The sequence below is a fragment of the Ascaphus truei genome, chromosome 1, assembly GCF_040206685.1.
Source record: "Ascaphus truei isolate aAscTru1 chromosome 1, aAscTru1.hap1, whole genome shotgun sequence".
In the NCBI taxonomy this organism is placed as follows: Eukaryota; Metazoa; Chordata; class Amphibia; order Anura; family Ascaphidae; genus Ascaphus; species Ascaphus truei.
The window spans coordinates 37,016,365-37,981,364 of record NC_134483.1 but is presented as its reverse complement, the minus strand read 5'-3'; the positions used below and the strand labels follow the sequence as shown (position 1 = coordinate 37,981,364).

The following is a 965,000-nucleotide window of genomic DNA, read 5'->3' as shown; positions in this document are numbered from 1 at the left end:
AAGGTAAATTTGTGTGTCGTCAGCATAGAGGTGATATTTAAACCAAAAAGATGTGATTAGGTCACCTAGAGAGAGTGTGTAAAGAGAGAAAAGAAGGGGTCCCAGGACAGATCCCTGGGGTACCCCCACAGAGAGATCGATAGAGGAGGAGGAGGTGTTAGCAAAAGAGACACTGAAAGTACGATGGGAGAGGTAAGAGGAGATCCAGGATAGAGCTTTGTTCCGAATACCAAGAGTATGGAGAATGTGGAGGAGAAGAAGGTGGTCCACGGTGTCAAATGCTGCAGAGAGGTCGAGTAATATGAGCAGAGTGTAATGACCTCTGTCTTTGGCAGCATGGAGGTCGTCGGTTATTTTAGTGAGGGCTGTTTCAGTAGAGTGAGCAGTGCGGAAGCCAGATTGTAGAGGGTCTAGAAGAGAATAGGTGTTGAGAAAGTGTAGTAATCGAGAGAATAAAAGACGTTCAAGAAGTTTGGAGGCAAAAGGCAGGAGGGAGACAGGTCGATAGTTAGAAGGACAGGTAGTGTCAAGCTTGCTGTTTTTGAGCAATGGTATCACGGTTGCATGCTTGAAGGAGGATGGAAAAGTACCAGAGTAGAGGGAAGAGTTAAAGATCTGTGTGAGCATAGGGATTATAGAAGGAGCAAGAGGTTTTAGGAGATGGGACGGAATGGGATCAAGAGGGCAGGTGGTAGAGGGAGAAGAGGAGATCAGCAGTGACACACCCTCCTCCGAGATAGCAGAAAAAGAGTCCAGAAAGGCAGAAGGAGAGTTAGGAAGCGGTGTGGGATGGGAGGAGGCAACAGATGGGATGTTCTGACGTATGGATTCCACCTTTTCCTTAAAAAAGTCAGCAAAGTCCTGAGGTGAGATGGAGGAAGAAGAGGAGGCAGCCAAGGGTGGTCTGAGTAGAGAGTCAAAGACAGAAAAGAGTTGACGTGGGTTAGACTTGTGCGTGTTTATTTGTGATGAAAAGGATGTTTGTTTAGCCTGAGAGAGGGCAGAGATGAAACAGGACAGCATAAACTTGTAGTGAAGGAAGTCTGCGAGCGTATGAGATTTCCTCCAGAGGCGTTCAGAGGAACGAGTGGAGGAACGCAGCATGCGTGTTTTGGAATTTAGCCAGGATCTGGGGTTAGAAGGGACGGTAGAGAGAAAGCGGGGCATGAAGATCAAGAGAGGAGGATAAGGCAGAGTTGTAGTTCCTGACCAGGTTGTCAGGGTCTGAAGTAGAACTGAGAGAGGAGAGGGAGGAGCGTAAAGTAGAATCAAAAGCTGGTAGGTTAATAGAGCGCAGGTTTCTGCAAAAACGAGGGCGAGATGGAGATGGAGAGGGGAAGAAGCATGATAGAGAAAATGAGATGAGGTGATGGTCAGAGAGAGGAAAAGGAGAAATGGAGAAACCGGTGAGAGAAAAGTTTTTAGTGAAAACCAGGTCTAGGTAGTGGCTATCCTTGTGGGTGCTGGCTGCAGTCCACTGTTGCAGGCCAAAAGAAGAGGTTATAGAGAGAAAGCGGGAGGCCCAAGGAAGAGAGGGGTCATCAATGTGGCAGTTGAAGTCCCCAAGGAGAAGAACAGGGGAGTCTGAGGAGAGAACGAATGAGAGACAGGATTCAAAGTGAGAGAGAAAGGCAGAGGGGGGATGAGTGGAGGTAGGTGGGCGATAGATAACCGCCACGTGGACTGGTAGAGGCGAGAAGATCTGGACTGTGTGAACCTCAAAGGAGGGAAAAGCAAGAGAGGGGGGAATAGGAAGGGTTCGGTAACGGCAGAGAGAGGAGAGCAGAAGCCCCACGCCTCCAGCCCTGCCATCAGGGCAAGGAGTGTGGGAGAAGGAAAGGACACTGTAGGAGAGGGCAGCTTCCAGAGCAGAGTCAGACTGAGTGAGCCAGGTCTCAGTTATAGCAAAGAGAAGCAGGGAGTAAGAGAGAAAGAAGTCATGCACAGAGAGGAACTTGTTAGAGAGGGAGCGAGCATTCTACTGCTGCGGCACAGTTTATTCGAGCATTTGCCCGTTCTGTGCCGCAGCAGTAGCCTGGCGCGCGCCCGAGTGTGACGGGCGCGCGCCGAAGCAGCGGAAGAGCGCCCTCCGATCGGGGCGCTCTCCCTCCCGCTGCCGGGTCCGCCGGGTCCCCCGGAACCCCCTGCCGCTGTCCCGCGATCGCGGGACACCAGGGCTCCCTCGGGGAGCCCCTGGACGCGCGTGCAGGGGGCGCACGCTCCCGAAGACGCGTGACCGCGCGTCTATGACGCGCGGCACGCCGAGGGGCGGCCACTAGCAAGCCGGGAAATCTCCCGGCTTGCGGATCTGGCCGCAGTGCAATTAAATGTGTCGCCAGTGTAAGTGGGGAAGAAAGGAGAGATGGAGATATATGAATAGAGTTAGAGACATAAGGAGACTGGTGGAAGGAAGTGCATAATTTGAAAATAAGTGAGGTTACAGCAAATATAAAAAGTAAAGGCGGCATCAAAGCAATAGTTAAGTGTTGAGATGTGCAGTTGGGAGGAAGTTTTACCACAAGCTTATTTACAATGTAGCCAAGTCTCCTTGGACTAACTTTTCCTGGCCCTGACCTCACCGTAAGTCCCTATAAAGGTGGGCGGTGTGGGCATGATTCCTGAGGGGATCCGTTATAATGTTCAGTGTGTGAAATGTTACATTGTTCAGAAGGTATGAACAATAAAGTTATAGTGGCCTCTCACTGAAATAAGGGAGGCCTATGAAAAAAATAAGCTGGATTACAAGCCACTGCCCAGGGAAGCAGGGGGGGTGCTCTTCTATATAGCATAGTGCAGTGAGTGTGAGTTAGTTCTGTCTGGGATAGTAATCAGAGAAGGATGTTCTTCTGGATGAGATGCCAGAGTATACAGATACTGCAGAGAGGTCTTCTGCTAGAGAAGTGACTGAGGCCTAGTCCAAGAAGGGATAGGGTACAGTGATAATGATTCAGTGAATGTACTACAAATACTACTGTCAATAAACTTCAGTCAAAGTAACAACTGGTGTAGTCCTTGAAGCATGGTAATGACTAAAGGAAAGAAGTGTCCATGAGGTGCATCTTGAAATCTCAGGGTCCTCTTGGACTGGAGGCGCTGACCACTGAGGAAATCACAGCGAACCTGTCCTGAGGTCCTCCCCACACCACCGCAGAGATCTCTGGCTTTCTGTTTGCCTCACTGGTATGACCACAGCAGCCACAGAATACACCGGTAGAAAGACCATTTCAAAGAGGGTGGGGGAAAGAGGGCTACAATAAGATGGAAGGTAGTATGTATATGTGAACATTCAGGCATATATGAACTACCGTTACCTTTGTCTCAGTGCTTCTCCAGTAGATCCAGGCCAAGGCTGTAGTGAGGAGTAGAATAAGTAGAAAAAGGCGTCAGGAACTTTTTAAACAGGATGCTTGCTTTTATTGTCAGCAGGATCAGCATATCACACAGCATAGACAGGAGAGGTTTTCAGCATGTCTTTCTTGCAGAAGTTCCCCCTCTGCCAGCAGTTCCTCCCAGGACCCACCCTGACCCTGGCTAAGGATGAAGCAGGCTCAGCCCCAGATCCCTACAAAGATCTGGACTACAGCCCTGCTCCCAGCAGCATGAGAACCTATGTCTGCACCGGGCACCTAGCACAGTCTGCCCAGCACACTCTTTCTCTCTAAGGTGGGTCCTCACTTCTTATACCTAGGGGGTGTCAACCTTTCCCCTTCTCGGTCACTGGGCAAAACATGCTGTAGCAATCTGTCCCACCACCGGTCACATGGCTTACTAGAACTTTCTTAGCTCTGTGTCATGCCTCATGTGCCTGGAATCTGCAACAGTGTGTCCTATCTCTGAGCCAGCTCACATGCAGGCCCATGTGTAATGGGTTTAACCCATACACTGCCAGAGTGCTGCCCTAGCCTGCATGATAAAACAGGCCTGGTTTTAGCAGGGGGCTACATACAAGATCGACTTCCTACTTCCAACCATCAGAATCCCACCACCACTATTGATGCTGCCCACTTCCTGGCTGCTTAAACATTTGTGTGCTCATTTTGAGATCAAAACTTCAACACATCAATGTTATAATGAAACATTTTCAGCACTTTTTACTTTGGTGCATAGCCTACATCCCAATCTGGCTGCCTTCTGGCTAACTCATTTGCATGTGCACAAATTACTTTCTGTCAGATTCAGTAGCACAGTCCAGAAAAACCATACGCACAGTCTCCTAGTTCTTTTCCCATAAGTGATGGTAAGATTGAAATTTCACATCACCTGCATTGTGTGGCAAGAATGTGTGTTGATGTTTTTGACATGTTTAGTCTCTTTAGTTTCCTGTTTTACACACACAAAAAATTGACCTTCATTTGCTTTGCAATGGAGGGTTTCATATAATTTATGACATAAGACAAACTTTCTTACATCTCTTTCAAAGTAATTTGCATCTCATTGATTTTTATCACTCACAAACAAGTTGTATTTGTGTGATCTTACTAGTTTTTTTCTATTTTTATGGGTAATAAACATTTTCTGATTCAAAAGCCTAGATTCCCTAAAGATCACAAAATACCAAAATTGGCAATATCAGTATCTAATGCCATTTTTATTTGTCAATCCATTCACCAAAGCTATATCCCAAGTATTAGAGTAAGGGACTTTTTACTGCAGCGATATGTAAATGTAACAGGGTATGTCTATTCTGCCTTTCTTTCCCCGTTATGTAAGTTCCTGCTAGCTGCAGGCTGTGACAGGTTAATTCTGTGGGCTTGTGGCCCCCCCTACATGTTCCTCTCTGATGGACAGGAGTGTAGTGGTGACTCATGGCCTGTGTAAACCTATCAGGGACAGGTATAGACCATGATGCCACCCCTTTTTGTTCCTGATGAGGGGCAGTGCTAAATTTAGTCTGTCCTGCTCTGGATGAGGAAAAGAGCAGTAGGGCTATGAGTCTCTCCCATCGCGGGGTGAGTAGACCAGCAGATGCACTGTAATATCTGGGGAAAGCATCATCCAGAGGCCTGGAGCCTCTGAGACCTGCACCACTGTATGAAGAACATCTGCAGTGATTGCCAGAATAAAGACCCTTGTTCGTCATACTTCTGTCTAAGTGTAAGTCCCTGGGCAGGAATGAAGAAGTATGCAATAGTGGGGGCTGATCTCTGGACACCCTGGAGCCAACTACAACTGGAGGCGCTTAGCACCCTGAGAAGAAGCTCAGAAAATGAAACTAACCCTGTTCTGATCTCCATACCACAGCAGATCAGCTCTCCTGACCCTAACAGGTACTCGCACCACACACTAGGTAGCAGAAGCTGTGTATCTCCCACTGGGGGGGGGGGGGATGGAGGGGAGGATTGTGGGGGGGGGGGGAACAGTGCTACATAAGCATTATTTTTTAATGACCGCCTGTGCAAATGAGCATACAACTGTACATTATGTAAATGAGGCATTAACACCTAATTACTTATTCAATAAATGCTGATGTCTGACAATCTTGCTCTACCACCATAAAATAATGGCAAATTTTATCGCTTATGTTTATAAAGGTCACATAGGCAAGATAAGACTGGCCAACCTAGAATAGATGATACAACTACACAATGTTAACCATGTTGAACTTCTTAATATATTAACCCTTTATTAATCCAAGTGGACAGGTAGTCCTAGCCAGTCAGGATTTACTGGCTACGAAAGACCTAATATTTACACACATGGATGTTATGCTTTTTGTATTTACTGTATGTCTACAGTGTCTGAAGGCATTACTTGGCAATGCATTGGTAGCCTCGGGCATCAAAAGGGGTTAAATAATAATCTGTCATTTTGTAAGAAATCCGATCACATAACCATAAGATAGAAAAGTGTAATATCTCCCCATAAGCCCTCCTCCCCCTACATACAGACACACACACACAATGGCATCTGTAGCAATATTAACACAGATTGTTATGACAACATTTATTTTTATTTCTAGCGCTATTTAACTCAGAGTTAGCACCATTTTCAAGTACTGTAGGTAAATGAAAAAATATATATTGCTATCCATTTAGGAATAAATAATTCTTAGTGAATACAGCATTAATTGTAACAATTATCGTCACAATCCCCCTTTTTTTCCCCGACTAATTGTACCACAGCAGTATTGGTCTTTAGTGAATCTAGCCCCATGTATTAGGAAAGGCGAAAGATGGTTGGGAACAGTCAAAAATGTCACTTTTCAACTAAAAAAAAAACGCAATCAGAAGGCTAAAGCTACAGTATTAACTACTATAGTACAGATATAGCCAGAGTCACTGTACTTATGGCTGCAGAGACCCATAAACAAGCCGCTCTGTGACCACATGGACAGTAAGTCTTGCGGCCTGGAAGGATTGATGCTGCAAAGTTTTATGCTTTTGAATGGGCCCCTTAGCATTAATATGCCACTTGATGGACCATCTGCCGGGAGAAAAATGAATACTCACCTCTTAGAAGAGCTGCACAGCCATATCCGGTCTCTGGGGGCTATGCACTAAGCTCAATGGCTTTGCGTTCTGATTTTCGAAAAAAGCAGGTTCATTAAAAAGTGAAGCCGGGGACACGATTCACTAAGGCCTTGAGCCCATTTTTTAACGTACCTGCTCAAAATAGCTCAGAACAGCCACAGCGTACGTGTTGCTTTTTTTCCCCCTGCTAGCGTTCTTAACCTTTACGTACGCTAGCTGATAGAAAAAAAAGCCGCATGTAACATTTGCATGGAGATTCTGTATCTCCATGCAAGACTGTTACAGGCGATCGTACACTAAATAAATACATTTTAATAACAGTGTACATGAGCAGGGGTTCTCAGGACCTGAACCGCATTGGTTTGAGGTCCGAAGACCCCCTACTTCAGGAGATATAGGCCCCGTTATGGGGTGCCGGTATCCCCTGCACTTTAAAGCTCCCGCGTCACGTGACAGGGACATTTAAATTCTGCAGGGGATACTGGCTCCCCATAAAGGGGCCTATATATCCTGAAGTAGGGGGTGCCCGAGGCTGAAACCAATGCGGTTCAGCTCAGGAGACCCCCTGCACATCTACACTAGTATTAAAACACACATAACAATAAATAATAATTTATTATTGTAGCGGCTATCCGCTATGGTAATGAAGCTGCATTAATGTAAATTGTAATAATAGTGTGCGGGAGCAGGGGGTCCCCTGAGCTGAACCGCATTGATTTCTGCCTGAGAGACCCCCTGCTTCCCGAGTTACAGGCCCCGGTTTGGGGCATCGGGTGCCAGTGTCGCCGCCATCTTTATAGCGTCCAAGACGCGTCGTGGGCTCTATAAAGATGGCGGCGACACAGGCACCGATGCCCCAAACCGGGGCCTGTAACTCGGGAAGCAGGGGGTCTCTGAGGCAGAAATCAATGCGGTTCAGCTCAGGGGACCCCCTGCTCCCGCACACTATTATTACAAGTTACATTAATGCAGCTTCATTACCTTAGCGGATAGCCGCTAAGGCAATGAAAGGGTTAAGGCACAATAGCAGGTTTATTGGGGACCATTGCCCCCAATAAACATAGCAATATACAACACACATCCCCGCCGCCCTCTAACACATACTATACAGTAATGGGCAAAATAAGTACTATCCATATATGGATAATAATGCATTTGCCCATTTTAAATACATATAAATTACAATAAATACAGTAAAAATATATTACGCTTACCTTTTACAGGCACCCACGTTGAAGGCCGTCTTCATCCTCATCTTCATCCTGCCCATGCCCCCTCCGATGCTGCAAAACATACACAAGAATAAAAACATCCAATGTAATGTCCCCTAACCCCTTAATCACCATAGCGGTTATTAACTGCTACAGTCATTAAGTGGTTAACCCACCCTCACCCACCACTCGGGAGGCCTAAATACCCTACCCCACTAACCCCCCACCCTGTGAGGCCTAACCACCCTCACCCACTACCCAGCCGGGAGGCCTACCCATAATACCCTTGGGGCCAATACCCCCTCCCCCACCCCCAGTACCCACAATAAAAACAATACACAGCCCCACAATAAACATCATTCTATTTATTAAATACATAACCCACCCCCTATGCCCCCCCATAAATACATGATTTATTCTTTTACATACTGGGTTCATACCCCAGGCCCACATGAGTCCCCAGTGGGCCTGACGGGTTACCTCACAGACCTACAGGTTACCAGCAACTTGTTTCATACAGGGCCTTGAAGCCTGTTGGTGGGTCCCGCGGGTCACCGTGCGCCACAATTGGGTCCCCACGGTAGGCCCGCGGATGTCTGGGAGCCCCGGGTCAGACCCACAGGTGTCTGATGGGCCTCGGTGGTTCCCACGGGGGTCTGGCGAACCACGGGTGGTCCCTGCGGGTCCGGGGTGCCCCCACAGATGTGAGGCCACCGGTTCTTCCCCGCAGGTGTCCCCCATGGACCACGCAGCCTGGTACCCGTGAGAAGCCCGAGGATACCTCAGGTGGTCTCCAGAGGTCTCTCGCAGACCAAAGGAACCAACCCTGTATGTAAAAAAAATAAACCGGACCTATACATTCAATACATCAATCCCCCCCCCCCACAACACATACAGTACAATAATGTGCCAAATAACTATTATCCAGATATGGATAATAGATTATTTGCCCATTGTTAAACCCATTAACTAGCATAAAAACAGAAATAAAGTTCTACTGACCTCATCAATAAGAAGCCCCCGTCGCTAGCAACATCCTTGTCCTCCGTTGCCAACAAAATACATAGCCAATACATTGCAATTACATTCAGATATCAATCAACCCCTTAATCACCTTATCGGATAATAACCGCAAAGGTAATTAAGTGGTTAAGAGAGTCCGGGGGTCCCCGTGGCCGTCCCGGGGTCCCCGCGGGCCTGCGGTACCAATGTTGCGCCTCCAAAAATAATAAACAATATTTATAACTAAATACACCCTCCTAACACCTACAATACAGTAATGGGCAAAATTACTATTACCAAGCGGACCCCGCTTGGTGAGCCGAGGACCCCCGGACCACCGCGGGATCAGCCGGGGACACCCGCGCGACCCCCGGCCTCTCTCGGGGACCCCTGCGGGGTCAGCCGGGGACACCCGCCAGCCTGTTGTATGGGTTTTGCGCATGCAAAAATGAAAAGCAATAATTTTTTCTAAGTCCAGCTTTTTTTGCGTCTACTCTGACCTGACGTGTTCTGATCAACGCAACTTTCGCGTACGCTAAGTTTGCGTTGCTTAAGGGCAGAATTTAACGCAAACAGGGTTACGAACGAGCAAAGTTGGACTTAGAAAAAATTCCTGAAAAAGTCAGTTTTAGAGCGCAAAGTGCCTGTTTGCGTTGCTTAGTGCATTGGGTTGAGCGCAACATCACGTTCTAAGAGCACTTTGCGCTCTAAAAGTGACTTATCGGAGCTTAGTGCATGACCCCCTCTGTCTGCAGCCGCCTCTACAATCTGGATCCATATCTCCTGCTCACTTAAGGTAAGAGATGCCGTCTGTATTTCCCTCCTTCTGGATGAGGTAGATGCCCTTGGACTCTACATAATGAGGAGGAGTATATATGGCCATATTTGGTATTTAATCAAATACATCATCAAGGGTGCTGGACAGGGAGACACTGTCCACCCCCCTTGATGTAGATGACCAAATATGGCAATATAGCCCCCCCCCCCCTCCCACATGATGTAGAGACCAAGGGCATCTCTTACCTTTAGCGAGCGGATTAACGCTGTGGGTTCCAGTTCAGAAGCATGGATCCCTCCAGCAATAATCCTTCTGGACAGCTTACTGTCGTCTGGGCTACGAGATCTGCAGTCGCACCGGCAAATTGAAAATCGCGGCCACACCAAAGACAGTAAGTCTGGTTACATACAGTATGTATGTTATTTCTTACTATATACTTTATTTATTCTAGCAAAGATCATACAACATATACAAATTTGGGAATACAGATATAGTTAATGTTATTACTCTCGATGGTGCATTGCAGCAGGGCATACACAACAACCAGAGGGAGAAGACATTGTTTTGAATCAGACATTCTCCATGAAGAGGCTAATGCGCCATTGGGTGCAGTAAAGTTGGCTACATCTGGATATTAATTCACCGCAAAGCAAAATTCTAAAACATTTATGGACACTGAGAACAGATTAATGTCTTTTAAATTTAAGACCAGGGTCTGATATTGTATATTTCTCCTGCATAACTGAACTTGTTATATCATTATCATTTGTTGTATAGAGTGAGACTACACAACCATCTTCTTTCCATGATTCTCCTCCTTGCTTCTGGTGATATCTCTCCCAGTCCTGGTTCCTGTCTTATTTCTACATGCTCTTTGCCTTTCCTTTCACATGCAATTTCACCTCCTTGTGCTGTAAACCCCCTAACCTCATACCCATACACTTTCAACCTTCCTCCCCTCTCCCCAACCCCTGTGCCCTTTGGAATGCATGCTCCCTTTCTAGCAAGTCCCTCCCTGTGCATGACTTATTTTTCTCTCACTCTCTGCTCCTCTTTGCTATAACTGAGACTTGCTCACTCAGTCTGATGGCAGCCTTTTTTCTCCCACACTGTGCCGTGACAGCAGGGGTGGGAGTGTGGGGCTCCCGTTCTTCTCAATCTGTTATTACCGAACCCTTCCTATTCCTCCCTCTCTTTCCTTTCCTTCCTTTGAAGCTCACACTGTTCATCTTTTTCTCCTCTCCCTCTCCAGGTGGTGGTCATCTATCGCCCACCTACTTCTACACATCCCATTTCTGTTTTTCTCTCTCATTTTGAATCCTAACTCTCCTTCTTTCTCTCCTCCAAAACCCCTGTTCTTCTTGGGGACTTCAACTGCCATATTCCTTACCCCTCTCTCCCTTTGGCTTTCAACTTCCTCTTTTTTGGCCTTTACCAATGGACTCCAACCATCCGCCACAAGGACGGCCACAATATGGATCTTGTTTTCAGCAAAACAAATTAGCTCTTTCACTTCTCCATTTCCCCCTTTCCTCTCTCTGACCATCATCTTATCTCATTTTCTCTCACCTCCATCTACCCCTGCGTTCCATTAACCCAGGGGTGCACAAACTATTAAAGAACAGAAAAATTGAATTCAGAATATAATGTTTAAGGCTTCGTTATTTTTATAGTGATTCCTTTATATACCTGCAACAACTGCTTTAGAAAAGCCTTAAGTATCCTTAAGAATTATTAGAATCATATATATTATGGGCCATATTAATCTATCACCTACAGAGTTCCTCAGTTTATGTACATTTCGATATGTCTTATTTGTTGTTTTTAAACTACCACTGTTATTTATATATTTTTTCTGTATTGTGGGGTTATTGTGCTGGGTCCCGCTTGCGAGTGTAACTCCTCTCATTAACACAGAGGTATGACGCTGCGGTATCCATGACGACTAGATGGGCTTGTAAACAACTGCACATCGCATGGAGCCCGTCGCGTCATTTCCGGTTTTCCACTTCCGGTTTCGTCATTTCCGGTTATTAGAGCCGCGGCTGTGGATAATTTCAATCGCAATCATATGTACTATATTAGGGGGGACCCAGCATAACATTTTTACTCTCTGACGAAGCGCCACACAGGCGTGAAACGCGTAAGAGCTACCCTCCATTTCTGTCTGCACCATGGTGTCCAAATAAAGAAAAACTTTTTACTTCAATGCTGTCATCCTGATCATTATATGGCTGTGCTCTGATACACTGCCTCCTGCGGAATCCTCACCTATCTACTGCCATTTCGGATGCACGCCTCAAGACAAGAAGAATACAGGCTTTTTTCATGTGAGTTTTACCCTTTATTTATACTGGAAGGTATACATTAGGTGGTTTCAAGCGTGTGTGACATTGTCCCTATTAGGTGTGATGTGGTGGAGCTAATCATTCTCCATTCACATCACCCCTAGGACTTTAATATATATGTCCAATACATTACGCTCAGCTATATACCATTTACTCACTTTAGTGTTATATGCCTGCTTTACTCTGTCTTCAATCAAGAAATCTTATATGGATGTTATGAAAACTGTTTCCTCTATAGTAATTTGAGCACTATTGATGAACTTTGTTCCTCTACCCCCCCCCCCCCAGTGCTCGCGCCCCCCACCTATCTTTCCGGCGAGCGGGGGTCATGTGACATCACGCCATGACCTTGGCTGGCAGCAGGTAAGTGAGTTACAGAGGCTTCACGCCTCCCCCGGCATTTAATTTAAATGCTGTGGGGAAGAGCGTGGGGCCTCTGAACTGCCGCGCCCCCCCCCAGCAAAATCTCCCGCCCCCCAGTTTGTGCACCGTTGCATTAACCTACCAGCTCTTCATTCCGATTTGTGCTCCTTGCTCTCTTTGCTCTGACAGCATGGTCAGAAACTACAACTCTGCCCTATCCTCCTTTCTTGATCTACATGTCCCTCTTTTTCTCTCCTGGTCTCACCCTTCTAATCCTAGAAACTGGGTTAATTTGAGCAAAACGTATGACGATTCACTTAAACAAAAACACAACCTGCAAATGTACGATCTCTGTTTGTGTATGATACCCAAAGACACTATTACAAGCCCCCAACTATGTAATCCAGTGGTTACGCTGCAGACAAAGATTCTGGGTGTGACATGCAAATTAGCTCTTAGAAGGTATTGGACTTTTAACGTCCTACCCACTTTATTACATAATACCCTTGACTGGTATTTATTATTATCCCTGGTGTATTAATCAGTTTATACAGCTAAACCTGCCTAAGGGAGTTACAAATACAGAGTGAACTTCTAGAAACAAAGACTCTTCTGGTAGGACTATCTACAAAAGTACATACATGAGATACATACAACAATATTGAACAAAAACAGTAGAGACACAGACTAGAGGTGGGTTAGGCTAGGTACCCAGTGCAGCTGGCGGCGCACGCGACAGTGAGCGCACCTCCCACCTGCCCCTTACCTCCTCCGTATATGTCCCTAGTGCCTCCTTGCGTTCAGGCTCACTACACACTGTGACGCGTCAGCCAGCAGCGGCTACAATAGGATTGTGATCCCGAGCAGCGACGCATCACGTGGTGTGGCAGGGAGCCAATGAGGAGGGGAAATCGCCAGCAGCAGTGGGAGGGGGGGGGGGATGGACACACATACACACACGTGTCAAGATTTAAAGGAGCCACATAATAACCTTCCACTACTGTCTACATGCCAAGAAGCCTCTATCTATCCCTCAAAGCTCAAAAACACGGATCCTATCAGTCAGATCTCGAGCACACGGCTACAGAACCGGGCACTTTAAAAAAAAAGGCTGCAATTACTGCAAGGCATTTGGTGTGTGAATTGCAGAAAACAAGAGATTCTTCTCTGCTCCCCGCCTCTCCTCTTTGGCCCCCCTCCCCATCATGGCCACACCTCCTGACCTATTTTGGCCACGCCTCCGCGCCTAAAAGAGCTGCCTGCAGACTGCAGATTGCGGTGCAGCACCGTGTACACGCCGCCAGGACGCCAGGCGGGCGTGCCGGCACATACAGCAGGGCCTTAGCCTTAGAGATGGTGAATGTGTCAAAGTTCGGCCTAAAAATGTTTCCATTTCTTTTCAAACTCGGAAATATTCATTTGAATATTTTATTATAAAAAATGTGTGCAAAACCATGGAATTCCACCGTGACAAAGTGTTAAACTTCATTCAGAATGTGAAATATGGGGAGAGAGAAACGTGCCCAAAAAAACTCACAAACCGCCTGAGAAACACGCTAATTTAAATAATTTAAATATACTTTGCATTTCCCAATTAGCATATATCCCAGGTATTTCGTGTGTTTCTTTTGGTGCTAGTTCTGGAATTCATTAATTCTCAAATATTCAAACTTCGAATAAACGCCATATACGTGATGAATAAAAATGAGAATAATTTTCCCATCTCTAGCACAGTCTAGGACGTTTGGCCGCGACTGTTGTGCCGTGACCAAATTGTTGCTGACATTTAGCTACTAACTTCGCTGCTGGGAACTCTCGTGTGAAATCCCTAACTTTACCCCTTACGCTAAAAAAACCCTAATCTAAACCCCTAATCGTAACACTACCCCGTACCCTAAAAACCTTAACCCTATATATTAAATACCCCTACCCTATAAAGCTTAACCCTTTACCCTAAACACTTACCCCCTAACCTTAAAAACTTAACCTCTTACCCTAATCCACTAAAAACCTAAACCCTTACCCTTATTCCCTACCCTAAAAACTAACCCCTTGACCTAAATCCCTATCCTTAACCCCCTATCCTTAACTGCTAAATAAACAGTTAAATGAAGCTAACTTATTGGAGAAGTTTCCGGTGGCAGAGGGTCCATCGGTGGCATGGCTATGGTGGAGGGCCCCTCTGTGGCCAAAAGCCAACAGAGACTTGGTTGCTGTGAGACGGCCATGTCCAAATGTTCCATTCTGTCTCTAGCGATGGTAGCTCCAAGCCCTAATCCCAGGAGCATAGCTATAGCCCGGGCAGGCCGGGGGCCCGCGCTATTGGGGGACCCGCTCTCTTCCCCTCCTGTAGAGACAGGCGGGGGGAGATGGTATGCGGCAGCAGGCCCCGGAGCTAAAAAAATTAGCTGGTAGAGGAATCAGCACGGCAGGGGAGGAAAGCAGTGGAGGAGCGCCCTCTAGCAGTCTGACCTGGAAGTATTACTTACTACCTGTGTCTGCTGCCACAGCGCAACTCCTCTACCTTCTGCTTCTCTGATCACCATCTTCTCCCGCCAAAGGTAGGCATGAGAGAGAGAGCTGGGGGGGGGGGGAGGAAAGCTGGGGGGCGGGAGGATAGCTGGGAGGGGGGGAGGAGAGCTGGGGGGTGAGGAGAGAGAGAGCTGAGGGAGTGAGATTGAGAGATAGCTGAGGGTGAGAGAGAGAAATACTGTAGCTGAGGGGGAGAGAGAGATAGCTGAAGGAGAGATAGCTGAGGGAGGAAGAGAGAGAGATACCTGAGGGAGAGAGAGATAGCCGGGGAGAGAGAGATAACTGAGGGAGGAAGAGAGAGAGATAGCTGAGGGAGAGAGAGATAGCTGGGGAGAGAGAGATAGCTGTGGGGGGAAGAGAGAGAGATAGCTGAGGGAGAGAGAGATAGTTTAGGGGGGGAGAGAGAGAGCTAAGGGGGAGAGACAGCCGAGGGGGAGAGAGAGATTGCTGAGGGGGAGAGAGCGACATAGCTGAGGGGGAGAGAGAGAGATAGCTGAAGGGGAGAGAGATAGCTGGAGGAGAGAAAGACACCTGAGGGGGACAGAGAGAGAAATAGCTGAGGGGAGAGAGAGAGCTGAGGGGGAGCGAGAGAGAGATAGCTGAGGGGAGAGAGCTTAGTAGGAGAGAGAGAGCTGAGGGGAAGAGAGAGAGATAGCTGAGAGGGAGGGAGCTGATGAAGGGGATAGAGAAAGCTGAGGGGGGGAGAGAAAGATGAGGGGGGAGGGAGGGAGCTGATGAGGGGGGAGCTGAGGAGGGGGAGAGGTGATGATAGAGAGGATGTGGAGGGATAAAACGATTAAAGTCAGTATTAATATTAATGGGGTCATGAAAAAAAATTTGCCCGGCGTCCCGCCCATGTCTAGATACGCCACTGCCTAAGGCCTCGGACATGGTGCCTCCAGCCGCACTCCTCCTCTGCGCTGCTGCTCAGGTCCACCTGCTCAAGCAGGAGCTTTGTAGGTGTCCAGGCAGGCGAAGCAGCGAGCCCGCTTAAGAGGCGGGTGGGAATTGGGACGGGAGGCGGGGCTAGCGCGCCCCATCACGGCGCCGACGTGACGGGGTGCCATCGGCTGTTTGCCGTCACGTGACCGGCCCTCGGCTCCCCTCAGCGTGCAAATTTTAAATGGAGCTGTCTCCTAGAATTCCGCACGCTTGCGGAAGAGTGCGGAAGCGCCTGCTAAAGCCGCACTCATATTTGATGCAGGGGTTAAGTGTGCTGGCTCAGCGCGGGTCAGCGCTGTCTTTTTAACCATGGACCTGGCCTAAGCCTTTTCAGTACTATATTTTTAAAATTCATAAGCTGTTTTTTCTCTCACTTTTCGTGACGTAAATTAGTGAACTCTTTCTCTCGCTCTCTCGTTTTTACTGTTATGCTCAATTATATTTGTAATGAAAATGCCTTAATGGGTTAACTGTGTGGGGTCACACAGGTTACTCCCCTCCCTATCACGTGATATAGGATGACTATGCAGAAAAGATTGCCACTCCCTTGTATATCGTGTGACCTGTGACATAATTATTGGGAGTATAGAGGATGTATATATATATATATATATATATATATAAAAATAAAAGAAGAAAAAAAGCGCCAAATCCTAGTGCATTACTGTGCAAAAATCGATATATTTAATTCCCAAAAATCTCAATAAAAATGAACTCACAAACATAAAACAATTAAAAGCATTTTATGAGATATACTCATGCTCCTAGGACCAGGAAACGCTGCTTTGCTGCTGTAATCACTCCGTGACTCCACTGGATCAGAATGCTGCCTCCGTTGTTCACCGCCTGCAGGAACTGACGTATCAGGTACTCCGCGATGGTCTCTCACCGGGTACACACCACCAGATGCTCTTTGGTTCCCACCGGGGACGGTAGATGCCGCGGACCAGCGGATGACGTCACGGGAATCGTGCTGGATACCGGACCGGTAGAGATTCGTAGCAGTTCAGTAGCAAGCGTTTATGAAGGTTCACATTCCCGGGACGTCATCCGCTGGTCCGCGGCATCTACCGTCCCCGGTGGGAACCAAAGAGCATCTGGTGGTGTGTACCTGGTGAGAGACCATCGCGGAGTGCCTGATACGTCAGTTCCTGCAGGCGGTGAACAACGGAGGCAGCATTCTGATCCAGTGGAGTCACGGAGTGATTACAGCAGCAAAGCAGCGTTTCCTGGTCCTAGGAGCATGAGTATATCTCATAAAATGCTTTTAATTGTTTTATGTTTGTGAGTTCATTTTTATTGAGATTTTTGGGAATTAAATATATCGATTTTTGCACAGTAATGCACTAGGATTTGGCGCTTTTTTTCTTCTTTTATTTTTCTATGCAGGTGGAGAGGGAGGTCGTTGTGCCGTTTTAAAGAAGCTGCCTGTCTGTCCTATTAGTGCTACTGTTACTCCCCAATCATTGGACTTAATTGTATGGACTCCATAGGACTATCTGCATTGAGCAGATTAAGGAAAGTTCACAGCACCACACAATCATTTTTTTGTTTAACTTGTATTTATTAGCTGTTTTTATTAGACATTGATAATTATGCAATATTGGTATATTAATTTCATTTTTTAAGGATATATTGGAATAATTTTTTATATTTATAATTTATACTTAGTTAACATTTAGATACCATTATATTTCTGGCTATTCATACACTAGCGCAGACCACTATTGTACATATATATATATATATATATATATATATATATATATATATATATATATATATATATATATATATATATATATATATATATATATATAGGTAACAGAGAAGATGGCACACAAATACAGATGAAGACAGGTGCTTAGTCCCATATGAATAAATATAATCAAAGGCTCCTTACCAGGCAGACCACGGAAACCAGGGAATCCAAAGTAGGCACAGCAAGGAAGAGACAGCACACTTGTTAGCAAAAAGAATTGTATTAGTGAAGCAGGCACAAAACACCAACGTTTCGGTCCTAAAAACAGGACCTTTATCAAGGAGAGCCTTTGATTATATATATATATATATGTAACGGTTTTACAGGACCCCACCCAATCTCACATTGGCCCCTGTGGTCTAACTGATCCCCATTACATGTATGTATATGTATGCATGACAGGCATCTGAGGTAGTGTCCTTAGAGTCCTACTCACATCTGATGCAGTGCCTCCACCTCATCAGGATCTCTGCGGCCGCAGAGGGATGTGTCTGATGAGGACCTCCTCTGTGGTGCCTCCTTCTGTGCAATGACTCCACACATACACAGCAAGAGTCTTTTGAAACTGGGCATCTTTATTAGCATCATCAGGCAGACTGCCCCTCACAGCGGACGTCCTAGCCACTCTTTTCCATGTATAGCATCCCTCTCAGAAGTTCCTGTTCTCTCATAAGAGTGGGATCACCTCTCCCCTCAGGGAGATCACCCCCTGTGTCAGGTCCCTGAAAACAATGTAGGGTATGCTATCAGTTGAGTCTGACAGCCTAACTGCTGCAGACACTCCTTAACTTTGCATTCTGTAGAACCACTGATTAACCATCTCTTGAACTTGAACTCCTGGATTCAACAACTAACTTTGGGCAGTGCTATGTCTTATATAGACTCAGAAAACAGCCACACCTCTTGTGTCACTAATAGTGGACACAGAGCATGTTACCACTCCCCTTGTGTACATTTGACACCTCACCAGGGTGTGAGGGCAAACCTCCATGATTGATTCTGGCAATCCTGCATACTTGCCAGGTTTTACTGCCAGCATGAGAGAGAACTGTACACCATTTTTATACATGGCTACATTCTCCCCCTGGTGAAACCCAATGTCCCGGCTGGGATCTAAATTTGCGGAACCTTCCTCCAGGTAGCACTGCAACACATAACCAACAGCATGTATATATAAAAATACATTATACAGTTTCTATCATTCATTTCATGATAACCATATTTGTATACAGTGCCTGCTGACCGGCAGACCGCACTGCTCCTAAGGAGAACCCCCACTCTACTATACTAATAGTAGTGCCTGGGGTCTGGCTTTTATACCTCCCTACCAGTTACATCCTTAAACATTACACTATACTCCTTAGGCAGCCCACTTTCTGGCCGATACTCCATTCGGTGCATATAAATGTTGCGCCCAACACTCCACACCCTCATCAGCTGAGTGATCCGCTCCTCTGTCTTGTACCCAGCGTACCCACCAGACTTGCTCATGATATACTCTTCTATGGTTTCCCTTAGCCATGCATCTCTCCCACCCTCGATCTCCTGCATCAAGGGTTCTGGTACATAAGGGTATTCTAAACCATGGGATTTCTTATACTTTGTTACAATGGCTCTTTCAGCCCTACTGGTGCGGATCAGCTTTTTGTTACCTGCCCTGCCTGGCAGTACCCATGATAATGGTTCGTCCGGTTCAACTGGGTCCCTAAATATGGCCGACCCTCGGGGATCCACTACCCCTGCATTTATATCGTGCCACCATAATTGAAGTTCCTCTAATTGTTCCTCCTCTGTGAACTCCCCTACACCCCACCAGTAACCCACGATTCCTTTCCTCCTCAAGATGAACTGCGTACGGTCCAACCAGGCCTCATACCCTCAAACTTGGGTGCCCACCACCTGGTCTCTCTCTCCCTGACGCTCTCTTGTACCGCTACCGTACCCTGACTGTCTTCTGGCTCTCCCCCTGATGATATCCCTGAAGTACCGGTAGACCTGCAGTTAGACCCTAAGCGTTTAGGCCTACATTTTACCTCCATCATACTGTTGCTCCCACTAGTACAAGACGACTCCTTTCTCCTATGCATTTCCCTCCCCAATCCCTCATCGGAGGTAAAGCAATCACCCCAGTCCAGGTTTTCCCCAGTCCGTTCATCGGAAGTGGCCCGTGACTCCCCAGACAACCCTTGGCTAGACTGGGACCCAGATGTGGAAGTGACAGGGGCAGGTGTCTTAACTATGGCCAGGGGTTGGGCATAGGGAAACGCTGTCGGCAGACGCGGGGCTACGACCCGCAGCTTCTCGCTACCTTGACCGGTACCATTGGTCTGGCATTCCGGCTCACCCGTCTCACGATTCCCAGGCTTCTGCAGGGCCTGCCAGCTCTTCCCGGACCCAGGCGACCTGGTACAGCACGGCGGTCGCGAGGACGCGGCCATCTTCAACCCGGTTCCGCTGTGTCCGCCGGATGTGACGTCATCGATCTCGCGGGACTCACCACCGCCATCTTGGGTTCGGCTCCCCACCGGAACCTTTTCCTCCACAATGACATCCGCCACCAGAAGTGAAGGTTCAGCTCTCCGCTCCGCTCGGGCCTGGGCTAGGCCTTCCTCCGCCGTTGCCACCACCGGCGCCTGTGGAGGGTAAGGGTGTGTCTCACCGCTCCGTTGGCTCGGGATGGGGTCTTCTCCGCTGTCCGCGTTGGAAGTCACCACGGCCGTGGGACTCCGCCGCTCCGGTTGTCACCGCACAGGTGACCTCGGCCCCTCGAGACTCCGCTCCGCAGCGACACAGGTAAGTGCTGGTTCTTTTGCAGCACCGCTGTAGTGGGCCGCCAGTAGGAGCATCACCACCGATGTCGGAGTCGCTTGCTCCTCATCCGAAGATCCGAACTCCGACTCGGGGAGTGACAATCCCGTAGGGGACCGACGGTGAGATTCCAGGTTCTCACCGTGGTTGCTGGCCCCTTTCTCTCTAGGCTCCGTCGCTATCATCAGGAGCGATCCCCATTCTCCGGGATCGACTTGCTCTCCTTGACTTTAGGCGAGGCTTCAGCCGTCAGCTTGGCTGTTTCCGCTCCCGCCTCCACGGTCTGTCCCGGCACAAAGGGCTGTACGGCCCATAGGTAGTGGATGCCACATTGGGAGCACCTAGCCGTTGTGCTGGCTACGCCACCCGGCAGTTGGCACTGCATGCACAGCCACCTTATCGTTTCGGTGTCACCCACCTTGATTACCAGGAAGCCTCCTGGTAACGAGTAGGAGTGATCTGAGATATCCATCTCTTTTTCCTTTCCGCCGATAGCGCTGATTACAGGGGACACTTTCTGTAGTGGTCTTGCCTATTCACCAGCTCCTCGCATCTGAAGGGCAGGGGTCGGTTTGTTAACTCCTCCCTCAGCCAGCTCCACTCTCATTTCACACAATTGGAAACCACTCCCCCTGGTAGAGATTAGGGGAGGGTCCCACAGATTCACTGGGTGCCCCAGCACTGGCTCTGAGCCCGTCACAGTCCATGAGGGCGCGGCCACAGCTTTCGCGCCAACCCCCCAGCAGGGTGGGGTTCTTTGCTTGGCGCCAATCCTGGCCAACTCCTTGCAACTTGTGCATTTGCAGAATTTTCTGCACTCGGCCCACGCGGTCTCCCAGGGAAGCGGGAACCGCCATCTTGGTTTACACGGCCATTCATATAAGCAACTGAGGTAGATTTTTGGTTGCAGCTCACCTTCTGGCAAGCAGATTCTCCGTTTTCTCCACACATAACTACAATGTCCTCAACACTGTCCTCCAGGGTAGCACCCATTCCACAACATGCTGGCAAAAGTTCCTTCTGCAGCCCTTGTCTCCGTGGCATACACACCACGTGCGCTCCCTCCATCAGCCGCGGTCCGCCATCTTGGACTCTCCGCACCGCGCGAAGCTTCTCTGCTTGCGGCCGCCATCTTTACTTTGTAATTACTGTTATCGCACATGGAGCTCCTCTCTGCGGGGCAGCTGCCATTCCGATGCAATAAAGAATGCCACGATGCACTACCTACGTGTATCTATGTATGTCTGACTCATGTTGCACTACCTCAGGCTAGGCTCACTCTCTCAGTGTATGCTGTGTCCACCTTCCTCCAGTCTCTGCTCTGTGGTAAGTGTCCTGGTTCCTGGCTAGAGTACTCTGGCTTCTCCCATGCAGTACTAGGGCGTCTACCTACTGTTGGCCAGCCTAGCGCAGACCCTCTCCAGAATTCCTGACCAAGTCAACAGGCTATTCCTTCAGGCATCCTACCAACTAGCTGCCTCAAGGTGACTAGGACCAGACTAGGACCAGACCCACTTAACTCCACTCAGGATCCTAGGTCGTCCTTTGCGAGCTGACAAATCCATCAGGCCCCTGACTACCCCTAGGCTCCGTCCCATACACAGCACTGACTGGCAGCATACACTCTCCCTGTTTCCTAGTGTGACTAGCAAAACCTGTCCTGTTGATAGGTCTCTCAGCAGCGCCTCCATTAATGTAACGGTTTTACGGGACCCCACCCAATCTCACATTGGCCCCTGTGGTCTAACTGATCCCCATTACATGTATGTATGTTGTGGTGCACCTGCTGGCTTACAGGACTCCTGAGTCTCCCGCTTGGAAGGTATGGAGATATCAGCATGACAGGCATCTGAGGTAGTGTCCTTAGATTCCTACTCACATCTGATGCAGTGCCTCCACCTCATCAGGATCTCTGCGGCCGCAGAGGGCTGTGTCTGATGAGGACCTCCTCTGTGGTGCCTCCTTCTGTGCAATGACTCCACACATACACAGCAAGAGTCTTGTGAAACTGGGCATCTTTATTAACATCATCAGCAGACTGCCCCTCACAGCGGACGTCCTAACCGCTCATTTCCATGTATAGCATCCCTATCAGAAGTTCCTGTTCTCTCATAAGAGTGGGATCACCTCTCCCCTCAGGGAGTTCACCCCCTGTGTCAGGTCCCTGAAAATAATGTAGGGTATGCTATCAGTTGAGTCTGACAGCATTCCCTGACGAAGTACGGAAGTACGAAACGCGTAGGAGAGGGCGCATTCCTTCATTCATATATTTTTGTATCCCCATTGCGGTTTTAAATCGAACATTTGTTCTGCTACGGGACGTGTTTGGGACTCTGTGTGCCGCTGGATTGCTGAGTGTGAGACAGTGACGCACCAAAGACGCGACCGGCATAGAGACGCCGTCTGATGACGTCAGACGCCGGCGTGGAGTAACCCGGAAGCAGCGTGGCGATCAACCCTGCTGAGAGCTCCGTGACGGTGTGGGAAGGTTCCCCAACGCTGAGCTGCTTACTTTGGAATCATACACCAGCATTCTGAGGGTGAACGTCCTGCAACCGGTGTCTGAATCCTGTTGTGCCTACAGAGTGGTAACATGTCCCTAACATGTCATGCTATTAACCCTTATTGTTGATGTACGTGCAATACTCACCTTTATACTATAAATAATTTTTTAATACACTACACAATGGTTTTTTTTTGCGCTGTTCTTTTTTTGTTTCCAGTTCACCCCCTGTGTCAGGTCCCTGAACACAGTGTAGGGTATGCTATCAGTTGAGTCTGACAGCCTAACTGCTGCAGACACTCCTTAACTTTAGACAAAACAAAACACAAAACAGCGCACAACGCTCATGGTGAAGTAAGAATGAACAATTTATATTAAAAAGTAATTCAAGGTTCTGCGTACATCAGATAAAGGTAAAACAGGCATGTAACTGTAACTATGACAGTTGTTACCACTCAGGTATCAGGATAGAGGAGAAGGCTGCAGCGGATCACCCAATGTCAGGAATCTGCAGTCATATCAGGCTGTGCTTTCATCTGCTGGGCTCTTTTAGAAGCGGAGGGTTCCCTTTAGGCTTCCACGTAATCCAGGTAGATAAGTCCCAAGCTCCGTTTAGGAGTAGCTGGTAGAGGGACAGTCCCACCGATCAGGGTCAGCTCTGCCTCCCACGCCAGCTTCACTTAACCAGCTAAGTGATAGAATACTAAGGGTACTAGTAGATCAATAAAAGTATAATTCCAACTAGTTTCGTAACAACTATAAAGGCCACTTCATCAGAGTTGCTACGAAACTAGTTGGAATTATACTTTTATACATAGTGTGTTTAAAGCGCGCTGAGGCGCACTCCTGCTCTGCCTCGCCTGCTGAAAATGGGGCTTTTCCCTGTCCTTGCAGGCGAGGCAGTGAGCGTGCTCTGGGGGTGGGGCGGTGGAGGTGCGGGGGCGGAGCGGAGTTGTGCCAGGAGGCGGAGCAGGAAGAGGGGCTAGTCCCCCGCTCCCATCCAATGGTCACGTGACCGCTCCTCCGCTTCCCCGAGCGGCAAATTTCAAACCTGCCTGTCTCGGCAAAGTTTCTCAGCCTCCGCACGCATCAGCGCACATGCGGAGGGAGAAACTATTGCCGCATTGATGACAGATGCAGGGGCTTTGTGCATCTGCTCAGCGCGGCTCAGCCCGCCTCAGCAAGCTTAAAACTCACTATGTCGCAGGCCTAACAGGGAACTTATCCCTGTTCAGAATATGCCACTAATCCAGCAGTGTGTTGGTTAATTGGATCCAGCAGTTAACCAACTTCACCTGGCTGATTAGAGGTTGGTTAGAAAAAGCCTGTTCCCAGAAACAGGAAGGAGATTTTCCTCAGTACACAAGGGTGCTGACAAGAGGAAAGAGTTCTTGAGCAGAAAGGCTCTGCTGAGATCAAGACACCCAAATACATATATTCCTGGACACAGGGGACCCAGGAACCTTCCAGAGACTGACATGAAGGGCCACCTACTTTAAGGTATCTCTAGAGACTTTGGGGAATAGGGTGGTAATGGGATTATCCCTCCAGCCCTGGAGAAAGGGACTGGGGAATTAAATTAGCCCTTAAACAGGGATAGACGTTTGTTGTTTTCATATGTTTTGCTGTATTAAAGGGACAGGCGCAATAAAGCCTTATTTAATTTTACCTTAAAAACGGACTTGAAAAGGAGAAAGCATGCTTTTGATAGAGATTTTCAGCATAGTAACTCCAGAGTTTGTTTGGATCGACCCATCCGAAAGGTCCCTAGTGAAATCTTGATCATCAATACCTATAAGAAGTCTTTAGTACATAGTCGCAGGTTGCTAAACCCTAATCCCGAAGTGTATTCCTGAAAGGCCCATTCGTTATGAGGCATTACAAACTCTATGCAATAAATTGCCTATTTGTCCCTTACTATAGGTAACAAGTGTAGCCAGGTACCCTCCGGTCTCCCCGTGCTCCCGGTTTCCCCACCCCCCCTCTCCTTACCATCAGAGATGTGCGGCAGGGTGACGGAGTCGCTGGCGGTTCCCTCCGCAGGGCGCCGCCATGTTGGTGTATGTGCGCACGCGCGGCGAGGTAGCGCATGAGCAGGGCAACTCCGCGGCGGCCATTTCAGGGAGCGCACAAGTGCAAGCTGTAGAGTGGCAGCCATTAGAGGGAGAGCATGAGGCTCCCTATGTTAAAGGCTGCAGATAAAACAACAATCCCCATGATGCTCAGGGGCAGTGACACCACCTGACACCAGAGAGCCAGTAGGGCTGCAGGATTCTGCTGGAATAGCAGGAAAGACTACTGCATGCTGGAACAGGAAGCAGGCAGTGAAGACCAGGAGCCTGAAGCTGCAGGTTAGATCCAAAGAGCAGTGCTCCAAGGATTAGGCCAGAAGTAAATCCCCAGGGCCCAGTTAGTTCCCTGAGTCACTGTAGAGATGTAACTGTATCATGTAGGGAACTGCCTTAAGACAGGGACTCCTTCACTGTACTCCTAGTGAGAATTATGTTGCAGGACAGTGCCTGACTGTCAGTACAGCGTGTACCAGGAAGAGACTCTGATTGCATAACACAAACTGTTTGCAAAGGAATAATTCGGCTGGGAATCCCTCCCCTGTGGAGTCAGCGTGTGCCTTCATTTCTGCAGAGAGCAGTGCAGTGCTACGTGGGATCACGTTGCGGTATTGCAGACTCCTCAAGGATTCTCCTGGTTAGGACCATAACCAGGAAGGTATTATATTAAAGTGCACCAACGGGCCCCAACACAGGGAAGCGCTGTCCCTCACACACACACTCCAATCTATAGCTGGTGGACACTAAGAGGTTAAGTGCCCTGGCACATTAGTGCACCAAGGACTAGGGAGATATAAAGACTGACACTAAAGTGGTGCAACCATTTACATGTGTGTGGTGATGTGATGATATTCATGCAGGGGAATGTCATGCTGTTTATGTATGAAACGTTATGCAAGGGTTATTATTATTATGCTAAGTAACCATAAGTAAGTTATCCAACTGCGTGTGGTTACTGTATATGTTGGTTCTGATAAGGGAACACTCCCACCAAGTTGGGATCCCTCAACAGTGGAGCGCTGCACCCAGTGTAAGTATACCCCAGGCTCCCAGTGGCGGAGGCTCGGGCCTCTTGTTAGACTCACAGGTGACAGCAGCATCAGAATTACTGTACCCCAGGGGTACAAGCGCTACACAAGTATAATTACCTCACCAGTGTAAGAGTGAGAGCTACTGTACCAGGGGATGAAGTACAGAGTAATATATTTTGCCAGGTGTTTTCTGTCAAGTGAGAGGTATGTCTATACCTGTCAATCCTAATAGATGGATGTCAAATAAAGCACCTTTTACGTTTTACAAAAGATGCTTGTGCTCATCCTTTTTCTATCTGCTTATTCATGCCCAGCCTGCACCTACCCAGCACCCTGAAAATAGAGCGCAGAGAACCAGAACACCCCTTCATTGTGCAGTAATAAAATGTCTAATACCAAGTAAAACACTTAAAAAGTATACACATGAGAGGGTTTATCTCACAAATCCCACGTGTATACCTGATGAATCCGAGCCTCCAAAGAGAACTGTCTTGTATCTCTCATTGGTCTTCCATCTGTCAGTGTGTTTGCTTTCTGCCATCTGTAGGCGCATTGGAGCCCTGGGCAAAACTGCAAGATGATGTCACTGCGACTACAAAGTGGGAATCTTTGAGATGATCAGCTCAGAGGGGGTCGAAGCAAGCAGGATAGTGCTACAATGCTAATAATTCCAATATGTCTCCCGACTATGTATTGCCACATATGTTGGTGGCAATATATATCTTAATGCAGATGCTCCGTGTTTGGCGAAACTGCACTTTTTGTTATACATATCCCACATACATACAGGGGGTATCACAATAATAACTCTGTAGTATCTTTGCCTTTGCAAATTTACTTTAGAAGAGGTATAAAACTTTTGATGAGCCACCGTGAGTTCTTCATATCAGAGATGTGTTTACATTTTTGAGACCTCACGATTATTTTTAGATTAAGTGGAGGCTAATGAAGTCTTGAAAGTTTATGTAAAATCTACATCTGTGAAGAACTATGTGCGTCTACTAGAGATATTACAAACATTTCTATATTTGTTTAGGAGAAATCTGGCAAAAGGTGTATTAATTATTTAAACTTACTGAATACATTACAATCTGAAATGCAGATTTTTAGGTGCATCTGGCACACATTTTGTTTTATCCCTGTATTGCACTAGAGGTGCACCAAAAATATTGATACATTGAACACAATGCATTAACCAGTAGCTTTGAAATTGTAAACTGTATGTAGTCCAAATATTTGTGGAATATTGTCATTCCACTAAGCAAATATTTATTTTGCTTGGAAGCACAAAGTCGCAATAATTGAGCTCACAAGTATGTCCTATTTCTCTTTGTATACATGCATAAAGAAGTTATTATTATTATCATCACTATTGTCAGTGTGATTACATTATGTATTATCCAATAATGTTTGTGTATTGACTTTTGGTTTAAGTGAAGGCTCCAACTCAGTACTACATGCTCGTCCTTGTATAATCAATATATTTATTTGAAAACAACATGGTTGTGAAATAGTGATATAGCATTTCTTGGTTTTGACAAGTCTCCAACCATAATTACTGGTAATTGTATCAGCATCGGCATTCTGGACATGATAATAAACTCTTCTGCTGATAAAATAACAATGCTTAGCTTCACCATATCCTGACTCACTGCCCAAGATCAACCATCTGTTCAAAACAGTGTGCCTCGTCTTCTAGTTAGCTTCACTTCTCACCTACATTTTCACATAATTGAAACCAGCCATTTCTTAATTTCCTTTCCTAAAGAATAGCCCCTTCCAATAAGGCAGGGGCAGCATGACTGGGTGAGCCAGGGCTCCTACTGGGCAGTGGGTTGAGTGGCAAGGGGTTAAAGGTTATAGGAGGAGCATGTAGGGGAGTAATGTGTAGGAAATGGAAAAGCGCTACTCACTTCATGTTGCAGGAGAGACTTTTTTTTCAATCTATCTTATAAATAAATACAATAGAATACATTTATAAGAAAAAGAGAAATGAAAAGTGTATAGGACTGAGTATACAGTTATTGGTGTCAGAGATTCAAAGGTTTGTGAGGGTGGAAATGAGTTAGGTGATCAATGGGTTCAAAGCCTGAAGAGAGATCAAGGAGGATGAGGATGAGGAGATTTTGGAGTGGCTAGCTTGGGAGAGAAAGATGTGGATGGTGAGGAGGGAAGTTTCAGTAGAGTGTGAGGGATGTCAGCCATACTAAACTTTGAGATGGAGAGAATGGTTGTGGATGAAGGTGGAGAGTTGGTTGTGAATGATGCATTCTAGGAGTTTGGGGACGTATGGAAAGAGTGAGGTAGGGTGAAAGTTGGAGGGGAGGGCTGAGTCGAGAGATTTTTTTTGAGGAGAGGGATGATTACCACAGTTTTGAAGGAGTTTGGGTATTGTCAACTTGATAGGGAGAGGTTGAAGAAGTAGAAGAGATAGCAGAGGAGAAGTGGGAGGAGTGGAGGGAGGAGTGAGTGTCGAATGGGGTCAGAAGGGGATGTGGTGGGATGAGAGTATTTGATGATTAAGAGGACATCATCGTTAGAGATTGGGAAGAAGGAGGGGAAAGAGTGGGTAGTGGTTGTGGATTGAGGGGGGGGTGGAAAGCAGTGTGGAAGGAAGAACAGATGTTGTAATTTTTTGTAAGAAGTAGAAGACAAAGTCCACGGCTGAGATGGGGAGGGTGGCTTAGGCAAGAGAGATAGGGAGGGTCATAGCAGATTGTTTAAGGTGGAGAACAGTTGGTGTGGATGAGGTGATAGTGATTTGATTATGGTGATATAGTATATTTGTTTTTTCGATTTGAGTGTGGAGGTGTATTGGTGGAGGAGGGATTGGAAGGTGGCAAGTGAGGATGGGAAACAGAAAGATTTCCATGATCTCTCGGCTGTGTGAAGGGAGAGACAGAGGTGGAGTTGTCGGGGTAAAGTTTAAAGTCACTGAAGATGACAAGGAGGTTGGGATAGGGTGAGAGTGAAGAGAGGAAGTAGTCAAACTCATTGAAAAATAGTGTGGGTGAGCCAGGGGGATGATAAATTACGATGACTGTGATGGGTGAGGGGAAAGAGAAATAGCAGACATGAAATTCACAGGGGGAGGGAGGGAGGGGAAAGAAAGGGGTTGAGGGCAGGTGTCCAGGATGAGGAGACAAGGAGGCCAACTCCTCGTCAGTGTGATGTGGGGTATGGACTAAGTAAGATTGCTTAGATGTGATGTTAGTGGGGTGGCAATGTTTTGGTGCGAATCCATGTTTCTGTGATTGAAAGAATTTAAATATTGCTTTGTAGGAAGTGATTGAGGGTGAAGGTGGTGTTAATGCAGATGGATCTGGCATTCCAGAGGGAGAATGTGTGGTTGATGGAGGTTGGGGTGGCAGTGCTGGGTGATGAGGGATGGTGAGAGGAGTTAACAAGGAGGCAATAATATTATTATTGCCAATACACTTCACGAATTACGCAATCCATTGACCGATCTTAAAGAATTCATCAACGAGTTGCTGAATCCGCAGCTTTGATTGTACAAATCCATCAATGGATTGTATCCAATTGCGATTTTTGATCTGCACAGATTAAAACTGACCAAAAACGTTTGCGGATTTTACACTGCGAAACGGATTTTGGAGGGAAAATGCTAGAAAAATCTGGGAAACAGACTTGGGCAGATTCGCCCATCTCTAGCCAAGACTCACTGATGAATATTTTGCTCACACAATTGAAACTTCTTAACCAAAAATTATGTATACTATATATATTACCAACAAAATAACATATCCTGCGCTCCTACCAATTCGGACTAAAAAATACTAGTGCCCTTGCGTTGAGTCTTTGTTTCCTGTGCCATCAGAAGCCCGTTGTGTCCGCAGTGTGACGCTGTCACGTGTAGCGGAAGACTGAGTGAGACTATCTAACCCGGAAGTCCTGTGATGTTTAGCAGTGGAGGAATCGCCCGCGCAGCCTGATCCCCCTGGTACAGTTTCATCAGTCACAGGTTTTTTACCTCTCACAACGGACACTGACTGTGCTCTATTCACATTGCCTGAATTTGGGGCTTTCCTGTAAGTCCCCATTGCATCTGTGTGCTCCATGATGTTTGCTCACTAAATCCACTTTATGTCCTTTCAATTCGTGTAGCCATTCTTTATTGTTTATTCCCTTTGTTCCTATCCCAGTTACAGGTTATACACCATCTTATCATACAGTGTTGCACTATTATCTGTGTTATGCTTTTTCCTTTTATGTTAACCCTGGTGTACTGCGCTCCCTGACTCCTCGACACAGCAACTAGTAAAGGATCAACAAGGAAGATCCATTGAAGGTTGAGCTGCATTTGAACACTGGTTGTATATTTTCTTCCCCTTTTTCTCTATATTGTCATTTCACCATTATTACTGGTTTTTATTGTATGCCATTACACCCCACCTGAAACACCCTCAGGAGCGCCTGGTGATTTCCGTGTTCCTTCAAATAACAATGTATGGAAAGCTTTTGAATGAAATCAATAGGAGAAAGAAGATGGGATAAAGCACATTTGGAAAAAACAAAAACTTTCCATTGTTCCACAAGAAGAAAAGTTTTCGAACAGTTCTTTCTGCCCGTGCTCAGGTGTGGATGGGTAAAGTAGACCCTAAATGCGAATATAATTCAGAAGTTTCAGATATCGCAAAGAAATATGGAGAAATGTATGCTGGGTATTACCCGAAGAGAGAGGAAAAAGAATGAATGGATTTTAAACCAAACCAAAGTCTGTGACATCATCACCAGGATAAATAAATTAAAATTGCGGTGGGCTGGACATATCTCAAGAAGAAACTACTTTATCTGTGTTGGACAAAGATGGTACTCAACTAGAGATTAAAAAGTAAGATGGGAAGATGAAATCAGAAAATGTGTTGGAACAATGTGGGAAGAGAGGCTTGCAACTGCAGTACATAGAAGATCATTGGGGAGTCCTACAAGGGCTGATGAGGATGATGATTATGAATATATATGTAGCCATGTGTAAAATTGGTGTACAGATCTCTCTTATACTGAGCAGTAACTCCTGGTAAGAAGGCAGGGTTGCCAGTAGTTATCATGGAGGTTTGCCCTCAAACCCTGTGATGTGTCATATGTAGCAAAGGAAGTGACAGCATGTTCTGTGTCCACTGTTAGTAACACAGAGGTGGGTCTTCCTGGAGCCTATATATTGCACAGCACTCCCACAAGTTAGGCTGTCAAGTGTTGTTCAGAGTTGGAGTTCAGTCAAGGTGTTCATCCTAAGGTTTGCAGCAGTTCAAGTCTGTCTGTCAGAGTGGCAAAGGGACAATCTGATTACACACTGTGTCCAGGGCTCTGGTACAGCTGTAGGTCTCACTTAGGGGAGAAGTGGAAAGACAACTTGATTAAAGAGTCAGGAGGAACCTTCTGAATGGAGTGCCACTACAAGATGTGCGGCTAAGTGTCGGCCGCTGTGATGGGCAGTCTGCCACACGACATGCTAATAAAGATGCCCATGAAAAGACCCTTCTTGCCTGTGAGTGGAGTTACTCAGGGAGAAGGTGCACCCTGGAGTTCCCGTTCAGAAACTCCTCCCTGCTATAGTGGGGATGTGGATGGGATGGAGGCGCTGTACCAAATGTGAGTAGGACTCAGCACACTACCTCAGACGCCTGTCATGGTGATATCCCCAACAACATCAAGCGGGAGACTCAGGAGTCCTGTTGCCCGCAGGTGCACCACACTACTCAGACATGTAATGGGACAGTTTCTCACATATGGGGTCAGGATCAGAAGGGCCCAGGGAAACCACCGTTACATATATATATATATTACTGTTCTATATCTATTACTATTACTAAGATCCCATAAGCACAGACTCATAACCCCTGAGGAATTGATAGATCTTCCCGAAATGCGTATAGTGATCCAGCCAATCTGTGTTGATTGTGGAAATTCCTAGTGGCCATCTTGGTGGTGACATCACCACTGAGGGGAGGCACTAAGGTGCAGGAGATTGGAGAATGGAACATAGAGATGGCAGGCAGCACAGGCTCCAGAGTGAGACACAGACATGCAGTCCAAGCATACACGGTCAGATCCTTGAGGTCCCTCAGGTGGTTCTTGCTATACCTGATAGGGTTTTATGTGTCTACAGCAGTAAGCACAAATGTGAGTGCAATTGTTTATCACTTTTATATGTGTGGAATAAATCGTATACATTATGAGAGTTGTCTCTGTGTGCTCTTCTATTTTTAGGTGATATATATGTAGCATAACCTCCTGCCGCTACTTATTTTCCTGAGCCTTACCAGTGTAAGTCCTGTTAGGTGCAGGCAGTGGATGGGTTAATTCCTTCAGAAAGGCCTTGTGTGCTACTGCAGCCTTAGATACATTTGATATATCCAAGGGTGGGCCTAGCAACAGCCAGAAAGTGTCAGCGTGAGGGATGGATACTGATTGGGTCACATGCTGGATGTGATGGCCTGTCAGTATCCAGACCTGCTCTGTTATGGGGCAGGGTTACAAGCACAACCCAAGGGTATAAATACTGGCACTTTCCCAAAAGTTGGTATGTCCCTTTCCTCCCTCTGTGGAGTGAGTACCAGCTACCCTGTATCTCATTAGAAGGCCTCAGGAGGAGCACCATGCAGAAGGCCTGGTATGGGACTCAAGCCCTATCAGTGATACCTTCACTAAGGGAAGCAAGGAAACGAATGCACTGCTGTAAGATCCTGAACATGCAATAAATACCATGGAAACATCTATCAGAGTGATTCACTGTCTTGGGCTAAAAGGTGTCAGTCTGGGCCATCCTACTTCTATCCAAAGGATCCAAGCTGACTGGAGGCACTGCTACCAATGAACAAAGGTACCTTGTGAAACTGTCCTTATGATTCCCCACATCACCGCGGAGGTGCTCAGCCCTCCTGTTACCTCACAGGTACGCACCATAGCACAGTACAAATAGAGCAGCAGACATAATCTCACTTAGGGTGGGGGTAAAGAGGCTACATATATATAGCTCATAAAATAGTATGTGATTTTTGCATCAAAACATCATGTTAAACCTTTTTGCAAGTGAACTGCCTTTATATATTTGTTTTCAATATTTCCCATGTGTGTTCTAACATGCATTACCTACATTCACATCACTTTTTCATTTTTAAATAGAAATAGGGGCAGGTATAGTAACTAATAACTAGCATAGCTATTGCGTATATTCATTAAATCATTTTTTAAATATGGAGAGAGAGAATGTATTTCCTGAATCATTTCAAGTGTGTTCAAAATTGTCAATATATCTAATATTGCTTTCCTGGTTATTCAAGATAATGCTTCTGTAGAGTACTATACTGTAACTTCACCCTCTGCTGTTTTTCCTTTTCGGCAGCTTTTTTTTTTAAATAGCTAGAGTTGTTTATATAAATCTATTTTTCATTTCATGTGCATTAAACTCAAATTGTTCATCAGTAGAGTACTTCCACCTCGACCGTGGGAACTATCCCACTAGAATTATACCGATTAATCACTCTAGTTGATAATTAAATGAAGCTTTTCTAAAATGTCATGGATGGATCTACTGTAAATCCTAATTTATGTTGACTGCCATAAACCGCCTCAAACATCCAATATTAACAGCAATGTTTGCTCTGTAATATGAAGAATGTGTAATTGTTTGAAAACATCCAAAGTATTCTTGCTGTATCACTGTGGATTAGTTTATACAATTTGGGACGGTAATTCTGATGTTTATGGCAATAACCTGAAACCTAATTTTATGACTGAGATCTCCCTTATCCGATTATGAACTTTTGAAACAATTGGTGAAATGTATTATACATTTAGCATTTTACAATTTTGGATTAACTAGAAATGGATTTTTAATAGACATTACTTGGCTCGCGTATGAATTTACATAATTAGTGTAGCATAAATGTTATGAATGTATTTTAAAATTGGATGGTTAAAAAATTCATTTTTTCTGATACTTATACGTTTATTGATTAAAATAAAGGCTAACATTTGCATACAGCATTTGTTTTTTTAAGCATGGTTAGTATGAAGTGTCCATAGATATTTTATATATCCTTTAATTATGGGACACGTTATCATTTTATAAAAGTAACAAACGTAGCAATAACCCTTAGTTTGTAATGCTAAGCCAATATTGTCTAACATGAGCACAAACCATGTTTTAGTACAAAGGGTTATATTTGATAAATTCTGCTACAATCAGGCACATAAGCTTGAGTTTTCAAACAGCATGGTAAGGTGTTCTATGACGTACCACTGCATACAGCAGGTAGAGATGAGCTAAACAGTCCAATCCACAACCCACTAATTGGCTGTAAGACCAAGATACTCACAATTTCCTCGGAGCACTGTCAGCTAGCCTGCCTACCTATACTGTAACTCCTACACCAGAGTTTGTGAGAATACATAAGATTTCTTCGTCTCCAAAAAGTCTACTGCCAACTCCATACTCTGAGTTTTTGGATGTGTGTGACAAGAAGAACATGGATACGCTTCCCCCACATCGTTCTTATGACTGCCCCATTGAAATATTACCGGGTTCTGCCATTCCTTTCGGGAGAATCTATTCCCTCTCAGAAACAGAATTGAAGGTTCTCAATGACTACCTGCAGGAGAACCTGTTGAAGGGTTTCATCTGACCCTTTACTTCCCTGGCAGGTGCTACTCTCTTCTTCATTGGAAAGAAAGACGGTTCTCTATGTCCCTGCATTGACTATTGGAACTAAATAAGATCACAGTGAAGAACAGGTATCCGTTACCTCTGATTCACGAACTATTGGAAAGAATTCGGTCAGCCAAGATCTTCACCAAATTAGATCTCTGAGGGGCGTATAATTTGGTCCACATCAGACCCGGTGACGAGTGGAAGACAGTTTCCGAACCCGTTATGAGCACTATGAATACCTAATGATGCCTTTTGGACTCTGTAATGCTCCTGCTACTTTCCAGCATTTAATGAATGCTTTCCGAAAGTTACTGGACCAATTCATAGTGGCATACCTGGATAATATCCTAGTCTTCTCAGATAAAACCATGGATCATCAGAAAAACGCTTTCTGCCGCCTGCCGCCAACCTCTGCTTCTGACCCCGACCATGCTCCCTGCTGTTCCTGCCACTGGGATCCACTCCAGCCGTAGATAAACCTGTGACAGAATAAAGAGGCCTTACTGGACCAATTCATAGTGGCATACCTGGATAATATCCTAGTCTTCTCAGATAAAACCATGGATCTTCAGAAACATGTCTGGATTGTCCAAGAGTGTCTGCGAAAGCAGAAATTGTACATACAATTAGAAAAAAATTATTTTGAACAAAACAGTGTAGCCTAGTGCCCCTGGCTATGTGTTTCCCGGCCCTGGCATGTAAATCCTGGTAAGTGCAGACAGTGTTAGCGTTGTTAGAGAACCAGAGTGTTTAAAGACTGGCAACCGGGGCTGATCTCCAAGGCAGGACGCTCTCCCCCCCTCACCTGTGACGCTGCCCGGAAGTGACGCATGCGGAAACAAGGGGGTGAGACGCGCAGAAGCCTGCACCAATGGGGTCCTTCTTAATATCTACAGTTCTCTCCAATGCCTGTTTGTTATATTGAAAATGTGAGTGAAATTACTCTTGCTACTCGTATTCTGCAATATAATTGGTCAAATAGTATGCACTAGTGTGGCATTTTCTCTTTTCATGTCGACTTACCATACTTACTGAGAGGCTTCCTGAAATTTATTGTATCCATCCACTACAAGGGCTCTAGTCAGGGAGAGAAGAATCTCTGACATCTATTACTTCAAGAAGTTTTGTGAGTGAAACCATTTAAGAGCTAACAGATTGATATATTACCAGTATCTACCATCTGCACTATATTTGCTTTTTTCTTATATTACAGTACATATATCACTGAATAAGCCAGCGCTCCTCCTTTCCTAGAAGAAAAGAAATTGCGAACCTTGGGACATAGAACAGTCCTATCTGTTGAGCTGCTTACTTCACTTTGTATTTTTTTCATTATATTTCACTATTGGTTGGTGAAGGGAATTTATTCTAAATATTGAAGTCAATTCACATATTGTAGTTAATTCACATTTTGTATACACTGTTATTCAATTCACTTGAGAAGCGCCCAGACCACTCCCCTCCCCCCTTTCCCATTTATTCACGAATTAAAGGAGCCTACTCAAATGACTCTTCTTAACAAACCTCCACCAGAAGCTGAATTTTTTCTATGTGATGGTCTGTGGAACTGTAAGAACATCTGTTCATCTCTAAGGAGGTAAGATTGGAAGTGTTCCATATAATGCATAAGCTCTCAACCTGCTTGTCACCCAGGTGTTGTCCCTGTAGTCCCATTGAAAAGCAGGGACTCCTGCTGTGTTAATCCGATGGGCCATTATAAGGATTCTGTTCGATACGTGCCAGGTTTTCACTATAGTCCAGGTTTTCTGTCTCACCTGCCCTTACTGCTCTCTGTGGACATTTTGGCTGCCCTACAGCCAGAGAACCGTGGATCCTGATGCCTCTACATTATGGAGGGGAACCTATGACTTGTAGAGGAATTTTGAACCAATATTCAATTCAGTCGAACTCCAGCCCTCCATGTTTTTCACTCATCGATCAAGGGTAGCCTACGTCATTTCTCTACTGACAAAAGAGGCTTTGGCCCGGGCATCCCCCCTCTGGGAAAAGAATCACTATGGATGAATGACTCCGCTGCCTTTCTCCTTTCTTTTTTTTCTCAAATTTTTTTTTGACGCTCCAAGTTGCGTCTCGTCTGCTTCTGCTTCGCTCCATCGAATCCGGCAAGGAACCCATACTGTGGGCCAGTATGCCATCAAATTCTGAAACCTTGCCACAGAGACGGGCTGGAACAATAAAGTTTTGCTGGCCGCATTTTGGCAGGAGCTTTCTGAGGGGTTAAAGGATGAGATAACTTGCTGGGATACCCCAAAGATCTGGAGGAATTAATTACTCTCTGCATCAGAATGGGTCTCTGGATGCGAGAATGACAGACAGACCTAGACCAGTTCCAAAGGACCCCTAAAATCCAGCTTGCCCCCCACTTTCAGACTCCTCTTTCTAGACATCTCCCTGATGAGGAACCAATGCAATTGGGTGATAGCAAATTACCTGAGCTGGGCTCTATCCCTGGGTTGTGGTCGGTTTATTTGCATCCCTACCTCAGCCCTGCGGGTCCGCCTCCTGATTTGAGACGGGCACCGTCACAGCCATTAATCTGGCTGCAGAAAAATAACACAGAAATGTTGCAGCGTTTCTGTGAGATAGTCACAAATTGCCCTAGATTTTCCTGGGCTAGCAGGAGAGAACAGGAGGCCATATCTGTAATACCATTCTTGTAGTAGTGGACCGACTTACAAAAAAAAAACCTTCTGGGAGATACTGGGGCAGTCTCACAGTAAATGCCTCAACATTGCCTCAACATTTCTGTGAGATTCTTTATGGCCCATTGGATTAACACAGCGGGGCGGTCCCTGCAGTCCCAGTCAAACTGAATAGGAATGCAGGGACCGCTGCAGTGTTAATCCAATGGGCCATTAAGAATCTCACCGCAATGTTGAGGCAATGTTGAGGCATTTACTGTGAGACTGCCCCAGAATTTCCCAGGCAAGAGTTCTAATACTGGTGGCTGCATCTGTATTGGTCAGAAAATATGGTCAACGTTGAATTTTGTATTTTTCAAATGCATAAAGAAATTATATTACAATATATACAAATTATATAGTTTTTCAAGAGGTTGTAATTTAAATGTAACTCAAATATAGAATGTAGCCAAAGTTGTATTTGTAAACATAATGATAATATACAAGAATGGATACTCCCAAGCTTCTTATCAGAAAAATGCTTAGAACATGAAATCCTGTAATGAAGGCCATCTAGTAGTTAGAAATATATTGGTATACACTTAAATAGTAATTTTTACAGATTAGTGGATTGTAGTAGGCATAGGAAACTGGAATCAAATATATGCCTTGTACTATATAACATGCGCAATATGTACATTGCTAATGAAGGAACATGCATAAAAATACACCAACTAAATAATATACATGAACATCAAATATATAAGACATACAATCAGGATTCTGAAATAATATATGATGTATTTGCATGCATGAATAGATACATGTATATATGTGAACATATAAGGGTTATGGAAACGTTTATAATAAAATAGTGGAAGTGAAAAGTGTAAAAAATGCATGCACTATATATATATTGAATGAGGAAATTGGATTTTGGGCAAATCTATGTGCACGCCTGCATTACTTGTGGCTTGATTACAACTAAGTTGTAAGAAACTCGTTGTATGCAATTCCAAAGTAATGTAAAGGGAATAAATACTGGTGAGCTGGAATATGTGTGTTCAGATCCAAAAAACTAATATATGAGCAAATCTATAGCATTTGCATAAAATGTGATGAAACCTAATCTCTCTGAGAAAGGCAACCAAATCAAATTCTACATTAAGCCCATGTAGCGTGAGGGGTTTGAGTTCATATATCCAATATGATTCTCTTCTGGAAATGTGATTGACTCTGTCTCCTCCTCTCCAACATGCTGTTGGGCATTCTATCGCTTGGCATTAAGACCTATTGGATTTGTGTCATGTTTTAGCCAAAAAAGATTCGACACATTATGGGGAACTAATCCCCTTTTAATATTGTAAATATGCTCGCCTAATCTTCTTTGAAGAACCCTACTGGTTCTACCAATATACTGCAAGCCGCAGGGGCATTCAAGCAAATAAATCACAAGCTTACTGCGGCAATTTATGTGTGATTGTATTGATATAGCTTTAGCGTGTTTTTAGATTTGAAAGTTTTCTTATTTGAACTAAACTCACAGGCTATACATTTGGAAAAGGTATAGTTCCCTTTTATGTTATTCTTAGCAGAGTAGAAATCCTTACTAATAGGAATGGTGACAATTTAATTTTAAGGTTAGTTGCTTTACTGAAAAAGATTTGTGGTCTTATTGGGAGAATTTATTTGAGAAATATATCATGAGTATCCTGTTAAATATCATATGAATTCCCCCTTTCACCAACTTAGAACTCAGAATGGGACTGACAACACACAGAGAAGAGAGGAATATAAAAAACAGCATGATCATCAATCCACAGCACAACTAGCACATAAGAAACACGACAAAAGACCAAATGTTCTCTTTATACTGGAAGAAAGAGAGAATTGAAATATCAAAGGAAAGAGTCAGGCGACATAACAGATACACCGAATATAAAAAGAAGAAAAAATGCCCCAGAGGGAAAATAGAAGGAAAGGAAAAAATACACCAAAAACACAAACTCTTAAAGAAAAATAGATTACAGAAGAATCAAAACAATATATTTTTATTACCCAATACAATCTAACAGAGTGAAAGGACAGTTTTGGGAAAGGGGCTCTCTTTCGCACCGGTTTGCCGTCCAAAACAGTTTTAACCTATATGTAGACGTACAAAAATGTATAAGAAAGTTAGCATTGAAAAGGTATTTTGCCAAAGATGCAAAAAATAGACTTACGGGAACTCCTAGCCAGAGGTCGACAACACATATACGAATTTAAAAACGGCATCCGCATTTTACCACAGATTTGGTAGAGGTAATCTAATTAAATCATTCGCTGAATTGTTATAGACGATCTAGAAAATAGTAGCCGGTACTGTAGTTGCTATAAAAAAAGAGAATTTAAGCAAAGAAGAAAAACAAGCAGTTAGGGATCTAGATAACAATAAACAAATTGTAATAAAAGCATCGGACAAAGGAGGTGATTTGGTTGTCATGGATAAAACATATTACAAAGCGGAAGCAAATTGCATTCTTGGCGACAGGGGCACATACAGTACCACATTTTTTTTAAAGAATGTGACATCACTTCCTGGATGATGTTATATCCTCTTTAAAAAGAGGCTGCCATCACATGGTACTTCAACCAATAGGATTGGAGGTCATCCTATTGGTTGAAGTACCATGTGATGGCAGCCATTTTTTTTAAGAGGATGTGATATCATCCAGGGAGTGACGTCATATCCTTTAAAAAAAATAATAATCTGTCACATGGTTTATTACAACCAATCAGATTGAGGATATAACATGTGATGCCTTACATGCTATATCTCACAATCCGATTGGCTGGAGTAACTTTGTTGGCAGCCATCTTATTTTTGGTGACATTATCTTTAAAGGAGTGGATTTTTTTGCTTGCCCATTGACTGCCAATGTATTTATCTATGCCCCTTTAGGGCTATAGATAAATACAGTGACAAGTAATGCATTTGTTGGCAAATGCTTGGTTTTTTTTTATATACTGTGTGCATTTTTGTTGATTGGATTGTATAATTATTGTGTTTTTTTGTTGATTGTTTTTTTAATTCTTGTTTATTTTTGGTGTTTTAATTTTTAATTCTGTTTTTTTTTGGTGTTTGCTTGTTTTAATTCTGGTGTGTTTTTTGTGTTTCTTTTTTATTTCTGTTTTTTTTTTTGGTGTTTGCTTTTTATTGTTGTTTATTTTTGGTGTTTGGTTTATTTAATTGTTTCTTTTAGTGATTGTTTTGATTTAATTTTGTATTTTTGGTGGTTGTTTATTTTTTAGGTTGCCCATATATTGCGATAGTGGCAAAGCATGGCCATATTATATGGGCATGCTTTAACACTTTGCCAATCAATGAGTAGCGGGGGTGGAGAGTGGGGGTAGTTGCCCCAGGGAGGGTGGCTAGGCCACCCAGGTGTATAGTGGGGGAGGGATGTTAACCCCTTAAATACTATAGTGGTTACTGACTGCTACAATGTTTAAGGGGTTAGTGACCATTAGATTTTATTTTTTTTATGTTGCTTCCAATGGAGGACAAGGACGGTGATGAGGATGTGGACGGCCTTCATCCTGGCAGGGGTAAGTGCAAGTTTTATTTACTTTATACTGGCTGGTTTAATATTAAATGGGTATATGCACTATTATCCATATCTGGATAATAGTAATTTTGCCCATTACTGTACTGTATGTGTTGGGGGCTTGGGGGGGGGGGGGGGTTGTATTTATTTAAATGTATTGCACTGTAATTTATTGTTTTGAATGGGCAAAAGCGCTATTAGCCATCTTTGGTTAATAGCACTTTTACCCATTCCTGTTGTTGGTACAGGGTGTCGGTGACGGTAGTAGTTACCCCAGGTTTGTATTTAGGCCTCACAGGAGGGTAGCATGAGGGGTTAACCCCTACATTACCTTAGAAGTTGTAACTGCTAAGGTAATGAAGGGGTTAACTTCTTCTGCCACCCTCCCGCAAGACCTAAACACCCACCCTGAGGCAACTACAAGCTTCACCCACCCCCTGTACCAGCAACAAATCATTGCCTGTTTTTAAATCCTCTCATTACTTTAGCAGTTAGCCACTAAGGTAATGAAACTATCTGCAATTTTGTTCTGCACTGGATTGATACCGGAGGCCGGCGGGGACCCACAGACACTCCCCGGAGACCCCCAGACACCTGTGGAGACAACCTGGAGACCACCAGACACCCGTGGGGACCACTCTGAGGTTCCCAGACACCTGTGGGCATCCCTGCGGTCGCTGGCCTCCGGTATCAATCCTGTGCAGAAATATAAAGCTTTTATGCATCTTGAAATATCTTTAGTGTCAACCTTTACCTGGCGACAAAATATTGCAAGATTTTAAAGTTCGATATGGTTATAACTGTTTAGTAAATAGCAATTACTGGCAAAAAAAACAAACGATTTTGGCTTTTCTTGACGTGCCGGACGACTTTTTTTTACCTTAGGCTGTTAAAGGTCGTTACAAAGTCAAAAGAGCATGATACTGGACTGTTTAGTGAATAGCAAAGCAGGCCGTATCGCGATATAAGGGCATTTCTCGTGCATTAAACCACTTATCGCTGTTTAGTGAAGTGTGCCTGTTCAAAACCAGCAAAGAATTTTTGTAGAGTTCCGCAAGTCTTGGCCTGTTGTCCCACGACAAGGTTAGGAGAAAAATGCAAGTTTTTAGTATCAGTTTTGATAATGGAGCTACGAGAATTCCAATTTTCATTAAAAAAATGCAAGCTTGAGGCTTTATTGACAAACCGATAATATTGCCAGAGAGAGTGAAATCAGAATGATAAGAAATGTAACAAAAGTTACTAAAGGGCAATCAAATTAGCAAACATGAATAATGAATAAAGGATTGCAATAGAAAGTATGATCTGTCACGAGAGACCAGTACTTTTAACACCGAAAAACTTCTGGGATCAGTATCACCAAGCACTTGACAGAGTAATTGAATAAACGGGGTTTATTCTGGCAGAACCAGCAAATAAACAAAATACACAGAAATTACATACTTCCCCAACTGGTGACCTGGGGGAAGTCTCTAGCATTGACTAGGTGCAAGGACCTGCTTCAGTAGGTTTACCTTGTCCGTTTCTTCTCCAGGAATCCAAAGTGTTATTTGCACAATAGCAACTTTGAAACTGGCGCCAGTTGTAGCTCTGTCAAGCACGTAGGATCACTCTCAGAATCACACTAACACATAGCTGCGTTTGGGACTCTGAATTAGTTACGCTGTGAGCGCTGGCTCCTTACATTGCTCACTATCTTTAGCATTGAGCAGGAGCAGCATCCAATCACATTGTGAACCGGTCAAGGGCTCACCGGAGGCTCGCCTGGCTGAGCCTATCAGAGTTGGAGGGCGGGCTTAAATTACAAGACTGCCTGGAGAGTGAGGATTTCAAACTGGCACAAGGAAGTAGGGCTCAGACTCAGCAACTGATTCTGATAGCCAGTCCTCTGCCTCCCGCTGGGTAGGCGCTTCAGAGTCTATGGAATACAATGGGCTCTACTCTGCTGAGAGCCCCATTCCCAGATCTGATCGTCTGCCTTTCACCACTCACCCGAAAGTCCTGGCTCCTCAGCCGCCCCCCACCTTTGTCCAGATTATATCATATCTATGGAACAGCTCAGCTAAGTGAATTGCTGAGTCTCCTTCCATAGAAATGATACTTACAGTACAGTCACATAACATCATTTACATTTTACTGGGCTGACATCCAAATTGTATCACAGGACAATGCAGGTTCACTAAACTGGGGAATGGCTGCCACAGGGAATAAAGTGCTTTACTGACAACATTTTTTTTTACATTCCCCACCGCAGAAATTAAATACATTTGGCTGAAATACACATTACTCGGCCACTAAGTTTACACGGTTTTAGGGGTAGTTAGCTGGGCTTCACCTTAATTTTGGGATGGCAGCTACCCCTACCATCACAGATCAACCCTAAATAGTTCTTTAATTACCTTCATAACAAAACAATTAGAAAAGAAAAAATAGGACCATTTCAGTGTGAGATGGGCAGGAAGATTATTGGAGATAAGGAAAAAGAAGAGGTATTAAACAAATTATTTTCCTCTGTTTACCAGGGAAGAATTAATTTAAATAGTAGTGCCACAGGAAGAAGCCACAACCTCTATATTAATAAACAATAGGTTAACTGAGGAAGAAGTTTATACTGTACCTGTAGGTGACTTGATAAAATTAATGTAAATAAAGCACCTGGCCCCGATGGCATACATCCAAGAGTTCTTACAGAGTTAAGTTCAGTAATAGTCAAACCATTACATTTAATTTTCAAGGACTCCATTTCCACAGGCTGAGTACCACAAAATTGGTGTAAAGCAGACGTGGTGCCTATATTTAAAAAGGGAGCTGGATCACAAACGGGGTGTTCCAGACCTGTAAGCCTGACATCAATAGTGGGGAAGCTACATGAAGGTTTGATATGGGATCATATTCAGGAATACCTAATGGAAAACAAAATTATTAGTAATGGACAGCATGGATTTATGAAGGATAGATCATGCAAAACTAAACTTATTAGTTTCTTTGAGGAGGTAAGTAGGAATTTAGACCAGGGTAATGCAGTCAATGTGGTCGACTTATATTTTGCAATGACTTTTGATATGGTTCCACAAAGGTTAGTGTACAAAATAAAGCAAATTGGACTTGGTAAACATATTTGCACCTGGATTTAAAACTGGTTGAAGGATAGAAACAGAGAGTTGTCATAAATTAAACTTTTTTTCAGGTTAGGTTAAAGTTGTGAGTGGAATACCTCGGGGATCGGTAATGGGATCCCTGCTTTTTAACTTGTTTATTAATGACCTTGAGGTTGGCATAGAGACCAAAGTCTCCATCTTTGTTGATGACACTACATTGTGTAAGGTAGTAGAATCAGTGGCGGATGTAATTTCTCTCCAGAAGGGCTTGGATAGACTGGAAACTTGGGCAGGTAAATGGCAGGTGAGGTTTAATACAGATAAATGTATGGTTATGCATTTGGGAAACAAGAATAAACAGGTGACATACAAAGTAAATGGGGATAAAATAGGGTAATCCTTGATGGAGAAGGTTTTAGGAGTGCTGGTAGATAGCAGGCAAAGTCATACAGTAGCTGCAAAGGCAAACAAGGTTTTATCTTGCATTAAACGGGCAATGGGAAGTAAAGGGAAGTAAACATAATTATGCCCCTTTATAAAGCATTAATAAGTCCACAACTTGAATATGGAGTACAATTTTGGCACCGCTCCTTAGAAAATACATTATGGAACTAGAGAGAGTGCAGAGAACACTCATTAATAAAGGCGATGGGCATTCTGGTTTATTAAAGAGGCTAGCTAAATTAGATTTATTTACATTAGGAAAAAGGCGTCTAAGAGGGGATATGATAACTATATACAAATATATTTGGGGACAATACAAGGAGCTTTCAAAATAACTATTTATCCCAAGGGATGTACAGTACCAAGATCTCAGGGTCATCCCTTAAGATGGCAGGAAAGGCGATTTCACCAGCAACAAAGGAAAGGGTTCTTTACAGTAAGGGCAGTTAAAATGTGGAATTCATTACCCTTTGAGACTGTGATGGCAGATACAATAAATTTGTTCAAAAAAGGTTGGATATATCTTAAAAAACTAAAGGTATACAGGGATATACCAAATAAGTATACATGGGAAGGATATTGACAAGGGAGTAATCGGATTGCCAAATATTGGAGCCATGAAGGAATTTATTTTTCCCCTTAAGAGATCATTAGATGATATTTCACTGGGGTTTTTGTTTGCCGCCCTCTTGATCAATATACTGTAAGTACGGATATAGGATAAAATATCTGTCGTCTAAATTTAACATAAGTTGAACTTGATAAACACGCCTTTTTTCAACCTCATCTAATATGTAACTATGTAAGGCAGAGATTATGGTAGGCATGCACGACGGAGCGCATGGCGTCACACTTGCCTATAGCTAGAGCAATCCTGGCACTGAGGTTCGCGGCGATTTGGAGGCATGGCGGAGGTATGGCAGAAGTGTCACAAGGCTGGTTGGCCCTCATTGGCTGAACTGCTACTGCTGCGGCCGAGTTTATTCGAGCATTTGCCCGTTCTCGGCCGCAGCAGTAACCTGGCGCGCGCCGGAGGGTGCCGGGCGCGCGCCGAAGCTGCGGAGGAGCGCCCTCCGATCGGGGCTTTCTCCCTCCCGCTGCCGGGTCCCGGCCGGGTCCTCCGGAACCCCCTGCCGCCGTCCCCCACATCGCGGGACACCAGGGCTCTGGACGCGCGTGCAGGGGGCGCAGGCACCCGATGATGCGTGACCGCGCATCGGTGATGCGCGGCACGCTGAGGGAGTGCGGCTAGCACGCCGGGGCATCCCCCGGCTTGCGGTGCTAGCCGTGCTCGGATAAAACGTGTCGCCTATGTAGCACAAAAAGACAAAATAATTTGACTATTCAAAAATCTGCCACTGGATCGCTCTGCATCACTCCATGGTTACGCACGCTATGAGCGACCTAATAGAGAAGAGGTCTGTTGTTCGTGCCGCGGACGCCATTGCGCCCACTATAGTCGTGGCGTAACTATTAAAACCCATACATTTTAGACCTCATTGAGCAATGTCAAAAATGATAGAATGATTAGTTATGCAATTTGGTTATGAGGTTCCAGAAAAATATAAGGTTGTTAAGGTCACAGGTCCTCAATAATATTTGTCACACTTTATCATATTCAATAGGTGTAATAATATATTGGATCTGGTATGGTCTCTATTGGACATTAATAAGCACTCATGCATTTTCTTAGTCATATCTGTAATGATTTGTCTGCACCACTACTACACTAAAAAGCTTGACAAACAAATACAGTATGTAGCTGCAGAATGTATGTATTTGAAAGATAAATACTAATCAGGCCATTTCTGCAACATAATAGGTTTTTTTTTGTCATGTCAAGCCTAATTTCTACAGTGTAGTTCTGTGATTGGTGATATTACCTGATAGATGCCCAGACAGTGTGTCAAAATGTCTGATGACATGATCAACGAGGACCTTCATTCTCCTCTGGTGTTAAACAGATTTTGTATACCCCTGACACGCTGCCGATGTAATGCAGGAGGTGACGCAAGAGGCAGAAACTCAAGCTCTGAACATCCTGATGTGTGCTGCTCTCTGTCTCCCTGCAGTCTCCCCTAGCTGCCCCTGTTCCCACAAGGCCCCTACAGGTGGCCTACCTCTGGCCTTTGCTATGCCCTCTAGACCTCCTCCTCTCACACCTCCACTCGTCCTCTCTCCTCCAGTCCTCACTACTCCACTCCTCTCTCCTGCACTCCTCACCACTGCTCTCAATCCCACTTTGACGCCCATTCATCTCACTCATACTCCTCCCCATTCCCTAGTGCACAACGGAGCATGATGGTGCAACCGTGTTTTTGAAAAAAAAAAAAAAAATAGTATATTTAAGTGGCGGCCGCGTCACGAGAGCAGTTCAACCAATCACGCGAACCAGCTCCGTGATGTCATAGCCACGCCCCCTCGTCACTGCCAGCACTATGAGCAGGGATCGCCTGTGCTGCAGCCGCACCACACGGTAGTAGCTCGCACTCTCGCTAGCAAGCGGAGTGAATGAGCTGTGCCTAAATCTCTCACACTGACAAGGAAATAAAAGTATAACTGAAAAATGAAGTACAAAAGACAACCCACTCAGAAATCACTATCAATTCGCACCAATATATTCTACCTCCAAACTCTGTTGGTCTTGCTCTGACTCCACACAGCACTTAAGCATGCTGGCTAAAATGGCCACTTAAAATCTCGCAACATTATGGTATTTCTGCTTCATACCCAAGCAAAGTACAATTCCCGTGGTTTGGCTGTTTACCAACCGTATTCTCTATTTTATTAGACGAGATGTAAACAAAGCGATTTGTAATCAAAATACGGCAAGTTGTCAAATTTTAGTCAACGGCTTATGACCATGTCAAACTGCGCGATTTGACAAATGACAAACTCGCAGCTGCGAAAATATGTGTACACTGCATAGTGTATCATTTATATTGAAGAATTCAAAACAAAGTATCAATGCAATCACAAGGATATAGTTTCAATCAGCTCATCGCAAAGTAAGAGTTCTCCTCTGACAGATAACACTGCTAAAAGCCCAGGGTAGAAATGTGCGAAACTGTCTAAAATGTTATCACAACATTTTTCAATTGAATTCCTCAAAATTGAATTCCTGCAAAAAGATTTGCCAGGCTTCAAAAGACTAGTAGTTTTATAAAATGAGTAAGCTTTAAGCAAAATATCGCCAGACAGCGAGCAAAATGGGATGTGTGGGCCTTATTTATACTCTCAGCATTAATAGAATTTTGCGATATTAGAGAATTTAGCAAATTAGCATAGTATATGAAGTTGTAATGTACACTGACTTTGTGGTTGGCGAATCGCTTGCAAACTCTGACTCGCCCATGGCTTTTTTTCCTGACACAAATGGGGCAAATCTGGCATGGGTCATGACCTCTTTAGCATCTCTCTATCCAGGAGGACGCCGGGCAGTGGATCCGGCTGTCAGTCTGTTTTACGATTCCTGCCAAGGCTCTTTCCGCACTCCCGCTTGCCGTTTATGCCACTATCCACATTTTCCTCCATGCTGTCAGCTGTGTACGGAATTCTCAGGTGATCCCACTTTCATAGCTAACACCATATTTCATGTTTGTATGAGCACCCAGTGAAGGAGGCTTTTTTGATGACTAGTTCACTTAAATAGACCTAATGATTCATTTCAATTAATCCACTTACTTGTTTTACTGATTGGTTTGTGATTGATTATTCTTTATGCACATAATCAGAAAAATGAATCAGGGAAACCCAAATGAATGGGGAAACCTCTGAATGTGTGGCCAGCACAAAATAGACAAAAAAAACTATAAGGCAGAATTTCCCAATTGAGATACAAAGTAGAGCTCTACTCACAAGTTTCTTAGTGCAATATCTTCCATTTATTTAAAACATCCGTATGGGGCCTGAAACATTGCATTCGTCACTGCTCTTTAAATAAATGGAAGATACTGCACTAAGAAACTTCTGTGGGAAGCTCTGCTTTGTATCTCGTTTAGGAAACTTGGCCTTGTCGCTTTTTGTTCTGTAAGTACATATATATTCATTACTAGCTGAGAGCCCCGGCGTTGCCCGGGATGTTTGTGGTGTGGGGGTGGCATTTGGGTGGGGAGTGGTCCACGCGGCCCATGGCAGTGTGCGGTGGTACTGCTGCTGTGGCTGTACTGCTGGTGATTGTATCGGTGTGCTGATTTGGGAGGGTTTGTTGCTGATGTGGGGGTGCGGATGTGGGTGTGCCGATGGGGAGGTGCGAAGGTGCCAATGTGTGGGTGCTGATGGTGTTGATGGGGGCTGGGAATGGTGGGGAGCCGAGAATGCCAGTGTGCTGGGGGGGGGGGGGGGGCGGGCATGGGATACCGGTGTGCTGATGTGGTGGTGCTGGGGATAGTGTATGTGTGTGTATACGTGTGTGTGTGTATACATACACACGTGTGTGTATACATGTGTGTATACATGTTTGTGTGTGTGTGTGTATACATGTTTGTTTGTATACATTGTGTATGTGTACGTGTGTGTGTATACATGTGTGTGTGTGTATACACGTGTGTGTGTGTGTATACACGTGTGTGTGTGTGTATACACGTGTGTGTGTGTGTATACACGTGTGTGTGTGTGTGTATACACGTGTGTGTGTGTGTATACACGTGTGTGTGTATACACGTGTGTGTGTGTGTATACACGTGTGTGTGTGTGTATACACGTGTGTGTGTGTGTATACACGTGTGTGTGTATACACGTGTGTGTGTGTGTGTGTATACACGTGTGTGTGTGTGTGTGTATACACGTGTGTGTGTGTGTGTGTATACACGTGTGTGTGTGTGTATACACGTGTGTGTGTGTGTATACACGTGTGTGTGTGTATATACACGTGTGTGTGGGTATACACGTGTGTGTGTGTATACACGTGTGTGTGTGTGTGTACACGTGTGTGTGTGTGCACACGTGTGTGTGTGTACACGTGTGTGTACACGTGTGTGTGTGTGTACACGTGTGTGTGTGTGTACACGTGTGTGTGTGTGTGTACACGTGTGTGTGTGTACACGTGTGTGTGTACACACGTGTGTGTGTGTGTGTACACACACGTGTGTGTGTGTGTGTGTGTGTACACGTGTGTGTGTGTGTGTGTGTGTGTGCGTACACGTGTGTGTGTGTGTGTGTGTGTGTACACGTGTGTGTGTGTACACGTGTGTGTGTGTGTGTACACGTGTGTGTATACGTACATGTGTGTGTGTGTACACGTGTGTGTGTGTGTACACGTGTGTGTGTGTGTGTGTGTACACGTGTGTGTGTGTGTACACGTGTGTGTGTACACGTGTGGGTGTGTACACGTGTGTGTGTGTGTACACGTGTGTGTGTGTGTGTGTGTGTGTGTACACGTGTGTGTGTGTGTGTACACGTGTGTGTGTGTACACGTGTGTGTGTGTACACGTGTGTGTGTACACGTGTGTGTGTGTACACGTGTGTGTGTGTGTGTGTACACGTGTGTGTGTGTACACGTGTGTGTGTACACGTGTGTGTGTACACGTGTGTGTGTGTACACGTGTGTGTGTGTACACGTGTGTGTGTGTGTGTGTGTACACGTGTGTGTGTGTACACGTGTGTGTGTACACGTGTGTGTGTGTGTACACGTGTGTGTGTGTGTGTACGTGTGTGTACACGTGTGTGTGTGTGTGTACACGTGTGTGTGTGTGTGTGTACACGTGTGTGTGTGTACACGTGTGTGTGTGTGTGTGTACACATGTGTGTGTGTGTGTGTGTACGTGTGTGTGTGTGTACACGTGTGTGTGTGTACACGTGTGTGTGTGTACACGTGTGTGTGTACACGCGTGTGTGTGTGTGTGTGTACACATGTGTGTGTGTGTACACGTGTGTGTGTGTGTACACGTGTGTGTGTGTGTACACGTGTGTGTGTGTGTGTACACGTGTGTGTGTGTGTGTACACGTGTGTGTGTGTGTACACGTGTGTGTGTGTGTGTGTACACGTGTGTGTGTGTGTACACGTGTGTGTGTGTGTACACGTGTGTGTGTGTGTGTGTGTGTACACGCGTGTGTGTGTGTGTACACGTGTGTGTGTGTACACGTGTGTGTGTGTACACGTGTGTGTGTGTGTGTGTGTACACGTGTGTGTGTGTGTACACGTGTGTGTGTGTGTGTGTACACGTGTGTGTGTACACGTGTGTGTGTGTGTGTACACGTGTGTGTGTGTACACGTGTGTGTGTGTGTGTACACGTGCGTGTGTGTCTACGTATACGTGTGTGTACGTGTCTGCGTGTGTCTGCGTGTCTACGTGTGTCTACGTGTGCCTGCGTGTCTACGTGTGCCTGCGTGTCTACGTGTGCCTGCGTGTGTATGTGTATGTGTGTGTGTCTACGCGTGTGTGTCTACATGTGTGTGTATACATGTGCCTACGTGTGTGTGTATATACGTGTGTGTGTGTACGTGTGTGTACGTGTGTGTACGTGTGTAGGGCAGGGAGGGTGGGGGCGAAGGGCAGGGAGGGTGGGGGCGAAGGGCAGGGAGGGTGGGGGCGAAGGGCAGGGAGCGAAGGGCAGGGAGGGTGGGAGCGAAGGGCAGGGAGGGTGGGGGCGAAGGGCGGGAGCGAAGGGCAGGGGTGAAGGGCAGGGACGGGGGGGGGGTGAAGGGCAGGGCCGGGGGGGGGTGAAGGGCAGGGCCGGGGGGGGCGAAGGGCAGGGCCGGGGGCAAAGGGCAGGGCGCGAAGGGCAGGGCCGGGGGGGGGGGGGGTGAAGGGCAGGGCCGGGGGGGGGGTGAAGGGCAGGGCCGGGGGGGGGGTGAAGGGCAGGGCCGGGGGGGGGGGTGAAGGGCAGGGCCGGAGGGGGGGGGTGAAAGGCAGGGCCGGGGGGGGGGGGTGAAGGGCAGGGCCGGGGGGGGGGGTGAAGGGCAGGGCCGGAGGGGGGGGGGTGAAAGGCAGGGCCGGGGGGGGGGGGGTGAAGGGCAGGGACGGGGGGGGGGGTTTGAAGGGCAGGGCCGGGGGGGGGAGGTGAAGGACAGGGCCGGGGGGGGGGGTGAAGGGCAGGAACGGGGGGGGGGTGAAGGGCAGGGACGGGGGGGGGTGAAGGGCAGGGACGGGGGGGGTGAAGGGCAGGGCCGGGGGGGGGTGAAGGGCAGGGCCGGGGGGGGGGGTGAAGGGCAGGGCCGGGGGGGGGGTGAAGGGCAGGGCCGGGGGGGGGGGTGAAGGGCAGGGCCGGGGGGGGGGTGAAGGGCAGGGCCGGGGGGGGGGTGAAGGGCAGGGCCGGGGGGGGGGTGAAGGGCAGGGCCGGGGGGGGGGGTGAAGGGCAGGGCCGGGGGGGGGGTGAAGGGCAGGGCCGGGGGGGGGTGAAGGGCAGGGCCGGGGGGGGGGTGAAGGGCAGGGCCGGGGGGGGGGGTGAAGGGCAGGGCCGGGGGGGGGGGGTGAAGGGCAGGGCCGGGGGGGGGGGGTGAAGGGCAGGGCCGGGGGGGGGTGAAGGGCAGGGCCGGGTGGGGGGTGAAGGGCAGGGCCGGGGGGGGGGGGCAGGTCCGGGGGGGGGGCAGGTCCGGGGGGGGGGTTAAGGGCAGAGGGGGGGTGAAGGACAGGGCCGGGGGGGGAGGGTGAAGGGCAGGGCTGGGGGGGGGGGCAGGGCCGGGGGGGGTGAAGGGCAGGGGGGGGGTGAAGGGCAGGGTCGGGGGGGGGGGGTGAAGGGCAGGGCCGGGGGGGGGGGTGAAGGGCAGGGCCGGGGGGGGGGCAGGGCCGGGGGGGGGGGCAGGGCCGGGGGGGGTGAAGAACAGGGCCGGGGGGGGGGGGTGAAGGGCAGGGCCGGGGGGGGGGGTGAAGGGCAGGGCCGGGGGGGGGGTGAAGGGCAGGGCCGGGGGCGGGTGAAGGGCTGGGGGGGGTGAAGGGCAGGGGGGGGGTGAAGGGCAGGGGGGGGGGGGTGAAGGGCAGGGGGGGGGTGAAGGGCAGGGGGGGGGGGTGAAGGGCAGGGGGGGGGGTGAAGGGCAGGGCCGGGTGAAGGGCCAGGGCGGGTGAAGGGCAAGGGGGGGGGGGGGTGAAGGGCCAGGGCGGGGGGGGTGAAGGGCCAGGGCGGGGGGGGGGGGGTGAAGCGCCGGCCCGGGTGAAGCGCCGGCCCGGGTGAAGCGCCAAGCCGGGTGGGGTGAAGCGCCGGGTGGGGTGAAGGGCCGGGCCGGGGGTGAAAGATCTCTTCCCGTGCGGTTACTTACCTCGCACCGGGCTGCGCTCCTCCTCGGGTTCCTCGGCGGTTCCCCCCGGCGATGCGGAGCTGAGACGCTCAGGTGAGGGGGTGTGTGGGCCGCGGCCCGTGCAGCTCCCGACAGAGACAGCTATGCCTGAGAGCCGGAGCAGCGCGCGCGGGGATGGGGAGCTGGGGGCGCGGCCTCTAGGCCTGAAGGTGAGAGCGGCGACAGCGTGCTCTGGGGGGGGGAGCACCGGGAGAGCGGGTGAGCACCGGGAGAGAGGGTGCTCTGGTGGGGGGGGAGGGAGGGTGCTCTGGGGGGGTGAGGGGGGGAGCACCGGGGGACCGGGGGAGCGGGTGAGCACCGGGAGAGAGGGTGCTCTGGGGGGGGGAGGTGGGGAGCACCGGGGGAGAGGGTGCTCCGGGAGAGCGGGTGATGTTGAGGTCCCACGGAGTGGTGATAGGGGGTAGTTCCGTTGTTGCGGGCCAGCGGCCAGGAAAGGGGGGGGGCGGACAGAGGGTGAGGAGGGGGGTGAGGGGCTCCGGAGCAGCATTGTGCGGTGGATGTTCGGGTGAGTGGGGGGGTGAGGGGCTCCGGAGCAGCATCGTGCGGTGGATGGTGGGGGGGGGGGGGTGAGGGGCTCCGGTGGAGCATCGTGCGGTGGATGTATGGGTGAGGGGGGTGGGGTAGTTTTGGGTGTGCTCCGGGGATGTTCGGGTGAGGGGGGGGGGGTGTGATGGAGCATCGTGCGTTGTATGTTCAGCAGCGTGCGTTTGCTGTTGGTGTGAGGGGGGGGGGGTGATGGAGCATCGTGCGTTGTATGTTTGGGTGAGGGGGGTTGGTGATGGGCTGCAGTAGCGGGAGAGCTGTGGCGTGCGTTTGTAGTGTGCATGAGGTTGGGGGGGGGTGATGGTGGAGGGGGGTGCATGAGGTTGAGGGGGGTGGTGGTGGAGGGGGGTGCATGAGGTTGGGGGGGTGGTGGTGGAGGGGGGTGTTTGTAAGAGGCAGTGCGGTGAGTGTTAGGTGCTTAGAAGCATTCCCAAAGGTCACTGAGGGGTGGGACAATGTGGCAGTGGTGTTGGCCAAAGGCCAATGAGAGTCAGTGAGGGGTGGGACAGTGGGGTGAGGGGTGGGACAGTGTGGCAGTGGTGTTGGCCAAAGGCCAATGAGAGTCAGTGAGGGGTGGGACAGTGGGGTGAGGGGTGGGACAGTGTGGCAGTGGTGTTGGCCGAAGGCCAATGAGAGTCAGTGAGGGGTGGGACAGTGTGGTGAGGGGTGGGACAGTGTTGAGGTGGAGTGACAGGCCAAAGGTGCAATGCGATTGGCCCTAGGGACACAGGGCATGCAGACAAACATACAGACATTTCAGAAATATATAGTAGATATACACACCACACATACATATATACACACCACACCTGCAGCCCGTTTTTCACACACACCCTGCAGCCCGTTTTACACACACACACACACACACACACACACACACACACACACACACACACACACACACCCTGCAGCCCGTTTTTCACACACACACACACACACACACACACACACACACACCCTGCAGCCCGTTTTTCACACACACCCTGCAGCCCGTTTTACACACACACACACACACACACACACACACACACACACACACCCTGCAGCCCGTTTTTCACACACACACACACACACACACACCCTGCAGCCCGTTTTTCACACACACCCTGCAGCCCGTTTTTCACACACACACACACACACACACACACACACACACACACACACACACACACACACACACACACCCCCTGCAGCCCGTTTTTCTCACACACACACACACCCTGCAGCCCGTTTTTCACACACACCCTGCAGCCCGTTTTTCACACACACACACACACACCCTGCAGCCCGTTTTTCACACACACACACACACACACACACACACCCTGCAGCCCGTTTTTCACACACACCCTGCAGCCCGTTTTACACACACACACACACACACACACACACACACACACACACACACACACACACCCTGCAGCCCGTTTTTCACACACACACACACACACACACACACCCTGCAGCCCGTTTTTCACACACACACACACACACACACACACACACACACACACACACACACACACACACACACACACACACACACACACACACACACACACACACACACCCCTTGGTGCTGTCTGGTGGCTCTGCAGTTGCAATACAATACCGGGCAGGCTGCAGCCCCATTGGATGGGAGCGGTCACGTGACCGCTCCTCTGCTTCCCCTCAGAGGTTTTTTTTTTTTTTTTTTTAAATGAGCTAGCAGCCCTTGTTTCCCGCTGCTGGCGGCCCTGATCGCGGCGCCCCTCTAGCCAAGCCGCGGCGCACCAGGGCGCCGCGGCGCACAGTTTGGGAAACACTGCTGTATCTGATTCGGCAGTCTGTGGTAGCAGACGTGAAGGTTTTGATAGCTGTGAAGCGTGGCCCCAGAGCAGGTTGAGGATTAGAGGATTAGGTGTTGCAAATGCAAAGCGTGAGGGGTGGGACAGTGTGGAAGTATTAGGGCATTGGTGTTGGACGCAGGCCAATGAGAGGTGTGCGGGGGCGGGCATTGGACGCAGGCCAATGAGAGTCAGTGAGGGGTGGGACGCAGGCCAATGAGAGGTGTGCGGGGGCGGGCATTGGACGCAGGCCAATGAGAGTCAGTGAGGGGTGGGACGCAGGCCAATGAGAGGTGTGCGGGGGCGGGCATTGGACGCAGGCCAATGAGAGTCAGTGAGGGGTGGGACAGTGTGGCATTGGTGTTGGACGTAGGCCAATGAGAGGTGTGCGGGGGCGGGCATGGCCTGAGCAGGCCCAAGGTCCAATGCGATTGACCCTTGGGACGCAGACATACAGTGATTTCACAAATATATAGTAGATGAGTAGAGATGTGAACCTATCGCACAAGGTCAACAACCATTCAAAATTGGGCCCTTCGCAGACAATTCTTCATGCATTAAGTCAATGCACGTTGCAATTTAATTTAATAGGCTAATTTGCAAAATTCTCGTAAATCACTAGATTCTCTAAAATCTCTAGATGTGCTTACCGATGAGACTATAAATAGTCCCTGCACATCATGTTTTTCTCACTGTCTACCAATATTTCACTGACAGCTTATTAATTTGGCGACATTGCTAGACGTTTGAAGCTTAGTGAAACGTTTCGCGAATAATCTAATTTTGATAAAGCTAAAAAAATTCTGACTGCATTTCTGATTGTTTTACACCTCTCTAAAAATGAATACAATTAAGATACTGTACAAATAAATTGTACAGTGTAGTAAAATTCATTTGGAATAAAAAGTATATGTACAGTAGCCCCACTGTTAGAGACTTCTAAAGGTTAAGGGCCTTGAAGGGCTAACTCTATGTTCTTAGAAAGTGTAATGCCCCTCTCCAATCGATAGTAAAGGGTGACCAGGCAGAAACCTAGCCACGCCAACCTTCTAGGTAGTGTTTAGCCTGTCACCTGCTACAGGATACCAAGTATAATCCTAAACCACTCCCCCTGTAGACATGGTGACCAGTGTTGTCACTAGTAGGTATATATAGTGAGGATAGAAGGTTCTCGATTCATGTCCAGGAGGAGACACAGGTGGAGGATCTCACTGTATATAGTGTCATGTTTAAGTGTAGAGCTATATGTGTTAAGGATATCTGGTTACCTTCATTATTTTCCAGTTAGGGTACGTGTCACTACCAGTCATAGCCAATAGCAATAGTTTTAGGTTAGTCATCTGCCCTGAAAGAAAGGATTCCCAGAGCACAGCGGGATTGGCACATCCTGACCAGTTCTAAATGCAAGCCCCTTCTGCCTAGGGATAAAGAGGGTAATCCTCAGAGTGACCGGATATGTGTCCCTGATGATAAGAGTATCTCTACCACGGGTCCTGGTGGGAAGGAGGCAAATCCAAATGCAGGAACAGCAAATACCATGCAGACCCAGCGTTAAGGGTACCAAGTCAGAACCTCATTAGTTTAGGGGTGAGAGCTACAAGAGAGAAGCGGGTTAGAATACCAAATGCAGTTGTATTATTTGACACTCATTATTGTCTAAAGAAAAGATGGCTTAATATGTGGAGCATAATCAAGGCAACTAATTAGGCTCTTGTTTGTTCCAATAAAGTTCATAGCACCCTTCATTACCACCGTCTAGCATATATGTCCAGTCAGCCTGGATGCCTGTACCCTGGGAAGCTAAATAGTGATGCTGAGTACCACTGTAAAGAAGACACCTTGATGTAGCACTCGTTTTGAACCCAGTAAAGAGGGATTACATATATAAAATAAGGATAAAATAAAATGCAAGATGTAAGTGTTTAGCAGGTGTAATAAAAGATATATGTGGATGAATAATGGACTGCATCTGACTAGGGTAAGGCTGTCAAAAAATTAATAACATATAAAAGTATATATAAAATAATATATACATATAGGTCTAAAATTAAAATAACAAATGTCTTACATATATACACATACAATATATTAGATATGTATCTTCATCATCATCATCATCATGATTTTCAGTCCTTGACGATCCACTATTAGATAAAGTCCTCTCCAATTTCGTCTTGCGATATGTCCGGCCCACCGCTATTTTAATTTCTTGAACCTTGTGATGATGTCACAAAGTTTTGCTTGGTTTCAAATCTATTCATTCTTTTTCCAGTCTCTTTGGGTAATAGGAACCAAAAATAATGCCCAGCTTACATCTTTCTATACTTTTTTGCATTGTTTGAAGTTTCTGAATTATCTAGCCATATACAGTGGCGACCAACTTTATTCTAACTCGGCTAGCTCCGCGAATTTCAGATTATCCCGGTTATGTGCGGTTTTGTGTCGTTTTCGCCCAGGGGTGAATTGCGTTATTTTCGCGGCTGTGATTTAAGCATTTTATTCGCACTGTCTGCAATACTGCAATCCCGTGTAAAAACTCATGGGGGCGTTTGCGAGCTGTTGTCTTTGAAGCCGAGAAGCCGTCCCCTGGCGAGATGTGTTTGCAGCAGAGAGAGATCCGCTGCTCTCTCTGCGCAAACATCGGCACATTAAAAATGATGTAAAATACATTTTTATTCATAGTGTACATGTGCAGCGGGTTTCCGGAGCTGAACCGCATTGGTTTCAGGTCCGGGGACCCCCTGCTTCCCGAGATACAGACCCCTTTATGAGGTGCCGGTATCCCTCTGCATTTAAAGGTCCCGATCACGTGACCGCGGAATGTAAACAAAGCAGTGGGATACCGGCACCTCATAAAGGGGCCTGTATCTCGGGAAGCAGGGGGTCCCCGGACCTGAAACCAATGCGGTTCAGCTTCGGAGACCCCGTGCACATCTACACTATGAATAAAAATTTATTTTAATTTTTTTTTAATGTGCCGATGTTTGCGCAGAGAGAGCAGCGGATCTCTCTCTGCTGCAAACACATCTCGCCCCCGCCGGCCTATAGTATCATTGATGTGCATATACAGTACTGTATGTGTATGTTAGGGGTTATAGCGGTTGTTGTTATACAGTATATATATATATACTGCATTACAATTCATGAATTTCTGCCATCTGGCGGACACGCGAAGCATTGCAGCCTATTAAATCCTGAACCATTATCAATAAACACATCAACGGCGCTTCCATGGCCCGTGGCTGGGAACGCAAAAAGAACACGGCATGCTCCGGGTGAACAGCGTCGCATTCCAGGAACAAGCCAGGGAAAAACCGGTGATATGTTAGAATAAAGTCTGCCGCAGCAGTAGGGTCCATGTTTCACATCCATACAGGACCAAATACACTGGTTAAAAACTTTATTTTTCAAGCCCAGTGGAAGGTTCCTTTGAAATATTTTCTTTTTTTCTTTCAAATGCTCTCCATCACAGCTTCATTCCCCTATTGATTTCACTCAAACTGTTCCCATACATTGTTTTTTGCCGACCAAAGTAGACAGGTCTTCCACTTCTAATTCTATTCCATTTATTCCAATCTTTGCAGACTTGAGAATATTGTCTCCTTGCTGCATTCTCTTGCTGATCATTACCCTCATTGTATCTTGTAATCTAATTGTTGATGTGGCATTCTCGTAAATTTGGAAATCACTTCTTGTACGACTTGCATGTGGTCCATTTTGTTGTATCCACTGCAAAATCCCACTTTTTCTCAAGCTGGAAAAGTCCAGGGTCTGTTGTAGCTGATTAGGGAGTATTTTAGTAAAAAATCTTTTATGTGATTGGAAGTAAACTCATTAATCTGCAGTTATTGAGGTCTTGCTTGTCTCCTTTCATGTGGATGAATATAACTATGGCATTAATCGTTTGCCTGGGAATTTTCCTGTTCTTCAAGCAGCATGTAAGAGTTTTGCAGGGATCTTTTCTACTTTTTCACCAGCTTCTTTCTTTCAAGATTTCAGATATAATTCCATCTTCCTTGGGAGCCTTCCCAATCTTCATGGATTTTCTTATTGTTGCCGCTTTTTCTGGAAGGACGCATGGTACATCATTGGTGGTTTATTCTCGCTTGTCCTCTGCTGGATTATGCCTTCTGTTTACTTACAATTTCATGTACATGTCCTCATCTCTCTTTATGATAAGTGCACACCCTTTTATTGTTGATCCATCATATTGTTTGACTGCCATTAAATGCTTCTTCCCAACCATAAGTCACTGCTATGTCTTCTTTAAACCTTTGTTCCAGTATCTTCAATAGTTTTTTTTTTCACAAGATCACAGTTACATTGTATTATATCTTCAGTTATGTTTGTGAATTGTCTTGCACAGCTCTGCATTTTCAATTCTTATTGTTGCGTCTTGGAATTACTTAATTTCTTGTCATCTCATCATTAATTTTTTAGTCTCAGATATTTTCTTATCCTGTTTTTTGTTAGCGATCCCTCTGTTTTTTTTCTGCGCTTTCAACTATAATCTTTACAAATTCTTCATAATCCTTTGTTAAAGTGTCCCCATGCATTTTGAGCAAGCTGAGGCGATTTTTGCATTCCAGTTTAAATTCTCTGCTGTTATTCTTGAGGTAACTGATGGTAATTGTTTTTGTCTTTTTTTTAATCAGATTTCTTCTTTCCAGCTTCACATTCAGATGTAATTTGCAGCGAACTAATCAGGGATCACTCCTTGTGTCAAAGCAGTTAAGGACTGTGCAGTCTTCAATAACTTGTTTCTTGTTAGTTAGGCTATACTGTAGTCAATTTCATTCTTGACTCCATTGAGTCCATTCCATGTCCATTTTCTATTTGGATACTTCTTGAATAATGAATTCATGATGTAGACGTTTTCACATTCTCCAACTTCTATCAATTTGTCCCCACATTCATCCCAGTTACCGTAACCATTTTTACCAACTAATGCTTCGTCTTTCTGATGGCACCAAACTTTGCATCGAAATCTCCCACAATAATCTTTGAGGTGACAATTTCCTTTGTTCTTAAGTTTGTTGATTTCATGGTAGAAATCCTCCACTTCATTGTCTGCGTAACTTGATCTTGGAGCATAAACTTGGATTATTTAAAGCCTGTATCTCTTTGTCAACTGAATAATGGTTATGGCTGCTCTTTCTGATTAGCTTTCATCCTCCACTACGTGGTTTCTCCATTTCTTGTTAATAATGAGGCCTACTCCACTGATTTTTCTGTATCTCTGTAATAGAATAAGTGTCTGTTTTTGAGCTCACGGAGGCCTTCCTCTTTTCTTCTAACATCACCAAAGGCCAACGATATCCCGTGTAATGTTTTCAAGTTTTTCGTCCAGTTCTTGCAGTGCTGCTTCACTGGAGAGAGTCTGGCAATTTTAGGTAGTCAGGTTTAGGTTTAAATGGCAGCTTTTGTTTAACCTACATGGATTCTTAGCACCCTCTGCCTTCATGCATTATTCCTGAATGCTGTCAAACCAGGGACATTCATACTTCTGGAGAATGAAGGCTATTGCTTTTTGATGTGTGCCATATTTGGGGGTTGCCATGCCAGCCTCATTTTCATGTTGGCAAGTTCCCACTTTAGCCAGGTATATTTTTCAAGTTCTCATAGCATGATCAAACTTACCAGTACAAGGGCCACAATACATCTTCCTGAACATCCGTTGCCACCGTCCCGCCACTTGGAGGCAGTGAGATTAGGATTAGAGGGAAGGATATTAGTGTGTATGTGTGTGTGTGTGTGTGTGTGTGTGTCTGTGTGTGTGTGCGTGGCACACTTTCCCCACCCCTGGTAGATGTGTAGCTACGGTGAGTGTGTGGTGCAATACCTGGTGGCTCACAGGAGGCCTGAGCCTCCGCTGCTAGAAGCCTGGGATGTATCCTAAAAATATACTCGGTAGCGCCTCCACATGTATGGGATTCTATTGTGCAGAATGACCCCATTATAGGACACATAAAGAATGCACACTGGGTAAAACATAACAGTTTACTATACACACTAATATAGTACAGCCTACCTACCAGGCCTCGCACGGCCGTACCTCCCAGAGTACCTAGGGGCCTTTGGGTACCCAACCAACCCAGTGTCAACAAAGTAAAATGTGTGGTACAGCGCTGCCCACTAATATGTGAAGGTGAGTTGGTGTACGTGATGAGGTGAGGTACCTGCCGGGTGTGTCCACACCCGGGCGCACAGTGATGCTGATGGGATCCACAGATCCAGTGACGGTAACCGCAAAGCCTCCGCCTCTATGTTGGGTGGGTCCCGCAGTGATGGTACCCACATATGCAATGTCTCTGTGTTGCAGGTGTCTGGTCCCACATCACCTGAAGTCAGGGTGCAGCCGCGTCCTAGCTGTGTCCCTCACTTTAATGCTACAGGGGCAGTGTTCCTATCTATGGGCCTGTCCCTGCAATAACCACAAGCTGAGGGGAGTCGGGCCTAGCTGGGGCCTAACAGGGGGTATCTGGCCTAGTGCAGGAGCCACAGACCCCTGCACACACAACCTACATCTTCCTTGTCCCAGCTCCAACTGGCGTGGTCTGCAGTGCAAAATGTATCCATAGCTGAGCAGGGGATTCTCTCAGCCCTATTGGCCTCATATGATCCTGCAACCCCAGTGGCTGCTGGAGGTTGTAGTCCTCCATTGAGCCTTCCCTGCATTAGCCGCCGCTTGCGCTACTGTACCTTCTGCGTATGCGTGCGCTCCCTTCTAATTGCCGCCGTTACTTGGGTCGTACTGCGCATGTGCAAGCATACCGCACATGAGCGAAACGTGCAGCACCAACATGGCGGCGTCCTGCAGAGAGAGCCGCCGGAGCCTCTGGCGAGCCGATCGCCGCTCCTTACTCCCCCGCAGGGCTGCCCGCACCTGTCCCTGCCTCCGCTGTCAGGCTGACCGTGACAGGAGGTAAGGAAACACGGGGCACCTGCTATATATATATATATAAATATATATATATATATATATATATATTAAACAACATAATAAATTTATAAAAGATTATTTATGCTTATTCTTCAATATGAAATACTACACTACAAGGTTTATACTTGTGCTTCCCTTTTTTAGCATGTTTTAAGCAAAATGCTTGCATGGGAAGGTTAATGGTGAAGTTACGCAGCAGGTCGATGATCAGAGATGCACAATACCCACTCTGTATCTATTTTACTCGATTGGAATAAAATTTATGTAGTTATTTATGTATTTTTTATTTATATATTCTCAACATATCTTTTAAGAATCACTATTAGTCTTTTGTTAACTTACATTACACTTACAGTGAATTTATGCATCTGGGTACAGTATTTCTATATATATTTATATATTAGGGTGGTCCTCAAAGTATAGGCAAAAAAATAAATTCTTAATTCCAGACATGCTTTTTTCAGAATCCAATAATAAAAATATTAACGGCAGTGCAGTTAGTACACAATCAAAAGAAAGAATCTGGTTAATCAGAGAACTTTCTGAGTCAATCTCAGGAAACAATTTACCCTCTAAACAGCAAGAACTCTCTGTGTTTTTTCATCACCACAGAACAGTGCAGAAATCAAAAACTAGTGACTAAAGAAGTGCTTGCCTTTGAGGAAAAAGCCAGAATTCTACTGCCCAGGAGAGAAACATTCTTCCAAAAGTGGAAAAGTTGTTATCGTCATGGAAATCTCTGTAGAAGAGAGCCAAAACCAGAAACAAAACACAGATAAAGAAAGAAACAGACTTTCTTGAGAGTATGAATACTCTATTTGATATAGCACATGCTGACGCTCTGAATCTTATCTCCATAGAAGAAGATAAAGTTTTTCTAATTGCACAGAGAGATGCATACGTGGATATGAGTGGAGTTGATAGACAATTCATGCAGAAAGAAGGGTCAAAAACAGAATAGAGTACAGCTAAACAAAAGTTTAAAGAAGAAGAACGCAAGGTGCAATTTGAAAATGTCTATACCCTAAATGTCTAAATGTCGTTATTTGCAGCTTTATTCATAATATTTCATCAAAAATAAAAAATAATTTGACATTTCGACGAATTTTGAGATGTCGGTGTCACCTCTATAAATTTTTCAACAAATTTAAAATTGAACACGTGTACTTTCTAAGCATAACTGAAAAACATGGCGGGCTAGCCCAATTGAATTTCCCTGCCAAAAAAAGTCAGGACCACCATTGAAATATAAGTATGTGTGTATGTGTGTGTGTGTGTGTGTGTGTGTGTGTGTGTGTGTGTGTGTGTGTGTGTGTGTGTGTGTTATGCCTGTATGCCCGGAGACCTGGCAAGACCCCAATACTGAGGTGGGAAGGGTATTACCACACACCCACAGCAGTGATGGCGTGCCCGGAGTGTGGTATGGCGTTGCCAGGCCTGTTGAAAGATGGTTAGTGATACTTGCAACGCCTTGGTAGTATGGAGTAAGAATAGTGATGTCCGTGCGCCAGAGTCCAGGGATCCAGAAGTCAGAGTCATCAAGTTCGTAAGCCAAAGTCCAGGGATTACAGCAAGGTAGAGTTCGTAAGCAGGATTCAAGGGCAACAGAGAGCAGGGTAGTCCAGAACAAGCAGAGGTCAAACCAGGGAGATCCAGAGATAAGCAGGAGCAGGAACAAGCATAGGACTGCACACACAGGGACAACAGAAGCTATGCAGAGCAATGATAGAAAGGACAGACAGAGGTTTTAAAGGAGGGAACACCAATAGGAGAGAGAGGAGGAGCAGAAGGGGATGTGGGAGACAGCAGGGATAGGTGAGGAGGAGAAGAGGAGGAGACAGGGGAACCAGTAAGGGAGATCGCTTGCAGGGCATGAGAGGAGGAGTCAGGAGGCTGGAAACCCATAGAAGAGGAGCGTGTGCGCGCGCCCTCTGTAATCTGAGAGTGTGCGCGCACAGGCTGGGTCACGAGGCGCGCATAACGCCGCGCCGTGGGGACACCCGCAGAGGAGGATGGAGGAACGGAGGGAACAGCCGCCGGAGGTAAGGGGATGGGAGCAGATACCGTGGGGTACTGTGAGTGGGGAATGCCGCAGCTGGGGCTCCGGAACCGCGCGGGTGCGCGAGTCTTGCGGGGCGCGCGCCGTGGTGCAGGAACGGCATCAGAGGCTGCCGGAGAGGGACAGGAGTGGGTACAAGAAGGGAGGCTGGCAGGGGAAAGGACAGAGAGGGCAGGTGAGCGTGTTACATAAGGGACACATGAAGGGGAAGGTATCCCCTGAACTGTCACAATAAGCCCTGGGTAGTTTTGGGCTATAGGTCTGCCCTCCTCCTGGCAGTGATACCTAGTAAGGGTAGGTAGCCAGGAGTAATCATGGGTTTCACCCACTCATAGCAGTGCATTGAGTCAAGGAAGGTAGTGTAATCAAGCCTTGTGTTCAATCAGAGGCACAGGGGTGGTTTATACTGGACTGATACTTAAGGCACTGCATTTCCTGTATTTAGCAGTTGGTCTCTACCTTTGAGAGAGAGAGAGGTTTACCCATACCAAGCTATCAGGGCTCTGGCAGGCTTGAGGCCCTCCATCGGGGAGAGGTGGGGAACCATACCTCTTATCTCACCAGGGATAAGGGAAGAGTTAGGACTGCTCCTGGTGCCCTTGGCTGGGAGTGGATCCAGGGACATCCTGAGGGTGGACACCCTCCAAACTGCTGTCATCTGAGGCTGCTGATTACTGAGATATCAAATAAAGAATCCTATGTTTTTACATATACCTCCTGCCTAAGAGTGAAGTCTATTAGGAGGAGGGGGAAGAGATTCTTCCACAGGGACTTCTCCCCATACACCTGGGGGCTGCACGAGATGGAGGCGCTGCACCTGTGAGTACTATTTTGGCAAGATCCCAGAAGCCTGTCCTGTCATTCCCCTACAATACCATGCGGGAGACTCAGGGCCCCCTGTTACCAGCAGGTTTGCACCACACTAAGCCAGGTAACCAGAGCGAGTTCCTAGAGAAAGGCCTTATGTGAGATTGGGTGGGGGAAATTTTTTTTTTTTTAAGGTATTATATGAGGTTATTTAATTATCTGTTATTTATTTTTTTACTCCGTCCCCTATTTATACTGAGCTTAGCTACTTACCTATGTAGCGGGGTACCCCCTGGCTACTATTCTACCTCATGGGCTGGCAGTGAACATTGGTATTTACAGGTTTGCCAGTAGTTGGTATGGGGTTTTCCCCTTCACCTTTGGTACTGCACTTGAGTTACAGCAGGGGGTGGTACATCCTGATGTAGCTGGGACAGCGGGGTGCCCGCATTCTGGCTGTACTTAAGGGCAGGACCGCCCAAAAGTTAGCAGGTTGTTCCTTCCCCTTAAGGAAGGAAGGTCACACATTGGCAGCCTAAGATTTGGGCCTGTAGTTGCGGCCTAGGGACCATTTTCAGTGAGTACTGACTGTATCCGGCAGAAGACTGCTGAGTATCTTTACTGCAGAAGTGTAGTAATAAACCCGTTCCTGTGTGCAATATATCTCCGGCCTGGTGTGTGATCTAATTGGGGGGAGAGGTACAGTTCTATCATGGGAGATCATCTCCATTTCCCTGGAGCCTACGGCAGATGGAGGCACTGCACTGCTAAGTATTATGTGGGGTATGAACCCCAGAAGCCTGTTCCTTAGTCCCCAAATCATCGTGGACGACTCAGCCCTCCTGTTGCCAGCAGGTATATGCTCCATACACCCTGTAATGGCCCCTATCTGCGAATTAAACACCGTTACACCTATTTATATGTAGGGATGTCTCAGTTGCCTTCTACCTTCGCTGCAGTGTGTCTTTAGAGGGAGTGTTAGGAAGGTTCCGCAGCGGCCCGGTAGCACAGGGCACCGCCATGTTGTTGCGCAATAGTCAGGAGCAACTCTCAGAGCGGAGAGAGTTCGCGCATGCGCAGTGCAAAGCGCGCGAATGGCTGGCCAATCACAAAGAGGCTCAGCAGTAAACTAAACCCCCAGGAACCTCAGCGAAGTCACCTGACGCCAGGGAGCGAATAGAAGTGCAGGGATTGTTGGCAGGAGGAAAGGGAAGCGTGGGGGAGAGACCACACTAGCCACAGGGCACTGGAGGAGCAAGGGGAGAGGTAGTGTGTGTGCAGGGGGTCAGTGACCCACCTGCGTAGGCCAGATTTCACCTCAGGCCCCAGTGTATACCCTGAGTCACCATAAGCTTGTGGTGCTGCAGGGATGCCCTATATTGGTAGCTACACCTAGTCACTTACTGCCTAGACAGATAGGGACACAGTGTCGCGGAGCTGCAGTGGTGACAGTCGTTTGGGCCCAAGCTGCTGGACATCATCCACTCGTGAGAGACTGCGCTGGATCGCGGATCCTTTTTGAAGTTTGTTGCCGGTCACCGCAGTTACCGGAAGGTATTTACTAAGTGCACCAACACCGGTACCAACAGGCGCTGATCCTGCCTTGGGGAGGACTCTTTGGGGACACTGGGTTGAGTGACCAAAGGACTAAGCCTATATATATATAGAATATACGTGGACACGGTGTGGGGTGCACGCGGTTATGGGAAAGTGACATTTCTCTTTAGGAGAGTGGCCGAGCTACAGGTGTTTTATTGCATGTCATTCGGTTAATGCTATATCCTATGTGTGTTATTGCTATAACTATAAGATAAGGTTCTACCCATGAGTATGAGTAAACAGTTACAATCTGATGAGTGTTACTATTGTTCTTGCCTAGGGGAATCTCACTTATTGGGGATCCTGGGTAAGTTTAGGCGCTGCAAAGACCATTATTATTACCCCAGGCTCCCAGTTAGCGGAGGCCCAGATCTCCTTGAGCCAGCAGGTGTGTGAAGTACCAGTAGTCACTCTAGAGCGGTAGGAAAGAGGGCTACATTTGGAGGCGCTGCTGAGATCTCAGACCTGGGGTGCCCCTTCAGAACTAAATTGTGCTTTTCCGCTCAAATATGTTTGTGCCCTCACCTGACCGAGGTGCGCAAATGGGCCCAACAATACCAAGTCCCACTGACTTGTGCCATAGCCATTGGAAATGTCCCAGCCGCCTCATCTTTGGGCACTGTAGGGAATCGAATGAGGAAACTTCCGTTCCTGGACACAGCCCGAGTAGTAGACCATAAGTATGATGGATCTCTGGACCCTGGTGAGGAGGAAGGTAGTACAAAAGGCGGATGCAGACAGACTGCGAACCTCACACAACTGCTGAGGGGACTTCTGCCGTTACATCCGGTGTCCGTAAGAGTCAGCGGATGCCTGGTGCCGGGACAAGCCTTGTCTTTTGACGAACTGATGGACCGAGTAGAGGCACATGAGATCGTGCTGTTGGGTCGAGACTTGAACCCGGCCAAGAAGACGGGGGTTTCCTCCAAGGAAGCCAAGAAACCAGAGGCTAAAGTAGGGCCTGATGGGGATACGATGCCAGAAAAGGAGGAGCCTGAGGAACACGAGGCTCCACCTCTGGAAGATCTCCCCCAGCATTCCGGAGTAGCCCCCTTAGAAGTAACATCCAGTGCTATGGCTGCGGCAGGATGGGGCATATCTTGTCGCAATGCCCTACCAAACGAAGAACGGCGCCCTGACCGGTCAAATCAATGCTGTGTACTCCCCAGGCCGTGGAACCCAGCCTGGCATCCCACGAGGGCGCTGCCCGGGAGGCCAGTGAAGCGCCGGCCTGATGCCCGATGAGTAGCCGCATTGGGCCGCCAGCCATCGTCCTGGTTGTTATTGAGGGTATCTATGCATCGGCCCTACTGGATACTGGTTCCCAAGTAACCATCGTGTATCGACCTTTCTACGACCAGCATCTGCATCGGTTCCCTCTACTGTCCGCCGAATCCATGAGGTTGAGAGGGCTAAGCCATGAAGACTACCGTATCGATGGAGTGGTGAGAGTACACCTGGATATTCCACAGTTGAATACCGGCAAGCTTCACCCGATGGAAGTGGAAGCGTTAGTGTGTCCGGGACCCCAAGACCACCCCAGCGCCCCTATAATCATGGGGACTAATACGGACATTGTACAAGCCGTGATCCGTATGTACTTGCAGGAAGCGGGGGAGCTACCGTGGCTGGCTCTAGCTGCGTGCCCAGCCTTACAAGGGGCCTGTGGTAGGATCGCGGCCGAAGAAGAGCATGGGATGTTGTACAATATGGAGTATGGAGTGACAGAGATTCCTCCAGGAGAAGGAAGGATGATGACAGCAGCTTGTCACTACCCGGCGAGACGTAGGGCGGATCGGCTATTCTCCTTGGAAAGTACTGTACTCGATGACCAGTGGTTTGGCTACAAGGTATTGGCCTCAGTTAAGAAGTGGGCGTGTAGAATCAAGCACCGAACTTGGGTCTACGTGAGAAATCTTTCCCCCTATCCCATGCCCATTGAATACGGGCAGCAGCTGGGCCGAATATATCCGGTGACCCCTGAGGGGACAACAGAAGCTAGGCGGACGGTTGCTACCATTCATGCAGCGACCCCTAAGTTGTCGTTTGATTTTGGGGATTCGCCTTTGACGGAGGATTGGAAGAGAAGACTGCAGACTAAGCTGGAAACCCGACGTGAAGTGTTTTCCACAAGTGATATGGATGTGGGGTGCAGCCGCAGTGCCCAGCACACCATTCAACTGAACGATACGACGCCTTTCCGTGAACGGTTTCGGCACATCGCACCAAGGGATGTGGAAGATGTGAGGAGGCTGTTAACCGAAATGGAGGAGGCCGACATTGTCCACGGATCGCGTAGTCCTTATGCATCGCCTATCGTAGTAGTGCGCAAGAAGAATGGAACCGTACGACTATGTGTGGACTATATAGAACGTTGAACAACCGTACGGTACCCGACCATTACACCTTTCCGCGAATCGAGGACCTCTTGAACACCCTATCCGGGAATAAGTAGTTCAGTGTGCTGGACTTGAGGTCCGGGTACTATCAGGTGCCCATGGACTCTGAAGACCAAGAAAAGACGGCCCTCATATGCCCCTTGGGATTCTACCAGTTCACGCGTATGCCTCAAGGAATATGCGGTGCTCCAGCCACGTTCCAGTGTCTGCTGGAAAAGACCATTGGCGACATGAATCCTCGGGAGGGCCTGGTGTACCTTGATGGCATCATAGTGTTCGGGAAAACACTAGAGGAGCATGAGGAACGGCTGTTGAAAGTGCTGGATCGACTCAGCAACGAAGGGCTTAAGCTGTCCATGGACAAGTGCTGTACGTCAGTGACTTATGTGGGCCACATTGTGTCGGCTGAAGGAATATCTACCGATCCTGGAAAGATAGAAGCTGTGGGAAATTAGCCAAGACCCAATAACGTCCAAGAATTATGGTCATTTCTGGGGTTCTGCAGGTACTACCGAAGATTCGTGGAAGGCTACTCGGGTAAAGCCAAAGTTCTTAATAATCTCTTAAAATTATACCCCGAAGACACAGAAAGGAAAGCCACCTTGGCTCAAGCACCATTTGGGGACAAGTGGACTCCTGCATGTGAACAGGCGTTCCTAGAATTGAAGACCAATCTAACCCAGGCCCTGTTGTTGGCGTATGCAGATCCTGACCGAGAGTATGTCCTGCATGTGGATGCTAGTTTCAATGGCTTGGGAGCAGTGCTACACCAAAAATATGACACTGGGCTCCGACCGGTGGCGTATGCCAGTCAAAGTTTGACACCAAGCGAACAAAATTACCCTGTCCACAAGCTGGAGTTCTTATCCCTCAAATGGGCTACAGTGGATAAATTACACGACTACCTGTATGGCGTTCCGTTTGCAGTCAGGACTGATAACAACCCGATGACCTACATATATACGTCTGCGAAGCTGGATGCGACAGGCCACCGTTGGCTAGTGGCGCTGTCAAACTATCGATTCAATCTTAAATACAAATCAGGGCCTACCAACATAGGGGCGGACACGCTGTCTTGAAGACCTGGGCTCAACCCTATTGTCGATGAGGAATTACGGGAGGAAATTCTGGGGCCTGGCGTATGGGCATTGTGCTCTCTAGCAGCTGTGGTGGGCGATCGAGTAGCTTTCTCTGATTTAAGGATCGTAGATTCATTGGGGTGTCAGTCGAGGGCAGTTCCCAGGGCGTACCCCCATCCAGAAGGGATGAATATCACGGAGGATAAGATTATTGCATGGAAGGTTCAATATCAGATTCAGGATCCAATGGTTGAACTAGTTCGTCAAGCATTGCAACAAGATAACCTCTCCATACTCAAACGAGCTCCCAAGGAACTGGTGGCCCTACTAATGAAGGAGATGGGGAAGTTTGAACTGGACAACTGCCTATTGTACAGGGTCATATCGTATCACAACCATCCAGACAGGCGACAGTTATTTCTGCCTAAGATTCTGCTACAGGTGTTATATTGCATGTCATTCGGTTAATGCTATATCCTATGTGTGTTATTGCTATAACTATAAGATAAGGTTCTACCTATGTGTATTAGTAAACAGTTAAAATCTGATGTGTGTTACTATTGTTCTTGCCTAGGGGAATCTCACTTATTGGGGATCCTGGGTAAGTGGAGGCACTGCCAAGACCATTATTATTACCCCAGGCTCCCAGTTAGCGGAGGCCCAGATCTCCTTGAGCCAGCAGGTGTGTGCAGTACCAGTAGTCACTCTATAGCGGTAGGAAAGAGGGCTACATATATATACTTTTATATATCAATAGTGCTTGGCAGGATCCCGCAATAGTTTACTAAGAGTCCTTTATTTCCTTTTCAGTGCACGTAACTCACTATTTCCTCAGTTTCTTTTCCCAAGTCTGGAGCTGCCAGAGAAATAGTTGATTGATTCAGTACATAGACACAATGAGTGATTCATAAGAAATACTACAGATTAACAAGTATTCAGCGATAAAGAGTAAAATGTCACCACTGCATCAGAGGAAGAGCAGCTAGAGTTGAACTTTAGAAAATTAGAAAAAAAAAACTTTTAGTATCAGAGCTTAGACAATGGTTCTGTAGCACTATGATATTAGAAAAATACCTTAAATATGAAAGAAAACACAGAGGACCACATTATTTTAAAATCCCCTAACTTTGACCTGGATAATTTAAATGTTATTAAGGAATGGAACAACATATTAGACAATCACTCCTTTGAATTAATGTGTCTCTTGGTCCCACGCAGACATTAATTAATGTCAAAAATGGACAGGGACATTAATTTGTCTAGAGGTAATTTCGGGTGCGTTAAACAAATAGAATGATTGCAACATTGTAAAGACGTACTGAGAAAACATTTTGAAAGGAAAAAAAACGTTATTATGAAAAGGAAACTGAATTAGAGATCATAAAGATGATGTAAAAACTGTCTGAAACAAGAAGTTGTATGAGTTGACACCCCTGATATAATTGGATTGATGAAACGAGTTGGTTGATTTCTTCTGCTGTCTCACTGAACCGGAAATGAGCGGAATGGAAGTGACGTCACACAGCCCAAGTGAGGAGAGGGCTGCTTGATGGGCTTCTGTGCCCTATTTTGTACGTGAGTGCAATAAATAAGTCTTTGTTTTAGCACATTATTGATTTCCTGGCCTACTTACTACACCATGTATTTCTCTTTCTGTTCCCCTGAGAATGAAACCCAGCTGATTACTATCCAAGGGTGCAGAGATATGGTGATGGGCTTTTATTATAGTTATCAAATATGAGTGCATAATTTTTGGTTTCTACTGTATATGACTGGGACTCCTACACTACAGTATATTATTATTTTTTGTTCTTTTTTTTCTTCAGAACTTGTGCTCCATGGATTTGAGCTACCTCTGTGGACGTGGAACAATGATGATCAATAATATGAGATACTGATACATTACTGTATTAGTGTTTTTCATCACACTGAATAGATGTGAGTGTATCGCTATTAGATATACACATACTGGTTTTACAGAGCACTGGAAGTACTACAATATATTTCCCCCCTTTTTCCCACATGCTGTCTACGCTCCTTGGTTTGGAGCCGTTTTATTGAGAGTTCATGGAGGGTAATTTTAGGGATAGTATATTTCTTTTAAAATGTATTCTAAATGTATCTTATTTATATTTGTTTTATATCTAGGTTACTGAATAAGCATCATATATTTGTGTTTTGTATTGTACAGTATGAGTGACATTGTTTATTTGCTTGACGATGCATTTTAGAGCATGTATGGGATATTAGAAAGGGATTAGAGACACAGGGGGCTATGCTCTATGCTCAATGCTATTGCGTCCGGATGAAAGAAAAAAGCACGTCCGTTAAAAAGTGAGGCCGGAGACGCGATTCACTAAGGCCTTGAGGCCATTTTTTAATGTACGTGCTCAAAACAGCCACAGCATACGTGTTGCTTTTTTCTCCCTGCTAGCATTGTTAAACTTCCCATACGCTATCTGATAGAAAAAATAAGCCGCCTGTAACATTTGCATGGAGATTCTGTATCTCCATGCAAGGTTGTTACAGTTGATCGTACACTAAATAAATACATTTTAATAATAGTGTACATGAGCTGGGGGTCTCCGGAGCTGAACCGCATTGGTTTCATGTCCGGGGGCCCCTACTTCAGGAGATACAGGCCCCGTTATGGGGTGCCGGTATCCCCTGCACTTTCAAGCTTCCACGTCAGGTGACCGGGACATTTACATTCTGCAGGGGATACCGGCATCCCATAAAGGGGCCTGTATCTCCTGAAGTAGGGTGTCCCAGAGGCTGAAACCAATGCGGTTCAGCTCTGGAGACCCCCTACACATCTACACTACTGTCAAAACACACATAACAATAAACAATAATTTGTTACCGTAGCTGCTACCCCGCTATGGTAATGAACCTGCATTCATGTACATTTTAATAATAGTGTGCGGGAGCAGGGGGTCCCCTGAGCTGAACCGCATTGATTTCTGCCTCAGAGACCCCCTGCTTCCCGAGTTACAGGCCCTGGTATGGGGCATCGGAGGCCAATGTCACCGCCATCTTTATAGCGTCCAAGACGCGACATGGGCTCTATAAAGATGGCGGCGACACTGGCACCGATGCCCCAAACCAGGGCCTATAACTCGGGACGCAGGGGGTCACTGAGGCAGAAATCAATCCGGTTCAGCTCAGGGGACCCCCTGCTCCCGCACACTATTAATAAAAATACATTAAAGCAGCTTCATTACCTTAGCTGCAATCCGTTAAGGCAATGAAGGGGTTAAGGCACAATAGCATGTTTATTGGGGACAATTGCCCCCAATAAACATAGCAATATACAACACACATCCCCCCCCGCCCCCTAACACATACAGTACAGTAATGAGCAAAAAAACTATTATCCAGATATGGATAATAGATTATTTGCCCATTATGAAACACATAAAACATACATAAATAAAAACATGAATTCTTAATCTTAAAATCACAACATTGCATGTTACAATTATTCCAGCAGGACTTTTAAAAATAAACCAACAAACCAGCAGCTACACAAATGTATATGAAATGTCACACAATTGCATTGTGTGTACATGATGCAATTAATCTGTGAATCATGTAATACTATGCAAAATACAGGTAAACCCCATTATAACGCGGTCCTCGGGGTCCACCCCGAGACCACCGCGTTAGTAACGGGTTCGCGGAAAAAAATGGCCGCCGCATCAGCGCATATTCACCCCGCGGGACAGGAGATGGGAGCGGGGATGTCCCTCCGGTCCCCGCTTCACCCTGTCACCGCGTGACAGGCCGCGTGACAGGAGATGGGAGGGGGGATGCCCCTCTGGTCCCGGCTTCCCCCTGTCACCGCGTGACAGGAGATGGGAGGGGGGATGCCCCTCCGGTCCCGGCTTCCCCCTGACACCGCGTGACAGGAGATGGGAGGGGGGATGCCCCTCCGGTCCCGGCTTCCCCCTGTCACCGCGTGCCGTACCGCGGGCCGTACCGCCAACCTACCCCCACCTACCTGCCCCCCCGCGCTGCACCGGGCCATCCCACCAGCCCCTGCAGCATCGGGGGCCCCCGCAGCCATCACCCCCCTCCACCGCAGCACCACCCCCACCGGCACACAGCACCCCCCACCCCCTGCAGCCACAGGCCTCACCAATCATCCCCAAGGTAAGGCTGATTTATGTATATGTGTATTGGGAGGGTGTGTGTGTGTGTGTGTGTGTGTGTGTGTGTGTGTGTGTGTTTGTGCAGTGTGTGTCAGTGTGAGCAGTGTGTGTGCAGTGTGAGCAGTGTGTGCAGTGTGAGCAATGAGCAGTGTGAGCAATGAGCAGTGTGTCAGTGTGTGCAGTGTGAGCAATGAGCAGTGTGTGTGCAGTGTGTGTCAGTGTGAGCAGTGTGTGTGCAGTGTGCAGTGTGAGCAATGAGCAGTGTGTCAGTGTGTGCAGTGTGAGCAATGAGCAGTGTGTGTGCAGTGTGTGTGCAGTGTGTGTGCAGTGTGTGTGGAGTGTGCAGTGTGTGCAGTGTGAGCAATGAGCAGTGTCAGTGTGTGCAGTGTGAGCAATGAGCAGTGTGTGTGCAGTGTGCAGTGTGCAGTGTGAGCAATGAGCAGTGTGTCAGTGTGTGCAGTGTGAGCAATGAGCAGTGTGTGTGCAGTGTGTGTCAGTGTGAGCAGTGTGTGCAGTGTGAGCAATGAGCAGTGTGTGTGCAGTGAGCAGTGTGTGTGCAGTGTGTGCAGTGAGAGTGTGTGCAGTGTGCAAAAAAAAACGGGAGCCACGGGAAAACCACGTTATAACCGAATCGCGGTATAACGAGGCGTGTTATAACGGGGTTTACCTGTATATGTAAAAATAAAATACACTATGAACAATGTCCCCTTACCACCAATGCCATCATGAAAATCAAATAGAAACTAAGCAACATAAATACATTTACCATCAATCAATTAATCAATTTCCTAAACCAATTACAATACAATACAAATCAATTATACAATTCCCTATTCAATTCCTAAAGCCAAACCATTGGCAAAAGAATTCTAATTGAAAGTAATACAAGGTGGAAGGAAAAATAGGCACTAATAACTAGGAAACAAAAATAATAAATGATGTCCAAGAGAGCGTGTACCCATAAAACTGATAGTATTTAATGGATCATCCAGAAACAGCTACATCACGGGGTACAAACCCCCACCAACGCGTTTCGAGCGTAAGCTCTTTTTCAAGGTGACTATTGAATGTACTCACCAGTCCATTTAAAATCCCATGATCCGCGCTGTCGTCCACTCCACGCTCACTTCCTGAAACCATCGGGAGTGACGCGGGCGTGATGACATAAGCGCATGTCGTGGGACATACAAAATATTACAACTTTATTGATCAAATGACACAAAGACAATTTAAAAAAACAAACATTCGAGTATTCGGTGTATCCTTCAACATAGAAAAACAAATGACAAAAAGACAAACTTAAAAAGAAACATCATAAACAAATGAATATCTCTAATAAAAGAAAGAAAACACCTAACAATGAGATGGACAAATTAACCAATGTATAAACACATACAAACCTATAGTAGTATGGAATAACCATTGGTGTATATATATATATATTACATAACAATTTATATCACCACCCTCAGTAGTTTAATTTCCAGTTTCCTTTACAGTTTATGTACACAATCTTTTTTCTTCAATAGATGTTGACATCTTACATATATATATATATATATATGTAAGATGTCAACATCTATTGAAGAAAAAAAGATCGTGTACATAAACTGTAAAGGAAACTGGAAATTAAACTACTGAGGGTGGTGATATAAATTGTTATGTAATAAAAAACGGTATTTTAATAAAAAAATATTAATTTGTTATGGTTGTTTTTTTCAAGTTATGTTTATCTCAAAAACCATATGCTTGAACAATATATTATACCTAATATCCACACCACATGATTATAAATAAAACTATAACATGTATGGGGGTGAATAAATGTATGGACAGTGTAATAGATAGGGGAAATTGATCTTAATGGTAAGTGAGAGAGTATGGGCACCTACTGTATATGATGTTTAATCTATACCCTAAATGGTAGCCCAACTGCCTCATATAATAATAAAAAAAGATTATCAATAACCATGAAATTCCCTTCTCCAGACAAAACATGCATGACAACCCCAACCATAATAAAACAAATTCAAAGGCAGTTGCTAAAGTAATTATTGATTAATGTAGATACGGTCCCAAATACCAATCAGAGTTGAGACCATAGGGTATTCTGGTTTTCAATGTGAAAATCCAGTAAAGCTCTCGTTTGTCCAGAAGTTCTACCCTATTGCCCCCTCTGATGGGATAGGGTACGTGTTCTATTCCTATGTAGGAAAATGTATCAATGCTTCCTAATTTGCAATTAGTGAAGTGTTGTGCCACTGGGTGAACAAGATCTCCCTTTTTAATAAGTCTCATATCTTCTCTAATACGAACTTTCAGGGCGCATGTGGTTCGGCCCAGATATTGTTTGCCACATCTGCAGTTCAGAATATAAACCGCGAATGTGGTTTCACAATTAATAAATTATATAATAGGGAACCTGAACCCAGTGACAAAAGATGTAAACGTTGAATCAGATACCATATGTTTGCAAGAAATACACTTTAGACATTTAAAACTACCCTTTGGTAATCGTCTAGTGCTAGTGTTTTGTTTACTTAAGAATAGACTGAATTAGCAATGGTTTTGGCTTTCTTGAAGACAAACCGAGGACCCTCCGCATACACTTATTTTAGAAGAGGATCCCCCGACAGTATCTCCCAATGTTTTCTTAATAATGTACTTGATTTGACCTACTTGAGTATTATATTATGTAATAAATAAAGGAATATTAATACCCATATTGCTATTTCTGAGGGATTATTTTCTTTGTTTGACTAATAGGTCTTCCGAAATCCCAACTCTGATTGGCTCAAGTAGACCATGTGACAGAGGCTTTGATTCAGCCAATCAGAGTTGGGATTTCGTTCCCACGCTCTGATTGGCTACCGTACCATGTGTCGCCGGCCATCTTTGTTTTGATTACGTCATCTTAAAGGCAATTGAAGCTCAGCCATTCTGATTGGCTGGCGTCATTGCTTTTAAATGACGTCATCATTTTTGTTTTTGTTTTTTCCAAATCACATGTTTTTCACGGCCTAATCAGGGCCGTGGGAAACATTTGACCAAAATGTGACGTCATAGGCCTATAAAAGCCTATGTCGTCTCATTTTGAAGCCAGATGCCGAGTAGGGAACACCTCCCCTCCTAAGAAGAAAAGAAGGGCGTGGTGTAAGTAGATGGAAGAAGACAGAGAAGACCCCAAAGAAGAAAAGATGACCCCAAGACTGACGTAAAGGATTACAAATAGAAGAAAGAAGAGACCGTTGTGTATTGTAAGGGTTTATTATTTTATGGTTACCTTTGGATTGGTTCCAGTGCTTCCGGGTCACCTGGATTTTGATGAATGGGCATCTAATGGTAAGTAAACAAAATAAAAGTTTATTCTTTTTACTTTTACAGGTTTTTGTGATTTTTTATTCATGTCTTTTATTTTTTCATTCCCATTTAATGCCCCTGAATGTATCTATGTCCCTATGGATATAATACATTCACGGACACTGAATGGGTGTATTCTATGTGATTTTTGGATGTAAATGCATTGTTTTTTATGCTCTATTATTGCCCCTGTATGTTATGTATATCTATCTATATGGAAAGACATACAGGGATAATAATTGATTGTTTTGCTAATGTTTATGTTATTTTCATGTATGTCTAATGTATTTAGCAGCTTTATTTATACATCGGTGTGAATAATGTAATTTGTATTTAGTTACAGGGTTTTTTTTAATGGCTTATTTCTGGTAGTTAGATTGGAATGATGGTGGTTACTTTCAATTAGAATTCTTTTGGCAATGGTTTGTATCACGGGAGACTCCTGTGGCGGGTAGGATCTCGGTGGCCGGAACAGCACGAGCGTAGTAGGGGTCACAAGCAGAGGTCCGAGGCCGGCGGCAGGCAGCGAAGTCAGGTACAAGCAGGGGTCCGAGGCAGGCGGCAGGCAGCGAAGTTAGGTACAAGCAGAGGTCGGCAACGAGGAGACTGGAACAGGACAGGCGGGGCAGGACAGGGACTAAGAACAGGGAGCAGGGACTGATCCTGGGGAGCAGGAATAACCAGGGACAAGCCAGATTACTAGCAAGGACCTTTACTGTGAGCAGACTACAATACAGGTACAGGTACAGGAAACAGGTCAGGATCAAAGACAGGCATGAGCATACTGTAGGAGTCTGACTAGCAAGCAAAGGCAAAAGCAACAGACAGGAAGCAAGCTATAAAGGACAGAGACAGGAGCAACAAGAAGACAGACAGACAGAGGAACCAAGAGCCAACAGAAGACAGCAGCACACCCAGTGGACAAGGAAGCTATGGCTAGGCAGGAGGTCTAGGCAATCCTGACATTACTCCCCCCTCTCAAGAGCGTTCTCCGGACGATCCTCCAGGCTCTTCCCGGAGGCCTTGATGAAATGGCGACTCAAGGTGACCCACCTCTGGTGGCTTGTCAGTGGGCAGAGGGTACTCCACAGGTACATTTGGTGCAGCAAGGAACCTCCAAATGGGTGCGTTCAACCCAAAAGCAGGGGCAGAGAAGCCAGTAGATCCTCCTGACAACCCTCCTGGTTTAGCAAGGTGTCCCTGATGGAAGGCCGACTCACGATGGCCTTCGGACAACACTCCAAGTTTTGCAGGAACATAGGGATCAGCAACAACTCCGGACAACCTTCCAGGCTCTTCAGGGAAATCTTGATGGAAGGCCAACTTAATGTGTACGTCAAGTGCTGATGGGAAATCTGTGAGAGGTGCATTTATCCTTATCGCAAGAGCGTTGGCATCAGCATCAAGAATATTAGGCATAGCAAGGAACTTCACCAGGGATCCGTCTAACGTCATAGCAGGGGCATCGGACACAGATACATCAGGCTCTTCACATGCGGCAGAGGGGACATATTCACTTTCCGTGGTCTCTTTTTGTGACCAATATATCTCTTTTAGTTTTGGAATCTGGAACTTCCCAATGGATACGTTCAACTCCATTGCAGAGGCATGGACATCAGGAATGTGGGCATCAATGACGGGTGCAGACTTTTCACATGTGTAAGTGGGAACATAGAATTCACGCTCCATGGTCTCCTTTTGTGACTGCCGTTTTGTGGTATCACCTAAAGTCTCATTAAGACCAGCTATTTGATTTTTCAGCTCTTGAAGCTGTCCTTCTGCACTTCTTTTCCCACTCAATGCAGTTGTCAGTTCGGCTTCTTTGGAGTTGAGTCGCGACTCCATATCTCCCAGCTGACTCAGAGTAAAGCTTAAATATGTTTCATCTTCTTCATTTCTGATCTGCAGCTGCCGGTACTCCTTCCGGGCATTGTCCAGCTCCAGCTGCAGCCGGACCTTATCACGGGCTGTGTGGTCCAATAATTTGCAGGCATCGGCCATTTTGACCTCATAGCGCTGTGTCAGGCCAGCCACTTGACAGACGGAAACCTTCTCTCTCTCCTCCTTTTTGGCAAGCTGTGTCTTGAGCTCAGCGATCTGCGCCTGCAGCGCTGTGAGCTGCTGAGATGTGTGTTCAGCTGCTAGCTTTAGCTCTTCCTCCAGCGAGGCTCTGGTTATGCTCAGTGTGGCCTTCAGCTCCTCATGCTGTTCTTTGGGGACACACTGGGTACTCAAATAATCTTGCATCATACTTATTTTGTAGGCAGTCTGGAAACTTTCTTCCTGCAGAACTCGCTGCTTTTCTTCAGCATTTACCCATTTCTCTTTGGTGTCCTGCAGATGTGTACGCAGTTCTCGCAGCTGACTCTGCAGCATATTTTCTGCTTGTGTGCGCCGCTCCAGGGAGACACGTTCTTCTTGCAGCACTCTCTCTGCATTCTGCAGTGCTGTCTGCACGTCTAACTTTTCCTGGGCCAACTGTTTCTTCTCCTCTCCTAATTCATGGAGCTTCTTATCTCCTTCACTGACTTGGACATAGAGATTCTTGCACTCCTGGGTTACCATTTCAAAACTGCTATTTAACCCTTCGAAGATCTCTCTCAAAGAACGTAGTTCTGTGTTGAAGTGGCAATTCTTCTCCTCAGAGGCTTCCAATTTTGTGCCAACTTGAGCCATGAAACTCTGGTACTGCGCATTATCAGCATAGGCCTTCTCCAGCTTACTTGACAGGATTACCCTGTCCCTCTCCAACTGCTCTCTTTCTTTCTCCTGGAGAACACACTTAGCAATTGCTGAAGATAGACAGCTTTGTAGTGCAGTCTTGGCCTCTTGCTCCTTATCTAAACGTTCATAAAGACAATCAATCGCTTTCTGTGCAGCTTGCAGCGTCTGAGTAGGGGCATCTTTCTTTTCTTCTACTATTCTTGGGATACGTCTGTGAGTTGCCTTAAGCTGCAGCATATCTCTTTCATCAAATGCAGACTCTGAGGTTAAATTTTCATTCTTAATTCCTTCTGCAACTTCCACAGTAATGCCTCCCTTCTTTTTCTTCTTCCTTGCTTTGAGAAGTTCTGAAGAATCAGTGGTACTGTGTTCACATTTACTGCTCAAGACTGTTTGAGTGGGAGCCATAATTAAACCACACTTCCTAAGACACCAGTAAAGAGGAAATGTGTTTTTAAAGCAGAAGCATTAGAATGAACAACAGGAATATTAGACACAGAGAGACACAAGATAGGAGAGCTGACCCTTTGAGACTTTAACATCAGTCACAGAGATTATAAATGCAAGGAAAAAACATAGACAGAGAAACCTGCAGTTATATCTGAATCTTTTAGGCATAAGGCGTAGGGATATCATACAGACAGAGAAAACCTGCAGTTACATCTAAATCTTTATGCATCAGGCGTAGGGATATCATATAGACAAAGAAAACCTGCAGTTACATCTAAATCTTTATGCATCAGGCGTAGGGATATCATATAGACAAAGAAAACCTGCAGTTACATCTAAATCTTTATGCGTCAGGCGTAGGGATATCATATAGACAAAGAAAACCTGCAGTTGAATCTGAAACTTTTGATATCAGGCATAGAAATATCATAAACAGCAGGAAACTAATCCAGAGAAAACTTGTAGTTAGATCTGAAACTTTTGACATAGGAATATCAGACAGAGAACCCTGCAGTCAAATCTGAAACCTTTGATATCAGGCGTAGGGATATCATAAGTTGCAGAGAAACAAACTTTAGGGGAACTTGCAGGTAAACCTGAAACCTTAGAACCAATCATATGAAAAACTATAGATGCAAGAAAATCAAAGCATGTAGCAACAAAATACTGGGAGCACTTTTGTCTTTTGAAATGAAGACCCTGTGAACAGCAGTAAATCAAGGTAACCGTCTCAAACAGAAATGTGAGTCCGAAAATCTGCAGTGGCCCACCCACAATGCAGAGACAACTCCTGTCCAGGCAATGAAAGTCCGAAAACGGCAAAAACAGGCACTGCAGGGAGGGTTCTCTTTTTTTTTTTTTTTTTTTTTTTTTTGTAAAAGGGAATTCTTCTCAGGGAGAAAGTGGCACAAAAAACCCTGCAGAAACCTTTGCAAAAATAAACATCTCAAAGAAAGCTGCAATAGTCGGTAGCAACAGTTCTAGTCTCAGAAAAAATGTTTTTTCGTTATGAACGCAATAATTCTTGCAGAACACTTAGCAGCAACAAAAAAAAAACCTTTCAAAATCCCAACTTGGATCTCCAAAAAAGAAACGAAAGCACTTATCTTCAACCATGCGGATGTGGTCTGCTGCAGCAGGCAGGAAAGGGTGCAGGCAGAAGAAGAATCTGTTCCAGCGAGATCCAGAAGTGGCCTTTGCTTTCTGTCACGGGAGACTCCTGTGGCGGGTAGGATCTCGGTGGCCGGAACAGCACGAGCGTAGTAGGGGTCACAAGCAGAGGTCCGAGGCCAGCGGCAGGCAGCGAAGTCAGGTACAAGCAGGGGTCCGAGGCAGGCGGCAGGCAGCGAAGTTAGGTACAAGCAGAGGTCGGCAACGAGGAGACTGGAACAGGACAGGCGGGGCAGGACAGGGACTAAGAACAGGGAGCAGGGACTGAGACCGGGGAGCAGGAATAACCAGGGACAAGCCAGATTACTAGCAAGGACCTTTACTGTGAGCAGACTACAATACAGGTACAGGTACAGGAAACAGGTCAGGATCAAAGACAGGCATGAGCATACTGTAGGAGTCTGACTAGCAAGCAAAGGCAAAAGCAACAGACAGGAAGCAAGCTATAAAGGACAGAGACAGGAGCAACAAGAAGACAGACAGACAGAGGAACCAAGAGCCAACAGAAGACAGCAGCACACCCAGTGGACAAGGAAGCTATGGCTAGGCAGGAGGTCTAGGCAATCCTGACAGTTTGGCTTTAGGAATTGAATAGGGAAATGTATCATTGATTTGTATTGTATTGTAATTGGTTTAGGAAATTGATTAATTGATTGATGGTAAATGTATTTATGTTGCTTAGTTTCTATTTGATTTTCATGATGGCATTGGTGGTTAGGGGACATTGTTCATAGTGTATTTTATTGTTACATATATTTTGCATAGTGTTACATGATGCACAGATTAATTGCAGTATGTACACACTCAATGCAATTGTGTGACATTTCATATACATTTGTGTAGCTGCTGGTTTGTTATATTTACAATTGCTGCTGGATTTATTGTAACATGCTATGTGGTGATTTTAAGATTAAGAATTCATGTTTTTATTTATGCATGTTTTATGTGTTTCATAATGGCCAAATAATCTATTATCCATATCTGGATCCAGGCCCGCCCGAGTAAACCAATGCCTTAAGGATCTTGGTCATAGGTGGAGGGTCGTGTTCCTGAGGCTACCAGTTACCTTTATCTATTTGTTTGCTGCAGTGCCTCTAGTCCTCTCTCTGTCCTGTGCTGTCATCTTCTGTGGGTTCAACTTCGGTCGCTCACTGCCATCCTTATCACTTATCATCTGAGATCTGACTCCAAAAGACTGTTCATGGTCCCAAGGCTCACCAAAGTATCCGGTCGCTCCTCCTTCTCTTACCGTGCAGCCCAAAACTGGAGCAACCTACCGGAGACTCTCACATCCACCACCAGTTTAAGATCTTTCCAAACCAAAGCTGTCTCACATTTTAATCTGGTCTGTAACTTTTACATACGCCCATAATATATATTATCTTTAAGTATGCATGCAATGTCTTATATATAATGTATACCCTGCTCACTTATGTAACTGTCTTTGTAACCATGTATTATTTGTCATTTTATCTCTTATGCCAAGGACATACTTGAAAATGAGAGGTGACTCTCAATGTATTACTTCCTGGTAAAATATTTTATAAATAAATAATCCTGATCATCTTGTTGGTCTGTACGGGAGGGCCTCGATTTCCTGGCTGAATTCCACCAGAGCATCTGGGCGGAATGCCCAGTTCTTTCAGGAAGCCCTCTGCATCCTCAGATTTATCACATGGATAGTTGACGGCCTTTTTTATACACCACATTTTTAAACCCCAACGGTATTTAAATCTTCTTTCCTGCCATAAGGAGGTAACCAGACAAATCTCTCTTGTCCTAGTAATAGTAACTCTGGACTAGTCACTGAAATATAGCAGATTTGTATTTTCAAAGAGAATTGATTCTCTGGATTTGGCGGTGGCTAGAATCCTCTCTTTAGTTGAATAATAGTGCATTTTGAGGATTATATCTCTGGATTTGTTTGAATCTGATAATCTGGGGCCAAGTGATCTGTGAGCTCTGTCCATCAACAAGAGGGGCTCATCCAAGCTAGGCTCCAAGTGCTGGAATATCCTCTTTAAATAGTTCTGTAGTTACTCTGGGGTGATTGATTCAGGGACATGTCTAACCCACAAATTTGGTCTCCTCTCCCAATTTTCTATATCCTCTATATTATCTTTCACGGTCGTTAGTTCCTCAATTAATTTTAGGACCTCGTCTTCAACACTTGCCTGTAGTTGCATGGATTCCTCCATTTTCTGTTCCAAGGTTGAAGTCCTCCCAGACAACTCTGCTATTTCAGATGGATAACAATATTAACTAAATGAATTGAGTTATTTCACTTTATGTAAATACCATTAGTTAATTTATACTTATTGAAATTTTCTTTTTCATTTTAATCAAAATGAATTGAGGAAACCACTAATCAATCATAAACCAATTGGTTAAACAATTAAATTGATTATTTCTTATGGAGGATAGAGCAAACAGGTCATCCAAAAAGCATCTTGAAGAAGTGCTGATACAAGCAGGAAACACATTGAAACTGGAAGCTACAGAGACGAGGCCACCTGCAAGTTACGTAGATGGGACCGCCGGCATGGAAAAGGCGGATAACTGCATAATCGGCAAGAGGGTAAGTGTCTTGCTGGCAATCCGACAGTAGATGCGACCGACAGCTGGATCCACTCCACAGCATCCTGGGTCTACTGCAGTGTTATGTGCCAGAAAACTCTTACCTAGCGATGAGCTCATTTCATTTGTATCCTTGTGAGTGTGTTGATACTTTGATTTGCATTCTTCAATATAAAATACTATACTAAAAAGGTCTATCCTTATCTGCGTTTCTATTTTTCCGTTTCTATTACAAAGTTTTACGTGTTCGTGTAAAGAACAGTATAGTATTGTACAGAAATTCTATTCTTTGAGTAATATACTCATTTTGTATTGCTCTGAAATTCACTAAGACATATTAGTCAAAGAAGGAGTCATCTGCAATTCTTGTAATGCCCTGATACAGGCAGGTTTGGTATATTATCAACAATGGGGCAATGTGTGTATTGCATTGGGTTAAAACATCTATTTTTCACCTACAATCATTAGTGGCATATGCTGTTTCAGTATGTCATTATTTATGTTCTTACAATCAGCACACATTTTCTTCTTCTGTGTATGCGTGCTGCATGTTCATACACACGAACGCATTAATAATTGCATCTACTTGTGTACAGGCATACCCCGGTTTAAGTACACTCACTTTAAGTACACTCGCGAGTAAGTACATCTCGCTCAATAGGCAAATGGCAGCTCACACATGCGCCAGTAAGCACATCCTGAACAGCAATACCGGCTCCCTACCTGTACCGAAGCTGTGCGCAAGCTGGGAGACTATAGAGCCTGTTACAAATGCCTTATTTACATCAGTTATGCACGTATATATGACGATTGCATTACAGTACATGCATCGATAAGTGGGAAAAAGGCAGTGCTTCACTTTAAGTACATTTTCGCTTTACATACATGCTCCGGTCCCATTGCGTACGTTAATGTGGGGTATGCCTGTACTCTCTTTTATGCAAGAAAAAGTTAACAATTTGATGCATTTCTGGAGCACGAAAGTGACACATAACTACAATTTCATTATGCATATCATTTGCATATTTGCTGCACAGACAACATACTGTACAAAGCTCACCTAATTTTTTTCCTTGGTGAAAAGGAAGTTGACGCGCATGACCAAAACACATTAGAATTGTCTATTGGCTCAGCAAGACAGATTCATTGCATAAAAGCAAATCTGTAATTTGGTCCATTTGCTAAAACTGTTGGTGCCAAAGGTTTGATCGGAATTTCGCCAGGCTTTCCCCAACTCTATTAAGGTTTCAATTGAATCAGCGGCAACGCAATTCTCTGCCGGTTGGCACATCACTATACCTGATAGTACTAAATAGTTTCCAATAAAACAATGCTTTATACTGCAGATTAGAGATGGGCAAATTTTTGGGGTGGATTCGGATCCGCCACGGATTGGACGGTTCCTTTGATCCGTGGATTTCAGTCTCAAACATTGCGATTCCCCTTTTGCGGATTTTTTTTTTAACACACAATCCATCTGCAGATTTCACAATCCTCTGATAGATTTTAAGAATCCAATCTATGAATTCAGCGATCAAGGATTATTGATTCGGCGGACTGGATTCTTCAAATCCGTCTGCGGATTGCGGAAAACGCCGGGTGGATTGTTAAAATACGCCAACGCATTGTATCCAATGGCGGTTTTGGATTAATACGTGCGGATTGGAACTGCGACCATCCATTGGCGAATTTTACATGGCGGAACGGATTTTGAATGGTGAATTGGGAAAAATACGGGAAAAAGGATTTGGACTGGTTCGTCCATTTCTACTGCAGATATGTTTAACACGTAGCATTGAGGCATTGTATTACTTTTCATCTACAGACTTATTAGTTATGATACACTGCTAAACGTCTTCGATGGCAAGGACAGTGTTTCAGCCCTAACATGTACAGTATTTATATTTTTCATAATGTACCCCTTGCATACCCTAGTGACTTTCAATGTATTGCTCACCCTTTGGCATACAACAGGTATTAGGGTACATTATTAGCAGAATAATAGACAGAATAATGATTAAGTTATGCAATTCTGTCCGTTTTAGTTAAAATGCCATAAGAATAGTTGTACTGACAGATGTATCCTCACAAGCATGGTTTTGAGATGTAATTTGCAAATTTGCCAAGCAAACCACTACATTTATTTTGAATCCTGCATTTTTACTTTGTTGCACAGTCCTCATTCCATGCCTGTGAGCTCAAAACGTGACTTTGCACAAAGTTTTCAATGACCCATATCTGAGGTGGTGTAAAGGAAGGAAAAACATGCATAAAATACCAGTAAGCACTTTTTTTTTTGTATCAAAACTTTATTCAATAAACAAAAGAATGCACCAGTGGGATAACATTTCTATAAAAAAATGAATATGGAACTGTTCTACAGTGCATTAAAAAAGCCCCCCTTTTCTCCTTAAAGTAGTATACAAGATTGTGTGTAGAAACAGTTATTAATTATTTTAAACTGTAAGCAAGTTTCCTTTCTGAGAACAAAATTTACATTTAAATATTGCGGTCGCTAGTCTAATTTGGTTAACAACGCTAGAATTGAACAATTTCCAGAAATCTACTGGCTCAAATGACCTTCTGTAGGTTCTCTGTAAGAAGAAATGTTTTGGAACGTTGGCTTGTGCTGGTTAAGGCTGAGGTACACCCAATTGCATCAGGAACAATTATATGAAAGACGTGGCCACAATCTCCATGAAATACTTTAAGATAGCACTAGCACAAATATCATGGCTTGTGTGGAAAAAAAAGCTGCTGATGTAAAATTCCGGTGATCATCTTACAAATGTGTTTCATACCAAACTCTGCTTTCACATTTGACTCAGTGCGAGCGCCGCAGTATTTTTTTTTATTATTTAACAGCAAGTACTGTGCCAATTAAACAAGACATGCAAGATGTAGACTTGTGACAAATGTTGTTGGAAATTTCAATTTGTGAGATGGCTTGGGCAAAACTGCATTAAGAAAAATGCTGCCACAAAGCAGTAGGGGTGTTATTCATTAAGCTGAGATATAGTAATGCTGATTAGGGGACGGTCGCACTGAAATTCCTATTGAAGTTAATATGAGTTTCTGTGCGGTAATGCCCAGATCTGCACTATCGCAGTTTAATGAATAACCCACTGGATTCACTAAAGTACACAAACCTTTTTATACAGTGTGCAATCACTTATTGTTATTACATAGTATAATATTTGTACCCACAAGGTTGCTAAACAATTGGGCTAACACTAATGTTAGTGTGAGCAATATACAGTATGCAGAAAAAGTTCATTATCACCCAGTGTAGCTTGTTTCTAGTCCATAAACTATGTTTTTATTCAGTAAACTGGCTTCAGACAATAACTTTTTATTGTTTTGGTGTCTGGGGTTATTCCAAAGCCACCCTACATACTGTATACCAAGACACACACTGTATGATAGTGGCTATTTAAACAGAAATATTTAAACAAGGCACTCTGCAATATTGTATTATATACATACTAAATAGCAAATGGCACAAAACGAACTACTTCTGTTTTCTGTGCATAATGGTTAAATGATAGACAAAAGCACATTAAGTAGAAATAGGCAGGTACGTGCTAAGGCTATTCAGCATTTATATACCTACAGTGTACTGTGTTCTAACTTGCAAATGGTACAAGCAAAAGCCATTCTAATAACCGTGATTGCATCACTATTTTTATATAGTTTTAAAATAATATTTGCGGTTTAGCTCATCAAAAATTGTGCAAGCGCAGATACCGTATTTGCCGAATGTGTTTTTTCCTAAAAATGTCCTTCCGAAAACTGTACTTGTATTATATGCGCAGAGCTACACCTTTCATTTTCATGTACTGTAGGACACCTTCAAAACTTTAGGGTCGTATTATGTGCGAGGCCGTACTATATTCGGGCCAATGCGGGTATACACCAAATCAGCTCTTTTTTAGTGAATCTATCCCAAACTGTCACCACAAGTGAAAAATCAGGCACGGAGAAAATGCGTATGTTGGTTTGCGTGTGAATTGGGTCAACATAGCTTTGTGTGAAACGCTGTATTCTCAAACCACTGTAAATATGTTTACTACAAAACACAGACAAATGGGGCACTCAGCGTTAACGTCCAGCTCTGGATATCTGACAGATATCACTTTTATCATCATTTATCTAAAAGGAAACACCCTAAATAATAAATTAAATAATACTTATAAAAAAAAAGCACACCCTACCCTCCCCAACTTGCTGACAAGGCGCAAAGTTGTGCTCTGCCAGGTTTACTTTACAATTATAAAAAACGGTTTCTCCTACCACCTTCCTCCCTTGCACTGAAAATACATGTGCAGCATACTGATAGACGGGTCACACCAGTTTAATAATGATAGATGCATGTACACTTTTGCTATCAGACAAGAGCCGGAACAAAGATACGTTGAATGAAGTATGAGATGTTTCAACTAACTAAACCATTCATTTCTCCACAAAAGGTAAAACATGTTCACAAAGTAATTTCAGAATAACATTTTCAAGTGTCAAACTGCTACATTTCTAACCCCGTTAGGGATTTGTTATTTTTTTTTTTTTTTGGGGGTTGCCGATCTGGGCAGTGCCACAGAGAATTGATCTGGAGCACAGAAAGATGCAATGAAGAATGCTGCAGCTTCAACAGAGATGATTTACTAACACCTCCTGCTTCCAAAATGGTGGCAAAACCATCGCAAAAGAGTGGCACCAGATTTATGTGGAGGGAAAACTCTGGCTCAGGCCTGCACAACTCCAGTCCTCAAGGGCCGCAAACAGTCAAGGTTTTCAGAATATCCCTACTTCAGCACAGCTGGCTCAATTAGTGCCTCAGTATGACCGAGTCACTAATTGAGCTAACTGTGCTGAAGTAGGGATATCCTGAAAACCTGACCTGTTTCCGGACCTCGAGGACTGGAGTTGTGCAGGCCTGCTCTAGCTGCTTTCAATTAGATTATTTTTCTTTAACACATGTGGTGCTCTTGTGTGCACTTGTTTTGCATCAGTTTTGCAGCCTGGGATACTTTAATAAACACCTTCAATTAAACTTGGGGGTTATTTACAAAAATTGCCCACCTGCAAATCTGATGCGTTGGAAACCTGATTTGATAACTCCTTTGAGTGGAGTTTGCATCAAGAATGGGGCTATCAATTAAAGCCTCCTGGCTTAACAACTGGGGAAATAGACTGTCACAAACGGTTTACTGATTTCCGTGAGATTTATTTGCTTTGATAAATCGAGTGCTGTTGTGTATATGTGTAGTAGTGCATCGAGGCGACTTTGATACATGCTGTTTGTAATGTGCATGTAAATATCATTTGAGGTTCATTTATTATTAAATGAAATTTATGCGCACCGATCACATTTTATTTATAATGTATGATTGTCTGTGATACAAATGTGGATTGTGAATAAACTTAATATACACACTCATGAGGTGTGTTAGCTTGATGCCTGGCTGCCAATTTAACCAAGCAAGCTGAAGAGAATACTATTGTACTATCCCCTGCTGGCTTCATATATGTATAGAATTCAGCTTATAACATTTATTTTATGAGTAAATCATTTTCTTTTAAATGAATAACTTAACATGTATCTTGAAAGCTCTCAGGATTATACTGAAGTGTTTAACGGAAAGTCTTAGAGTCAGCTACTGTACAGTACATGGCCTTTTTCAGAAGTGGCTGAGTAGTTAACACTATTGATACCCATCTTAACTTCATAAGTTATTGAGCATGTAATCATGTGCAGCATCTGGTAGCCTTTAATGCGGCAGGTAATGAATAACCCACCTAATGAAGAAATCACTTAGGGGGTTACGAATTAAACTGTAATTGGGCTAATTCGAGTAGTATCACGCAGAAACTTTCTATCGACTTCAATGGGCATTTCCATGCAATAGTGCCCCAATCCGCACTATCGCAGTTCAATAAATAACCTCCTAAGTCTCAACTGCTTTATCATTTCTGTCTGATCTACAATGGTCTGGACGGTGTTATTGAGAAGGTGATTTTTAACAGCACAGGGTTTAGATGAGGATTTTGGCATAATCACATAACTGGGTACACGTGCCAGTCATATTAGCAAGGGTTTCAGTACAAGCTTACACACATGATTATACCAGATACAAGTTGCATGATATTTTATCTTTTTACAGAAGATAGCAGACTGTGTCCTGTACACATTTTAAAGTCTTCTTATTTCAAGTGTCTGCTACCGGACATAAATCTTAACTGCTGGAATATTTTAAAACTTGCAATCAAAGGTGTATCTTCACGAATCCTCTTCATACCCAAACCCTTGTGCAAAATGAGTGATATGACCAAAATATATATATATAGTGTTTGCATTTGTGCTGTTGGGAATATTTCCATAACTTTGGTGCTACATGTCTTTTTCTTTTCCAAAAGTAAATGTATATAAACTGTAAACAATTCTGTAACATCCACCACTGAATTATTTTGCTGAGTTTCGCAAACAAACTTTCGTGATTTAAGACTAGATTTATGAGGAACGAATGGAAACATACATGATGGGCAGGGTCAATATTCCATCTGGACCAGGGGTGGGCAACTCCAGTCCTCAAGAGCTACCAACAGGTCAGGTTTTCGGGATAATCCTGCTTCAGCACAGGTGGCTCAATGAGTGGCTCAGTCAACTGAGCCACTGATTGAGCCACTTGTGCTGAAGCAGGGATATCCTTAAAACCTGACCAGTTGGTAGCTCTTGAGGACTGGAGTTGGCTACCCCTGATCTGGACTATAACAGACTATGCGTGGAACAATGAGACGCACTGTAAGCTTCCAAGAGGCTTTTTCGATCTTTTCAGAAAACGTGATTAGCTTTTTCCCCCAAAATCCATATTGTCATTTCTCAAAGAAATCAGATCTGAAGTAATGATTAAACTCCATATGAATCCTCTGTGTGTAAATTCAATGGTATTGAAAGCTCGGTGATTCAATGCGGATGTCTCCATGAGTGATATTTAAAACACTGGTATGCTGCAATTTTCCTGGGTATTTAATTCATGTATTCTTCAGTTGCAATTAGAAGGCTGAGCCTGTGATAGCATTAAGTTGCTTCATCAATCCCTCCAAGCTGGCCATTTGTTCACTAAGATCATCCTGTTCGTATACCTGTAAAGAGACACCATACAGGTTAATTAGAATTGGATAGAGTAAAAAAAAACTGTCTTGCTGCAAAGCTTTGTGACTATTTATTTTGATGTTAGAGACCAATATGTTGCAATGAAAATGCACTAGTTTTCAAATGCTAACTTTTAATTTCATTCGTTTATAATCAGTTTTCGTACAGCTGAGCTACCAGTGAGTAGAATCAGTATGTGAGATGTTAAGCGAATGCCGCGGGATGAGCCACTATTGCCAAACCTCCGGCATTGGCATTCTGAGACAATGTGCAAACTTTTATCATTATAATAAATTATGTCAACCTGAGTAACCAAAATATCCAGTTTTGTTTAGTGAATTCCTACTTAAATTCCTATTTGTTTAACTGAGGCAGCCCATATTTGATGAAGCAATCATCACGATGTCCTTACACTGGCAGGATCATCTGTATGCTTGTGTCCTTCTTCTGAGACTTCCGGAGCTGTTGGCACTGAAACTGGAAGAAGAGGAGATCTTGCTTTTCCTGCCAACCCCAATGATGCCGTCTTCACTTGTGCCTTAGGAAGGCTGGACCCTGCCAAAGAAAAACAAACTATTCTATTTTTTGTAGGCTGCTGCATAATAAAGAAGTCCTAATTTTGTTAATTTCTAAAAAGTGCAGAGTCTAAAAAATTTCTTATTTCTCTGTCTCAATGCGCTTGGTTAACACTGATTGAAAAAGCCCATGTTTAATATGATATGACTGAGCTTGAGTTATTAATGTGATAAAGGAGATATTTAAAAAGTACATATTCTTTACAACACAGATATTATTTGTCCTGTCAAAAAAATTATTTGAACCAGGGCAGCTGACAGCTTTCCCGGGTCCAAAGACTGGAGTCTCCACTCGGGGTCCCAGGTTGTTTGGCAGGCGGTATCTTCTTTGATCCTGTTGGTGGCACTGCAAGTCCCCCCTCTCTCTCTTTCACCCCTTCTCCCTCTCTCTCTCTCTCTCTCTTTCACCCCTTCTCCCTCTCTCTCTCTCTTTCACCCCTTCTCTCTCTCTTTCACCCCTTCTCCATCTCTCTCTCTCTTTCACCCCTTCTCCCCCTCGCTCTCTCTCTCTTTCATCCCTTCTCCCTCTCTCTTTCACCCCTTCTCTCTTTCACCCCTTCACCCTCTCTCTTTCACCCCTTCACCCTCTCTCTTTCACCCCTTCTCTCTTTCACCCCTTCACCATCTCTCTTTCACCCCTTCTCTCTTTCACCCCTTCACCCCTTCTCTCTTTCACCCCTTCACCCCTTCTCACTTTCACTCCTCTCTTTCACCCCCTCTCCCTCTCACCCCCTCTCCCTCTCACCTCCTCTCCCTCTCACCTCCTCTCCCTGTCCTCTACCTCGTTCCTTTTTCATTCTTCCCCATCTCTCTCTCTCTCTCTGTCTCCCCCCTCCTCTCACTTTTCCCCACCTCTGACTCTCCCCCCCCACTCTCTTTTCCTATCCCTCCTCTCGTTATTATCCTTTATTTGTAAAGTGCTAACATATTCCGTAGCACGATCCAGTGGGGGTACAGAGTGACATCAATTACATAAACAGAATAACATACAAATAAGGACAGGCATGATCAACCAGATACAGAAGGGCCCTGGTCCTGAGAGCTTACAATCTAGAAGACTCCCAATCTCACTCCTCTCACTCCCCCTCTTTCTCCCTTTTCGTCACCCCTCTCCCTTGCCCTGTTCTTGAATTCTCGCTCCCCCATTTCTCTCCCCCTTTCTCTCTCTCTCACTGTTCCACCCTTTCTCTCTCAATCTCCCCTCTCTAACTCTCCTTCCCGTTCTCCCCCTCCTCCTCACTGTTTCTCTAACTCTTTCCCCCTCTCTGACTCGGCCTTTATCCCACAGGTTCTACCTATGGAGCAGGGGTGCGAGGACCATCCAGGTCCTACCCGGTGCAGGAAGGGGGCCTACCCAGGTGGCTGAAAATAGAAGTTAGGCCCAACATCCGACAGGGCCTAACTTCAGGGTTTGGACCGCCAGGGCAGCCTCCCTTCTCCTGCCGTGCCCGGGACAGATGTCCTTGTGCTCCCCCTCTGTCAGAGGCACTGATTAAAACAATCAATCATAGCAGACAAAAGTAAGTGTTTAGAGTTCTCAAATGTATTAAATGAAGAAGTCAGTATGTCATTGTTGCTTAAATTGTACAATATAGTCTCCATTGTAATGATACAAAGCTGAGAAGGCAATAGCTGAGTATTATGGCTTCCACATTTAAACACACAAATTCACTTGCAGGTGACAGGATGGCATCAGATATAGACCCATATATACTAAGAAGCACTATTCCACAAGACACCTTATGGTGTCCATAAGGCGTCTTCCGTTCCTGGAAGGCACCTTACAAAATAGAACCACTTAATAAGCCAGTGAATTTTACATTTTTCTTTCCCTGTGATTAATTTGATGCCTTTCCCTGGCATATTTTAACGGAGGAGCAGGAACCACGGCTGCTTAAATGTTCCTACTCTTGTTAGATATAATATTGAAAATATCCTGTATACCAACTCTGTTTCCCTGGCAAAAGTGAAATGTCATCAAGTGAAAGAGCCTGGAACTAAGGGAATTAATTCAACGTGTGTTACAGCTTTTGTGCCAAGAACACTTGCTTGTCATCCCAAGTAATTACTAGGAGCATGATAGTAGGCAACGGGAGGTGGAATAGGGAATAAATACATAATGAGATTGCGTTGCCATTTGATCCAAAGGCTGTAGGCTGCCAATATATAACATCTAATTCTTGAGGAAAAACACAAGTCAGCCAACTATTCTAAAAACTAACACAGCTTTGAAAACATATTAGTTACACAGAGTCAATATAACAAAATACAATACAGATTCAACTATTGCATTCTCTCGCTGACAAAGGGATGTTGAATGAATTTATCAAATATGAAAAATTCAGGTTTTTAAAATGATAAATGTACTTTTTGTTTAAGCTTATCTGCTTCTAAACAATTATAAGTAAGAGTTCATCAGTAAAATATAACCGAAGTGATATCAGGCCTTAGGGCTCAGTCTGCATCTCTTGTGATTTCTGTGGTTAAGATGGTTACGTTCAGTACACAAATAACACCCTCAATTTGCCATGGGTGACAATTACAACACACCTGTACAAACTGTCTCATGTGGAGGGTGAACTGTGACAGGTTGTACATAAAACACATTTTCTAAAGTTATTGTCTCCAAAAAAATAGCTCTTTTCTAAAGTTGCAGTATTACTTATTCAGTAGTTATATCCTCTTCAGTTCATAGACAAACTGTACAGTTCAAAACCCTGTTAAAAATGCTCACGAAAACACAATTTGTTTTGAATTATCAAACAAAGAGGCTAATTTTATTGAAGTGAATAGGACATTTTGGCTGAAAACAGCCCGATTTCCCACGTTGGCCAATATAACATAAGTTCCTAAATTGGTATTCATGGTGCAGCAGTAACATATTGTTATATGTTGTCTTTCTCAAGTAATTCTACATATGTTGCAGCCAAAGTGATACATACAGCATACTCATATTCCTAGTGAAGTACTGTACCTAAAAAACGCACCTAATAAAAGTTTTCTTGGGAATATTATTCTCCTTGATTAGCTTCTTTTTTTTTTAGGATATAGAATTTTCTTTATTTAAAATGACTATGCACATGAAAAAAAAAAATCTTAATGTATCCAACCCAGGATTCTAGGGTGCAGCCATTAATTGGATGCAAATGTAAGATTGTTTTATACAGTATATTGTAATTTAAAGCTCTTCCTAAATATTGCACCATGTAATAAAAAAAGAAGAAGAGATAAAAGATTATAGTACACCTATGTGATGTGATTACACCTACAGTATTCCAGGGGTGCTATTGTGTTTAACAAAGACATAGGGATAGCCAAGTTTGTCTGTAATATTGAGGGGTTTGCACCATGTGAGGCAAACTGTACGTGTACCATGAATAATGTAAGTAATGAAAAGTTGTGTTCAATATAAAAATGATTTTCCAAACTTATCATTCCTCTAGCTTTGACCGGTTTAAAAATATCCCTGACATTTATTTAATATATTCATATGTCACACTGCACTTCAAACACCCACTGTGCAATATTCTCCCATTACATGTACAGGCAAACTATCAATCTCACCAGCCTGAGAGACTGAAAAAAACTGCTAGATTTTAGCTGTCAATTCCTATCTCGCACCTGTGAATATTTAATTTGGCGACATTTGGGAATTTCCATTTAGCGTAGCATTGACGAGCCAAAATAAAATTGCCTCATGAAAGACGAAGGAAAAAAAAAAGAAAACAATTATCGCATAGTCTGGACAAGGGAGAACTATTTAATAAATATGAAAGTACAGCTCAACCCCGTTATAACGCGATCCGTTACAACGCGAATCCGCTTATAACGCGATGCAAGCGTGGCTCCCAATTTTTGTATTTATGAATACTTTACAACACGATTATTGGTATCTTAAATACGTTATTGTACAATGCATACAATTGTACATTATTTCTAACGCGATCCGCTTATAACGCGATGTGATTCTTTGGACCCCAGGCACAGCGTTATAAGGGGGTTGAGTTGTATATGGTGCAGACAGCACAGCTAATGATATACAGGCGGTCCTCGTTTTACGACGCTTCGTTTTACGACGAACGGCTTATCCGACGCTTGTCAATGCATCCCTATGGCCCGTTTTACGACGCCCGAACGGCTTATCCGACGCTCTTACGACGCTTTAAAAAATTGCTACAAATGAACAACCAGACGGCTGCAAGCTAAGGAGATCATTCTGAACAGTCTGTGTGAAGGTTTGGTGGTGTATTTTAGGCCCTAAACCATGGCTGATCAAAGCAAAAAGCAAAGTGCTGTTACTCCAAAAAGGAATAGAAAATCTATAACTTTGGAGACCAAGCACAACATCATAAAGCGCTCTGAGAAAGGAGAGACGAACACAGAAATTGGACGTTCCTTGGATATACCTCGCACAACTATTGTGACTATAATAAAAGACAAGGCAAGAATCCTGGAACAGATCAAGGGCTCAGCACCTATGCAAGGTACGACAATAAGGCAACGTGCTGGGCATATTGCTGAGGTAGAAAAACTCCTCATCATATGGCTGGAAGATCAATCCCAGCGTCATGTGCCCATTAGTTTAGCCTTAATTCAGGCCAAGGCTTTGAGTCTGTATGAGGACATTAAGCAACAGCATGGAGAAGGGGCCACTGAGGAAACGTTCACTGCAAGTAAGGGCTGGTTTATGCGGTTTAAAGAGAGGGCAAACTTGCATAACATTAAAGTGACCGGTGAAGCTGCTAGTGCTGATGAGGAGGCAGCTAAAACCTTCCCTGTTACATTGGCCAAAATTATAGAGGACGGTGGCTATTGCGCACGTCAAGTGTTCAATGTTGATGAGACTGGGCTCTACTGGAAGAAAATGCCCAGTAGAAGCTACATTGCAAGAGAGGAAAAATCTATGCCCGGGTTTAAAGTTGCAAAGGACAGGCTGACTCTTCTGCTTGGTTCAAATGCTGCAGGTGATTTCAAGCTAAAACCTTTGCTTGTTTATCATGCAGAAAACCCTAGGGCATTCAAGGGTTATGCAAAGCACACACTTCCAGTGATTTGGAAGTCCAACCGTAAAGCATGGGTAACAGGGAGCCTTTTTGAGGACTGGTTCCAGCATCAATTTGTTCCGACTGTGCAATTATATTGCATGAACCAGAACCTCGATTTCAAAGCGTTGCTGCTCCTGGACAATGCTCCTGGCCATCCCGTGTACCTGGATGACCATCATCCAAACATCATGGTGGTGTTCATGCCCCCCAACACCACCTCACTGATACAGCCGATGGACCAGGGTGTTATCGCTTCCTTCAAGGCCTACTATCTTAGGCGAACATTTGCCCAGGCCATCAGAGCAACCGATGTGGAAGGTGGTCCAACCCTAAAAGAATTTTGGAAGGGTTACAACATTCTTCATGCAGTGAGAAACATCGGAGAGGCATGGAATGAGGTGAAACAATCCAATCTAAACGGAGTTTGGCGTAATTTGTGCCCGGATTTTGTGTCTGATGTCCAAGGCCTTACAGAGACTGTTGCAGAAGTTACAGAAACTGTTGTGCAAATGGCCAGAGATCTCAACTTGGAGGTGGAAACCGAGGATATTGAGGAGTTGCTCGCCTCACATTCTAACGAGTTGAGCAATGAAGACCTCATGCAATTAGAGGAGCAAAAAATTGCTGAAGAGGAGGCCCACCAATCTGCTGATGTGGCACAGCCACAGCCACGTAAATCTTTGTCTAGCAAAATGTTGGCTGCGGCATTCAAGCACATTGATAGCGCACTGGCCATATTTGAGGACAATGACCCTAACATTGAACGGAGTTCAACAGTCAGTCGTGGGGTGTCTAACCAAATCAGCTGCTATAGAGAGATCTACACGCAGAAAAGGAAAGGATCTGTCCAGACTTCAATGAAGAGGTTCTTCAAGAGGCCGAAACCTTCAACCGCACCTACATCACCTCCAAAAAGTCCGTTGTCTATTGAAGATTCCCCCCCCCCATCATCTTCCTCCAATAATTGATGTGGTTTTTTTTTGCTCGTGTACATTTCTGTACAAAATACAGCATAGTATTATTTTTATAGTTTTATTTTACAGTTCTGTAATCAATAAATATAATGTTTACATCATAATCTATGTGTGTGCTGCATATCTTATTGCTTGAGTAACATTTTCTGTGTATTTTAGCATTAAAAATGCCTTCAGGAACGGAACGTTTAATTTAAACTGTGTTCCTATGGGAAAACGGGTTTCGCTTTACGACGCTTCGCTATCCGACGCCATTTTGAGTAACGCATTGCGTCGGATAACCGAGGACCGCCTGTATGGTACAGATGCAGCGGCTGTTATCCGATCACTGAAATAATTGGTTTTCGAGATTTCCCCCAGATTCTCTCAAAATTTGCCGCAGCAGACTAATGGCCCATCGGATTGACACAGCGGGGGTACCTACTGTGTTAATCCTACCGGGTCTACCTGTCTGTAAGAGACGCGCAGTAAGAGAGAGGCTGAATCAATCACTCTACCTCTGCACCTCTAACAGGCGATCGCAGGGGGTTTATTTCATTTTAAACACTACAGTATTGTAGCAGGGGTCTCCGGAGCTGAACCACATTGATTTCAGGGGCCGGTCCCCCCTACTTCCCGAGTTACAGACCCCGTTATGGGGTGCTGGTATCCTTGCCATGTAAAAATCCTGTGGGTCACATGACCGTGAGATTTTTCCATTGAAGGAGATACCGGTACCCCATAATGGGGCCTGTATCTCGGGAAGTAGGGGGTCCCCAAGGCTGAAATCAACTTTGTTCAGCTCAGAAGACTGCTCCAGCACAATAATTGTGGGAAAGATTGCAACAGGAATCAAGGGACCTTTGCTTTAAAGGAACCCACCAAGCATTTTTTTAAACATAGGCTGGTAGCAAGGAGTCTCCGGAGATCAACCCCATTAATCTGAGCTCCGGGGACCCCCTGTTTCCAGAGATGCCTACCGGAATCTCTTGCAAGTTTAAAGCTCCCACGTCATGAGGGCCAATAGGAAGCCACACTGGATAACGTCACGGCTTCCTATTGGCCCACAGGGTGCAGGAGCTTTGAAAAGTGTGCATTACATCAGGGGTGAACAAACTTCCTGCGCTGCGCCCCCCCTGTGTCGCGCCCCCACCCCTTACTGTTCCGTGACCCCGCGGCTTCATTTGACACCACGTTGCCATGACGACGTGCCCCCCCAAAATAATCTCTTGCGCCTCCCCCCCCCTCCAGTTTGCACACCCGTGCATTACATGATCCATGCTAGCAAAGCAGAGCGGCTACCGGCAACCCCTATTGGGGTGTATCTGGTCTGTATTTCGGGAAGCAAAGGGTCCCCAGAGCGAATATTAATGTGGTTCTGCCCAAAAGACCCACCCACTTCAATCCTATGTAAAAAAAAAAAGCGATAATAAGAAACAAACGCCCATCTTGGATGTAAAGACCAACACATTTTTTTTTCAGATCACTGAAAATTTACAGTTCTTTCTGAGTTTGACAGCACAGTTACTTAGCATCTTTATTGTCTGGCTACTGGGGCTGCAACACATTGCTTTACAATTCATTTTTTGCTGGCTCACCTGGCAGCTAAGGGGTTAAATGAGTTGAACTAGAGTGCACATCCTCACAATGCATTTTCCTTAGCATTGCATTGGAATCAATCTACATAGAACACATTATTGCAGACCTTGCAGCTACGCCTCCTACTTCTAGGGACGGTCTAATAACTTTGATGAAAAACCACCCTTTGTAATATTGAACTTCTAAATTGATTTCTGGAGAATTAAAACGTTTTGGCATCAAAGAGATTTCTTTTGGGGGGGAGGAGGTGGGGAGGAAGTGGGGGGGGGGAGGAATATAAGATTGATCATGAATATTTACACAACATATATCGGAAGCCTTCAGAGCATCTTCTCATTCCTGGATGTAAAATATAATTGGTTTTCAGTTGAACAAATGGGTATAAATATAGTTTTTTTTTTTAATTAAATATATATATATATTTCAGGCTTTAAAGTGATCTCATTTGCCCCTTTTTATTTATGTGCTTCAACTCCCACAAAGCTCTTTAATATACATTACACTGTGCAAAAATACAAAATCGCTGCAGTTTCCTCAGATACACTTTTCAGTATTCACAGCTAATGATGCTCTCAATGAAATCACAGAGGACCGCTTATGTGTGAACCTGTCTTCTACCGGGCCAAAAAAAAAATCTATTTTGCAGTTACGTTACATCAGTTATTCAACATTCAATAATATTAACTAGCTGTGCAATTTACAATAAATGTAACACATGAAACCACGGAAAAGCTATGAAACCAGAGGAACAATAACATTACTAAAAAGGTCAACTAGAAAACCATGCTCCTACGGCTATTGATCGTAAGCATTTAGACATTCAATCAATTTACAAAGCACAAAACAGTTTGAGAGTTCATTTTTGACTGACCTCAGTTGTGGTGGAGGGGGGGGAGGGGGCAGGGCTGAACGTTTGCCTAGGGTGCAGAATGCCCTTGCACTGGCCTTGGGGGTAAGCTGACAAACGTTGCCTTTTTTAGCAGTAAATGAATGTATATATGTCCTTATGCTGTACTTCACATCATTTGTTTAGATTACTGTATGCAGAATAATATTACAAAAGTGAAGGTCATATATAACGACTTCTAAGATAAATCACAATAAAGGTAAGCAACTCGTTCACATGCTGGAAACATGAAGAATTATGATAATTTATGTACATTTCCTAACCTTGGAATATGAGTGATAATACATTTTAATGCACAAGCAATATTAGCCAGTGGGAAGCTGGGAAGAATTGAAAGAGCATGCTTGAAATCTTCTGTTTCAAATATGTACATGTGCACATTTTTGGCTATGCAGTATAAAGCCAGCCATGTATGCAACTTGTTACACTGTTGAATATAATATTGTGAAATACTGTAGGATAAAATATCGAGAAAAAAAATAAAAAAAATATATATATATATATATATATATATATATATATATATATATATATATATATATATATATATATATATATATAACTAAAAACTAAAGAGTGAACATTGGGAAAAGAGCTAACAGTGTAAGCCTGGGGTTCCCAACGCCAGTTCTCAAGAACCCCCAAAATGTAAGGTTTCCAGAATATCCCGATTCAGCAAAGGTTAGTCTTCGACTGAGCCACTGATTGAGCCACCTATGCTGAAGCATATGCCTATGCTGAAGCTGGGATATCCTGTAAACCTGACTTGTTGGAGGGTCTTGAGGACTGGAGTGAAGGTGTAAAGGGGTATTTTGGATTTGAAATGTGTGAATGTGTTCAAAAGTGGTTTGGAAAATATATAACGTAAGTAGGAAGCCCAGGCAGGTGATGGGGTCCAATACATGAGCTTTCTAGACATCAAATTAATCTCTTCTTCTGGTGTATTGTAGAAGGAACCAATTAAGTATGGGGAGTGGATTAACTTTGTAGATTAATTATTATTACAAATGCTTATACAATGCATAGTTTGGCATAGAGAGCAATTTCTCCATCTTTGCTGATGACACTAAATAATGTAATGTAGTAAAATCAGAGCAGGATGTAATTTCTCTCCAGAAGGACTTTGATACACGAGAAACTTGGCAGGTAAATGGCAGATGAGCTTTAATACAGATAAATGTAAGGTTATGGATTTTGGAGGCAAGAATAAACAGGCGACTTACAAATTAAATGGGGATACATTCAGAATCGGACATTTGGGTCCGACCGTCTCGCCGCAAACAAGTTACCAGAGGCGCTCTGCCACTGGACAATTACCCGCCGGCTGTTTCACCAATAAGGTAAGTTATTTTAAGGGGTTTTAGCGTAGGGTAGAGGTTAAGGATAGTGGTTAAGGATAGTGGTTATAGGGTAAGGGGTTAAGTTTTCAGGGTAGGTGATTAGGGTAAAGGGTTAAGATTTTTAAGGCAGGGGATTAGGTTAAGGGGTACATTTTTTTAGGGTAGGGAATTAGGGTAAGGGGTTTAGGAGAAGGGGTGTGATGGACGACTGTCACTGAAAGGTCTGATCATGCCCGAGCGCCAGACTGACAGTACCCAAAACAGTGGGTCACCGGTATACTGAGTCTACCTGCCCGCTGAAACATGCCTCTGTCCTACTGACCGCAAGGTATCCCCGCTCGGGTTAGGGCAAAAAGGTGCCCCAAAACATCCACTACTATTCCTAGCCGAACTTTGCTAGGGTGGTAGCATCACCCCACAGAACCACTAGAAGGCCCACCACAAGAGCCACGCTCCTATACCCAGGATACCCAGACCCAATCCTGGGAACACTGACCCAGAATACACCTTGGGAATTCTAGACTGACTTTCCTAGAAGGGTAGTTACCCCATCAGAACTACTAGGGGCCCCGCCCCAAGAGCCACGTTCTTATGCCTAGTATACTGCCCACCCACTCCTGGTGTAACAGATCCAGATTACACAACCTTACCCTGATACCAGTATGGGTTCTGGGGACAAGGGGACCTCCGTGAACGTTGTGGGTCCCAGGGGGTTCCCAGATCACACAGCACAGTTACACAGTCCCTGTACCCCGATCACAATGATCCCAACCCAATTTCTATTACCCTGGTGGTCTCTGGGGTTACTGGAATGTCCACTTAACCTAGAGAATTCCAGAACTCCCAGTGAGCACACAGCAAGTTAACGAATCACAAGGCACATACAGCAACCACCCTAGCAGAACTCACTAAGGGTAGCGTCTGAGCAAATATCACAATATACAGTAGGTCACAAGTTACACAAAACCGTGTGTGCTAACACTCAGTCATGACAATAGAGCGATCAAACAAGAGTTAAATCTAGAGGTTACTTTTTAAGTAGCAGGTTTTTTCATGTTTCTGTGTGGACAGACCCACTGCTGTCATCTCCCTCCAGCAGAGGTAAATTAGAGTTTGCACAGGTAGTGTTAGGACCTGCTTACTGGTCATGCCTTGACGGGGCTTGCTGGCTTATAACGTTTTGGCCAAAGGGTTTAACTAAATTACCCTTACTCAAGAGAATATTGAAGTATTTCACTATGTATTTTTGTCACATTGGATGTAGCATTGGGCTTTTCTGCCTAATCTAGAGGTTACAGTACACAAAATAGAACATACAGCCAGTAACAGTAAATAAAAGTGGAGGGTATTAGAAATGAAAGAGTTTTTATTTGAAACGTACAAGTAGTCAGTTCCACCTGGGGGTACGGGAATAAAGTCTTTAGGATGGCACAGGGCAGTGGGGTAACTGCACCGACCGTGTTCCAAAGAGAAATCACAGCATCTGAATGTCTTTCCCCAGTGAATCTGAATCATGGAAAACCAGGCAAGGCTTTTAAGCATTTCTTTACCCATCATTCCCTATGGGACTTTTGTCTCAATCAGAGATGTTTTAATCCTCACCAATCACAGGACTAGCCCACACCTAACTGAAATGTGAAAATAAGACAGAATCTAGCACAGGAGGGATACAGACGGTGACACTGTGTCTGGAAGTTAAAGAGATGATCTCAGCAGGGGTCAAGCAGCAAATGGTTTAAGCTGCCTTGTACATACAATAAAGGAACCACATGGGGTATTTGGTGGAGGGGGGGGTATCATTATATCATACAGCTGTAACCCAGCAATATACCCTTTCCTGATATTCTGCTTTAAAATGAAGAGACCTGGCATGGCAAGGAGATAGCAGACTGGGTTTAGCCTTCCGTAATTAAGGGAGCCTGGTCTAATCCATCACAAGGTGTTTAGGATAAGGGCTTAGGGTAAGCGGTTTTAGGGCAAGAGTTTAGGATAAGGAGTTTTAAGGTAATTGAATTTAGAGTAAGGGGTTTTAGGATAAAGGGTTACTTTTTTTAGGAAGTGGGTAGTGTTAATATTACGGGTTAAGAGTAGGGATAAGGCAATGGGCTAACCTTGGCAGCGAAGTGGCCGGTGGAGAAATGTCCCTGTGGTGAGGTGAGTGGCGGCTAAACGCCAGAAGCGATATGGTTGTAGCAAAACGGCTGCGAACAAATGTCCTAGACCGAACAAATGTCCTAGACCGAACAAAATTACACCAATCCTTGATGGAAAAGGATATAGCAGTGCTCCTAAACAGCAGGCTTAGTAATGCTGCTCAATGTCAGGCAGTATCTGCAAAGACAAATAACATCTTGCCTAGCATAAAAGGGGGAATGGATGGAAGGGAAGAAAGCATTATTATGCCACTGTATAAATTCTTCATAAGACCACACCTTGAATATGAAGTATAGTTTTGTGGACCACGCCATAAAAAAGACATAATGGAATTAGAAAAAGTACAGAGAAGAGTCACCAAATTAATAAAGGGAATGGATAATCTGATTTATGAGGAGAGGCTAGGTAAATTAGAGTTGTTTACATTAAAAAAGAGGCGTCTAAGAGCGGATATGATAATTATATACCAATATATTCAGGGACAATACAGGGAGCTTTCAAAATAACTATTTATCCCAAGGACAGTACAAATGACCCAGGGTCATACCTTAATATTGAAGGAAAGGAGATTTCACAAGCAACAAAGGAAATGATTCGTTACAGTATGGGCAGTTAAAATGTGGTATTCATTACCCAAGGAGACTGTGATGGCAGATACAATAGATATATTTTAGAAAAAGTAAGACATCTTTTTAGAAAGGAAAGGTATACAGGGATATACAGGATATACAGTACCAAATAAGTAAATATAGGAAGGATGCTGATCCAGGGAGGAATCTTATTGCCTTTACTGGAGTCAGGAAGAAATGTATTTTTCCCCTTATGAGATATGTCTTCCACTCGATCATTAAACAGTAAATACAAATATAGGATACAGTATCTGTTGGCAAATTTAACATGGATTGAACTTGATGGGTTTTTTTTCAACCTCATTTACTATATAACTATGTAACTATGTAATAACATGATTAAATGAAATTACAGGTATGACCTCTCTTCTCAATTCAATCTAAAACATTAGGTCACTGAGCCTGACCTGTTGGGGGGGGGGGCTTGAGGTCTGGAGCTGAGCACCCCTGACATGCAGTATTAGCACCATTAATTTTCTACAGCCTATGCTTAATAGGGAAGAAAATATCATGACCTACAAACAGCCCAACATATTCCTCTGAAACAGAATGGCAGCCTTGCGATATAGGAAATAGGAAACTTGCAAAGATATCTATACATCAACCACCATTCTCACAATGCGCCATAGCACAGATTCCATGAATATGATTATTAACTTATCTTCCCCGAGACTGTGTGTTACAATGATGGACATACAATTGCAGATATATTGGTGACGTTTCGCATTATGTATTCATTTTGTCTTTTTGAACATAGTTTCTATGTTATATACAGTACTAGGTCCTCCTTTAAAACACTGTAAGCACGAGAGATCGTCCAATTCTGCAGCAAATCTAAAAGCAGTATCTGATAATAGTGCAGACAGCATGAGACGTAGAACCCTAATCCTGTACATTGAATGGGTGTCCCAAAGGGTCCAAAACGGAGCACAGCAGTAGCAAGTAGTGAGGCCACAAACCAGAAAAAAGGGTTAAAAAATAGTTTATTCCATGACAAGTGAGGGGTACAGGGTAACTCTGATGCGTTTCGGGAACAAGTCCCTTTGTCACTACTCTTTGACAAAGGGACTTGTTCCCGAAACGCGTCAGAGTTACCCTGTACCCCTCACTTGTCATGGAATAAACTATTTTTTAACCCTTTTTTCTGGTTTGTGGCCCCACTCCTTGCTACTGCTGTGCTCCGTTTTGGACCCTTTGGGACACCCATTCAACCTACCTTGCTGATGTGAGGCACACATCACCCAGGGACAAGCTGCTGTATTGTGAGTACTTACCTGTTTACTCCACATGGTCATGTTAGTTTTGCAGGCTGCTTTATGGGGAGGGTAGGCATGACCATTATGGTATATATATAGGTCTGTCACCACCCCATAGACACCTATGCATTGTTTTTACTGACTGGAGTTTAGATAAACAGGTTTCAAGAAAGTCTCACATAGCTCTGATTATAGCTGATTCCCAATGGGTGATTTACAAGTGAACATTATTACACTGATGCTATGGTGTAATTGAGCCCTGATTCTGGGACTGGTTCCCTCAAACCTTACCTAATCCTGTACATGTCATTCCCTGGTGAGTTGGATACACTAGAAGCCAACAAAGCAGTGCTAAAAGTTGCCGTTATAAATAAATACAATCGCAATTTTTTTTATTTTTTTTAGAATTACTGCCATATCCATGAAAAATTACTTATTTATAAAAAAGTAGCAATGTTCAGCGAATTTTGTAAATGAAAATAACGAACTACATTTTCAACAGCGCTTGCGTTAATAAGTGACATAGATACAATTATGGAGAGGTGGGAGACATCACACTTTTGTACCATAAGGATATAGTGTGTAAAAGAATTTCTTATAAAACCCTATGGCAGAAAATGATAAAAAAAACCTTTGATGCCGATGATACCATTGCATTCAAGCACCAAAGGGGTTAAAATTCCACATGAACACACTACAAAATAAAATACAAAAAGTGTAACATTAATTTGTGCAAATATTAAGCTTTTTGCAACTTATGTTTTAACATATGAATACCTTCTACAGTGTTAAAATTATTTATCACATATTCTTGGTTGGCAAGTCTAAACTTGCCTATGTATAGACTGGTCATTATATACAGCACATGAGCAATATAGGCCTAACAGCAGTAGTCCGATAATTGTTCCATTTATCGAACTTTAGTGAGTCATGGCGTTGTAGTCATACAGTATGGTACTGATGCTTTACTCTGCAATGTACATACTGTACCATACGTTGGTATGCAGGCTTATGACGCTTTGGTCAAAGGGTTTCACTAAATAACCAAGTAATTACTATTATTATTGAAGTATTTAAACGTTATTCTTATTACTTTATATGTTTTGTCAATTGGATGTAGCATTGGGCACCCCTGTCTTTTGTTTGTATACATTAGCCACACTCAGTAGCACTCTTTTTGACATAAATATATATATATCAATCATGTGGTGGGTGTTGGAGTTAGAGCGTGCTGGGAATGTGTGTGTACCAGGTATAGCCAGATTTTTCTTACTGAGTGATAATGCAGAATATCACCGGGTTGGCAGTGATAATGGAGAATATTCCAACATGTCCCACTATAACACATCAGGGGTTAAAATAGCCCTGGTTACGTTTGCAGTCAGGGTTATTTTAAGTCCACTTATAATGAATGTCTCTCCAATACAGCTTTTCATTTCCCAGTTTGTGCCATTAGCACAGGAAGACCATGAACTCATTTTCCCAATTGCAAATGGAACTAGGCTTCAACTGCTGTATGTTTCATACTGGGGAAAAACCCAGTCACATAGCATTATTATTTTCATTTTCAATACTTAAGCTTTTACTGCTGAAAACAGCTGCATCGGTCAGATGGTTTATTACTCTCCTATTTCCCACCTTGCTTTAAGATTTAATTCTAGTAAACATTTTAGTATTTGGTTTAACTGCATGTTTTAAATGATATTTTCTGTAACAATGTACTGATTTGTTCAGCAGATCCAAGTTCCACAAAAAGAAATTAAATAGATGGCAAAAACCTTATTTTCACTTTTTAGATTTGTTAAAAACAATGATCTTACCATTTAATTAAATGTATTAAAGAAGTTGTTCCACCTAGGTTTTTTTTCTTCTAGGTGTGAAGCGGGGGTCTCATGAACTGAACCCCATTAACTTCAGCTCTGGGGACCCCTTGCTTCCCGAGATACTTATCTCTGTAGGGGCTGCCTGTAGTATGCCCAACTGGGTGAACAATATAGTGCAGGAGTGGACAGCTCCAGTCCTCAAGGGTCACCCACAGGTCAGGTTTTCAGGATATTCTTGCTTCAGCACAGGGGCTCAATCAGAATGAGCCCCCTGTGCTGAAGCAGGGATATCCTGAGAACCTGACTTGTTGGTGGCTCTTGAGGACTGGAGTTGGTCACCTCTGATATAGAGGCTAAAATATTCAGCGGTCATCGTTCGCGGTTTCCTATTGGCCCGTGTGACACAGGGGATTCAACTCCATTGAGCACCTACCGAGGTACGGAAGCAGGGGGTCCCGGGAGCTGAAATGAACGTGATTCAGCTTCAGAGAGACCCCCGCTTCAAAACGATGAGAAAATAAAAAGATGTAAATATAATGCTGCTTTAAAGCTGTCTGCTACTTCTCAGCTTCTCTAAGTCTTCAGGAGATTGTTAGCCATGGCACAGGAAGTTGTATGTATGTCTTTATTTATATAGTGCCTTTAATGTACATAGCGCTTCACAGCAGTAATACACAAGACAATCATATAAATAATAAACAATACATAAAGGGAGAAGTGCTTCAGACATAAAAGTAACATTTAGGAAAAGGAGTCCCTGCTCCGAAGAGCTTACAATCTAATTTGTTGGTAGGTAGAATGTACAGAGACAGTAGGAGGGTGTTCTGGTAAGTGTGTCTACAAGGGGCCAAGGTTAAAGTATGAGGTGTTAATTATCAGCAATGGAGCTACTCATATGCTTCCTTAATCAGGTGTGTTTTAAGGTGGGTCTTAAAGGTGGATAGAGAGAGTGCTAGTCAGATATTGAGGGGAAGGGCATTCCAGAGGTGTGGGGCAGTCAGTGAGAAGGGTTTAAGGAGGGAGAGGGCTTTAGATACAAGAGGGGTAGAGAGAAGACATCCTTGAGCAGAACGCAAGAGTCGGGATGGTGTAACTAAATTGTTCTAATGAGATGATTTGTAGACGAGTCTGATAACATTAATAACAATGGGAAAAAATATCTGGCATCCCTCCCTTATTGGAGAAATATAGATCCAGTACTGTACGTTGATCATCCTACAAAAGCATTAAAGTAAAACTATTATAAAAATGTGATGTAAAAGAAAATGCCGTTTGAAGAGATCAAATTCTTGCATAAGCACACTGTATAAAACTTCTTCCAAACCTGGTTTACTTGAAGTGTAGTTGATTATTTTACCAGCTTAAGGGAGTTTTCACTTGTGAAGAAAAAGTATGGAATTTATGTCAGATCTATAATGCAGTAAGCTTAACACTCCATCAAACATTTTCAATTTAACTTGAAAGGAAACTAAACCAAATCACTTATATGACCGTGTTTATGATTATTACAGAAAGCTGACAGCATAGCAGCCAGAACAGAATATTTGCAGAGGGAAAAGTCTCACATCTTCACATTTGGTCCTTAGATAAAGATGGAAGCAGAGCTTTCATATGCAAAATACAAAATACAGTACTATGTATGGATATGTCCATAAAAACAATATTAAAACGAAAGGAAATCTAAAACACAATTGATTTCTACTGATTATAAAAAATACCCAAGTAGTAAGACAAACATCACAAACTTAGACTTGTTAATATGGTTCCAAAGAGAACAACCTTGTCCAGAAGAATTTAGGGTCCTGCATACTAATCGGTGCTGAGCCGTATCGTGCCCTACAGCACATTATTCTAGAGAAGAGATCTTAACCCTTGAAAGTCTGTGACGCTAGAAAATATTGATATCGTATTACCTGTTTGCGACATAAGTGGCGTGTAAGGGACTTTAGGTTCCATGGCAGTCATCGGTGGAGGTAGCAAGGGGTTAGCAAAGCTGCGAAGGGGATGTGTCGGCCGGACGCAGGCAGTGGGGATTGTTCGGCTTGGAGCATCCTCATTGCTGGAATGTTCTGGTTGTGTGTGTGATAACATAGACGACTGCTGACAAGATGGGCCTTCAGTCACAGCTGCAAGAAGATTGTGATAGCAATAACTCGATTTCAGTGTAAACAAAAGTTATTTCAATATTGTCATTGCTACTTTTTGCGATGTAGTGCCGATAGCGTACTCGGCACTTTACAAGTTAAGAAACTTTACTTAGAAAGGAGCGTAAACCCTTTCCCGCAGAATGGGGCCAGCAAGGTACTGCAACAATGAAAGGGTTAAGCTATCCATACAAGGTTGAAGGCTATATGATGATTCGTTGTATTAAACTATTTACAATCGAGAAATGTAGTGGGATACCAACAGCACAATAGGATCACAAGTAATTGCGCATACTGGTCAACAGCATTAACACTGACTGAAACTAATAATATGACATTTTCTTTAGCCGTTCGGTAATGAAGATTTTGGGATTTTACAATGCGACCACTGCCCTGTTATTTCATTATTACATTTGTAAGTCACTCACTGAGAAGACCCTACACTCAGTTATTGTTTGGAAGTGAAGTGCAGCCTGAGTAAATACTAACAAAGAACACTAGCAGAATGGCAAGAGAAAGAGCCACTATTACTCCTGAGAATATCTGCAGGGCTTTTCTAAGCTTTGTGCTACAGTAACTGTTCTTCCAGTTGCTTTCCATTCAGGGTCCTGGTGAATGTTCACTAAACCGAAGCTAAGTGATCAATCCTTTGACTGTCCTCCTCCTCTGCTGTTATCTCCAGCAATGATATTATAGTCCAGGCGTGTCAAACTCACTTCATATGATGGGCCTGATTAGACTTCATTGTACTTCATTCAGTCCATACACTCTCAAAATACGCAAATCTACCAAATATATTTCAGGATATCACATGTTCCCCTCCTCCCCTGCTTCTCCTCCACATTTCCCCCTCTTCGCCTGTTTCTCCCCGACATGCTCCCATCTTCACCTGGTTCTCCTCCCCTCCCCACCTCCCACATGCTCCCCTCCTCACCTACAGATGCAACTGTTCCTTATGGCCCAGCACACACAGAAAATCCTTGAGCATGTCGGGGACACTCGAAAGATGTTATGTGAATGAAAGTAGGTGAGAAGTGCATGTGGGGAAGAAGCGGGAGAGCAGAGCATGTGGGGAGAAGCACGAGAGCAGGGGAGCATGTGGGGGAGAAGCTGGCGAGGAGGGGAGCATGTGGGGGAGAAGCTGGTGAGGAGGGAAGCATGTGGGGGAGAAGCTGGTGAGGAGGAGAGCATGTGGGGAAGAAGCTGGTGAGGAGGGGAGCATATGGGAAGAAGCAGGTGAGGAGGGGAGCATGTGAAGGAGAAGCTAGAGTGTAGAAGAGCATGTCAGGAAGACGTACAGATGCATCCTTTCCTTATGGCCCAGCGGCTGTGGAAATCCCTGAGCATGTCGGGGACACTCCACAGTACACCGCATAGCAGGCTGTAATGGCCCATTGGATTAACACAGCGGGGGTCCCTGCATTTGAATGGGACTCACGTGTGTGAATCCTACTGGGCTGCACCTGTCTGTAAGAGACACGCACTAAGAGTGAGACTGAATCAGTCACTTTCAGTGCGCGCCTCTAACAGGCGATCGCACAGTTTTTATTTTAATAACATAGTATTGTAGCAGGGGTTCTCCAGAGCTGAACCCCATTAATTTCAGGTCCTGAGCCCCTTATGACGGCGGCCATGTTTAAATTCTCTCGCGTTACGGCCCATGTGACCAGGAGATTTAAACAAAGCAGTGGGATACCGGCAGCCCATAATGGGCCTGTAACTCGGGAAACAGGGAGTCCCAGGGCTGAAATTAGTGCAGCTCAGCTCCGGAGGCCCTCTGCTAAAATACGGTGTTATCAAAATAAAAGCAGCTTCATTACCTTAGTGGCTAGCCACTAAGGCAATGAAGTGGCTAGGACAGAGTACCTGGCTTATTTGGGGTAGAGGGAGTGGGTGAAGGGGGTAGTTGCCCCAGGGAGGGGGGTTAAGCCTATCAGGAAGGTTGGAGGAGGGGTTAACCGCTTCACTACCATAGTGGTGGTAACTGCTGTCGTAATGAAAGAGTTAACCCCACCCAATACCTCCCCCCCCCGAGAGGCCTAAACACCTACCCTGGGGCAACTACCCCCTTCACTCACTCCCTCTACCCCCAAAAAACATTACAATACAATACAAAAACCAATACTATACATTGAATAACCTCCGCCCTTCCCCCCAACAAATACAGTACCATAATGGGCAAAATCCCTATTATCCACAACTGGATAATAGCATATTTGCCCATTAAAAAAATAAAACATAACCAAAATATGACCCAGCCAGCATATAGTAAATTAAAGTTGTACTTACCCCTGCCAGGATGAAGGCCATTCTCATCTTCAGTGGGCACCAACAGTAAAATAAAAAAACTAACTACTGACGTGCAACCACTTAAATCACCTTAGTGGTTATTAACCACTATGGTAATTAAGGGGTTAAGCTCCCCTCCCACTATTCACCCAAGAGGACTAACCACCCTACCCAGGGAAACTACCCACACCTCAAATAAACCAATTGTTTGGCACAGTGGTACACCATGTCCATAATATGAGCATGATTTGCCACTATGGCAATGAATGGGCACGTTACAAATAAAAAAAACAAGCACTGAATAGCACAGTGGTTCACCATGCCCATATTATGAGCATATTTAGGCAGTCAATGGGCAACCTAAAAAAAATACACATTGAAATAAAATACAATCCATGTGTTTCTTACCTTTGCTGTCTTTACCCTCCAAATCCGACACCGTGAGCAACTCTTCACCCACGACACAATGCTACTCAAACAGCCAATGCGAAGAAGTCCATGATCATATGTTTATTGAAGAGATGTCTCTGGTAATTTCTTCCTTCTTTTCTTCTTTCTTATCTTCTTTCTTTTCTTCTGTACTGTATAATCCAATGGAGCAGATGTTTTCCCGTCATCTTCTTGGGGTCAAAATAGACAGGACAGGCTTTAAATAAGGCCTGTGACATCACATTTGCGTGTCAAATAGTATACCCCCAATCCAATTGGATCCGATTATATAAGGACTGTGCGTCTCATTTGACCCCAAGAAGACGAAGGGACAACAGCCACCCCATTGGATTATAGAGTACAGAAGAAAAGAAGGAAGAATTTACCGGAGACGTCTCTTCAATCAGCATATGATCATGGACTTATTCGCATCGGCTGTTTGAGGAGCATTGCGTCGTGGGTCAAAAGTTGCTGATGGAGTAGGATTCAGAGGGTGAAGACAGCAAAGGTAAGAAACACACGGATTGTATTTTATTTAATTGTGTATATTTTTTTAGGTTGCCCATTGACTGCTATAGTGGCAAACCATGCTCATATTATTGGCATACTGTACCACTGTGCCAATCAATCGGTTTATTGGCATTTTTTTTTTCCATTGAAATGTACTGTGTTTTATTCAGTGTAATGTTTTTTAGGGTAGAGGGAGTGGATGAAGGGGGTAATTGCCCCAGGGGGTTAAGCCAGAGTACCTTGTTTATTGGGGGTAGAGGGGTAAAGGGGGTAGTTGTCCCAGGGTGGGGGGTTAGGCCTCTCAGTGGGTAGTGGGAGGTGTTAACCCTTTCATTACCATAGTGGTTACCGCCACTATGGTAGTAAAGGGGTTAAGCCCTCCCGCAACCTTCCCGATAGGCCTAACCACCCACCATGGGGCAAGTACCCCCTTTACCCCCTATAAACTAGGTACTCTGGATTAACCCCTTCATTGTCTTAGCGGCTAGCTGCTAAGGTAATGAAGCTGCTTTTATTTTAATAACACTGTATAGTAACAGAGGGTCTCGAAGCTGAACTGCAATAATTTCAGCCCCGGGGACCCCTTGCTTTCTGAGTTACAGGAGAGAGACTCCAGTGATGTTTACATATTTTTAATAAGGAAAGCTCAAGATAAAAGTATACTCATAGGTTATAGTGACTATGCAAGTCAAGGAGGCTGCAGGCAACTTTTTTTTTCCTTCATCCCCTCTGATTTAAAACCTGGCCCCCAAACTGAGTTTGACGGGCCTAATACAAAACTTAAGAAAATAAACTCAATGCCCTTTAAAAAAACAAAAACTGAAAAATGTGTTCCTTGAGTTACTGTAGAAGCAATTACAATTTTGTGAGAAAATCTCAAGCTACAGTATTATAGTTGGATCATACCTCAGGGTTGTAGACTAATTATTGAAATGTATAAAAGTAATTGCTGCAAAATTATAGACAAAGCACTTTTTAAATGGAAATGAGAAAATATTGCTCAAAATACCCATAACACTGAAATTACTGCAGTGCAGAACTATAAAATAACAGAGAGGATTTTTATAGCCCCAATGACATTTGATCACACTTCATATTATAGTGGATTTGGTAATACTTATATGAATTTCTAACTTAAAAATATAAAACAATCTCTTAAATGAGCCTTTTTGAAACTTTTTTTTAAAAGTAAATACTCATTTGTTTTTTCTATGATTAATTCTATTTTTTTTATAATTTTTAATATGCTTATACTGTTTTATAGGCAATCTATTGTTAATATACATAACCCTGAGCTGTTATTTTTTTAAATCATGGAAATCAATTATTAGTAGATTTTCAGAATAGATAGTTATTCCCCATAGATACAACCATTATCGTCCACATATTTACTGTACCTGTGGCTGTGGCAATACACTAAAAGGAATCAAGGTAGACCACAGATGTCATTTTTTGGAGGATGCAACATGCTGTGAAGCCATTATTCGAATGGAGCTAAAATGTTGCAAAACGCAAGATGGCTAGACAGCATACTGTACATGGATTTGTGTCAGAATAAACAGAATATTGTAAAACTTGGAAAATGCAACAGTTTACAGATGCTATTCGAACATTTCACAGAGCCGTTTTCGTGTGCTCTGCTGTATTCCACGCGGCCAATCGCCCCAGGCACTCGTGTTTATTGCGGTTGCTTTATTTGAATTTCATGGATTCTGTTTCTTTGGGTGCAATTCTTTGCGTGTCCGTGGCAGAAATGAATGAAATGTAATGTGTACAGTACTGTGCTACAATGTCAATTTCAGGTGTTTAAAAACCAGAACATTAAATTCCAATTTCTGCACTCGCGTCTTAAGGCGGTAAGGTTTGAAGAAATCACGCGTCATGACATACACGTGAAATTTTCGAATAACGGCCGCTGCATCTGTATATACATCTCACTAATTTACTACTACTGTGTTAATGCAACCCTTAACAGAGATAAATTGTCAAACCACATGCCAACAAGGGATTTTCAGAGGATTAACTAGGTAAAAATGACATTGCTGGTGAAGCAGATAAGCAGAATATTTCACTTTAGTTAGTAGTCATGAGAAAAATGGCTCATGGTGGTCATTGGGCTTTAATTTAAGTTGGAGTTGATGGGAAACAGGGGAGACTATTACTATGAGATAGGAGAATGTGTCAGTAGGAGCTAATGGGTGAATAAGAGACAATGAGTAAATAACAGAAAAGGAAGTTAGATTTATGAGATATCAGCACTGAGACCTACAGACTCAGAGATAAAGGGATTTATGGCTTGCCACCGTTTGAAAAAATGTAGTATTGAAGAAATGACTGTAGCTTCATAAATATGTGATACATTGTTTTCACATGTAGTGTTTTGTAGGTGCTTTTAGATGTACAAAATAATAACTTTCGCTATCAAAAAATGGTCTGTCTTTGTTTTGTAGAGCAATGTGTTTGAGTCAGCTGTGAAACGTTATAGTTTATGGAGCTGTGCGCTTCCAAGGCTGTGCTCTCTGATGCAGGAGTGCTTTGAAGTGTTCTTCTTTGAAGGTATAATGTGTCATAACAGAGCAGGGTAGACTTTGTTAAACTAGCTCCTGAGTGCTGATAGCTTTGATGAAAACACTGCCCTCTTGATTTCTCCCCCCCCCCCACAAACATTTAAATATCCTGTAATAGTATGCTCCGCCTAGACCTGCTATAGTCATCTCTATAATTGTTCAATCTGCTTACCTCAATGTCTGTGTGTGTGTTAATATTTGTAATACAACCTAGGGTATCCTTCAAAATGTAATACACACCTCATTTTATATTTGTTTCTAAAATATTTAAAAATAAATATATGTTGGAATGATGGAAAACATTAAAATACTAAGCAAATGTACTAAGTAAACACACTGTAAATCAGTAAATGTAATGCTACTGTATATTAAACAAAACAAGAGTGGGTGTTACACTCCCTAACTTTACTGCAGATTCACTGAACTTGTATGCAGAAATAACTCCTGCAATTCAATTCTCTAAAACCACCGAGTTGCTCAACTGCAGTAACCAAGACCCCCCAGAAGGTCAGGTTTTCACGATATCCCTGCTTCAGCACAGGTGGCTCAATCAATGGCTCAGTCGAAGATTGTCGCATTACACAGCTTTTCAGCACAGACTTGGTTAACGAAGTGCATAGCAGTAAACCCACTCACAGACCATTGTTTCGACCTTTTTGGTCTCATCAGCATGAGGCTGGTCATACTGGTTATACTGGCTTTGCAGTGTGAAGCTGGAATTGGTTTCAACCACACAACTTATTTAATGTGTGATTGATACAAAGAGAAAGGCAAACTGCAACAGCTACTGAAACACATTTTGATACCACTCACCAACACAGTTTCTGGGGCAACTTGGTTGTATACATTGTTGCAGAATAAAAGTGATACAATTAGTGTCATTTTGTGTTACACTTAATACATAATGCCCTTTCTTCCCTTCACATTGAGTCTCTTGGTTATTAACGATGTCGCTGATATGCATTGTTATTTGCAAAAAAAAATTCAAACATCACTGATATAAATTAATGTAATGATAGGTTTTTATAATGAGAAATCTGCCAGCATTCAGTTATTATCTGGTTTGGATGATAATGCCTTCATTTAAGGTCCTTAAGTAATACATTTTAAATATGGCACTTACCTCGACCAGTTCCAAAACCCCGGTCCACTGAGAGTGTGGGGAAAGGCACAGGGCGGAGAGTGAACTGTGGATGTGGGTAGCCACATGTTGGGGATGGTAGGATGCCCGGATATTGTGCACTTTCAAGCGTTGGCACTGGAATGGCACTGACGACAGCTAAAAAAAACAAAATATATATTATTTTCCTCTTTAATTAAATGAGCAATCCAAGTGGCCTTTTTATTTAAAAAATTGTTTGCCTTAGGAGATCTCTGGAGCTGAACCCCATTCATTTCAGCTCTGGAGACCCCGTTTCCCAAAATACTTATCTTCGAAGGGGCTGCCATTATATCGGCAAAGTTTAAATATCCTGCATCCCATGGGCCAATAGGAAGCCACACTGCATGACGTCACGGCTTCCTATTGGCCCACAGGACACAGGACCATTGAGTATCCGCCATTACATGAACCCAGCTAGCAAGCTGGAGCGGCTACTGTCACCCCCTATGGAAGTAAGTATCTCAGGACGCAGAGGGTTTGCGGAGCTGAAATTAATGGGGTTCTGCTCCCGAGCCCCCCTGCTTCAATCCAACAAATTAAACAAAATGATAAACAATATGGCCATTTGGATTGCAGCTTTAAGTCATATTAACTCTTCTGAAGAGCACAACTTTTTTCCACGAGTAGATGTCCCTGGTGTTCAAGTATGTTGTGATGTAAATGATGTAAATTGAGGACAAATGTATTTTATCAATGGAAGAAAAAGACAAGCTAAACAATGCTATATTTTTTTTATTAAAGTTACTGTATTATGCAGCGACCCCATTTGATTGAAATTCTCTTCCAAAGTAGATTGTTGACAATGGAATTTCAATGTGACACTAATGTGAGAGTTTGGAAGTCAAAATACTCCGGCAAATCATGTTGTCTTTATCCGACTCCGCGGTTCTGCATCACAGAGGCAATTTACTGTGCACTGTCACATTTTATACTCAGCGAAAGAATGCTTTTACATCAGGAAATGGATATAAACAAAGCAGATTTGGCCTCAGCATGCTAGTATTTTTTTACTGTCAAATTGTTCGTATTGTCTCCCAGTATGCACTTACTGAAATGCAGAACTGGGGAAAAAAAAAAAAAAAGAAATTGAATTATAGTCATTTGCGGGCATCAAGGTAAAGAAAATGTTGCTTTGATGCACTGCACGGTTTCTGCCTGTGTCAATGTCATTTGTTTGCAAGATAGGTTTTTGTCACCTCACCCACGGCAGATTTTTCTTAACGCTAGAAAAAGTTAAAATAAATAAATAGGTCTGTAGTGTGTAGAACAGAGCACAGGCAGCGACTTTCAACTTTGAAAAGAAGGATAACAAATCTAAGGCAAACTCCACGATTAGCAGATCAGCTGTTTAATGCAAGCTTCCACAATACAGGTTGCATATGGAGAAACTGTCCTGCGCTTCAATAGGTAGTCTCTGCACCCTTGGGTGTCAATGAGTCACTTGAAAAAGGAATGGGTGATGCAGATAAAGACCTCTAAGTTAATCAGGGCTGGGAGGGAAATCCCTTACCTATGTGCTCTCCGATCTGGGTCCTGCTCTCCTCTGTCTTCCGTTTGCCAGCGTGCAGCCTTCAGAGAGAATGAATAGAAGAAAGAAGATCCGGTGCCACTGCTAGTGACAAGTCCAGGCTACTTCCGGGTTGAAGGAAAAAACTGATATATATTATATATATAATGATAGGATTAATCTAATGAAATTTTCTTTAGACCATGTGTATTGATCCAGGAACTGTTTAATCACTGCTGTAATAAAATAGTGCATGTATAACAAGGGGTTAACCAATTTCTCAGTTTTTCGCGGGCTTTTTTAATTTAAATGTACAGGCTCAGACCTCAACTCCCCACTCCAAGACGAAGCGCTGTTCCATAGCGTGAAACGCGTTGAGGGGGAGATCGTGGTGTAGCCTTGTGTGTGTGATGTCCCAATAAAGTTTTTTCCTTCAACCCGGAAGTAGCCTGGATTTGTCACTAGCAGTGGCGCCAGATCTTCTTTCTTCTATTCCACAATACAGGGACCACATGAACGCACTTACGCGTTTCATGCCGAAGTACTTTATCAAGGTGTCTTTTTTTTGAGCACCACTGTACAAACTGTCGAAAATAAATAAATAACCCACTCTGACTGACACAGAACTTACTACATCTTGCAAGTACTTCCTAAGTCAGGGCTGAACAACTCCAGTCCCCAAGGGGCGACCGACGGGTCAGGTTTTTAAGATATCCATGTTTCAACTACTGATTGAGCCACCTGTACTGAAGCAGGGATATCCAGGAAACCTAACCTGTTGGTAGCCCTTGAGGACTGGAGTTGCCCACCCCTGACCTAATTCCTCCTAGTATTGATGCTCACCAAACTGCAATGCACAAGGAGCAAAAACTGGAGCATTGATACATTGAGATGAAAAGCACACTTTTTACATGAGCTCCAATTTACACCATTCCAATCTTTTCCAAGCATGCACTTTTAGCAGATGCAATATTATATTGCCAGACATACACACCTGATCTCACCCACACCTCCCTGCCATCTCTTCCCCTGTAAATGGTGTTAACCTTTTCATTTAACACTGACTAACCTTAAAACTTGCCCCACAAATCAAGCATCCCAACAGACTGCACTCATGGCTACTGTCCCACAGTCACTTATACCACCCATTGTGGCCAAGCACACCCATCTACAGCACTTACTCCCTCACCTGCTGTCTCTGTAAGTTTTCCCTCAAACCTCTTAGATTGTTAGCCCTTCGGGGAAGGGATTTCCTTTCCTATTATCGGATTTTTACTGCACTTATTGTATTTTTAAAATTCCCTGTACTGTATTCTTTGTGAAGCGCTGAGTACACTTTTAGCGCTAGATAAATAAAGACATACAATACGATACAATTATATTTAAAGGAAAGGATGTGGACCCGTGTTTTTAAACCAGGGTGTCCTAGGAAACCTTGGGTTCCCCGGGCATCCCTCAAGGGTTCCCTGTAATTTTCAGGTCATTTTAAAATTGTACCAAATACAGAAGAATTGACAATGCATCCAATCACAGACGTGCTATTAGAGAGAGTCGGGGGTTCCTCCAAATGTCACACAGGGTTCCTTAACCAAAAAAAGGTTGGAAACCACTGATGTGGACACTGAACATGTGTGGACTTGTTGAGATTCGCCCTGGCTGCAATTTCAATCTAACTTTTCAAAAGTGATCAAACTTTTGGCACCAAAAGTTTGACTGAAATAGCCCCAAATTTTTTGTCACTATTTTATCTTTTTAAGATGGCAAAATTGATGCCGCGCTACTTACAAAAGATTGTTTTTTTTACAAGTTCAATAGAATTCCGAAATTGAAAGTACTTGAATATTCCAGGGGTGCTCATCTCCAGTCCTCAGAATCTCTCCCCCCCCCCCAACTGGTCTGATTTTAAAGATTTCCCTGCTTCAGCACAGCTGGCTCAATTAAAGACTGAGCCACTGATTGAGTCCCTGAAGCTGGGATTTCCTTAAAACCTGACCTGTTGGGAGGTCTTGAGGACTGGGTTGGAGTTCCACACCCCTTAAATATGCAAGGCCCATTGTCTTTTTAGCGTTAATCGATCTCACCACAAACTTTTGCATGGAAGCGTACTTATATAATCTTATAAAAACGAGAAGAAAGAAAGCGCCCGATCCTAGTTTAATATGAAAAAATACACAATTTAATGTTCCCAGTAAAAGTCTAACAAATTTAAACTCACAAACAAAAATAGTAAATCAAGCATGTAATGAGTAATACTCATTCACCAGACGCCGGACATCACCGCTCTGCTCACACGCCTTGCTCCCACATGTAGTCTTGGCACCTTAGAGCCACCATCCAGCAGGAGCTCCAGAGAGTGCACAACCTCTCCCGATGTCGCCCGGAAACAAACTGAACCAACCAGTGGTTCCGGATGGGAGGAAAATTATGGTAGGACCTTAGGGGATAGATCGTCAGCGTGCGGCAGCGTCCCAGAGTCTTAGTAAAGTCCAAGGCATGGATAGGTATAATGTGATAGCAAGGCGTGTGGGCAGAGCGGTGGTGTCCGGCGTCTGGTGAATGAGTATTACTCATTACATGCTTGATTTACTATTTTTGTTTGTGAGTTTAAATTTGTTGGACTTTTACTGGGAACATTAAATTGTGTATTTTTTCATATTACACTAGGATCGGGCGCTTTCTTTCTTCTCGTTTTTGTAGATCTACTGGGAGGTCGTTGGTTCCATATAGAAAGCTGCCAGTATCCAGAATAGTGGGCCATCATCACACTTCATGTGTATTTCAACAGGATTATATATTTGTTTTTTTTTTTACTCTATTTTTATATATTTTTTATTCAAGATCCCTGTAATGTCATCAATATATGTATAATAAATATAATATTTTATTCATTTGCATTTTTATTTAGATCAATTAAGTCACCTGTCTCACATTGTTTATATTATTTAGACATTGTTTTTATTTTTATATTATTATTTTTTTATTTTATTTTTTGTTTATATTTGTGTATTATTCATTTATTTAGCTTGATCATCATTTCTGTATATATTACCACAGTACCCATATATAGGGTTTCAAATCAACAGATTATATCTTACCACTGCAGTTGAGATAGATACCTATAGGCGCAGTCTTTTTTGTTTGTATATTTATATAATCGTATGTCTTCTTTTTTATTCATTGACTATACTATTTGCCTTTGTGCGAAAGTCGAACTTATCTCACGCTTAGACAAACTTGGCGAATATATAAGTACTCTTTATAGCCATCTACCATGCTCTAAGCATACTTACATATTCACCAAGTTTGACTAAGCGTGAGAAAAGTTCGGCTTTCGCACAATGCCAAATAGTATAGTCAATGAATAGAAAAGAAGACATAAGATTATGGGGGAATCTCCTTCCTCAGCATATTAATGATGTTCTAATTGTTTTTTCTTATCAACAATTCTTGTAGCAGAGATGCAGTGAGATTGTCTCACTGAATTTATGCGTCAAAATTAAGATACGTTTTTGCTGGCTGAATGCATCGGCTTATTTTCTTTTGCCCTAATGAATTATGTCCTGCAAACATATATATGGAGGAGTGGTGAGTGCTGTTTAGAATTTGCTTTAACTAAATTTATATGATAAAAAAAAAAAGGTACAACCACAATCATTCTTTAGTCAAGAAAAGACCAGAGTGCACATGCACTACAGTTAAAGCGCAGTAACCCTAGTGGTAATGTGGAAACTCACTTTGTTTTTAACATATTTCAGACAGAGATGGGAAGAGCAAATACAATTAAAAAAATATTATAAATGATGGGTACTGTAGGGGGTGAGGAGAGGCTGGATACCAGGATCGGAGCAAAACTAAACGGTTTTACTGTAGCATAACGGGAAAATAATACAAAGTGTATATACTTGTAACAAAGATATAGGATTAATGATAATTTAATAACAAACAAACAAACACTTATGAGCATTTTTACATGTCTCACACAGGCCCACGACCCTGCCATTCCACAGTCACTCCCTGCCATTCCACAGTCACTCAGCATACAGTTCAATGCTACCACTGCAGCTAGGGATTCTGGGTAATGACGTGCAAATGAACACTCCCACTGTGTCTCTCCTGTAGTCATGGTTAATTGTTTGTGTCATTCTGACATCTAACTGTTGATCTAGGTAATAGCTTAGATTCTATTATTATGCCTACTCCCAGCACACACGTTTGTAATCTAGTTACTGCTGCTTAGGTGTAGAGCTCAGCAGTCTAGTGATTGTGAGCTCAGAGGTCAGGGATTACCTGTGTATCCTCTGTTACTGGAGCTGTAGCACGACTATGTGAGTTATTTTTGCATTTGATCCTATCTGTTCATGTTTGGCCTAGGAAAGCATTGTCTTTCCATCCGACTTTGATTATTGCTTATCCAGTTTGCATGTACTGTACTGTTGTTCATCTAAGCTCTAATAAATGTTTTGGAATTCAGTGCACCTGTTCTTTTTGCAAGAAGTTGGGGAGGAGTTTAGCCATCTGTCTCACTGTGCTTTGTGTGATGAGGACAGAATACTGTCACTTTTTGCTTCTTGTCCATTTAAACATGTATCCCTATGAGTTTATGACTTCTGTATTACACAGTTTTTTGCATCACAGCCTGGGCTAAAGAAGTACATACAGTAGCTAGTAAACCTACTCGCAGACAGCTATTTCGACCTTTTTGGTCTCGTATATGGGCTTGGGGGATTAGAGATGGGACTGGGGGAGTATGGTCCTGGGGGGATTAGAGATGGGACTGGGGGAGTATGGGCCTCGGGGGATTAGAGATGGGACTGGGGGAGTATGGGCCTCGGGGGATTAGAGATGGGACTGGGGGAGTATGGGCCTTGGGGATTAGGGATGGGACTGGGGAAGTATGGGCCTGGGGGGATTAGGGATGGAACGGGGGGGAGTATGGGCCTGGGGGAATTAGGGATGGGTCTGGGGGATTATGGGCCTGGTGGGATTAGGGATGGGTCCAGGGGATTATGGGACTGGAGGGATTAGGTACGAACCTGGGTGAGATGGTTACTGGCATCATTAAGCGCTAGGATCACAAAGGCAGTCTCTGGTCTTTCAGGAGAATTTGAGGATCTATGTACTGAGTGTTACAAATTAAATTTTTGGAAGGAAATTGATCCAACAGAACAAAAAATATTGCGTCAAAATCGTTCACTGAGTTGTACCTAGTGTGAATCTTACAATGTCTGTTTATGCGGTTAGCACAGAATTAGAAGTACTTTACATTACTACTGTATGTATCAACTATTTTTTTTTTTTATGCAGCACGGCTGTTTCATTATATAAATGTTAACAACATTTATTCATTCACAGAGTGGCTATAATATAATATATTTACTGTAACTGATAATTGATCATTTCCTAATACCAGTTTAAAATATAAAAGAAACAATTCCCTTACAATTGAAATTGTATTAATCAGATATGCACAGGGCCGCCAACAGAAATCTTTGGGCCCTGGACAAAAGAAAGGACCAGGGTCCCGCCACCCCTAAATGACTGGGGGGAACCTGGCACAGCGTAGAGTGGGCCGGGGATGGGTGGAGAAGGAGGTATGGGGTGGGGAGGAGTTATGGGTCTGGGGACAGGGGGAGAAGGAGGTATAGGTTGAGGGAGGACTAAGGGGATAGGAGGAGCTATGGTCTTGAGAGGAGAGGGGGCAAAGGATGTATGGTCCTGGGATTGGGGGGGGGATTAAGTATGAGTCTGGTGGGGGAATTAGGTATGGGGCTTGGAGGTGCTTGAGTAGGTATGGGCCTTTGGGGGATATAGGGCCTGGTAGTGGGAGGATTAGGTATTGGCCCTGGGTGGGGAAATTAGGTACAGTATGGGCCTGGGAGTAGAGAGATTAGGTATGGGTTTAGGTGGATATGAGTCTAGGGCAGTGATTCCCAACCAGGATTCCGTGGAACCCTGGGGCTCCTTGAAGCAGTCTCAGGGGTTCCTCCTACGGACCACAGACCCCCCCCCCCCCCGGGGTGGTTTTTTTTGGTATGTATTTTGTAGGGTGGATTGAGAGAGAGTGGGGTAATTGACGGAAGGTAGGGTCGAGTGAGAGAAGAGAGGGGGCGGGAGGGAGGGAGTGAGGAAAAGAGGGAGTAAGAGTGAGACGCAAGGGATAAATACATGAGAGGCGGGAGGGGTGGAGAGTTAGTGAGATGGATGGGAGAGAAATACATGGGTAGAGGGTGGGAAATAGAGGTGGCTCGTGAGGTGTGAAATGTTGTGACTGACCCCTGTCTAACCAAATATGTGTCAGCCAGATAGGGGTTCCCCGAGATTTTTCGAAATACTTCAAGGGTTCCGTTAAACAAAAAAGGTTGGAAATCACTGGTTAAGGGCATGAGCATTACGTTATGGGCTTGGGGGAGTATGGTGGTGAGGGGTTACGTGTGGGCCCAATGTAGGAGGGAGGTAGAGCAAGCTGGAAGTAGGTGGGCCCACCCAGAAGTTGGAGAATTTAGACCAGTCTAGGCCAGCCGGGCCCAGAACACCTGCTGCAGCACTCCCCCCGTGTCGGCGGGCCTGGGTATGCAACATGACGCAATGCATTAAACGTAATTTCAAACAGCAATCTTTCTGCATCCGAAGTCCCATAACAACATTCATACAAAGCACGCAAAGTTAATTAAAGTTTTTACTACTTTTTAGAACTATAATTTTGAAGAAAATTAATTTTTTCAAAGATAGTCCACCATACTCTTTCACTCTTTATCACATAACTCATAGAATAGTATAGCAGAGCAGTGTCATCTTTGGGGTAGATCGATAGGCACAGTCGATCAGGGCGCCAAGCAATTGGGGGCGTGCTGAAGGACCGCACCTATTGATCTTACCCTAAAGCCTATCACGCGGTGCATGCCTGGGGACAGGGGGGCAGAGCCGGGACAAGTGTCCCAGGCCCGGAGGTGGTGAGGAGCCTCTGATTGTATATTTGTGCATTTTTTGTTGTTGTAGTAAAGCATGTCAAATAATGAAAATCTATTCAGACAAAACTATCTGTACAAGAATCTAAAACAAAAAACAAAACAACAATATTAACAATGGCTGATTGAACCCTGATTGCACCCAAATTCAACCCAAATTTGTATTGTGTGGGGGTTCCACAAAGAAAAACTACGAGGAAATCCTTCCATTGCAAGATTATTGAATATGGATTTTAAATTATGTTGTGCAGGGAACAAGAGAACAAAAAATGTAAGCTTACCTTTTATTGTGGATACTGTGTTTTATAAGTGGCTATTATAAGTCTTTATCTAAGTATTTTATTATGAGGGTAACACCTTTTGATAGAAGCAAGGGACAAACGCACCGCATTGTTTCAAATATACACCTCCACTCCCACCTCTCCAGCATGTTTCTTTGGCTGGGACTTCTTTAAGGCCATAAATTCTGCTTGGGGAAGCAGGGCCTGCAGTACCTATTTCATCCTTGGCATGCACTTATAAAATAATTGATTTCCTCACATTCTGAAGGAATCCATATCCTACTACATATGACCCCATTAGTTGGCTTCCACCATTAGATCATAGCAAAGCATTACTTAGTGTTTTTCACAAAGAAAGATTACAGCCTTCACTCTGCCAAAGGGTTTTGAAAAGGGTTTTACACACAAGAGTAAAAAGAAAAAGGTCACCATCCACAAGTTAGTAAAAAAAAAATCAACAAAGAGGCTTGAACTATTTAGCTCTAATTGCTTCTATTATCATTGTCATCTGTGTTCTTAAAGATCAAAGACATGAAAAATGCTCCTATGCTTGTGCATGTGAAAGGTGAAGATTCATCTAATGTTGGCTAATGTAGTTTGCGTCTTACATGAATGCTGCAGAAAAAAAGCAAATGAAGAGCTTTCGCACAATTTTTTGCATTGGTATTTTTTCATTCTACCTTTCCTTACGGGCTTGTTCATTCCATTTCTTTGGCCCCACTCCCTCAATGACATCACCAGACTACTTCTATAAGTTCAGTAGGGTCCAGAAAAAAGCCTAATTTGTATTCATATATTCGTGCTTCCCTCAAATTGTTGCTGCAAATAGCTGAAATCAGTTTGTTCCTAAAACAGATCAAAATAAATTCCATACTGCATGTCAGTTATATGTGTGGTAGAGGTACTTACGAGGGTTGCTGGGTTGCGAGTCCATCGGAATCATTAGCTTGGCACGTGTGGCTCTGCGGGCAGCAAGCGATCGCTCCAATGTTGATATGGTACTTCCTACTTCATCTGTATCAGGTCCTGTAGAAAACACCATTGTACATGCTATAATGGAAGCTGTAAAAGAGGCACATTTCTTTAGTTTCGATAGAAGGGACAAGAAACTCATCTTTTTAGCTGGTTCTGCTCCTTTAATATCTGCAAATACTGAACGAAACCTAAAATTACCAGAATGCGATGTACTTTTGCTGCCCAGTTGCGATTCCGACTGACTGTGGCTAACAGGGGTAATATCTTGATGACAGCTTTGCCTCGGGGACGACCTTCCTTGTGTGTCACATCCTGATGGCTTTTCAATGTTCTTCATTTCCATCTCTTCATGGTGGATCCATAAGTCTGGAGGTCTAAGATCTTTCTGGCTGCCTTTTCTCTTACCAGCACTGTGTGTGGCACGTTTCCTAAAGAGAAAGTCCCAAACAGTTAAACACAGTAAAAATCCTTAGAATAAAGGTCAATGTTTTTTTTTCCTATGCCTTCCAGACGTTTGTCTCAATAAGTAAATAAAGCACTTGCAGCTGAAACACAACATAAAAAATTAAAGCTATCTTAAATATGGCATGGGAGATCATAGGCTTTTGAATCCTGATGTGTAAGAAAGATGACATTTGAAATCCTCTGGGTCTGGGTGCCAGGTGTCATGCTGCTTTAGCACCAGATGGTTGCTGATCCATGAAGTGGCACTGGTGTAACTTAGAGATAAAGCTACATGCCAACTCCTTACAGCTAAATGCAAGGTCGTACAATGGCAACGTTTCAAGTTGAATGGAATTACAAGAAGAAAAACTCAGGGAACCAGTGCATGCAGGTATCTGAGGACCAGATTGTGCACTGGGATGATCTGCATAAATATGACATCCTTTTAAAAGGGACTCTGCAAGCTAAACGCCAGGCACATAGGCTATCTTCTGTTAATAAATGTACCCCTTATTATATATTGTATACACTGTTTTAGAAAGGGGAATGTGTGAGGAGTCTATGGGATGCATGAAGATGCAGTCTTGGTGATTTTTTAGCTTTATTATACATTGAACAAAAAAAAAACATATACTGCACTAGCTAAGTGAAGCTGTTAGCTGCATTATGTCTATTAAAAATATACAGTTATCTTAAAAAATCACATCGTAGTCTACTCTGAAGACAAATGGCCAAATTCTACATAGTCGGAAGCGGATTTTTGACCTGTTTTCAGCCAATACATCTTTATTGACTTCAATGGAGTTTTTCGGCCCAAAAAGCATTGTCAGATTATATAGAATAAGGCCCATAAATGTGTAGTTTCATATCAAAGGAAAAATATATATATATTTGTTATTTGTGTAGAAGATGCACCTTTAATTTCTCTTTGTCATGTGATTCATTCTGATTTAACCAAGTCATTTTTTATTTTTATTTTAAAGGGATTAGATTAATTCTTCAATCTTGCATTATTGATTATTGGTACTCTTAAAGGTGTTTTTTTCAGTCTATGTATGAAGCAGTGTGTCTCCGGACCTTATCCGCATTAACTTCAGCTCCAGGGACGCTCTGTTCCCCTAGACACATACCTCTCTGTAGGTGCTACCGGTAACATCCCCGGCTGAGTGTGCAATATGGGGGTTTAAATGTCCAGTGCTGCAGGAGTCGCTACAGGCAGAAGCAATGTCATCCGTCTTGCTGTAGCTTGCTATCAGCCTTAATGACGTGGGAGCTTTAAAATTGCATTTCGGAGGTATGTGGCGCGGGAAGCAGGGGGTCCCCTGAGCTGAAATAACAGGGTTAAACTCTAGAGACACCCTGCTCCATACCTATTACTACCCTTTTCTATGGGACCACATTTGAGCCCTTATTCTAAACTTAAAGAGATTTGCCCAGTTTTGAGATATTGAAAGATATGTTGGAGTCACAGATAAAGATTGGAGAAAACCTTTGTATAGAACAAAGGCGTTAATTTGACATACGTGACTGGCCAAATTTGAAAACTCAAGGAAAAATGCCTAAGATCGGGGTGGCCAACTCAAGTCCTCGAGCGTCACACACAGGTCAGGTTTTAAGGATATGAATGGTTCAGCACAGGTGCTTCAACCAGCGGCTCAGTCGAAGACTGGCCCTCGAGTGGCCCTTGAGGATTGCAGTAGGCCACCTCCTGGTCTAAGTAAATATCTTAATAGAAAGCACTTTAACACTAAATAAGGCTAATAATGACAAATATTGGCTAATTGTGGTGAATGCAACAAATATTCTCATAATCAAATAGTATGCGTTTTGTGTCACTTCAAATCATTAACTCGTCTTCGCTACAATGTTTTGCTGATTTGCACCAGAACAGATTCACAGATCTTGTCTTTTTATCATCTCTTCACCCAGCTGACTCCATTCTGCTGCACAAGTACTGTTTTTTTTAAACGTGGCTTCGTATTGAGCAGAAAGCATTTAATGACCCAATTACTGAATATTTACTAAGCATGAAATGGTCAGTAAATGTAAGAAGTATCTAGATGTCTAGATTTATGAATAACTGTCTCTGATATGATGTTATATGTGTATTTCTTTAATGATGTCTTTGTTAGATGACACTATTGTGTAGTCTATAACGTTATAATCCAATGCCCAGCAGGCAAGATTTTGAACAGCTAGCTAACAAGCAAGGACAAACAGAGAGCTTTCTTGACTAAGAAAGACATACTGTATCACAAGAGTACCGCAAAGTGACATATGCAGGGGGTTGTGTGAGTGCAGAATCATCTCTATTTTTTATATATGCTCTACTTTGCCTTATCTCTCTGTGACCTAAAAGTTTAAAGGACTCGCTACTAACAGTTTCCTGAACATCTAAATTCACTGTAAACTGCATTTCTGAAATTCAACTCTTCAGTTCTTATCTGCTGCCCTGACTCTCTGCCAGCTGCTATTTAATATGAGTTTTGGACAGCTTTCAGAAGGAGCTCATTCCAGATAGGATTCTTTGCAAATTCAGAAGCATTTTTCTTGCTTGATATTGAATGCGGCAGTGCTGCACCGTTCTGCTACAGTATATTTTACAGAGGCCAAGATGATATGAGCCACATTTTCAGACATTTAGGATTTGTTTACAAGGAATAAATGATTATTGGAAAATTATGATCGATTAAAAAATGAAGGCATGCAGAACGTGATCTGTGATGCAGGGAAATGGAAGAGGCGGCTCCTCCTCTTCCTTTTCTGGGTTAAGGGATGTCCCAATCCTGTAACTGCCCTGAGGAGCGGCCACATGGTGGCGGTTTCCAGAGGAGCCGTGGTACTCTGGTGCTGTGACTCCTCAGGCAACCTAATGGTTCATTATTATTATCTAGACTTTCTGCTTGGGGCTGTATAAAATCTAAGTAACTTGAATACAATGTTCTGCTTAAATATCATAGATTGTTAGTAAGAGAGGGTTCTACCATCTCACATGATACAGTACACCATAATTTAATGTATCTGTATTAAAAATGGTGCAAAATATTAAGTATTTTTATCAATCTGGCACTTCCGGGGTTAATGTGGTTCCAGATTGTCTTAAAAATACAAGATATTGGGTTTATGACTGGTCAAGACCCTTCTTGTGTCTGTGATGATCTACAAAGAGGGCTTAATTGGGGGGGGTTATCACCAATGGCCCAGTAAAAGTAAAATATGTATTGTTTAGAAGGCTGGGGACGATAGCAGGTCCTCGGCTGTCGTCCTCAAAGAAAACTGTAACTGTCTTGAATTATCACTTGTGCTTCCCAGAGAGGAGTGACAAACAAGTCACCACTTAGTTGGAGAACATAACAAATTATGGGCCTGACAGCAATTCATAAGAGTAACAAATGGATAGCTGTCACCGTTGCGATTAGACAAATCAAATCATCCACATAATGTTTCTCCTGCGAAAGTAGATGTTAGACTCTCAAATCAAATTTTAGGTGCAGGCATGTGTGTGGAGAGCAACCGTGAAGATGGCATCTAAGTGTTTGGGAAATGAAGTTATGAGTGTTTATATATTGAGTCAGCTTTTAAACGTCAGAAGAAAATTATTTTTTTTTCCCCTTAAGTCATAAATGTCACCCAAATAACGGATTTACGACTAGGTTGGGTCTTATATGTGTTTCAATGCAAGAAGGTCTGGGCATAATGTTGGCATGTTTAAATAGAAAATCAAAATTCAACAGAGGTGTGTTCAGACACGGGAATTCTCTTCTACTCCAGTGACCTCTCTGGGACAGGACCTATGACAACGTACTGTATATGGGTTTCTGTTTGTTTTATCCTTTTATTTTAAGAAACTGTCCTGCATTAATTGTAACTGTATGTTTTTGTAATCACCTTTTAATATAATTTAAGCACTGTCTTTTTGTATAATAAAGCCAAACTTTAATACGTGATGCTTTGGGCTCTGATTAAACTGGTTGCACGCTTTGTAGAGAGTAAAGTACATTTTTGACACATTTTGCTACAACAGATTTGTGTGTGTCGATGACATTGTTTTTCATTTATAAACAGGTACCTAAGACTCTGCAAATACTTTGATATTTTTTGGGTGGATGCAGTGTATAGATATGATTTCAATTGAGTAAGGGGTAAATATTAACTCATTGAAAGTACCTTGCTGGAGAAAGGGGAGTTGGCTAGAGTAGCCGTGTGTATTAACCCTGGTTGCATATATGTCACATGCTCACTAGTGTGCTGTTTGTGACAGATGGTATATTGGGACGGATTGAGGGGATATATTATTGATTTGAGGGACATATGCAAAAGTGAAAAGTGGGCCAGCTAGAGAGCTGTGTACTGCTGCGGCCGAGTTTATTTGAGCATTTGCCCGGTCTCGGCCGCAGCAGTAACCAGGCGCGCGCTGGGATGTGCCTGGCGCGCGCCGAAGCCGCGGAGGAGCGCCCTCCGATCGGGGCTTTCTCCCTCAGCTCGCCGGGTCCGCCGGGTCCCCCGGAACCCCCTGCCGCCGTCCCCCACATCGCGGGACACCAGGGCTCCCTCGGGGAGCCCTGGACGCGCGTGCAGGGGGCGCAGGCACCCGATGACGCGTGACCGCGCGGCACGCTGAGGGAGTGCGGCTAGCATGCCGGGGCATCCCCAGGCTTGCGGAGCTAGCCGCACTCAAATAAAATGTGCCGCCTCTGTATTAACCCGCATGTCACATGCTCACAGGAGTGCCATACTGATGCAGCGGCCGTTATTCGAACACATCTCGGCGCCGATTTTGAGTTCTCTGCTGTTCCCCACGCAGCATGAACGCGGCCAATCGCCCCAGGCACCCGTGCTTATCGCGGATGTTTTGTTTGAATTTCATGGATTCTGTTTCTTCGTTTGCAATAAAATGGATGAATTGTAATGTGCACAGTACTGTGCTACTGTGCTACTGTGCTACTGTGCTACTGTGCTACTGTGCTACTGTGTAAATTTCATGTTTTTAATAGCCTGCACACTAAAATTCGTTTTTTCTGCACTCGCCGCGCTCGCATCTTAGTGCGGGGGAGGTTGGAATTCATCCCGCGGTTTCAAATCAGGATTCCGATGTACGTGATGTGTTCGAATAACGGCCGCTGCATCAGTATGTGACAGTGTCCTTGAACGATTTTATGATTTCCTCTATAGACACTTTCCTATATTTCTCACTAATGTTGATGAGGCAAATTTGGTGCAAAGCCAATTAGTACCAGAGACACATGTTGAAAATTCTGATTAGCATCTGTACAAAAAAAACAACAGTTTACCATGTTTATATTTGGTATAGATTTATGATGATGTATAATTCTTCATATATGATTTTCTAACTAAGGTACAAAGAGACAGTGCAATATCTTAAAACATTTCCTAAAATAACTATGGCTTCATGAAAAAGTAACGTACTTCCTCTGCTGTGCTGAGGATCTCCTTGTACAGATCACTGCTACAATCACCACGACCAAAATGGTGATGGCTCCTACAGTGACCACAATGATCACCAAGAGATTGCTGTTCTTCTGCGGCGTCACGCTGCCATGAGGAGGGTGTATTTGTCCTATTGGAGGCTCTGAAATAAAAGCAAATGATATCATCATGTGCAGTTGATTACATTGACTTGTTACCCTTGAGCTTTAACTATTTGTCAAGGCTTATTATTCACATTGACATGATATATCTCATTATTATTATAACTCATCTCCTCTTCTCTTATAAAGATTTCTACATCCAGTCAGTCTTCTGCCTTTTTTTTTAACCTAGATAACGTATTGACACGTGGCAAACGTTCATAGCATCTAATATATCAGATGTATTAAAGTAAAACAAAACTGCTTATTAAAATTTTATTTTTAGTGAATAACATCAACAACAACAAATAAATAGTTCGTTTACGATGATGTCTGTAGGTCCACTTAATTTATTCTATAACATGATTTGAAACATAACTTTGGTATTATCGCACAAATGAATCAAATACTGCCCATTCCCCAGCATACTATGGAAGATGACAAAGAAGCCTGAGTATACACAGAATAATCAGAAATATGTTTGTGCTTTAATGAAGCGGTGCGCAAACTTTTTATGCCGAGCCCCCCTTTTCATCCATGCAATTTCTTGGGCCCCCCTGCCTGATGTAATCAAAATCACATGACGTCAGCGCACGTGAGCTAGTTCAGCCAATGAGGGCGAACCAGCTTTGTGACGAGCTTTGTGACGCGTCTGCATAAGTCTACAATCTCCTGCAGCCAAGTTCACAAATCGCTTGGGCTGCAGGCCTGCGCACAGGCAGTATACTAGTATTGGATCACTGTTTATTTTATTGTTTGCTGGCATCTGGTAATATGTTTTTTTCTGGTGCACAAAGGCAATCCATTTGAGGGGGCATTAATCCACCTCTTTGCTACCTCCCTTCCCTCTCCCCCCCTCCTTTTTTTCCCCTTCCCCTCCCTTTTTTCCTTCTCCCATTTGTTTTCCCCAGTGTCATCCACTCCTACCTACCTGTATTATGTATTATTTATTTATTTCCGTTTTAAATGTTGCCCTGGGATCAGGAGTCCCCATAACCAAACTCAAGGGGGGTACTGATGGATCTCCCCTGCTGATCAATACTCCAAAGTGATCCCCCCTGACCCAAAGAATAACCCTCAGCCCCCTCAAAACTCATCCTCCTCCCAAGCCCCTCAATTCTGCTATCTCTGCCTGACCTTCATCCCTCCGTTTAGCTGCTGGGGAGTGTGGGGGGGGGGGGCTCAGTTGATCTCCTCTTGGTCCTGCTGGAGCTCCCTGGGGATAGGTGATTATGAGGCGGGGGCCTGGTCCAGGTCCTCCAGGTGCTGGAAGGCCCTGCTACCAGTGGGTGTGCAGTTCATTGGTCTGAAAGGGGAACCACCTCCTCCCCGCCAGAACTTCCCTCCACTCTCCCCCAGCAGCAGCAGCAGGCACAGCAAAGCGTTCAGCTGCAGCTGGAACATTAATCACTCTGCGGTGCCGGCCAGACCTGCAGCGCGTTTGATGTCACTGCGCTGGGGTGTGCTCCTCCCCTGGCCTCTTTGGAGCCATTTCTCTTCAGCCGCCGTACCTCCGCAGCCCCCGCACTCACCATGATGTTTCCCACCAGGACTGCCCGTCCACCCGTCCCCCTGCCTATCCGTGCGCCCGCCTGCCCATGCGCTCGCCCACGCACAGTATGTTTTGGCGTCTGCCGGCCCACAGACACCAGGTTCCGTCGCCCACCGCCTGCGCCCCCCCCTAAACAATCTGGCGCCCCCCCCCCCAGTTTGCGCACCGCTGCTTTAATGCATACTTTTCTAGTCCGTGCAAAATGTGGAATTCAAAAAATCAAAGCAAAATATTTAACTTCATCTTGTTTTTAGTTTCTCCTTTAATTTTCACATACTGAGCAAACACCAATGCAGTCAATCTACTAATCTATTGATCCACACAACCTACTAAATATAACTCAATGAGATAATGCAACCTTTACAGTGTTATGAGATGAACCAGTAAGATAATGTTTTCTGAAGAACACATCAGACCATGTTAAAGTGTTGCATCTACAATATACGTTTTCTGAGTTAGAATGCTAATAATTTACCTTGAGTTTAATAACATGCATACAGTGTACTATGCACCACATAACCACCATTTTATTTCTGTATTCTTACGGTCTAAATTAGGAAGGGTGGCCAACTTCAGTCCTCAAGGTTCACCAAAAGGTCAGGTTTTCAGGATATCCCTGCTTCAGCACTGGTGACTCAATCAGTGGCTCAGTCGAAGATGAAGACTGAGCCACTGATTGATCCACTTGTGCTGAAGCAAGGATATCCTGAAAAACATACCTGTTGGTGGCCCTTGAGGACTGGAGTTGGTCACCTCTGGTCTAAATGTTTGAAACACTTTCAAACTGCTCCTGAAAGCAAACATTTACTCAAGCACGTAGCATTTGTGTGAGTCATAAACTTATTAAATGAAAAAATACAAAGATATTCTCGTACTGTATCTCAAACATCATTTTGGTCCATGAAGAACTTCATGAAGGACACAGGGGGGGGAAAAAGCAAACAAGAAATCAAGATCACTCCAACCCAATTCTCAAGCACCCTAATCATGAATATATGGAGAGACAATGTAAGACTTACAGGACATATGTAGCCAGGTATCCCCTGGGCTACTACTCCTCTGCCTAACACGTAAATCCTGGTATCATCGCAGGCAGTGTTAGGGTTAAATCTGCCCGTACTTGCTGCAGTAAACAACTCCCTTGAGTGACAGAGGGGTGGGTCTAAGGTCAGGGTACTGCCCTATAAGGGGCTCAGACCTAGGACCCTCCCCTGAATTAAAAGGGGATGCAGCCTAAATTGTAGTCTGTTCTGTGCAGTGTTGGAAGTGTGGAGCCAGGGTTCTGTTTCACCTTCCTTCCCCTCCCTCAGAGGAATGGGATCAGCTGTATAACAAAAAAAAAAGGGGGGGGGGTCCCTGCTTAGCTCAAAATTCATGTACTGGAGGGGTGCTATGAGGGCTAAATGACCATTTGACAACACGCAAGAGAAAGAACCCCTACAGATGCACTCTCCTCCACAATATTGAAAATAAATACATTTTAATTATAACTCAAAAAGAAATCACTTAACTAATATTAAAACCGCAACAGATAATAAGTGCCTGTGTATTTCACTATACATGAGGAAAAGATCATTTCAGATCCTATATATGAGAAAAACTATCTTTTCCTCGTGTATGGTGAAATACACAGGTGCTTATTATCTGTTGCGGTTTTAATATTAGTTAAGTGATTTCTTTTTGAGTTATAATTAAAATGTATTTATTTTCAATATTGTGGAGGAGAGTGCATCTGTAGGGGTCCTTTCTCTTGCGTGTTGTCGAGTGGGATCAGCTACCCCATAATCCACCAGGGAATATGGGAGTCAGGGATAGTAAACCTTTGGGGCCTCAAGCCCTGGCGGTTGAGTCAAGGGACAAAGAGAGCAGCAAGCTGTCAGATGGTCTTCTGCTGGGATATGTAGGGTCCAGTGGAAGTGAGTCTCTCTTGCTGAGAAAGCGTATGCTGTGATGTGTTGCTGTGTACTGCGGTGAAGAAATAAACACCAAGTTGCTGTTACTGTCCCGGCTAAGGTCATTCTAAAGCTTGCCGGGAGTTGGCCGGGAGCGTAGCGGGCTAGCCGCAGGTCTGCTCTCCGTTTAAAAACGGAGTTTCCCGCGCGGCGGCCGCTTCAATAGATAAGCGCTAATGCCGCTTACTATTGAAAGCGCCCGAGGCGCGGGAAAACCGGACGGTTTCGGCCGAAGACAGCCCGCGCTATTTTTAAACTGCGGGGGCACTGCGGCTGCCCCCGCATGAAAGTCAGCCCGGACGCCACTGTACATACTTCTGCCTGAGGCTGCAGTTTCTTCAGGGAGGGAGTGAATGTTTTCCACAGGGGACTGCACCTATTCCTATAGGCCCTGTAGGAATGGAGGCGCTGTACCAGTGAGAAAGAACCACCCAGCACTAAAAGCTTGTCCTGTTAATCCCCAAACAACACCGGCGGATGCTCAGGGCCTTCCTGTGAACCAACAGGTAGCACTATCACCAGGCAATCTCAGTGATTCTCCATTAGGGTGGGGGAACATGGGTTACACATACAAAGGATTAACTACATGTCTCACATCATACAAACAAAACTGCAGAAATCCAACTGCAAACTCTGCAAAATATCCACCAGAGCAGGTCTTGGCATACCGAGTACAGCGACATGCACCATGCACTTTCATTCCATATTGAAGAGACGATTGTGTTCAGAGATGAGCTGACATGAATAATGGAAAAGTTGTTTAAATATCAGCAAGAGCTTGTTTTTATTGTCTTATGTGAAATTTACAATAGTGGGGTTTTTTCCGTGTAGATGAATGAATGGATCAAGAGCTAGATACAATATGTTGAGCAACCCCTGCACTTGAGTGAAGCAGGTTCAAATATGTTTTGCCAAAAGCAAGACTGTCTTGCGCATCAGTGGTCAGTAATACACCTATGGTGTCAAAATGGTCAATGGGGCTAAATAAGAGGGAGCTGTGTGTGGCCACTGAATTAACCGGAGTAGGGGGAATAAAAACCCTTACCTATATCTCGTCTCCGGTCTGGGACCTGCTCTCCTCAATAGCTCCTGCGTGCAGCCTTCTGTAAATGTCTGGAAATGGTAGGGCTCCGGCGCAACTGCGCATGACACACTTGAAAAAACTCCCGGATGATCTTCAACAAACTTTATTGCACATCACACACTGTGCAATAAAGTTTGTTGAAGATCATCCGGGAGTTTTTTCAAGTGTGTCATGCGCAGTTGCGCCGGAGCCCTACCATTTTCAAATATGTTTTGTTTTACGGCAGGAGTATGAGTAAGGCTGCGCTTATAGTGACGGCAATGCAACGTTGCCCGAAAACAAATGTATTGCCACCGTCGCGTGCGCTTATAGTAAGCGCGACATGATAGAGCGACGACAGCGACGCAAAATTTGGAAGCCGGTCAAATTTGATATTTCAGAGGCTGTCGCCACATGTGACAGCCTCTGAACCAATCAATGACCTGGTCGCCAGCGACGTCGCCGCAAAGCGAATTACAACTTTCGATAGCAGTGACAGCGACGGGTGACGTCACCTGTTGCGTCGCCGTTGCCGTCAGGCGCACTATAAGCGCGGCCTAAGAAACAAGGCTTGAGATACAGTTAACATTTCTATGACACCAACGCCTTAGATACAATGTAGATTATTCTTCCTTGTCATGTCGGAACGTGCAAAGTATGCTGCAAAGTGATGTGTGTATACAGTAGTCAGGGCTATTTACATAAAAATACAGAGAATATAAATACCATATGTAATAAAAATTAACTGATTGAAGTGCTTATTATTTTTAAAACATGACAGGCTGGCATCTTCTATTTAGAAATAGATTAGATTTATAAAAAAGAAATTGGTTGCCACTGAAACAGTGTTACGTGGGCATTAAAATTGGGAGCTACACCAAATTCAATCTATTCCTATCTTTAGTATGATTTTCTTAATGTCAAAACTTACAGATGCTTAATATTTTACTTCTCAAAATGTCCTTGCCCAGAAAAATACCTCTGCCTTTCCTTTATGATGATAATACATTTACACATAAAACTAGAGTTACAGATAAAAAGAAAGCTCACTTCAAATGCCCCCCTTTATTTTATCAGGAAGAATAGAATTCCTTCAAACACTGATAGATCCTTCAGTTTTGCATGAGGTGAAAGAGCCATCTCAGGCATATGATGACTTGATGCAAAACTCCTGCCTTGTTACTTGCATTTCAAAAACAACCAAGGAAATAACATTTTCAGAAATGACATTCAGGCTCATCAACAAGATTATACTAAGCGCCAGCATTATTTCCAAAGATTTCTCATTACCTTTAGATATGCATATGAGTACAAACATACACATGGACGTATCTACTGTATGCTTATACACTATTATATTCTGTTGATATTAAAGCTGTATTTTTTGTCGTATGGATGCCAAGTCTCTGAAATGTGTGGGTTTATACTGTAGCTAAAAGCCTAGTGACATTAAGTTATCCAAAACAAACATTGTACTTGTAGCCGAGTCCCCTACCCTGCCTTCGATACGGGGGAACTGCTCAGTTGTTTGGCCGAAGCTTTGCGTGATCGGGAGTGTGGGGGCGGCCATGTTGATTAGGCGCGCGTGCACACTGCGGCGAGACGCGCATGGGCAGTGTCAGGAGTGCAGTGGCCATCTTAGAATGGCTCTGCATATGCAGCAGTGGGACTACATGTTCCAGAATCCTCAGGTGGGAGGACCACATGGAACGTCGCAGCCAATGGTATTCTGGCAACAGAAGGGACAGGCTATCCTCCGCGTGCGGAAAGCCTGCGAGTCAGTCCTGACGGAGGAGCGAAAGGAGAAGGTAGTGTCCGGGGAGCAGTGCTTCTGGGACTAGGCCTAGACTTTGCCCCATAGGCCCCAGTCAGGCCCTGAGCCACGTGAGATCTGTGTTGCAGGGAAGGCCCCAGATAGGGACATTTCCCATTGTTGTTATTGCTGCACCAGTGGCAGACGGCCACAGTACATTAGGACATTGTGTGAGACCCTCCGGCTGGAGATCACACCACAAGGAGGAGCTAAACCCTTAGGAGAGAGGGAAATTGTTGTTGGAGGCCCCGCTGCATGGGACCTACTCCAACACACCTCTGCAAGCAGCATCTGGGTACTGGAGTACCCAGGCAGGTACCCAACGTGCACCAACATTCACAGGGGGTAGCGCTACGTCACATTTGGGTGGGATTGCTGGGGCGGACACCAGGGGTTACTGGTGCCACAGGACCCTCAGTACTTTGGGAGAACCACTAAGTGTTGGGGTCACTGCACTATACTGTGTCATGTAGTATTGTTACAGTAAAGATCAGATATATATATATATATATATATATATATATATATATATATATATATATATATAGTTATGATATATATGATATATATATATATATATATATATATATTGCACACAAGAAGATAGAGCTCACCCCAGGCTCCCAGAAGCAGAGTCTTAGGCCTCCTGTGAGTATATAGGTACAGCAGCATGCGTAGTTGCCCGCACATTTCCCCTAGGCATAGGGAAAGGGGGCTACATACTTAAAAACACCAGAACTAGGACCTGGTTTGTAATCCATTGTAATGTTATCTTGACCCGAGTGGGAGAGGCTTGCAGGTCTACAAAATTGATTGACTGTCAAACTAATAAGGAGAATGCTACTGGGTTGAGGATAAGCTGCAGTGTCTCCGCTGGGAGTAAATAATTAATCTATCTTAATCAGTTGCTGTGTGTTGGAATCATTTTATATTTTCCAGCAGGGCTTTATGCTGTATGTCAACTGCCTGACTGCTCTCACCTTCTCAATAAAAGCACAACACTAGAGCTCCGTTTGGTACCGCACAGAAAAGATGTTGATAGCATACCTGAGTTCTAGCTGGTAATGATCACATGCAATTTATCTACTGTAATCTACATGGATTTCTGCCACGTCTTGCAATACTAGGTCATCCTTAATTAATATTTTATTTCCCCAAAGACTTATCCAGGAAAATGAAGTAAAATATCATGGAGTGACATTATGCGGTTCCAGTTTCGCTACCGCAGCTATTACTTTCATGCAGAAATGTACCACACGGTCCTACCCTCCCATAATTACACAATACATTTGTCTTTGTTTATTATCGCATTATTTTACTGCATTTCATTTTGTCTTTATAGCAACGTATTTAGGGATGTGGCACATAATCATGCTAATAGAGAGCCTTTCATTTGGAATTGCTTTATAACAGCTCTCCGGAGGCAGCAATTGTAGGGGTGGAGTGCTGACAGCTCATTGCAGGTACTAAATCTGCTTGGTAGTCTCCACTAGAGGGAAAGGTAAGTCGTATTGTTAGCAAATTACATAGTAAAATGGATAATCACAATGAAGTGCAGATGTAGCCAGGCTTACTGTCCTTGTGGCCGTGGAGAAAAATTTGGAAACCTGTGTCCCCTCCGCCGGCAGCAAGTTTTGCGGCCCAGAAGGATTAACACTGCGGGGGTCCATGCTTTTGAATGGAAACCCTGCAGCGTTATTCCTTTACTTTAATGGAATAGAAATACCGACACTCACCTTTCAGATGAGCTGCACAGCCACCTGCTGCCGTGTCCCCGCAGCACTGGTAAGATGCAGGGATGTCATTTCTTTCCCTGGATGACATAGATGCCCTTATATGGGGCTCTACATCACGAAGGGGGAGGCTATATGGCTATATTTGGTCATCTAAATCAATAAGCGAGATAGAAGGCCCCTTGATGATGTTGATGTCCAAATATGGACATATCATCTCCCGCCTCATGATGTAGAGCCCCATATAAGGGCATCCCCGTCATGCAGGGGGAAGGAATTAAAGTCCTGCATCTTACCAGGTCTGTGGGGACAAGGCTCCAGGCAGGGAGACTGGGTCAAGGATGCAGATGGCTGCGCAGCTCATCTGGAAAGTGAGTATTGTATTTCTCTCCCTGCAGATGGCCCAAAAGGATTAATGATGCGGGATCCAATTCGGAAGCATGAAACCCTAAAGAGTTAATCCTCCTGTTCTCAGGGGCCGCAAGACAGCACAGAGGACAGCAAGTCTTCCTACATCTGTAAAAAAAGATTTGTCAATGGACGCTAAAGATGGGAAGGGTCGTAAGTTCAAAATACACATTTCTTGGACTTTAAAGTTTGTTCAAATTTTTTTATTGAATTTATTGAATAATAAACTTTTGAATCCAATTGAAATTTGAGCCAAAACCCGAGAAAGTGCCCAAAGATACACAGAGTAAGTGTTTAGATGGGAAAAGAACCCCCAAACACCCGCTGAAACCACCTGGAGGCCCCCGGACACCCGCGGGAACTACTCGAGGATCCCAAGACACCTGCAGGGACCACCTGGAGGCCCCCGAACACCCGTGGGGACCACCCGAGGCCCCCCGTCGGCCTCTGGTATCAATCCTGTGCATAAAAAATAAATTTATGTGGGGGCACAGGGGGTGGATGGGTTGTGTATTGCTGGGTAGTACATATTGTAATGTTTATTGGGGGTAGATGGGGTGAGTGAAGGGCCAAGTACCCCCTTCACTCGCCTCCTCTGCCCCCAATAAACCTGATGTTTCCCAACATCTGATTTAATTCAATATTCTTCCGCATTTCCTCATCCTCCACCACCACCAACACCACGCAAAAACCCTACTTCATTTTATGGAAATAGTACCACCTTCCGGTCACTCTGCTTCAAAAGCAAGTACACTACGGCCGGTTGGCTTTTAAACCATGCGGTTTAAACGATGCAATTTGTAATACAGATTTTTGGCTAGTTTTAATCTGCTACTTATGACCATGTCAAACCATGGAGTACCCAAGCAGGTACCCAACGTTACAAGGACAAACTCACAGATACTAGAATATGCCCCAATTAATACTTAATGTTTTGTTTCACTCAACCAGATATATTGACAGTGAAATAAAATGAAACAAACTTAGGCCCATATTCAATATGCTGTTAAGTCATTCAAATATTTTCCACCACAGATAAACCACCTTTATACTATATTGAATAAGGGTCTAAGATGTGGGAACCATCCTAATGTAACAGTGTTTCCCTTGCCCTCTGGGAGTTCTGCCTATTACAGGGTATGTAGTGCTGGGTACCTGCTGGTTCACAGGATACGGAGTGGTCTGCTGATGGTAGTGGGGACATCAAGACAGGCTTCTAGGGTAGATGACTTATCTTTATCTCATGGTAATCAGCATCTCCATCTATTGCAGGCTCCAGTAAGATGAAGAAAATCCCTGCAGGAGAACTTACACTACTCCCCCGGGTAGATTGCACACCAGGCAGGAGTATAGTTGAACTGGAACACTTTATCTCTCGCCCTCTGCATACACAGCATACAATGGGATCTGTCAAATGGGTCTTCAACCCAAGGATGGTCCTTGGACATTCACCCCTGGCCTAGGGCACCAAGGGCAGTCCCAACTCTTCCCTGACTCCCTAACAGAGTCAGAGGTAAGGTAATCACCCCCCACTCCCCGAGGGTAGGGGACTGCTGGTGCCAGTGCTCGGTACACCCCTGTGTGATACCAGTCTCTCTCAAGGGGGAGAGACAACTAACTAAATGTAGGTGTGCAGCCCCTTAAGTACTGAGGGGGAAGGTCCAAGATCTGAGCCCAAAATTGGGCAGAACACAGGTCTTGGCCCGCCTCCTCCCCTGTCACTCAAGGAAGCTGCTTACTGTGGGGGAAATCCTTGGATTGGTCCTGACACAGCCCGCACTATTACCAGGGCTTACACATCAGGGAGAGCAGACTAGTAGCCAAGCCAGGCATGGCTATACTAATAATAGCAAACACACTGAATTATGCAATAAATAGTTTAAGAAAACCTGAAACTATTACAGTATCATTCCTCCAAGAAAATATGAATACAAAAATAATATTTGAAGACTAATACAAGTAGGAAAATGATGTCAAAGCTTCTTTAAAATATTAATTTCAGGACAGGTTTAATGCAGTAACTAGAGGATTTAATTTTGAACTGCGCGGCACCTTTGCACAACAAAATAGGCATAAGGCATCACTGCCAAAAATAGGTTTACAATGTACTTTTTTTAATAGGGGAGATACAGGGAGACAATTGACTTGCAACTTTTCCAAAACAGGACTGCCACTTGAACAAAGGAGCTCAAAGTCTGGCAGAGCAATTTTCACAAATATTTGATACTTTTTGGTTAATTTGTAGTCAAGAGTTGTCTTATTCAAGTCTTTGCCGTGACACCCCAATAGAGTCACTAGTTATTTGACGTTTCAGATGTGTGAATAGTTATTTGAATGGTTTTCAGTTGTAATATGAAATATTTTGTGGATGTATACTCTTTTTTTATATACATGTATAAAATATCTAACACATTGCAACTTTTGCAAATTGAACTGTGACACACTGGAACATTTCTGTCTAAAGATAAAAAAAAATGTTTTCCCATATTTACTTTCATTAAAGAAGATCTTATCCTTTTAAGACATGCTGGCAGATTAACAAAAAAAAGCTACTTTAAAGACTATGTTTAATGGTATTCTGTCAGGTCTGAAACTGAAAAACATATATTTTTTTTATCTTGGCAAATACTACATTTCATGACATGCTTTTTGAAATAATTTCCTCTCCTTGTGGTTTACAATTTCAGAATCTACGCTATGTATAATTAATACTTAGTCATGGTAAGAAGCTGCCAGGGGGATAATTCATTTTTCTCAATTATCTTTTTCAAATGTATTTTTTAATCTCCTGGCATCTTCCCTTCTCTCATATAGTCTATTTCGCACCACTGCTTACATTGATATCTGCAATATACTTGGTTATAGGCCATAAAGCAAAGTCTTGTCAATGTCAGACTGGCAAAGAGAGACTTCAAGAATATACCTACAGCTACAGTTTAAGTTACTAGATGTATACAACCCTTCAATAATAAGAGAACAATGAGAGTATAGAATTGGTAGCATCAAACATACACTGATGCATCTTGTTAATATATACTGTACATTTCCTATTTTGTTATTTTGACCTATATTTTTAAGTGTCATATATTGATCTATTTGGAGATACTTCTAAGTGCTACGGTAAATTTTTACATTTTTGCAACAATACCTTTTCTTTATTCATACACAGATGCAGCGGCCATTATTTTACGAAATCACAGTGCCGTTTTTGTGCGCGCTGCTGTACTCCATGTGGCATGAACGCGGCCAATCGCCCCAGGCACACGTGTTTATCGCGGTTCCTTTGTTTGAATTTCATGGATTGTGTGCAATTATATGCAATGAAATTATTGAATTGTAATGTGTACAGTACTGTGCTACTGTGTCAATTTCAGGTGTTTAAAAACCAGAACACTAAAATGCCATTTTATGCACTCACCTGCACTCGCATCTTAAGGCGGGAAGGTTGGAAGAAATCCCGCACCATGACATGGGTATTGCGAGGTGTACACTGTGTGATTTGTTAAAATAATGGCCGCTGCATCTGTACTCATTTAGAGGATTACATCAAAACAGTGCATTCTGTATTGCTAAATGTGTCTAATATTGATTGGGTGCAGATAACAGGAGTAGCGTTCTCAACCAGTAATTTATAAAACAGTCAAATGCAATTGGAAAATGAAATCATCAATGTGGATAAAGTGTAAATACCAAATATTGTGAAATAGTTTGATCAATATCTAAACCACTACTCCCACACAATGGTGGATAATGTGAGTGACACACAAAAAAATTATATTCAGTGAAAACATTGAGTCCTCCACTCAACCTTCAATGAGAAACATTTCTCCAGTTTCTCACGTTTATTGGTAAAATAGAGACGAGGGAGCAGAGGGCAACAAAAAATTAAATGAAAAAAAAAAACCAGACTATAAAATAGTATTGTAAGAGTCAGAAGGGATGCCTACTAGCTCATACAATACTCTTTGATGGTCTGTTTCTTTTACATTTAATTTTTTGCTGCCAGTTAATATTTATTGGCAAATACTGGAGACTTTAGTCTAAAAAAGGTAAATATTTTGATGGTGCAAATATTTCATCTCATTAGGTGTTGCATGTATGTCATTACAACATCTACCTACAGTACCAACATTCAGACCAGGACCATAAGAAGGTCTGCGGCGCTATTCCAGGGTTCGAATGAGGTGATTACTATCAGGCAGAGGTATGTTCTCATATGATCACATAGTGATTGTATAGTGAGTACCATAATGTATTTTCAATTGTAATGTTTAATACATTTTGATATATTTTTTAGATATTGGTGTGCTGGGACTGAATTTTGTTTGGATCAGTCATACCAAGGGCATTCACATGGTAAGTCCCTTCTACCTGTCTCTCCTACCTGTGACGTCAGTCCTAGCAGTCTGGGCAGTAAAAGGTTATTCTGTAGGCTTTTGACTACCATTCCTGCTCCTTTTTGAGTGACAGAAGGTAGTGGTGACTCATGGCCTGGTAACAGCCTATATGGTATAGGTACAGACCTTGGGCCCGCCCCTTCTGGTTCCTCTGAAGGGAAGAGCCAAAAGTTAATTAGTCTGATCCCCTCCTCCTTAGGAGGTGGATGTGAGTTCCCTCTCTCCCGGCTGGGAGGGAGGGGCCAGCCAGGCATCATGGCTGGCCTGTAAGATCTAAAGGCTCCAGATTCAAGAGGATGCATCATCCAGAAGCCTGGAATCTTCTGAGACCCTGTACCTGCTGTTATAACATCTATGCAGTGATGCAATAAAGTCCCTGTTCTATTATATACCTGCCTGGACTGAGTTAGTGAGGAGATGTATTAGAGTGCTTCAGATGGAGACTGTCTCTGGTACTTCCAGAGTTCTCTGAAGCTGGAGGCACTGAAACCCGACAAGATGATATCACAATCCTGTCCTGATCTCCACTACACCGCAGATCTACTCAGCTCTCCTGAACCAACAGGTATGCCTCAGCACCACACAGAGACAGTAACTAGCCGTGTATCTCCCAGAGGGGGGAAGGGAGGGGAGGGGGTACATGTGCTACACATATATGATCTTTGCTATTGAAGATAGGAAGGATTTCAAATCCTGAACAAGAGAGACGCCATAATGTCTGTATACACACATACATTTGCTTGGTATAAACTTAAGTTAACGAAAATTAACAGATATAGAAAAACTATGCAGATGTACTGTACTACAGCTAAAAAGTTAAGAATGGAGTCTAAATGAAGAATCGCAAGACATACATCCCAAAATGGAGACAGGCAGGAAAGCATGGAGGACATCACGTTACAAAAACAGACAAGGCAAAGAACAGTACAAGTACAGGGCATACTCGTTAAAATATAATGGATGGATAACAGAATCAGAGAATATATTATTGGTGAAATATAACATATTGAAATGGCAGTTGTAAATGGGAAAAAAACAAATACATAGATGGACTTGTCCAGATTTCCTGAATTCTGGCATAGTGTGTGCATAATCAGAATTACTTGGAACTTGTGCTGACTAATTCTCCATTCATAACTTGCTGTGAGACCTATGCTGTAAACCGTGTAAAGAATGATGCTGTGATGCTGTGATTCTGTGCTGTATATCTGTCTCTAAATAAATACTGGAACAAAATCATTTGATCCATGGACTTATTGACTAAGGTGATACACCTTATCTTCAAGATAGAGAAAGATATATCTTCAGCTGTAAAGTATACTGATAGCTGTTTGGGTTGCTTTAAAAACCCCACAGTTATTGTGCTTTGTTTTGATAGTAGTCAACTGCTTAAACTAAAGATGATATAGAGGGCTGTAAACAGAACTTTAGAAAGGTATTTTAAATATTTAAAAATTTACATTTGGTAATGTTAAATCTATTTACTGTTACACCTTATGTCTTCATTATCCGTTTATTTTAGACTGTATGTTCCATGGAGCAGGATCCTACTTACTAGAGATGGGCAAACCTGTCTGAATCTTGTTTTACCTATTTACACCAAAATCCGTCTGCAGATTGGGTACTAAAAAGTCCCAAAATTTTTTAGCCCCCAAACTTTTGAAGACTCCAAACTCAGATTCAATACGAAAATCCAACAAGATTTAATCCAATGACAGATTCCAAAGTATCCGCTCAGATTTTTGCCATCCGTCGGTCGGACTTTTACCGATAGTAAAAAAAAACAAAACAACAATCTGCTTTTTTAGGACTAATCTACAGAAATCCAGGGTCCAAAGAAACTGGCCAATCCATGTCTGATTTGTATTTAGGTGGAAAATTTGCTGACCCCTACTACTTACTGTACCTTCTATACCAATGTATGTTACTATTGCATTTTTTTTATGGTCCTTAACACCCTATTGTACTGTGCTATGGAATATATTGACACATTTTACATAAATAATAATTATAATACAGTATGTTGTGCTTACCATTGAGACTGCTTCTGTCAATCAAGTTAGTGTCCACTGGCCAATAGGCGCCATCTCCATGACGACCTGTGACAAGAAAAGCAAATGTCATTAATACAGAAAATGGGCAGAACAATTTACAGTACCACTTTAATTTGGACTTGTACGTCTCATAATGGCAAGCATTTGTTTATTCAATCTCCACACCCTTCTCATTCATTAAATAAGTACGGTTTGAAACAAAGGCTCCTATTCAGAAGGGAGTTAGCATACAGGTAACAATGGAATAACTCAAATTCAAGTGGATGGAACAAGATATATTGTTGACTGCATTAACATACTTCTTATTATATTTATTAGCAGCTTGTGCTATTAAATATTTATAAAGATGTCAAGCAGTTAGAAATTTGGGGGGGGGGGCGGGTTGGCTTTATCAATGGCTTCAAAAATCCCATTGCAAGTGCTACCTCTAATAGCGCTCACTAACCACCAAGACATAGTTGATATTTGACATACCATTATCCTTACAATGTTAATAGAGTTCTTGAATCGTGTGAAGACATCCAATTTGACTTAGTGTTTAATGGGGCTTCACTTGTTGGATTGAAATGTTGGCTGGTAAATTGTAAATAAACATGTAAGTGACACATTAATACATGACTTGGTGCTCCTGGATTTCATGCCTCAATAGAACATTAGATGTTGTGGAAAAAAAGTAGAATAATTTTGATACAAAATGATTCAGTCATTGAAGAAATTTGGCTTTTTCAAAGCAATTGCCATCAACGTGACAGAAAGGGCGAGGCTACAATGGGGTTTTTTTTTTTTTGCAAGAGTTTGACAGTTCTGATGGAATACACAGATCATGTAATAATACTGATTCCCTTCACATTTTATTTGGCCCTGTTTATTGATGGCTTCTTTATGACATTTTCTTGACTACATTGAAAGTGTCTTTATTATCTGAAAAAGTGACAGCATGCGGTGCTTAATCTACTCTAGCTGCCACGATCTAGATTTACTCGTCAAAGAAAATATTCCATATTAGATTACAGATGTATAAAAACCATACAGTATGCATCACAAGAGAGACTTAATTTTTAAGAGTTACAGTTAAGTATAGTTTTGCTCAAATCATTTTTAAATATCTTATTGCATTTGTGTCAAATCCTGCACCATTTTCTTATAGCTTATCCCAATATTTTCAGACATAGGCAACTGTTTATGAGCACCAGTTTAAAGTGATATGATGAAGAGATCACGGTTTTAAGCATAATGATTGAGCTTATTTTATTCGAATTATGCATACAGCCTATATTTTTTAAATCCTAATAAAACGCCAAACAAAAGTTTAGAATCACCTACAGTATGTTTTATTTAAACCCAAAACACTGTCTAGAAGTTGAACATGATTTACCATTTTACCAAATGAGAATCTGCAAATGTAATCTATAACCCATGAAAAGGGGGCAAGAGCAGCTTGAAAATTATGCTGAGCTTAATTATACTTAATGTGAATTATTCAGAAGCACAGGGAGAGAGACGAAAAATTTATTTCATACAAAGAAGCTTGACATTTTAATTGGTCCTTGAGAAAAGAGACAAAACAATTTCCTCTCAAGAAAATTTACATCTTGGCCATCAAAGCAGAGGCAGTCTCAGCCTTGCAGAACTTCATTAACAAGATTAATTAGCATGTTGGAGACATTGGTGTCTGCTTCATCAGGTGTGCAGACCAGGTGAGCAGCAGAATGCATGGGGAACACTGACATTACTCCCAGAGTGTAGCATTGATTTTGTGAGAATTGTTGACAGAATGAGGCCACTGTACCTTGGTCATTAGCCATTTTGTCAGGGTGTTCGACTACAAAGAAAAAAAAAAGAGACAATATCATTAGATTATGACAGCTCTTCATAAAAAGGTTGACATACCAAATCTGCAATTTTGTTAGGATTTTCATCAAAAGAGGCTGCCTTTAATGCACATCTGCCAGGATGAAAAGATACATTATACAATTCCCATTTTCAGAGATTGCATGTAGTATCCAAGTCGACTCATTTCTGTTACTTTGAAAAGCCATCACATACTGTAAAAAGTAGCTTCTCCAATATGATATGTGAGATATCATTGGATGAGGCTATGTGGTATAAATACTGCAAAGAAAGATTGCTTTGACTTTCAAACAAAATTCAGTAAATATTACACAATGATGACAGTTTTAGAATATTTAGTATATTCTGTGATTACAAATTACAGTAAGCAATAATATAATTTTAAGTATATTGACTCTACTCCAGTTTGACAGTAGAATTCCATTTTCTAAAAGTATAGTAAAGAATTCTGAAGGGCTAATATAGCTCAATTTTTTTTCTACACAAAGCTGCCAGTGTACTTATTGTTGGATAACTTAAAAAGAAAAAAATAATATATACACTGTAAATTCCTTTCACAAATAGCTTACTGTGTACGCTTGTATTGGATCCCAGGGTGCAGAAAAAGATATCAACTGCTGACAGCAACATAAAGGGTTGGCATAATGTTTGCCACAAAGCCACTCCATTTTCTTTACAGTCTCTGCATGATTTAAAAGCCAATTTACGTCTACTTAGACTCTTATCCTTCCCAGGAATGTGAACTGGGCATCATGTATGAAGAGTAATAATACTAGTAATAATCAGATAATTGCATCTCTATAGCTCGTTGGGAGATCCAACAAGAAAAAAGTGCTTTATAAATGCAGTCATTATAATCAACACAAAATGTATCTAATGCCTGTTGCATTCTCAGCTAATCAATGAAAGAAATGTTTGACGATGGTTGCCTTCAAACAACCTTTTTACATGGTCTGCATTGATCCTAATTTAACTTTTTTGTATGCTGTAGCAACCAGCTATCTGCTTGCATTTTTGAATATTTAAACCCAGATCCACAAAGCTCCATGAAGTCACTTACAGATGACTTGACATAAACCTAACTTAACGCCATGCTCAGACTAACAGTGTAATAACATAAGGTAAGCCATGTCTTCTCTCGTAAAGTATATGACATAATATAATGACCGTTAGGGATAAAGACATGCAAAATATGATGCCTTAACTTACTTGAACATTGCATATTCACTAAAGTCTGTTAAGAGTAACATGGGAACTAAACACTGCATTAGTTAAGTCATACCTGAACTTGGAGTTACTCACATCTAGACCCTGAATTAGGACTTTTGCAGGGTCTGGTTGATGTAAACCAAAGATAGGTTATGATGAAACTAACGTAGCATTATATCCTGGTGTTATTTCCTTCTCCTCACTTTCTCAACTGGAGTTAAAAAACGATTTCAGGCTCTAGATCGGAGAAACACTAAGATCTACTTACCATAATGTTGCTGGGAGATAATGCAACGCTGTTGTACAATAACATGATGTTAAGATTATGCTAATGAGATGTAGAGCGGCAGTAAGTTTTGCATTTATTTCGCTTTCATAATACACATTAAATTCAGGGAACATAACATTCATTCCTGTTATAGATCACATCACGAGCCCCGATTTAACAAAGCTTTGTGGATCTATCCCATTGAGAGCAACAATGGTAATTATTTTACTCATTGGAAAAAGTGGTATCTCTGCTAAATGATTTAACATACATTGGGATATATATATATATATATATATATATATATATATATATATATATACAGTGGTCAACAAATCACCAAAAAATCTACTCGCCACACAAAACAATCTACTCGCCAACTAGTACCACACGTGTGCTGCTTGGGCCAATAGGAGCTCGCCACGATGTTAAATCCACTCGCCCGGGGCGAGCAAATGTATAGGTTTGTCGAACACTATATATATATATATATATATATATATATAGTCAAAAAGTATAATTGGCACTCCTGTAGGCGCTGGTAAGCTGTAGGTGTTTGTCCCATATAGATAATATGTCAATACGATACCGTTCCGAAGTTTGGTAATCAAGAGATAGCACTCTGTAGGTAGTTCATCAATACAAGTGTATTAGTGACAAAGGTGATACATCAAGAAACCCAACGTTTCGGTCCTCAAATACCTCCATATTGTTGACGTCACGCATGGCCCCGGATCAGCGGTTGCTACGTAGAAAGCGTCTATAGCAACGTTTAGTGTGGTCAGGGACAGCCTGTTGCGCGCGTCTGTCTCGCATGCGCACCATGTTAGTGTCTCCTAGTCGTCATGGTAAGCCGCCGGTAAGCTCTAAAGCCTGCACCAGTTGTCATAACAACAGAGATGCATACTAACGCTGGCAAGCGGCAGACTAAGGCTTGACTCTGAAGCAATCAGATGTCTGAGCCTCTAACATCCTCCTAGCGCGGTCTGGCTAATAAACCTCAGTGATTAAGTGTGTGGGGGAAGTGTGTAGGGGAGTGATGTGGTCTGTACTATGGGGAAGATGCATTATATGCACAAAACATCAGGGAATAATAGTGCACAAGGGGTACATAGCACTGTCACCCACCACACATAATAATACACTGTCACAAAGACAATGGCAGCTACAAAAATAGCCATATAATACTAAGTGGACAATAAAGTCTATGTAAAACATGTCAACATAGTGTATCTCATGTCCAGGGGTTAGATGCCAAAACTATGCAAGCATATATAATGGTGAAACAGGGCTCAGGATAAAATACATAACCATGGGTCTAAGGTGAGTCATAGATACATAGCAACATATGCAAACAAAATCCACAGTGAGGAACAAGCATAGTAAGACAATATTGTACCCGATGGCAGTTAATAAAATCTAAAGCTGGTTGTGCATACATGTCCAGTACAACAAGTGAGGCATGAGACCATGCTCATAAAGGGTCACATATTAGGAAGTCCCACAAAGCATATGTCACATCTCTAAAGGAAACAACAACTGAAATTCTTCATTAAGTCCCTTAGGAGTCATTGTACTCAGATCATAAATAGCTTTGACCTCCAGTTGTAACAGCAATGTTTTTCGATCGCCACCATGTGGGGGTGCGCGGGTCTGTATAATGGGCATACAGCGTAATGTTGCCAGGCTGTGCTTACACTTCCTGAAGTGAATCATCTTCAGTACCGAGGAGTGCTTTCTAATTGCGCATCGATGGATACTGATGCGCTCCTTAAGCATTCGCATTGTTTTGCCTATATAATAAAGACCACATGGGCATTTGATAAAGTATACCATGAACTTCGATTTGCAGTTCAAGTATTGCCTAATCTTGATGGGTTTACCATTCTGGGGTGTTGCCGGTCTGTATAAATTGGCAGTTGTTACAGCCATGGCACCTATGGGCACCCTGGTTTCCTAGCTAGCCATGTCGTGGTGGGCATATATTTGTTGACAGGGTCAGAGTGTGTAAGTAGGTCTCCCAGTTTCCTGCCTCTCCTGTAACAGAACAGTGGCGGTGCCACAATGTCTTTCCCAATTTTTCGAAATGCCAAAATGTGCCAGTTTTTATTTATTGACCGCTAAATGTGTCCAGAGGAAGTGCTGTAGGTACTGACTACCTTACAGCGGTCAGGTCCAGCATCCTTCTGGGCTGGTGCCAGTAGTTCCTCCCTCTTGGGGATTCTGGCTTTTGCCAGGGCATCGTCGATTTCATAAGGATCGTAGCCTCTTTCTAGGAAGCGAGCGGCCATCTCCAGTAATGCCTCAGCCACCATTTTAGGGTCACTAGTAATCAGACGTACCAGTAACAGCTGCGAGTACGGCAGGCCAGCCTTCAAGGGTGGCGGATGGTGGCTAGTGGCATATAAAAGAGAGTTCTTGTCTGTGGGTTTTTTTAAAAAACTGGGTGCAAAGTTTGTCATTGTTCTTGTACACAATGGTATCTAGAAACGTGACCTCTTCTTTGTTGTAACTGGTCGTAAAACGTATGGTAAAGGGAATGTTGTTGAGATGTTCTATGAACATAAGAAGCTCAGATTCTTGTCCACCCCACACCAAGAACACATCGTTAATGTACCGGATGTAATGTAGTATGTGGTCTGAGAAAGGGGCATCAGTGAGCCGATGAGTCTGTTCATAATAGTCCATAAATAAATTGGCGTAAGCCGGTGCCTTGTTCGACCCCATGGCCGTTCCCCTCAGCTGCTGGTAGAAGGTCTTTTCAAATTTGAAAAAGTTCTTGTGTAATATAACCTCCAGCAGTAATAGAAGGAATTCAGGTGGTGGTCCCTTATGTCCAGCAAATTTATTGAACTGCACTTGAACTGCTTCAATGTCCTCCATGTGTGGGATATTGGTATAAAGACTAGTTACTGTATGTCAATCGTTACCAGGATAGTCTCTGTAGTTACCATTGCAATACCCTTCAATTTATGGATAAAGTCGGTGGTGTCCTTGATGTAAGAGGCCATCTGTGTCACCATCGGTTGCAAATAAAAATCCACAAATTGGGATAGTGGGTGGCATAATGACCCTCATGCCGAGATAATCGGTCTTCCCGGTGGTTTGGTGAGGAATTTGTGGATCTTCAGGAGGGTGTAGATGACCGGTATGACTAGATGTGTCTGCATCCGGAACTTTGCCGTATTCTCCGTGATCCAAAAGTTGTAGATCCCTAGCTGGAAGATGGAATCAATCTCTCTCTTATATGTAGGTGTTGGGTCAGCCGTCAGCCATTAATAGTTAGCGCTGACACTAAGTTGTTCAATGATTTTCTCATTGTAGTCGGAATAGGACATGACCATTATTCCGCAGCCCTTGTCAGCAGCTCATATGGCAATATCCTTGTTGTTCTGTAATGACCTCAGGGCAGCTTGTTCATCCTTGTTCATTCAGGTTACTGATGCTGGTCTTGTATTGACTGATCTGTTGCCTGGTGTCCCTCCATGAGTCCCATAAACGTACAGATGTTATGATTCGTCACCAAGGGATCAAATGTACTCAACGTATTTAAGTTAAAAAAAGAATAATTACAATATAACAGCATCCAATAAAAAGAACCAAATAAAATGAATAAAAATGACAGTAAAATATTTTTATTTCTTTCATTCCCAGCATTAGGTGGCAGTATACAATTAAAAATGCAGTTCCTTTCTCTGCATATCAAATTATCACCTCTGCATTGACAACCGAGAGTATGTTATGTCCCGCACTGTCAGTTTTTAATTGTTAATAACTGATATGGGAATTTAGGGGGGTTAATTTTTCAAACATTAAAACCTGGATGAAATTACAAAAACATTTTTTTTTAAAACAGGATCTCTCCCCATCTACACATTTTACTCCAGTGCATGCTGATATTTCAATAAGTCTCTTCTGCAAAAAAAAAAAAAGGAGCAGAACCGCATGAAACAAAATCAAGTAATAAACTTGGGGGAGGCGGGGGGATTGGGATGGTAACCCCAGCTCAGCCCAAAAAGCTTGTATACAATGAAGTAGTTATGGTATAGTGCTATACCTAGGATAGTTTATGAAGTACTGTACAACTATGGAGAAGGAAAGAAAACCCAGTGGAGTCAGCACTCAAGTACCCTTTGGTATAGAATATGTAATCTGAGTAGTAAGTAAAACTGATTATTTTATTAGATCCAATTTAAAATAAGATGAGTACATAAACAGTAAACGGCGATTAGTAAAGAAAATTCGGCTATTTGTTAAAATGTGGGAGGAAAAGAGTGGAGGAAGAAGACCCAAAGGGTAGACCACAGCAGGCCTGTCTCTGGAGATTCTTGGGGGGATGTTAGAAACAAAGGAGGTTTGTTTCTCAGGGATTGAGGGTGAGCTATTCAGAGTTGTTTGTGCGTTAGCCTTTTTGGGTCACTTCGGGAGGGTCAGACGGTTACATGGGTTAAAAGAAGGCTGTGGGGCTGGAAAAAATGTCTTGATTGGGGAGAAGAAATGTGTATCTTAATTAGGAGCTTGAAGATAGACCAGAGAGGTAAAGAGGTTTGGTTGGTAGGGGAGGTGGATGGTAACGTGCTGCATTAAGTGGGGCTGGTGGCATATTACCTAGCAGTACACAAGGGGGCTGAGCCACTCATGAGATACTATTTGGTTTGTGTGGAAATATATGGTGACACTTATGTCCACCGGGTCGAGAGAACAAAGCAGAGACCCTATGGGAAGTGTGTTTAATTAGTGGCGGATAGATGGCGAGTGTACTGGTTAGAGCAGCAGCGTCTTAGGTAAAGACACTGCCGGTGATCTTTTTGTGGTGGGAGGTTTCAGATAGTCTGGTCCTGCATGTCGGGGTAATGATCTGAGCCAGATAAGAACTGTGGAATTTATAAATGTGACCCGTGAGGACACAGCCCAGTTAATGGTAATATTTCCTGCAGCAGGGTTGGTATGGTCTGAGATTGTGCCGCGTTGGTCATCAGAAGTTTGGGAGAGGAAAGCTGTGGATAGAGGTAGGACGAAGCTCAATCGGGAGGTAGTTAATTTGTTGATATATTTGAGGGTTTCTGCATTTTTGCACAAGGAATTTTAATGGGAGCAGGCTGGTCTTTATCAAGAAGTTTGAGCCCACCGCTGTGAGATGACCTTGGCTATTTTAATATGGGTTTACATGATGGTTTGGAAGAGGCTGTGCTGCTTTTCGCAGCGGGGCAAGTTTTAGGGTCAAATGGCCTCAGCATTGGAGGGGTGTGGACTAATCAGTTTTTCCCAGGTGATTAGTTTGGAGGAATGTGAGGGGTTCAAAGGATGCTGTCTTGGGTCAAGGCCAGGTGCGGCAGCCTAAGACTCTACTCCTAAGAGGGATCCCCTAAGAGGGATCCTAGGTGTTATGATCCAAGAGTGCTCACTGGGTCATGAAGTGTAGCGGCAGTAAGCATAATCAAGTTCACTGGTAAAGGCTCCATCACCGCTGTCAGTAGGATCACATGACTGGACGTGACGAGAGATGGCGACATACAATCAGTGGAGTAGCGAGGATATTGTTTGAGCTGGATGTTCAGAGCATTGAAGGCTGTATTATAAGTTGTTTAATTGTGAGTACATAAATTGACAGTATTTTTACACAATAATATAAGAACGTACTGCACTATATTGTCGCCTATATTTCTATCCTTGTTCATTGAGAAGAGCAGAGGAAGAACAACAGGAGTGGATCTGGTCCGGAGTCACCTATTGATAAGTCTTAAAGATTGGAGTAAATATGAATGCATAGAAGATAAAAGAAACTCTGATCCAAGTTTGTTTATGTGTATATTTGACTTGAATTTTGTTCATGTGGTTACGTTTCTGTGTTTTTGTGGAAGAGAGTTTCAAGAACCAAATAGACCTTTGTTGATCCAGTTTGGGAAGCACCACGTCCCCTCTTATTTGAAGCTTTAGAAAAATCCATATTGAGTTTTCACTTTCATTTTTAATCACTAATTCACAGTTATTTTATAACTTTGCACACTATTTTGAAATCAGAACTCAGATAAATTGGTTCACTAGGCACTGTTTACGATTAGTTATGTATTCATTATTTATTCACTTTTTATCTATTTGCGGAGTGCCCTCTTATTTTATTTTTTTGCATAATTTTAGCATAAACCTGGTGTTCACTGCTTTTCAACTAAGTATGTAATTGATTCTATGCTTATCTGAACGACAACAACAAGAGTATAATGTGAGCCAATAATAGTGTAATATTACTTTGCTTGATTTGCTGGCCTCCAATGTTTGTCTGTTCTGTGTTTTACAGTCCTCTGTAGGCCAGTCCGATTTAGTTTAACAGTTTCAATTCAATTTAGTAGTCCATTAAATCTATTAAATTCAACATATGTTCATTCATGAATGTGTGTTTTTTTAGAAACTCAGTAATAAACAAGTGCAATTAGATAGAGAAAGACTAAGGCTATGTGTGTGTGTGTGTGTGTGTGTGTGTGTGTGTGTGTGTGTGTGTGTGTTGTGTGTGTGTGTGTATATATATACTGATTGGTTAACTGCAGTGTAAATCTGAATGCAAACATGAAAAGAGGAAAACTGATTGAAGAAAGGACAAAAACAATCAAGATCACGAACCTTAAGAATATAAAATGAAAAATCACTTTAGCTTGATCAAAATGGATGGGGACTCTTCAACAAACGATTATGAAGAATTTATGGAGATTGTAGTTGAAAGCACCGAAAAAAACTGTAGGAATAGCTAACAAAAACATTTCAGAAAATATGAGGAGACGGCAAGAAATTAAGCAATTCCAAGACACAGGAATTGAGTTTAGTATGCAGACAATCCATAAACGTATAACTGAAGATGTAAGAAAATCTAATCATGATTGAAGACTATTGAAGACAATAAAATCTTAAAGAAGACAAAGCACGGACTTATGGTTGGGAGAAGCAAATAATAACACTCACGCAAGATGATGGACCAACAATAAAAGTCTGGGCACTTATCATAAAAAGAGTTGAGGAATTCAACATTAAATTGTATGCGAACACAGATGTCACAGGACATAATCCAGCAGAGGACAAGCGAGAAGAATCCACCAATGATCTACCATGTGTCCTTACAAAAAAAAGTGGCAAAAGCAATAACATCCACAAAGACTGGGAAGGCTTCAAGGAGGATGGAATTACAACTGAATTCTTGAAAGAAGCTGGGGTAGAAGAAGAAAAAAATCCTTGCAAAACTCTTTACTTACTGCTTGAAGAACAGAATAATTCCAGAGAAATTGAGTAGTGCCATAGTTATCCTCATACACAAGAAAGAGGCAAAGAAGACCCCAAGAACTACAGACCAATGAGTCTACTTCCAATCACTTACAAGATTTTTACTATTATAGCCTAGTCTCTGGCCGCTATCCTTCTGTTGGGCCCTCACAGTAAAAGTCCTGTTAGGTACAGGCACTGTGAAGGGTGCATTCTCTCATGAAGGCCTAGCTTGCTATCGCAGCCTGGATGCATTGTTACTGTGTCCACGGGCGGGCCTAACAACAACCAGAGAGTGTCATCCTGGGGAGGATACAGGCCGGGTCACATGCAATTAATGTGATGCCTGTCAGTATCAGAACTGCCCTGTTATGGGGCAAGGTCACAAGCCCATCCCTGGCACTCTCCCAGAAGTCTGGGCTCTCTTCCTCCCCCCTGTGGAGTGGGTAACATCTGCCCTTTATCCCAGAAGGGGGTAAAGGAGGGGCTCAGGAGGGGCCTACATGGGATTAAAGCCTGGAACGTTCCCTGCAGGGGAATATGAAAGCTGTGACTTGCTGTAAAGGACAAAAAACATCAATTAAACATCTATATGTGTGGATCAATGTCTGGATCACCAAGGAGTTGCCAGCATGGTCCATTCTGGTCATCTCAGGATCCTCAATGGCTGGAGGTGCTGTAAACAGAGATGAACCACCCTGAATACCTGTCCTGATATCTCCCCACACTACCGCAGAGTACTCAGAGCCTCCTGTTCCAGCCCAAAAGGTACGTACTGCACCATCAACACCAGATAGCCGGATGATCTCACTTAGGGTGGGAGAACAGGTGCTGCACTTTTATACTCACTAATTAGCCACAACAGACCCTGGACTTTGCCCAGCCTAGACAACAAGCGGGATTTTGCAGTGGATACAACACAATGGACCACATCCAAGTAGGATAAGAAGTGATTTCCCAAAGTAAATAATACAATTTACCTCTCAGTTTAGGATTCGTAGATTACAAAAAAAGTATTTGATTCTGTCTACACCTCAGCTCTCCTACATCCATTAAGTATACAAAACGTTGAAGAAGCGTATCTTCAAATTATGATGAACATTTATGAGAATGTCACATAAACCATTAGATTACAAGCAGATGCAAGCAAGATAAGGATCAGCAAGGGAGTGCAGCAGGGAGACACCATGTCACCAAAGCTTTTCACTGCAACATTTGAAGAATATTTCCAGACACTTGATTGGGAAGAAAAAGGAATCAAAATCAATGGTGAATATTTGAGTCACCTACGATTTTTAGATCACATTGTTATTGTTGCCACAAGTCCAGAAGACAAAAAAAATTGGAGAACTCGCCAAAGCAAGTAAGAATGTGGGTCTCCGTATAAATCTCAACAAGACCAAAGGGATGTTTAACAAATGTGTGAAGTTGAAGACTGTGTACCTTGGCCGGCAAATAACATTGAATGGAAACATTTTGAATTAAATAAATACGAAAATGAAGATGAGATAGAGGGAATTTGGAAGAAACAAGACAACGTTTCAAAGGAACCTTCCACTGTGCCTCAAGAAGAAAGTTTTCAAGCAGTTCAGTCTGTCTCTGCTCAGGTATGGATGTGAAACTTGTACCATAAATGAGAAGATAATTCAGAAGCTTGAAATAATGCAAAGAAGTATGGAGATGTTTTCTGGGTATTACCTGAAGAGAGAGGAAAATTAATAAATGGTCTCTGACATCACTATGTTGAAGAAATAAAAATGGCAGTGAGCTGGACATATCTCAAGAAGAAATTACCATTGCTGAACAAATATGGTATTCGACTGGATTCCAAGAGAGATTAAAAGACCAAAACAATGAGCAAAAGTAAAATGGGAGTAAGGAATCTGAAAAATTGCTGGAACAACATGGACAAAAGAGACTTGCAACCGCAAAACCTGGACAATTATTGAGGAGACCTTCATCCAGCAGTGGATTTGCAAGGGCTGAAGATGAAGCTGATGAATCTGGGCATGCTTTAGAGTTTTTCATCCATATTAGTCTTACAGAAAAGGTCCATGATCTAGCTTTACGCACTAACATTTAAATTGTAAGCTTTTTTTGTTGCCTGGAACTTAATAGTCCTATAAAAATCAATGTTTTTATACCTAATTCCCCCACTATAATCATGCTTTCACTCGGGTACTTCTTCTAGCCAAGTGTCACGTGCCACTCCTATTCATTTCTGCTATCCAATATGCCATTCTCAGGTGAAAACTTGACATTGACTTAATTGCTCTAGATGTCTGAGTTGATATGCTACTTTAAAACTCGATAAAAGCTTTTGAGTTGTAAAGTAAGAACTATATCTATTATAGTTGTAACATAACAAGGTACCTTGCATTCGTCTTAACAAGTATCCTTCACTTCTGAGCTCTCAACCAAACAATTGGGAAATGTATTTAATGAAGCTGCATTGCACACATTCTCTCTTTGTGAACCATCTTTTCAAAACTACAAATACATGTATTATGATCATTTCTAAACAATATCCGTGGAATTTATCCATGATATCATGAAATTGTGATATTCTGGGCTCACTTGACAATGCGTTTTTGAAAAGCTAAACAGAACAATATTACTATATTTTAGGTAGACTTGCAATACTTTATCTTATCAGAATCAATGTCCCCTCATCAAGAAGGTACAATCTGTATCCCCCCCTTTTATTATGTGCATCAATACAATGTACACAATGATAAGTAATTAGCTAAGTTTCCAATTGATCCATTCTCCTGTGATCGATCAGGTAAGATTCAGCTCGGGGGTTCACTAAATGGATGTCAGTGCAGCAAAAGAGTACCCAAGATGCAAAGTTCTGTAAGGAAGATCATGTGACCAGGCAGTCACTCGATACAATTGGTGCACTGCTAGAGAGAGGGCAGGGCTTAAAAAGGGATATGCCAGATTCTGTCAAAGAAGAGAAAGGGGATGTGATTTTGCTACAGAAATGCTTGTTACATTATAATACATTAAAAATGTCATTCAGAGTTGTTGTTTTTTTTTTTAAATGTGACAAGTATTTTCTCGTTGTATAGAACTGAGTTATTAAAAAACAACACACATCTATGATATTGCTTGGTCCGCAGCTGTAAGACAAAAGTTGTGAACTAGATTTTGTTCTTTGATATGATGCAGATTTTTTTGGCTCCTAAATTGCACCACTTTAGCCTTGATACATATGCCCCAAATTGTGTGCAATAATTGAATTGTCTATTCTTTAGCATCTGCATCAAGTGCATTCCGCCTGTTTTCTGTTGGAGAGGGGTAATGGTAGCTCAAATGTGGTATTTTTAATTGATTGATTTGGTTTTATGTTTATTACATCAGTATTTCCCTGATTTTTAAGTCTAGGCACTTTAATAAATAACCCCTAAAGCTTTTCAAACCTATTCAATATTATATGAATTTGCAATATTAGACAGTATTAATGAAAGGTTTATGGAATATTCTTATATACGTTAGTCACTTAAGCCAGAGTGATAAAGGAAGGAAGCATTTGTTTTAGATTTTTTGTTAAAACCTTGTTTTGTGGTAATGTTCTAATGTGCCTGAAATCCAGAGGTCATAGAAGAGTACTATTGAGAACAACACAATAATAACAATTTTGTGGTAAAAATTATAAGACTGATATTCCCAATACTTCCTAAAAATAATTGCCAAGATCTTTGATATCACACACCCATATTTAATTTTGTAAAATGTGGATTTTTAATCATTTAAAGTTCTCTACACCTAAGGAACCAATGAAAAGGCATCTTCAAGAACATTACCCTCTACAGTAAATGTTCAATTTAAATTACTGGAAAAACAGAGAGAGTAGTTTGTCAATTAAAGGACCTGTGGGCTAATTTAGCGCCTTATGGATTTAAATGTCCATAAATAGACTTTCAGTATATTCCTCATAACACATAAAGATGGTGTAGTGATGATAATTGCTAGGAGCAGAAAACACCCCACAAATTAACATATTTTTAAAAATACATTCCAGACTTCACACAATGTCTTCACCTTACATGTAGTGACAGATTTGTCAACAAATGATTGAACATAATGAAAGTTGACATGTTTTTAAAGGAAGTGGCATAACACATTTATGTGTTGGGGTTAGTTACAATCTGCATAGACTATCATAGTTTATCAAAATATGAATTTTACATTTTTTAATGGCTGACTGTTTTCTGAACTAGAATAATCTTTCCACGTGCACATTAGGAAACAATGTACAACATTGTGGCACCATTCAGCACACTTGTGTTGATTTTGTGACAAGCGCACTTTTGTTGATGCTGTGATTTTAGTCTACAAAATCTTTTAAAGTCGTATAACATTAACAATACTGACGCTGTGATTTAATTCCTCTTCTGCCATACAATATTGAGCCTACATTTTTCCATTTGCGCACATTCGCAACATAAAATTTGTTTGTACAAATTCACCTGATGGAGATAAACATTTTGAAAGCATTATCTGCCTATACCTTTTATGCAATTACCGTAGTGATATTAGCTATCCTAAAAGGAAAACAATTTCTGGTGCATATCAGTAGAACAGCTTTCATGGTACATACACATTGTATCAAAACTACCTGTCTTAATCCTGAAATTACATTTTCTTAGACAATTTTGTATGGACGGTGAAGATAATGTAGTAGAGATATTAGTCAAAGTAGCCACACATTAGTATCAACTTGTCTGTATTTTGTGATAACTTTATCTGGTCAGGAATAATGAACATATACAGGATGGGAAAAGGTTTATTCCTGAAGCTTATCACGAAAAACGGGCGTGTTGGGGTAATTAAAGACTCAATAATCTATTTTAGTATAACTTATTTTAACCACTATTATGTTTTACAATGACTACATAGAAATCAAATGTCTAGCTATAGTTTAAACCTCACACATAAGGGCATGTGCATTAAGTGCCTGTACAGGTTATCACACCTGTTCCGACATAAACTTTCATTGGCTTGAAGCATGTGCTCCGTAATTCACTTTGCAGGTCGCCAAAAAAATCAGCAGGCCACTGATAAAAAGAGTTGTCGACCAAAACAAGGATTTTACCTTCTAAAGAAAGAAAAAAAAGTTGCAATGCTTAAAAAATATATCACAAACCTTTAGGAGTTCTGAAAGGAATCGGATCGGAGAGGGGTCCCAATCCTTTTGCGTTGCGTGCTTGGATACGAAAGTAATAGGCAGTATCCAGAATGAGGTCCAGAATTTGATGGGTCAGCCTGTCACCACTGATTGACTCCATCACCCAGTCATCTATCTGGAGATTTTTATCCAGAGTATAGAACAGGATATAAGCTAAAAATAAGCAGAACCTGGATTTAGTTCTCTCTGTTTGTTATAGCGAAACCGTTCTACCATATATGGGTTCTTGGGAGCCTATAAATGAAACCATAATCAGGGCATTTCTTAAGCACTTTTAGCATGCCTAAACCATGGAAAAACTGTTTTATTTTTTTGTCAAAAAGTGGTTCTGGCTAAGCAATTTAGTTCTATGTACAAATGTCATATTCACATGCGATTCATTAAGCCCTATTTCACCTCTGAGATTTCTGGCTGCTGCAAATTGAGCGAAAAGTGCCTGCAAATTATATTTGTATTCCTAATGAATATGGCACATTTGTATTGCGTCATATTGCTGTTTTTAGATGATTATGCATTGTAAGAATTGCATAATTAATAGGTCATTAGCACCTGTACATTCTGCACTTACAGTATTTGTCATATTAGATGACATTGTCACTATGTTAAGTGCGTGACATTTTTAAATCATTCATTGTGAATCATGCTGCCTTACCCTGGAGCATTTAACATTATATTATGTAAGGTTACTTACTTTAACTGCTACAGTATCTCATAATAATAACTTTATTTCATATAGCGCCTTTCTCCCAATGGAGCTTATAGTCCCATTAACACAATGACAGTATAGTGCACAGAATTGGATTGTTATAGTCCCTGCCCAGATGACCTTACAATCTATGATTTTGGTGCCTGAGGCACAGGCAGATAAAATGACATGCCCAAGGTCACAAAGAGTCGACACCAGGAATTGAACCAGCGTGCCCTGATTCAAACTCAGTGTCATTGTTACTCACTGAGCCACTCCACCTGACAACACAATGAAAGAGGGATATGGCACGTCTGTCATCACCACCCACTCTCCAAAGTGAAATATTACCACAATTCTCTGTGGGCTATCAATCAAACAATTATTTTTAGAAGTTCTTCAAGGCTTTTCTCTGTGTATAGGGTTTTTAAGTATACCATGGCTGAATTTTTGGCTGAAACCCATCTATGGTATTATTAGTAATTCTATGTTCAGAATAATTGTAACTGAAGTTTGTATACTGCGTAGTATGTAGAAGTTTAGAAAGTGGCCTATGAATAAAGGGTGTGCAAAAGTGTGTTACAAATAAACAATGATAATAATAATATTGTAAACCTACAGTAATCACTGTGGAAAAGGCCCAGACAGGTACCCGTATTGTGGATATGAAATATGGTGAAAGATAAAGTTTCTATTCTCACTTTCTTAAATGGGTACAGTACTTCAGTATTAGGTGATATCTTTTTTTTTATTTGGGCTAACAATTGATATTATCAATTGATCGGTTGTTCTACTCTCAGCTGGGCAGACAACTCTGATCAGGGGTTGTACTCTCTTCTTCAGGTTAGCAAATCTGATTTACAAAAGGCGAAATACAAAATGTATCACCTAATACTGAAGTATTCGTTTACTTTGCACTAGGGAACTGAACTAGCACGGCTACTTCTATTCAATTCATTTTCTTAAACAAATAAAATCGAAATTACAGTACTAAATACATTCTGAAGATGACATTCAAATTCTAGAAATATAGTACAATGTAGTACATGTATGTTCATGTACAGAAGTATGGCAACATAATTGTTATTACTTTTTCCCCCACTGTCCTTTAGGTGCTGCCATGTGAACCAAAATGTCCCAAATATACTGGCACTATTCCACCTGAAGTGTTATTATAAAGCATTTGGAATTAGCTTATACTGTATGTGAAATATTCATTACATTTCACCTTCTGCATTATGTACATATAGTGTAAGATACAGTATTTACAAATTACATGGTCTAGAGAGGGAAAAATGTTCTCGTCTTTGAAAATGGCAAACCACATGGAAGCAAATAACACGGTGACAAAGGAAATGAAAGAGTAAAATGTTCAGTTTGTATAAACTTTCTGCAGAACATGCAATTTACCAGTAATTTTGCCGTTGGCTTCTATTGGAGGCTGCCAGCTCACGATAACAGCTCGAGGTTTCCCTTCCCTTGTGATCACTGTTAAATCCTTGGGGGCAGATGTTGGAGCTTGAAAATAAAGAAAGAAACAACACTTTACTAAGTACAGATGTAGTACCACTTTCCGTCTCCGGAGCCGCGGCTGGAAAAGCAAAAAGCTGCTGCTCTGGAGGCGGTGTCTGCCGCAGTCACAATGCGGGGTGTCCATGCAGTAAATATAGCCTGTCACGGGAGACCAGGCAATGTACACCTTTTTAAACAGGATCATTCACTGAGCAAAACAAGGTAATGAAATAAATTGAAGTGCATTTATTACACACAGTGGAACACAAAATACAGACAAAAAGACACACTTACAGGGTGTCTGGAGTCGAAAATTAGACTTTCCTAGGTGCAGGGAACTCTAAATAAGAGTTTTACCCTGACGGGACTTAGCCCGGAATCTCCTGGTTCCCAAATCGGCGTGAAGTTCCACACGCCACCGCTCCCTTCTCTTCTGAGAACTTGGACTTTCTTGATCGCGAGTTACTCCAAATCTCATGGAACTTAAATCGGCTACAAATCCCAGCCCCCCCTCCCACCCACCGCATTAACCCTGTGGTGCCGTAGGCGCAGTCGCGTGACCACAATTCACCCAGCTAGCCTGAAACATTCAGCTATGCTGCTTCTGTATGAAGTATACATTAACAGTACAATACAAATAGTGGGTAGAAATAGGTGACAGTACCGGGGGTTTAGAGAGAAATCAGAGGAAAGGCAACTCACACACATCCATAACTTTCTCTGATACAGAAATGTGTGCCCCATTCCTGCTGCACTTTATCATTTGTGTTTACATTTAGTAGTCTGAATAACAGAATAATGAAAAAAGTCCTCAAAGAGAAAATGTACTTTGTGCCTGCAAATATATATATTCTTTTCCCAACTCTCTTGTTTTGTTATGGCCATTTGCTTTGACCGATTACAACATGTCAAGGTCGAATAAAAGCCAATCAAACTAAGCTTTCCACCTTGCCTCGCATGCCTCTGCTCTCTGTTGGAAATTGTAACATATTTGCTTTTGTCAACCTTGTAGGAGGAATGAGAAATATTTTGTCTTGATCTTACTTGCGCTATTTCTACAGAATGCTAGTGTCTTATGATATACAGTTCTGTAGGCTGACAAAGACCCTAAATGTTTAAACTCATTGCTCTGCATGACATTAAATAGCTTTAAAAAGACATGTACAACACAGGTTATAAAAACTTATTGCAATTAAAAAAATGAATGAAACATTACAAAACCAAAGACATGCAAAGTTTTTTACCACAAAGATTGGCACATTATTTCAGAATATAGCATTTTAACATGATGTGACATTTGGATGTACCTGTTTCGTATGTTGTAGCATGAGCTGTCATGCTCCATGTGCTTGACCGTCTACCTTTTGTTACCATGACTGAAAACTCATACATGGTGTTTGGCTTCAGACCTGTGACGGTATGGCTTAAAGATGTTGTGTCAGCAGACTGAATGGGAAAGAAAACATGGATTACTATAGGGGAAGAGCATCTTCTTAAACAATATGAGATTAAACAAAGACTAATAAAAAAGTGCTACCAAAAAAAACATCATTTGCTTGGTCAATTTACCTTATATTTCGAGCTGGTAGAGTAGCTTGTTCTCCATCGTATAGTATAGAAACGGATGTCAACTGTTTTCTGGTTCTTAAGGACAGAGTTGTCTGCCCAGCTGACTCTCACGGCATCGTGCGTAAGTGCAACAGCTTGAACACCTACTGGTGGGAGCATGGGGGTGGACATATCTGGGACTGAGGTAGGGAAATCATCAAGCAAAGGATAAAAATCAATTTCTAATGGGTCAATGGGGTCTGGGTCAACATGCAGCAAATAATCAAAAAGATGAAAAAAATAAACAGCCGGCAATTCATAGCACAATGGGTTAAATGTAAAATAATGGCAGTACGAATGGAAAAGGGCATGAGAGGAACAAAAAAAAAAGAAACATTTATTAATCACGAGCATATTAAGGCCTCACAAACAGTGCCACAATTATAATAAACATGAATCTTAACAAGGATAAAATAATCTGTAATTTATACAATCATACATTAGTATTGCTGAATTATCAGAGTTTCATTAAGTCTACATGAATCAGGAAACAACAGTAGGCTACTAATTACATACAATAGATTTAATCACATACTTTAAGTACAAACGATGCATTTTGGCACTTAGAATAATAACCTGTGCTTCTACACAGCTAGGCCATCTACATTATACAAAGCTGCTTACAGGAGTTAATATTGACAAGTGCTTACACTGATGACATGGTTGCGTTTACTGGTTCATTGTGGTTTCTTACATGAACATTTGCCTACTTTCTTTTTATTACTTCCTTCTACTTTTCTAAACATTTGCTCTTCTGCCTAAACGTATCTAAACATGTAAATGAACACGAGCTCTATGCTAACTATGTGCAAGAATCAGGCTGCTTATGGAAGATGCATTGCTGTGAGAAAAAAATCCAGCTAATTGAAGATAAGTTTTTTTTTCCCTCCCAATAACTGGATATCTTTACACAAGAATAGACAGAAGAAGTAACTTATTGATTACAATGCTGCCTTTAAAACTAGGGAACTCTATGACAAGCCCAGTGTCAGCTCTCTCTGTCATCTTATGTCAGGGGGTTCTCAACGCTAGTGTTCAATACCCCTCAGCAGGTCAGGTTTTAGGGATATCCCAGCTTCAGCACAGGTGGTTAAATCAGTGGCTCAGTTGAAGACTGTGCCACTGATTAAGCCACCTGTGCTTGACTAGGGTCCGATTACAGGGACTGATTGAGCGACCTGTGTTGAAGCAGGGATATCCGGAGAACCTCACCTGTTGGGGGGTTGTGGGGTCTTGAGGACTGAAGTTGAGAACCCCTGTCTTATGTAACTATGAGCTCAGCGGACAAGATAACGCTTATGCCTGATACCATTATATTTAAAACCCTGCCTACAGGGTGAACGCTATATATAGAAAATGATATTATATATAAGGCATAATATGCGTGGAATTGCAAGTTCTCATACTATACATTAATTGTAATAAATATTGCAAGTTCTCATACTATACATTAATTGTAATAAATATTGCAAGTTCTCATACTATACATTAATTGTAATAAATATTGCAAGTTCTCATACTATACATTAATTGTAATAAATATTGCAAGTTCTCATACTATACATTAATTGTAATAAATATTGATAAAACAATACTAGAACATGTAAGGCAATAAAACGAGCATTTGAAAAAGCTTCCAGGAAACGCCCATTCATCCTATACCTTGGTAAGGGTATCCCCTTGTAAATATTTGCAACGTAAAGCACATGTTTGATGTACTTTTGTATGTCCTTGGGTAATATTTAAGTATGAACTGGCTTTATTTATTAAAATGTATCTAAATGCATAATTCTTTAATAAATAAGCACTGACATTTTAACATACTTTAAACCCAGTTGATGTATTTATTCAGTAGACTGGACACAATTTTTTTTTTTTTTAAAGTACTTATTAAAGGTAACTTATGATTAACAAAAGTATGTGTGGTATTTGGATGAAGTATAATTATTAGGCGTTACTGCAATGAAGAGAACAATGCAGACAAATATTTACAAATGGGAAAGTAACTAGAAAAAAATTATAAATATTTTTAGGAAACTGTGAATATCTATTTGACAACTAGTAAAAAAAAATTAGACTGAATATCACTCCGGGCTGAGAAAATCAGGGTGATTTATCCCAATGTTTTGGTCCTTAATATGACCTTTTCCAACCTTGAAAACATGTTGGAATAAATTACCCTGATTTTCTCAGTCTGGAGTGCTACTCAATTTATTTTCTTGTATGGCTGTAGTCCTATTGATCAACAGTGGTAAGTCCGGCACCCAAAACTATTGTATTTTCTAGTTACAGTATAACCATACTGCATGAGTGCACCAGTAATTAACAATTATTTGGCATCTACAGTAGTAGAAATTGAAAGGGGCAATCGAACCAAGCTCATACAAAAAGACACATTTTGTATACAGTACTTCTTAATAATACATTTGGCATCCGGTAAGTGGCATTCCTGCCAAGGATGTCAGTGAAATGAAGACAGTAGGATGCTTAGGTTAAATGGTAACCTATAAACAATTCCATTGTAAACAAAAGTTTTGGAGGGTGTTTTACACTCTGAACCTATTGTTATTTGGTAATAAGACTATATGTCAGCTCTCAAAGCCCCAGTTAATTTGTAAACATAATAAGTAGCCAATATGCTCCATGATAAAAAAAAGGGATAATACATATTCATTTTTCACAAGATACAAATAAGTAAGACATCTTTCTAAGGATGTCAATTACGCTGATAAGTTGTTTTTTGACCCACTATGTTGAACTTCCCCATAAAATATAAATATAAAATAATTATCTCTATTGTATTTCCTGCTATCGGAGAAGCGGGTGTCACTTTGCCAACAAGGGCAGGTTCCTGGACAACAGCAAACCCATCACACTAATAGGGGAACTAAGGGAAGTCACACAAACTATACAAATCATAGAGCAGGGGAGGCCAAACGCAGTCCTTAAGGGCGACAAGCGGGCCAGGCTGTATGGATACCCCTGCTTGGGTACAGGTGGCACCATCAGTGGTTTAGTCAGTTTGATTGAGCCACCTGTGCTGAAGCAGGGATATCCTTAAAACCTCTCCTGTTGCTGACTCTTGAGGACTGAGGTTGGCCACCCCTTTCATAGAAGCTCGGTAAAACAAGTCCCAGGCTGCTTTGTAGTTACCAACTTTTAGTAAATGGAAATAAAAAAAATGACATATGCAGAATTGAAAAGTAGATTGTAAAATTAAAGAATGCATTTATTAGGTCAACATAGGTTTGGAAACAAAGCTTGGGGGGCATAGATTTACAAGGAAAGTGCAATAATAAGGATATAATGCTCAATGTTATGGTTAGTTAAAATGGCAATCTAGCTACTTTATTGTTAATACCAGAACCAGCGTCTCAGCTCTTATGATGTTCAAGAGGTGCAGTGATTGACAAGGTGTGGCCATATACTGTACAAAGAGCATCAATGAGAACCATGACACCAGAATAAATGGCTGACAGTCAGCAATCAAATCAGGAGCTTGGACTAGATGCAACGTGGTATGCGTGGTACATGGTATGCGTGGTACATGGTATGCGTGGTATATGGTATGCATACAGTATGTCGGAGTGTTCTGTTCTACCAATGTTGAAGTTGCTGATTGGCTTGCCTGCAAAAAACTAACTTTCATACCTTACAGTTCACCAATATTGGAGAAACTTTAGTTCCCAAGTTTAGATAACATCAAGTTTAACTCAGCCTGCAATCTTTAAATCAGATGATAAATATGAGTAATATAATATGACAGATGGATGACCGTGAATAACAGGTAGGTGTTCCATCTGGAGAAGCAAAACCATCGCTTTGAAGGTCTCACATCTCTCCAGTGAATGTAACCTTGGTATGAAATGCCACTCATTATTTTGGTTTCTGTTTCTACAGCAAAGAAAGGACTGAGAGCCACAGAGAAGACATTGAATAGTCCAAAAAGAAGCAGGCGTTTCTTCTGACAGAATGGGAAAGACAGTTACTGTAAGAAACAAAAGGCTACAGCTAATATACTTCTGTTTTTACGGCAAAAGAAACCTCCTTCTGATCTTTCAACCAATACATTTACCCAATTTACTCATACATACCAAACTGTCTTGGTGACATACAGAGTAAGTGTGATATTATCTGTATTGATTTTTACATAGACCATCTCAATACAATTGCTTTGCGGAAAAAATGATATATATTAAAATATTTCAAAACAAAATATAAATGACATATTGATTCAGCCTTGTGTCAGAATATTGGAAGCGCTAACAGGGATGTTAATAACGGTACTGATCCCTCGCAAATGTCCAAGATTCCGTTTGGGAAACACTTCACAAAATAATTATATTGCTCTATAGATGTCTGCCCTCTGGCCTCAGTGCTTTCATTTGGTCAAAATATCCCTTATGGTTACCCTTTGAAATATGTCTACAAATTATTTTGCTCTCAGTGACATATGGTTCACTCATCTGAGAATGTAATATTTAGGTGGAACACAAGGACGTTCGATTAAATTATGCAGCCAAGAAAGCCCCATTAGATTCCTTACTACAGCACCTCTTTCATATGAAATTCTAATTGTTATATGTGCAGGTTTATTTCCTTTTATAATGCACAATTTAGATGTGTGTTTCTTGGTAAGCAGACCCCATACGTTGAAAATCACTAAATTGATAGTTTGCTATTTTAAATGCTACATAACAGTGTTGTACGCTTGTCCCTGCTATATTTCTTTAGAAATGAACATAAATTAAAGCTGCAGACCAAGCAATATCCTGCATGTGTGTTTTATTTAATAAATCAGTTCTGTACTTTTTAAAATCAACTCTGAAACGATATTTTTAATGTATTATAATGTAACAAGAATGTTTGTTTCTATAGCAAATATTTACAAAGTCACATTCCCTTCCTCTTCTGAAACCGGTTCTGGCACACCCCTTTGTGACCCCTGCTCTCTATAGCAGTGCACCAATTGTATCTAGTGACTTCCTGGTCCCATGATGTTCCCCACAGAACTTTGCATCTTTGGTCCTCTTCTGCTGCCATTTAGTGAACACCTTAGCCAAATCTTCGCCGACCGATCACAGGAGAACAGATCAATCAACAACTTAGCTAATTACTTATCATTATGTGGATTGTATTGATGCACATATTAAAGGCGAACAAATTAAATTTAAAAAAAGAAAACAGCAGCTTGGACTGAAGTGCTCCTTCATTACTCCACAAGTTAAGTTTAATATACTTACTGTATGTGTTCATTTTATGCAATTATTAATTTCTGGAATTAAAATGTGGCAAAACGGAGCCAAAAGTTATTTTTCTACTTACCAGTCAGCGATCTAGTGGTGGCGCTTTCATAAAGAGGTACCCCTTCCCCGGCATTGTTAAAGGCTTTTAGAGAAATTACGTAATGGGAGCTTGGCTCTGCAGACAAAACAAACATTAAAAACACATCATTTCAGTCAGCTATTGATTTTAAATGGTATATCATGATGGCTCTTACTCTTAGTGAATAGATGAGGATGTAAAATAATTTTTCTTATTTCCAAAAACACAGAGTTTTTCTAAGTCATTCTATGTACTGTAGTAACAAAGGGGGGAGGAGTAGGTGGTATGATACCTTTTATTGGACCAACAAGTGGTTGATATGTTACTAGCTTTTGAACCTCTTAGGGTCCTTCATCTTATTTGAGTTTCAGCCTGCAACCTACAGCAAGTCCAGATTTGGTGTTCATTGGAGTCCACCATACCAAGCACAAATAAATGATAAATCACCATGGCTGCAGTTTACTTTGTATATATTTAATGGAGCAATCTACCCTAACTAGAGGTGACTGGGGACTGGATCTACTGCAAACTCTTTTTACTCAAGACAACAAACGGTAAGCTATTCAGATCACACTATGATCCCAAGCTTGCTAACCTGCCTATTTCAACCCCCCGCCCCTTTACAACTTATTTACTGCAGTCTCTCCCAAAACTGACTGCACAATACACTGAAACCCTGAATGACTGTAGCATTGCAATACAGCTAAACATTTGACAAGGAACAGGCACACACCTGCTGTTAGTCTGCTCACACTCACTCTGCTCACAACAGCTCCTTGCAGCACTGCCTACCTCTGGCATCATGAACCTGCTATGTATTTTAACTTTTTTCTTTCTCCTGGCCTCATGGAGATGTTACTCCCTCTATCCACTACAAACTCCTCCATCCAGGCCCACACCCAACATCACCATACACCCTGGACTACTCAAAAGCCTTGCACTATCTACTGAATGTTGGTGGAGAACCCTGAAAACCAGCACACCAACCACTGCTCACTCTAATGGCAAACACCACAAATCTACAACTTGCAAACAACTAACCAAATTTCTACTCATACTATTACTCTCTTTAACAGGTGATATTGAACCTAACCCAGGTCCTCCCATTTCAGCTCTGTCCCATGCCCCTGAGAATTCCACCTTTAAATTCCAAAAAGGGCTATCTGTCGCCCATATAAATATCCGGAGCCTGCTGCCCAAACTGGATGAACTAAGGGCATGGTGCCTTATGCATAAACCTAAAGCCATCGTTCTTACAGAAACATGGCTATCCCCTAAAACCCCTGATGCACATATTGCCATTCAGGGATACTCCATTTTTAGGAGAGATAGGTCAAAGAGAGGAGGAGGGGTGTTATTTTATATTGCAGACACCTTACAATTTACACTGTTAAATTGCCCACCAAGCCCACCCTCTTTTGAAACTCTAGTTGGCAAAATCTGCCTCCCCTTTTCTAAGCCCATCTTGCTCGCTGGCATCTACCGCCCCCCTAAAGCCCCTCTACAATCCCTGACTGATATCACCCAATTTCTTGGCTCCATTTCCTCTCTGAATGAGAAGAGTGAGCTGCTAGTTCTAGGGGATTTCAACTTCAATTGGCTTGACCCTAAAAACCACAAAATCCAGATACAACTCAAGTCACTTAACCTATCACAACTCATTTCCCAACCCACAGGGATAAACCTGAAATCGCATAACCATTCCTTGCTAGACTGGATTCTCTCCTCAAACCCCAGCAGAATCCAATCCTCTGGCATCCTTCCTGACATTTTCAGTGACCATGCAATAGTGTACTGTGTAAGGAAAATTAAACCGCCCCAATCAAGCCCTAAAGTTCTCCTCACTAGAACATTTAAAAACTTTAACCCACAACAGTTTCTGGATGACCTTACCAACTGCCCATGGCACAGATTCGATTTAATTCCCGACCCCGATTCTGCGCTCGACTATTTCCAATCTGAGTTCTTAAAACTCTGCGATACCCATGCTCCACTACGCAGAATAAGGGTACGGGGGGCCCACCTTCCATGGGTTACAACTGACCTTATAGCACTCTACCAGTTCAGGGATGCCTTGTGGAAAAGCTACAAAGTAACTGGCACTACCAAGGATCTCAATCACTACAGATGCCTGCGGAACATGTGCACAAGGCAAACAAGGCATGCAAAAGCACAATATTACTCTGACAATCTCCACCAAAATACATCAAACCCAGCTAACTTCTGGAAAGTTATCAACAATATATTCCAGTCTCCTAACCATCAACAACCAAGTAATATCACTAAGGGGGATATTACTCTGACAAACCCCACTGACATTGCAAATGCATTCAATGATTACTTTGTGGGGTGTGCCACTAACTTATTAGCGAAACACAGCACAAACCCCAAACATGAATCTCATCCTGGGAGTATCCCTACAGTCCCACCCCCTCCCAACACTGCCCACAATTTTCAATTTAGCCCAGTATCTGAAGAGGAGATTACACAAGCGCTCCTCAAACTAAAACTAAGCAGCATATGTGGACCCGACTTACTACAATCTAGGTTCCTACGACGGTGCCCCAGCCATTGCCAAACCATTTGCGTCCATAGTCAACTCTATCCTGTCTGCAGGCCATATCCCTAAGACCTGGAAAACTGCCAGAGTTGTCCCAATCTTCAAAAGTGGGGACAAAAACACTGTCTCAAACTACAGGCCAATCTCACTTCTCCCAATTCTATCCAAAGTTATGGAAAAATGTGTCCACTCCCAATTAAGCGATTTCTACACCAAGACAAATTTCCCCAGCCAATTCCAGTCTGGGTTTCGTCCCAAACACTCCACCGTAACTACCCTGCTAAAAGTTTACAATGAAATCCAGTGTGGAATGGAACGGCGACAACTCACTGGTGCAGTATTCCTAGATTTTGCAAAGGCTTTTGACACAGTTGATCATGTTATCCTGCTTAACAAACTCCAGAGCTCTGGAATAGGGAAACATGCTTTAAACTGGGTTCAGTCCTACCTATCAGGAAGATCCCAACATGTGTCCATCTCAGGCTCTAACTCCAACCCCCTGGATATCACCTGTGGTGTCCCGCAAGGCTCTGTTCTGGGGCCCCTACTCTTCTCAGTGTTCATTAATGATCTTCCCACAGCTTGTAAGGAAGCCTCAATACACATGTATGCAGATGACACAATCCTATATGCACACAGTCATAGCCTCTCTGACCTTCAACACATACTTCAGTCTGACTTTTTGAGACTCGAAAACTGGATTTCCCAAAACAAACTGTTTTTAAACACTGACAAGACTGTAACAATGGTATTTGGGACCAAGACTAAATTTGTAAAGCTTCCAGTGACTGAGCTCCTGATTAGAACCAACGCTAACACCACCCTAACACCTGTCACTAGTTTTAAATACCTGGGCTTATGGTTTGACTCCCACTTAACATTCGGGATGCACATTGATACCCTGACAACCAAGACCTATGCCAAACTAGGGGTACTTTACAGGAACAAATCCTCCCTAAGTCTCCTGGTCAGAAAGCGTATTGCACAGCAGATGCTAATGCCAATTATTGACTATGGAGACATAGTATATGGCTCTGGCTCCTCAAACCCACCTTAGCAAACTTGACACCCTCTACAATTCAATTTGTCGTTTTGTTCTCCAATGCAACTACAACACACATCACTGCGAAATGCTCAAAGAACTAGATTGGTCATCACTAGAGACTAGGCGCAAAGTTCACCTTTCCTGTCTCACTCTCAAATACTTTCTGGGCAAGCTACCCAGCTACCTGAACAAGCTCCTCACCCCTACCACATGCAGCACCTATCACCTGAGATCAGACTCCAAAAGACTATTCATGGTCCCAAGGCTCAACAAAGTATCCAGACGTTCCTCCTTCTCCTTCCGTGCACCCCAAAACTGGAACAACTTACCAGAGACTCTCATATCCACCACCAGCTTAAGTTCTTTCAAATCTAAGGCTGTCTCACACTTTAATCTGGTCTGTAACTGTTTCATACGCTCATAATATATATTTTCTTTAACTGTGCACGCAATGTCTTGTATATAATTTATACCTTGTTCATTTATGTAACTGTACTTGTAACCATGTATTATTTGTTTTACTCTGTGCCCAGGACATACTTGAAAACGAGAGGTAACTCTCAATGTATTACTTCCTGGTAAAATATTTTATAAATAAATAAATAAATAAAACTAACCTCCATCTTTTTAATGGATTGGAATCAGGGAGTCCAAAAGAGCTGAACCCCCAGTTCCTGAGATACTTGCAGGTGAAGTTACCAGTATTACTTCCTGGTTTTTTTTAAGGGGATTTAAATGACATCCAATAGGAAGCCCCAACTGATGATGATGCAGCTTCCTATTGGCGCAAGATTTGGAAGCTATAATGTTTTAGCTGAGAGAGATTAAAACCCAGTAACTTCACCTGTACGTCTCTCAGGAAAGGAGGGTTCTCAGAGCTGAAAATAGTGGGAATCCCTGCTTGTTTTCTTGTATTGGGGCTAAAAAAAAAACAAAAGTAGGAGGAACTGCTTCTTTAAGGGGAGAAAAATGATTAACATAGCTTGAAGCTATATCCCGAGTTCCAATACAGAGGCAATACAAAGAGAGACATTGCGACCAATGGAATGGTGGATTCTGTTTTTTTAGTACCCAATCCGCAGACAGATTTTGGTATTGGATTTGGTCTAAAAAAAAAAATCCGGGAAGGGGTATTTAGTATTGATGTACTATACAGTATATAATATTTGTCACTATTTCATAGATGTAGAGATGTGGCTAACATCTATGAAATAATCTACATAAATTATGTAAACTGTAAACACATGCTACATAACAAGTACACTACCAAACCTTATTCAGTAACCTTTTAAGAGTTTGTAAAAATGCATACAAATCGTAAAACTGTTACTCCTCTCCATATTGTCAATTTCCTAACACTTTACAGATTGTGGTGCATGGCAGAACAGAAATAGCAAAATGGCTAATACAGTACCTGAATCACCACAGGAGAATAATTGACTTTGTAGAGGTCATATACACGTGCTTTCCAGTCCTGCTTTTCTGGTTCATAACCCAGTGCTAATGACCCTCATCCTCCCACAGTTATGCTTTGCTGCAAGTATGCCATAATTACTATTAATCCCAACAGTGCCAGAACAGCTCGTAATGGAAATACATTGCAGGTCCTTCCAGCTCTGAAGGGGTTTAATTGCAAAGACCTTCCTGGGAGATTACTAAATAATTGATTAGTTCATTGTGAATATCATTAGGATCACTGCCAAATGAATTAATAAACAATAGGAGCTTGATGTCAAGCCTAGCTAGATCCTTGTTGGAAATTAATTTCATATTCATGATTACAGAGCAATTTAATGCATTTGTTTAGTTATAATATGATTGTCCTTTGAAAATTACTATAGCAAAATGTAATATTTTTAAACGGGATAATGAATTACTGAAATTGTGCAGCACTAATAAAGGTATAATAAGTGGCCCATCTTTTCCAGTTGCACATCTATAATTTCAGAGGACATGATCAAAACGTGTGTTGTGCAGGTGGTTGTAAGGTCATATGATCCAACTGAAGACATCCAGGTACAGTTGGACTAAAGGGGAACATAGCACCCTACTTAATATGATGTGAAGGTGCTGACCAGTGCTGAAAAACAGATGCACTCCATTCAAAGAAATGTGCCTAGAATTTCCTTCAGCACAATACATATAACTACACAGCATTTTAAATAGGGGCATCAGGCCAAAATTAGGAGAAACTCTTACTATACCTTTATGGCTCTCTCACGTCGTAAACCTTTTTTAAAAGAGGACTTTGGATCTTGCACTCCTATTACTCACTATACTGGAACGAGTTAGTAGTGGTGCACCATATGCTGTTAGGGGTCTGATCCTGTGGGAGATCCCGTGTGAGGATTAGATTCAACTCATAGAATTGAAGAAAACGTTTATTTATTGAATATAGAAATTCATCCTACGCGTATTGGTCCCAGCTGGGATAGAAACGCATAGAATCAATATGTATATTCAATAAGAAAACTGTTTATTCAATTCTATGAGTGCCCACTGACTTCCTACATTGAAACCTTTTTCACTCATCTCTCCCTACCTAGGTAACTCTCTTCCACTCAATATTCATCAAGCACCTTCTTTTCCTATTTTTAAAGTCAAGCTGAATCTTCACCTCTTTAAAGAAGTATCTCATTCAATTATTGACACCTACACTGCTCACTTCACATGCACTTGACCTCCTTGCACTTTTAATAAATGTTCATTTACTCCTACTGTGTCTGTAAGTTTCCAAATATACAACGTAGGGTAACATTTATGCACTGTATGTATATCTTTATTTATATAGCGTCAACTATGTACAAAGTGCTTCACAGCGGTAAAACACGTGACTTAATAATACTAACACATAATGGGAATAAGCACTTGAGAATTAAAAGTAACATTAGGAAAATGAGTCCCTACCCTGAAGAGCTTACACTCTAAATGGTATGTAGGAAGAACTTACAGTGCGTCTGCAAGGGGCTAAGGTCCATGTAAGAGGTGTATAGTATCAGCCACGGAGCTACCCATTAGGCTTCATTAAAGAGATGTGTTTTAAGATGGGTCTTGAAGGTGGATATAGAGTGCTAGTCTGATATTGAGGGGAAGGGCATTCCCGAGGTGTGGGGCAGTGAGTGAGAAAGGTGTTTGGTGGGAGAGGGCTTTAGATACAAAAAGGGTACACAGAAGATATCCTTAAGCATAATGCAACAGTCGGGATGGTGAATAGCAAGAAATTAGGGCAGAGCTCCACATCCACAAGGCTCTGTTAAATCAGGGTTCATAAGGGGATGTAACCTAAAAAAGTAACATGTGTTACTTTCCCTGAGGTAAAGCATATCAACAAAGCTACATTTATACAAAACAATTACTGATATTATCTCAATAGTATACTCTTGATGTCACGTTATTTTAGTGTAAAGTTGCGCTAGGTTCAATTAAGTTGACTTTAAATATGTCTTAGCCTTATTCATATCCAGACCCTGAAAAAGAGGAGAGCAAAAGGATGGAAGAGAGAGAGAGAAAAGTCCTATTTCCAGGTGCAGATGTGAATAACGCCAAGTTTAGGTACGAATTACTGTAAGTAATGTAATGGTAAATGTCTGTGATAACCAACAATTCAGTGGGGTAAACGCCTCTTTTGCATTTCATTATCAACAATGGTCATCATACAGTAGGTAACGCACTGCTCTTTACATGAGAAAACATGACTCAATGTTATAATATTGTCATTGAAGATATGCGGTATGGCTTAATGTGATTTTATATTCGGCTAATGTCTGTGAGGATTCGCCATCCTGGCGGTCGCAGACCGTCTCCTCAACCTAACAAGCCTTCCGTGATGGATACCCAGGATGCGCGGTTCCATGGTCCCAGTACGCGCGCGCGTGGACCTTACGCACTCTGTTCAACCGCCCGCTGATTCAGACCCCGCCTCCATCACTGTCACACGATGCGGTCGTTCGGCCAGCCTCCCTGCTGATGCGCGACTGGTCCCGCCCCCTCTTGTCCCAGGAATCGAAGTGGGATTGACGCGCGCTCTGAAATCCACCCCCTGGCCTCCGTGACACGCGCGGGACGGCGCGCGAGCAGTTCCGCCCACAACCCCGATCATTATAGGGCACACATGTGTGCACCAATAGCCAATCGATTCTCACTTCCGGGTTCCACCCTGACTGGCTATTGGAGGCTCCTCCTATTTATACCCTCAGTCTACAACCAGTCTTTGCTGAGCATAGTCATTGTGACGCAGTGCCTTGCCACATCCTTGTTCCTGTAATCTTGCCTTGCCATGTATGCTGTTTAACCTCTTGTTGCCTGAACCCTGCTAGCTCCTTGGACTCCGCTTCTCTCCACTCCTGATCCGGCTTGTACGACGATTCTCTTGTCATCGTTTGTTTAGCAAGTAAAACTGTTGGGATAACCTGTTCTAAAAACTACGTATTATCCTTAAAAGCAAGCATTTTCAGGTACAGTAGCACCTGCACATGAAACAAAGCAGCAATTACAGCCATGGCTGGCAGAAGAAAATAGCTGTAAATGGTGGGCTCTGTAAGTGCAGTAAAATTACCACCTACAGTAGTCCCCATTGCTGCATAAATAAGAGCAGCTGTTAAACCAACTCTAAAATTACCCCTAATATAAAACAGGTGCCATTTAACCTGTGATTGCCCACATTGAGTTTATTTCAATACATTTGGCAAAGAGATGTCTCCGCTCCGCCTCTGAAGTTGTTTTATTACCGTGTGCCGCCCGCAAAAAAATGTTTTGCGCTTATTTTTAGCCAACTCTAAATCATGGTTTTATTTTTTACAGGGAGCAAACCACCACTTAGCATCTGCAGTATGAGTTTGTGTTATATCTCCATATCATTAGCCATCTATTAATCTCACCTTATTGGGTATTTATCCCAGACCACAGTGTCTATGCTGCTGCTTGCTTTTGTGTTGTTTTAGGCTCAACAATCCACTTTTAATTAATTTCAGCGGTAATATCATATTACATATTTAGGTCACAGAGCACATTATCATTAAGCTTACTTTTCTATTGTAGATTAATCTCTTGCAATGCATTTAAACAGACCACTTTGATTTAATCAATTAACTACAAATCCATTGACAATGAAAGGCTTCCTGTTGGCGCATAAACAATTGCATTGTGCAATTTCCCACTCCTAGAAGTTGCTCGTGTTTTATTCTTGTCTGGTTAAATTGCTAAAGATGTATGATGTGTTTTGAGTACAAAGCTTGCACAGTGTGCATTAGCTGCAATGAAAAAAAAATTGTTATAAATGAAGCTCTGCTAATAATCTAATCATAAAAGGCACATTTTGATAAATTAGCGTGAAAAAAAAGAAAAATATACCTGTTTGCATTACAAGTTCTGGGGCATCTTAAGCGTGGTGTTTAAGATGGCCATTCAGTGTAAGAGCTGTGCAGGGAGAGGGACCACTTCTCTCTGCTCTCTCTGCGCAGCTCTTCCTGATTGATGCAGCTCAGTAGGATTAGCTGTAAGGAGTCATGGAGCACATCCCCCGCGGTGCACTCCCTCCTTACCTGTTGACTCGCGCACCCCTGCTTTCCATACAGCGCGCGCTCCCGTAGGAGCTTTTCTGACGTCACAGAGTCTGGCTCTGCCCACCACTTGCGACGCGCATCAATGTCACGCAGCGCACACACGTGACGCATGTGCACCACTCCCAAGCTGCGTGTCAACTCTCTTTATTATGCCCACCCGTCTCCTGTGTCTCTCCTCCTATCCGTGTCTCCGCAGAAGCTGCGCCTCCACTCCGCCCCCCTCTCTCATTGCTCATGCTCTCCCAAATATGCGCAGATGTGCCACTTGCACTTTAACTGAGCATAGTTCCAGTTACTACTGTCCTCCCACTTCCTGGTTCCTTGTCCTGCCTTGTCTCCTAGCTCCTTATTTCAGATTGACCTCCTGTGTACCAACCTGGCTATTACTTTGGACTCCGCACTTCTGGCTTACCGACCCGGCTTACCTCTGACCTTCAGCATCTCACCAATCCTGACCACGGCTTACGGACCTCTATGCTCCAACCCCTGACAACGGCTAAGTAGACACTGATCATTCTACCGGCTCCTACCTCAGACCTCGGCAAGTACCTAACCATTCTACTCTCTCCAATCCTGACCCGGCTGCCTGACAATCCGCACTCCAGACGTGCCCCGTGGCTGTGGGTGGTGTTTTTACCCATTCCCACTTCAGTACCGGGGTCCCGCCTTGTTTGTGATGAGCACAGCGTTATATTAGCGCATTGGGAGATCCATTCAGAAGCAGGGACCCCGCTGTGTTAATGGAAAATGAGTCTAAAGGGTTTTTGGTCATAGGGAAGCTACTATTGTTCTGCGGTCAGGTTCCATGGAGCTGCAGTTTCCTTGCGGCCAAATTTCAATAATTGATACTCCATCTGTAAATGGCCTGATGTTCAGTGAGAGAGTTCTTGCATATTTGAATGAATGAGAAAAGCAAGAGAAATTCAGTGTGTGAGACACATTAAAATGCATTTATTCTTATGCACTCTTCCATTTTTGGCTCATGCTTGTGTCTTGATCCATTAGTCTGTAATGACTCATGTAATTTCCCTCTTGTTCCCTGTCATGTACTGTAAGTCACTGCTGACTTTCTTCTATTTACAGTACTTACCCCGGAGAGCAAACTGATACACCCAGGGCAAAACTGGTGCAAAGTGATGCATTCCCTATGCAAGGAGAAGCAAGATAACAATGCCTCTCTACACTCCAGATTTGGTCTAAAATGATCTTGATACTTGATACAGATGTAGCAGATGATATTGCTCCCGCTAACGCAATGTGTTAATGTTACAGTGACATTCATTGCAAGAAATACTGATGCCCTGTTGAAAACACGCGTTATCTCTTTTACGCATGCAATATTTTCTGCATTATTTCTTGTGTTTACTTGCGTGAACTGATGTAATAATGACTACAACTGTAGTGCTGATGAGTATTCTAAAACAAATCTGGGGCAATCACCAACAAGACCCAGGTACATGCTGGGTACATCCTGGGTACATGCTGCGTACAGGCTGCAACATTTCAGTGACATTTCTGCAGACAGATTAATGGCCCATCGGATAAACAGCGGGGGTCCCTGACAGTCCCGTTCAAACTGAATGGTACTGCCAGGGACCGCTGCTGTGTTAATCCGATGGGCCATTAGTCTCTGCAGAAATGTCACTGAAATGTTTGCAGCATGTACCCAGCAGGTGAAGGGGTGAAGATCATCGGGAAGCGCAAGACCATGTAAAACAGAAGAAAATTCCCTGATGGTGCAGTATTGTGGTTATTGTGTAAATGAATATTCAAGGTGCAGTGTGCTAAATACTCACAAGTATAGGGTGAGTATTGTTTCCATAAAGGTATCTTTGAAATGACAGCCCATCGGACCGTCAGACAGGTGAATGGAGTGGTAAGTGCTGGAGACCTTAAACGAATAACATAAGAACGGACATAGTGCAGACTGTATAAAAATCTCTTTAAAAGTAAGTGTATGTGCAATGCACTCACATGGTATAAAAAGAGTATAAGCATTTAGATCACACAGGTCGGCTCTCAGCAATGTTACAGCTGTTCTCTCAGTCCCCCCTCCGCCTCGGCGTGCATGTCACTGGTGCGTCTCACCCAAACCGGAAACCGGAAGTGACGTCATCTGCTCTGGGGGACTCCGATCCTGTGGGAATCTTCACTCATCAGCATCACTCTACGTGTTTCTCCGTATTGCGGTTTCTTCAGGAGTCTGTACCCAGCAGGTACCTGGATCTTGTTGGTGAGAGCCCCAGATTTTCCGAGGCAAGTTTAAGGCAAGTTTTAGAATACTCGTCGGCGCACCTGTATATCTGTAGACCCTATAGTATAGAACCTGCCTTTTGGGGCTTAACTGAAAAGGTCTAAGGAAGAAAAGGAAGAATGAAGAAAGGGACATTTCTCTAAATATGTAGGACTACTTTATCTTCTACTGACTGTGTATTTCGTCTTAAATGATGCACACATTGACTTAGCTTTCATCTCACTTGATTCAACTTGCAAATACTGTACTGTGATTATCATGCGCTTGGTAGACAAACTCATTACTGTGGCATAATCTCTTATTTTATTAAGTCCTTGTCCTTATGAAAAACAAATACAGCATTTGACTATTACCTGGTATCTCAATTGAGGAGGAGGCTGGTGTGCACGGTTGTGAATGGGAAATTGCAAATCAAAGAATTGAGATTCAATCTCCCATTTTAATTATGCTTAATAACCCCAGCAAAATGTGTATCAAGGACATAAAAGTAGAAATAGATTCACCTTCATTTTACCTGGAGTTAAAATAATGACTCTTTCTCTTGTTAAAATAAAGGACATCACTATTTGGTTTTACTACAACAAAATGCAGCAGAGCCCCTTATAAATTATTATCAGAAGCAGTTTGTGGTAAAATACAGTTTCTATCTTTCTCAAAACTATTAATTTAAACATAAAATACATGAAATTAAACTGAAAATGTCATTAAACGACCAAATGTCTTCTTACTAACACCTACAGTATCAACTTCTTTAAAAGAAAAAGAAAATGACGCTGTATAACTAGTCCTATAAGGCAAGAAGGGGACAGTCAGACTTCAGAAATGAATGCTTACTGACATGACCTGTTATATCTGCCTGGATATGTATTTTTTACTGTTTAACCTATTTTCAAGTTCTTGTAATTTGGAAACTATAATTAGAGAGGGGCGTATCCGCCCAAATCCGTTTCCCGGATGTTCTCACATTTCCCCCCCCAAAATCTATTTTGCGGTGTAAAATCTGCAAACGGATTTTGCCGGTTTTAATCCGCGCGGATTCATCAAAAACTGCCAATGGATACAACCCGTGTGAGGATTTGTAGAATCCAATCTGTGGATTCAGCAATCTGTTGGCAGATTCTAAAGAACCCGCCAATGGATTGCTGAATCCACGGATTAGATTGTACAAATCCGTCCACGGGTTGCGGAATCCACGGAGTGTATTGGTAATAATAATAAAAAATCCACAAAATACGAACCGCCCTTTTTGAGATTGATACGCTGGAATCCGCGAGCCAAAGGAATCGGCCGATCCACTGCGGATCCAAATCCACCCCAAAAATGTGCCCATTTCTAACTATAATGTCAATACTGTAGGATGATGTCAACATTGGAACGTGTTATTCGATAGATTGTTTGTACAGGTCCAGTATAGTCAAATGAAACTGCTCATTTTAAAAACATCAACATGTTAAATATATATCTGATGGTTTTTTTTTCTTTAGCTTGTTGCTTAACTCCTGTGTCCAATGCTTTCCAGGAATTTTGATCAGATTCCCCCTAAGCTATTTGGCAGAAGAGATATTGAGGAGCAAAAGGAACCACTATCTGCAATATAATTGTATTCAGGTCTCCAGAATGGTTTATTTTATAGCACAGACAAAGATGCCAACTTTTACAAAAGGAGACCAACTGTGTAAATCATGTCAATAGCCTATAATAGCAACAAATGCATACAGGCATACCCCGGTTTAAGGACACTCACTTTAAGTACACTCGCGAGTAAGTACATCTCGCTCAATAGGCAAACGGCAGCTCACGCATGCGCCTGTCAGCACGTCCTGAACACCAATACCGGCTCCCTACCTGTACCGAAGCTGGGCGCAAGCGGGGAGACTATAGAGCCTGTTACACATGCGTTATTTACATCAGTTATGCACGTATATGACGATTGCAGTACAGTACATGCATCAATAAGTGGGGAAAAGGTAGTGCTTCACTTTAAGTACATTTTCACTTTACATACATGCTCCGGTCCCATTGCATACATTAATGCGGGGTATGCCTGTATACTCATTTAGTGCATCTATGAGGAAATCGACAGCACCCGTACCAAGCCGGCTTCTTTTATGTAGCTGACACAATGGCAATAGGAATCATTTTTAACAAAGTACGTCTTTCCACTGCTAGGAAATACAATCCAAAAACACAAAATAAGAACTGTTGAGCTCCGAGACTTTGGTTCTCACGTAATTATTATTATTATTATTATTTTTAAATCATAATTAAAGAAACACAGACACAAGGGCGAAGTGAGGGGGGGGGGGGTTAGGGGGTGTGAGGGGTGAGGGGGGAGGTGTCTCAGGAGAAGAATTGTTGGTGGTGTTCTGTTTCTCAAGTATCCATTTTGTGTGAAAGAAAGTGGTTGGCATGAATGAGTTTGGCTCGACAGTAGAATTACGACCATGTCTGTAGCTCAACGCCCTGAATTTTAGTAACAAGACGTATCTGGTTCATTGGCTGGGTGCATTCCACTACTCTAGTGAGGTCTCATAATTACCAGCAGGCCTGTACCATCCAGGAGCCTGAGGCTATCCTGCCAACTGATTGCAATCGCTGTAAGAACATCAGCAGTGGCTGCATAATAAATTATATATCTGGCTGAGTCGCAATCTATTGGACAGATGTTTGGGGATAAAAGACTGTCATGGTGGGGATTGCCTTCTTTTCTACTGGAGTTCACTATGGCTGGAGGCGCTGGCCCCAAGAAATAACATCATAGATCACCATGAGCCAGTCCTGTTTCCCCATGTATTCGTGGATCACTCAGCATCTCCTGAGCCAAACCGGTACCGAGCACCACACAGGACTGTAGCTAGCGTAAATCTCCCAGAGGGTGGGGGAAGCAGCGCTACACTTATAAGATGATTAGCACTAAATGATATAAACATTCGCTGTCAGTGTCAAAAATGTGTTAACGTTCTGGAATCATCCTCTGTTGTTCTTTCATTCACTTGCTTGAAACACATCTTACATTGCAATGTGTACTTCCCATTAAAGCGACATCAAGTTTTTATTTCTCTCTGCTAGACTATTTATTTTATGTTACTAAACTAAGGGGCAGATTCATCGAGTGCCAGTAGGAGTTAATGCCAAATTGGGTGTGCTAACCTATAGTGGCGCTTTATGAATCTGCCCCCAAGGACCACATTTACGAAGCGGTGTTAGTCGATAATCTATAGAAGATGCCTTATGGACCAAAAAATAAAATAAAGCTGGATCCAGCGCAGGAAGATGTTTTATAGCATTGCTCTGCTTAGTTTTAGTCTGCCTAAACTACCGCTCTGTTTCACTCATCTCATGTCACCTAAAGCGCATTTCACAATCTGTAAAAATGTTCTAGTTTGTATCGTGGAAATAATGGATTGTACAGCTGAACCCCGTTATAACGCGGTCCTCGGGGTCCACCCAATATGACCGCGTTATAACCAGGATTGTGATTTAAAAAATGGCCGCCGCAATCAGGGACTCTGCGTCTGCTGCAGGGAGAGAGCTGGGATAACTCTCCCAGCTCTTCCTGAAGCCGGCGTCGCAGCGGCAGCCCCCCCCCCCCCCACGTAACACTTACCCGCAGCTGATCTGCGCAGAGAAGCTGTGAGTCTGCGAGATGGGGAGGAGCGAGGGAGGATCTCACAGAGTCTGGGCCAGGATGTCAGCTGTCTCTGTGAGTCTCCGGCCAGGAACCAGCTCCCTTCTCTCTCTCCCCCCCAGCAGAGGTACAGGGAGGGAGGGAAGAAGAATTGTGTGTGTATGTGTGTGTATTTGTGTGTGTGAGCAGTGATGTGCAGGAACGGGAAATGTGATGGGATGTGCGGGGGGGCGATGTGCAGGCAGGGGATGTGATGGACAGGGGGGGATGGGATGGGATGTGCAGGAAGGGTTGATGAGCAGGCTGGGGGAGTGATGTGCAGGAAGGGGGATGTGATGTGCAGGGGGGGTGATGTGCTGGCAGGGGATGTGATGTGCAGGAAGGGGGGATGTGATTGGCAGGGGGGTGGGATGTGATGTGCAGGGGGGGTGATGTTCAGGCTGGGGGGTGATGTACAGGGAGGGGGATGTAATGGGCAGGGGGGGGATGGGATGTGATGTGCAGGGGAGTGTTGTGTATTTTGGTCCGTCCATTAGCAATAAAGTTTAAAAAACATTTTTTTTACATTTTGCTTTTGAAAACGGACGCCACGCTCACACCGTGTTATAAGCGGATCTGTTTTTTAGCGGATCACGCTATAACGGGGTTGAGCTGTATCTACTGTTAGCATCATGGCAACCTTTTATATTCTGTTATATCTGTTCCACAAACACTATTATTCTATATATATCTTTGGTACACATTCATGTTTCTTGAATATTCAGTATACATGTGTTCATGCCCCATCCACTCAACCTCACTATCACAAAATAATGAAACACACAAAAGGGTAATCTCTAGTATTGAAAATAATTGTTATTCTGTATATTCTTCAAAGTTCATATGGGGATGATGGGTCTTATTTGCTAAGTGGTGCTATTTGGTTGCCGGAACACATCAACTGGCCCATACAGGCGTCAAAGCTGTAAAATGACTTACAACACCAGTAGGTGTCATATAGCATAGAATCAGCTAGTAAATATAGTCTGATACCTTTTATGAGAGCACGATTAATTGAAGACAAGTTATATTACCTTTCAGATGGAAAATAAATAGAAGGGATAGCAATATAGCAGAAACGGAAACATATACTGTATGAACACATGCAATATCATGGAGTTTGTCATACACACACACACACACACCTTGAGACTCCAGTAAAATCTCATTCTCCTTCTCGGTCTCAATTCGCCTTGGGATTTTTGGTGTGCAGATCAGATTTTGGTAAAAACCAGTGCTGAAAATCTGGATTTTGACAGATTCACCCATTTCTACAGATTACTACAATTCTTTCATTTAACATGTCATTATCGTTTAAGGTGATGCCATAATGGGAAACATCATCAGAATATTGGCCTTGTCTGCAATTTGTAGAATACTAGTGTATATTTCTGTCAGTGCAAGTAAAAATGTATATACAAAGTATCTATATAAAATTAAGTATAATTTTGTATTTTGTGTTGCTCTAGCTGCACAACTTAAGTGAATACACTTAGTAAAGGCAATCATAAGAAACTGTACCACAATTAATTAGAGTGATAATAAGTAAGAATAGGAAAGTCAAACAAATCTGGCACACTATGCAATACGTTACAAAAGGTTACGGTATACGATTTTAGTAACTACTGTATAACTAGCATATGGCAGTGTCAGTTCCATCATGATAAATAAGGTTGACCATATGAAAACATAATCATTTTCTCTGCTTTATCATAAGACACAAATATTATATTACATAAACAAATATAAAGTGTACAAGGTTAATAAATTATCTGTTTCTCTTGTTTCAATGCAGGAGAAAAAGCCTGGAGCTTTACAAGACTGGATTTTATGCTGTAAACTTTTCAGTTGCATTCTCCTTTTCACTCTGCTCCGACACTTATGGACAGATCCACAGAACTGCATTAAAAGAGGGCAAATAACATGACGTCGAATAAATAGGTAACTGACGTTATTGTCCCTGAGTTTAATGAGTATCCACTTAGCTAATTATATCCACAAAGGAAAGCCATTAGTTATTTTATTAAAATTGGTTTAACACCATGTTGTGTTAGCTTAATATGACTTGTGTTATTCCTGTCTTACCTAAAGGATGGTGGTAGCTCCCTCCAAACACTGAAATATGGGTTTTGAAAGAGAGGAAGAGAGCGGTAGAGAGGGGGAGAAAGGGGTACTGATATCAGTCCCAACAAGACCAGAACCCATAACCTCTGCTATTCAGGGCAGCAGCTCTAGCCTTGAACTATCTCAGATGCTGGATAGCTCCACGGCATACTTCAGAGCTCTATCGCTCACACCTGTAGCTACTCATACTCGTGATTGTGAAAACTCTCCTAGTGTCCTTTAAAACCAGGGCGCTTTCAGGCATAGGTCTTATAGAAATATTTTAGGAGGTGTGAGAGGTGTGTGACATTTATATGTATGTATGTACTGTATTTATGTATAATTTATATATATATATAGCACCAACCATGTATGCATGGCCGGCTGGGAATTTGGTGGGGCTTGAGTTCACAAAGGGGAGAGCACGAGGTCGCTTATTTTCTCCGGCACCTCCTCCTGCTCCTCATCTCTGATATTTCGCGTTGTCATGTCAAAGCATCGCCATGTGACGTCAGGATGTAATTTGACGCCACATTGTCATGGTGGCGCATCGTCACAAGCAGAAGATTCCGTAGATGAGGAGCAGGAGGAGCAGCTTGCAGCTCCGGATTGAAGTTAAGAGGTACTTAAAGGCACCCGCGCTTTCCCCCTGGCAATCAGTTGAAATATTTTGGGGAAGAGTGCAGGGCCTATTTAAGTGCAAGGCTCGGTGCGACTGCACCTACTGTATGGCACTGCCATCAAGCCGGCCCTGGCAGCGCTTTACAACATTAGAATAGGAGGTAAGTAATGTACATTACAAACATTGGGAATAAGTGCAACAGGTAAAATACAACATATGGCTAAAGGAGGCCCTTCCCCAAAGAGTTTACAATCTCAATGTTATGTTGGGAGGCTTAAAGAAACATTAGGAGTAAAAGTGCAGACAGGGGAGGTCATGCACATCTGGAGTTCTTAGCAAAGTCCTAAAATGTTTAGTGTATTTTCTGCTGGGCTTTGAATGTGGAAAGTGAAGGTGCTTTGCAAGTATTGAGTGGAAGAGCATTCCATCAGCTGGTTTAGCACACACTGCTAGAGCTGCTGCCCAGAATAACAAAGGTTGTGGTTTATAATCCTGTTGGGCCTGACACCAGTACCTGACAATGTACCTTAGACTTCTCAACTCAATATAGTTCTTATAGAAATCCTTTTAGGAAGTGCGGGTTGTGAGTCATTTAAATATATTTTGCATATCTCATTTGCATATCTCCCCGGTAACTTAGGTGTGCTCATTTTTGAGCACAGAGATCGATCTCCATATTATTTATTGGGAGGTTTGAGGGGATATATATGCAACCCGAGAGAGGAAACACTAGTAAAATAGGAACAGATTTTTATTGATCAGAAAAAAAAAAACAAATCTGACTTTTTGAGACTGATCCATGGAAGTCCTCGGATGAAAGGAACTGGCCAATCCACGGCTGATTCAGATTCCGGCAACATTTTTGCCCATCTCTAATAGAGATCCATGTTAAAATGGATTAGCAGCAGAAAGGACACACTGTGAGGACTCATTTGCATATCATTACCCAGAATACCTGGCTGCAGTAAAGTACTGTATGCTAAGAGATAATGGGGAAAGGCAGGTGTGTGGACCTGTCTGAGACATGTGATTCTGTTCAAGTGGTATTTTTATTTGTAGTTTATATGGAAATGAATAGGAAGCCAGAAGAGTGAGATTTCAGGAGCTCAGAAGCAAACACTGTACACGCCAGGAAGAGCAGGAGATGATTCGGAAAGTTTGAATGGGCTGTAACAGAGAGAGATGTGAGGCACGGAGGTCATAAAAAATAATGTTAAGTAATCAATACAGGAGAGAACAACGGCATGCATTAGTGTTTCAGTGGTAGTGGAACAAAGGAAGGGACGTATCTTAGCAATGTTGCAAAGGAAAAAGTGGCCACATTTAGGAACAGCATTTATACATGGGGAGAAGGAAAGGGAGGAGTCGACTGCAACCCCTGGGCAGCGTGCTTGCGAGACTGGGTCGATAGTAGTGTTATTAACTGGAGTGAAGAAGGGAACAATGGGACCTGGTTTGGGAGGGAATATCAGAAGCTCTGTCTTAGCTATTTTAAGCTTGAGGCAATGAAGGGCCATCCAGGCACATACAGCTGATCAGCCCTCTGTGATTTTTGACTGGACTGCGGGTGTAACGCCACCTTTAGGTATGAGGTAAATAACATCAGGTTAAATCCCTGTGCTAACCTGAATGGTCTTTAGTGCATATGCAATGTTAGGGGGTACACCACTTTTGCATATTATCAGCGGCCGGAAAAACAATACCCATACGTTGTTTAAGGAGCAGCACTGGTTTACCCGTACGTTATTTGATTTAGAGCACAGGTGTTGTAATTAACCTAACATTAACATAAATTCACGTTAACTATTTAACTTGACGGACCTTTTGGGATCTGCTCCTTAGTTGTGATTTTGTATAGAAGTTTTCAGTTTGGGAGAAATATTTATTTATTTTGTATTTCTTGCTGGGACTCTAAAAAACAGACATCATTGTGATTTTAAAAAACCCCACTTTTTAAAAAATGAATTTCTACTTTTTGAGCCAAGGTTACTATAACTTCTACAACAGCTGCATTATTCTTTCATAAGTTGGATATAAGCACACAGTGTGCGCTCTGCATAAATCCTGTAATTAATTACTCAGCAGTTAGGCCTACATTTGCTAAGCTAAAAGCATGATTTTACTTCACCGCGATTCCAATTTATGCTGCGGAGTGGAACTGTACCCTAAATGGGTTGAATAAATATTCCTGCATTTTTAAGCTACCAAATAAAAAATATTTCCATCTATTTCAGTCATCAAGAGAGGTACTGCAAGGGAAGTATGCATGAATAACCTCACACAATACAAGATGAGGGATTCGTTTTTTTTTTTTAATCTGCTTTACAGTATGTCTTGAAATCTCATTATAGTGATATCAACAAAGCAAGGGTGTGAGAGTAGGTAATAAAATGAGTTCCTGCCAGTGGCATACCCTCTAATACAGGGGTGGCCAAATCCAGTCCTCAAAGGCCACCAACAGGTAAGGTTTTAAAGATATCCCTGCTTCAGCACAGGTAGATCAGCCACTGATTGAGCCACCTGTGCTGAAACAGGGATATCCTTAAAACCTGCCATGTTGGTGTCCCTTGAGGACTGGAGCTGGCCACCTCTGATCTAATCAAAGCATCATCACATGGGAGACAATGGTAGCACAACAGTGGTTTCAGATTCTTCCTTTGGCTACTACATAAGTTGAATGCACAAGGTGTTGAAGACAATACTCTACCAGACCTAGTTCATAACACACCACTAAAATTGGGTTCAGTTGGATGCATACTGTAGATACGATCAGAGCATTAATATTACATTCAAAATTTCACCCAAGCTCCTTCCACTAGCCATGTTTTATTAGGTTTTGTTTATTACACCCATATTGCAAAGAGATTCAGGCTGCAGTGCAGGAACGCAAAATGATAAAAATGCCATCATGATATTTTTTTTATCACCCTTGTGATGAACTACCTTTTTTCTCTCTACTTTAAAACTTCAGAATGAAATTGTTTAGACTTATTTTAGCTTATACACTCGAAAAGGCAGGAGGAAACTTTGTGTTTTGTTTCCAAATACATTGCAAATCTGTATAGAATGCTTTCTGAGAATGAAAGGCTTGCAAGGTATTCTGCTGTAGGCCCTTTATAGGTTAAAGGAGCAATCTAAGCGGCCTCTTATTTTTACATAACATGTCAGCTCCAGGGACCCCCTGCTTCCCGAGAAATAGACCTCCAAAGGGGGTGCCGGTATCTGTGCAACGTCTAAAGCTCCCTGCATCACGTTGACCGATAGGAAGCCGCACCGAGTGATGTCATGGCTTCCTACTGGGCCTCTGGACGTGGGAGCTTTGAAAGTCCACCAAAACATGAACCCAGCTAGCAAGCTCTGTCTGAGCTGTGTGGGGCTATCGAAATGGCAACTTAAATGTCCCTCGTCAGGCAGGCAAATAGCAATTCGTGACGTCATCCCTTGCGGATTCCTATTGTCTCGTCTGACCAGGACTTTTAAACCTGCTGCTGGAACCTCCTATGAAGGTAAGTGTCTTGGGACACAGGGGGAAAATCGGTGAGCTCCTTACAGTGAAATATACGTAACTTGTTCTTTGCACTCAAAGTCAATACCGCATAAAGACACCATTAGGAGAAAATAATTAAAACTTAGCTTTTAATATGACTATACACAAAAAAATATTCATACATTTCTTTTAAATATAGAACATTTTTCCATGACCTACTGCATTTCACTTAATTAAAAAGGTACTTATAATTCACCTTAAGGAGCTCACCAATATGCCATAGCTGGAGATATACAATAAATGTATTTATTTAGCAAATGTTTTACCAGGAAGTAATACATTGAGAGCTACCTCTCGTTTTCAAGTATGTCCTGGGTACAGAGTTATAATGACAAATACTGTACATGGTTACAAATACATAGTTACAATGAGTGAAAAAGGTTTATACAGTACATTATATACAAGACATTGTATGCACAGTTAAAGATAATATATATTATAGGCGTATATAACAGTTAAATCTCCTTATTATGAGGTACAGTATACATAATATAGTTCAAAAGGGTCTGAGAACAAATATTGGTTCATTCCCTGAACTAACACTCTTAATCATATTGCCTCATAAAGTGGTAAGTATCTCAATGTCCAGTTAAGTAATCTTGAGGGTACGGGTGGTTCAAGGCTCCGAGATTCTGGGAGAACCGTCGTGGGAATAAATGACTAGCCTTAAAGCTGCAGTTCAGTCTTTTTTTTTTTACATTTATTTTTTTACTTCAATAGTTTTATGTGTGCAATCTCTAATTACCTAAAGAACAGTATAGCTGCAGGTCAATTCGTTCTCCATGTATTGATAGGTCGAAATTTGGTGACATATTAAAAGCTGGCATTTGTTTATAATCTGCTTGACTGGCAGTGGAAGCTCATGAATATTCATGAGCACTGCTGCATTGACATGTGCTAGAGGAAGGGCAGGGCTGACAAAGGGGTGTGCCAGGGCTTGTGATGGGACATGAAGGGGCAGTGCCTTAGCAAATGGCTGTTAAAATAGAATACAAGAAAATTGGTCTTTCAAAGTTGTTTTTTTAAAAACAGAAAATGCTAAAAGTATTTTTTCTTACTACAGAACTGATTTATTAAAAAAAACAAACATGCAGGATATTGACTGAACTGCAGCTTTAAGTGAGAAACTTGTAGGGTAAAGCTTTAAATAGTTCATAGTGGAGAAACCAAATATATTTAATACAGACATTAATTAATTATTGCATTGGCTGGCGACCGTTAATGCTATTACAATGTTGTAAAATGCTATCGAAGCTGAAATTAATGGGGTTCAATGTAAAAAAATAAATAGTAATGAGGAAAAAATGGCCGCTTTGATAGGCTATTGCAGCATTGTGCTAGCCACATAATCCTGGTGACCAGCTCATGTTAACTTTTAAAGGACAAAGTTGATGCATTAATGTACAATTTCTATGCATGCTTTGAAGATATCTCTCTCAATAATTGAAGAGAATGTTGTGTATTATAAACATTTTAGTAAATATGAAGAAAATGATAAAGGAAGCATGAAATCACAGAGATTACAAAACGAATATATCTGTATAAAGAATAATCATGCCTTAAACTAGTTACCCCAAAGAGTCCAAAACTAAAAGTCAGAAATAGCTCTTTACCAGTATATTCCTATAGTATGTAAAGTAAAGATACATAAAGATACATTTTACCAAGATGATGTTATACAGGAGCACTTTGGTCATTACAAAGTTGGTTGAACATATATATTTTTATGACCTGGTCTTTGGGACTTTTAAGGACTGGACTATTTATTAACAACTCAGACAGTATAGCACAGTCTCAATAGAAATATTCCTACTTGTTCCAGTTAAATATTTCAACAACAACTTTATTCTCAAGTTCAGAAGAAGGAACACGACCCTTTGAAAAGAATTGATGTATTACAATGCACACAGTACAACGCAGTATAACGCAGTACAATATCAGGGTGCATTACAATCTCAAGTAGTGTTCAATAAGAAAAAACACAACAATGAATGTGTCCGTTCTGCAGTCAGACTTTTGTACCTGTACTGATTCATTGAAATGGAAACCTATCTGAAATGTATGTACTGCAGCTTAATCGTACTGCTTAGGTGTGTGCTGCAGTATCCACTTTTTTTATCAAATACAGATGTAGCCTGCTTAAAACATTGAGTTATTTAAATTCTCTGAGAAGAACCGTAACATGGTCACGACAAAGAGCTTTAATTGGACTACATCTGTAACAGGCTGGTATCTGCAATACTCTATTCTCATCATACAATGACCCCAAATTCTAATTAACTCCCTCACTGCGCCTTAACTACTACAACCTGCTCCAAGCTCGTCATTGTCTCTCACAAGACCTGACCTCACTCTAGTCTATTGGAAATGCTTCTATCACACACATTTATTTAAATCACTGTTGATTATTTCCTGCTCAGCTGTCCAAGTCCTTATAGTGGCTATCTGTATCCTCCAGAATACAGTGAAATATGTTAGTCCTTACTTACAAAGTTCTTATACAGATGCAGTCTCCGGTTGAAATCCGCTTGCCAGGGACACTCCTTGTGTTGTCCACTGGCCGACTGCCCACCAGTGATTATCTTCTCCCCCCCACCCCCGTCGCGGCGTGCGTTCAACCGCTAATGCTTGAAAAAAAAGGGTGATGTTTGGCGTGGGGGGGAGGGGGCGGGGGTGTTCCCATGTGGGTGCCGCACGGAGAGTCAGACAGAACCAGAGAGGGCATCTGTACATCATAGACCTCCTCTCCAAATACATTACCATGAGCTTCCTCAGTGCTGCTCATATTCTATTCTTTTGTTTCTCCCCTCAGAACCTCTTCCCCCTGTCTGAGCCTCCACTCCTTCTTCTGGGTTGCCCCTCACTCATGCAATTTCCTGCCTTGAAATATCTGGACTCATGATCACTGCTTTCCGAATATACAGAGGCACTGTAAGCCAGGCATTGTTATCCACTGTATTTACAGTGCACTCCTTCTTCTACTGTCTCTGTAAATCTTCCAACATATCACTTAGATTGTAAACTCTCCAGGGAAGGTAGTCCCTTTCCTATTGTGCACTTTTATGTGTGTTGCACTTATTGAATGATCATTTTACAGTTTTCTATTGTCTTTCTTTTTTTATAAGCGCGGTGTACATTGTTGACATTATATAAATAAAAATATACATAAATACAATACAACCTCTTCTCTGCAAAGGCCATCTACTACATTGCATGACCTTTTAGAACAAAAGAGATGAATGAAGTATCTGTTTAAATAACAAGTTTGTATATATATTTAATGTATTAAAATTCCAATTTGCAGTGTTAGAATAGTACCATACAAATTATTGTGTTAGATCAGAAAGACTTACCTAAATTCTCAATAGAATAATAACGTTGTTTGCTATCCACTCTCACTGTCTCTGCATAAGGGCTTCCAACCCCATAGCCAATTATATATCCTCGCACAACAATGTTTGGATTTAAGGGTGGGGTCCAACTCATAACAATACTGGTTGTCAATGGTCTGACATGAAGAGAACTGGGCTGGTCCGGCACCTGAGATTCTGCGAGCCAGAGAAGAAGACCATTAATATTGTATAGCGTTAGTCAATCTAGTCAACAGCATTGCTAATCGGTTTTGATTGTCTTCTGACAGCCGGTTACACATAGATAATCCATGCTTAGGGGCCTTAAGCATACAGCCTGAGAATGTAAGACAATGTCTTAGGAGTGCTGCACTGTATAATATAAAGGTTATGATTAATACAAAAAGCATGGGTTATTTATTGGTAACCAATTGTAATAGCCACATGTAAAATTCTCAAAACTTCATTACAGATCATGTTTAATTTGACTCAAAGAGACTCCCAGACGTTCGAATAAAATGGTTCTTTGAAACACTGTAACCAATTATTTAGCAGTTGTAATACTTTCTTTGCATATAATATGTTTAGAGGTTATATCATGGGAAATAAATAAAAACATGAGGTTATTGTGACTTGGGTGTTGAAACTATTAAACGATTACTGCAAAAGTACAAAGGTAATAGTTGTGATAGATTTCTAGATGAGCTACTCATTCCAAATGGATTAATTACAGTATATAGACAGTTCACATGAGCATAAGGTTATTCCGCATCTAATTAATTGGATAACATTAGACCTTTTTTAAATGTGTTCACTTCTTTACTTTAACCATCCCCTGTAAACCAAGTAACGTCTTTCACTTACAGGTATGTAATGCTGTACACATATAACCTCTTATTATACAAAGGTTTGCAGTATTTTAAGACAGCGATCAACTACTACCATGTTTTTCCTTTTGTGAGCCTAAAAACAAATAAGAGGAGCATGTCTTTTATTGGAGTTTGTTTCAGATGATGGAGAATCTACTACTATATCATACGCACCTTTAGAAGAATGACATACTATGACATAGTAGCTTGTCTCTTTGAATATATATATATATATATATATATATATATGTAGAGGTATCAGTACCGTGTTAGCCGAGCTTCCATAATCAAAAAATAAATAGATGATACCGTTCTGTGGCTAACGAAATGCTTTTATTTGTGCGAGCTTTCGAGATCGCTGGAAGAAGAGATCAGTGTATCTCGAAAGCTCGCACAAATAAAAGCATTTCGTTAACCACAGAACGGTATCATCTATTTATTTTTTTATTTTATATATATATATATATATATATATATATATATAAAACACCTGAAGTGTTGTTCATATATATATATATATATATATATATATAAATATATGTGTGTGTGTGTGTGTGTGTGTGTGTTTACACGAACAGAAGACATAACTGTGAAGTATTCCCAACAGAAACCTTGGAAACCACAATAAAAAAAAACATATTAGTGTCAGTGTGACAGGGTGAATGAACGTCACCAGCCATATGCCTGGAAAACCTATGTTTAGGCTTGCAGTGCAGCAGTGATGAGGTTAAGTTGAGAAGGGCTGCTTAATTAGTCTGACCCCAGCTGCATAATCAAGGTGTTAAAAGCCCAGGCTGTACACACATGCAGGAGAGCCGGTGAGGAGACAGGACTGAAAGTGCTGAAGAGATTACTGCTGTAAGGTCTGTGGTGCAAAGTACATGTGTGATGAACTGTCTGTCTCCTGCATACTAAAGAGAAGCTATTTTGTTCTGTCTGCTAAAAAGAAGCTGTTTTGTCTGCTGAAGAAGAAGCTATTTTCTTTTGTTTGCTGATGAGAAGCTATTTGTTTTTGGTGTGCTGTATGTTTTAAGGCTCAAATAAATAAGCCTTATCCAAAGAACCTGCGTGTGTGGTTGCATGTACCCTGCAACAGTCAGTTTACGGTTATAGAAGTACTTTCTACTAAAACTGTGATTTTCTTATGTCCGAAAAGACGCTAATCAGTTGGTGACTTAGAACATAGAATTGAAATGCTATGTTTATAAAACAAATATGTTAAATATGCAACATATCTGAGATACAGGCAAATATATATGACATATTTTATATGGTTAGTTAAAATATAACATAAGTAGGTAGAAAAACTAAAGAACAATCTGTTATTTGTCATATAAGTGATAACTCGATAGTTATACAGTATGACTTATCCTTTTTTGCATAATTTCACAGCTGAGAATAATGTAAAAACTTCAGCCCAAAAACAAATCCTCCTATCATTATCTATGACATTGTCACTTGTGCCTTTGCCACCATGAAGTAACTCATTCTGACCCTTTGCCTTGTTTAAAATCAAATGTTCCACTAGTAGCTTAAAAAAAAAACCTGTAGTTCCTGACTAATGCAGGTAGATGTATATATATATTTTGACAATCACAGTAATAATCATTTCTTAAACTGAGATCTCCATTACAAAAATCCCAAGTGCAAAAATGAAGCTGCATTATTCTGATGACTGCACAGTTCTGGGTCCAAAATGTATGTAGCCCTCAGGGAAATTTAAATGACATGTATTATTCAGCAGCATGAACCAAATGCAAGATGCAAGACGTTGGTGATGAAAAGTAAACCAAGAATAGGGAAGCCAAAGACTGAACTCTACAATGTTTCACTAAGGTCCATTTTTGAACTTCCATAGCAAGACGTTCTAATATAGGAGATAGTTAATTTTGCCTATGAATGGGTACAATGCCACACATACATTAAAGTACAATTAAAACAGAACTTCATGTTCTTCATTCCCTCTCCACTGAAAGTGAACATTTTGCCAACTGAGTATGACTCACATTTACAGTGGATCACACTTACTTTTCCGACTACTGCTGTCTAACCTTCTCCAAAACAGAAAGTGTTTATATTAGAAAAGACAATCTTCTTAGTTACCAGGGGCACCAAAATATGTAAAATTGGCAACGTAGACTCAGCAATACACCAATTTAAGAAATATTCTGTTAGTAAGACTACATTTCCAAATGGAGCCCAAATGCGCAACTTACTAACTATGGGCCAAAAATATGCTCTTTTTGTTAAAAAAAAAAAAAAACAATGAAATCATTATACAGTATTGTGCACGCTGATATGACATAAGTGGAAAAATAAATTCTCAAATGTACGCTTTTGTATTCTACGCTTTGGCATGAACACGTGTTAAAAGTAAATGAATGCTTGAGGAGAAGGCAAACCATTCGGCCTTTCTAGCCACTGTAGCCCTTTTTGTGAACCGGCCTGACCCACCCAATCTCACATTGGTCCCTTGTGGTCTAACCGGTCCCTTTCCTTGCGACACACCTCTTCTAAGGGACTACTGGTAACTGTATCACACCTGTGGCTCCAGGAGATCTGAGCCTCCACTAGCTGGGAGCCTGGGGAAACCCTTACTATTTACCTGGTGCAGCGCCTCCACTTACCCAGGATCCCCGTTATGAAAGATAGCCCTGGGTAAGAAATACAATAACACACGTATACGATAAAACAATAACTAATACTTTACTTGAGAACATATAACACATTACATAACATCATGCTCTATCCGCATCACCTTAACCATATCACCTCAGCCCAATGTCTGGTGTTCACACCCAGTGTCCTGTGATCCCCCACACCCAATGTCCCGTACTCCTACGGAGGTCGTGGTTGACTGCGCAGTCACTAAATTATCTATTAGGCCTGTTGGTGCACATGTGTAGAAATACCTTCCGAGCACTCCGATGCTCGGGCCTGCTACACTCTTCTAAAAGGGTCAGACGTGCGAAGCCTCCGTCTGATCCTATCCAGGTACTTCTCCAGGACCCCAACGAGGGTCCCACCGCTTCACGGGAACACAACCGTCTCTCGGTAACACACCGTCTCACGGGAACAGCAACCGCCGCTATCCCTATCTATCCCTAATGTGACAGGAACCCTAACCTAGGGCCTGTCCCTGATGAACCGCAACCTGGGTTGGCTTGGGGGAAATCTCCTAGGGCCTGTGGAGTAATAATCTGCCCCCCTCCCCTAGCTACCCAGTCCTATCTGTAACTATTAACTACTTGCTACTAACTCCCAGATACTAACAGCCTGCAGCAGACACACAGCTAACACAGTCAGCCTGCAGACATACACACACGCTGCACACACTGCGCCCAGTACATGCAGCGTGCACACACAGCAAACAGTCCTACTCAGCACAATACACCACACCTGGAACCCGCAGCAAATACCCACTGCTCACACTCTGTGCCTATTTGCCAGTGCGCACAGCACTACCCGCTGTGGCACTGCCAAACCTGCACCTTTCACTCCTAAGGGTGACCTCCTTATCTAGGGCCGTCCCTCTTCAGTTACCCCCTGCCCTTACCGGGAATTGGGGCCTGCCTGGGGACCTAAGGAGAACCCTTACCTGGTGCAGGAGCCACTCGCTCCCTGCACCCTTCCTTCTCCTTCCTTCTCCTCTGCCTGACTGACGCGTGCAAAGCCCGGGAAATGTATCTATATTCCCGGGCTGAGCTTCCTCCAGCCCTATTGGCCACTATCAGGCACCTGGTGCCTGTCTCCCTATGCCTCCTGGGAATTGTAGTTCCCAGGGGGCTGTCTGTGTATTGGGGCCGCGTGCGCACTTGCCCTGCGCATGCGCGAACCCCTAATGGCCGCCGCAACTTCTCTCTTCCCTGTCCTGCCCTCGCGCGATCTCTCTGGGGCTGCCTTAACTTTCTACCCCTCTCTGCGCATGCGCGATCCCTCTGGGGCCTTCCCTGCGCCTGCCTGTCCCTGCGCATGCGCGAACTAACGCGCAATGGCGGCGCCCTGCTCTCGGAGCCGCCCGGACCTCCAGGGATGCCGAGCGCTCCCTTCACTGGCCCCCACCCTCGTGAAGTGCTGGCGGGTCCGTCGCAGCCTCCGGCGGCACCCGCTATCGCACGGCACTCGCGGAGGGGGGCCAGAAAACGTAAATATACCTCGGGGCTACACCACTTAACAGGCGAACTAAACAGAGCCGTTTGAGTCTATTGCTCAAACTATTACAGTAGTAGTAAAGTCTATTACAGTAAGATACTTTTGCCAATTTGATCAGAGGCTCTATACATCCATGCTCAGGCAATGTAAATAAAACCCGTCAGAACAATAAGCTTCAGGCATTTTTATGGCATAGAATCCCGAGGCTCAAAATAAATATTTAAAAACTTCCCAGATGTCACCGAACACATGGGAGCTTTGTAGGGAGCCCTGACTTAGCAGTGGTGTTTGGATTTCTAATCACTTTAACAAAATACACTAATTAAAAGCACTATCCATAGGGAGTTAGTGTAGCTCTCCAACATGCTGTTCCTCTCATTGATATGTATTCCAAGCAGACATCCGGAGAAGGCAAGAGATATGACATGAGCCATACCAACAGGAAATAAAATGCAGTTAGCAATCTGTGTAGAAGCACTATACCTATTTAGCTGACATATGCAGGACTCTCAGTTCCCAATAGGTATGTACCACCCTCTGGTTTTCATGGAAATATATGTATACAAATGTGTCATAACGTTCCAGCTCCATATATTGTAGCAATGAATTTAGTAGCGTTCGTTTTACATTGTCAACCATAAATGCACTTAGCTGCATCTAAAATAATTCACATTCAGTTGATATGTTGTTTGTTGTGTTCTTCTTAAATAGGTCTAAAATATGTTGCTGTGTCCATAACAAGCTACAGAAAAGGCAATGTCATTGTTACATTATTGTTATGAGAACATGCTACATTAGAAGTGGCTATACTGAATAATACTTTAGTAAGAGAGTTGTGATTTGATTAGAAGTTACAGTACTCTGATAAATGTATTGATGTATAAGATATAATGGGATGTGACAATTCCTTTGCATCTTACTGTTATTTTTCTCTGCACCTAATGCAAAGTGTGATCTGTTGTAACGTACATCTTGGTGACACACCCTGATTACTAAAGGCTGTCCATGCTGGCAACATACAGTATTTTGAGATTTATCACAGGAAATAAAAATCCCACGGTGTGAGCACATTCAGGTCTCAGACAGGTCTGCAACCCCCTGCCTTTCCCCATTATCTCTTAGCATACAGTGCTTCCACTGCAGCCAGGGATTCTGGGTAATGACATGCAAATTACCACACAAAAAAGATCATGCCAGGCCATATTTGCTTTGGAAAAATTATAGACTACCTTAATACATTTAACGTATGCTAAAATATGCTGAATGTCAACAAAAAGAGCCTGCTCTTACTGTACATAGATCTCCCAAGATAGAAATACATTAATCTATGGTTATGGTTTATCCCTGATAGACACAAGTAACTTCTAAAAAAAACTATATATAAAACTATATATATATATATAGCTATGTAAAGAAGGATGTAAGAGGCACACAGAAAGACATCTTATGTAAAGAGATAGTCTAACCCAGGGGCGCGCAAACTTCTTGAGCTGCGGCCCCCTTTCCAGGAGCCGCAGTGTTCGCGCCCCCCACCCCTCTCCCAATGGCTCAGCATCAAATGACATCGCGGGTCATGCGACGTCACGTCACGCAACCCCATCACGGCATTTGACGCACGTCACATGACCCCGCGGCATAATTTCACACTGCGTTGCCGTGGCGACGCGTCACCAAAGACCCATCTTGCAGCAGGTAAGTGAGTTACATTTAATTTAAATGCCGTTGGGAAGAGCGCGGGCGCTCTGTAACCGCCGCGCCCCCCTAGAAATTCTCCCGCACCCCCCAGTTTGCGCACCGCTGGTCTAACAAGGTTGCATGTTAAAGTGTCAATATACAACGACTTGTCTCCCTTTTCTGTCTTTTACTAACATTAACTAGAGATTAGGGGCAATGCGTATAGAAGGCGTTTGTTACAAATCAAAGGGGTTGTTGGTAACTCTAAATGCACAAGTTGTGTGCAAAAAAATTGCAACATCACACACCAAATCTAAATAAAGAAACCCAGACATTGGTTAAATTGCCCAGAACCGAAGAGTTTTACAACACGTGATACGTGCTTACAATCTCACAGCAAATGATTATTGAATTAGGAACCACAATGATTGTGCAAATCCACCATTAATAATTGTAATAATACATTTCTGCCATCAGTAATGTAACCATTATAAAATTACCATCAAGATCATTCTCTGGCGTTTCGGCTGTATACCAATCTGAAGAGGGTCCCGTTCCATTGACTGTCATTGCTGACACTTGAAAACTGTACTGACTTCCTTTTTCAAGCCCTGGAAAACACAAATATATGGCATTGAGTCCCAATGACCGCATGAATTAACAGAAGTCTTGCACAACAACAATGATACACAGTTTGTCCTAAAAATAAAACACAATATTTACCTGTGTTATAATATTTATGTTATATACATATTTTTTCAGACACATGGAGTCCTTGCCCCGTAGAGCTTACAATGTAATTTTTGTGCCCGAGGCACAGGTGGGTGGGGGGGGGGGGGGGATTTAATATCCCAAGGTATCAAGAAGAGCTGACACTGGTGCTCAAATGAGATCCACCCTCTTCAGAGGCAATGTTCATCCCACTTAGCTACTCACCTTCAGCTACTTGTTTTATTATATTATATTATATTATACATACAGGCTAAATGCCAATTAATTCATCAAGAAAAAAAATATTCACATTGAAAAGAGCACTTTATAGTTATAAGACATTTTACAATAAAACTAATGCTAGATGTGTGAAATTATAAATGCAACTTTAATTACCCCGCTATGGCAGATGTCTCATTATTCTGGTAAAAAATATACTCACTTAGATAAGATATGTATTAAGCTATGCCAGAACTTGTATCTCACCTACTTAAAACAGTCACAATGCCACTCTTACTGAAAAATAAGAGGGCAATGTTTAAAGACATTTTAGAATTAAAAGTCATTCACGTTGCAGTATATCATATGATCGCACACCATCTCTCTATATTTAAGTATAGGTAAGTGCAGAATTAAAAGAAAGGGAAATGCTACACTCTGACACTTACATTTGTGCTCTGCTACTTACAGTACATATTACATATTGCTAAAGATAAACAGGGTCTCATGAAAATACATTTTATATTCCATAGTTACATAGTAGATGAGATGGAAAAAAATGTATATGTCCATCGAGTTCAACCTATGTTAAATTTAGGTGACAGGTACGTACTCATCCTATATTTGTATTTACAGTATATTGATCTCTGTTGTTTCTCCACCTTCCGGTTCCTGCCAGGGTAGCGTCTGGCGTCTCAGTCACAGACGTTGACTGCGAGTGAAGTCAGACGTCTTGCTTCGGGGTGGGAACTAGTGGTGGCGGAAATGAGGCAGCGTTTCTAGGCACTCAGGGCAGGGCTAAGACCTTTTTTAAAAAATTATTATGGAGTGTAAAATAGGCATGTACTGTATATTACAGCCACCCCTGCACTTTACGTTCAACTTTAGCAACCAGCACAGCCTATATGTGTATATCTAGGATCTCTTCTGAGTACTGGTACACCTGGGGCAATACAGTATAAGCTACTCTCTTCAGCCAACCCCTAAAACAGTGTAAATACAACTTGGCTACAATTACAGCTAACTTTCTCTATCTCATTGAGATTAAGATATTGGTCCAATATATATACCGCTCAACCCCATTATAGTGCGGTCCTCGGGGGCCACCCAATCCGACCGCGCTGTAACCGGGGTTGCGCTAATTTTTTTTTAAATGGCCACCACGCGCCCGTTCGGGAGGAGGGGGGGAAGAGGTGGAGTTAGGTGCCGGAAGCCCTACATGTCCCCTAGCAGCCACTGTAATTCTCCCAGCATTACCCGCACACCCTCAGCAGCTCTGCACCATCCAACCACCGATCCCCACACCAAACCCCCAGCCTCGCACCGATCCCTCTTAAAGCCTCGCACCAATCCCCCAGCCTCGCACCAATCCCCCGCCAGCCTCGCACCGATCCCCCCCCAGCCTCGCACCGATCCCCGCATCGACCACCCCCCAGCCTCGCACCAATCCCCCAGCCTCGCACTGTTCCCCCACTAGCCTTGCACCGATCCCCGCCAGCAGCCCCATAATACCCCAGCAGCTGACACCAGGTAGGGGGTGGGGGGGCTGTGACACCAAAGGTGGGGGGGAGGCTGTGAGTCTGTGCTGTGTGTGCTGTGTGTGCTGTGTGTGCTGTGTGTGCTGTGTGTGCTGTGTGTGAAGTGTGCTGTGAGTGTGCTGTGAGTGTGTGCAGTGTGTATATGCAGTGTGCTGTGAGTGTATGCAGTGTGCTGTGAGTGTATGTTGTGTGCTGTGAGTGTGTGCAGTGTGCAGTGAGTGTGTGCAGTGTGTGTGCAAACCCCCCCCCCCTTTTTTTTAATTCGGGGTCCACGTTCAAACCGCGTTATAAGCGGATCCGCGTTATAACGGAGTTGAGCTGTGTATATAGTCATGTGAAAAAGAAAGTACACCCTCTTTGAATTCCATGGTTTTACATATCAGGACATAATAACAATCATCTGTTCCTTAGCAGGTCTTGAAATTAGGTAAATACAACCTTAGATGAACAACAACACATGACATATTACACCGTGTCATGATTTATTTAACAAAAATAAAGCCAAAATGGAGAAGCCATGTGTGACAAACCAAGTACATCTTATGATTCAATAGCTTGAACTTTAGCAGCAAGAACTTGAAGTAATCATTTTCTGTATGACTTTATCAGTCTCTCACATCATTGTGGAGGAATTTTGGCCCACTCTTCTTTACAACGTTGCTTCAGTTCATTGAGGTTTGCGGGCATTTGTTTATGCACAGCTCTCTTAAGGTCCCGCCACAGCATGTCAATAGGGGTGAGGTCTGTACTTTGACTGGGCCATTGCAACACCTTGATTCTTTTCTTTTTCAGCCATTCAGCTGTAGATTTGCTGGTGTGCTTGGGATCATTGTCCTGTTGCATGACCCAATTTCGGCCAAGCTTTAGCTGTTGGAAAGATGGCCTCACATTTGACTCTAGAATACTTTGGTATACAGAGGAGTTCATGGTCGACTCAATGACTGCAAGGTTCCCAGGTCATGTGGCTTCAAAACAAGCCCAAATCATCACCCCTCCACCACCGTGCTTGACAGTTGGTATGAGGTGTTTGTGCTGATATGCTGTTTTTGGTTTTAGCCAAACGTGGCGCTGTGCATTATGGCCAAACATCTCCAATTTGGTCTCGTCTGTCCAAAGGGCATTGTTCCAGAAGTCTTGTGGTTTGTTCATATGCAACTTTGCAAACCTAAGCAGTGCTGCCATGTTCTTTTTAGAGAGAAGAGGCTTTCTCCTGGCAAACCTTCCAAACAAACCATACTTGTTCAGTCTTTTTCTAGTTATACTGTCATGAACTTTAACATTTAACAAGCTAACTGAGGCCTGTAGAGTCTGAGATGTAACTCTTCGTTTTTTGCAATTTCTCTGAGCATTGCACGGTCTGACCTTGGGGTGAATTTGCTGGGACGTTCACTCCTGGGAAGATTGGCAACTGTCTTGAATGTTTTCCACTTTTGAATAATCGTTCTCACTGTAGAATGATGGACTTTAAATTGTTTGGAAATGGCCTTATAACCCTTCCCAGATTGATGGGCAGCAACAATTGCTTCTCTAAGATCATTGCTGATGTCTTTCCTCCTTGTCATTGTGTTAACACACACCTGAATGCTCCAGACCAGCAAACTGCTAAAGCTTTGGCTTTAATAGAGGTGGTCACCCTTGCTGATGATCAATTAATCAAGGGCATTTGATTTGCAGCACCTGTCTGCTACTTAGCATCTTAATTCCTATGGAAGCAGTAAGGGTGTACTTAGTTTTTGACACACAGCTTCTCCATTTTGGCTTTATTTTTGCTAAATAAATAATGACACGGTGTAATATGGCATGTGTTGTTGTTCATCTGAGGTTGTATTTACCTAATTGTAAGACCTGCTAAGGAACAGATGATTGTTATTACAGTATGTACTGATATGTAAAACCATGAAATTCAAAGTGGGTGTACTTTCTTTTTCACATGACTGTATATGCTAGCATGTATTTCAACATTTGTTAATTATAGCATCTTCAATGCATTTTCAACTGCAAATTAAAATAATTATTTCTACAGAGTCATATGGTCAGCTCTTCTGACTGCACTTTATCAATTAGCAGTGTTTCAATTAATTTGACTGTCCCTTTCACTTAAAGTTCTTGAGTACAGTATACTGTATGTCTCTCCTGATTTATACCTCTGCCCTAACATTGAATTCCAATAATAGAACAGTAATATGTAGATGAATTCTAACAAATATGTAAGGATAATATATTTATGACAGAAAACACAATATATTTTATAGAATTAATTTAATCAATGTGCTTCTTGGCTGATAAATGACTCCAATAATTGAGAAAAGAGAAATACCTGCTCTACCCTTACTGTATATTGTGGTGAAGGTCAAAGGGGTCTTACAAAGGGGAGATACAATTAATTATCTCACAATATAAAGTTCAAAAGATCCCTTATAATGCACTCAAGACCTGCCTCTGGTTAAACATAAGATTTAATATGTAACCAACTAAAATGGTGCAGGTAGCAATCTAATACAAATAAATACTATTATTCTCGTGGAGATGACCTTCGCTGAATAGGTACTGAGGGGCCACTGCCATCAACAGGATGTGAGTGTGTATAAGAGAGAGTTAACTTACCACATAATGTAGTATATCTTAGGCTTTGTCCCCGCTGGCGCTGAGCCTTGCTCATGCTTGGGGAGCTCTTCAAGCATGAACGCCGGTGTCCTTAAAATTTTCGCAAGCGCTCGCGGGGTAGAGGGTTTGGGGGGGGGGAAACTGCAGGGGAAGCTGAGCGCAATAGAAAGTTTAAAAAATTTGTTTACCTAAGCGCTGAGCGCCAGTGATCTTCTGTGCCCGCGCATACGCGCGTGAGCGGGGACATATATATATATATATATATATATATATATATATATATATATATATATACTGAGTTAAGTTATGGTGAGTAAAAAAAGTGACAAAAACTCTCCACAGCAAAGCATATAGCAAATGCAAATATACTGCAAGGGATTCTGGGAAATGACATGCAAATGAGCACACAGTGCTTCTTTTTGCTTCAAAAACCATTTATACATGGTTCCCTATAGGCTTAAGCTTGCTGCATGGTCACAGCTTTGAGTACAGCCAGGGTTAAGATGCATAGCTGAAGCAAAAAGTGGCACTGTGTGCTCATTTGCATGTCATTTCCCAGAATCCCTTGCTGCAGTGGAAGTGCTGTGTGCTGGGTGATAATGGTGAAAGGCGGGGTTGCAGACCTGCCTAAGACATGCAAATGAGCATACAGTATATTTGCATTTGCTATATGCTTTGCTGTGGAGGGGTTTTGTCACTTTTTTTACTCACCATAACTTAAAGCAGTATGGTAAACCCCATCCTTTCGCTTCATTGCATAGCCAGTTAACCAACCCCACACTGATGAGACCCATTAAGGTCGAAACAGCTGTCTGTGGGTGGGTTTTCTGGCTATGCATCTTAACCCTGCCTGTGCTTAAAGCTGTGAACATGCAGCAAGCTTAAGCCTATAGGGAACCATGTATAAAATGGTTTTTGAAGCAAAAAGTGGCAGTGTGTGCTCATTTGCATGTCATTTCCCAGAATCCCTTGCTGCAGTGGAAGTGCTGTGTGATAATGGTGAAAGACGGGGTTGCAGACCTGCCTAAGACATGCAAATGAGCATACAGTATATTTGCATGAGAGAGAGAGAGAGAGAGAGACACAAAAAGAAGACTGCGCCGCAGGTGTATGTGTTTTAACACTTAAATGCCAGTGGATCTAATAGCTACTCTGATGTTTGCAGTGATAAAATATACAGAACGGTATATTAATAAATCAATCTAAGCACACAATTTGTCTAATTAAAAATATTATAACTAAATAGTGTGAGCTATTGACTGAATACAAAAAACAGATATATAATTATATATGTTGTACCAATTAACACTACCAAAAAATGATAAAAATCAATAAAAAACCATGTTCAAAACCAATTCAAAAATAGTCCTGTAGATTAAGAAAATGATTGATGGTCCATGGAACCGGATCAGGCTGCTCTCTGCAAGGAACCAACGAACTCCCAGTATTCTGTGAACAACAAAAAAAGAAAGCGCCCGATCCTAGTGTAATATGAAAAATACACTTTTAATAAAATAGGCAGGTCCAACAAATTTAAACTCACAAACGACTGTAAAATAATAGCATGTAATGAGTATACTCATTCGCCAACTGCATGATGAATCTGCTCCGCTTGCACACCACACCTCTCCTCCGTGAAGTCCCAGCTCCTCTGAGCCACCATCCAGCAGGGGTCCAGAGACTGCACAACCTCTCCCGATGTGACCCGGAAGTCAACCACTCTCACAGCAGCAACCGGATGGGAGAAAATGGTGCTGCGATCCCACAGAGGCAAAAGTGAGCTTAGGTATTATACTATGTGTAAAAGGGTTCGTGGAGTCCCAGCAGATGTGCGATAGAGCATGAACAAAGTCAAAATAGCTCACACTATCTTCCCAACGCGTTTCATCACACTCACGGTGATTTCATCAGGGGATATATGACGGAAGTACGTCATAGCTATTTATACAGTATGTGTGTGTATCAACCAACCCCCTTCCTGGCTGATTGATGATGGTAAAACACCTGAATGTAATAGACTGATAAAACATAATAAAACATAATACATTGGCCAAAAAAGTGAATCACATGAATAGCAGTAGTTATACACATCAATTATAAAATTGAGACAGATGTATATCAATAAATAAAATATTTCCATAATATATATATCTGTACATAAAAATGGGTTAATTGATATCTCTTCAATGACACCAAATGAATGCACTCATTCCTGTCTGTAATGAGTTAGCATATGCATGCTCTCAATTTGTGCATGGGTTGGAGATAAAACACTAATTACCCATATTGACAATTGTTTTAAAAAAGATATATTTTAGTGATGATCTTGATGTTTACTACACCAAATACAGACATGAATGTCAGCTATCCATTATTATATATAATTACCATGGAGATCTCTAGATGCAATGTTGATTCTTAATAGTTCATATATGTATATAATCCTAAATATCTTACAGACAGGAATGAGTGCATTCATTTGGTGTCATTGAAGAGATATCAATTAACCCATTTTTATGTACAGATATATATATATTATGTAAATATTTTTATTTATTGATATACATCTGTCTCAATTTTATAATTGATGTGTATAACTACTGCTATTCATGTGATTCACTTTTTTGGCCAATGTATTATGTTTTATTATGTTTTATCAGTCTTTTACATTCAGGTGTTTTACCATCATCAATCAGCCAGGAAGGGGGTTGGTTGATACACACACATATAAATAGCTATGACGTACTTCCGTCATATATCCCCTGATGAAATCACCGTGAGTGTGATGAAACGCGTTGGGAAGATAGTGTGAGCTATTTTGACTTTGTTCATGCTCTATCGCACATCTGCTGGGACTCCACGAACACTTTTACACATAGTATAATACCTAAGCCCACTTTTGCCTCTGTGGGATTGCAGCTCCATTTCCTCCCATCCGGTTGCTGCTGTGAGAGTGGTTGACATCCGGGTCACATCGGGAGAGGTTGTGCAGTCTCTGGACCCCTGCTGGACGGTGGCTCAGAGGAGCTGGGACTTCACGGAGGAGAGGAGTGGTGTGCAAGCGGAGCAGATTCATCATGCAGTTGGCGAATGAGTATACTCATTACATGCTTTTATTTTACAGTCGTTTGTGAGTTTAAATTTGTTGGACCTACCTACTTTATTAAAAGTGTAAAAGTGTATTTTTCATATTACACTAGGATCGGGCGCTTTGTTCACACACACACACATATATATATATATATATATATATATATATATATATATATATATATATATATATATATATATATATATATATATATATATATATATATATGCAACAGAGAGAAAAGCAACCTTATAAGAAGCACACGGACATAAATTAAAGTGTAACAAAAATAGAGTTTATTAAGGTGAGTTAAAACAAGAGGTAGGCCCCCCCTCAGCAAGACTCCCACTTGGAAAACACTTGGAGTGGGAGTCTTGCTGAGGGGGGCCCCTACCTCTTTCCATCTGACATGGAGTTCTGACCTACCTTTTTGCCTGTGACACCCCTACACTGAGTGGTGACGTATATCTCACTTTGCTAACAACAATATCATTGTATCCAGTCTATGCAACCATTGCACATGCTTATATGCTGATCATTTTTAAGTGGATACAACTTTCCAGTGAGGGTTTATTACTATACAGGTGTGCTCATACAGAGCCCCCTGTGTCCTGTGCATGTCATGTTTTGGATCTATGTTTAGACCCTTGCCTCCAGGTCCACATTGTCTGGCAGAGTTGAGCCCCCCTCTTCTTTTAAACTTTATCCCCTGTTTTAACTCACCTTAATAAACTCTATTTTTGTTACACTTTAATTTATATCCGTGTGCTTCTTACAAGGTTGCTTTTCTCTCTGTTGTTTCTATATTATTTCAACCTTTAGCACCACTGTTGAGTTCAACTAATAAATGACTTATTGACAGTTGATTTGGACACTATTGATTTTAGTGTTGAGCGATATTTCTGTGTGTTTCATCATATATATATATATATATATGTGTGTGTGTGTGTGTGTGTGTGTGTGTGTGTGTGTGTGTGTGTATATATATGTATATATATATATATATACATGTAGAGGTATCAGTACCGTGTTAGCCGAGCTTCAATAATCAAAAAATAAATAGATGATACCGTTCTGTGGCTAACAAAATGCTTTTATTTGTGCGAGCTTTTGAGATACACTGATCTCTTCTTCTGGCGATGTTACAATGAATGAAGCAAGGATAACTTGAAAACAGTGTCTCTTGGAATGTTATCTGTGCTGGTCCTTCCCCCGATGTGGATATATATATATATATATAAAATGTGACAGAAACCAGGGGATGGTAATAAATTCCATATATAGAGCTCCCAGGATACTGAACAGTTTCTGTCCTGTTTAGGCTGAACAAGTGCAGCCTCATATACATGCACTCCATCCCACAGTTTGGCAAGTGCTGGAACTGAGGGATGAGCGATCCAGACCAGAGTTTGTCTGCTGCCTGATTTGTCACCTGTCATGCTAATTAGAAATCAGGTACTTAAGACCTATTTCCTGATTCCTCTTCCCTCTCCCCAAGAGCCTGGAGGCAGGAAGGCTGCTGAAAGCATCCCTCTCCCCAAACAGGTTAAAACCTTCTGTTCTTTTGTCAAAGACTGTGAAGTTACTTATTTTGTTGGTGGAAGTGGAAAAGCCACTTCAACCCTGAGTTAGGGAATATTTAAGTTAAGTTATCGCTCAGGTGAGCAGCTTTTTGTTTTGCTTGTGATTTTATTGTATGCACTGTGGCAGTCTCAGTGCCTGGGACTGAATAAACCAGGAATACCCTGTTTAAAGGAACAGCACGTGACGCCTCGTCATTTACACTGGCGACACACTTTATTCGAGCTCGGCTAGTCCTACGAATTCGGGTATACCCGGGTGTATTGAGGTTTGTGACTGTTTTCTGCCCGAGTGCATTGAGGTATTTTCCAGGCAGGGATTGAAGCATTTTATTCCCGCTGGCTGCAATACTGCACAGTATATATATATATATACTGCATTACAATTCATGAATTTATGCCATCTGGTAGACACGCGAAGCATTGCAGCCTATTAAATCCTAATCATTATCATTTAACAGATCAGCCGCCCGTCAGCCAGGCATGAACCCAGGCTGGGAAGGCAAACGCAACGGGGCTTGTCAGAGGTGAGGAGCGGCGCATTCCAGGTATCTGCCAGGTACATACTGGGTATTTGCTCGAATAAAGTGTGTCGGTGCAGTAACTTACTCTAAAAGACCGTGTTCTAACAGTCCCGGACGGACGGCGGAGCCCCGGAGTGAGCCGTTTGTCACATATGGTGGAGAATGCGGGCAGAACATTAAAAGGTCTGCGGGTTCAAGAACTTTAAAAAAAAAAAAAAAAGAGGAGTTTTTTTTTCTCTTTTCTCCTCTCCAAACAAGATGGAAGACGTGGTGAGTGCGCTGGTACACAATGTCGCTTTCCCGTAAGACGCGAATGAAACCCAGCAACAGCTGTTAATAGCCCAGCAAAAGACTAATGCAAACCAGCAAGAGACTAATGCAAATCAGCAACAGACGAATGCAGCCCTGCAAGAGGCGAATGCAAACCAGCAACAGACGAATGCAGCCCTGCAAGAGGCAAATGCAAACCAGCAACAGACGAATGCAACCCATCACCAGCTGTTAATAGCCCAGCAGGAGGCGACTGCAGCTCTGCAAATCGCGAATGCAAACCAGCAAGAGACAAACCGCTTGCTGAGAGAGGAGCAACAAAGGTTCGCCCAGGGCTTACAGCAGAAACTCGAGATCCTGAGGGGGACTATCAGTAACCTTCCACTGGCAGAGGCAGCCCCAGTCCCGAAAATGACCAGGGCAAGCCACTACTTTCAGAAGATGGGGCCCTCGGATGATGTGGAAACCTATCTTCTCACGTTTGAACGCACGGCACAGAGAGAGGGATGGCCAGAAGCTGAGTGGGCCAGTCTAATCGCACCCTTCCTAAGCGGCGAATCCCAGAAGGCTTACTTTGATCTAGAGCCAGCCGAAGCTAACGTCTATGCAAAATTGAAGTTCGAGATCCTCGCCCGCCTCGGCGTAACCACGGCTGTTTGTGCCCAAAGATTCCACGCATGGTCCTTCACATCGGATAAAGCCACCCGAAGCCAGATGTATGACCTCATCCACCTCGCTCGGAAGTGGCTACAACCCGAGATCAACTCAGCAAGCCACATCGTGGAACGCTTGGTCATGGACCAGTTCTTGAGGAAACTTCCCTCTGCCCTACGCCGTTGGGTCAGTCAGAGTGACCCCCATAATGCAGACGAGCTGGTGGCCCTCGTAGAAAGGTACAATGCAGCAGAAGAGCACCCGCAACCCATAGTCGTGGAGCAACCCCATTACCCAAGGTGCCAGGACTCTTCCAGAGATGGTAAAAGGGTACCAGGGTTAAGGGGGGCTGAAGAGCGACGACCGCCTTCACACGGCACCAGTAACAGTGGCTCGCACACTAAGGGCAACAGCCAACATGGGGAGCCGAAAAAAGGCTCTAAGTAGGACACAGACTATGTACCTAAATGTGTAAATTGTTATGAGAGGGGCCACACCGCGAAAGTCTGCCCACTAAATGCTGAACCCATGCAATGCAACAGCGTTGAACCTTATTCGCTGTGGTCCCAATGTATGGGCCCTAGCCCAAAGGACCCCTTGAATAACCATCTGTGGGCATATGTAAAGGTTAATGGTAAGAGGGTTCGGGCACTCCTTGACTCTGGGAGCATGGTCACACTAGTGTCCGAATACCTGTTGCCCATTAAGAAGAAACAGGTAAACAGTTCACAAAGAGTGGCAATTTGTTGTATACATGGGGATAATCATGAATATTCCACTGTTGATGTTTTTTTGAAACAGAGTTTGGTTCTTTAGATTTCAAAGTTGGTATTGTACCCAAACTGGCACATGATGTGTTAATACACTGGTGGCACACTTTATTCGAGCTCGGCTAGTCCCACGTATTCGGGTATACTCGGGTGTATTGAGGTTTGTGACTGTTTTCTGCCCGAGTGCATTGCGTTATTTTCCAGGCAGGGATTGAAGCATTTTATTCCCGCTGGCTGCAATACTGCACAGTATATATATATATACTGCATTACAATTCATGAATTTATGCCATCTGGTAGACACGCGAAGCATTGCAGCCTATTAAATCCTAATCATTATCATTTAACATATCAGCCGCCCGTCAGCCAGGCATGAACCATGGCTGGGAAGGCAAACGCAACGGGGCTTGTCAGAGGTGAGGAGCGGCGCATTCCAGGTATCTGCCAGGTACATACTGGGTATTTGCTCGAATAAAGTGTGTCGCAGCAGTAGGGACCGACTTTCCCCATTTTCTAAAAATGTGGTCCTCCTCTCAGAATAGCGCCCAGAGTTCAATAGCGGACCATAACGAAGTAACAGAAGAAACAAATCCTTTTCCTTTTTCAGAAATAGAGGTTGACGAGGGCCCAAATAAGAAGGGGGAAAAGGAGGAGGGCTGTAAAATTCCCTTCCCCATGACTACCTTGGTAGGGAATACCCCAAATCAAGATGTTGAACAGGCCCAGTGGGAAGACCCCACATTAGCGGTAGCAAGGGGGAATATACGGGACCAGAATAGTAATCCTGGGCAACCAGATAGGTCACTTGCCTACCCCTACTTCGAGGTAGAGAATGACCTAGTATATCGGGTTGATAAAAGGAAACCAGTTACAACTAAACAATTGTTGGTACCACGGACATTCCGTAATGTAGTATTACACCTCGCACATAGTCACCCATTGGGGGGACACCTAGGGGTGGAAAAGACAAAAGAAAAGGTTCTCAGAAGCTTCTATTGGCCTGGGGTTCTGGCAGAAATTACGAATTATTGCTCCTCATGCCCAGAATGTCAGATCACCGCCCCGTTCAAAGCGTACCGTAGCCCATTGGTACCCCTTCCCATAATAGATGTACTATTTGACCGGATTGCTATGGATCTAGTAGGACCCCTAATAAAGTCTGCTAGGGGACATAAGCATATATTGGTAATATTAGATTATGCCACCCGATATCCAGAGGCAGTTCCCCTACGTAGCACCTCTGCTAAAAACATAGCAAAAGAGTTAGTAGTTCTGTTTTCCCGGGTCGGAATTCCTAAAGAGATCTTATCTGACCAGGGAACACCATTTATGTCCCAAGTAACAAAAGAGTTATGTAAACTCCTAAAAATCAAGCATCTCAGAACCTCAGTCTATCATCCACAAACAGATGGTTTAGTGGAGCGGTTCAATAAAACCTTAAAGAGCATGTTACGCCGGGCGGTCGATAAGGATGGGAAAAACTGGGATTGTTTGTTACCATACCTGTTATTTGCCATTAGGGAAGTTCCCCAATCATCCACAGGCTTCTCCCCGTTTGAACTATTGTATGGCCGACACCCAAGGGGCTTACTGGATATAGCCAAAGAGACTTGGGAACACGAGGTTACCCCTTACAGAAGTGTAATAGAGCATGTTGCCCAGATGCAGGACCGCATTGCTGCAGTCCTACCTATAGTGAGGGAACACATGGAAAAAGCTCAAGAAGCACAGAGGAATACGTATAATAAGGGTGCTAGGGTCAGAATTTTTTTTCCAGGTGATAGGGTACTAGTTCTGGTTCCCACCGTAGATAGTAAATTCCTTGCTAAGTGGCATGGGCCATATGAGGTCTTGGAAAGAGTGGGAGAAGTAAATTATAGGGTAAGACAGCCAGGTAGGAGGAAACCTGAGCAAATTTACCATATAGACCTACTTAAGCCCTGGAAACATAGAGAGGTCTTGTTAACCCTAGTACCCCCAGGTCCGTCAGAGAATCAAGAAACTGACCCAGAGGTTAGCATAGCTGAAACCCTGTCCGTTCATCAGAAACGAGAGGTCCAGAATTTAGTGAGAAGAAACAAAGAAGTCTTCTCTACACAGCCAGGTAGAACTAGCGTAATCGAACATGACCTAGTCTCTGAACCGGGGGTCCGAGTGAACCTTAAACCGTACCGAATCCCAGAGGCAAAAAGAGAGGCTATAAGTTTAGAGGTTAAAAAAATGCTACAACTAGGCGTAATTGAGGAATCCCAAAGTGGGTGGAACAGCCCTATAGTTTTAGTCCCAAAGCTAGACGGTACAACAAGGTTTTGTAATGACTAACGGAAACTAAACGCGGTGTCAAAATTTGATACTTATCCTATGCCCAGGGTGGATGAACTTGTAGAGAGACTGGGCAAAGCCCGATATCTCACAACCCTAGACCTAACAAAAGGGTACTGGCAGGTTCCCCTCACAGAAAGGGCAAAAGAAAAGACAGCCTTCTCAACCCCAGACGGCCTCTTTCAGTATAAGGTGCTGCCTTTTGGCTTACATGGAGCCCCCGCCACATTCCAAAGAATGATGGATAAAAATTTAAAACCACATGCTCGGTACGCTGCCGCCCACCTGGATGACGTGGTAATCCATAGTGAAGATTGGCAATCCCACCTTCCAAAGGTCCAAGCTGTGCTTGACGCAGTTCGGTCTGCTGGACTAACAGCTAACCCAGCTAAATGCACTATTGGTCTGGAGGAGGCCAAGTATCTGGGGTATTCTATTGGCAGAGGTTTACTCAAACCCAGAGGCGATACAAAATTGGCCAAGGCCAGTTACAAAAAAACAAGTAAGGACCTTTTTGGGATTAATTGGCTACTATAGAAGGTTTATTCCCAATTTTGCAACTAAGGCAACCCCACTAACCGACCTCACAAAAGCAAGAGGACCGCTAATGGTAAAGTGGTCCCCCGAAACCGAACAGGCCTTTAGGAGCCTAAAAGAAGCTCTCTGTGCCCAACCAGTGTTGATCACACCTGACTTCTCCAAAGAGTTCGTAGTCCAAACCGACGCATCTGAGGTAGGGCTGGGGGCGGTACTCTCCCAGGAGTCTCAAGGTGAGGAGCACCCCATCCTTTATTTAAGTAGGAAACTAAATCCCCAGGAGAAAAATTACTCCATAGTCGAGAAAGAGTGTCTCGCAATAAAGTGGGCTGTAGAGACACTCAAATACTATCTGTTGGGGAGAAAATTCCGGTTGGTCACAGATCATGCACCCCTTACCTGGATGTGTCAAAACAGGGAGAAGAATGCTAGAGTGACCAGGTGGTTCCTAAGTCTACAACCCTATAAATTTTCTGTGGAACACAGGTCAGGGCACAAACATGGCAACGCCGACGGGTTGTCAAGGATGCACTCCCTAATATCCATGGTCGCTCATCCCTCAGGGTCTGAGCTGGGGGGGAGGATATGTGACAGAAACCAGGGGATGGTAATAAATTCCATATATAGAGCTCCCAGGATACTGAACAGTTTCTGTCCTGTTTAGGCTGAACAAGTGCAGCCTCATATACATGCACTCCATCCCACAGTTTGGCAAGTGCTGGAACTGAGGGATGAGCGATCCAGACCAGAGTTTGTCTGCTGCCTGGAAATCAGGTACTTAAGACCTATTTCCTGGTTCCTCTTCCCTCTCCCCAAGAGCCTGGAGGCAGGAAGGCTGCTGAAAGCAGAGAGAGGAAAGGCCTCTCCCCAAACAGGTTAAAACCTTCTGTTCTTTTGTCAAAGACTGTGAAGTTACTTATTTTGTTGGTGGAAGTGGAAAAGCCACTTCAACCCTGAGTTAGGGAATATTTAAGTTAAGTTATCACTCAGGTGAGCAGCTTTTTGTTTTGCTTGTGATTCTATTGTATGCACTGTGGCAATCTCAGTGCCTGGGACTGAATAAACCAGGAATACCCTGTTTAAAGGAACAGCACGTGACGCCTCGTCATTTAACTTACCCTAAAAGACCGTGTTCTAACAGTCCCGGACGGACGGCGGAGCCCCGGAGTGAGCCGTTTGTCACAATATGTATATATATATGTATGCAAGTCACCTCGCCAAGCGCCGCCCGCTCAGCGCTAGCGGAGACGCAGCCTTACATATAGATATATCTATGCTACTATTCTGTATACATTTGTGATCATGCTTAGAAGAGGGAGTTGAGATAGAAAATATTATAAAGTTAATGCTTGGTAAAAAGCTAACACGCTAACTATGATTTAAATATTCTAATTCTGTTGGCCTCTTTCGCAGTTTATGTTGATGAACTTAAGTGGATAAGGCTGGTAAGTAAGAGATGGGAGGATGGTGAATCAAGGTATCGAATAATGAGGGAGGCAAAATACCATAACAGACCAATTATTTGGGAACAGGAAACATACATCTTTCAGCGAAAGTACCAGGACTAACCTCTAATAACCACTGAAAATATTAATATTGATTAGGGGTTTTGGCCTATTGTATATGCATATCTAATATGATGTGAATCACATAATAATGAATAGCGTATAGGCTTGATTGTTTTCATACATGTATTTGTTATAGGCTTTGCATTCTGCTGTTATCTCTGTACTTCTGGTAGAATTGAAATAAAGTACTAAACCTAGAAAGACCTACTTGCGGATTTTTTATTGTCCAGCTTTTAATTACAATACATTGAACTGGGTTCTAGAAACCCCTAGTGGACTGAGTGTTTCAGCATTCAGATTAGAAATTGATTGTTTATTGATAATAGAAAAGCGCATAGCTCCAACATGGAGTAATGTTATTGTGAGCACCATAAATTGCATATATATATATATATATATATATATATATATATATATATATATATATATATATATATGTATGTATATACATATACACATCTATCTATCTATCTATCTATCTATCTATCTATCTATCTATCTATCTATCTATCTATCTATCTATCTATCTGTATGTATGTATGTATGTATGTATGTATGTATGTATATATATATATCTATGTATGTATGAATGTATATACATACATACATAGGTATATATATATACATATATAATATGTGTATATATAGACATATGTGTATATATATAGATATATGTGTATATATAGATATATATACAGAGATATGTGTATATATGTATATATATATATATATATATATATATATATATATATATATATATATATATATATATATATATATATATATATATATATATATATATATATGCAATAGTGTATGTTTCATGCTCATTATGTATATATTATATAAGCTTTTTATCCTTAAAATCTGTCCACAAGGTGTATTTGTTTTTATATGGCTAGGGCGGGTGTAAAGATAATGGAGGAATGTGATTTGAGTAATAGGTTTCCTATATAAACTAGTATCGCAATTATCCCTCTTCTTTATAAATCTTATTAGCTATTCTAAATATTGAAACAATCTTAATTAAATTCAATAGAGAATGTTAAACCTCTCAAATTATCATTAGGACATTGATTAAACTCTTTTAAGTCCTCTAACTCCCCTTCCACAATAAAAGTACATCATCAATATACTGTACTTTCGATAGTAGAGTATTCTATAAGGAAATTGATTATTCAGAGACAAACTATATATTTTGTCAATAAAACAATATACAAATGAGCTAAATTAGTGGACATAATGGATTGTATAGCTAAACCTTTTACTTGAATGTATAAATCATATATAAATGTTAAGGATAAAAAGGTTATCAGATATATGTATCAAATGAGTATGAAACAAGCTAATGCATTAATAAATACATTTATACAAAGATGCTATTATAAAAAACAACTTTAAAAAAATTATTATATATGGTTCAGAGGAAAAAAATAAACTTCTGGCTTTGACAAAAGGGTTTCCCACCTACTTTTTAGATACTAAATGTATTAATTCTATTATTCTAAAAAAAAAAAAAAAACAATGCTACAACACAAATCTATACTAAAGGAAATAGTCTCGTACCACATTGTTTCACTCAATCAAGGGTTATGACCAACAAATGAATACACAGGAGCAGATGTACTAGGCTCCATGAGGCTATTTAACCTAAATTAACATCAGGTTATTCATAATGTCTATCCAATAAAGAGAATAACCTACTGCTAACAATGTTCTACTCTTTGAAATAATTTATGGTTAAATTTTTCCAGTTGTTAGTAGTAATGATAAGGAGCATCCCCCGTGCATCACATATTCACTAAAGGCCGTTCCAGCTAACAAAGGAATTCAACCTGACATTATTTAGGTCACACCTAAAGGTGGGGAGAGAGTGCAACTCTTTTTGGTTAAATTCCAAAGTGCTATACAGGTATATACAAATCCCTAACACACACCTTTATATAACACATGGAGCACAAAAAAGACCACACCTGAGATACAGTACATGCTAATTTAAGAAATTGAAATATACTCAGCATATTGAAATTAGCATACATCCCAGGTATCTCAGGTGTGTTCCTTTTTGTGCACAGATTTCTCTCCACATGTTGTATTAAGGTGTGTTTGGCGAGGTATATAAAGCACTTGCAAGGAAGCAGCTCTCTGTCTCTCAAAACTTAGATTTCAGGCTCAGGAGGGAGCCAAACTTTAGGTAAAACATGAATTAACGTCACATTACATGAAGCTAATGCAGGGTAGTGCTAAGTTAACATTAACAAAATGCTCATGAGATACACTACGGATACACTACTTATGTTGTTTTTGCATAATAAGCAAAATCACTAAGATAATAATTTTAATTTAAAGCAGCAAAACATGAAACATCCTATATGTTTTTTTAAATAAATCAGTTCTGTAGTACCAGATAATACAGTCTGCATAATTTTTTAACTCCTACTGCCATTTTAAATGCTTTTTTTAATGTACTGATTATTCTCTGGTTAAGTCAAATCCAACTCCTCTTTTGAAACAGTCTCTAACACACACACACCTTTATGAGCTCTGCACTTTGGCACAAAGTATCACAAAAAGATCTGTTGCTGTGTTCCAAACAGCAGACTGTCTATTACTCTGAAAGCTGTAACTATAATGCGTTACACTTATCAATATAATGTTACATATGAGCTGCAGCATTTCACTGGCTTCACCACAAAGTTTGAAGGTGGCCATTTTGTTAGGCACACAATGAGGATTTTTCACAATCATAACAGGAGCCCCTAACAATTGCCAGCTTTGGTAAGAATGTACAATTATACATTTTCACATGCTTTATATATTAAAAGAAGAGGAAGAAAAAAGGGGGAATGTAGCATTGCTGCTTTAAGCGTTGGAAAAATAATGTCCGTTACTATTTTTCAGTAACCCTTATTTTTTTTCATACTGTATGAATGGGAGCCGAGGAGTGCTACATCTTAGCACATTTTGCAGATCTGGGCCTCTGTGGGGAAATTATAGACAATCGCACTGTTCAAAATACAGATACTAAAACTTGTATTCATTTCATAGGTAAAAACCAGTAATTATCAATTGTATCATTTATTTATCTACATACCTTTATGTAATGTATATATATTGTAACTTGCCCATGTGGGAGAATTATGTTGAATGTACTACTAGAAGTTTAAGAGAAATAATAAGTCAATACAGATTTATTATTAAAACATATATATGTATTATATAATGTGAAAAATGTGCTCTTGATTTTAAAAGAGCAATTAGCATACTTCACATTTATTGCTTTGATAAAATTGACATTGGTATGAAAAGTGGAGGTAAGGTTAAAATATGATTGCAATGAGAAATGTATTGCATACAAGAACCACAAAAACATTGTATTTATTTAATTTTATGTTTGTGATTGCCCATTGACTGATAATTTATTAATCTGTGCCCCAGTACAAGATAAATACAGTGACAGTCAATGAATCTTTGGGCAAATGCTTGTTTTGAATTGATTGTAATTTTTTCTATTTGTTTTTATTGTTTAGATTCAATTGTTTAGAATTTGGATGGCTTGTTTTTAGTACATTTTAGGATTGGTTAGCGTTTTAAATTAATTATTTGTTTTGTTGGCTACTGGTTTAAATTCATTAATTGTTTTGTTGGCTAGCGCTTTTATTTATTAAATTGATTGGTTGGCTAATGCTTTTATTTATTTAATTGGTTGGCTAGTGCTTTTATTTATTTATTTTATTGGTTGGCTAGTGCTTTTATTTCTTGAATTGAGGTGTTTAGGTGCTTGTGTATATCTTTTATCATTGTGTATTTTTGCCTTCATGCTTTTTTTATTAGGGTGACATTGACTGCTATAGTGGCTTATCATGCCCATATTATATGGGTATGATGTACCACTATGCCTATCAATGGGTATAGGGTGTGTATAGTGGGCCCAGGGTGGGTGGTTAGGCCTCCTTGGTGGGTAGTGGGGGAGGGTGGGTTAACCCCTTAATTACTATAGCGGTTATTAACCGCAAAGGTGATAAAGGGGTTAGGGGCCATTAGACTGTATTTTTTCTTGTATTCTTTCTAGCAATGGAGGACATGGACCTGGGGTATGCTGATGAGGACACCCTTCATGATGGCAGGGGTAAGTAGAAAGTTGTATTTACTTTATTTATGCTGGCTGACTAATGTTTGATTTTATAATGCACAAACGATCTATTATCCATATCTGGATAAAAGTTATTTTGCCCATTACAGTACTATATGTCTGGGTGGGAGGGGGTGTATTTATTTCAATGTATTGCAAAATCCAGCGGGGACCCATGGGGATCACCTGATGACCCCCAGACACCCACAGGGACAACCTGAGGGCTCCTGCACACTCGCAGGGACCACCCGAGGGCTCCCAGACACTCGTGGGGACCACCCCAGGGCCTACAGACACCCAAGGTGACCACCTGAGGACCCCCGGACACCTGCGGAGACCATCCAATGCCCCTAAGACACCCGCAGGCCCCCAGGCACCCACAGCGACAACCTGAGGGCTCCCAGACACTCGCAGGGACCACCCGAGGGCCCGCAGACACCCGAGATGACCACCTGAGGACCCCCAAAATCACACAGGTACCACAGGTACCACCCAAGGGCACACAGACACCCGCGGGGACACCATGAGGACCACCATGGCCTCTGGTATTAATCATGTGGGGATTGAGGAGGTGGGTATTAGTGTTTATTGTGGGTTTTTGCGTATCTAGAGGTTGCAGAGTCTGTTTTGTTGGTTTGTGTGTCTCTGCATTATGTGTTTTGTGGGTGCAGAGGGGGGCTGTGTGTTTTGTGGGTGGAGGAGAGGTGAAGAGTGTTTTGTGTGTGTGTGTCTGCAGTGTGTGGGTTTACAGGGGGGCTGCAGTGGGTGTAGAGGGGGGCTGCTGGTGTGTATTTGTTGGATGTAGAGGGGGCAGCAGTCTGTTTTGTTGGTGTGTGTTTTGTGGGTGTAGAGGGGGCTTCAATGTGTGTGTGTCAGTGGGTGTAGATGGTGGAGGAGGGATGCAGAGTGTGTTTTGGTGTGTGTGTCTGCAGCACGTTTCTGTCTTTGTGTGTTTGTGGGTGTAGAGGGGGGCTGCTGTGTGTGTTTTGTGAGTGTAGAGGGTGGAGGAGGGCTGAAGTGTGTTTTGTGGGTGTAGAGGAGGGGGACTGCACAATGTGTAGGGGGGACTGCAGAGTGTGTTTGTGTGTATAGAGGGGGCTGCAGAGTGTGTGTTTGTGTGTGTGTGTGTGTGTGTGTGTGTGTGTGTGTGTGTGTGTGTGTGTGTGTGTGTGTGTGTGTGTGTGCGTGTATAGAGGGGGCTGTGTGTACTGTATGTACAATTTCCTTTTAATAAACTTGCAGTAAAAGCATAAGAATGCAGACAATCATGCTGATAAAAATCAATATGACTACAAAAATGTATATTTTTTATGAACAATTTAAAAAAAATTAAAAATAAGCCTACATTTAGCCTATAATAGTAATAATCCCCTCAGAACAGGGCATTACTGGCCAATAATGCCCTGTTCTGAGGGGATTATTACTTAAGTATAATGTTTAGAATAAATAGTTTACAGGGTTTGAGAGAGGAAATTAAAGATGCAACAAACAGACATTGTAGAGCCCACTAAATGTCACCTTGTAATACATTTATTTGCCAATGCTTTACATTCATCAAAAGTCACACAGTACTTGCAGGACTCAGTCCTGTGAACACTGACCTGTGAACAAGTACCAGAGGTTGTTTGGCTCCAGTGTTTCTAGTTCACCCCTCCGGGTAGTCTTTCTGTGACGAATTTTGTAGCCTGTTATAAATCCATTTTGTGTTCCTGATGGAGGAGGCAGCCAACTAACTTTGATGCTCTGAAAAGAAAAAATCCAGTATTAATAGATGCGTGACAGGAGGGCAGTAACTGCTACCCTGGGAAGCAAATTAAAATGACCAGTGATGGAATACATTAGGGACAGAGCATTTGCTGACAACCTTTTCTGTGGTTGGTGGGGTGCATGCTATGACAGATCATGCCTGTAACAAAAATCATTAATTCCAGAAAGGGTTAGTGGATTTTATAACAATAAGTATGCAACAGTAAATAATGTAACAAAAATACTGTTCCAATTATTTGCCAATTTCCAAGTAAATAATAAAAATATACAATAAGTTGCAATTTGCAATAATATAGAAATATACTGTGATTTCCGTACTAGCTTGCAATTTGGCGACTTTTTGGAAAAATAAAAGGCCTGTGTGACCTAAATACTATATTCACCTATATCCACATGTCCAATTTGCAGGGCTACACATAAGAAACAAGGTGGCGAGAAAACAAATATAATCCACTTTTACATAAACAGGTCACCAGGAACTGCTGTGATAAAATAATAAGGTTGATGTAGAGTTGACTGAATTAATCACTTGGTAAAAACACATTCTTCAACTGAATACTATTTATACTGGCAGAACAATTAACAAGACTCATGCATCGCTGTAGCACAACCATTGTGAAACTGCATCCTTTTTACTGCACAGTAAATGCCATACTGTATATAGCTAATAACATTTGTTTTATATGCTTTATTTATTTAATCCACATATTATTGTTTCAAAAGAAACATAATAGAATATTTTTTTGTAATATTTGATTTTAAATCATTTCTATATGGGGTTATAAAACAACATGATATCAGTGGAATTCGATGAATAGTTAAGGGAGAATCTAATTACCACCTTACTGTAATTGTTTTCAACAGTCTCCACGCCTCACTGCTTCTAAATTGTGAACTAAGTTCTGATTATATCTTTCAGGATTTTAAGTATGCAAACTGCAATTCAACAAATTCTGTTACATCAGCACGCAACTATGTGAAACAATACAAACTTCCATACTGAATTCTTAACAATTACTGCTCACACTGCTTAGAATGGTGCTGCCTATTCATCTGTATACAGGGCAACAGACACTGCAACAGTGTAGCTTCCTATAGTGTAGCTTTGAAGGTTAGTTTCTCTACATTGTTTGGAACCTTTAAAGTGGTGAGATTTATATAATGTAGTATACACCCTTTGGATGTCCCATGAACATTATGAGGGACCAGCATACCATGTGCCCAATGATGTACAGGCTATGAAGTGCTGCAAGTGCCCGTTGTCTAGGGTAGATATCGCAGAGTAGTGAATACGACCATGACAGAAGTGGGTGCAGCCCCCTCCACTTCTGTTTGTGTTATCAGGGGCCTCCCTACGACCATGTCATCACTAGCATAAGAACGCGGATATAGTAGGCATGCATGCTCATGCGCCTGTCGGCCACGTGATCTGTGGCCTATGATCCATAGTGACGGAGGCGTTGCCGTGACTTCACATGAGTGGTTCATCCTCATTAGCTGAACCCGGGTACGTGACCTGGCTGTCACGCGACAAACACAAAAAAAAATTCTGCTCGAGAGTCGCTCATCATCGCACGTGCGGTCACGCTTCATCGCACGCTCTATGGCTTTCCTCATAGAGGTATGGCCTTTGGTTCGCGTCGCGCGGAGTATGGATGCAGCCCAAGAGAGCATGCAGTTGCGATCCGTAAGAGGAGTCTTCTGCTATTCCAAGTGTTAAATAGAGCACCCTGTTACTAATGACTTAGCCAAATCTGTCCGAGTATCAAAGAGAAATGTCATGCTCATCTTCAACTACTTCTGGGCATGATAACAAAGTTGTGTATTATCAGACCTAAGTACATGACCTTAAGTCATGTTCTTAACTGGTCCAACCATCTCTAAATTGTTCAAACCGTTTGAAAAGCTGCATGTGTAGCAGATGCACATGTAATTTAAACTAAATATATAAATCCATACACTAGATTAAATAGTTATAAAACCCTTGTGATAAGGTTAATCTAAAATGCCTTTAGTTGTCAAATCCAAATCCCAAGTCCACCTTAAATATAGAATACAGCACAGATCTCCAACTTACTTATGACCCGCAGGCGGCAGGGCACGATGTGGCCATTGGACTCTCTGCTCCGGCTAATTTCGGACTAGCTGTTTAAGCTGTTAAATGCCATTTTTCCACACTGCAACTAACGTGTAAGTTAAGGTATCATAAATTAAATACATATGGTACAGATGTTATAATGCATGTGTACTCTGGTCCCCTCCGGTCCTCCCTTCTCCCCCCATTACCTCCGCGGCTGTGGGTGGTGTTGCGGGAAGGCGACGGGCTTGCCGGCGACTCCCTCCGCAGGGCGCCGCCATGTCCAGGTTCTCGCGCATGCGCAGAGCTGTCGCGGCGGCCATATTAGTATTGGCGCAAGAGGTCGCGCTTCAGCAGGAGGTCGCGCATGTGCAGTGGAGTGGCAGAGAAGCGGCAGCGGCCATTAAAGCATCACGCATGCGCACGAGGCCCCAATAGGAAAGACCTCCATAGTGGACTACAAGACCCAGCAGCCCCTGGGGCTGCTTTACCACCTGACAGGTGATAGGGAGCCAATAGGGCTGCAGGATTCCCTGAGAGGAGAGATACATTTGGCACGCTTAGGGAGGAAGGGGAGTAGGAGCTGGGACACAGATAGGGGAGGTTGTGTGTGTGCAGGGATCAGGGACCCACTACACTAGGCCCGGTAATCCCCTAGGCCCCAGATAGGCCCTAAAACATAGATTGAGATTTTGGCTGCTGTAGGGACAGGCCCTAGGATAGGGAACCTGCCCCATTAGTGCTGCCAATAGAGTGAGGGACACAGTGGATGAGGAATACCCTCAGAGAGACAGAGAAACTATCATCAGGGCACCCCAACGGACAATCGCGCCAGCGGAGTCCAGGACGTCGTGGAGGAGATTGTGGATCTGCGGCTCCTGTGCAAAGATATCAGCGGGCCCAGGTGCTGGCGCACTGGGCAGGTATCTTAACGAAGTGCACCCAGAAAGTACACACAAATTGTGGACAGCGCTGTCTCATGTACCAGGGAAGTTGGGTGTGAGACTTTGGGGTGCTGTCGACACGGTGTGGGGTACAGGGTGTGGGGTTATAGCCCTGCGAGGTGACCGGGTAGTTGTACTATTAGGGGTACAGAGTGAAACTGTTGCTAATGTTATTATCTGTTGCCTATACAGTGACTGTTATATTGTGGATCTGTTACAGTAAAGCCTTTCTATTTTAATACTGTGTGAGTAATGTGATTGTGTCCTGTGAGCGGCTGCTTCCACTCTGCTGGGATCCCTCACAGGTGGAGGCGCTGCACCAAATAGCAGTAAGTGGTAAGAGTAATTCACCCCAGGCTCCCAGCGGTGGAGGCTTAGGCTCCTGCGAGCCAACAGGTAAAGGGCAGCACCAGTAGCTATTTACAGCCACCCCCCTGATATCACTTAGGGGTGGGGGAAACAGGGCTACACATGCAAACTGTTGAAATATAATAATCTTCAAGGCTTTAGATGTATCTAAAATGACATTATAATAAGCGTGTGGCTCTTCTACTCCTAAATGTTTTCTCATCTGGCCCCTTTGTAGACCTAGTTGTAGAGTCACTGAATACAGGCATATACAAATATCAGCCAAACACAAAACTGTAATTGGGGAACAGATAACTGCTATCCCCCCCCACAGCCGCAGAGGTAAGGGGGGGGGGGAGGGAGCTATCTGCTATCACCATACCAGTGAATAGAGATGTGTAATCGTTTTGCTGAAGTTCAAGAATCAGGCAAACTTTGGTAGGGTTTTTTTTGCCCTCCCTTCCCCCCCAAATAGCAATAACTGTAATCTTCAAAACAAAATATTGGCCAATCATTAAGTGTATGTCCAAGAGCACGTGGCTGATTACATAATGCCAGTTTCTGCACCTTTCACTGAATGTAGCAGAAGGGTGGCAACACTCTGGCAAATTTGGCAAAAGTCTAAGCAATGGAAAATTTCACCAAAACGCTAATAAAAAAAACCCAACATGAAGAACTTGGCAAAGGAAATTTAAAGACATTGGCCCATCTCTACCCATGAATGCGATCTCAAGATTCAATGGCCACATTTTTTTGGTGTACCACATAACCATAATTTTCCAAATATTATGCTTTCATTTATGTCAATAACAAGGAATCAAGATATAGTTAAACTGAAATGTGTTTTTACAGTTAGCTGGAGTTGGTTCCTTCATTAAAATTTACTAAGGATGAAAATGATGGTAATTTTTATGCCCATTATCTACAGCTACAGTACTCGGAGAATACTTGAACCTCAAGCCGCCATTGTTTTGATTACACTGTGCTATACTGTTCAAACTACCTCGTATTGCAGTCTTTGTTCTCACACTTCAAATGTGCTGCACTGTAGCCTTTTGAAAATGACACATTTGTATTACTTATCTGTTTTCTGTTAGCTCTTGCGAAGTTAAATTACTTTAGATGTCCTACTGTAGGTAAAAATGTCAGATGCAGAAACTTTGCAATATTACCTATTACTGGAGACTATGGAGATGGATTAGGAAAAAAAAATGCTAAAACAGTAGAATGATTGCTGAGAAGGTATTCATTTGACTTTATCAAGTAAATGTTGTTGCTCAGTGACATGAAAATGAATGCTACATTTCAGCAACAGTATGTTCCAGAGGCACATTGTAACGGCAAGGTAATTGTTTTCACAACGAAGGTAAATCTCCCGAGATGCACTGAAGGGAGTTTAATGCACCGACTCTTCACTTTGTATGAGATACCTAAGAAAATGACTGAAACGACTCTTTAGAAATCACCATTGTACTCTAAAAATGTCCCTCGGAAGCCAATTATGTAAACATCACATCCACTTAACCTTAGTAACAATACTTTTCTTCATATTCAGATTTCAAATGTATTTTTTTCCTGTGATAAAAGACAAACTACAAATTTATCTCTTGTGACCATGGTGATTACATTATTTTGAGGTGGCTAATTATTATTATTATTTTTTTCTTTCTTACAAAACTTTAATCTTTTTCACATGACAATATGCTTTTAGTTTCAGTCGACAGTTCCAAAGAGGTAAACTGCAATTTCCATAACATTTCCTTAAAAAAAAGAAGACGGCTTTCCTGAAGATTTCCATTTATCATATCGAATATTTCACCATTTGAGTTATTCTTATGTTTAAATAACTTCTGAGGTTTTATCACCTGTACAGTCTTCTTTTAGCTTGTGATAAATGTGACCTTCTAAATATCTACACAGTCCTAACCTTTACTAACTCTAACTCTGCAGGTAGCAGAGATACACCTACTCAGTGCCTAAATGGCCTACAAGACATCGTAAATCAATAACTCAATAGCTACAGGACCCAGATGCTGACAACGTAAGGAAGAGTAAGTATATAATAAGAATGGCAACCAATGTTTCATCTAATACTATTTACAGCAGCAGTCCGCGTTGCTCAATTTCTTTATAGGAAATATTTTTTCATACATTTTTGTAACTTTCTTTCAAATGGGGGTCCCTCTGAACTAATATGCGTTGCCTTAACCTCTGTGACCCCTCCTTGGTTAATGAGATATAACTGTTTTTGTCCATCCGGAACAGCTTTTTTAAGATCAGCCTAGTGTGTACTGTATCGGACAGTCAGATGCCTTAGTTTTGGTGATACCATTTTTAATTCTCTGTTTTTTTAAGTTGCCAGGCCAGTAGAGATTAGGCTTTACTTCCATGTTCATAACATCTTCGTTGTCTTAGAAGTAAGAAGTGCTCCATTTTATTGAGATCTATTTCAAGTAGTTGGGTGTTTTGACTCTTACGTTTTTTAAGTGTAGACTCTCCTCCACCTTTTGATTTTTATGGTTCAAAATCTTTTCTCTCGTTGTTTTTTTTTTTTTTTTAATACAGTATGTGATATGAAAAAGAGGGTTTTTTGAAACAAATGTAATTCAACTATGGTCAGCTCCTATAAAGGAAACGTTATAACCAGATGTGTCTTCAATGTGTGTGATTGCATTAAAATCTCCTCCCAAGATAAGGGACCACTGGGTGTTCTGTTTGATTAGCGAGGTCAGTTTATGCAAATAAAAGGAGCTATCATCATTAGGTGCATAGCTATTTATAATGCTAGTTATATATTAAAAACATACACATCATTCAATGTTGATGCCCAATAAAAATTGAAATATGATCTTAATACGTAGGCCCCATGGACTTTGAAACCATTTGCAGAAAAATACCCATTAACATGCAAATAAACCAATAAAACAATGACACATCCATTCCTGTGCAAAGCAAACAACACAGAATTAGATAAGAACCACTCTGCCCATTTTCCTGTCTGCTGACAAAAATCAGACCTTGGCTTTCAGTGTGTGCATGCACCATAACAAAGGTTCTGGCCACATACAGTAGTGCTCTATTATCTAAAGCCTCCTGGCTGCAAAAATTGTGACAAAACCAGAGCAAAAAAAGAACTCAATGTTTACCAAGAAAATTGATCTAAACAATGGAATTATTGCCTTTGATAAATCTGATGCAAGTTTTTGATCCACTGATTTTATACAAGTTTTGCAGCAGGGAGACTAGAAAAAAAATCCTATTGGCTCAAAGTACTAAACCGTTGTAAGCCTTGGAACAACTCAATGAAACAACAATGCTAGGATGTGTCTATACCAGCGGTGCGCAAAGTGCGGGCGCGAGACTCGCTACGGGGGTGTGGGGTTTACAGAGGCCCCCGCGCGCTTCCCGAATACATTTAAATTAATGTCGTGGGGACCAGCAGGGCCTCTGTAAACTTCTACTTACCTTGTTTCAGACGCTCCTGGTCACGCGTTGCCATGGCAATGCGGCATCAAATGACGCTGAGGGGTCATGTGACGTCGCGTTGCCGTGGCAATGTGACGTCATGACGCAAGGATGTCTAAAGCAAGGTAAGCAGGGGGGGGCATTAGGAGAGGGGGACAGACGGCAGGGGGGCGCAGGGAAAAAAGAGTGCGCTCCCCTAGTCTATACCACTGCCTGGGACCTATGAGCATTACCTGATTCAATAATACATGGGGGTATGCAGATAGCTGTCTTCGGGATTAAGGATTGGGAGATTTTGAGCAAGGAATTTAGCAATAGTATGATAATAAGCACTGTATAAAATCAAACTGAAACCAATATTCTAAATATTTCATTCCAAAGATTTCCATCTAAAACAATACTAATGTACTATGCTTTGTTAAGTAGTCTTCCCATTGCAAAATCCTCTTACTGTTCACTAATATAGCTATATGCTGCTTCACAGTGGGACATTAATTCAGAATATGAATTTTTATTTGGAAGAGAGCACAACGACAGAAATGTATGCACCTCACTCTTAATAAAATATGCATGTTTTCTAAATGAAAAGGGTTTATTTATTCTCTTACAGTAACACAAGCATAATGACTATAAAATCCCTACAGGCATATTTATGCAAATATTTTACATAGCAAATGATAAACTAATTTTACATTTTTAATGAAACCAACCGACAGTGTTAGATCTTCTAATGTTTGGTTACATCATAATGAAGCCCTGCTTCCTATCATTCGGCATGTTGCAAGATCACTACAAATCGCACATACCAATTGCCTTGCTAGGTGCAACGTGACAGTCTTCAAAAGATGTCTGGGCTTGAAATTGACATCCAACGTTTCATTTGGAAATTCATTTTAGGAGATTAAGGAATACATCTTTGTATCATTCATTCAAGTTACTGGTGGTTTTCGAAACGGCCGCTTTTGCGTATATAGAATAAGGCCCAAAAAGGGTTGAAACATTTCATAGGAAGGTAAACCAGATACAGATGTAGCATTAGGCCCGATAGGTCCGGGCGCAGGGCGGCAAAATATTGGGGCGGCAAAGATGTCCGCCCCCATATACAGATACCGCACTCTCAGGCCTATTGGGCCTAATGGGAAGGCACTAACATGTGGTGGCCACCTCCTTGCTGCCACCCTCCTTCTCTATCTGAATCGTCACCAACGTGACGTGATACAGCATCTTGCTGCCATGGCAACGTAGCATTGCACCGTCATGACGGCAGAAGGCAGTAGGAGAGATCTGACTAGATCTACCATTCGAGTCAGCAGCCACAGTAAATAAACTAGCCTACAATATAGCGGAACTCGAAACTACCATAACTGGTACACCAGAGGGACAGGGGGACATTGAAAATAGGGCAGGAAGGAACAATCTATGAAACAGAATCAGAAGATTACCTCCTCACGTGGTTCAGCTCCTTGTTACTGGATCTCCCAACAGAGCAGATCTTAATTGACCGATGCCACAGGGCCTTGCGTTCAAGTCCACCAGTAGCAGAGGAGACAAGAGATGTTACACTAGACTTGCACTACTTTAAAGTAAAGGCAATAATCCTTCAGAAGATATGAGCCATCCCAGAAATAGTGGAGGAGGGTGCAAAACTGATGGTCTTCCAGGACCTAGGACCTATGACATTGGCAAAGTAGAAGAAGCCTCCGACCTATAACAGAGGTACAACAAGCTAGTGGGGTCTGTTATAGGTGGGGATTCCATTTAAGCTCTTGGTGGTACGAAATGGGGTCCCTAAACCCTCAGATCAATTGAGCACAATCCCTCACAGATCTGGGGTTACCACCACAAATAGGCCTACACCCGCATAGATCCACCAGGTCTCAGAGGCTGCCCAGGCCTGAATGGAATTAGGCACAGCACAGTACCACAAGGCCTTTGTCTCACTACACATCTCTGAGCAGGCAAGAGTACAAGCACAAAGAAACAAATCAAAGAGAGCAGAAGTGACCGAATCAATACAAGCAAGCTGCTAGCCATGTGGCTTTTATTTTCTCAGCACATGCAGAACAAGCTAAAAATGGCAGTCCCCCAGAAAGCCTCCCTGAACGTTTCCGTTGCTTCCAGTTTACCACAGACTATCCAAAATAAGGGGGCTTCCTTTCCACAGGTGTGGAGGACGAGAAACACTTGTAAGCTTCTACTAAGCAGATGATTGGGACACAATGAAGATGTTCCCCTCCTACATTATCTGGGACCACCCCTGATACATCCCAACTTATGGAGCGGGGTAGCCTACTCAGAACGGGTAACTCGACGTACTCCCTAAATGGGTTGGGGTGGCAGAAGGGGCCCATCGTACAACAAGATATACGGGGACCGTCCCAAACCCCTCCCCTCTTTATTTCAACTCACCCATCCCTGTTACTACTCCCTCCTCTCCCTCCCACTTTGTTTTGATCCCTCTCTCCTTGCCCCCTCTCACTTCCCACCTTGATCCCTGTGGCAGGACAGCCTGTAGGTGAGGTCAGACAATAATCCACACGTGCATTTTCAGGGTAAACCAAATGTTGAGTGTTTTTTTTTCCTCCACAATACAAATAAACATTTGGGCACACTGTCCCTTTAAGGCAAAACAAAACTCATAAAAAGAACGCCTACTCCCCATATGGAGATCTTGCTAAACATTCCAGGCCCTATCTATTATGCTGGCTGGCTTTGTCCAGTTCCAAACCCCTAAACATATACCACAATAGTTATGGAACAATATTAAAGTCCTTACTGTATCTTTGTTAGGGAATCTCTGTCCCTAGAGAGAGTTTAGGAAATCCTTCTGGATATGAGCTTGCACAGGACAGCTCTGTAGTTTGATTCAGCCACATACTACAAGCAGTAGCCTCCTTATCAAGCATGTTGTCAGGTGTCTCAGCTTACTTCCTGATTGCCCAAGTATTCTTACTGGGTTTACCTTCTGAGTGCAAGATGAAGGACTCAGATGTATGTTTCCCAGGCATACAGTAATTATCAGTACCTGACTTCACCCTGCCCCACACTCCCCCTCTCCCCTCCTTTACTCTCTTCACCCCAGTGCTTTCTCCCCCCAGCTCTTCCTCTCCCCCACATTACTCTCTCTCCCCCCTTTCCTTTCTCTCCCCCACTCCTCCCTTACCTCTCTCCCCCTTTTCCCTGTATTGTCCCTACTCCTCCATCTTTGTCAACATGCTTCCCTCCACCTACATGCATATTCACAAACAGGACAACGCCATTGTCAAGACTACTAAACAGAGATCCAGTATTCTCCCGCTGATGGCAGAAGATGGTCAGGTCATAACATTTTAGTAAAGTTCAGCTACATGTATGCCTTTCATTACATTTTATAAGAGGTTTAAGATGTACCGTATATAGTTTTTTATTAATGTTAACCAATTAAGTTCCACCAACCACTCCCCTGTCACCCCCAAACACACATTGGTGTGGTACAGTCGTACCCCCCTTACAGAACTAGTGCTACCCTTCACATCTCCCAGTCCGTAGGCTAATGTGTCCAGGTTTAGAGCATCCCCTGAACTCACTTACTGACCATTCTCCATGTCCCCTGTGTGCCCCCCCCATATCCCCCAGGTTTCTCTCCCCCTCAAGCCGGTTCCCACACTCAACACGGTCCACAGGATGAATCAAGTGCTTGTTATTGCAAACAGCTATGCCACCACAACCACTTATGTCAATTAAAGTATTCTCACATATTAGAAAAGGGCTAAACAGTCCAGAGAAAGGCCGTTTAGTCATGACGGATTACTAAAAACACAAAGGAGATATCTTATTCCTACATGAAACCTTCCTCGAGCACTCAAATGGACGGATGTTTTTTAATGACAAATTCCCCCCCCCCAGTAATTCTAGCATCAGCACAAGCTAAAAAACGAGGTGTGACAGAGTCACATTCTGTGTAAGTCAGAGAGAGGTGCAGTATTTTTGCTTTTCAGCATGCAGGAAGTTAAACTCCTCTGGAGAAAGTAGCTGCAGATGCAGCTAATTAGAGAAAACAGAACTCTAGACTGAAATGGGGTTTTAAAAGGCAGTCAGTCAACTGCCAGCAAAGAGTTTCTCCAACCTTGGAAGGACAATGGTTTTGACGGTTCCCAGTTCTGCTGGATGCAGGGCCTGTTGAGACCGCTTGGGATCACACCCAGGAACAGACTCTCCATAAAACTGAACAAGCCTGCTGGATTTGGGGCTTGCCTCCAATGAACAAGCATTCCATAGTCTGCTGAGGGAGCAAGGATGTCCTATCAAAGTGTTGCAGCATTCAGAGGGATTTCATGGACTCTCCTGGGATAGACTTCCCACAACACAGATTAGGACTTTATATTATATTTTTGTTCCAGACATGCGAGTGTATTGTTTAATCTGGAAGTTAGCTCAGCTCCCCAGTGGGACAGTCAAGGACATTGTTGTGTAGTTAGCCCCCCTACTATGGAGCAGGCTTTTATTTTATGTTTTTTGTTTGCCTTAAAGGGACAGTACACCTAACTGTTGTGATGTGGAAAATAAACCCCTGAAGGGTCTTAAAGCCTTAAATATACCATTTGGACTTTTCTGACCCTACCTTGAGGCTGTCCTGCTTCAGAGGGCCACAGACATTTCACAAAAATTCGTACAAAAGTCAGTCCGCTCAGAAAGGGAGGGCAGATTCCTGATCCTCACAGATTCCTTAAATGGGTCAGAGCTAACACTAGCCAATATGCAAACTCAAAATTAACAAACAAAAATATTATTTCACACATTTTTGGCCGTCCTGCAAAAGACACTAGGAGGGAACTTTAATGTAGCCATTGAAGAGAAACTAGACAGGTCCAAACCCCCACCTGAAAGCACTCTATTCCATACAAGAGGAGATAAGAAGAGACTTAAAGAGCACATCAGATCATTTGGCCTGTCTGATTCCTTGAGGGAATTAAATCCAATGCGGAGAGGCAATTAATTTTTTCAGTCCTAGACCAGGTGTACACCTGGCTAGACTACCTACTTATAGACAGTCGCCTCACTCTCATACATAAAATCACGTGGTCTGACCGTACAATACTTGAAATTTCCCTCCCAAATATAATACATGAACCAGGGGTGCAGCTATAGCCCGGGCAAAGCCAGGGACCCACGCTCTTTGGGGGCCCACTCTCCCCGCCTGTCTTTGGGGGCCCGCTCTCCCCGTCGCTCTCCCCGCTTGTCGGAGGAGATGATGGTATGTGGCGGCGGGGAGATTATGCTATGCGGCAGCGCGGGGGGGGGGAGATTCAGTCCTATATCTGGACTAACAGTGCATGAGGAGGTCTATCTTAGTTCCCCTAATCAATCAAAGATGACTTCGATTTTCTACTCTTCAATATTTCTTGTCTGTCCTCAGGAGGCCAGCAGGTTTACATGAATGGGCGTCGGACTTTGGTAAGATATTGGATCCTAAGGAATGGGAGGACATCTTCGAGGCCATCTCAAATGTTTATTTATACCATTTCACCATAAATGAAAATGCCTAAAAGGTCCTGTACAGATGGTATCTAACTCCATTGCAGCTTTTGAGGATGTTCCAAGGCTCCTCTCCCATTTGCTACAGGGGGTTCAGACAACAAGCCAACTTTTTATATATGTGGTAGTCCTGCCCCAAGGTTGCTTATCTATGGTTCAAAATACACAGGCTGATACAGAATGTCCTACTTTTTACATGGAGGCGGGACCCATGGTCATGTTTATTAAATGTAACTTCCCAAGACCTAGACAAACACAAACACACTAATTTCTAACATACTTACAGTAACAAGGTGTGCCATAGCCCAATATTAGAAAAAAAGACATCCCCTCAATGGTACAGTATACATAAAAAACTAAATGTGGTTCGTTCTCCAAATAGAGATAATGACAAGTTTTCTAAGGTGTGGCAGCCGTGGCTGATACACAACAGTACGTGAAGCTCATCGGCCCAAACACTTAATAGCTCCACAGTCCAAATTTGAGACAGTAAGCCCCGGGTCAAGGGGCAGACAATCAGCTCTAAGAGTCACATTTGCCCTCTGTAGCAGACTCCAAGAACACACCTACCTGTACCTACTCAAAAAGTACCTACCCGTATCCAGCACACATAGTCGGATTTCAGAGCCCCTTCCCCCTGCCCCTGGGCCATAATCTTCATAAACGTTGTAAGTCTCATATTTATGTTTTAAAAACATAAGGGAATTTTCAAGAGCTAAACACGTAACAATCATGGAATAGATAAAGAGCTAGAGGTCACTTTAGTAACACATTGTATTCATTTCTGGTAAATTAATCATTACTGTATGGTAGCTAAGCAGAGATCTTAAAATTCTACAGCTCACCACTAAGATTTAATTAACCACATTCCATCAGTAGGGATTGCAACTTTCTTCACGCAAGACTAATATAATGTATGCTATTTTTAACTTCTATAGCACTACAGATTTTTGTAGACACAATGAGGGGTATTCTAATACTGTAGCTGTGAGTTTGTCCTTGTAAAACTGCGCCATTTGACACGGTCACAAGTCGCAGAATAAAATTTGACAACTAGCCATATACTGTAAAACAAATCGCATACGTAGTTTAAACCGTGTCTATAAAATTTGACAAACTGCACGGTTCAACCGTCAATACGCGCAGATTGTATTTTGTTTTGAAGCGGAATCACCTTAAGGTGACGTTAGCTCACATCGGATTAGCTACTAGCTCAGAGCCATATAATGTATAAGCAATTATACTGTATGAGAGATGGGTTTTATTGACCAGCTCTGTTCTGCAATTGGGACTGGAATGTGCTTGCAGGAGCAGGCTCTATTTGGACAATTATAAAGATGCATGTTACAGGACTGATTTATGGCCATTGTGTTGGTTTTAACCAACATATAGAGCTGCACATTCAAATCATTTTGTGAACTATTCTATTCTCTCCTTCCTATATTTGTGTTTGTTCGAGATATTATCCTTTATTGTATGGGGTTTTATATTCACTGTTTCCAGTGAGGTTTATGCATATTCTGGATATTGAAGTTCACGCTGCAACTTTATGATTGGGACACCTATTTCTAAATGCACTTTGGCCATATAAATGGTGATACATGCATAGACTCAATCTGTCTTTTTTTATGACTATAGGGTATCTGGTAATGTAGCAGTTCTTGATCAAATATAGATTTTGCGGGGTAATTGTTGCTTTTTATTATATATGTATTACAGTGTTTATTTCTATACATCACTGGAGTGCTCAAAGAGAGCACTTTTCTCTATTATTGTTTTGTGGGATTAAAATGTTTTCCAACATAGAGAAGAGGCTTCACAGCAAAGTTATTCAAAGCCAGTGAATCGTTGTAGCAAAAACCATTAATGGTAATAGTTAAATGTGCACTATACATTAAAAAACCTGCATTCCAGATACAATTGTATTAGTTGCTAACCAAAAATGTTCCTTTTCTGCCATCAGTAAAGTTGACGGTTGACTAGACAACCTCCACATCTGACATTTCTTTGATTTTACAACTATGAAGAGGAAAAGTGAGTCTATGCAAAGGTCTGTACATTAAGTATATAATAAAACAAAAAGCAGTCATGTGATCTTTTGTACTTGAAATATGTTATTGCAATTAAATGATATAATGATACAGTATTATTAGTTTTTTTTACTGCATGCTTTAATACAAATGTAGCTAATCCTACAAACAAACTAGTTTTGAAATAGAGCAGATCCAACTATCAAATACTGTAGTCACAAATAAATACGTCTAGTGCTTTATGATGTACGCTGCGACATTAAGAAGATTTTCTGCCCGGTTATAAATAAATGTCACAAATGGCAATGTGGTATGAGCTTCATTCAGTCCAGCTTTAACCCCTGATCATTAGGGCCAAAAAGCTTGTGATGACACACATGGCATTATGTTGCAGCGGTTGCCTGCACATTCAAGTGTGTACAGTGAAGTATTATTTTACATGTATGTGGCTTGTCTTTTAGGGAGTGGGATAATAAATAATCCATTTACATATAAATACATACCTAGGTAGATGCACATCCAAAGATGCACATCCACATCCAAAGATGCAATGTGCCAGTAACTTTGTCTACAGCAATACAGGATTATAGATTAGTTCTTTTATAACTGCACTGGCTTTATCACAGTCACTTCAGGTTATGGACCAACAGGACCTATTCACATCATGTTCTTGTACTTACCTCTCTGCTTTACCCAACGCATTTCTCAGGGCACTGCATGAGGCTATCCAGGAAGAAGTTCAACAGTTCAGGAAAACTTTTTTTTTTTAATGGGAAGCACAGAAGTAGTGTTCATGAACCTTACAGAAAGCTACCAATATTCCAAGTTACTTTTCCAAACTTTTTTTGATCACTGTGACCAGGGTTACATAACATGTAACAACAATCAACTTTTCTGCTTTATAACATTTAAATGAGAAGAACATGATTCGAAACAAGCTCACAGAAAAACATTGCTGTGCAAATTAAAATTGTAAATCCTAAATGTTTTTAAATCAGTAAAGGTTAGAAACATGCTCTTAGAAAATATACTACATACACACATATGGCCAGATTTTTATAGTTCATTCCAACGACAATAACACAAGCAAAACAACTTGCTTCATAAATCTGCCCAATATTGTCCATTTATTGCCTCATTATAAGTAATAATTTTGTTACAACTCAGTTATTTCCAGCCTTCCAAACCAATTTATTACATGTTTAATTGCAATCTGATTTGTGATGAAAAGCAATTGAAAAAAAGGGGTTTACACATAAATTGCTGGTAAACCTCTAACTGCTACGTAACTTGCAGTGCTTGATTCTCTGGCACTGAAGGTGTTAAAGCTGTCATTGGGTTTTAGATCCAAGAGTATAATAGACTGAAGGGAGTTCATAACATTCCTTGGCATGATGTGACACTTGCTTTTAACCAAACATAAAATCAGTTTAATGCAGCCGTGTGCACCATTAAGCACTAAAAGGGTATTTTGTTTTTTTTTTATAGTCTAAACCGTACAAAGCTTGAGTAGATCTGTTTCAATAAATTTAGGTGCCCAAGCTGAATTGTTACCAAAGGAATGCAGAGAAAAATCAATTTTAGTATAAGGAATAACACAATTGCTTAAGTATTTCTAAAAATGATACATCCATTTTTTATAGAAATGATTTAGTACACTGTAGTACACCACTGAATAATCGTAAACATTTAATCCCCAAACTATTAGACAGTGCTAATCTTTAGCTTTGTGAGATGGGTCTTAACATGACCTAAGGAATGGGACATAAACTGTAATATAATACTTACAGTAGCACTATTTAGTAATGAAATGTCCCATATGTAAGAGGGACTTGTAAAAAAAAAACTTTAAGAACTTAATTCACTATGCTCAGCCTATTTAACGTCACACTTCCCTAAATTAATGCCCATTAATCATAACACAGTATTTACTAAAGCAAATAACATGATTTTAACAAGGTTTTTCTCCCATTATTATCATGGCGGTATTTGTAGCGGCTGTTATTCTAAATGAGATGAAAATGAGTCAAAATGATAATTCATCCCATATTCACAAAGATCCATTAAGGTTATAATTTTTTTATTGTATTTTTTTTATTTTTCATAATTAAATTAGTTTATTTGACATGTACTGTACAGTATGTTAACTTGTCCACAGGCATACTGTATCTCACCACATGTAAAGTGCTCCAACAAGGCAGTGCACTGCCAAAAAAACAAAGGGGGACAAGAATGCAGAAAAATATAAAACATACATTGTATTTAGCCATGTGAAAGGAGGAACAGAAATCTCATGTGCGTTTCCCATCTATGGTGGGACATTGCCACTGTAGAAAAAATATCTGAAAGTAAAAATAATTCCTAGATGATTGTGCATTAAAACGACCCAGATTTGACTTTCATGAGAAGCAATTTGAGGACCAATGGAAGATTATTCTCAGTGAAGGCTCTTCAAAATGAATGGAATTAATAATTCAACACTCCATAAATGAAAAAAAACACTTTAGATACTGTAGAAATCAGAACTCTACAATCAAAACTTAATCAATATCAAGATATGGAAAATGTCCTGATTTTAGATCAAAAATTGCCAAAAAACGTTTAAAAAATGAAAGTGCTGGAGAAAAATGTAATGTCAAAGAAGCAGAAAACATTTGAAAGGGATCGACTGGACAATGAAATATATATTTGGCAAAATATAGCATTTAATACTGGTAGAAATGTAAAAATGATCATCACAGAACGTCTCATCTTATAGGTAAATTCTCCAAAAATCAATTCCTTCTAGAGCTATATAAAAAAATAAATCTACAAGTTTTGAATCTGATGATTATGATCCAGATGCTTTTTCACATTTCGTGTCTTTTGAGAATACAGATGCAAATCCGATAAGTTATTCTCAATAGAAATTAAGATCTGTATATCGAATTCCCGGAGGTCAAAACTTCAGAAGTAAGGAAGTACTTTCATTCAAATTCGACAAAATTATGGGAGGGGGGGGAGGGGAGGGTAAGAAAGACTAGAAGCCAAAAAAGAAAATCCTTCCAGGTTATCAAATAAATGGAAAGATAACTTTTGATTGATAATCAAAATGTGATTAATATCCCAGGAATTGAATTATTGGACACGTTACTGTCTCTTCTTAATAAAGGGCTAACCTTTTCCCATGAATCAGATTTAATTTTGTTTGATACCATAATAGATCTTCATAAGTTTGTACGGAAATTGGCTCGGACGAGTTCTTCTCCAATAAACCTTGGAAGAGGACTTCTTCAATGAGCAAAATAATCAAGTTTCGGAATTTTAATTATCTTCTGTTGATAGGGAGGCAGCTAGTGAACAATCTTTAGGACAGGTGAATAACACATTTAAAGAAGGATGTACTATTCAAGACCTCAATGATCTTTCAGACTAATAGATCACTCATCTCTTCTTCCTAATTTTTGGTCATAGAGATTTCGATTAAAGAAACATTCCATATTTTATCCTGTTCATATAAAGGGTACTAATTTTTCCACTTCTGAAAAAATTATCAGGAGAGATCTAAAATATTGGCAAACATTTTTAATGTCTCCTATTTGCGACATCATAATCTGTGTAAAGATGAACAAATTGCACTTTACTCTCTCAAAAAGAACAAATCAGTTATTCTTAATAATGCTGACAAGGGAGGTGCAATGGTAGTAAAACATGAACATTATTATAAAAAGATATCTTAACGTCAACTCAGTGATGAACATTCATATGATAAATTACTTAATGATACTAACAGGGCATTCTTGAAGGACCATAGAGACCATTTGGAAGAGGAGAAGATCTTATAAATTCTGACTGATAAAGATTGACACAGAACCTTATATAATATTAATCCAGTTATGCCTATCTTCCATCATCTCCTAAAGATCCATACATCTTTGAATTCCCTTCCTGGGAAGCCTATAATTTCAAGTATTTGATCTACGGCAGATTATTTTTCATGATGTGCAGACTATTTTCTGCAGCCTTTGGTGGAGCCATACCTTCGTATATAAAAGATATGGGTGATCTTAATAGACTAGAGCATTTTGAATGGCACAACAATTATTTGTGGGTTGCGTTAGATGTAACCGCATTGTACACAATTATCAATCACGACCAAAGGGATGACTTCCTCCAACATTATTTGATGCACTCATATCTATCTATTGCACACAATATGTTTATTTTAGATGCTAAAGAATACACAAGAAAGGAAGAGTAGAGGTTCCTCAGATTTTATAAATGCAATAATTTATTGAAGCCAAATAAAGTGTCCAACGTTTTGGCTGTCACAGCAGCTTTGTCAAGGAGTGGCAGGCAAAATATTTGGACACTTTATTTGGCTTCAATAAATTATTGCATTTATAAAATCTGTGGAGCCTCTACTCTTCCTATCTTGTGCATCCTGTAGTTGGATTGCAGCGGTCCTTCCCTCATAGAGTTAGAAAGCACCGGTATTACTGTAGTATCCCAGATTTATTTAGATTTTTGGTGTGCAACATTTTCACACATTACATTATTTTAGATTCTATAAATATTTTATTAACATTCTCTTTTTTGTTTGATCGCACCTTTTATTTACTGCAATGGGGACTTTAACCAGTTAGTGTTAGGACCTGCGATATTATGGTCATGCCTTGAAAGTGGCTCGCAGGCTTATACGCTTTGGCCAAAGGGTTAACTAAATTACCCTTTTTTCAAGAGATATATAGGTATTTCACTGAGTATTTTTGTCACATTGGATGTTGCTCTAGACTTCTTTGTTTCTTGTTTTATACAATTAGCCAAGCCCAGTAGCACTCCTTATGACACTTTTACACACACAAATATAAATATATATATATATTTGTTTTTTTTTTGTGGTAATTTTGGGGGGTTTCTGAGAGCTTGCTGGATATCTGTGTGTTTGATAACTTTGTCCAGCTGGTCTCAGCTATTTTGGAGGTTAATGGCTCCTCCCACCCAGGGTTTAAAGCTCGCCCCTCCCTACTGTCCAGGTAAGCCAGTTTTCTTTTCATGCAGCTGGTTGCGACAGCTTTAATGTGAGGACCACCCTTCCTCTAATTATAGAGATAAATAAGGATTTTAACCAGTTAGTGTTAGGACCTGCGATATTATGGTCATGCCTTGAAAATGGCTCGCAGGCTTATACGCTTTGGCCAAAGGGTTAACTAAATTACCCTTTTTACAAGAGATATATAGGTATTTCACTGTGTATTTTTGTCGCATTGGATATTGCTCTGGACTTCTTTGTTTCTTGGTTGGAGTCTATTCATGTTTTTGGTGAGGCTAACATTTTTAAGGAAACATTGTTTTCTACAAAAGATATATTGATGATCTAATTATCATTTTGAACCGGGACATTCACATTACTACGTTTTATAGAATATTTGAGTAATACCATAAGAAAAACTCATGTAACACTTTTATCAGGGCGGACAGTGGTCACCAAGAAAGGAATACCCAGGGGTCAGTTCTTCAGACTTAGACATAATTGTTTGAATTATTCTTCTTGGAGCAGCCCAAAGATCTCCAAAAAAGATTTTTGGATAGAGGCTACAACTCAATAGATATTTGGAAGGCCTTTCAAAAATGCGTTTATGATTGATTAATCAACTTTATTGAAAAATAGTAACTATAATAATAGAGTTAAGTCTGTTAATAAAAGAATCGCAGGAGCAACGAGGTGTACAAATGATGATACAAATATAGCTATGCTCATCACTCAAAGTAAACAAGTTAATCAAACCAAGTCTATTGTATACAAACATTGGAATCTTCTATCGTTAGAACCGGATCACATTTTTTTAATTTCTAGTGGCCCTAAATTAGTTTTTTGTTGTTGCTCTTTAAGCCCAAACTATAGTTTCTTATGTATCTCCAAGTTTATATTGCTCCTCCTATTAGGGGCAAAAAAAGGTTATCCCTAAAAGGATCCTTTAGATGTGTAAAATATGTCCTCTCATGAGACCTACAAATGTATTTCACTCGAAGGATAATGAAAAATGGCATAAAATACTTAACTTTATTGTAACACACGTTTTATTTATTTTTTATTGTTGCTGTGATAAGGTTATATAAGATGAACTACTAGATCTTTAAATCCGTTAGAATAACGGAACATGTACGGCTCATCAGAAATGCAAATACTCAGCATCCAGTTTCCAAACACTTTTCAAATGGTAAGTATGGAAGAACAGCTCAACCCTGTTATAGTGCGATCCGCCATAATGCGGGTCTGCTTATAACGCGGTTTAAGCATGGACCCCGAATATTTAAAAAAAAACACACACACTGCACACTGCACACTGCACACATAGCACACACTGCAAACAGCACACACTGCGCACACTGCGCACACACACCACACACAAACTGCACACACACACACTGCACACACAGCATACACAAAGCACACACACACAGCCCACCCTTCTACCCCCTTTCCCCTGTTGTCATGGCTACTGGGGGCATCGTGGGGCTGCTGGGGGGATCGATGCGGGGGTGCTAGGGGGGATTGGTGCTGGGCTGCTGCCAGGGGGGATCGGTGCAGGGATGCTGGGGGGGATTGGTGTGGGGCTGCTGCTGGGGGGGAGAAGTGTGGCTGCTGGGGGGAAGTGCGGCTGCTGTGGGATCACTGGGGCTGCTGAGGGATGTAGGGTGGCTGCTGGGGGATCATGTAGGGCTGCCAGCACCTCACTCTACCTCCTCCCCCCTCCTCCCTCATCCCCCTCCTCCCAATTGGGCGAGCGGCCGCCATTTTTTGATTTTTTTAATTATCGCGACCCCGGTTATAGCGCGGTCGGATCGGATGGCCCCCGAGGACCGCGCTATAACGGGGTTGAGTTGTATCAATAATTTTTCATTTATAGGAATAAAACACAGCTCAATTCTAGCTTGCGGAGGGGATAGAAACAATCTCTTGAACCACCACAAACTATATTGGATTTTTACTTTACAAACTTGAATGCCTTAGGGTTTAAATACAGAGTGGGAACCCAGAGGATTTTTTTTATGATCTGGATCATGTTGCTGAGACTGGTCGATAGTTGTGTAAATTATGTGTTAAGTATCCTAGAGAGTATTTGAGCTGACTTACAAAGGGAAGCATAGAACAGGTAACTTTCTGTTACTTCTTGTATTTATAGTAAATTTTTAGTTATTCTTAGTAATTTTGTAATGATTGTCTTTTTAGTACTGTTCCCATCATTATGGTATATTTTGTAATGGATTTATGATCAACTTGTCTCTGTGTATATGGAGGAATATTAGGTGGTATGTTTATTTATGCACTTTTTAGTTTTGTTGGTTATATTTTTATGTGCATTTATGTGTGTACAGGACTCCTTTGGCGTTAACGCTGAGCATCCATATATTTTTTTTTTCTAATATTGTGACATCATAAGCATCTGGCCCCGCTATGTCATTTGACCAGATTAATCATATTATTTCAGAAAGACGCTATTTCAATTTTTTAGGATACATACTGTACACTCCATGACAAACTGCTGGATTGGGCATGAAACATGTTGGAGGTTTGTGTGCCTCCTTTTACATGGTTTAAAAAAAATACGATTTTTCCGCATTCTAGCAATCTTTTGCTTTTTTGGCAGTGCACTGCCTTGTTGGAGAATTGTGTGTATCTGAATTTTAGATGCAGTCTGCACGCCTACAATGCCCCATGAAGTCTACATGTTCATAAAGCAACTCAAGTTAGTGAGTACCAGTTCTCTGGATTAACAGAGTATATAGTCCATAAGAATGTGTATTTTCTTCATGGAATACAGATGTTGATCACCTGGGGTTTGCATCGGCGTGAGCTGCGACCCTAAGACTATGGAGATTTCCACAATCCCGCTGCTCTATACCCTGGTGGGCAATACTGTTGGTGAATATATGAATAATAATGACAAAGGACTAATAAGGATGAAGGTACAAATAAATGTTTGCTTAATTTGAAGAATGAAAGAAAGGGGACGTTAATGTACATACTGTATAAGAAGCTTATACCAATAATTATCTTGGTAATTATCACCATTTCTTTTGAGCAAGATTATTTTGTTTGCCTGATATATACTGTATCTCACCACATGGAGTATAGGTTCATTTATCAGGAGGTATATAATTCAATGGGCTCTTTTCAAGGTTTTCCTCTCTCATTGTAAGGAGCCACGGCGCAATCGCTCCATCCCCCCAATAGCCCCCACTCACCAGTACCTCCGCCGCAACTCTCTCCCTTCGTAGCCGGCGTCGGGACATGCGGCCGCCATCTTGCTGGGACACGCGTGGGACACGCTTACAGAGCGCGCGTCCCCAGCTATAATTTATTCACCCCTCTCAGGCTCTGACAACGCCCCCCGGCTTCCACACAGCTCATGCCGGTTCCCTCCTCCTGATCAGCTGTGCCAAGAGTATTCTAAATACCTGCACCAATCAGCTGTGGCTCCTCAGCACACTCTGGTCCTGCCCTCTGGTCCTATTGGGTCTCCTACCTTTATTACCCCTGTCCTGCCCTGCAAACTTTGCTCTGCATAGACTTAGTTCTGGTGGATGTGTGCTTTAATCGTGTCTTCGTTACAGTGCTCCTCAGGTTCTGATCCGGCTTGGCTGACGACTCTCTCTGGCTCTTGACTCCGGCTTCCCCCTGATTACGCTGCTTCTCTCATCCCCCAAACTCGGCTTGTACCTCGACCTCCCAGACCTCTCTGCTCCCTGATCTCGGCTTCGGCAACCACTACGGCACTTCTACTCTCCGGATCCGGCAAGTAATATAGCTATAGTCTCCTGGCCTGGCCACGCAATCACCACACTCCGGACACGCTCCTACTGCTGCGGGTGCGTGTAATCTTACGTCCCACCTCAGTGAAAGGGACGGATCTGGTCTGCGGGCAGCGCTACCGTGACACTCATCCCCCCACCCCGTCCATACCTGTATTTCAGGCTGTGTTATTTTTACTTTTGAAAAACGTTGACGTTTCGAAGTTTAACAAGACTGAACATTTCACCAGGTTCACAAACTTAGTCTAAAAGTTGACACATTTCTAATTCCAAGAGACACGGATTCCCCTGGTTCAGTGTGAGAAAGAAGAGGGAAGAATCTGAACCAGTGAGGGGGTCGCATGACATTTGAAGCCTCTTTGCAGGGGAAGGGACTAGAAAGAGGGTGAGACCACCAGGAAGTGGGGGAGTTTGGGACATGTGGTGGAAAGTGCGAGAAGGAGCAAGTAGAACATGATTTTTATTTTTTCCCCGGTATCTCTGGTGTGTTCACAGTTATCTCTCCATGTGTTTTATAGATAAATGTAAGGTATATCAATCAATGGGCACTGGGAGGTATATCAATCAATGGGTACTCTACTAAATATGACTTTCTCCTACCCATATTTCAGGGTATTTAGGGTATAGATTAAAAATGTTTTGTATCTCGGGACACCTAGGTTCCCATACTGTTAAAAAAGGGGGGCAAAATGGTGTGATTGCTGCTGTAAATGTAGTGCTACAGATCTAGCCATGAATATCCAAAAGTATGCAGATAGGAAAAAGCAGGCACCAGCAGCCACACAGGATCAGCAAATAAGGATTAATAAAGAGAGCTGGTTCCCATACAAAAAGATTTAATGAATTCTACAAAAAGAGTACAACAACATTGTGGGGTACTAGACCCCCCACCAATGCGTTTCGAGCCATGAATATCCGAACACTTGCCTTGGAAAATCTGGGGCAATCATTCCGTTTGAATGGGACTGCCAGGGACCCCGCTGTATTAATCCCATGGGCCATTAGTCTGTCTGCAGAAATGTCACAGAAATGTTGCAGCATTACTGTTAGAGTGCCCCAGATTTTCCAAGGAAAGCATTCGGATACTCGTGGCTGCACCTGTAGGTATTTTAGTTATATGCACGGTAAAGTGTACCACTAGCACAGTCCCACATCTCTGAAATAAGTGAACCTCATAATTCACAATAATGCTATTACTGATAAAAAAAAAGAAGAAGAAATGTTCGTACAATATTCAACTTTATTTTACAAAAGTGTATTCTACAATGTTATATGAAATTAAGCCATTTATTAAAAATGATTAAATAATGCAAAGTTTTGAACATTGAAACTATTATCTTTCAATCTGTGATATGCCCCAAGGATAATATTTATTCTGAAACTATCTAATGGCTAACAGTCATCCTTTAAGGAGTCATTGTAGTGCAAGTGACATGGAAAGCAATGTCTATAAAAAAAAAACCAGTCTGTCCATTATCCTAAAAGTCATACCTTCATGCAACCTTCTTTAATCGCTCATCCATCCTTATTTGGGGATTTTGCTGACATATAGTTGAAGAGTAATTTAATGGTATAATCTCCTAGTATCCTCTCAAGAATGTCTATTTGGGGGATATACTTAATTACAACCTACATCAAAGAAATAACCTTGTCAAATAAAAATGATTCTGTTTTTACAAACAAACCTTGGCCAATATCTCTTTAAATAAACTCAGCATACATTTTAGATAAATATAGATATAAAAGACAATGGAAAAGCCCTAGATAATGATTCAACAAGCCATATACTGTAGCATGCTGGGATGGGAATAATCTGCCTCAGAAATAATTTACAATATTTGAGGTTTAGAAGGGTTATTCAGTTGTATATGAGTCGGAAAACAAATAAGACATGATCAATTACAACCCAAAGTAAATAAACAAACTTCAAAGTATTCAGAGCACTGTGTCTCCAATGCCATCCAGTAACTCTTTCCTTAAAGTGGTCTCTCTCCATGCAAACAAAGGCCAAAGCCGTGGGTGTTAAATCTGTGCTTCTATCCAGGGGAGACTTTACATATCCTCAGTACAAATCTGAATGATTTATCAGATAGGTTAAGTTAATAAGTGAAGAGAAATCAAAATGTTGAAAATGTCATTTGTATGGAACCCTCATTAACTATAAACGTTTTACAATAAAAGTATTCCAATGTCTCCCTTTTTTATTTTAAGAAAGATGACATACTTGACCTTATTTGTGGTAGAAGATAGAGATAGTCTATAGTTATTAACTGGAGAGATGTGCTCGAAAGTGTCCTATGTCTCATAAGCAAAAAGAGCCAACGAGAAAGTTTTTTTATTATTGATTTTGCTATAACTTTGATGTTCAAATTGGATTGCTCTGATTTCCACAAAGCCGTAGAACCTACAGCCTAAGGCCCATCAAGTAAATAGGCTAAAAAAAAAAATCTTTCTGGAAGAAAACAATAGACAGCTCTTAATATGAATCTTGTTGCTGAGTAAATTTGCCTTTGAGACCTCTGAAAACTCAGTCATGTTGCCTGTGTTCAAAGAGAAATCAAATATTACGGATTCAGTGAGAGCTCTCAGTGACACCAAAGCAATAATCCTACAGAACTTATCTTTCACAAGAGAATCATTTAAACCTTGAAGTACTCTCACTTTTATAGCTTCAAAACAATTATATCTGTAGTTAGAAAACAAACTGGTTCACAAATTAAATGAATCTCTTATATATGTAAACTTTATTAGATCATCTTTCTATAACCTTGATTCCCTGCTGAGTCACTTATAAGCTATCTTCCATTAGAAAGGCTTGCAAGACCCAGGGTCAATGAGAGGTATTTTAGGTAAACTCATGAAATGCATTCTTATTAGCCTTATTGGATTCCAGAATCCCTACATCAAGCAATCAAATACTGTAGCTCACATACTGTAGGACAATTACTTCACTGTCGCTAAAGTCTATATACATTTTGTAGGACAATTAATTCACTGTCATAAAAGTCGACATACATGTTTTACCATAGATGCTGCTCCCAACAAGTAGTAGTGAAACTTAAAAAAGAAATGCGTCAGCAACTGCAATTATATCAATAGATATAAAACATAATATATGTGTAGAAATATCTACCTGGTCTAAACCACCAATTGGTCCATTGGTACCAATTTCAAGCGTACGGTTCCTACCAGAAGATATGACAAGCTGAAGGCTGTAGTATTAATACCAATATAATGGTAATACGGCCTCCAGCCCAATGTTCAGGTATAGGAACAGATATGAAGGAAATGGTTAGCAACTTCTCCCTCCCTGGACGTCTGAAAGTAATGTTTCCTGTGGAACTTACGGATGCTTTCTAAGTTGCTCAATAAGCACTTGTTATCAGCATCAGCAGCAGCCTTGAAGAAAATATGTTTTGCTCTTAATTGTATCTACTTTCACGCTAAGATTTAAGTTGTCCCCTGAAGTACTGTACAATTATTTGATTATGAGATGCATTTAGACAATTGAAACAGGAATACGTAAAGTTTAAAATACAATGTCTAGTCACTTTATAAAATGTACTATAGAAAATTAAGCATTCATTAAAAGCACATACTGTTATTTTTCACAGATGAAGGGGTTTATTAATGAACTGCGAAATTCCCCCGATCAACACTATTATAGTTTAATGAACAACTTCCTAAGAGGTACAGAGACCAGGCATCAGAGAAGAAATGCTTTACATCAGAAAATGGCATTTCCTTGGCAATAATATGTGTCTGATGAACGGCCATGCTCTGGTGTGGGGTTAAGTTCTTTGTTCTTGTCTAGCCTCGGGGGTCTAGAAGCTTCTATAATCTAGATGGCTCTAAGAGGCAGTGTAAATAGAGATGGGTGAATTTTTCTTGCGAATTTGGATTCGCAGCGGATCGGCCGGTTCCTTTGGTCCTCTGATTTCAGATTTCAATCTCGAAAATTGTGAATCGTATTTTGCAGATGTTTTATTATTATTACCAATAGACTTTGCGGATTCTGCAACGTGGACAGATTTGTAGAATCCAATCTATGGATTGAGCAATCCGTTGGCGAATTCTTGAGAATCCGCCAACGTATTGCTGAATCCGGGGATTGGATTCTACAAATCTACCCACGGGTTGTTTCCAATGGCGGATTTTGGTGGATCCTCACAAATTGAAACCGCCAAAATCTGTCTGTAGATTTTAAACTGTGAAACGGATTTTGGGGGTAACATCAGCGAAAATCCGGGAAATGGATTTGGGTAGATTCGAAGTGTAAATAAAGGGAGAAACTGGATAAATGAGGTATATAGATGGTTCCTGGTTCATGGTTCCCTGGCAGTAAATGGTGGGACATGTTACAATATGATATGCTGCCCTAAGGCTTGGGACAAGAGCTGCCCCTTAATGGTGCCGTACCCGCTGCGAGGGGTGGCCGCCACGCTGCGCGGCGAGTTTTTCAGGCTGACTTTAAAATTGTGATCAGCTCTAGCGATGGAGCGCTAGGCCACGCCCCCTGGCGGTTTAGCCAATGAGGGCGACCCTGCCGGGTCACATCATGGCCACGCCCCTGGCACTCCACTGTCCCCCCCCCTGTCTTTCTCCCGTGCAGCTCACTGCAGACCGGGGATCTTGCTGCACGCGCCGCCAGCCCAGCAGGCGCGCGTGCAACGTATGTACTGGGGCCGTAGCCAAAGAATATCTATATTCTGCCTTTGAGTCCCATGGAAACTCTGTGATATTCTGCATTATAATGGGGATATATTGTGTTATCTGGGAGAACAATGTGACACACTACATTTGTGGTTCAAACATGTCAAAAATGTCTAGCTGCTCAGGAGAAAGCATCTCAGGTTTGCAGTTATGTATCTTTTAGTGCATAAGCCTTTTTTTATGTTGATTCTGATCTAAGAAGTGGTCCATCTTCAAGGAAGCAAACATGGACAAACTTACTACCATATCCTCTCCTTCTGATCCAAGCACCAAGGAAAACGATGTGCCAGGGCTGTGGGCACGTGGCAAATTGTAGATTTGATTTAACGGTCTCTTGTAGATAACTTAATAACTGATGTACTCTCAGACTATATTTTATCTGGTCTGACCAAATTAAATATAATGCTTATTAAATATAAAGATTGCAATGCAAACACAGACCTTGATAAAATATTGACTAATGTAACAATTACAATAGGAATAATAACTTCCTAATGAATGCAAGATAAAACCTTAATTTGGATGAGAACCAGTGCTTATAAATTAAATTGACTCTTATACACCTGGAATGAAAAAATAACATGAATTGACGCATACAGATTAATTTATGATATAAACTTCTTCAAAAATAAACCTGATACCACAGAGTCTGAATTCTGGAATAGTATATACGATAAATATAAATAATAAAGTTGAAAGTATAAGAAAATGGGAAACCTGGGAGGAATGTTTTTTAATATGAATGCTCCTGAAAGGCAAAAGAGACTGAAAGAAAGCCATATAGCTTTTAAGTTTATAATATAATAGAATAATAAAAAAATCTCAATTGGATGGAGGTTTGACATATTCTTCTGCAAACTTCTCAATTACTACCTTGTGCACAATACATATCATAAAACTTTTTCTTAAGCTAGGAACTGCATTTCTATTACTTATTTATCAGGTAGATGTGGAAAAACACTTCCATCGTGTCTAAGTAGAAAGTCTCAAAAAAATAAACAAATATTCATAAACACTCCTGCCAGAATCTTGGAGAATTATTTGCATGGACTCAGTGGTAATTAAAGATGGGCAAAGTTTTGGCAGAAATATGAAACCGCCAAGGATTTGCACCCTCCTTTCAGCCGTGGATTTTCTCAGATCAGTCTCAAAAAGGCAGATACTGTATGGGGTTGTTTTTTTCCCTATTAAAAATTAAAAATCGAAATCCGCAAATACATGTATTATGGGAGGAGTATATAAATAAGTGGGCAGCCTCGTGTCTAAGGGATTGAGTTAAATTCTATAGTAGTTTTGTCTTTTGCAAAAATAATGCTGTAAAATAAAATTTGTCACCCTCTGAAACCGCTACTATTTTATTATTAATTTATTTTTTTAGGATCACATTTTTTGACTTTCTCAGAATAGGTGCAACATTCTTTTCTCTGTTGGGTATGAGTAGAAATGGAACAATATTTCGTCAAAATCCTCTGCGGCAATGACGTTTCTTTACGAGTGTGACATTTCACGAATTTGTGTCTTCAAAAAAAGTCGTCTCTACAGTATTCATTTTTAAATTTGATTGTGTGAAAATTCAACAAAGCAAATCCGCAAATTTGTAGGGCTGTTAGGGGCCTATTATAATTCTAATAACTGGCGCTTGGCCTCTGGGAATGGGCCTGAAGACGGGGATTGTCCCCCAAACCGTTGCCCCCTTATCTAAGTTTTTGTGTACGCCTTTTTTCAACCTTGATATATTTCCCGCTCCCCCCCCCCCCCCACTATTTTTTACACTTCTAACTTTCCCCATGTTTGACCCCATTGTTGTTTCTCCCTTCCAATATAATCTAGTCTCCCCTGCAGATCCATTTCATCTGCTGTGCTGGATTATACATACCCTCCATTTTCTGGATAAGTATCATTGTGATCATTATTTACGTCTGTACGCTGTTTTTTATGTCAATTACAGTATGGTTTTTTTATGCACTAGTCCTGCTGTACCTTCGAGTCAGTAAATATATTTTTACTGCTAAGTCATTACTTTGTTTTGGCATTTTTTGATACTTAGAGTGCTGGGAATTCCATGTGTCTTTTCAAGGTATATAGAAGTACAGGGTCTTATTGGCATTTAATACTCCAAAGTTGCAATAATGAGCAGGATTGAGAATGCCACACAATGCACATCTTGCCACATGTATGTGCACTTGGAGCGGCTGTTCCAGATTGCATACCGCTGTGAGACGTGTGAGCAGGTCTTTGGCATCTCAGATTTCTGATCTGAGGATACAACAGTACTTGCAGCTTATAGGGAAATTGACAATCTTGAAAGGAGTTTAGTGTTCACTGAGTAGGCCCTGGCTGGGACTGGTGATGCAGAGGGTGAAGCTGTGAGTGAGGAAAATGAACAGGTAGGTAGCTGGGTAACAGTTAGAAGGGGAAGCAGAGGGACGAGGAAAAGGCAGACCAATTCTGAGCTGATCCATCCCTATAGATTTACCAGATTGAGTAAAGATATTGGGGGGGAGTTAGGGAAGAAATGGCAAGGCTGGTGGAGACTGATTCCTCCATCACAGAGGGAACTCAGGATTCTCAGAGACCTAGGCAGGTTGTGGTGATAGGGGACTCCAATTATTAGGAGGGTAGACAGGGCAATCGGTTGACGTGACTGCATGAACTGAACAGTTTGTTGTCTTTTGGGTGCTTTGGTTTGACACATTGTGGATCTGGTAGAGAGATTGTTGGGCGGGGCTGTGATTGACCCGGTGTCATGGTACAAATTGGCACCAATTACAATGTTAAAGAAAGATGGAAAGTCCTAAAAAATTATTTCAGGGATCTAGACTGAATGCTTAATGCAAGGACCATAAATGTAGTATTTTCAGAAATACTACCAGTGTCATGCACCATCCCAGGGTGACATTGGAGGTTAATGCATGGCTAAGAAAGGGGTGTAGGAAAGGGTGTTTGGCATTTTTAGAGCACTGAGAATCTTTCTTTGAGAGGTTCTATCTTTATAGTAGGGATGGATTCCACCTCAACGAAGAGGGATCTTCTGTGCTATGGGGGATGATGTTAAAAAGGTTGGAGGAGATTTTAAAAACTAAAGGAGAGTGGTGTAACAAGCAAGAGGTAATGGACTAGAAAAAATAGATAGGAACTGGGAAATAGCTATGGGTCATGGAGGTGGAGTTAGGGGAAGTAGGAGCTTGTCAGGCAGGGAGACACCCATATTAAATACAGATAATACTATAAAACTTCTAAAAACGAAATCCAATTGGAGTAGAGAAGATAACAGTAGCATAGTCAGGAAAAAAAACTTAAATGCATGCTTATTAGTGCAAAAAGCCTGAGGGAGCTTGAATTAAAACCTAGAAGGGAGCAGTATGATATCATAGGCATTTCTGAAACACAGTGGTATGAAACTCATGACTGGGCAGTTAATTGAAGGGAATGACGAAAATGTGAGACCTTGTGGATAGAAATTAGCAGTGGAGGTAAAAGTACAAAGAAAATGTTTGTACAGTAGGAATATGCTATAAACCACCAAATATCTGCAAGATTGAGGAAACCAGAATATTTTTTGCAAATGGAGAAGGCATCAAAACTAGGTCATATTTTCATACTGGGTGATTTTAACTATCCTTACATAGACTGGAGCAATGAGTTTAGCATTACAACAAAAAGGGAACAGATTTTTGGGGATGCTAAAAGACAAGTACATGACTAAAATTATTGGAGAGCCAATCAGGAGAGGGTCTATTCAAATCAGTGATCACTTGGGAAACCGTGAACATAACATGGTCTTATTTAAAATAAATGATCAAAATGAATATTACACAGGCTCAACACAGACTTTACGTTTTAGAAAGGCAGCTTTTAATAAACTAAGAAATTTAAATATTTTAATTTGTCTTTCTAAATTGTTAGATAAGTGCACTTATCAGTGTGTACCTTTGGGTAATACATATAAAAGAAACAGGTCTAAACCAATGTGGCTAAATAAATAGCTTGTAGAGGAAATTAAAAAGAAGAGGCAGTCGTATAGAGGCTTAAAAGCACAAGGGACAGAGGCATCATGTCAGAGTTATAAGGAATGTAAAACAGGAGCAATCCAGATTAGCCAAAATTGAAAATGAAAAAAGGATTGCAATGGAAAGTAACATCAATCCTAAACATTTTTTTTTTAATTAGCACAATTTGCGAGATTGAGGCATTTTGGTTATGTCGCCCTGATTTGCAGAACGAAATCGCATTTAAAAAAGCCTTTCTCACACGTTTTTGGTATATGAGAAGGACTTTAGGAAAATGGCAATGTGCATATACGACGAAAAGTGCTCTTTCTGCACGGTTATGCACTGCTCGCAGCTACTAGAATAGGACCCTTATGAGGAATTGTGTGATTTTGCGCGGTTTTTAATGAATAACGAAAGGTTTGAATGAACTTCGTAGGTCGAACATTTGACATGACGAGGTTTGAAGCCCTATCCACTGCTTAATAAAATCACCATGCATGGTATATTCCACTAGAAGTTATTCTAAGACTACTAGATACATTTGAGAAAATATCAAGTTAAATAGACTTGATACATTTTGTAGCCTTTTTTCTTAAATACTAGTACTATATAATAGACTAGGGCAATCTCTCAAAACAGACTTGTTTCATTACAATATAAAAAGCATGCAAAATAACAATGGTTTACGAAGCAGAGGTTAATAGCAATGGCACTGAACAACTTTTTTAATTTGGGTTTTTGTCAATCTCAAAGAGTGTATTTATTTTATTTCTTTTTATGTTTGAGCTTCCAGGTGTTTTTGATAATGACAGACAATGTTTTTTCCGCCACTGACATTTCTGTGAGCGTAGCAGTGCAATGACACCGTTGCGAACGCTTGTAAAATAGCAATGTAGTGTGCCTTCCTTGTTTTTCATGATTTATTTTAGATTCAAAATGATAAGTAATAGTGAGTGATTGATTAGGGTCAAAATAAGTGCCCTTTGTGAAGAAATAATGGGTCAGTCACTTCATCTCAACTTCTTGTTATAAACCTGCAATGCTTCACTGCCTTTCTTATTTATGACAAATGGCATGTGAATCATACTGCTATACTGTATTTTACTTTTTTGCATCAACAACATAGTCATCTTCAATCCCCAAGCACTAAAGTTGATTGACTGCAGCGTTATCGTCATAAACTAGTTTTGATTAGATTTTGGTTATTTTTATTATAACTATAAATAGCCACTAGATAGCCTCTTCACTTTGTATATGTTATTTGCATGGAATGTCTGGTATTGTCCAAGGAAAAACGATTAAAATAATATTTGATGGGCTGCACATATTTTTTTTACGTTTGTTATTTACTACATGGTTTACCTTTAGTTGTCAAAAGAAGTTAAAAACGCATGTGCCAGAATTGCCAAATATAAAGCCTTAGTCATCCATAACAAGTCAAGCTGCAGAATTGTTATTGCATCTTAAAAATCCCACACATTGAGTAAATTGGTTTACAAGGAAGATACTAACAAATAGACATTTTATTGTATTATCTGACTATCCTTCTTAATGTTAGCTTGCGTGTCTGATCCTTCACTCTATAAATCATCTATAAAACCCTAGTCATCTTTATAGCTTAAAAGTGTATCCCTTGCTTCAAATCAGCCCATTCCTCTTGCAGAAATAACCTAACATCCCAAGAAGCGGCAGAGTCTGCGGGGGAAGATTTTGAAGCTTGTATGTTCACTTTAGCCAGCTGCAAGTTGGATATTTGTTTTGTGTGGGATAGGAAAAATGTAACCACATGCATTCACTTCTGTTTTGCAAAAATAAAATATCAAACAACCCACTCAACAGCCTCAATAATAAACCTCATAAATAAAATAGTGTCATTGAAAAGGGTCGAATTGTTATCACTAACCAAAGAAAAAAAGATATAAAATACGCACAAAACAAGTGATTCTGAGCACCTCGTTCGATGATGGAGAGCAAAGACAAGCCTATAATTAATAACTGATTGCATAGTGTTTGTTTGATGCATTTGTGCATAGTCCGTTGATGTACAGAGCTTGTCGCAGAACTGGAGATGGGTGAAATATTTGCTGAAATTCAAATCAGCCACAAATTTGCAAATTCTTTTCAGCCACAGATTTCCAGTGATCAATGTCAAAAGGGCAGGTTATTTTTATTCTGTAACTAAAACCTGCTGACGGGTTTGGATTTTTAAAAATATGTTTGCAGATGTGACCAACCAACATATTTTTTTAAATTTAGTCCCAAGCACAATATGTATCCCCTCAAATCTCCATTCAAATAACATATGGAGAGACACCTGTGCTGAGAAAGGAATACACTTTAGATACCTTGGAGAGATGCTGAGATATGCAAAGTATATTTAAACAACTCACACTCCACACTTCCTAAAAAGATTTCTATAAGAACTATATTGACAAGTCTGAGGTGCACTGGGAGGATAGAAGTGCTGGTGCCAGGCCCAATAGGATCAGACCTCAGTTGTTCTGGGCAGCAGCTCCAGCACTATGAGCAAGACCAGCTGCTGGATAGCTCCACTGTCACAGCATACTTTTGAGCTGCTCACTGCTCACACCTGGAGCCCCCTTTGCCTGGCTTCCTTTAAAAGCAGACGCGTCCACTTCCTATTTGCCAGTTCAATGTTCCTTGTGCACAAAAATAAGTGCCCCTGAGGTACCTGTGTGAGATAACGATTTACTTTTTTTGGCACCACAACCCAAACTGAGGGGAAACGTGGCACTGGGGGAGGTTACAGCCATGACGGCACTGGGGGGGGGGAGGGGGAGGCAGTCACGGAACCGTGTGCCCAAAAGAGTAAGGAAGACTACATCAGTGTGGATTAGCTACAGGTGTGAGCAGTAATGCTCAAAAGTATGCTGTGACATTGGTGCTACCAAGGAGCTAGTTTAGCTCACCCTGATATTATCCAGCAACAATACGGCTACAAGAACATTGAACTATCTATACCGTTCAAACCTTTCCGAATCAAAGTATATGCATTATGTACCATAATACAAGGCACATGATTAATCACACAAGTGTCTGTAAGCTCTACAACAATGCATTTGGGAAAAGGGTGAAGGAGCGGCACAGTGAGTAAAGACACTGACTCTGAAAAACAATGATACAGAGTTTGAAGCAGGGGACCCTGGTGTCAAATCCTGGTGACCTTGGGTTAGCTAACACAGATGTGGGCCAAATGCAGATCCCATTAGCTAGAACTAGTACCGTCTCTATCATGACCTGGTGAGGGATCCCTGCATGACTTCACTCAGCGCTTCAGATACTCTATCTGGAATGTGTTCCGGGATATGGGGGTTAATGACCTACTGCCTTTGGTTAACTGTGGCCTCTGATGATCACTGCTGCTTCTCACAAGGGAACTGACACAGTGGGGCACATCTTTAACCTCTTCGTACCTACATGCAGCAGAGATAGATGCCCACTTGCTAGTAGGTAATAGGCATCACATCAGCAGCAACACTACGGCTGCAGTGTCATTTTCCCCACTCTGTACCCGTCTCTCACATATACATAGGAGTTTCTTGGGCAAATAACCTTAACCCATTTTCTCCTGAGGGGGTAGTAGCACATCAGTACTTTACTTTGTGCACCCACCTCACATATGATTTACATGTGATTACTCCAACTATTGTATCTGGAGGTATATACAATACATGATCGAGCAGGTACCAACCCATATCATTATTACCACCAGGTTACAAATGACTATTTAGCCCTTTTGTCTGGATCACTTACACAGTGTCCATACCCAGGAATAGGCTTATAGTTAGCGCTCCATACTTCGCTGTGGTAAACATGCGCTCTTTTTTCAGGTTTTAATTAGGATGTGTTTTTCTTGTGATAATCAATAAAAATTATTTATTTTGAGTCCTATCCCTTACTGAGTGCATCCTTTGGGATTCTGTCCCTTGTTTTCCAGTGTACGCCTTTATCCCTGATAGCACCACTTCCAGTCTCTATGCTCATACTCCATTGGCTGTGCAGGGTCATCCTACCTCTCCCCCTTCCTCCATTTATGACCTTGGGTAAGCCACTTTATAGATTGTAAGCTCTACAGGGCAGGGACCATTGCCTGCAAAAATGATATGCTCTCAATACACTTCCAGTGCTATACAAAAAAAAACATTATTATATTATAAATAAAAAATCCAAATTGAAATTGAAAACAAACTCTTCTATGCATACCTATATTATACCAACTGTTTTCTTACATTTATTCTGAATGAGTGCAAACATGTTGAGAGTGATACATGATGGTATTATTTTAGTAAAGCTAATCATGCGTCTTCTCCAAAACACAATCCAATTGTGAAACAATTATAGACAAAGGAAGCTGAATGGAGCAGTTAAGTGCAATCCTCAAGCTGAAAATAGGCAATGCTAATAAAATATAATGCAGCTGTCTGAGATCAATATTTGCAAAGCACCAAACAAATACATTCTTAAGCAGAGGCCATGCTTTAAATTGTTGTATTTGGCTCTGTAAATATGGTTCAATTGTATGCTGAATTACATCTTAACCCACTTAAAGTTTTCCTTCATAGGCAAAGCTCAATACTACCTTGGCTGTAGGAGCATTTGCTTTTGTTCGAGTGTGAGTCTAATGCACATGAATGTAGGTCACTTATCTAATGCACATGAATGTTAGGTCAATCATCTAATAGGTCAATTAACTATACTTTAATCTGCAAAATTGATACCTAAATGTTTCTTATTCAGTGTAAACTGTAGATGTACTGTACTGTAGCCAGAGTTACTGCACACGCTGGTGTGCTATGGTGTGATATTCTGTGTTATTATTGCCATTGAATCCTGTGGAAACTCTGAAATATTCAGCATTATAACACAATAGTCTGCATTGTAGAGATGGGCAAATTAGTAAAAATTCAAGGATTTTGTTTTTTTTAACACAATTCGATCTGTTGCAAGATTGAACAGGTAAAAATTAGGGAGAATACTCCTGAATCCACCATCATTTTCAATTTATTTGGGGATGTCATGAAACAGAGAGTCGAGTACCAAGTGCTATATATATATATATATATAGCCTGTATATATATATCCACTCAAAGCCACCTTCAATTAACTTGTGGTGAGACACCTGCACATAAAAAGCAGCACACCTGGGAGGCATGCTAATAGGATATGCAAAGTATATTTAAATGATTCACACCCCACATCTTCTAAAAGATTTCCACAAATCCTATCTTGACAAGCAGGGTGGCTTGTGAGCAAGGGGATACTGTCAGGCCCAAGCAAACTGGAACCCACAAACTCTGCTACCCCAAGCGGTAGCTGTAGTACTGTGGTGCTAAAGGCTTGAAGCCCTTGGGGCTAGTCATCACCCTTCACCCCCTGATGGGGTGAGGTAGAACAACCTACAAAAGCTCACTATAGAGCAGACTACATCCTGGAATCTCACACACTCAATTTGGGAAATACATATATATATCTGGGGGGGAGGGGTTAGTGACCTTGCCCCAAAACTGGTCTGGTCTGAGGGCGGAACAGGCATCACCCCACGGTACTAACACCTATAACCACCTCCCCAGGCATGACGCTTTCAACGGCCACTATCCTGCCCCTGGCTATGGCTACATTTGGATACAATTAGTAGTGTGCTGCTCATGCTGACTCAGGAGGAAGGATTTAACCCTAACACAGCCTGCACTTACCAGAACTTATGTGCCAGGGCCAGGAAATCCATAGCCAGGGACACTAGGCTACACTTGATTAAATGTGGAAACTGACCAGCGTAGAAAAATAAGATCAATTTATTAAACTACATAAAAAAAGAGAACAGAACAAAAAAAAACCTCCTCCCACACGTTTCACGCCCACTGTGGCGCTTTCTCAATGAGTAGGCAGTTGGCGGAGGAGAATGAGATTTATACCTCCCCCAAAAACAAAATAGACATCTGATGTCAATTAATAATTAAAACATGAAAAACACACAAAAAGCATATGACAAAGACAACTGAGAAAACAAAAAAAGATTTTTTTTGCCCGTTTTTTCTTTTTGTTTTCACAGTTGTCTTTATCAGATGCTTTTTTGGGTGTTTTCTAGTGGTGCTTTCCAGTGAGTAATGTTACTCCACACCGGACATGTTGGAGATGCAGGGTCAGGACTAGAGCTTTAAACGGAGGTACATGGTAGAGTGGGACTCCACTCAATCCACAAAGGTACCCTCTCTACTTACATCTGTTCTTATATACCCTTTATTGCATCTCCTATAACCTACTCCCTGTCTTCCTATCTCCATAACCCATTGGGAGCTCTGCCATTTATGTATTCATTATAAAACATCTATATATATTTTTCTGTTTTCCTAGAGCTGATATCCGTTTTATTCCTTCACTACACTTGATTAAAAATGGAATGGGAAAAAAAAGAGAGAGCGTCTTCCTATAACTAGAGAGGGGCGAATCTGCCCAAATCCGTTTCCCGGATTTTCTCGCATTTCCCACCCACAATCCGTTTCGCGGTGTAAAATCCGCAAACAGATATTGGTCGTTTTAATCTGTGCAGATTCATCAAAAAAAACGCCACTGGATACAATCCGTGGGCTGATTTGTAGAATCCAATCTGTGGATTCCGCAACTCGTTGGCGGATTCATAAACCTCTGCCAACGGATTGGATTCTACAAACCCATCCCCGGGTTGCGGAATCCACGCGTTTGTTGGCAATAATAATAAAAATTACGCAAAACGCGATTCGCCCTTTTTGAGATTGATCCACTGAAATCCGCAGACCAAAAGAACGGGCCGATCCACTGTAGATCCAAATCCGCTATAAAAAATTGCTGATCTCTAGCTGTAACTTCCAGTGGGTTATTTATCAATCGCCAAAATATCTGTTAAAGGCCGTACATTTCATTCTGGTAGTGTCATTAGAACTGTGCTTCTTGGATTACCCGTTAATTATTCCTGTTTGTGTCAGCATGAGATATGGAACATAATTACCATGCGCAAAACGGGATGTGATTTGTGATAATGGAATAGGAAGTAAGAATTTCTACAGTATATCCATGTAATATTTTTTTTTCAGTTTTGTGGTCAGCAATAAAACACAGTCCTGAGTGATCTGCCCCTAAATCTCGTACTAGTGAGAAATGACTTAAAGTGTGTGAGATATCATTGGATGATGTTTCACTGAGTTTTATGGTTTGCCTACCTCTGGATCAAAATACTGTAAATACAAATAAGGATGAGTATCTGTCGTCTAAATTTAGTATTGGTTGAACTTGATGGACATATGTCTTTTTTCAACCTCATCTATTATGAGACTATGTAACTATGTAACTATGTAAGATTGAAAAATAATGCAATTAAAATAAATGTATGCACAATTGTATGCAGATGCTAAAGAGCTAAGGCTTTGGGTGTGCTGCATAAGTGTTCAGTCTCATTCATTTGAATGTGTACTATTTAGTATTTACATTTCTGATCTCTCTGGGCGACCCTCAGGAACACATCAGCATACCAGGAACCTGTTACTTCCTAAACTATGATGTTTATTGAAGATACAACGCATAATTGAAATAGTACATGCAGACTGCTTACTAATACAGTGTTGTTGAATCTGCAGCCATTACAGAACTACACTATGGCACAGTAAGGCCGAGTCCATGGTGCAGGCGCGCGAGACGGAGCGCATGGCCTCGCACGCAGGTGAGCCGAGTGCTCTGTGAACTACAGATCCTCGCGACGGAGAGGCGTGTCAAAGGCATGGCCGATGATGTCACGGAGCTGGTTCGCCCTCCTTGGGCGAACCTCTCATGTGACAAAATCAAACGATTTTATTGCGCGAAAAATCGGCCACGCCGTTGTCTCAGCGCACACGTGCTCTATGACCCTCCTCATTGAGGCACACCCATATGTTCGCCGCTAACCATGGATGCGGCCTTAGAAACATGAGCCTCCCCCCCTGTGTCTAGCTTTAAAGACACAGTTACAAATACTACATCTCCCTTCTTAAAGAAAGGTTCTCTCATAACTTTCATACAAAAGATTTCAACTCAATACAAAGTCCCGATACAGACTTGGAGCCTTTAATACTCATCCACTTTCTGTAACCTTTTCTTGTTGGGGCTCACTAGTGCTTTTGTTAGTGGTTTAATTCTGTTCTTCTAGCTCAACCTGCTGTGGATGAAAATCCATTTCCTGTACTTAAACATCAGTTATATTGTTGCGCTGAATGTCTTCAGATAATGAAGACTCACTGCCTTGCTGTATCAGTGATCTATCTGGTCTCGTGTCTTCTGTTCCTTCTGTAGCAATCTCTGTCAGGTGTCACCACACTATATGATCTTCGGTGATCTCTGACCTTTAGGACAATTGCTGGTTGCAATCCCTTTGTGTGTTTCCATATGTACTCTCTCTCTTTCCTCAACAGATTTTAGATGCTTGGCTCTTCAATCATAACCTGTATGTTGCTTTGTCTGTGCTCTCCCTGTGAGCATGGACATATTTTGGGAACCTTGGGTTACAAAACAGCTGCTGATGCTGGTACTGTAAGTTGGACCTTGACACACAACCCATTAATAGTTGTGCTGGACTATGTTTTAGACCTGCTATCTGACCAATTCTCAAACTGAGCAGCACCAAATGAGGATCAGACACCAGTTGTTTTGCTTTGATAAAATCCCCTTTACCATTTGAAATGTCCTTTTAGCCAGTCCATTTGACTTAGGAAACCCTGGGCTTGAAAAGGTAAGCTTGAAATCCCCATTTCTTGGCAAAAGTAACCATGCACGACTAGCAAATGTTATGTTGTAAGAGACTCTTTCTCATGTTATGCCATGTCTCCCAAATAAAGCCTTTAGTCTTGCTTTGACTGACTGTGCTTTTTTTTATCCTGTAGACTGAGCACTTTGAGATATTTTGAATAACAGTCTACTCTCAAATTCTACTCTAGTATAGAGTTCACTGGTTCTTTTAAGCCACAGAAATGTAGAACTGGTACACCTGATATTGCATTATTTAACTGCTGACAGATTCGCAGAGGCTCCGGGTGCCACTGCCAGTCCATAGCTTTGAAAAGCAAATTTCTAAGAGGTGCAGTTATATTTGCTTCATCCCGAATGTACTGGGCTAGATATCTTGTTATACCTTACAATCTTTGCACTCCTTTCTTGTCAGTATATGAGGTGGCATATCAGTGATGGCTTTCACCTTGCCATTATCAGGCATTACACCATCTGTTGAAATGATATGCCCTTGTAGTGCACCTTACTGATTTGGTATTGAAGTTTCTTCTTGTTAAATTCCCAATGCACCTTGCGTGCCCAGCCCGTTGTTCTTTTAAGTACTGTACAACCTCATGCTCCTCTTTTGTGTTGCTTGCTATAATCATGTCGTCAGCTATTATATGACCACTGTCAATGTCTCCAAAAGGTTCCAAGTTTTTCTACTGAAAGAATTCACTTTCCGACTTTATGTTAAATGGAAGCCGGTTAAATTTGTATCTGCCCCAGGGTGTGTTAAAGGTACGAAGGTCAGCGGATTCACTGTAAAGTTTTATTTGCCAATAACCATCTTTCTCATCTAGGATTGTGAACAGTTGTTTCCTTGCTAGGTTGGTTTGGATATCTTCAGATTTTGGAATTGAAAAATGATGTCTTTGCTCCTTTCTATGGTGGTACCAGCCAGTCTGAATTCCTCATCATTTCCTTCGCTGTGCAAATTTCAATGGCATTTTCTAGTTAGATCTCTAGCTTCCAGCTGTTTCTCTTTCAGACGAATATCTACTATACTGAAAACAATCCTGTCTCTCAGGCACTCTCCCTGATCGTTGAACTCACAGTGAGCTGCTCTACGCTGTAATTCAGTGACAAATTTGTCTGTGCCATTACTTTCCTCATACGTGTGCGTCCAAAACCAGTGCTTTTCTAAAACCCCACTTTTTGTTTAGTTCAAAGTAAGCATTAAATGTCTGCCTCACTGTTTGAAGTGTGTGTTGCTTCAGCCGCTGTCTGTGCAATTCTCATTGTATTATATGCCTCCAGTTCCTCATCCCCAATAGGGTGTAATAATACAGCCTTTTTGTTGCCCCAGGCTTTCCATCCAGCTCGGCTGCCGTGAGATATAAATGTAATTTTTATGACCATCTGCAACAATTCTCCGCCAGATTTCTGGTCACACACAGCCTGTGGAGGTCTAAATTGTTCCATGTGGTGTGCAATGTTGGATGCTTATCTGCTGAAGCAGTCAGTAACATGGCGTTATTACTCACAAGTACACAGATTAATGCTGACTTCAGGCTGTCTGTCTTGTCCAGAGGAAGATACTGCTTACTCAGCTCATCTGCTTACAGTATAAGCACATGCTCCTCACTCTGTCCTCTGTGTAGGGACACTTTCTTCTGACACCATGTTGTGAACTATTTAGTATTTAAACTTCTGATCACTCAGGGAGATTCTCAGGAACACGTCTGCATACCAGGAACCTGTTACTTCTTAAACTGTAATGTTTATTGAATATACAACATATCATTTAAATAGTACATGCAGACTGCTTACTAATACTCTGTGGCACAGAAAGAAACATAAGCCCATCCCCCTAGTATCTAACATGTTAGTACTACTTTCAAACCCACAGTTACATATACTGTGCAGTACTACAGAGGTGCTCTCTCTTCTTCAGCATGGGGAAGACTGTTTCATAGCATATTGAGTGTCCTAAATATTTTATCTCTAACATGCTACTGTATATTATAATCGAGTTGAACACCGCTCTTTAGGTCCAACAGAACTGGCTTGTCCTCTCAAACCTGTATGTTCCTTCCCAGATCTGCAGTGCTATGGAATTTGTCAACATTAAAGCTCCAACTCAAAATAAAGTAGCCCTATTTCCCTTGCTCTCGATTATTTCAGGCCCATTAAGATGATAAGAACTTAACACACAGCTTATTTCAGAGGTTCCCAACTCCAGTTCTCAAGACCCCCAACAGGTCAGGCATTAAGGATATCCCTGGTTCAGCACAGGTGGCTCAGTTAAAGACTGAGCCACTGATTGAGCCACCTGTGCTGAAGCCTGTGCTGTTAGGGAGTCTTGAGGACTGGAGTTGAGAACCCCCAGAGTATTGGATAGAGACCCAAGAGTGCAATTGCATGGAGTAACTTATAATTACTGTAGTATAAAGTATGCACAACACTGTGCCTGCAGCATGAATTTCCAGAAAGTGAAAGCTTCTTAATAAAAGGATAATACATCAAAACTCATTGCTATGGATATTGTAGTTTTCCACAGACATACAGATGCAGCCGACATTATTGCAACTCTTGGGGTCCTCCCGCCGGAGAAATGTCACAATAGTCCTACCTCCTTCTTGCACAAGGCGGATTTAAAACAATGGCCGCATCTCCGGCAGCACATAAACATTGGCGACATCTGTATCTTTAAAGCAGCAACACGTGAAATCAGTTCTGCAGTATTAGATAATACTCACTGCATTTTTTTAAACATTATTATTCAACTCTTATTGCCATTTGTAATGAGTTTTAAAGCATCCTTTGATTTCTATAGCAGGTTTTAGCCCACCTCCCCATCAGTGCAAGATATTTGCAACACTTTCTTGTTTGTGATAAGTTGTTGCCAAATTGTCCAGCACTTTGCGCTGCAAACTGTAACAATAGATCATGTTACCTTAGCAATATAAGGATACATTGTATCTGATGAGTGACACTGACTGAAGCCGCCATTATGTTAGGCACACAATCAGGCTTTTGACAGATTTATAACAGGAGCAGCAAACAATTACCAACTTAAGTAAGAATGTAGAATTATACATTGTCACATGCTTTATATATACAAATAAGAAAGAAAAAAAGGGGGAATGTAGCATTGCTGCTTTCATGCAAACAATGCTCAGAAGCACTATAATACCAGGAAGCTTGTGAACACAAGGTAATTCAACACTTTGCAATATCCCACCAGACAAATATAGAAGTATGCCTCCTGTCACATTAATAATAGACTTTATAGCTGATCTCCACAAAAAGATATCAATCCTGCTAAGTCTTTTCACCTACTTTATTGCAGACTGGGAGCTTGAGGTCAAACACTGACATTTATGAGACATATATTAATATATAAACTACAAAACCTTTAAAAACGGACAGCAGGCTTCCTCAAGTTAGTAGCTTCTCCTGTAGTTATCAGGGTGCTTGGCTGTTTGGACTAGGGGTTGAACACACTGTAAATGTCAAAATAAAACTGTGAACCAGCTAAAGTAGTTTAATTTGATCATATTGTTATGGGAAACTGTAGGGATCAGCATGAAATCAATGCACACCATAAAGCTTCTGAAAAAGTATTTTTGTATTTTTACATTTCAGCTAAAAATGTGAGTACAGGCATACCCCGCATTAACGTACGCAATGGGACCGGAGCATGCATGTAAAGCGAAAATGTACTTAAAGTGAAGCACTGCCTTTTTCCCACTTATCGATGCATGTACTGTACTGCAATCGTCATATACGTGCATAACTGATGTAAATAACACATTTGTAACAGGCTCTATAGTCTTCCCGCTTGCGCACAGCATCGGTACAGGTAGGGAGCCGGTATTGCTGTTAAGGACGTGCTGACAGGCGCATGCGTGAGCTGCCGTTTGCCTATTGGGTGATATGTCCTTACTCGCGAGTGTACTTAAAGTGAGTGTCCTTAAACCGGGGTATGCATGTAATGTTTTTGTGGTTTTTTTTTAATTTTATTTGAAAAGAAATAGTGTGCTTGCTCAATAAATCTAAAAAAAACAAATCTTTATTATTGGATCCCTATGATACTGGAAATATAAAAATGCGATATTCACTAGGCTAGGGTATATAGAATGGGATTCTCAACCAGTTTAGTACTAAACTTTGTGATGTAATGTTTTGTGTACGCCTTAGGCTATTAAAATGAGATTTTCTCTTCTATTTTCATCTTTTCATCTCCTCACAGGTAAAAGAGATGGAGAAGGCAGAGAGACTTTTAAAGCTCTGAACAAATGCACTGTAATTACTGTAGGGCAATAAGCAGCACTATGATATAGCACTAGACATTTGAAGAATGCATCTTTAACCATCAATGTATAAAAGCCCATTGACACAATTTGTCTCCACTTGTCTTAGCATATCACAAGAGTTTAGGAGACATAAATTAGGCATGTATCATGCATATTATTACTTTTTTTAGTAAATGCTGTGCTGTCATCATCAATCTACTTTTTTGTGCATCAACAATATCCTCATGTTCCAAGCTGGTGTAGAACAAATATGCCTGAAAAATATACACCAGCTCTATAGGACGATGAAACAGTGAATTACTTTTCTTTCAGGTGCTAAAGATCTCAAATGGTTTTAAACTGACACACTGCATGGTTTTAATAAAATCAGACTGAAGCACATTCCCTCTTGAAGGTTTTCATTGATCAATGGTTATAAAATAATCAGCACCACTGTGATGGACAGCGATTTCAAAACTTGCAGCCACACACTGTCATCCAGTAGAAAGGAATTCACTTACTCTTGAGTTCACTACTTCCAAAGACGCATTCTGGGGCATAGCACTTGGTACTGAAAGAAGAAATAAGAAAGTGTAAGCAATTTCTTAGGACATTATATGCTATATCTTTTTCATTTCACCAGTAATCACTGTATGTAATCACTGCTGGAGATATCGCAATAATACTTTCCTGTTAGTAACATTATTATGTCTGTAGAAAGGTGAATATACCATTTTTGACATGAATATAGTTTGAAATTAATTTCAGTATTTTCATCTACGTACAGTATGCAGACTATTTAAATATTAAATCAGCCCCCCTAAAACGGTAAATTCCCCAATCGTGTGTATAGATAGAAAGTGCATTTAATATGTTTACTTTAGGATGTCTGCAAAATGTGAAGATTTAGTAGAAAAACTTATTTTGAGTAGCCGGAGAGGATTATTGTATTTCTGACTCTTATAATATTTTATTTGAAAATATTATTCTTTAAACCACAAATTCTGCCATTTTTTCTACTAAGATCTAAACACACTAAGAACATAGAGATGTAACAAAACATATCTAACAGAAATATTACATTTAAAATGCAAATAAAGTAGGTGAACTCATCTTAAAGTTAATATGTTAACAAAGTGTTTCTCACCAAATGAAAATATTGCAGCGTGCTGAAGTTTACAGAAGTATAAACACCTTGGTCAAGATTAACAAGCATTGAGATACAGTTAAGTACTGTTGTGTTTCCATTGTAGGAAGACCAAGAGTTCTATGTATCAAAGTTTCCCTGCTGCAAAGGGAAGTTTATCCAAGGAGATGTCCTATTGCTTTTAAAGGAATTGATGGAGTTTTGGGACATGGAGACATTAACAAGAAGACTATACTTGTAAATAACTCCATACTCAGAAATACCTACAGTACTTTAATATTTAAAAACACTATATAGAATATTTCAGTAAATGAAGATGTACTGTAATTCAAGCCAAATACAGTATTTGGTATTCAAAATATCGAAGTGTACAATAGTAGCTTAGTGCATTATTATTTGATACTTTTAACACTATGAGGTCACTTCAGTTATATGTAATTTTAGACTGTTTGATATTTTTGATATTCCTTGGTCTGACTTGCGCATACAATATGTTGGTTCCATGCCATATGCTGTGAGTTTGCTTCCCATCGTTGGGGAAGGATTCAACTCCATTACGATGAATGAGATTAAATCTAAGATCCTAAGTCTAGAACTCAAACATTTGTATCTGGTCAAAAGGATTTACATTAGTCTAACTAAACTACATGCAGTATTGAAGAATGTTGATATCTGAACAACTAAATGTTTGTACCTGGTTTTACATGTTACATAGATATTTATAGTTACATCACAGCTCAGTGTTAGACTTTATATGATCAGAAACTCACAGGCAAACCAAGCGGAACACAGAAACACAGTTTTGGCTTCAGTATGCCACATAGAGCGCCACTAAATTCACAGCCCACTGACTTCTGCATGTATTAGAGCTGTGTAAATATCTTCAAAATTGGTTCATGAAATGCTTCAATATTTTTTTTTTCAATTTCATATTTTCGCAAAATCTTTGTCAAAGTAAACCTTGCTCAACATGTTGCCATTTCAATTCTCAAATATCCTCAGCATTTCACCTGAATGTTGCCACTTTTCTCCAGAATTTTGCAAAAATGGCAGTACATAAAGGGTCACGTGACCGTGACTTTTAATGCTCGATTCATTCTTGATTAATTCTTGATTGCAAAAGTGCCATTCTCGCAAATTTCCGAGTGAAAAAAAGGCACAGTTTGCCTGACTCCCAAACTTTTGTGAACAACGGGCCCATCTCGACTATGTATGTTTATCAAGATATAAAGAAATTGCCAAGCCTGTAATTAAACTTAGTTCCATGTACAATTCTTTTATGAAAACCCAGAAAGCGATAATAATATATGCTTTTCATGCTGACACATGTCATTTAGTGCAAATAAAAGAAACAACAGGTCTCAAAATATACCCAGGATAATGAAACAGCTTCTTTAAGAAACATCAATCAAATTAATCAATTGGTCTTTTGCACTAGACAGCCATGTCAGTGTACATAAAGGGCTGTAGTAGTTGTACAATTGTTGTGTAGGAATAATAATGAATCATATAAAAGAAAAGGAAGGGACCTGAAATAAAGACTTCTACACTGTTTGAAAAGCTATTGCTTTCTCACTTATGAAATGACATGAATGCCCTTATTTTTAATAGCTTTGGCAATACTACTTGTTGGTAAATCAATGAAAACACGGACAGACGTCAGTGTATTTGGGGAGTCAAGTAACATGTAACACTGAAGAATTCTTTTATGCAGAATTAGGACTAGAAATGTCATAGACCACACACATTGTTGCTACTTTCCAGACATGTACAATGACAATTTGTGTACATTGTTTTGAACAACAGTATTTTACATGGAGAAGAGTAGATTTGTTGCAGTCCATTGTGACTATGTATACATGTTTAACATTTTTCCACAAATTCGATTCCTGGCTAGACAGAGACAGACAGAGACAGACAGAGACAGACAGAGACAGACAGAGTCAGACAGAGACAGACAGAGACAGACAGAGTCAGACAGAGACAGACGGAGATAGAAGAGACAGACAGAGACAGACAGGGAGACAGCCAGAGAGAGACAGACAGAGAGCTCATAACTGTGAACATATCTGAAATAACTGGGACCTTTGCTAATTTTAATAATTTGAATATACTTTGCATGTACAAATTGCTTTATTTTGTTGTACAGAAGTGTTTTGAGGGGTATATAAGTCAATGGGTATAAAATTAGTCTCTCTCCTCTCTATAAAAGCCCTATTTCAGATTGTGGAATATTTTCTTACAAATACTTGACGAATCACTTCTCACAATCTCATGCACATCTTTTCTCATCAGTCTCACCATCATGTACACTAGCATTGCACATACTATATAATGTATACATAGTTTTATAACGTAAATTGTATTGTACAATTAAATTAAACTTGATGGGGTTCTTTTGTTTGTTACTTAACAAGTACAAATGAAAACGATCATTTAAACTATTACATCAATATGCTTCAATGTGGTTATTGTCTTTTATGTATCAATAGAAATCTTACATGTACATGGTATTTTACATTCATCCAATATTAGAGCATCAGCATAACCTACAGTATATCATAGAGCAAATATAATATCCTGTTGGACTATCACAAGTATTCCTTTACTGAAGTGAGAAATCAATAATTAGCTTCTTATTTTACCTTAAATGTTTCAGTTCACCGAGTTACGCTTGCCTGGGGTTCATAAAGGGTTTTATACAGTGAAAACCTTGTTTTCACACTCATTATATCATGTGTTAATTAAATGATTCTAAAAATATATGTCTTTATGAATGTATTAAAGTAGGACCCATACATGTCAACCTGTATCCAGGGAATATGTGCAACAGTCACAGGCCCCCTTTTCTGCAAAGTAATAGAAGGTGCGGTAGAGACACATCATACCGGCCACATAAATACATTTGTCTCTAAAAGCACCATATACTTAAACTTCTTAACTGTGTAATATATATTAATATAAAGGCCAATATAATGTATAAATCACCATACAATATTGTATTTGGCTAGACATCTTGGAGTGAATTGTTAGTACAGTAACAGTTATTTGGGGGGGGGGGGAGTATTCATTGTAACATATCGGACCGCACACAGTGTTAATCCCCGCTGCCGGGGGATACCATGGCTATGCCTCAGTGGCTTTGCCAGCACTGTGTAAAGTAAGTCTGGCTACATTTGTATTTCAATGTTGTCCATTTTACGAATCTAGTGGTGGATTCAGGATCCTGTCATCTGAAAAGCTAGTTTTATTTGTTGAATGGCACGAGACAATTTCTTCCCTAACAAAGTTATCCTGAAGTAATTTCTTTCCAGTCAGAATTGAATATACACATTGTTGACTTACCATCAGAAAGGGTAACAACCGTAAGTTCTTCATTGGTGACTCCAGGGCCATAACGATTGTAAGCTAAGACTCTTATAATGTATTCCGTAAACTTTCGTAACCCTTCCAGCTTGTAATACAGTCCATCAACTTCAATATTCTGTGCAAAGACAAATCATCACCAAATGTTACATAATAATGTTATAGAAGTATTTCTTCTTCGTTTTACCTTCAGCGCATTGATTATGCTGAAGTATGCAGCGTTGGCTACTGTTGCCATTTATAGTGTTAGCGCATAATTACTGTAAGTTGCTTGTATCAACCAAAATATATATTTCAGTTGTTGTGGCATAACCTCAGGACTCTCTGCTTATCTATATAAAAATACAAATAATGGGAATCCGACTTACAAAAGACACAAGAGGACGAAGAATGGACAGACATATTCTCGGCAGCGGCTAGAAGTTCCATATGCACAACATTAAAGGAGAACTCATATAAGGTATTAATGAGGTGGTATCTCACCCCAGTAAAACTATCTAAATTTATCCCCGGATACTCCCTGTTGTGCCCAAAGCACTGAATAAACCAATACAAGGGATGTCCAGAGCGGGCAATAAATTGATTATGCACTTTGCAACTGCCATGAGGTGCGAGACCGCATCATTGTGGAACCAGAGCACAATTCCATCCATTGAAAAAATTCGGAACAGAATTTGGTTTGTATGCCAGATGGAAAAGTTGACAAGTTTGGTCAACGACCCTGGCCCAAATTTCCAAAAGGTCTGGCTATCGTGGTTTGGGCAGACAGATATTCAGGGGGTGAGCAATGCCACGATATGGCTATGATAAGGTTAGGTGAGTTCTCCTATAATTAAACGCAAACAGAAGAGGATTTAACTAAAAATAGACTAGGCCCCCATCACAGAAGGGGTCTAGGACCTCCGTGGTAAAGGAAGTCAAATTTTAAAGGATATCAGGTCAACGACACCGAAAAATGATGGAAACCCTGCCTCCCGCTCCCCCTCCCCCCCCCCTCTACCTCTCCTCACCCTGTGATTTTGGAATCTATTAAGGTTATTTAGAAAGTTATTTGGACTCGATAATTGCTACAAATCTGGGGAGGCTGATAACTATGTAATTATGTAATTACATAAGAGATGCTTTGGGTCATGTGTGGAATTATTAAATACAATACGAAATACGGTAGTACTGTAAGTACAATACTGCCATACTACAGCATACAGTACTGTGTATCTTTAAGGTGGTGAAACGTCCATCGTCAGCATGAACTTCTGTTTTAGAAACAGTTCATTTTCACTGATCTCTTTTCTCAGCATTGATATTAAGCGACTTTGATTTATGACTCTGCAGATAAAAGTTAAGATACTTAAAGATCGACCACACAGAATATCAATGAGCTTTCCTTTGTACTGGAACAAAACAATTTAACATGTAGAAATAACTCCAGTTGTTCATTACTTAATATAATGTAACATTGCAAATGCTTCTTTGGTTTATATTTCAATTTACACGTCAAGTTAATATCTCTGACCTCATCCAAAAATATAAGATGGTATAGCTAATGTAATGATAATACAGGTGTGGGCGGAGTTTTGCTTCTCTCTAATAACTTGCAATTCATTGTTTTTGTGTCTCTATAATAAGGAATGATCCTTTTATGGGGAGAAATTAGGATTAAGGGTTATAAATAGTATATCATTCCAGTACATAAGTAACTGCAACACAGTTAACCATTACCCCAATTTCAATTGTATGACACTGATGCATTAGAACAAGGGTGGCCAACTTCAGTCGTCCAGAGGTACAGTTCCAACAGGTCAGGTTTTCAGGATATTCCTGCTTCAGCACAGGTGGCTCAATCACTGGCTCAGTCAAAGACTGCACCACCTGTGCTGAAGCAGGGATATGCTGAAAACCTGAGCAGTTGGTAGTTCTTGACAACTGGAGTTGGCCACCTCTGCAGTAAAGTATCGTTTTGTTTTCTGGATTTGCTTTTTTTTTTATTTAAGTTGACATACTGTAATGTTACATATCAGTTCAATTTAATACATTTCCCAGGAAACCTTTATTTTGTAGAATATACTGTTACACATATTCTGTTATACTGTTACTGTGTTTAGGCCTTCCGATTGTTTTCAAATTTGAAGTTCCCTTGTGTCCATACAAGGTACACTATTCACATTCATCACCTCTGCTGAGCTGTTTTATGAACAGTACTAACTAACATCTCACATTTCCACTAAGGGTCACACTCTATTCCTTTCCCTCCACAATGCCCTTCCACTGCTCCTTATCCATCATCTTAAAACGTCTCCTCTACCTCTTCATTTACATCTTGTCTGTCATAATGTCCATGCATGTTTTAAAAGCAAATCTTGCCCCATATAAGTTTGTACTCCATTGAATACCTTTATGCTTTTATGTCCTTCGAGAAATGAGCCCTCCAGAATGGCACATAAATACTTTAGGAGAGGTCCGACTAATGATCTGAAATGATACATTGTTGCAGCAATCTTTCGGGTGGGTTATGCTCTCCTAGGCTGTCAGTTTCTTAAAGCCCTGCTATACGATGTAACTATTTTACCTCATTAGAAAAGATAACTCACAAATGGTCTTTGCTCTCTGCTGGCGGTCAGTACTGTAAACCTCCCACTAAGGCAAAAAGAGATATGTACACTAGAAATGAAAGCGAGTGGATCTCCACAAGTAAATTGTCCTATATCTTAGAGTTGACACAGGGAATATCAAATCAATACCAAATCCAGGAAAACCTAAGCTGTTTAAATCAATCACAATAATACTGAATGTTACAAGGTTTCCATGCCCTGTGGAAATATTGGTGTACCTTAAACTATGTTATATTGCTCTGGAATTGTACTCTATTATTTTTGTGTCCGGTGTGACTAAAATTCACCTTGCTTCCGAAAAAAAAACTTAACCACATGTAACCCCCTCCTAAAGGGTTATCTAAGAGACGTGTTCAGAGGTATGCAATGGAGACCGTTTAAAGTGAAACTTAAATTAGGCTTTATTGCGCCTGTCCCTTTAACACAGAAAAATTGTTCAAATGAAGCAAAAGAAAACCTACTCCACTTTGGAGAATATCTACACATGTAGTCCAGCCCTCTTTAACTGGGTGGTTAGCTAAGCTAATTACCAGCCCCAAATATATATACCGTTATACAGATATACAACAGTCCTATAAGAAAGTCTTATTTGTTTCTGTAGCTGTAGGGGAAGGCCTCTCTGCTCTCCTGGGTCAGCACCCTTGTGTGCAAAGACAATATCTTTCCAGGTATAAAGGTCTTCTCCCCTTTGTCTTCCTGTCAGCCTGCAGTCTCTTTGCAGCTCAAGACATCTTTCCTTCCTTGGTTCCTGCCCCAATTGTGAGACTCAGGAATTCTCTTCCTGTGTCTCAGAGCAGGCTTTTCCTGACAGAGCTGTGATTAGGCAGGTGGAGTTGGTTGATTGCACACCAGCAATAAGCCAGCACACTGCTGGATTAGAGGCAAGTTGCTTTAACATGGATAAGTCCCTGTTACAGGTTACTTTAAGGTTGGAGTGTATCGGGCTCCACCCCATGTTGCCATGGGATCATGATGTCACGGGGAGGCCCAGAAAAGAGAAGCCTCGGGGAGAGTACAGTAAATAAGTAACGTTTATAAAGTAATAGTACTGACCAGGCCCCCCTGTTTATTAGAATTTAAATAAGGACAGTACTCTTTTTAGTTAGGGTCCTCAAGAGAAGGAATGTATTCCTGAAAAGTTAAGGGAAAGGAATACGGCACAAAACAGAGGGACTCAGAAAAAAGGACTCCCTGGTGTCAGCGGATCAGCTCTAACCACGGATTTGCACTAATACTCCTGATAAGTCTGTATGGAAGTTGCAGTTCCCATACAGGCCAAAGGTACTGGGTCACATAGGAAAGACCCCACAGGATTTCCATAGGGTCCCAGAGTAAATGGATTACTACCAATGATGATCCCGAAGCACCAAAGGGGTCCGGGTCCCACATCTATGTAGAACAACTAAGTAAATGTACCTCCATTTGAATGTTAAGAGGGGTCACTAAAGGAAGAACCATATTCATTTCTGTCTGATATAAAATACAATGCAACATTGTCAAATGGTGTATGAGTGGTCCCTGTGCTAGGGGACACAAATAAATTACAGTTGTGCTACAAAAGTTCCTGGCACCCATTTTTATACATCTTTGCTACCTCATCACCCAGCCGCCTGAATCCAGGATCCTGAGACAAGGTAATCTACGTTGAGTAGTCCACCTTTGCATAACAATGTAAACTCCCTAGGAGCCGGGAAGGGAGGGCTATACACATTTTAAGGAAAGTTTTGACTTCACATCACAACAGAACTTTCCCATTTGTGGATCAAAACCTTTTCCTGAAGTTCCTACATTAACTTCTAAAAAGGGGACACGGTACAGAACAATGGTTTTTGGACAATGTAATGGTGCTTCCACACCCAACATAACAAGGAAATGTTTATGTGACTAAGTTCATGATGGTCAGTTGTATATGTTGCTTTTGTTCAATTTGAATTGAAATGCATACATTGATTTTAATTATGCAGTAACTAATGTCCTTTACATTCTCACCTGTTCTCTCCCTGAAATCGTTTCTGTACAAAACACTCTGTAGCCTTGTACTGGGCCATTTGCATAGGCTGGGGGTTCCCAAGATATGAGGATTGAGGTAGGTGAGGTAGAGATCACTTGAAGATTTTCCACTGGTCCTGGAACTTGCACTGCAAAAAAATAAGATTTTTTTTTTACACTCATGCAAAATACCTTACATTTTAAATGAAAATATTATCTAAACATTGGATGCCATCTAGAATGTATGGTTACAAAAATGTTACAATTGCATACTTTTTATAATAATCCATACAGCAAGACACATTAACCAAATTAAAAACTTATACAGTATACCATATACATGAACATGTGTTATAGACAACTAAAATCTACATTTAGTGTCCATTTTGTTAATGTTGGTTAATTCTGTACATGTGAACTGAATGAGAAATATATTTAAATCCTTTATAACTATTTTTGTGAGTCACGTAAATGAACCATAAACCCTAAGGCATGTTCCATTCAACATTAACAATCTGATTTTGAATCTGATTAAAAATATCACAACTCTCAGGGGCTTATTCTATATCCACCAATAGAGAGAGGCTAATCTGGCAGTTTTTTTTCAGAAAATGCCAATTGCAGTAAATGGGGAATTTTGCCTGAAGACGGCCTTATCAGCCACTCCAGCAGGTATACAGTAGAATAAACATAAATAGGGAGACAAAGAGTCCTCCTAGAAAGATCCTCATTAGCTGCACACAAAGCTAGGAATAAATAGCAAGGTTTAAATATGTATGAGTGATTCAGTTAGCTGTAAGGTACAGGTAAGCAATCGCTCCCAACACTGTGAGAGGACAATTGCCACTAAAAGCCATGTGGCAAAAATAATAAATGATTTATTGTCTCACTTACCACGATTCACCCACATGCTTAGGGATTCAATTATAGATCAAGTTGGTATTTATCCCTGATCATCCCGAGTTTGGTTGTCACCCGTTACATTCACATTTTAATTGCTTTTATGATAGTTTAGAGCATGCGTTATATGTTGTGTGTTATTTTGATTAAACAATAAATCATTTATTATTTTTGCCACATGGCTTTTAGTGGCAATTGTCCTCTCACAGTGTTGGGAGCGATTGCTTACCTGTACCTTACAGCTAACTGAATCACTCATACATCTGGTATTTAAACCTTGCTGTTTATTCCTAGCTTTGTGTGCAGCTAATGAAGATCTTTCAAGGAGGATTCTTTGTCTCCCTATTTATGTTTATGTCTGTTAGCATTGTCCTTTTTGCACCAGCAGGAAAAGAATATTTATAAAAAGATAAGATATGTATATTTGAATTATGGTGAGCGGTATATCACAAGTTATGTATACAATACAGTAGAATAAGCCTCTCAGGATAAGATGCACGAAGCTCAGTTAGATGAGGGCAAATAATGTGACGTCACGTAAATAGGTAACGGACATTATTTTCCCTGAGTTTAATGGGTATCCACTAAGCTAATTATACGCAAAAACGAGAGAGAATACTGTAAAGGCATACCCCGCTTTAAGGACACTCACTTTAAGTACACTCGCGAGTAAGTACATATCACCCAATAGTCAAACGGCAGCTCACGCATGCGCCTGTCAGCACGTCCTGAACAGCAAAGTTGAACTCCCTACCTGCACCGAAGCTGTGCACAAGCGGGAGACTATAGAGCCTGTTACAAATGCGTTATTTACATCAGTTATGCCCGTATATGATGATTGCAGTACAGTACATGCATCGATAAGTGGAAAAAAGTTAGTGTTTCACTTTAAGTACATTTTCACTTTACATACATGCTCCGGTCCCATTGCGTACGTTAATGCGGGGTATGCTTGTACAGCTCTATTGCTTTTTCCATAAGACCTATACTGACAAGCCTAACGTCCCTTGTGATGAAGGAGGTACAGTACAACAGGATCAGAACCTACAACCTCTGCTATTCAGGGCTGCATTGAACTACTGTATTTCAGATGCTGGATAGCTTTACTGTCACAGATAGCTCTACAGTTCTGACCTGTAGCTAATCATACACGTGGACACTGTCCTGGCTTCCTTTAAAAGTATACCACTTCCAGGTGTGAGCAGTAGAGGTCTAAAGTATTCTCTCTCTCCAGCCTCCTTCCCTTGTCATACAGTGTTTCAGTGTCTGGAGGGAGCTAACGCCACCTTTAGGAATGACCTAAATAATAATAAAAAAATTCTTATAGCACTTTTCTCCCAATGGAACTCAAAGTGCTTCACAATTGCAGTACAGTGCACGGTATGTAGCACATAGGAATTTTACAGATACAGTCCCTGCCTAAATGAGCTTACAATTGGTGCCTGAGGCACAGGGAGATAAAGTGACTTGCCCAATGTCACAACTAGCCAACACCGGGATATGAACTGGGTTCCCCTGCTTCAAAATCAGGGTTGTTGTTTAGAGATCCATTGTCTTTACTTACTAAGCCACACCTTTAATGTCAGGTTAAGTCTCTGTGCTAACCTGAACAGCCTTTAGTGCATATGCAATGTTAGTACATTAATATTGTAAATTGCTGCTTTTGCAGAAAGAGCTGCGCATGATCCAGCAGATTGTTATACAATATAGATATGCTCTACTTATGAACTTATCATTTACAAATGGTTCATGTATCTCAGGAACTAACAGACACATGTTAATCTTCTTTTATCAGACGAACAGTCAAATATTCTGGCTCGCCTGCAATGTCATCTAATTAACCTCTGTAATCCAATGTCCCTGTTTCCACAGAGTAGAACGGTTTTTGCATACTGTACTTCTTTAGTTATAATAATTTAAACACAACCAAAGAGAAGATAGAGTGAATGTGTAAACCTCTGAGAAACAAAGTAAACACGTGCAAACATATGTGAAAACATGAACAAGACATATCTACGCAACTAACACGATTCACAATTTTTTCAATTTAATTTTAGTTTGTGCTAGTTTTACGTAGCGCTTTACAGAGACATTTTTGCAGACACAGTCCCTGCCCCATGGAGTTTACAATCTATGTTGAGATGCAGCTAAACATACATTTGTATCAAGAAAGTGGTCTGCGCTGACGCGTTTCTCGTGCAAAAAAATAGCATTTCTTTATGTTTATTAAGTGCATTTCTATATTTTGGCACATGATAAAAAAAGAGACTGATGCCCTCTATAATATAATGAAGAAAACCACCGCAGAAAACCGCCAAGAAAAATAACGTAAGCCTCACAATTCTGAATACGCAAGCCTGCACCAATATGCAAATGCAACAGCCCTAAACATCTCCCACTTGTTCTATAATTCCCTCATCTCATCGCAGACTCGCACAGACATATCTGGAAAAGGTGCAACTGAGAGTAAATACACAGATGCTGCCTGTCTGATACATAGAGCCGTATCAATCAGTGAGAACCCTGACTGGACAGTAGTGTCTGACCTAATCCAAATGTTGAGTAGTGTTATACAGTCAAATGCAATATTGTTGAAGAAAAGCTCAATCACCCCACCATGTTTAATCTCCAATAGTAATGCCAACAAATTGGAGGCCATATGGAGAAGACCAGAAAATTGTCTATAGATGCCTGTATGGTCCATCTACTGTACCTACTGTACTGTATAATCTCATCAAAGAACTGTCTTAGATTGTGTTGCAGATCATAAGAGACATTTACACCAACATAGTCTTGGCATATATTTATGAAGAGCAAAGAATGTAAAGAAGTAATAGAAAGAGATACAGAATTGTATAAATCTTATTATAACATTGTACTGTATGTATTTCTGATAATTCCACTGATAACAACCCTTGAAATCACAAGCTGAAGCACATGGGAAATAGGGGAGATAACTTCCTTCATATGTTGACACTAACCCCAGATAACTCAAGCTCCATAACAGGTTGACACACTCAAACAAGCATTAACCCATCACAGAGCTTAATGAATAACCCATGAGGCTTTTCATTCAACTGCACTAGTGCCGATCAGGGCATCATCGCATGTAATCTCCTACTGACTTCAGTAGTGAGTCTCCAGGTGATATTGCCTTATTCGGCAAAACTGCAGTTTAATGAATAACAGCCTAATTGACAAATGTGCAAAATAACTATCTAAGCAACAATTTAATGCTAAGAATTCTTCTGCATCCCTTCAAACATATAAATATACTCTGAAAGGGACTGTCATTTTTTTTTTATAAATGGGCTGCTTTTTCTTGCACTGGTTTGGTACAATTTTTCAGCCAGGGGATTTTGATAAATAGCCCCCAGAGCTCTGTACATTTTAAAAACCTTCTATACTTTTCTTGGATTTACTGACATGAAAGAAAGAAACACAATAATGTGAAATGCAAATGGGGAATCTTATGCAGGCAGATTTACAGTGTCAACTGCTAAATCATCAGCAAACATATAGAGCAGCAGCAAAGTGAATTTAATTATAAGACCTGGATGTAAAATCAATAATTTTAAACAGATTTTTTTTCCAGCTCTCCTTATCATTATATTAATATGCCAGAGAGAACCTCCTAATGTGCTTAACTTCTCACCACTGTGGCATATAGTACAGTTTTAATCATTTCTCTATGGTGTAATAATGCTTTGGTAATTGCTATTTATTTTTGTTCCTTTTTAACCCCTTTAATTCAGAGTTAACATATTGCTCAGAAATGAATTGCAAGCACTTGAGAATGTTGTTCTTGAAATATTGTGTGAGCATTGCAATAAAGGACATAGGGATTTAATATAGCATTACAGACCCATTAACTCAGTGTTTTAACAGGGTTCATAGAAATATCCCTAAAGGGTTCCCTGCAATTTTCAGGTCATTTGAAAAATGTACCAAATACAGTTGAATTTATAATGGATCTGATCACAGACGCACTATTAGAGAGGGTTGGGGTTCCTTAAAATGCATTTGATATCAGACGCGCTGTTAGAGAGGGTTGGGGTTCCTTACAGTGCATCTGATCTCAGACGCACTATTAGAGAGGGTTGGGGTTCCTTACAATGCATCTGATCTCAGCCTCGCTTTTAGAGAGAGTTTGGGTTCCTTACAAAGCATCTGAGCTCAGACACGCTATTAGAGAGAGTTGGGGTTCCTTAAAATGCATCTGAGCTCAGACACGCTATTAGAGAGGGTTGGGGTTCCTTACAATGCATCTGATCTCAGACAGGGGAGGGATTTAGGGCAGCAGAACATGGAGATCTTACTGACCTGTGCATCCGACCCAAATGTACTTCACATTTTTTACATCCCTGTCATATGTCTCTTTCCACTATAACTGTGTTGCATTTCTTGTCACATATTTCTTGGCCTTTTGCCTTCTGTCTCATCCATGATTTGGTCTCTCTTTATCATTCCTTTTGTCTTATCGTTGTCCCAGTGTCTCTCCTCCATATGCCATTGTAGCCCTTGTACCCCCTGGGTACTGAAACTACCCGTGCTGCTTTTACCTGTGTGGATAACAAGAGGCCTGAGCCTCTGCCACTGGGAGCCTGGGATACACTTATTACACGGTGCAGCGCCTCCACCGGTAAGGGATCCCAGCGTGGTGGGAGTATTCCCTCACCAGAACATACACAGTAATTACACACGTTTGTATAAGAACAATATTTACTAACTCTCATATAATGCATGTACCATATCATAACACAGTAACACAGCCCCAGCTTATGACCCAATAATACACAGTCCATGTGAATGTACACACACACTGAATGTCTAATGGCACTTAACCACTGAGTGTCTCTCTCTCAAATTGTGTGAGGGGATAGCGCGCTTCCCTGTGTTGGGGCCCAGTGGTGCACTTTGAAATACCTCCCTGGTCTTTGTCCAGATTAGGATAAACAGCAACGATTTGTAGACCCGCGGTCTGATGCTCCTCTCTTGGGTAGATCCTCAGGCTGACTTCTCTGAAGGGGCCTCCAGCCGGCTGGCACCTTACAAGCAATCTCTGATATGGAGTCCTGATCTGCTCTCAGATAGCAAGCTGCACTCTCCTTCAGGCAGTGTCCTGCAGCATCTCTCACACTAATGCTATGGTGAGAAGGTTCCCTACCTTAAGGCCTCCCTACAGCAATTACAAATAAGTTCCTCTACTGTGTCTAAGGGGACTAACTGGGCCCTGGGGAAACGTCTGGCCTAGTCCCTAGAGCACAGCTCCGTGGACCCTACCTGCCCCCTCAAGGTCCAGGTCATGACTCCCAGCTTCCTGTCCCAGCATGCCATATCTATCCTCCCTTTCCAGGAGCAACCAAGCTATCCCATTCATTGTGGTGAGTCACGTGGCAGTATCCCCCTATGCAGCATGGGAGTTGTAGTTCTGTCTGCAGCCTTTTACTATTGCCACCTCACGCGCTAACATTACTGCGCATGCGCAACTGTCATGGCCACCGCGAGTCTCACTGCGCATGCGCGGTACTTTGTGGGTGCACGCGCTCGCAAACCAACATGGCGGCGCCCTGTAGAGACAGCCGCCTGAGCCCCTGGCGATGCGCTCATCCTAGCAGCAGCCCCACGCCTCAGCAGAGGTAACGGGTTCACATAAATACACCGCGTGACCGGAGGGGACCTGGCTACACCATATATTGTTAGAAATCCATTTATTATATTAAAATGTATGAATGAGAACTTATATTAAGACAATTGCATGAGAATATGTTGTAGGATTTAGAATTCATATGTAGCCAGAAAGAGCTGAATCATAGTAAGGTCTGGTGCATGGCAGATGTTGGGATTAGCTGGAATATAGGATTTCAAGGCCTTGTAGGAAATCTGAGCCTGCAGTAATTTAGAGTCTTTCTTTGTTTAAAGCAGCCACATGGAGAAAGGGATGTTAATGATCAAGAATTACAATTGTTTCTCAATTTTCTTTCTCTTTCCTGGATCACTCCTCAAGGATACACTGCATGTACCATCAAAGTAGCATGTGAGTCAACAAGGGATTCTTTGTTCTATAATTACCATCAGAGCACATGTATCATCATTGATTGAACTTTCATCTGTAAGTAACACTAAGAATTAACTGACTTTGTCTGTTGATCAACAATCTTCTGAAGTATTGGAATCTTTCTGAATAAGAAATAATAGGGGAATTATTATTTAACATATATCATTCCCTATTCCCAATGTCTTCCACCATGCCCCATGTCTCACTATTATGCCTTTCTCTGCCATGAATCCAATGTAATTTTCCTCTGTGTCCTATATTTCTACCAGTTCTTGCATCTTTCAACAATTTACCATGTTTCACCCACCACTGAGCCTCTGTCCTATGTGACTTATTTATGTTTCTCCCCAGTTCTTCTTTTTCTTCTTTGTTCCCCATATCTTTTCTTTCAATGCAATGTGCCCAATGTCTATTACCCTTATGGCCTGAGTTACTCCAGTCGCTGTGTTCCTCACTCACTGGCTATGCATCACCTACTCCATATTTGAAACTTATTTGGCCCATAGCAGGGCTCTGCAAGTAGCATTCTTGAGGCAACTCTTCTCCACTCAGGGTTGCTGTAGCTCTTCCTTCTAATCTCTAGCACACAAGGAGGGTGGTGCCTGTCATTAAGAGGTCTACTGGGTCCTGCTGATTGACGGTTTCTAAAACGGTCTAAAACGGTTTCTAAAATTGCTTGGTAGCACTGGACCGCATCATCAACATTAAGGCAGCCTGGGTGGGGGGGGGGGGGACTGTCACATTCCAACCAGGCCAAGCTGCCTCTCTTTTTAAGGATGTCTGTATCCTCCTTTGCTACTGTTCTTTACATCATGTCAAATGTAAAAAAAAAAAAAAAGAAGAAGAAGAAAGAAAATGGGTAGTATTGGTCCAGCAATAGTTTCCAATGTACAAGCTTTCAAACCTCACAGGATTCTCCTTCAGGTAGGGCTGTTATCCAGAGATTAAAGAAAATTGTGTACAATTATATACAATTGTAACATGATATCTTACAGTGATATTTGGAAGAGGATATGCAAGTGATAATGCTCTTTCTGCTACTGAAAGTACACGATTATAGTGAGCACTATGACATGGGTTTTTATATAGTGCCAACCATACAGTACAGCACTTTGAAAGAAAATATGATTATACTATACACCCTGCGCATGAATACTGAGGCGCAACAGTAAGAGCAACAAAGATACAAGTAAAGATCAAGAGGGGAAACAGCGATTCAAGGCGTTCATGTACAAATTGGAGTACTGTAAATGTTTTTTCCAGTACTGGTGCCCCAAATTGTTTCTCACACTTTGGTCTTGCTTTGAATTATGTGAAGAATTTTCAAAAGCGGCAATCCAGGCTGGAGATTGTTTTTGCTATTTTTTTTCGGGGTCTCCAGAGCTGAACCCCATTAATATCAGCCCCTGGGATGCCCTGCTTCTTACCTCCATAGGGGTGTGCTGGTAACCACTCTGCTAGGCTAGCAGGGTTCATGTAATGGTGGAGTTTCAAAGCTCCCGCACCCAAACGTGATGATTTTACGGCTTCCTATTGGCTCACGTGACATGGGAGCATCAAACTTTGCCAAGATACCGGAAACCCCTTTGGAGGTCTTTATCTCAGAAAGCAGGGGGTTCCAGAGCTGAAATTAATGGGGTTTAGCTCCGGCGACCCCCGATTTAATCTTATGTTAAAAAAAAAAGTTATAAAAATATCAGCATGATTTGTTTCTTTAAAACATGAAGTTGATTGCTCCATTTCTTAGCATTAAAATAGGTGAACACCACTATAGTACTGTTCACATTAAAGAGCAATGTAAGGAATGGAGAAAACATAGGGGATTGTGTATTAACGTTAAGAAAAAATGGTTTTCTTATACCTGACCCAGATTTTTAAGCAAAAAAGTTGTCACCTCAGACATGGCTGATTTTTGACGCAGTTTGAAAGAAGAAAAAGTGACGGACACATCGTTTGATCCATCTCATTATAATCTGTGCATCATGTAACGTCCCCGATCTCCTCCTGTGGTCACTCCCCATGAAACAAGCTGACGCACATTGGGCAAACAGTGGAGCCAAGGACTTGATACATTGATGCAGAAAGATGCAACACAAACACCACACAATTTGCAACAGTTTTTCTCCGAAGTTAGTGGATAGACCCCATAGAATGAGCTGTTGTGTGTCTAGAACCTAGAAAAGGAGGGACGCTTGAGGGGACATATATACAACTGATGACTGCTCATAAAATAAAATATGTCTCTCGCCTAAAGAAAAAATCCATCTGTCCCAAGAATTAATCTGCCTGGATCGTCAAGCATGAAATCCATGTGCAAAATGAATTTTGGGAACTGAATTTTGACAGATTTGCTCATCTCCACTAGAACCCCATTCTGTCCACCAAGCCTTTATAGATATAATAGATTATTTTAAATGCATGTACTATACTGTACATAACTTATCAAAATGTGCAGCTTTCAAGTTTTTTGTTAACAAACAGAACTGTGCACCTTAACACATTATATTTTAATATTTGCTAACTTCCTCTAGACATACATGGTTAATTCAGTACAACTTTGCCATAATTCTCCCTCATTTCTTGCCTCTTTAAGTTGAATAAATGCACAGACCATGAACCAATGTACTGGTGAAGCATTAATTCTGAGCTCAAATATAATTGGAATTGTAATAAAATAATTAAAATAAAAGAATGCTGAGAGAATGTGTATTTGCAACAGTGTCATGCTAGTGATTTATTATTCTACTAAATGTATCCACCACATGTATATGTCACAACACTGTGGGGTCCATTTATCAAGGCCCTTGAAACATGGATGCTATGTGATTTATGTAGCTATTAGAAACCATGTGACTATTGTTAATGCAAACCCCATTTGTCATGTTGTTTGAACCCAACAATAACCATAGGACTCTCTACAGACTACAAATAATTGTCTTGTAAGTATTATGTAGCAACAGTATATGCTAAATCCTGGCAAAGATATTCACATTTGTGAAAAATTTGAATGGGACAAATTAAACCATTTGACAATTGCTTATTAATAAACATTTGCCATCATCTTCAAGTCTTTTGTCTCTTTATCTGATTGTGTATGTTTTTATAGTACTGTACGTTCATATAGTAATATAAGGGCAGAAATGTACTGTAAATAAAATAATACAGGAATAACAAACCCCACCAAAAGAAAGGATATATTGAATAAAGACGAACTGCTGTGCTCCTATTCAGAAGGAACATTGCCCTAAGCTAATATTATATCTTTTGTATTCTTTTACATATTTTTCTGAAGTTAACACTCAAACTCAGTGGTTTAAGGAACGCTGGGTACTAAGTGAAGCCAATATATAAAGGTATAGGCTGTGAATCAATATATGTTATTTGAGATGGGAAAGCATGTCCCAGTTTGTTGTTGCATGAGAGTTCGTGGTCACATTTTATTCACTGAAAGAGATAGCAGCACCCGTTGGGCATATGCGAATATTCTCTTTTTCTAGAACATTTCAAGTTGTGTGAAAAATCCAGTATCATCATATTAACAAACCAGGGAAAGCTATTTACACATCTCTATTACTTTACAGTTATCATATACATGAGCAAAGCATAAACACAATTATATCTTGTGTAGCTCCGGTCTTATTTTGCCCCCATAGACCCCCATCCGTGATTGCCGAGTGGTCGCGGGTGCCGCCGGAGCCAGCGACGGACCCGCCGGCACAACGCGAGGGTGGGGGCCGGAGCAGGGAGTGCTCCGAGTCCCCGGAGTCTCGGCGGCGTGCCCGGCTAGCGGGGGCCGCCATGACAGGATACGTGAACGTGCGTGTGATCGCGCATGTGCAGGAACAGCCCGGGAGTTGTTGCGGCGGCCATCAGAGACTCGTGCATGCGCAAGTAAAGTGCGCACGCGGCCCCAATGTATTTGCAGCCTCTGCGGGACTACAGTTCCCATGAGGCCTGGAGAGGCAGGCACCAGGTGTCCACAAGTGGCCAATGAGAAGCTAGGATTCACTAGCGGAGCATTGATACATTTTGCGGGCTAAGTGCGACAGCAGTTGGAGCTAGGAGCAGGAAGGGGAAGGGTGTAGGGAGCGAGTGACTCCTACACCAGTTAAGGTAGTTCTCCAGATACCAGGCAGGCCCCAATTCCCACCAGTGTAGGGGGTAAGTACTGAGGGACGGCCCCTAGGTTAGGGACCATGCCCTTAGCAGTGTGTGGAATGTGTAGTCTTGTCAGTGTCAAGGCTGTCAGTGCTGTGTGCGCTGACAAGTAGGCACAGTGTGTGTGTGCAGCACGGTTGCTGCAGGTACAGTGTGAGTGCAGTGTGTTTGCTGCAGGTGTTAGGTTAAGTTAGTCAGAGGGGATCCGGGAGGTGAAGGGAGAGGTAGAGTGGGTGCAGGGGGTCAGTGACCCACCTGCATAGGACAGGCTACCCCGTAGGCCCCTAGGAGTGTTCCCTGAAGTCACCAAAGTTTGCTGTGTTGCAGGGACGCCCATAGTGGTAGCGAGCATCACCCTTACTGTGTAGACAGCTAGGGACAAAGGGACAAGCGTGCGGTGCAGGCTTGCTGGCGAGTCGTCTGGGACCAGACGGCTGGACATTGAGACCCAGGAGGCAGACCGCTGATTCATCTGACCCTTTGCGAAGAGGTACCGGTCACTGCCATGACCAGAAGGTACTATAACAACAAGTGCACACACACCGGTCAACAGGCGCTGATCCCGCCTTAGGCTAAACTCTTTAGGAACACTGAACGAGTGGTTAAAGAACTGAGCCTATACCAACACATTACCGTACACGGACACGGTGTGGAGCACGCGGTAGCGGGACTGAGACAGTACTCAGGAGCGTGGCTGAGCCACTACCGTTGTAAGGACGGTACCAGTTATTAGGGTGTTAGGCATTGCTGCTAAGGTTATGCGTTAGGATATGCGGTGTGTGTGAATTGATATGTGTTATTTCAACGTTGCATTATAGAGTGATAAGGTTGCCGTGCATTATCATTATTACAGTAAAGTTGGTTGCATCACATGTGTGTGTATGTATTTCTTGCCATGGGGAATCTCACATCATGGGGATCCTGGGTAAGCGGAGGCGCTGCGCTAAGTAAGTGTATAAGTGTTACCCCAGGCTCCCAGCTAGCGGAGGCTCAGATCTCCTGGAGCCGCAGGTGTTGTACAGTGACCAGTAGTTCCTTTGGGAGGGTTCAGAAAAAGGGCTACACTTGTATCATGACATGTACACGCTGGGACTGGCCCAATAGGTTCCAAGGGAAATCCCTGGTGGGCCCTTGTAATGGTTCCAGTCCAGGGTTTTGCTGGATCTTGCCCTTACATGGCTATTGTGGCCATCTTGGATCCTGGCAAGTCTCTTCCTGAACTTCGTGAATTGGCTGCACCTGTTCCAGGGCTTAAATAGCTGTCAGTGACTCCCAGGCCTTGCTTGAGCATTGGATGCATTTCCTTGTGTTCCTGCCCCCTTGTGTTCTGATTCCTGACCCTGTTCCGGAGCCCACCCTGGTCTTCTGGATTACCTGTTGTTGACCTCAGCTTGTTACCACGACCACCGCTCCTGTGCCGCCTGCCTTGATGCCAGCCTGTACCTGGACTTGCACCTTTGCCGCCTGCCTGGATCTCTGCCTGATCATGACTACTCTAACAGGACTCTGTCCCCTGGCTCTAGTGACTCTGTCCCCTGGCTCTAGTTGGTGATCTTATACCCCTACCTCAGCCATGCGGGTCCGCTTCCTATTCAGAGAAGAGCAACGTTACAGCCCTACCACCACGTGCCAACTTTTCTAGAATGACCTGGAGACTCATAGGCAGATTCTTCAGACATTGAAGTCTCCAATGGCCAATCTATCAGTCAGTGCTAGTACATCGGGTGTTTGTTTTGCGTTTATCAGTGTATATATAGGGAATGTGTATCAAAATGGTGCAATTGGCTCCAAAAGAGGAAGCAACAATTTGCATCTGTATCAATTTGTGCCAATGACATAGGTATAAAGCTTAATCTTTGTTAAAAGAAGTTAATCTTGTAAGAAGACCCATTGCCAGCATTCCTGGGGCTCAGGGCTGAAATTTTGACCTGCACCCGGGATATTAAGTATAGGGGGGTGGGGGGTGGGATGCGATGGAGTTGGCAGCCTATAGAGTGTGATTGGCCAGCTAGACTACCCTTTGCCACCAAACCCTGGATGTTGGTGGCCCTGTGTGTGAGCCGGTGTTTGTATGAGTGCAGAGCATAACGGACGAGACGGGTATCGTAAGATATTAAAGCTGAGATGAGATGCGGTAGAGCCTTGAAGGGATGAAGTGTATGTATTGTATGTATGTATACATACCACAAACACTTAATAAATGCAACAATTTCCCCAGGTCACCTTTATGTGATACACATCAAGTCTATGGGCAGCAAGATGTCTTATGACAGTAGACGGCTTAGCAAATATGGGCTAATGATCTTCTGCATAGAAGTGCGTCGTTTGTTTTAAGATAGAAGAAATACATAACATTAGAACCCAGTTATATCACTTTCTCTTTTGCATCCATTATGCCAGCTGAAATACACCTCAGAAGGCCAAGATATCAGCTAGGTTGTTTACACTCAAAGGCACTGAACTGTGTAGAGGAATTTTAAATCCAACGACCCTGGGTTTCAAGATGATAGGTTCTGGCTTGGTGTAATGAATTGATTGACCCCGTGCTTCCACAGGTCCTGGTTGTTCTGGAATTCTAATCCATGAAATAAATCTTTTAAGGAAAATAGGTAGGAAGCTGGTAGTGTACTGTACAATCAGCAAACAAAAGAGCATTTCCAAAGGGAATTCTCCCAATGTCCTTCATGCTCTTTGCTGCCAGAGGAACCATCAATGCGTTGCTGCCCGTTTCTGGCATTTAAGTGGTTAAGTCCTTTATGGAAGTCTTTTCATCACAACAATTTTTCTTTTCTTCATGGTGTTGAAATCTGTAGAGTCTCATATAACAAAATATATATGGGATAAATGAGATAAAAAATAATGGCCGATGTATGCTCTCATTCAAATAGTAGAAATTGGCCTGTGTGATTCAATTTAGATTTTTTGATTTGTAAATGGAACTTGACATTTTGTAAGAATATCAAATACATCTGAGCGTTTCACAGATTTAATATCACTTACAAGGATAGCATTCAAATTGGAAATCAGAATTGGTGGAAACATTTTGACATGTCAGATGTTCTATTTTAGACTTTTAAAGTATACCTGGCGTGATTAGATAAATGTATTATCTGTTATTTTTCAATAAACAGCTAATATTGTCAAACCAATGCACAGGGATTCCCCTCTTCTGCCAATATTCATTAAAGTGTGACAGCCATTATCAATCAGCCATTATCAATCTTTACAGGTATTTAAGTTAATGGTTGTCAAGGAATAGTAATGGCTATCACTCTTTCCCATTTTCCCACTATTAGTACCCAGGCATTTTTAGATGTTTGGTAGGAGAATTTTGGTCCCATTTGGGGCGCATTTCCTGTGATTTGTTGTTTTGACTTCAATGTGCCACATATTTTTGGTTCAGTTGTAGAGGGACATCACAATAGGGTGTCCTTTCCAATTCAATTACAATGTCCTTTCCATTCATCCAGCTGAGGACTCTTGTTAAGGTGCTGTAGGTGTATATTAGCTTAGGGAAGGTGTTTTTTTCACATGTCACCCTTTTGCTTCAATTGGTCTCTGTCACTTTGTCTCTTTCATTATTTCCTATTTTTAATTCTGTAATTATTGTAATGATGTGTGTTTATGTAGCTATGAGATGTTTTTGTCTCATAATGACTATAGTATTTAATGTGCCTTTTTGTTTTCTATCTGGATTGATATTTGATAGGAGGGGGCTTTGTCCTCTGCACTGTAACACATTGGCACCTTTATTCTTTTCTTCTTCCTTTCTACAGCATTTACCCCCATATTAATTTTATATTTCCGTGTTTATCCAATGTTGCATTTAATTTCGTACAAATCTCAGCATAGCCTCCTTAGCACTACATAAATATAAAATATTAATCATAGAATTGTTATTGTAGATGTCATTAATAAAATATCAATTTATGCTTATGTGTATCTATATCTATATCGAGAGAGAGATAGAGAGAGAGAAAGAGAGAGAGAGAGATAGAGAGAGATAGAGAGAGAGAGAGAGAGAGAGAGAGAGAGAGAGACGGATATTTTATTAATGACATTTACAATAACAATTCTATGATTAATAATTTGTGTATATGTAGTTATATGTGTATATGTATATATAATCAGAAATGAATATACGATACCGTTCTGTGGCTAATGAAATTTTTTATTTTTTTGCGAGATTTCATTCTTCTGGCGGTGTTACAATGAATAAAGCAAGCAAGGTTCAACTTAAAAATAGTGCATCTTGGAATGTTATCTGTGACTGGAACCTATCCCTCTCCCCTGTGCAGTATGCGATTTATGACTTTAGGTGTTAAATAGTCCCTGAATGTACCTTACTGTGTTGCACTGTAATTCTGTTTCCCTTAAACTGTCCCCTATGTGGTTATAAGCTAGAAACAGTGTGTGTGGGGTTAACCATGTAAGCCCAGTGGGCTAGTTAATGCATTCTATGTTGTATTCCCTTTGATTCATGTCCCATAGCTGCCTGTGCAAGCTTATATGGTATGGGTGGCCTCTTATGAGAAATAGCTGCAGGGCAGAGACTTCTGGAACATGAGGAAAAAGGGGTATATTTAGGGGCAAACAGGGTTAAACCGTAATGGCTGCCTGCAAGGTATTAGAACTGGGTCTAGGAGGCTTGTATGCTAATTCAAGTTTTAGAATCCTAGCTCGGAGATCCTAGGTTTATAGTGTCAGCTATATGGATCAAATGTTAGTTTGGCTGTATTTTAAAACTACAATGCATTTTATGTTTGTCCTGTGAGGAAAAAACAGTTTGGTGACAAAAGGCAGCCAGAGGTTGATTTGCATTTTAATGCAACCAGCCCAAGTAATGGGATTACCTGTGCAAAACCATGCAGGTTTGTAGCACATGGTGAGGGGGAAGGGCTGTGGACTGACTATCTTCAAGAAAGACTTAGTTTCCCCTAGACATATAAGTGCCTTGACAGCAGAGGGTAAGGGGCAAGGCTGGAATTTCAAACTCATGCCCGATTTCCATTGTCAAGTTTTGAATTCTTCCCTCCTATCTTTGAATGCACAACCACAATCCGTGCTCTAATTGGCTGCCAGCCCCCTCAGTGTATTAGATATGGCTCAATCCCTATATAAGGGACAACAGTGTAGCAGATAACTCACTTTTTTGTTGGAGATTTGAAGAAGACAAGCAGCTGCTGGCGAGCTTCTCAAATGTGCTTCGGTGAAAGCTATCACACAGGAAAGCATGGAGAGGCCCAGCCAGCAGGCTGGAACCAACTGGAGAAGACAGGGTAATGCATTTTGCTGAAGAGTACGCCTTGCACTTAGGAAACCCTATTTTTTAACCCCAGACCCAAAGTAAGTGTGTATTTTCTCTGTATTTTGTATTTCTGTGTGTTTCCGTGGTCTTATCCAAATAAAAGACCTGGTCAACAGTAACAATCAGGGACTATTTAACACCTCAAGTCAAACATTGCATACTGCACAAGGGGGAGGGATAGGTTTCAGTCACAGATAACATTCAAGATGCACTGTTTTTAAGTTTAACCTTGCTTGCTTTATTCATTGTTACACCTCTGGAAATACAGATCAGTGTATCGCGAAAGCATTTCGTTAGCCACAGAACGGTATAGTCTATTCATTGTTGATTATTAAGCTCGGCTAACATGTTACAGATATCTCTACATCAATATATATATATATATATATATATATATATATATATATATATATATATATACACATATATATATATATATATATATATATATATATATATATATATATATATATACATATACATATATACATGAAGCCCTGTTTCCCCCCTCTCTGGAAACATGTTGCTGCTACTGATGTCTGTGGTGCGGTCATACCTGTGAGGGTCCAGGAGAACTGAGTGTCCGCAATGTTGTGGGGTAACAAGACAGGCTTTTGGTGATCCTTAGGTTCTTTCCATGTGGTGACAGCGCCTCCAGTCACAGCAGGATGCAGTATAACTGCAGGCAGTCCCTACCATGACAGACTTACTCTTATACTTCAGGCTAATAGACTGCAACTCAGCCAGAAGTATATAACCGGGATCTTTATTTGATGCAGCCACCGCAGGATGGTATAACAGTGTTGCACATAGTAGTGTAGGGGTTTCAGGCCTTTGGATAATGCTGGCCAGCAGATAATGTGATGAGGCCTTGTACTAAGCACAGATATTGGCTCCTCCACCCAAGGGCTGAAGGGAACTCCAACGCACACACTTCTCTCCCCAGGAGGGGCGGAGGAGAACTGACACCTATAATTTAGAACATCCTCCCTTATGCAAAAGGGGAGGGCACAGGGTCTGCACCATGATAGGCTGCAACACAGACCCAGTATCACCACCTCACCTGCAACTCAGGGAGGCTGCATGAGGGGGGGGGCAAACCCCACAGGATAGCCTGTCACTGTCTGCACCTAGGAGAAATTATGTGACAGGGGGCAGAAAGACACACACACACAAACACACACACATACATATACACACACACATTTTACAGTTGCATTTATTTGTTCTCAAGCTATTGCTGCAAGATCACTGAACTTATGCCAAGAGATTATTTATAATGATGTTGATAAGGAAAAAAATTACTGTATCATATCTGTCGGTAGAATCAAAATGCTACTTCTCCTTTGACTGAGTCACAGTTTGCATTAAGTTTCCTTCATTTTCAGAATTTAACAGATAAGGAGTTCATTAACTTCTTGGCAGATTCTGTCTACTTCGGAGATAACTAGAGGAAGACAAATAGATTTCTACATTAAATTATTGAGCAGAAGTTTGAGAATGACTTCAATTAAGAATGAATGTTGTAAAGCTCTAGGAGATTAGATCTTTTGTCTTAATGTTAATTGATAAATCCCATTTGAATATGTCACCCAAACAGTAACTGAAGTACAAAAGTTTACAACTGAATGGGGCATATTTAATTACATTTCTAGAATAAGTAATTATCACTTAACTGTATGCCCATGTTTCACACACACAGCTACTGTGTATATCCTACTGTACACAAATGCAAAGTTTAAATGCACCAAATCCTTCCCGTGAGCTTGAATGTAGTTACAAATAGTGTCATTAAATATTTGACAGTTTTGAAGGGTAAAGCTTCAATGCTACCTTAGGAACATATATACTTCCTATTTGCATTCCATTGAACTAAGTGGGATATGTAATTAATCATTTAATGAAAAAAACACATTACAATAAACCATTTGGCATATAAACAATATAGAAAATGGCACTAAGCTGTTTTCTTTAGGGTAAAAGGGTATGTGCTATTATTTAAAAAAATGCATTGAAATGAGATACATATATTATGCCATATCATACTTATATGTTGAAGGCTATGATAGTACTGTCTTATTTTGCTGTATTTATACAAAGACAAAAAGCATAAACACTGAATAGCACTTCTATAGTACAGGCATACCCCGCATTAACGTACGCAATGGGACCGGAGCATGTATGTAAAGCGAAAATGTACTTAAAGTGAAGCACTATCCTTTTCCCACTTATCGACGCATGTACTGTACTGCAATCGTCATATACGTGCATAACTGATGTAAATAACGCATGTGTAACAGGCTCTATTGTCTCCCCGCTTGCGCACAGCTTCGGTACAGGTAAGGAGCCGGTATTGCTATTCAGGACATGCTGACAGACGCATGCGCGAGCTGCCGTTTGCCTATTGAGCAATATGTACTTACTCGCGAGTGTACTTAAAGTGAGTGTCCTTAAACCGGGGTATGCCTGTATCTAGAACAGGGGTGCACACAGTTTATGACATGAACCCCGCTGTCTCCACTCCCCTCCGGCTCGCGCCCCCCCCCCTCCCCGCACAGCCTTGGCATCAAATGACGTCATGGGGTCATGTGATGCCATGTTTCCATGGCAACGTGACGTCAAAGACCCCGCGACGTCATTTGACGCCGGGTTGCCATGGAGACGCGATGATGAAAGGGAAGGTGAGTATAAGTTACAGAGGCCTCACGCGATCCCCAGCATTTATTTGAAATGCTTTCAGGGAAGCGTGGGGCCTCTGTAACAGCTTTGCCCCACCCCCCAGAAAATCTCATGTCCACGCTGGTGGGCGTACCCCCCACTTTTCACACCCCTGATCTAGAACATTGCTTTTCAACCGGGGATCTGTCGGCAACCCTACAGGGTTCCCTGTATTTTTCAAGCCATTTAAAAATTGTACCACATACAGAAAAATTTACACTGCATCTGATATCAGAAACACTATTACAGAGGGTTGGGGTTCCTTACAATCCATCTGATCTCAGGCACGCTATTAGAGATGGTTGGGGTTCCTTACAATACTGTATATCTGATTTCAGACATGCTATTAGAGAGGGTTGTGTTCCTTACAATGAATCTGATCTGAGACGCATTATTAGAGAGGGTTGGGGTTCCTTACAATGCATCTGATCTCAGACGCATTATTAGAGAGGGTTGGGGTTCCTTACAATGCATCTAATTTCAGACGCGCTATTAGAGAGGGTTGGGGTTCCTTACAATGCATCTGATCTCCGACGTTCTATTAGAGAGGGTTAGAGTTCCTTACAATGCATTTGATATCAGACGCGCTATTTGAGAGGGTTGGGGTTCCTTACAATGCATCTAATCTCAGACGCTTTTAGATGGGTTGGGGTTCCTACAGTACCCATGCATCTGATCTCAGACGCACTATTAGAGAGGGTTGGGGTTCCTTACATTGCATCTGATCTCAGACGCATTATTAGAGAGGGTTGGGGTTCCTTACAATGCATCTGATCTCAGACGCATTATTAGAGAGGGTTGGGGTTCCTTACAATGCATCTGATCTCAGAAACGCTATTAGAGAAGGTTGGGGTTCCTTACAATGCGTCGGATCTCAGACACGCTATTATTTACATCCCCGTTACTTTTTCATCATTATTGTGACTATAGTAATTAGTTAATTTATTTGGCTAAATTAACAAGATGTATAAGTAACTTGTGACTATGGTACAATGTATACCTTTATGAATAAACACTTTTTCGTGGATGAATGTCAAAATTCATTGACCAATTGTACAACTGGTTGATTGAAGAACCCAGTCAAGAGAAGTAAAAATGATTCTAAAAAGACAAAATGGCTTCAAAGTAAGCTTTTTGTAATTGTGTACTGGAGCTTAATTACAAAATAAAGTACTTAGTGCTCCTAAAATCTAATGATACGTCTGGGTTTGTTCGGCAATGCCTTTTCTATCAAGCTGTCAGAAACCTGTCATTCACTCCACTATAATGCAATGATAATTATTTTTTGGATTTTTGCATTTTTTTTTGTAATTATAACATTTACTCCAGTTGTTAAAGTAAAATATGAGCTTTACTGTAGCCTCTTGGCATGTGGTATGGAAAGGGCCCCATATATAATTGATTTTGCTCCTACAGTATGGTTAAACGAGCCCATAATAAACTAAAGACATTCAGTTTAACAGAAACAAGATACAATCTAAAAATATATATATATCATTATTATTTAGTATGTTTGGGGTATTGGCATTTTATGTCCTTCATCCCGGGGAAATATATCTCAATTGAACATAATCAATAGGTCAATTACAAATCTCTCACAGAATGACTACTGTACTAACCCACATGGAGAGAGGGACCATTCTTCAGTATTGATAGAAATTTAGTAGACTATTTCGTTTTTATTTTGGGTTTTTTACATTACAAAACTACAATAAGTATGTTATTTACAGTATGCCTCAAAAATGATCAGACTACAGGTAGTCCTCGTTATCCAAAGTTTCACTTTACAACTAATGGCATATCCAAAGCTTTACAATGCAACCCTACGGGCTGTTTTTCGATGCCAGAATGCGCTATCCAACGCCTGAATGCGTTATCCGACGCTCACCGCCACTGATTAACATGGGACTCACTTTACAACGGTTTCACTATCCAACGCTACTTCCAGAACGGATTCCGTTGGATAACCGAGGACTGCCTGTGTAGATGTGCTTCCAGTGGAATTAGTAACTGTCACATTAGATCTCATGAGGAAAGACATATTTCAGACTATTAGAACATGCACATTATCCAGAGTTAGCATAAAGAGACAATTGCAATGTTCCTAATTTGCTTCCACTGACTATTTGTATCTGGACTGGAGACACTGTCAGTAATACGTTTGTCTCTTTAAATATTTGCTGTGGATGGGATATTTTGCTTTTATCTGGATCAACAGCAATACCTGAATGGTCATTGCTGGAAACCAATCATTGGCCTTTTTGACCTACTGTAGGGATTTCCTTTGCCAAATTCACTGTTTAACAGTATTTCATTCTATCTACAGGGTTCACACAATATATTTCTGCTGCTGTACAGCAAAAATTAAAAGTCTATATTATCCTTTAATGTGTATGTTATTTCTAGAATTTATATTTTAAAATAAGTTTTCCATTGGTATAGCTAATTTAATACAAGAGGACAGAACAATGCAATGCACAACTCCCCCGCACTGGGAAATAATGTGTAATGTCTTTCCAAATTATTGAAATGCACCAACATTGTTAATATAAGACTGATTAGCATCATATTAGGTGAGCACCTGATTGTTCATCATTATAAATTATTCTAAATCTTCTTGAACCTCTGCCACTTCTTCTGCATGACTGGCTGTGCAGACTGGAAACGCACCACTAAAAAAAAACTATAAACAGCTGTGTGCAGACAGGCCTGCAGGAATATACAGCAGCGCGATTCCAAATCCTATTTCATAAAGCAATACTTTTCTCTGAGTGATTGCCTGGCTGGTACAGAAAGACCTCCTTTCTCCTTCCCCACTGGTGCTGAAACGTCCAGCAATGCATTGCTCTGCACTGATCATGCTTTTGCTCGTCCTTCCAGCAATCATGAAAATCACTGATTGTAGATAGCATTACTGCTCAAGGCACAATTAAACATTGAAATGTATGAGTCTCCAAAATAACAGTTATATGATCTATATACAGTATATTAGATTATTTTGATTGATTGATATATATATATATATATATATATATATATATATATATATATATAAAAATATATTTATATATATATATAATCAAAAAAATAAATAGATGATACCGTTCTGTGGCTAACGAAATGCTTTTATTTGTGCGAGCTTTCGAGATACACTGATCTCTTCTTCCGGCGATGTTACAATGAATGAAGCAAAAGGTAAACTTAAAAACAGTGTCTCTTGGAATGTTATCTGTGCTGTTCCTTCCCCTGGTGTGGATGTGTTTTATGGCTAGAGGTGTCAAAATGTTACTGTGAAAGCAAGTTAAGAAAGAGTGTGTATGTGTATCAGTGTGAATACAAATGTGTAAAGGTGTAAAGCACTGTATATACTGTGGGCTCTCCATTCATTTTTATTCACACTGATACACATACACACTCTTTCTTAACTTGCTTTCACAGTAACCTTTTGACACCTCTAGCCATAAAACACATCCACACCGGGGGAAGGAACAGCACAGATAACATTCCAAGAGACACTGTTTTTAAGTTTACCTTTTGCTTCATTCATTGTAACATCGCCGGAAGAAGAGATCAGTGTATCTCGAAAGCTCGCACAAATAAAAGCATTTCGTTAGCCACAGAACGGTATCATCTATTTATTTTTTTGATTATTGAAACTCGGCTAACACGGTACTGATACCTCTACATGTATATATATATATATATATATATATATATATATATATATATATATCAAAAGAATGCTCTCAAAAGAATCTAAGTGCATACTAGCACTCTTAGGCCATGTTTATAGTGCCGGCGACGCGACCGATGACATCACCCATCGCCGTTGGCGAAAGTTGCACTTAAAGTTTGAGCGACGTCGCTGGCGACAAGGCCAGTGACGTCACAAAGGGGGAGGGCAGAGTGCAATAGGCGCTCTGTGATTAGTTTAGAGACAGTCACATGTGGCGACTGTCTCTCCAAAAATCAAATAACACTAACTTCCAAATTTTTGGTCGCTACATCGCTCTATCGCTCCGTCACCGACGTGCGCTGCTATAAGCGCATGCAACGGATTCAATGTATTTATTTTGTTGCCATCGCCAGGTACTATAAGCACAGTCTTAGGATGATTATTAGCACATCATCTGCTTTGCTGATACCATGAGGAATTATTTGGTGAAGTATTGATTTTATATTGCTCAAGCCTGCAATATACCGTTCGAGACTCATTCTCACTACAAGTGGCAACTATTGTTACAAATATGTTTCAGTACTTATACCTTGTACATATCTTTCTCTTTGCTACGATTCTGAACTCAATGGTCCCACGGTCAATAGGATATGGATACCTAACAAGTGATTCTTATAGTACTATCAATATTCATTATGCATGATATCTGACCCTATTTATTCATTCTGCTGGGTTTCAGTTCTGTTCCATCTAGAACTGTGTACATTTCTCTGCATTTTTGTGTCTTTATTGGACCGGCCGTTCTATACTTTCAATGGGAACAATTTTGATCCCCCGGTCAGTTTTGGTAATTATATGGACATTTCTATCTATTATGTAATTTTGCAAGTGATTTCTCTGAGAAGATTACATTTGTCCCTTAGTATTAAATAGCTCTGGTTAGTGCTAATTGCAGCATAGTAGGAGGTTTCTCTTTCAGGTCCCCTCCTGATCTTAATCTGTCTGTTTTATTATTCTCTGTCTATATTGGTTAAATAAATGTGTTACTTTTTGCATTTCATCAGAGTGCTTCAAATGGGTTTTCTTTCTCTTTTGTGTTTTCATATATGTTTCCCACAGCACCACCACTAGCCTTATCTCTGGCTTTATTTTATGGTTTTTGATGATTATAATTTAATAGTTATTTTTGATGCTGTTCTCGCTGTGTGTTAATATATATATAAGTTCAGATACACTTTTTTATATGCAGATGCGGCAACACTCACTGTCTCCGGCGTCGTATCAAAAAAGGAAAAGTTTGGGGCGCCGGAGACGGTGTCTGCCGGGTCAGTAATTCTAAATCGAAACCCCCGCAATGTTAATCTTCAGTGCCGGGGCCACGGTGATCGTATGATGGCAGTTTTCCCTGCTGCCGGAGACAATCTCTCTCACAACATCTGTAGATACATCAACTTTAATTAAAAAAAAATACACTAGATTTGCCTTCGGAAGGATACTGTGGTATTTGGTGCTGTTACGTTTAAATGAGTCTGCTTGGTTCTCGTCATTAGCCTTGGATGAATATTTGGCATATCGTGCTAGTGGCATCAAATGTTGGAATGAGAGGATGCTAATCAGTTTTCTACATTTACGATGCATTTCTGTTTATTGTGCAATCAGACTTGTGGCTTTTTCTTCTTCTCAAATGAGTTAGTTGCACCAGATCAAATTCTGAAGCAATAACATCAAGAGCAGTTTCGTCTTTTGCTTATTTCTGTTTCGAAATCATAACGGACAAAATGATATGGTAATTAGTGTTCACAGAAACGAGAATTGAACGAAATCATGTTTACACAATACAAAATGAAAAGGTTGTGTTTCTCTGTAGGTTGTTCAAAGCACCATTCCCAACAAATAAATGTTACTTTTTTTTGCCAAGAATGAAAATGTTCTTGTACAGTATCTTGGCAGTATTTCAGTGTCCTATTATTTTACTGTCTACTCTTAAAAATAAAAATCTTTAACAAAGTACATTTCCAAAGTGGAGTAACTAAAGTGGAAGCATTTGGTCTAAAAAAGCTGTCAGAGATATGAGCCTATTCTAGTAGGTTCGATAACTAACTCATCGAGAATTTTGGGCACTTCTCGAATGAGTTGGCATATGTATCTGTTCTGTAAGCTTCGATAACATGCCAAACTCGCTCGGGAAGTGCTTGTCCCTCATCGGTAGCGCTCCCGCTCAGACAAACCATGCAGGAGGTCCAAAACAGCTCAGACTCGCATTTCTAGGGAAATCGACCTATTCTAGTGTCTCTGAGATTCTCATTGAGGATGACATCATGGTTTCCTATTGGCCTGTATGACGTGGATATTTAAGCTACCATTTGACCATGCAAGTTCCCCGGCTGCAGAGATACCGGCACCCCATACAGAGGTAAGTATTTCTGGAAGCAGAGGGTCCCCAAAGAAGAAATGAATGGGGTTCAGCGCCAGAGACCTCCTGCTTCAATACTAGAACTAACAAAAAAGATAGAGTGGAAAGTGTGTTGCTGCTTTGACATGGTTTGGCCAAAAGATTGAAGTAAATGACCCATATTTATGAGAAGAAAAAACATATATAAATTAACTAAATATTTGTCCTATTACATGTGCACTGGGGCGTCTTTATTTACAGTTGTATATTTCACTCTTCTCTATGCCGTGGAGAAAATACAAGGGACACAGCGTACAACTGGTAGTGTATGACCTGATCATGGGGCCAAACTTGACGGGGTGCATGTTTGATATGTTTAGGCCAAAAGATTAAACTAAATTACTTAGTTTCTTACGAGAAAAAACAACATATACAAATGAACTAAATAATTTGCCACATTGTACGTGCATTTGGGGCTTTTTTGTTTACTGGGGCCAAAGAAGGTGTCCAGTATTGAACTGTACTGTCCTGAATTCGGACACTGTCCAGTAAACAATAGAGCTAATACTGGACATGTATGTGTCTGGTATTACCTCTCTGGACATAGGGCCTTATTCAGAAAGCCTCGATAAGGCCCTTATCGAGCACTTATCGCCCAAAATGGGTACTCGTATTCAGATAGCCTCGATAAGTGCTCGATAACGGCCTGTATCGATGCAAAATTTTATCACCATCCGAAATTCGCCAACTGAGCGTCGATCAGCCGCTTATCGACCATTTTCGGAGGGTTGATAAACTTGCGCGATTCAGAGACCCGCAAGTCGGCTGTCGCGGCCTATCGCAGCCCATCGCAGCCCTAAAAGGCGTTCTTCTCCCCAAATCCAATTCACCACAAAATTGTTGGTCAATTGGTGGGGAGATGTGTCGATGAGCAGCGATGTGTCGGGACTTAGAAAAAATCAGGCCCCTTTCCTGCCTCGGATTGATGCCGGGGGTCTCCGGAGCTGATAGCCATTAATAGCAGCTCCGGACCCCCCCGGCATGCATCGAGGCAGGAAACGTGAATGTACAGCAACTTCATTACCTTAGCGGCTAACAGCTAAGGCAATGAAGGGGTTAAACACCCGTGCCAGGCTTACTGTAAGAAACATACAATACAATACTGTAGCTAGCGGGGGTGGGTGAAGAGGGAATTTGGCCCTTAGTGGCTGTTTAGGCATTGCGGGGGATTTGCGGGGGGAGTTAACCCCGTTAATACCGCTAAGGTAATACAGGGGTTAACTCAACTGCTACCCACCCGCAAGGTCTAAACACCCATCCTTAGGGCTAATACCCCCTTCACCCATCCGTGAGGCCTATGCACACACCCCTGACTGACTATACCCACCCTATACCCATTGAGTAGTATAGTGGTACACCATACCCATATAATAATAATATGGGCATGATAAGCCTCTATAGCACTCAATGGGCACCCTAATGACAATAAATTAATACACAAGACACACAGTAATAAAACATAACTAAACTCCAAAAAATCACATGTCACTAAATAAAATCAGTAGCCAGCTAATCCAATCAATAGAAGCAATTACATGAACAATGAATTAATTAAACCATTACCCAATCAAACCAATTAATTCCTAACACAACTTAAAATGAATAGTAACACTAACCAATCCAAACAATTAATTACTCCAACATTAATGAATGTAACCATTAAAAGACAAAGAAATAAATTAAAACAATCTCTGAAGTAACCATAAAACACATTAGCTAACATAATATAACATTAAGTACAAGTGAACACCAATCGCAAACCTTTTATTACATTAAGCATAAACAAACAATCACATCCACGTAATAAACTGCAATAACAAGCGAGAAATGCCCCCCAAATATTGTCATAATGTATTAATCTGTACCCTAAAGAGATACCGATTAATATATTATCAGTCAATGTGCCTCCCCCAAAAAATAAAAAAACACATCCAAAGATTAAACCTGTAAAAAGAGACATTTACAAACAGTGAATATATTACTTACCATTAGAAGCGGTGGCCCTCCGACTCCCGGGGAAACAGGAAGCTCACGTACCTTGAAGGCCTCCAACAGCATCCGATGCCATCCGCCATGAAGATCCAGCTCAGGTACCCCAATCTTCTTTTTTCTTTCTTTAATCACCTTCTTCTATCTTCATCTGTAACCATTTCTTGTTCTTCTTTATCTTCTTTCTTCATCTGTCAATACAACATACCCCATGTTAAATCCCAGTCGATGCTGTCTCGTCGGCTTCTTGGGCTCAAATGAGGCGTCACAGCCTTAAATATGACTTGTGACGTCACATTTAGCCTCAAAATGGTTAACAGCCACCTGATTGGCTGTTAAAACCATGTTCCGACATGTTTTTTTTTTTTTTTGCTGTGACGTCACTTAAAGGAAATGATGACAGCCAATCAGAATGGCTGTGCTTCATTTGCCTTTAAGATGACGTCACTAAATCCAAGATGGCCGGCGTCACATAGTATTTCAGCCAATCAGATTGTGTGAACCAATTCCCCACTCTGATTGGCTGAAATATCTTGTGACACAGCGGCCATCTTGGATTTAGTGACGTCATCTTAAAGGCAAATGAAGCACATCCATTCTGATTGGCTGGCATCATTCCCTTTAAGTGACATCACTGCAACAAAAAAAAAATTATGTCGGAACATGGTTTTAACAGCCAATCAGGTGGGTGTTAAACATTTTGAGGGTAAATGTGACGTCACAAGCCATATTTAAGGCCGTGACGCCTCATTTGAGCCCAAGAAGCTGACGAGACAGCATCGGCTGGGATTTAACATGGGGTATTTTGGATTGACAAATGAAGAAAGAAGATAAAGAAGAACAAGAAATGGTTACAGATGAAGATAGAAGAAGGTGATTAAAGAAAGAAAAAAGAAGATTGGGGTACCTGAGCCGGATCTTCATGGCGGATGGCATCGGTTGCTGTTGGAGGCCTTCAAGGTATGTGAGCTTCCTGTTTCCCCGGGAGTCGGAGGGCCACTGCTTCTAATGGTAAGTAATATGTTCAATGTTTGTAAATGTCTCTTTTTACAGGTTTAATCTTTGGATGTGTTTTTTGATTTTTTTGGGGGAGGCACATTGACTGATAATATATTAATCGGTACCTCTTTAGGGTACAGATTAATACATTATTATGACAATATTTGGGGGGCATTTCTCGCTTGTTATTGCAGTTTATTATGTGGATGTGATTGTTTGTTTATGCTTAATGTAATAAAAGGTTTGCGATTGGTGTTCGCTTGTACTTAATGTTATATTATGTTAGCTAATGTGTTTTATGATTACTTCAGAGATTGTTTTAATTTATTTCTTTGTCTTTTAATGGTTACATTCATTAATGTTGGAGTAATTAATTGTTTGGATTGGTTAGTGTTACTATTCATTTTTCGTTGGTTTAGGAATTAATTGGTTTGATTGGGTAATGGTTTAATTAAATAATTGTTGATGTAATTGCTTCTATTGATTGGATTAGCTGGCTACTGATTTTATTTAGTGACATGTGATTTTTTGGAGTTTAGTTATGTTTTATTACTGTGTGTCTTGTGTATTACTGTATTGTGATTAGAGTGCCCATTGAGTGCTATAGAGGCTTATCATGCCCATATTATTATTATATGGGTATGATGTAATACTATACTACTCAATGGGTATAGGGTGGGTATAGTCAGTCTGAGGTGGGTGCTTAGGCCTCCGAGGTCAGGGTGGGTTAACCCCTTAATGATTATAGCGGTTAGGAACCGCTAAGGTGATTAAGGGGTTAGTGGCCATTAGAATGTATTTATTTTGTATATATGCTTTCTGGCAACGGAGGACAGGGGGACCTGCTGTTGTGGTAAGTATAACTTTATTTATTTATTTTATTTATGTATGCTAATGCAGTGTTTAATAATGGGCAAATAATCTATTATCCATATCTGGATAATAGTTATTTTGCCCATTACTGTACTGTATGGGTTTGGGCGGAGGGGGGGGAGCATGCATTGATGTTTTTTTAAATATTTATTAATATACATTTCTTTAATAATTCGTGCAGGGGTTCTCCGGAGCTGAACCACGTTGGTTTTATGTCCGGGGACCCCCTGCTTTCCGAGATACAGGCCTCTTTATGGGGGTCCAGTATGCCTCGGCATTGAAATGTCCCGCGTCACGTGACCGGGACATTTCCTTGCATAGGAGATACCGGCACCCCATAAAGGTGCCTGTATCTCGGGAAGCAGGGGGTCCCCGGACATAAAACCAACGTGGTTCAGCTCCGGAGACCCCCTGCACCTCTACACTATTAAAGAAATGTATATTTAGATAAATAATTTCGGGCGACATTTCCGCTGGGAGAGGCGGCTCTCTCTGCAGCAGAAATGAATCGCCAGTTTAGGCCTTTTCAGAGGCTCGAGGCTCTCGCTGGCAGCAACTCGCCCGTTTTGGGCATTTTGCTATCACTGGTAATCGAGCCTTTCTGAATACCGTGATAGCAACGCCCAAAAAATAGTCATTTTAAATTCCCTGGCGATTTTTTTTATCAACCCTCTCTGAATAAGGCCCATAGTGACTTGACAGGCGTGGGGGGCTGCAGGATTTCCCAGAGCCGTGAGAGAGCAGGGCTGCTGCTAGGGGGCTGAACAGCTTCCTCCATCCTGATTAGCTGCTGCTGGGTAATGCAGCCAATCAGGAGGAGGTGTTAAGAGCCCTTGGGGTGGGACCAAGAAGAAGAGGAAACAGCATGGAGCGGAGAGGGGTGTGTGTGTCTCAAGTATGTTGCACCTTTCACCATTGTGTCCAGTATTTATGGAGAAGCCACCTGGCAACCCTAGGCCAAATAAAAAGAAGAAAAAACATAATGATCATAATAATGATAAAGATAATGACAAGTAATATTGATTCATAGGTTATATCAAAATTTGAAAAATAACAAATTAACCATTACTGACTCCAAACAAGAGATCATTATCTACATTGTTCCACCTAGTAAAAGGTACATATGTGTTCAAATAGTACTTGTAAAGGATGAAAAAGTATGCAGTGTCATACATACAACCTCGAAAAATTATTCAGAAAAGATATTTAAGGGCAAAATTAAATACATTTCATGTCTACTCAGTATTTATGGTTTTCTACACTGTGACTCAGCAAGAATGATCCTTATATAAAGTTACTATTGTGTAGAAAAATATCCGTTATGGTACTGTATAGTACCCTAGCTTCATCTTAGTGAGTGAATATGTCTATTAATGTAGATTATATTAACTTTTGTAAGATTTGCATCCAAAGAGAAAAAATTGAACGTTTTCAAAGAGTTCAACTCCCCTTATTAATCATGCACCTCTTTTGACATTTAAAGAAACATAAATGATCATTCTCCCGGCCGCTACATGTTGTATGAAAAAAAAAGATTAGACATGTCTTATAGTAAGTCTCCAGTGATTCAACTCACCACTTATAGGTTTCTGATAGAAATTACACATCATAAAACCAAAGAATAAGAGTAAGCTTACGAAGATTTAATCGTGGGTTGAGAAAAAAGCTTCCATTAAAAAGCCCTTAAAATGTTGATTATTTCCAAAAAAAGCTAAATCCACTGTTACTGATCTCTTAAAGAGATTACACAGGATTTTTAGATGTCGTTTTCAACAAACAAGCATCTAAGAAATCCTTCCTACCTTCTTTTATCCTCAAACGTTTGAAAGTCTCGCAACTCTGCTGTCTTCAACAAGTGCAGGAACATATGTTTGGAGTCAAAGGGGCCAATTCTTTAAGATGTGATAAGCGCAGATGACGTGCTATCGCATGGAAAGCCCCATTAAACTCAATGGGACTTTTCATACCATAGCACGTCAGCTGCGCTTATCACACCTTACAGAATAAGGGCCAAAGGGTAGAATGCATTACAGGTTTACTCCTGTCCTGAATACGGAGTTCCAAATAACTCCAATGATTATTTGTAGGTTTTATTTCAATATATATCAAATTATTTTTAAACATACGTTATTAAGATTTTAAAGGAAAGGGAATAACAAAAAAAGAGATGAAAAGGGGGACAGGGGTGACACATTTCCATCACCATAGTTCTACAAAAAATAAATAGATAGGTCAGATGAAAAGCAGACAGGATAAATTACATGTTATCAATATACATACAGTGTACCATCATTTTTAGAGCCCAACCAGTAAAAACGTTCTGACAGTTTCCCAGACTTATAACTGGGAGAATGCTTACAATAGTCCCATCTAGACTTTAAGATAAACTTTAAATCCCTTAATCAAGTTTCTGAATTTACAGTAGGGGCGTCTTCACTTTATTTATCAATTAAACAATCTATACAGGGGTTCCAAACTCTATAGACATTTTTAATTGTATGTCTCGTGAAAGAGGTAAGCTCAATCATCGGCATTGTTATTGATCCTCTGAATAACCATTAATCTGGAAGGCACGGCTGTTTTTCCCCATGATGCCGCAATTGCACATCGAGTCGCTGTACGAATGAGAGTTATCAGTTAAAATAAAATATTTTTTAATTACTATGTCCACCAATCTAACTATTAAATTAAAAATGCTAAATATACTATATTCCCTGAGGTAGCAGGCAATGATTTATACCCAATTTGTGTTGGTTTTAGAAATATTAGACTGTAACTGATAAAATAAAAAAGAATTGTTTAACATGCAGAAACTTTCTAAATATAACTAATTAGTAAATACATGTAGAAGAATTTTTTTAAAAATATTTGGACTGGAAAACATTTAAAAAATAAGTGGTATATTTTATTTTTAGAACTAGTATTTGAAAGAGTGACAAATAAATAAGAGCTAAAAAATATACATACATTAAAATGTGGGTCACAGATTTTCTGCACAAGAAATCGCATTCACGGCGATTTAAATGATATACTTGAGATATCACTAAAAGTGTTTGTTGTACAGTAGGTATCAAACACCAACAAGATTCTGAAATGTTTCTAATCCTCAGCAGTAGATAAAGTAAAACTGATTTTATGGCTAAGATATTCTCCAGAAATAGTCTTGCTGGCATTATACTTTGCATCTGAAAATAACACAACTTCACAAATATTGTGAATAAGCTCTTGCGAGGCTAGAAACGAAAGCAATCTTTTTTTCCGGGTTCTAAATCTGATGGCCTACTTTGAGGTCTCAAGATTTCATGCAGAACAACATTTAACTGACTGAATCGACTGAGCCACTGATTGAGCCACCTGTGCTGAAGCAGGCATATCCACAAAAGCTGGCCTGTTGGTGGTCCTTAAGGACTGACCCCTGGTATAAAAATTCAGCAGAGATGAATACACTACTGGTATGGGCATTTCTCTTCTGATTGTTTAAAGCATTCAGAGAAGAATTACCTTACACTGCAGACAAGGGTCTATCTTCCGCTTGAAAACGCTTGACCTGCATCTACACTCGTGCGTCAACTGGAAATTGTTTTTGAACACAATTCTATGCTGAAACATATTGCACTATTACTCTCTTTTTCTTTCTATTTTTTTATACCCTGAGATTATCTGCGCCCTAATTCCCCTTGGAAACTCGAATTCAAAACCTACGATGTATTTTCTAGAAAAAGACTACCGTCATTTTAATATTGTCGTCTTTTGGACTGCTTGGTAAAAATATTTTCCTTAAACTGGTCCGCTGGACTATGCGGTGGAGGACTGGGTGTGGTGACAAATTCATTCTAGAGTTTCAACCGTGGGCGTAACTACCGCCCGGGCTGCCCAGCCATGTCCCGGGGGAACCAGATTGGGGGGAGGGGGGACACAAATGGAGTGGGGACCCTCCCTGCAGACTCTTGATGACCCCCCCAAGTAGCCCTCCTCCATAATGTCGTAGCGTCGTGTGACCCAGCGTCGTTATGGCAACACAACATCATGCAATGCGCCGAAATGTGACGCAGAGATGTCATGATGCCATGATGTCATAACATCGCCCGGGGGGCCCTTAAGGCATAGGTACGTCACTGGTTTCAACCAGACTGTATTAAGCAACAGCGATATTCTCTCAGTAGTTTTTAGACTCATTGCTCAAGATATTCCTTTAAAACCAATATGACAATCCCCCATTCACTCTTCCTTCCCAGCTATTCACTGATTTGAACAAGTAGCAGGTGATACTTCATTTACAGGCATGGTAACAAAAGCAGTAGGAATTGTTACGCAGGGATTCAGTTATACTTACACTCAGGCTGTGTCTCAGCTTTCAGTGGCTGGGAGCTTTCTCCAGGTCCCCATTCGTTATAGGCCACAACACGGAAAGAGTACGTCTCCTCTGGTTTCAGATTCCCCACTGTAATCTGCAATGCTACGGGCTGTGACGTATTTACAGCCCGTTCCCTGGGAGAAAACAATGCAACACATTAGATGGTATTATGTGTATTAAGCAAATAGAAATGCTACAAATAAATACATCAGTATAAAACACTCAAAACCACAAAACATTTGAGTAAAGGCTGAATGTCGGTCCGCAGAGCCAAAAATGTTGTGGTTCTCACATTTCTGTGTAAGCAAGTGTTTGTTTATGACAGTTTATGCCAACTTTTTTTTATCCATCTGAAATGTGAATTAATAGAGTGTATGTATTATACAAAATGGAATGGACTCTGTTGCTCATATCTACTGAAAGCAGCAATACAGATTTCATTGATTGTTTTCTTGTTGTTGTTTTGTAGATTACAGGTTTGAAGCAGGGAGTCTCCAGTATTGATTTCAGCTCCAGGGACCCCTTGCTTCAAGAGATACTTACCTTCATAGGAGGTTCCGGTATCTATGCAGCCTGGTAACTTGTGTGCCTAACGAAATGCCGGCGTTTAAATGTACCGTGGGCAAATAGGAAGCAGGGACCTCCTCCGGTGTGGCTTCCTATTGGCCCACATAACCCGAACCTTTAAACTCCACAGAGATACCAGCAGTATCTATGGAGGTAAGTATCTCAGGAAGCAAGGGGTCCCAGGAGCTGAAATTAACACTGTTCAGCTCCGGAGACCCCCTGCTTCAACCCTGTTAAAAAAAAAACAATAAATTAAACTTGTATTGCTGCTGTAAAAGCTCATACTATTTCAATTCAAAATATATTTGCGAACGATACAAGAAATATATTGGAGATCTATTTCTACGAATGAAAGTAAACATAAATCTTATTAGATATTTTTGCACTCTGTGAATGACTAAGAAAAGATTTCCAGTTTTTTTTTTTCAAACTGTGGTTTGCCATGTGTGTTGTTAACATGTGACTTATATCAGCTAATGAAGTACACGATACAAACCATTCTGTCCCCTGGCATTAGAAAGCTACTCTGACTTGATCACAGGAACAAGGTCTCACTATATCATTTAGTTCTTTTCATCCCCATTACAAAGCTTGACTTGACAGGAGCTTACCTCTGCATTAAGGACATGTTCACAATGCCTACACCGTTTCACTTATTTCATTTGAACTGGATGCAGTAGAATGAGGGCTACACATTTTTTTTCTTTTTAATAACCTAAAAATGTGAAACGGATTACGTCCCCACGGGCATTACAAGTAAATGAGGCCTGCCAAACTGGTGTCATCATTGTTCGCCCATCAGTAATATCCCATTGAGTAAGGAATTGGGTCTGCAAAACGCTGAAGACTGAAGTGTCAAAAGCTAAACGGGAAAAGCTACAATGTCACCGGTGTCAAGTTAGAATCGCCTTCGAAATATCCCCTACTGTATGAAGTCCTTTGTACGAAAAGAAAAAAAGTCAATTATCGGTTTCTATTTATAATGACTTGTATGATCTTCAAGAATGTCAATCAGCAACCCACAGAAAGCCTATTTGAGTTTAACTGGTACTGTGTAATGTTAGTATCTTGCCCCCTGAACAAGTGCTGCTCTTTTTTGTTCATGCTGTTTTAGTGTTAAAATCATGATTTTCTTCTTCATCTTTAAGGTTACAATTTACTATATATTGTGGAAAGTTGTTTGTTTGTTTGTTTGTTTGTTTGTTTGTCTGTTTGTCATGTTGCTGTGCAATTGGCCACCTCTTAAGATATCATTCCAAATGTTGGTTCCTGAGATCAAGGAGCAGGTTTTTGTTTTTGTTTATGTTTGGATACAATTTACAAATGACACCACTGATGACATCACAAATGATTGATGACATCATAACGTGACATGACTGATAACACCATAAATGACATGATCCCAACAGAGAGTTCACACAACCGTCAAGCTGCCACTTAATCTTGATCATTCTGAAAATCCAATTTGCAACAGTAGCAAAAATACAGGAGCCACCAAAGTTCTATTATAGGTGGAGTTGTCGTTTTAGCCGGGGATTTCGCACCAAGCATCTAAAAAAGGAAATGATCCATCTATAAATCTCAGCATTTTTTGGTTTCTTAGAATCCCGGAGCAATGCCCGGTACTTTCAGCTAGTAATTTATAAACTGCACTGTACTCTGGGAAGAGCTTCATTTTGACCTCCCGGGCATTTAATATTGTAAATGCTTATATCCCCTGAACCGAGCATCTGATTTTAAACATGAAGATAGCTTAGGAGGGGCAAAAATATATTTTAAGGTAAAAAAAATTGCAAAATAAACCCCCCAGCAGTTAGTGTGGCTTTAACTTGCTAGACGACTTCATATTTTTTACATATTACTCCTCTGTAACTTATTTAAGATTTTTATATTACTCCATCATTTAAATATTTGAACAGATACTTTTTCAGAGGAGAGTTAAACTTTCAATGGTTATATGCATCATACAATTATATTATTATCCTTTTCAGTTTTATTTTCATATAAAATTAAGCCACATTTCAAACCCTTGTACACTGATTTTAAGTAGTTTTTTTTTTTTCTAATGTCTCAGATCTTCATTATAATGGGTGGATTCCCGTTATCCTGTACCAATGCGATTTTCGCTCCCCCTCTCTGCTTAGCACAGGTTTCAGCATGGAATAATAAGCGGTGTTGAAGCTCTCTGGCAGTGTTATGTAAGCAATTCACAAAGCACCATTGTGGGCTTTACCTACCACAGATTTAGCCTATGCTATCATTTTCTCACTTTCTTAAACATTGTAATTCACTGAAAATCAAAAAGGAGGCAGCCTGGCTGAAGACTGCTGCTTCGTACCCAGGCAGATTGTAGACTAGGCCCTTGAAGGCATTGTATGTACATTCTTCATTATACAGCTTACAAAGTGAATGTAGATCACCTTACATAAGTGTAAAATGTAATGACACTGTTCCTGTGCGGCTCTTAGGTGAGCAACAAATGATGTTAAGTTATGTCAAATGCCTAATTAGCTTCTTCAGGGTGGAGGAGTCGTGCTAATGTTCCTCGCTGTGAGCTGAAGAATACCAGCACGAGGCATGTAAAGGGTTTTATAGGAAGAACATTATATTTCTTCTCTCTATTATCCTCCTTTTGTACATTAACAACTAGACTGTATTCTAAGACTAACAAAACAAGTAGTTATTGTCTTGATATTATCATATTACCGTTTATCCTTCACATTTTACCGTAATATGCTGTTCTCTTTTTCACTGTTAATACAAAATAACATAACTTCAGCTAAAAGCAATAAAAAAAAGGGTGTTTTCCTGACAATAGACAACAATTCGGGGGTTTTGTTTTGTTTTTTTAACTTTTATTTTTGGTTATAATTTCTGTAAAATACATTCACTGTGTGATTACTTTATGAACAAATCATTATGCAGCAAGGTGCGCTCTAGGACATTTGATCGTGGCTGATTCGCCACAAACACATTAACACCAGCGCTTTGCTGTGACTCACTCCGCTGCCGTGACCTGTAGCCGCCGGCTGCTTGATGCTAATGTAAGTGCCCTAAACCCTTATCCTAATATCCCCTATCCTAATCCCTTACCCTAATATCCCCTATCCTAAGCCCTTATCCTAATATCCCCTACCCTAAGCCTCTACCCTAATATACCCTACCCTACACTCTTACCCTAAACCCTTACCCTAATATCCCCTACCCTAAGCCCTTACCCTAATATCCCCTACCCTAAACCCTTACCCTAATATCCCCTACCCTAAACCCTTACCCTAATATCCCCCACCCTAAGCCCTTACCCTAATATCTCCTACCCTAAGCCCTTACCCTAACATCCCTTACCCTAACCCCTTACCCTAATATCCCCTACCCTAAACTCTTACCCTAAGCCCCTACCCTAATATCCCCTAACCTAAACCCTTACCCTAATATCCCCTACCCTAAGCCCTTACCCTAATATACCCTAAGCTCTTACCCTAATATCCCCTACCCTAAGCCCTTACCATAATATCCCCTACCTAAGCCCTTACCCTGATATCCCCTACCATAAACCATTATCCTAATATCCCTTACCCTAATCCCTTACCCTAATATCTGCTACCCTTAGCCCTTACCCTAATATCCCCTATCCTAAGCCCTTACCCTAATATCCCCTACCCTAATCCCTTGCCCTAATATCCCCTACCCTAAACCCTTACCCTAATATCCCCTACCTTAAACCGTTACCCTAACATCCCCTAACCTAATCCCTTACCCTAATACCCCTTAACCTAAGCCCTTACCCTAATATCCCCTACCCTAAGCCCTTACCCTAATATCCCGTACCCTAAGCCCTTACCCTAATATCCCCTACCCTAAGCATTAAAACCCCTAAAGTTAATATTCTACACTAACCGCTAAACTCCCTAAAATTAACCCCCTACCCCATGCGTTAAACTCTCTAAAGTTAACCCTTTATCCTAACCACTAAAACCCCTAAAGTTAACCCCTTATCCTAACCACTAAAACTTACCTTCTCCTAAAAGCAGCCAGCGTCGCATCGGCTGCGACGCACGGTCCCTTTGCGGAGAAACGGCCGTGACCAAATGTCCCATTCTGGCAAGGGTAAGCCTTAGATTATTAGAAATCCTAATAGAAAACTTCTAAAGTCAAAACAGAATACTGTATGTATCTGTACATGCCGTTATTAAAGGGGATTGAACTAACCATATTTCAGTGATAACACAAATTTGTCCATTCAGTTCTGTGAATCACCTTCTTTGTATTTCTCAATGTGTTTTACACAAGCTTGTTCATACTTAGTGGCATAGGCCCTTACTCGATATGTTGTGAACTCTTATCCCTGTGCTGGAGACGATTATACAGGTGCGCCGACGAGTATTCTAAAACTTGCCTTGGAAAATCTGGGGCTACCACCAACAAGACCCAGGTACATGCTGGGTACATGCTGAGTACATGCTGCAACATTTCAGTGACATTTCTGCAGAGACTAATGGCCCATCGGATTAACACAGCAGGGGTCCCTGGCAGTCCCATTCAGTTTGAATGGGACTGCCAGGGACCCCCGCTGTTAATCCGATGGGCCATTAGTCTGTCTGCAGAAATGTCACTGAAATGTTGCAGCATGTACCCAGGATGTACCTGGGTCTAGTTGGTGATAGCCCCAGATTTGTTTTAGAATACTCGTCGGCACTACAGTATGTATCATAAATTTGAATGTAGTTGAACTCTTCCCCAGAACTGGCAAGTGGCTGCACATCATTTTGAATCGGAGCTGTATATTGAAGAAAAAAATTGAATTTATGTTCACCAGGTTCAATCTTGTGTTTTATTCTAGTCTTTTTAAGGCACTTGTATTCTTTATTGATGCAGTACTCCCAAATGTAATAAAGAATACACCATCACACAACTTTTCAGAAAGAATGCATTTACTCAATACACTCTGCCCACGTATGAAATCATTTATTACAAAAGATTTGAATACACAATTGTGAGCAATCCACAGACTGGAACTGGCTATTGTTCTGTGTGTCTGTATTGTATTTGTAGCCCTGATGAAGGTCATAAAAGTGTGATATATTTAAATATATTTGCTATAAAAATAATAATGTACAGTAGAGGCAACGTTTATTCTAACATTTGCTGTAAACTAGCCGGGTTACATTCTGGGTATGTGCTGGGTATGTTCTGGGCTAGTTTGAGGCACGTTTAAGGTATTTCTGCATTGACTAACGACCCATAGGATTAACACAGCAGGGATCCCTGGCAGTCCAATTCAGTTTGAATGGGACTGCCAGGGACTCCCGCTGTTAATCTGATAGGCCATTAATCAATGCAGAAATGCTGGGGCTAGTTTAAGGAAAGTTTAAGGCATGTATTCAGAATGTACCTGGGTGTTTCCTGGGTTTTTTGGGGAATTGCCACTGGTTTTTGTTCGAATAAGAGTTGCCTCTACTGTACTATTCATTGTTGGACTGAAAATAATGAATGCACATAAGTACTCTCCTCACATGGGCTTCTTTCTTTAGATCACATGAAAATTAGAACACAGATTAAGTTATATTATTATCTATTTTACTGGCATCATCTAATAAGAATACAGCACCAAGTAAGGGGACAACTTACTGTAAGACAGCTATGAAAGAGGAAGGAATTGATCTGAGAGGGAACATAGAGCTAATAAACCAAAGTACAATACCCAGTCTTAGTCATAACAGATCAGGTACAGGTGTAGCAGGACTCGGTGTCTACGGCACTGCAGTCAAAGAAGCAAAAGTCTGCGGCGCCGGAGACAGTGTCTTCAGTGATCCCACAGCGTCAATGTGGCAGCAGAGACAGTAAGGTTGGCTACTTCTGTGTATATACATTAGTTTTTGTTCAGTCTATAGGCATATATTTATCAGCCCATCTAAACTAGATTATCAAATGGTATTCATTCTGAGCTAGTCTTGTGGTAAGGGAATGTTTGGGTTAAAAGTACCTTAAGTGGGTATGCTATACTAAAATAAATATAATAACACTATAAAAGAGAGGCATATACCAACCTACCATGTCCTATTCATGCGTACTCATATACTTGGGATACATCCTCTCATCTGGAAAGCCTTTATTGCTGCTGACCTTGGTAACTAATCTGGGATCCAACTGAGCCATCTGACTCGAGAACATCCCATCGCTTAGTCAACTGTTTCCTTTACCAATACTTCCATTCCTTGAAACTGTGACAATCTGCTTAAAATATCCCATAACCATGACCTGAATATTTTCTTATAAACTCTGCAGGCAAAGTGCCTCCCCAGTTTGACTTTATACATCCACTGTGCCTTCATTTCTCTCATATGAGCTTGACAGGCTAGTTACACAAGTGCCAGTCCACCCATCAGCTATATGAGCAGGATACAAGTGAACGTGCAGAACCGGTGGGGATGCCGCGTAGCAATTGGATATATGGTATTATCAATTATAATGATCAATTAAATTTGATGATCTGGGGTATTGTATTATAAATGAAACTTGATGACTTCAGCATTGGCAAAAGCCTGGTACCGTATGTATAATAAGGTTGAAATGACTTACACATAGGTAACTGATTTGACTTGACATTAAAATTGTTTCAAATAGGGCAACAAAATCTGGAGGGGAGGGAACGTGTTTCTTTTTATTACGGCAGCAAGCTTAGACATAGAACAAAGTCGTGATTATACACAGGAAATGTAACTTAGAATGGCCATTGTTTCTTATTTTTAGTCCAATCTGTTTTACAGCAAAGAGAAGAGTTAATATGTGCTTTCATGTCCGTGTGCCAAATAGTTTTGCATCAGCTAAATAGACTTTTACTGTCACACGTGAGCCATACGGTAATACTGCACTGGCTAGAGAGCCTAACGTCTCTAGGTTTAAACAATAAAATAAACTTTACCTGACACATTTGCTACAGCTGCAGAGCTACATGGCTCTTAAGTTGTTTCTCTTCATTGTACTGTACTGTTTATTGCATGCTAACACCTCGTGTACTACAGTACGTGTCTATATATGTTAGCTCTCAATCAAGAGAGTTAGAATTGTGACCTCACTTTTATTCTGCATTTTTAGGCAGTGTCAGATATGCCAGTTACATAATGAAAAATCCCCCTATTAGTGTCAGATATGCCAGTTACATAATGAAAAATCCCCCCATTAATGCCGTAAGTTAAATCACTCTTACTTATTTGTACTGGTACAGGAGTTATTGAAAAGTATGATTGCAAACTATCAATAATTTGCAGAGATTTCGTACTAAGTAAAATCCTTGGTTATACATGTTGCACCATCTTATTAGAACAAGAAAGTAAATATCTATGGTTTGTAAAAAAGCTGAAAAATGTGGCTGGGTTGCAAACGTTGTTCCATTGAAAATAAGTAATGGAGTTGCACTTCAAGTTAACTCTGTAAACGACACTGAGTTTGAAGCAGGGGAACCTGGTTCAAATCCCGGTGTCAGCTCCTTGTGATCTTGGGCAAGTCACTTTATCTCCCTGTGCCTCGGGTACAAAAATATAGATTGTAAGCTCTACGGGGCAGGGACTGTGTCTGTAATATTTCTATGTGCTACGCATCGTGCACAATACTGTCATTGTGAAGCGCTTTAAAGTCCATTTGGAGAAAAGCGCTACATGAAATAGCTATTAATATAATTGTGCTAACAGTAAATATGGCATATCTCAGATATTTGCTTTCCCCTTCCAAAGTTGAAGTTGTGTTCGATACCGACACCTTCGAAAAAATCATACGAATGCAACAATGAGAGTAGTATTATTCTAGGGGTTATAGGAGAGCTATAGGGTATTTTATACTCTCAGATTGATGTGTGCTTAAAATAATTCTCTCCCCCAGCCTTAAATGTCACGAAAGATTGATAAGTGGGAGATAAGACCCACCCACCAAAGGTTGGCCTGTGATTGTCACAGGGGCAAAGTTTTGAGCATTAAAACAATGCATTTGAGTATCCGAAGCCGAATTCAACATAAAGGGATATTATCGCCATACCACGTGCATTTTCATATCTTTAACTTCAAGACCTCTTTGAAGGGATCCAATATTGTTTGTTGATAACATTAGGTTCTCTGTTTTATTATTTGTGAAACTGCCTACATTTATATATTATATGATTTTATAACATTTATTTTCTGTAAACAAGCACTGTAAACTTTTTGTAGATTAAATCTAAAATGTAATAACTACAGTACTGTCTTTGGGCTTTTCTCTTTCGAAGAGATTAACCACATTTTCGGACCCATTTTGCTACATTGGGTTATTGTGTTCATTAAAATCTGTTTTCAGTAAACTGGGGACCAAGTACCAGTAAGGGTAAGACCTTAAATTATTGCTGGTGGTGGAAGCATAATTGATATTTAGTGTGACGGTTTTGGGGAGTTGGATGTTTTAACCCCTTTCACATACACAAATCACGTTTTATCATATGCAGGATTTCTGTCAAACTTGCTCTTTTTTCGGTAAGCTTTTTCGGTCTTAGTCACCAAGACCCTAAGTAGAGCATGAAACTAGACACTAGAACACAGTCTATACTGCCCTATAAGTTATGTACCAATGCCCCTGCTCTAGAATATATCCTGATTGATGGAGAGTAGGTCCCTGGCTTGCAGAATAGCTGTCAATCACTATTAAAATTATAGCAGCAGGTGGCATTTATTGCTTTTTTTGTTATAGGAGTGAAGCAGGGGGTCTCTGGACCTAAAACCCATTTCATGTAAGCTCTGGGGACCCCATTCTTCCAGTGATACTTACATCTGTAGGGGATGCCAGTATCTCTGTGGAGTTTAAATGTCCTGGTCTTTTGGGCCAATAGGAAGTCACAAGGGATGATGTCATGGTTTCCTACTGGCCCGCGTGAGGCAAGACATTTAAACGCCACCATTTAATTAGGCACATAAGCTCCCTGGCTGCAGAGATACCAGCACCCCCTACAGAGGTAAGTGTCTCAGAAAGCAGGGGGTCCCCAGAGTTGAAATGGATGGGGTTCATCTCAGAAGACCCCTGCTTCAATCCAATAACAAACCAAAAAAAGCCAGCAATACACCATGGACTACTGCTTTAAGACATCCTCACCATAAAATGCAGTGCTATTGTGCTGTGGAGCCTTGTAGGTTGCAATTTCTTAAACACAGCTCTGACATAAAAATGCACATGCAATGGGCACTCACTGAGACCGCAGTCCTCCACCCCTCCTTGTAGTTAGTATATGATTATGTACCTTTCAGAGCCCCTCTATGCTATCTCTTCCTGTGACAAACAGTTATAATGCAAACTTGGGGGACTTATTCTAGTAGCTTATAGTAGCTTTGGCATGTTCACAAGAAGTAGAATGAAATGTGAGAAAAAAATGTATTCTCTATTGCAAATCATTTCTTCTAAATGGCTTCCAAAAAACGTGAGACACCCCGCATGGTTTTACAGCCAATCCGCCCGGATTGTACTTGCATTAGAAGAGGAATGACCAGAGGTAGTGCTAACTCCATCCCGGTCTGATGCATTGGTTTTGCTCTCCCATATTTTAGGCTCGGGATGTAACTCGCAATACCAATCTCACCACTCTTTAGGTGGTGTTGAAACCGCTTAAAAAATAGCAGATTAGACGCAGTTTGTACATGCGATAAGGGCTTACAGAATAGCAAAGCATTTCAATCCGCTTGTGGAGGGCACTTTAAAAGCGATTTGTCACACTTCGGAGCTATAGGTACTACAATAGGCCCCGTGGACTGAGGCGCAACTTAAGATTTGCACACCCTAAATATAGCATTTTTTTGTGTTATTGTGCTCTATTTTTAATATAGAAAGTTCTAATCAACATATCCAGTGTCCATTAAAGTTTTTCACATTAACAAGATTAAGAGATCAGAGTCAAACTGAGAGTACATCACTCCTCACTGTTCCTTTGAGGCTGTAGACCCTCTTTTACTTCCACCAGGTCTTCATCTGTAGTGCGACCCCCTTCTGCCTTTTCCGCATTCGTATGGACCCCCTCTCCCTTCTCCTCAATGCCCCAAGGCCATGCCCTCTCCCACCTACCCAGTTTGAAAGAATAAGAGAAATTCTAAGTACAGGGATGTACTGTACATGGTCTCAATATGTTAACCAGAGAAGTGGGCCTGTAAATCCAATAGGTTTCATGTCGTACTGAAATACAGGATAAGGTCAGCATTCCCGAAGAGTATATCAAAGCACCGGCATGAATCGAAAGTCCGCAGCAGATCTGAAGAATTAGGGGAGTGAGAGAAGTCTTTCTCTGGATATTTCTTAGTAGTACTGTCATGTTATAGTTATCCTTAACAAGTACGGTGTGCAGATGTTTTCGGGGCTCTCCAAAAAAAGTAGTAAGTGGCTCTGCACCCCACACAGCTGCTGTGGGTTTTATAAGTATTTGTGAGGTTCATTGTTTTTTATTTAGCCCATGTAAGGGAGTTTCCCTGCCTTTGGCACAAGTCGGCTGACCACCGTCTCCCCCACCTATTTCCTTATTGTTTAGCGCGGGGAGGTGCCAGCATGGTCCGAATAGGGTGGCAGGAGTGCTCCTGTGGCCAACAGCGGTTGGCAGGGTCGCAAAGGGAAAGTGGGTGGGGTTGGGTTTGAATAGTTACAATTCTGATGAATAGTGATAGAAGAAAAAAGTGAATTGCGCTCTAAAAAATGTGTTAATGTGCTCTTAGTGATATTGATAATACAAATAAGATAACCTGTTTACAATATGAGAGGTTTATGCTGCTGCGCTCGTGGTACCGCTCCACAACCAAACTAATGCAAAAACAAAGAAAGAGAGTGACTCACTCGCGCACGACGCTGACGCCGCCCGATGACGTCACAGATGTGCGTCTAGCGTTCTCCGAGCAAGCGGCTGACGGTGAGGTTCCCTGCAGCGGCATACATAGCCGAATCATCCTCCGCCCCGTGTGGCGTTTTGAAGCTGGTGTGCAGAGGGCTGGATACAGTTGATAGGACTTTCCACCGTAACACTCGGTATCGGAGTGTTCTCTTCATCTGGAGTGGCAGTTCCCCTGCGGTGACGACTGCTGTACCCTGCATGCTGTTCCACGAGACCTGTGAGAAGCCAGCTAACCTAGAAGTCCTGTACCCTGAGCACAGATTGGTAACATGTCCATAACATGTTCTGCTTAAATCTAACTATATTGATGTACGTGTGATACTCACCAGTTTACCAATACAATTTTGTTTAAATATTGCACAATGAGGTTTTTTGCGCTGTCTCTTTCTTTGTTAATTCTGATGAATGCATTCCCTCTTACCATCCCATTAATGAGTTTCCATATCTAGTTCTTATGTATTGTTCTATTTGATGGTTTATTTTAAGTTTCTACAGTGTTGTGTAAGTGTATATGTTTTAAATAAAAAATCTTAATTTATTGTCACTGAGCAGTATTTTGGATTTGACTGGGGTCTATTTCTTTACCAATTGGTTGGTGCTTGCCTGGGTTAGGTTGGCATTCAAAACCTTTGTAGAGTTACGTTTTGTTAAGGCTTCCTTACTCATTTGAAGGATATATTTATATATTGTACATTGGCTTATGGCACTGTTTGGATGCATGTTGATTTTTCATTATTACGTATTCTGTTTTATTAATAAAGCTTTGGCTACACCCATGGATTTAAAATGTCTGTGTGTTATGTATTCATTTAATTATTTATCAGGCAGGTTGCTGGGTGTGTCCTCTGCAGCCTTGTAATATTGGTCATCACTAAAATATAGCCCCACCATATCAACAAACATATGTAAGGATAATTTTATTTGGTTCTTTCATCAAAGTTACCAATGGCTATCTTACACAGCAGACAACCAGTAAATGTTATTGAGGCCAAACACTTTTTTGAATACTTTAGGGGATATGCATCAAATATCGCAAAACCTGGGCAAATTGCTTAATTTTTTTACTCTGTGTGACTGCGTCGGTGTATCAAGTTACTGTGCTCTATTTTTTGTTCCCGTTATGAGCAGTTTGGGGGGGGGGGGGTGGCCATAGGAGTGGTTCAATTAATAAGGACACTTACTCTATAAAGTCGAGCCTGGTTCAATTCCCGGTGTCGGCTCCTTGTGACTTTGGACAAGTCACTTTATCTCCCTGTGCCTCAGGCACCAAAAGCACATAGATTATAAGCTCATCTGGGCAGGAACTGTCTGTGAAAATACTACAGCAAGTGCTGTGGTACGTACTGTACACTATATTGTAATAGTGAAGCGCTTTGAGTCCCATTGGGAGAAAAGCGCTATATGAAATAAAGTTGTTTTATAGGAAGAGTTAGAGTGGGAGAGAGTTATCACAATATTATAATGAGCTGTAGCAACATTTGAGTCTATAACTGGTGCAGTTTGCCTCTCTCTTTGCGTCTGACAAGTTTAGGTGCGATTCTGCTTCAAGATCTGCCCCAAATACAGTATAGGAAGGAAGATGTATGCATGTGTTGCTGGGTGCAAATAGATGCAGGTGCTCCATGTTTGCTGCCTGCTTGGCGCTAATTGCACAATTTTTGATACATATGACCCAATGCCCCAAAGATATGAAAGCGCGAGCCGCGGTGTCACGCCCGAGTCAGTGATATCTGCTATTGACTTTAATGGCAGATGTCGCCGATTCAGGTGAGATACAGCAGATCGCGCGTTGATGACTCTTGGGCAATGTATTCTACAATACATCTTATTTTTTCAGCTAAAACTTCTAAACAGTCCTTGGCATTTGTAAAAACGAGTGGATTATTTACATTTTTAGTTCATTAACACAATGATTGCCAGGTTCAGTGGCCAAACGAACTATTTTACTCTTACTGCTGAATAGCTTCGAAGAGCCGATGTATAATCAGCGGTATTGGTGAACAGAACATCCTTTCACCGCTGGCACGAGTAATGTGGTATATAAAATTGTCTAACGCCCCCAGTGCAAGGATTGTTTACATTCTGTGTTTTGTTTTTTTTTGTTGTATGGTGAAGCTAATTAGCTTCTTTTGTTACTATTACTTACTCGTTAGCAATTTCAATTTTACAGCTTCTATTAGTAGCAAGCTAATAATACAGTTATACTGCCATTAATAGCACACAGCTAATTAAGCCTTTCAGTGATATACAGTAGCTGGTAGTGGCCTGTTTAAAGCCCCGATCCAACATAGCCAGGCAATAAACAACCTTTTGGTAAATAATGTAGCTATTTTATTGGCTTGTTTAAACTCATCTAACAATGCTAAAAGCTAATATTGTCAAGCTTTTATTTTTTTAGAAATGAATTAAAAATTGCAATTTTTAGGGGGTCCTGTATGTTTTATGTTTTCTTCACCCCCTAGCCCTCCCTGCTCTTGTCAGAAAGCTAATAAAGAAAAGAGGAAGGGTACAGGGAGTTTTTTGCTTGTGCAAACTCATTTTTTTTTAAACCAGTGATATCACAGTAAAGGGAGAAACCACATGACAATTCTACCCATGCCGAATCTCAACTAACCCGGTTTACTTATACAGTAGTTATCTGATTTTGTTAAAAAAAAAAGAAAAAGGCATTTATGAGCCAGATGTACAGATGTAGCAGCCGTTATTGCAGCCGCTGGCGCGGTGTAGCAGGACACGCGCGCGCACACACACACACACACACACACACACACACACACACACACACACACACACACACACACACACACACACACACACACACAAGAAGCCAGCGAGGCAGATACCATTGTGTTTTAATTAGCAACATGTGAAAAAGGGGTGGCTAATGCAGTATTGCATCTGCTGGCATGCGCCTGTTACATCTGTAACACGTTAACCATTACAGTGCCTGGTGTGTCAAAGGACTTGGCATGTCGTAGGAGCTTGTGATGCACCTGGAACGTGAGGGGAAATTTCTAATTTTCTGGGGCAAGAGTGGCCATCTCTAGTTCTCACGGGCCACCAACAGGTCAGGTTTTAAGTATATCCCTGCTTCAGCACAGGTTGCTCCGTGACTAGGACTGAGCCACCTGTTCTGAAGCAGGGATATCCTTAAAACCTGACCTGTTGGTGTTCTTGAGGACTGGAGTTCGCCACCCCTATTCTAGTGAGTGACCACTTCCAGCAACCCAAGCGTCCCTGCAGGAGTGGTTACATGACGCAGACATGCCAGGGGTCCGGCAGCACTCTATGGGTTAAACATGTCACTGCCATTAGTACATTTTGGTCCTAGGAGGGACTAATTCACCTTTTCATTGTCCGTAGTAATATCAGGTTAAGGAATTGTTAGTGTTACATGATGGGACCTGGTAATATGTCCGATGCGCATGTCCTACCACATTGCTGTGAGTGAACTGATTTTAGCTCGTGTGAAAAAAAACCTTTCCTATTTACAATATGGAGCCCGCGCTGACCCTTTTTGTTTTATATATAATATATATATATTATATTACTATGCCCCAGGCTTCATATACTATATCTCGCTTACGAGCACATTCATATGTCTTAGACAGGTCTATAACCCTGCTTTTCGCCATTGTCACCTAGCATACAGTGCTTCCAAGGCAGCAAGGGATTCTGGGAAATGACATGCAAATGAGCACACAGTACTGTGTGTGTATATATATATATATATATATATATATATATATATATATATATATATATATATATATATATATATACACAGATAGATTTTACCAGATGGGAGTCCGGAAAAAAACGAGACAGCACACAGCCAAGGAAATCCAGAAGTACTGTATTCAATTTTGCATGGCACCACATACAATGTGGAGCCATGCAAAATTGAATACAGTACTTCTGGATTTCCTTGGCTGTGTGCTGTCTCGTTTTTTCCCGGACTCCCATCTGGTAAAATCTATCTGTGTATATGTGCATAAGGGACAAGCATCAGCATATGTTCTGTTTACAGTGTGCCAACTGAGTTTCATTTTTTTCATATATATATATATATATATATATATATATATATATATATATATATATATACACACACCGTATATAGTTTGCAACATAATATTGTGATTTTAACCCCTTTACTACTATAGAGGCAGCAAAGAGGTTAACTTTGATAGCTTTTATGGACATATCCACAAGCTAAGTGGCTTATTGATCTACTGTAACTGGTAATTAATATATGCACATCATTGTCAAGTGATATATACATCATTCTATATTATATTTACTGATTGTTTTTAAAGAAACACCTACTAATAGCCAGTTTGTGCATACATAACATGTTACAGACAGTCCTCTTGTTTCTTTGTTCATCACTCCAACAGATTTATAACCAGTTTAGCAACAGCCGTGTAATCTGTGATTTTTATCCGGACATGAACAGTGAAAAAAGAATAGTTGGTCTTTAGCATCTGTGCATATTTCTGCAATTAATTTAGTGTCAGACATAAAAGGGTTGACCTGTAATTATTCAAACTGGCATTAGCTTCAGCTGTGCAACCGAAATAATACATGCAACCAATAATACTTTTTAGCATTGCCATATTTTTCATTGTATGCAGAATACATCATTAATATTCCCAGGCAGGCTGAACTGCTGACGTTACGGAAAGTCCTATTAACTGGCTATAGAAATAGATTATTGTACCAAATATGTTGCCTCCGTTTCCATTTGAAAAGTTATTTTGCTCACTGTATATTTGAATCAACATTTGCAATCATTTGTCCCATTTAAAATTCAAATTTTAATTTTTTTTTATTACTAGCAATTTTAAAAGGAGCAATCCGAGCTATATACTGTGTGTGTTTTTTTTTAATAAATCAGTTCTGTAGTATTAGATAATACTTTCTACATTTTTTATTTTATTTAACTGTTAATACAATTTTTAATGAGATTTAATATACTGAGCTTCCTTTGATTTCTATAGCAGGCTTCAGCACACTTCCCCAGCAGTGCAAGATCTTTGTAACACTTTGCTGTTTGTGATCATATGTTGCCAATATTACCAGCAGTTTGAGCTGCAAACTGATACAATAGATATGTTACCTTGGTAAAACAAGAATACAGTATAGCTGCTGAGTTACACTGACTGAAAGATTGATTGAAGCTGAAAGGTGGCCATTTAGTGAACCCTGGGAAGCTGGATAATTGCTGTTCGATCACGGGAGAACAAATTAATCAGCAGCTTACAGTAGGTAATTACTTTTCAATAAAGGTAATGAAACGCGGCATACATTAAAACAAACAAAACAAATATTATATATATTTTTTAAGTGCCGCTTGGATCCCTTCTTTAACTTTTTATATAATATCCAGTTCCAAAAACAGGAATGGGAACTTACAGCAGCAGTTCCCTCTGTGCCCCCCTTTTATTAACATGTGTAGGAAGCAGGGGGTTCCCAGAGCTGAACCGCATTCATTTCTGCTCCTGGGACCCCCAGCTTCCTGAGATACGTACTGGGGGTGCTGCTAGTTTTCAAGAAGGTTTATATCCCAGTGTCACAGGGGCCAATAGGTGGGGACAGTACCCTCAGCTCCTTCCCCGGCATGCACAGTATCTCAGAGACCAGCGGGTTCCCAGCGCTGAAATGAACGTGGCTCAGCTCCAGGGACCCCCAACTTCCTAGGCATGTTAAATAGAAAAGAGGGTGGGGTGCAAAATAAGAACACAGGGTCAGAGGAACTGCTCCTGTAAAGCAGCTGTTCCCCAACCTGTCCAATTTTCTGTAACACCCATTTTTTTTTTACAAGGATGTGAGCCAGGGAGTTCCCCGAGCAGATACACCCTATTTTCAGCTGTGGGGACCATTAACTCCTGAGATAATAACCACTGAAGGTAGAGCACCGCATCTAGGGGAAACAAAATGGCGGTTTCAATCTCCCACCTCACCCAGGCCAATGCCGCAACATCATCTGATTTAAATGCCAGGACGTACTGGCGATAATTTTACCAGTAAGAATCTCGGTATCTCTGGACCCTGGGGAGAAGTGAAGGGGGGGGGGGGGAGGGCGGTCTCCAGAGCTGAAAATAACACGGTTTAGCCAATAGAGAGAGATTAATAGAATATACAAGAAAATTACAAAACTAATTACATTTCAGGGGGTAGTCAGGAATTCAATAGTACCACAAGCAATCTTGAACTCGTCATTGTAGTAAACAGCAGTGTTCCACTGAGGTGCTTATTCTATGTCCGCAGAAGCAGCCAATCAGCCTGTTCTCGGCAGCTGTGGCCCATAGACTCGAATAGAGAAACAGCCCAATCTGCCGCTTCAGTGAATATAGGAGAAGCCGTTAGTAGGGAAAACAGAAACACCAATACACTAGGTAGAATCTGTGGTCTAATAGGAACTGGTCTTTGAAGTGGTAACTCCAAGTTCTAGGCCCATTATTAACCAACTGTGATCCTAACCATGTGCATTTATGTCCCTTTAACTCAAGCGCTAGATTCAGATCATCAACTGCTAAGGCACGGGGTGGCCAACGTCAGGCCTCAAGGACCACTAACAGGTCAGGTTTTCAGGATATCCGTGCTTCAGCACAGGTGGTTCAATCAGTGCCTCGGTCAACGACTGAGTCACTGATTGAGCCACCTGTGCTGAAGCACGGTTTTCCTGAAAACCTGACCTCTTGGTGGTCTTGAGGACTGGAGTTGGCCATCCTGTGCTAAGGGAACGAATTACAGTAAGTGTGCTAGCCGTTGCATTGCACAGTTGCTTGCAGTATCGGCACTGCATATCAATATGTTTTTTGTTAAACATTTTGGGGGGATCGCTGAAGATGGCTACCAGCATGAAATGTCTCAAACCCGTTTCATTCCTCTATAATCAGATATGGACCCCCACCAAATAAACCTGTTTACGTGACATGTTCCATGGTATCTACAGCAGGACCTTCCAAATACAACATAAAAATGTATTTCTTACATTGCAACACAGACATTAAAATAATGAAGAATGTGCTACAGGGTTTGTTTTCACACCTTATTACACGTCCATTATGCCCTTGCAAATTCTATTTGCATTATTTGCTAGGAAAGAGATGTTATCCCCTTATTGTTATCATGTAACACCTGACATATGTACTGTTAGAAATTGTAAAAAAAAAAAACAATGTATTTTCTCTTAAGAAACAATTGAACTGCTGTTTGATAATTAAATGTGCATAAAATGACTTCAGAAGGAAATATCAAAAAAGCTGAGCATTTTTAAGCTTTAGGATTTATTTTGATGTAATATCTCTGCAGTTTGTCCCTTTTAAAACAGCAATCCCCCTACTGGTATTTTTCAATATATTTATTATTTTCATTGGATTTGAACCGGGAGTCTCCCAGGGCTTAGCCGTGTTATTTATAGTTTTGGGACCTCGTGATTCAAAATATGTTTACCCGTTGGTAGCCAGTAATCTGCTTCCCATTCAGGAAATCAAAATGGCTGCAAAATCGTCCATGATCCTGTGGGCCAACAGGAAGCTGTAACATGGGAGATGATGTTCAGGCTTCCTATTGGATAACCCTGGTGGCCATCTTTTGCATGCCACTAAGATAACCGGCAACTTAAAAAGTAAATATCTCTTAAGCCAGAGGGTATCAGAAGCTAACAATAGTGCAGTTTTGCAGCTTAAAACAACTGTTGTACAAGAGAATAGATGATATTATTTAGATTTCCAAAACTCTTACCTGTGAGCACCTTCCTTGGAGAAGTAGACGGTGTACGCCTGTATATTTCCTCTTGTTTCTACAGGTGGACGCCAGCTGAGACGCACAAATCGACTGGAAACCAAGACAGGGACCACATCTCGGGGAGCAGAGGGGAGGATGCTGGAACTGGGTATAGCTGGAGGGGAAGGTGCGGATGCAGTCAGAGGAGAGGTTGTGGATTCAGTTACAGAGGTTGGTGATACAGGGGTAAGGGGCACGGTGGGAAAAAGGATAGCAGGAAAGGCTGATTTTTTTAAATTTTATTTTTATTTATTTTTTAAACAGAGGGCCAGGCAAATATGGAGCATGAAAAGACGTAGGTTAAAAAAAAAGAAAGAAAAGAAATCTGACAGTAAATACATATACAAATATTTTTCTGTTAATCTGTCTCTAGAAACAATTGATTTCTTTCAAATACATTGAGAAATAAATTGGATAACAGAAAGTAGGGTGGCAGAGAAAGCAGGGCTTACAATTTAGTTGATACTGTACAAAAACAATGTTACTGTATTGGACTGAATATAGTACGGCCTCGCACATAATACGATCCTAAAGTTTTGAAGGTGTTCTACATGAAAATAAAAGGTGTTAGGCTGCGCATATAATACGAGTACAGTTTTCGTAAGGACATTTTTTAGGAAAAAAACATAGCACTCTATGCACGGCCAATACGGTAATGGGGTGTTGTCAAACTCACAGCAATTTATTTAGGTTGTGAAGTGACAATATTTGATAACAGCAGTGGCAACCAAAGAAGTCATTACGCTGATACAGTAGGATCTTTGTTTTTTTTAGGGCTTGACAATCGCATATTGAATTCAAATTTGCTTCCGAGTTTTAAAAAAAATGTTTACTAAACGGTGGTACGCTATAATGGCAATGAGGGCATTTTAGGGTCCATTCAAATGACTTGGACTTAAGTCATATCACTGTTTAGTCAATATGGCCTTATATGTTTAATCGTCTACATAATCTTGTAGTGAATTTAGATTGTAAACTCTTTGGAGCAGGGACTCCATTTCTCTGATGTTATTTTTATGTCTCAAGCACTTATTCTCACTATGTGTTACATTATTCTGTCACGTGTATTACTGCTGTGAAGTGCTACTGTATATACTTGTATGGCGCTATATATATAAAGACATACATACATATGTATTTTAACAAAAATCTCAGGTGATAAAGAATGGCTGTATGTTACGTATTAAAAAAGGATGACTTTGTGTTTCTGTCCACTAATTGCACATTTCCATTTCAAATGTTTATTATTCAGTTAATCCAACCATCCAGGGAAAAGTGGAACTCCTAATGAAATTCTTGAGATACTATATTTTAAATGATCTGTGCTCCTCAGGCATTTTCTATAAAACAGCCTCACATGGACATTTAATTTACATTTGACTCAACCTCATCAGTGCTGGACAGACATCAAAGCATTTCTGTATAAGGTGACCCCTCCAGCACAGCCAAGGTTAAGATGAGATTAGGATATTTCATGGTCAAATTGAACTCACATTATTGGAATATCATATGTACAGACAATATATCGCTATCCAAAAAATGAGTTACTAAAGCAATAACTCTACTTGTGAAGGGTGACATATTTAGTGTTATAGTAATAGATAAGAGGCATGATGAAGTCTAAAGGATATATGTTCCAGGGAGATTTATTATCTGACTAGTAATATTGCTCCCGTTAAATATTCTAAATATTAAAAAAAAATAGCTATTTACACTACCTGTCATTACATAAACAATCATTTGCAGGCTCAGTTGTGCATCACAGCTGTTGGCTCTTTGCCACAATCAGAAAATCATAGAGCCATCATTGTATAAGGTACAGTATTACCTAGTGCACTTGGATTTAATTAGTTTCCCAGCAGCAGCTGTCACTAAAGTACAAGTCAAGCTGGAAATCTCCATCCCCGTCTTTGAGCACATCCTCCTCTTAAGAGGAAACTCCCACTGTGTATTACTCCAAAGGGCTGCAGTAATTATTCCATTGCGTTTCTTGTGCTGCTCAATATTTGCAAAGTTTCCTGAACCCAGACCAGCTTGTACTTTATACCCTCATCCTACAAACTACATACACTGAGATCAAGCTGGGAAATATCAACACTAATGCCTATTCCAAACAAAGTCGTCTTCTGAAATAGAAATCTAGGTTTGACGATCAAACCCTCTTTTGAATCTAAGTCTACTGGATTTCCAAACCTAAGATTAGCTTTGTCGTTATTTCAAATGGTTCACAAATACAGAGGCAGACATCAACTCTTACTGATTTTCTGTGAGTCTCATTGATTTGGAGTCAACCTCACTGTTTGTTTAGCATAAGCTGCCCTGCAGTCTTCACTGGCGTCTCAGTGATAAAAAAAGAAATCAATACCTTCCATTGAAATTCAATTTTTTTTGATCTGAAAACCCTGAAATCGCACGGATTTGGTTCTTTGTAGGTGGAGGTCTTTGCACTGTAGCTTACAATGAGCGAGCCTCTGCAATTTGTCCCACCGTATTTATATCCTGCTCATTCAGTTCTCATCTTAATCTGGAAATTAGCAATCATCCTCTCTTACCGTGCAAGGCCTAAATATGTCGCTGAATCTCACAGACATGTAACTGTTACCATGACCACAGTTTCCTTATCTGTTGTCATGGAAAAGCAAAGGCAGAAATACGCATCGGTTCAGCTGTGCTAAAAGATTTAGGATGTTGCAATTATACTAAAAGCTCGCTGCTTTCCTTTCAAACTAAAGCGTTTTTGTAACTTTCTAAATATAGTTTTCAGAGAAGGGTGGGTCGCCGTGTTGGGCCGTTTGTCCAGGTAGTAACACAAAAAGGAGAGGGAGTAGGGGGTATCATACTGCACACAGTACTCCCTCTTCCGCCTTTGTTACTACACATGTCGTTTTGAAAGCCCCAATTCAATCTTTTCGGACTTTGCGTGCAGAATTGATTAAATCTCTACCCACGACACAACAGGCTCATGGATGCTCAATACTCAAGGTGATCGTTTTTGTTTCCCATCTTGATATTATTTATAAAATAAAGGAGCAGCCTTTCTGTATGTGATGATGCAAACTAAATGCCAGGAATGAGGCACACTGGGAAATCATGAAAAAATAACCAACTTAGACTCCTGTAACACCTTGAAAGCACTGTACATACGTAATGGTCCATCACGTTCTATTGCCATGTGTATTGCTATTGACAAATGCAGTGCATGCATGGAAGAAAATGTGACCTCACTATCCATCTTTCTATTATTATTATTAACAATAACAATAACAATAGGAAGAAGAAGAAGAAGAAGAAGAAGAAGAAGAAGAAGAAGAAGAAGAAGATTCCTAGGTGTTTCCATATTTGTAACTTTGGCATGTATTATTACACTGTGTTTGAATGGATTTGGTTTATAACAAGGACACATGCCACAGAATATACAATATATCAAGGTTGTGCTTTATAGAAACAGAGAATTTGACGGCAGATGATAATTACTTGTCCCCCTGGTTGGACCATTTTCCTATCTGCTGTAAAACATCACTCTGTCTGATCATGGTCTTTGTTCAAACTTAGGATATCCAAAGTATTTTTTAATTACAATAGTAGCTTGCAATATTTTCCCAGTATGGCTACTGTAAAATGTAATTAAGCCAATAATTGATATTTACTAATAGAAATTATAAAATAAAATAAACACAATTTTGTTTTACTTGTAATTGTATCAAGCATGACACGGCATGATGCATAAAACATTATTTCTGACAACAAACTATGCGACATATGTAACAAGTCATATAACGACCATCCGATCACCATGCAAATGTTACTCAAGTTTGAACTGCTTTTTAGCACTACAATGTGGACGCAAAAATAAAAAGTGACAAAGATGATGTTCGTCTATAGATCCCATGGTCCCCAGGACTCAATACAGTTCTCTAGGACAATAGTACCCGATCAGCACTGAAGCACTTTAGAGCATAACCTTCTACGTCAGGGGTTCTCAACTCCAGTCCTCAGGTTTTAAGGATATTCCTGCTTCAGCACAGGTGGATCAATCAGTGAAAGACTGAGCCACTGATGGAGCCACCTGTGCTGAAGCTGGGATATCCTTAAAACCTGACCTGTTGGGGGTCTTGAGGACTGGAGTGGAGAACCTCTGCCCTAGGTGAAGTCTGGCCAATGATCTATAATTAAAATAAATAAATAACAGAGAGATTCACCAAAGGAATTAAAGATAGAAAACAACATAAAATCCAGAGACGATTACAAAAACGGATTGGCCTATAAATGTAAAAACCTTTGAAACTCCTATTAAACATCATAATAGCGAAACATCGTCTGAATACAGTCATTCAGAAATAGAGGAACTTCAGGAAGGACCAAATTAACTTTGAAGACAGTAGAACCCACGCGTTTCCCAACAAAGGTATCGGCGTTGGTTTTTTATTACAAAATACAAGACACGTGGGGGGAAAAAAGAAATTTAAGGGACGGCAAAAAAAATGGGCGTGTCACAAACATCACAACCATGAACAACTAATGATCTTCTTATGTTTAACCTGACAGATGTATAACTTAATGAAAATCACATCTCTCTCTTGCAAAAGGGACTTTAATTTGCACCTACCTCTGAATTTGACACGTTTGACTGTATAAAGGATATTCACCTATTTTTCAGAAAAAACTCCATTTACATAAACATTACTCTAAAATAGAAGTAATGAATGGCAAACAACAAGCTTATTGCAAGGCAATGACTGTCCAGGTCCCTGTAAAACACTAAAACCCAAAAGCAAGTTTGCACCTCCAATGACATCATCAAACATTGATACTTTTGCTAAATTAGTAACACAAGATGTTGAAGAGTTATCTTCATCTAATATCAGATGCAGAAGTAACCTTTCTAAAGGTGAACAAAATGCACTGAAATAATTAAAAGACAATCCGGATGTAAGATCAAACCGGCTGATAAAGGAGGAAACATGGTTCTGCTACAAAAACAATGAATATAAAAAAGAGGGGCTGGCTACAAGGGGCGGAGAGTAATAGGGGTAAGAGGCAATGTTTGGGAGCAGTGTGTTGTCTGCAGACTGACCTAATAGAGATCCGGTTTTGCACATGGCACAATCAGTATCTGCCAACTTTAAATGTATCTATCTCTTAGCTACTAGGTATTATAGCTAGTCCTAATTACTATAGGCGCTTACCTTTCTTTGCTAGAGTAATAGTGGAAATAAGGCATTGGTTGGAAGTACTTGTGCTGCATGCAGACTGATCTAACAGATCTGTTTTTGTACAGAGCTCCATCAACACCTGCAAATTCAGCGTTTATTGCTGAGCTACTATGGCAGAGGAATTCTAGTAAATTCCTAATTACTATAGGTATCTGCCCTTACTTGCCATAGTATATTACATCTCTGTGGCATATTTTTTTATAGAGAACTCTCCTGATTATCTAGCTGGGCTGGTCCTGCAGGCAGCTGTGTGAGATACAGGGCAAATACAGGCTTATACTGAGACAGCCCTGTTTCCATAGATATGTTTCCAGACATCTATGTATATATTATAGGCACACTTAGGTTGTTCTGATAGGCATCGCATAGAGACACATCCTAATAGTAATCTACTACACAAGGGTTAATAGGCATATTATTTTTGTCAGTCCTGTTTTTTAGGAATAGTTTGTCTTGCTGCCTGTGCGATAGACATTGTCCATAAATCAATTACTATATTGGTTACTGATACCAAATACACCTCCCCCTCCCCTATAAGTTGTTTTGTTATTTTTTGATACATTAACTTTATTAATATCAGAATACACGTTATGTTTTAAGTTTCTTCACTAATTACATCCACAAAGGATACATGTCTATAGACCACCCTGTATCAAACACTTTAATTTAAGTGTGCACACAACAAGAGGTGTCTTTGGGGGGCTTCTCCCCCCTCCCCTGTTTTGCAGTGTAATAAAACAATGTTTTAAAAAAGCTACTATCTAAACAACATAGGATGAAAATGAGAAATATATTAGGCATGCAATGATGTTAAAGTATAATAATGTAAAAATGTTTAATACAGTATGTTTAATTATATACATCCAAAATTAAAATGGCATGAGTCTACACATGTAAAATAGAAATAGAGTGTAAGTCACTATTTATAACAAGCCTCTACAGGCTAAACAGAAATAGCTTGTTTCTTATATGTAATTTATTCTTATTTACTCTGTGCAGAGGCTGAGTAAGGAATAGCAACCTACACGCTACTACTATTTAACTTGTATTCAATCACATTGTAACAGAAACCGCATGTATACAAACTAAACCAATTACAAAGAGTCCATCCAATAGGCTAGATTTGCTTGAATAATTAACAGGTAATGAATATTATTATTCTTCAAGTAAACAAATAAATACGTGTGATACTTAAAGCCATAAAATAAAGTTAGTTACAGGGCATTTATAGTGATAGGATTGTTGGCAGAATGTGGAGCAGCACAGCATTTAAGCCCTGGCTTGATCCATGCCGAAAGATGACATTGTGATCTGACTTCGGCTTCCTTCATGAAACATTCCACCGATCTTCCCTGTATGGTAAAGTATACAGGTAGTCCTCGTTATCCAACGTTTCACTTTACAACGAATGGCATATCCAACGCTTTACAATGCAACCCTATGGGCTGTTTCTCAACGCCAGAAAGCGTTATCCAACGCTCACCGCCACTGATTAACTTTGGACTCACTTTACAACGGTTTCACTATCCAGCGCTACTTCCAGAACGGATCCTGTTGGATAACCGAGGACCGCCTGTATAGGCAATGATTGTTTGTTTCCCTTTTTCTCTGTGCAGGGAAGGAAATGCAGTATACAATTGGAAGTGCAGGTACTTGCTGATAGGATCTAACTTGACGTGGTTGCAGGCTTACACCATAGTATGGCCAAAACATTGAACTAAGTGACCCATATTTATGAAAAGAAAAAACATACAGAAATGAATGAACTAATTTGTCCTATTGGATGTTCATGGGGGCTTCTTTGTTTACTGTTGTATATTTGAGGTCACTTCCCCAGTAGCGCTCCAATTGGCACAATTAAATATGTAAAAATATAATACTGAAGGACTGGCTTTTGACTTTGCTAACCTTGTGTATGTCTAATTGTAAGTATTTATTTGTGTATGGAATGTTCATATAGTTGACACCAGACATACTTCATTGTTTACCTTTACGCAATATAAAATAATGTAAAGAAAGGATAAGAATGATACATTTTATCCCATGTGCTCTTCCTCTTATTACTGCTCCACCATTCCCAAGACTGTTTGCTGACAAAGTATAGGTACAGGCGATTGCATGCAAAGTCCGCCACTGATGTGTAGCATATCCAAGATGACTCTTTGAATCCATTTGACGGTTTGTAGGCCTTAAATATATACCGTGTTGTGTTCTTGGCTGAGTAGTATTATCTGCAGCTACAGGGATCATTGGGTTTTTTTTTTGTTGACAAATTGGGCATACCAAATATATTCTAATCTATAGAATTGACTTCAATTTAGATGTTAATTCTACAAAAGCCAATGTATAATGCTCAGAAATGTTCAAGGTGTGCTGCACAGTGAAGGCTTGAACAATTGCAAACAAGCGACTTGTTAAAAATGAGAATATTAACAAAATAATATCTGCCATGCTAATTTATGTAAATTAATATAGGAAATTGCATCCTACAAATTGTATGATGCAGGAGTAGGGAGAAGGAGCGGCTCAGTGAATAACGACACTGACTGGCACGGAGTTTGAAGCAGGGAGCCTGGTTTTCCCAGTGTCAGCTCCTTGTGACCTTGGGCAAGTCACTTTACTGTATCTACCTGCGCCTCAGGCACCAAAAACATAGATTGTAAGCTTCACAGGGCAGGGACCTGTGCCTGCAAAATATCTCTGCAAAGCGCTACGTAAAACTAGCAGCGCTATACAAGAACATGCCTGAATCCACATATGGTTGTTTAGTTCAGCAACACATAATGGTGTTTTACCTTAGAAAAAAGATCCATCTGTAGTTTTACTATATTATACCATTAATTAGCAACTCTAATATATATTTAGAAATTATCACAACTAACAGCTTAAAAGAATAACACATCTTTCTTACATCGTTTCTGAGCAACGTTCAGTAAGCTTTTGCATTATAGTCATAACATGACCATGATGCATGCTTGGTTGTTTTGGCATATGTTACAGTATATGGCTTATGGTGGTTTGTCCAAAACATTAGGAAAATATCACAAAACTTTATTCTTGAACCCAAGTCTTTGTAAGAAGGAGTTGAATTTTGGTTTTAACACATTCATTTATCCTCCGCTTTATGGGTAAAGGAGAGAGGGAAGGAACAGCTCAGTGAGTAAAGACCGTGACTCTGTAAACAACCACACTGGCTTTGAATCCGGGGAACCATATTCCAATGTCAGCTCCTTATGAACTTGGGTAAGTCACTTTATCTCCCTGTGCCTCAGGCACCAAAAACATAGATTGTAAACTCCTCTGGGCAGGCACTGTGTCTGTAAGAATCCTGTTTACCATGCTGCATACCGCACACTATACTGTAATCATGACGCGCTCTATGCCCCATCGGCAGAAAAGCACTTTATGAAATAAAGTGATTATAAATGTTTTAATCAATGCAATACATTTCACAGTTGATAACCTTATCATCTACTGCTTCATTATACCTCAAATCCATTAAAAAGTACAATATTAGACTTTATAATGACAGATTTCTACAATGCAATTTCAACAAAAGAGAATGACAAGACATTTCAAACTTGTGCTACATTTTCCTGAAGCATTTTAGTGCTTAAATAAATATGTTGAATATACGTATTGCATGGAATAGCTATAAACAATACAAAATTCCAATATTTGACAAATTCTGGAAATGTGACAAGTTTGGGTAATCTAATAAAATATAAATTTCATGTCAAATCCACACGCACTCGTGTTTAGTACTGCATGGGGACTTCTAAGCTTTATAAATATACATTTTGATGTACTGCATACTTGTAATGCTGCCTTGCAAATGAGTTTCATAATTGGTTGATAAATCAATTGCACACATGATAGTGATAAAATTTTTGTATTTTGTCCAGCACGCAGCTCTCAGCAATTAGCTGGCACCAGAATCTAAAAGATCAATAAGGAAAATTACCAATGATCGGTCCTGGTCTAGTGAATCAATATTGTTTCTACCATCTAGGCTATGGACAACTGCAAAGCCGGCATCATTCCCTTCTCAATTACAGGTGACACCTGTCATAATCCACTAGTCATCTTGAAAAATAAGGGGGAGGGAAAGGGATTGTGGGTTACCAACAAACAAATCTCCTACAAATGTTCCCACGAGAGGACCGTGTTGGCACATGATACAATGACAGGGCTGAGAAAATAGCAAACAAGGCTCTATTTTGCTTCTGCATTCCCCTTTAAAGATATGTTAAACTCATTATATCATTATTCCTCAATTTGAGAGTGAAATATTTTTTTTTTTGAGGTACAAACGTATTGATGTGACTGAACCCCAGATTGAGCCTCAAGTCGTGACGCTGGGGTATCCCGAAAACGTGACTTGTTGGTGGCCCTTGAGGGCTGGAGTTTAGATCCTAAGAGCTCCAGTAATTGTGAGCCTAATAACGTGACGCTCCCGAAATAGGGAACGCACGTTATTGTTCTTTTTATTAACAGGGATCATCAAATCTAACGAGATGCGCATATGCGCATTAGTCAGACTTTAAGGCGCGTTATTTAGGCAGCGCTATTAAAGGAGATTTTCATGTACTGTACGTTACCAAAATCTAATGCAAATCTGTTATAATATTAGAAATGTATCATTTTTACACTTATTCACTTTCCCTTAATTAAATGGTATATAATGTAATAATGACTTTTTAAAGTACACATGCACAATAATGTATATTCATACATACCTCAACAATATTCATTCAAATAAATTTTTTATTAATGTATAATTAAAATAAATGAAGGAAGACCAACCTTCATTTATTTTACTTGTACATTAATACAATTAAATATTGATTTATATTGTTGAGGTATATTGTATGGATATACATAATTGTACTCATTCTTTACACAGTCATTATTACATTATATACCAGATTAGTTCACACACATATATCACTTTAATCCCTAACTACTATAATATAGTTGATGATTTGTTTCAGACATTTATTTGATTCATTATATATATATATATATATATATATATATATATATATATATATATATATATATATTATACCTAATAATTAATAAAGAACCAAGTAGGCAGGAAAAAACATGGTGGGTACACAGGTGGCCACTAGACCACATACTTTAAGCCCATTAGTTGATACATGGGTTATATCATGCTTTGTAAAGATCAAAGATGATGTAACACAGGACCCTCTTAGTAAGAGTGGATCTGCAAAGAACAGTCATCAAGAATGTAACTGTACCCACCCTGAATATAGTGGGATGTGTTTAATGGTAGGGAAAGGGCACAATTAGCACAACAAAAACCTCCTCCCTGCCACCTCTTCCCCTGCTACTGCTGCTAACCTATCGGATTTAATACTGTCTAACCTTAAAACTTGCCTCACAAATCAAGCATCCCAACAGCCTGCACTCATGGCTATTATCCCACACCCACAGTCACTCTTACCACCCATTGTGGCCAAGCACTGCCATCTACAGCACTTATTCCCACACCAGCTGTCTCTGTAAGTCTCCCAACATACTACATAGATTGTAAGCTCTTCGGGGCAGGGATTTCCTTTCCTATTGTGTGATTTTGCTGCATTTATAGTATTATTATAATTCCCTGTAATGTATTGTTTGTGAAGCGCAGAGTACACTTTTGGTGCTATATAAATAAAGATATACATACATACATAAATACAAAATGTTGACCCCCCACCCCACATCTCTAATACAGCACCTGCATTGTGGCATTGTGAGCAAATGTAACCAGAAGTTGGAGGGCATCCAGGCCGCTGTATGCAAAACCTGTATAGCAGGTACCTGGGGACTTGAGTTTTTATGGTAAAATGTGCAGCAGGTTTAACCTTCAAGATAAATTATAATGATTTCCCAGTTAAAAACACAAATCCCATACAGTGTGAACAAATGGTACAGTATGACCAAAACAAACTGTGTATGAGTGGATTATCATGTTCTATTTATTATAATTGGTAACTTGTATTATTAACTTGTGGGTGTTTTTGTAAACATTCATGTGTATGTTACCTAAAATATTGAATTTTAAAACTGTAGGGAGATAGCAGGTAAGACCAAGGCCGCTGTAGTACAGTGTTAAGCTATAGGGCATCTTCATGCACCATACGCTGCAGTAACGTATTCATATTGTTGAGTTATGTATGTGTAGCCATGCCTGGTTTTGGCTACCAGTCTTCCCTCCCTGTCATGTAAGCCCTGGTAACAGTGCAGGCAGTGACAGGACAAACCCTGGGTTTCCCCTACAGAAGCAGCTCCCTTGAGCGACAGGGGATGAGGTGGGATTAGGCCTGTGTTCTGCCCAATCCTGGGCTCAGACCTGGTACCTTCCTCCCACTGTACTTAAGTGGCTGCCTCACTAAATTTAACAGTGTCTCTTCCCCCTTGAAAAAGACAGGTAATCACACAGAGGTGTACTGACATTAGCACCTACTGTTCCTTTCCCTTAGAAGGAGTGAGGGTGATACCTTACCCCTGACTCTACTAGGGAGTAGGGGAAGAGCAAGGACTGCCTCAGGTGCCAATGTCCTGGGGTGGATGTCCAAGGAACATCCTGAGGGTGAAACTTCAAAGAAGTGTGTATTCTGTGTATGCTGTGCCTGCTGCAGAATAAAGTGTTCCTGTGTTCAATTATACTCCTGCCTGAGTCTGCAATCTATCAGGGAGAGTGGGGTGAGTTCTCCTGCAGGGAATGCCTTCTCATCTGCTGGAGCCTGCAAGAGAGTGAGGCGCTGTACCTAAAGAGATAAAGACCGGTGATGTACCACAGAAGCCTGTCCAAACGTCCCCTATACCACCGGCGGACCACTCAGCATCCTGTGAGCCAACAGGTAGCATGCACCATACACCTGGTAACAGGAGAATCTCTCATAGAGTGGGGGAAACACTGTTGCATATGGATATACATTATTGTACACCCATACTTTATACAATCATTATTACATTATATACCATATTAGTTCACACTAACATCACATATCCCGACTCTTGCATTCTGCTCAAGGATGTCTTCTCTCTACCCCTTGTGTCTCTAAAGCCCTCTAAACTTTTCTCACTGACTGCCCCAGACCTCTGGAATTCCCCCCCCCCCCCCCCCCTCAATATCCAATTAGCATTCACATATAGGACCTTTCTTAAAACACACCTCCTTAACTAAGCATATGAGTAGCTCTGTGGCTGATACAGATGCATCCACCAGTATTAGAACATTTACCTGGGAAATTCTGGGAGATTCTGGGGCAGTCTCTCAGTAAATGTCTTAACATTGTCTGAACATTGCCTCAACAAAGGGAGATTCTTAATGGTCCATAGGATTAACACAGCAGTATTCAGATTAACCCCTGCTGTGTTAATCCGATGGGCCATTAAGAATCTCACAGAAATGTTGAGGCATTTAATGTGAGACTGCCCCAGAATTTCCCAGGCAAGAGTTCTAATACTGGTGGCTACATCTGTACTATACACTTCTTACATAAACCTTGGCCCCTTGCAGACGCACTTACCAGAATGCCCTCCTACTGTCTCTGTACGTTCCGCCTACTTACCAATTAGACTGTAAGATCTTCACGACAGGGACTCATTTTCCTAAATGTCACTTTATGTCTGAAAGCACTTATTCCCATTATGTATTATTTGTATTATTTATTTGATTATCACGTGTATTACTGCTTTGAAGCACTATGTACATTAATGGCGCTATATAAATAAAGATATACCTACAGCAAACACAGGGGGTGCCCAGTGCTACGTCCAAATGACAAAACATACTTGGTAATAATTACAAGAAATGATGCTTCAGTGTAAATAATAATGCTAATGCTAATGCGAATAATAATAAAATATGTTTTTTTAGTTAGAAATTTTGGCCAAAACATCATAAGCTTGCACACCAAATCGTCAAGGTAAACCATAATAAGTGCAAGTCCTACACTACACGGCATTTGTTCCCTATACCTCTGTATGAGGGGGAAGAACCATAATAGATTCATTACCTGCAGCAAGAGGAAAAGATCCACCATTAAAAAGGGGGAGGTGACGAGAGCTCTGGGGGAGGTGCCACAACCTCCATACAACTGATACCAGTCAGTGTAGGACTTGCACTTCTTATGGTTTACCTTGACGATTTGGCGTGCAAGCTTATGATGTTTTGGACAACATTTCTAACTAAAAAAACATATTTTATTATTATTAGCATTAGCATTATTATTTACACTGAAGCATCATTTCTTGTAATTATTACCATGTATGTTTTGTCATTTGGACATAGCACTGGGCACCCCCCGTGTTTGCTGTATTTATGTGCCACAAAAGCCCAGTTGCACTCTATGTGGCATTACATATAGTCAAGATTAGGTGGGTGTGGGCGTTTGAGCTTGCTGGGTGTGTATGTTAAAGATATACCTACATACATACTTTAATCAATAAAAAAAACATAATATAATGTGCCATGTGTTTCACACATTTATATGCTCTATAATAGATATCTTTGTATGACACTTACCTTTTTGTAATGAAATGGTTAAGCCCGATACTCATTACATTGCCTTTAGGCTAGTCCCAGAAAGAATACATTGATAATCAGAATCTGGATGTGAGTAAAGGCAGCTTTTGTGAGGTGCTAAATATCGTAACATTATTATCACGTGTTAACATTAACAGAGGTCTGAGGAACGCCGTTGCTACTGTAGGTAAACTAGCTTGTCCCCCTTGCCCCCGCCTTATCTCCGATGCGGGCGTGGGGAATGGGGAGGCTGTGACGGCTGTCAGGGGCACTGCAGGGCAGCTTGTGCAAGGAGAGGGAGCTCCGTCGCTCCGGAGTCTTCGCGGCGCACCCAGCTAGCAAGGGTCGCCATGACAGATAGGGCACGCATGCGCAGAAGGGTCCCGGCGGCGATCAGGAGCTCGTGAATGGGCAGAGGCTACATATTTGCGGTGGCCATTAGATACAAGCTCTGCATGGGAACTACAAGCCCCATAGTGCTTTGGGGAATAGGGTAAAGGGAGCAGTTCAGCCAATAGGGCTGTTATGATCCTCTGAGGAGAAGAGATACATATTTGCATGCTTGGAACCACGTTAGTCAGTTGGAGCCCGAACAGACAAGGGGCAGGTAGGGTCTGAGTGTCAGTGGCACTCAGACTAGGCCAGAGAATCCCCTTAGGTTCCAGATACTGTAGGCCCCAATCTCGTGTAGTTTGTGGCTGCTTCAAAGAAGGCCCTTAGATAGGGACGCTTCCCCATTTTCCTGTAGTGTCAGGGACACAGTGAAGATGCTGCGAGGTGATTGCGGCCTGTGGTCTGTGACCAGACTACCGCAGTATTATCAAAGACTCTTAAAGTTGAGACCCGCCTACCGGAGTCCACCCAAAGCAGAGGCGGACGCCATCACAGAGACCCACGTCGCTGGATCAGATGGATCCTCGTTGCTAAGTCGGCCGCATCGAGTGCTGGAGTACTCGGCAGGTACCTCAACAAAGTGCACCAACAGTTCACGGGATAGCGCTACTCCCTACACTTTTGGTTGGGCTGGACATTGGGAATGGGATATCAGGGTATTGGTGCCTAGCACCCGATGTACTTCGGGACACTCACTGGTGGTACTGGGCGGGGAGTTCATTATACTGTGTGGTTGGGTTATGTTATATGTGCTGTCAGAAAAGGTTGTTATTACATACCGTGTGTGTTTACTATTACTATTGGTTCCTGTGAGGGGCTCCTGCCACTATGCAAGGATCCCTCGCAGGTGGAGGCGCTGCACCGAGACAATAGTTATACCACCCCAGGCTCCCCATGGCGGAGGCTTGGGCCCTCTGTGAGCCAACAGGTAATGGCAGTACCGGTAGTCTCTTTTTTTAGGGGGAAAGAGGGCTACATACTGTAAGAGCAATATTTAATACCTGAACAGTATTACATTGATTTACCAGAGCAATAAACTATTACAAATAGCCTCCTTCAGACTAGTAAACCAGTTGAAATTGAAGGAGGAAGAAAGAAAGTAAGATACCTGGGATCATCTCTTGATTCCCCATAGCAATCGCAAATCCTGTAGGGCTCAGAGGTTCCTAAGTAACTTGTGTAGGTCATTGAAGGGTTTGCATCAATACTCTTGACTGATTTAAGATTCAAAGTAAGAGAATGATCTTCCAGGGATATATCAGGGGCACTGCGATCCTTTTGTGTTCTATATTTTTAAGTGGATTGTTCAGTGTGTTACTTAATAATGTAGATACTCCAATAAATATACGCAAAAACAAAATACAGGTCTTCCATGAATAATTAAAAAAAAACAAAAAACGTATTTTCTTCTCAGATTATTGGTCATTAAAGGGAATGAGCGCTATTGCAGGTAACAGATACAGGGCCATAAGTACTAAACAGTGTTAATCCATAACACACCTTCTGTCGCTAGAAAACCCCTAGTCCTCCATGTACCTGAAAGGGCTAAAATGTGTCTTGTAGATTAGCACTGCTGCGTAAATGTATCCCACTGTGATTAGTGGACGACCTATTGATGTTTTGAAAAGATCATACAGTTGACATTGTGTGTTAATTGGGAAAGATGTTTTCATTTTCATCAAGGAAAGGGAACTATACTTACAATGGTTGGACATTCAGTTAATAACTATCTTTTCTAGCGCTGGAAAAAAATCCATTGCACTCCACAAACACACAGTACAGTAGGTGTTATTCCCATCACCACTGAAAGTGTACATTGCTTCAGTGTTGATTACTAATGAGCCCAAATTAGCAGAGCTAGTGTTTTAGTTACAGTGTATAGCAACAGCACCAATGTATCCCTCCCTAACCTCTCCAGCATATAGAAAGAATATCCTACATTTCAGTGTTTTGTCTGTTGACTATTCCTTAGGACAGGGGTGCTCAACTCCAGTCCTCAAGCCCGCAACCCCCCCCCCCCCCCCAACAGTTCAGGATATCTCAGCTTCAGCACAGGTGGCTCAATTAGAGGCTCAGTGACTTAGACTCTGATTGAGCCACCTGTGCTGAAGCAGGGACTGATTGAGCCACCTGTGATGAAGCAGGTACTGATTGAGACACCTGTGCTGAAGCAGGGAATGATTAAGCCATCTGTGTAGGGATATCCTGAAAACCTGACCTGTTTGGGGGGCTTGAGGGCTGGAGTTGAGCACCCCTAGTTTAGGACAAGTCCTCCTGTATTTTGTCAACCCTGGAATACTATGCATAACTTCTTGTAATCTGGCACACAGTGGTCCTCCTCTTCTCTAACTAAAAGATGCAGTGCCTCATAGCTCATTGAAAAATAGCATTTTGTAAAACAGAAAACAATCTGATGGTCATACATAAACAAATGTAACCATCCTAAAATCGAACCATTCACTGTGTTTGTTACTCAGGAAATTAAGCCCACTTTTTTTCCCCGGGGGCATTTCAATGCAGACGAGTTTGCCAATTAAGTGCTTTCTCTACTCGTATCCCACCCCCTCCTCGTTAGAGATGAGCAAACAATTTTTGTGGATTTGGCTCCGCTTAAGATCGACCCGTACTTCTGGTCCACGGATTAATATCAAAAAGACCAATCCGCCATTTTGGAGGGAGAATAAAAATACTACTTGTGAGCGCATTCGCATGTCTCAGACAGGTCTGCAACCCCAATTTTCCCATTATATCATAGCATACAGTGCTTCCACTGAAGCCAAGGATTCTGGGAAATGACATGCAAATGAGCACTCAAACTGTGTCACTTTTTTACTCACCATAACGTGTTTTGTGTTTGTTTCAAATATAAGCCTAGTAGAGCAAATGGCATTAATAGCACGCTGCAAAAGAACAGTCATGGGAATGGCCAAAATCTCCTTGACTGACCTTGAAACACCATGGGGGCCTATAATATAAGCGTATACCACTTATCGGCCAAAATGCCTAATGCTATTCAGTAAGCCTCGATACGTGGGTGATAAAGGCATGTGTCGGCAAAAATTTCAGCCATCATAAAAAAATCACCGGGTGAACGGCGATAAGACCCTTATCGGCAGGTTCAGAAACTCGTGCAATTCTAGTAGCCGCGATTAGGTTATCGAGGCTAATCACGGCTCTAGAATGGTGAGTCCTCACGCCAGGAAAAGTTGGTGTGAGGCCGGTGAGAACCTGCTGAGAGGCGGCGAGAGAGGACTTAGAAAAAAATAATTAATTCAAAAATAATTTTTATTAATGTACAATTACAAAAAATAAAGGAAGGACATACTTCATTTATTTTAATTGTACATTAATACAATTAAATATTGATTTATATTGTTGAGGTATATTGTATGGATATACATAATTGTACTCATTCTTTACACAGTCATTATTATATTATATACCAGATTAGTTCACACAAATATATCACTTTAATCCCTAACTACTATAATATAGTTTATAATTTGTTTCAGACATTTATATGATCCCTAATACATATATCCATAATATATATATATCCATAATAAATAAATATATGTGTATGTGTATGTGTATGTGTATGTATATATATACATTTTAAGTTATGGTGGGTGAAAAAGGCGACAGAAAACCTCCACCGTTAGCATATAGCCAATAAAGAATATCACTTGTGAGCACATTCACATGTCTTAGACAAGTCTGCAACCCTGCTTTTCAACCATTATCACCTCGCATACAGTGCTCCCAATGCAGCAAGGGATTCTGGGAAATGACATGCAAATGAGCACACAATGTGTCACCTTTTGCCTGGAATATCCATTCACATGGAGCCCATTTAAGCTGATGCATCGCCATTCACACAGCTTTTAAAAACAGCATGGGACTAGCAAAGCAAATACAAACCACTCAGACATGTTTCAACCTTGATGTTTCAACCATCAGTGTGAGGTTGGTTTATACTTGCTTTGAAATATTTATAGGCCGTTGTGTTTAAAAGCTGTGTGAACGGCGATGCATCAGCTTAAATGGGCTCCATGTGAATGGATATTTCAGGTAAAAGGTGACACATTGTGTGCTCATTTGCATGTCATTTCCCAGAATCCCTTGCTGCATTGGGAGCACTGTATACGAGGTGATAATGGTTGAAAAGCAGGGTTGCAGACCTTTCTAAGACATGTGAATGTGCTCACAAGTGATATATATATATATATATATATATATATATATATATATATATATATATATACAGTATATATTTGTATGACACATGTAACTTTTTGTATTGAAAGGGTTAAGTCCTATACTCATTACACAGCTTTTAGGTTAGTCCCAGAAAGAACGCAATGATAATCAGGATCTGGATGTGAGTAAGGGCAGCTTTTGGCAGGTGCTAAATATTGTAGCCTAATTAGCACGTGCTAACATTAACAGACGTCTGTTAGCACAGAGTTACATTAAGAAATCTAAATGCATCCCAGCTAATTACAACTTATCTTTAATCAGAGTTTGCTCAGTGTGGAATGTTTTGTGTTTCGCTGATTTTCACTTTTTTTGTTCCTGTTCTGCATCACTTGTATAACAAGAAGATTTATATTGCAGAAAATGGATATATAAATAATACCTAAAAATTTATAAAGAACCAAGTAGGCAGGAAAAAACATGGTGGGTACATAGGTGGCCACTAGACCCCATACTTTAAGCCCATTAGTGGATACATGGGTTATATCATGCTTTGTAAAGATCAAAGATGATGTAACACAGGACCCTCTTAGTAAGAGTGGATCTGCAAAGAACAGTCATCAAGAATGTAACTGTACCCACCCTGAATATAGTGGGATGTGTTTAATGGTAGGGAAAGGGCACAACTAGCACAAATAAAAAAACAGACATAAACACGCCTGTTCTCACCCACACTTCCCTGCCATCTCTTCCCCTGCTAATGGTGTTAACCTATCTGATTTAATACTGACTAACCTTAAAACTCGCCACAAAATCAAGCATCCCACAGTCACTCCTACCACCCATTGTGCCATCTACAGCACTTACTCCCTCACCTGCTGTCTCAGTAAGTCTCACATCATACCACTTAGAGTGTAAGCTCTTCGGGGCAGGGATTTCATTTCCTGTTGTATGATTTTGCTGCACTTATTGTATTATTATAATTCCCTGCAATGCATTGTTTGTGAAGGGCTGAGTACACTTTTGGCGCTATATAAATAAAGATATACATACATACATAAATACACAATGCTGATCCACCCCCCTCCCCCATCTCTAATATAACCCCTGCATTGTGGCATTGTGATCAAATGTAACCATAAGTTGGAGGGCATCCAGGCCGCTGTATGCAAAACTTGGGGACTTGAGTTTTTATGGCAAGATGTGCCGTAGGTTTAACCTTCAAGGTAAATTATAATTATTTCCCAGTTCAAAACACAAACCTGTCATATTCTCTAGCCTGCTGTTCCCATGCTTGGCCACCGGGACTGCTGCCACTCTCAATGTCTGGTTCGAGCCTGCACTACTTATATTTGCCCACCGGGAGTGCTGCTGCTAAACTAAGGAACATTCCAGACTCTGATACCTGACACCTCTGCACTTGTGCTCCACCTCTCAGCCTGCCTATATAAACTTCCCTTTCCTGTTCCTCTTTGCCTGTTTATACTGGTTCCTTAGCTTCTGTAAGGTTCCTGTGTTTACTGCTGTGCTAGCTATTGCTATCATCCTGTTCCAGTTTCCTCGTTGCTGACCTCTGCTTGTTTCCTGACTTCGCTACCTGCCGCCTGCTTCGGACCTCTGCTTGTTTCCTGACTTCGCTACCTGCCGCCTGCCTTGGACCCCTGCTTGTTTCCTGACTTCGCTCCCTGCTGTTCCTGCCACTGCGATCCACTTCAGACGAAGTCCAATCCTTGACAAAATCACATACAGTGTGCACAAATGTTACAGTATGACCAAAACAAACTGTGTATGAGGGGATTACATTGTTCTATTTATTATAATTGGTAACTTGTAATATTAACTTGCAGGTGTTTTTAAAAACATTCATGTGTATGTTACCTAAAATATGGAATTTTAAAACTGTAGGGAGATAGCAGGTAAGACCAAGGCCCCTGTAGTACAGTGTTAAGCTATAGGGCATCTTCATGCACCATACGCTGCAGTTACGTATTAATTAATATTGTTGAGGTATGTATGGATATACATTATTGTACACCCATACTTTATACAATTATTATTACATTATATACCATATTAGTTCACACAGACATATCACATATGTATATCTTTTATGGTGGGTAGCAGGGGAGGGTGGGTTAACCCCTTAATTATTAATTAATTAGTTATTAACTGAAAGGGGCCATTAGATTGTACTTTTCTTGTATTCATTCTGACAACAGAGGACATGGACCAGGAGTATATTGACGAGGATGCCCTTCATGATGGCAAGTAGAAAGTTTTATTTACTTTATTTACACTGGCAGGCTAATGTTTGGTTTTATAATGGGCAAATTAGCTATTATCCATATCTGGATAATAGTTATTTTGCCCATTAAAGTACTGTATGTGTTGGGGGGGGAGAGGGTGTATTTATTAAAATGTATTGCAAAAAAACATTTTGGCCACCGGATTGGTACTGAAGGCCAGCGGGGACCCATGAGCACAACCCAAGGGCCCCCAGACACCAACAGGGACCACATGAGGACCCCCAGAAACCCACAGGGACCACCTGAGGGCCCACATACACCAGCGGGGACCACCTGAGGACCCCCAGACACACACAGGACCACCCGAGGGCCCACAGCCACCCACAGGGACAAGCAGAGGACCCCGGACACCCACGGGGACCACCTGAGGGACCACAGGCCCCCGCGGGGACCACCTGAGCACCCCCAGGGTCACCTGTGGGTACCACCCGAGGGCTCACAAACACACACACAGGGACCACCTGAGGACTCCCGGACACCCGTGGGGACAACCCGAGAGCCCACCGACACCCGCGAGGACAAACTGAGGACCTCCGGACACCAGAGGGGACCACCTGAGGACCCCCAGACACACACAGGGACCACCCGAGGGCACACAGCCACCCACGGGGACCATCAGAGTACACCCGCAGGGACCACCCGAGGGCCCACAAACACACGCAGGGACCACATGAGGACTCCCGGATACCCGCGGCCTCTGGTATGAATCGTGGGGCTAGAGGAGGTGGGTATTATTGTTGTTGTGTTTTCAATATTTATTGGGGGTAGCAGCTGTTTTAATATACATTTTAATACTAGTGTATGAGCAGGGAGTGTCCGGAACAGAACCACGTTGATTTGAGGTCCGGGGACTCCCTGCTTCCCGAGATACAGGCTCCGTTATGGGGTGCTGGTATCCCTCTGCATTTAAATGTCCAGCGTCACGTGACCGTGGAATAAAATGTATAGGAGATATCGGCACCCCATAACGGGGCCTGTATCTTGGGAATCAAGGGGTCCCCGGACCTGAAATCAATGCGGTTCTGCTCCGGAGACCCCCTGCTCATCTACACTAGTATAAAATGTATATTAAAAAAACATTAATTTCGGGCGAGATTGGCGCAGGGAGAGGCGGCTCTCTCTCTGCAGCTGAAAGGAATCGCTGGCTAAGCCCATTTCAGAGAGGCGATCTTCACGTCGCAGGCTCCTCGCCCTTTTTGGGAATTTTGCTACGACAGGTTACCAAGGCTTTCTGAATACCGGGATAGCAACGCTAAAAAAACAGGCGATTTCAATGGCTCGCCAATTTTTTTTATGAACGCTTATAGCATGGGGCCCCATGTCTTGTCATATCCTCACATCCAGACAATAACAAAGGTTCACTAACAATGATCACTTACTGCAGATCACCGCTTACCTTTGTTCCTGAAAATGTACAAATTGTGACAATACCTATTTTCTTTTGACAAAATAAGTGCAGGCTTTTCCCAGAGATAAAAGTGGATGTGTTTGTAAAGATCTAACCCCTTTGCCCGCTCCAAGATCTCGCCTGGCATAGCTTTAAACTGCAAATAGCTGGGATTTGTATCACACCTTCTGTCTTTCTTTTACTTCCTCAAATTTTAATGAACTTGTTGTGGAGAATACACCTAATAAAGTTCCATTAAGACAGTATTTGATTTACTGACAACGTACTTATACAAGGCAGTAAGATGCCTACTGTGGCCAATTCCTGTGCACATTCCATACTCTGGATCTGAAGTATAATAGTTGGTGTTCTTACGACCTTCCATTTGCAAGAGGGTGATTCATACTTATATTTATTTATCAAGAATATATATATACACATATACACATTTTTATTTATAAAATGAGTTAAAACTACTTATAACTGTACAAGCGAATTACTTTTGTTGTGATATCATTTTTATGTCTTCCTTTTTGAGTCAATGGAATCCGTGAATCAAATCAGTAAATAACAAAAATATATGCGGACAGGTGTATTTCTTTTAATCTTGCATTGAAATAATAATGTGCTACTTCAGGGAGTGGCCAACTCCAGTCCTCAAGGGCCACCAACAGGTCAGGTTTCCAGGATATCTCTGCTTCAGCACAAGTGGCTCAGTCAAAGACTGAGCCACTGATTGAGCCATCTATGCTGAAGTAGGGACTGAAGTAGGGACTGAAGAAGGGACTGATTGAGCCACCTGTGCTGAAGCAGGGATATCCTAAAAACCTGACCTGTTGGTGGCCCTTGAGGACCAGAGTTGGCCACACCTGTAGCTACTTTGTCCAATACAGGCATACCCCGCATTAACGTACGCAATGGGACCGGAGCATGTATGTAAAGCGAAAATGTACTTAAAGTGAAGCACTACCTTTTCCCACTTATCGATGCATGTACTGTACTGCAATCGTCATATACGTGCATAACTGATGTAAATAACGCATGTGTAACAGGCTCTATAGTCTCCCCGCTTGCGCACAGCTTCGGTACAGGTAGGAAGCCAGTATTGCTGTTCAGGACGTGCTGACAGACGCATGCGCGAGCTGCCGTTTGCCTATTGGGCGATATGTACTTACTCGCGAGTGTACTTAAAGTGAGTGTCCTTAAAGCGGGGTATACCTGTATGCCACAGCTTGTGATTTGGAGAGTGTCAATAGGGTGAGTTATAGTATACTGTACTTACAAGACATATGATATAATAGGATGCAACAAATTCTGCAAATCCATAAAGTATTTAATCTCTCTCTCTCTTTTGAAATGTCTATGGTTCTATTTAATATTTTAGTCATGGATTCTATGTGCTTATGCCTATAGTTTTTATTTATTTCGCTTTACTGTGTACATGGTAACTCGGCAGAGTGCCTGTATATATTCCTTTTTTCACCCTATTAATAAAAAATATGTATATGCTTAATGGCCTACAATATCTTTACCAAGACCCCTCTAATTTAACTGTTAGACAAGTGTCATCTTTATTAGAACATTACCTGGAATAGTGATGCCTCCACAAATTATTAGCAAGGGTTTGACACGGAAGACCAGGACTTTTAAAACCTTTTAAACGGGATCATTCACTAGGCAAAACAAGGTAGTGGAATAAAATGAAGTTTATTCGGGTAAACCCGCATACACACAATGAATATACAAAATACATACTCATTGGGGATCTGAGGCTTTAAAGTAAGCTCAACTAGATGCAGGGTGCCTGCTTCGGAAGGCTTACCTTGACCGTGAAATCCCTCCTGGCTTCCTGGTCCTCTTTTCGGCTTAAAACCCTACGACCGCTACGTTCTAAAATGAAACCTTGGACTTCGTGTCTGACATAGTCTCTGCAGGGCAGGCTTTCTTAGCTCCAAAAATGAAGCCGGTTGCTCTGCTATTCGCAACAGAGCAACTTTGAAAAGCCCGCCTACGCTTCATCGACTCAAGCCGCAAGATCGTCTGGTTCTCTGACACGGCCAACGCCTTACATACCCTCCGCTGCTCTATGTTCAGTATGCAAGTAGGAGGAGCGACCAATCAAAATGTGGGAAAGCCCTCCCAGTAGCCAATAGAAACGGGGGCTCATATCTTGGCTGACGTCAGAGGAGGCGTGCCAAGCCGGCTCGAAAAGCCAGATGGGCAGGAAATACAAATTAGCCAATGGGTAATGCGCCTACGAGCTGTATCTCCCCCGGATAACTCATTGCCACCCGCTGCGCAGGCTCTGCCAGGTCCTACCAGGAGTCATGCAACCTGCGTACTGGCAAATCATGCCTGCACGCCGGGGAGAATTAGGGGACTACCAGTAACTTTGGCCCCCAAACTCCTGCAAACAAAATAACTGCATTTCTACCCAAATATCCCACCTAAAACTTACACTCCTGAAGTTTCAGGAATCTGGGGAAAGGGGGAACATGAAAAGTGGAAATGCAGGGGTCACTTTAACTTTTACATGTGGCAGTACTTGGACCCTGGCTTATGGTGCCACTTAGCTGCCAGGAACCCACTTCAGGGGTAACCAGCCGGGCTTAACCTTTATAATGTAGACCGGCTACCCCTACCGTCACAGGGTTAAAAAACCATTTGAATAAATTGGTGATAGAGGAGACACGCGATGCATTAAACGCATATTATTTTATCGCGCTTTTTGAAAAGCTTATTCGTATAAAAGAAACAAAGGATTTATGCACAACAGGCATGGATTTGGCTCTTGAAGTTTAGTAGGATAATTACATGGACACTGTTTTCTTTAGTCAACACTAACATTTCTTCATCTGTATTCCATTCTGTCCCAGATAAATGAGCTTGCATGTTTGTTTTTATTTGAGAAATTTGCGAACCATGAAAATAATCATGCACACAGGCCCAGGAAAGCTCGGCCAATTCACATGAAGTTGAGCGATTCTGTATAAGAGCATTTCAGCTTTGGGTGGCTCACCCACTGCTCATGCAAATCCAGTAGTGCTCAGTTTTGAAAGACAAGTATATTTCTCTGAGGACCCTCTCTATATACAAGATAATGTACGGGTTACTATTGTTGATTAAACAAACAAGTCCCATCTTTTTTTTTTTTTTTACACTGAAAATTATTCTTAATTTCTTTTTTCTTTATAATCAGCATAAAAAGCACACTACACAGAGGCAAATGCATAAAATCAACCCTTTAAGCAAAAACTACGCTTTTCATGCACTTGCTATTGGTTTTATGCTACTGTGAAACTCTAGGGATCATATTATGTCTTTGGCAGACAGTTGCTACTCTATTGAAATGTTAACAATCATATGCAGAACAGAAGCCAACCATTTAAAATCTCATTTGTGCCTCTGTTGCCATGATACTTCATCCAAAACAAGCTGAAGAAAATGAGTATCCTGTTAATTTAGGTAAAAGCTCCAATATTCTGTGTATACGTTATATCATTTTTCTAACACAATATACAGTAATACTGTTGTTTAACCACCCCTGGAAAAGCCTGAAAAATATGTCAATGTTATAAAAATGCCACCTATCCATCAGGGTTGAAAACTTTCAAGGTTGATTTGAAGGTTAAATAACGTAGATCAAGTTCTGATATCCCTTATTAGAGCTTTGTTGACATCTCTCCCCCTTCAATCTCCATGCACTGTATAGGTGTGTCATTGTATGGGTCACTATAATTTAACTAAGCCTTATTCATTACAAACCAATAAATGAGAACAACAACAAGTCTCTTCCCTTTGAATCGTTATTGTCCAAAAATGGAAAGTGCCTACGAAAATAATTTTTGCATTAATCTATAAATATCATTCCCAAGTGTCCGTCCATCTGCAAAGCTCTGCATTTCCTGCTATATAGTCATATAATAAATAAGTGGAAAGCTCCTTGCAAGTTATTTATAGGAAGATTGTTGGATTTTGGAATCTAGAAAATGTTAACTCCGAATTTTCACCAAAACAGTTATATTCTTCATTTTAGTCCCAATTCTCCATTCACCGGGCTGTATTTATTCCATTACCCTCCTCCGGAAATGACTTCAAAGCTTACAGTTTCACATGGGTACTAATTCACTATTAAGCTCTACAAACTGCAGGCCATTCATCTGAAATCTATATCACTGGCGGTGAACTTGTTTAACATCCAGCACATGTACGCAGGCAGCGCATGGTAATTTGGGGAACCTCATCCAACATAATTGGGCGCTTGGCACTAGTTACAAATTCATTTCCTAAATACATGTATGTTACAAAATCTTTACTCATAGAATTTCCATCTCATTAACAGATGGTGATATTTAAGTACTTTATAAATAGTCACACATTCCTTAGGAAGCAGTTCTTGATTTAAAGTAAGCAACCTGTGCTGTTCTTTTTTGTTGTTTTGGATGGAGAATGGTTTCTTCCCTTAAGGCAGGGGTGTGCCAACTGGGGGGTATCCCCCCAGGGGGGGCATGAGATTTTTTTGGGAGGGGAGGTGCGGCGGTTTCAGAGGCTCCTCGCTCTTCCCCAAAGCATTTAAATTAAATGCCGGGGGACCGCGCGAGGCCTCTGCGACTTAATTTACCATGACTCAGTCAGCTCCGGCGACGCATCACCATGGCAACGCGGCATCAAATGATGCTGCGGGATCACGTTCTGTGACGTCACATGACCTGGCGGCGTCATTTCATGCTTCAGAGCAGGTAAGGGGGAAGCGCAAGCAGGGGGGAAATCCGGCAGGGGGGCGCAAGGTAAGAAGTTTGAGCACCCTTGCCTTAAGGGCTATGGAGGTCCCTCAGAGTTTAACAATGTTACTCCCTGTTCAGGGAATCCCCTGGTAGCCGCTACATTAACCCCCAAAAACGGCTGGGCAAATATATGTCGGCATGGTCAATATGGCTACTTGGCTACTTTGCAATCTTTGCAAGTGCAAAAAAATAAAAATATGGTGCAGGGTTACCAATAGAAAGCCACATTGTTAGATAGGCACACTTATCAGTGTATACCCTTGGGTAATAAATATAAAAGAAACTAGCCTTAATCAATGTGGCTAAATAAACAGGTAAGGGAGGAAATGGAAAAGAAGAGGCGGGCGTTAAGATTTTTAATGTTACAAGGGACGGAGGCATCATATCCGCATGATAAGGAATGTAACAAAAGTTGCAAAAGGGCAATCAAATTAGCAAACATGGATAATGAAAAAAGATTGCAATAGAAAGTAAGATCAACCCTATAAAGTTCTTCAACTACCTTCATGACAAAAAAAAAGATTACAAAATAAAATATACAGTGTAGGGCCCTTTCAGTGTGAGATGGACAGGCAAATTATTGGAGATAAGGAAAAGGCGGAAGTAGTAAATCAATTATTTCCCTTCGTATTTACAAGTCAATTGCAAAACAGGAGGAAGCCACAACATCTATATTAGCGAACAATTGGTTAACTGAGGAAGAAGTGCACAGGCAGCTTGATAAGTAAATAAGGCACACAGCCCAAAAAGCATGCACAAAAGGGTTAATAAGGAGCCAAGTTCAGTAATAGCCAAACCATTACATTTAATATGAGAGAACTCCATTTCCACAGGCTCAGTACCACAAGATTGGTGTAAAGCAGATGTGGTGCCTATATTTAAAAAGGGAGCTAGGTCACAACCAGGGAATTACAGACCTGTAAGCCTGACATCAATAGTGAGGAAGCTACTTGCAGGTTTAGTACTGGATAATATTCAGGAATATCTAATGAATAACAAAATTATTGGTAATAGTCAGCATGGTTTTATGAAGCATATGTTGTGCCAAATTAACCTTATTAGTTTCTTTGAGGAGGTAAGTGGGAATTTAGATGAGGTTAATGCAGTTGATGTGGTCTATTTAAATTTTGCAAAGGCTTTGACACGGTTCCACACAAGAGGTTGGTATACAAAATAAAGCAAATTGCACCTGATTTAAAAACTGGTTGATGGAGAGAGTCATCATAAATTGAACCTTTTCCGGGTTGGGCTAAAGTACGTTGAGTACTTGAAGGTTCAGTACTGAGACCCCTGCTTTTTAAATTATGTACGAATTACCTTGAGGTTGGCATAGAGAGAAAAGTCTCCATCTTTACTGATAACACTGTGGGGCCTATGCAGAGAGCAGCGCTATTTCAAAATTCGCCATTTTTTGGAGAAAATCGCGCCGAAAACAGCAGAAAATGGCGAGTTACGAAAAACGCTCCAATTTTTCTTTTCTATTTCTAAAACTCGCCTCGCGGCTGGCGAGAACCTCCATCTCGCCAGTTTTAAAAATATCCTAATGCAGAGAGGCGCGAACGGCATCTAGCGGCTGTTCGCGCCAATAAAATGGCGCGATTGTCTCCTTTTTGCCTCGCCAGAAAAAATTGGCAAGAAGCTGCCGCTCGCGGCCATAGCAAAGGGAAAAAAAAGGCGCAATTTTTTTTTTACACATTTCTGAAGCGCGCATCTCGCCAATTTAAACTCGCCACACGCATTCATGTTAAACATAGCAGAATTCGCACATTTCTGCATATGGAGAATAAAACTCTCCAAAAAAGCTACTTTTTAATAAATTCGCCAATTTTAAAATTCGCTGCTCTCTGCATAGGCCCCTAAATTGTGTAAGGTAGTAAAATCAGAGCAGGATGTAATTTCTCTCCAGAAGGACTTGAATAGACTGAAAAGTTGGGCAGGTAAATGCAGATGAGGTTTAATACAGATAAATGTAATGTTGTGCATTTGGGAAACAAGAATAAACAGGCAATTTACAAATGAAATGGGGCAAAATTAGGTAAATTCTCAATGGAGAAGGATTTAGGAGTGCTTGTAGACAGCAGCCATAGCAATAGTGCACAATGTCAGTCAGTAGCTGTAAAGGCAATTAAGACCTTATCTTGCATTATATGGGGTACAGATGAAAGGGAAGAAAGCATAATTATGCCACTGTATAAATATTAGTTAGGCACACCTTGAATATGGAGTATAGTTTTGGGCACCACTCCATACAAAAAGACGTTAAGGGCCTAGAAAAAGTGCAGAGCCACCAAATTAATAAAGGGGATGAAAAATCTGACGTGATGAGAGGCTAAATAAATTAGATGTGTCTACATTAGAAAAGAGGCGTGTAAGAGGGGAAATGATAACTATATAAAGATATATTCAGGATCAATACAAGGAGCTTTTAAAAGAATAATTAATTCCAAATGGCACAGGGTCATCACTTAAATTTGGAAGAAAGAAGATTTCACTAGCAACAAAAAAAAAAGGGTTCTTTACAGTCAAAGTGTTGAATTTATTACCCATGGAGCCCGTAATGGCAGATACAATAGATATCGTAAAAAAAGGTTGGACATCTTTTTAGAAAGGAAATGTATACAGGGGATATACCAAATAAGTAAACATGGGAAGGATGTTGATCCAGGGAGAAATCTGATTGGCATTATTGGAGTCAGGAGGAATTTAATTTTCCCCTTATGAGACACCATTGGATGATATTTCACTGGGGTTTTTTGTTTGCCTCCCCCTGGATCAAAATAATGTAAGTGCAGATATACTGTAAGGTAAAGTATCTGTCGTCTAAACTTAACATAGGTTGAACACGATGGACATACAGTATCTCTTTTTCAAACTCATCTACTATGTAACTATGTAACTATGCCATCATTTGACGACATCATAGCTTCCTCTCGCTGCCCCCATTGGCCACATTTGTAGCTTTTTGCAAGAAACGACAAAACATGTACAGTTCATTCTACAAATAACCCGGGGGTGAAATGGGAGCACTACAGTTGAACTCAGTGTGAACCCCCCAAACCTTTTAAGGTAAAATATTTATATTTTGGAGGAGATTGGTGCAGTAAGAATAAACTTGTTTTGTTGCTGATGTAGGCTTTTTAACTAGCGCCTTTACACTTCTTTAATATTACCTTCATAAACACAAAGCGTACAATGCAGGTTGTGAAATCATGGATTAAGTTATACGGTGTGTATTTATTCTATGTTCCTCAAATCAAATACATCATCCCAAGTTTATTCCCTTTAGGCAACCTTTACAAATACAATATGTGCATTAAAGAGGTAACATAAATCTATGGCAATATTAGCACACACTGCTTGCTTAAAACAGCCTAACGTTTTATGCTTTCTTACTTGGGTCATCTGGGTAATGTTGTGGTAGCTAGCAGACATGCTGCCTACGGCAAAAATAAAATATAAATCTACCGTTCAAACGCAGGTCACACTGGGATAATTCTTAAATCAGCTGCGATGGTGGAACGTAAAGATTTTAGAATACAAGTTGTCAGAGAATGATAAAGAAATAGTCTATCACCCAGAAAACTCCTCTAGATTTCCACGGCTGTATAAATTCATGTTATGCTAAAAGAACATGGTGACAATGCAGTCCTATGATATACGCAGCACAGCCCAATAATAACTGCAGTGAAGTGCATTCAAATGTATTTGCGTGTCAGAGAGCAATGTAGACGATTAAAATAGAATAGCACATCACATTCTTATTTGTGGGTGAACAGATGCTAAAGCGCTATGTGGGCACGAAATGCGTTGGAGGATTTTTGTACGTCCTTTTAATGGCTAATCAATTTAAGAATATGCGTTCTATATGAAAGCTGCATTCTAGTCCTCTCTGGGTTTGCTGCAGTGCACCGTTTTTCTTCTTTTTCTATATTGTGGAGTTTTTCTTTTGTCAGCACACGGGGTGCTGTCTTTGAACCAGATATTTTTCGGCAGCATATAAAGTGTGAGTACTGTACTTTCTTAATAAAGGAAGGATTTCTACAAACTCCAGACGCTGCATATTGGGAACTGGTCTGAGGGAGAGCTGGCAGGAGCAGTCACTCCGTTATTGTAGTCTCTATAGGCATTGGGCATGGACTGTTATTATATCCACATTCAAGATATCACCTTCTCAACACTTGATGTTATCGAGATAAGGACAATTTTGAACATTTATGGCTATATAAGTACTTTTTATATTTGTGGACTTTATCCCATTGCACTTCTGAGCACCAATGAGTTATTTTTGCACTGATGAGTACAGCTGTTATAATAATGAATTCCCATACATCCCCCTCTTTAAACGGTACCAATAATATATATATATATATATATATATATATATATATATATATATATATATATATATACTCCTTTTATTTTACATATGAAGCGCTTATTCCCATTATGTCTCCTATTGTTTTGGCATGATACTCTGATATCCAAACCTATGCCAAACCAGCAGGTCAGAAAACGTATCGCACAGCAGATGCTAATGCCAATTATAGACTATGGGGACACAGTATATGGCCTGGCACCCCAAACTCACCTGGGCAAACAAAACACCCTCTGCAACTCAATATGCCCCTTTGTCCTCCAATGTAACTACAACACACTACAACACTACGAAATGCTCCAAGAACTAGACTGGTCATCACGTGAGTCTAGGCACAAGGTCCCTTTTTCCTGTCTTGCCTTCAAATACTTTCTGGGCAAGATACCTGCTACTAGAAACAAGCTCCTCCCCCTTACCACATGCAGCACTTATCAGCTGAGATCGGACTCCAAACGATTGTGCCCACGATTGTGCCCAGGACATGCTTGAAAACGAGAGGTAACGCTCAGTGTATTACTTCCTGGTAAAACATGTTTATAAATAAATGTGGATTAATGCTGTAAAGCGCTATGTACATGGATGGTGCTGTACAAATAAATACATACACGACTTTATCTTGTATCAAAATGCTGATTCTGGACTTTAAGACAAAGTAGTGCTATTTATTTACACACACATGTATATGTTTCTATCAGTAAACTTTTCATGTTATTATATTTCACTTTTTATACATTTATTTTCTTACAGCTCGATTTACTGTAGATACAATCGTATTTGAATTGTGACAATTAGAACAGAAAGTATCGGGATATTACTATTTATATTGTTCCTTTAGATAAAATAATGACATTTTAATCATCATCATTTTCTTTGTTAATTTTTTTTTTTTTAAATAGGGTTTGGGAGTCTCCATAAAAAAAAATGCAATAGTTTTATTCAGGGGCAGCCAACTGGTCAGGTTTTCAGGGTATGACTGCTTCAGCGCTGTCATCAGCGGCACAGTCTGTAGCAGGGAGTGTTTGAGCCATCAGTCTCAGCTTCAGCACAGGTGGCTCAATCAAGCCATGCTTCAGCACAGGTGGCTCAATCAGAGGCTCAGTCTGAAGCAGGGAGTGTTTGAGCCATCAGTCCCAGCTTCAGCACAGGTGGCTCAATCAAGCCCTGCTTCAGCACAGGTGGCCCAATCAGAGGCTCAGTCGAAGACTGAGCCTCTGATTGGGCCACCTGCCCTGAAGCAGGGATATCCTGAAAACCTGACATGTTGGGAGGTCTTGAGGACTGGAGTTGAGCCTCCCCCCCCTTAACTAACTAATGTAATGCCAAGTCCCAGTGTAGAATACTACTCAGTCAGTCAAATTCAACTACAAGCTGTGGCTGTATAACTGTAATGGACAAGCAGCATGTCGTAAAAATCATACAATGTTGACTGTACATTTGTTCTTAAGGTAATTTGCAGAATATGGCACCTGAAATAACTATATATAGAAACAGTAAACAGAGCTGCAGATCGAACATGATGTTAAATGGTACAGCTGTTCCATAGTAGCCATGGCTCAGTACACTACAGCTCTACAGTATATTGAGGGGACATTTGTAAGACTCCACAGCTCTCCCCGGTGGCACAGTTTATCTTGAAATATAAACAGCTTCTTAATAAACACGGTACCCATGAGCAAGCTTTAAAGCTGCAGTTCAGTCAATATCCTGCATGTGTGTTTTTTTTAATAAATCAGTTCTGTAGTAAGAAAAAATACTTTTAGCATTTTCTGTTTTAAAAACAACAACTTTGAAAGACCAATTTTCTTGTATTCTATTTTAACTGCCATTTGCTAAGGCACTGACCCTTCATGTCCTGTCACAAGCCCTGGCACACCCCTTTATCAGCCCTGCCCTCCCTCTAGCACATGTCAGTGCAGGAGTGCTCATGAATATTCATGAGCTTCCACTGACTGACAGAAGCAAATAAAAACATATGCCAGCTCTAATTATGTCACCAAATTTTGCCTATCAATACATGGAGAACGAATTGACTGGCAGGTATACAGTTCTTTAGGTAATCAGAGATTGCACAAATGAAACTATTGAAGTAAAAAATAAAAAAAAATAAAAAAAAAGACTGAACTGCAGCTTTAAGTAGAGCATTGATGTTATAACATGAGAATACGAGCCAAACAACGTTCTAATAAACGTAAGTCTTGCTTATTAAATAGACGTAACAGTAGTTTTGATTTAAAAAAATGAACAATAAAAGAAAATAAATGAATAAGACTTTTATTTAAAAAACAATGTTTTAAATGCTATGTTGTCAGCCATATCAGCTAGGACAGCTGTCTGCTCTGTGACAATATGACTGACTGCTCTGCCAGTCCAGACTGAAGTAATCAGACCCGCAAATGCACAACGGCACAACACAGCTCAAAGTGATTAAATGCACATAATGTAGCTATTAGCAGGGTTTGATACTGCTTTTTCTCCAGACTGCTATAAAAACAAAATCTATCTATTTCATTAAATGTGATATTTCTGTGATATGGAGAATGAACACAATTTACATGTTTTTTAGGCGTCAGCGTATTTATTTTTTAACTTTGAAATGTATAGAAAATCTAATCTAAATAAATCAAAATCCAATAATTAAAGTCACTTTCATCTCCACAAACGCCCCACTAAGGTAGTTCAAATCAATTAGTTGGTACAGTATTTAGTCTAACAAATATCTCTGGAATTCAGTCAATTTGAGGCAAATGAGTAAATCTTTATCCAGCATATGGCTCTCGGATACATTACTGATAGACAGATTTCCATAGAGAATGTTGTTACTGCATTTGAATCTATGGATTGTTTATCTCTTGTCCTAGAGGTGTATGTTTTATTTTCTATTAAAGTATATTCAAATTAGTGAAAACAAAATCTCACAAATACGTGCAGGTAAAATACCTTCCATATAAAGAGCAATGTCAGAACGCCATTCCGCTATAGTCATAAATAAAGGGGGGGATGGGGGGGCGGTGGGACAAGGGGTTTGAATTCTCGCCTTTGTGGCTTTTTAAATATTTACATCGGAGCTCAGTTGTATAAAGTATTAATCAAATGATGCAATTTTCATAAATAAATTAGCAATTGTTTGATGAAAGTAAAGCAATGCATAATCAAAATGTTGGTTACTGACAATGGAAACAATTGAGCTATGAATAAGTTATACACGAATGTTCACAGCAACACATTTCTGTAAATTAGTACGATTTCTCCATGTTTAACCCTTTGGGTTCCCTATGGATGCAGTTACTACGTCATGAATCTGGCAGTGCCGAGGCTCCATGACATAGAACTGTAGCTATGTCCTTCAGCCTCTGCTTGTTTTACTAGGGGAGATTGCATTCTGCATTCCTCTGGAGCGCAGAACGTGATCTGTAGCGAAGTTGGATGGAAGGGTGGAGTCCTCTCCTTCTGTTCTGTCATTGGTTATGGAGCGGTCACATGATTGCGAATGCTGATGGGGCTGTGGCACTCTCTACCCCACAACAATGAAACTGATTGCTGGGGGAGAGCGCGGGTCCTCTGTAAGTGTCTCTTATCTTGTCCGATGGCATCACTTCCTGCAGTGCCCCATTATCAAAATGCCGCGACGTCAAATGGTGCCGCATTGTCATGAGAATGTGTCGTCACATGGCATCACAACGTCACATGGCATTGCGTTGACACAACAGCGTGACTCTGCATGGCGCCATGACAATGTGACACCACATGGTGATGCGACTTCATGTGTCGCCACAACATCATGACGCCAAGTCGGCTGAAGAGGTGATGCCTTTCCGGATATTCCTTTTTCCCAATCCACAAAGTACAGATTGAATGTATATTTGACAGTAGTAGTTTTCTTTTTTTTTGTGTTCAACATACATCTATATTCCCTTATTAGTTATTCTTGTTGGCTAACTTACTTAGCCTGGGTTTCCAAGGCAACAGACAGGAAGTAAGAGTTAAACAGAATCTTTCATCTGGGAAAGGGATGATGGGAATGGATGAAGGAGTGTGAGCAAGGTCAGACATTTACCGCTGAATACAAATCTGTCACGCCTAATAGATGAAGCTCTTTAGTTTCTGAGCTACTCAGGCTGCACCCAGCAGCCAAGGAGAAAATAAAAAGACACTCAAGCATGAATGCCAATCAGTTTGTGCTGGCAACAGTGATGTATCTGCATGAACCATAGCAGTTGTACCAAGCTCAACTGCCGGAGATAGAAAAAAATTGAATAAATGTCAATATTTATGTAAGGCCAGAATTCCAAATGTGGTGTACTCAAAATATGTTTAAAAAATTTTTTTCTAAAGGACACAAAGGGAAATGATTATTTGCTGCTTATCAATATGAACCACTATTATTGCTATTACTATTACTCTGGCTAACTAAGCTAAATTGCTAATTAATCCTACTAATGTCCCCTCATTTTTTCACACCGGTGGGTCATAGATAGGCGTATAAGCCCATATTTACTAAACTGTGATATTGCAGAAGACATCTTCCAGCGCCAGTAGACACCTTACAGTCCAATCTAGTGAATAATCAGTAAGAGGTCTTCCAGCTCTGCAATGTGCCTTACAGAATACCATTGCATGTTAGACATGGGCCTTGATGTGGTATTTTTTTGTCTCAAATTGAAAGTTTTCAACGTTGGGGTACAGAACATAGGATGACAAGGGGCAAATCCTATTAATACAACATTAGGAGCCATATTTTGGAAACATATACGTGGGGGGAGGGGGAGTGGCAATCTGGGTACGTCCCTCTCTTTTTTTTTTTATCCATTTGTATTTTATTAAAATTTTCCCCAGTTGTGATACAGAATAAAAAAAGACATGGGGAAAAAAACATATTAAAAAAATATTTGAAATCACACCTAGGTTACATACACATGGGCGGAAGGCCGACTGGGGGGTGGGAGTGTCAGCTTTCTGACACCTCTCGTATTATACTTCCTTTCTACAGCCCACCCTTTAAATTTTGAGGTACAATTAACTCCTATTCTCTAGCAGCATTGTGCACTCCTTATTCCCTGCAAATCGGGCCTGCCAGGTGGTGGATTTAGTTTCTGGACTGCCAGTTGTTAAGCCACGGATCCCATATTTTGTAGCGGCTTTTCGTCGTGTGTCTAAGAAATGCCATCGTTCTGTCCATAGTCATGACCTCATTTATTCTTTTTGAGATGGTATTCATGGAGGGTGCTTCTACGTTTTTCCAAGTCACTGCGATCTTGCATCTGGTTGCTGTATGTAGGAAGTAAGCTTGCGTTGGTGTGGCGTTGGTGTGGCTATTGGCTTAGACAGGAGGAAAGTTACTGTTTCTATATGTCTAATATTTCTGCTAACCAGTCCCTAACCCTGGTCCACACCCGTACTATCTTAGGACATGTCCACCAAATATGGATCATATTTCCCACTTGTCCACATCCCCTGCAACACTGATCTGGGTATGCAGGGTACATCTTGCTTAAAATTTTTTTATGGGGGGGGGGAGTAAAGTACCTTATATGCCTTCTCCTTAATGGTGGAACAAATTGACTTTTTTTGCCACTCCCTCCCATATATCCACCCAGTCCACTCTTGGGATTTCTGTTTGCAAGTATTGTTCTCAACCCTTCATATAATTAAAACTCTGTATTTCTTTATCTGTCACTAATTCGTTATATAAAGTGGATATGAGGCCCCTATGGTATTTTCTACTTCTGCAGATATTTTCAAATCTGGTTCCTTTTTTGAGCTGCAACCCTTGTGTAATCTGTTTTATAAAATGTCTTACATGCATATATTTATATAAGTCTTGAGGTGGGATAGAGTACAGCAGGGGTGCGCAATCTTTTCCCCCTGTGCCCCCCTGCCTGCTCTCCTTCCCTACTCACGCCCCCACCTGCTCGGCTCCGGCGTCAAATGATGCTGTGGGGTCAGGTGACATTGCGTTGCCATGGAAACGCAACATCACGTGACCCTGCAGCCTCATTTGACGCCAGGTTACCGTGATGATGCGTCACTGGAAGCCATGGTAAACTAGTTACAGAGGCAGTCCCCCGACATTTAATTGAAATGCCTTGGGGGAGAGCGTGGGACCTCTGTAACCGCCACGCTCCCTCCAGAAAATCCCTTCAGTTTGCGCACCCTTGGAGTACAGTATTTCTTAACTACCTCCGCAAATTCCATTATTTTCTCTTTTAATAGTATATCTCTGTCCTCATTTTTGCCTTTTTTTTCTCCATTGCCTAAAGTTGTTTTTCCACATTCCAGGTTGGAAGTTTGAATTTCCCAACAGTGGGAACAGTTTAGAGCGAGATGATGTTAGGGCATATTTGGTTTGAGATGCTCTCCATAGCTTTAATGAGTAATCTATTGCAGGGGTTTGCAAACTCTTCTCCCTGTGACCCCCTTCCTGCTCTCACCCCCAGCTCGTGCTCCCTTTGCTAGGCTCTGGCGTCAAATGACGCCGCAGGCTCCCATGACATCACGTTGCCATGGCAATGTGATGTTGCGTGACCCAGAGGCATCATTTGATGCCGGGTTGCCATGGTGATGTGTCGCTGGAAAGTTACAGAGACCTCCCGCAATCCCCGGCATTTAATTTAAATGCCTCTGGGGAAGCGTGGGGCTTTGTAACCGCAGCACCCGTCTATTGTAATACAGGGGGGTAGATAAATGGGCATTAAGTTGGTCTTTGGTGAGCCATAACCTCACTTGCAGCGATACGTTCCCAGAAAGGGTTCTTTCTATCTCCACCCATCTGTAGTGGTCTGAGCTTGAGTGCCACATTATTATTTGTTTCAAGTGGGAGGCGTGATAGTACTTAGTTATATTCGGCACTGCTAATTCCCCTCGTTCTTTTGAGGTCATGAGTATTGCCCTTGCTATTCTTGTCCTCTTGTTCTGCCAGATAAATTCAAATAATTATTTTTTTAGGTCCCTCAGATTCTTATAGGGCATTGGTATAGGGAGGGTTTAAAAGCAGTTGAGTAGGCGAGGTAATATATTCATTTTCAATGATATCTGAAAATTGTCCCATGTGGCAGGTCTTTCTTAATTTGTGCGATTAGATCTCGAAGGTTATATTTATATAGGGGTTTGGAGGAGCAAGTCAGATATATGCCCAACTATTTAAGTCAAGACTCCTTCCACCTACAGTATATTTAAAATGTAGTTGTATACGTTTTACTTCATCGATGGGAAGTGTCAAATTTAGAGCCTCTGTTTTGTCCGAGTTTATGTTGTAACCGAATAGTGATCCAAATTCTGTCTGCGTCGAGTGTAGGTTAGGCAGTGTCATCAAGGGTTTGGTAACAGTTAGTATTATGTCGTTAGCAAATAACTAAATTTTATCCTCTCTCTCCCCTATCATTATCCCTGAGATCTCTAGGTTTCTCCTGACTTTGCCAGTGGCTCGATTGTTAATGCAAATACAGGTGCAGCCACGAGTATCCAAACACTTGCCTTGGAAAATCTGGGGCAATACCCCAGTAATGCTGCAACATTTCTGCGACATTTCTGCAGACAGACTAATGGCCCATCGGATTAACACAGCGGGGGTCCCTGGCTGTCCCATTCAAACTGACCAGGGATCCCTGCTGTGCTAATCCGATGGGCCATTAGTCTGTCTGCAGAATTGTCACAGAAATGTTGCAGCATTACTGCGAGATTGCCCCAGATTTTTCAAAGTAGTGTTAGAATACTAGTAGCTGCATCTGTAGGAGCGCCGACTGGGGCCAACTCTGTCTCGTACCATTCTTAATCTGGACTATGTCTGTACAGTATTTGCTCCTGGAAATTTAAGGGAGTCTGCAGAGTTCTGTACAAGGCCAGGATTCCCTCCTAAATGGGGTCTTTCATCCAAACTCCTCTAGTGTTGCTTTCAAGAAAGCCCAATTGATCCCATCAAAGGCTTTCTCTGCGTCTAAGCTTAAGAAGAGTGCTTTGCCCTTTGTTTTCTTGTACCTGATCTATGATATTAACGATTTCCCTTGTATTATCCAAGGCTTGCCTATTGATTATAAACCCTACTTGGTCCGGGTGTATTAGCCTCGGTAATACTGCATTAATTCTGTTGGCTAAGACCTTGCTATAGATTTTGAGGTCACATTTAGCAACGAGATTGGTCTGTAGCTCACGCATCTGAGCGAATGTTTCCCTTCCTTATGTATAACCACTATGCTAGCCTTTGACATTGTCTGTGGGTTTCTCTTCGCCTTCCATAAAAGCATTCATTAGTCTTACTTATCGTGGGACCAGGTTCTTCAAATATTTTTTGTAGTATATGTTAGATAACCCATCCGGACCTGGGGCCTTTTTGGTTTAAGATTTTTAATTCCCACCCTTACTTCGACTTCTATTATTTTAGCATTTAGTCCCATCAGTTCCTCCTCTGACAACCCTGGGAGATTAGATTTTCTAAGATAATCTATTATTTTGCTGATTTTAATTTCATTTTGCGACTATTTGGGGGCCTTGATGTTTTTTAACAGGTTGATGAACCTTCCAGGACTGGAGGAGTTAAAACCGCTGTTCATTTTCTTGGGAAGAAACAAAAAACGAATCCTGCTATGTCACACTTCCGGTGCTTTATATTGCTGATGAGAATCTCTGTATACATTTTACTGTCACAGCTCCTTCTTTCTAGAGAAAAAATAATAATTAAAATATAGAGGTCCATATTTACTAAGCAGTGCTACTCGATAAGACACCTTCTGGTGATGGAAGACCCCTTACTGCCCCTTCACTTAAATGGGCTGTAAGATGGCGAGATGTTAACATGGCAAGATCGCACAGCTGGCCCCAAATCACCTTCCCTGACGTGTTGACTTTGTATTGTATGTACCACTGGTCTTTCTTCAGAGTAGAGTTTTCCTTGTCGCTGTTTGGATGGGTTTAAAGTGCATAAAGCACAGCAAGGTGATGTCAGGAGCTGTAATTATTGCAGCTGTCAGACGTGTGTTCAGGATCACGTTTACTATACAAAATACATTTTTCATGGTTGATGTACACACTTCAATCCAGTTGCACCTCCATCAAGCCTTCGTGTTGAAACGGGCCATTAGCTGCACTAATGCACAGAACAGTCTTGTAGATCTGGGTCAATATGTCTTCTGCCATCAAAAAGAAAAAATATATAATTGCTACTTTTAATAATCACCTGTATCTGAAAGATAGCGCTGGTTAAATGTTGTTCTGAGGCAGTCACCAGCAGTTGTCTCCCTGAAGCAGCATGAGACTGTCACCACAGATAATGCTGATCATAGGGTCATATGCAAAATAGCCCTTTCCAATCATGGATTGTGCACGTTTTCTGTATATGTAATGAGATCCATTGCATTTTTTTTCCCCCACTTCTGTTGTGAGTTGAATACTGGCAAGTCTACTGTGGAATAGCTACATCCAGTTAATAATAGAACATACGCAGACTGATTCAATAATCAGCCATTTGTTTAAACTGAGAATACCTCTTCTGCTACGTAGAAAGACTAGCAAACCACAAAATCCCCTAATGGTCTTTTGTGCTGCAAGCGGCTGAGGCTGGATCTTCTACCTCAGGGCTTCTCAACTCCAATCCTCAAGTCCCCCCAACCCCAACAGGTCAGGTTTTCAGGATATCCCAGCTTCAGTACAGGTGGCTCAAACAGTCAAAGACTGAGCCTCTGATTAAGCCACCTATGCTGAAGCAGGGACTGATTGAGCCACCTGTGCTCAAGCAGGGATATCCTGAAAACATGACCTGTTAGGGGGTCTTGAGGACTGGATTCGAAAACCCCTGTTCTACCCAACAGTTTAGCACCCTTTAAAACACACTGAATGTATCAATTATCTCTATAGAGATGGCTCACAAACATGTTAACGCCATCGTGTTTGCCTGTTGCTATAAGCATTGTATGACTTTGTGTACACAATGATTGTTATAGGAAACCAAAAAAAGCTATGTTATGTTTCTTAGCATTACATTAGGTTTCAAATTTAATATCAATATAACCCACTCATGCAACACAGGTTTTACAACACCATTGTGCTTCTGGCTATATAATTACAATAATTAATACATGTAGTGGAATAATAACCTATACGGCACTCTATAAAGAATGTAAATATTTTGTAGAGATATACAAATAACTGAAAGGGCTGAATATTCCTTGTTGTCTTATTCTTATATTTATTAATGTTTTAGTTATACTGTAATGTATGTGTATATGGTTTCAACACATACTCTGGCACTGTACATTGCGGGGCAGTGATTGACATAATGGTACATAATGATACAAATGGACACCTCACTCAGAAGAGCATAATATTTAGTTGGAAAGGGTCATGATAAGAAAACAAGGTAAATACTGGAGGTTGGTACACTACGCCTCGCAGCTGGCTTTTCAGTTCTGTAGAAGAAGTCAACACACTTCAAATAAAAGAGACTAAAATCCTCTAATTGAACAAATATCTTACATAAGAGAGAGTTCAGGTGCAAACCTATAAAAGTTGGAATGGAAACCAGTAACCCGCTTAGAAAGGATACAAATTAGGAACACAATGAAGTGGAAATGGCATCCGTGATACACAGGGGAGCCAAGCCATGAAGAGCTTTGTGTTTACACTTAAGACAATACCTTCAATCTAATTCAGAAGGGTGTGCGAATCCGTGCATGGCACAGAGGAAGCCGTTTGTGTGGGAAATGAGGCAAGCCATGCAATGGTACCATGGATGTATGGGAGCATAGAGAGATGGAAAAAAAAGAGTGTTTCTAAACAAAGCCATGATATAAATGATTCATGTATGTCATATCTGGTTTATACTCTTCATCGAGGCTCATTTCTAGAAATTGACTGATAAATACATTAATAAAAACATACAGGAGTAGCGTGTCTCAATGGTCCCCCAGATACCTCAACATACCCAGGCAGGCCTCTGACTATCACAGAGCTTCCAGAAGATTTAATAATATATGTTGTCACCGAATACTGCCGTTAAGACAGGATATCTGTATATTCAGCTAAAGGTAAAATGGTAAGAACACATGGCCCTTTGATGTCCCAGATTTAGGCGAGTTCACTTCTGCTTAAACCTCACGAAAAGATTGTTACTGCTACTCATACACAGTGGCGTAGCTAGATGTAGCTAGTGGCGGGCCCCCGGGCAAAAATAAATTCAGAGCCCCCTCATGTCTCTCTGCCTCTTTTCTCCCCTCATGTCTCTCCTCTCTCTCTCTCTCTCTATTTTCTCTCTCTATTTTCTCTCTCTTTTCTCTCTCTCTCATGTCTTTCTTTCCCCTCCTATATATTTCTCTCTTGTACTTCATTTTCTGTGTCTCTTCCTTCCTGTATTCTTTCCTTGTCATGTCTGTTTTTACCCCTGTGATTTAACCCTACCCTTCCCTCTCACCTTTCCCAGCCTGTCTCTCAGGCTGCAGCTCCAGCCCCACGCTGCCCTACTTGAGGCCCTGCTCCCTGACATAGCCCTGACCTAGGCCCCGTCCACCTACGGAGGCTCTGCAAAGGAAGGAATTACCCCTCTGTCCTTCTTACTGCATCTTAGAGCCCCGCCCCCTGACCCAGGCCCCACCCACCTGCAGAGGAAGGAATTTCCCCTCTGTCCTTCCTACTGCATCTCAGGGTCCCAACCTCTGACCCAGGCCCCCGCCCACCTGCAGGGTAAGGAATTTCCCCTCTGTCCTTCCTACTGCATCTCATGGTCCCAACCTCTGACCCAGGCCCCACCCACCTGCAGAGGAAGGAATTTCCCCTCTGTCCTTCCTACTGCATCTCAGGGTCCCAACCTCTGACCCAGGCCCCCGCCCACCTGCAGGGGAAGGAATTTCCCCTCTGTCCTTCCTACTGCATCTCAGGGCCCCACCCCCTGACCCAGGCCCCGCCCACCTGCAGAGGAAGGAATTTCCCCTCTGTCCTTCCTACTGCATCTCAGGGCCCAGCTCCCTGACCCCGTCCACCTGCAGGGGAAGGGATTTCCTTCTGTGCTTCCTTCTTCCATCTCAGGCCCCGTAATGTGCCGCTAACAGGGGGGGGGAGAGCGGGCCCCCCAATAGTTTGGGCCCTGGGCTTTTCCCGGACTATAGCTACGCCCCTGTTCATACTGCTTCCCATACTGCTACTCACACTGATTTTTTAAGTGTTTGCTGATTAGCAAGTACCTACGAACATTAATTTGAAAACTAAAAGTAATACAATAAAACATTGGAAATATATTTTCTCATTATTTCTGTCCAAAATTTATATTTAGTGAAGTTACAATATATTGTGGGTCTATCAAATGTAAATATATATCCACTTTTCTAACCGGTCTGGTTATAATACCAGTACATTGCTTACTGTTAAACAGAAAAATAACACATATTAACCTAAGTACTGTATCACTTATGTTATTTTTATTAACAGTAAACAATTAGGCGTTTCTGCACAACCAGCAGTTTTATATTTGTGTTGATCAGTAGATTTAGAAGGAGGGATTACTTAAGGAAACATTCAGTAGCCAAAATGATCATTATTCTATCACAATAACACAATACTAATATGAATGACTACATTTCCATAAATGTATTGCAAACAGAATAGCTATATCGTTTGAGTGTAGCAGAAGAAGGAAAGTCTTGGAGTAAGATATTTAATACGCTCTCTAAATGTCACGATATCAATCACAATACTCTTAGCACAATTCCATTTTTTTTTCTTGCATTTAGATTGATTATTAAAAATGACCTTAGTCAAAGTTGAATTTCTAACCTGAGACTAACGCTAATTTCGAGAAAGCCAGGAACAGGTTAACATGATCATGGCTAAAACATTTGGGGAAATATATTCAGAGATTATAATGTAATAAAAATTAATTGTTTTTAGGAAAATGAAATCAATATCTATTGTCATCTCATAATCCTAAAAAATATGGAACTTTAAAAAAATGGCAATAAACTTAACTGACATTTGCTGCTGCTATATTCCTATCTGAAATGGTAAACCTTTTACGAATGGCAGATTAATATATTCCAATTTGCAAAACATAACATAATGACATGCAGCACAATTGGAAAACTATAATGCATCAATTATTCCATAGTACAAATATGATGGGGACTACACCACACCTTTTTGCAATACTGTACAGTACACGACTGACCGTTCAGCCTGCTTGCCTTAATTCCCTACCATACATTTTAAAGCTAAATGCTTATATAATGATCACTTGGCTATTGAAGACTGTTTTACAGGTCCCAGGAGTGGTTATAAACAGGCTGCACTGTAAATCCAGTTCCTAAAAGTCCGTTCTACGATCCTTGCAATAGCATTAAAATAGGGGGAGGGAAGAAATACATTAGTGCTAAGCACAGAAAGATGGATAATTTCCAGAGGGATGGGACCTGTGTACCTGTGGACGGAGAATAATAGCTTCTTATTTAAATCTTTTGGCAAATATATCATTCTTGATTACATATGAGGTTGAGATGGGAGGTTAAAGTAAGAAAAAAGGGCATATTTTGTAGATGATTTAGATCTCATGATGTGCATGTTATCCATATGTATTTCTAGCATTTTTTTTTCTTTTTAAATGGTATTTTTATTCTTGATTTTTTTTTTTTAGTGTACAGCGACAATAAACCTTACATTTTCTATTTGTAATTAATATGTATTCATTTTTTTAATAGCTATGCTATGGCTCTGTTAGTTTGACTGGTCTATAGGGAAACGAAAACTACTTCCAAAGCCAGCTACCAATTTGTACGTAGCTCCCTAATATCAACAGTATGACTGTTGGCTGTTTGCTGTACTGCGGTAATAGAAGACTCCTGCTCCGAGGATTACAATGTACAGTAAATAGTAATTGGAAGAAGTAAGGCGACACACAGGTTATTTTCACTAGGGGAAATCTTTGAGGCTCTCCAGAGAGGAAGGCACAGTGGTTTTGTACGTGAGCAGCAAAGGTTCAGCTTACCAACAGAAACCAACATCAGAATTGTCTCTCTTCTCCACTTGAAAAGCACTTCACTCTCCACTACAGAAGATACATTTGCTTTCAATTATAAAGCTACCATATAGTACATGTGATTTTGTAGCGACTTACTGTGCCATTAATATTGATCATTTCTTTACAAAAAACGCTCCGATGTATACTGATATTTATTTATTTTTGTCTAATTGCTTACTGATTAAGGGGCCCCAGGGCAAAAAAAAAATGCTTCTGTTTTTCAGAGGAGGATCATAGAGAAGCACTTCACACTTTTTTAGAGATTTTTTGTTCAGGTTTTAACGCAACAAAATGACAAATCTGGTACAGGGAATTAGTTGGGAACAATGAATCGGCCCGATTCAGGTACGCTTAAATAAAATTGTTAGTAGGCAGCTGTTCCTGGGGCCAAGGACTGAGCCTTCAACTGGGCTGTTAAGTGGAGAGGAAAGGGGCAGGTTTTTGAGTGGCGGTGGTAGGGGAGTTATGAGTTGTTCAGTTGGATGGAAGAGGGTAGGCTGTCGAGTGGTGGGTGGGGGAATTATTGAGCCAGGGTGGAAGTGAACTGGGCAGCTTTGGGGAACCTTTGTAAAGCGAGGGTGGAGAGGCGGTCTTCCGGATCAGGCCTGTGACAGATGTCTTGGCTCTCCCCCCCCTGAGTAGGTGGCCCGTGGTGGGACTGCTGCTTTTAGGATTTCAAGTGTTTTTATCTACGCACAACAGCATATTCGAGTATTATATGATAACACAATGATATATGAAATGGTAAACGGGGTTTAGTGGCAAAGCAGTAGTGGTGATGATGATACTGGGCTATGGTGAAGCCACTTCTTTTGTAATTACAATCCATTAACATTCCCATCTCCTTTCATGAGAACAAGGGGCATGTTATTAAAATCATATGTTTTCTTATATAACACTGACATTGTACGAAGTTCGGTAAATATCATTTTTCAGGCACAATTAGTCTTGTCCTGCAGACCTTACAATCTGATGTTGCTGCTTGAGGCACAAGGGGATTTGGTGACAACCATGATCACAGGAAGCGGCGGACAATGAGATTTCAACCAAATTCAACCGCTTGTTCTTACCGCTAACCACTCCCTCAACCTTAAAAAACATTGACTTGAATGGGATTTTTCCTGCGGCAGTGCTCCAATCGTCTCTCTCAAATTTTAATGTACAGCCCCATATGGACTTACTGCATAAACCAAGTGGCGCTGGGACATGGGAGGTATTTATCAGTTGTTGTGGTCTCCACAGTGGTGAGGAAAACAGCACCACATTCGTCAAAGAAGAAAATCTTGTTAAATCCCGTGGGACGTTATACTTTGATAAATCTGGTACAAACCTATCTGAACCAGTTTTGCAAAGAATAGACTTTGATAAATAGCATACTTTCAACAAATATTTCTGCTATGTTTTAAGTGCACTACAGCCAATACTCGGAGAATATAAGTTGCTGCTGCTGAATTGTGTATATATAGTATACATTTAATTGCATTTTGTTCGACAACAAGTATCTGCATGCCATATTGTTCAAAGTCTAATTTAGGAGGGTCTCATGTTCCCCAATCACTTTGACAAGGACATATTTTAAATTAACAGCTCAAGGACGGTAAATATCATCCCTTCCTAACTTGTCACCTTGGTCTTCAATATGTTAGAAACATTAAATGCATCCTAAAAAGGATATTTTGCTACCATGAATCCATTAGAGATTCCAAGATGAATGATGAAGAATGGTAATCGGAGGATGCTGCTGAATTTCAATAGAAATAAAGTCCATTATAATTACAGATCTGCAATTCAGTATATAACACGAGCTCCTGTAGCAATACAATGACATTGCCATTCCCACCTAGATACCAATTGCAATTATATATAACTCAGGACACCCCACTAGATGGAAAAGGAGATTGGTTTGCTGGATGAAAGTGACACCTTTCCTGGTTCATCCCCCAGCTTCAAACAAATTTCATTTCACTGAATTTCATTGGACCATAACCGCTAAATAATTCATGTTGAAATAAGTGTTGCCAGATTGTGGAGTTGGGGCAGATATGTCAAATAACACTACACTGTAATGATGTACTGCATATTTAAAGCATTTGCATCCTCAAACCAATTCTGCCACGTTCTTAAACTCTCAAACTATTTTCTTGATCTTAGACATGTGAAAGGAAAACTAAACATAAAGGAGGATAAAATGTATTTGGATTTCATGTGAGGAAAGAAAGCTGCAAAAATGGAAGTGCCGGGAAGCAAAAGTGACATTGTGCTCATGGTAAATGGCTGTCTAGCTAAACTTGCTCAGTACAGTATAATCAATTTGGTAGGCATTTTATAAATCCATATTAAAGAGGCAATCAAAGTAGCTTAAAAATAAAAATATATATACACATGTATATATATATATATATATATATATATATATATATATATATATATATTGTTTATATTTTAATATATGCAGCCTTTTATTACCTTTATTGAAAACTAATTACCTACTGTAAGCTGCTGATTGATTGGTTCTCCTGTGAAAAATCCTGCTTAACAGGGTTCATTAAAAGGCTGCCTTTCAGTTTCAACTCAATCCTTCACTCAGTGTTACTCAGCAGCTACAATGTATTCTTTTATTACTAAGGTAACATTATCTATTGTTACAGTTTGCAGCTCAAACTGCTGGCAATATTGGCAACAAGTTATCACAAACAGGAAATTGTTACAAAGATCTTACACTGCTGGGGGGAGGTGGGCTAAAACCTGCTACAGAAATCAAAGGATGCTCAGTATAGTAATACTCATTAAAAATGGCATTAAGAGTTGAATTTTAAAATAAAAAAGTGGTAAGTATTATCTAATACTGTACTTTAGAACTGATTATAAAAAAACACGCAGGACATCGCTTGGATTACTCCTTTAAACTATAGTATTTTACAGTATGGCGAGAAAAGTCACTGTGATTCCAAGGAATTGTAAGGGTCAGTATGGGGCACAAAGCCAAACAATGTTTTCATTCTCTCTTTCTTTTGCTTGGAGACTACAGTGCAAACCAAATCCCTCTAAATACAAATACAGGCATACCCCGGTTTAAGGACACTCACTTTAAGTACACTCGCGAGTAAGGCTATATCGCCCAATAGGCAAACGGCAACTTGCGCATGTGTCTGTCAGCACGCCCTGAACAGCAATACCAGCTCCCTACCTGTACCGAAGCTGTGCGCAAGCGGGGAGACTATAGAGCCTGTTACAAATGCGTCATTTACATCCGTTATACACGTATATGTCGATTGCAGTACAGTACATGCATCGATAAGTGGAAAAAAGGTAGTTGTTCACTTTAAGTACATTTTCGCTTTACATACATGCTCTGGACCCATTGCGTTTGTTAATGTGGGGTATGCCTGTACAATTCAAATACATTTAATTTCAAAATAAAATAAACAGGGAGAAATAGGTGGACTTATTCTAGAAAATAAACTTCTCAAAAATATTGAAAACGTAATATTCGCAGGACCTTCAGCAGAAAAGACCTAAAAAATAAACAAGGGTGAAATAAATCCCATTGGAACAGGGATATTTTATGCCTCATCTTAAACACTGACATATTATTCCACTCTTCATTTCTTCTAAATACACTTTAGAAAAGTTTTCACAACCATCTAACCAAGAACCGGCGACGAACATCACTGGGTTATAGAAAGTCCTTTATACAGTATACTCTATGTGGGAAAAGGAAAGCGGAGTGACAATTCCTCATGGGGATTTCTATGAACCAGAAAGCTCAAATTCGAACTATTAATATTAATATATAGGACTTCATAGATCACATCAAGAACATAGGGTTACTTGATACTGAAAAATTATATTCCCATATAATCACAGATGTGTGCATAAGATTGTAAAATATACTAAAGTTTGCCTTTATGCTGTTGTGATTGCTAGTGTTACAATGAATACCGTGCTACATTTTCTAAAGCGTTCCCTGTGAAGTTTAGTGAGCTGCTCTTTTGAGGTTTGTAAACCCAGGCAAGCTTTTATATTCAATACTGTGAAAAGCAGATAACAAACAATGGAGCTTAGAGGTTAAATCCCATGAAACCGTCCAGAAAGAAAAACCAACAAGCTCCCATACAGAAATGTAAGCATGCTAAAAGCAACCATTTGGCTGCTTTTGTTTTTGGGGAAAGTAGTTACAAGCTGAGTTTTTTAGGGGTTTCTCAATGGGGATGTGTTTGCTAAATTAGCCCACACTGTCTTTATCACAGAGTCAACAAAGGTAAAGGTGGAGGGAGATAGGAGTGTGTCTTGGCTGGGCAAGCACTGGCTGAACATACTATAAGATTAGACAAAAGAGAGAAGCCAGATTATATCATCCCCCCCCCCCCCCCCCCCAAGTCTCAGGTCACCATGATTTAAATCTAATTTACAAAATGTACTTATTGGTGTCGGATTTGATTATTTTTTTTAAGTATCAATCACACAGTTATAACCCCTTAAACATGACACTGGCCTTGGTTCTCTTTGGTCTCTCTAAAGCAGCAGTCAGCAGTCCAAGCTACCTTCCCCCCTCGCCCCCCCCCCCCCTTTAATATGTGCATAAATGCAATCCATACCATGAAAAGTAATTAGCTAAGTTGCTGATCGATCCGTTTTCCTGTGATCAATCGGCGAAGATTCGTCTTGGGGCTTCACTAAATGGTTGTCAGTGCAGCCATTTAGAGGACCAAAGATGCAAAGTTCTGTGTGGAAGATCATGTGACCAGGCAGTCACTAGATACAATTGGTGCACTGCTAGAGAGAGGGCAGGGCTCAAAAAGGGTTGTGCCAGAGCCTGTTTCAGAAGAGGAAGGGGATGTGACTTTGTAAATGGTTGCTATAAAAACAAAAATGCTCATTACAATATAATACATCAAAAATTTAATTCACAGTGGTTTAAAAAAAGAAATGCTAAAAGTATTTTCTAATAGTACAGAACGTATTTATTAAAAAACAAACACACATGTAGGATATTGCTTGGTCTGTAGTTTTAAAAGGGAGATTGATATGTTGCAGACCGCCTGTTTCCATGCCTCTCGCTATGGTCCCTACTCAATATTCTGTGAACACAACATATTGAGTAGGAGCTTACTGTATGTAAAATAGGTGCCAAAGTGCACTACAAAATGTAGCAGAATCGTGCTTGAATACAGAAGAGAATATAATCCTGATAAAAAGTCTAGTCCATCGAAATGTAAAATGCAAGAATAGAAATAAATAGGAGTTCTAACTCTTGCCACTGAATATTACCAGACGTTTACAACTTACTGTATAACAATAAATATGTTTGTGTGAGGAACATGTTAATTCAGATTGATTTCTACAGACAGATCACTTATTAGGATGTTTAGGTACAGTAGTGTCTTACCCCCTTTGGTGTTGTGAAGTCATTCCTTTGCTATGCTTTGGTAGCCCCAGGCATCAAAGGGGTTAAATCATTTTCTGCCACAGGGAAGTAGTAATAAATACTATTACAATAACCTATGGTCAAAAAAAATGGTGATATCCCCACACAACCCCAACAATTGCATGCTGAATAAAGCATGTTTTAAGTGTAGCGTTATTTACTGCACAGCTACATTCGTAGCTAATCTGATTCTTAGTGATGCCTATGGCAATATTTGTGCATACCGGCCTGCGTTTTCTGCTTAATTTATTGCATTTCAACTGAGTAGCTGTTTATGAAACACTAAAGTCAAACTTCATTAGCCCTTCTTTAATTCTCCATAACAATACATACTGGCTTCAACAGTTCATTGTGTCATCCTCAGTGAGAAACAGATTACGATCATTGCCAGAGATAACCATCTGTCTAAGGGTTGTGGACAGGCCTATACTGAACAGATGTACAGTGCAGAGCGCATGCTGCGTGTGAAATATATGATGACCATTTATTGACAAAGTTTAAACAGAGCGATCTCTGTTTTTCCCACCATGGCCAGCCCTACCACTTAATTTATATTTATAACTCACTTCACTACCATCTGTGCATCCTGGCCTTTTCAACCTCCCAAAGGAATTGGAATGGCATTGTTTGAAGATCTGATTAAATAGCTAGGAAAAAGTAATCCATCATTTATAAGGTGCATTATAGACACGTTGAAAGGTGTCCTGCAGTTCTATAGGACCTGGTCTTCATATGCTCTTTTTTCCCCCCATTCTAACCTTTGCCAACTTTAATCAACAGTGAGCAAAATGACAAAATGTGCTGACAGCAGAGGAAAGGGTGTTCATTTTGTATCTAAATGTATTGGAGTTGATCCAGATGATGGATTAAAGTAACATCGCAGAACAGGATGGACAGGTATTACATTTTCATGCCAAAATAAGTAGTAAGAGCAAGAATACCTATAAGGCTTGTTATATAGTGCGTGCGGCCGTGCGCACACACGTGCCAGTGCGAACGCGCGGGCACGTGCCGCATGCTTTTTGTGTGTACGCTGTGAGCTGAGAAGGTACTGTGTGTTTATCTGTATGTATATGTGTGTGTGTATGTATGTGTAATTTATTATTTATTAAAAAAAACACATTGGTAAAAATAAAATATTTATTAAAATTGTGCAGACACACATACACACATACACACACATACACACACATACACACACTCACACACACACACACACATACATATACATACACACACATGCATACATATATACACATACACATATACATATATTTCAGCGCAGCAAAATCATTCTATCCCCCGTCTTCCCCGCTGTCGGCCGGATGCACGCTCACTGCCGTTCACGCGCGTGGCCCTTGTTTAGAAGGGCTGACTAACCTCAGCCAATTATAAGTGCCGCGAGCGAGCACGGCGTAGCGCACGCGGCCACTATATAACAGCCCTACGGGTGTATGCATAGGCTCCAAACAGAGCATTTTGCTACCCGTTTTTAATAAGCTTCTCTTACTGCTCATGGGAACACGCCATTATTCTGCAAAAACATTCAGATGCCTGTAATATTGGGAAATAGTTAGGCCCAATAAAATTCTGCGTATTCACTGGGCAGTCTCATCCCCACCTCCACCCCCCAAAAAACAAAATACCTAAAATGAAGTTACGCAGTGACCTGTCAGTTGATGCTCTGCTGGTCTACATCTTTTTTTTCTTCTAAAATTTGAATGTTTCACCGAGTTTAAATGTGCTGTTACCATGGCAACCCCTGTTGGATTATTGAGTGCGAGTGGCGTCGGCCATTTGAACCTCCCCAGGCAACTGTTCAGACTCTGATATCTCCAGAATTCCACTACAGACTTAAAAAAATGGCGGGATTTGCTAGAAACAGTAATAACAAGACTTTGCCTTGTTAAAAAGAAAGGAAACTTTTTTTTTTCTTTGTGTGATTAGGGCAGGCTGCAGATTTTAAAACTAGATGAGTAATGCTAACAAAAAAAGAAAGCAGACACGTCCAAGTGTTTTAAAATATTCAAATCCTGGGCGCTCGTTTATCTGGGGATAATTCTAGTTTTTTATGTGCTTGTTTTGACACCCCAAAAAAAAAACTACAAAATGACAGCGGAGTCACCAAGAAAGCCGGGACACCATCTTCTTATGACACGCATATTTTATACGGTCTGTCGGAGCATATGCAAAATGTCCTTAAGAGCACATATTTCTTAATTAAAGTGTTTATATGTTTTAATGCAAATGCCAAATTTTGCTTGATAATCGAGCTAATGCGTGAAAAAAAATCCATATGGATCCATATACTGTAGCCTGCTTTTGTTCTGGGGAGTGGCTGTATGGCAAGGCATAAGAAATAACGAGAGGAAATATTTCACACACAAAATTGAATAGAACAATTACTGCATTACATTCAGTGGCTTTTTGTAAACTACAACACCAGCAATGAGCTGAGCTAAATACCCTCTCTCCGTGTCCCTATTCAAAAATGCTGTGAAGCTGTCTTCCCCTTTCTTATGAAATTCAATATCCGCTGATTGGGCCGTTTTCATCCAAAATTTCACATTGACTTCAATGAGGAATGTTGGCCAGAAATGGCCCAATCAGCTGCTCTGGGGGACATCATGTAAGGTGAAGATTGGAAAGTAGAATCGCCAAAGTCCAAAAAATGCACCATAAGCTCACCAAGTTGAGGGCTAAAAAAGTTTAATAAAGACTACATAAAATGAAAATAAGGAAACAAACAAAAAACTAATACATAACAACCCTACGCGTTTCAAGCACCTTAGTGCAAGGGCACCTTAGAGCAAGGGCACTAAGGTGCCTGAAACGCATAGGGTTGTTATGTATTAGTTTTTTGTTTGTTTCCTTATTTTCATTTTATGTAGTCTTTATTAAACTTTTTTAGCCCTCAACTTGGTGAGCTTATGGTGCATTTTTTGGACTTTGGCGATTCTACTTTCCAATCTTCACCCTACATGTTGTCGTTGCTGGATTGGAGTGACGCGCTGAGGATCTGAGGGTACGTGGGTGTTGGCGTTTACTGCATTCTCCCCCGTGAAATCACGTGTCTACAGGGAGAGGAGGATTCATCGGACGGACCGGACGTGCTATGACGCACTTCCGGCACTCGGGAACTCCACGCCAGAGATGAGAGACCGTGCAGTGGATATCCAGGATGGCTTCGTCTTCTCTGCAGACAGGGCTGCGCATGAGGAGTGCTACAGGAGGGATCCATAGAGGCACCGACATAGGCTCTCTATATCCTAAGGATCTCAGGTAGCGGTTTCCATTGGAACTCCCCTTCCCTTTACATGCAGCCCACAGTGTCTTCTCTATCCACCTTAACCTTCCTGTTACACCCACGTTGTGAAATCCCCTCGTTGCTTACCTCAGCAGTCCTACGTAATTACTACTTATTATTAACTTTTTTTGTACTCTCTGTTTAGAGCTGTGAGTAGCTTTATCATTGACCAGCTCTGGGGGACATACAGTAGAATATGCCCCTAAGGATCATTGGAATCTTCCCAAGCAAGGGGTGGGCAGCCTCATGGCTTATTGAATAGGGGCCTAAAGCAACGTGGTAACCGATAGGCCACATGTCTTTAATATAAGCTGTTAATACATTCACACTACAATCGTAAGTCTTTTATTAACCTTGCCCTGTGGCAGATTGTGATATGCAAATATGTGTACAGTATATAGTTATTTGTCAGCATATAAAGTGCTATATACAGGTGGTCCTCACTTATCCCCCGCAAACTGCCGTCGGATAACGGACCGTTGGTTAAGGACCATCGGATTGTGGGTTCATGTTAATCCGCAGCGGTGAGCGTCGGCTAAGCAGTTCCAACGTCGGATAATGCGTCCAGCAGGTTGCATTATGCGGCGTCGGATAAGCCATTCGATGGAAGGCGGACCGTAGGATACTGAGGACCACCTGTACTATTTACTCCACGATAGAACAGCTCAACTCCAGTCCTCAAGCCCCCCCCAACCCCCCCAATGGGTCAGGTTTTAAGGATATCCCAGCTTCTGAAAGGGTGGCTCAATGAGAGCCACCAGTGATGAAGCAGGGACTAATTGAGCTACCTGTGCTGAAGCAGGAACTGATTGAGAGACCTATGCTGAAGCAGGGACTGATTGAGCCAACTGTGCCCCCAGAAAATCTCACGCCCAGCAGTTTGCACACCTCTGCCTTACCATACAGTGCTTCCACTGTAGCCAGGGATTCTGGGTAATGACATGCAAAAGAGCGCTCACAGTGAGTCACTTTTTACTAAGCTTATGTCTGCCGTATTACAGCGCTTTGTCAGCACGAAAACAATTTTTCAATTAAAAAAAGTTGAATGGCTGGTTACTTATGTATAGCTCTAATTCATTTTAGCGTCAGCTGACAAATGGCATTAGCATTTGTTTAATACTGCAATGCAACACAACTACGGCACTACACCATTACACTGCCACATTGCCATGGCTAAAATTCTTATGCCTCCTAATTACACACCTAATCAACCACTATCTCTTAACAGAAGGCTACAGAAAATAGTGGTGTCACCTTCCAATCATCAGTGAGCTTTGGGGTTTCACATATGGCATTTTAATATAGAAACTCCAATTGATTTTTTTTATTATTAGTGATACTAGATACAGTATGTGCAAACTGTTCTGAACCGTTCACAAAGTGAAATCTGCCATTTTTTTCATTGAAACAAATTATAGCACAAATCGGCAAAGCTTGCCAGAAATAGCTTTTTTTGCATGTGCAAATGAACCTAGTGTGCAAGGTCACGTGACTGGTGTGTAGAACGCATTGGTGACGTAACCTAGCCTTCACTCTTTTTTTTTTTAACCAACCATATAGTGAAAATTGAGAAATGTATAATTTTCATGCAAATGTTAAAAAAATGCAGGGAAAGTCAAAAATGTTTCACTCCCTTTTTTCCATTAAAAAGCAATTGCGAAACTGAGAACGAAGACCCAAAGAGTTTGCACATCTCAAAGTGTGAGAGACTCCAACTTAGACTCACGGCAAATCAGTGAAAGTTGACATGCTTCAGAAACAGGAAACGAGGGGCCACTGAATGAATGAAAATCTGAGAAATATAGTGTCACGTGATGGGGTAATGTACGCGTTATTTTAATGATTCAGTAATAGCATAACTTTCCATGCTCTTACCGGGATCAGGGATGATCAGCTGTGCATTAGTTTGCACATTCCCCGCCTCATTCTCTGCTATACACTGGTAAAATCCTTCATCTGATTTCACCAGACCTAGAATCCGTAGGTTGCTGTCACCCTAAAAAAAAAAAGAGAAAGAGGGTGTTAATGTTGATAATCTAGCGGGAAAGGGGGGGGGGGAATGAAAATTACAAGCAGATATTTCAGACATGCTAACAGTTACAGTATAGAAAATAAGTGCAAGGACCCTTGTAGTCAGCATACTGTACATTGTTGTTATAGTGTGATATCAACTGAAGTGTGCTTTCAATTATCTTCAAACTTTAAGACAGTTCAATTTAGTTGAGGGAAGAGGAGAACATGTTTACTTCTATCCATATTACAAAGCCCTTTGGTGGTTCAAAATGCAGCAAATGTATGACAATTTTAATAACCAGCGAACATATCTCATGTCTCACTTCCCTGCTGCATCTGGGATGGAAATTGTGTCTGCGAGCAATGGGAAGTTTGAACTTGTCAGCGCTTCAGTATTGCAGAGTTTAAGCCCTCTTTTGTTCAATAGCAGACCTGTGGGAAAATCACTGTTGCAAAAGTTTAATCGAAAATGTTTTGCTAGTGGGCAGACCTTTGAAAGAAGATGTGCCATGGAGATGCATGCCATGTGAGCTGATTTAAATGCTTTCCGGGGAATTTCAACATTTATATATCTTGAATGCAAGAAGAATTTTTGGAAGCAGGTTGGCATTGTCCCTATGTGCACCGCCAGCTACTCCAAACCGACTCCAGGGACAAAATCTAGGCTATCTACTAGAAATAATAATAAGCCTCCTCTTTAAGGTACATGATCACCCAGCTAGAACGTACTGTAATTAAAGCTCACAGCCATGTAACAGCTTTGTTCTCGTTTAAGATATGTTCGTCAATATTTAAATGTAGACCAGAAAACTTGCAATGTTCTGTAGAGGAGCACTCACAATCACCTTGTTGTCTCTGCCCACGGGTGCTCAGACTCCCACAGCAAGCGGAGATCAGATAAAGAAATGCAAGAGGACACGGTGGGCTTGTGAACAAACATTTGCAGGTTGTTGAAGAATGCAGCAGGATCGAAAAGTTGATTATTCAATATCACCAAATGCTGAAGTTCTCATTTACTCTGCCCTATCCATAAACCAACACGTTTTTTGTTTTTCTTTCTCACAAGCCCACTGGGGAGCCGTCACCTCTTTCGTTTCTTCAACTGAAAGCTTGAAACAGCAAATGTCACACATAGTACCAGTCTGTTTACACAACTCGTAGAACCCGATTCAAAATGTTGTGCAGCTGGGTCCTCTATGCCAGCGAAGCTTATATTCATTGCAACTGAGGCCAGAGGCTTCCCTGACAGGGAAGCACAGTATATTGAAAAGGGTCTTTGAGTTAGAGCAGGCCCCACTGTATGTCTGTGTTTTATGGATAATTTTAGTTCTCTGAAGGACCTTATAAAGTTGAGTGAGGGACAGGCCATAACTGACTTTTTTGTCTGTATTTTATACCATACAGGAAAAGTTCTAACTTTATTATCAAAAGGGTACTCTCTCATTACTTAACCCCTCCACTACTAGGGTGGCACGCATTAAATTGGATTATCTTATCATAAACATGAATGCATGGATTAACAAAAATGTTAATAGTCTGATTGTCTGACGTGATTGACAACAGCCCAAAGCATCGGTTAGTATTACCTAGGTCTTAATACACAAATGTAAATTGCTATTAAGCATTTGTATCTATCAATCTAATAGGGTACATTAGTATAGCTATAGTATTTTTAGTTATTTGTGTTATTAACGCATTGAAGTCCATATAGCATTCATTTTTTTCACTGCCAAAGCAACAGCTTAAGATTTGCTCTAGTTAAATGATTTAAAAGTATGTATTCCATTAAATCTCATTGATCTTTAGACCTTGTAAATGAATATACCCATATATAAATATAATATAATTTCAAGTAACAGTCTTTGCTGCATAAAATTAAGAATGTAAAATAACTACTGCATACAAAATCTTGTACTGATAAACTGCATATTTACCACTATTTGAAAGTAGTCACTTGGAATGACCACCTCTCCGTTCTTGGTCCACTTCACTGTAGGAGCAGGCTTTCCAGACACAGCACATTCAAACTCGATGTCCATACTTTCATAGGCATAGAGGTTTGAAGGGTGAATTAAAAACCGTGGAGGAACTGAAAGGGAAAATTGAGAACATAAGATTCTGAGTTATGTAACTTCATCTTTATAACAATTGCTAATAATTGTGTATATTGCTGGTGTATATATATATATATATATATATATATATATATATATATATATATATATATATATATTTGTACATAAGTACGAGTTTAGTAGCTGGTGTACAATTATATAGACTGGTAAAACAAATCAGATCAAAAGTCTTACATACATAATACAGTACTCTGAAAATCCAATTTGTTTTACGAGCACAGTCAATCCTGGAGTTCTTCTTGGGCTCAGAGATGGATCGCTGAGAACCTGCTCACTGACATTCTGAACAGTCCCATATCTCTTCACCAAAAGGTGATAACATAAACAAGAAAAACAAACTAAGCACAGCAATTATAGATTTATTTATTATACAATACCGGAGGCAGTGCCCATGAGGACTTTCATCAAAGACATTGCAAAGACCAAAACACTGTCCATTTAAATGCATGTTTGTACCTGTCTTGAATTCTGTTTCTGCTAGGGATTTGTTTACGATACACTACCACCAATAACAAATAGCTTAATTAAAGGTCTTTATATATGCCTCTTGTACGTTTTAGGATGAGGCAAGATGAATTTGGTCTGCAGCTTTATTCAAGCATAGCTTTTGGGTCTTAATAACTTAGATCACAGTAATAAATAGATTAACCCTGTCAGGCCTGGCAGGACTTGAACCTGTGACCTCTGAGCTGCTCAAGGCAGCAGCTCTAACAGCGAGCCAGATCAGTCCTTGATCTCCTGCTACTACTGCTATTGTTTCACACAGCTGTTCTGGATCAGCCCTCATTGACACACCCCTTTACTTGCTATTGAAACCAGCTTGTTCATGTGTCAGATCAATGTGCCTATTACCATTGAGTCCAGCATTCCCAAGTTATCTGTCTGACCAGTCAACTGTTCTACATTACTGATTTCTGTCCTGACCCTGGCTTGTCTGACTACACTTCCTGCGTGCCGCCTGCCCTGACCCTGGTCCGTCTGAATAGTCTTTCTGCCTGCCGCCTGCCCTGACCCAAGCCTGCTTGACTATGCTTGCTCTCAGCCTGCCCTGACACCTGTCTGCCTATTTCAGCCATTGGGATCCACCTTGAGCCCATCAACACTCCTTCCTAACAAACACGCACTGTCCTTATGGCTATCTAGTAGTTCAATATTCACATGGTAGCTGGGGCGCCCAAAGATGAATGAAACTTCCATCTCTTTCTCTAACTAAAGCTTGTTAAATACACAAGTACAAGGTCTGCGTACTCCTCAAAATGCAAGGATGCAATAAAAGGTGGTAATGTTTCTCATTTTGAAGATTTAATAGACCATGTGTCAATTTTTACCATTTATTTTGGTTAGAGTGAAGACCATTCTAATTTTTTACTGTATGTAGTTAAATAGAATTAATGTGACAAAAGAAACTTGATGCTATTATACAAATTATTTCCAATGTAAATTGGCATTGCTCAAAAGGTTTTATTGATTAACACTTTAAACTCACTGTTGTTCCACTTTATGTAAAAGTTAAACTTTGTAAAAAATAAATGGCATGGACAATTAGATGACAATTTTCCAGCAGATCCAGGTATATATTTCTACTGAGTATCCAACACAAGATACTATGCATGTAAAATACAGAAATACACATACGATTGATAAATCCTAAAAGCCAAATCTTTCCTTTCTGCCAAAAAAAAATGATTTGCCATGTTTTGGTGCCCTGTGCTAGTAATATCGATATATTGAATACAAATCAAGCCACCAAAAATATGTAGATCACATAACTAAGGCCCATTTGGGCACAAGGTGTTAGGCTTTGTCCATAGTGCAGGATACGGCGCGAGCTACGTAGTGCGCGCTGAAACAAACACTAGGACGCCAATGCACATGCGCAAAAGGAGAGTGGCGCTTTGCAATACAAACAAGTTTGTATTTGAAGCACGACGCTGGGAGGAGGAGGAAGTGGGGAAGCTAGCGCGTTCTACTATGGACGTGGCTTTACAAAGAGCCTGAAGGTAGATTTCAGTACTTTTGCCTAGATGAGATCTGAAATGCTTAAAGGAACATACAACATATTTGTTACATTTTAGCTCTCAAAAATCAAAATAACACTACGGGGAGTAATTCAATGTAACTACGGGGAGTAAATCAATGTAGTCCCATGTGGCAAATCAGCCGTTATCGGGTGAAAACTCCGACGGCCATGAATGGGAGTTTTTACCCGATAACGGCCGAACGGCCACATTGAACTATATTGAATTACCCTCTAAACCTAAAAATCATGAATTTACCTCATTTGTAAAATGAGAATATATTTGACAACCCATCTATATTTTGTACTCTTCAGAGAGAGGGAGAATGCTGCCCTCAGGAAGATAAATATATAAATACACCTGGACTTTCAGAGTGCAGAAAACCTCCTGAGCCCAGACAACATCTATCAAGCTTTAAAAAGGGAAATACAAATACAAAATACCTCTTTGTGGTGATTGTAGGCTAGTTCTGCTTAACTTGTGAATTATAAACAGACAAGTTCATCAGCATCAGTGGCACAAAAAAGGCTGAACCCTGAGGCAGAGGAGCATATCAGCATTATTAGAACACTGTATAATTTTCCCATGAAGGACTGACACGGTGGGAATCTGGCCTTTATTGTCTGATTTCAAATGCATGAGATCCCTCAGGAAGCGGTTTACCATCAGATAATACTATAAAGCACCTTTTGGATTTCTAGTGTTATCGTACCAGGCATTTACTCAACTTTCTTGACTGCTTCTACTGGCTCTAGTATTCTAGCAGTATCATAACTTAACATATCAAAGCACTATTCATGTTTGGCAGAAAGAAGAAGTGCATTGCATTAATATAGGCAATTCATGGCATAGGCTTGTATTTTAATATACTTCCATGAGTGGAAACAGCAACTAACTCTGTTGGTGGAAAAAAATAGATGTAGATAAATCAGCATTAAAAGTATTAATGAAAGGTTGCTTTTTCACAAGCATTTGTAAGTAAGAGAAACTGGTCTTTCAACAATAAATACCTCCTAAAACCAATAGGTTACTGTATGTAGGCAGAGAGAGAGGTGAATCCGGAGCGACAACACACAGCCCACTAGCACAGGCTGTGTGTTGTCGCTCCGGATTCACCTCTCTCTCTAAACATGATCATATTGCCGGATGCACGCTGTGGGATTTACCTCTGAAGAATCGTTGGACCCGGGATGGATGAGCATTTAGTGCGTTCCCATCACCCAGTGCCAGCCTTTAGAGCGCATGACAGCGACACATCTCTACTGTATGTAGGCAAGCACACAAGAAAGGGCAAAATGCCCATAGTGTAATTATATTCTACATTAGATATGAACTGGGAGATCTTACAAAGTGACCCCCTACTTAAAACTGCAGATGGTATATAAAAGGCAACAACTATTAAACATTTTTGGAACCGAGTGAAAGGGAAATAAAGTAATAGTGACACCTGACATGGATTGGCGTCCATGTGGCAAAGGCTCAACCTGCAAATATGCAGATAAAAAGCAGACAAATGTTGTATGCAATTAAAGACCACAAAAAGAGTATAATGTTACATCATTCACGAGTTGTACTATGACCTCGGTTGTCTACCTGCTGGAATACTCACAATCCTTTATATTTGGGGATAATCTGATATTTGTACCTTCCGACCAATTTCATATTCTGTCTCCTCGGACACTATTTATATCTTGGACACTTTTGGTTAAATGATTGATTATTGTTTGGGGGTGATTTTTGAATTTAATTGTATTTGTATATTTTTACTCACACACTAAATATATATGTAGAGAGAGAGGTAGAGGGGGGAAGGTTTAAAGCTAGAGAGGTAGAGAGAGAGGTAGAGAGAGAGAGGTAGAGAGAGAGAGAGGTAGAGAGAGAGTGGTAGAGAGGTGTAGGATTACACTATTATTTCAAGTGTGTTAGTGTGAGTTAGTTCACAATCAATGTATTATTTTATAGATTTTTATTGTAGCAAAGCCTCCGGCCGCTACTTCTTTTCCTGGCCCCTATGGTGTAAGTCCTGATAGGTGAGGGCAGTGGATGGGCTAATTCCTTCAAAAAGGCCCTGTGTGCTTTTGCAGCCTTGGATACATTACATGTATCCAAGGGCGGGCCTAGCAAGAGCGAGAGAGTGTCAGCCTGAGGGGTGGGTACTGATTGGCCACATACTGGATGTGATGGCCTATCAGTATCCAGATCTGTCTTGTTATGAGGGAGTTACAGTCACAGCCAAAGGGTATAAATACTGACACTCTCCCAAAAGAAAGGGGGTTCTCTGTCTCTCTGTCTCTCTCCTCCCCCTGTGGAGTGAGTACCAGCTACCCTTGGTCTCACTAGGAGGCCTAGGAGGAGAACCATTAATATGAATAGGCCAAAGAAGAAAGCAATGCCATGCTGGGAGATCTGTACCTGCAAATAAGCACAGTTGTACCATTACCAGTGCGCGTCAATGTCTAAGAATCAAGAGAAAGGTGTCAGTATGGACTCTCCACATTTTTGTCTCGTCTGACCACAAAACCTTTTCCCATATGTCTGCAGTATCATCTATATGTTTTTTCACAAACAAAATGTAACTTTTTTGTCTAAATTCCCAGCGTTACATCTGGCGCAAGCTCAACACCACATCACTCAGTTAACACCATCCCAACTGTGAAGCTGTGAGGATCGGGCGCAGGTTCCGCCCCGTGATGTCTCCCGTGATGTCAGCATCAGGTGCAGGCTCCACCCCCAAGATGTCAGGATTGGGTGCAGGCTCTACACCCGAGTTTGATGCAGATGTCGGTACAGCTGGTGCTGTATCAGTGCCTGCTGTCCAGACCCCGCTGGTGTTATATCAGTGCCTGCTGTCCAGACCCGCCCAGCAGCGAATCATGCTGATTATAGTGCTGTGCAGCCTGTCATCTATTGGTTGTTCCTCCTTTATAGGCACAACAATTGCCTCTGCAAATCGGCTGAGCATAATAGTTCTTTACTTGGGATGTCGGTCCTAAGCACTCTGCTTTGCCTTGTCCTGCCTTGCTGTGCCTTGTTTAGTCTTGCAATTTTTTACCTGAACCTTGGTTACTGTCTACTACCAACAGTCTCTCTCCAACCCTCGACTACGGCTAGTGACCCCAACGATCCATACCCCCTCCTACCTCCGACCACGGCGAGTGACCCCAACGATCCATACCCTCTCCCACCACTGACCTCGGCGAGTGACCCCAACGATCCATACCCTCTCCCACCTCCGACCACGGCGAGTGACCCCAACGATCCATACCCTCTCCTACCTTCAACCACGGCGATTTTATCTACATTCCTTACTTCTCCTGTCCCTGACCCCGATGCCCACTACTACGAATCTGCATTCCGGAAGTGGCTTCGCGGCTCCAGGTCGGTGTTATTATATCCCCACCTCTGCCTGGCAGTTCAGTCCAGTTTCTGGCGAGCACCCGTTACACAAGCATAGTGGTGGCAACATCATGTTACTGTATATGATGATAATGATCATTAACATTCACTCTCATTCCGGTAAAACCTCTTTTCCATGCAAACTGGTGACAGTCTTTGGATGGGGCTACATTGAAGCTATTTGTCATCAATGGCAACTGAACTTTGGATCTGACTATTTCTTTGCAATAGTCTACTTAAGGAACTTTGAAGGACAGCCAATAAACCATCCAGCACCTCTGAACAATATCTATAATTTTTGTTCATTTTATGGGACGCCCTTACACTGCATTTTTTGCAGGGCAGTATCTTGGGTTTCATTCTCACAACATGTCATGCTTTTTGACATAGAGAAATTGTATCTTTTTTTTGCAATACAGAAGCTTTTGTCTAAGTGTGTAATTGATATTTGGGTAAACTTTAGATATGGCTGAACTATAACCCATTATTGATACCTTACAATGCGTTAGAATTCATCTATACCAGAATAAAAAAATCTGTGAGATTTTGCATGATACTTTCCTAGGAAGTAGGTGGTACCAATTCTTCACATGATTTTGATGCAGTGCTGAAGGTGATGCTGGATCTCCAGAGGTTGGATACTGCTAAGGGCTTTATTCTATACTGTCGAAAGCAGCCTTTTTGGCAGTTTTCGGACAAAAGTATCCATTGAGGTCAATAGGGATTTTTGGGCATAAAAAGCTGTTTCTGTCTAATATTTTTAGGCAGGATTTAACATACAGGAGTTCTCCAACAAACCTCAATTTTTTTTCCTATGTGCAAATATTTGTATAAGGTATCTTTAGTTTTAATGTGAGTGGCTGAAGTTGTATAAATATTCGTAGTAATACAGTGCAACATCATCATCTGTATAAACAAAATACTGATTGAAACTCTTCAGTCAAAGACAGATTATATGTGGATACTTGGTCACTGGGGTTATCTAGCAGTCAACCACATTGTTTAGAATTAAATGCAAAACAATCATCATAAGATGGTGAATTGTTAAAGATAACTGTATATTTATAGGAGAGCAATCAAAAGGGTTCAGTCAGTGCTGTGTGGCAAAGTCAATTATACTTGTAATTATATTTGTCCTGTATTACTTTAATATATTGGTATTGTTTGCCAGTATGTTGAGAATAGGGTAATTCAATTATGTTTCATTATGATAATGTTAGAAGATTGGAATTTAAGGAAAATTGTTCTTGTGTGTCAAACAGCTAGAACTGCAGTAAGAGTCATTCTGAGCGAAATGTAAACCATCTTGCTTAAGAATCAGATTATATCAATAAAATGTATGGGCTCTGTTCTATAGAGATGTGTGCCGCATGTTTTATTATGGAAGTTTATTGTACAGAAAATAAATAAACCTTTACCCCAATGCTGTACATTTCTGTATGTTCTGAATTGAAATGTGCATTTTTACATTTGAATTCACTTTTACATTTCCCTCTTCATCATAATCATCATCATTATTTTATTGTGAACTTTTCTTACCTTCGATAGAAATAGATGTCAAATAATGGTTGGCGTCTCTTAAAAACAGGCAGCACCGGACCTGTTAGTGACTGTTATAGGTTTATCAGCTGAGGCATTTGCCAATCACTAATTGATGACGTACTAACATAATGATCCTTCTTGCTGCCATTAGATAATGCATAGGAGCAAACTAGGAAAACACATAGAGCTTGAATCATTAAAGATTGAGGCTAATACAGTTATATTGTGTTAAAGCAAATAGCCGCCGCAATACAAATAAGCCATAACTAATGGAAATAACCTGTTACCAGCGCTACTTGCAGTTGTGGAAAGAGGTAGGAATATCAAACTTTTTTACTGTAGGGTTATGTAACAGAATTTCGTATAACAACCCTATGGCAGAAAACTACTTAACAACTTTGATGCCTGCATTACAAGGAATAATAATAACTTTATTTCATGTAGTGCTTTTCTCCGAATGGGACACAAAGCACTTCTCAATTACAGCATATTGTGTGATACTCAGCACATAGGCCTTTTGCAGACACAGTCCCTGCCCAGATGAGTTTACAATCTATGTTTTTGGTGCCTGAGACACAGGGAGATAAAGTAACTTGCCCAAGGTCACACAGAGATAACAGTGGGATTTGGACCAGGTTCCCCTGATTCAAACTCAGGGTCATGGCTTACTGAGTCCGCAGTGTTAGATTTCCCATTATGCCCGGGCCTAAGGCGGCAAAATTTGAGGGCGGCAAAAATGTCTGCCTCCACTAGCATTTGCGAACCTAATGGGGAGGGACTTACCAGTGCCGGCCGCCTCCACTCTGCCGCCCTGCTTCTGCTTCAAAATCGAGCGTCAAATGACTCCGCAGACGTCACAAACGATGTCACACGGTGCCTCATTGCCATGGCCACCGTGACATCGCGAAGGTGATGTCGGCGGCGTCATTTGGCGCTGGATTGGGAAGGAGAAGCAGGGTGGCAGTCACAGGCGGTGAGCACAGGCAAGTGTCTAAGGGCGGCGGATTTGGAAATCCGCCGCTGAGAGTCCGTGTCTTTACTCACTGAGCCACTCCTCCCTTTATACTGCACCTTCAGGCACCAATGGCGTTCATATTAAACATAAAACCCTACAAATAAAACTCAAAAAGCAGAACTTCAATATGTGCAAATATTAACGCCTTAGTAGCCCAAGTGTCCAGCTAGTCATGGGTTGCCTACGACATGAGTCCTACTTCTCCTTCCCATTTACACCCATGCTCTAGCTAAAACACATTGCTTCTTCCTATATAATGTTGCAAAGATCCTCTCTTTCTTCAGTCATTCTACTGCTAAAACACTAATGCATGCCCTTTACCCCTCCTGTCTGAATTATTGTAACTAACTAGTAACTGGCCTTCTAGAATCATTTCCCTTTCACCCAGAACAGTGTTTGTTCATCTCCACCTTAAATCCCTCTCCTCAATTTGCAACAAGTTCCAGATCACCTACAGTGTTCTCCTTCCTTACCTTCAGGGATTTTCATTCATCTACGCCTCCTGCATACTGTATCAGCCTTGATATGTATCTTGCTATGATCCTGCTTGGCTTCTAGCCTCTGCTAATAACGTTTTTCTCTAGTGCTTTCTCTTGTACCTGTGGAACTCCCTCACACTTCGTATACGCCAATCACCTTCTCTCCCCATCTTCCAGTCAAACCTAAAAGACACCGTCTGAATGAAGCATTTCAGTAGCCTGGACTGATGGCATCTGTCCTACACTCACAGTCGTACTTGTGTGGCCAAGCGCTGTCATCTACTGCACTTCTTTACCTATGGTCTCTATAAGTCCCCTAACATGCCACTTAGATGGTAAGCTCTCTGGGAGGGGAGTTTTTTTCCCCTACTGTCCAATATCACGTGTGTTGCACGTCTTGTATTATAATTCCCTGCAATGTATTGTCTCTTTTGTAAGCGTTGTGTACAATGGGGACGCTATATAACTAAAAATGTACATGTACATGTACAAAAGAGAGGGAGAGAGAAAATAATGCGCTGAAAAATAAAATATTAGCAGCAATGTTAAAATGTTAACTGCCGGCATGGTCTATAGTGTTTTTTTTGTACTTGTCTTCTCACTGAAGACACTAATTAGATTCTTAAAATGAACAAAGGTTCCCAAATTCCCTGCAGCCCTGCACCTTGTGCTAAGCCACTATAGAGAGCAAAAAGGTCTGAATCAGAACCTCTCACCGATTAGAAACTGCCAAGTCCCACAAGTACGGTTTTGATATTACACCAGAGAAGGAGACATGTCTGACCTGTGCTTGCCTCAGGCTGTTCCTTTTCTACCACTGCAACAGATTTTTGTTTTAAGGATTCGACTTCTATTGTGTAAAAAATCTTGAGTCCACATCTGCACGTCCAATTCAAGACATGCCGGGGGGCTGAGCACAGGGTATTTGGGGAGATGAGTTATTGCGTTATATATTGGCTGGTAGAATAGAATATACTATCAGTTATTACAATTTAAAACAGTATTTATGAATTATATGTTTTTTTCAAATATTTCAGCAGTCTATGTGGAAACGAATATTACACTTTAGACAGAAGATGAAATTAATGACTATGTATATTTTTATACCTCAGCAGTCCCTTAAAGAAGTCTGGGTTATTTTAGATATTTCTTACTATTCCACTGTTGTGCTAGAATATTAGTTTATCCTAATATTGCTAATTCATAATAATGCCAATTAGGGGCCTACTGTATGTACTAAGCATCGTACACTGATATGTAGGCGCACAATTGTCAAATTCAATTGCACGTGTGTGCACATGTGTACTAAGCTCCAATTTCTTCATCTGTGCCAGTTGCATAAAAAAAATATCATATGTTTAGTTGCCCAGAAATGGACTGCGCTTAGCATACAGATGTACATGTATGTACTAATCAATTCTATTTCTGTGCGCCAGAAAATCAATGAATTGTGCGTCAAATTTTTCTGCCAATTTGAACATTTAGGGCCTTATTCAGAAAGCCTCGATAAAGCCCTTATCGAGCACTTATCGCCCAAAATGGGCACTCGTATTCAGATAGCCTCGATAAGTGCTCGATAATGGCCTGTATCGACGCAAAATGTTATCTCCATCCGAAAATCACTGACTGAGCAGCGATCAGCCCCTTATCGACCATTTTCGGATGGTTGATAAACTCGTGCTATTCAGAGACCCGCGAGTCGGGTGTCGCGGCCTATCGCAGCCCATCGCAGGCCTAAAAAACGATTTTCTCCCCAAATCCAATTCCCCACAAAATTGTTGGTCAATTGGTGGGGAGACGGCCTCGATGAGCAGCGATGTGTCGGGACTTACAAAAAATCAGGCCCCTTTCCTGCCTCGGATTGATGCCGGGGGTCTCCGGAGCTGATAGCCATTAATAGTAGCACCGGACCCCCCCCGGCATGCATCCGAGGCAGGAAACATGCATGTACGGCAACTTCATTACCTTAGCGGCTAACCGCTAAGGCAATGAAGGGGTTAAACACCCGTGCCAGGCATACAGTAAGAAACATACAATACAATACTGTGGCTAGCGGGGGTGGGTGAAGGGGGACTTTTGCCCTTAGTGGCTATTTAGGCATTGCGGGGGGGTTGCAGGTGGAGTTAACTCCTTCATTACCTTGGCGGTTAATACCGCTGAGGTAATAAAGGGGTTAACCCAACCGCTACCCACCCGCAAGGTCTAAACACCCATCCTTAGGGCTAATACCCCCTTCACTCACCCATCAGGCCTAAGCACCCACCCCAGACTGACTATACCCACCCTATACCCATTGAGTAGTATAGTGGTACATCATACCCATATAATAATAATAATATGGGCATGATAAGACTCTATAGCACTTAATGGGCACCCTAATAAAAATACAGTAATACACAAGACACACAGTAATAAAACGTAAATAAACTCCAAAAAAACACACTTCACTAAATAAAAACAGTAGCCAGCTAATCCAATCAATAGAAGCAACTACAACATCAACAATGAATTAATTCAAGCATTACCCAATCAAACCAATTAATCCCTAAACCAATTCAAAATGAATAGTAACACTAACCAATGTAAACAATGAATTAATCCAACATTAATGAATGTAACCATTAAAAGACAAAGAAATAAATTAAAACAATCTCTGAAGTATCCATAAAACACATTAGCTAACATAATATAACATTAAGTACAAGCGAACACCAATCGCAAACTGTTATTACATTAACCATAAACAAACAATCACATCCACATCAATAACTGCAATAACAAGCGAGAAATTCCCCCCAAATATTGGCATAATAATGTATTAATCTGTACCCTAAAGAGGTACAAATTAATATATTATTAGTCAATGTGCCTGCCCCCAAAAATACAAATAAAAACCCAAAGAATACACCTGTAAAAAGAGACATTTACAAACATTGAATATCTTACTTACCATTAGAAGCGGTGGCCATCCGACTCCCGGGGTAACAGGAAGCTCACGTACCTTGAAGGCCTCCAACAGCATCCGATGCCATCCGCCATGAAGATCCTGCTCAGGTACCGCAATCTTCTTTTTTCTTTCTTTACTCACCGTCTTCTATCTTCATCTGTCACCATTTCTTGATCTTCTTTATCTTCTTTCTTCATCTGTCAATCCAAAATACCCCATGTTAAATCCCAGCCGATGCTGTCTCGTCGGCTTCTTGGGCTCAAATGAGGCGTCACGGCCTTAAATATGGCTTGTGACGTCACATTTACCCTCACAATGGTTAAGAGCCACCTGATTGGCTGTTAAAACCATGTGCAGACTTAAAAAATTTTTTTTGCCGTGACGTCACTTAAAGGGAATGATGCCAGCCAATCAGAATGACTGTGCTTCATTTACCTTTAACATGACGTCGGTAAATCAAAGATGGCCACTGTGTCACAAGGTATTTCAGCCAATCAGCGTGTGGAATTGGTTCCCATGATCTGATTGGCTGAAATACCTTGTGACACAGTGGCCATCTTGGATTTACCGACGTCATGTTAAAGGTAAATGAAGCACAGCCATTCTGATTGGCTGGCATCATTCCCTTTAAGTGACGTCACGACAAAAAAATTTTTAAGTCTGCACATGGTTTTAACAGCCAATCAGGTGGCTGTTAACCATTGTGAGGGTAAATGTGATGTCACAAGCCATATTTAAGGCAGTGACGCCTCATTTGAGCCCAAGAAGCCGACGAGACAGTATCAGCTGGGATTTAACATGGGTTTTTTTGGATTGAGAGATGAAGAAAGAAGATAAAGAAGATCAAGAAATGGTGACAGATGAAGATAGAAGACGGTGAGTAAAGAAAGAAAAAAGAAGATTGCGGTACCTGAGCCGGATCTTCATGGCGGATGGCATTGGATGCTGTTGGAGGCCTTCAAGGTACGTGAGCTTCCTGTTACCCCGGGAGTCGGAGGGCCACCGCCGGTATCCCTCTGCATTGAAATGTCCCGCGTCACGTGACCGGGACATTTCCTTGCATAGGAGATACCAGCACCCCATAAAGAGGCCTGTATCTCGGGAAGCAGGGGGTCCCCGGACATAAAACCAATGTGGTTCATCTCCGGAGACCCCCTGCACCTCTACACTATTAAAGGAATGTATATTTAAATAAATAATTTCGGGCGACATTTCAGCTGGGAGAGGCGGCTCTCAGAGCCGCTCTCTCTGCAGCAGAAATGAATCGCTGGTTTTTGCCTTTTCAGAGGCTCGATGCTCTCGCTGGCAGCAACTTGCCAGTTTTGGGCATTTTTCTATCACTGGTATTCGAGCCTTTCTGAATACCGTGATAGCAACGCCCCCAAAAAAAACATTTTAAATTCCCTGGTGATTTTTTTTATGAACCCTCTCTGAATAAGGCCCTTAAACCCTTAAGCAGCAATCCAAACCATACAGTATGTGTGCGTTTAAAAAAAGAAATACATCAGGTCTTTAGTATTAGATTATACTTAATGCATTTTTATTTATTTATTATTATTCAACTCTTAATGCCATTTATAATGAGTATTAATATACTTAGCATCACATTCTATGATTTCTATAGCAGTTTTTTGCACGTCCCCAGCAGTACAAAATATTTGCAACACTTTCCTGTTTGCGATAATTTGTTGCCAATGTTCCCATCAATTTGAGCTGCAAAGTGGAACAATAGATACATTTAACTTTGTAATATCAGGATACATTGTAGCAGCTGATTTACACTGACTGAAGGATTGATTGAAACTGAAAGGCGGTCATTATGTGAACCCGGGGAAGCAGGAACATTGCTTATCGATCACAGGAAAACGAATTGATCGTCCGCTTATGTAATTAATTTTTTGCTTTTTTTTTTTTTTAAGTGCCGCTTGAACTGCCTCTCTAAAACATTCTTAAAAGTGTTAGCACAGAATGAAGTTGCTTTTCATACAAAAATGTATTTGAGGATGCAGGGATGATTCATTATATAGGTTAACAAAATGTATTATTGTCACAGTATGGCTATTATAAATAAAATTGCACAAAATAATAGGGCATATCTACTAATACTAATTCTAATGAAAAATACACATGTCCTGTTGCACCCTGCTAGAATTTAGAAATCCCTGCATGTCAGCCCTGGTAGCTGCAGGCAGCATAGGGGTTAAATCATCACAAGGCCTCAGTGATTTCAAGTTGTTACCATTATGTTGCCTTTTAAATGTCAGTTGAGTTACTGGCTGGTTCTAGAAACTGCCAAAAGGGGTTACCTGGTTATTGTGTGACTCTTATTGCAACGTGTATTCTGCCCAGTAACTGAGGGTGGGGTTCTACCCCTACCAAGGTTATAAAGGGGACATACATGTGCTTTTTCTCCGGATCCCAGGGAGGATCCCAACAGCATCAGGGAAGACCCCATTTGACACCAGGAAGATCCTGTACCATCTACGAGGACTTCGGGAGGTCTCCAGCTTTCTTCTAGCCTGTAAGGACACTTGTTGTGTTTTAGCATAGGGACAGTATCCCAGTATTAGGGGCTACCAAGAAAAGGTGCTGACAAATAACTACACTACTGTAGGGAGTAGTCTCCATCTGCAGGACCAGGAAGAGACCTGGGTGGGCTGCTGGTGATTCCTGGACTATGGGATCTGGGTCTGTGTGGGGCAGGGCAAAAGGCTCTATTACAGAGATGAGACACTATGTGACTCGGAGTGCAAGGGACTGAAAGTACTATTCACAATAGGCTAAAGCCTGTAATGTTGTTGCAAGTTAATAAACCAAGTTGAAAAGTTCATGGCGCAGTCTTTTATTCTTCGACCACTACTCATACAAGCCAGCGTGGATCCATTAACCCCGAGATGCCACAGGTAAACCGCTGACCACCTACACCCTTTATTCAGGTACAAACCCTGTTTAAAGCGACAGAGACATTGAGATTGTTTATATTCCCACTTTTCACTGTACACCCTATCCCTCAAAAAAAAATTCGAACAACAAATGATTCGTCAAATGTATGCAGTCCTCATACATACGACAGTTATTGAAGGTTTGTATTATATTTATAACACTGGAATTATGACATACAAAAAATGGAAAATAAATTCTTAGTACATAGGCCCCAAAAACTCAACACAATGTACCTGTAGTTAATAATTCAAACGTTAGTACACAAAATGAGGTATTTAGTACACACAGAAGTAAGGTATTACAGCACCAAAAGACAAAAAAAAAAAACCAGATTAACCCACACAAAAAGTCCCATTGCCCCTGGTTTAACAGGAGCGGCTCAGTGAGTAAAGACACTGACTCTGTCAACAACAACACAGAGTTTGAAGCAGGAGAACCTGGTTTAATCCCCGGTGTCAGCGCCTTGTGACATTGGGTAACTTGTGACTTTGACTTTGTGACTTTGGGTAAGTCACTTTATCTCCCTGTGCTTCAGGAACCAAAATCATAGGTTGTAAGTTCTACAGGGCAGAGACTGTGTCTGCAAAAACTCTTTGTACAGGGCAGTGTACACTGTCCGATCTATACAAAAAAAAAACAATTATATCCTCTCGAATGTATCCTTGGTGTCATAAATAAAACCTCCTTCTGCCAGCACTGGGATACACCTCTGGCAAATAGGGCCTGGATAAGTAATCCCTACTATTTTTGGTTACTGCAATAGACCTTCTCCATTTTTAGCAGCAATAATCAAATCTGTGCATTGCCTACTAAATTAGGGGTAATACACTTTTAATATGTTCCATGTCAAGAATGTGTTAACAATGAAATATTGATGTAACCACAATAATGCCTCTCACCAATTCGAAGGGAGAATTCAAATTCCTAAAGGCACCGTTGCCCTGCCTGCGATCATTACTCAAATGCATTACAGCAGTAATCCTCTGTATGTCAGGATGAAAATGTTTCATATAGAAGCACTGTTGAATGCTGCCTTCTTAAATCATGTAAAAAGCAAAATGATAACACTGCTAGTAAAATGCACAAGACTAAGCAACAGCTCATATTGATAAATTGCCATATTTAGCTAAAAAAGTACACATATCTGTTTTAAACGGACAAAAACATGGTAACAAACGTCAATGGCGCTACGTCCTCCTAACCATACTGTGCATTCAAACCACACTGTGGAGTTACTGTTATGGCTGCAGGTAATTTACTGACCAAATAGCATTTGAAGGGTGGACAATGTAACTCATTCTTCACTGTCCATTTTATCGCTTTTGTTACACTCAAACTAAAGTTAATTGGGATTTTGACCAATGCTACGGTATAAGATTTGTGAGTAATTGAAAAAAACTTTTTGGCCTTGAAGCAAATGCTGAATCGGCAGATGGTTTTTACAAAAGACTACTTCTGTGCAGTAAGAGTGTTTAACATTTAAATGCACAGGGAAAAAAACAAAAACACTTTCTCTGAATGTTCTTCTTTTCTAAAGTTTGTTTATTTCACATATCCATTTTACGGAATGGGGTCTAATATCGCGTCTGAGATTAGATGCATTGTAAGGAACCCCAACCCTCTTTTTAATGGCGCATCTGAAATCAGATGCATTGTAAGGAACCCCAATCCTCTCTATTAGCAGAGGTGAAATCAGATGCATTGTAAGGAACCCCAACCCTCTCTAATAGCACGGCTGAAATCAGATGCATTGTAAGTGTAGCCCTGCTTCCTATCGGACACAGGCCACTACCATATGCTGTATAACCTGTAGGCTCACAGGGCCTAAGCCTCTGCCACGGAGAGCCTGGGGTGCTCACAATACTTATGACTTGGTGAAGCGCCTCCACCTGCGACAGCTTCCGCCCTAGGGGAAGTGGGTCTTCGCAGGAACTTATGTACATGAACACACACACAGCGATATACCTTAACCAATATACGTTTACTTGCAGCAACCAACAGCTTAATTTACAGGTGTCCCTCCCTAGAGGAGACACTACTACCAGCGTCCGCTGAACACTCACTCTCCCTTTCCCTTCACCGGGTGATCCCACTCCGTGTCCAGTTCCCATGCGGAATACGTTCTCCCACCCCCAAGTGAGTCAGTGGATGTATAAGTGTGTGACTGCGCAGCCACCGTGTCCCGGAGTGAAAATGGTATCGTTGGTGCACTTGGAGTTTACCTGCCGGGCACTCCTGTACCCGGTTCTGCAACTATCTTCACAAAGGATCGGCGTGGGCGTAGATGACGTCACCGTGAGTGTCTGGGGCGATCCCACCCAGACACGCTGCGGCTTAGTGGCGGAGCCTGGTCCCAGGCCTCCCGCTGATCTAGAACTGTCCCGATAGCGATCATATCACAGTAAGGGGGTCCGGAACCTGACTATGGCCAGTCCCTAGCTCCGCTGCACTCTACTGGGGCTCAGGGCCTAACTGGGTCTGGGGCATGCGGCCTAGGTAGGGGTGGCAGCCTCCCTACACCGGAGCTCCTTCTGCTTCCTCCGCCAGCTAGCTCTCTCCCCTCGTGCGCCCCACCACTTCCTTTTCCTCCCTATTCTCGTACCTGATTGGTTCTGCCGTGTCACGGGGGACCGCGGGGGCTGCTGGGACCCGTAGTCCCCTAACTCCCCTCCTCCCCGAGCTCTCCTCCTTCGCGGGCTTTGTAACCTGCTCTGCGCATGCGCAACCTCCTTCCGGACTAGGTCTGCGCCGGCACCACCCTAAACATGGCAGCTCCCTAAACGCGGAACCTCCATTATTGGAGCGTTCCCTGGGTGCGACATATCCCACCCCACACAACAATTGGGGGAGAACACGGGGTCCCGGCTACATAAGGAACCCCAACCCTCTTTTTAATAGCACATCTGAGATCAGGTGCATTGTATCGATCCACAACCCTCTCTAAAAGCATGTCTGAGATCAGATGCATTGTAAATTCTTTTGTATTTTGGTACAGTTTTTAAAGCTGCAGACCCAGCAATATCTTACGTGTTAAAAAAAAAAAAAAATCAGTTCTGTACTATGAGAAAATACTTGTAGCATTTTTTTATTTTTATTTTTTAAACAACTTGGAATTACATTTTTAATGTATTATAATGTAACAAGCATTTTTTTTGTTTCTATAGGAACCATTTACAAAGTCCATCCCCTTCCTCTTCTGAAATAGGCTTTGGCACACCCCTTTGTGATCCCTACCCTCTCTCTAGCAGTGCACCAATTGTATCTAGTGACTGCCTGGTCACATGATCTTCCGCACAGAGCTTTGCATCCTTTGTCCTCTTCTGCTGCACTGACAGCCATTTAGTGAACCCCCCAGCTGAATCTTCGCCAATCGATCACAGGAGAACGGATCGATCGGTTACTTAGCTAATTACTTATCATTGTGTGCATTGTATGGATGCACATACAGTATTAAAGAGGGTGGGGGGATACAATAAATGTAAAAAAACAGCAGCTTCGATTCCTGCTTTAAATGACCTGAAAATGGAAGGAAACCTGTTACAGGATGGATTCATTGAACCAATATTATGGGAGTTTTATGTGTTGCTCTGGAGCCCAGCAGTGACCTATTTAATCCCAGCTTGAGAGCAGGCTGGGTTAATTAACCAGGTCCCAGCTGCTCATTAGCAGGCTTTAAAAACCCAGGGCTCTCACTTGTGCCTGGTTCCCGTCTGAACCAGGGAGACACATGCTGGATCGCTGAAGAGAGAGAAGCCTACAACAAAGTCTGTTACCATGGAACACTTACCCTTGCTCTGTGTGTATCCTGAACTAGAACTGCCCTTGCTGCGAAAAGGGCACAGCCCTTCTCGGGACTTATTTTGTTGTTTGTTTATACTGTGGTGTCGACAAGAATTCTAAAACAAATCACCAACAAGACCCAGGTACATGCTGGGTACATGCTGGGTAGATGCTGCAACATTTCAGTGACATTTCTGCAGACAGACTAATGGCCCATCGGATTAACAGCGGGAGTCCCTGGCAGTCCCATTCAAACTGAATGGGACAGCCAGGGACCCCTGATGTGTTAATGTTGCAGCATGTACCCTGCATATACCTGGATCTTGTTGGTGATAGCCCCAGATTTTCCAAGGCGTGTATATACAATTTCCCTTTAAAATACTTGCAGTAAAAGCAAAAGAATGTAGGCAATAATGCTGATAAAAAGCAATATGAGTACAAAAGTGTATTTTTTTAATGAAAAATGTAAAAATAAACAAATGAGCCTACATTTACAGTAGCCTATAATAGTAATAATCCCCTCAGTACAGGGCATTACAGCCAATAATGCCTTGGCTGGGTTAAAGTCCTTCGGCTTCGCCTCGAGCCTGCAACTCTTCCAGCCAGGGCATTATTGGCCAGTAATGACCTGTTCTGAGGGGATTATTACTTAATTGACGCCCGCTGCAGGGGCCCCAGTTTGTGTTGCACTTGTTGAGCATACTATGAAAGTCCCTTTTTGCATTTAGTTGTTTTACTTAAGAGCTCTCCTCTTGTCCTTTCCGATGCTGTTTTTCACATCTGCTTTATTCAGGAGATACTGTATATACGCATTTCAAATATTAAGTGCCCCAGGAAGTTAAAATGAAACTCTCCCCAGAGCCCAGTGCAGTCTAAAGTTTACCATGGTAACCTCAGATGCTTGAGATTAAGAACAACATGTTTTAAACACTAGAGAAACATTATTTTTTTAAAGCAGAACATGCAGAGGCGGCAAGATGCTAACATTACATAAGTTAAACTCACACAGGCTTCTGGGGATTGCTGCCTTCAGATCTCTTGGCAGTTTCTGGCCAATTCTGTCTTGAAAGTACTGCAGAGTAAAAAATTTCTGTAGCCCAAGTCACCATTTGGATCCGTGCATCTAGTTCCAAGGAGCCCTTGGGTTCCACGGGCCTCACCAAAGGTTTCTGTTGCAGTAAAACAGTGGTTTACCTGAGTAGGCTTTTTTAATCAGAACAAAAATTGCATAAAATAACAGAGCTTTAACTTCAGCATATACAGGTGCACCGACGAGTATACTAAAACTTGCCTTGGAAAATCTGGGGCTATCACCAACAAGATCCAGGTACATGCTGCAACATTTCAGTGACATTTCTGCAGACAGGCTAATGGCCCATCTGATTAACACAGCAGGGGTCCCTGGCAGTCCCATTCAGTTTGCCACTTGCCACCTCTGCATGTTCTGCTTTAAAAAATAATAATGTTCTCTAGTGTTAAAAACATGTTGTTCTTAATGTCAAGCATCTGAGGTTACCATGGTAAACTTTAGACTGCACTGGGCTCTGGGGAGAGTTTCATTTTAACTTCCTGGGGCACTTAATATTTGAAATACGTATATACAGTATCTCCTGAATAAAGCAGATGTGAAAAACAGCATCGGAAAGGACAAGAGGAGAGCTCTTAAGTAAAACAACTAAATGCAAAAAGGGACTTTCATAGTATGCTCAACAAGTGCAACACAAACTGGGGCCCCTGCAGCGGGCGTCAATTAAGTAATAATCCTCTCAGAACAGGGCATTACTGGCACATAATGAGCTGGCTGGAAGAGTTGCAGGCTCGAGGCGAAGCCGAAGGACTTTAACCCAGCCAGGGCATTATTGGCCAGTAATGCCCTGTTCTGAGGGGATTATTACTATTGTAGGCTACTGTAAATGTAGGCTCATTTGTTTATTTTTACATTTTTCATTAAAAAAATACACTTTTGTACTCATATTGCTTTTTTATCAGCATTATTGCCTACATTCTTTTGCTTTTACTGCAAGTATATTAAAGGGAAATTGTATATACACACCACATATATATATATACACACACACAAACACTGCAGCCCCCCCCCCCTTATACATACACACACACACTCTGCAACCCCCCTCTATATACAAAACGCCATCTGCAGTCCCCTCTACACCCACAAAACACACTGCAGCCCTCCTCCACCCTCTACAATCACAACACACACAGCAGCCCCCCCTCTGCACCCACAAACACACACTGCAGCCCCCTGTAAACCCACAAAACTGCAGACACACACACACACACACACACACACACCGAAACACACTCTGCAGCCCTCCTCCACCCTCTGACACACACTGCAGCCCCACTCTACACCCAAAAAACACACTACAGACACACACCCACCAGCAAAAGACTACTGACCCTTCTACATCCACAAAACACACACCAGCATCCCCCTCTCTACACCCATTGCAGCCCCCCTGTAAACCCACACACTGCAGACACACACAACACTCTGCACCCCTACTCCACCCACAAAACACACACTGCAGCCCCCCTCTGCACCCACAAAACACACATAGCAGTCACACACACCAATAAAACACTCTGCTGACCCCATTTACACCCACAAAACACACAACAGACACACAAACCTTTCCCCTCACTCTCCTGTGCGGCGCTCTCTGCAGGAATGGTGGGGGAGGAGTCAGTGTCTGACTGCAGGCAGGGTGGGGGAGGAGGCAGTGCCTTGCTGCTGCCTCCTATCCTATAACCTCCCCTGTCTGAGAGCTGATCTCACTCTTTGTGAATAAGAACTGAAAGCTGATTGGCTGAAAAACTTGTGAGGGTGCCAAAAATTCCAGGCCATTACTGATTGGTTAAAATTCCGGGCATTATCCAATCAGAGAGCACGGGATTTCAATAAGGCCGGAATTTACCAGCTTTCGCCTATAATACGGGTTCTCGCACCTATTCCGTACTTAAGACCCACTCATGTCCAATGAGAGTTCATGTAGAAACCTGTACCTGCACGTGCCGCACTGTATCAAAAACATACCAACCTGTCAGCTCATCATACTAATGATTATCTTTGTTATTTTACCAGAAGCCAACAACAGTACATGAAACATACAGAAAAGCAAAACACCGCAAAATGTTACAAGATATTGAAACATTAGGTTTTACCCACCCTCTAAAAAATTGCTGAGTGGTCTTCTCTATATGGATTTTTGAACTATGATAAGCACAGAAAGCTTCATATGAATCTCTACATGAATTACATTAAAAGATCTTGTCATATATTACATTACCATATTCCTTAAATGTAAACAACAAAAAACAGAGAAGCCCAAAGCTACATCCAATATGACAAAAATACACAGTGAAATACCTATATATCTCTTGAAAAAGGGTAATTTAGTTAGACCCTTTGGCCAAAGCATTTTAAGCCTGCAAGCCACATCAAGGCATGACCAAATATAGCAGGTCCTAACACTACCCGATTAAAATTCTTATTTACCTCTATAGTTAGAGGAAGAATGATCGCGTTGGATCTGTCCCAACCAGCTGCATGAAAAAGACCTGCTTACTTGGAAAGTGGGGAGGGGCGAGCTTAAACCCTGGGAGGGAAGGGCCACTAACCTCCAAAGCAGCTGATACCAGCTGGACAAAGTTTCTTAGAGCTTGACGGGTATCTGTGTTCTTAAATGTAATGCATGAAATGAGAGAAAGAGAGAGAAAGTAAGTGAAAGTGTGCTGTTGCTATTACAGAAGTCATTGTGGAGAGAGGGAGACACTACGGGATGCTCTCATTCTTCTTCTTCTTGCTGATATAGGTTACTGAGGACGTACCACTGTCTGATCTGGACAAGTGGGAATGGGCCTAAAATGGGCTTATTACGCCTAAGCGTTTACGTTGCCCAACCTGCTCATTCAGCTCACCTGCTTACTGTATTTCTCGTTTTGCTTCCCATTTTGGTTAGTGTCTTCTCCCTCTTGTAGCTGGTCCTGAACACTCATTTTTCCATGTCCTTTAGTGGGTGCTGCTTTATTCCTTGCACCTGGCTACTTTTGTGCACTATTAATAGTGGTGGATTGTTTTTTTTGTTTTTGTTTTTTTACAACGGTCTGTAGATCTCTAGAACTTGTATCTTTAGCATGCATGGCTGTGCTTAGACACTTAGAGCAGTTTGTTTAACATATTTCACTATGCATGATTTCCTTCTCTGTTGCAGATTGTAGATTGTGTAGGAGTAATTGATACGTTGTACTTTCCATCCAATTTTTACGTATGTATGTCTTTAGTTATATAGTGCCATTAGTGTACATAGCACTTCACAGTAGTAATACACGTTACCATCATATAAATAACAAATACAAACAACAGATCATGGGAATAAGTGCTTCAGACATAAAAGTTACATTTAGGAAAAGGAGTCTCTGCTCCGAAGAGCTTACAATCTAATTGGTAGGAAGAATATATAGATACGGTAGTAGGGCATAAGGGTAAATTGGTCTGCAAGGGGCCAAGCTTTATGTATCAGGTGTATAGTGTTAGCCACGGAGCAACTCGTATGTTTCGTTAAGCAGGTGTGTTTTTAGGTGGGCCTTAAAGGTGGATAGAGAGGGTGCTAGTCGGGTATTGAGGGGAAGGGCATTCCAGAGAGGCAGTAAGTGAGAAAGGTTTAAGGCAAGAGAGGGTTTTAGATGCAAAGGGGGTAGAGAGAAGACATCCGTGAGCAGAACGAAAGAGTCGGGATGGTGCATAGCGAGAAATTAGGGCTGAGATGTAAGGAGGTGCAGAAGAGTGTAAAGTTTTAAAAGTGAGGAGGAGAACTGAGTGTGAGATGCGGGATTTGATAGGAAGTCAGGAGAGGGATTTCAGCAGGGGAGACACTGACAGATTTAGGAAAGAGTAGAGTGATTCTGGCAGCAGAGTTTAGGATAGATTGTAGGGGAGATAGGTGAGAGGCAGGAAGCTTACAGTAATCGAAACGGGAGAGAATGAGGGTCTGTGTCAGAGTTTTAGCAGTCAAGCAACAGAGGAAAGGGCATATCTTTGTGATATTGCGGAGGAAAAAGCGACAGGTTTTAGATACGTTTTGAATGTGAGAGGAGAAAGTGAGAAAGTGAGAGAGGAGTCGAGTGTGACCCCTAGGCAGCGTGCTTGTGCTACTGGGTGTACTGTATGACTCAACTTCAAACAGTAATGTGGAAGGAGGTAGTGGGGCCAGGTTTGGAAGGAAGTATGAGGAGCTCTGTTTTTGCCATGTTATATTTAAGTCGGCAGAGGGCCATCCAGGATGATATCGCAGAGAGACATTCAGGAAATTTGGTCTGTACAGCAGGTGTAAGGTCAGGGGTCGAAAAGTAAATTTGTGTGTCATCAGCATTGAGGTGATATTGGAACCCAAGAGATGTGATTAGATCACCTAGAGAGAGTGTGTACAGAGAAAAGAGGAGAGGTCCCAGGACAGAGCCCTGGGGTACCTCCACAGAGAGGTCGATAGTGGAGGAGGAGGTGTTAGCAATATTATTGTATTATATGCTGTTTTCTTTAAATCCACTTTTGGCTATTTTGTGTACTAGCCTCTCTAATGATAAGGAGTGGTAGATACCCATTTAAGATTTCATACTTTTGGTTTGCTGAGGACCATTGTGGAAATTTTATCAGCAAAAGATTTGCCCGTCCGTAGCCAGGGAGGGGTCTATGCATTTTGCCGCCTTGTGCAAAGGCCGACTGATGATGCCCCACAAACAATGTCCCACCCAACCCAAACTCCCATCAAGCCCAAACAACGTCCCACTCACCCTTTATCCAGAGTCAAGCAACCTCCCGCCCAAACACCCTCCCAGCAAAACAGCCATCCACTTCATTTTTGCTGCCTCCCAAAAACTGCTGCCCTGCGCAAATGCACCAGTAGCACCACAGGTGGCGCTGGCCCTGGCTGCAGGGTAACAGCAAAGTTGAGGAAAGCGTGAGACAGGGAAGCAGGGAGAGAATGCAACAATACATGTGGGGATAATTTGATGTAAAATACTGAGTTTACATAGGAAATGTTTGCACAATAAGTAATATTATTCAATTTGCTGTTATCTAGTCCAACCTACACTATTGAAATCTATTGTTTATGGATAATAACTTTACCTCTGAGGTGTGTGAACCTGGTTTGAATCCCAGCATTAGGTTCTCCTTGTGTGACCTTGGGCAAGTCCCTTTATCTCCCTCTGCCTTAGGCAACAACATTTAGAATGTTCGCTCTTCAGGGTAGAGACTTATTGAGCCTGCAAATTCTATGTGCGGTGATGCATACACTGTACATTGTCTGCACTACGCAATACAAAAGATATTACTGTGATTGTAAGGAACACTTCAGTATCTGTAAAATAGGACTGAAAAGCATCTTGTAATAGGTCACTATGTGAAGGACTTGTGTGAATGATATTTTGATAATCCTAGTACTCAAGCACACAATGGGGCTACTGTATGGATCACATTCTATAAAGAGAAGCATTGTAAACATCCATGTACTGTGTCAGCATCACACCAGTTTTCCTTTATGTTGTCTCGTGTCAGCTAGCGTCTTGGGGGTTACATTACCCAATATATTAGTTATCTGGAACAATACAAAATGCTTTAAATGCTAACTGCTCGGCAAATTATTTTTAGCTATAACTGAAATAGGAAATAAATACACTGAAAGGACCAGGTGTATTTTAATATTTAATATCTATTCAAAACTTAAAACAACAGGCCTTCAGTTTGATGGATTACTTTAGAAAGAACAGGAAGTGTAAACTGAGGGAATATTTTCTGAAAGTAATTTGTAATTGCAATTACAAGTAAATAGCTAGTTTGTTCCACTCTGGAATACATACAATAATTATGAGCATCTGTGAATTCTATTATCTTGTTGCATTTGTTTCTTCGATTTACTTTTTAATTTTAAAGAAGCATCTGGTACTTAAACCTCACATTACAATTGTGGCTACATTTGAACAAAAAAAACATGAATCTATGACAGATGGAACCAATTGAATATACATTATGAAAATGTTGATGCAAAACACATAAATATTTTCGCTCTGTCACTCTTTGATTAAATAATGTAAGTGCAGGTTTAAGACCGAAGACCTTGTTTGCTTCTATAAATAGAATTGGATAGATACAAATGCAGATATAACTACTGTTAGCCCAATATCATTACCATTCAATTATTCTATCGCATTTAATTTATGTTCTAAATTGGTATTCATCGCTCCTATATGGAGAACAATATTAATATCTGATCTGTTTTCAGGAAGAGGAAGTCCCAGGGGAATGGCTGTAATATGCTTTTACACTGCAACTTAAAATGGTCACTAAGAAGAAGCTTGGTTTCCCAGTGGCTCCATATAACCTTAGATATCTTCTAACACTAGAGAGCATCTACAATTATCCACAATTACGTTTAAGACCTCTAACACCTCAAACAGCCTTTAAATAATAAGTACCTGTTCAATATCCTATACAACCATCTTCCTCCTGCACAAGAAGGCTGAAGTTCCATTCATTTAAATATGGATGGGAAAATTTTGGAAAAGTATTCTCACTTGGGATTTTCTTTTTAATGTATATGTAATATATAATGTATATACACAAAATGAAGTTTCCATTTTATGATTTAATTTATATTCTTTTATTTATGTAACAATTGGATGAATATATATATGGAGATTTGGTCCCAAAAATATCACAGAGCGAAACGTTGTGGATTCACAAGTTAAAAACACTAGTGCCCAAAGGGTTAAACATCAATATTGATTTGGGCTGTTTTCTTACATAGCCCCCAGATCTCTCTCTTTTATCTTTTCTTGTAAAGAACTATAGAAAAAAATATTGTTTACTTAAGACATTCTCCAATAAGTTTCTCATAGTAGATCAGGTAAATATTATGTAAATTGAAGACATTCTCCTGTATACAAATGTTTATTCAGGATTAGTCTTTCATATGTTCTCTCCTTGAGATTTAAAGGTATCTTAGGGATTAATAAATATTAAGAATCCAGGTTACTCTTAGGTTCAAGTTAGTTCAACAGTACTTAGTTTCCTACAAATTCTATTATTGCATCCATATCTCTCTAATAATATTATTAAAAGGGAGTTTTCTCTCCCAGATTTTGGAATCGAAATCAACTGCGACCACGGTATTGATTTTAATTATAATACTGTTTCGTTAAAACGATTTTACTTGGTATGTCTGTTTGTAATATACAGAAATCTGCAAAAGAAATGATTGTTATTTTATACTATTAGGTATTTAAAATATGAGTAGTACCATGTATTTGTTATTATACTATGACTCTGTTATAAACCTCATTGTGCATCATGCTATAATTAAAGTGATTTGTATAGCAGCGCTAGAGAGGGCTATAAATAGAGGAGACACTAGGACATACCATATGCAACCCTGACGAAGAAGGAATACCTTTGAAACGCGTAGGGTTGCCGGGAGGACCAGTTTCATTGGAGCACCAAGAGACCGGAAGTGACGCAGAACGCCAGCTGGATCGGCGGTGGATGTCGCAGAGACCGGAGAAGGTTGTGGAATACCACAAACTGGTCTGTTATGTTTTTACACTGATTTGTGTAGATATAACCTGATTTTGCATGTAAAAGTTGGACTTTTTAAAAGAAGGCTCCTGAATCTTTCCCCAAAATTGCGGAGGTGCAGGAATACAAGAAACCTTTATGTGCCCGATTACAGGCACTGACATGTAAGTGCAGATCTCACCACCTGTTTACGCACATTACATATTGTGAACTTGCTTCACTATTGTGCCTTTCTTTTTCTCTGGTCTTCCCTTTTAACGAGGTGCACTGATTATCTTGGAACACTACTACTGCTGAGAACTGTGAACAATTCTACTTTTCAAGCTGCACCACATCATACATACAAGTTTGGACTGCCTATAGTTAGAGCACTTACAATTTTTTTATAATTCACGAGAATATCAGCACTGAAGTATTGCAGTATGCATTTTGTCACATTGGATGTAGCTTTGGGCATTTCTGTCTTTTGTTGTATGCATTCGGCCACGCTCATTCGCTTTCCTTTTTGACACTATTTAGATGCTCTATAAATGATGCAGTGGGTTTTGGGGCTCTTGAGCTTCTTGAGCGTGCTGGGATATCGTGTGTCTATGATTTTGATTTTCAACTGGTATCAGTTGTTTGGAGGTTAGTGGCCCCTGATCTCCCCCCCCCCCTGGGTATAAGCTCGCCAGGCTCAACTTTCCAAGTACAGTAGTAGTTTTTTTCATGTTCCTGTTATGACAGACCCTATGTGGTAATTCTCCCTCCAGCAGAGGTAAAAGAGAATTTTATCGGGTAGTGTTAGGACCTGCTTACTGGTCATGCTGTGACGTGGCCGCAGGCTTATAACGCTTTGGCCAAAGGGTTTAACTAAATGACCCTTACTCACGTGAATATCAGCACGGAAGTATTACAGTATGTATCTTGTCACATTGGATGTAGCATTGGGCATTTCTGTATTTTGTTATATTGTTGATGACCTTCCAGATGTTTTCTGGATGTTATATATTTTGGTAAAGATTGCCTGAGTAATACTGGGCCTTTGCGGGTCTTGTTGGCCTTGTGAGTGTATTTCGCAGACATCAGTATTTATTAAGATCCTTGGTTGTTCCCATTACGTTGTATCGTTTACACAAGGCATCCCTAAAATGGTAAAGCACAATCAGGTTGGATGTAACCCACAGAAGGTGTGTCCCCTGTACTCTAATTCTGCGTAGTGGGACATGGGTATCACATATTTTATGAATTCTGTTTGGAAAAAAACAAGCGCCGAATCAGGATAAGGTATCCGGTTCATTCTGTACCAAGGGCAGCTGGTTAGATCAGCCAGAAACGGTTGTGGGTTAAAGTTTAGAATCCAGTCTAGTAAGGAATGGTTGTGAGATCTTAGGTTTGTCCGTGTGGGTTGGGAAATTAGTTGAGTTAGGTCAAACTTGAGTTGTGTCTGGATTTTGTAGTTTGTAGGGTAAAGCCAATTGAAGTTGAAATCCCCAAGAACTAACAGCTCACACTTTCCATTCACGGAGGAACAGAGGATGGGCTTGGGGGACAATTTAGCAGCGTAAATGAGTTTTCAATATAAATAACACCCCTCCTCCTCTCTTTGACTTATCTTTCTAAACATGAATTATTCTTAAAAGGGTTTTAAGAGTTAGCCATTTTTCGCTGAGAATGATGGATTTAGGTTTATGCAAAAGACACCTTGCCCTTAGTTCATTCAGTTTTGGCAGTAGGCTTCAAATATTTATAGGGGCGACAGAGCTCTTTTTGGAATTTGAAAAGGACATTATTAGGGGTACGGGACTGAGTTTTAAAGGGACGGCCTAAGTTGTGTTCAATATCCCCTGCTAAAGAGAGTAATATACTGTACATTTGAATAATTGTTTGCAGGCTGTAAAATTGAAATGTTTGCCATTAGCGTGAGCGGTGGTTGGTGTGCTGGTTTTCAGAGTTCTCCACCAAAATTCAGTAGATAATGTAGGGCTTTTGAGTAGCTCAGGGTGTATGATTACTTTAGTTGTGGGTCAGGAGGGAGAAGGTTGTAGTGGACAGAGAGAGTAACATTTACATGAGGCCACAGTTAAGAACATACAGTAATTGGGGTAAGTAGCATGTTCATTTTTCAGAAAGGTAGATAAAGGTAGATTCAAAAAAACGTTTACTTTAGTAGAGTTAAAAGCAGCAATACTATGTTCCAACTTTTTTTCCCCTTTATATATGTGAAGCATGTGACAATGTATCATTCTACATTCTTAGCTAAAATGGCAATTCTTTGCTGCTCCTGTTATAATAATCTGTCAAAATCCTGATTGTGTGCCTAACATAATGGCGGCTTCAGTCAGTGTAACTCAGCAACTACAATGTATCCTTATATTACTAATGTAATGTTATCTACTGTTACAGTTTACAGCTCAGACTGCTGGGAACATTTGCTACAAATTATCTTAAACAAGGAAAGTGCTGCAAAGATCTTGCCCTGCTGCAGAGGTTTGAGGAGATGGGGGACGGGGGGGGGGGGGGGACGGACGGTGGGAAGGAGGACAAGATGGCAATTAGCTTAGGGAGATGAGGAGATCAGTAGTGACACCTTCCCCCCCCCCCCATCTGTGACTGTGGAAAAGGAGTCAAGGAAGGCAGGAGGAGAGTTAGGAAGAGGTGTAGAGCATGAGGAGGATACATAGGGGATGTCAGGTGAATGCAATTCACGTATGTCTTGAAATATTCAGCAAAGTCCTGAGATGGAATGAAGGGGAAAAAAACAAGTAACAGGCAGTGGTCTGAGTAAAGCGTCAAAGACAGAGAAGAGGAGGCGGGGGTTAGACTTGTGAGTGGTGATTAGTGACAGAAAAGTAGGTTTGTTTAGCCTGGGAGAGGGCAGAGTTGAACAGGATTGGATACATTTGTAGCGAAGAAAGTCTGCGGGAGTGTGAGATTTCCTCCAAGTGCAGGACCGGAGCATGCGTGTGTAGCCAGGGTCTGGGGTTAGAAGGGCGAGAGCGACAGAGAGAAAGAGGGGCACTTAGATGGAGTACAGTCCAGTGTTTCTCCAACATCTACTCAGGAGGCCCCGGCCAGAGCAGAGTAAAAAAAATAATTAATGAATTTCCACACTCAGAGTTTGGACTTGTACTATAAAACATGATCTGGCTGGGACGCCACGAGGGGAGGGTTGAGAAACACTAGTATGGGGCCTTTGCTGTGTTAGAAACTAGCTAGGTTCTCAGGCATTGAAGTGTTGAAGGTGACATTTTGTTCCTTGGGGTTTCTCATTTTTTTTTTTTTTAGTTTTCACTTTTTTATTATTTTTTCCAGTAACAGAAAATGTGCCTTAGAAATGAATGTGAATACATCACTTCTTAATATAAAATGTGACATGTATTTCTAGAGTCTGTTAATATATTGGGGCAGGGACTGTGCTTGTAAACATTTGCATGTGCAGTGCACCACACACTATATTCCAATGGTGCAGTGCTCTGAGTCCCAGTGTGGCACTTTCCTGACTTACACTGCATGTTATTGGGGCACTGAAGGGGTTAAAGGAACAATCCCCCCTAACTAACCTATAGTTATATAGGATCACACTATTTCCAGCTCCAGGGACCCTCCAGTTACCAACATACTTACTGGTGAAGTTACAGGTAGTATTTATGCTTTGTAAAGTGGGTTTAAATGGCCATCCAATAGGAAGCCACGGCCGATGATGTTGCAGCTTCCTATTGGCTTGAGATTTGTCAGCCATTTTGTTTCCTCTGAGCGAAATTTAAAACCAGAAAGTGTCTCAGGAGCCGGGGGTTTTGAGCGCTTAAAATAGTGGGGTTTGGCTCAGGGGACCCCACGGTTACCATCTTGTAAAAAAAAAAAAAAAGTAAGAGATACGGCTTCTTTAACTATTAAACATTGTCATGTAAATAATTAATTATTTTAATTTGGTACAAGGTGGGGGGCTGCAGGTTTAACCAGTGGTTGCAAGTCCAAAGAATAATGCATTTCAGCCATATAGGGCCATAACTTAGTGGTGCTGTGTCATAAGACACCTATGGACCCTTTACGTCAACGGGCTGTATGGTGTCCTCCAGCATCAGAAGGTGACTTACAGATGCAGAGGCCGTTATTCGAACAAATCACGGCGCTGTTTTCGTGTGTGCTGCTGTACTCCACGTGGCATTAACGCGGCCAATCACCCCTGGCACTCGTGTTTATCGCGGTTGCTTTGTTTGAATTTCATGGACTCTGTTTCGTATCCATGGCAGAAATGAATGAATTGTAATGTGTACAGTACTGCGCTACTGTGTCACTTTCAGTGTTTAACTAAAATGCCATTTTCTGCGCTCGCGTCTTAAGGCAGGAAGGGGCGGGAAGGTTGGAAGAAATCACGCGCCATGACATCGGTATTCCGAGGTATACAACGCGTGAAGTGTTCGAATAACGGCCGCCGCATCTGTATGCCATAGCACCGCTCAGTAAATATGGCCATTAACATCTTCTGCACTGGGTGGTCTTTTTAGGTCATTCATTGCCTTTCAGCTGCCATAAGGCATCTTACAGACTTTTAACTAACACAGCCGTAAGAAGTCTAAGGGAGCCAGAAGGTGTGATATGGTTCATGATGCTATTTAGTAAATCTATCCCTACATATTTACCACAAGCTTCAGCTAGAATGCAAGAGCTATTTTGGGAATTAAACATGAAGTCGCACATACACGACAAGTCAAGTAAAGTGAGACAACTGACCCATATAACACTTTTTCTGGAATTAAACAACAGTATGCAAAAAAAAAAATTAGGTTATAATTTATAAATATATACATGGTGTCCACACAAATACCATTATATTTATATTTTAAGTATGTACTGTTTTAGTTTTTTTTATGCTGATATTAACATATTACATGTCATTTGACAATTAATGAACAACTATTCACTTTTCTATTATTTTATCAATTTCATTCTCCACAGAATTCGTGTATCTATTTAGGTCGCTGATCACAATGATGAATGTAAGCTCTTCGGTGCAGGGATTCCTGTTTCATAGTGTTACTTTTATCACTGAAGCGTGTCTTCCCATTATGTGTTATATTATTATGTCATGTGTATTACTGCTGTGTCGCACTATGTACACGGAGAGCGCTATATAAATAAAGATATACATACATAACTCTGAGAAAAGACTTTACAACTGGCCATCCATCATTGGAATGAACCACATTTTATTGCTTTACATTATTCCATGAGGTCTCATATGTCCTTTTAAAAAAAAAAAAATGGAAACCACTGTGCATTAATTTAAAATTTCAAGTCATAGTATAATAAGTAAACCAATTTGCTTCTCCTGCGTTCTATCAAAAGGTTAGAGTTTGGTATTCACGCTGACCTTTGCAGGTTAGAAATTCTGATCAGACCTGGCAGACAGAACCTGTAGTATAAGATGCCCATAAAGCATAGAGAACTGGGCTTCTAATTCAGTAATGTTTTCCGAGTTACATGGAGAATCACTGCGATGACCTATTATAATACAAAACTATGATATGACATTTACCAGCTACAAAGCTAGGATTTGATTGTATTCTGGAGCACCCTTTATATCGAACAAAAAAACAAAGAAAATGTGAGATCTTTGTTTTTGGACTTATAAATACTGCAGCGCAGAAGAAACAATAAGTCTCAATTTCTGTCTTTTTTTTCTTCTTCTTTTGTCCCTGTTTCGAAAGAATCGCTCCAAAGTCTACGATTGTAATCTTGCAAATAATTTATTTGACTATGCGAGATTTATGAGTACATTCCTTCTAATGTCTGTAGTATATAAACTCAAACATAGCACTGGTAGTTTGTATCTTAAGATTTATTTGGAGAACTGAATGGTGTTTAAAACAATTCCAAGAGCTTATAAATACTGGAGCATATGCTGCTTCACTTCCTGACAGTGCCAATATAGCATAAATAAATGGACAAAAGCAATCAAAATACATTTTGGTGATCTTAAATCATAGAATATTTCAACACAACGGTACCAACTAAAGTTCTGGTGTAGTGACAGCACCAGTTACGGTCCAAAAACATATCTTACAGATGTAGCCAACAATATTGCAACCCATGGCACGCTCCAGCGGGTAAAATAGCGCAATAGTTCCCTTCTTGTGTGCTAAAACAATGGCCACTTTCCCCTCTGGTGAGTTGTGTATGTCCTGCTGCTGGGCTTCATTGGTTGAAATCAGTGGTGAAAGTAGATTTTTATTCTTACAGGTACTTGCCCAGGCATTTAAATTATGGAGGTGGGGACTGGGGTGTCTCAGGGTACTCTCCCTTCTTTCTCTCTCTCTCTACCACCCATCACAGTGTCCGCTCTCTCCCTTCCTCCGTTACACTCTCCCCTCTCTATCTCCTCTCTCTGTCTTCCCCCTCACACTCTCTCTTCTCCCCCTCCACTCCCCATCTCATACCCCCTCTTTCCTCCCCTCCACTCCACCCTCTACACCCCCTTCTCTTCCCCTCTTTTCTCCCCTCCACTCCCCCCTCTTTTTCCCCTCTATCCCCCCCCCCCACCCACTTTCTCTCATCATAGGACAAGGAAGCCGGGAGTTGGACTTGACTTCAGATTGCTGCTTCTGGGGAGCTATGGAACCTCCAGGTCTCCCCCACCGGTGGCCACGGAACCCTCGATGAATGCCCATAAACGTTGAAAATAACTGGGCTAGAGTGATGATGTAGACTACATGCCTACATTACTCTAGCTTAGGGATTTTTCAGTAAGGATTAATGCTGCAGGAGTTCCCACTTCTGAATGGAACCCCTGTAGCAATAATCTTCTCGACAAAACCAAAGAAAGCTAACCTGCCTCTCTCTCCATCTCGTCTCCCTGCCTCTCTCCATGTTTCCCTAGCAAAAGCCGGCTCCGGTCAGTGATGTGGTTTCCCTAATATGGATATGCCCTGAAATGTATATGCCCATATTAGAGCATCCTATATCACTGATCGGAGCCAACTTCTGTTGGGGAGACACAGTAATGCAGAAAGAGAGACGGAGAGAGAGGCAGGTTCGTTGTTTTTTTTAGCTAAAATCCAAAATAATTCACTATTGTTTTACTGGTTCTGGGTACCGGACCGGCCTACTTTCATCACTGGCTCCAATAATGTTGGCTACATTTGTACGTGGAATCTATGGGGCCCATGTATCAATGTAGAGAAAACTTGCCTTGATGCACTGCACCAATTTCTGCTCCAACTTGCGTCATATACAAAAGCTGTTTCTCTACTTTCTTACATCTAGCGCCGACCCACAAATTGATCCAACCACGTAACTCCTTCCTAACGCCTCTATTTGACACTCCCCAAAAAACAAACTGATGCACATGGGGCAAAAATTGGAGTAGTGTCCTTGATATATTAGCACAAAGAGGTGAAACACAACAATCTCACAATTTGCGCCAGTCTAGCTACAAAGTTGGCTTACTACATTTGCTGCCATAAAATGTCTATGTATCTGGCAAATATTAAATGACTTTGTTTCACATGTTGTTGATATTTAAGCTATTTGTGTATGACGTTGCAAACATTTGCTGTCTGTATATAGTTGGGCAATACAGACACAATGCATGCCTGACACAAGGAACTACGGGCGGCCCTCGGTTATCCAACGGAATCCGTTCTGGAAGTAGCGTTGGATCGTGAAACCGTTGTAGAGTGAGTCCCATGTTAATCAGTGGCGGTGAGCGTTGGATAACGCATTCCGGCGTCGCAAACGGCCCATAGGGTTGCATTGTAATGCGTTGGATATGCCATTGGTTGTAAAGTGAAATGTTGGATAGCGAGGACTACTTGTAACAATCTATTTTAGTTAGAGGGACAAAAAAATACATTTACTTCCTCAAAGCAAGGAAGAACTAGAAATGTATCACCCTCAAATTCCATTAACATAACCACTAAACTAGCAGTCGCTGCGCATACAGTGGTTGTCCTATCATAAGTTTGTTTCTGCAATCTAATTTTTTTATATATATTTCTTCATGTCGGCAGAAATTATATATTTTTATTAGCAATGACAATTGTCATACATTTGTTCCTTTTATTCACGTATAATTTACAAAGCACATACAATATCCTAAAAAATAAGGGTAGTGATATTTTGTGGATAAACCTCAATAATATTATCATGTACGGCACAACTTTGAGCATGTGACCTGTATACGGGACAAGGGTTAATACTGTACAGAGCTCTCTTGCTGGCCCACTTTTCACCTTCTCCAAAGGTCCCCCAAATGAACAATATCTCCATTCAATCCGTCCCCACACACCACCTGTCACAAACAGCACACAAGTGAGCACGTGACTTCTATATGGAAACAGGGTTAATAAACTAGCCAACTCACCTTTCGCCTTTGCAGGGTACTTCAATTGAATTAATATTTACCCTTACTCGGTTGCAATCTATCCGTTGCCTCCACGCAAAAAAAAAAAAATATATGTATTTCTGCCAGGGTCCTTGGTCCCTGTGTTTACTAAAGAAAAACTAGGCACTTAACACACACAAATCTGTTATAGCAAAATGTGGCCGAAAATGTAATTTACTCTCTACAAAGCGTGCAATAGTTTAATCAGGGCCCAAAGTATTACTTATTAATGGTTGACTTTAATATACAAAAAGACAGCAAAATAGCAATGACAAACAGTGTATCTTACTATACAACAGTATCAATGTATTTAAACAATATAAAAACTTATCCGAGGCAAAGTATATCAATATAACAGTTTTCAGTTAAAGAATAATGTCTAGAATTATGCTTGATTCATCTAAAGAACTACTTACTGTTTAATAAGGGTTTTTGTCCTCAGCAGCTATATTCTATTTGATTTTTAAAGTGTAAGTCTGCCGATGTGATGTATAAATTTACAGCTTTAACACGGAAAAAGCGAGGATTTATAATGCAGGCAGTAAATACAGCATACACAGCCACAGATGAGTGGTTAACCTCTAACTTTACCAACAAAATAACCAAATCAATCATTTTCTTTGATGAAATAGGCACATGAGATGACAACAACCAATAAGCAGTGAATTTATACTGTAGTATCCAATGATTATTCATTTTCTAGGGAAACTATCTGTGAGTCTTCTGGGTACACACTCTTTCAATTTATAGCCAACAGGGTTTATCTGATTTGGGAATAACTTAGAAAAACTGTTTACAAGCAGATGTCTAGACTTAAAATTACAGTGTTTGTACACTTTTCAATATTGTATGTAAGCACAATCTATGTTTATCTTGGTACATGCCATGAATCTGATTTACATGATTTGACTGAGCACAGTATGTATCTGGAAGTGATCTGTTTCCCTGTGTGTGTGGAGGCATCACAATTAATGATGTTCAGCCAAAAGTAATGATGCAGTTATGGTAATATATGGGCAACAACCTGGGCCATTTGAAGTGGTGGAAGCTCACTTTATTTTATGAATAATGCCCCCTATGTTTTCAGTACAATCTACTGACACCTACTAAAATTGATGTCATATAACGAACGACCTTCATACACCGCAAGAGGCTCGGCCACCAGCTTGTACAGTATGAGGCCTGAGACACAAATGTAAAGGTGGATGAGGGTCATTGACAGCTTCTTCAGCACGAGTGGGGGTGGGGGGGGGCTCAACTAAGTGATTGAGTGGAGGAAACAGAGTGCTGGGGAGTCTGACGAGCTGGGGATGAGGAGAGGGCCCTCCTATTTCTCCCGTGGGCCCACCTGTTTCTACAGTTGGCCTAGCAGAGGAAGGGCCCCGGCCACTCGGTCAATCCCAGAAGTTGCAAACCTAAATCCATTTGGACCCAACTTCCGTGTTTGGTCGGAGGGGGCTCCTTAGCTGCAAGGCCCCGGGGACAGTGGTCACCCGCTGATAACGGCCCTGCATACCAAGCAAAATATATTAAGGTTTGTACTACTTTTTAGCACTACAATTTTGATGGACAAAATTGTTTTCATAATCCTGTTAGTAGATAGGTCCCACCGTCTATTAGCCAAGTTTAATACTTTCATAGGGTATTGGCTATAACTTATACAAACAGCTCTGCTTGTCCATGTTTTAATAGACAGTCATCTGTAATTGTTTAGCCTCAGTAACAAAAGAAGGTTACAAATAAAGAAGTTTTGCTACTGTATCTCCATTTGTTTATTTTATCAGAAAGAAGCTAAACACAAAACAATATCAAAATGATAACACTGGAAACACAGCCTTTGTCTGCCATCCCCCTGCCATGACTGCAAAATAAAATACATCTGGTTTAAGCAATGAGCAACACAGATAAGACATACAATTATCTTATATAAAACTGTTGCTTTAACTCATTAGCACTGTAACTAATCATGTATTATTTGTCTATTTGGCACTTAGCTCACATGAGAAAATCATTGTATAAACATCGTAACAATGTAACTGGCTTCCTTAGATAAATGAAATAATGATTAAAACACATGTTTGTCTTTGGAGTCTTTGCAAATTAAGGAAAGGTGTCTTGATGAAACCAATAAAAGGGCAAGGCATATCTGTTAAGCAATTAGCATTTCTTTGGCCCACCTCCCACCTGCTAAGAATCCTATTACAAGAAGGGCAGTGGAAGACTAGGTAATTAGCATGTGGTAGGTTCTGCTCCATACTCTGTGACATCACACAAAATGGAGTAACTAAGGCAAGTCAAAACTCTCTCATGTTCCCAATAAAAGGAAAATAGTCACCAATGAAAATCTAGTCTTTACAAATGTGGGGATCAATAGCTTAACTACTGGAAGGCCAACTTATAGTTGACTGGATCAAAAGTGTATTGCAGATCGAATGATTTCTGAATAATCTCATATTGTGCAATGTGTCCATAACTACAAGCTGACCAGACCACCACAAAAGTCCCCACCAAACAGCCAGGGCTCACAGCCAGACAATGCTAAATGGGCACTGGAGACACAAATACAAAAGCTTGAATATGTAATCACACTCTGGGCCATACTTACTAAATGGTGCTCATGGCCCTCCATTCAAGTTAGGGGGCCATGAGATGACTAACGCCATTTAGTACATTGAGGCTTCATTGTCATAATTTTGTGATGCAGTAAATTGCGTTATTAGGATTAAATGGCCTAATTTATGATGAAACATTATGGTTGTTCAGAGCATGATGCACATTGAACATTTTAGATCTAGCGTATATACGGTATATTCTGTCTTGTAGTACAGTTAAGGTATTTCCTAAGCTTCATGCAGAATTCCCACTCCATAGTATTTAGCACTAATGTGCTTACAAAAAGTCTCCATTTCTTTTCCTCAGTTTGTTTGGGACACATTGCTGTGGTCTAGGTTAAAATAATTATTATTTTATTCTTATATTCAATAAATATTTAACTTTAATGCCAGAAGATCGCGTCTCTGCCGGCAATAAACTCGGAAACGTTATTCTGCGTGACACACACAACTCTCCCCTGCTTGACAGTCATAGAAATGGATTTAACATCTCTGAACTGAAATGTCTTTTAAAAAGAAATAAACCACTTAAACTCAATATTTAATGAAAGATGTTTGGCACGTTCAAGGAAAGAAAGAACATAAATCACAATTTTAATACATACACAAGCAGCATGCCTACAGGATTGCTTACCGAAAATTGAAAAAGAAAACAGTTGATTAAGAATCGCTGCTGATTCAGATGAGAAATTACAGAATTACACTAATTTATTCTTGAGCAGTTCTCAATATTCCACAGTAGCAGTTGACCAAAATCATATTGTAAGAATAATACTTCTTGCCACTGCATACTGCACCTACAGTATTTGACTGTGAAACAGGCATATGCAAATGAATCCCCATGTCACGAACACCCAAATACACAGACTACATCGATAGCATTCATGTTTCATTTATATAATACTGTACTAGAGGTTTGTGGGGAATTTTCACTTTCGGAACTTCTGTAAAATAAGCTACTTTATATACAGGAAAACATGATATAATGAAACAGTGCTAAGCTACAACATCTTTACTCCTTCAAGGAGGAATAAGAAATCATCACTCTGACATTCTGGTTTGGTTATAAATGAATTCTATATTATGTTATATTATTCTGTTTCATTCCATTCTTTATCCTGTGTGTTAGAAACAGTGTTTGAGGATTTGAAACACAATCACTCTAAAGCCAAATATAATAGAATATGGATTGAACCAGTGAAGAAAAAGAATTGTTTGCCTTGAATATTTTATTCCTGTAGTTTGCAATGAGAAATTAAATAGTTACAGATAGAGCTTTCCTTGAAATAGTAAAGTGTCACATTCCCATTAGATACATTGCACACGACAGGTAATGGAACCACACATTGAGTTAATCTTGGATTAGCCATACAGATGAAATAAAGTCAAAAATTGTAGGGATTAGGTAAAAATGTGTATTGTTTTTGTCATTAATTGGCATTATACACAGAAAAAAAATGTCCATAAGTTTTTAGATACAAGATCACGCTGGCAAATAAGAAATGCTGAAAATAATCTTTATCGTTGACATTTGGCATAAAGCAAAGGTTATTTTTGTTATCTGGTCCAGAGGAATTGGTTATGAAGTGAAGTGAGTCACAAGATAATCCTTGATAAATCAATATTCACGTCTTAATTTCCCTTGGGAAAGGGAGTATCAATGCTAAGAGGCCAGAAATGTAGGCAAATCGTTTGGAACTTATTTATATACATTAATGGCCAGAAGGTTAAATTGCATGGTGTCAATTTAGACATTGTTAGGGATTGGTGAATATGTAAACATTTTCCCTCTGGATTTACACATGGAATTCATCAAATTTCTAATGACATCCATGAACATCAGGAGGTGAAAAACTTAAAGTTGATTAAGCAGATGAACTGATAGCTGTAAATATGAAAAATCAACAGTATAGAATTATTGGTTGTGTTTTTTTAGATTGAATATATTTTCTCGCAATTTTCTACGGGTAATTTTGAATTCCTTCTGCATAATATGTGTAGCCTAGGCCTCTAGCTATTATCTTTCCTTTGGCCCTAACAGTATAATTCCTGTTAGACACAGGCAATGTGGCAGATAAGCTCTCTCATGGAGTCCTAGCTTGCTGTTGCAGTCTGGATACACTATTGCTGTATCCAGGGGATCGCCTCACAACCAGAGAGTGTCATCCTTGGGGAGGATAATGGCTGGGTCACATGCCCATGATGTGATGCCTGTCAGCATCGGACCAACCCTGTTATGGGGCAGGGTTACAAGCCCCTCCCCTGGAGTACATAAACTGACACTCTCCCAGAAGTCAGTGGGTTCCTTCCCTCCCCCCATCAGGGGGTAAAGGGAGCTGAGGGGGGGCCTGCAGGGCCTCAAGCCCAGTGGGTCTGCTCCAGGGTACATCTATGCTGTAACCAGAATGATGCCAAAAAAGATCCGGTTGTATACATGTGTTGTGGCCTGTATCAATGGAACACTATCTGAGTCACCAGTGTGGACCATCCTGGCTGCACCAGGATCCTCACCGGCTGGAGGTACTGCGCTACCAGGTTCATCACTGAGAACCTACCCTGACATCTCCCCATACCATCGCAGAGTTCTCAGGCCTTCTGTTCAACCTCACAGGTATGCACAGCACCAGAATACACGGTAGCTATATAATCTCACTGAGGGTGGGGAAAATAGTGCTACATATGTATTGGGTTTGACTTGAAGCCTCATGAAAATAAATGTTTCACAAGATTCAGAAATAGTCAGCTCTGGAATCTAAGTAGCAATATGTCAAGTGTTTTGTCCATGCATTGCTAAAGAACAGACGCATAATTGTGCATTTTAAATGTACTTAATCAAAAACAAAACTCAATCATTACAATGCTATTTATTGACTCTAACATCTTGGCCAAGCATTAGAAGATGGATGTAAGAAAATAAAAGAGTTCAAGTCAGGAATACCAAGTTAAGCAGCAACAATAGTATTCATTTAGTTTGTACAGCCCCAACTTTTTGGTCATACTGTACCTGACTCTTTCTAAAGATAGAAACATGAGAAAAGTCCATAAATCGCTCAGTTTTTTTGTGTGCGGTAGTAGAGTAAAACAAGATGCTAGGTTAGAAAAAAAATAACTTGTAATAATAAACCGTATGTTTCATTATGAGATTCCAATAAATCTAACAGCCAGGCTAAAACTATTATTACTGTGTCAACATCAAAATCATCGCAGGATATCTTATTAATAGTGATTACCCTTAGTGCCTTTAAGATAGAATAAGTTATTAATAAGCTATGACACAAATCTGTAGTTGAATTCATCTAAAAGGCAGACCCCTAAGGCTAACCAAGACCCCAGCTATTGCAATCTTCTATATATAGTCACTTATTTCTAATGTTGTCATATTTCACCAATCACAGGTGCCTGAGGGAACTCTGTTAGCACAGGGCTCATAACGTCATGTTATCAAAATTAGTAATGGACGTAATGTTCCTGGAGGTTAACGCCAATCCACAAAGCTAAATATATATAAAAATGTATACCGGATTTATATAATAAATATAAATATTTGTGAAAAAAATAAAATTGCTGATCTTATCAGCATAGCCTTAACCGGATGTTACGTTAGCCCTGCCTTGCGTTTTTCACGGGAGACCAGGACTAATACCAGGGATCAATATCGCAAGACAGAACACAAGAGTTTATAAAATTAATTTATTGGAAAAACATATCCACAACTATACAACAGACACAAACATCACACATACCCAACTGGGGAAACTGGGGAATACCCTGTCTAACTAGTCGGAGGGACTTACTTGCAGAGATTTCCCCTGTTCTCTCTTTGCTCAGTGCCTACAGGACTGGTTTTCAGGCCTGAGACCAGCACTGGATTTGACACTGCAGTTTCTCCATCACAGCAACACCTCTGTAAGGCCGGGGCCATAGAGGCTTCAGGAGAGCGGAGGCGCACTAACGCTGAGGCTCGCCTGCTTAAGTCAGCGCGATTCCATGGACTTGCAGGCGAGCCAGCGTGCGCAAAGGGAGCCGGGGGGGAGGTGGTTGGAGGCGGGGCAGTGACGTCACTGGGCCAATCGCCCGCGATGCACTGACGTCAACGTTACGGCGCCGACATCACGGCGCCGTGACGTTGACGCTGCTTCAGGCTGATTGGATGTTTTCAGCCGACAGCGCGCTGAAAAACAGCTTGGCTGTCGGCTGAAAATTCCAAAGCCTCCGCACGCCTGCGGACGCTCGCGTGAGCCCCCTCTCAAGGCATCCTCATTGGGGATGCAGGGGCTCAGCGCTGAGCGTCCGCATGGCTCAGCGCGGCCTGTCCTTCTAACACGGCCTAACTCTCTGCAGGCTCTGTCTGTTGGGGTCTCCCTCCCACCTTTTTATTCACTTAAACCCTAATATTGCAACACTCAGGGCCAGGAGCTGCCTACCTGCCCAGGCCCTGATTGGTGGGTAGGACTGCAGCATAACATTTGCAACAATTCTATGCAAACCTATTAACCCCTGATTCCTGAGGTGCTGGAACCAAGCAAAGACATACATATATATACATAACATGCAACACCAATGTATTACTGACAGGTAGAGTTAATGGCAGACTTAACCTTTATAAACAGCAGCCATATTTCCCCCTACCGTCAGAGCGTTAGCTTAAGTTGATTCACATTATGCAAGTGATGGCGTTTGTATCATCCAAACCCTGAAATAAGGGTGGGTGGGTGGGGGAGAGAGATCTTATTAGCATGGATCCCAGGTATCTCGTTCTACAACGCTACCTTCAGGTATGACCTAAGTAATGCATCGTTAAATCCCTGCCTTAACTTTAACGGAGCTCTGTGGACATGCATTGCTACAGGGAACACCTCTTTTGCATCTCATCAGCACTAACGTCCATTATAGCTAACACATCGGGCCGTTATGGCTGAAAACAGCACTTAACACTGCGTTAGTGAGCTTTTAAGATCCCTGTTAACACTTAAAAAGCCGTTAACTTAAGTGGACTAGGCGGTCCTCGTTGTACGACGTTTTGTTTAACGATGAACGGCTTATCTGACGCTAGTCAATGCATCCCTATGGCCCATTTTACGACGCCCGAACAGCTTATCCGATGCTTTTACGACGCTATACAAAATTGCTACAATTGCCCAATCAGAAGGCTGCAGGTTAGGGAAATCATTCTGATCAGTCTGTGTGAAGGTTTAGTGGTGTATTTTAGGCCCTAACCATGTCTGATAAAAGCAAAAAGCAAAGTGCTGTTACTCCAAAAAGGATTAGAAAATCTATTACTTTGGAGACCAAACAAAACATAATAAAGCGCTCTGAGAAAGGAGAGACGAATACAGAAATTGGACGTGCCTTGAATATACCTCGCACAACTATTGTGACAATAATAAAAGACAAGGCAAGAATCTTGGAACAGATCAAGGGCTCAGGACCTATGCAAGGTACAACAATAAGGCAACGTGTTGGGCATATTGCTGAGGTAGAAAAACTCCTCATCATATGGCTGGAAGATCAATCCCAGTGCCTTGTGCCCATTAGTTTAGCCTTAATTCAGGCCAAGGCTTTGAGTCTTTATGAGGACATTAAGCACCAGCATGGAGAAGGGACCACTGAGGAAATGTTCACTGCAAGTAAGGGCTGGTTTATGCGGTTTAAAGAGAGGGCAAACTTGCATAACATTAAAGTGACCGGTGAAGCTGCTAGTGCTGATGAGGAGGCAGCTAAAACCTTCCCTGTTACATTGGTCAAAATTATAGAGGACGGTGGCTATTGCGCACGTCAAGTGTTCAATGTTGATGAAACTGGGCTCTACTGGAAGAAAATGCCCAGTAGAAGCTACATTGCAAAAGAAGAAAAATCTATGCTGGTTTTAAAGTTGCAAAGGACAGGCTGACTATTCTACTTGGATCAAATGCTGCAGATGATTTCAAGCTAAAACCTTTGCTTGTTTATCATGCAGAAAACCCTAGGGCATTCAAGGGTTGATTTGGAAGTCCAACCGTAAGGCATGGGTAACAGGGAGCCTTTTTGAGGACTGGTTTCAGCATCAATTTATCCCAGCTGTGCAATTATATTGCATAAACCAGAACCTTGATTTTAAAGCATTGCTGCTCCTGGACAATGCTCCTGGCCATCCTGTGTACCTGGATGACCATCATCCAAACGTCATAGTGGTGTTCATGCTCCCCAACACCACCTCATTGATACAGCCGATGGACCAGGGGGTTATTGCTTCCTTCAAGGCCTACTACCTTAGGCGAACATTTGCCCAGGCCATCAGAGCAACTGATGTGGAAGGAGGTCCAACCTGGAAAGAATTTTGGAAGGGTTACAATATTCTCCATGCAGTGAGAAACATCGGAGAGTCATGGAATGAGGTCCAACAATCCAATTTAAATGGAGTTTGGCGTAATTTGTGCCCTGATTTTGTGTCAGATGTCCAAGGCATTACAGAGACTGTTGCAGAGGTTACAGAAACTGTTGTGCAAATGGCCAGAGATCTCAACATGGAGGTGGAAACCGAGGATATTGAGGAGTTGCTCGCTTCACATTCTAACGAGTTGAGCAATGAAGACCTGATGCAATTAGAAGAGCAAAAAATTGCTGAAGAGGAGGCCCACCAATCTGCTGAAGTGGCACAGCCACGTAAATCTTTGTCAACCAAAATGTTGGCTGCGGCATTCAAGCACATTGATAGCGCACTGGCAATATTTGAGGAAAATTACCATAACATTGAACGGAGTTCAACAGTCAGTCGTGGGGTGTCTAACCAAATCAGCTGCTATAGAGAGATCTACACGCAGAAAAGGAATTGATCTGTCCAGACTTCATTGAAGAAATTCTTCAAGAGGCCCAAACCTTCAAGTCCACCTACATCACCTCCAAAAAGTCCGTTGTCTGTTGAAGATCCCCCCAATCATCTTCCTTAAATAATTGATGGGGTTTTATTTGCTCATGTACATTACTGTACAGAATACAGTATAGTTTTATTTTTATAGTTTTATTTTACAGTTATGGAATCAATAAATATAATGTTTACATCATAATCTATGTGTGTGCTGCATATCTTATTGCTTGAGTAACATTTCCTGTGTATTTTAGCATTAAAAATGCCTTCAGTGTTCCTATGGGAAAACGGGTTTCGCTTTACGACGCTTCACTATCCGACGCCATTTTGAGTAACGCATTGCGTCGGATAACCGAGGACCGCCTGTACTTTTACATCTGAAAGAAGGAATTTAATAATGGAAAGCCACTTTCCATAATGCAGAAGACATATACAAGTCAGTCCTTTAATCCGTCCCCAGCTGATACATATATTATTTATTCTTCCTCAATGTTTAAATACTCCTGTCTCTTCTTTGTCTTCCATCTAAATTACAATGCAAATTTCATTTCTGGTATCTATCTCTATAATACTAAAATGCTCAGGAGGGCATCTGAATTGCAGTTATGAGTACAAAATATACCTGGTATTTAGACGTTTTGGAGTCTCCCATTTCAGTTGCTTGTTGATAAATGTCAGTGTTTGTAATAAGCTGAAGGGTTGCATTGTACCAACAAAATGTATACTGCCTCCAAGCATTCTTGGGAAGGGAAGCCCAAGCTAGGCTCATTTGTGGATAGTAGTCTCACCGCTGCAAAGAAGCCTCATCAGGTGCACTACGTGTAGAGCAGCATCCGCAAGCAAAGATAGTGGCAAGGGAAAAGCAAAAGGTTGACTCACAAAGGGAAGGTAATCGCACATAAAAGGCCAATCTCACTAAGATAAGAGTGCAGCATGTTGAAACTGTACCTTCTCCTGGCCAATTCCTAGGGCCAGATCCACAAAAGCTCTGTTAAGTGACAATGCCATGTTAAGCCTAACCACAAAGGCCAGTAATGTAACATTAAGTCATGTTTCCCCCCTGGAAAGTGCATTGTGTTAACTATAACAGCTGTTAGGGATAATGAGATGCAATATTGGTGTTTACCCTAACACAGGGGTTAACATAGGTTAACACAGAGACGTAACGTTATGTTAGTGAAGTCGTAACTAAACTTGGCATTACTCCCATCCAGACCCTGAAAAAGGCCGTTTCTGGTGGTGGTTGTGGAGAAGTATGGGAGTCTGGAGTCTGGAGTCTGGGAGCATGACACGTTATTGAAAGTTGATGCACCATTGCACTGCAATGACGTGACCTTAAGCCATGGGTGTGCAAACATTTGTTGCTGTGCCCCCTGCCTGTTCTCCACAAGTGCTCGCGCCCCCCTTTACTTACCTTAGTGCAGCGCTAAATTATGTCATGTCACGTGACCAGCTGGCATCATTTAACGCTACATTGCTATGGCGATGGGCGTCAAAGGACCCCGCGGCGTCATTTGATGGCTGCGTTGCCATTACCATGGCGACGCATCGCCCGAAGCTGGCTAAATCATGGTAAGTTTGAGTTGCAGAGGCCTCGCGCAGTCCCCCAGAATTTAATTGAAGCTTCTTGGGGAGGAGCATGGGGCCTCTGCAACCACCATGCCCCCCAGTTTGTACACCACTGCCATCAGACTATGCCACTGAGATCTAGAACGGCTGTTATTTTTGTGAGGATATGCGTTAACCTTAGGGAAAATAACATCTGTTACTGGTTTAGGTAACATTATGAGCCCTTATTTAATGGGGGTTTGTGGTTCTTGCCCCTAGTGAGTTTTTTACAAATCGCGGTGTGAGGGGAAGCAACCCTGGAAGAACAGATCCGAAATCCAGACAAACAGGAAGTTCCTAAAAGAGGACTTCAGTTTGACCAGTAAAACAAGGGCAAATTGTAGCTATACACACAACTAAAGATTACTTAAGGACCTTGCTTAAAAGTTTGTTATAATACTTGTCATAAGTACTCATTAAAAAGTACATCCCAAAGTAAACTATTATAGAACAACACTAAACAATATTACTTATTGAAATAGTCAAGATACTGTGTGATGAAGAGGAACGAAATGCTGCCATATAATACTGTATAATGAGCTCACTTTATTATCTGGTTAGCATCCTCATTTACTTAATAGCATTGTGTCCACGCTAAAAAATTAAACCAGACATATGTTAGCATATTACACAGAGTATTCCCATTTTTACTTTCCATGTAAAACTTGGCTTTTAATTCTAAACAATTTGGTTCAACTTCAGACAGATGGAAGACCCCTTGACTTGGAATTCCAACTAAATAGTATTATTACTTGTCTGTGTGTACAGAGTGAAACATACCACCACATCTAATTAGTGCAGGGAGTGCAAGGGCTAACTATTTAAAATATGCTGGGTCAAGTCAATTGTATAATAATTACAAATGTTTTTTTTTCTTCAAATTTGAAGCTTACAGTTACTTTTAGCCATGGATTTCCGTGGGTCAGTCCCAAAAAGGCCAACCCACCGCTTTTTTTCTAATTCTGAAAATTCGACACCGAATCCGACCAATTGAATTCATTGTTGGGATGTATGTTGAATCGGATTCTATATAAACACGTTCCGTGGATCGGACTAACGTTAAATCTCACGTCAAACTTTTTCAAATCCAAAACTCCGACCGCCATGGGCGAATTTGAAAGAATCCGCACCGGCTAAAGTTGCTGAAATCCGAACTCGGATTTCAACGCGCGGATGGGATTTTGTCTGAAGAGACCGAAAAAATCCAGGAAGGGGATTTGCACCAGTCGGACCCTCTCCGGTAGCAGGTACCATATCTTATAACCTGTAAGTGTGTAAGATTATGTTTTCTTCAATTTCTGTCTTACTGTATATCTGTCCTCTATTAGGTGGTAAGTGAGGGGTACAGGACTATTCTGACGCGTTTCGGGAACGCGTCAGAGAAGTCCTGTACCCCTCACTTACCACCTAATAAAGTCTTTTTAACCTTCGTTACTGGTTTGTAGCCCCCATTTTTCTACAGCTGTTCTCCGTTTTTTGGACCCCATGGGACAGTCTTTTCTCTGCTACATCGGCGTGATGCACACATTCAGTTAGGGTGAGCTGCTACACGAAGGGGTACTTATTTGATTCCTTATGTCTGCTATTATGCTATGTATGGTTTGTTTACTGAGAGGGTAGGCATGACCATTATCGCATATATATATAGGTCAGTCACCGCCTCACACATACCTTCATATGCTGAATGCACATCACTTATGACTTAGTCATTACAAGTGTTCATTAAGTCTCACGTAGCTTTCATTATAGCTCTGTCTCCTTTACTAGTGTTTATCACTTTTTGACTACATATATATATATGTCCTGTTTGCTACTGAGCCCCGATCACTGGGACTAGATCCCTGGAACTTTGTGTTATATCTGTCCTCATTACTATCTAATGGGAGCATATACATGGTCCATACTACATGTTCTCTTAATGAACATACTGTAAGTAATCTCTTAGTACAAGTCATTAGTACTAGTCATGTTCTTGACTAGTTTTTAATTATATCTTGTATAGTAATTAGGTTCTACATTATAGGGTACTATATGCTGTACCATATACTCTCCATTTATTCATACAATAATTACTAGTATAATGCCTTTAAACTCTAAGGGGCCTATTCTAGTAGTTTCGATAAGTGACTAAACACACGTAAAGTACACTTTATAAGCGATGTTGCATGTGTTCCTGTTCTGTAAGCCGTTATTGCATGTCAAAATCGCCTGTAAATGCGTATTTTACATGAGTTATCACTCTTGTTCTGAAAATTAGAGCGGTAGGTCAAAAAAGGCTGAAACTGGCATTTTTTTTGCCAGTAACTGCTATTCAAGTAGCTCTGTAATGCAAATCACAACTGAAATACTCACTTTTTTTAACACCACTTAAAGCTGCAGTTCTGTCAATATCCTGCATGTGTGTTTTGTTTAATAAATCAGTTCTGTAGTAAGAAAAAATACTTTTAGCATTTTCTGTTTTTAAAAAAACAACTTTGAAAGACCAATTTTCTTGTATTCTATTTTAACAGCCATTTGCTAAGGCACTGCCCCTTCATGTCCTGTCACAAGCCCTGGCACACCCGTTTGTCAGCCCTGCCCTCCCTCTAGCACATGTCAGTGCAGGAGTGCTCATGAATATTCATAAGCTTCCACTGAGAGAAAGAAGCAGAAGAAAAACAGATCCCTTCACTAATTAGGTCACCAAATGTTGCCTATCAATACATGGAGAACGAATTGACCTGCAGCTATACAGTTCTTTAGGTAATTAGAGATTGCACACATGAAACTATTGAAGTAAAAAAAAAAATAAAAAAAAAAGACTGAACTGCAGCTTTAAAGGGTAGCGAGATAGGATTTGTAATTTGCATCACATGAAGTATAATTTATTTTAGTAACCGCTAAGGTAATGAAGGGATTATCCCTTCCCACAACCATCTTGGGAAGCCTAACCACCCACCCTGTTGCAACTGCAACCTTCACCCCTCTACACCAAGAAACCGGGCAGTTGTGATTAGCCACTAAAGTAATGAAGCTCTGCTTTTATTTAAATTTTTATTACATAGGATTGAAGCAGGGGGTCTCCGGAGCTGAACTGCATGACTTTCAGGTCCGGACACTCACTGTTTCCTGAAGTACAGTCCCCAGTAAGGGTTGCCGGTATCTCCTGCAAGTTTAAATGTCCCAGTCACATGATGTGGGAGATTTAAACTTACAGGAGATACCGGCACCTGTACCTCGGGAAGCAGGGGGTCCCCGGACAAGTAAAAAATGTGGTTCAGCTCCGGAGACCCCCTGTATGTACTGTACTAAAAATTCAAATAAAAAGAGCGCAATTGCCTGTATGAGCTGTGCAGGGAGATACAGCTTCTCTCTGCTCTCTCTGCGAAGCTCTTCCAGACTGGGGTTATAACTCCAGTCCTCAAGGACCATCAATAGGTCAGGTATTCAAGATATCCCTGCTTCAGCACAGGTGGGTCAGTCATTATGACAGAGCCACTGATTGAGCCACCTGTACTGAAAGCAGGGATATCCTGAAAACCTGACATGTTGGTGGTGCTTGAGGACTGGATTTGGCCACTCCTGCTCTAGAGTATGTAAAATGTATTAATACTTGAAATTCAGAGGTAATGGTGATAGAGAGAGCACCGAATCCTAATTAGAAGGCAGCACTTTTAAGCTGCCGTCATTGTTTTTCCATCAGAGCGAGGCCGTGATTATGCCGTAGGAGCAAATAGACAGTGAAGCCGTGATAGTTGGAGAGAACGGTGAGAGCGGGGCGGGCTCTGATAGATAAATAATGAAGGTAGCTTAAAATTTCAAAAGCCGAGAACCGGAGTTGGCCACCCTTGGCATAGTGTGAAGCAAACGTATTGCCTGCTTTTGGATGTAAGCAAACGTTTTCGCAGAACTTGACATCAGCCCTTTTCTCTTATGCCTGCGAAAGGTTCGCACATCTCGAACGGTTTCTAGATCTCTGAACTTCGAAGAAGTGAAATGAATATTGAGAAGTGAAAATGCCTGGGCCAGAGGGGTCGCATGAGAAGAACGTCTTTTGGGCTTTGGTTACCAAAAAAATATGTATCAGAGAAACAGTCAAATATATATTGGTTAAGACAGAATATTAGAAATGATCCAGTCTTAGAGCATAAAATAGTCATCATGTTCAATTAGAATTTGACCTAAAGCTCCACAATACTTTTTGAGATCAAAATTCATTTGATATTCATGGTGTTGTCTGTAGGCAGATGCAATATAAATACTATTTCTGATGGTCTCTCCCTTGTCATTCATTTGTGCAGATACAAGCAGTCAAGTGGATCAGGCAGCTTCTACTATGCTCTGTCTGCCAGTTGGGAAGCCAGGCATAAAAAGGGAAAGCAAGATGCCAAGCTGGCAGAGATAGAAAGGTAATATGTTCTGACTCTGAGCAAAGGGTGGCATCTGCTGACTGTTACCAAATGTATTAAGGCATTAAATACAGCTCAGATATCAGTTTTAAACTCGAGTAGACACAGTTCAGCAACTGAGCAGTTTCCGTTTTATCTATGAATTGTCTGAAGGTCAAGGAATGCATTGCAAATCAGCAAAGGTGTTATGGCCCCATCATTCCAAAAATGTGGGTGCAAAACATACAGTAGGGGCATAAAGTATGCGTCAAGGCAAAAGTGAGGGCAATTCTTGGGCAAAACCATTGCTCTAGAATGTACTGTATCATAGAAAAAATAAATATTTTTTTAAATTGGATTTTTTTTAAAAATATTTGGTGAAAAATATTTGGTGCAATTGTTTTGCCATATGCTGTAATTACACCACTTTTACCTTGACACAGTACATATGCCCCCAATGTATCTAGGAGCATGTTCATAAATTTGAGTATATGAAAATATTACAGTATACAGTATATAGTATTTTAATTTATTTTTATTTTGTTTTGCTTTTAGGTAAAACAACATTTCTGCAGCTACTTCCTATAAGAATTGTTACTTTTGTTGTGTGTATGTATATCATATGTAGCCAGGTTCCCCCCTTGCATTTACAGCTGTTTGCCGGGGACGCGTGCAGGACGTTGCTAAGGCAGCGGTCGCGTTGTTAAGGTCCCAGCGGCTCGAAGTGCAGGGCGCCGCTATTATTGCTCGGCAGAGTTGCGCATGCGCAGGAGGCGCGCGCGAGGAGCAGGGCTCACAGTAAGGGACTACATCTCCCATGAGTCTCAGGAGCGCCCCACGTGACGCCAGGGAGCCAATAGGGTGGGAGCATCTCCCTGCAAGGGAATTAGATACATTGCATGAGATTGTAATACGCAGTTCAGTTGGTGTGAGAAGCGGCTAAGGGAAGGAGGTAAGGTGCAGGATTCAGTGACTCTCTGCACTAGGTCAGCAGCCTCTTAGGCCCCAAATAGCCCTAAGTCACTACAGCTGAGTATTGTAGGGACCGGCCCCAGTCAGGGACATTGCCCCTTACTATACAGAAAGTCCAGAATAGACACAGCCGATGCTGCGTGTACAGCCAGAGGTTTGGGCATATACCGTTGCTGACGTTGCAGAGGCCTTTCGGTTGGGATCGCACCGGATGGTGGTTTCGGTGTTCTTCCGTCCGCTGATCCTTTGTGAAGTTCCGTTGCAGGTCCGAGCACTGGAGTGCTCGGCAGGTAACTCCGTTCAGCAAGTGCACCAACGTTATTACTTATTACTGTTACGGGACTAGTGACTGCGCAGTCACACATGTTTTCTCCCTCAAAGGGTGTGGACAGATTGTGCGGGGTAATGGACACGGGGTGGGATCACCCGGTGTAAGGGAAAGCGTGTTGCCAAACGCAGTATTTAGTGTCCCCTCAAGGGAGGGACACCAGTTATTTGTTGTCAACCATTTTATATGCAGTAAAGCCAGTTCTGTTCTGCCACGGTTCGCTTAATGTGATTATTTCCTGTGAGGGCCTTCTCCCACTCTGTTGGGATCCCTCCCAGGTGGAGGCGTTGCACCACGAGATCGAAATATATGCATGGTCCCCAGGCTCCGCAGCGGAGACTTAGGTTCCTGAGAGCCACACAGGTTACACAGCACGGCAGTAGCGATAGTATTCACAGGGAATACCCGTTACACATATATATATATAGCTGTACTCAGCACGTTACAGAACAGACAATAGGGAATTATAATATATTGAGCGAAGGAGCGGCTCAGTGAGGAAAGACACTGATTTTGAAGCAGGGGAACCTGGTTCAATTCCTGGTGTTGACTCCTAGTGACCTTGGGTAAGTCACTTTATCTCCCTGTGCCTCAGGCACAAAAATCATAGATTGTAAGCTCTACAGGGCAGAGACTGTCTGCAAAATGTCTCTGTAAAGCGCTGCGTATAACATAGAAGTGCAATACAAGAACAATAATTATTATTATAATACAATAAAATCAGACAATAAGAAAGGAAATCCCTGCCCTGAGAGCTTACAATCTAAGTGGTATGTTGGGAGACTTAAAGAGACAGCAGGTGAGGGAATAAATGCTGTAGATGGCAGTAATTGGTAGGATTGACTGTGGGTGTGGGACAGTAGCCATGAGTCTAGGCTATTAAAATCCTTAATTTAAGAGGTGAGTTTTACGGTTCACCATAAAGGTCCGGAGAAAAAGCGATTGTTGTACACTAAGTATTCCAAAGTTAAGGGGCAGTGAGGGGAAAATGGTTTAAGGTGAGATAAAAGCTGATGTGTAGGGAGGAGCAGATGAGTGAAAAGCTTAAAGGATTTAAGGATGTGATGAGCAGAGACGGTTCTGGGTGAAAGTAAAATGATTCTAGCAACAGAATTTTGAGAAAGTTGTGAGGCAGGAAGGCCTGTTAGCAGTGTGTTACAATAATCCTGAAGGGAAAGGATAAGGGCATGCATTAGAGTTTTAGCAGTAGATTGACAGATGAAAGGGTGAATCTTGGCAATATTATGGAGAAAGAAGTGACAACTGTTTGCCATGCAGCGAATGGAGAAAGCAAAGAGGCAAACAGAGACTCAGGACTGGATTACAGGAGTGAGGTTAGGGGTGGGTGGATAGAGATATCTGTGTATCATCTACATGGAGATGATATCTAAGGCCAAAAGAGTTGACAAGGTCACCATGTGATATTATGTAGAGAGAGAAAAGGAGAGGTCCCAGAACAGAGTCCAGAGGTGCATCAACAGACAGATCAACAGAAGTTGAAGATGTACCAGCTTCAGAGACCAAAAATGGGCGATGGGAGAGGTATGATGAGAATAAGGATAGAGCTTGGTTGCGGAGTCCAAGAGAGATTATAACAGCATAGAGATTGAGTAGGATTTATAGGACACTGCACAATGAAGCATGCTCCTGACGAATCATGCTGTGCGAAACGCGTAGAGGTCACGGGAGGCTGCGACATGAGCTTTCAGTTGTTGAGAGAGCTGCCGGGACAGAGAAGGATTTTTTCAGCGTGAGTGAGCATTTCGGATCTGGACCCACACCATGTTTTGCACCCAGCTGGCAATCGGACCTCTCCGGCACCACTCTCAATCTAGGATAATTGTAAGTTTACTTTATCCATATTTTGTATTATATTTTGCATTGTGTTTTACATGCTCGTAATTATTTTGTTACAGACATTGTTTTTAATTGTTATTGTTAACCCCATGTGGGCTTTCATTGATTAAATATCATTGCTACTCGGCGCGCCTTTCTGCCTATTGTTCTTATTATTATGGCATTGGGTTCAATTTTAAGCTTTGCCATTTTTTCATATATGCATTTGTGATAATCTTAACCCTTTAGTGTTGATGAACAGTACAACATCCTTCTACGTTTAAGAAATAAACACAATGTCTTCTGCACTTAGGGACACTTTGGCCGTGAAGGGATAAAAATATGTTCGCTTTGGAAACACTAAAGACCTGCCGTTATGAATAACAGCAAACTGTGTAATCATTTATTGTAAAAAATAAATAATAATGGGAAATCATGGTTATAATAACATGTTTCCTTTATTCTAAATTGATTAGTTTAATTAGATATGGGGTTTAGGAGAATTTTTTTTAGGAAATTCACACATAATGACAGCATTATTATGTTGTTAATGGTACTTAACTCTCGCTTACAACTAAGGATAATGTAATTATTTGTGTAGCTACATGTGAGACCGCCGCACATAAATATTGTATGTAATGTGAAGCTGCAGATATTGGAGTGTGCCTACATTACTACATATTTTTTACTTTATCACAGATGTGCTGTAACGCCTGTATGCCCGCAGACCTGGCCAGTCCCTAGTACTGAGGTGGGTAAGGGTATAACACGCACCCACAGCAGTGAGGCCGTGCCCGGAGTGTGGTAATGCGTTGCCGGGCCTGGTAAGAAAGGGTTAACGTATACTTGCTGAGTTCGGGGTGCCAGAGGTCGGAGAGTAATGTTTGTGTGCCAAAGTTCAAGGGTTGGAGAGAGCAGCGTAGTGATGTCCGTAAGCCAGAGTTCAAGGGTTGGAGAAGGCAGAGTAGTCAAATCCAAAGCAGTGCACAAGTTCAAACCAAGGGAATCCAAACAGGGGCAGGGACAGGAACCAGCGCTGAAACAGACAAGGGAGCTAGGCATAGACACTGCACACACAGGAGCTACAGGAAAGCTATGCAGAGCAATGACTAAGAGGACAGAGTGGGGTTATAAATTTATTTATTTATTTATAAAATATTTTACCAGGAAGTAATACATTGAGAGTTACCTCTCGTTTTCAAGTATGTCCTGGGCGGAAGGGGGACAAATAGGGATGAGAGGTGGAGCAGAGGCTTGAGTGAGAGTTTTCAGGGATAGGTCTGAGAGAGTAGGGGAGGAGACAGGGAAATAATCTAGAGAGATGGCTTGTAAGCCACGGGGGGCGGAGCTAGAGTTTAGGGGCGGCAAATAACTGGAGTGTGTTATGCGTGTGCACCGCGCGTGTCACAGGGCGCGAGGAACGCATCGCTGGGGAGACGCTTTGCCCCGGAGGCGGAAAGGAAGGAGAGGCGGCGGAGCCAGGTAATGCAAGGGCTGGGGTGATAGAGGGATACGGGTACCACGTAGGGTAGTGAGTGACTGGGAACATGCGCGTTCAGTGCGGAAGCCGCGCACGTGACGCGAACATGCGTCAGGGCATGCAAACTGCGCCGCGGAGGAACGGCCGTGAGAGGAGGATGGGAGAGAGTGAGGACGAAGGAAAGAGGGGTGGTTAGAGGTCGTGGAAACTGGGGTGACGGGACACGCTGGGAAGCATGAGTCCCCCGATCCGTTACATGCACTGTCATGATAATACAGCTGAACCCCATTATAACGCGATCCGTTACAACGCGAATCCTTTTATAACGCGATGCAAGCGTGGCTCCCAATTTTCGTATTTATGAATACTTTACAACACAATTATTAGTATCTTAAATACTTTATTGTATAACGCATACAATTGTATATTATTTCTAATGCGGTCCGCTTATAACGCGATGTGAGTCTTTGGACCCTAAGCACAGCGTTATAAGGGGGTTGATCTGTATTAGTAAAATATTCTGTATTTTAAAAATCTGGGACACCAAGAGTGAACGAACATTTTTAAAAGACCTATTGTTACTATTTGCAAGCCCAATTGGCCCAATAAGGATTTTATTTGCCCATAAAACAAGGAGATGTTTATATGAGGGCGACATGTAAACAGTACCAGAGCTTAACCTGGGGTTATCATTGATGGCTCAATAAAATGAAATGTGTGTATTATGAAGTCTGGTGACAGTACCCAGAGTTACAAGAGGTCCTGGGGGTCAGGTTCAAAGGATACCTCACATGCTTTAAATATACTCCAACGAGATGCGAAAAGGTGACAAAGGTGATTTGGCATTTTTTCTTTTCCATTCCCTAAATATGATATATCTGGCTTATGGTTACAGTTGACTAGAATGTGAAATGTGTATTTATTATGACCAGAGAACTCAGCTGATTAAATTGATACCAAGAATGGCAGGTTGGTTTATGTTATATCCCTGATATCTGTTTTCTCATGCAAAAGTATAAGTTGCATTTGCAAAAGGGGTGTCTACGTGTGGGTATTAATTATATAAACGCAATAGCGAAGGTGGCATTATTCTAGGACCTACGGGCAGGGTAGGGCGAAACTGTCAAAATCCATTTCCTGGAATTCCGTGGATCATTTTGACAAAATCCATTCCGTACACTAAAATCCGCATGTGGATTGTATACTTAAAAATCCGGATGGATTCATTCAAAAGAGCACGACCTTTCTAATTTTATGAGCAGTTGCCCGTTGTATACAGATGCAGACTTTGGCTTTTACCAGCCTCCATGGACTTTTTGTGAGCAGTCCGTTCCCTTTCTGTGGGGAAATTTGTGCCTCTCCGCTGCGAGCTGTCCCCCGCTACAGGCGAATCGCGTGCAAACTTTGAATGAGCATGGAATGGGGGGGGGGGGGGGAGGGAGGGTGGGGGGAGGGATGCCCTGCGGCACTTCCGAGGCAAGACCGCCCTAACACAGGGCTGCATCTGTATATATCCCCGAAAACGTCCCTCTAAATAAATTAGGGAGACATACCTGTGCTGAAAAAGGAGCACACCTGAGTTACCTGGCTTGGAGATATGCTAATGGCTATGCAAACTATATTTAAATGAGTCCTATCCCGCACTTCCTAAAAGGATTTCTATACCAACTTTATAAAGTTCCTAATAAGCCTAAGGCCCCAACTTAATGACTGGAAGGGAGTCAGACCCAAACCTATGTTGAAATTGAACCAGGTAAGAAAGTGAAACAGAGACCTTACTGATTTCTAGAAAAATGAAGGGCAGTAGTAGGAACAGAACTGGAAAACATGGTCAAATTAGGTGTGATAGAAAGGTCACGAAGTGAGTGGTGTAGCCCCATTGTGTTAGTCCCTATACCTGATTGGTCTACAAGGTTTTGTATTAATTTTAGAAAAGTAATGCGGTTTCTAAAATCGATGCATAGCCCATGCCAAGAGTTGATGATTTGTTGGAGAGGCTGGGGAAGGCCAGTCATATCACAACGTTAGATCTGACCAAAGAATATTGGCAGATCCCTTTAACAGAAAAGTCGCAGGAAAAGACTGCTTTTGCCCCTTCCTTTGGTCTGTCTCACTTTCGGACCATGCTGTTTGGATTGAATGGTGCTTCCGCTACCTTCCAGAGGTTAATGGATCAGGTATTGTTACCCCAAAAGAAATATGCGGCAGGCAGCCTACCTTGATGATGTAGTCATCTATTCCACAGATTGGGAAACACATCTGGCTAAAGTATCAGCAGTGTTAAGGTCCCTTAAAAAGTCAGACCTGACTGCCAATCAAGCAAAATGCCCAATAGGGAGAAGTAAAACAAAGTACTTAGGCTATATACAGGCATACCCCGGTTTAAGGACACTCACTTTAAGTACACTTGCGAGTAAGGACATATCGCTCAATAGGCAAACAGCAGCTCACGCATGTGCCTGTCAGCACGTTCTGAACAGCAATACCGACTCCCTATCTGTACCGAAGCTGTGCGCAAGCGGGGAAACTATAGAGCCTGTTACAAATGTGTTATTTACATCAGTTATGCACATATATGATGATTGCAGTGCAGTACGTGGGGAAAAAGGTAGTGCTTCACTTTAAGTACATTTGCACTTTACATACATGCTCCGGTCCCATTGCGTACGTTAATGCAGAGTATGCCTGTACTTGGCAATGGACAAATAAACCCGGTCTGCAGCAAGGTGCAGGCGTTGATGGATTGTCCAGTATCAACAACAAAAAAACAGATGAGAACTTTCCTGGGATAATGCAGGAAATATTATCCCATGGGGGAAGGAATAAGCGGTGCACTGCGAAGAAAATCGATGGAGGCTAGATCGCTCAAAAATAGAAAAACACTTTATTTGGCCTTCAGCAACATATTAAAAACAGAGAACTGGCAAAGGGACGTCTGACGTGTTTCGCAAATGCGTGCGCTTTGTCAAAACCAGAACCATTTTTTTCAGAACCAGTCTTACAGAGTCCAAACTTTGAGAAGACCTTCATTCTTCAGATGGATGCCTCAGAAGTAGGTTTAGGGGTCGTCTTGTCTCAGAAGGTAGACGGGGAGGAATGCCCGGTCCTGTATCTTAGTAGGAAGCTCTTAAAAAGGGAGCAGACCTACTCTGTAATAGAGGAGTGTTCAGCGGTGAAGTGGGCAGTATCGGTGCTCAGGTATTACCAGCTGGGGGCCACATTCACCCTGGTCACAGACCATGCTTACCTAAAATGACTTCATATAACGAAGGACACAAACCCCTGAGTCACGCACTGGTACCTCTCCCTTCAACCCTTCTCCCGGGTACAACATAGGGCTGGGAAGTAACAGGTGAATGCAGCTTGTCTCAGGAAGGGGGGCGGGATTGTTTCAAAAGGCGAGTGTGCCAGGAGCAACACTCTGAGGGGGGAGGTATGTGACGGAGTATACAAGAGGTTAACAACTCTCACTCTAGCTGACCAGAAAAAAACATACCCTAACTTATAGGTCTGCTAACTGATTAGGAAGGTGACGTTTAAAAAGGCAGGTGGCAGACTTCCTGCTGTCTGTCTCTGCTCTCAATCTGTGCGGAAACAGGTTGCAGAGCGCCTGTCTGTGGGAAAGCCTGAACTCCCTTTCGTGTACCTGAGATCAAGGGCTGTTGTGATATTTTACAGACCTATGCTACTTACTTTGAACTGTCTGTTCTATTCCGTTAAAAGTATACTGCAACTGCGTTCCCTGGTGAGGGACATAAAGGACTTCCATTGCACGAAAGTGGTGTGCGAGCTCGTTTCTGACCCTACCTACGAGGCTGCTCTGTCACAGTGGGCTAATGTTGTTCTCAATGAAAGAATTTTAGGATTCAAAGAATGTATTAAGAAGATGAATTTAGATATTTAACCAAGAGAGTCTCAATGCTATGACAAGTGAAATCTAATATTTTAAACTCAAGGCCCTTTGAGAGAACCACAATTATATGGGGATGTTTGTTTGGGACTTCTGCTTATTTTATTATTTTATCTGAAATTGTTGTACTGCATGTTTTTGCAAAAATATTTACCTGTAACCTAAGCACTGTACTATTTTGTATATTAAATCTAAAATTGAATAAGTATTGTCTTTGGCTCTAAATGTAACTTTGCATGTTTTGAAGAGACTGATTACATTTTTGGACAGATGTCGCTACAATAGATTTGTGTGTGTTGTGTGTATTTTTCTAAGTAAACAGGGACCAAAGATTCTGCAAGTGAATCTTCATATCTCTGACAGATTGAGGGGATATTATTAATTTGAGGGAACTTGCGTAGTTGAAGAATGGATCCGCTAGATAGCTGTGTGTATTAACCCTTGTTACATGCTCACAGGCGCACAGTATTACTGTAGTTATCTATTTCCAACTAATGTCAGAAGCCATAACATTTGAATCAATATTCTTTTTTAGAGGTCTTGTGTAACCTTGTTCATATTGTCTGGTAATCACCCCACTACAGCCATTATTGCCCAAACAGACATAATAGAACAGACCAGGTCCACCTTCTTTATTATGTTGTAGATATGGACAGTGTCCCTCTAAGTTAGGATCCAAGAAGAAAACTAATGGAGTCCAACATATCTACAAGATAGGAAAACGGCATGCCACATAGTGCCCCAGGAAAGAGGGCTCCTGGGTGTCGGCGGATCGGCTCTAACCGCGGATCCCCATTAATATTCCTCTCAGTCTGTATGGAAGTGGCAGTTCCCGAACAGGCCAAAGGTATGGTGGTCACTTTCAAAGGTCCAACCAGGATTCCCAAATGGGCCTAGTGTACCTGGGGTAATACCTGGGGTAATACCGTTAATGATCCCGAAGTAACAAAGGGGGGCCGGGTCCCACACAAGTAGAGCAACAAAGTCAACATACATCCATTTGAGTGTGAAGAGTAGGCACTAAAGGAAGCACTGTATTTATGTGCGTCTGTTATAAAACCAGTAAAACATTGTCATGTGTGTGTGAGTGGTTCCCATGCCTGAGGACCCGGACGAAAGACTGTTGTACTACAAAAGTTGCTGGCGCCCATTATTTTCCATCCTTGCTACCTCATCGCTCAGCCGCCTGAATCCAGCACCCTGAGTCAAGGTAACCCATGCAGAGGAGCCAAATACAGTATACCGATGTAATCTCCCTAGAAGTCGGGCTGGTAGGGTTACATACGGAGATAGTATGGGAGGCATTTTTAATGCTCAAAAACCTTAGAGCTATTCAGGGGGAAAGGTCCAGTAAACATGAATTCATTTGGTTGCAGTCTACTGAAATCCCATATCCCACTATCAATACAAAGCTGTAATAAATACACTGTCATAGGGGAAGACACTTCTTTTTACAACTGGGTCCACAGCCTGAGATTTGTCCAGTTCCGTGGTAACTATTACGGGTTGGATAACTGAAATATGCCAATAAAACCACATTAACAGCCCCTTTTCTGTTATATTTGAGAAGGCGAGACTGTTTTGCGAAGCAATTCAAATTAGATATGTAATATGAAATAGGTGTTTGAACGTATGCTTTTGATTTTTCGGGGCTAACTATGCAACAGTTAATTACTGGAAACAAAGAAATGAAAAAAAAAACCACGTGTTATAAAGGGCCTGAAAACTAAAATCTACAAACAACGCCTATACAATTCTTACATTCACCCAACAATAGTAAAAATGATAAACAATGGGGTTTTCTCCGGGGACAATGTTTCTTAGAATTCGGAGCTAGCGTGATTTCATATTTACGTAGATAAACAGTAGTTTGGATATGCAAGAGAGATTTGACCCCACTTGACCTTGACTGAATGTAATTAACTTCAGTGTCTCAACACATATTTTACTTCCATCTTCTCTTCCATTTCTCATCTTTCACTTGCGATAAAGAGCAATAGGTACTCCATTTATTTGTTTTCTGAACATCTGGGATAGAGCGGTGGTGACCGGTGACCTTTCGCAAACCAGGGAAGATTTGATTAATGACATCCATGTTGATAATATGCAGGTGGGTTAGAAAGAAGAAGGAAAAAAAAACGTCCCCAAAAAGCTCTTTGAGCAGTGACATTTGTTTATTATGGAGAGAATGCAGGCTATGTTTTATGTAAATAAGGTACGGCGGTTACACAATAAAGAGACCTGTGACAGCTGGCTGTGACATTTAGTCTGCAGGGTTCAAACAACAAATGTTATTAGACTTTATAAACAAGTACTGTCACTTTTATTAATCCTTATCTTTCACACGACAGACAATTTAAATCAACTCTGACCATACCCTCTTATTTGTGGGCTATGCCTTTTTGCATCTATTTGCATTTATATAAACTCTTCACTGGCAGTTAAACGTGCAACACATTGGGAGTAATGCTGGTGGGTGGAGTGTGCAATACATTTTGTGTATAGGTTTTAATGGGAACTAACGGCAAGTACCCAGTGCTGCTCAGGAATTCTAAGAAACCAAAAAATACTAAGATTTGTACATGGATAATTTAATTTTCTAGTTTCTTAATGCGCAATATCCCCGGCTAAAAAAACAATAACTCCGCCCATAATAGTTTCATTCCTTCTGAGGTCCTGAAGTGTTTGATTGAGAGCCTCTAATGTGTGTTTGTGGGATATTGTACTCCCGTCCCAAACAATGATCTGCACTCATGAAGAACTTTGTCTGTACCTGTTTTTTTCCCCTAATGTTGCAAATTGGATTTTCAGAGTGACCAAATTAAGTGGCACAGTAGTTTGAGGATTATGTGATGCGATCATGTCATTTGTGATGCCATGTGAGGTCATACTGTATGTGATGTCACCAGTTATGTCATTGTTGATGTCATCAGTGATGTCGTTTGTGAAATCTATCCAAACATAAACAAAAACCTGCTCCTTGATCTCAGGAACCATCATGCAAAATTTGGTCACGATATTTTAAGAGGTGTTCAAATACATAGCGAACATACAAACAACGTTCCAAAATATATAGGAGATAACTATGAGCCTTAATGTTTTAGTGCAGCAGACTGATCAGCACCAAGTGGCTCATAGTTCTTACTGTAGTTCCATTGTGCAAATGTGCTTTTTACGCATTGTATTTCACTAAGCAATTTACATGTGTATGTTTCTGCTTTCATGGCCTTTGCAAGCATCAGCAATATTTTACACAGATTTTTATCACATAACTTAAACTTGCATTACATGGGGCAAACCCGTCAAAATTGTTTATTGATATTTTTACATAATTGGAACTGGGGAAGGGAGTGGGAGTTTCCCGGAGCTGAATATAGAGCAGTTCATACTGTATCTGGAGGAAGCCTGGTTCCAATTATGTAACAAAATCAATGGAAAAATGAAAAAAAAAAATGTGCAGCTAAGAATTCTGCTTTAACCATTTAAGTTGTTTAATGTTTTTCAATAAGAAATGATTTAATGACTTATTTTGTTGGTGCTTTCTTATCCCTTATAGATGTATTTAAACCTGATGTTTTTTGTACAAAAGTTATAGGCCAGGATCTAGCATTAGGCTACGCTTATAGTGACGGCAATGTCAGCCTAATACTGTATGTGTGACCAGCCATCAAGACTCTAATGGGTTAATTCCTCAACACAAGCCTAGACTATAAATAGCAGAATCCATGTTAAGTTAATTAGGAACCACTAAGGAGGTGAACTGGGTGAGCATACTGTAGGTATCTGGGTTCACTGCCAGGAGCGAGCCAGGCCATGGGACATATTGTTGCTAGCGCTGAAGTAGCCATTGCTGCTACTTGAATGAGATGTAGGAGGAAAATATATGCCCTATTGCACTAGTGTCATCAGCAGAACTCTCTCATCTTTACAAATGTACAGGGCACTGATTTAAAGAATAGGGAGCTGGCGATGAGCTACAACACTGGTACAACCAGCAATCTAGCCCCCCACAGACCCTAGACCCAAGACCTTGGTGGCTATTCTACACTGTGAAAAAGAAAGATCCAGCGCTCCACGGATTTGTAAAAGTATCAAATTTATTGCGCCATACACTACGGTAGTACTGTTTTGTTTTTTTGACTAATGGTGTGCAGCATATCACTGTTCATTTGACTATGGCTATTCTACACACCATGAAGACTGTGCCCCATGGACTGCCAGCAACCGGGACTGACTGTCCATCTAAATACCCCGTTGTTGTTAATCAGTTATTGAATAAACCCACAAAATGTTCGGTTGGAGATGGAGTACAGCCATTGCGCATCACGCCCGATTCTGAATCCTGAACAAGTAGCAGTGCTGACACGGCATTATCCACAACTAGGCCACACATGTACTGTAACATCTCTTCTTATAATAATGTGATGAGGAGGAACACCACCATTTTACTCTACATGGCTTCAGGTTACTATATACAAACAAGGACAACCTAGTTGGATCAAGTAATTACTGAACAAATAAAGCGCTGTAATACTTTGGCCTCTTTCGGGGTGGAGGTAAACCAGTTTTATCTAGTGAGCTGAGGCTGAGATAGTCTTCGTCTGGCACCAACCTGGTGGCTGCCATGAAAACCGTTACAATTATTCAGAGCTCAAGCGCAAATTGAAGTGTAATGTCTCAAATAATATAAAGCAGAGATACATGTGTTTGCATGGAGATAAATTGAGGACAGAAGATTTGGTTCCATGCATTCCCCCTGACCTACTGTGCCTGGTACATTATTCTTGCACAAACTAGAGGACCGCAGATAGCATGTAACACATGCTCCTTAGTAGTGATTGTATCAAACTTAGCTGATGTTACATGACCGTTCCTACCTAAGAAATCATTTTTGGATTAATATATGATTTACATGTTTTTTAAATACTCACAAAAAAAACTGCAAACATCTATATAGATCCCCAGTGAAGAAAATATTTTGCAGGATACTACTGTATTTCAAAAATCTTTTTTTTATGTACCTACTACTACTTTAGTAATATTTTGTCCATGGCACAAAAGGTGTTAGCAAAGATGCATCTTCAATACTAATAACCAAGACTAGCATTATCTTCCATGGAGCAACAACAACTTCTCTTTCACTATTTGTTTTGATAACCTGGAAATGCGTAAACCTGTCAAAATCTGCTTTTTTGTTTTTTCGAAATTTGAAAAATCTAACTTTTTAAAAAGTTTGCAAGGAGTTTGGAGTTTACCAAATACAAATCTGTGCAGCCTGAAATATTTGTTTTCTTTGCTTGAGAGGGAGGGAAAGGGGGAGATAGGGAGTAGCTTTGTCTACTGCATGTTGTGATCAAAGTTTCACACCAAGTTTGGAAATTAGAAATAAGTTTGTTAGTAATTTCTACCCTAAAAGGTTTAGTCGATACAGACATTTTAAACATACCTCTTGAGGTCTCCTCAGACTGATTGCGATGAGTCACAGATAATTTCGCCCTTGAGTAAATATGATATGTAACCATGTTTCCCCCAACCTCTGGGAGATTCCCCTGTTACCAGGTGTATGGTGCATGCTACCGGTTGGCTCACAGAATGCTGAGTGGTCGGCCGATGGTTGTGGGGACTTCTGGGCAGGCTTCCGGGGCACATACCTGACATTTATCTCTGATGATACAGCGCCTCCATCTGTTCCAGGCTCCAGATGTATTGAGGCAATCTCCTACAGAAGAAACGTACACCACTCCCCCCAGAAAGATTGCACACCAGGCAGGAGTTATAGTTAACTGGAAACGGTTTATTCCTCTGCACGCACAGTATAACACTTGGTATCTGCTCAGTACAGCTCAATACAGGCCTCCAACCTCCAGATGGTCCCTGGACCTCCACTCTGGGCCAAGGGCACCCGAAGCAGTCCTTACTCTTCCCTCACCCTCTAGCAGGGCCAGGGGAATGGTAATCACTCACTCTCCCCCATGGGAAAGAGGAACAGGAGATGCCAATGCGCAGACAACCCTGTGTGTTACCTGTCACTCTCAAGGGTAGAGACAACTGCCTAAATTTAGTGGTCCAGCCCCTTAAGTACAGTGGGTGGAAGGTACAAGGTCTGAACCTAGGATTGGGCAGAACACAGGCCTTGTCCAACCTCCTCCCCTGTCACTCAAGGGAGCTGCCTCTGTGGGGAAAACCCATGGTTGGTCCTGTCACTGCCTGCACTGTTACCAGGGCTTGCATGACAGGGAGGGCAGACTGGTAGCCAAAACCAGGCATGGCTACAGATAGTATAGGGCTGATGGGGGAGATAGTGAATGGGGAATTGTATGCCAGATTCTGTTAGGAGGCTGTATGGTGATATCTTAGATCTTAATATTTGAAAATGCTATTATCTTTTTTTTCTTTATATTATTATTTGTGTTAATGTGTTGAATTTTGAAATGTATGATGAGCAATACTAGAAATAATTTTGTGTAAAAGTATGTTTTTCTGTGTATCTTTTTGTTTTTTTCTGTATTGGAATGTTGTAATGTTGTATTTTTTTTATTTCAATCTTTTTTATTGTTTTTTGCAGGGTTTTACAAATTTTCTTTTCAGCGTTAGCTTGAACAATATGTATTTACATCAGGATATTTTGTACATTGTCACAGATAGATTATACTAAACAGGTCACATATTACTTGTTACTTTTCTGTCGTCTAACAAAATAGAGTATTTCCTCCATATTTATTGTGAACAGCAGTGTCGAAAAACCCTTCTAGGGGTTAAAAAGGATAAAATAAGGGAAGAGATAGTAGAAGAGAAACAGGAGTGGGGTAGGGTATTAGGGCAGGTGGGGGCAGAGATGTAATGTTGTTTAATGTTTGGTAACCCCCCCCCAAAAAAAACTATAAAAAAAAGGTCTAGTCGAAACTGACGTCGTCCGAGCAAGAAGCAGAATGATGGAGAGAGTGGGAAAGAGGCAGAGAGCAAGAGGAAGAAAGAGGCAGAGAGAAAGAGTTAGAAAGAGGCAGAGAGCAAGAGGTAGAAAGAGGCAGAGAGCCAGAGGTAGAAAGCGACCCATATTTCAAGCTGTGGAGATTTTACTCGCACATTTCTCGGGGGAGGGAGAGATAATGAGAGAGGGATAATATTTAGTAGACATACACCTGAGATACCTGGGAAATAACCCTACTTGATTAACCAAAATTAGCTAATTTGCATATTTAAAAGAGCTTTAACAGTTATCTCCGTTGTGTTCACACATATCTCTCCACATGTGTGTTGTTGAAGGTATATAAGGTAATAGGTATTCTACTAAATAGAACTTTACCTCTCCCACTTTCTCCCTTTTTCAACCTAGCGGAAGCAAATGTGGACAAGATCTCACATCTCTATTGATAGCATCTCTTGCGATGTGGGATGGGCTGTTTTTTTCTGCCAATCTTCACACTCTACTGTGCAAATTACTAACCATATAAAGGCTAATAATAAAGCAGCCAACACAGATTACTGCTCTCGTATTGATGGAAAAACAAGCTTTACTGATACTCTTTAATGCTGTAAACTGTATTAGTATTTTATAGTGCCGATATATCATTAACAGCAGCAGGCAAACACATACTTAGTTGTGCTTTTCCATTTAACATAATAGAAAACAAAAATATATGTATGCAGAAGCAAACAAGAGCCATGTTGATGAAGAATGGTTTGATATCATTAGTTGTCCTGCATCGAGGGTAGAGTTCATTTCCATGGGAACTACATTCAATGCAGTTATTGTATGGAGCGCCTTCAAAGGAGCACAAGCCTTCTCTTTTTTTTTAGAATAGTTGGGTTGATCTTTTTTTTGTTGCATTTGAAACGTTCAGATGTTATTAATGTACTTTTCATGGTTGAGCTTTCTTTATAATCATGGTTTTAATTAACAGCCACTCTTTTCGATGTGTATAGAAGTTTCAACGTAAGGGTTGGGTAAGGGCGGAAGATTGCACAACATGACATGTTCATTGTGACCTTTAATCTTCTTACTCTGCTTCACGGTCTCTCCTTGAGTAAAAAAAAAAATAGATCAGGGGTGCACAACTCCAGTCCTCAGCACATGTGGCTCAATCACTCCCTGCTTCAGCACAGGTGCCTCAACTCCAGTCCTTAGCACATGTGGCACAACTCCAGTCCTCAGCACATGTGGCACAGCTCCAGTCCTCAGCACATGTGGCTCAATCACGCCCTGCTTCAGTACAGGTGCCTCAACTCCAGTCCTCAGCACAGGTGCCTCAACTCCAGTCCTCAGCACAGGTGACTCAACTCCAGTCTTCAGCACAGGTGGCTCAACTCCAGTCCTCAGCACAGGTGGCTCAACTCCAGTCTTCAGCACAGGTGGTTCAATCACTCCCTGCTTCACCACAGGTAGCTCAATTAGTCCCTGATTCAGCACAGGTGGCTCAATCAGAGGCTCAGTCTGATTGACTGGCTCAATCACTCCCTGCTTCAGCACAGGTGGCTCAACTCCAGCCCTCAGCACAGGTGGCTCAACTCAGTCTTCAGCACAGGTGGCTCAATCACTCCCTGCTTCAGCACAGGTGGCTCAACTCCAGTCCTCAGCACAGGTGGTTTAATCACTCCCTGCTTCACCACAGGTAGCTCAATTAGTCCCTGATTCAGCACAGGTGGCTCAATCAGAGGCTCAGTCTGATTGACTGGCTCAATCACTCCCTGCTTCAGCACAGGTGGTTCAACTCCAGTCCTCAGCACATGTGGCTCAATCACTCCCTGCTTCAGCACAGGTATCTCAATTAGTCCCTGATTCAGCACAGGTGGCTCAGTCTTTTACTGAGCCACTGATAGAGCCAACTGTGCTGAACCTGTGATATCCTGACAGCCTGATCTGTTAGGGGTGCGGGGGGCTTAGGGACTAGAGTTGAACACCCCTGATCTAGAGGGATGTTTTGAAATCCAATGAGACTCCTTACAAGCCACCTGATAATAATTTGGCAATGCAAAGGTTCAAAGCAAATTTAAAACTGTCGCTGAATAAAATTATACCTACTGCTTTAAAACAATACTATTAGCACCTGCGACAGCAGCGGTGCCGTGCAGTACATCTCATAAATGAAATGGAAAGTTCGTATTTGCAATAACAGAGTCAATTACAGTGATGATTACTGATATTCCTGAGCATTTGATCAGGGTTCATAATTGTTTCATACCGATTAGCCCAGAGACAATCCCAAGGGAAATGTATGCTAATCTGAAAACTGCTGCATGAATGATATGTACGAGGCAATTATATATATATCACATTGCACCAGTGTCATCAGCAGAGCTCTCGCATCTTTAAACATACACAGGGCACTGATTTAAAGAATGCCGCACAACACACCTTCTATCCAAAATGTGCTTGAAAATAAATACTGGTGCCCAGATCTGCACAATTGCACACTGACTATACAGTGCAGTGATCCATCACACTTACACATTCAGAAGCAGCACCAGAAGAAGCAAAAAGGTGTAAATACGCTTAGTGCTATTTCAAGGTACCAGATCCATGCATTGCAGTCCATTCCAAAAGGGAGAGGCATGCACAACACCTTACACCAGGGGTTCTCAACTCCAGTCCTCAAGAGCCCCAAAGAGGTCAGGTTTTCAGGATATTCCAGCTTCAGCACACGTGGCTCAATGAGCCACTGATGGAGCCACCCGTGCTAAATTAGGGACTGATGGAGCCACTTGTGCTGAGGGGGGGGGGGTGAGGACTGGAGTAGAGAACCCTGCCTTGTGCAATGTTATATTTGAAATACAACAGCTCAATGCATTGCAGCCAACTGCATTACTGAAATGTTTAAACAAGCCCTGTCCTTAATTAGTGCTTTAAATGCTGCAAATCAATGCATTGAAAGTCCACTAAAAAGGTTAATCAGGATGATGATGATAATGATCACATCCTCAGGTCTGGCAACAAAACAAATCTGCAGAACAAAAACATAAAACCTCAACCTGTCAGGCTGAAATCCTATTACATTCAGCTATTCACTTAACATCATTAGGCATAAATCTATCACCCTGTGAGCTCGGTTCTTCAACTAATTTCTTTGTACTTTCCAAAATCTTTCCCTCCTCACTTTCAACGATACTGTGTGATAATGGGCAAATAATTCTTGTCATTGTTCCCTCCATACTACTGTGAACGTTTTGTGTGCATCCACAGGCTAATGTGAATGGAACCTCAATGTCCCTATTTTAGTTCCTGTCATACTGCTAACTTTTTACTATGGCTCAGTTTTTAGATATTTTCTCAAATTTGAGATTCAGCTTTGGTCATATTATATGCTCAATTAAAAATGATAATTCAGGTGATGACTTGAGACGGGTGAATTTTTTTGACAAATGTGGACGGGGGCAACATGGGGATGGAGAGAGAGACATGGAATATTTGTTTTTTTAGACATCTGGAGCGGAACTGCGCTGGTTTTACCTTGACACATATACAGGTGCAGCCACCAGTATCCGATCACTTGCCTGGGTAAAAACTAAGGCATCTCACAGTAAATGCCTCAACATTTCTGTGAGTTCCCTAATTGCCCATCGGCTTAACACAGCAGGGGGTCCCCGCAGTCCCATTCAGTTTGAATGGGACTGCAGGGACCCCCCGCTGTGTTAATCTGAAGGGCCATTAGGAATCTCACAGAAATGTTGAGGCATTTACTGTGAGATTGCCTCAGAATTTCCAAGGCAAGTGATCTAATACTGGTGGCTGCATCTGTATCCATACTTATCATTGCGGGGAAAAGTGTATTTTGACACACAGTTGCGGCACATGCAATACAGATTCTCACATCTAGTGCTGAATGTTTGACGTCCACCACTTCCCATCTAGCGGATTTATTTGCACATAGAAACACATTGTAAGTGGCCGGAAGGTCACAGTAGTCCCTGTTAGTTGCACTGTAAGTTAAAATGAGAAGGAATCATGCAAATAATGTGGTACTAATATCCCCAGAGTGGGCTGAGCATAATCTCTAGTACTTATAGAAGAACCAATGTAAGCTGAACAAGGCATTCCATATCATGTTCAAAGAAAACATTGTATTAATGAAACAAGGACACCGAAGAACGTGAGAGTATATACAGTGAAATAGCGAACATATAAACCACAATTATTAATAAAATCCCCAGAGCAGAGAAGGCAAAATGGCTTCCTAGCAAAGGTATACATAGGGGCTAGGTGAATATACCTAAACCATATACCGATAGCCATACATTTTTATGTATCATCTTAAGGAGATCAACGGTATAGGACTAGGGCTTGAAAGAGCTGAATTAAATAAGGAATAGGGAATATCAGTCTATCTAAGTATCAATAGATATAAAGGTCACTTAGTTCACACACATATGCAGACTGAAGACATCTCTGTCACATGAGACAGGTCAAAATGTAATGATTATAAGTGATAGTACAAATAAATCAGTGTAATACATGCCCAGATATACACAAATAAACCCACAGAGAAATGGATCTATGTCCAAATGGAAATTACGGACTAAGAAGTGTTTAGTGGGTTTATTTACAGACTTCACCTGCATGTGTGAGTTTCAGTAAATGGCCTTAAGGGCTACAAACAGCCAGGAAGAAAGATGCTGATGCAAGTGTGTCTCTCAGAAGATTACAGGCTGGAGTTCGCCGTCCCGCTCATGAGCGTCACGGGTGTTACGTCACCCATCATTTGCACAAAGTAAATGGGGAAAAAAAGAAGGATGCACAGAGACACAGAATTTGATGCATCTGATTATATTTGCACCATGTAACTCCTTCATTCCTTCTACTCTACATACGAGGACAAGTTGGAGCAAAGATACACTGACGTAGGATGAAAATGCCACAGTGTAACTCCGAATTGCATTGATAGACATTGACATGATCTTTTAGAGACAGACATGGGCAACCTGTGTGAGCTGTGTACATGCATTACTGGTGGGTTCATTCGAAATACCCTGTACTGGCTTATTGTACTACGATTGGCTACAAAAAAAATCTATTGACTTGAATTAGGATTTTCCGATTGATTGACAAGGTCTGATTATATTGGTGTAGAATAGCATCCGGCCACTACCTCTTCCTTTGGTCCCTAACAGTATAAGTCCAGATAGGGACAGGCACTGGAGGGGTTAATGCCCCATGAAGGACTAGTTTGCTATTGCAGCCTTGGATACACTTACTGTATCCAAGGGCAGGTCTAGCATCAACCTGAGGGTGTCAGTCTGGGGGAAGATACTGGCTGGGTCACATGCAGTTGATGTAATGCCTGTCAATATCAGACCTGCCATGTTATGGGGCAGGGTTACAAGCCCAACCCCCAGGGTAAATACTGGCATTATCCCAAAAGGCAGTGTGTCTCTTTCCTCCTACTGTGGAGTGATAACATCTACCCTGCATCCCAGTAGGGGATACTGGAGGAGCACCAGAAGGAAACCTAGATGGGCCTCAAGCCTTAAGGTAACTTTCCAGGGAATGTGGACTGCTGTGAGTTCTGGAATATGCAATAAACATCTGTTGAACCGTCCAAGTGTGTGATTCACTGTCTTTGGATAAGAAAAGTGTCAGCATGGACCCTCCTGCAGACCCAGGATCCTCGCTGACTCGAGGCGCTGCCAACAAAGAAGCACCCTGAAAGCCTGTCCTGATTATCCGCACTCTATCGCAGAGCAACTCAGAGCCCTCTTGTTGCCTCACAGGTATGTACAGCAATAGGAAACATACAGGTAGCGACCAAATCTCACAACGGGTGGGGGTAAAGGTGCTACATTGGGTTACCCCCTGAGTATTTTACTATACTGTGCCTTATTCTGCCGAGGGATGTTTGTCACTTTGTGTGACGGGCTTTTAACCTACCACAAACTTCCCAATGAAAATCAAAGAGCTGTCCAAGAGTATGTTTGTTGGCTCTGCACTTCCAAAACCCAGGCTTAACCAGTATAGCTGTGAAAGGCTGTAACATCTGTGCAATGCAGAAAGCTAAAGTTTAACAAAACAATGTGGTAAGGAATTTATATAGTTCCTCATTGGTGCTCTCTTGATTTTTATTTTTGGCATCAAGAATTACCAGTAAATTAACAAAACGAGAGAACACACTTGATTAACATACGTGTATTCTCTCCATCTCTCTGCAGGGAAAGCACGTGAATAAAACTAGACATGCTAAAGCACTGCATGTGTCAAGAGGAGACCAATCCTAATGCATGTGTTCTGTCAATTATCTTATGGCCAAAGCATTGCTGAAACGTTATTTTCCCGTAGCATAAATAAATGATTGTATTTAATATAGGACACGGTGATAATGCATTCTTAAATAAGGTCTGTAAATGTCAAAATCGGAATTGAGTTTGTCAGAGTAAAAAGCCCACCTGTGACTCCGAGATTAAGAAATGAGATAATGTTAAAGCCCTGTTCACACCAGCAGAGAACAACATGCATGGCTGCTCAATGATTGTTATATAAAGGTTGGATGCCTTATCTGTCACACACCCTATAAAATGACTAGGAAATATGCCAACACTCTACCCAGGGGTGTCTTATTTTAAAACTTTAACATGCATAAATAATTATGCCTGGCCTGTCATGATTCAGTAAATGCTAGCTGGGCAAGTCCATGTTTTATATGATGGCCTCTGTCTCATCCTTGTCCACTGACTTTACAGTTACACAGATTGCATTGTGACATTTTGCAGTCACACAGATCATTAGAATTGAGACTGTTCTACAATGTCTTAAAAGACAAGCACATCATTTGTAATACAATGTGCAATTAGTGGATACAAAATGTTGCAGCTATATCACCTAGACACCTAAAATTGCCAACTGTATGTATATTTGTTTGGCAATATCTCTGTTATAGATGTACCTCACGGGTATAAGATATATGCACTTGTGTGTGTATTAATTTGTTATCACATTAGGATTTAAAACCGAACATTCTTCTGCCTTTGCTTGGCTGCATCAAAAGAAGCGGTTCCAGAAATTGCATAAGACATCAATCTTGACGTCTTTCCCTTACATGTCTATACAGTTTAAATGTATTTAATGGTGTTGGTTCTGAATGTGAAAAGAGTGGTAATATGATTATGTATATTTCCCTGATTCTCTTTTATGTTCTTTGTAGGCATACTACGCCCCGCAAGAGTTCTGCGAGCAACAATTTATTTCAATTTATAATTAAATCATGCCAGAGGGCCCATTCAATGTTCTAACCAACCTCATAGAAATAAGAAAGTAAAATAATTTTTAAATTGCTATTACTTTATTCTATAGTCTGCAGCTATACATCTACACTAATCCTCCTCACAACTCAAAATGTGAAGTGTCAACAAGCTACCAAGATTTGCTTGATGTATTAAACTACTGTAATAAACAAACTAGTCATTTTGCACACTCAGCTGTTTTATGATGAATGGATGAATGAACAGCAATAATCAATTCTGGCACAATGGCCATCCTACTTATAAGAGTTCATACAAAAAGTTAACCAGAAACTCTCGTCTCATGAAACAGGCTGCCTCCTATCGTAGCTTTACCAATGGATGGATACCTTACTCCTCAGGTACACAGATAAAAACAGAGATTGATACTTCTTCATGTCACTGAGCAGCTTGCATTGCGGGTCATCTGATGCTGAACATACTTTCTCACAAATGTACTTTATTTTGGTACTCACTAAAAACTTTTTGCAAAAAAATAAACAAACTCTATCTGTAAACCTGCACAATATTGATGTAATCACGTGTTCTTCAATGAGCACTAATTAATAGGTTGGTGTTAAAAGGGAATGTATAATTTCAAACGAAATGACTAATATTGTGAATCACTTGACTATCTAACTAAGATTTATTGATGACAGCCTCTTTCTTTGAGATAGAAATGTAGAACGTCTGTGCTTTTGTTAAACAACCCAATAAACCCTGTATGAATCAACATAATTTAAGAGACTAGATAGAATAGAAGTAGATTTTGAAGTGAAACTTCTTTGGGCACACCTACCACATGAGAAAAATTCCCTGGCAGTAAATAGAGTTGATGTTGACGGAAGTGATGTCACTGCTGGCAGAAGAGGACAACAGCAATGTCAGTGTTGCCAGCTTCCACCAGCTCGAGTAACCGGAGAGGAGGAAGAGACACACACACACACCTCCTCCATCAGAGAGAGATGACAAACTGCTGGATCCTGAACACCCTCCCCCAGTGAGCCGCCAAACACACCCCCCGCCCCGAGTGAGCCGCCGAACACCCCATCCCCTCCCCCCCTGTCCGCGTACCTCTGCCGTGGGGCTGGCTCAGACAGAAGGCACCAGCTGAAGGACACAGATCCCTGTCTGCAGCTCCACCGGGGGAAGATAGTGCGGGCTGGTCTGGGCACGGAACTCAGACACCCCCCCCACGCGTTCTAACTCAAACTTCTTCGCGTTTTGGCACTAAAATTGTGTTTTGATTTTTAATTAAAAATATCACCATTACAAATACAATTTCTGTGTCAAAACAATGACAAAAAACAAAGAAGTTTAACTTAAAATGTGGGTGCTCGGCACACCCACAATGTTTTAAATTCATGAATATCTTGGAATGGACTTTTACAGAAACAGCACAACCAAAAACAACTTCAATCTATATGCAACAAGTCTACTTATGTGTTTGGGATATTCCAGTGGGATAACTTTCCAGGCTCTGTGGAAACTGTTATATAGTTAAAAGATGTGAACAGATCACTTTAACTTCTGTATGTTCAGCTTTTAAAAAGGAGATATTGAAAAACACTGAGCATTTAACAGCAGTAGAAATTAAAAGCTCACCAAACAAATACAACATAAACATTTGAGAAAAAAACCCATAACTGTATCTAGATTTAGGATTTTAAGGATACTATGCCCTTCTGGGTGATAAGATCCAGAAAACTCAGCACCACATCGTATGGTCCGTTACGTGAAGAATAACATGAGACTGATGTATTGCCAGGAATCTTTCTGAATCTCGAAAATGATAATGCAGACACGCCAACAACACATTGATTGACAGATGTGATGGTCCCATGTGCTGTAATGGTGTCATAGCATTTCATGGGATTCGGTTGTATTCCTTGCACAGTATAAAATGCAGTCATTATGCACAATTATATGTCCCATTTTAATCTAATGTAATATCTCTGGGAATTTTGTTTTATGAAAACTGACAGAAGCTACTTAAGTACATATTGTATAGTAAGAAAATAAAATATAAAAGAGCTAGAAATACTGTATTTCTAAGAACAAAATGAAGACGTCTGTTATTTTCAGTTTAAAGGATATAAAACCAGGTTCTCTCTGTAGGGACCTGCGGCATTAACAATTTAGGTGAGAGTTAAATTGATTTAATATCTTTGTATAATACAGGCATAAGAGTCAAATGGAGAAAACATTGGTTACATCATTTACTGCCATAGGTGAGTTAGTTCACCTATATATCTTACAGTATACTGTACAAGAAGGGAATTCCAGAGAGTTCCAGTGAGATCAGTAAAAACATTGTCTCACTACGGGAAATTACAACAGCAGAGCTGCTCTATTAATCTCCAGAGTGCTATGTTACAATAATAATTGTAAGACCTAGAAATGAATCCTATAGACGTAGAGTTGCTGTTCTTTGCTTCCTGCTTGCATTGAGAGACTGCTTCTGGACAACGAAGGACTTCTTTCTTAATGAAATGCACCTGAATACCTTCTCTCTGCCTCCTGGTTAAGAATATCTAACTGTGATGAACAAGTTTTAAGTCCATGGTCATTTTAGGGCTGCCTATATACAGTGAGATAACTTTTGAAGCCATCTTGGCTTGTAGTGTTAGAAAGTGTATCTATACTGTAGGGTCTGCCTCAGCGCTGGAGACCCCATGTCATCCTGCAAACTTTACTTTGCAAACCAATAACTGTAGAATGTAAGTTTCTACACAGTTGCTGCATTTGGCCAGTCGTGAATAAAAACCGTATAAGTTAGCAGCATCATTCACTTTACATGGTAGCAATACTGTATATAGCCTGGCCTTTGGCAGCTATGTATTCTTCTGGGCCTTTCCTCTGTCAGTCCTGTTAGAACAGGCAATGGAAAGGTTAATTCCTTCAGTTGGTCTGTTTTGCATTTCAGCTCTGAGTATGTAGCAATATTCAGGGGCAGGCCTAAGCAACATTTGAATGTGTTAATCCAAAGGGTGGATATGGGTTGGAACACCCCCTGATGTGTGTGTGAGCCAATCGGTATCCAGCTTTGAGTTGTAATGATTCAAAGCTAGAGACACTCCCTGAGGATATTCAAATTGAGACATATTCCCAAATTTAGTTAGTGATCAGTTAGTCTAGAGAGAGAGCTGAGAGAGATAAGAAGCCAAGAAGAAGTCTTCCCCTCTTGCCCACCTGGGCAAGGAGGGGGGGGGGGGGATTTAAGATGCCTTGAGCAGAGAGGCAGAGATTACACTATGCTGTCTGCTGTATGCTGTCTGCACATCTATGCTGAATAAAGATCCACAGAAAAGAAGCTGCTGTGTGTGTCCCTGTTCCTGTGTCTGGAGAATGGAGTGTCAGTGGGGGTCTCAACTCTGGAGACCTCAGGGGATCCCTGCTGGCTGGAGGCGCTGTGCACCCTGAGAGAACAAGGTAACCTGTCCCATACCACACTTCCTATCCCTGCCCTGGGCTCTCCCCACAACACCGCGGCCCTCCTGTTTACCAGCAGGTCACAGCACTCAGACCACTCAGAGTGACCAGAAGGAGTGTACCCCCCAATCCCATGTTGGGTGGGGTGCCATAGAAGGGTTACATGTATTACTCGGGAATTTGTACATATGTACACTGGCGACACACTTTATTCGAGCTCGGCTAGTCCCACGAATTCGGGTATACCCGGGTGTATTGAGGTTTGTGACTGTTTTCTGCCCGAGTGCATTGAGGTATTTTCCAGGCAGGGATTGAAGCATTTTATTCCCGCTGGCTGCAATACTGCACAGTATATATATATATACTGCATTACAATTCATGAATTTATGCCATCTGGTAGACACGCGAAGCATTGCAGCCTATTAAATCCTAATCATTATCATTTAACAGATCAGCCGCCCGTCAGCCAGGCATGAACACAGGCTGGGAAGGCAAACGCAACGGGGCTTGTCAGAGGTGAGGAGCGGCGCATTCCAGGTATCTGCCAGGTACATACTGGGTATTTGCTCGAATAAAGTGTGTCGGTGCAGTAGCACACAACATTTTATTGCAGGAAAAATACTTATCCGTTATTTGTAGAATATTTTATCTGTAATTTGTATGCCATGAGCACTTTATCTGGAGGATTTCAAATCCACAATGAAGACAGACTGACTTCTACATCTTGTCACTTTTAAACTCTGCTCTCTATGCACTGTTAGACTCTATTAGAAAGCTGACAAGCCGCAGTATTTTGTGCTGTTCCATAGTGTGTTGGAAGCTCCAGTCTATATTTCACACACATTAGTCTACTTGTTCTCAAGTTTACTTCATTCGAAGTGATTTTCAGTCATATCTACAGTATAAGAGGGTGATTGCAACAAGCACAAGAATATAGATTAGTGAAAGGATAGGTACAATTCATTAGGAAAAGGTTTGATAAAATAGTAGTATCTACTTATATTAAAAGGATGTACAAAGCACTATAACAAAGTGCTGTGGGCTCCTTCAGAATGAAATAGGCCAAAGATCACTACAAAAAATCTTCAGCCATTGAATTTTCTTTAATAAATGGCTTGATATATGGTGTGATACAGGATCTGCAGTGAAATTCTTTGTAATACATCAAAGGCTTCTCTGACAATATAGACCAGTTACCGTGGCAAGAAAAAACTGCAATGATAATCACGGAAATTCCATCGTTTTCCCATGATAACCTTCTTGAATCAAAGCCAGTATTTTCTTAAATATCCAATAGGGTTTATATTATCCAATTCTATGTCTTTTGAAACAAACGTATGTGTGTATTAGACAAACAGTGAGCAATTAAGAGTCAGGGTATGTGCAAAGTAAGTGAGACCCTGGTTTTATCAGCTAAACTAAAGCGGATAATTAGAATCAGGTGTTTAAATAATTAGGTAGATCTTCAGGAGTGAGTTTGGAAGGCCCCACTTTATATAAAGATCAGAAACTTTGCGAGTCTGGTCTTCACTATACAGGTGTGTAGAAACACGACATGCCACAATCAAAAGAAATCTCTGAGGACCTCAGAAAAGCAATTATTGATGCTCATCAGTCTGAAAGGGTCACAAAAGCATTTATAAGGATTTGAGGCACCACCAACCCACTGTCAAACAGATAGTCTCCAAATGTAGAAGGTTCAAGACCCCAGTCACTCTACCCAGGAGCGGTCATCCTACCAAAATCACTCCAACAACAAACCGGCAAATCATCCAGGAAGTCAGAAAGAAACTCAGAGTAACATCCAAGGATCTGCAGCCCACTCTCGCCTTGGCTAATGTGAGTGTTCATGACTCAACTATCAGAAAAAGACTGAACAAGAATGATGTTCATGGAAGGATAGCCAGGAGGAAAACACTGCTTTCTAAACAGAACATTTTTGCCCATCTGAAGTTCACCAAAGACCATACAGATGATCCACACGACTTCTGGAGCAATGTTCTCTGGACAGACAAGTCAAAGGGAGAACTTTTTGGCCTCAATGAGAAACGTTATGTTTGGTGAAAACTAAACACTGCGTTCGATCAGAAGAACCTCATCCCAGCCATCAAGCATGGTGGTGGGAGTGTTATAATTTGAGGCTGCTTTGCTGCCTCAGGACCTGGACGGGGTGCCATTATTAAAACAACCATGAGTTCTGCATTGTAAAAAGAAGATTCTAGAGAAGAATGTCAGGCCATCTGTCTGCGAGCTGAAGCTGAAGCAAAAGTAGGTAATGCAGCAAGTAAAAAAGAGAAAAACTGGCGCCTCCAAATGGAAAAAATAAAACTGACCAAATATAGTCCAAGGGTTTATGGAATGGAGTCCCGAGGGGAATCTTCAGTCAAGTCTCATAGACAGACAAACAAACATAAAAAACAAAAACAAAAAAGACAAAAGAAAAAAATCATAGTGCAACTAACAAAACCAATATAAACAAACAAACACTGAAAAGATTGGCAAAGAGATAATCACAAATTTAATGCAATTAAATAAAATATATATAAAACAACAGACACATGAATGTAGGGCTAAAGATACCAATAGGTTGAATCATCCGGTAGGAGTAAAATTAAAATCCTACTTACAGCAGAGCTGAAGGATATAAACCCATACAGCAACGGTCTTTGAGTCCAGACCAGAGCTTCTGCAGAGATGGAGCACAGCAGCACAGCTTCCAGGAATCCACACTTCAAGGGCGACCACTATTGCCACTCACGCAGACCATCCAGGTGGGTGAGAGGTACCTCAAGGAGGGTCCAGGGCTACATGCTGATAGGGGAGTCGCTGACACCAGAAGCACAAGCCCGCAGGTCACACGGTATGTCGGTGACGTCACACCACAGCGCGAGGGCAGGGGAGGCGCCCAAGAAAGCAGTGAGGCTCTGAGAGATGAAGCAAAGTCAGGAGACAGCAGTGCACAGATGGGGGGGGATGATACAAGTCCAAGCCAGAGTAAAGAACCACCCTACGCATTTCGTGACATCAGTGACTGACGTCTCCTGACTTTGCTTCAGCTCTCAGAGCCTCACTGCTTTCTCGGGCGCCTCCCCTTCCCTCGTGCTGTGGTGTGACGTCACCGACACACCGCGCGACCTGCGGGCTTGTGCTTCTGGTGTCAGCGACTCCCCTATCAGCGTGTAGCCCTGGTCCCTCCTTGAGGCACCTCTCACCCACCTGGATGGTCTGCGTGAGTGGCAATAGTGGTTGCCCTTCAAGTGTGGATTCCTGGAAGCTGTGCTGCTGTGCTCCATCTCTGCAGACGCTCTGGTCTGGACTCAAAGACCGTTGCTGTATGGGTTTATATCCTTCAGCTCTGCTGTAAGTAGGATTTTAATTTTACTCCTACCGGATGATTCAACCTATTGGCGTCTTTAGCCCTACATTCATGTGTCTGTTGTTTTATATATATTTTATTTAATTGCATTAAATTTGTGATTATCTCTTTGCCAATCTTTTCAGTGTTTGTTTGTTTATATTGGCTTTGTTAGTTGCACTATGATTTTTTTTCTTTTGTCTTTTTTGTTTTTGTTTTTTATGTTTGTTTGTCTGTCTATGAGACTTCACTGAAGATTCCCCTCGGGACTCCATTCCATATACCCTTGGACTATATTTGGTCAGTTTTATTTTTTCCATTTGGAGGCGCCGGCTTTTCTCTTTTTTACTGTTTGTATTGTTTGTGTACACCTTTTTGCCTAGGCAGCCCCCACTTTAAGTTTAAAGTTATTTATTGTATGTTTGCCACTTATAGTGTCACTTATTTATATTCACTGCATTAGCGCTGATTTCACTGCTCTTCCCTTTTATCCGTAGGTAATGCAGCAAGACAATGATCCTAAACATTCAAGCAGATCTACAAAAGAATGGCTGCAGAAGAAGAAATTCTGCATTTTAGAATGGCCTAGTCACAGTCTGGACCTAAACCCTATTGAAATGCGGGAAGACCTGAAGCAATCTGTCCATGGAAGGAAGCCCTCAAATGTCACTGAGTTGAAGCAGTTCTGTAAGGAGTAATGGGCCAAAATGTCTCAAAACCGATCCGAGAAACTGACCAGCAGTTACAGGACAAGCTTAGTTGACGTCATTGCTGCGCAAGGGGGCACCACCAGGTACTGAATCTAATGGTTCAACAACTTTTTGATACATGGATATTGAATGCTGAATCATTTGTGGGTAACCAAATGTTGAAAAAGTGTCATGTTTTTGTGTCATTTGTTTGATCAGGTTATCTTTATCAATTATTAGGACTCAGATTAAGATCTAATAACATTTTAGGTTTGAAACATGTGAAAATCCTAAGGGGTTCACATTTAAATTTAAATGTCTATTTAAATATTTAAATGTTTAATTAAGGGTGTGTTTTTATTGTTCAGTGAGTTATTGAAGTAATTGGAAATACATGCATTAGAACAGGGGTGCGCAAACTGGGGGCGTGAGACTTTTGGGGGCAGGGGGCACGGCTCACATACCCGGCTTCAGTCTATGCTTCAGACCACACGTCTCCATGGCAACGCGGCATCAAATGACGCCGCAGGGTCATGTGACATGACATGATGTCACATGACCCTGCGGCATCATTTGAGGCATGACACCGCAGCGTCATTTGACGTCACATTAGAGGTAAGGGGGGCGCGACACAGAGGGAGAGCATACAGGGGGGGGGGGGGAACCCACAGGAAGTGTGCGCACGCCTGCGTTAGAAACATACTGTAGCAATATACAGTATATGTTTTGTATCAACATTGTTTAAATAAAAAGACTGTTTTGGTATACTTGTGCACCCTGGTGAAGGCCCCTCTATGGGAAAATGTTGGGTTTTTGCATGCACATGAAATACAGTATGATATATCATTTAATTGATATTTACTGTAGATTCTTGCTGCATCTTAAAGGGTGATTCTGCTAAAAATCAAAGAAATATGAATATTTCAATATAAATGTGTGTATACACCAGGGGTAGCCAACTGCACTCCACAAGGGTTACCAGCAGGTCCGGTCTCAGGATATCCCTGCTTCAGCACAGGAGGCTTAATCAGTGGCTCAGTCTTCGATTGAGCTGATCCAGCTGTACTGAAGCAGAGATATCCTGAAAGCCTGACCTGTTGGTAGTCCTTGAGGATAGGAGTTTGCTACCCTGGTGTATACACACATTATATACAAACTAAAGGATGTATTTAACACATTGATAGAAAACTTCAGTAATTGCTACGCATATATTCAGAATGTTGCCTACTGTAAAGTGGGACTACGAACTCGGGAGAAGGGAAAAGGGGTAGGGGAGGAGGAAGGACAACCCTCGCTACAGCTAGGAGAAGTGATAGTGGTGCTACTATCTGGGGTGATAAATCGAGAGATCACACAGAGAGAACAGAACCCCAATGGAGAGCACTCAATCACGAAAATCACAGAACAAGGCAATGGAGATAGGGGTGTAGTAACATATGGTGAGGAGTGAATGAGTTAAAAATAGTTTAATGGGAGTATATACTCAACTAAAATAAATGGAACACTAGGGTATCAAATAATTTAGACTCAATGGTGAGCCAAAAAAGCGGCGAAGTAAAAAGGCTGGATACAGCGCGTTACATGTGTGCTGCCTTCCTGAAAGTGTGACAGGATGCAGGTAAGTGAATATGTACACCCAGGTAACCTGTTGACAGATACAAGTGCTGAGAGTCCAGCCACTAGTAAAGGCTTAGTGTTTAGCCACTGCTAGTAAGGGTACTCTCATGCCAACTAGTAATGTAGAGCAAACCTACCCATGAGATGGTATGGCCATAGGGTCAAGCAATGTGACCAAGAGAAGCACAGTGAGTGTCAATGTAACTCTGGCTTCATGTGTAAGGGTCTGGCTAGTGGTTCAGTCTGTTCTGACTGGTCCAGAATCACAGTAATACCTCAGTCCCTAGTCCCTAGTGTGTGTGTCGCGATAAGCACACTAAGTATAACACTAGGGCTGCAGCTCCCACTCACTTAGGGGGGCTGGTAAAGTCAGCTAAAAGCTATGGTCAATGGTAGGCAGGTGTGCAGCTCGAACAGTAGTACACAAGTAGTGTCTACTTACAACAGTGTGGGTGAACAGGGTATCCGGACAAACTACAGCAGTCCCCGTGATGACGCTTAATAGCTATGCACCTACTTGCTAATGCTTGGTGCTCAAAGTCTGCTGTAGTTTGTCCGGATACCCTGTTCACCCACACTGTTGTAAGTAGACACTACTTGTGTACTACTGTTCGAGCTGCACACCTGCCTACCATTGACCATAGCTGTTAGCTGACTTTACCAGCCCCCCCAAGTGAGTGGGAGCTGCAGCCCTAGTGTTATACTTAGTGTGCTTATCGCGACACACACACTAGGGACTGAGGTATTACTGTGATTCTGGACCAGTCAGAACAGACTGAACCACTAGCCAGACCCTTACACATGAAGCCAGATTTACATTGACACTCACTGTGCTTCTCTTGGTCACATTGCTTGACCCTATGGCCATACCATCTCATGGGTAGGTTTGCTCTACATTACTAGTTTGCATGAGAGTACCCTTACTAGCAGTGGCTAAACACTAAGCCTTTACTAGTGGCTGGACTCTCAGCACTTGTATCTGTCAACAGGTTACCTGGGTGTACATATTCACTTAGCTGCATCCTGTCACACTTTCAGGAAGGCAGCACACATGTAACGCGCTGTATCCGGCCTTTTTATTTTGCCGCTTTTTTGGCTCACCGTTGAGTCTAAATTATTTGATACCCTAGTGTTCCATTTATTTTATTTGAGTATATACTCCCATTAAACTATTTTTAACTCATTCACTCCTCACCATATGTTACTACACCCCTATCTCCATTGCCTTGTTCTGTGATTTTCGTGATTGAGTGCTCTCCATTGGGGTTCTGTTCTCCCTGTGTGATCTCTACTGTAAATTGTACATCTGGATAGGGGTGAACCAGTCATGTTTTGCATATCAAAAGTTGTGATAAGTCCCACCTTTTTAGCTCAAGCCAAAGAGAAACTTTCTGACTCCCCAAAGTGTTCATATAAAGTACATATTTCTATGCGTACTCTTAAGAACGCATAAATTACATTCTCCAGGAGTTTGCAGAATTGGTGGCCATTATTCCCAAGAATGTCATTACACCTTGCTGTATCAGCAGCCATTCATTGATCTGACCTCTAGCTCTCAGACCCTGCAGGTCTCTCCTCAGTACTGCTGTGTTGATATATTTTTATAGTTCATAGTCGGTGAGTGGCTGTTCAGTCATGCATTTCTTCTTCAAACAGCTGGGAGAATAAAATCACAGAGCAGTTTCAACTAATATCTACATGATTAGTATCCACTTATGGGCCCAGGGTAGCCTTCCCTGTGATCCTAAATGTATTATAGTCAATCCCATGTTAATGTGCAGTTGCTTGTTTGATATAATGGTAGCCCTATGTCCCTAAAGGACCACTTATCTTTCCAATTTATAAGATATAGTTTAAATATGAATCCCTTCATCACATGCTTTGGCTGTTTAGAGTGTGAAAAACAAAATGACATTTTTTTTGCTGACTGCAGCGGCTGGCCCTGAAAATGTGGTTCTGTGAAGACTGTTTGTCATGTAAACATGCTAGAGATTTTATAGTATTTATGAGATTGTGTTTGAAGTACAGGCAGCAGTTTACAGTATGGATCAAGAAAGTATTGTGTGTGTGTATATATATATGTGTGTGGGGGGGGGGGGGGAGTGTGTGTGTGTGTATATATATTGCCTGCTGCCTGATTTCTGTCACCTGTCCTGCTCATTTGAATGCAGGTATTTAAAGCTGGTTTCCAGCTTCCTCAATCTATCTCCATGAGCCTGGAGGCAGGACTGCTGCCGCCAAGCAGAAAGGGGAGAGCTTTCCCCCATAAAAGGGTCAATCATTTATGTCCTATGTTCACTTGTAAAGTATCTTACGTTGTTTGTTGGAAGCGGACAAGTCACCCAACGCTAGTCAGTGAAATCCTTTGTTTAGTTATTGCTCAGATGAGCAGGGTTTCGTTTTGTACTTGTGTAGCCATGGCTGGTTTCTGGCTACCATTCTGCCCTTACTGGCTTGCGAGTCCTGGCAAGGCAGGCAGTGCCAGTACTAATCATGGGTTTTCCCCACACAGGCAGTCCCTTGAGTGACAGGGGAGGAGGTGTGACTAGGTCTGTGTTCTGCCCAATCCTGGGTTCAGACCTAGTACCTTCCCCCTACTGTACGTAAGGAAGGTGCAGCCCCAATTTCAATAGTGTCTCAACCGTTGAGAGAGACAAGGTATCACACAGGCTGCTGTGCCCTGGCAGGCCCTGGTCCTCTTCCCTAAGGGGAGGAGTGAGTGATTACATTTTCCCCTGGTCCTGCTAGAGAGCTGGGGAAGAGCAGGGACTGCTGTGGGGGCCCTTAACCCATAGTGAGGGCCCAGGGACCATCCTAAGTCTGGAGACCAGAACAGAGACTGTATTGGGCAGAGAACTGCCGTGTTCTGTGAGTGTACGGGAATAAATCTGTTCCAGTTGAATATACCTCCTGCCTGGTGTGTGATCTTACTGGGGGGAAGAGGTAACCATTTCTACCGAAGGAGATCACCTCCATACATCTGGATCTTATGGCAGATGGAGGCACTGAGTACCATGGAGTAAATGTCGGTATATACCCCAGAAGCCTGTCCTGCAGTCCCCACAACCATCGGCGGACAAATCAGCATTCTGTGAGCCAACAGGTAGCACGCACCATTGTAACGGTGAGGGGGTAACCAGGCTCAATAATAACGTTTAAGCCCACTTGATTACCCCCGATCCGTGTTTTGGGCTCCTAGAGAGTCAGCTCTTGGGCCCGGGCATTGTGTATGCATTACTGTGACTGTGTGCAAAATATGCGTCAATTGCCATTGTTTGTGTTTTACCTTTTCCAGGGGGGCTGGGACCAGGAGATTTTCAGGAGGAAAGTTTCAGAGTGGGTTTGCCAGAAAAAGTATTTACAGATTGTGGCTATGTATCGGGGTTCTCAAGATATTAGTTACCCCAGAAATGTATATGGAAATCAAGTGAGATTCTCGGATACATAGAAGCCAGTGCTCTGGTCGGACCCAATCCTGAAAACGTTCTTGCGACTCACCACTAGAACGTCCAGCTTCAGCATAAACCAGGAAAAGGTAAAATGAGGCACAGGACTACCTAGGATAAAGGGACACTGCCCAAGCAATGCCCAGGTACCCTGGATCCAGTATAGGGGTTCAGGGGGTTGCCCCAGTCAGGTATAAGACTGAGAGTGTTTTATTAAGATACGGCTGTGAGAGCTTTAAAAGTGATGTTAAAATATTTAAAGAGCCAGTTGCTGTGTGTAAGAAATGAAGACTAGTGTAAGGGGAACCATTTAGGTTACACTCTATTTCATACATCAAAATACTGTAACACATTTTAGCAGCAGAATGTATGAGTATATTTTTAGGCAGCAGTGTTTTAAAATAAGTTTAAACTTTATGCATTAAATCAGACAGGATTACAGGATCTGTTGTCCTGCAAAGACTCAGAGGGGGCTTATGGCTACTAGATCAAAGGGACATTTGTCCTAGAGGTGTTATCCCTTTTGTTAGAAGAAAAGGCTAAATGAAGCACCAATATCCTCAATTCAAAGGGTCCCTGTAGCTTAGCCCAGACTTAGTGGCATGGAGCCAGTGGGGGGTTTGAATAGTGAATGAGCAAAGATGGTGGTTTGTGCACATGCTCGTTCACTGTTCTGAAGCCAGAGGGCCAGGTGTTGCCAACCTGGCAAAGTGTGTGAGTGGCTAGGGATGAAATTCCCACACCACTGGTTGGAGGGCAAGCTGTCGGGCTGCCTCTCCTAGAGGGTATAAGACAGCTAGCCCCATCCCAGAACTCTCTCTGGTGTAGTTCTTTCTTTTGTGTTCCATCTAAGTTCCATCTTGTAAGAAGTTCCATCTTGTAAGAAGTTGCATCTAAGAGTTTAAAGTTCCCAGAATTCCAAGCTCTGAGTAAGTCGTCTAAATTTCTCAGAGGCTAAGTGTCCAGTTATAAAGACTCCAGCAAGAAACGGCTACTTGAAGGAAAAGTTGCCTGGATTATGTGGCTGTGTGTTTTGCAAATAGGAAAGATTAGTTTTGTATCCCAGTTTCCAAAGTAAGTGTGTCTTTCTTCTGTATTTTGTGTAATATTGTGTGACAGCCTATTTAAGTGAATAAATTACAATTTATTTCATCACTCGTTTTGCTCAATGAAATGATCCTGGTATTTAAGGTGCTAAAAGCTTGGTCTCCCATGACAACCATTCACCTGGTAACAGGGGGATCTCCCAGAGAGTGGGGAAACACTGTTACACTTGTTTTCAACGTGTTGCAGTCCTAGTGTTTGGGACGGAATAAAACAGACAGAAGCCTGCTAAAAGGAAAATTGCATAACACCTCATCGATTTACTCACCCTAAAAGACTTTGTTCTAGTTGACCCAGACAGGAAAACGTTTGTGAACCACAATGATAATTACGGAAATTGCGTAGGTTTTCCATGATAACCTTCTTGAATCAAAATTAGTCTTTTCTTAAATATCCAATAGGGTGTATATTAACTAATTCCATGTCTTTTGAAACTAAATTATGTATGAATTAGACAAAACAATGAGTAGTTAAGAGTTAGGGTATGTGAAAAAGAAAGAGGAGCCCTGGTTTTATTAGCTAAATTAAATGGGATAATTAGAATCAGGTTTTTCAATAATTATGCAGATCTTCAGGTGTGAGTTTGGTAGACCCCATCCTATATAAAAATCAGAAACTTTGTGAGTTTGGTCTTAACCATATACAGTAGGTATGGGGAAACACAGCATGCCACGATCAAAATAAATCTCTGACGACCTCAGAAAAGCAGTTATTCTTGTTCAACAGTCTAGAAAGGGTTATAAAATCATTCTATGGATTTGGGGCTCCACCAATCCACTATCAGACAAATGGAGAAAGTTTATGACCACAGTCACTCTGCTCAGGAGTGGTCATCCTATCAAAATCTCTCCAAGAACAAACCAGCAAATCATCCAGGAAGTCGCATAGATCCCTAGAGTAACATCCAAGGATCTGCAGGCAACTCTCGCCTGACTCAACTATCAGAAAAAGACTGAACAAGAATGGTGTTCATGGAAGGATATGCATTCTTTCTATACAACAGATCACTTTGTCCACCAATTACAGGTGGGTCACTCTTGATGTTACCTCCCTGTATTCCATTATAGAGCACTCTCAGGGTTTACAAGCAGTGCAACACTTTATTAATTCATCTAATCTTTCCACTTCACAATGCACCTTCCTTACGGAATCGATTATGTTTTTATTAACGCATAATTACTTTCTGTTTGACACCACTTATTACTTACAATCACGTGGTACTGCTATAGGGACCTAATTTGCCCCATCTTATGCAAATTTATTTATGGGATTTTGGGAGCACACACATATCTATAATGGCACTAATTATTTTAGGGATCTTATCATCTATTATAAGCGATATATAGATGTTCTGATCCTTATTTTGGAGGGTGACGACACCTCACTGCTCACATTTATTGTCACTCTGAATATGAATAATTACTGCTGCGCCAGCCTTTATTCTAAAACGTCTCAGGGCCCTGTGGTTGCATCTCCTGAATTCCACGTTCAATAAATTGGGAATCCCCGTGTTCATGCCGCATTCGCGTCGCCCGATACCCGCGGTTGATTCGCGGTTGATCTGTTTAATTATAAAGGTTCGGATTTAATTGGGGGCAATTCTTTGCATATCCGCGAGGTGGCAGATATTCATGAATTGTAATTAATTCTAATGTGTACACTACATGTGCTACAGTAATGTGTTGACTTGCAGGTGTTTAAAAAAAACACAGTGGTCCATTGTGAATTGACCTTGGTACTGAAGAAGTTACTGTATCAATTTAGGCGTTTCATAATAAAAACTCAATGCGCTGTGTCTTTTTTACATTACTGTATTTCTCCTGTCCTGCAATGAGTACACAGCAGTACGTGTGCAAAAGACCTGACTTGAGTTTATAGACGGTATTGCAGACAACGCTAAAATGCAATTTTCTGCGCCCGATAGAAAAACGATAGAAACCCGAGTCAATTGCTATATGGTTGGAAAACATAGCGCGTCGTGACCCGGTATTCAGAGCGGTACGGAGTGTGAGGCTTTAGAATAAAGGCTGACGCAGCTGTTTAATTTAATATTCACTTTTCAGCATCATATTCACCATATTGATTACTTAGATGTCACTCTCTTTATAGATGTTGAAGGTTACATTCAGATGGATATCTTTAGGAAAAAACATGCAAGGAATTATTTCCTGAGAGCACAGAGTTGCCACCCAAATCCTTGATCAAGGGTATACCTAAAGGTCACTTTTTCCATCTGAAGAGATTGTGTTCCAATCAGGATTCGTTTCTTATTCAATCAAAAGATTTGACACAGAGATTTATAACAAGAGGCTATGACCCAACAGTTATTGAAGCAGCGTTTAACTATGCTGATTCTCTTAAAAGAGAAGATTTGGTTAAACATAAACAAGAGAATAGACAAAAAAAATCTCTAATGATAAAAATCAGTGTCCAATGTTCATTTCTACCTACGATAGGCAGGCACAAGATATATGTGCCATTGTTCGTAAACATTGGGATATTTTATCTCTTAGGAGCCATCATTCAAGAAGGCCCACATTTTGTTTTCAAGAAAGCAAAAACTTTGGGTTCCCACTTATCTCCAAGTATATTTAATTCTAATCAATTTAGACATATACAGGATATACCGAGTGGCTTTTTCAAATGTGGGAGATTCTTAACTTGCCAATATGCTGTCCCTACTAAGATGATTTTCATTATACAGTTAAAGGATTTATCAACTGTCACACTAGTTATGGGATTTATAGACTAACGTGTGGGTGTCCAAAGAGCTATGTGGGGCGTACTATTAGACCTTTAAGGTCCTGTATTAATAAACACATCAGGCTCATTAAAAAACAACACGACAAACATCCTGTTTCACGACACTTCTCCACTTGATCAATGGGGGGCATTGCCAAATTCTCCTTGCAGGGAGTGGAGCATGTTCCTCATCATATACGTGGATGTGATAGACTCAACCAATTTAATAGAAGGAACATGTATTGGATCTACACCCTGGACACACTGACCCCCTCTGGCATCAATGTAGAGTGGGAATTAAAACATTTCCTCATTTAGGATTCTAATGGCTTTTTATGTTGCAGCACCTTTATTAATACAGAATTTAAATGTTCTTTCTGTTTGATGCATTAGTTTAACTCTATATACTTCATATATGTAGCCAAATACCCCATGGCTACTAATTCTCGGGACACTCCATCACTGTAAGTCCCAGTCAAGAGTGGGCAGTGTTGGGAGCAAATCCTGCAGGGCCTGGTCATGTCTTTAATAAAATTATTTTTTTACCGATTGTCATGTCCAGCTTCCTCACTACTGTTGCTCGCATTGCTCCACTTTTTTTCTATTTACTTCATCTCCCATCGTCTGTTTGACTGGAGGACGCAGCTGACGAGAGTTTCTTCTAAGGCTGCTTCAACAGTGATTCAATCGGAGGTCATTCTGAACGTGAGTTCTTTCCTTCATACCAGTGTCCGTAAGACAGCAGGATAAGTGTGATTACGGTCAGTAGCTTGGCGGTGGAGTTATCCTGCTAATGCGGGCTCTCGTTTTGGGCTCGCACTGCAGGGTTTCCCTCACTCCATTCTTCCGTTTTCTACCTGCTTTTCTAGTATCAAGTATGGGCAGCACAAACTTTCATTATCATTGCCTTTAACTCTCGTCACACTTTTTCATATGGACATATAAAGGAATTATCTATAGATATTGCATTTATTATATGTCTAGAGCATCGGCTTGGGGGTACAGTCTAAACCCATTTTTTCTATTTCATGGGAGGATCAGGTTATCTTTATCTATCATTAAAACATAGATTACAATCCAATAACATTTTAGGTTTGAAATATGTGAAAATCCTAAGTGTTTCACAAATGTCTCACCACTGTGTGTGTATGTCTATCTATTGATCGATCGATCGATAGATAGATAGGCTGATGATGAGATAGATCTATCTATGTCAAGCCCCTGCTGGCTGAAGGTCTCCCAATGATCTTCCAGCTACTTCAGTTACTAGCCTCTCTTCTCTGTGTTGCTTCAACACATTTCATTCTCCCACCTTACTTTTGTTCATTGTCTTATGCTTTTAATGTCTTTGGATGTAGAGTTCCATGCTGTATAAGGGTATATATCATCCAGGGGAGATAAATACAGCCTGGTCTCTTACAGTATCTTCAGCGAGAGGGAGACATGGATCTAGACAGCAGAGGCGGCTGCAGACAGGGACCGGACATGGCGGCACAGCTCTTCTGAAAGGTGAGTATTGGCTTTTTCTCTGAGCAGGGTGAACCTAGAGGATTAACGCTGCGGGTTCAAATTCAGAAGCATGGAACCCTGCAGGGTTAATCCTGCCAGGCTGCAAGACTTACTGCCCTGTGCTGTTGAGCTGGTTCCTGGCTGCAGCCAAATACCCCTCTATCCCTCTTTCTCCCCCTCCTCTCTCTCTTTCTTCTTTCTCTCCCCACTTATCTCTCCCCACCCCCTTCTTTATCTCTCCCCACCCCCTCTCTATCTCTCCCCACTTCCGCTTCTCTATCTCTCCCCCTTCCCCTTCTCTCTCACTTCCCCTTCTCTTCCTCGCCCTTCTTATTTTTGCTCCCCTCCCCCTTCTCTTTCCCTCTCCCTCAACCTCCCATTCTTTATCTTCCTCCCCCTTCTCTATCCCCCTCCTGCTTATATTTTACCCTCCCCCTTCTCTTTCAGCCTTCCCCCTCCTCTTTCCCACTCTTCCTTATATTTTACCCTCCCCCTTCTCCTTTCCCCTCGCCTTTCTCCTTCCCCCACTCCTTCTCTTTCCCTCTTTCTTCTTCCCCTTTCTCTTTGCCCCTTTTCCTTTTATTTCCCTCTACCCCTCCATTCTCTTTCCCCATCCCTCTATCCTCCCCCTCCACCTTCTCTCTCCCCCTCCCCCTTCACTGTCCTTTCCTCTCTTCCCCCTTTCCGCTGTGTTTAAATAGAAGATAGATGATACATTAAGCTGCTATTCTTTCTCTATCTTCTCTCCCCCTCGTCTCCCTCTACCCCTTTCTCTTCTCCCCCAACTTCTCTCCACAGCATCTTTCCTTTAATACTTTATGATGTCCCCAAGTCTTTCTGCCTCTCTTCTCTGCTATTCTTGCTTCCTTCTCACATATCAACTGACATCCTCTCTTTCTTCTAATTTCTGTCTAAAATTTTTAACTCTGAATCTCCCTATCTGCCACCAGGCTATGTGCATTACAATGTCACGTGCCAGATACATAGCCTACCAGGTTAAACACCCACTAGCTTTTAAATATAGAAAACGTGTACAACTCCTAGAATTAATAGAATTATTTTTTAATAGAATATATTTAAATAAAAAATTAAACCTAGGTGCACACCCTGGGTCGCCTTAGTATGCATACACAGTTTCATGGTGTTGAAGCTATGGCCAGGACAGAAGGGCAGACACACAGACTATTTTATTATTATAGCCTAGAGGGTCAAAGACCAGAATCGCACGGGTTGCAGTAATGAAAATGACTAATAATGTATTCTCTCATCCTCCCTACTTCCTCTCTTTTAATTTTTCATCTGCTTTCTGTGTAAACTTTATAGCTATCTGACTCTCCTTATCTGCCATCAGGCTTTGCGCATTATGAAGACACGTGCACGATACATGGCCTACCAGGTACAACACCCACTGGCTGACTTGCTTGTCAGATACATTTGAATCACTCATAGAATAAATGCGTTAAAATGCAAATAAAAAGATAACACACCGGTGCACACCCATAAGGTCCCCTTTGTAAGCATGCAATGTTTCCTGTGTCTAGGTTTCATGATATTGGAGCTATGGCCCAGACAGACAGAATATTTTATTATTATAGATATATTATAATTGAATTTGGAGAAATAGTTAAATCTCTGAATTAGTCATACAGTATCAGGAAAAAAAGTGGGGAGGTTCTCGGCACTCACTGACGTGTGGAAAGAAAACGTAAGTGCGGATATGCCAAAAAAGAATAATTTTTTGGTATGGTTAGAACAAAATAAGCACGAAGTACAGAACTTGGAAAATGCTATACACTAGGGCAGCACATATTACTTCAGGAGCTCTCAGTGAATGGTGAAGGGGAAATACACAGGGACAGGTAGAGGAAAAAAGGAACAACCAAAAAGGGACTTGGGGGGGGAGAGGGGTGTTGGGAGAAGGTAAAACAGGGAAAATAGGGGGGCAATGTTTTGGGGTAATGACCCTTTTCGTAGGCCCATTCCCAAAGGTTAACTAGACCTATGGTACTTCCCTATACCCTGTGTACACATATAAATCCCAATACTAAATACAGTGCAAACAAGCTCCTACTAAGAGAGCTATAATGCCAAAAAAATTAAGGAATAAGTCCATAGCAATGTAGCACAAAGTTCACAGACAGCCCAGGGGGAGATAATGTAAAGTATACTGCTCTCGGATAAGCCGTGGTTTTCCTCTCTGCACCTCCGGCTGCTGGCATTACAAAAGGACTGTAACTCCCCCCTTTTTCTCCTGATATTGTTTGGAGGAATAAGGGTCCTCCTTGTTCCCTTGAGCACCCTGCATAGTCTCTGATTAATTGCTTTTTGGAGTGCTGTCTATCTCTATTTTTTCCGCCGTAGTCATACTGTCTTTTTTCATTTTTTTCCTATTTCTAAAAAATAAATAAAATGAAGAATGCTATATTTTTCTCCATCTTTAAATTATAGTGTGGGATTGAGTTTCATTCTCCTCTGATTTTGGATTGTGTAAATAGACAAAAGACGTCAGGAAATGATTCTTCTTTTTTAGTTATAGCAAAAGTACATTTTTTTTCTTTTTTTTTTATCTTCAAGAAATGACTGACCTAATCCTTGTTTGATTTCCAAGCTTTTGTGTAGTTCCTAGTATACCTATATTATTACTCTGCTCACAAATACTGAGCGTTCTACAGGCAATCAAGGTGTCTTTCTTCTCTATGTGAAAGAATGAACTATTCCATAAACTGAACCAAGATTAGTTTGTAACACAAGACCTCGCTGCACAGAACATATCCAGCAAAAAACAACTCCACAAATTAGAAATGATAACTTCAGTGCTTTATTTTCTTTATTAAAACAGCATGTGAAGCAAGAATAACCAATTTTTTAGCGGAGTTTGTTTTGGCGTATACAGTATGTACTATGCAGTGAGAGTGCAACGTCATAACAGAGGTCTTTGTTAAGCATTCGATAATGAAAGTTGAGACTATAGCACCACAGATCACACTACAGTGGACTTTCTACTGTCTATATGGACTGGAGGACTGCCATGAGCGGTAAGGTACTGTTGTAATTTGTTACATACTGTAAGCTAGGTTGTATGACACTTCAGAAACTCAGAAATGAGTAGCAAAAGCAAGATATGCTAAGGTATATGGACCTACTAAAAGATTGGTAAATACAGAGTTTTACCTCTGTGACATCAAAGAAACATTCTGATATGATGAATCATGATAGAGGTATGGAATAGTTCAAAGTCTTTTAAGTCTTTGACATAATTCAATGTTTCTGAAAATTCATAACTTATACAACTTAAAAGTTCATGTTCATCTAATGAAGTATCTCATTGTGGTGAGAAACATGTTAAAGTTAGTACTGTTTTATCCTTAGCAAATAACATCCGTTGCTGCATTTTTTAAGAGTGTATTAAGATTTTAACCCGGGTTCAAATACTCTTTCCCCCTCCCTTTCTCTTTCCCCCTCCCTTTCTCTTTCCCCCTCCCTCTCCCTTTCCCCCTCCCTCTTCTCTTTCCCCCTTCCCTCTGTCCTCGTCCTTCTCTTTCCCCTTCCCCCTTTCTCTTTCCCTCTCCCTTCTCTTTCCCCCTCTCCCTTCTCTTTCCTCCACCCCCTTTCTCTTTCCTCCCTCACCCTCCTCCTCCTCTTCCCCTTTACCCTCTGCCCCTTCTTTTTACACAACCCCTCCCCCTTATCTCTCCCCATTACCACCCTTATCTTTTCCTCTTGCCACTCCCTCTTCTCTTTCCCCCTCCCCCTTTTCTTTTTGCACCCCCCTCCCGCTTATCGTTCCCCCTTGCCCCTCCCCCTTCTCTTAGAAGATAGATAGAAGATAGATAAAGCTGCTATTCTTTCCCGACCTTCTTTCCCCTCTTTCGCCCTCTACCCCTCACTCTTCTCACCCAACTTCTCTCCACCGTATCTTTCCTTTAATACCTTATGATGTTCCCAATTCTTTCTGCCTCTCTCTTCTCCGCCATTCTTGCTTCCTCCTCATGTCCACTGACTTCCCCTCTTTCTCTCTTCATCTGCATTCTGTCAAAACTTTTAAACTCTGAGCTTATCTGCCACCAGACTATGTGCATTACAATGTCACGTGCCAGATACATAGCCTACCACTTGATTTTATATATAGAAATGTGTTTAACTCCTAGAATTAATAGAATTCTTATTTAATAGCATATATTTAAATGAAAAATAAAATGCAGGTGCACACCCTTGGTCTCCTTGGTATGCATGCACAGTTTCAGGTCTCTAGGTTTCACGGTCTTGGAGCTATGGCCAGGACAAACAGACACACAGGCTATTATTATAGAGTAGATGATCAAAGCCCAGATTTGCACGGGTTGCAGTAATCAAAATGACTAATAATATATTGTCTCTCCCCTTCCCCACCCCACCTCCCCTCTATTCTTTCTTCATCTGCTTTCTGTGTAAACTTTATAGCTATCTGACTCTCCTTATCTGCCATCGGGCTTTGTGTATTATGATGTCACATTCCCGATACAGTACATAGCCTACCAGGTACAACTTGCTGGTCAGATACATTTGAATCACTCATAGAATTAATGTGTTTATATACAAATAAAAAGAGAACACCCAGGTGCACACCTATAGGGTCCCCTTAGTATGCATGCAATGTTTCAGGTGTCTAGGTTTCATGATCTTGGAGCTATGGCCCAGACAGACAGAATCTCTTTAATTATTATAAATATATTTTAACATTTGTCACATAGAATCATGTAAATGAAGGCAGTAATGAGACATGACACTTGAATTTGGAGAAAGAGTTAACTTTCTGAATTACAGGTAGTCATATGTTTTCATTTTTGTCCAATTTCATAAAGAAAAACAAAAAAATGAAGAATGCTATATTTTTCTCCATCTTTAAATTATAGGGTGGGATTGTGTTTCATTCTCCTCTGATTTTGGATTGTGTAAATAGACAAAGGACGTCAGAAAATTCTTCTTCTTTTTTTAGTTATAGCAAAAGTACATTTCTTTTTTTTTTTTATCTTCAAGAAATGACTGACTAATCCTTGTTTGATTTCCAAGCTTTTGTGTAGTTCCCTGTATACCTACAGTATGCTAATACTCTGCTCACAAATACTGAGCGTTCTACAGGCAATCAAGGTGTCTTTCTTCTCTATGTGAAAGAATGAACTATTCCATAAACTGAACCAAGATTAGTTTGTAACACAAGGCCTCGCTGCACAGAACATATCCAGCAAAAAACAACTCACAAATTAGAAATGAAAACTTTGGTGCTTTATTTTCTTTATGAAAACAACATGCGTAGCAAGAATAACCAATTCTTTAGCGGAGTTTGTTTTGGCGTATACAGTATGTACTATGCAGCGAGAGTGCAACGTCATAACAGAGGTCTTTGTTAAGCATTCGACAATGAAAGTTGAGATTATAGCACCACAGACCACACTACAATGGACTTTCTACTATCTATATGGACTGGAGGACTGCCATGAGCAGTAAGGTACTGTTGTAATTTCTTACATACTGTAAACTAGGTTGTATGATACTTCAGAGACTCAGAAATGAGTAGCAAAAGCAAGATATGCTAAGGTATTGTATATGGACCTACTAAAAGATTGGTAAATACAGAGTTTTATGTTTATGAGATCAAAGAAACATTCTGACATCATGAATCATGATAAAAGTATGGAATAGTTCAAAGACTGTTAAGTCTGTGACATAATTCAATGTTGCTGAAAATTCATAACCTATACCTGTACATTGTAAAAGTATTCATCTAATGAAGTATCTCATTGTGGTGAGAAAGGTGTTAAAGTTAATACTGTTTTGTCCTTAGCAAATAACACCCGATGCTGCAAGGTTTAAGAATTTTTTGCATTAAGATTTTAACCTGTGTTCAAATACAGATCCATGTACCGTAGCAATTGAAAAATGTGTTTCGATATTTATCAAGGCAGTCGATCTTTAATAGTCTTGTACAGTGCAACGGTATCTAATAGAAATATTTGGCTATTGATCCCCCATACAGTAATGTATCTTTTGTGTCATGTTTAGACAAGAGCATTAAAATATGAATGAACAAATTAATTATCACAAATATACTTTATAGATTCAATATTTTGTTCACATATAGAAATAAATGTTAAAATCAAATACAAACTTTTAAAAATGTTTATCTTGAACTAATACATTTGCAAACATCTCTGAAATCACAAAATTGCCATAAGCGAATTGTTCGAATTCTCTACAATCGGTAGATTTGCTTAACACTGGTACTATAAATAAGGCCCATACATCGGGCTTCGGGCACGGTCTGGTGATCAAAGCTTGTGAAATTGCAAAATCTAAGACTAATTTAGCAACATTATTAGGCCTCCGATGCCAAGCGAATAACAAACACTAAAATTCCGCTACTGCAGGATAATGTTGCACATCTCAAACCAAGGTACTGTATAGGACATTATGTTTTCATCCAAGTGACTTAAATGCCTTAATTTCCCTATCTACACAGAATGAGCAAATTCATATTCCACAATAAAGTTTGAAACATTTGCTAGATGCATGTGTTACATGGTCTGCCCTCCTCCAGGGCTAGTATTAAACATTGGCAATTATATTCCACACCTTCCATTTAAACACATTCTCAATATTTCATTTCACAGCATGCACAAGGCATCATAGTAATCTATCTGAAGGTATTTTGTGCATCAAATTTGCCACGTGTAACTGTTACATTATTGTCTTAAGCTGCCATAGAAGATAAACAGACACAAGGAGTGCAAGTATAGAATTATAGTTAATAGAGGGTGCAATAAAATATTAAGATAGTTGATGATGTTGAACATTAGTGCTTAACAGCAAGGAATTAATATATATAATCTAGTCTTTATAGGTCAGAAAAAATAACACAACTGTACTGCAGCCAGTAGTGCGTAAACACTAACTACCTTTTAAATGCTAATTAATAGGCATCATACATTAGGTTTGGCAAAGAGTGTTCAATGTCTGTCTAAAGCACTTACCCGTAACAGTGAGCTCTGCTGAAGCACTGCTGTTTTCATTTTTGTAGGTAACCAAGCAAGTGTATGTCCCGGCATCATCATCGGTTACATTCGAAATAAGCAAATTACTGCCTGCCAGCAAAGAATATTTCTTCGTCCTTAAATATACAAAAAAAATACATATATAAAATGTAAATGGAGTGAATTAAGAGCTATCGGCTCCTGCTACAATGAAGGTGACATTCTAGTTTCCGATTGTCTTTAAGGACTAAAGGTTGCCTTATGTCATGGTGGAGATTCCCAAGTTTATTTAGGTTGAGAATGTAGGGAGATGTAGAAAGTCACAGAGAGGGGAATGGAGTGTGGGGACCGGATATGACTGACTGGTTGTCACATTGTGGGGACCGGATATGACTGCCTGGTTGTCACATTGTGGGGACCGGATATGACTGCCTGGTTGACTGTTGTTGTTGTTGTTGTGATTTGGAATATCTACTCTGTTGGATTTCCTCTGCAGTTGTTTCTTGGGTCTGCTTCTATTCTTACTTTACACCTATCCATGCCAAATATTTTTTTCTTTTCATTTGAGCTTTGTAACATATCTAATTGGTCAAAATCCCGGACGTTAATCGCCCATTATTGTCCGTAATGTTTTACATCTTGCCAAATCTACAAACCTCCATGCTACAACACATCCCTGAGGTGAGGAACCCGGAGCAGGGAGTGAGAAGGTGAGCCGAGGCTCCACCTCTAACCTGGGAGCACGTAGCCTTAATTCTCTATGGGAAATAAAGCCATGAATACTATACAGTATTTGTGGCTTTGTTCAGTCATTTATATTCCAATGTATTTGCCTGCTTGACTTGAATGCTAATTAGCCTGTACTGCTACTGTACTGTATGCAAACGGCAAAGTCACAATTGAGCTGCCTTTCCTTTTAACATACTGTATGCTGCAGTGTAATCACCTCCCCCTCTCTCATGGTGCAAGGAACTCATACAAAATAAATTGAGGTATTTCAAACATTTTAAATGTAACATGCCAAAATAAAAATCAATTCTGGTGCTGAAAAGTGGATTGCGGAGTATATATCTGTGGGCTAGATATATACTTTGCAATTAGGCAAAATAATTGTGTTGAGGGTACAGTATTAGTACAGCAGATGTTTCGCTTTATCTATTTGATTTCATGCTTGTAAATAATTTGATGGAAATATTCTGTATTATCTTATTCTTTTTATATGTATTTTTTTATTTTCCTACTGTATAATCTCCCACGCCATACCCATTCATGTGCATAATGCTTATTCAAAATTAAACAACTGTTTAAAACCTACGCACGAAAGAAGCATTATAGCACAAATGAACATTAACCATTTTACCAAGGTACGAGTGCAAGGTTCTTCATTATTATCTCTGGTGTTATATGTTGGATTATAATGCAATATACTGCACTAACGGTGCCATTAATCCTATGAATTCTGAGTTATAAAAGGGACATGTTATATCTGGGGAAACAATGTCCACTCAATTGCCTCTATTCACCATTATGTAATCATTAAAAAAAAAATCATCACATGCCTGGTTTGAATAATGTCATCTCCTTGCAGCCACAGGATTACCGGTGTTGGATATCCAGAGGCAGAGCACTCAAGAACGGCGTCTTGGCCTTCAACCACCGCTACATTTGCTGGTCTCTGCAGAAAGATTTGCTGTCTGTGTAACCCGGATTCTGCAAATTAAAAATAAAACATTCAATTAAGACCAACTCCATTTCTTTTGTCTGCAATCCCTGCCTTTCTTTTGACTCCTTTCTGAATATAAAAGAAAAGCGCAGTGTGTGTTACATTTGAGGCAGGTGTAATCTGCCGTACCTATCTGAAGTGAATCATTATCATTGCGACGTAATGCTTGGATGTTTCATTTCCTTTTGTTGACCACGCTTGAAGTTGAATTTACTCGAGATAGTGTAGCGCCGAGGTGGCCAACTCCAGTGCTCAAGAGCCACCAACAGGTCAAGTTTTCAGGCTATCCCTGCCTCAGCACTGATCGAGCCTCCTGTGCTGAAGCAGGGGTATCCTGAAAACCTGGCTTGTGGGTGGCTGTTTAGGACTGGAGTTGGCCACCCCTGGTGTGGAGTAACTACATTTTGTGCAAGAAAGTCAGACGTAGATGTTTTAATTTTGTGGTTTCAAAATGATCCCCAATTCCGCCTTTCCAATGTACAGTACCTGTGTGTGCTGGGGATACTATGGTTCTTGCACTTGATGTACAGTATAAAATAAAAAAACAAATAGAACAATGATAACTGCCAACTAGTTTAATGTAAATATCATCCACCACTTCAAAGCCCTGGAAATCAGATTGAGATGAAACATTGGGGCCAATTAATTAAACTGCTATGGGTTCAGGGCCAATAAGTACAATAATGGGCAAGGGAAAGGGATTAGTATCATAAAATTCAATCACTTTTATGACGTGTTACTTATTAGGATCTACCAAAAAAAAATATTTTGGGGCGGCCGTGTATCAAGTTTCGCTCAATTTTATTTCCCTAAATTGCTCCTCCATGAAAAAGAGATGAGCATTTTGGAGGGTGGTTATAGCAGGAGGAGGAGGGGAGGAAGGAGGCTCTCAGGAGGTGAAGGGAAGGAAGGAGGAGGGGAGGAAGGAGGTTCTAGGGAGGAGGAGGGGAGCAAGTAGGCTGTCAGGAGGAGGAGGGGAGCAAGCAGGCTGTCAGGAGGAGGGGAGATGCTGCCAGGAGGAGGAGGGGAAGAAGGAGGTTGTCAGGAGGAGGACAGAAGGAGGCTGTCAGGAGGAGGGGAGGGAGGAGTATGTCAGTAGGAGGGGAGGGAGGAGTATGTCAGGAGGAGGAGGGGAGGGAGGAGTATGTCAGGAGGAGGGGAGGGAGGAGGAGTCAGGAGGAGCGGAGGGAGGAGTATGTCAGGAGGAGGGGAGGGAGGAGTATATCAGGAGGAGGGGAGGGAGGAGTATGTCAGGAGGAGGGAGGAGTATTTCAGGAGGAGGGAAGGGAGGAGTATGTCAGGAAGAGGGGAGGGAGGAGTATGTCAGGAGGGGAGGGAGGAGTATGTCAGTAGGAGGGGAGGGAGGAGTATGTCAGAATGATGGGAGGGAGGAGGAGTCAGGAGGAAGGGATCGAGGAGTATGTCAGGAGGAGGGGGAGGGAGGAGTATGTCAGTAGGAGGGGAGGGAGGAGTATGTCAGGAGGAGGAGGGGAGGGAGGAGTATGTCAGGAGGAGGGGAGGGAGGAGGAGTCAGGAGGAGGGGAGGGAGGAGGCTGTCAGGAGGAGGGGAGGGAGGAGTAGATGTGAGGAGTGGCTGACAGGATGGATGGGTTCACTAACTGATGAATATTTTGCACATCTTTAACTAATGCATGTGACATCTTCTAGTGCTGGGAGAAAAAATGAATTAATAAATTATTTTGCTCCAGTTTTCAGCCTTACAGTAACCCCCTTACAGCCTATTCAAGTGAATACAAAAATATACAGGATAGGTACCAAATTCCCTCCTATAAAAAAAAAGGGGGGGGTTCTAATATTATATTATATTCATGTTGAGTGAATAGTACTAAACAGGACATTACGCATTCATCTCTGGTTTTTGTATTACAAGGATATCTGTATCACTGTGTCCAAAAGGACAAATAATAAACTTTTCTTGTCACCTTAATTTCATATTATATAACAGCATTGTGAAAAAACAGCTGAAAGAACACTCATGGCTCATTTCTGCTAGGCTTTTTTTTGTAAAGCACGGACTATACAGAATAACACTTTTTTTTTGCGGTCATTTCCCTGGCTATGGGATTCATGTGAAATGCTTGCCCTTATAAATGCTTTTACTGCTATCTGTGTAATTGCCCACAGATCCAGATCCAATTGTGAAGCAGAAGGGCAGAGTTTAAACATTAGGTCGAGAACGACCTACAGTATAGAACAAAGAGAAAATGATAAAACAGCCAAAATGCTGAAACATGGTAACAGATGGTTTGCCAAAATGAAATAAAGTAGTGTTTATTTATGGATGAATGGATACAGTAGCTTGGTGGTAAATTCATTTTTACAAAAATTGAGTACACTTTTAACTAAGTTCTTATATGAGGAACATGAGGTTCACCTATTTATTATGTAGAGCAGGGTTGCACAAACTGGTGGGCGCACGCTCCATGGGGGGTGCAAGATTTTCTGTGGGGGGCACAGCGGTTACATAGGTCCCACGCTCTCCCCCAAGGCATTTTAATTCAATCCTGGGGGACCGCGTGAGGACTTACCTTTCCTTCCAGCGATGCATCGTCATGGTAACCCGCCATCAAACGACGACACGGGGTCAACGTGACGTCACGTGACCCCGCGGCGTCATTTGACACCGGAAAAGAGCAGGGGGGAGACACGAGCCCGAGAGCAGAGCAGGGATGCGCAGGGGGAAACGTTTGCGCACTCATGATGTAGAGAATATAGGTAAATGATGTGGACTGGGGATAGGTCTATGTATCAGGGAAGGTGCCGCTCTGTGAGTAAAGACACTGCAAACAGTGAGCCCGAGCTTCAATCAGAACCTGGTTCAATTCCTGGTGTCAGCTCCTTGTGACATGCTCACTTTATCTCCCTGTGCCCTGTGCAGGGACTGTGTGTGTAGAAATCCTGCATACTGTGATTATGAAGTGCTACGGGATGGAAGTTATGGTTATAAACATACACAAATTGGGCTTTGATGCCAGAAACCAGTAGAGAGTTTTGATGAATCTCATACTAATATATACTTGCGCACATTGGGGGTATAGCTGTGATACAGTATCACAGGTCATTTATGAAAGTCTCGTGGTCTGAAAAATCAAGCAATATCTGCTGCGATAATAGTCAGCAGATTTAACAAGTGGTACACAGAAGAGTAAACAATGTCTGCATTTTTGTGCCAATGTATTAAAAAAAAATTTGGATGTGGTACTGTATGTTCCAACTTTTTCCCACTAAGATAAAAATGACACTAGACAGTGGAGTTTGGAGGTTGTCAGTGGCACATATATGCAAATGATACAGAGTCATAGATTGCAAGTATACACCACATCTGTGCGCAATAATGTGTCAGAATTGTCACAATGCATTCATATTTCTGTACATGACGTATACCATACGTAGAATAGGAAACCGTGCCCCAATTGTAATTGTATGTAATTGTATGTAATGACATAGCAACATGTATAACTAATGCAGGGGTGGATGGCCAACTCGAGTCCTCAGGAGCCACCAACAGGTCAGGTTTTAAAGGATATCAACACTCAATGGAGCCACATGTGCTGAAGCAGGGAAATCCTTAAAACCTGACCTGTTGGTGGCCCTAGAGGACTAGAGTTGGCCACCCCTGCGCTAATGATCTTAGGTGGTAAATTAATTTTTGGACATAGCCCTAATGACTGCTAAAATCCTCAGATCTACCTCAGTTTGAATAGAACCCATGACGTTAGTAAGTAAGACTTTCTGTGAGAAGTGTATTCACTTTCATGCTTTGAATTCCGACAGTCGTATACATTTTAGCAACGCCGAAATAGGATAAACAAAACTTCGGACAACATTTCTGATTCCAAATACATTTTGCAATGTGACAATGTGTTATTGGGATATGACGTCCACTCCTGTTTTGTAAAGCAGCATGTAAGAAAGTTGCTGCATACAGTAGGACTACTGGGCTGTGAACGTCGATCTATGAAGTGACATGTATTATTGTAATGCTACTACTATACTTGGTGAAATAAATATTGAATCTTCAATTTATATTTTTCGTAAACAAGGAATGTTGTTTAAAAAAATATGTATGTTTTCATACATATTTCGGTTCTAGCAGTACAGGGAAAGGCTATGGATGAAGAACAATGATGAGATCATATAACCTTAATCGTCCGTGATTCAAATCTTATCAATGCTTTTTTCCTTTAATTATAATGCTGACCTGGACAGCAGCATTACTAAATGTTAGCAAAAAGTGGCCGTTCTTATGTTTTTCTGTTTATCCATGTGCATTTTTTGTTGTTGCGGGGTTTACTCGCTAAAAAGCAGATAGGTACTCTGGCCGCCTCAATTATGTTTCTGTTTTCCATAAATGTAAGGCCGAGCTATTTACCAGCTGCATTCCTCACTAAGGGAGGAGCGCAGGTAATATGTGTTTGTTAGGCAGCCGCATTAGTAATAATTAAAGACTGTCCTGTAGTCACGGTTAATTGTTTGTATCATTATGACATCTACTGTATTTGTTGATTTAGGTAATAGCTTAGACTCTATTATTATGCCTACTCCCAGCACACACGTTTGTAATCTAGTTACTGCTGCTTAAGTGTAGAGCTCAGCAGTCTAGTGATTGTGAGCTCAGAGGTCAGGGATTACCTGTGTATCCTCTGTTACTGGAGCTGCAGCACGAGTATGTGAGTTCTTTTTGCATCTGATCCTATCTGTTCATGTTTAGCCTAGGAAAATATTGTCCTTTCATCCTACTTTGATTATTGCTTATCCAGATTGCATGTACTGTTTGTTCACCTATGCCAGCGTTTTTTAACCAGGGTTACTAGGAATCATTGGGTTCCCCAGAGAATCTCTAAAGGTTTCTGTAGAGTTTTGATGCCATTATAAAACTGTATGAAATACAGAAGAATTTTATAATACATCTTGTTACAGGGACTTAACCCTGTCTAAATTAGGCTACAATAGAAAGCCTCTAATAGTCTGAGGAATCAAGCAGGGAGCTGGTTAATTGCAATCAAAGTCAATTAACCATTTTCACCTGGCAAGGATAAAAAACCTCCTGCTGGAAACAGACCCAGAGATTCTTGAGCACACAGCATGACTGTTGGCTGATATCAAGACACCAGGGGACCAGACCACCCTTACAGTGTGCAGCGAACCCAGAAACCTGCCAGAGGCTGGGCCCTCAGTGGACACCACTCCAGAGACTGACCTGAAGGGCCACCTGCTTGGAGTTACCCCTATAGACTTTGAGGGGGGGGGGAGGGGATAGGTTGGTAATGGGATTTTCCTCCCAGCCTTGCAGATAGGGACTGGGGAAGTGAGTTATCCCCAAAGGGATAGGTATTTGTTTCTTTATATATATATATATATATATATATATATATATATATGCAAATATAACTGTATGCTCATCTGCATGTCTTAGGCAGGTCTGCAACCCCGCCTTTCCCCATTATCACCCAGCATACAGCACTTCCACTGCAGCAAGGGATTCTGGGAAATGACATGCAAATGAGCAGACAGTGTCACTTTTTGCCTCAATAACCATTTTTAACATGGTTCCCTATAGGCTTAAGCTTGCTGCATGGTCACAGCTTTGAGCACAGCCAGGGTTAAGGTGCATACCCAGAAAACCACCCATATATATATATATAGTGTGTGTTTGTAGCCGACACTCCGGTAGTGATAGTATAAGGGCCTGGTGCTTGTCCCATAAAAAAGTCTAGAGCATACGTTACCAAGAATAAAGATGGAAAGACAGAGACAGCACTTGGTAAGTAATCAAATAAATAGTATATTTGATAAATGGAACACAAAACCGACGTTTCGATCCGCACAGGGCGATCTTCCTCAGGGGGTGCAGTGAAACAGTGACAGTAAGTGACTTATATACCAGCACCCAGGTGCAATCAAACACACCAAACAATTAAAAAATTAAGAGAACACGCAAAATTTCAGGTGACCTCCACAGGTAATTAGTGGCCATTTTCAAAAAGTTTGGCCGGATATCGCTGTATCAGGTGGACAGGAGCCCTACTCCATTTTGAACGCGTATCAGCATCATCAGCTGGCTCTGCAAAGTGTCCTTGGTAACCATAGTGACAAAGTGCGCATCCGCACTGTGGCAAATCAGCTATGCTGTGACAGAAAAAATCTGAGCCTGAATCGCTTGAGTCTTGTCGGACCAGGACTTGAGGGTAAGGAGTGGAAAAGTGAGTGGGGTGATGGGGGTATAAAAGTCCATGGAAGAAGTAGAGAGATGTCCTGAAAGAACATGCAATACTCTGCAATTAAAGCCTGCAATGCATTTATCTTTAAAAAAAAAAAAAAAAACTGATGCAAACTAGACGCTGAAAAATGATGATTGTAGATGTTTGGGATCCCAATCAAATGACCCAGGCTTTTACATAAACTAGATAAAAATAAACAGCTTGATTTATGATTTTATTTATATTTGTGATAAATCATTTACTTAAGCACATCAGTGAAATATTAATTTTGGCACCATTCATGTAAAAACATTAACGGCAAAACGGCACCATCATAAGCTGGAACCTTGGAAACAATGTATCTGCTGATATGAAGTTCAATACTGCATATTGTTAATAAATCCATCCATACGGTACATATTCAGACCTTAAAATCAATAGGCGAAAACATTTAAAAAGCAGTGCATTAAAGGAGCAGTTCTCCCTTGGATAAAATGATCTAAGGACAGTGTCATGTTTATTAGAGGATTGACACATTTTTTTTAGAAAGAAAATAGAATTAATAAAGATTTTTTTTTTTTTAAAAACCTTTAAATTCTCCATGGTTAAAAAAAAAAAGTTATTTGTTTTTTACAATCATTATCTAATGTATTTTGGTGCCAACAGTTTGCCAGACCTTATAGCCCCAGGTATTGTGTTAGCATTACTCTGTCCTTTATTTGCCAAGTGATTATTCTGCAATCATTAGACATGCGATCAACAAATAAAGCTAAGTACCTGATATAAACATACAAATAAATTGTCCCAGGCGCTGTGAATAAAGTCCAATGAACCCAAATACCGTGAACCAATTGGGCAGTCTTTAGTATAGGCTTCCTATGCCAGATAGATGATCTTGATAGTTGTTGGACAGGCAGGGGTGTTGTCTGATATGATGTGCTGATGTCTCTGAAATCATAGAAAAAAACAGCAGGGCACGCACATAGCGTGGTATGTTTTTTCAATTACCCCCCTGCCTAGAACCCTGAAATCCTACTTACAGGATGAGGGCTCTCAAGTACAGTTGAGAGAATCTGTGCCGAACGTCTCTGTCCCTCAGAACGTCTCACGGATCCACGTGGTCTGGTCTGCAGGGGTCCCCTCACTCAGCGATGGTGGTAATAGGGATGGTTTACTCCAACGCTCCCACAGATGAATGCGTGTGGGGGGGGGGGGGGGTTTGAGACGGGGAAGATATGGAAATATACTAGTGTGATAACGTACAAGGTATTTATTGACATAAAACAATGATAAAATCACACTTACAATATGGAAAGTTGGCGAGCTCTGCTCACAATGCCGTCCGCAGCCTGTGTAGCTCCTAATGCTGCCAAGGGGAAGGTCGCCACGCGCTGCACTCGATTCCGGAAATCAGAGTGACGTCAGCAGTGGGGCAGACCGGAACTCTCCTCACACCAGGAACTACAGGTGCCCGGGCAGCTCAATTCACTAGGCTCCTCCTCCCTATGCGTTTCGTGACGAGTTGTCACTTCCTCGTCACGAAACGCGTAGGGAGGAGGAGCCTAGTGAATTGAGCTGCCCGGGCACCTGTAGTTCCTGGTGTGAGGAGAGTTCCGGTCTGCCCCACTGCTGACGTCACTCTGATTTCCGGAATCGAGTGCAGCGCGTGGCGACCTTCCCCTTGGCAGCATTAGGAGCTACACAGGCTGCGGACGGCATTGTGAGCAGAGCTCGCCAACTTTCCATATTGTAAGTGTGATTTTATCATTGTTTTATGTCAATAAATACCTTGTACGTTATCACACTAGTATATTTCCATATCTTCCCCGTCTCAAACCCCCCCCCCCCCCACACGCATTCATCTGTGGGAGCGTTGGAGTAAACCATCCCTATTACCACCATCGCTGAGTGAGGGGACCCCTGCAGACCAGACCACGTGGATCCGTGAGACGTTCTGAGGGACAGAGACGTTCGGCACAGATTCTCTCAACTGTACTTGAGAGCCCTCATCCTGTAAGTAGGATTTCAGGGTTCTAGGCAGGGGGGTAATTGAAAAAACATACCACGCTATGTGCGTGCCCTGCTGTTTTTTTCTATGATTTCAGAGACATCAGCACATCATATCAGACAACACCCCTGCCTGTCCAACAACTATCAAGATCATCTATCTGGCATAGGAAGCCCTTACTAAAGACTGCCCAATTGGTTCACGGTATTTGGGTTCATTGGACTTTATTCACAGCGCCTAGGACAATTTATTTGTATGTTTATTTGGTTTATACAGATTTGGAATAGTCTGTTGATTTTTTTGTTCCATAGGCCGCTTTTATCTTTTGATTAATTTTTGATCACTTTATGGTTATTCACCTTAATTTGTTATCATAATTATCACTATTTTATTTTTCTGTAGGTCAGCGCTTTTTAGAGGGCTTAAAATTGTTTGTTTGTAAGTACCTGATATGATTGAATCCAGACTTTCCCACAAACAAAAAAAGGGATCCACATGTATTTCCCACATGATAGGAATAAGTAAGTCTGTTACTTTAGGGTTATCGAACCTTTAGAATTTAGCCGATTACTGAAAATGTGCTTATTTTTTATTTATTTTTTATCCACTATATTGGTTCACCCCTTTATAGGATATCCATATGATGCTTTTCTTGTACTTTTAGGTTTATGTTGGTCTTTGGGTATAAAATAAGCTGCGATAATAGAATATTTTTACGTATTTTTACAATAAAAAAAGAAAATTTGGGATCTTTCGACTGATGAAGTAATAATGATGGGGAATTTTGCTTTCTAGATCTGTTGTTTTTTTAGAATTTGTGAGTAGTGGTCCATTTAAAATGAGATGGTGTATATTGATTCATTTTGTTTCCTATCTTTAATACTATGTATGTTTATTTTGGGGGATTTTTGTTAGAAGGTAATTTATTTTTAGTTTTGGGGGTTGGTGTATCTGTTAACGTAATTTGAGCTTTGACTGAGAGCAAGGGGTGGGTTTAACTTTGGCGAGCTTCCCATATTTGTATGTTTGCTATATAAATCAAGCAATGTTTGTAGATTATATACCTGATGAAGGTTTAAGAAAAGACCTAAAGACCTAAAAACATTGTTACTTCTCCAATAAATGTACTTTTCTCCAGACTGGTTTGCCACGGCATTTCTCATTTATTTGGTGACATAAGTTTGACTTGGGAAGCAAGACAGCCCTATAAAAGATGACGGTGGTAATCCTGATAGGCAGTGGATATTCACAGTTGAGTACAAATAGCCGCTCGGCTATTCGCACTCAGTAGGAAATAAAATGGAAAAAAAATAAACATCCCAGCCAGGAATCGTACCCTGGTCCACTCTGTTAATTGGCTGGAGCATTACCACTGAGCTATAAGACTTTCTGATGCTTTTGTAGTGAATAAAGGCATAGAAGCCTATTGACATTACAGTGTTCATAGCAGCTCGGCTATTCGCACTCAGTTAAGTTGAGTGCAAATAGCCGCACGGCTATTCGCACTCAGTAGGAAATAAAATGGAAGCAGACAGAACACTCTTCTATTGACATTCTATACCCCCTGCATCTGTAATCAGCGTGGCTTTAGGCTGAGTCCCCAGTCAGCACTGTGGCACGCGCCTGGCGGGGGGGCGGCACATGCACGGCGCTAGACCGCAATCTGCGGTCTGAGGGGAGAGATAACGTTTGCAACGGGAGGGGGCGTGGCAGTAGGTTTGCGGGGGCGTGGTCATGACGTCCCGCGGCTGGTTCACCCTCATTGGCTGAACTGCCGGCGGGGTCGTGGCCACGCCTCCGTCGCAAATGCCAATCTCAACCTCCCCTGCTTGCCTGAAAACCTGTCGCGCACCGCTGGGGAAAGGTGCGTGACAAGGTAGGGACTGGGACCGGAGGAACTGGGTGGGCGGGGCTTGATCGCACAGGCGTGCGCTGTAGTTGTTAGTGGGACCGCAACCTTAGGAGCCGCTTCCGCATGTGTGAGGAGGCGTGTGGAAATGCAGGCGACAGGCAAGTTTAAATATACACGCTGAGGGGAGCGGAGGAGCGGTCACGTGACAGCAAACATCCAATGGGGATGAGGGACTAGCCCCGCCTCCCGCCTCACCTCCGCCACACCTTCACCCCACCCCGAAAGCGCGCTCACTGCCTCACCTGTCAGGCCACAAAAAAGCACCAGCTTCTGCAGGTGACGCAGAGCAGGAGCGCGGCCCGAGGCACCATGCCCGAGTCCTTAGGCCTCGGGCATGGTCATCGCTTAGGTGCTGACCCGTGCTGTGGTGCACTGCTGCTCGGCACTGAGCCCCTGCAGCCGCAATGAGAGCGGCTTTAGCAGGGGCTCGCGCACGCTTCCGCACGCCTGCGGAAGCGTGTCTTAAGAAATCTTTAGTTTCTTAGCTTGCCGGAGCGCAGGGCCGGTCACGTGAGCGGTTCGCCCAATGAGGGCGAACCAGCTCCGTGACGTCACTGGCTCGCCCCCAGACACGCCCACAGATGGCGCGTGCTCTAAGGCCAGGGAAAGCACCGCTTACCCTCAGCCTCAGCACGCCTCCGCACGGCTTCAGTTTCTATGGACTAAGCCTTAGGCTGCGGCCTGAGAGGGAGCGTGGCGTGCTGGCACACGAGTGCTGCGCCCTGCTCGGCCGTGCAATTTGTGGCTAGGTGCACGCTCTTCTGGGGGCGCGGCCACAACGGCACTGAGCTGGTTCGCCCTCATTAGGTGAACCGCTTACGTGACGCGCTTGGAGGCGGCAAATTCAATTTTGCTTGCTCTGCAAGCGTCTCAAGCCCGATGCTCACCCTGGCCAGACACATAAGGCCTCGGCCAGGGTTCCTGCTGGCGTGCGGAGGCGCGCTGAGGCTCAGGGAAAGCGGGTGCGTTCCCTGGCCTTAGACAGCACGCCGTCCGGGGCGTGTCGGCGGGCCATTAACAGAGTGGACCAGGGTTCGATTCCTGGCTGGGATGTTTATTTTTTCCCCATTTTATTTCCTACTGAGTGCGAATAGCCGTGCGGCTATTTGCACTCAACTGTGAATATCCACTGTCATCCTGATACAACTGTATTCTAAGGCTCATATTCACTAAAGGCTGCTCCGCTTTAGCATATCTTAACTCCCTTGGGGGGGCGCAAGATTATGTAGGGGGGGGGGGGCGGGCTGCGTGCAGGGAAACCTGGGGTCGGGCAGAGCTGTGCACTGGCAGCCAGAAGCTCCGTGCTGCTGCTTCTATGTGTCTGTGTCTTGCAGAGGGGGTGGGGCTTCTCTCTGCACACAGACAGCCCCACCTTCTCTTCCTGTCTGCTTCCCGCACCAGTTTTCAGCAGCATGTGGGGTTGGGGGATCGGAGCATGTCGCCCCCCCCCCAGGTGAAAGTGTGTGTGTGTGTGGATTGATTGAGTGTGTGTGGGGGGATTTGAGTGTGTGTGGGGGGGGGGATTGAGTTTGTGTGTGTGTGTGTGGGCGTCAGGGTCGCCTAGACCTCCTGCCTAGCCATAGCTTCCTTGTCCACTGGGTGTGCTGCTGCCTTTTGTTGGCTCTGGGTTCCTCTGTCTGTCTGTCTTCTTGTTGCTCCTGTCTCTGTCCTTTATAGCTTGCTTCCTGTCTGTTGCTTTTGCCTTTGCTTGAAGTCAGACTCCTAATGCACATGCTTCTGATTCCTGATCTGTTTCTGTACCTGTACCTGTATTATAGAAGTCTGTTCACAGTAAAAGCCCTTGCTGGTAATCTGGCTTGCCCCTGTTTGTTCCTGTTCTCAGTCCCTGCCCCCAGACCTGTCCTTGGTCCCCTGTTTTGTTCCAGTCTCCTCGTTGCTGACCTCTGCTTGTTACCTGACTTCGCTACCTGCCGCCTGCCTCGGACCTCTGCTTCTTTCCTGACTTTGCTACCTGCCGCCTGCCTCGGACCTCTGCTTGTACCTGACTTTGCTACCTGCCGTCGGCCTCGGACCCCTGCTTGTGACCCCTACTATGCTCGTGCTGTTCCGGCCACCGAGATCTTACCCGCCACAGGAGTCTCCCGTGACAGAAAGCAAAGGCCACTTCTGGATCTCGCTGGAACAGATTCTTCTTCTGCTTGCACCCTTTCCTGCCTGCTGCAGCAGACCACATCCGCATGGTTGAAGATAAGTACTTTAGTTTATTTTTTGGAAAATACCAGTAGGGAAGGTTTTTTTGCTGCTAAGTGTTCTGCAAGAATTATTGCGTTCATAACAAAAAAAAAAAAAAAAACATTTTTGCTGAGACTAGAACTGTTGCTGCAGAGACTATTGCAGTTTTCTTTGAGATTTTTCTTTTTGTGCAGTGCCTGGGTTAACCCTTGCAGTACCTGTTGACCCCTTTTAGACTCTGACTTTTCACTTCCTGGACAAGGCTTGTCTCTGCATCCCTGGTTGGACCACTGCTGTTCACAGGGTTCCCATTTCAAAAGACAAGAGTGCTTCCATTATTTTGTTACTGCATGCAGGAAAAATCACAGCAATCTGTAGTTCTTCCTATGATTGGTTCTAAGGTTTCCGGTTTACCTGCAAGTTCCTCTAAAGTTTGTTTCTCTGCAACATATGATATCCCTATGCCTGATATCAAAGGTTTCAGATTTGACTGCAGGGTTCTCTGTCTGATATTCCTATGTCCGATGTCAAAAGTTTCAGATCTAACTACAAGTTTTCTCTGTATTAGTTTCCTGCTGTCTACGATATTTCTATGCCTGATATCTAAAGTTTCAGATTCAACTGCAGGTTTTCTTTGTCTATATGATATCCCTACGCCTGATGCCTAAAGATTTAGATGTAACTGCAGGTTCTCTCTGTCTGTATGATATCCCTACGCCTGATTTCTAAAGTTTCAGATATAACTACAGGTTTCTCTGTCTATGTTTTTTCCTTGCATTTATAAATCTCTGTGACTGATGCTACAGTCTCAAAAGGTCAGCTCTCCTATCTTGTGTCTCTCTGTGTCTAATATTCCTGTTGTTCATTCTAATGCTTCTGTTTTAAAAACACATTTCCTCTTTACTGGTTTCTTGGGAAGTGTGGTTTCCCCATGTCTGAAATTATGGCTCCCACTCAAACAGTCTTGAGCAGTAAATGTGAACACAGTACCACTGATTCTTCAGAACTTCTTAAGGCAAGGAAGAAGAAGAAAAAGAAGGGAGGCATTACTGTGGAAGTTGCAGAAGGAATTAAGAATGAAAATTTAACCTCAGAGTCTGCATTTGATGAATGAGATATGCTGCAGCTTAAGGCAACTCACAGACATATCCCAAGAATAGTGGAAGAGAAGAAAGATGCCCCTACTCAGACGCTTCAAGCTGCACAGAAAGCGATTGATTGTCTTTATGGATGTTTAGATAAGGAGCTAGAAGCTAATTCTGCACTACAAAACTGTCTATCCTCAGCAATTGCTAAGTGTGTTCTCCAGGAGAAAGAAAAAGAGCAGTTGGAGAGTGACCTGGATGGCATTTCAGCTGAGCTGGAGAAGGCTGCTGAGAATCGGCGCCTCGCTTCTAAAAGTAACGAATTCCTGGAAATCTCTATGAAGGAAATTGACAGGCTTAATACAGAGCTTAAAGTCTCTCAGGAGGAGGTTTGCTACTTCAAAAAAGAGATGGAAGTCGTTCGGGAGGAGAGATGCTACTTGAAAACAGAGATGAGTTCTATGAGAGACGCCTCCGAAGCGTTAAATAGTAGGTTTGAAATTATAAACCAAATGAGTAAGAACTTCTCTGTCCAAGCCAGTGAAGGAGATAAAAGACTCCATGAATCAGAAGAGGAGAAGAGACTATTGATAGAAGAAAAGTCAAGGATGCAATTAGCGCTGGAAAAAGCAGAGGGTGACTGGGAAAAAGAAAAATATCAGTTGGAGAATGACAGGTTGATCTTGTCAAGTAAGCTGGAGAAGGCCTACGCTGATTCTGCCAAGTACCAGACTTTCATGGCTCAAGTTGACGCAGCACTGGAAGCATCTCAGAAAGAGGTTCACAGGCTTACTACAGAGCTGGAAGCCTCTAAGGAGAAGAGTTGCCACTTCAACACAGAACTATGTTCATTGAGAGAAATCTTCGAAGGGTTAAATATCAGTTTTGAAACTGTAACCCAAGAGTGCAAGAATCTCTATGTCCAAGTCAGTGAAGGAGATAAGAAACTCCATAAATTAGGAGAGGAGAAGAAACAGTTGGCCCAGGAAAAGTTAGATGTGCAGACAGCACTGCAGAATGCAGAGAGAGTGCTGCAAGAAGAACGTGTCTCCCTGGAGCGGCGCACACAAGCAGAAAATATGCTGCGAGAACTGCGTACACATCTGCAGGACACCAAGGAGAAATGGGTGAATGCTGAAGAAAAGCAGAGAGTTCTGCAGGATGAAAGTTTCCAGACTGCCTACAAAATAAAGATGCTGCAAGATTATTTGAGTATCCAGTGTGTCCCCAAAGAACAGCATGAAGAGCTGAAAACTCGAATAGCTGGTTTTTCATTGGGTGATGCCACGAAACGGCAGTCGCAAGAGGAGACCATGGAGAGCGAACTCTGTGTCCCCAATGACTCATGTCAAAAGGCTGCAGCCGTCCTTGATGCCCACATTCCTGATGTCTCTGCCCCTGCTTTTGGGCTGAACGCACCCATTCTGAGGTTCCTTGCAGCAACCAATGTACCTGTGGAGTACCCTCTGCCCGCTGACAAACCAACAGAGGTGGGTCACCTTGAGTCCACTTTTCATCAAGGCCTCTGGGAAGAGCCTGGAGGATCGTCCGGAGAACGCTCTCGAGAGGGGGGAGTAATGTCAGGGTCGCCTAGACCTCCTGCCTAGCCATAGCTTCCTTGTCCACTGGGTGTGCTGCTGCCTTCTGTTGGCTCTGGGTTCCTCTGTCTGTCTGTCTTCTTGTTGCTCCTGTCTCTGTCCTTTATAGCTTGCTTCCTGTCTGTTGCTTTTGCCTTTGCTTGAAGTCAGACTCCTAATGCACATGCTTCTGATTCCTGATCTGTTTCTGTACCTGTACCTGTATTATAGAAGTCTGTTCACAGTAAAAGCCTTTGCTGGTAATCTGGCTTGTCCCTGTTTGTTCCTGTTCTCAGTCCCTGCCCCCAGACCTGTCCTTGGTCCCCTGTTCTGTTCCAGTCTCCTCGTTGCCGACCTCTGCTTGTTACCTGACTTCGCTACCTGCCGCCTGCCTCGGACCTCTGCTTGTTTCCTGACTTCGCTACCTGCCGCCTGCCTCGTATCTCTGCTTGTACCTGACTTTGCTACCTGCCGGCTGCCTCGAACCCCTGCTTGTGACCCCTACTACGCTCGTGCTGTTCCGGCCACCGAGATCCTACCCCACCACAGGAGTCTCCCGTGACAGTGGGGGGGGGGGAGGGGGGGATTGAGTTTGTGTGTGTGTGTGTGGGGGGGGGGGGAATTGAGTTTGTGTGTGTGTGGGGGGGGGATTGTGTGTGTGTGGGTGGGATTGTGTGTGTGTGTGTGGGGGGGGGATTGTGTGTGTGGGGGGGGGATTGTGTGCGTGTGGGGGGATTGAGTGTGTGTGTGTGGGGGGGGGGATTGTGTGTGTGTGGGGGGATTGAGTGTGTGGGGGGGGGGATTGTGTGTGTGTGGGGGGGGGGGGATTGTGGTTGTGTGGGGGGATTGAGTGTGTGGGGGGGGGGGGATTGTGTGTGTGTGGGGGGGTTGTGTGTGTGTGGGGGGGGATTGTGTATGTGGTGATTTGAGTGTGTGGGGGGGATTGTGTGTGTGTGGGGGGGGTTTGTGTATGTGTGTGGGGGGGATTTAGTGTGTGTGTGGGGGGGGATTGAGTGTGTGTGTGTGTGGGGGGGGATTGAGTGTGTGTGTGGGGGGGGGGGGTATTGAGCGTTTGTGTGTGGGGATTGAGTGTGTGTGTGTGTGTGTGGGGGGGGGGGATTGAGTGTGTGAGTGTGTGGGGTGTGTGTGGGGGGGATTGTGTGTGTGTGTGTGGTGATTGATAGATTGAGAGAGTGTGTGTTGTAATGCAGTGGTGCGCAAACTGGGGGGGCAATGAGGCACAAGATTTTTTAGGGGGGCGCAGGCGGCGTGCGATGAAAACAAGGTGCGCGGGCCGGCAGACGCTGTGCGGGAGGACGCAAAAGCTGTGCGCGAGGGGCGGCCAAGAAGATGTGCACGGACGGGCAGCCGAAGATGTGTACGGGTGGCTGAACAGGATAGTGCAGGTGGCGGCCACGTGATGGTGCGTGAGTGCACGCGCAGGGGCTTTGGAGGTATGGGGAGGAGCACGCCCGAGCACGGTGAAGTCAAACGCCCCTCCTTCGGTATCTGCCCTGCAATAGCGCTGTGTTCCTGCTCTCCTCCGCTGGCAACCTGCTTCGCTGCGATCCTCTGCAAGTGAAAGGGAAGGCTGCCACTATATCAATCATACTATGAATGTACAGAAATAATAAAAAAGAAAGTGAAAATACAACATTGAAAACGGAAAAAAATAAATAATACTGTAGGTAGAAGATTGGATGACAATGGGGATAGCAAGACAAAAAGCATGGAGGGGAAGGAAGAAAAAAAAGGGGGGGGAGAGCGAAGGGAGGTAGCAAAGAGGTGGATGAATGCCCCCCCCCCCAAAGGATTGCCTTTGTGCACTTACGCTCTCCCAAGTTTGGCGCTTGGGGAGACAAACAAAATTGGCTTTGAACTGCGCTCAGCCGCAGTCAATACACACACACAGCCACACACAAACACACACAAATAGCCCCGATCCACGCTTGCAAAACTATGCAGGACACCCTGTGCTCATGCTTGGAGAGTTGGTGATGTCACCGCTCTCAGCGGCAGCGTGGACGCAGCCTAATTTTGCAAGCGCGAGCTGTTGAAATATGTGAGACTATTGCATTGAAATTTTTTTTTATATAGTTTTGAAGAAAACTCTTCAAAAGACGCATCATGTTCTTTGCTCCGTTATTTACTATCACTTGTCTCAGGTAAACACACTAAAATATGTTCTTTTGAAGGGCAATTTATCCTTTGTCCCATAAATAAAAGGTTTTCATTGCTTCTATTGTAGCATTTCTGATACTCCTGTTGCTCTCCAGCTGTAGATCATGTCAGTACTGCAAGATCCCACAACAGGTATTTTCTCAAAGCAAAAAAAAGTTCACCTGGGAAATGTGCCAAGTCAGTAAAATTATACCGAATGAGATTTCTTTTGTTTGCAAAATCAGCCAGCCCCAGCATGGGCAATGTTTTGTTTGTTCCATAAAAACAATTGAGAAAAAAGGACACCTACACAGTATTCTCATAATTATTCCTTTGAATGAACTACTAGATGTGTAATACATGCCGGGTTACTGCCATGGTTAAATATAGTTTAACATAGAGGAATGCTTGGGGAAACGTTTTAGCTGCAGTAGGCGACAGATATTAATGGGCAGAGCTATTGTTGAATGTTCTTCTGTTTTTCATATTAACCTTTTAGTTGAATATTCAGCATTTACTCTGTGTATAGATGTCTGCTGTTTTATTATTTCTTTAGTATACTTTTATTTATTAAGTGACACTTAGGGCTCCAGTGAACTGCAAAGTGAAATGAACTACTAAAATGAATACTAATATTGCACCGTGGTATGGTCATTCGTTTCTGTATACGACCATGTTATTGTGTGCATGAATACCTTCAGATGATACCAATCACCATCTCACATTATTTACAAAACTGTTTACCGTATAGTGTTGAAATGGGCTGAAATGTATCAAATTATACATGTCGGGTAGCAATTTTCATATTAGAAATTAACATTATTCAAATTAACACATTAACAAATTAAATTGAGCTTTCAAAAGAACTATTCATCCCATGGGCAGTACTAAGGACTCGGGCCATCCCTTAAGTTTGGAGGAAAGGAAATTTCACTAGCAACAAAGGAAAGGGTTCTTTACAGTAAGGGCAGTTAAAATGTGGAATTCATTACCCATGGAGACTGTGATGGCAGATACAATAGATTTGTTCAAAAAAAGGTTGGACATCTTTTTAGATGGGAAAGGTATACAGGGATATACCAAATAAGTATACATGGGAAGGATGTTGATCCAGGGATTAATCCAATTGCCAATTCTTGGAGTCAGGAAGGAATTCATTTTTCCCCTTAATGGGGTTTTTTGTTTGCCTTCAATAAGTAATTATAGATATAGGATAAAGTATCTGTTGTCTAAATTTAGCATACAGTAGCGACATCCTTTATTCTTACAAATGCCGGCGGCATGCCGGGATCTACTCCGGCTGGCGCCAGTCTAGACCGCGCGCCGCCGCGTTTCCTCCACGCACCCCCCCTCCACTTCAGGCGCATTTTAGCCCCCCTTCCCGACCCCGAACCCGGCTCCTGCTCTGCCCCTCTGCTTCCCCGCACCCCCGCTTACCTCACTTTAAACTCCAGGGGTGTCGGGGAAGCCGGGGAAGCCGGGGAAGCAGGGGAAGCCGGGCACGCACGTGACTGTGACATCACAGTGCGCCGCAACAAGCCGCGTCACCACGCTTCCCGCACGCATCCTGCCGTGCGGGAAGTGTAAGAATAAAAGCTGCCGGTGCTGTAGTTTGAACTTGATGGAGCTATGTCTTTTTTCAACCTCATCTACTATGTAACTATGTAACAGTATATATGATTACACATCTTCCTAATGGTCCAAAGTGATAGCACAACACCTTCTTCTCCTTTACTAAGCTACTGTACGTCACATATTCAAACTCTGACAACAGATTACAATAAAATGTCTTATTTTGTATAGTAAAAAAATGGTCCTGTAGTGGCTTGCAATCTATAGTCTATGAACGTGTAGTACTGTAGGTGGCAGTGGAAGTGATTGTCTGTCCTTGACTTAACATGTGAAACAGTTTCCCTCGAGTTAACAATATCTTAGAACCAGAAACGGGGGACTTAGAGAAATCAGCGGAACAGCATTATGAGATCAGAAGAGTAATGAGCTTGGGAAAAATGTTTAGAAGGAAAGCAGTTATTTGTTAGACCCAGCATCTTCTTTCAGTCACATTTGCATTCATTATGTGACAAAGTTGCTTCACTTTTATGCATCTGATTTTTTTTTTTTGTTTAAAGTGAAACAAATTTGCTTTAATATTTAATATAAAATACTGATGCAAATTGTATTGTTTTGGCATAGGTTCTTGAGAAAGAAACCCGATACACCATGATTAGGAAACAAATCACACAGGCACACTCCAAATAAGAAAATATGTATTTGCCACATTACTGATCCGAGAAATAATGTCAAATAAAAAATAGAAAATACAAAAGCACGGCCTTACCAGTTAACATGCGGAGTTCTGCTTCATTTCCTGTCCTTGAGCTGCCAGGGTTTTTAGCTAAGCATCTGTAAACTCCACTGTCTCCCGCTTGAAGTCTACTAATCTGTAATGCTCCTGAGGGTAGCACAACTAGGCGAGTGTCACCAGTTATCAGTGTGAGATCCTCCTGGTCTTTCTGCCAATGTACGGTGGGCATAGGCTCTCCTACTATTTCACACTTTAATAATGCAGTGTCTCCCATGAACGCTGTGACGGATTCCGTCTGGGAGAGAAATCTCAGGGGACCTACAAATGCAAAACAGAATCAGTTAAATCCATGAAATGTAAGTAGCTTGTCTCCTGTGCTCAAATATATTTGGTCAATCATCAAACTTTCACTGCAATTGTTAATACAAAAATCAAATTATTATTTTTTAGATCTTTTGAAATAACTACCAATATATCAGAGAGTGCTATTGAACACGGCAGTCCAATTTCATAGTTGTCAAAAGAATCATGTATTAATATACTATATTTCCAAATAGATGCAGATAGATGGATGCAGAAGCACTTTGAAATTACAAATCACTTATCATGTAAAAATACTTTAACTTGCCAAATTCAATATTAGTGTTTCTGCACAGCAGTGATATTTGCTTCCCAATTTCTGTACCATATGACACCAACATGGATTTTCATGGCCCAAAATGAGCTTGTCATTAACTTATAATGTTCTATTTACAACATTAAAAAAATGTAACTGCATCAAAGAGATCTTCACGTCTACATTGCCTATTCATTAAAGTGCCAGGACTTTTTGAGCGGTAAATGTCAATATCACTTTAAAATATATCTCGCAAGTCTAAATCATGTGATAAATAAGGAAGAGAATGAAAGAAAGAAGAGAGAGAATTCAAATGGTAGCCTCTTGTTTATAACCCTGAAAATGGCTTACCCACTGTGCTTCTGGGGAGACACGAGAAAGAGACAAATTGTGTCATATCGCATGTGAATGTTTGTTAGTAGTGATATTTTTTAGTTTTTCATTCTTATTGAACACAGCAACATTGTTATTGCTACCGTCTTCTTCTTTTTGGCCACTATTGCACATTTCCTCGCACGTATATGCCCCTATGGGCCATATTTAATTAACACAGCTAAGTCACAGGACACTAAACAACCAATTCAAGTTAATGCGCCATAAGGTGCATTTTGCTTAGCCATGCTTAGTGGAGATTGCTCTTACTATATGTCCCTATTCAGTATGCCAGAGGTATGTTTACCCTTGTAATCAAGGAAAGTTGAAGCCCCATTCATTTGACTTAACAGCATATTGGATACAGGTCTAAGAGAGACATCTTAAACACTTTTCCTCTAACATCTATCCCTCCCCCGACTGCGCCAATTTTCTGTAACTCTAGTCAGTGAGCTTTGATTTATTTATTTATTTAAAGATCATCAGTTGAAGGTGTTTGGGATTAGGTCAGCAATCATTCGTAATGACATGTATTACATTGGGCATTTAGGTCAATTATTTTTTTCCCTTAATAAAAAAAGTTAGATCTGAATTCTGGGTTGCCACAAATCTCTCTGGCCTGGTCAATGGAAAAAAATATTACTAATTTCTTATACTTTACATGAACAAAAAGCAAGAAAGGAGAGTGATGTATGTGACACACAATCCTGTATCTAAAAAGAGGAGAGACTGGCGTGCCGCCTACAATGATACTCAACTGCTACTGACTTTTTATGATGAATGATACCATCACATTTTTATGTCATGACACATTGATACCACACGTGGAAGTGAGGTTCCCTTGTTTAATATTTCAACATTAAAAACAGGCAATGGCACATATGGTATGGGCCTTTTAAGAGCACATGAATACATTGTTGGCTTCCTTCAATTAAATCATTTTCTATTGCATCAATTTGAGTTAAATGTAACTGCAGCAAAACCAACTGCAGAACATATAAAGGAATTAGAACACTTGTTTCTATTTGACACCAACAACAGCCAAAAGGAACATGCATCTCCAAATCCTCAAACCTGGCAAGTCACACAGTCCATTGAATTAATTCTCATTTACAACAACATCTTGTCAGGGGGATCCCTGACAGGCCTTGAACTCTGATCTCTCTCATTCACAGTCTGGAGTTCTGCTGACCTGCCACCTGGACTGCTGTTCACAGCTTCTGCTGCTGCTCTTTGCTGAGAACTGTCTGAAGGCTGCTGATTGCCTCATCTCCATCACCTGTCCCTTGTTTGCAATCAGCCCTATATAAACCTCCCTTTTCATGTTCCTCACTTGCCTGTTTATTGAGGTTGGCCACAATACTTAAGCTCGCTGCCACTTTTCTGTATCTATTTTGCTGTTACAGAGACATTTTGGACCTCACCACACTTGCCTCTCTCCATCCCTGGTCTCTGCCTGTTTCCTGACCATCGTTACCTGCCTCTCTCCAGTTCTGACCTCTTCCTTTTTTTCTGACCATCGTTAGCTGCTTGCCACCAGCCCTGACCTTTCAACCTGTTTCCTGACCATCGTTACCTATGTGCTGCCAGCCCTGTTTCCTGACCATCACTTCCTGCCAGCTACCAGCCCTGACCTCTGCCTGTTTCCTGACCATTGCTACCCACCTGCTTGCATGTCCCAGCCACTAAACTCCAGCCCTGAAGTCGCTTTTGGTGTTAGACACTTTCTACAAATGATAGGTAATGCCATGTGCACATTCATGGTACCACAATATGCCTACCTCATGGCCAGCTTAGAGGAGGACTTTCTAAAAGAACATAAACCCCTGAACCTCTCAGATACATAGATTACATATTTAAGATCTGGACAAAAGATAAAGAATAATTCACAATTTCACAAGGACTTATCAGCATCCATCCCTTTTTAAAACTGAACTTCAATTCTACCACTACACTTATTTATTGGATACTACAATCACCATAAAAGAAGATGGTTACATTGAAACAACAACCCACAGAAAACCACAAAAAGCAACAACCGGGTGCTGCTTATGTGATTATTTAGTGATAAAAAATAAAATATCAAGTGCAATAAAGTGCAATGTGCAAATCCACAACTCTTGGTGATTAATTGAAATGTGACTTTAAAATGTGCACCAATATTTTATTTATTTATTTATAAAATGTTTTACCAGGAAGTAATACATTGAGAATTACCTCATGTTTTCAAGTATGTCCTGGGCACAGAGTTATGATGACAGACACATGGTTACAAATACGCAGTTACGTTAAGTGAACAGGGTTATACATTATATACAAGACATGGTATGCACAGTTAGAGATTATATGTTATATCAATTGAGACCATATTAAATAACATAAGAAAAATACAGCTCATGCTCCATAATTTGAATCGATAATATATTTGGGGATATAGGTAAAAAACTGATACACGTATGATACCATATTTAAAACTAAGTAGTGTGTATTGGCACACATACATTCTGCAGTGCAGATGAATAGTTTGCAGATATAGTAAGGTCCAGGTCCTTTTGGGACTCTCCGGAATATATCCTGGGGGAGGGAGATAGAGAAGGTTAAGAAGGGCACTCTATAACCCATCACAGGTGGGGATCAGCCTCCCAACGTGTTTTGAATCTGGTGGTGCTGTTGGAATCTCTGCACAGACAGGCTTGTAGTAAATAACAGTCAATTCCTTACCCCACTTCCAGCATGTATCTGGTAGGGTTTAGCCATCACAGCAGGTAATTCCTTACCCTGCTCCAGCATTAACTTATGGAAAATAGCTGGCTATTTCCTACAAGTCTGTAGGTGCAGAGATTCCAGCAGCATCGCCGAATTCAAAACGCGTTGGGAGGTTGATCTCCACCTGTGATGGGTTATACAGTGGTCCTCCCCTTGGATCTATATACATATATAGAGTCCCAAAAGGATCTGGACCTTAATTCATCTGCAAATTGTCCATCTGCACTGCAGAAAGTATATGTATGCCAATACACACTACTTAGCTTCATATAACTACGTTGTTTAAAAATGTATGTGAATATGTTTTGTACGTACAGTACATCCCCAAATATGTTATCGATTCAAATTATGTGGCATGCACTTTCTGTTTCTTTTGTTATTTAATACTTTTTAGCTTTTGTTCCATTAAAAGCTGCTAAGTCTCCATTTTATTCCCTCTATTCACAGCTGTTAACCTATTTATGTATCACTGATTGTAAGACGGAATACTATCACAGCCTTTTGTTTATTTTGTACTCTTAATGTATTGATTGATATACGCAAACAATGCATTTTTTTTAAAGAAACCATTGGTTTATGTGTCCTTTTGATATTGAAGTGATATACTATTACCATAGCAATCAATTATCCCATCTGATCACAATCACCTACGTAACACCTGATATTAATTCAAGTGAGCTCTTATTTTTCTTGTGTATTTAAACATTGAGTGAAAAAAAGTGATCTGCGCTCAGAAAAAAATGTGATGTGGTGCTAAAATAATTAAACCAAACCTGTGCAGAGTGGTTAAAGTGTACAAGCTCAAACTTGAGTGCTGTGTAAAATAAAACAAGTTGATTATATAAACCTGTGTTATATGGAGGTAAGTGCTGCTGTGCTCGTGGGAAGGCTCCACAAACCGATAGCTAGTACAAAAACATAAAGAGAAACAGCGCAAGAAACCTCATGGTGTAGTATGTAAAAAAATTATTTATATATTAAACGGGTGAGTATTGCACGTACATCAATAAAAGTAAATATCAGCATGACATGTATAGGGACATGTTACCGCTGCAGCAGACTGCAACTGTGTACAACAGGATTCCCTGACGAAGTATATTTGTATACGAAACGCGTAGGAAGGAAGAGGGCGCGTTCCAACGTATCACCCATTGGGGTTTCATTATTACAATCAGTGACTCTGTTCGGGACATTGTGCCGGCAAAATTTGCAAAAGACGAAAGTGGCGGAGCTTTGTGATGACGTCATCAGTGTGTGCGCGGAGATCCGATACCCGGAACCAGTAAGGAGTTTCTCTTCACATCCACGGCAGAAGTACCCTCACTAAACAGTGAATGTTACACCCAATCGAGTGGAAGGACTGCAGAGACCGCTGCCAGAGAGAGAGAGAAGGGATCCGATCTGTCTGTTCAGGCTGAACCAACGTGATCGTACAAAGTTGCAGTCTGCTGCAGCGGTAACATGTCCCTATACATGTCATGCTGATATTTACTTTTATTGATGTACGTGCAATACTCACCCGTTTAATATATAAATAATTATTTTACATACTACACCATGAGGTTTTTTGCGCTGTTTCTCTTTTTGTTTTTGTAATATTTAAACATTGTAAGAAATATTTATTGCGTGTGACAATATTTCTGATATTACATCTATTGCCAACTTTGTATTCCTGAATTTCTGCTGATTCCCTGACAAGAAAAGGAGAAGTCATGCTACAGGATTCTTCAGGATAAGCTGGTGAGGCCCACAAGATACTATGTACCTTTTAAAGATAAAAATTAGCTAGCTACATAGTCTAACCATTATGAAACCAATGACTCCTACTAATCTTAATTGATCTGTTCATCAGAACAGAAGAATAATGAAGTTCTATATCGCTAATATGGCATGAGAGTTGCTGACCAAACATCAACCTGATTGGCTGGGACTGTTCTTAGGGTGTGGGTGTGGAGTGATAGGGAAAGTATAATTACTATAGCTTTCCATCTGTTCTGCAATAATAATAATAATAATAGCATGTTCTTGTATAGCGCTGCTAGTTTTACTTTGCGCTTTACAGAGACATTTTGCAGGCACAGGTCCCTGCCCTGTGGAGCTTACAATCTATTTTTTGGTGACTGAGGCACAGGGAGATAGAGTGACTTGCCCAAGGTCACAAGGAGCCGACACCAGGAATTGAACCAGGTTCCCCTGTTTCGAACCCCAGTCAGTGTCGTTACTCACTGAGCCACTCCTTCTCCCTGTACAGTAGGTACACATGCATGTACTGTAGAGGGCTGGGGTGTACGCACACACTGCTGCAAGTACAGGCATACCCCACTTTAAGGACACTCACTTTAAGTACACTCGCGAGTAAGTACATATCGCCCAATAGGCAAACGGCAGCTCACGCATGCGCCTATCAGTACGTCCTGAACAGCAATACCGGCTCCCTACCTGTACAGAAGCTGTGCGCAAGTGGGGAGACTATAGAGCCTGTTACAAATGCGTTATTTACATCAGTTATGCACGTATATGACGTTTGCAGTACAGTACGTGCATCAATAAGTGGAAAAATGTAGTGCTTCACTTTAAGTACATTTTCGCTTTACATACATGCTCCGGTCCCATTGCGTACGTTAACACGGGGTATGCCTGTATTACTTATCAAGTATTTTGTATCCAGTTATTTCAAACATATATTGAATATGTAAAAATAGATTCACTGCCCAAATGAGCCGTCCTCTTACTTCTGGAAAGTCTTTTTTTTTTTGTGATTTGGGGAGCTGTGCATCTCACTGAAAAATAGAGAAAAGTACTGTTTCTAGTGTAGTATTTCGGGATGTACATTAGAATCAAGGAAGCCCTTTGTCTGTCCTATTCTCATGGCTATAGAAGAATAAAAACAATTGGGAATCATCTATGTGTCTGAGGCTGGCAGCTCCATCCCTCCGGCTGCACTAGAAAACGCTCTGTTCCAGGCAGCGTGTCTCCAAGAAAGGAAAGAAACAAAAGGAATGATGCAGATCGTTGGGATATTTATAAAAGATATTTCAAACAAATGTGTGCACTCACACGTTTCCGATTCTTTCCAGCATTACAGAAAGATAACGGAGAGCTTTACAGACTTGTGATTCCCTGCAGGGAAAATATCTCACCGCCGGTTCACAGAGGCAGATGCCGTCCATCCATGGACCACCCGCGTCAACTTGTTATCTCACAGTACCTGGCTCAGATCTCTTTTCCTCTCTCCTTACGCATGAAGACATCGGACAACCCATTTAATTAAATAGAATGTAATGTATATTTTGGTGCTGCAAGGTATCTTGTAGAGTAGCCCTGCTTAGTAAATATGGCCCTAAACTATGCATTGTACTACCAGTATTTATTGGCTTAAACTTCATATTGCATACACTTACAATGCAGAGGTAACCACTTTTCCTAATGCATGTACCATGTGTGTAAATTCCTGTGCCAGGCTACCATTTACATTTTACCAAACAAATCATTCAACTTATTTTCACTCCGTTAATCAAATAAAACAAACAAAATATTTGTTCTGCCTCTGGCACACAGTGGTGACTTTTTATATCTCTGTTATTTTAGTGCGATGTTAACACTTTCTTTGTATTTTTATCATCATTTATTTGTAAAGCTTCAACATATTCCATAGCGTGGTACAGAGATTTGATAGTTACATAAACAGTCACATATGAATACACATAATGACAAACATGCACAGATACAGATACAAAGAGGTAATGATTATGAGAGCTGACAATCTAGAGGGAATGAGGGACAGTGCTGAAATAAAAAGGTGAAGTGGCTATTCCATGTGAGATGGAGTAAACCTCAGCTTGGAGTATGGTCCAGCCTGACAGCCAAGGATGCTGACAGGGGGACAGATTCCCAGGTCTAGTGGTTGCGGGGGGCCTGGTCAGCCAGTGATGAAAGCTGGGCCTGGCTGGGTCAGGCCAAACTTCTGCATCTGTCTGCTGGGGCCCAGTTCTCCCCCACTGCTGGGGGCCTTAACCCCAATCCCTCCGCCCTGCGGGTCAGTGCCGGAAGTTTGCCTTGCCAGGAAGTTGAGCCCAACTTCTCTATCCATCAATGCGGGACAAGATCTTTACCTTGTGGGGAGGGCGAGCGTGTGTTTTGAGTGGGGAGTAATTGACTGAGTTGTGGGGTAAATGGGATCCATTGAGTGTGAGAGGAGAGGGAAGTTGAGTGATAAGTGAGGGATTGAGTGAGGAGAGTGAGAAAGGAGGGGGTGAGAGAGGAAAGAGAATGAGATTCCTGACAAACCTAGTTTTCTAGCGAAACGCGTTGAATTGAGGCAAACACGGAGCAACAACGTGGAGGAAAGACACCAAGCTGTTTGGTGTTTCTTGCGGCCGCATTTAGAAGCACCCGTGGCGGAGCGTCCCTACTCCCACCAAGCGCTATTCCTGGAGAGGAAGGAGCGGTGAGATTGCATCTTGCCTGAACCTCCCAGTTTCTCATTGCCTGTTATTCACTGCTTTATTGTAAGTGTGCACTTGTGAAGTGCTTTTAACTTAATTAAATTGTTATACAGTCTGCGCTATGGTGTTTCTTCGTTCCCTGCTTTAGTGCACCCTATCCTTCCAACCTGGTCCTCAGAGGTCCCTCTACATGGGACCACTGTTCCTGTACACTTTATGTGTGACATGCTCTCACTAACTGTCTGCATGTGAGTATAATGTGTGCAGACTATTGCTCATAAGCTGCGTATTTTGCCATACAGTGCTGTGCTATTTTTTCCCTTCTTTTCTTTTTATATGGTTTCCCGCTCCCTTACTACATCCATTCAAGAAATTGAGATGTAGTTTCAGGGGTACAATAGATGAATGACATGAAGGGAATTTTCATATTCCAGTGTTCTACTGAAGGGGAAAAGAGATGGACAGCATGGACTTCGAAGGATGACAAGGAGGAAAAGGGGGTATGACATGAAATGTGCAACATAACGAAACTCGTGTGTAACTCCTCCATCTTTTCTATTCCCTGGTCAGGGGGTGTGGCTGAGGGAGAGACCACCATAGGAGAGTGCAGCAGGAGAGGCGGGGTCTGAAGGGGTGAGCCTGATTTCTCTCACATTTCCACCCCCCTTCCTTCTTGAACTAACCCTCTCTCTATCCCCATCTCTCTCGCTCCCCTCCTTTCTCACTCTTCCTCCGTCCTCTCACACACATTCCAATCTTACTATCCCCCCTCCTCTTTTTCCCATGCCTCTTTCTCCCCCATCTCTCTCACTCTCCCCCTCTCTCACTTTCCCCTTAGTCTCTCACCCCATCTCCCCTTCCTCTCAGTCTGTCCCCTCTCTTAATCCCCCACCCCACCTGTTTTGCCCCTCTCTCACTGTCTCTCTCTCACCCCACTCCTCTCTCTGTCTCTCCCTCTCAGTCTCTCACCCTGTTACATATAATTGAAATGAATATCCCATATATAAATTATATCAAGACATTTACACACATTACAGAGCTATACCTGCTGGGGACATCAACAATGGGACCTTCAACTGGGTACACTAGAAATGCGATCACAGTGAAAATATAGTAAATTAACCAAATCATCCTATCCCATTCTGCTATTATTAAAATGTACTTTAATCCTGGCAAACTGTGCCTCTGGTATACTGCTAACATTATTGTCTAATTTGTGTCAACAATTTTTATATTTTCTTCTAGTGCCTACATTTGTTCAACTTATTTTGATGCCACATAAAGCTGTAGCTAGGACTGGAAATGAAATCATTTACATCAATTTACTTTCATGCATTTGTCCCCAGAGGGAGACTTGTTTTCCAGCCGGTGCCTCTGCGAATTCTTCTAAACCTGCAAATCAATTCTTATCTGAGTGTGGTGCACTGCTCTGATATGCCCTACAGCAGCACGGCAGCCTATCGGGATTCTCATCCATCCCCACACAGGGTCTAATTATTAAGTAATTAAAGTTCACTTAATATAAATACTTATGATTAGGGGGACAGACCTTAGGGTTCTAAAATGCACGGCTATTAAATATTCAGTGATTTAGTAACCGTTGCTGAAATCCTCAGGGGAGAGCTGCTTTAAATGCTTTGTTTCAAATTAAAGCATTGCTACTTATTTAACATGAAGACAAGACCTTTCCGTTCACTAGGTTGCTGGAAAGGGCAAAGTAACAGTAACAGATGTAATCTGAATTAATCATCTGTTTTGTGTTGTGTGGGCAAATGTTTTTAAAAAAAAGCCCTTAAGAGGAAATCCAAGCGATGCATTTTTTAATAAAAAACAAAACAAATTACTGTACATTTAAAAATAGGATTGAAGCAGGGAGTCTTCGTAGCTGAACCCCACTAATATAATCTCCGGGGACCACCTGCTTTCCGAGATACTTTCCTCCATAGCGGGTGTCGGTAGCAGCTCTGGCTGTAATAGCTGGGGTTCTCGTAATGGCGGCTTCAAAGCTCCCGCATCCTGCGGCCCAATAGGAAGCCATGACATCACGCTACCAGGACTGTTAAACAGCACTGAATACCGGCAGCCCCTATGGAGGTAAGTATTTAGAGCAGGAAGGGGTCCCCGGAGCTGAAATTAATGGAGTTCAGCTCCAGAGACTCTCTGCTTCATATATATACATATATATATATATATATATATATATATATATATATATATATATATATATACTGTATATATACATATAAATAAAATGCCACGCTTGGACTGCTTCTTTAAAAGCATATGTACGCCTAACTCTGCTTCCATATCCATTTACTAACACCAGTTATAACTACAAAGATATACAGACTTTAAAAAAAAAAATTGGTATCATCAATTATGCAACATGAGGCAATGCGTCAAAATTAATTTGAAACAACGAATTATGTGTTATGAAGCCTTCATACATACAATGCACATTTTATTAAGGTTGGTACTACTTTTTAGCACTAAAATGTTGACACACATTTGAAACAAATTCATATACTGTATGATCTCAGTATTTGAAACAAAATTCATACAGTATATGATCTCCGTAAACTGTATAGACCCCATAGTGTATAATTGTCATCTCTTGCAATGTGCTGTTTGCACTGTGTTTATAGCTTGGCTGTCTCCTTTTTTCTCCATTTATCTCGAGTACTATTCCGCATCTTAAACCGTTTTTTACTTGGTAACCATTCAATTAATATCCACCATGTATCTTCTCAACATATCTCCAATCTGTCTAACAACTCTCCACTGCAGTGGAGATCTTCAGTGGGCTGGATAATATGACTCTACTATTGTATTGCATGTCTTTATTTATATAGCGCCAAAAGTGTACTCAGCGCTTCACAAAGAATACTGTACAGGGAATTATAATAATACACTAAGCGCAGCAAAATCAGATGTTAGGAAAGGAAATCCCTGCCCAAAAGAGCTTACAATCTAAGAGGTATGATGAGAAATTTACAGAGACAGCAGGTGAGGGAATAAGTGCTGTAGATAGCAGTGCTTGGTCACAATGGGTGCTTGCAGTGACTGTGGGTGTGGGACAATCACGGGAGGCTATTGGGATGCTTGATTTGTGGGGCAAGTTTTAAGGTTTGTCAGGATTAAATCAGAAGGTTAACACCATTTACAGTGGAAAAGATGGCAGGGAGGCGTGGGTGAGAGCAGGTTTATTTATGTCTGGGTTCAGGATTAGGGGAGATATTCCCAGCAGCAGGAAGTGGGAGATTGAAGGTGTGAAAGGATTTGTAGGGGTGCTTTTTATTGAGGGGTAAGGAAGTTGTTGGGAAAAAGGTGTATGCATAATGGTGCAGTGTATGGGCACAGACATAAGTGGAGGGGAGGAGAGATGAATAAATGTGGATCGGAGGGGAGTGGAGAAGTTGGAGAGAACAGAAACGTTTACAAAGGAGTGAGGAGACATTAAACAGAAAAAGCAATAGGGATGGCGTAGTGGGATGCAGGAGGAGAGACTAACCATTTATTGGAGGATAGGAAGAGTACAAATTACCACAGCATTTAGAAAGTCAAGTTCTCACAGTTACAAGGTTGTATTTGTTTTTGAAGTGCAGTCCAGATCTTCTTGTAGAATTCAACTCCAATTCTAACTCCAGTATTAACTCCACAGACACTTTATGTGACACTCCAGGATTAACTCCACAGACACTTTATGTGACACGTTGGGGTGACACAGCCATATGGCTCACAGCCAAGATAGACTCATGTAAATACTCTAACACACAGTCACTTGACTAACAATTAAGGGAGGGGTCTGCGTATTCAGCTCATACCAGGTAGATGTTAAATAAAGATCAATAGCAGATGGGCTTCATTTGATAGATGTACTTATTTACCATTGACTTTAAAACTAACTTTTTAGTTTTCTAAATTATCTACCACTGACTTTCTTTATCTCTACATCTAATTTCTTAATTCCTTTTCACTTGCAATATATTTCTTATGTTTGCTTTATTGTTCTCATGTATTTCAATTTCAATCAATTTTAATATATTCCCACCCTATCACCTCCCTTCCACTATCTTTGTTTCTGCACATTGTTCAATTTAAATGACTGTTGATATAATCTTGTTATTTTCCCCTAAGGTTCATGTCCTATTACTGGGAGTAAAGAAATTGTATTTAAATTGAAGAAGTCAATTTTGGCTGAATGTGAAAAGTCAGTACACCCATAATTTCTGCTCAGTGGAGCCTTATACTGTACCACAGCATCTCCTATGTTATTAGAATGAGGTAGTGACTTCTTGGTTAAGGTTTCTGAAGTGGAAGAATCTATCTCAAGAGCATGGGAAACTTATGACCCAGCGCAAGTCACCTTTCTCCCTGTGCCTGAAATCTAAATAATTAGATTGGAAGTCCTGTAGACGCAGAATCATTGAGCCTATGTTAGTACAGTGTCCAATTTCAGGGCTAATGCCATGTATACATGAAAACAATAAAGGGCACTGACGACTTGAAAGAACACAGAAATAGTTTCAATTGTCACCTGAATAAAACTGCACCGTTCTTTCTGTCCCTTTTACTTTGTTGATATTTATAAAAAAAACTTATTAGAATACAGATCTATCAGACTTTATTAGCCTTGTTAACGGAGAATAGATTAGAAAAAGATGCAGTAAATATTGCGTGCCTTAAGGAGGTATGGCACATGTTACCATCGTTTTCAATGGTGATCCCGATACATTTTTTGGTACTACAGTACTAATATGGTTGCGTAAATGCAATGTAATGTTAACGGGAGTAATAATGCCCGCTACATCAGCACGTATATAACTGTTTACACTCTGACATTAAAGCAGCAATCCATGCCGTTATTTTGTTTTAATGATTTAGTACAGGATTGAAGTAGGGCGTCTCTGAAGATGAACCCCATTCATTTCAGCCTCGGTACCCCCCGGCTTTCAGAGATATATACCTCCATAGTAGGTGCCGGATTCCTATTTGCCCCTGTGATGTGGGAGCTTTAACTGCAAGAGATACTGGCACCCACTTTGGAAATATCACTGGAAGCAGGGGGTCCCCAATGCTGAAATTATTAGGGTTCAGACCTTCTGCCTCAATCCGGTATTCACATTTTTTTTGAATAAAAAACAAAAAAAGTAATGGATTGCTCTTTTAAGGGAGATATTTTTCTTAAACAAGTAAATATTTTTTAAAGGATTGCACTCTTTTGAAAAAGCTTTGCTAAGATTTAATGTAATGGCATTTTATCTTGACCCTACTTGATAAGAATATCCAGGAGTCAAACTTCTCTAAAACGAAGATATATCTGTACAATGTCTTACATAGTTACATAGTAGATGAGGTTGGAAGAAGGCATTCGTCCATCAAGTTCAATCAACGCTAAATTTAGTCGACAGATACTTTATCCTATATCCTTACTTACAATATATTGATCCAGAGGAAGGCAAACAAAAAACCCGAGTGACATATCATCCAATGATAAGGGGGAAAATAAATTATTTCCTGACTCCAAATATTTCAATCTTCTTGTTGATGTTTTTGTTCAGGAGGATGTTAAATCTACATTTAATTATTTATAAAATGTTTTACCAGGAAGTAATAAATTGAGAGTTACCTCTCGTTTTCAAGTATGTCCTGGGCACAGAGTTAAAACAAATAATTCATGGTTACAAATACAGTTACATAAATGAACAAGGTATACATTATATACAAGACATTGCATGCACAGTTAGAGATAATATATATTATAGGCGTATGATAAAGCAATTCTCCATTGCATAATCTGAGCAATGTAAACTTTTGTGAAACGTTTGCGAAAAACTGGCAATTTAGGGAAAAATCCTCCCCCCAAACTTTGCAAAACACTCTGGAAGACATTAGTACAACTCTACTAATGAGACTTACACACACCAGATTTTTGAGATATTTTTTTTTTCATTTTGTGCACTTGCTAATTATCACCCGTCTCCAGCGACAAGCTATTTCTACAAGAAATCATAAAGATAGACATTTACAAGACGAAAGTGATAGGTTATGAAATGCAAATGAGGATACGTCATAAATATGGAGCGACATCTCGCATCCTGACAAGATGATACAAAAATAAGTGTAAAAATGGATGTGTTAATAAATGTAGATTCACATGTTTTTGTAATTTAACAATAATCTATTTACAAGAAGGTAAGTACAGAAAAATGTCCCCACACACATTTATTTTTTTCAGAAGGGACCATTCCTGTGATTTCATTTTTTACATTTCATACACACAATTTATTATTAGAGAACAGTATTCTTTTACTCAATGGTGGACACATGTTCTGGCATTTTTGTTTGGATTTCTCTGGAAGTTAACTGGTGTTGCTGTTTATTTAGCTCGGATTTGAAAACGAATTGCAAGCTTTCGACTCAGACAGCCATACTTTGAAGTTCACGAGGTTGGGATTTTGAACCCACAAAACTGCCCAACCTTGTCTAGAGATTGGTGGCAAATTATGTTTGTCATGGGACAAGCTGTCTTTGTAGAACAAACGATATTTAATAACAAATTATGTCACATACATCAATTGATTTCAAATAAGTCTACAATATATATATTTTTTTTCTTCATTATTGACATAAATAATTAATTACATTAAATTGGGAATCCATTTAGATATCTGACTTGGATGAGCAAAATTCCTCAGCTCTGGCTGCGTGTCATAGTGAAGGTGCTGAATATGATTACACCGGGTTGTTAGTTCTAATTGTGCATCAGTCACATACACACTGGACAATATTTACAAAGTGGTGGTAAGTGGTTATTTGATTGGGCTGCAAAAGGCCTTAATGCATTGCGGTGCTTAGTAAATATGGGCCACCGGGATTTATTTAGAAAATCCCTTGGTCATTGTCTGAGCTTGCCCAACTGCATTTGGTCCAATGTTTTTTTTTTCTTCTCTCCACTTTGGAAGTTTCTATGAAGGCCATAGTGTGGGATAACATATAAGTGCGTAAATGAATATCCCGAAAACACTTTGTCATACATTACATAATTAATATATTAAACTGGTACTGTCAATCAACCTTGTCTACCATTGCCATTTTCTATGGCAAAACGTATAATAAATAGGAAGACACTAGTATTGCTTTCTTTTAGGCGTTCCTTCTAGCCTAGTTTAAAAATGAAACTTGGAATAGTGAAGCCTCTTCATGTGTCTGTAACTCATTGTTTCTGGCGTGTTAATGGTCTGCAGCCAATCAATGAAACAAGAATCCAGACATTGAATAGCAAAACTGCATATAAAACCGGGATAACCAAAGACACTGCTTATTTACTCATGAAGCAAAACAAAAAAACCTCACTGCTAATTTATTTGAATATGGTTAACTCGTGTGAAAAGCCTAATCTTCTTGGCTCATGTTGGCGTATACGTCAGCCAACTAAAAAGTAAGAGGCGGGGTGGCAGAGGAAAGCAGATTTAAAGGTTAGTAAGCAGAGGTACAGATGCAGCGGCCGTTATCCTAACAGCTCACGGAGCCGTTTTCGTGAACTCTGCTGTATTCCACGCCGCATTCACTCGTTATTCTTCCGTGAATGCTGCCAATTACATCCGTAATCTTCTACAGGTAGAGGATTTGTGTACGGCTAAGGAGCCTCAGAAAGGATTTCTTTCTCATGTACAGTATGAACTCGTAACGTTCATCTTCAAATTATGTAGATTTTTAGATTTTAAGACAACAACACCTGATAAAAACTCTAGTAAACACGCGTCTCACCGCGGGAAAGTTTGAAGAAATCATGCGGCACGACCTGGGTACGCCCAGAAATACAAATCGTGAATTGTACAGATAACGGCCGCTGCATCTGTAATACCCCAAAACAAGATCTCGTGAATGCAATGTTCTAATTGTACTAGGGCAGAACTGAGAGTTGCAGTATTTGGTATCCACATAATTCCTCCAGCTGTTCACCTTGTTACTGTGCACCTAACCCGAGTACTCGTTTATTTTTTTATATAGAACCGAAAACAAAAGGAAAATGTCAATATCCAGCAGCTGTAAATAATCTTGCACACAGGATCATTATTTTATAGATACAGTACATTTGTTTTAGACCTTTTATGTCAAATGTGGAAGAAATATCCACTGCAAACTGCATGGAATAGTAAACCCCGTCCTAAGTTTTCATATCAGATACATTTTAATAGTGATGACACGAATGGTCTAATCAAGGGGTGGGCCAACTCCAGTGCTCCAGGGCTACCAACAGGTCAAGTTTTCGGGAAATCCCTGCTTCAGCATAGGAGATGCAGTCGAAGTCTGAGCCACTGATTGAGCTGTGCTGATGCAGGGATATCCTGGAAACCTGACCAGTTGGTTGCCCTTGAGGACTGAAATTGGCTACCTACACTCAACCTTAATGCAACTTGCATTTTATTCAAGTTAAAGTAATGACATCAATATTTAATGATATTAATAAAAGCAAGCATGTTATAGCTTACTAGTCTCCTTGTGTACTCCAGTTGAAAAGAGAGATTTTATTTTCTTCTAATCAGCTGTGCCTCGTTATTGCATCATCCCCTTCTAGACCTTAATGGCATATAACCCTTTGAAGACGTTGGTTTCGCATTATTCTGCGAGATACAGTGGGGTAGTTTAAGAGTGCTCTTTCGATGGCCAATGCAAATTTCCCCCAAATAAATACAGCACAGCTACATGGAATTGCTTGTTATTCAGCTTGTGAAGTTAATGTGCGGTGATCATTTAGGGCCTTCGGAATGTTTCATCTTTGCCGGCTCTTATGGAAGATATGTTCGAAGTTAATTATACTCTATATCAAAGAAGTGTCTAGCTAGGGAGATTCAAATGGCATACAGCACAGCTCCAATAATCTTAATATCTCAAAACATTTAGCCATAGAACTGTTTGTGATATCTTGGCATCCTTTTCTAAAAAGGATTTTACGACCATACTTTGGGAAGAAAGTGAATAAGCTGGGATTACAAAAAGATAAACACAGAGCACAGTTGGATGTCATATTATTTGACTTTTCCTATCGGAAATATCTTCTCCAAAAGACCAACACTTATCTTTTGTGGCTACATGCAGCCAGATGACTGTGTAATTTATCAGTTAATAATAATAATATAGTAGCATGTTCTTGTATAGCGCTGCTAGTTTTACATAGTGCTTTACAGGGGCATTTTGCAGGCACAGGTACGTGGAGCTTACAATCTATGTTTTTGGTGCCTAAGACACAGGGAGATAAAGTGACTTGCCCAAGGTCACAAGGAGCCAACACCGGGAATTGAACCAGGTTCCCCTGCTTCAAACTCAGCACCAGTCAAGGTCTTTACTCACTGAGCTGCTTCTCCCATCCTGAGACTCCTGTCTCAGTTGACAGACAACATTGAAAAGTAGTCATTAATGGAATGATGTACAGTAGGTATTCAGATATTTCAGAACGGTGCAGCTTCCTTACAAAGTTCACTGGTCACCCCTGAAGTTCATTACAATTAGTAGTACAAACAATGTCATACTGTTTAGTTACAGACGTAGCAAACTTCATTGCTCCCACTGATAACACAACATATGTTATAATGCAGAATACTACAGCCTTGCCATAGTATGCCATGCTATTATTTCACACAATATCCCCCATACAGTAGCACGCTAGCAGGAGTCATAACCTTTGCTACACCTCTACATTACATGTACTGTTTACATGTATATCTAGTAGTCCCATACAGTATTTAGACTTGAATTTCTATACACTCTCAGATTGCCTTTACATGGACATAACGCAACCCACTGTATAGTGTTGAGAAGACTAACTGGCTTGGGAAATCAGTGTTTCCTGAGTATACAGTATATGTTTTGTTCGCTGCAGCTGTTTTGGCATTTTTTACTCACCACTACATTAATGTTTCAGATTTGCAATTTTCTTCCAGCTTCACAATACAAAGCCAGGTCAGAGGTAAGAATCCAAAAGCACAATATAGTGATCTATATATGGACTAACTCATCCCTTAGCTTAAGCCTGGCTTTATCTGCATCTTAAAGTAACAGTTCAATATTTTGTCCTTTCCACAAATAGTTGAAACGTTGAAAATGGTGCTCATAAACAGAGGAAACAGCCTATTTAATATATCGTCTCAAAAGTTAAAAAAAAAAGTGTACTGATTTATCAAAAAGTTAGTCTGAAAAAAAAAATGGGAAATTCTTGTTTTCTCTGCAGGATTTAGGAGAAGGCAAATTTAAATTGTATTTTTATTTATGACAGTGGAAGTACGAAGGAAATGGAACTGCGCTGAGGTTCATTAACAAGTTCTGCATCTTCTGGAACAGGCCATGAGAGAAAAAACAACTGCTTGGTAAAGGTATTGATGTCACCTTTTAATCGACTAACAGGTGTGTACAGGTTCAAGTTTTCAGAACAATCACCCAAGGTTGAATCTTCTTCAGCTGCACATTTTTAAACACAGATCCTGAGTGGAATACAATTGTTCAGCAGGTAATTAAAAAAAAATATTCTTTCTATTCAGCATTTTTTTTAATGTAATGAATGTAAAGTTAATAAAGTCATAAATTATAGCTGTAAATAATTAATAACTACTGCACTTTTTGCCATGGAAACTGTAATGACTGCAGTAGGCTTTCATTATTTTTGTTTATGGGAAAGCACATTATAGAAATGTCTGTACAACATGCTTAAGTACTATTTTCTGAATACAACATGGGGATCATCTACATTGGTCTATAGATAATAAATATATATATATATATATATATATATATATATATATATATATATATATATATATATATATATATATATATATATATATATATATATATATATATGACATTATATCAAAGTGCACAGTGCACTATGTTTTGTCAAATCCCTACTGTGGTTTTCCCTCTGCGATAATGTGATTTTCAGGTTAACTTGGAAGCACTATATCAAGCTACTGACTACAGTCACCAGCACATTTTTACATTTAAAAGCATAAATGATGTCCAATTTTAAGTTACATGTTTCCAAACTCCTCCTTTTGATGATCCCAAAAAGGCTCACTAATGCAAGTTGGGTAAATAGGGAAAAGTCCATTTACAGGCTGATACTGAGAGCTGCCTCCCCCAAAATGTATTTTTCAGTATTTATAAAGCCACAATTGACAGGACAAGGAGCTATCTGGAACTGAATGAGATTAGGATTATTTAGAGCTTCACCCATACTAATACAATTCATGCATGCCAATGTCAGACAGTTTTAAATACTCAAAAAAGAAAACCCCCCCCAAAAACTTCTTGTATGTTTTTTTGAGAGAACTTCAAATAAAAAAGAGACATTTCAATAACCGTCACTGTTATGACTTCATTAAATTGTAAGTATGAGACGTGCCCCAGAAGTTCACATTATTATGCTTAACACTTGTAAAATGCACCATAAGTATTAGTGATCTACCAGACTTTTCTGTATGTGTTATGTTTTGGGGTTCTTAAATAACAGAACAAATAATGCTCGATGAGTCAACATTTTTTTGGAAAGGCATGGATATTGTCGTCTTGCACAAAGAGTGGATACAAATGTGACAAAACATTTACAGTATAGCCATGATCAGCCAAAGAAGACGTGACATGGGACAGATGGTACTCATTACCACAAGTGTAAAGATTAGTCAAATAAGATATTCTTAATAGAGAATGGGTTCTGGAAGAGACAGAAATGCAACACAGGGCATACAATGCATCATAAACAAAAACACACATACAGATGCAGCAGCCATTATTTTAACAAATCACGCGGCGTATACCTCGGAATACCCATGTGATGGCGCGGGATTTCTTCCCACCGTACCGCCTTTAGACGCGAGTGCAGGCGAGTGCATAAAATGGCATTTTAGTGTTCTGGCTTTTAAACATCTGAAATTGACACAGTAGCACAGTACTGTACACATTACAATTCATTTATTTCATTGCATATAATTGCACACAATCCATGAAATTCAAACAAAGCAACCGAGATAAACACGTGTGCCTGGGGCGATTGGCCGCGTTCATGCCGCGTGGAGTACAGCAGCGCACACGAAAACGGCGCCGTGATTTCTTAAAATAATGGTAATCTGTACTGTGATTACCACAAATAACAGATCAACCATTCGTCAATCAATCTCTTTTTTTAGTTGCTACTGTACATCTGCGTGCCGCAGTTACACACGTCATTTATTTATAACAATATTTATATAGCGCCCTTATCCCGGGCTCTGTACATTAGTTAGTAAAACTTGGGTGGTTGGTGGGCAGTGGTTGGGTATCAGGTCTCTGGATTGTTGGTGGCATGGGGATGGGTGGGACAGTGGGGGTAATTGGATCAGAGAGGTGGGTAACATGGGAGGGTTTTGGACAGATTTTAGGAAGGTTTAGGAAGGGGTAATGGTAGCACACCTGCAAGCCTTTTTTTACTAATCGGAACTGTATATTTCCTGTGTGTTGAGGTTTTACTCATGGTGTTTCACATTTGCACTTCTACACGTGATGAACGTTAGCTGCAGGATTAGTCTGTCTCTCACTAGAAGATAATACCAGTCCCGGTTTTCTCCGTTTATCTTAAAGAGTAAGAATGCAGCCACCAGAAAGATCACAATCTTACACTTCTATGGAATAAGCCCAAAAGGCTGAGCAGCAATGTCATATCTTTTAACCAGATTCTCTTAAACCTAAATTGGCTGTCAAAAGAGAAAACGTAGGTCATAAAAGAAAAGTCTAATGACCACCTTCTTCAGTTTTATGTTGCAACCTTTGTAAATGGATGTTTCAGTATAATATATGACATTGGATAAATGGTTATATGCATGGTCATGGCCACAGAAAATTAATTTCCTTAACAGCCTTTTTTTTTTCTTTATCAGCTCCATCTGAAAATGTTAAATTGCATGATGATATGTGGTCTACTTAATCCATATAAGCCATGGAGATAAAATGTGAAAATGTTTTTAAACATAGAATGTTATATATATATACTTTTCACGGTAAATATGCGATAAAACATTTGAATGTCTTTAATATTAGCACTATAAAATGAATTTACTAAATGTAAGAATTTTTGTAGGGGCTTACAATCATGAGTACGGGCTATAAAATAGCCACGAGTCAGAAATAATTTTGCTGATTATAGACAGGGAAGGGATTTTCTAAAAACATAGTTAGTTCAGGTTTAAAGCACCAGAATATGTAGCACTGCATGATTTTACATTGAAAAAATAATAATAATTAAAGGGTTGAAGCCGGGGGTATCTGAGCTGAAGTGTATTATTTTCATCTCCAGGGACCCCCTGCTTCCTGAGATAGGTACCTCCATAGGGGGTGCCTGTATCTGCAACCAGGGAACTGTGTGCCTAACATAATGGGGGCATTTAAATGTCCCACGCAACGCGGGCCAATAGGAAGCCGTGACGTAATCCCTTGTGACTTCCTATTGGCCCGAGTGACCTGGAAGTCTAAACTCCACAGAGATAGCAGCATCTCTGGACGCAGGGGGTCCACAGAGCTGAAATTAACACTCTTCAGTTCCGGAGACTCCATACTTCAATCCTGTAATGAAAAAAAAAAATTGTGCAGTACTATATGACAGAGATACCGGCACCCCCTATGGAGGTAAATATCTCTGGAAGCAGGGGGCCCTCAGAGCTGAAATTAACGCTGTTCAGCTCCGGAGACCCCATGCTTCAATCCTGTAATGGAAAAAAAATTGAGCAATACTACATGTTTTGCTGCTTTAAGACGAGCTTCCTTGTTGTGCACTTCACATTCGTTTCAATATTGGAAGCGAAAGAGCAGCAGTTTATGATCCAACTTCAAGGTCTTCACTGCTGGGTTTTCTACATGAGCATTTGAAGACGTTTTAAGCATCTTATTTCTAATATCTGATACATATATTGTGTATTTATAAGGTCTCTTTTCAACATACAAAACCTATGAAGAACTCTCATGCTGTTAGAAGGTATTAGTGCTTTTAAAATATACTTTCCTTCAAAATTGAAATACTGTTGAAACGACTGTACCATTATTTGTAAGATACAGTATATATATATATATATATATATATATATATATATATATATATATATATATATACTGTATGTAGTATATCTTGGAAATAATGGTATATTATGGTATAATGGTATATATATATATATATATATATATATATATATATATATATATGATACATAGGATGGTACAGTAATATATATATATATGTATATATATATTACTATTATTACCATTATTTGCAAGCTAAATTATATATATATATATATATATATATATATATATATATATATATATTTATATATATATATATATATATATATATATACAGTATATATACTAGCTGATATACCCGGCGTTGCCCGGGATGTAATTTTCCCGCCCTCCCTCGCTCTCCGCTCACCCCCTATCTCCGTTCCCCCCTTAACTGCTCCGTTCCCCCCCCTCCCAGCGTTCACATGTCTGATTTCCCCTCCCCGTTCACAGCTCCATTCCCCCCTCCTTCAGAGCTTCGATTTCTCCCCCCCCTTCACATCTCCGATTCCACCCCCCCTTCACATTTCCAACTCCTCCCCCCTTCACAGCTAGGCGGCAGCGTCTCCCTGGGGGGGGGCGGGCTGTAATCCCCCCCCGTTCAGAGGTCAGCAGCGGTGGCTCACCTTTAGGTACTGATTCCCCACCCCCCCCTTCAAAGTTTGGTGGCGGCGGCTCACTGGAGGGGCGGCGGGGGCTCACCTTTGGGTTGTGAGGGGGTAAGTGGGGGGGAGGTGTGTGGTGGGTAAGTGGGGTAGAGAGGTGTGGGGGGTAAGTGGGGGGGTGTTGTTGGGGGAGTGGTGTGGGGGGAGAGGTGAGGAGGGAGAGGGGGAGATGGTGGTGTGGAGGGAGAGGGGGGTGGTGGAGTGGAGGGAGAGGGGGGTGGTGCTGGTGTGGAGGGAGAGGGGGGGTGGTGGTGTGGAGGGAGAGGGGGGGGTGGTGGTGTGGAGGGAGAGGGGGGGGGGGTGGTGGTGTGTAGGGAGAGGGGGGGGGGGTGGTGAGAGGTGTGCCACATTGACCATGTGCTGATTTCGGCAGTAATGTCATTCTGCTGGTGTTAGAGGGGGGGTAAGTGCGGGCGTAGTGGTGAAAGGGGGGTGAGCAGCCTCATTTCTCCGGTCCCGCGGTGGCGTGGGGTAAGTGCGGGCAGAGTGGTGAAAGGGGTGTGGAGGGTGTGAGCAGCCTCAACAGGCTTGTTTCTCCGGTCCGGCGGTGTGTTTTAAGTGCGGGCGGTGTGTTGAAAGGGGGGTAGGGGTGTGGGCGGCCAGAGTGGCGAGAGGTGGTGGGGGTGGGGAGCGGCCTAGTTTCGCAGGTCCCGCAGCGGCAGCGAGGGGTAAGTGCGGGCAGGTGGAGAGGTGACAGGGGGGGGGGTGTGAGCGGCCTCATTTGTGAGGTCCCGCGGTGGCACGGGCCAACTTGGGGTAAGGGCGTGCGACGGCAGCAAGGGCGGAGGAAACGGGCCCGTAGTGGTGAGAGGGAGGGGATGCGTTGAGGAGGGCCTGCGGTGGGAAGGGAGGAGGGGCGATAGGGGTGGCAAGGCCGGAGGGGTGAGAGGGGGGAGTGTTGGATTTAGTTAGTGTGTGTGTGTGTTCACACATTATGGGTAAGCTCAGGGGTGTGAGTAGTCCACACGGGTGAGGGTGTGAGTGGAATAGTGGGCTTCAGCACCGGCCAATGAGAGCCGTGGGGAGGCGGGACACATGGGGGGCAGACACACTGGCCAATGAGAGCCGTTGGCGGGCGGGCGGCCCGATGGAGCAATCAAATGGTCTCCAGACACTCACATCCAAGATTTTCAAATATATATATATGAGACACACAAGTATGAATACCGCATCAGAACAACCAATACATATGAATGCTGTCTAAACCAAAACAGAGTATAACTGAAAATAACAGAATACCTCTGCTGGCGGTGCTAAGAGGAATAAATAAAGTATGTGAACACAAAAGAAGAAAAAAGAAACCTCATGAAAAGCACGTGGTGGTTTTATAGATTGAGGTTTTGTTTATTTTTCTCCCTGTTTCTGTGTTTCATGAGTTAGTCCCTTTTTTATTTGTCCATTTATATTTCTTTGAGTCCAGTAGTTAGGGTTTCAGTCAGTTTTTAGGGTTTTCAGTCAGTCAGGGATGAGGAAGGTCACATGTAGCCGACCGAAATGTCGGATGTAGTGCCTTGGTTTTTGTTACCTCAATCTATTGTCATTTCAACTTGGCTGTGTGCTGTCTCTTCTTTCCGGATGAAGATCTGGTAATATCTGCTGTTTCAATATCGCATATCGGATAAGCATCAGTGTTTCATTGTTTACAGAGTGCCTGCTGCCTTGTTTCATTTATATATATATATATATATATATATATATATATATATATATATATATATATATATATATATATATATATATATATGATTTAGCTTTCAAATAATGGTAGTTACAGTATTTCAATTCTGAAGGAAAGTATATTATAATATATTTTTTATATTATATAAAAGTGTTAATTATGGTGTCACCAATGTTTGCAGAAATAATTATCTAGGGTAGAGCCTCAAATATTCAGCAAATATCAATTAGCTAATTATTCTCAATAGTTGCCCAAATCATTTCCCTAAAGATAGGCTCTTAGTTATAGCTGTTGAGTTTACACATCATTGCTCGTGATTTGTCAGGCAAGGCAAAAAATGATTCATTAGACTGTTTCCTTCACGCCACCCATTTAAATTGCAAAGCCCATCAAAGAGTGACCCACAGAAAAACAAGTATCTTTAATTGGGGGATTTATTTGCACATCAAAATGAAGTGTAGCATATGCTGCTTGTGTTCCATAGAATCATGCAAAGCACCTTTTCTTTTATCAGCAATCTAATTGCCAATCAGACATGTCTTTCATTTGCAGCTCCTGATTCTGTTACAACAGCCAGCTAACGCTGCCTCCATATGTCAAACACTGGACTTGTGTAAATATCTTTGTGATACAGTAGCTCATGTCAAATCGGCTTGAATCTGCAAACAGAAAAGGTATGGATGGATATGGAATTCACATACAGTATTCATGTATACTGTGTAAACAGATGTTGCAAGCTTTATTTTACCCACTATTAGCACAGAAAATCACAGAGTGTCAATAGGATTAGAGATGGGTAATTTTTTATGGTGAATTTGGATCTGCCGCGGTTCGGATGCTTCCTTTGGTCCGGGGATTTCTGTGTATCTGTCTCAAAAATGCCAATCTGCACAACATATTAATAATTTGAACCAAAAACCATAATCCACGATCTGTGGATGAGTAGTCGAAGAGTATAAATAGAAGTGAAGCCTGAAGCTGAAGCCATTTTTTGCAGGGTTTAGCTGTGGGTTGGTTTGGGTGTGTGTTGCTGCTGTACTATTAAAGCATAACAATTTTAAAATGATTTACTTAATAGTTTTTGCATTAACCTGCTGTGATTGAATGGACTTTCATTGAAGTGAGCTTTGTTCCTCACGCAGTACATGTTTCTGTGATTGTAGTATATTATCTTGATATATATTGGAGCAGTTATTGGGGATATTACTGTGGAAAAAAATCAACAATAATTATTAAGCTTCCAGAACAGTTTAATTGTAACTCTGACAATTGGTAGCAAGGACAGTCCCGGATAATATATCCAGTGCTGTACTGCAGCTTTATCTTCTATTCTAATGCTCTCACTATTGGTGATGAAGGGCGCTTCTTTTTTTTAACCACCCAGAAAAGACCAGACTGTCTGTTACTGTCTCTGTGTATGGAGGAACGTCAGTAGGGGCCCATCCCCTGAACATCCCCAGAGGATCCCTGCTGGCTGGAGGCGCTGCACCAATGGAGACCAAGGTAACCTGTCCCTCCTATCCTGTTTCTCCCCACACCACCACGGAGCGCTCAGCCCTCCTATTGCCAACAGGTACATATCCCAACACCTAGAAGTAGCTGGAGAAGGCATACCCACCCCAATCTCACGTAGGGGTGGGGGTAGATGGGCTACACAGGTTTTTGGGTGTTGTGGTCTGCGAGCCTCTCCGAAGATGTTGTTGGTCCTGTGGGATGTCTGGATCTTTGGGACGTTGGTGCGTCTTGTGGTTGGGCAGGGGGAGATATGCCCAGTGTCCGAAGAAAACCCTCTATTTCCTCTGGGTATCTGACAGAGAGGAATTTTCCGTTGTTTTGGACAATCAATTTAAATGGAAATCCACATCAAAAGCACAAATTAATTCCCTTAGTAGCTGCGTTAGGGGCTAGAATTCTGGACTCCTGTCAATTGTGGCTTTGGAGAGATCGCTGAAGATCTGGAGTGTTTCATTTGTAAAAATTATATCGCCATTGTCTCTGCATGCCACTATAATTATTTCCTTAGTGGAGTACATCTCTTCTTCGCTTCTTATCCTCCGACCTAGGTCCCAATGCTTGGTGTGCCCGATCCATTTCGAGATCTTTATCCTGGAGGCCTGGGACAATTGTTGAGAGGAGGTCCATGAGGTAGGTGCAGAGATTTTCCAGAGGGATCGTCTCAGGGACATTCCTGATTCTGAGATTCTATCTCTATTTTCTTTCTCCTCCAATGCATCTTTGAGGGAGATTATGTTGTTCCCTAATATGATTATCTCGTCGTTAGCAGTAGATTGCGATTCGAAGACCTCCTCCATCTTTGTTTCCAGATTCGACGTTCTCTGTGTTAAGGAGTTAATTTCCATTTTGAGTTCTAGGATTGCATCTTTAATATCTTTTTGGTACGACTGATGCTTTTTAGAGAAGAGAGTCTCCAGGCAAATCTTCGTTATTACCTCCTCGTCAGTATTTGTTTGATCTTGTGCTTGATCTTTGTTTTTGGGCACATGTGTCTCGGCGTCATCTTGGTCTCTCTGCCACAGGGGGCCGCAGATCCCAGATTTCCCCCCAAATAACGGGTAACATCTTGCTGGGTCTGTTATTTCATCTTTGCGGACTCAGATGTTCACTTCACACAGTAGGAGGGATGTTTAGAGATATCAATCAAAGCAGGGAATCTTTTATAAATCCAGTTTATGCATGAGGGTCCCCGGAGCTCACCCGCTAACCCTCCATCCCCGGTGCCATCACCGGATGTCTCCCAATTAGAACATTTTTAATGAAGTAAAGACATTCAGTATTTCAGGTAACTGCTGTGTCTTTTCTATGCAGGTGGAGTTTTGGCTATTATATGAGTATTGCCTAGTGCTTCTTTATTTATTTTTATTTGTATTTGGGGGGGACAGCTTCAAGTCTCTCTCCTCCTTGGCCTGCAGCTGCTCCTCACTTCCACTCCCCATCTCACAGGCTCACAGCAGTCATTTTGTGAAAGAGGGAAAATCTGGTGATCCACTGCCCCCAAGTGACTGAATACACTGTCAGGGAAGGAGGTCGCCGCTGGGTCCCCTCCACCTGTGACAGGCTATCAAATAGCGCTTCTTTAATAACACTTAGTTACACTACTATTTAATCCATCCACTGTTAAAAAAAAAAGTATACCTTGTTATTTATGTAAGAAAAGTTAGACCAATCAGAAGCATAACACAATAACAACCAGGCATTAACCTGCTGTGATTGACTGGACTTTCAGTGAAGTTGGCTCTGGCCCTCATGCTGCACATATTACTTTGATTATAGTATATCAATGTGAATATATAGCAGCAGTTATTATTAGCATTGATATTACTGACAAAAAATAACCCCAAGAATAATTATGAAGCTTCCAGAACAGTTTAAGAACTGTACCCATAATTACACTAATAAATAAAACAAATCACTGTAGTTTAACAAAGTGTACACGTGGCAGGATGTAGCTCCGGTTGTGATTTGTAACGATGGATTAAACCGCTGACGGGTTTTAAAACGTTTCTACAACGGATTGATTCAACGTACTTTTTTTTCCCTTACAATACAACGATGGATAAACATAGTCTGCAGAAACCCTCTGGGGGGTTATTTTAAAGCCGCATAACCAAGCCACATTGGAAGTTGGCGGAACGGATTTTGAAAGGAAAGACCAGCGAAATTCCGGGGAACAAATTTGGACTTGTCTGTCCATTTCTACATAGAATTCAATGGCAGTAATAATGGAGGATTTCACAACATATCTTACTATAATGCAGCAGCAGGATCAATAGCCCTGGCTACAGGACATCTGTATTTCAAAATATGTTGATCATACTCAGCAATAAAGTTAATTTTACTTAGTAGTACTTTTCCCACTTTAGGATGAGCCATGTGATTGTTTAAGCAAAATGTGTAACAATTTTTATTCCAATATAGTACTTTTGTTGAAATAAAACTGGCATAGTATGCCACAAGGCAAGAGCTTTGTTGGAATTGCTTTACAATCAAGCTCTTAATGTGCAATATTTCCCTGTTTAAAGGTTATTGGTGTTGCAGTCGAGTAAGGCTACTACTGTACAGTATGTCAAGGGAAAACCCAAATGTATGTATATCTTTATTTATATAGCGCACACAGTGTACTCAGGGAATTATAGTACAAAAAAGAGGAAAAGGAAATCCCTGTCCCGGAGAGTTTACAATAAAGCGGTATGATGGGAGACTTACAGAGACAGTGGTTGAGAGAGATGAGGGAGTACAGTAAGTGCAGTAGATGGCAGTGGTTGATAGGAGTGACTGTGGGTGTCAGACAGTAGCCATGAGCAAATTTCAATATGAAGCATTCAGTTAAGGAAACAGGTTAATGAGATATCAGCACATAGAACCAAATCAGGTCTGCAATTAGTACTGCAGCAGATGTATTAAGATGAAGATTTTTGCATTGGGGCTTATCTTTTCTGCACCTCCTTACAGAGAATGTGGATAATGAAACATTGATTTAAAAGCAACCTGCAGACAAAGTATCTCCCAAACATGAGCAACCTGACAGCCCAGCTCATTTCCATCTAACACAGACTCATTATGACAATGCGATTCAACGTCTGACTTGAAACGTTTTCCTGCGAGTGAAATGTACGTTGCTTTCTTTAGTCAATCACAGCATAAACCGAAACATACGAGATATAGTAACTAGAATAATTTATACGTGCAACGAAGAGCTGGTGATTAAATAGCAGCCATACTGTTTACGATTAGCAATCAGCAGTTAGGCATTGTTTCTTTAATTACTGCCAGAGAGTTTACTGATCACAGGTGAACAAAATCCAGGGTTTAATCAGGATTAAAGATAATCAAAACCCAATTAGCAAAAACCCTTACAGAAGGAGTGGTCAAACTCCAGGTCTCAAGGGGCACCGACAGGCCAGCATTTAAGGGTATCCCTGCGTCAGCACAGGTGGCTCAATCAGTGGTTCAGTCGAAGACTGTGCTGAAGCAGGGATATCCTTCAAAACTGACCTGTTGGTGGCCCTTGAGCAGAGGAGTTGGCCATCGAAACCTTACGTATTCTAGATCAAAGCTGTAAATATCATTCTTGACCTAAATATAAAGCTTGTATTACTGGATGTTACGGACATCAGCTTATAAAGAGGCAGTCCTTCCTAAGTACTCTAAATAGTGACATTTGTTTAACCCTTTGGGTACCCAGGACATAACTACTAAATGGCGCTCCCGGGGCCCCCTGATGTAGTAGCTATGCGATAATCTACTTCCTCCATTTGTTGTAGGGAAGATCGCGTTCCTGTGGAGTGCAAAACGCGATCTTTCAGCAAGAGCAATGAAAGAGGAGGATTCCATCCCAAGGGTTAATAAGGTAATGTAGGCATGATGGCTTTAGAATAAAATCATATATGACGTATATAATAATACCCTTTTAAATATCTGGAAAGTAACCCACATGCTTTGTACAATCTTAACCTAATCTCTTTGGTAATGAGGCTTTACAGGCAAACTGTAATTTACTCTTTTTCTCTCTCCCTGTTGTTTAGCCAAAGAGACAAAAGGAGAAGGGTAGTAAGTAGCGCACAAGCTTAGAATTACTTGGGACATGGAGAACACAAAAACATACTAATTTTCGCAGGAAACTAATAGGTAAACTTGGGGAGGATGTTGATCCAGGGAGTAATCCGATTGCCAATCCTAGGAGTCAGGTAGGAATTGATTTTATCCTTTATGCGATATCATTAGATGATATGACACTGGGTTTTTTTTGTTTGCTTTCTTCTGGATCAAAATACTGTAAGTACGGATAAAGGATAAAGTATCTATTGTCTAAATTTAGCATAGGTTGAACTTCATGGATAGCACAACATGTTAACTCTAAGATTAACGAAAAGAACCCAGTTAACTGCACTCAAAGTAATATTAATAGCTAAATTAGCCTGGTAACCACTATATGAGGTAGAATCACCCCTACCAAGTGACACACTAGAGTGAGTCAGAGCTCACAAAAAACAATAATTCAAAAAAATATATATATATTTATTAATTATGACAACCGTGACAACTTAAAATTGCAAAACGAACAAATACTAAAATCGCCTATGGGGTGTTGAGTCGAGACCTGTCTGGTGTAAGTCAATTGATGAGATAAGACTCAAATAATAGGATTATTATCCTCAACATACACCAGTTAATGAATGCAGTGGTTGGTACGCAGTGGAAAAAATCCCATATTGGTGTAATCACCTGTAGCCCCCTGTAAACAGCACAGGCTATACCTATCTCCCTTCTACTGTGGTAAGTCCTGTTAAGATCAGGCACCAGTAATTATCATGGGTTTTCCCCCTTCATAGCCCTGCCCTGAGTGGTAGAGGCAGGCCTGGACTCTGCTGCAGGTGTGAGCAAGAGGGGAGGTTCTGCTGACATCATGAGAGGTGGGGCTAGCTCTATATTTAGCAGCCAACTCCTGTGAGTCTTGTGAGTTAGTCTTCCGAGTAGTCTATTCGGAGTAGTATGCCGAGAGTCTGCAGTGGGACATGTTTGAGTAATGAGTCCTGCGGATCGGTCCAAGGAGTTGGAGGAGACCGCGGTCTCACCTGCACAGCCGTGCAGGAGCAGAGAGAGGAGTGGAGAGACTCAGCCCCTTTAGTAGAGCTGATAGCGTTATAGACCTGGTGGACCAATGCCCCTCACCCCTCTGCCTGGGGTGATGGGGAGAATTCAAGCCCCACCGCGAGGAAAACCTCGGGGGTGGGCCGTGGGGTATTGAAGCCTCAGCCCAGGCCATCCTGTCGGAGGAGAGACTTGGAGGGAAGGAGAGGAGGAGATATCTGTGTGTGAGGAGAGCGGAGTAATAAGTACAGCTTGGCTGTTGTTGTTGCGGCTGCTGGATGCCACTACCGTTGGGAGTTGCTGATCTGCCAATAAAAGAGACTATCCTTTGTTACCAAAGACTGTGTGTGAATTGGAAGCTATTACCCCGGAACCCAAGGGGTTCTTCTATACAGGTCCTGTCCCATATTCCTGGGAGTATAGAAGATGGAGGCGCTGCACCACTAAGAGATCATGGAGGCTACCACCCCAGAAGCCCGGTCCTGTCTCCCCAATAACATTGTGGGAAGCTCATGCCCTCCTGTTCCTCACAGGTATGCACCACACCGCATGTAATCTGCCCTCATGCACCCTAGACACCACCGTAGAGTCTGGGGGAAGGGGGGAAGCAAGGTTACATTTGGAGGCGCTGCTGAGATATATGTCAGAACAGGACCGGCTTATAGCAAGGCGGAACGGGCAGAGTGAAATGCACTCTCTGTGCAAGTGTTGGAGAAGGATGGGCACAATTGCATATGCCGAGGGTAGTCAGGAGAGCGCAGACTCTCGCACAGTACGCCTTGGGCACCCATAGGGGGTGGCGCAGGAAGAGTGAATAGTTAGAGCTGACCGAGTCCCTTGAGGCAGGTAGCGTGAGGCAATTGGGGGGGTCAGCCTGTTAACCTGTCCAGGGACCATGGCCCAGGGCCTGCGCTATGAGTGGCCAAAAGTAGGAGACGCCCGTACCTAGAAAAGAGGTACCATAGCTATCACCCGCACACACGCACCACAGAACACTTGCATTTTTAGACATCGAGTACAGTGCATGGAGGAGAGGAGTTCCGCTGAGCCTGGGGTACAAGCCACATCCAGTTAGTGAGAAACAGAATGCAGAGAACACAGTTGGAAGTCAGTCAGTGTTTAGGTACGAGATATCCGTTAGACACTGAAGATAGGGCACATGGACGTTTGGAGGACTCATCCAAGATGGCGTCCATCCCTACATGTGCTCCGCGGAGCAAGAGCAGTGATCTAAAATGGCAGTTCCCGCCAAGCTTGGAGCAAGCACGTGCATCGTGCACAGAGACTATTAGGAGAATGTGGCGGGACATGCGTAATAATCTGGCGCCAAACCCGGATTCTTTGCAAGGGGAGCGGAGCGGAGCGAAAGCCGAAAGCCACCCACCTGTGCTGTGACTGGTCAGAAAGCCAGGCACGTCACGCTGAAGAAGAGCAGATCCCGCCTCTGGATTCCACCAGAGGGAGGGACCACAAGGGGAGCCAATCAGGAGAGTCCTCCCCAGCGAAGGGAGGTACCGGAAGCCTGAGCGAAGAGCTTCACTTTTATCTGGCATTCGAGGAGCAAGGAGCTGGAGCCCTGAGCTGTTCCAACCCTGAGCGAACCATGTCCGAGATGAGTACTTCCATTTACCAATTACCAGGAGGCCTACTGGTAGTGGAGGTAGCTGAGCACGAATACATTCGGTGTTTGTGCGTCCACTGCGGGATACCGGGCGCGGTACCAAGCACCAGGGCCCGATGCCCTCAATGTGGCGCGTTTTACCTTTGGCCGAACGAGCCGTGGCCTTTGTTCGGAACCCCGAGGGGTGCCTCTCCGGGAACATTGACGGAGGTGGCGGAAGGCAAAGAAAAGACAGCCCTGGTTACCCGTTATACCCAAGCGGGAGGAACCAAGGCTCAGCCCGCTATTGAACTGAGCGAGCTGGCAACAGAGAAGAGCGCGACCGCAGTGGAGGTACCAGAGCGAGACCACTTTGTACCTATACCCACTGGTTGTATCGCCGATGAACCAGGTGACTCCCTAGCGAAGGAACCGATCCTGATTTCCTCGGAGGAAGAGATTGGCGTGACATCGGTGGCGATGCGCCTACCGGTGAACCACCCCAAAGGCATCAAGAGAGAGCAGACAAGTCCAGAAACCATCCGACAGCGAGCGCTGGTTCGTCCAGAGGCCCGTAAGAGTCCCACCGCAGTGGTGGCTCCCAGTGAGACGGAGACCGAGACAATCCTAGAGGAGCCCGATGTCATCAAAAAGCAGCGGAGCAGTAAGGAGACTCCACCACCCCTTACTCCCTCCAGGCGGAGATTCTGCAGGCAATCCTGATGACGTCGTTTCCGGTTCCACTGGAAAGAGAAGGCCTGGAGGAGTGTTCTCCTCTTGAAGCATAGACTCAGCCATTGCCCTGGCTACCCTACAGAGTCGAGGCCCCTCCCGAGAAGCCAGAAGTATGGCGGGGAGTGCCTCTAAGAAAAGGTTCATTTGGCGTGGTATCACCTGCTTGCTGGACAATGCCCTGGATGTTCCCCCAACCCCGGCCCATAGCTCCCCTGTCCCGGCCACTGCCCCTGCCCTGTCACGAGTGGTGCCACCGGGACCTACCAGGGATAAGTTATGTAAATCCCCCAAATACGCCAACGACTTGTGGGATTGGGAGCTGAGTGATGAAGGGTCTGATGGGGAGATACCGTATTCAAGTGTTATACCTGTGCCTAACCCTGTGCTGTTTTCTCCTGCAGCTAGATGGAGGGCCCATGGGTCTCACACTCCAGTAGAGGCTGGGTCTACCAGCAAAGTGGTGCACAAAATGAACCCCACTATGTATTATAATGCCAAGGGAAGGAGAGATTGCTCGCGATCTACTGATGCGGGTACGTCCGGTGTATCATCACAGGTAGAGTCTGATGTAGAACGCACTAGTCATTCTGCAGAGTACGAACACCGCGACAAATGGTGGGCGCCTTTGTTCACCGGATACCACGAGGGGATGGACCGTACACGGTTCTTATTAATTAAGAATGATGTAGTAGACCAATTATGGGCGGCTGGTTCTTTCACTCCGCAGGAGGTGGAGTATGAGTTAGATCACCGGTTTAGGGAGATAGAACAGAAACTGATTGTACCTCGAGACCCTAGTATCTTGTACGATGAGGTGGCCCCAGAGAAGCCTGTATTTTGGGTACTGCTGAGCAGGGCAGGGCACCGCAAACTCACCAAACTAAGTTGAGCTGACCGGGCCATAGTCGCTAGATACCGGCAGTCACACGGGTATGAGTATCCCTATGTGCCTGAGCCCATCATGAGAGAAATTGAAGAGAACCGAGACAATTGGCTCAGGGAGGCAGTCCAGGAATACCTTGGGACCAAGTCAGGGAGGGTATCACAATGAGGATAAGATTAGTGAATTAGTACACATATGGAGCATAGGCAGATGTATCTACATGCACGGTGTTACATACCGGCATGAGCATGGGCCGGTCCAATCGTTCGCTGTGACCGTCACGGATCATAATGGACGGCGGGTATGAAAGCCTGATCCAAAGCACTATCTGTAGGGTTCTCCATGTTGGGAGTACCCGGGTGTACTTGTATTGAATTACCTCATTATGCCATGTATTATGACAATGTTATGTGTGCTGTTTCCCAGGTGGTTCACCGCAGGATGGGTCTGCTAAAACTAGGTCCAAGTGGGGACCATTGGATTCCACCATAGGGAGAGTGTAGCCCCCAGTAAACAGCACAGACTATACCTATCTCCCTTCTACTGTGGTAAGTCCTGTTAAGATCAGGCAGCAGTAATCATCATGGGTTTTTCCCCTTCATACCTACGTACTCTACCTGAGTGGTAGAGGCAGGCCTGGACTCTGCTGCAGGTGTGAGCAAGAGGGGAGGTTCTGCTGACATCACGAGAGGTGGGGCTAGCTCTATATTTAGCAGCCAACTCCTGTGAGTCTTGTGAGTTAGTCTTCCGAGTAGTCTGTTCGGAGTAGTATGCCGAGAGTCTGCAGTGGGACATGTTTGAGTAGTGAGTCCTGCGGATCGGTCCAAGGAGTTGGAGGAGACCGCGGTCTCACCTGCACAGCCGTGCAGGAGCAGAGAGAGGAGTGGAGAGACTCAGCCCCTTTAGTAGAGCTGATAGCATTATAGACCTTGTGGACCAATGCCCCTCACCCCTCTGCCTGGGGTGATGGGGAGAATTCAAGCCCCACCGCGAGGATAACCTTGGGGGTGGGCCGCGGGGTATTGAAGCCTAAGCCCAGACCATCCTGTCGGAGGAGAGACTTGGAGGGAAGGAGAGGAGGAGATATCTGTGTGTGAGGAGAGTGGAGTAATAAGTACAGCTTGGCTGTTGTTGTTGCGGCTGCTGGACGCCACTACCATTGGGAGTTGCTGATCTGCCAATAAAAGAGACTATCCTTTGTTACCAAAGACTGTGTGTGAATTGGAAGGTATAACCCTGGGACCCAAGGGGTTCTTCTATACAGGTCCTGTCCCATATTCCTGGGAGTATAGAAGATGGAGGCGCTGCACCACTAAGAGATCATGAAGGCTACCACCCCAGAAGCCCGGTCCTGGCTCCCCAATAACATCGCGGGAAGCTCAGGCCCTCCTGTTCCTCACAGGTATGCACCACCCCACATGTAATCTGCCCTCATGCACCCTAGACACCACCGTAGAGTCTGGGGGAAGAGGGGAAGCAGGGTTACACACCTAATAGGTACATAGTATACCAGGTATCAGATGACATATAAACCCCAATGTAGCAGCATAAATGCTCTGTATATCACAAATATATACGTGGGTATGTGCAGTATGGCCACACAGCACGAATAGTGGAGAATAGTGAACTTCATGGATGCATGTCTTTTTTCAACCTCGTGTAACTGTGTAGTTTTTTTTGTTTTTGTTAAAGGGGGATTGAACCTTGTTAGGGAGCCTATTCTACTGCAGTTGTTTAAAATAAAACACGTGTTGTCCACTAAGTGGGACTGTTTCTTTTTATTCCGATGGAGACAAGGCCCTCTTCCTATTGGCCACCCAGATATATTCTATTTTATTCAGGGGAAACAAACGTGATGGTTTCTCTCCTTCATGGCATGAAAGGGATTTATTGTGTGCTGGCGTTTACTTCCCCAGTAAATGTCACTATGGTTGGTTTGAAGTAAGGGCTGGATTAGCATAAGTGATATTGCAACATATGACCTGTCAGCTGTTAACTTTTAATCCAGCAGTGGAGCATGAAAAAACAAGGACTTTTGACAGAAAAAAGGTTAAAGGGGCACTACTTATAACACATTTGGATCCGTTAATATTAAAATGTGCTGTTACTACCAGAAAGTGGGCGAAATGCTTGAAATCTTGCCTAAATAACAATTGATAATTAAAATGAACCACTTTGCTGGCCGAGACCAGTGCTGCTTCAATTCGCAATATGTGGCTGTACCTTGTGGTTACAAACATAATCACAAAGTAATGGTTTATAAACATTTTGGGATCCACCGTCCCTAGCATCAGTTACTGTAAAACGAAAGAGTAGTATTAAAAAGCAAATTACTGTCTGTTTCCAAAAGAAAGTGTTAAGTGTGCTTTTTGAATCACCATTATCAGGATAGTAAAAAAAAATGTGTGTCTATAGCATGTCTGACACGTTACCCGAGCCTGTTGAAACATCTAAAACATCATTGAGTAATAAATGTAATAATTTCCTAGCCAGATCCACTTGAGATCCGATCGCAGAACTGCACGGCCAGAACCATTGGCGTCAAAAATCGCCCTTATCCAATGGTTTGGACAGGTACAGTAAGAAGGGATTAATGCAGGGGAGCGCAATCTTTTTCCCCTGCGCCCCCCTGTCGGCTGTCCTCCTCTCCGCACCCCCAACCCCTTACATTGGTTCCTGGTGGCTGGGCGTCATTACGTCATGTTGCCATGGCGATGCGTGTCCGGAAGCCGGCTGAACCAAGGTAAGTGAGGTTTGCAGGGGCCTTCACCGCTTCCCCGGCATTTAAATTAAGCACGCGGGGCCTCTGTAAAACCTGCGCCCCCCGCAGATAATCTTCCCCCAGTTTGCGCCCCCCTGGATTAATGAATACAGCAAGATGCCAATCCGTGAAATGCTCTTATCAGAGTTTAATGAATAAGCTCTTATGAGAATTTAATGAATAAACCTCAGAATATAATTTGCACTGTTTGGGAAGTGGCTTCCAATCGTGATCTCATTTGTGTAGATAAAGAGATGACTTTCTATCCTAATGGGAAATGCTATTAGAAAATGTGCTTTCACAGAAAATGCAGGATCCTGTAATGCTCTCATACAGGCTGTAGATCAGGTTCAGCAAGGCACATTTTTTGCATCCCCCCCTGTACGTAATACTGTCCTATCTGATGCATGAAATTAAACACAGACTTTCATATCTTTAACAAAATTGTTACTGACTTCTAGAATATAATCGGCTTATATTTGATAAAATGTTACAACACGACCAAAATGTTACAACTATTATAACAACATGTGGAAATATATATACTTAAAACATTATTGTAATTCACATTGACTTTGCACAATGCCGATTGCTGGCAAACTCTGACTTAATCACAGCTTTTTTGGTGACGCAAAAAGGGAAAATATTACGTAGTTTGTGACCTCATGTGAAAGTTTCGCACATTTCATGTTGAGTCATATCCCACCATGTCTTGATAAAGGTCCTTGTAAGGGACAAAATTGCTGGCATTTCTGAAACACTGGAGTGTCCAGAAGATCGAAGCCACTATGCAATAACTGAGCCACTGATTGAGCCACGTGTGCTGACCTGTTGGTGGCCCTTGAGGACTAGAGATGACCACCCACCCCTGCTCTATGCCATTTTAATTTTCCTTTGCAAAAGTCAAGAAAAATATCTCTTCACAATACATTATCTTTATGTCATTGTGTTTTTCCCCATGTTTAACTGCACAGAGAACAGTAATGTGTTCTGACATGACACAGTTTGGGAACTTTCATAGGATACACAGCTCATTCTGCATGACACAGTGCACTGAAATATTTGACAGTATTTCTAAAACATATTGATGCAGTTTTGATGCAAGGGATAGATGACAGCAAACTAGGTACTGAGCGCATTAGCTACAAACACAAAATGCATGTGACATGTCCTATAAAAAATTAAGTCAGGTCTTAAAGACATGCCTTTCAGCCAAACCGAATTTTCAGCACCTAAATAAAAACAGGATTTGGGTTTAAGCCTTTTTTTTTAAATATATACACACTATTTTGCCCATTATTACCCTTTCTCAAATGAATAATGCACAGCATAGTAATATTCTATGGGGTCTTTCCCCAGATTATTACAAATATCATAAAATGTGTTTATTCCCCTCATATACCGCTGCGGGGGGAAAGGCGGGGCCGGTTTACAGAGGCCCTGCGCGCTTCCAGAAGGCACTTAAATTAAGTGCTGGGGGAGCTGCAGGGCCTCTGTAAACCTTTACTTACCTTGGCTCCACACGCGTCGCCATGGCAACGCTGCATCAAATGACGCCGCAAAGTTGCTATGGCAATGTGAAATCATGACGCCAGAGCCGAGGTAAGTGGGGGTGAGGGGGGCCGCGGGGTGAGGTAACCGCCGGCAGGGGGGCGCAGGGAAAACGGTTTGCGCCCCGTTGCTTTACAGCACATAAAGTACTTATTTGTGACGCTGGTGCCGATTGTTAAACAGAGAGGATTTCCTCAACCTCAACCTGGCCGATTGTTTCAAACAAATAACAAAATGAAGCAAGATAGCCACATCATTTGAGACACTTCTATTATAATATGTACCGGAAAACTTCTCCCCAAATGGCAAACTAGTACACATGGAACATCGTAGCCAAGTACCTTAATCTAGCTCCAATAGGAGGGGCTCAGTGAGTAAAGGCAATGGCACAGACAGATAAAGTAGTATAGACGATTCAAGTCCCTGTGACCTTAGGCAAATCACTTTAATTCCCTTTACCCCAGACACTAACATTGGGTTGTAAAGTGTTCCGGGACTTGTGCCTGTAAAATGTTATATGCAGTACCATGCACAATATCCCTCTTTGCCCCACACTTGCTTTAAATTGTCCCTGACACGTCTCTCCCCCACAGAGTTTGGGGCTGGAGATGCAAAGTAAACATATTAATAATAATAGCATGTTCTTGTATAGCGCTGCTAGTTATACGTAGCGCTTTACAGAGACATTTTGCAGGCACAGGTCCCTGCCCCTTGGAGCCTACAATCTATGTTTTTGGTGCCTGAGGCACAGGGAGATAAAGTGACTTGCCCAAGGTCACAAGGAGCCGACACCGGGAATTGAACCAGGTTTCCCTCCTTCAAACTCAGTTCCAATCAGTGTCTTTACTCATTGAGCCACACCTTATCCCATATTGGTCTATGCTTATTACACTTTGATAAAGCCCTTTTGGGGGAAACATGTCAGTGTTGAACCAGGTTTCCCTCCTTCAAACTCAGTTCCAATCAGTGTCTTTACTCATTGAGCCACTCCTTATCCCATATTGGTCTATGCTTATTACACTTTGATAAAGCCCTTTTGGGGGAAACATGTCAGTGTAGTCTCTCCATTTTGTTAAAATAAATCGGTTTTTGTCAATCTCTTTGCTTCATTATATGTTTGTGGTGCGGCAGTCTTCTTGGCATCAGGCCATGTTTTTCTATTTGCTCTTTAAACTGATGCTTTGCACACGGAAGAAACTACCCTGCAAGTGAAAAACTCCTAATTCTGTGGATTCCACTAACGAGTAACAGGACTGTCATCTAATTGTGAGTATCATTCCAGGAGTACTGGACTCTTTGTAATATAGGAGGTTATCTCTAAGTGTTGGGACATTTTAAAAGGTCCAAGATATACTCTAATTAGGGTGGGACCGTAGTCCAATGCTAACACCTCCAGAAGACCACTCACACATATATCTCATCTTATGATATGCTTGCTAAAGGATTTCTGCATTATTGCTATCAATTCTCACAGAAAGTATACTGGATAAACTACACACCAGTTTTTCTTTCATTTGGAAGTGAATCCCATATTTTTGGAGCCCCAGGTTTTCTCCTTTCCTTTCAGGTCAGGAGATATCATCATATGCTTATTTACCGAGTGCCGCCATTCAAATCAATAGATTTCTGTCTCTCTAGCAGACAAAGGGTTACAGAATTAGCCACAAATTCATGAAACAGTTTGTGCGACTTAACACGAGTAGAGGAATGTACCTTGGCTATGATGCTATTCCATAAAATAACTTCCAGTGCCGGAAGACACCTTACAGCCCATTCAAGTGAATTGACCGCAAAGTGTCGTACGGCTAATAAATATGACCCTATATGTAGATTTCATATAGATGTACAAAGACGTACTGCCCCTGGCACTGTAGACAAACAAATAAAATTCTGCTGCGCCAGGGCAGTGTCTGCCATGATAAAGCTGCGTGGGGATCCAGGCTTCTGAATGGGACCCCAGGGCTAATCCATCGGTGCTGTGACCGTGCGTAACAGTGGTCCCGAAGACACCAAGCTTTGCTACATCTGCGTGTACTGTACATCAAATCTGTTATAGTCAAGCTGACTATGTAGCCTGCCTGTAATAGATGTTTTTTCTATAGACTCTGATATTCCAGGTCATCATGGTCTACATAACATGTACAGTAACAACTTTACAAAAAATACAAATTATTATCAAAGGTTACATAGCACACAAAACTAAGCCGAGGAAGCTTTGTACAGTATACTGAATGCAGTTAAAGGCTTTTCCAATGTGAAAGCCAGTTTTATGCCTTAGAAGTTTACATCAAATGAGTACAAACTCCAGTTTCTTATTTTTGGTAAAATAATAAACGGTTGATGGTGGCATTAATGCAGTGTACTTCATGAATGCTTAAAAGCCTGTAACATTTTGTATTTCATGTTTTTTTTGTGAAAGGCATCTCTCGTCAGAATATACTGGTAGCTATTTATCAAAGACTCAATAGTACAGTACCACACAGCTAGTACAAACACAAACACAGCAGACTGAGAAGAGATATTCTATTTACACCCAATTTCGCTCCATGTTTTGATGTTTTTTTTTAGCAAATCTATTATGATCCATGCCCTAAAGCAGTGGGAGCGCAATCTTTTTTCCCTGCACCCGCTGCCAGTTCTACCCCTCTCTTCGCACCCCCCCTCTTACCTTGGCTCCGGCGTCGGCATCATGACGTTACGTTGCCGTGGCAACGTGATGTCAAATGACCTTTGACGCCACGTTGCCATGGGGACGCATCTCCAGGAGCAAGGTAAGTGCAGGTTACAGAGGCCTTCGCCGCTTCCCTGGCACTTAATTAAGTGCCTTCAAGAAGCGCGCGGGAGCTTCTGTAAACCCGACGCCCCCGCAGACAATTTCCCCCAGTTTGAGCACCGCTGCCCTAAGGTTTTACCTCCATATTCAAATGTCCAAAAATATTAAATGTACCATACTGTAGGTTTCCTCAAATAAATGTAGTTTCATTAGTGTATGCCAGGGGTCTCAAACTCAGTCCTCAAGGGCTACCAACAGGCCAGGTTTTCAGGATATCCCTGCTTCAGCACAGGTGGCTCAATCAGTGGCGCAGTCTTCGACAGTACAGGTGGCTCTCAACTGTGGCCCAGTCTTCGACAGTACAGATGGCTTGGTGGCCCTTCATAATAGGGGCTCAATCAGTGGCCCAGTCAGAGACTGAGCCACTGATTGAGCCCCCTATGCTGAAGCAGGAATATCCATAAAAGCTGGCCTGTTGGTGGCCTTTGAGGGCTGAGTTTGCCAATGGAATCCCCCACAAAAAAAGATGAAGAGTTAGAAAAATGGATATCAAGTAAAATGTCCCATCTTTTCAGCTCCATATAATGCGCAGCTTGGGTTTTTATTTCTGTTTACTGGTTAATTCAGCGACTGGAATTTTTTGTCCAGGTATATTGTCTGCTTATTATTCCCCCCCCCCCCCCCCCCCCCCGCTAAGTGAAGAGAAGAAAGTGAACATGTTTGTAGTTGGGGCAGTTAAGCACGGATTGTTGTACATGCTAAATCTTTTAAGGTGTCACAGGCCATCTTCCTGGCATGGAACCCGCTGTTCTTTTCTGCAAGCGAATCACGCTAATAATAATAAACTAAAAATAATCAATTGAAAGAAAACCCCTGGAAACATTTTGAGTTCTTTGTTTCATAATAACAAAGTAGAATGGGTGAGCTCTCACATGCCTTGATATTGAATACCTGACCGTAATAAAGGTTCAGGTTAATGTATGATTTCTATCAAATGGAGTGTAAAAATGCATCACCAATGTTTTCCATTTCTGTAATCTCATATATTTTTTTTTTTAACAGTTGGCACAGCTTCGTATTACATTTTCAGCATTCATTTAGATGTACAATGGACAGCTTGTCATTTTTCCCTGTCTCAAAATTGCTCCTTAAACAAAGGTTACTCCGCTTTCTAGTGAGACTCTGTGGGGATTTTCCATTAAGCTATAAAGATGTCGACTTTTAACAGATGTCAAAAAATCAAAATCGAGAGAATACCATCGTTAATAAAAAAAAATGAACTTTGCAACAAAGCGTATTCAGATGTTTGGATTTACTCCTTTAGAAAGATTAAACTTTCTGGCTGAAAATGGGGCATAAGTGGTGCTTTTATCCTTTCACCTTAACTCTGGCTATTATCTCATCTTTGTGAAAGCTTACACAAGTCAAAATATAGCCATGATTCTTTTTATGGAAAATCACAGCTGTTTTCTTTTTTCAGATAATTGGCCGTGATTTTGCATTGACTGTTTGTTCTTGTGCTGTGAACAGTTAAGATAACTATTTCCTTCAATGTTACACTGGAGGGATTCTTCTGAAGCACTGGCTAAGAGTGTGCAATTTTCATTGGAGGGCAGATATATTATTGGTGAAGAAGGTGTGGCCTTTGTATATCTGAATTTGAAGTCACTGTGCCTAGTTCAAATCCCTGTGAGATGTTTAAGCCAGAAACGTTGTCTCCTTTTTAGTATGGTGAGAATTAGTGTTTTTCAGGTGCCTTTATAGCCCATGTTTCAAGAAAAATCAAACTGAAGGCTTTTAAGGGCAGTTACTTTTCCCTATCAACTGCTATGTACAGCATTGTCTGAACATCCAAGAGTTCTTAAGGAGCTAAGTTCAGTAATAGCCAGACCATTACATTTAATATTCAAGGATTCCATTTCCAAGATTGGTGTAAAGCAGATGTGGTGCCTATATTTAAAAAGGGAGCTAGATCACAACCAGGGAATTATAGACCTGTAAGTCTAACATCAATAGTGGGGAAGCAAGTTGAAGGTTTAGTATGGGATAATATTCAGGAATACCTACAGTAATGGATAACAAAAACATTAGTAAAAGTCAGCATGGATTTATGAAGGATAGGTCATGTCAAACTAACCTTATTAGTTTCTTTGAGGAGGTAAGTAGGAATGTAGACCAGGATAATGCAATTGATGTGGTTTACTGTACATAGATTTTGTGAAGGCTTCTGATACAATGCGACACAACAGATTAGTGTACAAAATAAAGAAGTTGAGACTCGGTAAAAATATTTGCACCTGGATTGAAAAGTTTTTGATGAATAGAACACAGAGAGGTGTCGTAAATTGAATATTTTCAGGTTTGGATAAAGCTGTGAGTTGAGTGTCTGAAGTATCGGAACTGGGACCCCTGCTTTTTAACTTATTTTTTAATGACCTTGAGGTTGGTATAGAGAGCAAAGTCTCCATCAGTGTTGATTGTGTGATGTAGTAAAATCAGAGCATGGTGTAATTTCTCTCCAGATGGACTTGAATAGACTGGAAACTGGGGCAGGTAAATGGCACATGAGTTTTAATACAGTTAAATGTAAGGTTATGCATTTAGGAAAAAAGAATAAACAGGCAAATTACAAATAAAATAGTGATAAATTAGGAGAGTCCTTGATGGAGAATGATTTAGGAGTGCTTGATGACAGCAGGCTTAACAATAGTGCCCAAAGTCATGCAGTAGCTGCAAAGGCAAACAAGATCTCATCTTGCATTAAATGGGCAATGGATGGAAGGGAAGTAATCATAATTATGCCCCTTTATAATGCATTAGTAAAACTACACCTTGAATTTGGAGTACAATTTTGGTCACCACTCCTTAGAAAAGTCATTATGAAACTAGAGAAATTGCAGGGATGAGCCACCAAATTAATAAAGGGGATGGATAATCTGATTTATAAAGAGAGGCTAGCTAAATTAGATTTATTTACATTAGAAAAGAGGTGTCTAAGAAGGGATATGATAACTATATACAAATATATTTAGGTACAATATAGGGAGCTTCCAAAAGAACTATTCATCCCAAGGGCAGTACAAATGAGACGGGTCATCCCTTAAAGTTGGAGGCAAGGAGATTTCACCAGAAATAAAGGAAAGGGTTCTGTATAGTAAGTAAGGGCAGTTCAAATGTGGAATTCATTACTCATGGAGACTGTGATGGCAGATACAATAGATATCTTTAAAAAAAAAATTTGGACATCTTTTCAGAAAGGAAAGTTATACAGGGATATACCAAATAAGTAAATACTCTATGACAGCGTTTCCCAAACGGTGGGTCGCGACCCGGCACCGGGCCACGGCACCAAAATTGCCGGGTCGCAGCGAGGCTGGCCGCGCGGTGTCTCCCGTCCCCCCTGCTCAATTTTAAAAAAATGCCGGCGATTTCCCCCTGCGGTCCCGCGCGCTTGCGCAGGGCAAGCAGGGCCTGCTCCCTTCCTCCCCCCCCCGCTCCCAACGTGGGACGGAGGAGGAAGTACCAGCTCCTCTGCGTCCCGCACGTTACGTGGGACGGAGGGGGAAGTTCAAGCTCCTACTGCGGCCCGCTTCCCCCCGCGGCCAGCTTCCCCCCGCAGCCAGCTTCCCCCCGCAGCCAGCTTCCCGAGCTCACCTCCCGTGGCACCCCCTCCCGAGCCCACCTCCCGTCCCCCCAAGCCCACCTCCCGTCCCCCCAAGCCCACCTCCCGTCCCGGGCAGCAGGGGATATCGGGGGCAGCAGGGGAAAGCGTCCGGCGGCAAGGTAAGTCACCCCACCCACTCACTGTCTCCCACCCAAGTGCCCCTGGTCCCCCTCCCACCCACCCAAGTGCCCCTGGTCCCCCTCCCACCCACCCAAGTGCCCCTGGTCCCCCTCCCACCCACCCAAGTGCCCCTGGTCCCCCTCCCACCCACCCAAGTGCCCCTGGTCCCCCTCCCACCCACCCAAGTGCCCCTGGTCCCCCTCCCACCCACCCAAGTGCCCCTGGTCCCCCTCCCACCCACCCAAGTGCCCCTGGTCCCCCTCCCACCCACCCAAGTGCCCCTGGTCCCCCTCCCACCCACCCAAGTGCCCCTGGTCCCCCTCCCACCCACCCAAGTGCCCCTGGTCCCCCTCCCACCCACCCAAGTGCCCCATGTCCCCCTCCCACCCACCCAAGTGCCCCATGTCCCCCTCCCACCCACCCAAGTGCCCCATGTCCCCCTCCCACCCACCCAAGTGCCCCATGTCCCCCTCCCACCCACCCAAGTGCCCCTGGTCCCCCTCCCACCCACCCAAGTGCCCCTGGTCCCCCTCCCACCCACCCAAGTGCCCCTGGTCCCCCTCCCACCCACCCAAGTGCCCCATGTCCCCCTCCCACCCACCCAAGTGCCCCATGTCCCCCTCCCACCCACCCAAGTGCCCCATGTCCCCCCTCCCACCCACCCAGGTGCCCCATGTCCCCCACCCACCCACCCACCCAAGTGCCCCTGGTCCCCCTCCCACCCACCCAAGTGCCCCTGGTCCCCCTCCCACCCACCCAAGTGCCCCTGGTCCCCCTCCCACCCTCCCACCCAAGTGCCCCTGGTCCCCCTCCCACCCAAGTGCCCCTGGTCCCCCAGTGCCCCTGGTCCCCCTCCAACCCTCCCACCCAAGTGCCCCTGGTCCCCCTAGTGCCCCTGGTCCCCCTCCCACCCTCCCACCCAAGTGCCCCTGGTCCCCCTCCCACCCTCCCACCCAAGTGCCCCTGGTCCCCTCCCACCCTCCCACCCAAGTGCCCCTGGTCCCCCTCCCACCCTCCCACCCAAGTGCCCCTGGTCCCCCTCCCACCCTCCCACCCAAGTGCCCCTGGTCCCCCTCCCACTCTCCCACCCAAGTGTCCCTGGTCCCCCTCCCACCCAAGTGCCCCATGTCACCCTCCCACCCTCCCACCCAAGTGCCCCTGGCCCCCTCCCTCCCTCCCACCCAAGTGCCCCTGGCCCCCTCCCTCCCTCCCACCCAAGTGCCCCTGGCCCCATCCCTCCCTCCCACCCAAGTGCCCCTGGCCCCCTCTCCAGTCACTCACATCCGTCGTTGCCTGTAATTCACTGTTTGTGTCTGTGTGGGTATAGGGGAGAGCGAGTGTGTGTGGGTATAGGGGAGAGCGAGTGTGTGTGTGTGTGTATCTGTGTGGCTGCGTGTGTATCTGTGTGGCTGCGTGTGTGTCAGTGGCTGCGTGTGTGTGTGTCAGTGGCTGCGTGTGTGTGTGTCAGTGGCTGCGTGTGTGTGTGTCAGTGGCTGCGTGTTTGTGTCAGTGGCTGCGTGTGTGTGTCAGTGGCTGCGTGTGTGTGTATCAGAGGCTGTGTGTATGTATCAGTGTGTGTGTCAGTGGCTGCGTGTCTGTCAGTGGCTGTGTGTGTGTGTATCAGTGGCTGTGTGTGTGTGTATCAGTGGCTGTGTGTGTGTCTGTGCAGGCCCTATAGGCCAGTATAGGCGATAAAATTTTTAGTGGGTCACGAAGGAGAAGTTCAAAAAATAACCGGGTCACGGAAAAAAAAAGTTTGGGAAACCCTGCTCTATGAGAAGGATGTTGATATAGGGAATAATCCGATTGACAATTTTTGGAGTGAGGAAGGAATTTATTTCCTCCCTTATGAGATATTATTGAATGATATTTCACTGGGGTTTTTTGTTTGCCTTCCTCTGGATCAATATATTGTAAATACAAATATATGACAAAGTATCTGTCGTCTAAATTTAGCATAGGTTTAACTGGATGAACATATGTCTTTTTTCCATCTCATCAACTACATAACTACTTAACTATGTAAAAATGTTATGATGACATTATTTCTATTATCCTAGAGTTTAATTATTTTGCCTGTCTTGTCAGTAGCCGCACATTATTTATTGTGGATTCCAAGCCATGCCACGCTTTTGGATTAAGCAATTCATTTGCAGATGTATATCCATGCACATATGTAACTGTGATATTCATTGTTGTTGGATGAAGTAAGGGGGTATTTGAACACAGGTGCGGGAGCCATGGTGTAAAACAATGAATTAGCAACTAGAGTAATATACTGTAATATGAATACATACATAATGCAGGAACTAGTAAAAACAAAATAGATGCAAAACTTTATTGTATGTAACTTAATCAGATATATTTTCCAGCAAGTAGAACTCAGTTACATCCTGAAGATAAAGACAGTGAGCTACAATATATAAACAATACTAATTTATAATGATTGTCAATAATCAGAAATGGGCACATTATGTGGAAAATGTGAATTTGTTGAAAACAATCATAACATCATTTAATCTGGAGCTGTTTATTGCTACCTATTTAAATATTTATATCCCATTTGATCTATTTAGCAAATGTAATGATAATAAAAATAATAATGTGGTTTCACTCTTTTCCCAAATCCGGCAAGGATGAGGATGTGGTAAACCAAAGTCCAGACAAGACTAGTTAGACTGTCGAGACAATTTAGAAAGGCCATTCAAATTATCATTTATTGTATCTTGGAGATGCAATGCATGAAGGATGCTATTTCTACATAAAATAGGACAAGACTGGTAGTTAGAAGGAGCAGGAAAATATTTAGAAAGACCATTCTAAAAAAGTATGGTACAGTATGGAGATAACCAAGTAAGGATGTTAAATGCAGCTGATTAACAGGTCAGATAATGGTATCACTGCTCACTCATTCCTCACACTCTGCCTTAGATGTCAACTCAATATAGTTCTTATGAAAATCCTTTGTGTGGGATTCGAGGCATTTAAATTTACTTTGCATATTTCATTAGCATATCTCCCAGGTACCTCAGGTGTACTCCTTTTTGTATTTTCCACAGGGGTCTCTCCCTAATTTAGTTTGGTGGAGGTCTGAGGGGATAGAATTTTTCTCCCCCTCTCTCCCCCCCATTCTCCCCCTCTCTCCCCCTCTCTCCCGTTATGAAAGTCCTGCAGGCTGTAAGGGGTTAAATTTTTGGGCTTGTGACCCCCACCCTGCTCCTCTATGATGGACAGAAGTAAGGTGACTCGTGGCCTGTGTAAGCCTATCACTGATACCTACCATGAGCCCGCCCCTTCTGCTTCCTGATTAGGGGAAGAGCCAAGTTTAGTTCAGTCTTGGGCTGGAGGAGGAAGAGACCAGAGGGCTGTCAGTCTCTCCCATTGCGGGATGAGCATGCCCACCCTCAGCCATGGGGCTGGGGGAACATCTGAACAAATCACCATCAGAGCATGATGCCCTATACTACCAGGGGCAAAGCACCATCCAGAGGTATGGAGCCACTAAGACCTTGCATCGCTGTGTACAAGATCTGCAGTGGATGCCATCCAATAAAGACCCTTGTTCATCATATACCTCTGTCTGAGTGTTAGTCCTGGGGCAGAGGAAGAAAGAGTGCAATAGTGGGGGCTGATCTCCGAACACCCTCGAGCCCACTACTGCTGGGAGCGCTAAGCACCCTCAGAAGAGCTCAGAGAAGAACCTAAGCCTGTCATGATCTCCTACCATCGCAGATCAGACTCAGCTCTCCTGACCCTAACAGGTACTTGCACCACACACAAGGTAGCAGAATCTGTGTATCTTCCACTGGGGGGTGGGGGGGGAACAGTGCTACATATATATTATGAGACTGTAGTAAAATAGACTCTCTCTCTCGCGTGCACTCTCTCAAGAAAGGAGTTAAGACAGCGGACAGCGGCAGGAGAAGACCATGTGAGCAGAGCAGGAGCAAAACGTCATAGAAGTACGGCCAGGGAAGAGCACGCAGTAACAGCGGCAAACACCGGAAGTCTTAACTCCTTTCCTCCGCTGACATTGTCCTCTTCTCTCACCATCAGCTGTCTTCCTCCTGTGCAACAACGCTCCCGTGGTCTTCAGTCCTCCTCTTCTCCCGCCGCTGGTAAGCCTAGTAAGTGAGAAGGGGGAGGGGTGCATAGGTCGGATAAAATGGAGTGTCGTTTAACAGAGACTCTACTGCATGTCCTGGGTACAGAGTTATTATGACAATACATGGTTACATTAAATGAACAGAGGTTATACAGACATTTCATTGACAGTTAGAGATATGATTATGGGCGTATGCAACATTAATAAACGATTCAAATTGCGTTAGGAGAGGTAGGATAAGGCTGCAATGTGTTAGAAGAGGCCCTGATTCAAGGAGTTTACAATCTATAAGGCCGGGTAAGTTGAAAAATTGGGTACAGGGGGTAAAAAGGCTGGCAAGTTTCAGATTGAAATAGAGCAGCTTTAACATTACCAAACATCAGCGAGTGGCAGCAAATCGCTAACACCCTTTGGCTGCCCTTCAGCTGCGTCAAGGGATGTCCGCCTTTGGGGTGATGCAGATGTAGACTGAAGGAGTTGAGACTGAATGCAGCTGTGGTTTCAGAGTCCTTAGTCCTCCTGGGTCATTAACATTCCAGTGGGCAGGGTTGAAGAAACACATAGCAATAAGCAAATGCAGATGTTAACCCTTAGCATGATGGTTCTGTGCAGTGGGAGCAGATCTTAGGCGTGTAATATAGTGTGTGCGCGTGCGCTACTGTGCGCATGCACGCCTATTATAATTGGCTGTGTTAGCCAGACGTTTCTATACAAGGGACTCGCGCGCGCACGGCCGCGAGCGGTGGCGCGGCAGACCAGGGAAATTACAATAAAATTGTATTTTCGCGCTGCTGCCACGCCGCGAACCAATCACAGCGAAGTCCTAACGCTGTGACGTCAGAGTCACGCCCCCTAACCGCGTGCATCACCGCTTGCACCATAACAACTAAACACGCACGCCACATGCACGCGCAACGCCGGGCGCACGCTCGTGCGCACATCAGCACCTACTATATAGCAAGCCTTAGAGAACCCATTTGGGCATCCACCTATGGGGCAGCACAGATGTAGACTGAAGGGGATAACATTGAATGCAGCTGTGGCTTCAAAATACTTTGTCCTCCTGGGTCACTAACATTCCAGTGGATGGGTTTGAAGAAACACATAGCAGTAACAAACACAGATGTTAACCCTTAGCTCGCTGATTCTGTGCTGAGGGAAGAAGCTCTTGGGGAACCCTTCCAGGCATGTCTCTGTTTAATAAATATATCCTTCTCTATACAAGTATGATATAAAATGAAAATATAATTAACGAAAAAAATATTTCTCACTCTCTGCCACTCTGTGTTAGTCTTCCCCTTCCTGCTGAAGCTGATATGAAGGGGACAGTGAGGGAAGAGAAAGATGGCTTTATACGAAGGGGGAAATGCCACGTGATCTGACCTGAGTGGGAATAGAAACCAGATTTGGCCTTCGATCAGAGCTGCGGTCTACATTTTGCATAAATCGATGAAGTTCCGGTGGGGAGTGTTGGGGTTCACATTCATCTCTACCAATTACATGAATTTCTTTACATATACTTAATGTGTAATGTACATTAACAACTGCCAAACAAAGAGATATTCATATACCTTTTGTATCATATTGAAGCCCGTGGGTCTATGAACTTTCACTCCTAATTTAAAAAAAGAAACACGCCACTTCTAAACATGCATCATGGTAATGTTCACATCCTACTCACATGTAATAGCCATTTATTGGTCCATTGACTCCAATAACTCAGCTCCTCAACCGGATTTTCTTTTTAATAAAAAAGGATATCAAAGAAAATGATAGTCATAGATTTCAAATGATAGTGGATAATTACATGGAAAAAATGTGTTGTGTCATTTGTGATAAAGTAATAACCTCATGAGCAATTCCTATGGTGTAAGTATGGCTGAGCTATTCCCACACTTAGCAAGGTATACTGGAATTACAATCTACTATAGTAAAAACACTATACTATGGTATATAACACACACACACACACATGAGAAGGAGCGGCTCAGTGAGTATTACACTGACTCTGGCACTGAGTTAGCAACCTCCTAGCCATCGGCATGGGGTCCTCCTGACTGGGGGGGCTATGCTCCACCTCTCTGGTCCTGCATGGCACCATGGAGGAGGGACCCAGGAGAGGCAACACGAATGGGCTATTTAAAGCCCAGCTGGCAGGAGCGTGGTCTGTTCACTGCCCATGTGGGGAGTAATAACCTGCCACCATGGAAAGCGTGTACCTGTCGGCCTCCGTCTCTTCGCTCCTTACTCTTGTTGCAGATGTACTGGTGTGGGAGCTGTAGCCGGCGGTTGGTTGTTCTTCCCCTTCCCCCCCTGCAGGTTGGTCTCTGTAAGCTGTGCATATCAGCCGGCTCCTGGTGCAAGGAATTAGCCTGGCGATGGTGCAGATCTGCGTTTCAGCACCGGGTCTGGGTTCCCACGTGGTTGGCCTCTGCAGCTCAGCGGTTCATGTGGTAGAAATAAACTATGCTATTACGAGCGGTTGTAATTAGCGGTTAATAAAGGGACAGTTGAGTGTTTGATATATTTATGAAAGGTTGGCCAGGGAGAGATACATTGAGTTACCTACTGTATCTTTGGGTGCAGCTTTGGGTATGGTTAGTCATTTTGAGCGTAGGCTTGCCCCATGATGGGGTTGATTGATTTATTTATGAAATGTTTGCCAGGTAGGGATATATTGAGTTACCTATCCTGTCCAGTTCCCTGGGCTCGGAGTTATAAGGTGATAGAGCAGGGTCTCTGGCAGAGTGGAGAGGTGGACTTAGTCATGTTTCCTCTTGAGTGGCCACCATTCTGTGGGTGGGGCGTGCAACAGGCCACTGCAGAAGAGGGATTGTGTTTTTGGGGTTTAATGTCACATTGCTGGTAGCGCTACCTAGCCGCCAAGACACGCAGAGACTGAGTGGGGCTGTACTCGCACACGCTGCTGGCATTAGAGGCGATCACATGGCCATCAGCAGCTGGGTCTGGCCCGTGGGAGTCTGCAGTGGGAGAATTTGCCGTGGCATGGGTTGCTGGTATAGATAGAAAATCAGAAGTTATTTTGGCAAGGGAGCCATTTGGTATTGTTAGCCACTTTGAATGAGGGCCGACCACCTTGAAAGGGTTGATTAATTTATTTATGAGGTGTTTACCAAGGAGTGATACATTGAGAGTTACCGCTCGTGTCCAAGTATGTCTTGGGTACAGAGTTATATTGCCATAAACATGGTTACAAACACAGAATTAAAATGAGTGGAAAGGGTTATACAGTACATATATATGAAGATAGCATGTATGCTGTTTCAGGGAGCATGGTTAGCAGTTTAATAGTATGGTGATCCGTGTATATCACAGGATCAGGGGGCCATCACGGAGGGTCTGAGTTTTTAGCTAATTCTGGCTAACGGCCCCATAAGGGAGGGGCTTCAAAGCAGTTAGCCAAGCGCATAACGTAGTTACTCTTCCTACCCCTCACCATGTCTTATTATTGTACTTAATTTGAGGTGGGGAATGCGTAAGGTTATCGTTTTATGAAGCATAAAATATCAGTTTCAGATGGGGTTTAAACGCAGGGTATCAGGCATGCGATGGCTTGTTGAATAAAACGAGAGGGTTACCTCCTAAAGGTGTCACGTGAAGTGTTGGGATTCACCGGCAGTCTTCCTTTTACTGTCACGTTGGAAATGTCACAGGGGGCGACACTGAAGCACGGTGGTTAGCACAGTAAATCTGCTATGTAGTAGATTAGAATTGCTGAATATATCTTTTTTATTTCAGCTGGGATTTCTCATTGAGCAATTGGCCAATTGCCCCTCTTCTGGTTTAATTGCACACACACACACGCACACACACACACACACACACACACACACACACACACACGTGACGAAAGTAGTCATGCGCCATTATGCATGATTTCATTTGATCTATTAAAACTGATAAATGGGGTGAGGGGGAAATGCCCCCCTCCACCCCGTGCTGGGGTGGGAGGCTACACAAGGGCCTCCAATGGGGTGAGGGGTTGCACATGGGCCCCCACTGTGGTGGGGGGGTGACACATGGGCCCCCACTGGGGTGAGGGGTGGCACATGGGCCCCTGCTGCATGGGGTCTGCTGTCTGTGCATAATGAAGGCATTTCACTTGGGGTTAGGTGATTCACACATGGAATAATGCAGGCTTCTCGCAGCGGTGGTAATCACTCTACATATACATATAGTATATCTGATTTCATTGTCATGTCATGCGCTATCTCCTGCTGTGAATCATCAGCCAGGAACAATGAAGTATCCGTGGTGTGGTACCAAATCAACATCATGAGATCCCTGGAAGGCGTGTGCTGCAGTTGCGAGGAGGGCTGTGTGTCTGCCTAACGGAGAAATCTCAATTGGGGTTATGTGATTCAGGCACAAAGCAAGGCAAGCTCCTCACAAGGGTGGTAGGCACATGGCATTATACATAAGTTCATGTCAGCTAATGAAACTGATAACTGGGGTGAGGGGGCAATGTGTAAATATATATAACTGTACATATAATCTCACAATACCGGGTTTACAGCTTATTGTTTACACATCTTAGATTCTCAACGGCGAATAAATGCTTTAGTAAGCCAAGTATATGGTACATTGGCATTCGCAAATATATAGTTGGGGGCAGTGGGATTTGGAATAGAAGGCACGTCTGGGCTTGTGGAAACATATGGTCAATTTTAACCTACATTTTCCAAGGGGAATTATTCTGGATTAATAAACCCAGAAAGCTAGAGGCTAGTTTGCTGCAATACAAAACCTAATACATTTACCTCTCTCAGTTTTCGATATACACATGATCTGTGCCATTGGTGAGCCTGTTAGGTAACATAATGAAGTACATTACAGCTTGACACAGACCTTATCATAATTTATAACCGTTACAATGCAGGCATTGGGCATTGGGCGCGGTGCAGCGCTGCGGACAGTGTGGCGGTCTGGATAACTGGGAAGGCATCCTGCGCATCTGTCCAGAGCGGGTGAGGCTGGAAGAACCTTGCGTGGCACCGCCCGAGGGTGGGTCACACGACCGTAGCATGGCCCAGCCTTGGTGGTGGCCGCCTGCAGGCGGTGGGCGGCGCGGTGCAGCGTAGCGGACCGTATGGCAGTCTGGATGGCTGGGGATGCATCTTGCTCACCTGTCCAAAGAGGGAAGAATCGGAGATGGAGAGGCTGGACGGCCCTTGGGTGATGCCACCTGAGGTGCGGTCACCTTGATGATGACAGCAGAGAAGTTGCAAGGCAGGGAAATGGCCGCCCGCTGCGGTTGCGGTTTACTAGCGAGATAGCCGCCTGCGCGTTTGCAGGCGGCGGGTGAGGAAACATCTGCCCGCTGTTGTTGCGGGCGGTGTACTGGCTAGATGGCTGCCTACAGCGGTTGCAGGCGGTATGGTTGGGAAACGGTTGCGGGTGGTGTACCAGATAGACAGCCGCCTGCAGCGGTTGCAGGCGGCAGGTGAGGAAACGGCCACCCGCTGAGGTCGTGAGCATTGTACCGGTGTAACAGATGGTGTTATAAGGGGAACAGGGCCGTGGAAAAGTTAATAGCGCACTGTGGGGGCTGGGCAATTAGACGCCCTGATCTAGATTCCACCTCAGGCAATTTGTCTAGGGTCATGGGGTGCGCATGTCGGACTTTGGGGGGGGAGGGTCCTTGCGGGTCTAGCAGTATGGGCCTAGTTTAAGGGGGGTTAAATAGGCCTGTTGGTGCAGCTTTCGGGGGGTAGGAGCTTGTTCTTGCCAGACTAGGACCTGCGCTGTTTATGCCCTGGGGGAGTGGCGAGTGGGCGGGGCTATTTAGACATCACTTCCTCGAGCTCTCCCGTGACAACAGCCGGGTCACGGGGGCCCGGTCGTAAGGGGCACAGGGTCAGCGGTTCAAGGACCGGCTGACCGTCCTCTCCCCCTCCTTTATATAGGAGCACTCTGGCAGGGAGTGGCATTTACCCCATTAGTTATTTGTTTATAAAATAAACAGCACAGCCCCAGCCTTTTATACCTCCAGATATGGTCTCTGTCGTTATTCGTACGTTCTATGTGGGTTCGGGGCAAGAAGGAGAGGGGAGCTACCTCGCAGCCTCCCTGGTCATGAAGCAGGGGAACCTGGTTCAGTTCCCGGTGTCGGCTCCTTGTGACCTTGGGCAAGTCACTTTATCTCCTTGTGCCTCAGGCACCAAAACATAGACTGTAAGCTCTACGGGGCAGGGACTGTGTCTGCAAAAATGTCTCTGTAAAGCGCTACGTACAACTAGCAGCGCTATACAAGAATAAGCAATTATTATGATTAATTATTTAAAGCTTCATTTTAAACATCACAATGACAAAAGACATCAAATAACCAAACTCCTTTAAGAAATCTTGACTCAACAGCATTTATTCAGTTTGCTGTGAAGCAGTTTCCCTGTACTTGTGAGGATTTTAACACTATACAGTTGAATGGATCTGATCTCTCCTCCAGCACAGAGAAGGAGCGATACAGGCGGTCCGCGGTTATCCGACGGAATCCGTTCCACAAACTGCCGGCGGATAGTGAAAACGTTGGAATGCAAATTCCATGTTAATGAGTGGTGGGCGAGCATGGGGTAATCCGTTCCGGCGTCGGATAATGCTCCATCGTATAATCCGCTTGTCATAAGACGAAATGACAGAGAGCAAGGACCGCCTGTACAGCATGTTGAGTAAATGTAGGCCAATGTGGGAAAAATTCTCAATGACAAGCATCAATAAACAATACAAGGTGCTTTCAAAATAACTATTCATCCCAAGGGCAGTACAAAGGACTCGGGGTCATCCCTTAAGGTTGGAGGAAAGGAGATTTCACCAGCAACAAAGGAAAGGGTTATTTACAGTAAGGGCAGTTAAAATGTGGAATTCATTACCCATGGAGACTTTGATGGCAGATACAATAGATTTGTTAAAAAAAAAGGGTGGACATCTTTTTAGATAGGAAAGGTATACAGGGATATACCAAATAAGTAAACACGAGAAGGATGTTGATCCAGGGATCCATCCGATTGCCAATTCTTGTAGACAGGAGGGAATTTATTTTTCCCCTTATGTGATATCATTCGATGAAATGACTCTGGGGTTTTTTGTTTGCCTTCCTCTGGATCAATAACTAAGTATACATATAGGATAAAGTATTTGTTGTCTAAATTTAGCATAGATTGAACTTGATGGACGTACGTCTTTTTTCAACCTCATCTACTATGTAACTATTAGCAGCCCCTCATATAATTTCAAATCACACTGCCGCCGCATTTCATAAGGAGCCATAGAATCAACACGGGAAAAAAGAATAGTCAAGGTTATTTATTTTTTAAATAAAAGATTTCTCAAACTAATAAATTGCAATAGTGGAGTGAAAAGGGAAAGAAGAAAAAAAAAGGCATTTCCTGGCAGATGAAGATTAAAGATTTAGAGTGGAATTAAAGACACAATCATTCCATTCCACAAGTGCTCAGAGCTGGTGTCGGCAGAATAGAAATTATCATAAATGAACGGGGAAGATTGCAGTGTTGGGTTTAAGGTCACGTTTTCCATTGAGACCACAGAGTTTGAAACCAATCAGTTTCATGTTTAGAAGCAATGGGTCGCTCTAATAATGATGCATTTAGTATATTTAGATTCAAACCGTAACTTTTTACTATGTTAATTCAATGCATGCACACGACTGAAGTAAAAATAAAATACACACATCACTTACTACTATTAATATTGTATATAGAGTATCTACTTTGAACAGAGCACTTCACAATACATGAAATGATAAAATAATAAAAGCACATGATATAATAGTAAATCGAGGGAGAAGTAAGTCAAATCACTAAAGAGATTACAGTTTCAGGGGTTTTCACTTGTGATGAAAATATGTAAATTAACCAATATGTGTGTGATACAGAGGGGGTGAGGGTGTTTGTATGTATATGTGTGTGTGTATTGCATATAATTATAATTTTAGGTGAGTGCCAGTCCTTTGGACTTTTTTATTATACAGTAGTCAGATTTTGTATGCTGTTTACAGAGCACCCCATCAATGCCATTGCTTAAGAGAACCCATGGGAGACAATAAACAGCACCTGTTTGAGCAGTGCCTGTTTTGTTCTCTACTAGTATGGATGGTGTTTTGCTGAGACTTGGCACAGTAAGCACACAGGGATTTTACTAACTATGAAGTGAGTGCCCTGTTTTTGGATTTTGGACACGCCCTGACCCAAAGTAATGTTAAAACAAATGTGTAAACTCGACAAAGATCAAAATAGGTGGAATAGAACTAGAAGTAAAAAAAACAATATCGACCTTGCTAAATTAATATCAATCGATGGGAACCTTGTGAGTAAAATCAATAGGAGAATGAAGATGGGATTCAAGCACATGTTTATTCCAACTAACTAGCTTGTGTCAAATAACTCTCCTACATCTGAGATGGAATAGACTCCTCTGACTAAGGAAATACTTCAAATATGACACACTTAATGTGTGTGTGTGTGTGTGTGTGTGTGTGTGTGTGTGTGTGTGTGTGTGTGTGTGTGTGTGTGTGTGTGTGTGTGTGTGTGTGTGTGTGTGTATGTGTGTGTGTGTGTATGTGTGTATATATATATATCATAGTAACCACACACAAACATATACAGTATGACTTACTGTATTGTCTACTTTGAGTGCTATATATTATGTTAAATTTTCTTATTATTTTTGGTGTACTCTAATTCTATATTTGAACTACCTGTAGGGTAATTTTGTTTTTACATTATTGATTTCGAATATGACATGCTGTTTTGATGATCTATAATAATAAAACAGCTTGTCTGTCTGTCTGTCAGAGCCATAGCTTCAAGACCATGACACTTTAAGACCTGAAACTTATCAGACATACTAAGGGGACCCTAGGGGTGTGCACCTGGAATTTATTTCTATACATTTGAGTTATTTGAATTTTCTATATATTGTACCTGGTAAGCTATGTATCTGCCACGTGACATCCTAATGCACATACCCTGGATGCAGATAGGGAGAGTCAGATAGCTACAAAATTTAAACAGAAAGCAGATGAAGAAAGAAAGAGAGGAATTCTGTTGACATATGAGGAGAAAGTAAGAATGCTGAAGAAGGAGAGAGGCGGAATGAATTGGTGACATCATAAGGTATTAAAGGAAATATGTTGTGGTGGAGAGAAGCGGGGGAGAATGGGGAGAGGGAGAAGGGGTGGATGGGGAGGAAGAGGAGGGTGAGAGGGAGAAGGGGGAAGGGGTGGATGGGGAGAGGGAGAAGAGGTGGAAAGAAGGTGGGGAAAGAATAGCAGTTTAATCTATCTTTATCTATTTTCTTATTTAAACACAGAGGGAAGGGAGGAAGAGAGATAGAAGGGGGAGAGTAAAGAATTAGAGAAGAGGGGGTGTGGGAGAGAGAAGGGGAGTGGGATAGAAGGAGTGGGATAGAAGGGGAGGGGAAGAGAGAGAGAGGAGGAAGAAAGAGAGGGAGGAGGCAGAAAGAGAGGGATGAGGAAGAAAGATAGAGAGGAGGAAGAAAGAGAAAGGGAGAGAGAAATGGAAGGGGAGAGGAGAAGAGGGAGAGTAGAAGGGGTGAGAGAGAGAGAAGGGAAAGAGAAAGAAGGGAGAGAGAAAGAAGGGAGAGTGGAGGGAGAGAAGGGAAAGAGAAAGAAGGGAGAGAAGGGAAAGAGAAAGAAGGGAGAGAGAAAGAAGGGAGAGTGGAGGGAGAGAAGGGAAAGAGAAAGAAAGGAGAGAGAAAGAAGGGAGAGTGGAGGGAGAGAAGGGAAAGAGAAAGAAGGGAGAGTGGAGGGAGAGAAAGAAGGGAGAAAGAGAGGAGGAAGTAGAGAGATAAGGGGAGTAGAGAGAGAAAAAAAGGGGGGAGAGAAAGAAGGGAGAGAGAAAGACGAGGAATGGGGGGGGGAGTGAGAGAAAGAATGGAGAGAGAAAGACGAGGAATGGGGGGGAGGGAGAGAGAGGAGGGGGAGAGAAAGAAGGGAGAGAGAAAGACAAGGAATGGAGGGGAGGGGGAGAGAAAGAAGGGAGAGAGAAAGACGAGGAATGGGGGGATGGGGAGAGAGGAGGGGGAGAGAAAGAAGGGAGATAAAAAGACAAGGAATGGGGGGAGCGGGAGAGAGGAGGGGAGAGAAGGGGAGGGATAGAGAAAGGGGAGGGGGAAGGAGAGAGAAGGGGAGAGAGAAGGGGAGAGAAGGAGATAGAGAGAGAAGGTTGGAGGTAGAGATAGAGAGAAGGGGAGGGGAGAGAAAGATACAGGTTGGGAGGACAGAGAGAAGGGGGGGTAAGAGGGAGAATAGAGATAGAAGGGGAGAGAGAAAGAAGGGGGGGAGAGAGTGGAGGAGAGGGGGATATGGCTGCAGCCAGAAATAAGCTCAGGGTTTCAGGCTGTATCACACAAGTAAAATAGGGTAATTACTATAAACCTGCACACAATTTATTATTTTGTAATTTGGATTACTGCAACCCATGCAAAACCGAGTACTTTAGCTAGTATATATATATATCCCCCCTTCTTTCTCTCTCCCCTTCTATCTCTATTCTCCCTCTTACCCCCCCTTCTCTCTGTCCTCCCAACCTGTATCTTTCTCTCCCCTCCCCTTCTCTCTATCTCTACCTCCAACCTTCTCTCTCTATCTCCTTCTCTCTCCCATCACTCCTTCCCCCTTATCTCACTCCCTCCCCTTCTCTCTCCTTCCCCCTCCCCTTTCTCTCTCCCTCCCCTTCTCTCCCCTCCTCTCTCCCGCTCTATATATATATATATATATATATATATATATATATATATATATATATATAGCCATGCCATGCCATGTTTGGCTACTATTCTGCCCTGTCCTGACATGTCAGTACTGGTAACAGCAGGCAGTGTTAGGACCAATCATGGGTTTTCCCCACTCAGGCAGTACACTTGAGTGACAGGGGAGGAGGTGGGATCATGTCTGTGTTCTACCCAATCCTGGGTTCAGACCTGGTACCCTCCTCCTACTGTACTCAAGGTGGTTGCATCTCTAAATTGTTAGTTGGTCTCTACCGTGAGACAGACAAGTTATCACACTAGGCTGCTGTGCACTGGCAGGCCCAGGTTATCTTCCCTTCGGGAGATTGAGTGATTACCTATTCCCCTGGTCCTGCTAAAAGACCAGGGAAGAGCTAGGACTGCTGTAGGGGCCCTTTACCCACAGTGAAGGTCCAAGGACCATCGGAAGTTTGAGAGACCAGAGCTATGACTGCATTGGGCAGAATTGCCTAGAGACTATGCTGAGCAGAAGAATAAACCAGTTCCTGTTATATATACCTCCTGCCTAATCTTTCCGGGGGGAGAGGAGTCTGTTCTACTGTGGGAGATTACCTTCACACATCTAGAGTCTACAGCAGATGGAGGCGCTGAGAACCATGGAGTATATGTCAGGTATGTACCCCAGACAGTCCCCACAGTCCACAGTCCTGCAATCCCCACAAACATCGGCGGACATCTCAGCCTCTTGTGAACCAACAGGTAGCATGCACCATACACCTGGTAACAGGGGAATCTCCAATAGGGTGGGGGAAACACTGTTACATTTGGAGGTGCTGCTGAGATCTGCAGCAACAGGACAGGCTTTCAGCGACACAAAGCTGGAAGGTTATAGATACGCTTCCAGAATGAGTGCCATAAAGAGAGGGAGGCTAGGTGTAATGTCAAGTGAACTGCAGCCTATGTTGATCCACAGTGCATGCTGTGTGTGATAAGGAGGCTATTGCTGTTCGAAGTCACCCTGCGGTCTGGAGGGGCTCTAGTTGCTAGGGGTCAGGATCACCTGAAGGAGTTTAGGGTGTCTGGGCCAGGCGGAGTGGCGTATAAGGTACTGACGGCGTGGTGTCTTAGGGGAAGTGCCTGCCGTATTCAGGTGCCTAGACTTCTCTGTTTGAAGAACCCCCACAGTATCACTAGCTGTTGACAAACAGTAAACCACAGAGTTCTCATAATGGACTGTGACCAAGTGCAGCGTATTAGAAGGAGCTTTGCTAGACTGGGGTACACCTACGCTTGGTAGACAGTAAAACTATGTGCTGTAAGAACGGATTCCTGTTGGAATCGTGTGGGACACGTGGTCCTGTATAACAGTGAATTTAAAATGGTGGTTCTTCTGCTCGAGAACATACTACGTGAAGTTCGTCAGTCAAGATGGCGTCTCCCACCAAGACTGGAGAGCGTGCGTGCTGCCTGCAAAAAGGTGCATGCCGAATTGTTGCAAGGTTCTGCAAGGATCTGGCGCGAAAGCCAAGACCACACCCAAGTGATGTGACTGGCTCAGATAGGAACCAGAGTCACACCCTGTCCCAGTATGCCCCTACTCTAATCTCTACCAGAGGGAGGGGTCACTGTGACAGCCAATGCCAAAATACTGTCTCAACTAAGGGAGGAGCCGGATGTTGCCAACCTCACCCTCAGTTCTTTGGCGCCTTCAGAGAGACAGACACTACCTTACCTGCTTTCCGACCTCAAAGCAATTAGTCTGAGCAAGGGATGGCAAGCTGTGATTTCTCCCACTACCATCTGACAGGAGGGCTCCTTGTAGTGAAGGTACAGTAGAAGGGAAACGATATTTGAAGTGCCTTTGCCCCAAGTGTGACTTCCCGGGTGGAGACCTTTTCTGGGGAGCTATGTGCCCACGGTGCGGAGCACCCTATCTAAAGCCAATGCTGCTAAGGCCTGTAGCCTTCTCCACGAAAGATGCAGCCGACCCCAAAAACTGGGCGGCTGATGATGACACAACGACCTCAGCAATGGAGGTTCCCGAGGGCCCGTGCACCCCAGCGGATGTTCCAGGTGGTCCGTCGAGATGATTCTCCAGATGGTTCCAGACCCGGTCTCAGAGATTGTGCCAGAGACGGTCCATGAGCCGGAATCAACGAAAGACAAGCAACCGGGTAAAGTGACTGCCTGGGGTGAGGAGGAGCCAAAGTCGGTCGCGGAACTAGAGTTAAAACTCTGCCTGTTGATTGCCGTAGACGATGATGCAATGCTCCGGTGCCTATCCCCCTCGGAGGTGTCCCTATTCTCATCGAGCCAGAGCAGTGGTCGGGCATCTGTGGTGCTTCACCAGCCAGTGTGTACCCCTACAGATCCTGCCAAAGATGACAACAGTACCTGTGACATCGAGCGACGGTGCAGTCCGGTCCCGATGACAGCAACGGTGCGGCCTGAGTGGCGGAGGAGCGTCCCATGGTGGCAGTTCCTAGCAGCCAGGTCGGCAAACCAGCATTCCAATCGGCGAGTCCCAGCGTTTCAGAGTCAGCGGAGCAGTGAGACTTCCAGCGGAAGGTACTGGGAGACAGTGACCCCTATGCGGAAGACAACGACGACATCCTCACACAAAGAACGGATGTCGACATACTTCTGGTGCGGGACATTGACCTCTATCAGGATCCCGTGAGACTGGAACCTGATGACATCAACAGGACGACAACGGCCGGGGCGGATGAGGAATGGCTGATTCTGCTCCGGTGAGTACCGCTACCCTAGGGTGAGATATTTTATGGACATTATTCTGGCTCATATGGAGAACCAGATGTCTGGGGCTCAGGTGAAAATTGAATCCCTGTCAGTTGCGAATCAGGCCCGGTACCAGGACCATATTATGGGCCGGAAGCCTCAGCCAATTACAGCACTCCATATTGTTAGCATAGCACTTGTATCCAGTCAGGGTGAGACTCAGACCAAGGACTCTGAAAACTGGAAGGACTCTATAGAACCTGACCCTATGGATACGGCCCCACCTGTGTCTGCGCCACCCTTGGTTTCTAAGAGGACACAGTTCACCGATAAGTTCTACGAAACTTGTAGGAGTGCCGTTTTGTATTAGCGCAACTTTGGCTGTGTCCCTTTTACTTTGTTTATTCCTGTTACATAGCCCACGGTAAGCCCCTCTGATCTAGTATCTACTGATCGGAAGATCACGGCGCTTGTCTAGTGACATCAGCGCTTCAGCGTCTAGTGCTCCATAGAGAATAGCTCACATCGTGGGTTGGTTAGCCATAGAGCCTTAGTAAGGGACTTCCAGTAATCATTATTAAGCACTGGAGCTTCACCTCTTTGGGGAAAGTACCACCACAGCTGCAGAAGACTGGGACCATAGAAGCAAGACCGGAGATGGAGCGCCAGGACACTTGGACATCTTCACTTACCCGGACAGGATTCGAGTGATGTCAATGGCGCCTTGCTGATCCGTGACCTGCTGATGCTGGTGCTGTGCCCAAAACATGCCCTTCTCAATATTGTAATGGCTGTACGTGCATCTATCACCACTTTTTGAATATTGTCACAACATAATTTATATTTTACACTATGAGTGTTGTGCGCTGTCTTTTTTTTTTTTCATGCCACCAAATTAGATTTACAAAGGTTTCTGTGAGTGCCAGCATGTTTGAATTTTCATATCTTTGATGTATTTATGTTGTTGTACTGCAGCCTTAGCTCCATTTGTTCCTAGTCTTGGCATGTACCTTAGCGGGCTCTATATTACTCAGAGAGAATCTTCCACCGCCACAAATGCAAATATCTATGTTCATTTTTGGCAAGTTTTGCTATATTGGCATTAAAAAAAAATGATGAAAAAGCCAGTTATACAAACTCATCTGCTATATAAAGGGCATGAAATGCATATATAATACTATTTTATCTTATATAAGACTGACAGTGAATGCAGCAATATACAAAACAGTAACTGTATATACAGTACACATAGAACTACTGCTTTGTGGAACAGGGAGATAGAGTGTCTTGCACAAGCTGGTACTGGGATTTGAACTTTCCCTCCCCGAATTAAAGTCAACATTGTTGTTCTTGGAGTTACTTCTTTCACTCCCTGAGCCACTGGTTCAGCATCCTAGTGAAAGAGGTGACATATTTAAGATGTGACCTGATTTTAGCCCCCTCAGATGAGGAGCAAAAACATCTAAAATTGGGACAAATAAAGGAGAAAAGAAAACAAATACCACGTGCTGTCATTTTTAAGATGTAAACCACTGATTTAAACAAATATCAGTAACAGTGACAGCACATTGTATTCCTATGTCATTAATACATCTTGGGCCACTAAAGATTTAAAGAGGTTAAATAGCTTTTTGTAGATGTACAAGATGCCTGAGCTAGCCTTAAGAAAGAGCATTATTTGATCCACTTAGATAAGTGTCACTGTCAAGACACTCATAGTAAAGAACAAATGCAGATTGATGGTTTTATGAAACGGTGGTGTCCCTCAATAATTAGTAGATTACCTTCAAATATAAAGTAGAGTCCAGAGCGCCTTGATGTTTTGTCAAGGCATCATTTTATTAAGTACATATTATTATGGACACTACTGCTTTATCATGTGGAGATAACCTAATGATTACACTGTCTTGCAACAGCTGTTACCGTCTTTTCAATTTAATGTCTGGAGTACAAAAGTATATTACACTTTATAGCTGGAGTAGTGTTGAATTCAACTACATGTAATTATTATGCACCATGGAAACCATGAGTAATAGTATACAATTGCACATACTGCATTTTATTAGATACAAATTTGATACATCATTTTCCAAAGAAGAATGTAATTGCCACCTTTGTATCCAGGGAAATGAGCGGCCCCATTCTAAGCCCCAGTACCGCAAAGGTCTGTTAAGTTAATTAATGTAGCGTTAATTTAACTTCACATCACGCGAAGTCTGACGGCGAATCTTCAAAGGACAATAACGTGAAGTCACGTTTCCCGATAATGACATGCAAATGATATGCAAATGTGGTATTATGGTAACATCTCATATCCACTAAAGTCTGTTAAGGTTAACGCGGGGACATAACGTCACGTTGGTTAGGTCATACCCAAACCTGCCATTGCTCCCATCCAACCCCTGAAATAGGGCCTTTTGCAGTATCTGCAGGAGTGTACTGTCAAAGTCCTGATGAAGGTGTATGCTCAAATCAAAACGTTGATACTTGAATAAAGAAGATTATGTTTTAAACTTCAATACTGGAGAGCCATAGAATACAGTATGCTCATTCTGTAATGCCAAAGATAGGCATCATTTAAATTATTGCCCTGCATTATGTCCCTATCTTTCCTCTCTTCGACTACATCAGCCAAAATCCTATTTCGGGATCTGGATAGGAGTAATGCCATGACTGGTATAATGTGGGAGATGAGTGCTACAAGGCATGATCCCACTAACCCAGATTGCTTCCATTCCCATCTCTTAACTATTTAAATGGCCATGATTTAACATTGGCAAAAAAACATTCAACTGGGCATCAAAATAATCATTAGGAGAAATGCAGCATATCATTATAATAGCTACCTCTGTCTCAGAAAACTGACATTGTCTTAATTTCTCACTTTCAATTGATCTTTGCTAGGTTGTAAGCAAGTACTGTACATTGCATATTTCTCAGCAGGGATTTATATTTGTATTTGATTTCATTGGTCACCATTTTACCATGAGGTTTATAAATTGAATCAGTTATATAATTTCTTTTTCTTGATACTGCATTGAATCCAGACAAAATTTGCCACGGAAGGAAAACCGCCCTGTACTTTGGAAACGAAATAGATTTTTTTTTCTCTACGCTAAAATATTGTCTTTCCTTAAAAAGAAATGACATCAAGAAAGCACAGATCCTTTATACTTAGCAGTGTTTTGGTGAATTTCCAATATGTGAGACAGACGTCCATAAAATTGCATTAACATAGCTGTCTCAGGGTATCTTACTAAATTGGTATTTGGGACAATAATGGCAGTAATCATACTTAAACTCAGATCTATATACTGTACATTGACATTTAAAGCTGAAGACACAGCAATATCCTACATGTGTGTTTTTTTTTTTAAATAAATCAGTTCAGTACTATGAGAAAATACTTGTAGCATTTTTTTAAAACAACTCTAAATGACATATTTAATGTATTATAATGTAACAAGCATTTTTTTGTTTTTATAGCAACCATTTACAAAGTCACATCCCCTTCCTCTTCTGAAACAGGCATTGGCACACCCCATTTTGAGCCCTGCCCTCTCTCTAGCAGTGCACCAATTGTATCTAGTGACTGCCTGGTCACATGATCTTTCTCATAGAACTTTGAATCTTTGGTCCTCTTCTGCTGCACTGACAGCCATTTAGTCAACCCCTGTGCCAAAGCTTTGCCGATCGATCACAGGTGAACGGATCGATCGGCAACATAAATCGGCAACATAAATCGGCAACATAAATCAGCAAGGAGAAGGAGCAGTTCAGTGAGTAAAGACACTGACTCTGGCACTGAGTTTGAAGCAGGGGAACCTGGTTCAAATCCTGGTGTCAGCTCCTTGTGACCTTGGGCAAGTCACCTTATCTCCCTGTGCCTCAGGCACCAAAAACATAGATTGTAAGCTCTATGGGACAGGGACTGTGTCTGCAAAATGACTCTCTGTAAAGTGCTACGTAAAACTAGCAGCGCTATACAAGAACACACAATTATTATTATTATTATTATTATTATTATTAGTTAATTACTTATCATTGTGTGGATTGTATTGATGCACATATTTAAGGGGAAACAATAAAATAAAAAGTACAAAACAGCAGCTTGGACTGCCAATTTTATTAACATTTGGTGACTGGAGCTATACCACTTAGTACGTTTAGGTTGAATAACAAAATATATTGTAGATCTCACTTTACCTTTATTTAATATTTAGAATGTTTTAGTAAATAAATAGTCTAGTTTTTGGTCTTACATTAAAACTAGCGTGAAAATGTGGTAATCGCCCTCTTTTAGACCTGGTTGAGAATATCATTGTGCAGATACAGAAGGAAATTCATTGTTTGCAGATTTCTACTATCCATTTTGTGCAACATTAAACATGCTGTAATTAGGGGGAATTGGAATCACACAAGAGATCTGCGAGTATAACCAACAGTGTAAAGGAAGCACGTCTACTGTAATGCATTTCCATATGAGTTCAGTCATATCTCCCATTTATTAAGTACACTCTGCATTACTTTACATTTTTCTTCCATTTCACCATAAATACCACATGGGGGAAATATTCCTCTTTTGCCAAAATAAATAAATAGAGGAATGGGTTTGAAAAAGGTAATGGAATATTTACTGTGGAGGAATAGACTGCAATATAATAAAGCCACGCATAAGTCAAATTCCCCATACTGTAACTAAACTTTATTAACCCACTGAGTATAAAAAAAATCCAGAGGGTTTTTAGAAGCAGTTGATGGGCGATCTAGGGTAACCTGCCTGACATTGTCAGTGATCATTACATAGTGTACTGTGTAAGGAAAATCACACCATCCAGAAAAAGCCCTAAAGTTCTATACACTAGACAATTAAGAAATTTTAACCCACAGCTGTTTCTGGCTGATCTTACCAACTGTCCTTGGTACAGAATCAACTTGATACCTGACCCTGATTCTGTGCTTGGTTATTTCCAGAGTTCTTAAAACTCTGTGATAGCCATGCTCCACTACGCAGAATAAGAGTACGGGGAGCCCACTATCTGTGGGTTACAACTGATTTATTGCACTAAATCCCTCTGCCATAGCAGACACATTCAATGAATACTTTGTGGGGTGTGCTACTTTCCTATTATCAAAGTGCAAGTCAATTTGTCCCAGTGTCTGAAGAGGAAATGACACAAGTGCTCCTCAAATTAAAACTAAGCAGCCAATGTGGACCTGACCTACTTCAAAGTTCCCTTGACTCAATGCCCCAAACATTTCCTTAAGGCTTGCCTCCCTAATCAACTATACTTTGTCAACAGGCTATATCACAAAGACCTGGAAAACTGCCAAAGTTATCCCAATCTTCAAAGTTTGAAATAAAAACACTCTCCAAGTACAGGCCAATCTCTTGTCTCTCAATACAATCCAAAGTACGGGGAAAATGTGTCCACTCCCAATTAAGCGATTACTATATCAAGATACATTTCCTTAGCTAACACGAATCTGGCTTTTGCCCAAAACACTCCACAGAAGTTTGAAATGAGATCCAGTGTGGAATTGAACTAGGACAACTTACTGGTTCAATATTCCTAGATTTTGCAAAGGCTTTTGATACTGTTGATCATGTTATCTTGTTAAACAAACTCCAGAGCTCTGGAATAGGGGAACATGCTTTAATCTGGTTTCATTACTACCTATCCGGTAGATCCCAAAATATGTCTCTTTTATGCTTTAACTCAAACTCCTTGGATGTCACCTGCTGTGTCCAGCAAGGCTCTGTTCTGGGGACCCTACTCTTTTCAGTTTTCATTAATGATCTACATACAGCGCATTTATATGGACGACACAATCTTATATGCCCACAGCCCTAGCCTCTCTGGCATACTTCACATACTTCAATCTCAATTTTTTTAAACTTTAAAACTGAATTTCCCAAAACCAACTGTTAATAAACGCTGACAAAACTGTAACAATGGTAGTTGGGACTAAGGCTAAATTTAAACCAACAACAGATCTGTTAACACAGGCATTTAAATAATGAAGCACAACCTGCCCGGCATGTAACAGCTACAGTACCGTCCCATCCTGTATTGTATCTTTCCTTGTGTCGGTCTCGTTTATAAATGTTTTCTTATTTTTCACTTTCTGTAACTGTGAAGCGCTTTGAGTCCCATTTGGAGAAAAGCGCTATATAAATAAAGTCAGTATTATTATTGTTATTTTTATAACCCAGTTCATTTAATGTAACCATGTATTGCTATCATAACTGTGCCCAGGACATGCTTCAAAACAACAGGTATGTTTCAATGTATTACTTCCTGGTAAAACATTTTATAAATAAATAAATAAATGTCATACAGTATGTTCAAAAGTGTAAAAGCACTTATTGAAAATCAATGTGGAATTTTACGTTAATATGTGGCCTCCCTTTAAAAATACATTCAAGCTAAATTCTGCAGCATGGCAAGTGAAGATTGAATAATAGCATGATGCATTAGTGACCATGGAAACAGTAGAATGATGTAATCTAGGAACATTTGTTTGGTATTCATCAATACTGCTGCACCATACATAATTGGAATACTGGACAGTAGGCTTTAAAAGTCACCTGATTAAGACTATTATCCATGTTGTTCTTAATTAACATAGTTTAGGTAAAATATGAGAAGCTTCCCCAAAAACCTTTAGACATATTTTTATTTCATATTTCATTTCATAATGGGAAATGCAGCATTTGTTGTTACATGTTTAATGTATTATCGTGAAAATTTGACTGTAAACCTTTATTGCAGTACAAAATAAGTTATCAAAAAATATTATACCATAACAACTATTGACTGACGCAAACCGTCTCCCATATTTCCCCACACTCTTGAGCCCCTCATGAGAAACATCTTACACTCAATGGCCCAGATACAGTACATCAAGCAGTGGTAGGTAAAAATGGAGATGATATCTCCGAAAAGTAGTACGTTTTAGAAAAATGTACTAATGTTTGGAGATAACATCTGTAGTTTTCCCTACCACTGCTACATGTATCTGGGCCACTGACAGGAAGGAACACCAAGGCCTCAACGTTTCCCATTCCTCCAAAGTAAAAAAAAGTGCAGAAAAATACTGCAATCTTATAGCTCAAATGTCGTCACAACAAGACGGAATCCCTTTCTCTGAGGTGTCTGCTGCATTGCATAACTGTGCAATCAAGTTTTCTCGTGGAGCCCAGGTCTCCGGGGTGCAGAGGACGTTGCGTTTCTTACGTTCATGGGGCTCTTTGTATTTAGAAGCACGTGTGCGCTGACGCAGCTGCGTAGAAAAATGAGCATTCTTTTCTAACGGAAACGCTTCATATTTATGAAGTGACTCGGAAAACCAACGCAGAAAACTGTAAAGTAAAGTGGCGAAAGCCGCACATTACTTAATAAATAGTAAAGTGTAACTATTCAAAAAAAAGCGTCCCTCATCCAAATGTGAGTGTGACCATTGGATGATAGATAACACATTGATGGGCCTTTGGAAACCAATTGCACTATGTTTCTTTTTGTTCTCTTATTGTCCCTGTTCTATTACATGTGAGTTTGTCTCTATATGTCAATTCTGTGAAATTCAGCAGGAAGCGCACTTGTATGAACTTTTCAGGACTTAAAACATAGACATGCGCCAATATTCAAATGTGACTCTGCCCTAACTCCTCCCACTTGCTCCATCAATCCCTCATCTCGTCTCAGACAGATGCAGATGTCCCCCCAAAATGGTCACAAGCAAGTGTAGCCATGGCTGGTCCAGACTATACTTTCTGCCCCCTGTCACGTAAGTTCTGATAGCTACAAGCAGTGGCAGGCTATCCTGTGGGTTTATCCCCTCCGCCCCCTCCCCCCCACACCCCTCATGCTGCCTCTCTGAGTGACAGGGGGGAGGTGAAACTGGGTCTGGATACAGCCAATCACGGTGCAGAACTTGTGCCCTCCCCCTCTGTGCCTTAGGGAGGAAGTGTTACAAATGATATTCAGTTGAGGTCTCCCCCCCCCCTGGGGTTGAGACAGGCCTTGAGTTCCTCCAGGAGCTGAGTGATGTGAAAGATCTGGGCAGAGCATAAGGCCTCAAGATTGCAACAAGGCCAGCACCATCCAGGGGCCTGGGACCCATCCTAAAGATGATGCATACGCTGTAATATCAACTGCAGTGGCTGCCTCAATAAAGAATCCTTTTTATATCCCCCTGCCAAAGTAACCGTCTATTGGGCAGGGGTATGCGAGAAGTCTGTCATGGTGGGACTGTCTCCAGGAACTGCTGTGACTGGAGGCGCTGACACAACGAGAAGAACCTGAAGGGTCACCAAAAGCCTGTCCTGTTTTCCCTTACCATCGTGGAATCTCATCTCTCCTGGACCCTCATAGGTAAGAAGCACCAATACACCTGTAGCAATAGCAAGGTCTCCCAGGGGGTGGGGGGTGGGGGGGGAGTAAGCAGCGCTACACAAGATTAATACATACCTGTCTGTTGCAGGTATTTTTATAGTGCAGGTTGCACTAACAACTTTGCGCCAGAATTTGATACATAGAGTCCTCTGTGTGTATCGTGTCTCATGAAAGACCGAGGGGTGGGGGTATTATACCAGTCAATAGTTTTTATGATATACTTTTTGATAACTAATTTTGTACAGGAAATTTTTTTTTCTTAGAGCCAATGTTTTGCAATAATACATTGATTTATTTTTTTTAATAATGAGTGTTTTTACTATTATGAAATATTTTTGTAGAACTTAACCCATAGAGGTGAAGGAAAAACAGAGCACCTATCTAATGGTAAATATTATATGAGCAATAAATAGGTATATTTGAGAGTGCTATTTTAAGACTCATTTTTGTATTTTGAGACCTATCATTTTGACAACCTGAAATGCCTGGTTGGATGAGGGATTAGTACTTATTTGTATTATACTTGGTGACATGAGGTACGTTCCAGAATGTTTTGTCAGGACAGCTCCAGAGGCAGAAGGTGGGATTATACTGGAACTAACTTCCTATGACTGATTTTAATGAAAAGTCATTTGTTTGGAAATGGTAGATAAACATTTCCAGTCCTTGCAAATGCCATGGGCAGAAGGCATTATTTTCACCTATTTGTTCTGTTGCTTGTGTCAATGTGCTCAGCAATTCTCTCTCTGTAGCATTTTGTAAGCCTAACTATCTCTTGTGTGTGTCAATACTGTATGCTGCAGTAAATGTTATCTATTTGAAATAACCAAGATTGTGGGGTTATACTGTACATTAAAGCCTTGGTGGAAAACAGGAGGTCCAGGGGACGCATGAGGCCCTTGGATGCTTTAACTGTTGCTCCAAGTGCTGGCCACCCCGGAAGCCCCCGCTCATCTCCCCACCCCCCAGGTGCAGAGGGAGTGGAGATGCAGAATGGGACATCTTGCCGATGGCATCTCACCGCAGCCACTACGCTGGTGCCATGTAGCTGCTAACAGACATCTTGCCGCTGGCATCTCGCCGTAGACATTTAGCCGACGCCTCTAAGGGATGTGTTTAATTTTAGGGTTTTAGAGTTATGGGATTAGGTTTTTAGGTTAAGGAGACAATAGGTTTTTTAGGCTAAGAGTTTTGGGATAAGGGGACTGGGGTAAGGTTTTTAGGGTATGGGGTTTTGGGATAAGGGGACCATGGTAAGGTTTTTAGGATAAGGGCTTTTGGGATAAGGGGCCTGTGGTAAGATTTTTAGGTTAAGGTTTTTTTAGGGTAAAAGGACTTGGGTAAGTTTTTTGGGATAAGGGTTTATAGGTTAAGGGGACCGGGGTAAGGTTTTTACGGTAAGGGGACTAGGGTAAGGTTTTAAGGCAAAGGGTTTTATGCTAAGGTTAGGGTTTTACATTGGCAATCAAGATGTCCATGCAGCGAACGAGTAGCGGCTAAACACCGCCGGCGACTTGGTCATGCCGATGTGGCCACAACCAAAAGTCCTAGACCAGTGGGAATGTTGCTGGGGTGGGTGATAGCTCCTTCCCACTCCCTGAGCTGCCTAATGGCTATTTCCCAGTCTAAGGAGAGGTGTGGGAATTTTTGTCAACACACCGGCACTAAGAAGCTGCCTGACATAGCGGGCTGAAGCTCCTATATACTGTACAATATATGTAGATATATATGTAATGTAGGTTATGTGTGGCCCTTTTGTGGTTTAAGAGCTGTACACCTGGCTCTTGAGGCATATCATGTTGCCTACCATTGCATTCAAGTCTCCCTCCTGCAAAAATGGGGCAAAAAGTGCCCCATTAGCCCCATTAAAAAGTAATTATTTTTTCCTTGATACATCTGGTGCTGTCCTTTGCGCAAGTTCTACAGTCAGTAGACGTCAATATATAACCCACTTAAAATGCGCAGACCTGCATTTGTAATCATTCTGGTATTAAAATGTTGCTTTTCCATCAGCAAACTGGTGACTATTGCCTTTGTGAATAAAATATCTACTACTGTGTTGCTGTTACCACAGAAGCATCATTAAAATCCAAATGAAAGATGTATTTTTTATTGTATCCTAGTAGATGACCTGTTGCTCTGCCACGGAAAATAAGAGACAGCTGTCATCGTCATTCTCTTCTCACAATCCTGTCCTCAGAGCACTAAAAGTAATCTGCTTTGTTATGTAATGAAATTCAAAGATAATATGTATTTTGTTTTTTTTTTTGTTTTTATTCTTTAGGATTTAAATGTAACGGATTTCCCCCCCCCCCCCCAATCGCAGATTACACTGTGTGGGTGCAGGAACATATATTGTTACTCAGGTGTGGTGCATAACCTGTTGGCTCACAGGAGGGCTGAGCTTCCGCCACGGGGAACCTGGGGCACTTATACTATGGATAATACTTACAATGATGCAGCGCCTCCACCTGCGATGGCTCCCACCAGAGGGGGAGTGGTTCCTCACAGGACAATCACAACAATCAATACTCATACACAGATATATAATAACTAATACTATTTACTTAGGTTAGAACAGAAAATAACACATCATGACAGGTATCACATAACCGGTGTCCCTCTCACGAGGAGACACTAACTGCGACGTCCAGCAGGACGCTTCCCCAACACCAGGTGATCCCACCCAGTGTCCAAAGAACCCCACCCAATGTCCCGCACTCTTGCAGACAGAGTCAATGGGTGACTGCGCAGTCACTATTAAACTAAGGGCCCGTTGGTGCACTTATGACTGTATGGTACCTGCCGAGCACTCCGGTACTCGGATCAGCAACTGGCTTCGCAAAGGGTCAGACGTGTGATGAATCCGTCTGATCCTCCAACCGAACTCCTTTGTACGTAGACCGCCAGGGCGGTCTCACTCTGGAATAGTCTCTGTGGACCCCAACGTGGGTCCGAACCGCTTCACAGGAACCGCAGCGTCCGCTGAGTCCCTAACTAACACTTGGCTCTAACGTGACAGGAACCCTAACCTAGGGCCTGTCCCTGTAGTACAGCAACCTAAAGTGGCTTTGGGGAAAACTCCTAGGGGCCTAACAGGGTTAATAACCTGCCCCACTCCCTTAGCTCTTCCCAGCCTGACTATGCTTAATAAAACCTAACGAGTCCCAGCGCCTACAGCAGCAAGCTGTAGCTCACTGGATGCTGCAGCCAACGTGCTGCGCAACAACGTGCCTGCCTGTCAGACCTCACAGCACTAACAGCCGTGACTCTGACAAGGCAGCACTCTATAGTAAGGGCAGCGTCCCTATCTTGGGCCTCCCTAAGCATTTACCCACTAAACTAGTGGGGAGTTGGGGCCTACCTGGGGTGTAGGTACCTATATGGGGCAGGAGCTGCACGCGCTCCCCGCACCCTTCCTTCCCTCACAGCTCCCTGACTCCAACTTACTTAACTGATCACTATCAGTGCATGCAGCAACACCCTGCAACTTAACACTACGTCCGCTGATACCTTTCTTCCCTTCTGTTCCCCAGCTCCCACTAATGCAAGTGACAGGGTCGCTAACCTGAGGGCTGTCCCTGGCAACACTCACTTTACTGGGGGAGCTGAGCTATCTCGGGCCCTGGGGATACTGGCCTAGTACAGGGAGTCCCTGACTCCTGTACCCTACCTCCTTCCCTGGGCAGCTCCGGTCTCTGACTGACTAGCCTGCTCCAACTGACAAAACCCTGTCTGCACACAACATTGTTGCAACTCTGCAGCATGAGAATCTGCCAGCTCTATTGGCTTCAATGCTGCCTGTGACAAAGGTGAAAGTGCAGTCCCCTGAGGCTGCTGGGAATTGTAGTCCTTGGCAAAGCTCTTTTCTATGGGGACCGTGTGTGCGATCTTTACTGTGCATTGGCGAAGCTCGCGCCAAAACCAAGAGGGCGGTACCCGCCGGGAGAAGTCGCCGTCCCCTTCCCCCACTGCCACAGGAGTAAGGCAGGGGGCAAAGGAAAATCAGGGGAACCGGGGGTGACCCCCTTACATAAAGATTATTCTGGTTCCCCCCCATTACCCACCTTTATTTGGTCATGAATAATTACATCAGACGGAAGAAGAAAGTGAGATTTTTCATTCCACCCTCACCCCCTCACTTTCCTGTCACTCCTCCCAATCAACCGCCATCTCCTGTTACTGCCTCCCATACATCCCTTTATTTGGTCATGATGACATCAGACTAACCCCCCTCCGGTCACTCCCCCCATAAGACCCCTTTATTCGGTCATATTGACATCAGACTGAAGTGAGATTTTTTTTTTTACTCCACCCTCACCTGTTACTCCCCCCTCACCACCCCACCACCCCTCTATTTGGTCATGAGAATGTAAGACTAACCCCCCTCCCTCTCCTGTAACCTCCTCCACCCCCCATTATCCCATCTCCTTTCACTCCCCCATCTGGACTCCCCTCCACCACCATCCCTTTATTTAGTCATGATGACATCAGACTGAAGAAGAAAGCAAGAGGTTTTTTATTTATAATACTCTGGCTCATCCCATGTGCACTACACATGCCAACCACACCCTCTGCCAACCGCACCCTCTGCCAACCGCACCCTCTGCCAACCACACCCTCTGCCAACCGCACCCTCTGCCAACCACACCCTCTGCCAACCGCACCCTCTAACAAACGCACCCTCTGCCAACCGCACCCTCTAACAAACGCACCCTCTGCCAACCGCACCCTCTGCCAACCGCACACTCCAAACAAACGCACCCTCTGCCAACTGCACCCTCTGCCAAATAATGACGATAAAGTTTAACTTTTTTCTTTCCCCACCTTACTTCTCTCCTCCTTCCTTCTCTCGTTCTCCGCTGCATCTCTTTAATCTAATACCTTATGATGTCATCAATTGTTCCCGCCTCTCTCCTCCACCATTCTTGCTTTCTCCTCACATGTCAACTGACACTCTATTTAATCTGCTTTCTGTCAAAATTGTTTAGCTATCTAACTCTCTATGATGTCACCGTTTAGCTATATCTCATGGAGGGGTGGACAAAATAATTTTATAACATAGATAGATAGTAAGATAAGGGAGTATTCAGACAATGGAAAAAAAAAACACATCCAAAATGAAAGACTGCCCCTTGTTAGGCCGCGCGTATAGTGCCGGCGACGGTGACAATACACGTGACGTCACCCGTCGCCGCTAGCGAAAGTTGTATTTCGCTTTGCGCCGGCATCGCGGGTGACCAGGCCATTGATTGGTTTAGGGGCTGCCCTGAAAAATCAAATATTCCCGGCTTCAAAAAATCGTGTCGCCCAGTCGCGTTGTCGCCGTCGCGCTGACTATACACGCACGTGGTGGCGACAATGCATTTGTTTTCGGGCAACGTCGCGTCGCCGGCACTATAAGCCCGGCCTTAGTATAAGCTACACTCACATCTTCTCTCTGCATCCATTGGTCTTCATTGGTTTTCAGAATGTTATTGTATGTAAAAATCCCATTGTTGCCTTAGTTACAACCCCCAAATCTGCCTCGTGGGTCCTTGGAAACTAACATGTCTGCGTGGACCTCCTCTTTTCCATTATTGGATGAGTTTGGTTGACCTCACAATGCTGTGGTCAACAAGTATTTTGTGGAGAGGAGCCCAACCACCAGCTAGCCAGAAAACTTGAGTACATCATTAAAAAGACGCAAACAAAACCAACACTATGCTAATAATTATATATTAAAGTGCTCCACTACTAAGTTCTGTTCCCAAGGACGGTCTCTTGAACTGTTATAACTAGTGTGAAGAAAACAAAAAAAGCGCAAAAAAGTGTGAAGTAAAATGATACGTGAATAAGGCCAAATCCAATTGGCAAAAAATCAATGATTAATGATGAACTGATTAATAATCAATTGGTGATTAAAGTGCTCAAAAATAAGGATGATTAGCACACGCAACAAATTCTTCTTGTGTTGTTTCAAATTGAGGTGGGCATGTAAGCTCTGGTACACTTCATGCTGCATCAATCCTCACAAACAAAAACATGTAGCATACATAGCATAAAATCATATACTATAATGTAGGTGAACAATACTAGGGGGGAAAGGAATCCAATTCACATTTTCCCAAGTAAAGATAAACATTGAGGGTCATATGGGCACACTCTCACCCACTCCCGACGTTTCCCGTTGCCTTCTCGTCTCCACGGCTCAGCGTGCACGCTCCCCTTCTTCCTGCTCCTGTTTCCGTGTCCGCATCAGCATCGTAGGTGTCCCGGATTGATTTCTGACCTGGTAGTATGGTGTCCTCGGAGGGTCACACCCAATGTGTTTAACCTATGAGTTTCAACAACTTGAGAACCCCTCAGGAAGCTAAATGATACTAATAGGCAAAACGCATTGGAAAGTGACTCTCTGAGGACACCGTACTGCCAGGTGGGAAACCAATCCGGGACTCCGAAAAGACGCAGAAGTATGAGCAGGAAGACAGAGAGTGTGAGCGTTGACCTGTGGAGAGAAGCAGGCAACAGGAAACATCCGGAGTGGTTGAGTGTGCCTATATGACACTCTCAGTCTATTTTTACTAGGGAAAATGTCAGTTTGATCATTCCCTCCCTCCCCCAACACCCCTCCCCCAACACCCCTCCCCCCTCCCCCCCGTCAACTAGTTTTTTTCACCTACGGTATAGTAAATTATTTTATGCTACATTTCGTATGTATGCTATTTGTTTTCATTTGTGAGGATTGATGCTGCATGGAGAAAACTGGAGCTTACATGCCCACCCCACTTTGACACAACACAAGAAGAATTTGTTGTGAATGCTAATTATCCTTATTTTGGGGCCTTTTAATCACCAATTTTCATTGAGTTTTCACCAATTGGAATTGGCCTTATTCACGTTTCATTTTACGTCACACTTTTTTTTGCGCTTTTCTGTTTTCTTCCCAGCCAGGAAACTCGAGGCATAAATTATGTTTTAATAGTAGTATGTTTCATTTTGAAAATGGAGAATACAATTTATTTCAGTTCACCAATGCCCAAAGAAAAAGAAATCACTCTGGTTTCCAATGCCACCTATCCAGAAAAATGCATACCACATGACCAAAGAAACACTACCCTCTTGCTCTGTGGAGTTGGCTTCCGCCATCTTATCTGGGATATCTATGTTTCTTTAAACTTGTGCTGAATTGATTAAAAAAAATCTAACCCTATGTTATTTGGCACTTGCACCATATCTTTAGCCTACTATTAAATTTATGAAGTGATATTGTGATACCAAGTCAGTGCATAACTTGCTCGTTTAAAATCTGTCTCAGCTTTGAAAATCCCTTCAGTCACACGCAATTAGGCACCCAATGATTTTTCATTTTCTTTTATACTCCAACAGTATTGAATCCAGAGCAAAACAGTTTGGACATTTTACTTGAATTTTTTTTTTTTATACTTCCTATTCTTTGTATAATTTCCATTATTAATATTACTAACTTGTACATGTATGAAAACCTGCCTGAGTTACAACAGCGCTTTCACATTAAATTGCTCCTCAGTGGTTTACAATGGTGTACCTTTTTTCTGGGATTATACACAGTCTATAAGTGCTTTCTTCAAATATTCCATCACTAATTATAGACTACTGCTCTAGAATATTCAGAAACCAGGATTTCTGTGTTAATTATGGACATTAGTGGAATGGAAATGCCTGAAAAATTGGACCAGCAACTGCAGCCAACATTAAAATAAGTGTGAAAGTTGATCTAAAATGAATTTATACTAGAACTATAATGATCCCGTCACTAATGATTCCTGGGTGCTCAGCTATGAGTCAGGCAGAGAAGATGGGGCAATAATGGAAAGTTAATGCCACATTTTTTGTCATTATTACTTAGTTCATAGGTGGCAGATAATGTGAAAAAGCTTAATATGTAAATGGGATATATTTGTTTTTCAATGATCAGAATACGGCAGAACATGTTTTCTATTTATAAAAATATTTTATCTCTCGTTTTCAAGTATGTCCTGGGCATAGAGCTATGGGTATGACGATAAATACATGGTTACAAATACACAGTTACATTAAGTGAACAGGGTTATACATTATATTCAAGACATTGTATGCATAGTTAAAGATAATATATGTTATAAGTGTCTGTACCAGTTACAGTCAGATAGATGTTCGTCATCCTTAATTACAGTGCCAGCATGTTTAAAGATTTCTCACATACATTTCAACTTTTATGAAAACATGCATAGAAAACAGTATTTCCTTTAATAAAAGTTTACTTATCCTGAGACAACTGTGAATCATTTGTAAAATGTTGCAATCTGCCGTTATTCTGTACAACTTTCATTTTCATGTAATCTGGGAAGAACCTAATGTACGAGTAGAAAATGAAACCCCTCAGAGCTAGAGGGATCTGTAATTCATTGTTAATAAAATGACCAGTCCTGCACGTTCTCTACTTACCCCAAATGTATCCAAACACGTCTACAAATGTGACCCGTTGTAAATAAATGGTTAGCTGCTACTTTCACAAATGAGTTTTGCCCCTTCTTATTCCCACCGAGAGGAAGTTGGAATGGAAAGAATATTGCCCATGGTGAGATGTATTGGGAAAAAGGCAAAGAGGGGGAAGGTATTACTGGTAAGGCTAACATAACACGTCAGGGCAATAACTCATATATACACTGAACTGTCCATGTGGGTTGTTTTGGGCTGAAAATCTATGTGAACTGGGAATTTTGTGTCCAAAAAGTCCCAAAAGGCTGCTTAAGCATATATAGAAGAAGGTGTTATATCTGCTTTAAGTAGAAGGACAGAGCTATTCTCAGTATACTAAATGCCCAATATAGGGACATATTTACTAAGCCATGCTATTCAAAAAGCAGTGCTAATCATTTGAATTGGTAAAAAGGTGAGTTCTGGCACTATATATTCTGGTGTCTTATGGTGTCTTATGGAATAGCACCACTTAATACTCTATATAGGAGTCAGAACCTTTTATACAGTGTGTTAGTCTAGTAAGGAACCTTGTAGTTAACCTGACTTCAGAAACCCCAAAGGTCTTTGTCTGTGAAAATTTGTTGAGCACACAGCGACATCACAAAAGGGAGTAAAGTAGCTACAGAAAATCATACTCCTCCCAAGTCTTAGTTTTAAAGATACTCTTATTTAAAGATACTCAAGGGTGTCAGAGTATGATTAAGAACAAATCAATCACCCAGACGTAACCCCCTAAATATGCCAGAACCAGTTGTACACGTTGGTCCTAGCATGGACTGCCACTTCAAATAATCAAAATTGCAGAAATAAATGCTATATGGTGTGGATCAGTACACCATTAGCTCTAAATCTTAACAGGAAGGCTGGGTTCAGTGCCTTTGGGTCACAGTGCAAGGCAGGTTGGATACTTTCATTGCTAATAGGCAGGGGGAATACACTTTTGGTTGGTTTGCTTATTCACCTAGTCTTCCATGGTATTAGGTATACTGTACATTGTGTCTGTTCTTTATTCAGGGGCTATTGCACCAGATAGTCTCTGTAGAGTTTCCAGGTCAGTCACTTTTTCAAATGAGAAAACCTTTCTTTTAAACTAAGAAACACAAGTAAATGGTGTTCTTTGTTTCAGACCTTTCAGCTGTTATTTACAAACAGAAATTACTAATAGGGGTTCAATGATGTTCATTGTATTGTATTGTATTGTATGTCTTTATTTGTATAGTGCCATTAATGTACATAGCGCTACACAGTAGTAATACATGTGGTAATCATATAAATAATAAATAAATATAAATAACAGATCATGGGAATAAGTGCTTCAGACAAACGTAACATTTAGGAAGAGGAGTCCCTGTTCCGAGGAGCTTACAATCTAATTGGTATGTAGGAGGAACGTACAGAGACAGTAGGACAACATTGGTATTGTCTTTTCTTTTGCATTCAAATATAAATACACATTTCAACCGCACTTGGAAATTTTGTGAATTGTATCTGTATTTTGCATATTAGGGGACCTAAGGATTCTGGCCTTGTTTAGGAAAGTCCCTAAGAGAGTAAACAGAGTGTATGCAACTATATCAGTGACATTCTCCATGTACTTGCTAAGGTTTAAAATTTGCAGGTTTACAATTTATCATATTCCAAAACTAGATTAGCGCTGTTCCATTACTTAAAGCAATATCCAATATCCCCTTGTTGTTGGCTTGTAATTTGCCGATATACACTGATTCAATTGCGTCACTATACTTTGGGATTGGTTTTGACTAGTTTGGCATCATGCACCAACTTGCTTTCTCTGGTGTGTTTACAGGAGGAGTTAATAAGGTTTTACATCATGCTCATGTTCTTAAAGGACACGTCACGTTCTGCATCTCCGTTCTCACTTGTTTCCTAATTTCTTAGCATCAGAAAACGCTACCACATTTGAGCCGGCAGAAACTCCTCTGACTTGTTACCTGAGTGAAGCAAAACACAGCGAAAGTGTCTGTATTTTCCTCTTTTCTAGATCTTGACATACAGCCCTGGTATCTTCATTCTATTAAATGTGTGAATGCACAGTAGACAATATTTATTGTCTTCAATGTGACTCTTTTGCTCCAACAGTTCAAAATGTCCTGCAATTAAAATGGATTATGTTGTCTGATGAATGTCTGACCTAGAGTAGCTCTGGATGTCAGCTGAGACTCGAACTCCTGTAACTAAAGGTCAGCTTGTTCTCTGCACAGACAACTGAAATATGCTTAATAATTTCCTGAGGGGTGAATTGATCAAAATGCATTATTTGATCTCCATCTACTGCTTTCCCTCTGCATTTGGTATTGAAGTTTGCTATTGATTACTGTGGTTGGACAGTCATATGTGTCATGTAAAAACTGCCAATTATTTGCCTGCTGTACAGTACTTATTTGATGTATATCCAGGGATAGCAAAAAAGCCACAGGAACAGTAAGACAACATTTGTAAGGTTTTTTTTTGTGTAGATTGACAGACTACCTGAAGTCTTTATGGCATTTGCTGATGAAATAGCATGTTGTCTGAATTTGAATAATAACGCTAAAGGTAAATATGATGACACTTAAATTAATGGTAAAAGATCATTTCAATAACTCAGCAAAATAAGAAATCTTACTTTCAGCAAAAGTCACATAACATACAGTACGTTTGGTACAGGTACATTAAATTATACTTAAAATGGCATGACCAATATGTGATAAAGATAAAAGTTAATATATTGAAGGGTTAATGTGACCTATATGTCATCTCTTTCTGATTAAACTATCATAGTCTCACTCATTTATTGTTGGAGGAGTTAAAAAGGATTTTGTGGCCAATTCTATATATAACGTTCTGCATTTATATGTGATGCAAATGTTGGGGGGAAAAAACTATAAGCATTCAATGGAAAATTAAAAATAACATAAAAAAGTATTCAACTTCATTAAAACAGCAAAACGTGAAAAATCTTGTGTTTTTTTTAAATAAATCAGTTCTGTAGTATTAGATATATATTTTTAAACATCTAATGCCAATTTTAATGATTTTTTTAAATGTACTGATAATCGTTTGGTTGCTACAGCAACCATTTAGAATGTCATATCCACTCCCTTTTTTGAAACAGGATCTGACATACACCTTTTTGAGCTCTCCCCTTTGGTAACAAAGTATTACAAACAGGTCTGTTGGTGTGTATTACTCTGAGAGCTGTAACTACAGTGTGTCACACATACTAATATAATGTTACATATCAACTGCAGCATTTCACAGACTGCAGCATAAATTTAGAAGGCGGCCATTTCGTTAGGCACACAATCAGGATTTTTACAGATTTATAACAGAAGCACCAAATGATTGCCAGCTTAGGTAAGAAGGTAGAATTATACATCGTCGCATGCTTTACATATAAAAATAAGACAACAATAAAAAAGGAGGAAAGTAGTATCGCTGCTTTAACACCATGCAAGCTTATAAGGGTCAATGGGTTGGATATCACCAATCCACTAAAGTAAGAAACCTTTCCTAAACCGTATAGCCATAGTAAATGCTTCTTCAGCTTCCTTATCTTATGCCTTTAATGTCAAGTAGAGTAGAATGTATGATTTAAAAAGGTACGTTATCGTAGATGATGGGCAATAATACAAATGAATGATGTTATTTAAATATATGCATCTTAGTACTTAGGTACCAGGATTAGCATTTCTTTCCTGAAATATTCAGCTACATTATAAGGAAGTTGTTATTGTCAGCAGTATTCAAATTTGTAAAACAGATGCAGAATAGATCCACTCTGTCGAGTGGGTGATTTATTTTTCTGCTTTATATGAAAAGATATGGTAATGTTAATCACAAAAAAAAGATTGAGCTTTCAGCTGTTCTGCACCGTATGAACATCTAAATACATAGATATATTTAAAATAAACATCACACTTGACAACCCATAACGGTTAGAGATACAAATCAATGTAATGTCATGGGTGACTTTTGGAGAAAGCGCTGAAAGCAGCCGGCTACAAGTTCGATCGGATTTTAAAAAGCGATGGAAAACAAAATGAATCGAACATGCAAAGCTCATTAACTTCTTAGTGTTGTTAAGAAAACTTGCTGCAGAGTTTTGTGTCAGAGTGACTTGGGTGAAACTTGCAAAGATTGGTTCGGAATGCGGAATGTTCACAGATCTCTGATCCTCAAAGTCCTTTGTAAGGCCTCGTCCAGGGTGGGTAGAGTCGCACTGGCGCTCCAGCGCTGCGCCCTGCTCGGCCGTGCTTTTCCTGGCCGGCTAGGTGCGAGCGCGTGTGGGGGCGCGGCCTCTACGCCACAGAGCTGGTTCGCCCTCATTGGGTGAACCGCTTACGTGACGCGCTTGCGAGAGGCAAATTCAAATTTGCTCGGTCGGCCAGCGGCTGAGTGCCGAGCAGGCGCGCCCGCTCACGCAGGACACGTGCATTGTCGCAACGTGTCTAGAGTGAGCGTGCGCGTCCGCTCGGCGCCACCCTGGATGAGCCTTTATGGCCTCAAAAAGAGATGGGCGAATGTGGTTTTGCGAATTTGGATCCGCCGCATTTTTGGTCCGCGGATTTCAGCGGATCAATGGCAAAAAAGGTCAATCTGCGCTTTGTGGATTTTATTATTATTGCCAATACACTACGCAACCCGTGGACAGATTTGTAGAATCCAATCCACCGATTCAGCAATCTGTTGGTGGATTTTTAAGAGTCATTGCTGAATCCGTGGATTGAATTCCACAAATCCGTTCACGGGTGGTATCCAATGGCGGATTTTGATGAATCCATGTGTATTAAAACCGCCCAAATCCGTGTGTGGATTTTACACCACGAAACAAATGTTGGGGTTGACATCAGCCAAAGTCCGGGAAACGTATTTCGGGGGGTTCGCCTATCTCTAGCTGAAACATTGTTTCTTAAATTAGGTTTGAATGCCCACTGGATCTGTATGATATATAGCTTGATATTTGTTAATATTTTTACAGTGAGGCATTTGAAGATTGCAAATTCACTAAACATATTAATTATAAAGCAACAATGAACAACGTATAGAGGTTTGTATGAAATGGTCCGAATTCACCCTGCTATAATGAAGTGGAGCTAAAATATTACATCGTTTTCGTGATTAAAAGTTTTCTAAAAAGAACAGAACAAGAATGAGCATTTGTGAGTTTTTTTGATTACCCAATATTTTTATAAATATTTTTTTTTTTTTTTTACGTTTTTAAGTTTTAGGACTTAAGTAGGACATGTAGAGTGTACTGCGCATGTCCGAAAAAAGCTCCCAGAATTCTCTTCAATCAACTTTATTGAACACACGAAGCCCTCTGTGTAAGGGTGAAACGCGTTGAGGGGGAGACGCTGGTGTAGCCCTGTGTGTGTTCAATAAAGTTGATTGAAGAGAATTCTGGGAGCTTTTTTCGGACATGCGCAGTAGCGCCTTATACCCTCCATTTTCCTGATACTCTCTGACGGTGGCACGCAGGAGCAAGCGAGGAGAGTGGGTTCCAAACCGGAGAAGCAGGTGAAGTATCATACCCTTCCCCTTGCACCGGTTACCTCTGTGGCCCTGCATAGCTCCCTTGCATCACTCCAGTGTCTGATTCTTCCAGACCTGTGTAATTGCACCGAAGCGCACGACAGACCCCTTGGCATTAAGACATGTAGAGTGTCTGGAGCTGTACTGTATATTGGTCCTTTGAAGCAGTTTTTCTGAATTTGATGCTGCGGCGATCATCAACATATGCCCTGAGAAGTAGCCAAAGGTCAGCAATTCTGTGTCGTAAACAACTCTACCATCCTATTAAATATAACCTCTGAAACACATATAGATTTTACATATAAGAGGTTAAAGTTGCAGAAAAAGGTTAACTGGGTTCCTAAGAGCAGACTTCGAACCTGACTGACATAGCTTGTACATACAGTCAACTGGCTAATGATTTTCATTTGCCGGTGGAGAAACCCTTCAATACTAAGGGAGGGGATATTGTCTTGTAACACTTGTCACCTCCAACTTTCACACTGAAAGATAGTTACATTCATATGCTGCCATTTAGGCAGGGAGAAGGAGCGGCTCAGTGAGTAAAGACACGGACTGGCACTGAGCAGGGGAACCTGGTTCAATTCCCAGTGTTGGCTCCCTGTGACCTTGGGTAAGTCACTTTATCTCCCTGTGCCTCAGGCACAAAAAACATTGATTGTAAACTCCATGGGGCAGGGACTGTGTCTGCAAACTGCCTCTGTAAAGTGCTACGTAAAAACAGCAGCGCTATACAATAACATATTATTATTATTATTTATAAAATAAATCTTGAGCTGTGCATTTGATTGTGGTTACAGTAGGTGGTCAGGTGACTGTTTTTCCTTGCCTAGTAAATGATGTGTTATATGAGTAACAAAAAACGAAATGCTAGTAATCAGTACACTATTGAGGACATTTCACGCCTCTGCTTTGTCTAGGTTGTATTGTGTGTTTGTTATATCATATTTATTGGAAGAATGTTGTTCCAGAAGGTATTACTCAATTATTTGTTTCTCTTTAAAGCTGACATTCTTTATGCAATTTTGGTTCAAGAACATAGTCCCTTTAATCAGAAAAATAAGTATCTCATACAATAAAATGACAAACTTTACAAAGCTAAACACTGAAACTGTAACAGTTACAGTAACTCCTTCAGTTATAGTAAAGGTCGGATTGTATTATATTATGTTCCAATATATTCTGTTCCCTTTCCTGTCAAAATGCAGAAGCATGTGTCAAGCTCGTGGAAGAATTAGATAATAGGACTACAGTAAAACAGTAAACAACCCAATAAACACAGGCTATACCCAGTCGATTGCTAGCTCTTTGTGAAAAGGATTCCCTGATCTGTCTTAATGTTATATTTAGATGCAGTACTCTCAAAGATAAAAGAACCTGCAAGTTTAAGGTACACGTAGAGTAGCTGGCTAACTCCAACACAGCTTTAAAGCATCCCTGAGGAAGAAATGCGGAGAATTGCTTAAAGGAATAAAGATGTAGAACACAAATATATAGATATAATTGCCAAGGATTCTTCCCCCATGTAACAATTTTTTTTAATTGGTCCCTTCCGATTTTAGTTATTATGTTCTGATGGCGGAGACAGCTACATGTGATCAGGGGGCTGGGCCATTATTTCTATTTAGTAACGTCTTCCAAATGCAAAAGAAATATCATTGCAATAAATCGTTTTTCCTTTGATAAATCTGGTGCATTTGCCCTAGTTTTGCAGCCTGGAAAACTCTTCTAGATAATCCTCTTTGTGCTCTATGAAACAGAATTTCTCGCTGTACTTTCAGATAGCAAATTCTAAAATGTTTTACAGAGATCTGTGCAGTGGCACAGACCTGACTTGTGACTAAAGCATAACTGAATTGTGCCATCTTATGGTACAGAACATGGAACTAGAAGGTGTTTTAGTAGAATCAGAGTCAGGGAACTCTCTTAGTTTTGTGCTATGGTTCTGTCCGCTTCCTTTGCCAAGCGCTTGTTCGTTATCTGTCTATGCTTCATTATACAGCTGCCGCACAGGTAGAATCTAAGCTAGTGAAAGTGAAGACATTGCCATCTTTCTGCATGTTTTAAACATTGCAGGCATATTATTTTTCCTTAATTATTATGTATTATTCTTTTATTTATTTTCCTTTACACCTTGTTCCACCACTGCAGGAGCATTGTAACTGTGTAACTCTATGGATGCAGGAAAATTGTAACTGTGTAACGCTATGGATGCAGGAACATTGTAACTGTGTATCTCTATGGATGCAGGAAAATTGTAACTGTGTAACTCTATGGATGCAAGAACAGTATAACTGTGTAACTCTGTGGATGCAGGAACATTGTACCTGTGTAACTCTGTGGATGCAGGAACATTGTAACTGTGTAACTCTGGATGCAGGAACATTGTAACTGCATATCTCTATGGATGCAGGAACATTGTAACTGTGTATCTCTATGGATGCAGGAACATTGTAACTGTGTATCTCTATGGATGCAGGAACATTGTAATTGTGTATCTCTATGGATGCAGGAACATTGTAACTGTGTATCTCTGTATCTCTATGGATGCAGGAACATTGTAACTGTGTACTGTATCTCTATGGATGCAGGAACATTGTAACTGTGTATCTCTATGGATGCAGGAACATTGTAACTGCATATCTCTGTGGATGCAGGAACATTGTAACTGCATATCTCTATGGATGCAGGAACATTGTAACTGCGTATCTCTGTGGATGCAGGAACATTGTAACTGTGTATTTCTGTGGATGCAGGAACATTGTAACTGTGTATCTCTATGGATGCAGGAACATTGTAACTGTGTATCTCGATGGATGCAGGAACATTGTAACTGTGTATCTATGGATGCAGGAACATTGTAACTGTGTATCTCTATGGATGCAGGAACATTGTAACTGCGTAACTCTATGGATGCAGGAACATTGTAACTGCGTATCTCTATGGATGCAGGAACATTGTAACTGTGTATCTCTACGGATGCAGGAACATTGTAACTGTGTATCTCTATGGATGCAGGGACATTGTAACTGTATATCTCTATGGATGCAGGAACATTGTAACTGCGTATCTCTATGGATGCAGAAACATTGTAACTGTGTATCTCTACGGATGCAGGAACATTGTAACTGTGTATCTCTATGGATGCAGGGACATTGTAACTGTGTATCTCTATGGATGCAGGAACATTGTAACTGTGTAACTCTATGGATGCAGGAACATTGTAACTGTGTATCTCTATGGATGCAGGAACATTGTAACTGTGTATCTCTATGGATGAAGGAACATTTTAACTGTGTATCTATGGATGCAGGAACATTGTAACTGTGTATTTCTATGGATGCAGGAACATTGTAACGGTGTATCTCTATGGATGCAGGAACATTGTAACTGTGTAACTCTATGGATGCAGGAACATTGTAACTGTGTATCTCTATGGATGCAGTAACATTGTAACTGTGTATCTCTACAGATGCAGGAACATTGTAACTGTGTATCTCTATGGATGCAGGGACATTGTAACTGTGTATCTCTACGGATGCAGGAACATTGTAACTGTGTATCTCTATGGATGCAGGGACATTGTAACTGTGTATCTCTATGGATGCAGGAACATTGTAACTGTGTATCTCGATGGATGCAGTAACATTGTAACTGTGTATCTCTACAGATGCAGGAACATTGTAACTGTGTATCTCTATGGATGCAGGGACATTGTAACTGTGTATCTCTACGGATGCAGGAACATTGTAACTGTGTATCTCTATGGATGCAGGAACATTGTAACTGTGTATCTCTGTGGATGCAGGAACATTGTAACTGCGTATCTGTATAGATGCAGGAACATTGTAACTGTGTATCTCTATGGATGCAGGAACATTGTAACTGTGTATCTCTATGGATGCAGGAACATTGTAACTGCGTATCTCTATGGATGAAATTTAACAAAAGTTGATATTAGAATAAATTGGTAATATCTACGGTGTGGATATGGAAATAGATCACCATTTTTTATTGGCCTATTAACTAGAGGTCTTTCCCCAACGATAAAGCCAAGAAACAGGATTTTCCATGGTGTCTGCAATATTGTAGTGTATTGTATGTCTTTATTTATATAGTGCCAAAAGTGTACTCAGCGCTACACAAATAATACAGTACAGGGAATTATAATAATAAAATAAGTGCTGCAAAATCAGACAATAGGAAAGGAAATCCATGCCCTGAAGAGCTTACACTCTAAGAGGTTTGATGGGAAACTTACAGAGACAGTAGGTGAGGAAATAAGTGCTATATCGTTATTGTGGCGTATGTACTGTAGATGAGTACTTATTTCTCTATTCACAAGCTATTCTCTAAAACATAATACCTGGTGATATGTGGCTAATGTCAAAACACATGCTTTCAAGCTCACATTTTAAAATGCATAAAACATACACTTTTTAAATGGCAAATAAGGTGTAGTGTGGATGAGTGAATTTATTTTACTGAAACCTCTTTATAATTTGTTAAGTTTTAAATAGTATACTGAGTAGAGATGGGAGAATCCGCCCAAATCTGTTCCCGCATTTTCTCGCATTTTCCCCCCAAAATCCGTTTTGCTGTGTAAATATCCGCAAACGTATTTGGTCGGTTTTAATCTGCGCGGATTCATCAAAAACCGCCATTGGATACAACCCAGGAATGGATTTGTAGAATCCAACCTGCAGATTCAGCAATCCACTGGCGGATTCTTACAAATCCACAAATGGATCGCTGAATCCACGCATTGGATTCTACGAACCCATCCCCGGGTTGCGGAATCTACAAGTGTATTGGCAATAATAATAAAGAATCCTCAAAATGCAAATCACCCGTTTTGAGATTGATCCACTGAAATCCACGGACCAAAGGAACCGGCCGATCCGCTGCAGATCCAAACTCGCCCCAAAAATTCACCCATCTCTAATACTGAGCATATTGGCCAACTCTCTACGTGTATCAGGGAGACTTCCTGAAAATTCCCTGAACACAGAAGCATTTTTCTACTTTCTCCCTGAAAACCACTCTCGCAACCCAAGGGGACAGGTGGAAGTTAAAGAAATATCTCCCCAAAGAAGACGTAACCTTATGGTGGACATTATTACAATGAGCATTGTGATTGTAATATTTGCTGAGATCTGTGCTGCTTTCGGAAACATTCATTAGACCCCTGTCTTGCTCAGGGAACAGATCTTTAGATCATATCATTCAAACACAGCTGTGTATGGGACAATCCCAGTACATAATACTCAGTGATTTTATCCAGTATTGTGCTACTAAGGGGTAATTATGAATTTTAAACCATTTGCTTTTTCCATTTCTAATTTGCCAAATTACATGTTTGTCTAGCACATAATTGGGATAGTGCCTGAATCGATTAGGCATGTTTAAATAAAATAATGTATATACAGTACACTTGTACTGTAAAGAAATACAAAATATTTCATACTAATTTGATTTAATAAAATAGTACAAGCAAACTATTGTCACTTTATTACTGAAGTTGAGAACCGCGGCCCTAGCAGACAACAGAATGTGGCTATCAGGGTTTTGGACTTTCTCATACATCATTGTGAAAAAAGTAAAGTGTGATGGATACAGCTACACTTTTCCACTGGAGCTGACAGGTTCATGTCAGACCTAGATTTCCTCCAAACACAAAGCTAATCTAAACCCCAACACAGGTTTCCATGCTGTGACAAACAACACGGAAACTGGCATGAACCATACGCTGTTGGTTTTGTGGACCATTACTTCAGTAATTGATTCTCTTCGAAGATGTAATCATTGCACGCAGGTGAGTAGAGGACAACTCATCAGCAAAAGTGCTTCCCTGAAGTTGTTTCACAATATATTTAAACAAGAATCAATCACCTCGTCTCTGCCTTTTTATTCCCTGCTTGTTGGATGTGTTAACAACCTTACGTACAAGTCAATTTTATGCAACGAGAATACATGTTTAAGTATAACCACAGTTTGCCTATTTATTCGTGGGTCTGTGCAATATTTTGTCATCGTTTAGCTACAAAAACGTGATTTGAAGCATCTTAGAGTAGCCAAGATAATGTGCTTAGTTCAGGAAGAAAACAATTTGAAATTCTTAAAAGCGTCACATAATTCTCAACAAGATGATTAACTCGTGTGCTGGAGCGGCATGAGAAAAACTCCAGGGGACATTATCTAAAGGCTCGTCTAGTATCAGATAAAATACATTATTAATACCTGGTGTGAGAAGTCTCTCTCTAAAAGTCCTTTTAGATTTCCCTGCTGCTAGTCCCACTGGACTACCAGAGGTACCATTTAATTAAACATCCTTAAAACCTGACCTGTTTGTGGGCCTTGAGAACTGGAGTTGGTCTCCCCTGACCTAGAGTAAAGCTAACAACCCCCAATACTGGCTAAAATGTAACGCAATTATTTTGTTACATTCCGATAATGGCTGATTTTAAGAGACCCAACAAATAATATTTTAACTCCAAAATGAAATGTGGGGTGAGGAGTATAAAGGAAAATGTCATTTATAGATATGTTTTAATATGGAATAGTACCTTTTAAAGAGGCAAGAGATAGAGGATAATCCAGGACTGAGATTATAGATTGGATTGAAACAGGTTCCTCACCTTTAAAGCAGCAAACCCTCTTTGATTTCCCAAAAATATTTTGTTTATCTGGACAGACGGGTAGTTTAGGGTAATGGAGATGGGACAGTCACTCTTTTCTAAGATCTAGAGACCATTCTGTTCCAGAGAAGTTTACCTTTGTATTCTTATTGGTTTTGCTTTTGGCAACCAGGTCAACCTCACTCCCGTAGGCCAATAAGAAGCTGCAATGTCATTGGGTCGTGAGATTGCACTTTCCGTTTGGCAGCCATCTTGATTTTTCTTCTCAGTTCAAATCTAAAAGTACATTTCTCAGGGACCAAGGGGTCCCTGGGGTTGAGAATAGTGTTGATTGGTTCTGAGGATCCCCATCGAGATTATGAAGAAAAAAAAGAAACATTTGCTGCTTTATGGGAGTTTTGTGTAATAAAATGAATTGCACTGTATCTGTAGTTAAAAATGCCATACAGCTGACCAGAAAACACCATTCCGAAAATAATTTAACAATCTTCTGCCTTCCTTAAACAAATGTAACCACTTTTATTTCTTTTGGGGGGAATGTTTTTCATCAAGTGTTTTGTGTTACCCATATCTGACTTTGTGCTTAGCAGCGAGTCAGTAATGATAAAGAGAGGGGAAAAGATATTGAGGCTTTGCCTGTGCAAACTCTTGTTAAACACACTGACATCCAACAAAAGGGAGCAGCAGGAAAGAAACCATCAATGCCTCAGTCCACCATCATTTACACAGCAACTTAAAAGAAATATGTATAGGTGTCAGCCAAATGTAACGCCTTAAACATGTTACTGTTTATTAGTACAGTTTAGTCCTAGGAGGGATTGCCCCTTTAAAGTAACAGAGCATGCTCCCTGTATACTCAAGGATCGAGCACAGTATGTATCCATGACACTCTTCTAGTGTCATTTCAACCTCAGTAGCTTCCAGGTGCCACATGTACACATGTCCTCACTCTGCATACTGGCTAAGTATAAATTAAACTCATCACTACTTCACACCAAAGCCTATGTACATATGTGTAATTTAGATAAGTATTAACCACTAACTTGATGATAACCTCTGCTAGCAAGCTAATCTCTTCAAACATATCCCTCAATACATTAAAGCAGGGGTTCTTAAGACCCACAACAGGTCAGGTTTTCAGGATATAGTAGCTTCAGCACAGGTTGCTCATGGGTGGCTCAGTCGGTCACCTGTGCTGAAGCAGATACTGATGAGCCACCTGTGCTGAAGCAGGGACCGATTGAATCACCTTTGCTGAACCTGGGATATCCTTAAACGCTGATCTGTTGCGTGGGTCTTGAGGACTGGAGTTGAAATCCCCTGCATTAAAGAGTAAAAAGAAAAATCTTACCTGCAACTGTTACTTTAGCTGTCCGACTAATAAGTGCACCAATACCATCCAGGGATGCTTCACACTGATAGACGCCTTCATCCGGCCTGTGATGTCTTGAATGGACTACATTCTGTACTATAAGAGATCCACTGGGCAGTTGCTGTCTTCTCTCATCTACTGCCAGGTTCAGATAAACCCCGTCCTTCTTCCACTTGATTGTTGGAGCTCCTTGATCAGACTCCGCCGAGCAGTTCAGAATCACATTACTTCCACGCATGGTGACAACATCTGAAGGCTCAGACAGGAACCATAGGGATGTAAAACTCTTAACCTGTGAACCTGGGACAAAAAATAAAATAAATGGAAGCTTGTTCATTATAGTCATGCTCACAGCAGCTCATTCAGTGAAGTGTTCAGCAAAGAATTTGTGTGACGGGCTGTTAGTAACATTAAAACAAACGAAAACAATATTTGCAGCATGTTTCCTTTCAAACAGCAATTACTTCAACATGATTATGTTAATAGCCCAGACTAAGGAACAACTTAACCAAGCTAAACAGTGCCATGTATAAACACATGATTATCAGAACTGTCTGTGAAGTAGGAGGCCTCATTTCAAAGCCAGAAGTACTGTGTTTTTCAAGATGACTAGTTATCTTGTTCATCAGAGAACAGCTGTACGAACAGCTTGTTGTCACAGTGTAACTCCAGGTAAGAACATCTAGATTGCAAAGTCGACGTGTTAGTCATATTGTGTGTCTATCCTTCACTGTGATCTACTTTGTGCACTACTGTACTTTCAGCATTTTCATTTAATTCAATTTTATAACCAAACAAGCACTTAATATCAATCAGATTATTCCACGTACACTGACATTTTGTCAATATTTGCTTATCTTGCGGTTTAAATGATTATATATATTAAAAAAAAAGCATGACACGAAGAGCTGGAGAAATGAACACATTCCATTATCCTTTATGTATTAAATAACTCATCCCCAGTACTTACTGTTGCCCATTATTTTTACGCAAATTATGCTGCAGCAACCACAATTTATAGAGATAAGTGCTGTACAGAAAGCCACAGAGGCCCGGTACTGACCCTTAGCGCAAGACTAGTTCAAGTAAATAAGGCTCAAGGTCTGCTGAGGCGTAGCACTGCTTAGCAAACCTGGGCAGAATCTACAGACTCTACGGTGTGGTTTAAAGCTGCAGACCAAGCAATATCCTACGTGTGTGTTTTTATAAATCAGTTCTTTACTACGAAAAAATACATTTAGCATTTTTTTTTAAACAACTATCAATTACTTTTTTATGTATTATAATGTATCAAGCCTTTTTTGTTTCTATAGTAACCATTTACAAAGTCACAAACACTGGGTCAATACTCCTCTGCAGCCATTTAGTGAACCCCCGAGCTGAATCTCCGCCGATTGATCGGCAACTTATCTAATTGCTTATCATTGTGTGGATTGTATTGATGCACATAATCAAGGGGGGGGGATTTAAATTAAAAAAAAAACTGCGGCTTGGACTGCTGCTTTAAGTGCTTGAATTCGCCTCAAAGTGAAGTAAATTAAAATGCAATGTTCTTACATCACAGGCGGCATGTTGGGCCAGTGGGAAAATGATTTATTGTCATAAAAAGTACAGTACAAATTAGGACAAGAGAGAGTTTAATGTTTCAACGTTGGTGGATAGAAGAGTGTTCAATAATGAGACTGATTATGCCTGAATACCCCAACAATATATTTATGTAGTAGACCCAAAATATCTTATAACTAGGAATAACCAGTGTAAGCAATATGTTTTGGGAAATGTGGAAGCAGTTTTTAATAAAGACAATTCTTACCATTTTCTGGTACCCTTTTATGAAGTAGGCAATCTCTAATTACCTTGTTTTACTTTTTAAACGATGGCGTACATTTGTGAAAATCACTTAAAATGTTGCAAAATTTGCCAAGTTGATTGCGGTGTTTCTCTGAAATGTTGTCTTACTGTCAAATTGTGGGAAAACGTCACATTGTTCACCTGATAACAGCAAAAATGTCAACTTTCATCAGACTTTTGCATAAACGGTAGTATAAAAAAAAAAAGAGCAATTTGACCTGATGCTATTTGCCTCTGTGTAGAGATGTGGGAACTGTAGAGAAATCAATTTGCAAACGTTTTTTGTGTGAAATATGCAGTCTGGAAAACGCTTTGATGATTTTTTTAAGAGCTGCTAAAAGTCACCGGTTTCTATCAATAAATCTTAAAAATTTAAATTTGTGCTACTTTTTAGTGATTTTCTTTCACAAATGTGACATGAACATCGCTCGAGTAACTTGCCTGCAAGTTTCTCTGCCATTTTGTCACGGAAAAATTGGACATTTTACACATCTCTACTTTGTGTTGGAATTTGGGCACTATGTAGCAAAGTCATTATTTTGTCTCATTTCACACTGAAATATACCTGCACCAGGCAACAGCTTATGTACTAAGCTTAGTTCCACAATTTCCGGGTATGTTGGCATCTGCTGGCGACGAGATGAGTGATTTATGGAGCAAGAGGGACGAGTTAGGACTGTGTTACATGCGCTCACACTCGGCACTGAGCCCCTGCAGCCGCAATGAGAGCGGCTTTAGCAGGAGCTCACGCACGCTTCCGCACGCTTGCGGAAGCGTGTGTCTCACAAAGTTTTCAAATTTGGTGCTCGCCGGAGTGCAGGGCCGGTCACGTGAGCGGTTCGCCCAATGAGGGCGAACCAGCTCCGTGACGTCACTGGCCCGCCCCCAGACCTGCCCCCGACACGCCCACGGACGGCGCGCTGTGTAAGGCCAGGGAAAGCACCGCACGGGCAAACTGTCTATGTCCCAGGCCTAACTCTTCTTTTTAGTGCAGAATACTACCCCAGCAAAAATGTCTCGTTTCACAAAAGAAAAAAAGTTTATTTTTTTTAAAACAACTTCATCAGAGTGAACGTTCCTCCTGATACATACAGGTGGAGCCCATTGACTTTGATGCTTGGCTGGCATCATGGAGAGGTAGAAATGCATTGTGCTGTATAAGAATATAAACCCCGCCAGTGATGTGCAAACATTGCTCAAAAGTTTGCGAACGCTGCAACGTTTTTTGAAAACGTTTGTTTCCAACAAAAAACTGCAAGGTTCTCAAATAAAACATTGCAAGGTCACCAGTGGCATAGCTACATCATATGGGGCACCGGGGCACAAAATTAAGTGGGCCCTTCTCATTACATTTTATTTTGTTAAGCAGCAGCGAAGCAGCATCCCAAGCCACCGCGGGTACCCTAAAATGGTTCAAACGAAGCTGGATACCGTTCAGGGGAGGAAAGGAGACAGAGCTGGAATGCTCTCTCTTACACTAATTCTCTCTCAACCCAGACAGCTGTAAGAGTGAGACAGACAGCGTTGTCTCCTATCCTGATCTGCATCTACCTTCGTTTGAACCATTTCCGGGTCACATGGGATGCCTCTCCGCTGCTGCTTACCGGTCGGGAGAGTTCCAACTCTCTTTGGGCCCTCCGAGCTCTGCAGATTGAACATGTTCCCGCTGGAGATCACTGCTATTGCTCCCATTGGAGACTATCAGTTACTAACATATTTGTTACACGCCTTGATATCACGCCCATTGGAGATTACTTGATACCAGCAAACTTGAGACATACTTCACTCTTGCGCATAAACCCAGGGGAGATTGCTATTACTGAGTTTCTTACAACTGAAACCACTTGGAGTTTTTTGGACGCATTTATTTTTTGTAACTTGTTAACGCAAAAGGAGTATTATAATACAGAGGGTATTAGAGGGAAGTACCACAGACGTTTGTTCCGTGGGAATGGACCAGAAGAAGGGACTCACCCCTCAAATGTTACCTTTCTGATTTCATTTTGTATTATCCGGTCTCCCTCCCCCCTGTTTTTCTCCCCCCACTCCTCCCCCATTTTCCTCCCACTGCTTGATTGGTGGTTTAATTTGTTTGTTGTCTTCTGTGTTGCTCCCGTTTTTCCTTCGATCATCTCCATGTTGGGAATAAGTATGATACCATTTTTTTTTAGCATTGCCTGATTTACATGCATTTTGTATTTTGCACTAATACATTTGCTCATTTATATCTACTCAATAGTGACTTTAAAGGGGAATATACCAATTTATTTTCTATTTATTTTCTATTTCCCCACGCATGCGCAGTAGTCACTCGTGTGAGGTATGCACGGAAATTTTCTATTTCCTCACGGATGCGCAATAGCCATTTCAACCCGACATGGATCGTTTGACTATCATCAGGTAATGCTTACTGATAGGCTTGTTCTTTCTGACAGCTTTTCTGGCTACCTTTATTGCTAACTATATGGGTGCTTACTATTGTTACATTTGGATGTTTATATTCGGTATTTGCGTGCGCTTGTTCTGCGCATGCGCAATGGCGGTTCTGCACTAATCGTTACTATGGAGACGGGTAGGTATATATATGCTCCGCTTTCCCCCCTCCTGCAAATTTTGGCCCTGATGAAGCTCCATAGCTGGAGGGAAACGCGCGTAGGACGCGCAATGTTGTCAGTCTCCTACTTGGAGCTGTTTTAATACAGTGTTTGTAGTCATCTGGCTCTGTTGGCAGTACCTATATGTTACTACTTTATTTGGTTTAGTGACTTTCAGTTAATGAGGATATTTACTCTCCACCTAGCGTGTGACGTCATCCGGCGGCGTCTCTCGGCCGGTCGCGTCTTTGGTGAAAGATGAAGGAACACGCCCTCTCCTACGCGTTTCGTACATTCCCTGACGAAGTACGAAAGTACGAAACGCGTAGGGAGAGGGCGCGTTCCTTCATCTTTTACATATATCCCCATTGCGGCTTTATATTTGAACATTTGTTTTATTGTGGGACTTGTCTGGGACTCGTTTGACCACTCGATCGCATATCGCCAAGGAGTGACGCACCAAAGACGCGACCGGCCGAGAGACACTGCCGGATGACGTCACACGCTAGCGTGGACTAACCAGGAAGTAACGCGGTGATCAACCCTTCTGAACCACCGCCGGGAGCTCCTTGAACACGCGGGAAGGTTCCCCAACGCTGAGCTGTACATGCCGATTCTGGATACCAGCAGCTTGAGGGAGGACGTCTGAGTAACCTGTGTTCGTGTCCTGCTGTGCCTGCCGAGTGGTAACATGTCCCTAACATGTCATGCTATTAACCCTTTTTTTTTATGTATGTGCAATACTCACCCTCACATTATAAATAATATTTTTAATATACTACACAATGGTTTTTTTGCGCTGTCTTTTCTTTGTTTCCATTTACCCAATTAGTATGATTTTGTGATCACTCCCTACTCCCTCCCCCTTTTCCACTATATCTACTCACAATCCAGATATTTGAATTTGTTTAATCAATAAAATATGATTGTGCTTGATATATTCTTCATTATTGCATTGAGTGCTGGGAACCTTTGTTGTGTTTTGTGTACCTATTTTATTCTTGTTCTTTTTTGCACATAAATTAAATAAGGCTAAATTAAAGCTAACATTACTTTTTTTATAATGTATACTTATGTAAGTTTGAGTGTACAATGTTCAGCCAAGATTGTATGTATTACACAACATTTGTTTTGGTCCTGAACAAGTCATTGGAAAAACACAGACCAATATTGTATTATAATAGTACCAACGCCATTCATTATTTTATTCAAACTTTATACAATTTAAGACTAGAGATGGGCACATTTTTTGGGGCGGGTTTGGATTCACAGCATATCGGTCAGTTCTTTTGGTCCGCGGATTTAAGCGGATCAATCTCACAAAGGGCAAATCGCTTTTGCGTTTTTTTTTTTAATGATTATTATTGCCAATACATGCAGCGGATTTCGGCAACCCGGGGACGGGTTCAGCAATCCGTTAACAGATCTGTAAGAATCCGCCAACGGGTTGCTGAATCCGTGGATTGGATCCGTTTGTGTTTTTGGCATTGCGAAACGGATTTTGGGGGGAAAAATGCGAGAATATCCAGGAAACGGATTTGGGCGGATTCGTCCATCTCTACTTAAGACCTATTTCCGTTAATGCAATACAAAGTACTGTGTTCTTTATAATACAACTAATAGGTAATTTAGTGCATTATACTGTCCATATGAAACTACAATATTGTGAACTCAGACGAATAGTACAGATGTGCTAGCTAACGTGTGGTTTTAGCAGACAAATGTTCCTGTGCTGCTCACTTTCCCTATATTTTCTAGCAATTACCTTTTTTCCCTCCTGCGTGCTTTAAAGAGCCAATCCAAGCATGTGATTGTTGTAACATATGATTGGGGTCTCCGGAGCTGATCCCCATTAATTTCAGCTCCGGGGACCCCCTGTTCCAGGGATAATTACCTCCGTAGGGGGTGCCACTATATGCTGTGCTCGGTTACCATTGATCACATAATGGTCGCCTTTTTAAAGCTCCTGCATTCTGTAGGCCAATATGAAGCCATGACATCATCAAGTTCGACTTCCTACTGGCCCGCGTGACGTGGGAGCTTTAAACTTTGCCGAGATACCAGCACTCCCTATGGAGATCTGTATCTTTGGACTTAGGAGGTACCCAGAGCTCAAATTAATGGGGTTCAGCTCCGGAGATCCACTGCCACAAACCAGTGGGGTAAGCGGATGAAGGGCATGAATCGCTCCTTTTAAATACTGTAACTCCAGTAAGATAATGTCACCAATAACCTCTTCAATTATATGTTTTAAAAAAAAAATCTGATTTTGTCCCTGTTTGGCTCTAAAAAATGATTTTCAAATAGCTAGAAAATTAAGAGATTTTAGCCATGCATGTAAAATACATATATTAATGTTATTATATGAGAAAAGGTCCACTGCAATCATTGCAATTATCTTACTGAGTTGAATTTTTCTTAAAATATTTAAACCAACAGTAGAAACACACACATTTATAATCATATAGCTGCGTTACATACAACAAACACGACAGAGCATTATTTTATGGCCGACTGTAGAGCTGTTTATTTTCTGTATAGGACACCTGCTTCCTAGGAGGCTATTTAGTAATGTAATAAACTAATTTGTACTTTAGACTAACACTTTAATCTTTCTTGTTCCCTGCACTCCCAACCAAGAGAATACTTTAACATTTGCATGTATTAGCATAATGGCACAATAATTAAACAGTGCCTTGCATGGGACAAGCAAAGCACTTCAATCAATCTTAATAATTCACAGCAGGAAGGTAGAAACACTGCCTATCCTTATAGGGGAATTATAATAGATACAAACATACTCACAGTGCCTATGTGTTTATGATTTATACCCATCATCAAAACACAAAAAGCATAAAATTACACACAGACCAATAAATATCAATTATCTCAGATACATCAGCAATCTGTTTATGGTACATAATTAATGCTCACTGTGTACTGTATGAGAAGGAGTAGGTGCTAAAATCCTAATGCAGATGTTGTGCAAGTTGTTCTGCAAGATATATTCCTAATCTCCCACCAAATACCATCTCATGTTTTAGCTTAAGCCATAAATACTGCGAGTGATCAATATTTTCGTTAATTAGAGTCCTAACCTTTTCATTCTTGGACTTGAAACAAGTCACAATCTCTGGAGATATCTGCAGGAGATCAGGAATATTAGTGAACGATGCACAGCGAACCTTTAGTAACACAGGGTGGAAATAGACGATGGTTTACAGAAGGTCAAAACATTTGTGCAGTTTATACATTTGTAACATTTTGGGATTAAAAAAAAAAGAGCAAAAGTCAAGCACAACTTGAAAAGGTCAAGTCCTAGTTATTTGAATGACTTCAAAAAGTAATAGCAGCAATCAACATTTTGATGCATCAGAGAAATACACCTTCATCAGGGATTTATACTGTATACACCTTCATCAGGCATCTGCACCTTCATCAGGGAGATACACCTTCATCGGGGATATATACTGTATACACCTTCATCAGGGTGATACACCTTCATTAGGGTTATACACCTTCATTAGGGTTATATATACACACCTTCATCAGGGATATGCACCTTCATCAGGGATATGCACCTTCATCAGGGTTACTGTATACACCTTCTTCAGGGTTATGCACCTTCATCAGGGATTTGCACCTTCATCAGGGTTATATACTGTATACACCTTCATCAGGGTCATATATATATATACCTTCATCAGGGTATATATATACACCTTCATCAGGGATATGCACCGAAACGTTGACTTTTTTAAATCATTAACATGACAATGACTTGACCTTTTGACTAGTATCTCTTTTGGTGTGCTTCACTCGTGCTCTTTAGTATACTTCCCTATCTTAACCAGGATATTGTCAGTCTTAGCACCCTTTTTTGTATTGTTTCTTTGCTTCATTAGACCCTGCTCTGGGTCATCCCAGATCCTGTTTTGTTAGTACATTTTGGACAATCACAGGTGGAGAATGTCACAAAGATATGAAACGTCGGCAAAATCTCCTAACCATTGATTACCCTACTCAGACAACACTCTGACATCAACGTTCACTAACATACTGTATGAGTAGTGATGAATGTTGGGTTGCCAACACTGGCATGAAGTGGATAAACCTGATTCAGGTTGAACTGCACAAAATGCTTTATCTGTGTGTGCAAAGAAGCCAACAATTATGTTGTAAGGTCACTGAAAATCTTGGTGAGAAAAAAGATTATATTAAAACAATTATCAACAATCTGGACTTGCGGAAATATTGTTTATGAACTTGTTGACAAAATATATGTACCAGTAGTCCAATCAATTTGATGATAACATGTTAATGTTGCAAATCATGCTGAACCTGCCCCATCTTGGCATTGCATACTTCTTTTTAACCTTCGAGAACGTGAAATATGATTATTTTGACATGACCTTGAATGAATAGACATTCCAATAATTTGCAGGCCAATGTGATTCAGAAACATTGAAGCGTATATCAGCATAAAGAAACAACACCCTCAGAATATATACAAATAACAAGCGCAAATTCATTTTGTGTATTTGCTTAACTGACCGTGATACATTAATGCAGGTGAGTGCAAAAAAAGCATAAAAATTATCAAAAAGGTGAGTGGGGTGCAGTTCTACAAAAAGACTTGTTTTCACTTTGTCTTGATTGTAGTGGGGCAGAATCTTCAGAGCACAAACCCCCTCACACGTGGAAAAAAGAAAATACAGGGAAAAAAAACAATTGAGCAGCTCCGTGGATTCACAGAGCTGCACAACTGTTTTTTCCCCTGTGTTTTCTTTTTTCCACATGCGAGCATGTTTGCGCTCAGGAAGATCCTGCCCCACTGCCCTCAGAATATGGCAAAAATCAGCTTCCCAAATCACATGTATTAAGCACAGGTAATGAAAGAGAGGGGTAGCCGAGCACACCAATGAAAGATGCAATAAGATTAGTGCAAATAGATCATTTTAATGACCGAGCACAGTCATGGAACATACAACGTTTCGTGACTAGCACCTTCATCCCTGATGTTGGATGTTCTATGACTGTGCTCAGTCATTAAAATGATCTATTTACACCAATCTTATTGCATCTTTCATTGGTGTGCTCGGCTACCTCTCTGTTTCATATGCTGTTACCCCGAATAGGTTTTTTCTCTTCTGTCCTCATTTAGTTGGGGCATCCCAAGTTGCATATATCCTGATTCTTTTGTGTTTAGCTTCAGCACAGGTAACAAATGTTGCCAACTAAGCATATTACACCTAATTATAATTTTTTAAAAATCACAAGAAAATCACTTGTGACAGCAGCCACACAATGGAACAAAAAATTGAGCAACCTAACTCGCTTGAAAGAAAAACATAAAATACCTAACGTACACAGCTGGCTCATCCTCATTATTTGTACAAATCTCTTCTTGGCATTTTTCATTTTCTGAATATTAAATTGAACCAAATATTTGTTTTTAAAAAAAAAATTCCAGTCTTGGACGGCTTCTGATTGCCTACTGTATCTTCTCTCCCCCTGGCTATTCCCAGAGTGAGAGATGAATATAAATAAAGCAGTGTGCAAGGATAACAATATCCAAGTTACATCTTTTTATCTCATTTGTATCCTGTATTGAAAATATGGAAAACGGTAAACACGAGTCAATAATGCATTTCCCAATTGCCAATATTAATTATCTTGCACAATCCAGTATATACAAATACCGTATGTTGCTCCACTCGTGTTCCTTTGTATATATTTTAAAATATGATTTAAAGGCAAAACACTGTATTTATTTTAAAGACAGAATAACCAAAAATGAAAAGTTATTTTTATTAGAGAAATGTATGTACATGTATCCAAACGAGAAGAGTATTTTTGGAACTAACAGACCCCACCACCGCAGGGATATTTAATCTCTTTTCAGTCGAATTGACAGATAGTCAAAGTAAAGTTTTAGGAAAGGGTCTTTCTTTCTGAGGACCCAATGGCTTCCAATTGTTTACTGATCTGCAGATGTTTACACACAATTTAACTTTAAAACGTCATTTTTTTTCCCAAATAGAATGTATATTAACCCAAGTCAAATTTACCCAGTTTTTCCACATGGAAACACTGCTTCCATACCGAAACACACACCATTCAGACCCCAATCCAGGTTTTATCCTGCCCTCTCCAAACGTAGTTTTGTGGACACATTTTTTCATATGGTTAATAATGACTTTACGGACTTGATGGAGAACAGAAAAGCCAATAAATATAAATTGAACCTAAGTAAAGAAGAAAATTTGGCCCTGAAAATTTACAAAGAACAAAAGCCTCATAAGATGATAACGGGTGTGGAGTGGTACTGCAGAATAGAGTGGACTATGAAACTGAGGCACATAAAGTAGACTACTGTCCGATCCAATTTCTTATATTAATCTTATTAGAGATGCCACAGCACAGTATATTGAGGAACTAAGAATACTTATTGATAATGCATTATCCATTGGTGTCCTGACCAAGATTGAGTATGGCTTTCTTTTCACTGAAAATCCCCAAATACCAATTTTCTACCTTCTTCCATAAATACATAAAGCTTTAACTGATCCTCCTGGGAGACCCTTTATTTCCAGTATACATTCATTAAACTTTATTCCAATCTTCCCAATATGTTGATTACTTTTTTGCAGAAACATATTGGTACCCTTCCCTCATTCTTGAATGACTCTACAGCAGTACTTAACCTTTTTGATGATTTTCAGGGAAAACATGGCTATAGATGGGTCACCTGCAACATAAAAGCCCTTTATACGAATATTCCACACAACAAGGGAATTGAGTCAACCAGGAGCTTTTTGAGTGATCATATTTCTCTACACCCATCCAATTGTGATTTCATCTTGGGTTGTATTCAATTAATTCTCTCACAACTATTTTCTCTTTATCACACAATTCTACCTTCAAATTTGTGGCACAGCAATGAGGGACACGTTTTGCCCCAAGTGACACCAATTTGTATATGGGTACTTAGGAAAAACAGTGTAATTGGCATGATAACCCGTTCACTGATAAAAATATTGTTTGGCGTCGCGTTATAGATGACATCTTGTTTGTATGGGATAGTGATAGTGATTAATTGAAATAATTCTTGATAAACTGTATTTGAATAACTATAACGAGAACTTAGCCTTTACTTCTCACAGTGATACTTCTAAAATCGACTTCCTAGATCTCCAGCTGGAGGCACAAATAGTCAATACAAATAGCCGAATTTTAGCTTCAAGTAACCATAAAAAAAACTTGGATACAAAACATCCCTCTAAGCCAATTTATGTGACTCAAGAGCAATTGCAGTCTTGTATCAGACTTTGAAGTGCAATCTCAGAGCCTGTAAAATAAATTCTTCAAAAGAGGATATCATACCCATATCCTAAATAAAGCATTAACAAAAGTGAGAATGGTTGATAGAAGATCACTGTGGATGAACAAGAAGGACAAACCTTTAGTAAATGACCATTTAAAAAAGGAAACCAATGACGTCCTTAATGTACCATTTGTTACAATTCTCTAAGTTATAAAATACAAACGATTGTAGGGAAACATTGGGCTATCTTAGCCAATGATCCGATTTGAGGTCCTCATTTATATGTTTCTCCGAGAATAATTTTCAGAAAATCGAAACATTTCAAGAATACCCCGGCTCCCAGCGACATAGGTCCTAATCAGAATATTACATCGGGAACGTCTTGGCTGTTGACCAAACCCCATGGCAATTCCAGTTGTGGTAGTGGTTTAGTATGTAAAATGCTTCACCATGAAAAGAAAACATTCACACCTAGATTGACGAAAGAAAATGTATTGTTGAGGACTGTATTTACGGCACCACTACATATGTTGTATATATCCTGGAGTGCTCCTGTGGTCTAAATTATATTGGGAGGAACAAGAGACCTCTGAGGAGAAGAATCCTTGATCGTGCTAGGAATATAAGAATTGGGTATGACAAACATTTTAAAATATACCACCATCAAGAACATACAGTAATACAATATTAAGGTATACAAACTATCCCTGTATACAGAAGAGGAGGTGATAGAGCGAATGCGCTATCCAAACAGGAAAGTTACTGGTTATACAATCTGAGAACTCTGGCCCCATTAGGACTGAATGAAGAAATAGATATACAGTATGGTCACTGTATTAATAATCCTTTTTCTTTTCCTGGATCTTAATCCATACTAGGGTTTTTGTTTAGATCACAAATTATTATCACCATCTCATATATATAGATCATGTATCATACATTTGATTAAAATTAAAACTATCTAACCTTAAAGTTATAAAAGTATAATATATTGGTTTCCTATTTTGGATTCATATATGCCTACTTCCCCTTTAATCCATACACATCAGGCCATTATTATTATTATGTGGTTCTAAGCCCTAACAAACCTTATCTCGAGTAAATGGGTCATACAGCGTCTTATGGCCTAGAGACAATGATTAAATCTGAACAATCGTGTCTTAGTCACGATTATTAGATAAGCAGGATACAAGTGAAAAAAAAGGCAGTGCACTGCCTAAAAAAGCAGGAGGAGGCTAACAGGTGCATAAAAAAAGACTTTATTCCATAAGTGGATCAGAAATGATCCCTAAGAGCAACAGCAGGTAACACACCTACGCGTTTCGGGCCGTGTGCCATTTATCACTGTATGGGATAGTCTATTTACTGTGTATATGTGCCAGTGAGCACTAGGTACTACTCCCCCATCCCTGTTAGGGAAGCTATATTGTATACAGTTGTTATTGGAGTGGTCCTTGCAAAGATTTCAACATCTATTAATGGGACTTTTCAACTTCTGATGCACCGGTGACCCACACTCACATTATTAGATAGCAGTTTCCCAGAGATTGGCGGTCAAAAATTTGTCAATAGTTTGATCGAACTTTTAACCCCAAAACTTCAAGCAAGAACGTCCAATTTCGAAATCTATTTTTGAAGATACCTTTTTGTCAGACTTTTTTCTAATTTTTAAAAAAAAAATATTCTTAAAGGAAAACAAATGTTCGCAAACAAGAATTGTAGTAGACAGCAAACTGTGGCTAGTTAATAAATAATTACTGTATGTCCTCTGAGGCTAAACAAAGAGGAAGAGATTAGCGGCCAGTTACTGTACAACAGTATATCTGTTCCTTATTAACATTTTATTTCTGTTTAGCTACACAGAAAATGTCACATAACTAGAAGCTCACAGAGTATTGGAATAAATGAATGTATCTAATCCCAAAAGTAATTTGAAGCCACGTACATTTACTCAAAACAAAAAGATAGTTTCAAAATCTTAAAAAGGAACCCAGTCCAAACCCAACTGCTTCAATTTGTCCCCTTAAGAAAAAAAGTGCTTTTGACCCACAATCGAGTAATTTTAACATCTCGACCTTTATGAATATCTTAGAAAATGAGACTCGAAGCACCATTAAGCATAATACAAACTAGTTTTTTCAATCTAACTAGAGATGAACGTGATGCATTAAAAACTCTTAAAGAGAACAAATAGATCATTATCTGGGCTGCAGATAAAGGTTGTGGCATAGTAATCATGCAATACACTAACTATAAGCAGGAGATTGAACAACAATTAGCCAAAATAGATCAGTACAAGAGATTACAAAGGGACCCCACTGCTTCATATAAAGAAGAGATTGATGCAGTTATATTATTGGTTCTAAACAACAATTGGATATCTGAAGAGACTGCTAAATTCCTGACACAGACCCACCCCTGCACACCTGTTATCTATACATTACCAAAAATACATAAGTCTGTCACGTTGCCTCCAGGACGACCTATCATATCAGCTATAGGATTACCTTGCCATCCTTTATCACAATACGTGAACTTTTTTCTCCAGCCATTAGTGGTAAAGATAGAGACTTACATCAGGGACACGACTGACTTTATTGTAAAGATGAGCAATTTAACATTTGATCCCACCAATTGTATACTGGTTACAATGGACGTATCCAGTCTGTGCACTAGTATACCACATAGCGATGGATTGGAGGCATTAAGTGTAAACTGACGAGTTATGAAGACTACACTGGGCCCCCCAAGGAGTTTCTCCTATTACTTGTTGAGATTATCTTACATAAAAACTTCTTCAAATTTGAACGCAATTATTTCCTGCAGCTCATGGGAACCGCTATGGGTTCAAACATGGCGCCTTCATATGCGAACCTGTATATGGATATGTATGAATAGACACACATGTTACATGATGCGCCTCACACACGTTGTATTAAGAAGTATGTTCGGTACATAGATGACGTATTCATAATTTGGGGGGCACAGAAGAACAACTTCTAGAATATTTCAATTACTTGAACACCATACCCTCAACAATCAGGTTTACCATGAGCTTCAGTCAACAAGAGATTACGTTCCTGGATACGGTTACAGTATATACAAAAATGATGGGAAAATGTCTACACGGGTTCATCTCAAACCTACGGATAAGAATACGCTGCTACACGCCTCTAGCCACCATCCAGTTCCCCTTAAAAGGGGTTTACCCTATTCTCAACTTCTACGGGTAAAGAGGATTGTAAGCGACCCAGAACTGGTCGAAGTGGCTTTGTTACAGAGGGCCAAAAGATTCTATGAAAGAGGATATAGCTCTACAGACATAGAGGAAGCATTGACAAGAGTGAAGCAGGTAGACAGAAGTACCCTGTTGACAACAAAAAACAAGAGTTTGGAGTCATCACGCTTTAATATAGTTACCTCTTACACGACTGCATCCAGTTCCATTAGAAACAGTGTGAAAAAACACTATCATATATTGGAGAACGACAAGAAGATTGGGATTTTTTTTGTGGAGCCCCCGCTTTTTTGCTATAAACGAGGTCCAAATTTGGGCGATATACTAACAGATGCTGACACGATTAAGAAATATGCACCAGTAAGAACCTGGCTGGCACAAAAACCTGGGGTATACCATTGCCACGGCTGTATTAACTGTCAGTTTCTCCAACAGGGTGCCACATTCTCTCATCCATATAGCGGCAAGGCAATCAAAATTCAACACCATTTAAACTGCGAGTCAAGATACGTTGTTTATTTAATCAGATGCCCATCACAACCTGAATATTTCATCCACACGTATCATAATGACGTGGAAACGGATGTTGAAAGAAAGTTAAGATCACTGTGCTGTGTTTGTGTTGTATCTGTACCTGTGCCTCTCTAAGCAGGGGGTGCACAAACTGGGGGGCTGCAAGGTTTTTCAGGGGGCGTGGGCGGTTGCAGAGGCCCCGCGCTCTCTTGAAACGAGAGCCGGAGACAAGGTAAGGGAGGGTGGCACGAGCAGGGAGGGAAGCAGGCAGGGGGGCACAGCAGGGAAAGATTGTGCACCCCTGGTCTAAGCCATAGCTTTTAAAAAAAGTTAAAAAAAATATGTGACAGTCCGTCCGCATTTGTGATAGCATTTCCCTATTGATCTTGTAAATATGTCTTTGTACAATGTTGGAGATGGAGGTCCACAGATCAATTGCTTTGTTGTTATTATCTTAAGCACCACAATATACTGGTCCAAAAGATGGAAAACATTAATCAAAATCACTGTAACTTGCCCTGTTTCTTTTTCCTGCCTGTTTTTAGATTTTGCCACTTTGTATATGAATAAAAGGTAGTGTACACAGTGCCGGATTAAGGAGTGGGCTGGCCGGGCAGTTGCCCGGGTCGCTAACCAAATATGGTCGCTTTACCTCGCTACTTGACTCTTCACCGCGCGCGCTCCAACCCCATCTTTAAATGTCCAAGTCCCGCACACCCTCATCAATATTGAGGGACATTTAAAGATGGCGTGATGGCGGGAATGCTTGGGACTCGAAGCAGCAGTAGCAAGGGACACTGATGAGGGCGCGAACGTATGTTGCACTTCTCTTTTGTCGGCCACGGCCTCTTCCTCTTTCAGCGTCCCAACGTCACGTGGCGATGTGTTTCCATGACCATAGGACATCATGTGGCCTTACATGGTCATGGCAATGCGTCATCATGCCACTGCAGGAGGAGGGGTGCCAAATTTTTAGTCTGTCTCGGGTGTGGTAATGTCTCAGTCCGGCCCTGAGTGTACGCTTGATGTTATACAAGTTTCGAGAACTTTTATTGAAGAAAACATGATAAACGTGCATCAGAAGTCTCTTTAAATACACACATGAGCACAGTACATCTAGAAAAGAGACTTCTGAGGTATAGAAAACTTCTGTACAATGACAATGATGAAAAACTCCTGTGTTAATCCATTGAAGTGAATTACAACTTGAACACAAACTTAAGCTTGATTAAAAAACAAATGGTATTCATTCAAAATGTGATGATTGGCAGGCCAAAGAAAAATGGATCCATGGTAGCTTTAATGTATTTGAATATGTGGCTAGTTTTAGGTTAAACTCCAATATACTTTCTGCAAACAACATTACAGCTGTAGCTGTCTAAATGATATATCTAAGTGTGCTCTGAAAGAGAAAAGAATTGTAGTAGACAGAAAATTCTGGCTAATTAATAAATATTATCCTCTGAGGCAAAACAAAGAGGAAGAGATTAGCGTCCAGTTATAACAATATATCTGTGGCTAATTAACATTTTATTTCTGTTTACATAAACAGAAAATGTCACATAACTGGAAGCTCGCAGAGTATTGGAATAAATGAATGTATCTGATCTCAAAAGTAATTAGAAGCCACGTACATTTACTAAAAATAAAAAGATAGTTTCAAAATCTTTCAGATAAAAGGGAAAAGATAGTGAATAACCTTAACAGGAACGTTTTCACCTGGCTGACTTTCTAAATTGAAAGAAAATAGTTTAACCACATATTTGTCACATACGGCACCTCTGTGAGCACGTGACCTATATATGGGACATGGGTTAATATCACACAGCTATTTTGCCGAGTCACTTCACTCCACGCATGGACCCTCAAATGAATAATATCTCCCCTCAATCCGTCCCAATATACCATCTGTAATGAACACAACACACTTGTGAGCATGTGACTTTGATATGCAACCAGGGTTAATACACACAGCTAAACTAACCAACTCAACTTTGGCGTCCGCAAGGTACTTCAAATGAGTTAATATTTACCCTTACTCCTTTACAATATATATTTATATTTAACCCACTGCTGCCACCACCACAGAAAATGTAAAAACTATATTTGCCAGGGTCTGTGGTCATTGTTTACAAAAGAAAAATCTCTGTACTTAACACACAAAAATCTGTTATACCAAAAGGTAAATTACTCTCTACAAAGCGTGAAACAGTTCAATCCGAGCCCAAAGTTTTACTTATTAAAGTTTAGGTTTAATATACAAATTATACAGTGCTTAGGTTACAGAGAAATAAAATATTACAAGAACATACAGTTAGAATAAAGAGTCTTATAAGCAAAGAGTTGTAACTACACCGGAATCTACTGAAACAATTTCAAATCTGAGCATCACCAAACGGCCACATTGCTATCAATGGGGAAACGTTCTCATGTACTGTGGATAATATTATGCAGATGTGGCAGTAAATTTGAGCGATTTCTTTGTCACGGCCTGTCGTTTTTGACGACTTCTCACAGTAGCAAAGCCTACTGATTAAAATCCGTAAGGATGAAATATGAAATTACTTTAAACTCGCTCCATTTTAGTGGCCCCGCAACATATTACAGTGCTATAGGTTTAAGGTCTGTGCTGCATGGAAGATGTAGATAAACCTGATAAATAAACGTGTGAAATGCCAAAACAAATGTATCCATTTATCAACGTTGCTTCATGGAGTAATAAACAGCAATGCATGGAAATAAAGATATACTTTTACAATTGCCTGCTTTGGGAACCATGATAAAATGCTAATAATTTTGATATCTTTTAAAAACACAGGCTTGCAAAAAAAATGTAAAAAATCATCTGGCTTTTTTAATCCCTGTCTCTGCTTGAGAAAACATATATAGCATCATTCATACAATTGTAGATTGTGCCAGGTTAGAACACAGCCTCAGAACACTCGTACAAGTCATTTCTTAACAGAATGTGTTGGCAAACAGAAGAAACAAAGTGTTAAACCAAAAAGTGAACTAAGGACACTGATATATTTAATAGGTAAACTGGTACTTTGTATGACTGTACTGATGGATGGCTTCATAATTACCATCCAGACAGATAAACATAGACTGCTCTTCTGCTTGAATTCAGCAGACCAGGAGAAAAGGAAACATATTCATGCAAAGAAGTAAAATTGTTACTTTGAGGACGATTGAATATTTCTAAAGTTATTTACATGTATTTTTGACCTGATAGCGCTTAATATTCCAATGTTTTCCCATGTCAGTAGATGGAGTAAGAAGACACAAGCCTATCCTTCATTCAAAACATATTGAATGGAGGCTTCAGCAGGGGTTCTCAATTCCAGTCTTCAAGCCCACCCAATAGGTCAGGTTTAATGGATACGCCTGCTTCAGCACAGGTGGCTCATTCAGTGACTCAGTCAAAGACTGCACCACTTGTGCTGAAGAAGGGACTAAAAAAAAGGGCTGAAGCAGGGACTGATTGAGCAATCTGTGCTGAAGCAGGGATATCCTGAAAACCTGACCTATTGGAGGGGGAGGGTGGCTTGAGGACTAGAGTTGAGCACCCCTGGCTGAAGCCCTCATGAACCTTTTTGCCTGTCTCAGATCTACCTGCATGTTTCTGACATTCAAATGCCAAATATTGTAATATATATATATATATATATATATATATATATATATATTGATGTAGAGGTATCTGTACCGTGTTAGCCGAGCTTAATATCCATTGCTTTATTCATTGTAACACCGCCGGAAGTTGAGATCAGTGCATCTCGAAAGCTCGCACAAATAAAAGCAGAACGGTATTGTCTATTCATTTTTTATTTTATACATATATATATATATATATATATTTTTTATTTTTATTTATATATATGTAACCCTGCTTCCTATCACTAGCAAGCCGCTACTCTGTGCTGTGTTACCTGTAGGCTCACAGGGCCTAAGTCTCTGCCATGGAGAGCCTGGGGTACGCGCAATATCTATAACGGGTGCATCGCCTCCACCTGCGACAGTTCCTGCCAACGGGGGAGTGGGTCTTCGCAGGACGTATATGCAAGAATTACACTCACACAGCCAAGTTCTATAACCAACCTCCTTTACTTGCAGACAAAGCTCACATTTAATTACATACCATAACATCCCAATATATATATGCTTTATATATCGCGCCACGGCGGACGCCAACACTATTATGCTCCACGGTGGACGCCCCACAAACATGTGCCACGGCAGACGCCAACAATACTTCCCACACCCTCAACCGGGTGATCCCACCCGTGTCCGATCCTTAACGGATTAGTGCTCCCGCTCACTGTAGGCTACTATATGTGTGTATGGGTGACTGCATAGCCACTGTGTCTCGAGTGAATGAATGGTACCGTTGGTGCACTTGATGAAATACCTGCCGAGCACTCCAGTGCTCGTGACTGCCAAGATCTTCAGAAAGGTTCTCGGTACGTCGACACCGTTGTCTCTCTGTCTCTCTCTCTCTTCCTCTCCTCTCCTCCTTCGCGGGCTTTTGCAACTAGTCTGTGCAAGCGCAACCTCCCGCTCTTTCAGGGTGAATCAGGGGTCACGGCTACATATATATAAAAACAAAAAAGAAAAGCGCCCGATCCTAGTGCAATACGTTAAAAATATATGTAAATTAAATGTCCCAGATAACAATGCTCCAATGATCCGTGACTGTGTCTTTGCTGGTCATCAAAGCTGCACACCACGAGTCTCCACACCAAACAGGAAATTGCGATGTCAGTCCTCTGTACAGGTATCCTCCAGCGTATGTGGTTCCGGCTGGGGAATTAATTTTGTGTGGCTCCAATGGAAATCAGTGCAAGTCTCTGACAGTCTGTCGCGTAGCAGTGCCAAGATAGGAAAATCAAGTATAGTCCAATCCTACGCGTATCAGATAAACGGACTTCATCAGGAGACGCTAAAGCTTTTGAGCTTTCGCGTTGTGTAAATCATAGACTTCATCAGGGGAATCCTGATTTAGATGAAACGCGAAGGGTTAACAGCAGGTGATATATTTATCCTATGTATCTGTTCCCTGTCTAAATCCTTTAATACATTTTCCAAAGAAACTTGAGTCCACTCTTTATTAGCCGACGCCCCTATCCCTATACCTGATGCTAGAGGCTTTTTCACAGTGAGCAGTGATCTGTGAATAGCAGAGAGGTGGAGGAGGGCTGTAATTCTTCAGAGGAGGGATGCAGTCTTCACGGGTGCAGTTCTAAACAGCAGCAACCCGTGAAAGAAGAAAGTGCTGTGTCATTAGAAGGCGGAGAATCAGAGTAAGCTTTTGGTGAACAAGCAGGACGCTGCTGGGAGGGAGACGGGCAAGCGATCAGGTGACGGAGGATAGATGAGTTTCCGTGTACCGAAGGGAGTCAGAGGTCGTGACATAGAGCACCGGAACGCTGTTAGAGTGCCAACGACCAAAAGGTCTCCAGCGGACGACTGAAGTCACCTATTAAGTTGGGTAACTATGCTCCCTTTAGCTTGCTTCTGCTATCAATACAAGAGCTGTCTCTAATTTGACTCTAGAGACCAGGAAAAGCGGGGTATATTGTTTTATCTGGATACGCTACACCTGATATACAGGGGGATTCGAGTTACTTCAGTGTGAGGAGACTGTCCAAATATCACTGGAGGGAAATTATTTCCATCTGCTCATTGTTTCATTTTGGAACACAGGACTGTGAGAACATTATTGTGGGACTTTATTACCTTGGAGGAAAGAAGATGAGTCACTATAAGTGATTGTTTACATTGACTTTCTCTGGTGTTAATACATATATCAGATATTTATCTACATGCTGTCTAGTGATTAGTATCTTCTCAGCCCATTCTATAGATATATGACCTCATTTTTTCTTCATCATATGTGTTATCTTGTTGCGCCGAATGCACGGTTTTAAATAAACATATTGGGTTATAATTGTGATAACCAGCATTAGGGCTACATATAGATTTACTAGCTCACCTTTTTATTTTGCATGCTGTTTTTTTTTAAATATATATATAAACCACACAATACCGTTTGAAGCACGAGATCAGGAGATAGCACTCTGGTAAGTTGGATCACAAGTTTTTGTATTGAAAAAGACACATAAACAGACATTTCGATCCCTTGGGGGACTGAAACGTCGGTTTATGTGTCTTTTTCAATACAAAAACTTGTGATCAAACTTACCAGAGTGCTGTCTCCTGATCTCGTGCTTCAAACGTTATCGTATGGTTTATTATTGCTTTATGGGACAAGCACCCAATTTTTTCTACTTGCAAGTGGAGTGCCAGCTGCTTCTGTGGAATATATATATATATATATATATATATATATATATGTGTGTAGCGGGTGTACCCCTAGAGTACTATAGCTACTGGTACTGCTGTCACCTGTGAGGCTAACCAGAGGCCTGAGCCTCCGCCACTGGGAGCCTGGGGTGTACTTACACTCGGTGCAGCACCTCCACTGATGAGGGATCCCAACGTGGTGGGAGTGTGCTCTCAGCAGAACAACCATACTGTTAATACACACACCGCTGTATGAAACAGTATCAGCATACTATCCTTGGCATATCAATAGACAGCATCACATAATACAACATTGCATAACATTTGCATACCATAGCCTTTATATCAACACACATATAGACTGAGTGTGTGCTTGGTATCAGTCTCTTATCACCTTAGTCCCTGGTGTACCACTGTGCCAGAGCACTTAACCTCTTAGTGTCCACCAGCTATGAAGTCAGGGTGTGTGTGTAAGGGACAGCACTTCCCTGTGTTGGGGCCCGATGGTGCACTTTAAGATACTACCTTCCTGGCTATGGTCCTAACCAGAAGAATCCTTGGTAACTCTGCAACACCACCACGTGATCCCACGCCGTGCTGCACTGCTCTCTGCAGAAGGGGTGAACACTCTGACTCCACAGGGGAGGGATCCCCAGCCGGATGATCCACTGCACACTGTCTCTGCTATGGAGCAGATGCCACACCAGCACTCTTAGGCTGCGCTGGTAATCAGGCAATGTCCTGCAGTATTTCCTCTCTCACACTATATGAAAAGGCCCTTGCATTAAGGCCTTCCCTATACAGCACCCTCAGCGCCTCTACAGTGACTCAGGGAACTAACTGAGCCATGGGGATTGGACATCTGCCCTAATCCCTGGAGCACTGCTCCGTGGATCTAACCTGCAGCTTCAGGCTCCTGATCCGCACTGCCTGCTTCCTCTCCCAGCAGGCAATAGTCCTTCCTGCTTCTTCGGCAGAATCATGCAGCCTTACTGGCTCCCTGGTATCAGGTGGTGTCACTTCCCTTGAGCATCATGGGGATTGTAGTCCCGTCTGCAGTCTTTAACATAGGGAGCCTCGTGCTCTCCCTCTAATAGCCGCCGCTCCGCACCTCGCGCTATTGCCACTCCTGTAATGGCCGCTGTGGGCCTGCCCTGTGCAGGCGCAACCTCTCAGGCACTCTGCCGCTCCTCGCTGCTTCCGCGCATGCGCAACTCAGCATTCTTTTGTGCGCCCGCCCAACATGGGGCGCCCTGCTGCGAAAGACACTGGCAACTCTATCGCACTCCTGATGAAACCTATGTGGTGAAACGCGTAGAGTGACGCTCTATCCCTGAGACGGCCGGAACCCCAGGAAGTGGACGCGGCAGATGACATCACTTCCGGTGTTTGGAACGCACCGGTGGAACGCACGCCACGAGAGAGGGGGAGCTGAGATACCATTCATCCGGCCGGAGAGATCCATTGAGATCTAAATGCTTACCTTTATTTGAAACTATGTGAGTGTAAACTTGTTTTACTTACCTTCATAAACTATACATACAGTCTGCACTATGTCCAGTTGTATCTTTGATTAAGGTTCCTGGGAGTACATCTATATGGGGCTGCATTGACTGCTATATCTCCTGATGACGGAGGGACTAACAACAACACCTTAAAAGATACCTTTATGTGCCTGAATAACCTCACACGTTTGTGAGTATATATATTGAGAGCAGTGGCATCTGTTTTTGAGTTTATTCATTTCACCTTAACAATATTGCACTATCACCATTGTATTTTATTCTTTTTTACATATATTGCGCTTCCCGGACATTTCATCGCTACTATTCTACGTGAGGATTGACTGAGCAAACCTCAACTGGGTCACAGCTGCATCATATATTTGTATAAGTATCACTGTATTATTCCTAGTATATTATTGGTTATATCTGATTATTTAGAGCGCCACATTTTGATAAGTTTCCTTTTGTATGCACTAACTCTATCGCCCTGCCTGCACTCTGAAGGTAGAGGTTGGGGAACCGGTGCACGGGAAGCCCGATGGGGGGGGGGGGTACTGGCTATACATATATATATATATATATATATATATATATGCCCCTGGCACACTTTTATTGTATAGGAAACTCACTTAGTGATTGTAAAACATGTCTTGCCCACTGGTTTGTTAAGGGCTTTATTAAACTTGTAACCTCATTTGTATTTTCCTTGTCTAACTGCCACTTGAATCTCTGATGTTCCCATCAGAAAAAGAAGCATCAAGCAGAGAAAGGGAAAATCTGAGCAGCATATCATGTGTCACATCTATTGCCAAGCACTTCTCCATGCTTCCAGCACAGCCAGTATCATACGTTGCATGTCGCCATGTGCTACTTGGTTTCGTGTTTGCAGTATATTGGATGGGTGGCATTGTACTGTATGTCTTTATTTATATAGCGCCAAAAGTGTACTCAGCGCTTCATGAAGAATACAGTACAGGGAATTATAATAATACAATAAGCGCAACAAAATCAGACAATTGGAAAGGAAATCCCTGCCCTGAAGAGCTTACAATCTAAGAATGGGTAGCTTCAAAGGAGTGTCCCAACCTGGCTAATGAAGGAGAAGGGGCGTGGAGGAGGGCAGATTTGTGATCCATCCATTGTTCTTTCACCCAAATGTGCTCTACGAAGGCTAAAACGCTGAAAGCTACATCCGTGTTTAGCAAATTGTATTACCGCCACGTCACGGCTGCTGTGAAATGCAGTGATATGAGCAAGAATTGAAATACATAGCAATCAAAATACAAATCATCTAATAAAACAATGTTTAATAAAGAGCAAGCTTTTGTGACCAAGAAAAATCAATATACAGTACAGTTAAAAGTGAAGATCATAGCTGTCTATATTCTGTGCGGTTCATGAGTCTGACTAATTGTGACATTACTTACAAATTTAAGATAAGAGTTACACAAATCTGGGCATGCCTGCACCTGTTACCTGCAGATCGGAGCTCAGTTTTGGGCAGAGGGCCTGCTTAAGAATTTCCATGCTAAAGTCAGTGATTCCTAATAGTGACATGTTAAATCGTTATAACGCAATGGATTTATCAACATTTTAGTAACACGTGTTCAGACGTTAGGCCCTGTTAACATTTACAGGGAAAAGGGAGACCAAAAAGCGCACCAGCACAAACGGAGCAGGAAGAAACCAGGACAAAAAAATGATTAAAAGGGCACTTTAATGTGGCAAAAGACCCATCCAATGCATTTCGAACGTCGCAGCGTTCTTTTTCAAGTAACATTTAGTAAACATATTCCATATTCTGTATTTATCACATGACTTAGAGAGAGAATTTTTTTTTCTAAATAGCCGCCTTTGTTACTATTGAAAAATCCCAATTGGTTTGGAGGGTGTTGGGCTCATATTGTGGTTATCACTCCATATGCATGTGATCTAACTTGCTATCTTGTTGTGAGAGGGATCTGACAGTACAAATAGCACCCATATAGGGGAATTTCACTGCTATACTACAAGAGGGTTGAAGCTGCTGGCTCCTCTGGCAGCTAGGAATTAAGACCTATAAAAATAAGAAACTCTAGCTTTTAATTTCTTTTATCTTCATTTAGTCTTAATTACTTTAAGCTTTGGCATAACCAGCCCATATTTTGCGTAGTCATTATAATATACTAGAGTAATTGTTGGGAACACACAACAGAAATGAAACACCCTGAAAGGGTATAAAGGTTAGGAACCAGCATTTTTGTTTAAATTACTGTCGCTTTCATAGATAAACAACATTTAGTCATTTTACGTTAACCACTAAAGAGACATTAGCTCCCAAATGGCCTATTTCCACCAATTACACCATCTAATTATATATATATATACATATAAAAAAAAAGCTTGAAAAGAAGCACCCTCGATTTTCAGAAGCATGAAATAGGAAGAGAAAGCCAATTAGACTAAAAAGTAGTCTGGAAAAGGATTCCACTGGCAGTCAATTAATGGTTCCAGTTACATTAGGATTATATGACTCACCCTCAGTAGGGAGCATCATCTATGAGATTTTCCAAATTGTCGAGGAAATTGCATAAAGCATTTTTTTATCACACAGTCTAATTATATATATAGTAAAAGATAGCTATATATATATATATATATATAAATATATATATATATATATTATATAGATAGCTATCTATATATATTATTATATATATATGTGGTAACCAGGGAAATCCTGATGACAAAAGACAGCACACCGCAGTAGTAGTCCAAAAAAATGTGTATTGTGAACACAGGGCCGCCAACGTTTCGGTCCTCGTACAGGGACCTTCCTCAGGGCAGTGCAACAAGTGACTGTTCTAAGCACCCATATATACCCCTAACATCATGCAACAAATCACCTGAAACCAATATTAAAAAAACAAATTAGATATCCCAGTTGCAGCCCACCTCCAACTGACACCAATGGGAAACAGTGTTGCTAACCAGCACCAATGGAGTGACAAATGAGTCATATGCGGCGTACATAACATCAACGCCTATACCTGCGCGTCATCGGACAACCCGGGCGCGTGCCTAGCAACCTGCAGGGAGCACAAGTCAGCTGAAACATCCCGGGTATTCTGGGTATAGCCGGTGGCAGCCCGACGGCATCAGTGATAGTGAAGGAGATGTGCGCACGCATCCAAGCCCGATCGCAGAGCGGGCCGCGCATGTGTCCCTGCGCCTAACAACCCAATAGCATCCTTGCCAACAAGGGGAGGTGTGCGCACGCAACATATCCAGTTAAACAGACAAATATATAAAATCAATAGCAACAGCGCCCCTAGTGGCGTATAACCAGACAGCGCGCGCAATCTATCCACAGCATGTCTATGCAGTCGCAATGTGACTAGTTACGTTAATGCATACCTCATACAAACATATAAGAATGAGATGATAGACGCTGGATAAAAGCTGTAGAGCTGGTATATATGTGGCAACAAATAAAGTTTACTAGAAGGGAAAGATACCTCACAGTTATGGACATCCTAACTCTCAGTGCTAAGCCCATAAAGCAAAATAACCAATGCCAGCCCGTATGGTGTAATACTAGTGGAAGCCAGACCTGGGTCACCAAGTGATAAAGACACCAAAGTGCAAAGATGTGAACAAAAATAAAACATACAGGGAAGGGGAACATGGAAAAGAATTAACAGTACTGTGGAGATCACACAAAATGAATAAAGTATTACAGAAAGCAGCCCAGCTTTAAGTCCTCATTAAGTCCATGTGGTGACATAGTCCTGAGCTCATAGATCAATCTCGCTTCCTGTTGCAAAAGCCTCTTATTTCTGTCACCACCTCGTGACGGTGACTGCACTTGAAGGATGGGCACACAGCGCATGATAGCCAGAGAATGCCGCATTTGTTTACAGTGTCTAGCAACAGGTAGGTATTTAAGCTCAGTGTTGTCATCAGTTCTGTCTTTATCACTTTGTGACCCAGGTCTGGCTTCCACTAGTATTACACCATACGGGCTGGAATTGTTTTTTTTGCTTTATGGGCTTAGCACTGAGAGTTAGGATGTCCTAACAGGATGCCCTGTGAGGTATCTTTCCCTTCTAGTAAACTTTATTTGTTGCCACATATATACCAGCTCTACAGCTTTTATCCAGCGTTTATCATCTCATTCTGATATGTTTGTATGAGGTATGCATTAACATAACTAGTCACATTGCGACTGCATAGACATGCTGTGGATAGATTGCTCGCGCTGTCTGGTTATACGCCACTAGGGGCGCTGTTGATATTGATTTTATATATTTGTCTGTTTAACTGGATATGTTGCGTGCGCACACCTCCCCTTGTTGGCAAGGACGCTATTGGGTTGTTAGGCGCAGGGACACATGCGCGGCCCGCTCTGCGATCGGGCTTGGATGCGTGCGCACATCTCCTTCACTATCACTGATGCCGTCGGGCTGCCACCGGCTATACCCAGAAGCGCATGCGCCATATGCGACAGGATGTTTCAGCTGACTTGCGCTCCCTGCAGGTTGCTAGGCACGCGACCGGGTTGTCCGATGACGCGCAGGTGTAGGCGTTGGTGTTATGTACGCCGCATATGACTCATTTACCTTAGATGCGGTCACTCCATTGGTGCTGGTTAGCAACACTGTTTCCCATTGGTGTCAGTTGGAGGTGGGCTGCACCTGGGATAGCTAATTCGGTTTTTTAATATTGGTTTCAGGTGATTTGTTGCATGATGTTAGGGGTATATATGGGTGCTTAGAACAGTCACTTGTTGCATTGCCCTGAGGAAGGTCCCTCTACGAGGACCGAAACGTTGGTGGCCCTGTGTTCACAATACACATTTTTTTGGACTACTACTGCGGTGTGCTGTCTTTTGTCATCAGGATTTTCCTGGTTACCACATGTCTATATGCTCAATATGGGACAAGCATCTGCCTTCTTACAAACGTGAGTGCAAATCTCCATACCAATGACTATATATATATAGCCATATACAGTGTGTATATATATATATATATATATATATATATATTTGGAAAAAAGAGAAAACAAGCGCCCGATCCTTGTGTAAAATCAGATAAGAATTTTAATACATCACGGACAAGACAAATGCACACTTACAATTTGTCTGATAAAATCAGGCATATTATGGGACCAGCCCATGCACCAACTGAAGACCACGATCGCCTCTGTGTATAATGAAGTCCTTTGAAGTGCTGGGAGCTGCTCGACCACCGTGGGATCCCCTGATGAAATCCGCAAGGACGGAAGAAACGCGTAGGGATATGTGGTAGTGAACCTACGGTGGTCGAGCAGCTCCCAGTTACCAACGTGAAGACGCAGAGACGCAGAGACGTGTGTGAAGTCCCTTCCGGGTCCCAGTGCTCCACGAGAGAGGTGAATGGCGGCCGCACGCTACAACTAAGCAGCCGCAAAGGAAAGTACAGATTCCCTTACTCTATGGGACAACTCTCTGGAACAACGGCTGATACAGACACAAGATCCAGCACTTCAAAGGACTTCATTATACACAGAGGCGATCATGGTCTTCAGTTGGTGCATGGGCTGGTCCCATAATATGCCTGATTTTATCAGACAAATTGTAAGTGTGCATTTGTCTTGTCCGTGATGTATTAAAATTCTTATCTGATTTTACACAAGGATCGGGCGCTTCTTTTCTCTTTTTTCCAAATAGGTGCTGTGGGAGTTCGGTGAACCCAAGAAGAAGCAGCCTGTACTTTTGTGATTCATAAATCCTGGACAATCTGAAGACTTAAGTATTTTTTGTGAACATTCATAATTGCTTTACAATAAATTTTATTTTTTTTGAATATTATTGTTTTCGGTCCACTATTTGTTATGACTTGAATGTAATTCACAATTTAGGTTAGGTTGGACCTTGCATATTTTTAGTTATTTATGTTAATTGCACAGTTATTCTTTTGTCCTCTAATTTTGATAGAATTTGAATCAATTTTAGTTCATATTTTTCTATTTTTCTTTTTGATGTATATGCACACTTTTTCTTTTTAACATTTTTTATTAATAATTTTTTTTTTATAATATTATCAATTGGGCATACATACGGCCCCTGCCACTTTTTATATTAATATTTATCTGTTTGAACTTAATTTATCCACCTGGTGCAAACACCTACCACATATATCAGCGTTGCAGCAGTTTTGGTGTGTTTGGTAAGGGGCGCTGTCTATAATTCTGTCACATATATATATATATATATATATATATATATATAGTCATATACAGTGTGTATATATATATATATATATATATATATATAGTCATATACAGTGTGTATATATATATATATATATATATATATATCACCAGAACATTGCATGACATAACTAATACACTATGATAAAAACAGATCATTAAAAGAAAGATAGCTGCGTTTTAATTTGATCGATATCACATGAAACAAATACAGACCATATTTTATTAACTTTTTAATAGGTGCTATTTATTAATGACCAATTATTACTATTACTAAACTGCTGTGCCAATGGTAGAAAGGTTCATAGGTAACTGGGATGGATTTTCTTTGCAGCTTCAGGTTCAGTTGCAGATCTTTTATTGATGCCATATTGTGATTCATATTTACTGCCTTTGTCGTAACAGTAAAAGGAACGGCTAACAAAGATAAAAGAGAAGAAAAGGAGACACGCCAAGGCTAGTGTTTGAAATTGTATTAAAAACATGAAGGAGAAATATCCACACTTACAATGAAGACAATATTGCATTATCTACTGAATGTTGTTGGAGAACTCTGAAACCCAGCACACCTGGCACCCCCCATTCTAATGGCAAACATTGCAACTTTGCAGCCAGCAAACAATTACTTACATTTCTATTTATACTGGTGCTCTCTTTAGGGGATATTGAACTCAACCCAGGCCTCTCCTTTTCAACTCTTCCCCATACTCCTAATACCCCTTCCACATGCCAAAAATATCTCTCTGTCGCCATACTGTATAAATATCCAAAGCCTGCTGTCCGCACTGGAAGAACTAAGCATGGTGTCTTTTGCATAAGCCTAAAGCAATCATTCTCACCGAAACATGGCAAACTCTTAAAACCCTTAATGTCTCCATTCAGGAATAGTCCGTTTTTAGGAAAGAGATGTAAAAAAGAGGAGGAACTGTGTTATTTTATATTGAAGACTCATTACAGTTTATGCTGCTAAATTGCCTCTCAAACCCAATCTCTTGAAATCCTAGTTGTAAAATTTGCCTCCCCATTTCTAGCCCATTCTTATTGCTGGCATCTACCACCCCCCTACATTGTCACTACAATCCCTGACTGATATCACTCACTTTCTTGGCACAAATTCCTCTCTGAATGGGAAGAGTAAGCTTTGCATTCTTGGGGATTTCCAACTTAATTGGCTTGACCCTAAAAACAACACAATCTGGACACAATTCAAGTCACTAAATTTGATCCAACTAATTTCCCAACCCATACAGACAAACCAAACACCTGGCAACCATTAATTGGTAGATTGGATTATAATCCTTTTATCCCAACATAATCCAATCATCTGTTATCCTACCTGACATTTGTCAGTGACCATGCAATAGGTGTATTTATTGTACAGTTCTGTAAGTAAGAATATTTATCCTTCAAGCTTGTAACCCAATTTCAAACACTTACCTCCGTGCGTTTCCTTTATTCTCCTTTACATCTATCTGGGTTTACACCTTTCTGGAAGTGGATCAGCCCATTGAAAGGGAGCAGCAAGAGGAAGTGATTATCTAAACACAAGTGGAAGTCTGCATACTGTGCAGAGGATTTCTCAAGCTGCTAAATTCTATTTTTCTTTTTTTTAACTTTATTTGAACACCTGCCGTAGAATATAATTCAGAATCTGCAGTGATGCTGAAAATGCAGTTCAATTATTACCTTTCATTATTTATTGATTTACTTTCTATTCTTTAGTACAACCCTTATACAACATCGACTGTACAATGCCAATACAAGTGCTGCTTGTGTGCAATTAAAGCAGCTGCCAGCAACCTCTGGCTGTGGCAGTGAAGTCGGTAAGTTGTAGTCCTGCTGCTTCAACAGTTTGAATGAATACTTTGTCCGAAAGTTATAAACCCGCGATGCAAGACATTGTGCCCGCTGTGGCGGTAACAGCAATTCTAGTCAATGGAAGTTACTGTCGAGATTGGGCATGGTGTACTACATCGTGACTGTGACTCCCGACCTTTCATCATGCATTGTACAATACTGTGAACTGATTGGACCTTCTTTTGAAGATGGTAGATTATTTCGGTAAATTGAAAAGAAACAGAAATTACCACTCTTATGTCTCTTTGGCCTGCATTCTCTCTGTTGCTCTAAAAATGTGCTGGATAATTTCTTAAAGGGTTATATCAATATATATATATATATATATATATATATATATATATATATATATATATATACAAATATAGCTGTATGCTCATCTGCATGTCTTAGGCAGGTCTGCAACCCCGCCTTTCCCCATTATCACCCAGCATACAGAACTTCCACTGCAGCAAGGGATTCTGGGAAATGACATGCAAATGAGCACACAGTGTCACTTCCCAGAATCCCTTGCTGCAGTGGAAGTGCTGTATGCTGGGTGATAATGGGGAAAGGCAGGGTTGCAGACCTGCCTAAGACATGCAGATGAGCATACAGCTATATTTGCATATTTGCTTTCCTGTGGAGGGTTTTTGTCACTTTTTTTTACTCACCATAACTTAACTCAGTATTATATATATATATATATATATATATATATATATATATATATATATATATATATATATTTTTTTTAATTTATTTTTTTAACCCTGGCTGTGCTCAAAAGCTGTGAGATGCAGCAAGCATACGCTTATAGGGGACCATGTTATATGGTTTTGAAGCAAAAGGTGGCATTGTGTGCTCATTTGCATGTCATTTCCCAAAATCCGTTGCTGCAGTGGAAGCACTGTATGCTGGGTGATAATGGTGAAAGGCAGGGTTGCAGACCTGACTAAGACATGCAAATGAGCACACAGTAATATTTCCATTTTATATATATATTCAATGCTTTACATTTTGCCATACTATACCGTGTACTGTACCGTATACATTGCAAGGTCTTTAGAACAGGGGCTGTTTTCCGTATTTACTTCTTATGCCTTGTGCTGTTTTATTGCTTTTTTTTATCTTGCATTATCATTTGATCACCTGAATAACAGGAACACTATTAAACTAATTATTAATTATTTTATTTTGTTGCTGTAAAACATACATTTTATTTCAAGCACCAGTGAGACTTGCGTGCTCCAAATCTGTCTGGAAATATGTGTTCCAAGATGAACTGGTGCCTTGATTGGCATAACTACTAGTACTTACTATATCGTAATGAAGAGCCTGTCTTGTCTTTGCAAATGAACAAAATAGAACAAGCCCATTTAAGACTATTAAAAACAGATCTGAAGTTGTATTGTTGCTGTTATGTTTCTACTTAATAGTGAATTTAATTTAATGTAATGAACTAGAAATAAGAATGCCGAGTGCTACCATTTTAATGATCTGCTTGGTTTTAAACAATACAATTCTAAATATTTTACACAGCCGAAGATACCAGTATTAAAGGGGTTTTATTGAGTTAAAAGTTAGGTAAATCTAAATAATTGTAAAATTCCCCTTTTTACTTCCTTTTTTTAACTAAAACTATGCTTTGTTTCTTTATTTTGTAACATGTTAGGGTCCGTATTATCACTCTAAATATTGTTATGACTGACTGCTAGTCTCTTTTTTACCACTAGGACACACAGTGACCCCGGGGGTATTAAGGGTCAAAAAGATGTTTTTAAAAAATGAAACAAATATGAAGAGCAAATATCTATTATTGCAAATAAATTGATTGGAGTAAAATGATCAATATCCTAGGATGTTTGACAAAGGGCTGATGTTACTGTAAGTCTCCTTATGCATCTGTATCATCCTCTCAGAGTATATGTTTGTACAATTCATTGTAGCAGATTATTTCTTTTTATGATTTTGAGTAATGTGTTTATTTTTGCTTCAATTTTTTTTATTGTTTTGGAGAGACACAACAAATATTCAACATTGGTACACATATATTGTTCAAGTATTACCAGTTGCGTTTAAAACAAAAAAAAACCTCTACAATTCGTTATCAGTGCTTAAATAAAATATTCGTTTTAACATAGTTTTTGTGTTAATATGATCTGTTTCCACATCTTAGGCTGTGCTAGGGAAGCAGCCGCTTCCTTGCGTGACTCTCGTAGAATTTAGAAAAGAATAGAGAAGAACAGAGAAAAGAAGAGAAAGAAAGGGGGGGGGAGCGGGGAGAAGCCCATTTATCTAGTTTCTCTGTAGTTATGTCTATGTGTTCCTAATTGCCAGGCCAAATTTCCCAGATTTTGTGAAATTTGTCAAGTTTTTGGCTCAATTGCGCTGAAAGGAGCTCCATCATTTTTATTTCCCTTAGTCTCCGTAACACCGTCTGTCTAGAGGGCGCGTTCACCTTTTTCCAGGCCGCTGCAATAGCACAGCGGGCTGCCGTAAACACGTGAATTGTCATTTTACTTTCCGCCGTTTCCAGATCTTCGATTTGTTTGGCCAGCACCATGGTCAGCGGTTCCACCTCCACCTCCACCTCCACCCCCAGGTACTCTCGGATCAATGTTTGAATCATGACCCAGAATACCTGAATTTTTGGACAATTCCACCAAATATGAGCCATATCTCCTTTTTGCCCGCATCCCCTCCAGCACAAATCCGGGGACCCGGGGAAAATCTGGCTCAGCCTGCTTGGGGTTAGGTACCAATGAAACAAAATTTTATAAATATTCTCCTTAATAGTGGTACAGATTGATGTTTTTGAAGCTGCTTCCCAGATATCCTCCCAATCTTCTCTATCGATCTCTGCATTCAAATCTTCTGCCCATTTAATCATATAGCTGTGATGTGTTTTAATTTGTGTTTTGTGTTCTTTATATACAATATCTGTTTGAATAATAATAATAATAATAATAATAATAATAATAATAAAATAAAATAGTGTTTCATATCTACACTTTACTTTTATAGATGGTGTGATAACCTGATTGTGTCTGGTTTATCACCACTGCCAGCTTCACAATGCAGAAACAGTGACTAAAGCTGACACCTGGAGCAGCTGCTTTTGAGTGAGTCCACTACTCCTGTTTAGCTGTGTAATTCAGCAGGCAAACCCTGTCTAGGGAATCAATGTAATAAAGTGGATAGTAACTTAGCACTGACACGCCGTCTGGCTTCTGGGTGAGTATTTGCATGTCACTACCCAGAATCCTTGTCTGTAGCTTAACCACCGATGTGTGACATGACAACGGGGCGAATAAAGAAGGCTCGGGGACTTGTGAAAGACAACTTGCGAAAACACTCATGACTATCTTGTGCCTTTTCTACTTTGCATTGAGAAGGGTTGTTCTCCTTTTAAAGAGACGTAGTATTAGTTAGAGTGGTACGAGGGGGGTAAAATTATTTGAAAGTAAAGGCAACTGAGCCGGTGAAAACTTGTGAGTGAAATCTCACTAACTCACAGACTAAGCTTTTATTTCAATTGAGTTATTTTCAGTTCCTTGCACAAATCAGACAATTGAAAACGACTGGATAGATGTGGCATCTAAACATTGTTTCTTCTAATTAGGGTGGAATGTTAGTAACAGTTCTACATATCATAAAGCTGTTTTGGTGCTTTTTTTCTGCAGTATGTACACTGTCAATTCCTTACAAGGAGAAAAAAATCGTTTTATTTCACATTCGGTGGCACCAGACAAGGAATGTGACATATAACATTGAGGTAGTTACGTGGAATACATCAACCGTATATTCCCACACACATTCCCTATTTAAGACCTTGCTTTTTTCCCCCCATCATCCATTGAATCATTTCATGTTCCCTGAGAGTAATACAACACTGAGTCATGGGCTGTGGGACTATTCACTAACAATCACCATGATCATTGAGTGCATCTCGTTAACGTATTGCAGGCGTAGGCAACTCGAGGCCTGAAGGGCCACCAACAGGTCTGGGTTTAAGGCTACCCCCTGCCAGAATAGCCACCAGCACAGGTGGCTCAATCAGTGGCTCAGTCGTTGAGTAGTAACAAGTATCACTAGTAACAAGTGCGACACAGAGATCCTGATCCTCAGCTCACGTAGCGTATCCTTCTTCACTCTACACCAGAGCAGTGTTTAATACGTAATTGTTCAATAAAAATGCAGCATCGCTACTTTAAGTGCTTACTTAGGATTTCATCTATCCAATATAAGAAACAATGAAAGGGTCTCTAAAAATAGCAAGTTTGAACCAGTCCTATTAAAAGTACAACCACATCTTTAGTTACCAACAGGTTAGTGCTTATTTCTAAAAAAAATAACCTTTTTTTTTATATAGAGAAGAATTTAGCTTGATATTTTTTAAGCTCACATTTATGGTAAAAATGAATGGTGCTACAAAATAAATAAAGGGTAAAATCCTTTCACAATGGCACATTAATAGCATTTCCCAACTACTGTATCACTGCCATATTCATAATCTGACAGGTCTATTGACATTCTAAATCCAGCATAATCGTTTTAACAGCAGAGGATCTTATGTGAGGTGAGTGTATTTTCAGTATGAAATTCTCATTTGCATTTTTTCCGATTTTATTTTTATTGTAGATCACAATACATTTGTGATAGAAAAAAAAGTTAGGTAGAAGTGATGCCTGTAATGACTAGTTAAAAAGAGTGCAAGCTTTCGGGAAAACTATGGTCTTTTCTTCAGGCAGACTTTTTACAAAATAAATAGGAATATTTAAACAAGGCTCTTGTCCTAGTAAGTCTGAATATGCAGATGCACTTATTGTATTATAATTCCCTGTACTGCATTGTCTCTACTGTACAACACAGCTGTGGGCACTACATAAATTACCATATACATACATACATATACAGAAAGGGACATAGATGCAAGAAAGGGGCCTGGAAGTGGGCCAGGAATTGAATAGAGGTGCGAGCTGCCTTGGCAAATGGTACAATAATAAAATGAAAAAGGGAAATGCAGATGGATAAGAAATGAGTGTGAAGACGAGAGACTTCTGGGCTATGGGAATAGGAAGACATTATATTTGCAGTGAAGTGGAGATACAATATGACAATGGATTTATATAATAGAGGTGGCCAAACTCCGTCCGCAAGAGCAGACCAGGTTTTAAGGATATCCCTGCTTTAGCACAGGTGACTCAATCAGGGGCTCAGTCATTTTAATTGAGCGGTGTGTGCTGAAGCAGGGATATCCTTAAAACCTGGTCTGTTGGTGACTCTTGAGGACTAAGTTTGGCCAACCCTATTATATACTGTAGCATTATCTACCCCAGTTGACTTCTATACCTAATTAATCAAAAGCTGCTCATTGTTATATTCCCGGCTGCCACCTTTCTCCGTGTCCTGGAAATACCACATTAAGCTCTCTTTCCAGATACAGTAGGTCAATTTTTTTTTGGGGGGGGGGGGGTAGGGGGGGGGTAACTGCACTTTTAATGTCATCCTCATGTTTTACAAAATTAAAGGCCTCTCTCTGCTTTTCTATTTCATGCTTACAGTACATTTAAACCTCAAAAGGAGATTGGCTATGCAATAGGACTTTTGGTGCTAGGGATTTATACTCACAAGCAATGCCAGATTCTCTTAACACTTCTGTTGTCACAACAGCCTTGAACTGTTCCAAAGGCAAAAAGCTGCAATCACCCACAACACAAAGGACCCACACTCAATTCTACCACTGATTACATATAATTGGACAATTACCTAGAGAGAAATTAATGAGAGAAACTCTTAGCAAAGGGGAAAAGGAGTTTGTTATGAGGCAAAAGTGTCTGTTGCATACTGTATGTGGTGAAACGAATCTTTCATTTCAACTAATTACTGGCCACGGATGCATAATATATACTCTGCTGAAGCAGTGCATTGTGTTAGCCATGGATCACGAGCGCATCACACAATATTATGATACAAATACTGTGCTACAGCAGCAGTGGTGGCCACAAAAACTGCAGTTTAATTGCTGGCTGGCTGTCAAAAGATATGTTAAGACCTCAGAGAAAAGGGGTTCACTGCCCAACTGGTGCACAGTCGGTTACAGCAGGGGAACGCAAATGTTTCCCCCTGTGCCCCCCTGCTTGCTCTCACCCCACTGCTTGCTCCCCTCTCCTTACCTTGTCTTCGGCGTCAAATGACGCTGCGTTACCACGGCGATGTGTCGCTGAAGACAAGGTAAGGGACGTTTTCAGAGGCTTCACCCGATCCCCCGGCATTTAATTTAAATGCTTTGGGAAAGAGCGCAGGGCCTCTGCAACCGTGTTACCTCCCTGAAAAATCTTGCGCCCCCCAGTTTGCGCACCCCTGGGCAGTTCTTCATATAGTATAAACCAATTTGCCTAAATAACAGAAAGGAGCTAATGTTGAAGATGACCCATCTATTCCACCTTTCAAAAATGAACGCTCTATATAAGTATCAAGCAGAATTTAGTTGAATTAAAAACATATTTATTAAGCTGAAGGAAGGAAAGAGAAACAAAAAATATTGTCTCTTTACATATTTGCTATTACTCATATAATAAATCTAATTTTCCTACATCACATCCAGAGTTGCCCCATCTACTCCCCATACAGAGATGGTAGAGACCTCAAAGAGGGGATCAGAGGGACAAGAGAGTCATTGGGTGATACAGAAATAAGCAAGAACATGGAGTGCTTACAGGAAGACAGAAATTGGGCCGGGGGTGGGGTTGGGGGGGGGAGGGGGAGAGAGAGAATGACAGAACAGAAGGCAGTTTCCCTTTATCAATAACCCAAATAATATATTCTTTGTTTGAGGTTACAATCCCTAAACTTTGGCCATCTTCTTGAGGACTGAAAACAAAATGGGGGTTCCAAGGACAAAACACATTTGAGGACCATTTCATTCCTCCTGTCCCTATAGACCAGGGGATGCCAACTCCAGTCCTCAAGGACCACCGATAGGCAAGGTTGCCTTCCACCACTATGGGTTGGCCACGTATCTCCGGGCTATGGGTTTACCTATTAAACCTCTGGGTGGCGCCGTCTTCCGGAGTCCTCTGGCATCCTCCCGGCATCTCCCGCTGCAACTGCTGTCAATATAGCTCCTAGGCGTCACATGCCGCCCCTTGCCATGACAACGGGATACTATGACGTCAGGCGGTGCCTCGTTGCCATGTCAATGTGACGTCACGTGATGCATTGGCACGATACGGCACAGCCCGTTGTCATGGCACAGCCACATTGACAGCAGTTGCAGGATGGAGATGCCATGAAGATGTAGGAAGGATGTCGGAAGGATGCCAGGAGACGCCGCCACCAAAGGTAAGAATTCAATGTAAAAATGTTATCTCCAGTTTAGCCTTTAGTCAAAGATGGCAACACCATATCTGCCATCTGCCAAAATATCATGTTTTCAGGATATCCTAGCTTCAGCACAGGTGGCTCAATCAGTCCCTGCTTCAGCACAGGTGCTTCAATCCGTGGCTCAATCAAAGACTTGAGCAACCTGTGCTTAAGCAGGGATATCCTGATCACCTGGCCTGTTCCCTTGAGGACTGGAGTTGCCTCCCCTGCTATAGACATCCTGTTAACAGAAACTCTGTAGGGAAGTCATTTCCTCTGGCCAAAGCTGTTAGGAGTGGGCAGTACTAGGAAGACAGACACTATGAGGTATAGTAAGGATATTGTAGCACAAGGAAGAGCACATGGAGGATTAGCATCATTATACAGTGCAGTATGTAATGCATATTTCTCTGCTACAAACATGAATGACTACTTTTAAATGTGGAAATAAGGACTAATTGCCTTAAATCTGAAGATAAAAATGTTAATATGGGGATTGCAATTTTGCTGGGAAGTCACAAATCTATTATTTCATTCCGACCTGATAAAATGGTTACTATGTTTCAGGTAACAATGCACAATGTATTATAATCTATTCATTGCATACATAGATATGAGTGACAGTCAAGATTTAGTAATCTGAGTAATACAACCCCGTCCCATTTCTAAAGCATGGAAATTACATTCACATGCTGTTTATAAAAGCACATTATTTTCAATAACTTCCATACATTGTAATCCTTTGTATTGGCTGCAGGCGTTGGGATTAACAAGTTTCCAAAGACCAACTCTTTTTTTCCAGCATTAGGGAGTTTAATCCCATTAAATATGATATAATTGTTTACTGCTTACAAATCAGGCGAGAGAAAATGCGAATTTATTTTGAGGATTTAGTCAAAGGGATTTTCATTGCTAGTCTTTTGTGGAGCAGTTGTACTGTCTTTTCTTTCAATTGTCTGTACAATATACTAGAATACAAGTTTAAGCATCGCACACTACATGATGTCGTCCTGCTATGATCCCTTCTTTAGAACATACATTTCTGTCTGCCTGCCACATATTACATCACAACAGTCTGCAATAAATAGAAGATTTATTATCTATTATGAGGCTACTACATAACTAAACTGGTGCTTAAATGAACAAAAAAGCAAGTTTAATATTTAATAATAATAATAATATATTTTTAAAATATAAAATTATGCAACTGTTCGGGACACTTAGCAGTGGCCTAAACAGAGATCGAAATTTTATGAGTCATTACTGACACAAGTGAACTCTCTTCCCATGAGCGCTATAAGCCATGTCTGTACATACTGTGCTATATGTATGCACACACAGCTGTCTATTACACATACTCCTTGTTTTTCCATCCCTATACACCTATAAGGACCACATAGTATCCACACACACTTTTAGTTGTGCTACAATCTCTCACATTTCCACACCTACCCACACCATTTATATCCACTCCCACTCTACACACACCTTTTGTAAAGCACTGTATATACTGTGGGCTCTCCATTCATTTATATTCACACAGATACACACACATACTCTTACATCACTTGCTTTCAGGAACCTTTTGACACCTCTAGCCATAAAACACACATCCACACCGGGGGAAGGACTAGCACAGATAACATTCCAAGAGACACTGTTTTTAAGTATAGCTTTTGCTTGCTTCATTCATTGTAACATCGCCGGAACAAGAGATCAGTGTATCTCGAAAGCTCGCACAAATAAAAGCATTTTGTTAGCCACAGAACGGTATCATCTATTTATTTTTTGATTATTGAAGCTCGGCTAACACGGTACTGATACCTCTACATATATATATATATAGGAGAAAAAAGAAAAAGAATCCCACCAAAAGCACTCTAGCAATAATAAATAATGATAGGATTTATTCAATGAAAAAACACATGGATTATACAATATTAAAACAGTCCCCTCGGAACCCCGAAAACATGGATTCTGGTTGATGCACAAAAATTGATTAAAGTATAATGTATACTGCAATGGATAATAGTATGTAAGTTAAATAACACCAGAAAATGTAAATAACCTACTCATATAACCCAAGACCGGCCGGTCAAAAAAGGAGGGTTAGTAAAAATTGGACATTGAATCTATCTGTATAGATAACACCACTCAACAACCAGCAACAAAATAGGTTCCGAGGGGACTGTTTTAATATTGTATAATTCATGTGTTTTTTCATTAAATAAATCCTATCATTATTTATTATTGCAAGAGTGCTTTTGGTGGTATTCTTTTTCTTTTTTCTCCCATTAACTATTTTGTCCCCAGCACAGTCATCAGGTCATTATAATTATTTATTTGATCTTACTTTTTGATTATAGCAATTTAAAGTTATTTCGTCTAGTTAGTTGCAGGCTTATCTGTGCGTTTTGATATATATATATATATATATATATATATATATATATATATATATATATATATATACCATAATACATATATATATAATAAGACATGCAGATGGGCATACAGTTGTATTTGCATATTTGCTTTCCTGTGGAGGGTTTTTGGCACTTTTTTTACTCACCATAACTTAACTCAGTATTATGGTATAGCCTATCCCATAGCCTCTATGCATACCCAGTTAAAATCAACCCCACACTGATGAGACCCATCAAGGTCGAAACAGCTGTCTGTCGGTGGTGATTCGGAAACACGAGAGAGAGACGGTGACTCACCTGACCTCTGGGCGATTCAGGACCAAGAGACAGGACCACCGGGCTACGAGGAACGGCGAAGCTCTACCCCCCTGCGACGAGAAGGATGGCAACAGCGGCCCCCCAGACCGGAACGGAGAGGATAGAGGTCGCCACGGAGCCCGCTGGGACCACCCTGAGCAAGGAGAAGAAGAAGACGAAGAAGGAGAAGCACACTGCACCCCCGGAGACGGCCCCCAGCAGCCAGGAGACGGACGGAGGAGGCCCAGCGGCTACCAGTTCCAGCGGCTCAGGTGACGTTGCCCCCCCCAGCAGCCTCACGCCCACTGCCAGCACCAGCAGCGGCGGCCCCAGCTCCAACCCTGGAGCTGGGAGCAGCAGCAACAGGAGGATTCCCCGCCTGGAACCCTGGATGAGGCAGACGGTGGTGATGCAGCTGAGGGAGGTCGACGGACAGCGCCCTCTATTGGACGCTGAGACCTTTGCCAAGGAGCTGGTGAGCAAAGCAGGCTTTACTCCGGACGAGATCCTGAGCATCCAGGACCTCAGGGGTGGCCTGTTTTTCGTCATCTTTGCCACGGCGGGAGCCTGCAGGAGGTACTGGGAGGCTTTCCAGACCCTGAAACAGGAGGTCCCCTTCTCAGAGTTCGACGTGAACTGCCCTATCCAGAGGGACGAGAAGAGGATCACTGTGACGGTGAGGAACCCCCATATCCCTGGAAAGGATATTGCTACCTTTCTGCGGCGCTCTTGCACTGTGGTGAAGGAGCCGAGCAGGATCAAGGACAAGTTGGGGTACTGGGTGGGAAAGTGGAGCATGGTAGTTCGCTTGTTGCCAAATCCAGAAGCGGTAGATCGGCTGCACCACCTCCCTCCCAGTTTTTCACTTGCGGGCAGCTCAGGGAGGATCTTTTACCCTGACCAGCCCCAGACCTGCGGTAATTGCGGGAACCTGGGGCATCAGTGGAAACAGTGCACCCTGAAAGCCAGCAGAAACTGCAAGAACACCGGACACGAAACAAAGGATTGTCCCCGCCAGAAAACCTGCGACCTGTGCGGAGAGACAACCCACATGTTCCGGGACTGCCAGCTGAGGGTCAGGAGCTACGCAGAGGCCGCGGCGAAAGGCGCAACACCGGGCGCGCCCCTGACAGCAACCCAGAAGGCAGCCAAGAAGCCCCCTGCAAACCAACCCGTAAAGGCACAAGGGGGTAAGTATCAGAAGGAGCAAAGGGAAAAGGAGGCCACCCAAGCAGCGCCCGCTGCGGCTCCTGAGCCCGCTGCCCCTTCAGTAGCAGCCCCCACCCCTTCAAACCCTCACCCCTGCAGCAACACTCCCTCCCACACCCACTGCTGCTGCAACCCCCACCCTCCCCCCTACCTCAACCCTCCCCGCCCACCCACCACCCCTTGCCCCCTCCTCCCAACCCTCCACTGCAGCCCCCCCCACCCTCCATGAGGCTGCAGCCCCTCCCTCTGTAACACCTCTCCCCAGCCCCGAGGCTGTTGCACACCCTCCCTCTTCCTCCCTTGCTACAGATACCGCCCCCATAGCTCAGACCGGAACGGAGAAGCAGGGAATAAAGCGGAGAGTCCCTGAGACAGATAGCCCGCACCAGGGGCTGGAGCAGAAGAGAGCCCAAATGCAAATCGGCGACTCACCCACTTCCAGCGACGCTGACAGTGACCTTGAAAGCAACCTGGAGGAGGAGGAAGCAGAGATGCAGGAGGCAGCCATTGCAGAGGAGCAGGCGGCCATTTTAGAACAGCCACCTAGCGAGACACAGGTGACCGTGGAAGAGCTCATAAGAGAGGGGCGAGAGGCAGCAGAGACCCTCCTCCTCCATGACAACCTTGGGCATACCATGGATCTGCTAGTCCAGCTGTGCGAGGAGATCAACAAGACCACCCACGCCAGCGAGGATGGTAACTAGTATCACTGCATCTCTGTCCAACCCTTTATCCCCAAACTAATGGCGTCTTTTAACATTTTCTCCATTAACGTAAGGAGCATAGGAGAGCGGATGAGACGTGCCAGAGTACTAACATTCCTTTCTTTACAGAAATGTGATGTGTATATGCTACAGGAATGTGCCTTACCTTTTTCTCGATCCTACAGGCACCTAAGCGGGCAGTGGTCTCACGGCCCCTCCTACTGGTCTGGGGGGAACGGGTGCAGGAACGCGGGTGTAGCCATTTTATTCCGGGGGAGATGTTTCACTGTTGATTCTGTCCATGAACTCGTCTGCGGCAGACTACTGGTCGTAGACGGTCGTGGGCAGGGGAGCCGATTAGGCTCATCAATGTGTACGCCGCCCCCCGGAGAAATGAGCGCTTGGAACTTTTCCAGCATCTTCGCCCTTGGCTCGCAACCTCCAGGGCAGTGGTGATGGGTGGGGATTTCAACTGCACGATTGAGGTGGGGGGGCGCGTGCCCCCAAGCAAATCATCAAAGATAGATGTGACATCCAGGCTACTCACGGCGATGATTGGGGAGGCATCCCTGAAGGACGTGGTGGGATCTATGGGAGCAGGCGCCGCAAACTACTCTTGGTGCCACCCAAATGGTTCCGTGCGTTCTCGGATTGACTTCCTGTTGACCACCAAGCAGGTACAGCACAGACAGCACTCCATGGTCGCAGTACATTTCTCTGACCACAGAGCCATTCAAACCAGGGGAGCTTGGGAGGAGGTTTCCCCCCAGGGCCAGGATCCTGGAAGCTGAACTGCGCACTGCTGGAAAGGGAAGAGATCATGGAGGAGCTGAGAACAGCATACACAGCATGGAAAGAAGAAAAGGCCTGTTTCCCCAGCACTGCAGAGTTGTGGGAATTCACGAAGATAAGGATCCGTTGCTTCCTGCAGGTAAAGGGCAGACGCCTGGCGTGTGAGAGGAAGGGGGAGTTCGAGGGCCTGCAGCGTGAGTATGGGATGGGGGAGATGTTCTGTTCTTATGTTAACCTGATGTACCTTGACATTTGCAGTGTGGCGATCGTGAACGGATGGAAGACTAACCCCTTCCCTGTCCTCTCAGGGGTTAGGCAGGGCTGCCCTCTTTCACCTCTCCTTTTTGTCTGTTGTATAGAGCTCTTCGCCCAGTGCATCAGACGAGACGCAGAGATCATAGGGATCGTCGTGCCAGGACCCCAGAGACGCGAAGTGAAGTGCTCGCTGTACATGGATGACGTCACCATCTTCTGCGCAGATAGCCGGTCGGTGAAGACGCTGGTCCAGACGTGCGAGGATTTCGGGAAAGCTTCAGGAGCAAAAGTCAACTGCGGGAAGTCAGAGACCAAGCTATTTGGGCTTTGGAACCTGACTGCCGACCCCCTCCCCTTCCCCATCAGAGCAGGCCTCATTCAAATCCTTGGAGTCTGGTTTGGTGTGGGGAGCGAGGCCGCTGCCCTGAAGAGCTGGAATGAGAGGCTGAACAAGGTAAAGCAGAAGATCGGATTGTGGCGCCTCAGACCCCTCACCAATGAGGGGAAAAAGCTGGTACTGCTGAACGAGATCCTCCCTGTCCTGCAGTACGTGGCCCAGGCATACCCGCCTTCGACCAGGACCTGCCAGGAGATCTCCATGGCAGTGTTCCGCTTTGTCTGGGGGGCCAAGTTTGAGAGGGGAAAGCGCGAGGTGATGTACAAAGAGCCGCACAAGGGGGGTAGAGGAATCCCCGACATCCCCACTATGCTGCGCGCCTTCTTTGTAAGCAACTGCGTGCGGATCACCCTGAGAGACTGCGACAAAGACTCCTCTGGCTACTCCATGTCCCGCCTCCTACTCCTGCCGCTCTGGAGAGCACTGGGGTGGGACAAGTGGGACAGCTCCATCCCTTACAGCTGGCGCACGCCCTAGTTCTACAAGGACGTGAAGAAGTTTGTGAAGCAGAACAATCTGGAGGGAGTAAAACCAGACCTGTGGAAGCCCAAGGTCATCTACAAAATGATCAGGGCTAAAGACATCATGGAATCGGTCCCAGGTCTCCACCCCAACACCTTTGGAACGGTGTGGAGGAATGTGGCATCGAAAAGACTAATGAACAAACACAAAGACATTGCTTGGCAGGCCATACACGGGAGACTCCCTGTGAATGTGGACAAATACCAGAGTAAACTCAGCCTCGTGAGGAACTGCCCCAGGTGCAACCCAGTGGAGGAAAGCATCATACACCTCTTCTGGAACTGCCCCTTTGCGCAGGCCTTGCTGTGCGCGCTGGACACTGACTTAAAGGATTATATACCGAGGAAGTGCGTCACGTACTACTCGGTGTTCCACGGACATTTCACAGGAACACACACAAAGGACGCAATCGAAGCCGGTTGGCGTCTAATGTGCTGTTTCAAGGACGTTTTACTATTCGCCAGGGAACGTTTGATCAAGGGGAAGAAGAGGATGTCAGTACAGGACTGTCGCAGGCTGCTCCACAGCCTGCTCAAGGACTATTCCATCTTTGACGGCCCTGAGGAGGAGGACTAAACACCCCCCTCCCCGCCCCCCCCCCTTACTCCCCCGCCCCAAAAGTTTTTCTGTGCAATAAAGTTAGAGATAATGTGTGTATGATATGTCATGTCTGTGGTGCGGTGCATACGTATAAATGCACTGCACCGCCGTGTTCGTCACAGTTTTTTTACTTTTGGGGAAACCATTAATAAAAATGTATGTGAGTTGTGTGGGATATGCACTGCGCCGTTGTTAACGTCGCGGTTTTTTTTTCGTTTGGAAAATGATTTATGTACTGTTATAATCTTGTTGTAAAGATTCACTGCATAATAAAAGAATTTTCAAAACAATAAAGCTGTCTGTGGGTGGTTTTCTGGTTATGCACCTTAACCCTGGCTGTGCTCAAAGCTGTGACCATGCAGCAAGCTTAAGCCTATAGGGAACCATGTTAAAAATGGTTTTTGAGGCAAAAAGTGACAGTGTGTGCTCATTTGCATGTCATTTCCCAAAATCCCTTGCTGCAGTGGAAGTGCTGTATGCTGGGTGATAATGGGGAAAGGCGGGGTTGCAGACCTGCCTAAGACAGTTGTATTTGCATATATATATATATATATATATATATATATATATATATATATATATAATGCTGCAGACCAAGCAATATCCTACATGTTTTTTTTAAATAAATCAGTTCTATACATTGAGAATATACTTGTAACATTCAAAAAACAAAAAAAGAACAACTCTGAATGACATTTTTAATGTATTATAATGTAACAAGCATTTTGTGTTTCTATAGCAACCATTTGCAAAGTCACATCCCCTTCCTCTTCTGAAACAGGCCCTGGCACACCCCTTTTTGAGCCCTGCCCTCTCTCTAGCAGTGCGCCAATTGTATTTAGTGACTGCCTGGTCACATGATTTTCCCCTCAGAACTTTGCATCTTTCGTCCTCTTCTGCGGCACTGACAGCCATTTAGTGAACCCTGAGCCGAATCTTCACCGATCAATCACTGGAGAACTAATCGATCGGCAACTTAGCTAATTACTTATCATGGTGTGGATTGTATTGATGCACATATTATGTATGCCCTTGTATGCCAGTGTGTTATCATTGATCCATCTTTAGCATTTTCATTTACACTAACTTTAGCAACAACGTCTATTAAAATATGTTACAAATTGCAGGGGAATAATCTCTGGATTGGAATGGGACATCTGGTTGCGGCCGTGTCACCGCAACCAAATCACCGCCGGTGTTCCGCCGCAGACGGATCCTCCGCTACAGAGAGAAGGGGGTTCATTTAAGGGTTTTAGCGGTTATGGTAGGGGTTAAATTTAAGGGGTTTAGGCACTTACCTTAGTGGCAAAGCGACTGGCTGTGGCAGTTTCTGGTGGCGTGGTGAGTCACGGCGAAGCACTGGCGGTCATTTAGTTGCAGCAAAACAGTTGTAACCAAATGTCCTAGACCACTCTGGATAACATCTATATGAACTACCACTGACTTACTGTACTTACCTCTCTTCATTTATCTTTGTATAACATCAGTCCCTGTCTATCATTCAGAGAGAGAACAACGAGAGAGAGAGAATGAGAGCGAGAACGAGAGCAAGAGCGGGAACTAGAGAGAGAACAAGAGAGCGAGAATGAGAGAGAGAACGAGAGCGAGAGAGAGAAATGTGGATCGAGAGAGAGAAATGTGGATCGAGAGAGAGAATGAAAGCGAGAACGAGAGCGAGAGCGGGAACTAAAGAGAGAACAAGAGAGCGAGAACAAGAGAGAGAACGAGAGCGAGAGAGAGAAATGTGGATCGAGAGAGAGAATGAGAGAGAACGAGAGAGAGAATGAGAACGAGAGAGAGAATGAGAACGAGAGAAAGAATGAGAACGAGAGAGAATGAGAACGAGAGAGAGAATGAGAACAAGAGAGAGAACGAGAGAGAGAGAGAAATGTGGAGCAATACCATGAACACACTTGAGATACCTGGGAAATTATTTGCATATTTATATTATCTCATTTGGTTACGTAAATTTCCCAGGTATCTCAGGTGTAATCTCTCCCCGTGTTGTTTAGATGAGTGTTTTTGGGAAATGTCCCAGGCTGCTGATTTTGTTTACTTTTACACCCTCCCCCCCCCCCCCCCAGCGAAATGTTAAAAAAAAAAATAACTCGTGAAAAATGATACAAGCACCAATTGGGCAGTTTTGCACATTACTAATTATCAGCATGGTCACAACAAAAACAACCATTCCATTCTGTTTTATTCATTTCTGAATGATGATTGTTTGTAAAAACATCTTTTAACCCTTTCTACACTTTCCCACTATGTTAAAAATCCAGCTGTTCTGAACTTTAACGGAGGCATACCTTTGAATAATCCAACCAATTCATTTTCATTCCTATGGATACGTTTTGTCACAGTAATGTAGGATTGGACGCCGGTGATCTATCACAATGTAATTACCACAAATGAAATCATTGCTGTGATATATATATATTTTTTTTTTACCAGCGGCAATAAAGGCTTAGAAATGCTGATTCATTTTACACTTTGCTTATTGTTGGAAAACTATCAACCTTATTCTTTCCAGATCCACCAGAGGGCCTCTCGCTGCTCTGCTAACACAGCCAAGGTTTCAATTTCCAGCAGTAACCTAAAGCTACTCTTACTAACTTCCCTTGTCACCTCCAGCCTCTTTGTGAACTCCCTTGACATGCCTACGGCTTTCAGGGTTATAAATAAAAACATATGCATAAAACTCATGATAGGTTATTGCATTATTACTCCATGATTTTCACACACTTCAAGTGCAATTCTTTAAATGTTCACACTGTACGTAAGATTACCTCCTCACATTGTGCTACTCAACAGTGAAATGCATCAAAATCATTCTGCTTCCGGGGAAATAATTAGTACACTGACGCATCACTTGTTCCACTACACATAACACAAGTTATGTAAATGTATGTTGTCCCTGATATAATGACCACTTAATGCACATACCAATATCTACCAATGCAGCCCTTCCATTTAAACCTAATTCAATGGAATGCTTTTTGATTGAAATTGACAAAACTATGACTGGCCTATTTGAAACATAATACATGGCTAATGTGCAAAAATAAGTTACAGATCTGTAAAACGTTCATGTTACCACGTTATTAATAAATATCTGACGTCAGTGTTATTAATATTATCATAAACGCAGCAAATCGTTTCCTCCCGTTTCTTACATGCAAATAAGTTCAAAACGAGGTCATCACGAGGCTTTCTTACACTTTTTTAAACATTTACACTCTACTTATTTCATGGAGCGTGCAGGAAAAAAATGAGTGTATTTAATTGCATAAGAGTCAGTGTCGGCTATTCATTAAACTGCGATAGTGCCGATCGTGGCACTATCGCACAGAAACTCAAAATGAATTCAGTTCCCTGAATGGCACTATCACAGTTTAATGGCTAACCCCAAGTGTTCCGTGAACCCCACATCTGGAACAATCTACTGGAGACTGTCACAGCCGCCCCCAGTCTAATTACTTTCAAAACTAAAGCTGTCTCACATTTTAATCTGGTCTGTAACTGTTACATACGCCGATAATATATATTATCTCTAACTGTGCATGCAATGTCTTCTATATAATGTATAACCCTGTTCACTTAATGTAACTATGTATTTGTAACCCTGTATCTTTTCATCATAACTCTGTGCCCAGGACATACTTGAAAACGAGAGGTAACTCTCACTGTATCACTTCCGGGTAAAACATTTGATAAATAAATAATAAATAGTGTGCCACTACACAACCAGCATTGTCGCCTAATATCAAACACTCCTTTATCACCATCAGATGTGTTATATGTGTGGGGAGTATTGTAAAGCTGGTAGGTTAGAGTAATATTTCTGAGCTTCAGACCTGGTAGAATCCCCACATCTACTCCTAAATATTCTCTGGGGTCCGTGTGGATTTTCCAATTAAAAATTGACCATGACTTGAGAAACTGATACGTGCAGGAGCTGGCGTAGAATTAAGAAAAGACTGTACAGTCATTCCAAAACGAACTGAACTATACAACAAGAATTCACAGAACTTAGAGCAATTGATTTGTCATGCAATGAGTGAAACAAAGAATAGTTGAAACACTACAAAGAATAGTTGTTAAAGCTAATACACCCATGAATTTGCCAGTAAAAAGACAAAAGCCATGTGAAAGTGAGGAAGGAGCACTAATGTACCCAAACCCAATGAGTAAACAGGCCAGTTAGGGTTTTCGAGCAATCTTATTCAGAAATATAGAACCTGAAGAAACAATAGAAGAATCTCAGCTGTTACTTCGGGTGGTAAAACTATAATCCCTCTTCCAGCAGATGGGTTAATGGACAGCACAGAAGTTCATCTCCATATTTGTTCAGCACTGAATTAGTGGTAAAACAACACTTGTATATATACAAAGAAAGTACCGGGTTGTAATTATAATAATGACCGTGCATATATTTTTTCTTATATGGCATTGATGATGTATGAAGCTTGGACATAGAGTTTTGCGGCTACAATAATTCCCTGTCCTGAGCATTTAACAATATAATTTTATGTGCCTGAGGTACAGGGAGATTAAGTGACTTGGCTAAGGTCACAATGGGAGCTGACACTGGGACTCAAACCAAGTGCACCCACATCAAAGGCAGTGTTCAGGGTAAAATTAATATTCTCCAAAGAAGGACCATACTGCTGATACATAAGAAAATAATGAAAATATAATGATTGTTTTTGTTTTCAAATAATTTGAGCTAAAGAGTAAATACAACCAGACGTTTGTCCCTTACCTTCGAAATGTCTCCGATGATTCAGCTGAGGATCTACCATAAACACCTACTAACTGCGCTCATTTCTTGTGACAAAAGTGTTACCAACATCTTTACTTTAGGGAAGTAACATAACCCCCATGTGCACAACTGTAACTAATTCAAGTATAGCTCATACATAGAGACACACAGCCCCTGTAAGCTCGGAACCCAATTCCACCACATCATATATATTTGTGTCCAAAAGAGAGTGCTACTACAGTATGATTGCAATCTCATGTATAGAACAAAAGACAACAAGGCCCAGTGCTACATCTAACGATACGCCAACTTTGGACACATGGATCAAAAAGGTCGTGAGTACAAACTTTTATGATATGTTACTTGAGACTCAAGGCTTTGTCAAGAATGTCTTCCGTCTAGCTCCAGGAGAAATCACCTTTGAGTCGTGAGGGTGTCTGTGCTTGCCATAGTTGTGGTTTCACATACATCCGGGTGCTATTACTGGGTTCTTTTTCTCTACATCTGGAGTAAAATATGACTTTCCATTATATACAGGTGTGCCGATGAGTATTCTAACACTTGCCTTAAACTTGCCTTGGAAAATCTGGAGCTATCACCAACAAGAGCCAGGTACATGCTGCATACATGCTGCAAACATTTCAGGGACATTTCTGCAGAGACTAATGGCCCATCGGATTAACACAGCAGGAGTCCCTGGCAGTCCCATTCAGGGACCACCACTGTTAATCCAATGGGCCATTAGTCTGTCTGCAGAAATGTTGCAGCATGTACCCAGCATGTTTTCAGCATGTACTCAGTATGTACCTGGGTCTTGTTGGTGATTGCCCCAGATTGGTTTTAGAATACTCGTCGGCAGTACAGTATGACAATATTTGTGTCCGGATCTATTATTCCTTTATGCCAAGCAATTATTATATGGTCCACATATAGATCTCAAATTGTGGACCTTGAGCTGTATACTCTGAGCACTGACATTGGACTAATTGTTCCATTTTTCTACATCTACAGTAACAACAAATTATTTAGTTAAATGCTTATCTGTTTATCTTCTCACAAGTAAGGGTCATTGAGTTCAATTCTTTGGCCAAAGTATTTTAAGCCTATAACCACATCACAGTACGGCCCCTGTGTAGGTCCCAACACTGCTGTTACCTGTTATGAGAGCTTTCTGTAGGTGCAGCAGTGTTGGGAACTACAGAAAAGGCCACACCGTGATGTGGTTATAGGCTTAAAATACTTTTAAGAACCAAATGACTTTACTCACGAGAAGATAAAAAGATAAGTATTTAACTATATAATGTGTCAAGTTGGATGTAGCCGTAGGCCTAGCTCATACTGTGTATAGATTTTGATTTCATATTGCTGCTTATAAGTATTGGAGAAGCTTACTGTACTAAACTAGAGATGCTGTGTTCTTGAATGATATTGGTGAAGGTATTACTTTGGCAAAACAAATTGCCATAATAATAACTCAGATTAAATCATTTAGTTGTAGGTGCTGCATTTCTGAAGCAGAGCAGACAGATTTACATGCCCATTCCGTGTTTAAAACTGGTAAGATTGATCTTGGTACATGTCTTTAATATTTCAAATGTTTTTAAATGCATTATTATGTTACGCCGGTTAATGTGCTGTAAGAGAAGAATTGTTAAAGTTCTATAAAAGCAAAACATATCATTTTAAATATGAATGACATCACAATGCAATATATAGACTGTATAGAACACTGCATTATTTATCCATTTTAAAACTGTAGAGATTAGTGTAAAAGTTAGACTGGGTGTCTACATCTATTGGATTTCTGTGTAACTCTTTATTAACATTGGGACATGTAATGCATTAATGGTGCATTAACCTCTTCTTCGCCGTTGTATATAAATTCTACTTTTTGCATTTCCCCCCTCCCCTATGGTGACCAGACATCCCACTTTAGTTGGGAAAGTCCCATTTTTTAATGAGCTGTCTCAGTGTCCCAACAGTTATCAAAATGGCCCAGCAAAGTCCCAGTTATTAATGAGCTGTCCTGGTGTCCTCCCGGTTTGGGCGGGTAGGAGGAGATCGGAGGTTGGAGGAGATCAGAGGAGGATGCCGGCGGCGGAGCCGATCACATTAGAACACTTCTGGCTGGTAGGAGAGAGGAGAGCAGGGCTGTCTGGCTGCTTAACCACGGCAGCAGGTGCTGCAGAGCCCTCCATAGTTGCTCCTCCCTAGATCTGTGTGTTGATATGTGTGTTGGTGTGTGTGTTGGTAAGTGTGTCTGCTGGTAAGTGTGTGTATTTGTAGTGTGTATTTCATGCATTATGTGCATGTATATATTGTATATTTAGAGTGTTTGTATATTGGATCGAGAGCAAAGTATCCATCTTTGCTGATCATACTAAATTGTGTAAGGTAATAGAATTAGAACAGGATGTAATTTCTCTTCAGAAGGACTCGGAGAGACTGGAAATGTGGGCAGGTAAATGGCAAATGAGGTTTAATACAGATAAATGTAAGGTTATGCATTTGGAATGCAAGAATAAAAAGGCGACTTACAATTTAAATGGAGATATATTGGGGGAATCCTTGATGGAGAAGGATTTAGGAGTGCTTGTAGACTGCAGGCTTAGCAATAGTGCCCAATGTCATTGTGACGGTCGTGAGGATTTGGCCCGGGATTAAAGGGGTTGCACCCCAATTGGCCACCCTCTACCCTCACCTGGGAAGCAGGGGGTTAACTGGACTGAGGTCCAGTAATGTGTTTTTACCTCGCTCCAATATCAAAATGCTTATTCCCCTGTGTAACTGTATTGTGCTTTCCATCTGTTTGCACCCACACATACACTAGGGTTGCTGCGGGAGGGAAAGGGTTAATGTTAAAACAGTGATTATAGCCCTTTGTTTAAATTACCCTCAAAGATGCCTGCCTACTAAATGCAAATGCTCAGGAGAGCGACCAAATAGGTAGGAAGCAGCCCCTGATCAAAGGCTACCTGTTTGCAGGAAGCTGGAGCGGATTGTGAGTGTTATAACTCACACTTACAAACCATAGTATCCTGCCATGTGGTAGACTGGCCCAAACGCCTCTGATTTAGGAGTGGGGCTACAGAATGAGTGACCTTATTAAATATAAGAATATTATGAGATGTCCTTGGCTGAACGTGCTAAGAATTACATATGTGTATTCGTGGGACTTACCCGCAACTAACGGATACAGACACCTGAGGTTTAACAGATAATAAGAGCCAGATATTAATATCTCCCTTAATTTTACTACTACACGGCAATATGTATCTCTTTGGGAGCGTCAAGCGTGACGGAATGTATTAATATGTCTCACGTGCCAGTAAGTATTACTGAACTGAAGTTATGAAGTTATTTACAATGTATATGGGATTTTGAAAACTGCAAACTCCCTCTGTTATGGTAATAGGCAAGCAGAATATATTGCTAGAATTTACATAGCCTGGTGATCAAAGGCTAAATTGCCTAATTGTTTATGTTGGAGGCAGGAACCAAGAAACTGAAGGTTTTTTTAAATGTGATACTTCACACTAAACAAGGGAAGTCCAAAAGCTGCTTCAGGAAGCTTCAAAGAGATGTTTGCTAGACAGCGCGGCATCTTGAATGTAAGAGAAGGGTTAAAATGGTATATAAGCCAGAGTCACCCCTTACTCATTGTTCTACTATACCATCTTGATTGCTGAGAGAAATACTATGCAATGTCTTCATGCCAGAGGTCTTTCATGTCTTGGGGTGATGAAGATTTGCTGTATGAACTGCCAGTCCAGATGTGACTGTTTCATCATTTCCATCTTTAAGTAAGTGTCTATATTTTGCCTGTTATTTGTATATCTCGTGTGTTCACCTTTATCAAGGAATAAATTATATTTTATCATATCTAAGTCTCGTCCCAGTTCAGACCCAGTTATAAATATATTATATATATTTTGGTGTGTATTATTAATAGCCTGTCACAAAGCTCCCGTCACAGTCATGCAGTAGCTGCAAAGGCAAACAAGATCTTATCTTGCATCAAACGGGCAATGGATGGAAGGGAAGTAAACATAATTATGCCCCTTTACAAAGCACTAGTAAGACCACACCTTGAATATGGAGTACAATTTTGGGCACCAATCCTAAGAAAATACATTATGGAACTAGAGAGAGTGCAGAGAAGAGCCACCAAATTAATAAAGGGGATGGACAATCTAACTTATGAGGAGAGGCTAGCTAAATTAGATTTATTTACATTAGAAAAGAGGCGTCTAAGAGGGGATATGATAACTATATAGAAATATATTCGGGGACAATACAAAGAGCTTTCAAAAGAACTATTCATCCCACAGCCAGTACTAAGGACTCGGGGCCATCCCTTAAGGTTGGAGGAAAGGAAATTTCACCAGCATCAAAGGAAAGGGTTCTTTACAGTAAGGGCAGTTAAAATGTGGAATTCATTACCCATGGAGACTGTGATTGCAGATACAATAGATTTGTTCAAAAAAAGGTTGGACATCTTTTTAGCTAGGAATGGTATACAGGGATATACCAAATAAGTATACATGGGAAGGATGTTGATCCAGGGATTAATCCGATTGCCAATTCTTGGAGTCAGGAAGGAATTAATTTTTCCCCTTAATGGGATTTTTTGTTTGCCTTCCTCTGGATAAATAAGTAAGTATAGATATAGGATAAAGTATCTGTTGTCTAAATTTAGCATAGGTTGAACTTGATGGACCTATGTCTTTTTTCAACCTCATCTACTGTGTAACTATATGTAACTATGTTGGATATAAGTGTATACAGCAGGGCCCCGCTTCTCGGCGATCCGCTGATACGGCAGCACCGAGAAGGGGGCCGCCATGTTGAATTTGAATTCGCGCATGCGCAGAACGGGCGGGTGCGCCCGGTGCACATGCGCAGACCGCAGGTTGTGCGCGGAGACCACAGGTCGCACATGCGCAGAACGGCGAAAAAATGCCGGTTTGCGCATGCCCAGCACTGAAAATCGGCAGATCCGCTTTCCGGCGATTTTCACTATACGGCGGGCCCCTGGAACGGAACCCGCCGTATACCCGGGGCCCTGCTGTATTTGAATATGGTCTGTGTGTGCGTGTGTTTCACTAATGTTGCATGTTTATTTATTTATAAAATATTTTACCAGGAAGTAATACATTGAGAGTTACCTCTCGTTTTCAAGTATGTCCTGGGCACGGAGTTATGATAACAATACATGGTTACATTAAATGAACAGAGTTCATACCGTCAATTTACAGACATTTCATGGAAAGTTAGAGATATGATTATTGGCATATGTAACCTTTACAGACAAAATTAAAATTGTGTTAGAAGAGGTAGGATAAGCCTGCAATGTGTTAGAAGGGGCCTGCCTCATGGAGCTTACAATCTATAAGGCCGGGTAAATTGGAAAATTGAGTACAGGGGATGAAAGGGCTGGTGAGTTTCAGATTGAAATAGAGCAGCTTTAACATTACCGAACGATAGCCAACGGCTTATACACTTTAGCTGCCCATCGGCTGCCCCAAAGGCTGTCCGGCCTTTGGGGCGACGCAGATATAGACTGAAGAGGTTTAGATTGAATGCAGCTGTGGTTTCAAAGTCATTTGTCCTCCTGGGTCATTAACATTCCAGTGGGTGGGGTTGACAAAATATATAGTACTAAGCAAAAGCAGATATTAATCCTTAGCATGCTGTGCAGAGGGGAACAGCTCTGTAGGAACCCTTTCAGGCATCCGCCTTTGGGGCAACACAGATGTAGACTGATTGGTATGTGTGTGTATGGTGTAGTGTCTGTGTGTGTGTATGTGTATATATATATATATAGGATGGAAGAGAGGAGAGAGGATATGGGGGAGGGAGGAGAGAGAGGTTGGGGGAGGGAGAGAGGATGGGGGGATGGAAGAGAGAGAGGATGGAGGGGAGGGAGGAGAGAGGGGTTCGGGGGGAGGGAGGAGAGGGAGAGGAGGGGGGAGGGTGGAGCGATAGAGGATGGGGAGGGAGGAGAGAGAGGATGGGAGAGAGAGGAGAGAGTATGGGGGGAGGGAGGAGAGAGGGAATGGAGGGAGTGAGGACAGAGAGGGGGGTGGGAGGAGAGAGAGGATGGGGAGGGAGGAGAGGGGATGGGGGAGGGAGGAGAGGGGATGGGGGAGAGAGAATGGGGGAGGGAGAAAAGAGGGTGGGGGAGGAGAGAGGATGGGGAGGGAGGAGAGAGAGGATGGGCGTGAGGGAGGAGAGAGTAAGTTGGGGGAGGGAGGAGATAGAGCAGTGGTTCCCAAACTTTTTCGGTTCAAGGCTCCCCAAGGCAATCAGGATTTTTTCAAGGCTCCCCAAGGCGATCAGGATTTTTACGCAGCGCCCAAAGTAAAAACAAAGGTGTATATACATACCTAACAGTTGCAGTGCGCAGTTGGTGTCTCTCTCACACACTCTCACTCTCTCACACACTCTCACTCTCTCTGACCTCACTCTCTCTCTCTCTGACCTCACTCTCTCTCTCTCTGACCTCATTCTCTCTCTCTCTGACCTCACTCTCTTTCTGATCTCACTCTCTCTCTCTCTCTCTCTCTCTCTGACCTCACTCTCTCTCTCTGACCTCACTCTCTCTCTCTCTGACCTCTCTCTCTCTGACCTCTATCTGATAGAGAATAGGGGGAGAGGAGAGAGAATGGGGGAGGAAGTAGAGAGGATGGGGGTAGGGAGGAGAGAGGATGGGGGTAGGGAGGAGACAGGATGGGGAGGGAGGAGAGAGATAGGGAGGATGGTGGAGATGGGGGTGAGGGAGAGGAGAGGATGTGGGAGAGGGAAGAAAGATAAAAAGGGGGTGCAGTTTGTGATTTAATTTGTTTTCTAAATAATCTAGTCACCCTCCCCTCCCAAAATCTTGCTCCCCTAAATAACGAATCGTCAAGCTACAAACGGCAAAACAAAATACTGTACATTTCCACCAAGAATCCACAGTTTCGCCAAAGCCTTTACAAGGCCAGGCCCTAAAATAGATCGTTTTGCTGGAGGGAAGACGATAGGCCGGAAGGACAGTAGAGGAGGAGGGGAGATGAGGGGAAAGGAGACAAAGGGATCGAGAGGAAGACCTGAGATACCAGGGAAATAAATACGTACGTAGAATTGTATGTACAATGTGATTTATATGCGCCAACAGCGAATGCAATTCTTTACCAAATTAAAATACAAGGTAAATAAATTACAAACAATGGAGATACGTGCAACAGGTAAATGACAACAAGAGGCCCTGCCCCGAAGAGCTTACAATCTAAGTATGCTAATTTCAATCATTTGAATATCCGCTGCATATTCCCATTCTCTTATTATTATAGGAATTTCATGTGTGTTCACAGGGATCTCTCCACAAGCTGTATAGAGGAGTGTTTGGGGAGGTATATAAGTCAATGGGTATTCTATGCAAAAGGACTTATTTTGTCTGGTTCGCAATCTTGTCCCCTTTCTTTTTAACATTAACAATACAGGCAGTCCTCGGTTATCCGACGCAATGCGTTACTCAAAATGGCGTCGGATAGCGAAGCGTCGTAAAGCAAAACCCGTTTTCCCATAGGAACACTGTTTAAATCAAACGTTCCGTTCCTGAAGGCATTTTTAATGCTAAAATACACAGAAAATGTTACTCAAGCAATAAGATATGCAGCACACACATAGATTATGATGGAAACATTATGGGGCCTATGCAGAGAGCAGCGAATTTTAAAATTGGCGAATTTATTAAAAAGTAGCTTTTTTGGAGAGTTTTAATCTCCATATGCAGAAAAGTGCGAATTCTGCTATGTTTAACATGGATGCGTGTGGCGAGTTTAAATTGGCGAGATGCGCGCTTCAGAAATGTGTTAAAACAAATTCGCGCCTTTTTTTTCCCCTTTGCAATGGCCGCGAGCGGCAGTTTTTTTTGGCGAGGCAAAACGGAGACAATCGCGCCATTTTATTGGCGCGAACAGCCGCTAGATGCCGTTCGCGCCTCTCTGCATACGGATATTTTTTAAACTGGCGAGATTGAGGTTCTCGCCAGCCGCGAGGCGAGTTTTACAAATAGAAAAGAAAAATTGGCGCGTTTTTCGGAACTCGCCATTTTCTGCTGTTTTCTGCGCGATTTTCTCCAAAAAATGGCGAATTTCGAAAATTCGCTGCTCTCTGCATAGGCCCCTATATTTATTAATTCCAACATTGTAAAATAAAACTATAAAAATAAAACTATGCTGTATTCTGTACAGTAATGTACATGAGCAAAAAAAAACCCCCATCAATTATTGGAGGAAGATGATTGGGGTGGGGGGGATCTTCAACAAACAACGGACTTTTTGGAGGTGATGTAGGTGGAGTTGAAGGTTTCGGCCTCTTGAAGAATCTCTTCATTGAAGTCTGGACAGATCAATTCCTTTTCTGCGTGTAGATCTCTCTATAGCAGCTGATTTGGTTTGACACTCCGCGACTGACTTTTGAACTCTGTTCAATGTTAGGGTCATTGTCCTCAAATATAGCCAGTGCGCTATCAATGTGCTTGAATGCCGCAACCAACATTTTCGTTGACAATGATTTACGTGGCTGTGCCACATCAGCAGATTGGTGGGCCTCCTCTTCAGCAATTTTTGCTCTTCTAATTGCATGAGGTCTTCATTGCTCAACTTGTTAGAATGTGAGGCGAGCAACTCCTCAATATCCTCGGTTTCCACCTCCAAGTTGAGATCTCTGGCCACTTGCACAACAGTTTCTGTAACTTCTGCAACAGTCTCTGAAAGGCCTTGGACATCAGACACAAAATCAGGGCACAAATTACGCCAAACTCCATTTAAATTGGATTGTTTGGCCTCATTCCATGCCTCTCCGATGTTTCTTACTGCATGGAGAATGTTGTAACCCTTCCAAAATTCTTTTAAGGTTAGACTTCCTTCCACATCAGTTGCTCTGATGGCCTGGGCAAATGTTCGCCTGAGATAGTAGGCCTTGAAGGAAGCGATAACCCCCTGGTCCATCAGCTGTATCAATGAGGTGGTGTTGGGGGGGCATGAACACCACCATGACGTTTGGAGAATGGTCATCCAGGTACACAGGATGGCCAGGAGCATTGTCCAGGAGCAGCAATGCTTTAAAATCGAGGTTCTGGTTCATGCAATATAATTGCACAGCTGGAATATATTGATGCTGGAACCAGTCCTCAAAAAGGCTCCCTGTTACCCATGCCTTACGGTTGGACTTCCAAATCACTGGAAGTGTGTTCTTTGCATAACCCTTGAATGCCCTAGAGTTTTCTGCATGATAAACAAGCAAAGGTTTAAGCTTGAAGTCACCTGCAGCATTTGATCCAAGCAGAAGAGTCAGCCTGTCCTTTGCAACTTTAAACCCGGGCATAGATTTTTCCTCTTTTCCAATGTAGCTTCTACTGGGCATTTTCTTCCAGTAGAGCCCAGTCTCATCAACATTGAACACTTGACATGCGCAATAGCCACCGTCCTCTATAATTTTGGCCAATGTAACAGGGAAGGTTTTACCTGCCTCCTCATCAGCACTAGCAGCTTCACCGGTCACTTTAATGTTATGCAAGTTTGCCCTCTCTTTAAACCGCATAAACCAGCCCTTACTTGCAGTGAAAGTTTCCTCAGTGGTCCCTTTTCCATGCTGGTGCTTAATGTACTCATACAGACTCAAAGCCTTGGCCTGAATTAAGGCTAAACTAATAGGCACATGACGCTGGGATTGATCTTCCAGCCATATGATGAGGAGTTTTTCTACCTCAGCAATATGCCCAACACGTTGCCTTATTGTTGTACCTTGCATAGGTGCTGAGCCCTTGATCTGTTCCAAGATTCTTGCCTTGTCTTTAATTATTGTCACAATAGTTGTGCGAGGTATATCCAAGGCACGTCCAATTTCTGTGTTCGTCTCTCCTTTCTCAGAGCGCTTTATTATGTTTTGTTTGGTCTCCAAAGTAATAGATTTTCTAATCCTTTTTGGAGTAACAGCACTTTGCTTTTTGCTTTTATCAGCCATGGTTTAGGACCTAAAATACACCACCAAAGCGTCACACAGACTGTTCAGAATGATTTCCCTAGCCTGCAGCCTTCTGATAGGGCATTTGTAGCAATTTTTTAAAGCATCGTAAGAGCGTCGGATAAGCCGTTCGGGCGTCGTAAAACGGGCCATTGGGATGCATTGACTAGCGTCGGATAAGCCGTTCGTCGTAAAATGAAACGTCGTAAAACGAGGAACGCATGTACAGCCATTTTCCAATTCTGTCGTCGAATTCAGATCAAAAATCAGTTGCTAAAAATGTGCCTACCTGGAGGTGGAACGGGCCCCTGCCATTCAAACTCATTAAGGCAACAGAGGTTGCCATGGTAACAAGTGAACAATAAATACTTGATGACTCAACAAAAAATGAAGGCTTTTTGATAAGTAAAAAGTTAGAAATAGATCAGCACAACATGAATTATTGGGGTTTAGAGCCGGCTTCATGGTGGTGCCAGCGGTGCGACTGCACCAGGCCCGGTGTTTACAGAAGTCTTGCGCTCTCCCCCGACCCAAATTCCGCAATCACAGTTTAAATGTTGTGGTGGTTAGAGTCACTTTACTGTGATTACGGAAGTTAAGCAGGGGGAGAGCGTGAGGCCTCTGTAAGCACCGGCATCTCCAGATACGTCACGCTATGCAAGGGGCGGGATCCGGGTGCAGGGTCGCTGACAGATTTCCGGGGCCAAGGACTAGAGTTATGAATGCCCCCACACTTCGTGTTGGCTGTCTTGTGAGCCCTCCCATTTCACCCCTCACGAGCCCCCTTCTGTATTCTCCCCCTCTTCCCATGTATTTCTTTCCCCCGTCTCACTCTTAACCCCTCTCTTCCTCATTCACTCCCCCCTCACCCCTCTCTTACACCTCTCCACTCACTCTCCATCAATTACCCCCACTCTCACACAACCCCCCCTCCTCACACTAATTCTCCCCCCCACTCACCACACACACTATCCCATCCACAATAATTACCCCCCAAATACATACAACCACCCCCAAAACACATAAAAATTGCCACTACCCCCCCAAATACATACAAAACCCCACCCACAAATACATACAAAAACATACCCACCCCCCAAATACATACAACCCCCCCCACCCTCCAAATACATACAACCCCTCCAACTCTCCAAAATAATACATACAACCCCCTAACCTTCTAAATTCATTCAACCTCCACCCTCCAAATACATACAATCCCCCAAACCCTCCAAATACATACTACCCTCCAAATAATACATACAACCCCCACACCCCTAAATACATATAACCCCCTCTCATCCCCCAAATACATACACAAAAGACCTACTGACTTACCTACCTTGGGAATGGTCTGAGACCTCTGGTGCCTCGGCTCTCCCCAGCTGTGTGGTCCTCAGAGAGAGGCCTTGTGTGGGACAGTGAATGTGACCCACAGCTGGGGAGAGCCGGGGCCCAGTGGCGGGACCTCTGGCCGGGCCCAACTTCTTTGCCCTTCGGCAATAAGAGGACCAGCAGCCGGGTAAAGAAGGTCGGGCCAACAGTTTTGTCCGACCACTGGGCGGCCCCCGGTAGTCACCAGGCCTGGGATACTTGTCCCGGCTCTCCCCTCCCCTTCCCCCCCGACAGCGGCCCCGGCTCGTGGTGGATGAGGCCCTGTGCCGCATTCCACAAGGCCCCGCCATCTTCCTAAGCAGCCATGTTCAGATTATGTAATGCTTCTTTTTTTGGGGGGGAGGGGGGACTAACTGCTTCAATATACCACATGCATAGCAACGACAACCAATTTGTCAATATTTTTGCAGGTTCCAGTTGTCTGAATTAGGTTATTGAGGTCAACAAATGTTGTGACAAAGCCCTGCTTGAACTTGTCTTCTCTCTGGACAGGAGTAGAGTTATTAGTCAGGCTGGTGCATGTTTATTTAATGAAGACGTTTATCCCTCCCCCTCCCCCCCATACTGTTTAGACTACTATCACACATGGAAAAAATGCCAATATAAAATATTATATGGAGCACTGACAAAAAATGTGACTGCACTTGTCTTCTCGTTGGGAAGGTAACTGATTACCAGTAGAAGTAAAGATAAAAATAAAGATTCCTCTTTTAGGAGTTACAGATGTAGGAAGACTTCGTGTCTTCGGCCGCGACTCCGGCAATCACGGCACCGAAGGATTAACTTGACTTTGCTTGTTCGTCCGCAGTACCGGGGGCAGTAAGTCCTTTGCCACATTTGTAACTCGCCCTTTTAAACAGGTCATTATTGAAAACCGTATACAGTACTTATAACACGAGTATAATGCAGGGAATAGCTTCTGCAGCCTTGCAGCTTCAATCCTTTAGCTATTAATTACAGGTGACCCTCAGTATCATCTGGGTTGCTTTTGCTTGGCCCACGCATGTAATTATAGGAAATGTAGAAAAACAACACAATCTCACACCTTTCTTATTAAGAGAGGCTAGAAACAATGTGATCCAATTAAAACCACCTTGTGTAACTTTGTCCCGCACTGCACCACACTGTATATACTGCAGCATCAGAAAGCTCAGATGATAGAGTTTAGTGCACTTTACAAATGATGAATGAGTCTAACAGCTACAGTAAGTTGCAGATCAGTTTGCATTATATGATAAGTAAAACACATTATATTCAATAAGTAATAGCCTGCAAAGAAGCAACCAGGTAAATCGTACCGTGAGTTAAATCTTACATATAATATCGTACGGTATGGGTATGTATAATAATATGTATGGGTGCGCAAACGCCCCCTGCCTGCTCTCCCACTTTGCTCGCGCCCTCCCCTTACTTTGGCTCCGGAATCAAATGACGCCACGGGATCACGTTGCCATATACTTCTTTTGCCTCTGTACGTCTCATAACATACCCATTCGATTGTAAGCTCTTCAGTCTAGGGACTCCTGTCCAATATTTCTTTTCCTGCATTATACACTATGAGTATTTTTTCTATTTTGTATTATGTCTTGTACTTGACCTCTGTAAAGTGCAACGTACGTGGTTGGCGTTACCTATATAAAAAAATACAATAGGATGTCACTGTTTAAATAAGTACTTCTGTGTAGGGTGGTGTTTCTTGCAGGTCAATTACTAACTGAAATAAAGCAATAACATAAAAGGAAAGTATGATTCCTGTTCATCACAGATAAACCCATGAGCAATTGATATTCCACATAAGAAGCCACCTGGCCCTCTGGCCAAACAAACAGGCTTGTGAAGGAAACATTAACAAATATTTACAAATGAGCAAGAAGTGCGACGGTATAAATAGTCATTAGGCGTGTGATTATGCAGCATCACACACAGCATCTGTTGCTGTGACTATGCATTTGCAGGATAAAAAATGTTGAGATGCCTTATTAACAACTTGACCCTGAAAATCCCTGTAGACAGAGATAGGAATGTCTAACAGTTTATGCAGAAAACTGTATAAAAATAGGAAAACAATACCCGGTTTTAATAGGATTTTAATGCGAGCGACTTAATCAAGCAGGTGCAACACAACGAAAAAGCAATAAAACCAAACATACTTACAGTAAAAAATTCACCAATCCGATAAATTAGATTCAATTACATTACGTGAAACACTCTGCAATCCAAAGCCATTCAACATTAGAAATAATATCTGTATACACAGAACACTATAAAAAAAAAACTTTATCATAACCGAAGAAGCTAATGTTATTGTTTTCACAACCATAAACTTATATAAAGTGACCGGCTTGCTTTATCATTATTAAATTAAGCAATCCAGTGAACAAAACATGGTTCTGGGTTTATCTTACAAAGATAATACATGAGTTGGATTTCTTATATAACTTAATTTCTCATTTCATATTTAGAGCTTGAGCCACAATTTGCACTTGACAGATTTTTTTCCTGTGGACCCGTTCTTTGTATATGATTACTTGTGTCAGTAATGACTGAACTGCAGGGTAAATCATTCAAGCACTATTATAACAACTACCACATCATAGGGAGGTTTATGCAACAACACAACTGGTGCATGTTATGTGCAAGGGAACATTTTATGACAGAATGAGAACACTCAAGATTGAAATTCTAAGAAGTTTATTTGAAAGTTTCACAGCTTTTGGAAAATAAAACTTATCAACATTTTTGTTGGGATTAAAGTAAATATTCAGCAAACCTAAAACCGAATGCATCTAGTAGCAAAGTTTTGGTCTGCGCTCATGCTTCCTAAAAGTCCTATTATGAATCAACTCCCCCTTCTTGCAGCTCCTGTGTGTGGAAGCGTTCCCCTCCTCCACAAAGATTTACCGAGGACAGACTCTGTGGGCGGAACAATCATAGAAGAAAAGGGACACAGGGCGCACCAAAGGTGAAGATAAAGGTGTATTAAACAGACTAAATAAAGCAAGTAAAAACTTACATACAGTATGTAAAGTCTAATTCAGTGGATTCGTTGAATGATTGTCCGTGCTGCCTTGTTGATGACTTAGGAGCTTTGAGACAGTGTTGTGCTCGAGACACTGAGATCCCGCGCACTGGGATCAGCTGGTGCCTCGGTGCTGATCTGCTGCTTCCGAGTTTGCGTAGCCCGTATGTTGCAATCTGACGCGCCTCTTAGCTACCTGATTTTGCAGTGTCCTCCTCAGGGCAAATGCCAGTTAACACAGGACAACTTCGATGCTCTACCACAACGCGTTTCACACACTGTGCCTCATCAAACTGCAACATCCGGGCTACGGGCTATGCAAATCTGGAAGCAGCAGATCAGCGCCGAGGCACCAGCTGATCCCAGCGCGCGGCATCTCAATGCCTTGAGCACAACACTGTCTCCCATCTCCTAAGGCTGCGTCCATAGAAGCACCAACAGCGCTCCTCCGCGCTGACGCTGAGGTTCGCCTGCTCAATTAGGAGTGATTATATGGACTTGCAGGCGAGCCAGCGTGCTCGATTGGGAGGCGGAGCACTGACGTCATGGGGACAATAGCCCATGAAGCGCCGACGTCAACGTCACGGCACCGACGTCAATGTCACGGCGCCAACGTCGTGACGCTGCTTCCCTGTGATTGGAGGTTTTCAGCCTCAGCACGCCTGCGGACGCTCGCGGGAGCCCCCTCTCAAGACATCCTCATTGAGGATGACGGGGCTCATCGCGGAGCGTCCACACGGTTCAGCGCTGTCGGTGCTTCTATGGACGCAGCTTAAGTCAGCAAAAAGGCAGCGTGGACAATCATTCAACGTTGGTGCACCCTGTGTTCCTTTTCTAATGCATCTAATGTATGATTTTTAAAAATATATAGACATTATTGTGCATTGTTTATAGATTTATTTTCGCTTTTAATAGAAAGTCTACATTATTGTGCACAAAAAGGAGCAGACCAATGAAACCAAAATAGCCAAAAAAATGGTCAAATGATTTTAAAAAGTTGCATAGGAATAGAAAATATTGTGTCTAGTAATTTATGTAGCAGTCAATAGGTCTCAAAGGGCTTTGACCAATACATTATTCATGGAAACTGTATCCAAAAACATATACTTTCCCATCTACTCCAGATTTATCCTTTTCTTTAGTGATTGCAGCATGAATTTATTCTGCAGAGATAAGCACATCCCTTGGCTATAGATGCCTTTGGCTATCATAGACACTACAGTATGACTATCCTATGTACACTAACTTTCCCCCTCATTATGCCATAAAGAACTAGCCAAAAAGAGTAAATAAGCTAAAGACAATTGAAGGCAATGAGTGAATGCTACTTTGCTATTAAAGTATTAAGTATTAAAGCTATGGGGGGTTGAAAGCAGAAGACATGACACTGTCAAATGTGTGTGTGTGTGTGTGTGTGTGTGTGTGTGTGTGTGTGTGTGTGTGTGTGTGTGTGTGTGTGTGTGTGTGTGTGTGTGTGTGTGTGTGTGTGTGTGTGTGTGTGTGTGTGTGTGTTTCTGTAGGGTAAACATGATGATAGATAGACTACACAAAGTATCAAAAGGTACTAAAGTATACAATTTTCAATTGCCAAACATTTGATCTCCTTTCGTGAAAAATATGGACTAAAATATTCTGGTATAGGTATAAAAAATATGAATATAGCAAAGTATTGTCTGGTTGATAGTTTTAAATAGCCATTTTTTTCAGTTATGTATTGGTACTAGCAGTACCAATACTTAACTGGTACCAATACTTAACTGAAAAAAATGGCTATTTAAAACTATCAACCAGACAATACTTTGCTATATTCATATTTTTTATACCTACACCACAGAATATTTTAGTCCATATTTTTTCACGAAAGGCAAACACATGAGAATATCACACATTGAACCTTTCCAAAGTGATGACGTGTGGGGCCGTTATGGTTTACTTTGAAGAGCTGTATTCTTTGAAGTGTTTCCCATTGTTCTCCCACTAGTCTCATCAACTAACACAACAGCCCACCTCCTTTTCCAGCATCTTCTCAGCCCCAGTCTCAAAGACACAATCTGTTTCTTCTACTGCCTCTTCCTGTAGGGCCAGCAGTTGGCAAGCATAGAGACTATTGACCAATTATCTCTTGATAAGTTCTACATATATTAATGGAGGGTGTTACTAAAACTGTCAGGAATAAATTGTTCTTTTTGCCACAGCTGTCAAGTGGATGATGGGCTTTGCTGTGAGCTTTGACACTCCACTGCTGCTCAAAGGCACAGATGCAAATGTTGCCTCCTGTCAGTGTTGCCCTGACGATTTCTAGCCTGCCTGGGAATAGAAAATGCAGCAGACATGTTATGGACCCTAGGACATCTGAAAAACAATAAGGAATTCTATGTCTTGGGAAAAAAAGACAGCAACAGACATGGCATATACAGCAATCATTGCCTTAAATATCCTTTCTCCCCCCCCCCCCCATACCCTCAGTAAGTTATATTTTTATCCTGAAGAATTAAAACTAATTCCAAATGGTTTTTATTGGTTGTCTCACCACTGTATCAATGTAGTCCCTGTGAAATTATGAAATAAAAACTACAATCATTATTTATTACACTCATGTACATATAGTGCTAAATGCAACAGCACCTTTCATAGATTAAAAAAACACGTTAAATTAATTTGTCGACATTCAATACGTGTATACTGATTTGTTTCCCACTTTAGACATATTAGGAATGGCTAAGTATATTGTTTCATGTTTTGTGATATCTTTAAGTGTCCAACGTTTTGATGCCATTATGGGATTATCATAAACCCCTAATGGTTTGAGATAATAGGATTGAATCATGGGTTCTCTGTTTCACATTCCATCATAGGAACTAATATTAGAAATGTCTTTTTCATTTTAGATTCCAGAGGGCTGCAGTTACTTTAGTGAGATGCATTAAGTAATCAAACTCAATGTATTTCTGTGTCCCTTGCATAGTTTCGGAATGAACCAAGTAAATCATGCAATGTTCATGTTCTGCTTGATATGGCAACATGCGGCGTATACTATAGAGAGACCCAAACCAAGGTTGGGGGTGAAGGAATATTTTTTTTAAATTTTTAGTGAAAGAAAATAGTTTCTCATGCTCAGCTATATGTACACTTTATTTGTATGCAGGACCTACAATTAAAATACTACCTATTAAATCAGGGGGATTTTGCCTTGTTATATGTAGGATGCTTAAACATACTGCTGTAATAATAAAAGCTATGAAAACCATGAAAATATGAAATGAGGTTGTTGTTATTATTATTATTTAAATGATCTATTAAATCTGTTGTTCATATTTGGGGGAGGAAATATTATTCACGAACTCCCATCTCTCCCATACACACTGCAAGTAAACAGGAGGTTCTTTGGATGGCGACTCCCTTCTCTGTTGGTTAGTTTTATTGTCTGTGCTCTTCTCCCGCACTGTGTATCTAGCCATATTTAGCATTCTTTTCCTATAACGTGCTGGTGTCCGCACAGATAAAATGTCCTAGCAAAAGTGGATCATCTACCGAGGTCTTAGAGAACACAAGTGTTACTTCCTTGGTGTGAACCATGAACGGAAGTTTTCAGCTGAGATCCTCCTTCACTGTAATGGCCTCTCACAGTAAGGCATTGGAAACGCCGTCCGCTTTATTCTCTTGAGAATACAAAGAGAACACAAGTACCTTCAGAGTCGCAGAGATACATTTTCTTAACGTGATTGGTAAACAGTACAACAAGTATTTAATTGCTCAATTCTGGTGAGTTGAGAGAATGACTAAGGAAAGATATGTTTTTGAGACCTCTTTCTGGGCAATGATGGAGTGGTATCAAACGTTAAGGATGACATTTTGTATGGGTATAGAGTAGTGATATTGTACACTTTTCCACACATATCTACACTTCCTTATTTTAAATTCCTTTGACAAGGTTGCATTAAGCAATGCCGTTTTCTATTGTATTATGAATTAAATCGATTCTTTGTTTTTGGTAAAGAATTAATGACTACATACCAGGTACACAAACAAGTTACGGTGAGTAGAAGACTGATAAAAACCCTCCACCATACAGAGTACAGCAATGCCAAAGAACACTTGTGCATTCAGATGTTTCAGACAGGTCCCCCAAGAAACCCCATAGAAACGCCGCCTACAGTGCTTCCTCCGAAGCCAGGGATTATTAGTAATGACATCCAAATGAGTCCTCTTGGTTTGTCACCTGTTGCTTCTTATCCACTTTTAAGCAGCAGTGAACAAATAGGATGTTGTGAAAGATGACTTTGTGGCAACCTATATGGCCATGTGCTGCAGGAGGTATAAAATGTAATTTGGCTTCCCTTGGAGAAGACAGTACTGGTGGCAGCTTCTCTTTAGTATGCCAGGAAGCAAGGTTTCCCATCGCTGAAATTCATGTGGTTCAGCTCTAGAGACCACTGCTTCCTTTACATGTAAAAAAACAAGGGTGGGGGAAACATACCAGGAGGAACATCTCTTTTGACATGGTTCCCCTTAAACTTGAATACCAAGCAGTAGTACCAGCTTCACAACACATGGTCAGCAATCAATCTCCCACTGATGAGACCCAAGTAATCCAGGTTAAAGTGGAGAGTAAGCAAAAAGTAATGCACTTGTACTGCTCATCTCCATGTTATTACCCATAAAACCTGGCTGCAGTTGTATGCTGTTTGATAATGGGGTAGCGCCAAAAGCAAAAGGAATAGAGAAGACAAAAACAATGTTTGTGTGGGTATAGCTGATAGATCCACATTCACATTCTCTATATCAGATGTAAGATCCATCGTGGCAATCTTTGAGGTGGGTTCAATGTTCTCTTAGAATGCAGGTATTATATCTCCAGAACAATCTCAGGAATGGAAGGGAAAGAAAAAGTCCAATAGTACAAATGTACTGGATAAAAAAGGTACTCTATGTCTAAAAAATACTCTGTCTAAAAAATCATCAACGTGTACACTCACACTTTTCACAGTTTAAAACGTTTTCAGATAAGCGTCTGTGGTGTCACCGCTGCCGACCCTGATCTCCGTGTCCCCTGTGACCCATCCACGTCACTTTTCAGTTGGTTCGTCTCTGGATTGCGGCGGCGTTTGTTCGGGTCGCGTCTCACACAGTTGATCAGCAAATAGCAACTCAGCGCATTTCGTCTGCTTGACTTTGTCAGGAGTTTTCGTCAATCTACTGTATCAGCTTCTACCACACAAACATTGTGTTGCAAACAATATTATACCATTCTGTGTTCTCTATTCCTCTTGTTTTCGGTGTCAGCGTTCCCCAAGTTTCTGAAGATTGCTACGTTTGGAAGAATTTGGGAACACGTTCTGAAAAGGGTTTAAAAGCTGCACTTCATTGAATATTTTCACATCATTGCATTAATCAATGTGAATATCTCTTTAACATATCAATGTATTAATCACTGTACAGTATGTTATGTGCACTTTATTGTACGTTAGTAATTATATCTACTTTTTATTAAGTCACAATTTATTCACTTTGCAATCGCACTAAGTACAGTACCACTGATATTTGTTCCCACTTAGCCAGGAGTGCCCTTGTTTTTTGATTATGCAGTAAGAAAGGTTTTGGGGAACTGGCTGAGATGTGAATGTGCTTATGTGTTCTTCTTTATTACTCAGATAGTGACTGGAAGAATAACCTACTGCAGGTTACTGGAGGCCGCGCCCCCCTCGGGGGGCAGGAGATTTGTCTTGGGGGGCGCGGGCAGTTGCAGAGATCCCACGCTCTTCCCCAAGGCATTAAAATTAAATGCTGGGGGATCGCGTGAGGCCTCTGGAACAATAAAACTTACTGGGATTCAGACAATGTGACGTGACATCACAGGGGTCAGATGACGTCGCGGGTCACGTGCGCAGCTGTCAGGTAGGAGGGTGGGCGCGAGCTCCGAGCAGGCCAGACAGGGGGGCGCAGCAGTAAAAGTTTGCACTCCCCTGACCTACTGTATGATTTCCTTGGTTGGTTTCTGCAGTGCTGTGTGTTTTATTTGTTCTTGCATTTCAGATGTAATTTACCAGAAAACTGGTCATACAAGCTTTGTAAATTTTTTTGCAGCTTCATCACCTCTCTGTTTCACTTAGCAAATTGGACATACATAGAATCTCTGCAGCCTAATAACAATAGTCATACTAGTGTAATAGATCATTGTCTCATCGGAGTACTCAGATTGAAACTTTTTATTTACTTTATAGCGTTAAGTTCATATGCATCTCAAATGGTGTTAAACTAATCTTCTACTTTGCAAAACAAATTATATACAGACCAGTTCCTTTATGTGTATTGTTAACTGATATAGCAGACATTCCCTTTAACTGCATCATTTCAAACAAACACAATAGCTTTTAGCCAATACTGATGCATTATTTAATTGATCCATTGTGGTAACATATTACTAAACCTGAAACAGTATTAGGTTGAAAAAAAGACAATCTCTTCTGTAAATATTACTAGTAATCAGTGTTAGATAATGAAGTATTACAACTTAAATACTCCATGCAATGATATGTAATTAAATTACATTTACTCATATTATACCCTGAAGCAAAAGTTTTGTAATTAGTTGCGTCTCACCATGAAAACAATTCAATTTTTCAGAAATATACTGTATGTTTAATACACTCACTGCAAAGCATGTCTCTAACACATTGCAAGGCATTGCAGGTGTTTCTGGCAGCGATAGCGTTAACTGACACTGGAACAAAGAAAATAAACATTCTAACCCAGAAGCCTCTAGTTCTTCATTATGCTTTTTAGTAGCATGGGATGCTGTCAAAAGAGGCTGCATGTCAACCTGAATATTAATTACTCCTTTCAGCCCGCAGAGAGTTCAAAGGTCAGCATGCTAGTCTCCATCTGCAAGCATGGCCAGTTACCAGGAGATCGATAAAGACAGCAGGCACACCATCATCACTCTATGATGCCTCAGTGTAGCCAATAAAGGCTTGTCTGTCTATCTGCCACAGTCTATGGATCTGGAATTTAATTACAATAAAGAGAGGAGTAAACATCTGTTTTTTTTTTACTTGTTTTTTGTTTGTTTTTGTTGCTGTTTTTAACAAGAGTACTAGAACTTCCATTGACAAATTCTAAAGCTGTCACCATTAGGGTAAAATGTATGTTGGTACTACGTTTTCCTTAAATTAGTTCTGGATTTTTTTTTTTCTGATAGCTTTTGCTATTTATCAACTATACAGCAATGAAACAGTGTCGGAGGGATTTTAGTTATGTGATATTCAGGCTCTTGGGAATGATTTATGGTGCACTTATGTCATAAAAATATCTCAAAAGTTGTTGACTGCCTGCAGATTCATTGTATATCATGATCTGGGGACCTGCCTTAAGTGGATAACCTGGATTCAGATGCCATCATGAGCTATCAGTTACTACTGCGGTCTGCTTATTGTATTGCTGAATGCTTTAATACTATTAAAATAACACATATCCTTGCAGGTTGTTACCACTTGCTTGCATTGATTATTCAAGGGAAAGCATGTCTATTATAAAGTGAGGTCACAATTGCGCTTCTTTGAAATAACCCAAACCTTTTAATCAACAATAAAGAATTCAATGCAACCAATTAGAATACGTGAGTCGTGTAACTATTCCCTCTTTCTTCCTGTTACTCTATACAGGCACTTCTCAAATCGCACAATGACACAATAATACACACATGGCTAAATAGGGTGGCGTAGCATGTTACACTGGTGCTAAGAGGCACATTCTGAAAATCCTTCCCTTTGGCCCAGATTCACTGAGCTTTGTTAGCCTATTTAACATGGCATTAGCCTAATTCAGCAAAGCAAATAATGTGCGTTAACCAGGATTTACTCCCATTAAGAGCCGTTATTGTAAATGATATGCAAATGTGCTCCTTATACACTAAAAGATATGCATCCCATATTCATGAAGCTCCATCAATGTTAACACCAGTATGTAAAATAATGTCAAGCATTTGCATATATTTAGCATATTTAAATTAACACAATTACCAGAAATCTCCTCCTCCTCCTGTTAATATAGAATAAGGTGTGTGGGAAACGGGTGTCCATGAGAATAATGACCACCTGTTGGTGTGTGGATCAGATCAGAAAAAAGAAAAAGTGATGGAAAAAGCGCTTAAATATAATGCATAAAATATATGTATACAGTACTCAATGTGATAAAAATAAAATTAATCTAAAACAAGAGTACAACGAAGCTCTCATGTATGTGTGAGGTGGGCAGCCAGATAACCCTGACTGAACAAAGTCAGGAAACATACAAAGAAAACATAAATACAGACCGGCGCCTTGGAAAATAAAGTCCAACAAATATCCAGATACACTGGCAAGAGCTACAGTATGCTCCTTGTGAGCCAGTCCTGTTCATCCAGATCAACCTTGTAACTTCCATGTGCACTTTGACAAGGTTTATTTTATATTTTAGTTTCGCCAGTTTTTCTTTTTACTCGTTGGATCACCAATGTTCCTCTGATTGGCCGACTTCGCCGGCCAATCAGTTAAAACCGGTCGAAAATAGGCTGTGCAGATTCCGCTGTAGTAAGATCCAAAGAGAGTGAGAAGGTGACAGTGTGGAGCACCACCGTCTCTCTCTCTCTCTCGTTATCTCTAGTTAACTCTATGCCAGGGGTGCGCAAACTTTTCCCCCTGCACACCCCTGCCTGCTCTCCTTACCGGCTCACGCCCCCACCTCCTTGCCATGGCAACGTGATGTCACGTGACCCTGCAGCGTAATTAACAACACCACCCCCTGGGGGACATGCCCCTCATTTTGCGCACCCCTGCTCTATGCTGTAGAGCTAATTTAAGCCTGTTATTTTTGCATATATTCCAGTGCCTATTCCAGTTTTAGGTAATGTTATTTGACCTGATATAACAGAGCGTAGAGCTTTGCAGATCTGTGCCTTAAACTGTGATAGTGACTTGATTCGCGAACTATCACACAGAAAATCCCATTAAAGTCAATGGGTGTTTTTGTGCTATAGTGCCCCGATTGGAACTATCGCAGTTTAATGCGTTACCCCCGAGGCATCAATTTAATATCAAAAGGGAGATTTATTTGCAGTATGAACTGCCCTCAGGACTAAGCATGGAAAAGAAAGGACGAATTCCCAAAAGTTATTTTCCAACTATGTAGGGTCCCAAAGGAGTTCTTCTATTTCCAAGAAAAATAAATAAAAATATATACAGTAAAAGTAATTTTCAGTTTTTAACAACATCAGGGATTTTTATTGTTACTGACATTTTATCTCACCTAGAAAACTAAAACTTTAACAGTGTATCAAGGAAAGATAATAGAAGACAATCTTAACACATATAGAGGACTAGAAAGAAAAGAAACATACAATAAATCTAAAGAAAACGAAAAACAAGAGTGCATTGTAAGTGTCCCTAATACCATATTAAAAAACACTCGCAAAAACTTAACTCTTGAGGTGCCAGAAATATACTGGAAAGCGATATAGTTACTGCAGGTATCAAAATATCTGTTTGGGGTTTACCTTTGCTACATTGTTTATCATTTAGTTTTCACTCTGTTTCAGCTACTTATGCTCCTATACTGAACAACAGTATTAGCCGGTTGGACCGACCCTGCATTTCATGTGATTGGGACGCACTGTGGCACGCTAACAATGTGCCGCCATCATCTGAGCTGCAGTAACACAGGTTTAGAGTGTAGGCAAACACTGCTATGGTGTATCATTAAACTCCTAATCCATCATAGCTGCACATGCGCAGTCATTCAAACCAGTCCTCTCTGGCTAATAATGGCACGAGGAGTTCACTATATACTATATATCTGAAAACTACACAAACCAAGCACCATAATACCAAATCCTAATAAAAACATGATCCCATAACCTAACTCTGGGTAATTGCTAACACCTTATTATTCAATGTTTATAATCTTATATGAATAATGGTTTAGGGGCACTATGTTACTCAAATGTAAAGCGGGTGTTAACCCCCTATTGGTTAAAATCTATTTAAATCCTTCACTGTAATTATCCTCTATGCCAAAGAGGGAAAAACAACAAATGAGAGGCAAAAGCAGATGGATGTGATTGTAATTATAGATAGTATGCCTGCCACATTACTAGGGTTAAACAGTAATGCCCCAGGATCAAATACCTTATTTCACTGTTTATAAGGTATACTACAAAAAAACATACGCTCTACAAAATTGTAAGACTGAAAGAACATTTTTTTGTGTGACTGAAAAAGATCCTCATACCGATATGGAAATAGGAGTGGACCAACCATGCAAACAACTGGACAACATGAAGTCAAAGACTTGACATCACAAAGGATAACAGGGAGGAAGGCAGGGGAACGACACTGCCAGGAAGGAGACAGTCCACGGGAAGAGACAAAGCCAGGCGGTAAGATGACACTAAATGGTGTAAGTAAAACCAGAGCAGAATGTAATTTCTCTCCAGAAGGACTTGAATAGACTGGAAACTTGGGCAGGTAGATGTCAGGTGAGATTTAATACAATTAAATGTGAATTCATGAATTTGGGAAACAAGAATAAAGATGAGACTTACACATTAAATGGGGAAAAATTAGGTGAATCTTCAATGGGGAGGATTTAGGAGTGCTTGTAGTCAGCAGGCTTAGCAATAGTGCACAATGTCATGCAGTAGCTGAAAAGGCGTATAAGATCTTAACTTGCATTAAACAGGAATGTATTGGAAGGGAAGTAACCATAATAATGCTCCACTATAAAGAATTAGTAAAACCACACCTTGAACATGGAGTACAGTTTTGGGCACCACTTCATAAAAATACATTATGGAACTAGAAAAAGTACAGAGAAGAGCCTGCAAATGAATTAAGGGGCTATAAAATATTACTTATGAAGAAAGGCTAGCTAATTTAGATTACTTTAGAAAAGAGGCATCTAAGAGGGGAATATGCTAACTATATCCAAATATATTTGGGGAGAATACTGTACAAGGAGATTTAAAAGAACTATTCATCCCAAGGGCAGTGCAAATGACACATGCCATCCCTTAAGATTGGAGGAAAGGAGATTCCACCAGCAACAAAGGAAAGGGTTACTGTAGTAAGGGCAGTTAAAATGTGGAATGCATTACCCATGGAGACGGTGATAGCAGATACAATAGACATCTTCAAAAAAAGGTTGCACATCTTTTGAGAAAGGAAAGGTAAACAGGGATATACCAAATAAATAAACATGGGAAGGATGTGGATCCAGGGAGAAATCTGATTGCCATTATTTGGAGTCAGGAAGGAATACAATATTCACCTTATGAGACAGCATTGCATGATGTTTTACTAGGGTTTTTGTTTTTGGAGGGGGTAGAGAGAAGACTCCTTGAGCAGGATGCAAAAGTCAGGATGGTGCACAGCAAGAAATTAGGGCTGAGATGTAAGTAAGAATTGAGTGCGAGATGCAGGATTTGATAGGAAGCAAGGAGAGTGATTTCAGCAGGGGAGACCCCGAGACATATTTAGGAAAGAGTAGAGTGATTCTGGCAGCAGCGTTTAGGATAGATTGTAGGGGAGACAGGTGAGAGGCAGGAAGGCCGGACAGCAGGAGGTTACAGTAATCAAGACGGGAGAGAATGAGGGCATGAGTCAAAGTTTTAGCAGTCGAGTAACAGAGGAAAGGGCGTACCTTTGTAATATTGTGGAGGAAAAAGCAACAGGTTTTAGAAAAGTTTTGAATGTGAGGGGCGAATGTGAGAGAGGAGTCGAGTGTGACCCCTAGGCAGCGTGCTTGGGCTACTGGGTGAATGATCGTATTTCCAACAGTAATGTGGAAGGAGGTAGAAGGGCCAGGTTTGGGAGGAAGTATAAGGAGCTCTGTTTTTGCCATGTTAAGTTTAAGTCGGCGGATGGCCATCCAGGATGATATCCCAGAGAGACATTCAGAAACTTTGGTCTGTACAGCAGGTGTAAGGTCAGAGGTTGAAAGGTAATTTTGTGTATCGTCAGCATAGAGGTGATATTTTAAAAAAATAGGGAGAAGGAGCGGCTCAGTGAGTAGGAAACTGACTCTGGCACTGAGTTGGAAGCAGGGGAGCCTGGTTCAATTCCAAGAGTTGGCTCCTTGTTACCTTGGACAAGTCTCTTTATCTCCCTGTGCCTCAGGACCCAAAAACATAGATTGTAAGATCCACGGGTCAGGGACCTGTGTCTGTAACATGTCTCTGTAAAGCGCTATGTAAAACTAGCAGCGCTATAGAAGACCATGCAAACAAAATTATGATTACTATTATTAACATTTCATTTTCAAATTACTAAAAAGAAAACATAACTATCTAACTATTGAGAAGAAGATTTAATATTTATGACGCAATATTCTATGTACAGTAGCGCTAGGATCAGAATAATAGAATATTTTATTTTTCTGCAGGTATTGTGACATTGTGCTCTAAAAGTGTTAGTTCTAACATACATTTTTTTCTACTTATAAACTTTAGCTTTTACTTTCTGGTATGTATTTTTACTTCTACGAAGGTCAACCTTTCATTGCAACATTGAAGTAACATCATTTTTTTTATATACACAAAAAAACACAGTGTTTCTGTTCGTGGGCATCTGATTTTTCATCAGTCACCAGAGACAGTAAAGTTATATATGCGATGGAATCTCGAAGGTGTGATCAGCGGTGACCTGCTCAAATTTAGCTTTACAGACAGAGATGGAATTTTATTACATCCATACTGCTCACTTGTTAAGGCAAAGCCTATGACAGTTCTAGGGTCTAAAGTCTTCTATTTATCTATCCAGGTACGCTGCAGACACCTAGAAAGAAAGCCTTTTACATTGACCTAGAAGCGACCTATTGGCTTCATTTAAAGGCACTTGGAGTTAGTTTTGAAATGAGAAATAGAGCCAGTGGTATTGTTATATAACCTCAATCTGATAAGGTAACCCTGAGGCCTGGCTTAAAACTTCTATTTAGACCTGAGCGTAAACTCTGTACCAAGGTTTCATACTGTTCGGCTTGAAATCAATCACTGTTATTGTTTTACCTGCTCAATGGTTTATTTGACCTCATTTCAGTCGCTTTTTTACATGAGTTTGACATGGCTTTTGCCATGTATTAGCTGACACCATTTTTACAAGCACTCCATCCTTAAATCTGCAATCTATGCATACAGTAGCGATGTCTGTACGTTAAAGGGCTCAAGTGCACCAACACACATCTCTGGAAATGTATCTTTCACTTCAATTTCATTAAAAGTCGATCGGTTACGTATAATTTAATTAACCATCTAAGGTCTCAATGCTATTTAACATGTTGCACACGGCCTGCAATTCCATATACTTAACTTTTTCACAATTCTTAGTTGGAAAGAGGGTTTTCTAGTCAGAGATATGCAGGGCCGGCTTGTTGGCGTTGCAATTGATGCCACTGCAAGGTAAGAGAGTTACAGAAACCCCGCGCTGTCCCCCCGACAATCAGTTTAAATGTTTTGGAGAAGAGCGCGGGGGCCTCTGATGCGCTACTATTTTCTCCTTCCCCATCTATTCCTGCAGGGGCCCTTATCACGGCGTCGCGACATCAAATGGCCTCACGTTGCCATGACAACGGGGTGTCATGAAGCCGTGTCCCGTTGTCCTGGCAATGCCGCACTCCGTGTCTGCACCGAGCCCCGCAATATTCCCAGCCGGCCCAGCATATGTATTGTGTATTCGGGGAGGGCTTAAACTGAGGAGTCTTTTTATTCCAAGGCAACATTTCAGCATCCAGTAAAACAGTACTTGTTATGCTCGGGGCTGCAGTATCTCTTACTTTTCTTACTTCCAGCTGCAGCATTTTAGATATATTTGCGTCATTTCAGACCTCTGTAGTTAGAAGGAATTGCTGCCTTTTCCTCTACAATAACACATACGTTTTGATGCCTAACGAGTCAATAATAATAGGGGCCATGTTAAAATGGGGAAGAAGTAAAGAGTGACACACTGTGAGTGCTCATTTGCATGCCCTTACCCAGAATCCCTGGCCTGGTTTGCTAAGAGATAATGGGGAAAGACAGGGTTGCAGACCTGTCTGAGACATGCGTATGCGCTCACAAGTGGTATTTTTATTTGCTGTAAGAAATAAAACACGCTGTGCATGCGTACAACATTTAAATAGAGTGTATGTTTACGTGTGAGTGATGCCTACTGACTGTTTAACCCCTTCTCTGCTAGACAATGAGTTGCGGGGCTCTGAAGAAGCCAAATGTTTAATACAGTGCAAAACCTGTGACATTTAGGTTTACATTTTGCATGACATTCAGATTTCAAACTCCCTTCCCGAACCACTTGCTGCAAGCATGGACTCTATAAAGTCAACCAGGCAGGCAGTCTGATGTCTGACTACATCTATTTGCTTCAAATAGCATTATGAAATTATCCACTACTCACTTTGCTTTTATTATGTCTGCGAGCAAGATTCTATTACATCACATCTCTTAAATGTCTACGCGCATAGAGAAAAGTCCATTGTCACTAATTTTCTGGGAATCTGATTTGGAGGTTTCAGTACAGTATTGCTGATAAGAATCAGCACTTTTCCACGCAAATGAAATTTGTGTTCAATAATCCCAAATATCATGGATTTTGACCCTTGAAAGATTAAAAGTCTTATTCGATATCCGCCCAACAATCCCCCATTGATTTCACTAAGGAAGTTCGTGCAAAAACCAGCCAAGATCAGCCGATTCAGCAGGTATGGGATAAGCCTCTAAATCACTGAACATATGCATTTTTCTTGGAGATACTTATTTAATGGTATCGTTCGTGGCATGTATTTATTTAAGTGAATTATCATAAATTAGATTAGAAATGTATTTCAGTGACACAAACTTGTCAAAATAGATGCACAACAGACACAGTAATACTAGGAAATGTATAATCCTCTTAGCGGGTTATTCTAGTAGCTCTCAAACCTCCCTCCAAATAAATTAGGGAGAGATGTCTGTGCTGAAAAAGGAACATACCTGAGGTACTCTGGGAGATATTTAAATATACTTTTTATAACTATTAGCATGAGTCACACATCTTAAAATATATCCTTAAGACCAAACAGTTTAAAGACCCTTGCGATGAAGGGGGTACCAGTGTCAGACCCAACAGGGTTAAAGCTAACAACCCTACCATACAGGGCAGCAGCTCTAGCATTGATTAGTTCAATGCTAGAGCTGCTGCCCTGAATGGCAGGGCCGTTGGCTCCAATCCTTTTGGGTCTGACACTGGTACCCCTTTCATCTCAAGGGCCTTTAAACTGATTGGTCTTAAGGATATATTTTAGGATGTATGACTCATTTAAATATACTTTGTATGTTTGTATATACATTTGCATATCTCCCATGGTACCTCAGGTATGTTCCCTTTTCTCCCTACTCCTCTTATTTTCTACTCAACCTCCTCCAATTATTTTATACTCTAGCTCCTTATTTAGTGCACTTTATATATTTGTTTTTCCGGCTCTATGAGAATGTTATACACAGGACTCGATAACTGCACTAGCCCACACACCACGGGCGAGTGCATTTTGGCCGCTGTCTAGTGCTTACCTGCGGCGGGTTCCGGCGGGGTCCGCCGGAGTTGTGTGGTGATCTCCGTCTTTTCCCTGCAAATTGTAATGTTTCCCCTGCAGGTCCTGAAAAAATGGCAGTGCGTCATCAAATGGCGCCGTGTTGCCATGTCAACTGGGATGCTACATGACACTGTGACATCACGCGGTGTCACATTGCATGACACCGTGACATCACGCCATCCCGTTGCCATGGCAACGTGGCGTCATTTGATGACGCACGGCCATTTTTTCAGGACCTGCAGGGGAAACATTACAATTTGCAGGGGAAAAGACGGAGATCACCGCACCATGCTGCCAGACTCCGCCGCAGGTAAGAGTCGTGAGGGGGGAGTGAGTTACTTTTGGGGGGGCGAGCTACTTTAGGGTTTGGGTGGGTTTTGCCCTAGTTTGTCAACACAGTACATCTGATTGGCCGGCTTTGCCGGCCAATCAGTTAAAAGCTGATCAAAATAGTCCTCCTCCTCCTCCATTATTATTATTATTTCAGGCTTGGAGGGAAATCACAATTCCTAATTCCTAATGCGATTTTGGTCACTCTGCCTGGATTTGCACTGCCGGAACGAAAATGCTTCTAAAAAAGCCTTTTTTCGCATGGTTTGAACATGTGAAAAGGGTTTCCAGACTAGGAAAACAAGCAAATTCGTCCTCCAAAGTGTTCTTTAGAAGTGATTTGTCACAATTCAGAGCTACTGGAGTAGGCCCTTTAATCTTAGGTTTGTAAATAGTCCTTTGTAGGCTTTTCCATTAATAGACTACTAGCATTAGGTGCAAGGTTTCAATTATTTTCATAATAATTGTCCCGTCACATACATTTAGTTTTATATCACATTCTGAAATGTAAAATTCAATGTTGTGTGTATTCTAAACCTTCCAATTTAAGTGATCGTAAATGGGTAATGCTTAGCTAACAATTTTAATTTAACACAATTAATACTAGAACAGATCCCTCCCTCCCCAATGGAAAACTGATTCAATTTATTTTATTATACTGTATTGTGTTTTGTCACAGGAGTCAGACAAAATGCAATATGTGTTGCTAAGCATAACATTTTAAAATAAAAATGCAACTCAAATAAATGTATGCTATTAATACTTTGGAAAAAACGAATAGTTTGCACAATATTTAAATTACCTTGGGGCACTTTCTATGCCAACACTAACATTTGCAAAGCTGTTATATACAAGTGGCTTAATAGTCCTTTTAAAGCACTGACCTCAAATAGTGTCCGGTGTTGTTCCATTTCAGGTCATTAGTGTCTCCAACTCACCACGAGCCATTACAGTTTATGCTGACATCTGCGTGTAGGAGAAGTTCCACCTATCATGTTGTTGTTAGTCATGTAGTTCTATAATTCATACCCGTATTATATTTGCAGCTGAAGTATAAATCAAAACATGCCAGAGGAAATGTTCATTCCTGAGATGCGCAAATGCCTCACAAGTGGTATTTTTATTTACTGCACACATTATTCTCCAAATGTTTCCTCTTGAGCATCCCACTACTTCATCAAGGACTCGATTTTCTTCTACCCCAATGCCACGTGATAAAGACAAATTTAAGGATATGCATAGATCCATCAAAAATGATACTGACAAACCATTACTGAGTTCCAAAATGATTAAGTTAGGCACAAGGTAACCCTGCAGGGCTATGTATTTGCAGTAAAAGGTCACCGATTCTCAGAGAATGTATTTGTGTCAGTAAGGAACATGGCTGGATTAAGTGGGTTTCTATTTTTCTAAAGTCAAAGCACCAAAACGAAGTGGTATACAGCAGGTAAATGAGAAATGTGTCTGTCTTTGAATAACAAAGTGTATGGTGAAATAATGCAAGTGTACGGCTAGTATCAATATGTTACATAATACTGTTTTGCTAGCAGAATTCATTTTTTGGTGATTTACTGTTTGCATTAAAGCTCCACTGCAAATCAAAGTCGTGTCCATGAAATGTTACATTTTTATTCCGATACTGAGCAATTTGCTTTGATTTTCAGCAAAATTGTTGTGGGGTGACATGTTTGATTTTTCTTCCTTGTCATAAGCGTGTAAAATGTCAGTGATCAAACCTGTAGTTCACCAAGTGATTTTAGTTCTCGTCCTTTTTTCTTTACATGGCAATCTGATAATACTGTGGGTGATGTTACTTTGGGGGATGTCCTTTAATTAAGGATGGAACTGTAGCACCGCACTGTAGGGGTTGTGCCGCAGCTTTAGGCGTTCGCTCACCAAATTAAAGTAGACATGGTTTTCTAGCCCGCAACTGAAAATGCAAGTAGCCATAAGCACAGTACATTAGATGTATACATTCACGAGAGATCAAGTGCATGAGACTAAAAGTATGTGAGTACTGTATAAATGTGAGTGTATGAAGCAAACGCAAAGAAGGAGTAGGAATTTGGTTCCACCAAAGTGCCAACGCGTGGCAATGCTGCGGACCTCAAATAAGACTCTCTATGTAATCTAGTAAGAAACGCTTGGCATTTAGGCTTTGTTCAGAGAGAAGCAGTGTAAGAACATTAAGCTTCACACGCAGTATGGAGTCTTTCTGTTGCTGGTTACATGAATACAAGACAAATATTAGTAACAATCAGTTGCAGTTTTTCAAGAAACATAAATAGTGCAAATAATGCCGTACTCATTTTTGGATACAAATATACAGCTTATAGTACTGTAATTATTGCAGACTCACTAAGATCAATACCGTATGTTGTAGTTTACTAAGACCGCAAAGGGGTTACATAGAGCTCAATGAATTCCTTGTGCTAGAGAGGTCAGCTATGTACTTTGCTCTCTAGCACTTGAAGTATATTATTGTGTTTTATGTCAGTGGTGGTCAACTCCAGTCCTCAAGACCCCACCAACAGTTCAGGGTTTAAGGAAATCCCAGCGTCAGCACAGGTGGCACAAGCAGTGGCTCAGTGAAAGGCTGAACCACTGCTTGAGCCACCTGTGCTGACACTTGGATGTCCCTAAAACCTTACATGTTGGGGGGTAGGGACATAGGGGGTCTTGAGGACTGGAGTTGGGCACCCCTGCTTTAGGCTGCGGCCAGGCAGGGAGTGATCGCGCTGGCGGTGACATTAAGCGCTCTGCTGGGCCGGGCGACTTATGGCTAGCTAGTTTCGCGGGGAGCGTGTCGGGGGGCATGCCGGGGCGTGTCGGGGGGCATGTTGGCGCGTCATTGAGGGAACCGCTCATGTGATGCACCAGTGAGCGGCACAATCAAATTTGTTTGCTTTAGCAAGCAGCTAAGCGCCGTGTATGCGCAGGCGCTCGCTCACGCTGCCGCACACATTGCAACAATGTGTTTCATCACGGCCAGCGCGAGCGCGAGCGCCCGCTCAGAATCACCCTGGACGAGGCCTTAGGCTCTAACTTAGGGCTGTGAATATACTACATTCAGAAGTACCATTGAAAACCTTATGTCAATCTCTACCGTGGCTTGGTGATGACATGAGACTATGATGTAAGGAACGGTTTATATTACATGAGAACCTTTTGCAGTCTTAATGGACAAATGAATTCTCTTTGTTCACGTTTAGCATGTGCTTGCAATTATATGGCCCAGATGCACGAAGCTCTGCTAGCCTATTTAACATAACCGCATCAGCATTTTCCTACATCACGGCTGGTGACTTGTAGAAATGGTTTCAGATTTTTCTGAATACCGTGATAACACAAATGACAAACGGTTCAGTGGGTTCATGCCACATCGTTCGAGATGGCAGCAAAGTTATCTAAGCTACTAGAATAGGCCCCAAAGTACTCTTCAGATATTCAGAATATGCAATTGATCCTGTGAGTTTTGAAATGTAAACGCATGCTATCTTTCACAATGTACAGTAAGCAAAGAGTAACTCTGACCACTACATTTGGATTGCTAATGCTTCTTTACAGTTACAGTAATATTGCATGTCAATGTATTATGAACAGAAAGAAGGCACAATGACTGGTTCAATATTAATACGAGGTGAAACCGTTCAAATAGGTACAGTAACAATAGCAGTTCCCTGTGTTTGAAATGGTGTTAAAGTAGGCTTAAAACACGTTTTCCTCACTTTATATTCACATTTATAAATACAAACTATATTAAATATATTATGTCTCTGACATATTAATCAATGCAAGTTAGGAATTTATAGTAGGGTAATACCCACAAAATATGTTAAGGCTTCTCTACTGCACAATTGAGGCATACAGTAGCTGATTCCCATCGAAACTGATCCCACGGGGATTTTATTCCTATGGTTCCGTTGTGCCCCGGGTTTTGCCGCAAATAAACTGCCACCCCAAAAGTCTCACATAACCCTCCGTGACCTCTCAATATAAGAAGACAAAAATATCCGAGGATTACTTTTTATAGACATAATGTATATGTCAAAATAAAGCATCCCACTGGCATCGTTTTGAGTTGGAACATTGAGAAGTTTTTCAGGACCACTGTGACAGAGGAAATAGAAGTTTCTGACATTTAAGTGACATTTCATACAGAATAGAAGAAGGCTTCAGTAGGTCAATGCTGTATTGAATCATATAAAGAAAAAATATTTTCTCTTTAGTAAGTGCTTCCATGGCTGCCCTATACAGTACATCCCAAATAACTACACGTTTTACAGTTGTTGCTAATATCTGCCATATCCCAAGGATACTGTACAGTAAGTGGAATAATTATCACAGTCTTCAAAACTGACATAATATTGGTGCCAAAAAAAGCACTGTATTTATCAGAGGGAACATATTCTACAGAAATAAATTGCATATCTTTAAGCAGTGCAGTATTTTTGAACCAGTGCTGCCCCCATCTTGCTGCTTGGAGATTTTTCTTTTACATGGAATAATATGGAGTACACAACACTCTATTATTTATAGCATAGCTCTCATCTTTGGAACCATTTCCATCTGGACAGGTAAGCCACTTTACACGCTTCGCATAATAAACAAATATTCCTAAACAGTTCATCAAATTAATTAGCCATGAACATAGCATACGTTGCATTGTAACTACTGGGTTCATGCCATTTCTTACTAAGAGAAGATATATTTTTAATGAGCCTTTTAATATGGCGGCAAAGTGCAATTTCCTAACTGAATCAAGATGTCACTGAAGTTCAGTCGTCTTGTGTAAACACAGTGAGAATTCCTCTTACTGCCCAATATAGCACTGAATGTTTACCATGATTGTATATATTAATTAGTACAAACTGATAGCTTCCCAAATTCCCTTCATGATCTGAAAGGTGATTCCTTCCTGTTTATTCTATAGACTCATTCCAATTCCTTCCACTCAATCAAAGTATTTGAGCAGGTTCACTTGCGAGACGTTCGGAAATATGCTTTTGTAATATCCCCATATCTTGTCTGGTACAATATTCACAATAACCATCGCCATTTTCCTAGATTGAGATATTACTCTTATCACCTTCATCAGCACTGTTACGAAACAAAAATTATTCTATCACTGATCCCTGGGGGACCCTATTAGTAACACACCATGATTACCATGTTCACATAATTACTATTTTTGCTATAATAACTTGTAGTTTGAGTACTACAGTATTTATTGAAGCAGCAGTTCAAAACTGGATCCGCCCTGCGATGCTGAAAATGATGCAACAAATCAGTGCTGAGTATAATATACCTGTAATAGATTATACCTCTTTGTTTTTTGTTTTTCTTCATATCCCCTTGAGAATCCAAGTATAAATTCCATCACAAATGAACAAAGTAAAATTGCAGAACAGCTGATATTATTGTATATACTGTACTGTGAAATGGACAAAAAAGGCCCAGATTAATCAAGTAAATGAGTGTACCCCAATTCGGCATTAACTCATATTTAAGTCAATGAGAGTTAATGCAAAACGTACCGGCGCTTGATGAATGGGCCCCAAAGACATTGCTGTGCCCCAGGTTTTAGGGATAACCAATGCATTTGCACACAGTTGATTTGTTAACCTAGGCCAGGGGTGGCCAACTCCAGCCCTCAAGGGCCACCAACAGGTCAGGTTGTAAGGCTATCCCTGCTTCAACACAGGTGGCTCAATCCGTCCCTGCTTCAGCACAAGTGGCTCAATCTTCAACCGAGCCACTGATGGAGCCATCTGTGCTGAAGCAAGGATATCCTGAAAACCTGACCTGTTGGTGGCCCTTGAGGACTGGAGTTGGCCGCCCCTGATCTAGGCCTTAGTTTATTTATTTGCATGTTCTAATCCAGAACATCAAACTGTCCACACAGTATGTGGCTTCTGAAAATGAAATACGTGTAGAAAACCTTTGTGAAGCATGCTGGGACTTGGATATTTTTATCTTTACTGTAGTCACTTCTTTAAATAACTATATACAATTAGTTTGTGCATTTGTTTCACATTAGTGTTTGGATTTCTCCATTTGGACAATGCTGTAAAGTATTAAAAAAAAGTTTCCAATTGGCTTTCTTATTTTAATTGATAGAAAGCAATAACATTTAATTAATACTTCGAGCTACAGATCATTACCATAGTAATGTCCCAAGAAAGCCTATTGATTGTACAACTGAAGGATATAGGAGCCAGATGAACTGCTAAATGAAAATGTAGCAATTTATATTATCCCTAGGTCAAAATACACCTTGCAATGGCATTTGCTAACATATTTTACAACAAAACTCCTTTGACAAAATTAGTTTCAATCATGTAATTTTAATTTTATATATATACGTGTATATGTTAACACCAGCGTGCGAAACGCGTTGAGGTCACGCAAATGTTACATTTACCCAGAAGCAGCTGTATTAGTGGGAGATGGGTCTTTTGGGAGTGCAGTCTACATCCACTGACGGTGATCGATCTCTGGAGACTTTGTTTTATCCCGTCGGCTAGCCCCCTTATTCTTGGCTTCACTTACCATGCTGTCTGCGTAGGCTGCGTCCCCAGTGCGTGCTACAGTGCATGCCTCCGCGTGTTCTGTGCAAACAAGCACCCCCCAATCAGGCTGGGCCCACTACGCACATTGGCACGTATTCGGCAGCCACGCTCTATTACAAGTTTTTGCAAAGACAGGAAAACTGTCTTTACAACTTGCAACGGAGGTCTGGTCACGCCCCCACCAGCGGTTCAGCCAATGAGGGCAAACCAGCCACGTGAGGTCATGACCACGCCCCTGCAAAACCCCCGTCACGCCCCCGTCGCATTCTCCTGCATTCCTCCTGAAGACCGCAGATCGCGGTTTGCACGAGTGCACGCGCCACCCCACACTCAGTCTTCAGCTGAGTCTCCGATTAAACCACCTGTGCTGAAGTGGGGACTGATTGAGTCACCTGTGCTGAAGCACGAATATCCTGAAAACCTGACCTCTTGGGTGTGGCTTGAGATTTGAGTTGAGCACCGATGCAGTATGATATACTCAGGTTTACAATGGTAAGAAATCTAAGAAAAATACGTGTAAAACTCAACTGTGTATCTTGGAGGCAAAATAATCTTGGAGCTGGAGGAGTGGCTTTGTAGTGCGCGTGTTTGATTTGATGTAGGGTTCAATTACCAGTTTTGTGGCAGTGCCGTCGGTTGCACCGAGCCGAGCACATACAGAGGTCCCGGACTCTTCCCCACAATGGTTAAACTGGTTGCCAGGGGAGATAGCACGGGGTCTTTGTAGGCGCCTCTGACCTATTATCTGGCTTCTCCTCTCCTGCTTCTCCTCGTCTCTGCGACATCGCGGAGATGAGGAGCAGGAGGAGATGCTGGAGCAGGTAAGAGGCCCAGCGCTCTCCCCCGGCACTTAGACTTCAGTTCTATTCATCTGATCTTACCTCTAAGATGTAATATTGATCTTTTGCATTTACGCCATCATCTCCCCAGATATAACACATTCCTAACTTTGCGAACTGTCAACTGCGATACAATGACACAACACTACAGCGCACAGTATCTACTACTAATACAATGGAGAGTGTAGGAGGTCATTTATATGGGCAATAATTAGAGATGTGCAAAACTCTACAAAATTAATTCAAAATATTTTCAAACTTTTCCCCCAGAATTCCCTGCAAAACATTTTTCAAAGCTAATAATGTCACCAAACTAGTAACCCTCCAGCGAAATATGATGTGATGGAATATGATAACATGACATGTGCCCTTTTTTAATAGTCTCAACATTAAGCAAACTTAGCATTAGAGATTTTTTTTTTGCCAGTAAACTTGTGATTTTAAATAATTTAGCAAATTAGCATATTGAATAGAATTGCGATGCACGCTGACTCAATGCATCGCAAATCCCTTGCAAACTTTGATTTGCAATGCAAAAAAGGCACATTTCCCATGGTTCCCGGCCACAAGAGAAAGTTTTAAGCATCTCCGGTAATAATAATACATACCATGCAGTAACTAAAGTGACAGTATGATAACTACGTGCCTCTAAGGAAGAGAACAGCTTGGTCCCAATAATAGCATAGCGTCTCTGAAAATGTTTTTCACACTTCAAAGGAGGAAAAGAAATGACTTTGGCCTCCTCCCACTATGAATTGCCAATAGTGTGAGTTGCTTGAACAAATGAATCCATTTTCTGTTTACTAATTGTGGTTAACATGATGTCATGAATAATTTTATCTACTTGACCACACATTCAAAAATGAATAGTAGGAGCGTGAAAATAGAAGATCAATCGAAAATAAATCAATACCCTCCTGAACATAAATCAATCATTTATCTGTTATGAATACCCTCAAATTAAAAATTCAAAGAGCCAGAGATGCAGTAATGTATGAGCACCTAGGAAGATATCATATATTAACAGTTTTATCATTTGCAATATACAATATATACTTCAGTGGCTTTTGTTTTTTACGTCAAGGGCATCTTCAAGGGGCGAAGGTCGGTGTATAGTACCAGCCACATTATAAGTTAACATATAATGCCTAAACTAGTAGTAGTATTACAGGTGCGCCGAAGAGTATTCTAAAACTTGCCTAGGAAAATCTGGGGCTATCACCAACAAGACCCAGGTACATGCTGCAACATTTCGGTGACATTTCTGCAGAGAGACTAATGGCCCGTCGGATAACCGATGGGCCATTAGTCTTTCTGCAGAAATGTCACTGAAATGTTGCAGCATGTACCTGGGTCTTGTTGGTGATAGACCCACATTTTCCAAGGCAAGTTTTAGAATACTCGTCGGCGCACCTGTTCATATGGTACAACCTCAGGTAGAACGCTATCACACAGTCTACTTCACTATTAGGCATTATTTTTGAAAACATTTTTAATATCAACATGCATTTTTATTTCGTCATAAAAAAAAATTAACAAAGTAGCTGCAATCCGGGTGGGAATGTGTAATCGGGGTAGAAAAAAAAAAATAGTAGGTCATTAGCATTAGTTTGACCAGTAATTGGGACGGCATATCAGCCGTACTAATTCATTAGCTAATGCAAACACGTGTATCAAACAGGGAAATAGCTCATTAGCTGCTGTATTTTGCAGACCATTGGGGGATAGGTCAAATACATATTTGAATTGGTTTTCAAAGTAAACATGAGTTTTTAAACAGGAGTGGCATAATAATGACTAACTCGATGTGGTGTTTATGTGCTGTGTATCTATTGCTGTCTTGTTTCAGCCTTGAAAAGCATCGTTGGAGTCTCTGGATTGAAAGAGTTACACATCCAAACAAGGCCATCTTTACAACTTGACATAATGAACTGCATCAACTCTACTGTAAACACATTTGAAGGAAAAAAAAATAAAAGTTCATTCTTTTTTTTTTCTTCAGTGGAGTGAGATGAGTAAACACGAAAAATAATTAGACGCAGAGTGCAAACCTATGACTAGAACAGATTGTTTTATTAAATCAATACTTCGCTGACTGAATAATTAAAAAAAATAAAACTGTTTATCATGGGGAAATGCAAGTTGCTATTTATTACTGGTGATAATTTAGCCTTGTTAACACACACTGTTTAAAAGGCCTTGTTACTATTTAATTTTCCCTGAAAATAAAATTATTTCCCCTAGGCCGTGACTGCTTCATTTTCTAAGTATATCACAACACAGTTCTTCTGTAACTTTGGTGGGGTTTGCTTTTCTAACCCAAGATACTTTAAATATCCAAAACATAGGGTGAACTTAGCCCAGGGTGGGCAACGCCATGCCTCAATAGCTCAGGTTTTAAGGATATCCCTGCTTCAGCACAGGTGGCTCAATCAGTGACTCAGTGGCTCAAAGACGGAACCACAAATTGAGCCCCCTGTGCTGTAGAGTCACCTGCACAGTACTGTCGTTGACTGAGCCACTGATTGAGTCACCCGTGCTGAAGCAAGGATATCCTTAAAACATGAACTGTTGTTGGCCCTTGAGAACTGGAGTTGCCCACCCCTGCCTTAGCCACACAAAAGGTGTACAGTATTTTGTAAGAGCACATTAACTTGAGACGGGGACTTCTATAAGCTGTATTCAGTCTTAAGTATAACCAGACCCCTCTGTATGTACAGTAACTGTCCAATTCACTAATAGAATGACAGTAATAAAGATAATTTGTCTCACTGTTCTAATTTTTAGGTCCCAGTTTTTCCCCCTCTATAACTGAAATAAGGAAATGAACAACGTAATAAACACATCATAAACGAAAAGTAATATTAGTGTAGCCAGGTCCCCTCTGGCTCCCCAGACATTCGGTTCTCTCGCTCTCACCTGCGACAGCGTGAGGGCAGTTGCAGGGGTGATCGCGTCACCGGGGGCTCCCGGCGACATCAGCTACATGGCACCGCCATCTTGTGTGCGTTTGCGCATACGCGGAAGTTCACGCGCGTGCAGTATAGCCTCAGATGCAATATGGCAGCCATTACAGGGAGTGAGAAGAGACGCTCCATAGTCAGGGACATCCCCCAGTTCGCACATGCGTAGTTAGCAGCAGCGGCGGTCATTACACAGCACGCACGAGGCCCCAATGTTAAAGAGAGCCACCCAGGACTACAATTCCCAGCAGCTTCTGGGGACTGCACTTTCACCCTGGTCACAGGCAGCCAGTCAGCCAATAAGGCTGACAGATGCTCATGCTGCAAAGTTGCAACAATGTTGTGTGAAGACAGGGATTGTCAGTTAGGAGCTGGGACACAGAGAGGGGAGGGTGTGTTTGTGCAGGGAGGAAAATAGCCTCCTGCACTAGGCCAGAAGTCTCCCCTTAGCCCCAGCTAGGCCCCACTCACCTCAGCTTGTGGTTACTACAGGGACTCCCCTTAGACTAGGGACAGGCTCCTGTAGAACCTAGACAAGTGAGGGTCCAGCCAGGAACCGTGACTATCCTGGAAATTGCTGTGAAGGTATAACATCCTCTGCGTTAGCAGAGATAAGAGACATTATAAAGGTGGATCACTCCATACGGGAGCCACCCACCGTTGAGGCTGAGGCATCCTTGATCATCTCCTGGAGCAAGGGATTCCAAGCAAAGGTCATCTGCGCACCCGGTAGCAGGAGCACCGGGCAGGTATTATCCAAGTCACCAAGTGCACCACCTATACACTTCATCTTAGTGGGCAGCGCTGTTCCACACGTGAGTGGGGTTGTGGGACACTTGGGACTTTGAGTACAAGGACTTTGGGGATACTGTGTAAGGAGGTTATAGCCCAGTTAGGGGCAAGGTTATAGCTGCCAGCTAGTGGCAGAGGGTGGCATATATATCGTTGTGCATACTTATGATGTTGCACTGTGATAGTATGATTGTGTTGCTGTACAATATGATGTGATGTTATTGTGTTATTTGCTCGTTCAGTAAACCTTTTAGCTATAACCCTGGTGTATGTGGTTTCTGGGTGGGTTCCTATGCTAGGCCCATTCTACATTCCCATAGAATCCTACATAGGTGGAGGCGCTGACCGATGAGAATGTTCCAGAGATTCACCCCAGGCTCTCACTAGCGGAGGCTCAGGCCTCCTGTGAGCCTGACAGGTATAACGCACCACACCAGGTAACATTAGGTTCCCCGCACACACACCCTATATGCGATTGGGTGAGGGGGGGGGGAATACCCGTTACATTAGCATTTTTATGCATGTGCATATATACTGGGTTACATTAAAAAGATGTTTACTCTAAAAGACGAAGTTGAGAATTCTATATAGTCCTAAGCAGCTGTTTGATGCATTTTAAGCCAGAAATCTTCTTAAACTTCAATGGGGGTTTTAGTCCAAAAACCGCCCAAATTACTACTTCCGGCTATATAGAATTTACCTCTAAGCATAGTGCTAGTATAACCTTTTATATAGCATTCAACAGATACATGTACCTTTTATTATATACCTCTATGATTATAAATGCCACTTCTTTGACTCCCACTATTCCATGTGTAGCCATGCTGTAAAATGGCATACAGTTTTCTCTCATGCTGGCAGTAAGCCTGGTAAGTTGCCAGCATCAATCATGGAGGTTTGCCCTCACACCCTGGTGAGGTGTCATATGTATTCAAAGGGAGTGGTAACATGCTCTGAGTCCACCGTTAGTGACATCAGAGATGTGCCTGTTCCTGAGGTATATAAGGCACAGCACTGCCCAAAGTTAGTGTGTCAAGAGTGTTCTACAAGGCTGAGTTCAGAGCAGAAGGCCAAGGTGTCCACTAGTGAGTTAACTAGTGACACAGTTCTAACTCAAGGGCCAGCAGCAGCAAGGCTGGCCGGGCCGACACTGTGTCCAGGGACCTGGCACAGGTGGTGATCTCCCTGACGGGAGAGGTGATCCAACTGCATTGGGAGGGCGGACCTTTGGAAGGGAAAGCACAGAGCATGATCGGCTAAGCTGCTAGCTGTGAGGGGAAGCGTGCCCATACCAACTACACTAAAGATGCCCTGTTTCAAGACAACCCACTGTGTGAGACTGAAGTTACTCTCCAGCAGAAGGCACCACCAAGAAGGAGTTCCTCATCAGAACCATCTCCTTGCGGACGCAGAGATCCTGATGAGGTGGAGGCGCTGCACTGTATGTAGGTAGGACTCTAGCACACTACCTCAGCTACCTGTCTGGGTTGGCATTCCCCACACAACATCATGCGGAAGACTCAGGAGTCCTGTTGCCAACAGGTGCACCACCAGACACGACCATGTAATGGGGGCTGGTTAGACCACAATGTGAGATTGGGTGGGTCAGCCAGGTCAGAAAGTCCGTTACACATGTCTAACAGAAACCAGTTGGCATCGGCAGCCCTCCAAAAAATCACTGCATTTCCATTCACTGTGTTGTTTCATATCCACCAGCCATAAAAAGAAGGCAGAGCTTAAACCGAGATCTCGCCTAATTGGTGAGATCACATATTTTCTGTGTCATGAAGAGTGGCAGAAGTAATATTGACAGTTGACAGAAGAATGTCATGACTGGGTTGCACCAATATTCTTATAATGAACAGACCCCAGGAATCTGTAGTTGAGCAGGGCTAGTGAAAAGCAAGTCAGCCTGAAAAAGTATAAACACTTCTGATTACCAGCCAATTGTACCTGCTGGAATAGACAATAAAGGCGGCCGGCTGGAGCAAAAGGGTCAGCTCTTCCGGTGACGGGTTTGGCAGTGCAAACTTGTTAAAAGTGAAGGGAAACCTTATTTGCTTGCAATTTCATGGGCTCTTTTTTGGAACTCTATTGCAAATTGACTTTAGCAGATGAAATTGCATTTGGCTCTGCTACTCACGTGAAAAGAATTTAAACAGACATTCTTTAACAGGATCCTCAGTGTAACACTGACCGGAAAAAAAACTCCAGATCAACCAAGAAATGAAAATCTCTAAATAACCGAGGCTGAATTATGATCTTATCATTAGAAAATGAAGTCCGCAGTGGGTGCATATACAAAATGACATGCGAATAAGAAATGCAAGAGAAACAGAGAAACATGCACCAACCATTTATTTAAATTGAAAGTATTCAGACTAGAGAATTCAACAAAATAGAAATTGAATTCTATTAAAATTAACAAATATAGCAATGCGTTCAACCTCTTTCTCCATACACATGCGCATATATACAGTATATATATATATATAGATATATGTATATATATAAAATCAAATTGCTGTACAACACCCGACACACACACACACAAAGCCACACACACATCACCACACACCCACATACCTGAACAGACAGAATGGGTTCAAAACAAAAGTCTGTGATATCATCACAAGGGTGAAGGAATTAAAATAACAGAGGGCTGAGCATATCGCAGGTAGGGGTGCTAACAGGGTGGGACTGCCGTGGTTAGCGTCCCGAGCCCTTCTCAGTCAGGGGGCCCAGCCACCTGGGCTGTCAGAAAAAAAAAATGCTGGGTATGAAAAAAATAATAAATAAATTGAGGCGAGGAGATCCAATCAGGGCCTTCCTCATGGGTGGGGAGTGGGACGGACTAGTAGCTAATGTAAGTATAGCGGTGGCTGGTCCAGCTAGCTCTCTAACTACCCCTGGCATGTAATTTCTAATGATGTAGATGGTGACGGGCTATCCTATGGGGTTTCCCCTCCTCATGCTGAATTCCTGAGTGATGTTAGTGGAGATGACACAGGGATCTGTAATAGCCAATGGTGGTACAGATACTGGGCCCTGCCTCTTTGAGCTGCAGGAAGGAAGTGCCTAAATTATAGCTTGAAGTTCAGCCCCTTAGGGGTAAGACCTTGAGTTAGTGTTTGGATTTGGTTACAGCCTACCCCTGCATGGCGTAGGAGCTTGCAGTGTCTCCTCCTGGCCGGGAGTGAGACATGTGCCCAGCCCCCCTTGGTCTGAGGCACTAATCTAATCCAGCCAGGCCTCATCATTACCCGCAGGTCAGTACCATCCAGAAACCAGGGATCCACCCTATCCAATTGAAGCATTCGCTGCAATAACATCAGTAGTGGCTGCTGCTATAAAGAACATCCTCATTTGTACTTCTTTCTCCGCTGCAGTCTATATGGAGGGAGGTAAATGAGAGTAAGGATCGTCATAGCAGGGACCACCTTCAGTCATGCTGAAGCCCCCTATGTCTGGAGGCACTGACACAGAGAAGAACATAACCAGAGGGATCCCTAAAGTTCTGCCCTGTACCCCCACACCATCGCAGGAAACTCATCTCTCCTGTACCACGCAGGTAACCAGCACTACACCGAGCAGTCGCATAACCATAATCTCCCAAAGGGGGGGGGGGACATTATCTACATAAGCAACTGCAAAGGCGCAAGAAACGTGTTTGAATGTTCCCGGCTGTGTAGCTGCTTATTCAAATACACACTCACAAGTAAATACTGTTATCTGTACTTTCTATCTGTCTGACTGTATCACTGTATGCTCTGTCGTCTCTGTGTTTGTCTCTGTACTAGTGTCGTGTCACTCGTGTGTCGTCCGTCTGACTGTCCACCCCCCATCCTACCTTCCCCTGTTCTACCTTCCTCCCATCCTACCTTCCCGGCACTCTGTCCTGGCGTGCTTCAGCCTGCAGAACCCATTCTGCTCCCGGCTGTAGTGAAATTGCCTCCTCTCCCCTCGAAAGTGGGTAAGTACTCTGGTTTTGTTGGCGCATGGGGCCTTCACCTCCCCGGTACACTACCAGGTTGCAGGTCTGGCCTGCTTGGGCGGGAAGATAGGCACGGGGAGGTGGCCTGTGCCAGGGAGGGAGAGGGCAGAGGAACTGGGTGTTCTCGATTAGCTGGCGCTCCCCCCTGCCCCTGGTCCCCTTGGTTGCCCGCTCGGGGTGGGAGGTAGGTGCGGGGGGGCGGGGAGGCAGCGGTGGCAGCTCGCAACCGTTGCCAGAGCATGCGTGCAACCTTATCTCCTACTGGCGCTTCCCCCTCTCGTCCTCAGTCTGGAAGTGGGCCCGCCTGCAGCCTCCCAGGGCTTTCCCCGCTAAGAGCGCTCCCACCCTCCCTCATTTGTTGGAGTCCACGCTACGATCGGTGGAGACTGGTCCGGCCCCCCTGCTCACCAAGCTGGTCGGCTGGGGTAGGTGATGGGTGTGGGGGGGCGAGGCTCAGTCGATAACGTGATGGTCTTGGGCTATGGTTGTTTGGCCATGTGTTGCCCCTTTTGCCTGGACGACTCCCGTCACACTCATCCTTGTAGGGGCGTGGCAGCGGGAGACACAAGCTGAAGTCAGAGACTGACACCCCGTGGACCCCCAGCTATGCATCTAGGAAATAGATTGTGAGTGCAAACTCTATATATTTTAATGTTGTTAGTATATATTACATTTTGTTACCTATGTTCTTGGTTGTTTTTTGCATTTGTTTTACAGATTGTGCACCTAGATCTCCTACACCTAGAGTTGCCAGACAAAGACTGACCCTCTACAGTATCCCGTGTGTTATCTCCAAGTCTACTTGGTGCCAGTATATTTTTAATATTGAGAGCTTTGCGAAACACTATGGGTACTGTAGGAGAAAGTTGACATTTAAGATGCGGGTCAGAGAGCAGAACCTTCCAATGGCGATTCATAATAGTTTTAATCTTACTGGCATAACCACTATATTTCGTAATAAATTTTGCACCCCCACTAAAATCAGTAGTGTGTGGATTTGCCTTGTAAGAGTTGTTTGGTGTTTGATTTTGCCAACAAAACTTGCCTATCAATGGCTCTTACTCTATCAAATGCCTCCTGCACAACAGAGACATAATATCCTTTGTTACCGAAGTTGTCTTTGAGTCTATTTGATTGTAGTTCAAAGGTGTGGTTCGATGAGCAGTTCCTCCTTAGTCTATTGAACTGACTCAGGGGAATATTTTGTATCCACTTGGGATAATGACTGCTCGTCGCGTGGAGATAGCTGTTTACTGCTACTTCTTTGAAATGTACTTGAGTGTGAATATTGCAATCCACATCAACAGACAACTCCAGATCAAGAAACACCACACCTGAAGGGCTAACCTGATGGGTGAATCTGAGGCCTAGTTCATTACAGTTAAATCCAACCAAAATTTGCTCGAGGTCCCCCCCATCTCCATCCCAAATGATAAGTATGTCATCAATAAAGCGGCCATAGAACACGAGACCCGCCACCAGCCGTGCATTGGACCAGATGTATTTGGTCTCCCAATACCCCATAAAGAGGTTTGCATAGCTTGGGGCGAATCTCGTGCCCATGGCCATACCACAGGTCTGGAGATTGTATATGTATATGTTGGGCTGACCAAGAGGTCACTGTTCATCAGATTCCTGGAACATCACAGAGGGATTTTGAAGGGAGTTCTGGTGCACAGTGTACCTAGACATTTTCACAGGTCCACTCTAAAGATCCCAGTGGACTAAAGATCATGGTATAGAGACCATCCCTCCATCAAAACTAGGAAGTGATAGGTTTAAAACATGTATCCGGGAGTCCTTTTGGATATACTCCTTGGATACTCTCTCACCCAAAGGTCTAAATGAATGCATAGATACGAGCATTTTGATCTAGGTCTCTTTCTTTTTCACTGTACTTGCCATCCAGCCAGCTAGTCTGGCATTAGTTCCCATCCATGTTCCTGTCCTAACGATCCTATTCCTTCACTTTCCTATTCCTTCCTTTTAGACAGAGGCTGGGATGAACAAACAAATATAAAGTCCCCAGCGCTAAAGTCCAAGATACCGTGATCTTTAAGGCAGTCTCTAGTCTTTAAGGAGGTAGTTGGGCTCTGATATAGATGCTCCAGATGGGATGATGTTCTTGATGTAAATGGATACACCGTCTGAAATAACAGATAAACAGACACACCTGATTGCGCAGTGTGTTACAGCAATCAGAGCCCTATCTGAGATGTGAAAGAATCCTACTCACATAATGAACGCCAATATATTCAGTGGAGAGGAACTGTGCTTGCTCCCCTTCTAATCCGCTCCTCACACGAACCCCACGTGGAGACAGCTTACTGGAGACAGCTTACAGGATACACCCTCTATCCTCAATGGCGTCGGGGATGCGTCCGTTACGACACTTTGGTTGCAGTAAGCAGTTTGATGTATCTGTCTGGCTAACAGCACATGGTCTTACTGCAACCAAAGTGTCGTAACGGACGCATCCCCGACGCCATTGAGGATAGAGGGTGTATCCTGTAAGCTGTCTCCAGTAAGCTGTCTCCACGTGGGGTTCGTGTGAGGAGCGGATTAGAAGGGGAGCAAGCACAGATCCTCTCCACTGAATATATTGGCGTTCATTATGTCAGTAGGATTCTTTCACATCTCAGATAGGGCTCTGATTGCTGTAACACACTGCGCAATCAGGTGTGTCTGTTTATCTGTTATTTCAGACGGTGTATCCATTTACATCAAGGACATCATCCCATCTGGAGCATCTATATCAGAGCCCAACTACCTCCTTAAAGACTAGAGACTGCCTTAAAGATCACGGTATCTTGGACTTTAGCGCTGGGGACTTTATATTTGTTTGTTCACTGTGTATATCAGGTTTGGAAATACCTGTCATTATTGTCACCTAGCTGCTTTTTTCTCACAGCATTGTGTAAGTCACTTTGATATTAATTTGATGTTGCACGAGCACTTATCATTGTTTTAGCACAATATTGTTAGCACTTAGTTTAGTGTAGGTTAGCGCTTTTGGAGGGGTTATTTTCTTTGTTTTGTTCAGAGGCTGGGATGAGATGCAAAGCCATTAAACCCACTCACAGACATGTTTCAACCTTGATGGGTATCATCAGTGTGAGTATGGTCGTAATGGCTAAGCAGGTTTGAGACTAGACTAGGTATTCACCACATTTATTAAGGTTATGGTGGGTAAAAAAAGTGACAAAAACCCTCCACAGTTAACATAAAACAACTGTAAATATTACTGTATGTTCATTTGCATGTCTTAGAGAGGTCTGCAACCCTGTCTTTCCCCATTATCGCCCAGCATACAGCGCTTCCACTGCAGCAAGGGATTCTGGGAAATGACATGCAAATGAGCACTCAGTGCCACCTTTTGTCTCAAGCTCGTATTACACAAGCAAATCCTCAAGCCAATGCATGCTGTTTTAAACACAGCTTTTAGACAGAGGCTGGGATGAGATGCAAAGCCATTAAACCCACTCACAGACATGTTTCAACCTTGATGGGTATCATCAGTGTGAGGATGGTCGTAATGGCTAAGCAGGTTTGAGACTAGACTAGGTATTCACCACAATTATTAAGGTTATGGTGTAATACGAGCTTGAGACAAAAGGTGGCACTGAGTGCTCATTTGCATGTCATTTCCCAGAATCCCTTATAGCCATACGATACCATTCTACAGTCAGTCCACAGTCAGGAAATCAGGAGGCAGCACTCAGTAATGGATCAACCAAAAATAAATGTATTAATGAAAAATATAATACATCACGAAACCCAACGTTTCGATCCTCCAAAACGGGACCTTCCTCAGGGTGAGTGGGCAGAGATCTGACACTGATCCAGAGGAGAGCCATAGAATCGCTAAAGGCCATCCACAACATAACAATCAAACCTGCGGACAAGGGAGGAGCTGTGGTCATAATGAACACCACAGACTACCTGCGTGAAGCGCACAGACAACTCTCGATGCAAATTATTACACCAAACTGCAGGAGGATCCAACAAAAAATACATGAGAGAACTCAACATGATCATTAAAACCCTCCTGATACACACAATAGAAAAAATTTGGGACCTGATACCAGCTAACCCAAAACCTGACACATTCTACATGCTCCCTAAAATTCACAAAGAGAGTAACTCTGGGTGCCCTATAGTCTCTGGATCTGGCAAACTGACTGCGAATATTTCTGGCTGGGTGGAAGGTATTCTAAAACCACTTGTCAGGAACACACCAGCTATATGCAGGACACCACCGACCTGCTAAACAAACTTAATGCCGTTGACCCCCTCCCAACAGGAACACTACTAGCAACTATGGATGTAGAACTACTTTATACAAATATCCCCCACAAAGATGGGATTTCAGTCTGCAGATACTTTCTGGGACCGCAGGAGCCAATCACAGAGACAGTGACTAAATGCATCGAATTTATTCTAACCCATAACTACTTCACATTTGGAAATGACACATACCTCCAGACAACCAGGACCACTATGGGCACTCGGATGGCACCATAGTATGCCAATCTGTTCTGCGCAAAACCGGAAAGTGACTTTCTTTCCACCTGTCACTTCAAACCCCTTACATACCTTCGGTGCATCGATAACATACTCCTGATTTGGACGTCTGGTGAACAGGACCTCATACAGTTCATGAGAACTTCAATACGTTCCATCTGACCATCAACCTCAAACTCACCCATTCCCCGGATGAAGTATATTTCCTAGACCCACCATTACTATAAAGAACAACCAACTACAGACTTCTGTATACCTATAGACACAGCCAGCTATTGGAGTGACAACAGCTTTCACCTGACACACACTAAGCATGCAACAATCTACAGTCAAGCCATACGATACAACCGGATATGCTCCGACACAGCGGATTACAGCGGATTACAGCGGATTACAGCGGATTACAGTCTTGAGATCGGATTTCATAAACTGTGGATATAACCACAGAATTGTAGACCAGCAAACCCACAAAGCCACCAGAACACCAAGAAGTGATTTCCTTGAATAAAGACAGAAAGAGACCAGCGACAGGGTACCTTTGGTGGTCACATATAACCCATACCTAGAAGCCCTATGCAAGATCGCCAGGGAACTACATCCCATTCTCCAGGAAGATACAAGACTGCAACAGGTCTTCCCTGAAACACCCTTATCATACAGACAACCTCATAATCTCAAAACTATTATGGTGAGAAGTAAAGTATTCAACAGAATGCGGGACGACCATGCCAGGACGCAAGGTGCAAAACCTGTGCAATGCTCCACACAGCAGACACAATACAAATACCACACAGGAATCTGGAGTACAAAAATCTGAGCAAGGTTCACCTGTTCCTCCAGCAATGTCGTATACCTCATCCTGTGCATGAAATGCCATGGGGGCTGCTACCTCATAGGGGAGAGGGGACAGGGGCTAAACAAGAGAAGGAATCTACCTTATAAGGGTAAGATAGAGAGATTTTGACCATATCGAAGAGATTTGCATACCTGGAATGAAATGGCAACTAAAAAAGCTTTCTCGCATCGTTTGTACACATCATAAAGGCTCTTAGAACACGGCGGGCGGCATATCCGAAGGAAAAGGTCTCTTTCTGCACTGATATGGACTTCTCGAAGCTACTGCTGGAATAGCCCTCTTTGCCTATTTGAGACATGTATTAAAGCAGCCATCTTCCCCAGTCTCCTCACCAAAACTTAGCAGGAGAATCCAAAAATAGAATAATGAAGTATACAAAATGCTTAAGATAAATATATTTAGAAAAAAAAAACCTATTAGGAAACTAAATTAATATTACTGTGAAACTTGAAATATTGAAAAAAAATATATGGTGAGAAATGTGTACAGATGAGCACTTGGCCGTACAATATTGTTTTGGGCTTTGGTTCGGATTTCACACCCTCGGTTTTGCCCATTTCTGCCCGAAATCTTCTCGTTTTTGTTTTCACCTCACCTGGACCAGGTGCTCTCCCAGACCGGATTGCGTGGACCCTGACCTCCCGAGAACCCCTGGTTTCTGAAATATTTGTAGTTGTTTGTGCCGGTTTTGACATTAGAAAAACTACCAATAAGCCCAAAGTTATTTTGTGTGTAATTTTTGCCTGGTGGATAACCCTGTTAGTCGTTAGGGACCAGGGGTGTGGACTGACTATGGAGAAAAGATCAGCTGTGTCTAAAGCAGCAATTCCCCACAGACGCCTATTTGAATTTAACTTATATAATGTTAGTATATATATATATATATATTGCCTCCCGAGCTCCTAAAATGTTATTTTTTTTGGTGTGTTTAAAATGATAATTTTCTTCATCTGTAGCTTGTGACGTTACTACGGTTATCATGGCAGACTTAGCTGAACGCTGACGATGCTCTATTTTAACCTCCTAATATTTTAAACGCTTTTATCTCCTGAATGGAGCATCAGATTTAAAAAAAAAAAAAAAAAAACAGCGCTGGAAAGGGAAAGAAGTAAAAAAATTAAAAAAAAGGCAAAACATGAGGATCAGCTCAGACTACTAAGCTTTAAATGAATGAGAAAATCTTCTACAGCATAGGATAGCAACTTCGTAGCATATTAAATATGGGCTATAAGACTATAAGACTCAGTGACATTGGTAAAGGGGATTGAAAACTATTTATATAAGATTTTTTTTAGGGGCAATCTGTGCCTAATTTATAGAGGCGTACCTCTACAACATAAAAACATAACATCCATTTTATTTCATATATAATTTCTCCCTATGGGACACAAAGTGCTTTACAATGACAGTACAGTGCAGACACAGTCCCTACCCAGATGAGCTTACAAAATATGTTTTCACAGGAAGATAAAGTGACTTGCCCAAGGTCGCAATGAGCTGACCCTGGGAATTAAACCAGGTTCCTCTGCTCCAGAATCTCTGTCGTTGCTGACAGGGTCAGTGTCTTTAATCATCATACCGCTCCTGCTGCCTATCAGCTCACTTTCACTTAACAGAGACTGAACCTTTAATGTATATACTGTAAATAACTGCACAGAAAGTGAGCCCATCAGAACATATTCTTAGGACTCACTGAATAGAAGATACTTTGTTAATCACAAAATGTATTTAAACAAACATTAGCTAGAGAAATACATCAACATTTCAGAAGCTGCCACACAGGAGGCAAACGGAGGTTTAGGGCTGCTTTATATATGCAATCATAACAATTATTTATCTTCATGGCATAATGTTTATATGAATTAATGTTTATATCTAGATGAAGCCAGCACCGGATATAGCATGTTCAAATCAAGCAAAAGGTCTTTAAAATGTTGTTTCTGAACAAGTCTAACCTCTATAATGTCAAAACAATTATTGAGCGGATAGTCTAAATAGAATTTCTATGACGTACATTTAGATCAGACATAGGGGGTTATGCACAAAGCAGTGATACGTGTTTTTAAGTGAGATAAATGCCTTTATTTCTCAATAATGCGATTCACAAAGCAGTGATAACACTGAAGTATCGCGGTTAAGGGGCTTTTCATCATCAAAACACAGTCATTGCTAAAAAAATTGTGCCATAAATTGCGTCAAAAAGCATGTATCTCACTTAAAAGCACTTATCACTGCTTTGTGCATAAGCCCCATAAATTGTTGTTCTAAAAATAATGTCACAAAACGGAGAGAGATTGTTATTCTCCTTATAAGAACCTTTATTTATAATACCTTCAATGACTTTGTGGTCAGAAATGGAAATGATGGAAGTTTGTATCAATGTTTCCGTCCCACTAACAGACCTTTGTCAACATAAAAGACATAAAAGACCGAATCATTGATATTTGTTGCTATATAATAAAGTTGCTATTTTCCTAGGCCCGGTGAAGTGCCGTGTGATCTTTTTCATTTTTTGTATTATTCATCAAATGGCACGAATATTCCCACCGGCTTCCCATGTCTGGTTATATAAAAAAAAACTATTATTAATTCATTTAACTACATATGCACACTGCTAATGCCTGTCTATCTTTTACAAAGCACATTCTTTAATTAATCAATAACTGCTTTAGGGCTAATATTGATTGGTGTAAAAATGCTAGAGTGAGAGAATGATGCATTTACTGTATTGAAGAGCTGTGTCTTAGTATTACCCGGTAGCAAGACACTGGGCATAACAAAGCAAAGCAGCGTACAAAGCGGTGTTATGCAGCGTAATTAAAACCTTAGTTTCCCAGCCCCCCATATTCTTACTTTGCAAACTGCAGCAAGAATAATGCGGGTTTTACATTGTAATGCTATTATAAAGTATAGAGAATGTTCCTATTGTTGAAACAGATAACAGAGTGGATGTTCCAGTCTGGTATTGCATTAATGCCTCTGTCAGATGCAATATTTGACGTTTCATACACGTGTGAATTCCACATTAACCTGTCAGTTTATAGATAATATCAAATAATAATGCTATAAAAAAAAAGAGAATGTACTGATAAAATGAACATACACTAAGTTTTTGAACACCCCCCAAAAAAGGCCGCACATACTTCCTAGCTGTTCTTAATTTCACAGCTGGTGGATAGCTATAAAAAGTGTCAGTGTTCTGACTGAGAACTTCCAGGATAGTACATACTAGTTTGATATATGTGTGCCGTCACTGAATGTAATGGCCTATACCGGGTCATCTTTTATTCACATAACCACTACAGTTACACTAAATTAAAGTCGTGTAGGAGAAAAAGGAACAGAGCCCAAAACGCAGAGCTATAGTAAAATGGTATGAGCTTTAACAGTCCTTTAAAGAGGGGTTTATGCATATGGAGGACCGGAGTTGCAGAAAGGTTTTCTCACAGGTATAGGTAAAGAAAAGAAACACACTAACAGTGTAATATGTCTCAAATGGTGAATACATCTTAAAACACATAGGGAACATTAAACGAAGTTGTTGATACACAGTGTGTCTAAGCATTTTGCCTTGGCACACAACGGTGATCCTAAGGCTGCGAACCCGCTGCGGCCGGCGGGCCGCGAACCACCAGATCCTTGTCAGAGTGGTCCCTGCCCCCGCTGCCTCCTTCCGACAGGGCTGACTACGTACTGTGATGCGTCAGCCGGCCGATGCTGCAAGAATCTTGTGAATTTCGGCGTTGACGCGTCACGTGGTACACGAGTCAGCCAATGGGGAGGAGGGGAGGGAAGGAGCTAGGTGGGAGGCGCCTTGGGCGGGGAGCAGGGAAGGAGCTGCGTGTTATTAAAGTGTGTGAGTGTTTGAGTGTGTGTGTATGTGTGTGTGTGTGTATATGTATGTGTGTGGGGGGGGTGGATGGCACCACAATCGGAGCCCGCCCCCCTCCCTCCCACTCCCGCCCCCGCCCCCTCCCTCTCTGGCTCCCGGCTCCCTACAGACCGCATATCGCGGTCTGTGTCTGTCAGCGCCCCGCCTGTCTACAGTGCGGGTGCGCTGACTGAGGGAGCGGGGCCTTAGCCTAACTTGTTACCTTTAAAGGTATCGAACAGGTCATGTCTCATTGGAGAGGGGTTAATAGAGGTGTGGATTTGATCAAACAAGAGTAATTTTGGATATACCAATTAGGCTGTAATATGCCATCAGATCTGAATATTGAATTTGACCTTAGTGCCTTTCTTTAAATGAAATGCCTCCTTATAATCATCATTGACTCTACAACCAAACCTCTTCTCTATACTTCAATTGTTTAGATTACTTGTATGTGATTATAACATGTGTATCTATCTTTGTCTATTTTCAGTTATATTTGCTAGAGATTCTTAGATTTTTTAACAAGTTTTATATTAAATATTTTTGGACCACCATGTATGTTTACATGGAGGATTTAAATGTGTGTGACACTTATACTTCAGAGGTTGCCTTCAAACATGAACGGTGTGGCAGGTGCTGAGGAGGTCATTAGTGGCAGTCTTGATGTGGCGATCCTTCCTTTGGGCTTAGACGTCTCAACTCACCTCTGTCCCATTACTGCTCACACTAATGTTGGTTGTATGATTCTTGTCCTGCTTTTCAGATATGTGTGGTCATTATTATAGAAATTGCTGGTTGTTTTGACCCCTGGTTACTTCTAGATTTGATATATACTGTATGTTACGCATTTTATTATCACTAATATGTTTTTTTCTCTTTATATACTATGGAGACACTCATTGACATTGAGAGCCTGAGTGCGCCAGTCTTTGCTCTCCTGAAGTTATAGCTACTACGCCCTGAGGGAAAGATGCTTTACCATTACCTCAAGACCAGTCAGAATGATGCAGCTTCAAGCCTGACACGAGTGCGCATGCCCGTGTGGAGTCGTGGACAAACTGTGTGAGACCTGCGCATTCGCTCCCCCTGGTTTCTCCAGGCTAAAGCAGAGGTACAACCTCTGTGCGCATACTTGTATGGAGGGGGCAGGACGCATGCGCACCATCTCCCATCGGCGTGAGACCACATTGAACTGTCCTGACGCTGCACATGCTCAGAACTGAAGTGAGAGCGCGCTAGCTCAGGTAGTTGCCGGGGAGAGACACTGATATCTCCAGATTACCACAGCTGAGAGGACTCACTAATTGATGTGCTGAGTGGCGCCCTGATGACGTCATCGTGAGGTTGGCTTTATATACCCAGGTACACAGGCTCCTAGTCAGCAGCGTGCCAGTGAGGAGAGAGAGAAAGAGAGACTTGTGGTCATTCAACCAGATGGTTTGAGTCACTTTGCTTACTGCATTTTCTCTGGTGTACTCAGTACTTTGCTTGTTTAAGCTTTCTATTTGCATTTTGTTGCTCTTTGAGTGCTGCTCTGGTTCTTGGGGTGTCAGGGTTAAGGGAAGTACCCTGTGGTCTTTTTAGACCTGAGGGAACGGGCCTGAGGAAGGGGTATCCCCCTGAAGCGTTGCCCCCCTGATTACCCTCCCCTCTTTGTTTGTGCTGTCCCCACTGTTCTTACCTAGTGTTGCCCCACTCCCTATCCCTGTATCATTCACCCCAATCACCATATTTGTAATATTTGTTTTTGTGCATTTGTGCCGCATCACTCCATTGATTATCTCGTGCTTACATTAAACTTCTGATCATTTTGGCATAACCCACATTTTTGTCTTTTTGTGAGTCAGTGAGTGCTGGAACTTCATATTTTGACAATTAGTTGTGGGGGAATTTGGGTCCTCCTGGTTCCGTTAGCACACTGCATATTCATTATTATTTTTATAGTGAGTGCTGTCTACTCAATTTGTATAGGTTAACTTATACTTTGTGTCAATATATTTATAGTACTTTGTATTGGTATACATGTTAATTAGTATTTAGCCTTGAACTAAGACCCTGCCCATATATCCCCGCAACAACCAATGAGATGATCTCAAGGGGTATTTAGAGGCAGCACAACTATATGCAGACACTCCTGATGAAACTGGTTAGCCGAGGAAACACGTAGAGTGTGAGCAGAGTTCATTGAGAGGGACGCTCTATCCAGTGTTGACTGCCTACTGTCATCCGAGGATTCAACCCGGAAGTGTGGGAGCTGAAACGAGTGACACGGGTCCAGCCGAGGAATGGAGTGGAGAGAACGCCCTGGTTTCCAGCTGATCCTGCTTGTTAATCGTTCAAATATGCTGTTTAATATTTGACACCATGTGAGAATATTATACCTTTTACATTATCTAGATAAATAGTTGTTACAGTCTGCGGTATTGGCTTTTCTTACCTTATTCCACTAAGGCAGGCCTGCACAACTTGTAAAGTGAGAAGAGCCGAACTGCTCCAAAGAAAACTGATTTGGGCCGCACGGGTAAAATCATCATCATCATCATCATCATCATCATCATCATCATCATCATCATCATCATCATCATCATCATCATATTTCCCCTAGCACTCCTCATCATCCTCATCATATCTGCTATCCCCCCCCACAGATCATCATCATATCACCCCCCCACAACCCAGATGAGGGTGATGATGAGGGGTGCTGGGGGAGATATGAGGATGGTCATACCAGATAGGGCCGTAGAGTGCTTTCCTGGGGCTCAAGACAACTGTTCCATTGCCCCCACCAACCCCCCCCCCAGTGTCGGCAGCATTTATGAGACTCCCCCTCTCTCTCACACCCCCATCTCTCCCCCTCACATATAATACTCCCCCTCCACATCACACATAGACACAGACACTGACCCGCACAGACACAGACACTGACCTGCACAGACACAGACACTGACCCGCACAGACACAGACACTGACCCGCACAGACACAGACACTGACCCGCAAAGACACTGACCTGCACAGACACAAACACTGACCCACACAGACACAGACCCGCACAGACACTGTCCCGCACAGACACTGACCCGCACAGACACTGACCCTGACCCGCACAGCCACTCTGACACTGACCCTTCCCCGCAGAGCCACTCTGACACTGCCACTGCCACACTGCCACTGCCACTCTGACACTGCCACAGCCACACTGCCACTCTGACACTGCCACACCGACACTGCCACTCTGACACTGCCCCTCTGACACTGCCACACTGCCACTGCCACTCTGACACTGACAAAGCCACACTGACACTCTGACACTGCCACAGCCACACTGACACTGACACACTGCCACAGCCACACTGACACACTGACACTCTGACACAGCCACACTGACACACATTGACACTGCCACAGCCACACTGACACTGACACACTGACACTCTGACACTCTGACACTGCCACAGCGCCACACTGCCACAGCCATACTAACACACTGACACTCTGACACAGCCACACTGACACACATTGACACTGACAATGCCACACTGCCACAGCCACACTGACACAGCCACACTGACACTCTGACACAGCCACAGTGACGCACTGCTACTGACACTGCCACACTGCCACTGACTCTGCCACACTGCCACTGCCACTAGCTCTGAGGAGAAGCTGCAGTGGGGGGTGTCTTACCTTTCACTGTGGAGCATGGCTGGGGGGAGGAGGGGTGAAGCCATCTTGGGCCCTGGCAGCAGGAACCTCACTTCCTGCTCTCACTAACAGGCTCCGCTGTCACTAACCCCGCCCCCACCCTCTGCAGTCAGAGCGGCCTTAGCTCTATTCCTTCTCTCCTCTCTGCCTGCAGGGGATCGCATCAAACTGCTGTCTCCTTCCCTATAGGCAGACCGGGCTCAGGGGGTTGGGGAGGACGGAGGGCATCACAATGCTAGCACTCCTTCAATGTGTCGGCAGAGCGGGCTCAGGATGGGTGGGGAGTGTGTCGAAATGTTGCACTCCTTCCCTCCTGTGTCTGCAGAGCGAGCTGGAGAGGGGGGTGGGGGGCATCGAGGGCCGCACAGGGAGTCCGGGGCCGTATGTTGTGCAGGCCTGCACTAAGGCATCACACCTGTCAATTTCCTGGTTACAGACACATAAAGACTTCATTGCCACTGGTTTTTGAACATGCACTAAAGAACTGGGAATCTTTGAGTACAAACTCTGCAGGATTTGAAAATCAAGATTTATTCACCATTCGAGACATATTTCACTATTTTAATGTGTTTTTTTTTTCCTTTACATATACTGTACCCGCGCTCCCTATAGAAAAGCTGGACTTCTGAGAGAGGATTGAGAAAGCAATTCATTTTAAGAGTTTGAGTTTCTAATCACGTTGTTTTTATATCACGCTTAAGATAGCATGTAACGAATAATATATGTTTTCTATGCAACATTTATTTGCATTTTTGCTGAATGTCACATTATAGTTACACTTTCTTATTTAAGGAATTCTCTTATTGATTTAAGCGCCACCTTTGATAACACTGTTTTTTCCACTGTATGAAAGGTTTTCTTAAAGATCTTCGTAATATTCCGCGCACTGAAAGCCTGTTAGAATCCCACCACTTCAAACAGCTAATAGTTTTGACGTCATATTTTTTTTTTGCTACAGGCAACCTCAAGAAAGGGCATATTCAGGTTGTGAATCTATTATCCATATTATGAAATGCATCAGCCAATCACTTTTCGAAGAGGTTAAGGAGAAACAAAGAAATGAGGTCCTAAAGGATGACCAGCCTCTCTATAAGCTATCTGGCATGACTCATTCAGGACATGTATTAGCATTATAAAAAGCTATTCATTCAATCTAATTATTTTTTTATAAATAGCACTGTATTACTACTATGTACATAAGGAAATATCAAGGTTATCTGGAATACTGACTTCCAAATACTGAAAATGATGAAAATATTGCACATATATATATATATATATATATATAATCATTATATAGTGGCTTAGGCTTTGCACCATATAAATACAGTACAAACTGCATCCTATACCCATATGTCTAGTCTTTGTGACTTTATCTCCCTGTACCTCAGACACTGGAGTGTAAAAGAAACTCATTCCTCCTATTCAATATGCTGTCAAGCCATATTCCCCACCCAAGGCAAGATTTCAGCACCATTCATTTATATGTATGTATGTATGTATGTATGTCTTTATTTATATAGCGCCATTAATGTACATAGCGCTTCACAGCAGTAATACATGTGGTAATCCAATAAATAACAGATAATATAAATAACAGATCATGGGAATAAGTGCTTTAGACATTAAGGAAGAGGAGTCCCTGCTCCGAGGAGCTTACAGTCTAATTGGTAGGTAGGGAGAACGTACAGAGACAGTAGGAGGGAGTTCTGGTAAGTGCATCTGCAGGGGGCCAAGCTTTATGTGCCATGTGTTCAGAATAGCCACAGTCCTATTCATATGCTTCTTTAAGCAAGTGTGTCTTAAGGTGGGTCTTAAAGGTGGATAGAGAGGGTGCTAGTCGGGTACTGAGGGGAAGGGCATTCCAGAGGTGAGGGGCAGTCAATGAAAAAGGTTTAAGGCGGGAGAGGGCTTTAGATACAAAAGGGGTAGAAAGAAGACATCCTTGAGAAGAACGCAAGAGTCTGGATGGTGCATAACGAGAAATTAGGGCTGAGATGTAAGGAGGGGCAGAAGAGTGTAAAGCTTTAAAAGTGAGGAGAAGAATGGAGTGTGAGATGCGGGATTTGATCGGAAGCAAGGAGAGGGATTTCATGAGGGGAGATGCTGAGACAGATCTAGGAAAGAGTAGAGTGATTCTGGCAGCAGCGTTAAGGATAGATTGTAGGGGAGACAGGTGAGAGACAGGAAGGCCGGACAGTAGGAGGTTACAGTAATCAAGACGGGAGAGAATGAGGGCCTGAGTCAGAGTTTTAGCAGTCGAGCAACAGAGGAAAGGGCGTATCTTTGTTATATTGCGGAGGAAAAAGCGACAGGTTTTAGAAATGTTTTGAATGTGAGGGGCAAATGTGAGAGAGGAGTCGAGTGTGACCCCAAGGCAGCGTGCTTGGGCTACTGGGTGAATGATCGTAGTTCCAACAGTAATGTGGAAGGAGGTAGTAGGGCCAGGTTTGGGAGGAAGTATGAGGAGTTCTGTTTTAGCCATGTTGAGTTGAAGGCGGCGGAGGGCCATCCAGGATGATATAGCAGAGAGACATTCAGAAACTTTGGTTTGTACAGTAGGTGTAAGGTCGGGTGTTGAGAAATATATTTGTGTGTCGTCAGCATAGAGGTGATAATTAAACCCAAAAGATGTTATTAGGTCACCTAGAGAGAGTGTATACAGAGAAAAGAGAAGAGGTCCCAGGACAGAGCCCTGGGGTACCCCCACAGAGAGATCAATAGAGGAGGAGGAGGTATTAGCAGAAGAGACACTGAAAGTACGATGGGAGAGGTAGGATGAGATCCAGGATAGAGCTTTGTTCCGAATGCCAAGAGTATGGAAAATGTGAAGGAGAAGAGGGTGGTCCACGGTGTCAAATGCTGCAGAGAGGTCGAGTAATATGAGCAGAGTGTAATGACCTCTGTCTTTGGCAGCATGGAGGTCGTCAGTTATTTTAGTGAAGCATTTATATGAAGCAAAATATTCCCAAACACAGGGAGGGTGACTTTACTGCAATGGAGAACAGTCTAATGTGTCTGTGTTAAATCTAAAATAGTATTGTACTAGGTTTAGGAAAATTAAGCAGCACAATAGAATTAGATTATTGGAGGAATATGTTCAACTTTCCAAAGTAGAGCACTGTACCTGAATCCTTATACAATGGGATGTACTTTCATGGGATTTGGGGAGTCATTTCTTACAATTGAGCAGTGTTTTCTTGGTGAGTGAGTTAATTAAACAACATTCAACATTTAACCATCTGTCTAAATACCTTTAGAAAGTAGCCACCCTCTGATTGCATCCCGAAGAACCCTTCTAAACAATGAGCTATTCAGGCATTATTTCTGAAAGATGTATCATTTGTAAATGAATAGAAAAGGAGAGATCATTTTCAAAACAAATCTTGTTTGGAAAACAAGTAGAAGCTTTGGTCTGAAAACAAAAGATAGGGCTTCGTAATTACTCTGACTACTAAACACCCACAAGCAGGGGTGGCCAACGTTAGTTTTCAAGGGCCACCAACAGGTCAGGTTTTCAAGATATCCCTGCTGCCGCACAGGTGGCTCCATTAGTGGCTCAGTCGGCCACCTGTGCTGCAGCAGAGATATCTTGAAAACATGACCTGTTAGTGGCCCTTGAGAACCAGTGTTGGCCGCCCCTGACCGACAGGGAGGACAAGAGCAGTCTTCAAGGACATACAGGAGGTTGTCTGAGCAATTCTTACCTAAGCGAGTTATTTTAGTAATAATTAAATTGGTTGAGCATGTGCTAAAAAGAAATCGAAAAAACCTGGCCTGTTGGTAGCCTTCAAGGAATAAGTTTGGACATCCGTGATCTAAACCACTTTCAAAACCAAAGCTGTCTCACATTTTAATCTGGTCTGTAACTGTTACATACGCCTATAATATATATTATCTTTAACTGTGCATGCAATGTCTTTTATATAATGTATACCCTGTTCACTTATGTAACTATGTATGTGTAACCATGTATTATTTGTAATTTAACTCTTTGCCCAGGACATACTTGAAAACGAGAGGTAACTCTCAATGTATTACTTCCTGGTAAAACATTTTATAAATAAAATAAATAATACAATACAGGTACTGGCAATCTTTCTTTTAATTCTCATGACAAGTTCGTACACATACGATGGTGCCAAAGCTTTATACTGTGTATATTTAGTACGAAACACAAATAAAGATATGTTGAGGTTGCTGGGAGAGGTACAACGCAACCTTTACAGTATATGAGAAACAATTTTATAATGAACACCTGTATGTTATGTGATGACCACGAGGCCTTTATGTATACATATATGAAAAACCTTTTTCACGCTGGGCGATTTGAAACACTCAATATAACTCTTTGAGAAGTAATGAAGCCAATTATTTCCTATACATTCTATTATATTTCTATGGCGTAAACCTTTCATGGTCTTCAGAAAACGCCTGATCAAGTGTTCCAGGTAAACAGCAAGCTGAGAGCAGTTACAATTATTTTCTTACTGATATAGAAATAATCACACTGGGTTTCCTCATTTGGAAGCTACACTCATACACAAGAGGTATAATCAGCAGACCACGGCTTTGCACTGATGAATCACCTATTATACAGTAGCTGTGACTGTGGGGAATCACATTTTGTTTACCTTCCTGACAGCAAAGGACAAGATGACATACCATCATTTGTGTCTGCAGACGCAATGATTCATAGCATGCTGTATACATTCTGTTACCGGAATCCAATCAGTTTTTATGGTTCATATCCATGTCACACATTAGAAAATTATAGTGAAAACACTTATGCACACAGAATTATTTTGTCAACAATAGCTACATGCCTAATAGTCATTTCCAACTTTTGCCTGCGCCATGTTGTTCAGTGACATACTGTAATGGTCTCACTGGCAACAAAAGTCAAAGCCCTGATCTCTTATTCTTACTTCGACATACAGATGCAGTCAGACGTACTGTTTCAGTGCCGCAGAAAACCAAGTGTAAATCCCCGGCATTTACTTGCAATTTGCGTCTCCCTTGCGGCTCCCTGACCGCTACTGAGTATCATGTGCGAAGATATTCAGTGCGCCACCTGCCGGATACACATACTGAAATGCAATGACATAAATCACCCCACCAATAATTCTACCGGCTGACTGTAGATGAGCCGCGGTGCTCAAAGTTCTCCCGCGGCTGTAATCTCGCACCCCGCCGCGGTAACGGGGGCAGTAAGTCTGACTACATTGGTACATGTATATTTTATTCAGTTCTTGTGGGGGGGGGGGGGGGTTTCTGTTCAAGTCACATAGTTCACTGTGAAATGATCCGAGGGTTTTGTATATTGGAGAAACGTTACGTTGCACTTTGGAAATGGTTTTAAATTGCAAATGTTCTAGGAACTACTTTCTAACCCTGATGAACTCAACTTTGAAATGGCTCTTTTATTATTTATATATAGCCTAGGTCCGCCCTGGTCCCCGTCTGCCCCCTACCTCTGGCTGCAGCTGCGCCTGTCAGGGAGGTTGGGGGAGATAGTAGGGTGGTTGTGGAAGACAAATCGATCGCTGGAGGTTACCGGCGTCTCCCCTTGGAGGGCGCCGCCATCTTGGATGTGATCGCGCATGCGCAAGATGCCACGCATGCGCAGTACAGGGCGTGAGGCGACCATAGCAGGACAGGTCCTCTGCGGGGACTACAAGCCCCAGCAGCCTATGGATTTTCAGCTCACATGCTACACCGCAGCCAATAGGGCAACCTGCAGAGTACTATAGGTTACATTTTGCATCCTGGGAGCATGCTAGTTGGAGCTGAGATGCGGAAGGGGTAGGGTGTGTATGTGCAGGGTTTCAGTGACTCCTGCATTAGGTCAGAGACAACCCTTAGGCCCCAGCTAGGCCCTGACTCTCCTCAGTTGGTGTTTGCTGCAGGGACCGGCCCATCAGAGAGGGACACAGCCAGGACGCGGCGGCGAACCATATAGAGACTATCTTCAACGGTGATACTATCAATGCGGGAGGTCACGCCACGGGGAGGCAGACGTCGTCATTACAACAACCGTCTCTGGATCAGTGGATCCTATCCTTCCGTTGTGGAGTTACTGGGTGCTGTAGTACCGGCAGATACCAACAAGTGCACCAACTGTATACACGTTATTTGTGGGCAGCGCTGTCTCACACACATGGGTGGGTTGCTAATTGTGGACACCAGGGTGGTTGGGTGCCAAAGTGCCCAAGGGCCCCTCAGTAGTTTGGGGGATATCCCATTCAGGGTGGACATTGTGTTGGAGGACAGTGTGAGGGTACAGCCGTGCGAGACCTAGTTGGTGGGACTGTTACCGTTATTATTATATTCATGCAGTAAAAACTGTTACTCTTACTGGTGTGTTTATTATTGCATGGGGTCCTGTAACAGGGTTATCCCACATAGTAGGATCCCGTAAAGGTGGAGGCGCTGTCACCTGACGGATCGGGCACACCCCAGCCTCCCAGCAGAGGAGTCCCAGGCCTCCTGTGAGCCGCAGGTAACGCACCACATACACCGTGGCTGTCATATCTCCCAGGGGGTGGGGGAAAGTGCGCTACATATATTTATAAAAACAGGCTAACTAGAACCAAACAATATATAATCAGTAATTATAGCTGATGTGCAGTAAGACTTTACATTTAAATGCTGAAAGTAAGAGCTTTCAAAAGTATTTAGAACTTTTAATCGCCTTAAATTCTAAAGCAAACATGTTGCAAATCACTTATTGTTAAGTCTAGTACAGTATGTCTTGCTGTATTCGATTGGGACTTCAAAAGGTAATTAATCATTTTCACTAAACTTGTTAAAAGGGCACTTCAACAGAGCGGACCCAAAAAAAGATAAAAGTAAACAACTAACAATCAGTGTAATTGGCTTTTTTTTTTTTTAAATAAATCTTCTCAGGAACCACACGATGAATGGGAAAACTTTCTCCTCCCAGCATCAGCTTTCCAACATCCTAATGTGCTTGATATCTCCAATGCACCTCCCCTGGAATTAACGTATCCCCATACCGATTCCACAAACAGATAAACCGCAATATATGTTAAGTGGTAGAAAGCAGGAAAACAGGCTAAGGCCCTATCTGGTCAAATATGCTGATTTATTCCATAATGATGGAACATGATTTATAAACATTTAATTAAGGTTTGAATCCCTCCTGCAACCCTCCAGGGAGGCCCAACCACCCACCCTGGGGCAACTACCCCAACACATACTCCTTGTACCCTAAAAAAAAACGGTACTGGTGTTTAACCCTTTCATTATCTTAGTGTGTAGACACTTTCATTACCTCAGTGTGTAGACACTAAGGTAATGAAGCTCTAAAATTGCTTTTGTTTTATTTTTATTACATTGGATTGAAGCACGGGGGTCTCCAGAGCTGAACCGCATTCATTTCAGGTCTGGGGACCCCTTGCTTCCCAAGGTATAGGCCCCAGTATGGGGTGCTTTAATTCTCTGTAATAAAAATAATAACTGCTTGATCACTTGTAAGAGCTGTGCAGAGAGAGGGACCACTTCCTTCTGCTCTCTCTGCGCAGTTCTTCCACACTGGTGGCGGCTCGGTAGGAGTAACGCAGCCGGAGTCCCATTCAGAAGCTGGGACCTCACTAGGTTAACATTATGGGAAATTTCCCCTGCGCTGCACTTGGCTGTGATCAGGTGGCACTTGGTCCGCTGTTCACCTGCTCCAAGTGCAGCGCAGGGTGGAGATGAATCATGTTGCATCTGTAAGTGGCAGATAAAAAAGACGTGCCAGGGTATACATGGACCTTTAAATGTAGAGAGTATACAGAGTTTCTGGGCCTTATAGATTCTAGACTTTTAGGAAACCTTCCTCTTCGCATCACTATGTTCGTTATATTAGACTGGAAACATTTACTAAAACCATCTTGGCCAATTCAGCCCACTACAGTGGAATGTGGACAGGAACGTTCTACTGAGTCTTGCTTGTATATATAAGCGTGATTAAATACCCCCAACTTGCAAAGCAGAACACCACCATTTAAGGCAAGAATGCATAAAGCCCAATGTGATTGGTGCTTTTAGCTTCCCTGACAAAGAGTAGATGGATTCACTGCATATGTAATTTAGGTCCAAGACAGACAAATCTATTACCAGATGACCTGGAAGACCAGGAGTAACCTTCTAACATCTGTCCTGAAAATTGTTTTATTAATGTATTACAGAACTTGCCAGGAGATCCTGTTACGAGCAGTATTTGTATCACATTTAACCTTCCACATGTACACAGAGTACACATGTTTTTAGCCAATAAAGATTGTATTTTTATTTGAGTGAACATATTTAGCTATTACAGTATATTATTATATTATATATTATGGTTTGTATATATATATTATTATATATATATACTATTATATATATATATTATATATATATTTAAATATATATTATAATATTTAGATAGATTCCATTGAAAGTATTTTATTCTGTAAGTCTACTTTGTGATACATTTGCACCAGAAAATGTAGGGTAGAGGGTTAAAACAACACGAAAACAAAATAAAAAGAAGGTCACAAATTGCCATTTAGTAAAACATACAAATTGCTGCGATTACAACAATCAGCCTTGGATTTCTGAATTACTGCAAGTCGCTAAATACACTTAGTTTTATTTTATCTATGTAGACAAGTCCCCTTGGACTAACATTCCCTGGCCTTGGTTCCACTGTAAGTCCCCATAAAGTGTGGGCAGTGTGGGCATGATACCTATGGGGTCTGTTCTAACATTCAGGGTGTGATGTTATAGTTAAGAAAGTCAAACCGCGCTCTTGCTTCCTAACAGGATCTCGTAGTGGATCAACTCTTCCCTCTTGCAGCTGATGTGATGTGAAGGCACCCCTCCTCCACAGGTCCCGTCGCAGGATGGCTCCAAACGCGGGCAATAGCAGGGAATGAAACACAAAAGCGCACCGAGGGTCAAGATTTAATTAAAACATGTTAGTAGTAGTAACAATAAAAACTTACATATAAGGGTAAGTACATCCAGTATTCAGGTGCAGAGGAAACAGTCCTGGTGGTGTCCTGGGCATAAAGAGATGGTGCAGAGGCTTACAAGGTAGACCTGCGCGCTGGGGCTGCCTGGCTCAGCACCATATAGTTCTTACTTCCGGGTTGCAGCTTCTCGCAGGACCCGTGAATAGTAGCCCGCCTCAAATGCCGGTTCCCCAGAGAAACTCACTCCGGCGTTGAAGCACAACACTGTGTGAAACGCGTTGCGAAAGCCCTACGGTGCAGCTAGAAGTCAGCCCACAGGTGTACCTACCCCCAGCTGTCCCATCAATAACCAGAGACCCTTCGGCACGCCGGAGTGAGTTTCTCTGGGGAACCGGCATTTGAGGCGGGCTACTATTCACGGGTCCTGCGAGAAGCTGCAACCCGGAAGTAAGAACTATATGGTGCTGAGCCAGGCAGCCCCAGCGCGCAGGTCTACCTTGTAAGCCTCTGCACCATCTCTTTATGCCCAGGACACCACCAGGACTGTTTCCTCTGCACCTGAATACTGGATGTACTTACCCTTATATGTAAGTTTTTATTGTTACTACTACTAACATGTTTTAATTAAATCTTGACCCTCGGTGCGCTTTTGTGTTTCATTCCCTGTGATGTTATAGTGTTTAGAAGGTATGAGCAATAAAGTTCATGAGTAGCTCTCATTGTGAGGAGGGGGGTCTATGACAAGAATAGACCGACTTACAAGCCACTCCCCAGGGAAGGAGGGGGGTGTTCTTCCCTATAGTGTAGAGTAAGGGTGAGTGTGAGAGTTGAGTCTGGGATAGCCATCAGAAAGTGAGGTTCTTCTGGAAGAGATGCCAGAATTTGCAGACACTGAAGATTTATTTATTTATTTATAAAATATTTTACCAGGAAGTAATACATTGAGAGTTACCTCTCGTTTTCAAGTATGTCCTGGGCACAGAGTAAAACAAATGGTTACAAGTACAGTTACATAAATGATCAGGGTATACATTATATACAAGACATTGCGTGCACAGTTAAAGAAAATATATATTATGAGCCTATGAAACAGTTACAGACCAGATTAAAATGTGAGACAGCCTTAGATTTGAAAGAACTTAAACTGGTGGTGGATGTGAGAGTCTCTGGTAGGTTGTTCCAGTTTTGGGGTGCACGGAAGGAGAAGGAGGAAGATAGTAGAAGATAGTTCTTCTTGTAGAGAAGTGACTGAGGCCTAGTCCCTAGGGATAGGGTGCAGTTGATATGTGATCCAGTGCAGGTACCTCATTACTAAATAAACATCAGTCATTCCAACAACTGGTGTAGTCCTTGAAGCATGGCTAGTGGTACAAGAAGAAGTGTCCATGATGTGCATCCTGAAGCCTCAGGATCCTCTTGGACTGGAGGCACTGACCTCTAAAGAACCACCATGAGCCTGTCCTGATGTCCTCCCCAAAACATTGTGGAGATCTCCTGCCTCCTGTTTACCAACCAGGAATGATACAGCAGCCACAGAACACACTAGTAGCAGCACATTTACCAGAGAGAGGGGGGAGGGGGGGAGAGGGCTACATTTATAAGAGGAAACAAAGCACATATTTGCAAATGAAGCATTCCATCTTTGACTACACTCAATGTAGAACCCAATAGATTCATGTAGAACCCAATAGATTCATGTAGACTCCAATAGATTCATGTAGAACCCAATAGATTCATGTAGAACTCAATAGATTCATGTAGACTCCAATAGATTCATGTAGAACCCAATAGATTCATGTAGAACCCAATAGATTCATGTAGAACTCAATAGATTCATGTAGACTCCAATAGATTCATGTAGAACTCAAATGATTCATGTAGAACTCAATAGATTCATGTAAAACCCAATAGATTCATGTTGAATCCAATAGATTAATGTAGAATCCAATAAATTCACGTGGAACCAAATAGATTCCTGTGGCCAAATCGAGATCTCAGGTAAAGATTGCTATGAAACTTCAGTTTAAAATAAAGGAAAACAGCAAAATCATAAAAAAAATGGTAGATATATTTAGAAGCAGGGATACATAAGACGGCATTGTCTTTGTATCTTAGCCATACCAGTTTATTTAATTTCCACTCCTTGCCCATTTGCAATTTTTGTGACAACCATATTTCAGTACATTTCATCTCTCCTGTCCATATGGACCAGCGGTGCTTTGCAAAGAGTTGAATTGTCCCCTGCCAGTGAATCAGTTCATAATAATTTCTATTACCTTATCAGTATTATCCCTATTTATTTCCAGTATCAGGGAACTGTATGTAACTATGTAATTATATCTTTATGTGTATAACACCATACCATATGCAAATGTTTTTACAACCCATCATCCATCATTGTGCACATAATTTCTGACAGCGATGAGGGGTAATCAAGCAAATAGTATATTGTTTTTCATCCAATATTTATCATTTGTAATATGTGATGTTAAACAAAACATATGCAGTTCCATTGACATTATAAATAACAAAGAATACAACTAATTTTCCATAGTCCCCCAAAACATAATCAATTAAAAAGAAAAAGAAAAAATGAAAAGACAAAATGCTGAGCAAGATAGACTTGGATCAAAGCCTAATTAAAATTAAGCAATTCTACTCTAATATTTTATTGGTTTCTAACACTATAATTATGCAAATAGAGCCTTTACTCTAGCTCAGCATGGTAGAATGGGAACACAATGGATAAAATATTTGAGTCACTGTGATTGAACAAACCTGTAAATAATAATAATATTGGGTTCTGAGCTGTCAGTAAACAATTATGTTGCTCTAACATTGTGCATTCTACATTTTAAAAAACCCGTAAGTGTCGCTAAAGTGAAACTAACAGGAAATTTTATTAACGACGTGAAATTATGCCCCTGGGACTTTCAATTTAATAAACGTCTACCAAGCCCATAAAACAATTAGCATTTAACAATTTAACTGATAGAATAGTTGCCATTGTCTTGCTTTTGAATGATGAAGCACACTATCAAGAGTTCAAAAACAAGGAGAAAATAAAAAAATACTCAAGAAGAAGAATTATTCATAAATTACATTTGCACTTTGAGAGTTCAAGGTCATTCAAGGTCATTATACACACCTCGTCAAGGTGTGTATATATATATATATATATATATATATATAAAATATATATATATATATATATATATATCAAATACTTAAAAGTATATATATATATATATATAACAGGCATACCCCGCATTAACGTACGCAATGGGACCGGAGCATGTATGTAAAGCGAAAATGTACTTAAAGTGAAGCACTCCCTTTTTCCCACTTATCGATGCATGTACTGTACTGCAATCGTCATATATGTGCATAACTGATGTAAATAACGCATCTGTAACAGGCTCTATAGTCTCCCCGCTAGCGCACAGCTTCGGTACAGGTAGGGAACCGGTATTGCTGTTCAGGACATGCTGACAGGCGCATGCGTGAGCTGCTGGTTGCCTATTGAGCGAGATGTACTTACTCGCGAGTGTACTTAAAGTGAGTGTCCTTAAACCGGGGTATGCCTGTATATGTGTGTATATAATCACACACACCTTGACGTGTTTGGCAGGCTTGAATCATGTTTTGATCAAAAGATGCAACCAAATGACTCCTTTGTCACACAGACTTAGGTTCTAAATGCAAACATGTCACTAGTATATATAAAACCAGAGACGAACATGAAACACAGACAGAGCTCAATGCACATCCAGCAAAACTTTATACACGGTACAGTGCCTAAATATACATGTATTGATATCTATTAAATAAAATGGTCTTTTAGTTTAACATTTTGGCCAAATTGTTGTAAGCCCCTGAGACACTTCCCGGCAGACCACACCTCAAGGGTCCCTACACTAATATAAATTCTTAATAACCTGTGCATTGCCAGGAAGAATGATTTATAATAAATCTGTCAAAATTAGTTAGTATATTTTAGCCTAATTTGGTAGGAGCGCAGGATCTGTTCTTTTGTTTTTATATATATATATATATATATATAAAGCAAAAGGTGGATTACGGCCACTCACAAGATAAAAATTGAAATTGTGCATAGGACATAAAATGCGGTACTCCGATAGCCCCGTGGATTGATTGAAGACACCGGAACAGCTGGCAAAGTCCTGTGTAGCAAGAGCGCCTTCCTGCCACTGATATCGGGCACTCCGGGTGTGCACGTCCACACCAAACTCCCTCCGCACATGTGCAGTAGTGCCAGAGGTTCCTCTATAGCAGGGACTCAATTAGGCCTCTAATAGCGGGCGCGCTCCAGGAGTGCACGTCCACACTGAGCTCCCTCCACACACGCGTACTACAATACCGGCACTTCCACTGTCCCGTGTCACAGTCTTACAATATTAACCACACTGAACACAGTTTGGCTCCAGATTAAAGGACAGTTCTATAGCATAGCCCACCCATATATTTATATATATATATATATATATATATATATATATATATATATATTCCTCACAAAGCCAGTCAGCACACAGATGTAAGGGCAAAAACAGATGCTCATCCCATAGGTATTCAATAGAACATATTTACCAGGCCAAAGTCCAGCAAAAAGAGACAGCACACTGTGTAGTATTATCCAAAAGTCTTGTATTAGAACAAAAAATACACCGCAGCGAACGATTCTGTCCCACAGAGAGACCTTCCTCGGGGCCGCACACTCAAATTACCGCATACAATTCACTCATAATAATAAATGATCAAAACCCACACTGAACACAGTTCGGCTCCAGATTAAAGGACAGTTCTATAGCATAGCCCACCCATATATTTATATATATATATATATATATGTATATATATATATATATATATATATATATATATATATTTATTTCATTAAGGAGAAAAATCTCCATAACTTTCACTGAGGTTTTCTTCTTTCATACATCTGGTGTTATTTTTTCATTTAATTTAGCCCCAATTTTACAGTCCAACTTTGACAAAGAACACATAGTTCCAGGTATACATTAAAAAATTGTAAAAAAAAATTATTGTATAAATAAAATATGTGATGAGTTATCAATGGTTAGTTTACTTGTCTGTTGCGATCTAAGTTTATCCATTCAACATATATAGTTAATATAATAAAAACAAAGATTTGTGTCAAGATTTATAAACATGAAAACATTTTCTTCTCTTCACGTCAATATTAGTATGTCTCCATTCATTGAAAGTTTTAATTATTATTTTTGTATCTTTGAGTTTATGGCCAACTAAATGGATATGTATTGTATTGTATTGTATGTCTTTATTTATATAGCGCCATAAATGTACATAGCGCTTCACAGTAGTAATACATGTTGTAATCATATAAATAACAAATAATATAAATAACAGGTCATGGGAATAAGTGCTTCAGACATTAAGGAAGAGTAGTCTCTACTCCGAGGAGCTTACAATCTAATTGGTAGGTAGGGGAACATATAGAGACATGTTACAATAGTTCTAAGAAAGACGTGCTTCCATCACTGAAATAATTTTACTAAAGAAATCACAATGCAAATACATAGTCTGGTTTAGAAACTATAAATATAGGTTTGAAATAAACAAGCCATCCAAAATGTATTCCACTACGATGTTGGTTATTCAGTGCCTCATTTAATGTTTTTTTTTTTTTTTTAAAACAGCATTTCAGACGACCTTTAGCTAAAGTCACATTAAAAAAAAGAGTAGGTGATGGAACTGAAATATTCGAAAACGTGGAAAAGATGTATCTCATTAAAGCACAGCGACGGGAATTTGACCATACAACTCCTAGTTAAAAATGAACTACAGTAGGTACAGAGGGAAGCCACAGAGAGACGAGGAACGGCATTGCTGAGCATGTGATGGAAATATGAACAATTCAGTTGAAACATGCATAGATCCTTGTCATCAGTGGAAGGTAAATGCAAATAATTCTAAGCATTTCTGTAACAACACTGAATAGCGACTGACAAAACCAGAATCTCAAATTGTCAATTATTTCAATTGTGATTATACTGAACACTGTATTCTTCGTGTTGTCCATTTTCCTAGATGTAGGTTATTTTTCTATGATCGAACTGTTTTTAGCGCAAGCTTTTGGGATCAAATCGTTTCTCATCAAAATCTCGCTTGAATGATAACAGACTTGTCTGTGATCTCACAAAAGAACTAGTAAGATGTGCAGTGTACATTATTATACAGTAAACAAATTCTTAACTCCCTATTATTTTCTCCTGTTACCATGTTCTCTCTGTTCATTTTGTTAACACCAATAAATTCAAACCTAAATAAGCAGTAATGAGAGAAAGCATTTTACCACTCTTTCTATAAATGTTCAAAGACCTTGTAATGCAATCGATGCACTTGCATGAGCAAGTGTCAAGTTGTAAATATTTATGGTAGTTACATTAACAACTAAACAAGTGTCTTAACCTTGACACAAGCAAGAAGGTTCCAATTTTGAGGCCTTGATACTAATAAGTTGGGGTTTTCTAATACTGTATATTATAGCGCTGTTCATGTAATTTTGAGAGACAATGAATCCCTGCCCCTAAAGCCACTTGCTGAATCTACTATATATTTTGGAAAGTTGTTTGTTTGCTATGCATTTGGACATCTCTTAAGATATTGTAACAACATTTTGCATGATGGTTCCTGAGATCCAGGAACAGGTTTTTGTCTATGTTTGGAAATTGGATATATTCTATTTTATACAATTTCTCTAAACAAGTCAGCCACTAGGCGTTTGTTTCTGGCACATGATATCATACTGGTGACAGCATAATGCACATAGCCTGGTGGCAGACAAGTAGAGTCACATAGCTATAAAGTTAACACAGAAAACAGATAAAGAAAGAAAATAAGTTAGTTGACACGTGAGGAGAAAGTAATAATCTTGGAGGAGAGAGAACGAATTGGGGATGTCACAAGGCATTAAAGTAAACTGATGGGAGGGAGAGAGATGAGGGGGTAATGAAAAGAGGGAAGGAGGTTGAGAGGAGAAGAAGGGAAGGGATGAGGTCGGTTTCTTAGAAATCCCGAGCAACGCCGGCTACTTTCAGCTGGTATAATCATAAGGAGAAATGGCAATGGGATTGGAACTGGGTTCATCTACTTCACAGGCTGAGCTCTTAGCACCATCAGGCCACCACTTTAGCTATCAAACTACCATGAATTATGTTTTGTGCAAGAATGTTTCTGTCTATAAGATGATTGCAGTAATATGAAGATATAAAGACACAACCTTGTTTTTCCCTACTAGCAACTATTCAACTCGAAATAACAAGACACTAGAAACCACGCTGCTTCATTTATTCAAAAGCAAGCAAAGTGATTTCAAGGCAACCTAACATTTCCTGTTCAGATGTGAAATGCTTGATGCATGAACTGGGCAAATTTATCTTCATTGTCAGTTAATTTTTACAGACAGGGGACATGTTTCTTCATTTGTACAGCCTGACATCTTTAAGACATGTGGTAGGTTTGCTTCCATTTAATTTCAGCCTTCACACAGAAGACAAAGCGTGAATGGCCGCACTGAGCATCCACATCTCATACATAAATCAGGAGTTTTATTTGTTGGTTATTGTTATAAACCGAACATCACAAATCTTAATTTAAATGGAATTAGCCCCACATTCCTTTTACCCCTGCTAAATAGGCCCCATTTTCTGTGTTGGATGAATTTGTTGAAGCATTGGTTCTTATAGAAGCTTACGTGAAGATACAGTGATATGCCGTCTGTGCCAGAGCGCACATAGCTCAGCAATACCCTTGGCCCCTGGGCAATGCCAACATGACTACTTACCGATTGGTTATGGAACAACGTAGCATGGTACTCTAGTTTGGGTTATATTTTGTATTATTAATAAAAGCTGCTACCTGTTTCTTCCTAGTACTTACATAGTTACTTTGCTACATTGTTACTTTGGTACATAGTTACTTTGGTACATAGTTACTTTGCTACATTGTTACTTTGTTACATAGTTACATAGTTACTTTTGTTACATATTTACATATTTACTTTGTTACATAGTTACTTGCTAAATAGTTACATAGTTATTTTGTTACATAGTCACTTTGTTACATAGTTACATAGTTGATGAGGTTGAAAAAGACACGTGTCCATCAAATTCAACCTATGCTAAAGTTAGACAAAAGATACCTATCCTATATTTGTATTTGCAGTATTTTGATTCAGAGGAAGGAAAACAGAAAATCCCCAGTGAAACATCATGCAATGCCGTCTCATAAGGGGAAAATGAAATTCCTTCCTGACTCCATATAAAGACTGTAAGAGGGTGAATCCCCTGTCACGTAACAAGAACTACTGACAAAGCCTGAGAACATGACCTGTTTGTCCCCCTTGAGGACTGGAGTTGGCCACCCCTGGTTTAGGGGGTTAAAAATGCAACCCCCTCCCCAAGGGTTGAGGTATGGGTAAGTAATGCTCTGCAACTCTAAATAGATATAGACCCGGACCATCTGCTGGAATTTACTCCTAAACTGGGAAACTTGCTCTAACTTCTGAAAAACAATAAAGTTGTTTCCCTTTTTCACAGGCTAGGAGAGCCTCGAAACCCCCTCCTGGGATCTGAGGAAAATATGGCTAAACCCTGCCTTTTATAACCTTTACCTTTCCTCAGTTACTGAGCAGATTAAGGGGTGGTCTTTACTTTAGACAGAGCCATCCCCTAAAGCAGGGGTATGCAAAGTTTTCCCTCTGTGCCCCCCCTGCCGTCTTTCCCCCACACACACGCCCCCGCTCTTACCTTGTCTCTGGCATTTCTGACGTCACAACGTTGTCACGGAATGTCATGTGACCTCACGGCGTCAGTTGCCATGGCGACGAGTTGTCCGAAGCTGCCAGAAATAAGGTAAGGGACCTTACAGATGCCTCGTGCGTTCTCCCAGCATTTAAATGAAGTGGCTTCGGGAAGAGCGCAGGTCCTCTGTAAGCGCCTGGCGCACGCCCCAGTTTGCTCACCCCTGCCCTACAGGGTGACTCTTCTGGCAACTTCCAGAAGCAGGGAGTGAGTCGCTATGCACCTAACCTTAAAATTCATACATTAAATATGTTACATGGAATATTCAACATTAAACCCATGACATTAACCCATTAACTCCCTGTAGGGACCAGGACTCACTAAGAAACTTTAGCATACCCCCAAGGGTGCCATATGTAACATATTTTTAAAATAAAAATATCATAGATAAATATGTAAGAAACCCTCAAGTATGATACAGTTTTGATCAGAAATATAGCAAATAAAAATGTCACTTGTGAGCACATTCACGTCTCCGACAGGTTTTCAAGATATATCATATTTTCATATTGAAAAGCTTTATTTGAATAATTCAATCCATGAACTTTATTTTAACATGTATAAAAGAAAAAAGTTTTACAAGTATTCAATAATCACCAAGAATCCCTCCACTTAATAGACACTAAAAAAAGGTTATAAAATCTAATTATTCAACATAAAAAAAGAATTAAGCTCAATATCAACATTCAATCGAAAGGGGTTTAAAGATTCAAATTTAAAATTCCAAAAAGTTTATTTTGGGGATAAATCCCTAATCTTATTGTCTCCACTTCAATTTTTTTCCCCAGATATAATCTAAATATAGTAAATATACGATGAAACTAGTCCTACAATTTATAATGCACTGAATCTTTAAAACTTCTTCCACCTTTCTAGAAACAAACAGATCTGTTTTGTTTATCCCAAACATGCATGCGTTACAATTATGGCAACTAAAGAAACCTTTAGGCCTATTACCAAGCCAATTATCTTTACTTTCTTTTATGGTATTTTCTCTAAAAGCACTAGGAGTCAATCTATCTTTTAAATTGGGTGCCTTAGTAAAGACAATCTGGGTAAAAATAGTAAAAAATCACTTAAAACAGGGTTGTTTCGGGATGCTTCAATGCATGTTTAGAATCTTTTTAATTTGGAGAGCCTCCCTATTGTGTTGGGTAATAAAGGGTACACCATTCTTCAAGGATGCTGAATCGTTCTTTTTGTTCTCCTCATACAAATAGTATTACACTATGTTCTTCTTTATTCTTTGTTTATTTACTTGAGGAATTTAATCCAAAAGTGGTTTTCCTGTGTAAAGCATGAGAAGCCTGATCGCTACACGGTAAGTGTGAGTGCATAGGATTACATCACTTGACACTTTAATATTATTCCAAACAATACTGCACTGTTTTGCTGTTATTTATTTATCTTTTCACATAACTATTGGAGAGATTGTGGCTTAACATTTTCAAGAGGGATAAAATGATAAATATAATTTTTAATATATATTCTAGCTATACCCGGCGTAACATACACCGATCTAGAAGGTCTTAAAGGTTATTAATTAAACATTACTCTTTGTTTTCACCTCTCTCTGTAGTGACTTGCTGTCTCTTGTCCCTTCATCCCTCCTTACTCTCTCCTCCATTATGCCCTGTTCCTCTTTGCACTCTCTCTTCAACTCTCCCTGCTTTACTGTGTCTGCTCTTCTCTGTGCACACTGCACTCCTTTTGGTCCTACTCATCTCATCTGTCTTCTCTCATTGCTGTCTCTCTGTTTCCTCCTACTACTCACCATTTTGTCTATCCTCCCCTCTCTTTGCACTCCGTCCTGTCCCATTTGCACACTGCTCTCCATTCCCTCCTCCTTGTCATCCCTCTGTCTCCTCCTCTCCTTGCTGTCTCTCTCCAAGACTGCTCTCCTTGCTGTCTCTCTCTGTCTCCTCTCCCCTCCTTGCTTTTTCTCCTCCCCTCCTTGCTGTCCCATTCTCTCTGTCTCCTTGCTATCTCACTCCTCCCCATCCTGCTATCTCTCTCTGTCTCCTCCTTTCTTTGCTGTCTCTCTGTCTTCTTCCCTCCTTGCTGTCTCTCTCTCTCCTCACCTCCTTGCTCCTCTCCTTGAGAAGGCATTCCGGTTGTTGCAGACATCCTTAGTCATTTATATATAGAGATTTTATATACAGTAGGTAGGCACAGAGTTTGAGGGAGCACGTGTCTCTACTTTACTAGTATACACCAGTACACCAGTAAAAACAAATACACAACAGTCACTGAGTTCCAGGTGTTATTTTTTTGAATACCCTTATTGGTTGGTTCTGTTTTCATTTTAATAAGTAGGTAGTGATACAACGGTCCACCATCTGACCTGTCTCTCTATTAGTATACACTCAGTGTACATCATTTATATACCATATTGGCCCGAATATAGTACAGCCTCGCACATAATACGACCCTAAAGTTTTTATGGAAATAAAAGGTTTTATCCTGCGCATATAATACGAGTACAGTTTTTGGAAGGACATTTGTAGAAAAAAAACATAGCACTATATGCACGGCCAATATGTTACATTATCATTATTTCATCACCATTTTTGCAATTGCTATACACACTTACATAAGGAGAAAAAAACAGCTATGACCTTTGGATGGTTTTGTATCAAATTCCCATTGTCCTTATAATTCAAAAGCAAAACCTTTCGATACGTTTTGGCAAAAACAAATCCCAAACTAAAACACATAAGATTTTTAGAACCAAACGCGAAACTAAAACACAGGGTCACATCTTCAATTTCCACACATGAATAGCTGGTGAAAAGTAGGTAAAAAAATACCCTTATGTACGGTATAATGTCTGTCTGTGTTTCTACATGCAATGTATCGCCAATCTGCTCAGGGACAATAGTTCTGAAACAAATTACACCCTTAACCTATTATTGTTAACTACAAACAAACACAAACAAAGCTGATCATTCTTCCTAGTATTGTACAGATTATTAAGAATTGTAATCAGTGTTAGGACCTGTGAATTATGGTCATGCCTTGGACTGGCTCACAGGCTTACAATGCTTTGGCCAACGTGTTAAACTAAATGACCCTTTTATTCAAGAGATATATAGGTATTTCACTGTGTATTTTTGCCATTGGATGTAGCACTGGGGTCTGTTTGTGTTTGTTTGTAGTATATATCGCCATGCCCAGTAGCACTCCTTTTTGACATTTATATACATATATATATTTTGTGGTAACTTTTGGGGCTTAAATGAGCTTACTGGGTATCTGTGTGCCTATTATTGTTAACCACATAATCAACTTCTGATTCAACTGTTAGACACCTTTTCAAATTAATGGTCGGTATTCTATGAGAGAGGTTTCCTTGCAGCATCCAAATAGGCAGATAAAACATTATACAATGACACAACCTCACAGGTATTACAGAGCCTCTGAGCACGACTTTGCAGTGGTTTAGAAATTAGCCGAATCAATTTAAGAAATGTTAATCTCATTATTTCGCTCGTCCCTTGTCCCTTCGCCAATGAAAGTTATCGCCTGCGCTGCCATTTTTTTTTTGTCCAGAGTTCAGGAAATAAAACATATATATATTTTTAGGCCTAATCACTGGAACGATCAATGATTTGAAGATATAGGAATATGGAATGAGAGATCCCAAGTTAGTATTTCAGAATTCAAGTTTCATTAATGGGCACCAGATGCTACATTAAAAAATGACAATCAATTATTGTGTTTAATTGCAAGTGTAACGTACTAATTCTTCACAAATCTCTTTGGGTCTAATTTGCCAAGCAATAATATATTATAATAAGAAACTAATGCTGTTATGGATTAAATGCTAATTGCTGTCTGGAAATGGCAGAAATTATAACTGCAGAGTTAGAAAAAGAGTTTTGTTATTGGGTTTTCTTAAGAAAATATCCCTATTTCTAGAAACTAATAGTAAATAAAAATACCACTTGCGGTGCATTTGCATGTGTCAGAAAGGCCTTCAACTCTGTCTTTCCCCATGATCTCTTAGCAAACAATGCTTCCACTGCAGCAGGGATTCTGGGTAATGACATGCAAATGAGCACAGTGTGTCACTCTTTACTTCTCATCCATTTTAACATGGACCCCTATGAGCTTATGTCTGCTGTATTACACAGCTTTCCAACCCAGCCTGGGTTTAAGAAGTGCAGAGCCAGTACGCCTACTCACAGACAGCTATTTCAAGCTTTTGGGTCTCATCACTCCAAGGTTGGTTGCTGGCTCTGCAACGTGAAGCTGGTACGCGGGTATAACCAGACATCAAAAAACTGTATTTGTTGATTGAAAAGTCAGAAGAGTATCTTAATGATCTTGCTTTACCAGATGCAGGATGTTATTGAAGATTTAATCAATAACGAAACTGATTATTTAGATCTTAAAATTAAGAATGTTCATGTATCCAAAATAGCTTTTCCCGAATGTTAATATCAGTTTCCACACCGCGAGGTGGATGCACTGAGCTCAATGAATGACTTAAGTGCTAACAGGGATCTTCAAAGCTCAGTAATGATGCGTTAATAAGTGCTGTTTTCAGCCGTAACGAGCCATTGTGTGAATATAACGGACATTAGTGCTAATGATAACAAAAAGGGGCGTTCCTTCCAACAACGCATATCAACAGAGCTCCGTTATAGCGCAGGGATTTAACGTAATGTTAGCTAGGTCACAGCAAAACATGGTGTTACACCCAGACAGGTCTGTTACAGGATCTGGATGAGCACAAGACACAGTATCAGTTAACCATCGTACAGTTATTTACAGGGTTTTTCTCCTCTCCTGTCGCCTGGGAGTAACGCCCCCTGTGGGTAAGACAGGATTAACGCCATGTTATAGGAACCTAACTTCAGTGCTAGCTTGACATGGGGTTAAGCCTATGTTAATGCGATCAGTAACAACTGTTGTTTTTACATATATTTGGCTTTGTGGATACCCGGTAAACTCAGGGAAAGTAATGGACGTTAGCAATTTAGGTAACATCACGTTAGTAGCCTAGATTTAACAGCACTGTGGATCTACTCCCGTGGATGCTCTGTATCAATCTCATGCAATGCACATTTACACCCAAGGCAAAAACTAAATGTAGCAGGGCCTTTCCCCCGGTCCCTGGTCCCCTTCGCTTACCTCCACAAAGTGGGGGAACGCGCTGCCAGTGAAGAGGCGATCGGATCGCCATCTTGGATATGCTCGTGCATGCGCAGAAGCAGTTGCGCATACGCAATAGGTTTCCAAGTGTGGCGGCCATCTTGTTTCACCCCGCCCATGCGCAGGAGGTCCTGAGCGATGGCCACTGCACCCAAAATCCCCCCCGGGAGGCTACAACACCCAGCAGCCACTGGGGCTGCTAGATCACATGGTGCGAGCCGGCCAATTGGGCTGCTACAATCCCTTGCGGACAGATAGATACTTTTCTCGCGCTAGGAAGCACGCCAGTAGGAGCTGGGACAAGCAAAGTGTAGGTTGAGTGTGCAGGTGTCTGTGGCACCTGCACTAGGCCAGATACCCCCTGTTAGGCCCCAGCTAGGCCCGACTCCCCTTTCAGCTTGTGGTTGCTGCAGGGATAGGCCCAGTAGATAGGGACACTGCCCCTGTAGCACCAGTGATAGGGACCAAGCCAGGATGCGGTTGCATCCTGGCCTCAGGTGGTCTGGGACCAGACACCTGCTACTGCAGACTATTAAAGGTGGTACAATACACGCGGGACCCACCCACCACAGAGGCAGAGGCGTTGCGGTTTGCCACTTTGGATCCGTGGATCCCATCCTACAGCCGCAGCACGTCCGGGTATGGAACCACCCGGCAGGTACCTCAACACAACAAGTGCACCCATGTACACCTCAGTTCTAGTTGGCAGTGCTGACCTACACATTTGGGGTGGATTGCGACTCGTGAACACCGGGGTGGTTTGGTGCCTGAGAGCCCCTTAGGTGTGGGGACTATATCATTGGGGTGTGGACACGGTGTTGGGGACACGGTGTGGGGTTGCGGCCCTACAAGGAATGAGTGGTTCTATATTAGCATTAGATATATGTATACAGTAAACTGGTTATATTATACAAGCGTGGATTCGTTATTGTCCTGCAAGGGGTTATCCCACACTGTGAGGATCCCGTGCAGGTGGAGGCCAATGGATCAGGTATACCCCAGGCTCCCAGCAGCGGAGGATCAGACCTCCTGTGAGCCACAGGTAAAGTAGCACATACACACTGCACCAAGGCATAAGTATTGTGAGCATCCAGGCTCTCCATGGCAGAGGCTTAGGCCCTGTGAGCCTATAGGTTATATAGCACAGGGTAGTGGTCTGTATTCGATAGGAAGCAGGGCTACACATGCATCATATTGGGTCAATTATTATTCATATAAAAGAAAAACGGAGTCCCACAGACATAACTATGAATCTGTAAGTAGGTGCAAGGGATATTTACAGCCATTAGTGTTTATAGGAGTGTACAGCAGCCATTTAAAGGTGTCCTTTTCAATAACTGTATATTTTTAATGGATTAATTTCACATTTTATAAGCCGGTTCCGCGCCAGTGAGACTTTTCTTTTTGTTTTTAAAGCAGAAATCCCCCCGTTATCACATATGGCCAGAGTGAGGTCGCGGAGCTGAAGACGTTGGGCTTTCCATTGTCCACCCGAAGCGAGCCCTGATCCTATGGCCGTTTTGAATCTTCCAGCTTTAAGAAAGCCAGCTCGCCACCCATGAACCGTGGGGTCCCTGGATGTTGGGGGGCCACAGATGAGCTCATAGTTCATTTAAACTAAAAAATAAATACATACATAAAAAAAAAATAAGCTAAGTCATCTACCTCAAGCTTGTATATTGAAGGTCAACACTTTAACTGTTATTCCACAGCTTCACCACGATATTGAACATCTAGTAATGCCTGCTAATTGCCACATCTATAATGAGACTTCATATTCCCAGAAGAGACAACTGAATTTGACCCTCTCAGACACAGTAGCTATGTGTGTGTGTGTGTGTGTGTGTGTGTGTGTGTGTGTGTGTGTGTGTGTGTGTGTGTGTGTGTGTGTGTGTGTGTGTGTGTGTGTGTGTGTGTGTGTGTGTGTGTGTGTGTGTGTGTGTGTGTGTGTGTGACTGTATATATGCACTATTGCATTATACAGTTCTGAATTTGCTACAGGTATGAAAATGAGCCTTTCTAAGCATGACGCATTGGCTGTCAAAATGATGATCACACTGCTCTACACAAATCACTAATAATTCCCATACTGCAAGAAATTGTTACACCTTGCACTTTTGCTGTCTTTGTATCACTTTCCTGAGCATGATAAATTGGCCCTGGCATGTCACAGAACACCAAAGCATTCATCATTATGCAGTTTGCTTTGGAATTTCCTGTTTTTAGATATATATGGAAAAGTGAAACCACAGTATCACGGAACGAAGATAGATGATCCACACCGAATGTTTACATTAATCTAGATCACATCTTAAGAAACTTCACTTAAAAATCCATGGAGACACAAAGCTGATTTGATTTCCCTTTAAATAGTTAAAATGCTTGTTTTATCAAAATCAAATCCAAGCTTTAATAACAAAGAAGGAACTCGTGGGCACCTTAGAAATGAGGACCATGAAAGGGGGGAGGGGGGGGCGTTAGCTAAAAAATAAAAGGATTAAGGAATTGGGTTTGGTGTTTTAAAATAGGGTGGGAGTTTAGATGCTCTTTGGTCAATTTCAAGTGTGGGGGTGTGGCTAGTTGGGCCCGGTGATGTAATATCAGCAGGTCTGGCTTGATGGCGGTGCCATCGGTGCAACTGCACCAGGCCCCACTCTTAACAAGAACGTGCACTCTCCCTTGCTGAACAACTGTGACATACAGTACAAGTAATGCGGACGGACCCACTCTCTCATTCCTGGGCAACTTGGTTGTCACTGCGAGGTGCCCAGAGCTCAAATGCGTGTAGCCAGGTCCCCTCTGGCTCCCCGGACCTCCGTTTCCTCCTCCCTTACCTCCCGTGTGGTGGGGGCTGTTGCGGGTGGCGACGTGCTGACCGGCGGCTCCCGTTGCAGGGCGCCGCCATGTTTGGGATGCTCACGTATGCACAGAGGCTCGCACAGAACAGTCGTTGCGGCCATTTTAGAGATCGTGGAATGGGTAAGGTGGCGCTCCGAAAGATCAGGGCATGCACATAGTCGTGCATGCGCAGTTGCAAGCGGCGGCAGCCATTACCGAGTCGCGCATGCGCAGTGGAGCAGGCACATGTTGCCCCAATAACAAAGAGGTCCTGCGGGGACTACAAGACCCAGCAGCCACTCGGGCTGCTATCCACGTGATGCCAGGGATCCAATCGCGCGGCAGAGATTTTCTGAAGAGAGAGATACATTTGGCGTGCTCAGGGCTTACAAGTCAGTCGGAGCTGGGACAGAGTAAGGGTAAGGTGTGCAGGTACAGGGAGCAGGTGGTCCCTGTACTAGGCCAGAGATCCCCCTAGGCCCCAGCTAGGCCCCGACTCCCCTCAGCTTGTGGTTGCTGCAGGGACCGCCCCATAGGATAGGGACGCAGTCCTGTAGAGCCAGCTTAAGTGAGGGTCATAGCCAGGAAACGTGGATATTCTGGTCACTGGTGATAAGACTGAATCACCCTCTGCTGGCTTGCAGAGATAAGATATATTCCAAAGGTGGATCACTCCAAGCGGGAGCCATCCACCGCAGAGGCGGATCTCGACGTGGGATCACCCTTCTGGAGCAGGGATCTCAAGTACAGCATCTGCGCGCCCGGGTGTGGACACACCCGGCAGATACCTTCATCCCAACACGTGCACCAACAAGTACACCTCACCTAGTGGGCAGCGCTGTCTCACACTTGGGTGGTTGGGGGACTCTTGGGACACCTGGGTACACAGTGTTGGGGGAATAAGATATGGGGTTAAAGCCCTGTGAGGCGGAGGGGTAGATGTACCTATTAGTAACCATTAGAGTATAAGAGTTATAGCTGTGTCAGTAAATGTTATTGTTTTATACACAGTGTGTGATTGATGTTATTGGGTTCTATGAGGGGCTCCTCCCACTACGCTGGGTTCCCTCACAGGTGGAGGCGTTGCACCGAGAGTATTGTATTATATCACCCTGGGCTCCCCGTGGCGGAGGTTTAGGCCCCTGTGAGCCAACAGGCAAGCACAGCACCAGTAGCATCCATAGCTTACACCCCCAATCTCACTTAGGGGTGGGGGAGGGATACATGACCTACATGCGTAAAAAGAAAAGGAGGGGGCTGGGCCGACTCAAGGAGGATTGGATTGCATGGGCTGCCTGCGCTGCTGAGACCAACCAACCCGTGTGGATGGAGGGCGCCAGGCATGCACGCGTTGTGGAACACCAGGCCGTTCCTGATGCACCACGTAGGGCTACAGGGCCAACGCGATTTTGAATTTCGAACATCCATTTTAGAGTGAACGTGGCGAGATCAAGTCCCTCCATTCTCTAGTTTCTGTGGATATAATCTAAAGAAAAGTTTGTATATATGTAAAATGTTTACGAGTTAAATGGAATGTATATGTTGTTATTAATTGATGTAAGTTTATTGTCACAGCGACAGGTTTCCTTGCTAGCTGGAGCACGGTTTAATTTGATGAACAAGTGATATGGCCCTATTAAGGACCTAAAAATGCCTTAACGTTATGGTTTGGGTTACTCTAAACTTCTGGAATGATGGTGGACGTGCCCACTTGACATTAGTGTCAGTGGCTGGTAAATGAAATGTTAAATATGGTTCAACTGTTATTAGCTGGCGAGGTTTAAGTTAGTGTTTAAATGCTAATAAGCTGTGGCCATTTACAGCCAAAGTCATGGTCGGTCGTTGGACTTTGGAGTAATGGCTATAATATGACGTGTAATAAGGAATCTGATAGTCATTAATTAAAATCCAGGGCAACTAGTATGAATGTGAATGGAGATGCTAATTGGGTGATTAAATGCTTATATGAAATGTTAACAGAAGTTAGATTTTAAAGTTATTTTAAAATACAGTCCCACTAGTATTGTCCAAAAATGTAATACAGGCAGTCCTCAGTTATCCAACGGAATTCATTCTGGAAAGTAGCGTTGTATAGTGAAAGTGTTGTAAAGCGTGTCCCAAGCTAATCAGTGGTGGTGAGCATCGGACAAGGCATTCCAGCATTGGAAAATATCCCCAGAGGATTGCATGGTGACGTGTTTGATATGCGGTCTGCCGTAAACTGAAACGGCGGATAGTGAGGACCGCCTGTTCAGTCTGGCTTTACTTCTAATTTTCATCCTGGTCACAAAAATCTCCCAGTCTCTCAATGAGAGTTGTTTTTGACCATATTAAGAATAAACCTGATCACTACAAGATTGGAATCCCTGCATCGTCATTCGCTTAAATGACATGTCTATGAGTAGCCCTTGTTCTATGATACTGTATTTGCAGTTGCGCTGTTGAGCAAGTCACCTTCTCTTTGTTTTATTTCAGCAATGTTTACATTAGCAGAAAAGTATTATTGATGCAAAAAGCATAAATATATACACTATCCCTGCCTCAGCACAGGAGGCTCAATCAGTGTCTCAGTCGTTGACCTGTTGGTTGCCCTTGAGCATCCCTGCATTAGCTGTTTTATACTTCTTCGTCACATAATGATGGAACCATCAACTGTGTTTAGTGAATAGAGATCTATTTGTATTGCATGCCCCCTACCTGACGTAGTGTAACCCAGGGTTTTATTAAGTGACATTTCTTTGCTGGCACCTACAGGGTTTTCATGGGGAAAAATGCATTGCCTTGTAATGAAAAACCGTAACAAAAGTGACGTCACGCTGCTAATGGGCACGCGCCAGTCGCGCATGCGCAGAAGAGGAGCTTGCAGACCCCACCACGCATGTGCAGTGCTGCCCTTGTCCACCAAGTACATTGGCGCTCCCCCCTCTTCCAGCAAGTATGCACACTAACAGCCGTGGATCTCTGCGCATGTACACCACGGGCCACAGGTTTCAGTGCATGGCCGCGGGCCTCTGCGAATGCGCATCACTGACCGAGGGGGAGGAGAGGAGCCGGGAACCCCTGTCAGGAAGACAGCGATAGAGCCGCATCCCCCGAGATCCCGATACTGACACACACACAGTCACACACACAGTCACACACACACGCAGAGTCACACACATACATGCAGTCACACACACATACACGCAGAGTCACATACACGCAGTCACGCATACATACACGCAGTTACACACACATACACGCAGAGTCACGCACATATACAAGCAGAGTCACGCAAACATACACGCAGAGTCACACACACACACACACACACACACACACACAAACACACATGCAGAGCCACGCACAAACACACATGCAGAGTCACACACGCAGAGTCACACACGTGGAATTCCCAGTTACTATAAAAATATTAGTGCCGTGAACATGTGTTCTAAGTCACACTTCTTTGTGTTTTGTCACTGAAATTGTGTTTTGATTTTTAATTAAAAACATCACCATCACAAATACAATTTGTGTGATAAAAGACAAAAAAAGTTTTCACTTAAAATGTGCGTGCCCTTTGTTTGTCTGCGCCCTCTGCCTGCTCTCCCCCTTGCTCACGCAAGTGATGTCACGTTGCCATCGCGATGCGTCACGGAAGCAGCCAGAGACAAGGCAAGGGACTTACAGAGGCCTCACGTGCTCCCCCGCCATGTAATTTAAATGTTCTGGAGAAGCGCGCCGTGCCCCACTTAGAACATTTTGTGCCCCCCTGGTGTAACCGTATAAGAAAAAGTACTTAATTCACAGTATAAAATGTAAAAATATATATATTTATTACTTTTGATGCATAAGTCAAAGAGGGAAATATTAACTCAAAAGGTACACATCTTTTAAATTGAATATATGTTTTGTTATAACATAAAAGTATTATTTTTCTAACTATTAATTTTAGACACAAAAGACCCACATAAACATAATTACAGTATATGGCTGCAAATATTATTTATGGAAATCACTTCTGAATATCCAAGAATAGTTTTTAATAGCGGAGTTCTAATAAAGGGCTGATACGGGCACGTGGCGTACTTTGTATATGTCGCAAAGTGAAGGCAATCCATCACATGACCACCTCTAACGCATTTAATTATTTGAAGTATCTATATTTGACATATTTTGAATAACTTTTCAGAGGTCTCAAAGTGTAACTCACACAGCGCTCACACTCACAGTGCTCACACTGACACAGCGCTCACACTCACAGTGCTCACACTCACACAGCGCTCACACTCACACAGCGCACACCCTCACACAGCACGTACACTCACACAGCGCACACCCTCACACAGTGCACACCGCAAGTAGCAGCATGGCACAGATTACACAATCGTGCAAAACCTGGCAAATACGTTTGAATATTATTTCATTTATTAGAGAAAAAGACCAGTGACATTCTTCAATGAGGACAATTGACGGTCAGGAGTTATACAATGGGCAATGGGATGTACCAACTCGTACTTCTGCTTCCAGCATGAAAACCTCTAAGATCCTGGATCCCCCTAAACTTCTCAGCTGTACAATTTCACTGCCAGGGGAAACTGCAAAGCCATGAGCGGTGGTCTCCTCTGTCAGCGGTTAATAGATACTGAAAATAAGAAGCATCGCTAACACGTTTCTTAAATGTGAGAGATCCGCAACAGAAATGTTTGATGATCAACTATGCTTCTCGGAAGTAGCACACCGGGCAGGTTTATTCGGTTCTGCCTGGCATTCTGTCTGATAAAATATTTGATGGAAAAAATTATTAGTTGCCAGTAAGTATGAAAATAATTGGAGTTAAATGTGCATGATTTGCCCGTGCTTGGTAAGTTTACTTGTATGGGCTCCTGCAGCCAGAGAGAGCTGGCTTATAAGACAGATGGGGGGGTTATTTACTAAAGTCTTCAGCCTGAAAAACTGTGGCAAATTCTGTGCAGAAGAATTGCACCCGATTTTTCAAAGGCGAACACTCCCATTGCTTTCAATGGGATTCCTTTTCTTTGATGAATATCGCTGTTTTTTTGCACTGGTTTTGCTCTACTTTTGCTACTGGGAGACCTCAGAGACAGGCCGGTGTACGGGTATTTGGCAGCCTAGTAAACCTTCAGCCATGCATCACCCCCCTAAAGAAAAAAATCCCCCAAATGGAATATTTTGTATGTTAGACTTGCCCTGCCTCAACATAATTCTCTCTCTATCTATCTCTCACCCCCCCATACTCCCCTCCTCACCAGATTCTCCCCCACATACTCCCCTCGCCAGCTTCTCCCCCACATGCTCCCCTCCTCACCAGCTTCTCCCACACACTCCCCAATTCACCAGCTTCTCCCCCACATACTCCTCTCCCCATCAGCTTCTCACCAGCTTCCCAGCTTCCCTGCACATGGTCGTCTCCTCACCAGCTTCTCCCCATCATGTGCCCGTCCTCATCACCTTTTCCCCTCATCACCAGCTTCTCCCCTACATACTCCCCTTCCCACCAGCTTCTCCCCACATACTCCCCTTCTCACCAGCTTCTCCCCCACATACTCCCCTCCTCCCCAGCTTCTCCCCCACATACTCCTCTCCCCACCAGCTTCTGCCCCACATACTCCTCACTAGCTTCTCCCCTCCCCAGCTTCTCCCCCACATGCTCTCCCCCACCAGCTTCTCCCTCACATACTCCCCAATTCACCAGCTTCTCCCCCACATACTCCCCATCTCACCAGCTTCCCTGCACATGCTCGTCTCCTCACCAGCTTCTCCCCATCATGTGCCCGTCCTCATCACCTTTTCCCCTCATCACCAGCTTCTCCCCCACATACTCCCCTCCTCCCCAGCTTCTCCCCACATACTCCTCTCCCCATCAGCTTCTCACCAGCTTCCCTGCACATGCTCGTCTCCTCACCAGCTTCTCCCCATCATGTGCCTGTCCTCATCACCTTCTCCCCTCATCACCAGCGTCTCCCCCACATTCTCCCCTCCTCACCAGTTACTACTCTACATGTTTCCCCTCCACCCCCTCTCTCTCTCCCACACCCTCTCTCTTTCACCCACCTTTTTCTTTCACACCCCCTTTCTCTCACCCCCCGTTTCTCTGACAACCCTTTCCCTTTCACACTCGCTCCCACACCCCCTTTCCTCCACCCCATACTCATTCGCGCTTTCTCACCCCCTCTTACTCCATGGCAGCAGCATGGGAGGTAGGCAGCCAGCTCTGCTCCTTGCCTCCGCCAGCTCCCAAAATGTGCCCCCTAGGCGACCGTCCTGCTTATATAACAAAAGGGAGAACCACAGTAGTGTAGCTCAGGCATGCTCAACTCCAGTCCCCACTCCCCAACAGGTCAGGTTCTCAGTATATCCCAGCTTCAACCCAGGTGGCTCATCAGTCCCTGCTTCAGCTCAGGTCCTCAATCAGACCATGTTTCTGCATAGGTGGCTCAATCAGTGGCTAGGGCTTTGACTGAGTCACTGATTGAGCCACTTATGCAGAAGCGGTGACCGTGGCAACCTGACCAGTTGCGGGGACTTGAGGGCTGGAGTTGAGCCCCCCTGGTGTAGCTAATTTGCACAAACATCATGGGTCATTCAATAGAGTAAATGATTGTTTCCCCTTTCAACACATCCCATTCACTTCAGTGGATGACGTAATAAATGAATGAACTCCATAAACCTGCTTTCTCTACTCTACAAGTGCAGAATAACACATCACAGCCGGACACAGACACCACTGATGAAAAAGCTTAGTCAAGTACAGTAACGATGTTCAGTTCTATTTTAACAATGCACTTTGCTCACGACCAAACCATTAAATAAAATGTATGATTTATTAGGAAGAGACAGAGAGATTTGCACATGAAAACAGTTTGCACTTGTCTAAAAGGTGCTCCCTTTGTATACCCCCCGACATTCAGGCAAGGTGCCTTTCATCTCGGAAAATTATCCATCTACACACCACCACTTCATAATGCATCATCCTTGGTTGTTAGCTTGCAAATGTCAGTGACAGCAATTAATATATTAAAGAACAAATTAGTGGCTGTGCCCTGTATTAACCTCCGAGATGATCTTATAATTCATCGGTAAATGCAAAACACTAGCAGCATATTCTGTGTGCTCCTGAATATATATATATACTTATTTGCAATTTTTCAGCGACTGATTAACTGCCGGTGCAGATCTGCCTTGAAATATCAGCTTGAATTCTCAAGCACCAAAGACATGACTTGTGTGGGTTTGATGTATTATTGCTGTCAGTGGAGGTGTGATTGATTATTGATTGTAATCATCTTCCACCTTCTCTGTGTAAATTGAATGTAATGACGAGCACAGCCACCAGTAACTGGGTGTGTCCCCCTTTCACTGAAAAGTGTGTGATATTGTGGACCATGTGTTAAAGGAAATAATCTTTGTATCTGAATAGCAAAGAAGGTATAGATGCTAAAATATGCTAACACAGAGAAGGTTTGCATGATGTTTCTCACCTGATGTAGATCTACACAGTCACTCAACTAACTTTTTATAATGTCATGTTTAAAGCAAGTCAACCCCAAAGCAATAAATACAAAAATATTAGAAGTTAAGTCCTACACCACACGTTAATCTTAAAAAGGGACAATATATTCTAATGGGATCTAAACTCTGTTGAAGCTTGATCTATTATTATAATGAGGTCTGTGTAAGGTGACAATCGGTATTTCAGTGCATAGCAATGGAAGCATACAGGCAACTGAGTATTAGGAGATGGATTAGAATGGCAGGCATGTCTAGAGAGTAAGAAGTCCCTGTTCTCAGGAGCTAACAATCTAAGTTCCTATTTCGCCTTGGTATATCCAATACCTGTAAGATTTAATGTGCCAACGTTGTTTGATTCTGAGGACTTCTAAAAACAGAAAAGGCATTTAGGGCGATTTTTCAAACATAACTAAAAAGACCAAAGAAACTGTAGCTTGTGGTCTTCAAAAACTTCATTTGCACAAGTTAACAGTACTGAAGTGCTGGACAAGAGGATAAAGGGACCATTACAGCGTAAACAAGGTGAGCAGAGGGCACTAAAGCATCAGCAACAGACTCAGCCAGCAAATAACTGTTTCTGTCCTGTTGACCCCGCGCTGTCTATCAACTAACACATTACAGTGTGATACCCAACGAGAAAATGCACAGTGTAGGATGGTTGCAAGGGCATATTTCAGCTTTCTTTGTTTTAACTTCAATTTTATTCCCATTTTCATTTGGGATGTGTGCATTGCATTGCAAAATAACATATCCAAGATGGTGAGAGAATTATAATCATTTTAGTGATTATATAAGATGGACGGCCAACTCCAGTCCTCAAGGGTTACCGACAGGCCTGGTTTTTAGGATATCCCTGCTTCAGCACAGGAGGCTCAATCAGCCCCTACTTCAGCACAGGTGGCTCAATCTTCGACTGAGCCACTGATTGAGCCACAAGCGCTGAAGCAGGGATATCCTGAAAAGCTGACCTGTTGGTGAGCCTTGAAGACTGGCGTTGTCCACCCCTGGTATATAAAGTGCCAACATATGTGCAATGCAATGGGGTGTGAGAAGAATAACATTACCACATTAACTTACAACATTGACTAAAACAGTAGGTAAAAAGGGCCCTGCTTACAATCTACAGTTGCAGCCACGAGTATCCGAACACTTGCCTTGGAAAATCTGGGGCAATCTCCCAGTAATGCTGCAACATTTCTGTGACATTTCTGCAGACAGACTAATGGCCCATTGGATTAAGACTGCGGTGGTCCCTGGAAGTCCCATTCAAACTGAATGGGACACCAAGTGTTCAGATACTGGTGGCTGCATCTGTACATGCTTCTCTCATTCTGTATAGCAAATACATCACATTCTTTACAAGTGGCAAAACTGTAAACAAACAGAAATTATGTTTTGTCAAATCTCTTACTGTAAACTGGACCTTTTCCAACTAAAATTAAGTTTTTTTTTTTTTAAATATACATACAGTATGGCAAATCATTTCACTGTAGGGTGGACATTTATTTCTAGTAAACCTTAATAAAAACTCTTCATTCCCAAGCTTATGTAAGTCATTTTTTTTTAGCATTTCTTATTTGGTGTGGACTATTAATCTTCAGCTTAGCCCAGGAGTTATCTCAGAGGAAGCCTCAGTTAATTTACATTATAGTGACCTGCGTATTCTCCAAGCTGTGCAGCAAATATGATTAGGTTTTTAAGTACTGTGGCACTGTACTGTAGATACAAGAAAAGGATCTGCCCGTCAGCTTGGTCTATGAATTATGTACTGTTAGAATAGCATATTATTCTAAGGATTAATGAGCAACCAGGATGTACCCCTATGACTATGTATTTTTGTATTGTGTATTATTAATACTTCAGAGAGACTTCTTCTCTGTACTCGATGTGCACCCCTCATCTATGACAGTTTGAATTGTATTTTATTGACCATTATTTCCATTATTCATTTAATCAATCCATATTTCCATATGATGTGGTCTATAAATGTTTCATATTATATCACATATTAAAATATTTTTTAATATCGTACTGAGTTAGTGATCCAGTGCCAAATAGCTGTCCTTGGTATATAAATTAGCATGAACATATGTTAATGCATAATTTACTATTTGCATCAGAGCGTTTTTGGAAAGGTTTATGATAATTCATGAAAATAGCTTCCAAGATAATGTGGAGCACCAACAGGTAGACTTTGGAATTTAAATGTAATGGTAATAGCTTGTAATTACACTATGAATTATTAAGAATGCAGCAAGTATTGGTTATAGGGTTACAGGGCACATCACTGTAATAAACCCATAATGGTGGTGAAGATTGGCACATTTGATTTCTAATCAGTACAGGTACATAGAAACTAATAGATGTACAGAAGAGATATGCTCACATGTGGAGAAGGAGCGGCTCAGTGAGTAAAGTCACTGACAGGTACTGAGTTGGATGCAGGGAAACCTAGTTCAATTCCTGGTATTGTCTCCTTGTGACCTTGGGCAAGTCACTTTATCTCCCTGTGCCCCAGGCACCAAAAACAGAGATTGTCAGCTCTATAGTGCAGGAACCTGTGTCTGCAAAATGTCTCTGTAAAGCGCTACATAAAACTAGCAGCGCTATACAAAAACAATTATTATTATGTATAATAACAGAAGCAAATGGAGAAATTGCCCATCACAAGAGCGCTAAATAGTGAATATCTCACCTGATTATGATGGAAAATGAAGCAGATGTATCACCATTGTGTTGACTCTCTGCCTCTCTGAGATATAAATATACACATTTATTATAATATTTGACTAACTCCCTTTTATAACTACTGTTCAAACCCAGCATTTACCCTATTCTATACCTTTACTTGTGTTACAATTGTTACCGCAATAAAGGAATATATCTAACTTTTGAGCACACGAATATATTGAACTCTTTTTTTACTGTAAATATTAAAATATAAAATATTACAGCTAAAGTAAGACTGTAAAAGATACATGTTTGCATAACACATGCATAAATCCAGGTCTAGCATCTGCATGAAATGCATGTACAAAGCTCGCAGACTGCATGCCGAGCACTTATGTCTTTGTAACAGATTTGTGGTGATGCTTGGTCACACGACAGGTGAAAACAAAAGGGAGTATCTAGCCAAGCGCATTCAAATAACCTTTTTTTTGTCCAAATGCAGATCAATTCTTCTTCCTTCTATAGAAATGGTCTCACAGGAATCCATAGTCTAGAAGAGAAAAACTCTGCGGCTGAGGAGCCATATGTTGCTTTAGCACCGCAGGGTGTGTATAGAGGCTGAATAGGAAGGGTGCTGGAGGAGAACAAAAGAACTCTTGTATTAGCCAGAGAGCTGTGTAAACATGAGTTAAGAGTTCTTGGTATTAATGCAGTGCTTGTCACCATCAACAACGAGAGCTATGAACTTGAAAAGCATTTTTAAAATGGAATGAAATTTACACTTTATTAGTGTAATTACCTCATAGAAAATCTGTGTAGCTTTTTTAACCCTTTTGCAACCAGAGTAAAATAGTTCTTAATATATATATATATATATATATATATATATATATATATATATATATAATGATATATTTATGATGAATACACCAAGGTGAAGAACACCAAGAAAGCCCCCTTACGTAAGGGACAGGATCATTGACAGGTGACAATAAACACTATTATTCACTGGATTCAAGTCAAATGTTAAATATTATAAACACTTTATATCAGTATAGTATATAGTATTATGTACAGTAAGCTCTTTACAAATATAGTTTTATTATTAATGCTCCGGGAGCTCCAAAATCCGACAGGAGAATGGCATCAAAGAACCCTGAGGTATTCCAAGGCCCAACGGCTAAAGAAATTTGGGGAGGTTAAGGACTTGCATGACTTTGGGAGGATGGTCACAAGTAGCAGAACCCAAGTGCAGACCAAACTAGGACTCATAGGGGAGGGGGTGATAGGAGGTTAACAGGAGATCATGGAATGTGGAGTAAAGATGAGTTTTGAGTTGGCGTCTGAAGATAGTTAGGGAGGGGGCAGATTGAATGTGGAGGGGGAGCTCGTTCAAGTGGAGGGGTGCAAGTTAGGCAAATGATTGGAATCGAGAGGAAGCACTGGGGGCTGTGGAGGGAAGTGAGGGTTGTGACAGTCAGGGAGTTAAGTGGGAGGGAAGCTGTGTAGTGAGAGATGAGTGCTAAAAAGTAAGGAGGGACAAGACCATGGAGAGATTTGTAGACAAGGGTGAGGAATTTGAAGAGGGAAAGTTGTTGGATGGGTAGCCAGTGAAGTTGGGAGAGGAGAGGGGTGGCGTGGGGAGAGAGGGGGAGATTGAGGAGTGTATGGGCTGCAGCATTTTTAATTTGTTGGAGGGGTATGAAGGAGTAGAGGGGGAGACTGAGGAGAAGGAAGATTAAGTAGTTGATGAAGTAGTTGGTGAACTACGAAACGCATAGGATTTTTTACTTATTATATTTTATCCTTCGGACTCCTTTAGCCCTAAGTACCGACGTGCGGCTCAATATTGCCTTTTCGACATATCCTGTACAGCCGCAATTGTGTGTGATCAGCCTCCGCGATACATCGCCGGGGATATCTTGTGCTGGAGTCTTTTATACTCTTTGCGGACATCAGTATCCACATTGCTCCGCTGCTCCACTGGCGCCTACAGCTGTTTTACTGCGATCTCCCAACAGAAACCTCATGGTCACGATCCCTCGTGACACTGTGTGGTGATGTCGAGTGTCTCTAAAAATAACACTGCTTTGCATGGGGCTCGATCCTGGAGTGCTGTTTCTATTATATTAACAAGACCCACCCACGGAACATACCGCCAAGGAGACTGGTTCTGTATATGTCACAGGGGATTCATTGTGCCCTCTTATGTGGTGCCACCTACCATGAAGAAACCAGCCTTATTCCAACATGCTCCAGGAGAGACCAGGCGGCGTCAGACGTCCATCCCGCTTTTTCCAGTGTGATAACCCATGTCTTGTAACATGAAATGTGTAAAAGAACTACACTTGTGTACGCACAATACTTACCCTTTCTATGATCAATTTTATTACACCAGATTTTACTTCACTATGAGCGTTGTGCGCTGTTTTTTGTCTTCACTTTCCTTGTGACAGTCAGGGAGTCAGGTGGGAGGGAAGGGGCGTAGCGAGAGATGAGTGCTAGAAGGTAAGGAGGGACAAGACCATGGAGATACTTGTAGACTAGGGTGAGGAATTTGAAGAGGAAACGTTATTGGATGGGTAGCCAGTGAAGTTGGGAGAGGAAAAAGGTGGCATGAGCAGAGCGGGGGCGATTCAGGAGTGTATGGGCTGCAGTATTTTGGATTTGTTGGCGGGGTATGAAGGAGTAGAGGGGGAGAGCGTGGAGAAGGAAGTTACAGTAGTTAAGACGGGCAAAGATGAGGGAGTGGTTGAGAAGTTTGTTAATAGTAATAATAAATAACATTAATAATATTACGTTTTTAATATTAAAATTATGTTCCTACTATAGGACATATTTACTAATTGGTGCTATGCCATTAGACAATTATGGACTATTTACTTGAATGGGCTGCAAGATGTTATCTTGCCCAAGGACATCTTATGGCTTTTGACTGCTTAGTAAATACTGTCAAAAATGTACGGTCCTTTTATTCAGCGGAAAAAGGGAACCAACATTTAGGCCCATTTTACTAAGCAGTGCAGCTCCATAACAAATCTTCCAGCATATTTGATTAAATATTCCCCTCCCCGCTCCCCTACCTTATATGCAGCTGGCTGAGCTACAGTATTCTGCACATATACTGCTAAGTAGGATTTGAGTAGCATTGAAATGAAAGTTTTTCTTCTCAAATACATTTTTTTTTTACACATTAATCAAAAGCAGAACTTGTAGACATTAATCATGAGGATGATGCTGGCAATAAAGATTAAAGCTTTGTCCTATGATCAGCAGCTTTGAATAAAATAGATTTGTGCGCCTTTCACTGTAACTTGTGATGAATGAATTCTTTACTTTGAGACATAAAAAGGGTTATTAAACAAAAAAAAAAAAAACACATTTTTTTCCCCCTGAGCATTGAAGGTTTCTGCACAAATAAATAGTTTAACTTGTTTCTGATGCTTTTAAACATGACAACATAAGTGCAGAGGAGACCCCTTACATGTCAGAAAACTGGAAATGGAGTAAACATGATTAAAATAATCCTTATTATAAATATTGTTACCCACTGAATACATTTTCTATCAAAAATTATAAGGTAGCTCTTAGTTGGTTCCCAAGGCACTGAAACAGAGAAAACGTATTCAAGGAAACACAGCACTTAGGGCCTCATGCAGAGAGCAGCGCTAAAATAAAATGGAGATGTTAATAAATTGTACCTGTAATGGCGTGATTTTATCTCCATATGCAGAAAGGCCCGAAAACTGCATTTAAAATGATGTGTGAATATGGAGACTTTCAACCGGCGAGATGCGCGCTGGGGAAACATGTTTGAAAAAAAAACGCGTTTTTTTCTCTTCTTTTCCCTCTCGCCGGTGAGCTCCAGCTTCCAGCCAACTTTTTTTGGCGGAGCAAATAGTACAATTTCTCTCCATTTTAATGGCGCGAACAGCCACTAGATGGCGATCGCGCCTTTCTGCATACGGCGGTTTAAAAGACTGCAGAAATATAGGGTCTCGCCAACCGCGCGGCGCGTTTTTCAAACAAAAAAAAATTGCGCTTTTCTCTCTTTTCCCTTCATTCGCGCCAGTTCTTTACTTTTGGATGAAATATTTCGCTGCAAGCTGGCGAAACACAGCTTCTCGCTGCTCTCTGCATGAGGCCCTTAATCCCATATCTAGAGTTTATTATTTTTGAGAATTTGAATCCTCAGTGAATGGGCCGCTTCCTTCGGTCCGCGGATCTCAGCGGATCAATGTCAAAAAGGGCGATTCGCGGTTTTTCTATTATTTTTAACAATACGCGCCGCGGAGGACGTGGACGGATTTGTAGGATCCAATCCACGGATTCAGAAATCCGTTGGCGGATTCTGAAGCGTCGTCGCTGAATCCGCGGATTGGATTCTACAAATCCGTCCACGGGTTGGATCCAATGGCGGATCTGGATGAATCCGCGCGGATTGAAAAACCGCCCAAAATGGATTTTGGGGGAACAACAGCGAACATCCGAGAAACGGATTCGGGCAGATTCGCCCGTCTCTACCCATAACCTCACTTATTTTTTAGAAAGGAAACTTTTGTTTTCAGAGTAGCTCTCCCTTTCTAGTCTTATGGGATGAATATAGTGTGAACTTCTTCAAAGTGTGTTATAGTGCAGCTTCCTCTTCAAATCTGGAACTGTAATACTCAGTGGTTGGAGTGGTAAGTAGTGGGTAAGTAAGTAAGTAAGTAAGTAAAGCGGGTGCTTTCCCTGGCCTTGCAGTTGCTTACCGCACGCGCTCTCAGCAGGGGGCGGTCCGGGGGCGGGCGCGTCACTGGCCGGGGGCGGGCCAGTGACATCACGGAGCAGGTTCGCCCTCATTGGGCGAACCGCTCACGTGACCGGCTTGTCTCGCCGGCAAGCGGGGGAATTTTAAATTCCCCTAAGATCTGCTCTTCGGAAGCGCAGGTGAGCCCCTACTAAAGCCGCTCTAATTGCGGCTGTATGGGCTCAGTGCTGAGCGGGAACGCGCGTCAGCACGCTTCCGCAAGCAAGCAGGCAACATGTCTGAGGCCTTATATAGAGATGTAGTCAAATTTGCTGTCCTTGGTGCTGCGGACAAACAAGCAAAAGTCTGCGGCGCCGGGGGCAGTGTCTGTCACCATGATTTTGCTGCAGGGCTCCATGTTTTAGAATGGGATTAAACCTTCAGTGCTACGTTCGCTGTGGTCGAGTGGCTGCATGTGGCAGCGACACTGAATAGTAAGGCTGAGTTTATGGGGGCGGTGATGCTACTGCGCGCTCATGTCTGGCAGTCTTCAATAGTTGGATACTGCAGTTAGCCAAGTGCCTGCGCGATGTAGCGCGTTGACACGGCAGCGTTTTGAGGAGACAAGAAAATTTGTCTCCTCAGGCGACTGCCGCTTGACGTCATGTGAGCTGGTTCAGCCAATGAGGGCGAAGCAGCTGCGTGACGCGTCATCCATGCCCCCGAATCACCTCCGAACGCCTCCCCAATCTCCTGCAGCAAAGAGCACAGATTGCTGGGGATGCAGGAGTGCGAGCGGTCGCACGCGGCCGCGCAGGTAGTATAAGCTCTGCCCTAGGTTTGCTACATCTGTACCTCCCTGTAACAGGGACTTATCCCTGCATAAGAACCTGGCTCTAAATCCAGCAGGGATCTGATTAACTGCAACCAGGCAAATAACCAGACTCCACCTGGCTAATTAGGACTCAGGCAGGTTTAAAACTCCTTCTAAAACAGACCTAGAGAGATTTTCTTCAGCACACAAGGGTGTTGACATGAGGTGAGGGGTCTTCAATGTACAGGAGGACTGTGTGTTGATAGCAAGACACAAGGGGACCAGACCTCTTTTCCTGGACACAGAGGACCCAGGGACCTGCCAGAGGCTGTACCCCCAAACACACCAAGACACCTGGACACCACTGACCTGAAGGGACACCTGCTTTAAAGGGCCGCTGAGACTTTGGGGTGATAAGTGGGTAAGGGGCTTATCCCCCCAGCCTTGCAGAGAGGGACAGGGGAAGTAAGTTAGCCCTTACAAAGGGATATGTGTTGTTGTTTTTGTATATTTTTGTTTGCTGTGCTGATTAAGGGAAAGGCTCAATAAAGTCAGATGTTAATTTCACCCTAAACAGTATCCATGTGCATGCCTCTGCACACATCTCTTACTCACCCTAAACACACTGTTATACAGCACGTGGAGAGACACGTGTGCACAAAGAGAAGCGTACCTGAGATACCTGAGAAACATGCTAAGCATTTGGTATACAATAGGGGTATAGATTGCAGTAATAAGGTCTTTGGGTAGCCTTTTAACCCTTGTATTTCCCAAGGGCCAGTCTTTGTTGTATATTAAAAGCCCATACGGTATCAAAGTGAATAAAATACCTTTTTGCTATAGAATAATGTAAGCATATGTATTACATTCCCCTATGGTAGCAATGTTTAGTATTTGCACGTGGCATTTTGTCATTATTTAGGAAAAGTTATCATATACAGTATAATTCCAAGTGAATACGGTTAAATCTGAAAAAATACCCTCTGTGTTCTTTTTTTTTCACTAACCCAGAATAGTGTATTATCACTGATCTAGAGAAGTTTCGTGTATCTAGGCCCTTGACATTTCATTTTATCATATAACCCCATGCAATGGCTACACGCATGCTATCATTTTCTCTTGGTTTCACTCATCTCTGATGGCTTCTTCTGTCCATCACGGTTCACTGGAGGTTCTTCATCCCCCAATCATTCCCTATTCCGCTGCCAAGCAACCCCCAGCCAGAATGGCAATTAGGCAGATGTCAGCAGTCCTATTATCTCCATGCCTCAGTTCTACATTATTTAGTCACTGCACGATAACAGTAAGAATTCAAGGAATTGCAGCAGTTCATCCCACAGAGGCTCTACTTTAGTAAGCTGTGAGAAACCTGAAGAAGAAGCCGGGAAAAGCTAGAAAGAGGGGGAAAAGGGATCTTCTTTTGTTTCTACTAAGCTTTCTCATAAAGATGACATCACGTTTTATTCCATATCTTAACCTTTAATATTTATTTACGTAAAATACTAAAACTATTTGTAATAAAATGTAAATGTTACAAATGTCAATAGTTGGAGACAAAATTGAATACCTGTTCCGGTATTTTCCGCAGTAACTTTCAAAAACGCAAAAGCTGCAGATGTTATTTCCCCCTTTATCGCGCGTTACAGCACTAATTTGCACATTGCGTGACTTGGCAACTTGTGGCTAAATCGAATAGTATTGCAAATCATCCCATACCAGATATCGCCTGGTAATATTCGCGACTGCGGTAACGCAAAATCACACAACGGGGGTAATAACCTCTACTACATCTGTAATGTACTATATTATGGTATGTGAGCACCATATTATCATATACAGACACTTGTTATCTACCTTTGCAAGCTGAAGTGATGAGCTTGATTTATTTGTGCGATTGTAGTTAATGTTATGATTTAATAAAAATACTATACTGTAAAATGGCACAATGCTCTGGAATTGATAAACAGAGCTGTACAATATGGAAACACAAACCCCACTGTGTTCTTATGTGTTTTGTTTTCAGATGTGTCAGCAACATTCTGAAAGTAATCGTCCATTTTACTCAAACCACCAGCGTGTCTATTTGCACTGAAATGGCTATGATGACACTGCTTTACAATAAAAAAAAACGGATGTCATGGCTACTATAGCCATTATATCATAATTTTGCAATATAATTAATGATCCCATAAAATAAATCAACGTGTTTGTCTTTATACACTTATTTAGCATATTTATGTTTTCCCATTACCCTTTCTCCCTATCCTTCCATATTCGGGGTGTAACTCTCTCTCCCACCATTTTGAATCATGTGTAAGTTTTTCAGTCATAGCTGGTAGGTTCTGTCTTAGCTCATTTATTATAGACAAGTCTGTGTGTTATTGGCACAAAAAAAAAGGGGGGGGGGAAAGGTCTGTGGGCTGTAATTCCCTGTGAGCACACAAGCTAGAGATGAAAACAATCTGCTCAATGAAGCAGGAGAGTAGAGGTTCCTCTCAGTGCTTCCACAGGTAGTAAGAATTGCAGCCAAGACCCTAAGGAGTTGCAATACTATTGAGGCTTGTCTACTTTAAAATTCCCAGAAATAATTGTGTAAGACTGTATATACCTCCAATCACCCACCATCTCTGCATACACCTAATTTGGTGGAAAAACTCTCCCGTACCCATGTTGAAATGTTTTCCGTGTTTCATTTGCCATCTGTTTCACATATGTTACATAAACAGAGTTTCTAAGTAATGTGCAATATGTGATAATGTATCACATGTACATTACACATACTGTACATCTCCAAAACAGGTGTATACAGTTGTTTGAACAAGAAAGTACACCCTCTTTGAATTGCATGGTTTTACATATCAGGACATAATAACAATCATTTGTTCCTTAGCAGGTCTTAAAATTAGGTAAAAACAACCTCAGATGAACAACACATGATATATTACACCGTGTCATGATTTATATAACAAAAATACTATATATATAAAAAGTCACGTGTCATGGAAGCTTATATAATACAGTATATGTGCCTACACGTAAATAGCATACCAGTGTCAAACAGTGTTTTACCAAGGAGAATCTAGCTTTTATATCTTCAAAACACGACAAATTATTCCAGAATTCATAACCTTTAGATCTTTATAAGGCTCCCTTTAGATCATCTTTATTCTAAAGAGTACCTACTGCGTAACAGTCTTCCGCTTTAGTGCTTTGAGTGCAAATCCTGCACGGGTTTAGCTCTTCCAAGGCTGGCTACACTTTGGAAAGTCATTCGGAAGATGTGATCTCACAATGTAATCTAAACCTACATTTCTATGTCATTTAATCACTTTAATAAGTGCATACATTTGCACTTGTGCATTGAATGTCTATCTTACTGCCCAGTAAGTGTTCTGAGCCCCAATACTTCTTCTCTTGTATTTCCCTTGTCCTTTTCTCTGACTCATTAAAATAATGAATATCCTATAATGCTAGAAAATACGGGGCATTATATTGACATGATGACCAAAAAACTTAATGGTAAGCCTACACCACATTTCGTAATAAATACCAACTTGTGGAACAGTGAGAGTTTCGAAAATACAAGGCTGGTAATATACTACCAGCACAATTTTTGCATTCCCTGCAGCATAATTTAATATATAGTCCTCAATTAATCAGCACTTAAAATGCCCAGACAGGTAATTAATCAGCTTGATTCATAGTCAGTACACGAAAGAAAAACAAACAACACCCCAGGAATCTAGAAATGTTTTCATGTCGCATATCTCCGCTGCAGTGTGACATGTTCATCAAATTACACGATGAATATTTTAGACATGAGTAAAAGTCATACATTCTGTAACAAGCAACCTCAATCATGTTTTAAATGATATACACTATACATACAGAATGTATAATATCCTATATAATAAAAATGAAAGCACTGTATGCCTGTCTGCATCTTCCTGTGTCCCTAGGGGAAATCTCATTGGTCCCTTGGCCCGCCCGCCCCCTCACCTCTGATTGGCCTGAGGCGGAGTGACGACACACACACAACACACACACACACACACACACAGTGTCACACACACACACACACACACACACACACACACACACACACACACACACACACACACACACACACACACACACACACAACACACACACACACAGTGTCACACACACACACACACACACACACACACACACACACACACACACACACACACACACACACACACACACCTCTCTCTCTCTGTCCTCTCCCACCCCCATCACACTCACCTCCCCCCTCAGCTCCCCCCCGGTGCTCCGCTCAGCTCCCCGCTCAGCTCACCCCCCGGTGCTCCGCTCAGCTCCCCGCTCAGCTCCCCGCTCAGCTCCCCCCCGGTGCTCCGCACAGCTCCCCGCTCACCTCCCCCCCGGTGCTCCGCTCAGCTCCCCGCTCACCTCCCCCCCGGTGCTCCGCTCACCTCCCCCCCGGTGCTCCGCTCACCTCCCCCCCCGGTGCTCCACTCACCTCCCCCCCGGTGCTCCGACAGGCAGTGGGCAGGCAGACTGCAGATGCCACGCTGGGCGCCTAAGATGGCGGCGCCCGGAAGGACCCCCTTCCTCCCTCGCGAGGGAGTAACTAACATGGCGGCGGCCGGAAGGAGAGGTGACGTGTGTGTGTGTGTGTCTCACTGTGTGTCTCACTGTGTGTGTGTGTGTGTGACAGTCTGTGGTGGAGGCCGGGGGGTGATGTGGTGGGGGCCGGGGGGTGATGTGGTGGGGGCCGGGGGTTGATGTGGTGGGGGCCGGGGGTGATGCAAGGTGCGGTGTGAGGTGCAAGGGGCGGAGAGTGATGTGATGTGCAAGGCGGGGGACACTGATGTGGGGGCCAGGAGGGGTGGAGAGTGATGTGGGGTGCAGGGAGGGGAGACCGCAGATGTGAAGGAGGGGGGGGGAACGGAGCTGTGAAGAGGGGGGGGGGGCAGAGCTGTGAAGGGGAACGGAGTTGTGAACGTGGGGGCCAGCCAGCTGTGAAGGGGGGTAAATCACGGGCAACGCCGGGTATATCAGCTAGTATATATATATATATATATATATATATATATATATATATACTTAGTTAAGCTGTGACCATGCAGCAAGCTTAAGCCTATAGGGAACCGTGTTAATGGTTTTGAAGCAAAAGGTGGCACTGTGTACTCATTTGCATGTCATTTCCCAGAATCCCAGTAATATTTCCATTATATATATATATATATATATATATATATATATATATATATATATATATATATATATATATATATATATATATATATATATATATATATACATACATACATACATACACACACACACACACACACACACACACACATTATATACACTGTATATATATATATATACACACACACACACACACACACACACACACACACACACACACACACACACACACATTATATATATATATATATATATATCAGCGCTAGGACTAACACAAAAGAAATATTATAAGTGAGTAAATGGGTGACTAATAAATGTATTGACCCAGGTGAAATGAGCCAGCAGGATGCAGCCCTAATGAGGATATGCCTATCCTGATTGAATGGAAGAAAGTAAAAAGGTGCAATCCTGTATAGCAATAAAAAACATTATATTATATAGCAATACAATACCATTCCGCAGTCTGGTAATCAGGAGACAGCACTCAGTGGATAGTTCATCAAAATAAGTGTATTAGTAATAAAGATAATACATCAAAAAACCCAACGCTTCGGTCCTCCAAAACGGGACCTTCTTCAGGGGGATGCAAGGGGAGAGTGACAGAAAACACCACATATATATACAACAAAAGTGTCTGCTAATTATCCAATCAGCACATGGTCAATTAGAAAGCTAAAACAACGAAGCTGACGTCACCTGTAGACTGCCTTACATAACATACTGTACCTCCATGTTGGTGATGACACGTATTGCCCCGGATCAATAATATCTAAGCAGGAGCGTCTGTAGCAACCTGTAGTGCAGTCAGATGTAGTCAGCTGCGCGCATCTGTCGCGCATGCGCACCATGTCAGCATCACTCCGTCGTCATGGCAACCCTTTGTAGAGTTCAGGAGCGGGGTTCCGGTAGCGCTGAACAGGGAAAAACCCTGCTCGCGCTTACATGCTGTAGGGCTAAGCTATAGAAACTGTAGGGCAGTCAAATGCAGTCAGCTGCGCATCTGTCGCGCATGTGCACCCTGGTGGCGTCACGCCATCGTCATGGCAACCCGTTGGTGAATTTAGGAGTTGCTGCTGGTAGCGCTTATCAGGGAAAGCCCTGCTCGCGCTTACATGCTATGGGCTAGGCTTGTCAATAAAAACGTGTGCGGGACACAAAAAGCTGTGTGGGTGTTATTCCAGTAGTGTGTGAATGTGCAGGAGAGTTGTGCAGGAGAGTTGTGCAGGGGGGGGGGGGGAGGGAGGAGCTTACAGTAGCTTACACGTTGCGGCTAGGCCATGTTGAAACACCCTGCGCGTGCACATTGAAGCATGAGTGTGGCGGCCATCTTCTAATATGCTCCGCAGGGGAACTACAGTTCCCAGCAGCCTCTAGGGCTGCTCTGTCAGGAATCGGCGTTCTCCACGCTCCTCACACAGAGCACTCCCTCCCTGCAGGAGCACCTGGACACACAAAACAATCCTGCCTTACCAGCCTCCACGGCTCCCCGCCCCTGCCGCCGTCGCGGGATCACACCCCTCGGCGATTGCTTTGTACAGCGCCGCGCGCGCCCACGCCCTCCTGCACGCACACCTGCACCATCCACTGGCTCGGTTCACGCGCGTACACGAGTTACGGAGCACGCTCAGTCTGCACACTCTTCTTTCCGTCCCCCGGACCTCAGGCTCCGCCCCCGCACACAGCACGAGCATACTCAGGTTACCAACAAGACTCACCTGACCTGTTATGCCTGCACCAATCTGCAGTGTCTCCCTGTAGCTCTTCCTGTCCCGCCTCCGTTCCTAATTGGACCTTCCTGCTTTATCTAGCTCCTCTCTGCTCTCAGTCTTTGCTCGACATAGTCTCTGTATGGAAGTACTTCTGGATTCTCTCAGTGTTTTCACAGGTTCTGACGCGGCTTGTACGTCTACCCCCTTTGGCTATCGATCTCGGCACTCCTTGGACAACGCTCACTCTGGTAACCCCTTGAACACGGCTTGGACTACGACCTATCTCCACTCTCCACTCCTGACCTCGGCAAGGCATTCATCACTCTAGCTCTACAACCGGTACCAGCAAGTATTGTCTACCTTACTACACCTGGCCTGGCAACACTTTATACCACACTCGGACACGCTCGGGTGCGTGTATTACCACTTCCCCCTTCAGCTCAAGGGACGGGTCTGGTCTGCGGGCAGCACCGGCGTAATATGCTCCTCGTTTGCAGTTTTAGCCAATAGGGCTGCGAGGATCTCCTGAGGAGAGAAAGATACATTTGGTGCATTTAGCCACGCGCTGCCAGTTGGAGCCAAGACATAGAAGGAGAAGGTAGGGTCTGGGTGTCAATGGCACCCAGATTAGGTCAGTTTACCCCTTAGGTCCAAGATAGGCCCCACTCACAAATAGCTTGTGGTTGCTACAGGGAAAGCCCATAGTCAGGTACCTTTTCCCAGTAGCTGCTAGAAGTGAAGATAGGCATCAGCATAGATGCCGTGCAGTGAATTGCAGCCTGTGGTCTGGGACCAGACCACCTACATTAAAGAGACTCTCAAAGTTGAGACCCTCCTATCGGAGTTCACCCACGCATAGGAGGACGACGACGGTGCTGGATCAGCGGATCCCTGTTGCTAGTCGACTGGTACCTCAACAAAATGCACCAATGGTTCAAGGGTAGCCCTACCATATTCACTTTTGGGTGGGCCTGACATTGGGAGAAGGATATCAGGGTATTGTGCCTGGCACCCAATGTACTTTGAGGACACTCAATTGGTGTACTGTATGCCGTGTCAGCTGAACCCCGTTATAACACGGTCCTTGTGGTCCACAGAATGAGACAGCATTAGTACCACCGGGATTGCGTAAAAGTCGCCGTGTATGTGTGTGTGTCTGTTCGTTAGCAATAAAGCATTGAATATTTAAAACAGAACAAAAATTTATTTTAAATCGGGAGCCACGTTTAGACCGTGTTATAATGCGGATCGAGCTATAACGGGGTTGAGCTCTCTCTCTCTCTCTCTCTCTCTCTCTCTCTCTCTCTCTCTCTCTCTCTCTCTCTCTCTCTCTCTCTCTCTCTCTCTCTCTCTCTCTCTCTCTCTCTCTCTCTCTCTCTCTCTCTCTCTCTCTCTCTCTCTCTCTCTCTCTCTCTCTCTCTCTCTCTCTCTCTCTCTCTCTCTCTCTCTCTCTCCTCTCTCTCTCTCTCTCTCTCTCTCTCTCTCTCTCTCTATATATATATATATATATATATATATATATATATATATATATATATAGTAACTTTTTTTACGCACGCCCCATAGCGTAAAAAAGTAACAATTTATTGGATTGGGGATGGGAGAAGGGGAGGGATAAGAATCGCACTCACAAGATGTCAAATACAAATGCACAATTGTGAAATATCATATCACCGCCAAGCTGCAATATCACCGCAGTCCAAGGACGAAATCCACAGGGAAGATGATACTCCGTGCTTGCAGTTAATAAAGATTGTAGAACACCAGTTGTATCCTTTTCTTAGGTGTTTAGCTGCTCGGCTGGGTGTCTCACTCGGCTCAGAGAAACAAACGGTCTGTACACAACATCCAGCGCGACTCGACCAGATCGCGCACTTCCGTAGTGACGCAGTGTGGTGATGTAATTGCGTAGTGACATCCCTGACGGGTTTCGTCGCAACAGCGACTTTCTCAAAGGGGGAATGTATACATATTTGGAAAGAAGGTCGCTCTCTGCAGACCGAAACGTTGGCTGAGGTGCCTGTATCTCTTCAATACAATCTACTTTTTGAATTATACTCCTGGTGTGCTGTCTCCAATGTATTGGACTACAATCTGGTGATATATTTAATTTTATTGTCTATGGTATTAGCATCTGGATTAAGAGAAGCTTGTGTGCTGGTTGCTGCATTTTATTTTATATATATATAACATTTATATATTTACTGTTTGGGTTCCTGTGAGGGGCTTATCCCGCTACGCTGGGATCCCTCGCAGGTGGAGGCGCTGCACCAAGGCGACCAAGATATCACCCCAGGCTCCCAGTGGTGGAGGCTCAGGCCTTCTGGTAGCCACACAGGTAATGGCAGTACCGGTAGTCTCTTTAGTCAGGGGAAAGAGTGCTACACACTATGTTAAAAATTTCTGTTAAAGTGTGCAGTAATATGGATGAGTACAGGTTGAAGGATAGAGGGCTGCAGGAAGCTGATACCACCCTGCAGAAGACGTTTGTACTGAGCGGATAACTGATTTTTTGGGGACCAAACTCTGTTTTGATGTATTGTATGAGTGGTACCTTTTGATTATTTTTGTAAGGGGAAGTACCACGGTTGCTTTCAACTGGTAGGGAAAGCCTGAAGAAGGACACTATCCCCGAAACATTTCCCCCTTACCTTTGTTCTCTTACTCCCTTGTGATTCTATTTTGCGGTTGAACTTTTTTTATTTTACACTGTTCACCTTTTTTTGCACAGTTATCCTTTTTTATGTGCTTCCTCCCGATACTGTAACACTTTGTGCCTGTCCTGTTTTTCCTCTTTATGTGCATATTCTTACTATTGAGCTGTACAGTAGATAAGGATTTTTTGGCTTTGCTTCTCTTTACAATATTTCTCCTTCTCTTTGCCGTATTTTTGAATATCTATTATTAATCACAGCTCTGCATATGACCCCTGCCCCCACACGCATTTGTGTATACTGTATGTGACAAGCATTGAGTAAATATATTCTCTCCTTACTTGATTTTTCTTGAGTCTCTATTGAGTCTCATATATATTATATTGTGTAGTGCTGAAACCCCCAATGTACTTTACAGTACATTGACACAAAAATGTCACACAAAATGTCCTTACTATATATGTTGATGAAGAAGAATCCTCTATTTTAAAGTAGGTTGCCTGTTTTCTTTCAGTCTCTTTAAATATATACTGTATGTGCTCTTTTGTCATACAATGTTATTTTCCTCACTCCACATTGTACTGCGCTATGTAATATGTTGGCGCCATACTAATAAAAGATATTAATAATACGTTTTTGCACTGGGGCTTGGTTCCATATCCACAACAGCTAACGCCAAGGTTGTCAGCTGTTCTGTTGTAGAGCACTGCTTCAGTCCGGAAATATCACCTTATCTTCTTGATTCAGTCTTCCTTCCTATGGCCTGGTTGTGTAAAAGGTGGAATTACGTCATGTGCCACTCGCAGATGCCAATGAATCCATGATATATTAACACATCATAGATTAGCATGAGGTGTGTTAATAGACTCCAATTTTGCTAATTTCACCAAATGTTTTCAGAATTTCAGAATTTAGCAAACCAGTCAGTAAATGGCAGTATATAGAGAGCCATTAATGCAAAGTACACATTGACTGGGATTCCGACTGGCTGGCAAACTTTAGCAGGACTTTTGCACATCTCTAATGAACATCTCTTGCAGAACCCAAGATAAAAAACATTACATTGCCAGGTATTGAGTAGAGTACTCAAGACCTGAATGATGTCTTTGTTTGGTATTTTTTCCCCTTTTCAAATAAAATAACACAAAAGAGGCCATTGATAAATAACAGTCAGGCAGTAACATACTAACCATAAACCAATAGTGTGGATATCATTAAAAAAAAATAGAGGTCAAGTGGTGCGATATCAGGAACACATCGGTTGAAAGGTCAACTTATGTTCATTTCAGCACTAACAGGGAACCTTATGCTGAGTTCTGTGTTATATCCACCTGTAGCTCTGACACTTATTTTGGCAAGAAACACATTATAGTATTCCCCAATTCCTAGGGGATTCAGATTGCATATTAATTCTAAGTGTATATCGACTATTAATAGTACTTGCATCTGTCAGAACCCACAAAATACTACTTGGTAGTTTTAACTATCACTTATCATTATGTGATTCCATGGAACCCTTTTAACTTTATTTTGCGTGTATTAATAAATCAAAGTTTGTATTACTCATCAAATTACTAATTCCTGCCTGTTTAGGGGTTACCAGTCATACCTACTATTATTAGACTCTGAGTGCTAGTTGTACTTATCGCTTTTATTTCTGTATGACCTAAATCCTACTATTTTGGTATCTCGAGAGTGCACGCAACTGGGTTTTCCAGTTTCCCTTCTTCTTTGGAGAGAAACACTTCTTCTTTTTTGGTTTGGTTTTATGCCATTATAATATGAAGCAGCAATAAAATAAAAAACAAAACAAGTTTTAGAATCCAGCCAAGCAATTTATCCAAAAACCAATAAAGCCATTCAAATCTGTAAGCCACCTCTTGAGCTTCAATCATTGCATTTTATGGAAAGCTTATGCAAATATGTCTTACCCGATTATACAATGGGGTATATTGGATAACAGGTAAAAAGGCTTTTCATGTATTCACACTAAGAATATTTTGGGACATCGCAGGAATCTCTTCAATCTGTTTTGTTCTCAAGAAGTTTACATCTGTCGAAATTCTAAGTAATGCAGCATTCTATAATATTCCAGATACTTTAGTCTGAATGCAGTACCATAAAGTACCTTCAATCCAAAAATATACAGCCAGCAACTCATACTATACAAACATTATCTGCCATGTTATCACTAAGTAAATAAAAACCTCACAAGAGGGATTATACAAGATTGATGGCAAGATAGAATGACTGTTACTTGCATATTTCTCTAGTTCTGGCTTCAAGGTTTATGACCCACCTTTGAAAAAAAAAAAAAAAACATTGAAATAAAATCGTGATGGGACCTTAGTGGCTGAAATCAAACTAGCAGCTCAGTCAATGCTTCGGTTTATGGTTTGCTTGAATGTACAAATGATATAAATGTGAACCCTTTCACTTATGGCTCTACGCAAGGTCTCATCTGTGTTACTGCCTATGAAAGGATGATACAAATCATTTATCCCTTTTTCCAGCACGCCTTTGTATGCAGGATAATAGGCTTGAGATGACATTTTCATTGTAAAGATAACTTGAACACCCTAAAAAAAACAAAAAAAAACAACCCTTTCAAGAATCCTTTATAAAAATAATATTAGGATTCAGTTTAAAGAGTAACAGACTGGGTGTTGCCTGTCAAAGCCCGTCGTGCCAGGGAATAAACACCAAAGGCGAAGAGTAACTCATTGAAATGCAGGCATTATTCACTCAAATTCCATATGCACAACTTACTCTTCTCTGACCCCTTAACAGATGTCGATGCAGCTCATATACGTCCGGTGAAATAAACGTAAATATCACGGAAAATCAAGGAGGAAACTGGTCTAGCCTGCAAACCATAAAACTCTAATTTTTTTCGGAGCAGGGAACACCAACATCCATAGGTTTTCAGCTAATATGTTGAAATAAAAGCAACTAAGAATTATTATATACTTGTGTTTTTTTTTACAGCTATAGCTTCTTTGTATGCAAGACACAGAAATCCCTTTACCTTTAGTTAGAACAAGATGGGGGGATTTCTCTCAAAGCCACGGATTCAAATCAATTAGTATCTTTGCAAAAAGAAAACTTGTTATTTATCACGAGTAATACTGGGCTGTTCAATACATACATTAATTCTGGTCTTTCACTGCCTATTAATAAATATTAGTCATAGTCCAGATCTTGTGTCACTTTCTTTTAAAGCATAACTGTTATATTATTCATCACAGCAGTACAGGTGTAGACGGTGTTGTGGTTCCTTCTTGGTGGATATGGTGGGATATGTTTTGATATTCTGCCCCAACACTGCTATTCAATTCTGTTATATTGTTGTCTGTATTATAAAAGGTTATCTCTTATAAATAGGCCATATCCCTCCACGTGGGAACGCAACATCCAATGAATACAAAGAGACCCTCTTCACACCGCTTGCATTGTGTCTATATTTTTGAAACAGAGAGGGACAGGGCCGGCTGGGAGTATGCAGGAGGACTGTCCTGTTCCCAGTGTCTCAGGAGGGCCCGCCGGGCCAATACTGGTATAAGGCCCAACTGGAAGTGATTATCTAACTGGTCCTTCTTACACAGCTCTGCTGGGTCCTCCTCCAACCCCCTCTGGTTTTACAAACCTTACACATTCGCTCCCCATGCTCCACAAGACTTCCTCACCCCACCAGATTCCTGCTCATTTACAAAGTCACAGCCCCTTCCCCTTCTGAAGCAGCATCAGCCTTTTCAGCCCTGCCCTCTCTAGCAGTGAACCAATTGAATCCATTGCCTGCCTGGTCACATGATCTTCCTCACATAACTATTTTTGCTACAGAGTTCATGTTGTGTGAAATAGCTATTTTAATATTTTTTAGATTTGTATGTGACAGTATTATCTAGTGCAGGGGTGGCTAGCTCCAGTCCTCAAGGGCCTTTGAAGTCTTCGACTGAGCCACTTGTGCTGAAGCAGGGATATCCTGAAAACCTGACCAGTTGGGGGGTCTTGAGGACTGGTGTTGGCTATCCCTGATCTAACTGTGCTGGGGGAATACTTTTATTCAGTTGGGTATGGATTTGTGAACTTCACTAGCATGACTTTCTATGCCCAATTTCTGCTCTGTGGAGTTTTTTCAACTTTATACTTTTTAAGCACTTGCTATTAAAAAAAAAACATCTGTCATCGTCAGATTAATTGTATCAATGAACACAACACTCATTATTTTACATGTACATATTATTTTGTACTCTACATACAAGTGTGTGCATGTAAATACCAGTTCGTAGTGTAATTAAGTGTCACTTTACTTCTTCTAAACCAATGATAGCTCCACATTTCTCCTCTTTCTTCAGATCTACACGAATTGCTGTAATGAGCAGTGACCTCAGCTGTTTTTGTGAGATGCATTCGGCATGAAATTGGGATGATTTATTAAATCCTCACATTTACAATTTAAGATTAGATTGCAATTAAAAATGATAGAGCACAAGCAGGAAGTTTTTAAGGACATTAAAGAGTGGCTATTATTTCAAAGTATCTATTTTAGGACATCCAATGCAGCACAATAATGACAACATATTTACATTGTTGAAGATTAATCAAATGTGTTAAAAGTCACATTAATTAACTGCAGTAGAAACCCAGGCACTTTCATTCAAAGTGCACTTTAATATCGTACAATTTGAATTTCCATTTCCATTAGAAAAGAAATCAATTTCCCCGTGATTAGCTGTTAGCTCGGGAAGTAAAACACAAAGCATCATTCCAAAGTCATCCTAATAGTTCAAAGCTAGAAGTAAATCAAGGAGTTAAAGAAAGTGGACTCTGATGAGGTCATCCCGAATGGATGAAAACACATTTTATGAGTTATCAGCCCCTTTTTTTTTTTTAACACGACAGACTTTGAATCCACCGCTGCATTGAATCCGAACCCCTTCAGTGTACATCTGTGTCGCCCCAAAGGCGGACAGCCTTTGGCGCAGCCGAAGGGCAGCTAAAGGGTGTGAGCCGTTCGCTGCCATTCGCTGATATTTGATGATGTTAAAGCTTCTCTATTTCAATCTGAAACTCACCAGCCCTTTTATCCTCTGTACCCAATTTTCCAACTCCATCTGTCCATGAAATGTCTGGGAATTGACCGCATAACCCCATTCATTTAATGTAACCATGTATTGTTATAACTCTGTGCTCAGGACATACTTGAAAACGAGAGGTAACTCTCAATTTATTACTTCCTGCTAAAACATTTTATAAATAAATAAATTTTTGAAAGTGGCGTCTCTTGCTTGTGGACCAGCCTGAAGATGGTGGCAGGAGCCTTTTTCTTTTATTGTGCTCTTTTACATTGGTAGCAACGACGAGCTTTAGCGCGCTCATAACAATACATGTTTGCCAAAAGCACGAACACTTAAACCAAGCATGCTTTATTACATGTAATTCTTTTTTTTTTTTTCCCAACTTATATTTTTTATTAAAGTTTTCAAACATAAGTGGGAGGGGAAAGGGTACAAAAAAAGAAAAAGGGAGGAGGGGAAACAAGCATTTTAAATCCAAATTCTTTACAAGCATCATCAATCACATTACATATTATACAATATCTTATAGACAATACCTTTCGCAAAAACCACTCCCAAATAAACTCTTCCTCCGGGGACACCACCTACCCGGCACCCCAGTGATCCCAGACCCCAGCATACTTCTCAGTAGTGTGGTTCAGAAACGAGGTAAGTTTCTCCATTAATTGGACATCATTAACCCTTCTAATAACCGGGAGTGTTTTTTTCTACGCTGCTGCAGCACATCTAGCCGCCGTTAGGATATGCAGGATCAATTTAGATGTATAGTGGTTCAATCCTCCATAGGTTTAGCCAAAATAATAACATTGGATCTAACGGAATCTCAAAATCTGTTACATCTTTCATTAACTTCAGAACTGTTCCCCAGTATGTCTGCATTACTGGGCAATACCACCAAATATAGGCTAAAGCAGTAAAATTCCAGGCATTACTGAAATCCCTGCTCTCTGATTGGTCAGAATTCCGGGCATTATTCATTCAGTAATGCCCGGACTTTTTGCCAACTTGCCAACTCACCTTTTAGAGATGCAGGGGGAGTCTCCGGCAGCAACTCCACTCCTCTCCTCACTGAGCATGGCAGGATAAGCAGTCTCTCTCCCTCTCTCACAACACGGCAGCATAAGCAGTCTCTCTCCCTCTCTCACAACACGGCAGGATAAGCAGTCTCTCTCCCTCTCTCACAACACGGCAGCATACAGTAAGCAGTCTCCTTCCCTCTCTCACAACACGGCAGGATAAGCAGTCTCTCTCCCTCTCTCACAACACGGCAGCATAAGCAGTCTCTCTCCCTCTTTCACATCTGCTAGTGCTGTCAGAAGCTGCTGTGTCCCAACTGGTAACTTTGTTACTTGCAACAAAGTAATATTTCTCACCAGCTTGTGCTAAGGTAATTTGTTTTTCCTTTTTATTTAGTTGTAGTTAATATCACAGTCCCCCCACTTCTCTCCCACATCTCCCTTCCACTCCCCTCAATTCTCTGCTCCATTCCCCCAATTCTCCCCCTCACCCTTTTTCTCCCCTCACCTCTCTCTTCTCCCCCTCACCTCTCTCTTCTCCCCCTCACCTCTCTCTTCTCCCCCTCACCTCTCTTTTCCCCTCACCTCTCTCTATCTCACCTCTCTCTATCTCACCTCTCTCTCTCCCCCCTCACATCTCTCTCTCCCCCCCTCACCTCTCTCTCTACCCCTCACACCTCTCTCTCTCTCCCCCCTCACCTCTCTCTTTTACCCCTCATCTCTCTCTCCTCCCACCCCCTCACTTTGCTCCCCCCTCACCTCGCTCCCCCCCTTACCTCGCTCCCCCCTCACGATTATTGGTACCTTAAATACTTTATTGTACAATGCATACAATTGTACATTATTTCTAACGCTATCCGCTTATAACGCGATGTGATTCTTTGGCCCCAAAGCACAGCGTTATAAGGGGGTTGAGCTGTATTTCTGAATTTCTCAGCCTTTTTCAAACAAATACATGTTTTCTAATTTTTTTGTGGAAATAATGCAACCTGGGCAAACATTTTGCACATCTCTATTACTTAATATTCATCATCCTTGCATTTGTAACATTGCCAGTATAGGATAAAGCTAAAGTACTGCTGGCATATGCACACACTGTTACAACTCATAGCATTTCCTTTTTATGTGTATCGATTTTCTACTTAAGGCCTTGAGCTGGTAGAGCAGAAAAAGATTAAAGGGAAGACAGAAGAGCATTTTGTTACAATGTTTCCTTCAGGTACGCCTAGTTTTCTAAAATACTTTTTGACCCGTGGTCACGGGAACAGTAAGTGTTGCTAAATCTGTATGTTCTGAAAGTAAAACCCATAGAACAGTGATCTTCTACAATTAAGTTACCAAGGGGATGACAAAATATATTCACAAGAAGGGGGACAGAATTGTACTTTAATGTAACTTTATGCATATCCATAAAGACTTCAACATTTCCATACTTTTTTTTTTGTGCAAAATTAGGCACCATTTTAACTTGCTTTTGAAATGTTGCTAATTTTTGGACATTTTACCAAATAGCTAAAGTTGAGCAAATAGCAGTATGTAAGGGATCATGTGACTGACTTTTTTCAGGAAAGATAATTGCAAATATCACGTGGTTCACACGTTTGCGAACATTTCCCGTCTCTCATTTCACTCTCTCTATACCGAATATTCATCTTACCTTAGCTGTGTACTGACTGGTGAGTGTCAGTGTGAGAAATTACACATAGGTGCTTGAGCAACTGCAAGGAAATTAGTAGTGCCAAACAGTAGGAGGGCCACTCCAAGGCTCTTTTGGGGCCAGATTTGAAGTTGAAGAGCCCAGACCTAGAAAACAAGTGCTAAAGGAAATACTTCCAAAGTAAAAGTATCAATGGGAAAATGGGATTTTGTTGACAACTTAATTCTTTCCCACACAAAGGTACTTCTAGTATGTAAACAAGTGAATAATACCAGAGTGATAAAAAAGGGGGCGATTCACAAAGATCCATTGTGGGTTATGCACCGATCCAGCATTACCTGCTATTAACATCAATGGCAGTTGACACCGGATCAGGTGCATATTTTTTATTACAGCTATAGCACCTTTATATGCAAGACACAGAAATCCCTTCACCTTTAGGAAGAACAAGATCAGGCGATTTCTCTAAAAGCCACTGATTCAAATCAATTAGTATCTTTGCAAAAAGAAAACTTGTTATTTATCATGAGTAATATTGGGCTGTTCAATTCAGAAATTAACTCTGGTCTTTCACTGCCTATTAATAAATATTAGCCATAGACTAGATCTTGAGTCACTTTCTTTTAAAGCATAACTGTTATATTATTCATCACAGCAGTACAGGTGTAGACGGTGTTGTGGTTCCTTCTTGGTGGATATGGTGAGAAATGTTTTGATATTCTGCCCCAACACTGCTATTCAATTCTGTTATACTGTAGTCTGTATTATAAAAGTCTTTTTCCTATACATTGGCCATATCCCTCCACGTGGGAACGCAATATCCAATGAATACAAAGAAGCAAGTGAAAGGGCGCAGAGCACTGCTGGATAATATCAGGCTGGAGGCACTGTGCAGTAAAAAAACTTTTATTGAGGCATGACAGCCAGGGTTAAAAAGACATGAAGATTAATCCTCTGACGCGTTTCGTCTTGCGACTTTATCAAGTTTGTGAGTATACTCACCTGCCGCCACGAAGAGTCACTGGGAGTGTGAGGCCCACCCAAGGAGGGACCGCCGGGTGCATCAAAGTGTACCGAACAGGTTAGAAGACCCCTCTCCTCATAGTGTCTGACATTTCACGGCGTTCTCAGTGTCTGAAGCTGTGACTTCACTATGGACTATTTTGCTTTATGGGGATAAGAAACCTAGCTCATTTATTACATTTAAAATATTGGACCAATAACTATGTCATAGTGCAACAGTATTAACGTTGCATAGCATTTAACAGGTGATTTTTAGAGCACCCAATTAGGGAATCTTCCCTTTTCTGTTAATGAATACAAAGAGACTCTCTTCAAACCACTTGCATTGTGTCTATATTTTTAAAACAGAGGGAGACAGGGCCGGCTGGGAGTATGCAGGGGAACTGTCCTGTTCCCAGTGTCTCAGTAGGGACCGCCGGGCCAATACAGGGATAAAGCCCAACTGGAAGTGATTGTCTAGCTGGTCCTGCCTCCACAGCTCTGCTGGGCCCTCCTCCAACCCTTTCTGGTTTCACAAAGCTTACACATTCGCTCCCCATGCTCCACAAGACTTCCTCAGCGCCCCCCCCCCCCCCAGATCCCTGCTCAACTACCCCAGTGTTAAGGTCAACACCCTGTCCATGGCCCATTACATGTGACCGATGACCGTGTGTGGGAATTCTCCCACCAGGGCAGTGTTTCTTTTAATAAACACAGTGATAGAATAATAATGGAGCTCAAAACTAAATTCCCTAGACATCGAGGGGGGAAAAGGAAAGAAACTGAACAATATAAGTGTTTTCCAAGTGAATCACTGTAATTAGCCCAGTATTGGTTACCCACAGCTAATGAGTATGAGTTTAGTTTTATTTAAATCTTCTTAAACATTACTCTTTTCAACATTGAACTTAAAGCAGCAACTCCCCTTAACTAACCCCTTTTTTTTTTTACTACAGTAGATTGGAACTGGGGTGTCCCGAGTTGAACTTTATTATTTTCAGTAGTGGGGACCCCATAAATTCCCACTCTGCAGGGTAAAGAAAATGAGTCGGGAGATTGGTGCTTTAGAGCTGCAGTTCAAGCAATATCCTTACATTTTTTTTTTATAAATCAGTTCTGAGAAAATAGCATTTAAAAAAAAAAAAACAATTTTGAAGACATTTTTAATGTATTCTAATGTAACATATATTTTAGGTCCTATAGCAAACATTTACAAAGTCACAGCCCCTTCCCCTTCTGAAACAGTATCACCATTTTGAGCCCTGTACTCTCTAGTAGTGAACCAATTGCATCTACTGCCTGCCTGGTCACATGATCATCCTCACAGAACTTTGGCTGTCAGTGCAGAAGATTACCCAAGATGCATTTAGTAAACCCCCAGCTGAATTTCAGCGATCGATTACAGGAGAACGAATCGATCAGCAACTTAGCTAATCACTTGTCAGTGTATAGATTGTATTGATGCACAAATTGAATGAATGTTTTTTGTTTTTTTTAACGACAGCTTGAACTGCAGCTTTAACAACTAAATTTAATTTGACAAATTTTGGGGGAAAGGTATTAAGAACAATGACCACAAGAATGACAAGCTTTATGTACGTGTCTATTTTTGCTACAGAGTTTATGTTGTGTAAAATAGCTATTTTAACATTTTTTTAGATTTGTATGTGACAATAATATCTAGTGCAGGGGTGGCTGGCTCCAGTCCTCGAGGGCCTTCGAAGTGTTCGACTGAGCCACTTGTGCTGAAGCAGGGATATCTTGAAAACCTGACCTGTTGTGTGGTCTTGAGGACTGGTGTTGGTTCTCCCTAATCTAACTGTGCTGGGGGTATACATTTATTTCCGTTGTGTATGGATTTGTTAACTTCAGTGACTTTCTATGCCCAATTTCTGATATTTGGAGTTTTTTCAACTTTATACTTTTTAAGCACTTGCTATTAAAAAAAAAAGAACATCTCTGTCCCCACTTATCTTCGCATTATGCATAGAGCCCTTGGCGGCGCATATATGTCTCAGCCCAGACATAGCAGGAATACAAATATAAGAGCAGTCACACAAGATGGCCCTGTATGCAGACGATGTTATCCTAACGTTATCAAAGCCCCTTACCTCTCTGCCGAATGTTTTTAGCTTGTTGGGAGAATTTAATAAGATCTCTGGTTTCAAAATTAATCAATCCAAGTCAGAAGCCCTAAACATAAACCTGCCAAAGGTAACTGAAAAACTAATCGATGTGAATTTTAATTTCAAATGGCAAGCCTCCTCCATCAAATACTTAGGGGTTAACATCACCAAAAACTATAGCGCCCTATATAAAGCCAATTACCCCAGACTAATAAGGACTCTGAAGGAGGATCTCAGAAAATGGTCAGGCTATGCAATTTCATGGATCGGCAGCATTCAGAACCTCAAAATGAAACTCCTCCCCAGAATCTTGTACCTTTTCCAGACCCTTCCGGTACAAGTGGCCAAAGATGACATCCTCCGTTTACAGTCCTCTATGATGAAATTCGTATGGGGTAACAAAAAAACACGCATTAAATCTAGCACTCTAATTCGACCAACAGTAAGAGGAGGACTGGCGGTACCTTGCTTGATATCGTATTTCAGAGCGGCCCAATTATCCCAAATTACTCAGTGGCACATGCATCCAAGCCTGCGAAGATGGGTTGAGCTAGAGAGTGCTGTGCCCCTGTAGCACTACAGGACTTAATTTGGCTGCCAAAACAGGTAAGTGGACGAGCCGCTAGCTCGTTGGCAACTTGGGAGGCTACCAGATATAGATGTGCTCTTACATCACGGCACACCTTAATGACCCCGTTTGTGGGGAACCCTGATTTCGCTCCGGGCCTGCCGACAGAAACCTAGCAACTGGAAAAGGAAGAGCCTCACGAGGCTCTTACATCTGGAGGGCAGAAGATCAATAAAATCCTTTGAACAAATTAAATTTTTTAGATACCTCCAGATACGAGCATTTTACACTAAAATCCCAAAACGCCCCAGACGCACAAATTTTGAGCAGCTGTGTTCAAGAGGAACGGACACCACGGGACTTACTTCTAGGATCAACAGAGAAGTGGTCTGTCCTGGAACAGCTGACGACATCAAACTCAGTTATAGAAATAAATGGGAATTGGTCTTAGGGGAGACACTAGAGGCCGCAGACTGGGATACCATAGTACTGGCAGCAGCAAAAAGCTCTATATGCACTACTTTAAAGGAGAATGCATATAAAGTCCTGATGCGGTGGTACCTTACCCCAATGCGATTGGCAAAGTTTGTTAAGGATTACCTTCCATTGTGCCCGAAACAATGTGGGGAACAAGCAGACTTGCTGCATATGCTGTGGAGTTGCACCAAGGTGGCCCCATTATGGGAGGAGATTCAAAATTGGCTACAGAGAATTCTCGGACTTGCGGTCCCCTTGGACCCCTGGTTGTTCCTGCTAGGCAGACGCACCCGGGGGCTAAGCAGACCGGCGCATAAATTGCTTGCACATTTTGCAACAGCCCTGAGGTGCGACATCGAAGCACTATGGAAGCAACCAGATTTACCCACGATTACGAAAATCAGGAATAGAATTTGGTGTGTTTGCCGGATGGAACAATTGACGAGTCTGGTCAATGACACCGGCACACACTTTCTAAAAGTATGGGCCCCGTGGCTGGCCCAGTCTGATATCCCAGGGGTAGATGCTGCCACCATATTGCTCTGATAGATTGAGATGCATTCTCCTATGAAGTGACAGTACAGACAGTAGGTAGGGATGGTACAGGTAGGGCTGACAGACATTAACAATGCTCCAATAATGAGTCAGGGTTCCGAAGCATGGTCCTCTCCAAGAAGGTATGAAACTGGATGAGGACAAAGAGATCGGTGCTCCTTGTGCGGCTCCTCCCCTCCCCCCTCCAATTGTCATTGTCGTTTGTCCTGTTTGTCAGTCGATCTACCTTGTACGTTAAGTTTGCTCATAATGAGAAAAAGAAAGAGGGAATATGGGCACAAATGTAAGACAGTGTGTTGTTAGACTATGTTATGTATGTACCATACCCCAATTAAAAAAGTTTGTTGGAAAGAAAAAAAAAAAAAAAAAGAACATCTGTCATCGTCAGATTGATTGTATCAATTAACACAACACTCATTATTTTACATGTACATATTATTTTGTTATTATTATTTTATTTAATAAAAAAAGGGGGAGATTCACAAAGACCCATTGTGGGTTATGCACACGATCCAGCATTACCTGGATCAGGTGCATATCCCGCAACAGATCTTAGCAAATCTCCCCCTTTGTATCTGCAATTAATATCCGTCCGGCAGAATAACCCAACTCCATAAGAATTGATCAACTTCTGCAGCATGTTACACACACGTCTCATACGATTTTTTTGCTCCTGTGATCTGATTTATTAATCACTTATCTGTTGCAGAGATATATAACGCGTTGCTCAGCAGACATCTCTAGCAACTGCCTGTTACAAAATCGCAGCTATCAATTACAGCATGCAAAACCGCACCACCAGTCGAATTTGTCAAAAACTCGTTTTCAGGTAAAATAATCATATTTCATCACAAATGATTATGACAGTGGAAATAACTGAAATGATTGCTGAATCCCCGACAGGAAACCAAGGCAAACGTTTTTAAGGGAAAGGACTTGCAATAAGAATGGAAGAGGTTTTTCAATTGCTCAGTGAGAGATACCTATTTCCCTAGAATCACCATGACTGATACTCTATTAATAGGAAACTACCTCAAAGTGGCTTTGGAAAAAAGCTACATGGCCTGTTATGTATATAAATAAGTCTAAGGGCAAACACACCAATTGGGAATGCTTATCGATTCCCTGTGCAATTCCACTTTTGTTTGTAGTGTAAATGCTATTCATTAGTTTTTAATCAGTGATATATTCTGTATAGATCCAACTTGAATTCTCAATGACATCTTTTAAGCACCATTTATTAATTTTTAATTGTGTATATGTTCTGTATAGATTCATCTTTCAGTCTATCACGCTCTTCCCGTACAGTAGGCATGTTTCTCACAGGAAAGTCATGCACACAATACAGTTTCTTAGAATGTCCCGCTGAGCCATTTACGTAAATGATCATTTGAAGGATCTCCAAATCAATGAAGTCTAAATCCTTATTGAGCTGAACGGGTAAAAAAAAAATTCTAATAAGATAAAACCCCACAGATTACTTAATAGGCAGGCAAAGTATTTCTGCACCTACAGTCTATCTTTACATAACAGAATTTGATTATGCTATCCTGTTCATTGCTGCAAGGCCCACGATGCTTTCAGAAAGGCACTGAAGAGAAGGTATTGAAATTGAATGAAGATGTTTATTGAGCGCTCTATGGAAATCATGAAACCCGCTGCAAAGTGAAAGGGTTTCTCAATACTCAATCATGTCTTAGCATGTCAGTACTCCCCTCTGAGACATAATCCCAATAGCAAATGGTGTCAAGTAGATACAGATAAATATAATGCATTTTTGTAAAGGAGACATATATAAAAGGCATTAACACAGGTGAACATATTGACGACATGTTATTTTATTTACATAATCATTTTATAGGAGAAATGCACTGCTCATTTTTAATATTGTTAGACAGGTTGAATTTGGCCCTGTCAGCTCACTGGCAGTGTAGGGTGACCACCACTCCGCTTTCAGGCAGAAGCCATGGCGGTGACAGGAATCAGATCTAGCAGCTCAGTGCCCTGTCAACAAGCGAGGCACAGCTAATACAGTGTCAAGAGGCCACGAGGGCTGCCGTTAAAATTCATTACCATGCCCAGATTGAAGGCCTAAACTGATGTTTCTGACAAGCCTGAAATCAGCAAATGAAAACAAACATTATAAAAGACATGGCAAGCCGGCTAATTTTACAGAGTTTTCCCCACATGTGTCTTGTATTTTTTTGTAACACAAGCGAGCAGTATTTCTTATTTGGAAGACAAAGAGGATATTTGTGACTGGAAAGGCCAAAACAAATTATTATAAAAGTGTTGAAGAACATAAATATATGTAATGCCTCAATATCCTTTTGTTATAATTGTTGTAAAGCACGGGTAGAATACCGTTGCGTATATCTCTGTGTTGTCAACAGGTCCCCAATGTCCCATCATACAGTGGCTAAGCTGCAGGCAAGGATTCTGGGTATTGACATCCAATGACACCCAGTGAGTGTCACTTTTAGCTTCCTATCTATTTTACATGGACTCCCAGGAACTGCGTCTGATGTATTAAACAGCTTGCACAGCTAAGCCTAGCACAATGAAATACAGAATAAACACACCCACTCAGACAGCTCTTTCATCCCATCAATTGTTGCTTGGTCAGTGGTTCTGAAATATGAAGCTGGTAGTATCTGCCCCCCTGACACAGTTAAGTTATAGGGGGTAAAAATGTAACATCAGAGGTAAAGAGCAGCACACCAAGCGATGATACAAGACTGTTTATTTTATCCAACGGTTCGGCTCAACATAATGGACCTTTCACCTTGAGAAACGTCCATTATGTTGCACCAAAATGTTGGATGAAATAAGCAGTCGTGTACAGTATCATTAATTGGTGCTGCTCTTTACCTCTGATGTAACTGGAGCCTATCATTAAGTTCGAGCACCCGCACGTATTACTCATTTATTAACAGTCGACTGCATGAGTTGTTTTCTTTACTTGATTGGCAACAAATATAACATCTCTCCACTGTTAACAGAACATCAAAGATAGACATTCCATAAGATCCCATAAGTGTATGTACGTGTCTTTCACTGATCCCTAAACCTGCTTATTTTAAATACATCAAAAAAATGTAGACCTAAATTACATAGTTACATAGTTACATAGTTACATAGTAGATGAGGTTGAAAAAAGACATGGGTCCATCAAGTTCAACCTATGCTAAATTTAGACAACAGATACTTTATCCTATATCTATACTTACTTATTGATCCAGAGGAAGGTAAACAAAAAACCCCATTAAGGGGAAAAATTCATTCCTTCCTCACTCCAAGAATTTGCAATCGGATTAATCCCTGGATCAACATCCTTCCCATGTATACTTATTTGGTATATCCCTGTATACCTTTCCCATCTAAAAGATGTCCAACCTTTTTTTGAACAAATCTATTGTATCTGCCATCACAGTCTCCATGGGTAATGAATTCCACATTTTAACTGCCCTTACTGTAAAGAACCCTTTCCTTTGTTGCTGGTGAAATTTCCTTTCCTCCAACCTTAAGGAATGGCCCGGAGTCCTTTGTACTGCCCGTGGGATGAATAGTTCTTTTGAAAGCTCCTTGTATTGTCCCCGAATATATTTGTATATAGTTATCATATCTCCTCTTAGACGCCTCTTTTCTAATGTAAATAAATCTAATTTAGCTAGCCTCTCCTCATAAGTTAGCTCTTCTCTGCATTCTCTCTAGTTCCATAATGTCTTTTCTTAGGATTGGTGCCCAAAATTGTACTCCATATTCAAGGTGTGGTCTTACTAGTGCTTTGTAAAGGGACATAATTATGTTTACTTCCCTTCCATCCATTGCCCGTTTGATGCAAGATAAGATCTTGTTTGCCTTTGCAGCTACCACATGACATTGGGCACTATTGCTAAGCCTGCAGTCTACACTACCGACACACTTTATTGAAGTGTGGTCGGTACCGCAAGCCGGGAAATCTCCCGGCTTGCTAGTGGCCGCCCCTCGGCGTGCCGCGCGTCATAGACGCGCGGTCACGCGTCATCGGGAGCGTGCGCCCGCTGCACGCGTGTCCAGGGGCTCCCCGAGGGAGCCCTGGTGTCCCGCGATCGCGGGACAGCGGCAGGGGGTTCCGGGGGACCCGGCGGACCCGGCAGCGGTAGGGAGAGCGCCCCGATCGGAGGGCGCTCTTCCGCTGCTTCGGCGTGCGCCCGTCACACTCGGGCGCGCGCCAGGCTACTGCTGCGGCACAGAACGGGCAAATGCTCGAATAAACTGTGCCGCAGCAGTACAAGCACTCCTAAATCCATCTCCATCAAGGATGCCCCCAATATATCTCCATTTAATTTGAAAGTCGCCTTTTTATACTTGTATCCCAAATGCATAACCTTACATTTATCTGTATAAAACCTCATTTGCCATTTACCTGCCCACGTTTCCAGTCTCTCCAAGTCTTTCTGAAGAGAAATGACATCCTGCTCTGATTCTATTACCTTACACAATTTAGTATCATCAGCAAAGATGGAGAATTTGCTCTTGATCCCAACCTCAAGGTCATTAATAAACAAGTTAAAAAGCAGGGATCCCAGTACCGATCCCTGTGGTACTCCATTCACGACTTTAGCCCAACCTGAAAAAGTTCCATTTATGGCAACCCTCTGTTGTCTGTCCTTTAACCAGTTTTCAATCCAGGTGCATATATTATTACTGAGTCCAATTTTCTTTATTTTGTATACCAACCTCTTGTGTGAAACTGTATCAAAAGCCTTTGCAAAATCTAAGTAGACCACATCAACTGCATTACCCTGGTCTAAATTCCTACTTACCTCCTCAAAGAAACAAATAAGGTTAGTTTGGCAAGATCTATCCTTCATAAATCCATGCTGACTATTACTAATAATTTTGTTTTCCATTAGGTATTCCTGAATATTATCCCGTATTAAACCTTCAAGTAGTTTCCCTACTATTGAAGTCAGGCTAACAGGTCTGTAATTTCCCCGTTGTGATCTAGCTCCCTTTTTAAATAAAGGCACCAAATCTGCTTTACGCCAATCTTGTGGTACTAAGCCTGTGGAAATGGAGTCCTTGAATATTAAATAAAATGGTTTGGCTATTACTGAGCTTATGTCACGGGAGACTCCTGTGGCGGGTAGGATCTCGGTGGCCGGAACAGCACGAGCGTAGTAGGGGTCACAAGCAGAGGTCCAAGGCAGGCGGCAGGCAGCGAAGTCAGGTACAAGCAGGGGTCCGAGGCAGGCGGCAGGCAGCGAAGTTAGGTACAAGCAGAGGTCGGCAACGAGGAGACTGGAACAGGACAGGCGGGGCAGGACAGGGACTAAGAACAGGGAGCAGGGACTGAGACCGGGGAGCAGGAATAACCAGGGACAAGCCAGATTACTAGCAAGGACCTTTACTGTGAGCAGACTACAATACAGGTACAGGTACAGGAAACAGGTCAGGATCAAAGACAGGCATGAGCATACTGTAGGAGTCTGACTAGCAAGCAAAGGCAAAAGCAACAGACAGGAAGCAAGCTATAAAGGACAGAGACAGGAGCAACAAGACAGAGGAACCCAGAGCCAACAGAAGACAGCAGCACACCCAGTGGACAAGGAAGCTATGGCTAGGCAGGAGGTCTAGGCAATCCTGACATTACTCCCCCCTCTCAAGAGCGTTCTCCGGACGATCCTCCAGGCTCTTCCCGGAGGCCTTGATGAAATGGCGACTCAAGGTGACCCACCTCTGGTGGCTTGTCAGTGGGCAGAGGGTACTCCACAGGTACATTTGGTGCAGCAAGGAACCTCCGAATGGGTGCGTTCAACCCAAAAGCAGGGGCAGAGAAGCCAGTAGATCCTCCTGACAACCCTCCTGGTTTAGCAAGGTGTCCCTGATGGAAGGCCGACTCACGATGGCCTTCGGACAACACTCCAAGTTTTGCAGGAACATAGGGATCAGCAACAACTCCGGACAACCTTCCAGGCTCTTCAGGGAAATCTTGATGGAAGGCCAACTTAATGTGTACGTCAAGTGCTGATGGGAAATCTGTGAGAGGTGCATTTATCCTTATCGCAAGAGCGTTGGCATCAGCATCAAGAATATTAGGCATAGCAAGGAACTTCACCAGGGATCCGTCTAACGTCATAGCAGGGGCATCGGACACAGATACATCAGGCTCTTCACATGCGGCAGAGGGGACATATTCACTTTCCGTGGTCTCTTTTTGTGACCAATATATCTCTTTTAGTTTTGGAATCTGGAACTTCCCAATGGATACGTTCAACTCCATTGCAGAGGCATGGACATCAGGAATGTGGGCATCAATGACGGGTGCAGACTTTTCACATGTGTCAGTGGGAACATAGAATTCACGCTCCATGGTCTCCTTTTGTGACTGCCGTTTTGTGGTATCACCTAAAGTCTCATTAAGACCAGCTATTTGATTTTTCAGCTCTTGAAGCTGTCCTTCTGCATTTCTTTTCCCACTCAATGCAGTTGTCAGTTCGGCTTCTTTGGAGTTGAGTCGCGACTCCATATCTCCCAGCTGACTCAGAGTATAGCTTAAATATGTTTCATCTTCTTCATTTCTGATCTGCAGCTGCCGGTACTCCTTCCGGGCATTGTCCAGCTCCAGCTGCAGCCGGACCTTATCACGGGCTGTGTGGTCCAATAATTTGCAGGCATCGGCCATTTTGAACTCATAGCGCTGTGTCAGGCCAGCCACTTGACAGACGGAAACCTTCTCTCTCTCCTCCTTTTTGGCAAGCTGTGTCTTGAGCTCAGCGATCTGCGCCTGCAGCGCTGTGAGCTGCTGAGATGTGTGTTCAGCTGCTAGCTTTAGCTCTTCCTCCAGCGAGGCTCTGGTTATGCTCAGTGTGGCCTTCAGCTCCTCATGCTGTTCTTTGGGGACACACTGGGTACTCAAATAATCTTGCATCATACTTATTTTGTAGGCAGTCTGGAAACTTTCTTCCTGCAGAACTCGCTGCTTTTCTTCAGCATTTACCCATTTCTCTTTGGTGTCCTGCAGATGTGTACGCAGTTCTCGCAGCTGACTCTGCAGCATATTTTCTGCTTGTGTGCGCCGCTTTAGGGAGACACGTTCTTCTTGCAGCACTCTCTCTGCATTCTGCAGTGCTGTCTGCACGTCTAACTTTTCCTGGGCCAACTGTTTCTTCTCCTCTCCTAATTCATGGAGCTTCTTATCTCCTTCACTGACTTGGACATAGAGATTCTTGCACTCCTGGGTTACCATTTCAAAACTGCTATTTAACCCTTCGAAGATCTCTCTCAAAGAATGTAGTTCTGTGTTGAAGTGGCAATTCTTCTCCTCAGAGGCTTCCAGTTTTGCGCCAACTTGAGCCATGAAACTCTGGTACTGCGCATTATCAGCATAGGCCTTCTCCAGCTTACTTGACAGGATTACCCTGTCCCTCTCCAACTGCTCTCTTTCTTTCTCCTGGAGAACACACTTAGCAATTGCTGAAGATAGACAGCTTTGTAGTGCAGTCTTGGCCTCTTGCTCCTTATCTAAACGTTCATAAAGACAATCGATCGCTTTCTGTGCAGCTTGAAGCGTCTGAGTAGGGGCATCTTTCTTTTCTTCCACTATTCTTGGGATACGTCTGTGAGTTGCCTTAAGCTGCAGCATATCTCTTTCATCAAATGCAGACTCTGAGGTTAAATTTTCAGTCTTAATTTCTTCTGCAACTTCCACAGTAATGCCTCCCTTCTTCTTCTTCTTCCTTGCTTTGAGAAGTTCTGAAGAATCAGTGGTACTGTGTTCACATTTACTGCTCAAGACTGTTTGAGTGGGAGCCATAATTAAACCACACTTCCCAAGAAACCAGTAAAGAGGAAATGTGTTTTTAAAACAGAAGCATTAGAATGAACAACAGGAATATTAGACACAGAGAGACACAAGATAGGAGAGCTGACCCTTTGAGACTTTAACATCAGTCACAGAGATTATAAATGCAAGGAAAAAACATAGACAGAGAAACCTGCAGTTATATCTGAATCTTTTAGGCATAAGGCGTAGGGATATCATACAGACAGAGAAAACCTGCAGTTACATCTAAATCTTTATGCATCAGGCGTAGGGATATCATACAGACAGAGAAAACCTGCAGTTACATCTAAATCTTTATGCATCAGGCGTAGGGATATCATATAGACAGAGAAAACCTGCAGTTACATCTAAATCTTTATGCATCAGGCGTAGGGATATCATATAGACAAAGAAAACCTGCAGTTACATCTAAATCTTTATGCATCAGGCGTAGGGATATCATATAGACAAAGAAAACCTGCAGTTATATCTAAATCTTTATGCGCCAGGCGTAGGGATATCATATAGACAAAGAAAACCTGCAGTTGAAGCTGAAACTTTTGATATCAGGCATAGAAATATCATAGACAGCAGGAAACTAATCCAGAGTAAACTTGTAGTTAGATCTGAAACTTTTGACATAGGAATATCAGACAGAGAACCCTGCAGTCAAATCTGAAACCTTTGATATCAGGCGTAGGGATATCATATGTTGCAGAGAAACAAACTTTAGGGGAACTTGCAGGTAAACCTGAAACCTTAGAACCAATCATATGAAAAACTATAGATGCAAGAAAATCAAAGCATGCAGCAACAAAATAATGGGAGCACTTTTGTCTTTTGAAATGAAGACCCTGTGAACAGCAGTAAATCAAGGTAACCGTCTTAAATAGAAATGTGAGTCTGAAAATCTGCAGTGGCCCACCCACAATGCAGAGACAATTCTTGTCCAGGTAATGAAAGTCTGAAAATGGCAAAAACAGGTACTGCAGGGAGGGTTTTTTTTTTTTTTTTTTTTTTTTGTTAAAGGGAATTCTTCTCAGGGAGAAAGTGGCACAAAAAACCCTGCAGAAACCTTTGCAAAAATAAACATCTCAAAGAAAGCTGCAATAGTCTGTAGCAACAGTTCTAGTCTCAGAAAAAATGTTTTTTCGTTATGAACGCAATAATTCTTGCAGAACACTTAGCAGCAACAAAAAAAACCTTTCAAAATCCCAACTTGGATTTCCAAAAAAGAAACGAAAGTACTTATCTTCAACCATGCGGATGTGGTCTGCTGCAGCAGGCAGGAAAGGGTGCAGGCAGAAGAAGAATCTGTTCCAGCGAGATCCAGAAGTGGCCTTTGCTTTCTGTCACGGGAGACTCCTGTGGCGGGTAGGATCTCGGTGGCCGGAACAGCACGAGCGTAGTAGGGGTCACAAGCAGAGGTCCAAGGCAGGCGGCAGGCAGCGAAGTCAGGTACAAGCAGGGGTCCGAGGCAGGCGGCAGGCAGCGAAGTTAGGTACAAGCAGAGGTCGGCAACGAGGAGACTGGAACAGGACAGGCGGGGCAGGACAGGGACTAAGAACAGGGAGCAGGGACTGAGACCGGGGAGCAGGAATAACCAGGGACAAGCCAGATTACTAGCAAGGACCTTTACTGTGAGCAGACTACAATACAGGTACAGGTACAGGAAACAGGTCAGGATCAAAGACAGGCATGAGCATACTGTAGGAGTCTGACTAGCAAGCAAAGGCAAAAGCAACAGACAGGAAGCAAGCTATAAAGGACAGAGACAGGAGCAACAAGACAGAGGAACCCAGAGCCAACAGAAGACAGCAGCACACCCAGTGGACAAGGAAGCTATGGCTAGGCAGGAGGTCTAGGCAATCCTGACAGCTTAACTCCTTGAGAACTCTTGGATGTATGCCATCGGGGCCAGGTGCCTTATTAACTTTACTTTTTTCAAATCGCTTATGAACTTCTTCCTCAGTTAACCAATTGTTCATTAATATGGAGGTTGTGGCTTCCTCCTGCGGCACTACTATTGAACTTGATTCTTCCCTGGTAAACACAGAGGCAAAGCATTTGTTTAATACCTCAGATTTTTCCTTATCTCCAATAATCTGCCTACCCATCTCACACTGAAAGGGTCCTATATTTTCTTTTCTCATTTTTTTGTTATTAAGGTACTTAAAAACTTTTTAGGGTTGACCTTACTTTCTATTGCAATCCTTTTTTCATTATCCATGTTTGCTAATTTGATTGCCCTTTTGCAATTTTTGTTACATTCCTTATAATTCTGATACGATGTCTCCGTCCCTTCTAACTTAAAGAATCCTCTTCTTGTCCATTTCCTCCCCTACCTGTTTATTTAGCCACATTGGTTTTGACTTATTTCTTTTATACTTATTATCCAAGGGTATACACTGATAAGTGTGCTTTTCTAACAATGTTTTAAAGACTGCCCATTTATCTTCTACATTTTTCCCTACAAAAACATCATCCCATTGTATTTTTATTAAAATCTGCCTTACTAAAGTTTAAGGTCTTTGTTGAACCCAAGAAATCTATTTTTTGATCATTTATTTCAAATGAGACCATGTTATGATCACTGTTACCCAAATGTTCCAGGACTTGAATATTTGTTATTACTTCTACATTGTTTGATATGACCAAATCCAGTATTGCCCCTCTCCTGGTTGGTTCCTCAATAATTTGGGTCATATAATTGTCTTTAAGCACCCCCAAAAAACCTGTTTCCTTTTGTTGTAATGCTAATCTCATTGCCCCAGTCTATGTCTGGATAATTAAAATCCCCCATTATGCAAACATGACCCAGTTTTGATGCCTTTTCCATTTGCAAAAGTATTTTAGCTTCCTCAATCTCACAGATATGTGGTGGTTAATAGCATATTCCCACAAACATTTTCTTAATACTTTTACCTCCACTGCTAATTTCTATCCACAATGTCTTTACATTTTCATCATTCCCTTCATAAACATCATCCCTTATAATAGGTTTTAGATCCGGTTTAACCTATAAACATACTCCACCTCCCCTTCTATTTGTTCGATCCTTCCGGAAAAGGGACTAACCCTCTAAATAAACTGTCCAGTCATGAGTTTCATCCCACCACGTTTCAGTAATGCCTATGATATCATACTGCTTCCTTGCAGCTATTAATTCAAGCTCCCCCATTTTATCTGTCAGACTTCTTGCTTTAGCAAGCATGCATTTAAGTTTTTTTTCAGCCTGTACTATTATCTTATCTGCTCCTTCCTTTCTGCGCCCACTTGGTTTAGTCTTTAGAAGTTTTCTAGTATTATCTGTATTTACTATGGGTGTCTCACTGCTTGTCAAACTCGCACTTGCCCCCATTCTACCTCCATACCACCTTGTATCCTCCTCTATTCCATTTAGTTCATTATCTGTTTCATTCCCCTCCCCCCTCCATCCTAGTTTAAAATCTCCTCCAACCTTTTTGTTTCCTTAAAGCGCTAATGGGGTTGGTAACTATAGTAATGGAATGCATAATGAACATAGGGAGGTGCATATGGTAGATAGTGAGATATACATAGAAGACTGGCAAGGGAAGGCATATATTAAGCTAACAAATGACATATATTAAACACATAGTTTATACAGATAAAATAAAATCCTCATTATGGGTTTACACAGGGTACTCAGCAATGGGAACAAACTAATTAGAAGAACATATGCGTTCTACAAAGCATTCTCCTCCCTAGCACAGAACATCCCTCTTCATAGAGGTGCAATCCGTTCCTAGAATATAGATGGCACCTCTCAGAAAAGGAGTCCCAGTGCTCTAAAAACCCAAACCCCTCCTTCCTGCACCACTTTCTTAGCCATGCATTAACCTCCCTGATCTCTGACTTTCTCCCTGCGGTAGCGCATGGCACTGGTAGTATTTCAGAAAATACTACCTTGGAGGTCCTTGCCTTAAGCTTTTGGCCTAGATCCCTGTAATATTTTTTTAGGAACCTCCATCTTTCTCTAACTTTGTCATTGGTGCCAACGTGTACCAAGACCGCCGTGTCAATCCCAGCCCCCCACATCAATCTGTCTACCCGATCCGCAATGTGCCGAACCCGAGCACCCGGGAGATAACAAACTGTTCGGTTCATGCGGTTACGGCAACAGATTGCCCTATAAACCTTCCTAATAATGGAGTCCCCTACCACCACAATCTTCCTTTGTATCTGAGTATCCTGAGTCCCCACTGTGCAGGAGGAACTATTCCCCTGGCTGCTAGAGGAATTAATCTCCCCCAGCCTTGCCATTTCTGCCCCGACATTTCCAATATCTTCACTCAACACGACAAATCTATTGGGATGTGTCAGCTCAGAAACGACCCGTCTCTCCCTATTGCCCCTGCTTCCCCTTCTAACTGTCACCCAGCTACCTACCTGCTCCTCATTAACGGCAAAAAATCTACCTACATGCTCCTCACTAAAAGCGCCACCATCTGCACCACTAGTCGAAGCAAGGGCCTGCTCAGTGAGATCTAATTCCCTTTCAAGATTGCCAATGTCCCTCAATATTGCAAGTTGCCTCTTCAGATCAGCAATCTCTGATTCTTAAGAGACCACCTGCTCACACTTCTCACAGCGGTATGCTCCTTGGAACAGCTGCTCCAAGTGCACATACATGTGGCAAGATGTGCATTGAGTGGCATTTTCAGTCCTGCTCATTCTAGTCTGCTCATGAAGTTTAGAAGTACTAACAGTAAACTGTACTTCAATAAACTATACCCTGTTTAACCGCTTCCTTGTTCAAACTGCTTCTGGTTCTAACTGCACACACTTTAAACAACCAGCACTTTAATCAACCACACAGATCAGTATACACAATCTCAGGATTTGTTAGAAGCCTCTGTTTAAACAGGGACAACCACAAGGTGTGTTAGGTTATCAATTAATTAACCCCACCCACTGCAGGTGTTTTAGGCCAGCCAATTAACCAACCACACCCACCCTGCCTCAGGCAATAATTTATGATAAGATAACAAAATATAAATTGTTTCATAAAGGATATAGTTAATTGTAACAAAAATCTGTACTTACATTGTGGTTCATTTCTATTTTGATATTTGCCAGATTGTGCTCAGTAAATTGAATATAATCCTTTTAGAAAATCAGGAGTAGAAGTACAGATACTGGAGTGTAATACAACACATCTATATTTATGGAATGTAATAATAATCTTAGTAAATCTGAAAATATTCATCAAAGGACGTCTGAAGAAGAGACTTGTGAGATCTCTTAAGCTTGGATGCAACGGAGCTATGAAGAACTACAATGTTAGCCCATTAAAAGATATCAATGATATCAACTAGACTCCAAAGATAGTTCTGTTCTGATATATGAACAAGATTGGTTAATAGTTGAAAAGTTGTTCAACTATTTATATCGCACAGATACAGTACAGATGTAGCAAAACGTAACATCTTTGGTGCTGCGGTAGCTCTCGGTCACGCGACCGGGGCCCCCGAAGGTTTGATGCTTTGGGGGGTCCCATTCAGAAGCATGGACACCGCCGCAGCACGATTGCGGGACTCAGAGTCCCGGGGGCTGCAGACCATTTCTTGTTTTTCCATGGTATTGAGGACAGTAAGTTTTGCTACATCTGTAAGTGTAATGAAAAGAATTCAGGACCACATCAGCAGTTACAAAATGTGAGCTGCAACCGGAGACTAAGGGGCTTACTAAATAATAACAAAGTAGAAAAAGGTCAGGTGCTCTCAGACAGAACACACAACACTCCTGAAAGATCAAAACCCAGACCCACCACAACATATATCAGTGTTTTTCAGCAAGGGCTCCTAGAAACCCTTGGGTTCCCCGGGCATCCCTAAACAGATCCCTGCAATTTTCTGGTCATTTTGAAAATTGTATCAAATACAGAAGAATTTACAATGCATCTGATTACAAGCTCAAAGTAATTTCCAATGCATTGAAGTTGCCGTGAGTTTGTCTGTGATATTGCCTGTCCCTTTTCTACCTTTATTTGGTTATTTATTGTTGGAAGCTTGCTCTGGACTTCAGCTTTCCTATTATCCCCAGCGCACACAGACTATAAAGCTAGGACCTCTTATACAGTGATATAAACTTGCATTCTTGTTAGACCTTTTGTGGCCGCTACTCGTTGGAACTACAGTAGTATGTCAATTTTATCCAGTTCCCCAGTGGTGGGATATGTAAATAGATTACATTGTCTTCTTGGTAATTTGCTATTGGATAATTATTATTATTTCATATAGCGCTTTTCTCCTAATGAGACTCAAAGCGGTACCCAATGACAGTATAGTGCGCGGTGCGCAGCGCATGGGGATTGTTACAGGCACAGTGCCGCCCAGATGATCTTACAATCTATATTTTTGGTGCCTGAGGCACAGGGAGATAAAGTGACTTGCCCAAGGTCACAAGGAGCTGACACCGGGAATTGATCCAGGTTCCCCTGAGTCAAACTCAGTGTCATTGTTTACAGCCAGTGTCTTTACTCACTCAAATGATGAATAAATACATGGTTTCTGGTTATTAAACATTCCATAGGAAGAAACATACTGTGTAGGGGAAATGTCTCACATTACAACATACATGGAATAGATAGCATAGAGGTCATTTATAAACGTTACCCTGCTGCAAAACTGGGGCAAAAATACTTCAACTTATAGAAGAAAATCGCTTTTGTCTTAATGGGAATGTTCTTCAATGAAAAAGCTGGGGCAATTATTTGACTCAGAAAACATGCATAAATGACCCGTCATGTTTCCATGCAACACTCTAAAGGAAATGGATGCTTTACCCAACCACAGGACTTGCTACAAGTACACAAATTAGACTGCCCTGTCTGTTCTGCAGCGGTCCCTTGGAGCCTGTTTTCTACTCTGTATGCAGTTTGTTTTCATTATTAAGACTATAGAAAATAATACAATAAATATATTTACATTTTAATGCAATAATAGGTGTCTCAGGGAGATAAAATAGAATCAAAATCAAGTCTAATGAGAAGTGTTTTTTAATGAGTTCTTCAAAGATAAACCTGGTAAAAAAAAAAAAATGAAAATCTGTACTAAGTAAATTTGTAATATGGTAATTGAATTATGGAGCATTAATGGCGCACGTCAGATATGGAAACTTGTTAATTAAAGAGCACACGTGCAGCCACAGGGAGCCTGCACTTTTCATCAAACAGAAGTTTAGTTTTCCTGTTGCTGACTTGTTTCAATAAAACTACTGCACTTCCACTTACTCGGTACTTGGTAAATGTGCTATAAACAGTTACTTACAGTGGTGTGAAAAAGAAAGTACACCTTTGAATTCTATGGTTTTACATATCATGACATAATAACAATCATCTGTTCCTTAGCAGGTCTTAAAATTAGGTAAATATAACCTCAGATGAGCAACAACACTTGACATACAGTATTACACCATGTCTTTTAATTGCACAGTTTTTTTTTGATGAATTGCTATAATCTTTTTGGCCCCCGTTTTGCAGCCGGGATACTTTTATAACTGATCCCCAATTAAAACATAGGGGGGCTAGTTATGTAGAAGATGTTTTAGCGTTAGCACTTAAATGTCTGTTTTGTAGTTAATAGGAAAATGCCACGCACTTTTATCAAGTTTACGAATAAACTAGTACAGTACATGCAAACCTCCTAGTATATGTTCACATACAGTATAATAACCAACGCAAGCTGTATTAGGTACAGAGGGAGAATACTATAGGACCATATAAATAATCAAGGGGCAGGTGAGATGCGGAGAATGCTTCCCACTGCCTCATAGCTTCCTCAGCAGAGGTGTAAGCCCAGGAGGATTAACACTGCGTATAATAAAAGTGCTGTTTGTGGTGTTGCGGACGGGCCGGCGATTTTCACATGTTGGTCCATGGCACCAAAAACAGTAAGCCTGGCTACATCTGAGTGGCTCAGGGAGAAGGATCGGCTCAGTGAGTAACGACGCTGTCTGGCAGCAAGTTTGAAGCAGGAGAACCTGGTGTCAGCTCCTTGTGACCTTGGGCAAGTCACTTTATCTCCCTGTGCTTCAGGCACCAAAAACATAGATTGTAAGCTCCATGGGACAGGGACCTGTGCCTGCAAAATGTCTCTGTAATGCGCTACATAAAACTAGCAGCACCATACATGCTATTATTATTATCTGTAAGCTTTGTTATTAATATTAGCAAATCAGATAAAAAGTTGTGCAGCACAGTGACCTCCTTCCTATTTTCTCCGTTTGTCTTAACATATACGTACTCTTTTATCTTGCAATGTTATTGTCCTCCCTCCAACATTGTACTGCGCTTGGACTATGTTGGTGCCATACAAATAAAATTATATTTAAAAAATGTGTGTGTGTTTGTCGGTAAATATTATTAATATTATTAATAACAAAAATAATAATAATAATAACAACAATAAAATATATATATATATGTAAACCAACATGAATATTTGATATACTCCATAAAGTGTACGTTGTGAAGGGAGGAAGTAAAAGAAAAAGTTGAAGAAAGTGATACATGTGGACAAATAGCACATCCAATCGAAATGAATGTGCATTACCTCTCCAAAGAAGTATATGCCCCTAATTTACTCCCTTGTATGAACCCAGCTAGATTGCACTAAGGGCATTAACAAACTATAAATATACCCCATTTAACCACCAGATGAAAAAAATAAACATTCTGCTGCTTAATAAATCGGCACGATTGTGTTTTGCCTGAGCGCCCTGTATGGCTTGGAGTTAAGTTAATTGTTGCAGTGTAACTTGCACGCGTTGATATTTAAGCATTGCAAACAATTAGCTCCAACACGCATTTTGGGCTCTTTTATATAGACGTTTGTTTTGAGTGCTCCATTTTTGTCTGTGCTCCAGTGGATTCATTTTAAAGTCAAACCCCAAAACAAGCAGAATTGGAAATCACAAATCTATCAACACTCGGATGAATGGAAATGACTTCAGCCGCTAGACCTCTAACAGATGCTACTTTTGGCAAACATAAAGGAGTCAAAGCTTCCTTAGGTGGTCATTGTTATGTAAAGTTCCCCAGAGACAGATCTAAAAACTGTGTTTTCTGAAAGCCGTGATGGGGCCATTGTGTCTTAACAACTGTGCAGAGGAGCCTTCTGCGTAAAAAATAGAAATAACAGCGACGCACCTGGAGTGCTGAATTGACTGCAGTGACAAATTGTAGGAAGGGAATTAGGTGGCCAAAGAACAAAACAGAGGAAGAGATTTGGTGACAGATGTCTATTCCCAGCCTGGGAGCACATAAGCTCGGCAGAATTACGTAGGGACCGCCAAGTCCCACACTGGAGACATTTTATACCTCTCTGCAGAGTATACAATTCTCAATAACTCATATCACCCACTGCGGTGGTTTAGGAATCTTACTGCCTGCAGGGCATAAGAAACAAAAGAATAAAGAGAACAGTCTGCCTGGAAAACCAAAGTAAAGATATTCAAAAGAAATAACATTATTTTCTGCAAGAATAAATAGATCATATACAAAAACGTAAGAGAGGTAGGAAGGTCGTATGTAAGACCGTCCACAATAGGGAAAAGTAAGGATAATCCTCTCTAACAATATGGTCTACAGTGTGCTGTACGGTTGTCTGCATGTTGCTCCGTTTCATAAACACCAAACATTAAATAAATGGAACATGCTTCAACAAACTGGTTTTACATCTCATTGCTAACAATTCATAACCAATCTGGCTTTCTATAGAAGAAAATGTTCACAAGGAGTGTTGCTATTGCAGTTAACATTTTGTGCATAAGAAAACATGCACGGTCTAGAAATCAAAAACAACACAAACTTATTGTTTTCAATTACCAGGAATCCTTTTTTTTTTTTTTAACTATGTATGTTGCTGTCTGTTGGTCTAATTGGCATTTAACAGAAATACTATTAACCATTGTTTAACGGTTAGACTTAATTTTCAAGGCAAAGTTACTTTTTACATTTATTTTTGGTGCATATAACAACTATATGAGTGACATATACAGCATGTAAACTTGAGTGCAAGCTCTGCTGTCCCTACTGTACATTTATTTTCAGAACTTGATACGCAGCTTACTTTGAGAATTTAGTTTAACATGTTCAGTGTCCTTATACCTGGTGCATCATGGGCCCTGGCACGCCAGTGGCACTATTGACATATACAGTACATGATACCAGATAGATCATAGGAAAGTGTAGGAGAGTGTTTTCCTGCTCAAACTAGCAGGGAGCCCCCACTCTAGGCGGTGGGCAGGGGTGTTCATGTGACTATTGCTGAAGTGATCACATGATTGCAAATACCGCAGTGACCTAGGGCATTTAAAAGGTTAATAACAAAGTTAATTCAACACACGATTCTTGTCTTTCTAAAACTATCGGGAACTTTAATTAAGTCACGCAAAAGTGTGTCTTGTCATAGGCAGGGATGAAGCGGTGTATGGAAAAAGCATAGAGAAGGCTTTGTGGCTGTCCGAGGGAACTGCTGAGATGAAGTCCCGGCACGTGTACATCGCCAGGTGTTGGCTGTAAGCAGGATGGATGTCTATTTATTGAGTCACAGAGAGTGAAAAAACTGCCCTACAAGCCTGTTTACAGTCCCCCCATTAGGGTTACCAGGTGTCCAGTACTGAACCGGACTGTGCCGTATTTAAACACCCTGCCCAGTAAAAAATGTAGAGGTAATACTGGACATGTATGTGTCTGATATTATCTCTCTGGACATAGTGAACTGACCGGCTTGGGGGGCCATGGGATTTCCCTGAGTGAAGTGAGAGCAGGGCTGTTGCTAGGGGGCTGGGCAGCTTCCTCCATCCTGATTGTCTGCTGCTGGGTAATGCAGCCAATCAGGAGGAGGTGTCAGGAGCCTGGTGGTGGGGCCAAGAAGAGGAGGAAACAGCATGGGGTGTGTATCGAGCATGTCGCACCTTTCATTATTGTGTCCAGTATTTTTGGAGATGCCATCAGGCAACCCTACCCCCTATTTGTGTGGGTGTTCCAGCTGTTTTAAGTTAGTTAAGCCTGATCATTTAATGGCTGCACCATGATGGGTCTCTTCTTCTGAACTCTAGTAGGTCTTGGATTATCCAAATACCCAGAAAGAAATCTGGTAATAAGGAGCTGCAGAAAGGACCACACCCAGAGACTGTTACATACACGTATATATTTTTTACTTCCATTTGACAGGTTTCAAACATTGTTTTTTCTACATTGATTTAGTATAACTCTTTTTACTCTCTTTAAACGTCAGTTTTATTAATTTGTATATAATTTTGTCGATTGAACTTTATATTAGCTAGATAGCATTTACGCCTCCATTTTTGTATACATATATATATATATATTTTACATTTAAATGTCTCTTTCAAGCAGGATTGCCTTAAATCGTAGACCACCATATTATAAATCAAAGGTAACTTTTACAGCCAATAGCTGGATGTATATGATTTGTAAAATCATATAAAATGTACTGTACTTAAGTCCCAATTTCATTGAGCTAGGGCATATGCTGGTTTAATGAATAGAATATAAATGCCCATCCCAGATTTCATTCTGAACAAGACTATAAACCCCAGGATAGAAGGCAATTGTTAGCCATAACCGATAAAACATTCCACATTAAGGATAGTCACTTATTCAGAAAGGGCAAAATGATCAAAATGTACTTAACACATTTCTGTTTGTGTGCTACTTTTAATGGACTTTGGCATCACTGAAAAATCTCCTAAAATAAAATTGACTTTTCTGGATAACCCTTTTTTCGCAGCAAGCAAAAATGTTGTAAAATCTTACTATGGCTTAAGGGCATATACATTTATACCAATTTTGCAATTACAGCAGCAGGGATTCTGCAAAGACATTGCAATTTACAGTTTAAAGAAGTCACTATGCTTGAACTACTTTTTACAGAACAAAAGGTTTCTTATGCTGTAGTACAATTCACTTTCAACATTCAGCTTTAACACCTCTCCCAACTCTTACCAAGGATGTATGAAAGATATTGTTCCCTGTGGGGGTGGAAATAGAACTATTATGCTTTACTTAGATATTTATTGGGTAATAAAACTGTAAAGAACCCTGGGGTGATAATTAGCTCAAAATCAAAGAACAAAATGTCATCTTTCAAAAAGTTAAGTAAAATGTGAAAAGTTGAATTACATGTGAAAATTTGGAGGGATTGTCGCTTTTGGTAAAAGTTGACATACTGTATACATTTTTGGCAAAATAACTAAATTAATACAAATAAAGGAAAAATGAGCACAAAAATGTGGAAATAAATATCCTTCTTTCTGGAGTTGAATCCATAATAATGGGCAATGGAGATTCACATCCTTACAAAACGCACATGGTCATGGCAAAATATTCATTGGACAAACTGATAGATTTGGTAATATGACCACATGGTGACTTGATCTCTGTATTTTAATTTTAACAACGACCATTCATTATAATGTCCTCAAAAGTTTCCATCAGATAATATCTTACTGTAAGTCACAGTTAAGGAACTTAAGGGACCAAAAGTTAGGTTCTTATTTTACTGGCCTATTGGGAAATTCCTTCATTTGTACTCTAGGTAAAAAAAAAAAATATTTCTTCTACTGTATTTTCTAGAAAACATTCTATCAAATCACTGGAAGATGAAATATTCCTCATTTGTATCTCAGGCCTATCTTATGTGAACTTTCACATGTTAGTCAATATGGTTATCCTGAAACTCTATACAAGGAGAGCTCACGTACTGTCATCGAGGCCTAGCGATAGGCCAGGATTTTAAGGCAACACATACCTAAACAAGTTGTCTTAGTGGAAATTAACGCTAGGTTAATTGGGTTAGTAGGTGTTAATTAATGAAATATTTAACACTTGGCCTGTTGCTGATCCTTCAGCATCCCCTGTTCTACACCAATCTAAGATGTGCTGTCAACAAGTGAACCACTGTAACCAGCAAAGGGAAGAACTAATTAATTAGCTCCTTTGCTGACAGAAGAGCACGCCACACATTGCTCTGTAACATTTTGCCGGCAAAGTATATATCAACATCTGCATCTATATTTTGTCTCTCCCAAAAGTATTCTAACCAGCATGAGTATCATATGCTCATGTAAAAGCTGCAGAATATCTATTTCTGCCTTTCCAAGAATAGAGTTGGGTTTTAATTGAGGACCAGGCATTATAATGTCTATGCAGCAGGGGGGTTCAACTCCAGTTCTCAAGCCCTCTCCCCAACCCCCCCCCCCCCAACAAGTCAGGTTTTCAGGATATCCCAGCACAGGTTGCTCAATCAAAGGCTCAGTGGAAGACTGAGCCATTGAGACACCTGTGCTGAAGTAGGGACTGATTGAGCCACCTGTGCTGAAGCAGGGATATCTTGAAAACCTGACCTGTTGGGGATTGGAAGGCTTAAGGACTGCAGTTGAGCACCCCTGCTTTATAGTATTGTAATAGTGATGTCATGAGCTGATGTATTGCATTATTTGTCATCTCCTTGATTGTCAGCAATGCTTATTTTCCCAATAGACATTTAAAGAAGTACAGTAGGCCAAAGTTGCAATCTTGTCACCCAAAATGGCATTTCTTCCCAGAAACATGTAAAAAGGAAATATCTACAATAGTTTCGTTGCAGATGTTACTGAACAACATCAGACACACGCCAAATAGATGGTGACAGCTTAGTATAAAAGCCACATTAAAACGATACATCTTAATGCACATACCATATGCTGTGCTAATTTACGGTGTCAAATTGTGCTGTAGCCTCAGCCCCTTTGCCTTACAAAAAACCCACACATACTACAATTCTATTCCTCCCTCAATAAAAACGGAACTAAAACGGTTGACATTTGTTTAACCCTTTGGGGGGCCCACAACGTACTTGCCACGTCATGAGATCTGCCTCTCCAGGGGTTCCATGACATATAGATACAGCCCAGATGATGGTACTGTGTATTCTGAGTCTGCAGAGTAATCATCTAAACAGATTGAGTAGAGAAACAGTTTTGCACTCATTCTGCTAGAAAAAAAAGCACAGCACGCTTCACCTCCCTGAAAGTTCACACACTAATCATTTATTGATGATTTAGGTAACAAAAAAAAAAAAATCAGCAGAAAGTTTTATCCTTCTACTGTATAAACATTTTTGTTAATATAATATGATTACCTCATTATACTTTAACGAGAGATAACTGCATTTCCATCCGTGCTGTCGTTTTCTGTACATATGTGTGCAGAATAAAATAAATAACTTCCTGACAAGCATTAACACTAAGTAAAATTTTCTGTATCAGATTGTGAGGCATTTTAATAGATTTTGACGTGCTATGCTGTATTATCCCAAACATCTGATTTTCTTATCTCAGGCTGTCCTTGACATTCAATATAAAGTTACATACTGTAAGTCTTCTGCTGCCAGGGAGACCTACAACACATTGTGAATGGTTAAAGTAGGAATGCCCCTTTTAAATTGAAGACCGTTAGTAGCACCTTTGAAGGCCATGAGAACCATGTCCTGCCCATATCTGACCATTGCTTGTGCTTAGCATGTGTAGTCTGTGTCCTAGGGCTGATATCTTCAGTGCAGGTGGGGCTGCAAGGTAAAGCAGCAAGATACTGTGTCAATCTCCTTTTCCTTCATTGAGTGCAGGGGTGGTAAACTCCAGTCCTCAATGGCCACCAGCAGGTCAAGGTTTAAGGATATCCCTGCTTCAGCACAGGTGGCTAATCAGTCGCTCAGTTGTTGACTTAGCCACGTCTGCTGAAGGTGGAATATCCTTCAAACCTCGTGGCTACAACAAAAGACAGGGGTGCCCAATTCTACATCCAATTGACAAGACATATATGGTAATAAGTATAAAGTTCAAATACTTCAATAATAATAGTAATTACTTGGTTATTTAGTTAAACCCTTTGGCCAACGCGTCGTAAGCCTGCATACCAAACGTCAAGGAACAAGGAACAAGGAACGAGCAGTACCAAGGAACCATGGTCATATACTGTTCGTGGCTACCCCTGATGGAGTAGACCATGGTTCCTTGGTACTGCTCTATAGAATGTGACTAGTATCCAGTGTCAGACATACCATACTGGTCCATAGAATGGGACTAGTGTCCAGCTGTGCAGTGTCAGACATACCGTACTGGTCTATAGAATGGGACTATTATCCAGCTGTGCAGTGTCAGACATACCATACTGGTCCATAGAATGGGACTAGTGTCCAGCTGTGCAGTGTCAGACATACCGTACTGGTCTATAGAATGGGACTAGTGTCCAGCTGTGCAGTGTTAGACATACCGTACTGGTCTATAGAATGGGACTAGTAGCCAGCTGTGCACTCTCAGACATACCGTACTGGTCTATAGAATGGGACTAGTATCCAGCTGTGCAGTGTCAGGCCTACTGTACTGCTCTATAGAATGGGACTAGTATCCAGCTGTGTAGTGTCATACATACTGTACTGCTCTATAGAATGGGATTTGTAGCCAGCTGTGCACTCTCAGACATACTGTACTGCTCTATAGAATGGGACTAGTATCCAGCTGTGCAGTGTCAGACATACTGTACTGGTCTATAGAATGGGACTAGTATCCAGCTGTGCAGTGTCAGACATACTGTACTGGTCTATAGAATGGGACTATTATCCAGCTGTGCAGTGTCAGGAATACTGTAGTGGTCTATATAATGGGACTAGTATCCAGCTGTGCAGTGTCATACATACAGTACTGGTCTATAGAATGGGACTAGTATCCAGCTGTGCAGTGTCAGACATACGGTACTGGTCTATAGAATGGGACTATTATCCAGCTGTGCAGTGTCAGGCATACTGTACTGGTCTATAGAATGGGACTAGTAACCAGCTGTGCAGTGTCAGACATACTGTACTGCTCTATAGAATGGGACTAGTATCCAGCTGTGTAGTGTCATACATACTGTACTGCTCTATAGAATGGGACAAGTAGCCAGCTGTGAACTCTCAGACATACTGTACTGCTCTATAGAATGGGACTAGTATCCAGCTGTGCAGTGTCAGACATACTGTACTGGTCTATAGAATGGGACTATTATCCAGCTGTGCAGTGTCAGGAATACTGTACTGGTCTATAGAATGGGACTAGTATTCAGCTGTGCAGTGTCATACATACAGTACTGGTCTATAGAATGGGACTAGTATCCAGCTGTGCAGTGTCATACATACAATACTGGTCTATAGAATGGGACTAGTATCCAGCTGTGCAGTGTCAGACATACTGTACTGGTCTATAGAATGGGACTAGTAGCCAGCTGTGCACTCTCAGACATACTGTACTGCTCTATATAATGGGACTAGTATCCAGCTGTGCAGTGTCATACATACAGTACTGGTCTATAGAATGGGACTAGTATCCAGCTGTGCAGTGTCAGACATACAGTACTGGTCTATAGAATGGGACTAGTATCCAGCTGTGCACTCTCAGACATACTGTAATGCTCTATAGAATGTGACGTGTCCAGATGTGCAGTGTTAGACATATTGTACTGGTCTATTGAATGTGACTAGCGTGCAGTGTCAGACATACTGTACTGGTCAGTTCTCCATATTTTTCATAAAAATTGAAGATTCATATTTGATAAAATTATAATTTTTACTTCCCTACTGAACTGAAATCCCTCGTCCCCATAAAGGCAAGTGGAAAATGAAGAGACTTCCGGCTACTTCCTCTAATTCCCTCGCTAAGAGTTTTCATGTGTTGTCTTTTATTGTCAATATTACTTCTCCTGATCATCATGTTTGCAAGGAGTGATGTACAGTATCAATGACATTTGGGTTGCAATTGGCAGCATTTTCATCTAGCATGGATCAACATCAATGTGTCAAGACACTGTGCTCCGGTTTGTCATGTGTGAGTCAGTTTGTAATCTGTGTCAATAGGAAGGGTTACATAATGCAAATATTAATAATGGGGTAGTGTAAGCCCCACAAAGGTAACAGGCATGAAACTGTTAATTCCCTTCCGGTGCAAAGGCCAATCACATTGTGTGCAGATCAATACTGCCAGAACTGCTGACACTGCAGTCCTAATTAATTGGCCAGGTGGATCCACTTGAGGGTGTAGTTTAACTGCAGCCGTTCTTTCCTTGGGGAGTCTTTGCTTGGGGAAAGCTGAGCTGTTGGACTGTTTGTAATCATGTGTCTTAATACTCTGTGTGTGTGGAAGAGACTTTGTTTTTCTTTCATTTGTAACGTGCCTCAAATAAAGCAGGACTGTGCTGTCTACTAGAGGTGGGCGCATTTTTATGGCGGATTCGGATCTGCAGCGGATCAATCTCAAAAAGGGCGATTCACATTTTGTGGGTTTTATATTATTATTATTATTATTATTATTACCAATGCACTGCACCGATTCCGCAAATCATGGATGGATTTGTAGAATCTAACCCACGAATGCAGCAATCAGTTGGTGGATTCTTAAAAATCCGCCAACGGATTGCTGAATCCGCAGATTGGGTTCTACAAATCCGTCCACGGGTTATATCCAACGGCGGTTTTTGATGAATCCGCATAGATTAAAACCGGCGAAATCCATTTGCGGTTTTTACGCTGCGAAACGGATTTTGGGGGGAAAATGCGAGAAAATCCAGGAAACGGATTTGCCCATCTCTGCTGTCTACTTAAGGTTTCTTTGTTTCAACACGCTCCTAGTGAGGGGAAATAAACGTGCCTTTCTTTGCATGTGATTTGATGTGTGCGGTTTTCAAACAGAAGACTTGGCTATACACGCACCATCACAGAGGCGTATACCAGTCTGAAAACATTTTTACAGACAGATGTAGCTGACGTTACTGCACTCACTGGGCGCTGCTGCATCACAAACGCGTCAGCGGAAGTGGTCATTGTCTTGAATAAGCCATGTGCAAAAAAGGACCAGGGCTAAAGATCAAGTTCACCCGCAGGAGCACGCCAAGGGGTTCAGTAATGTCTGCTATATATCTGTATGTTTAATTTAATATAGTAATAGCATTTTTTGTATATTACAGTTATTTCACAATCTAATGGACATTATTCAGCATAGAACACACCATGGGGTAGACCTGCTATTAGTGTAAAAATTATAAGCAAACAGCACACTTATTTCATGCTATTTGCACTGAGTTCATAATAACTATGTTCATATTTAAAATAAACAAATTCTGTTTTTAGAGTTTTTAAATTAGAATCGCTAATATACAGTAGTTCTATAGTTGATACATTTTAATAGTGCATGCAATATCTCATCATTTCTATTTAACCTCCTTATTGGCAAAATGGGAATAACTTGTATCTATCTATAGGGTATCATTTGCTCAAATAGAAATATCTACAATCTGTATGGTATCTTTTAGGTGCCCTAAAGCAGGGGTGCGCAAACTTCTGGTGGTGCTCCCCCCTGCCTGCTCTCCCCCTGTGCTCGTGCCCCCCATAACCATTGTGCCGGCATCAAATGATGCATCGCTCGAAGCTGGCAGAATCACGGCGAGTTACAGAAGCCGCGTGTGGTCCCCCGGCATTTAATTTAAATGCCTTCGGGGAGAGCGTGGGGTCTCTGTAACTGCCGCGCCCCCCCCAAAATAAATCACCCCCCACTTTGCACACCCCTGCCCTAAAGTATGTAGGAACTTGACTATAGGAATTCTTTGCCTTGTGGCCATGGCGCCCCACGTGCCGTCCTGTGTTTTATTCCTACACCCAAAATACCAAAAGATAATTGTGAATGAAAATGGGCACTGGAGTAGAGATGGAAGAACAGGTCCAAATCAATTTCCTGGACTTTACTGGTTTTGTTAGACTAAATCCGGTCCTCCCACCAAAATCTGTCTGCGGATTGGGCTCTAAGAATCCAGTGGTGGATTAATCAGAATCCGCCATTGGATACAATCTGGGCGGATTTTTAAGAATCCGCACCCAGATTCCATATTGAATCCGAAATCAGCATGGGGAATTAATAATCTGTAGGAGGATTGTTAAAAATACTCTTTCTATACACTAGGATTTAATCTGAGTGCGGATTTTTAACCATCCACCCACAGATAATGAATCCCCCATGTGGATGGTCAGTGATAACAAAAAAAACAAAATTCAGATTTCACTTTTACAAAGGAACCGGCCAATCTGCACAGGAGATGGGCAAAAGTGTCAAAGTTTGGCCCATGAATTTTCACCCAAACTTTTCTATTTCTTCACGAATCCGCAAAAGTTGTTTCAAACATTTTGTTATTAAAAAATTGCACAAAAGTATGCATTTCATGCGAGAGAATGTGCTCTATGGCATCTATTTCACCATCAAAGTGAGCTCCAGTGCCAAAGGTGCATTTGGGACAAATTCGCAACCTTCGACATAGCAAAAAACCGCAATGGATTTAATCTTTGGCGAAAAGTTTGCTCATCTCTTTTGGGCTCAGATGATTATTTATAATCTTATACTTACATTTGGAGGACCTTTCCAGCATCATGTATATGTAGAGTTTCAACAAAGTTGTACACCTGGCACTATCTGTACCTGCTCAGGCGGCTAATTGGAATGTCATAACCATTGGGTTTCAGTGCTGCTTCTGCCTTCAAAAGAGTAAAAAGAGAAAAAGGATCGGTAGCGGACGCGAACCCCAAGGAAAAGGAACTCACCAGGTATTGAAAAAATAGAAAAGGTAGTTCATTTAATGCAAAAAAAAAAACCACAATACAAAAACAGAGAAATGGAGATTTTTTTTCTCTGTTTTTGTGTTTTTGTTTCTTAGCATGAAATAAACGAACTTTTCTATTTTTTCAATTCCTGGTGACTTCCTTTTCCGCCGTGTTCACGACCGCAACCAATCCTTTTTCTCTTTTTACTATATTTCTACGTGATTGAAGAGACGCATACTGCTTCCACGGATTAATTCACAGTACCAACTGACCAAGCACAGTTGAGCAGATGAGGAAGTGGTGAACGGCTGGAGTATATGCAGCTCCCAACGATTTCAAAATGAGAGGTACTGGTTAAGGATTCTAGCTATCATGGAAGGGTAATATCTTTGACCTTTGCAGATACGTTGGGTAGGTCAATCATATAACCCTTTATGTACTTTCTTTTTTCATCTTAAATGCAATTATACTGTTGGATATTACACTGTATTTATCCCATTTTCAAACTATACCCCACGACATATTAATATACCAGAGACTCTTTATAGTGCTCATCCTGGAGCTTATACTTGGCTTCTTTTTCTATTTTGCCTTCAAAAGAGGACTGCATGGACTCTAGCATTGCCTCTCCCACCATGAGAAGACTCTCTCTATTAATGGACACCACCACACTCTGTCACCTAGTTTGGTCAGTAGCATTGCCTCTCCTAATCGACCAAGAGGAAATTGGGAAGAGCCTCCTTTCTCCCCAACTGAATCGATCTTTAGTGCACTCATTTGGCAAGGTCCTTTCATTGCTCTGACAATGTTTAAATAAAGGATTTGCCTAACACAGTGCATTTAATTTGTTTAGTTTATTTTCTCATTTAACCATTTTAAATACTGAAACATTGAAATGAATGCAGAATTACATAGCATGAAAAGGGAATAGCATAGGTTCCATGTTCCATAAAAGTTTTTACGGTTCCACTTCCAGCCTTAACAGTTCCTACCTAAACTTTAATACAGTGCTTCCCAACCTTTTTTAGAGTGAGCCTCTGTAGAATGAAAAAATAATAGCTTAGGCCCCCTCGCACAAAAAGAAAAAAATATATGCATGACAAATGCACCCACACTGACTACAAAATGTATAAATCAATATAGAAAGAGGTAATTTATCTACTGTCTCTCTCAAAGAGAGTTATGCGTCAAAGGGTTTTGCCTGCATCCCTCACATGCACACAGATCCCTACATACACACACGCACACAGACTCCTGCATAAATACATACACAAGCATACACACACACATACACACACACACAAGCCGACCCCTGCGTATACACACATGCCGAACCCTGCATACACACACGCACACCCACACACAGAAGCAGATCCCTGCATACAGACACATGCAGATCCCTGCATACAAACACACACACAGACCCATTTATACACGCACTTCACATACACATAGACATATGCACACATTTACACATAGGCATACATATTAGACATACACAATATGCACACATTTACACAAACACACATATGCACACTCACAGACACATATATACTAGATATACCCCCATAGCCTATTCACTATACATTTTGCCCTTAAAGAAGCCCCCCTCTCTTTACTATCACTTCTGTCCTGATACATTTACTAAATGTGAAAAAGTCTCTAGCAGAAGAGTGTATTGGAGTGATTTCCACCCATGCAGTATTGCTATGCATTAGGATAAATACACATTATACACAGCAATCTTAAGTGAATTACTGAGCTGTTCTAATTGGTAGTGAGATCAAAAAGGATTGCCAGTTCAGAATAGCTGCCAACAATGGAGTGCAGTCTTCATAAGCTCCCTCTCTCATTGTTCCCTATCCTGTCTTTCCCGCTTGCAAATGCTAAAAATCAGGTTTGGGTTCACTCTTGAATGATTCATTCATCTCTGTGGTCCAACACTGAAGGGCTTAATACAAGATCACTAGAGAAGTGAGCCTAGGAAGCACCAACATCTTCAAAGGTTGTTGAATGCAAGGACATGTCAGCATAGGGGATGCATGGCAAACAGCTGCATCAGTATTTAAATAAAAGGCTGACATATAGTACAACCAAAGATACCACAACTGTTTTGCATGTTCAGTGTGCGAGGAATTATATTCAATATTTGACACAAATTGTTTGACCATTTCAGACCTGATATTTTAACACAAATACAAGATAAAATAAAAACGGACGCACATAGATGGAAAGTTTAATGCATCTCATAATCTAACCTTATTTTATAATATCTGCATCATGTAGCTCTTCCCAAAAGGACACACCTCAAAACCTGTCGCACGTGGTGTAAAAAAGATCAGGCCGGAGCAGGGTTGCTGGATCAGGGCTCAGATCTAGAATGTTGTTGGACCATGAGAGGTTTTTAATCGGTGTCCCTGGTTTCAGCTGCACCACCTGAGTTTGCTAAGCCCAGCATCTCTACTGCTGCTCTTTCTGCTGTAGCTGGGGCAGACGGAACATCATCAGGCAATATTGTGGGGGTTCTGGAGGTGAATGGAAGGGAGGAAGAGTGACTAGGATAGTAGAGAGTGACTGTGTCAGGGTCTCCTAGACCTCCTACCAGCCATAGTTCTTCTTTGTCCACTGGGTGTGCTGCTGTCTTCTGTTTCCTCTGGGTTCCTCTGTCTGCCTGTCTGTCTTCTTGTTGCTCCTGTCTCTGCCCTTTATAGCTTCTGCATCCTGGTTTGTTCAATTGCCTTTGCTTGAAGTCAGACTCCTAATGCACATGCCTCTGATTCCTGATCTGTTTCTGTACCTGTACCTGTATTATAGAAGTCTGTTCACAGGAAAAGCCCTTGCTGGTAATCTGGCTTGTCCCTGTTTGTTCCTGTTCTCAGTCCCTGCCCCCAGACCTGTCCTTGCTCCCCTGTCCTGTTCCAGTCTCCTCGTTGCCGACCTCTGCTTGTTACCTGACTTCGCTACCTGCCGCCTGCCTCGGACCTCTGCTTGTTTCCTGACTTCGCTACCTGCCGCCTGCCTCGGACCTCTGCTTGTACCTGACTTCGCTACCTGCCGCCTGCCTCGGACCCCTGCTTGTGACCCCTACTACGCTCATGCTGTTCCGGCCACCGTGATCCTACCCGCCACAGGAGTCTCCCGTGACAGACTGCTATAAGCCTGTCTAGGCCAGGGGGTGCATAAGATGAGGTTGGAGAGGGTGAGGGTGACATTGTTGGATATATATATATAAGGATAGAGTCATCCGCTAAGAGGAACCACCTCCATGGTATGGGAATTCTTTCAGTTACCTCGCCATGGAGTGGTGAGACTCTCTGGTGGAACACTGTATTCTTTTAAGTGCAGTAGTGAATAAGGGCAGGAGTGGATGCCACCTGGGGACAAGTGGTCTCCAGCAACATATGCAGAACAATCACTGTAACCTCTGGGGGATGCTGCCTCAGTGAACTTGAGCATCCTCAAGTGTCTACCGATGTGATGATCCTGCTCCGGGTCATTATACAAGAGCCACCACCACAACCCAATGATGGAGGCGGTAACTCACTCCTCCTCGATGGCACAAAACCCCCAGGTGGGATCCACAGTCTTGAAGTTTGTTGAAAACATCAATTACAAAAGTAAAAAAAAAAAAAATTATATGTGTGTGTGTGTGTGTGTGTGTGTCTGTGTGTGTAATCATGTTTATAAAAGTTTGTTGCATGTAAATTGTTATGGTACATTAATAATGTTTTCCTACTTGAACTCCCTTTTTTTCAAATTAATATATAATATTTCAAATTGCATTCATCAATCATAGACATGTTTTAAATAATTTCTACTAGTTACTTATTGCATAAATACTGTAGTAGTACTTCGGTTGAAACGAAAGAAGAAGAAAATCCAGCAAATTCAACGCACGTTACATTTTAAATTATGAATGATTTCAAGTGATGATTAATGAAGAGGATGAAGAGGATTATTTTCCAGTTGAACCCTCTCCTATTTTTGTGGGGTTCTTTTTTTTGTCATCTTGGTTAAATCATAGTACATGTATATAGGAGTCTGACATCAGATTAATCATTAATCATACATTGGAGGTTTGTATTATTTTTTCTCTCTCTACCTACCTGTGCTGAGACACAGTCCTTTATGTGTGCTGCTACTGCTGATGAGCTACTGATCTCAATTGTGTCTCAACTCAAGTTCTATCTTAAGTTTTGACTTAGTTATTATGAGTACCTTCCCTGCTGGCTGCTAAGCTAACTTCCTCTAGTGTCTGCCCAATCTACTTGTGCCAGCCTGGTAGAGGCAGTACTTCCTGCATCCTGCCTGCATACCGTTGCCTAACCCTGCTCTAGCTAGACACTGTAGTTTCTGTACTAGGTTAGCCAGTGTTTGTGTGTTGCTTATTTTGAAATGAATGAAATGACAGGTGTACTTTCTAAAAAGTGATGACAATTTGGCACCAAGTTTAAGGTTTTCACAATTAGACAATGGGGTGTGTCTGCATTACATGACAGCTTTTACCAGCACACTAGACAAGCTTGGTCATTTTGCGGCTGCTGCTTTTTGCAGTGTCACCTCTTAGACGTATAGTGGATCTTGTTCCTACAACCTATACATTACTGAGAGATGGAACAGTAACTACTAGCAGTAGCTATTACTGCGGGTTGGTTATAAGCCATACAACATACATTCAACAAGCCATGCACTGTGTCAGTGCCAAGTCATGTGTCAAATTTGCAAACCTAAATGTTACATTGGTGACTGTTGTAGCAGTCCATTGTATCTTAGGCTGCGGTCCCAGTAACAGCCTGTGCGCACGGCGCGGCGTGCACTGTGTGTGTAAGCACCGCCCCTCAATGGGGCTGGGCCCAGTACGCACCGTCACACTGAAGGTGCAGCCGCGCCGTGCTGTAAGGTTTTTCCCAACTCAATCAAATTGAGTTTAATTCTTGCGACGGAGGTGTGGCCTCCGGCGGTTCACCCAATGAGGGCGAACCAGCCACGTGACGTAATGGCCACGCCCCTGCAAATCCCCGACCACGCCCCCTCCCGTCGCAAGATTCTCCTCTCCCTTCACAGACCGCAGATCGCGGTTAGCGCTGTGCACGTGCCGCCCCCCCCCCCCCCCCGCTGGTTCTGTTTCTGTCTCCTGCCAGCTAAGTATTCTGCCTGCTTCCCTTGTTTATGACCTTGGATCTGCTCTGGACTTTGCCTTGTTTAACCCCATCAAGTACCTTGCCTGTCTGTTTTGCAAAGTATCGTGGCTCTGGCTAGCACCCACACCATCATCATTGCAAGTGGTCATCATCCCTATTACATATTGTGTATGACCTTGGATCTGCTCTGGACTATGCCTTGCTTAACCCTTCAAGTACCTTGCCTGCTCTATTGTGTATGACCTCGGATTAGTACTGACCTATGCTTTGCCTAACCCCTCATGTTCCCTTGCTTGTTAACTTTGATTGACGCTGGATTGCTTTTGACTCTGCTTTGTCTAATACCTTTCACCTGATTTTCCTTCCTGAGTCTCTGTCATCCTCAGAGAAAGTTGTGGAGCAAACATCCAAAGCGCGAGTCCTATGGGAGAGCGAAATGGAAGCACTGGCACCTGTTTCTGCTCAGGTCTCTGATGTAGAGCTTAGCTCTGTCTGCTCTGAGGGAGATACTATGTGTCCCTATTCCTGGACTCTGAATGGGGTTTCTTCAAAGTCCAAAAGGGACCCACTGCAAAATCTCTAGTTCAACTTATTTTAAGGAAGAAAATTAGAGGAATGATTTTGCTTCTGCCAACATCATCACAGCTCACAAGAGTGGTGGTTTCCTCAAAGGGCCTCTCCCATGCCACTGTCTAGGCTGCAGGAAGACCTCATACAGCTGCCTGGCATGCTCCATTAGATAATCATTGACCACCTTCTGTTGCTTATGGAAACACTCAAGCATATATAATGTTGAATTCCAGCACGTAGGCCCCTCCAGTTTTAGCTGGTGACGAGGCAGCTGCTCTTACAGAGTAGATGGGGATTTACGGGCTGTATAGGATCTGCTAAAGGGAGCACATATTTTTCTAAAAATGCTTGACACTGTTAAAACATGGAATGTGTATCATGTAACATTGTTCAGTGCTGCAACCAAGTTGGAACCGTTATCCCCCGCAACACACCCAACCTCAAGTGCACTGGGAGTTAGCCACCGCTCGATCACATTCTGTCTTTTTGCAACATCAGAAGCTGTTTGTGCCCTTTCTTCAAACTCTGCATACATAAAGTGGCATCTCTATGCAAGATGTGGTCTTTCCTACCCGCCCCCTTTTTGCTGTTAAACAGTATTATTATAATATTAAGTAAAACACACCTGAAAGGCAAAAACGTTCAGGTAGCCACCGCCTCCATGACCACTACTCCATGTTAATAGTGAGGTGTACACTACTGCCCTCCGAGTGTGCACAAGCCTCAACCACTGCTGCAACAACCTTGCTGTACAATTCGGGAAGCACCTTGTTATAGAAATATTCATCTTTACACCCCAGAGATTCTACAAATGTAAATGGCAACAAGTCTTTAGCAAGCATTTTTATTAGATTGCTATTCAGCAGCAGAGCTGTCATGGGGGCAGTGGAATTTGTTCACCTTTTTGAATGCTTCCCGAACTGCGGGCTGCTGTTGCATTGGGATCAGAGAGGGGAGAATCCGCCCAAATCCGTTTCCCGGATTTTCTCACATTTTACCCCCAAAATACGTTTCGCAGTGTAAAATCCACAAACAGATTTTGTGTGTTTTAGTCCGCGAGGATTCATCAAAAAACGCCATTGGATACAATCTGTTGATGGATTCGTACAATCCAATCCGTGGATTCAGCAACTCGTTGGCGGATTCTTAAAAATCTGTAAAACGGGTTGTGGAATCGAGATTGATCTGCTAAAATACGCAGACCAAAGGAATTGGACAATCCTCCATGGACCCAAATTCGCCAAAAAAATTCATCCATCTCTAATTGAGATGCATATCTGGCTGCTTATACTACTAGTAGCAATAGCACTGACATAATGTTGTCTGTTTTGCAAATTGCTGCAGCACTGGCTAGCACCCAAACCATCATCATCATCATCATCATCATCATCATCATCATCATCATCATCATTGCTATTCATCATCATCCCTATTACATTAAGATCACCAGATTCACCCCTATGATAATGTTGGTGGGATCTGCGGTGGTGGTGACCCATGGTCTCTATTTCCACCTTTGTCAGATCACTGTGTTGTCTGACTGCGACCCCCATTTGACTTACCTTGACTACAGTATCTAAGGCTCTCTGCCACTTTGCATGGTGATGGCATCATGTGACCTCTTAATACAGAGGTGCAATGATGGGTACCTGCTCTAACCTTTTTCACCAGTGTTCAACATAAGCAACATGTACATTGCTCAGTTATTTTAACGTTTAAAAAAACAATACACAATAGCTCTTACATTAAACATAATGCTGTCACGTACGGCACACCTGTGAGCATGTGAATTATATATGGGAGATGGATTAATACACATAACTAAACTAACCAACTCACCTTCACCTGCACACAGGTCCCCCGAATGAATAATCTCTACAGTCACTCTGTCACAATATCTGTCTTTAATCTGCTGTCCCCACCGCTAAAGAAATATCAAATGTGTAATTTGCAGTCTTATGGTCCCTGGTTATTATTAAAACTATGCACGTAACACACAAAAATCTGTTCTAGCAAAATGTGTCATAAAATTGAAATTACTCAATCAAAGTATTACTTATTAAAGCGTAGCTTTAATATACAACAAGTACAGTGCATAGTTTCCAGAAAAAAATATTATCACAAAGACAAACAGTATAAAATTCAGACAGTTTCTTTAAATCAAAAGATAAAAATAAGCAGAAATCCCTATACGTTACCACATGTAATAGGTTCTGCCCAGAGAGGTCACTGGAGCAGGAAAGATGATAATTCACATGTCTGACTCAACACACACCTCTGTGGAATTCTGATTTATAATCCAAGCTACAAGGTTTATATTATAAAAGCCTTGTTCATTGAAATGCATTGAAAACATGCTTTCCGAGTGTGTCCTCAAATCACCCTTTTTTTTATCAATCAGCCCCACAACAGTTTAACAACTGAATTAATTAAATTTGACATTTTAACTTTGCCTGAATATATACAAGACTTTATCACTTTGTTTTTATAACACTTAGACAAACGCCATCTTCGCTGTTGCCTCTGTATACTCAATACTCACGCCTGAATTTGAAATATGACCACGTAATTTTTATTTTTGCATGAGAAACAGAAATCAGAAATGATACCTAGAAACCCCTGTTTTTTGGTATCATTTGAATTGTGTAATAACAACTGTTAAAAATATCTATTTTTTATACTTGTGAATTGCTTTCTGGCCCAGGATTTCATATTTAATACATTTACCCAAACCTTTGGGCTGTCACCTTGGCCACACCCCCTGGTATTCCACAGATCATCCGAAGAATGCCTTTCAAAAATGTTTACATTCATTCTAGTGTCAGGGCAGTCATATTTCAATCCTCTCACTAACAAAACCAGATATCCTTTATCCCTAGGTCAGCACATAAAGCGAGGCATGGACAGTGGTTTGTCCTTCAATAAAACAATTCACATCTTTTTAAGACAAATTGTAACTTAATACATTAAAAAGGGTGCACAACTCTCATAGTGAAATACTGTCCTGCAAATTAAACATATAAGTATTGCACATATACTGTAGAAGATGAATAAAAACAAGTTCATCGTGATTTGGAACCAGAGTCAGAAGTGTACTGGAAACGACTGCCTCCCTTCGTAGAAAAGATGTACATGGCAATGGGATGTGTCTCTCCTGGATCCCTTTGAGATAGTAGTACACTTACAATAATAACCTTATTATATGAACACACGGGTGATTGTCTTCTTCCACTGAAATACTGGAAGTTCCTGTTTGTTCCAGCACTGCTTTTTTCAAAACAAGTGATATTTGAATTGATGAATCAGGAACAAATCCACCCCATGCTCCTCACAGTCATCAAGTCCCAGTGACTATCCCTCTTCTTCATCTGGCTGTCTTAACAGCTCTTCAGAGCCTTGTTCTATCAATGCTTGAACCTGTTCAGAATTCATGCATTTTTTGGAATGTAACAAGAATGATGTGCCTATTGCAGGTGACTTAGTGGGCTTGGCACTGGCAGCAGAACCAGCAGAAGCAACGGCTCCTAGAACTGACAGTTTCATTTACATTCTCTATCTGCTTCCCCACAGTATCAATTTTAATTTCAGTAGTTATACTAGTACTAGCCTTAGGCTGACTTGAACTTCCCGTTCCTAGTTTAAATCTCTAAAACTGGAGGTTCATCATCTATGCGGGGTGGGGGGTGTCGAGGAGCTTCTGCAGTGGCATTGGGAATGGGATTCAGTGTCATTGTCCTTCCTCTGATTCTTACTTTCACTGTTAGTAGGCCCACGAGCAGTAGCACCGCTCCCTGATTTGTGTATATGTACAGTACTGTATATCTTTATTTCTATAGCATCATTAATGTACAAAGCGCTTCACGGCAGTAATACACGTGACATAATCATATAAATAACAAATAATACAAGTTACACATAATGGGAAGAAGCGCTTCAGACATAAAAGGGACATTTAGGAAAAGGAGTCCCTGCCCTGAAGAGCTTACAATCTAATTGATTTAACTTTATCATCATCCACATCACCACAACCAAAACTACATCCACCTCTTCTTGCCCCTGCACATCTACTTTCCAAACGTTTCTTGAAACCACTAAAACTCGTATTAGACATGTTGTTATTTGTTAATTCGTTATATATGTTACTAGGCATGACAGCCTAGGGTCGGATAGACGCAGATGATCTACTGCTACCAACCAACTGCCTCCCTGGCACTTGAACCCCAGTTCTCCTCCCTCCCCATTCACTACCCTTCCCAGCCAATAACCAATTAAAAAAAAAAAGTGAAAATGTGCCAATCTTTAATATTTACAACATGTACTTTATCTTATTTCGATAACTTCATTTCACTGTACGGTGTATAAATAAAATGAACATTGTTTCACAGTATGAATATAGCATGTCAAAAACCTCAAAGTATTCTGTAACTGTGTAACCCGTCACTAGAGATGAGCGAATCCGGCCAAATGCGTTTCCCGGATATTCGCTGATGAAATCCATTTCACAGTGTAAAATCCGAAAACGGATTCGGCCAGTTTCAATCCGCTCGGATCACATCAAAATCCGCCATTGGATATAACCCGTGGATGGATTTGTACAATCCAATCCCCGGATTCAGCAATCAGTTGGCGGATTGTTAAAAATTCATAAGGGATTACATATGTAGAGCATGTTCCCCCACCCGCTGGGAGTTATGGCGGCTACGGTGTATGTGCTGTTTTACCTGCGGCTCACAGGAGGCCTGAGCATCCGCTGCTGGGAGCCTGGGGTGTATACTTAGTCGGTAATCGGTAGTGCCTCCACCTGTATGGGATCCTACTATGTGGGATAACCCTGTTACAGGAACCCCATACAATAAAACACACACAGGTGCATATAACAGTTTTACTGCATGCGAAAGAACACTGATTATATATATATATATATATATATATATATATATATATATATATATATAGTCTCACACACCAGGTCACACACGACCGTGCCCTCCAGTAACCACCAACCCTGTGTCCACACACTGGCGATACAGTCCCACAAAGTGCTGAGGGCCCTCGGGCACCCAACCATCCTGGTGTCTACGAGTAGCAACTCCTGCCCAAATGTGTAGGAGAGCACAGCCCCTGCTAACGTGTTTATAGTTTTTGCACTTGTAGTACCTTCCGGGTGCTCCGACACCTGGTAACGCCAACAATGGAAGGATGGGATACACTGATCCAGCAACAGTTGTTGTCAGCGACGACGTCCGCCTCCATGTGGGGTGACCTCCCGCGGGGATTGTATCCCCTTGGAAGATAGTCTTTTAATATGGTGGTCTGGTCCCAGACCACTGGATTACCAGTCCACAGCCACGTCTTGGCTGTGTCCCTGAACTGGGGTGCTAAGCGGACAATGTCCCTATCTAAGGGTAAGTCCCTAACACAACCACAATTTATATGAGTCTGGGCCTAGCTGGGGCCTAAGGGGTCTCTGGCCTAGTGCAGGGGTCACGGACACCCTGCACATGCACACCCTACCCCTTCCTCGTCCCAGCTCTGACTGGCATGGTCTTCAGTGCGCGCAATTTAGCAATTCCCTGGGATTGCTGGTGCCCTATTGGCTGCTGCAGCCCATGCCTATTGGCAAATAGGTGCCCTATTTGCTGCTGAGAATGCTGGTGCCCTATTGGCTGCTGCAGCCCATGTGTCCCATCGCCCCTATCCATCCTGGGGGCGGTAGTTCCTGCGGAGCCTGCTCTGAGTAATTGCTGCCTTGCGCATGCGTGATCTCATCAAAGATGGATTATCCGATCGTCTCCCTGACCACCCGCATCGCTCAGCAACCTCCCCCACAACAGCAGAGGTAAGTGGGACCCAAGGGGGGGGGGGGCCCTGTTATACAGTTAGGTCCGGAAATAATTGGACACTGTCACAATTTTCATAATTTGGGCTCTGTACGCCACCACAATGGATTTGAAATGAAACAACCAAGATTCAATAGAAATGCAGACTTTCAGCTTTAATTCAAGGGGTTGAACAAAAATATCGTATGAAACGTTTATGAATTGCAACCATTTTCATACACAGTCCCCTTATTTCAGGGGCTCAAATGTAATTGGACAAATTAACACAATCATAAATAAAATGTTCATTTTTAATACTTTGTTGAGAATCCTTTGCAGGCAATGACTGCTTGAAGTCTGGAATGCATGGACATCATCAAACGCTGGGTTTCCTCCATTGTGAAGCTTTGCCAGGCCTTTACTGCAGCTGTCTTTAGTTGTTGTTTGTTCGTGGGTCTTTCTGCCTTAAGTTTTGTCTTCAGCAAGTGAAATGCATGCTCGATTGGGTTGAGATCAGGTGATTGACTCGGCCATTGCAGAATATTCCACTTCTTTGCCTTAAAAAACTCCTGGTTTGCTTTCGCAGTATGTTTTGGGTCATTGTCCATCTGTAAAGTGAAGCGCCGTCCAATCAACTTCACTGAATTTGGCTGAATCTGAGCAGATAATATATCCCTATACACTTCAGAATTAATCCGGGTGCTTCTGTCTTCTGTCACATGATCAATAAACACTAGGGACCCAGTGCCATTGTAAGCCATGCATGTCCATGCCAGCACACTGCCTAACCGTGTTTTACAGATGATGTGGTATGCTTCGGATCAGGAGCCGTTCCAAGCCTTTCCATATTTTTTTCTTCCCATCATTCTGGTACAGGTTGATCTAAATTTCTGTCCAAAGAATGCTGTTCCAGAACTGGGCTGGCTTTTTTAGATATTGTTTGGCAAAGTCTAACCTGGCCTTTCTATTCTTGAGGCTTATGAATGGTTTGCACATTGTGGTGAACCCTCTGTATTTGCTCTCGTGAAGTCTTCTCTTTATGGTAGACTTGGATAATGATATGCCTACCTCTTGGAGAGTGTTCTTCACTTGGCTGGATGTTGTGAAGGAGTTTTTGTTTACCATGGAAAGGATCCTATGATCATCCACCACTGTTGTATTCCGTGGATGTCCAGGCCTTTTTGTGTTGCTGAGCTCACCAGTGCGTTCTTTTTTCTCAGAATGTACCAAACTGTTGATTTGGCCACTCCTAATGTTCCTGCTATCTCTCTGATGGATTTTCCTTTTTTTTGCAGCCTAAGGATGCCCTGTTTAACTTGCATTGAGAGCTCCTTTGACCGCAAGTTGTGGGTTCACAGCAACAGCTTCCAAATGCGAATGCCACAACTGGAATCAACTCCAGACCTTTTACCTGCTTAATTGATGATGAAATAATGAAGGAATAACCCACAAACAGCTTTTGAGTCAATTGTCCTATTACTTTTGGTCCCTGGAAAAAGAGGGGGCTACATATTAAAGAGATGTAATTACTAAACCCTTTCCCCAATTTGGATGTGAATACCCTCAAATTAAAGCTGATAGACTGCACTTTAAGCCCATATTCATTATTTAACTGTAACTTTAATTTATTTTGGAACACAGCCGAAATAACAAAACTTGTATTAGTGTCCAATTATTTACGGACCTAACTGTATATATATTATGTATATTAAGAATCCGCCAACGGATTGCATAACCCACAGAGTGTATTGGTAATAATAATTTTAAAAAAACAGCAAAATGCAAATCACCCTTTTTGACATTGATCTGCTGAAATCCGCAGACCAAAGGAACCGCACGATCCGCTGTGGATCCAAACCCGCCCAAAAAATTTGGCCATCTCTTCCCGTCACATCAGTTAGAAACGGAATGTGACCAAAATGCTAAAGCCCACACATTCTCTTTCTCTCTGTCGATAATATTATGTGCTGCCTGGATTTGGGATTTAGAAGAAAATGTGCACATGTTCTTACAGAAATATTGATTTATATATAATTAATAGAACATCCACAAAAGCATGTTTCCAAGTACCCCGCTGATAGCTTTGTGTGTCACGCCTAACATAAGGGAAGCAATTCCAAACAGTTCCTGAGAGAAATCTATTCTGCTCTAAAACATTTTGTTTCCTAAAATTATTTCAATGACTATTATGTTCATGTTTGTATTGTATGGCTGCCAAGGGCTGAATAATAGAGATTTCAGCTCATAAATAAATGCAATATTTTTCTTCTTCTCCAGTCTCCACCCAATAGAGAGGCACGTCACAAAGTGATAAGAATACTTGATTGACTTCATGAAAATAGCTTTTTGTTTATCATGTTCCAGCTACATTTTTTATGAGGGATGGCTACAGTTTATGATGCAGATCTCATTTGAAGGCAGTGAGAAAAAATTCCACTCCGCAACTGAATTACTGCATGATGAAGCCCTGAGCATCTTTATAATATATGCTACTCTCATTAGATGGAAAGGGAAATGGGAGAGGGGTGATTCGGAAACTGTCCGCTAATCTTTTTGCCTCAGAACATAACTGCAATTTTCTTTGGAGAGACGGGATTCCATTTTTAACTATTGTTTCCTATTAACTTGAAGCATCACATCGACGGAAGACTTATAAAAGATGCTGGAAATGCTTTTTGTGTTTTTAGGAATGGCAAAACACACATAGAAAAGAAACTTGTAAGGAAATAATCTGAATAAGAAGTACGCAAGTACAGCTCAACACCGTTATAACGCGATCCGTTACAACGCGAATCCGCTTATAACGCAATGCAAGCGTGGCTCCCAATTTTCATATTTATGAATACTTTACAACACAATTATTGGTATCTTAAATACTTTGTTGTTCAATGCATACAATTGTACATTATATCTAACGCGATCCGCTTATAACGCGATGTGATTCTTTGGACCCCAAGCACAGCGTTATAAGGGGGTTGAGCTGTATACAATATGTTGATCCAGGCATCATGGTAAATGAATGGCCTTCTATTCAAAATGATGTGAAAAAAATTCAAGCTACCGTATGTGTTCATCATCCACTGTTGGAAAATCTAAACAATTTACCATATTGTTTGAATCTATAATGCAATTAATTTTAGAAATTAGAAATGGTAATTAATTCCAAACCTTGGCCTAAATTCACTACATGGAACTATTTTGGCATAACATCTAATGCAAACAAAGGGCAAGGTTTGATTGTTCTAGAAATCTGGCCTATTGTGTAGTTTTTCTTGTTGTTCAACAGAGGGAGCAAGGTGATGATTATATTAGGCTTTACCCACACTATTTATAATTAATTAATATATCTGCTCAATCAGAGTTCCATGGTGTATTTCTGTTATACAGGGATCAAAATAATATTCTATAGTGTACACCTTCTAAATAGACATACAGATGCAGCCACGAGTATTAGAACTCTTGCCTTTTAAATTCTGGGGTAGTCTCACAGTAAATGCCTCAACATTTCTGTGATATTCTTAATGGCCCATCAGATTAACACAACAGGGTCCCTGCAGTCCCATTCTGTTTGATTCAGTTTGAATGGGACTGCAGGGACCACCCGCTGTGTTAATCCGATGGGCCATTAAGAATCTCACAGAAATGTTGAGGCATTTACTGTGAGACTGCCCCAGAATAGCCCAGAATTTCCCAGGTAAGTGTTCTAATACTGGTGGCTGCATCTGCAGCACAGAAAATTGTATTTCTGCTTAGAGTGTATGTAAGCAAAATAGGCATAGCATCAAACTCACAATGGCTCAAAAAAACAATACAATTTCCGAGCCTTAACACTGCTTAAGTCCAATTTAAGTGTTTGATAATAGTTCTATATATCTATAGCATACAGTATATGCATGTAGCTTGCACATTAAATTATGAGAGCAACTGTACTGCCCCTGTTCCTTTAATGTACGTATGTATGTATGTCTTTCTTTATATAGAGGCATTAATGTACATAGCGCTTCACAACAGTAATATACGTGACAATCATATAAATAACAAATAATATTTATAACACATAAAGGGGAGAAGCGCTTCAGACATAAAAGTAACATTTAGGTAAAGGAGTCCCTGCTCCGAAGAGCTTACAATTGTAGCCCCCTTCTAAAACCAGGCCCGTTTTAGCATGCAGGCTAGGACAGCACTCTGGTAGTGTAGGGGTTAAACCCATTACACATGGTCCTGCATGTGAGCTGGCTCAGAGATAAGATACAATGTTGCAGATCCCAGGCACATGAGGCATGACACAGAGCTAGGAAAGTTCTAGTAGGCCATGTGACCAGTGGGGGGACAGATTGCTACAGCATGTTTTGCCCAGAGACAGAGGCACTCCCTGGGTATAAGAGCTGAGGACCCACCTTAGAGAGAATGAGTGTGCTGCGGCAAGTGTGCTAGGTGCCTGGTTTAGACAGAGGTTCCCATGCTGCAGGGAGCAGGGCTGTAGTCCAGATCTATGTAGAGATCGGGGGCTGAGCCTGCTTCATCTTTAGCCAGGGTCAGGGTGTGTCCTGGGAGGAACTGCAGGCAGAGGGGGAACTTCTGCAAGAGAGGCATGCTGAAAACCTGTCCTGTCTATGCTGTGTGGTATGCTGATCCTGCTGACAACAAAGCAAGCTTCCTGTTTTAAAAGTTCCTGGTGTCCTTTTCTACTTATTCTACTGCTCACTACAGCCTTGGCCTGGATCCACTGGAGAAGCGCTGAAACAATGGTAAAACTGGCTGAGCTACACTATGCTGAAGCAGGTAGAAATCATGTTTGCGGTGAAAGAGAGAGACTGATTGCGTGTACACCCCATTTTCTGCAGCCGGGTGGGGGTAGAGGTGTTATACAATCGAAATGGTTGGTAGGAAGAACGTACAGAGACAGTAGGAGGGTGTTCTGGTAAATGCATCTGCAAGGGGCCAAGGTTTATGTATGAGGTGTTAATGATCAGCCATGGAGCTACTCATATGCTTTCTTAAGCAGTTGTGTTTTGAGGTGGGTCTTAAATGTGGATAGAGAGGGTGCTAGCAGGATATTGAGGGGAAGGGCATTCGATAGGTGTGGGGCAGTAAGTGAGAAAGGTTTAAGGCGGGAGAAGGCTTTAAATACAAAAGGGGTAGAGAGAAGACATCCTTGAGCAGAACACAAGAGTCGGGATGTTGTATAGCGAGAAATTAGGGCTGAGATGTACTGTAAGGAGGAACAGAAAAGTGTAAAGCTTTAAAAGTGAGCAGGAGATTTGAGTGTGTGATATGGGATTTGATAGGAAGCCAGGAGAGGGATTTCAGCAGGGGAGATGCTGAGACAGATTTCGGAAATAGTGGAGTGATTCTGGCAGCAGCATTTAGGATAGATTGTAGAGGAGACAGGTGAGAGGCAGGAAGGCCAGACAGCAGGAGGTTACAGTAGTTGAGACGGGAGAGAATGAGGGTTGGTGTCAGAGTTTTTGCAGTTGAGCAATAGAGGAAAGGGTGTATCTTAGTAATATTGCGGAGGGAAAAATACGACATTTTTTTGCTACCTTTTGAATGTGAGAAGAGAATGTGAGAGAGGACTTGAATTTAACCCCTAGACAGCGAGCTTGGGATACTGGGTGAATGATAGTACTTCCAACAGTAATGTGGAAGGAGGTAGTAGGGCCAGGTTTGGGAGGAAGTATGAGGAGCTCTGTTTTTGCCATGTTAAGTTTAAGTTGGCGGAGGGCCATCCAGGATGATATACCCAAGAGATTCAGAAACTTTAGTCTGTACAGCAGGTGTAAGGTCAGGGGTAGAAAAGTAAATTTGTGTGTCCTAAGCATAGAGGTGATATTTGAACCCAAGAGATGTAATTAGGTCACCTAGAGAGAGTGTGTAAAAAGAAAAGAGAAGGGGTCCCAGGACTGAGCCATGGAGTACCCCCACAGAGAGATCAATAGAGGAGGAGGTGTTAGCAGAAGAGACACTGAAAGTATGATGGGAGAAGTAAGAGGAGATCCAGGATAGAGCTTTGTTATGAATGCCAATAGTATGGAGAATGTGAAGGAAAGAGGGTGGTCCACAGTATCAAATTCTGCAGAGAGGTTGAGTAATATGAGCAGAGTGTAATGACCTCTGTCTTTGGCAGCATGGAGGTCATTAGTAATTTTAGTGAGGGCTGTTTCAGTGGAGTGAGCAGTGCGGAATCCAGATTGTAGAGGGTCTAGGAGAGAATAGGTGTTGAGAAAATAGAGTAAGCAAGAGAATATAAGACGTTTAAGGAGTTTAGAGGCAAAAGGCAGGAGGGAGACAGGTTGATAGTTAGAAAGACAGGTAGGTCAAGCTTGCTGTTTTTGAGTATTGGTAAAACTGTTGCATGTTTGAAGGAAGAGGGAAAGGTACCAAAGTAGAGGGAGGAGTTCACAATGTGTGTGAGCAAAGGGATTATAGTACTTTAGGAGCGAGAGGTTTTAGCAGATGGGAGGGAATGGGGTTAAGAGGGAAGGTGGTAGAGGGAGAAGAGGAGATCAGCAATGACACATCCTCCTCTGTGACAGCGGATAAAGAGTCAAGGAATGCAGGAGGAGAGTTAGGAAGAGGTGTAGGATTGAGGAGGATACAGAGAGGATGGCCTGATGTATGGATTCAATCTTTTCCTTGAAATAGTTGGCAAAGTCCTGAGGTGAGATGGAGGAAGAAGAACAGGCAGCAGAGGTTGGTCTGAGTAGGGAGTCAAAGACAGAGAAGAGTCGGCATGGATTAGACTTGTGCGTGTGTATATAACCATGACAATAAAAATGTACAAATGAGACAATTCAATGCTTAGTAATGCATGTAGACAAACACACTCAGACCCAGATTTACCAAACAGTGCTAAAACTCAACCCATGCTCATCTAAATAAAGGCTCATCTAAATAAATATAGAAAAATTAGTAAAAACAGAAAAAAACAACTTATTCTCATTAGCTACTATAAGAAATGTTGTTTTTGTTTTTACAAGTTAAATGCTCGACTCCTATTCAAACAGTAACATTAGTGCATCCGATAATTGAAAAATGCAGAAGAAGAATAGCAATAACATTGACAAATGTTTAATCCATGGTAATACATGGGGTTACATGTTAATGTTTCGGGGCAGTCGAACCTTCGTCAGTACCCCAAATGAATACATGAGCATAGATATTAACATTTGTGCAAGCAATACAGGACTTGCAAGCTCTTGTTTGCAAGAGTCATTTCAGAATAGTAAACCCTTTTTTTACGTCATACATCAAAAAACTGTGTTTTAAAGGATTTACATCCTTCAATTGTCCCATTTGTGTATGAATGCGAACGTGCCTTTTTTTGTGTGAATCAGTGCATCCCTAAATGTAAGTGCACCAAACTAATTATGAGTTCAATAACAAGACTGAAAAGACAAATAAAAGCATTAAACATGACTACACACATTGAGATGAAATGCATAAAATAAGACTTCATCCCATTGTACATGGATGCAGCTGTTCTTGTTATAGCTATAATTCTCAAAGAACATGACTGGAACGGTTCTTGTTATGACTTTGATTTTCAAGGATTACAAACAAACAAAGGACATTTTCAGGGTTTGGATGAGCAGTGGATGCTCGCCAGAGAATATAGCCAAATATGCTCAAGCATTTTTTTCAAAATATGCTTTGTTGTTGGGAACCATGTAAGGTTGACGACCTGTCATATACAAAGTATCTTGAATGTGAACGCAAAGTAAATACTAGAATAAGATATTATTGAAGGAGCTTCATGAAAAAATACAGATGTTAAACCTCACCCAGTTGGAGAGATCATCCATTTCTTGAACTTATTATTTCCCACCCTCAATGGCTTCATACCCTCACATTGTGACTCAAAGCTTTCTCGTTTAGAATTCACACTATTTTCCCTGCAAGGGGATTCGACAGACAGGTCTAACCTTTTCCTTCATACAGTATTCAATAAAATAAAGAAGGTTTATTTTTCTTCTCCCAAAACAAAGTATACAGGAAGAAAAATAAAAAAGCAATCTGCAATTACAGCCAGTTTGGCATAATCAGCTGAGCTAAGTCCTGAATTCCGAGTTCTGAATATAACAAGACTAAAGATGGGACGAACCAGTTCAAATCCGTTTCTCCAGATTCTGCAGATTGTTTTGACCACATCCGCGCCCCCCCCGCCCCCACCAACATCCGGCTCCGGATTGGGTAGTACAAAAGCTGAGTGGATTAATTCGAATCCATCATTTGATACAAAATGGACGCATTTTTAAGAATCCAAACTCAGATTTCATATTGAATTCGCTCACACTGCTAGAGCAGTGGCCTAGAAAAGCAGTGGTTGTGGGTTCTAGTCCTGTTGGGTCTGACACCATTCCAGTCATTAAGTTGGTTGCCTTAAGCTTATCAATGCTACATAGTTTGTATGGAATCCTTTCATGATGTGTGGGATGGGATTTATTTAAATATACTTTGCATAACCATTTGCATATCTCATAGCCAGGTACACCAGGTCTTGTCCTTTTTCCGTACTGGCATGTCTCCCTAATTTATTTGGAGGGAAGTTTGAGGGAATACAGTATATACAACTGGAGACACAACTAAATTGAAAGTCTCTCTCTATTTTTAGACCTTCCACTAAGCACCATCCCCACACTCCACATTAAGGAAAGTCAATCAAGCTTTGTTTTGTTTTTCACCTTTTAGATGTCATTCAAATATTTGTATGCATTCACAAAATATAATACCTCAAATTCCAAAAGACAGTACATTGTGTACACAGCAATACAAAATACATTTATATTTGTAATTTAAATATTCATGCTACCCTCCCCTCCTGCGCTCTCACACTCACAAGCACACAGGAGAGGAACAGGCTGCTGACGCTAAGGGAGATATTTTACTAAATTAAAAAAGGCCACAGAATAATTATATTTATAGTTTCTTTCTTGGTAAAATTTAAGAACTTATATACATGTGTGAGTTTTTATTATGGTTCATTTTGGTGTTTAAAAACAGACATCTCTACTTTTGTCATCAATGTGTTTCACCAAGTCTGCATTTATGCCTTCCTGATACAGTTCCCCAATAGCTGAGAGGAAACACCAGGGGCCAGCAAAGTAGAAGAGAAAAGTTTAAAAAAAAGCAAAGCTGTCTCCCATAGGTATATATAAAAAGTCTTTAAATACACTCTGCTTAGCTCTCACATATATAAATCTGCAGGTAGCCTAGCTCTATCACACACACACCAAGAAATACAAATAAAAAAACCCTTTGGTCACTTCATCTGCCAGATTCCCTTAGATAGTTTGCCTAAAATAATCTCACTACCCCGCTGGTGATGACCAAACTTTCATGATCACCTAATGATGTAACTGCTAAGAAAAAGCACATCCATGCATTGAGAAGGCTCTAAACCAGTTCTATTTTAAATCTTTATTCTGATTGGCTGGAAAAGCCAGCCAATCAGTGAATATGACATCCTTGTTGGTCAGAAGACCAACCAGAAAGGAACGGTTTAAAACTGATTAAAAATAAAACTAAAATAGTGCAACTCTAACTAAAAATAAAGTGAACTATAAGAGGAAGAGTCGTTTAAAAGAAACGAGATGGGGGGCAACTGAGCAGAGAATCACGCTTAAGGCCCACTGGCCACTGCCAGTGGTGGATTTACAAATACACTGCCCATAACACTTACCTGGTGCCGCCTTCTTTCTTCAGCGTCATTCGACAACGCGCCATCATGTTGCCATGCGAGTTCGTGTGATGTCACGTTGCCGGCTACGCATGAGCGATAGGCTCTTGCTGGCCACGCATTCGAGATCGGTGCTTGCTGGCCACCCATGCCCATGTGCGACCAGCAAGTACCGATCATGCATGCACACAAGTGGGCGGCAAGAGGCAACTGGCCACTGCTCTGAACGAGTCCTATTTTAAACCTTTTTTCTGATTGACTGGTGAAGAAAACCAATTAGTAAATACAACATCTGGTTGTCCAGGGGACCAAACAGAAAAAGAAAACGTTTAAAACTTAGTTAAAACATAAACTAAATACATGCAGCAGAAACTTAAGTGCACTTAAATAAGGAGGTTGAGTTTAAATGAAACCTGATGGGGGGATAAGCAGAACACCCTGCTTAAGGCTATAAGGATCTCCCAACATAGCCAAGCCACTGAGGCAGGAAATCTGCCTCTACTAACATGGCCACCGAGAAAGGAAGTCAGCCTCATTCTGGAACTATTGCCAGCACTTGCCTGCTCCCTTTATAAGGCTTCATTCCCCTCTCTTCCTTGCCTGTGAAAGGTTCAGTTTTTCTGTACTCCTGCTGAAGCCGTGCCCTGCCTTGTTGCCGTTCTACCTTGCCTTGATGAGCCTGCCTTCTCCAGCCCTGGCCTCGGAACTTTGACCACGATTATCCTGCCATCTCCAGCCCTGACCTCGGAGCTGTGACCATCATTATCCTACCTTCTCCAGCCCTGACCTCAGAACTGTGACCGCGATTATCCTGCCTCCTCCAGCCCTGACCTCAACACAGTGACCATGATTATCCTGCCTTCTCCAGCCCTGACCTCGGAACTGTGACCGCGATTATACTGCCTTCTCCTGCCTTGACCTCAGACCCGGACCTCTCTATTCTACTCTTCAGGATTCGGATCCCAGGTATGGGTTGGTCTCTACTCTCCACCTCTGCCTAGTGGGTCTTTCTTCTGGACAGCACACAGCAACATACGCGACCATAAGGGCCTTTTTATAGTTGCGCGTGCGCGCGTGCACGCCCGCGAATGCTCATGCACGAGAAGACACACTTTTTGTGTGTACTGGTCTGAGCTATGAGCGACGGGTGGGCGTGGCTATGATGCACATGGGTAGGCGGGGCCACATATACATACATATACACACACACTGCCCCCTGTATTCTCCCTGGGGTCCCCACACACATCTCCCAATATGCCCTGAATTCTGCCTGGGGTCCCCACACACAGAGAACTGTAAATGGCATACACTGAACACAAATGCAGCCAGAAGGGCCAGTGCCACAAATCGCTCTCCCCTGTCTCTCACACAGCCCTCTCTCACTCAGTCTACACACACACACACACACACACACACACACACACACACACACACACACACACACACACACACACACACACACACTCACGAGCTTCAGATACAACAGAACAGAGCAGTAAGAAGTGCAGCAGACAGAACAAAATGAAAACAAAACAAGAGGCAGGATTAACTTGCAGGCCAATGAAATTGCAGGCTCACTATGATTGGCTCATAGTGTATGACACGCAACAAGCAGCTGCGCAAAATAATTATTTTTCCAATCCTCCCCGCTCCACTCTCCCTGTGCGCACGCGGCGCCTTTATAGAAATTATAAATGCCGCGCGCACGGTGCAGCAAGCGTAGGCACTATATAACAGGCCTAACAAAGGACCCTCAGAGGTAAATGCTGATACGACTGCCTGCCCAGTGGCCACTGCCCTAACCCAGTACTTGTGCTTAGCACAGCGTATTGTAAACTAGGTTTGCAAGGATCAGCAGTGACACTGTGTGCTCATTTGCATGCCATTACCCAGAATCCCTGGCTGCAGTGGAAGCACTGTATGCTAGAGATAATGGGGAAAAGCAGGGTTGCAGACCTGTCTGAGATGTGAATGTGCTCATACGTGGGATTTTGATTTGCTGCACAGAATTTATCCGAACATATTCCCCCTTTTTACAAATGTAGGACCTCCGTTCTCTAACCCTCCTATTTCTTTATTCTTACTACTGTTTTACACCTTTATTAAAGTCATACACTTTTGCCACAAAAGAAACAGAATACAGGAAAATCTATCATAAGGAGCAATTTATCTCAAGCCCAACCAGCTCACACAACATAAAAGCACCACACAGAAAAAAAAATGTTTTTAGTTCACTGAATATTAATTCCCCCTAAAATTAATAGATCATTTTTGACGTACAGACAAAAACTAATATGTAGGGAATAACACCCACCTCCGCACGCACGTACAAATACAATGTTCATTTACAGGTACACAGTTGAAGACGCACACAAACACACAGGAACTTACAGGAACATAGAGGAACATACGCATCTATTACTTAACTCCATGAATGCCAGATTGAGCCTGCAATGCAATGCAATGCAATGCAATACTGCTCTAGCACTAAAGTGGTTTAAAAACAAATACAGATAAACACATATAAACCTTGAAATATGAATACATTGCATATGTATATGGACACAAAGAACACAGGCACAAAATGATACAGCCTGTAGCTTTGTAGTATCGTTCTCCATATATAATAACACAGCACTGCAGCTTATGATCTGTGCTGTAGATCAGGGGTGCGCTATCTTTTCCCCCTGCGGCCCCCTGCCAGCTCTCCCCACGTCCTCGGCCCCCCTCCTTACCGTGGCTCTGGCGTTCTGCCGTCACGTTGCCATGGCAACGCAGCATCACCTGACCCCAAAGTGTCATTTGACGCTGTGTTGCCATGGCGACGCGTCGCCAGAAGCCGTCTGAGCCAAGGTAAGTGAAGTTACAGAGGCCTTCGCCGCTCCCCCGGCATTTAATTGAAATGCCTTCGGAAAAAGCACAGGGTCTCTGTAACCGACATGCCCCCTGCAGAAAATCTCGTGCCACCCATGGGGGGCGCGCCCCCCAGTTTGCGTACCCCTGCTATAGATTATAGGATAGGGATCCTGCACAGGAAGTCACGTACGAAAGGTTGGAAGGACACAACTGACCTGCAGACTTACATTTTCTAAAGGAAAGCAAATCATGAATCCAATTGGGTACATTTATATGTTTAACTCTATGGATACTGTGCACTTGGCATGTAAAACATTCTTGATAAATTAATGCATTCAGAATATACCTCCAGAAGTGGATATATGTACAATCTAATTAAGTGACTTATTAGTCTCGACAGGTTCTCTTCTTTCTTTCATTATTGCATTTTCTACCAAAGTGTTCTTGAATGATTAAAGAGCAGGCTATTCATTAAATTTCAACACTGTGCCAAACTAGCAGGTTTTTTTTGCATCTTACTGTATTCATTGAGCAGTTGTACATGTCCAAACCATGCAAAATGCCTTTATTTTTAGAGAAGGAGAATAGCAAATTGATCCAAACACAATGTAGTAAGCTTTTGGGTCCTTGTAAACCCAGCTGTACCTAATAAACAAATTACTGTACGTTTTTATGAGTGTGGGTTAAGCAACATAGGTTAGGGGACTTACATTGGAAATTCTTGGAGGTATCTCCATCAAGCACCAGTAGAAGAACCGTGTTAGCTATTTTTATTGGCAAAATGTTGCAGGGTCTGCCGATGGGTTATCAAATACAAGGCATATATCCACTCTCTGGGAATTGTAGGCATTCTATTGACAACAAATCCACTCATGTTTTACTCATGTTTCCATCGCTCTAATATCAATGTTCAAACTGAAGATTTCACAATTCTGTAGTGGAAAAACAACTGAGGATTAGCTTTGTCACCTTATAGCTACTTTATTTTTCAATTAATGTATTAGGAAGTGTCCACAGCTACATTTACTTTGAAGAAGAACAGAGACAGTACCTAGGGTTGCCAGTTGGCTTCTCCAAAAATACTGAACACAATGGTGCTCGACACACACACATACACCTTTCTCACCTCTCTCTGCTCCCTGCTGTTTCCTCCTCTCCCTGGCCACACCCCCAGGCTCGTGACACCTCCTCCTGATTGGCTGCTGCTGGGTAATGCAGCTAATCAGGATGGAGGAAGCGGCCCAGCCCCCTAGCATCAGCCCTGCTCTCTCCCTGCTCAGAGAAATGGTCACTATGTCCAGAGAGGTAATACCAGTATACACACACATGTCCAGTATTAATTTTTTACTGGACAGATGGTCCAAATACAGGACATTCCGGTTCAATACTGCACACCTGGCAACCCTACCAGTACCACATTGGCTGTTGTACTGCTAGGGTTGCCTCACATGGCTGCTGAACCTACATTTTGAAATAGGAAGCAGGCTGAAATCCTGATCCAATCATTTTACAGTGACTCAAAATTGGAATCATCCTCGCACATCTAGCCTATCACACTTGTGTTCACTATAACCTTACTGAGTAATGCTTTGGCAAGTTACAAAGCAATTTTTACTTTTGTTGGTATAATTATTTCAGCACACATATTTTCAGCTTGTTTATATTGAATTCATGCTGCAAGGAGGTAAATAACACATGTTGTCTCGGTGGAGGTGGAATTGCTTTGCCATTCCACAGGCTGCAAAACTATACAAGAAAGAAGCCACTGTCGATGTTAAGCCCACACCTCTGCAATAACATGACTGGAGGATAAAGGTATACAATATTAATGAAAGAAATACAGCAAAAGGACAATTCAAAAAAAAATTAATGAACAAGCATGGAGCGAAAAAGAAATGGGATGTTTTCCTAGGTGGTAAACATCACCCATCGGGAAAATGCAGATAAAGGTTGTAAACACGGCTGTAAGGATTGAGCTGCAGATTAAATAGGAAAAGGGGATTCAGCAAACACAATTTGGACACAGCTAAAGTTGTATTGCCATTTAATTAGATGTACTCTTGTCACTCGCTGAAACATGCATCCCCTCGTGAAACCTGAAAGAGAATTGACCACACTGAAGAAATGTGATTTCCAAAGAGCCTGGCAAACCATTGGAAATGCACCTTTATTCTTTGTTTAGCGGGGAGGGGTTTAAGTTGAATTGCCACTGTACAAAGTTTGCTGCTTTTCATTACAAAATGCTGTGTATATATTGGCCTCATTGTGCATCTGAACGTTAGTTACTGCTACAACAGTGCAGCAATCTTTAAATGGCCCAGAAATCTATGAACGGAAATGTGGATTTGGTTGTAAAGGAGGTGCAATGAATCACTCTTGTTTTGTTGTCTGCTTATAGTATACCAAGATTAATGGCGTAATCCCAAGTGTTTTAACACAGCTGCTTGAAAGTGCTGGTGGTTGTTACAGCAATAAAGAAGGGAATGCTTACTAAGAATGATTTTACCATTTCTCTGTGAGTGAACAAGAACAGTAACTTAACTTTTTTTCCCAACAATGACTTGCGGGTGTTCTAATCCCGATTAACCAAATAACAGCTACGCTATTTCTATTGCAAATCTCTTAATGGTGAGGGAATAAGTATATTAAAACTATAAAGAATAAAAACAGTAAAAAAATCATGCCATTTATGTGATGCTAACTTTCTGCTTTGTAATACTATTCACAACAGCAATTTTTCATAAATATATAGGAGCTACTGTTGCACTTGGTACCTGATCTATGCACAAATCAGCATATACACTACAAAGAGCTAGTCACAATGTCTCAGTGGTGCATATCTGGTATGGTATGTTTCACTTAGCATTCTGTACGGCAGTAGGTAAACCAATGAATTAGAACGTCTTGTAAAGTAATGCACGGAAACATTCTAAAAACTGATCCCCTAGAAACGTGCAAGTATTACCTATATTTCCCCTGTTCCAATTCATGTAGGTTTGCTTATTTCAACCTGCAGTATGATTAAGGAAACAAGGAAATGAGACATTAGGTGAAAAATGATGTGAAATCGGTTCAAGTTACAGGATCATGAAGTGGATTTATTTTCTGCATACAGTAAGACAGATTTTCACTAGCTACTCCATGCTTTATATTCCATTTATAATTCCCTAATATATTATAAGCATATTAGTATTATAGTGTGATATGTCATCAGATCTATTGTACTGAGCTGAGGGATATTTGTTGGTGCCTTAAAAAATGATATTAAAAATAATTTCAAGATGACATTTACACTTCCAAATCAGATACTTGAATGTTGCTTCTTTTTGTAAAAATAATTAAATTCAATCCAATCACCTGTCATGTGCAATATTTCACATGTAGTGTATACTTGACATCTACAAAAAGCTATAAAGGAATTGATTTTTCTCTCTCCAGAATGGCTGAACCATCAGGCTTCATATATTTACTTGTGAATCTCTCTAATCTACCACATGTGATGAGGTGTCATGGATTTACTGTGTACAAAAATATAGTAGCAAATGCTATAAAGAAAACCCTTTACCAATACGGTGAAGATAAAAGTTGATCTTACTGCACCGGAAATATTGCACCTGAGGAAGGGGGTTCCCCCAAACCTTGTGCGCCTTAATCTTTGTGCTAATAAAGCCAATATTTGTTGATGTTTTTTTGGGGAGACCTACTTTGTATAGTAAGACATTAGACGACTCTTTTCACCAATAAAGGGAAGGGAGGCATGACCCTTGACCTGAGGGACCATGGAGTAATGCGTGGGGGAGGTAGTGGATGGGGAAGGAGGATTAAATAATTTACTGTTGCCTCATGCCCTTTTCCTCCTGTCACCTCCCCCAAATGGTTTCCGCGCACCCAGGTTCAGGTCTATCGGGTAATGTTATGTTTTATGTTTGTTGTTATGATGGAATTGTAACATGTTAGGGTTAGGTTAAGGCTGTACCCCTAAGAGGGACCCCAGATGTTATGAAGCAAGAGTGCTCATGTAGCGGTGGTGAGCATAGTCAAATTCACTGGGTGGGGCTACTTGCTCACCAGGTCCAAGAGGGTTGGCTCCTGAGAGCCACACAGGTTACACAGCAGGTAGTAGCGTCTGTATTCACAGGGAATACCTGTTACACTTAAAAATAAGGGAATCTTACATTTTAATGGACCTTAAGCTTCATCATATGCTAATCATATGATAACAAGCATTTTCCATACCAGCGGAGATCCTCAGACCTCTGTTACTGTTAACATTATACTAATAACATATTTAGCGCCAGCAGAAGCAGCTCTTACTCCCAAACTCTGAGGAGCATTTTGTTATTTCTCCAAATAGTCTACAAGGGAAAAGGGAAGGTCTTAAGTGGTACCCATATGAATGCACTGAGTGTAGGAATTAACCCTTTCATAATGTGTTAAACTAACAGATATGGTGGAACATATAAATAGCTGAAACAGCATCAAATTAATATAAATTGTTTTTTTTATAAAGGGATTAACTATAAAATGATGTAAGTGAATGTTAGATATGTTTATTTGTCGTGCTATTGTATGTATAATTTATATAGTGTATGAGTTTACCAGAATGAATCTACACATGAGAAAATGATTTTCAAGGAGACAGAAGTAACCAAAATAATATTTAATTACACAGATTTCAGGCACTATGTGTAACAAAATATTTTTTTCCCTTTAACTATATATATTACAGATAACGGGAAGCAAACGGTATATATATACATATTTCCAAAGTACACCTGGTGGGGTTGGGAAAGAGTTATCAGGCAACATGTCCATACATTGCCCAGGTCAGGACACTAACAGATCCGTCAATCGGGCAATGCTGGTAGTTACAGCTGTGGTGTGCTCACGTTCCCTAATATTGTTCTTTCCCAATGCGCATGCGCAGTGTACTTTATCACGGCTACAGTAATCCCCCTTCATCCAGGTAATGTTATCTTGGTCGTTTTGCTAACTAACCTTACTTTTGCATATCATTTGCCTTGAGGATACCCGTTAAGGTCCATTACCTATTTTGGTAAAGTAATGTTATTTGCCCTTATTTAGTGCACTTCTGAGGATCTTATAAAACAATGAGAATGTAATAATTATTATTTACCAATATAATAACATAGATTTAAAACGATTTAGAAATGTGACTAAATGTGTATATTATTGCGCAAGTCCAAGAATAACTTTCCCCCGGTCCCATCCTCATGTCAGATTCCCCTCGCCTTTTTTCCTAAAAAAAAAAATGCACTGAATGGGAGTATTCCCTTTGAAAAAATCTAGTGCTATTTTTGCCCCAGTTTTTTTTCATCTGGGAAACTTTGATAAGTAGAGCCCATAATACCTGCAATCTCTCAGATATTACTGTTCAACTAGGGACTTCACATTGTATGGAGAAAAAAAATGAAATAAAGAAGTAGGAAACTAGAGAGAACACACTGGTCGGGATAATAGTTAAGTAGTATGTAAGGTGCTCCGCTACTGAGATATACAATCAAAGATACAATCAAGAGAGGGGAACAAGAACCCAAGTAAATCTCTAATAGCGCGCGCACCAAGGGTAAATATGTGTTATGATGCATGAAATAAAATTAAATGTTAAGTATTAAGCACACATATTTACCCTTGGGGTGCGCGCTATTAGAGATTTACTTGGGTTCTTGTTCCCCTCTCTTGATGTGCTAAAGAAGTAGGACATTTTGAAATTGGGACTACACTTCAAAGTGCAAACGGTGTATGAAGCGCTAAAATACTTGAACAGGTGGAGCGCCTAATATTAAGAACCAAGTAAAAACCACAGAGATAATAATAAAGTATATAAATATTTAAAACAATGTGAATCAAACAAGCACTAACAATAAATGTCCGTTAAAAGTCCTACTGCCAATGTCCAAACCAGGGGATTTTCCAAAATCCCCTCAGAGTGTAGCAAAAAGAAATTTGGACATTCAAGACGCAACAGACTAGAGATAGGAAGGTATAAAGTCTTGATTCCCTTCGTGCCGGGATAGTGCTCTGCTCTGTAGCTATAGAGTACAGGCAAGTGTGTGAACGCGACTTACAGTGCTTTGCCAGCGGAAGGTGGGAGCCGGATTGAGGGGAGCAGACGGCCCCGCGAGAAAGGACCCCCAGCAGCCGTGACAGAGCAAGCTGTGGAGACTGCAGTGCCTAGACTGAGGTTTCCTCCTTATGCCTAAGCTGGAAAGCTACAATTCAACCGCCCATGTTTTAAGGAAAAGTTTGTGAGTTGACAATCGCAAGTTGTCTATTTATCTTTTAACCATTAAACAGTATTATGCTGTTCTTTGTATTCCCTTTCTCAATACGGTGAACCACTTGCTGAAATTCGCTGAGGATATCTACGCATCTCTGAAGGTCACTCTGTAGTTTGAGCTACTGTAAGTACTACTCAAACACACTGAATATTTTAAGAGTGTTACATGACATTCTAGGTGTTTATACCTTCCTATCTCTAGTCCTTTGCACCTTAAACTTCCACATTTCTTTTTGTGGGACTACACTTCCACTGAATTAGAGGGATATGTGAGCATTTACAGAGCAGTATTGCAACCTGCTGCTAAAAGATGCACAGTGCAAGCTGCATTGTACTCATCTGCATCACATTGCTTAGATGGGACCTTTCATCTTTAAATTGCTTCCTACAGCAGTGAGTAAGAACCAGCAGCAACTTGAATGGAAAGAGACAATGGAAAGTCTATGTACGAATATAGGTGCTTTTAACTACAGAAATTAGATAACATAAATAAGTAGCCCTGTGCCCAGAGCTAGGTAGGAGATCATGATTAGAGGAGAAAAAGATAACTGAGAAAGGAATAAAAGACATATAGGGGAGATAACATTGAAAATGCAAGGCCAGAGAAGTGAAGATGCGTGCCAAAACACCAAGCAAGACAATTGAGTTTTATGGACGTGACTGGACTGAAGAACGCCCAGAAGTGTACACGCTTTTTCCCCCTAGTTCCAGATCAGCAGTGTGAAAGATTACTCTGTTCATCTCATAAAATGTAGAAACAGAGGCTTCAACTGGCTTCTCTTTGAAAGGAATTTTCATTGAGGGGGGGGGGGAGGGAGAGAGATGGAGAATGAGAGATCGACAAAGAGATAATAATAAAAGAAAAACCATGGGCAAAAAAAGGTATATAGACAGAGAAGGATCTTCTCTTAGTTATAAAATATAATTGAGCACCACCTACAGTACTTAGCTACATTGCGGCTCTGAATGGACGAATTTACATAAACTGTAAATGAACCGTTAACAGATTCATAAACAATATTTATGCCTGAAATGGAACTTTTATTAGATCCTTCTTGTTCAGATTACATTTTATGTAGCAAAGAAATATGCATCCATAATGTTTTCATGTTACAAAGTGTCTTATTATACTGCATTGTGTTTTTGTGGCTACAGTCATTATATATTATAATGCTACAAAACCCAAGCAAGACAACCTACGTGTAACATTCAAGATTACGATGACACTGGCTATTGATATTCTTTTTAGCTGAGCAAATCATCTGAGCGGATTGACTACACAACCTCAAATGATCTTTTGAAGAATTGTGTCTTTCTCACGTGTAAGCAGAAAGATCACAGTTATTCCAAGCAATAGTAGTAGCAATTAACTGTTTTTATATAACTAATTGCTGATATTAAAAAAAAGTGGTCTTGTTATATCCGATACTGAAGAAAAAATATTAGTTTATGTATTAACTGATTGGACTATGAGGTCAAATTATATTTAAATAAATATGTATATCGAACTATCTCATTGTAAAACATACATACAAACACTTCATTATGCCATGTCTCTCTCAAGAACAACACCTGAAAATGTTTACAATTATGCCATATTTCTACAAGCAGTATATTTGGAAAACATTTGAGAAACCAAGAGACAAATACTTCCTACGCGATCCAAGAAATAATAATTCAGTCTAACACCTCTACTCAACAGTACAGTGCAGCTTAATACTAAGTGACATTTCACAAGTTGAACAACATGGCATGAACCTTCTGAGCAATTTCACATTTGGTAACTCAATCCAAAACTTGCCATGGTATTTAAAAAATATATCAGTGTACATCCAATCCAGCTTGCAATGTTTAACAATAAATGTTTTAATATATGTTTTGATCCCAAAGCTTGTATATTTTCTTTTAAACCAAGGTATTAGATGGATTGCGTGTATGTGGAGACACTCATAATGGTTGGAAAATTAAGACCTCTCCAGCCTTCTACATTATATAATTAATCACACACCCTATATAAATTTGGAGTTGAATAAATAGTCTGCCAAAACACAATTGCGAGTGATAATAACCACAAGCTTATTTAAGAGGATCTTACCAGCTCTATACTGAGTTCCAGACAAATCCATAAACCAGTTGCACCTGTTGTACCTGCTTGGTGGACCAATCCGAATTACATAACCAACATTCCATGAAAGGACACCATCCTCCCCTGATATTCACTATAGCAGCATGAGAGGACAGCGCTAAACTCTGCCACCAAGCATACTGTAGGTTGTAGCACTGCCTCTCAAACCATGAAAGGACATCACCAGATCCTGGCACCTAGCATGGGCATTGTGTTGAAGGAAACAAGATACGAAAAATCACAGCTTCTAAATATATAAAAATACTTTATCTTATCTGAATTATAAAGTGTCAACAACCAAGGTATATCCCACTGAATGTACTGCTGCACTACCATTATTTCACGTTTGTCCTATGTGGGATTAGACCTCCAATGATGTGCTCTCTAATATTTCCCTTCTCCTATTGCACATAATGGCCCCATAATGTTTCACATTTTACTCTCTGCAGTATGTCTCCTTCCTCTTATTTAGAGCTTTTATAGCACAATGTAGATGCATTTTAGTTTCTCTTCTCTGATTCACCTCTACTTGCCCACATACTTTCCCGCATGTGGCTTTGAGGTACAATACAATACACAGAACAAGGCTCTTCCAATACCCTGTACATGGTCAACTTCAAAACATCCTTATAATAAAACCATGACAGTAGCCAATGCTACTACTTTGCTACAGTTTGTGGTACCATTAATGTTAACTAAATATTCAATTTCCTTTGGATTGCTACACCATAAAGTAAGTAATTAACATGGGTGCCTGTATTCCAAGTTGCCTCACTCTTGAATCTGTGCTCTGGGTTTCATTACCATATTCTCAAGATATGATTCTTTGAAACATTTTGTTACAAGTCTGAATGGGAAAAAAAAAAATCTGTCAGTAGTTTTCTTTTAATATTAATAACAAGAGGTCAAATGTTTTAGCATTCATGCTGACGAGTTGTTAGACGATTTACTGAATCCTGATGAGCTGCAGACTTGAAAGTGTAAATGGACAGCGCTAAGTGGCCCAGCAGAAATAGCTATGGTGCTTAACCTCTAGAATTGTGCATTAAGGCATACAGTACATGCCTTTTGTAGAATGTAGCCCTTGAGATCTAATTAATCTTGCTGCCCATTCTCAGTAATGCTAGCAATATAAAAAGCATTTGGATACTATATGTAAAAATATTCAATGCAAATCGGTTTCACTCTCCTGTCTGGAAAACATTCTTTTGCACAATATTGCATATTTACTTTATCTGATCGTTTACTACTGGCTTTACTAAATGGCTGAACTGGGTTAGTGAGTACACTGACTGCAGCAATGTGAGGATTCAAGGCTTCTGGAAGGCTCAGCTGAAACTGGTTTATGTGAGTCACCTCATCAATGTATTGAATACAGAAGAAGAGGCTGCTCTGGAAATGTAATCTATTATGCTTTATTTAAAAGAAAATATAGTTTAAGTGGTTTCTGCAAGTCCTGTATGCTGTCTACAGTTATTTTTGAGTTATTTGTACTGTTCTCCTGTCATGTATAAACAGGTAAACATAAATATGTGCTAATTTTTATTTTCACAGTCTGACATTCAGAATAAAACAATGTAATAAGTAGATGCATGATATATAAGCTTATCTTTTCATGCCAAACAATTTTTGTTTTGTTTTTACGATTTCATTAACTAAAAGTTTAGACATTTTCTGAAATTCCTTCTCAGACATAAAAAAATGATTTGTTTCCCCTCAATATGTACTATAGACACAATCTGTTGGGATGAACACATCTGATTATTGTATTGAGCATCATTAAGTCATCCTTAATTCCTTTGGAGAAACATTCTATATTGTACGTGTATTATTATCAGTGGGAATGAACATGAAAAAAAAAATGAAACTTTATGGACAGTACAGTAAATCTACAGCTCCTTAGCAAATGCCTTTATAGAGAATAGTGAAAAATAGCACTCTGGTATTGCAACTATAAAAATAAATGGTTATTTCTTACAGCAGGTGGTGGTGTTATTTGTAATGATCAGCTTGGGTGGTCAATTTTCTTCTCAGCATACGTCCAGGCTATCCTGTTATTAAATACAGTGGAACTCAGCAGTTATAACAGTGCAGCTAAGTCGCAAATCAAAGAATAAAAATATATTTACTGTATACAGTACATGTTGAGCAATAAGTACCACAAAGCTTACAAAGAAGGATGTTTTCAAGCCGCTTTATGGTAAATAACTATGATGCAATTACTGATATCTTTTCAATGCGGTGGTAGAATGGAACAGAAAATACTTTAACCAATACATTTAAAAAAAAATTAATTGTTAAGTAATTGTTTTCCTTTAGAAATGTGGTTGTAAAATTAAGAACGCGGAGTGATTCATTACTTAGGTATAAACATATTTCTGACGCTCTCATCAAATGTAGATACTACCTCTCCCAGGTTGCTCTAACAAAACTCAACGTTGGCAGCACCTCCCTTCCCCACCTGCTTTTTAAGATTAAGGGTTGGGACTTTCTTTCGTGCTCTGGTTTTGGTTCTAACATTTTTTTTATTTGCGTGTTGGTTCTGGTTTTTGCTTTGCGTGTTGGTTCTGGTTTATTACTATTGATTGTGTAGTGAGGGATACCTTGGAATGACTAGTACAAAATGGAAGGCTAGGCTGAAGATAGTGCCCGGGAAGCCAAATATTGGCAATGGTAGGGAAAAGAATGGATCGTGAAGGCAAATTCACAGTGCGAAATTAAGGGGAACGTATTGCTCAAATACTAATGATAGAGGCATCAGAGTGTATGGCAAGCAGAAAAGTCAAGGAATGTTGTAAAAGCTAACTTTAGGCAAGTACCTAATAATGCAGCATCTTTAAACAGACAACTTCTAACAATTAGCAATTTACTGTATGGCACATTCCAATAAGCATGATAGCATACCTCCTTCAAGACCCCTATGGTAATAACCAATGTATGGTACATTCCAATAAGCATGATAGCATACCTCCTTCAAGACCTCTATGGTAATAACCAATGTATGGTACATTCCAATAAGGATGATAGCATACAGTACCTCCATCAAGACCCCTATGGTAATTACCAATAAGGATGATAGCATACCTTCATCAAGACCCCTATGGTACCCGGGTAACCAATTCCTGACAGCTCACCTTGTTCCATTTTACCCACCTTGAATTGTATTGCATTTTTGTTTTCATAGTACATGGAAGTACAAATATATTAGGGCAAAGTTAAGAGGGTAAATGAGTATGCATTAGGATATGTAATGGGCAGGCAAATTATTGGAGATAAGGAAAAGGCAGAGGTATTAAATAAATCATTTGCCTCTGTATTTACCAGAGTGGAATCAATTGTAAGACCAGTGCCACAGGAGGAAGTTACAACCTCAATGAACAATTGGTAAACAGGAAAAAGTGGATAGGAGGCTTGATAAAATTAAAGTTAATAAAGAACCTGGCCTAGATGGCATTCACACAAAGGTTATTGAAGAGTTAAGTTCAGTAATAGCCAAACCATTAGCAAAAAAACTTCAGCATGTTCTTGTATAGCACTGCTAGTTTTACGAAGCGCTTTACAGAGACAGTTTGCAAGCACAGGTCCCTGCCCATGGAGCTTACAATCTATGTTTTTGGAGCTGAGGCACAGGGAGATAAAGTGACTTGGCCAAGGTCACAAGGAGCCAACACTTGCAATTGAACCAGGTTCCCCTGCTTCAAACTCTCAGTGCCAGTCAGTGTCTCTACTCACTGAGCCGCTCCCTCTCCCATAATAAATGTTTTATTCGAGGACTCCATGTCCACATGCTCAGTATCACAAGATTGGCGTAAATCAGATGTATGTTTAAAAAGGGAGCTAGATCACAACCGAGGAATTACAAATCTGTAAGCCTGACATCAATTGTGGGGAAGCAACGTGAAGGTTTACTACGGGATAATATTCTGGAATACCTAATGGATAGCAAAATTATTAGTAATAGTCAGCATGGATATATGATGGATAGGTCGTGCCAAACTTACCTTATTAGTTTCTTTGAGGAGGTAAATAGGAATTTAGACCAGGGTAATGCAGTTTATCTGGTCTACTTACATTTTGAAAAGGCTTTTGATACAGTGCCACACATGAGGTTAGTGAACAAAATAAAGGAACTTTGACTGGGTAAAAATATTTGCACATGGACTAAAAACTTGTTAAAGGATAGACAACAGAGAGCGGTCGTAAATGGAACCTTTTCAGCTTGGGCTAAAGTTGTGAGTGGAATATCTTGGGATCGGTACTGGGACCCCTGATTTGTACCTTATTTATTAATGACCATGAGGTTGGCATATTAATGACCTTTGCTGATGACACTAAATTGTGTAAGGTAGGACTTGGATAGGCTGGAAACTTGGGCAGGTAAATGGAAGATGAGATAAGAACAGATACGTATAAAGTTATGCATTTTGGAAACAAGAAAAAACTGGCATTTTACAAATTAAATGGGGCCAAATTAGGTGAATCCTTGATGGAGAAGGATTTAGGAGTGCTTGTAGACAGCAGGCTTAGCAATAGTGCTCAATGTCATGCAGTAGCTGCAAAGGCATTAGCATTAGAATTGCATTAGCAGGGAATGGATGGAAGGGAAGTAAACGTAAGTATGCTCTTCTATAAAGCATTAGTAAGACCACATCTTTAATATGGAAAACAATTTTGGGCACCACTCCTTAGAAAAGACATTATGGAACTAGACAAAGTGCAGATCTTCTCCACGAAAATAATAAATGGGATGGAAATCTGATTTATGTGGAGAGGCTAGCTAATTTAGATGTGTTTACATTAGAAAAGTTGCATCTAAGGCTGCGGACATGGTACAGCCATCCGCGCTCCTGCGCGCTGACAATGAGGCCCGCCTGCTGAAGCCAGAGAGATTTCATGGCTTTGCAGGCGAGGCAGCGTGCGTGCTTGGGAGGCGTGGCAATTATGTCACAGCGCTGATTGCTCGTGCGCCGCAGACGTAACCGTCACGGCGCCAACATCAACGTCTTCACTCTGATTGGCTCTTCAATGCCCCAGCGCACTCTGAAACATTTTGAGGTGTCTCGCTCTAATTCAGTGCGATTCAGCACGCCTGCAGACGCTCACGGAAGCCCCTTCTAAAGACATCCTCATTGAGGAGGACAGGGCTCATCGCGGAGCATCCGCACGGGACAGCGCGGTCTGCCGACCATGTCCGCAGCCTAAGAGATGATATGATAACTATATACAAATATATTTGAGGAGCGTTCAAAAGATCTATTTATCCTAATGTCAATACAAAGGACACAGCGTCCTCCTCTGAGGTTGGGTGAAAGAATATTTCATCAGCAACAAAGGAAAGGGTTATTTACAGTAAAGACAATTACAATGTGGAATTCATTATCCATGGAGTCTGTGATGGCAGATACAATAGATATCTTCAAAAATAGGTTGATCGTCTTTTTAGAAAGGAAAAGTATTTAGGATATACAAATACTGTAAGTAAACATGGTAAGGATGTTGAGCCAAGGAGAAATCCGATTTCCATTATTGGAGTCAGGAAGGCATTTATTTTTCTCCATATGAGATATCATTGGATGATATTTCACTGGGGATTTTTTGTCTGCTTTTCTCTGGATCAAAATACTGTAAATAAAAATTTAGGATAAGTATCTGTCCTCTAAACTTTGCATAGGTTTAACCAGATGGATATATGTATTTTTTCAACCTCATCTACTATGTCAGGGGAGCGCAAACTTTTTGAGCTGCGCCCCCCTGTCTCTCTGCCCCGGCTCTCGCGCCCCCCTGCCTTCCTTCAGCCGCGTCAGATGACGCTGCGTGGGCGTGTGACGTCAGGTCACATGGTGCCGCGGCGTCTATTGACGCCGCGTTGCCATGGTGACGCAACACAGACGGCTGAATCCCGGTAAGTAAACAGTTGCAGGGGCCTCACGCGATCCCCCGGCATTTAATTTAAATGCCTGGGGGAAGAGCGCGGGGCCTCTGCAACTGCCCGCGCCCCCCCAGCACAATCTCCCGCCCCCCCTGGGGGTCGCGCCCCCCACTTTGCGCACCGCTGTACTATGTAACCATGTACTGTAACTACAGTATGTAGTTTTATTTCAGTGCAATTACGTTGTTAAATGTGACTTTCACACAGATGGGAAGAGAGGAGAAAGCTTCCTTTCCCATGTCAGCTATGCATTTTGTGCACCAGGGGTATATTTATCACGGTGGCTCTTCATTTGTAATCATATACTAAGATTTTATTGACTCTCTGTTCTGAGCAGCATAAAAATATACAACCATGATTATTGATGGCCTTGATCAAAGAGATCTTATATAATTACTGAGTTTTATACATAATCACAAATGAAAATGGATGCTCAAGTGGACTTATATTAATTTATAATGTACGAGAAGTAATAAAAGTTGGTCTCTCTCATTAAAGTGCTCACTAGAGGCCTTCAGTGTTTCTCTCGGCTCTTTTTCATCCTTTATCCTTGTGCCCTACTGAAGAACCAAAAATGGATAGAAAAATGTACTGTACACAAGCAGTTTTGCACTTATTCGTGTGTAGTTTTATTTCGATTTTTATTTATTAGTTCTAAGAAATTTTAATTATAATTAGGCTATGTGTTCACTGGATTAATAATTCACCAACAGAGAGTAAATCAAAAAGATAAAGATTTTCATTATTCACTTTAGTAATGCTAATTTATGAGCACAGAATTGATTTAAATCTCAGTATAATTAAAAAAAATAAAAAATAACTATAACAAGTATCAATAGTTTCTCACAAACAATGCAGATTCTAAGGAATAAAAGAGAACTATTTCAATTAATAAACAGTATTCCAAACCGGGCACCTGTAAATATCCACTGTTCTCATCGTTGTCTCAAGGAAGAGGCACCACAGACAGAGGCTGTCATCCAAAGATCAGAGAATGTCACTCAGGTGACATTCACCACGATGTGTCTCTCAGCTAATTATACATCCCTCAAAGAATCTCATACAGTTATATTCATATTTATGAGATGTTTAAAGGTTAGAAACGTCCTGGCATGGCTTGTTTTCCAATGCCCTAGTGTCCGTTCATACTGTATGTAAAAAATCCACTGTCTTCCTTTATATAGTGAGCAAGATAACACAAAAAGGTGGTAGGGGCTTCTGCAGGACCCTTTCCATAGGATGACACAGATCAGTGCTTAATTGTCTATTTTGAGTGAACTTGGTACAAATTATATGCAAAGTATATCATTGCCACTTGTGCTGCATCTGTGTTATCAGAGTACAATATTAAAATGTTATTCTATTAAAATTGTTGGTGAGACAAAATTGTGCTTTCAATCTGTGTACCTCCACTAGGTTTGGATGATTGCAATGTTTATTTCGGAGTTCCTTCTTCCAGTCTAGTACCTCACTTCCAAAGATTTACTAAAGGGGCTAATTCTATATGTGCCGAAAGTTTCCCCATCGGTCGCTACGGCACATATAGAATCAGCCTCAAGAAAGTAGCCTTGAGCCCTCAGTAACAAGGTGTCTTGACCCATGGTACTTTTAGAAAAGAAAAAATAAACTAGAAAGAAACTGTAAAGAAATAAAGAGAATATGAGAGAGAGGTTCCTTGAATGAGGGGACATGGTCAAAAATGTGAAGGTGTTTGTTGTCTTAGTCGCGGTAGGAGTTGGGGGGGAGGGGGGTAAGTACGGGTAAGCTTGCCAGATGGGGCTCCTTTTTTGGGAAAACCCGGTAGTGGCTGGGAGTGGCGAGTGGGCAATGCTCATTTAAACATACGTTCCTGGGGCCCTTCCTCACCAAATGGCTGGGCTTGGTGGTGCCCAGATTGGGGGGTGTTACGGGCCATTGGTAAATGACCTTTAACTTTGACCCAATGAACGAGCACTCTGGCGCAAGATGCAGTCTTGTACCTCCAAACCTTATGTGTATGTGTTTATTTATCTATGTGTTATGTTGGGGTTTGGGACACTGGGAGTGGGTGGGGGGGGGTGAGCTTCTCCAGGGACCATATGTTAACCTGTAGCTTCCATCATCAGAAATATATATTAATTTGGTAGGATGTGCTGCGCCTAAAGTTCATATAGGGGTAACCTAAAACTGATTGTTATTTTGCAGTGAGGGAAAAGTCACAAAGGGCTTCTTTCCTAGTTACTTACTATAAAACATATTTACAAGTGAGATTACCTCCTCTGGTTCCTCGTGGGATCTGAGGGTCGAGTTACTCTCCCCGCCTATTTGTGGTCTTTCTCCCTACCTCTGTAACTGGGCAAAATAAGGGTGGGCTTAGCCTATGCTGTGTCACCCTAGATCAGGTGACCCTCCCAGCATGTTCTAAAAACAAGGAGTGGCTAAACTCCAGCCTCAATCACTTTGCAACATTTACATCCTGGCTACTTGCAACATGTTATCTAAGGGCCGTTACTAGGATTAACTTTCTAACTCCCTGTTACTCCTTAGATTAGTTAGGATCCCTCAAGGGGGGGGGGAAGGAGGGCTCTACATAAGATTTGTGTTAATATACAAATTGTTAACTCCACCTGAAACCTGACAAACCTGAGTTTTTGAGAAAACAAAACAGGAGAACTCTGATGCGCATCCCTAGAGGGTTCCCTCCAATTTTCAGATAATTTACAATACAGAAAAATTTACAATGCATCGGATCTCGGACGCGGTATTAGAGAGGGTTGGGGTTCTTTTCAATTCATCTGATCTCAGATTTGCTATCAGAGAGGGTTTGGGTTCCTTAACAATGCATCTGATCTCAGACGCGCTATTAGAGAGGGTTAGATTTTCTTACAATACATATGATCTCAGACGCGCTATTAGAGAGGGTTGGGGTTCCTTAACAATGCATCTGATCTCAGACGCGCTATTAGAGAGGGTTGGGGTTCCTTACAATTCATCTGATCTCAGATTTGCTATTAGAGAGGGTTGGGGTTCCTTACAATGCATCTGATCTCAGACGCGCTATTAGAGAGGGTTGGGGATCCTTACAATGCATCTGATCTCAGACGCGCTATTAGAGAGGGTTGGGGTTCCTTACAATGCATCTGATCTCAGTTGTGCTATTAAGAGAGTTGAGGATCCGCAGAATGTCACAATATAATTATAGGGTTCCTTAACCCAAAAAAGTTGAAAATCAATGCTTTAATACTTCCATTCTATTGTTTGCCACAAGTGACTCCTCCACAATAGCTTTTATTGACTCTCCCCAGATCAAAGCAGATGGGCACTAAAACAATATGATAAAAAAGTATTTTGATATATTGATGAAAAGTGACACAAAATGTATTTTTATATGCACTACTTTAGCTCCACAATTGCATTGTTACGTAGACACAAAACACACCAACATCAATATAGAAACATAACAGTTTTAGTGGTATAGCAATTCATTTAGAAGACACAAATATGTATATATTTATATATATAAAGAACAATAGGCACTCCGTCTGGGAAATCAATAAGGTGGGTGCAAATCCTGTATAGTACAAATAGGCAATACGATACTGTGTAGAGACGAATATCAGAGGCACAGCTCCAAATGGTTGTCAAAAGAATATATTGTATTAACAAGACATCATTTCCAACGTTTCGGTCCGCGTGCCTCTGATATTCGTTTCTTGAGAAAGGTCCCTCACGCGGACCGAAACGTTGGAAATGATGTCTTGTTAATACAATATATTCTTTTGACAACCATTTGGAGCTGTGCCTCTGATATTCGTTTCTACACGGTATCGTATTGCCTATATAAATATATATATATATATATATATATATATATATATATATATATATAAACAATTAGATGTGAGCTTTTCAAAGCTTTGTACACACTTTTGCATCAAAGCATCTAGTCCCGGTTCAATAAAAGTCATTACTAACTATGATGAATCTACACACATCTGCAGATATGTAAAGAAATTGAAAAATCCTCCAATGCTGCACAATGTTTTCTTCCCAGGCAACCTTTGTTACCGTAGTGTTAATATAATTCTATGTGATGTGAAATGAACACATGCCTTGCCAGTCCCCAGCATTACTGTGAGTAAGGTAACCCATCCTACAATCTCCAGATCTGTGACAGCTCATTTGCACAGACAGACCGCAATTGGTCACATTTTCAGATCATAATCTTGCATACTGCTTTGGGCTTTTAGTATTCTGCATACGCATCACTCAGTGTCAGCCTATAATCTCTAGTGAGTTGAACTGAAACGATGGGGTAACTCGTAAGAACATGGAATGTGCAAGACTGAAAGTCCCGCATATAACTGCCATTGCATTGTTTTCACCCAAAAATAGACATATAGCATGCATAAAGTAGAAGCTGTTATCTCTAAATGCATGCAGTATGCTCATTTGAGTATATATATATATATATATATATATATATATATATATATATATATATATATATATATATATATAAATATATTTTTATATATATATATATATATATATATATATATATATATATATATTATATACATAATAGTGATATTCTTATTGATTCAAGCTGTAGAATGTATAATAGTATCACATGCTAAGGACATGTTTCCTTTCTAAACCGTTCTGCAGCTGCACGCGGGTCACACAGATTGACAGCTACACTACACTATATACATAAGCATTCTGGTATAGTCTATCAATAAGATCATTCAGACTACACCATAATCACAAAAAAAAAAAGAATGTTTTTGCTATCACATTGTCTCTGAGGATCCCAATTCAATGTAATGTGAGAGCACTACCCAAATATGGAGAAAAGATCAGCTCCAATCAAATGGCTGGAACTCAAATTTACTCCAGCAAGGGGAAGCTGTTTCTCAGCATTTAGGCCAAGTTGCACTAAGCTCCATTAGGGCAGGCCCCCAGTGGCCGCTGAGGCTCATGCTTCCGCGTGCGTGCCACACACCACAGCACAGCCCTCTATAGGGCAGGCCCCAGTGGCTGTGTGTGTAGGCGTGCAAAGCGTTGTGACGCGTACACTGGCAGGGAAGACAAGAATTTTGTCTTCCCGTGCCACGACGTGGTCACGTGCATGGCGGGCAGCCAATGGAAGGGCAGATATGCGCCGCCATGGCTGCACCCCCCCCCCATCAGGGCCCTACCCCCCCACGCATCCCATCGCTCCCCTACAGACCTCCGATCGCAGCTGTAGTTGGTGCACGCACCGCCAGGTGCCCGTACAACAGTGGGGCCATAGCCATAAATAATGCTAGGTTGCCTAAATTAGTAACGGATGTTATTTACCCTAAGTTTAACCCATATCTGCAAAGGTAATTATATGCAAAACCAAACGTCCTTTGTATATCTCATTAGCATAGGCTTTATGTGAGCTTTAATTAGCATGGTATTGTGTTAAGTACTGTAAGTTAGCACTACATTGTGTTAACTTCAAATAACCTGGCTTTAAGTACGTCATACAGTACCTACAGGTAACCTATTATACAGGGTCTGGATGGGGGTAACTCCACCTTTGGGTATGCCCTAAATAACCTAGTCTTAACTCCCTGCGTTCACGGCCTTTAGTGGATATGGAAAGTTCGGGGAACGCCTCTTTGCCTATCATTAGCACTAATGGTCAGAACATTTTAGCCATCCTTTATTTCAAGGAGCGACGTTGGGTTAATGTTAGGTTATTGTCGTTAGGCATTACGACTTCGGATAACGCCCATTTAAATAGGAACATAGTGGATCTGGGCCAGACAGATAATTTGTTATCTCATTCTTTATTTGTCAGCTGGATATTTTTTCTTTGCTATAACAGGTTATATTTTTGCATCAGGAAACCTTAATATATTACTCGGCTTATTTTTCGTTTGGTGAAATTCTTACACTAAACGTCTGTAAATTACTCTTATTTTCCTTTTCATATCCTTTATTTCTTGCCTTTCAGTTTCAAAAATGTCATATTATAATGGATGCATTTCCAATTGTCTGCTTGCGTGAATGCAGCCATATTGAACTCTATCATTATCTGGTCATTGGAAATTAGAATTGGTAATGTTGACAATGCTTGTGGGTTTCCATGCCACACGAAATGACATCGGGAAGAAGACAAAAGACAGGTATGAACTCAGATGGCTTAAATCTTTGAACATGCCTGAATATAAAGTGACAAATATGCATAGCCTGAAAACAGTTATCCCTCGAGTGGTATAATCAGTCTGCATATATACATGGCAGAATGACTTACATGGTTCCGCAACCTAGTTAAATCACATTTGTAATTTATTGCTAGAGATAACAAACAGACTAATTTATTGGTGAATAATCTATGGCTGTATCTTAAAAATGGGCCCGCTGGTATCTCAATCGTTTGTAGTGCAAGATTGCGTTAGATAGAAGCATAAACCAATTAAATGTCAAGAGCAATTAACTTCTGCATTTCTCACGCAACACAGAATGGGAACATTTTATAGTGCTCTTCTAATTAAAGTTAATAAAAATGAATATGCAATCCCCCAAAGGCTAGTAAGTCACCGAAGTTACGTTGGCTACAACATTCTAATACTCTCTTTCTGCATGTTCACTGCAGCAGTCAGTGAATCATTGTTTGGTTTGATACTTGGTTACTAGTCATGATACAGGTATGCTTCACTTGAGATAGAGATCAGCAAATTCTTCCAGATTGCATGTTATCTGAGATTGGGGTTATATTGTATAAATATTACACATTATAGGAACCGTTGTTTATTTCCTCTAATTATATTCCGTTCCATTATGATTTTCAGATATATGCAGATCAGACTCCTTTGTCTGTCAGACGCTCTGGGGAAGGGCTAAAGTAACCTGTTAAAGCAGAAGTCCAAGCTGCGTTTAAAAAAAAAAAAAAAAAATAATCTTTATTATGTGCATCAATACAATCCACACAATGATAAGTAATTAGCTACGTTGCCGATCGATCCGTTCTCCTGTGATCAATTGTTGAAGATTCAGTTCGGGGGGTTCACTAAATGGCTGTCAGTGCAGCAGAAGAGGTCCAAAGAAGCCATGTTCTGTGGGGAAGATCATGTGACCAGGCAGTCGCTAGATACAATTGGTGCACTGCTAGAGAGAGGGCAGGGCTCAAAAAGGGGTGTTCCAGAGCTTGTTTCAGAAGAGGACGGGTGTGTGACTTTGTAAATGGTTGCTATAGAAACAAAAAATGCTTGTTACATTATAAAACATTAAAAATATAATTTAGAGCTTGTGGAACAGTGAAGAAATTGATAAAGGACTGTTGAGGTCGGAAACGCGTAGGTGTGTTTGTTACTTTGTCTAGATCCCATTAAACAGCTTATTTTTGGTACGTATCCCTGTTGGTGTCATTGCTATTCTACAGCTGGACTTGGTGCTTCGTTTTTTCTTCACTGTTCCACATTCTGAGTACTTTCTACGGATGCACATTCAACCCTGGACATTGGAACTCAATTGGACTTGCTGCTGATGGTGGATGAAGATTCCCAAGTGAGTTCGTTCCATATTGTCCCACTATAGTGTTTCAAGTCATAGGATGTTTCATCTACCGGTCACCTGCTGGTGTTATTGACATTTCCTTACTGCATGGTTTGTGGGTTTGTCATTACCGGGCTACATTCCTAGAGACATTATATATACTTATCCAAGGGTTGTTTTCCTGTTATATATATATATATATATCTGGCTTAAGTATTGTCTTGAGAGCACCACACACATTTTTTCCAATATAATTTAGAGCTGTTTAAAAAAAATGCTACAAGTATTTTCTCATTGTACAGAACTGATTTATTAAAAAAAAACACATGTAGGATATTACTTGGTCTGCAGCTTAATCTATCACAATGCAATTTAGAACCCTCTGGTAGGGAAGGAGATATGTTGGCTTATGCTGATGATAAACACGGTACCCTTTCAATGAAAATAAACATAAAACGTGTATAATGATGCTTACAGTAATTTCTCTATTTCATTCTTGGCTCCCACTACTTTTCCTATCAAATAAAACCTTAGGTATCACAATTTTGAAGGCCGGTGTGCCTGCATTTTTTTTGATTTTGTGTTGTACCTGCTTTTATTCCATAGAAATAAAACAACACAAAGGTCCTTGTATACGCAGTACTGGAGATTTACTGTTTGGAGGATGTTGTGGTCGGTAAAAGAAGATACAACCTTTAGCTATTGGCTGGAACCAAGACTGCTTTTTATGGTTTAAAGTGTGTTGCTACAGTATATGTATTCAATATAGTTTTTTATTGAAACTTTTTTTAAAGGGAAATTCGGAAGTTGTGCGGATATGAAGTGAAATTCAAGGTAAGCAAGGATACATCATTACCCTAGGCTACAGTGTACTATGTCTTGTTCTTCAATGAATTATTAATTGTAAGATGAATGTTTAGGTTTTCATGTGAGATTTATTCAGCTCAGCATTGTTTTTTCAATACCCAATGTTTGCATCACTCAGTACACTAAGCTAGTCTGTCATAGTGCTTAATGCTTACTGCCAATGTCCCCACACTACAGCAGAATTTGGAAATCCCAAACATTCTGAGATAATATATAGTTTTACATTAAATACTGGCAGAATATGAGACAAGGCAACGTACAAATTAATGTAACTAATTTAGAACATTGCATTACTGTATACCACACGGATTAAATCGTTGCATTCAATATCCTATTCTCTATGTACTCAATGTAATTTACTTGAAAAGGAGTATAGTTACTTGTCTATTACAATATGCTAGCACAGTGATGATAAATGATTAAATAAGATGATAATACTTACAACCTCAACATAGGGAATGCCTGAAGTATACAGCATATGTCATCAGATGTTTATATACAGTATGTTTTACTCACAATTTACATGATAGGGTTCAGAAGATAATTTATTTGTCTCTAATGGTTGATAGAATAACCCTAAGTCTTGCGGTTAGTTCATTAGTTCTGTATTAGTTCCCTGGTCCAGTAATTTCAGTAAATGCAGCCTTCCTATTGCACATGCCACACCATCGCCAAAGAAAAACGTAGCGCACTTCGTATTGAGTTACATCTTTGTGTCTGTGTGTTAGGCTTACTTACCCTTCCCACAGTGAAACAAAGACGTTTCATGGAATAGTTTTTACAGGCAACTTCTTCATTTATATTTTTGACTTGCCCAAATGCTCCAACAGATAACAATTGTCCATCTGAATTGTCATTCAGTTTCCCTGGTCCCAAGCTTACTGGTCTTTTCACAGAAGTGTTATAAACATTATTGCTCGTTAGCAGCTAATCATGTTAATGACATTAACAGCATTCATAGTTACCACACATTAATTAACATAACAATCAAGAGTGTAGGAATTAGATGATAGCTTTGGGCAGAATTAAGAGTTAGTTGCTCTATAAAGTAAAACTTTTTTACTTCCCAAAATGTATTGCAGAGTTTAGCAGCTGTATGGGTTCTGTTGATGGGCAGATTAGTTGTACGCTGCTGGTAAGAGAGTTCTTCATACTATATACTGTATGTAATAGGCCTAAAGAGTTCTCAAAGGACCACATGTGGAATGGCTGCCTAGTACTAAAGTGGGGATGGGTGATTGAGATGAGCGAAGTAAATTTTACAACCTTTAAATGTTAGGACAGCTAGGGAGAAATCTCTTGTTAATCAATGGAAAGGAATCACAGTCTATGATGAACAACAAAAAAGTCTGCACTATTTTCAAGTTGCTCCACAAGAAAAAAGGCAAAAAGAATACGTGGCGAAAAAGAAGAAAAAATCAATAATATGATGTAGTGTGTTAAAAATAATTCTACTGTCAACTTACCCTAAATCACAAAGAAACTCATATTTTAAATATATATATATATAAAATTATTATTATTATTGTCTAAGAAAGCAGATTTCTGTTGTAAGTTGTTGGAAAACATTTTGTTAACAAAGCAGAACTGCTCTTTTATGTACCACTGTTTACCTTTAAAATGCTTTGTCTGCTATCAGTTTATTGTACTTTATTGCATTTACAATTGGGTGGAAATACAGAGAAGACAATTACACTTGTCTGTATTGATATGTTGACTAACAAACAGAACGTTCAAGCCATTAAAACAGATACTGCTTATCTCGCTATTCCATGTACAGAGTTATAGTGTAGATGTACTTCAGCTCCCTTATTGCTGCCTTATTTCTGTAGAAACAGATAGTCTGGGAACCAATGAAGTAAATAGAAATAACAGAAACATTTAGCTTAATACTTGTGCATTGTCTAGTCCCGTTCAGAGGAAACAAAGACGTTTCATAGAATAGTTTTTACAGGCAACTTCTTCATTTATATGTTTGACGTGCCCGATGCTCCAGCAGATAACAATTGTCCAACTGAATTGTCATTTATTATGCATGGGCACAATTTACATAAATACTTTCAAAGGAGAGAAGGTAACGCTCAATGTATTACTTCCTGGTAAAACATTGGATAAACAAATAAAGTCAATATCAACCAGTTAGGGACACATTTGAAATCTTCAATTAAAATAGCAGCGATGGCTACTTGTCACGTGATAAGGGGGTATAGTAAGATAGCATGACAACCCACCCAATCTACAGTAAGAACCAGGAACATGGTTGATTGAACCATTCAGAGAGGCCAGCAACATACAGTATCACGTTTATATATTATCTTATTCTTTATTACAAAAGGGTGACTGCCCCGAAATACTATAATACTTATATTTTACAATTGAAGCATGTGACATTAACATTGTTTGTTATGTTGGTTTTGCTCTTTGTTACTGTGTGCTACTAATTCAATGATTTTACTATATGGACTGTTGCTATAGTCGGATGTCTGTAGAAGAGATGCGCAAACTGCTCAGGATTCAGTGCACATATTTTTTCAGTTTATTTTTGGAAATGTTGTAATTTTCACTAAAATGTTACTTGATTTTCTTTACTTTAAAAAGAAGACATAAATAAAATGTAGCAAAGTCACATGCAGGTTATATGGCCATTTGCAGGTTATATGGCCACATGCAGGTTATATGACCACATGCAGGTTATATGGCCACATGCAGGTTATATGACCACATGCAGGTTATATGGCCACATGCAGGTTATATGGCCACATGCAGGTTATATGACCACTTGCAGGTTATATGGCCACATGCATGTTATATGGCCACATGCAGGTTATATGGCCACATGCAGGTTATATGACCACATGCAGGTTATATGACCACATGCAGGTTATATGGCCACATGCAGGTTATATGGCCACATGTAGGTTATATGACCACATGCAGGTATATGGCCACATGCAGGTTATATGGCCACATGCAGGTTATATGGCCACATGCAGGTTATATGACATGCAAAAAAATGTTGGCAACTTTTTTATTTGGGGAGAAAAACTGGAAAATGTTGTTGCATCATCAAACTGTTGCAAACTGTTTAAAAATCTATAGTTGGTAGGATGAACTTTATCGGCAGGGCCGTGAACAGCAGGGGACAGCTGGGACTAGGCCCTCTAGGCTGCCCAAAATTCGTGATCAACTTAGCATTCAACTGTCCAGGCCTCTGTGCAGAATGTGGCACCTGTTTCCCTCCACTGCTTCAGTCTCTTAACCCTGCCCCAAAAGTTGGCCCTAACTTTCACATCCGACCGTTGGGGTCTCCGTGCACTGCTGGGCCCAAGCTTTCCGCTGCTGTGAGGCCCTCCCTGGCCACTGACCTCTCGTCCCACTCAGATACCCAGGGCCCAGGTCAACACACTGTCCTGGATCTAGAAAACCTGTCAGTGGGCAGGTTTTGAGATCCACACACCCGTGACATTTAGTTTCCCCTATTTTGTGTGAGGCAATTTTGATTCTTATTTGTCCGCCCTGATTAAGTCATTGTATTGTAAATACCCTATCCTGTTTGCATTCAGTGTAACATAGTGTGGCAATATAGTGCACTAAGTTACTGATCCCTCTGTCATGGAAAGGCGACAATGTGACACCAATGCAAACGACATTGTGATCTCAGCTGTTTAAATCACTTTTTAGGGAAATTGTTAGACACATTTTCTGTTTATTCTGAAAATATAATGAAAAACAAATATTGAATAAAAAGTAAATATGGGGTGAAAAAAAGCACTGAATACATAAAGAAAAAAAAATGATGGTATTTCTCAATGATGCAACCTGTCCTGGTAATTGCACCAGTTTTGAACTGATTTAGAGTCTGGAGAATTTGAATTAGATCTCAATTAGACCACAATCTAACCATATACTTCCGCTGAATCTTAAGAATTTGGAGTTGGAATTTGAGGGGTAACGTAGGCTCCAGGAAGCGTGTTACACTGAGTGTTAGCTCCCCATTCAATGATCTGTGAAGCTATTTTCCAATTACTCAGGAAGATTCCTACAGTATACTGTTGTAGCCCCGGTGCCCTCCGGCTCCCAGAGACCCCCTCCTTTGGGTCAGCGCGATCACGAGTGCCGCCGGAGGCGGCGACGGACCCGCCGGCTGTTCCAAAAGGTGGGGGCCAGTGCAGGGAGCGAGCCGAGCTGTAGGACCCGGCTAGCGGGGGCCGCCATTGCGGGTGCGCACGCATGCGGCGTGATCGCGCACGCATGCGGCGTGATCGCGCATGCGCAGTACAGGCTAGGAAGTTGTGGCAGCCCTTAGGGAGTTGTGCATGCGCAGTAGGATCGCGCACGCGGCCCCAATACAGAAACAGCCTCCATGGGACTACAACTCCCATGAGGCTTAGAGAGGCAAGCACCAGGTGCCTCAAGGTGGCCAATGAGAGACCAGGATTCCCACACAGGCAGATACATTTTTCGGGCTTAGAGCAACGGCAGTTGGAGCTGGGAGCAAGAAGGGGAAGGAAGGGTGTAGGGAGCAAGTGTCTCCAACACCAGGTAAAGTCCCCCAGGTCCCAGACAGGCCCCAACTCCCCACCAGGTTAGTGGGTAAGTAATAAGGGACGGCCCCATCTTAGGGAATCTGCCCTTAGGTGCATGTGGTGTGCAGTCTTGTCAGTGTCACGGCTGTCAGTGCTGTGAGGGCTGACAAGAGGGCATCGTGTGAGGTTGCAGTGCATTGCTGCAGGTGCTGGGAGAGTCAGTGAGTGCCAGGAGCAGCCAGGGGAAGGAGGTAGGGTGCAGGAGTCAGTGACTCCCTGCACTGGGCCAGCAGCCCCCTAGGCCCCAGATAGCCCTGAGTCACCAGTAGTTGAGTGTTGAAGGGACAGGCCCCAGGTTAAGGACCCTGCCCCTTACTACACATCAAGTGCACCAACGATACTATTAGATTCACACGGGACCAGTGACTGCGCAGTCACGCATATCCTCTCACTAGGAAAGGGTGGGAGACGTATTGTGTATGTGGTTACTGGACACGGGGTGGGTTCACCTGGTGAAGGGCGTAGCGTCCTGCGAGACGCCTTAGTTAGTGTCTCCTCTAGAGAGGGACACCTGTTGATCTGTTGATTGTTATGCATGAGTATGGTCACACTAGTAAAGGTATTGGTTGTTATACATACTGTGTGCTGAGTGATATATATTGTCCTGCGAGGAACCACTCCCCCTCTGGTGGGAGCCATCGCAGGTGGAGGCGCTGCACCAAGTACAGGGTTACTCATAATATACTTGCCCCAGGTTCCCCGTGGCGGAAGCTCAGCTCTCCTGGGAGCCTAACAGGTTTAGCACCACACCCGGTAACAGTAGGTTCTCCGCACTCACACTATATCTGCGATTGGGTGTGAGAATACCCGTTAAACTGTAAATAGAGCTGAAATATGCAGAGGAAAGGGAACATGGATATTAAATAAGGGCTTTAATTAGAAACTGTGGGCGAAAAAAACCTTACCTTTCTTTAATCTTATTCAACTACAGGTGTTATCATTCCATTTCCACCCCAGTATTGGCTGATTAACTACAGATTGCAAAGAAATTGATAAAATAATTGTAATCCATGCAGTCTGATAAAAAAGGAGTTTAATCAATTAATATTTCATTATTTTGTAATTCCAAAAACCGTCCACGCTATTCATAAATGGGTTTGTCCTTTTAAAAGTAAAATCGGCCATCTGGGCTATATCCGGACCTCCTGCCCCTGAGCGGCTCCAGTAAATCCGTGGGGAAGATCAAGGTGGCGGTTTCTGGAGGTTTGCGTGGAAATAAATTATGGTCCGATATAATTTCACCATATTGGGCAGCACAAAAACAAAAGTGTGAAAGGACACAGGATATTTGTGATGGATGGCTTTATATATATATATTGAGGTGTAAGATTTTATTTTTCCTTTGTGCTATTAGAAAGATTTTCTTTATACCTTTGTTCTAGTGCGCTTTCCGCCTCACCTATTTTCCACTTATTCCTAAAAGGTGCAATATTTTTGCTGGATAAAAAGCTTGCCAGTGGCTAAAGAGGACCCACGGCATGAATATATTTGAAGTTTCAAAGTAGGGCAAAGTAATGTCAGTATAGGCAGCAATTGAAAAGCCATTATAAAAGCAGGGGCAGTGTGCTTAATTGCAGGAGGAGATTTTTTCCCCAACGATTTCATTGCGGACTACAAAAAATGGCTATCTTTAAGCATTCTATTTTTCCTTTTTTTGTTCTTTCCAAAGCTGATTTTTTTTTTTCATAGTCGATGCTTCTTTCTGGAGATATAGGCTTTTTAAATATTAAGTGTCTGGGAGGTTAAAATGGAGCACAACCCTACAGTGCAGTGTAGTATACAGATCTGCTCTGGGGACCCCATAGGTTCCTGAGATACTTACCTTCATGGATGTTTGAATCCCCCGTGTCACGAGGGCAGAAAGGAAGCCACGACAGATGAGGTATTGTTCACCCAGTCGGGCATCCTATTGACAAAACCTATGGAGGTTAGTATCTCTGGAAGCAGGGTGTCCCCGCAGCTGAAATGAATGGGGTTCAGCTCCGCAGACCCATGCCCATCCCTAGACATACCTTGGGTAAGGAGCCGCCTAGGGGCGGCAGGTCTCCGGGGGCGGCAAGAGGGAAAATGTAGCAACACTGCTGCTTTTCCTTTTCTGTAGGATTGCAAGGGGTCTCCTGAGCTGAACCGCATTAACTTTCTGCGTCCTGAGATACTTACCTCCTTATGGGGTTACGGTATCTCTTGCTCAGCTTTAAAGCCCATGGTCACAAGGGCCAATGAGAATCCACCTATGATGTCATGGCTTCCTATTGGCCCAAATAATGGGACAGCTAAACCTGCGCGGGGATACCGGCACCCCCTAAGGAGGTAAGTATCTCAGGAAGAAGGGAGTCCCTGGATCCAAAATGAATGCGATTAATCTCTGGAGACCTCCTGTTTCCCACCTAGGGGGGAGAAGGGGTGGGGGGATTGGTGGATTTTTTTGGGGAGGGTGGGGGGGGTGTTCTTATTAGTGCTTGCATAAGGTCGGTACACTACCTAGGGAAGGGCATGCGCAGACCCCCAGCTTCTCACCTGTAAGACCAAACGAAAAAACCTAGACAGAACAGCTCCTTTAACAATATGTAGAAAGAGACCTTTAAAAAAAAAAAAACAAACAAACAAAAAAAAAAACCAGATTCTCCTGGTTAAATATAATGTTAAAACAATAGAGATTGTTGAGCCAATGTACAATAGCAGAAACATTACAAATTAGGTGAAGCAAAACACGAGACCCTTGTGCAGCCTAAACCCAAGAAATGAGAACTAACGATACACTCGGTGCAGTAATGATCAGCAGGAAAATGGATTCTATTTCATTATACTTCCTATTTTACACTTCAAACAGGGCTCATATTCTTGTTCTTTTTTTTTCATGTATTCTTTGCACAGCTCTAGTTGCAGTTAGGATCCTTGCCATTGAAAAAGGAAGACATTGTGGGCATTAATTTGCATTGGATCAGTGACGGATGGGGTGACCTCTACGGAGAACAAACTCAAGGCTGGAATTATTTGCCTTATGCAGAGTGTTTGAAATGGCTCAATATGTCACCAGGGATGGGGCGGGTAAGATCTGATAAATGCATAACAACATTCGAGATTTATTTAGAGCTTTAGATCAGAAAGGCTTGCACAGGCAGACAAAAGAGTGCACATTTAGGGTAAGCTGTGTTATTCCATAACATATCTTCTGATGCCGGGAGATATCTTATGGAATAGCAAAGCTTAGTAGACATGCCCCTACATTTGCACCCTTGTACAGTATGGGGCTGTGCATGTTTTTTTGACCTAAATCGCTATATAAATCTCTATATGTTCCAAATGAGCCGAAATAGCACTACTTTGTAAACATGGGCCTTAATGTCAGGAAGAAGGGTAACAGGTTACCCGTAAGTCATTTCTTTTAAATTGTACCGATTTCAAAGCAGAAATACTAGATAGGCAAGGTCTTCCGAACATGAGTACTGGGGTTTTAGTGAGCTTTTTTGTTATTATGTTACTGCTCTTTGATGCATTTTAATATTTTCATGCATCGATCTTGGTTATGAAATCATCATTAAAAACCTGAGGAGGGAAAGACAACATAACCTTTCTTTGGCTGCTTGTGTTGCATTTTACCATAGTATAAAGAATTAAATCGAACGTCACACAGAAATTGTTGAATGGATGGGCCTTGACGTATGGAACTAGCAAATACCCTTAGGGCCAGCTGGCCACAAGGAGACAAAAATAACTGTGTATAAACAATAATAGACAGCACTCTAAATAATGAATAAAAAATCATGAAGTACAGGGTGCAAACGGAACAAAGTGGGCCCAAACAACCCCACTGAAGATCATATAAACCAAAACAAGGGCTCCAGCACACACTGATTAATAGAGAAAACGAAAGAGTCACGGAATAAGCCAACATTTAATAGCGGTAATAATAGAACAATAGGTATTGCACAAATATGGAAATGCTACACGACAAATAAATGCAGAATATATGGATCTTAAAAAGCACAAGAGTAGGTGGGAGAGACACAGGGAAGGGGAGTGGGGGAAAAAAACACTAAAGGAAAAACTGCAAACAAATAAACATAGAATAAGACAATGGGGGAGGGTAAGAGGGGCAAAGTTTCAGGGTAACAACCCTTTCCTCAGGCCAGTTCCCTTGGGTCCAACAGAACCACAAGGTACTTCCCTTAACCCTATCACCCCCTACAAGACACAAAGTAGCCAAATAAGAATTAGCTCAGAATCAAGCCCTGGTCAAAAGTCCACAGTATATGCAAGAGGGTATACAAACTCAAACCGTCCTTTAAGTGGGATTATCAGGCTTCTGTCCTCTCTCTCTCAGATTCAAAGGTGGCTGCCACTAAATGTATCCTAAAAGAGTTATTTGGTTTATGCATTGATAAAGACACTTTTAACATTTTTCCTTCTCATGTTAGTTTGAGTAGGTTAATGTTAGCTAAGAAGTCATTTATGTCTTCATCCAGGGCAGTAATTAATCTCCCTTTCAAGTAGAGGTGAGGCGAATCCGCCCAAATCTGTTTCCTGGATTTTCTCGCATTACCCCACCAAAATCCATATCACGGTGAAAAAATCCACAAACAGATCTAGTCGACTTTAATCTGTGCGGATTCCTCAAAAAACGCCATTGGATACAACCTGTGGACGGATTTGTAGAATCGAATCCGGGAGTCACGAATCCATTGGCGGATTCTTAAGAATCCAGTAACGGATTGCCGAATGCGCAGACTGGATAGTTCAAATCCGTCCACGGATTCTAGAATCCGCGGAGTGTATTTGGTAATAATAATAATAAAAAGCCCCGCAAAACGCGATTTGCCCTTTTTGAGATTGATCCACTGAAATCCGCGGACCAATAGAACCGGCCGATCCACCACGGAAATCCACCCAATAAATCCAAATCCACCCAAATAAATTCTCCCATCTCGACTTTTAAGTGTTAAATGTAGACCGACTTCTTTGACTAACTAATTTGGGTCAAATGAAAGAAACATCATAAAAAAGATAAGGCAGTAAGAAAGCACCCCCCTAGTCATAGGCGGGGGGGCATCATGACAAGGTGGTCTGGCCTTCCCCTCGCTGGCCCGCCCCCACACCTCCCTCCCCTACTCAGGGAGGAGTTCCCAGAGGGCCTACTTAAGGCCAGGCTGATGGGCAGCACGGCCTCTTTGCTGCCTGCCAGATGATTATGACTCTTCCTAACAGAAGTGCTTCAAATGTATGTGACTTGTCTGGCACAGACACATGGAAAAGGAGACTGAACGTGTAATGTGCGTCTAGTGACACTTTTTGGGGCTCTTGATACATACAGTAGGCCCCTGACTCAGTCTGTGACATTTAACTGCCACCATTTAGCAACCACTGTTTACCCACCGAGACATTTAGTCGTTGGCTGTTTCGCCAAGATAACCCACTAACATTACCTTAAAAAAAACCATACCTTTACTCTTTACCCTAACCCGTCAACAACTTACCCAAAAAAGCCTAACAAACCCTTAATGCTAATACTAATCATTACTCGAAACCCCCTAACGTTAACCCATTACCCTAACCCCCTAACCTTACCTCTTACCCTTAAAAGCTTAACCACTTCCTCAAAACCCCATAAAATTACCCCCTAATCTTAGAGGTGAAACAGCTGGGGCTAGCTGTCCTTGGAGACTGAACAGCACGGACGAAGTGGCTGCAGCAATGTAGCGGTAGGAAATGTCCCATTCCACCCTCGCAAAACTTTATGCCATACAGTTCACATACATGATCATTCCTTTTGTACACAAATTTACAGTTCATGAAACCAACTTTAATAAATAATACACTGGAAACATTTGATTTCGTACAAAGTTATATTATCATACTTGTTTCCCCTAGTTTTATTCAGGCCCATAAATACCACATCAGCAGCCTGTGTGATGTAGTAAAAGGGTTGGGTGCTTAATGATGCCTGTTTTTTGTCACTTCATTAAACCTCAATATTATGTAAATTATTATTTCTCATTTCTAAATGTGATATATGGTGCTAATGGTCTCTCATGGAGAAGTAAAATATGCATTTCTTTAGTGAGTATTCCATTTCTATTAGTGTTTTTCAATATATCTTAAGCGTATGAGGTGTACTCTATAGGAATATTAAAAAAAACCTGTATGTGGGTAGCATGGCATAGTACAGAAGTAAGGGTGCATTTATGGGTTTGTATTGCAATGTATGTCTGCAACCAAAATTGTCTAATTTCAAAGATCAGTGCATTTCCATTATTTTACATGTCCTCTGGATCTTTTAGTTGTGCTGCTTAGAGTTTGGCTATTACATGATGACTATTATCACAACTGTCTCACAATAGAAAGAGAGGGATATCGTTACTTTTTTTCTTTCATCAGCTATTGAAAACAGGACAAGATAGATTCACCAGACAAATGGGCAATAAGCACCTTCACCCTGGATGATGATTGTGAGTAGGTTAGCAGGCCGAGCCGGAAGAGGAAAGCCACAAGATAAAAGTCTAGAAGAAAGGTTAAAGAAGATCACTCTGTGCATAAAGGTGTCTTATACTTTCTTATACTTTATACAGAAGTCATTCTCTCTGTTGAAGCTGATACAGAAGTTTGGTGGAAAGACAATATGGTGCCTATGTAGGGTGCAGTTAACCCATTGACTATTAGATGGGTGTGCAAAACTTGCATTGGTATTGCAGGATGCTTTGGTAGAGAAAGGTATTAAAGTGTAATCCTACTTATCAACATAGGAACAACCATTCATTTTTTTGCACACTTTGTTGTAACATTCTCCAGTAGTTTTCTATTCTGAAAGAGTAGTGATGTCTACAGGTCAACTTAGTACTAGGAGGTATAGATTACCACTAATTTTTTTAAATTACACACTTACAGTTCCTCTTTCTTTAAAGAAAAAAACCTCTCTGTTCCTTCCTGTTGTGAAGCATACATTTTCTATAATACTTTACAAAATAAGATGCAATGGGATATTAAGAATTTCTTGAAAATATGATAATGTACATGCATACAGCTTGATAGTTACAGCATCAACAGTCGCAATAGTTTCAGCTGTAGCTTCTCAACGCGTTTCACAGTTCTTTAATCTGTTTCATGAGGAGTGAATAAAATAAAAAATGGATGCAATAGCTTGTCTGATCCTTGGGAAGACCAGGTCCTGCAGTAAGGCTCCGCCCAGTGACATTATCAAGGTGCGCCCCAGATGATGCTGGGCAGTATGGAGAGGCACAGACACCGGATGATGCAGGATTCCCTCCGCTCTGCTGAAGCACCCCTGAAACAGCCCCACAATGAGCTCCAACGCTGTTGGCACTGGAGAATGAGAAGGGACACTGGATAATGAGGAGGGACACCGACATCGAAGGATCCAGATTTTCCCTTTAAGCTTCAGAGAAGTGCCACCAGAACGAAGCCAGCAGTGACTGTGGATCAAGCACCTAGACTCATGCACAGATAAGCTACTGTTTAAGATGCTCCCTTGATTGCAATTCCTGTTAACCCTACATAGTTTAATGTTTTACCAATCTTCTGTGATTAAATTATTTATATTTTATGGTGCCCTTGTTTTCTGCACTTCTATCATCCAATGTATAGGTTTCTCTCATGGAGGTGAAACAGGAGACCCCCTTTATAAGAAGCTGCAACACAGGCACCAGGAGACACTTTTAACTCATCGTTTGGACTTGATACTATTCTTTATTGGACATTTTCAATACATACTCCACTGAAGCGCAATCTATACATTGAAATATAACTATTTGTAAATCCTTTTTTAACTGAACTCTACAGTGGTAAGTAAACAGGAAAGGGTAGTCAGGCGGTTCACTGCTACCGTCTGGGTATGAAATCGAAAATCCCCACACTATAAGTTTAAAAGATTGTATTTAATGAGTGCATATACACAAAAAGTATACTGCTACAGAGAAAAGTCCCTACCTGTGGACGAAACGCGTCAGAGTTTCTTTCTGTGTATATGCACTCATTAAATACAACCTTTTAGACTTATAGCGTGTGGATTTTCGATTTCATACCCAGACGGTAGCAGTGAACCGCCTGACCACCCTTTCCTGTTTACTTTACCTTGGCTGGAGCACGCGTTGCCGCACTTCCGGATCAGAGGAGCTCTATGTCAGCATTGGAGTCTGGACTCGGCGTGTTAAGATTGTGAGTAATAACCCCCTCATCCCCCCATTGGGGATTCCTACCGTGTGTGACACCGGGTTTGTGAGGGCAGTGGCGGAGGATCGCGGTGAGTCATAAGCCGTTTATAGTTTCCTTACAGGAGACACAGCTTTACCGCACTTCTATATCCTCCCTACCACATCATAGCCCCGTCCCGTGGCGGAATCACGAGCATACGGTGCTTAAGGGTTTCACATTACCTCATATTTTTATCAGTGGGACGCTGAACGGGAGTGCTTTCATGGGATTATCTATCCATTGGAATTCTTTTGGATTTACTGTAGAGCTTATGTGTGCGCAATTTTGGTAGCATAAGTCATACCTTGGAGCAATTCTGGGACTTTTGTACAATGGTAAGTACATGGTTTAGTTTTTTGTGTAATTTGTATCTGTCTATTAGTGATAAGGCTGTTTGTCGGTCATCAAAATCAGAGCTTACATGTGTAGCTAGACTTATTGTTCTCTCTGCCATGATGGCGGAAGGATTCATTCTGCGAGGTCACTGCTTCTGGAATGGATCCCACAGCGTTTATCCTCCCGTGCCATCAAGAAACCGATACAACCTTGTAGATGCGCTGGGCAGCTGTCTCAGTGGCTGTTGCTGTTCGCAGTAGCTCTAAAGGTAAGAAGCTGTCTCTGATCTGTCCCAACCCACGGGATGACATAGATGCCCAAATATAGGTCTCTACATCATTAGAGGGATACTATAGAACCATATTCGGTCATCAAGGGGGCTGGATAGGACATTTAACACTGTCCAGCCTCCTGGATGATGCAGTTGACAGAATATGGTCCTGTAGTATTCCCTCAGGATGGAGCGACCCATATTCAGACATCTACATCATCCAAGATCTTGAGACAGACCAGAGACAGCTTCTTACCATCAGAGCTGCTGGGGACAGCATATGGCAGTGGGGATTGAGATGGAAGGATTGCATCGGTTACTGGATGGCTCATCAAATGGAGGATTAATGCCGTGGTTTACTATTCTAATGCATGGACCCTACATTGTCAATCCTCACTGGCTGCAAAAATGTACTGTTCTTGTGCCATGGACGGGTCGCCGATATCAGCCTGTTAGTATGCGGCACAGCAAACAGCAAGTCTGGCTACATCTGTAATTGTTTTGTACATTGTGGTGAATTTTAGAATGAGATTTTTGGGCATGAAACTGAAAAACTATCAAATATAATGTTAATTATGAAGCAAATGATGGAAACTACAGAGAAGGCATTGGATGACTGAATATTTTTCACTGCATCAACGTAAGTCATGCAAGCCATTTATAAAGTCGAGTTTCAATTGGTTTAATGAAATGAGGATGTTTGCATTTATTGATTACATTCTTAGAACAGAAACCTATAGAAGCCCGAAAGAAAGATTGGTCACTTCTATTTGTTATACCACTGATTCCATAACTGCAATTTGCAAATGTGTTTCTGACACTGCATACTGATCTATTGGTCTGACTTGTGAACCCTTGTAACTGGAGAGAGAGAATTATAAATATCTCCAAAATAGCAAAGCATATGCATAATTTCCTTTATTTTTTTAGCTTAAAGCTCATTGATGATTTTCACAGGGTGGAAAAATAAAACAATTTGGAGGGTGGGGGGGGCGGGGGGTTTGGACCAAAATAATAAAAGCGGAAGAAGGCAGGGGAGAGCACACCTATTTAATCAGGTATAGTAATACAAGCACATATTTAAAATCCAACAATACAGTTCAATGTGCTACAGTGATATATTAAATTAAAATAACCCTCAAGTTGGTGGGATTTATTTGCTATCTCTCTGACTGGACCCCCCTGAAGAATGCATACAAGAGCCTTATGGAAAGATCGAAATGGGGTCTAGGCTAGGTATACCCGTGCATGAAAGCAAAGGTTGCCATACTCTCTGCAATCTAAGGCAAAGTTATTGTAGTTCTGGGTCTGAATGCCATTTAACCAATTGGCCCATCTGTGCTGTATTACAGTACAGTAGGAGACCAAGCAGAGTAGGGCAAGGCCTCCTGCCCTATAAGGAAAATAAAGGATACGTCTGGAACTAGAGAAAGTGTAGAGAAGAGCTACCAAATTAATAAAGGGATGGATAATCGGATTTATAGGGAGATACTAGATAAATTAGATTTGTTTACTTTAGCTAAGAGGGGATATGATAGCTATATACAAAAATATTCAGGGACAATACAAGGATATTTCAAAAGAATTATTCATCCCAAGGGCAGTACAAATGACACAAGGTCATCCCTTAAGTTTGGAGGAAAAGAGATTTCACCAGCAACACATGAAACAGTTCTTTACAGTAAGGGTAGTTAAAATGTGGAATTCATTACCCATGGTGACTGAGATGGCAGATACAGTACCATAGATATGTTCACAAAAATGTTGGACATCTTTTCGAAAGGAAAGGTATACAGGGATATACCAAATAAGTAAACATGGGATAGCTGTTGATCCAGGAAGTAATCTGATTGCCAATATTTGGAGTTAGGAAGGAATTTATTTTTCCCTTTATGAGATATCTTTGGATGATGTCTCACTGGGTTTTTTTTGTTTGACTTCTTCTGGATAAATACGCTGTAAGTACAAATATAGGATAAAGTATCTGTCATCTAAATTTTGCATACTGTAGGTTGAGCTCGATGGACGTACCTGTACTTCTTTTTTCAACTTCATCTACTATATAGCTATGTAACTACACTATGTCTGTTGATTCTATGTCTTTTGTTTTTCCAGATACATTTAGTAATCAGGGACTGTAGAGCAAGGATGTATTTAGGTACAACTGGGATAGGTAGAGTTTGGAAGAGATCAAGCCTGTGTGGTAATAGATGCATCTTCATACATTCGATCTTACCAATGTATGAAATGTTGCAGTCGGACCATGCCCTTATATCATCTCTGAGAGTTTTGAGGATTTTAGAATAGTTTGCCCGGTAGAAAGTGTTACAGTAATTGGTAATGAACTCCTAAATATTTGATGGCCAATGGTTGCCATTTGAAATCAAACTTTACATTGAGTAACTTAACTAATATCTATGCTAGGTTTATATTAAGGGCTTCCCATTTACTATTTATTTTTAATCCTGACTTTTATTGAATTTTGAGAGTTCATTAAATACGGTTAATAGTGAGGATGAGCATATCATTGGTGAATAGTGCTAATTTATAGTTCTGGTCCCCTGATTGGATCCCAAAGATATCAGGGTTATTCCTGATGTTGCTGCTAGCGGCTCCATACAGAGAACAAATAAAAAAGGTGAGAGTGGGCATCCCTGATTCGTGCCACTTTAAGAAGGAAATAAATCGGAAGGGAAACCTTGGCATATGACTTTTGTAGTTGGGTTGGTACAAAGGGCAAATACAGCTCGTGGAAAGTTTCCACCAAATCTAAAGGCTTGCACTGTTGTGCTCATAAATGTCTAGTCACTCCACCAAATGCTTTTTCAGCATCCAATCCAAGAATCATTGAGAATGTCTGATTCTTGGTCGCTAAGGCTATTTAAGATTTAAAGTGCTTGGCTTGTCTACTGTATGTTTAAAGTCTATGGCTTGTCTTCCAAGTGTGAAGCCATCTTGTTCTGTGTATATGAGGGAGGGGAGAAATGAATTCAACCTGAATTCAACCTGTTTGCCATAATCTTAGCAAACATTTATCAATGAAATTGATCTGTAGCATCCACAGCTTGTTGGGTCTTTGCTCTTTTTATGGGTAAGGGAGATCGATGCTCACTTTTAATAACGGCTATATACTGTTCATGGAATTCTTAAAATAATAAACAACATAAAAGTTTGGCACCACTAACAATATTTTTCAGTTGTCTTCTTCTTTAAAAAAAAACAATATTTTTTTGTTTGTTTGTTCTTTTTTTAAACACTTTTTTAAAAGCATATTTAAGTTATACCGTTAAAATAGGGATATAACCCGTTGCTTCTTTGGTGCTGTCATTTATGGTGCATCTGTCATATATATCAATGTTATTTCACATAACTTTCAGTTCTTTCATAGATGACAGCATAGATACTTCTAACACTGATGATACATCTCTGATAAATCAACACATTCTTATATGTACATTTAATATTAAACACCCCTCCTTCTCTTACCAAATAGTCTTTGTCATAGGCAGTACCATGAATGGCGTCACAAAAATGGGCACTTGGAGTTGGACAGCAGAGAAATGCAAACCACTAAACATGGCAGCACATAGAGGAAAACCATCAAGTCCATTACTTGACAAAATATACCATGGATATTTTATTGATATTTGGGTATCTTGATATATTAAACACATGAGATTTTTTTTTCTTACTTGGGGCGTAGCTGTCATTAACCACAAAACAAAGTGCACAATAAACGGATCAATTGTTTTAAGTAGACACTCCGTTGAGGATCTGACACGCCAACAGCTTACATTTGCACAGATATTAATCACTTTGTAGTCATATAGATTTTTTCATCAGTAGGTCTCGTATTACTTTACAAAAGCAATTAATGAAATTCTGCACTTTTTATTAACACACTATAATCAATTCTCTTTCACAGAAGCCAGCAAGATGAAAGTCAAAAATGAGCATGAGATTTTAAGGTGAGACTCTGAGCTCACGAATGGTGAGTGGGAGAACGAAATTATTAATTATCTAGCTGTCCTTGTAATATTCAATGAGCAAAGGAAATGTTATGATACTCAGAAGGTTCTGTCCATCTGCTAGATTTACTATAATCAACATTATTTCTTAAAATCTCAATTGCCCCAGAGTTGGGCTGCAAAAGCTATTCGATAATAAAGTCCTAATATAATAATACGTTTTAAAAGTCCACTGTATCTGAGAAGACTTGTGAGTTCTTGAAAGTTCATGCACCACTATATTTACAGTATGAAGTTCTATTGTGTTGGTAAATGAAAGAATATCTTTAAGCAGGATTTTTTTTAGAATGACCTAAATGGGTTCCGCCACAGCTTACTCACAGCACCCTCAACTCCATGGTCCCGAGATATGTATTTTTCTTTGCCTATTTGAGACACAACAAAAATGACAAATTTGGCAGTGGGGTCACCAATAGAAAGACTCTTCGTCAACCTACAACCATTTAAAAAAAAATTGGGGGGGGTCTTAACTTCGCACACAAAAAAAGTCTCTTCAGATAAACTACTACTGTCCGTTTGCTTTATAATTTTCTATACGTCTCCACCAGACCAGGATATTTAAATCTAAAAAATATATTGGGAACTGCGACTCCCCTGATCGACTCCGGGAGACCCACAAATTCAGAGAAATTACACTATATTAAAAAAGTGACCATGGATGGCTAATGGACGGCTAATTATTATTCATAAAATCAAAACTTCCCTGTGCTTTTTTTCGATTGTGTTCACGATGACCCTCATTAAAGGGTGCTAAGCTTTAACATGGCTTAGCTCGCATTCACATGAATTGGAGTAAAAGCATGCTGAAGTTTTGCACCCTTTAGTGAATCTGGGTCTATGACTACAAGTGGTTTATTCTATATCTGCCAAAGCATTTGACATTGTGAGCAGAGATACGCAAATCTCTCCGAGTTAATTTCTGTGTATATTTTATGAGGTTTTCACCAATACTTGCTCTACTTTTAGTTTGCATATTTTGCCATTTCTGATTCAACTAAATACCAACATGAGTTAACTCATTCAAGTCATGGTGACTCAAGTTATTTCAAATAGAATTAAATATTTAACCATATACAAAAATACCATTTGTGTGCTAGTTTCAGGGAAAAAGCTGGAATTGTTGGTCCTTTGTCTTTGCATATGTTATATTTATAAGTAATGAGATGACAACATACAGATCAAAAGACATAGGACCAATGTTTCCGAGAATTTTATTGCATACGTTTGCATATAAAAATTAGGCATCTTGGTGTAAGTGGTATTTAAGAACGCAGAATGACTCTAATCTAGTCTCTCTCTACGTCGTGCTCTCTTTCCCCTGTCTTCTCTTTTAGCCAATGCCTGCATTTTTATCCCCCATTCAAGCTTGATTTTAAGAAAGACACTACCAGCGAATATTTGCAAATGTTAATCATTTTGCTAAATTTTCAGGAGTGGCAAAAGACCAGAATTGGCCACTTTTATGAACTTGTGCATAAGTTTCACTCATTTACCGTATAAATGTGAGAACTACATTGCTAATGTATAAGCATGTTTGTGTTATTGCACATATTATTGTGCTGCAGCCTAAAATAAAGAGGGATAGTTGCTATTCATAGTGGTTTATTAATCAATGTGCAGATTTTTTTAGACTGAAAACACAGGTGTTTGTGTATGAACACCTTGCAAAATATTTGCAACATCAGTATATTATTTGGTTACATTTTGCACGTGTTTTTAAATCTAATGGTACATAACTTGCGAGAAGGGAGAGTGCAAATTGAGAACTGCACTGCACTCTAGGATTTGAATAAAGTCAACGTGTACATCTTTCAGAATTGAAATGCACCACTCCATAATAAAAATGTGAATGAGTATGGAGTTTACTAAAAGCCCCATCTGAGGAAGAGATTTGTATCATAAGCTCTTCTACAAACTATGGTCCTTATTCAATAGGCTATGAAACCCCATCGCTGTGGATAGAGAAGATGTTAATTCCCATTCATTTGAACAGAGTTGAACTCTTGCTTAGCACAGGAAAGCAGTTTCACCCTATATTGAAGGTTGGTATATTTCAAGGTGTTGCTGTCTACGAAATGACTCTCATTGAAGAAAATCTAATTTAATTTAGTTGCAACACAGACTTTTAATACAAATTTGGACTGCCTTTCTTTCCAATAAGGTTTTCTACTTTCATCATGCCTGAATAAGAATCTTGTTATTATAAGAAATAATGTATTCTGTACTAGCACACTGTTTTGATATTACTTATAGCTGCAACTCTAAACACCATTCTGTTACTTTCATCCTGGTTCGAAAAGACATTTTAATTGTATTGCTAGCAGCTACAAATAAAACTCATAATGCCATTAAAGAAAGCTTGCTGACAGATATAAGGAATTATATTAAAAAGGTAAACTTCACAAAATAAGAATACTCCAACCTAATTTGATATAGCTTTTTTTTTTTAGTTTAGGAGGTCAGTTGATAAGGAATTTAATTTCTTACAGTCCAATACAATCATAAATTGAATCATAAAAGCTGACTTAATTTCTTAACATTAAGACCCTGACAACACCATCAAGTTAGCTCTCATGAAATCACGCTAAGAGTTTTCTAATAGGCAAGAGTGCAGTCACATTTATTTCAGCTTAACAGAAATCTCATTTGAGACTTTTTAGATTACGTGATTTACTGTGTAATGAAATAGAGCAAAAGCCATCTGTGACATTCCTTAATCCCACACTCGATGTTCTCATCATGTCACCTACCACTCTTAGGCTGTAACAGTGTACAGTGCATTTCAGCAAAATGAAACAACTGCAGATGCTCTGCATGAAAATATCAATGTGGTCATCTTTCAAGGTAACGCTTGACAGGTTTTTGTGTAGTACCTAAACATAAACAATGTCTACACTAGAGCCACTTAACGTATACTCCCCCCTCCCCCTACCTTCCTTAGCCTCCCTGCTCCTTGCATTATTGCTTCAACATTATGGCTGCTGGTAAAGATTCCACAGTGACACATCATGAAAAGCAAATGCTCCCTATAATATGCAATCTGTTACGTTTGTTTGCTGTTTCATTGGCCTTTGAGCAGCTGCAAGTAAAAGTTACAGTACATGTCTTATTTTTCTAAATTGAATGCAGGCATTTATTCTGGTGGAAGATACTTTCTCATTAATTAAGCCTGAAATAACAGTTACAGCATTTTGTATGATGCATGTTTATTCACATCATTCAGTATGGGGTTCACGTAATCCTTTCTGGGTTTTTAATATTGCTTTCACCTTATACTAACAACGTCCCCACTTTAAACACCTCTATCCCAGATATACGGGTAGCTGATACAAAGGAAGGGAATGCAAAACCTCCAAAGGATATGAGAAGATTGAAATCAATGTAAACTATAAAAGGAGAAAAGTGTCATCCTTATTGCTTAGAGACGGAAGGCTAATATACAAATGTAACCGTAACTAGGAATATATATAGTTAGTCACACAATCTTTGTGCGAACATGCTGTTTTTAGATATTATTATGTTGTTTATTAGAGGCTGTTATTAGCTTTGCATTTGATAACTTTACAGTTGTATTAATTTGTATAAGTTCCTAAACTTGTAACATGTTTATTCCCCCTCTCTCTTATTATAAACATTTGTATAATATTTCATATATTTACTGTATATTATTGCATATATATTACATTGCATTTGTTTTGTGTGGGGCTTCTACCAATACATTGTAAGAATCCTCAAAGACTAACTGTATTGGAATTTAGGCCATAGTTGCTTAGTGGTGCTATGCCATAAAATCTATTCTGGTTCTGGAACGCACATTACAGACCATTCACTTGATTGGGTCATGACCAGGGAGGCGCGAGCTTCCCCCCCTCTCCTAGTATTATTTACATGTAACGTACCAATAACGAGAGGACACAGTCTGGAGGTATAATGGCCGCGGCTTTGTTTATTAATAATAAACATAATAATAACTGGAGATAGTGTGCTGCCCGTCCGCGCCAGAAAGTGCTCGGTGCTGGTAATGCCAAAGGGGGCACCCGGAAGTACGTCCCGGTGACATGCCCCCTCGCTTCAACCTGCTTTACCAGCCCGAGCCCTCTCTGGCAGGACAAGCACCTACCTCCCACCCCCCAACTGCCATCGCGACAAAGCAAATTGGCCCCGCAATAACCACTCCGTCCGGATCTTTTCGTCCTCCCATATGTATGACGATTTATTTTAAGCTTCCTGCAACATAAAGAAATGTTAACATGCCATCCAAACTTCAGATCTTACGTTAACCTAGGGATGGGTGGGAATCTGTGGCAAGCCAGGAGCAAAAGGCCGCATCTCCCTCCTGGCTGCCGGTTTTATACCTGAGACCCCTCCCCCGGACGCTCTTGCGGCCAATACGGTTCGGGAAGGCCGAACCCCCCGGTCATTGGCTGTGCCGCCCATTCAGGCTAGGCCAACTTCATAATGGTGTATATTTACTAAGCAGCCTTCTACTATAAAACACCTTCTGGCATTGGGAGACACCTTCCAACCCATTTAATTTAATGGGCCGTTAAGTGTTATTCAGCACTAGGTGTCTTATGGTAGAAGACTACTTACTAGATATGACCAATCTGTCATATATCATACCATCAATTTGGACCTTTGTCTTAATTACATTTACGCAGCATGCAGTGAGATGCAGCTGATGGAAGGTCTCAATAAGTGCTGATGTAAAGCAACTTGTCACTTACACAAGTTGCCCAATAAAACCATTGTGGTTATCTTCTTCTCTACATCAACAGTATTATCCTGAAGTATTTTGCTGCAGTAATAGAAAATGCAATGTATAGTATTCATAGCCATACAGGTGCGCCGACGAGTATTCTAAAACTTGCCTTCAAAATTCTGGGGCTATATCCAAGTAATGCTGCCAACATTTCAGTGAAATTTCTGCAGACAAACGGCCCGTCGGATTAACACAGCAGGGGTCCCTGGCAGTCCCATTCAAACTGTCGGGGACCCCTGCTGTGTTAATCCGATGGGCCATTAGTTTTTCTGCAGAAATGTCACAGAAAATGTTGCAGCATTACTGGGGTATTGTTGGTGATTGCCCCAGATTTTTCAGGGCAAGTTTTAGACTACTCGTCGGCATTATGTTACCACACAGTGAAATATGTTTGCATGTCCAAAAAAGCAGTTCGGCCTTTACACCGCTCAATTTTACACAATTGGTAGACTCACTATATTTTAAGCTGCAGACCAAGCACAATCCTACGTGTTTTTTTTTTCTAATAAATCAGTTCTGTACTATGAGAAAATACTTGTAGCATTTTTTAAACAACTATGAATGACATTTTTAATGTATTATAATATTACAAGATTTTTTTTGTTTCTATTACAACCATTTACAAAGTCACATCTCCTTCCTCTTCTGAAACAGGCTGGCACACCCCTTTTTGAGCCTTGTCCTCTCTCTAGCAGTGCACCAATTGTATCTAGTGACTGCCTGGTAACATTATCTTCCTCTCAGAACTTTGAATTTGTGGGTCCTCTTCTGCTGCACTGACAGCCATTTAGTGAACCCCTGAGTCGAATCCTCACCGTTTTAACTAATTGAGCTAATTACTCATCATTGTGTGGATTGTATTGATGTACATTTTAAGGGGGGGGGAAACAAAATAAAAAAAAACGGCAGCTTAGACTGCTGCTTTAATGGAAACTGGCTCAGTTATTCTCTATCATTTTAAGCAGTTCCCTGTAAACAAGTTTTTGCCCGAATCTGAGTAAGGGGCTTTCCATAGCATCCCTGTCTCTGCTAGGAGATTATTGATTCCACAGATATTGCCTTTGCAGACCTGCCATTGGTTGCACTTAAATGATTAATGAACATGTGTATGCGCCATAAATATTCCACCAGCTTCGCTTTGTCAGACCCATTAGATCGAGTCAATCAGAAAATAAAACCAATTAAGTAGGGCTGATTTCGGCTTTAAAATACTATCATTTTTATAAAACTGAATATGCTTATTGATATTCTCTTAATTTGATAAGGTAAATGATCAGGGACAAAAAAGAAAATGCATATAAAGGACATGTTCTTTAGCTCAGTTTTATTAATCCGAACCCCCTCAAACATATTACCTCAACACAGCAGATTAACTGTCATAAATCATCAGTCTCTAGTTAAATAATCTCCTGCGTAAACGAGATTTAGTTAGCCCTTCCGTAAAAGAATATACATATATCACCTTCTTTATAATAGGATTTGCACGTGATATACTGAGCTGGCAATACATTCTGTTGTTTGTGGCCTTAATTTCCTGTTTAAATGACACTGCTACAAGGATCCAACATGCATTTTTAAAATTAATTAAAATCCAAGGTCTGCATATATTTTAATGACATGGAACTACACTGACAAGACTGCAGCCATTGACGTATCTGCTATCTTGCTCAGCTGCCATATTGTCATATGAATCCAGTATAGGGAGTGTATGGTAATCGGTGTGATAAGGTGCATGAGCAATTTTATAGCATTGCACTAATTACCAAGAGAGGGCAACATGCCAGATTAAGCTTCATGTGACTTGTGGAACGGCGGCTTTTCTCCCTGCTTCTCATAAAATACTGTGCGTTGTTCAATGCAGGTACAGTATGTACAGTAGTATGGCTGTAGTTGAATACATTATGCCTGTACTTGTATACATTGCCCAACACTGCTTGCATAGATAGTCAGAACTATTATGTTACTATGTTACATAAATGCAGGATAAACATATGTTGGGTCACCTAGTCGGCATGTTGTATTGACCTAGTATTTTTAATAAAATCACAGTGTTTTTATAATGTGGAAAGGTTTTATACCAATCAATTTCTGAAAATAAACTAGCACATAATTAAAAAAAAAAATATCATATATATATATATATATATATATATATATATATATATATATATATTTTTTTTTTTTAATTACATTTGTTTCAAATCTATATCTGCCCCGAATTTATAAAATCATTCTGACCCAAGCTGTCACCAAGTCTAATATCAATCCAGTTTGGAGTCAAAAGTCAGTGGTGGATTATTTTTGCCATTTTTGTTGACGGGATGAGTCTAGTTTTGTCCCAGATCCACAGAGCTCCGTTATTGACTAACAAGCCTTTGGATTAAGTTAATGCTTTGTTAAGTGTTAGTGGATACCTTGATGGCTCATTAACACAGTGGAGCTGTTTGCAGCCATAATGGGCCGTGCGTTAACTAGAACAGACATTCATGCTAATCATATGCAATAGAGGTGCTCCCTCTATCAATGTCTATCCACAGAGCTTCATTGTAGTTAACGCAGTGTTTTAAGTGGAGTTAGCTGAGTGAGGTCTGAAATATGGGTTTTGCTAGAGAGGAGTCATAAGTGCTTTGTGTATATATATATATACATATATGTACTATTGGTACGCCATGGAGAGATGCCATTCCCCGTGGTGTAGAGACGCGGAGTAGAGTGTCTCCAGTACCGCGACCACCCGATCGCCGGAGTCCCACTGCCGTGGTGACTAGTGGATCGGAAGGAGGTCGATCCACCCTGACCCTGCGAGGCACTAAGATGACACCGTGCCTGTCGCAGACCCAGGGGGTGGAGGAGAAAGAAGAGCGAGTCCAGAGCCAGACTGGATCGCGCAGCAGACAGGCGTTGCCAGATGTCCTCGTGGAGAAAGAGATCCCGATTGGGGATCCAACCCAAGATGGCGTCGAAGCACGTGCGTGTGCGGAGGTGATTCCGGATGACCAGAGCGGCATCGAGTGGGAGATGATCGCACCTCTGCGGTCGAGCAGCGGAAGTTGTTCACCTACTACCAGACGGAATGGGCGCTCGAGTCGGAGAGTGAAGAGCCCAACTGCCGGGGAGAAAGAGAGACTTTGTGCCGAAGCCGAGACAGGTATTGCTGGGGAGCAGGTCGTAACCCTGCCTATACCTACGGTTCGGTCCCGTCCCCAAACCCCGTCCACACCCAAGGTTAGCCCCAAGGCCCTAGCTAAAGCCCCTGTCCCCGTCACTATTTCATTCGGGTCCAGTTCTAGCTTAGGGTTGTCCGGGGAGTCACGGGGTCCTTCCGAGGATCGGACTGGAAGCCTGGACTGGGGAACTTCGGATGATGGGTCGGAGGGAGGAGGGAGGATGTCCCGACAAGTGTCGGTATCCAGTGATTGCCCTAGTGTGCTAAGCGTTACCGTTAGAAACACCGCACAGTACAAAGGAGTTGTTGAGCGATCTGAGGGTACGTCCGGGGTATCTTCCGGGGTATCTTCGGGTGGGCCTGATGAGGAATCATTAGAGGAGTCTATAGAACCTAGTTCTGAAGAACGGAAGGAGACTAGGTGGTGGGCCCCGTTGTACGAGGGGTATGTAGCCTGGTTCGACCGCACCCGATTTATCCTAGAGAGGGAGGGAGTGGTTGATCACTGGTGGGCTGCCGGGGACTTTGATGACGAGGCATACCTTAGGGCCCTAAGGGTAAGGTGGGATCGTATCCAGGCAGGCCTTATTATCCCAAAGGGGTCCGCAGGGTTGGATGACCCGGTAGAGACCGATGAGCCCCTGTCATGGGTGCTGCCCGGGGCGGCTGGCGAAAGTAAGTTGACCAGGACTTGCCGAGCTGAACGGGCTATTGCGGCAAAATACAGAAGGTCGCATGGGCTTGATTACCCGTATGTCCCGGAACCTCTAATGAGAGAGATAGAGGAGAATAGGGAGAGATGGCTTAAAAACGATATCCAGCACTATATCGTAGAAAAAGGGGGAGCCATTAAAGGAATTCAGGCCGAGCAGAGGGTAGCTCAACTTATGCGGGTCTGGAAGATAGGACGCAGTGTGTACATGCACAAAGTGGTGTATTGCAATGAGCGAGGGATACCACGGGAATACAGCGTGACTGTGCATGATGCCGCGGGGCGGGAGGTGAAGAAGCCAGATCCTCGACATTACTATTGAGTGCCAAATTAGAGTGGTCTGCTTTTTCGTTAGCGCTCCCTGCTGGTCAGTGAGTGAGATGGGCTTGCATTATTATGTCAATGTGATGATGTTTGCCATGTTATTTGTGTGTTCTTTTGCAGTGTTTCCTGGCGCAAGGTACACCAAATTTAGGTCCCAGCCGGGACGGTGGGTATTAACCAGGGGGAGTATGTAGCCATGCATAATAATGACTGCGTACATCTTCCCTGTTGGCAGTAAGTCCTGGTAAGTACAGTAGTTATGGAGGTTTTCCCTCCCACCCCGGTGTGGTGCCCTGTGTAAGGAAGGGAGTGGCTGTATGCTCTGAGTCCCTGGATAGTGACATCAGAGATGCGCCTGCCCCCTGAGGTATAAAGGGCACAACACTGTCAGTTAGTGTTGTGGCAAAGTAGTTGCAAGTGTTAGCCAGCAGTTGTGTGAAGCGGTTGGAGGAATACTTTTGTGACCCTAGTGCTGTAACTAGCGGAAGCGATAGTGCAGAATAAATGAGTTCTTCAGTATTAGGTGATACCTTTTTTTATTGGACTAACAATTTATGTCATAATTTATGATATATATATATATATATATATATATATATATATATATATATATATATATATATATATATATATATATATATATCCCTCCAAACACACCTTTAGAAAACAAGTTGAGAGAGAGATACATGTGCTCAAAAAGGAGCGCACCTGAGATACCTGGGATATATTCTAATATTGATATGGATAATATGCTAATTATATTTAAATGAGTTCAATTCGCTTATCTCCCAGCTATGTTCCTTTTTGTACACAGTTGTCACTTCATGTGTTCTTTAAAAGGGGAGACAGCACTTGTGAATCTAGTAAAGAAGAGTCTCAGGTTAAAACCTAGTTACCTAGTAACCTAATCTTAGGTTAACACCTAGTTAAGTCAATAACAGCTCAGTGGATCAGGTCCAAAGTGGCTTAAAATGAGTCAAATTACACAATGGCCCACAGAGCCGAGTCTGAAAAGGTGGCTGGAATTAGAGACAAAAGTATGTGCCCCATTGGAACTGCACAACTTGATTTGGACCCCAAAACAGATTTATCAAACCATTAAAGAGCCGCTGTCCTCAATGACCAACTCACTTGCAATTTGGGAGGCGACTAAATTTAAGTGCTCTCTGACGACAAAAAAATCATTAATGTCCCCCCATATATGGCAATCCATATTTTGCTCCAGGTTTAACTAGTAGAGACTTTCTAATTTAGAAACAGAAGGGTTTTTTTCGACTCAAAGATCTGGAGGGTAGAAATAGCATTAAAACATTCGAACAAATTAAGTCTGAAAAGGACATGCCACATATGGAATTCTTTAGATTCCTCCAGATCAGAGCATTTTAGAACAAATTTCCGCCACGTCCCCAATTGACAAATTTTGAGAAACTCTATATTAAAAACAGAAACTAGGGGACTCATGTCTCTACTATATGGAGAGGTGGTCTGTTCGGGAGTAGCATACTCAAAGAAACTGAATTACATGACACAATGGGAATAGAACCTAGGGGAGACTCTAGAACACAAGGAAGGGACAGCAACAGTTACAGCTGCAGCAAAGAGCTCAATATGTACGACGTTAAGGGAGAATGTGTATAAAGTATTAATGAGGTGTTACGTCACCCCGATGAAATTATCTAAATTTGTTCAAGGATACTCCCCATTGTGTCCAAAGCAATGTGGAGGTGAGGCAGATCTCTTACACATGATGTGATCTTGCCCTCTGGTGCTTCCCATCTGGGAAGAAATTAAAAATTGGCTTCACAGGATGTTAGGCCTCAAAATCCCATTAGACCCATGTTGTTCCTTCTAAACAGACCAATAGAGGGGATTCCCAGAACACATGGTAAATTAATTACGCATTTCGCAATAGCAACGAGGTGCGCGATTACAGCATTATGGAAACAGACTGAACTTCCAACTATTTCAAGAATCAGAAACATAATTTGGTTTGTATGCCAGATGGAAAAATTAACAAGTTTGGTTAATGATACTGGTGTCAAATTTCTAAACGTCTGGACTATATGGCTAGCACAAACAGACATCCCAGGGGTGGATGGTGCTACAATTCTGCTATGAGTCTCGGAAACACCTTCTCCGCTCAGGGCCGTTTTAAGACCTTTGTAGGCCCTTGGCAATTTTATTTCTAGAGGCCTGTGTGTCCGATATTTTTACTCATTTTTATGCTAATTTCATCGTTTGCTTGTTTCTTTCGATACTAGCGATATTTGGCATTGATACTTTTGTTTCGATATTTAAAGATATCGATACTTCAAAGACATTTTAAATTAAAACTTGATGTTTTCTCTTATTTTGTGATTTTTTTTGTTTAGGTATTTTTTCAAGTGAAATATTGTAGGTCCTAAAAGGTTCGTAGGCCCTAGACACTGTGCCCAGTCGGCCTAATGTATAAAGCGGCCCTGTCTCCGCTAACCTAAAAGAAACAGACAATAGACATAAGAGGCAAGGGGTAGCCCTTTGGCTAGAGATCAGTGAGTTGGACCACGTGGGAGGCATACCCTGGAAGTCTGGAAGAGGAGAAGCTTGGATCGATAGTTGGAGAAGCAGAGGATTGGACTCTCTCCCACCCCCCTGCTTCCCACCCCTCCACTTCTTCCCACCCCTCCAGATTTAGATTCAAATGTTCTTTTCCTAACAAGTCTGATTATCATTTCAATATACAGTATATGTATTATTTGTACAACAGCTGTGATTATGAATATGAAACTATGTACTGTTACAAAAAATTCAATAAAATTTGAGTTATTAAAAAAATAAAAAAAATAGTAGTGGCACTGTGCCTGACTTTAACCAAAATGCATTTAACATTAGGGAAATGCTTTATGTTATCATATACGTGCCGCTCCTATCCTCATTGGTTGTTCTCTCTCCATAACGTAATTTATGCTGTGAAGTATGACCCCTCTCTCCTCTCCAGCAAAATCCCTATCTCAGGCTCTGGAAGGAGCTACAGTAACACCACCTTTAGGTAAAACTGACCGAGTCATGTTGTTTGAACCTAACACCAGCCAGTGCTAACGTAACACGCCTTTAAGCCTACTCTAATGGGATAGCTAATGGCCATTGTTTTTGCATATATTTAGCTTTGTGAATTGGCGTCAACCTCAGGGAACATAATATCTGTGGATCTGAGCCTTGGAGACGAACCATGACAATCCATAGAAATATACAGTAGACTACATTTTTAATATTGGATATTCTGCTGGTCTTTAACTGCACTTTACTTTAGGAAAAGGGAAGTCCACAAATTGCCACAAACCTTCACTCCCAGATACAATTAAACTTCATGTGAATAAATCCCTTGCCTAATTATGGAATTATGAATTATCTTGAACACCAAGCTCATGCTCACTGCAATGTGTTTCTGTGTGATATTAATCCGTTTCAATGCAATTTTAAAATCAACTTAATGAATGGCTACAAACAAAGGACACAAGAATAGTACAAAAAACAGAGGGAACAATGGATTTCTAGTAAACCTTTAAAATATCTTTTGAATGGTTCCCTTTAATATTTCTAAGATTTTTTCTTTGAGGCAGCTAACCAATTTCCTGACCTTCATTAATTTTATGGATTTTATTTTACTGCAGTATGATTTAATCCCATGGATACCACTTGGTACTGCTAATGAATGTAGGGACGGGGAATGAAGCAAATCAAATGATATGCACTTAAAACTCGTGTCTTTTTTTTTTGTATGGTTATGGTCCATTAACACACCTACAATCTAAATAGTATGTTAATTCTTAGTTAACAGATGTAGGTGTGAGACACTTAAATAGATACTGAGAAGTTAAATAATTAGGAAAGAAACTTCGATCAAAGAACATTCAGTATGTGTTAGTAATTAATTAAAGACTGGGTATGAGGCATATGAGTAAACCTGTCAAAGAAGCCTGATTTGGTACAGTAATTTCATTGAACTGCAGAATTAGGACCCTACATATGTCCCATTGATAGGGATATAAAAAAAAAAGTAGAAGATCTGCTTTTCTCTGGCTATGCTACAAATAACAGTTTCTTAGGAGGATGTCCGCTATGGATAGCTGATAAGCCACATAAAAGCTGTAGGCCCCCTGTCTGTTATATTTAGGGTGGCACAGTTACCATTCTATTCAGAGTGTTGCAAGAATAGTAAGTTATTTTCTCTGTCACATGGCCAAATTTCACGGCGTGACGTCAGACGCGAACGTCAGCTGTGAGTGCGAGTACCCAGAAGAAGATCAGAGGATCACAACCTACTCTGGTACCTTTCCATCCTCCTTCAAGCATGCAACCGTTATACCATTACTCAAAAACAGCAAACTTGACCCTACCTGTCCTTCTAACTATCGACCTGTCTCCCTCCTGCCTTTTGCCTCTAAAATCCTTGAATATCTTGTATTCTCTCGATTGCTACATATTCTTAACACCTATTCTCTCAATCTGGCTTCCGCACTGCTCACTCCACTTAAACAGCCCTCACTAAAATAACTGATGACCTCCATGCTGCCAAAGACAGAGCTCATTACACTCTGCTCATATCACTCGACCTCTCTGCAGCATTTGACACCGTGGACCACCCTCTTCTCCTTCACATTCTCCATACTCTTGGTAGTCGTAAAAAAGCTCTATCCTTGATCTCTTCACCTCTTCCATTATACTTTCAGTGTCTCTTTTGCTGACACCTCCTCCTCTATCGATCTCTCTGTGGTGGTAACCCAGGGCTCTGTCCTGGGACCTCTTCTCTTTTCTCTGTACACACTTTCTCTAGGTGACCTAATCACATCTCTTGGGTTTAAATATCACCTCTATGCTGATGACACACAAATTTACCTTTCAACCCCTGACCTTACACCTGCTGTACAGACCAAAGTTTCTGAATGTTTCTCTGGAATATTATCCTGGATGGCCATCCACCGACTGAAACTTAACATGGCAAAAACAGAGCTCCTTATGCTTCCTCCCAAACCTGTCCCTACTACCTCCTTCCACATTAGTAATGGAAGTACTATCATTCACCCAGTAGCCCAAGCACGCTGCCTAGGGGTCATACTCGACTCCTCTCTCACATTCGCCCCTCACATTCAAAACGTATCTAAAACCTGTCACTTTTTCCTCCGCTATATAACAAAGATATGCCCTTTCCTCTGTTACTCGAATGCTAAAACTTTGACTCAGGCCCTCATTCTCTCTCGTCTCAATTACTGTAACCTCCTGCTGTCGGCCTTCCTGCCTCTCACCTGTCTACCCTACAATCTATCCTAAACGCTGCTGCCAGAATCACTCTACTCTTTCCTAAATCTGTCTCAGCGTTTCCCCTGGTGAAATCACTCTCCTGGCTTCCTATCAAATCTCTCATTCAATTCTCCTCCTCACTTTTAAAGCTTACACTCTTCTGCTCCTACTTACATCTCAGCCCTAATTTCTCGCTATGCACCATCCAGACTCTTGCGTTCTGCTCAAGGATGTCTTCTCTCTACCCCCTTTGTATCTAAAGCCCTCTCCCGCCTTAAACAATTTTCACTGACTGTCCTGTACCTCTAGAATGCCCTTCCCCTCAATACCCAACTACCACCCTCTCTATCCACCTTTAAGACCAACCTTAAGACACACTTGCTTAAAGAAGCATATGAGTAGCACCGCGACTAATACTATACATGATACATAAAGCTTGGCCCCCTGCAGATGCACTTACCTGAATGCCCTCCTACTGTCTTTGTACGTTCTCCCCCCAATTATATTGTAAGCTCCTCGGAGAAGGGACTCCTCTTCCGAAATGTTACTTTTATGACTGAAGCACTTATTCCCATGATCTGTTATTTCTATTATTTGTTATATATATGATTGTCACGTGTATTACTAATGTGAAGCGCTATGTACACTAATGGCGCTTTATAAATAAAGACATACGTACATACAACACTGGAAGCCTTGTGATTGCATGTGCTTGCAGTTCCCTAGAGACGGGGATCCTACCCGGCACCCCTGACGGACGGGCTACTACCAGGCAGAGCAGAACATCACAAAAGTGTTCCAGTTAAGGACAGTAGCTACAGTATATGCAATGTTCTATGGACACTCACACTGATGGGACACAGTTCTCTGCTATGGTGGAACTTACACTTGTATTCCTCTGCTGCTGCACTACAGATTTTTTACTTTTAAGTAAGGATTGGGACTTGTGTCCTATTATATATATATATTTCACTTATCTAAGAGGTCTGTGTTTGTCTTTTCTGTTTTTCACATACACATTTGGAGGTTCCCTGGCAGAACCTTGGGGGCTGAGGAACCCAGCCCTCTGATGACAGGACATTAGATCATCTTCTATTCAAATTGATGGGACATTTTGGTTGAGCACCGGTAATCTGTTTTGTTTGTGTTATGTTTAGGGGTTCTATCTCCAAAGTATAAGCTACTGAGTGTTAGTGCATCGTGGTCCTTGCTGGTTACTGTGAAATGATCTATTGGGGCATATTTTCGAAATAAGCTGGAAGGCACCTCACTGCAAGTTCAAGTCAATTAGCCATACGGTTGTCTTATTGTTTAGCACTGCTAATACTAAAGAACTGATTTATTTAAATAAAAGAAAACATATAAGATTTTACATGTTTTGCTGCTTTCATGTAACAGCTTGTTCTTAGAAGATCCCGCAAGATATCACAAATCTCATACAATATTGAGAGGGCTTATCATTGTAAGCACATTGCACAGAACATGACTGATTTTAACATGCTATTGTAAAGAGTTGCTCAAACTTACTGTACGTGATTTATTGCAGTGTATATACCACCACCATCATGATTTCCTATCGGTTTACCCAGCAGACAAAGCAATGTTACAAAAAAATCTTTACCTACTAAAAATTGTATCAGCTCTCTTTGGATCACATTTTATAATACAATATTCATGCTCTAAAAACAGCAAGAGAGAGTCTTCTTAAACTAACTCTCTTTTTCTTTAAAAATAAAATATAACTGGAAGTTTGTAAAAAAAAAAAATAAAGTAAGGATTGAAAGAAGAACTATCACTAAGTTTATCCTACTATTAAAATAAATATGACATTGTGTACTAATCCCAAGTATACCTGTTCAACTCCAGCAACTCAAAGTACAATAGTGGTTCCAAATATATCTTCAACATGTCGGACTACAACGAGATAGTTGCTATATCTGTCATGTTGAAAAAATGTGGTACCTGCCCCTGCTGCCTAGAAACATGTGCAAAACATTCACAAGCATTCACAAATGTGGCTGATATTACCATAACTGTGGAAGAAAAACATGCAAATTGCAATCCTTGCAAAAAATTGCCAAGCATGGCTGTTTTTTTACATGTGCATTTGGTTAGAAGACATAAGTGCAGGATTGCACCTAGGACGAGTAGTTGTAATGTTTATTGGGGGTTCCTTCTTTTAATAGAAGTCGGTTTAAAGGGTTGGCATGGTAGTCAAAATCATGAAACATTCATTTTTAGGAAACAGAAACAAAGTAACTGGTGCGCTCCCGTGGATGATGTAATAGGTGCTACAGTGCCACTAACACTAATAGAATACTCCAACACAATTGGACCAAAAACAAAGGTAATACATATATACTGGCCCCTTGAATTATGTTGCAGCTAGACCAGATGAGAATCCTCCCCTATCCTCGTAATGCAATACAGGTATGTTGTTTATGGTGGGCGCATGCCAGGATAAAAACACGCACTTTAGATAAGTCTTACACTCTTGCAAATAAAGATACAGTGTTTTTAGGAAATGGCAATATAATATATAAGTGCACTGATACTCACACGGCCATGTGTGAGCCAAATCACATCAAAGAGATCTTTGTGGTCTTGGATATAGACCCTCCTCCTGCTCAATCCACCAATCGGATTGAACACGCTAATGGTGAGTAGCTACCATCTCTCACGAAACCCCAAAGAGGAGATAGGCAGATCCACAGTCAAATACATAGATAGTTTATTAGTATTGTAGCACAACAGATATCAGGTTCCGGAGGAAGCAAGTGATTTCGCGAAACGCGTAGTTCCCTGCCGGTGCATGCTGGGATTTTTGATCACTGCCAGCTTCCGTACCATCGACGAGCCATCTGCAAGTGGTCCTGGCGTCGGACGCAACTGCAGTGTTAAACCGCAAATGGAGAACTCGCGACGGTGTCTGGAGCAGAGCTGTGCTTTCTTATGTGTGAGTCTTTGATATCTGTTGTGCTACTAATAAACTGTCTATGTTTTTGACTGTGGATCTGCCTATCTCCTCTTTGGGGTTTTGGGAGAGACGGTAGCTACTCACCATTAGAGTGTTCGATCTGATTGGTGGATTGTGCAGGAGGAGGGTCTATATCCAAGACCACAAAGGTCTCTTTGATGTGATTTGGCTCACACATGGCCGTGTGAGTATCAGTGCACTTATATATTGTATTGCCATTTCCCCAAAAACACTGTATCTTTATTTGCAAGAGTAGAAGACTTATCTAAGGTGTGTGTTTTTATCTTTGTGTGCGCTGACAATAAACAACATACCTGTTTTTTTAGGAAATAGCCTAACCTTGACCTCCTGATATAACAGAAATGATTATGAACACCTTCCATTTTGCCTAATTAGTGCCCTATTTGCAGACATCTGCCTAAAGTTACAATGGAAATCTGTTCATTCTCGTTTTTTCACTGAACTCAGTATGTTCATTAATTGTAAGTTTATCAATTCCATAGTAGACTGTACATTTTCACTAATTCTGTCTTGTAGTAAAATTGTATTTATCACATACAGTATATATCATTGGGGGCAGAGAGTTGGATCGTAGCTTTTCTGTAAACTCCTAGTAATACAAAGGGATCCAGAGGCATGGAAGAATAGAGCCATCAGAACAAGGGCTAGATTTGTTTTGTTATTTGTTTAGGCTGTATCTGTGTGAAGTGGGGATTTTTCAAAGGAATTGCGCGTCCTACATAAAGCTGGGGAGTAGCATGACCTATACGACTTGCATTATTGCCCTGCTCCTTAAAGCTCACATTCACAAGGCAAATCCCTGAAGTAAACATTCAACCTTCTCAACATGAAGCTCTGCCAAATACAAACAGCAATAGTAAACAACATTTTAGTTCTACTGAGCAACTTTACCTTAACATCAGCTATGAGAAACGTGTTCTATGACAAAATATGCATTGCACAACATGCTCATTAATAATAAATATTATAATTGAATATTTTAGCATTAACTTTCTCTATATACATTTGAAAATGTCCCACATTCAACACCAATGTGCAGACTTATAAAATCCAATTAATAAATCCCTTAAAGCACAAGTAGGAATGGATATACAGAATCTCCTTTTTTTCCTCAATTGAAGTCTCTGCATTTGAGTTCTTCTGTAAAATATTCCAGATAAATGTGTATTACCGCTGTGCACTTTAATAAGCTTAGCAACAGTGTTACAAACATAAAACATAGCCCAGAGATATTTAATTTAAAGGCTAAAGGCCATGGAAATAAAATATCAACAAACATTTTTGACCCCAAGCATCTTGTAAGACATAATTAATTTCTGAGTCAGCTCCCAAAAAGGAAATTGGATGCAAAACATTCTTCAAGTACCTTTGCAAATAAACTAGGATAATTGGTGTGAACAAGTTAATGCACATTGTCTGCACTCTGTTTTTATCCAATTTAATTTCAATGATAAATGTTTCGAAATTCCAGAAATGTGAGTCAGGGCTCATCTCCAGCGTACAGAAGCACAAACAATGTAAGATATATACAGCAGAAAATGGGGTTTATATATTTAGAACACAAGCAGCACTTGATATTTTGAACTGGTCTAAATATGGTGATTTATTACAGGTAGTATTATGTCTGAAATGCCAATACAGGCATACCCCGCATTAACGTACGCAATGGGACCGGAGCATGTATGTAAAGCGAAAATGTACTTAAAGTGAAGCACTACCTTTTCTCCACTTATCGATGCATGTACTGTACTGCAATCGTCATATACGTGCAGAACTGATGTAAATAACGCATTTGTAACAGGCTCTATAGACTCCCCGCTTGCGCACAGCTTCTTTACAGGTAGGGAGCTGGTATTGCTGTTCAGGACGTGCTGACTGGCGCATGCGTGAGCTGGCGTTTGCCTATTGAGCGATATGTACTTACTCGCGAGTGTACTTAAAGTGAGTGTCCTTAAACCGGGGTATGCCTGTATATAACAATTGACGTACATGTAGCAATAGTTTCTTATGTGATTTTGTGATCCACTTGTACTTTGTCGTAAAGTCCGATCCATCTTGGATGATGCTAATGATAATTTGAAGTTTATTTGTTCTACACTTTTACAATATATATATATATATATATATATATATATATATATTACTTATTTCCTAATGGTTGAAGAATAAAAAACAAAATAGAAACTCCCATCTTCCCCATATTTTTTTTGTGTTCTCTTAGTGTTGCACTGATTTCAATTATCATTATCTTCTCCATTCACTTTCTAAACTCTTTATTGTGTGCTGAATGAGTGCCACAATTTATCAATCTTATTACAGTGCCCCATTGACATATTTGGTATGGTACTTTCTCATTTTGTAGGGGAGAGGGGGTCGAATGGACCAACTGCTCCGATGGTTGCGGCCCGCCCAAACAAATGGAAGTGGCGCTCCGGCATCTGCTGGCTGCTTGCATTATGGGAATGGCTCCGGTGATCACACGTTCTGGAAGTGCTGGATGTCCTGTAACATCCTCGTTCCACCTGACCCCCAGCGTTCTAAAGGTTACGTTTATAAGTGGGGTACTTTAGTTACATATTGAAGCCAAACAATGAAAAGTCGGCCATTATGTTATGGCAAATCTGCAAATATTAACCATGTCTCACAAGCACAGATTCCTAGGCTTCAGTATTCTGAATCTTAAGTGTTTTATATTCTGCAAATTAGTATATCAACTTCAAGTTGGTGAGAGTAGATCTAAAACCAATAAAAGTTCCCAGAATCCTCCAGAGACTGTTATATTATTATTATTTTCTGTAGAAATCATTTTAAATGTCATTGTTTGTCTAGGAGCGCACAACTTAACATTCCTATAGATATGAGCAAGTTTCATATTGCCAAGTATTCTGAAACACCTTTTTAACAATCTAAAATAAAATGATTTGCCTCTATCTATTACGCACAAAGTGCTACCCAATTTTCTTTTGCCTAAAAACATTTGCACTTCAAGTAAAACGAGCGAAAGCATTGCAATAATTACTTATAGTTGAAGAAAAAGGCTGATATTAAATTAAAGAATTACTAACTTCCCTTGCAATATCTGAATGGTTGTTTTACCATTAAATAATATAATACAATGTCAGAAATGTTAATTTAATGTTGTATCTCATGGTGTCAACTTATGACAGTGCTTTTCGTTAATTTAGCACTGCTTGAATATGTAAAAGTGCTCATAAAATAGACAGTGGTTAAGTTGAACTGGGAACAAGATTGTAATGGGATAGGTATAATGTTTTGCCCCTCTCATTTATTTTGGTTTGCTATCTTTGTGTCAAGCCTACACAGGATATCAATATAATTCAGAATCAACATCAAGAGTATACTCTTCATACACAAAGCCCTTCATAATGTTGGCCTTCCACATGATATATCACAAAAATAATTTCCAAATATTCGCCTCCTCTTTTTTCTCCCTTATAGCCTCCTCCAATTCCCACCTGCAAACTTTTCCTGGGCGTTAGTGCTCCTATCTAATTCTTTTACGCTCAACATACAGTGGCGGCAGAGTTTATTCTAACTCGGCCGCCACCGCAATGTGCGGGCAGACGCGGCTATCTTTTTTTTTTTTGCGGCGTGCCGCTCGTCAGCCGGGCGCCGGTCACGTGCGCCAGGCATCCCGAAAATGCCAGGCATCCCCGAAGACGCCAGGCATCCCGAAGACGCCAGGCATCCCTGAAGGAGGCTGCAGGTAAGGGGGTATTTTACTTTTTGGAGCGTGGAGCGGGGCGGAATAACCAGGGGGTCACGAGGGGAAGGGAAGGGGGAGGGGAAGATGCGGCTAGGATGGGCTGGCGCGTGGCCACGTTCGGCGCCAGCCCGAAAAGACCCGCGGGACAAGACGGGCAAATGTAGCAATAAAGATTGTCGCCACAGTAAGACTTTCCACATCCTTCACACCTTTAAAGATGCCCTGAAAAAGCACTTCTTCAAGGAAGCTTATCCATCATCCTCCTGATACCCTCAAACCTCTTCTTTGTGCCTTTACTGTAACAACTATTATTTATCTCCAAGGAAAGAGTGGCTCAGCTGCTGGCTTCCCAGGAAGTAGTATTAAGAAACACATCACCTCTTCTCCCTTAACACCTTTTGTTGCCACTTGCCCTAAATGTAGGTTCCTTTGAGTAGGTCCACCTTACCTAAAGCACATGTGTACTGTATGCCAATGCTTTAATGTTCATGTTTTGTCTTCACACCGTCATTGTATTGAACTGCCATAATATGTTGACATGTTTATTTATATATACATAAATAATAATAAACATGATTGTCCAATCTGCTGGTCAAAGATGAGCATTAACTTCTAATCTTTGAAGCGGAACAGTGTGATTGCCTTGATTTCTGTCCCATTACTGTGTGCCAGCATCGAATGTAAGAAAGGTGAACAAGTCATTGAGATTAGCATCAAATAAAAGAAACACCCAAGAAATTGGCTTGTGAGTTTCACAGCAATGTCCACAATAAAGGCTAATCAACCGACAGTTAGGAGTAAACACCCTTCATAATTATTACCAACACTCATTATGAAGTGAAGTAGATGTTTCCAGCTTTTCAGTTTGATGTGTGAGTTCTGGGGTCTTCTCAAGATGCTGGCAAGTCCTTAAATGGAATACAGTAAAATGTGCATTGTACTAACCATCCATACAACTGAACACTCAGCAACATTTAATTTGCTCTAACAAACCAAAAAAATGCATATCTGTCATACTGTATGTATTTGTGCATGTTTATTTCATATATATAACCTTTTATCATTTATTTGACCAGTGCCGACAAAAATAATGTCTGGATAACTATCTATTTTCACAGTGCCAATGATTTTAAAATAAGCTGTACACTCAGATAAAAATGTACAAAATATTATAAAGGCATTTGTACAGTAGGTAACAAGCACACACATTCTTGTGTCATTGGGGGTTATGTATACAGAACTTACAGCAATGTGTTTTTTGGAAACCAATACAAACAGTGAATATTGTCAAATAATAAACTAAAATCGGTATATGTTGAAATGCAATAATTTATGTCCTTAAATTTGGCACACGTTTCTTAATATTTCTATAGTGTTTGCAAAGTTCATACATATGAATGCATTTTTTATCTGTTTGTCTTTAATGTCAAGATAAACTTGCCGAACAGTTTTTACTAATTTTTGGCGCACACAAGTGTTGCTACTTTAATGTCACATAGAATTTACACAAATACACTACTGAAACATCCTCCTCTTTCTCCACCCCCTAATAAAACGCTATAGGTGCTGACAGTTCCTAAGGATATAAAAAAATATTTTGGTGTTAAATTAAGGGATAAAACCCTCTGGGATATTAATAAAAGTATATAATAAACAATTCAGCTGGTGCTCTTACCTATGCATACAATAAATATATAATATGCAATGAAATTAGAGCGCCCCTGACGAAGAGGAGAAGTGCCTCGAAACGCGTAGGGCCATATCTGCTAAGGTTGCCTACTAGTTCGAATACTATTGGGAGTACACAGAGACCAGTTCGTTTGATCCAGTGGGGGTGTGAGCATCGGCTGAAGCCCAACCCCCGATTGACGGCGTGCGAGAGGTACGCGCTGACATCACGAGCCACGTGACATGGAACGTGGAAGCAGAATCACGCCGGTTACCAAGAGGTGGTAACAGTGACTGACAGGGAGCTCCCGGCAGGAAAGCGAGAGGACTGCGTCTGTTCCAGTGAACACTCCAATCTCACATACTGATGTGCCCAACTTACCAACTTACCTTAGTAAGTGTTTTTAACCATATTTCTTTATATAAAATTGACCATACTGCACTATGGGTCTTTCCACCCCCTAATGTAATTTTTTTCTTTGTGAGAGAGAAGTTGATTGACACCGCACACAAACTTTGTTTAATACATTGGTGCACAGAGACACACTAACGTCTAATTCTTCTGTGAGTCTGTTATATGATAAAATCCTCTCTAGGGACGCTTTAAAGATAGCACCCAATATGTTGAATAATGTTTATTGTAAGCTCCTTGGGGCTGGTATTGGAGACTTCACACTCAACTCATTTCTCTACCACTTACTGTACCATTGTACAATATGAGCGTGCTTTGCGCCTGATTAAAAAAAACACAGTATTTCATTGTGCAAATTGCTAAAGACAGTGCTGTAATCAGAATCAACTTTGTCAGTTATCACTGAAATTAACAGGTCAAGTTTTAGCATAGTGTGTAGTGCATTAAATTGTGCCTATATTACAATCGTAAAACGATCTCCTCCACAAGGGGTTACTTAGCAGGAAAGACAAGAGCAGGTTCTGTAACTTGTCCCAGGAGCCTTTTCTTACTAGTTCCAATAAGCTGTTCTAATCAACAGCTGTGACAATAAATGACCTCCATACAGTCATATATAATTCATTCATGTGGTTTGTAATTATTTAATCCAATAGCTTCAAATGTACTGTATTTGGAGGTCATAGATAAGTGTCTAGATTTGAATGTTGTCGATGTTAACACAGACACAAACATGTCAAAAAGAACTGCAACAGAAAAACAACCAATTTTACTATGTAAAACTGTTTTGGCTATAACATTCGAGTTTGTTACAGTATTTAATGATCTCAGGATAATCCAAGTAGTAATTAAGAGCTGTAGATCCCCACGGTTTAAACATGACAAGTCCTGCACATTTCAGACCCTATAATCTTTTTCAAATCTATTGTTTCTCCACCTGCTGAGTACATCGGTCATGCAATAGGAAATTACCTTTCCCTAATACCTGTGGGATTAACAAGCCTGTAGCTCCCCTCAAGGCCTGATAACCTTTGAAGAAGCAGATGACAATGATCCTGCCATGTAGAGTTTATACCTGTAAAATCTACTCAAGCACTCAGTACACGGGTACAATTTTACTATTATGTTTACAGAGTATATACTATAATGTATTCTAGAGGAGCCCCATTGGCAAAGTATATCATTGACTCATTTACTGATTTTGTTAGACAAATCTCAATATATATAGGAAAAAAAATGTAGAAGTAACAACATTTCTTGTGAACTTGACATATGGTATTAAGGATAACATAATTTTCAATCAAGTGCTGCATACTATTAATACTTTGCTTCTGAAATAAAGTAATTTATCATAGTGTCCATTATATTACAGTACCTTTCAACATTGATGCAGTTAACCCACAAAAACAAAGGTTGCATTGTATGCTGAACACATGTATACAATGATCTTATAGATTCCTAGTACTTAAATTAATTGTTCACTTTAATTATTCCTCTGTGTCCCTGCAAACTAACAGGTGATCTAAAAATAGAATTTTCTGCAATCAATTAGTATTTTCTAATTACACATAATATGCAACACCAGCATCGTTTGAAACGGTTACCTTCTTAAAAATCTAAACATTTATGGAGGTACAAGCAAGTAACAAAGAAAGAACAACCTCCCTTCCATCACGTAACCAAAAACAACTGATTTAATACACTTACGTTTCTGAAACACAGCAGTTAAAAAATCTTGTTATGGCTTGGGATGTATTTCCTTTAGATCGTGTTACTCATCATACTTGTGACATTCTCTTGTTGGTCTTTAACAAATCTACTCTTCTCCAGGGCTAGCTTAGCTACTATAATTTTTTCTACTTGAAAACGTGAAGGACAATTTCATGTATACTTTTCCCTAAATTAGGAACACTTGGAATTGGAATTCCAGAATGCAACAATAGATGCTAATTGCATTGTGAATTATTATAGGTTCTACTAAATATCTAGCACTCCTCAGTAAACTGGGAATAGTGCAGGTAAAAATGAATGCGATGCTCGTATATAGAGCTGACTAGGGTAGTCAGTAAGTTTAATAATGAGTATTTTCAACTCAACCCGTCGAACAGGTAGCTTTTCCGGGCATTGATCTCTGATGTGGGACATCCAGGTTAAGCACCCGGGCTGCATAATCAGTGCTTACAGCTCTGTCTAGTAGATACAACTCACATGCATGACAAATGTATGCCCTTGAGAGTTTATAATCTAATGTCTGGTGTAGAGATGTGCAAAACTATTTTTTCAATTTTGGGCACTTCGGACAAAAGTTTCACTTCTCAAGTTTGGTGCCTAGAGAATAGGGAGATAAAGGTAATTGGCCTATGTCAAAAGGAGTAGCACTTGGAATTGGATCAGATTCTCCCATTTCAAAGCCCATGGTTTTGCCAACAGGCTATACTTATCTTTATACAGACTGCAATATATATATATATATATATATATATATATATATATATATATATATATATATATATATATATATATATATATATATATATATATATATATTATATATATATATATATATATATATATATATATATATATAGTGCTGCAGCAAGTTAATCTCTAAAAGAACAAGGGTTAACATCTTTAATCTAAGCCAATCAGTATTCGAATTAGCTTCTACTGTAGATCCTCCAGTATGAAATGCATTAATCTGAGAATTAATATTTCTGTACAATGTTATAATCCCCAAAGCCATGTAATCCTTCATTTGTTCCTTGGCTGTAAAATCAATAAAAAGTTGTTATAGAATTATTTAGCACAAATAAAAGTTATAATGAGAATGGATTTTTTCTCTCGCACACTAAGTGTGAGGAATTAATTTCTCATATTTTTCCAACTAAACTAACCCTGCCGCCAATGTTCATGCATGATTTGGTGTTTGATTTCAAACATGTGCTTTGAACTTCAGGCGTATGATAAATATTATTTGAATGAATTCTGGAAAAGAAAAATGCCAAATAAAGTCATATTTTAATTAGCTAATTATGATAAATTCCACCAATGGATATTAGGAGCTGCAAAACATACTAGGAAAGCACATTTTAAAGGAGTAGCTATGGTAAATGCGAGTAGCTATGGTAAACGTAACTGTACCCGGACGCGGGTTAAGTTTGCCTGCGCACCACGCGCCCTGGACACACATCTTCTGGAATTGGACAGGCGTTTTTAGACTTTTAGACCCCTCGGTGTTAGACCTAAGGGCTTTTTGTTTTATATGTGTTTTAAAATAAAGTTTTTTTGTTCACTTGGATCAGCACGCACTTTCTTTCATCTGGGAGAAAAACTACGGCATTGAGAGAGCAAGAAAAGAGACCATTCCACTTGGGGGCTCACACGTGGCCGTGTGAGTACTATATTATGTTATATTCCTTCCCCATTCCCTTTAACTTTTATATCCTTTCTCATAGGATTACTCATTGTTTCCATTCCCCTACTTTCAGGGTGGTGCGAGAATAAAGATACCCCCCTAAAGAAGTCCACTCACACTTGCCCGTGTGAGTGTATGCAGCATTATTTTTCTGCATTTACTTATGTCACTGTGATCACTTCATTATAATTTGTGGCCCCTCAGGAAATTATACCATCTCTGATGCTTTTCTTTGTCATTAATTCCTTATGAGGGACACTTCATATGAGAAAAGCAGCTGTTCACCAGAAGAATCAACCATCAAGACTCAAGAAGAAGTGAAGAGATCCAGTTTAAGGAAGACACAGAAAGAAGATAAAGAAAAGAAACCTTGATGAGATAACACTTACACAAGGCCATGTAAGTATTTGTTTGATATTATACACTTCAGTATCAGCCCATCCATTACCTTGGGGATTTATATCCCAGAGTTGTTAAACTGTCATTCAGTGTATCTCCATCTGTGCTCCCCTTTTCTTCTTTGTTTCTATATTTACTAAGGATCCTGGATAGATCCTTCATGGGGTTAGAGTCATAGACGGAGACCGAAAAACAGATGGGAAATTTTTAGGACTCATAAGGTTGTGTTGGTTTATTAAGAATAAGCAAGTCTTTCTTATTCACCAGACTGTGGGGTAGCGCCCGGGGTTTTTTCCTTATATGATGTCAGGAGCCAATCAGAAGGCTGGGATTACGGGAGGAGGAAAGGGAAGCGTGGGGGAGAGACCACGCTAGGCAGAGGGGATCCGGAAGGTAAAGGAGGAGGGTGTATGAGTGCAGGGGGTCCGTGACACGCCTGCATAGGCTAGCTTTACCCCGCAGGCCCTTAGGAAAAACCCCTGAGTCACAGTAGGTTGCTGTGCTGCAGGGATGCCCATAGCGGTAGCGATCAGTCACCTTACTGTGTAGACAGTTAGGGCCAAGTGTGCGGAGCAAAGAGGTGCCGAGCTGTTTGGTACCAGGCAGCTGCACCACGCAACATCAAAGGCAAGCAGAGGATTCGTCTGATCCTTTTCGAAGTGTTACCGGTCACCGCCGTGACGGAAGGTATTTACATCAAGTGCACCAACACCGGTCAACAGGCGCTGATCCCGTCTTAGGCGTAACTCTTTGGGGACACTAGTAAGTGACCAAAGGCCTAAATACACGGAGCAATCCTCTCTATTAGTACAAGGACACGATGTGTGGGGCACGCGGTGACGGATAGAGACATACTCATAAGAGCGTGGCTAAGTCACTACTGTACAGGACAATACTCATTAAGAGCATGGCCGAGCCACTCACGTTATAAGGACATTACAGTTAGCTGAGATAAGGATAAGCGTTATAGAATAAGTGTTATGTTATGTGTTGACTGCTATGATAGAGTGCTAAGGTTACCGTGCATTATAGTAAAACTGGTTTAAATCATATGTGTGTGTATATGTTTCTTGCCCAGGGGAATCTCATATCACGGGGATCCTGGGTAAGTGGAGGCACTGCGCTAATAAGTGTTACCCCAGGCTCCCAGTTAGCGGAGGCTCAGATCTCCTGGAGCCACAGGTGCATGCAGTTACCCGTAGTCTCTTTAGCATGTCAAAAAAAGGGCTACATTTGGAGGCGCTGCTAAGATCTCAGACCTGGGGTGCCCAAGATTTTTTTTCACTGTGATCAATTTTTTTTCATTCCGCCATGTTTGTGCCCTTGGAGCCCGAGGTGCGCAAGCCCAGCGTGGGATGAAATTCCCCTGACACGTGCCTTTGGCCTGGGAAGTGTTCCCGCTACCCTCTCCCTGGGCACGGTGACTGATCAAGTAAGAAACTTCCACTCCTGGACTCTGCCCGAGTGCAAGATCACTACTATAACAGGAAGCAGAATTGGCGTAAGATATTATTCGTCACCGACCAGGATATATGCCCCAATGCAATGCCCGCAGTACTACTTCTGCTCAACGCCCCCGGCATCCAATGCCCATTAGTACGGGTGAATTACGCCAAGCCCCTGGCTGCGTCCACACCACAGAGGGGCTACCCTGGTCCATTAAGTACCGGCACGTCCAGTCCTGCCCGTACCCCCGAGAGCAGTTTGACCCCCCGATGGCCCGCTGCAATGGGTCTAGGCACTTCGTTCACCCCCTCAGCCATTAGGCCCGCGCTGAGTAGAACCAGCCTGTCGAGACTAGACGCCTATTCCCCTGCTGGGGGTAGCCTGTCGGATAACGCCTCCATCCCTGTGCTTGCAGAAGCTCTTCACCACACTACGCAGTCCCTCCAATACCGAAAGCTGAAGGCATTTTCTGATGACAAACCCACTCCTCTGGGAGAAATCGGATTCGAGGAATGGCTGGACCACTTAGAACAGGTACTTCCTGAATGGTCATGCACAGATGCCATCTGGAGACAGCCCATAATTGAGTGCCTGCGACTCCAGCGTCCCACATGGTGTGTTGCTATCGGGACGACCACCCGAATGCTGATGCGGCAGGCATCATATACTCCCTTACCAAAGTGTATGAGGTTCCTGTGGATATGTTTGCGCTGATGGCCAGGTTCCATGCTTTGGCCCACAAAGAAGGAGAGATGGTGTCTGACTTCCTTCGACGGTTTCATCTGGATCTGTGGACCCTGGTGAGAAAGGGGGTGGTGCAGAAGGTGGATGCCAATGGACTACGCACAACCCAGCTACTGAGGGGACTCCTCCCATTGCACTCGGTGTCCGTACATGTCAGCGGCTGTCTCATGCCAGGGCAAGCACTGGCGTTCGACGACCTGATGGACCGGGTCCAGCAATGAGACTGTGCTACTGGGGCGTGATTTGACCCCGGGAAAGAAGACGGTGGTTGCGGCTAAAGACACCAAAAAGTCGGACGCTAAAGCTGAGTACCCCTCAGGCAGGCGAAACAGCGGCCCCATCCTTGTCGAGTAGTTGAATCGGGCCAGCGGCCATCGTCAAGGTGGTGATTGAAGGCATCTACGCCTCGACGCTGATGGATACTGGGTCCCAGGTGACCATCATGTATCGGCCCTTCTACGATCAACACTTGCACGGCTGCCGCTACTATCTGCTGACTCCTTGCGGTTGAGAGGGTTGAGCCATGAAGACTACCCTATTGACGGAGTGGTGAAGGTACATCTGAACATTCCCCAGTTGAACACAGGCAAGCATCACCCCATGGAGGTGGAGGCCTTAGTATGTCCAGAACCCCAGGATCATCCCAGCGCCTCCATAATCATGGGGACCAACACAGACATTGCTGTGCTCCACATGTATCTACAGGAAGCGAGTGAATCACCGTTGCTGGCTCTAGCTGCTTGCCCGGTATTACAAGAGGTTTGCGGTAAGATTGTGACCGAAGAGGAACATGGGATGCTGTATAGTCAAGAGCGTGGGCTAACCGAGGTCCCGTCCGCGGAAGGAAGAATGATGGTCGCCGCCTGTCATTATCCGGCCAGACGTCCGGAGGATCAACTGTTCTCCTTGGAAAGCTCGACCCGCGATGACCAGCGGCTCGGCTACGAAGTATAGGCCTCGATAAAGAAGTGGTAGATGAAAATTCCGGCCCGAACCCAGGTGTACGTGCGGAACCTTTCTCCCTACACCATGTGCATTGACCGCCGGCAACAATTGAGTCAAATCTATCCAGTAACCCTGGAGGAGAAGGCTGCAGGTGGGCGTCCGGTGGCCACCGCCTATGCCGTGACCTGGTTGGCATTTGACTTCGGAGACTCGCCCTTGATGGAGGGTTGGAGAGGAAGACTGCAGACCAAACTGGAAGAACAACGGGGGGTGTTCTCCATGAGTGATATGGATGTGGGGTGCAGTTGCAACGCCCGCCACACCATTCGATTGAGCGACACTGCACCGTTCCGGGAATGTTCTTGCCACATAGCGCCCCGAGACGTGGAAGAGGTGAGGAGACTAATAGCCGAAATGGAGGAAGCTGGTATCGTTCAAGGATCACGCAGTCCCTATGCTTTACCCATCGTGGTGGTTCGCAAAAAGAATGGGACCGTACGTCTCTGAGTAGACTATAGGACATTGAACAATCGTACGGTACCTGGTCAGTACACCCTCCCACGCATCGAGGACCTCTTGAACGCCTTGACGGGAAGTAAATGATTCAGCGTACTAGATTTGAGGTCGGGGTATTATCAAGTACCCATGGATCTGGAAGATAAGGAGAGAACGGCCTTCATCTGCCCACTAGGGTTCTACCAGTTCACCCGTATGCCGCAAGGGATATGCGGGGCTGCTGCCACCTTTCAGAGGTTAATGGAAAAGACACTGGGAGACTTGAACCCGCAAGAATGCTTGGTGTACCTGGACGACATTATAGTGTTCGGGAAGACGCTAGAGGAGCATGAGGAGCGGCTGATGAAGGTGTTGGATCAACTTCAAAAGGAGGGGCTTAAACTGTCCCTGGATAAGTGCAAATTCTGCCGCACGTCCGTGACATACGTGGATCACATTGTGTCCGCTGAAGGGATATCCACCGACCCAGGGAAGATAGAGGCAGTGGTGAATTTGCCCCGGCCTAACAACATCCAAGAACTTCGATCCTTCCGGGGGGTCTGCGGCTACTACCGGCGATTCGTGGAGGGCTACTCAAGCAAAGCTAAACTCCTGAATAATCTCTTAAAAATCTATCCTGAGAACACTGGCAGAAAAACCACCACAGAACAAATGCCATTTGGAGAGAAATGGACCTCTGCTTGTGAACAAACGTTCTTGAAATTAAAAACCAGCCTAATGCAGGCCCCAGTGCTGGCCTATGCCGACCCCGACCGAGAATACGTTCTACACGTGGATGCCAGCTTCAGTGGCCTGGAAGCAGTGTTGCACCAGAAACATGACACAGGGCTCCACCCAGTGGCGTATGCGAGTCGAAACTTGAATCCAAGCGAACAGAACTACCCCGTCCACAAGTTGGAGTTCCTAGCCCTCAAATGGGCTGTAGTGGACAAGCTACACAATTACTTGTATGGGGTACAGTTTGAAGTCAGGACAGATAACAACCTTACTTCACTTACATCAACACGTCCGCCAAATTGGATGCGACGGGTCCCCCAGTGGTTGGCGGCGCTGGCCAACTATTGGTTCAACCTTAAGTATTAACCAGGGCCCGCTAACATAGGGGCTGATGCTTTGTCGTGGAGACCGTGGCTTCAACCCACCATGGATGAGGAGGTATGGGAGGAAATTCCGGGGCCTGGCATACGTGCTTTATGTTCACTAGCAGCAGTGGTCAACAATCAGGTGGCGTTCTCAGAGCTAAGAGTAGCTGACTTATTAAGGTGCCAATCCTGAGCCATTCCCCGGGCCTACCGATGTCGGGAAGGAATGAACATTACAGAAGATAAAATCATTTCCTGGAAAGAATTGGTGCAACACCAGATTCAAGACCCAGTGGTGGAACTAGCTCGCCAAGCTCTACAGCAAGAGAACCCCTCTATTCTTAAGTAAGCCCCCAGAGAACTGGTGAAACTATTGTTGAATGAGTTCGGAAAGTTTGAACTGGACAATTGCCTATTGTATCGGGTCATCCCATACCACAATCATCCCGACCGCGACAACTATTCTTGCCTAAAAGTCTGAGAAATATGGTCCTCCGGGCCCTACACGATGATCATGGCCATCTGGGCGTTGACAAAACGTTCATGTTGCTCCGGGACCGGTTCTATTGGCCAAAAATGAGAGAATCACTGGAAATGCATTGCCGGAGGTGTACCCGCTGTATACAGAGGAAAACACTCCCCACTCGGGCGGCCCCCATGGCCCATCTGAAAAGCTCTGGTCCTATGGATTTGGTGTGCATGGATTTCTTGTGTATCGAGCCAGAAACATGGGGTATCGGTAACGTACTAGTGATTTCAGACCACTATATAAGATACGCTCAAGCGTTCCCCACCAAAGATCAGCGGGCAGTGACCGTGGCTAGAGTATTATGGGAGAAATACTTCATTCATTATGGATTACTGAACCGACTGCACTTGGATCAAGGCAGGGATTTCGAGAGTACTCTCATTAGAGAACTGCTGAAGCTGTTAAATATAGCTAAGTCATGAACCACCCCGTACCACCCCGAAGGGGATGCTATGCCTGAACGGTTCAACCGAACAATACTTGACATGCTGGGGACCTTAAAAGGCTCTCAGAAGACTGAGTGGAGCAAGCATGTGGAGACGCTGGTGCATGCCTATAACTGTACTTGACACGAGTCTTCAGGGTATACTCCATATTTCTTGATGTTTGGGAGAGAAGCTAGGCTGCCCGTGGATGTGCGACTGCGGATATCTACCGATGGGGTATCCAACAGGACGCATTTCCGATATGTACAAAGGTTACAGGACAGTCTGCAGCAGGCCTATAAATTGGCTGAAAAGGCAGTGGCACAATTAAATGCGAGCAACAAAAGGCGCTATGATCACAAGGTACGACATAAAGAGATCCGCCCGGGGGATGCTGTTCTCCTTCGTAACTTGGGCATTCCCGAAAAGCATAAGCTGGCTGATCGGTGGAGAGATGGGGTATATGAGGTGGAATCACAGATGCCTGGCCTCCCGGTATACCGCATCAGGGACTCCGAAGGCCGGGTAAAGGTATGGCATCGGAATCATCTGCTCCCCATACCTCAAGTAGGGGACAATGAATTGGAAGTGCCCACTGTTTCAATTGATGGAGAAGCTGAAAGTACAGAGCGTGGCCCAGAGACTGTAATAAATGCCACCTCTGAGAATCCTATGGAGGGAACCTTTCAAAGGGGCCTTCAGGCCGCGGGGGAATCTCCCGAAGGAGCTATGGGTAAAGAGCCCCTTGGTCCAACGACAGATACGCTGACTCCCGTGAGCCAGCCACTAGACCCGCAGAGCCTATGCTTTGTGCCCCAAAAAGACTTTGTAGACCTATCAAGCCCCTCAAGGGCAGAATTGAAAATGCCAAACGAGACTTACTACTCTCCCGAGGAGGTAGCTGAAGAGCAACTTCGCCGAAGCCAAAGAACTGGTAAACCTCCAATGAGGATGGCTTATGATAGATTTGGGGCACCCCGTTATGAGGCTCAGCAGTGGGCTCGCAGCAGAGTGCAGTCTGTTGCTGTAATGTTCAATGAAATATGCAATCTAATCTAGAGCTGATAAGCAAGATCGCATTTATGTTGTATCATTTTTATATATCACGTTCTGTGTATACTGTAGTATGTAAGTTGACCCAAGCGGGGATGTTGGATTCTGCAAGGGGGAGAATGTAGGGATGTGTTAGTTACCTCAGGTGGTTGCAGTGAGGTCTCAGAGAGTGGTGCAGGTTCCGCGGCGGCCCGACAGTATAGGGTGCCGCCATGTTATTGCGCAACCTTTCAGAGGGCACTGACAGAGCAGAGAGGTCGCGCATGCGCAGTCCAAGCGCGAACGTCGGACAAATAGGGAAAAGGCTCCATCAGCAAACTACAACTCCCATGAGCACCGGGACAGTCAGCTGATGTCAGAAGCCAATCAAAGGCTGGGATTACGAGAGGAGGAAAGGGAAGCGTGGGGGAGAGACCACGCTAGGCAGAGGGGATCCGGAAGGTAAAGGAGGAGGGTGTATGAGTGCAGGCAGTCCGTGTCCCGCGAGCATAGGCTAGCTTTACCCCGCAGGCCCTTAGGAAAAACCCCTGAATCACAGTAGGTTGCTGTGCTGCAGGGACGCCCATAGCGGTAGCGATCAGTCACCTTACTGTGTAGACAGTTAGGGACAAGTGTGCGGAGCAAAGAGGTGCCGAGCTGTTTGGGACCAGGCTGATCCTTTTCGAAGTGTTACTGGTCACCGCCGTGACAGGAAGGTATTTACATCAAGTGCACCAACACCGGTCAACAGGCGCTGATCCCGCCTTAGGCGTAACTCTTTGGGGAAACTTGTGAGTGGCCAAAGACCTAAATACACGGAGCAATCCTCTCCATTAGTAGAGGACACAATGTGTGGAGCACGTGGTGACGGGATAGAGACATACTCATAAGAGCGTGGCTAAGTCACTACTGTACAGGACAATACTCATTAAGAGCGTGGCCGAGCCACTCACGTTATAAGGACATTACCAGTTAGCTGAGTTAAGGATAAGCGTTATAGTATAAGTGTTATGTTATGTGTTGACTGCTATGATAGAGTGCTAAGGTTACCGTGCATTATAGTAAAACTGGTTTAAATCATATGTGTGTGTATATGTTTCTTTCCCCGGGGGAATCTCATATCACGGGGATCCTGGGTAAGTGGAGGCGCTGTGCTAATAAGTGTTACCCCAGGCTCCCAGTTAGCGGAGGCTCAGATCTCCTGGAGCCACAGGTGCGTGCAGTTACCCGTAGTCTCTTTAGAGTGTCAGAAAAAGGGCTACACAGGCATTGAGTATATGAGACAGGTTGCCACCAGCTGGGGTGTATGGCGTGCCACCACTCCTCTACACAGCTCACTTGTGTCTCCTGCCTCTCCTCTGTGGCTGGCTTCTGCACTTCCTGGTTTAAGTACCTGGATATTCACCGGACTAGCAGCAGCTTCTGCAAACACCGCAGTCTGTGGCCTGCACAGCGGTTGCAATTGGTAGCTAAGTCACTCAACGCATTAACACCAGATCCCCGATTTCATCAGGAGTCCTGCTCATCTACACTAGTATTAACATTTATATTAAAACAGCTGCTACACACAATAAACATTAAAAACACAACAACGCTAATACCCCCTTACTCTACCCCTACATGCTTGATACCAGAGACCGCGGGTGTCTGGGGGTCCTCATGTGGTCTATATGGGTGTTTGGGGGCCTTGTATGGTCCCCGTGGGTGTCTGGGGGCCCTCAGGTGGTCCCCGAAGGTCCCCACTGGCCTGCGGTACCAATCCTGTGGCTAAAAAAATGTGGAATACATTGAAATAAATACACCCCTCCCCCCCCCAACACATACCTATTATCCAGATATGGATAATAGCTCATTTGCCCATTATAAAATAAAACATAAGCCAGCCAGCATAAACAAAATAAATAAAACTTTCTACTTACCCCTGCCATCATGAAGGGTGTCCTCATCTGCATACTCCAGGTCCATGTCCTCCAATGCAAGAAAGAATACAAGAACAAATACAATCTAATGGCCCTTAACCCTGTAATCACCTTAGTGGTTCATAACCCCTATAGTAATTAATGGGTTAACCCACCCTCCCCCGCTATCCACCTGGGAAGCCTAACTACCCACCCCAGGACCGCTATACCCACCCTCTACCCATTGATTCGCATAGTGGTACATCATACCCATATATATATGGGCATGATAAGCCACAATAGCAGTCAATTGTCACCCTAATAAAAAAGCATGAAGGCCAAAAATACACAATAATAAAAGATTTACACAAGCCCCTAAACACCCCATTTAAATAAATAAGAGCACTAGCCAACCAATTAAATAAATGAAAGCACTAGCCAACCAATACATTTAATAAATAAAAGCACTGTCCAACAAAACAATTAATTAATTTTAAACTCTAGCCAACAAAACAATTAATGAATTTAAACCAGTAGCCAACAAAACAAATAATAATTATCTGGATCAGTTTGCAAGGAAGAAAACAATGCAATGCAGATTCAATGGGTGTCCATCATAACGGAGAGTTTCTATTTATTCACCAATTTAGTGATGGTGATTGATTCCTATCTAAATGATAAACATTCGGAAGTGGGTTAGTATTATATTGAAAAGAAAGAGTGACAAAGATAAAGGGAAATCTGTGTCTGTCTTCGAAGTAAGCAGCTGTAATTGGCAATCTTCTTTGTGCCTGTAAACCAGGAGATGAAAGTTCAGGATTCTTTTATAACTAGTTGAGTGTAGAGATGTCAAAATATCCTCACATTTGCTTAGTGAATGTTTTGGCTGAGGTTTCCCCTAAATCCACACATGGATGTTTTCTCGAGGAATAGAGACCACAATGATATTAAACAACACCTTCGGTATGTTATGACAGTATTTATCATGTTTGTCCATTTAAGATGTACAGTTGTCAAACAAAATAATACTATTTGTGTAAAAGTGATGTTACACCATTTCTTTCAGGCTGTACTGGAAAGCTGTGAAATATGGCAGGCATATGCTTATAGGGGGTCCATGTTAAAATGACATGAAGCAAAAGGTGACACTTGTATTTCATTTCCCAGAATCCCTGGCTGCAGTGAAAGCATTGTATGCTAAAAGATAATGGGGAAAGACGGGATTGCAGACTAGTCTGAGACATGTGAATGTGCTCACAAGTGGTATTTTTATTTGTTGTACAATTTCTTGTGACATCTACTAAAATATACCACAAACAATGTTTTCCTGTAGAGTCCACATTAAACATGTAATAACAGTTAGTGGTTTCACCAGTCACATGGACAAGTTAAAAGATTGATTATAGTTTCTAGCCTCAGTACAATTCAGTTTGAAGCCAAAATAACAAGCCAAGAATTTGATGGGCTAAGGTGTCATGATGGACACTTAAGCAATTAACATTCCCTTGCATTGATTCTAAGCAGCTCAGAAACATTATCTAAAAATACTGATATATTTGTACTTAAATTGTGCATTTAAAAAAAAAAAAAAAGAAGAAGTGCTGACACTTTAAGGTAAATTTAGTAAACATATGACCTCAAAATGCTACATTTTCTTATACCTTAAATATTTTTTAACCTGTTATTAAATTCAATGTGATAATTACAAATGGCTCTCCTGCAAGGAACGTAGAGCTGGCATTTTTCTCCCCCAGGTTGTGTTAAAATGGAAATATAAATATGTTTGGCATAGGCTCCTATAACAGTGACATATACATTAATTGCTGCAGTTGAGAGAACATTCGGATTCTGACTGTGAAACCAGATGGCTGGGTAAAGCTGTAGGATGGGACTCATATCATTCAGGGTGAGCAGTGTACATGACAAAATGACAATTGGTAGCAAATAAAAAGAAGAGCTTTTTAATGTCTAAAGTGTGTAGTCTCCCCAAGTGCATGCTCAGGAGCAACCAAAAGGCCTAGTTTTTAAAATATTTTAAATTAATGATTAAATAATAATTTTTTAATGGTATGCTAAGTAATAATGGGGGAAAGACAGGGTTGCAGACATGTCTGAGGCGTGAATAAGCTCATAAGTGGTATTTTTATTTGCTGTACACTACCGGTGTACGGTGCAGGGTTTTTGTAACTTTTTAACCACAATAAAGTAACTTATTTCATGAGTGTTTTAACCCGCCTCCAGCTTCAAACTGCAAAGTCAGTATAACCGGCTTCACACTGATGAGACCCAAAAGGTCGAAACAGCTGTCTGTGAGTAGGTTTACTGGCTGTGCACTTCATTAGCCCAGGCTGTGCTGAAAAGCTGTGTAATACGGCAGGCATAAGCTTAGAGAGATCCATGTTAAAATGGACAAGAAGCAAAAAGTGACACTGTAAGTGCTCATTTGCATGTCATTACCCAGAATCCCTGGCTGCAGTGGAAGCACTGTATGCTAAGAAATAATTGCAAAAGGCAGGGTTGCAGACCTGTCTGAGACATCTGAATGTGCTCATAACTGGCATTTTTAATTAACCAATTAACTTCTCTATGATCACTAAGATAACTTGAATTACCTTCAAAAGCTGACCTATTCGTTCTTGAGCTCTGAACTTGGGGTTCATTTTCACAGATAGCATTGGTTAATTATCGACTAGATACAACCAGATTCTAGTACAGGAATCAGTACAGAAACTGTATTGAGTGTTCATTTTTCATAGCGGCAGCAAGATGGAACAGGACATAGTTTCATCATTACTTTCTGTTCTTTTAATGAAGACACAGCACATCACTTTATTGAACTAATTTATACTATAGATCAAATGATGTGTAATTTCCTAATACTCCAACTGTCAACAGATTGGTAATGTCATTGAAATATGTTATGTCATTGAAATGCACAAAAGTAGCATTACAGCACAGTTGAAAACAATATAAACTGAATCTGCTCTATTCGGTAGGTTATTCATGCTATTTATGTTCAGTAACTTTCATAAGGAAAAAAATGAAATCTTATTGAAATTATAATCAATCTACCCAGTGGTCCGCATTTGCTGCCAAGGTTGGAAGTGTATAGTAGGTACAGTATCATAACGTAGTTATTTGCAATTTTTCTATTCTGTAGAATTTCATCCAGTTGAAATCATTGTTACAATAGAATAGGTACAGTTTAATTATATATATATATATATATATATATATATATATATATATATATATATATATATATATATATATATATATATATATATATATATATTTTTTTAACAAAAACAGAATTAGGATTTGTTTAGGGTTGCCAGAAGTCCCATATGTATGGGATTGTCCCTTATTTCATTGACTTGTCCCGTTGTCACAGAACAGTCTTACATCCCATCCAATCATTCCAGTCATTTACATTCTTCCCAAAATACACAAATCCATCACAGCACCTCCCGGTAGGCCGATCATTTCAGCACGTGGCTCATTAACACATCCACTTTCACAATTTGTGGACTTTTTTCTGCAACCAATGGTATTTAACATGAAATCTTATATCAAAGACACCACTGATTTCATTAATCAATTGGCCACTTTGACAAACATTACTGACGACTACATTTTGGCAACTATGGATGTTGCAAGCCTGTATACCAACATTAATCATATTGATGGTATTCAGGCTAGCAGAGAACATTTAATGAGCTTTACTGCACATACTGGCCCTCCACCTGATTTTTTGCTGCTATTAATGGATGTTATTTTGCATAAAAATTATTTTAAATTTGAAAATAATTTTTATTTGCAGCTGATTGGCACTGCAATGGGGTCCAATATGGCCCCATCGTATGCCAATCTATTCATGGATTCCTATGAATGTGAACATTTTTTCAACAATCCAATGTACAGCAAATATCTGGTAAAGTTTTTTCGCTACATTGACGATTTGTTTTTGGTTTGGTCTGGGACTGAGGCAGAGTTACTTACATTTGTTGATACACTCAACCATTTACCTACCACCATACGCTTCACATTATGTTTTAGCACAATTGAGGTAGCCTTTCTAGACACTATTGTGTACAAAGCAAATGGTCATTTAGCAACGAGGCTGTTGCGCAAAGCAACAGATAAAAATACATTATTATTGGCAACCAGCCACCATCCGGCACCAATGAAGCAAGGATTACCCTTCTCACAATTTTTGAGGGTAATCAGAGTCACTAGTGAACCATCAAGGCTAGAGGCAGCACTCGAGGGCATGAAGAAATCCTTCCTGGAACGTGGCTACGACCGGGCAGAGGTGACAATGGCACTGGAAAAAGCAAGAGGCATCCAAAGAAGCACCTTGCTAAAACCACAATATAAGAAGACAAGTGACAATCGCTTCAATATTAAAAGCACTTACACAACAGCGTCAGGTTTCATCAAACGCAGCATCTTGCAACATGTCGACATTTTGGCCAAGGATAAGCAAATTGGACAGCATTTCAAGGACCCTCCCCGGTTCTGCTACCGCAGAGGTCGCAATTTGGGAGACTTGCTGACACAGGCCGACCCGCGTTCCAAATACAGCAAGAAACAGTCCTGGTTGACTAGACCAGTTGGAGTGCATAAATGCAGAGGTTGTGTCAACTGCCAGTATATGGTATTGGGCAAAATTTACCCACATCCACATCATGGACATCGCATTCACATCAAGGACTTCATGAATTGTGACTCTAAATACGTGGTGTATTTCATCCGGTGCCCCTGTGGGCTGTACTACATTGGCAAGACCATTAGGATGCTTAAAGAACGCCTCAGTTTACATCGGTCTGCAATCCGGAAGGCCTTGGCAGACACCGACAATAAGGAGGACCTCACACAACAACCGGTGGCTCGTCATTTTAAAGAAAAACAGCACAGTCTAGCTACTCTACGGTGTATGCCTATTGCACAAGTTCAACTGTCCCCCAGGGGAGGGGGCCGCAACAAGGCTCTCCTTCAACTGGAGGCTCGGACAATCTATAAATTGGACACATTAAGTCCACGCGGACTAAATGAAGATTTGTCGCTGAGCTGTTTCCTTTGAGCTATCTATTATGACAGACACGGTGCCCAATTAGGACCCAGTTGCTTTGTATCAATGACTTAACTGTTACATGTATCTCTTTGCCCTCAGATCAGCTATCTACTGGATGGGTCTTGCATTATCTATTGCGGACTCACACATTATCATTCAATTCTACAGGATTTATCTTGTCTCTATACATTGGTTATCACCACCAATTAATGTCTATATACCTCATTGTTTCAGCAGTTGTCTTTATGCTATGATACCAATTCCTGCACATAGCCAATAGACACCACGATTGCCACCGCCATACATTGTCACGATTGTAAATACTGTATATACCAGTTGTCATGCCTCATAGGATAATGTTTATCTCAGAAGGCTTATTCAATACTTCACCCATTTATTGATGTTATTTAGACGGTATTAGGCAAGATGGTGTAATCTATTAATACACAGGTCCATCCATACACTGTTGATTCTGGTCCAACACAATATATACAAATATATACATATTATTAATGCGTCAGCTCATCTCAGGTTATATGTTCACATGTATTGGGGATCACTGTATTGCACTGTTACATTGGTGTTTTTTGTTGATGCAACATGTTTCATGATGATATTTGTGCAGGGGCTAACCAACGTCCTTTCTTTGATAGCCCATTTACATTAGCTTATGCTACCACATATTTTAAGCTGGCAGCTTTGCTTACATGATGCAGAGCATCAGACTCTACCTTCGGGTACACAGTCCTGCTGCCACATAGCAGATATATCCACTATGGGACATCAGTATGGGTGTTCTTTGCCTGGTCCCACAGTCATTCTTTATATTAGCAGAGAGCAAACATTCAGTTTATCCAGTCATCATATTTTATTGAATTATGCTTGTCAGTTTGCACATGCGCATTAGCTCCCTACTGTTCCCATTGAATTCGCTTTGGGGCCATACACATGAGTATCAGCACTCATTTTGGGGCATAGATTGGCTCTACACAGTACAGATGTGCACTAGGTTCTCCCACAACACATTGTCGTGGCAGCTAAGCCCAAGCACATCAGCTGGCGATCGCGCACAGTTCCGCATTATTTATTTATTTATCGGCGGTTCGCGCATGCACAATAGCGATCCTACAGGTCTTTAAGATTCTATCTTTCCCTGCTACAGCATTAAAGCTCACACATGCGCAGTAACCATTTACATTGCCTAGATACGCCCTCCACTGGCCCGTTATCATGTGACAGGAGTCTAAGCACTCTGACACTTCAACTTCCCACATACACACATGCGCAGTTAACACTGCAGACGTGGCAGGAGTGTTAAAGCGTTTTCACTGTCATCTGACAGTCTGGTGCTACTGTGCAGCTCCTACATACAGCATGTAAGCAATTATTACTTTACATCATGTGTTGCACCTGTTTGCTTTGGGGGTTTAGGGTATATATATGTGTTATGACTCACTCTGTTTGTTCATCACCTTGAGAAAGGTCCCGTGTGGAGGACCGAAACGTTGGTTTATATGTCACATTAAATACCTTTTTTTGACTATCTACTGGAGTGCTGCCTCTGATATCTGCTTACACGGTATCGTATAGCCTATTTGATTTATATAGGATTAGCACTCACCTATATCTACCTGACGGAGTGCCTTGTTCTCATTTATTCACTATATATATATATATATATATATATATATATATATTTATATATATATATATATATTTTTAACAAAAACAGAATTAGGATTTGTTTAGGGTTGCCAGAAGTCCCATATGTATGGGATTGTCCCTTATTTCATTGACTTGTCCCGTTGTCACAGAACAGTCTTCTGGGATATCTAATTGTCCTGTATTTTAGTGCCTTTATGTGAAATGCCTGAATTTAAATTACTTTAATGAAATCAGTCATAAAAACATAATAGATTACTACTTGAGTGTAGATGTCGCCTTACTAAATTATTAAAAAAATAAAGTTAGGACACTGCCTGGTCATCTCATAACACCATGACCCCCACCGCTATCGGTGTTACTTTTTCTCCCATCGGTACTTGTTAGTTCAGTGCATGTCTTTCCCTGAACCGCCAAGAGCAGAGATGATAAAATCAAAGAATATAGCCGTCAAATTGGAGATATCATTCAACTCAGAGCATTTGCAAATTATTCATCACTCATGATGATGTCACACTCTCATTTCGGCGCCCCTTATTATGAAAACTTATACCAATTTCACTTGCAGTTAAAGGTGCAGTCTCAGTTAATAATATGTATTGAATATTTAGTATAATGTCAAATACCTATATTAAACCTTTGCCCCTCCTCCCCAAGGTTTAAGCTCGCCCCTCCCCATTTTCCAGGTTGGCAGGTCAGTTTCATTTTTCCAGGTTACAACAGATCCAATGCAGATCATTCTTCCTGTAATTACTGTATACAGGTAAATAAGAATTTTACCTCAGGGAGTGTTAGGACCTGCTAACGGTCATGCCTTGAAAGTGGCAGCAGGCTTAAGACGCTTTGGCCAAAGGGTTAAACTAAATGACCCTTTTTCAAGAGAATATATAGGTATTGCACTGTGTATTTTTGTCACATTGGAAGTAGCTTTGGACATCTTTGTTTTTTTTTGTATTTCATAAATATATACCTAAACATTTTTAACGTTTAAAAAATAAATGATGAAATTGGACAGCAATTACTTCTACCATAGGTGGGTAAGTAAAACTACACTTCACGACCCGGTTGAAAATATGCAGACTACAGCGTTATCGAGAGTTGATCTTTTAAAATGCAAGTACATTTTATATTTACAGATTTTCTTCCATTTTTGTACTTTTATTCAAAAGTTGCTTGTTGAGTATACAGTACTTATATTTCCTTGGATTTTCTGAATGACTGGTGAAAAGACACTTAATTAAGTCAATTTCACAAGTAGTCCACTTTAATTGGATTCCTTCTAAAGCTAGTAACTCTATAAGCATCATTGGTTCTGCTCTACTGCTTTTGATAGTCAGCAAAAAAGTGATGTTTTAGTAAAACGCAACAATTATCCTGTTGGATGTATCCAGCCATGTTAATTTGAGGAGTTGGATTCTTTGTTTAAAAGAATTTGAGTTTGTTTGCTTACAAAGTTATTTATTTTATACTGTCTAATGCAGCGTTGTGCAAACTGGGGGGCGCGCCCCGGTAGATTTTCGGGTTGGGGGCACGGCAGTTATAGAGGTCCTGCGCTATCCCCCCAAGCATTTAAATTAAATGCCGGGGGACCGCGGGAGGCCTCTATAATAAACTTACCTTCCCTTTACCAGCGACGCGTTGTCCTGGTAACCCGGTGTGAAATGATGCTGCGGGGTCACGTGGCATCACGTTATCATGGCGACATGACATCACATGACCCTGTGCATCATCTGACGCCGGGGACATGTGGGGGGGAGCGGGTCACGAGGCGCCGAGGAGAGCAGGCAGGGTTGCGCACGGGAAAAAGTTTGTGCATCCCATTTATTAAACTGCAATAGGGCTGATCTGTGTCTGATCACATGGAAACTACAATGGGAGTTTCAGTACTATGGTTCCCGATCGGCACTATCACCAGTTTAATGACTAACCCCCTAAGTATAAATTCTACTAATTGAATACGTAGAAGTAGTACTGACAATTAATGTTCTTAACTATATTCATTTTGGGAATCTCCCAGAGCTAAGCCGCAGAAATTCCAGCTCTAGGAACCCCCCCCCCTTGTTTCTCCCCCCCCCCCCCCCCCCCCACACACACACACCTTTTTTTCAGAGAAATAATACTTTGAAAAGTTTAGGACAAGAATACTATTGCGGCCAGGATCAGGCTTGCATCGGAGCACAATGTATTGTTTTAATATATATATATATATATATTTTTTTTTATGTATTTCTCTGCAACACAGAAAAGATGGGAGTCTGAATACAGTTACAAACCAAAAACAAACATAGAAATGCAGCATTGATTGATGTTTAACTCTTTGAGTGCTGGAGGGGGCCACATGGCAAGAGTGCCCTCGGCCCCCTCCGAAGCGGTCATGGAATCACTTCCTCACTGATGAGGAAACGGAAGAGGAAGAAGTCATCCGCCTTCAGATCACACCCTGCGCTTTATAGGAGGGCAGGATCTCCCCTAGGAAACGAGCATTTTTGGGAGGAAAGAGGTACTATGTCACGGAGGAGTCAGGCTGCCAGAGCCCATGATGTTGTAGCTAAATCCTAGGACACTTAAGGGGGTTAAGAACCCCTGTTTTGTCTGGGTACATGTAATATGCTCATTATAATTGCTTTGGCTGCATGCATTGGGACAAGCATGAATGCACGACTGGCAGCAAAAGCGTTAATAAAAATGTGTTTCCTGTGTGCTTAGCAGATCAGCTGTATTGTTAGAGCAAATCTGCCTGAAAAGAGATTTTAGATGTTTTTCTGGTATAGAATTGATTGCTCACATCACAAAAACGACCTCCTTACCCCCGAGCTATTTTCTCCCCCAAATGGCCATTTTAGCCTTCAAGACCACGTTTACTCTTGTAATTTGATGGCTGCTTGCCTCGTGTGATTTGAAAATACAGTGAAGCAGAACTTCCAATATTGCAGATTTTATGACAAATAAACAGTACTATATATGCATACAGTAACACCATTTTTTTTACCTGATAAAGCTGGATTTTTTGTTTACAGATAGGTTTGTTCCATAGGGACAAGCTCTGAACATATAAGACACTGTTCATTCCCGTTTTATTGAATGATGAAAGCAAGAGAAAGAGAATTTTAGGAAAAATGCAAAACTTGCTTTTTTTTAGCAAAATCCTCAAAATTGCCACGTTTCAAACTGATCTCAGACACAGGTGTAGCGTCATTTATCCCCAACCAGGGCGCCGTGAGGTGCAGCATGAACACTTTGTTGTCCGCACCTCGTCCACGGCTGAGCTGCGCTGAGCCACACCCGCCTCAACCGCGGCCAGCCAGAATTATTTCTGCCGTTATCTATGTTGTTGCAGTTCAGTGCATTGCTGGCAGGTGGCGCACTTAATATCTTCACCTTTAATACTCTGAATGCTACATTAAAGTTTAGTAGTAACCTCGCAGGTGTCGGAATGCAAGATAAAATGTACGTCTATTTGTCTAATTACCTTGTACATTTCTGCTGTTGCAGTTTCACACTTTACTAAAAAAAAAACACTATGCATTTACTAAATGTGTCTCATGACCTTTGTACTGTACATGTTCTGTACATCGCTTTCTCCATGCTACACAAGACCAGCTTGCAGTTATGCTATATGATATATTGTGCAATTCAAGTCGGGACAGATAAGAGTGTGTCTCTCTCTTAAATCTATCAGTATATTGTTGACAAGTACCCATTCTATGCAAATACACCAAACTGAAAAGGCTGGAGGAATTTTATTGGGCACAACTTAAGCATGAATGATTGCCTTATTAGAACCCCAACAAGAGCAGCAGGTGCTGGGCACTGCACGCATCACGGATGGGTATGTTCAATGATGGCAACTTTCGAAGGAGAAAGAGATTTAATAATAGACCTTCCCTAACCGATCACTCCAATGTGCTTCCATCCGAGTACCTGCCTCCACTTATAATTGTATACACTAAACTATGCATAAATTATTAATTTAATCCTTGAACTGGGTTCTGTGTTTAGTGCTAAACTGCGTGTGACGTTGGCAAGAGGAAGTAATGCTCAACAGGATTATCTCACATTTTGTTAACAAACGTCCAAACAGGAAAAAGATATATAATATATATAATACCATCATTTAAATCATTATTTTACTTTTACTTTACTACTTTAAAAAAACCACGGTAACTGCAGCAATGTGTGATTATTATACTTTTAAAGTATGGGAGCTTCTCTGAAATAAAAGCATTGCAACTGAATGGATAAAGATATATAATATATACAGTACACATATATATATATAATATATAAGATATATAATATATAAATAAAATAAAAAATAAAATATCAATATATAAATCATCACTGATTGGATAAAGATATATAATATATATCTAGACATCTATCGATGGATAGATGATAGATGGATAGATGGATAGATGGATAGATGGATAGATGGATAGATGGATAGATGGATAGATGGATATATGGATAGATGGATAGATGGATAGATAGATGATAGATAGATTAGGGAAAGGAAAGAGGGCGCAAATCTATTATAGTGTAGTAACCAATATAACATTACAGGGACCTGAGTAAGAATCTAATAGGCAAAGTCCAACCAGTAGTAGAATTTATAAAGAGAAGAATGCCAATATTGTGAAGTACGTTTGTATTGACAGTAAGTGCAAAACAGACAGCTGCTTACAATGTAGCCATGAAAACAGGTGTTTCAGAATAAAAATCCTATCTGTGCCATGGGGATGCTTCCTTTAGGATCCAGACTCCATGAGGAACGCCAACAGTCGCGCTTCGTCTAATGATAGACTTTTTCAGGGGTCTATCATTAGACGAAACGCGTTAGGTTAAGGCCATTCTGACGATTTATCATTGAGTTTTTATATTGACTTTTAATATACATCCTAAATTGCCAATACTGCTAGGTATTAGGAATTTCCTCAGCGATCCTTGTCAGTGACTGAGTTATTTTGACGTCACTATCCCGCTGTCATCGAGAGATTTGGAGGACCCGAAGGAGCTGGAGGACAGAGGCTGCTGCTGCGGCGAAGCTCTGTTGATCCTCATGGAGTCCAAATCCTAAAGGAAGCATCTACATGGCACAGATAGGATTTTTAATCCTGAAACGCCTGTTTTCATTGCTACATTGTAAGTAGCTGTCTGTTTTGCGCTTACTGTCAATACAAACGTACTTCACTATATTGGCATTCTTTCTTTATAGATTCTACTACTAGACGGACTTTGCCTATTGGATTCTTACTCATGTCCCTGTAATCCTACATTGATTACTACACTATCATTGATTTGCACCCTTTTTCCCTTTCCCTATTATATTTATTTGATTTTGTGTATAAATCATACTTTGAGGCAGCATTCAATTGATACATTCTTTTACTATTTGCTGACATTTTGCGCACCTTATTTCCTTTTATATATATGAACAATACTGTGTAGATCCCACGAAATCAGGAGATGCGTCTCCCTGAGGAAGGTCCCGTTTTCTGGGACCGAAACGTTGGAATTTCTGTGCCTTGTTTCTAATACACTATTTCTACTGCAAGATTGAGTGCTGTCTCCTTATTTCGTGGGATCTACACGGTATCGTTGTTTTACTTATTTTATGGGACAAGCACTATCAATATCTGTGCTTATGGAGTGCCGACTGACTTTTCACGTGTATATATATATATATATATATATATATATATTTAAATACTTATTATATTAACTACTTTAAAATAAAAACATTGTATCCCCAAAGTTGTTTAGCGTTATGATGTACTCGAATTCACATTAAAAATAGCAAATTGATAGATTTTAATGGACCTTTTGCTTGCATATATGCAAATCATATGGTAATGAGTAGTTTATCTAACAACGGAGATCCTCAGACATCCTTTCATGTTAGTGCATGGGAATAACCCTATGATATTTAAGATCTTCCAAATGCTGATCTTACTCATATCCATACCCTGATTATCATTGAGTGTTTTCTGGGAATAGACAACAAGCAATGCAATGAGTATAGGACTTAACCCTTTCATTCCATAAAGTTGCTCTTTCCTTATATTATAATACCAGAAACAGGCAGGAAACAAAAAAATATATTTCAGGTAAGAAATTAGGATTGGATTCACAAACCTCTGATAAGGGTTATCAGAGCTCGATCTGCGTTAGCCACCATTCAGGCTAATTGCAGTTAATGCATGATCGAGCTGCAGTATCTCTTATCGGAGATTCGGGTGTATTGAGTACAAATAAAGAAAAATGTATTTCCTTTCATATGCCTCATACAGACTCAGGAATTCAGGGTACTGTTTTTTTAGGAATTAATGAGGAATGTACACTGTACACTATACAATATATGAGTTTAAGATTAAGAAATTAAAACCAAGCTATTTTAGTTTGGATTGCTGAATCTGGAAGCAACAATTTGTGGCTGCATTTAACATTTATATAATGTATTGCACACAGCTCTGAAAAATCACTTTAACTCACTATTCATTTGTGTTGCCAATTACCCTATCTAGGGACTTGTATGGTCCATTTCCAAGGCTATAAAGGACACAATGAATTATGTATTAATAGAACATTTCCTATTTCTTTATAGGTGGCAGAACATCAGTGTTTTATAAATTGGGCTGCAGGCATAATATAGGACAATGATTGTGAGAGGAATTATATACAGCCTTATCTATACATTAATTCATGTAGTATTAAAAAAACTTACAGCAAATTAACCCCTTCAAAATGTAAAGTGTGATTACCATATGTTAATTATTTTGCTGCCAACTATAATATATGGCAGAGCAATGCCTGGTAAGCACTTTTAGTAATAAGGGGCTGGGATTTCTGGTGAAACTTAGGTTCATGTTTACTAAGCATTTTTCTGCTCAATGACACATTCCAGTTGCTAGAAGACACATTTCAGCTCATTCAAGTCATTGGGTTTTAAGGTGTCTTCCAGTGCCGGAAGATGTCTTATGACAGAATACTGTTTACTAAACATGGGCCTAAATGTATATATTACATGATACCATCTTTAAAAGTGTCCATGTGCAGAGATGATTTACAGACATTAACAAATGTATCATTTATATTGGCACAAAAATTAACTCCTCTTAGCAAATGTGGTTCTTCATGTAAACCCCCCAAAATATTATATATATGAACTAACTTCAAAAATATTGTAGGAATATTGTATTGTATTGTATGTCTTTATTTATATAGCGCCATTAGTGTACATAGCGCTTCACAGTAGTAATACATGTGGTAATCAAATAAATAACAGATAATATAAATAACAGATCATGGGAATAAGTGCTTTAGACATAAAAGTAACATTTCGGAAGAGGAGTCCCTGCCCCGAGGAGCTTACAGTCTAATTGGTAGGTAGGTAGAACGTACAGAGACAGTAGGAGGGAGTTCTGGTAAGTGCGTCTGCAGGGGCCAATCTTTATGTATCCTGTGTTCAGAATATCCACAGTGCTATTCATATGCTTCTTTAAGCAAGTGTGTCTTAAGGTGGGTCTTAAAAGTGGATAGAGAGGGTGCTAGTCGGGTACTGAGGGGAAGGGCATTCCAGAGGTGTGGGGCAGTCAGTGAAAAAGGTTTAAGGCGGGAGAGGGCTTTAGATACAAAGGGGGTAGAAAGAAGACATCCTTGATGGTGGATGGTGCATAGCGAGAAATTAGGGATGAGATGTAAGGAGGGGCAGAAGAATGTAAAGCTTTAAAAGTGAGGAGAAGAATGGAGTGTGAGATGCAGGATTTGATCGGAAGCCAGGAGAGGGATTTCAGGAGGGGAGATGCTGAGACAGATCTAGGAAAGAGTAGAGTGATTCTGGCAGCAGCATTTAGGATAGATTGTAGGGGAGACAGGTGAGAGGCAGGAAGGCCAGACAGCAGGAGGTTACAGTAATCAAGACGGGAGAGAATGAGGGCCTGAGTCAGAGTTTTAGCAGTCGAACAACAGAGGAAAGGGCGTATCTTAGTTATATTGCGGAGGAAAAAGCGACAAGTTTTAGAAATGTTTTGAATGTGAGGGGCGAATGTGAGAGAGGAGTCGAGTATATATATATATATATATTCAAAAATATCACAGAAATGTGTAAGTGTGTACGCAGTGGTTTTTAAATCAGAACGTGAAAACCTTTTTAACTGCAGTTAATGTGTTTCTTTTGTAGTACAATTACTTAAAAAAAAAAAAACTGCAGCCATTTTAAGTGGACCCACACAAAATGATGCAAAATTATTTGGACCTGCAATGTTAGATCTTACGTATCTTTATATGGCAAGACTTATATTTATATGGTGCTCCTACAGGAAGAATGGTGAGTTCATTAAAATGTTTTAAAGCCCATTTCCCCCATTATTTGAAATTGATAAACAAACCTAAAATAAAAATGACATTTATATTGACTTTATATTCTTTATATGGCATTCATCATTCCTTGTTTATTCCTATTAACAGAGTAAGAGCAAATGCTGGGAAATGTCAAAACGTCAGATGGGTAAGTGACCCAATTTATCTTGATTAGCCAGATGGTTTTGGGTCCTAGATGTATTTAATAATTACCCAAACTCAACAGTAACAGACTTATGTTTTAATTGACTAATGCTCAGCACATACTTTATTTAACTGTAACAACTGCTCCACATATTTTACAGATTTCAATTTAGCTTGACCTTTGGCTTCAATGCTCCACAAGCACATTACTCCTGAGGAATAATATTTGCTGAGGGATATACAGTAAAGAAACATATTTTGTTGCAATAACTTCAAAAGTAGTTTGTGGGAACAACACAGGAAACTGTTGCACTCGCACAACTAGCCAGAGCTTGTATTTGCATTTCTAGTTACAAATCCTGTAAGGTTCATTGTACCCTATTAGTAGAGATGGGTGAATTTCTCACTGAAATAAAAATCTGCACGTTCCGGAGAGTGAGAGATATTTAGTAGAGTCCCCAGTACTATATATATCCCTTCAAATACACCTTGAAATAACTTGCAGATAGACTCATGTGCATACAGGTGCGTCGACGAGTATTCTAAAACTTGCCTTGGAAAATCTGGGGCTATCACCAACAATATCCAGGTACATGCTGGGTACATGCTGCAAACATTTCGATGACATTTCTGCAGAGACAAATGGCCCATCGGATTAACACAGCAGGGGTCCCTGGCAGTCCCATTCAGTTTGAATGGGACTGCCAGGGACCCCCACTGTTAATCCGATGGGTCATTAGTCTGTCTGCAGAAATGTTGCAGCATGTATCCGGCATGTACCTGGGTCTTGTTGGTGATTGCCCCAGATTTGTTTTAGAATACTCGTCGGCGCTACAGTACAAGTGTGAGCTAAACCAGCTGCTGGGTAGCTCCACTGTCACAGCATTCTTTTGAACTTCCCTGCTCACTCCTTTAGCTAATCGTATGTGTGGTTACTCCCTTGCCTTCCTCTATAAGCTGACCACTTCCACTTCCTCATTGCCAGTTCAATGAGCCCTGTGTGCAAAATGGAGCGCACCTGAAGTACTGTACTGTACCTGGGAATATGCAAACTATAGAAAGGAAGCCAGGTGCAATACTGACCACGACATGATTATGGTTAGCTACAGGTGTGAGAAGTAGAGCTCAAAAGTATGCTGCAACAGTCGAGATATCCATATCAATTAAATGTATTTAAGGTGTGGTTGTATATTCATAGAGAGTTTTTGAAGTTTACTAATATTATTAATGTGGATGTCTCCATAGGGGTGCACGCCAGGTTAACATGCAAAAATGAGCAAAATGATGTTAAGAGATACAAAACACTAATACATAATAATATAAGATACAACTAGAAAAAAAGGTACACCTTCCCTTACCTCTCCTATTTCATCATAACTCATAAAACGAAGTAATACTTATGAGGTCAAATCAAACCAAAGTAACTTGTAGTAACTGATTTGACGTATGCTGCAAATTATTGGAGCAATTAGTAGTAACTTTGCTTCACTCATAGCACCCTAAATTAATAAAAACACTATTTGCATCCCATTATTTAGTACTGACTTTATTACTACTAACAATCAGGGTATTCTGAGTTTCTCATTTAGCAAATTATATTAAGCCTACCTTTTTCTAACGTGATGCACATTCCCCTGGCCATTAACGGACTTACTTGATACATATGGCAAATGATCACCCACAGAAGAGAGGAGCTTTTTCATACTTTCTGCAGTATATAACAATGGTAATTTGGTAGCACATACTACATGTCTCTATTATTAGCCTCAAATAAATCGATTCATGTCTATTCTCCATATACCATACACCAATGCAGGGTCTGCAGGGAAAACGGAAAGCCTTAGCATGCTTCATGTTGATGCATTTTTTTGAAACATGTCTGGTATTGGAAGGCTGACTTAAAGCCAACTAAAGCTGATGATCTTGCTGATTTCTTTTGCATTTTCTTTATTAATCAAAGCTAAAACCGCTCTAGACTGTAACATGCAGTGACATTATTATGCTCAGACATCATGTAAACACATCCCTGCTAAAATAGCTATGTGAAACCATAAATTATTGGTGACAGGGAATATTTCCCTGTGCAGTGAGCCCTAGCTATGCAATGGTTTGGGAAAATCGTGTAGCTTTTTTTTTTCTTCTATTATCAGGCCTCACAAAATCCCAATACAATGTTAGATGCAGCTGTTAAAAATATCTATAAAACTATCTAGCATTACAAACGGCACTGAAACCACAAGCCTAAGGAAAATAAGTTGAAAACCTAGCACTAAAGACTGGATAGGAATTTTAAGTAGGAGGATCACACTGGTGGCTATTCAGGTATGTGCTGAGCAGTAGATATTGTTTTTATTGATTAAATCAAACATTTCCCTGCAGGGAAGAAAACAAGAGCTATAGATTCCTTGCTGCTTATTCTATTCACTACTGATCAGAGATGGACATCAACAAGCAGCATTGAACCTGTAGCAGTAGGAAAAGCACAGCACAAATCTGAAAAGATAACATATAATAAATATGGCAATCATTACAAGATCTGCATTGCTGTAATTGAAAGTAAAATTAATAAACATATTCAAGGGACTGGTTTAGTAGGATCAGATGGGTAAGAAAATATTTACAGGAAGAAATGCCATTGTTCCATATTATAAAACATATTGCAGATAATATTTGGCAGAGGCAGATGCTGGTAATATGTGCAGCCTTTATTTCTACGCTGCTCTATAATTACACCTCAGAGAATAACACAGCCACCTCCAAGGTGGTGTCTACGCATTGCTTTTCAGGCTCTCTGGGCAGCCTCCAAAGAAGATAGTGGAACAATTATATAATTAACCTTGTTACATGTGGAAAATCAGGCAAAGCGCGATGTATAGAAGACCACAAAGTATGAACACAAGCTTTAGCAAATACGTTATGTTTTCCACAACTATGCTATGTTGTTTCAAACACATCTTGTGGACACAAAACTCTCAAATCCCTCTTTCCACCAGTAAATAGTCTGCTTGAAGGGATACATTTAATTCTTCTTAAAGGTGCTTTCCTATAAAAAGAATAACGAGTTTCGGAATGGACTTGATCAGTTGGTCAAATCTATTTCTCTTTAAAAGAAAAAAAAAACGTACGGGAAGGATTCCCCAAGGTTTGTTGCAGATCAACACACCTGATCCAGTGTTGACTGCCATTGACTTGAATGGCAGATAACGCTGGATCAGATGCATTACCCTACAATGCACATACTAGTAAGTAAGTGAATCTCCCAGTACGTTTGTTCCAATTTGCACACCTTCCCAATCCTTACATTGTGTGGTGCCTGCCCCCAAAAGCCCTTTATGTTATAACTAGATATGACCGCAATGTTCTTCGCATAAGAGGGATTTCTTTTTTTCCCCTTTGGATGGGGTTACATGTTATCAAGCATGGCAGAACATTTCAGCATTCTTTGTGGGGTTATCCATTAAACTGTGATAGTGCCCCAATCATCATGATCGCAGGTTAATGAATAACCCCATTGTTTTGGGAGATTACCCAATAATTTGTTTCTATTCACCAATAAGAAGCAGCAACAAGTGGTTATAAATGTGGAGTTATACTAACCATTGCTTTACATTGACAAATGTTCATTTCCAGCAATTTACGGCACAATTCGTTGATGTTGGTGTGGTCTGTAATACATTGCTGTGATATTCATTGCAGTATCCTTCAGCACCACAGAGTTAATGTACATGAGAATTGTACCAGTTAGTGGTAGGACCTGCAGATTGGTCATGCCGTGAAGTGGCTGCAGGCTTATAACCTTTTTGGACGAAGGGTTTAACTAAACGACCCTTACTCATGAGCAGGTAAGCACTGAAGTATTGTACTATATGTTGTGTCATTTTGTATGTTGCGTTGGCCTTTCTGTTTTTGAGAGTTTATGCACAGTACCGATTATTCATGGGTATTAAATGTACATATATTATGGTATAAATGATGGAGTAGTAAAGTCAGTTCTAGTATACAAAATATTATATATTATACTTATTGCATAGCTAAGGATAAAGGTGATTTCTCAGTCTTAAAAAGATCTATTCGCTTCGGGCCAAAATCTTTTAAATAATAAATACAAATGATAAAATAAATATGTTGTAGTTAAATCTGGTCTTCTGCTTCTTCATGTTTTAAACTTCATCTCACTTGCTGTCTAACCAACGGTTGGTAAGTCTTGCAACTGGATATTTGATTTATGATGTATTTTAAACAAGAAAGAAAGGGGTCACTTTGTACCATATTTCAACATATGTGAAATATTATCGAGAGGCAGATGGGCATATGACTATTCCAACGGTGTACCATGCCTCTTATCCACAGTTTCCATGTAAACAAATGTCTATCCCAATTAATTTAAGTATGTTATATCTCCCATGTAACAACAAGCATCATACTTTGGCAAAAGACCATAAGTAATAAGGAATATGAAATAGAAGCACTGTATCTCTAGTTACTGATTGCATAATGATGCACATTCCATGTGATATTTAAAGACTAACAATATTCCTATCACTACACATGATTGAGTTAAACACTTTTATATTCATATAATTGGAAAATTCATGGCCCCAGCAGGGGTCTCTCATTGTTATTTTAACAGAGAAAGATTAACAGCACAGTACATTTACTAACATGATAAAAAACGAGTTCATTGTCCATACAGAAACATCATTAAAGTTAGAGACTTTATAGTAATTATGAAGGTAACACTTAAAAATTCTCAGCAAGTAATGTGTAACCTATTCATTTTAATTTACTTAAAGCAACAGTGCATGGTAGAAGTGTAACCAAGATTAAGTGTTCTTTAGAGTTTAGTGTACAGTCGGGCCCCACTCATATGGCGGATTAGGTTCCTGACCCCCGCCAAAAAGCGAAAATCCACGAAAAGTGAAACATAGCCTTTTTTTGTGCAGAGCGCTATGTTCACCTGCAACATCCCATCACTCCTCCCTCCTACTCCGTCCCAGAATGAAGCATTCCGGAAGCAAACGAAGGCGAGCCGAGAAGGGATTGGGCGGAAACCGAGGAGGAAAGGGGGAGGAGGCGCGAGCATGAGTGTGTAAAGAGGCTGTGCTGCATGACAAATACATGGGTGAAGTCAGGAAACATTTATTTATAAAACCACCGTATTAGCGGAACGCAGAGAAGCGGGGCCCTACTGTACTTTAAAATCAGAATACTCATCAGTTACAAGTCTGGTGGGTGGGAACCTGATTCGGTGGCCTTCTGACCAGTTCACTCCATCTAGCATATGTATGCCAATAGGGGAGTTTGACATAAACATTTGGTTACAACTAGACATTTAAAAAGTTATGGTGGTTTAAAAAAGTGACAAAAACCCTCCCTGGTGGGCATAAGTTTATAGAACTCTATGTTAAAATTGCTAAGACATAAAGATTGAAACACTATGCTCATTTGAATGTCATTACCCAGAATCCCTGGCTGCACTGGAAGCACTATGGGGTACAGTGATAATGGGAAAGACAGGGTTGCAGACCAGTCTGGGGCATGCAAATGCCCCACAAGTGGTATTTTTATTTACTATTGATTACAAAAAAATCTTAGGTGGCAGTGAAGGTGAACAAAGCATAAGTTATTGAAGTTTAATAGAAAAAAAGATTTTGGTATTCTCATTATTAATTAAGTTGAGTTTTTTGGATTCTGAGACATTAAAAGTGAAAAATGAAAGTGACAGTATGTTAATTTTACAGGGGAAGAATTAACTTTATATTAACTTAATGACTAGAAAATGAAATGTAACCATTTTTCTGCAATTCTACAACACCAAAGCATTTTCCTCATTTAGTAATACCGTTTTGCTAATTATTTTAGATAGCTGATTTATAAGATGGGGATGGGGCATATAGTACTATTAGTCTGATAACAGAAATAAAAGAAATTAAGCTCTGCTGAAAAATGCATCATTAATTGACTTGATTGTGTGGGCTGTTGGGACTGGAAGCAAATTAAAATCCAAGCAAGTAAGGGTAACACAAGGCACTGCATGGGGTGCATACTAATTAAGGATAAGTATACAAAATACAAGTACTAGTTATACTATTATTATTAGTATTATTATTATTATTATTATTATTATTATTGCTATTATTATACCTGATTAAAAGGGGGCTGTCTCCAAGACAGTAAATAACAAGGTATGATTAAGTTTCCTTGAGTTATAAATATAAAATTATTAACAAATATTCACAATAATGTTGCTGTAGCAATCATGAAGTCAAACTTGATCCCTGGGAATAGCCAACTTTTCCTCATATCTACATTAGGTAGAAAAGGCGTAGGTATCCATATTTCACATTTGTAATACAATTGAGTCTATTTACAGATGTAGCAGTGGTTATTACTCCCACTGGCACAGTGCAGAGAGACATTCATAACGGGCCAGCGGGAGAAGCCGCCATGCAGTTTAGTCAGCCATAAGCGGATGCTGGTGAGTGCAATAACTCTTGCTACGTCTGTAATGACCAAGGTCTCCTGGCTGTAAAGCGGCCTCCTAGCCATCGGCGTGGGGGCTTCCTGACCGGGGGGCTAGGCTCCACCTCTCTGGCCTGCCCCCTCCCCTCCCCTGGCCTGGTCTTACTGAGGCAGAAAACAGTGCAAAAAATTTGCATGTTTCTCCAAGCAAACGAATCTCATTATAAACTGTTCACATATTTCCTTTGATAAATCTCATGTGTGTACAAGTTTCGCCCCACCTTTGCCACCATGAGACTTTAGTAAATAATCACTAATTCTTTGGAAATATATGGGGGATGATGTACCAGTGTCTCCATGCTGCAAAACCAGGACGAAAGTCGAGCAAATAAAAACCGTACCAGATTTATTAAAGGTAAAGTTCCTCCATGACGCAATATGATTATTTGTCTTGGTAAATTTGGTACCATTTGTTTTACTCCAGTTTTTCAGCGGAGGGAGCTTGATACGTAACCCCCATGGACACAGTACAAGAGTGGGATTGGAAATGTACTGCTGTCTTGCTTCACTGACCATACAGATTGTATTCGGTTGTTAGAAGAAAATGTTGTAGGGGGGTTTATAACAAAAGAGGATACTCAAAGAAACAAAGGGATCAAATCATAATAAACCACCTGTGCAAAAATGTTTGTGTTCTTGGTTAGACAAATGTCCTCATATTACATTTATTAACCAATATTCTTTACCTATACTATACCCATGTTCCCATGCTGCACAGCACAGTGGGCAGCAATCAGAAGTGTGAAATAGATGCTGGGACATGTCACTGTTGATTTGTCCAGCAACATACACCAATACATTTATTATGATCTCATAAAAAATTCTGTACAAACCCAAACTTGTTGTATTTAGGTAATCCACCGAATACACATATACAGCGTGAGTAATGGCTACCAACTCAACATTTAGTACTTGATAAGATATTAAAATATTTTATATGTTTTTAGCAGATTTTATTTGTAGATGTTAAGATCAAAATACATTTCACAAAGTAGAAATATGGAGCCTATTTAGATTATTATCCTAGACATACAGCCACATTAGCCATTCACAAATTGCAGATTAGTTTACAAAGCAGTCGTATATATTTATATTTAAAAACTGTTTAATAAATTACATTGATCTGAAGAGTGAAAATAAATACACACTTGTCTTCCAAAATACTAAATAACCACCAGATGACATCCAGCCGAAAGAAAGACCAGATTAATTGGTCAGCTGTCAATATTTATACATCAAAGATATCTGCATTGTATCAAATAACAAAAGATACAATGCAAATTGGTTGCAAATCTTTGTTCATTGAGTTGCCCTTCTCAAGGATAGAAACTTTGCTAAAAGAACGCCTATTGTACCCAAGTCTTCTTATGGGTACCTCCTACTGGTGTTTCTATACAGTGAATTCCCATTCACTACTATTAATTCTCTCCTGCTCTGGCAGTGTTCTGAAGAAAGAAAATAGCTTACTAGAAGGAGGAATGGAGCTCGGAGATTAATGGGTAGAGGCCAAGCGAGCAATACTGCCTTAAAGGCACAAAATGCTTTAATAAATTCGTTTTTGCCAACCAGTAAATCAACGGCTGCATCCATATTACTGCATTAATATACTGAATTTCTAACCATGACCGGATGTACAACGGTTTATGTTGATTAATACCCTCTCGTGTGACTTGAATGTGTTATGCAATTTGGATATTTGAGAGCCTCACATAAAGCTATAAGGAAACCAGCTTGCAGGTTAGTTGCTGTCCACTTCAGCACCGAAGGGGTAGATTGATCTGTTGGATTGTAATCTTCCGTGAAACACCCAACTTTATCTTTGCATACAGTACAAGTGCATACTGTGCTTTCCTTTTTGGGGACATAAATACTACAGCACAACAAGCTAATATATAGAAGATACATTAATGTATTCTTCCACTTTTGCATTGCTATCTACACCTGTTAAACTAAAAATAGAAGACCGTTTTTGAATATTAAAACATGAATATTAGCTCTATAAATAAATATTTGTTACTACTATCTTGTTCCTGGAGAGAGAGCACTGTTGATACACATTCTTGTGTCAGTGCTGGCTGTAACACGTAAGGAGAATAGGGGAAATTAAGGGTCTTAAGTCACTACCAAACATAACATTCAACATTGTAGGTGCATGATCTCCTGATGGAGAAAAACAGTAAAACTGCATAAATGTCCAAATGTATATTATTCAATGCACGTTTTGGGAAAATGACTTTCAAAACGTCACTAATTAGGGTACATCAGATGCATATCTCCATGAGCAGATACAGTACATAAAAGAATCACAGCAATTTCACCTTCCTGAAGGTAACAGTTTTCTGCAACTGTTTAATTAGTTTAATGCTACCAATTTTCACGCACTACTTTTAAGCACTTAACAAGCAATCACATTTGAGAATTTGCCCATCATCTTCTTCAAATGAGGAATATATTATTCTAATCTATGTCTTTCCTTTAACATACAACTATACTAACATTTAATACAAATCATCATTAGATCACACTTTGTCTGTCATATGTGAAAAGGCAGACCCTCTGAAACATAAATCAGTCATGGTGTGGAATGGTTTACAAAACCATATTTTTCAAATTATTCGCTCATATCTTTAATACATTAGGTCGCATTCAAAATCTCTGGAGAAACAGAGTAAATAATTCATTATAAAAACTAGCAGGTGCAGGGGTTGCAATTTTCGTTGAGCTTGTTAATAATATGTTTTTCTTTAAAACACTGCAGCATTTCCTTATTCGAAATCCATCTGAAGTATCAGAGAGAGCTAAAACCAATCTGTCATCTCTTTATCAAACAGCAGGGAAAAAAAGTGCTGCAAATGCAATCAAATTGCTCCTTTGTGAAATGAGAATCAAAATACACTGTTACATTTATCCATCTTTGAGGTGAAATGGAAATGCTGATACTGTACTTACCAGATACTGGAAGGTCTGAGCAGAGCAGAGTGAAACCGAATAGAAGAAAAATCAGCTTTGGTACAGAATAAAATCCAAGACAATTCTCCATATTTCAGCTAACACCTCCAGATATTTGTGTCCTGAGCCCAAGCACACACATGCACTCACACACAGCCCTTCTTCCTTTTTATTTTCCTGTCCCCTTTTTTCCTGGCTTCAGCACATAAACTTAATTTCAGTCCAGAGCAACATCAGCCACCAGAACCAAGAAACTAACTCAGGATAAGCTGTAGGGGGAGGCTGCAGGTCCCAGTGTAAACCATCCAAAAACAATCCTCCAGAATTAAATCCCTGTGCATGAAATCGTTGAATTTAGTTCCATTTCGACATTTTAGAAAGAGGAGACCAAATATATATATATATATAAAGGGGGGAGGGGATAATCTAATGCTATCTCTTTTCTTTGGTAGAGCAGAAAAGAGAGCAGATTTAAAGAGCTCACTTGTTACTAGAGCAGTCCACCAGCAGTGTATGTGAGCTGAGATTCAGATGTGTGCATCCATTGATCCAGAGAAGTGTAGAGGCTGGAAAGGAAAATGTGGAGATGGGAAGTGAAGGGACGGGATGTAATGGGGATTGCAGTGAAGACAAGAGGACAGAGCTGACTGAGTTGCTGCTTCCAGCTTCTTTGTTCAGTGTCACTGACTCACTGTGTCCAAAAGAATGAGCAGCAATGCCCTCTGTGGGCAAAGAGTGGGAAGTGACTTCTCACTCAGTAGGTATCTCACTGGCAGTTAGACATGGTAAAATAAATTACATCTCACAGTTTGTCATGTTGATTCTCCAGCGACACCTGCTTAATTTTAATGCAGACTACATTTTACCCAGCTTCACACCATGCAGCTAAATGAAGGCTCTGCTTGCTTTACATTTGATTAAAGCAGTATGTACATTTTTCTTTTATCTCTAGTTCTATATTCCCATATTCCACACCTGTCTAAATGGTTTAAATGGTTTCGAGTGCAAGAAATAGCAAAATAAATAATTGCATAAAAGTCCAGGATTATAATGATGTAGCAGGTGTTGCCTTCATGTTACCAGGCAATTGAAAATATTTTCTAAGAAACATAATGGGTGAATGAATTAGTATTAGTTGTTGATTACTTTGAGACTGTTACAACCAATAGTTGCTGCTTTCTAAACAAAAATTGCAATTTAACCTTCCCACAGTGATCTGAGTAACTGATTGTATTAATCTCTTGGCTGTTTGAATGGAAGTGTTTTTTTTCCATTAAACTGTCTGCAAAACATATATGAAAACACCAGCGTGTGTATTTTTGCACTTTTCAGGTATTATTTTAAAGTTGGAGGAGATTTCTGTTTATTACTTTTTTTTTTTTTATGTAACAATTTCATTTTCACCCTCTCAGCAATGAGGAAGAAAAAGACAGGCATTTAAAAAAAAACACGATCTTCACTGTAAAGGGCCCGCAACATCAAAGGCCCTTTTGTTCACTTCAAAATAATACCACAAGGAAAAGAATGGCCCCAGAAGTCTGTAACATGTAATTCAAAACACCACACGTTTGCAAATTAAAAAAAGGAGACATGTTACAGACACAGTAAGAATGCTAATGCTACCTGCATTTGTGTTACACTGGGCACAAACCTAGATACATCACCTGATTGGTCACTGAAAAAGCTTGACGTGATGCACAAGACAGGTGATAACAAGCTACAGGTATGTCAAAGTAAAAGTGGAACTCAGTGATCCTGGTCTAAATGTGAGAATTTTTTTAGACAATATCAACGTTTTGGTTCCTGTTTGGACCTTTTAAAGATCCAGATCTGGATAATAGTCCAAACAAGGACCAACACATTGATCTTTTAAAAAATAAACTAGCTGTACCCTGCATAATACATGACAATCTAGCAGATCTTAAAGGTTATTAATTAAACATTATTCTTTGTTTTCACCCCTCCCTGTAATGCCTTGCGGTCTCTTGTTCCCTTTCCCCCCCTTACTCTCTTTTCCATCATACCCTGCTCCACTTTGTACTCTTTCCTCCCCTCTCTTTGCACTCCCTAACTTGCTGTGTCTGCTCTTCTCTGTCAACACTACACTCCCTCCTCTCCTACCTATCACATCTGTCTCCCCCTCTCCTTGTCATCTCTCTGTTTCCTACTCCTACCCGCTTTGCTCTCTCCTTCCCTCTATTTGCACTCCTTTCTGTCCCATGTGCACACTGCTTTACGTTCCCCTATTACTCATTATCCATCTGTCTCCTCCTCTCCTTGCTGTCTCTCTGTCTCGTCTCGTCTCCCCTCCTTGCTGTCTCTCCTCCCCTCCTTGCTGTCATTGCTTAGCAAACCTGTAACAGCTGAACCTTTGTTTGTACAGAAACACACCTAAGCCTTATCTATACTATATTTCTAAGTTTATTATTCCGTTTGTTTGTTTGTATGTCCGAAGCATCGCAATCTCACAAACGGCATGACGTAGCACAACAAAATTTTTACTGGACATTGTGCTGCGGATTTGTAGGTCAACGCAACTATTTTGAGCTTCCAATATGACTAAGTTTCCATCGGTTGTCCTGCAAAAATGTTAGAGCAGGAGCGGGGGGCGTGGCTACTAAGGGAGGGTGCGTGTCCTGCTGGATCGGGGCTGTGTGTGTCTCTGTGTGTGTGTGTGTGATGTGAGATGTGCAGGGAAGATGTGTCAGTGGGGGGGGGGATGTGTGCCAGCTAGCGGGGGGAGACCAGCGGGGGGTGAGATGTGCCGGCAGCGAGGGGTGATGCGGAAGCAGCGCGGGGAGATGTGCCAGCAGCGGGGGGGGTGCGGGGAGATGTGCTGGCAGCGAAGGGAGATGCGGCAACAGCGGGGGAAGATGTGCCAGCAGCGGGGGTGGGGGGAGGGGGGAGATGTGCCTTCAGCGGGGGGGATGCAGCAGCAGTGCAGGGAGATGTGCCAGCAGTGGGGGGGGGGTGCGGGGAGATGTGCCAGAAGCAATGGGAGATGTGGCAGCAGTGCGGGGGATGTGCCGGCAGCTCCCCGGGGGTAGCCGGGTACAAAAGCTAGTATATACTCACATTTAGCACAAGACCACAGGAGTGCCACTTTTCTTTATACTTATACATACTTTTCCAAATACACTTCGAAGGACCTGCACCGGGGCAGCAACTTTTGACTAGAATTGTGAGTGCTTCTTTCTCTACATCTTAATTGACTTGGATAAATAAAGTTCAGCTGCAACCATCATCTAAGAGTATGAGCTGAGGACAGCTAGTGTGCACTTCTCTACAGAGTACAAACTTCCAGGTGATAGCTGCTTGCAGAGAGTGACCAATGTTATAATACTCCTCAAACCCTCACAATATACTGTTTTCATTGAATGTTACCCATTGGAAAAATATAATAGCAATGATATAACGTACCCAATGAACTTCAAGGTGTGCAAACTAGGGAAATAATACATTCAAATGAGCAGAAACATACAACCTAGTATGACAGTCACTGTCTGTTTAAGCCAGAGAGAGGTGCAGTGTGCATACAGGAGGTTAAATTCCTCTGTAGGAGCTAGCTGGAGATGCAGCTAATTAAGCAGACTAAACTCCCAACTAAAGAGGGTTTTATAAGGCAGGCAGTCAGCTACCAGCTGAGGGAGACTTTCCCCAACCAGAAAGGACACTGGTTGGAACGATTCCCCAGGCCTGCTGTTGCCGGGCCTGCTGGGACCCCACCCAGGAAGAGAATCGCCATGAGAGAGTAAATGAGCCTGCTGGATGCCGCCCTGTATTCAAGTAAGTGGCTGTAAGGGTTCCATTCCAGGCTTTGGCTGGAACCCGCCCTTACCTGGCTGCTGTGAACATTTTAATTGCTGGCTGCCTGCTATATTGGCTGCACCTGTTCAAGGGCTTAAAGAGAAGCCAGTAACCTCCAGACCCTGCCTGAGCATTGTATATGTTTCCCTGTGTTCCTGCCCACCTTGGGTTCTAGTAACTGAGCCTTCCTTGTTTGTGAGTCTTCCCTGTTCCTGAGGCTAGCCTGTTGCTGTGCAAAACCTGTTGCTTAGCATTCCTTGTTTGTGAGCCATCCCTGTGGCTTTCCTGTTCCGGAGGCTAGCCTGTTCATTTGGAATCCCTGTTGCTAACCCCGAACTGTGACCGTGACCTCGCTGCCTGCTGCCTGCCACCTGCCCTGACCCTTTGCCTGTTGCCTGGACTTTGCACCACTGCCGCCAGTCCTGACCTCCTGCCTGCTTACCGACTACTGATACTCTTACAGGACTCTGTCCTGAGGCTCTGGTCAGTTAATTTGCATCACTACCTCAGCCCTGCGGGTCCGCTTCCTGATCAGAGACAAGCACCGTCACACCAGCATTCCAACCCTGATGAGGGAGCAAATCTGTGTACCAGTATCCCGAAAGGATTGCCTGGACTTTCTTGGGACAGAGTTCCCCAACCAGTTGGGCAATAAAAATTTAGTCGTACTACCATGCCCACGTGGTCTGGAGTAGATTCCTTGCCATGAAAGCAGCCGCTATAAAGATGCAGTCTCTGATGAGAATGAGACAGAACTGTGTCTGCTAACGCACGCTGCGAAGAGTGTCACTGGCTATCCAGCGGTGCATCTGTCTGAGTAAATGAATGAGCCAAGAAAGAGAGACTCAAGTCTACAAGTCTGCCGACTGTAAAAGGGAGGTGCCATGGCAGAGGGCGATGATCGAATGCTTCAGCTGGAGAAGCCAGGAAAGGAAGGGTCTTACAGTTAGAGTTGATGAGAACTCCGCCAAGGTGGAAGTACTGGTGCTAAATGATGCTGAGTCAGGCACAGATTGTCGTGCAAGTGACACGGACGAGGAGACACGTGGAGGTACCCTTTGTCAAGCGAGTGAAAGGGGGCGGGGTGAAGACATGGAAAGATAAACTGGAGCAATAAGTCCTCATGAGCAACTAGAGCAAATACTTGAAGAGATACTGGATGAAGGCATAAGGTACAAAAACTTTGGTCCCGGTCTTCTCTTTAATCACGATTACAAATCGTGGCTGAGTTTTTATAAAAATACCGTTCTTCAGGCCTGAAGGCTTGGTAATTGCCCCAAAGGAAAAAAGCAAAGTAGCTGGTGGGAGTAAAGAGGTTCTTGGGAAATTATCAAGGAGAACTAGGTTCATGGATCCAGCCACAAAATGGACACAGAAAAGACTGGAGGGAAGTTTGAAAACTTCTTCAATTGGAAGTCAAGGGGAAAAAAAAGAGATTAAAGTCGAACATCTCCGACAATGATGCTGGTGCATGGTAATGTTGCACAGACCGCTCCACAGGACAATGTTACACTGGGGAGGAGGATATGTGACAGTCACTGTCTGTGTATGGCAGAGAGAGGTGCTGTGTGTGTTTTATCCAGCATGCAGAAAGTTAAACTCCTCTGAAGGAGCTAGATGGAGGTGCAGATAATTAAGCAGACTGAACTCCTGCCTAAAGAGGGGTTTATAAGGCAAGCAGTCAGCTTCCAGCTGAGAGAGACGTTCCCCAACCTGGAAGGACACTTGTTGAAATGGTTCCACAGGCCTGTTGTATGCAGGTCCTGCTAAGACCGCTGGGAACCACACCAAGGAAGAGAATCACAAGAGAGAGGAAAAAAAACCTGCTGGATTCAGCCCTGTCTTCAAGGAACCAGTGTTCCAACCCTGCTGAGGGAGCAAAGCTGTGTTACAGTATCCAGAAGGAATTTCCTGGACTCTCTTGGGACAGAGTTCCCCAACCACAGATAAGGACTTTATATTTAATTCCAGACATGTATGTGATTTTTTTAAACTGAAAGAAACTTAGCTACCCAGGTGGATAGCTAGGGACATGTTGTGAAGTTAGTACTTTTTTGTTTTATGAGTTGGTTTGCCTTAAAGGGACAGTGTGCCGATGTGTTATTGATGTGGAAAATAAACCACTGAAGCTTAAAGCCTATATATATATATATATACCAGCAAAGGAAAAGAAAAAGGGTCCCTATAAGAGCACTCAAGCAAAGGTGATATATAAATTGATTTATTAGAAAAACATGAATTACACAAAATAAGATAAAACAGTAGTCCCCAAGGTATCCCCACACCATGAAGTCTGGGGTTGTGTTTGTTTGCACTCCCCTTGGACACCCAAACTTCAGTGTGAACCCCTGCTGGACACCCCAATCTGCAACCTAGACCATTCCAAGGTGACACCTTGATAAAGTCCCTATCGGATGAAACGCGTTGGTGCGTTAGTCCTCTCTTCATCACTGTACTTTGATTAAACCACCTTATACTTTTTATATGGAGTTGCCCTGAATTTATTTTCTTCGTATGGATGGACTCTGTGCGGTGCTCCTTTGCTCGACTACCTCTACTTGCTGATATACCTCACAGGATAGCACGCCCTGGAACCTAAGAATACAGGATTCACTCAGGATTTCCCTATGGGCCCTTATTGTTTACCTTTGACCTCATTTTGGATCATTATGGGGTTTATATATCCAGACCATTGGATGCAGTAATCAAGTAGATACTGCTAGGTTTGGTTACCCCTGGAATGTATATTCTTATGGACTGTTATATACCATGATGGGTTCCAGTTAACCATCTTCATATCAACTTTTATATACTGCATGATCTACACTTATATTTGAGCACCATCTCCCCACACATTTCTCTTTTTTATTTTTATCAGTGTACCTACTTTTGATTTGAGCAATTTTGTATTATTTATCTAGTTAGTCGCAGGCTTTAATTGTGTTGTTTCTTATTTATATATATATATATATATGTATACCCTTTGCTTGCTTCATTCATTGTAACATCGCCGGAAGAAGAGATCAGTGTATCTCGAAAGCTCGCACAAATAAAAGCATTTTGTTAGCCACAGAACGATATCATCTATTTATTTTTTGATTATTGAAGCTCGGCTAACACAGTACTGATACCTCTACATGAAAATATGGAAGATAGCACATTGTACCGCACTCAAATGAAGCGAAAGGATTTACTGAAAAAACAGGCACAACTAGACAGCGATATCATCTTCCTCGGCAAAGGCAAAAAGGAGCATCTGATCCCAAAAGGACTCATCCTCAAAAACCCACTTGCCAACACATACAACACAAAATTCTCCCAACAACTGGGCACCAAGAACTCATAAAGATTAAGGTACCATCTTATCAGCATCTGTTACAGCAACGGGAGAAAGACAAAATAGATGATAGACTGCATCCTGGAGACAGGAGAAATACACACAGACACATGGAGAGGACTCCAAACATTCCATGAAAAACTCCTGAAGGGTCTAATTAGCAATAAGGAAAAGAAACTGCACAGACTGAGGCTAAGAATGAGATACTCTGCAGTAGCCAGCACAACAACTAATAACACAAACATTGACAGTCACCAAGAGCAGGACTGCACTGTTACCCTTTCAAACTACACACCTAATCAAGCAGAGTCCTCAGTATTATCAAAGGGTCTCACATTCTGCCCTACCAAGCCTATGGACAAGATTGAGCTGTGCAGTGACCTGGAAGAATTCTTCAGAAGGATGCGTCTTACGGAGTTCTTCCACAACAGACACAACCAAGATTATGCCAACACTGCAGAAGGAGAGCCGATGCACATGAGCAGGGAGAAGCAAAAATCCAACTGGATCCCACAAACTGGGCGCAACCCCACAATGGACCGGTACATTGAAAGCTTCAGACACAGCGCCAAAACCACCATCCTGGACAAAGTAAGGAAACAAACATATAATCTGACACTGATGGAGAGGAGAGCCATAGAATCGCTAAAGGCCAACCACAACATAACAATCAAACCTGCGGACAAGGGAGGAGCAGTGGTCATAATGAACACCACAGACTACCTGCGGGAAGCACACAGGCAACTCTCTGATTCAAAGTATTACACGCAACTGCAGGAGGATCCAACTAAAAAATACATGAGAGAACTCAACAGGGTCATTAAAACACTCCCGATCCGCACAAGAGAACAAATTCTGGACCTGATACAAGCTAACCCAAAACCTGGCACATTCTACATGCTCCCTAAAATTCACAAAGAGGGTAACCCTGGTCGCCCTATTATCTCTGGATCTGGCACACTTACCGAGAATATTTCTGGCTGGGTGGAGGGCATTCTAAAACCCCTTGTCAGGAACACACCAAGCTATATCCAGGATACCACCGACCTGCTAAACAAACTGAATACCATTGGCCCCCTCCCAACAGGAACACTACTAGCAACCATGGATGTAGAGTCACTTTATACAAACATCCCCCACAAGGATGGGATTTCAGCCTGCAGATACTTTCTGGACTGCAGGAGCCACTCACAGAGAGTGACTAAATGCATAAAATTTATTCTGACCCATAACTACTTCATATTTGTAAATGACACATACCTCCAAAAAACCGGGACCGCTATGGGTACTTGGATGGGGCCACAGTATGCCAATCTGTTCTGCGCAAAACTGGAAAGTGACTTTTTTTCCACCTGTCACTTGAAACCCCTTACATACCTTCGCTACATCGATGACATCCTCCTGATTTGGAACTCTGGCGAACAGGACCTCCTACAGTTCTATGACAACTTCCATACGTTCCACCCGACCATCAACCTCAAACTCACCCATTCCCCGGATGAAGTACATTTCCTAGAGACCACCATTACTATAAAGAACAACCAACTACGGACTTCTGTATACCGCAAACCTACAGACAGAGCCAGGTATTTGAGGGACAACAGCTTCCACCCGACACACACCAAACATGCAACCATCTACAGTCAAGCCATACGCTACAACCGGATATGCTCCGACACAGCAGACAGAGACCAGCGGTTTAAAGCCTTGAGATCAGATTTTATAAACAGTGGATATAACCACAGAATTGTAGACCAGCAAATTCACAAAGCCACCAGAATACCAAGAAGTGATCTCCTTGAATACAAACAGAAGGAGACAAGCGACAGGGTACCTTTGGTGGTCACATATAACCCACACCTAGGAGCCCTACCCAAGATCGCCTGGGAACTACAACCCATCCTCAGGAAGATACAAGACTGCAACAGGTCTTCCCTGAAGCACCCTTATTATCATACAGACAACCTCATAATCTCAAGAATATTATGGTGAGGAGTAAAGTATTCAGCAGTACAACTGAATGCAGGACGAAACCATGCCAGGACCCAAGATGCAAAACCTGCGCAATGCTCTACACAGCGGACACAATACAAATACCACACAGGAATCGGGAATACAAAATCAGAGGCAGGTTCACCTGTACCTCCAGCAATGTCGTGTACCTCATCATGTACATGAAATGCCCAGGAGGCTGCTACTACATAGGTGAGACGGGGCAGGGGCTAAACAAGAGAATGAACCTGCATCGCCACAGCATCACACGCGGAACAAGAGACAGTCCTGTCGGCGAACATTTCTCTGACTCTGGCCATAAGATGAACGATCTGAGGGTTGCCATACTCAAAGGTAATCTTAAAACACCGAAAGAGAGACGGTTGCATGAAAACAAATTTAAGCAACTGTTCAGGACACTTAACGGTGGCCTAAACAGAGATCGAAATTTTATGAGTCATTACTGACACAAGTGCACTCTCTTCCCATGAGTGCTAATGGCCATGTCTGTACATACACAGCTGTCTCTTACACATACTAATACTCCATGTTTTTCCATCCCTATACACCAATAGGGACCTCATAGTATCCACACACACTTTCAGTTATGCTACTATCTCTCACATTTCCACACCTACCCACACCATTTATATTAACTCCCACTCCACACACCCCTTTTGTAAAGCACTATATACACTGTGGGCTCTCCATTCATTTATATTCAAACAGATACACACACACACTCTTACATCACTTACTTTCAGGAACCATTTAACACCTCTAGCCATAAATCTCATCCACACCGGGGGAAGGACAAGCACAGATAACATTCCAAGAGACATTGTTTTTAAGTATACCCTTTGCTTGCTTCATTCATTGTAACATCGCCGGAAGAAGAGATCAGTGTATCTCGAAAGCTCGCACAAATAAAAGCATTTCGTTAGCCACAGAACGGTATCATCTATTTATTTTTTGATTATTGAAGCTCGGCTAACACGGTACTGATACCTCTACTATATATTTCAGAAAGCACTGTATGTCTGCGTCCCAAGGGCCAATCGCATAGCACCTTGGGCCTGTCACTCCGGCTCAGGCCATGTCTGCCCCCGCACACCTCTCATTGGCCTGCGTCCAACACCAATGCCACACTGTCCCACCCCTCACTGACCCTCATTGGCCTGCGTCCAATGCCCGCCCCGCACACCTCTCATTGGCCTGCGTCCAACACCAATGCCACACTGTCCCACCCCTCACTGAGCTAATACTTCCACACTGTCCCACCCCTCACTGAGCTTTGGGAACGCTTTGCATTTGCAGCACCTAATCCTCTAATCCTCAACCTTCACTGCTCTGGGGCCACGCTTCACAGCTATCAAAACCCTCACCGTCTGCTACCACAGACTGCCCAATCAGGTACAGAATCAGCTACACACAACACCTACACACAACGCATGATAACACCAAACACTGCACACACACACATTCACACAACACCAAACACTGCAGACACTGCACACACACACATTCACACAACATTCACACAACACCAAACACTGCAGACTGCCTCTTCAAAACACCCCCCTCGCCCCCCTCCCCCCCGGTCCACGCCACAGATCTCCCTCCGCAACCGCACACCCTCTACATGCCGCGGCCTACAGTCAAATACAATCGGCACCGATCGCCCTCCCGCTACCTCACACACTGTACGGCCCGCGGACCGACCAGCACGCCACAGATCTCCCTCCCGCTACCGCACACCCTCTACGGCCCGCGGACCGGGACGCACGCCACAGATCTCCCTCCCGCTACCGCGCCCCTCCCATCTCCCGCTAAACAACATCGCCACCGGCTACCTACACACTTCGGCAGCGGCCCGCACGGAGCTCTTCCGAACGCCAGCGCACGACACACATCTCCCTCCCGCTACCGCACACCCTCTGCGGGCCACGGACCGGGACACACGCCACAGATCTCTCTCCGCAACCGCAGACCCTCTACAGGCCGTGGCACCGATCGCCCTCCCGCTACCTCACACACTGTATGGCCCGCGGACCGCCCACCATGCCACACATCTCCCTCCCGCTACCGCACACCCTCAATGACCCGCGGACCGGGACGCACGCCACAGATCTCCCCCCGCAACTGCAGACCCTCTACAGGCCGTGGCCTACGTGTGGGGGGGGGACAGTGTGTGTGTGTGTGGGGGGGGGGGACAGTGTGTGTGTGGGGGGAGGCAGTGTGTGTGGGGGAGGGGGGGACAGTCTGTGTGTGTGGGGGAGGACAGTGTGGGTGTGGGGGAGGGGGGGACAGTCTGTGTGTGTGGGGGAGGGGGGGACAGTCTGTGTGTGTGGGGGAGGGGGGGACAGTCTGTGTGTGTGGGGGAGGGGGGGCAGTGTGTGTGTGTGTGTGTGTGTGTGTGTGTGTGTGTGTGTGTGTGTGTGTGTGTGTGTGTGTGTGTGTGTGTGTGTGTGTGTGTGTGTGTGTGTGGGGGGGGGGACAGTGTGTGGGGGAGGGGGGACAGTGTGTGTAGGGGGGGGAGACAGTGTGTGTGTGGGGGGGAGACAGTGTGTGTGGGGGGGGCAGTGTGTGTGGGGGGGGCAGTGTGTGTGGGGGGGGGAACAGTGTGACTCCCGGGCAACGCCGGGTCTCTCAGCTAGTATATATATATATATATATATATATATATATATATATATATTAACAATATATACAATGAAGGTCTGCGCTCGTGTGTGAATAGCCAGAAATATAGGGTATCTATAAATAGACTATTAGTGGATTATAAATATATAAACACAATATTCATGAATTAATATATGATAAAATAATACATTATATCCTTAAATAATGAGATTAATTAATATACCAATAGGGCATAATGAATGTCTAAACAAAGCAACTAAAAAATATAATTTAAACAAAAAAATGTGTGGTGCTGTGAACTTTCCTTAATCTGCTCAATGCAGATAGTCCTCTAGAGTCCAACAAATAAGTCCAATAATTGGGGAGTAACAGTAGCACTATTAGGACCGACAGGCAGCTTCTTTACAAGGGCACAACGACTTCCCTCTCCACCTATATAGAAAGATATAAGAAAAAAAGCGCCAAATCCTAGTGCATTACTGTGCAAAAATCGATATATTTAATTCCCAAAAATCTCAATAAAAATGAACTCACAAACATAAAACATTTAAAAGCATTGTATGAGTAATACTCATGCTCCTAGGACCAGAAAACGCTGCTTTGCTGCTGTAGTCCCTCCGTGACTCCACTGGAACAGAATGCTGCCTCCGTTGTTCACTGCCTGCAGGAACTGACGTATCAGGCGCTCCACGATGGTCTCTCACCCGGTACACACCACCAGATGATCTTTAGTTCCCACCGGGGACGGTAGATGCCGCGGACCAGCGGATGACGTCACGGGAATCGTCCAAGATACCGGACCGGCACACCTTCCCTACGCGTTTCATCAGATTGACTGACTTCTTCAGGGACCCCCTGAAGAAGTCAGTCAATCTGATGAAACGCGTAGGGAAGGTGTGCAGTGGACTTTCCAACGCTTGCTATTGAACTGCTGAGAATCTGTACCGGTCCGGTATCTTGGACGATTCCGTGACGTCATCCGCTGGTCCGCGGCATCTACCGTCCCCGGTGGGAACTAAAGATCATCTGGTGGTGTGTACCGGGTGAGAGACCATCGTGGAGCGCCTGATACGTCAGTTCCTGCAGGCAGTGAACAACGGAGGCAGCATTCTGTTCCAGTGGAGTCACGGAGGGACTACAGCAGCAAAGCAGCGTTTCCTGGTCCTAGGAGCATGAGTATTACTCATACAATGCTTTTAAATGTTTTATGTTTGTGAGTTCATTTTTATTGAGATTTTTGGGAATTAAATATATCGATTTTTGCACAGTAATGCACTAGGATTTGGCGCTTTTTTTCTTATATCTTTCTATATATATATATATATATGTGTATATATATATATATATATATATATATATATATATATATATATATATATATATATATATATTAATAGAAACAACACATTTAAAGCCTGTGACTAACTAGATAAATAATACAAAATTGCTCAAATCAAAAGTAGGTACACTGATAAAAATAAAAAAGAGAAATGTGTGGGAAGATGGTGCTCAAATATAAGTGTAGATCATGCAGTATATAAAAGTTGATATGAAGATGGTATATATATATATATATATATATATATATATATATATATATATATATATATATATATATATATATAAAAAAAAACAATATGAAGTAGCGCCGCTAAATAACCAGTTAATTATAAATATTAATTATAAATTACTAGTGGGAGAGACAATAGCTAATTGGATAGGCTTGAAGGGGCAGCTAGATAGGGCTAGTACACTATGATAAAACTTTTAAAATAAACAAATGGCAATGCAATCTCCTGACAAAAAACCCTAAAGGAAAAAATATAAAAAATCTAAAAAATGTATTTATTAATAAAAAATATATAGAAAAAATTGTCAAAAGATAAAAATATATAATAAAAAACCTTCAATACATAAAGTCCTGTTCCAGTGGAAATGTCCTTGGTTTCTTGCAGCCCGTTTCAAAGGGATCACCAGTCCCTAGTGATATCTGGAAAAAAGAACAAAAAAGAAACAGGCGCACACCTAGTGCATTACCACAATAAAAATGTATTGGATGAACATGAAATCTAACAAATGGCCACTCACAAGGATACAGCAAATAAAAGCATGTATGAGATAGGCTCTCATGTGCCTTGCAGCTCAATCACCAGCGTCCGTCCGCAATCAGTGGCGTCGTCACGTGGATCAGCCTCGCGAACCGGAACCGGAAGAGGGGTGTTTCACCTTCAGTGCTCCACCAAATCGGTCCCTCCGGGAAACTAGCACCCCAGATGTATAATAGTACAAGGTAGCAAGCCGGGAGAGCAGCACACGGGAGCCAAGAGTTCTCAGTCAACCTGCATCAGTGTTTGTGGGCAAATGGCGGCCGGACTCTAGCCACGCCCTACGCGTTTCGTCATCAAATGGCGACTTCTTCAGGGGATACCCTTCAAGCATATGTCCTTAGTATTTATAGGGAGGTTAACAGCAAGTAGCCAATAAAGCTTAATTGAATTTGAAGCAATCAATTAAATCAATTACACATATGTATAATTAGAACAAGTAAAATCAATTTCTAAATATTTTGAGGACCCCATCGATGTCCAAAGAGTAACATGCAAACTATATATTGAAACAACATAACTGATGTTCTGAATGTGCTTGATATTATTGATGATATGAATACAATTAATAAGTGGAATGTGACAGGCTGAATCAATAGACAAACAGCACTACAAGGTGCATAGTAATTAAATATAAGGATTAATTGCATTCAGACATTCTAGAGAGTATATTTGAATAGAACTATTTATATGTTTAGTAGAGTCAGGTCTATTGCACTTGATTATTAGTGACATCTCAACTAGGGAGAACACAAATGAATGAACCATAGTATATGGACAGCTATGTAAATTAGCAATAAACATTTTCAATTAAATCAATGACACCCAACAAAATAGCAAGTAGTTACCTGGTATGTTATCAGGGTATTAACCCATTATTGGAATGTCAGTGGGGAGTCAGAGGAAGTAGATGAGATGGATCCAAAAGCAAGGACAGACCAAACGAAGGCGACAGTGACTTAAACTAATATGAAAGTATTAAGCAATTTAATATGGGTGCTGTGTTCTAATAAATATGAAAGTGGATTATGTGTTGTGTGCATCAATGTGAATGATAGATAATAAAGTGTATGTGAGTGATGTGAAAAACAAAATAATGTAAATAGTGAATTATGTATATACTAAAATATATGTATTGAATTAAAAATAATGAAATAAATATATGAATATAAAATGAAAATAAAAAATAAATGTAATTGAAAATGAAAATGAAAATGAAACTAAAAATCAAAATAAAAATAAAAATAAATATAAAAAGTGAATAAAAATTGTAAAAAATGTATAAATAAAATAAAATAAAAATAAAAATAAATAAAGATAAAAATGAATCAAACCTAATATAGAATATTGACCATTTGTGGAGATGAATCGTGACAGACACGAAAGCTGACTGACCCCTTGAATAAGTGAATAGGAACACAATGACCAGACCATAGCCCAGAGGGAATGCTAAGCATTCAGACCAGACCTCTGGAGAACACCCCTTAGAGGTGTTCAAACTATGGTACTGATGTCAATGTGGTCATTGTGTCCCTTGGGATAGGTTGTATCCAAAATGTACATCCAATATGTTTCTCGGGTACATAGCTTCTGAAAGCGATCACCTCCCATATATGAGGGGGGGATGAATTCAATACCCATGACAGAAAGGGATTTGGGATTTTTGTTGTGACTAGTACAAAAGTGACGGGAGAGGCTGTGTGTTTGACACCCATTAATAATGTTCCGCCGGTGCTCTAAGAACCGTGTACTAAGGGCTCTAGATGTACGGCCTATATATTGGGTGCCACATTCACATGAGATAAGATACACAACGTATTCTGTTAAACAATTTATATGGTCTTTTATTTCATATGATGTACCATTTGAATGTGATGTGAACTTGTTAGATTTTGTCAAATGTTTGCAGGTTAAACACCGGCCTCTTCCACAACTAACATTTCCCTCCCTTAGAGCCATATTCTGATTGGTAATCTTCTTGGTTTTAAGTTTACTTGGTGCCAGTATTGTTTTAATGCTCCTCGCCTTTCTGAATACAGTTGGAGCATATTCTGGTACTAGGTGACCAATAACAGGATCATTGCGTATAATTTTCCAATGACAATTTAAAATATGTCTAATTTGGTGAGCAGATTGATTGAATTGTGTAATGAATTTTGGTGCATTATTTGATTTATATTCCTTTTTTCTGCTTAAACACAATGATTCAGATTTATTTTTTGATTTTTCCAAAAGTGTCTCTCTTTTAATAAGACCTGCATCCTGAAATCTTTGTTAACAACAGAGGCATCATATCCCTTTTCCAAAAACGTATTTGATAGATCTTTTCCCTGTGATGCAAAGTCAGAGTCCTCTGAGCAGTTGCGCCTGATTCTGTAAAACTGGCTCTTGGGCACGTTATTTAGCCACTTTTTATAGTGGTTACTGCCATAATGTAAATAGCTGTTAGCTGACACTGATTTGAAGTGTGTTCTTGTTTGAATCTGATTTTCTGTGCCAATGAAAAGTTCTAAATCCAGAAAGACAATTGTGCTAGGGTGTACAGTATGTGTAAATTTAAGGCCCATCTCATTGATGTTAAAGGATGACAGAATCTCCTCCAGGATATCCCTATCACCATCCCAAATAAAGATAATATCATCTATGAAACGGCCATAGTATACCAGACCACCCCTCAGACTAGCATTCTCCCAAACATGGGTTCTCTCCCACAGACCCATGTAGAGATTAGCATAGCTGGGGGCAAATCTGGTACCCATAGCCGTTCCACAGATTTGTAAATAATATGTGTCTTCAAATAAAAAGTAGTTGTGACTTAAAATAAATTGAATGCATGCCAAGAGAAAAGTTTTTTGTGAAGGGTGAAGATTGGTGTCTAATTCAAAAAAGTGATTAATAGCCTGGATACCTTTGGTGTGATCAATACAAGTGTAAAGTGAGGATACATCGCATGTAATCCAGTGAAAGGTATCCTTCCAAATAATATCAGAGGTGGAATCGATGACATGCAACGTGTCCCTAATATATGATTTCAGACTTATGACATACGGTTGTAAATAATAGTCAATGTATTGGGACAAGTTTGACGTCATCGATCCCACCCCCGATATTATAGGCCTCCCTGGTGGATTAACTTTATCTTTGTGCAATTTTGGCAGGTGATAAAATATAGGTGTCCTAGGGTGTTTAGTGAATAAAAATTTTTCCTCTAAATTAGTGATAATCCCTTTACTGAGTGCTTCCCGGAGGAGATTCTGAAATTCTATCTGATAGCCCATAACTGGGTCTTCATCTAGTGTGGTATAGGATACAGAATCATGTAAAAGGCGATGGGCTTCGCATATGTAATCAACGCGATCCTGTAAAACAATAGCACCACCCTTGTCTGCTTGGCGGACTATAAGGTCAAAATTGTTCTTTATATCCAACATGGTTATAGTCTCTTCTTTGGTTAGATTGCTATGTTTTATTTCTAGATTGTTTTGGCACAACTTCTCAAGGTCCCCAAGAACCAATGTATAAAAAGTATCGATAAAGTTCCCCTTTGAATGATAGGGGAAGTATATCGATTTAGGGGCAAAAGGTGATGGCCTATACATTGTGTTGCTCACAGGGTCAGTTTGTGAGGATGGATTATGATCTATAAGTAAGCTCATATCCTCCTCATGAGTAGTGATGTCCAATAATGGATTCTCAAATAGTTGGTCATCATGTACTAATCTTTTATTTAGAGGGTCTACCAATGTATTAAATTTGACTGGTATTTGTGTACTATTGTCACTGGTATTATTTCCTGATTCTACCAAGAAAGACGTAAGGGCATTAATACACTCTATTTCTTGGGTATTGAAAATGGGTTGTTGTGTCTGTTCCCCTTTGAGTGTAAAGTGTCGCATAAGTGTCAGCTTACGGATGTACCGATTCAAATCCACAAATAAATCAAACCTATTGGGAGTGCTACTAGGAGAAAAAGATAAACCTTTGGCTAATAATGATATGTGATATGGGGTTAGTGAATGTGAAGATAAGTTATAAATACCGTAATTGGTAGGTGCAGCCTCCATCAACTTCATTTTCTTCTGTCCTTGCTTTTTTGCTCCTCCTCTGACTCCCCTGAATCTCGTTTTCTTCGGGGTAGTGGTTGGGCTTGTTTTTCCCAAAGTGGGTATTTCTTCTCCCTTTCTCTTTGTTCTAAAAAAGAGGCAGTTTTGTGTGTTTTATTGGGTGAAATTGTATTACCAGTATTGCTGTTGGATCCCTTGTGAGATGTTTTGGATCTTGCCCCCTCCCTCAACGCCCCCGCACCCTGCTCTTTGATGTCTAAATTGTCCTCACAATCAACTCTTAATACAGAGTATTGATTGGAAGTGGAGCAGTTAGCGGTGGGCGTTTCTGGTAGGGGGCAAGATCCATCACGTGTATCTTTCTTATCCAACCGTGCTTCTTTTATCAGTGTAATTATTTCATTTTTCTCTTTTTCATTAGAAATTGGTTTCTTGTAATGTTTGTTCCCTCTATTTTCTTCTCTATAACCGGAATGGGAACGACCATATCTATGGTGTTTATTGAAATCTTTGTTTCTTTTCCAATTTCTAACTCTGTTATTAGCATAGTCATCCTTATCACGTTTGAGTTTGTTTGTTTTTCTCTCTATAATTTCTTTTTCAAATGAAACTACTCTTTTATGTACTTGTTCGTCTAATGAGATGAATTCTTCCTTGCCTTCAAATGGCTTAATAGTTGTCTGAACCTGGGCTATCTCTCTCCCCAAGACCTCCAATCTCTCTTCTCTATAGGAGATTAGAAGCTTGATGAGAGAGATAGAGCAGTCTTCCAATATGGTATTCCAACTGGCTGTAAATGTCTCATTTGCCTCAAAAGTTGGTTTTTTTGTTATCCTAAGTCCTCTCGGGACCAATTTGATATCCAAATAATTTTGGAGTGAGAGCAGATCCAGCCAGTTTTTCATCTCATCTTTGGTATAATTTTCCAACTCTTGGAAATTATTTTTCAAATCAACATAGTTCTCTTGAACTACAATGGGGTCCTCATCAACAATATTGGCAAATCTGTTCCTCCTAGCTAAACGTTCCTCACTGGATTGCATCATTTTCACAAATCACAAAAGGAATATACAAATATAAAAACAAAATAATCAAATAATGACAATTAATGTTAAAATGAAAATGTGCATATATATATAACAGGGAAATAAATGGCTGCTAACTTCTAAGTGAAAATGACAACAAAAAAACAATATGAAGTAGCGCCGCTAAATAACCAGTTAATTATAAATATTAATTATAAATTACTAGTGGGAGAGACAATAGCTAATTGGATAGGCTTGAAGGGGCAGCTAGATAGGGCTAGTACACTATGATAAAACTTTTAAAATAAACAAATGGCAATGCAATCTCCTGACAAAAAACCCTAAGGGAAAAAATATAAAAAATCTAAAAAATGTATTTATTAATAAAAAATATATAGAAAAAATTGTCAAAAGATAAAAATATATAATAAAATACCTTCAATACATAAAGTCCTGTTCCAGTGGAAATGTCCTTGGTTTCTTGCAGCCCGTTTCAAAGGGATCACCAGTCCCTAGTGATATCTGGAAAAAAGAACAAAAAAGAAACAGGCGCACACCTAGTGCATTACCACAATAAAAATGTATTGGATGAACATGAAATCTAACAAATGGCCACTCACAAGGATACAGCAAATAAAAGCATGTATGAGATAGGCTCTCATGTGCCTTGCAGCTCAATCACCAGCGTCCGTCCGCAATCAGTGGCGTCGTCACGTGGATCAGCCTCGCGAACCGGAACCGGAAGAGGGGTGTTTCACCTTCAGTGCTCCACCAAATCGGTCCCTCCGGGAAACAGGCACCCCAGATGTATAATAGTACAAGGTAGCAAGCCGGGAGAGCAGCACACGGGAGCCAAGAGTTCTCAGTCAACCTGCATCAGTGTTTGTGGGCAAATGGCGGCCGGACTCTAGCCACGCCCTACGCGTTTCGTCATCAAATGGCGACTTCTTCAGGGGATACCCTTCAAGCATATGTCCTTAGTATTTATAGGGAGGTTAACAGCAAGTAGCCAATAAAGCTTAATTGAATTTGAAGCAATCAATTAAATCAATTACACATATGTATAATTAGAACAAGTAAAATCAATTTCTAAATATTTTGAGGACCCCATCGATGTCCAAAGAGTAACATGCAAACTATATATTGAAACAACATAACTGATGTTCTGAATGTGCTTGATATTATTGATGATATGAATACAATTAATAAGTGGAATGTGACAGGCTGAATCAATAGACAAACAGCACTACAAGGTGCATAGTAATTAAATATAAGGATTAATTGCATTCAGACATTCTAGAGAGTATATTTGAATAGAACTATTTATATGTTTAGTAGAGTCAGGTCTATTGCACTTGATTATTAGTGACATCTCAACTAGGGAGAACACAAATGAATGAACCATAGTATATGGACAGCTATGTAAATTAGCAATAAACATTTTCAATTAAATCAATGACACCCAACAAAATAGCAAGTAGTTACCTGGTATGTTATCAGGGTATTAACCCATTATTGGAATGTCAGTGGGGAGTCAGAGGAAGTAGATGAGATGGATCCAAAAGCAAGGACAGACCAAACGAAGGCGACAGTGACTTAAACTAATATGAAAGTATTAAGCAATTTAATATGGGTGCTGTGTTCTAATAAATATGAAAGTGGATTATGTGTTGTGTGCATCAATGTGAATGATAGATAATAAAGTGTATGTGAGTGATGTGAAAAACAAAATAATGTAAATAGTGAATTATGTATATACTAAAATATATGTATTGAATTAAAAATAATGAAATAAATATATGAATATAAAATAAAAATAAAAAATAAATGTAATTGAAAATGAAAATGAAAATGAAACTAAAAATCAAAATAAAAATAAAAATAAATATAAAAAGTGAATAAAAATTGTAAAAAATGTATAAATAAAATAAAATAAAAATAAAAATAAATAAAGATAAAAATGAATCAAACCTAATATAGAATATTGACCATTTGTGGAGATGAATCGTGACAGACACGAAAGCTGACTGACCCCTTGAATAAGTGAATAGGAACACAATGACCAGACCATAGCCCAGAGGGAATGCTAAGCATTCAGACCAGACCTCTGGAGAACACCCCTTAGAGGTGTTCAAACTATGGTACTGATGTCAATGTGGTCATTGTGTCCCTTGGGATAGGTTGTATCCAAAATGTACATCCAATATGTTTCTCGGGTACATAGCTTCTGAAAGCGATCACCTCCCATATATGAGGGGGGGATGAATTCAATACCCATGACAGAAAGGGATTTGGGATTTTTGTTGTGACTAGTACAAAAGTGACGGGAGAGGCTGTGTGTTTGACACCCATTAATAATGTTCCGCCGGTGCTCTAAGAACCGTGTACTAAGGGCTCTAGATGTACGGCCTATATATTGGGTGCCACATTCACATGAGATAAGATACACAACGTATTCTGTTAAACAATTTATATGGTCTTTTATTTCATATGATGTACCATTTGAATGTGATGTGAACTTGTTAGATTTTGTCAAATGTTTGCAGGTTAAACACCGGCCTCTTCCACAACTAACATTTCCCTCCCTTAGAGCCATATTCTGATTGGTAATCTTCTTGGTTTTAAGTTTACTTGGTGCCAGTATTGTTTTAATGCTCCTCGCCTTTCTGAATACAGTTGGAGCATATTCTGGTACTAGGTGACCAATAACAGGATCATTGCGTATAATTTTCCAATGACAATTTAAAATATTTCTAATTTGGTGAGCAGATTGATTGAATTGTGTAATGAATTTTGGTGCATTATTTGATTTATATTCCTTTTTTCTGCTTAAACACAATGATTCAGATTTATTTTTTGATTTTTCCAAAAGTGTCTCTCTTTTAATAAGACCTGCATCCTGAAAAGCTTTGTTAACAACAAAAGAGAAATGTGTGGGAAGATGGTGCTCAAATATAAGTGTAGATCATGCAGTATATAAAAGTTGATATGAAGATGGTATATATATATATATATATATATATATATATATATATATATGTTGTTCCAGAACTGGGCTGACTTTTTTAGATATTGTTTGGCAAAGTCTAATCTGGCCTTTCTATTCTTGAGTCTTATGAATGGTTTGCACCTTGTGGTGAACCCTCTGTATTAGCTCTCGTGAAGTCTTCTCTTTATGGTAGACTTGGATAATGATATGCCTACCTCCTGGAGAGTGTTCTTCACTTAGCTGGATGTTTTGAAGTGGTTTTTCTTTACCATGGAAAGGATTCTACGATAATCCACCACTGTTGTCTTCCGTGGACGTCCAGGTCTTTTTGTGTTGCAGAGCGCACCAGTGCGTTCTTGTTTTTCTCAGAATGTACCAAACTGTTGATTTGGCCACTCCTAATGTTCCTGCTATCTCTCTGATGGATATTCTTTTTTTTGCAGCCTAAGGATGCCCTGTTTGACTTGCATTGAGAGCACCTTTGACCGCATGTTGTGGGTTCACAGCAACAGCTTCAAATGCGAATGTCATACCTGGAATCAACTCCAGACCTTTTACCTGCTTAATTGATGATGAAATAACGAAGGAATAGCTCACATCTGTCCATGAAACATCTTTTGAGTCAATTGTCCAATTGCTTTTGGTCACTTGAAAAAGAGGGTATACATATTAAAGAGATATAATTCCGAAACCCTTCGCCCAATTTGGATGTGAATACCCTAAAATTAAAGCTGATAGACTGCACTTTAAGACCATATTCATTATTTAACTGTAACTACAGTATAACAAATCTTGTATCAATGTCCAATTATTTACGGATCTAACTGTATATATGTGTGTGTGTGTGTGTGTGTGTGTGTGTGTGTGTGTGTGTGTGTGTGTGTGTGTGTGTGTGTGTGTGTGTGTGTGTGTGTGTGTGTGTGTGTGTGTGTGTGTGTGTGTGTGTGTGTATTATGGAGTATTATGTAAACTCTAAAAGTACATTTTTATTATGGACAAAATAGATACCATGTATACTGTATATGCCTATGAAGAGATCAAACAAATCAATATAAAGGAGATGTGACAGCCTAATCTATATAAAATATGTCAGTGTGGTTTTTGAAACATAATAATTAGATTATTCAATTGAAATAAAATAAAAGATTAATAAAGTTTGAAAGATTCAGATAGAGGTCCCTATCCTTTTCATATTATCAAGCTGAAATGGGCTTGGTAACTCTGATGGGGTTGATCTGACACAGGTTATTGTACTAGGAATGCACCTCTTATAACATAGATCAACGTTTCATCAGTTGCATGAGGGTATCTACAGTATATTATAAGAGAACAATACAAATCTTTTTGCCACTTTAATCAAAAATCTATTAGTGCCTTGTATTCTACAGTTGTTTATATATGATCAACTAGTTAACCCAGGCCAGGTAACCAATTCATGTGAGTGCCTCTCCACTGCAATTGTTTGTATATATATATATATATATATATATATATATATATATATATATATATATATATAAATATAGCAATAAAGAATATCACTTGTGAGCACATTCATACAGTATGTCTTGGGCAGGTCTGCAATCCTGCCTTTCACCATTATCACCTAGCATACAGTGCTTCCACTTTAGTAGAGGCGGTATGTTTAAGGTCATTGTCCTGGAAGAACTGGTGACCACCAGATGGGAAATCATGTCTAATGTATTTAACAATACGGGTGACAATTTGCTCTTGGAAAAATACTTTATCCATGATTCCTGGACCAAGAGAAGAAAAAATTATGAAAAAGCTGAACATTAGGGTACAAAATACACTACAGTAGTACAGTGCATAAGGCATGTGACTTTTTACATTACTTTACCATCAAATATGATTATGCATCCTGGTCCACATCTAGATATCGCATCCCACACATGCATCTTCACTGGGTGCTTGGACCGCGGCTTCAGGGATAGGTGGCCTTTTTTGCGGGATGCAAAAGGTGCAAATCTCTCAAGAGCTACAGTTGTCTCATCAGAAAATATGACATTCTGAAAAGTCTCACCACTTTCGATCCATGCCCATGCTTGGTCCACTCTTTTTATCTTGTTGGCCTCCCTTATCATAGGATACACTCTATAATTACAAGAAATAATTTTACAGGTACAGTAAAACCACACTTTTACCTACAGTAGTGCACAACACTTTACCTGTACTGTCCTACAGGTAAACAGTACCGCACTGCCCTAACTACGCCATATTAATTCCAGTATCAACCCTGTTCTGTCACTCTGCATGCTATTGCATTATATTGTACTTTATTACAGTAAGACACTTACTTGACACGTACATACAGTATGTCCATCCCAATTGGCGTCTCATGACCCTGATGCTGGTCTCAGATGCTGTGATAATGGAACTGTTCTCTAGAACAATCTTGACTGTTGCTGCACAGCGCTCATCGTTGGCCTCGCTGATTTCGTCCACGAGACGCTTTGCCATCCTACAGTTTAAAGGAAAATAGAACAATTTGTTAGGCCCAAAAACAATTCAAAACCAACAAATGAAATATAATTAAACTTATACTTCTATAATTAGTATAGTCATTTTTTGGCTCTAAAAGAATTGAAAAGAATACAAGTATACAAAAAAATGCCTTTTGAAATGCAAAAAGCTTTTAGAGTAATAAAAGCAGCAAGAGAAAAAAAAGACTTTTTAAATTTTCTTCTAAAATTAGTACAATAATGTTTTGGCTCTAAAATAATTGCAAAGAAAACAAGTAAACAAAAAAAATAAATTTTGATATGCAAGAAGCTTTTAGAGTAATACAGTAATTGCAGAAAGAAAACAAAAATACTTACTCTGTTGTGACTGGGGGACTCCGCTTTACACTTTTAGTCTGACAATGGGCATGATAGCAGACAGTGCTTTGTGATAAATTGAGGCCCGAAGTAAGTAACCAGCGTTTGATCTGTACAATTCCATGTCCTCTTTTGTACATATCCTGTATTCTCATGCTGAGATCCTTTGAAATAACTTTCTTCGACATCGCCGCTTTAGAAAATAAATAAAGCACAGAGGAATGTATATTCAATGTTTATTCGATGTATGTTATATTCAATACTCATTGAATCAACAGAAGTGATGGTGTATTTATAATGGACCTTGACAGGTAAAGTATATGCCCACTTTTAATATCTGCCAGGGACACCGTGCATAAATGGTGACACAAATTGCATGAGAAAAAATAGAGAATGTTCTCCAATGTTCCAATGCTGCAATCAATATAAGCAAAAGTAATCACTGTCCAGAAATAGCTAGGCAAAGTCTCAATGCAGGTGTACAATAATATTGATAAAAGTTATGAAATGATGACGTCCGTGGTGGCTTGAAGGTATGAAACAAACCAGTCGGGGGTTAATGAGCACCTGTGGACCAGAGGTACAGTAATGAAACCAGGGTCTCAAGAACTGTGACTCTATAATGGTCCCAATAGTGCTAACCTGACCCGACTCGTATCCTGCCACTTGAATCAGCCGCGCTGTGCAAATAGAAGCAAAGCCCTTCCAACCTGTAAGTGGTACGGGGAATATCAGCTGAGAAAACCATCTCACTGTGATGTCCAGTCGTTTTTTCTAATAAAGTTTATTTTTATTTTTGTAAGTTTGGAGTATTACTAGGAGCAGTGACCAATTATTCTTCTACTACCTTCCACACAAATTGCATAGCCTAAGACACACTGATCTCTATCGGAATGAGCTCTTGTCCATATACTGTGTTATACATTCTTCCATCTGCTTCCATGGATCAACCCCGAGTCTACGGATGCAGGAACCTGCTTTCTTCTGCTGTGCCAACCACTAGAAAGCAAAAGACGGAAGCTGTTTCCAAGCCAAAGCCAAAGGTGCCTAAAGAAAAGGTTCTGAAGGCTCTCAAGCCAAAGATATCTGGCACTTTGTATGTGAAGAAGAAAATAGCCAAAGTCTGTGATGATGAATTTGTTTGGACGGGCCCCTCCAGTGCACCTGCACCCACCGAAGCCAAATCAGACGTCCGGACTTTTCACTGCCATCACCAATCACCACCAATTCCCAAACATCCGCCCGCTCTGACCCTTTGTCCACTGATACTCGTCCAAAAAAAACCAGCTCACCTCCTCCAGCACCCAGCCATGCAGATGTTCATCCAGAAACCCCTAGGTCACCTCCTCCAGCACCCAGCCATGCCAATGTTCATCCAGAATCCCCCAGGTCATCTCCTTCAGCACGCAGCCATGCCAATGTTTGTCCAGGTGACACTAACACTCCTTGCACCAGATTCATCTCAATCTCTAGTTTTTAGTGGTGTTGAAATAACTGACAACTCAACCGAGCAATACAGGGACAGAATGGAGGCCAAGATAGATCGTCTTTTTGAGACAATGAAGAGGATGGATAGGTGCATGGGTGTTCGTCTGGAGAAGATTGAGAGGAACATCGCGGGGCTCTATTCTATGCTTGTAGTCCCTGCCACTGTATGTCTGATGCAGGAGCAGAAGGGTTACATGGAGGTGCTTTATTGTCCCATGGAGGAACCGCATACCCCTTCCCCTGTGCACCCTCTCAATCCCTAGATTTGACATTCACTGTGCCAACACTAAGCAAACCACTGGAGCCCCCCTCGCTCACCCCTTCTGCCTCCAGGATACACGCATACACTTCTGTTGGAGACAATGACAAGAGCTAGGCCACGACAGGAGGAAAGCATTCTCAGACCATATACCCCCGCCAGCTGAAAGAAGCACGCCCGATCCCAGGGTTGTACAGCTCCCAGACATCATGCTGAATGACCTGCCCCAGAGCGTCTGGGAGAAATACAAAATTATATGTGGTGAGCTATCTATCTCAGAAATATGCCCAGTTCATCTTTAAACACCACGTCAGTTTTGAGATGTACAGTGAATGGACTCAAAATGACAATTTAAGGATAAGAATTATGGATGAAGTGAAGCGCTATTTTAATGTTACCAGTCTTCTTGTGAGAACCATGAGAGATAGCATCAATGGTCTGGAGGTCCATCGACTTGTTTGATGACTACACATTATAAATGTATTTACAAATAAAGAAGCGCTGCCAATGTTTTTAATCTAAAAAAAAGTTGATTGTTTTAAATTATTTCATTGTTTAAGGAAACTCTTGCCAGGTAAGACACAGTGCTTAAATCCATGCATGCCATGTCCCTTTCCCCCAAACCCCTAAAAACTTAATGTAAACCTCTAGTCCTAATGTGAAGTGCTGTACCCCATGCCATGCATGCTTTCTCTCCCCAGCTCCCCCCCACCCCCCACCACCACCAAAAGCAGGAGATACTGTATAATAATGGACCGTACAGGCGTCATGGTATAATATTTTTTTTCTATTTCTGGTTTGCGTGTGCATGTCTCTTAATTATGAAAGTCTTATCTGTTTCTTGCTGTAGAGTAAGCTTCTCTGCTCTCCTGGAACCACACCCGTGCGTGCACAGAAAATATCAGCATCCAGGTTTAGAAGTCTTATTTGGTGTCTTGCAATCAGCTATGCTGGGCAGAGCTCAAGACGGGTCAGCTCCAGAGATGTGTGTTCTCTTGGTCAGTCTCTCCTGGGAGACTCAAAAACACTGCTCTGTCTCTCCAAAGGTCAGCTCTCATTCAGAGCTAAGGAGTCTCCCTTCCTGTCTCAAAGGCAGGCTTTTTCTACCACCTGTAATCAGGCAGGTGGTGTTAGTTAATTTGCTACCAGCAGTTAACCACCACACTGCTGGATTAGAGGCACATTTGTGAACAGGGATAAGTCCCTTGTTACACCCCCACAAAACATAATGTAAACCTCTAGTCCTAATGTAAAGTGCTTTGCCCCATGCCATGCAGGCTTTGTTTCCCCAAACACCCCATAAAAGCATAAGATATAATAATGGACTGTACTGGTGTCATGGTTTAATAGGTTTTTCATGTGTAGTCACAATGTACTGTAGTCATAATGTACTGTTCCCATGTTATGCCCTTTCTCCCCAAACCCCCCCAAAATCTGGATTGCATAATGTACGGTGCAATTGATAATATACAATATTGTCTCTTTCTTTACAGACCCTGATGTCCAAGAAGCACCAGCATTGCGAAGTCGAAAAAGTCAAGTGTGTACATTTTGAAGAAGATGTGACTTTGTATTTTTTTCTTATTCTTTTTTCCTTTATTATCCTGTTCAAATACAAAATTTCATTCTTTATATATACATTTTTATGTGTTCATGTTTTTACTGTTTAGACACTTACAGTAGTACTATAAATAAAGTACCAGTTACCCATGTAATTTACTAATTCCCATATAATGAAGTATCTAAGATTAACAACTAGAGACCATCTTATTGTTTCCAAATACACAAAAAATAATAATAGGAAGCTGAATGTTTTTAATTCTCTTACTGGGCCCTTCACTTATCTTTCTGTTAAAATATTTTATAAATGAGTAAAGATCAATAAATCTTTTGGTAAACAAATCATTGCCAAAATATTTGAGAACCAGTTACATAATAACATAGTTGATGAGGTTAAAAAAATACACCTGTCCATCAAGTTCAACCTATACTAAATTTAGGCGACATACATATCCTATCCTATATTTGTCCTTACAGTATTTTGATCCAGAGGAAGGCAAAAAATAAAAATAAAAACCCAGTGAAACATCATCCATTGATATCTCATAAGAGGAAAATTTAATTCCTTCCTGATTCCAAATACCAACAATTAGATTACTCCCTTGATCAACATCCTTTCCATGTTTACTTATTTGGTATATCCCTATATACCTTTCCTTTCTAAAAAAAAATTACCACTTTTTTTTAGTTAATAATTGTATCTGCCTATAAACATTTATTATGGCAACGACTGATAAAGAATGGTTTCCTCTTCCATTGGCCCTGTAACCTTTCCTGTAATCCTCTTAATTTTGCATTACCACAAAATTTCCACAAAAGTACGGATTTTCTTCTGCGTTAGAACTTGCATTGTACATTGACTTTAAATGCTCGACCATTGTTTTGTGAAATGTGAAAAAAAAAATTACGTTTCACGGAAAAATCAGCCATACATATCTTTAAATGAAAATGTATGGAGAGACTCGACCATTGTTTTGTGAAATGTGAATTTTTTTTTAAGTTTCACGGAAAAATCAGCCATACATATCTTTAAATGAAAAATAATTTCTTACATGCAAGGTTAAATATCAAGTGTATGGATTGTATACATGTAGAGGAGAAGTGATGCTCAAATGCCTGGTCCTATATTTCCATAGATTAGTCCATTCATAAAAAAGGAGAAACACACTGGGTATTAACCATTAAACAATAATTCCTGTCAAACTCTAAACCTAGTGAAAAAAGGCTCTAAAACACCCTGAAGGTAGGCAGGTGATTACCCATACCCTCCTCATTAGGTTGGCCCTTAGGTATGAGTACTCACATAATTTCCCAGCAGTCTTCCTTATGCGTGCAGCTGTATCCAAAGTCCAAATGTTCCAAAACAAGTGTGTGCAGCGCACAACAAGAGAGAGAACCAGGTCTGACAAAAAATGATTACTTTATTGGGAAACCATTAAAATCGAGCGTAGCAGTCCTTCTACGCGTTTCGGGCTGTGTGCCCTTTATCAAGGTGTACACTTCATAGCTCTCTAGGGGTTGGGTTGTATCCAGGTTATGAATAAAGGATCATTTTATTGTGAGCCTCCCTTTTTCCATTCTGCAAAGGGGCATGCGCCAACCTGGCACATCTGCCTCTTTGCATACTGAGCCCATCCGCTGGCCAGGCTCCACAGAGTCTGTGCTCTGGCAAATGGTGGCCAGATAACCCTGTGTTAGCTCATAATGCGGGTACTCAAGCAGAACTGCAGTATCCCTCCTGTTCTAACATCTTGGCATCCCTGAGGCTTTCAAATCCAGACTCCGTACAGACCCATAGGCACCAAGCTTGGTAGCCAAATGGTCTCTCGGAATCCATTCACAGGTTATCAGTACATATACCCATTAATCATAACCCTTTAATAAAATATACTGTGTCCTGGATCTTGTGTGATAAAATGTGTAAGTCCCTATTCTGGTTTCAGGGATGGAGTGAGGGGATATACTGTTTACACTCACTAGCCTCATTCTTGGTACACTTTAGAAAGAACTTTCAAAACTTTTACACACACAAGAAATCACTCTCAGCTTTATAACATAGCTGGGGCACCCCCTGAACCCCTATACCAGGTTCAGGGTACCTGGGCATGTATCTGGGCATCTCTCCTTATACTAGGGACCCCTCTTTAAACCAGGGACCCCGTGTATGGTTGCAGGTATACATTAACCCCTTCATGCCTGTTTACCTTGTCTGGATGATGCTGCAGCAGGATTCCTGGCGGTGAGTCGTAAGAACATTTTCAGAGTCAAAGTTTGACTGGAGCAATGTGCTTGGCTGTATCCGAGAATCTCACTCGATTCCCGGATCCAACTTTTGGGGTATCCCATAACTCCGGAACCCTGATACATAGACACATTCTGTAAAGACTTTCTCTGGCAAACCCACCCTGAAACTTACAGCCTAGAAATCTCTTGGTCCCAGCACCCCAGGAAAGGCAAAAGACAAATAAATCTTTAATGTCACATAATTTGCACACAGTCACAGTAATGCCATGCTGACATCTGGGTCCAAGAGCTGACACTCTAGGACCTCAACACACAGATCAGAGGTAACCAAGTGGGCTTAACCTTTATTAGTGAGCTTGGTTAACCCCTTCACTGTCACAGTGTCGCTTGCATTACTGTCCCTGATAGAGCTCTTGTATTTTTCTCATGATGTTTTATCATTACTTTAATTGAAGATACGTCAGGGAAGTCTTTTTTTTTCAATGCCCTGTATGTACTTTGTCATTTTTCATTTGTGACTATTAGAGAAATTGGGTTATATAAAACATTTTGATTAAACTTTGCGGCGTCCATCAAATGTAAAGCTGAATCAACAATATTTTTTCCCAACATCTTGGCCATTTTTGTATAATATCATTAACCTAATGTTTTACTTGTAGGAAAGTAAATAGATGTGAGTTTGGCGCAGTAAAATTTGTTTTTTATTTGCTCAAAAGTCATCACTATTTGCATTTTTTTAAATTTTAATCTGAGTTATTCCCCTTTTTTGTCTCATAGGAGAAAATATTGGTTTGTCTTCCCTGGATCAAACTGCTTTGAAAGGGTAAGTACGCTGACACCTTTGGGTCACCCTCTTTTTTTCCACATACATTTCCATGCCTCAGCTATGTCTTGCCATGTTTTATCCCCCATTATGAAGTTAGTATATGGGACAATTTGGTGCAAACATTTATTTTTTCCAAATTTAAGTTAGTGTAGCTCATGGGTGGCCAACTCCAGTCCTTAAGGGCTACCAACAGGTCCGGTTTTCAGGATTTCCCTGCTTCAACACGTGGTACAATCAGTCAAAGACTGAATTACTGATTGAGGGATCAGGGATATCCTGGAGCCTGATCAGGGATATCCTGAAGCCTGATCTTTTGGTAGCCCTTGATGACTGGAGTTGGCCACCCCTTGGCGTAGCTGCTCATTCATGCTTCATTCAGATGCTGGGTTCAACTCATCTCTTTCCGGTTGTTGTGAATCTCTGATGAAGGTCGGGTTGAAGCCTCTTGGAACTGTTTTGCTTCCCCATAATTTATTATGCACTTCTACCATGAGTGACGCTCTCTTATTTTTCATAATTGTTTTCCATCTCAGAAGGCCTCCACTATGTTTTACAGTATGGCCTATCTCCTTTGACCAAATTTAATAACCACTTCCCCATTTTATTTCCAAAATGTGTAGAATTTATAGTTTTGGTAGGAAATATAAATATATTCCCTTTTTCTCAATATCATTTCAAAATTGCCTTTCTTCTCAATTTCAGTTCTAAGTAACTTCCACTCTGTCATCCGTTTGTTCAAGCACTCAACTTTTGAGTTCTTTTTTTTCCACTCACAGATCTGTTCCTCAAGTATCCAACCAGCTCCCACTGACCTCCAATGCGCATATTTTTTAAGGGCTCCATCTCCGATTCCAGAGACTGCGCTACTCCTGGCTACCTTCCTCTAGCTAGACCATCACGCTTCCCAATATATCATCTTGATTCTTCTGGGAAGTTGAAGTCCTCAAATCTGGAGACTGTGAATCCTCAGCTTAGTTGGGAAAAACACTACAAACCTCTCCCCTTTCTTGAATAGCGCTGTACAGACCGTGGTATATGCTCTTCTGGCTTTAGCCACCTTGATGAAAAATCCTGAAACATTTAAAAGCTTTTTTGTTCTGCATACCAGTTGAGATAAAAAAAAATTCTATGCTCTCCACAGTGAAGCTTTGTCCTGGAAATTTTATAATTTTAAGATTATCACATCTCTTGCTGACCACGTAGAGGTCCCAACCTTAGCTCCCGCTCTATCACCAGCAGTAACTTTTTTCGTCAATGCCCAACTGTAGTGGTACATTTTTGACAATCAGTGATTGCCGCTGCTCTCCTTTTATTTCCTATAGTATTCTCACAAATCTGAGGTTATTACGACATGATCTATTCTCTAGATCAGGGGTGGCCAACTCCAGTCCTCAAGAGCCACCAACAGGCCAGGTTTTCAGGCTATCCCTGCTTCAGCACAGGTGGCTCAGTCGAAGACTGATGCACTGATTGAGTCACCTGTGCTGAAGCAGGAGTATCCCGAAAAGCTGACTAGTTGGTGGCCCTTGAGGGCTGGAGTTTGAAACTCCTACTCCAGATCATCAATCTTTGCTGAGTTGGCCTGCTGTTATTTTATTAAATAAGCTGTTTGCCTTTTCAGATTGTTTAAATCCATTTCAGCATCATCTAGCATTTTTCTGGACATTGGTTCCAAGCTGAGTGATGTGCTTGTTCCTGTCTGCCATTGCTTCTTTAAATTGCTGTGTCTGCTGGATGAAGAACGGTACCATGGATTCTTTTACCACTTTAATCATATCTATAAAGGGGGTAGAGCTCTTTTTTTTGCCCTTCTGATGGCAGTTTTTCCCTTGCTCCTGCCACGCTGCTTTCCGACAATTTCCTCTCTCATTTCTCTGAGCACTGGTGTTCCTGATGCAGGGTCCTTGCGTTGGTAGTTAGGACTTGTTCCAATCAGGAATTTGTAGCGTGGGAATGTCTTTAAATAAAACACTTTTCTCTTTATTTTGCTAACTTTTGCAGACGTTTGACCCCATCTTCTAGGGAGGAATAGTCTTGCTGCTGGAGCTTAGCGTGAGTGCGACTTATCCCATCGGCACAATACAGAAAGTCCCCTGCGAACCACATTTAAAGACATTAGTACAGTATATCTCTAAACACATCTGCCAAATCTATTTTATACAATAAATAAAACAAAATGAAATTCACCCATCTCTAATTACTATCAGCCCAAAGCATTTTATTTTTCATTTAATATCTGACTAGCAGAGAAAAAAGGCAATTTTCCACCCCAACAACTATATCATTGTCTGTAGCTGAGTGGTTTAAAAAAGCAACAAAGAATATGCATAGTTTGATATAACAAGGTATGAGAAGGAGTCTACATGCACTACAAAGAATACAGTATATAAATAGCACTAGAAATTATACATGTGTAGAGGAAATTAATGTACAGGTACTGAAAACCTTCAAGGAATAGCCAAAAGACACGTATATTGCTTGTACAGAAAGATTAACCTCTGGAAAACCTTTTTCTCACAGATCTGAGATGTGTTTTCTGTATCGAATACGAAATCTATTTTTGTAATTTTTGTACTTCCGTTTTCAGGGCGAAATAGTATCATTTGCAATACTACAGTAGTTGTATCTATTTTGATGTGTGCAATAATTTCTTTCCCATTGTTCGGGTATCAACAGTACTGTATGTTCTCTCAGTCACAAAACTTATTTTCTTCACCTTAAATAATACAATTGTATATTACAAAAGACAGAAAAGCCCAATGCTACATCCAATGTAACAAAAATACACAGTGAAATACTTATATATTCTCTTGAAAAAGGGTAATTTAGTTAAACCGTTTAACTAAAACATTATAAGCCTTCAAGCCCCATCACGGCATGACCAGTAAGCAGGTCCTAACACTTCCTATGAAAATTCTCAGTTACCTCTGCTGGAGGGAGAATGGCCACGATGGACCTGTCCTGCACAAGAACATGAAAAAACGTGTGTGTAATAACATGTGTGCGTAATAACACACCTCATTGGTCGTTTTACACTAAAGAAATGCTAAATTTGTCAATATATCAGGAAATATAAATTCCTTCCTCACCAATGAATGTGATATATATTATTTTTTGTATTGGAAAATATTATAGAAAAATATTACATAGGACAAAAGACCTAAAAGAGAGAAAATGTCATTGAGAAGATCATCCAGGGCCAATTTACACACTGCTCCAATATAGAGCTATATGCATGGATTGCCCAAAACTCATGATTATTGGTGGAGTTGAAATATGAAACTATGAATGTTAGAATCCAGACTATTGAACCAATCATTAATGTCTGTTACTAAGTCACAATAAATGACATATCAAGATTACAAAACTCATTAGTTGTATTAGTAATATCCTCTAACCATATATCACAGGTGTTAATTTTTAATGGAAATAATAGATAAACCATACAATACTATGTCAGTAGATACACCAATAGAGTAGCTTACAATTCCGTATGATAAATAGCCAAATACAGATAGATAGTGAGATCAAATATTGAGCCAGGTCAATTATTCTTCAAGCATGTTGTGAGTAGAAACAAGAACATAAAATCCACATAATATTTAATTATTTGTGTGTGCTATACCACTAATACATATAAATATAATATGGGTAATGATATATAATTGTATCAGCCAATAAAATATACATATCAGATAGAGTCCATTTTCCATGATCATTAGTTATGTGTGTACAGTATGTCTTCTCCATTTTATTATTGTATTGTTTTGATTAATTCACTTTATTACCAATCATTGATTATGTCTGCATTATGTCTTTAGCATGTCATCATTGAGTCTTTAATGTGTTTTGTTTGAGTGTCCCATTGCATATTTATCATGTTTGTCACTTATTATGTGGACTATTTGATGAAGGCACTTCTCATGAACATTAATGTGACATTTGCAGCAGATTGCCAACACGTATAAATAGTAGCCAGTGCAGATCAGCTGTAGTACCCGTGACAAAGAGACACAAGGTCTTAAATGCGTAGGGCATCTTTTTGACCCTCCAAGGACCCCATGGCCTACTTCCATAGCGGTGACATCATCAGCAGCAGTTGGATGGGCAGCTGGTCAGGCAGGAAGAAACCCGATCCACGGCCGTATCACAGCAGACAGGAGCTGCAGCAGAGGCAGTCCCAAGACACCAGCAGCACGCCTCTGCACGCCGCCGCACGTGGAGAGACAGCCTGGGAGAAGACATTTATAGTGGTTCCTACTTACAGGCACAAGTCAGCAGGACTGATCGTGAGTAGGATTCCAGTTTTAATTTACACTTGGAGAGTTGAATCCAATAGGATCTTTTGGGGCTAATACAATCCAGCTCATTTCCAAGCTTTTTATATTATGCAGCATTTTATTGTATGTAACATGGTAAGTTCCTTCTACCTGTCTCTCCTACCTGTCACGTCAGTCCTAAGAAGTGACAGGTTAATCTGTGGGCTTTTGACCCCCCTCCTGCTCCCTTTTGAGAGACAGAAGGTGGTGGTGACTCATGGCCTGGTAACAGCCTATCTGGTATAAGTACAGACCTTGAGCCCACCCCTTCTGGTTTTCTGAAGGGAAGAGGCAAAGGTTAGTGAGTTAGTCTGTCTCCACCCTCTCTAGAGAGTGGATGTGAGAGCTGCTCCTCCCCAGCTGGGAGTAAGAGAGCTTCATGGCTGGTTGGGCCTATACCATCTGCTGGCTCCAATCTCAAGAGCATGCATCATCCAGAAGCCTGGAATCTTCTGAGACCCTGTACCAACTGTAATACCATCAATGCAGTGATGCAATAAAGTCCCTTGTTCTATTATACACCTGCCTGTACAGACCAGTGAGTTGGTGTATGAGATAATGCTTAAGAAGGAGACTGCCTCTGGAACTACCAGATTTCCCTGAAGCTGGAGGCGCTGACACCGGACCCGATGACCTCACAAGCCTGTCCTTATCTTCGCTACATCATAGATCCACTCAGCTCTCCTGGACCAACAGGTACGCCTCAGCACCACACAGAGACAGTAACTAGCCGTGTATCTCCCAGAGGGGAGGGAGAGGGGGGGACCATGTGTTACATGTATTTTATACATGTTAGTAAATTGTATCCAAAAAGAGTTTTTCTAATGCCACACTGCACTGGTCAGCATTTGTTTAATCCATGTTACAGTTATCTCCTTCAGTGTCAAAGGTAATGCACCATTGGTGCTTTCCATGTTTTTTCTTTTGTCATCCACATATCTTCATGATTGGATGAGACTACGACAAGAAACGCTTGGACACTAGAAATTGGCGAACCATACCTGGAATCATCTAAGGGTTTGGTTGGCTTAATATACTCTTCTTTTGGACTGTCATCACTAATGCCATATAGGTAATTTGCATATCCAGGTTGTTAGGATAGCCCTGCTTCAGCACAGATGGCTCAATCAGTGGCTCAGTCGAAGACTGCACCAAATGTGCCTAAGCAGGGATATCCTTAAAACCTGACCTATTGGGGTGTCTTGAGGACTGGGGTTGAGAACCCCTGACAAAGAGAGCATAGTTGGAGTGTAATGAGCATTCATTAAATAAAATAAATTCATCACACACAGTTTTTATTTTAATGGAAAAGTAACAACCATTT

General features: G+C 41.6%; 1 protein-coding gene across 1 annotated transcript; it reads right to left on the bottom strand.

Moving 5' to 3' along the window:
• Window positions 1–90,914: 90,914 nt before the first annotated feature.
• On the bottom strand, window positions 90,915–928,851 carry DCC (DCC netrin 1 receptor). Its single transcript, XM_075586416.1, has 29 exons — window positions 928,179–928,851; window positions 603,486–603,806; window positions 510,205–510,489; window positions 490,547–490,697; window positions 488,988–489,124; window positions 390,649–390,803; window positions 388,577–388,697; window positions 332,738–332,894; window positions 313,519–313,673; window positions 280,055–280,203; window positions 275,436–275,574; window positions 271,465–271,514; window positions 225,871–226,012; window positions 204,250–204,360; window positions 197,058–197,252; window positions 172,346–172,441; window positions 166,982–167,220; window positions 166,720–166,858; window positions 165,311–165,418; window positions 163,174–163,368; window positions 149,238–149,270; window positions 147,428–147,493; window positions 132,316–132,478; window positions 126,643–126,872; window positions 126,379–126,495; window positions 116,678–116,833; window positions 109,529–109,741; window positions 91,747–91,889; window positions 90,915–91,324 (listed from the first exon to the last, which is right to left on the bottom strand). The coding sequence occupies exons 1-29, from the start codon at window positions 928,267–928,269 to the stop codon at window positions 91,235–91,237; spliced, it is 4,347 nt and encodes a 1,448-aa protein (XP_075442531.1). The 5' UTR covers window positions 928,270–928,851; the 3' UTR covers window positions 90,915–91,234.
• Between the last annotated feature and the right edge of the window lie 36,149 nt (window positions 928,852–965,000).

Bases quoted from the DNA above. Each gene is read 5' to 3' on its own strand.
- DCC (XM_075586416.1), bottom strand. From the start codon at position 928,269: ATGGAGAATTGTCTTGGATTTTATTCTGTACCAAAGCTGATTTTTCTT. The intron at 226,013-271,464 runs GTAAGTGAATTC...TTTTCTTTTCAG, and splicing joins TGGAAGTAGTGAACTCAAGA to AGCATCAAAGTTAGTTGGCT. The intron at 116,834-126,378 runs GTAAGTACCTCT...TGTTTTTTTTAG, and splicing joins CTCGCAACCCAGCAACCCTC to CTGTCGTCAGTGCCATTCCA.